The sequence below is a fragment of the Ornithodoros turicata genome, chromosome 4 (assembly GCF_037126465.1).
Source record: "Ornithodoros turicata isolate Travis chromosome 4, ASM3712646v1, whole genome shotgun sequence".
NCBI lineage: Eukaryota > Metazoa > Arthropoda > Arachnida > Ixodida > Argasidae > Ornithodoros > Ornithodoros turicata.
Genome location: NC_088204.1, coordinates 47,342,907 through 48,429,344, shown reverse-complemented (window position 1 = coordinate 48,429,344; position 1,086,438 = coordinate 47,342,907). Strand labels below are relative to the sequence as shown.

At 45.9% G+C, this 1,086,438-nt stretch overlaps 6 protein-coding genes, 14 long non-coding RNA genes and 2 pseudogenes across 29 annotated transcripts; 11 read left to right on the top strand and 11 right to left on the bottom strand.

Moving 5' to 3' along the window:
* Nucleotides 1-3,959: 3,959 nt before the first annotated feature.
* On the bottom strand, nucleotides 3,960-10,320 carry LOC135393120 (thymidine kinase, cytosolic-like). 2 transcript variants are annotated; one of them, XM_064623664.1, is made up of 7 exons: nucleotides 10,239-10,320; nucleotides 9,375-9,406; nucleotides 9,170-9,283; nucleotides 8,907-9,000; nucleotides 8,763-8,852; nucleotides 7,747-7,866; nucleotides 3,960-4,298 (listed from the first exon to the last, which is right to left on the bottom strand). In XM_064623664.1, the coding sequence occupies exons 2-7, from the start codon at nucleotides 9,389-9,391 to the stop codon at nucleotides 4,182-4,184; spliced, it is 552 nt and encodes a 183-aa protein (XP_064479734.1). In that variant the 5' UTR covers nucleotides 9,392-9,406; nucleotides 10,239-10,320; the 3' UTR covers nucleotides 3,960-4,181. The 2 variants fall into 2 exon arrangements, with proteins under 2 accessions (XP_064479734.1, XP_064479733.1); XM_064623663.1 differs by lacking the exon at nucleotides 10,239-10,320 and adding an exon at nucleotides 9,605-9,797.
* A 3,419-nt stretch (nucleotides 10,321-13,739) lies between these two features.
* LOC135393119 (uncharacterized) lies at nucleotides 13,740-14,981 on the bottom strand. Its single transcript, XM_064623662.1, has one exon. The coding sequence runs from the start codon at nucleotides 14,979-14,981 to the stop codon at nucleotides 13,740-13,742; it is 1,242 nt and encodes a 413-aa protein (XP_064479732.1).
* Nucleotides 14,982-19,455: 4,474 nt separating this feature from the next.
* Nucleotides 19,456-20,860, bottom strand: LOC135393118 (uncharacterized). Its single transcript, XR_010422464.1, has 2 exons — nucleotides 20,294-20,860; nucleotides 19,456-19,727 (listed from the first exon to the last, which is right to left on the bottom strand). It is a non-coding gene; the product is annotated as an uncharacterized LOC135393118 (long non-coding RNA).
* A 6,293-nt stretch (nucleotides 20,861-27,153) lies between these two features.
* LOC135393117 (uncharacterized) lies at nucleotides 27,154-27,754 on the top strand. The gene is made up of 3 exons (XR_010422463.1): nucleotides 27,154-27,240; nucleotides 27,318-27,420; nucleotides 27,492-27,754. It is a non-coding gene; the product is annotated as an uncharacterized LOC135393117 (long non-coding RNA).
* A 50,945-nt stretch (nucleotides 27,755-78,699) lies between these two features.
* On the top strand, nucleotides 78,700-79,371 carry LOC135393116 (uncharacterized). The gene is made up of 3 exons (XR_010422462.1): nucleotides 78,700-78,850; nucleotides 79,097-79,196; nucleotides 79,257-79,371. It is a non-coding gene; the product is annotated as an uncharacterized LOC135393116 (long non-coding RNA).
* A 7,351-nt stretch (nucleotides 79,372-86,722) lies between these two features.
* LOC135393115 (uncharacterized) lies at nucleotides 86,723-90,137 on the bottom strand. 2 transcript variants are annotated; one of them, XR_010422461.1, is made up of 3 exons: nucleotides 89,971-90,137; nucleotides 89,626-89,725; nucleotides 86,723-87,188 (listed from the first exon to the last, which is right to left on the bottom strand). It is a non-coding gene; the product is annotated as an uncharacterized LOC135393115 (long non-coding RNA). The 2 variants fall into 2 exon arrangements; XR_010422460.1 differs by lacking the exon at nucleotides 86,723-87,188 and adding an exon at nucleotides 89,396-89,565.
* Nucleotides 90,138-133,763: 43,626 nt separating this feature from the next.
* Nucleotides 133,764-135,051, top strand: LOC135392405 (uncharacterized). Its single transcript, XM_064623120.1, has 2 exons — nucleotides 133,764-134,850; nucleotides 134,927-135,051. The coding sequence occupies exons 1-2, from the start codon at nucleotides 133,764-133,766 to the stop codon at nucleotides 135,049-135,051; spliced, it is 1,212 nt and encodes a 403-aa protein (XP_064479190.1).
* Nucleotides 135,052-145,942: 10,891 nt separating this feature from the next.
* On the top strand, nucleotides 145,943-1,011,273 carry LOC135391500 (ankyrin repeat and fibronectin type-III domain-containing protein 1-like). 3 transcript variants are annotated; one of them, XM_064621768.1, is made up of 20 exons: nucleotides 145,943-146,354; nucleotides 170,231-170,358; nucleotides 732,892-733,052; nucleotides 810,608-810,700; nucleotides 900,586-900,703; nucleotides 902,353-902,478; nucleotides 911,585-911,805; nucleotides 913,819-913,923; nucleotides 915,274-915,352; nucleotides 917,873-918,110; nucleotides 920,046-920,124; nucleotides 920,305-920,424; nucleotides 922,109-922,297; nucleotides 931,580-931,953; nucleotides 959,353-959,466; nucleotides 959,836-960,060; nucleotides 965,074-965,240; nucleotides 992,939-993,091; nucleotides 1,003,928-1,004,183; nucleotides 1,006,082-1,011,273. In XM_064621768.1, the coding sequence occupies exons 2-20, from the start codon at nucleotides 170,294-170,296 to the stop codon at nucleotides 1,006,958-1,006,960; spliced, it is 3,762 nt and encodes a 1,253-aa protein (XP_064477838.1). In that variant the 5' UTR covers nucleotides 145,943-146,354; nucleotides 170,231-170,293; the 3' UTR covers nucleotides 1,006,961-1,011,273. The 3 variants fall into 3 exon arrangements, with proteins under 3 accessions (XP_064477838.1, XP_064477840.1, XP_064477839.1); XM_064621770.1 differs by lacking the exons at nucleotides 145,943-146,354; nucleotides 170,231-170,358; nucleotides 732,892-733,052; nucleotides 810,608-810,700 and adding exons at nucleotides 860,320-861,668; nucleotides 861,822-862,108; XM_064621769.1 differs by lacking the exons at nucleotides 145,943-146,354; nucleotides 170,231-170,358; nucleotides 732,892-733,052; nucleotides 810,608-810,700 and adding an exon at nucleotides 860,320-862,108.
* On the top strand, nucleotides 219,390-222,935 carry LOC135391499 (uncharacterized). Its single transcript, XR_010422008.1, has 3 exons — nucleotides 219,390-219,455; nucleotides 219,624-219,762; nucleotides 220,404-222,935. It is a non-coding gene; the product is annotated as an uncharacterized LOC135391499 (long non-coding RNA).
* On the top strand, nucleotides 342,716-343,999 carry LOC135393114 (uncharacterized). The gene is made up of 3 exons (XR_010422459.1): nucleotides 342,716-342,943; nucleotides 343,418-343,508; nucleotides 343,932-343,999. It is a non-coding gene; the product is annotated as an uncharacterized LOC135393114 (long non-coding RNA).
* Nucleotides 384,388-390,680, bottom strand: LOC135390502 (uncharacterized; annotated as a pseudogene).
* LOC135391498 (uncharacterized) lies at nucleotides 604,236-618,184 on the bottom strand. Of its 2 annotated transcripts, XM_064621766.1 has the most exons (11): nucleotides 614,244-618,184; nucleotides 614,099-614,159; nucleotides 613,824-614,022; nucleotides 613,143-613,514; nucleotides 612,864-613,037; nucleotides 612,708-612,799; nucleotides 610,318-612,563; nucleotides 610,154-610,264; nucleotides 609,794-610,030; nucleotides 604,522-604,670; nucleotides 604,236-604,454 (listed from the first exon to the last, which is right to left on the bottom strand). In XM_064621766.1, exons 4-7 carry the CDS (start codon nucleotides 613,311-613,313, stop codon nucleotides 612,290-612,292), a joined length of 711 nt encoding a protein of 236 aa, XP_064477836.1. In that variant the 5' UTR covers nucleotides 613,314-613,514; nucleotides 613,824-614,022; nucleotides 614,099-614,159; nucleotides 614,244-618,184; the 3' UTR covers nucleotides 604,236-604,454; nucleotides 604,522-604,670; nucleotides 609,794-610,030; nucleotides 610,154-610,264; nucleotides 610,318-612,289. The 2 variants fall into 2 exon arrangements, with proteins under 2 accessions (XP_064477836.1, XP_064477835.1); XM_064621765.1 differs by lacking the exon at nucleotides 609,794-610,030 and having other exon boundaries at nucleotides 610,318-612,799; nucleotides 612,864-613,514.
* Nucleotides 621,740-630,466, bottom strand: LOC135391496 (uncharacterized). Of its 3 annotated transcripts, none has more exons than XR_010422006.1 (4): nucleotides 623,513-630,466; nucleotides 622,238-623,459; nucleotides 622,106-622,158; nucleotides 621,740-622,026 (listed from the first exon to the last, which is right to left on the bottom strand). It is a non-coding gene; the product is annotated as an uncharacterized LOC135391496 (long non-coding RNA). The 3 variants fall into 3 exon arrangements; XR_010422007.1 differs by having other exon boundaries at nucleotides 622,238-625,275; nucleotides 625,448-625,481; XR_010422005.1 differs by having other exon boundaries at nucleotides 622,238-630,466.
* Nucleotides 791,946-793,766, bottom strand: LOC135390501 (putative nuclease HARBI1; annotated as a pseudogene).
* On the bottom strand, nucleotides 801,936-803,730 carry LOC135393112 (uncharacterized). Its single transcript, XR_010422458.1, has 3 exons — nucleotides 802,962-803,730; nucleotides 802,395-802,486; nucleotides 801,936-801,969 (listed from the first exon to the last, which is right to left on the bottom strand). It is a non-coding gene; the product is annotated as an uncharacterized LOC135393112 (long non-coding RNA).
* LOC135391502 (uncharacterized) lies at nucleotides 984,810-998,823 on the bottom strand. Of its 2 annotated transcripts, none has more exons than XR_010422009.1 (3): nucleotides 997,718-998,823; nucleotides 992,002-992,108; nucleotides 984,810-986,124 (listed from the first exon to the last, which is right to left on the bottom strand). It is a non-coding gene; the product is annotated as an uncharacterized LOC135391502 (long non-coding RNA). The 2 variants fall into 2 exon arrangements; XR_010422010.1 differs by lacking the exon at nucleotides 984,810-986,124 and adding an exon at nucleotides 990,659-990,753.
* On the top strand, nucleotides 988,270-989,767 carry LOC135391504 (uncharacterized). Its single transcript, XR_010422012.1, has 3 exons — nucleotides 988,270-988,442; nucleotides 989,010-989,070; nucleotides 989,479-989,767. It is a non-coding gene; the product is annotated as an uncharacterized LOC135391504 (long non-coding RNA).
* A 3,028-nt stretch (nucleotides 1,011,274-1,014,301) lies between the features above and the next one.
* Nucleotides 1,014,302-1,019,811, bottom strand: LOC135391501 (sorting nexin-24-like). The gene is made up of 3 exons (XM_064621771.1): nucleotides 1,019,113-1,019,811; nucleotides 1,017,455-1,017,574; nucleotides 1,014,302-1,014,490 (listed from the first exon to the last, which is right to left on the bottom strand). The coding sequence occupies exon 1, from the start codon at nucleotides 1,019,681-1,019,683 to the stop codon at nucleotides 1,019,174-1,019,176; it is 510 nt and encodes a 169-aa protein (XP_064477841.1). The 5' UTR covers nucleotides 1,019,684-1,019,811; the 3' UTR covers nucleotides 1,014,302-1,014,490; nucleotides 1,017,455-1,017,574; nucleotides 1,019,113-1,019,173.
* Nucleotides 1,019,812-1,020,187: 376 nt separating this feature from the next.
* LOC135391503 (uncharacterized) lies at nucleotides 1,020,188-1,022,447 on the top strand. Its single transcript, XR_010422011.1, has 3 exons — nucleotides 1,020,188-1,020,338; nucleotides 1,021,506-1,021,564; nucleotides 1,021,757-1,022,447. It is a non-coding gene; the product is annotated as an uncharacterized LOC135391503 (long non-coding RNA).
* An 8,200-nt stretch (nucleotides 1,022,448-1,030,647) lies between these two features.
* Nucleotides 1,030,648-1,031,423, top strand: LOC135393111 (uncharacterized). Its single transcript, XR_010422457.1, has 3 exons — nucleotides 1,030,648-1,030,894; nucleotides 1,031,014-1,031,108; nucleotides 1,031,325-1,031,423. It is a non-coding gene; the product is annotated as an uncharacterized LOC135393111 (long non-coding RNA).
* Nucleotides 1,031,424-1,033,510: 2,087 nt separating this feature from the next.
* LOC135393110 (uncharacterized) lies at nucleotides 1,033,511-1,039,358 on the top strand. 2 transcript variants are annotated; one of them, XR_010422456.1, is made up of 2 exons: nucleotides 1,033,511-1,033,829; nucleotides 1,038,628-1,039,358. It is a non-coding gene; the product is annotated as an uncharacterized LOC135393110 (long non-coding RNA). The 2 variants fall into 2 exon arrangements; XR_010422455.1 differs by having other exon boundaries at nucleotides 1,033,511-1,035,374.
* Nucleotides 1,039,359-1,045,250: 5,892 nt separating this feature from the next.
* On the top strand, nucleotides 1,045,251-1,067,999 carry LOC135391505 (uncharacterized). The gene is made up of 3 exons (XR_010422013.1): nucleotides 1,045,251-1,047,195; nucleotides 1,066,997-1,067,207; nucleotides 1,067,264-1,067,999. It is a non-coding gene; the product is annotated as an uncharacterized LOC135391505 (long non-coding RNA).
* The last annotated feature ends 18,439 nt before the right edge of the window (nucleotides 1,068,000-1,086,438 follow it).

Below are 1,086,438 nucleotides of genomic sequence, written 5' to 3'. Positions count from 1 at the left end.
CGTTCACCTTGTAGTCAGTGCGTAGCGTGAAAAAAATTGGTGGCACAATCTCGCAATTTATCCGATCCTGATCTGGCACCATCCGCATGCGATTCCCAAATAACTAGCGCCCATATTTCATCAGAATCCGCAACTTTCCTGCGGATATCTGCTTCCATCCACGGCTGGTGCAGGGTTTTAGCTCCCATGGCTCACTGGAGATAACAGTGTCTCATGCCGTGGTTAGGGGGTTACAGGGTGTAGCGACCAGATCACCATCGGCATGATCCCTTCAGCTGTTGCCTGAGCCAGTGTCATTAAACGAGATTGTTCCTTTGTGGGCTGCGTTTCTCATGACACCTTGATTAGCAGTTTGCTAAGTTGGTGACCCATACGTGATTTCGAATGACTCCCACCCTGTAGCGACCTGATCACCATCGGCATGATCCTTTCGGAGAAGTTGGGTGGGTTTGCGGTCGCCCAGTTCTTCATTTACCAAAAGTTGCTGGAGGCGTGACGCCTTGGATGCTGTAAATCATTTTACGAGCCCTGTTTTCAGAGCGTCATATGGATTTGCTTTGGGTATCCGTGACAGCACGTCTTCTGCCATGTCCGAAGCTGAGAGAGACCAGACGGCATAGTAGTACTTCGTCTTTTGACTCGTGACGGTTTGCAAACTGTGATTCAGCCTGGAGGAAAGATAAGGCAGGCTCTGCAGACCAAAAGGGAGGGGAGCCAAAATCGGTGAATGCCGGCAGCAATGATTCCTGTTGGTTACTCAGATTTGCACCAAGCATTGCCACACAACAGCTTACCACCCCCAGTCAAATGGAGCTTTCGAGCGCTTCCATAGGGCACTCAAAACCAGAGTGTCGAAACATTTTCAGTTTGTTTCGGGTTCGGTCATAAAGGTTCGGTTCCGGTTCAGCTCTGGAGTTCACATTTATCGTTGCGATTAACCGGTTCAGAGGTTGTAAACCGGTTTGAGGTTTTAATATTCTACAAAATTATAGGTAGCCACTAAAAATGATACAAGATCTCTTCGTTACATTTTTTATGCATTTATTGCTGTTTTTCGACCAACAGGACCCCCGGTTTCATCCCTTCCCCGAGCAACGTGCATCCAATCTAGACAGGCAGACCGCTCGAATCCCCACGTCACCCCCCCAGGATATGATTTAAATTGCGAAAAAAAGATAAATAAATGAAAATAAAACGATATGCCTAGATTATAGCAGTAACAAGTCATCTGGAAGTAGGGCTGCTACCTTTCATAGTGAAAAATACCGGCTGAGGGAGAGGAGGCGGAATAGAGGGAAAGGAGGAAAGGGACGTGGGTGAGGGGTGGACGGACGAGCACACAGAGAGAGAGAAAGAGAGAGCACACTCGCTCTTTCTCTCTCTGTGTGCTCGTCCACCCCTACGAGGAAACAGTGTGTGTGTGGCTGGATCATTGATGTTAGAAATTGCTATAAACAGGCATGAACGCTACACTGGATCATATTGGAGCAACCGGATTGGACTGTCACTCACTTTGAAAAACACATCGATGCACACAATCCCTTCTTTGCAGGCGGAGATCTCATGATGGTTGTATACGGCCTTAGTTCTAGCTGGCTCGACACAACCACTGATATGGTCCCCTCCGAACACAAGACATAATGAATAACAATGGTAATAATAATAATAATAGTGAACAACTAAGAAAACGACTGGTGACTGCGGAGTTGGGTCTGTGCTCCAGATTTATTCAAGCTGTACTGGAATATTGAAGTGAAAACCCCGTAAAAGCCCCTATGAAAGTTCTTGAGCCAGTGATACCGGCAAGAGGCTGCCAGTACACCTTCCTACCGGAAACTGGCAGAGCGAGCAAACAACCGGCCTGTATAATACCGGCCTGGTGGCAACCCTATCTGGAAGTGGAACATAGTTTTCATGTAGCATCTTCATGTGGCAAATGAACTAGTAAATATTGCTGAAATGAAGTTCCAACGGCCTATCGAAGTCTCAAGACTTGCGTTCTTGGGCGTCACTAGGTTGATGCACTAGCATACATAGTATAGTTGGAGGGACCTCACTCACCGAAACTTGCATTCACCTCAGTGTGCTTCCTTTTGCCGCCTTTGTGTCTGTGTTCTGACAGACTGGCAAAACTTGGACCAGCGTCTGCACCTCTATAATCGAAACTAAAGTATGTGACGCTGCAGCAGCCGCTGTCGGCCCCAGTGCACTTCCAAGTTGGAAATGGATGGACTGAACTGCTGTGTCGCGACACACTTGCAGCAGCAGTGCAGTGCAGCCTTATTGAACATAGTAATTCTTTGGCTATATTTTTAATGTTCAACATGATGATGTTACAATGCACTGCTGCTGCGAACTTTGGAAGGTAGGAATGACAAAACGCATTGCTCTGGGCTCTGTACGCCTGGTGAATATTTGTGTCAGACTTTTCAGTAGATACGATTCACAAAATAAATGTATGTCCAAGAATTACATACTTGTTTCGGAATATAGAATAATGAGTGTCAGGCATGAAGACCAGTAAAAGTCCGGTGGCCAGGACCGGCCGAAAGGTGAGCCATACTGAGACTCCTCATTGGCCGAATCGTAGGCATCGTAGTAATTTTCATCGGTTGCATGCCCAGTGTTGTCTGAATTATCTCAAACTATGGGCTCTATAGGGAGCTGTGGAGGCCTGCTGGAGGCTCTGAAACCTCCAGTACGGATGTCATAATGTTAAAACACTTTCTGGATGTGCACAGGGAGTTTCTTAAGTTGAACACATCTTTGTACATCAGCTCCTGTGGCGAGACTCATGGCTTTCATGAAGCACATCATCTGATCAAACAGGAGCTGCGTGGATGACAGAATATTCTAAATAATTCACCTTAATCATTGAAATCACCATGACAAAGCAACACTGTTATTTCGGAACACACTGCACGGGTGCTTATATGAACAGTTAAGCAGTGATGGCCAGTGGTTAACTACATGTAGTTAAATTACCTGGTTGTAGTTAAAAAGTATGTACAACTACTTGCAGAAATGTAGTAGCAACTACTAGATAAACTAGTATTTTGAGTAGTTAACTACAGTAGTTAGGTTACTGCAGGTGCCAACTACTACTGATCTTGACGCAAGCTTTACGGCACGACTGTGCTTCCGACTTTTACCTCGAGCTACTTGTTTGATGAGAACGGAGGTGCAGAGCAATTGTGCCGTGCATGTGTACTAAATCTTCACTTTTATCACTGCTTGTGATTCATATTTAGGTGTCCGAGAACACTATAGAATGGGATTGGTGTTGATGGGCAACGTTAATAAGTAGTTAGAGATGCAGTTGAAATACATTGCAGTAGTTAAAGAAGTAGTTTTAACTACCCCCTTGAAAAGTAGACTGTCGGGAAGTAGTTATAGCTAAACTACTGTAGAGGTAGTTAGTGGCCATCACTGCAGTTAAGGGTGAACCATGTGGAGCGATAACCAGCAGGATTTTTGCGCCGTGCGAGGGGCCAGCGACGGCACTCTGTTTCCTCCGCGACATCGTAAGCAACCACCTCTGCCAGATTTGTGTCATGGTCATCCAGCACAACACCAGAAACCAGAGCACGAAGCACCAATCAGGACATACTGGCAGTGGTGCCACCGACTCTGTTCGTTCGAAGAGGTGGTGATCACAAGGAATGTCGGTCGACAATAAAATGAGAGCATTATTGAGGAGCTGCATGCACATGCACCGCTTTTAGACGTCCCCAGCAGAGATCACGAAAATAAATGAACAAACTAAATTGTATTTGTGCCCATCCCTGGACTCATTGTAACTTCAGATATCCAACGCATCTGGACTGAAATGTGCTTTGGAATACTTTGAGTAGCACAATAGTAGCAAATTACAGCAAATTAATAGCAAAGTACAATAAAGAAAGTGAGGAAATTTGCCGCTGGTGAACCTAACCTAGCTGCTGAAGATGAAGCCTGAATTAGTTTCAAGACATGCACTTTTTATTTACAACCAGCCCAAGTATTACAGTGTGCACACACATACAAGATCCATAAAAAGCCAGATTAATTGTGGTGATAAGACGCAAATGTGAGGTAGCAAATATTGTAATGCATACCGCAGCTGGCAGTTACTGCACTACTGACAAAAGAGGAGTGCATGAATTTTAAAATGGGGCTCATTATAACAGAGTAGTCAACGATTAACATGCTGTGGGCCTTGTAGAGGATGAGTCTGGACTATTTCCAACAGTGTCCTTCTTGAAATAGCATTTTCGACAGACAGCCATGTACTTATCTGCACCACCGATCACTTCAACCTGTAATAGTGTGAAAATTTTCAAATGGAGAGGCTGTCATCTGTGCATTACTTTTTAATATTGACACCTGAACTGCTATGAAGTCAGAAACAGTGGAATGGCCAAAACTATTTCCATTCACTCCTATTAGAAGTTTTCTCAGCTTTTCTTGTCACTGTAAAGCTTATAACATAGCATTCACAGCAAGGAATTTCTTCATAGTATGCCGGTACAATTCAATATACAGGGTGCCTACCAAACTGCAGCTTTCAACTTCCCTGACTTTTCCATGTTTTCACTGACTATTTCAAGCGAATGCCCCGACAAAAACTTTGATGCCTGTTCCTACGTTTCAATACAGATCCCTAAAAAAACAGATCATTTATGGAGGAGTATTAGTGAGGCCAGGGGCGGCGGAATGTTATGAGTTGAGGGGGGGACAAGCCCCTGGTTGGCACCCCCCCCCCTGCCCCCCAATGTCCCAACCCCGATGTACTGCAGTATCTGTGATTAGAAATTCTTGGCGTGATAAGGGGAGGAACATCCTTTAATCTCTTGCTGGCGTTGGCATACATGTGAGCACACACACACCAGTGTTATACGTATCGCCGCTACAAGTAACGCCATTACAGTAATCCATACTTTTTCGGTATCGGAGTGCGTATCACGATACTTTTTTAAATCTATATCGGAAAAGTATTTCCATTACAAATTTACAGTAATGTGATCTCCGTATCGTTACCGATACTTTTTAGTGCCACACCCTTTCTTCACCAACCATATTTCTCACTCTTATTCATTGTCAATGGTCCGCTTAGCCGTTGACAAGAAGCCTGTGGACACACCTACTTGCTCCATAACCGGAATTATGGAATTATAATACCAAACAAATGTTCACTGTCTTTCTTTGATACTGAAGGAAATATCAAAGCTGTGTTCGACAAAAGAGTTGAGGTCAACGAACAGCAGTCAAGCCCTTGACAGTGCACTCTGGATTCCACTGCTAAGCTGCCATGTCGCACTGAGTCACGCTCTCCTCGTTTTTTTTTTTTCCTTACAAACAAAGAAACGCTCACATATACTGTGGCATTGTTGACTTTGGATAGGATTCCTCGTTCATTGGACTCCACGGTACATGTGTTCCTGATTTGTGTGTTTGATCTGATAATTACTAACGTAATTGTCACACTGGCCTCTGTCAGCTGCCAGAGTGACCACGACCTGCAAGGATGCCAGAAGACGACTTCGAGGACCAGCTATTGATAAAAGTAAAGCATAATGAGCTACAGATGAAATATGCTGTTTTTTTTACTTCAAAACTTTTCACATTAGCGACAGTTCTATGCTGCATCATCTTCGTATTTCAAACAAAAGTATCCAGTTACTTTTTTAGTAACTATAGCGGTACTCCGTTACTTTGAAAAAGCAGTATCGATATCGGTATTTCGACACTTTTTACTCAAGTAACGAGTATCGGTATCACGATATCATATTTCGTTAACGGGTACAACACTGACACGCACACACACACAAAGAAAAAACACACAAGTCAACGATCCGGCACGCAATGTAGATACTTCATGGCTTCCCGAACACCGCTACCCTGAAGCTCTTTCGGAGGATGAATTCCTTGATGACAGAATTATCATCCAAACTGTCCAGCCTTTTGTCCCTTTGTCCTATGGAGGATCTCAGAAATGTCTTCACTCTGTGTAGCAGTGAAAACAATCGCTCGGGTGTTGCGGAGCTGGAATGACTTTTTCAGTTTGACTACGGATTTCACAAGATGCATGATTACAGGATTGTTTGCCCCCGAGATATTTTGAATTAGCCCACTTGAGCCCTTTTCCACCTGGTGGTAATGACAATTTTGCACCCCCCCTGGAATATCAGGAGGGACAATGTACACACCCCCCGTTCCGCCGCCCCTGAGTGAGGCTGCCTTACTTTTCTGCCTCTGAGCTTATTGTTTTGCCAATGCTACTCTCGGCAACGTTACTATGTGTGGCCGCTCAACCAGATGTGGCGGCCCGTGGACAACGACGATGATGTGCCACTGCAGCTGACAGCCAGTTCTACAGGCACCATCCTAGCATGAGGCCAGGAACATTGCCCGCTGGGACATTCCATCACAGCCTGTCAGGACTCACGTAGGGGAATACAACCTCTTCTACATTTGGTGACTGGAACAGCACCCACCTAATGAAACACACTTATTGGCACTCGCAATTCACTGTGCATCGTAACTGCACTTGTCTGCGATTTTCCAACTTGCGCAGCTTTTTGGCAAATTCCCTGACTTTTCCAGTCGCATTAAAGTTCCCTAACAATTCCCTATTTTCTAGGTTGGTACACACCCTGATATAGTAGACATTACATACAGTCGACCCCCGTTTATCTGGACTTGACTGTTCCCAGAAAAATGTCCGGATAGCGGGGCATCCGGATAAGTGAAACACTGCTGCCCACAATGCCTATATTTATTTTGTGATGCATATGAAACTGCCCATACTCATTTGCGCCATATTACTATAAGCGCAAAGTTCTCTTAAGCTCTTAGTTATGGCACTAACTTGTGGAACAGCATTCTTTTGCTCAAAAAACGCCAAAGCAGTTGTGAGCGCATTTCTTGCCTCTTGAAGTGTCACCACACGTGCTTCTTCAGTGTTGTCATCTGATTCATGGCTGTCGTCAACTGCAACTGACAATATCAACCGAGTGTTCATCAGAAATGATGGCACATGTTTCATCATGCCCGTCCACATCGAGTGACTGGAGATCTGCTGGAGGACTGAATTCCCTTTCGTCCTCTGCAGCTTCAAATGCAGCACCACATGGGTACAATGGGAAAATCCTTGAAGCAGGGCACGGAGTAGTTCACTCTAGCCTCAAGGTTGTCGCCTCAACCGTGGAAAACTGTAGGTCGCACACTGGTTCTGACCCCAGACTGGATAAGTGAAGCAAGCTGTTGGGAACTTTCCTATAATTAAGATTCTTGTCTGGACCTGGAAGCTGAAGCCCGGATAAATGAAACTAAAATGCATAGACTGATGTCTGTACCCACGATTTTTGTCCGGATTAGTGAAGCCTGGATAGACGGGGTTCGACTGTACCTGTTTAAATGATGGCTTAACTGCAATTTTGTGGATTCTAAGAGAGTAGCAGAGGATCCCAACATGCAAAGCAGACTGTGATGCTACATGGGCGAGTTCCAAATAGCAAACTCTGTCTCTATTTCTAACTAACCTCTTAACAGCTTAGTCTTTCAGGTGGAATCACACCCAAATGGCTTAATTGGTTTGTGGTCCTAAATTTGAACATTCGACAAGTCGACCTCATCAAAAAACATGCAAACAGAAAGTTGCACAATGAGGTGCACTTGTCATAAGGTACAACTGTTAGACAGTTAAATGCCTTGCTTTATCCGGTAGACTAATTGATATAGAACTAAAATGGAGAGTTGCAGCACCTCAGTTTCATAACCCAGTCGTTTGGTGTAGGCAGCATCAGAATAGCAGATCATGCAGACTGCAGTCAGCTTAATAATGCTTTCAGACAAAGGTACAAGCTCCAAAATGTTTGTGAAACCCTGAAAGACAAATGCTTTATTCAGACAAATGAGCAACGATATCCAACTGCTAAATGCACAGGTGTGTAAATAGGGTGTAATGTGTAAATGAAGTCACAGCCAATTGTCACGTAGGCCCAGGCAGACGAGCGAGTTATTTTTGCAGTTTGTGTATGAAATCGTACGGAAGAAAAAGTTTGTGTGAGAATCTGCACCCTGTGTGTTAGTGGTATGTGGCCTACTGTCAATAAAAATGTTGATGAGCAATCAGTGGCGGATCCAGGGGGTTTAGTTTTTAGGGGTCAGTTTATACATTGGATTTACTCCTCTCCTCTACCCCGCTACGCACTCCGACCAAGAACCCCCCACCCCACCCCAAAAAATAAAAAAAAATAACAAGGGTCTGGATCCACCCCTGTGAGCAATCTACTTGACATGTACATGCAGGAGGCTGTGGATTGTTCATTGACATTTTTTAAGCAAATATGTGTCTGCAAGAGCAATGAACTAAAATAAATGATTCACATTCTGTGCAGTTTTTGTACAAACTGGCTATCTTGACTTGCCACTACTAAAAAGCATCAGCTGAAAGTAAACTGCACAACAATCTGCTGATAGGTGGCAGAAATACAGTGGTGATTGAGAGTTTTTATTTTTTTGTAAATTCCCTGGACACATCTTGTAGAGCAGGCATGTTCAACAATGCAAAATGTGCAACGAAGGCGGTCGAGGCAATGCTTCAAGAAACGTCGCTATATAAGAAGAGCAGCATTTTGGCAACATTTCTTTCCAACGATCAGTTACATGAGTTTGGTTAAGATATATCAAATTTGGAGAAAACTTGTTTCAATTTGGGTTTCCACTATTCACAAGCCAAGAAGCCACACACCTGTTACATGTGAAGATAGTACGCTTACCTTCCTCTGGTATGTTCCATCTAGTGCAGCTATGATGACAACTTTGCCCAGTTGTGCCATCTCTTCTGCAAATTCAACAACATCTGGGAACTGCGAGGAAGAGCTGTTATACTGTGCTCTCAAACTTGTCTCTCTCACACTTACAAACTGCCCTTCGTCAATACCAAACACCCTCACTTCATCTGTGTTAAACGCTGTGTCTCTTAAACTTGTGGATTTTACTGCAGGCATAGCTTGTCTGAAAATGTACAAAAGCACGTTTGAGCAGAGGTTGCCGCAACACGTAGTACACTGTTTCACAATGTCTTTCTTTTAGGAATGTTGCGGGCACAAAAGCTACTAAAGGCAAACGGGACGAAGGATGCTTTAATAAAGAAAGGCCTTCCTCCAGCGGCAAATTGTCTCACCTGTCATGTGTGCATATATTTTCGTTATCGTATCGGCAGTCTCTTGCATACTTTACTAACACACAATTGTGGTTCGCAAGTTGGTATCTCTTCATTCGCCGCATAAGTTCGGTTCTGCGACAGAACAGAGTAAAGAACTGTTGTCAATAGGATCCACAAACCAGTGCACAATTACTCGATTCAAGAACAGAAAACAAACACTTGCGTTTTCCCGGAGAACATCGGCCCCAAAATAAGCTAAAAGAGAGTTGGACAAGAAGGTTTTAAAATACAACAGAGTAACAGACAATTTGGTCGGCTCTGCTGAAAGCCACATTGTCGTTCCACCCATCTTCGCGAACAAGATGACTAAAGTTACCCGTCTGCACCAAAATGACACGGACGACACGACAACAAAAGTCACCCTCCTGCACGCTCTATAAAACACTCCTGTACCTGAATTTGCCCAGAAGGGCTAGAACCACTGCCCCTGACACCTCCAGCAACGTCATAGTTGGTAAATATAAGCATGACAGTGGTTATGAAATAATGTGCGAGGTGAGCGAATTATAGCGGCAACAAAACAAGGCACGATGACCACTTCTTTTTGGCGCCAGTTTTACCGGATTACATTTGGATTCATCACTGTCTTAAATCGATGTCGATTTTGCCCCTGCTAATTCGCATGCTAACGTAAAGTCTGCACTCTGCAGTGGCAATCTTGTTGTCATAGATATTGTACGTGTTTTTGTAATGCGTCTGTTTATTATCCCTGTTGCTTTCTAAAAAAACAGAGAAGAAAAGTATAAGAATTCCGTTTCGTTTTCAGGTTCAGGTTCGCCTTATATAGTGACTGTAGGTTCGCCTAATCCCTTTTACAACAGGGCAGACGTCCACAAAAAGGAGTCACAGGCGAGTCTCCAAGCTCTCATACTCTCATAAGTGGAGCGAGGAATTTGACAATGAAATTGGGAATGGACCTTTTTCAGCAGGTCCCCCAAGGTCGCCATTTTCCCATGTATTTGTTCCTATCCCGATGCGTGCAATGCCGGAGGCCGCCCTTAGATAGAGGCAGGTCCCCCAAACTCACCTCGGAAAAGCGTGCAACTATGGTGAGCTAGCTCACCATAGTGCAACGAAGAAGGCCGCCACTAGATACCCCACTGTTGCCGTTCCGGATCACTTCAGCGCGCTAAGTTTAGCGGCAAAATGTTTTTGTTTTTTCTGTGAATGAATCTAGTCTTTATATGTCCAAATAAAACGCGTATAACAACTTTCTCTGTCGTGTTTCACTTTTTGGTCCCGTTTTTAAACGTGTTGAGCGATCGGAAGGATCTAGTGCACGGCTGCGTGCATCACATAGCGTACCTGTCGTACCAGGCGCCGCAGGCGCTGCAGTCGTCCATTTCTCCTTCGGTGACTTGGTCTGGCTTGGATCTTTAGCGCGCTACAATCCACGCAAGCCAACGTCTGGTAACAATGGGGTATCTAAGGGCGGCCTCCGGCATTGCACGCATCGGGATACGAACAAATACATGGGAAAATGGCGACCTTGGGGGACCTGGATAGAGGTGTGCGCCGCCGCGTCGAAGTGCCGCCGCCGGAGGTCGGGCCCTCGCCGTCGCCTCCGTACAAAAACTGTCGGCGCGCCGCCGCCGCCGCCGATGTTGAAAAATCGGCGCGGCTGTGTAATGTGCCTATTTTGATCCACTTTCTATAAACGAATATCTCACATACCTAATATTTTGTTTGTTTTTCTTTCGTCTTAGGTTCCAGGCTTCATTTGTGGTGTTTTTAGCAGTAACAATGTCATCTCCTGATATGCTGTTTATGCTTTAGAGTTTCGTTTCATAGTCGACCCTGGAGGCACAACTCCAGGAAAACTTGTCATTCAATTCTTGCAGGTTGTTTGCCGGTCATCCACCAACACCATAGCACTGGTCATTATCCATATACAGGGTGTTTTGTTTTTGTTCGTCACAGAATTTTTGTTTAAAAAATAGCGGAACGAAATACATGCCGCTTTTGAGTTGGTCAGGCGAATATTATCTCGAAGAAAGTATGTAATTATAAGATCATTAATTACCTCAAATTCATTAATTCTTTAATTAAGGGATTTCGCGTAAAAACGGGATAGCAGAACGGAAGATATTCATCGTTGAAAGCCATTCCCTGTTTAAGAAATTCTTAAACACGCACGTGTGTTGAAATATACGACGCTGAATGTCGCTATGCAAATGAGCCGAAACAAGAAGTACGCAATTTCCGAGCGCAGAAATGACGCGACCTTCGCCTTATCTGGCCAACAGCTTAGCGCCTACACCAATCAGCTCGATCGCTCCAAAGCACTTGGTCCTCTCACGTGGATTGCCCGTCGCTCTTTCTGCGCTCGAAAAGTGCGTAGCAAATAGTGCATTTTGTGTGTGCCGGCGAAAAGCATACAGTCAGAGAGGGTGTTTTCAATCGCGGAATTGCGGGGCTTATAATGCGCGCGAAGCATGACAGACACAACCCACTCGTTCCGGACAAGTTTGTACTGTAAAACCCTTTAATTTCGCGAGACCTTAATTTTCGCGAATTTTGCGAATCGAGAAAATTCGAGGAACTCGAGGAGCGCGCGAAATTTAGTTGTTGCGAATATATCCCTACTCGATTCGCGAAAATTTAGGGCTGTGAAATTATTCATATATATTCATGATAACTACAGCCTCTGCAAAAATACTGTTCAATGACGTGGTGGGTGCGCCTTATGTCATATCGTTTGCTAACGTTCGCATATTTTTATGGTTTCCCAAAAAGAGCCACTGGATCAGTGGACAGAGCTTTCACGCGTCGCCGTCCTGTGAACGTTCAGCACTCGCTATAACTGTTACGTGTAGTTGCCATTAAAGTGATGGCTCGTCGTTCTGATTACCTACCTATGTTGTTTTCTCCAGTGCTTAACGCGCACTTAACGCGCCCAGTCGAAGGTCTTGGGCGACGACCTTCTTGAAGTGCTTTACTTCTCCTAATGTTCCTTTGTGTGTTCGGTTTTCTTTCATAATACTATCCAGTGCTGACGCACTTGTTTGGTGCAAGGTACAGTAAATACTGCCACCGTCGCGGTGTCTATGATGGAGAAAACACCCCCGCTGTGAGGTGTTCGTGCGTCCCCGTTTGAGAAGAGAACATATTGACAGCCCACGGGGCGCACGCCGATATGACAGCATCGGCTGACGCCGCTGACGCCGCCGGGCCTTCAACGTGCTCTACGCCGCCGCCGAAAAAAATGCCCACGGCGCACACCTCTACCCTTAGATACCCCATTGTTACCAGACGTTGGCTTGCGTGGATTGTAGCGCGGTAAAGATCCAGTTCAAGCACAATCCAAGCCAGGCCAAGTCACCAAAGGAGAAATGGACGACTGCAGCGCCTGCGGCACCTGGTCCACCTGGTACGACAGGTACGCTATGTGATGCACGCAGCCGTGCACTAGATCCTTCCGATCGCTCAACACGTTTAAAAACGGGACCAAAAAGTGAAACACGACAGAGAAAGTTGTTATACGCGTCTTATTTGGACATATAAAGACTAGATTCATTCGCAGAAACAACAAAAACATTTTGCCGCTAAACTTCGCGGGCTGAAGTGATCCGGAACGGCAACAGCGGGGTATCTAGTCGTTGCACGCTTTTCCGAGGTGAGTTTGGGGGACCTGTTTTTGAGAGCGGAAAAGCGCCTCTAGCGGGAGGAGTCAGAATCAGGGTTGGTGGCTCGCGCGACGGGCGGTGTCTGCACATTTGGTCGAACGCCGTGTGATTGGAGACATCTGATCGAACCCCGTTTGGTCGAAAGCCGGTTGATCGCCACCGTTTGTTCGAAATACTTTTGTTCGAAGGGAGTTCATTGTGTTCACACCTATTTTTCTGTAACTTTTGACGGTACACTCTGAGCGTACGGAGCAGGCAACCAGTGTCATCCGCTTTCTTTCTTCTTTTTTTTTCTTTGCTTTTCTTTGCGACGCAATGCTGTCAATGCTGTGCGAGTCAATGCTGGGGGGCACGGTGGTAGATAGTAAGGTCATAGCCTCCTATATACTTCAATGCCTGCCCAGTTGAGGCGGAACGGCCGTTCAGCGCACTATGCGGCGGCGGCGCCACATGCCTGGGGTTGTGACGATCATATCGCTGCGCTTGCTGGCGCATGATGTTTCGGTTTCGTGTCGAATGTGTCGAGCGTCGTCTGCCACCGCGTATACGCCGAGATATCTCGACGCGCCCCAGGTCACTAAAACCGCGTGGAAAGGTTCTCCTTACCTGTACCAGGAGTCTCTTTTTTTCAGTTAGCAAGGTCGCATCGTTTAAATTCGTTTCTTGGGTGGAAGAATTGCGGTTTTTCGCTATAACTTTTGATTGGTGAGGTGCACTCCGTGTTCGGAACATATACTACAGCATCAATTTCTGTGGCACCTTTAGTGCAATGTGCGCACCATTTTTCGCACAGATGACTTTCCCATACACACGGACTTTTTCTTTTTCTTTTTTTTTTTTTACGGCGGCGCTGTCCTGATCATCACATGTCATCAATGGAATAAAATCGGAACTTACCGTAGTTAGACCTTGAGTGCCTTCCTCGAAATCGGCTTCGCAAAGAAGATCTTTGCCAGATCGCATTTGTCCGTGACAGTCATGGCATAATTTGTTAGGACTGGTCTGAAGAACTTCGTACACAGCATGGTTAGTAAACGCCTGTGATGCTCGGAAGCAGGGCACTTAAGCTCGTCGCGTCCTGTGAGGACATCCACTGCGTTGTTAACAGCTTGCTGAAGTGGTGATTTTAACTTCCTACCCCTACAGCTGAGGAATGTCTCTATGAAGTCTTTCAGACCAAAGAGGATGTGCATTAAGCTATAGGACGGGTACAGGAGGCCGCCCCGGTCTTGGTGGTGAATTAGTCTGTCAGCTGGAGCACAAGACTGTGGTTTCACGAGCATAGCAAAGCACAGGTCGCAGTCGAGCTTTTCCTTTACGCAGCGCGCAAGGTACCCTCCAACCATTGACAAGGCTGCGTCGTCGGGAGTAGCAAGACGTCGTTGAGGGTTCGACAGGCTTCGTTCGAGTGCTTGACAGGCCTGCTGTGGGAAACGACTCGATACGATTTCTTGGAGTGCTCCATGAGGGAGCGTAACGTCCGAGATGGTGCTGTCGTCGTGCAGGACGTTACTGTTTGCAGACACTGAAATTATTCCTGTCACGAGAGCCTTTTCTATCCCTGAGACAACAGTTCTGGCATCGGTCTGGTCATTGCTTCCAGAAGATTTCCTGAGCCACCCGAAGAAAGACTCGATTGGGTCGGACGACATTTTTCGTGTGAGCACAAACTTAAAGGAACATTCCTCCAGAAGGTACCGTACGCAGTTGACGTTCGACAGCGTGGTGAATACGAGGCCTTCATAAGTCTCCTGGCTTAGGAATTGCTTTTTTGTGCTTTCTTTCTTCATGGTGTTAAGGTAGCTGAGGAAATCGTCTTCTAGCCAGCCAAGGCGCTCATCACCGGTATGGCGGTACTCTTTGCATTCAGGCCGATTCTGGTGGATATGCTGTGTACAGTTACTCACGTCCATGAGCAGGAACCAGCGGTGAATGATTTCCATGAATTTTATGGTGGAAGCAGCATTCGCAAAGCTGAGGTCACAGGCATGGCCAGCCTGTTCTTGAAGACATTTTAGGGCTGCTGACACCGGTGTGGACAGAAGCTGGACAGCGCGTTTCACGTTCATTTTTTCCAAGTTTGTTGGAAATACGTGTTTCCGCGTTAAGAATCGAACGGGCTTGACCGTACTGTTCTGCTGCATTTTGTACAGGTTCTTCACGTGTACTGAGGAGATCTGCCCGTCCTTTCCAAGATCACGTGCTAAGAACTGTGACCGGACGTTCTTCAGGAGGTGGCACTGGTCGAATGCTAGGAAGAATTTTCTTGTCGGGTCATTTGGATGCTTGATGATGTGCGACAAGTTCCCACCGCACAGTAAGCGCATAGCAAGGACATTGACCTTGTGGTTGTCCGTTACGATGCGAACGACCTCGAACCCGACCTTTTCCACCTCTTGTAAAACGTAGAGAATAATCTCATGAAGCTGAGAGCCGGTGCAGTTTCTTGTCAGAAAATATCCTACTGGAATTCTGAGAGGGCGCGAGAGTCCATTCAGAACGAAGCATAGGAGGGCATTGGCCAGAATCGGGTCATTGGATTCGGTAGGCTCTTGATCAGGTCCTAGTTCTACCTCCCCAACAAATGCGTCACGATGCTTCAAGTACTGCAAACGCTCTTTGATTTTCATTTCGTCGACGACCAGGGAGCAAACTTTCGCTTGAGGCGCGCTTACTGCGTCAGACTCCGACTGCAGCCTTTTTTGAACCAAGGGTGTGAATCCCACTTGTCCAGCAGCCGTGCAAATTTTCCCCGTGTATCGCTGAAGCGTGCTCCGGCTCGGCAACTTTAAGAGGTCCTCGGATCTTAGATGTTCGTAAGCATGCGTGGACAGGCTCTTCAGCACAACGGCATGGCGCAAGGTCAGGTCGGACCATGATGGTGTCTTCCGTTTGAAATTTTTGACCTGGTCCAACAGGAAGCTTCCCCGGACGTCTTTTGTCTCAGCGGCGGCTACCACATCTAGATATTGGGACACATTCCTTCCCTCCTTCAAGTTCTTCAGTTCAGTTTTAACGCTATCAAGCGAAAACTGCAGCTTCCTGATCCGGGATTTTAAGTCTCTCTCTTTACGTGACCACCTGCGACGTTCGAGCACAGATGCGGACGTGCGGGCTTTAATGTCGACTTGGACGGCTTGGTCCTTTAACGTGGGTGTCACATTTACGCTTTGCGAGAAAACGTTCACGGCTGCACAGCCGCTATTGAGACCGGAACCTTGCGACGATGGGGAGCTGAAAACTCGCCCCTCTTGCACAAACTCCACGCCATGGACAGTAGGTCGCGGCTGCAAAACGCAGAAAGTCTGCGGAATATTGGCATTAGTCTGTGCGGCTCCGTCCACGTCCCTTTTCTTCTTTGGAGCTGGAGGGCTGCAATACGTGTCTTCAAACACACTCGGAACCGCACCCCTTTTCAGCCGACGTGTCTTGCAACTTTCTTTGAAATCGGAAGGCGTGAAATGGAGGCTGCAGACCGATGAATATGTTTTTGGGCACCAGTCAGGCCGAGAGATGGCTTTCAGCCACTGTACTCGAAGTCGCTCCTCACTAGGTATCTCATGAAACGAGATGCCTTTGACTTTGTTCTTAGAGTCAGACTTGCACCCAGGCAAGCAACAGTATGACATGCCGACGTCTCACCTGTGCCAGGAGTGAAAGTGCACCACGGAAGTTTTCCTGACGCCGTCAGGGCGTCTCGGTATGCTGCCAGCGTCAGTACACGGTATGGCGATAACAGAAGGAAAATGCCCGGAACGAGATTTTCCAGACATCTGTCTTGTCAGACAGTCTCTGTCTCAGACGCTCTCGATGTGAAGAGCCACAGAATCATCCACCAAGTCATCCCCTCCCCGTAAAAAAAGTAAGATCAAAAGCAGAAAGGAGATAAGAAAGGAGCGAACCCGTGACCCTTCGAATCATGACAATCGATTGTCATCCGACGTACGATATGATTTCGGCAGGTGATTCAGCAGTGCAAAGGCGCAGGGGAATTCATCTCCGCGATCGAGACCACAGCTATGAGAGGCAGTGACGTATAGCCAGAAAAAAAAAGTTTCGAGAGAGGATCTATGGGAAGCTCATATGGGAACTCCATGACTCAAAAGTCTGACTCTGGACAGAGGTGCAAACACACGACAAGGTCCACGACTGAGTCCCCTTGTCGTGTGTTTGCATCTCTGCCCAGACTCAGGCTTTTCAGTCATGGAGTTCGTCCACCAGCTTGCCTGTGTTATGCCATTCTCTCCCTTATATGGGACAGGCGGATTTCCGTTCTTCGTCCTTCCCCAGATGCACTACGATTAGGTATGGTTTCAAGGGGGGAGGGCTAAAAGGCTCAAAGCCCCCCCCCCCCCCCATCGCTACGCCACTGACATATCCTAAGTTGCTTCGCGTTGTGTCATGGAAGCATTTGTTGATGTGAAACATGCAGGCAGTGGACGTGCTTTCAGGGTACAAAGAACACACCAAGCCTTATCCGAAAGGTTACAAGTGCACACTCTAGTTACGCCTCTAGTGCCTTTCTGGCTTCTCCGCTTTGGCAGAGGCGAACCCGAATACGCATGCAATCATTACGGAAAACCTACTATTTGTTGCTCACAGAGGTGCACTTGATATCTCAAGATAAACGAAGAGCATACAAATTTTCCAATTTATATGTATAGTGACAGGCTTGGAAGCAGATGAGGGTATAGGTTGACACCAGACAGACAGAACACAGCTGGCAGGCAGACGACGCTGCAGTCACGCGCGAAACCGAAACATCACGCGCCAGAAAACGGAGCGATATGATGATCATACCCCGTGTATGTGGCGCCACTACACTGGACGGCCGGTTCGCATGGGTTCCTCTTCGACTGGGCAGGCATTGAAGTATATAGGAGGCTATGGTAAGGTGATCCGACGCCGCGTCTCCTCCACGCGGTCGGGTGGTTCAAGGTCGGTCCGCGCTTCTCTTCCATGCCGACAGAGCGCGACACTCGTATTGGGGCCCTCTTATCATTGCTTCCGCGTTTACCGTGCATTGGCTCAAAATTGAAGAGCGCGCTATTTTGATTCTGAGTCTTGCCTCCGCTTACAAACTCATGTATTTGATGACAAAAAAAGCTCTGATGACAACGGATCCGACATGGGGAAGAAGTGCTTCGTGCCGCGATGTAACTCCGGGTATAAAACGTGTACAGAGAAGGTGTCCCTGTTTTCCGCTCCTGAAGAAGAGGACCGCCTGAAGGTTTGGAGACATGCTACTCCACGCAAAGATCGCCTTCTTCAGACTACAGACTAAGTCTGCGAGAAACATTTCAAAGAAAGGTTCGTCTCGAAAACCTGGGACGCGCTTCACGATGGTCAGGTTGGTCGATGCGCTTCACGGTGGTCATGCGTGTGAGAAAGGAGTATATGGCCAGACAATTGACTACATCCTAGACAATTACAATTTGTCATTCCCATGCAGTGACCATAAAGCTGATTGATATAATGGCGCATATGCTCCATTACCACGTTGCAGAGCGAATGCGCCAGTACTGTACCCAGCTCAAAAGAAACGAAAAGAACAAGACGCGAAGTCTGCGCAAGCTTTCAAAACTAGTCTAGTGGTTTAGCGGAGTGCCGCCTGGTTTTCCACCAGCAGGACACGACTTCTCCTAGCACATACTTTTTCGGCGTCGTAGTCTTGCTTTGTTGATATCGCACTGATTTGAATTTGAGCGCCCGTGTGTGTGCCTGACGTTTTTTTAAGTCGTCTCATTTTTCTTTCTTGACATTTTTAAATGTTTAATAAATGTGTCGCCTAGCCGTGTCGACTCCGTTCCTCTTTCCTTTTTACCTTGCGGTAGCCCTTCGGCAAATCTCCTAATACTATACCGGCAACCTATTCAAACTTTCAGCACTTCTTAAGTTGTTTCCTCGCTCTCGCATCTTCCTATATATTAGTACCACATTTTCAAAACAACGCAACAAATTGAATTTCTTCTTAATGCAAAGAAACTCTAATTTGTCGTTGCCCCCTATTCTCTCCGTTTCCTTGGCTTGCTGCCGTTTCGGGTTCCGGTAGCACATTCGACTGTATGCCTTCCACTTCGCGCCAGTGGTTCACTTTATGCTGTGGTGACAATGTTCAATCAGGCGACTTACGACATTCACCAGAGCATTCGTATGAAGGCTTACAGAAGCGCGCTACACAGGCATGATGCTTTGGGTGCGTTCCAAAACAAACCCTCGAGTCGAGTAGGTCACATGACCGAGTTGTACCATGTGACCACAGAGTACGCACCCGGTCGAGTAGCTTTGGGAACGCATGGGGGACACCGACCGAGTTAAGATGGAGGCCGGTGTCATCACCGCTCTCATCTCGCGCGCGTCAGATTTATTTTACAGAGACGACGATAACGACGACTGGGAATGTATTGTGAGCTGTTTACGGGAGTCACCATGCCCCGTCAGACATAGTTGCACTCTGTCTTGTCGGCCCAGTGGGCATTTGGCTTTTTCAGCACTTTGTGTATGTATAGTTACTTGTTGCAGTTACATTCAGAGATTCCTTGTCTGGTACTATTTCTTCCAAGACACTGCAGAATTATTCTTAAGCCCCTCTATTGGAGAATGACAGGGAAAAGCAACTGACATTGTCGTGATTTATTTGTTATTTTTTTGTGGGATGGGAGTTTTCACGTACCATTAGCTACCCCAAATGCATAATGTGGATACATCCCGTTGCACTTCGTAGTCAAAAGATATAAAAAAAAGAGAAACGGTAACACCATGACGACAGAAGATAAAAAATACAAAAGGTGGCAGCTGCTGGTTGGAATCCTGGAACTGAGGTAGTGGTGCGGACGTGGTTTGGGTCACGGAAATATCTGCGGCGTCGGAGTCGAATGTTAGTTGAACGGCTGAAACAAAACATGTAATCAGAGCGCGATGAAGCGGTTCTGATAGCACACTTATCGCGGAGCGCGCAAACGCCTATGCTTCATTTATCTTGAAAGAAGTCTGAGCTTGGGCGAAAAGACGGGAAATTCGTGACAGAGTGCTGTCGTTTTGTCCCTTCCTTCCACAGCTCAGAATCTAGCTGAGTTCCACCCAAGCATTTATCCACCAGCTAGCCTGCGCCTATGGTAGTACATATTTTATCTGAAACCTGTTCACACGAACGTACCGACAAACCATCTTACAACTGTGAAGGTAAAGGAAGAAAAGTAAAATTTCATTTAAAATCCCATTTCCAACACACGCACACAAAAGTAATAATAATAATAATGCTGGACAGTAATAGCCCTTGCTCCCAATATAGTTTTGAACGTTTCACGTAGAGCTCCGCCTTTACAAGACCACGTGACTACAAGGCAGTGAAAGAAATAAACATTGCAGAGCAGCTGTTAGTGAACATATGCTAAATAGATAATGGAAAAGCAACGTACATGGAGACAAAATAGAAAAGCGCACCAGCGAGACTCACTTTTTCCTGGGAAATGTATCCGGCTCGCATGTCTTTGGGCGTTCGCCTGGTCCTCAAAAACCATGTCGCACAATCCGCATAGGAAGAGTGTGGCCATTTCGGTGTCCAGTTGTGTATTGATAACCCGTTGTGGAGGTCGAGGCTTTTTGACAACCACATGTTCAGCTGGTTTCGATGCCGCGCTTTCGCGGAAAACAGCAGACGACAAAAGCATGACGTCATTACTCGGGCGAACCTTCACTGACCGGCCTTCGGAGGAGAGTTGAATCGAGTTAACTCTCTCCTTACTCTACCTTGTTTTGGAACGCGGGTAGTGACGTCATCGAGTTACTCGACCCGGTTTTGGAACGGCGCTTCGGGTAGAGCGCTACTCCCGAGTTGACTCGAGTAGGATTTGGAACGCACCCTTTAGCAGCCCTTGCTTTCCATGCGAGCGGAGCCGCACGTCGGGCCCAATCACGGTGGCGCCAGCTCACGGCGGATGTTTGAACCGCGGACAGAATTTTGCTCTCTCCCGACGCGCCGTCACTCCACCTGAAAGACTTCTACCACCGTGCTGGGGGGTTCGTCTTGCCCACTGATCTCTATCTATAAAGGCTGGATGGCGCATGGGAGAGGGGCTCGCGGGGGAGAGGCGTGCATTCGGGCCGCCATGTTGGGAGGCCCTAAAGCGCAGTGTGCGCCCATAGAAAACAATGGGAGGCAACGGAGATTGTGAGAATTTATAGCGCTGCAGGCGTTGATCGTTGCTTGTCATCACACAATTTTGTAAGGTGCCAGTATACTGATGTATCCTAACAGTGTTTCACAGGTGTCCTGCCGTTCGATTCTTAATTACGTTATGTTTTGCATTCCGAAACTAGACCGTCACAGCAGTGCAGCGCTGGGGATTGTACTACAGTACGTTTCCCAGCCAATATTTCAACAAGAAACGATGTGAGGTTAACAACCACCATGTATGTAATATCCCGTGCTGCGTTCTGGACAAAAATTGTTCCATAAAGAACGGTCCGGGAAAGGATATACTCGCATGGCAGAAAGAGATCGTTCTGTAGAATCACAGCCGTTGTTTTAGCCGTGTATCGGTTTCGTATGATTTATATCAAGCACCGCCGCAGAAAGTGTCTTTTAGTGAACGACTGCGGTGCTTTGCCTCGCAAATATGGACACACCGAAGCAGCCCAAATACGTTGTGAGCGTGATCTAATTGCTTCACGCAATTAGAACACGCTCGTTCTGTAGAATCACAGCCGTTGTTTTAGCCGTGTATCGGTTTCGTATGATTTATATCAAGCACCGCCGCAGAAAGTGTCGTTTCGTGAACGACTGCGGTGCTTTGCCTCGCAAATATGGACACACCGAAGCAGCCCAAATATGTTGTGAGCGTGATCTAATTGCTTCACGCAATTAGAACACGCTCGTTAGGACAGTTAATCAGGTAGTGATGTAAGCTTAATCAATTAAGTTACTTAAAAGTGGTAACACCTCCTTGAGACACAAGATTTACCTCTTTTTGAAGCACAGCCCTTCTATGTTTGTTTGTTTCTTCCTTCATTTGTTCTGATTATTTGCAGGGGCGGTTGTGCCAAACTGAATGTCCTTCTCGAGTACTCACATGCTTTTGCTGAATACAACTGCAGCGTGAGCAAAGCTGCTTAGGAACGGGGGCCTGCTATCCAGTGCCGACTTTGTCATGCTTGTCATGTGGAGCACGTTCGAAAAAATGCAGCTGCACATCTGAAACTCCAATGAGTATCATCGTCATCTACAAGAGAGCGCCGTTGTGAGACCAGACACGCTTTCTGAATATCTTCTATGGCACCTTCCGCAGTTTGCACAATTTTGTTCAGCATCGAAGTCTCGTAGGAACCACTTTGCATTAACTGTGACTCCCATCTTACATTTTGATGTGCAAGGGCCTTCTTGCACTACACACGTATGGTCTGCAACAGGATAATTGCAGCAGGACGATTTGGAGCTTGAAACAGTTGTGATTTTGTTATTTTCTTGCACTACACACGTATGGTCTGCAACAGGATAATTGCAGCAGGACGATTTGGAGCTTGAAACAGTTGTGATTTTGTTATTTTGGCCCTCGTGTACCCCGTCTGTGAAGCGTAAACAAAAAAAAAATCTAACACGATATGCTTTTGTAAAGAAGGTCACTGATGGTGAGTAAAGAGAATATACAAGTTCAAGTTTATTCAACATTTTATATCAAGTTTATACAACATCACGTTTATTCAAGTTATTTCTTGCACTTATGCGTTTCAGGATACAATGAACGTGCAGAGAGGTCACAAAAGACTACATTTATTGTTTTATGACCTTGCTACAATGACAATATATATTTTAGGAATGACAATGGACAGGTACTCTCTCTAAATTTGTAGCACTCAATTTTAGGTTAGAATGAGCAATGAATAGCAACTTCCCTCCTGGTATTTTCTTATATATGATGAATTTTGAATTTAATGTGATCAAATATGTGTTAATATAATAATCTATATAAGAATATAATATGTGATAAATGAATGTGATCAACAGTAGATGTAAACAACACCAGTAGCCAGAGAAGTGCATTCTCAAGAAATAATTTTCTTCTTATAGCATATATGTGCATGCCTATTAACTGAAACAATTATCACCGTTCTCACGGTTTTAATTTCTGAGAGTGTACTGTAGAGACGGCTTAGATCTACAACAGTTAATACAAGGTATTATATACTGTGAATACATTTAAAAATCCCATGTGACACATACTTTTTGGAGGTGCTGTGGTAATCAAAGTTTGTGGGCATTACGCAGGTTCTGCACCCATTTCTTGAGTATGTCGAGGCAGCTGTGAAGTAACTTGCATTGATGATGATTATTCGAATTTTTATGATGCATCGACAACAAAGGAAATAATACATCAGAACATTGGTTTGGGTGCAACCAGTTAAAAATGAATATGTTGTTTAATAAATGCATTGGACAAATGTTAAAACATCAGTTTAAAACATGGTTTACAATCCCTGTATCTTCTAAAAATTAAAAAGATGAAAAACTATTCTAAAAAGAATATGGGGAACTCTTCTAAAAAGAATTATAATCTCTAATTATTATATTGCTGGGTGAAGGAGCCTAAAGTGTAAGGTGTGTTTCTGATGTGAACATGTAAGAAAATATGCAAAACTGAGAGAGGCTAACCACAGTGCGTGCACTGAGGTTGTTCCTTCTTGTAAAGTAGAAACCAGTGGATGAGGAACGTGATACTTACCTGTACACCCAGCCGTATCACACTACACAGATTATTCACTGGGTAGCCCTCATGACGAAACCTGTATTGAGAGACCACTTTTGCCTTAAAAACTGCTTCAAATAGCACGACACGCTACAAATTATTACTATCGTAACAAGCTGACGATACAGCTCAGACAAAGGCGTTATTCAAGTCGCGCCACACCACCGTTACGTAGGATTCTTTGTCACAAATCAAACCAAGGCACAAAACAATACCAATACATGAAAAAAGGTGACAATCGTGGTCTCATTATGACGTAATACCGAACTTGTGCGTGAAGGTAATTCAAAGAAATAAATGTGGCACTTGCTTCCGCAGAGAATACCGTGTACCATGCTAGCAATGCATGCAAAAAAGCGCTCGAGTGCTCGCACATAGATTGATGACAACACTACCTGTGCAGTGTAACGTGTTCTTTCAAGCATATTATGCACTCAAACTGTATTCGCCGCCAGGTAAAATGCAAGTGTGCTCGATTGAACGTCGGAAGAGCGATAAAGCAACCTGCATCCAGTGCTCGTTTTGGGCAAAAAAACACTTCATAATGGTCAACTAAATATATAGAATGAACGCCTATTTATTCCTCGATAAAGAGTGACTCACCTGTATAAATTTAGGCCCTGTAACCTTGCCAGTACGGTTGGTACGACCGTAATTGCAAGAAGTTGCCATGATCGCTGCGGCGCTGCGGCGACTGTTGCGGGTACCGTAAGATGGCGGCCGGTTTCTTCACGCTCGCCAACGCCTCCTCTATAAATGAATTATCTATGAATTATAGAGGAGGCGTTGCGCTCGCGCTCCCTATCCGCGATCCAGCCCACTGATCTCTATGTATAAAGGCTGGATAGCGGATGGGTGAGGGTATCGCGGGAAAGGGTACGACAACCGGCCGCCATATTGCGGTGCTCAAAAGAGCGATTACAGCCCATAGGAATGCATGTAAGCTGTGACAAGTTTTGCTGTTTGTGAGCGCTTCCCTTGCTGCTTCGCTAAAATTTTGCCGGGGATCGCTGCAGAAATCCCTCCTGATTGGGTTCCTTACGTTTTTTGTGTGAAATCCCGTCACATACCTGTTATTTCCTGTCTATTTTGTATTCGTGTGAGCGCGCGTCGTTCCAATCTTGCACTTTGAACTACGATTATGTGATTTGCTGGTTTTGTGTGGTGTTTTATTTGTTGTGTTACGTTTCCTTTGTCGTCCGTCAGCGTGTGCAGCATGTTGCTTCTCGTGTTTCTCCCATTTCCTTTCTGCTCGGGGGTGTGGAATGCCAGGGAGCAGTATTCTCAGAATTGACTCTTGGCATTCAGCAATGTTTGGAACGTTTGTTTATGAAACCACCTTAATATGCTTTGCACAGGAAGTTTAGATATTACTAGCCATGACACGAAATGTCGAACGGCACTAAAGCACTTCCAAAGGACTAGAATGAGATTAAGTATGTGATATAAAGGCTGTATGACGGTAAAAACATATTGACTAGAAATATGTGCACTGGGGAGGGAAATGGCGGTAAAGACAGTTCAAAATAACTAGAGGTAGAGTGAATTAGTCATAAAAAGGCTAAGTAGCAAGGTCTTGTGGTGAAAGCTCCAACATTGAAGTATCACAAGTCCAGTTGCAAAAGTAAGTTTGGAGCAGTCAATCAGGTAAGTGAGTAGTGTGCATTACTGGTTGTTGAATATGATCAACCTTGACAATTTCTTTCGCAGATGAGGCCTGGCTGTCACCTTCTCTGTATATTCCTTGGCAAGGTGGTACAGTCTGATCCTGCTGTAGCACTGGGAAACTTCTTTGATAAGACGGATCACATGGTTTTCATTTGGGCTGCATTCGAACATATGTTGTTGCAAACTGTGGAAGATGGTGGGCAGCAGTGATGTTGATGAGATATGTTGCAAGACTGCTCTCGTTAGAAGCTCCCCAACCTCAGCATGCGGAGGTAAAGATCCATCGGAAATGTTAAGCATCTGCCTAACCAGCTTCTCGGCAATTTTGCAGATGGTGACAACACTGTCGGATGGCATGATAAGCCCACCACGCGACTTTCGGAGCAGTAGGGCACTTTGGGAAGCAACATCAGTCAAGGCGTCAATGCAGTCTGCACACGAGATCTTTTTCGTAACTGTCTTGACCACATAGCCTGCTATATACCCCACGACGTCCTCCACAAAGGCCGTCAGTCGTTCTAAGTCTGGACCTACCCCATAATCGTGATCCTTGAGCTGCTCCGTGTCAGTGACACCAAAATAACGTGATGTATGGACATCGATCTCATCAGTGGAGGCCGCTGCTGCTGCTGTAGAGGCTACGGTAAGTATATGAGTGGAGTCCAGCACTGTGCAGTTTCCTCTTCCAGGTTGAATCTCATGGTGTATGAGGAGCCTTTCGTAGGCAGCCATGAAGTGCCCTGCTGTTGGATTGTTTGACCACCCACCTCGGCCACGGAGTGCACAGAAAAACAGCTCGAGGTGGTCTTGCGAGAGCTTGTATGTGAGTAGGTATTTCAGGAGAGGAGTGTCACCTGACAGTAGGCATTCACAAAGGCTCTCGAGGCTTGACATGTTCACAAGAAAGCCCGAGAATCCTGTTTTGCGTGGGGACTCTAGGAGTGGCCTCCCACTGCAGTCTTTCAGACCAGCGATGTACCCACGCATCTCAGCAAAAAATGTCATCCAAAGGTGTCTGGTTGCGTGCCGTAATGGAGCCTTGAAGTTCTTAGCCAATGGGTTGCGGGAGTTCATTATGTCAAAGAGGCGGTCAAACTTTCTCAAGAATGTCATCGTTGCCTCGCACTCTTTAAACATCGGAATGTGCAGGTCCTTATCACAGAATTCCAAGGCGTCGGCGACACTCGAACTTAATGTCTGAGCTGCAAGGTTGACTTTCATTTTTTGACTTGTCCAGTCAATGTGCGCTGCCTTGAGCTTGTTGCCTCCACGAAGACCCTCGGATTTCTGCTGCTTGTGTAGGCAGACAAGGTAGCTCCACTTGATCATCTTCCCATCGCCATCCTGTAACGTGTCCATGGTAGCCAATGCGTTTCGGATGAGTTTCAGCATATGGCAAGCGTCCAGGATGACATGGACCCTCCATGAAGCATCAGAAGGGTGCTGGAACCACGGTCTGATATTAGGGATTCTCATGTTGGCGCCAAGCTCCTGAAACATCGTGAGGTTAGAGCCTAAACCGTCACTGACAATCGTTGCTATGAGGACACCAGTGTCGTGCAACTTCTGAAGGCAGAGGCTGACTAGGTTGGCCTTCTCCTCTCCACTAAGGCTGTTGATAAGAAAGTATGCACATGGCACTTTCCAACTGCCATCCATTGCAACCACGAGGAACACAAGAGCTTGCGTCGCTGGCTCCTGGCTGTCGTCGTTGACTCCTGTGCCAAGGTCTACAAAGCCTTGGAATGGATGTCCTGTAAACTGTATCTGCTTCTTGATACTCATCTCATCAAGCATGAGGGAACACAGGACACGCTTCGAAAGCTTCTGCTGCTCATCTACCTTTGCTTGAAGAGCATCAAATGCCTCCTGCGTAAATCCTGGTTCACCATGGATGGAGCTGTACCATGTCCTCATTGTTGATTGATGATGTAGTGCCATGTTCAAAGTACGCCTGACATACTCATATGCCTTGGCTGAATAGAACTGCAGGGTGAGTGCAAAGCGGCGAAGTGTCTCTGGGTACTTTTCCCTGCTTACTTTACCTCCCTTATTTTTCATTGTACGCAGCACGAGATCAAGCTGTACATCGGAGGGCGAGCCACGGAGCATGTCACTGCACTGTGCTGACACAAGAGATTTGTCCCGAAGGTCACTCATTATGCCTTCCACAGTGAGCACCTTCTTTTGCAATCTTGTAGCTTTTTCACGTGTACACTTTAACTTTTTCTTCACTCTTTCTAGAGCCTCAAGTGTTACGTTGGCCTTTCGCTTGAGTGTGCGTGGACTGTCTCGTACCACATAGCTGTGGTCTGCAGCAGGGTCATGTGGTCGTGTAGCCGGTTGTGATGACGTCCCTGGCTGTGCAACCTCGTTGACTTCCTCCGACTCCACATTGCATCTAATTGGGGGGACCCTCCTTGGTTGCACGGTCTGTGTGAAAATGTAAGGACAGATATTGCAAAATGTTTGTGTTCGTCAGTTATCCTAAGCAGGGAGAATAAAGAGTAGACGTTTGAGGTTGAAAAATTATTTATTGTCTGAGTAAACATTCTGGAACGTACCAAAAAGATGTGTGGCTGGTGTGCTAGTATATCTCACAAATGAGTTATGTTGGGCAAAATTTTCATGCAGTACCTTTTTCAAATGCAAATTTGCAATACAAATTTTCATGCATCTTAGTATTGTCCTATGCAATATGAAGTGGCTTTTAACTGCATGTGAATGCATAATTCAGGAGTGTATTTGTATATTGGACTAGCTGCTGCATAAGGTACCCTTCATGCAATACTGATTCTAGTCAGCAACCATTGCTTGAAACTCTTAACTAGGGAGCATGATTCATAGAGGCCAGATTTTCATGCAAATACATACTTTCAACCATGCATGCTTTTTGTACACTGCTTAATGTAAGATACTGTTGCCCCAGGAAATTTGTTAAATGTTTTAAATGCATGCAAGTGCATTGCTAGAGGTGCATATATCGAGCAAGTATAATGAATTTTTCATGCGTGTTCAACCAGCTTTTAGTGCATATAAATCCAGCCTCTACATATGATGCATGCATTATTACTTTTTGGAGGTGCTCTGGGAAGTCGAACTTGGTGGGCACAGCGTCAGGCCTCAAACGAACGATCTGCCCCGTTCTGTCGAAGCAGCTGTCTTCAAAATGTTTGCTGCAGACCACTGATGTCTTCGACGGCGTCCAGTCCTTTCGCCTGACGTTTACCACCCACTTTTTTAAAAGGTCCGGGCGGCTGTGAGGGAACCTGCATTAAACCATTTATGCCATGAATTGCGTCAGGGATGACAAGGCTGATCCAGGCAAGCAATTGGGCGATACCGTCATCGCCAAACTCAATGGTAGATCCCACACCTGACAAGTGCGCTTCAACACCTGCTGCGTGCTGAGACCATGCAGAGAACTGCATGAACTCTGTACTATCACAATGACTCTATCCAGATAAAGTACTCCTTAAAGTTTAACGTTTAGATCTTGAAGTACGAGTCACAAAGTTCCGCGCACATGCTCAACGGCTACGTTTTGTCGCCCCGCTCGTGGACTAATAAATCACATAGAACTACGTCACTTACTTGTGAAATGTCGTTCCCGGTGCCTTGCCAGTACGGGCAGTACATCCATAGCCACAGCAGGCGGGCATGACACGATAAAAATGTTACGCAAAGGCGCATGCAGAATATGCAGGTGTAGTCGCGAATGGCAATGTTTTGAGCTTCCCAAGATGGCGGCCGGTGACCGTACGGTTGCACCCTCAATCCGCAATCGAGATCAGTGGTCTTGCCGAGGCGCCACTTGATGGCTCTGGCTTCGGTTGGCCGTCCGCTGTTTCTGGCCGGTTTCGGTTTCGAGATGGGGTCTGCCGGCCGTCTCGTGGAGCGCCCTTGATTTGATTTTGGAGGCCTTTTCCCACTTGAGGAGGACTTTCTTCGTGTCGTTGATCTGGGGTTGGGACCTGGGTGACGCCTCGAAGCCCAACATGATGGCGATAGGGACTGGTGTCTTGGGCACTCCGTCTTCGCGTAAGGCCGGGCAAGTCTGCAGGATGTGTTGTATGTCCTCTTCCTCTCTGGTGTTACATAGGGTACATATGCTGGGTTTGCGTTTCCAAATAGTTCGCAGAGTCGCTTCTCTGTTGGGAGGGAGCCTGTACGGGCTTGAAACAAGAGGCCACTTGCTCTGTCTCCGTTGTAGAAGGTTTCGGGTGCCGGAGTTGTCTTGTTTTCAGAGTAGATGGTCATGCTTCTTTTCTTCGCTGTCTCCGAGTGCCACCTTTTTTCTTCAGTCCGGGTTAGTTCCTTCTTGGTTGTATTGTTCCACTCACGTTCGTTCCTCGCTTTGTGTCTGGTGGTGTCCTTGCTATATATGCGGTGAATTTGGCTGATTTTTTTTTATCCAGTGCGTTCGGGTGCCCCTGTAACGGAGGTCTCGGAAGACTCGTGTTAATAGGGTATCGTTTGGTCTGTGAATGAGACGTTCAAGGTATTTTGTTTTTGCCCGGGTTTCTCGGAAAGAGTAGGTAGACCAGGCCATTTCTCCTTGAATGGCGGGATTTGGTGTGACGAATGATCCTCCGAGAATCCATCTTCCGATCTCGCGTTGTTGCCGTTCGAGCTGGTCCGTTGCTTGCTTGCTGAGGCAAATGACGTCGTTCGCGTATGTAGCAGCAGGCACGGCGTAAGCTTTCCATATCAGTCTTCCCACGTCGTATGGTTGGTAGGAATGGCGTGCTATATTCCACACCTGGCCTTTTTTCATGTTTGTTTTCAGGATGAGGTTCTGTTCACGTTTCTGGAGATATTCCTTGCAATTTTCGATCGTAATACCGAGGTATTTGTACGTGTCTGTATACTGAATATCAAATTCTTGCAGGCGCAGCGTGGGTTTGTCATCGGACGGTCCAAAGTGCATGATATTTGTCTTTTCCCGGCTGAACCGCATGCCCTATCACTTTTGGCATGGTGCGTGCAAATGTCCAGGAGTTTTTGCATGTCGTTTGCATTGGTAATTAGTAGCAAAATATCGTCTGCAAAGGCAAGGGCTGTGAGCCCTGCACCATCCGCGGATGGAAGCGGATATCCGCAAGATACTTGCGGATTCGGATGAAAATTTAGCACTTCCTGCGGTGTGCGGATCGGATGCGGATGGCTCGAGGTCGGATGCGGTCGGACGCGGATGTGAAAGCAGCGGATCGGTAGCGGATCGGATGCGGATATACCGCGTGCTGTAATTTTTCGACCAGCAATTTCTTTCTATTTCGCGCCGACAGCGAGCGCATGCTCGGGTTCACCTTTGACCACGGCCAAGACGGGAGAGGAGGCATTCTGGCATCTCGAACCACGCGAGCACCGGCGAGGTAGCGTTCCACGCGTTGCAGAAGTCTCTCCATATCGCGTTTGTTGAAAGGTTTACCTTTGCTTGTCGTCGTGAGTCCTTCCGTGACAGCATGGGGGCATCCGAAATTATACCAACATGTGATTCCTGCGGTCTTTACGCGCCCTACGAAACTTGCGGATTTTGCGGATGTAAACTGTTGTGTATGCTGCGGATGCGGATAACGTGTACGCGGATGCGGGTCGGGTGCGGATGCAAAAAAACTCATCCGCGCAGGGCTCTATGATGCACGTATCTTCAGTCGTTCCGTTTGTTTGTTGTGTGTGCATATGGATTCCTTTTCCTGACGAATGCAGTGCCACAAGGAGGACGTCGATGAAGATGTCGAAGAGAGTGGGTGATAGAGGGCAACCCTGCCTCAGGCCGACTTCTTGTTGAATCGTTTTTGATGTAAAGTTCCCGATGTGATATTTGTTCGTGCAGTCCCTGTATAGTTCCTGGATAATGTCTATGATGTCTTTTGGTAATCCCATTGATCGCATCTTTGCAGTAAGCATGCTATGGGGTACAGCGTCATATGCTTTCTCCTGGTCGAGAAAGACAAGGAACAGATCTTTGTTTTCGATTTGCGCCATTTCTATGATTTGAGTGAGTGTGAATACGTTGTCACTTGTTCGTCTATTCCTCCGAAACCCGTTTTGTACGTCAGATAGCTTTGGGTCGCATTGGTATTGTAGTCTTTCCGTCAGAATTAATCGACGCGAACAGCTTGTACACGTTACTCTGCAGCGCAATTGGCCGATATGAGTTGAATTCCTCTTTTGGATTGCCTTTCCCTTTGTGAATTAGCTGGATATTTGCCACTCTCCATTGGTTTGGTATGCTTTTGGTCTGTAGGATATGGGGTAAGCACATAGTCAGTGTTTCGAGTGCATTGGGTTTTAGGACTGTAGCAGCAGCGTCATAATCATCACCAGCACCGCCATCGGTTACGCGCAGCACTGCGCGTGACCCGAGCTTTCGTTTTCGGTTCATCGCCATTAACCGTCATTAAACCCATCAACCTCAGTAGAGCCTGGTCGCCTCATTCCTCGCTCTACAACTGGTGACCCGAACGTGATGTCTTAGCGTTCCACCATCATGAACGGTGACCAGCATTCCACCAGCTCTTCGCCTCCCAGCCGGCCACCGCCACTTGCACCGCTCGAGGCTTCTGTGGCACCGCTCCGCCTGCCGCCTTTCTCCATCTCCGATCCTCAGCTGTGGTTCGCGCAGGCGGAGGTTCTCTTCGATGGACGGCGCGTCACTTCTCAAGCCTCAAGGTTTGGCCACGCCATCGCAAACCTTCCTCCCGAAGCTGCGGCGGAAGTCCGCGACATAATCATCCACCCTCACCCCGAGTTACCCTACGACACCTTAAGGGACGAGTTAATTCGCCGCACATCTGCTTCGGAGGAGCGGCGATTGCAGCAGCTTCTGAACAGGGAAGAGCTCGGCGATCGACGGCCCACACAGCTACTACGCCGCATGCGCGACCTCGCGGGCAACCCTACCACGGACGACTCACTACTACGCGAGCTCTTCCTACAACGTTTGCCCCACAACGTACGCATGATCCTGGCCGCCGGCGAAAATTCCCGCCTGGATGACTTGGCGAAGATGGCGGACCGTATTTTGGATTTTGCTGGCCTTCCATCACCAGGAGCCGTTGCCGCCCTGGCCCCCCGCACCTCCCCTCCACCGGTGGACGTTGCAATCAATGCCATCAGCACGTCGCTCCAGCAACTCCAGACTACGGTGGCGGCCCTGGTGAACCGGGTGGACGCCATTCCCCCGCAGCGACCACGTTCCCCTCGGCGCCCATTTTGCCGTCGCTGCTCGCCATCCCGTCAACGGTCTCCTTCGCCCTCTCAGCACCACTTCTGCTGGTATCATCGAAAATTCGGCGATGCCGCAAGGAACTGCCAGGCCCCTTGCTCGTGGCCGGGAAACGCTCCCCCCAACCATTAACGGCTGGCATGGCTGGGGGCGACAACAGCCGGCTCTTCCGGATCACGGACCGCGTGTCCGGCTGTCGCTTCCTGGTGGATACCGGGGCTGACGTGAGCGTCGTTCCACCAACCCCCGCAGAAAAACGACACCGACAACCAGACTTGGCTTTGCAGGCCGTCAACAAGTCCACCATCTCAACTTACGGTCAACGCTCCGTCACCCTCGACCTCGGCCTGCGCAGGGTATTTCGTTGGGTTTTTACCATCGCCGACCTCCCCTTCGCAATCCTTGGCGCCGACTTCCTCCACCATTTCGACCTTCTTGTGGATATTAGACGCCAGCGCCTCGTCGACAACACTACTTCTTTGCACGTTTATGGAGCCCCAGCGCATATAGCCGCCATTAGTCCCACCATACGGCTACCGTTGCCCACTGCTTTCGCCGACATTGTCACGGAGTTCCCCGCTGTCCTGCGCCAATCGCACGCCTCTTGCCCACCTCGCCACAGCGTCACTCACCACATCGTGACACGAGGCCCCCCTGTCTTCGCTCGCCCCAGACGGCTGGCTCCAGAGCGCCTCGTCATTGCCAAGAGGGAATTTGAGCACATGCTCGAACTGGGGATCATTCGGCCTTCCTCCAGCCCGTGGTCTTCCGCTCTCCACATGGTGCCCAAAGCAACACCTGGTGATTGGCGCCCATGTGGGGACTACCGTGCACTCAACATCGTCACGGTACCGGACAGATACCCGCTTCCCCATATTCAGGACTTCACCGCGAATCTTGACGGAGCGACCATCTTCTCCAAGATAGACCTCATCAAAGCCTATCACCAAATTCCCGTCCATCCCCCTGACATCCCGAAGACTGCTATAACCACCCCTTTTGGCCTCTTTGAATACGTGCGGATGCCCTTTGGCCTGCGTAATGCCGCGCAGACATTCCAACGATTCATCAACGAAGTGCTCCGCGGCCTGGACTTCGCATTCGCATACATGGATGACATCCTCGTCGCAAGTCCATCTCCGGAGGCTCATCGCGCCCATCTGCGCGCCCTGTTCTCGCGCCTGGAGGACTACGGAGTCTCCATCAATGCCGCCAAGTGCGAGTTTGGCGTTACCACCCTTACCTTCCTGGGACACACCATCACCCCGCAAGGCATCCGGCCACTCGCATCCAAGGTCCAGGCCATCCGAGACTTTCCTGCCCCCACTTCTCGCAAAGGACTTCGTTCATTCCTCGGCCTCGTGACTTTCTACCGACGTTTTGTGCCTCGCTGTGCTGCCTTGCTCCAGCCTCTCTACGCAGCTCTCGGCGCTGACCATCCGAAAGAGGCCCGTGCTGCCACTCTGGAGTGGACACCGGCAGCAGAACGCGCGTTCGAAGAGGTCAAGCAGGCCCTAGCAGATGCTGTGCTGCTCCACCATCCTCGTCCTGACGCCGAGACAGCGTTGTTCGTCGACGCCTCCACTGCTGCTGTCGGCGCAGTCTTGCAGCAGCGTCAGGATGGCCACTGGAAACCTCTCGGTTTCTTTTCCCAACGCTTCTCGCCAGCCGAAACACGCTACAGCACCTTCGGGCGTGAGCTCCTCGCCGCCTACCTGGCATGCAGACACTACCGCCATTTTCTCGAGGGCCGCCCGTTTGTGCTGTACACCGACCACAAGCCTCTCATGTTCGCCCTGCGATCGGCCTCCCTCAACCACTCGCCTCGTGAAACCCGCCACATGTGCTACCTCTTGGAGTTCACGACCGATGTGCGACACGTCGCAGGCGAAGACAATGCCGCTGCCGACGCACTCTCGGGGCCGGACGTCAATGCTCTCCATCCGCCCCCCGCGGTCGATTTGGACGGCATCGCCCAGGCGCAACAGGCTGATGAAGAGCTCGCCGCCCTTCGTTCATCCCCCGCCTCATCCACCACTTTTCGGGAGATCTCGCTCCCCGGTTCGACGGCAAGTCTATGGTGCGACACCTCTACTGGTACCCCGCGCCCTTTCGTTCCCCTGGCCTTCCGCCGGCATGTTTTCAACGCCCTCCACTCGCTGTCCCACCCTGGCGTGCGCGGCACGCAAAAGATCGTCGCAGAGCGCTACATATGGCCTCGCATGAATGCCGATGTCCGTGACTGGGCGCGGGCCTGCCTGGCCTGCCAGCGGTCCAAAATCTACCGCCACACCATCTCGCCTCCATCGCGGTTCCTTCCGCCAGATGCACGTTTCGACCAGGTCCACATCGACTTGGTCGGCCCGCTTCCTCTGGCCAAAGGCTACCGCTACCTGCTCTCGTGCATCGACCGCTTTACCCGCTGGCCGGAGGTAACGCCGATTCCTGACATCACGGCAGAGACGGTGGCCCACGCATTCCTCTCATCCTGGGTTTCCCGATTCGGCGTCCCGTCCACTGTAACCACGGACAGAGGACGCCAGTTTGAATCGTCCCTCTTCCGTCACCTGTGCAGCGCCCTCGGAACCCATCACATCCGAACCACGGCCTACCATCCGGCTGCCAACGGCCTGGTCGAGCGCCTTCATCGGCAGCTCAAGGCGTCCCTCCGCGCCACTGACCACGGCGACACAACCTGGCCCGAGCGTCTACCCTTCGTCCTGCTTGGCCTTCGCGCCGCGATCCGCCAGGATGACTGCAGCGCGGCCCACATGGTCTACGGCTGCCCGCTCCGCCTTCCCGGAGCATTCTTCACCCCATCGGCCCCGCTCGTGCACGACCCTTCCTCCTACATCGACCGTCTCCGCCAGCTCTTCCGGGACCTCAAGCCCACGCCTACCCGCTCCGCTCCCGCAACACGCGTGTTCGTGAGCCCCGACCTTAATCAAGCCACCCACGTCTTCGTCCGCCGGGACTCTGTGCGCTCCAGCTTGCAGCCTCCCTATGACGGCCCCTACAGGGTCATCTCGCGAGCCGCGAAGTTTTTCCGCCTCGACCTTCCACGGGGACCTGACACTGTGGCCATCGACAGGCTTAAGCCCGCATTCCTGGAGTCGGCACCTCTGGTATCGCCCGACCCGCCCTCCCTACGCCCGTGCTCAGCTCCTGTCTCCAGCATTCCTCCCCCTCCACGTCGAGTGCATTGGGCGCCGCAGCTCGCACACTACGAGCCGCCCACCGCCTCGGGTCCGGCTCCTGCACTCCTTGGCCTCGGCGCCCGACCTTTCCGCCAACCTCGGCCCTCCTCGCCAGCTTTGTCATCCGCCACGGGGGGGGAGCCCTGTAGCAGCAGCGTCATAATCATCACCAGCACCGCCATCGGTTACGCGCAGCACTGCGCGTGACCCGAGCTTTCGTTTTCGGTTCATCGCCATTAACCGTCATTAAACCCATCAACCTCAGTAGAGCCTGGTCGCCTCATTTCTCGCTCTACAGGACCTTTAGGAGTTTGGGAGATTGTCTGGTCCCGTTGCCTTTCCTAGTGCGAGGCGCTTTATGTGGCGCTCTACCTCAGGTATGGTGATTGGTGGTATTGGGAACGTGGAGTGCGCGACACGATTATTGTCTTCGTGAGCTGCTTGACTGGAAAGTGGGAGTCTTTGTTGGAGATGTTTCTGCTGGTCGCCGAAGAAAGCCGTCATAGCGTTTACGATATCGGTGGTGCTTGACAGCATCTTTCCCTCTTCGTCGTGGAATATGTATCCGGGTTCTGTCTGTTCGCGTCCTGAAAAACTCTCGAGGTATCTCCACAAGGCTACTCCGCTTCCCTTCTTTCCTTTGATTTGGGCTGCAACTTGTTTGTGGAATTGATGGACCTTCTTCGCCACGATCTGTTTTACTTTATTTTTCTGTTCCACATATCGTCGCTCTTCTAGTGCGGAGTCCGTGTTTATAGTTTCACTGCTCTCCGGAATTCCTTGTTTAGCTTCTTTCGGTGGGTGATTTCCGTCTTCACTTCGTCGTCGAACCACGGTTGGTTAGGCTTTTTCTTTGTGGTGGTACGTTTCGACAAGGCCTTCCCGATCGTCTTCGCAGCCGCGTCTTCAAGTTGTTCTATCAGTGTGTCGTATCAGATTCGCGGCCGTCTAACTCTAAGCAATGGCAGTTGAAATCCCCCATTATGAGGAGGTGGTGTTGTGTGCTGTCCATCTCATTTAGGTCCCGCTGCATACAGTCGTATATGGAGCTATTCCAGCGTCGGGCTTCATTGTCGATTCCGGTGGCCATATAGACGCACATTGTTATTGTTGTTCCTCTTTCTGTTTCGAAGGAACTCCACATGTGTTCCTCACAACTCTTCGTCTTTTTATGTTTGATGGCGTGCTGTCGGTAAAGGGAGCCCACGCCACCACCTCGCTTGGCATTCATATTTCGGTTTGTGCCGATCCAGTTCCAGTCGTCGTTTAGCAATGGGCGGTCTTGATCTCGAAGATGGGTTTCGGTTAGGCCGTACACGTGTATGTTTTCCCTGAGTCCATTTATTTGTAGTTCTTCCCATTTGATTTTGTTTGATCCTTGTATGTTGAGGCTAGCGACGGTGATCTTTTCAGTGCTGGTAGTATCTTTTTTTTCTGGCTGGGTATTCCTTCGTTGGGTCCTGCGTCGCCTACGTTTTCGCTTGCTGAAGTTGTGTTCTTGTGCAGGGAGTGCGTGTGATGACGGTGGGACGGTTGTTAGTAAAAGCGTGGCCTCTGGGGGGGGGGGGGGGGCAATCCCTGTACGGTCTCCGGAATCCCGCGGGGTGGGTCCGCTTCACGAATTTGTGGTGGTTCAGGGGCTGTGTCCGGCAGGGCCACAGGTCTGGCATTGGTCGCTGGTTGTTGTAGTACGGGTGTTCGTGGTGGTTGGCATTGATACATAAGAAATCCCTTATCCTTACAGACAGTTGATCTGCTACCCTGTCGACCCCTTCAGGTGTGAAATGGATGTCGACCAGTCCGGATTCTCTCACTCCTCGTAGAGCATGGTAGTTATTGATCAATATCACCCTGCCAGTTTTTGACAAGCTGATATTAGTTGCATGTTGGGTTCTCGGATTTTGTCACGCAGCTCAGGTCCCCTATCTTCAACGAAGGGGATCGAACAGACTGCAATAGTGATGTGTGGTCTTCGCTTTGTTGTGCTATGAACTCTGTGATCTTTGTTACAACTTGGTTGGGTTGGTTCCGTTCAGACCTGCCATAATTATGACCATTCGTTCTTCATCATGCGTTCGGGGCGTTTCTATAGCCTTGTCAATTATATCCGCGGTTTTTGCGCCTGGTATGCCGGTGACAGTTAGCCGTGTGTCTCTGTAGAAATTTCTCAGTAGCGGCCTTTTCACCCTGTTCACGTTTGAGTCGCCAAACAGCCACACCCTCTGCCTCCGTGTGCCTGGTCGCGCGGATGCATCGTCCGCTCCTTTTTCCTCTTGGCCCCTTTTCGCGTGGGGATTACGGGGCTCGTTGTCTCCGCTTGTTGGCCGGTTCTTCTCACTTGCGGCTTCCTGACCTGATGTCCGCCATCGTGCGTCGCCTCGTTTGCGACTTCGTCGTCTCTGATGGAGGTTCAGTGGCGCTCTTTCCCATGTCGGGACGGGTGTTTTGGATTTCTTGCAGTGTCTCACGTAGAAGCGAATTTTCCTTCTCTAGTGAGCTAGCCATTAGTGTAAGGGACTCGATAGCATCTTGGTGGCTCTTGTTCTGTTCTGACATAGCTTGGATTTCCTCGGTCAACGATCTCACCTCATCTTTTGCTTTTTTGACGTTCTCCTTTTGCTCTGTTAGGGCTTTTTCCAAGTCTTCAAACTTCTCGCATATTTTGCACACAAAAGTATCTTGTGAGCGCTGTGCTTCTTCAAAGCTGGTAAAGCAGGTTTCTTCTACATACATCCAGCGAAGGTCGCGATCGCACTGAATTATTCTGTCTAATTCATCTTGGTTCTTGTTCTTCTTTTTAGGCATATCTATGCTCCTCTCTAATAATATTAATAATTGGGTGTTTACGTCGCGAGACAACTGAGATCATGAGCGACGCCACAGCGGTCGGTCTGTGGATTGCTTTTGCCCACCTGAGGGTTCTTTAACGTGCGATGAAAGCTCATCACACGGCTCCCCGTATTTAACGTCCCTCGCGGAAGACGGCGTGTCTAAGCAACTTGTACCCTGCCACCAAGTTGCTGGCGTCCTCGGCCGGGCTCGAACCCGCGATCTCAGGATCAGTAGGCGAACACGCTACCGACTGTATGCTCCTCTCTACCGATCGAGGTGTGCAGTAAGATAGAAAGGCAGACACTAACCTTTGAATTTGCCGCTCGTTGGGACCTACGTTACGTCCGTCCGCACGATCCGCGAGCAGCACGATCAACTGAGTGAGGCGCGTGACCGACAGATCGGAAGGGGAGGGGGGAGGGTTTTGGTCTCACCCGCCGTAACAAGGCGTCACTAGGTGTGCCGTGTGGGAGAGCCTTTTCGGAGGGTGTCTTGGAACAGGAGGAGGAGGAGCCGAGAGGATCACGTGGTTTGCTGACGTCGCTACGCGAAAGACGGTCACGCGACTTTTTGCGCGCGAGTTTTGAACGCTTCCGACCCGATCCAGAGGACAGTGTTGCCAACTCTAGGGAAAGTTCCCTAGATTAAGGGAAATTTGAACTCACTTAGGGGAAAAGGGAAATTTTTTTAGTTCTGCCCACGAAGTACTGATCTGGTCGAAAGGCAAAGGACGGTTGTGACACGCAAAAAAAAAAAAAAAAAAAAAGAGAGAGAGAGAGAGAGAAGTTCTACCTACGCGTGAATAACACTTAGTTTCTTCACGTTAAGAACATATTTTCTTGGCAAATTCGTGAGGTATTGTCACCACACGCCTCTCTTCTGACTACAGCATACCCCGACAGCATAGCATAGCATGGTCTCGTGATGCGCTGCTACAGCCGACAGTTATGACTAGTTATGTCAGTGACGAGCCTCCACCTGTGAGGAGAAACAGGAACCAGTCACGGCAACGTTTTCACACACTGCCGTAACTGCTTCTCGTTTCTTCTCACAGGTGGAGATCCCGCTCACTTTACGTTTGTTGGCGTGGACGCTTGTGGTGCAGTCAATGACCGCCTACTGCTAGTTTTCGATTCAAACATTTCAAAGTGTTAGGAAGATCGCTGCTATGTCATCAGACACTGAACTGGCGGATGACCCCCCGCCGAAGCGAAGAAAGCTGTACGAGCAGAAGTACTTGCAGAAACGGGAGGAGCACCCGAAATTTAAAGGCTGGCTGACAAGTAGTCGAAAGGGAGTTACACTTCTTTCAATGTAAAGCATGTGTAGATGACTTCAAGGGTGGAAAGTCTGGGATTGAGAAGCATGCTGCAGGAAAAAAGCACCAGTTGAAGCTGGCTGCTTTCCTCCTAAATCATGCACTGCTTTCTCGTCTTTGGGGTGTTCCCGTCTCTCGTTTGTTCCCTGCTGTCAGAACGGTATACCTGCAGCTGACCCGCGCAAAGCGCCAAGAAGTAGCACAGTGGATTTAAAAAAAAACATAATAAGTAGATTGAAAAATCAACGACAGTTCCAAAACGCGTGAACAGCGCTGGTAGAACGAGCCTACGTTCAACGGGAAGGACCGCCTGCGTATGGTATAGCAGGCTAGGGAAATCTAGGGAAATTTCGGCGCATGATCTGGGGAGAAATCGGAGTCCGAGTTGGCAACACTGCCAGAGGAGTTCCCCTCAGGCTTCGTTTCGTTATCGTCGCACTCGAGTCCCAACTAAGTTTCGGGGGATATTTTTTTCTGGCATGGGTGGGGTTTTGTATCGTTGAGTGGCTCTCATGCTGTAATCCCTTGAGAACAGCACCGATAGCTAAACGATTTAGTGAAAACCTGAGTGGGGGTTAGGTCAGGAGTGTATACCGGAAAACTGGGAAACGCACTCTGCAGACTGTGGCTTCCTCGGTCGTATGGTTTAAGTTTTCTTGACCAATGGTTAGATGGTGAGCTGAGCCGGACATTATGACTGCCCCATATTGCAAATACCCTCAGTTTGGCCAGTCCCCATGCAGGCTTCTATTTATAGTACGGAGTTTCTCAAAAAGAGGTCCTCGTGCGACTGGTAGAAATATCTCTGTCCTCCTGATCATGTGACAGCTGCCATATCTCTGCAGTTATAATTGCTATTTTTGTCTCTCACACACACACTTAGTTAAACTCACTACTTTAATACTTGCTTTCGGTTACATTATAAAAAGCACAGACAAGATCCCATCGTGTTCCACACGCTCGCAGTAATGCACACTCTCTATCTGCTCTTCTTACACATTTCCCAACTTTTGGGCTTCGCCCACGCCGCGCGTCCGTCTCTCCATCGCCATTTAGACGCTTCAATACTCAACTTTCTCTTTCGTACGAGGCAAAGAAAATGTAAACGCCTACATAATGTTTATGTACTAGACATTTAATAGCGTAGAACGCAGTAGCGGTGCTTAAACAAATATAGTCGGTGTTCACAATAACACACAACTGCTTTTGCGTTTTGCGAACTGCTAGGGCGCTGTTATAGGGTTGTTACTTGTCCTGATTTCACCTGAAAAGTTCGGAAAATCATCACTTGCGGTTGGTGTCCTGGTGAAGGCGTAATCCAGACATAAAATGTTGGAAAATTTGGGCTGTCGGAATAAAAATCTTACAAGATGAGTTTTTCGTTTGTGTCATCGTCACCGAAGATTGAACGATAGCTAAAATGAGCAATCAGAGCTAGTTGAGTCACATTCACGTAGAACCCTCCGTACCCAGCGCTCAGCAATCAAGTCTCAAGAATTTGATACGGTCCCTCACAATCCACTTCGTCCAATCCCAAGACAGAAAAAAAGAAAAAAAGAAAGAGGGTGACACGGCAAGGCCCAGCACAACACCACACATCACCCGTAGGTTGGATAGTCCACACAGAACAGGGACAAATGAAATAAATTGACTGGACCTAATAACGAACGAGCCTCATGAGTGTCACTTAGTCATAAGCAGCTTATTTCGCTGCAATGGTACGTTGATACAATGCGGAGAAATGGAAAGCGCGACATACGCCCCCCCCCCTTTTTTTTTCGGTGTTCGGTATTTGCCGTCGGAAAAGGTGGCAACCCTAGTGTAGTACGCAGCCTGTAGTACGCAGTGTACAGAAACTGGCTAATAAACTGGAAGAGGACAGATACAACACAAATTCTCTAACACACATTACGATAAACGCATCACTATAAATACCCAAAAACACCCGAAGGGGAGAAGGGGAACAATTATCGAAGTGTTTGCCTTGACTGATTCACTTTTTGCACTTCCCTTTCTCGGCCCAAATTTTTGTCTCCTTTCTTGTTCATCCGCATGTGTGTCGATCCATACATTGAGAAGGCTGAAAGGCTGTTTGTAAAAACAACACGTCATAATAAAAAAAAATATTTACCACATTCCTCTTGCCTATGGTTCTTCTACTTTGGTGAAAGTGTGGATAATTCAGGAGCCAGTAAGGACTCCTACGCTGCTTCAGGAATTGCAAAATATTCGGACGTCTGTGAAAGTTGCCTCTGAGAAGAGACAGCGGCCAAAGGGGCCGACCCTCAGGCTTCGAAGATTTGGCGATTCCCAGCTGTGAGAATGGCGTCCCGACCGCCTCCGGTTTTAGGGACACCCGGCCCGTTTATGACACTGTTTCCCCCTTTTGTCCTTTCCCTTCCTCCTTGATGCATGAGCTGAGTTTGTTATGAGAATTAAACTTTCCAGTTGTGTTTGGGACTTTGTGGCGTATGTTCTTCTGGGCTATGTGTTAGTTTCGGATTGCGTGCGCCGGACCAGTATGGGGGATTCAGATTCTGGTGGGTCTGAAATTGCTGTTCTACAAAGTGAGCACGAAGAGGAGACATTGCTCCGTCAGCACCTCAAGAAGTTGGTAAAGTTGGATGACAGATGGGTCGGCTATGTCGAGTCGGGAGAGAAACTTGAAGACTTTGAACGCCATCCAGCACTGCTAATACATATGTCCTTCCAGACCGAGTCATCGCATCGCAAGACACAAGAAACATGTAAGAGTTTAACGGCCTATATTGTGAGCGTAGTACCTTCCCGCCCTCACAATATATATTCGTCTATTATGTAATGTAATATATTTTATCCATTATGTATTTATGTGCAAAATTGAGTCAAATTAGGTAAAATCGAAACTCACAACACAGTTTCAGGAAAACAAGGTGAGGATGGCAGGAGACTCTATAACATCACTAACTGAAATCAAACAATATCACTTCACATTGTCAGTCAGTGTGTTAGTCCATCATTACAAAATGTACAACTTTCCTTTGCTCTCTGTCAAGTTACGCGGTTACTGGTGCCTGTTGTGCTGATCTGGGCTTTCATCAAGTGCTTCCCGACAGTGGTTTATCCAGAATCCCAAGCCTCCATGCTTGGGGTGTTGGAAAAAATGGGGGGGGGTCATTATTATAGTTACGTCATTACAGCTTAACATATCATTACCGACATGTGTCTATAAAGCATAAATCGCAAGACCACCCCCGTAGGGGGTACATGGGTTAAACAGTTAGGGGGGGGCGGTGTCACTGAACAATGGGGGGTGTAGGGGGGGTCTGGATAAATCACTGCTTCCCGATGTGTAGCACAGTTCCACTAGAAATCGTCCGAAGATAATCTCTCCCCTGCAGTTAGCTATATAATTTCATGCAAGCAGAAGCCTTGGTAAAACATTACCACTTTTCACTCCTATCCTGCACATTGTCACATGCTAATCAGCTTAAAGGTCAGATATGCCGATTTTGAAGTGACGCAGAACTGAGCGATACTCGCGCTGTGTGTTCATTACCGAACACTGAATATGTGTGCGAAATATCTTGCTCCAACTGTTCGTAATTTTTTAGAAAACAGTTTTTTTTAGTTCCCACGCCCGGCCGTCAGACCGTCGGCAAACCCTGCGCACGGGCGCACCGACGTCACTGCTCTCGGTTTATCTGTCTTTGGCTTGGCATGGACTCTTGGCTTGGCTGCTTGGCTTCTTTCGTTTCCTCCTCTGTGCATCGCATGGTGCATCGTACACATGATCGTACACAAGCGAACAGCTGTTATGTTGTTGCTAAGCCGGAAACAAAGCATGTGAATGTTTTTTTTTTTTTGGCACAGCGTCGTTTGGAAAGTGCACTTCCTTGTTCTGACCTTGCCTTTTATGGGCTGGAGCGATATGATTCGTAAATATGCCACGGCGAAGTTGTCGAAGATGCGAGAGTGCTACGCTGTTAGAACAATTCATCGGTGCATTCAAAAAACCAAGCAGTGCGAAGCTCTTGGCTGACAGTGGTGCCTGCTAATTTCCACTGCAAGGATTTCGTCCACGAATGTTATCATAGGTTACGCGCGACTCCAGAGGCAATTTGGAATCTCGGCACGAAATCGTCTGATGAAAATCTGAGGTGTCCGACGCATAACATTTTGAACGTGCCACGGAGGATCAAGGCAAAAAACGAGAGCAAAAAATGGTAAGTCGAGGTTCAGATATAAAAAATAGCAAGCTTAATGAATCGATTGTGCAGCTGTCCTACTGCGCTTACTCTGATATAACCACGATTAACAACACAATAGTACTATTGATAATCTAACTTCTGAATTATCACAAGTGCACGCTGAAGGCGGAAATGAAGCATGATCTGGCTTGCATCTGGTCATGAAGAAATTGCTGACACGTTAGTAGCAGTCCACCTCCACCAACAGGTATGACAATGTGATGTTATAATTTGAGTATTCATCTATGTTCAACTTTTCATGTGCACTCGCATGCAGACATCTTGACACCACTTTTAAATCTGCCCTCAAAGTTACAACCTGTGCTTTCAGGGTGGAAAACAAAGGTCGCCATTCCGATTAGCTGCTATCTCCCAGTTCAAGCACTTTTGTGTCTGGACACTGGTTCCTGTGGATGGGGTGTTACAAGCTTCACTGTCTGATATAGAAGGTACGTTACATTAGTTCAGTTAATTTGTCTTTTGCACATTTTTGTTACTGTTAGCTGGATTACTGTTGGACATACAATCCTTTGACACACCGAAGCTGATGTCGCCTCTGATAACGTTTTAGAATTTTCAGTGTCATCAACGTCCATTGAGAAAGGTGCCTTTACTATCTGTGAACCTTTAACTGAAGAATAGCCCAGAATTCATGTTAACATTGTCTACTCTTATTAATTCACTGTCTGTTTTCTGAGAGCTAAGAAAACTGGAAACTATTTATTTGTCACAACTTCACACTGGATGTGGTACTGGCTTGACATGTAAGCTAAAATACCTGGATTCTACAATAATTGTGTTCAACTTGGTGCATTACCGTGGGCAATGCCACATTCACTACATTTTTAGTGGGTCCGGTGCACAAATACTGTGTGCATACTGCATACATACATACTGTTCGATAGGCAAAAATACCTGAGCAGTGCTGTGTAGTCTTTTTACCCAAAGTCCATACTCTTACTGCAAAGTCACAGTACGTAGAACAGCAATGTGCAGGTATGCTGCAATAGAGATTCACAACAGAAAGAAGACTGTTGAGAGCATCTAAATTTTAATGAGACGAGACTTTCGTGCACAAGGCTGCTCTTGTTAATGTCTAACATGAAGTTACAAAATCCCAGAATATATAAAACATGTTGTAATGTAGAGAGCGTGGGGTGGTACAGACATAAAGATAATTATATAATCATACATAATAAAATAAAAAGGGGGTACAACTGCCCCCTCAACTCAACTCGACTCAATAACTCTACTTGTTCTCTACCTTACAACATGTCATATATTCTGGAATTTTGTAACTTGATGTTAGACATCAAGAAGTACAGCCTTCTGTGCAAAAGTATTCTTTCTGTTATCATTATGCAGTAAATTCGACTATCCATTTCTTGTCATTAAATGCTTTTCCTTTCTTTCTTTCTTTTTTTCTGCAGTGATGAGCATCCATAAGGACACATGCCAGAAAGGGAGTCTCTTTGGGATGACAAACCCTCATCACCTCATGAGGATACAATGGTTGACGAATGGTTCTCAAGCACATCGAAACTTCCAACAAGTAATTCATGAAAAAGCCAGTCAGTGCTAGCACCAGGAATTGAACATGGGCCATCCTGCTACCAGTCAGAGACGTTCAGTGGTGTAGCCACGAGGGGGCTAGGGGGGGCTCGAGCCCCCCCTACGTGCCACGGACCGACCCACACAAATCGTGCAAATCCGAGAACATAATATATGGGGGGGGGGGACCAGTGTGACTATCGCGAAAGCTCTTGCAGTTCATGGCGTCTATCTAAGAAGCATTCTTGAATGGTTTTCAAAGTATGAGCTTTTCAAAATACTTCCAATCTCGTGACACCACTTCATTGGTCATGACAGCCTATACATGTAATCGTACTGTGAACGTCTAAATCAACTATTTTCGTTCCCTTTTTTAATCCTCAGTTTGAAGTGTGCACAAGTATGTGTGTGTTGTCGACACAGGATCAGCGGGGGGGGGGGGAGTTTTCGTATCGAGCCCCCCCTACCTTTGAGGTCGGGCTACGCCACTGGAGATGTTACATTTCAGGCGCTCATTGACTTTTGGTGAATTACATGTTGACTTTGTCCCAAGGTGGAGCTCGCTACAGCTCATTTGCTATCTGTTAATGTTGTGGCGTGTGTTGCGTTTTTTTCTTTGTGTGTTCCAGACTCAGAACGGTTAATTTGGATCAGGTCAGGTACGTTTCATTTAGACATGGCAAACATAAAGTGGTGTTTCTCAACACAACTTAGCAGTGGTCTTCATGCATTACTGCTACGGCCATTAAGCGTGAATAGAAACCTAGCCAGAGCAGCTGATACACAGAGAGAACATAGCCCGTGTGTGTTTGTCTTTTCCACCGCAGCCCTTGGGTTTCCTCCCTGATGGCTACACATGTCAGGGATAGGTTTCAGAACCGGTAGTTCCCGCCAAGTGTGAATTGCTTTTCAGGGGATCATCACGCTGGCAGATGAAACATATGGTTTAAATTATTTGCAGGACAGGAATTGCGCAGCTTCATACAAATACTACTACTACGACGTAAGAGTGGTTTAAAATCTATATTTTTTGTGTTCCTGACATTATCGCACAAGATGTAGTATCCACTATGATCCTTTATGCGGGGGGTATGTACAGTGCAATCAACAGGTGCTATTTACAAATCTGTGTTTTCTACTGTGTTGAAATGGGGTAGTTTGTATCTGAGAGCCATAGTGAAACACAGGCCCTCGAGAAACATGGCAACACATTGCAGGGACTCTGGATGATGTCTAAATTTCCAGAACGCACAGCTCAAGGCAGCGGTTAAATAACAAGTGGTTAGAGAAATCCAAGATAGTTGCATGCGTAAGCAGTCCGCTGTTGGATTTGCTTCTGTCCGAGATACGTTATCTCAAAGGGAACGCACGGACACACTCAGAATGATACTAGGGCTGCCTGTGAAATAGAATGAGGAGAGGGGAAGATATATAACCCTTTTTTCTTGTCTGTTATTCTATTGGTTAAATTGTCATTTTCTTAGCAGCATATGTGTGTATATTCCAGAGTCTGCTAATAAATATATCAGTTTAGAGCTAGCAGTCGCATTGTAGATGTCTCATCCTGTCCTTGGTTGCTTGTGATTCACTATTGGCATGCTTGCTAATGCCAAAACAGAAAACAAAAAAAAAACAATAGAAAAACACGGAAAGAGCGACCTAAAAAGCTGCCTGTCCTAGTGCTCACATGGAGGCAATGCAATGAGGTAACATGTTCCATTCATGAACTGTGCATAGTAGTACATATCACAACGGCAACCGATTATTCAGATTTTTCTTGAAGTACTTTGTTTTATTTTAGCTTTGTTTGCACAGTCTATTATTGGAGCTTTATGTGATTCCCCTCTTCAGATACTTTAAGATTGCTGATGCTGTGCAGTTTGTTAATTTTGAAACTGTACTGTGCTGAGGTACAAAAACAGAATTGTCATATCTGCATTTGAGCACATAGGAATAATTTGTAAGTACTTTACTTGTTGACATTAATATTTGCACCAGGTCACAACATTGTTGATTTATGGAAAATGTAAATAAATATATTTATTTGCTTGCCAAACAATGCACAAATGTCTTCTTTTCTAGTGAGATATTCCCTATTCACCAGACATAAATGTGGAAAAGTTAAAGGGGCACAATGATGGTAGAGTCTAACGCTGCTTTTTGCCACTTCACGTATATGCACTGTTATTCGTGTGCACATGTAGGAATAGGAAGGTAGAGGATGCGCATAAAAAATTTCGTATGCAGCCACACATATGGTTCAGAAGATTAATTACATGATGTCCAAGCATATATAATTGTGCTTCATGTGCAATGGGTATGCTAACGGATTGCTTCCATGAAGCCTTTTTATTTATTTTTTATAAATTCTTTTTATAAATGTTATTTTTGATTTTATATAAATTTCATATTACATATTGTATACTTATATTTTTATAAATTTTATACTAAAAACTTACACGGCAAGTTACACGGCCCCTGTAAGAGTGCCCTTTGCAAATGGTTTGGTAACGTGTCTCGAACTGTAAAGGTAAGAGGCAATCGAGAATGCTGCAGACAAGGTTGCAACTTACATATTGCTTATCACGTCCTACATACAAAGTGCTTTGTACAGTAATTCCTGAGCACGGAATTAATCCCGAGGCTGGCCAGTGGTGTCACCCACGACGACAAGTCACATAATTGCCTTTAATACTTTTACACCCCATGGGCTGAGTTGTGAATTGAAAGAGCACTCTACAGAAGGATAAGGTGCACCTGATTTCTAGGGTCTATGCTATGCCCTAACTCTTCAGACACCACATTTCTAAGTGGCAATATGTGCTCTGGTACTTCTTTTGCGTCTGCATAGTGTGCAACCACATGGCTACTGGAGCTTTCGTGTGCATGTTTTTGTGCGACGGTGTTCATTACAAACAATATCCAGATGTTAGACATAAAATGCAGTAGTTTGTAGCGTACCACACAACGCAGCGTGACATGGGAGTGCGTGATTCAAAGAAAGCTTCTGGAAAATGCACAGAATCCCACAAAAAGTTTAAAATGTGATTCGTATTTCGTTTTACGTCTTTCGTCGTTACATACCATCGTCGACGCTGTTGCACATTGATAAATCGTACGTAAAACTTGTCCCATAGCAGTATGCGGTTTCTCAAATACATAGCACAATTTTCCTGCAGTAATAAAACGCTGTCGGCATTTTCTTGCTGACACGGCTGTCGAAACGTCAGCCTCTACAATGGGCAAGTGCTGTAAAGGGGCTAACGCAGACGCGACTTGATACAAATTGTACGTGCTCACAAAACACAAACGACGAATTCCAGTCACAACATCGCACAGAGGTTGGTTCGCGAATGAATTCGCAGCTGCTGCACTGTTTACTTATCGCGGAACGGTGGAACCCGGCTGTCCGCCATCTTCAAGCACAGATACGTGAAGCCGCGAGAAGCCGTAGCTGAAATCCACTGACAAGTACGAAGGCGCGTACACGTCACAATGCCCGTTCGGGCCACTGTTCGGGCGCATCTACGTCATAAAAATGGCTGCGCCCATGTGTGTTTCGGAATCAATTACCTATTTTTTTGACATGGTACTGTACCGAACTGAGAGAATGAAGGTGTATTTTGGGGAGAGCTGGATGTGGGCTTTCAGAATATCACAACCGTTTCGACTATTTGGGATATCGGCATAGCTGACCTTTAAGTGCATGCAAAATGTGACCTTGCTTTGACGCCCACATGCAGTGGCCAATATGGTTAAAGGGACGGTCTCGTACAGATCGAGCGATTCCGAAACTTAGCTGAAATCATATTCAAGAGTGCTACAGAAACACAGTCGCGAAGTTTCAACCAGAACAATGAAGTGGTTTTCGAGAAATTTGAAGGAATATGCCGTGACAGCAGACGACGGAAGTTGCAGCTGGATTCAACTCCCTCTCATGCAACGTCACATGTGACATGGTTATGGTATTTATGGTGGCAGGTCGCCCATTGGGAGAGCGAAGCGCAATGCACAATGCAGTCGGAGGTGTATGCGCTTTGCGCTTGGAAGTTGTCACGCGCGACGTCGTAATGTCTGATAGCAAATTCAGCGACAGTGACGGGTCCCTGTCACTAAGCGGTGAAGATGAGCTCATCGGCGCCGATCGATTGAAGAACGGGGACGTCGATGAACCTATACCTACTGACCCTTTGCCACAACAACGTGGTTAGCCAGTGAAAGTAGTGGATGATCCGGAATCGATTGACGGGTAAGATTCATCCATAAAAGCGCACTTTTTGCGTATATATGTTCCGCATGATCGTGACACCATTCTAAATCGTACAAACATTTCAGGTGTGTGTGTAGCCACTGCTCGCCAATACCAGGATGTGTTGTGCGCACAATCCGGGACCTGTTTCGATCCGTCACGTACACATGGTGTTGTATTCTCCAGAAAGATGTTGTAAGGTTTGTTTTTGTTGCGCAGCTTTTTATTTGCATATAAAAATGTGTGTTTCATGGTACGCGGCAGGAGGTTGTCAACGTGATAAGTGAAGGCTTTCCATTCATGTCATTACACCTGGAGCAAATGACAAAATCAAGGATAAGCTGATCTACGTCAACATCTTCAATTACCCCTGGCCTATCTGCACATCCCACATATCTGCATCAAAGACCATGCTTCTGCATCGAATAAGCCCTTATCATCATTGATGATTATAATATTTCATATCAAAAATACCTAGACGTGCATTACGAATGTGCAAGATGGAACAGCCTTATTTTCGCTAATGTTATGGCAGTGTGTTCATGACTGTTCAACTGTTTAAATATCAAAATTACCTAGACCTCCATGACAAATTTGTAAGACGGAACAGCGGTTTGCAACTTCATGTTGTCTGCCTTATTGTTGCTCATGTTACACTGGTGTGTTCATGAGCCCATATACTGGCTCAGGTTTTGATTCGATATCAGGGGTTGCACACTAACATGTCCCGCACGTTGAATATGAAAGATGTGGAAATGTTTAAGAAATATGAAAAATACCTAGACGTGCACAACAAATTTGTAAGATGGAACAATGGTTTGCAACTTGTCGACATGTCGTCAGTCTTATTTTTGCTCATATTACACCGGTGTGTTCATGAGCCCGTAGTGGCTCAGATTTTGATTTGATATCAGGGGTTGCACACTAACATGTCCAGCACGTTGAATATGAAAGACGTGGAAATGTCTAAAAAATATGAAAAACACCTAGACGTGCACGACAAATTTGCAAGATGGAACAGTGGTTTGCAACTTGTCGACATGTCGTCAGTCTTATTTTTGCTCATATTACACCGGTGTGTTCATGAGCCCATAGTGGCTCAGATTTTGATTCGATATCAGGGGTTGCACACTAACATGTCCAGCACGTTGAATATGAAAGATGTGGAAATGTTTAAAAAATATGAAAAACACCTAGACGTGCACGACAAATTTGTAAGATCGAACAGCGGTTTGCAACTTGTCGACATGTCATCAGTCTTATTTTTGCTCATGTTATACCGGTGTGTTCATGAGCCCATGCTGACTCAGATGTTGATTCGCTGTGAGCAGTTGCAAGCTAACAAATTCGAGCACGTTGATTATAAAGGTTGCGGAAGTTGAGTGTTTTTGTAGTCATCTTTTATTGTCCCTTATTGTAATGTACGTCCGCAGCACTGACCAATTGTGTTAAAATTGGGTTGTTGGTATCGGGTAGTCATAATGATGTTCAGCAGCAAGCTCTGAGCAACCTGTCGTCCTGTCCTCTCAACAAGGTTGTCTTGTCTTTTGCTGCTTGAACATTATATAATCACAACACTGATTTGTGGATATAACTTACATATTTATATTATGCAATAAATGCAATACTTTTCTCACATCAGCAATGTGCAGGGAAAAATTAAATAGAGCTGTGAAGCTTGCGAATTTGATTTGTTATATTTGTGACCCATTAATAGGTGTTGATTCTGGCACAGGAAGGTGTCCCCCCCCCCCCCACACACACTCATCAGTTAGCGTCAGTTACTGAAGGGGTACACAGCATAGACACATAGTACACAGGTAAGACAACATCATTGAGCATAGTTTGGCGATATACTGCTCCGGTAGCGATACTACTTTAGGGAGGCTATATGCAAAGCAAACTGATGTAGCCTGCTGGATCAAGCACTTCCTTCTCGCAATACTACCGAGGTACGCGGGACTGCCGTTTCGTGCGGTGCCGACAATTTCTGTACACATCACTTTTAGATATTATCAACAAAGTAATACCTACATTTTAATACTGCGTATCCAGTTCTTTGGACACCGTTGCCGATAACAGTTGACTGCGTGACGGCCGGTCGACAACTTTTAGTTTGAGCTGCGTCTTGCGCCGTCTCATACATATCGTGCTCGCAGAACGTCTCTTACCTCATATGCATCGTGAACGAAACGTGCGGAGTACATGCACGCGTGTGACAATCAGACGTTTTGTTGAACATGCTTTCAACAGGTGCTTGTCTATATCCACTTTCGTCACATATTGTCGTCGACAAAATAGTTGTTATACACCCGGGTTACGTTTCCACCACTTTCATACGGAATATTCTTTTCGCAGGTAAGACGAACTAGAAGTGTTCAAAATACCGAACGATACGAGACAAGTTAGTAAATAAGCGTCAACTGCCTTAGGTGGAGTCATCCACGTAAACTCCCGCTCGAAGTGAAGATGCAAGACGTATTGACATTGTTGTTCGGCCACATTTCACAATACGCGTCTTTCGTTTGACCAGACCAAATGCAGCAAATTTATTGCCGTCGCCGTAATCCTCGAGCACCTTTTGGAAGTGGTCTGCTCTCACCGCTGCAAAAAGGCGCGAGAGCAGACGATTTATTCGTCCAATAAGCGGTCTGCCATCGTAGCGGATATCGCTGTTGCCAACAGAAATCGCGATGTGCTGGCGCTGTTCTTATCAACTTAATTCGTTTATTTAATAACCGTGACGATTCTGGACGAGCGAATTCACAGTATTACGTTTTCAGCAATGAGGAATCGAATGGTACGCTTTGTGGATGGGCCAGGGTGTACGAGACCGTCCCTTTAACATGAAAACCTATTTTCTCTAGGCAAGCTAGTCTTCTCTGCAAAGGGTGGTGCTGTACCAATTTCTCTGTCAACTCCATTCAGAGTGGTATCGCATATCCACAAAGGCTGCATTTTTGGAAAAGACAGGCATGATGTTCATCAGCATAAAGATGTAAGTTTCAATAATTTACATCCACAAACAAGAAGGGACACTGCTATGAGTAGGGAAATGACAGCTCTCGGCGAGAGGTTCTTTTACAGTACTCTGAAAGCAACATGGCAAGAAAAGCATCAGTTAGCGCAACACAAGACTGGAAGTGAATCTCAGTCTATTTGGTTGTGCTTGCACTTCAGGTGAAAAATGTCTGCAGTTCCAATGGTTTATGAAACAATTGCCACTTTAAATCACTTATGTACAAATTAAGTGGTTCAAATTGGTTTCAAGTAGAAATAGTTTCATAAGTTGTAGCTGCAAACATTTTTCACCTGGGATTCAGATGAATGTGCACTGTGCAGTTATTTTGTTATATCAGCCAACAACATGCTTGAGCAATAGGGTACTAACACAATGCTACTTCGACTTCTGTTATATATGACTTGTGTTGATCTGTTGTGCACTACCTCTGAATTTTGTAGCATATACACCGATTATTGAGCATATCAGGGGCAAAGCGATCAATTCTATTTAGAGGTCCACAATTCATCATGTATACCGGCCAGCAGAAGCTAACTCTTTCATGTGACATAAACTCTGGCTCTAAATTACTAGGGCGACAAGGGTGAAGCGGACTGGTCCTCGGACACCTTTCAAAGGAAAAGAATCAAGCTGCAAGGAAGCAAGAAGAAAGGATGTGCCGCAATAATGCACCCCCCCCCCATCAAGGAAATTGAGCTGTTCCCACACTACAAGGTTGTATTACATAAGATTTGCGTTCATATTACTGTGTATTGCTGTAAAGAGTATTGCATCGGCAGGGTTTTTTCACTAAGAATCTTTAATATTATTTGCGGTCTTGGTTAGAAGGTTTGTTCTATACATTATTGTCATCCCTCAGTTTAACATATTATTGCAAACAAAAATGTTGTTTCAGTTCTTTGAAAGGGAATTGCATAACTCTGTGCAAAAATACAGCAACCAGCCTTTTAAAAGGAATGTGCACATAAATGTGATATGTGACACTTTACTTAGGCCTGATTTCACCAGCAGTATTTAACTTTCAACTCAGATGTAGGAACTTGAAATAGGAGTGAGTTAACTGTCCTCAGTGAAACACAGTTTACATTTTATTTCAATTATTATTATTATTATTATTACTATGTACCTTAATCTTGGTTAAAGTGTTAATCAGCATTGAGGAAACTGGGCCCTAAAGACTGAGTATCTTTGAACTCTGTATAAGGCAGCACCGATGCAATATTGTAGCAGTGCTGCCTTGTAGAGATTTAAAAGGCACACAAAATTTAATGCCTGGTTTCCTCCACACTGGTTAACACTTCAACAGCCTCAGTAACAGCCTCAGGTGTGGTTGCAAATGAGGATAACCCCTCCATTCAGTAAACCTATACTGTATACCTATACATACAGTAAACCTATATGCGTACTATACTCGACTGTAAGCTGTGCTTCTCTAATTTAACTTTTCAGCTGCACCTCTAACAGGAGGTATAACAGGATCTAACTATATAACACAAAACTTTTTGGAGGCTTCACTGTTGCTGTGATCGGGATTGTCTCAGGGCATAAAGGTTCTACTGGATGCTAGGGACTCGACAGATGTAAAATTAATTTCTACCTTATACATTATTTTTCCTTTAGCTCTGCATTCCACCTGACAGCACAGAAAGGAAGTCTAAAGCAGCAGTGAAAGAAATTCTCTCACGCTTAGACCAGGACATAGCAAGGGATGACACGAGTACTCAAGTGACACGAGAACAACGGTTCTACATAGCATTATCTTTGAAAGCCCAACACACAAATCATGACTTCGGACCAGTTCTGAGTTATGCACAGCCAGTGAACAAACAAATAATTGAACGAGTACACGCACTGGTACGTGAAGGAATTACATCAACAAAGGAGGTGAAGAAGTGCCTAAGGTTCTACGTTGAGGATGTCCTCTTCCTAGAATATGAGAAGCCTCCAGACTCCTCAGGAGCCTTCTACCCAACAAATAAGGACATTGCAAACCACATTCAGAGCGCGCTGCGAAAGGACAGGTTCAGGTTCAGCTCTGTGGATCAGGGAAATACAATGCATTTTGTAGAGGCATTTAAAACAACTAACCCTGAGTGCAATATTCTGTTCAGGCCATATTGTGCACGTTCAGAGGAAGCACCTCTAGCCTCATCCGAGGCTTCTGATACAGATGATCCTACACACTTGCTCCTGCACGAGCGCAAGAAGACATTACTCTTCTGCTACCAGTCAAATTTTATGAAAATGATAATGGACAAGCACACTAGTGATGTTGTGTGTTTAGATGCCACAAACAAAACCACAGACTATGCACTGCCACTGTTTTTTCTTGTTGCCAAGACACCTACGGCATAACTGTTGGGACATTCATCATTCAGTTTGAAACGGCACAATGCATACAAGAAGCTCTCAATGTGTTCATAAAGTGGTGTCCTCTATTTAATCCAAAATATTGGATGGTTGATTACAGTTTAGCAGAAATCAATGCAATCCATGCAACATTCCCCAAATCTCGTGTAGCCCTTTGTGACTTCCACAGAGAAAATGCATGGGAACGGTGGTGCCGAAAAAAGGAGAACCATGTTGAAGACAAAAAAATGGTCCTCAGCCTTCTGCAGCAAGTATAGCAAGGGCCTCCACAGAAGATGACTATATGAGAGCACTGATTCCGCTGCAGGCAAGCCCATGCTGGTTGAATAACAGTCAGTTGCAGACATATGTAACGCAGCAGTGGCTGTCAGTGAAAGAAATGTGGGTTTCTTGCTTCAGGTTGGACCTGCCTATTCCAACGAATAAAGGGACTGAAACACAAAACACGCAACTGAAGCAACAGTACTTAAAATTGTACAGTGGACGAAAGAGCCTTACAGGCCTCGTTAGGGTCCTTTTGCAGCATTTCTTTCCAGAAAAGAAAAAAGAATTCTTTCAGAAACTGTTAAGTTATGCTGAAAACTATCGTACATACCACACATATGTTACACAATTTCTCCACAACAGGCCTCCACGTATCATCAAACACATACTGCAAAGACTTGGTGAGGACTTTGTGGCTGAAGACATTCAAATGAAGGAAGAAGGTGTGTTCTTGGTGAAGTCTCATACAGTTGCTGATACATTCTATACAGTGAACTTCACAATCCGAGCTGTACTTGTGCAGACTTCTCTAAGAACAAACTTCCATGCAAACACTTTTGTGGCATCTTCATTCGTGTCAGCGATTGGGGATTTGAGCGACTGCCCACAGACTACAGAACTGGACCTCTTCTGTCACTTGCTACTACAGTCGGTGATTATGTCGTAGACAACATTGAGATGTCATATGTCCCAGGATACATCCTCTTGACCAGAAGACACTGATGACATGGGTTCTCCTACTAAACCAACGTCACTGTTAAAATGTTTAAAGTAATGCTTAAAATAATTTAAAAAATGCATGTTATATATCAACTTCAAAAACGCAGCCAAAAACACAGACAAAAGAGGAACGTACAGATACAGTACGAACTGCCAAGTGTTTTTAAAATTCTCATGTACCGAGTTCCCCAGCTTAAGACTCTCAGTGTTTATACATCAACGGGGGGGGGGGGGGGGGGGGTTCACTGCGATTTTAACACTTTTGTACCAACAACTTGCACAACCACTCTACTCTTTCAAAAATTTGCAGGTTGGGTAGTCAGACACACAAAGGAGTTCCAAATTAGGCAGTTCTCTCTCAAATGTCTCGACCTGTTGCTAACAATTAAGTATGCTCAAATTCGATGACTCACCTTACAGGCGTCTTCTCTTTGTTTACTTTGATGCCACAAGCTGCCATATCTTCTGATTTTCTACAAGCGCGCCTACACCTGCCTACACGACACGGAACGGCTATGGGCGTCCAGTGCGGGCATTGGTCATAAGTGATGAAATGGCGCAAAAACAAGCTATAGTTCGAGGTGAAACTCCATATAAAAGCCTGAGTTTGGATCACTTGCTGCGCAAACACGGGCTTTTGTAGTATGGGACATTCGTAATGTTGGGCTGAACTCCCCATGTAGTCGTTCATCCGGAAAACTGACACATTTTTGCAACCGAGGAATCCACAGTGTGAAGGCGCCCTTAGGGCAACCAGCTAGCTTCAATACACTACACCCCAGTTAAACTTAACTAACCAACGTAGGCTGCTGTTCCACAGGTGGCCTGCGCCGAAAATGAAAGGAAGAAAACATGTAAGGTTTTCCACTATTAAAATGATTTTACTTTTTACTGCGAGTACTATTCTCGAGGGATTACAGCATGAGAGCTCCTCCGGATCGGATGGGAAGCGTTCAAAACTCGCGCTCCGAAGTCACGTGACCGTCTTCTGAGGAGTGGGCGACGTCAGCGAACCACGTGATCCTCTCGCCCCTCCTCCTGTACCATGGAGGTAAGAAACTAAGGAGCAGAGCCGTTTATAGGGAGAGTTTGGCCATTAGGAGGAGCCTAACTTGAAGCGCGTCATGTGACGTCACGGCTAAGCCACCTCCCTCGCCATGCTCTATTGTTGTCCCGTTGTCAGCCGGTCGCTGACACCATATTGATGCTGATCGTTGTTTACGATTCAAGGAGGGAAGACACGTGCTTACATTGTCCTTCGAAAGCCCTTCGTCCTTGAACTCTTTCAGTTTCGCAACAAAGCCTCCCTTATCACAGGCGGCTGTGGGTCATACGCCGGTTATTCCTGTAGATTGCAGTCATTGCGACAACAAAGCTGACGGACAGCATCAAGATTTCAGGAAAAAAGATCCAAAGGGAAAAAAGATCCATACGGAAAGAAGATCCACTAGTGGATCTTCTTTCCCTATGGATCTTTTTGCCGCATGGATCTTCTTTCTCGCTTGGATCTTCTTTCCTTATGGATGTTTCTTCCGTATGGATCTTTATTCCCTCTGTCACGTGACCACGTTGGAACTTCTTTGTGTTGTACAGTTGCAGTTCATATTGCGACATGGCTCCTTGCGTACATGTTTTCCTCCTAAGAAGTAATGTAGTACCTATCCACGGCATGGTTTGCATTCACCCCTGCCTCCAGCCAACCCAGCGAATCAGCTACGAGCTCTTCAAGCCCTCATCACATTTTTAACAGCAACAGGGCTCCTGCGTGAGCTCTGAACATTCATCATCATTCACCATCACCCCTCAAGCAATGCAATAGGTTGCCGCCTCAGCACGAAACATCCCACTACATCGCCGTCACTTAAGCATTCCGAGTAGGGTTCTTCGTTTTCCGGTTTTATGATTTTTCAAATTCGGGAGGGAAAAATCGGGTGATATTTACAACCGAGAATTCGGGGAGAAATCGGACGCCATGATCTCTGTTTGATATGTCACCAGGGAAGTTTCGGGTGAGACGAATGGCATATGAAGCAAGCCGCTGCTGTGACACGGGGACGAGAAGCAAGAATATTTATATTTCCGACCGGAACTAGGGCAGTGAATGACCGCGGTAGTCAAACACTTGCCCGAGCTCCACAAAAGCTCGTCTTTGCATGCAGGAGGTGATCATAAATAGAGGACAAATAGGTTGTCACAAATAGCTCTTGGCTGGTATGATTTACTTTTGCGACAGTTTAAGGAGAACGACAAGTTGAAGGACCACAAGAATTTCGGGTAGATACCGGGTTTTATCCGAATTCTTGAAAACTTGTTCGGTACGGAACTATCGTGAAAAATTGGGTTTAACCCGAAAACGAATTACTCTAAGCACTCGTTGTTATTGTTGTTGCTTACTGTATTTCATGAATTCTTCACAATCAATATTTTTAGAATAATAAGTAATAATATCCTTAATATGTAAACTGCAAGGAAGATGTTATAAAAAATACCGCCTATACCGCTAATACCGCCAACAAGCCGTCTGCTGGTTCCCTGTCCGAATGACAATCCATCATTTCAGTCGAAGAGATTCCGATCACCCGGTACTTCTCCTGGTACTTCGAGAGCTTCTGGATCGAAAATGCTATCATCAAAGACATATGGGGTCAATTCAAGAATACCGAGCCTCGAACCACGAACATGGTAGAAGACTGACACAACGGCTCACTAAGTCGAATCGACAGGCGGCACCCCAGTTTGGCAGAGCTGTTGCAGTGGCTTCGAACCTCGCAGCATGCCACTTCATGTCGGATGCGTGCTCTGAGGCTTGATCCCATTCCCTTTCCCTATTGACCTTTTTACCGCGTGGATCTTCTTTCCCTATGGATGTTTCTTCCGCATGGATCTTCTTTCTCGTTTGGATCTATTTTCCCTTTGGATCTTTTTTCCATCTGTCACGTGACCCCGTTGGATGTTCTTTCCCGATGGATCTTTTTTCCCGTTGGATCTTTCTTCCACAAGCGCAGCATCAATATGGCGAGCACCAGATGGCTGATAAGCGGATTCTGCTTGGATTCAGGCTTTTTGGGCGGCGCAACGACGACTCTGACGTCAAAATAGGCTCCACCCACGAGGCGGCAAAAGATCAGAGAATGGCCAAACTCTCCCTATAAATGGCTCTGCTAAGGAGATGCCCTAAGCGCCTCTCCCAATGCAAGCGGGCGTGCTGTGACCCGCGCATGGCATTGTGGTTAGTTGCCCACACATGTGACCCATAAACGTCACGGCAAGACGTCATAAAACATGGCGTCCTCCATGTCCGCGGCGTATCTTCCCTGAATACAGAGACGAGCTGCGGCCGAATAACTTGTTTCCGCTTTCATAACATATTTGGAGTTAGAAGTTATCACACCCGTTGAAACACAAGATAGATCATCCCAGTGTGGAAGCAATGGATCACTAAATCGCTAGAAGACGTACGTACGTCATCGTGACATTGCCTGGCTTCTCTTCTGTTTTGCTCAACTTTTGCTGTGGTTTATCAGGCGGCAAATGTTGAAACACCCCATAACCTTCAAAGTATTGTGCGAATGGACTCCTTGAAGGTAAGAGGTTTGCTGAACATGAGGTTTGCTAAACTTCCAAATCTCCGCGCCATGGAGGAAGGAAACACAGGAGCGGCCCTTCCAAGTTTTTGCCATGGGGACGGGCGTGCCAGCCTCGCATTGCACTCTGGGATGCTCCTGTCTACCATGTGACCGCTCACCTGACTCCAAGAGCTTGCGCAGGCCAGCTCTCTAAGCAGACGACGGGAGTCGTGATTGCAGCTCAGACGCTCAGGTATCTGCCTTGTACGTGATGAGCGCCGCGCGTCCAGTTTTATTTGTGTGTGTTCGGATGTTTACTCTTGGTTTACCCTTCGACTACAAGACCGGTCACGGTCTGCAGGACAAGCAAGCAGTACCAGAAACATCATTCGTGGCAGTGACGTTTGTGTGACGACGTGGCCACGTTTTGTGTTTGTTGCTGAAGCGGTAAAGCATGCCAGTAATCAAACTTATACAACAATGGAGGACATCAGGTGAATCTGCAGCTGTAGCACAGCGCTAGCTTGCAAACGAACGATTCAAGATGACTCTCTCACAGGCAGGGATACGAAACAAACCGATCAAGTACGTACTTACGAATGAAACGTTACTCCCGTGACAGAGCTGCTTTCTGTTGAACGACAGCCGCAACCGCGGTAAGAACACATTAACAAAATGTTGTTTCCGCAATGGTGCTCACATTTTAAGAGTAAATGACTTTGGAAAAGCACGGAAAGCAGCGCGAGCAACAAAGCGTTGCTAAACCGAAACTTTAGAGAGGATCACGTGGTGGACAGTAAGTAATGGCGGTTTTGACAGGGGTGACCGCCAGAGGGGTCCCACGGAAATCTGTTCGAAACGGCCGCTCCTGTGTTTCCTTCCTCCATGCTCCGCGCAGACCGCCATAACGCCGAAACATCTGGGGATCACGTGACCGGGCAACTAGATTGTCGTGGTATTGCCAGGAGCGACCGCTAGAGGGGTCCCACAGCCCTCCGATCTTATAGCCCCCTCCTTAGTTTCTTACCTCCATGTCCTGTACCAAGACAGCCTCCGAAAAGGCTCTCCCGTGCCGTGTGCGCCGCCACGGCGCCGCCGGTCAATTTGTGCTCGCAGCCACAGGGGTGGCATTCAGTGTATTGCTCCGTAGACGAAAGCGTGCCGGGCGAACGCAATGCATCCTGGACATGTCCTGGTCGCACGTCACAGCAAACGTCAAGGCACACGTGACCTTAAAGATGGCGGCGCCCGAGATCGGCGGCTAAACCGTTTGTAAACAATGCGGTTGTTGTTTCTGCGCGGCGTTTTGGATGTCTTTCGATCACGGTAATTATTTTCATCCGATAATCTTGCAGTAAAACGCGCAGTTTTGCACATAAGGCCTCGCAGTGTTGACGACTTCCAAAGATGTGACGACGACCGCGCGTTAAGACTCACTGAGCCGATGCGATGTACTTAAACTAAGGAGAAATGGGCTACTATGTTACGGAAGAAGTACCACATAGTTAACGCTGGCAAAATACGTCCATCTCTTGGCGCTATGACGGCGGAAATATATCGGTAAGCGGCAAAACGACATGTAAACAAAGTCACATGACCTCAAAATGACGTTTTCTATGACGTGCGACCAGGACAAGATGGCAGTTTTGCCGAAAGCACCCGCTTGAGGGTAGTTACAACAATGGCGGGTTTGTGTCACCCCTGTGCTCGCAGCCGCCGCCGGGTAGAGGTGTGCGCCGATGCCTTTTTTGCCGGCGGCGGCGTTGGGCCCATTTTTGGTCGGCGGCAGCGGCGTGAATCGGCGCAAGTCGGCGTGACGCGGGAGTAGTGATGGGCAGTACTTGAAGTACCAAGTACTCAAGTAGCACTTTAAGTACATTTTGTGTATTTATACTTTACTGTAAGTACATTTTAAATCATGCACTTTTGTACCGTACTTAAAGTACTCTTTTCCGAGTATTTTCCCATCAAGTACTCAAGTAGCTAAACTTGGACTCATAAATCACAAAGAGTATCAAACATCAAAAAATCACAAAAGAGTATCAAAAATGCACCCTACTAAAAGCGCTAAAATAACAACAAGAAAACGAGAATACACAGATAGCGCTATTCGTGTGTTTTCGTCTTCTTGCCGTCGTTTTAGCGCTTTTAGTGGGATGCAGTACCAAGAGTCCCAGTCTGCCATTTTAGCAAAAATGATTTTTGTGCTGTTAAAGAGCATATTTGTTGAAACAAATTTATTGTTGAGAGGCTCAGTGATGGCCACTAACTACTTTTACAGTAGTTTAACTATAACTACTAACTACTTTGTGATTGAGTAGTTTAACTAGTAGTTCAACTACTTTTCGGGGGAGTAGTTAAAACTACTTTTTTAACTACTGCAATGTAGTTTAACTACATATATAACTACTTAACGTTGTCCACCAACACCAATCCCTTGTATTGTTCTTGGACACCTAAATATGAATCACAAACAATAATAAACTTTGGCTCAAGCAATTGCTACGATCATCAAATACAAAGCTTGCGGCGGAATTCTTTCTGTGCCTACGCGGCGATAAACTAAGTTGCAGAATTATTTCACAGCAAATCAAATGAGGCTTCACTAGACAAGCATTAAGAGTGAAGATTTAGTACACATGCACAACACAATTGCTCTGCACCTCTGTTCTCATCAAACAAGTAGCTCAAGGTAAAAGTCGGAAGCACAATCGTACCGTAAAGCTTGCGGCAAAATCAGAAGTAGTTAGCACCTTCAGTAACCTAACTACTGTAGTTAACTACTTAAAATAGTAGTTTAACTAGTAGTTCCCACTACATTTCTGCAAGTAGTTGATAACTACTTTTTAACTACAATCAGGTAGTTTAACTAGTAGTTTAACTACATGTAGTTAACTACTGGCCATCACTGGAGAGGCTTGAAATGTTGAAAAAGTATCAACACTTCTATGATTATGTAAAACGAAAGGAATGCAAAGACATGCACACTTTATGACACTGCAGCCGACAGCACAATGATTTGGTCAATAGACCTCCACCTGAGAAACGTCATGACGTTGGTAGACAGACTGAAACCGAAACAAATCGGAAAGGGAGGGCTGGGTTACACGAATGGGATTCCACGTCAAGAGATCCAACGGGTCAAGAGATCCATCGAGTCCAGTGGATCTCTTTACTCGGAGGATCTCTTGACCCGTTGGATCTCTTGACTCGGTTGGATCTCTTGACTCGTCTGAGGGTTTGCCAGGCTTGGATCTTTTCACTGCTTTGTGTTACGTCGTTAAGGCTAAGGTCTCACGGTAGCCATCTTGAATTTACTTACGGACTTCCTACGGCGGGGCGCTACCGTCGCGGTTTCCGTGGATGACCCCGTTAGGGAGAAACGCGCGTGGGGACAGCTGCTGATTGGACCCTTTGACCTTGGGTCTCTTCTCTATGCTATTGTACCCGGTGTTTATACGTGCGTAATAGGGACGATTGTATCGTAAAAGTCTTCTGAAACTGTCGTGCGAGACGGCGAGTTGATTTTCAGATCACGCGAAGTAGGTTCCTTTGATGAACTGATCGAGCTGATAGCAGCAGACCAGTTAAAAACCACTATCAGTCCAGCGGCGTACGAGTACGGTAAGGTACAGGAGGGTAGCAGCTGGGCAGGGCCTGCAAGTATCGCGGAAATGGTTGACGCTTTCGAGGAGGCGAAGGGTATCGGCGCCGGGATCAAAGCCCGCGGTCCGCAGTCCGGCAGCGCCGGGCAGACGCAATCACAGGGGGGCGCGACAAGCAATGTCAGCGCGAGGGAGGCACATGAAAAGCCGCACAAAAGAGAGCTGGAAGGCAAAAAGCCAAACCAGGGTGGCCTACGGTGTTTCAGGTGTGGCGGCCCGCATTTTGCACGGAGTTGTCCGCGGAAACAGGTTGAGCACAGGCGCGGCGAGGTCGCGGCAACCGTCGCGAGGGTATCGGTGGCGGTGGCCCCGGCTGAGGCCCCCGTAGGTGGTGCCGCGTCGGATGAGAGGTTAGAGTGCAAGGCCAATTGTGCACTTACGGTCGGGGTAGACCAGGTGTCCATTCTGCAGATGGTCAACCTCTGCAGCGACGGCACAACTGTCAGAGCCATTGTGGATACGGGAGCGCAGGTGACCGTTATGCGTGCTAGCTTGTTCCCAAGGGAGTGCGCCGAAGCAACGGGAAGTGTGACTTTGGTGTCGGCTTTCCGGGAAAAAGTGAGAGCTAGTCTTGGGACGCTGCGTCTTGCCCTCTGTGAGGAAGGAGCAGGGAACGGCATCGCGAAATCAGTATACGTTCTGTGTGCCTTTACTGAAGAGTTGGCGACAGGAACAGACTGCCTGCTATGGGGTGAGGCGTACGAACTTCTCACGTCAGGTGCCCGGGTCATCCCCGAGGCAGTAATGTCGGTAGACATCGAGGAAGGCGGTTCGGCAGACGAGAGGTCGTGTTTCGAGGTGGAGGTTGAGTCGACGAGTAGCGACGAGGCTCTTTCAGTGGTGGCGGACGCGGTAGGTGAGCAGTCACGTACATCGGAATGTGCAGAGTTCAGAACGTCGCAGCGTGAAGACCGTTCACTTTCGGAGGAATGGGGACGCGCGAAAAACGGGACTCATGGGTTCGAGGTGATAGACGGCGCGCTGTATCACCGAGAAAAAATACGAGGACGAATGGTTCGACAACTTGTGCTCCCGCAGTCCAGGCGTAACGAAGTGCTCCTTTTGGCACATGACTCCCCATGGGGAGGACATTTGGGGTTACGCAAAACTTTGGCGCGGGTCAAGGCAAACTTCTATTGGCCGGGCTTAGACCGTGACGTTAGGGAATACTGCCGCACGTGTAACAGCTGCCAGCTAATATCGGACAGGAGGGTCACCGATAGGGTCCCAATAGCGCCGTTAACGCGACCTGCGTATCCGTTCGAAGCGGTGAATGTGGACATCATTGGCCCAATCGAGCCGAAGTCTGCGCGTGGGCACAAGTACGCGCTGTGCGTGACAGACCTGCACACCAGGTGGCCTGAGGTTGTCTGTATGACCACTTTTACCGCGCATAAGACGTGTGACGCTCTGCTCAAAATCTTCGCGAGAACCGGGGTGCCAGAGGTAGTGTGTAGTGACAACGGCAGCAACTTTACTTCGTCACTTACGAGAGAATTCTTGCTAAGAATTGGCTCTGCTCCGCGTTTCTCTACCGTGGAGCACCCGGAGAGTAACGGCTCCGTAGAAAGATGGAATCGCGTTTTTAAAAAGGTGCTTTTCCATGTTGTGCAAAGTGATCCGCGAAATTGGGACCAACACGTGCCGTTCCTTCTGTGGGCATATCGCGAGGTGCCACACGACACCACAGGTGTGTCGCCGTTTGAGCTTCTATACGGCCGTAAGCCGGTGGGCCCTATGGGCATCCTAAAGAACACGTGGTCGGGGGAAGTTGACATCCCCAACACACTTAGGGAGGCGCCAGCGAAGTACATGGAGCGCTTAAGGCAGCAGTTGCAGCTAGCTGCGGATGTGGCGGGTCTAACGGCATCGAAAAATCAAGAGACGTATGCCGCACAGCACAATCGACGGGCGAAACCGAAAAGCTTTAACCCTGGGGACCAGGTTCTCATTTTCGAGGTAGACAGGCAAGGGAAGTTATTTCCCAAATGGAGGGGGCCCTACACGGTCGTGGCTGGACACCGTCAGAATTCCTACGTCATTCTGGGAACTGACGGTAAACGGAAAACAGTACACGCGAACCACCTCAGGCAATATCACGCCCGCCTGGGACACGTGGGGGTGGTGTTCTAAAGCGACGAGGATTTTGGCGTTGTTGAGCATGCACCTGCGCTTGCGGACGACGTGAGTGACGCCTTGCCTGAGGCTGCAGTCCAGCACCTGACTAGAAGCCAGGCCCGAGAAATCCGCGGCATCATTGAATCTTTTCGAACGCTTTTCGTGGCAACTCCTGGTATAGCCAAGGTGGGAGAGCATCAAATAGTTCTCAAAGAGGGGCACGCGCCGACAAAACGGCACGCCTATCGCGTACCGGACATGTTGCGGGGGGAAGTAGAGAAGCAAGTGAGTGGGCTACTTGAACAGGGCTTAATATATCCCACGAACAGTCCTTTTGCTCACCCCGTCGTGTGCGTAGCAAAAAAGGACGGCGCAATTCGATTATGCGTAGATTACCGTCAGTTAAACGCAGGAACCGTTGACGACGGCTTTCCCATGGCACATCAGCAGGAGCTGATATTCAGAGTAGGCCGCGCGAGATTCATAACCCTCGTAGACCTCAAACGGGGTTATTGGCAGATACCGATGGCACCTAACAGCCAGGAAATGACAGCTTTCGTGACACATTTCGGTCAGTTTGCTTGGCGGGTTATGCCCTTTGGACTGAAAAATGCGGCGGCAACGTTTCAAAGGGTAATGAACACGCTCCTAACGTCGCACCAGGACTACGCGTGCGCGTATTTGGACGATATCGCCATATTCTCGAGCACGTGGGCGGAGCACCTGGGGCACCTGAGGACGGTTCTCGGCATTTTGCGAAGTGCGGGTTTGACGCCTAACCTGGGGAAGTGTCAAATAGCGCAAAGTAGCATTAAGTACTTGGGACACGTGGTCGGATCCGGAGTGCACGCCCCGGATCCAGAAAAAATTGCGGCTATTCAACAGTTGAAGCGACCCGAGACAAAGCGTCAACTTCGAAGCGTACTGGGGCTCTGCGGCTATTACAGGGCATACGTGCCGAACTACGCAGCGATAGCAGAACCACTTACAAAACTGACCGGGAAAAAGGTGCCGACTCGTGTCACGTGGTCGGAGGAAGCGGAAAGGGCATTCCAAACTCTAAAACAGCGGTTGTGCGACGCCATAGGGCTTGCCACGCCTTCTCCCAGCAAGCCTTACTGGCTGTTTACGGATGCATCGGCTGTAGCAGCCGGTGCCTGCCTTTCGCAGATGGGTGACGACGGCGAGGAACGACCTGTCGCATTTGCCAGCCATCGTTTCACGGAAACACAATCGAGGTGGGCAACCATCGAAAGAGAGGCTTTTGCCGTCATCTGGAGCCTAGGGAAGTTTGACCATTGGCTCTTTGGGGCTAGGGTGCATGTGGTGCCAGACCACAACCCACTCGCATACCTAACGACGATGACCCCGCATGGTGCGAAACTCACCAAGTGGGCTCTTGCGCTCCAACGATACAACGTTACCGTTGTTCACAGAGAGGGAGGCAAGCACGCTAATGCAGACGCACTTTCCAGGTGAGCGTACAGGGTGGAAATTCACGTACACCATTTGGGCCCTGAGTTGATGCCAATGATCTCCTCAGTTGCGCCTGGTTTTCTTTGGTTTCTGTTTGTTTGTTGTTTTTATGGTTTAGTGCAATGCTATGCGATACATAGTGCGATGTATGTGTTGTTAGTGCATATGTGGCTGTATGTACGGGCAATCCTTTTGCGAGCGGACTGTGACAGGACGAAGCGCCCTGTCACATTCTTGAGATGGGAGGTGTAAAGGATTGAGTTGTGTTTGCATGACCATTATGAGAATTTGTATGAGAGAAGTATGTTATATTTGCCCAAATTGTAACATCTGGCATCATCCGCCCACGTCTGGTGCTGTTGGGGGATGTTTGCTCATTTTCCTAACGAGCCTGCGACGAAGGTTGACCCGACTGGTAATGTCAGTGGGGAAAGGGAATGGCATCGTTGCAGGTGCAGGGGAGCTGGGGTCCTCCAGGCAACTCGATCCGTCGCGACGGCCATAAATCTGGGTTCTGGCGCCGGAGGCATGCACTGACCGAAGTTAGGTCGTGCACGGGTTGACACCTCGAAACGTTGGTCGTAAATCGCGTGGAGAGAGTGTGCAATCGGGCGGTTCTGGTCTGGACAAGTATTTAAACTGGGCCAACCATGAGCTGTAACCCTTTGAACCCAGGCCGCCCGATTGGAAGCCTACAGCGGGGATTGTGGCCCTATCTGTCACCCTTTTAAGCGGCCGCAGCGACGGAGAGAGGAGGGGGAGCCGGACTTCGGAACATGTAACATCCAGTCCAGTGTGTAAATCTTGTAAATTTGTACCATAGTCTCCAGTGAATAAAGCCCGTATCACCGTCATCTGAGTCGGGCTTTAATCAGTGCCTACTGAGCAGTTTCCGAATCATCCCTTCATCGAACTCGGAGCGGCGGAGAAGGATTTGGACACTTCGTGCACATCATCATCTCCCATCCGTCCCCCGCCACTTGGGACGAGAAGAACGGACAACAACAACTTCGAGTTCAAGTTTTTACTGGGGGGCTCGATACGAAAACTCGCCCCCCCCCCCCGCTGATCCTGTGTCGACAACACACACATACTTGTGCACACTGCAACCTGAGGATTAAACAAAGGAACGAAAATAGTTGATTTAGACGTTCACAGTACGATTACATGTATAGACCACTTGCACTCCTACGTCATCGATTACGTTTCGCCGCCGCGCAAAGCATGCTGGTGGGCACCTATCAACCTTATCAGCCTTTTCGGCCTATCAGCAGACGCGTTTTTCCCGCTTCTTGCCAACCAGAGCAAAATATAACCTCGAACCGGTCTTCCCGGGACGCCATATGTTTGTAAACAGAAAGTGGTCTATAGGCTGTCATGACCAATGAGGTGGTGTCACGAGATTGGAAGTATTTTGAAAAGCTCATACTTTGAAAACCATTCAAGAGTGCTTCTTAGATAGACGCCATGAACTGCAAGAACTTTCGCGATCATCACACTGGTCCCCCCCCCCACACACACACACATATATTATGTTCTCGGATTTGCACGATTTGTGTGGGTCGGTCTGTGGCAGGTAGGGGGGCTCGAGCCCCCCCCCCCCTCTAGCCCCCCCGTGGCTACGCCACTGCTAGTAGATGAAGATAACTTTTTTTTTCTATTTGGCTGCGATTCGTGTTATCGTTTTGTGAGATGACGAGAGGTGTGATCTTTCGCCACGAAATGTGGTCATTTCACTAGTTTATTTGAGTCGTCTCCATCGCGATAAGGGCAACCTCCATGGAGCGAATTTTTGCAACGAAGTTCGCGCGGCAGACTGCCACGCGCGTTCCGCCGCCAGTTGTTCGCCGGCACCAGCTCCATGGAGCGAAAAACCAGCGGACGGCGTCGGGAAGTCATGCTGTGATGTCACTGTTGCCAGGGTATAAGGTGAAAGCTTAGTGAAATCAATTGCTCGAAAAAGTGCATTTAATGTAACAAATTTTGCAACTAAATCCAACAACTGTCTGCAAAGATGCGCCCAATAACGTACCGAAAAGCATATTCACAACTGCGAAAGGAAAAAATGTTTCTTGGCAGAGAATGCCTCACGTTCTAACGATGCAGTTGGCGAAACAGCGAGCAGACGACAGCATCCAGTTGCAAGAAGAGGACGACGACGATGATTCACGAGAGCAGACGACCACGCGCAGGCGATCTGCTGTAGATTCGTAGCGGAAGAGCACTTTGATTGGTTCATCTGCAGTTGACGCTTCCGGAATCGCGGACGCTGGGCGAAAATATCTGGCATGGGCAGATCGGCGGCGGACGCTCACATTTTTGACGCCTCGCGCTGGGCGTCCGACGCTGAGCGAAGTTCGCAGCTTTTTCGCTGTACATTCGCTCCATGGAGGTTGCCCTTTACGCGGCGCTGATTGCCCACAGTTTGTCGTGAGACTATCGTTGTACTTGCGAGTAAACGGAGGATCCGTCTACAGACTTCAGAGTTCAATCCAAGAAATTGTATTTGCATTGCAAGGTAGTTATCGTGCGACAAAAATTCCTCGTAGCAAAATGGATGCGACAGCACTCCTTCCCCTTGCCTACATAATAAACATTTACCGTGGTGCCCCCTCCTTCCATGCTCCGGTTCTTCGTTCAGTTCCCCCACATGTAGAAAACAAAGAAACTAGTTGAAAAGAAAAAGGAACGAGACAAAGACGCGCGTGCTCTGGGGAAGGGGATTGGCTTATATTATTTTCTCTCTGGGCAATAGTATTCAAGCCTAGCACTGACAATTGTTTTGTAACAACCTGCTTTCCGCCCCTAACAGGCTTCGCTGTCATAGAAGTTGTCAGTGGCACTGGGAGACCGAAGTTGATTCGTCATGCGCAGCGACTAGGCGCAATTGTTATGATTCGAGCCTATTGTGATAATCGCAGTTTCATTGTGATAAGTATTATAATATTAGTATAAGTATTATAATAATAACGAATACAGTTCTATATGCCATTTGACAGCAGGGCTGCTTGTCCGTCGCGTAGCGAAAAGAATGCAACGAAACAGCTGTTGTACCAAATGCCGCAAGCGTTCATTGTACACGCACGCATTGCTTACTAGGGGCAAAATTAGGATGCTAGATTTTTAGTTTTGTCCACAGCAGTTGTTTCGATCCAAAGCCAATATGTTACTCTGTGGAAACCTTGCAAGAATGTCAGAAATACAAGCGAAGAGACACTCAAGAGCCAAGCTCTAAACAACAGCTTTGTTGCGTTCCCCTGTGATTCTCTCTTACAATGAGAAATGAGATACAACAACCGAAGTAATGTCAACGCGTGCGCATTCTCGTTGTTCTTCCTCGGTCGTTCGTCCTGTGGCCATGTGTCACGTTGACCCGGTTGCAGCAGCACAGTGGATGCCAATCTCCCGTGAGGTGGTCTATTTCCAGGGGCCGCTTGCACGAAACAATCCTAAGTGTAACACTTGGCAAGTGTTGCACTAACGCGTTAGTGCACTAAGTTTAGGGTTGCGGTTAAGTGGCTTGCACGAACACTTGGACGACCGCCCTTAGTCAAGTATTCTAAAGTGGATCGTGGCTACGAGCAGTAGCAGTTTTCGGAGGCTCTCATTGGTAGAAAGAGAACTTCCGGAGTTCATCCCAGGAAGTCGTGCGTCACGGCATGTTTGGATTCTGGGAAGTCGTCTGCTTCTGCCGTCGCACGTAAACAGTTTGTAGAACCAAAATAAGGTATTGTATTATCATTGTAGCTGCAAGAACGAGTTAGGTCACTTGTTGCGTACTTTTGTTAAATAAAATAAAGCCTGTGGCCCAAAGTATGTCTCGAATTGCTCGATCATTGGGAACTTATCGCCAGCGGCAGAGCCGGTGAGAGGCACTTCGCGTGCGGCGATTATTTTGAGAGATGTTGCTAACGAAAAGCACAAAACGTACGGCACCCACAGCATAAAAAAATGAGACGTTGTTAGTATTGCGAGGAAAATGCGTACTGTATTGCGAGATACAGTTGGGGCCGACCACGAATCTTCGATACACGGTTCATAGCGGCTGACATGTTAGTCCTAAGCTTTAGTGCGGTAGTTGAGGGTGCTCCTAGGACCCTTAGCCAGCGTCCTAAACTGCGCGGAGCGAGCGCCACCGCTTTAGTGTTGTAGAAGTTTCGTGCAAGCCACTTACGGCTCCGGCACTACACTAAGTGTGGAACTCGTTAAGTATTACACTAAGTTTGTTTCGTGCAAGCGGGCCCAGGTCTCGCGTAACGGACTGTTACACTGGTTACACACTGGTCATTTGAGATCTATCGGCTGCGCCGTGGAGCACTACGTAGAAGGTAAAGAGCATGTTGGTTGGAACTCATCAAAGGAAGACGTCACCTTTGTCGAGAAACACGCCCCCGCGTAGCGGTAGGGAGGATTTGTGTCAAATAAACCTGGGTTGCTAGTTGAACGCCGTCCGTGTTTGCCGTGTTTGTGTTCGTCCACCACGATGCGTCGCCGAGAAAGCACGAATTCAGCTGAAATCGCCCGCAGAGCGCTGTCGTCACTTCCGCACTTCGTTCGCAGACCATGGCGCAGACGATATCCCCAGGGTTCAACTGATTTCGGTATTATCACTGCTGAGTAGACTTTTCATGCTGCTCTCATTTGTTTTGAGCAACGACCGCTCGTCAAAAACGCTTAGGAAACGTTCCTGGGTGGGTTTCCGCGAATCTGCAGTTGTGAATGTAGAAAGGCGCGTGTAAAAAAGGGAAAAATAGATTTCCCCCATTTCCTGTCTTTTTTCTTTTTTTCGCTAATAGAAGAATCGGGAACTCAGACTCGGTGAAAAGCATGGCGGCAAATGATGCGCAATGGTACATCTGGTAAAAACGTCTGTGATCTTGTCAGCCTGCTGGCCGGCATCAGCCCCACGCCATCATCATGTCTTCGTGTGCGTGTGTTGTTGTAATCTTGTATTTTGCTTCGTTAGAACGGATGCCCGGAAATGTCTTCTTCCCTGTCCCGCAATAATTATACTTGAGCCACTACACGAGGAGTTCCTCGTGACATTCGCACTTTAGGAATTAGCTAACTCTGAAATTAGCCGCAGGAATACCGCTGGTAGCCTCAATAACGCGGTCAGTCGGGGACATTTTTTGGACGGGAACGGGACATTTCGGTGTGGAAGTTTCGGTGTACGGACTTTTTTTTTTCGGGGGTATTGTTTCCTACAACCATTCTTCGCTGTTTACGAAGGCAACGCCGATAGCTACTGTCATAATAATAATAATTCGAGGCTTTACGTCGCGAGACAACTGCGATCAGTTACTGTCATGAAACAGGTTCTCTGTTCATGGGCTTATCCCCATTACTATATACTGAGCCTATACTGATATTATGACAATAACGTGAAGGTAATGGCAAATGCTATGAGCAATGCCATAACAGGCATACGTACTTACATATTTACAGACAAATATACCACGCAGTACACGCGATGAAACATCAGCAACAAAACTACATAACACGCATACGTACTTACATATTTACAGACAAATATACCACGCAGTACACGCAATGAAACATCAGCAACAAAACTACAATACGTAGCTTACGCGCAGCACATAAGTTATAAGATGTAATGAGACGATATACGGTACAAAACAAAGGAAAGAATCACGGTTGAAAATTCACTGATGAAGGAAAGAAATAACGTCGCGTTTACGGGATGTGCTTGAGGCGTGGAAAATATCACATGTGGGGGGAAGCGAGTTCAGAAGCATTTGGCATCGGGTAATTGGATCGCTGGGGCAGAAGCGTTTAACGTAGAAGACTGGTGGATTACGAAAAGCCGCTTGAGGAATACAAAAGTTTCGGAGGCTCAGCAGGAGTGGCGAATCAACAAGGGCATGGACACATTTGTACAGAAATAGGGCGTCGGCGATAGAGCGACGTGTGGGCTGTGGCCAGTGGGTGAAGGTGAAAATATTGTAATAGTGTGTCATAGTCATACAATTACTTTTTCCGAAAAAAGCCATTGTGTATGATATGGAGCGCTCGTTTTTGTACAGCCTCAAGACGCTTTGTATCAGTACCTGAAAGTGCGTTCCAAGCAACAGAGGCATATTCAAGCCTGGGAAGAACATAGGACTTGTAAAGTTTAACGAAGAGAGCAGGAATCTGAAACTCCTTGCATGTATATGACAGGAGGCCCAGCGTGCGAAGAGCGGAAGAACGAACCGCTGTGACATGTTCATGGAATAGCAGCTTGGTATCAAAAATAACTCCTAAATCTCGGATACTGTCAACACGACATATTTCAATGTCGGAGAAGTATCGAAACACAGAGATATTTGTCTTGGGTGTGAACGAGACGACCTTCGTCTTTGCGCTTTTAATTTTGAGACCGTTAGCACTGCACCATGACAGTATATTGGATGCATCTGCCTGTAGCTGTAAGCAGTCGGAAACCGCAGAGATCACTTTCATTAATTTCAAATCATCCGCATACTGAAGTAAAGTAGAATGTTTGAGGCAGGATGACATGTCATTCACAAAGATATTAAAAAGCAGGGGACCTAGGTTGGATCCCTGAGGGACCCCAGATGTGGGAACATACGCATCTGAGTACGTACCCGAGACAAAAACAGAGCAGGAACGCTGACTTAAGTATGACTCGAAGAATGCAACAAGCGGGTCAGAAACATCGGATGTACGTAGCTTATCTAGTAGGAGGCTGTGACTCATTAAATCGAAAGCTTTTGATACATCGAAGTAGACAACATCAATCTGACCGCGGGCACTGACGACAGGGGCAACGGAATACATGAAGGATACCAAATTTCAAATAATATAATATATATGAAATATTATATATAATATAATATATACTGGATTCATACCTACAGAAAGCAAAATCCGAGTCTGGGAGCGAGAGAGCACGAACAACAAGATATCTTGTTTGTGCGCGTCGTTCTTATGTTGACGTGCGTTCTCACGATGGGAGGTACGCAACTTCAACGTGAATGCCGTCGACACTGAACCTCACGTTTGAAAAACTTTTGCGTCTGCTATCCCAATTACGGCTTTGCTATGCAAGCATGACAGTTGGCTGCAGCTGATTAACATTTCACAACAAAGGGATGTCTTAGTAATCATGTCAAAAATAGAGGGAACGCTGGGAAAAATATGCAGGAAAATATTCATCTGTAGAGAACTTTCGCCAGAGTTCGTTTTATCCATTTTAACCAATCTCTTCAATCGCGTCAACTGAACTCCGAGGTGTGTAAAGTGAATGTAACGTTTTTCTCATAGACAGAAAGCGCATCTAACATTTATCTCATTCTACTGGAAGATACATTCCCGACTTCACCTGATACAACGGTAATCGCTGAACAAAATCGCCGGGCAGAGAGGGAGACTCGCAGATTCGGTAAAGATACAGACAAATTACCATTGTAGTTATCATTGTATTACCAACTTCAATACCATTGTAGTAGGGAATGTACTTCGTAATCAAATGAGGAAAATTTGACATGAAATATTTCCCCTTTCTGGCAAACAACGTTACATCACCTTAGCAAATTTCGTAGTTACGTTCAAGAAATTAAATTTCTTTCAAGTAAAATTTTATCAAATTAATTATAGTACATGGCTGAAGCTCTCTACGAATAAATGTCGTTGATCGCATAGCGGAAATAAAACGAAAAGGGCGTGTTGGTTGAAACATACTGGCTGTATTGAAACATGCCTGCTAATCACAGACACGCAGAAAAACACAGGATTTGCCGTAGCGTACTTTCATCTCTTTTCTTCTCACACAGTTGCTGAAACACTCTGCATACAGTCATGGGCGCCGCTAGGATTTTCTCCGGGGGGGGGGGGGGGGGGGGGCAAACCAATGCCGGCCGAGGTGGCGGGGGGGGTGGTGGTTCGGGGTGGTTCGGGCTGGTTCTCAAGGTACGGGATATTCCTCTAGGTCTAGGTGTCGATTGTGCCTCCAACTATATTGTTTTGGCTGCAACTATATTGTTTGGGTTTTGACTATATTGTTTTGGAATTTTTACGTTTTGCCGTTTCTGGGCAACGCAATCCCTTGTCCGTGCCAAGGCTCGCTCCTGATTTTTTGTTTCATGCTACGTTTAAAATGTGAACGCTATGCAAGTAGACAAGCGTTTGCGACGTCCTCTCTCTCTTTCATGCGCAGAGCCGCACTTACATAGCGTAGTTAGATATACACCATGAAAGAAAAGTGTGGTGCTTCCAATACGAGCTGACCCCAGATGGACATTGTTCATCGTCGTTAAATGTGTTGGGGAATAAGGGATGAAACGCTTTGTTTGCAAGGTGCTGACCCGTGTTTACGCTGTCTGGCGAATTACATATCGACGTTCCCACGACAGGATTTATCTGGTGTGTCCTTGGCGGCCGGAATCGTCATAATAATCAGAGACGGACATAGCGTCTGAAGAGACAACAGACAGAGGCTAACCCTTGTACTAATTGCATAGGAATACTGGATACTGCGTACTCAGGAAGATAAATATCCTCAGTCAGCATAATGTACAGCAGGCCATGCCACTCACCTGTAACTGCTCACATGAAAAGCCAGTCATATTAACGTGGAACATAAAGTTCGTTACGCACCGCACCAAGCTAACCAGGTACAAAAAGAAAAGAAAGGAAACGTGATTGTGTTCAAACGACCATGTTAGATGGGCCAGGGAGCCTGGGGCCAGGGGGGGAGGCATCTGCCCCCCCCTCCCCTGACGGCGTCCCTGCATACAGACTCCCCGTATAAGCTTAGAAAGAAACCACATTAACAGCAGAAACACAGGTCAAGTCTATGTCGTCTATTTGATCAACGACTCTTGGAGACGCGGCTTTGTCCCTCCGTCATGGAAGACGTCGCAAGTTGTGCCAGTCCTGAAGCCTGGAAAATCACCTAGAGAGTTGACGTCATTTCGGCCCATCAGGCTTACAAGCTGCTTGTGTAAGATATTGGAAAGTATTATCCTACGCCGAATAGAGTGGTTCTTAGAGTTCCGGCGTCTGCTACCTCCCGAAATGGCAGGTTTCAGAAAGGCTCGGACCTCGATAGACTGCATCACAAACTTGTTCACTCACATTGAAGAAGCTAGATTTCGGGGTGAGCTTACAGCAGCTGTTTTCTTGGACATAAAGAGAGCATATGATACGACGAGCTACAACCATGTCCTTTGCGACCTATACAATTTCAACGTCACTGGCCGGGCTCTTCGCTGGATTGCTGCTTTTCTTAATGGTCGGTTTGTTTTCGTGAGAACAGCAAAAGGCGACACGAGTTTACATACATTGTCAGCAGGGGTACCACAGGGGAGCGTACTCAGTCCTTTACTTTTCAATGCTGTCATGGCTGCCCTGCCTCGTCTCTTGCCCAAAGGGGTATTTGTTAGTCTCTACGCAGATGACATCTGCATATGGTCATCGGGAAAGCAGTGGCCTGCTTTACAGCGTCGCCTTCAGACTTCACTTGGTCGCGTAGTGCACTTCCTCCTGGAGACAGGCATGGACCCCCTATTGAAAAATCCCGTATGAGACTCATATGGTTCCTATATCAGTTTGTATGGTTCCCGTACAGATTCGTATGGGTCCTATATTTATACATATGGACCGCGTATGAAGTCATATGTAGGCAATATGGCATTCTTATGGGTACCGTACGGAGTCATATGGAGTCAATATGATACTTATGTGGGCCTCGTATGAAGTGATATGGGGCCGTATATCACATATCTTTCACCCATATGGAGTGATGTGGCAGCAATATGGGTTCCATACGACGTCGTATGTGACAGCAATAGTACACATATGGAGCCGTATGATGCACATTAGGATAGTATGGGGGACAGGAATCACACATGACACATAATTCGAAACGTTGATTCTGCCACATAGTTATGGGTACAATTATGCCAAACTAGTTTTTGAAATGGGCCACTTAATTGCGTCACGCACTTACCTTATAAAAATGGATTGCGCGAACCAAATGTGTGTCACTGCCCTGGAGGAACGTGCAGATAAATAAACTCACTGCTACGTTCCTGTGTTAGGGACTAAATAGTAACGGACGGACGGAAACGATGCAGAAATAGGATACACGCTCCGAACGACACGTGAGTTGACACACATGACTAGGTTAGGTCAGGTTGGATGATGTCGCTTTTTGCTGAGAATACAATTAGTTATACCCTAACAAGGATTTGTCCTGCTTTCTAACCTGTTCCCGTACTCAAAATATCGATTCTTCAGGTATTTATCTGGAGTACACGGATAGCCTGCTCAAGACTCTTGGGGACCCTAGTGGTTCACGGCAGTAGTGAGTCTCTTTCGACTGACGGTTGTGTCGCTTGATGTGGTAGTGCGTCTAATATAGAGGCCTAAAATGGTCCTATCAAGACGCTATTTGTTGTGACGGATTCCACATTCCTCCCCCTTCACGAGCACGCCTAATGTTTCTGAGAAATCCTAACGGTAGCCGACAAATGTGAAAATTTTTGGCTTCCATCAGCACATATACGACACATTCGGAGCGCCGTCACTCCCGCGGCGTTTGTCGGATTCACGCCAAAATTTGCGTCCAAATAGGTCTCGAATAGTTCTATGATCGGCCAAATCACACCGCGGTCCGGTCTTTAGCGGTTCGGAAATTGTGGGTGAAGACGCGTTCGCGACGCTCTTTTTGCAAACTTTGGGGTCCTTTTTAGGAAGGAAGCTCACGTCCGACGATGTTCATGTTTTTGTAACGTACTCTACATGACGTACCAAACGTGACAAAATTGACCGCAGCTCTGTAACTTTAGCGGCTCTCCAGTTACCGGTTTCCGTGTTTGCACTCCTCACAATAGATGTGACGGGCGGCCGCATTTTCCTAAAACCGCCCCAGTTGCAGCTACATAGTCGTGTGTAACATAGTTTTGAAGGTCTCGGCGTGCTCTTTTCAATCGAGTTTGTCTTATAGGCCCGCAAAGTTTCGTTCTCCAAGATAAGATATTGGCTTTGTAGTTTTTCGACGCCGGCGTGTCTGGGTGACGACGCCCCGAAACGCTTCCCGCTGTTCAGTGCTGTAACTTGGTTACCTAACGCCCGATTTACCCGAAATTTTGTGTGTGCATGCTCCCTACCCTGCACTACAAGTTTCCAATTCGGACCACCGGTCAATTCCCAGCTGTTAGGGCGTCATTCCGAAAATTCCTGACGCCGACCCCCGTTCCGCGACATTTGTCTCAGTGTTTGGGTTCGAACCCCACGGCAGATCCGAACCTCCCTCTGACGGGCACACGTACTCAAAGCGGGCAAGATGTAGGAACTTGTGACACCTTTTTATCTCTCTCCGTTCTCTAGTTAGGATCCCGTGGCAACGGCGGCTTCCTTATATATGGGGCGCGGGGCATTTTTTTCGATATTGGGTGTTTCTTGGCGTAGGAAGGTGAATGAGGTCTCGTTTTGACGGGGAAAACGTCCTCTTTCCGATAGCATTGTTGTCGTGCTCGCGCCGATTTCCGTTCTCTTGATATAGCACGAAGAGCGCCGCGACAGTGGCGCCCCCGACGCCACACGCCACACTCTGCATCCGCCACTGCTCTCAGTCGACGTTGGAGCACAGGAGGTGAGCGGTCGCGTGTTGTCGTCGTTCCTGTTCTGGGAGTTTCGGGGTGGCGTTGGTGGCTCGGACTGTTCTGACTGTGTGTTTGTGCCTTGCTAGTGATGTCTGGACATGTTTCTCTGTTTGTACGCCTTGGAAGATACGACCAGAAGCCGTTGGATTTCGTGAATGGAAGGTTAGTTGTGAGGCTGCTGTGCCATGATTCATGCACGGTTTACTTGGTAACATTCCTAGCGTGTGGGTTCCTATTACTTTATGCACTCAGTGTCATTGCTACCCCTCTTGAGTCCTGTTACCTTATGCTGAACTCAGTGTGGTCGTTGCCGTAGTCGTTAACCGATATCGTCACTTAACATCTGGTGAAGATGTCACATGTGATGCTTCATTGGCCTGTTACAAATGTGGAATCATTGAATTTCAGACGCTTTTGACAGATTTGTTTCTGTGCACAAGACAAATGGGCTGTCGCACTCCCGACGTAGGAAATGAACACACACGTCGCTGAGATCTTAAAAAACAAAGTAAGTTAAGCTACAGGTCATTGCAAAGATTTTTACTGAGTTGTGTTTCCTGCGAAACAGGTAGGGTGTGCACTTCACCCATGCAACTCCAATGTCTGCTTCATGGCAGTGCAAGCTTTTACAACCGTGCCCTTGAATGTAACAAGCCAAATAAACTGGATAACAGAGAAAAGTTTCCTGGTTCTTTTGCCACTATGTTCGCGTAATTATACTCAGCTTATCATACCTACATTTTTCTAAGATCTGTACTGCTTTCACGATGTATCCTCCCCTTTGGTGCTTTGTGTGTAGGTGGATTTTGGTTCCCCACTATGTGTCAACCCTGTATAACCTTCACTCCGTATCGTCATACGACCGTTACCCGACCAGCGGCTTCTTCAACGTGGTACATAACCTTATGCTCTCTGTGCCCCGTATAAGCCGTCTCATAATTCCGTTGTGGCTCACACAATCATGTGGGTCTATGGGTCACATGAGAATTGTATGGGACACATTTATACGGGATTGTTGGATATGGAGATTCTCGTATGGCTCATACGGGCCATATGAGGACCCCGTATGGTCTATATAACTCATATGTCCATATGACACATAACCCCATGTTCAATAATGCCATATATATGGGACCCGTATTTATTCGATATGGGTTTTTTCAATAGGGCCTGTCTTCAGAAAAGACTGTAATGTACCCGGTGGGTACAAATTGGTGGTACAGTACGTCGTGTACCACATCACCGCTTTCTCGGCGTTACTCTCGACCGGAGTTTGCCATGGGTAGTGGAGGTGCGCTGTCTAAAAGCAAGAGCTGAGAGTCGTCTTAATGTTCTTCGTTACTTATGCGGTTCCCGGTGGGACACATCTCCTCGGGCAATGCTCAGCGTTCACCGATCTCTTATAAGTCAGATGGTTGCGCATCACATTCCCTTGCTACACAACCCCCTGTTACCACAGAGAAGGTGTTAGAGTCTATCCTAGCAAAGGGCGTCAAACTCTGTCTTGGCCTTCCTCGAGCAACGTCAAACGTTTTAGCCATGGCAGGAGCACGGGAACCACCTGTATCAGCTCTCAGGATGCAAGAAACGTTCCGCCACTACGTGCGGTTGGCAACGCGTCACCATCGCCATCCTCATCTTCGAGCCATTATGAGTCGTCACCACTCTTCTTTTACCCAAGTTATCCAGACACAACGTGGTCTTATTCCGAAACACAAGCCACATGCATTACCAGATATCCCAACATGGGTCCTGCAGCCTCCTGACGTAAGAATTAGTGTGCCTGGACTCCCGGGAAAGAAGGACATACCAACGCATGTTCTTCGTCAGTTCAGTCTCGAGCTACTAAACAGCTCCGCAGGCAAGATGCAGATTTTCACGGATGCCTCTACGATATCATCCGGCTCCTCGTGTGCATTTGTTATCCCGGAGGCGAATATCGAGAGAGCGGTGCGGCTGTCTCACGTCACCTCTGCAACGGCCGCTGAACTTTATGGAGTCCTCTTGGCAATAAGTTTCATCAACTCACAATCTTCAGTTGCTCGCTGGACCATCTATAGCGACTAAAAATGTGCGTTGCAGACCCTAGCTACCATGTTTACTACGGCATCTCTGGCGACAGCAGCACAAGATGTCTTACACGCACACCATGCAGCAGTTTTAAAAGGTCATGACATCCAAAATGCAGTGGATCCCTAGCCACTGTGGCATTGCAGGTAACGAAGCTGTGGACGCTGCTGCACGCCGGGCTCTTCAACTAAGGCGCGCCCAGGTGATGCCCATTTATTTCACCGAGGGTGACGCGGGGCGAATGCTGAACGAGCTCAAACAACGAATGTGCAACACCTCCTGGTTAACAGGATCGGCTCGGGATTCGCTTCTGTACAAGGTCGACCCAGGGTTACGCTTTCGAGTACCACCTTCCTTTACGCGACAAACGACAACTGTCCTGCATAGGCTACGGCTCAATGTACCGTACAGCGCACGTCTCCTCTTCATAATCGGAAAGTGAGACTCTCCGAACTGTAGTGAGTGTGGCGTTGTAGAGGATGTAGAACACATCCTTCTCATGTGTCAAAAATACGTCGATGCCCGAAGGACATTAGAGACAAGCCTCTCTCGTGTGGACTCCCGAGCCTTCGACATCACGAAACTGTTAGGTCCTCCTTCGTCCGACAAGGCGCTAAGGGCACTTGAAGACTTTTTGCATGCAACCGGGCTTATGGACATCCTATGACACGGTGAATGTGTGATGTGTCCTGTGTGTGCCCCCGGCGATTCCGCCACTTTACTCTCACTTGGGCGCAGCTCTTGAACTTTTGACCTACATGTTGAACTCCATTATCATCTCTGTTCGTCTCTGGACATCATCCCTTTGTATTTTCATCATCTCATCATCGGTTTGAACTTTGTGCATTAAGTGTACTGGGGTAGCCAGTTTGACTTCGTCGAAACGAACATCCCCATTTTTTGCTTTATTCACATCACATCACATCTATGTCGTCACTGGTGTGCTAAATTTTAGTGATGCATGTGCGGAGGCAGCACTCTTGTATAAGTGACAAAATTGCATATTGAAATCGTGTTGAATCCCACTTGAAGAGTGACCGTAAGGTTTTTTGCTATATATTAAGGAATGCACTAGTTGCACATCTAACTTGCTTTTGCCGATAGTAACGGGTAAATCGTGTCAGACCCCTTTAAGGTCAGTAAATTATTTGTACGCTATTTCTCCTCAATACGAAGAAGTAATCCTTTTTCTGGCGAATTTCCGAAACGTAGGCTATTTCGCGCACGGGAATCCCCGACTCTGCGCGCCGGGCGTTGATTGGCTGGCGCGCCCGTATGGGCAAAACCTGAAGCAGCAGAAAGGTTTGGGTGCTTTGGGTGCTTCAGCGGCGGCAGCTGCAGGCGATGCATTCTGCGTGCTGCGGCGGCGTATAGTCAGTCGCTGGTGTAATGGTACCAGAAAGTCGAAAAAGACATTTTTAAGTGAACTGGTATCGTGTCTATATGTGGGCTACGTTTGCGTATGTTCCAAAGCTTCACTTAAATCGCAGCTGAACTGAACCACAGCCTTTGTTACGCGTTCAGTGACAGACCTAAAAGTTTTATGTTTGTCTCCGCGAGACTTCGTACATTGTGTTGGAAATACATGTGTGACTTTTTGTCTTTGCATTTCTGCCATTTCTTTTGAACATTGTGTTTCCCACCCTCTCCTGTTCAACTTCACCAAAAGCTCCTCATGCAGTGCACCTGCTTGCAGTACAGCATTTGATGAATAAGTAAGATGAAATATTACAACTATATATAGAATGGGCTGTTGGACACTCAGGCTAGTGACACACACCTCTTCCCATGAGGCATGTGCAACTGTCATATTTTTATTTATTTTTTCATTCACTTCATTACCTCAGAGGAACCGGAGAACAAATTACATGAGGAACAAAACAGAAGCAAATATAGTCAATGCATCAACACACTAGCACTGGACTTGTTAACAGAAATGTAAACCTATTAATCTGACATGAGGTGACATAGAGAAGCTTCGCACTGAACTTGAAATCTATGTGGTCAATTTCACATAATATTGCCTTATGCAGAGCATTCCAGTCGTGGATACAAGGCAACTGTGGGGAAAACTTGTAATGGTTACTGTGGGCAAAATTGGTTCGACTTTAAAACAGTGATCCCCACACGATACGTAACTTAGCATTTGACAATATAATTTTTTTTGTCTATGAATGTAGAAATACAATGTATCGAAGGAACACAAACGGTTAATCATGTGTTGGTCAGCAAGATTTTCGAGTGACCGGTGAGCCTTCAATGGATAGACGCTGGTTTTGGGACTATAATCAGAAGCTATGAATCGTGCAGCTTAATTCTGAACAAATTCTACTGTATTAGTTAGGTACAACTGATAGGGGTTCCATATTTGACAAGAGCGGAAGAAACTTTTATGGGCTAGAAGCTTGTACATTGCTAGAAGCCTTGTTCAGATTTTGCCTGGTTAAGTTAGGGAGTGGCAGGATGCTCAGCAAATAGGGAAACAAATGTTTTAGCAAATTGTTTTTATGCTGTGTGATTGCATGTTTGCCTTCAAGACAAGCTTTAAAAGGTTCATTAAAGTAGCACAAAAGTCATTTTTAACACCCTGTTTTCTTCCTATAAAACTGTTAAATAGTAGTAAGAAGTAAGATGCACCATGCGAAGTAATTCACACCACAGAGTCATAATTATCGCAGAAATTGAATTTAATGTACACCGCAAAAAGCGGCCGTGCACAACGATGGTGAAGAGCAGTACCAGCCTGTAATCTGCCTGGAATCTCGTGTCTCGTGGAATTGGTCTGCAGAAATGTTGTCTGCTACTCGGCTGTTCAGGGTTCCGAAAAAGCACTGCTCCCGACTCGGTGATGATTCGGCCGCTCCTTCTATCCCCAATTCTCCGAGAGAACTGGCAAAACTGGTTTACGGCGGCAAAGGGACAAGGCACTGACCCCCACTGATCGGCGAAGCAGAACAAGTTCTCCTTATAACGTCATCTGTGGCGTGGCATCATGCCTTCAATCCTCGTTGTAGAAGCGTTTGCCGGGAGGAATGCACCTCCACCCGATTGGACATTGAGTATGACGTCATGCTCAAACCTCATTGGAGAAAATCGCCGGCAGCGTCGTCTGCTGCATGGTCTGCAGCTCTCCCGCTTGTTTGTGTGATTGGTGTGTGAACCACGTGGCTGCAGGATTGTGTCAAATTTTTCGAGTGTAGGAATGGGGAAAAGGATGCTCGAGTCGCAAAAGTCATGCAGGATAGGGAGTTACTGCTTCGCTTCGATGGGTGTAACGCGAGAGGAAGGAACCGCTGGTGCACGAGTGAAGGTGCAGGAACAGCACACAAGACATAGTGTTGACCCACGCTGTTTTCAGCTGTCATCCAACGAAAATGCAAGGATTGCAGGTATGGTGTGCTGATGTGACAGATTATATTTCATATTATAAAATGGTCTGACCATTTAGGCTACACCCGATGCCACCCTGTCCATCAACAATTAATTCGTGCGAATAACAATAATTTATTCTGAGACGATGGACAATGACGTGTGTTTATTCCTGTACCCTTTTTGCATGCTTTGGAAGGATTTGGTGTTAAAGCTTTCCTCAGGAAATTTAAAATTTTCCTGCATTTGGGGGACAAGGATTGGGTGCTATCTTTGAACCCACAATTCGGGGTGAATTGGGACACTACTCACAGGTTTGGGCATCGTTGGTAATTTTTGTCCAGCCACCATTGGCCTTTGTCCAGCAGGTTGCTTGCAATCAAAAGTGTAAAACTATTATATAAGTATTCTTCAGCCTCCCACACCTTACTATTTCTTTGATATGAAGTTTACATCACATGTGTATATACACATGCGACTAAACAGTGTGCACTCAAAAAGGGTACAGGAATAAACACACGTTATTCTCCATCGTCTCACAATAAATTATCATTATTCGCAGGAATTAATTGTTGATGGACAGGGTGGCATCGGCTGAATGGTCAGAGTCAGACCCTATGTACGTGTTATTTTATAATATGAAATACACTGTGTCACTGCAGCACACCATACCTGCAGTCCTTGCTTTTCGTTGGGTGACAGCTGAAAACAGTGTGGGTCAACACTATCTCTTGTGTGCTGTTCCCGCACCTTCATTCGTGCACCAACGGTTCCTTCCTCTCGCGTTACACCCATCGAAGCGAAGCAGTGATTCCCAATCCTGCATGACTTTTTCGACTTGAGCACCCTTTTCCCCGCTCCTACACTGGAAAACTTCGACATAATCCTGAAACAACGTGGTGCACACACCAATTACACAAACAAGCAGGACGCGGAGCTAAACAGACAGCGGACCATGCAGCAGACGACGCTACCGGCGATTTTTTCCAATGAGGTTTGAGCATGACGTCATACACAATGTCCAATCGGGTGGAGGTGCATTCCTCCCGGCAAACGCCTGTCTCGTTATACCTAGAGTGGCGAGTTAAGGGTGAATGCGCGGAGCCATGTTTATGTGAGTTTTTTTTCTGGGAAACAAATTGCACACATCCAAACCTTTCGCGCTATTCGGTAAAATGACACACACTTTCATCAAATGCCTTAATCTGAAATTTTTTTGGATGGCCCTCTGTACTCCTTTAAAAAGTCCTTGGATTCCGGTTTCAAAATTGTGTGTGAAACATTGTCATTTTAACATTACTTGTTGATTGCCCCGGTAGAACTTAATGGCCTTGTCCGTGGGATTTGGCATGGGGTACATTCTGCTGTACACTCACAGACAGGCTGTGTACACGTTTTCTTCCTCGTTTGGCGCTACATTGTTTTGGAGGGCGCCCAGCTGGAACCCTCTTTGCTCCTCTCGTGAGTCCCTCCCGCCGTCTAGAAATGCCTGTCGGCTGGACTCTGATGTAGCCACTTCGCCTGATTGCACTTCCAAGCGCTGCGCTAATGAATAACATAGCACCGACGAAGTGGCTTTCGGTCTTCGCTTTTCCCAGGCAGAGGACAGCCTTTCTGAGGCACCTCGAGTAGGATTCATTGTGCCCAACAAGCATGTCTCCTCGCTCAAGCTCCGTGATCAGGTCACGGGTGCTCGTGCTCCCAGCCTGGAAGAGAAAGTGGACTATTTCAATTTGCAATGACTTTTCACCCACTTGTAGCTGCGTGTAGACCAAATTGGACAAGCCACTGCACAACTGTTGCCACGTGTTGCTCAGACATCTGCTGTGCTCTATTTAATTCAAATTTCAGGGGACAAGAGATTTCATTTGAGTTATCAGAATACTGGAACCACTAGATGCTGATATAAACATATCCTACGAGACAAATGTACGCCATGGGGCGTACTTACGTAGCATAGACTGATAATGCTCGGATCCACTGCTGATCATGTTCAGTGCTAAATTTGTGCTGTTCTTTGCAAAGCGGAATCAAACTGTGACCACTGGATGGGACTGACTAATTCCATGTCACAGGCATTACCGTATTTCCTCGAATCTAACGCACCCTATTTCTAACGTGCACCTTCCAAAACGTGAAATAACTCTATTCTAACGTGCCCTAGCAACTAGTAGTACCTAGTAGTTTGCTTTTTTTTTTTTTTGCAATTTGCAACATGCTTATAAACGGACCTTCATAGAAGCTCTGGGCTCACCTTGCTGGAAGCCTCAGCAAGCCCTGAACTAGAGGGCTCTTGTTCGCTGTGGCCAGCCGTGGGACCGCACTCGTCGTTATCACAGCATGTCGTGTTGCCTTCATGGAGGCCTGAAGGCTGAGACGATGGACTTGTGCTTTCGATCTGTTCAGTGTTCCGAAATCCTATGAAAAATCCGAGCGGTGGGCATTTCTCTCCTAATGCCACCTTTGCAAGCTCCATGCGGTCCTCTGGGGAAAGCACAGGTGCATTTGGAAACAATCCACCATGCAGCTTGTGAACAAGTGCCTGGTGCTTGCAGAAGGCACCTTGAATTCCTGCTGGGCATGAGCACAGTCCAACTTCTGAGCAAACTTCATAGGATTTCACTGGAATTGTCGCACTTGGAACAGTAAATGCATCATCTCCAAGGCAAATGACACTTGCAGAGGCCTCTTCAGGCATCCTCCTCAGCAACTTGTCATATTCAAGGTGACCTGCAGCAACACGACTGTGTGCATGTCTTATCAGACGCCCTTTAAAGTACCTTTCCCAGGCAACACACACAAAGTCCACCATGCCACAACATTAAACGCCTTCACCCTGCAGAGTATTATATCCTTGAGGACACGAACGCAGGCTTCTGCAAAGTTGTTCGTGTTGTGGCCTCGTGTTATGATGGATCTTCGGAAAAGCAGAACCCACTGCTCTTCTTCTTGCAAGAACTTCACTCGTTCACTTCACTCGTGCACTGTACGCATCATGGGGCAGGCTGTTGAGGTCTTCCTTCGCTTTTTCCAAGGCATCTGTGGTGTCAGCGTACATGATCTGAAAGAATGCATGAAGCAAAACACCGTAAATTGCCACCCAGTAATTTTAAATTTTGTAAACATGATTTTATTCGTGATATATCAATTTTTGCGAATTGCGCGGCCGCTAGAAAAGCGAGAAAAATTGTACTTGTGAACTCAGCTTGACGTTTATCCCATGAAGGAAAACAGCCCTGGAATCGCAAAATTAAATACTCGCGAATAGCTTCGCAAACGACTCAGTGCGCGATTCGCAAAAATTAATAAATCGCGAATAAAAATATGTTTACAGTAATTAGACATACAGAAATTAAAAATATAATACAAATATGCCACACAACACACAATCCTATTCACATTAATATTACACTTAGGATTTCCCTCCCTGATAGTTTTATTCAGTTTACATTTCTTCTGCGCTTATTTAGTAGTCAGTCAAATATTGCTCTTTTAATAAGTGTAGCAAAACACACACATTACTGAAGGTGTGAAGTATCTGGCGTTCGAGCCCAGCCGTTGACTCATCTTCCCACCACGTCTCCGCACGGCGAGTTCAAGGCTTTCGGTTCTCATATTCCCACCCTTGTCTATCTTTCCTGGCGGGCTTTGTCTAAGGGCAGTCCGCACTTGGTACTCGTACAATAAACAGCTCTGTCTTATAGCAGCAGCTTTTTGCTTTAAAGCGGGTATTTGTTCCTCTACGGAGTCTAACGCACAACAGAGGGTACTACTGTACTACACTGTATCGGGGTAGCCCTCTCACCACATGGCATCCAATGTGGATTGCCAGGAGACACTGAACACGTACTGTTCAGCTGTGAGCGATTCGCAGCAAGTCGTGAAGTTCTCCGAAAGGCCTTGATCAGACACCACGGCCCTCTTGACCTCAAGAAAGGACCCGGTGGCTGGCTAGCAGCATATCTACATGTTTCTTACTCTGTAATCTCCTTCTAGAGGACTTTGACATACCTCCTTCTTGTAGAATCCTTGGTTGTGCGACCTCGCTACCCTAGTTGCTGGCCCAATATAAAGTTGGGACAAACATCTCCATATTTTTCTTTCTTTTTACTAACCTACTACGGAGTGTACTTCCTCGAGGGACGTTAAATGTGGTGTGCCGTGTGTCGACATTTCTGGAGCATGTTAAATAACCCTCAGGTGGGCAAAAATTAATCCACAGACCTGACCACCGTGGACCGATGTAAAGCCTCGAATTGTGTATTAATATTTGTCATGTGTACTGTTTTTCTTACCACCTCCCTATTTTGCTGCATGCACTTCTGCCACTTCACTGTATGTGGTCTACAAATCGTAAATACACTATACTTCTTGTTGACACAAGCTTAGTGAAGATGACTGCGAGTTTGCAAACTGTAACTGAACACTGACTGCATGTGATACCATACCAGCATCATATGGCCATGTTAAAATTACAGGGTGCCCTATTGAAAAAACCCATATCGAATAAATACGGGTCCCATATATATGGCATTATTGAACAACAACAACAACTAAATCATGACTATGGCCTGGGGTGATTCACCGCTTGAGAGCAGTACCCTACCCCATTACACGAGAAGCATGAGATGTGAAATATGAAAATGAAGTTATGTGCAAGTCCAACTCGAACTCCCGTCGTCTGGTTGCGCAACGCTATACGTCGCACAAAAGGAAGAAGCACATGAAAGAAGCGCCAATGGTCCTTGAGATGCAGGGGTGGACCCTACAGCGTCTGGAGCAAGCCGGTAGCCAAGAGGAACTCCAAGAACATCAGAAGTCCTCGACGGTGTTGGACATGGCTCTGACATGGGCCAAGAATTGCAGCCAGGTTGAACGTGCATTATTGAACATGGGGTTATGTGTTATATGGACATATGAGTTATATAGACCATACGGGGTCCTCATATAGCCCGTATGAGCCATACGAGAATCTCCATATTCAACCATCCCGTATAAACGTCCCATAGAATTCTCATGTGACCCATATACCCCCATGATTGTGTGAGCCACAACGGAATTATGAGAACGCTTATACGGGGCACAGAGAGCATAAGTTTATGTACCACGTTGAAGAAGCCGCTGGTCGGGTAACGGTCGTATGACTATACGGAGCGAAGGTTATACAGGGTGCATCCAGTGACACATAGTGGGGAACCAAAATCCACCTACACACAAAGCACCAAAGGGGAGGATACATTGTGAAAGCAGTACAGATCTTAGAAAAATGTAGGTATGATAAGCTGAATATCTTTACGCGAACATAGTGGCAAAAGAACCAGGAAACTTTTCTCTGTTATCCAGTTTATTTGGCTTGTTACATTCAATGGCACGGTTGTAAAAGCTTGCACTGCCACGAAGCAGACATTAGAGTTGCATGGGTGAAGTGCACACCCTACCTGTTTTGCAGGAAACACAGCTCAGTAAAAATCTTTGCAATGACCTGTAGCTTAACTTACTTTGTCTTTTAAGATCTCAGCGACGTGTGTGTTCATTTCCTACGTCGGGAGTGCGACAGCCCATTTGTCTTGTGCACAGAAACAAATCTGTCAAAAGCGTCTGAAATTCAAAGATTCCCCATTTGTAACAGGCCAATGGAGCATCACATGTGACAACTTCACCCAATGTCAAGTGACGATATCAGTTAACGACTACGGCAACAACCACACTGAGTTCAGCATAAGGTAACAGGACTCAAGAGGGTAGCCATCACACTGACTGCATAAAGTAATAGGAACCCACATGCTAGGAATGTTACCAAGCAAACCGTGCATGAATCATGACACAGCAGCCTCTCAACTAACCTTCCATTCACGAAACCCAACGGCTTCTGGTCGTATCTTCCAATGCGTACAAACAGAGAAACATGTCCAGACGTCACCAGCAAGGCACAAACACACAGTCAGAACAGTCCGAGTCACCGATGCCACGCCGAAACACCCAGAACAGGAACGACGACAACACGCGACCACACGCGTCCGGTGCTCCAACGTCGACTGAGCAGTGGCGGATGCAGAGTGTGGCGTTGGGGGCGCCACAGTCGCGGCGCTCTTCGTTTTATATCAAGAGAACGGAAGTCGGCGCTAGCACGACAATAATGCTATCGGAAAGAGGACGTTTTCCCCGTCAAAACGAGACCTCATTCACCTTCCTACGCCGAGAAACACCGAATATCGAAAAAAATGCCTCGCGCCCCGTGTATAAGGAAGCCGCCGTTGCCACGGGATCCTAACTAGAGAACTGAGAGAGATAAAAGGGTGTTGCAAGTTCCTACACCTTCTCCGCTTTGAGTACGTGTACCCATCAGAGGGAGGTTCTGATCTCCGGTGGGGTTCGAACCCAAACACTGAGACAAATGTCGCCGAACAGGGGTCGGCGTCAGGAATTTTCGGAATGACGCCCTAACAGCTGGAAATTGACGGGTGGCCCGAATAGGAAACTTGTAGTCCAGGGTACGGAGCATGCACACACAAAATTCCGGGTAAATCGGGCGTTAGGTAAGTAACTTACAGCACTCAACAGCGGGAAGCGTTTCGGGGCGTCGACACCCAGACACGTTGGCGTCGAAAAACTACAAAGCCAATATCTTATCTTGGAGAACGAAACTTTGCGGGACAAACTCGATTGAAAAGAGCGCGTCGAGACCTTCAAAACTATGTTACACACGACTATGTTACACACGACTATGTAGCTGCAACTGGGGCGGTTTTAGGAAAATGCGGCCGCCCGTCACATGTATTGTGAGGAGTGCAAACACGGAAACTGGTAACTGGAGAACCGGTAAAGTTCCAGAGCTGCGGTCAATTTTGTCACGTTTGTTACGTCACGTAGCGTAGGTTACAAAAAATGAACATCGTCGGACGCGAGCTTCATTCCGAAAAAGGACCCAAAGTTTTCAAAAAGAGCGTCGCAAACGCGTCTTCACCCACAATTTCCGAACCGCTAAAGACCGGACCGCGGTGTGATTTGGCCGATCATAGAACTATTCGAGACCTATTTGGACGCAAATTTTGGCGTGAATCCGGCAAACGCCGCGGGAGTGACGGCGCTCCGAATGTGTCGTATATGTGCTGATGGAAGCCAAAAATTTCCACATTTGTCGGCTACCGTTAGGATTTCTCAGAAACTTCGGGCGTGTTCGTGAAGGGGGAGAAATGCGGAATCTGTCACAACAAGTAGCGTTTTGATAGGAACATTTTAGGCCTCTATATTAGGCGCACAACTCCATCAAGCGACACCACCGTTACTCGATAGAGACTCACTACTGCCATGAACCACAAGGGTCCCCAAGAGTCTTGAGCAGGCTACCCGTGTACTTCAGATAAATACCTGAAGAATCGATACTTTGAGTACCGGATAAGGTTAAGTGGGACAAATCTATGTTAGGGTATAACTAATTGTATTCTTAGCAAAAAGTAACATCATCCACCCTGACCTAACCTAATCATGTGTGTCAACTCGCGTGTCGTTCCGAGCGTGTATCCTATTTCTGCACCATTTCCGTCCGTCCATTACTATTTAGTTCCTAACACAGGAACGTAGCAGTGAGTTTATGTATCTGCACGTTCCTCCAGGGCAGTGACACACATTTGGTTCGCACAATCCAATTTTATAAGGTAAGTGTGTGATGCAATTAAGTGGCCCATTTCATAAACTAGTTTGGCATAATTGTAATCATAACTATGTGGCAGAATCAACGTTTCGAATTATGTGTCATGTGTGATTCCTGTCCCCCATACTATCCTAATGTGCATCATACGGCCCCATATGTGTACTATTGCTGTCACATACGAAGTCGTATGGAACACATATTGCTGCCACATCACTTCATACGGGTGAAAGATATGTTATATACGGTCCCATATCACTTCATACGAGGCCCACATAAGTACCATATTGACTCCATATGTCTCCGTACGGTACCCATAAGAATGCCATATTGCCTACATATGACTTCATAGGCGGCCCATATGTATTAATATAGGACCCATACGAATCTGTACGGGAACCATACAAACTGATATAGGAACCATATGAGTCTCATACGGGATTTTTCAATAGGGTAGTAACAAACCTTCTGAAATGCTGACATGAGCTGTCCGCGCTGCCCTGGGCTCACGTTGTTTCGAGCAGATGTTAGCCAGCGCCACTCTACTTGAGCAACATGGAATTGGCAGAGGAGCTGGGTTGCTTCTGGCATACGATGTGGAGGGCAGCCTTTTCTGAAGCCGAGGTGTCGGTCATGAAGCACCTGTCAATGCAGTAAACATTTCTCTGAGACAGTGGATGCAACATCTTTCTTGTTTCAAGTATAGCAAAAAGAAGTGTGAAATGAAGAATGTTTGGTGGAATTTCATATTTAGCATTACTATAGGTACCTTTGGGGAGTGTAAGGCTCAGTTTCACCAATGACAATTGAAATGAAAATGAAAGAGTGAGATCAAATCAAGAGTGAGAAAGTTAACCGTGAGTTCTTTTTGACAGCATCGATTGGAAACCAGGTGTGTGCTCCCCTGCATAGAACTGCTATATGTGTGGGTGTGTGGGGGTTGCTCAGTGGGGAACAACAACACAGGAGTAGGTAGGTCAAAAGGAAAAATGGAGGGGCTGTGTTTTGACAGGCCGAGATACGACAAACAAAAAATTTACATTTCTGCCTGATAACGTAGGGGTGATATATATAAAGAGGTATATAATTCCAGTCTACTGAACAACACCTCTGCACCGCAAAAAACTGGAGTTTCCTGTAGAATGCTTTTACAGCAGTGAAACTAATTCTGGATTCTAACAAAACATTAACATGCCCAATATGTCATTGATAATAATCTTACCTCATGACCACCAAAGCAGTTTCCATGGTGCTTTTTCAAGAGGTCGAATGCCATGGAATAGCCTTGCGTGCTCTGCGAATTATGGATGAGCACCGCAATTGGGATGGCACCAGCATTGGTAGCGACAAGAAGCACTGTGACAGTGCTATGCGTCGCGTCGCAGGACGACGTGGAGTCCACAAATATGACTTCTTGTGCTGCTTTCAATGTTTGCGTCCGCTTCATGATAGGGGTTACAATGATTAACTGCCCAGCTCTCAGTATTCTTCCCACCATCATCTGCTGCAATGCTGGTCACTTGAATGTTGATGCCTGAAATGGCGAACATATACCGTCCCCTTATTATTTGTTCAGAACCGCGAGGGAGTGAAGCCACAGCTGCACTGCAGTGGAATACTTCGGACACATAAACGGCAACAGAGGTATCCTCTGCTGAGTAAACCGGGCAATTATAATGGCGCACAGTATTATTAAAGACTATTTGAATGAACCTACATTAAACAAGTGACTGATTATGGTGTACAATACAATTTTAACACTAGCATTTCCTGCTTTCATTGTCTTTCAGAGACAGACAAAAAACGTCACCCAAATGTTCTTTTCCAATATATTGGAAGATGGGAGCTAGAGCCTGATAGAATTCAAACCCTCAACCTCTGAGCTGTATTCCTCGAAAAATTCAAAAAGGAGCCTACTTTTTCCTTTGCTGAGGCGTGCTGACAGCATAACAATTAAACAAATATGCGTGCCTATTAAATGAAAAATAATCAGGTGTTTGTGGCTTGGTACTATCTTCTTGGCTACTTTCTTCTGGCTATCTTCTTGGAGTGAAAAAGTGCGACCTTTTTTGTTAATTTTTTTCTCTGTTCAGATTGGATTTCCTAACTTTCCTCTGTTACATAAACATGTGATTTGGGGCATTTAGTCTTGGGTGTTGATATTACTGCTGAAGGGAGCTGCCTTTTTGAGGGCGTGATACAACCCTGAATCTCGTAGGATAAGTAGATAAATACTGAAAACTATAATAATCATGCATGTTGAAGTGGTTGCAACACCTTGCCGGGGATTATGCTGGATAAATGTATATGATGCAAATCAACGCAGGAACTCATATCCCAAGGTTACTGGATGAGGGGCAAAAGACGCAGGAATAATTAGGAGTAGCACATTCCGAAACATCAGAGACCACAACCAGGTGAAAAATGAACAAAACAGAAGTAGGAGAAGAGAGAGACTGGACGAAGGGAGGAACATGAACAGCTACGTTGCGAGGTGCTTTATTATGTAACCAAGGGAGCTATTCTCGTCAAAAGTAACCGAGCTCGATTACTTTATGTCTCGCCTGTCATTGGTCGTTACGCGAAGAAGGCGTGAAGAACAGAGGTGTATGCCACGCGCCCTCAACCAATAGTCGAGCCCTTGATCCTGCAATCTTCGCGCTTTATCGGAGTGCCCATATCACAGCGAGGCCGGCCCTTCCGCGTGTTCTCGCTGGAAGTGGGAGGTTGTAGGTTGCATCGTGAAAGAGAAATTTGTGCCGAAGTGCGATATGTGCGCGTAGAGTGCATAGCCTACAGCGTGGCGCCACTTGACTCCCAACGTGGCGAAATGCGCAATGTTTTGCAATCCATGCACATGAAGGTTATTCCACAGTGAACGGAATATCACCATATCACATTAACTGTAGTACACGTTTACACCTATGCGCTACACTTTGCCCACCTTTTCCTCCTGTCGTTTATTTCAGTAGAGCACATGGCGCCCCCATGTCGTAGGAAAGCGCGGCCTTCCTATACTGTTCATGCGCGAGAGACACCGGTTGACGACGGTACACTCTAACGAGGGCTAGTGATATCGGCTAGGGACAAATAAGGGGAGTCTATGGGCGGAGCGGGTTCTGGTAGCTCTGCCCAACAGTTCGTGACATAAAGCAATCGAGCTCGATTACTTTTGACTAGAATAGCTCCACAAGACAACTAATAAAGAACTTCTTGAGACCACAGGAAAGACTACAACAAATGCATTAAAATATTCATAATTTCGTTTAGCACTCAGTATTTGTTTTTAGAGATTCTCTAGCAGATATATGCATTCCAGGCCTGGATTTATGAATATCATTAGTGACAGTCCAAAACATGTCTGTATGTTCATAAATTGAAGGTTACCTTCTTTTTCGTAGAGAGGAACCTTCTCTATGAGTTTCTGAATCGGCTTCCTGTCGTCACCGTATGCTTCCTTCCTCAACTGCTCGTACCAACTGTAAACTGTCCTCTGAGTAGGGTTGACAGCTGCATTTGCCAAAAGTTCATGGGAATTGTCTTCCACTTCCAGCTTGGCTTCATGCAGCCGTCTTCCCTCTGCCACACCCATGCCTCCAACAAAGTAACCTGATTGCAACAAAAATTAAAGTAAATGAATGCCAACAAACATGTTATAATAGCAGCATCTACAAAACATCTCACTAAAATAAATCAATGCTGTACTGCAAGAGAACATTGGTTCGTGCAGCTACGACTCTACGTACGGGCCCGAATTAGTAGCTCCATATTTAATTTACTACTTGGTAAGAGCAATTAAATAGGGGAAGGTACTAGAAATCTAGACCTTAGAACTTCTGGTACATTTAGTTACTGTTCGGGACTTAATAAATACAGCTTTCTGGCAATGTGCTGAAAGAACCAGGATAGAGTTATGGTAATATGTATATATACTGTGGTGAAATATTCACAAACATGCAAATGAGCAGACTAACAGAACGACTGCTAACCAAAAAAAATCTCCTTTACGTCCGATGTGCTTCGCAGGAGACGAAGTGCATCTGGACTTTGTGTGCCGTGATTATGCTTTCCAAAGACCCGAATCACTGCAGGCAATGGAGTCTCCCAGCGAAGGAAAGCGTCATGTCGCTTTGTATTCCTCGTTATATTTTTTTATCTTTATGTTGATCTTTACTCCACAGTCAGTGTTGCGGAAGGATGACAGCTGCTTCCCTTTATGATGGTGCTGACAGTTCCAATATTTATGGAATGCCATGCTGGTGAATGGAAAAGACACAGTATAGGTAAATAGAAAGCAACGAAAGGAACAATGCAAAAGAAGAAATCGCTAGCATGAGCAAACAATGGTGCACCCTGTGTTCTTCGCCTAACAGGCTCATGCGCTTTGTTACAGCAACATGCGGTCATGCAGCCCTGCTCCCTCTATTTGCGTGTGTATATGTCTCACAATCCTTTTTCTTTCTTTTTTGCTATCGTTTTCTTTATGAAAAAAAAAAAAAGAGGACTGGTAAACAATGTATAGCTGACACCTGTCAAATAAATAACTGAAAACGAAGTTCAGCCCTGGCCCTTAATTATTGTCCACCACTTTTCATTCGCTCAGTGCCGTCGTCTTTTTTAAAATCCGTAGTGAGTGTGGAAGCCCTGTAACAATTCTTGTGCACAATTTGTCTCGCTCGAAAGGGAGAACACGTGTTTCTTTCCGTACTCAGCCTACTCAGGAATCGACCGAAGCTTCATATCTGTTTTGGGGTTCTCTGTGCTTCAGTTTATGGCTTCAGTTTATGGTTTAGGGCTTATCCCCTTTGCGGTTAGACGGGGTTGCATGGATTCCACGTCAAGAGATCCAACGGGTCAAGAGATCCATCGAGTCAACAGATCCACCGATGGATCTCTTGACCCGTCTGAGGGTTCGCAGGGCTTGGATCTTTTGACCCCTTTGTGTTGCGTCGTTAACTCTAACATCGCTAAGCAGAAATTACTCGTATCGAAATACGAGGGACTCATTTTACGTGCGGTATAAATAGAATACAAATGCAGGTGGCATCTCATTTTTAGTTACTTACTTTGTAACACATAGCGCAGTCCAAGAAAACCGACAGTTCTCTTATGTCATTTGTGTTAAGAACTGGTGGTTGCATTCTGAGATCAACCTGTTTGTAACACAGAATTTATAGGAATGCTGTCTTTTTGTTGTTGTTGCTGTCGATGTTGTTGTTGACAGCGCTTCGTGTTAGAGATTATTTCTACAGTTAGCGTGGGCTACGTACACTCACGGTGGGTGGGCCGGCTGCTGTTTCAAACACGTTGATTATTCAAACACTTCTCGTATCACAGCAGGCTCGTAGTCGAAGAGCCAAGTCGCTGTTGTGGACAGACGGCGGAACTGTCTGATCATGGACTCTCTCAGGGTACGAAAGATGGTTAGGCCTCATATCCTCCAAATGCCCATGTCCACCGACGTCCCAAATCAACCAAAAGCTCATTTCATCCGAAAAAATGTTCGGAGGTTCTGGGCTTTCGGTTGATCTGGGCACGCGGGTGGCAGTGACCCATATCCCCCAAAAGCTCTTTTCATCCGAGCGCCGAGAACCACCGAAAGCGGGATACTTGAAAGGACACGATTCCTCTGTTTGTCAGGGAGAGAAGGAAGGCTGAGCGGTTTTTGGGTGTGCGGGAATCCAATCCTGCAACTGAGTCAGAAGTGAAGTTTGCAAAGGAAAGGTATTATTGGTGTCGATCGCGTTCAAGAAATGATCCGATCCAAACAGAGAGATATTTTCCTTGTGAGTGACAGGGCTCCAGGCACTGTGTAACAACAGCAACTTTATTTTTGACCTTGGAGAGTGGGGAGTTTCATCGCCACAGGCGATACTCTACCCCATTGCGGTGGGAATGTGGGGAATAAAATAACGAGCCCCTTCACAATAACGATCGAAGTCCGATGGTGTCCAGAAATGTCGAAAGAGCTTTGAGCGCTGAGCGTTGCTGGGCTGGATTGGGCCAGGGACAAAGCAATTTCGATAGGGAGAAGGGGCGAGAGTCCAGCTGACGAAGAGACTCGGAGAGTGTGATTCGGGAGGGTTGGTAGTGAGGGCAATGAAGAAGAATATGCTCCAGATCCTCAAGAGCACCAAAGTGGCAGCAGGTGGGAGAGTCAACTTGTCTCAAGCGGTAACGCCACTGAGCTGTAAAGGCCACATCGAGGCGCATTCGGTGGATTAATGCAGCATCTTGACGAGAGGTGTTTCGTGGCATGCGAAAGCGAGCGTTGGATCAACTCTGCTCAACATAGAGGGGGGAAGAATGTCGGATGTCCGTTGGCGGGAAGCCAGGGGGGTCACTAGGCGTCGCAGAATTGAACGGCGGTCTCCTCTCAGCAGAACAATACTGGTCCGTTTCCGATACGAGAGTGCTGCTTCTGCGGCGCTGTCGGCCTGCTCGTTCCCCACGACACCACAATGGGCCGGAACCCACTGGAGAACTAGCCTGTGGCCTGCTGCGTAGATAGTGTGGTAAGCCATTAACACATCTATGACTAGGGGTGCGGATGGGCCTCGTATGCCGGAATTTTCAATAGCTTGAAGTGCAGATTGGGAGTCTGTAAAGACTGCCCATTCCCGGGGTGTAAAATCAGCGATGTGTTGTAGAAAGAGAAGGATGGCATAGAGTTCCGCAGCTGTGGAGGAGGTTGGATGTGGAAGGCGCGTCTCCCGTGCACTACGCCTTCGGATGGTATGACGAATGCTGAGGCGGACTTGTTGTTTCGGGATGCACCATCGGTATATGCCGCCGTAAACGTAGAAAACTGCTCGTCTACCAGAGCATGAAAATGGGCTCGGAGGACTTGAAGGGGGACCTGATCTCTTCTTTCCAGAAGGCTTGGGAGGCGTACAAAAGTGGGCGGTACCGGTAGAGACCAGGGGGCTTCCGGCGGTATAATGTCCTTAGTTATGAAGCCAGTGAGAGTCTGGCGTGTTCTCTGCGCTACTCGATAGAAGTCGCTTTCAGGGCGGTATCGAATTTTCCTGAGTAGCGGGTGGCGGGGAATGTGAGCACGCAAGCGGAGGTAGTGCCGAGCCGTTTCCCCTTCACGGAGAACCTCAATCGGGAGCTCACCAGCTTCAGCCAGTACGTGCCGTGTTTCAGCCATTCTTGGAACTCCGAGGCATCGACGAAGGCTTCGAGCAAACAGGGACCGAAGTGTATTTAATGAAGTTGTTGATATCCTGTGTAGAACAGGAAGGCTGTAAAGCACAGTCGCCCTCACCAATGCCGCGTGAACCGCGAGCAGGGAACGCTGATCACATCCCCATCCTGAGCCAGAAAGATGTTGAATTGCGGGGAGCCATCGCTGCACTTTAGTTTCAATGTGTTTAATGTGCCGAGCCCAGGCACTGTGTAGGTCATCATAGTGGAAAGCAAATATAGTAACAAAGCGCCCACTTCACAGGTCTCGAAGAAGGTTACAAAAAGGACCTCCTCCTTTACTTTTCTTTTATGCGTTCTGTTAATACAGTTCAGACGTTCAGAAAACACGCTATTAACCGGCTGAAACAACCCCTAGAAAAAGCTTGCAAACAGTATGAATGCATGAAACCAACATATCGTCTGAACTGTCGATCTCCTCTGAAGGCGCTTGCGGTTTGTTTGTTTTCCGCCGTCCCGCTAAATGTTCCAGCCACAGAACATACCACTCCCACCATGCTCTTTTTCCGTGAATCATGACGCGGACTTCCATGACCTTCCGAAGATAGTGCTTCTCCCGTCAGCAACGTGCATACCAATAAAATTCATTTTCGGGATACCTCTCCGTTCAGATCACTTCTTGAACGCGATCTCATTTGTACACTCCGAGTGTCGTGTCATTTCTATCCAACTACGATCAAGCTTCTTTAACATATATCTCGTGCATCAGCTCTCATATTTATATTAGTCATATATGTAACATCTCTAAAGAGAATTATTAGTAAGCAGGGGAACAAAGGAAGCTGTGCAAATCAACTGACCGCATACCTCATGCTACAGAACATTTCGAGCACCGGATGAGCAGTAGTCAGGAACCCACGTGACCCTCTCTGGCGAGTTGAAGGAAGTACAGCTCGAAGCAGAATTAACTGGAACGCTACTTCGACCGCTGAATCGGGAAGAGAATCACCCTAGCGCCGCTTAGGAGAAATAAAGGGAAATAATGTTTCCACTGTCCTACTTATGGCGAATTGTGGTGGTCATTTAATTACAACACTGCCTGGCGCTCGGAAATTGAGAGGTCGGCTCCGGAGCTGGATCATGTGACAGTTGCCACCCGAACATGAGTGCCAGGGATCTGGCGGTTTTAGGATCAGGATCAGGCTCGCCTCATCCCTTTTGAATCAGGGCAGAGTTCGTGCACGCTAGGGCCATCGCGGTCGTCTGTCTTCGGGTTCCGTCGTCTACTAAATCACGTGAACTTCGACGTGCGGTCCAATGAGAGCACTCGCCACCGTTGCAGTGCGGATTTGACGACACCGGATATAGCTGGGCAACCCGCTGCTCGATCGTTTCGAGACCGGACGAAAAAAGTAATAGCTGGGAAATTCCGGGCGCACGGAAAGTGCCACGCGAACATGCAAGATTGCTTGACTGCTCGGGATATGGCAAAAAAGAAAAAGAAAAAAAAATTGCCACCAAATGACCACCACTCGCCATGATGCTGCGAGGATGTCCGCCTTGGCATGAGTTGTTGACTCGGCATTACTCTCACCGGTGGTTATCATCGCGATGTTTGTTTGGGTTTGAGACGATTATTTAAAGGTGTATGCTGGCCGATATCACGCGGATACGATGCTGTTATCTCATTGACACGCGCAAAGGTGGACAGCAACTCCAATAAATTTTCCACTAGATCCCGTGCATCCTCATTTGTTTTATCACAAATCTGAAAATGCCCCACTGAGCGAACGCGACCACTTTCGCGTGTATCAATGAGATAAAGGCATCGTATCCGTGCGATATCAGCCGGCATACACCTTCACATAATCGCCGCAAACACAAACAAACATCGCGACGATAACCACAGCTAAGGGCAATGCCGAGTCAATAGCTCATGGCAAGGCTTACACCTCCACAGCAACAGTGGGACAGTCGGAACACTATTTGCCTAGTTCTGCTACTCCCAAAACAAAACAACAAACAAACAAACAAAAGTACATTCCCCATCCCCAACAATTAGTGTGTTAGTACACTAGGTGCAAGTGAATAAATATCACTAGAACATGCAGAGAAACAGATACACACTAATACAAAGATACACACTACAAATACACACTAATACACACTACAAAGATACACACTGATAGAGGCACTCACACAAAATCCTAAAATATGAGTTCCATGCCGCAGCTCACAAGGAAGTTCTCAAGTGCCGCAAAGGCAGTGTCTCGCTTTCTTGGGTCCCACAGTCCGAGCACTTTCACCACGTCGAATCGCCTGTTGTCCAGGCGGTCGAGGGTATACCTCAACCTAGCCCTTTGTGGAGCATACTTTGTACAATACAGGAGAATGTGCTCAGTGTCCTCCACTGTCGCACACACTGAACAGTCTGCAGAGTCAGCCCGCCCAATCTTGTGGAGGAACTGTTGACCGTACGGGACATTCAACCGAAAACGATGCAGCAGCGTCTCAATGAGCCTCCGTGTACCGGATGGCAACCGGTATTTCCCTTCCGGATCGACCTTGAAGAGGAGAGATGATCGGCGATCAGCTTCCTGCCACTGTTCCTCCATACCTGCTCTTGAAATGGACTGAAGTAGCGATTTCACGTCTGCCTTGAAAAATGGCACCACATAGTTTGTTGACGAAAGATGTGCTACGTCCGCTAATTTGTCTGCGGCCTCATTACCCGGTATGCCAATGTGCCCAGGTATCCACTGGATGAGGACACACACACACGTACATTGGAGGGGTGATGGGGTGGGCGATTCACCGCCGCTGAGGCGGTACACTGCCCTATTTCGCGAGGACGTCATGACCGGTGATGTACGATCTTGCATATTCTTTCAGTATGTGGTGAACAACTGCATTAATACGTCCGCCAGTCAAGAACGATTGTACAGCTTGAAGTCCAGCCTTGGAGTCACAGTAGATAACCCACTGAGCCGGTATATCTCCCTTGTGCCTATATAATCTATTGCCATTTTAATCGCAACTAACTCAGCCATGGTCGACGACGTGCGATGCGATAGTCTCGCGATCCCTTCCCTACTATGCTGTGGCACCACAAATGCCGATGCAGATCCTGAGGTCGTCGTCGAGCAGTCAGTAAAAATCGCCGTCCTGTTTTTGTGATTGTCCATTGCGGCAAGGCAGTACTGTCGGATTGCCAAGGTTGGGTGATGTGCTTTTTTCTGCAAACCTGGTACGGACGTGTAAACTACCGGGGGTATAAATGTCCATGGGGGATGCAGCGCCGTTTCCTGTCTTTGCGCCTTAGGAATTGTTCGATGGTGTTGAGCGATGGCATATGAAAAATTCGATTTTCGGTGGACTAATTGCCGTGCAAGCGGGTGTTTGTAGTGTGACGTGCTTAGCCGCGCATAATGACGCACTGATTCCTGTGTCCGCAGCACAGCGAGCGAAATTATCGGGATTCTATCGTGGTTAGAATATTAGAAGTGGCGCACGGTACTCCAAGACATATCTTCAGGCCTTTGGCTAGTGCACTCTGCAGTGTTCGCTCTGAGGTGTCAGATATACCATGTAACACCGGAAGGTGGAATGCAATCATCTGCCGAATGAGAGCTCTGTGTATGGCCAATAGGGACCTGGTCGACAGTCCCCAGTGAGAACCTGCGGTATGGCGCAACACGTTGCTTCTCGTATCGGCTCTTCCTTGAGCCCATGAGAGTTGTGCGTCGATGATTACTCCCAGAAAGCGATAGTGAGATACTCTTGTTACTCGTTGCCCATTTAGATGCAACTGAAAATGCTTCAATTTCTTTCGGGTGAATGGAAGGAAGACCGTCTTCTCTGCTGAGATGTCCATTCCTCTCTGCATTAAGAAGCCTTCAGTTACGTCTAGCGCATTTTGAAGACGTTTTTGTAGCGCAGGCATCTGCGCTCCGGAGCCCCACAAACATATATCGTCACGTATGCCCGCAGCTATGTTTATCATTGCGATGTTTGTTTGTGTTTGCGGCGATTATGTGAAGGTGTATTCCGGCCGATATGCGATATGCCGGGATGCGGTGCCTTTATCTCATTGATACACGCGAAGGTGGTCACGTTCACTCGGCGGGGCATTTTTAGATTTGTGATAAAACAAATGAGGATGCACGGAGTCTAGTGGCAAACTTATTGCATATGCTGTCCACCTCTGCGTATATCAATGAGATAACAGCATCGCATCCGCGTGATATCGGCCGGCATACACCTTTACATAATCGCCTCAAACCCAAACAAACGTCGTGATGATAACTACAGTTGAGGGTAATGCCGAGTCAACAACTCATGCCAAGGCGGACACCCTCGCAGCATAATGGCAAATTCGGGTGGTCATTTCGTGGCAACATTTTTTGCCAGATTCCGAGCAGTCGTGTTCGCTTGGTTAAAGCGAAGCAATCTCGCATGTTCGCGTGGCGTTTTCCGAGCGCCAGGAATTTGCCAGCTAGCTCTTTTTTCGCCCGGTCTCGAAACGATCGAGCAGCGGGTTGCCCAACTACAGTATATCCGGTGTCGTCAAATCCGCACTGCAACGGTGGCGAGTGCCCTCATTGGCCCGCACTTCGAAGTTCACGCACACGGGGGAACCCGATAACGGGCGACCGCGATCGCCCTAGCGTGATCCAAGTGTACGAACTCTGCCCTGATTCAAAAGGGACCAGGCGAGCCTGATCTTTATCCTGATCCTAAAACCGCTAGATCCCTGGCACTCATGTTCGGGTGGCAACTGTCACGTGATCAAGTTCGGGCGCCTACCTAGCAATCTCCGAGCGCTAGGCCGTGTTGCCATAAAATAACCACCCGAATTCGCCATAAGTTGGATAGTCGAAACATTATTTCCCTTTATTTCTCCTAAGCGGAGCTAGGGTGGCGCTCTTCCCAGTTCGGCGGTCGAAGTGGCGTTCCAGTTAAGTCTGCTTCGAGCTGTACTTCCTGCAACTTACCAGATAGGGCCATGTGACCCTAGCCGTCACGTGGGTTCCTGGCTCCTCCTCATTCTGTGCACGAAATGTTCTGTGGCGTGATGTATGCGGTCCGCTGACTTCTATAGCTTCCCATGCTTAATAATTCTCCTTAGAGATGTAACAGATATGACTGATATAAATATGAGAGCTGATGCACGAAATCTATATTAAAGAAGCCTGAGCTTGGGGGGTAGGTGGTGGTGGTGGTAACGAAAAACCGGCTTGGGTGGGTAGAAATGACACGACACTTGGTGTGTACAAATCAGATCGCGTTCAAGAAGTGATCTGAACAGAGAGATATTTCGAAAATGAATTTTATTCGTATGCACGTTGCTGACGGGAGAAGCACTATCTTCGGAAGCTCAAGGAGGTCCGCGTCATGAGGCACGGAAAAAGAACATGGTGGGAATGGTATGTTTTGTATCTGGAAAATATAGAGGGACGGCGGAAAACACACAAACCTCAAGCACCTAAATCTGAGGAGATTGACAGTTCAGACGATATGTTGGTTTCATGCATTCATGCTGCTTCAAACCTTTTTCTAGGGGTTGTTTCAGCCGGTTAATAGCGCATTTTCTGAACGTCGGAACTGTATTAAAGGGACTATGAAATTTCCCGAACCCCCATACTTTTTTTCGCTGGAAACTGTTCTTCCCGCAGAGAAACTAATATGCCACAAATTTTTCCGGACGAAATTGCTCCACTCTGCGAGGAGCGCGCGCTGGAAATGTCTCTTCCGCGTTCCTCCTCTCCCGCGCATATTTCCCTGTCGATGGTGTAACTGTACGGACCGCACTTCGGTTCCCCGTTACGTCACCGGTGTTGCACAATGGCAAGTAATGCCGCGAGCTCGCGCTGTGGCTGTGGCTCCCGCCACTGCCACCGTCCAATCGCACATACAAGGTCACAAGGTCTCTGGTCGCGTCTGAGGGTTGAAGTTGAAGCATTACGTTTTCTTGGTTGGAGGCGTTCGGATAACACGCTATAATGAACAGCTTTTTGCATGTGAATCGTTTGCTACAGTTGAACTGGCAAGTATGACATGTGAGCTGTACTTTGTTCATCGAATGTATTCGTCGTCTGATCTGCGGCCGTTTACAACAAGGAACTCACGCACCTCCGTGGCTTTGAGAGTTTTGCTGACGAGTTACGTGGGCCTCTAGCGATTCACCGCAACATATATTGGTTGTACCGCCGTCACCAATGGAAAGTGTCTGGTGGTTGCTTGGCGTTGCGGTTATATTTACGGCAGTTGCAGTTATGTTTACATATTAGCAATCTGACAACAAAGGAAGTGCGTTGTGAAGTGAGACTGTGATATTTGGAAGATGCCCCCTTTGTTGCTCGATTTGTTTGCACGAATCATCGTAAAAGACTGGGTGACCTAATGGTCTAATGTTTTGTTTTACTTTGTTTCAACTCATTACATTTACATCATTACTGTTATTATTCAAAGAGCTTCGCGCCTTTAGGCGATTTTGATTTACTCCGCATTTATTGTTCTACAGGTGGCAGATTATGTTTCATGCAATAATTTATTTATCAGCACGTCACGTATTCTGTATTCAATGTGAACACGTCGTAAATCTGAACATTTAGCGTTGCCAACCACCATGCCTACAAAAACTCAGCTGTAGCGTATTCTGTAAGAGTATTCTGACATCGTATTGACTTCTGATAAGTGTTTGTCGTTTAACAAATTTATTGTTCAACCAGATTTGCAATACTGTGTAATACATCCCTAACCCTTAGACTCGGGGACACAATCTCACGACACCAGTTCGCCTGCTTTGTTGCTCTCTTTTATTATTGTGTTACGTAAGCTTAAAGTCACCAGTTGAGTAACTGGAAAAAAGAAGAAAAAAACAGTACTGACGTAGCGTGCCCAGTATTTTGCAATTAGAAAAACGACAAGTAATTGGTACTATTTCAAGTTAATTGCTTGTTGGTCTTCTGGCGGAAATCTGCTTTCTTTGTGAAAGAACTGTTCCATTTGCCACCGGGACAGAGTCCTCGCTACGATTGCTTTGTGGCGTCAAAAGCTGTCCGTTTCGTCACTGATAAGCATGAAACATTGGATACCAGGCGAATATTGACGTAAATTGGTGCAACCAACTATCCAACATCGTCTCGGCATGTCGACGAAAACCACGGGATGCGACGATCGCGCGAAAGCTGCTGTCATGGAGATTTCCACTCCCGATGAACGCATACGCGGGATCCTACGGCGCATGCTCCTGGCGGGATTCCTCGGCTCGGCAACACGTCACGATGACGTGATGCTGAGCCGGCCGTGGTCGCGTCAAGTTGCCTCTCAAGTTGCTATGTCTCCGCTCTGCAGCTCGCCACGGCGCGGCGCCAGCTGTCCTCCCTTCGCCGCTCCGTTTAAATTCGCTCCCGAGAAATCCGCTCGCGCGACGAAGGTAAAATTTCGGTTCTAGACTCAGAAAAATGTCCTCTTTCGAACGAAACGAAGAAAAAAATCGTTTCATAGTCCCTTTAACAGAAAGCATAAGTAAAGTAAAGGAGGAGGTCCCTTTTGTAAGCTTTTTCGGCACCTGTGCCATGGGCGCTTTGTTACTATTCGCTTTCCACTATGATGACCTACACAGTGCCTGGGCCCCAATCACTCACATAGAAAATATCTCTCTGTTGGGTTCGGATCACTTCTTGAACGCGATCGACATCAATAATACATTTCCTTGTCAAATTCCCGCGCACCTAAGAACCGCTCACCATTCCTCCTCTCCCTGACAAACGGGGCAAGCGTGTCCTTTCAGGTATCCCGCTTTCGGTGGTTCTGGGCGCTCGGATGAAAAGAGCATTTGGAGGATATGGGTCACTGCCACCCACGTGCTCAGATCAACCGAGAGCCTAGAACCTCAGAACATTTTTTCGGATGAAATGAGCTTTTGGTTGAATTGGGACGTCGGTGGAAATGGGCATTTGGAGGATATGGGGCCTTTTCCCGCCGTCCACAAAAGGACAAGGACAAAGCACTTTGCGGCTGGGCCAATTATTATAGGTAACAAACTTCAGTTCTGGCATAACGTGGGGACGGCTGCGCCAATGGACACAAAAGTACAAAGACAACTCTGAGTCCAGCAGTATACCCTGCATTTTGGGGTTGAGGTCAATTAAAGTGACAGGTCAATGTTGATTGGAAAGCACAGTCAGACAGTATTTTTCCGCACGTCAGTAAAACAATAGAATAACGTGATAAGACATATTGTTGAATGCAGCAAGAAACAACACAGGAAGAACGAAGTTGACGCCACGGCTTCGTACACTTGTGAACGTGATAAGGGTGGGGTCCAATGAAAAGAACGCGACAAGGATAATTTTTAAGCCCTGCGGCCTACGATTCCTTGTAAGTTGAGTTCAATATTCTTGGTAACACAAGCATTCGTTCTGGCATGGCGTGATACGGCTGTAGGGGCAATGGACATAAACGTACAAAGGCAAAAGGGCGACTCGCCGCCGTAACCTACAGCACAACCTCAGGATATTCTCGCTTACTTTTTTTTGTGCGTGTGCGTGTGTGGTAAGAAGAGAGAAAACACCGAAAAGTCTTCACTGTTACCGGGCATATTACTTCCAAACTTAATACTATGTACAGCTAGCGCAATCGTTCTGCAATGAACATGGTAAGGGATAGACTTTCTTTTTCGTCGGGAATTCTGACCAGAATGACGCTTTGACTGGTTGGATCTCGTGACACGCCTGTAACGTGACCGGTTGGATCTCATGACTCGATGGATCTCTTGACTCGTTGGATCTCTTGACCGGAAGCGGGTTGCATGCACATCTGGACGGGAGCCTCAGGCGTTACTCAAAACGAACGACCGCTGCTTCTCTATTGTTTGACTGATGTGCTACTCTTTTGAGGGCGTACATGATATTGCCACGTGTCGTCTTTGGGGCAACCACACGCAACATCAACAACAGGCAACGAGGCATCGAACGACGGGCTGGATTGCCACACGTAAAACAAATTTATCTGTAGATCCGAGCCCGAAAAATCTGTAGATAGAGCTAAAAATCTGTAGCCATACAAAACTCAGTTTCTTGAACATTTTGCCTACAAATCTGTAATGTCTGCCTGCGTCTCTAAATTAGTGGAGGAGCAAGGGCTTATTTTGTTCTACTGCTGAAGAACACAGCCGGAATTGTTTGCTACGGCGCACTGGCATTACGCGTTAGAACTTTCGGTTTGCGATGTCGCGTATTCAAATCTGCCACAATCACAAAAAAGTGTCACCGCACGTCGATTTTAATACTTTGACATGAGCCGTGAGCCGTGGCGCTCCAATGCAAGAATAACGCATCGCGTGTAGTAGGAACAATTCTCTCGCTCGTCCCACCATCACAGTGATGAGCGAGGATCGCAATAGACCACAAAACAATAAAGGTCGATATTATTTTCGCAGACATAATGAAAGCGTACATGCGTGACGTGAATTATAAACGTTGTTGTTTCACTTCAACGCGAGTCAAGTCTCTGATGCAAACTGGTAACGCGCACACAAACACTCAAGAAAAGTGATATAGCGTTGAGGCTCGCCAATCATTCAGACGCAGTAGACGTCCTTCTCCTTCGGCGAGCCCCGCCAGTTTCGTGATCGACGGGTCAAATCCTTGCCAACGGCGAAGGCGAAGCAGTTTGACCCAACAGCATGCGTTTTGTGCGCAGGAGGTCAGTTGGTGGTCGTTGAGAGGCTGTTTCTTTGCTTCGTTTTCGTCAAATTAACTGTGGAAAATATTTCGTAAAGGGGAAAAAAATAAAACACTGTCAAGGAGCCCGCGAAGAGGGAATCACACACGTAACATGAAAAACGGTTAGGAGCAACTAATATTTATTCGAACAAGAACTTTCGTGCAAGAGACTGCACTTCTTCAGGTCCTGAAGAAGTGCAGTCTCTTGCACTATGGAGTTTTTTTTTTTTTTTGCACTAGAGACTGCACTTCTTCAGGTCCTGAAGAAGTGCAGTCTCTTGCACGAAAGTTCTTGTTCGAATAAATATTAGTTGCTCCTAACCGTTTTTCATGTTACGTGTGTGTGGAAAATATTCTAAAAAATAGTCAGTAAAACACTCATTCCAACCTGCTGGTGACGTTTTTCATCGATGTCGTTTTGTGCACTGATGCGAAACACTGGGTCGACTGACTGGAGCAAAAAAATCATGAGATTTTCAGAAATCTCTGTAGATCTGTAGATTTTCCAAAAAGTAGGTAGATCTCTTTGATAAATCTGTAGGTGTGGCAACACCTGGGGCCCGCGACACGTCGCGCTACATGGCAAGCGATCCTTCTGGAAGCATCTGCTCCTTCGCTCACATCAATCTCAAGGACGGGCCGACGACCTTCGAGAGGCTTCTGTATTTCCTTCTCTCCACCCACGCGCGTTTTCTTTTTTTTCTACAATGTTCGCCGCTGTGCATAAAAGCTTGTGAACTCCCAGTCGGAGGATTATTCATTTACCTTAGATCTGTCCAAGAGCTACCGCTTTTGTGTTAGCCAGCTAAGCAGCTGAATAAAGTGTTCGCCGATTTTTCGCCGTTTCGCTCGTCTGTTTTTCATCCGTGACAGTATTCGATATGGATAACACAGATCCACATAAACAGTTCGGGGGTCCCTGAATCATGTGTCGAGCAGGAGCCGCGCGCGAGTCAGTTCGCACGAGTTCGCACGATATATCGATGCAACAATATATCTATGGAACATAATTTTACTGAATATCACGATATTGTCACAACACACTTTTTGATAATTTCAAAATCCAATCGTTAAAAATTGCAACCCTTTTATATATTTCGGGGCTACATGGAACTCCCCACTCATCATCTCCTATAAAGTTGTTGTTGAGCGGCGCTACACCGCCTTTACGGACAGGAACACATAAACACGATGGTCGAAACACATTCAACACAAACCACAAAAACTTCCCTCATTAGAAATGTGTAATGCGCACTGTGCTGGACCTTTCACCAGCCCACGGGTTGCTGCGAGAGGCGCTCACATTTTTTACTTTTCTCACTTTCAGTTCAAGAATGACAAAAGCACTTACGTTTTACATTTGCTCTTAACGGTGCTCACAATCCAGGATGTCGACGTTTGTCTGCGTAGTCTTCGAGTCACTTCTGAACATCATCAGCGTTCAGCAGATTGGCACGAAAGACTTTCGTTTCTTGCGTTGAAGACGCCTCGTCCTCTACGCAAATGAAGCGTCCCATTGCTGACATTGCTGCCGAGAACGCGTCTCTTGAACGTGTCGCCAAAGAGGTCCTGTTGTCCGCACTTGTCAATTCTAAAACTCGCAAACTTTGAAGGAAAGGAAATTCGGCGTCCGTCTGCATAGATGCTTTTGCTTTCGGATTCTCCACGAAAAGCGCGCGAAATACGACTGCGTGATCAATGCGTACGTGCACGTGACCTCAACATTGTAAAGCACTGGCAATGTTAGAGAATCCCTATCATTCAAAACTATTTTTTACATTACAAGTAATGTATACGTCAATTCTTTAATAGTTTCTCAAAATAAATTTACCAAAATAGGTCGCTAATTGCTTTTGAGTATTTTTGTGTGAGACAGATATGGCGGCTATGGCGTCGTTTGGGTGTAGTTCATCATGATTTGAGTTCGCTCGATCACCTTTTGAAAGTAGTGATGCCATTGAATTGTGTCTTAGCTTTTCGTGTACTCATAACTTGTACCTATATTACAATGTGTTGCTGTTGTATTTCTGGCTTGTATTGATGCGTTGGCATTTGTTATTTGCGAGCATCAGGGCTTCCGATGACTGGATGCTGAAGACGTGAGATGGTGTGTGCTGCGCATTTACGTTTGGAGAAAATATAGTGTTTTGAAAACACGATGTGCGTCTTACACATAGCATAGCACAGAGGCGGCTTGCCAGGGATTTTCCCAGCACCTCCAAATGCCCCTCCCCTTGGGGAACTTGGCCGAACGGACCATGTGATCATCGCATGTGCCACTTACAGAACGGAGCGTCACTTGTTGGCAAACGACTTTGCGTGGATTGACAGCCGACCTCTTTACCTCACACTCATTTTGGGACCATGGGACAAACGAAAGCAGATGTCTGTCTTGCGACCCTTTATCAAATTACTTGAAACTACCGGCCTGATCGACTCCCTCTAAGTTCCCGTCAGCATCATCCTCATCACCATCCCCTCATTTTCCCCCAATAGCAATGGGGCAGCATTCTGCTCAATGAGCGGAAGACATTCCCATATCGTCGTCATCATGTATATATATATATATATATCTTGTCCTTCGGATAGCTGTGAAAGCTTACATGTCCGTCAGTCGCGTAGGTTCTACACTGCGGTACGGAACAGAACCGCATCATGGCTTCGACAAAAAGTTTATGCACGAAAAGAACACAAGGGACTTTCCGCATCCGTACGGTCACAATGCTTTCAACGCTTTCGCGTCCTCAGTAATTCGCCGACTGACGCGACCCCTATAGCCCGTTCTCGAGGCCAATAGTTGAAGGGACTTCACTCACCGAAACTTGCATTCACCTCCGTGTGCTTCCTTTCGCCTTCTTTGCGTCTGCGTTCTGACAGACTGGCTAGACTTCGGCCAGCTAGAAGAACGCCACACCGCAGCCGCCGCTGTCGGCGCCGGGCCACTTCCAAGTAAATGGAAGGGCTGAACTACTGTGACAGACGCGTCGCGACACAGTTGCAGCAGCAGTGCAGTGCAACCTTATTGAACAGAGTGGTTCTTTGGCTACGTTTTTAATGTTCCGCATGATGTTGTTACATTGCACTGCTGCTGCTGCAAACTTTCGAAGGTAGGAATGACAAAACATGTTTCTTCTATAAGCTGCGGCGAGAGGACAAGTTCCTTCACACATAGCCTTGTATGTCCTGCGCTACCGAATGGACCGCCAGATGTCGAGTATTATGTCACATAAAACGGACGTCGCCATCGGACGGTGGGATAGATAACAGGCGGCGCACACCAACCCGAACTGAACCGGTATCCCGAACCGAAGTTTTTATATCGGTTCGGTTCCGGTTCAGCTCCAAGATGGCGCTAGTAATTACGGTTCAGTTCCGGCTCAGTTCCAGCTAAAATTAACGGTTAATTCCGGTTTTCGGTTTCGGTTCCGGTTCGACGCTCTGGATGAAACCCTGCACATTACACATGGAAAGAGTAGGCTTGTGTACAAATTACCTGGCGGATTCTTTAATGACATCCATTCCGTTTCTTTTTCATTTCATTTCAGCTTTGTGATCATTATTTTTACCAATGGAACTTCGAAATTTGCTCAGTTAAGGTCACTTTTTCATGTCGTCATAAGAACTGTGTATAGGAGAACCTGAGTTGTGCAAAGTCTTCCCGTCGTCCAAAACAATTCCAGATAGCACATATTAATTCCACAAGCACAGGGTTTGTGAAATACAAAAGAAGGGCCATCGCTGTAACAGTTGGTCATTTAAGTACTGCCGACCTTGCGGAGGAAACTGCAAAGCCTATCCATATTTCCCTCTCCAAGATATTGAATAACATACGCCAAGAGTCCTCTGGAAGTACGAAAACCATAGATCGAGAAGTTACCCGTAAAAAAGAACTCGTTACGATTTAAGCTACCATGTGAAACATGTAACTAAGTAATAACGAAGTTCTTCAGCCTGAAATGTAACTTGCAGTTACGAAGTTACTTTAAAAAAAAAGAACGCGTTATTTCCAAGTTACTTCGAACACAAAATAGCACTACACAGGTGCAGCGCGCGTGACCATAGTTAAGTCCGACCTTGAGTTGCCTGCGGAGGAGTGCAACACGCTTAGATCGTTTCTGTTTATGTCCAACTATTCGAACGCTTTGCATCTTAGTCCCTGTAGGCGCACAATGGTTCAGCTTCATTTCAATGGCAGCGGTTCTTACTCCCTGAATAATACTGTCATTGATTGAATATCACGTTTTATGGCATAAAATTTCATGAAAGAACCGGAGAGAATGCAAGAAAATATGTGGACGTGAGTTTAAAGCGAATTAGTTAGTTAGTTAGTTAGTTAGTTAGTAGAATAAAGTAAACCTTGGAGCTTTCAGCAACCCACCATGGGTGCTACCTGCTCCATTGCAAGAAATGTATAGCTATTACACACTATGATTCCAAATTGAAAAAGAAACGAGTTCCTCTGAAAGTTAACACGGCGCAAAAGTACCGAGTTAAGTTACAAGTTACCAAAAAAAAAAAAGGAACTTAGTCACAGTAACGAGTTACCTCGATCTCTGACGAAAACACTGCCGGCAGATAACAAAGAGGCGGACTAGGCTACACAGCAGGGAACGGCGTTGGTTCTGTAATGATGCGGGAAAAGGACATTTTAATCAGCAGTCTTTATGCCGACACAGAGAGTACACTGGACCCGACCATCAAGGCTATACAAAACTTTGATAATCCGTTGCAGCTTACCTTTGCTTTCTTTTTCGTTATGGTGCAAGGCTTGTTGCTTTTATGTGATGTTTTTATGGGTTATAAACTTATAATGGGAAACACTGTGTGCAAGTGCGTTTACCAAGTAGCTCTACAAAAATGTTTAATTTTGCCCGGAGTCCTGAGAAAAACTGATGACCATTACATGCCACAATAAAACAATGCGATTGCAGCGACCCACCACTTGTGTCACAACTTGAGTGCAGGAGAGAATTGTTGTAGCCCAGCCGCAAAATTTGTACACAAGATTCTACCCTTCCCATGTGTAATGTGCAGCGTGGTTTACCTAACGCGATAAAGATCGTAAGTTTAGATCGTGTCCAAGGGCATAGCTATATATATATATATGTATATTGTTTTTTGTTTTGTTTTTGAGGAGGGGTCAATCGATCATTAACTAAACTGGGTGTGCATTATTTGGCAGCCGTCAGAAATCAAGTCTGAAACAAATATTACTTGAGTGCCGCAATAAAGTCTGTGAAGCACTTTTGACGTGACAATATTTGGTGCTCATCAGTGTAAATCTGGAAAAATATAGGTTTCACCATGACATGTGCCTTTCACTGCTAGCCAGTGCCTGGACAGAAAAAAAAAAAAAAAGTCAATACCTGAATGCAGTGATTCATCCAGACATTCCAAAGCTCCCCCAAATGTTTGGCGACACCTTCTAAATTTTTCCCCTGTGGACCTCCTCTTATGGGGTGGGGGAGAGCAGTGTTCAGATACACGTCAATAATATACGAGGGGTGTTCAAGTCAAACCGGGACTTTCTGTCTTCTGAGTGTACAAATGGCTCGCGCTACTTCTTTTTCGTCATTTTCACACGCGACAGGCCTCCGCGTTCACCACGTGGTGGTCTTATGTTTCGGGCAAAACAGAAGACACGTGCTGGACAAGATGGCCGACAACGACGCACATCGAACAGCGAATTGTCATGATGTTTCTCGTGAATCAAGGCGTAAAGTCACCTGAAATTCACAGAAGACTTCAGGCTCAGTATGGCCACGATACACTTAGCCGTAGCAAAGCGTTTGAGTGGTGCAAACTGTCCCGAGACGGCCGTACATCACTGCAGGACGATCCCTGCCGGGGCGGCTCAGAGCCCAGTGTCAGAGTTCCTGAGAGCATCGAAGTTGTGGAGCGCCTGATCCTCAAGGACCGACGGATAACATGTCTCGATATCAATAGTGCATATAGTGCGATCAATAGTGCATATTACTGCCAGGTTCTCAGGGATGTGCATAAGGCGCTGAAGCAAAAGCGGCCGGGCCTCATCACCAAAGGAGTCCTCCTCCTACAGGACAATGCACGCCCGCATACCGCGCATCTCACGACACGCACCTTACAGGAACTTCGCTGGAAGTTTCTGCCACATCTCCCTTACATTCCAGACCTCGCCCCCAGAGATTTCCATCTCTTCGGGGCACTGAAGGCGTTCCTTGGGGGCCGCCACTTCAGCTGCGACGACGAGGTCAAGAATGCGGTCCGATCATAGCTGCTACACGTCGGTAAGGATTTATACGCTGCCTGCATCCAAGCCCTCGTGGAACGCTGGGACAAGTGCATTAGTGCAGCTGGAGATTACGTTGAAAAATAAAACTACCCTATTGAAAAAAACCATAAGTAATTCATATAGGTCCTGTGTAAAATTATTTAGGATGCTACATGATCCTTATGGGTTATTTAGGAACCTATATATAACTCCTGTGTAGGCCATTATAGGATCCTAAACGAGCCCATGCAGGAGTCATGTAGGACCATGCAGGACCCATAAGTTCCTGCATTGAGGATGTAGGAGTTACATGGGTCCTATATGTAGACCATGCAGGAGTCATACAGGGTCACATACGGCCACATAGGAGTCATCCTTTGTCGACCAGTTATAAGTCCCTGAAACCCTGAAACAAGCAAGAACGTGCAGGAACACCCCACCCCCCATATCAGCCCTCCTAAAATCAATATAAAATTTTTACATGTAAAAATTTTTACATGTAAAAATTTTATTTTGAGTTTAGGAGGGCTGATATGGGGGGGGGTGTTTCATCAGTTATTTTAAGCTGCAGCTTAAAATAACTGATGTTCGATTCATTTTTGGAAAATACATACAAGTCCATTATTGATCGACCAAAGATCAAACATAAAATGATGCGTGCGTTCCATGCACACATTTGGCATATTAGTACTTGGCGTTTTTCAACCGTCCAGTGGTTGTTGAACCCCATCCAGCGACATTGCTTTGTCGCTCGATGGGTTTCCGGGTCTAATATCTTGGCCTGCAGCTGTCATATCGGGACGCGGTTTTTTGTGAGGAATTCCCGTTTCTTCCCCCTTCGCCTGCATGTTCGTGGCTTCTGAGAAATCCTGACAGTTGCCGAGATGTTTGGAAATTCAAGGCCCCCGCCGGTGCTTCCGACACCTCCAAGGTCCTGTAGCTCTCGCCCCGTTTGTCGGATCGAGACCAAAATTTAGGTCCGAACAGGTCTGGAATAGCTCTACGATCGCTCAAATCACACAAGGAGCTGATCTCTAGTGGTTTAGCAGTTGTACGAGGAGACGCGTTAGAAACGCCGTTTTTTCGAACTTCGGGGCACTTTTTCAGAAATAAGCTCGTGTCGGACATGATGTATCTTTGAAGAGCATACTGTTATCGACGTGATGCACGTGGTAAAATTTACCACACTTTTCCAACTTTAGCGGTTCTCGAGTTACAGGTTTCCGCGTTTACTGGCCTCCCAGTACATGAAACCGACGGCTTTTTTCCCCCAAAATGTTCCCCTTGATGCGACATGGTCGTGTTTCCCTTCGTTGTGACAGTCTCGATGTGCTCTTTCGAACAGCGTTGATCCCGTAGACACGCGACGTTCCGTTCTCGCGACGAGGCGACCAGTCTGGCTAGCACAACTCCGAAACGCTTCCCACTGTTCGGAGTCTCAACTCGCATACCGGACGTCCGATTCAGTCGAAATTTCGTGTGCATGTGCTCTGTTCTCTGCTCTACAACTTTCTCATTCAAAGCACCCGTCCATTTCCAGCGGTTAAGGCGTCATTCTCGAAATTCCTGACACCGACCACCATTTCCTGACTTTGTCTCCGTTTTCAGGTTCCAAGCCCGCGGTGGATGCGAATTTCCTTTTAATGGATAAACGCACTCGACATAGGCAACGCGTAGAAACTTGCGGCACCTTTCTCTCCCTCTCCGTTCCCGAGTTAGGACACCGTGGCAACGGCGGCCCTCTTATACATAGGACCGGGTGCATTTTTCTGGATATCGGGTTTTTGTTGGCGTAGAAAGGCGATTGAGGTCTCTTTTTGACGGGGAAAGCATCCTCTTTCCGATAGTATTAGTCCCGTCTTCGCGCGACTTTCCATTCTCTTGCCATAGTGCGAGGAGCGCCTGAACAGCATGTATATTCCTTCCCTTCCACCGCCGCCACCAGGCGGGGCTCTGGCGTTCTGGCGTCTAGGGAGCCTCCATCCCAATCCCATGGAGGCTCCCTACTGGCTTCCATTTCGCATGCAAAGTTCATTGAGGTCGGACGCGTTTGTTCTTTCATCCGGATTTTCGCGTTTCGTTGTGGGTCTGGGCGCCTCTGGTGCACCGAACTGCTGTGGATGTGTTATTCTGCTCTACAGGTGATGCCTGGACGTCCTTTCTTGTGTGCGTGTTGGAAGATCCGTCCAGAAGCCCCTTTGGTGAAGTAAAGGTTAGTTGCGTGGCAGTAGTGTCATGTTTCGTGCTTTTTGTTCAGTGTCCTTTCCAGCATGTGGGTTCCTCCTACTGTATGCTCTCAGTGTGAATATTACCGTTGTAACTCCTATTACCTTATCTCTATCTGTTAGCTCAGTGTCCCTATCGGTAAACGTCCAACGCTTATCAGGGTGAAGATGTCACATGTAATGCTCCAGTGGCCCTTCTACTTACGACGAATTTGTGAATTTCAGATGCTTTTCACGGATCGATTTTCGTGAACAACGCAGATGAGCCAGCACACACACGACGTGGGAAAATGAACAGATACGTCACGGAAATGTTGAAAGACATCAAGTAAGTCGCGTCAAAGTACGTTGCAGAGCTCTTCACTGATTTGTGTTTACTGTGAAACAGATGAGGCATACGCCTCACCCATGCAACTCCGTCATCTGCTCCACGGCAGTGCAAGCCTTTACAGCTGTGTCCATGAATGTAAAAAATTGTGAATGGTATTAATAAATAAAGGGAAGTAGACGGTATGTTATTGTACTCCCCTCTTATTATTTTTGTTCATTGCTTGTGTATGCATGTATCGCCACAGCCAAATTTCATACCGTGTCCCCATACACGCAGTGTACAGATCATATAGGAGACGTAGGTCCTACATCTCCTATAATACCTATATTGCTCCTATAAAACCTATAACTCCTGTGGTACCTACACCACTTATAGGTCCTATATCCAATAACATCATATGATGATCTACATATAGGATTTTTCAGTAGGGTTTTCTCGCCTGTAAGTTCATTTTACTTTTGCGAAAAATGAAAAGTCCAGGTTTGACTTGAACGCCCCTCGTACATAAAGCGGTTATAACGTAACTGCAATAATGAGCCCCCCTCCATTTTTCGCAACACCTCTCCATCTTTGGGATCCTGGATAAACCACTGCCTGAATGTATTAGTAGGACCCGATGCACTCCGAATTAATTATACGTCTGGAAATGCAACCCCCTAATACGCCCCCCCCCCAACAGCAACACCAATACAAAAAAGTGTTCAGAAAAGGCATTTAACCCGAAAAGGTCAGGTACTAAATATAAATCAAAATGACGCACTGGTATCCATATACACCCGGAAGTGTTGTCCTCAGTGCATGCACTACGTCTTGTTGTTTTTGCAAATACATCATAACCACGTCATAATCCGACTACGGTTTATTTCTTTATTAATTTAATTGCAACGTTCCTCGCAAGCATCTCCACAAAGAGTGGCCGCTATGAAGAATTGCAAGAAAGAACGAAATTTTACGACACGATTGACAAGAGCGCGCAAACTCCACACATGCACTGTCACACTCCATCGAAGGCATAACACGCAACAAAGCTTGCCTATATTCAGCTTTGCACAGTTCGCACTTTCTTTTCCGAATATTTTGAACGATCCTACAGCGTATTCATGCCATCATAAGTCGGAGACACAAAGGCGCCGCACAATGTCGTTCTCTGAAAACATTGGCTATCCGTGGCTATCACGTTCTCAAAAGCAAGGTATATAAATGTTCGAAGAACTTGCACATTGCGCACCGTACTCCAAAGACGCCTAAATAAATATCTCTGCTACTTTTCACTCATCAGCCGTCCAGTAACATACGCCAACACAAATATAGCTGGTTGGGTCTTCCGCTGCCGCCGCCGCCATCTGTGTGACGTCAACCTCGTGACGATCGGCTTGTCAACGGCTGCAGATATTCCATGATAGGCAAGCCTGAGCGATGGGCAAGACACGTAAACAAACACAAACACGAAGGCTCAAAACCAGCAAGACGGTTCTGGTTTGAAACGTTTGAAACGTCTTGCTGGTTTTGAGCCTTCGTGTTTGTGTTTGTTTACTTGTCTTGCCCATCGCTCAGGCTTGCCTATCATGGAATTTATCCACCAGCTAGCCTGCATTTACGCCATTCTGTCTGCAGATATTCCTTCCGGAGACGCTCGTGCGGCGGCAGCGTGCCCCGCTGGCTCTAGGAATGAAACGATATCGATATTCTTATGATATTATCCGTATTTTATGCCTGCGATGTTACCGATACTTTTAAGATATCGATATTACATCGATATGCATGCTGATAGATATATGAGTAATTCGGCGGCTTCTGCGCGCGGACGGGATATTAAGAAAAAACGAAAAAAGGAGCAGGTCAACGAGTTCACTAACCAAACTTAACGGCTTTTCCGCCCGGTTTGTCTGCCCTTTCCTCCTTTTTTTCTTTCTTCTGATAAATACATCCCCCTCTCCCTCTTGATTTGGTTTTGCAACACGATGTCGGTATTTCCAGTAAAGATGTGATGCACGTTATGGGGAAACTTTGTTAGTTTCTAAAAGTTCGTGGATCGTCCGGTGCTGCATTTCGTGCCGGAAGGAATTGGAATGTGTAGAACGAGTTCACCGAGCGCGCAACGTACACGGCAATTGAAACCGAGGATTTTCTGTTGCTGGTGTTGCTGCGTATTTGCAAATATCAATTCCTCGAGCTACAAAGAAGAAGGAGGCAGGCAAGCTGGTGCGGATCCGAAGAGGGCAACATCCTCTGCACTCACCTAAATTCTTGCACTAATTATTCCCATCTTTCTGACACGATGATTGAGGACGTATCTTCATTGGTCCTCGTAATGCACGTTGTTCCTCGCCGTCTTCATCACGTGCCTCAGAGCAGAGTTGTGCCTAAGTCGTTACAAGTAACTCGTTACTTGGTAACGGTTACTTTTTTTGGTAACGAAGTAACGATTCAGTTACTTTAAAAAAATGTAATAGTAACGGAATCAGTTACAAAAATTGGTAACTCGTTACTGACGTTACTCGTTCCTTTTCTTCAGCGCGGGGGAGCACATTTCGGCACTCCGTGTGGTGCAATGCCTGTACCTACGTGACCCACGACCACGTGTGACTCAAAGTATTATTGTAGTTTCTCGCTGGATGTGTTGTTGACGTGCTGAATCGTCTTAAACGAAGGCCCTTGTCTTTTTTCTTGTTTCCGTAATCTCCGACCATCACTCCTTTCCAAGAATGAGCACCAATTGTGCTATGGCTACAAAAAACGCGTTTCGACTTCTAGCCTTTCATTGTCGTTGCTAAGCTTCTGAGCGCCCTAAATTATGACGCAGCCCCTCGTCTGTGTTTGGGAACCGTCGGTGATAGGTGGCACGAAAACCGGTGTCTTTTCTTGTGTTTTCATAACCTCCGATCTTTCGTCGGTAAGGATTTATACGCTTCTGGCATCCAAGCCCTCGTGGCATTGCCAAGTGACTGTAATGAATTCACTCTAAACGTCCCCTCCCCCATGACTGGAGACACCCCGAATCGAGCCACGGCCAGGCTAGAATGAGCTGCCAAGCCACGCGGAGGCCTGTTGCGTGTGAAAATGACGAAAAAGAAGTAGTACACCCCCACTTCGGCAGCAGATTTCTTCACGCGAAAGAGAACGAAGATCACTGATGTAAATTTCGCAGCTTCTTGTCAAGTGCAATTTCTCATTAATAATGAGTTGAAGACAAATGACGGCGTGTTTGTTGGTTCTTTTAACTATGCGGCGGTAATTTAAAAGTAACTCGTTACCTGTGAATAACGAGGACTCGTTACTTTTGTATGTTGGTAACGAGTAAGGTATTTAGTTACTTTTTTCCGAAGCAACGGGTAACGGTATTTAGTTCCTATTTTTTGATAACGGGCACAAGTCTGCCTCAGAGGTAATACGCAAGGGAGATAAAACAACGGCAAGTTTTTCAGTTGTTCAAGTAATGGCGTGACGGTTTTTCAAACATCGCTATTTCTTTGAAAAATACCGATATATCGATAAATATCGATATCTTAATCGATTGGGGCTCCATTTTTGGCAGGCGCTTGAGTACCTGAGAACCGCCTCCTCCTGACGCGGTGGTCATGTCACCGGAGAGCGCTCGCTAGGCAGCTGCTGGACCCGCGGGCGATAGGCTGGACCGGAGTGTCCGTGCGCGTGTGTGTGAGGCTCATTCTAGCCTGGCCGTGGCTCGGTTCGGGGTATCTCCAATCATGGGGGAGGGGACGTTTAAAGTGGTGTAGGTTACAGTCACTATATAACTACGCTTACAGTATCGACACTGAGCTACGCCGGCGAACACGGCGACCATTTTGTGGCGTAGCTCTCCTGCAATAAAATGGTTCCTGTTTGTTTCAGTTTCTCTCAGCTATGACACCGTCCCCGGACGTTGGTGTTGTGTGGGTCTCGCCAGTGCCCCGAAACTCGCGAGTTCCTTTGCGGGATAAAGTGAAGCGCTTCATGCGTTTCACGTCATCGGAGTCCGAAAAGGTCACAAATTTAACGTCACGACGACATCCGGCGACTAGTTCACACCGATTGGTTCCCATGAGGAAGAATTTGTTTTCTGAGCGATGATTGGCAGTTTTCAAATTTCTGCGCAAGCTCTCAAACAGGCGACAACGCTTCGGCAGAGCCGGCTGGAACCGGCGTCCGCCTTCGTTGGCTCACGGCGTGTAGTCTGTGAATTCCGATGTGTCCTGTTTAAAAGCGCTGGCCGGACCATGCCAGTATCCTCGAAAAGTCACAGCCGCCAGAGAAGATGCCTGCGCAGCATTTCTGCTCTGCTTCTTGGTGTAGAAACGAGGAACGATTCGAGAGTCCGAACGTCTAGCTCTTCCGATGCCTGGTCAACGGCAGCCGACAGGTAAGTTATTTGATATTGCTTGTTGCCTTACAACACCGCATTCACTTCGTGTTTTGTAGATAAGTAGCACAACAGTCACTGTAAATCCCTGACTACGCTGTGCCTGTGACCGACCACGCTTTGAAGTTACCATGGTAGGATATATGTCTTTTCGTACAATAATATCATTTTCATGTTATGATTAAATAACCGCTCGCGTCGTACTGTCTAAACGCATGACACTACGGTAAGTTTGTATTGTAGGTGATTTAGCTTGATTAATTTTATCCGACGTTGTTAACTTAGTAGTGTCCTGTAGCTCCAAAGCCAAGTTTGTCTGGGTATTCAGCCATTGTGAGGTAGCGCAATCAAATATATTTTTTGTACTTTGCTCACTCATCACACCTCATAGCTGCGAGCTCCTCACAATCGTTCTCGTTCTTTTTTTTCTCGCACTGAATACCACCTTTTGTCTTTGTGTTTACATTGCACACTTTCATCATGCAACTTTCACCATGCACAGCTGTATATCTGATCCTAATTTTAATCTTGCAGCCTCTGAGCTCCAGCCCCTGTACGCCCCTTGCACGAGGCAGTCGGACATCGTCAGGCTTCGTCAAGCAAATTTCGGAGCAAATGTCATGTATGGTTTTCGTTATGCAAACCAGTGTTGCGGATTTAATGAGTCAAATCGGATTTAAATCAAATCTATGTTTTTTGAACACCGCAAATCAAATCCAACTCAAGCCCGGATGTAAACTTGAGGCGACAAATCAAATCATTTTAAATCCGGATTTGTTTTGGCGTGCTAAATCAAATCTGGCTTTAAATCCGGATTTATCAAATCCGTCCACGAATCCGAGGGCTAAAGTTCCCGAAATAACTGTAGCATGCAGCTGACCATGTCTACAAGGTACAATTACTGCATGCATTCGCTGGATAAGAATCGTGACATGGTACAAACACCTATAAATCTCACCTGCAGTGGAGAGTATGAACAGCCAACATAGCGATGCGAAGGTTGAAACTGACATTTTATTTTCACGTGGATATCGGAGTAACATTTGTCACATACGCCTACTCGGCACATATCATAAAGCCACCTGTCGGGAATTATGTTACGTTAAATGTGATGGCTGCGTGCTGCACACCGCAGTTGTGTTATAACAAACTAAATAGTACATCCGCCTAACACGCGTAAGCAGTCTTATTCTCTCTCTCTGTTTATTTTTCAGTTTCTTTTTCGGAATAGCAAGCTGGCAATAGCCTGGCTGACATTTAAGTTTTTGTTTCTTTCACTCTATTAAACATATCCCCCCCCCCCCCTTATTCTCTCAGGTTCTTGTTTAGAAAGACCAGCCGCTCCAATGTAGCTGGATGCAGCCTGTTCCTTTTCGCGGTCTTGATCAGGCTGGCTGCAGAGAACACTCGTTCAACTGCTCCAGAACTTGCAGGTACTGCAAATACATGTTTCGCTACTTCCGAAAGCAGCGGGTAGCAGACATCCAATAGTCGAGAGGGGAAACGTCATCATCTACTGTACACTCGCTTAAATAGAGGACTATTTCGTCGTTCGTTCTTGCGGTACGGGTTCTGCGGTGGCATGAAGTTGACCATAAGAGAGCCACAATGAAAAAAGGCGACCAACATTCATATTCCTGTTCCTGGATACAATGACCTCAACTGGTTCTCATTTGCACATTTCGGGACTTATTTTAGCAATCCCTGGGACACTAGAACGCGACATCAGTCGCAGTTCAAAACCTACAAAACAGACAAAATACGCGTATTGTAGTCCTTTTCTCGAACGTACATTGCATGAGCTCAGCGAACCAGTGGTGCGCTTTCTCCAACGCGTTCCATTTCTAAGAAATCATAGAAAGCTGTGATACCGTTATGAATTAGACGTCGAACTGCCCATGTGATTATGTGTGAGAGTATTGCATGACGTACCCTTAGTGCTCAGAAGGGAAGATGTCTATAGAGAGGTGTTCTGTGTCTATACAGAGGTGGTCTGTCTGACAGACAGACCACCTCTTAAGCTTGAGCAGTCTACAGACAGTGTCCGTAGCTTCACGCAATCAAAAAATCACGGGATTTCTTTTTGAACGAAACGGAACTTTCGGCGGGACATTGGGAACCGAGATGGTGGGATGCAAGGCAAGCCACCTCAAATCCAAACATTTCTCATTAAGAGTTGCATTGCGTCATGTGTAAACGTATGTGAAATGCCATTCAGCCAAATGTCTTGTAAAAACTGAATTATAGAGACGGCCTCAGATACGACTGACAAAGAATCTGCCTGCCCGGCAACGTCGAATTTCGCGGCAGTCAAAATCCAACCATTTCCCTTAAGGAGCTTGACCAAATACACATCCAATTCCGTCGAGAAAAAAAAAAACGTGATTCAATCCAAATCCAAATCATCTGCCAAAGTTGTGATTCAATCCAAATCCAAATTATCTGTGAAAAATGTGATTCAATTCAAATCCAAATCATCCGTCCAAAATGTGATTCAATCCAAATCTAAATCCTCGCCACATTTTCCCCGTATAGATAAGATAAGTTTAACTGGATTGTGGTGTATTGGAGCTAGGTGGCTGCCCTAAGGGCGCCTGCAGCTCCAGTTCTTACGCGTTAAAATATAATAATTGGGAGTGATGGAATTTAGAACCGATCTTTTATACCGCTGTCTTTTAAGAAAGCGCAGAGCGCTTTCAGTGCTTTGGATTGTTGGTGCCTTGTGGGCCATCTTCCGGTAATCTTGCAAAAGGAGAAAGGCCTGTTATCCAGTGCCGCTAGAGTCTGTTGGAGTTTAAGTCTGGCTTGGCTATATTCTGGGCAGTGCATGATTATGTGCTGTGTATCCTCTGGGACTTTGCATCGTTTGCAAAGGTCTGAGTCGCAGAGCCTTAGCTGGCGCCTTGTAGTTCCTGTGTACAGCGCTCCAAGTCGTGTGCGATGTATGGCTGTTTTGAATGATCGTTCAATTCCATTTGGAATTATGCTGTCTGCTTCAGGGTCGATGAATGCAAGGTAGTCCTTTGGTCTCATTGATTGTTTCCAAATTGTGCGCGATCTTCTTTCTGTACTTTTACGGAGAAGGCTCTTGGCATCTGACTTTGTAAAGCGGATTGCAGATATTCTACTTTTGCTAAGGGCTTCCTTTGCAGCTCTGTCTGCGCATTCATTTCCGGAGATGTCGCAGTGAGACGGTATCTATTGGAGTGATATATTGTATCCTAAGGCTTCGGCTTCGCTGTGCGCCTTCATGGTGTTGTAGACAATACGGTCTTGTGGGTCCTGCTTTTGGATGGAGTAGAGGGCCGCTCTGGAGTCGGAGCACACTACCCATGTTCCGGCTTGGGATTTTCTGATGTGGCGTAGAGCTTTCAAAATTGCATGTTGCTCTGCTGCTGTGGATGTTGTCTTGTGGGACAACCCGTACGCTTTTGTTATGCCGTCGGTTACGAAAACACTGGATGATCTGTTTTTCGATGTGGAACCGTCGGTATACACCTGCATTGCTACCGGGTAGTTTTCTTCAATATGTGCCATGGCTAGTGCTTTTAGGGCCACTTGTGGTGTTTCGTTTTTCTTGTCAATCCCTGGTACTTCAGTGGAGATCTTTGGTGGGAGTAGGAGCCAGGGGGCCGTGTCCTGATAGTGTCTTTTTGCACGATGCTTAGGAAGGATGCGGTCAATGTATCGGATGGCCTTGTAGATGCTACATTTGGTGCGTTGCTTTATCTTGTCGATGAGGGGGTGCCCGTAGTGTCTTGTGAGGAAACGGATAAGGTGGCACTCAGTTTCTTGTTTGCGAAGGGTTTGGATGGGTGGCTCTCTTCCTTCGGCAAGTACTGTATCCGTTCTGACAGTTCTAGGAAGTTCCAGGCAGATGCGTAGACTGCGACTTAGGATACGTTGCAGTCTGTTATCCTGAGACGGAGAGAGATTTTGAAGACAGGGGATGGCTGTAGGCTATTGTTTGCCTGATGAGGCCACGGTGCATTGCTTGAAGAGCCCTTGTGAAAAATTGTTTGGTCAGCCAATAGACAAGTCATGGACAAACGTCCATTGAAGCTATAGACGGTCTATTGCCTTCCCATAGACCACCTTTGTTCACACCTCTTTCCTTCCCATAGACGGTCAATGGGAGATTGGCACCAACTGTCTATAGACAACCTACTATAGAAGGGAAAATGATCATCTGCCATTGCCTGTCTATTGACTTTCTATACACTGACCATTGACTGGCCACTGATCCACGATTGCCTTTCTATTATCATTATATTCACCCAATTCGGATTTATGAACTGTAATATGTTAAATATGAATCCGTAATTATGTTGAGTTCCTGTTGTGTGAATATGTATTGATGTTTTTAACCTATACTGACAGGCAATACGTGGCCGTCATTGGCATGTGCCCAGGGTCATGGTGGATCCACCATGACCTTGGACACATGACAATGACGGCCATGTATGCCACATAACGATTATCGATAATCATTATGTGACATTCGCAATTACTTAATTCTAGTGGTTTCAGGACGTCCACCTCCTTCCTAAGAGAAAACAGATACCATATATTGCTTGACTTGCGAGCTTCCGCAAATTCGAGTGTCGTGCTTGCCTCTGAGTCAGAATGAAGGGTGAGGTATCCCTGCTTAATTCGATTACGTATCCATCCAAGAGCGAAGTAAGGAATATCTTGGAGTATTAAATCACCACGCCTGTGTTTGTAACTGCATCCGGTATGAGACATTCAGTAGGTCCATTGAAAGTGAAACTTATACAGTGAGAATGCTGCCTGCATCAATGTGAACCTGCATGGACACTACGCACTCCACAAGTTTGTCTTTCAATGGACCTACTGAATGTCTCAGACCGAAAGCAGTTACAAACACAAGCGTTATCTTGGTGTTGAGTTACTACTCCAAGCAATTCCTCAACTTGGGGTTACATGTATGCATAATTGGGTTAAGCTGGAACACCTCACCCTTCATTATGACACGTCAGAGGCAAGCAGGGCACTCGAATTTGCGGAAGCCCGAAAGTCAAGTAATATATGATATATCTTTTCTGCTTAGAAGCGACGACGGTGCTACGTCCTTGCACTGGTTAAGCTATTGCAGATGGCACTAAGGATTATTCTCAATGATTCTAGACGTGTGCCAATGATGGTCATGTATTGGTTCTCAACACAGGGGAAAAAACATCACTGTCGACCTCAGCAAAATTCCAGGTTCGGACTCAACTGATCACGGCTCATGAATTCGAATAGGGGCCATATGATGGTTGAAGGGGAATGTTGACCAGTGGCCAGTCTACAGAAAGTCAATAGGCAGGAAATGGCAGATATTGGTTTCCTTTCTATAGCAGGTTGTCTATAGACTGTTGGTGCCAATCTCCTATTGACAGGCCAAAGAAAGGATACACGATAGTCCAAAAGATGTCTATAGACTTGAAACATACAGGCTGTATATTCAGTAGTCCAAAGGAAGTCTATTCAGGAAATAGGACGTCCAAATGATGTCAATAGACTGGGTAAACTTATTTTTGTAAGGGAGCCTTGTGGTTACCCCATCGGTATCCGCCAAAGGATTTTCATTATGTTTGTGTAGGTTCTTGTGGATTTTTCCAGGTGTTTAACTTGGTCACCCCATGTTGTATTCCTGTTGATGGTGACTCCCAGGTATTTGTGCTTAGTGACCCGCCTTATTTCGGTTCCGGCCACTGTGAGTTTAAAGTTTTTCAGCCGTTTTCCTGTAAAGGGTAAGTAGAGGTTTTGCTGGTTGAGAGGTCCATGGCTCTTTCTTCAAGGAAGATGGCGATGGTTACTAGGGCATGCTGAAGTGTGTTTTCTATTGCCTGTATCTGTCTTCCACTGCTCCATATGCAAAGGTCGTCGGCATACATGGTATATTTTACTTTGGGTGGTAGTAAGCTGGCGAGCTCCGACATGAGCAGATTGAAGAGTGTCGGGCTGAGAACTGCTTCTTGTGGAACTCCTTGTACAAGTGTGACTGGGGGTGTACTCCCTTCGTTGGTGTCCATAAAGACATTTCTGTCGGTGAGAAAGCTGGTGAGCCATGCGAATGTTTTTCCATTCAGCCCTGATTTTCTTGCTGCTTGCAGTACGTGGGCATGGCTGACAGAGTCAAACGCTGATTTGATATCAAGGAAGACTGCTACCGTGACGATGGACAAGGCTTTGTTATGCTGTACGGCCGTTACGAGGTCTGTGATGCAGTCTGTTGTACAGCGGGTTGTTCTAAATCCAGCGAATTCTTCGGGTAGGTAGTTTGTTTGCTCCAACCACCATTGTACTCGAGACAGAACCATTCGCTCCATGATTTTGGCAATGCAGGTTGTGAGGCTGATTGGTCTGTAGGAGGTAATTTCCTCCTTTGGCTTCTGGGGTTTTCTGACTGGAATTACGCGTGCCGTTTTCCATTCTTCTGGTACGATTCCTGTCCTCCAGCTCTTGTTGTAGATTTCGAGGAGGATCTTCAAGGCTTTGGGTCCTATGTTTGCTAGGCACTTATAGGATATCCCGTCTGGACCTGGGGCTGTCTTTTTGTTGGAGGCTGCTTGGATAGCACGTTTAAGTTCATGGACTGTAAAGTCAATTTCCAGTTCTTTGGGGGCGGCTTTGCCTTGTATACTGTTGTCCACAATTGCTGACCGTAGAGACTGGTGGTAAAGGGCACTTATGGAGGCCTCTGTCGTCTTGTTTAGGGCTGCCAGGAAACTGTTGGCAATTTCTTTTTCTGTGCTGTTCGTTTTCAGAGAGATGGTGCGGAAGGGTGCTGTTTGGGAGGGGACACATTTGAGGCTTTTTACTATGGTCCACATCTTATTCGCGGTAGTTGTCGGGGACAAGTTGTTGCAGGTATCTGTCCAGCTCTTGATCGATAGTTTCTTCAGGTGTCGTTTTATTTTGGCGTTTGTAGCTTTGGCTTCGATCCAGCAGTTTATGTCCCCGTTTCTCCTGTATTCTCTCTGCGCGGCGGCGAATTGCTCGCAGCCGTTCATACTCTATGTCGATACTTGTATACGACTTTGGAACGTTGATCTGCTTGCTGGTTGCTTTTAGGTTATTTGCAATTTCCTGGGCAAATTCTTTCGGCGTGTGTCCTTCATGGAGGGATGCTGTATTGTGCTGTCTGAAGTTTTTCCAGTTGTATATTCTTAAGGTTCTCCTGTGAGGCTTTGGCTTGTATTCATCATAGGAGATGAGTAAATCAAATGAGTAAATGAGTAAATCAAATCCACGAGCACTTTGATGGATGTAAATCGGGATTTAAATCCGCAACACTGCTGCAAACATGCGCGGGGTACGTGTCGCTAGCATTAACGTATACCGCACAATAAAATTCAAAATGTGACAAAAACAGCCAAGGCTCCGTCGTTTCTCTGCAACTCCACTGCATTAGAACAAACGCGAAGCAAATACAACGACAGAGAGAAACAAGAAACAACAAAAACGGGAAACAGAGCAGAAAGGAGGAAAATAATGCGAGACAAACGCGCACGTCATTCAACGTCATTGGCGACATAATCAAAAAAGAAAAAAAAGGGTGGCTAGTGCTTAGTCATTGGTCCAGCGCCAGAGGTCACGTGAGTTTTACGCTACAATAGGCTTAGCTTCGCAGCCCTGACATATTAAAAAAAATGGTGGCTAGTCCGCAATCATTGCTCCAGCGCCGGAGGTCACGTGAGTTTTCCGCCACCATTCGACTGGAGAAGTTTTGGTATCGCCACCTCGCGGGGAGTAGCCCGTGACGTCACGCATTGGATGCGAAGCAGGAGAGCAGACGATACATAGCTGTTGAGTGTGTGGCGGCCCGTGGACGACGATGGCAACGACGTGCCTCTGCTGGCGCGCGCCACTGCGCCTGCCAGCCAGTTCTACCGACACCGTCCTAGCGTGAGGCCACGCACATCTGCCCGCTGGGACATTCCATCATCGCCGGTCTACATTTGGTGACCCGAACAACGAACACCATGTTCGGCGTAATTCGGCCATGCAACATCCTAAATTTTTCGGCAAACCAGCAGCGAACCACCCTCTGGCAGGCAAGGCGCACCGGGACCACTGTTCCACCGGGGACCCGCAGGAAGACCACAGTAAGCTGACTTTCCGGCCTCCACCTGCTTCATGATGGACCTCTCCGGCACTTCTCTGGCGGCAACCGGCATTCACGCTGTCGTACCGGTCGCGGTACTGTCGCCCACTCAGCAGGGACTCAACACGATCAGCAACAACTCAAGCATCCAAGCACTCAACATTCATCTCATCACTGGAACCCGCCCGGATCGCAGCGCTCTTGTTCCCGCCATCCCGCTGCTGCTGCATCAACAGCCACAAGCACATGCCGTGTGCACAGTCGTCCACCATCTACGAGCCGTCATCATTCTCCTCTTCATGGTATCGACGCGAACCTCAACCGCATGCACCGCTCCGCGTCTGAGGGGGGGGGGGGAGTGATGAGGCGGCCCGTGGACGACGATGGCAACGACGTGCCTCTGCTGGCGCGCGCCACTGCGCCTGCCAGCCAGTTCTACCGGCACCGTCCTAGCGTGAGGCCACGCACATCTGCCCGTTGGGACATTCCATCATCGCCGGTCTACATGTGCTTGTTTTGCGTGTGCGGCGTTTGCGTACAACTGTGCTGGTACGACTCTAATACTAAGTATAGCTTGACTCGCGCGTGAAATACCAAACCAAAGAGGCGTGGACGACTATCAGGAGACAAAATTGCATTTGTATCAAGCGAGAACTGGCGGGGCGGGGCAGGGCGTGTCTGTAAAGCATACGAGCTGCTATTTTCATTAATTCAGACAGGAGTAACAGGAGTCCAGTCAGCATACTTTTTGTCTGAGAAAGAAAGCAATTTCTTCAGGACTTTAGGACTTCATTTCTCGGACATTCCTACCATCACGATCACGTTCAGCATCGCCATCGCCGCTCCGATCATTCCCGTCATCTCTCATCGTCACCACTCATCATTGTCACCAGTCATATTAGATCCCCTAGCTATGGGGTAGCGTTCCACTCCTAGAGTGGAAAACCTCCCCACTTCACCATCACAATATATCTGTTTTTGTTAGGCGAAACAGCTATGAAAACAACGTGCAGACTAGTGATGGACGATACTATCGAAACATTCGATACTATCGATACTTTTTGACTGTCGATTGTCCAACTATCGAGTGAACCGGAATATCGATAGTATCGCGATAGTTTTTCGGACTATCGACAGTATCGTGACTGGTGCACTTGGTGCGTCGGTGGTGCACTTCACCGAGCTTCACGTCGCTTAAGTCAAGCCAATCCAGCACTTCGCTCCTGCCTGCAAACTATCCATACTTTATTCAGTCCGAATTTAAAGTTTTAGCTTGTTCCGTTTGAAAACTAAACTTTCTGCGAAATTTCGGCTTCGCTCCTGCAAACAACCAATAGTTTGTTGACTCAGAATTTAAAATTTTAGCATGTTTCTCTTTGAAACGGAACCTTCTGAATTCGCGTTTCGCTCCTGCAAACTATCAATAGTTTGCTCAATCCGAAATTATATTTTAGTTTTGCTCTAGCAAACTATCAATAGTTTGCTCAATCCGAAATTATATTTTAGTTTTGCTCTAGCAAACTATCAATAGTTTCTCCACGCCGAATTTAAAATTTGAGCAGGTAACGAAACTTTCTTAATTCGCGTCTCGTTCCTGCAAATTATTCATACTTTATTTATTTATAATTTCAGCATGTTTCTCTTGAAAGTGAAACCTCCTGAATTCGCGTTTCGCTCCAGCAAACTATCAATAGTCCGCTCACTGCGAATTTAAGATTTTAGCTGTTTATTTTGTGAACGAAACCTTCTGAATTCGCTTTTGCTCCTGGAAACTCTCAATAGTTTGTTTCCTCCAAATTTAAAATTCGAGCAGGTTGCTATTGAAAGCTAAACTTTCTGATTTCGCGTTTCACTCCTGCAAACAATCAAAAGTTTCTTCACTCCAAATTTAAAATTTGAGCAGGTTTCTATTGAAAACTAAACTTTCTGATTTCGCGTTTCTGGGTTTTGACACCCATGAATGAAAACATCCGCTGCAGCTGTGTGGGACTCTCTCTAGAAAAGAAAATTGCGCAGCTAAGCGAAATGTTTCCAAGAGTCTCCCCTTGCACAGATGGTTCATTGGGCCACTTTGTAATGTGAAATTGTTTGCATTTCATCACTGCCTTCACCATGGTCCCCGTACAGCTACGCGTTTCACCTCTGCAAACTCTCAATAGTTTGTTGACTACGAATTTAAAAATTTACTCATGTTTCTTCAAAAAAACGTATGAGTTCGCGTTTCACTCATGCAATCTATCGTTTAGTCACTCGCAATGTAAAAGTGAACATATACTTCCATCGGAAACAAAACCTTCTGAATTCTCGTTTTTCACATGCAGTTCGACGATTGCGTTTCGCTCGTGATTGATAATTACCTCTCGGAAAAAAAAAAGCAAAAAAAAAAGAAAGAAACATGATCATGAAAATAAAATATAAAGTTCACGAAATATGAACCATCGGAGTATACATGTACACACCGCTATAAAATTGGCATTTCTGAGGACGAATTAGTGGCCCTTAATTGTCACAAACCCGTATTACTGTGACAGTAACATAAACTACAGTTAGAGTTACAGTTTGACAGCGTATGCGGCTGCTCTGAATAATATTAACTATAAGCATAGCGCACAACAATCCACGAAATCTCTTTTTCTGCTTTTTTTGGCTTAAGCAGAACAGAAGTTCCCGTCCGTTTTTCGGCTCCTCTGTTTTATGTAGTCGTTTTTTTTCTGTTTTTTTTTCACGCTAACGGTATGAAACTATTTGAAAGATATGTACTGTGCAACTATAAATAAAGGTATTTGATTAGATTGATAAAGAACTCTGAGCAGTGACATCTACATTTTTGCAGCAAGCGGGTTTGGTCTGTGTCCAGCTTACTATCGATAGGTGAAAATATCGATATTTTTGAACAAAAATATCGATATTTAAATGAGAGTAGTCATCTCAACCATCGGTAGTACTATCGGTAGCGTTTGGATGACTATCGCCCATCACTAGTGCAGACACCACGGAGAAGGGCTCGCCACTCCCGTTTTCCAAAGGCATCCTTTCCGCTCACTATCGCTTGCCACTGGGTGCTCTGAAGTCGAGGTTGCAGAGCAGTACTGTGCCCGCCTGACATCGACACTTGCCGCTCCTCTCGCGTCTTCCCTTGACATCCCTGTAGCCCTTGAGTTCTCCGCAGATCCGTCATTGGATGTCCCATTTTCGCTTAACGAGCTCGAATCTGCTATAGGGCTCTCGCCTGTGCACACGTCGCCGGGTCCTGACGGAGTCACCTACAAAGCAGTGCTGTATCTCCCGCTCTGTGGCCGCCAGCTCCTTCTGGGCCTCTTCAACGAAACGTGGCAGGACAGCTCCATCCCGCCGCACTGGAAGTCCGCGATGATCGTGCCTATCCTTAAACCTGGCAAGTCCCCTCACAAGATCGACTCTTTTCGCAGGGAAAGTCATGGAGCGGATGGTCCAATCTCGCCTGAACTGGTTTTTCGAAGCCTCGAATTTACTTCCCTGAAGTCATTGCCAGTTTCGGTCAAGGCAGGTCGGCGATAGACAACGTCATCGACATTGTCTCTAGTGTACAACAAGCGCGATCGGAAGGGAAGCTCACAGCAGCGGTCTTCCTTGACGTAAAAAAAAAGCATATGACAGCGTGGTGCACAGCACTGTCATTGCGACGCTCCAAGAGGCTGGTATTGGGGGCTGCCCACTGGCATGGATTCGGGACTTCCTCGTTGATCGCACCTTGTTTGTGCGCACCTCTGAAGGGGACACCGCACACTACAGAGTTCTGCGAGGTGTCCCGCAAGGGAGTGTGCTGAGCCCACTGCTGTTCAATGTCATCATGGCCACTTTACCTGCCCAATTAAGTGAACATGTCAATATCACAATATACGCCGACGACCTCTGCATCTGGGCCTCCTCCACCCGTCGGGATGTAATCCAGCGTCGCTTGCAAGGTGCTCTGGACATTATCGTATCTTACCTCTCCGACCGTGGTCTTTCTATCTCACCCAGCAAGACTGTTGCCATGGCATTCACCTGCCGGGCTTTCCGCAAATTCCCCCTCCGCGTTGACGGCCAACAGCTCGCCTTCGTACGTCATCACAAATACCTGGGCATAACCATTGACAGGGAGCTGACTTGGTCCAAGCACGTCAAGGCCCTGTCTACCGCGGCGACTACCATCCTGAACGTCCTCCGCCGCATCTCTGGTTCGTCCTGGGGCCCATCATACCCTGACCTTCGCCAGGTGCATATCTCACTTGTCCTAGGGCTCCTGCGTTACAGCTTACCGGTATTGCACGGTCTAAGTTCAACAACAGAGCGCGAACTTTTGAACATCCAGGCGCGAAGCCTTCGAGTGTGCCTTGGTGTCCCCAAAACGACCGACACCTTCCTGGTCTTGGCTGAGGCGAAGGAGACGCCAGCCCACGTCCTACGCGACCTGGAGACCCTGCGCTCTTGTGCGCGGTACCGCACACGACATGCTGCCCACTACCTACGGGACATTCACCTACTGTATGAAAACTCAGCTTTCGGGGCTGCTGTTTGCAGACTGGCACAGTCTCTTCCGCCCCCTCCGTCGCGCCTGGTATACGCCCCACCTTTGTGGACCCTCGTGCTGCCTCCGACGGACCTGCTTATTCCCGACATGTCCCGCAAAAACGACACTCCTGTCCTCGCTGCGCGCCAGTTTGCTCTTGGCCATTTGAAGTCGGTCCACGGTCAGCGTAAAGCAATTTTCACGGATGGTTCGGTTGTGTACGGCGCGTCGTCTGCAGCTTTCTACATGCCTCACGGCGACACTGCGCAGGCTTTCAAGCTGCCGCATGAAACTTCATCCACTGAAGCGGAACTGACAGTCATCTATGAAGCGTTCAACGCCATATCCGGTTCACAGGCCGACTCGTGGTCCATCTTCACGGACAGCAAGTCAGCATTGGAGACCTTGGCGTCGTACCGGTGCAGTGCTATTTGCGATCTCCGCACGCTTGCAATCGCCAGATACAACGAGCTCCTGGCTTCCGGCCACAGCGTACAGCTCCAGTGGGTACCCAGTCACGTCGGGCTGCCCGGAAAAACCCGTGCCGACATTGCTGCAAAACGTGCCCATACCACGGCTGTCTTGAGTCTCAGCATCCCGCTTTCAATGTCAGCCTGCCTGCTCCAAATACGTCGCTTGCGCTCTCGCTGTGTCCAAGATTTCATAGAACGTGCCATATCGCCCAATACATTTCTGCACTCCATCGACCCAAAAATGCAATACGTCCCTCCCCCAAACATCACGAGGAGGGAGGCGTCTGTTATCCACCGTCTGCGGTTAAGCGTGGCTCGAACGCCAACACGGTTCTTCCAACTCAGCACGCTTGACACCCCTACATGTGCAGCCTGCTCTACCGAGGGCAACACTTCCCACCTACTCCTCCACTGTCGCCTGTTCGCCACTCTGATGGAACGGCTAGCTGCACTAGGGCTGAGGGAGGTCTCGCTGGCAACGCTATTGGGCCATCTGCAACGCCCCACTCAGTGGCGCGTCGGAAGGGAACTCGTACACTCTTAAAAATGAAATTCACCACATAGCACGCTCCTAGCCAACCACCATCCCGAATGACAACGTTATCGCCCATGATTTGTTGAAAACGGGAGGAGGAGCCTATTTTGTGCCGTGCATAATGGCACAAAATAGGCTCCTCCTCCCGTTTTCAACAAATCTAGGGCGAGAACGTTGTCATTCGTGGTGATGGTTTGCTAGGTGCGTGCTATGTGGTGAAGTTCATTTTTAAAAGTGTACGTTTCCTTACTGACACAGGACTCGCGCTGAGCCTGTGACTGCGCCTGTTTTCTTTCGCCCTTCTCGTTTTCTTTCTTTTCTTCTTTTTATTTTACCTTTTTGTAAGCGGGAATAGCAAGTCGGCTTCTGGAGAAAGGTTAACCTTTCCCCTCTTTCTTTGTTTTTGTTTTTTTGCAATAAACCTATATCCCCCCCCCCCCAGAGAATTCCACACACGCCAGAATCTACCCAGCCCGTGACGTAAAGGTATCACGTGATACGGCTGACTGAAGCGCATCTATAGTGTTCGTTCTCCAGCGAAGCTTCGTAGCCCTGGTCTCGCTCGCTGGCGTCTATGTCTGCGGGTGGTCAACATTTCTCTGTTGTTGTGATAGGATCTACATCGCGTTGTGTCTTTGAAACTGATTCAAATTCAATATAAGTCCCAGCTTGAGTGCAAGTGTGCCGAGAACTTGCGTGTGTCGTCTTCTGTGTCCGTGTCTCTCGGTTTTCATGGATGCAGGACTGTAGTCTTTGTCACTGCCGTTGGTTGTGGTGACTTTGGTATGTGCATAAACTGACATGACGGAAGGCAAAGCGAGATACGAAAACACGACATGTCTGTCGCTTTTGTCTTCCGTCACGCCAGTTTATGCATGTAACTAACAATGCTCTTTCATGATTTCGGTAATCGTAACGACAATTATACCGTGAGTTCGCTGCGTTGTATTTCCACCGTACGAAAATCCTTATGGCAGAATGTCAAGCGTGTAAAACCACACACAAAGAGGGTCATAATTACACACCCTGCACCATACTTCAGAAGTGAAATGTTGCCGATGTCTTACGGGGCCACAAAAGTCGGACTGTAAAGGCCACTTGTGCGCTCGATTGTGTTGAACCTCTTGTTATTGAGTGGGCAATAATGTTAATGCTTTGTATTCTAGTGTTATTATCGGAACATCTTAGTATCTTTGCACCTATTTTTGTGAAAGTGTTTGTATTACTCCACGCAAAATCCACATAACATGGAAGCTGTATACAGGGTGTTCAAAATTAAGCTTTCACTAGCACTTTATAAATAGGCGAACAAAAGAAAACTGGTGCTATTTTTCTGTTCCTTGAGTAAGAAACAGGTGCTACATAATTAGCAGCACCTGTTTCTTACACAAGTAGCGTAACGTTATCATCCGGTTTGCTGTCATCGCTGTGTTTGCGTCATACACTCTTAAAAATGAACTTCACCGCATAGCACGCTCCTAGCCAACCATTATCTCGAATGATATCGTTAGCTGCCCTGATTTGTTGAAAACGGGAGGCGTACGCCTTTTTTGTGACACTTATGCTGTTCATAATTGTCACAGAAAAGGTGTTCGCCTCCCGTTTTCAACAAATCAGGGCAGGTAACGATATCATTCGAAATAATGGTTGGCTAGGAGCGTGCTATGCGGTGAAGTTCATTTTTAAGAGTGTAGGTCGGCGAATTCATTCATGATGGCCTTCACCGACTTCATTCACCATCACCTCATAGAGAATGATGTGATATTGAATGAAGGGCATGATGTGATGTGAAGTTGAAGTTGAAGTTGAATGAACGGCATGATGTGAAATGAAGTTGAAGTTGAATGAAGGGCTATGATGTGATGTGAAGTTGATGTTGAAGTTGAATGAAGGGCTATGATGGGATTTGAAGTTGAAGTCCGCGTGATGGGTTTTGAAGTTGAAGTCCGCGTGATGGGTTTTGAAGTTGAAGTTCGCGTGATGGGTTTTGAAGTTGAAGTCAGTGTGGTGGGATTTGATGTTGAAGTCAGCGTGATTGGTTTTGAGGTTGAAGTCAGCGTGTGTGGATTTGGAAGTCGAAGTCCGTGTGTTGGGTTTTGAAGTCAGCGCGATGGTTTTTAAGGGAAAGTCAGCGGGATGGGTTTTGAAGATGACGGATAGGTTTCGAAGTCCTCACAATAGGTTTTGAAGCCGACAGTGTTTAGTCGATGTCTGGCGTTCACGTGTCGTGACTGTTACTTGTGCGAACGCGTGCGGAGTGAATGGCAAATGTGTATTGGAGTGCACCGAGCGTACATAAACGCTTCGCGTTTCGTGTCTGGTGTGGGCGTATGGGCTTGACACTTCAGATGCCTGGCGGACTTCCTCCCCCTCCCCCCCCCCCTTGTTGTGTATCGGTGGTCGCAGGGAGGGAAGTGTTTGGAACGCGTTACTCTCTGGCGTAGTGGGGCGCGGAGGGCAATGTCATGTAGCCGGAGGCAACTGTATGTTGCGAATGTGAGCGGTAGATTAGATCGAGATGCGATTTGGCGTTCTGCGGTCGCGCGGTCTGCACGTTGCGGTTGTTCTGTTTGACTCATTTGCTCGCCTACAGCTATAATGTGCGTGTATATGTATATTTGATGGGTTTGGATTTGAGCCTCCGCCTTCGGTCGCGTACGCGCGTTTTACTAGACGACAGTAGATTGCTGTCGTGCTGACGAAGTGTGTTTTATTAGGCTTATTTTGTGTCTTCTTAGATTGCTTATTTTTCCTTTGTGTGATTGGGATCCAAATAGGACAAGATCGGGCTGGCATTGTTTTTGTGGACGTCTTTTATTTTAAATCTAATACACAGAGGTCACTATAGGTCTCTTATTTATCTGAGGTGCATAGGTCATGTTTTGGGGAATTATGTGTTCGGCATGCATGTAGCATCCATCGGACACAAGTGTTCCATCAGAGCACGCAGCTGCTATTTCTTAGATATTCATCGCCAATAAAGTACATTTCAGCAGAGGCGGGAAGTTAATTACCACCCAAAAGTTGCTAGTTACGAGTTCCGTCATTAAGCTAAATATGTAATGAAGTTACAACCTTCAAGTTATCAAAATGAAATTAAGTGAGAAATTAAAGCTACCATGGCGAAATTAAGTTCGGAGCGGAGTTCCGAATATACCTTGTCAATTGGGCACAAAGTGAGAATTGGAATTCCAAGTTCTGCGAGTTCCCATTTTCCGCGCACATTTCCTAGAACGTTGCCAGTGGCCTTATCACCTTCCCCGTAAAAAAAATGCACTCCATGCTCTGCTGCGACCTAACTCAGAAGCACATCGGCATTGCCTTTGCGTATATCCAGTACATCGCGCTGCAACAAGGCGGAGCAGACAGGCTGCTGGCGCCGCGCACGTGCAAGAGGCGGGGTCACTGTCGTCGGATTTTTCAGCAGCAAAATAAAAAGAAAGGAGCCCGCGTTGTGCGTTCTGCCTGCTTGGACGTGAAGCGAAATAGAAATTTCTAACTTTGCTCATGATACTTTTGCGAAGTTACCTCAAAAAGTGACTAACACTACAGCCAAGCGATTATGATGAGAGGTTGTTTCAAACATCAAATAAAAACAGGTAAGAGTGGGAATTGTTGTGTCGTGGGAATTGTGTCAACACATATTTATTTAGAGATTGTGAGAGAGGAAAAGAAACTGTTTCACGGACTGTAAGTGGGTGGTCTTCCGGGCTCCTTGCAGTCTTCACTTCAATTTGCGCCTCACATTCTGTATGTATTACATGTGTCCAAACGCCTCGGTCGTTAAGAATTCAATTAGTATTCATCCGTATACACCCTCCTCGGAGCAAAAATAATACAATGGGTTACACTTTTCCGAGGGCAGATTCTCAGTTTTTGGTGTCAGTGATTTATCCAGACCATGATACATCCCTGTGACACCCCCCACCACAAAGAAAAACGTTTGGTGACACCCCCTGCAAAAACGGGGGCTTGCCGTTTCAGCTGTAATGACCTGTCGGTAATTATACGTGTAAAGCTGTTATCACGTAGCTGTAATAATGACCACGCCCCCTGCTTGGGATTCCGGATAAACCACTGCAGTGGTGTATTGCATGAATGAGTAAAAACATATGTCCAGCGAAGGTGATTACAAGTCGCTGAATTCGTCCATGACGGCTATTTCCAGTGTCAGTAAGCATCATGTCACAAGAACTCATGTAATACTGAGTGGCAGGCCATGATGTATTCCGATGCCGAAGCTAATACCCCCGCGTCACGAGTGAAAATGGCACGGCGGAAAAGCCAGACGTACAAAGCCACATGATCATGCAATGTACCGGCAGACACGACGATCGTACAAAGTCATATAAACGTTCAATGTGCCGGCAGGCAAGGATATCGTACGAAGCCACATGAACCTGCAATGTGCTACGTGCTCACATAGCTGTCAACAATGGGCGCAACATTGTGCAACAACCCTACCGCGTAAGCAACACACCTCCCGCCGCCGTTCACATGCGACAGCGGAGGTCAAACGTTGCATCCCTCCCTTTCCTCCTTTCTTGGTGCACCCTGCTTCCAAGCCCAACCCAGAGCAAGGCGACCGCACCCTCCAAACAGCATACCCCTCCTCCGCTTACGCTTTCGCCGCCACTACCAGGAAATCCACGCTAGCAGGGGCTAGGAAGACGCCAACGTCGTAATCCTCCAGCAGCAAGCAGCCTGGCACACCAACGTAGGCCTTCGTTGGTATTGAACTTCAAAACCCCATCAGCGGTCACCCGAAGCCACATGAACGCGCAATGTGCTATGCGCTCACTTATCTGTCAACAACGGGCGCAATATTGTGCAACGACCCTACCGCGCAAGCAATACACCTTCTGCAGTTCACATGCGACAGCGGAGGTCAAACGTGCCATCCCTCCCTTTCTTCCTTCATTGGTAAACCCTGCTTCCAAGTCCAACCGAGTGCAGGCTGAACGCACGCTCCAAACAGCATACCCCTCCTTCGCTTACGCTTTTGCTGCCACTACCAGAAACCCACGCAAACACAGGCGACCAGGACGCTAGCGTCGTAATCATGCAGCCGGGCACACCCCACGTAGGCCTTCGTTGGAGTTCAACTTCAAAAACCCCATCACCGACTTCAGCACCCATCATAAGAATTCAACTTCAAAACCCCATCACAAAGTTCAACTTCAAAATCCATCACCGACTTCAGAACCCATCATAGGAATTCAACTTCAAAGCCCCATCACAAATTTCAACTTCAAAATCCATCACCGACTTCAGAACCCATCATAGGAATTCAACTTCAAAACCCCATCACAGACTTCAACTTCAAAATCCATCACTGACTTCAGAACCCATCATAGGAATTCAACTTCAAAACCGCGATGGGATCTGAAGTTGAATTCTGATGATGGGTTCTGAAGTTGAATGATGGGTTATGATGTGATGGATTCTGAAGTTGAAGTTGAATGATGTGATGTGATGTGTTCTGAAGTTGAAGTTGAATGATGGGTTAAGATGTGATGAATTCTGAAGTTGAAGTTGAATGATAGGTTATGAAGTGATGAATTCTGAGGTTGAAGTTGAGTTACGGGCTCGTGATGTGATGGTTTATGACGGTGATGTGATGTGATAGGCTTTGCGCAAAACTGACCATGATGTGATGTTGAATGAATTCTTAGCAAAATGCCGACCTATGGTTTGCGTAGCGCTCGTGAAAGCTTAATTTTGAACACCCTGTAGAAAGATGAGATTTCCAATGCAACTGTTCATCCCTTCAATGCTCAACCTTCACACCCCTCAAGATATTACTCGTGTAATACACATGAGCATTATTTATTTATTTCCACAACAACGTCATGGTGATAATCTCTGGTGATCACCCGCTTGGTGTGGAATATCTGCCTGGCAGTACACTCTTAAACCCGTACCTTTTATTGTAACTTTTAGAAACATGTAACTTCTGTATAGACGTAGATTTCGAGATTTCTTATAGGTTACACCACTGTAACGTATATTTAGAGGTTAAAAGCGACCAAAGTCATGTCTTTACAACACGAATAGAAGTTACATCTCGGAAAAAACAAAAACATCTTGTTGTAACTTATAAATGTACCCTCTACTCCGACACTGTAACTTCTAAGTGAAATCTCCAACGATAATCTCTTTGTTAGTTTCTTATCGTTTGTTTTCCTTTTGTTTTTCAGCATAATGCCGCGTTTCAGTCTCCCATTCGAGACGACAGTTGCGAATCTACGCTGTTATTTTTTATCTGTTTCAGCGTCGCCTATACGTCAACTACATGTTATCAATGCTGTATGAACACAGATTATAAGTTCGCAGTCTGAAATACAGATAGTATGTTTCTTTTTAAAGGGTGGAAAACAATTGTCAATGCCGCAGCCACCAAGATTTCCGATTTCGCTGCGTAGCCGAGCCTGGTCTAGGTCTATCCACACTGAGAGCGGTTTCCTTGAAACGCTTAACGCTCGTCGTCCGTCCGTTAACAAGTGTAATCTGTTTTAATCAGTGGTTTTCCTCGCGTTTATCATAGTATCGTCAGGAACACCGGAAAAGCTAGATGTCGCTAGCAAACAAGTATATTTTCGGTGTTCTGAGGGGAAAGTGTAGTGAGTGCGAAGATTGCAAAGAATATATAACCGAAAACGAACGTCACCACCGCAGCCCTAATTCACACACTTCATACACTGGGTAAGTGTCATTTTGTGCTAGGTACGTGCGTTATTTTGATAGCAAGAGCTCTTAGCGCATGTTTGTTGTGATTATGGCAAGCGTTTTGCGGCCCTGCATATGAACGCCACTTACGCTTGCTACTTTTCTGCTCTTACTTGGTCGCCAAGTCAATACACCGGCGTGCATTTTGCGAGCTGCGGATATATGCATCGAGATATATAATTCGCAGCTTCCTACTTGTTGTATTCTTACGATATTCTAAGACTCAATCGCGGAGTGAACGCCTTCCCGCATTTATGCTGATTTGTACCTTGTGCTTTGTACGGATTTGAATGGTTCCGTAAATGTTACTCTCATTGCCCAAACTTTTGTTCCCAGGATCCCACATGCAGGTTCACATACCGTCACCAGCGCAATGCAGTACCTCACAAACTCGTCCCAGAGCGCCTCCAACGCTGATAACGCAGTAATGTAGTGTCTCCTGCGTTACTGTACACTCATATTCCTCAAGGTTGTGTGCGTTTTATGTAATACTGTATTGCCATTTGCATGAAGAAGACCGAGAGACACGGACACAGAAGACGACACACGTAGGTTCTCAGTGAGAACCTACGTGTGTCGTCTTCTGTGTCCGTGTCTCTCGGTCTTCTTCATGGATCTATACCAGCTAGCCTGCACCCTTTCCCTTGTTTCTTTTTGCCATTTGCGCTCGCCTCTGCAACACGAATGTGGAATAAATTTTTTTCTGCTGCAATTCTCCGTTTCGTTGGGTGTGTTCAGCTTAGCAAACATAGGTCAGTTGTTTTGACTCGCTAGCTTCCTCGCACTTTTATGCATTGCTTCTCACTTAGAAGATAGTTCTTTTTTCCACATACATGGTAAAGCGACCATGGTTTCTCCTCACATCAGAATCGCACTTGTGCACAATGTGTCACCTCTCGACAGACTTGTGTTTTTGTAATATACATATGTTCAAGATCTCCTTTTCTGCTGGTTCATTTTGGTACCTTGGTGTGTTCTGTAAATGTCTGTCGATATCCCACGCACAGGGTGTTTGTTTTTATTCGCATCACACCAGCGCTCATTTGACAGATGGGTTATGTTAATTTTCGCAAATTAACCCATCCGTAGTTACAAACATTTCCGACATTTCCTGACGCATGTGTTTGTAACTACGGATCGACTAATTAGCAAAAATTCACATACCCCACCTGCCAAATGAGCGCTACTCTGTTGCGAATAAAAATGAACGTCCTGTATAAAAAGCCGCACGTTGGCGTAACCTTTACGGGCAGGTGCTGGATTGAAGGCCGTAACCTCTAATTAGTGGGTTTCCTTGTAACTTTTATAAAAGGGGTCGCTCAAAGGGTACCTGGTAGCTTCTGAAATAGAGGGTAAAATATTGCGATTTTTTACCCTTTACTATAGGGTACGGAGTTAAGAGTGTATGGATAGATTACCAATTCCCCTGAAATGTAAACGGCATTATTAGACCTCTTCAAAATATAAGTGATACATAATAACGAGGTTTACTACTGAAGCATGCAATGAGAAGGCTGTCTATCCTTACTGTGCAGAGAAGGCAACACAAAATAATAACAAGGGGAACGTTCTACCAACCAAGACTCGTGCCCTCTGTCTGTTTGATGGGGCGGGTGGTAAACGATACCCAGGGCATGTTTCCGGTATCCTAGTGTTGGAATCTCATAGTCATGGATTACGGTGGCAATGCTATCATGTATTATGATACCCTAAAAACAAAAGCGTTGCTTGTCGGTTTTATAATACTCTTTCACTGACCGCGCATCTTCAGTGCGCTCTTCTTTGCGACGATCGAGCAGGCGCGGCTAAAGCGTGATTTTTACTAATTTTTCCAACTATTTCTCTCGCGATACTGTGCATAGTTTTTGTTGGGTCTGTGGTTACCCGTGGAGGACTCATATTCCTGTAAAAGAAAGTGAAGTTCGCTTGGCAATTTTCAAAGTTCAATAGGAAGAATAAATTTCCCCCGATTAAAAATTGTCCAAAGCCTTCCTCAATGGTGGCAAAAGTTTCCAGAAGCTAATGGAGCATTTGCATGCGAATGCACAGCGCATGCGCGGCTCTCGTTCTGGCTGAAAACAACCGGAACCATGACTACGCCAACGCTACTATACACCGGTTTCCCGTTCCTGTAATCCTTCCGTCAATGAGTGAGGCTACACTCCTCGGGTTTCGGCATCAAAAATGTAGGGAAATGACTCGGGAACGATAACGAGAAGCTTTCATGCAGAATATAGCTGCACTACACTCAACAAGCGCAAGAATCTTCTTCTTCCTCCTCATCAAAACAGTGGTGCAGAGCTTATTGTGCTGGCATGGAATGGCACTGCGGGATCCAGGGTCACGTTGCGTACATCAAACGGACACTCAACCTTCGTACAGAGAGAAGCAGTAGAACAGGGCTCGAAACCTGACATGGGTACTCAAAAAGTGAACGCATGCTGGAACGAAGGACACGAAAGCAAAACCGTGCGGCACCTCCTCACGTGCATTTGTTTTCAGCCAGTAGCAGACGACATTCGAGGGGGCACCACACCTCAAGCAAATGGTCCATTGCCGAAAGTCCCACAATCCTCTGGCGAGTACGTCGCCAGTTAGAATTTTTTGTCACGTTAGGTGGAACACCCTGTATACACAGTCGTCGGTAAATACGTAGCCTGTACGTTACTGTCGGAGACCGTGTGGTCCGCAGCGACGGGAAGCGGAACTCTTCAAAAATTATGCATTAGCGCCATGGAGGGCGTCGTTGCAGACACTGCTATATTTCGGGAGTAAGAGTCGGGTCACATGCTCTCTTTGCTACCAAACTTTTATTGCACCCTATAACAGCAGACCTCGTTCGGGACTCGGGAGGCGTCCTCGCGCCCCCCCCCCTTTTTTTTGTTTTGTGTGTATTTTTTATCGGATGAAACACAGTCTTCGAAATAATATCGGACACTCGAACCCATGTTCTAAGCCCATAAAAGCGCGGTGAGGGAATCACATGCTCCGAGGGATATTGCCAAAGAAATAGCTCTTAATAAATACAAATCTTAAACATAGTAAAAAAGCAATTTGTAAATTCTAATAATACTTTTAATAAAGAGTCATTTTAGTTGTTTTAGTTACTTTCGTTTTCTGTGTCTTATTTGTGTAAATACCGTGCGTATATAACGATGAGTGAAACTTTTACTTTCAAATTTTGTAACTGTGTTTGAGTGTTGGTTTACAATAAGACAGAAGCAATTCTTCTAACGACTTCTAACGACTCCCGGTTTAACTGTAGAATACTAGCCATGAGTATGCAGTCTGCTTTGTTGTCTGCGTGATGTAGTGACCGCAAATTCTGAGCGAAAATCAGGGCTTGAACAGAGAAGGCCCTGCTTTGAACCACAAGGCTTGCAACGAATTACTCCACAATCCCTGAATCTACGGTACACAAGTTACCAGAAGCCTGCGGGAACTTTTAAGCGCACACTTCACGTTGCGGTCAGAGCGGGTGTGCAAGAGCGCGAGGAAAGAACGACGATCACGTGACCCTTCCAGTCACGTGACCGCCGCGCCAGGGGAAGGCCGTCATGTCCTCAGGCGCCCGCCAGAAATTGACCCCCCTCCCCCCAATCCCGCCCCACCCTACCCACTTGCGCCGCGCCACGCCACGCCGAGCTCAGGGCGATACACAACAGCTTTACAGAGAACACCATAGATGGCGACAATGATGCCGCCGTTGCACAGTCAGCGGGTTGGATAAATTGTGGAACGAGTAACGAATTCGAGGGAAGTGTCACGTAAGTCAAGTGAGCTGGTGAACAAATTTTTTGTCGTTCGTGATGGAGATCATCCAGTTGACATGACTGAGCCGTTCAGTCTGAACGGAGTATTGACGAGCGACGACAATCACCAGCGGGAAAGCCGCCGGCAGTCGAAGCAGAAGTGGCCCAGGCTTTCTTCTTTGGAAAGTGCGCGCGTCCACATTATTCCACCGAGTGGTTTGACGAGACGGAACTTCTGTGGAACGCCCATCCTCTTTACCTATGGTAACCCTGGACGCCGCGTGGGTTTGTTCGTGTCCCGTAGCTTGTGTTCTGTGCGCAATAAAGTTTGTGTTCTTGGGACTATTTTACCTTGTATCATGTGGACGATGCACCGTTGCAGGATATAACGACGTCTGCGGTAAGTCCCTCAGCGTAATTAAGGAGCTTCATGTTGGAAGTCAGCAGCCACCCATTTATAAACTTGGCATTGACACACAATTCTAGTGTGATCGCTTGCTGATAGCAAGTTGTATTAGGAATGGGTGCGTTCAAGGAACAGCGTGTTCGCGAAGATACTTTGGCATGTGGAAGAAATTATCATTGATGGGGTGCCGGTGAAAATATCGCGTGCGGCGCGAAATGTTCGAATGTGTGTAGTTCAAGTAAACGGTTTTGCTAGTAATCTCGACATATGGACACATAATTCGAGGAATTTTCTCAGGATACTCACCTCGGGAGACGTTAGTATCCCGTCGGGCAGGGATCTCAAACTCAAATCGAGTCACGAGCCGTATTCACCTTAGACCACATCATGGAGGGCCGCACAGAAAAGGGATGACTGTAATTAATTACCATAAGATATCCTAGTATATACACCATATACGCAAAAAATAGGAGCGGTGTATTTATTGTGGAGCCGGACGGCGTGTGCAGAATACATTACTGAAAGCTCCACTTGACACACCACGAGAAATAAATAAGCTGTCTTTCCAAATCGAACACTGAAAATATGAAAAATACCTAGTTCTTCACATACGATTGCAACAAAGTTCAGGTGCGCAGAAATTATCTCTGATTTAGATACCGTGTTGTTACGTTTGCTCACAGTCTCAACTTGGAAAAAGAAATAGAAAAATCACAGAGAAGACAAGTTGACATTATTGACAATGGTTGGCTTCGGTTTGCTACTTCAATATGACTGCAAAAAAATCAAAACACCGTGACTTATACGTAACTGTCCCATCTCTATTTTTAGTGTCACTGTTACCATTACCACGTTATATTAAATTTTCATCCAACACTATTACACTTAGTGTAACAATTGGATCACTGATAATAATAATGGTACCGTGATGTTACACGTTTACCTGCGCAGTGTGGCGACATGTTGCACGAGCTGCAGGGTAGGACTGCGGATAATTTCGACCACCTGGGGTTCTTTTGACGTGCGCCGGAAATCTCCGACACACGGTGCTGGAAGCAATGTTTACCTCACCCCACATTGCTACCGCCCTCGGCCGGAATCGAACCAGCGATCTTGAGTTTAAGTGAGTGATCTATAGTTCACCAAAGTGCACGCCAAGTCCAGGTTGCTGTCCGCAACTGATGTTCATAGCCGCAAGAAGTGCTCGCACGCGTATGTTCTCCCAAACATGGACAGGGGCAGCGCTACGCAGGGCAACGGTAAAAACAATACCTGAAAATCTAACTTTCTTTTTAGAGGGTAACTTCGTTCTTTATGTGGTCAAGAGCCCTCGGGTCACAGAATCGGTCACCGCGGCCTCCATGCGGGCCGCGTGTTTGAGACCCCTGCCGTAGGGGGTGGATCTGCTGGCGTTTCGGAATATCTTTACCTTTCTGACAGGTGTTTTGTGGGGTTTTGAAAGACCTTTGGGGGGTAAAAGGGTGAGGGGGTACTGGTAAAATCCCTGGATGGTTCCATTCCAGGATGAAACAATCCCAACTGTGTAAACTTACAGAAGGAAAGGTTTACGACCCGCTTATGCCAAACTATACAAACAACACCTGTGCAGTATTTTGACCAGGGGCGAACCTCGGCAGGGTGTCCGGTTGTCCTGATCCCCTCAATTTTTGTCGACACCATATGTGCTTGAATTCATCTTAGGTAGTGCGCGTAGCATGCGGTCCTAGACCGGACTCGCACGCTCCTAGGAAAAATCCGCCCTCTGTTTTAATTATTGGTACGCTACAAAGCGGAATTATTTTCGTGCTTGACTAATGATAATATTGTACTGATAATATTTACCTTTCCTGAGACAGCTGGCAATGTAGAGTCATATGTGTTAGGGCATAACATTAAATACAATGATTTCGGATAAGGGCCATTCCGAGAGAAGAAAGAGCAACAGTCATTTGTTCTGTTTCCTTGTGATACTGTTAGCATCAGTTATTATCCCGAGCGGATTTACCGAATAGTGCTTATGGGAACATGAGAGAACTGATGTTCTGAGGCTGGCTAACCTTTTCAGTGACTTCCATCTTTCATCGTGCTTATGGGGAATGTTATGTGAGACGATGGCTGTATTAGAAGCCCGCTTCAGCTGGGGAAACCAAGACACCACAGCCTCCTTACACATGTAACTTTGCAATACTTCCCTTTGTACCAGGTCTGGTAAGCGCAGTAGATTGCCATCGTGAAAAAATTTACGAAAGAAATGCCACGAGGTCATAGAGGTCACAGAGAGGTAACGGGCGTATTTTTTTACAGAAATATTTCTGGTATCAGCCTTTCAATTTCGTTTCTGGCTATGGAACTGTTGTTGTGGGGCTACGAGTATACAGCTGTGTCAGTCGCATGTTCAGTAAAGAAAAATTTCGCTTCGAAATTTCGCATGAATTTTGTACATTTCCAGGGATTAAAATAATTCTGTAGAAACGTGTCTTGATCCTGTGTCCCGCTGAAATTCGGAGTCCGGAAACTCCGAATAACTGAAACGGTAACCACAGAACCTTCTTCCAAGGTCGCAACCACAGGCTAACGCTATCAGTAGTAAACGATGCTAAAATGAAAAATCGTAGGCTAGCGGCCTCGTGCAATATCGAGGGGTCTTTGAGTTGCATTTGAGTGTGAATGTTAAAAAAAAAAAGAGTTGAATTCGTCACCCGACGAAATCGGCTACTCTGAACCTCTACGTGAACCTCTGAGTGAGTAAACCCCACGGAAAGGAAAACGAAAAATGGGGTGTTGTCTCTTTGCGTCTGTATCCGCGGACTGGGTCGAGCGGCATCCGGTAGATTGCGCTTCCTCGCTACCGTGTCTTAGTGCAGGCTAATGCACTCATCTTCCACGCCGAGACTGGGAGATCACCCGGGTTTGAATCCGGGTGTTCCTACTGCAGAGGCATCCCAGCAGTGACAGGATGGTAAATGTTTGCCATACAGCATGCATGTCTGAATATCACCTGTAATAGAAACAGGCAAGAGCGTGTAACAAAGCTCTGTAGATTATGGCTAACATTGATGGTACACATATAAGAGACAAGACAGAGACACACCACAATATAAAGGGTGTTTCATTGAAGTTGAACCCTACCTTTAAACAAAAAGAAAAAGGAAAGAAATTAAGAAGAATACGGCGCATCGCACTGGAATGAGGCCGTCTGCATAATGTTACCAGCCTTACAAGATATTCAGCATATTTTTGTTTCCTAATTAAAATTAATTCTCTAACTTTTTAATTAGATAAAAGTGTTTAATAGTGAAGTTGTGGACGCTGACGTGAGGGAGTTTCATGGGCCCTAGCAATGAAACTCCCCATTCATCATCTTAAAATAAAGTTGTTTTTGTTGTTTCCCATGTCCAAAGAAGTGCGCGACTTCGAAAAATACCACGTGACCTTTCTCCATTGCGATGCCATTGGTGTTCGTCACCTCGTGTCAGTGTTTACAACTTCACTATTGAACACTTTTACCTAATTCTAATAACTAAAAAGGTAAAGAATTAATTTTAATTAATTAATTAGTAAACAAAAATATGCTGTATATCTCACAAGGCTGGTAACATCATGCAGACGGTCTCGTTCCAGTGCGATGCGCCGTTTTTCTTAAAGGTAGGGTTCAACTTTAGTGAAACACCCTGTATAAGTACAAAACGGTGCAATGTTATTTCTTCTGCAGGTGTGAATACATTATCTACAGGGTGTTTCACGAAAATCCCCCGGCTGAATAATTCGTGAACAGGTGGCGCCATCGAAGAAATTTCTTTTTGGTAAAGATCCTTGGGACATCGGCTATGAACTGAGTAGTGAGCGGCTCATTTGCATACGCTCACTAATTAAATAAACATCTTGACTTTTAAATTTTACTTCGCACGCTTACGGAACCTCTGTTTTACGCATCGGGACCTTCAGCGAAGAACATTGCAAGAAAAAAACAACGTCGACACTTAGTGATTTTTCCGAGTAATTAATCGGTTTCGGTTTACATATTTCTTGCGCGGAGCAGTGCACCAATGCGCTCTTTGGATCAGCTATCCGGCTGTCAATTTAGTGTTCATCCATCTGGTTCATGCACGGGGACGACGGAATATTCGGAACAGCCGCAAGAGATAATTTAATATTCCTTATCAAAGCGATTGGTCAACAGCCCTGGCGGTTCTGTCGTTCCGTAGGTGAGATAGCGTGCTCTTATCATGGATGATGACGAATGATTGCCGTCGGAGTTGACAGGCAGACCTCTCCCGTCTTCCTCTACGCAACTCCACTCCACTCCACATGACGAATGCGCCGCGAGTGCTGTGAGCTAGTGGGATACACTCTTAAAAATTAACTACACCACATAGCACGCTCGTAGCCAACCATCATCCCGAAGGACAACGTTCTCGCCCAATTTGTTGAAAACGGGATGCGGAGCCTGTAGAGAAGAAGGAACACCAAGGCGTCTCCTGCGGTCATTGCGGCTGTTCCTTATCTTCCGTCACCCCCGTGTGTCAACCAGGCGGATGAACACGAAATTGACAGCCGGATATCTGATCCAAAGAGCACATTGGTGAACTGCTCCGCGCAAGAAATATGTAAACCGAAACCAATTAATTACTCGAAAAAATCACTAAGTGTCGACGCAGTTTTTTTTCTTGCAATATTTTTCGCTGAAGGTCCTGATGCGTAAAACAAAGGTTCCGTAAGCGTGCGAAGTAAAATTTAAAAGTTAGGATGTTTATTTAATTAGTGAGCGTATGCAAATGAGACGCTCACTATTCAGTTCATAGCTGATGTCCCAAGGATCTTTACCAAAAAGAAATTTCTTCGATGGCGCCACCTGTTCACGAATTATTCAGCCGGGGGATTTTCGTGAAACACCCTGTATATGTAGCACTTATTATTGTTATTGTGAAAAACATACTCGATCTACTCTGCCGTTAGCTTTTCCGTCCTCTCTTCTTGCAGTCCATGTCCAATGAATAATCACAGTCCACGTGAAGCCGGACGTGACGCGCACATACAAAAACACCACACCTAGTGATTTATCCAGACTCCCACATCCCCCCCCCCCAAATCTCGGAGACGCCCCCCTACAATTTTGTGGGATTACGCAATATTTCGTCAAGGAGCATGAAAATACATGGGCGTAGCCTGCGATTTGTGACGTCACAGCACAGCATTTGTGACGTCACAGCACCCGGTCCCCCTATGCGGATTCAGGGACGAAATCCCCCAGGGACGAAACTGTGGGTAAACCACTGACACGAACGACCAGTCGTCACATATGCCTCGAGTGCATCGCTTATATTTTCTCATGCTTCTGCTCGTGTAGAGGTTGGGAAGCAAGAAAACACGACATAATATAGCCGGGAACACATTGTCGAAGCTGCCTACATTTGTGCGCGTTTTTAATATTGAAAAGTAGGACGGAACGCTAACTTACCAACCTGTTAGAAGTTCAACGGCTTCAGTTGCAAACAGCCTCTAATGCCGATAGCGCTCGGTCTTGCGTGTGTGACAGCGAGAGGGCAAAGTTTCGTTTTCAAGCTCGAGTGAAGGATGTGAAAACGTCTCTATTCCGATGCTCCAGCGAATTATTTGCGTGATACTGTTTTTTGGAAAAACTTGAAGCCTTGTCGCGTCTACGTGCGAAGAAGTGACGGTTCCGGGACATTTCATCTAGCGCCGTTTCATCGAACGCCGATTCATCGAACGCCGTTTCATCGAATCGGTGACCGCAGTTTCATAGAATCGCTTTTTATTTCCTCCGAAACATTTTATTTGTTACAGTTGCATTCGAGTTACCTCCTAAAAACTAAATCGAAGCAAGTTTCCCCTGTTCGCAAAGAAAACGCCATTAGTCACTATCATGAAGCAGGTTCTCCGTTCATAAGCTTATCCGCTCAGATAATGACAATAATGTAAAAGTAATGCAAGTGTTATGACCCCGATAGGAAGAATGTGCAACTAAATGAAAGCAAGATATGCAAAGAGCGTGGACCTGATCTAACTGAGGTGTTTTTGCCCCCAATAGACGGATTATCTCTGATGAATAGAAGGATTAGCCATTGTGTAGGGTACACCACTAGAGGGCGCTACGAGCGACGCTTCACCACTGGGGCCGCTGCTGTCGCATTCCGCAGATGACGTCATTGCTCCTTCAGGGAGCATGGTGAGAGATAGCGGGAGGCATGGGATGGCGATGCGAAATAGAGCGCCCTTGTGCAAGGCTGGGGTGGCGCTGCGAGCGATATGACAGCAGCTCTCGGCGGCGGCTCTCCACGGCGTTGTTATGGACTCGTGACCGCGATACGCGGCGTCGGCGGCAAAGGGTTTTGGGTCCAGCGTTGTGTACCAGTCTTCGAGCGAGTTTATATTAATCTCACTCCGTTTATTATTCAACAGATGGTTGTTGTTTGAGAGCTCGATTGCTATGCTGTGAGATTGATGTGTACGGCAAGCACACGACAATATAAATAAATTAACATAAACAAAAGGACGTGCACGATAAATTACGCCACATTATTCTTCCGGTGTTGCTACACTTTGGGCCCAGCGTTGTGTACCAGTCTATGAACGAGTTTATATTAATCTCACTCCGTTTATTGTTCAACTAATGGTTGTTGTTTGAGAGCTCAATTGCTATGCTGTGAGATTGGGGTCTACGGCACGCATACGGCATACGACGATATAAATAAATTAATATAAACAAAAGGACGTGCACGATAAATTACGCCACATTATTATGGCTTCCCGTGTTGCTACACTTTGCATTATAAACGCACTTTCGCACAAAGCACAGACAGCCGTGTGCATCCTGTCGTGCATATGTTCAGACAAGAGTGGAGGAAAGTTGCCCCCACTCTTAATTTTATATATTTACTTTATATATTTATTGCTTTATATATTTATTCACTTCATTCTCACATACTAGTTTAAATTTAACTAGCGGTTAGTAATACTACAGTATAAGCAATTTAGGACACTACAGTGCTGTAAGATATATTGTAAGCACCTTATGGTTATGGCAAAAGGGCAAGGGTGCAGGCCAGCTGGTACATGGTGAAAAAATTTGGAACCCGAGAAAGGGACAGAGGAGGGACCCTCGTCCCTCCTCTGTCCCTTTCTCGGGTTCCAATTTTTTTCACCTTATGGTTGCAGAATCACTGGGTGGATATCAGTAAAATTTTAGTGCCTTCCTTTCTGTGGTGGTCACTGTCACTAATAGGGATTCAGTTAAGCGTTGTGGCAATTCCAATGTAAACAGTCATCTGCTATATTGGAAAGTGAGTGATTATAGTCAAAAAAGTCTCAATAAACATGATACCTTCTACAATACCATCTGTGATTCCTAAATGTCAGTATGACAAGGTATGAAGAAATGTTAACAGAGTGCATGTTATCCATAGCAAGTTCTTTCACATCCCCCATGTACACGCACTCAGAAAAAAAAAACAAAAAAACGGGTCTTGGGTTTGCCTCTGGTAACATAATTTAACTACACAACTGCAGATATGTGCAATCAAACACATTTGCAAGGAAAGCATGACGATTATTGCAGTTGCAACAGTCATGTCAGTAGGTCATGCACACCTTGGTATTTTTGAAATTTTTCAAACATAAGGCAGATGACATGTCAAGAGGTTGCAAATCTCTGTTCCATCTTGCACATTTGTCATGCTCATCTAGGTATTTTTGAAATTTCTTAAACATCTCCACATCTTTTATATTCAACGTGCTGGACAACTAGTGTGCAACACCAGATATCGACTCTAAATCTGAGCCAGTATGGGGTCATGGACACACCGGTGTAACATGAGCAACAATAAGGCAAATGACATGTCAACAAGTTGCAAACCGCTGTTCCATGTTGCACATTTGGCATGCTCATCTAGGTATTTTTGCAACTTGTTGATATGTCATCTGCCTTATTGTTGCCCATGTTACACTGGTGTGTCCATGACCCCATACTGGCTCAGATTTAGACTCGATATCTGGTGTTGCACACTAGTTGTCCAGCACGTTGAATATAAAAGATGTGGAGATGTTTAAGAAATTTCAAAAATACCTAGATGAGCATGACAAATGTGCAAGATGGAACAGACATTTGCAACCTCTTGACATGTCATCTGCCTTATGTTTGAAAAATTTCAAAAATACCAAGGTGTGCATGACCTACTGACATGACTGTTGCAACTGCAATAATCGTCATGCTTTCCTTGCAAATGTGTTTGATTGCACATATCTGCAGTTGTGTAGTTAAATTATGTTACCAGAGGCAAACCCAAGACCCGTTTTTTTGTTTTTTTTTTCTGAGTGCGTGTACATGGGGGATGTGAAAGAACTTGCTATGGATAACATGCACTCTGTTAACATTTCTTCATACCTTGTCATACTGACATTTAGGAATCACAGATGGTATTGCAGAAGGTATCATGTTTATTGAGACTTTTTTGACTATAATCACTCACTTTCCAATATAGCAGATGACTGTTTACAATGGAATTGCCACAACGCATAACTGAATCCCTATCAGTGACAGTGACCATCACAGAAAGGAAGGCACTAAAATTTTACTGATATCCACCCAGTGATTCTGCAACCATAAGGTGCTTACAATATATCTTACAGCACTGTAGTGTCCTAAATTGCTTATACTGCAGTATTACTAACCGCTAATTCAATTTAAACTAGTATGTGAGAATGATATAATGAAGTGAATAAATATATAAAGCAAATAGGAACAACTTTCCTCCTCTCTTGTCTGAACATATGCACCACACCAAAATAATGTTGCGTCTGTAATATATAACGTAATAATATAATAGTATAATAATATAACGTAAGTCTGGAGCCTTCTAATATACGCGCTCGAGTCGCAAAAGCGTTATTAGGCAATTAAAAGGAAAGTATCTAAGTCTATATGCACGACGGGATGCACACGGCTGTTTGTGAACGGACTGGTTCGCGAAAGTGCGTTTATAATGTAAAGTGTAGCAACACGGGAAGAATAATGCGGCGTAATTTATCGTGCACGTCCTTTTGTTTATATTAATTTATTTATATTGTCGTATGCTTGCCGTACACACCAATCTCACAGCATAGCAACTGAGCTCTCAAACAACAACCATCTGTTGAACAAGAAACGGAGTGAGATTAATATAAACTCGCTCGAAGACTGGTACACAACGCTGGACCCAAAACCCTTTGTCGCCGACGCCGCGTATCGCGGTCACGAGGCCATAACAACGCCGTGGAGAGCCGCCGCCGAGAGCGGCTGTCATATCTCTCGCAGCGCCACCCCAGCCTTGCACAAGGGCGCTCTATTTCGCATCGCCATCCCATGCCTCCCGCTATCTCTCACCATGCTCCCCGAAGGAGCAATGACGTCATCCGCGGAATGCGACAGCAGCGGCCCCCAGTGGTGAAGCGTCGCTCGTAGCGCCCTCTAGTGGTGTACCCTACACAATAGCTAATCCTTCTATTCGTCGGAGATAATCCGTCTATTGGGGGCTGCATTGGAAACAACACCCACAAACACGGTCTCAAACTCAGCTCACGTACATTGACAAGTACATTGCGTGAGAAATTAGCAAGCGAAGATCGGAAGAAGAATGCGGAAAGAGTGAAAGCGCATTGTACTCATTACCAGACCTCAAACGTCCGCGTAACCTTGAAACCGATTATCTCCCCACAATGAACATGACAGTCGCCGGCAGGTGGGTCCATGGCGATGTTTTCCGCTCAAAAATGGCGGACTCGAGGGCTGGGCATGGGCATACGCGTTGTCGGAAATGGTCCATTGGTGCACTTACGTCGCGAGACAATTGTGATCTGAACGATGCCATAGCTCGCGTGGCTCAGTGGTTAGCGCGCTGGTCATGTAATGTTCCCGGTTCATGTACCCGGGTTCGAATCCAGGTGCCGGCTGTGCTGTCTGGGGTTTTCCCTGGGTTTTCCTCAGGCGCTTTCAGACATATGTCCGCACAGTTCCTTTAGAAGTCGGCCCAGGATGCATATTCCCGCAGGCCGTCAGTCGTGACGTTTCCCGCCTCTGTGAGGCCGACAACGGCGAGAACTTTCATCACCACAGTGTACTAAATTCGCCTACCTGAGGTAGAGTGTGGCTGACAAAACGTCTAAGAGAAAATGTGGCCGATGGACAGATAATATAATCAACACAGAACGCCGTCTACTCCATAGCGGCTAAAGCTACATATATGCTAAAGCAAACGACTAAACATAAGGGAAAACGAGCAGTAGAAATAAACTGAATATATGTTAGAGAACCAACGATACACCCAGTTCGCTTGAACTAGAGGTGCAGGAAGGACGCTTCGCGCTGCACGGCGTCGCAGTCAGGCACTGGCGCCATCGCATGGTTCTGTAGCGTTCGCTACAGTTCCACAGTATAAAGTCTGCGTTGTGAAGCGTACACTAGAAGTAGTTTTGTCACGTGTTACAACGAGTCTGTTTTTGCATGTTCTTGCCTATTTAGGTCTTTTTGAGGGCCTAAGTACCTGTCTGTTTTCGTGGTTTTAGCGCGTAAATTTCCGAGTTCTACTTATAAGAGGAAGTAACGTTGTTCTTGAATGTCTAAAACGGTAGGCAAACAGAAAGGAGTTGAAAACCAATCATATAAAGCACCAATCCAGTCATCTTCCAGACCGAAGATTGAAGAACTACAGGAGCGAGAATGTTTAGAGCATTTTGGATGGAGTTCCGAAAAAAAAAAAGTCAGGGAAAAGTTGGTTCCGGAAAAATTGCTCCCTGGTTGCGTGGCGGAAAAAATGGTCCCGCGCGGTTCTGTGCGCCCAAAAATACAGGAGCGTCGTTGTGGACATCTGATGAACCGGATCATAGTCAATCAAGTGCTATCATTCGCCCTCCTAATTTGTTCGAAATTGGAAGACATGCTGTTATGCTGCACGCCATTTAATGAGGAACATAAAAGTGGTTCCATTTGCTGCACCGCTTGTATTGTACAAATTGCGTCTGTTCTTTCTGTTCCTCTCTTTATTTTGCGGAGTATATATAGACAACGCGACAAGATCAGGAAGCAATTCTGCAATGTCTGCTACATTCTGCTAAAAGTGCCAAAAAAACAAGAAAAAAAAACAAGTAAGAGTCGTCTTTCTTCTGAACGAACATTCAAATCGCAGTTCTTTCTTATTCTCACTGATCAGGCCATATCTTCTGTTTTGTCGACCAACTCGCGGAGTGGCAAAAGTTGTTTGGATTTCTGTAAATGCTAACAGCTTCGAACAGTGTCAAAGAGAACTTGAACTGGAGAATCGCAGCAAAAATTTTGAAGTAAAAGTGGTAGGCATTGATGCCAACGAACTCATAATGGAATATCGTTTTGTGTCATTGAGAAAAGAGAGGACGCCAAACAAACAGACCCCAAACAATTTTGAACGTACACATACAAGAAAGCGTCCAGGAGATATATCTGAATCCTTGCATTTGCGTCAGCATTCTATTTTCTGACCACACCAGTTCCTGTCGCTGATGCTGAAAGAAGCTTCAGCACAATGAAACTGATCGATCAAGAATATCCTGCGCTCAACCACAAGGGATGTCAGGCCTTCTGAGTTTGTATAGTCAACACATAGATTATCGTATCTCTAGACTATGACGCATTGATTAACCAACTTGCGAAGAACAAGGCCCGAATTAAGGGTTTTGCGTAAATGTTCACTATAGGCCCATGTATATGCATAATTTGAACCCTACATAAATATCGTACTCCAGCTTCTGTATTGCAAGTGAGTGAGCCCGCACATATGTTCGGAGGGGGCGACGTTCTTTGTTGCTACAGCCCTGGCTGAAGGTTGGGGTTTAAATACAGGCGCATTTTTCATCATTTCCCGTACCCTGAAGAATAGATTTTTTCAAAAAAAATTGGAGATGGTCAGGTTCCTTGCTTGGTCGAAATTCGCTGGAATTAGCCAAATGTGAACCGCGGCATTGCCAAGGCTGTCACGTCCTTTTCCTCGTATTTGTTTTCAATTATTGCAGCGTAAACGGAGCGCAACGAACGCCGAATTCACCTGTGCCTGCGATTCCTACGGCCGGGGAGCGCGCCGAGGCAGGAAAAAGGTGCAGTGCGCAGCGCGGGCGAGGCGAATCGAGGAAAAAAGCGGGCTCATGGGGGAGAGTGACGCTACTTTCCAATAGTATCTGGGGGCTTTAGCGTACCCCTCCTCCACAGTGCACTTCGATCTCATCGGTTTCATTCATGCTGTACATCCACCCTTTTTTTTTCTATTTTGGCTATAGTCGTGACGATGCCCACTCGCGTGTGGCCAACAACGGCAAGCAAGTTGCGACATTACTCGCCCTTACATACAGGGTCGGATTTAAGGGGGCGTTAGAGCGACCGCCCCCCCCCCCCCCCAGATGAGCAGAGGTCAAGATGACAAGTCATGCATGTCCTTCATAGGAACGAAATTTTTCTGTGTCTTCCGAAATTTGGCATAATTATCCTTTCTGTGCATGGATTGAAGTCACACAGCCGACTGAGGGTTATTTTTCTTCAACTTTTTATTCGTTTTCCTTATAAGGAATACAAGAAACATAATAAATGATGTTTTCTTGTATTCATTATCATCATGATCATCCCACATTCACTGTCTTCCTAGAAATCAAGTAGCCCAATCTCGCTATACCACTACGAACGTCCGCGAAGCGTGCCTTTCCCGCACTTCATTTCAACAACAACAATTATTTTCCGACGAAGAAGTAGGGAGGTTTTCCACTTCAACAAGTTTGTTTACCAACTAGTCAATTGACACTCATTGTGTTTGGCGAAATATTTATTTAGTGCTGATCGGAAGCGCTCGCAACAGCGCTGCAGGACAGCGCGTGCGCCTCGTAGCCAACTAAAGCACACGGTGGCAAATATTCCCGATCTTATTCGCTCATTGCCAACTATCATTGGCTCGTGATGGCAGCCTCCAGAAAAGGAGAGGGGAGTGGTATAAGAGGGGCAGGAAAGCATTTCTTTCCCTAAGCATTTCTTTTCTAAAGGCGGGAAACAGGCCGCCAAACATTTCACAAATAAAGGTACCACATGAAAGAACGCAGGTCATAATACCCAAATATACATTTCGTGCGGCTCATGCTAGCTCAGTGACCCATATAAATGCTTTCAAACATAATTAACCAGCGCGCCTCTCTCCACCACGCATACGTCGCATGGCTACGTAGCCTTGTGCTGTTCAATCGGAGAGCCAAGCTCCGAACATGACGTTTCAAATTACCAGCCAATAAACAAGCTTCATTATCACCTGTGAGGCGGAGTGCCCCGTTTGTTTGCGTGGAAGTCCATTTTGCGCTCCGTGCTTCCGAAATTCAGCGTCATGACATCTCCATCATCTCCATTCGAACCCGGGTACCTTCCAGTCACGACACGACATGACCAGCAGGCTAACCACTGTCAACGTCACGTAGATACAGAAAACCTGCTTATTGCCTCCTCTCCCCCTTCGCTACGTGGACATATAGAGGGTGTTTCACTTAAGAGTGACTTCTAATTATTAAAAAAAAAAGAGTGTACTTGAGATAAAAATTAGAAACCTTCTGCGTCATACTTGTGAAGGTTTTTGCCGCCCAAACAGGTGGTTTCGATCAGTGTACCTCATTAATTTCTCTAATTAGCTTAATTGAACTAAAAAAATTCCAAAGGAAAGGTGACGTTTCTTTGCGCTAATTAGAAAGCACATGACCACAACACCCCATTTCAGTCACAATTACAGGATCTTTCACGATCTTTCCACAAAAATTTGACACCCGAAAACGCGTAAAAACTGTCCGAAAAACCGTCGCTCATCAAGGCGGGCTCGTTCAAGTTGCCCGGACTAAAGTATGGGGAGGAGGAAAGGACAACACAGGAAAAAGCACAGAACATCGGATGTCGGTGATTATCGGTAACTGATGGCTGCGAATAGATAAGCTTGCGAAGACAAAATGCGTGATCGGGCCGGCCCCCGCCAGCTCCGGTGGCGCAGCGGTAACGCGTGCGCTTGGAGACTGGGAGGTCCGCGGTTCGAATCCGCGGGCCGGCTGTGCCGTCTGGGGTTTTTCCTGGGTTTCCCTCAGATGTGTAATAGGCGTATGCCGGCACAGTTCCCCTGAAGTCGGCCCATGGACGCAGCTATCCTCCCCCCGAGCGGATTCCGCTCGGTCTTCCACTTGACCCTTTCCTCTCCTCCTCTCCACCACCTTTCCCTTCCCGAGAAATATGCCGCCTAATCAGGCAGGCAGACCTCACGGGTTGCTTCCAACGACACTCCGCCGCCCTCCCTTTGTTTTTTCTGTTTTTCTCAGGCTGTCTCCACGCGCAGTGGGAGTGTCTTCGGGCCCAGAGCCGTGTATGCCAAAGGGAGTCTGGCCATTAATGGAACATGCCTATACCTGGAGCTCCACCCACTTTTTGAGCTCTCTGGCCAATCACGAGCCAAAATACAGTTCGCTATTAACCCCAGGCTATCCAAGCTATATATTACCTGTATTAACTGGGTGCAGACATTTTCGGGAAACTGGATTGGATTAGATTGAATAGGATATTCCCTGACGACCTAGCAACATAATGGATTTTGCGTCCACTTTTAACGGCGCCATCTGGATGGTGAGGGGCACGCCGGGAAGACGCAGAATAGCAGAAGGCAGAAGTAGCAGAAGCAGAGGTGCTTGCTAGCAGAACTGATTGGCCGGCAGAACAGCTAGACAGACTGCCGGTATTATACGTATTTTAACTATGAAATATAACTAGACTGAACCAAGAACGGGCAAAGGTGTGTATATGAATAAAAGTATGTCATAAAAGGAAAATTTTTGGCCATTGGTAGCGTTTTTCTCGCTATTTGCCTGTGATCGCTGTCGTTACTAGGCCTAACAAGGACGACGAAACATATTATTTTCAGGTAAACATCGACACTGGAGCCTAATTTAAAGGTGATTTGCAAGATAATTGCAACAGAATGTACACTTACGGAATAAAATTGACGTAATTTGCGAAAAAAAAATTGTCATGAAATCCTCGCTTTGCCGTTCCAAGCTACGCCGCCATTTTCGGGAAAATTTTGGTATCATGGCGGCCCGCATAGAAAACAGCAGCCAATGAAAAACGCTCAATTTGATTGACAGGTCGAGCCCCTTGTTTAGGCTCCTCCTAATGGCCAGACTCCCTTTGGCATACACGGCACTGTTCGGGCCTTGCCGATAGCGCCGCCACTGATGAAATCCGAAAACGGGCTTGCAGAGATGGCAAGTTTTCGGGTGTCGAATTTTTGTGGAAAGATCGTGAAAGATCCTGTAATGGTGTTGTGGCCATGGGTTTTCTAATTAGCGCGAAAAAGTTACCTTTCCTTGAGAATTTTTTGAGTTTAATTAAGCTAATTAGACGAATTAATGAGGTACACTACTGAGGTATTTATACCAATATTTATACTAATAAACACTATTTTTACTAACTATCTCTACCAAGTGTTCAGTATATCGCACCTGATGAAGGGCGGACTCCGTCCGAAAGCTTGTTCTTTCGTAAAATAAATTATTTAAATGTTTCAATCTCTCTAAATACTTATCTTTTCCCACTTATATAGTACGCGTGGACGTTCAACCACCACTCGCAGACGACGGTGGTTCGTCTTTAGGGCCACGACCGGTGAAAGCACGTTCATGATTGGCTGCTGCCGTTGAAAACACGATCCTGATTGCTGGTGGTGGTGGTGGTGGTGGTGATAGGGCTTGCCGTTGTCGGCCTCACGTATGTGGGCAACGTCACGACTCACGCCCTGGGGGAATGAGCGTCCTGGGCCGACTTCTAAGGGAACTGTGCCGACATATGTCTGAAAGCGTCTGAGGAAAACCCAGGAAAAACCCCAGACAGCACAGCCGGCCCTGACTGCTGCTCCTGATTGCTGACTATTAGTTGTTACGTCACGTCGACGAGTAAGCAGGCTTTCTCTATCTAGGTTGTGTTGCCATGTACTGTGCCACGCGAGCGGTGCCGCGATGCCGCGTGGCTCAAACTAAAGTACGGCAGCCCAGTCGTCGGAACCATTCGAAGATGACGAAGATCCCATCGCGCACCTACCTAAGATTCCGGAACTGTAGCGCCGGATATTCATTCGCGCTCGAGGTGTGTTGCGTGCTACTGCACGGAAAACGTAGTGCGCGTGTGATATCTAAATTGAACGCACTACTTTTCCAGTTTGAGGTTGTAACTGCTCAGATTTTGTATAGAATAAGACTCACATTCATTTAGTCCATTTTCGCAAGTGAAATAAATCATACGTGGAACCTTTGATCGTAATTGGGGAGAAAAGGGCCACGTCAAAATGAAGAAAAGTTAGAGCGCAGGGCGGAGCTAAAAAGCGAGAGAGTGCAGTGGTTATTTCATCCGTATGGCAAGCGCCTTTTGGTTTTCAGCTCTAGTATTTACAAGGAGTTTTCACTGTTTAAGTTGCAATAATATAACGCAGAGAAATGCGCACCTTGTACACCTGTTTACGGCCTCTTTAACTTTCGTTGTTGTACAGGTACTATGCGTTATCCACCGTCATTTTACGTGCGTAACTTCGGTCGACATGATCCCCTAACGCGTTCCCAGATGATGACGCACATCACGTGACGTGTTCTCTACTTCCTACATGGCATTCAAGCGTGACATTACCTCCTGTGTATCATACTGTATCATAATTTAGTGCGTTCTGGGTACCTGTATTATATACACTCTGAAAAAAAAAAAAAAAAAAGAGGAGTCGTACCGACTCCTTTACGGGGGTAAAACGTCCTAACTCCGGGGTGCAAAATAACACCCCTTTTGAAGAGTATCTGCAACTCCAGGAACTATTGAGTAAAGTTTACTCCTATGGTACAGAGTAAACGTTACTCCCATACAGCTCCCTATTTACTCCAGCAATATCGGGTGTAAAAGTAACTCCGTTCATGAGGCTAGCGTAACTCCATTGGGGAGTTCTTGTTATGCTACATAAGGCATAAAAGTTATGCCCTTCACCTGGAGTGTACATTACTCCAGTCGTCTCCTCACCTTGAAGATCATGCAAATAAGTGTTGCAAAACAGTATCTCTAAATAATAAACATTTATTGTGTCTCTGATACAAATTGGTAAGAACAGAAAAAGGAATCTTTCAGTGCTTAATATGATCCTATGAAAACAACTGGTAAGATGCCACAGGTACAAGTACATTCTTGCATTATAAGGTTGCCCCACACCCAATGCAACTATCACCTGGCATATACTTTCAACTCCTACAAACAGGAAACAAACAGTTATTCGAAGTTCATCTGTCACTATACATAAACATATCAGTGCACAGGAATTTGGCATATCGGCACCCACTTTTCTGCCTTTTCATGACAAAGCAGGGGGAGACGCGCCTTTTGAAGTGCATCTGGCTGAGGCATAAAGTGCAGTGCATGTACTTTAGATTTTTCTTTTTTTCTTGGCAGAAGGGTAGTTGCCTTATATGTGAAACTGCTGTCATGAATTCACAATTTGAAGCTATAAGATATACCTTGCCTAAAATAGATGCGTGTATACACTTCCCAATATATCTATTATAAAACACCTGTAATAAGATGAGCACTTACACAAGTGAAAAGGTCAGATGTACCTCCTTCAGCTGATGAGCAAGGGCATGAATTACTCATGCTGGGTAATAATCTGCAACATAAATATAGATAATGGAGTCCCAGCAGTAGCGATATGTTACGTTATCATAAGTCAAATACTTTCATAACTAAAAATTTCTTGTGCCAAACAAACTATGCTAGGAAAATGAATGGTTTGAATCATGTCTGTGCGTGCAAAAAGTGATTGGTGTTATGTCGGCTACTTATTCTCTTGTTCATCAATAATATTCTCATTTATGAGCTGATCATTACTCTAACTAGTCCCTTTCTCTTCCTTGGAATGTGCATCCATCCTTTGTGGAGGTGGAGCAGCACTTTCTTTTCTCTGTCTGTCCAATGTGCCGTGCAAACGACTCGTAAATCTGAAACAGTAACAACAGCATTAGAACTCAACACAGATGCAGTGGCGGATCCGGGGGGAGGGACGGTTGGGCGATCGCCCCCCCCCCCGCTCAAAACAGTAGGTTCAGCAGCGGTGTCTCCCACTCCCCTACCCACTTAGGGGCTTGGACAAATAAACCGCCCCCTCCCCAAACAACAACAACGAAAGCGACATGGACTAGATCCGCCCCTGCACTGACACCACTTGTCGTCGGCAGGATACACGTGAATGATAATACAGAACGGCGGTAATATCTACCCCACTGAAACTTACCAGTGCAGGGTACCTCCTTACCACAACCTGCACAGTTGGCTTCTCATTCCAGAGCCATGCCGAGTGATGCCTTTAGGTAACTTGCCACCTTCGTTATCTGCAGTGCGTTCCATCAAAGCCAGACTATTCTGCAATGCTGTTAACATTAATTAACAAAGTGTCCTATCCAGAATACGATTTCACTTATCGTCAATTTGAAGTTCCCGTTCGTCAAAGAAGTTAGACTTCTTAGGATACAAAGGTCGACTTACGAAAAGAAACTCTCTTGGAGAATCATAACTGTGAACAGCTACCACATTGTGATAATTGTAAGCAGTATCCACAACTGAACGGACCTTCCCTTCGAAGCAATGTCCTACACGTGTACATAACGCAGGACGCATTCTTACCTGAAGTACATACAGGACGACACTCAGCTACATGATTTGTAGTTGTGGCATTCATTGCACTTCAGCACGCCGACGTTCTTCTTCGAAGATAATCTTATTCGACTTTGAGAACATTGTTAATAGATACAGTTACATGTTCCCGCACGACAACGGCCAACCGCTAAACGACCGCGATGTCAGGGTTGCTAGACTACGCAATGAAAAGAACGAAAACGGTCCAAGAATATGCAGACGCCTCGCGCTCAACTCCTACCACGGAGTAAAGCGCTGGTTGAATGGAGTTATTAGAGCATGAAAACATAGAAACGCAGAAACAGGGAGTTGCAATGGTGTTTGGTGAGAGTTAAACTGCATGAAGGGGTGTAAAATTGCTTAATACTCTCGTTCGACTCCTTTTTTTCTCAGAGTGTAGTTTAGTGCATTCTGGTTACATGTATAACAGCCTAGCGCACTGTGGTTACCTGTATTCGCTATCCATTCTTTATTCTCTATCTATTCTCTATTGATTATCTATTTTATTATCTTCTACTTACTGATTGTGATGATGATGATTATTAGTATTTTTATGGCGCAGCAGCAACAAAGACTAACTGATTGTTATCTGTACTGTCACGAATTCATTCAATTTCATTAGTTCACTCAATGTCTGTTTGCGAGTACTCATTATGATGCATCGTGTTACTGTGTTATACGTATTTGTGCGCGTGTTGCATGTATCTGCGGTATTTGCCACTATATGGTAATTGCTACTTCTCTGCCTCTCTTTATGTGCACCAACACCAGGGCTGTTCTTGGGCACGAATGAATCAATAAATCAATAAATCTTACGGCTCTGTCTTGGATCATTTCAATTTGGTCGATAATGTACTTTTGATGAGGGTTCCAGATGTTGGAGGCATATTCCAAACAAGGTCGGACAAGCGCTGTATATGCTAAACGTTTAATCTCTGTCGATGCTAAGTAAATAGGTCGTCTAAGAAAACCTAACTTAGAGTTGGCCTTGACTGTAATATAATTTATGTGAACCTTCCACGAAAGATCACTAGTAAATGTAACTCTCAAATATTTAAAGGAAGCAGTTTTCTCGATAAGGTCACCATCTATAGTACAACTATTTGTTGCTAGGTTTTTCTTTGTTGTAAATGAGACGTGTTTGGTTTTAGATATGTTAATTTCCATTTTCCAATCCGCACACCATCTGCTTATATTATTCAGATCCGCTTGGAACAATAAACTGTCCTCGGTCCGACTTACATTTCTATAGCCTCTATAACACAATCGTCAGCGTATAATCTAATTTTAGAGGATACATAGTGCGGCAAGTCATTGATGTGTAATAAAATAAAATCGGACCTCTGAACCTTGCGGTACGCCTGGTTTCTACAGCAACACAGGAAGAAGTTTTATTATCGAAAATAAGGCTCTGACTGCGACCAGTTAGGAATGCTCCTACCCGGTTAATAGTTTGAATGCTGAAGAGTTTTTAGCTTATATAATACACCTTGATGAGATACCTTGTCAAAGGCCTCGCGAAAGTCGATGAACAGAGCATCGGTTTGTTTATTTATTTATTTATTTATTATTCGAAAACCCAAGGGACCACAAATGTTTGCACATGATCATGCAAGCTATTATGGAGGGCTACAAAAAATTCAAATAGCTGGAAAATACACGAATACTTCTTACAGAATCCCTGCTGGTAACTACACATGATATTATTGTGCCCCAAGTCATTCATAACATTAGAACAGATTATGTGCTCAAGAAGCTTGCGTACGACAGCAGTCAGTGAGATGGGCCTGTACACTCTCAGAAATGGGCAGGGGCATGAAACGAAAGACAAGGACTGTCCCGTACGCCGGCGGGAAGTAAAAATTTTGAAATACCAAAATGACCATCAAGTAACCGCGAAGACGGCGAGAGTAGCGATCAGACAAGAGGGGCAAAGGGCACCAGACAGGGCGCGACCCTCAGTTGAAATATCAACCTACAGCGACTTTCCCAGCTTAAAGGACGCCGAGCGACTAGACCACGCGGAGCATGCACATCGTCCGCAGCTCATCTCCAGTACAGTCAATGCTTGTCAGACTCACAGGTAAATTTCTCGGGCTCGGGCCGGGCTTGGGCCGAGGAACTAAGAATCCTTCGGGCTTGGGCCGGGCCCGGGGTAGTTATGAAGCCGTCAAGCCGTGCCCGGGCGGGTAAATCAAAGGAAGGCTGGGCTCGGGGCCGGGTCTGGGCCTAGAAATGCGGCCCGGGCAGTGCTCTAGGCTACACCTCCACGCTCCTGGAGCGCGGATACTGCTGTTCTCGCAATCTGGCTTAGTACATTCTCACGAAGTATTCAAAGCTGTCCACCGGCACTGTTCACAAGATGAACAGCGCTGAACTCTGTGTTGGAGGGACAAGTTGTAACGAATAGTTTCGGACGGCTTCCTTCCCTAATTTCCATTACTGATGCTCTCTTTTAGCCTTGTTTCAACTAACGCTGTTTCAAGCATTAAGAAAGAATCCATCTGCGAAGTCAGAGACAGCCATGGTGGGCTAGTAGCATGCCTACATGACCTCTAAATATAGAGGAAAGGGATGCCTAAGGGATGTCTAACGCATGGGCCGAAACAGTGGCTTACCCAGAATTTCGTCTGTCGGGCTGTGTCAGAATCTGCCGGGGGGTCACAACATGTAGGCTACTCCCAGGTATTTTCATTGTCTTTGATGAAATATTGCGTAATCTCACAAAATTTTAGGGGGTGTCTCCGAGATTCTTGGGGAGAGAGGGGGAGGGGAGGTCTGGATAAATCCCTTGCACCTCCCTGTAAGGGTGTCAACGTGACGCTAATATACGAGGGTGGTTCCATAAGTTTCCGACCCGACCAACTTTTAATAGTTATAGAGACGAAACAAGTGTATCACTTTTAGACATAGTCACCCTTATTAACTTCGATGCACTTTTGACACCTTTCAACCAGCATTCTTATACCCTTGTAAAAAGAGTCCGAAGTTTTGTCCGCAAAATGCTGGAAAACTGCCTCTTACACCTCAGTATCGTTTTGCAATCTCCGTCCTCTGAGATCCCTCTTCAAGTTTGAGAACAGGAAGCAGTCACTCGGTGCCAAGTCTGGACTGTAGGGTGGGTGATGGATTTCTTCGAAGCCGCACTCCTTCAGTGCAGCCTTGGCAACAGAAGCCGTGTGGACAGGGGCATTGTCCTGGAGCAACCGGACACCTCGACTCAACCTGCCGCGCCTCGTTTCCTTGATGGCGTCTCTTAGTCGGTGCAGGAGTGAAGCATAATAAGTCGCATTCACTGTGGTGTTCCTCTCTTTGAAGTCGATTAGGAGGATCCCGTGACAGTTCCAAAATATTGTTGCCATGATCTTCTTTGTGGATTGGGTGACCTTGGCTTTTCTTGGGGGTGCTTCTCCTGGTTTGCGCCATTCCATCGACTCCATTTTCGAAAGAGGATCATAGTAGAGCACCATAGTCTCATCCCCTGTGACAATTGATTTCAATATTTCTTCTTTGTTCTCTTGACAGTGCTCCAAAAACTCTTTGGCACAGACGACGCGCTGTTGCTTTTGAACTGACGAGAGAAGTCGTGGCACCCATCTCGCACTGACCTTTTTCATCTGAAGGCCCTCGCCGATGATGCGAAAAACGGTTGTTTTGGAAAGCCCCAGCCTTTCTGAGATTTCCTTCACCTTCAGACGCCTGTCGCTCAGAACTTCCTCCTCAACAAGAGACAAATTTTCTTGTGTCACCACTTCCACTGGACGACTATCGCGTGGATGATCTTCAATGGACTCTCGCCCCAGTCGAAACTGCTTAGCCCAGTCTTTTACCTTTGTGTGCGACGGAGAGGCTTCCCTGTACATGTTGTCCAGTCGCGCTTTAATTTCTTTAGGCAAAAGTCCCTCTTTTGTCAAGAATTTTATCACAGCGCGATACTTGATTTTTTCCATTTTAACTGAAGAGTGCACCCTGGCTGTTTGAAATGCCGCTCTCCAACCGACAAAAGCACGGAGAGGGTTGAGGGTGGTGCTTGCCCTCCAACAGATGGCGCCACGCGTCCTTAATCGCATTTTCCAATTTGCGCGCATTTTGTACCTCGGGCCGGAAACTTATGGAACCACCCACGTACGTATATTATCCGTACATCTCTAGCTCAGACTCGAACCTTTTTTAGACATATCCGCTTGAACTGGATGGGGCTTAATCAACTGAGCCAGCACCGATACATGATTTAGCAGAATAAGACTAGACCAAGTATATACCTGAATTTATGCAAAACCTCTAAACTTAGACCTTATGTATATGTTAATTTTCGGATCATTAGGCACAATATTAGACCACTTCCACACATTCATTTTCCTATCCCGATATGTATTCATGCACAATTTCTTATGTACGTATAAAATACATCCACATATTGCTCCAGATGGGTTGCATGAATCTCGTTACACACGTATTTAGTGCAATCATGGGACAAGTTGAACACAATAGGCTAGAGGCTTCGTGAACACTGCTCAGCTTCAAAAAAATAAAGAAAAAAGTATGTATATCCAGAAAAAATTAGCATTACAAATTATACATCAGGAAAGGCTACTGCTTGGCTGTAGCGTATGGAACATGTCGAATGTTCAATACATTTAAGAGCGAGTCGATATGCCGTGTACAGGACTATGTGTCTCAACACATAATATGGAAACCACCTGAAAATATTGGTACGTGAACACAAATAATAGTCTATAAATACAATATGGACGATGGCTAGGAATGCCTGTGGTGCTCCAGGGGATTGCCCATCCTCAGCATGGTTCGTGGGACGTTTATAGCGCACAGAGAGCACAACTAATTCCAGTCACGAATAGCGATACGCGTGAAGGCGATAATGATAAGGCGGGTATCTGTGCTTGTGGGGAACTTGATCTCCTCGAGCTTGTCGCCCATGCGCACTGCATCCTCCAGATCTCCGACGCTGCGCGAACGTAATTCCTGTACAGTTAATAAAATGTAAATTCGTTGTTTTTCTCTATAGTGGGATTTGATTGTTTTAGTGTGTTTGTGCGCGTCACACTCATAACGTCATTGTCACATCGTCGTCCTCACCGTTATCAGAATTGTAATCGCGTTTCGGTCTCTGCAGAAAACAGTGCAAAGGTATCAACGGGATCATCATCATCAGATCATCGTCAGATGCAACTTCATTATGTCGAATCCTTTGTCGTGTCACCTGGAGGACTTTGACAGCGTCGAGGCCATACTGGCTGTTAGGTGAGTTATTCTTGGAGATAGAAACTCCGGTTTATTAAACTCTGTTGGAGATCTGTACCAATACTGGCAAGAAGGAGAGTTCCTACGGCACGGGAACTCTACATTCTGTTTCAGGTTAGTAATTGCTGTGTACTACTTGTGCCTAATACGTCTCCCATTTCATGCGGTAGGAATCTGTTAAACGATTTACAGTTTACAAGCATTATGAGAAACTGTACCAACAATCATCACCGTCAGCATCATAAAATGGTTTCAACGCTAAATGTATGTTGAAGCTGCTGACCTCTGTTTCCTAGCAACAGCCGTGGGAGGGCTTATTAACTTACGTCCATTCGGATGTCACATGTTCAGTTACCTGGAGCACAAAAACGAGCCAATTGCGACCATATGCGCTGTTATATCGATTAATAACTGATAAAATCATATTGCTATATCCCACAGAGTGCATGAATCACTGTTGTTTCTTTTGAGAACATGTGGAAACATGTCATAATCGTTCACAGTGAAACTGGTTACATTTTCTTAGAAGCTAATCGCTGCCAGTTTCGCCCGTACTTGAAATCTGAAGACACAAGCGCCATCCAGAAACACTATTTCCTTCTTCTTGCATAAATGACACGAAAGCGATGTCAAATTGTCATTCACCTCGAATGTCTCACAGCCAGTCCTAAAACGGACCACGTAGAGCGAGTAACCGGCTTGATTACCTTTTATGAGAACGGGGCCTGCATGACAAAATTAGAATGGGCGAAGCACCTGTCTTTGCATTGGCGCCCAAGAAGCAAAACAGCTCGCGCAGTATTCTTTCAAAATATTGTGTGTGACGCGATGAAATTAATTTATAGTTCGGAGAAGCATGACGTTATGGGCTGACGTGTGGAAGATCATTTCTTCATCACAGGTACTAATAGTCTTCCAACGTTGGATGGAGAGTGGAGAAGTGCGCTGTTTCTAGGAGACAAACGCTCTCGGTCAAGTCACTTGGTCTTGCGGAGAATCCAAAACTACCAAATTCTTTCCAAAATTCGTGGAAGCGTAAAATTGATATTTTAAGGGAACATCCCTGAGCTCGAGGAAGGAATGTCTCTATGTCATTCCTTTCTCCAGCTCAAGGCTCTTCTACTACGATAAAAAGCGATAAAAACCGGGCTGTTTGGTGGTACAGTGCTTTCGTCCCTGTTTCGTCTGTCCGTGTCCCCTGCACTGGGGTTTTATTGCTTTTAGAATCTTCTACTATGTTCTTTCAAATTGGGAGTAGATTTACACTTAAGGTGCACGGGTCAGCCTATTTGTGTGGTGACATGCAGCACGTGTCGCAGGGTAGGACTGCTTGCTTGCTTATTATGGGGTAAGAGTGGTCAGCCAATAATACCGACCACCTGGGGGGTTCTTTTGACGTGCGCCGGAAGTCTCCGACACACGCTGCTTTATATTTTGCGTACTCAGTCTTTCAGCGAGATTATTAATAATACAAAATAAAATAAATACTGTTTCAGCCCTTAGTGTGGCCCTGAGTTATGTCTTGTAAATGTGAAAGACGATGTAAACCTACATTCAAAGTTCCAATAGACGTGTGGAAAACCGACACCGCCAATAGCGAAACTTATCCGCCTCTGACACTATGGCAGGCATTCCTTCGAGTGATGCAGCTGGTGGCGGGGTCACGTGTTTGCGGGAACCAATGGGAATGGTCTAGGCCCTCGTTCTCCGTGACGGCAGAGCTTTGTCGTGGAGGTTTGTCCAAAGGTTTCCATCTTATCAAGTTTTAAAAATTTCGTGCTAACGCCGCGAAGCAGCTGTCGCTATACTCTCTAGGTCGAGGGCTTCAACCACCGCTTCAGTGCATCGCGTGAAACCTCCTTTACGGGTTGGAAATTTGGAACGGAAATGGAACCTCGAAGACCCCAACATTCGCCAACGACATTTGGATGAACTGTTTCGCTATGACAATGGCAATGTCCCACTAGCGAACCAATGCAAAGCGGTATCAACGGAACGTGCTGCACGCGCTTTTCAATTCCTAATAAATGGCTTCTATGGGAGCATTATCAGGTGAAGCCTGCTTTACGTTTTCTCCCGAATTGCTTGGCATGAGATGCCTCCAGGTAGATTTTGCAGCACTTTGAGCGCTCTGGTGGCACTTTTCTTTCTTTATTTATTTATTCAGTAAACGATATAGTAGAATACAGAGTCAGATATGAGACTGTTAGGACGGACCCTTTCTTGAGCGACTTGTTACAGATGAAACCGAGCTTAGGCCTACAAAACTGAATAATCAAAGCGTCAAATCCTGCCAAACAACAGGGAATGCTGAAGGATAACGGGCTGTCGTATCTCCAGATGGTATATTTGGCAAGTCAGTGCTTCATGTTACGTTGTAAGATATATTTTCGTAGAGTCCCCACATGTTTTCAGTATTTTACTAGATCTCGTGTATTTAGCGTCCAGTCCATCTTCGGCACGCAATAAGTGAAACCACACGATGGTTGAATCGCCTGACTTTTGTGGGAAGTTGCTGTTTTTCGTTTGTGTGCTCATCGTAGAGGTTAAACCGACCCCCGTGATCACCAGCCCCCTTTTTTTCGTTTTTCTGTTGTTCATGAGCACGACGCCAAACACGCCGTTCGATGCCGGCGATACCCCTCGAAAGGGCACATAAATGCACGAAGCTCAGGCGTTGACAATCGGAGCCCTTTGAACTCCAGGAAGGAAATATGCCTACGCTATTAGGGTTCTTCGGAGGCAGCTGAGGACAAACAACTGCAGATTACTCAAACGTTTGCTAGAAATTAAACAACTCGTAATTCCACGGTTCGATCTGCGTCGCGATTGCGGCATTTGCCGTATTCCACTCAAGTCCCGAAATCCCGGATTTGTTAGGAGATCCCAGGGTTTCTCCGACGCGGGAAATGCCGAATGCGACAAAAATCTCAAAATCCCGAGGTTATTTCGAGCAAACCCCGGCGTTTTGGGGTGTCAAAAAGAGCCGGGACCCGGTATTTGAGGACTTGGGATATTCCCGATCCGAGCACTAGTAATGAATCGTGGCAGGCACAATTTCAACAACAAGTGTCCCGGCAAGCTGCAAGTCGCGCTAAACACGACAGCTTTCGGTGTCTGACATGAGTTGTCCCACATGCCCACCTATCGGTTGTTTCCTGCACTGACGATACCGCGCCCCACACAAGCGTATACTAGATGGCGCTGCAGCAGTAGGCTTGAGCTCCGACCCCGAGGAGCTGACGGGCCTGAGCGGCCAGCATGCCCCAAACCGTGGCGAGCTACATGAGCCGTAGTCCGCGCGCACTGAGGCCTCTCAAGATCACGCTCGCGTTAGTGCTTTTCTGGGTAGCGACTCGCGTGTGTATTGTGAAAGTGATGGTGTTGTGGACCGCTGGTGCAGTAATTTGAACTCAGTGTCAATCAAGAACATTTCCTAGCGACGTTTCGGCTCTCGCACGTTACCTCCGAGATTTACCTACGCTCTGTCTGCATGCTATAGATAAATGATGTGTAACTAATCTCGTAAAACTCCCCGATTTTGGTCTTTCCACTCGACGTTTCGGCTTGAGCCCACGTGCTTCCTCAGCTGTTGATTTATAGAAGTGACCTCACCAAAGCCGCCTTCGTGGACATCATTAGACCTTGTGCCGTTCTCCAGCAACTCCTACGGTCAGCGTCGCAGACAACTGTGGCCACCTTGAGGCAGCTCGGATTTATTCACACCGAGTCCATAAACGCAGGAAGTGCATATGCTTCTTTGGAATGTCTTGCGTTGAGGTTGTCCATCACCCCTTTGCGGAAAGCTCCTCGCACTCTTTTGACCTGCGTTCCATCGTCGCTCCCTGGAGTTCGTTTACTGCGTGTTTTACGAGCGTCTTGAGAGCAGTGTTGCCCACCATATATTAAGGTTCTTCGTCTTTCTGCCACTGGCGGTATACAACAGTGCACAGGTACTGACAAGTTGGAAACGGTTCATTCCTCGTCTCTTGTCGGCTCTACTGTCGCCGTGATGAGAGGAAATTAGAGGCAGAAAAAGAAAAAAAGAAAACAAGACAGGCTTTTACGGGTGCATAACCGACTTGCGATGGAGTCAGCAGATGAAGTAACTCGTCGAAGTTGACATTGATCAAAGAGTGGTGGTTCGCGACGCGAAATATTTCCAGACAGCAAGTGAACGACGACAGTTTCGTTACACAGTTTTTGTACGAACTGGAATTAGGAATCTTTAAGAGACACTGGCGAAAGGTATTTCTCGTCAAAGTGGTGCATTTCTAAGTGGATACGACGTTTGCAGGACCAACGAATTCATCATGGTGACATTCCCGCAACAGGACACTTGAAATTCACCATTGCACGAGATGTCATTATCTTGCATCACGTCAACATTGTTGAAACACAACAGTTTTCACTTGAAGGGCGTAAGTGTGTGGATAACAGCACTGCTATCAACTTTGTCATCCCGGTTATTTTCGCACGCTGCGGAAATGTGAAACGTGCGACAAAATTTATGATGTGTGCGAATGTGCATAACATGATCTTCAGTGAAGGTACCCAGGCATTGTGCGTGTCACTTCCGTCGCACTGCGTATAATGAATGGCAGCATGTGGTCGCCTTCATGTGAATCGTCCGGCTCCGCGACGACGACCAAGGCGACTACCGTAGCACCACCCCGGACGGGAACACTAAGCCTCGACAAGGCGGCCTTTTTACTGCTTCGTCTCAAAAAGGCGTTTCATCGTAAGAAATCCAAAAGGTGAGGAGCCCGCATATCAGTCATCTTGTCAACGGTATCCACCATTAAGATGGTTATATGGGACATCCCTTTTTCGTTTTGAGCGGTCGGTCTTCGATAGCAGCTGTACACGTGTTACGAGGGAAGTCTAGCAATTGATTCCCTAGAAGATTCGTAACTCTGTGTTGTTATACAACATCGATAACTACGTGATGATGATGGTCATTGGAGCTGCGGTATCATACGTTGTTGCTTGTGAGTGCTTAATGAATGATATGGACATTAATTGAGAAGCAGCCCAAGTGATTTCCGACAAAAAAGAAAGAAAAAGAGAAGAAACCACGTGCGTCAATCAAACCTCCTGGTCTTTAGTGTATACTTGATTTTCGATTTTCGAAGATCGATTTTCGAATCGATTTTCGATTTTCGAAGACCCGGACGGCGTTACATATGCATGTGTTAGGACAAGGGCGTAGTATTGCAGCCAACTGAATGGCTTCCGGCTGATTCTTTTCTAGTCAACTGAACATGACGTATCTGTCTCTCCGTTTTGTCACAGTCTATGAGAGTGGGTTCAATCTTCGCCTCGCAGTTATAGAGCATAAGCTTGTATGACTGTATATAATCGTGTGTTTGAATTGCGGAGTAAGGATACATTAAGTCGGAGTTTATGCAGAAGGAAGGATAAGGATCGTGGTAAACAGTACCGAACAGAAAATGATACAAATGCAAGAAGATTTTGGACTTGAAACCAACGCGAAACAGACGACGGACAGGGACAGTTTAACAGTAACGCCTCGTCTGTTTCACGTACGTTGCTTCGACATGGAAAATGACAAAGTCGCATCCACCAAATACACGAGATCCGGCACCGTTGATCTCATCTGTGATGTTCCGGCACCATTGCTTCAGATCCAATGGGAACGATTAATGCTGATGTCATAGGGGGTTTCGCAGCTTAGGCTCAACGCTCAAGAAGTACCAGCATTGTTCAGAATGCCTAAAGAAAATTAGGAAACGTAAAGTTTTTGTTTGTTTGTAAAGAAAAAAGAGGAGAAATTGAACTCGTATGTAAAGTTCAGTTTGAGTTTGATTATAGGAAAAAAAAACGGGAGATATTGAATTTGTCACCTGAAGAATTCTGCTACTCCCATAAAGATCCCCTAAATGAAAGGAAAAATGAAAAGATAAAAATAGAAAAAGAAGAGGAGAAATTGAACTCGTATGAAAAGTTGAGTTTGAGTTTGATTATAGGAAAAAAACGGGAGATATTGAATTCGTCACCTGACGACATAAAGATCCCCTAAATGAAAGGTAAAATGAAAAGTAAAAATAGAAAAAAAGAGGAGAAATTGAACTCGTATGTAAAGTTCAGTTTGAGTTTGATTATAGGAAAAAAAAACGGGAGATATTGAATTCGTCACCGGACGAATTCTGCTGCTCCCATAAAGACCCCCTCAATGAAAAGAAAAATGAAAAGATAAAAATAGAAAAAAAGAGGATAAATTGAACTCGTATGTAATGTTGAGTTTGAGTTTGATTATAGGAAAAAGCGGGAGATATTGAATTCGTCACCTGAAGAATTCTGCTACTCCCATAAAGATCCCCTAAATGAAAGGAAAAATGAAAAGATAAAAATAGAAAAAAGAGGAGAAATTGAACTCGTATGTAAAGTTGAGTTTGAGTTTGATTATAGGAAATAAACGGGAGATATTGAATTCTTCACCTGACGAATTCTGCTACTCCCATAAAGATCCTCTAAATGAAAGGAAAAATGAAAAGATAAAAATAGAAAAAAAGACGAGAAATTGAACTCGTATGTAAAGTTGAGTTTGAGTTTGATTATAGGAAAAAAACGGGAGATATTGAATTCGTCACCTGACGACATAAAGATCCCCTAAATGAAAGGAAAAATGAAAAGTAAAAATAGAAAAAAAGAGGAGAAATTGAACTCGTATGTAAAGTTGAGCTAGAGTGATCATAGGAAAAAAGCGGGAGATATTGAATTCGTCACCTGACGAATTCTGCTACTCCCATAAAGATCCCCTAAATGAAAGGAAAAATGAAAAGATAAAATAGAAAAAAGAGGAGAAATTGAACTCGTATGTAAAGTTGAGTTTGAGTTTGATCATAGGAAAAAAACGGGAGATATTAAATTCGTCACCTGACGACATAAAGATACCCTGAGTGAAAGGAAAAATGAAAAGATAAAAATAGAAATAAAGAGGAGAAATTGAACTGGTATGTAAAGTTGAGTTTGGGTTTGATTATAGGAAAAAAAACGGGAGATATTGAATTCGTCACCTGACGACATAAAGATACCCTAGATGAAAGGAAAAATGAAAAGATAAAAATAGAAAAAAAGAGGATAAATTGAACTCATATGTAATGTTGAGTTTGAGTTTGATTATAGGAAAAAAACGGGAGATATTGAATTCGTCACCTGAAGAATTCTGCTACTCCCATAAAGATCCCCTACATGAAAGGAAAAATGCAAAGATAAAAATAGAAAAAAGAGGAGAAATTGAACTCGTATGTAAAGTTGAGTTTGAGTTTGATTATAGGAAAAAAAACGGGAGATATTGAATTCGTCACCTGACGACATAAAGATACCCTAGATGAAAGGAAAAATGAAAAGATAAAAATAGAAAAAAAGAGGATAAATTGAACTCGTATGTAATGTTGAGTTTGAGTTTGATTATAGGAAAAAAACGGGAGATATTGAATTCGTCACCTGAAGAATTCTGCTACTCCCATAAAGATCCTCTACATGAAAGGAAAAATGAAAAGATAAAAATAGAAAAAAAGAGGAGAAATTGAACTCGTATGTAAAGTTGAGTTTGAGTTTGATTATAGGAAATAAACGGGAGATATTGAATTCTTCACCTGACGAATTCTGCTACTCCCATAAAGATCCTCTAAATGAAAGGAAAAATGAAAAGATAAAAATAGAAAAAAAGACGAGAAATTGAACTCGTATGTAAAGTTGAGTTTGAGTTTGATTATGGGAAAAAAACGGGAGATATTGAATTCGTCACCTGACGTCATAAAGATCCCCTAAATGAAAGGAAAAATGAAAAGATAAAAATAGAAAAAAAGACGAGAAATTGAACTCGTATGTAAAGTTGAGTTTGAGTTTGATCATAGGAAAAAAACGGGAGATATTAAATTCGTCACCTGACGACATAAAGATCCCCTGAATGAAAGGAAAAATGAAAAGATAAAAATAGAAATAAAGAGGAGAAATTGAACTGGTATGTAAAGTTGAGTTTGGGTTTGATTATAGGAAAAAAAACGGGAGATATTGAATTCGTCACCTGACGACATAAAGATACCCTAGATGAAAGGAAAAATGAAAAGATAAAAATAGAAAAAAAGAGGATAAATTGAACTCGTATGTAATGTTGAGTTTGAGTTTGATTATAGGAAAAAAACGGGAGATATTGAATTCGTCACCTGAAGAATTCTGCTACTCCCATAAAGATCCCCTACATGAAAGGAAAAATGAAAAGATAAAAATAGAAAAAAAGAGGAGAAATTGAACTCGTGTGTAAAGTTGAGTTTGAGTTTGATTATAGGAAATAAACGGGAGATATTGAATTCTTCACCTGACGAATTCTGCTACTCCCATAAAGATCCTCTAAATGAAAGGAAAAAAGAAAAGATAAAAATAGAAAAAAAGACGAGAAATTGAACTCGTATGTAAAGTTGAGTTTGAGTTTGATTATAGGAAAAAAACGGGAGATATTGAATTCGTCACCTGACGACATAAAGATCCCCTAAATGAAAGGAAAAATGAAAAGATAAAAATAGAAAAAAGAGGAGAAATTGAACTCGTATGTAAAGTTGAGTTTGAGTTTGATTATAGGAAAACAACGGGAGATATTGAATTCGTCACCTGAAGAATTCTGCTACTCCCATAAAGATCCCTAAATGAAAGGAAAAATGAAAAGATAAAAATAGAAAAAAAGAGGAGAAATTGAACTGGTATGTAAAGTTGAGTTTGGGTTTGATTATAGGAAAAAAAACGGGAGATATTGAATTCGTCACCTGACGACATAAAGATACCCTAGATGAAAGGAAAAATGAAAAGATAAAAATAGAAAAAAAGAGGATAAATTGAACTCGTATGTAATGTTGAGTTTGAGTTTGATTATAGGAAAAAAACGGGAGATATTGAATTCGTCACCTGAAGAATTCTGCTACTCCCATAAAGATCCCCTACATGAAAGGAAAAATGAAAAGATAAAAATAGAAAAAAGAGGAGAAATTGAACTCGTATGTAAAGTTGAGTTTGAGTTTGATTATAGGAAAAAAACGGGAGATATTGAATTCGTCACCTGAAGAATTCTGCTACTCCCATAAAGATCCCTAAATGAAAGGAAAAATGAAAAGATAAAAATAGAAAAAAAAAGTGGAGAAATTGAACTCGTATGTAACGTTGAGTTTGAGTTTGATTATAGGGAAAAAAACGAGAGATATTGAATTCGTCACCTGATGACATAAAGATCCCCTAAATGAAAGGAAAAATAAAAAGTAAAAATAGAAAAAAAGAGGAGAAATTGAACTCGTATGTAAAGTTCAGTTTGAGTTTGATTATGGGAAAAAAACGGGAGATATTGAATTCGTCACCTGACGTCATAAAGACCCCCTAAATGAAAGGAAAAATGAAAAGATAAAAATAGAAAAAAAGACGAGAAATTGAACTCGTATGTAAAGTTGAGTTTGAGTTTGATCATAGGAAAAAAACGGGAGATATTAAATTCGTCACCTGACGACATAAAGATCCCCTGAATGAAAGGAAAAATGAAAAGATAAAAATAGAAATAAAGAGGAGAAATTGAACTGGTATGTAAAGTTGAGTTTGGGTTTGATTATAGGAAAAAAAACGGGAGATATTGAATTCGTCACCTGACGACATAAAGATACCCTAGATGAAAGGAAAAATGAAAAGATAAAAATAGAAAAAAAGAGGATATATTGAACTCGTATGTAATGTTGAGTTTGAGTTTGATTATAGGAAAAAAACGGGAGATATTGAATTCGTCACCTGAAGAATTCTGCTACTCCCATAAAGATCCCCTACATGAAAGGAAAAATGAAAAGATAAAAATAGAAAAAAAGAGGAGAAATTGAACTCGTGTGTAAAGTTGAGTTTGAGTTTGATTATAGGAAATAAACGGGAGATATTGAATTCTTCACCTGACGAATTCTGCTACTCCCATAAAGATCCTCTAAATGAAAGGAAAAAAGAAAAGATAAAAATAGAAAAAAAGACGAGAAATTGAACTCGTATGTAAAGTTGAGTTTGAGTTTGATTATAGGAAAAAAACGGGAGATATTGAATTCGTCACCTGACGACATAAAGATCCCCTAAATGAAAGGGAAAATGAAAAGATAAAAATAGAAAAAAGAGGAGAAATTGAACTCGTATGTAAAGTTGAGTTTGAGTTTGATTATAGGAAAACAACGGGAGATATTGAATTCGTCACCTGAAGAATTCTGCTACTCCCATAAAGATCCCTAAATGAAAGGAAAAATGAAAAGATAAAAATAGAAAAAAAGAGGAGAAATTGAACTGGTATGTAAAGTTGAGTTTGGGTTTGATTATAGGAAAAAAAACGGGAGATATTGAATTCGTCACCTGACGACATAAAGATACCCTAGATGAAAGGAAAAATGAAAAGATAAAAATAGAAAAAAAGAGGATAAATTGAACTCGTATGTAATGTTGAGTTTGAGTTTGATTATAGGAAAAAAACGGGAGATATTGAATTCGTCACCTGAAGAATTCTGCTACTCCCATAAAGATCCCCTACATGAAAGGAAAAATGAAAAGATAAAAATAGAAAAAAGAGGAGAAATTGAACTCGTATGTAAAGTTGAGTTTGAGTTTGATTATAGGAAAAAAACGGGAGATATTGAATTCGTCACCTGAAGAATTCTGCTACTCCCATAAAGATCCCTAAATGAAAGGAAAAATGAAAAGATAAAAATAGAAAAAAAAGTGGAGAAATTGAACTCGTATGTAACGTTGAGTTTGAGTTTGATTATAGGGAAAAAAACGAGAGATATTGAATTCGTCACCTGACGACATAAAGATCCCCTAAATGAAAGGAAAAATAAAAAGTAAAAATAGAAAAAAAGAGGAGAAATTGAACTCGTATGTAAAGTTCAGTTTGAGTTTGATTATAGGAAAAAAAAAAACGGGAGATATTGAATTCGTCACCGGACGAATTCTGCTGCTCCCATAAAGATCCCCTAAATGAAAAGAAAAATGAAAAGATAAAAATTGAAAAAAAGAGGATAAATTGAACTCGTATGTAATGTTGAGTTTGAGTTTGATTATAGGAAAAAAACGGGAGATATTGAATTCGTCACCTGAAGAATTCTGCTACTCCCATAAAGATCCCCTAAATGAAAGGAAAAATGAAAAGATAAAAATAGAAAAACATCAAACCTCCTGGTCACCGAACTGTACGTGAACATACGTAGCTACATCCCCAAAGAAGTGAAATGAATTGCGAGAAACTAACAGGAACGGGGAACTCGACGACACATGCCTAGAATGCGGCCCTAAAATACCCCCCCCCCCCATAATCCATATCACTGCTCTCTCTTCCCGGGTTCCCATACACTCAGCACCTCGACTATATCGAAGGTTCTATTGTCCAAGCTGTCTAGAGCAGACTTCAGTGTAGCTGTTTGGGATGCATATATTGTGCAGTGCATAACGATGTGTTCCGTGTTTTCCACAAATGCACACACTGGACAGCTTGCTGAACTAGCCCTGCCGACTTTATGGAGAAACTGCTGACCATACGGAACGTTAAGGCGAAACCTATGCAAAAGTGTTTGTATAGGTCGCGATGTACTAGACGGAACACGGAATTTCAGCTTCGGCACGCTCTTTACATTGGTGAGGTAAAAAAGAAACATTTACTTGGGAAATTTCCAAGTTCAGGTCTACAAAATTAACATAATTACACTTACGTTACATGAAACTCACATTAGGAGGTGGCACAAACCTAGTAAGAACAAATGCCGTTGGCCGCATGGCGTGAAGTTTTTTCATTATAATTCAGTGACACGTTTTTTGGGACACTCTTTGGATGAAACTGAACCGCCCTGCTCTCCGTTGTCAACTTTTTGCGATCGACCGGCCTGCTCGATATCTTATAGTCACCTTTTGCGCATTCCTTTATTATCCTTGTCGTCCCCGTCTAACCAGACCCAATGGGGTAGCGCTGTTCCTGCAGCGAAAAATTGTCCCACATAATCAACATCATACTGATATATAACTGTTGCTGTTGGAAGTACAGAATTTAGTACAAATGCGGTACTAACAAAACATGTCAATACACTTCACCTTCTTGTTGGTACGAAACTCCCTTCCATTTTTTGTCTTGCGAACTTTCACTATTCAGAGAAAGGCAGACTGGCCGCTCTAGCTACAAACCTCTTCCGTCGTATAGGCAATTTCGTGAAGAAGCAGTGGTATGATTTGCTCCCTGTGTGTGTGTCTGTGTGTCTGTCTCTGTGCGTTTTTACTACAGTAGAGACCATGTGCGTTTTCATACCTAAAGCCCTGATTACGTGTGAAACCTGAAAGACGAGTTCTTGTGAAACAAATGCAACAAACGTAACCTGATTGTGGTGAAAGAAGCCCATGAATAGACCTCTTTAGGTGAGCGCCACATGTGATTGGAGGGGAAAAAATCATGCGTAGATATTGTACAATCCCCACTAAACATACCTGCTAACGAGGACATTCATTGGCAGGACAGCTTAAGTGCATGCATTCATTTTTTTTAAAAAGCGTATAGATTTATATTAATCCAAAGCGCGGGCGATGTTGTGCCTGCGAAATATCTTAGGCATCGCAAAGTGCCTCAGTACATGTCACGAGAGAAAAAATCCGTATAACAAAATGGTGGATTAATTGGATGAACTGCGAGTCAGTACTCGTGGTAGAAGTCCATTGGGTAGCCACACGAGTACACTGTTCCACGCAGAGACTGGGAGATGACCCAGCTTCGAATGCAGGCGCCGGCTGTGTGATCTGGGCGTTTTCCGTCGATTTTCCTCAGACGGTTTAAGACAAATGTCGGCACAGTTCCCTGTGATGTCGGCCCAGGACGCATGATCTCCCCTTGCGATAGTCGTGACGTTGCCCGCCTGAGCGTGGCCGACTATGGGCCAGTTTCACCAATGTCAGTTCTTTTTTGGAAATGGGTCAGTTTTTTAAAAAATGAAATTGAATTTGAAATTGCAACTCAACGCTCTTTCCCTAACGTTAGCTAGCGTTACTGGAATTCACCCTGCGTCACTAACTAACGTTACTGAAGAAAAAAAATGACGGCTAACTTGAAGATTAAGGCGCTTGATCTTAGTTTAGAGCTAACCGGCGTTGCTGTATACGGCAAGCAATTCCATCATCATCACTGTTAGCCGACAATCAGTTTGTATCAGACAATGTTCTGTCGTCGGTATGATTTTTAAACAAATCTACAAAAATAGTTTGAATATAAAAGGCAAGAATGTTTATATCCATGAAATCCAGCAATTAAATATAAGATTGTACAGCACAGTGCCGTTTTCGTTATGATTTCGTTGTAAACGCCGCGATCGCAGTGTTCACTAGGCCTAACACCGGCGACAAAACGTATTATTTTCGGTTAGATATCGATGGATCAGCGTAAGTTGAAACTGATTTCCGAGAAACGCATATGAGGATGTGCATTTGCAGCGTAAACCCCGCTCTCAAAATAAAGCTGTTGTTGCAGTGTAAAATCAGAGTAGTCTGTGAACATTTTTCGTCGCGAAATCCAGGTCACTATGTTTGTTTTCGTCGCCAATTTGGGTGGCAGTATGATGTCATGGGGACCCCCTTGGTAAAAAGCAAACCATCAGAGGAGCGAAACTGTGATTGACAGGTCGAGCCTATTTCTGATGCAGGTTGCCGTCTGGCTTTTTAGTATAGTTTAAGTACAGGGTGTGTGCAGAAAAACATGACCCGCATTTTTACATGTAACTCGTTGTCTACTTAGCCGAGGAACTTCCGGTGGCGCACGACGGCGTATTTATGCGTGCGAAAGCTACAAAAAAATCCTGGAAGCCATACTCAATGTAAAAAAATAAACAAAGCGCGAAAACATGGGCTTCCATGCATTGGAATAGGGCGGTCATGACACTGCATGGTAGTGTATTTCGGTCTCATAAGAGTTATGTGCAGGCACCGCTAGGGGCACTGCCGATTAGCATCCATGTGGGACATCGTTTCGATTTATGCACCGATAGCTCCCCTAGCGGTACTTGAACACAACTCTCCTACGTGCACCATGTTGCCCTTTCACATACACCCTGTTGCCCACCATGTTGTCCTATTCTGATGCACGGAAGCCGACGTTTTCGTTGTTCCGTTTATTTTTTAAGCTGGGTATGGCTTCCACAATTTTTCTACAGATTTCGCACGCATAAATGCGCCATCGTGCGCCACCGGAAGTTCGTTAGTTAGGTAGGCAACAAGCTATGTGCCTAAATGCGGGTCATGTTTTTCTGCACACACCCTGTACATCGCACCGGCTCGGTAAGTCTTAACGCGCGGTCGTCATCACATCTTTGGGACTTGTCAACAATACGAGGATTTATGTGTAAAACTGCGCGTTTTACTGCGAGATTATCGGATAAAAATAATTACCGTGATCGAAAAACATCCAAAACGTCGTCTACAACCGCATTGTTTACAAACGGTTTGGCCGCCGATCACGGGCGCCGCCATCTTTAAGGTCACGTGTGCCTTGACGTTTGCTGTGACGTACGACCAGGACCTGTCCAGGATGCATTGCGTTCAGCCAGCACGCTTTCGTCTACGGAGCAATACATTGGATGCCACCCCTGTGGATGGCACGCTTCGGAACCCGGAAGCGTATTTCCAAACCCGCTCCTGTACAACAGATTGGCCGCCGCCGCCTCTAGCGCGCGCCAGAAAATCCTGAAATGTCATGGCGGCCGCTGTGCTGTGTTGCTGTGTGTTGTCTCACTGTTTGTGGTCGGAGCGTGTTACTGGACTGCTAATGAGTGAAAAGTAATTGATAGATATGTTTAGGTGTCGTTGGATGACGATAAGCAATGTACAAGTTCTTCGAACATTTATGTGCCTTGCTTTTGAGAACGTGATACCACGGATAGTCAACGTTTTCAGTAAAAGTGACGATGTGCTGCTGCTTCGTGCCTCCGGTTTGCGATGGCATGAATGCCCATTGTCGTTCAAATTATTTTGAGAAACAAAGCGCGAAGAGTGAAAAACCAATATAGGCTAAAGCTTTGTTTTTGTGCACCGTCGTTGAAGTGTAGCAGTATGAGAAATAACGCTTGTCAATCCCGTCGTAACGTTCTTTGCTGCGATTCTTCATAGCGACCACTCTCTCTGAAGCTGTTTACGTGGAACATTATATTGGAATTGTATTGAACTTGCGCTATACAAGTTTACTTGGTTATATTAAATATCCTAACCATTGGAATTAAGTCATTAAAGAAATAAACCGTCGTCGAATTATGACATGGTCATGGCGCATCTGCAAAAACAGCAAGAAGTAACTGCATGTACTTAGGTCCGTACATAGTGCATGCACAAAAGATAACACTTCCGTGTGTAAGGACACCTGTGGCGTCCTACCTTTTCAGGTTCAGGGGGATGTGTGATTCGGGTTGTATTTTCCAACTTATAATGAGCTGTGAAATGGAGTCCTGCTAATACATTCAGATGATGTCCTTTTCTGTCTGCTTACTTTTTTGCTGATACTTGTTGGCCCCTCTTTATGTAATTAATAGCTTTGAACAACTGCACTGTGTACTACAACAAAGAATCTACTGAGCTTTTCACCTGATGTTTTTTTTATTCAGTACTTCTGCAGCAGGTAACTGTGTCAATGAACAGGAGAAATAGCATGCATAATATGCACAAACATAGGTATGTTGAAGTACAGCAAGTGTACCAAATAGCAACAAAATAAAACGGAAAAGCGTCTAAAGTATTAGAGACGCTTACTTGCTCTTCTCGTGATGTGATCCACATGGTTATTCCAACGCAGGTCTGAAGATATTACAACTCCGAGATACTTGTAAGTATCGACAACACGGAGTGGCACGTTATTTAGCGAATAGGAGTAAGAAAGGGGGCAGCGTTTGTGTGTAATTCTCATTTGAACACACTTAACCGGATGCAGATCCATCTGCCATTTCGTGGCCCATTCAGATATGCGATCCAGTGAGTCATTAAGTACTACCTGATGTTGCAAAGTGTTTATACTATTGAACAGAATGCAGTGATCTGCATACAATTTGCGATGTATTGATACCCGTCTGACTAAACCATTAATGAAAATAAGAAAAAGTACGGGACCGAGGACGGAACCCTGCGGTAGCCCTGAGTGCACTTCTGCCCTGGACGAACAACAACCATTGACGACAACAAATTGCAACCTATCCTTCAAGTAAAATTGTAACAAATTAACTAAGCGTTCGTTATTGATAATAGAAGACAACTTCTTCATAAGTTTAACATGAGAAACACGATCAAATGCTTTCGATATATCCAAAAACAGAATATCAACCTGACCATTATTATTCAATACGTCGGCTAGTGTGTGAAGAGTTTCAATTAGCTGGGTAATAGTTGAAAACCCACGCCTGAATCCATGTTGAGCATTGGTGAAAAAGCCGTCTTGCTCTAGATAACAGATCATGTGATTACAGACATAATGTTCTATTAACTTGCTACAAACCGGTAGTAACGATACCGGCCTGTAATTGAGAGGACACAAAGAACTCCCGGACTTAAAGACAGGTACAACGTGTGCACACTTCCACTGTGTTGGTATCTTGCCAAGACACAAGGATTTGTTGAAAAGCAAAACCAGGTACTTGGCACACCACATCGTGAACAGCTTTTAAAAATCTAGCAGCTAGGTCACCTTGACATTGTGATTTTTTTTTTTCAGACAGATTTAACAAAGACGCCAGAATTCCTTCCTCAGATATAACAATATCAGGAATGAAAACAGTCTTATCAACAAGAGTCAAGTTCGTGTCTCCATTGTCTGTTGTAAAAACACTTGCGAAGTATTCGTTAAAAACATTCGCTATAAGCCCTGCATCATTGGTCTCGACATCATTATGCGTGATCCGATTAACGCATGATTTCGGACCTCTTAGGTAGCGCCAGGATCTTTCGGGACTTTCTTTAAGGCAATTATGCATGGTAACATTAAAAAATCTAAATTTGGCAGACTTAATCTCTGCCCTCAGTATTTGTTTCAATCTAGATAGGCATGCGCTGTCAACCTTACGTTTCCGCACTCTGGAAATCCGCCTCTTTAGCTGTAAGACCTTTCGAGTGATCCAATGGTTATTTTGCCGCACTTTCTTAACTCGGTATGGTACAAACAGCTGCATACACGTGTCAACAAGACCCTTGAAAGATATGCAGGCCTCGTCTATGTTGTCGCAATTGCCCAATACTTCCGCGAAACCGTCAAAATTTAAAGCAAGATAATCGATAATACTTGTATCATCAGCGTGGTTAAAGTCATAGAAGGTTTTCAAGGCAGCGGACGAGCAGACAGGTTGTGCCAGTTCGCATGAAACAGACACTATGCGATCTGATATGCCATCATGTATATTCGCAGAAAAGGGCTTGGAAGCGATTCGAGAAGATCAGAAAACAAAGTCCAGAACAGATCCACCGCTTTGCGTGATACGTGTCGGACTGTGGACAATATCGGACAACACTGACGAGAATATAAAATCAGCAAAAAATACTGGTCAAACTTTGGTCAAATTATCAGCATCCCTTCTGCTGTCAGTTCTGAATCATGTAGGAAATACAATACAAGACAGGGATTTGCTGGGATTTTCTTCTTGCGGTAATGTTAAGGCTCAAAAGGAACTTGGAACTTACCCCAAGATACTTTGACAAAGTAACCTAAAAAACGAAAAAGTTCTCAAGAAGTTACTGGAGCTCAAAAGCGACGAGTTAAGTTTAAAAGTATAAAGGGGACACCCCAATGTAGTCAACTTCTCGTCAGCTCTCTGAATAAAGGAAGGTAGCTTTACAGTAATGAGTTACCCCCAATACTGACCGCCGTTGTTATTATTAGTGCTTGAATCAATGTGCACTAAACAGTGCCAAAATATGCATGCAACTATGCACTGAAAATCTTTGAAATATGCAGTAAAAATCCTTAATATGTGCACTGTTTTGCATTGTTTGTGGTACAAAAGTAATGCACCAAAATCCTATTTTTTTTAAAAAGTGAGTATTTTGTTAGGGATAATACGGTAAAATAAAGCCGTATTCGTTCTGCAGAACACAGCAAAGGGTACTTGAGCCACAGATATAAATCATGGAGCTAAGGCGTTTGGGATTGATAAACTAGCGTAAACGCAGCCGAGGTGGTAGACGAAACCCATGACGAAACAAGCTTGAGCATGAGCAACACAAACATATGTGTATGTTCGTGTAAATCCGTGTTCAGATTATTATTATCCAGGAAAGAAGTAATACAGTGGGCAAACAGACCTCTAGGTCCACACGTTAACTGGTCAAGGCGTAGGAGGGTATATGTTTATTAAGAAAATAGATAGGAAAAGTTATCCAGGCAAAGAGCCGGCTTGCTATTCCAACAAAGAAAAAGAAAAAAGAAACGGAAAGAAAAAGAAGGAAAGAAAGAAGAAAAAAAGGCACTGGAACGGCGTCACATGCAGTTCACGAGTCCTCAGTCTCTGAGAAAACCGAGGCAGTGACAGCCCACTGGTTGGGGTGCAAGACGGGGCCAAGGAGAGCTGCCAACGAAAAGTCGTTACAGCGAATCTGGAGAAGACTGCAACGAAGGGTGTTCCTATGGTTAAAGTGCTGCTGACAATGTAGTCGTAGTCAATGTGTAAGTCGTAGCTTCGGCCCGGAACTGCCGAGCACATATGGCGCACCAACAGCCAATATGTAGACGACATAGGGGTTAACTAAAAAAATATCCAATACCGGTGCTCACACACTCACTTGACCTCATCTTGATCATACTCAAACCATCATGTCACTACTTCCTTACATCACATACATGCATACATGTAAATTGAGGTTTAAGTGCCACAGGATGCTGTGTTTGCAATTCCAAGAGCACTGCAGCCCTGTAAAACATAGCATGCGCTACCATGCTATGAAAAAAGGCACAAGTTATTCATATCAGATGAGTGATGTGTCATCTTTGTTCATTTCGTATGTTCCCTGTCTTCGTCACTTCACCATGTTTTCTAACGTATCCCAGCTTCCACAATCAAAAGTGCTGACAGACTGATATTGTAACGTTGCACAGCTGTGTCCTTTCCATGAAATCACTATGTGTTGCAGAGTGAATTACTTGCTTGATCTACATGCATATCATAGTGCCTGCACATTTGTTTTGGTACTGAAACATTTTCATTTATTGCACACACCCTCCAACGCTTGAACAGCCTTCACCCTATTTTGCCACTACAGTCTGATGGGCACAATACGGCACATTAATGATGGTAGAATCGCATGGCTAGTGATACGGCTTTGGTTTTATCAGATAAGCTCTGAAAACACCCACCAGTAATTTTCAATATGAAATTTTGTACAAATTATTGAGACTACTCTGAGACCACCAACGCCAAACTGGAACTGCCAGACCACTTTGAATAGCACAAAGTCATGTATTCGCTTGTTGTAAAATGGCACAAAGGGGCCGTCATCAATTTGTACAGCATTATGGCAAATTCTCCTGCCCGGGAGCTTCGGGACATCTAATGAGAGTAGGTCATTTTTGCACGAGCAAGCGTGAATATAAAAGGTTTTCCAGTGTCCGATGCTAATATTAGGCATTTACCAAGTTGAGATAATCAAATAGAAGGCTGAAAAAGCACCTTGTCCCTGTGTATGTCTCTCTCTCTACACGGTACGAAAGGCGTGCGTGTCACCGTGCTTTTCTTTTTCACCGCGATGCGCCACGTTGCATGCACATGTATTTTTCCGTGTGGCATAACCGCGTATTAACTTATACTGCTTCTGGTGAAGTACAAGACAACTTTTATCGCACTTCAGTAAATGTAAATAAATGTATGTTTTTAACAATGAGGCTTGTGCAGTGACGTCATGTGTGGTCACGTGACATTGGGAAACATATTGGCACAGCGGAGTCAGAGTAAGGGGGCATGCCGTGAGTTGTCGAGGTACGCGTGCAATTACGAGAGGAAATTGTAAAAATACACGCTGCTGCCTCATTCGGCACGCAGTAAGACGCCTGTGACGCATCCCCATCTTTTCCCATGTCACGTGGTTCCAAGGCGCTCAAAGGCTGCGCGTGACGTCATGTGCACAAGCCTCATTGTATCACCCTCTCATGGTCATCATTTTTATAAAAAGTAACTGTAATGTAACTAAGTTACTTTCTCTCAGTAACTGTAACTGTAACTAGTTACTCGACCAAGAAAGTAACTATAACTTAACTTAGTTACTATTTTTGGCAGATAAACTGTAACTGTAACTCAGTTACTTTTTAGAAGTAACTTACCCAAGACTGCTCCGAACACAAATATAGCGGCCGCCATGACACTTGAGGGTTTTCTGTCGCCGCCGCAATACGCAGTACATCGCCGCCGGCGCGCTAACTGGAGGCGGCGGCGGCGATCTGTTGTACAGGAGCGGGTTTGGAAATACGAACCCGGCGTGCATCTGGTTGCAGTTCGGTGAGCTTGGCTCCAAACTTGCGACTGTGGCGGCCGCAAAATCGCACGTATGAAAAAGTCGTGTAGTCCTATGCAAAGAGTCATCCACAAAAGTTGGTATTCGTGGCACTGAGTCGCGCAACAGACATAACCGTGCTGTACCTCACCAACATGGACAACGACATCACAACGACTTCACGAACTGGGATAGGCGTGCTACCTGAAGAAAGTACTATGTGTGGAAAACAAAAACTGTTGTGTATAGCTCAACGTCAACAGCTGCGCTCAAATTTCGCATTACCGACTATCGTAATCGTCCAGTGAATTTTTTTTACAGGAGTGACAAAGATATAGGGAACGATCCTGTAGAGATTTCATCGTGGCTTATGTATGAAGACTTGACAGCTTCGGGTATAAGAGACAGAACTGTTTCCCAGTTCATATTGGCTCGCCTGGACGCCACTTGCAAAATCACATCAAGATGACTTAAAATTCGCTGTGATTATATTTTGCACTGCGGAGCATTTACGGAGACTATTTTTTCCCACAGTTGGAGTTTTATTTCTTCGCTAGTCTTTCTCGCTGCCCCTTCAGTAAACTTCTTTTTTCTTTCCCCATTACTTTTCTGATTTAAAAGTTCCTCATTTAATACCATCTATCGGACAAAAAAGGGAGAGGACACGGAAGTTGGTCGGCTGGAAAACGCCAAGTTCCATTCAATTTTTGTAAGAGCTTCACTGGGTTCGTGGTCAGCGTTTTTGCAGACACTCTTTAGAACATGTCCTATTTTAGACGGCTGCGGTAAGGAAAGTACATCAAAATAAGAAAGGCTGAGAAATGGGTTTCAAATAAGAGAAGTCTTTCGAGGTCTTCTGCAGTCTTTTTTTTTTCTTTTTTTTTCTGTTCCGTACATTGTTCCTCTCACACTCCTGCTTGAGCAAACAGCATTAATAGATTACGTCCAAACACCGTAAACGACTTGAATTGGAAGCACATTACTTGCAGTCGTGTAAAAGTTGTTCATGAAGGCGTCTAACACAGTTTTATGATGCATCAGTGCGGTCGTATGTGCGAGTGAAAAAATCTCATTTCGTATTTACATACTTTTTGTTAGCAGTAGCAACAGTTTGTGCCGGAGGACCTACCTAGCGCTGATCTCACAAGGTACGACAATCTTGGGTGGCATGTGGAAATAGGCGGAGAGACAGTGTTTGACATGCTTCTAATTGCTAAAATACAGTGCATCGACATAACATAAACCAATTGAAGGATTGAATGCCTGTATAGGCATGAAACCGTTACTGTTACTAGGACGGTTACTATAGAAAACTGATTGAAAGGAGGGTGACGTTTCGATGGTTGTTCACGTACACTCTTAAAAATGAACTTCACCACATAGCACGCTACTAGCCAACCATCACCCCGAATGACAACGTTCTCGCCCTAGATTTGTTGAAAACGGGAGGAGGAGCCTATTTTGTGCCCATTATGCACAGCACAAAATAGGCTCCTCCTCCCGTTTTCAACAAATCAGGGTCGAGAACGTTGTCATTCGGGATGGTGGTTGGCTAGGAGCGTGCTATGTGGTGAAGTTCATTTTTAAGAGTGTATGTCTAATATTTTCCTTGTCAAGATAAATGCCTACGTGCAAAGCTGTGCTGCAGCTACGACAAACAACAAAAGTGCCTATTTGTTTGTTAAGGGAAAATTTATTATGAACGAAATACACAAGCGGTCCTCAACACACAGTAGTTTGATGGCTACACTAAAGGACTATCGGCACGCAAAACACAGGCAATATATACACACTTATGCAACTATCTATTATACAACTATGCACACTATATACATCTAAATTTCACCAGTTATACAGGGTGTCCCAGAAAACGTGTCATTGAATTATAATAAAAAAACTACGCCACCTAGAATCATGCGGTCAACGGCATTTGTTCTTATTAGGTTTTTGCCACCTTGTAAAGTTAATGTTATGTACCCCAAGTTTAATTATGCAAATATTTGCGAACTGAACTCAGAAATTTGCCAAGGGAAGGTCACTTTTTTACCCCACCAATATGAAGAGCGTGCCGAATTCACTCAATTTCATGATAATTGACACTGATATTCACGAGCTATCCCGTCGGAAAAAATCGCCGAATATCATGCTTTTCGGAGCACCGGACCATAACGCGCGATGTCTTTCTGAGCGCAGTCGTTCGCAGCCCGACAAAAGGAGGTTCCGAAGCCAGCCCACAGAGTGATAGTAGAAAAAGTAACAGTTCCTAAAACTGGGAGAGGGAAAGCATTATCCCAGCGAAAGTCGGACGTGATAAGCCATGCCTGCGTTATCTCTTTCTGCGATGCCGAGGTGGGCTGGGTTTCCAACCAGACTTGTGCCCGTTACCGAAAAAAAGGAACTAAATACCGTTACCCGTTACTTCAGGTAAAAGTAACTAAATACGTTACTCGTTACCAACATACAAAAGTAACGAGTTCTCGTTACTCACAGGTAACGAGTTACGTTTACGTTACCGCAGCATAGTTAAGGGAGCCAACGAGCATGCCGTCACTTGCCTTCAACTCTTTATTAATGAGGAATTGCACTTCAGAAGAAGCTGATACTCGAAATTTGTCGTCCGTCCTTCATGTTCCGTGTCTCTCGGCCCATTACCATGAGTCTATATCAGTTTGCCTGGACCTTCTCCCTTGTTTCCGAAGTGGGGGTGATCGGAGATTACGAAAACACAAGAAAAAACACTGGTTTTCGTGCCACCGATCGCCAACCGTTCCCAAAAACAGACGAGAGGCTGCGTCATAATTTAGAGCGCTCAGAAGCTTAGCAGACAAGAAAAGGCTAGAAGTCGAAACGCGTTTTTTGTAGCCATAGCACAATTGGTGGCCATTCTTGGGAAGGAGTCATGGTCGGAGATTACGGAAACAAGAGAAATGGCGACAACACATCCAGCGAGGGACTGCAATAATACTTTGAGTCACACGTCACGCATTTCAAATCTGCATGCATTGCGCCACACAGAGTGCCGAAATGTGTTCCCCCGCTCTGAAGAAAAGGAACGAGTAACGTCAGTAACGAGTTACCAGTTTTTGTAACTGATTCCGTTACTATTACAATTTTTTTAAAAGTAACTGAATCGTTACTTCGTTACCAAAAAAAGTAACCGTTACCAAGTAACGAGTTACTTGTAACGAGTTAGGCACAACTCTGTTTCCAACCTCCTTTCGTCGGACTGACACAGATTGCGCTGAAAAATTCATCGTGCGCTATTCTGTGCGACCTCCGTAGAGCATGATGTTCGGCTATTTTTTCCGATGGGATAGCTCCTGAATATCCCTGTCAGTTATCATTAATTTGAGTAAATTAGACACGCTCTTCACATTGGTGGAGTAAAAAAGTGACCTTTACTAGGCAAATTTCCGACTTAAGCTTGCAAAAATTTACGTAATTAAACTTACGTTACACGACATTCACGTGAGGAGGTGGCAAAAACCCAGTAAGAACAAATACCGTTGACCGCGTGACTCTAGGTGGTGTAGTTTTTTAATTATAATTCAATGGCACGTTTTCTGGGACACCCTGTATAGTCAGTAGACTATACCATGTCACAGTGTGAAAGTACAAAGAGAAAATTATACGACGTACACTATATACAGTCAAGGTGGGGCTCCCACGATGGATACGTGGCCGTCCTGTGCACAAACTGAGGGGTGTGCTCCCCATAGCCTGTCGAAACGATCACGTCGGAGCACGAGTAGTTCCCGTTGCAGGAAGTTGGTCATATTCACGCGCAAGCGTCGCAGCAACAAGAACAATGGGGCGCGATTCCGACGTTGTGCCAGTGCCTTACAGCGCGCTGTCCACAATATGTCGGCGCCACAAGCAGTCACGAGAATACTAAGGCGGTGAGACGGAGGGCGACAGTCGAATGACACAGGGCAAACGACATTTGTGTGACGGCGAACAAGACACCAAAAGATCCTCGCCGTGTGGCATTCGTAGAGCACATGACTGTTCGTCTCGAGGTGTGCACAACATGGACAAGTGTTTGTCGACACCAGGTTCTATAAGGGGAGATGGTCGCGTGTGGGCAGGATATCCCAGGCAACCCACCACATCACATCACGCAGGGGTCCAGGGAGCCACGAGCCGATCAACACCGACCACGACATGCTTCTTGGGCGTCGCCCGCTATCGGACCCATTGTTATCCACTTCATGGCAAACCACTGCTTCCGACAGCACGCTAGGAGAAGAAGCCAGCAAATGACTTGGTAGAACAGAGGACAGCTTGTGGTGATAGGAGTGCACGGCTGCATGAAACTGTGGAGGTGACGCAAGCGATGGAGCCACTGGGTCATAGCCATGCGCAACAAGGTCCCGTGCGAGGCGGCCCATGCAGTAGAGCAACAAAACTTGAGTTGGCGACAGCTCGCTATTTAGAACACGAAGCACAGTTCTCATAGAGATTCCTCTGTTCATAAGGCCAATGTCAGGAAGTGACACTCCTCCACGCGAAGCAGGGAGAGACAGCAAGATCCGTGCAATTGGCCTGCGACGCTTCCTCCAGAAGAACGAGAGCATCGCGGAGTGCAGCCTCGCTATTATCTCGTATGGTGCGATTAACAAGTGGCTCAGGTGCCATACTCGCCCACAGAAAACAGTTCGCACTAAGTAGGCGCGCTCAAGGTACGAGAGGTCGAAGGGTTCCGCGGCTTGACACTTGGACTGGAACTCCTGCAGAGCCTGCAGCCAGTTGTCGTGCATGGGGCCGTTTCGGTCGAATAAAACGCCAAGAATCTTGAGAGATCTGGCACTACGCAGGGGCAGGGCTTACATTAGAAGCGCTGCCGCCAAGCTGCATTAATTTTGTTTTATCTTGATTCAACATGCCGCCGGACAGTGCAGCATACTCATCATACACGTGTAGAGCCTCTGCCACTGACGCTATGTCACTGAGAAGCACGGTAACGTCATCCGCGTAGGCCGTTACTTTCCAAGCGCCGGACGCTGAAAGTGGTAAACCACGAACGCGAAGGTTGGTGTCATGGTCCACAATAGTGGGTCGATCGCCAAGATGAACAAGATTGGGGATAGAGGGCACCCCTGCCGGACACCCTTGGCTACTGGGAACTGACGAGAAAACCTTTGCAGGAGATAGAGACAGCTGAGATGGTTGCTATACAGGCGTCCGATGATGCTGAGTATCCCATCCGGAAACCCATACGCCCGAAGTACAAAAATGAGGTAAGAATGAGCGACCCTGTCAAACGCTTTTGCTTGGTCCAGTGATAACACACTGTAAATTTCAGAACACCTTTTGTGGTGTGTTTGAGGTGTAATTAGGGTGTAACATTGCATATACTCCCCCATTACACCTTCTATGGAAAAAACAGTCACCAGAAGTGGTGTTAATGGGGTGTTAGTGTTTCGAAACACCCTCTTTCCAACGTGTTATCACATTTTGGTGTAAATATGGTGTAAATGAACAACAATATATAGTAATGAGACCTTTATTTGGGGGACATCCACAGTGGGTGAAACATGTGTGCCAGTTTGACATTTTCTTAAGAAAAGGCAATTAATGGATATGTGGCGAATAATGAATTACCTTCTTGTGGTGTCAGTACCTAATATTTACGACACGACTTCATCATTAACTAATACCATAAAGTAAAAAAATACTTGTCCTGCCCAATGTTTTTGTGGACATTATGTCATATGTCAGCAAAAAAAAGTGTGGTAAGCAAGTGCAGTGCAAATTCAGCAAAAAAAAAATTACGATAAAGGATTGGCAGAGCAAAAAGCTGTGTATTCACAGTACAGAGGAAGAGAGCATTTGCATAACGAATACAAGGGTATATACTGCACTAACAAACAGGAAACCATGGAGAACTGTATGTTCAAGTGAACAAAATTTGTACTAATATATGTATTTATATTATTTTTATTATATTTTATTATATTTTGTTTATTTATATGTATTCATCTGTATCATCCGTATCATTTATGCATCTGTATCAGTTTGGCTTACAGTGGTTGCTGGAATTAGATTGCTGGAATTCCAAAGCCCAGCCATGGCATCTTCAGACATTCCTCGGACGCGTTCGCGGACTTCATTTCGCTGTGTCTCACACATGGTGCACTCCATTTACACCTTTTCCAGAAGGGTGTACAGATTCCACTGGGTGTAGGAGTACACCAAAAAGGGAGTCAGTTATGATACCGTTGAAATACACCAATTTGGGTGTAAGGAATGCACCTTTTCTGAGGGGTGTAACTTTTCCAAAGGGTGTTGATATACACCAAAAAGGGAGTCAGTTATGATACCGCCGAATTACACCAAAAAGGGTGTTTTGAAATTTAGTGTGCAGGTATCCACCTGGATGAGTAGATGACACAACGCGGAGGATAACCCGTAGGCCGGGGCGTTCTTTTTGGGAAGCAGCACGATATGTCCCAGGCCAAACGATTCGGGGAAAGCATTGCCGCTTATACATGCTTGCAAAACTTGAAAGAAGAAACGACGAATGACAGGCCAGAATGTCGCGTAAAATTCGGGAGGCGAAAAATTTACACCCAAATATGCATCGCCACGCATAGCCATTGTGAGCTCCTGTCGTTCGAGACAGGGGGGGGGATATGTTTAATAGTGAAAAGGAAAACGGAAATGTCAGCCAGGCTATTGCCAGCTTGCTATTCCGAGAGAGAAAAGAAAAAGGAACTGTGAAACAAAAGAAATAAAAGAAAGGAAAAGATGACAGAAAAACTGGCACGCAGTGCAGTGCAGCACAGGCACGAAGGAAAGTTCGAAGAACGTCCAGTCAGAGGGCAGACGCAAGGCCAGAGTCATTTAAGAAGCGGAGCAGGGCTGTGGTGATGGCCCACTGAGTAGGCCGAGGGACGGGACCGAGGAGGGTGGCCATGGACAGTGTGTTGTAGCCCAGCTGTATTAGACGGCGATGGAGGGCTTGCCGTTGCGGGATGTGCTGCTGGCAGTGCAGAAGACAATGAGCAATGTCGCCCACCTCGCCACAGCTGGAACACAAGGGGGAGCTGGATTGGCCCATTTTGTACAGGAGCAATGGGGTGCGGGCAACGTTGAGACGGAGGCGGTGCAGCAATGATTCGTCCTGACGACTGCAGCGACACGCAATGAAAAAGCTAACCGAGGGGTCGATGGACTGCACGTGACTGTTGTAGGCGACGGCTTGTGATCTAAATGCTTGGGCACGGGTTGCACACCGGCGGCGAATAGCTAAATGGCAAGCCGAAAGTGTAAGTGGTGGACGTGCAGTGGCAGGGGTAACAGCTGCGGCGGCTCGTCTAGCAGCCGCGTCTGCGCGTGTGTTACCGGTCAGGCCCACATGACCGGGCACCCACTGAAGGGACAAAGCATGACCATTGGCACGGAGTCCGTTATACCTCTGAATGATCAAGCTGGGTATACCCTGTATGAGGTTGGAGCGGGCCGACATCAAGCGGAGGAGAGACGCCTTGCTGTCTGTGAGGACGACCCATTTCCCAGGTGGCAAGTCAGTTATATATTCTAGGGCAGTAAGAATGGCGAACAGTTCAGCCTCGGTGGACGACATGGGGTAGGGCAGTTTGTAGACCTGTTCATGGTCTGTATCGGCAACGTAAAAGGCCACGCCCGCTGCGTCAGACATTACGGAAGCATCGGTGAAGATTTGTCGGCAATGGGGATGGGTAGAGGTGAGATGGGCCAAAGCGAGTTGTTGGGCTACCACAGGGCTGATTGCCTGTTTTCGGGGAAAGTCTGGTATAGTGGCGTGAATGGGAGGCCGTTTTAAGGTCCACATTGCTGGCGCAAAGGTAGTGGCAGGTGTCGAGGACGGGAGACAGTCTCGTAAGCGGGCAACTGCTTTGGCAAAAGCGGATGCAGGGCAGCTCACAGCAATGCGGCGAAGAGGATGAGAGGGTTGCGTCAGGCAGCGGGCGTAGACGCGAAGGGTGGCTGAGTCCCGCAGAATGGGTATAGGGTGCTCATGAGCTTCGGCGAGTACGGAATATGTCTCCGTTGTTCGAGGGACACCAAGGCAAACACGGAGACTGCGGGCTTGGAGGTTCAGGAGCTCCTGCTCTCGTGTGCAGCTGAGGTCATGAAGGATCGGGAGGCTGTATCGCAGTGTGCCCAAAACAAGAGCCGTATGAACTCGGTGGAGGTCCTGGCAACACGGGCCCCAGGACGCACATGCGATACGTTTGAGGACATTGACCTGGCTGGAGGCTTTCGTGGCAAGCGCCTTCACGTGAGATGACCATGTGAGGCCTTGGTCGATTGTGAAGCCCAGATAACGGCAGGTTTTCACAAAGGTTAAGGGCGAACCGTCGATGAAGAGTGGGTATTTGTGGAACGATCTCCGCGAAAAGGCCATGGCGACAGTTTTGGCGCGTGAGATGGCTAGGCCGCGGTCGGCAAGATAGTTGGAGATTGTGTTCAAGGAGCGTTGTAGACGGCGTTGAATCACATCACGACGAAGAGCAGAGGTCCAAATACAAATGTCATCTGCATAGATTGTGATGTGGGTGTGGCTGGGCAGCTGTGCAGGGAGGGAGGCCATAATGATATTGAACAGGAGGGGGCTGAGTACGCTTCCCTGCGGGACGCCTCGGTGAACGGGATACAAGGTGGTATCTCCGTCAGCAGTGCGGACAAAGAGGCAGCGGCCTGTGAGGAAGTCCCGGATCCATGATAGGGGGCATACCCCTACGTTAGCGTCCTGGAGAGCCGTAAGGATTGCATTGTGTTGGACACTGTCATAGGCTTTCTTGATATCCAGCAAAAACAGCAGCGGTCAGGAAGCCGTCTGCGCGAGCCTGCTGCGTCTCACTGACCAGAGCAATGACACTATCGAGTGACGAACGGCCTGAGCGAAAGCCCATCATTGTTTCCGGGAAGAAACGAGCACTCTCAAGGTGCCAGATGAGACGGGAGAAAATCATTCGTTCCAGAGTTTTACCCACGCAGCTTGTAAGGGCTATCGGGCGGAAGGAGTCGAGGTGATGGGGCGACTGGCCGGGTTTGAGCAAGGGGACAACCATCGCCAATTTCCATTCCTCGGGTATTCGCCCCTGCTGCCAAGTTCGAGACAGGTATTTGCTCACACCAGTGCGCTACTTTATTCATTAGCGGAGTAGCGATCGCGCTATATTTAAAATTGGTAGCGTAAAAAGTATTTCCGCTACAAATATGGGTGGCGGCGGACTCTTTCTCCGCTATCGCTACTTTTCATAACACGGAAGACGTGGAACACAGGGGAGAAAAGTGAGATAACGGCGAAGCACAACTTCTTCTGCTTATATATTCCGTTTAGTTACTTGTTAATCAGACAGACTCATGTGACAATCTTCCTCAATTTCACTAACTTTCATAAGCTAAGCGCAATCGAATAGTTAGGAATATACAACAACAGCTTTAAGGAATATAGTTTGTGTTATTCTTTTGTAATTTTTTAGCCCACATTTGCGAAACACGAACAGGTTTATACAGACTTGTACTTATTTGGAGTATTGTATTTAAAATACTGTATTTTAAATACAATTTGCGGTATTTTGGTACTCTACTCAATACTTTTTGTTTTGTGTATTTGTACTCTATTTAAAATACATTTTATGGTATTTTCTACTCAATACTCTAATTACATATTTTGGATCTCCCTCTCAAACTTTCTGTGTCTCGTCTTTTCATTATCCTGCTTGTTGAGTGGAAATTTCCTGAGTCCCTCGGCCTTGACCCGGATAGTGACTCTAGACCCGGACATTGGCCCTTCTTCGACGTCTCCATTTAGAGATCTTGCCCATGTGTACTAATCCTTGGCCAGTGAGGGTTCTATTATGTGTGCCCTGACTCGGTGATGCCGAATTCTGACCTCGGGACCAGCTAGAAATTTGCTTTGTTCTGGGTCACGTATACTTGGTGGAGTTATGTGGTATCTCTTTGTCATCTTTTTGGGACTTGTGTTTAGAAAACTCCATCACACAGCGGCGGCTAGCGTTGTGCGCGGGGTTTAGGTGATTCATGTCATACGTGGGTATAATGTCATTACTGCGATGAAATTACAGTAATGAATTACTTTTTCTGGTAATTTGTAATGTAATGCATTACTTTGACATTATGTAACTTGTAATGGAATTTAATTACATTTGGGCAGTAATTTTAATGACATTACTCATTACTTTTTACAAAAGAATCGATTGTTCAGTTTAACGGTTTGTGGTATTGGAGAATCATTGTTTGCGGGCCCCAACCTCCTGACAGTCTTCCTGTTGCCGTGATACATTGTGTCATCTTCGTCTCTACACTGTGGAACGACACGTCATACGTGGCACCCTGACATGTAGAAGAGACAAATAGAAGAGTGTGATTAAGCTCGCGGTAATGACTTAGTAATGTGATTGCTTTTTCGTAGTAATTGTAATGTAATTTCATTACATTTCAATTGCAGTAAAGAGTAATGTAATTTAATTAAATTCTAACTGGAGTAATGCGCAATGTAATTTGATTATATTTTACAAGTAATTTACCCAGGTATGATTCATGTGACACAGCGGGAACTTGCCGCATTGACCAGTGACTTTTTGCGTTCAAGGATATATAGTATTTTAATTGTATTTAAAATACTTTTTGAAGTATTTTGTACTCTATCTTAATTACTTTAATGTATTTATACTCTATCTTAATTACATTCTAACGTTAGTATTTATTATCTTATCTTAAATACATTTTTGAGTATCTTGTACATGTCTGGGTTTATATAAGCTATTGCGTAATATGGGCTACAAAACTAGTTATCGTCATAAAATCAGTTGCCCCCCCCCCCCCCCCCCCAAATGGTACCGTTGGTAGTGCATTTCTGAGAGGGAAACAAGAGGAGATCCCATGTAAAGTCCCCATAGAACTCCTCACGGAATACTTTTCGCGTTACGCCGCTGGCGCCTTGATAGTACATCTAAAACTGTGTTTTGCAGCTTTATTGTTCGGAGCAGATAAACAAAGAGTCGTGTCTTTTGGAACAGGAATACAAAAATATATCGGAAACGCAAGGCGATACCGCTCCAAACTTACTAGAGAGTTTTAGTACATCGTACGCAATCGCCTTTGCGTACGTAAGGGATAGCGTTGGTGGATCTGCGCACTGCGCGAAGCCCTCTTTCTGTTATGGGCGTACGCGGAACCATCAACGCTATCCCTTACGTACGCAAAGGCGACAGCGTACGATGTACTAAAACTCTGTATTACACTGTAAACGTACCACCGACTTTGCTTCAAGGTGTTTGTGCCGCAGGTGAAGCATTTCTGGCTAGACAGAATTAGCTTAGCTTACACAGCTTGCTGAACGCGATGTATTTATTTTCTCGCATTAAATACGTTACACTAGGTATGTGAGCCGGAAAAAAAAAAAAAGAATAAGAAGGAATAGTGCTATTCGGGAGTCAGTGTATGCCAACGTGCACACTTTGCACATGCACACAATTTGCACACTTGCTTGGTGGCGGTATACAGGCGATTAACTTTAGAGCAATTCATTGTTGACAGCGTTTGACATGTTCAAGAAAAAGTTACATGTTTTTTTCCTTCTCTCTCTCTCTAAATGCTTTATTACGGAGGTAATCTCACACAGGTAGACTCTTCGTGAGGAACTCATGCTCCAGGAAAAAGTTTATTAAACGTAGTTTTTCGTATTATCAAACGCTGTGTGAGAAAATCCGATGTGTGGCTAGAAGAATGGAAGCCGGGGGTGGGCAACAACAGTGATTCCTGTGAGACCTAAGCTTTGGCGCAGTATGCCAACAGCACGGCGTTGGCCATGCCGAACAAACATTATGCAATTCGTTTGACTTTTCTACCACGTGGTTGCCACTATTGATCGCTCAAATAATTGGTCGCTAATGAGGGCAGTTGCGGCACTCGTCCACAGGGAAAACTGATTAACCCCTCGACAGAGAGCAGACGGAAAAGCATGAGGTTGGGATTCGTGGATATCTCGAACGAAATAATATGTCAGCAGAAAAATCGTCTCGTGTTTGAAATATTCTGACGGGAAAATTATTAAATGCACATATGCGCTAGTGCATTATGTTGCGCCTTAAATTCGCATCATCTCAAGGTCAAGTTCAATGTGAAATAATATATCTTTGCTATAAGTAATAGTATACTTCATGTTGCATGTCTGCTATGTGAGGAATCTTGCATCCGCCCCTGGTTGCGATATTCCGTTAGTACCGTACATTAGCACTGTACATTTAGCACTGTACATTGTAGCGCCGCTAGCGTACTCGCTACTTTTTTCAGTAGCAAGCTACATTTTAAATTGGTAACGGAAAAAGTATTCCCGCTAGAGATTTGAGTTGCGGCGGACCCTGTCCACGCTACCGCTACTTTTCATATTAGTGAGTTTATGTATATCCTACGCTGTCGCGTTTCCTATACGTAAGGGATAGCGTGGTGGTTCTGCACAATGCGCAAAGCTCTGTTTATGTCTTGCGAGTGCGCAGAAGCACAAACGCTATCCCCTACGTACGCAGAGGCGATAGTGATACACCATGTACGATATACTAAAACTCACTACTATGGAAGACGTCGAACAGACGTTGGAAAAGAAAAGAGAGATACCGGCGGATCAGAATTTTTTTCTTTTATTCCTTTTAGTCACTTGTTAATCAGGCACACTGATGTGACGATCTTCCTCAATTTCGCTAACTCATAAGCTAAGCGCAATCGAATATTCGAGAATATAATTTGTATATATTCTGTGTATTTTTATACTTAACTTTGCTACGCTGTAACATTGAAATGTACTTTCTGGTCGAAGCGAAACTTTTTGTCATGAAAGAACGCATGCTGCGCCTTATCTCTAATTAATTAAATATTTGGACTGATGCCAAAAATTAGAGGAAAAAATTCACAAGGACGCTACATCGTGCGTTTTCAATACAACTTTACAGCAAGATTACGCGGCCCTCGGTGCCCGATTTGAATACAACTTTCTGTAAAAGAAAGCGCTTTCCTTCTTCCTTAGTTTGGTGTAAAATAAGTTTTGTTGTCTGTAGCACCTTTCCCACACTAGCTTAGAAAGTGCACGTGGGGTACGAAAAACTAGCATATTTTAGGGTTTTTTCTTAAAAAAAAAAGACCATCATAAATTTGTTCATATTTCGTGCGAACAGAGTTGAGTGCTTTCATTCCAAAAAATAAAATATTTGCTTATTTTACTCCTTCGGACCCCAGCATTTTTTAGAAACACGTACAGCTTGCGACATGCTTGTCTGGAATCGACAGCTTATAGTTTATCCGTTTGAATTAAATCTACAGATGTTGCAGGAATATTTCTTCCAGCTAATAGACAGGTACGACATGCTGTCCAGTACGTGTTTATTAGTCGAAACTATCTTGCAATACCTGGAGATTCCAGGCCCGATAAACCAATAGCTGTCGATTCCAGACAAGTATGTCACAAGCTGTACATCTTTGGTTTGAACAGCAATATGGTAAGGGTGAGAACACCGGACAAACAGGGACTGCGACAGATATTTACGATTTAATAAAGTACATTTGTAATGAATGAGACTCTTGAGTACACGTTTTTTAGGGAAATGTGTTTACACACATTCACACTCCTTCACCTTGTTAAAAATTAAGGGGAAAATTCACAAAAACGCCACATCGTGCGTTTGCAATACGTCTTTACAGCTATATTAGGCAGTGTCCGGTGCTGCGATTTGAATACAATATGTGGCAAAAGCAATAGATTTTTTCTTGTTTATTTTGATATCGAACACATTATGTATACGTAACCGTTCCTTCGCACCAGCGTAGAAAGTGCACGTGGGGTGCGAAAAACTCATATTTATCTGTATGGCCGGCATCACCCCCTCTAATCATCGTATCTCCATTTGTGTGTGTGTGTGTATCAAAATATTTAGGGGCGTTTTCCCAAAAAAGTCCCACCACCAATTTGCTCATATTCCGTGCAATCAGAGACGGAACATATAGCTTTCACACTATACAATAAAATCTTCGCTTTATTCTACTCCTTCAGCTCCTACCAGTTTTTAAATGCACAGCAAGTGTAAAATGCACAGGTGAAGGAGTGCGCTGTGAATGTGTGTGATGTGTAAAAAAATGTGAAATATGTAAACACATTTCTCTAAGAACTGTATCCAAGAGTCTCATTCATTACGAATGTACTTTTTTAAATCGTAAATATTTCGGTGTTTCAACTCTGTTTGCATGAAATATTAACAAATTTGTGGTGGGACCTTTTGGGAAAACGCCCCTAAGATGTGCGAGTTTTTCGTACCCCACGTGCACTTTCTACGCTGGTGCACTGATGGAAGTTTCTATGCAACGGTGGCGGCGGCGGTTTCTATGCAACGGTGGCGCGAGAAGCACGTAAAGTTTTTCCAGGGCTCCATCCGTAGCGCGCAGCGTCCAGCGTGTTGATCTTGTGTGTGTGCTGCACGTCGTATGGCGCCGAAGAAGTTGACACACACACACACAAATAGAGATACGATGATGAGATGGGGCTGATGCCGGCCAGCAGGCTGGGCGCTGCCCCAGTGCCACTTGTACGTGATGAGAGATGATGATGATTATGATAAGGGGTCCGGTAATCAAAGCAGGGTGGAGAGGCCTGTTGATGACAAGAAGTCCCAGAGGTGACGCAGACCTTGGCGTGTATGAGCTGGACTGGACCATGGGCCCAGCACCTTGCCTATGGTAAAGGGGCGATGATCGATCGCATGCAGTTCGTGCTGCAATATCGCACGCTCCCGCTGGTAGTCCGGGCAGTCCATAAGTAGGTGGTGCAGGTCTGCACGCACACTGCATGCTGCACAAAGGTCCGAGGGCGCACGGCCAAGACGCTGCCTCATAACTGGTGTAAATGCAACATTCAGCCGCATGCGGTGAAGCAGGGATGCGTAGTGTCGCGGAAGGCGATGAGGAAGCGACAGTGAAAGAGAAGGATCCACTGCGTGGAGCAGAGAGTAGGGTGTAATGTCATGCAGCCACTGTGATCTTGTCTTGTCTGCAGAGAGAGCACGGACGAGGGCCTGACGATCACCTTTGGGCAAGATGATAGAGTGGGCTGAAGCTATATGATGACCCCGCAGGGCCGCCCGGTCGGCCTCTTCATTGCCGGGTACGCCGACATGACCAGGTACCCACTGTAATACTACGCAGTGGCCCAGGTCTAGCAGCTCCTTGTAAGTTTCAAGCACGTCAGCAACAATGGACGCGAGAGGACCTCGAATGCCCATTGTTGCGAGGCATTGGATAGCAGCTTTCGAGTCTGTGTAGGAGACCCATGGCCGAGATGAACACTGCAGGATCTTGCGCATGGCAAAGAGCAAAGCATGTAGCTCAGCACATGTTGACGACGTCAGATGCGAGAGACGGAAGATACCAGTCATGTCTTCGGACGGAATAATATAGGCGCATGCAGAGCTGGATTTTGTGGACGAGCCATCCGTAAAAACAGGAGTAAAGCCTGCATACAGCTCGCTCATCATATCCAGTGTGAGCGCCTTGGACACACCTGCAGCGACATCATCCTTTCTCTGCAGCCCGGGAACGGATAGTGAAGCAGATGGCAGAGGGAGGGTCCAAGGTGGTGTTGGACGCGCCTGGGGTTCAACTTGAAAACGTGGCAGGTGAGGCTTTAGCTGTTGAATGCAGGGCCTGAACTTGTTATTCCTGCGACGGGAAAGCTTCAGCAGTAAAGGGTGGTGCCGGTGATGAGCCAACAAACGGAGATAGTGACGGCTCGTCTCATTAAAGCGCTGGATAGCAAGCGGAGTCTCTCTCGCTTCTGCCATGACTAAACAAGTATCCGTTGTTCTTGGCACGCCCAGGCACACACGAAGGCTACGTGCCAAAAGACACTGAAGCTTGGACTCGGAGGATGGCGAAATCCCGTGTAATACTGGAAGGCTGTATAGGAGCGGACCACGCACCAAGGCTCGATGAATGGCCAAAAGAGATCGCGCATCGCAGCCCCACCTAAGGCCAGCAATGTGTCGCATTAGGGCGATCCCTTTGGAGAGTTTCGCCTCTAGGCCCGCTATATGTCTTCTCCACGAGAGTCGGGAGTCCAGCGTTACACCCAAGAACTTACATGAGGTGGAGTACTGGAGCTGCTGTCCAGCCACAGAAAGACGATATGGAAGCATGTTCCTTCGCGTGAAGGCGATGACGTCTGTCTTCTCCCACGAGATATCTAAGCCTGCCGTCAACAGGTATTGGTGTATGGAGTTAAGGGTTGACTGCAGTCGCCGCTGAATGGCGGGGCGAGATTTTCCGGTAGTCCAGATGCAGATGTCGTCAGCATAAAGAGAGAAATATACTTTCCTCCCTATGCAGTCCTTAAGACCGGCCATAACTACGTTGAAGAGAAGCGGGCTAAGCACACTTCCCTGTGGCACCCCGTAGTCTGATGGAACAGGCGCAGTATCTCCCTCAGTTGTGCGGATAAACAGGGACCTATCGCGAAGGAAATCCGTGATCCAACGCATGGCCCTTAATGGCAAAGAAGCACAAGTAAGCATGTATAGGATGAAAATGCGACTGACGGTATCATACGCCCGTTTCACATCGAGGAATACAGCCACCATTATCCTTTTGCGGACCATTGCTTCCTGTGCTGCGGACACTAAGTCGATGATGGAATCCAGCGCTGAGCGGTACTGACGGAAACCCGACATTTCTTTGGGAAAAAAGATCTCTTTTCGAGCCACCATTGAAGTCTGTGAAGTATCATGCGCTCCAACAGCTTCCCGACACAACTGGTTAGGCTTACCGGCCTAAATGAGGACAATTGTGAAGGGATCTTGCCTGGTTTCAGCAAGGGGACGACGCGTGCGCGTTTCCAGGCTTCGGGCAATTTACCTTCCCTCCAGGATGCATTCAAAGCTGACAGAAGACACCCCCGTGACTGCTCATCCAAGTTACGGAGCGCCAGATATGATATGTCGTCCGGACCAGGAGAAGACCGGGCTCGAGAGAGATGAAGGGCGTTCATAAGTTCAGCCAGCGAGAAGTCCATATCCATAGCGGGATCACTGACTGGAGCGGCATCGGCAACTTGCGCAGTTATAGAAGATGCGTAGCACCGGAACGCCGTAGTCGACATTGCTTGTGACCCAGCTGTTATAAGGTGGCAAAAGGAGAGAGCAACGTCTTTTTCGCTTTTGTGCTGCGCCAAAGCAAGGGCGCCCAATGGGTTACGCGAGGGAGGTGCATCCTTGAGGGACCGCAGCACACGCCACACTTTTACAGGACTGACAAACGGCGTCAGCGTTGCACAAAATTTCCTCCATCGCTGCCGATCCAGCGCCGCTAAGGCCTTGGAGACAAGCTTTGCGGCACGACGGGCCTCTTGAATATCCTCGAGGATGCCAGATCTACGAGCTTTGCGCTCTGCGCGTCGCCTATACGCCCGAAGCTTCTCAACTCGGGGACTCGTTCCATGGTGGCCAGGGATCACTTTCACACGTGAGCTGCACCGCTGCAGGGCGTCCTGAAGGAGAGAAGTTACGCCCTCCGAGGACATGTCCTCGCCCATGTGGGTGGCACATTCATTGCGGAAGGATTTCCAATTGATGAGAGTGACCCACCGCCTGCGAGCACGGCCTGCACAACCGTCGAACGAAATGAAGATGGGAAGGTGATCGCTGCCTCGGCCATCAGGACCAGGACGAAGAAGTTGAAAAACAATTGTTGCATGGTGAAATGTGTATTCACCTATAGAAGTGCACCGCCTGGAACGAAATTTTATTCGTTTCCTGGGAAGCCTCGTGAAAAGGAGATAAGTGGATCACTGCAGTGAAACGTGTTCGCTTTGAGTCATATTATCCACTTTCGGGAAGCTAAGCGAACTTTGTTCATTGTTTCCTTTAGCAAAGGTAGCTCGCCGTGGATACCCACCAAAAACACTGTCGTATGTAATCACCATTTTGCGTACGGTGCTAAGTCAAATGAGCCAAGTATGTCCTTCGTATGTTCCGTCTATTTTCCCCTCCGTTTACAAGGGAAATCCGCTCCTTCAAGTTCAAGCTCCTTGCAAAAGCCAATAATTAAGAACAACTATTCTCGTTTTATACTTACTCACTAAGAACAAAACACCGTGTGGCTGAGGTCTCACAAGTTGACACAACCTGCCTCTCGTACATTCCCAACATGAGCATGCTCTTCATTTGATGTGGTTGTGTGATTTATATCATCTTGATTTTAAACGCGATTTTAATCACTAGTGCTAATCGTGATTTAATTTTATTGTTTTTTTACCAACTAATTTCCTGTGGAAAGGAAATTACTTCGTAACATTGAAGAGGGCTCCACAATGTATAGCGTAAAATCTCAGCTCGTATTTCAACTCATTCCAAAAACACTCAGGCCAATAGTTGCATCGGCCATTGTTTAACTCACAACACTATACACCATCATGTGTGTATACCATGTATATGTGTCATGGGGTGTAAATTGAATGCTATGCACGAATCATTACGAATTTTATTATGACATCGTTGTACTCCACGATTATGAGGAAAATGGTCATCTAGGAAGGAGACTTAAAAGAGTCGATTAGATCAAATGAATCCGATTTATTTGATTTTTTAAATCGCATCGCGATTTTCTGCAGCCCTGTGTACCATGCAGTCGTGTTACACTCTTGAATAAAATTAGGAACCTTGCATCAGATTTTCTAATTCCTACAATAGAAGATAAATACTAAACACGTAATTATTAATTACAAAACATTTACAGCACTTTCAATGGTCTCCACATCATTACATTGTATCACAAAGTAAAATTGCACCATGTATATAAAATGTGCAACAATCACTTTTAAAAACCCAGCAGTAGTCTTAGTTACATAGCGACTTTGCTAAGGATGTGCACAAAGTGCGTTAAATAAAACTCTTCAAGTCTGGGAACAGCTTCACAAAGAGAACTGTCATCTCGCAAGACTTGAATACAGACTTGTTGTTTTGTCGAACACAAATAAAAACAGCATTTCTTGAGTCCAAGCACATATAGTGAAAGCTGCACCTGCGTGCAGTACAGTACTCCATTAACCTTGCATTTTGGGCCTCGTCGAAAGCCAGGTATGGAATATATAATCTCCTTCTCTTGTGGTCCACTATGTCCAATTTTACACGTGAGTATGGACACTCCAGCTCTACATGTAGAAGCCCTACCTCATTGTCTTTCACGATAACACAATCGGACGTGGTGCGGTAAATATTATACACGTGCCACGACCCCCGAGAAAAGTGTCCGCTCCTCCCGCTAGGGGATTCGCTTGCGGCGCCCCTAGGCGCTGCACGGGCGTATTGAGAAACAGCCATTCAACCTCGTACCGTTGTCGAACGCTGACCAGCAGATGCCTTCGTCCTCTTGCGGAGTTCTTGCGCTCCACCGTTCTGGTAACGGATCTCTAAAAGTGCTCCCCCCATCATCATCCCCTCATCCGTTCCCAATGTGTGTGTGTGTTTACGCTGGTGCGAAGGCACGGTTATACGTAACAGAGTGTGTTTGATAAAAAAATAAAGAAGCAGAAAAGCCATTTCATTAGCCACAAGTTGCATTCAAATCGGAGCGCCGAGGGCCGCGTAATCCTGCTGCAAACTTGCAGTGGAAACGCACAATGTACCGTTTTCGTGAATTGCTCCCTTAACAAGGTGAAGGAGTGCGCTGTGATTGTGTGTAAACATATTTCACTAAACAACTGTATCCGAGAGTGTCACCCATTACGAATGTACTTTATTAAATCGTAAATATCTGTTGCGGTCCCTGTCTGTCCGGTTTCTCACCCTTACGATATTGCTGTTAACACCAAAGATGTACTGCTCGCCACACGGTTGTCTGAAATCGCCTGTCAGAAGTTCCGCAGCCTATATTTTCTTGATTGCCCTTGAGCACGTGTTTCTTCCTCAAAATAAATGACCTTGCAACACCTGGAGATTTGAGATGGTTTAAACCACGGGGTGTTGATTTCAGACAACCGTGTCGCAAGCAGTACGTGTTTTTAAAAAAATGGTGGGGGCCGAAGGAGTAAAATAAGAAAATATTTTATTTCTTAGAATGAAAGCACTATGTTTCGCCTCTGTTTGCATGCAATATAAACAAATTTATGATTGGCCTTTTTTAGGAAAACACTCCTAAAATAGGCGAGTTTTTCGTACCCCACGTGCACTTTCTAAACTGGCGCGGGAAAAGGGTTACAGATAGCGAAACTTATTTTATACTAAACTAAAGAATTAAACAAAAGAAGGAAAGCTCTTTCTTTTACAAACAAGTTGCATTCAAATCTGAGCACCGAGGGCCGCGTAATCTTGCTGTAAAGTTGCATTGAAAACATATACGATGTAGCGCCGTTTCCGTGAATTTTTTTCGTCAAATTTTTGGCATTTCTCCAGATATTTAATTTATTAGGAAAAAAGTGTTTCATGCGTTCTTTCATGAGAAACACTTTCGCTTCGAGCAGAAAGTCCATTTCAATGTTACAGTGCAGCAAAGTTAGAAAAAAATAAGCCGGTGGCGCAGGACTCAAAGTGGGTGGGCTGACAACCGGATATCCGATTGAGCTGGGGTTTGCGCTGTTTTTCTTCTATCTCTGCGCAACATCAAATTATTATTATTTTTTTCACAAAAATAACAAGGGGTGACCGGCGCCCGTTTGTCGATTAGAAATGAAACTACCCGATAGTCATTGCACTCCAAATGTAACTCCGACTTCGCTTTAATGTGCTTGTGCCGCAGGTGAAGCATTTCTGGCGATCTAGTTCATTGATTGATTAGTAAAAGAAAAAAAATGGAGATGTTAGTTGTTTTCTCACATTAAATACGTTCCATTGTAGGCATGTGAGCCACACAAAATGAAGACATAATAATAATGATCAGGAGTCAGTGTCCATTATTATTATTTCTTCATTTTTTGTGGCTCACATACCTACAGTGGGACGTATTTTATGGTCAGGAGTCAGTGTATGCCAAGTGTTGGCTTAGTTCAAATGGAGAGCCCTGGACCGTCTGCCAACATGCTTGTAAATCTTTGTACACTTGCTTGGTGGTTGTACACAGGCGCTTTAAAGTAATTGACTGTTTACAGCGTTGGACATGTTTAGTGAAAAGTTATATTTTTTCTGTAAATGTAGTTCTGTAAGTACGGAATTACACTCTCACAATAGTAGTCTTTATCTGAGGAACTCCTACTCCCGGAAAAAGCGTATTATACGTAATTTTTCGTTTTGCAATTTTTTGTTTTGTCAGGCAGAATAGAAGCAGGGGATACGCAACAACAGTAACTATTAATTCCTGCGAAGACCTAAGCGTTGATGCAGTATGCAAAGAGCACTCAAAAGGCTGTCTGTTCTTATTGGAGGCGTTGGCCCTTGCGAAAGCGTGAGCAAACAGCCATTCATTTGGCCTTTTTACTACCCGATGACTCAAGGAGTGGTCGCTGGTGATGGCAGTTGTGCCACTTGACCACAGCTAAGCTGATCAATCCGACGGAAAAGAGGTTCGGATTCGAGGATATCTCCAACAAAATACTGCTATTACATAAAAACAGTATCGTGTTTGAAATATTCTGACGGGGAAACTATTAAATGCACATATGCTCTATGTGCTGTCTTAACTTTGTCTTAAATGCGCATCATTGCAAGATCAAGATCAATGTGAAATAATATATCTTGGCTGTAAGTAGAGGTACATTTTATGCTGCATGTTTGCTATGTGGGATATATGTTTATTTTCTTAAAAAAAGGAGGGAAAGGTTAGCCTGCGCTACGGCGGCTTGTTATTCCTAGCAAAAAATAAATAAAAAGAGAAAGAGACAGAACCAGACACGGAATTGGTCGCAGTTCACCCAGAAGGCCACAGGCCCGCAGGAACTGAAGAAGTGCCTTGATGACCTCACTATGCTGTGTGGAGCCTAGCTGCGTAGCTATGGAAAAGTCCGAGAGCGATGAGCGACCGCAGGAGAAGACGGTGGTGGCGGTAACGGGTGCAGTGGAGCAGCACGTGCGGAATGTCGCCTTCAACATGACAGGTGCGGCAGATGGGTGATGAAAGGGAGCAGTGGAGTTCGCTCCAGGGTTGCCAGATTGGGCTATAAGCCGCCAAATTGGCCTACTTTTTGTGACAGTTGGCGGGGTGTTTTTCATCTTGGCTATTTGGTTATTTTTGGGCTGTTCCATCGTTTGGCGCCACGTGCACTCGGACGATTGCACACGACTACACGACGATTGTCACCCCGGTCGCCCCTCGTCTCTACACCCCATTAAAACTGTTATGAGCACTTGGAAGGCACGCATTTGTGTCCCGGCACATCAAAGCTCTGTGGCACCTAATAATGCACTGCCGTCTGCCGAGACTGAAAAAAGTAATGATCCTTTGCGCTCCCTGGTCGGACGTGCTAGTGAGCAGCAGAATAGATACGAACAGATACGAATACAGTCGTACGATACGAATACAGATACGAATAGTGTCGGAACCCTTTTTCGGAATTCGGTAATCCTGTGGCGGATACAGGTGGTGATACTGCGACGCAGCTTTCGTTCGTGTACAATCGGAATTTCCAAGTTCAAAGGAACCGATTCCTGTGCGACTTTATTGTTCTTCTGAAAGTGCTGAGTTTGAATAAGTTGCGCGAACTGGAGAGAGTACGTAGTGCCTTGGGCTTGCTGGTGTTTCATTATTGAAAGTCCCAAAACTAATGCTGTTGGAATATTAAAGGCTAACCATGTACAGGTATGTGCACACTTCAGTAACACGGCGTGCGTATAAACGGTCGCTCCAAGCAAACATTTGCCGGGTCCGTAGCAACGCGAGTTGCTAATGTCAAGCTCAGGTTCAACTTAGCACGTTAGCAACTCGCAAAGTGGCGGGCACGGGCGCACTTTCGCGTAAAGCTGCCGCTGGTATGGGGGTCGTGCTACTATTAAGTGTACACAGGCCTGTATATCAGACCTGTATTCAATATCATGCTGCCCCCGTCTTGGTGTCGTTGAAAGTGAACTTTATCTACATCAGCAATAAAGTGGTAAGATATTTGGTGCATCATATCTGATCATATCTGGTGTGCACTGCTCCCTGTTGCTTGGCGTTATGCGCTATAGCCTGCCTGTCCTTTATGGGCTCTCCAACATTCACGAGCGGGAGCTGCTCAATATTCAAGCCAGAAGTCTCCGTCTCTGTTTGGGAGTGCCAAAGACAACGGAAACCTTCTCTGTTTTGGCGGAGGCACGCGAGCCATCGGTGCTTATTATTCGCGATAGTGTCGCCTTACACGCGTACACACGTTATCTTGCCCGCCATCCAGCCCATTACCTCTGTGACATTGCGCAACGTTATCCCGCATCTGCATTCGGTCAAGCTATTTGCCGTTTACGAAGCAACATCCCCTCAACTTCCGCCCGGACCTCCTTTGCGCCACCCATGTGGACACTTCATTACCCCACTGTACAAACGTCAATTCCGGGCCTTAGGAAAAAGAAGGTTGTGCCAACAGTTGTGGCCTGCCAACTGACCTTGTTCCACATCTACAGTCACCACCGGCATCGAACCCAAATATACACCGATGCTTCAGTCTCTCTAGTTGGGTCGTCTGCTGCCTTCTGCAGAGGATGGAGAGATCCCGAGGAGGATGGAGAGATGGAGGGATCCAGAGGATGGAGCTGAGCACGGCTTCAAGCTCTTATGTCATCTGCTGAGGCCGAGGCATTCGCACTACTGGCCGCTTTGAGACATGTCTCCTCGTGTGCGCCCAGGGCCTGGTCGGTCCTCACCGACAGTAAAGTGGCTCTGGAGGCGCTGGCCTCTTACTCTGCCGCAGTCATCAGTGACACCTACACCACGATCATCGCCCTGCACTCTGAACTTGTATCGCTGGGACACGAAGTGGTGTTCCAATGGATTCCGAGCCATGTCGGGATTTCAGGCAATGATCGTGCTGACGCTCTTGCTCGGCAAGCCCACGACGCTGAGCAACCAACTGTCTTTCCCCTTGCGCACTCTATGTGCCAGCTGACAATCCGCCGCTTCACTGCCAACCGCACACAGCTCTTTCAGCAAGAAGCTGTACGAACCAATGCCTTCCTTAAATCCATTGACCCTTTAATGACATATGCTGTGCCTGGCCGCATCCCGCGCATCGAGGAATCGCTGCTTCATCGGCTGCGGCTGAATGTGGCCCGAACTCCTCTCCCCCTATTTAAGATGAATCAGCACCCATCACCTCTTTGCCCAACGTGCAACGTAGAAGCCGATGTGCCACACATTCTCATTGCCTGTCGGCGGTACGAAGATCACCGATCGAGTCTCCGGCGCCGCCTTGCTCATCTAGGCTACCGAGAGCTTTCCCTCGCGGTGCTACTTGGCCCTACTCAGCACGCTGAAGTCACGTCTGCGCTGACACGATTCCTTCGGGAATCTAAACTCCTGGACATTCTCTGATGCGTCCTATGCGCAACGATTAGTGAAGGAGCTGTTTCTTCTATATTTTTTTATAATTTTCTGTATCCCAGCTGTTTTCTTTTGTTTGCTTGAAAGCATTAGGGAATAGCAAGCCCACAGTGTGGCTAACCTTTCCCTTCCATTTTTTCTTACTTTGCATTAAACATATCCCCCCATATCTGATTAAACACTTCTTCTGGTTCTGAAACACATCGTTTTGTTCCACTTTAGAACACCGGTTGGCATACGGAATAACATCATCTAACTATGTACTTTTGCTCAATGTTTGTGAACAGGCTCAAAATGTTGTACAAAGCACCGTGGGAGAAATTCGTGTATATATCTGAGCGACCTCAGTAGCCGATAATTCTCGCCAGAAATATCATAGCCTCGCAACTTTTTTTTTTTTTAATTGGTAAGTTCCAGTGTCAGAATGGTTGTAGCATGTTGCCCCTTTTTTATGTCAACCTAGCAGTAATGCTGGTACAGCTGCATGAAGACATGAATTCGTATAGTACCTACTAGCTGCAGTGCGTTTTGGAAGGTACACCAATAGAATGTAGCTTGAACAATTCAACAACGTTAACAAAAAGAGACTTTAGGAATAAGACGGCACATGACACGCTTGAGAACATTCTTCACGTGAAATTGGCCCTGCTGACAAATGGACGTTGCTGTAAAGACTTTGTGCCATCCGACGCCTTCCTGAACAAGTTTACAAGCGAACTAATGTATCCATAATCCAAGAGTTTATGCATATGACCCTCTCGTCATAACCCACGTGCAAGTTACATGCCCCTATCTTATGCTGTATATTCTCCCGGTTTTGTGAACAGAGTAACGAAAACGCTTTTGGCTATTTTGGCTTTTTTCTTCTATGCGTTAACGTGCGATGGCTATGTTTGGGCTATTTTCTGAATCTGTTTTGGCGGGAGACGAGTTTGGCATCTGGCAACCCTGGACTTCGCTCCAGGTTCAGTCGAAGCCTGTGGAGCAAGGACTCTTCCTCCCGGGGGTGGCGCCCTACCAGAGTGTGGGCCATCGTCGGGTCAATCGAGCTCAAAAAAGAGTTTGTCCTGACGGCGCCTTGGAAAAAGGCCTGAGAGTTATTCTTGCAGTATCGGCGAATGGCTAGCCGGCAGACAGACGGGGAAAGCGGAACGGAAGTGACACACCCAGCTGCACGGGCACACATGGCGGTAGAATCGCCGAGCGCATTCCCCGAGATACCCACATGGCCCAGGATCCACTGGAATCACACACTGTGGCCTAGAGATGACAGCATGGTGTGCGGGCAGAGGATCTCGGTGTAAGTGTCGTTGATCACTTTGGGCGAATACGATGCCAGTGCCTCCAAGGCTGACTTACTCTCCGAAAGAATAGTCCACGCTTAGTGTCGACGAAGATATGTACCGCATAGCGGGTAATATAGTGTCACGGATGAAAACAGACGAGCGAGACGGCGAATAATCGGCGAACACTTTATTCAGCTGCTTAGCTGGCTAACACAAGAGCGGCAGCTCTTGGACAGAACTAAGGTAAAGGAATAATGCTCCGACTGGGAGCTCACAAGCGTTTATGCACAGCGGCGAACATTGTAGAAAGCGCGCGTCGGTGGAGAGAAGGAAATACAGAAGCCTCTTCAAGGTCGTCGGTCCGTCCTTGAGATTCATGCGAGCGAAGGAGCAGATGCTTCCAGAAGGATCGCTTGCCATGTAGCGCGACGTGTCGCGGACCCCAGCCCGTCGTTTGACGCCTCGTTGCCTGCTGCTGTTGTTGTTGTTGCGTGTGGTCGCTTCAAAGACGATACGTGGCATTGCCCCCTCCGTAGACGTGGCATCGTCCCGATGCCAGAACCTGTGTCGGCTCATCGCACTCCGTTTGCACCCTGCGAAGCCTCGTAGTCAACGTCGTCGTCTTTAACATTTGCGTCGGCGCCGTTATCGATTATTGCAGTTGTGTCATGGTCATCGATGAGTATTTGCAGGTCACTGGTAAGGTTTCGAGCGTCGCGGTGGTCTGTGTTGCTGTTCGTCGAGTTCGTCGAGCTCGGGGAGTGGTCGCGTCGTGAGTCAGCAAAAGCATTCTGCTGCCGTAGAGAGTCTTCAATTGCGGCGGGGCGACTACTTCGCTGAGGGCGTCAGGCGTCAGGTGAAAATCCGGGTAGACCCAGTCGACGGTACGGCCGTACGGGCAACGGCGGTAGACGTGGTTGGCTTCTCCACAGTGGCAGCAAAGCAGCCTCAAGTCTGACGTTCGCCGTACGTCTGTCTTGCTAGTTGCCTGTGCGCGTGGCGGGTAGCTGAGTGGTGCAAGTTGGACGGGTCGCGAATGCGCCCAGATGTTGCCGTGCCGCGCTGCCGATGGTGGCTGTCGCATTCATCTTCTTGCGGGTTGGGGGTCCCAGTAGGCCGAATTCTGCAGGTAGACCACGCTGTCTTCGACTCAGTCGTGTCTGTTCTTCCAGGCCGTTGAGCACGGATTGCCCTGCACCTCCACCAGATGTGTCACGGATGAAAAACAGACGAGCGAGACGGCGAATAATCGGCGAACACTTTATTCAGCTGCCTGGCTAACACAAGAGCTGTAGCTCTTGGACAGAACTAAGGTAAAGGAATAATGCTCCGACTAGGAGCTCACAAGCTTTTATGCACAGCGGCGAACATTGTAGAAAGCGCGCGTCGGTGGAGAGAAGGAAATACAGGAAGGTCGCCGGCCCGTCCTTGAGATTGATGCGAGCGAAGGAGCAGATGCTTCTGGAAGGATCGCTTGCCAATCAGCGCGGCGTGTCGTAGATCTCAGCACGTCGCTCGACGCCTTGCCGTCCGTTGTTACTGTTCCGTGTGGTCGCTTCAAAGATGATACGTGGCAATAGCAAAGGCTTGTGCTTCGGTTGATGACAGCGCTCGTATGCCTCCTCAGTAACATAAAAAGCAGATGATGATCCAGCGGAGGACACCGAGCCGTCAGCGAAAGCCTCCGTTCGATTCGAGTGCAGGGAGTGGAGATGTTGCAGCGTAAGTTGGCATGCCAGAACAGCAGGGACTTAGCTCGTTTTCACAAGACCAGGAATGGATGTGTGCACGGGGGGCAGACATAAGGTCCACATCGGCTCCGTATAGGAGACCAAGGTATGTGATGGTGGGATGTGGCTTTGTAGGCGCAGAACAGCTTGGCCGTACGCAGAAGCGCAGGGTAATGCTGCGTAACATCACGAAGGTGGTGGCATGGGTGCCGTACAAGACAACGTGTGTAAGTTTGGAGGGTTGCCGTGTCGCGATGGATAAGCACGGAAGGAACCCGCGCTTCGGTGATAGCAGAAAAGGTTTCCGTGGTCTTCGGGACTCCCAAGCAAGTGCGCAGGCTACGAGCTTGAAGATTAAAGCTCAGCTACGCCGATTTTCGAGTGTTACAGAATGGAATGGTACTCACACGATGTGTTCATAAGGGAACACTGATTATGTATGCAAAACAGTTATCCCAAACTCCTCGCTGTTTTCCGAAAAGGTGAATTTTTAGTTTCACTGACATCCCGTCTTGTGGCCCGCAAACCCTGTGTCGACGACACATTCGTGGTCTGCCCGCGCTCCGGCTTGGTATGACTTTTGGCTTGGTTTCTTCCGCCAAGCCGGCCAGTTTCTCCTGCCGAGCCGTCTGCTGCGCAGATTCACATTGGGGAAGTGATAAACAGTTCGCTATTAGGGAGCCAGTATATTTCTGGACTTCACTAAACCCACGAGGAACGTGAGTTTTGCTTCCTTCGACTGCAAAGCATTTGCTAGGCCAGTACAGACTTCCTGGTGTGATTCGTGTTCTGTGCTGCGTGCCGAGAATGCGTGAGCGTTTTGCTCCCGTCTGCAAGAACACTTCAGCATGCAGTTCCAATGTTTCAAACCACAATTTTCCGAAAGGTGAAAGAGAAATCTATTGACTGCAACAATCGGTTACAACTCCGACTGGGTGCCACCTTCGAAAGCAGTGATCTGTTCATCTGGCTCATACGAATGTTACGGAAGCAATGCGCAACTTGTTTCACAAGAAGCCGAAGATGTCTCGTTCGGGATGCCGTGCCAACCTTATCTGCAGCAGGAGATTGCAGGGGCAGGACTAGGCAGCAGATAAAGGTAAGACGCGTAATGTTAGACAAGTCAGTCATGCGGTGCAAATTGCATCACGTAGAAGAGAAAAATACGCTATCTGTCAGTTACTGCTTCATCCTTTGAGATTACGCCCCAGCGTGTGTATTCTCAGTACAGATTTGGAATTGCCTTATTTGTTAAATGACTTCGCAGGCATTCTGGCACCACCGAAAAGCTTGCACTCCACGTCTCAACTATCACCGTCTGGGTTTCAATCTGACGGCTGTCACCAGTGCCAACCAGACGCCCCTTCGAAGTTCATCTGTTTTTGTTGACGGAACAGTGACACCTGGTACTGAGACATTTCATTTTCTGATTAATCAAGTGCATTCCACCACTTGTGCTCGACTTCTTGTGTTCGTATACCCTTGCTGTTGCTCGCTGGCTTAGAGCAACCATGCCTGAGGTGCCAGCGCTTTCAGAGTACATTTAAGCAGTATCATCGTATCACATGCACGGCAGCACATCTTGTGTATTTTGAGTAAGGTATAAATTCAATGTTCGCTCAGCTGTTGTATTTTGGTCACAAATAAGGTGTTCTTCCAGAGCGCTCAAGGGCAGTTCAAGCAGTTTCATGTGTGCAACAGCACATACTTTTTCTCAGTTTTGACTAAGGTAAATCGAAATCTTCCAGTTGATGTCTTTCGGTCATAAATTATGTTTTTCGAGACATTCAAACAGCACCATGTGTGCAACAGTACATACTTTTTCTCAGGTGCAGCAGAAGCTTGTGTTGCATTCAAGTGGTATCATGTATACAAAAACTAGTTTTATGCCTTTCTGTAGCTGCTGTACTAATATTGTGAGTACAGAGACACTCCTGCATAGCATATCGGAACATCTTGTGTGCTATTGTTGGTATGATCTGCAGCAGTATATTGATAATGTTAATTATTCAATGACTTTAGCTAACATTTACATTCTTACTTCCAGGTAAACCTGTCACGCAGATGCCCTACCCCTTGGTATGCATAGTTCAAGATTGTACCGAAACAATCCACCTGGAGCATTATTCTTCAATTGGCAGTGGCATTACTATCACAACACACCACATACTTCATGTGTATGGTGCGTGTACAATGCATCAAACTTATTCTCATGTACAGACCAGCTGGTACGCAACTACAACATGAAACAACTGACACAGAGACCGTAAGGTCATGCCTTTTCCTCCACGCCTCGGGTTTCATGTTATTATCCTCACATGCAGCTCAATTCGCCTGTGCTGTGCAGCATGAGCAAAAGCATATATTGTTTGGTCACATGACACGGAACATAAATACAGTGAAACCTTCCTATGTTGGACACCCGCAGTGCAGCCGAAGCGTCTCCTACGTATAGAGGTGTCCGAGTTACAGAATATGACGGCAACAAAAAATTGAAGAGATCACAGCTGTGAGAAATGTCCCCCTTCTTCAATTTAAGGTCCTTAGTGGTACCTGGTGGTGGTGCCTGGTAGTGGTACCTCTACCCACTCTTCACTGATAATTATTACTGATTTTACTATATTCAATTCCGTTCAGATTCTACTCAATGGCATTACATCCGGAGCTTTTCGAGCAGCAAGGACTTGTCTCTGAAGCGTCAGCCTACTTCTCATAGCTTTGGTGCAGTGCTCGTTCAAAGGCTCTAGACAAACTGAAGACAAGTGCTCACGTAAAGAATTACAATGTAGACTGACAGCACTTGTTTTTGGACTTGAAAAACTAAAGCAACAAAATGCTGAGACCAGAATAGGGGAAAAAAGGGGCAAAAGTCAAGGCTACTGGCTCATTTTGGGTCTTTTTGGTGCAAAGATGGGCCGACATTGAGGTAATTTGGCCAGGGTTTTGTCCGACTTTGCAGGGAAAACCCTATCCTACTTCCAAGATAGGGAGGTGTCCGACATAGAGAATTTCGTCCCCATGTAGTTTCAATGGGAGCCTGCCCGTGCAATGAAATCATGGGGAGTTGTCCGAGGTAGGGAGGTGTCCGACTTTGGAGGTTTTACTGTACTGTAGAGCATTCTACATCATGTAATCTAACAGTTGTTCACGTTTGGATATTTTAACCATGGAATTTACCCTGCATGCACCATACGATGTCCAAACACTAACAACTGCTAGAGAGCAGCATGTACTGTTTCCGTATAGCACTTATGGCGTGCGTCCTGTGATCGGAAACAGTGGTGTCTTTTTTCTGCTACAACCAGTAAACTACAGTAAAGATTTAGAAATACTGTGTCATACCATAAAGCACTATGGGAAATGGCAGTTTGAAAAACTGGAGAAGACTGTCATTAGAATGGGGGACATGTTCTACGGTGAAATTTCTTACAGTGTGTGCTGTACCACGTAATGCACTGCAGGCCTACCACAGTATGGTAACGCGCTGAATACTGATTTGCTCAAAAAAGGAATGTGTACGTTTCTTGTACTAACTTCCCATTATGCAAAGTAGTAGAAAAATGTTCTCAGCCAATGAGGAGGGAGAGGACATCATTCTGGAGTCTCGTTGACCTACAATGTGTCGTGTGTGAATGTCATTTTGAAGAGTGTAGGTGGTACAAGACTGTGTTCCCACATTCTTGGCAGTGTTGACTAATAACCATAATAAAGTAGAGGGTACATTTGCTGCTTCATATATTTGTGTCATGGCAAAGCATGTAGAGATACATCTTCCTCAACATGCAGGTGACAAAACTGCTTTTTATGCCTAAACTATGACAAATAGTTGTGTGTTCAGCACCACTAATCATGTGCCGGCCTCCATGACATGTCTGTGACATTCCAAAGTGATTAACATGTCCCATATATGTGTGCAATGCTGAAGATGACTGTGTACCTTCCATGGATTCTTGATTCAAGAAAAGTACTGTGTGATTTGCTAACAGCGCCTGGCTGTACCTTCACAATTCTACATAAAAATATGTAAAGTTTGCTGAAGGAAACATCATGAAGGTCCATAGCGAAAAACCCTGAGACGAGGGATAGGAAGGGACATACACAATGTCTCAACATAGCGTGTTTATGTCCCTTCTTGTATCTCCTCTTCAGGTCTCGCCATTATGGACACTATCACCAGCTCGCTTGCTGTTGAACCGTTCTTTCAACGATAAGGGTCACTTTCATGGACTGGATGGCAGCCAACATGCTGTCAATAAAAAGAATAATGGAAGGAGCTCAATATGATCCTTAGGCTGTGTGTGGTCATTGCTTTCTGACAAATGGTGACTTAGAATTTCAGGACAGTGCTTGCAGTGGTAGTATTCTTGTGTTCTCACCCTTGACGCCCATTGTGTGTCATCGGTCACCCGTAATCTGCTAATATGCACATAGCTCAAACAAAGTATATTTGTATTTCTTTGAATACAGTTGGTACAACACATTGTTTTTTACATGTTCTTTGGAAAATATAAATAAATTCTCTACTCTGCAAGTCTCCTGTCAGCTCTACAGAGCAGCTTCGAATTTCACTAGAAGCCACGTGTGAAGCCTAGACCAAACTAGTGGTGAAGGTCCATATAGGTCATAGATAGATACTATTATTATTATTAGATCATATGTCAGGCTTAGGTCCTGGTTGGTAGCAACGCATTTGAATCTTATTAAAAATGGGTGCAGGAGGCGACCAACATAACTAAATACACCAACTGCCTCTCACAAATTTTGTGGTGTTATACTTTTGAAACAACATTAATATGCCACAGTGGTCTTTTCTCTTTTGTTCCTTTTAACCTAGAAATATTAGGTCTTCGGCATCACCAGCCTTAGTTGCTGAGCATGGAGTTATTTACGTTGAGCACTGCAGTTTCATATTTGTTTCTCTGGACAAGCAAGCCCGCTTCCCCATTCTGATAAGAGTCTTTCAGCTTTGACAGGGCATTTGTGGACAAGGAAAACATTTGGACTATTGTGTATTTTGCTATGAAGTGCACCGTACCAGGCAGAGGACACCATCCACCATTTCCACTAAGGTTATTAAATTTGTGATAAAGTACATGTACCTTTTGTCACTGACTAATTTGGTGGCAAAGTTACTTGAGTGGCAGTTGTGCAATTTTAAGCACATGTTTAAAAAAAATAGGATATGGGAAGTGCTGACTTGGTGAACATGTGGAGTACCCAATATAATAATTGGGGGTTTACGTCGCGAGACAACTGAGTGTGGAATACACAGCACAGTGTAATGTTCCTTATTCTGGCAATGTTAGCATGGTTCAAGAAGTGGGAAATGTTGCACTACCCTTAATAACATCTGTTGGGCCCAGCAAACAGGGTACACATACCCTGATTTGAAGACACTATGCCTAACTCAAAAGCAATATGAGATCGACCCGTACGTGTTTATTTGCGAAACTATTATGAATGAAATATGGCCTGTGTGGTATAGAACAATGCGCACACTCAAGTAAACATGCAAAAAATACGTATAAGGGCTCTCGACCTACATGCCGCGATGCGCTCTACGAGATAAACAACACACTACAAAACTACATCCAACAGTTTTTGTGCGGGGCAACTCTAATGAGTACTTTTATATAACCGACGAATGGTTCAACGAATGCAGTTCGAGTGGTCACGATACATTCCTACGTCGTTCATTGCAGTCGCGCTATGATGCTGCACAATATATGTATCTCGTGTAACAAGCCTGGCAATCGCACGATGTGCATGGGCAGAAATACGGCCTTCTTTCTTTGAAGACCAGTCCTCTGCAGGTGTGTGCTCAAACGATCACAAAGTCTCACGTTGTTGCTCAATCGCTCCCATTCCTGCACTTGTAGTAAAAGCAGCAAACGGGTTGACGTGAATGGCAGCTGAACGGTTGAACTGCGAAGTTCTCGAGCACACAATCACAATTTCACGCTGAAAATGATGTTGAGGTGAGTTCGCGGTTGTTGTTTCCATCGTTCAATATTTCTCGGGATTACCTCGGACGAAACGCTCATCGTAGCCGGCGGCCATAACTGGATTTCCTCGCAAACGGGAGAAGACGCCAGGGAAGTCAGAGAAAGCCTCAGCTTTCATCCAATCAGACGCACGATTCTCTATCTACGTAGATGGAGCAGGTTTATCCCATCTACGTCACAAAAATGGCTGCGCCCATGGCTTGTTTTGGTTTCTTTGATGAATTAATTTTCGTAATAGGAAGACAAAATTGAGAAACGAAGGTGTGTATCGGGGGCAGTTGGATGTGCTCGTTCTGAATATCACAACCGTTTCAACACATCGGGAAATCGGCGTAGCTGACCTTTAAGCAGTTGCCGTTCCTTGAAGGGGGAAATACTGTGCAACACAGGCAACAACAACAGATAATGGAGAAGTGATGATGACATGGGATGTTTCCCCGTAGTAGCCACAAGACCCTCCCCTACCTCACTGAGAAGCAGTAGCGTAACGCTCCCATAATCAGAGAATTGTGTACTTGGAGGAATTCATGCAAGGAGGACCCCAACAGGATCCACAGAGGCCGCGAAGCACCTGCGAAACACCAATAGCCTGTGATGGCACAGAGGGCAGTAATCTGTGGAGGTCATGTTAGTCTCCGATGAATGACGACGCCAAGGTGCTTGTACCAGGGAACAAACGGCAGTCTTGATCCTTGATTTCTATAGCGGCGCTAGTACTGCGCTACTTTTTTTTTTTTTTTTGAGTAGCGGGTAGCGGTGTTCCGTTCCTTCGTCTTGGTAGCGGATACAAGTTACAGCACTGCTCACAAGTCGCCACAGCGCAAATGCACGTATGGCGCGTGTGACCTTCTCGACATCCTATGTATCTGTGTTTGAAGTATCTGTGTTTCTCGGCTACTGTCCTATGGACAGCGGACATTGTTCAGTGCGTTGATTTTTGGTGGTGTATTTAGTCTGCGGTCATTTGAACTATTGTCACGTTAACTAGATTCATTCATTAGTTGGCCCTTGTTTGTTCTTTGTTATGTCTCTCGGGGTTGCATTTGTTCTGTTTTCCTCCCTTCTTTTCTATTTACGTGTCCTGGAGTAGCATGTCCCGAGGGGGCGGAGAGGATGGTCGCCCGTTCTCGACAGTTCATATGCAACACAACGTATAGGAGAATGTGCTCAGTGTCAGATGGGGTGTCACAGGTGGAACAATTCGTGGAGACTATTTCCTTATTCTGTACATCCTGTGAGGCGTGTTGGCAAGGTTCAGACGGCGCCGGTGCATGTCCCGACTTTGTCGGGACTTACATCTGCGTGTTGTTATTTCTCAATCAATCAATTACTATAGCGCATGTGTGCCAAGGGACCTAACGTGACGGTAAGCTGTATTGCATTTATACGGACCACCCAGCCTAATCCTGAAATTCAACCTCTGACTGTGCCTACCCTTCCGACTTTGTAAACTGAGTCAATATCCTCCGGCTTATGTCCTGTCGTTGACGACGTGCGAGCTCGGGTGGCATAACGGTTACAGTGTTCCTTCCCTGGGTTTTCCGACAGATTTTCCGCGAAGAATCTTGGCACAGTTTCCCCTGAAGTATGCATAGGACCTATACTAATCCCTCTGTCTCCAGCTGTCCTGTGCACGTCTCTACTCTGCCCATAGCCACAATTGCTTTGTAGCGCGTAACGAACATAAAAAAGCAGCAGACCAATAACAAAAAGAAGCCCTAGATAAATGTTTGCTACGTCACAAATTTACCTTTTGTAGTCTTTGTTAGGTTTTGCCCCCCCCCCCAAAAAAAAGGCGCTTGGGCACTGGTTGGCCAGCAAAAGGTGCATGCTATTTGGCAAAAGGGGGGCGAACCCCATACGGGAAATGTGCTATGTGGCCATGCTTGGGCTAGGCATGGTCAGCTTGGCTGCCAAATTTGAGTCAATGATGGACCCCATTTGGTACGCTGCTTGGGGGAACACCCTCAGCAAGGGAGTGAGTGGAACACTTTCACAAGGAGGGTCAGACGAACACCCTCATGGTGGGAGTCAGGGGAACACCCTCACAAGGGGGATCAAGGGAACGCCCTCTTGAAGGGAGTCAAGGGAACACACTCAGGAGGGGTAGACCATTAACACACTAAAGGGAGTGAAATATGTGAGGAGCGTGAACACCCCCAAAGGAGTTCTGCATACTCCCTTTTTTCTGAGAGTGTAAGCCGCTCAGAAACTGTCTTTTATTGTTCAAAAAGTGAAACGGTAATTTGTAAACTAGCATCAACGTCACGTTGTACGTGTCGGAAAATCCGTGGCGGCCTCACTCTGGTAATCTTAGCGGACTTCTGTACGTACCACCATAAGGAAACATTCATCTTAGAAAACCATTAGTATGAAAGGTATGAAGAACGGAGAGCTTTCTGTGTGCCATCTCGAAAACATGGTAGTTGTGTTTCATTTGACAGTCGGGACTGCAATCAACGGGCACCAAAGTTGCTTGGATTTCCATAATCCTGCATTAACTTACTGACAAACCGCTTTGTTTAGTAGTGCATATAGGGATGAAGCGCAAGTGACATATTGTCTAGTGAAATAGTGAAATAAATTGCAGTCCATATCTCCCCAGGCATAAATGCTGCGTGTTCAAGAAACGATCGATAATGTGTCAAGTAGAGAAAACTAATGACCGGCACACGGCGAATAATCAACGTAACCCAACGGGAGGGTGTGTCCCACATGTGTGCGCGCAGCAGGCGAGGGACGCAGACGGGAGGCCGATAGCGGTATTATATGGCACGAAATCACCAAATAGCTGAATAGTTTGCGCCGGAAAAGACCGCAAAATAGCTCTGCATAACCAGCCTGTCGCAGCTCAAGAGCGGCAGTACTTTCACTTTCCTGCAGTAGCTGCACTCCAAAAGAACGCCTAACTAACATTCCTAATGATGTCGTTTCCTTCGCTGATTTGTTGAACGTGGGGGCGTTCTCCTTTTTGTGACATTTATGTTATTGTGGGACATAAATAACATAAATGCGTACGCCCGGCTGGTCTCTCGAAATCATTTTTTTAATTTCTGTGTGAGCGCCGCGAGGCAATTGTGGCTATGAGCGGTGTACAAATGTGGACAGATGGAGAGAGGACAGCAGGAAGGAGTGGGGGACAGGGGGTTAGTTTGCGTCCCGGGCCGACTTCAAGGTAACTGTGCCGACATTCGTCTGGAAAGTCTTCGGAAAACCCAGGGAAAACCTCAGACAGCACAGCCGGTGGTAGGATTCGAACCCACCTCCTCCCAGTGTTGAGCAGGACCTTGGCTACCACCAACAGTGGACGCGCCTTAACCCGTTCGGCCATGCCGCTGGTCCCTTATCATCACTCCCGCTCCCAGGAGTGATGATAACGGTAACGCTGTAGTAGATGAGGCAATTAAACATAGAAGGACAAACACAACACAAGCCTCACAACGCCAAGTTGCATACTTCAATTGAATGATGGCAGTAGCAGTGGGATTCGAACCCTCTGACCAGCAATCAGAGGTCGTCAGTTCAATACATATTATTTGAACCAAAGAAGAAAAAGCTAAGCTGTTATAATGTCAGTTGACATTTCTTTGACATCATCATAACGCAGGTTAATCACACGAAGTTTCTCGGCGTCATGATCGATCAGCACCTCTCCTGGCATTACCATCCTAATCATCTATGCAAAACCATTTATCCCGTTATCGACCCACTATACAGGCTACGAGATATATTACCAATCAAATCACTCCTGATCATCTACAACCCATTCATTCATTCCCACCTCGATTATTGTATACGGCAATACATACAAAACGTCCTTACACTCACTCCAAATGACGCAGAACACCGCCATTCGCATCATGCTTCGCTTGAAAAGGCGTTAGATCTTCATATCAACTACTGAACATTTTACCACTGAACAAATCAGTACTGATTCGGTCAATATTATTAACACATACAATTCTTAACGGTAAAATAGTAATACCCCACGATGAATTAAATTTTAAGCATTTTAAGCATAACATGGCCGACACACGCGCCTGGTTCACACTTTCTCCAGTCGACGTGCACCGCCGTGTTGTGAGCGAACGGTATCCAGTCCACTCGAAGCCGAAGCGGCTGCTGCTAACCTTAGCGACACATTCTTCCAGCACACGCTGGTCTTAGATGGCTCCGTTCACCACGGCACCAGCAGTGCCACCTGCGCTTATTACGTTCCAACCCTCAACGTACCCTGGCAAGAAAAAGCTCTGCGATACACAAGATACTCCACGACTGCAGAACTCTTTGGGATACAACGCAGCCGGTGATATACAAAGTCAGGGCCATCGACAAGGCACTCATCCTCATTGGCTCCAATAGCGCTATACTAGGCTCAAATACTGGCAGATATGATGCAAGTTACAATGGCAAATCAGCGACAGCGACAGAGCTGTTTATTTGAGGAAGGTCACGACAGTGAATTATACCAACGTCAAAACCACGCAATACTGCGAGGTTTGTCAGTAATATGTATATCGTTTCGCTATTCTTCATATTAGAGCTCTAATTCATAAATCTGGGTTTTTGAACATCTGGTAATTTAAACGATGGATTCTTGACGGTGGGATATCGTGGCATCCCCTATTTCAGCTCGCCTGTCGCTATGTGCATCGCTCGCCCTGTTGATTGGGGTTCGCAGCAACATCTTTCGTATGTACTCTCCCTAGGACGGCCTATAATGCCGGTATTCACGTCTGCAGATACACGCAGTACTGTCTCCGCTTCTCCTGCGGATGAGAAGAAGCCGGCACGCGCGCGGCGGAACTCTCCACGTGCCCTAACATGTGAAGCGGCCGCCGCTGCCACTTCTTCTCTGAGGCGCGTGACGCAACGTCACAACGTGACTCTCCGAAATAATCAATCTGCATCGCGCACCTTTTTCTCGTTCCTTCGCTTTATCTCGCGCCAAGGGAGAGAAGGGTTTCGGCGATGCGACGTATGGGACAGAATCTTTACGAAATAGAGCCCTTAACAGCTGTCGCTGTAAAAGCTATGAACCCTGCTTGTGACAACATCCTGGCACGCTGTGTCAAAAGAGTGTGTGCCCAACTATCATCGTGTGGCGCTGAGATTTCACTGCAGTGGGTTCCCTCGCATGTTGAGATCAGCCGCACATTACATGTTGATCGTCTCGTCTAGAACCCACTTCTGCAGCAGCTTACATATGCTAACACGCGGTGACGGCTACAGATATACGGGGTTCACGAGACTATTCCAATCAGAGCTCCAAAAGTTCCGTAACCGTCGGTCCGACATGCCAATGACAGGGATCTAAATGGCGCTCCAGAACTGAATGCTGCTCAAAACTGGCTCCGTTGATAACGCGAATTACAGGAATCCTGAAACCATCTGGCCCATTCTAAAGGACAAAGGGGCCTACGAAGGGGCGCACCAAATTATTGCAGAGGGCAAGAAAGATACCCTGCAGGCCATTATACACTCCTGTGGTTGCCTCTCCGCAAGACTCACGGTGCCCAGAATTTAGGGCGATTTCTTTGCATAACGAGGCTGCCTTGGATGCCTCTTTAAAGTCTCAAGTCCAATTCGGTTTTCCACTTGGAGCGAAACAACCACCGGGTCTACCCACATCATACCCTCATCTTATTTTCATCATCACCTCATCATTGTCTTCAGCTGCAGTCGTGACGATGCCGACAGCCTGTGAGGCCAATGACTGCAAGCCGCCTCCCACACCACCAACAACTCTATCTGTGTCTCTCTTTTCTGTCTTTGCCCGGGAGAATCATGAAAGCTCAGAACATTCCTTCGTGAAAGGGGCTAGTTTGGTGACATTCTATCATCTGCTACGTCAAGTTTCTGGAGGTCTTATAGCTCAGATTTGGAGAGCCGTCGATCCTCCTCCTTCCCCATATAATCTTCCAACTACTACAATCATTATGCAATTGTGAGCCCAACACGTTCACACCACTACACTGGTACACTTCGTGGGTAAGCATGGTGTCACTGGAACGTGTAAGTTTTCGACGACAAGAAGACCGAACGGAAAATTCTGGACGGCTGCAACGTGAATGCGCTTTTGTTTTCAGGATGCGTGCGTTGTAGCACGCGGAAGAACTCGGGTCATCTCCACCTCCACCACGTCCATGATGTGGCCAAGGAACAAAAATACGTCCTTCTCGGTCTTTCTGTAGTGTGGACGTTTCAGTTTTTTTTTTTTCCTTCAGCTCTTTCTCCCACAGGCTGATGTAACTCTGACCACTACTATTCTAGCGATCACTCTCTCGTCTGCAAACATAGCTAGTAGTAATTTTTTCTCGAAATGCTTTATGATAACCCGACCTAAAGCCACCCATCATAAGGGAAGCGGCCGTCACCAACTATATCCTCGTTTTTCATTTATTTATTGTTATTCACTCATTCTACCAGTATGTGTTCGTCTGAGAACGAAAGTTTTGAAATTTTGACAATTTTCAATTGCGATTTTCGGAATGTGGCGGTCCCGGTAAAAAATATCTGCAAATCTGATAAGTTTCTGCTACTTGATGGTAACAACCCCCAGAAAAGTATTATTTGAGGGAGGCGGGAAAATATGTTTTAAACCACTGTCGACATGTTTGGGACACGTTGAGGTCCGCGTGCTAACCACACTGCGTTCTGAAACGCGACGCACGGTAAAGAAGCACAGGGTGTCAAAATCGTGAAGTGTTCAATCGTGAAGGCCGTGTCGTTCGAGGTGAACGAGTTGGGCCACGCGTGCAGTATGTGCGACAGCTGTGGTTCCAGCGCGACCTGAGGACGGTGGCGGCCAAGCATCGGGCGGTGCTAAGCGCAGGGTTTCCGGAAGAGACATTATTGGAGTTCGTCGCATGCTTCAACTGTCGCGAGTGTTTGGATCGCGACCGTGTACCAGCTCTGAGTCAATACAACGGGTTCGCTTACCCTCCGGTGCCGAAATACCTGTCACCACACGATCACCGCACGACTGGTGCTGCTGCCACTGTTCACTCAGCTGAGGCGACTGCGCCACGACGAGGTGGTGGGGATAGTGGGCCAAGTAATAAACGACCCCATCGGACGTCCCCATGAGCAAAGGAATCGGTGATCGTGACGTTTTCATGTAAAACACTTCGGTTCGGACCGGACACGACTGAGCCTGCCCCAGTTTCTCTCTCTCTCTCTTTTTTTTTTACCTACGTGACATACCACAGAATAAGAGGTAGTCATTATTTTGTCCATGAATCATCAGGGAGGGGCGTTCGAAAATGGCAAACAAAGGCGAAATCGCGTCTTTGGCATTAGAGAGTGAGGGAGGTGACCGAGGGAGGGCATACAGGGTCTACCTTTAGATACGCTAAAAATCACACCTGATAGGTGAGGGGGGGGGGAGTTATGAAAGTTTATTATTGGTGTCTTGGATTGGTTGCTTCCGATCGCTCTAGAGCGCTCTGGAGCGACGTTTCATCTTCGACTGGTCGAATCAGAGCACTCTCACTGCATTCGATTGGTTCATTTGGAGCTCTTTCCTCCAACTCGGAGCGCTCTACAGTGCTCTCACCAACGCCGTCGGAGCGGTTGCGAAATCTGATTGGTTTCCTGTAACGTGACTACGCCAGCTTCCGCTGAGTAGAGTTTCTGTTGCGCCATGCCTGCCATGTTCTACATTTTGCGTCGGAAGTCTTACTGCACCGGAAGTCACGTGAGTTAACATTCCATCTCCGCTCCTCTGCTCGAACCTGCCGCGTTCGACTTCTGCACGATTCCTCCGGCTCGGAGACGGGGTGAGATGCGGTATGACCAGCTCCAGCTCGTAGTATCGGGACGGCCAGTCGAAGTCACCATAACTGAGAAAAGAAACGTAATAGGATGGTAGCACGAGCCAATGAATAGAGAAAACGTGAGGCACACCCCTCCAACTTGACGCGTCCTATCAGACCATTCCAAACATGGAAGAAACCGATATTCTGTGGATAGTCACGAGGACACTGTAGAAGCGAAGCCATGCCCGCGGATCTCTGTGTAAATTTTTTGTGCACAGCTATGCGTGAATACGGTTATGAACAAAGCAGATTTCTATATTGTTGCTTCTATTACGTGGAAAGAATTTCCGGCAAAGCATTTAAGTTACTGCGGTCATGCGCAGTACATACAGTTACGTATATACAGCACGTAATTCGAGTTTGCCATGATGCATGCGAAGCGAACATTGTCTCCAGTGGTTTCCATATTACTCCCATCGAGAAATGGCAACTGATTGATTTCTTCTGCAACATCGATCAGGTGAGGCGCGTCTATTTAAAGCCTCACTGTGTGAGCCCCGAAGGAGGTTCAAGACGACGCAGCGATGGTAGAACCGTAATTTCGTGCCTAGAACGTTCCTTGTTACGCAGATGACAAATAGATGATTTTAGTCGCAACCCCCGTCGGTACAAGGTAGACGGTTGGGCTTGTTGGTGGGACATGACGAAACAAAAGGGAAATTAAACGGAACTCAGAACGTAGGAATGGACGCTGTGGTTGTCCGTTCCTACGTTCTGTATCCCATTCAACTACGCTTGTGTTTCGTCATCTCCGTCGTTACACAACGGAAAGGATCCTGAAAATAACGTTAGCACTAATGGATACAGATGGATAATAGATTTTATTTATGTAGTATCGTGCAGGGTAACGTGGTTACAAAAAGGTTACAGCTATGTGCATTTCACATTCACGTGCATCAAAAATAATTTAGAGCTCCCAGCGTTCTGCAGCCAGAAGCCACAACATGAACATAAAGGCAATATGCAAGCGAGCTGGCGCATGCTTGACGTTCTCTTCCGTCTCATCATGTTTCAGTGTACTATTGTTTCTATTTAATAACGTGCAATGTCAAGAACATGCCTGTAAATTTTTGTATGAAAGATTACAAACGCTTATATCTTCACACAATAAACAACTGTTAGCAGTAGTACTGTCCTCGTACTAGAGAGCAGACACTAATGCGATATAAGATTATGGCTGCGCAGCATGGTGCGGTTAACCTGCTTCGCGAAATCTAAAGAAACGTATTAAAACCGTGTACAATGGAGCGCAGAAGAGCTTCGATCGAATTTAGGGATTAATGACCCCACCTCTTTACATCGCTAAATAAAAATCGATTACGATATAGTTACTATTTGTCACTCCTCATTTTCTTTCTGTTGACTCTACTATAGGGTAATTTCACGCCGAATCAGGCAGGGTGGTCCTGTCGACCTCTCAAATTTTTTCGCCTTCAAACATATATTAAAGCCGTGTCCCTAGGAGGCATATTGGCGCTGAAACTAGTTGAAAAATTGGTGGTTATTTTTTAATGAATTATCATTCAGATGTGGGCATTTCGACCATTGAGCTTCCTACGAAGTTTGGCGTCACGTGTCTTCATAACTATTTGACATATTCAGTTGAATTTTTTTCCACATAGTTTCAGGGGTGGGTTGCATCCCAAGTTCTGAAGATTCTAAGGTTTGCCTTTGAGGAGATAAAAAATCACAAAGTTGCCTCATTTGTAAAATATGGTACGTTTTAAGAACCTCACTAGTCGTCTCCCAGTTGTGATACCCGAAAGTAGTGACCGGCAATCAAGCGGTGCGTGGTTCAGATCCTGTCTGACTTTTCGACGACTGCCATATTTCTAGAATGGTAACGCAAGTGAAAGACAGCAAATTATCCTCTGCTCATTAGGGGAGGATTTTGCATTTGACTAGAAGTCATGTCCGAGGTCTCATTCCGCATCACATTATGCTCGATATCCTAAAAAAGTAGCGATCAACGCAAAAACAGTCTTCTGTTTCATAGTTCAACATAACGCATGCGTATGCATCATAACGCCAGGATTCTTGCTTGTAGTAGCATATTGTAGGCTCCCTGTACCGCCGCGCTTTCACAATTTTGTTTTCTAAGCTACGGTACTTGCAGCCGTGTAACGCACTATCGCACAGCCGCGTCAACATTTACACTACGTATAGATGTATTGTACTGCAAAATTACTTGTTTCTATACGCTAATTGAAGGGGTTTGTTCGCACGTTGTAGGTGCGTTTGGGGCATTTTACGAGGCAGTACATCCAGTAAGACAATAGCCAATTACTGCAGCACACTTTAATTTTGAAAATCTTTTCACTTTAATGGACTAGTTCACGAATGCTACACAACATTCCGATTGCTCGTGGGGGTCTCAAACTCTTCATGAATCAGGTGTTGAAGGCATGGCGCATATGATACTGGTGGGCTTCGCCCCAATGTTTCAGCGCAGCAAATAAAGCCTCCTTTACATGTTGAACATTTGGAACCTAAACGGAATCTCGAAGATCCCAATATTCAGCCAAAGAAATTGCATTAAAAACTTGGCCGTGCCACTAGCGAACGAATGCAGAGCGCTGTCAGCGGAATATACTGCACGCGCTTTTACATTCCTTATACATGGGCTCTGTGGAGAGATGAACAGGTGAAGCCTGCTTTACGTTTTGTCCCGAATTCTTTGGCATGCTTCCCATTGATACTAATAAAGTGGAAACAATATAGTTACTTTATTTACATCATGTCCCTCAGCACTGTTTCCTTTTTAGTTTGAGCTTTTGGGTTTGCTAGCTTCTCGGCCTCAACACGTATTTATGATCGGATAGCGCTGTTTCGTGGCGCTCGAACTTGACTGGGTCTCTCCGAAAGGAAGATTGCACTTATGTCTAAAGGGTGTGGTATAACTCCTGAGAATAGTCTGCACCACATCAGAATGTGAGACCGTTGGTTTATGTTGTGTCGATGCAAGGACGAGGAGAACGAGACAGAAGTGGCTCGCGCAGAGCGGACCGGAACATTCGTGGCGTTTCGGGCATTAGTCCAGGACAGTTGTGTTTGATGTCAATAAAGACATAACAGTTTACACTCACAAAGCCTTTTCTATACACTACGGCAGATTGTGCTATCGTCACACCTTAATTGAACTTATGCGAATAACTGAGCTAGAAAAATAGAAGGAAAAAAATCACTGTTATTTCCACAACGCGTCACTTGAGGCGAAGGCGAAGTGAAACGTGCGCTTACTCAAGCGACAATTTTCATATCTAAAATTCTCGCAGATGCAACGCAAAAGTGGCAGTGTTCCTATCGCAATAGTACAGTACGACTATACAAGATGATGGACCAAACAATGCTATGTTTACTTTGTTAACTTTCGAGTTCAACAAGTCAAATTAGATCGGCTTACGCGTGCCAACCATTACATTTCATTGCGACCTTTTCACTAACCTAGCGCAGACCTTTCAAAGCAGTTAACCCAAAACATCCTCAACGATGTCGAATGATCCTCCTTATTTTTCTTTAATTTCATGCTTTTCTTTTAAAGTCATCTTTTGTAATCCACCTCATCCTTCTTTCACCGTTTGTAACTTTATCCTTTGTTTCCTAATTCTTTTATCTTTTATTTATCTTATTTTTCATTTATTTTCGTTCTTTGCGGAATAGCAAGCCGACGTCCCGTTTGGCTGACCTTTTCCCAGTTTTTTTTTCCTATCGTCTAATAAATATATCCCCCTCCCCCAATTCCAATCATTCCCTCACAAGAAAGAGTGTAAAGAAAATAACAAGTGCAATGCGTAATTATAGGTCGCAGCTGCCATTCATGCTAAGGGCGATTGTAATGTAAGGGAGACGCTGTTGGGAGGCGTCGGGTGTTCGACAGAAATAATTTCCACAGTCTCATTACGTGTGACGAGATGCATCCAGACTCTGTTTTTTTTTTTTTTTTTCATAAAACGCGGTGATGAACGAAAACGGTAGCTGGACCACTCCTTGCGGATTTGTCTATCTGTGAATGTAGCCGCCGCGTACGACTCCCAGCACGTTTGCGGTTGTCTCCCGCATGGCGGCGCGGCGGCCGCTCCGCACACCGCCTATAACGTCGTTGTTAAACGAAGGAAAATCATAATTTTTATAGTCTTACTTTCGATTTCTATTGAGAAAATTACGGCGAAATGTAAAGCGCTGTCTCTCCACCAAATATTCAACTCCTTTCTTCCGAAATTTAACTTCAGGGTGCCATAAAAAGGGCATATTGATGATACGCAATTACAGCGTCTTTGAGGTACAGTCTCGTCGCAGATAAATAACGTGTCACGCAATTTTGACCGGAACTTCCTGCAAGAAAATAGTTGGGATGAACAGACGGGTCTCGTCACAAGAAGATGTGGAAGGAAGACGCCAATTACTTTGATGTCGCCGACGGGTCGTTAGCTGTCGTCCCATTGGTCGGATCGCAGGCCGAGAAGAAACACCGCTGTTGATGTTCGCTATAAAACAGTCAGATGACCCCGTCGAGGATACTTGCCAGATTGCGTAGGTGCGGTTATGCTTTCCATCACTTGTCGGACAAAGGCACCACTCCCGCAACCAGAAAGGGAGTGAAAATAGCACTGTTGCTTTTTCTTCTCCTTTTGTCGATTCGACCATGCATGAAGAGGAGTGAAAACACGCTGGCCCCTTTATTCAGCTTCACTTATACGGATACCGCGCTATCCGGACAAGAGACAGGTTTCATTCAATACAATTCCTTTATCCGGACTTGAGTTTCCGTGTCCGGACAAAAAATTTACGGGAACTGCAGAGGCAAATGCCCAACAAGCGCCTTCAATTAACCGGAGAAAATGCGCGACCTACATTTCGACAGCCTTAATAAAGGGACGGTCTCGTACAGATCGAGCGATTCCGAAACTTAGCTGAAATTATATTCAAGAGTGCTACACAAACACAGTCGCGAAGTTTCAACCAGAGCAACGAAGTGATTTTCGAGAAATTTGAAGGAATATGCCGTGACAGCAGACGACGGAAGTCGCAGCTGGATTCAACTCCCTCTCATGCAACGTCACATGTGATATGGTTATGGTATTTATGGTGGCAGGTCGCCCATTGGGCGACCGAAGCGCAATGCACAATACAGTCGGAGGTGTATGCGCTTTGCGCTTGGAAGTTGTCACGCGCGACGTCGTAATGTCTGATAGCAAATTTAGCGATAGTGACGGGCCCCTGTCACTAAGCGGTGAGGATGAGCTCATCGGCGCCGATCGATTGAAGAACCTGGGACGTGAACCTTTAGCTGCTGACCCTTTACCACAACAACGTGTTCAACGTGGTTAGCCAGTGGAAGTAGTGGATGATCCGGAATCGATTGACGGGTAAGACTCATCCCTAAAAGCGCACTTTTTTTGCGTATATATGTTCCGCCTGATCGTGACACCATTCTAAATTGTACAAACATTGCAGGTGTGTGTGTAGCCTCTGGTCGCCAATACCAGCATGTGTTGTGCACACAATCCGGAACTTGTTTCGATCCGTCACGTACACATGGTGTTGTATTCTCCTGAAAGGTGTTGTAAGGTTTGTTTTTGTTTTGCAGCTTTTTATTTGCATATAAAAATGCCTGTTTCATGGTACGTTATGCAAAATTTCGGACTTGGGCATTTCGTCATATGTATCACAACTTGGATAGTCTTCTGAAGGAAGCTGCTCTCTCTATCCACTCCCGCAAGCGGCAGGATGTTGTCAACCTGATAAGTCAAGACGTTCCATTCATGTCCATTACACCTGGAGCAAATGACAAAATCAAGGATAAGCTGAACTACGTCAACGTCTTCAATTACCCCTGGCCTTTGAAAAAAAAAAAGCCCTTTTCAGGACCATCCCACATGTCTGTGACCATCAATGACCATGCTTCTGCATCGAATAAGCCCTTATCATCATTGATGATTATAATATTTCATATAAAAAATAACTAGACGTGCATTACGAATGTCAAGATGGAACAGCCTTATTTTTTGCTAATGTTATGGTGGTGTGTACATGAGCCCATACTGGCTCAGATTTTGATTCGATATCAGGGGTTGCACCCTAACATGTCCAGCACGTTGAGTATGAAAGATGTGGAAATGTTTAAAAAATATCAAAAATACCTAGACATCCACGACAAATTTGTAGGATGGAACAGCGGTTTGCAACTTGTCGACATGTTGTCAGTCTTATTTTTGCTCATGTTACACCGGTGTGTTCATGAGCCCATACTGGCTCAGATTTTGATTCGATATCAGGGGTTGCACCCTAACGTGTCCAGCACGTTGAATATGAAAGATGTGGAAATGTTTAAAAAATATCAACAATACCTAGACATGCATGACAAATTTGTAAGATGGAACAGCGGTTTGCAACTTGTCGACATGTTGTCAGTCTTATTTTTGCCCATGTTACACCGGTGTGTTCATGAGCCCATACTGGCTCAAATTTTGATTCGATATCAGGGGTTGCACGTTAACATGTCCGGCACGTTGAATATGAAAGATGTGGAAATGTTTAAAAAGTATCAAAAATACCTAGACATGAACGACAAATTTGTAAGATGGAACAGCGGTTTGCAACTTGTCGACATGTTGTCAGTCTTATTTTTGCTCATGTTACACCGGTGTGTTCATGAGCCCATACTGGCTCAGATTTTGATTCGATATCAGGGGTTGCACCCTAACATGTCCAGCACGTTGAATATGAAAGGTGTGGAAATGTTTAAAAAATATCAAAAGTACCTAGACATGCACGACAAATTTGTAAGATGGAACAGCGGTTTGCAACTTGTCGACATGTTGTCAGTCTTATTTTTGCCCATGTTACACCGGTGTGTTCATGAGCCCATACTGGCTCAGATTTTGATTCGATATCAGGGGTTGCACCCTAACATGTCCAGCACGTTGAATATGAAAGATGTGGAAATGTTTAAAAAATATCAAAAATACCTAGACATGCACGACAAATTTGTAAGATGGAACAGCGGTTTGCAACTTGTCGACATGTTGTCAGTCTTATTTTTGCTCATGTTACACCGGTCTGTTCATGAGCCCATACTGGCTCAGATTTTGATTCGATATCAGGGGTTGCACCCTAACATGTCCAGCACGTTGAATATGAAAGATGTGGAAATGTTTAAAAAATATCAAAAATACCTAGACATGCACGACAAATTTGTAAGATGGAACAGCGGTTTGCAACTTGTCGACATGTTGTCAGTCTTATTTTTGCTCATGTTACACCGGTGTGTTCATGAGCCCATACTGGCTCAAATTTTGATTCGATATCAGGGGTTGCACGTTAACATGTCCGGCACGTTGAATATGAAAGATGTGGAAATGTTTAAAAAGTATCAAAAATACCTAGACATGAACGACAAATTTGTAAGATGGAACAGCGGTTTGCAACTTGTCGACATGTTGTCAGTCTTATTTTTGCTCATGTTACACCGGTGTGTTCATGAGCTCATACTGGCTCAGATTTTGATTCGATATCAGGGGTTGCACCCTAACATGTCCAGCACGTTGAATATGAAAGGTGTGGAAATGTTTAAAAAATATCAAAAATACCTAGACATGCACGACAAATTTGTAAGATGGAACAGCGGTTTGCAACTTGTCGACATGTTGTCAGTCTTATTTTTGCCCATGTTACACCGGTGTGTTCATGAGCCCATACTGGCTCAGATTTTGATTCGATATCAGGGGTTGCACCCTAACATGTCCAGCACGTTGAATATGAAAGATGTGGAAATGTTTAAAAAATATCAAAAATACCTAGACATGCACGACAAATTTGTAAGATGGAACAGCGGTTTGCAACTTGTCGACATGTTGTCAGTCTTATTTTTGCTCATGTTACACCGGTCTGTTCATGAGCCCATACTGGCTCAGATTTTGATTCGATATCAGGGGTTGCACCCTAACATGTCCAGCACGTTGAATATGAAAGATGTGGAAATGTTTAAAAAATATCAAAAATACCTAGACATGCACGACAAATTTGTAAGATGGAACAGCGGTTTGCAACTTGTCGACATGTTGTCAGTCTTATTTTTGCTCATGTTACACCGGTAGTGTTCATGAGCCCATACTGGCTCAGATTTTGATTCGATATCAGGGGTTGCACCCTAACATGTCCAGCACGTTGAATATGAAAGATGTGGAAATGTTTAAAAAATATCAACAATACCTAGACATGCATGACAAATTTGTAAGATGGAACAGCGGTTTGCAACTTGTCGACATGTCGTCAATCTTATTTTTGCTCATGTTACACCGGTGTGTTCATGAGCCCATACTGGCTCAAATTTTGATTCGATATGAGGGGTTGCACGTTAACATGTCCGGCACGTTGAATATGAAAGATGTGGAAATGTTTAAAAAGTATCAAAAATACCTAGACATGAACGACAAATTTGTAAGATGGAACAGCGGTTTGCAACTTGTCGACATGTTGTCAGTCTTATTTTTGCTCATGTTACACCGGTGTGTTCATGAGCCCATACTGGCTCAGATTTTGATTCGATATCAGGGGTTGCACCCTAACATGTCCAGCACGTTCAATATGAAAGATGTGGAAATGTTTAAAAAATATCAAAAATACCTAGATATGCACGACAAATTTGTAAGATGGAACAGCGGTTTGCAACTTGTCGACATGTTGTCAGTCTTATTTTTGCTCCTGTTACACCGGTCTGTTCATGAGCCCATACTGGCTCAGATTTTGATTCGATATCAGGGGTTGCACCCTAACATGTCCAGCACGTTGAATATGAAAGATGTGGAAATGTTTAAAAAATATCAAAAATACCTAGACATGCACAACAAATTTGTAAGATGGAACAGCGGTTTGCAACTTGTCGACATGTTGTCAGTCTTATTTTTGCTCATGTTACACCGGTCTGTTCATGAGCCCATACTGGCTTAGATTTTGATTCGATATCAGGGGTTGCACCCTAACATGTCCAGCACGTTGAATATGAAAGATGTGGAAATGTTTAAAAAATATCAAAAATACCTAGACATGCACGACAAATTTGTAAGATGGAACAGCGGTTTGCAACTTGTCGACATGTTGTCAGTCTTATTTTTGCTCATGTTACGCCGGTGTGTTCATGAGCCCATACTGGCTCAGATTTTGATTCGATATCAGGGGTTGCACCCTAACAGTCCAGCACGTTGAATATGAAAGATGTGGAAATGTTTAAAAAATATCAACAATACCTAGACATGCATGACAAATTTGTAAGATGGAACAGCGGTTTGCAACTTGTCGACATGTTGTCAGTCTTATTTTTGCCCATGTTACACCGGTGTGTTCATGAGCCCATACTGGCTCAGATTTTGATTCGATATCAGGGGTTGCACCCTAACATGTCCAGCACGTTGAATATGAAAGATGTGGAAATGTTTAAAAAATATCAAAAATACCTAGACATGCACGACAAATTTGTAAGATGGAACAGCGGTTTGCAACTTGTCGACATGTTGTCAGTCTTATTTTTGCTCATGTTACACCGGTGTGTTCATGAGCCCATGCTGACTCAGAGTTTGATTCGCTGTCAGCAGTTGCAAGCTAACATATTCCAGTACGTTGATTATAAGGGTTGCGGAAGTTGAGTGTTTATGTAGTCATTTTTTATTGTCCCTTATTGTAATGTACGTCCACAGCACTGACCAATTGTGTTAAAATTGAGTTGTTGGTATCGGATAGTCGTAATGATATTCTAGCAGCAAGTTCTAAGCAACCTGGCATCCTGTCCTGTCAACAAGGTTGTCTTGTCTTTGGCTGCTTGAACATCATATAATCACAACACTGATTTGTGGATGTAACTTACATATTTATATTATGCAATACTTTTCTCACATCAGCAATGTGCAGGGAAAAATTAAATAGAGCTGTGAAGCCTGCGAATTTGATTTGTTATATCTGTGACCCATTAATAGGTGTTGATTCTGGCACAGGAAGGAGTGCCACTCTCATCAGTTAGTGTCAGCTACTGAAGGGGTACAAGACAACATTATTGAGCATAGTTTGGCGATATACTGCTCCGGCTATATGCAAAGCAAACTGTAGCCTGCTGGATCAAGCACTTCCTTCTCGCAATACTACCGAGGTACGCGGGACTGCCGTTTCGTGCGGTGCCGACAATTTCTGTACACATCACTTTTGGATATTATCAACAAAGTAATACCTACCTTTCAATACTGCATGCGTATCCAGTTCTTTGGACACCGTTGCCGCTAGTTGACTGCGGACGGTCGACAGCTTTTAGTTTGAGCTGCGTCCGGCGCCGTCCCATACATATCGTGCTCGCAGAACGTCTCTTACCTCATATGCATCGTGAACGAAACGTGCGGAGTACACGCACGGTGTGACAATCAGACCTTTTGTTGAAGATGCTTCGAGTATGTGACTCCCAACAGGTGCTTTTCTATATCCACTGTTGTCACATTGTCGTCGACAAAAGAGTTGTTATACACCCGGGTTACGTTTCCGCCACTTCCATACGGAATATTCTTTTCGCAGGAAAGATGAACTGGAAGTGCTCAAAATACCGAACGATACGAGACAAGTTAGTAAATAAGCGTCAACTGCCTTTATTAGGTGGAGTCATTCACGTAAACTCCCGCTTGCGAGACGTATTGACATTGTTGTTCGGCCACATTTTACAATACGCGTCTTTCGTTTGACCTGACCAAATGCAGCAAATTTATTGCCGTCGCCGTGATCCTCGAGCACCTTTTGGAAGTCGTCTGCTGTCACCGCTGCAAAAAGGCGCGAGAGCAGACGATTTGTTCATCCAATAAGCGGTCTGCCATCGAAGCGGATATCGCTGTTGCCAACAGAAATCGCGATGTGCTGGCGCTGTTCTTATCAAATTAATTCGTTTATTTAATAACCGTGACGATTCTTAACGAGCGAATTCACAGTATTACGTTTTCACCAATGAGGAATCGAATGGTACGCTTTGTGGATGGGCCAGGGTGTACGAGACCGTCCCTTTAATGTCTCTTTTTTCCGTTGTACTCATGTAACACATATTGACCAGTTCACGGTAGATGATCCACAGAGTCGTGAAAACGATTCACTTGTAGAGCTTGGGGGGGTTATCGGTAGAAAGAAAAAAGGAAAAGGAGAGATTAAAGGGGAAAGGTCAGCCATGCAGTACGCCGCTTGCTATTCCCTAAACAAAAAAGTAGAAAAAGGAAACAACAAGTAAATAAAAAAGAAACCCGGCTCACAGGGAGCCCGTATCACGGAGAAAGCGGAGCACCGCCTTTGTGACACTCCACTGACTAACTCGCTGCTTGGGGCCAAGGAGATTTGCGAGGGAAACGTCCGTGCACCCAAGCTCTGAGAGGCGTTGTAAGATGACGGTAGAGCTTGGGTTCTGTAATGCGTAAACAAAGCTCGACAGATGTGGACGACGCCACTGTTCGAGGTATGCCAACATTGACCGGCATGATGCCACCTGCGCCGGGATTACTGATTACCATTGATTACCAGCTTCAACCCAAAGACAGTGAGAAGCCCAACGTTGCGACCCTTGAGGGTGTACGGAGTGCACAGGAGCCCTGTTATGTTTTGAACCAGAGCATATTTTTCAATTTGACATCATCAGTGAAAGTTTACTGGAGCTGAATCCGTCATGAAGGACGATGGACAGTTTCCTATATGTACGAAATAATAGCAGGCTTTGTTGGCAAGTGGTGGTATGTTTGCTCAAGTTTCATTTATCCGTAATCCGGACATTTTCCCAGGAAACAGCGACGTCCAGAAAAATGAGGTCCCGCTCCATTAAAAATACTGTGAAATTGAAAGACTTTCCGTTCACACTGCGTTCTGGATTAATTTTAGAGGACTCCGACGAAGTCACGCTTGCGTTCAACCGTTGCACTCTCTCACCAAAACCTCCTGCTTTGATGAACCGGCCTCGATTTCTCACATTTCTTACGACTACGCTGCTGCGAAACTGAACCGATCTGCCTGAACTTGAACCCCTAAAAAGAACGGTTCGGACAGTTTAGAACACGCCAGATGATCACTTTATAAAGCACACTATATATAATCATTGAAAAAGAAATTAATCGAGCTGGTGTACTGTATAGAAAGGGGCGAGCCTGAGCCTTTGAACCTGAGGGATATACAAAACGACCCAAGTGTGGACGATACAGGAGTCAAATAGCCTTATTCCACAAAAAACACGTTGACAAAGCATCATCGTTGACGGCATTCAACGCGTACGTCAAGTCATGATTGTCTGCCGTCCTTCGAGAACATCAACTGGCTCACTGAAAAGACATGCGACTATACTTCGACATAAGTTAACTCCTACAGGTCAACTCTGCCCAGAAATCTAAACACGTTTATGATTGGCTTAAGCGGGCGAATGCCGCCTCCGAGTCACAACGTAGTGCGCCCGCAGGCTTCGAACTGTTCCTTGTACCCTGATCATGTAGCGAAAAAACACGCCGGAGAGGACGTACTTTGAGCACATTCACGTGTTTTTAAAGCGAACACGTATAATGTTGGCGTTAACAAAATATGTGAATCGACATCCCCTCTGCCTGCCAACTTCACGTATGCCCTACTCTTAATGGACGGACTACATTATCCTTATCCTTGCGCCAGAAAACTCAAAACCTACATTCTTCGCTGGCGGAGATACACTTCTGTGCTCTTGAGTTGTCTCGGAGTATAGGAAGAGAAAAGGAGTACTGTGTGACCATGCTGTTGGCTCATTCGCTCCGAAGTATACCACTTAAGTTCGGGTGCGAGGTCCATGAGAATGGTGCCCTCCAATTCTTAGACCTGAACTTAAAGTGCGAGAATGACTACCTATGCTGATCTTTCTGTCACAAGGGAAAAAAACCGTCATGCTCACTCAAGCCACTCCAGGTTAGTAAAAAGAAGGTTGTTGGCCGCAAACTGTCGAAGCGTGCTTCCACCAGCAGCTGCACAGGGCGGAACGCTTGGGCACCCTGATGATTTCATCAGGGGTGTCACTAAAAAATTGCGAAACGTTCGACATGATCAGAAAAGTGAAAAGGCGGAGACTATAAGACCGTGTCCATTCCTCACATACATGGTGTCACGCACAGACCTAAGAAGGTCGCGCAAAAGTATGGGGTAAGAGTCGTGCCCTCAGGTAGGTTCCTTCCCGCAGAGGTATCGCAGAATTTCGATGTGAAAGGTTGTAGAGTTAAGCAAAGGACAAGCTAGTGAACGGCGAGGTAGGCGTCGTATATTCAATACCACTCTCCTGCGAGAAAAACAGAGCTTCACCGCATAGCACGCTCCAGGCCAATTATGAACTGCATAATGCCACAAAAATGGCGTACACCCCCCGTTTTGGCCCTGATTTTGACGTAATTAAAGGACTAAGACACGCCAATATATTCTGCCATGAAGCCAACACGGCGAAAACTAGTCTTTCGGGGGAAAAAAAAACGTGACGGTCTTGAGCTACCAATCCACTTGTGGACAATCAGTAACCTTCCGCCGTCACGCCTAGATGTTGACACCTTTTTCAAACTTTCAGTGCTAATGGATATTCTATGGAAAGCAGACGGAATGCATAGCTTCAATGGAGGGCAGAGAATTCGCAGGTTAAGCCAACTTTAAGAGTAGGTGTCCTGCAATTCTGGGAATGACATTTTCCGAAGAGGCTCCACCACGTCCGCAAAATGCGGAATGAATCTCGCACAATAGCCACAAAGTCCCAAAAATGAACGTAGTCCAGCTGCATCTTTCAGCGCTGGTGCATACCTGATGGCGTCCACATTTGACGACAATGGCTTCACACCTTCTGTAGCAATTGTATGTCCCAGAAATGACAGCTCCTTTACTTCAAATTCGCATTTCTTGTTTACATAACTTCAGTCCTGAAGAAGATATGCTTTCGAGAACACGCCGCAAGTTCTCCGTGTGCTCTTTCCTTGACCTGCCAAAGACAATATCATCGATGTAGCATAGTACGCCGTTGCATCATTTTAGAATTGACATAATCATTCGTTGGAATGTTGCAGGCGCCGATGCGAGGCCAAAGCACACTCTCTTCAATCTGAACAGTCACTCATGAGTCACGAATGTAGTTATTTCCCGCTGTCCGGCATCAGCTACAGTTGACGCAGCAGACGCCAAGTCTAACTTGGAGAAACACGTTACTCCGACCAGCTGATGCAGTAACTCTTCCATGTGTGGCAATGGGAATACATCCACGAGGAGCCTTGTTGGGTTCACGAAGATCGACGCAGAGTTGCAGCGATTCATCCTTCTTTCTTACTGCTACGATTGGAGAAATCCATTCAGAAGCGTTTACACGCTCGATTATGTCTGCTGCCTCCAGTCGCCGCATCTCCCGGCAGGGCTGGGCAAGATACTTCAAAAAAGTATCTTCGATGCCGATACTCGATACCGATACAAGATACAGAACCGAAATTGATTTTCGATACAGATACTCGGTACTGTATCGTCGATACTTCGATACATAACTGAAATCCCGAATATAATACAGCTGGTGTTATGATTCGCGAAGTTTACATCACTGAAATAACAATATAATAAAGCTGGTAATATGATTAGGGAAGTAAAAACATTTATTCGTTATTTCTAGAGCCTGTAGTGTATTTTTATAGCGCACTTTTTGTGACAGGGCTTGAACGTATCCGACCGCACGGATTTAATGAAGCTGCACTGTCTAAGCAGCTAGTCTTGTTAGAACTTTAGACTGAAGCCACGGGTGCGTTGAAACGATCGCATCAATAAGCAGCCTAGCAAAAAACAATTCTTTAAGACAATGTTCTTCGTGCGTACCGGTCTGTAAGCAATTGTCTATACATACGAATAAACCTGAAACTTTTTCTGCTGCTTTTATCGTTTGGTACTGCAGTACTTACCCAGTAGCCTCTGACTTTGCCTCTGACTTGATTTTCTTAGTTGGCCGTTGTGAATTGTGAGCTGTAGAACGGGTTACAGTGCTCAAGCTAAGCCGGCGGTTATTCTTTCCGCATGGCAGACGCGGAACCCACACTTCAAGTCAAGTGGACGTGCTCTTGCGCACTGAGGGGGACTGAGGGGGACATCGGGCAGCGCAGTTCCAGAAGCCGTGAGGTTGGTCCTGTGTAAGGCGTTTTCGGCGCACCCGCCGTAGAAAGAGACGGAAGAGATTCTTCTGGAACCAACAGAAGCCGCGCGCGCCCACGAGCGCGTCCCAGGGCAGGGCCTCCTCTCCGGGCGACCTTGACGATGGAGCGCGCGCGCGGACGTAAGCTTCGAACGAATTTATGGTCGACATGTCTACGCCGCTGCGGCCTGGCTTGTACTACCGCCTGAGCGAGCGCCGCCGACCCTAAGTCTCACAACAGCCTCAATATTTGCGTATTTTTTTAGTATCGAGTATCGTTAAAATACACGATACACTAAAAATGTATTTTCGATACCGATACTCCGATACTCTCATTTTTGGCACGCGATACCTAACACCGATACACAAAATGTATCGAAAGATTGTATCGAAGATACATGTATCTGCGATACTGCCCACCACTGACTCCCGGGATACTTCCTTCCGTAACGCAAGTGGTAACCGGCGAAGCTTTGCCGCAGCAGGCTTCGCTGACTTCTTTATCTTCATCTGATGAGCATAGCCTTCAACACGTCCAAGCTTTTCCGTTAAGAGATATGCAAACTGTTCACGCAACTTAGCTGGAAGGAGGTCCGAATGCAGAGACTCGTAGCAAGTTAATGTCGCCCCTTGTATATGAATTCCCAAGTTGCGAATAACATTGAGTCCCAGCAGAGTTGTGCCTTCTTCCACAACATAAAAAGAAAGAGTCGTCGTCGTCCCCTGCTATTCAACTGGTGCTACAAGACAAGCCTTTCACACTTATCTTCTGCCTGGAGTAATCCAGAAGCGTCACTGTTGACGTCGACAGCCGAATCTTCTGCGATAGCGACTTATTGAAAACATACTTCTGTTTCAGCGATGCAGTGGACCCTGTACACTTGCAGGGTCCCTTACACCATGACCCTGTATCAACCAGAAAGTTCATAGAAGTTCCCGCAACGGTCGCTTTGACGTAGATTCCTTCACGCTGAGTACTTTGATACCATCGATCGCTTCCGCATCGCACTGCTGCACGTTTCGCATATTCTTTGCTCATTGACACATAACTTGGAAATGACAGATTTTCTTGTATTTCTTGCATCTACGCAACCTGGCTGGGCACTTTTGCATCATTTGTCAAATGCGTAGTTGCACCACACCTGTAGCACACGTGTCTACTTCTCTTGTCGTTATACTGCTGTCGGTGCATATATTTTGTCTTCTGTGTGCGCACTCTGTGAACCTCACCGGTATCAAACACCTCAAGTTCTTTTTTCGTTTCTTCCAAGTGCAGCCCCATTTCCACTGCACGCTCTAGCGTTAACGATATGCCCTGATACAGCAACCGTTCCCGGAGAGGTCGCGATAAAGTTCCCTCAACTAGCTGATCACGAATTGCACTGTCTGTTGATGAACCATAGTTACACGTTGACGAAAGTTCCCGTAGGCTAGTAACGTAGTCCTGCCAAGCCTCACCTGGCAGTTGCCGACGGCTTCAAAAGCGGTGTCTTTCAACCAGCTGGTTGGTGGTCGTGTCGAAGTGCTTGTCCAGAGCACGCAAAGCCTCTTCATAGACGTTGCTGCTTTCCTGTTTCGTCGTACTGTCCTTAGATGCTCCCGCCACGGGCAACGCTGAACTGTCAGTCGTAGTAGGTAAGTTGTAGAAAATGCGCTGCCCTTCTACTCCAAGTGCGTTGAGTAGGATGGCTTTCTGCCGCTTCGGTGGCAAGACGTCACCTCCTACTGCTTCCAAGTAGTTGGTGAAAATCCGCTTCCACTGTTGCCAAGGTACGGCAGGCTTGCCCGGTGTTTACAAAAACGGATGAGCCGTAACTACTGCGTAGACGCTCATGGTAGACGAATGTTCCAGATAACTCACAAAGAGCGTAGAACGACGGCAAGGTCACAGCAGGCACAGCAGCAATCATTTTTCCCTCGTCGCCATCGTGGTATCACCCAAGCGACAACTCATCATGAAGTGCCATCCTGAACAACTTTTATTGACGATGTGCTTCCTTTTATAAGTTACATGAATGATGACGCTAGATGGCGGGCGTGGGCCCAGCGTTAGTTACATGTGAACAGAAATACCCAAATATGGCAAAACATTACAACATCGCCTTCTCAGCTGCCACGCCACGGGGGGGTTGTGGGTGCGAAACGAAATTTCAATCCGCCAAGGTTTTGTTATGTTCAGTTGATGACACACACACACACTCACAAATGGGATGATGATGTGGTGGGTCACATTGATGAACACGTAAGACAGGTAGTAGAAACCACAAACATAAAAAGATTAAACCAGCTGCGTGTTAGTTCCCTTACAGCTTCCGTGACTGTTAAGCAACAACATCTAATCAGCTGTGGAATGTGGTTCGGCTAATCGGTTTTCCGAGAGCTGTTAGAAGCGCCCTGTAAAGAAGGTTGGAAGTGTCATTCATCCCTGTGTCAGTTTCTCTGTCTCTGTGTTGTGGCGACTTGACATGAGTTGGACTAATGAATCTTAACGCATAGGCTTGTCTGTGGCCAATATAATATAGCGGTAGAAATTTGCTTGATTGCAAATGCCCCGAAAATATTACTTGTCGTGTAGCTTTTTTCGTCCATGTAGCGAAGCGAATTCTGCGCAGTGCGATTCGTGCTGCGCAAAATCATTTTTGAATACGCGAGAAGGGCTCACTTGTGTTCTTAACACATTACAGGTATATGCGATGATCGTGACGTACGTGAATTACCATTTGCATGAGTACCCTACTAAAAAAAAAAGAAAGAAAAGAAACAGGCTGGATCCAGCTGGATTTTTGGACTGGATCCAGACTGAATCAAGACTGTATCCATAATGGATCCAGTCTTGACTTTAAGTGCATCCGGCCTGGAAACAGGGTTGGCCATAGGTGGATACACGATGGTTTCAGCCTGAAAAAGTGTGGTCCGGAACCAGCTCCACAATGGACGCAGGCTGGAAGAAGGCTGGCTACGCGGCCTGTTTCCAGCTGGAATTTCATGTTCCGATGTTTCGGGGTGGCTTCCACAAGAGCCAATGTTGCCTCCTGTCGGAACTTACGCTCCAAGGCAGAGGGCTACATCAGATCACGTTGAAGCAACTGATACAAGATAAATTGCTGCACGAAGTAGCACAGAAAGTTGAAAGTGCTCGCAAATTAACAAGAGACAATGAGCAATAAATTCCAAGATTTATTGTAAGAATGTGAGACAATCTGGCTGCCAACGAAGACACTTTCTATGCAAACTCGTCTAACAGCAGCAAAGAAAGACCTACAAAGAAGGTAGCTAAAGCAATGAAATCATCTCTCTTCTTCATTAATTCCTAATGCACGCTAACACCCATAACAGGTATCATGACGGATACATACTACATATATTCAGTTACATGCGGTAACAGTGACAACACTGTAAGAAAATAATGTGATATCACAATTTGATGCAAAGTCTGGCGATACATGCCTGTGCGAAATCACGAAGGTCACATGTCTGTCACTCTTTCTCATTTGTCTGTTCGTTGAGTGCAAACAGGACGATGAGACGTCATAAAAGCAGTTAAGATAACTATAGATAAATATCGGGTCACTACTACGCATCTTGGTTCAGATTTGAGACTTGAGGACATTCACAACTGCTCTGGTGAAAAATGTCTGCAATCCCAAACGATTAAACAATTTAGTAGAAGGGGGGGGGGACATACGTTTATTTCGTAGAAATTTAGTAGAAATTGTTTCATAAACCACTTGTAACTGCAAACATTTTTCACCTGGGCGTCCTACGCATGCCGCTTACCCTTTGTTGTAATAGAGCTGGTGCACAGGTTCAGAAACAAGATGCATAACAGAGCACCTCGCTACACAATAGCAAACCCTTTCACATTTTTACACGGTCTGAGGTGTTCAAAGACAGCAGGAAACATCAAGTTTGCCAGGCTGCCAACAGACATTTCCAAGTTCAAAACAGATTCTGAGTTGATGCCGAATTTAGTGATGTGTCGTTCGTGGATGAACAGTTTCAGACTGAACGTCATGTGGGGTCATCATGGGGGATAAACTGAATGAACTAGGTAGTTCATTATTGTCGATGTACTCGTTCGCCAGTTCACAACAGTTCACGAACGAAACTTCCGAGTTTCGCCGCGTTTCACCGTTTCTCTCGTTTCCCAAGTTGACGCAATTTTGCCAACCTACATTGGTATTTTTCCCCTGAATTGGACGAAACATTTGCCCAGATCTCTCTAGACTGCGAGTTTGTCCGGCGGCACCAAATATACTCATTGAACTGCCGGCGACGTTAGCGTCGAGTACGAATACGAGTAAACGATGTCACTAATCCAGTCCGAGAATACGAATAGATGTATTTGCGTCTTGATTCCATGGCACACTCAACATTTCATAACATCCTCTCCCAATAACAAACAAACATTAGATGCCAAGGCAACTTGGTGAAAGGCGGCAAGCGGAAAGAAAAACAAAACCGTGGTTCCCTGTCCGAAAATCGACGCACGGAGCAAATGGGCGCGCTGATCTTGAAGTACCTGCCGTCGGTGCTTGGGAAAATTACGGTACGGAGTGAGATCAGCGATCAGACGAAGCCCTTCTGTTTTTGCGTTTTTCTTTGCTTGAGCCAGGGGAAACTGTATATCATGAAATTTTCGGTACAAATGTCACGGCAGTAAAACCCTTTTTTACTCGAGGCAGACGTCAAATCACGAAGGTCTAGGGAAATTTCTCTAGAGTTGGCAACACTGAATTGACGATTTCGTCATGTGTGTTCGCCGCTGTAACGCTTGTAAACCAATGTTAAACGCATGCGCCGGAGCTAGAGGCGGAAAAGGCAACAACAACAACAACAATAGATGATGACGATGAGATGGGGTGCTTCACCGCGGTGATGCGGTACCCTACCCCATTGCACGTTGAACATTATATGAAGATGATGACGGAAGGATGAAAATACGAGAAAGAATTAGAGCGTCTGGAGCAATCCAGTGGACAACAGGAAGTCCATGAACAGGTGAAGAACCCGACGATGGAGCACAGGATCTTCAAAGGGGCTAATGAATGCAGCTAAATTGAGCGGCCTCTTGCTGATACGGGCAAGCTGCGTATCTCCGTATCCACACACACTATCTGCCTTTGCGGACAGTAGAGTGCACATTCCATAAGAATGTGCTGGGTGTTCGCCACGACACCGCAGGTGGAACAGAGGCTCGTGTCACAGCATCTGATCATGCACTTGAATTGTGGGGTGAAAGCCACATTGAGGCGGAGTCTACGCAGGAGGGAGATAACATGGCGAAATAAACGAGCAGGGATAGAAAACGACAAATTTTGGTCTACCGAATTCATGAGGTGTCCCGGCGCCATTGCTGCAGAGTCAAGGATTGAAACCACACATTTAGTAGGGTCCTTCTGTCAGCTCTTGACAGCACAATGAGCACGGCTGTCGGGGATTCATAGGCAGTCATTGCTACTCTGTCAGCTTCCTCATTGCCTGTCAAACCGCAGTGACCAGGAATCCACAGCAGGGATTACGCAGCAGGTTACGCTGCACTTGGTGGGGAATGTCTACTGCGATGGAGGCTAGCGACCCACGAAGCCCCTTGGTTGCCACACATCGCAGAGCAGCCCGTGAATCGGTGTAGACCACCCAGACACGCGGAGAAACTTGGGATATCTGCTGCAGAAAGAGTAGAATGGCACACAGCTCCGCCGATGTTGATGACGTACGATGTGAGAGACGATATCCACGTGAGACTGCATCAGATGGGACGACAAAAGAACACGACGAACACTCCCGTGTGGTAGATCCATCAGTGAAGACGGAAGTGTGGTCAGGATATTTACGGTGCATCATGTCCGCTGCCAACTGTTGAAGAACTAAAGGTGGCACGTGATGCTTTGGAACCTTGTTGCCAGGGACAGATAGGGAGAGTGATGGGAGCGGAAGCGACCATGGAGGGGTTGTGCGAACTCTTTGGTGGATTACGAACGGAGCAAGCTTGGGCATGACTTCCATGAGACACTTGAAGACAGCACTTTGGCTTCGCCGATAGATTTTTGCTAGAAGGGGATGACGACGGTGGTGCGTTCTGAGGCGCATGTAATGGCGAATGGTTTCCATCTGCCGTAGGATTGCTATCAGTAACTCACGGACTTCAGCTATCACAGTTCGAGTTTCCGCGGCTCTCGGAACAACAGGACATATCCTCAGGCTCTGCGCAAGTATACACCGAAGTCGCTATACACATAAGTATACACTTGAGTCTGGGAGACGCCATGCACGAGAGGGAGGCTATACATAAGTGTGCCACGAACTAAAGCGTGGTGGAGGGCCAGAAGGGACTTCTCATCCATTCCTCATTTAGTTCCGGCCAAGTGACGGATGACAGATATCCACCGGTGGGCCTTAATGTCTAAGTAGTCGACATGCTTCTTCCAGGACAGGTTGGAATCCAGGATGACGCCCAGAAATCGATGGTGTTAACTTGTCTGAGCGGCGTATTACCAATGGAAAGCTGGCACTGGCGCATATCCTTCTTAGTAAAGGCCAGCGCTGCTGTTTTTTCAGCTGAGATATCCATGCCTGCTTGCTTCAGTGAGATACCGCCAAATCCTATCCAGCGAAAGCTGAAGACGACGGCGTATGGCTGGCCTTGATTTCCCAATCGTCCAAATACAAATGTCGTCGGCATAGATCGAAATTTTAACTCTTCTGCCAACGCAGGACTTTAGGCCTGCCATTACTAGATTGAAGAGAACTGGGCTTAAGATCCATGTGGTACTCCATGAGCTAAGCCAGTCTTCGGCGTGGACCCCTTATGCACACATTTGTGCACTTAATTTGTGATTTTTTTGCTTTATATAAGCTCAGATTATCTTTACAGCCAGGAATCTCGCACAATGCAGCGTCCTCAATGGAGCATCCGATTTCGAGCTCAACTCCAGCAGGGTACCATCCTGGTTTTCGAGTGGAAGTTGGATGGTTTGAGAATCAAACTGCTCTATCCAGCATGGAAACAGCCTTTGCCAGCCATTGTTACTTCCAGTAGCTAGCTTCCATCCTGAAGTTAAAGTAAATTATACCCCTGTTACACGGGCAGCCTTCAACAACCGTTCACTCCAACTGCCTCCAACGCGACTAGGTGGTGATGGTGGTGCTGGTGAAAGGGCTCGCCGTTGTCGGCCTCACAGATGTGGGCAACGTCACGACTGACGCCCTGGGGGAAATGTGCGTCCTGGGCCGACTTCTAAGGGAACTGTGCCGATATATGTCTAAAAGCGTCTGAGGAAAACCCAGGAAAAACCCCAGGCAGCACAGCCGGCACCGGGATTCGAACCCGGGTACCTCCCAGTCTCGACGTGACATGGTCAGCTTCTAAAAGGGTATTGAATCTGTTGAGTCAGAGAAAGGACTGCAACGGAAGGTTCTTTATTGCCGGCTGGCGGCCAACTGAACTCGATCAGGGTGGCCGAGTAGAATGGTGAAAGGCTGGCGCGTAACACGAGGGGCGTGCAAAACTCGATGTGCCTGCGCACGGCGCACGCCATCTGTGTCGTCTGCTACAGGGCCCTCCCGCTGGAGACAGCCGAGGCTGTCCGGCCATGAGACATGCTTAGAGCGGCCGGGTGCAGAGGAGCGGCTGTTGGGAGCGACGGACGACGAGGAACCGGGCGCAAAGGAGGCGTCAATGCCGGGGTTTTCGAGGTACGCCGGTTTCAGCCGGTCGACCGAGACGGTATCCTCTTTCCCGTTTACCAAAATGCGGTATGTTTTGTCGTTCCTGGCGAGGACAGGATGCGGTCCGGAGTAAGGCGGAGAGAGGGACTTGCGCACCGAGTCTGTCCGCAGGAACACGTGGGTTGCCGTAGGCAGGTCTTGGGGGATGTTGGGGCTATGGTGTGATGCAGCTCTCGACGGGGTTTCCCGCACAATGCTGAAAGAGCGATGAAGGCGCTGAAGGAGGGCAGAAGGTGATATGTCGGGTTTCGACGGGCTGAAGAACTCTGCGGGGAGGCGGAGTGAACAGCCGTAGACGAGGTCGGCGCAACTGCATCCGAGGTCCGGCTTAAGGGCGGCACGAATACCCAAGAGCACGAGAGGGAGATGGGAGACCCAGTGATCTCTGTCTTCGTGGGCGATGAGCGCGGCTTTGAGGTGGCGATGTAAACGTTCCACCATGCCATTAGAAGCAGGATGATATGACGTTGTGCGTAGCCTGGTGGTGCCGAGGAGGGTAGCGAAAGCGGTGAAGAGCTGGCTTTCGAACTGCCGCCCCCGGTCAGTTGTGATTTGGGAGGGTACGCCAAAACGCGATATCCACATAGACAAGAAGGTGGCGGCGACAGTTTCGGCTGACATGTCTGGCATGGGGAACGCCTCTGGCCATCGAGTGTAACGGTCCACGGCGGTGAGGAGATAGCGATTGCCGGAGGACGGGGGCAGCGGTCCCACTATGTCCAGGTGGACCATGTCGAAGCGGGCGTCGGGGAGAGCGAAACGTCCTAGTGGAGTCACAGTGTGGCGATGAGTCTTCGATCGCTGACAGCGTAGGCAGGCACGTGCCCAGGTTCGCACGTCGCTGTTTAAGGAAGGCCACACATAGCGGTCTGCTACGAGGCGCTGAGACGCACGGATGCCAGGATGGGCCAGGCTGTGCAGCGCAGCAAAGAGTGACCGTCGGAGGTGGGCGGGGACGAAGGGTCTTGGCCGGGGCGTCGTGGTGTCGCAGCAAATGGTGCGGGAAGAACCGGGTGCAGGGAAATCCAACAGCTTCAGCGAGAGCTCGGGCGGAGGCGTAAAAGGCGGAGCTCCTCGTCGTGGGCTTGGGCTTCGGCTATGACGTCAGGCGACGAGGGGTCACTGACTGTTGGGATGGAGGAAATGCGACTGAGGGCGTCGGCAGGACCGTTGCGGGACCCCCTAACGTGCTGGATGTCGGTCAAAAATTCAGCCAAGAATGCTAGGTGGCGAATCTCTCTCGGAGAATACCGACTGCTGGCCGACTGGAAGGCGTGCGTGAGGGGCTTGTGGTCCGTCAGGATGGTAAATGCGCGACCTTCCAAAAAATGGCGAAAGTGGCGAACGGCCAAGTACGCCGCGAGAAGTTCCCGTCTGAAGGTGCTGTATTTGGTTTCGGGGGGCTTCAGGCCTTTGGAGAAAAATGCGATAGGCTGCAAAGCGTCACTGATCCTCTGCTGGAGAACTGCGCCTACAGCAGTCCCCGATGCGTCAACCATGAGGACTGTGGGGGCGTCATGCTTGGAGTGGTGCAGCATAGTGCACTGTGCGAGGGCGGTCTTGATTCGCTGAAAGGCTGTGTCGACTTCAGGTGTCCAAGGAAGTGAGCTGGACGGTGACTTCGTGCACTTAAGGAGTTGTTCGAGTGGACGAAGGGTCTCGGCGCAGCACGGGATGAAACGCCTGTAGAAGTTAACGAGGCCCAAAAAGCGCCGCAGCTGATGGAGTGAGTGAGGCTGCGGGAACGTCGTAATTGCCTGGACCTTTTCTGGTAGCGGATAGATGCCTTCGGGTGTTACCTTGTGGCCAAGGAACTCGACCGTTTGCACCCCGAACTCGCACTTCTGAGAGTTGACAACTATTCCGTGGGCTTCGAGACGTTCGAGACGTTCGAGACGTTCGATGGCGTGCGCCGTGCGCAGGCACATCGAGTTTTGCTACAAATCCAATGCTGCTTGAGAGGTTGACACGGTACACGTGTCGGTCGTCGAACGCTGCTCGTGTATAAGTGGTGGTTAATTACATTGATATGAACCTGCATTGGAGCACGGGAAAAATAGAGGAGTAGAAAATTGGCAGCACAGACACTGTCATGAAAGACACGTGCTCTGACGTCAGAGCTGAAAGTGGAGGGGTTCCAATGACATGAAAGTGTCACCTTTAGCTCTGCATTCAGATGGACTATTTTCGAGCTCCGTCGCGTGTCGGCCAAGCAGGGGTATGTGTATATGTCATTAATGATACATGTATTAACTTTGCACCTAACCACCGACGCGGTCCCATTTCGCTATTTGTGTTTTCCAATTCTACCACGCATTCTCTTACACGCTTTCGCGCCGGCTATTCAGGGTCCACATAATCTACTTCGGCTGCCACGATTGAAACAGTACGACCTGGTGATAGGGATCGCCTGATTAGCATTGGCGGCAAGCGCAAGAGGAGCAGAAACTTATGTTGAATTCCAATGGCAGAGTCGGAGCAAGTGGCAGACTCTGCAATGGAGCGGCTTGATCTGGCCTAGAGCAAGTGATCCGAATCTGCGACTGGAACACTTACGCCCAACTTGGAGTTAGCCCGGGCCAATCTCAGTTGGTGAATGGCGGCCAGAGCCGGAGGAGGAAGAAGAAGAAGGTACTCATGTTCCATTATAGCGTCACGTTTTGCAACATCAAGGTCCTTCTGATCTCCTAACGTTGCCATTGTAATGTCTGACGTATCGCTTCCTTCATGAAACAAAATCGCCAAGGTACGATGCGAAAGACTAGTCCCGGCGAAGAAGCGTTGCGAGGCGGCCATGTTGGCGAAACACAGGAAATAGGAAGCACAAGCGACAAGTGACACGTCACATAGAGTTCCGGTTGAATCTGCCTATTTTGGCGGAGCGGTCTGGGTTGCCCCCTGGAGCGACCTTGGCTCGAATGCCGCTCCGAAGCTCCCATTGGAAGACTCCAGAACTCTTCCTAATCTACCAATCGAACAGACTTGCTCTCGGCGGAACAACAAAACTTGCTCCGGAGGCGCTCTAATCTGCCATTGGAATTCAACATACAGACCGCATCATAGCAGCTGCTGAGAGAAGACGAGGAAGTAAGTGTGTGTCGACTGTGTTGAGACTTAAGGGCAACCTCCATGGAGCGAATGTACAGCGAAAAAGCTGCGAACTTCGCTCAGCGTCGGACGCCCTGCGCGAGGCGTCAAAATTGTGAGCGTCCGCCGCCGATCTGCCCATGCCAGATATTTTCGCCCAGCGTCCGCGATTCCGGAAGCGTCAACTGAAGATGAACCAACCAAAGTGCTCTTCCGCTACGAATCTACGCCAGATCGTCTGCACGTGGTCGTCTGCTCTCGTGAATCATCGTCATCGTCCTCTTCTTGCAACTGGATGCTGTCGTCTGCTCGCTGTTTCGCCAACTGCATCGTTAGAACGTGAAGCATTCTCTGCCAAGAAACATGTTTTCTTTTCGCAGTAGTGAATATGCTTTTCGGTACGTTACTGGGCGCATCTTTTCAGACAGTTGTTGGATTTAGTTGCAAAATTTGTGACATTAAATGCACTTTTTCGAGCAACTGATTTCACTAAGCTTTCACCTTATACCCTGGCAACAGTGACATCACAGCATGACTTCCCGACGCCGTCCGCTGGTTTTTCGCTCCATGGAGCTGGTGCCGGCGAACAACTGGCGGCGAAACGCGCGTGGCAGTCTGCCGCGCGAACTTCGTTGCAAAAATTCGCTCCATGGAGGTTGCCCTTTATGTAGATGCATGCAGTCAGCGGGCATCGCTTTTCAGGTTGCTGTATAAAACGCAATGAATACGTGTTTTGCAATTGTTATCTTGATTTATCACAACGGCATTATACGTATTACACGTGTGGAGCTTGAGAACAGTTCGAAGAATGGAACGGACCAGTTTTTGAAGTGGAGTAAGGTAATGCCAGTGGTGGCGGCATTCCCGGCCTTCGGAGCATAGTGTGAAGGAGAGGGTCGCGAAAGCCGTAAAAGCGGTGAACGAGTTCCCCGCGTTCGCGACTTTCGGTGAACTAGTGTGAACGTAGCATGAGCGTGGTCAACTGCGACAAGCAGTTCCATCACCACCCTTTTCCCAGCGGTTTTTCCATCACCACCATTTTCCCAAGTGCAACGATCCCTGGAAAGTGATTGGAAGACTTTAAAAATGGCGGTCTAGTGCCACAAACAAACACACACGAAAAGAAAGAGCGAAAGAAAAACAGTAGATAACAGTGCGACCACGTCTAGACAAGAATACTAGGTGGAACACGCATCATCAGAAGAATGACATTATGCTCATTAAAAGTACAACAGGGTGATTCTGGAAACACGGTACTTTCTTTTAAATTCACACTGGTGACACAACGAAAACTGGGCAGTAGACTTCATAGTATCACTGCGGACCACGAAATAAGAGTGTCTTAATATTCTAATTAGCTGACGCAATCAAATTTTACGCTAATTGAATTTCTGGTCGGACGACAATGACGAACCTCCAGTTGCAGGTTTCAATGTCACTACAAACGATTTCATCACAATATGTGCGGCATGTTAAACGGCATAAGCTATAGCTGCGACCTTCAATTTGGACAACAGAACATCTGATAGTTATAATACATCATTCATTCAAACGCAGCTTGACTACCGAGACACATTGGTTATCCCTAAAAAAAGAGGTGTTGAAGTAGCTTGGATTCGGTACCGACAACTGGCAACCGAGTGTGTGCCTACTGATGGCACAATAGACATGGCTGTGGGTGTGGGTAGACGTGAAGAGAGTGTATATGTCGATATCGACTCATCGATCGACTCATCGATGCGTGCCCTACAATCTTTTCCGAAGCCCCAAGTATGACGAGACCTCGTCTCGCTTGTCATACGCGCTGCACGTTGGGTAAATTGTATTTTCATTCTCTTTACTTCTCTTCTGACGCGATCACTATTTTTTAATATAGTGCGTATCGTGGTCTCTATACCTGGAGCTTTCGTGATACGGGGACCATCGTAGTGCAATCGGCCGCCCGGGCAGCACTGCGCCGATACGTCAGTACCTATCACATTGTTTAGGTGGACAGTACCTAAATACATTGTTAAGAAGTGAAGTACTCCTATTTGTATTTTGTATTGAAATAGGGTGCGTGAAAGTACTAAATGCATTTGAACTACTATACCTACAAGCCGGGTATACTTTTCGTCAGTCCATTCATCAGTGCTGCCATGACTGGCGTGGTGTGCGGCATTCCCGTAACAGAGATGTCATGTATAGTAGTATATCTTGCACTCGATCGGGAAGATGGAATTTGGGAAACTACTGGCAATTCGTCTGGCGCCCTCTCTCATTCTTATTTTACGCTCCCTTTTCTTCTCGTACCTGCATGGTTTGACCCATCACATAAAGTGTACAGCAAGTCGGGGGAAAGTGCTCATGCGGGGGAATGCTGTTAATTTCAAAAACCGCTAAAGAAATGTCGCCACCGTAACTTTGTACAATGTAAACACAAAACGAAGAAGTGACGCTAGGGACGTAAAATTTCCGGAAATTTTGAGCCTCGAAAAAAAAACGTTTCTTTCGTGTTTTTCCCGAAAATTTGGAAAAAATTAAAATAATGAAGATACTGTTACTACAGCCTGTAACTTGTTTATTGACATATATGGTGTTACCCAATAAGAGTCCACCCGTGCCAGCATGCCGTGCTCCTACGATTACTCAGTGCTAGTGGAGCATTGTGTCATTGACATATAAAGTTGACCGCTTGAAGGACATTTAATCTTGGTACGTTACAAAGGGATTCAGCATCGCAGTGCAAAGTTATGATGCAAAACGTACAAATCCCGTGTTCAACACAATCAAGCTGGCGTTGGAGCCAAGTACAGTTGAGAGATTGCTTCCCAGACGGCGACGTCTCGCTTCGGCAGGGACGTCTCCGTGTTGTTATCTGCCCTTTTCCCTGGAGTTGATGATTTGCACAAGGAGAAACGCATCCAACGTCTGCTAGCGGACTAACTATTTTACAAAAGTGTCATGAACGCTGCGGTCAAAGCGAAAGCGATGAATGACGATGGCGGTCTTTCGCCGCTGCTCATAGAAGTACACTGAAGGCTGAATGTGAAACCAAAACTCACAATGTGCTCACCATGGAGGTATAAAAAGAGAGGAATGGGCATGGCAGCTGAAAGCTTAAGCCAATTTTCTCTTACCGTCGGCCATGTTGTCAGGACAATCCGAAGGTTTCTGTCCATGGCTCTACGTATGCCATGCGAATGGGGAAACAGGTGGTCTTCACCTTTTTCTTTCGTGCTGACATATGGGGAGAGGGGGGAAGCATCCTTGCTCGACCGTGAAGCTTCAAGCGAGTAGTCAGCGCGATTATGTATCCCGTTCCGTCGTACGAGTCACGAATATGGTGAGTTGATCTGTTCAGTACTGCAAGAACCGAACACGCAACAAGTTTGTATCGCATTCTACTGGCAAGTTCTGATATAAGGCTAGCTCACAGACGCTCGATATATGCCTTGGTGGCCACATGTGTGACCAATCTCCAACTGCGATTTCGTACGTTATACACCGTATGTCAGATGTCACACAGAAGCGTTTCAACGTTCGCCTTCAGTTCACTGGCAGAGCGACGTCACGAAGCTTTCACAAGAAACAAGTGTGACAAATGTTGACAACACTTCTGCAGCTTACGATATGCTAAACGTATGTGCAATAGATATGTTACACTCGAATCGAACAGAACACTGAAATAATTTTCCTATTTATCAAGCACAACCAATAAACGCAGTGTCCTACAGTACTGGGTGTGCAGATTCCTCCGCAGACTGTGAAAAGCGTATGCTATATCATAGGAACGAACTACAAGCGGATTCACGACGACGAATCAACAGCACTTCCACGTGTCGCCATGACACTTGTTGACGAGACAACTCTTTTGTTTCGGTGTACGCTGTCCTGACAAGATGGCGCTGCTATCCCAGAGTTCTATGCCAAGCCAACGAAACTTGCGTCACATCGGAGTACTTGTATTATGGAGCCGTACACCCTCGTCTCTTTTTATACCTCCATGGCGCTGACGAACAAAAGACGCCATCTGCAAGTTTTGAGTTTTTTCCCCCACTTTTGAGCGGCTGAGAAAACAACGACAAAACTGTTTCTCTTGAATATTTTCGTTTTTTCCCCCTGTCTTTACATCTCTAAGTGACGCACGCGGCGGCAGCGTTTTGAAGCACGCGGAGACGGCGCAAAGAGATGTGTTAGCGAAGTGCGGCTCGTTTCTAAGGCATTACAAGAAAGGCCAATTACCAAGGAAAACTGATAACTTCAACCTTATCGCATAAGGCGGTTTGCACAAACATACTATAGGGCAGTGTTAAAGTGCCACTACGAACTAACTCTCGTTGAACATGAAGGGAATTGATGTTCTGAGGCTGGAACACATAGAAGGGACAAATACATACAAAGCCTCAAGTACCTAAATCTCCTGTTTTCAGAATCCTACCAAAATTGTGTTACTGAAATCTTCTTGTCTCACTTTACATTCCTGCAAAATATTTTGGCTCTACGTGACGCGAAAGTTAGTTACATTAATTTATATATATAAGTTACATTAACTTTTATTTTTGAGAACTGTGACGTCATGTTAGGCTCCGACGTAGCGCTCGGCTCTCACCTCGCAACGTTGTTGCCCTTCTCGTCTTCCGAGGGGGGAAGACATCTCTCCCATTTTCCCCTCTTTCGATCGGCATCACGTGACTTCTCCACCATGCGCCCCCCCCCCCCCCCGGACTCGGCATCGTTGCACGGAGTCGAGCGCTCTCTCCAGAGCATGTCGTCACTGCAATTTGTGGGCAGCACATGACGTCACCTGCTCCTCGCGTCATTGAAACTCGTGGAGGTCAGCAGATCTTCCAAAGATCTTCAAAACTTGATAGAAATGCACAACTTTCGCCAACAAGATTGAAATTTCGCGTATAGAACCCTTGAGGTACCTTCTTTTCATGGAATAAATAAAATAAACGCCGCTTTCCGAGTCCGAGTGTCACTTTAAGGAACTGCCTAAGACAACCCACCTTAAAGCGGGAACCGCATACGACGTTTTTCTTAACGGAAAAGCGTCGACCTCTGCCGTTGTGACATCAGATCGACGGTAAACCGCCGAGCCCACCCACAAACGGCGATTTCTCGCGTAGCGTCGGCGATGCTTGGCCTTCGGAGCCCCTAGGTGCGTTCTTTGTCATGAGCAAGAACATAGGTGACGGACAGGTAGGGTTCACGATTGGAATATAAAACACAATACTGCATGTATATAATTTGGTAACAGAAGCCCACGAACACGAAAAAGGAGAATGCGGAAACAGTCATCCCACTTTGTGCGATCGTACGGCGTTCAAGGATAGAGGGAAGCAATCGTCGCGGGAATCCAGATGTCCTGCAACGGGACGACTTTTTTAAGTTCCTTCCACAAGAAAAATGCTCCTGTGTCCTCACTTAACACAACTGAGGACACAGTAGTCCACTTGGTTAGTGGTTAGTGATCCACTTCGTCAGTACGCCAACTTGGCCGTCTGCTACTTCCATTGCCCTTCCACGCCGGCGCGAGCATGCTCCTGTACAGGCGACTGCTTCAGGCGGGCACTGACTGGTCAAGACAAACGCGTCACTTCCGCCGTTCGCTTCAAGTATCTGCTCACCCTACACTCCTAAAAAAAAAACTAAAAAAAAACGGTTTCCTTTTTAAACCTTTTAGGGTGGTAATATCTTGTCACAAATGCTAGTCCACAAATATGTGGAGTTTAAATTTACACCCTTCAATGGATCGTCCGAGCGCTATAGCATTTGAGCTGTGAACAGTACGACTCGAAATATGCTAATAGCTATGTTTTGGTGCTGCTGTCATATTTTGTTTTTGTTTTTTTTATGTTTTTAGCGTGATACATGCATACTAAATTCATGAAATTTCAGGAAATTACTGAAAAAGTTAACCCGCTGTAGCACTCGAACCCACATCTTCTGGATTACCGGTCCAGGGCTCTTACCAATTGAGCTGAGCTAACACACCTCCCCATGGGCTTCCAAGGGTGCGTCATCTGAAGGGACAAACCAACCACTCTCTCGCTCATCCCACTTTCACTCTTACATGTTTTCTCACTCTCATACACATTCATACGACGGGATCGACGCAAGCGGGATCTGTTGAACATGATGGCTATTGATGTTCTGAGGCTGGAACACAGAATAAGGGACAACAGCACAAAAAGCCTGAAGTGCCTATAAGAACAATCAAAGAACCTCGGCAGCGGCCCTCCACCAAAGCAAGCGCCCCGATAAATTTCGACGCAGTTGTTTCTTTACTCTTTGTTGCTCTGCGAGCTATTCTGCGTTCTCTGCCTTCAGCATCAGCGAATCTACCAGAAGTGCAGGCGTTGCTGTCTCTGGAGCCATTGTTCGACTTTCATTCCTCCGCGGCTCTCCTGAACGCCGGCGATGGAAAGTGGATATAAAAGGACTACCATTTTTCAGTGGAACTGTAATGGGCTAAGCTCTAAGTTGGGCGATTTCCGGAACTTCGTGTATCGGCATCGGTTTCCGATCCTTGCGCTCAGTGAACCTAACGTTAGCCCGACGTTCAGACTGTCGAACTATGTCCTGTACAGTTCCCAACGAGTTTCCGGTGTAAGTCGGGCTATGTTAGCAGTCCGAAAGGACGTACCATCAGGAAACTTGAAAGTGTCCAGTGACGAGCATTTCGAACATGTACAGTGTTGTGTATTGATGAATAACCGACGGGTGACTGTCGCCAGTGTATACATCTCCCCGAGCGTCCGTATATCCGAAGACCAGGTTAGAGGTTTTTTTATGGACCTTCCCGTACCCTTCATCGTATGTGGCGACTTTAACGCCCACAGCGTTGTCTGGGGAAGCGCCCGGTCTGACGGGCGAGGGCAGATCGTCGAACGGTGCTTAGAGGAAGTCAGGGCCATATGTGTTAACGATGGATCACCCACCTTCTATAGAGGCCCAAGGTACAAGAGCTGTCTCGATGTCACCTTCTGTTCTGAGGACCAAGCGCAGCACCTACATTGGGCAACTAACTTGGAGTCCATGGGGAGCGATCATGTACCAGTGCTTATTTCACATTCATTAATGGCTACCCGAAGCCACAGAGTGCGGGTCACAGATTGGAAGCTATTTGAAATAGAAGCGGATGCCACAGTCCAGCGTGCTGCCAACATCGCAGCCTTTGAGGCCCAGATATCTGCTACGGTGGACAAAGTGACAATCCTCACTTCAGCCCCAAGAGCACACCAGTCTGTGGACGTTGAGTACCAACGTCTACGGGCAATTCGACGCCGTGCCGAGCGCCGTTTCCGTAGAACTGGCCGTATCGAAGACTACAAAGAGGCCTGTAGGGTTAAAGTCATTATTCGCAGACATCTGGGGAAGCTTTCCTCCAAACGGTGGAAATCTTTCTGTGAAACATTAAACCCACATGCCACTATAGGACACATGTGGCGAATTGTGAAAGGCTTAGGAGCACCGGTGAGTCAGCTTTTTCCATTCTGCGCTCTTACCGTGCATCATGGTACGTCAGAAACAGCTGCTGGAGAAGAATTTTGCGCGTTACTCCTAAAACCATCGACAGCGTCCCTAACTGCTGGGTACCAGGTGTCAACGCAAGAGGCGCTTTGCGCTGTCGACTTAAACCAAAATGCTGAAGATACTGCGATGGATCTTGACTTCACCCCTCAGGAGCTGGAAACAGCCATTCAAGCGTGCAATCGCCGGTCGTCCCCGGGCCCGGATGGTGTATCGTACCAAATGATAATGCATCTTGGCCATGTGGCTCGGAATGTATTGCTTCGGTTGGTGAATGACCAATGGCAAAAGGGAACTATCCCTGAGGGCTGGAAGGTATCGCGAGCAATACCTATTCTGAAGCCGGGGAAAGCACCAAGTCAAATAGACTCGTTTCGCCCAATAAGCTTGACAAGTTGCTTGTGCAAGATTATGGAACGTATTATCTTATCTCGGATTGAGTGGTATTTGGAATCTCGCAATCGTCTGCCGAAAGAGATGGCGGGGTTCCGAAGAGGAAGGTGTACAATGGATTGCGTACTGGACCTAGTATCAACAGTTGAACAGGAGCGATTGGGTGGACGATTGACTGCAGCTGTGTTCCTTGACATCAAAAGGGCGTATGACACTGCAAGTCACCCTCATGTTCTGCATGGCCTCTAGTCCCTCGGCATAAGGGGGCGAGCGCTGAGGTGGATTGCTAACTATTTAAGTGGCCGGGCGGTGTTCATGCGTACCAGCACCGGGGATACACAGAAACACTCAGTGACCGCAGGAGTGCCGCAGGGAGCAGTACTCAGTCCCATGCTTTTTAATGCCCTAGTGGCGACACTCCCGTCCCTGTTACCACGAGGTGTACGTCTGAGTATGTATGCCGATGACTTATGTCTGTGGTCGTCCGGGAAACAGTGGCCAGCGCTTCGTACACGTCTTCAGGAGGCACTAGACAAAGTTACCATCTTCTTGTCTCAACGGGGCATGGATGTGTCGTTAGAGAAAACAGTAGTGATGCCGTTCACGAGGAAACGTTTACCGAACTTTCAACTTCAAGTCAATGGTCAACAACTCCGAAGAGTAACACATCACAGGTTCCTTGGGGTCATCGTGGACAGAGCTCTGTCCTGGTCAGCCGAAGTTCAGCGCATAAAGGAGAAAGCTACATCCGTCGTTAATGTCATGCGCTACATCGCAGGCAGTCGATGGGGAGCGTCTCCGACGGCTATGCTCGGTCTGCATCATTCACTAATTCGTCAGATGTTGGCGTACTCCCTGCCACTTCTACAAGGTCTGTGTCCCACCTCAGAATCTATCCTCGAGAGTGTGGTTGCAAGGAGCCTAAAAGTGTGCTTGGGGGTTCATCGGTCAGCTTCTAACCAGCTCACAGTTGCAGAAGCGAAAGAACCTCCGGTCCCAGCTCTAAGAGTTCAGGAATCACTTCGTCACTTCATCCGACTGTCAACGCGTCATCGTCGGCACCACCTTGTTGAAGCAATTAATAAGAGAGATAATTCCACTTTTCACCAGGCCATTCTGCCATACCGAGGCATCTCACCATCATATAAACGCATTCCAGCATCGCCTTTGCCATGGTGGAGTGTTGTGCCTCTCAGAGTCAATGCAGAAGTTCCAGGCCTTTCGTCGAAGAAGTCCTCACCCCCTTGCATGCAGCGACAGCTGAGCTTAGAATTGATCCAACGTCTGGATGATCGCACGGCGGTATATACGGATGGCTCCACAATATCTACAGGATCCGCCTGTGCCTTCGTTGTACCAGCGTCGAATACTGCGCGCAGTGCTCGACTATCGCATCGTACTTCGTCGACAGCAGCAGAGCTACACGCTCTTCTTCTAGCCATAGAGCATATCTCGTGCGCGCCTTCCCAGGGAAAATGGGTGATTTTCTGTGATTCTAAAGCCGCTTTACAGACCCTTATGACCGGGTACACACCACCTCACAGCTCCTGTACTGAATGACATACTAGTAGCGCACCAAAAAGCAGTGATCGCTGGCCATGACGTGATTTTCCGGTGGATACCTGGCCACTGTGGGATCACCGGACATAATGCGGCCGATCACAACGCCGGGAAAGCACATGGAAATAGTACATTCCGCAGTGTTTACTTCACGAAGGTGGACTCCAAGAGTGCCTTAAAGTCTCTGAGTCATAAGCTGTCAAAAGATCAATGGTTTTGTGGCGAGGCTGGATCTTCCCTTCTACACCGGGTTGACCCCGAACTAGCTCTGGTCCTCCCAACATCCATGCCACGGCAGATTACGTCATTGTTTCACAGGCTCCGGCTCAATGTACCATACAGTGCAAGACTCCTGTACAGGCTTGGGAAGGCGGACTCTCCTAACTGTCCAGTCTGTGGCTCAATCGAAGACGTCGAACATATTATAGTTACGTGCCCAAGATACTCTGAGTGTCGTGACAGACTTGTAGCCGCGTTAGGCCGGGTTGACAATCGACCCTTCGGAGTGCAGAAGGTGCTGGGCCCATGGCCAATGAGCACTCAACTGCCAGCTTTGCGAGCCGTTACACAGTTTTTAAGGGACACCAAGCTGTTAGATGGGCTATGACCTGTCTGTGGCGTTCGTCGCCGCTTCGCGACATCTCCAGTGGGTGATGGTGGATGTGTCTGGAATTCCTTTCCTTAGGTGATCTGGGGTAGCCGGCCCTCGTGATGAGGGCTACAATCCCCATTTTTTCTTTCAATCAATCAATCAATCATCAACAATCAAAGAAGGAAATCACTGAAAAGGTTAGCCAGCTGTAGGACTCGAACCCACATCTTCTGGATTACCGGTCCAGGGCTCTTACCAATTGAGCTGAGCTAACACACCTCCCCATGAGCTTCCAAGGGTGCGTCATCTGAAGGGACAAACCAACCACTCTCTCGCTCATCCCACTTTCACTCTTACATGTTTTCTCACTCTCATACACATTCATACGACGGGATCGACGCAAGCGGGATCTGTTGAACATGATGGCTATTGATGTTCTGAGGCTGGAACACAGAATAAGGGACAACAGCACAAAAAGCCTGAAGTGCCTATAAGAACAATCAAAGAAGGAAATCACTGAAAAGGTTAGCCAGCTGTAGGACTCGAACCCACATCTTCTGGATTACCGGTCCAGGGCTCTTACCAATTGAGCTGAGCTAACACACCTCCCCATGTAGATGGGTAGAAATCCAGCGAACCGGTAGAATGTAGGAAGGGAGTTGCCTCAGGACAGAAGCCGCCGATATTTCGAACAGAGACTGTTCTTCTTCTGGGCACCGTCCTCATCATTGGCATGGTATTTAAAGGGTTAGGTGTGACGTGTTTAAAGGTTCATGCGAATTGTGGGTCAACAGCCCGGAGGGAAGAAAGGTTCCGTACGGGTTTTTACGGCCGGAGTGAATGGCTGCTTTGTTAGAGTGTGAACCTTCCATTTTTCTGTAACCGGTCTGTAGCCTAGATCACTACGGTCACATAATCCCCTCCACACTCTAACAAAGCAGCCATTCACTCCGGCCGTAAAAACCCGTACGGAACCTTTCTTCCCTCCGGGCTGTTGACCCACAATTCGCATGAACCTTTAAACACGTCACACCTAACCCTTTAAATACCATGCCAATGATGAGGACGGTGCCCAGAAGAAGAACAGTCTCTGTTCGAAATATCGGCGGCTTCTGTCCTCAGGCAACTCCCTTCCTACATTCTACCGGTTCGCTGGATTTCTACCCATCTACGTTCGCTACTGACGATCCGATGGCCTCAGGAGGTAAGCAACCCGTCCTCTCTTTCTCACATGTCGCACTCCTCGGGGATAGCTGTTACAAGTACATACACGAACACATCCCACACGGAGAACACGGACCTCACATACACTTTTCAAGCGGCGCAAAAATACGAGACATCATGACACATGTAACCGCCGCCCCACCGAACATCACGCACTTCATACTCCACGTAGGGACCAACGACATCGCACGGTCGACAGCACAACATGTCATCCAGGAATTCGAAGCACTAGTTTCCTTCATCACAAACAACAGACCAGGCGCTGAAATAGTACTGACAACGATACTTCCCCGAAGACAGAACAAACACCGAGCACACATATACCAGGACACATGGCTACACGAGTTCGACAGGAAGGCGCACGCTGTCAACAACCACCTCATCCACATGCGTCAGGTACACACCAACGTTATGGTTATCACACACGCAGCTTTCGAATACCACGCTGAAGCACACCTCGCTCGGGACGGCATCCACCCAAACCACGCAGGCGTACGAGCTATGGCACACAACATCAAACACCTAATGGTTCATAGATGCCGTCCTGCACTGACAAACGCTCAAACACAACATCATCAACCAGCTTACACTTTAAGTGCCAGCACCGCAAACACGCCAGAACACACGATGGCATCAAAGGGGACCACAGCGACCACTGCACCCACGCATACACACGCGGCAAACGACAACACTCCGAACACAACCCGCACACACACAAAGCTCACGCAAACTGTGACACGGAAAACCACAAGCACGCAAACACAGACAGATGACATCGAGGAACACAGCGAGTCTCCACAGCCACTGACCCCACAGCCACCGACCCCACAGACACGACGCACGCGCACATCACGCAGAAAACACCGTTGACTATCTAATCACCAGCCTACCATGCAGTCAACGAACTTTCTACGAATGCGAAAACTCATGGAGAAACGTAGCCGATACCTACATCATCTACGGATCTACACCCACCACCTGGCTCACAACACAGTACCTAAAGGCCTCACCCCTAAAACAGTTCCTGCATTAGGAAAACTGACACCTGAACTAGAGCTAGAGTGGGCATCAGCCCTTAACAACACAGCCCGTACGTTTCTAGAAATATTAAAGAAACAGTGCCACGCGCAACTCGCTACGATCCAGGCCCATATGAACAATATCAGTCTCACCGACGCGGAGGCAAACACTCTCGAACTACACATTCAACAACTCAACCGCGAGCTAGCTAACAAGGAACACTCAAAACTCGGAAAACCTAATTCCAACAACGACACGGATACCGGACCCACTAACACGACACATGCAGCAGCCGAACAAATAATTTCCAGCACCACACCCACAACTCTCCGCAACATCGCTGAGTCACCCCGAGAAAACGCTGACGCAAGCACCGTAATAGATATATCACGCTCACTAACCAGCGACGAACTACAAGTCCTCTCTAGGGGGTTAACATTCTGCCCTACACTCAATTCTGTTAACGAATACGAAATCCACAAAGACATATCAGACTTTGCGAGACGGCTACGCCTTAGAGAATTCTTCGCTCATACAACACAAGAAAACAACAACGACCTCCGACTACCATCAACCTGGACACCAAATCACGGCCGAGAACCCGCATTAGACCTGTACATTAAACAAGTAAGCAACGACATCCTTCGCGGTATATCCCAAAGCTCGCGTGGTCACAACCTCACTAAAACACAGCGTGACATCATCAAAGCGCTAGCTGACAGAGATGATATCATTATCAAGCCCGCAGATAAGGGTGGGAGTATCGTCATCTGGCCCACAGATAAATATATTTCTGAAGCTCATAGGCAACTCAACAATACACAACACTACCTCAAACTGGACCATGACCCAACAAAGGAGTACACGGCGCTAATAACCCATACCATACAGGACCTCCACGAACGAAAGCTCATCACACGTGATGACCTCAGATATCTCACCCCATCAAACACAGGCGCAGGTCGTTTCTATTTACTGCCCAAAATCCACAAGGTACACGCCAACGAGCTCTATACGGCTGACATCCCCGGCAGGCCAATTGTATCTAATAACAACACACCAACAGAAAGACTCTCGAAATTCCTGGACCACTATTTAAACCATATTCCGACAACACTGCCATCGCATGTACAAGATACACCCCACCTCCTCAGAATAATCAGAGATATAAACAACACTCGTACATTTGGTAGGGACACAATACTAGCCACGCTGGATGTGACATCACTGTATACCAACATCCCACACAACGACGGAATCACAGCCCTCTGCAATACCCTTTCTACAACAAACACCAGAAAAGACACGGAAACCATACTCGCTCTAATGGACTTGGTCCTTAAACTGAACTACTTCGAGTTCAATGGCGAACACTACCTACAAGTACACGGTACAAGTATGGGCACACCTGTTGCACCCACATACGCAAATATCTTCATGGGGTTCTTAGAAAACAAAGTTCTCAGCGCCCTCTCATTGAAACCCACGGTGTACCTTCGATACATCGATGATATACTGATAATATGGGAACACGGGGAACATGAATTTCAAAAGTTCATAGATCTACTGAACACCGCGCATAGCAACATAAAGTTCACATCACAACAGTCAACTCACTTAATTAACTTCCTCGACACCACAATATCACTAGACAACGGCAACCTCATCACAACCCTGTACAAAAAGCCAACTGACAAACAACAATACCTTCACTTCAAGAGTCACCACCCGCGTCACTGTAAGGTTGGAATTCCTAACGGGCAGAGTGTAAGACTACGCAGAATTTGTTCAAACGACACAGATTACGCTGAGAAGCTTGACGAACTCTGCACTACACTTGCCCAAAGGGACTATCCAGACTCCCTCCTAACCGAATTCCGTCGCAAGGCACTTACACTCGATCGAGACGAGGTTCTGGAAAACCGAAAAAATCCTGACGCGTGCCAAATAAGCTTCATCACAAGATATTCCAACGCACTTCCAAACATTAAAGCCATTCTACAGAAGCACGAGCCCCTCCTCCAAAGCAGTGACCGACTTTGCAATATATTCACAAATCCTATACAGGTGACATACCGACGTGCAAAAAACCTGGCAGACTCCTTGGTCAATGCCAAAATCAGCAAAACAAGCACCCCGTACACGGGAACACGACCCTGCAACCTCCCGCGCTGCAAAACGTGCAAGCACGTTCAACACGCTAACTCCATCAAAAGCACTGCGAGCAATTACACCCACCCCGTTAACCACGCATTCACATGCACAAGCTCCAATGTCATATACTGCATTGAATGCGGCGACTGCTCTATGCAATACATTGGTGAAACCGGCCAACAAATGAACAACCGCCTTACCGGACACAGAACCGACACGTCCAACAAACTCCCCAAAGCAGTCGCCGAACACTTTAACGTTCCTGGTCACAATTTTGACAACATTAAACTATATATTCTAGAAACCGGGTTTAGATCCACACGTGACAGACGTGATAGGGAGTCTTATCTCATATACAAGTTCAACGCTCTTCACCCGTCCGGTATCAACAAATCACAAGGCACCCTAGAAACACTTCACAAATAAAATATGCGTTTCCCTTCTACCTCCATTATCATCTGTTATGTTATGCATGGCCACTGCTTTCTACTTTCTTTATTGCATGCCACAACTTTGCATTACAAATATTAAAAAAAAAAAAAAAAAAAACCCTTTGCTGGTTCTGGAATTTTCCCCACGTAACCACTAACCTCCTTATCTTTCGCTATGCTTGCCAATTCTTGCCTGTTGTCCCGTTTCGTCCACGTGTTCGTGAACCTTCCATTTTTCTGTAACCGGTCTGTAGCCTAGATCACTACGGTCACATAATCCCCTCCACACTCTAACAAAGCAGCCATTCACTCCGGCCGTAAAAACCCGTACGGAACCTTTCTTCCCTCCGGGCTGTTGACCCACAATTCGCATGAACCTTTAAACACGTCACACCTAACCCTTTAAATACCATGCCAATGATGAGGACGGTGCCCAGAAGAAGAACAGTCTCTGTTCGAAATATCGGCGGCTTCTGTCCTGAGGCAACTCCCTTCCTACACCTCCCCATGGGCTTCCAAGGGTGCGTCATCTGAAGGGACAAACCAACCACTCTCTCGCTCATCCCACTTTCACTCTTACATGTTTTCTCACTCTCATACACATTCATACGACGGGATCGACGCAAGCGGGATCTGTTGAACATGATGGCTATTGATGTTCTGAGGCTGGAACACAGAATAAGGGACAACAGCACAAAAAGCCTGAAGTGCCTATAAGAACAATCAAAGAAGGAAATCACTGAAAAGGTTAGCCAGCTGTAGGACTCGAACCCACATCTTCTGGATTACCGGTCCAGGGGGCTTAATCCCTTCATCGTCGTTACGGTCGTTACAGGCTAACGAGTGGCGGGAAATTCAAAAAGGCTTGCGGGAAATTTAAAAAGGTGGGCACGTGATAAAACACGTGCACGCCGCTCTTCGCGCGATACGTGAAGGCCGTGGTACACGTCACGCGCAATGTGTCACGTGCCCACCCTTTTGAATTTCCCGCCATTCGTTAGCTTGTAACGACCGTAACGACGATGAAGCGATTAAGCCCCCAGGGCTCTTACCAATTGAGCTGAGCTAACACACCTCCCCATGGGCTTCCAAGGGTGCGTCATCTGAAGGAACAAACCAACCACTCTCTCGCTCATCCCACTTTCACTCTTACATGTTTTCTCACTCTCATACACATTCATACGACGGGATCGACGCAAGCGGGATCTGTTGAACATGATGGCTATTGATGTTCTGAGGCTGGAACACAGAATAAGTGACAACAGCACAAAAAGCCTGAAGTGCCTATAAGAACAATCAAAGAAGGAAATCACTGAAAAGGTTAGCCAGCTGTAGGACTCGAACCCACATCTTCTGGATTACCGGTCCAGGGCTCTTACCAATTGAGCTAAGTACGTTTTACTTTGGATTTGAGACGTTTTACTTGTATCGCCAACTGTAGGATGGGACAAGCGTTACGTTAAGGTAGGCGTTTTACTTCACTCTGTTACCAGTTCAAGACGTCATTTAGAATGCAAGATGCGGTATGCGGTATGTGATTAAGAATGACACAAGAATATACATGCTTGTGATGATGTACAAAAGTGTGGATGTGATTTGAGGACCAGGATCAGTCCATCAATACTCAGTCAGGCTTGACACAACAGGCTCAAGTACCTTGAACCAGGTAGGGTCCTCCACTCTACCTAGTCGGGAGAGGAGAAACCTACATAGCGGCGTCACGTACCTCCTGAAGAAAGGCCAGGAACCGACTGGAGGATCATTGCGGCCTCTAATACGACGAGATATCCACAACGAGTACAAACCTAACAAAATAAGTAGAGAAGAAAACAGACTCGCCACACAAGCTGACGGACAAAAAGGTGGACCAAGTGAAGACCCCCATTGGAGAGGCCATGAAAGAGAGTCTGACGCCGTGTCCTTTCGTACTGCGAGTTCCAAACGAAGGTAGCAAAAACTATGTGAATCTTGTTGATAGGTATCCTCCCACAAGGCAACACTTGCAGAAAATATTCAATGATTGATGCCAGTGGCGTAGCCAGACCTCCAAGGTAGGGTGGGCTTGATACGAACCCCCCCCCCCCCCCACACACACACCTCCCCGCTGATCCTGTGTGGGACAACAACACACATACTGGTGCACACCGCAAAATGTGGATGATAAAAAAGAACGAAAATAATTGTTTTGGACGTTCACAATACGATTACATGCATAGGCTGTCATGACCAATGAGGTGGTGTCACGAGGTTGGAAGTATTTTGGAAAAGCTCATACTTTGAAAACCATTCAAGAGTGCTGCTTAGATAGACGCCATGAACTGCAAGAACTTTCGCGATCGTCACACTGATCCCCCCCCCCCCCACACACACACATATATTATTTTCTCCTCGGAGTTGTACGATTTGCGTGGGTCGGGCCGTGGCAGGTAGGGGGGGCTCGAGCCCCCCCTAGCCCCCCCGTGGCTACGCCACTGATTGATGCCATCTTCGCATTGCACATAAAAGCACGAGCGAAGGCCATCAGTTGGAGCGGATTCCACGTTCTGACGAACTGCCGCAGCCTAGCGGCACGCGACGTCAGGAAACTCGTTGAGGATCGAGCCAGGTCCGGGGGAACGCCAAGGTAGACAGAAGGGGACCTAAATCCGGACAAACCAGCCAACTGGGTAGGGAAGCTCTGTGGCATTCCCACCCAAGAACCAGAGCTTTTGGACCAGCTGACACGCGCACCAGAAGCCAAGCAGAACTTGCGGACATGTGCTAACACACGTGGCACTTCGCCTACAGAACAACAGAAAAAGGCAACGGCTAGTACTTTAACGCTGTAGTGCAAATCGCAAATCCCTGAAGATGAAGCGGCAAAGGTGTGCAAGGTGCAAGGAAAACTAGAGTGGTGACATAGGGCAACCTTGTCTCACCGAGCATCGAATTCGGAGTGGATCTGAGGCAACTCCGTTGACAAGAAGGCGGGTATCAACATCCTTATAACTAGAGCCCGGATTTTTAGGCACGAAGAAGCCTCGTTTTAGGCGCCTATAAAAGGCGCCAAAATCTCGATTTAGGCAGTAAAAATTGCATTATAGACACCATATGTTGTCGATTTTTTAAATCTGTAGCACTGAAAGTGGAAAAACAAAATGAATAAATCAGTTCCACCCGCAAGAACAACACCGTAAATGGGAGTTGTGACTCTTTCGCTAATCATTTTGCTGCACGACCTGCAAAACTTATCCATGTTACTACGGTCACGTGGCCTAGAGCCATTGCTAGCGTTCCACGACTCCTTTCAGAAGCACTTGTCGCGGCTAGCATATACTGGCAATACGCGAGATGAGCATCAAAAGCTTTAGTCTAAATAGGTGCCCCCTTAATGGCGAAACATCATCACTTATTTGTTGTTGTTGTTTAGTCTAACGCGCAAGTTTCTTCATAGTCCTCGGATTTTTTAAACCCCGCCTTCTAGACATGAAGATCCAAAACACAGCGCGAGAAGACACGACGGAAGAAGAGAGGACAGGACAGGCGCTGACTCCAACGAACAGTTTAATAACACAAAAACCAGTACGCAGGTGCACAGCCGCCAACCCAGTCACCCCACCTTGGTCCAAGAGCGCAGACGCTCAGACAGACACAATCACTACCGCCTCGACAACATCCTCCTCTCCCCCGATAACAAAGACACAGAAGTTTGGCTCACACACCTACCGCCTCTATCCCCGATAAAAAACGCTTCCGATAACTCCCGCGCACCCTTATCTCTGCTCCTAGATAGCACGACAATCTGACTAAATAGCGGAGTACACTTACATTTGGTAACATGCATAGGCAAATGACGCGTGTCCGCACTAGACAAAGACCTTTCATGCTCATGTATAGTCACCAACGTGCCCAACAGCGAGTCCCCGCCTTCTAGATTTCGTTTTCGGCATTACCTCAAGGCTCGCAACAGCTAGCAAATATTAATATGGGGTATCAAGTCTCCTGACACCGGACTGGGCCTCATTTTCGCTCGTTTCACTTGCTGGCACTGACTCTACCAAAGGAGGGCAGTATCCGCAGGTTGCCAAACTGTAGGGATTGTACCTACCTTCGTACGCAGGGTTGTTTGGATTTAATCTTCATGGATTTTATCCGGTGGATTTTTTGGATTTCATCCACACAATTTAATCCGGATTTTTTAAAGATTTTTGTCTAGATGCGACGTGAAAGAAAACTCCCGAAATATTTTATTGTAGTGTTGGCTGTTTACAAAAGCCCAGGTTACTTACATTATCTTCTACCTTTTACCTTTCTGTTAACTTTTGAAGTTCACCTTTTGAACTTTCCAGATTTAACTTTTTCCCGTTTTCTTCTACCTCTGCCCATTCAGGGAGAGGCTTTCTTCTGCTTCCTGGAGGCATGTTAACTGAAGTACGACAGCTAATCCAGGTAGCGTCTACATCGTTCACCCACGCGTGCATGGGACTCTACCTTTCGGAAAACAATGGAAACCCATTCAGTGTTACTGGGACAGGCAGTTTCATAAACCGAAACTATGAGAGGTCACCCGAAATCAAGAAGAACAACAAAACACATTTGTTTTTACTCTGTGTCACATTTCTAGGCTGGTCTATATTCTCAAAAATTATCCAAAAATATCCGGGTTTTATCCAAAAAAGCCCACTAGAGAGGATCTTTTTAAAAACATCCGAATTTTTTCAATCCTGTTCTTACGTCACATCCCTCCCCCCCTGGCATTTTACCGCGTGTCAAATTCGTTGTACAAAAAAAGGAAATCGAAGGAAACTAAAAAGCTCTTTTAGATGTAAGCACGCAATAGCTCTGAGAGTTCTAGATTTCGACAAAACCGTTACGAAACGTGCCTATATTTTGAAGCGATATCGATGGTTTCAAAATGACGTGTGGGTGACCGATGTCAATTTCGCGTGCACAACGGAGCATCGCCACTTCATAAAGGCCAATATAGGCATTTTTCGATGTTTTAATCGGAGTTTTAGGCACCTACGCCAAAATAGGCACTAACGCCGGAATAGGCATTTATAGGCACTATCAAAACGATGCAGGAGGTTCCCCAGCACCCAATTCGTGCTCCTGTATTAAAAAGGCACTATTAGAACCACACGAAAAAACAAGGCATTTGCATAGTCAGGCAATATACAGCATACAGCATAGTCAGCAGAGGCAGGCATAGTCAGCACTCGAAATAGAAAACTGTGACTTACTCTGTCAAAAGCTTTCTCGAGATCTATTCTCAAGATTCCCACAGACATCTTTAACCGCGAGCAACACTCTACAATCGAGCGCGCCGTGTGAACATTGCTGAATATAGTCCGACCTTTGATGCCGTACGCTTGATGGACACCCCCAATATCTGTGATGACAAGCGCTCCGTAAGAACCTTCGCGATGATTTTATAATCAACGTTCGTCAGAGTGATAGGGCGATAATTTCCAACCTTACGCCTCTAACACACCTCCCCAGCGACTTCCAAGGGTGCGTCATCTGAAGGGACAAACCAGGGTAATCCAGAAGATGTGGGTTCGAATCCTACAGCTGGGCTAACCTTTTCAGTGACTTCCTTCTTTCATTGTTCTTGGGCACTTCACTCAGAACATCAATTGCCATCACGAAATTCATGATCTTTTGTGTGCAAATTTCGATCTATGTAGCAGTCGTAACTTCTCAATTAAATTTCGGTTTACAGGCTATTACGGATTATAAAAAGAGAAATCAAGAAATTACCTTTGTCGACCGATCACCACAGAGACTGGTGTCATCAGCGTAGGTAAGAATCTGAGCATTGGGAATGACTGCAACAATATCACTAACGTAGACGTTAAGCAATAGGGGCACAAGAATGCTTCTTCCTGACACAGAATCGCAGAAACATAGCGTTTTGATGTGCATGTTTGGTACATAAATTAACATTTACAACATTTATATCCCTTCTTGTATTGATGACATAGCCTGTTAGTGTATCTGAATATAGCAAAGGCAAAGCAAAATACCTGACTGTCCCATTTGTTCATTGTATTCCTTAAACTGCGGTCTGCATTTAGTTCTTAAGTCACCCCATTGTTGTTTAACATGTTTCATACTTGGCTTAATTAACGGGTTTCTACAATTATATTTACGTTCTTCTCCCGCGCAGTTCTCTTGACTTCCCTAAAGCCCTTATAGCAGTGGCGATTTCCTGAACAAGTTATACATACTCGTGCAAACAACTTTATTTGATGATGGCGATTGGGGATGATTAGGGATGATCTGTATACATTGGCGTTGGGGACCCATCGATGTCATGTTAAGCATGCGTACGGTATAGCAGACAAGTAGAGTCGCTTGCCATCTGCTTTCTTCTTTCGAAGCATCAACACAGTTCTGGTATGTTATTATCTCTGTGTAATTCTGTAGAGGCACATTAACATGCGGCAAAATGCAAAAAAAGAACATTTTACAGCAGCGCTACTGCGTCTGTTTCGTCAGCCGATTGATGTTTATCGTCTTTTTTATGTGGCATATGTGCAATATACTTTGTGCAAGATTAGGAACGTCCTTAGCTTGGGCTCCTAGTCACATGAGTACGTCCTAAGATTAAAGTATATTCTTAAAGTTTATGCAAACGGCCCCAAGTCAACTTCCTCCAACTCTGCCTTCACATATCTCTTACTTAAAATCAAGCTACACGTGACCCTGTCCAGTGAGTGAAGGACTAAAGTTAGTCATTGGTCAGATTTGACAGATCACACCCCTACCTCTCACCCCCCTCACACCTTCACCTCAGACAGATCACACCCCTCCTTACGACCTTATAAGTAAAATAATAAGACGTGGACATCTAATTACAGGGAAGTTAACGAAAGCTAGTGTATTGAATGGAGTATTTAACACGAAAACTACAGCATGCCATGAGACATTTAACAAAACGGTCGACGTTTTGGCAGTGGCATGTTGTACCTTTCGTGTTAAATTCTGCACTAAATAAACTAGTTTTCGTTAACTTCCCTGTAGTTAGTTGTCCACGTCTTATTACATTACTGTTATTAATTATATAATATATTTATATATATACAGGGTGTCCACGCTAAGTGTGAACAGATTTTTGAAAAATATATATAACACTTTTTCCAAGATGAAATCAATTGCAATATAGCATATGCTAAAGGGCACTCCCTAGCAGGGCATTAGCAAAGTCCAAAGGCCATGTCTTAATTAACTTTTTAATTATAAAAGCTACAAAGTTGTCCCAATGAGAACATCTGTTCCTTTCGGTTACCTGATATGGTAGCCGTTTTCAAAAATCCGTTCGATAGATCGCCTGCAAGAAATTCGTGAAGGAACGCCATTTTTTTCTTTATTTTGTTCATTGCGCTTCTTAGAAGACGCGTCTTTCTTTCACCCCCAATGTGAGAGGGAGAGAGAGCACACTATCGCCTCTCGCGTCCTGGAAAAAGATTAAAAGGAAACAGAAAATGCAACCCAAGATAAGGCCAGTTCCGATAGAGTCACCCGATACATTTGTTTTCGTTTTGTTTCCGCAAGTCAAAGCTCATCTTCGACGCATGAGGCGGCACTGTGCTCCTTCCCCTTCTCCCGTTGGGGATGAAGGAAATACGCGTCTTCTAAGAAGCGCAATGAACAAAATAAAGAAAAAAATGGCGTTCCTTCACGAATTTTTTGCAGCGATCTATCGAACGGAGTTTTGTTCTGAAAACGGCTACGATATCAGGTGACCGAAAGGAACAGATGTTCTCATTGGGACAACTTTGTAGCTTTTATAATTAAAAAGTTAATTAATGAAAGTTAATCAAGACATTGCCTTTGGACTTTGCTAATGCCCTGCTAGGGAGTGCCCTTCAGCATATGCTATATATGATTGATTTCATCTTGGAAAAAGTTTTAGATATATTTTTTAAAAATCTGTTCACACTTAGCGTGGACACCCTGTGTATATAGGTTAAGGAGGTTGATATATCCACCTCTTTAACCTATAACGTTAACGTATAACGTTGCGGCGGAAGCTCACGTTGACTCCCCCTTTTCCTACTTCTTACATCTTCGATTGTACTTCGAGCGCCAGCCCAAGCAGCACGCCAATATTGGTGTCATATTGGACCCATATGGACTGCCAAGATTGCCAATATTGGACCAATATGGGAAGTGCAACCAGGCTCCATATTGGCAAGCCCATTTTTCGCCACTATTGCCAATATTTCTGTGATAACGCCTCTCTCTCTTTTTTTTTTGTTTCATTTTGGCAGATTTCATTGATCCACGTTATACTGAACTACAAAAAAAAAAAAAAACCACACTGCATCCACATTGAATAGAATTACAAAAAAGCACACAGCATCGCGGCAAACACGAAAAACGGGTGCTACGCACGTCTTGCTGAAGGACACAGGCAGTCATGCCAACTGTAGGATGGGACAAACGAAAGCTTGCCCACATTACATTTCAAATAGGCAGGCAGTCCCGCGGAACTGCCAATGCCAAACATCCCTCAGAAGCCTTCATTGGGATCACAATAGTCTATCAGGGGGATGAACGTGTAGTATATTTCTATTGTCGGGAAATACTCACGTGACCTCTAGCGTTGGGCCAATCGTTGGACGACGGTTGAGTAGCTTTTTTGCTTTGGTTTTTTCTGTCTCCCTGGGTGACCTGTGACGCTGGCGGTGCCTTTCCCCTTTTCCCTCTCTCATCTATTCTCTACCCTCTCCCCCGCTTTGGCGGTTCTGGATTTTCGTTCGCGTCGAGTGAAATAAACAACAAAATGCGGAAGCGTTGGCTGTTTCTGTTACACAAACTGCTTTATTTTTCGAGATAGATATTTCCAAATCACAAACTGCAGCCTGCTCTAGCTGTGCAAAACACGAACATGATATGAACATTGTTTCTGAAGTTCGAATGATATGCCGAAGCAACTTTGCATTGACTGATACTGATGTCTCACGTGGAAGATTTCACAGTAGAACAACAGTATATTGGCTGCACAGGCACACACATTGAGAGATCCGGCATGACAGAGAACATGTCCATATCCCTTTGCTACTGTAGGCGCCTGGTTGACCCGCCTCAAAGGAACTTGTGGCGGCTGCTATGCCGAAAGATGATGCTCCAATCACTCTGAGTGGCTTATTCATTCTACTGTATCCATGCAGATGTTATTCTGAAGCAGATATCGGTTGAGTGCTTATACCTGAACAAGAAAAATAGGGATCACAAAAGTGAAAACCAAAAATTCTACCTGCCAAAATGCTGCGTATGCCACAGGTGTGGCGCTATGCTATGCTAAGCGGCAGAATGGAATAGGAACTGACTTACCTGTCATCGAGTGGGTAGCGGAAAAACGTAGTATTCGTGTCCTTCTTGAATCGTTGTCGCACCAAAGCAAGCGAAGCACACCTGCCTTCCACTTATCTATCACTGAATTGACTTGCAGAAGTATCCATGAGGCACCGAGCTTTTCAGAGTCTGTATCGACAACATGTTAGGGAAGGACACTAAAAACCACCCAAAGCGGTACAGGCGTAGATGCTTTGCTTGCGTCCCAGCTGCATCCAACACATTTCGAAACTTTGCGGATAGCTGCTCAGTTGCTCCGGCACCGCCGACACGGTGTCGCCGGCTTGAGCGCGCCAAGGAAAGTTCATAATTTCAAACCAACCAATGAGCGCTCGCATACCGGGGCAGCGGCCTCAGGAGCCAATGGGCTCTTGACGGTTGAGAACTCGCGCTGCGACGTAAAAATTCTGACGTTTGATGATGCGAAAAGCTAGCAGCGCCTCACTTTAGTCCGCAAGTGAACTCGCGAGTTTCATCCCCTTGAGTCTATCAACCAAAAATTTCCAACCCGCTCCGAGAGTACAAAGGAGCGAAACACTTTCGTGACGGACACACGCCAGAGCAACTCGCACTGCTTGCAGTAACTTGAAACCACCTAACTTTACAGAAGACGCATCCCATGTCTATCAAGCATTGTGTTTTTTACTTGACCTGCCGTAATTCCGTTATCTTTAGAGGAACCAGCGACATTTTAGCCCGTATGAAACGCCCGACCGGACTGTCGCGCATGCGCATTAGTTTCAGGACGCGTGATTTCGCTCAAACGACCACGCTCGCTCTAAGTCGGTTCGACCGAGTGGCATTGGCAGTGGAGTGCAGCTGTAGCTTCCACAGTTTCGCCACGAAAACCACCGCCCCCCTCGACCACGTGATCATCCGTAACGAATCACGACAAAGTAGCCGGAAAACGGCTCAAAAAAACGCGCGCTGGCTGATCGAACTGCGCATGTGCGCTGCATGCCCTCTCACTCGAATTCTCTCCCCCCCCCCCTCTTCCGAGCGCTTCGCCAGGCTATCTGCTAATATTATCGGGAAGCATAAATTGAAAATCCAGAAGACGAATGAATTCACATGTACAAATTTATTGAGAGGGTAAACATATAAACAAGAAGCAACATTTGAATGCAAGTAAATCTACACGATTATTACAGAATACTGCAGAATAAATAAAGAATAAATAGTGCCGAGCAACAGAAAGCGTGACTATCGCGGTTTGGAGAAAGGAGATATTATTATACACATATATAGCACGTGATGAGTCGCAGAAGCCATAGAGCCACGCAGAAGGGCCACGAACAGCTGTCGGTGTCTGAATGAAAAAAAAGAAAGAAAAGTAACCTGTTAATGATATGGTAAACCCGAGCACAGGCAACGTTAATTGGCTGAATACGCTCTGTAAGACATGCTATAGTTACGCGCCTATAATGTCGACTAATGACAAAATTCGAGGAGCTCTGCGTACGCGATGCACGCTGTTTTCCTTTTCATTCACACCAGTGTATTAAACATCAGACACATTCAAATAGCGGAACAAAAACGCAACAAGTAACGCCACACAGAATCATCAGGCAGATCATGACTGATATCAGGCTTCCCCTCGCAGTCGATATTGAAACCATGTATCTTGTACTTCCTTCCAAAATAAAACTGAAACTGAAAAACCGGCAGAAACTGATGTAATACGGGACAAGGCGTACCTCCATGCACACAGTTAGGCGACAGTATTAAACGTCTAATCAGTGACACGCATTTGTCTGCTTACCTTTCATGCAGGCGTTCGTCCATGGCTCGAACATCTTCGAAATCCACGAAACGAAATCACCGTCTGCTCACATACGTAGACGCCAGCTACACAACGGTCAGACAGGTCGACGCCTCGGAGAAACGAACGCGGGCGAATCCACCGGTTAAATGAGCCTCAGCCAATCATGATCGAGAAAGGTCATGTGCGTGACCGGAGCCAATGGAAAGTAAATAGCCGGAATTTGGCGGGAAATGCCAGCGGTGACACTATTTTCGCAGCGGCGAAACCCGCTTACTGTGCCTCCTCTGGCATTGGCCAGGCCCCCACAGCTCCCCCTCGTTGCGGCTCTAAAAAAATGTTTGCACGTCATAAACACGTGGTATTACTCCGTCAGGCATCATAGTTGATACCCATTGGCCGAAGGACATTGCGCGCTCCGCTATTGGTTGGCAAAGTTTCAAAAGAGCATTCTTTCGCGGGCTGCCTGTCTGGCGGGCAGTTACGAGAAGAGAAGGGAGAGAAGTGGCAGCGGCGTCTCGCGTCTCGACGATGTCAGTTGCCAAACCTTTTGGCCGACCACTCTCATCTCATACAAAGAAGAAGAAGAGTTGACAGCACCATATGACCGCATTGTTTAAAGAGATGTCGCAGATTTGTTAGTGTGTCAAAGTGACTCAGCGCGTGTTGTGATGTTTCCCGACACAAGTATCCTACGTACGAGCAGTCTCTCGAGTTCAGAACTGGAATGCAGTGGTGAGCTGACGCCTGAGGAACACTTGTGAGCAGGGCCGGTGCTAGGGGTGTGCGGGGCCTGACGCAAAGACACATCGGGGGGCCTGTTTCACACGATTAAGTGCATACATGATATTTCAAAAACAAGTAAACCCTGGTTGAGGACTTCGTGCGCGGGGCCTAAGGCGGTCGCCTTACTCGCTCCCCCCCTATCGCCGGCCCTGCTTGTGAGCGCCGTCGCATTTTCAAATGCAGACACAACGCAGACAGGAATCGGTGTCCGTGCGACATGCATTTCCCACTTCGTTGTAACCTTCGCACTTCAAACAACGGAAGGAGACGCTCACGGTGAAATCGCACGCACTCGTGTGAGCGTCGCTCGCTTCTAGGAGTGGACTGTGTGTGTGTTTTGCGAGTTCGAACTTGGTCAACGAACGCAACGATGTGGACTCTGTACGCACTGTGAATATTTGTGTCAGTCTATCGAGTCTGTACGATATTTCAAAATAATGTGTATTTTGTCCGAAATTTGCCTTGTTGTTTTGGAATACGGAATAACGAGCGTCAGGTATGAAAGCCAGTAAAAGTCGATGGCAGCCAGGACCGGGCCGAAAGGCGAGCCAAAGTGAGAGACTCCTGAATGGCCGAATGGTAGGCATCATAGTTCATTTTCATTGGTTGTATGCAGAGTGTTGCCTGAATTATCTCAAAGTATGGGCTCTATGGGGAGCTGTGGGAGCCTGCATTGGCATCGCGAAGCAAGATGGCGGCTGCTTCCAGATTGTGGAAAGTTGAGTTGTCCAGTTCTAGTGAATGTTACAATGGGATTGTCACGTATGTTGACTGTTTCGAACAATATCCCGTACGAAAATTCCTGAGTCCGAAACCAATCAGGTTTCTTCGATCAGACCTGATTCCGGACTGAACCCAAAATTGGGCGGGAATGACGATCAGGAATTATTCAGGAATGGGGTATCAGGATCTATTCCGGTAATTTATTCCGGGACTGAATGGGTCCTGAACTCGAAACTGAATGTAACCGGAACAAACTCGTCATTTATCTGATCATACCCGGATATGCGCCTGACAGAACACAGGATGATCCCTGAATGAAAATGGAAAGCGCCTGGATAATTTCGGAAGAAATGCTGAATCCATGGTGGTGCATGCATTCGCTTGCTGCAAACCTTTACTCGAGTGGATCTGTTTGAAAACAACAAAAATGTAACTAGACCAGCAAGAGATGCATGCAGGAATAGTGTGAAACCTGAAATCGGGCTAATTGACCATGCGCCTTTGTCGTGCCTTTACACGCTACATGCATGAATGGAACACAAACTGTAAGATTCAGTCGACAGTTTTATTTCCATGGTTTCGTTTACCTTGCAATTCACTTAATTTGGTCCCAATAGATTTCAGTAGAGCCGGTGGCGACGCCTTCCATTTCTCCCGTCCTACGCTGTGTGCCGTTGTGACTTCTGCAAGTAAGGCACACACATGAAGACAGACAAAGAAGTCCCTAAGCGGAATCGCGGCACGAATATTTATACGCTTCGTCCAAAGCGTCCGCCGCGCCACGGAGAATCCTGGCGGCAGCCATAAGAACTTGTTGTGTGAGTCCGCTCCTGTTCTCGAGGGCTATTCGTACGCTTTCAGCAGTCACCTTGCTTCGGTGATGCCGCGCTTGAATTGATAGCTGCTAAAAGTAATGCCGTAGCGCACGAACTGTTGCGTCGTTGGGTGCACAAATACGTACGAGAACGCCGGGCCTAGCAAAAAGATGGTTCCTGGTTGTGTGGGCAGAAAAATGGTCCCACATGTACCTGCGCGCCCAAAAATACAGGGGCGTGGTTGCGGATAACTGATGAAACAAATCACAGCCGACCGAGTGTCACCACTCGCTCTCCCCATTCGTTGGAAAACGAGGCATAGGCCTTTTTTCATCTGTTAATAGATAATAAAATCTGCAGGTCATCCAATGAGTAACATAAAAGCGACATCATTCGCAGCACTAGTTCACTAGCGATATCGTTCGCTGGATGCTAGTATTTCTCTACTGTTGGTCAGACACGAGTTTTGAGTTTGTAAGTTTGAGCTTCATTGTAAAAGAAGAAAAGAAAATGAGACACGAGTTTTACAATTGTCCCCTGCGCCTTTTCCGTGTTGATGTTTATGGACAATAAAAGCTATTGCCCTCTCATTCGGTGATTCATTGGCTTTTCAACTCCGTTTCTGCTGAAGATACGGTTCATCGACATAGAAAGTATGACAGAACAACTGTAAAACCTGTCTGACCAACAATAGGCAAACACTGGCTTGAATTGGGAATCGTAACACTAGGTTGAATTGGGAACTACATCCAACGACCCCCCGTACAACAAGTGCGAAGTGGGAGCCAGGCTAGTAAGCGCAGTGCAAGCGTTTATGTGTTTTATTTTATTGCTACGAATATACAGAAGGTAATGTACGTCTTTGCTTACTCCTCTGTAATTCCTCCTGTTATAAAAGAATGCGGGTACCATTTTTCGCACATATCTGTAAGAAATCTCATTATCTGTACCCCACAAAAAAAAAAGAGATAGAGGAACAGAAGCAACAGTCGGCAATGCGCTCAATACAGCCGGTGCAGCGAATGTAATCGCCTTCCCGCCAAATCCACACGAAGTGGACAGAAGTAGAAGATGGGTGTGGGTCGTGAAACGTACGTGTCACAAAATAAGCTACTCCACGAATTCCATCTTTTTTAGGCCAATGATCCTAATTGATTACCGTAATCAGACCGTATATCGTTCGTGATGTATGTTTTCAATTCAGACATGAACTTCCAACTACCTTGGACCTTGTCGCGTTGTCCCGCTCAGGTAATGAGACTTCTGCATCCTTTTGATGTGGGTGCAACCTTTGCAAAATTACTGTAAAAGGTATAAAAGAAAACACACGCAAGTGCGGTGCACAGGAAGAAAAGCTAAAAAAACTAATAAAGCTGACAAACCTGCTTCTGCATATGGTCTTATGCCTTATGGACCGCTGAGGACAGAAATTAGTCGTTCGCAGTTTAAAGCGATTGAAACCGGCAAAATTACACAACCGATTCACACATTTGTAGCTGCCGGTGGACAACGACGAGGATGGACACGCGCCTGGAGCACCCGCTCCTCAGTTCCACCGGGACACCCTGTATAAACTGTTCTTCGAAAATATGGGGGCAATCCCCGACTCACCCTACACTCTTAAAAATGAACTTCACCGCATAGCACGCTCTTAGCCAACCATAATCTCGAATGATATCATTATCTGCCCTGATTTGTTGAAAACGGGAGGCGTACGCCTTTTCTGTGACACTTATGCTGTTCATAATTGTCACAAAAAAGGCGTACGCCTCCGGTTTTCAACAAATCAGGGCAGATAACTATATCATTTGAGATGGTGGTTGGATATGAGCGTGCTATGCGGTGAAGTTCGTTTCTAAGAGTGTACCCGGAATCAACACTCAATCGACCGACATAGTTCCTTCCAACAAATCATCAAATATGAACATTTCAGGTACGCCATCTCATTGTCTTCCTCCACGCATATCAGCGGAGCGAACCACATGAAAGAAAGATGAACAAAGCATGAAAACGAAAGCGAGCTGGTGACGTTGAATGCAATGGGCGTGGCGTGTTCCATTCCCTTATTATCAGACCAGTGCTGCGGGAATGAAACCAGGAGGTAAATTAAACAGATAGTTGGTCAACATAAGAACGGGATTTGCAACGAGGACGCCTCCAACTCCCACTTGCCCCTCCGTTTTTTTTTTTAATAAACACCCCCCCCCCCCCCCCCGCCATCCCGCCATGCAGCCACCCTTGCATGACATCCAGGTTGTCAGAAGTTGCAACGACAAGTATCGCTGCGTGATTCCAACTCAACTCAGACAAGGTGGTCGCGACACCATCAGGTCTTTCTTTTTTTTTTTTTTGTTATTACTGAAAAAGAAAGTTGTAGCCTAGTACCGAGAGTGGAACAACAAATATTTTGCCTCTAACCATCAGGAAATATCAACGCCGGACAGCCTTTTACACGTGCAATGCCTTGATATGCAATGCAATGTGCAGATACTGCCCGAGAACATCTCCACGGCACGGTTCGTTCAGTGACCACCAGGGTGCGACTCCCAAACTTCTCGGCGCCATATTGGCTCCGAAGAGGAAAAGGAGAAGCTCTACATTATCGTACCGAGTTTATATCTCTAAACGCAGTCTACTCTTGCCACAGAGGCGTCAAATATCCATAATGTGTTAAAAAACGCTGCTCCTCAGATACCCCATATCCGATTTTGGTTATATTTGGGTCATTCCACACCAAACGTCCCGGGGAAGTCGCTCGACCCCCTCAGAGCTTCATGAAAGAAAATGCGTGGACTCTTTATTACGTATATAACATCGTCCAGAAATTCTGAAGTCCAATTATTAAGCGTCTCGAGTTTACAGCCCTCTCTCAAGTTCCGCTAAATGCCGCAAACGCTATTTTACGTATGATTTTTTCTGAAGCTTCCAGGAAACTCACAAGCGTTCTGTAAACTGTGAACTCTGTGCAAAGAATAGGTCCATACAACCTAGGCATGCAAATTCACATTGCTTATAATTACGATAGTTTTTCTGAGAGGCGAATATGTAAAAAAATAAATAAATTGATATTACTTTGGAGTGCTGAGCGTCTGTCTTTAGCCTGATCGTCACGGAAAAAAAGCATCGTTGGAGCCAATACATGCGCCAAGCAACATACAACAAATTGACGTCTCAACTGCAACGGTTTCAGAGTAAATAATTAATGAAGAAAACGCGCTGTGGAGGCCGAGGTAGAAAATTTCTGACAGTGGAGATTGTTAGTACAATACTTCTTCTGAAACATATAGAAAAATATCGAGGGTTACATTTTTTAAACGCGCGAAATTTATTTTTACGTTTCACACAGTGCGCGTGGTCACGACGCCGGTGGTGTGACCGGCGGAAGGGACACTGCGTTTTTTTCTATTTATATTGCGCTTATAGGAGCAATAAGGTGGCCTTTAACATCGCTCGAAATCGTGTCTGTCCACCAGGAGTCACAATGCAAAATATTTTCGTTCTGCGGTGCGTTATAGCTGTGCAATCGAATTTACAAATAAGAGTCTGAGAAGGCAGCCGCGGACGGCCAACACGGTGCTCTCGTGACGTGGTGAAGGGGCTCCGTGCCTTGTTTCTTTGTTTTTTCTTCGCAGCTCACGCGCCGCTTATAGACGACCCTCTGTTTACAAACCTGTGACGTCACGATAAGACTGGTTCGGTGTTATATTTTGCTATGGTGGGCAAGAAACCCGAAAAACACGTCCGCTGATTGGCCGACGAGGCTGATAAGGTTGATAGGAGCCCACCAGCATGCTTTGCACGGCGGCGAAACGTAATCGATGACGTAGGGGTGCAGGTCGTCTATACATGCTTGAGCTGTGCCGCTGTACGTCATTGGTCACGTGAGGGGAGTAGCATACGTCACGACGTCCCCTCGTTCTGCGATGCGCTCTTTTCACGAGGAGAAATATTTTTCAAAGGTGTGCGGAACAGAGCCCTCGCGCTCGCTCTGTAGGTCACCTATGCTCATAGTTCTTTCGCAGGAACTCATTTTATTCGTTGGAGAATACCCTGCACCGAAAAACAAACAAACAAACAAAAACAGCGGGGGTCACCTCAGTGCTCCTTTAAGATCTGGAAATGTGATTAATGGCAACCTTAGAACATTACTACAAGCTTGCTAGACATGCCGCAACACATTATATACGAACAGGCGGTATGTCCCACGCGGACACTTGAGCTTGCTATTGGTTCAAAGTTGTGGAATCCCCCAGGGATGGTTATGGCCTTTTCATATCTATCGGACAGCATTTCTCTTCCGACTGCAACATCAGTTTTTGCTACCCATATTTGTTGAATGTCCTTCATGTTTTCGCAAGCCCACGTATAGGAAGTATTCATGTGACGTCACGCGTACCCTGCGCCGCCGCTTCCCCGCACAGTGGTGGTCACTTTGGCGCACTTTCGCTTTCGAGTTGTAAGACGTTTGTGAGTGCGAGCTCGAACGATTGAGGAGTCGTGCGAAACTTGGACCCAAACGTGCGGTAGGTTCTTTTGTGACCTTAAAGAAAATGCTGCAGTTGAGCGCATATGCCGCTCAGCTGTGTGAGGAAGCGAAATCTCATTACCGAGAGAAAGTTTTGAAATGTGGTGGTGTAGATCCCCTTCTTTTTACCGACACAGACACCAACAGCAACGTGATGAGCTATCCAAAAGTGGAACTGACAGACGTGAAGGACTATTTAGTTAATGCGACAAGCTTCGTCACAAGTGAACAAATGAAGGCACACAAAGCCATGGAATCGCACAATTTTCTGACAAGCGGATGAGTGAACCAGCCACGAACGAAAGCTATCGAAGACGGGAGCGTTGTTGTCATCAGCAAGGTGAGCATCACTACACATGAAGTGTGCTCGTTCTCTAGCTGTCCACTTGATTTGCGTAAAACTACGAGTTTGGCATGCTAGCGCGCTATGAACAAACGGGACACAGACGAGCACACAGGTAGCACAAGTGTGTGTGTGTGTTTGTCTTTGTGTTCTGTCTCTAGTTTCAACTTGATTTGCATATCACGCATGGCTGTAGAAATATTACTTAAATGTGCTTGGGGTTTTGTTGCAAAAATGTAGCATGGTCAAGTGACAGTAGGTGGTGGTGGCGGGGATGGGGGGAAGGATACGTTGAAATTGTTTCAGTGTTGATGTCAGTGTAATGAATTTCTATGCTTACTGGTACTGGTGTCAGGACGAAAGAAAACCTTCTGTGAATATGCAGTAATTGAAAACAGTGAAGAGCCTCACAAATCAGTTAACGTCATAATTCTGAGTTCGCTCAATGCAACAAATATGACATGTCTCATACAATTGTCTTTGCTTATTATTTCAGGTCAACCATTCCCAAAGCCTGTCGAGCAAGCCGTTGCAGCCTTGGCTACTTCTCCGGCCTGACGGTGAAGTCGTCACAGCCCATTGCACATGCATGGCGGGCCTTGGGGAAGCCTGTTCACACATTGGTGCAGTGCTGTTCTATTTGGAATCTGCTGTGGCACATAGAGACGGTCGCTCGTGTACCGACAAGCCAAATGCCTGGTTACCTGCACATGTTAAAACCTTGCAGTGCAAACCTATCTGCAAGATTGACTTCTCGTCTGCTAATCTCAAAAGGAGAAAGCATAACACCATAGCATCTCCTTCGCAACCTCTAACTGTACGCAGTCAGACCACAAAGCCAACCCAGGAAGAATGGACTGATTTTCTTAACGAAGTGGCTGCAGCAGGATCCCAGCCAGCTGTGTTTTCAGTCCTGGAAAAATATTCCAACCAGTATGTGCCACTTGCTGCAAGATGCCGTACAGCTCTCCTGACCACGCTGGAAAGCAAGAATCATCCATCTCTGCTGACTATATGGCACAATCTTGCACAGAGTTTATGGAGGCAATGCGGATTGAACCAGAGGTCAGTAACGTAGTCGAGAGAAATAATAATATATTATTGTGCCGTGTGATCACCTTGCCTAAGTCATCTCATCTGTGAGTTTGTGCCTGATGAGTGACATGATATGTTGTACGTATTGCAGGTCGCTGCAATGATTGAGCAAGAGACGCGTCCCCAAGCGGCATCAAGGAAGTGGTTCGAGTTCCGGGCAGGGCGTATAACAGCATCCAATGCCAACGACGTCTGCCGCACGTCGACAGAGACCCCATCACTCAGCCTCTTAAAGAAGATCTGCTACCCAGAGGAGAGCAAGTTCCATGCCGCAGCCACAGAATGGGGAATTGCAAAAGAAAAGAAAGCGATGGAACACTTCATCAATGTAACTGCAGTTAGCCACACACAATTCAAGTGTGAAGGTGCGGGTCTTTTCATTAGCCTAAGTTACCCATACATTGCAGCTACACCAGACGCTATAGCTTCGTGTATATGCTGCGGAAATGGCCTAGTGGAAGTGAAATGCCCATATGCTTCACGTGATAGTACAGTTGCAGACATTGTTGAAAACAAGAACACATGTTTGGAGAGTTCTCGTGGCAAAATTCAACTAGAAAGGGACCACGCATACTTCTATCAGGTGCAGTTTCAGATGTTTGTATGCAACCGCAACTACTGCTATTTTGTCCTTTGGACATGTAGAGAGATATTTGTGGAAAAAATAGAGTTTGACCCTACTTTCTGCAGCATGATGGTAGAAAAGTGCAGGGACTACTTTGTGAAGGTCATTTTACCAGAGCTGTTTTACAACTTCTGGTCAAGAAAGGTCATTCTTGATTCACACGAGGCTGGTATAAGTGCTACAATAGATGGTACAAATTCTGCAGAGTCCAACGATAACGAGTCATACTGCCATTGTGGAGAAAGAGAATATGGGAAAATGATAGAATGTGATGGGCTGTCATGTGCAAAAAGGTGGTTCCACTTCAAATGTGTAAACCTGACTCGTGCACCAAAGGCAAAGACATGGCTTTGTAGGGATTGCAAAAACACGTAAAATGCAGCCTTCCTACAAAAAGAATGTAAAGAAGCAAATTAGAATACGTGAAGGCCGTCCCTCATGCAGGGTGTCTACTAAACAATGTATCAGAAATTTCGTGACATAGTTATGTGCAAGCATTATTGCTTCTAGTTAGCTATTTTCCCTTCTCGTTTTTGCAGTCAAGCTCAAATTCCCTATCAATTCCAGGTCTTGCATGTTTCCCAGTTTGGTCCAATGTTCCCCAGAATAACTGCTGCAAAGAACGACGACAGGGGTAAGAACAGGTATGACACATGCATCAACAGACGTCGTACCCTTTCTTACCCTTGTCACTTTTTGCAGCAGTCATTCTATTATGTCTATGTACCAATTACTCGAACATAGCCCTTTCATGGTGCATACACTGTTCTAGTGCTGTATTTTGTACTTGCCTTTATTTATTGCATATGAAAGTTTGTAGCTTCTTGGTTTTGTATTTCTAAAATTTTTGAGTTCAGGAGGGAAAACTCTGCCCTGTTTACTAGATGACAATGTAGCAACTCTTTATTGAAATAGAGTCATGTCACACCAGCCAGATCATGTCATGTCACTCTGAACCAGTCTTGTGCCCGTTACTCGAATTTTACCGTTACTTCTATGCAAAAAGTAATTGATTACTCGAAAAATTATTTTCACAGCAAAGTAACTGATTAATCGAAAAAGTAATTGATTACAAGTAACGCAATTACTAGTAACGCGTTACGCACAAGTCTGCTTTGAACTTCAGATACACTGTTTCATTGCAAATACACAAGATAAAGGAACAGCTGAGACTGCAAAACTAAACATACTTGAACTTTACACACTACTTTTTAAGCGTCAGGTGCACTGCATAATTAGTAATAATGCATTACACATGTGGTGCACAAAGCCTTGCGTAACACTTAGCGACCTTAAAGGGGTTGGGACACTTTCACAGATGTGGTTCATGACATCAAGAACACATTGTACTGCACACCGGAATACTGAGGAAAAGAATTCTTCGTCTAGATGTTGTACCTAGCAAGATACATGCCCTCTGTTACCCTCTTTGCTGTGAAATTTTCAGTGCACGTCCACATCGGTGCGAACAGCCATCTTTTACATTTACCTGGGTTGACCTGTCGCAACCTCTTTAACTAACTTGCTGCAACTCAATATTGCAGGAACCACAGATAATAAAAATAAATCACAAACTGGTCACTACTTGGACAGCATTGACTTAGATGTCACACATTTGCTTAACAATGGCAAATTGTAAAAGTATCACAGGCAATATAATCACAGACCAAAAATATATAATGTGATGCTCTACATAACTAAAGTATCACAGACCACATCACATCCCTAAGTAAATATTTGCATTTGCCAGATAAAAAGTTAAATGAGTGATAAATGGTTGGTTAAAAGCTGAGGATAGTACGACGACAGAAATGACAGAGTGCATTGCAGATGTGTGAAGGTATCACAGAACATATCACAAGTTGTGAGCTGGCAAAAAAATTAGAAATCATTCAAAGGGCACTACAGAATTGCACAAATTAGATAACGAACAACATACTACGACAACCTTGTCCAGCATAGGGACTTCGTCCCCTTCTCTCGTAGTTACCATTTCAATCGGAATGGTGCTTTTCAGAATTGAATACGTTGTGCGGACCAGGCCTATCACTCTTTCCACGTGAATCCTGACATTTGCCAAACGCCTTGTATTTTCGACCTCCCAAGGTGAAAGCTGTGCTTTTCCCCTTGTGAAGGCAGGCAACTCAAGTTTTGCACGATGGATCCCCACACTGTCGGCAATTGTGAAACCCCGGTCGGCAAGAACGGAATCGCCGGGAAGCAGGTTATCCAGAACACCACAAGATTCTGTTATTTCATTGTCACTTGTTCGGCCACCCCAACCTTTGGAAACGTATGTTACCACTCCCTGGGGACAAATGCCGATAAGATACTTGACTGTGTTGTGATGTTTATAGTGGGACCACGTCAATGTCCGTGTTACAAGCGACGATGGCCTATCTATAAACACCTCAAAGCAGTCAAGTATCACAGCGACTTTAAGACCAAAGGCGCTGCGAAATGCCATGAGCATTGTCTTTTGCAGACATTCCCGCGAAGGCCATAAAATTAACTCCTTCAAGCGTACATACATGGCGTCAGTCCACCTGCTCAATATTCTTGATATTGTTGGTTGTGAGACAGAAAACCGATATGCAAGATCCTGCAGTGGGGAGTTGAGTCTAAATCGCATGAGCGTTACAATCATCTCTTGGAACCTAGTAAGACAGTTGCAGGGCCCGTGCACTACACTGTCTTCTAAAAAAATGGAAAACAGCAATTAAAATCGCAAAATTTGGTAGACCAGTGTAGAATGTGACCATTCTTTCGTTTGCACGAAAGGTGTCCTCGTCAAGTATGTGCCTGCTTAGCTCTAATCGCAGCCTGTACACTTCTTCATTCTGTCTGTGGTTTTCGGTCTGGAGGTTTGAAATGTCAGACATGGTCAAGTCGGTACCAATAGCGCAACCTAAAGAATAGAAAAGAACGTCACCTTAGCATTGCAAATGCTCTAAACCGAGGCGTCCGACAACAAACCTGGTAGTGATTCAGTTGCCTCATCATTGGTAGCATTTTCTTGCACCAGGGCAAGTTCTGTTGATTTAGTAAGGGCACCACCTTTTCAGAAACTATCGCCAATTACTTTTGCATTAACAGTACATACCACCAACTTCTGTGCCTGACATGTCAGGTGTTCCAGCAACACTAGCAGGTGTGTCTGCCTGTTGCAGACGCAACAGGGCTTCTGCTGCATCAACCTCCTGCTTCTTCTCCGTTCTTTGTTTCAGCCGTTGATATCTAAAGAGGTGTTCGAGACATCGAAATTTTTTCACACTGTCTGGTGCATCTGACTGTCTAAAATACTAATGCATTTTCAAAGCTAAATCATACTTTTCGAGCCCGCTGCACGTTCGTCTTTCGTAACCAAGAGATACGGACGGTGCCCAATCCGGGTGATTAACATCATGCACGTGGCTGGCTCGCCTGAAATTTGTAAGCAGTCCTGTCACAAAGCAGGTAGAAGGTAACACGAAGGCCCGAATTAATGATAGGTACCACTATCTCGGTCCCTCAAAAGTAAGTCTCAAGATCGGGTTATCAGGCGTGTTCCAAATAACAACTGCTTTTGTTCCGCTTACCTTGTACAAAGTGCCTCCCGCAGACCCTGTAGTGGGAAGCTTCCTGGTTTATGTCCTTGCGATTGATCCGCGCGAACCACTCGTGTCTTTGAAGTTCTTGTACAGGTCGCGGTCGTCACCAGAAGGGACACGGAAGAAACGTACTTTTTCAAGCGTGTCATTTTCATTCGTTACCCTCTGTCGTTTTCTTGTTTGATTACGTTCGCCGTCGTCACTGCTTGTACGCTTTCTTTTGCGAAAACTGCGGTTGCCGCATAGAAATACGGCGCAGTTCGTCATCTTCCTCGCACGGCCCCGCCATGAAAACAGACAAAAGTGACCACCAGCGGGGCGGGGCTTCTCGGCGTGACGTCATCTGTGTGACGTAGGTGAATACTCCCTATAGAGGTCGAAAGGCGTCAGAATCTGCTTTTCCAGAGGCCGCTGAAGACTGGCCTTTTTGGCAAGCCTTTTCACAGTACCGCCGACGCCTTCGGAGGCTCCCTTACCAATGGCAGGTTGCGAAAAAGTTCCACGTAGCATATTTTCCAAAGTCATTAATATGAGCACGCAAGTTTGCGAAGTTTTTTCTATTTTCCTGCTGCGAGGCTGCACAGTGAGAGAAATAGTGAAAATGTTCGATGTGTGAGGTGTCCTGTGTGACTAAGGACTCCTGAAAACGCCTTTGAAAAGGTGCACTGTCAGAGCATGGCCTCTCCGAGCGAGCGATCGAGGGGCCGTGATCAGAGATAACAACGATCGATTTATGACGAAGACCTTGTTGTTGAGGGTTTCTCACTCTGGTTGTGGACTACAATTGTAGTACACAAATGCAGTACACCACAACCGCCAACGGTGGTATCACCGGATTGGGGAAATAAAACCTGGTGTCCAGTGCCTCACCCATATACATGGTGTAAACGTGGGAACTCGCGCACTTTAGCCCGAAGGAAAAAATAAAAAAAGCACGGAGCCAGTCCGCCGCTTGACTCAGAAGAGGCCCCGAACACCTAATTGTTTATGTAAGCTAATGTCAGGTATCATGTACAGTGCTGGACAAAAGTTTACGGAACACACTCAGGCGCATTCCTTGCTCTGAGTGACATGCTAGCATCGAATGGTACCGCACGGACTTGCAAGTAAGTGACTGGGTTACCTAGGCACATGTCTGTAAGGTCATACGGTCCAATATGCTGCTAGGGTGTCTCTCTGAGGAAGGAATGCGCCGGACCGTGTTCGGTGAACTTTTGTCCAGCACTGTACATCCTCGAAAGAGGAGCACCAGTCGAGAAAGAAAGATACTCTCGAGTAGTCGTGTGTTTCGATCTAGACAAGCGAGAGAGAATCCACGACTTGCGGAAAAGTCGTCTGCGCTTGCGCCGCGCAGCTTTCCTTCCCGAACGTCACTTTGGTTGGAGAAGTACTAGCCCTGCTAGGCCTCGTATACGGCGTGCTGCCTGTTCTTTGCCACGCTGCGGTTCGGCTAGTGGATCATGCCAGTGAACTGTGTGGCCTACGGGTGCGTTAATTACTACAAAAGTGGCGCGACAGAAAGAGTAAGTTTTGTTAGATTCCCGTCGGCAAGACTCTATCCTTGCAAAAGACTTGCTTGGGTTCAAGCAATGAAGCGTTTGGCGCCCGACGGCGCTCAGTGGGAACCAAGCGATCACTCGCGTATATGCAGTGCGCATTTCCTAACAGGTGAGAGACATGGTTTATTGTGTTGTTTCACCAACATTTGAAAGATTGGAGAATGAACTAAACCATCTTGTTCACCTGCATGATCAGGACTACCGTCACATGACAAGGGACACCCGGACTACGTACCAATAAGTGTTTTCGTGTACAAGAAACGCCAGCCGAACACAACTTTGCAGCGCTACGCTGGCAGAAGCGTCGTAGATGCGACACAGGTAATGTAGAAGAGACTAGCAGGTCTAGGACGTTTCGGAGCACGGACATCTCGGTGCACGTCCTTTTCCCCGAGCAAAGTGAAAAGACACATTATAGCAGACACATTTCAGTGTCAGTAAACGGTTGAAAGTTGCGTCGTCGCTGTCTCGTTTCCTTTCTTTTGTCGCCTGGCCAAAGGGAAGAGAGATTATAGCAACATACGTTTATGCAAATTAAATGCGGCGTGTTGTGCTTTTTCAATTAGGTAAGTGCACGGAGGAACACAGTAACATAAGCAAAAAAACATGGTATTTCTGTAACGAAGGCATGTATCAGTGAAAGGCACCAGCGAAAGCTTGCTAAATTCTCAATGTATGGTGAATTCAGAATGGCAAAAATCTCTGCTGGAATATTTCTTTTCGCTTTGTGTCGCCAAAAGGAATGTGCACCAAGTTGTCCATTCACCGAGACGTCCGTGCTCTGAAATGTTTGGTTCCTGAGACTAGCAGCACTCGTTTTCTCATGACTGACATGTATACAGGGTGTCCCAGAAAACGTGTCATTGAATTCTAATAAAAAAAACTACGCCACGTAGAATCATGCGGTCAACAGTATTTGTGCTTACTGGGTTTTTGCCACCTCCTGATGTGAATGTCACGTAACGTAATTTTTATTATGTAAATTTTTGTGAACCGAACTCTGAAATTTGCCAAGTAAAGGTCACTTTTTTACCTCACCAAGACGAAGAGCATGCCGAATTTACTCTAATTCATGATAATTGACAGTGATATTCAGGATCTATCCTATCGGGAAAAATAGCCCAACATCACGCTTCTCGGGGCACTTCAGTATAACGCGCGAGGACTTTTCGAGGACAATCTCTCAGTCCGACGAAAGGAGGTTGGAAACCCAGCCCACAGAGTGATAGTAGAAAAAGTGACAGCTCTTGAAATTTGGAAAGGAAAGGTATGGTCCCAGCCAAGGCCTCTCTCTGCCGTGCCGGTGTGGGCTGGGTAGTAGTTTTTTTTAATTAAAATTCAATGACACGTTTTCTGGGACACCCTGTATAGATCGTTGTTCCAGTTATACCTGCTGATGAAGATTACAGCAAGATGCAAAAAAACAGAGCTCTTCAGATTGTCTTTGTGTGTGCAGAGAATGATGGCACAACATAAAAAAAAGCACGGAAACTGGAGAATGCGGTCACACATGTTCCTGGCCCAAGTGCGGTTCATACTAATGGGAGTGATTGCGGTAAGGAAACAAAGAAGGGCTTCTGACATTAGAGATTTTGAACGAGGGTCTTCTGATGATCAATTTCGGCTATGTGAATGCATTATATTTCTTTTTTGTTGCATTTTCTTGCAGATGCACAAAGCGTGAATGGTGCTATGATGCAGGCGCCAAGCAATGACGACACCCAACTTGAAGTTGCCGATCGTACTGCTGTCATGCAAACTACACACGGAGGTACTCTACTCGCTGATATTTTTGTACCGTACAGTGTGAAGTTTTCATGATATACACGTAGTTCTCCTCTTTCTTTCAGATGATTCACAGAATGAAGGAGCCTCCAAGGGCGTGGACGGGGTAATCGGTGCAAACATGCTGGCACAGTGTAAGAAACTCATTCATTGGTCAACATTGAACTAGATTCTGCTGGGCAAAACGTAAGCTAGCATATGACTTTTTCTATTTCAGATGATCATATTTGCATTCAAGGGCCACCATGCATGTCATGCAAGTCAGCAGTGGGCCAGAACGCTGCACAGACGATTGCACGCCTGCAAAAGGAGCTCGGAGATTTGAAGCTGAAAACAGCTCGTCTAGAAAAGAGCCTAGAAATTGCCAGCTCACGTCTCCTGAACGTAGATCTGATAAGAGGCTCCAAGGACGATGCCATGTTTTATACTGGCCTACCGAGCTTTGAGGGTTTTGCAAGTTTCTATCGGTACTTACACAAGAGTGCAAAGAATATGTCTTACTGGGGACTCAGCAAGAGAAAGGAAAATGAGTCGCGGGGGAAATGCAAAGAAACTGAGCTTCTTGATGAATTTTTTATGATACTCGTTCGTCTTAGGACTGGGATGTCAGGAAAGGAGGTCGTGATTTCCGACGGACACTTCAGCCGCATATTTGCCACTTGGGTAAATTTCCTTGCACATGCTCTCAGCGAGCTAACAACCCTTCCCACAGTACAAGACCTGCGGCCGTACCTTCCAAAGTCATTCCGCAGGTTTGAAAACAGTAGGTTGCTCCTTGATGGCACTGAGGTGCGTATCCAAAAGCCGTCTTCACTGAATGCTCAGAGGCAGACGTTCTCCACATACAAACATTATAATACGTATAAAGTGGTTGTAGGATGTACACCAGATGGGTACATTGCATTTGTATCTAAGCTGTGGGGTGGTTGTGTGTCCGATAGTGTCATCGTAGAAAGCAGTTGCATCCTGAATAGGCTGCAACCTGGAGATACCATTATGGTTGACAAAGGCTTCACATTTTGTGCACTGCCCCCAGGTGTAGATTTGTACAGACCACCATTTCGCCAGACCCATGAACCACAGATGAGCAGTAGCGATGTAGCAGCAACACGGCGTGTGGCACGAGCAAGGGTGCACGTAGAAAGGGCTATACGTAGGGTAAAATCGTTCCACATCCTTGACAAGCCCTTCCCCATATCAATGCATATTGCAGAACAAGTATTTCAGGTTTGTTGTTATCTGAGCAATTTCCGGCTGCCTCTAGTTTGTGATCGTTAGTGTACTCAGACTTACTAGACAGTTGCATTTCATACTGTATGTGATTTCCTTTGTCTTGCATTGCTTAGCTCCATGACAGTTATTGTACTTTCATTACTATGTCTTGCTATGCGATTGCGGTGTTTCTACAGGTTGAAACTTTCCAGCAAAATACTTAGTTCCAGTGGTAGGAAGGCTACAAATAAAAGAGGGCAATGGGTGACATTGATTTTGCACCAGTTTTTTATGACAACCATTACCTCAAATGATTTATTCAATCCTTCTGAATTTCATTTTCAGTCCTGAGCATGGCTCACAAATGTAGTAGCCTTTTTTACACTGCTCGTAGGGAGGGTAGCTGCCTTTCGTGTACAGTTGGCCAAGCCGTCTTACACGGTGTGTCAGCATCTCCGGAACAAGGGCATACTTCACGAAATGCAGTAGGGCAGGAAGCAGATACGTCTGCCAAAATACACAATCAAAGTATACTGGCTGTGCTGCGCGGGGTTGTATATCCGCTTCCTTGTTTCTCTAGTTGGCTTATTCACTAAGAACTTTTGAAATGGGATGTCGTTGAGCTGAGCCGGCGCGAGGGGTTTTCTGCCTGAAATGTAAAATTGTAACAAATCTGAGAACTCAAAAACACCAGCACACCTGGCTTGAATTTACAAAATGCATGTTCTTTCCTTGATACGATGTCTCATACAGACGACAAAAATGCTCTTCGCATTGGTTCGAGACTAACTAGAAGAGTTCCGTGATGCACAGAAATGCATGTCTGGTGTGTTATGGCATGTATGTAACATGTGTGAGTCCTTGTGCCTCCAATGCATAATTTATGTACTACCAGGAACAATATGAGGGAACACCAAGTTTATGGTAAAAAGCCCTCACACACGACATAACGGTCCCGGAAAAAATGGTCCCGGAAAAAACGGTCCCGGAAGAAAGGGTCCCGGAAGAAAGGGTCCCACTGGCAAAGGGCGGAAAAAAAGGTCCCGCAGGCATGGAATGGTTTTGCCATTGCTTGTGCACAAAATCGCATCTTTGGTGTGACAGATGATGCTCCTCAGACAGAGATAGTTGTTATGTTTTGTGAATACGGTGTTTTATTTGCTCTTTTTTTTTCTTGCTTTGAATTGCCCAGTTGTAGGACCTGACTGTCCCGCTTGACTAAAATTCCTACCCCAAAGTCGGCAATAACTCGATCGGTGGCTGGCTTCGGGTAATAGCTTCGGTTGGCGCTTACACTTGACGTCATTCTCTTTTCCGGCTTTGGCCGGAGTTCTTAGACCTAGGTCAGTGAACGTTTTGTCTGTGTAACCTACTCTAGCCTAAGCATGGTACTGGTGTAAAGCTTTATGTCCTTCGGTTAGCGCTTACACTTGACGTTATTCTCTTTTCCGGCTTTGGGCGGAGTTCTTTTTGTCTGTGTAATCTACTCTATCCTACACTCTTAAAAATGAACTTCACCACATAGCACGCTCCTAGCCAACCATCACCCCGAATGACAACGTTCTCGCCTTAGATTTGTTGAAAACGGGAGGAGGAGCCTATTTTGTGCCGTGCATAATGGACACAAAATAGGCTCCTCCTCCCATTTTCAACAAATCAGCTGCGAGAACGTTGTCATTCGGGATGATGGTTGGCTAGGAGCGTGCTATGTGGTGAAGTTCATTTTTAAGAGTGTAGGCGTGGTCAGGAGGAGGCCTCGAATAAAAGTATGCGGGTTATAGGGCGGGGGGTATATGTTTACTGAAAAAAACAAAAACAAACTAATAATGATAACTACAAGGAAAGGTGCGAAGCCGGTTCGCTACTCCTTACACACAGAAAAGAACACGGGAGTGACAATAAAAAACTTGTTTCAGCAATAGTTCATAGACTGTTCATGCACGGTATGCACGAATGTACTAATAGTATTCAGAAGAATGTGCGGGAGAAAGAAAATAACGGCTGGGTCCGGTACCATTTTTTCCTGTCTTACTATAGCAGTGTGACATGTAATTGCCCGCTGTTTTTGTTCTTGACTAAATCCAAGCGTATTTGTGCACTAATGTCATCTGTCCCGCACCGATCGAGTTACTGCCAACTTTGGGGTAGCAATTTTAATCAAGCGGGGTAGTCATGTGCTACTACTGCGCAATTCACTACGCAATTTATAATTTGTAATGTATTGAATGTCTAAATAAAGCACTTATCTATCTAAAAATTCAAAGCAAAAAAAGAAAGAGGAAAATAATACACAGAGTTCACAAAATATGATACATATATCACCTTCACACCAATGATGTGTGTTTAAGCGATGGCAAAGCTATATCGCCTGCCTGCGGGACCATTTTTTCCGCCTTTTGCCAGTGGGACCCTTCTTTCCGGGACCCTTTCTTCCGGGACCCTTTTTTCCGGGACCATTTTTTCCGGGACCGTTTTTTCCGGGACCGTGACAGTAACCGCGCGTGACAGTAATACGCGAGTGACAGTAACACGTGAAACCGGGATCCGGAAATAATCCGGATCCCGGTTTCACGTGTTACTGTCACTCGCGTATTTGAGTGCATGGTGTATTAAAATAATCACAAATTAAAATTTTTTGGTAGAATGTGTCAGAAGACATTTTTAATGACTACACCTCTGAAGTGTGGGACGTCTAGCTCCGCTTTTCCAGTTAAGAATGTTCACTTTAAGTTTTGTAATAACTAAACTTCAAAGATGGTTCTGCAAATTACTTGTAATCTTGAATGTTGTCTTAAAAAGGCATAAAACTATATCATGAGAAGGGCAAACACCCGTGTGCCAAAGCTATGTACTTATCCACTACAACGATTAGAGCTTAGCAACGAGATCGGTGTGCACTCACCTTGTGGGGGCACAATCCATGCACAAGGAAGGTCCGTGCACGTTTTTGCCGCCGTTGTACGTGCGGCATCTGCCACATGAAACAACATCGCGGCAACATGGTGACATGTTTCGCTGAGCCTAAAAGAACACGATAGCCGGGATTTCATGAGCGAATTAATACACTCGCCAACTGCATGTGTTAGTAAATATATGTAAAACGAGAATGTGAAATTGTGCATTCTCACCCTGCAACACATCGGCAGTGAGCTCCGACGATGCGTCCGTCGTTCTTCCCATACCATGCCGTAACGGTGTAGTATCCTTTTTTCATTGACGGCGTACATGTTGCCCTTATTACGACGAAGTCTCCATTCTCCGTGTCCTCGTTCACCATCACATTACGAATGTGTCCTTCCTCTTTTAAGGCCCAGCCGCGATGGGCTTGACGAAGAGTTGATGTGCTGCGTCCCAAATATCTCCACACTTCATCTACCGTAACTTTATCGCAAGGCGAAAGGAACGCGTACCCAGCCCAGCTCATTATAACTAAACGGAACACAGTCCTCGTCGACCATTTCAACTCGTCTGGGAAAAAGAAAAGCGAAGCAAAACGCATGCGAAAAGCAGCAAACGAGCAGCAACGGCAGTATTTGACAGATTCCGCGACGGCTGTTTTCAAACCTAATATTCTCGCTCACAGCAACACTTTGGGTTCAGCGGCCAATTCATAGACGGCGTTGCATTTTCCACAAGTGGTGGATTGTCTATACTGGTGTTCGAGAACAACCCAATCGTTCAATACACCACTGATATCGGCAACCATTTCAACGCCCACAAATCGATACGCGTCACGCTTCAATAATTTTTTCTACACACTTGAATCCGACCTCATTAAACCATACGCACAGCTGACGCTGTATTTCGCGTTACAAGAGTCATAACCGCCCGTATTTTTTTCATTCTCCTGCAGCATGGTACACGCGTGCTATGCGTTCCCCCTTTTCGGATACCCCTTTTAGAATAGTTTCGTTCACCCTGTTGGTCGTCGTGTACTAGAGTCACTAAATAAGCTACGCTTATTTAGTGACTCTATCGTGTACGACTATGCTCACGTGCCAGCTTCCCTCAGTGCCTAACGCACGTGGAGCACACAGGCATGTTGCCTACCAGCATATATATTTTTCTTGTTTTTGGAAAACCCGGATGCAGTATGCTGTGGGCTGTACAGGGTTTTGGATAAGCTGTCCCACACATATGAAAAGGCCATAAGCATCCCTTGTGCAAGTTTGTAGTAATGTTGTAAAGTTGTAATTGGTCAGATTTTGTGCTCTTAAGTGCAATATAAACAGAAGAAAACGCAGTGTGACTGTGCTTCTTCCCTTAAGCGAACGGAAGGGTCACGGAAGGGTCAAGCACGGGCGCCGTGAGCACGCGCACTGTGTGCAATGTAAAAATTAATTTCTCGCGTTTAAAAAATATAACCCTCGAGACTTTTCTACATGTTTGAGGAGAAGTGTTGTACTAACCGTCTGCACTGTCGGAAGTTGGCTACCTCGGCTTCCGCAGCGCGAATTTTTGGGGTGAATGTAACCATTTTTGGCAAAATTGACGTTTTCCTTCATTTTTTACTCTGAAACCGTTATAGCTGAGACGTCAATTTTTCGTATGTGGCTTGGCACGTGTACTGGCTACCACGTGATTTTTTTTCGCGACGATTAGACTAAAGACAGCACTCCAAAGTATATAATTTTTTAGCCATATTCGCGTCTCAGAAAAACTATCGTAATTATAAGCAATGCGAATTTGCACGCCTATGTTGTATGAAACTATTCTTTGCAGAGAGTTTACAGTTTACAGAACGCTTCTGGGTTTCGTGGAAGCTTCAGAACAACAACAACAACAAATAAGTTAATGATAATGAATGGGGAAATTCGGCTTCAGAACAAAATCATACGTAAAATAGGGTTTGCGGCATTTAGCGGAACTTGAGAGGGCTGTAAACTCGAGACGGCTAATAATTGGACTTGAGAATTTCTGGACGATGTTATATATGTAATAAAGGGTCCACACAATTTTTTTCACAAGATCTGAGGGGGTCGAGCGACGGTTCCCGGGACGTTTGGCGTGGACACCCCACTTCCATTTCTCATCTTCGCGTGTATGCGTCGTGATCTTTCTTGCTGACACACAATACAAACACGCAACTATAGGTAGGCGTAGTAGCGGACTTGCAAACGTGAGGCTCCCATAACGCACCGTGTTGATCATGCTGGTTGTGATGGTAGACAAGCATATTCCCTGCTGTGGACAATATTGTACTACGGTTTCTATTGCCAGCGCTTTTTCTTTCGTTACCCTACATCAACGGTAATGTATTTATCTGGTCGTCATCCCTTCTGTGGTTTTCACCGCACCAAGTGTGTACATTCAGACGTTAGTCTGCCAGTGGTGACTAATGGTGCTAGTGGTGGCCAGTAGTCTTCGCTTAGCCTGGAAGAGGGGTTGAGAAACCACATGCAAACTATTAAATGTATGCTCCGTTTCATACGTTGCAGTTTATGAATTGGTAACGCCAAGTGCTAACATTGCTCATTTGAACGATTTTTTAACAGTTGGGTTTTTAAAACTGCGATTGTTTCAAGCCACCGTCAACGATGGATCCGAGATGCGCTCAGAGACGTCGGCAGACACACGGGAAGTGACGTCTTATCCACGCACGCTTGCCCGAAATATTTGAGCCATGGAGGAAGGAAAGAGTGGTGGAGAACTGAAGCCGAGATTGGGGGTCACTCCTGCGATGTCATCACTCGCTTACTAGTTTTGGTTACATACATCTCTGTGGGAGCCCCCACGTATATTGTTTCGGAATACTTGGAGAGATGTGGTGGTAGTGCGCCCAAGTGGCGTTTACAAAGCGACCTCATTGGGCTATTCAGGTAACGTGACGTGGCTCCAAAGAAGCTACAGTTCATCTTCTATCCTTACGCCACTTGCCGCATCACGCTTCTCTCTTCTTTCGATGAGCCGCCTCCTTTTCTTCGTTTCTCTATGATAGAACGTGAAGAAAAGGGATCCGGACAAAATGTCCCCGGACAAAACGTCCCCGGACAAATGGTCCCCGGACGAAATGTCCCCGGACAAAACGTCCCCGAAAATGTCACCGGACAAAATGTCCCCAGATGCCGTCCGGTTGCACAGCCGTTGGTACCTCAAATGTGACAAATGTTTTTCGTGCTATCATGTGCAGGGTTGATTGATCAGCCAGATCTGAATCACCGATTTTAATCGCGATTTAAGTCATGAATATTAATCAAAATTTAAATCACCTCCCTTATGTTTGAATTCGAATAACATAAAACTGGAGACGCTGGGTAAGATGAGACTGAGCCTGGAAAATGAACCACAGCCTGAAATATATTATACTTCAGTGACTTTTAGCGCAAACAGCGTCACGTGACCCCTTCAGTGGCTCTCCGGCACACTGGCAAACAATTTGGTTACACATGGCGGGTGGTCATTCCACGAGCGTAGAACTTTTCCAGTTATTTCTTTTTCCTAACTATTCGGTGTAATTCATAATATATAGTTTTCAAATAGATCTCCATTTGCATTAGCTAGTAACTGTTATCCGCACTGTTAGAAGTCTAGACGCCCTTCTTTGTATGTGCTCAAAAAGTGATTTCGCTACTATGAGGTGGCACACGGACGCCATGAGGTGAAGATCTGTCTTAGAAGACAAAAATCAACTCAGTGATTTAATCAATATTCATCATATTTAAATGAAAAAATCTGAATAATTTGATTTTCTAATTACGATTGTTTACAACCCTGATCATGTGGAGGTTGCGCATCCTATAGGCCGTCAGGGCAATTTGACTTCTTATTTACGACGTACTGCTCTACGTGCGGTTGGGCCCATGTAGTTAAAGTTCCCTCTAAAGCCAGTCTGGGGACTCAAGCAATGAAGCATATGTCAAAAGTAGGAGCTTACCAGTTATTGCGACAATGAGTATGGAACTGAACTAACCAAAGCATTTATTTACAATTATTTACATCGCTAAACGAATCTCTCCAAAGTGGGGATGCTGGTCTAGGGACCCATACAATGGAGCATCTCTCAAAAGTAGGACCTTAGCAATTATTTACATTATTTACAGTTATTTACAATACAGAACGTCTCGGATTACTTCAGTTTGCGATCTAGAAGCGGATCGTCCGGGCAACACCTCGTAGAAATTCTTCAATGTTTCTTTTTTTTTTTTTTCATTGTTGACGTACTGCCTGCAAACGTTCCGCGGCCGTGCTTGCAGCTCCACGGTTGCTGGTTTCAGTGACGGCAGCTGGGGACATTTTATCCGGGGCCTTTTCGGGGGACATTTTGTCAGGGGACGTTTCGTCCGGGGACATTTTTCCGAGGGCATTTTGTCCTACACCCTAAAGAAAAAACAATGTATAAGTTTCCGGCGATGCAGAATCAAAAACAATCATCGAGAATCCTTTTTCATTTCGAAATTTGCAACGTTACAGCCGCACGGCATCAACGTGTACGGCGGCCCATTACAGTCCTTTATACTATGAGTCTGTTTATTGTATTATCACTTGTCTGTCATTTTTCACATCATACACGATGATACACAATCAGTAAGACACCAACTCCGCGTTACTTTCCCAGAGTCTCGAAGCTCTTAGCCATCAAGGTGCTGTGTGTCCTCAATCCTTCGCTCTTGAGCCCTAATTCCCATGTTCCCGAGATTTGTGGAAGGCACAAGGGACAAAAACACAAAAGTTGACGAAACTTGCCTTCCCCGAAATTCGGGGAAATATATGTTGACAATGTAACAACAGTTAGCTTGTACTCTTCTATTTGCCTCTTTTACATGTCAGGCTAGTGTGCCACGTATGACGTATCGTTCCACAATGTAGAGACGAAGCAATATACAAGGTATCACGACACAGGAAGATTAACGATGAAAGATTTGTATCTGTTTATCCGTTTGTATCTGTCCCTTCTATGTTGTTCAAGCCTCAGAACAGCAGTTTCTCTCTTGTTCAACAGGACGATTGTCTGGAGGATGGGGCCCGCAAACAATGATTCTCCAAGGCTACAAACCGTTGGCCTGAAAAACGTTGGCTCGTCGAAGGGAACTGACATTCCCCGTGCCGCCTGAGTGCGTCACCGTTCATAGTGGGCGTTGGAATTCTTTTAACTCGCCGGTCCCCAACTCTCTTTCTGCAAAGTGCAAATACAGAACACGCACTCGATCCATTTGTAAAAAGTAACGAGTAATGTCATTAAAATTACTGCCCAAATGTAATTAAATTACATTACAAATTACATATTGTAAAAAGTAATGCATTACATTACAAATTACCAGGAAAAGTAATTCATTACAGTAATGACATTACTACCCAGGTATGGTTGAGAGCGATCTTCGGAGTTCAATAACTTCGCAACGCAGAGTCGCAGAAACATAGCGTTTCGATGTGCATGTTTGTTTAGTACGCATAAATCAATATTTACAACGTTATTTCTTCAAGAGTTTGGAAATGGTTTCAGAACCCCATGAAACTGAGGTTGGACCCGCAGAAAGTGAGTCCTTACCATTTTATTCAAAGAGTTGCGCGTTCTTCTTCCTACACTCACTGGGTTCATAACCTCAACGTTGTTTCGTTTAGCTGCTATGCAGTGTTGTGTGAGTCTTCGTGTGCGGTTGCCAGGGCTCTGTCGACGACCGTGTAATACCAGTGTTGTACGTAACGCCGTTACAGTAATCGATACTTTTTTCGGTATCGGAGAGCTGAGCACGATACTTTTTTAAATCGGTATCGGAAAAGTATTTCCGTTACAAATTTACGGTAACGCGATCTCCGTATCGTTACCGATACTGTTACCGACCATATTTCTTCATTTTATTCATCGTCACTGGCCCGCCTAGCGCTCGACAGGAAGCCTACGTGCTCCGTAACGGGAATTCTACCAAATACATATTCACGTTTTTTCTTCAAACTTGGAGGAAATAACCACGCTCCGCTCAACAAAATAGTTTAGGACAACGAACAGAGGTGAAGCCCTTGACAGTGCGCTGCCATGTCACACTGAGTCATGCTCACATATACTGTGGTATTGTTAACATCGGATAGGTTTCCTTGGTCATTGGACTCCACGGCATGTGTGGGCCTTACACTAACGTAATTGTGTGTGAATTAGTTAGTGATTCTAAAAGTGGCCTCATCGCGTTTCGCACAGCCAAAGAAATCGGAAGCCGCAAGTTGTGGTACGAGATATCATTGTCGCGCACCGGAAAACAGTCGTCTACCGTGGAACCGATGAGACTGCTTCAGTACCTTACATGTCGAATAACTTGAGGGACGCCTGTACCGAAATCTCCACCGATTCTGGCTTAATGTTCGCCATGGCCATCACGTTCCTACACTGTAGCGGGATAGCTCACTTCACCAGATGGCATCCTAATGTAGAATGTCTAGAGGGCACCGAGCCGGTACTGCTCAGCTCCAAGCGATTCTCCAGCAAGTGATGAAGTGTTATGGAGTGTATGGGGGCAGATACTGTTCTCTTTCCATCAAGGGGGGGAGGGGGTGATGGCAGGATAGGCTCGCCGTTGTTGGTCACACAGAAGTGTGGCCATCAAGAAAGTACTCGTTGACTGGCCAGGAGCCAATAGGTTGACTTCTTTCCTTCCTTCCTTATGACTCTCGTGGAATACACGTCCTTTTAGAAATCCGCTTGCGACACCATAAGCCTGATGAGTTGCATCCATGTTTTTCTTTCTTTCAACCGACAAGCCAACGTTACGGAGCGAACATTACCCATTCCCACGTTTATTTATAAAACGTGTCCGCAGTATTCTTACTTATAGGTATATATCATTTCTTTTTTTGTCAATACAAAGAGAATACTCTTTGAAAAATATAGAAGACGAATACACTCGAAAGAGATAGAAGAAAAATATACTCGAGAAAGTGCTGAAAAGTACTGCAGTTGAAAAAAAGAAAAAAGAAAAGAAACGCAATTAGAATCCTCATATCTGCTGGGGGACGGTTACGAGGGCGGGGCCATCGTGCCTGGAGAATTTTGTGGCAGCAAGCAATGGGTGAAGAACTACGTTCGCTTCACGAACTAGGGACCTGGTTCCTGTTAGATAGGGAGCCCTGAATGAAAGTTGTCAAGTCGAAATAGGTATACAAAATCAAAAGAAATGATGAGGAAGAAATACAGAAATGTAAAACTCGTCTCGCGTGCGTATGAGCCTGCCCAGTACAAGGCCTGCCCAGCTGCTAGCCTTGGCGAACGAAGAAAACATGGTTATGCGTCAACTGGACGTGAAAACGGCGTATCTGCATGGAGCTCTTTAAGTGGAAATGTATATGGAACTGTCACCTGGCAGTAGTATGGCATCACAGTAGGTATGCAGACCGCACAAATCAATTTATGGTCTCAAGCAGTCGAGCAGGACCCTGGTATCACTCTACAGGGTGTCCCAGAAAACGTGTCATTGAATTCTAATAAAAAAACTACGCCACCTAAAATTATGCGGTCAACGGCCTTTGTTCTTACTGGGTTTTTGCCACCTCCTGATGTGCATGTCATGTAACCGAAGTTTAATTATGTAAATTTTTGCGAAGTGAACTCGGAAATTTGCCAAGAGGTCACTTTTTTACCCCACCAACATGAAGAGCGTGCCGAATTTACTCAAATTCATGATAATTGACAGTGATAGTCAGAATCTATCCTGTCGGGCAAAATAGCAGAACATCGTGCTTTTCGGGGCACATGAGTACAACGCGCGAGGACTTTTTGAGCGCAATCGCTGTCAGTCCGACGAAAGGAGATGGGAAACCCAACCCACAGGGTGATAGTAGAAAAAGTGACAGTTCCTGAAATTGGGAGAGGGAAGGTATGGTCCCAGCCAAGGCCGGACGCGATAAGCTATGTCTGTGTTATCTCTTTCTACCATGCCGGTGTGGGCTGGGTTTCCAACCTCCTTTCGTCGGACGGACAGCGATTCCGCTGAAAAATTCGTCGCGGGCTATCCTCTGCGAGCTCCGTAGAGCATGATTTTCGGCTATTTTTTTCCTATGCGATAGCTCCTCAATATTCCTGTCAATTATCGTTAATTTGAATAAATTCGGCACTCTCTTCACATTGTGGGGTAAAAAAGTGACATTTACTTGGCAAATTTCCGAGTTCAGTTCGCAAAAATTTACATAATTAAACTTAGGTTACATGACACGCACATCAGAAGGTGTCAAAAACCTATTAAGAACCAATGCCGTTGACCGCATGATTCTATGTGGCGTAGTTTTTTAATTAAAATTCAATGAGACGCTTTCTGGGACACCCTCTATATAAGACACTATTTCAATAATGCGACTCGAAACGGACAGATTTGACAGAGGAATGTCGCTTATGAGAAGAAGCTCAAGCTTAAGTTAGTACAGGCTACAAGAGGTGGGCATCCTCACGAGGACAGACGAGGATGAGGTGAGGTAAAGGGAATTCCCAGAAAGAGAGGTGGAAAATTTCAACAAAAGAATATAGAGTTCAGGTGAGGAAATTTTGCCGTATTGAGGGGATGAGCAATTTTTGTGACAAAAATAGATACGCCTATTAATTAATGAAAAATATAAACTTTTTAGTTAATACAAATAAGCTGAACTCTCCTTTTTCTTCATTTGTTTCATATACAGTCAACCCTCGATTTATGAACACCCTCGGTTCCCCGAAAAATCGTTCATAAATCGAGGGATTCATAAATCGAAAATTCAGTTAACTGAGTACTATCGAGCAAATGGAACAGTATTTCCGAGTTGGGATTGTGTTTATAATTCCATATATTGTGTAATTTTGCTTTTGACCATGCCTTCTGCTGTATCAATCTCACAAAGAATAGATGTTAGCGCATTCACACTCTGTTTATTATGCAATACTAAATTGTTTAATTTTGCTTTGGACCATGCCTTCCGCTGTGTCAATCTTGGAAAGAAGAGATGTCACCACGTTCGCACTGGACTGGTCTCGGATTTCCTCCGGGATTTTTAACCTCTGTTTATTAATCTCCGGGAGTCCGGGTGACAGCGACCACCTTATTCATCAACTGAGGTCAGGAACACTCGGTCACACCTTGTGCGACCCCGGAAAACCCGTTTGTTGTTCCGATTTCGAGGGATTAAGAACCGAGGGTGCAATACCTGGAAAACGTTTTGTCCGTTCAGGCGTCATTCATAAGACCACGGAATTATCCCTTTGAAGGTTTCTGTTGACCTCGGAACGATCCGTTCATAAATTGAGGGCAAAAACGCTGGGCAACTCCTAGTTGGTTCCCAGAAATTCCGTTCATTATTCGAATATCGAGGTTAATAAAACGAGGGGAAAATGAATGGAAAAAGTTTGGTTCCCCGTGCTCGTGTTCATAAAACGAGGGAATTCATAAATCGAAGGTTCATAAATCGAGGGTTGACTGTATATGGTGTTTCACCTAAAGTGATAAAAATTCTAACTGGCGACGTACTCGCCGAAAGATTGTGAGACTTTCAGCAATTACCTTCTGGAATTTTTTGACACCTTTGAGGAAGGCTTTGGACAATTTTTAATTGCGGGAAATTTCTTTTTGTCAATTGAACTTTAAAAATTGCCAAGCAAACTTCACTTTCTTTTACAGAAATATGAAGTCCTCCACGGATAACCGCAGACCCAACGAAAACTATGCACAGTATATACATCTCCCTGTTTGTAAACAAATGACGGCATAGTGTTCCACAGCGCCACCAATTCGGTAGAGTTGAACTACGCTCGAAGCTAGAGGCGAAGAAAGTGGCGCCCGAAAGCCACCGTCTTGAGGGTTTTACGATAGTCCATGTAAGGGGCGACCTTCGGTCCTACCTTTCTTTCAATACGAGGCAGCCAACAAGCCCCCATTCGTGGAAACCCAGCCCTCCCTTTCCGATTTGTTTCGGTTTCCGTCTGTCTACCAACGTCATGATGACGTTTCTCGGGTAGAGGTCTATTGCAACAGAAATAGTCGAAAAACAAATAGTACAAATTATGCTTGATTTTCGCAAAGAAGCGTGCGTCTAGAGGAGGGAGTGTCCCCGCCTTCATTTGTTTTGCCTTCTTTGGGCGCGTGTTTTTTTTAATTTTATTTTATTTTACCCGAGTAACCCGCTAGTTTGGTATGACGTAGCCATCATAGTAATGAAAGATGAAAGTTACTGAAAAGTTTAGCCAGCTGTAGGACTCGAACCCACGTCTTCTGGATTACCGGTCCAGGGCTGTACCAATTGAGCTAAGATAACACGCCTGCTCAGCGACTTCCAGGGGGCGTCATCTGAAGGGACAAACCAGTCACTTTCTCTCACTCATCCTCCTTTCACTCTCACATTTTTCACACTCATACGCACATTCATACGACAGGGATCGACGCAAGCGGCAATTGTTGAACAAAGAGAACTGAAGTTCTGAGGCTGGAACAACATAGAAGGGGCAATCACATACAACTTGAGGCCTTGTATGTGATTGTCCCGTCTATGTTGTTCCAGCCTCAGAACTCAGTTCTCTCTTGTCCATCGTAGTAAACTAGCACTGCAACGAGGACTGACAGGGGAGAAGACAAACACTGTGCTAGACTTCCAACAACAGAAAATTTATAGACACCGAAACATGTTCCGTTTATGAATACCTCCGTTGTAATCTTCCACATGTCGGTGTCAATACATTTTCTGTTGTTGGAAGTCTAGCACAGTGTTTGTCTTCTCCCCTGTCAGTCCTCGTTGCAGTGCTAGTTTACTACGATGGATCCATACCAACTTGCCCGGTTCACCACCGTCATGTGGCATGACGTAGTATCACGTGACCCTGGAGTAGCCACCCTTCGCCGGTAATTTTCAAACGGTCGGAGTCATTCTGCGCTCAAGATGGCAGATGTTAAAGTTTCGATTTGCGCCAAATTGTAATGTGTATTCAGAAAGAGGAATGAAGACAACAATATGTTTCTGTTTTCTCTAGAAATCGGGATGAAATCGAGTGCTAGTAGCACTTAGGTCTTGTTACTTGGTGCTGTTACTCTTGTTACTTGCTTAGGTGTTTGTTACTTGTTACTTGCTGTGTGGCTAGCAATGTTCGTAAAAGTTGCATGTACCTGGTGGGCAAGCCTGCATTCCTCGATAATTCCTCGAGGGTGAAGTTCGTCATCGGCACCACTGGATTTTAAAAATTAGTTAAAGCGTTTGAAAGCTAAACACCGCGTATGCGAGTAAAAGAGTGTCAGATACGGAAACTAGAAATGTAAGAATAATAAAATTGTGTGGTCTAGAACCTTTTTATGTGCTTTCGAATAACACAACCTGAAGCACTTCTACAGCAGGACAACCGCGGCCTTGCTAAGCCTAACGGATTTGGAGGTTGCCATCTCGTGAAATGTAGGAAGCATCTAGTTAGGTTAGGTTAGCGCACCTCGGTAAGGTTAGTTCAGGTTAGGTCAGGGCACTTTTTCTCCCTTCTTTCTTTTCTTTTGACGTTCATTCTGTAACCAACGGTAACAGTTCTGGAATAATGCTGTAACTTTTTGCCTGTTCATTTTCTTTCGTTGGAAAAAGTCTGTCGTCGATATTTCTGTTGCAAAATAAACTGCTGGACATAAATGTTTTGTGGTCCTCCGATTATAAAATAAGCCGCCGAAAATGCAGTCACGCCAGGGAAATTGCCAACAGCGAACTCAGACTAACCTGGATAAAAAACGCAAACATCCAATTTGAACTAATCTGTTAATAAACTAACGAACATGCTGTGCCGGCGCGTCCGCCCTGCTAAGCATAAAGGTTGTTAAAATGTGGCTAAAACAACTTCGACTGATGTCGAAGACAATATCAACAATATCCGCTTTTTAAACACGGAATGTCATCTTATGAAGCAATCGAGCATTATCTATGTTTGGAGGCCGTGAATTTCTGTGAGAGCAGGAATTTCGCAACCGGGAATTTCGCGGCCTTCAAAAATAATCATACCGTACGAATAAGAACCACATGCTGTATAACGTAGCCTACAGTATCAGTATTGCAAAATACTTGCAATTCCAGTTGACTAAAAAAACACACCCTATTTAATGCAAACGCGGGTACGCTGTGCACGCTTTGAAAGTGCTTTACATTTCTGATTCAAACTTCTATCTTGGTAGTAATTCTCCAGTAGGTCAGAGAGGTAACACTGGGAAATTTTCCTCAATTAACTGTAGACGAAAAGCTTTCAAAACTCGGTTATGACTATAGGGATGTGCCAACCGAATCCTCGAATCCTATGCAGGGATTCGTGATTCGCGAATCCGAATCCCATTGCCCGAAACAGCGAATCGAATCTTTCGAATCCACCAACCACGTTTGTTTGTTTCTTTTTAAAATCAGCGCCTCCAAGCCTGCTTGGCCGGCCGCCCCGGGCCGCGCCAGAACCACAACATCAAGATCCGATATTAGAAGTTTTAGTTTAGAAGTTACTTAGCTTTATGTGGGGACCCGTACGAAAATTCCGGAATCAAATTGGAATCCGGTCCTGATCCCGGATGGTTGATCCGGTTTGATTCCTAAATTGGGCAGGATCACTGATCAGCATATGATAAAATTGTGATAAAGCTTTATTCAAAATGTTATCAAATCCGGATCAATATTGTACCGCCTCCTGACTAACCTTTGATCAAAACAGATTCAGATCACTGATCAGAAACTGATCGGCTCCCAATAAAATTTTGGCACAGATTCATTCAAAATTTGATCTCATCTGGATTAGAGGTGTCGTAACCCAGATCAAACTTGTATTGCTTTTGATCAAAACGTGACCTATTCCTGATCATTCCGTGTACAGATCCGAGCCGATATCGGATAATAACCTGACTCAGTTCGGTTAAACCCCAGCCTCAACCCCAGGGTCATCCGTATGGCCAACGTGCGTTTCAAAAGAAGTAACAAATGTGTGAGTATATGATATGCATTTATTGAAAACCAGCAGTAAATTCATTTACATTTGTCGGAAACAGCTTCATTCACCATTTCTCTCTAAGCTCACGGAGCCGCGTGCCCGTCGTCTTCACAAGGTGTGGCAATCCTTCCCAGACGTACGCCAGAAATCTCGCAATGTGGCACTAATATGCTTGACCCAGTGACGAGCTCAGTGACCTGCATGGACGCATGGAAACGTTTTGTAGACCAAAATTTTCGCGCCACAATGAATGTGCACATGAATATGCCCGAATCTGAGACGATGAATTGAAAATCCAGTTACAAATAACAGGTACGTACCTCTTCCTGGGGGCCGGCGTACTTGAGTTGTCGTTTGTCAGTCGACATGTTGCACCCACCCGAGAATGATGCGTGTCGGACTGCCATTGCCAATGAGGTGGCCGCCATATTCTGGAGGTCTGCATTCAACCCAGGCAATTTTTGTAGCTTCCGCACCAGTCTCCTGGCATTGCTCAGCAGACGATCTAGTTCTGTGACCATGTTTTGCACAGAAGAAACACATGTAGAAATAAATAAAATAAGAGTACCCGTTGAGGGCAGAAAGGAAACATCGCGGCGCATACTCACCTCTATATGTTTTGATTTCAACAACCTTTTTCTTAATGTGCTGACTTGCTCACGGAGTGCAGTAACTTGGTCGATCAACTTAATTTCTCCCAGCATCTGACGGGCCTGGTGGGGTTACGTAGCTCGCCTTATCGCACCTTCGCTGTTGAGAAAAAAAAAAAAAAAAAGAGCACAGCAATTTCCTCAGCAAAGTACAGTGAGCTAAACAGCTAACGCAACACAATATACAAAAGCTAATGAAAACAACAAACCTGTGACGCTTGACCAGGAGGAATCCAAATACCATGGTGAATCGCGCCAAAGCTTGACGTCCTCTTCACGTGGAGCCGGCGGCAGAATGGAACATCCCGGGCGGGGTGAAACGAAAGTTTTCCAGGTCACCGCGGAGGATAGAGGCTAGAGAATTTGCTGGCCAATGGTCGCCCTTCTGTCCGTCATTGTTCGGTGTCTGCCCATTTGGTCGAACGCCGTTTGATCGAAGGCGTTTGATCGAACGCCGCTTGGTCGAAAGCCGTTTGATCGAAAGCCGGTTGATCGACGCCGTTTGTTCGAAAGACGTTTGTTCGAAGGGAATTCAAAGCTGCATGCACTGTGTTGTTTCTGTAATTTCTCCACTTTTTCTGTAACTTTTGACTCTAGCATACGGAGCAGGCAATCAGTGTCCTCTGCTTTTTTATTTCTTCTTTCTTTTTTTCTTTTTTTTTTGCTTTTTGCAGCCGAAGTGGGGAGACCACTGGTTAGTTGCAGGCGTTTGTCATTTACCAATCAGTAGGACACATATTGAAGAAAGCTGTCCCAGGTTGAGAGCAGCCGATAGTCTATCCTTGTTCTGGGCACCCTTTTTATTGCTGGCGACATATTTAAAGGGATCGGTCTGAAACGGGATAGTCATATGTGCAAAGCCACTCGAAGTCTGTGGGTGCTAAGAACGAAATTTCGCCATGGTACAACGAGAGATATTAAATTAACAGCATGTAAAACCTTAGTTCCACCTTGGAGTATGCATCTGCAGCCTCGAATCACTACACATGCACGATATCCGAAGAAATAGAGAAAGTACAAAGATCTGCTGCCTTATAATCTTGTCTAAGTTTCGAAGGACTTCTTCGGTTACATGTCTGTTGCAAGAACTAAATTTAGGTTCACTTGCACATAGGCGAAAAGTAAATAAACGGAAACTGCTCTTTCTCCTATATAGTGGTCAGTTGATTACAAACAATAATCCACTGTTAAAATTTGTTCACATTCGACGGGAATAAACATCAAAAATTTCATTTACTTATTTTTTAATTCATTGGCCAAAATGTTTAATACTTGACGTCTATTATTATTTCACAAAGGGTTGGGGATTAACAAGTACAGCATGTTTAGTCACCATGTGTCAGAGCGGAAAAACCTATTCGGTTGTCCAACGGGTTAACGGTGAACAACCCTGGCCCTTGTACTGCTTTTTGGACACCAAAAAGTGGGTTAGCATGAGGAATGTGTTTACGGGGAAGCAGATTACCCAAAGTTAAATGTTCCTTAGGATAACTGCATTTAGAACTGCAGCTTTTTTTTTTCCTTGTCATTTTCGACACTCCAAGTGAACCAATTAAAAAAATCGATCAAACGACCGCTGCCGTTTCGATCAAACGGCGTTCGATCAAATGGCTTTCGACCAAATGTCCTGCGTTCGATCAAACGGCTTTCGACCAAACGGAGTTCGATCAAATGTCCCGGAACCTCATTGTTCACGTTCTGCCAGTGTGACTGAGGTTTCTTTTTGGAAAAGCTGTTCTTCTTGAGTAAATGGCTCCACATGCGATTTCATATGACTTAGGATTGTCGATGTCTGATGCGACATAACGGTGTGACACGGTGTTTTATTATTATTATTGCTAAGCTGAGGAATGTAGAAATGTTTCCGAAGTCGGAACGTCACGGAGGCATTTACGTGAATCACACGCGAATGCGGCGGAATCACCGAAAATACTCAAACGTTGCAGTGCGTGAATATTAATTGATTAACAAATATGTATGAATTAACAAAATGTTCCTGTGGCAGGCTACCACACGCGCTGCCGGAAACACAAGAAACATATAGACTGCAGAAACAGTAAGACGTACAAATTCTAAAATGCGTACTGAAATATATGCAGCTTCGAGAAAAGTGAGAGCGCGCACAACATAAAGGTTGTTTAATTTCGTGCCCCTGATTTTCAACAAATCGGGCCCAAGGCATGGTGTTCAGATTTCACATTATATACTGAGTGCACCGTGCAGTTGGAAAAAGACAAAATTTCAAAGCAAAGTCCTTCGGTAGTGCTTTGTTTTCATTTACTCAAATCTGGTTTACAAAACTTCATTCACAACAGGGAGCACATACAATGGGTTCCACAAGTGGATGCCATTAAATTCCCAAAAATAGTTTTTACTTAAGAAAATTATCCAGCTACTTGGAATGCACTCAGACAAATTTTGCCACTGATTGGGGGGCCGTTTGCATTCGTGTCACACGTTAATTAGGCTAATTTTGTTAATTAAAGTCGTAAACTAGCGCAGCAAAGGAAGCATATCTCGGCATTAATCTGGAAGCGCATCGCACTAGTACACAAATGCACTCAAAATCGCGCGGTTTTTCACAAGGTTTCTACAGAAATTTGGCAGTCGCAGATTCGCTATTGGATGAAGCGCGACCGCTGGTATTTACGTTTGCCGAATTGTTGGCTCCGTTCAAATACCCTTCCTCCTGTGCGAAAACAAAAGAAACCACGCCACAATCGCACGTATACCCTTGTCAAAGTGTCTGTCCTCAGCCACTAGCCACTGACAATGACGGCGACAAGACCCTCGATCGGAATAAAACGTGTCGCTCTTTCCACTTTGTCTAGATAAAGGGGGAGCCGAGAGTTTCGCAAACGCAAAATTCCACGGACCATACTTCCCAAAGCCACGTACGTTCGGTTGTCAAATTTCTGTACAAATCTTGTGAAAAACCCAGTGACTTTGATTGGAATAGTGTGCTATGGCGGCAGGATTCCAAATGCATGCAGAAAAATGCTACCTTTGCTTGACTAATTCGCGAGTTGAATTAATGAAGTTAGCTTAGTTAACGCATGACACCAATTCAAACAGCCTCATTCTGAGACAAAAGTCTATGAATGTATTTCAAGTACTATTTTTGCTTTTATTTTTTGTATCGGCGCAACCGAAAAACCGAACAGCTAAATGCAGTTAATTCCCGGTGTTGTGTAACAACCACAGAAACCAATAGTGGCGGGCTACGAATTTCGAGTTCACGCAAACAATATAGACCCAGCATTAGAAAAGTTTCGCTCTCTCTGTACAGAACTCCTTTAATGGGTTTTAAACAGAAAAAACAAAGAAAAACGGCCCAAGCCACAGCCCGGGTCCGGTAGGCCTGGTGTTAACCCGACCCACATCGACCAATGCCAGGTTCGTGTTTGGTCCGCGAACTAAACCTGAATAGCTTGTACTGGCTTGATCAAAACCTGGGTGTTCCGGAATCCGGAACATTCCGGTTTTGTTCAGGCAGGATAAAGGCAGATCCAGCCCGGAACCAACTGGAAGAGACCTGAACGACCCCGGATTCCTCTTGATCCGGCCGGACTAAAACCAGATCCGGGCTGATCAAGTTTGATCCGGAATTTTCGTACGGGGAATTCAGACTCCTGGGTTTATGTATTTCCTGTAGTCGACGAACAACGTGTTAAATAACATACACTTAGGAATAAGTGTATGCCCAGACAGCACAAGATGTTGCAAATGTGTTGCATCAATGTTACCCCAACGTTGAAGGGTTGCAATGATGTTTCATGCTCACATTCGTCATTGTAGCAATATACTTGTTGCAAAGTTGATGCTATGTCTCAAAGATCGCGTAAGGCTAACATTGAGATGCTGTTACTGAAGCAATGTTGAATATGTTACACTCAGGTAATGTGGCGTTTACATTGCTGGTGCACTCATACGCTCTTAGCCCGGTTACTTCTAGTAAAGGTAAAAAAATGCAATATTGTTACCTGTACACTAGATGGGTACAGCGTTACCTCTGCCGAGGTTACTTCTCTAAAAGTAACCAGATGCGTCGTGTATTTAGAAGTAACTCCGTTCCCGGGGCTCCGGGGCTGCACCCGCTCGTTCCTCGCATCCGTGCATGCATGCAGCAAATTGCATGCAGGCACACACGAAACACGACACGGGTGACATACCAGAATACAATGACCATGGGCTTTCCTCACCACGTATTTTATTGTGAATATCAGGAAAACACAACCCAGCATTGGCAACGTAAGATAACGAAGATATCGTTTCTCAATGTGGTGGCATATCTGAGACTATGTATAATGAACACAGCTCCAAAGGGGCTTTGATATGGTCACAGAATCGCGTGAAATATTGTGTTGTAAAATTGCAGGGGCGGCATGCATGCATACGGACCTTGTCCTCATTCTTGCTTGTTGCTGTGGGGACGGTGCCGCTTTCCCGACCATAAATATCTAAAATGGAATGGGCACTCCTTATTTATCATTCTCACGTTGTTTGGGTACAACAGTAATAGCAAAAGCAGACCTTAATTACACTTGTGCAAGCACGAGTAATGAATGCAAAAAATGTAGATACCTGATATGTTGGAAGACTCGGTGTTCGGTATCGTAGCGTCGTTTGCCGAAAACGGGGGATTTTCCAATTCACGAACTTCCATATTTGTTCATGTAGTGGCAGTGATGAAACCAGCCACAGTATGGAGTTCACATAGAACTTCCTCAAAGCAAGGTGTAATGCAGCATAATTGTGAGGCCAGCGATACATGCACATAAAAAGAAGAGAGTACTGAAATGTTAACTTCCAACAAACACAGATGGCAAAATATTTTGTGGATGGCAGGTCGTTATGTAGGAAAATAAATACCATGGAAAACGTTACAGCCATGTCCTGTTTCCTCCTGTGGCTGCAAGTTCACGTCCTGAACATGTCCTTCACCACCTGAGGGAAATCAGTCGGCATTAGTTTGCAGGCCCTTGACATATTAATTACCACCGGCCCACCCGCTCCTCCACTGCCTGACTCATCGGGATGGCGATTTCGGTTTCCTGGTAGATAAATTCATCTGAATGTAATTCAGTAGCAGATGTGATCGATTTCTTATTTTTTAACAGTTTACTGACTAGTCGGTGTTATTGATTGATTGATTGTCTTGACTTTCTTCATTGGTATAATTCGCGAGATGCTATCTGGTAGTCAGTTGTACTAACAAACCACTGATAACAACCAATTAAGGCATCAATGTGGGCAACCATTCCGGTCAATTAACCACATCGACGAATCACAGTGGCTCAAGTCATACCGTGCAATCAGTCGACCCATTCCCCACCCCCACCCCCACACACACACCTGGGCATAAAGAAACGCAATAATAAAATTACTGTAGTGGTCAACCAGTTGAATATTCATGAAGAACTCCATATCGCGCATCGTTTCATTAGTGAATCGAATAGGCTTTAGTTTTTTCGCAATTAGCCCATACACCAAAATCGATTAAGTCCGTCAGAAAAAAACGAAATGAAAAGTATAACCCCACGATAAGAGAACTAAATACTTCTCAGAACAATGTACTACGAAAAATCCAGTTTCTTTTCGTTGTCATTGCTACGACACACAGACTATAGCGCTTATCACTCTTCTTCAACGCTGAATGGAAACAATTTGCTCGTTGTTAAATTTCATTACACAAAACCCAATGTCAAAATGGCTCTATAGGTATCGTATACCATTCAGCGTATGAAAGATGCTGGGACAGGAAGGCGACACGGAGAGATACAAAGTAAAGTCGATGCAAAGAGCAAAGATTCGATGGCAAGAGAAACCAGAATGCGCTAAGGCCGAGCGTTGACACTGCGACCAACAGCTTACACGTGCGCAGACAGCACATCATGTATGACTTGCCATAAGACAGGAACCAACAGCGAATCTACTTACAACGATCCTGATGAAATACGCACTTACATATTTAACGTATCCTGTTATGTGAAACCGGGCTGAGCGCACAGTATTCATATTTTAGATGACGACTGCCGGACTCCACCATGTATTTCCTGCAGTCCTCGCACTCTTTGCATCTGTCTCTCGGCACTCCCCAGAAGTCCTTGTTTGTAAACGCCATTTGGAAGCAGTTCACAGCACATCTACAACCACGAGCGTGATTTAACTTGTCAGCCACAGAGGCGTCACATTTCAAAAGATGCAACCGACAAAACATGAGGACGCGATGTAGTGTCCCTTATCGTGTGATACTGTAAACTGTTGCCAGATGAGCGATCAAAAGCGGCTGTGATTGTTTGCGAACGCATTACAACGTAGAAGTAACGGACTCCCACTACAAGTAACACGTACAAGTAACCAGGAGAAGACAGGGGTTTTCCCCACAGGTTACCTCTACCCAGACTTGTGCCCGTTACTCGAAAAAAGTATGTGGCGAAGACGAGGACAGCTGATGCTGTCCGCTCGAGCAATAAAGCATGAGCTCAGTTCCTCGCTGATGCTCCACCAAGCCGGACAGGCTCTCTGTCTCTAAAGTGATGACCCGAACGATCCGAACTGCAACATGGAAGGTTCACCTCCCGCGGCCCGCGTTGGGCATTTCGCTATCCGCCTGCCACCATTTATTCGGTCCCGCCCCGACTTATGGTTTCAACAGGCGGAATCTCAATTCGCATTAGGCGGCATCACTACCCAATCGACTAGGTACCATCACAGCTTGTCTGTCCTTTCCGAGGACGTGCTACTCGAGGTCAGCGACGTCATCAGCTCACCTCCATTACAAGATCCCTACGACGCCCTTAAGCGTGCTGTCATCAGCAGGGTTCTTTCGTCCGATCGTCAGCGGCTGCACGAGCTCTTCTCAAAGGAACCCTTGGGGGACCGCAAACCTTCACAGCTCGTCAGATACATGCAACAAATCCTGGGAACCGCTGCTTTTGACGACAAGCTCTTTCGTGAGCTCTTCCTCTCAAAACTTCCTCATGCCGTCCAGCTGGCACTGTCTGTTACGGAAGAGACCGACATTGCGTCATTAGCTACCAGAGCGGATAAGGCAATGGAGCTGTTCTCCGACTCGTGCAACCCGTCTGCGCTGGCAGCGCTTGAAGGCACACATTACTTTTCATCTTCACCAAGCGCCCCTTCCCAGCACCTGCCACAGCACGCATCCTCTGTGTCGGCAGCGGAAAGCTCTGACCTGGCCTCGCTACGGGAAGAAGTCCGCCGTATCGCAGACATACTCGAGCGATCTGGACCCCACGACCGCACTTCCTCAGGCCCAGACCGTTCTACTCAACGTCGCCGTGCTGCACGTTCCCCGACTCCTCCCACTTCGCCGCCAACGCGCCGACGCCACCTTTGTTGGTTCCACAGCCGTTTCGGTCGCAGAGCTCGGCGATGCGAATCTCCGTGCGCATGGCAGGGAAACTACGCCGGGGGTTACTAGCGGCGACCGGAAGCCCCCACCACATACGGCAAGGTCGCCTTTTCTTCATCAAGAATCGGTGCGGCAAGCACAAATTCCTGGTCGACACCGGAGCGGAGGTCAGCGTCCTCCCGGCCTCACCATCCGACAGAAACAGAACGCCCATCATGTATCTCACAGCAGTAAACGGCTCCAGAATTCCTGTTTACTACCGTCGTTCATTGTCTCTCGACTTCGGATTACGCAGGACATTTCACTGGGTGTTTCTCGTTGCTGACACTCGTTACTGTATCCTAGGCAGCGATTTCCTAGGGCGCAACAAAATCTTGGTCGATGTCGCTGGGCAAAGGCTGGTAGACCACCTTACTGGCGTCACGGTCAACGGCGTAAGCACGCGCGCTACATCTGTCGGCCTCACGATCACTCTTCCGCAGAACAATGTTTTTGCCGATCTTTTACGCCAGTTTCCATCTTTGACGGCCCCGTGTGACTGGACGAAGCCCGTCAAGCACCCTGTCGCCCACCACATCGTAACAACTGGCCAACCAGTATTCGCAAAGGCACGTTGCCTAAGCCCCGAAAAACTTGCTATTGCGCGACAAGAGTTCGACCACATGCTCGCTGTCGGCATCATTCGTCCATCATCTAGTAGCTGGTCTTCGCCCCTTCACATGGTTCCTAAAAAGACCGGTGACTGGCGGCCCTGTGGTGACTATCGCGCGCTAAATTTGGCTACCGTTCCCGACCGCTACCCCTTGCCCAACATCCCTGATTTCACCACGGGTCTTTCCGGTGCAACGGTGTTTTCGAAGATAGATTTAATGAAAGCGTACCATCGGATACCAATGGCCGAGGAAGACATTCCCAAAACCGCAATAGTCACCCCTTTCGGCCTCTTCGAGTTTCTCCGAATGCCGTTCGGCCTCCGGAATGCTGCCCAATCTTTTCAGCGGTTCATTGACAATATCACTCGCGGGCTACCTTTCGTATTCGCCTACCTCGACGACTTGCTAGTGGCCAGTGCTTCACCCGAAGAACACCTTCAGCATTTACGAACTTTATTTGGACGCAGGCCGACCATGGGCTGCTGATCAATGCCGACAAATGCGAGTTCGGAGTTCCGGCCTTGGAGTTCTTAGGACACAGAGTAGACGCTCGAGGAATTTCCCCGCTTACCAACAAAGTGGAGAAAATCCAGAACTTTCCTCTGCCGTCGTCCATCACCCAGCTCCGCCGTTTCTTGGGAATGATCAATTTTTATAGGCGTTTTATTCCACGCTGCGCGGTAATACTACGACCGCTTGAGGCGCTCCTGAGGCAGACCACGTCGGGGGGCACGACGCTTTCCTGGTCCTCCGATACCTTACAAGCCTTTCAGGAAGCCAGACAAGCACTGGCGTCGGCAACGACCTTGATCCACCCAGTCATGGAAGCACCTACGTCTATAATGGTGGACGCCTCTAACCACGCCATCGGCGCAGTCATGCAGCAACGCGTTGAGGGCCAATGGCAACCTGTCGCGTTCTTCTCGAAAAAGTTCTCCCCCACAGAAGAGCGCTACAGCACGTTTGGACGTGAGCTCCTCGCTGCCTTCACGGCTGTCAAGCATTTTCGATACTACCTCGAGGACAGGTCATTCACCATCTTCACAGATAACAAACCCTTGGTTTTCGGCCTATTTCAGGCGCGACCTAGTTCACCTCTACCAAATTTGTGGCGCTGTCGCACACTATGACAGGGAGAGGTCTATCGTTGGACATAAACGAAAACAATCTAGTCGTGTTGCACTCCTCCGCAGGCAACTCAAGGTCTAACTCAACTGCTCACGCGCGCTGCACCTGCGTAATGCTATTTTGTGTCCGAAGTAACTTGGAAGTAACTCGTTCTTTTTGTTTTGAGTAACTCAGTAACTGCGAGTTACATTTCAGGCTGAAGAACTTCGTTATTAGCTTAGTTACATTTTTGACACGGTAACTTAACTCGTAACGAGTTCTTTTCGACGGGTACCTTCTCAATACATAGTTCCAGCCTCAGAACATCAGTTCTCTCAGAAAAAGTGAGGCTCGCTTGGCAATTTTCAGAGTTCAATTGAAAAATAAAAAAATTCCTGCAGTTAAAAATTGCCCACAGCCTTCCTCAATGGTGCCAAAAGTTTCCAGAAGGTAATTGCCGAAAGTCCCACAATCCTCCGGCGAGTACGTCGCCAGTTAGATTTTTTTTTATCACGTTAGGTGAAACACCCTGTATAGTGAGCCATAATAAACGCGTCCTGGAGTTGCCAGTCCCGAGTGTTTTGGACTAACATCTCCACTTTTTCACTTTTATTGCGTCATCATTGGAGTCCTCGCTGGGCAAGAATCGCGGCGTGGTCTGTATGTAGTCGCGGCCCGGCGCGCACACATGGTTAGTGGAGAGGGAATGAGGGAAGGAGAGGTTGCGCGACGTGGCCGTGACGCCGGCGCGTCGGCATGGTCGGCAGTGCAGCCGTGCAGCTGTGGTGGACGACTGGTTCGGACGTGTCTGCATGGGCGCGCCATAGGTTATGAAAGCTGTGCGAAGGAGCACCCCTTACTAAGCAAGCAAGCGGCGGCGAAAGAAGGCTGACGCTGCGAGACGGCACCGCCAAAATGAATCGAAGGAAGCCCGACAGGCTCGTTTGGCTGCGAATGCTGTCTTGCGTTGGCGTTGTGTAGGGTCGTGTGAAGGGTTGTGTTTCCGTCATTCATCAATCAATCAATAAAAAAATGAAATAGGCATGGAGTATTCGAGTGATGGTTGCAGGACGTCGAGAAAGATTATCTTTAAACCATTAACTTTTCTGAAGACAAGCCGTTCTTGTTTTCCCAGGCGATGTGTCTTATTTCCTCAAACGAGACTAGCAGCTTCATTATTTCAATTACGAGATATCATTTATGTATCTTTGTTAATTAGGATATCAACTGTCAATTGCTTTCGTGACGTGTACCGTACACTCATAAAACGATAATCTCGAATGACATCGTTCTCTCCCTTGATTTGTTGAAAGCGGGAGGCCTTTTTGTGACACCGGTTCTTATGCGGTTAGTTGTCACACAAAGGTGCATTCCACAAGTCACATCGTTGAGCGTGTCAAGTGGTAGATTTCACCCTCGAAGCACCTTGCATATTTTTGCGGAAGCTTTTAGGCCCCCTAACCTAAACGGTATCATCTCATTTGGCCCGAGTCTGCATAAGGCCCAAGGGATCAGAACGCCCAAATGTTCATAAGACCCGAAAAGAAATTGGGCCTTTTGAGCATTTGGGTCAAATGAGCAGGGCAAGGTAAGGTGTCCAGAAGGCCGAAATGCCCAGAAGGCCAAAATAGTCATATAGCCCGAAAACCAGGAGGGAAGATTAGGAGTGTCCTAGATATTTTCTTTGCTCCTATGTACAATATTAAATGAATGCGCCAGAGGAGAAAAAGGTAACTGAACTAAAAATATTAATAAATGTGCTGAAATGAGGAAACAATTTTTCAAGCAAATAAGACATAGATGTGTTCAATATTTCGTTCGGTACATTTGGTAGGCTCTGTGCGTAATATTTTTATGGAACAACTTATCCGTTTGCCACATTAAAACCTTCTCTGGAATACTGCTATGACGCACAATGAGTACCGCTTTTTCTGCGAAGGTAACCAAGCCGGACACGGCGGTAGCGTAACAAGAAAAAATATTTCTGAAGGGGTTCAGGAGGAAATTTGCATAGGGGAGAAGGGTTTACTCCTCGTTTCCCTATCCCAACCGAGCTACCAAATGTACGATTTCGGGAGGGGTTTGAACGTAGCAAACCATGCCTACGCATGAGACCGTTTTTTCTGCTCTAACCCCTCGGGAACCATTTTTTCCGAGATCGTTTATTCCGTCACCAAATTTCGTAACTCGCACTGTTAAAAGTACCGTACTTTTCTGTGTATAAGCGCCGTTATATATAACAAAAAAAGTTATCTGAAGAAGCCCTGCGCAGGATGATGACGCGCATATGATGACATTAGATGACGCGCAGGACTTCTTCAGAAAAATTTTTTAAGCGTATAACGGCGCTTATACACAGAAAAATACGGTACTTTTATCAGTGCAAGTTTTGGGACCCTGAGGCAACAGAAGCCTTTCTTTCAGGTGAGGGAAGGTTGGGGCTGGCCTAGTTGAATGGGGAAGTACGCTTCTGTTGAACATGAGAGAACTGATGTTCTAAGGCTGGAACAACATAGAAGGGACAAATACATACAAGGCCTCAAGTTGCCTAAGAAATGAACGATGAAAGATGAAAGTCACTGAAAAGGCTAGCCAGCTGTAGGAGTCGAACCCACATCTTCTGGATTGCCAGTCCAGGGCTAAGCTAATAGGCCTTCTCAGCGACTTCCAGGGTGCGTCATCTGAAGGGACAAACCAGCCGCTCTCTCGCTTCTGTTGTTTGCGGTTCCATGACCTCACCGGTCAATCTGATGCCTTCCTGGTTTTCGGGCCATAGGACCATTTGGGCCTTCTGAGCATTAGAGCCTTCTGGACACCTTATCCTGCCCTGCTCATTTGACCCAAATGCTCAAAAGGCCCAATTTCTTTTCGGGTCTTATGAACATTTGGGCGTTCTGGTCATTTGGGCCTTATGCACACTCGGGCCATATGAGATATAACCGGACTAAACGTAGGTCTTACACACGAGACAGGGAGTTCCCTGCAAAAACAACAACAAGATGGAGGCGAAGAAAAAAATTATACGAAGAACATTGAGGTGAGGCGAGGGATATTTTCAGAATAAGATTGAGATTAGGTGAAATGAGAATTTTTTTCAGCAACGGGATTGATGTGAAGGGAGGTGAGGAAAATTGTTAGGAAGGAATCTGAGGTGATGTGAGGAGAAGCCTCTGCTGGTAAAACCTGAGGTGAGGGCAAAGATCTGTCCACCTCTCCAAGCGACTGGGCCAGACATAGCTTTCGTTATGAACAATTTGAGCCATTTCACCAACTGCTACAATCTATCCCACTGGACTGTCCTCTCTCCACCCGTCCACATCTGTACGTCGCTCATAGCCACAGTTGCTTCGCGGCGCTAACACGGAATTGAAAAAAAAATCCCACTGGAAAATGGCAAAACGAGTACTCTGATATCTGAGCGCAACTAAAAATGCCGGAATTACATACACTGCTTGTGATCTTCAGTAGTTGGTTATACGGATGCAAGCTGGAACGAACACGAAAGTGGGAAGTCTAGTAGTGCGTGGTGTCCATACAATATGGGAAGGTGCTATCAGTTGGAAGACAACAAGACGGCAACCGATAGCACTTTCAACATGTCAAGCCGAATCCCTCGTATTAACAGTGGGGATGAAAGATGGAAAATGGACAAAGTTGTTCTTGTGGGAACTTAGTGTGATCAAGCTGATTGCAAACCTCGTACACTACCTGCGATCAAAACTTATCCACCTAAAATACCATAAAATACCAGGATGAGATCGAAACCAGGGATTTAAGGTGTAGCAGCGTCGCCATCGACAGTATCTGCTCGACAATCCTTACGAGCGCGAATTCCGAGAGAGCGCCATCATTCAGTATTAAACATCTTCTGCCTTGAACAGTTGAAGTACGTCTGTCATTGAAAAAGCCAGACAGTGGCGGGGTTTGAACCACGCATTTCTCGATTACCGAAAGAGGGCCCTGACCAATTTGACTACGCTGGAAGAAGACCACGTAAATGAGAAGAAATGTAGAAGAGAGTGTCCCGTCAGTCAAATGAGACCCTTGGTAACCCGTCGGAAAGCAGATGCAAACGTGGTCGAACTGATCAAGGCGCTCTACCGGTAATGGAGAAATGCGTCGTTCAAGTCCCGTACCTCAACTGGTCATATTCCCAGGCAACTTCAGACTTCTTTTCTGTTTATCTGTTTGTATGTTCCAGCCTGAGAACAATTACTCTCCAACATGATCTTCTGTTTCTCTTGTAGCGCAGCTACAAATTGGTGACCTTACCTTACCTTACCTTAACTTACTAACTTACCTTACAGAGAAGAAAATGACAGAAGTGTCGGTCCACAAGGGGAATTCACAAACAAAAAGAAAAACGCTGGAGACTTCCTAAAATTTAGTAAGGTACAAGCTTTCGCGCACAGCCTGCGCTACTTCAAGTACAAGAAGTACTTAAGACAGCAATTCGTATGTATGACAAACTAGTCACGTGGCAAAACTGAGAGGAAAGAAACTGAGAGGGTGACAAAGACATAAACAATTGACCTCTAATATGCAGGTGTTAAGTACTTCTTGTACCTGAAGAAGCCAAGGCTCTGCGCGAAAGCTTGTACCTTATTAAATTTTAGGAAGTCTCCAGTGGTTTTCTTTTTGTTTGTAACTTACCTTATCTTAACTCAACTCAACTCAACTTAACTTAAACCTTAAACCTTGCTTATATTTTAGAATTTGCCGATGATATCCGCTATATTCCGGAGGAAGACAACTCCGCTGCTGATGACTTGTCACGCATGGACATTGCCGCTGTTTCACCCACTCTACCACGAATTCCAGTTGACTCCGTGTCATTGCGCCGACGCAAGAGTTGCGGGCACTGCGGGCCTGCCCGACCGGCAGCCTTTTGTTCCATGCGTGTCCCGCACCCTTATTGTCGTCTCTCTCTTATGTGCGACGTTTTCACGGGAACACCACGACCTTTCGTTCCTCGACCCTTCAGGCATGCAGATTTCAACGCCCTGCACAATCTGGCCCATCCTGAAATGCGAGCGACTAAGAAGTTCCTGCAAGATCGCTATATTTGGCCTGGGATCAATCGGGACGTTCGGAGCAGGACACGGTACTGCTTGGCATGTCAGCGTGCAAAGGTGCGCCGCCACACCATTACGCCCATTGGCCGCCACCCGACGTGCGCTTCGACAAAATCCACATTGGCCGCCGGCATCGGTAGCTCAGTCGGTAGCGTGTTAACTTGCTGAATTGAAGGTCGCGGGATCAATCCTGGCCGAGGACGGTAGGAAGGTGTAGCTCAGTCGGTACGTCGCTGGTCCTTAGCCCTGACGCCGCTCGCCAACACGACACGCATTCACTCGTGATCGTGCCTCACACTGACCCCAATTTCCAATGACTCAACATCTGTTTTGATTTGCAATTCCCGGCGTCGGGAACTTGGCGCCCCCATCGCCCGGCAGCAGCCGCAGTAGCCCTCTCCTGCACTCACGGTTGGGTCGCCGCAGGAGGGAGACCCGCACGTATAGCTGTGCGTGGCTTCCCGTGTCTGGGGAAAGGGGGATCCTGGTGGTTGAGCGGACCCGGAGGTTGTTTAGGACCCTTCGGGGCCCCTCCGGGAAAGCAACACACCGCTTTGGCCCCTGCTTCCCATAGACGGGTGGTCCTGGAAGGCCCGGCAGGACTATTCAGCTAGTCGCCATCTCCCCTTTCCTTACTTCCTCCTTTCATCTCCTCCTCCTCCCTCTCTTTCCTTACTCACCTTCTTTGGCGGCAAGGGTCAACCTTGGGCAGTTCTTTCAATCTCTCATTGAAGCTGCACTTGGGTATAGTGCAGAGACAAGTGTTAGGGTGCAGGGCACACTCCCTCAGTTGGGCTCGATGGTGGGCGACACATCTGCTGCACTGAACATACCTGTATCTTTTTATGGATAATATCAACTCCAAAAGAACTGATCGGCACCTAAAACGGAGCCGCACCGAGGAAAGACCATTGAATTTTCTTGATATAAGTTGTCCAGAACCTTGGTTTGCCAAGTTCCTGATTATCCACTCGGATAATGAAACAAAACCTGTGTCTAAAGTATCTCCATTTACAGTCGCAAAGTCACTTGAACAGGTGATAGGAAAGGCTTTTCAGGCAAAGAAATTGAGTACAGGGGACATCCAGGTCGAAGTGAACAACAAGAAACAAAGTACAGCACTCTTGTCGCTAAAGAATATTGGAGAGATGCCGGTAACCATTACAGAACACCGTACACTGAACACTGTTAAAGGAGTCATTTCAGAAGATGAGCTAATCGAGTGCACTGAATCAGAGGTTGAAGAAGGGTTGAAAGACCAAGGTGTTGTCTCCGCAAAACGAATAGTCATGCGAAGAGATGGCAAGGAAATTGCCACAAAACATATTGTCCTTTCTTTCAAACTGCACACACTTCCTTCAAGCATCAAAGCCGGTTATGTGAACTGTCATGTAAGACCATTTATCCCTAATCCTCGCCGTTGTTTCAAGTGCCAGCGTTTTGGCCACAGCTCTCAAGTGTGTCGAGGACACCTGGTGTGTCCCAAATGTGCAGGAAAAGAACACGCTCCTGACTCATGCACTAATGACTTCCATTGCGCGAACTGTGACGGTGGCCACCCAGTATATTCTCGGGCCTGTCCACGTTGGAAAGAGGAAAAACAGATACTAAAAATCAAGACAGAACAGAACATATATTACAAAGCAGCGAGAGCACAGCTCGACTTTCACAAAAAAGGTAGCTTTTCCGACGTGGTGCGCAGGGGAGTGGCACCACTGAGGAAGTATGTGGAGACGCAGACCTGTTTTCCGGGTCCTGAGCCTCCACTCGACACTCCCCAACAGAAAGCTGGAGACACTCAGGTGTCCCCTGCTATAACGGAGGCCAGCCGTCCAACTGGCCACAAAGAAGCCGCCACGGCCTGCTCAAAGGTCGATGGCGTACAGTCGATTTGGGACGGGGGCGTAAAAGCCACCTCCCAAAAGGGCTTGCAAAGCATGGAGGTAGATGATGACGACAGAATGTCGCAAAAGTCATCATCAAGCCTCCCTGATATACAAGGTAAAGAAAAAAGGGAAAAAGGCAGAGGAAGAGGTTCAAAGACAGGCGAATCGCAGAAGCAACCCCTGCGAAGGGTTCAACCTCCCTAAATGGAACAAGTTTTTCTTAGTCGGCGTAACCAAGTGCTGCGCTCCCTTCTCCTTCTACTTGGAGTAGCCACTATTATGAGCCACTTCCTCCAGTGGAAGTGCCGCGGCTTGTTTTCAAACCTGGATGATGTTCATGATCTTTTCGATACTTACAATGCAGCATGCATTTGTCTCCAAGAAACTTACTTGAATAGAAGCGCCCCAACTCCTTTACGCAGACACAACATATTTCGAAAGGATCGAAATGATACAACTCGCGCATCCGGTGGTGTGGCGATTGTCACACGAGCATCTATTCCAGCCAAGGCAGTTAATCTCGCTACAGATTTGGAGGCTGTCGCGGTGCAGGTGTGCCTCGACAGAATAGTCACCATTTGCTCCATTTATCTGCCACCAACAGCAATCATTACAGAAAAGGACATGCAAGATTTATGCAGCCAACTACCAACCCCTTTCATTCTCTTAGGCGATTTTAATGCGCACAATCCCCTCTGGGGTAGTACAAGGACTGATTGTCGGGGCAAGATGTTAGAGAAATTTTTGCTCTCATCATCCATCTGTCTTTTGAATACAGGGGCACCTACGTATGTACACTCCGCTACACAGTCTTTCTCGGCATTAGATCTGTCTCTCTGTAGTCCATCTCCTTTCAATGTTTTAGAATGGGCAGTGCAAGAAAATCCATTGGGAAGTGATCACTTTCCAGTAGTATTGAAGTATATGCCTCAAGTAGATATCTTGACAACGTGCCCCCCTAGGTGGAAACTTCATGAAGCCGATTGGAACACTTTTTCTGATAAATGCAACCTCTCTTTAATCCCTGTTACTAGGATGACGACTGACGAAGCAAACCGTGTCATTACCAATGTCATCCTAGACGCAGCAACACAATGTATTCCCGTAACTTCCGGTCGTTTGCCAAAGCGACCGAAACCTTGGTGGAACAAGGAGTGCGGAGAAACACGAAAAGCCCAAAATCGTGCGTGGGGTAGATTTCGAAGATACCCAACGAGTGAAAACCTTCTTCTCTTTAAAAAGGCGAGAGCCAAGGCCAGGTGGACGCGCAAGCAAGCAAAGCGGTCCTCTTGGCGCAGTTTTGTGTCCTCCCTATCTTCCTACTCACCTTCTAAACTTATTTGGGATCGACTTCATAAGATCAGAGGTGTAAACATGAGCCGTGCTACCCCTCTTTTAGTAGTTAATGGTCAGCCATGTCAAGGCTTACAGGAACAAGCCGATGCTCTCGGTGAGCATTTTGAAAGCGTTTCTTCTTCCTCTAACTACACCAATGAGTTCCGTAAAATTAAGCGTAGTGCAGAGAAGAAGAAAATTTCAATGCATTGTGGAGACAGTCTGATGTATAATCAGCCTTTCACCAAAGTAGAACTTAATCGTTCCTTAGAGCTTCACCAGGCCCAGACAGGGTGATGTACTCCATGCTGAGCCATCTGTCTGAGGCATCCAAAGATGTTTTACTCCAATTTTTTAACCAGGTTTGGGTCCAGTGTCTATTACCCTCAGCGTGGAAAATTTCTACTGTAATTCCTTTGTTAAAACCAGGAAAGGAACCTTCAAGCCCGGCCAGTTATCGACCCATCGCTCTCACCAGCTGCATCGGCAAAACGTTTGAGCGTATGGTCAATGCTCGGCTGGTCCATTTCCTAGAGGAGAACAAATGTCTTTCTCAACTGCAGTGTGGTTTTCGCGCGGGTTGTTCCACAACTGACCACCTCGTACGAGCAGACACAATGATCCGTGAAGCTTTCGTCCGTAGACAGCACTGCCTGTCGGTGTTCTTCGATCTTGAAAAGGCGTATGACACCGCTTGGCGGTATGGTATCCTACAAGACATGTACTCTTTTGGAATCAGGGGACGCCTTCTTAGGTGTATAACAAACTTCCTCCAAAACAGGACATTTCGAGTACGGCTTGGAACAACACTCTCCCGTCCTTTCATCCAAGAAAACGGGGTGCCGCAGGGATGCGTCCTTAGCGTCACTCTGTTTCTGGTGAAAATCAATTCAGTAACTAGCATAATCCCACCTACCATGTCTTATTCATTATATGTGGATGACATTCAGGTTTCTTTCTCTTCCACGAATCTAGCAACATGTGAGCGACAGGTGCAACTAACTCTAAATAAGCTTACAAAATGGTCCCGTGAGAATGGATTCAAGTTCTCACATGAGAAAACGGTATGCGTTCACTTCTCGAGGGTCAGAGGACTGTTTTCTCCACCTACTCTTAAGCTGACCGGACAGAACCTCACTATTAAAAGCGAACACAAATTTCTTGGGGTCATCCTTGACAGCAAACTGACATTCTTATCACACATCAAGAACCTTAAAACTAAATGCATTAAGTCCCTAAACCTTTTGAAAGTGCTGTCCCACAAATCTTGGGGGGCCGATCGTGACACTCTACATAGGATCTATGTGTCCACAGTTCGGTCTAGACTGGACTATGGATGTGTTGTTTTTGGGTCTGCTCGGAAATCTGTCCTGAAGATATTAGACCCAGTGCATCACCAGGGACTGCGTCTGATAACTTGTGCTTTCCGCACGTCGCCAGTGGAAAGCCTCTATGTTGAGAGCAATGAATGGTCGCTCGAAAGAAGAAGATTTTACTTATCTGTCTTATATTCTTCGAGGGTAAAAGGGTATCCCAATAACCCAGCCATTTCCTCTGTTGAAGGCACACGCTTCAAGCAGCTCTTTCTTAATAAGCCCAGCGTTATTCCCCCATTTAGCATGCGTGTTCTTCAGGGATGTGAGGATTACAATTTCCCACATAATGATTTCACCGTAGTGCAGGCTAGCCCACGGGTCCCGCCCTGGCAATCTCCTCCATGTTTTAATCGTTCCCTGTCTATGTTCAAGAAACATGACACACCACCTGTTGTGCTCCAGCAGGAGTTTGAGTCCCTTAAAGAGAGTCTTGGGCAACACAGAGCTTTTTACACTGACGGTTCCAAAACACGCACCTCAGTCTCATGCGCAATGGTAACCGATGGACGCACACAGTCATATCGTCTACCTCACATGCTCTCAGTTTTTAATGCCGAAGTATACGGAATAATCCTCGCACTGAACTTCATCTTAGAAAGTCACACCAAGTCGTCAGTCATTTACACAGATTCTCTGAGCTCTTTTCAAGCAATAGGCAACATAGTGATGTCCAAAAACCTCCTTGTGCAGAAGGCACAGTGCCTTGCTGCTAAGGTAATAAAAAAGAGCCTATCTTTGACATTCTGCTGGGTACCCAGTCATGTGGGTATAGCCGGGAATGAACTCGCTGATGCAGCTGCTACAGCTGCTCTTTCATCTGAGGTCAGTCGTTTTGATGTACCCTTTCAAGATCTCCGACCTACACTTATGAGGGTCATAAATAACAAATGGCAACAGCACTGGAATACACTGCGCAGCAACAAACTTCATCTAGTTAAGCCCACCATTGTAAAACGGACAGAAATTTTTAACAGTCGTCTTCATGAAGTTGTTTTTGCCAGGCTGAGGATTGGGCACACGCATTTGACCCACAGCCACCTCCTCCGCAATGAAGAGGCTCCGCATTGCATGCAATGCAACGAGACGAAATCTGTCCTTCACATGCTGATTACATGTCCATCATACGATACACACAGACTTCACCATTTTCACGAGCTGTACACATACCATACACCTCTACATCCCTCCCTTTTGCTGGGGGATGAGGCTCTCTTACCATTTGAACGGGTTTTTAACTTCTTTCAAGACATTGGCATTTTAACTGCATTGTAGTTTTATTATTTGATTTTTATGTCATTTGGTACTGTAACTGTAAAGTCTTGTTTTAACTAAATCACTATACTTTTAACTTGTACTTTTATTACCATTGTCTTGGCGCATTATGGCCTTCGTCGCTTATGCGCCAGGAAAACCTGAATCATCATCATCATCATCATCATTTGCAATTCAAGATAAATAATCTTTATTTAATATTTAGTACATACCATTCTTTTAACGGTGGCCATAAAAGGACAGTGCCAGAGTGGCGGAAAAGGGATGGCTGGCAGTTTTCTTCTGAGGAGGGAACGTTGTGGTCCTCTGCTGGCTCCTGCTCTTGCACTTCGTCTTAGGTTAACCCAACGCTCTTCAAAGCAAATAATGACAACGGTTTTATATGTAAGGGGAAACACCTTGTACGTGAGGTAATTTTAACCGGTGCGTATTTGCAAAACGTTATGGCTGTCTAATTAAAATAGCGCACATATAAAACAATAGTGAGTGTCAGTAGACCACTGGAAACGTGGCTTCCGAAGTACCGTATCCAATCAACTGATAAGAACATGAGTCATGCACGCTGCCATTGGTCACGGTAGGTACGCTATACCTTCACGGTGATGTTATCAACGGTCTATTAACACTCTCTAACACTGTATTCCAGAATCTAGAACAATACGATGACATAGTGAGGCACTGCCTTGTGGAAAGCAAGGATGCCAAGAGGAATCGATATGCCGTGACATAGAACAAAAGGCTGAAACCTACCGGAAATGAGGTTCCCTCTGAGGGAGTGACAGCGGTGATGGAATATGAACTCAATTAGTCTGCTTCCGGATGCTCCTTGCGAACGAAAGATGTGTTGCAAGGTTCACTTGCCTGGTTCAACTACACTTAGCGTCATGTACCAATATTCAAGCTTGATTCCAGATCAATCCGAGCTGACGATTCGTTCTTCAAAGCCGGGATAATTCGTCTTCATCCGTCATTGTCCGTATAAGACTTGGGCACCAAAGTAAAGCGAAACCACATTTGTGTTTGTGACGTCAAAAGTGCAGCTTCTGCAGTAAGCTGGTCTAATCCCGTCCTACTTTTACCTCCTAGTTACAATGTCATCATGTTATGACCATGTAACAATTAACACTTATACCCTATTAACTAACTCATAACACTATCAACTAACTATTAACACTTATACTTTATTAACTAACTCATGACACTATTAACTAACTATTAACACTATTCCCCGCCATTTCTCCTGACGGTTCAGGGGATAATAAGGGTTCAGGGGATAGCATAGTATACTTGGCATCCTGTGTTAGTGTCGTCCTTCTGTGTGTGCTCAAACTCAGGCTTTCGCGCTATGGAGTTTGCCAACCAGCTCGCCTGCATCTACGAAATACAGGTCCGTCTCAAGGCAAGCGCGGGGCCCAGTGCTGTGAACCGATGTGAGGCCTGATAGAAAAATGATGGTAGCACGAGAAAAGGATGAAAAAGAACAGCATTATGACCAGAGTTCCGTTTATGACACAAAACATCAAATCACCAGCGACAATCGTACTTAAGCAGTACGATCCTTGTGAGGATAGCCTATCTCCACAAGGAAGACATAACGAGCTTCTTAGTGCTCAGAGGATGTGAACAATGTGCACAGGGACCACACAGATGGAACTGAATGCAGGGGCGTCGGAAGGAGGGGGGCAAGCCCCCCCCCTCCCCGAACTTTCGCTCTGAGGGCCCCGCCACCCCATTTTTCATCCGTACGTGTCGTCCGCAGAGTGAAAACGAAGACGTAGAAGTAAAAAGTAGAAGACGAAATTCACCCGAATAGGTACTATCCACCCCAGTAGTTTAGCCAGAAAAATGTTTCGGGAGGGGTTCTATGGGAACTTTATATGGGGGAGGAGGACTTCACCCTCGTTTCCCTCTCCAAAATGAACTCTCAAAGGTATGGTTTCGGCGCCGGTTTGAACCCCCCCCCCCCCCAACCCTTTTCTGGCTACGCCACAGATCCACCCAACTACTACCCTATCTGATACTGTATGTGTGGACCTGCTGCGCGAACAGTAACGACAAATTTAGTAGCCTTGCTTAGCCGATACAGGATGACGCAGAATTGCGCTCCAGCAAAGGACGACGCCTTGTCTTCGATCAACGCAGGGAAACTTTCGTGGCTAGAAAGGGAGGTAAACAACTGAAATAAATATTCTATTCAGAAAGGGAAACTCTTATCCTGCGCGAGGAGCCTTTAAAGAAGCATTGAGGTGACCTCCCTTTTTTTTTTCTCTCTCTCTCTGCGGTGTGTTTATTTCAGAATATATTTACATATATATAGGGTGCGTCACGTAAGACTTGACCAGAATATTATTAAATTCTGTATTGGTTTTTCTTTCGCCAAAGTTGTTGAACATATCTATTCCCGATGGGTGATACTCAAAGATGGTGGTGTATCAGTAATTAGCGCAGCCGTTAATCGACATTCATGATTAATCTTGATAATTAGTGAAAATAGGTTGACTCTGTAATTGTAATGTTGTAGAGCACAACCCTGAGGAGTCTACCCAGCAAGAATCGAAACTGCAGCGCCTTTCTGTGCTCTAGTAAAGATGCAAAATATTCGAGCGCTGCGCGGGTTTTGCGGCCACCTTCTCCTCTCCCCATCTCAGTGTCTCAACTGGCATCAGGCTGTTCCTCAAAGCATTGAACAGCCCGCTTTGTCCCCATGAGTGAGTGTGAGGGAGAACAGCAATTCCGTTCCTCAGCCTACGTTATCACGAAAATGCAGCCTTTCATTTTGTTCCCGTCATTATCTGGTTTGATCTGCTCAAAACCCCCAAGACACAGTTCGCGATTTCATCCGATAAGTGTCAGGCGATAAGACTGTCAATCCATAACTTCCAAAATCCACGCAGGTAGCAAATATAAAATCACTGGTTTGGCTACTCGATAAGAGTGTACGTTCTACCACTTTTTAACGAAACAAAAATAACGATATCGACCAGGACGCGGGGGTGCCCCCCGCTTTGAGGAACAGCCTGATGTCAGTTGAGAAAGGTTGAGAGCGAGAGAGCGGTAGGAAAAAGCGGTAACATCTCATTACGGCCCGAGTCTCATTACGGCCGAAGTCTCATTACGGCCGAAAGTCTCATTACGGCCGAAAATCCTTTAATCCCCAAGTGTCTCGTTACGGCCAAAGTCTCAATACGGCCGAAGGTAGTCTCATTACGGCCGAAGATGTCTCATAACGGCCAAAAAGAAAAAAGAAGCATCCACCATAGTAGCTCTGTATATACTGTGTTTTATGCTTCCCAAAATGTGTCCGAGGCGGTGTGCCCCCAGGGGTTGTGTCACACACAATGGTTCATGCACACAATATTGCGACAGTGTTTCATGCATCCCTCGTGAAAAATGTTTTTATTGTCATATGTGTCACACGATATTTGTATGTGTTACGCCATTTTCTCTCAGTATTCAAGCAACATCCTACTCGTTGGTTCTGTGAGCAAACTGTGTGTGTGTGTGTGTTCAGCAAAGTGAGCATTGTCCACAAGGGAGCCCACTGGGAGCTCCAGGAGTCACATGACCATGACCATGATCTTCTCCCCCACTAGCGGCCTTCTACAATTTATGTCCACCTGAAATTTACAAAAAAGTACGTAAGCCACTGAACAAAATGACATATGCTCTTGTTTGATGATGACTATAAGACATATGCTGTCAAGCAGACTTTTTTTTCATATATTCGAAACATATTCAAGAATTATGGACAACAATGACAATTACGTCATAACAATGCAGCTGCATAGCCAGGAAACTATTTCAGGAGGTGTTTTATGAGGCTTGACATGGGGTGGAGGAGTCCCCCTCGTCAGTGCTTTATCCAGACCCCCCTAACTTTTTTGCCTGTGCACCCCCTACAGGGGGTGCCCTTGCGATTTCAGCTTCAGATATGTCTGTAATGATATGTTAAGCTGTAATGACGTAACTATTCCAACAATTTTTTCCAACACCCTTCTCGTGCTTGGGATTCTGGATAAACCACTACCCCTTGTTCATTTTCGTGGGGCACTACATTAGAGCTTATGCCATTGCACTGATGTCACAATGTTAAAAGTGTGTGTCACTCTGGGCATTCGGAATTCTTCTAAGCTACAATATGTAAATTCAGAATATCCGAAGGGTAAACATCAGATGTTACCTGCAGGCTTCATGCTGAAACGCGTGTACGCAAAACACTTCCGCCGTGGTGGGCGACGCCGTTAGTGTAATCATACACGCAAGACAATTGCGGGCACATGGAGTAGTGGCAGCAACCTGAAAACGATACATTTTCTTGTTACATATGAGTAATCAAAAATATACATTCCCACATGTTTCGTTTTGTCGTTTGTAGGAAGCGCTAGTAAGGGAACAGCACTTGGTTGGTCACATGCAAGCCACAATGCGAGAGGTGCCGATATTTCGATTACGCGATCAAAAATTAAAAGTCTAGAACCATGCACACTTCCCCTTGCAACTACTTCCCCAGCATCGTGAGACATGACACCCATGACATGACACCATGTATTCACGCATAGTGTAATGATATGCAGGAATGAAAAAGATGCCAACATACCTGTAATCCAGTGTCCCATAAGTTTGATTCGATTTTTTGGCAGCTACCATGAAGAGCAAATGCACGATTCACAAGTTTCGTTTCGCCATTTTCATTGTTGATTTCGCAAACGTCGAGTAATCCCACGTGACCTCCTTTGGATCAGTGAAAAGTGAAAATTACTCGCGTCATGAACATATATGTTCATCTCAGCGCAAATCACGTTTTGCATGCTATAGAAGGAGGGGGGATCAATACTCTTCCTTTCGTGTTTTGATATCTTGTTGTTTTGCTACTCTCACTTCGGCGTTCGGATGGTGTCTGGCAACGTTGGGTACCTCGTTTCTTGTGTGTGTGAGCGAGTGGTTGCTGTTTACGATGTGTTCATATATCGCTTTGTAGTGCTGTAATGTGCAAATTAGCGGACTTTATAGCGGCTCTCTATTTTCCGTCGTTGTCTTTCGAGCAGCGCCTGTTGTTCCGGTAAAAATCGAGTTGAATGAATCGCCACAGCCCCAACGTATATCGCGCAGTGTTGACCAAGACCAAGTCAAGCAGGAATTCTGGTGAGTAATGCTTTCGTAGATTGCCTGTCTTAGTAGTGTGCTGTCCACACATAGTTGGATTCTCATAAGAGTAATTTAAATTAATCAAAACAGCTGAAGTGCCTGTAATAGATGTAACTCGGTATCCGTTCGTAGGTTTGCGCCGTTTCTAGTTGGTTGCGCGTTTAGGAACAACAAATTTATTCGAAGACGATAAGATACCGATAATGCATCACCGTACAGCAGCATTTACTCGTATCATTGTGAGCCATATTTCATTTGTTAAAATTTGTCGTCGTATTTCTTCAAAAATAAAAGCGCAAGTCGGCGTACTTGAATTGATCTCCAAGAAATGCTTACGTCGAACATCTGCAAATGTTGTACTTACGTGCCTTCGCGCACCATAGTAGGCACAAAGCATATCTGATTAGAATAAATACTTCAAGAGGAAGTCATTCAAATACACTGTTATTTATAGCTGGTTTTCCATTCCAGGCATGGTATGTGGCTGCACGAAAGATTCCGAAAAAGAAAAACAACAACATGGCTAATAGGATGTTGCTGCCCAGGGAGTCCTGGCGAAGAGGTGAGCTGTTAAGATCATCATAAGGTTCTGTTGTGAAGTGAGAAATTTTGTAGTAGTGCACGAATGTTAATTCGTGCACTACTTTTATAAAAAAGAAACCAGAAATGGAAAGTTATGCATGCATCATTTCATGAATTGTAATGTATTACTATTTGATATTCACATGTTTCCATTAAGGGAATGAACTACTGAACCTATATTCATATCATGGTCATGCTCTGTGTTTACCTGGAAGTCACATTTTTAAGGCTTGTCATTCTTTTGTCTAAATGAATATTTATGTTAACCTTGTATGAAATAGCAGACGCGTATCAACACGTGTGCAGCTTATGCACATTAAAACGAGCCATGTAGAGACAAATGCTTGTTGTTGTTTTTTTTTAATATTCTAGCCTATTCATGGTTGCTCATCGCTTCTTGCAGGTTTACTCATTCCAGAAGCAAGAATTGTATCATTGTAAGGCGAATGGAAATAAACTGACATCGACTGAGATAGGTGTTCTGTCTTGGCCAGTGACTGTAGGATGGCTCCAAAAGCGTCACAACAAAGCCAATATTCATCTAGCTCTCTACAAGTAGCTAACTCCACATAGTAACCTGCTTCACAGCCTACACTACCTTGTGGGAGCACACATTACACAATATGTTGCATTGTGCTGTGGTATGATAACATACCGTTTGTCTCGCAATATGTGTATATAAATATGATAAGGGCCCTAAGGGCACAGTGCATGGCTTATACCCTGCTGAATATATATCCATACCTGGCTGCGACATTGCATATCAATGCAGGTTACAATACACATTTTGACATTTGGCCGTTATGAGACATCTTCGGCCGTAATGAGACTGCCTTCGGCCGTATTGAGACTTTGGCCGTAATGAGACACTTGGGGATTAAAGGATTATCGGCCGTATTGAGACTTTCGGCCGTATTGAGACATCGGCCGTAATGAGACTTCGGCCGTAATGAGATACAATCGAAAAAGCGGCCGCGGAACTCGCGCCCCCTCGAAAATAGTACATTTTTGCATATTTTTTACTAGGGCACAGAAAAGCGTTGCGGGTCCGATTCTAATGGACTAGACCCTCAGGGTTGTACTGTACAAGTTTGCAATTGCGCGGCCAACCTATTTTCACTAATTATAAAGATTAATTATGAAAGTTAATTAACGGCTGCACTAATTACTGATACGCCACTACCTTTCAGTAGGCACCATCGGAATAGTATAGAACGGCTTTTCCGAAAGAAAAACAAAGCGCGAACTTAATAAAATTCTGTTCAGAATTACGTGATGCACCCTGTATGCACATCCTTATAATAATAATAATAATAATAATAATAATAACGGTGCCGTGATGTGACACGTTGTCTGCCCAGTGTGGCAACATGTTGCACGTGCGGCAGAATAGGAAAACAGATAATTTCGACCACCTGGGGTTCTTTTGACGTGCGTCGGAACACGTGCGCAGTGTTTACCTCACCCACATTGCTATACGGTCAGTGATGGGCAGTACTTCAAGTACTCGGTACTTTAGTACCTAATGTACCTTTTGGGGCACCTTTACTTTACTTCAAGTAATTCTGCTGCATAATACTTTCTACTTTACTTGAAGAACAGTTCGCTGTACTTTCCGTTCAAGTGCTTCAAGCATCCTTCTGTGAGCCTTGCTAGGTCGCTTCGGGACAGCCGACACCGCATCCGGCCCGTCACCGCGGCCTCTATCGTGGTGTTCACAGCACTGGAACTCGGCCTATTTTAGCCAGTTCGCAATGCTATCCGAGCCGATAAATTGGCACGCCTCAAAGTGCTCTTGCACGTTGTTTTCTCATGCATATAGCGTCCGTGTGTTGTTTGTCTGAGAGGTTGCATTTGAACATATGTGTGTGCATATTAGTCTACTACTCTATGTAAAGAGTTAAAAGGCTCGGCATGAATACAGCACGTTGTATTCGAGGGTATTTGGTAAGTACTTCAAGTACATTTACATACTCTACTTTCTACTTTACTTAAAGTAATTAGCACTGGCAGGACTTTTTACTGTATTTAAAGTACATGTTGTTTGCGAAAACTTTTCCTGGTACTTTACCCATCACTGTCTACCGTCCTCGGTTCGGTTTGAACCCGCGATCTTGAGCTCAGCAAACCAACACGTTCATCGTACATCGTGTGTTCTGCAACGAATAAAATGAGCTACTGCGAAAGAACGACGAACGCAGGTGACCTACAGAGCGGGCGCGAAACCAGTAGTTTATCCTGATTAGCAAGCTCCGGGGGAGGGGGGTGCAAAAAATTGGGGGTGCAGTTACATTGTCACATTGGTACACAGGAAACAAATTGGGTGTATTGTCAAACATTCGGGGGTGGGGGTTTGGATAAATCACTGCGCGAGACCTCTGTTCCGCACATATTCAAAAAATCCTTTCACTAGTGAAAAGAGCGCGTCGCAGTACGAGGAGGCTTCGTGACGTAATATGTTACACGGACACGTGACTCGTGACGTACACCGGCGTAGCTCAAGCATGTATATGCGGCGCGTGAGCTGAGACGAAAGAAACAAAGAAAACAAGGCACGGGAAGTTTTCGACATCACGCGAGGATCGTGTAGGCCGTGCACGCCCGACTGTTTTTGTAAATTAGATTTCAATTGCATCAATTTGAACCTGAGCATGAGGGTCCTACAGAATGTCAGCATATTCCAGTAGTGGACGTATTAGTGACGTATCAGTAGTAGTGTATACGCTGTCAGTTTAGTTGCAGAGGTACGATAACGCATTATATGCAATGAATGACACACAAAAGGACTTCCATTTGCGACGAGCCAGGTGTAGCTGATGACAAGTGAACTAGATGGCGAACTCTTCTAGCTTCTTCATAGTCAGAAAGGCTACCTGTTCTTTTGAAACGCCGTCCTACTCGTCTCCGAATGACCCGCAGCTTTTCATCTTCGATATCTACCGTGTGGATTATCTGTGAGGATGTAACCACCCTCGGTGTAGCATTCAGCTATTCTGCTATCAAGTCGCCAAAGCCATTAACATCTGCCCCTCTGCACGCCTTTTCTTCGACTCCTATTGTAAACTGTCGCCCGTTTGTCAGTCGCACTTTTCCTTTGGAATGTCCAGACGCTGCATTAATTCATCAAACTCGACTGAACATGGCTTTTACAACTCAGTGGCGTTACCGCTTGTGAGAAATTGAATCTACTAGATGACGTCACTGTGGTGATCTGGGACATCTAGAGCGCATCCTTCTCCATTGCCCGCACTATAAACCCTTCAGATCCAGTGTCTTTAAATCAGGGGTGCCGAACTCATTCGTGTCCGAGGGCCGCATTGAGGAACTACGCTGGCCGCATACCACGGCTTTGGGGTAGCCTGTTTCTGATATAGATGACACAATACAGAACTTAAAATTACATAAAACGTATTACTTACCGTTGTAATAGTACGTAACATTAAGGAATAGTAAGGTACATTAAGGCTAGTCAGGGCAGAGAACGATGCCATTCGAGATTATGTTTGGGCTACCGAAGAACAACTACAACTTTATAATAAATGAATGGGGAGTTCACATCGTAACTGAAACTGCAAACAATTTGTTCGGCATCACGACGCCGAACAGTATCGTTAGCCTTGAAGGCAACACGGCCAAACTCGGGCTGATAAACACAGGGTAACCGGGGTAGCACCCCGATTCGTCCAAATGTTTATTTCGTCCAAGTATTCACAACGTCCAAGTACCCAGCACGTCCGAAAAAATTGGACATAGTGGGCATTGGACGAGCTGAACCAAAGGGGGGAAAACTTGACCAACCCGTCCAAATAACCGTACCGTCCAAACGCTTGTTTCGTCCGAAAAGGGAGGGGGATCTCCGAATGCCAGTGAACAATTGCTTCGTTTACGATTGAAAGTAGGATTTAAACATTCACACCGAAAGATGCCGTGCCATACACCAAGTAAAACGAAAAACAAATGATCAGCCTGCTCTGTTTATTTATTTTTCTTTCTTTCTTTTTTTTCATTCCAACAACTGATTTATTAGTTGAAGGTAAGATTTTAACATTCCCACTGAAAGATGTTATACACCGAGTAAAACGAGAAACAAATGCTCAGCCTGCTCCGTTTAGCTTTTTTTTTTTTCCTTTGAACAACTAACTTATTAGTTAGCATGGCCCAGCAAGTGGGACATGCGCTGCAGGTATGCCTTGATGACATGGGCAAACTGCTCTGTTAGGTTTGTGAAGGGTGCTTCGTTTCCCAGCATCGTTTCCCCTGAGCTGTATTTGGTATCATCTCATATGGCCCAAGTGTGCATAAGGCCCAAGTGATCAGAACGCCCAAATGTTCATAAGACCCGGAAAAATGTTGGGCCTTTTGAGCATTTGGGTCAAATGCGAAGGGCAGGGTAAGGTGTCCAGAAGGCCAAAATATTCATAGGGCCCGAATGGTCATATGGCCCGAAAACCAGGAGGGAAGACTGGGAGTGACCTAGATACTAGATAGTATGAGTGACCTAGAGTGACCTAGATAGTATTTTTCTTTGCACATATGCGCAATATTAATTAAATGCTGAATGCGACAGAGGAGAAAAAGGTAACTGAACTAAAAAAAATTAACAAATGTAACTTAACTAAAAATATTAATAAAAGTACTGAAATTAAGAAAAAAAATTTCAAGCAAATAAGATATAAATGTGACAAAAAGTAAAATACAAATAAATATTGAATCCTTACAGCGTTCAGTATTTCGCTCGGTACAGATTGGTAAGCTCTGTGCCTAATATTTATTGAACAACTGATTCGTTTGCCGCATTAAAAGCTTTTCAACTTTCGCTTGAATACTGCTATGACGCACAATATGTAGCGCTTTTTCTGCGAAGGTATCCAAGCCGGGCACGGCAGTAGCGTAGCTAGAAAAAAATATTTCTGGAGGGGTTCAGGAGGAAATTTGCATAGGAGATAAGGGTTTACTCCTCGTTTCTCTCTTCCAGATGCGCTACCAAAGGTACGATTTCGGGAGGGGTCTGAACGTCGCAAACCACGCCTACGCATGGGACCGTTTTTTCCGCTCTAACCCATCGGTGTAATTTTTTTTGAGACCATTTGTTCCGTCACCAAATTTTCCGGGGCCATTTTTCGGGGCCGTTCGACCAAATGGCGCTCTATCAAATAGGCGGACACCTTCGAATTGATTATGTAACTGAATTCTTTGGAGACTACATTTCACAAAACGGAAGAAGCGCATTGTTTGTGTTCACGTGAGATGCGCGCTGCAGAAGGAGCATATTCCACTGAGTGACCGAGTGCAATTGTCCAAAATGGGCACTGCTTGATGAACATAATAAATCTCAGTCCCGAGCAAAATACCAAGCCGTAGCGATTCTCGGCAAAGTGTGGAATTCCTGCGCAGTCACACCTGAAAAGCGATTTTACAGAAAAGTATTTCTCGCATATAACTCGCACTGATAAAAGTACCGCATTTTTCTGTGTACAAGCTCCGTTATATATAAAAAAAAGTTCTCTGAAGAAGTCCTGCGCAGGATGATGACGCGCATATGATGACATTAGATGACGCGCAGGACTTCTTCAGAGAACTTCTTTCAATGTGTAACGGCGCTTATACACTGAAAAATACGGTCGAAAAAATACACTGTGAGTCTTCCTTTCTGGTTTTCGGGCCATATGACCATTTGGGCCTTCTGGGCGTTAGGGCCTCCTGGACACCTTATCCTGTCCTACTCATTTGACCCAAATGCGCAAAAGGCCCAATTTTTTTCGGGTCTTATGGACATGTGGACGTTTTGGTCACTTGGGCCTTATGCCGTCCGTAACGTCATGTGGGGTTGGCTCTTGAATTTCATGCGCAGCGAATTACGCCACCCTTCGGCGTGATTGTTTGTGCGGAGATCGTCCTCATCCGCAAACTAATTCCAGAGATGAACGTTGGTAAGCCACTGCCGCTCGAAGTAGTCTACGTAAAGGCAAAGGACCGCAAGTTTCCTTTCAGATCCCTAGATGTTTCCAAGAAAGATCACTGACATTGGGAAACGCGGTACTTAGCGAGAACACAGTTATAGAAAACAACACATCGTTAACTGGACGGTCACTGTAGGTCAGCGGTCCTGTGAACGGGTTTGTGTTTTCTGTGATTCCCCGTTTGATCAATAATCCATTTGCTTTCATGAATACAGTCACCTGCCATTCACCCAGTGTCAAAATGGCCTGTGCTTTCATGAATGCAGCCAGGCAGTCGCCTGCCGAAAGGAGCGGGGCTTCTGCCGAAAGGAGCAGACCCTTTGGGAATTTCCCCATTTGGACGAAACGGGCTATTGGACGGTACGGGTATTGGACGCGCTGGACAAGTTTCTCCCCGCCTGTTCATTTCGTCCAAGTGTTCAGTACGTCCGGTTTTTTTCGGACGAATTAAATATTTGGACGTTGTGAGTACTTGGACGAAATAAACGTTTTGCGCCGATGTCAATGTACATGATGCCGCGAACGATGATGCGCCAGAATCACAGAATTCCGCAACTCCTGTCACTGTCGTTGGCAATGTGCCAAAGGTAATAGATAGGCTCCCAGTTCCGGCCCAGTCAGGAAAGAGAAGTTCTTGCTGTGCTCAAGGACTACCGCGACGTATTCGATTTGGACAGGAAGCAGGGCCGTACGTAGAGCTCTGCACGCACCCGGGTCCTGAACTGAAAACTGGTAACTGAAAGTAATCGCCTTGAAGCGACTCGAAATCATGCACTTAACTTCATTCACAACTTTTACCTTCGAGACATCCCAGGTTTCGAAACATTTGCTTACTAGCCCCTATGAAAACATTTTATATAACCTTCTTCCTCTACCATCACGACGCAAAATTACCGATGTCACATTGTTGCATAAATGCGTGCATTCCTGTATTGATTCCCCATTCTTACTAGGCCGCCTAAATTACTCCTATTCTGGTGGAACTCTCCGCAATCCCCCGGTTTACTATATATGTAAATTCTGCCCTAACGATCGACGCCGCACATTGTCAAGTGATTTCGTCCTTTCCTTAGCCTTTCTTCGATGATATCCGAGTAACTATTATACAAATATTAATTGTACTTGTCCTACGCCCTGCGTATCACACAGGCGTCCCATGTAATCCACGTTCTCTTTTTGTCTTTTGTTGTTATTTTTTTCTTTTGCTTATTTATCGCTAACATATTGTCGAAAAGGGGAAAAAAATAAAACACTGTCAAGGAGCCCGCGAAGAGGGAATCACACACGTAACATGAAAAACGGTTAGGAGCAACTAATATTTATTCGAACAAGAACTTTCGTGCAAGAGACTGCACTTCTTCAGGTTACACAACTAAGTGCGACACGAGTATATATACCAAGTGAACAGATACAATAAAACAGGTTTCCAGAACTAAGTAAACACAAAAGAACCAGACAGTAATACAATGCATCACGTGAGCAACCGTCACATAAGAATCAGGAAAGAGAAGGTGTACGGGTAAATGAGACATTCGGAGAATTGGGGTTCAAAAGATTTGGTGGTGAAAAAACGGGGGCACAGGTGGATGTCTAGCCGTGTACGAGGGGAACACAGGTTTTGTTGAACTGCGTTGGAAGGTACGGGTGACCTTATGGGCTGAAGGGAAAATGGAGCTAAGAATGCTAAGAACAGAAGGTGAATGGAGTAGCTTAGCTGGATGATGGGTTGAACAACTGCAGCCGGATAGCAAGCCCCCGCTAAGGGTGGCTAACCTTCCGCAACCCATATAAAACCAAACCAAACCAACTGCAGAGGACCGCCATGAACGTTTAGTCCCCGTGGTTTTAAAGAAGAAAATTTAGAAATGAAGAAGGACTCGCGATTTTTGCGTTTGCAATCGGTGGTGTAGCCAGCCTAACATATTGTCTCTAACTACATGTGTTTGCTATGTTATTATGCGTTATTTCAATTGTGTATGTGTCTGCTCTTGTGTGTATGTTATGTCACGCTGGTTGGAGACGGAGAAGCCCCCCCCCCCCCCCTCACTCTCACGATGCGTACTCTCTCCCTCGTTTCTTCTTTTTTTATCGTGCCGCCTCGTCTGCAAAGAAATGTTTCGGCGGACGCCCTGGCTTATGTCAGTAGGGAGATTTAGCAGATTGCAAGGTCTTTTGCGATAACGGTATCGAAGACATAAAGCCAAGCACCCGATTCCTTTGAAGTAGCTGACATGACGTTTTTCATCTTCCTTTATCGTATAGTTTTCGTACATCACTTCTTAAATGCTGGGAGGGAGGCTTGCTTAAATGTAGGGAGGACAGCAGGAATGAGTAGGGGGTTGGTGTGCGTCCTGGGCCGACTTCAGCGGTGAACACCCAGTCTTCAGCACAAGCACCAACAAGAGGACGCTTTTACCCAGTCGACCATGCTCCGTGTTTCTGCACGAAGCCTATGGAAACCTATGGTCGCGTTTGCCGTTGAGCCGCATGCAAAGCATGTACGATCACGGCGCTGGGCTCGTCCTACATCTGTTGTAATGCTATCGTATTTCGTATTTAATTGAATTGTGTAATGATGAGAACAGCGACAATACGTTGCATGTTCGACCGTGATAGACTGCTTAATGAATTAAATGAGATTTCGAGCAGTGCTAAATATCGCGCCTTAAAGTTTTTTAATGTGTATGAGGAGTGTCTCGAAAAATAAAGGTAGTCTATGTTCATGATTGCAACAACTGTCACTTGTGCGGTAGGGAAGGCGAGCCTCACTTTACACAGCCATTTTCTTTCCATGCGGCTGAATTGCTTACGTCGTTTGCTGCTGTTTCAGCTTTCGAAACGTACAGTGTATGAGTAGAAAACATTCTTCACTGCAAAGAACTTGCTGAGGGTTCCGACGAATATGGCTGTTTTATTGGCGGCCGTCACATAATAATCTGTGGCTTGTAGGGTTGACATTGATGAAGATTTTGTGCAGCAAAGGTCAAGGAACTTCGCGAATTACAGCCGCGATATTTAAAATATCTCTGTAAAGGCGCCTTACTGACAAAGAACGGTCCTGGGACAAAGGGACCCAAACCGTGGCCATATGGCTGATATTTCAACTGGTCGCATTTTAAGCGCTATGCACGATGAGTTTGTCTACGTCGGGTAATGTCATAATCCCCCCGGTCTCCCACTCCTTCCTGCTGTCCTCTCTCCATCTGTCCATGTATGTACGCCGCTCATAGCCACAGTTGCTTCGCGTACACTAACACAACACAAAAAACAAGCCAGAACAACACCAACAAATCCTTGAAATAGTAGTGAACGAATTCAAAAGTGTTGATAGCGATCCTTTTTCTGGGGATGAAATATCTTCTCCGCCTGGTATAATTCCGCTATTCGATGCGTCACGTACCGCGATCGACGTTCTCTTCAAGTTGGTACGAGCGGCATCGCTAGTGGAGCGTGCGTAATCACCCACGCTTTGAAAAGAAATGTAAAAGACGGGCTTCGCTTCCATGAATTTTCTCGAGGGATTACTGCTGATGATTCCAAAAGCGTATCTACAGCACATGCGAACGCATAAACAAACGTATCGATACCTTGTGTGTGAATTAAGAGGGAAACGAACTTTATGTGCCCGCACTGACGACGTTTCTTTGAGACATCCCCATAATTAACCATTTAGCTCACTGCCATACTTATGTTTGGTAGACACAGAAGACATTAATACTGCTCGCCAATGTTTCTGCAACTTTCAGTTTGAAACCAGCATTAATTAACATTATTTTGTGTAGTTTCGAATAACACTTAATTAAAATAAGGTAACTTGGAACATAAAATAAAGAAAAAGACGAAGAGAGATTGAGGGATGACAACGAACTTGACATTTTGCTTCATGTTCGTCCGTTGTCGTTCCTCAATCTCAATAGATGTACCCATGTCCAGATAACTCTGTTTTCGTAAAAATAAGGTTCCCTCACGCTCACGGAAAGGAAAGCATTGGAACACATCCTGCTCATACTACAGGTGTCCGCGAAACTTTGCGCGCTTTACTATTTGACCCGAGAGCTTTCATTCCAATGGACTTTATATACAGGCTTAGCAATCGCTAGACAGCACAAAATGCCGCCGTAATTATTCACCTAAAGTGCCCTCAGGTAACCAAGCAAGCACACTCATGTTGGCGCTGATCAAGATGCGTCGGCTCGTATGCTTCGGGGACTCTCTTATTTCATTAGCTAATATGCAGGATTGATTGAGTAAAAAAATATGGAGACGTGAGTCCCGACGAAGACACTAAAGGTTGAACGCATCGTAAAGTCCGTCCTCCATGCTAGAAAGTACTTTTGAAATCACGTTGTTCGAAATGAAATCATGTATTCAGCTCGGACAGGACATGAAGCGCAACTAAACTTCATTGAATAATTCGCGAAGAGATGCTGGAGAAAGAACCGCGTACGTCAAAATACTGTACAAGTATCGCAGTAGACTGACAAACATCAACTTATCGACTCAACTCAACTCAAAGATGAGACGCTCGCGCTGCGTGGGCGGGGGGGGGGGGGATATAGGTTTATTGCAAAGAAAAAACAAAGAAAGAGGGGAAAGGTTAGCCTGGATGCGTGGATCAGCTGTTCTACTGACGTATAGTTAGTTAGTCTATACGACCGGCTTCAGCCGAATAAAGATGTTCGTTCTTTGACTCCGCCCGGTCTTGGTGCAGTACAAAAATTGAAGACTAGCGATTATCTTCTCCCGAGGCCATGTCTACTGGCTCACGGCTGCGAAACGCACTGGCTCAGCTGCGGGCGACCAGCAGTTTTCTCAAGGTGCCGCAGTTCTTCGCGTCGAAAGGCCTGGGATCTTCGATCCAGAGAAGGATGAATGGAAGTATATTGCATTAGTTTCAGAGCTGCCTTGCAAGTTGCACGGGTCACCTCTGAAATCGACAAACGCAATTTACTCATTGCCTCTATGGATGCGGCGGTTTTTAAGCGATTGTACCACTTGGTACAACCAAGGGTCATTACGGAGGTTTCATTTGAAGACATGATTACGGCTCTAGATGAGACTCAAAGAATTCGAAAGGGCGAAGCTTTTTTTCCACTCGGCAAGAAAGATTTCCTCAATCGTCTGCGTAGCATTGTGGCGACTTGCGAGTACGAGGCAGAAACTGATATACGTGCCTGCTCGTTACTTACCGCTTTTATCGTCGGTCTTCGAGATCAGCGCATTCGAGCGAAGCTGGTGCTAAGAGAAGAATCTGACAATTGAAATTGCTCTACGGCTTGATGAAAGCTCCCTTGCGGCTGAAGCTGGATGTCGTGACTTTAGACGCGGCGGTGTTCGGGAAAATTTCGTAGAAGACAAAACCTGGAAGCAAGTGTTTTCGTTGTGGCAATCACAACCATGACGAAAGTAATTTTCGTTTGAGCAATGAGTCATGCCACGAATATGGAAAGCGGGGACACATAGCCAGCATGTGTACTCAACGGCAACACGCACCACGCACCACACCAGCCGAAGAACAGAGCCTCTTCAGCAAGAAAGGTGCAGATTGTCCACATTTCCAATGTTCTTGCTGTTTCTGAGTGCTAGGAAAAGTTTGTCACAATGGTCTTGGCCAAGGAATGAGGCCTTGTATTGTCCTTCTATATGTGTTCCAGCCTCAGAACATCAATTGTCTCATATTCAACCCAATCTTCGTCCGGTATTATACCGGCTCCAGTGTTTCAACCAGAGGCCCTTCAGCGTTCTGGGAATGAGTCTTTCTGTCTAAACTCAACTTCTGGTTGTCCACTTCCTCTTGAGTTCACTTCCACTTCCCATCCACTTCCACTCCAACTCGACTTCCGGTTCTCCACTTCCAGTCTAACCTGATTTCCGGTTGTCCACCTCCGGCCTATACTTGACTTCCGGTACGACACTTTCAATTGCTACATGTACGTTCATTTAATTACCTTTAAATTAGCCTCAATTACTTCCAATTATATATACTCTGTAATTGCCTTTAATTACCTCCGGTTACATGAGGTAATCTTGGATTTCATTTAATTTCATTTAATTACGTTTACTTGCTTTAATTACTCTCAGTTCCCCTCTAATTGATGTTAATTACCTTTAATTACATGTAACTACCTCCGGTAACCTGTAGTTAGCTTCGGTAATCTTTATTTCATTTAATATTTCTTTTAATTACATATATATCTTACGTTCATTGCCTTTAAACTCAACTTCCTTGCTTTAGTTGCCTTTAATTACCCTTACCTCTTACTCTTAATTACCTTCGACTACTTCAATTTCAAATCATTTACCTCCATTTAGATTTACCCTCTTATATCCCCTATACATGTCCACTTATACCTCTGCCTCGCTGAGGCTTTACCATCTCATACACGGACACACACACACACTTACAGCAGCTTTTTCCAGTTTGACACTCCTAATGCTGACGCATTAATGTCTCAGATTTGAGAGTAAGCCTATTGCATGAACATTCTGAGACCGTTCGCGTCTCACTCGCGTGAGATGGAACTTGAGACTGGCGGCACGGCGACTGACCAGCGGAAATTATGCCATGTGCTAACCGTCCAATGGCAATGATGATAGAAGTGCCCCTATGCTGGGATGTTGGAGCGGGCTGCTTCCATGACCTTCAAAGCTTGTGTACTTCTCAGAGGTAGTCATCGTAATGGTCGTCCTATTTTGCCTGCCACTTTCAGATGCGGCAAAATATCACTATGTCGCTAATCTGTACGGTACAATGTATTCGCGTAGCATCGTTTCATCTACGAATGGCATACACAGCTCCGCTTTTCAAAATGGTTATAAATTACATCGTCTGCCTCTTATTCAGTGCACCAGTTGATGCAACACACGTGAAAGGCTTGCAAACGGATATTCAAGTAACTTCGCCACATTGTAAAGTCATTCTGTTCCATAAAATAAACAAATAAAGCTTTGTGCGCCCAAAGTGAAGAACAGAGTGGGTTGGTTGGTATGAGTCTGTAACATGAAACGACCAGCAGAAGAAAGGACGTAGACAACAGACGACTCTGGATAATGCAGACAACTACACATCGTCTCTATGTCTCATCGGGGAGTTCCACCGGTTGCACGACAGGGAGACGGTACCCAAATAAACCTCTACCCGAGAAACGTCATGATAACGTTGGTAGACAGACTGAAACCGAAACAAATCGGAAGGGGAGGGCTTTGTTCCACGAATGGACACTTGTTCGCTGGCTCCTATAGACCTCTACCGAAGAAACGTAACCGTGACGTAATCATGACATTGGTAGACATAGTGAAACCGAAACAGCGCAGGCGGAGAACACCGCCGTTACACAAAGCCATACTCCTTCACGAAGGTCACGGTTGGCTTCTTTGTATTAGTGGTACACACAAATGAGGTCACATTTTTAGTTGCTTTCGTGTCTTCATTCGTGTTCCCAGTCCACCGCGGAAAGAAAAGAAGGCTTCATCCCAAAAGTTGCATCGTCTGAAAGTTAGTGTCGTAATCCTGTGCGGAATGTGGTTTGTTATTACGACTTAGTTGGCGCTTACTTTGTATAGAGCAAGACACCACGTGCACTTCGTGAGAAACTGGTGCCACAAGATGGAAGAGCCCAGTAGCCATCTTCAGAAAGGGCTGCAGAAAGGAATGGGCTACCCGGAAGAGAGGAGCAGAACAGGGTCATACAACTAATAATATGTAAAGAATCGCAATAAAATATTACAATATGAGAAGCCACATTTAAACGTTTACGACTTATTGATTTTTTTGCTATAGTAGTTCCACTCTACCACGTTGGCGGTGCTGTTGTACCATCTGACGTCATTTGTTTGTAAACACGGATAGGTCTATTGAAAGAAAAGTAGGACCGAAGGTCGCGTCCCTTTCAGGGACTATCGTAATCCCCTCAAGACAGTGGCCTTCGAGCGCGACTTTGTTCGCCTCTAGCTTCGAGCATAGTTCAACTCTACCAAATTGGTGGCGCTGTCGAACACTATGACGTCATTTGTTTACAGGCAGGGAGAGGTCTATTGGCAGGACGGTTACAACTGCCACTTGAAATTGAAGAACCAATGGATGTCATTATATGAAAATTTTCCACTTTGACAACAAAGGGAGCGAAACGCAATGTAGCAGACCATCGCAAAATAACTGCATGCGAGTGACAGATCAAGAAGGTATACCGCCTGTATCAACTAAGCAGAGCAGTAATTCTCAAGTTCAGAACGCATTTGAATGTAGTAGTTACCTGTCTCCAAATCTAAGAATGCTACATGGGAACGTGCTCAGGCACGATCTCAACTTTGCTCTCAACTTTGCTTTATGCTTTATCACACCGAGCTCGAGTGTGAGACCGATCTCAATTAGCTTTATGCAAACGAGTCCTAGTGCTCGTACGAGGAAGGTTCTTCCCTCAGGTTTCCCATGTGGACATAACATGACACAGGGACGAGCCAGCAAAAGAGCTTCCATGCAGCGTAGCTTGTGTAATTGCGAGTCGTCTTGGTCTTCGACGTCTCTTGGTCCAATTTGTCCTTGTTCTCAACTCAGGTTCAAGGAGATTCCACCGTCCCAGCTTCCATGTGTCTCGATACAAAATGCAATACGTCTCGAATGTCCCATCCTCTCGAAATATCGTCTTTCTGCGCGACGTTTCCCTCTCACAATAATGGAGGGTATAAAACGAGTCACCTCGAAACGCAATTTTCGCACGAATCAATGTCACGCAAGAACGGCGTTCCCACTCCATCAAAGGACTCGTATTACTTTTTCCTTCTAATATCTTCTCTGTAGGCACTTTTTCGCATTTATGTGGTAAATACGTTCTATGATATGGCTGTGGCTATTGAACGCGTCATCTTGGGAAATAGCTGTGAGTAGAGTATGACGCGCTGAGCAATATATCCCCCAAGATGGAAAACTTATCGGGAACCGAGATTTCATTGGCATATGGTTAACGTAAATGTTTCTACCCATGTGGCCCAAAAAGACATTTTACCGTAATTTCCGACCGAACTGCATATAATGCCTACGACAATTGGCCTATACTTCAGAGTATTTATTGAAACTTAGGAGAGCCACAGTGCTGCAGTGGAACGCGAGGGGCATTCGCAATAAGCTCCCCGACCTCAAGTTGTTTCTTCTAAAATATCCCATTCCCATACTTGCCATAAGCGAAGCGTACACTAAGGACGACTTTAGACTCAACGGGTACAACGTATTTACATCTGGTAGCCAAGGCGTATCAAGGACTGTGCTTTGTGTTCGGAAGGACCTAACGGCCGCCCGATTACAGGAGCCGCATATTTCTTCCGCTGACCAAGTGAGATGCAAGGTTCGACTGGGCAACATTGTACTTACTGTTGTAAGTTTGTATCTCCCGCCCTCTATTACCTTGTCGCAGCAGAGCATACGGGACATATTTCTTGGGCTACCACCGCCGTTCCTGGTAGTGGGGGACATCAATGCCCACCATCCACGGTGGGGAAGTGCACGTACAGACAGGAGGGGAATAAGATGGGTTGACGTCATCGACGAAATGGACCTGTGTCTGCTCAATGATGGTTCACCAACGTTCCTGCGTAGAGATTTCTCAACTGACGTCCTGGACGTGTCCATCTGCTCAAAAGATGTTTCCAGGAGTCTCTCGTGGTCGACTGATGTCGATGGGAAAGGAAGTGACCATTTGCCCATCTACATTTCATGCGACAGGTATACTGGCCAACCCAGGACCAAATTTGTTAGGTTAATTAACTGGAAGGACTTTCGAACGTCTTGTTCAGAATTGGCGCAGCCGAACATGTCAGCAGAGCAGCTAACCGAAACGCTGACTACTTCTCTTCGATGCTGTTCGCGAACCGTAAAGGTCGCGACAGGACATATGGGAACAAATCCTCGCGTGGAACAACTACGAGCGCAAAGGCGGAGAGCTGAACGAAAGGCTAGACGATCGGGGCTGTTTCAAGACATCATAGAAGCCCGGCATGCTGCCAGGGTAGTACAGACGGAACTAAAGAATGTTGACAGAGAGCGCTGGCGTCAATTCTGCGCAACGCTGTCGCCTTTTACTCGCGCTGCCAGAGTGTGGAGCGTGGCCCGGAGTCTGAGAGAGACCCTCCCGCCCAAAAATCCTTTGGGAGTGCTAGCGCTGTCTCTCATGCGGTCCGAGAACTCTGTTGCGGTGGACTTCTGCAAGATTATATCCGCAAATTCGCAAGCTTCAAACACTGACATATTCCGCGCTTCCACTTCCGAGATACAGGAGGCGATCTCACGAAGAGAACCAGTGGTGAACGAACAGATGGATATGGACTTCACATTGGGTGAATTCAGAGCCGCGGTGTGCCTGTCACGAGCACACTCGACGCCAGGTGGAGACGGAATCTCCTATCGAGCCATCCGAAACCTTAGCGACGGCTGTGTTTCCTGTGTGATCCATGTCTTCAATACATCATGGAGAAGCGGTGAAGTGCCGCAGTCTTGGAAAGATGCCGTAGTAGTCCCGCTGTTAAAGCCTGGAAAGCACCCATCTGACCTGTCATCCTTTCGTCCAGTTAGCCTGACGAGTTGTCTTGGTAAAGTCTTGGAGCGAATGGTCTTGCATAGACTGGAGTGGTGGCTTGAGGGTCATCGTACCTTCCCCGAAGAGATGGCAGGCTTCCGTCGGAACCGTAGCTCCATAGACTCTGTTCTCGATCTCGTCACCACCGTCGAGCAAGCGAGGAGCCAGAAGAAAATAGTCATGGCAGTGTTCCTGGACGTCAAGAGAGCCTACGACACCGTCAGTCATGCCAACGTTCTGCATCTTTTGTTGCAAGCAGGCGTTCCCGACAGAATGTTCTTGTGGCTGGCTGATTTTTTGCGCCACAGAACACTCTCTGTTCGCACAAAAGAAGGAGTCACTTCGAAAGTTGTCTTGACTCAGGGCGTACCACAAGGCAGCGTTTTAAGTCCTATCCTTTTCAACCTTGTAATGGCAGGCCTAAAGTCCTGTATCGCCCCTAAAGTCAATATATCTATCTATGCTGATGACGTCTGCATTTGGACTGTTGGGAAATCGAGGCCTGCAATCCTACGCCGTCTTCAGCATTCCCTGGATAACATCTTGCGGTACCTAACGGAGGCAGGCATGGATATATCAACTGAGAAAACAGCAGTCATGGCTTTTACTCGGAAGCATATGCATCGGTATCAGCTCTTCCTTGGCGATACGCCTCTTAGGCTGGTAGCACACCATAGATTCCTGGGTGTCATCCTAGACTCCAACTTGTCCTGGAAGAAACACATCGATCACCTGGACACAAAGGCACACCGGTGGATTTCCGTCATTCGCCACTTTGCTGGGCCGAAGTGGGGAATGAATGAGAAGTCTCTTCTGGCCATCCACAAAGCCCTAGTCCGAGGGACTCTGCTATATAGCCTACCAGTCTTGCACGGAATTTCACAGACGCAAGAACAACGACTGCGGTGTATTCTAGCACGGAGCTTAAGGGTATGTCTTGGCGTTCCGAGAGCCGCGGAAACGCGGATGGTGATAGCAGAAGCCCGCGAAATACCCATTGAAGTCTTACGGCAGAGGGAGACCATTCGCCATTACTTGCGCCTCAGAGCACACCACCGCCGCCATCCACTAATAGCAAAAGTTTGTCGCCGGAAGCAATGTAACGCATACAACTGTTTCATGGAAGTGAAACCTAAGGTTCCCCCGTTTTCTGCAAGATCAGTGGTGCCCACGACGCCTCCGTGGTCGCTTCCAGTGCCATCGATCGCATTGTCAATTCCTGGTCTTAATGTCAAACGAAACCAAGTGCCTACATCAGTTCTGAAACAGCTTGCAGCGGATATGATGCACAATCGCTATTCTGACCACACTGCAGTTTTCACTGACGGATCCTCCAGTCATGAATGTTCATCGTCTGCATTTGTTATTCCAACTGATGGTGTGTCACATGGATACCGTCTCTCACACCGCACATCATCAACGTCGGCTGAGTTATATGCTATCCTGTTGTTTCTACGTAAGACGCCCTGTGACGATCCGCGGGCCTGGGTCATCTACTCAGATTCAAAGGCTGCTCTTCAATGTATAGCCAACATGGGAATACGTGGATCCCTCGCCCCAGTTGTCACTGATATCCTCCATCAGGTTCAGCGTCTAAGCGATCACGGTCATCATATATCCCTGCAGTGGGTCCCGGGTCACTGTGGTTTGAACGGAAACGAAGAAGCCGACAGAGCGGCAACGGCTGCCCAACAGTCTCGGACTGTTGTACCAACGGTGTTATCAAGAGGAGACAGGCGATCACTTCTGAATGAGCTCATTCAGCCACTAGCTCGCCAGCAGTGGAGTCGGGACATCACTGACGGTCTCTCATGTATTCGGTGGATCCCACTATGTCCTTCTCAGTTCCTGACCGTTTACCACGCTATTTTACGTCCCTCCTGCACAGGCTTCGTCTCAACGTTGCCTTCACTCCCCAATTCAAGTGCCGAATCGGATACTGTGACAGCTGCCTATGCGCCAAATGTGGCGTTGTAGCGAACATTGAGCACGTCCTACTAGAATGTAAGCTCTACGAAACGGAGAGGCGGCAACTCTGTGCTCAGCTGAGTGGTGCTAGCCGACAGACGTTCAACCTGGCTGCAATTCTTGGCCCATGTCAGAGCCATGTCCAACATCGTCGAGGGCTTCTGATGTTCTTGGAGTTCCTCTTGGCTACCGGCTTGCTCCAGACGCTGTAGGGTCCTCCCCTGCATCTCAAGGACCATCGGCGCTTCTTTCATATGCTTCTTCCTTTTGTGCGACGTATAGCGTTGCGCAACCAGAGGACGGGAGTTCGAGTTGTACTTGCACATAACTTCATTTTCATATTTCACATCTCACGCTTCTCGTGTAATGGGGTAGGGTACTGCTCTCAAGCGGTGAATCACCCCAGGTCATAGTCATGATTTAGTTGTTGTTGTTGTTGTTATTGAAACTTCTGTGGTAGCGTACATCACTTGTGCGCAGATAAAAACGTAGGACACGATGCATAACTTGAAAACCCGAGACTGGGGGACAAAAAACGACAACACAGACAAGGTCCCAAACACAGCTGAAAAATTTACTCAACTACACAAACATATAGAGTGTTCAAGTGGGTGAGATAGAAGGGTGAGGAAAACGTATGAACATGACACGATGTCTCGGAGCAGCACGCAAGGTTTGTCGTCATGTCTCAAATTGTGCAACTTTTTCTGAGCTCTAATACTTTCGCACAGCGAACGTGCACCATATGTAAGCGTTGTAGACGACATACAGAAGACAGTAATAACATAAGGATGCAAGTAATAAATATGTAATTGGTACTCTAGCGCTTGCATGAAGCAAGGGTAACGTGGACCAATATAAGACGCACGTAGTTTTATGAAAAACGAAAAACGTGCCTCAAGTACACCCTGCAGGTTGCTACTCAAATGACTTACCAGCAGTACACACATGAGTGTAAGCAGCAGTATCACAGAACGCAGAATATCTGGAGGACAAAGCAGAAAATTACATGCACCAGCTACAGAAACAAAATTCTATCACCTGTTCCCCGCGAGGCTCATCAACATGTCTGCGCTTAATGCAACAATTCTTATTGCTCCTGAACTTTATCTACATGGTGACAGTTGATGCACACAGTTTGCACATAGAATGGGTTCATTTGATAGAGTAACATAGAATACGTTTATTATACAAAAAAATAGGGGGAAAGGTTAACCACCGCTACGGCAGCTTGCTATTCCCAGGGAAGAAAGGAAAAAAGAAAGACCGAAACAAAAAGAAAAACAAACGAACAAAAAGGAAAACGAACACGAAATTGGTCACAGTTCACCCAGAAGGCCACAGATCCGTAGAAACTGAACAAGTGCCTTTGTCACCTGACTAGATTGTGTGGCGTATGCCCCAAGTAAAATTGCCTCAAATAGAGTAAAATTGGAGTGAGAGATCGGGTTACTCTCCATTTACTCTTTTTTTCTCTAAGGGGAAACTCGTTCTGAAGAGTCAGCCAAATTTGGAAGAGTAACCCTGTAACGTGAAACGTACCAAGAGAGTAAAAACGCTTCCAACAGAGTAAAAAAGAGTAAAATCTCGAGTTACTCTCCATATACTCTTTTTTTTTTAGGGTGTAAGAGTCAGCCAATTAGGATCGTGTTTTCAACGACAGTAGCCAATCACGAACGTGCTTTCAGCGGGCGAACCGTGAAGACGAGCCAGCTTCATGGGCAGCAGCGAGTAGTAAACGTCCCCCGTAATAAATGGGAAAACAAAATAAAGCCTAACATTGTCCCATATTGTTTTCAGGAATAATTTTCTGGAAAGCGGTTTGTACTTTTAGGCGCTACAGGTTCAAATTTACGAAGTCAGCTGCCATCATTTGCAAGTTTCCCAGAACTGCGAATCGCGGTAGCAGATGAATTCTGACTTTTCATGTCGACGTGGCGAAGGAATCAGAGGAGACCTTCTGTGTCTAGGTGGCGTTGGTAGTACCCGTGCGAATCCCTTGCTGGGCCCTTCGAAGCAGAAATAGCTGCATGCTTTACAAGAGAAGTTGAGCAATTGTGCCGTGAACAACCTGTGGCTGCGCTTCACAGAAGAATCAGCAAAAGCACCAGACACTGCACTGCTGATGATGACCAACTGACGAGTCGCAAGGCCCAGGCGCATGTACAGGGATACATCGACAGCTTGGAGAGAAGCCATAGCGCAGTCAACAACATAGGCCAGGCACATTGTAAGAAATGGCATGATCAAAGGATAGGACGCATCGCAGCATCAATATTTTCCCACGTTATCAGGTGCGAGAAACCCGACAGATACGTCAACGAGGTACTCCAGCCCAACCACAAGGCTTGGTCTGATGCCATTAGGTACTTCACAATAAAGATATTCCAGTGGAGGCCTAACTAACGGTAATGCAACTACATCAGAAACACGCGACAGGAGTGAAGACAGGGCTACATATTCATCCAGGATGACCATTAATTGGTGCTCCTCCGGACCGAATTGGTGGTAAAGTTCTAGTATACGAAACAACACATGACGCCACGGCAAGCTTGTTGGGACAAGAGGTTCTGTCCCGACCTCGTTGGACCACAGGCACACTCACGCTTCGGGCGCGTATAAGACAGGAAAGCCGTGCGCCTCAGATGAGAGGGGGTATGAGGCATGCGACGTCGGATGTAACCAAGGTTCCACTCTTAGCCCGGTAGCGGCTAAATAAGCGCTATTTTTTTGAAAATATATAGCGGATAAGGATAAACGGATATATCCGTTACAGCTACCGATCGACACGCCCTCTAGGCGCCACGTCCGTTGTCCGCCGCGCCCCGTATGTGCTACAGAAAGTATACGCCGCAGGCATTACCCGCCACAGCTTGTACACGCTGCGTTCGTTTCACGCTCTCGCCTGTATACGCTGCAGAGGTTATACGCCGCTCCTCCTATCCATCGCGTCTCCTGTCCGTCGCAGGCTGTTGGCACTAAGCGTTCTTAAGGAAGTGGTGACCCTGAGAGTTTGTGGATTCACATAAAGCGCTGAAGGTACGGAGTTAATAAGACAGCGGAAAATAGAATATCTACTTCACCTCGCTGTAGCTACCCGCTGGAGGTTGCGCAGCAAATTTCCAAGTTGCTGATGAAAAGGCAGCAGTTATTAAACACCAGAATTCGGGAACAGTTTCGTTCTAAACAACTTTGTGCAAATCGGACAATTCTTCGCGGCGCAAAACGATATGAAGCAGAGAGTCGAACCGAACCCGAACCCGAACCGACAAACCGTTATTAACCGTTATTTATGGCCGAACCGGAACTGAACCGAACCGAAAGAGTCGACGCCATCTTGGAGCTGAACCGGCACTAAACCGGTAAAAAAAATACCGGTTACCGGTTCATATAACGGTTCATACGGAATTAAGTGCGAAACTTTGTATGTTGTGCATGAACACAAAAGCTATTTTTCGTATTTTTTCTTCATTCGTAGACTTCCTCTTGCTTGCCGAAAAAGTGCCATGCAACAATGATCTGGATTTTCTCGAGTCACGAAATAGCAACAGACAGTAAGTGAAAAATGTTACGACTCCTAATGTCTGGCGTACATATCAATATATATATATATATAAATTAGGGATCAACGACAGTTTTGGGTAGCAGTCAATAAGTGACATATATTATAATTATGTAATTATAATATATATATATATATAATTATATAACAGCTTATAATAATATACTAATCAGACTCAGCTATACACAGGGTGTCCACCCTAGCAACAAAAATGATCGCTGGAACATAGCACCGTCAAAGGGGACACTCTCCTATGACGTTTGTGTCACAAACAGGCGCTGTATTGTAAGATCAGTCCGTTTATAACACAAACCTGTCAGTTTTCCTTTGACAGCGCTATGTGTTCAAGATCACCTCTACAGTTATCGCAGGCATCCTGCATATAAATACGAATACGCGGACCAAGCGAGAGATATGTCGTCCTTCGGTCTTGTTCAAATTATATAATATATATGTTGTTCTTGTTCCTCAATTGTTCACATCTTCGTTTTCCTTTTTTTCCTTTTTTTTTTGTCTTCTTCTGGGTTTTCTTTTGTGCAGTGCTGTGCGAAAGCAAACTACCTGAACTGAGCTACAGCGTGAGTTCGTGTTTACGACGCTGCAGAATAATTCCGAATGTGCGAATGTGAACTTACAGAAGCCCCTTATAAAGTAACGGGCCAGGCATCCTCATGCGGGTCAGAATGAAAAGCACATACCAATATGGTTTTCTTTGTACATTTGAAATAAAAGAGGTAAAAGAAGCATGCTGAAATCGCATTTAGGAAATGTCAATGGATCGAAAATTGGTCGAACTCTCGGTTTGCACTTGCCCTTCCCCTGTCTGTGTTCCACAGGCACTTCACTCTAACGGCGACATCGAAGCATTGCGACGGTCAGTGATAATACATAACGCGCCTTTTACATGAAGACTCCGGGGCTCAGAATCGCAAATAACAACAACAAAGATGGTAACTGAAAACTGTTATCACTACTAATCATGGGAGTACCGTGAGAGGAGCAAGGGGAGGGGGAGCCTGAAACTCCAAGGTCGCTGTGAAAATAGTGCACTCTTTAGTCATAGGTCGTAATATATATTCTCAGATGTCATAACAGGAGCCTCTGAACACCCACACAGTGCACAGCGTCCGCTTCCAGAAAATGATATGGTGGGGGTGGGGGTTTGCACTCTTGTCCCCCCCCTGGAAAAAATCCTGGGAACGCCCATGTTACTAATGTATAAGACATCCACACGAATATTTAGAAGAACTAGGCATCAACGACAGATTTGGGTCGCATTCATGAAGTAACATGTTTCATAGTGATATACTAATCAGCCACCCTGCTGCTGAAATGGCCCACGGTGGCCACCCTAGCTGCTGAAATGATCCCTGACATAGAGCTCTGTCAACAAGAAACTCACACACTCTTTCGTACGACGTTTGTGTTACAAACAGTTCTTCATTGTAAGATTTTCTATCAAGCGCTATGTTTTTGTGTTAGAGATCATTTCTGCAGTTACCGTGGGCATCCTATATATAAATGCGAATACGCGGACCAACCTACGTGTATGTCGTCGGCTGTGCGACCTTCGGTCTTAAAACTTCTCTCATCTTCGTTTTTCTTTTTCTGTTCTGTTATGCGTAATGCATTGCGAAAGCAACCTATACCTGAGCTCAGCTCCAGCACGTATTCGTGTGTACAACACTGCAGCATAATTCCGAACGTCCGTGTGTGAACTTACATAAGCCCCTTATACGCTAGCCACACCGCAAACTGAATGCATTAAACGGAATGCCGGTAACTTCACCTCCTCACCAATCATCATCTTGCGTGGCATCGTTCTTTCCACCGACTTGTTGAAAACACGGGCGTGTTGAAAAAACGATGCCATTCGGGATGATGGTTGGTAAGGAGGTGAAGTTACTGCCATTCCGTTTAATGCATTAAGTTTGCGCGTGCCTACGGTACTAGAAAGTAAAGCACCATCCACCCTTATGCTGGTCAGAATGAAAATAACATGCCAAGCTGGGTTTCTTTGCGGATTTGAAATAAAAGAAGCAAAAACAACCATACTGGCATCGTATTTAAAAATCGCCAATGGGTAAAAAGTGAGTCGAACCCTCTGTTTTCACTTGCTTTGTCTTTGTTCCACGGCCACTTCACCCTAACGCCGGCATGGTAGCACGGCGGTGGTCAGTGCTGACACAATAACGTGCCTTCTACGCATAAAGACCCCGAGCCAGACTTGTACGTATCTTGAGTACGTACTCAAAATACAGTATTGTAAATACTTATTCCGGTATCTTGGTACTCTACTCAATACTTTTTCCACCAAGTATTTCCAATGTATTTAAAATACTTTTTTGCGGTATTTGCTACTTAGTACTCAAAATATTTTCCTTCCAGCCAAATCCAGCACACTTCCCGCCGTGCCGAAATTTTCAGCTCTCTGCAATTTAACCCCCTATCTTTGTTTCTTTTTTTCGAGAATTCGGGAATCTGTCATTTATCCTCCTGTACAATAGGCTGGTCCCACGCTTGGGCTTGCTTTCAATAGCCAACTTCGTCAGAAAACCGTTCCTATTCATATTGCAAGGTGAATCACCAGGGGATCATGTACAAAATCCCGGCATTTATTTCCTTAGTCACGAAAGCAATAAACACGTGAGAGATGTTGAAAGAGCATACAGGAGGGATTACGAAGTTTTGGGTCAGAACATATCAACAAAGATTACTTGGGTTCACCGAAGTGCACCAAACATTACTTGACATCAAGACCTTGCAAATAGGGAATAGCAAGCCCACACCGTGGCTAACCTTTCCCTTTCCTTTTTTCTTACTTTGCATTAAACATATCCCCCCCTTGCAAATGAAAGATATGCTTAAGCATGGCTGATGAGGTTTATTCCTCTGATTTGTAAGGCAAAGTTCAGAATACGCATTTCACTTACTGCCAATACTAAATTACTTTAAAGGGTATCTTAAATAATTCTCAGAGTATTTAGTACTCTACTCAAATTACTTTCAGTTTTGAGTATTTTGTACTCTATTTTAAATACTTTTTACGTAAAGTATTTAGTATCTTATTTTAAATACTTTTGCACAGTATTTTGTACAAGTCTGCCCCGAGCTCACAATCGCACCATTCAAATCCAACTACCATGAAGCGTCGTTAGCTGATTAACGTGTATTCGCGACTCTGACTGCTAATGAATAATTTCAATTACTTGAATGACTTAGGTCCAGGTAGCAGGCTTGGTTGACTGATATTTCTGTTGTGATTCTGCGAACAACTCGGTGGGTGAGTTAACCCCCGCGACATGAGCTACGTGCGGGGAAAGTCAACCCAAACCAGTAATTCATGGCTATGCTCCTCTTGTAACCGCTACTAATCTTGCCTTACTACTACTAATCTAATCTAATCTTTCATATCGCACAAACTTTTTCAAAATCCTGAACGACCACTGACGCCTTCCTGTCCACTTCAACCACTGTAACACACACACACACACACACAAACACACGGAAGTTTGTTTTAACCTGCCTGTTCTGCTTCATTCGCAGCCGTGGCACCTGAACCGGTTCGTGAACCGAACCGTTTGGAAAGAACCGGTTTGAACCATTATAATTACCTTCTGGAGCTGAACCGGAACCGAACCCTTATCGCCGAACCTAAACCCGAACGGGACCGTTAAACGTTTCGGTTCGACTCTCTGTGAAGTATGTAAGGCGCCTTTGTGTTCCCACAAAGGCGCCAATAGGGATGCCTGATGCACCGCCTTATTCGTATCATTTGTTCACGTTCCTTGACATGTTACGTAAATTCTCCACGCTAAATCTTAACTGAACACAATGAAAACGGACACATCTAAAATCTGTTATCCTGAAATGTTTATTCTCAGAACACCCTACGGATAGTAACAATACTAATAATAATTAGCCATATGCAGTCCTCTCAGGAGCTAAAAGATATGTGCTACAACCTTTTTAAGTCAAAACGGGTCACCCTGTACTCCTTGCACGAACTGCTTAGGCGTAGCGTGAAATACAACAGTAATAAGTACACAGACACTATGACATATTCCTGCACTGAATTGAGATATGACACCATGCAGGTACTATTAGGGTGTTATCCTCTTTAAAAAGGAAATAAACGTAAACGTCGACATCAGAATGCAAATTATAAACGGTCTGTTGTCAGCACACTTATGTTTCCCTTTTCTTCAGAACCTCTAACAAATCAAGAAGTGCGGTCTTCCGCCATGTTCTGGCGGGATATCAGCGTCGTTCAGTATTTGCAGTTGAATTAGTCCCAGTAGTTGTGAATATGCCGCTGGGTAGGTGAGCTTTTTGATATAGTAGACCGTCGCACATAAGATGAGGGCCTTCTCCAGCGTCACGGTGCTCTCCAGTATAACTTCTTGTTGCATAGGTCGGCATTTTGCTAAGAATTCATTCAACGTCACATCATGGTCAGTTTTCCGCAAAGCCCATCACATCACATCACCGTCATAAACCATCACATCACGAGCCCGTAACTCAACTTCAACCTCAGAATTCATCACTTCATAACCCATCATTCAACTTCAACTTCAGAATTCATCACATCATAACCCATCATTCAACTTCAACTTCAGAACCCATCACATCACATCACATCATTCAACTTCAACTTCAGAATCCATCAGATCATAACCCATCATTCAACTTCAGAACCCATCATCAGAATTCAACTTCAGATCCCATCGCGGTTTTGAAGTTGAATTCCTATGATGGGTTCTGAAGTCGGTGATGGATTTTGAAGTTGAAGTTTGTGATGGGGCTTTGAAGTTGAATTCCTATGATGGGTTCTGAAGTCGGTGATGGATTTTGAAGTTGAATTCTTATGATGGGTGCTGAAGTCGGTGATGGGGTTTTTGAAGTTGAACTCCAACGAAGGCCTACCCCGGGCACACCCCACGTGTGCCCGGCTGCAGGATTACGACGCTAGCGTACTGGTCGCCTGTGTTTGCGTGGGTTTCCTGGTAGTGGCAGCAGAAGCGTAAGCGAAGGAGGGGTATGCTGTTTGGAGGGTGCGGTCAGCCTGCACTCGGTTGGACTTGGAAGCAGGGTTTACCAATGAAGGAGGAAAGGGAGGGATGCAACGTTTGACCTCCGCTGTCGCATGTGAACTGCGGAAGGTGTGTTGCTTGCGCGGTAGGGTTGTTGCACAATATTGCTCCCGTTGTTCACAGATATGTGAGCGCATAGCGCATTGCGCGTTCATGTGGCTTCGGGTGACCGCCGATGGGGTTTTGAAGTTGAATACCAACGAAGGCCTACGTTGGTGTGCCAGGCTGCTCGCTGCTGAAGGATTAGGACGTTGGCGTCTTCCTCGCCCCTGCTAGCGTGGATTTCCTGGTAGTGGCGGCGAAAGCGTAAGCGGAGGAGGGGTATGCTGTTTGGAGGGTGCGGTCGCCTTGCTCTGGGTTGGGCTTGGAAGCAGGGTGCACCAAGAAAGGAGGAAAGGGAGGGATGCAACGTTTGACCTCCGCTGTCGCATGTGAACGGCGGCGGGAGGTGTGTTGCTTACGCGGTAGGGTTGCTGCACAATGTTGCGCCCGTTGTTGACAGCTAAGTGAGCGCGTAGCACATTGCAGGTTCATGTGGCTTCGTACGATATCCTTGCCTGCCGGCACATTGAACGTTCATATGACTTTGTACGACCGTCGTGTCTGCCGGTACATTGCACGATCATGTGGCTTTGTACGTCTGGCTTTTCCGCCGTGCCATTTTTCACTCGTGACGCGGGGGTATTAGCTTCGGCATCGGAATACATCGTGGCCTGCCACTCAGTATTACATGAGTTCTTGTGACATGATGCTTACTGGCACTGGAAATAGCCGTTATGGACGAATTCAGCAACTTGTAATCACCTTCGCTGGACATATGTTTTTACTCTTTCATGCACCACTGCAGTGGTTTATCCGGAATCCCAAGCAGGGGGCGTGGTCATTATTACAGCTACGTGATAACAGCTTTACACGTATAATTACCGACAGGTCATTACAGCTGAAACGGCAAGCCCCCTTTTTTGCAGGGGGTGTCGCCAAACTTTTTTCTTTGGGGTGGGGGGTGTCACAGGGATGTATCATGGTCTGGATAAATCACTGACACCGAAAACCACACTGAGAATCTGTCCTCGGAAAAGTGTAACCCATTGTATTCTTTTTCCTCCTCCGAGGGTATATATGGACACTAAGTGAATTCTTAACGACCGAGGCGTTTGGACACATGTAATACATACAGAATGTGAGGCGCAAATTGAAGTGAAGACTGCAAGGAGCCCGGAAGACCACCAACTTACAGTCCGTGAAACAGTTTCTTTTCCTCTCTGACAATCTCTAAATAAATATGTGTCGACACAATTCCCACGACACAACAATTTCCACTCCTACCTGTTTTTATTTGATGTTTGAAACAACCTCTCATCATAATCACTTGACTGTAGTGTTAGTCACTTTTTGAGGTAACTTCGCAAAAGTATCATGAGCGAAGTTAGAAATTTCTATTTCGCTTCCAAGCAGGCAGAACGCACAACGCGGGCTCCTTTCTTTTTATTTTGCTGCTGAAAAATCCGACGACAGTGACCCCGCCTCTTGCACGTGCGCGGCGCCAGCAGCCTGTCTGCTCCGCCTTGTTGCAGCGCGATGTACTCCGCGATGGCAATTCCGATGTGCTTCTGAGTTAGGTCGCAGCAGAGCATGGAGTGCATTTTTTTACGGGGAAGGTGATAAGGCCACTGGCAACGTTCTATGAAATGTGCGCGGAAAATGGGAACTCGCAGAACTTGGAATTCCAATTCTCACTTTGTGCCCAATTGACAAGGTATATTCGGAACTCCGCTCCGAACTTAATTTCGGCATGGTAGCAAGAACTTTAATTTATCACTTAATTTCATTTTGATAACTTGAAGGTTGTAACTTCATTACATATGTAGCTTAATGACATAACTCGTAACTAGCAACTTTTGGGTGGTAATTAACTTCCCAGCCTCTGCTGAAATGTACTTTATTGGCGATGAATATCTAAGAGATAGCAGCTGCGTGCTCTGATGGAACACTTGTGTCCGATTGATGCTATACATGCATGCCGAACACATAATTCCCCAAAACATGACCTATGCACCTCAGATAAATAAGAGACCTATAGTGACCTCTGTGTAAAAATAAAAGACGTCCACAAAAACAATGCCAGCCCGATCTTGTCCTATTTGGATCCCAATCACACAAAGGAAAAATAAGCAATCTAAGAAGACACGAAGACACAAAATAAGCCTAATAAAACACACTTCGTCAGCACGACAGCAATCTACTGTCGTCTAGTAAAACGCGCGTACGCGACCGAAGGCGGAGGCTCATATCCAAACCCATCAAATATACATATACACGCACATTATAACTGTAGGCGAGCAAATGAGTCAAAGAGAACAATCGCAACGTGCAGACAGCGCGACCGCAGAACGCGAAATCGCATCTCGATCTAATCTACCGCTCACATTCGCAACATACAGTTGCCTCCGGCTACATGACATTGCCCTCCGCGCCCCACTACGCCAGAGAGTAACGCGTTCCAAACACTTCCCTCCCTGCGACCGCCGATACACAACAAGGGGGGGGGGGGAGGAAGTCCGCCAGGCATCTGCAGTGTCAAGCCCATACGCCCACACCAGACACGAAACGCGAAGCGTTTATGTGCGCTCGGTGCACTCCAATACACATTTGCCGCACGCGTTCGCACAAGTAACAGTCACGACACGTGAACGTCAGACATCGACTAAACACTGTCGGCTTCAAAACTTATTATGAGGACTTCGAAACCTATCCGTCATCTTCAAAATCCATCGCGCAGACTTCAGCTTCAAAACCCATCCCGCTGACTTTCCCTTAAAAACCATCGCGCTGACTTCAAAACCCAACACACGGACTTCGACTTCCAAATCCACACACGCTGACTTCAACTTCAAAACCAATCACGCTGACTTCAACATCAAATCCCACCACACTGACTTCAACTTCAAAACACATCACGCGGACTTCAACTTCAAATCCCATCACGCGGACTTCAACTTCAAAACCCATCACGCGGACTTCAACTTCAAAACCCATCACGCGGACTTCAACTTCAAAACCCATCACGCGGACTTCAACTTCAAAACCCATCACGCGGACTTCAACTTCAAATCCCATCATAGCCCTTCATTCAACTTCAACATCAACTTCACATCACATCATAGCCCTTCATTCAACTTCAACTTCAACTTCATTTCACATCATGCCCTTCATTCAACATCACATCATTCTCTACGAGGTGATGGTGAATGAAGTCGGTGAAGGCCATCATGAATGAATTCGCCGACCTATGCAGTTGTTTTTTTTTTTTTTTTTTCGCACCAGATAGAACGCTGTTGGCTTCCAAAGAAGATTTTTGGTCCTGGCGCGACAACTTCCTCGGGACAATTTTCCTGACACGTGAGGAGCGAAGAATTATGCATTGCTCTGACAATCACGAATAAGTACAACGATAGGTATTATTCAAGAGAACGACATTATTAAAAGAAATTGATAGAACGCAGCGCGAACCAATGAACCAACAAATATGTCGCTTTGAAACTCGAAACGTAGCCCGAAATTAAATGTCTGCTTTTTGCTGCGAAATTGTTGGAAGCTAATATTTCGTATTTTGCATCAATTAAAAGTTTGGGAAATGCAGCAAAGTGGAAGTTTCACTCACCAAGGTTATCAGCTGGTAACGAGATCGAGCTGGCTGGAGTAGAGAATCAATGTCGAGGTAGGTGATAGTGTTATCGCCTTTCACTCGCTGGATTTTTTCCAAAACCTTTGCCATATTCTCTTCCATTTGATGGATGGGCTTTCGAAAGCGTACTTCCGCTTCCAGTGACAACTACAGGATTAATTAGTACGTCACGTGAAACTGACATTAAAATAAAACGTTCGTATACTTACCACTTGGTAGTCAAGGAAATACGCTGGCAGAATGTTGACATGCTGGGCTTCCCTGATCTGGGCTGTAGTCTTAAGCAGCAGTGACGTCCTCTTGATGTCGTATGCAATATTGGCAGACTTGAGGCTCTGCAAATCAGATTAGATTCATCTGCCTTGTTGCAGCTTGAACACCAACGGCACAATTTTGTCAGCCTCCACCCACCTCTAGTTCGGATATGGCATCATCCAGGGAGATCACTTCAGTTTCAACTTCATCTTTGGCACAGTTGCTTATGCCCACATCGCCAGTTTGTGTCTCATTATCTTTTCTGGCACGTCTCTCACGTCTTAACCTTCTGCCCCTCCTTATCTTGGCCAGCTTGGCTATGAAGGAAGTCTGCGTACATCCCAATATTATGATTAGTTGATAATTTCACTTGCGTCAGGTGGAACCACCACCCCTACATCCGTAACTGCAACGTGCCCAGCATGAAGAAAACTAATGCTGCAACACACTCAACCATACCACACACCATATGATATAAGTTTCTATTTTGGTTGCTCGCGGTTTTAGTGACCATATCCGGGAATGCGTTTTCCCACCGCTACACCAAGTGCATGGTACTCCCATCGTCTTTTGCTTCAAGGAGGAGCTCATTCTGACTATAATGGCCGAAGATATCAAAGGAGAAGCATAACAAAACGTGTCATCATTCGCAGTAGTTCATACCGATTACCAAATACCATACCACATACCAAAGAAGAAAAATGCAAATGCAAAATATTGGCGAAAGGAAGCGACAGAACGGACATATCCTCGCCGTTTTACCATTCCATTCTTTTTTTTTTACTTTCGCCGTCACATTTCCCTTTCCATTCTTGTTTCTTTTGGTTATTTTGCCAGGCCAAAATATCGAGAAATTAAAGGGATATGGCCTAATTCATACATTCACATAATACGTTCACACTGGATAAGCTCCGCCAAGCAAAGCTCCGTCGCATCAGGGCAGTACCAACGAACAAAACGTTTGCAACAAATCACGGCACATATCCATATAACATGCTAAGGAATTCGGCAATCCGAAATTTATTTCCTGAGCTTACGTGTACTACACAACATATATTAATTATGGGAAGGTGGCATTACAAGAAAATATCCCATACTTGAGGTGAGGGGGCAAGACCGGTGCATTGTGCTCACGGTAAAACAAACACAAGTGAATCCCGCCCCAAGTCACCAGTACAGGAGTAAACGGGCGTGAGCCCCCCCCCCCCCCACCACCACACACAGAAATTGCATGACGCAATCAACAAATCAACAAGATAATAATGGTACGAAACAACATTGTGCGCATCGAAACGTACTGGGCATTTGTCCTGACGGAGCAAATATAGCAGCAGAATCCTGCCCACCAGATGAAAACGAAGCGCTTTGAGACGGCGTAGGCCCGCTCGTGCCTGAAACAAGGAAGCCCGGACGGACTTGCATGTCACAGCCACACAACAGTTAACGCACGAACTTCAAGCTGTATTACCTTCGGAAGCAGAGCCTTACCCATTATCGCCCAGATTAGTGCTTATGCCAAGTGCTTCAATAACTGCAACTGAAATTAAACTTTTCATCAGTTCACTGGGAACATCGGCGAGGCCGCACACTTACCGGCGTTCCGGTGGCTCACAGGCGGCTGCCAACACTTAATACATGCTCCGACAGGCAAATGTGGAGCGAGCGGTATGAACTGTACGTTGATAACCATCACAACAACAGTCAGCGCAGGACCCCCGGGACACACCGGCAATGTCAAGACCCGTTAACGCCATAACGGCGGCCCGTGACCGAAGTCAAAACTGTATCCTTTGTCTCTTCAACGAGGTCACTTGGACGCGGCTGCAAGCTCCAACAAGCCCCCACGTGCTGGACCCGCGTGCACGAAGGGGTTTTGCGAGGGTGACAAAAGGGGGAGAGAGGGATCAGAGACACCGAGCCCGAGTCCCGAGTGTTCCTCGCATTCCACGGTCATCAACCTTCAGCTAACTGACCAAGGAGAGGAGGAGGAGGAGGAGTGTCGTTGGGAGGAGCCCGAGAGGTCTGCCTGCCTGAATAGTGATGGGCAAGTCAGTTCATTTTTGTGAACTAATTTATTTAGTTCAGTTCACTCCACTGAACTGTCTAAAAGAATAGTTCATTCGTTCACCTGTTCGCAATTAAACACAATCAAGTAATATAGTCCCAAACTTTAAAGTGGCTCGACCAAGAGAGATACAACAAAATGATCTTGCAATTCAGTTTTCCAAAGGTTCGAGAACATCAACATAGCAAACGTAATCTTTTAGGTCGCTTTTTTATTTTGCTTTAATTTTCTACGTATATCTTTAACGAGAAAAGTATTGCACAGATCAATATGCAAGGTGCCGTCGTCGTTCAATGTTACAATCGTGTGTTTCTGATCACTTACGTCTGCTTGCTGCGAACTTGAGAACACAGAAGTGTGATAGAGTAACCGCAGTTTCAACTCATTTCATTCAAATGCATGAGAGAGTTTGAAGAAAAGTACAACGTCTAGGCGTTGTGGAGGAAAAATTGGGAAGCTTGCAGTGTATTGCCGCAAAAATAGCGTGCCCGCTCCAGGGTGTGCCAGTCACACAAGCAGTCAGCCAGAAGTCAGAACATAACGGCGCCACTAGCAGTCCACAATTGCGAGAAGGAGCTCAGAGCGATTTCGGCGCAATCAGTTCTAAATGATTTACTCTTGTTCAGCGTTCGCCGTTCATATAGTTCACCTGCCCACAGTACTTCAATCCATACGGCGTTCAAAGCCGCTCTGCTGGCTCTCCCTCCCCGCGCTTTTCCTTAAGCGCATGCGCCGTGGACGAGTAACAGTTCTGACAGGCGCTGCGAGTACTTCCAAACAACCCGCGGCATCGTTTAGTTCTTTAGTTCATCCAGTTCTCTTCCTTCACACCTTCACTAAGTCCACTTGAGGCTCTGCCTCGCCGCACCGCCCGCGCTCTTCCGTAAGCGCATGCGCTGTGGACGAGCAGCGGTTCTGACAGGCAACGGCAGGCTCTGCGAGTCCTTCGAAACGAGTCGCGACGTCGTTTAGTTCATCCAGTTCTCTTCCTTCACACAGTCTACTTCAGCGCAGCGTCACAGCCACTCGCCACACAGCGTATGCGCCGCGGTCTCCCGCCCTTCTTCTTGCGCGCATGTGCTTTGTTAGCTTTACAAAACGTTCGTTAGATGGCGCAGATGTCACACTTGGAAGCGTATGCGTTGTGGGTGTCGAGGCCCAATGAACTGAATTGAGGAACTAATGTTTTGGTTGTTGTTGAACTAGTTCGTTCAGTTCACCCGAATGACTAGTTCAGTTTGAAGGGTTCGTCCACGAACGACACTATGCCTGAATAGGCGGCATGTTTCTCGGGAAGGGAAGGAAAGGTGGTGGAGAGGAGGAGAGGAAAGGGTGAAGTGGAAGACCGAGCGGAATCCGCTCGGGGGCAGGATAGCTGCGTCCATGGGCCGACTTCAGGGGAACTGTGCCGGCATACGCCTATTACACATCTGAGGGAAACCCAGGAAAAACCCCAGACGGCACAGCCGGCCCGCGGATTCGAACCGCGGACCTCCCAGTCTCCAAGTGCACGCGTTACCGCTGCGCCACCGGAGCTGGTACCAAGGAGAGCGTATAGCGGAGATACGCATTTTGTAAACGCTGTAGTATTCTCCGCCTTCCTGCAATATAGCGCTGGACGGGTGTCTGAAGCGACCTGGAGGGGGCGAAAAATCTTTTGTTTGTTAGGTTTCTGCATTTTTCTTGATACTGTTCGTGTTTCCTTGATATAGCGGATAAATCGCTTGGCGTTCTTTGGGAATAGCGCTTACATACGCTATGATTGTGCTTCTATGCTAAATTTACCCGCTACCGGCTTAAGAGTGTACGACTAACATCGGAAAGGATATTAGTAATATGGGTGTTTCAGGACAAGTCAGTGGTGAAGTGGACCCCTAAATATTTATACGATACGACGCGTTCAATTGGCGCATTACAGACTGTGTAATTGACGGAGGACGATGTTCGCCTTCTAGTAAATCGAATCAGTTTGCATTTTGACGGGGTCAGAAGGTGGTGGTGGTGGTAAAAGGGCTTGCCGTTGTCGGCCTCACGTATGTGGGCAACGTCACGACTGACGCCCTGGGGACGGGGTCAGAAGCATACTCCATGTGCTACACCATTCACCAATCATGTTGAGATCATTCTGCAAGATCCGGTTGTCGTCGTCAGAAAGATAACTACGATAAACGACGCAGTCGTCCGCAAAATGACGCACTTTCGATGAGACGCCACGAGGTAGATCGTTGACATAGATTAGGAATAATAGCGGACCCAAGACTGTGCCCTGTGGCACGCCAGAAGTAACAGGAGTGAAGGAGGAAGATGTGTTAATCACGAAAACCTGCTGATGGCGGTCTGATGGCCCTGACACACGGGCACATTCAGGACCTCTTATCTCAAAGCCTTTTGGAAATTCCACAATTGAAATAGAAAACATTCACGCAGCACTGTTTCGCGCTCTCTGCGGCATCGAACTTGTTGCCCTATCTAATAAAACAGTTGAGATAAAAGGCTTGTGAGACAGATCTCGGCGAGCCGAATCCACATCACCATCGTCAGCGCAATAAACGCTCCCATTTCGAATCCCCACAACTTGGGGGAGGTGCGTTCATCGATCCCTTCCTCAAGGCAGCCCTGCTACACCTAAAAGGCGCACCCCGGAACTTCTTCCTGGAACATAACCTGGAACTTCGAAGCCGACGAGTACTGTCCATGGCCACCAGTGCTCCAGCCGTCGCAGCTGGTAACAGTACTGTTCCGGCCACGCAGGCCACAACATCGGCATCTGCCGCTCCTGTCGTAAGCAACGGGACCCTCCTTCCTTCAGCGGCCTCGACGGCCAAGACGTCGGCGATTGGCTAGACGAATTCGGTCGCGTCTGCCGCCACAACAGGTGGGACGATGGGAGCAAACTTATTAATGTTGCTTTTTACCTTTGCGGTGTAGCGAAGACATGGTTCCTCAACCACGAGGGAGAATTCAGAGACTGGGGACAATTTGCAAGCCGCTTCCGCGATCTTTTCGGCAGACCAGCATTTAGAAAGCTAGACGCTGAGGAGAAGCTTTCCTCCCGGATCCAGCTGAACGAAGAGTCCTACATGTCTTATATTGAAGACGTCCTGTCCCTTTGGAAACGTTGTAACCCGGATATGACTGATGCCGAGAAGATTCGTTGCATCCTCAGGGGCATTCGCGAGGACGCTTTCCAGCTGATTATGAGCAAAGACCTCGCTACTGTAACAGATATCCTTGATTTCTGCAAGAAACTCCAGGATGCTAGAAATCTTGGACATCGGGAGACGTACGTTAGTTATGGGCCAACGAATGGTACATCATCGCTCAGTGATCTGCGCCTTCTGGTCCGTGAGATTGTCCGGGAAGAAGTTGCCAAAGCAGTAGCTACAAACAGCTACAGAACTTCGCAGGAGCCCGCATCCTTGGTGCAGTCTATCGTACACGAGGAAATTGCAAACGCCCTCGCGCAATCATCGCCGCCGACTCGTCCCCTGTCGTATGCAGATGCTGTCCGAGCTAATTTGTCCGAAGTTTACCAACCGAAGCCTACGATCGCCGCTGTAACACAGGAACACAACGCGCCGCCGTACCCTCACGCTGCTGCCCCTATGCCGGCTGCTCGGCCGAGACGTCAGCTTACTTGTTATTACTGTGGGATACCAGGGCACATTATGAGGTTCTGCAGAAGACGCCAACGGGAACAATATTGGTCCGGCCATCGATACACGCAACCGTCTTCCTTTGCCGATGAACATTTTCCAGACCGCCCTCTTGGATACTCCTATTACGGCTCCAAGGGCATGTCCCGTGGCGATGCCCAAGCTCCTCGGTACGCTTCCAGCCCACGACGCTCACGGTCCCCTGGTCGCCAACGGAGATCCCTTTCGCGCAGCCCGGTTCGTCTTGCGTCGCCCCCACCACGGGGAACACGTAAATGCAGTCCCTGGAGGTCGCACTGCACAATTCGCTTCATCTGCAAATGTTCCTCCCTATCGCCCCCGCAATTGCGTTAATGTCATTATTGATGGAAGCCCCTGCTCTGCATTGATCGATACCGGTTCATCTGTTTCCGTACTCTCATTGGACATGTGCAAGAAGCTACGTAAGGTGACGTTTGCCGGTGGAGCCTGTCTGAAGTCACCATTTCATAGTATCTCCCGTCCCGTTGGTACCTGCACTGCTCGCGTCACTATTTCCGACGTAAGTTATCCTGTGGAATTTCGAGTGCTCCCCTCATCATCACACGATGTCATCTTGGGCTGCGATTACCTTGAAGACAACAAAGCTGTTATTGATCATGCCCGGAGTGAGATCTCGTTCCCTACACAACCTGCATCCCGAAACTCGGAGGACCGTGGGCTATTCAAATTACATGCTACAGAAGACATTGTGCTTGTGCCTCGTGCTACGTCCTTTGTACCCGTTTCTTCGCTACTCGCACCTTCGTACGTCGACGTCATATTGTCTCCGAACCAAGATACCCTATCTCGCAGGGATCTCATCGCTCCATTCTCTCTTTCACGTCTCGCCGGTGGGAATACTTTCTTCCCTGTTACCAACACACTTCTGGAGCCCGTTCTTTTGCCTGCCGGTTTTGTCGTCGCAACCTGCGAGCTTGTGGATTTTGGCACAGTTCCCAACATTGACGAGGCACATGTGGGAACAGCCCTGCTGCAGATTGACGACTCGGCCCTTGCCCCGATGGTGTCCTCTACTCTTGATCAGGAACAAAAAGCTGAATTATTGTCTCTGCTGCGCAAATTCACCGACTTGTTCGACCTTGATAAGTCCCCTCTTGGCGTTGCGCGCAACGTTGAGCATGCGATCAAGACGACGACCGAATCCACACGGGACGATGCGGGAGCCGAATCCACATCACCATCGTCAGCGCAATAAACGCTCGCATTTCGAATCCCCACAGGCCCTAAATGTGCCCGTGTGACAAGGGTATTAGAAAGCTGTTAATCCACCCGATGACGAAGGGGTCAAAATTAATGGGCGAGAGCTTAGCAAGAAGATGAGCGTGAGATATCAAACACCTTTTGACATACACCAGGTCACCAACATCGAAATTTCGAGCCGACCCTCTTCTGGCGTCTGAGTGATCCTTAATGACCCTCTGCTTCGATTTCATGTGCTCTATGAAACTGGGTTTAAGCAGAGATAGCTTAGTTCGCGGCTGCCGCTCTAAAAACAGCTCCGATGGCGTCCCGAGCAGCACAATGTACTGAAAGTCGAGTGCAATGGGGGTGGACGGTATGTGTCTTATCAATGTTCTTTAGTTTCACTGGTCTGTTCAAGGCCTTCCACCTACCCGTCCACCCCCATTGCACTCGACTTTCAGTACATTGTGCTACTTGGGGTATGTCCTGTTATCAGTGTTGTACGTAGCGCCGTTACTAGTAGCGGCGCTACCGTATTCGTTACTCTTTTCGGTAGCGGAGTAGAGGTCGCGCTTATTTTTTTAAATAGGTAGCGTAAGAAGTATTTCCGTTACAAATTTGCGGTAGCGCAATCTTTGAGCGCTACCGCTACCGCTACTTCCCGATCGCAGGTTCGCGACAGCTCGACTTCGATCTATCATGAAGCCTCCACTCTGCCTGCCTTCGAACAAGTTGCCCAATATCACGGCCCATTCTGCGCAGACCGGGCACATAGCCCGAAAGGAGTGCACAGAGGTCGTTATCTTACAAAGAGGCTGTGCCCTCCACGTGTTCCCTATTTGGGATTAACCTTCTTGGTGTATGGTTGGAGATGTCCGCAAACTGAGGTCACTCCTACACTGCATCGTGGAGCCGTCCCCGCTAGCTATAAGCACGGTCCTTCAATACACAGGGTTGTGTCCACATGCACCACATCGCTTAGGTGCTTGAGTGTTGCCATTTCCTGTCCGCTGCAATGGAGGGACCATGGCCTGCTACAGCAAGCATATTTGAGTATATGGAGGAGAAAGAAAACGGTAGCGTGGTGTTTAGATGTCTTTTATGCGCCTCGGTGGGAAAGCTTATCTACCTAGTATTTTCAACATCAACATCCAAGTCCAATTTGAAAAAGCACACCAAGGTATGTTTACTAACTTCTTGTTCCGGGCAAGCTCAGTTCGTTTTATAACAACGCTAGCTTTTTAGCGGTAGGCTTCTTTTGCACTTTATTTGCTTTAGGGGAACAGAAAAAGATATACGGGATATCTACCGAAGCGGCTTCAGTAAATCTGTAAGAATGGTCTTGCAAATTACAGCCTTCAGGCGACCTACGTGATTTATTATTTTGAGATATGATTTTATTATTTTTTGTTTCATTTATTATTTTTAGACATTATTTTATTTTATTATTTTGAGACATTTGAAGTACGTCATCAACGATGTTGTTCGTTTCTCTCCTAAAAAGTAGCGCATGAAGTATCGCGTTACTTTTTCCGAGTAACGGTAGCGGTATTCCGCTACCTTTAGGAACGTGTAACGCTATCGCGATTTCGTTTCTTTTTGCTCAGGTAGCGCGTATCGGTATTACGCTACCTTTTTCGGGTAGCGGGCACAACACTGCCTGTTATCGAGTGAGGCGTGTTCCGGTATGCTAACAAGAACGCATCTAATCTTTCCTGTAAGGTCTGATTGGAACGGTCGCAGTACCTTGCAGTACTTGCTCATCCAGAGCCCTTTTTGTTGTCTGCGCGAGCCCCTCTTCTGCACCATTTGATGGCGGGTGATAAGGGGGACTCCGGATGTGACGGATTCCGCAAGTTCTCATATACTCGGCGAATTCCTCTGATGTAAATTGGGGACCGTTATCACTCACCAACTGCTCTGGAAAACCATAAGCCACAAACACCGATCTTAACTTTGCAATTGTTTCCGTCGTTGATGTAGATCGAAAGACTTCCATCCATTTAGAAAACGAATCAACCAGCACCGGAAAGGTGTCGGGGGTTTTCATCATAAAATCCACATGTACTGCTTGCGACACGGTTGTCTGAAATCTCGATTTCATGATTCCATGGCATCCTTCGGCCTCCCATAAAAGTGGCTGCTTAGACGAGTAGTAAACATGAATAATATGTTCTGATGTACCTGTTTACTACATGTTTTGAAAGGCCAGTTTGGTGAGGGACAAAAGGACGCTGTGGAATCATGATATCAAGATTTCAGACAACCGTGTTGCAAGCAGTACTCTTTCCCAACACTTGGCGGGCAAGGGCCACTGCTGCAGAGGCGCCTTTTGCGCATAGGGCTGCATTGCCTGACAAATCGCACAGTCACGTACATGCTTTTCAACGTCACAGTCAGTCCCGGGCCACGAGACATAATTTCGCGCTAATATTTTCATGCAATGACATTAGCACTTGTGTCCTTAGTTTCTCAGGCACCACAACCCTTCCGCCCCAGATTAGGCATCCCTGTTCAGTGGACAGTTCATTCCTTCGTGTCCTGTAAGGACTTAACTTCTCGTCCTTGATTTGACATGGCCATCCTCTTAATGTTAAGTTCATAACCGTTATTAGCGTGCTATCCCACTTTGTGGCCTTGGCGATGACATCTGCTGTTATGGGAGTTGATTGAAATACAGCTAGACACTCACGTGTGTCCTCCGGGTGGTCACTGGCATCTGGTACCCGTGGTGGTACCCGTGCCATTTTGGCAGACGTGACAGAGCATCGGCTACTTCCAGGCTTTGTCCTCGACGGTATTTCAGACGGTAGTTGTACGCCGACATCAAAAGTGCTCAACGACGAATTCGAGCTGATGCAAAAGCTGGGACTCCCTTGTCATGTCCGAGGATGCCCAGTAGTGGTTGATGATCTGTATACATGGTGCAAGGTCGTCCGTAGAGATACCTATGGAAACGTTTTAATCCAAAGATGATGGCGAGTGTTTCCTTTTCACCTTGCGAATATCTCCTTTCAGTTTCGGAGAGAGTACGCGACGCAAATGCTATGTTGTGAAATGATGTGAAAAATTACTGCCCCTAGTCCGTAGGCTGACGCATCACACATAAGTCCCAGCGGTTTAGTCACATCATCATAAGTCAGGACGTTACTCTTCGTGAGCAGGCGTTTTGTTCTGTCAAATGGCATTCCTTCGTCCATGACCACCCTTGTCCCTTTTTTAGTAACTGGTAGAGGGGCACTGCAACAGTCGACAATTTTTTCATAAACTTCCCGTAAAAGTTCAACATACCGAGATACGATCTCAGCTCTGTGATAGTCTTGGGTTCAGGCGCATCTCTGATAGCCTTCATCTTATTCGACGTTAAAAGGATCCCGTCATCTTGTGGCCCAGGTATACTACGGATTCCGAGAAAATTTTGCATTTATCTTCCTTAACTGTGATGTTATACTCTTGAAAACGATGTAGCACTTGTTCAAGGTTACGTTGTGCTTCTTCCATAGTTTCTCCTCCAACGATGACATCATCGATATAACACCCGACCGTTAGCACGTGGTCCATAAGGGACTGAAAAATGGCCGGAGCGCTAGCAATACCGAAAGGCAGTCTTTGATACTCAGATAACCCCATTGGCGTATTAACAGTCAAGAAAGGGCGACATTCTGTGCTGATTGCAACTTGCTGGTAGGCGAATGTTAGGTCCAGCACTGAAAACACCTTGGATCCCGTAAGCGACGCAAACAGGTCCTCCGGGTGTGGCAGTGGGTAGTAATATGTTCTTAACACGGGATTGATGGCGACTTTGTAATCTCCGCAAAGTCTTACTGCGTCCCCAGTCTTCTTACGAACAACCACCAGTGGCGTCGCCATTCGCTTTGTGACACACGTTTAATAAATGCCGGCTTCCTCCAAATTGCTTAACTCTTGGGCTACCTTGTCCTGGACGGCAAAAGGCACGGGCCATGCGGCTTGCACAAAACGGGAATTGCTCCTTCCTTCAGTACGATTTTTGCTTCATACTTCTCGATTCTGCCGGGTTGCAATGAAAGCACAACTGGAAACTTGCGATGCAGTTCGTTCAAACGATCATCTACGCTGACCGAGAATTTTTTTTTTTCCAGTTTAATTGGAGCTATTCCAACCATGCAGTCTCTTCCTAGTAAGACCGGAAGTCGTTTTCCATGGTCTTTCACGACGTAGGCTGGCAAAACCCGACTCTTTCCTTCGTACTTAACGTTTACATTCGCTTTTCCTTTCACTGCGATATGTTCTCCTGAGCAGGGTGTCGAACCGAAACGTTTTTCGTTCCGGTTCTATCACAAACGGTCCGGTACCGGTTCTGCTCCGGAGCAAAAAAATAACGGTTCATACCGGTTTTAACCGGTTCCGCTTCTGGTGGACACATTCATTCCCAGAAAAAAAAAACAAAAAACAATGCTGCAAAATGTAAACCCGTTTATATGCATACATCGCATTTAATTGTAATAGGCAGCTGTGAAATTGGTAGCTCCTGGTTCCTGTAGGTGACTGTCTGTTCAAATAAGCTTTCTATTTTCTTGAAGCGCATGACACAGACGGACTTGTTTGCCGTGATCTCGTACGTAAAGTACTTTCTTGCTGGTTTTATGCGATCGCGTCCCATCCGAATGCCTGTTGCTGCTTGCTCGCCAGCAAGCACTACCACATGAGTACGACGCAAATCGAGGAACACCTTCACTCAGAAACGCGCTCAACGGCTCCGTTTTCTTTTCTTCGTGTCCTGTCCACAAAAGAGGCGCCACTTCGCACGCGCTTGCCTCACGGATACGTACAGCTCGAAGCAGAGTTAACTGGAACGCCGCGTCGACCAGCGGAGCAAGAAGGGAGCCACCCTGGCGGCGTCTAGTAGAAATAAAGGGCGAGGAGGTTTTGACATTTCCATTCTACTCGGAGGGGTGTCTGCTGTGGCGTGCCGAAGAGTGCGCAATCGGGCTGGCGTTATCAACGCTGCGCTCGTTTGGTTTTTGGGACCGTGTCTGAGGGATTGCGAAGAATCGATGATATCCCGATGGCGCGAGGCAGGTAAGCATGTGCGAACCAGTCGTCTCTCACCCCTCCCAAACTTCCAAAATTACGGCGAAGTTATCCAGACGACGAAAATTTTCAGAAAAAGGACTGATGTGGGGCAAAAAAAAATAAAAAATCAAAATAAAAATGCGATTTACGAAAGGTGGGAGACGCAAATTGGGGAACATGCAGTCGAGGTACGAGCGAACCTCTGCTGACGAAAATTTAAGTGAGGACAAAGGTCATGGTGAATTTGTCTAGCTCTGATGATAATTCACTACAGCAATAATAAAAAAACTTCCTCCACGGAGACTCCCTGCACGGTGTGCCAGCATGCACACACACACAAAAAAATGTGTGTGTACTAATTGGCTGTGCTTCCGAGAAACTCCCGAGAGACGCGATATGCTACACCATGAAAGCATTGTTTTATTATTATATTTAAAACTCATTACGATGCTTTCGCGATTACCATCACTAATTATTTCAAGCATCTTCGCATCCTCTATTCTGGGCACAGTAAATTTTCCGAACAGAAACAAGCTGTTATTCATTTCATTCGATCACAAAATGAGCGTTTCGGATGACGCGTGCCCATGCGCCATCCCGTTTCCAGGCGCGTGACATGCCATCGATTCTCCGCATTATCTCAGACACAATCGCCCAAAACACAAACAGGCGCAGCGTTGATAACGCCAGCTTGATTGGGCACTGTTCGGCACATCACAACGAACACCTCCCCCTCCCACACCTCCCTCCGACTGAAATGGAAATGTCGAAACGCCCTCTCCCTTTATTTCTGCTAAAGGCCGCCAGGGTGGCTCCCCTCTTGCTCCGCCGGTCGAAGCGGCGTTCCAGTTAACTCTGCTTCGAGCTGTACATGTATTCAACTTCGCTGCTCTCAAACAAGGGACACGTTGCGCGAGATTACCGATAGAGAAGCCGCTTCGCAGCACCCTTGGGTCGCACATTGGTAGAGAGTCACAACCGGTCACATGTACATCTAAGTCTATGTGCGCAAACGATAAAACGTTACAAAGGGAGCCTAAGGGTCATAGTATACGGACATACATTGCACCGTATATTCGTAACCCTCGGTAAAGTATCCATGACATGACTTCAGAACACACGACGACACTTGTAGTCCAAACCGGCGAAGTTTTTGCTTGGACCGAAAACCGTTAATAATTTTTTCGGTTTCCCTCCTGAGCGAAAAAAAATGTACACGGTTTCGATTCGGTTCCGGTTCGCACCAAAATAGCGTTTTTTTTCGGTTTTCGGTTCCGGTTTCCGATTCGCTCCGACACCCTGCTCCTGAGTAGGTCTTCAAGCATACTGATGTCGGCCGGCACCGTAAATGAGAAAAATGACGTTCGAAAAGTGCTGCTGGTATAAGTGACACGGCGGCACCCGTGTCGATCTGCATAGTGATAGGCTGCCCTTCGACGTCCATATACACCGTATAGTTAGACTTTTTGCCCTCCGCGTTGTAAACTCTGATTGCGTAGCAGTTCAGTTCATCACTTTCATTGTCGGACGCGGACACATATTCAATTCCTTTGCTTCTTCGCGGATTTCTTTTTCAAATCAAATCAAATCAAAATATTTTTATTTGGAGCTCTAGATACTCATGATAGGTGTGGGACAGCGAGGACAAGGCCAGTACTGCTGTCCAGAACATAATAGACCGCAGCAAGAAACGCACGTCTTGTGGGCCTACCGAGTTATAACCAGTTTGTAAACATAAACTACAATGACAAAGAAGAAAAAGAAAGAGAGAGAGAGAAAGAAAAAGAAGAAAAGTCTGATATCTGCATCGATTACACAGTATTACATATTCATATGTCGCAAAAATAACTTTGAGATACCACAAAGGGGGGGGGAGACATTAATATCACAAAAAGATAGAACAAGACTGACATCGATCCAATCACATCTCCGACAAAAGGAATGCCTTCAAGTGTTTTTATAAAAGCTGGAAAATTATTCATTCGTCTATATTGTAATGGGAGTGTGTTCCATAGCTTTGGACCTTTGTACCCCAATTTTTGTAGTCCAACGTTAGTCCTTTGTTGTGGCACACTGAGATACATATAATCTATTCTTAAACTGTAAGAGCAGGTGAAATACTCCAACTGAACCACGCAGGACGTATTCTTTGAATAAAACGTACGGTGCATGGAAAGTAGCACCTTATATTTAAGTAACGTAAAATGTCCATGACGGACAATACGGACAACGCAAAGGAAATCGACTGTCCCGGTTCTATTCTCAGTATTAGTCTCAAGGCGCGTTTCTGCAATACCAAAAGAGGTTGGAGAACACTCCGATAAGTTAAGCTATAAATTTCCAACGCATAATGCAGATGTGAATGAACTAGTGCATAATAAATTTTAAGAAGAATATTAATAGGAAATAGTGACGCCACTTTCGAGAGCGCCTGAAAGCCTGTCAACATTTTTCGTGTAACGGCATTCACATGGTGTTGCCATGTGAGGTGTTCATTTAGCGTCACCCCTAAAAACTTCACTCAGTGGACGCGAGAAAGTACATGGGAATCAAAGTGGACTTGTAGATGGGTAGAAATCCAGCAAACCGGTAGAGATGTAGGAAGGGAGTTACCTCAGGACAGAAGCCGCCGATATTTCGAACAGAGACAGTTCTTCTTCTGGGCGAAGAAGAAGAACTGTCTCTGTTCGAAATATCGGCGGCTTCTGTCCTGAGGCAACTCCCTTCCTAAAGTCGACTTGTAGGTTTTCTAAATCTACTGACCTCTGAGCTGCGTGGAAGACCACATAATTTGATTTAGTGAAATTAGGTGCTAACCGGTTCAATGAAAACCTTTGTGATAGTTTGGATAGAATCCTATTCGCTTCTCGATATAAAGTTTCTGGTGTATCTGCGTCAACGAACAGATTGGTGTCATCCGCATAAAGGGTGCAGCCTGTTGATAGAAACTCAGGGAGATCATTTACGTATATCGAGAACAGAAGTGGGCCCAAGATCGACCCCTGAGGAACACCCATTGTGCACTCGGCAAAACTTGACTGGACTTTTCCAATCGTGATATATTGCTTTCTACCTTTGTAAACCTCTTATCCCGTATCTTTCAAGTTTCTGTAGCAAGATATCATGATTAATTAGGTCAAACGCTCGTGTTAAGTCCACCCCATCGTTAATCTTTTTGAATTAATGCTTTCTCTAATCTTCTGAATGACATAGTTCTGTGGATCTACCTTTCCTAAATCCAAATTGTGAGTCGGATAAAATGTTATTATTTTCAAGATATGATGTCAGTCTGCGCGAGATTAGCCTTTCAACTATCTTACTCAATACTGAAAAGCACTGCCCTCGTGAAAGCTTTCCCTCGTGCCTGCGAGCACATCTTTTGCAGATGCCCTTTTTCTTTACAGCGATTACAACGGTACCCATTGTACCAGCATTCTTGTGGGTCATGTCGGTTTCCAATTCGGCACTGATGGCACTGATTTTTGATGGCACTGACTCTTTTGAGTACGCTTCACTTTCTTGACCTTTTCTTGTCACTTCTGTCTTTAGTGCGGCTTCTACTTTATCTCTAGCTTGCTCTCTCTCTAGCGCAGTCTTGCACGCCGCTTCAAACGTGATCTTCGGTTCCGCAAATAATGCCTATTGCGTACGTTCGTTTCGTAGTCCTCCTACAATTCTGTCCCGCAGGGCCTCTTGTAGAAATTATCCAAATTCGCACTTTCTAGGCAGGTGTTTTAACTCCATTATAAAGTGCGATACACTTTCTTGTTCATGTTGACATCTGTGATTAAACCTGCATCGCTCTGCGATTACAGATTTTGTTGGACTAAAAAGTTCTTTAATGCCGCCTTGACCTCTTCGTATGTCTTCTCGCCGGGTAAACTAGGAACGAGTAAGTTGTTCAGTACTTCGTAAGTTGATGCACCAACGACAGTTAGGAAAACTACGAGCTTTTTCGCGTCAGGAATATCATTGGCTGTGATGTAGTGCTCAAACTGCTCTATGTAGGAATCGAAATTTTCCGTCTTCTCGTTAAACTCTCCAATACGTCCTATGCGAGACATTGTGGTATTGTGAATGTCTTGCCCGTCTGCCGAGCTCCGTTGTTCAGACATCAGTTGGTTTGTGGCTTGTGGCTTTGTCCTAGCTTGAGGGGTAGGGACATCGTAAACAGCTTGTTAGACAGCCGCTGGGTTGTAGACGAAACCCCGTCGCCAGTGTTACATCGTCAGGTATACCACATAAAAACGTTTATTTCCGAGAACCGCTCTCTTAAAGGGGCACTAAACCGATATAAGAGCAATGATGTATCAGTAGGAATATGTCTATTTAACTCTGAAACATATTTTCTTAAATTATGAAGGTCGACAACGACACAGTAGCGCAGTAATTACAGAACGCGTTGCGCTCTATTTCTTGAACTTGTTCCGCCCTTCAAGTTCTTACAACAATAGGAGCGACGTCATTTTAATGTTTCGTGCGGGCCACCACTTATGTTGCTGCATTTTTTAATAAGATTTTTTTTTTTTTTTCAGAGCCTCTACACAAATTCACGAGGAATGTCCTTCCACAACGTATCATTTGTACATCTTTTCCGGCCGCCTTCACGAACAGAAATTGTATTTCTTTATAAGCCGCATTTATTCTTTGAAGTGAAACCCCTCCGCAGCCACGGAGCCGCAGCAATGCGGCAACAAACAGGTTGGCAGGTTCTCACCCGCGGCTGATCTTGTGGGAGTCCAAGATTGGTTGACGACGCAACACGTCATTCGGGGATGATTCTGCCCCGTTTGCTGTAGCCGAGTGACGTTTGCTGACGTATTAGACGAAGGGGAGAGTTGCACTAATTACGCTCTTTGATCTGCTTTTTAAATAGTTAAAGCGCTTGAGCTGCACAAAGTCTTCCACATATTTAGGTAGAGTGAAACACCTGCGTTCACTCTGTGTAGTTTTTTAGACAATGTTCGACCATCAATTTAATGCCCCTTTAAGTACAGCTTGCCACCGCAGCGCCACAGGCGTCACAGATTGCAGGTGTAACAGATAAGGTTGCTCGCCTTATCTAGATCGGAGCACCGACAGCTCCCGCTGTAACACTTTAATTCGAAATTCAACAACAACTTTATTGTGAGATGATGAATGGGGAATTTCATCGCCATCTTATAGTGACTGTGTAAATAAGTTCGGTAAATAAGAAATGAGAAAGAAAGTTGGTTTTGGCGGTCGGAGACCCGGTAGTGCCAAAAGAGCTGGGAAGCTGATATGGAAACCGAAACTCCTGAAGGCTCCCTCTCCAACCACCTGTACTCTGCGTGACGTCACAGGCAGTCTCGTGCGGGCCGTCGGCTGGTTTCGAGCACGTTTCGGGCACGCGCTTGGTGACTTCTTCTGCTTGGTTACTTCTTGGCGACACGGATGACGAGTCGTCTGCTTCCTTGATTTCGTTGTAAAGTACTCGCCACCGGTAGAGCAGAACCTACAGAAAGGCGCACACGAAAAATACCGATGAGGTGAAGCCCAGTGTTGCTTGAGCGCTCTCCCGTGGAAAGGCGCCGATTGACTCAAAAGCAAATATTCGTTTTCCAGTTATCTGTGCCACCTGGGGATAACAAACTGTGTCCACTAAAACAGCATACGGTATGGATTGATTTCGCACTATTACTTCAACGTTTCTGTAGCGGAGTTTCCCTTTGAGAGTAAAGTGTAATAAACCGCAGTGTTGGTAAATGGCTGCTTTTTGAGTGACAAAGTAGGGGTTATCACGGGAGTTAACACGGCAAGGAATAAGTACATATTCTGCACTGCCGAGATATTCCTTTCAGTTCCGGATTAGAGGGTAACGAAAATTGCTCAAATAACAGCAGACATGGAAACTTTTTTCGGCAATATCTATAATTCAGGTTGGTAGTGGTATCTGAAGTATGTAGAATTACTTCACCCTTCCAATCTCTCTTTTGGCGTGAGCTCGTGCACTTGCTATTTGTCTTGTTCAAGCACAGCTTCTTTTCTCATTTGTATTTCATGAGGCTGGCGGAACTCTGGGCAATACACTTTAACATCGGGTTGAAGGTGGGTGAACTTAAACCCCATCCATCATAATGGCATCACCTGGTTCAACAAACCAAAGTATTCCACTTTCCTCCACTATAGCTCGTCAGATACTGAAGCTCCTCAGAGCTTAGACACAACAGCTATGTACTCGTCTGGTGTGCATCGGAGTACGACTTTGTATTGTTATAATGTTTATAGCTGGAAAATGTTTTGCATTGTGGTTTGTTTGAACTAGGTCGCTCGATTCTGCGTTCAGTCGCATCAAGGACTAGCTGGGTGGTTGAGAAGTTTTTGGATGAATGGGGTAGATACGACAATGAAAAAATGGCAAGGAAGCAAGCGAGCTGGTGAAGATGATGCATGATGTAAAACCCCGAGACTAGGACGAAGGGACAGATACGCCGGGATATGGTGTACCTTTGGGAAGTGTAAACGTTTCGTCAGGGTGCCCTGTAGAAGACTGATCCACGTACAGAACACCTTGCTGAATTGTCCTTCGGAAATTTCAAAATCCCTGGATATCTTCTAGCCGGACATACGTGTCCTCAGTCGTACCAGTACGCCAGTACCATGAAAATATCATCACAGAGACTTTCATCGTCTTCTTCTCTTTCGTGTGCCGTTTGATGAGCAGTTCCAGTAGTTCGTGTTTCGTGGACGTGGCGCAACAAGGCCGGAGGTGGTCCGGAATATCTCCAAGCATGAGATGCCTGTGTAGTATAGGCCTGTTGTGCTCAGGTTTCGACGTTGATACAAGCGAAAAGTGGGACCCAAGCAATCATGGTCCGCACAACCAAACAGTCCGGCATGTATCCTGGGTAAACATGCCGCCTTTTAGCCCCACTTCTGCGACCGCCCCGTGCATATAGCCTATTATTCCTTGTGGTGGTGGTGGTGCTGGTGAAAGGGCTCGCCGTTGTCGGCCTCACAGAGGTGGGCAACGTCACGACTGACGCCCTGGGGGAATGTGCGCCCTGGGCCGACTTCTAAAGGAACTGTGCCGACGTATATCTGAAAGCGTCGTAGGAAAAACCCCAGACAGCACAGCCGGCACCGGAATTCGTACCCGGGTACCTCCCAGTCTCGAGTTATTCCTTGTTTAATTAGCAGCAGACCGCTGCCGCGTGCTTGCACTTTCCCGCAATCGTCGCTTTGCAGGTGCATGACGCACCCGTACTGTTCGTGGTCACTTGAACACCTGTGATGGAGACACAGCAGAATCGTGAATGGTTAACAAGCAAGCGAGCTGTGAGCTTGAGACTTTGTGTGTGGTGGTTCTTTTTCGTGTTGCTAGTCGCAGGGTTATCAATATGCACCATAATCGTGTTACATCGCAACATGCAGTGCGAATGAAATGTCGCCGTTGTCAGTCAGTTAAAGGTCAGCTCCGGAGGTACCTCGACTTGTCGGAACTATTACGATATGCTCAGAGCCGGTATCGAACTGTGTTAGAAACCATTCTTCATTTCCAGAAAACAACCTTATCTTTTTCATAAATTAGAATGATCCATTCCGAAACAGACATGGGGGCAGCCATTTTTATTACGGCAGCTATTTTGGCCCATCAAATTTGTGACGTCAGCGATACCAGTTTTCCTCTGAGACTCCTCCCACTGCGGTGAACCTGCATGGAGCAGACGACAGCCGTGGAAATCCGGTCACGGAGGCAGAATTGCAGCGTGAGTGTCGTATATAGTATATGAGCATCCTGGTCTTCAAAAGTTCATTTGCGCAGTAGTATATAATAACCCACGTTGCGGTTATCGGCTGTGAACTCCAGTTATTTGTGTTCTTTTCACGTTATCGGCTATCGCAACTTGCAAGCGTCACCGATAACATTTCGTGCACACTTCTTTTGTTTCCCGCAACTCGCCGCTGTTCATAATATTATTGCATAATTGCAGGGTGTTATAACGCGGGACAAGCGCATAGGAGCAACGTATTTGCTTCGCATATAAATGCAACACGTATGTGAGTAATACACTTCACGTCATTCGTTGTCGACGAAGTAACTGTGCTGCTCTTTATAACCGCCATTCGTGTAGTTGCTCACGGTTTTAGTAGCTAAATTACTTTCATCTGGAATTTTTTAGACCCGACATAATTACACAAAGGGGCTTCATTTGGCATCGCGATATGTCGTAGACGGCGTTATTTTTGTTGCTGGATACTTTACGGCTTGGTCATCTCATTATCTCACTCGGCTGATTGTCTTATGAGCACATGTAGTTGAGGCATCAGAACCTTGAAGACAGAGCACACAACAGGCAGACAGCGGAACATAAGCTAATTTGACAAGAATAAATTTGGGCACAATTTTAATTGTTAGTTAGCACTGCGGTACCTCTACCACCAAGAGTGACATGTTTTGGGAATGCTGAAAAGCATCGCGTCCAACATCTCCAGTAGGTCTAGTAGGTCTGCCGGTTCCATGGCGGCCATGTTGAGCACGTGTAAACCTTGGAAAGGATGATGAGAAGGAGCTGAAAGGGGAACTTGAGAGCTCGTGTTCCGGTCCACACCGCCGATATTGTCCGAGTGGCCTAACCTACACGGATTCAGTGTTCGCGAACGGACGCTGCACGCAAACGACCAGCAGAACATGCACGCTCCAGCCAGTGCAACTTTTAATGCGTTAGCACTAGGAGTGTCCAACTGGAAAAAGCTGTAGGTAAGTGTGTGTCCGTGTATGAGATGGTGAAGCCTCAGCGAGGCAGAGGTATAAGTGGACATGTAAAGGGGATATTAGAAGGTAAATCTAAATGGAGGTAAACGATTTGAAACTGAAGTAGTCCAAGGCAACTAAGAGTAAGAGGTAAGAGTAATTGAAGATAATTAGAGGTAATTACAATTACAAGAAAATTGACTTTAAAGGCAATGAATGTAAGATATATGTAATTAAGAGAAAGATGATATGAAATAAAGATTACCGGGGGTAACTACAGGTTACCGGAGGTAGTTATGTGTAATTAAAGGTAATTAACATCAGTTAGAGAGGAATTGAGAGTATTTAAAGCAAGTAAACGTAATTAAAGGAAATTACATCAAATTCAAGATTAGCTCATGTAACCTGAGGTTACCTTCGGTAATAAAAGGGTAATTGAAAGTAATTGAGGCTAGTTAAAGGTTAATTAAATGGAGTTGTACATAGTAATTGAAAGTGTCAAACCGGCAGTCAAGTATATAGACAGGAGGTGGGCAACCGGAAGTCAGGTTAGACTGGAAGTGGAGGACCGGAAGTCGAGTTGGACAGGAAGTGGAAACCGGAAGTCAAGTATAGACTGGAAGTGAACAACCGGAAGTCGAGTTTAGACCGGAAATGGACAACCAGAAGTTGGGTTTAGACAGGAAGTGGATACCCGGAAGTCAAGTATGGACCGGAAAAGGCGCTTAATGCTAACGCATTTCTCTCGTATTTACCGCTAAATCGCCACTGAATTTTTTCTACACAAAAAAGACCAGCAGAATTCGCTATAAAACACGATAAGCCAGACACCTGATTCCTTTGGAGTGGCTGACATCTTGTTGTGAATCTTTGGTTTAACAGCTTCCTTTATTCTTGGAAAGTAAGTGTTCAGAAGGAGGAACATGCAAGCAGACAAACATAAGCCTTCCTTCTTTTCTTTGTCCGTTCCTTTATTGTATCATTTTCGTAGAGCGCTCACTCCCTCTAGTCTCTAGTGGCTGCACTGTGCATTTGATGCAATGTTGTCAATGTCGTCTGACACCACGGAGTTACAGTGTAAACGATGCACTGCTTAGCATTCGCGCAAGTATAGAGCTCGCAGATTTGCCGCCACTGCTGCGGGAGATGCGGACACGTTCGCTAAAGAAAATAAACATAAGCGACGTGCCGCCGAGAATACCACGAATCGGCGTGCTGCAAAGCGCACTACCGCTGCTGCCGAAGGAGGGGCCGAAATACGCGTGACGCTGCATAAATACTAAACCACACTACACCTCGAAATACTTCCCTATATAAGTATTCGTTACCCGCCTACTCGTACTGCCGAACCGAACCGCCATACGCGCAGTGGCTGAAGTCGAACATATACGTCGGCGCGCAGAAACCCAACGTGAGCGCCGAGCACACAGGACACAATTTGGACATCGTAGGTGATGTGAATGTGCCGACCATACGCAACGGCACAACGATTGACCGTGTGTTCACGAGAATTGTTAAGCATGGTTCACACTACTGCGTTCCATTGCGTGAGGATGCGTGCGAACGTTGTAGTTATCGCGACAACAGACGCATGCGAGACATTCTGCAGCAGAACGCAAGGAGTTCGCCCGAGCTTAACTTTCTCCGACGCACGCATCGAGCCGCCCAAGCGGGAACAAATCGCCGCCTGCTACGCTTGCGTGCTGAAGCGCTTCCCCTCTTGTGTGTGATATGAATTTCAACAAGGCCGTAGTAAACATGGAATGCATGGAAGTTGCGAGAAAGAAAGATGCAGGATTAATTACAATTTAACACTTAAATTACACTCAAACTAACTGCAGTTTGCGTTACACCGAACTCAAACGTGGACTTGAAACTTTTCGCCGTAACTCTTCATGAAGAGTGCGCATTGGCTGACACTTTCGATGCCCACATGTATGTGAACAGTCCAGCGGGTTGCTTATGTGAGTTATGTGGTACGTATACGCATGCATGTGCCTGCGCGCAATGAAACGCAGTAGTGTCAATCAACTTGTATAACAACAACAACAACTAAATCATGACTATGGCCTGGGGTTGTATAGTGCGCGCTGCATGGACTACATCTCCTACTACAGTATTCACAAACCCATCCTCTGCATCACCAGAACTGAAGACCACCCAGATGAGGAGGAATCGTCCGAGTGATCGTGTACGTTGACACACATATACGTTCAGGTTCATGGCTTAAGAAAGAGAGTTTAAGCAGATCGGAAAGTCTTAACGACAACGCTACGGATAACATGAGGTGTCAATCGCCTGATTCCTTTGAAGTATCGTTTCCGTATAGAGTGCTGGCGATCTGCTAAAACTCGTGAAAGTGAAAGTGTGCTTCTTTCGCGTCCGAAATGAAGTCGTCGTCCTTCTTCTGTGGTAATAGAGAGTTTTAGCAGACCGTTGATAACGTGGCTTGCGTCAAACCGTATCAACAGGATCCAATCAGTGGATATCCCGTACGAAAATACCGGAATCAAATTGGAATCCGGCCCTGATCCCGGATGGCTGATCCGGTTTGATTCCTAAATTGGGCAGGATCACTGATCAGCATATGATAAAATTTTGATAAAGCTTTATTCAAAATGTTATCAAATGCGGATCAAAATTGTACCGCCTCCTGACTAACCTCTGATCAAGACTTGATTCAGATCACTGATCAGAAACTGATCGGCTCTCAATAAAATTTTGGCACAGATTCATTCAAACTTTGATCATATCTGGATTAGAGGTGTCACAACCCAGATCAAACTTGTATTTTCCCCTGAATAGCTTTTGATCAAAACGTGACCTATTCCTGATCCTTCCGTGTACAGATCCGGACCGATACCGGATAATAACCTGACTCAGTTCGTTTAAACCCCAGCCTCAACCCCAGGGTCAGATCCGTACGCCCAACGTACGTTTCAAAAGAAGTAACAAATGTGCGAGTATATGATATGCATTTATTGAAAACCAGCAGTAAATTCATTTACATTTGTCGGAAACAGCTTCATTCACCATTTCTCTCTGAGCTCACGGAGCCGCGTGCCCGTTGTCTTCACAAGGTGTGGCAATCCTTCCCAGGCGTACGCCAGAAATTTCGCAATGTGGCACTAACATGCTTGACCCAGTGATGAGCTCAGCGACCTGCATGGACGCATGGAAACATTTTGTAGACCAAAATTTTCGTGCCACAATGAATGTGCACATGAATGTGCCGGAATCTGACACGATGAACTGAAAATCCGGTTACAAATAACAGGTACGTACGGCTTCCCGGGTGCCGGCGTACTTGAGTTGTCGTTTGTCAGGCGACATGTTGCACCCACCAGAGGATGATGCGTGTCGGACCGCCATTGCCAATGAGGTAGCCGTCATATCCTGGAAGTCTGCATTCAACCCAGGCAATTTTTGTAGCTTCCGCGCCAGTCTCCTGGCATGGCTCAGCAGATGATCTAGTTCTGTGAACATGTTTTGTACAGAAGAAACACAGGTAGAAATAAATAAAATAAGAGTACTTGTTGAAGGAAGAAAGGAAAAATCGCGGCGCATACTCACTTCTATATGTTTGTGACTTCGAGAACCTTTTTCTTAGTGCGCTGATTTCCTCACGGAGTGCCGTAACTCGGTCGATCAGCTTAATTTCTCCCAGCATCTGACGGGCCTGGTGGGGTTACGTACCTCGCCTTATCGCACCTTTGCTGTTGAAAAAAAAAAAGACAGAAAAAAAGGATGAACTTCCAGGATGATTTTCGTTTACAGTTCCAGAGAGTATGCGTCTGCGAGCACAGCAATTTTTTCAGCAAAGTACAGTGAGCTAAACAGCTATCGCAACGCAATATACCAAAGCTAGTGAAAACAACAGACCTGTGACGCTTGACCAGGAGGAATCCAAATACCATAGTGAATCGCGCCAAAGCTTGACGTCCTCTTCACGTGGAGCCCGCGGCAGAATGGAAAATCCCGGGCGGGGTGAAACGAAAGTTTTCTAGGTCACCGCGGAGGATAGAGGCTAGAGAATTTGCTAGCCAATGGTCGCACTTCTGTCCGTCATTGTTCACGTTCTGCCAGTGTGACTGAGGATTCTTTTTGGAAAAGCTTGGAGGCTTCTTGAGCAAATGGTTCCAAATGCGATTTCATATGACTTAGGATTGTCGATGTCTGATGCAACATAACGGTGTGACACGTTGTTTTATTATTATTATTGCTGAGCCGAGGAATGTAGGAATGTTTCCGAAGTCGGAACGTCACGGAGGCATTTACGTGAACCACACGCGAATGCGGCGGAATCACCGGAAATACTCAAACGTAGCAGTGCGTGAATATTAATTGATTAACGAAGATGTATGAATTAAAAAAATGTTCCTGTGGCAGGCTACCACACGCGCTGCCGGAAACACAAGAAAGAGGTAGAGTGCAGAAACAGTACGGCGTACAAATTCTAAAATGCGTACTGAAATATATGCAGCTTCGAGAAAAGTGAGAGCGCGCACAACATAAAGGGTATTTAATTTCGTGCCTCTGATTTTCGACAAATCGGGCACAAGGCATGGTGTTCAGATTTCACAGTATATGCTGAGTGCACCGTGCAGTTGGAAAAAGGCAAAGTTTCAAAGCAAAGTGCTTCTTTAGTGCAATGTTTTCATTTACTCAAATCTGGTTTTCAAAACTCCATTCAAAACAGGGAGCACATACAATGGGTTCCAAAACAGAATGCCATTAAGTTCCCCAAAAAATAGTTATTACTTAAGAGAATTATCCGGCTACTTGGAATGCACTCATACAAACTTTTGCCACTGATTAGGGCCGTTTGCATTCGTGTCACACATTAATTAGGCTAATTTTGTTAATTGAACTAGCCCAGCAAACGAAGCATTTTTCTGCATTAATCTGGAAGCGCATCCCACTAGCACAAAAATGCATTCAAAATCGCGCGATTTTTCACAAGGTTTCTACAGAAATTTGGCAGCCACAAATTCGCTATTGGATGAAGGCCGATCGCTAGTATTTACGTTTGCCGAATTGTTGGCTCTGGCTCCGTTCAAATACCCTTCCTCCTGTGCGAAAAAAAAAAAAAAAAAAAGAAACCACTCCATAATCGCACGTATACCCTTGTCAATGTGTCTGTCCTCAGCCACTAACAATGACGGTGACGAGACCCCCGATCGGAATAAAACTTGTCGCTCTTTCCACTTTGTCGCGATAAAGGGGGAGCCGAGAGTTCCGCAACCACAAATTTCACCGACCATACTTCGCAAAGCAACGTATCTTTGACTGGCAAAGTTCTGTACGAATCTTGTGAAAAGCCCATTGAGTTTGACCGGGATAGTGTGCTGTGGCGACAGGCTTCCAAATCCATGCAGGAAAATGCTACCTTTCCCAGACTAATTCGCGAGTTCAATTAACAAAGTTAGATTAGTTAACGCATGACACGAATTCAAAGAACCTCATTCTGAGGCAAAAGTCTGTATGAATGTATTTCAAGTACTATTTTTGCTTTTATTTTTTGGGTCGGCGCAACCGAAAAACCGAACGGTTAAATGCAGTTAATTCCCAATGTTGTGTAACAACCACAGAAACCAATAGTGGCACGTTACGAATTTCGAGTTCACGCAAACATTATAGACCCAACATTAGAAAATTTCGGACTCTCGGCAGATAACTCCTTTAATAGGTTTTAAACAGAAAAAAAAAAAGAACGGCCCAAACCCAAGCCACAACCCGGGTCCGGTAGGCCTGGTGTTAACCCGACCCACATCGACCAATGCCAGCTTCGCTTTTGGTCCGCGAACTAAACTTGACTAGCTTGTACTGTCCTGATCAAAATCTGGGTGTTCCGGAATCCGGGACATTCCGGTTTTCTTCAGGCAGGATAAAGGCAGATCCAGCCCGGAACCAACTGGAAGGGACCTGAACAACTCCGGATTTCTCTTGATCCGGCCTGATTAAAACCAGATCCGGGCTGATCAAGTTTGATCCGGAATTTTCGTACGGGTAAGATTCTGTGTCACGCGCGACTACGATTGGTTCCGATAGCCACGATAATCTTATCAACGGTATACTAAAACTCACTAATGCTATCGCATTTCATACGCGTTTGGCCGTGCGCCAAAGAGTACAGTTATTTTTTTATTTCACTTTCCATCGACAGCAGTTGTAAACTGGCGGGATTCTCTTCCTTACCCCCAGCGCTGGTCGCACGTGCGATAATAGTTTTGTGCGGACATGCGAATGCCACTATGCAGCTGACGCTGTAAAACTGCCTGAACCGAAATCGGGACCGAACTTCTTTTCCGTGCATCATCGCATGGTACGGAACTGCAAGCCGAAGTTCGGCTGAAGACTTCTGACCTTGGGGCACATCCGTTTCAACCATCCAGCTCAATGGGATAATCCCTGTATTCATAAGTGCAGAAGTCGCACACGCGGCAACACTCGACGCGATTGCTACGTCATTTTTGCCATGGTTCTCCGTCCGGCTGAATAGCCACTGGATGATTGCTACTTTTTCGGTTGGCGTCACTTCCCATTTCAGTGCAGAAATCTGGCTTGGATTCTCCGAAAAAAGTTCGGTGGCGAATTCGGTTCGGGAAGAATTCGGACGCTTTTCGAGCCGTGGGGTAAATGCTTTAGAGTAGGTAAAAACAGGCAGCGCATTATACAGGTGCGTCTTGTCGTTATTTGTAGAGCCTGCAGGTTTCCTGAGTAGTTATTATGCCGCACTTCATGTGACAGCGACACATATGTATGTGAAAGAAAAGGAATCATGCCCTACCTGTAACGGAATCTTCGCCACAAATCCGAGAGTGATTGTTTGGCTCCCATCGTTTTCCGCCCTCACCGGCTCTCTTAACCATGCAGGGCAAGGTAACAGAAACGGTATTATATCGGAAAGATAGCAGGTAACGGTAACAGGAACAGAAATGAATATCGCAGAATACTTGAAACAGAAACGCGTCTAGCAAGTGGAGTGTGAAACACTAGCGCTCCGAGGTGGCTACTTAACGCACCCATTAATGCTATGTAGAAGGGTAGAAAATCCATCGAACCGAGCAAATATCGAGGGAAGTGCCCCAGGACGAGAGTCGTCGATATTTCGAACAGAGACTGTTCTTCTGCAGAAGAAGAACAGTCTCTGTTTGAAATATCGGCGGCTCTCGTCCTGAGGCACTTCCCATCAATGCTGTGTTCCCTAAAATCCCTAAAAGTGTTGCTGGAGCTCGTGCAGCGCGTGCTGCCTTAGTCCGTCGATCGTTGTTGTCTCCTTCACGCCTCACAGTGACAGACGCGATTGTACCCGACAACTACACTCTTAAAAATGAACTTCACCGCATAGCACGCTCCAAGCCAACCATCATCTCGAATGATATCGTTATCTGCCCTGATTTGTTGTAAACGGGAGGCGTACGCCTTTTCTGTGACAATTATGAACAGCATAAGTGTCACAAAAATGGCGTACGCCTCCCGTTTACAACAAATCAGGGCAGGTAAAGATATCATTCAAGATGATGGTTGGCTAGGAGCGTGCTATGCGGTGAAGTTCATGTTTAAGAGTGTAGTGTTACGCTTGTAGAGAGGGTGACGTGAAGAGGCCTTGAAGTTATCTAGGTGTTAGCTGTATTTGCTGAGTCGCAGGGCCGGGCTGTCTCACTGGCCCACCGTGCCGGGCCCCATAAAAACAGCAAGGCCCGGTGCACGGCTCGGCATTTTTTATTCGCCCGGGCTGCGTCGGGCCCTGAAAATTCGTCTCATGCAGATATCTACTGCGTCCTCCAAAGCATAACTTGAGACGGCACGGACAGGCTCTGCAAGTCTTACGTGGTCTCCAGACACCATTCAACCTTTCGACAGGGCGAAGCAGGCCTAGCATCGCCAACACGTTAACCCACCCTCGCATCCAACAGGCTCTTTGACGCCGTAATGCAGCAGCACCACGACGGTGAATGGAAGCCTATAGCCTTTTTCTCCAAGAAGGTCTCGCCAGAAGGGGATAAGTATAGCGCTTTCGGTCGTGAGTTTCTTGTTGCCTACACAGCCGTAAAACACTTCAAGTATCTGGAGGACAAGCGCAGTATCCTTTTCACAGCGTCTTCACGGACTCTAAATCTGCGCTCCGAGCAATTGAAAATTCTAGCATCCGATGCTCATCCGCACCGTTGGTGATGGCTGTGTTAATGGCTTACAACTTTGTCTACGAAGCGGGGCACAGGCTGGTTCTCCAGTGGGTTCCACCCCATTGCAGTGTCGAACGGAATGAAGAGGCAGACAGCGCCGTAGAAGCAGCCGTCTCTCGTCTCGGAGACGGCCGAGTATTGCGCTGCTGAAAGGAGATTGTCGTTCCGTACTTCGACGCCTCGTGACACCCCTTGCTTCCCACCAATGGACCGCTGACATTCTCCCCCCAGCTATGCTGAGCAGAGTTGATCCAGCGCTGGCTTTTCGCATGCCTCGACATACCTCTCGTCGAGATACCGCATTAGTTCATCGAATGCGCCTCGGTGTGGCTTTTACAGCGCAGTGGCGTCACCGCTGTCACTGCGGTGCTGTAGAAGATCTAGAGCACGTTCTTCTCCATTGCCCATACTACCAACCTTCCCGAACCGTGCTCTCCGGATCCCTTGAAAAGAGAGGTGATGCGAGGTGGTGCATCAAAACTTGGGGCAACAAGTCGATTTCTACGTCGGGTGTTGCTTATTTTCGCTCCCCTAAAGATGAAAAGCGTCGCCGTGTGTGGGAGGCAACGCTCTGAAAGACTGGAATCGAGTGGAATGCTTTGACACAGAGCAGAATATGTTCCGCCCATTTCGAATCATCTCAGATTCAAAATGGTTCGACATCAGAGCACGTGTGATGCACGAGAAATAGTCTCCGAAGAACGAAAAGTGTTGGCGAGCCACGGTGTTCGTACGCTCTTGCTGGGTACTCCTATGCCAACTCAACGTGGCGCGTACGCTAAAACTTCATATTACCTACTTTGATAATGGACACAAGACCGATAGAACTAAAAGTATATAGATTGTAGATAAGGAGGAAGACTCGTCATAGTCGGCGAACACCCGTGCAACAGGGACGTTGCTGTCCGCGTCCACCTGTGGCTCCGAAGAAATTTCGTCGCACTCGTTCGAGTCAGATGAAAGGCATACAGGGTCGTCGTCGTCATAATAATAATAATAATAATAATACCTTTATTAAGGTGCCCAAGAACAGCCGAAGCCTTGGTGTTGGCGCACGCAGACAATGCAGTATTTACAAATATATACACACACACACACATATATATACATACATACATATACAGGTTAGGCGAAACATAACATAACATATTCAGGGAGAGGAACGTAACTGGAAGATATTCACAGTGATACATACAATACAGACTTGGAGATATACAGTACATAGTACTAAAAGGGGAAAAAAAACTGTACAGCTTCACGTGTTACTGAGTGAACGCAAGAGGAGAGTTTTAAGAACGTTTGAATGGGAGGTAAAGATATCAACAGTGGGGTGAATTGCGTTCGTCATTTGTTGAATACGTACGATCGGATTTGCAGGCATATGGTGGGATAAGTACAATATATTCGTGTCGGGTTACATTGACAGGTACGGCGATATGAAGCTGATGTAATAAAGATGGTGTATTGAGAAAACTGTGTACGATCTTATAACAGAGCATAATATCATGAAAACGGCGTCGCGTTGAGAGTGGTTGGAGGTTAAGAAATGACATTATCTCTCTATAGATATACATTCTAAAGTGAGGGCTTTTTCTTAAGAATACGCTATGTACAATGTGTAGAAATTTCTTCTGGACAGATTCAATCCGTGACGAGTCAGTGCAGGAAAGGGAGTTCCACACTGGAGACGCGTATTCCAGTCGCGGTAAAATTAAGGAACGATACAGGTGAAGAAATACAGAGTGTGTGGAAAAGATTTTGCATGTATATGTGAGTAAGCCAAGAATTTTGAGAGCTGAAGAGCGTACGTAAGAGACATGATCATGAAAACGCAGCTGGGAGTCGAAAACGACCTGCAAATCCTTCAGTACATCGACACGCTTGATGGCATCGGAACACATGTATGTATTGCATACAATGTTAGTTTTTCTTGAGTAAGTCACATGTTTCGTCTTCAATGGATTAATAGTCATCCCATTTTTAGAGCACCATTCAACCACAGAGGAAACGTCAGTTTGTAGCTTATGAACGTCATTTGGGTCGTGGACAACTTTAAATATCTTTACGTCATCGGCGTACTGAAGAACATGAGAATGACGAATATGCCCAGCTAAGTCGTTAATAAAGACATTGAAAAGGAGCGGCCCCAAAATTGAGCCTTGAGGAACACCTGAAGGAGGAAAGTAAGGAGAAGAAAAGGCACCGTGCACCTTTACGATACAGCATCTGCTACTCAGAAACGAAAGGAAGAAAGCAATGAGGGCGTTTCCGAGACCAGTCATATGAAGTTTGTGAAGTAAAATAGTATGGTCCATCATGTCAAATGCTTTTGAAATGTCGAAATAAATTGAATCTACTTGTCCTCGTGCTGAGACACAAGGAGCCACAACGGACATAAACGATACAAGATTGGTGACAGTGGATCTGCCTGGCATGAAACCATTTTGTTGCTCACATATCTGCGACTTGAGAAAAGAAAACGTGCGATCATAGATTACCTGCTCAAACACCTTTGAAAACGCGCACAGTAGACTGACAGGACAATAGTTTGACACATTTAAAGGATCGCCGGACTTGTGGACTGGTACGACAACCGAAGTTTTCCAACAGGTGGGGAACACAGAGTCACGTAGAGACAGGTTGAATACATGAAGGAGGACGGGTGCAAAGAGGTCAGCGTAGGCTTTAACGAATACTGCAGGAATTTTGTCGACCCCTGGGGTCAAAGTAGGTTTTAGCTTCCGAATAGCTGCGATGACCTCCTCGTGGGACACTGCTATACAATGAAGGTGATAAGATGCGTTCGACACGGAGCTCGAATTCGCAATTGGCTGTGCGTTACCGCGTTTATATATTGAAGAAAAATTGTAGCGAAGAGCTGAGACATCAGGGTTGGGTTAGAAGATACCCCACCGTTACTGTTCAAAGCGCATAGACTGTTTTCGTTTTTAGAAAGACGCACTTGTTTCCAAAATTGTTTAGGATTACTCTTGAGATCCATTTCAATGGCTTTGATGCGATTGGCATAGTCACGTGATTGTGCCTGCTTAAAGAGTGTCCGGTAGTGAGCAAATAGTATGTAGTGTGTTGTGGAGTTATGCTTTTTGAATTGCCGGTGGTGGAATTTTTTCTTCTTTAGGTAAGATCTGGTCTCCTTCGAGAACCAAGTAGGGTATCTATGAACATTATGTATGGTCCGAGTGGGGACAAAGGAACTTATACCTGAATGAACAATATCTGTAAATAAAACAGCGGCACTGTTACATCAGTGGCATTGAATACGGGTTCAAAATTAGCTGCTGCGAGATGATGATATAGACCAACGTAATCACCTCGACGAAGATCGAAAATATCGGATGCTACACGATGATTACGGAAAGAAGTAGGCACGGACACTGCAAAAGGGAGGTGATATTTGTCTGGCGGAATCAACGGGAGGCAGGCCTAACAGACGTAAAATTGGCCGAGCGGACGAAACAAATATCAAGGAATTGTCCCCTATAGGGCTGTTGCGCTAAAGTTTGAGGAGGGCGACTGGAGCGCCACTCTGACCCCTACCGTCGGAATGCTACGACACGCGGCCGCTCTTGGCCCGTATGCATAACTGATAGCAACGGGTAGGACGCGTCAAAGAGTGCGCCGCTCTTTTTTTCCGAAATCGAACTCTACTCGAATGGAATCGAACTCTACTAAAAATCGCTAACTGCTGTTGTGTCGTACGCATAGCAGCAAGAAGATGGCTACGGCAAAAACTTGCCCGCTCAAGAAAAGTCCCCGGAAAAGACGTCCCCGAAAGGTGTCTCCGACTGGCAGCGCTATTCCGGCTGCCGGCGCTATTCAGGCGGCTGTATTATCTTTTGTACTCCAGAACTAGCTATTTCTTAAAATATGAAGCCCTGAAATAATTATTTCTGACTGCTGCCGCCGTTTACCGTTTTCAGTCACAGACTTACATTGCGGCTATGTAATATCCAGGTTTATTATTGCAGTAGACAAATATCGGCGTCCGTTCTAATGAAATAGAACACAAAAACTTTGACCAGATATACTTTTCGTTTTCTTGTATTTGCTTTGCAGTTTTCTGCTTTTTATATTAAAAGTCGACTGTGCAGCCGATGCTTCGGATAATTGTCGCTGTGTGACAGTAAGATATCGAGTCTAGGGACGACGAAAGCAGACACACACAGACAGAGTTCGGAGACATCTGTATGTGTCTGTTTTCCTCGTCCCTAGTCTCCGGGTCTTACTGTCATGAATTAGACTCTCCAGCTGACTTGTTCTTATCAATTCTTTCGCTGGGTCGTCGTCACCAGAAACTCCATATATACATATACAAGGAAAAAATATAGCCGGAGCTCTTTCGAGCTCTTACAAACATATACATATACAATATATAGCCTCGTGTATATGTGCACAACCTTTGTTTCCGTACGCATTAAGAAAAAGTTAGGCGTCTGTTTGAACCAGGCGGACATATGATTGGTGATTCCACATCTAATTAGTCGAGAAGTTCGCTCAGAGGTCCCAGGAAAGAGCAACTATTTGGGTGTTGAACCACAAAACAGTTTATGTTTCTTTTAGATGTCCCTTTAATATTGTTCAACTATCTTCAATTATAACGGCGAGCGGTTTGTTAAGTCCCCATTGGGGGGGGGGGGGATTCGATGAGCACCCTGCGAATTAATCTTTGCCACGTACTTGTTAAGCCTGATTTTTCTCAGAATGAAATTCATACTTTTATAAATTTATACTCTGGTGCACTGGGGGTGCACCAGAGAAGCACACTAAACACCCTAACATACAGCGTCATTCGCGACATACACGCGTTCGGCATATGTACATCGTGCCGCGCATTGTACACATGTTTCAGCGACATTTTTAGAAAGAATTTGTCGATCCTTTTGACTTTTTTTCTATCCGGAAAACAGATGATAAACGATAACGCCACACCAAGTTAGCCAGCGTAGACTGAGTGTCGTCTGCTAGGGAGCGGCCGTGTGTTGAAAAGGTCGCCACTAGCGGCGCTGACACACAAGGTTTGCTGCGCCACCTGGCCCAGCGCAACAGCCCAATGGTTGGGGACAGTGTTAACTTGGGAGAGCGACAAAAAATCGGCAAAGTCACGAAGACAGTTTACACCGTTTAAACCGTAAGACGGTTGAGGAACGGCAGGGAAGAGTTGTTGAGCTTCGAAACGAGGTAGATTGAAATCACCTAACATCAAGATGTCACAGTGTCTATCAAGTAATGGCTCCAGGGACAGAAGGTACTGGGAGAGTTCTGACGGATTAAACAATGGTGGGAAGTAGTGGGCACCCACAAGTAAGTTGGGGTCATTGAGGCGATGAATTTCTATCCATACCGACTCAGGGTATTGCTCCAAGTCGCGGCGACGTATAACTTTCAAGGCATTGGACACTGCAATTAGGCACCCACCGCCACGTGCAGTAGCTTTCCCAGGAACAACGCGATCTGAACGATACACACTATAGTAATCGGGAAAATAGGCGCTGTTCGGGTTAGAGTCATTTATCCAGGTGTCAGAAAGACAGATGATGTCGTATTCGCACTCACACACAGCTGAGAAAAAGCTCGAACTCTTCGTACGCAAACCACGCAGGTTTTGGTAGTAGAGACTTGCCCACTCATTCTTAACTGCCATCCGTGGGAGCATGTTGGTCGGAACTGTAGATCATGCTGCTGTGGAGCCGACCCCTGAACTGCTTGACTAAGCAGCCAGAGGGCCACACCGCAGGATCGTGAAGGAGGTCAAAGGCAGCGTCGTCAGTTGAGATGTGGAACGAGGCATAGGTTTCGTAACGTGATTTTAACTTTGTGCACTTGATAGACGAGGAGTCAGTTTTCTTTGCGACGAATGCAGTGATGTCGTCTACAGTTGTCGCAGGAAGGAGCTTGGTGACGAATAGTGTCTTGTTGGCGCGGCGCGGTTCCACGGCACTTAGGCCTTCGGAAATCGACGTGCCGAAGAAAGCTCTGGGCTGAGGTGCACGTACGTTGGGCATTTCAATCGGCGACATCTCACTGTTAGAAAAACTTGGTGAAGATGTGTTACCTACAGGTAGTTTAGCGGCCTGTGCCGCGAACGTGACTCCCGGCATTCGAGTCAAATCCTTAGATGGGGCCGAAGTAGGGAGGGAGGCCGGTTGCGACGACGCCACATTTGCACAAAAATTCGGAGTGACGGCTGCATCCCTACGAAGAGAAGCTTTACGCAGTTCAGCTCGCAGAGAGTTGATCTGGATCACCATAGCCGAAGAAGATTCGCGAAACTTCTTTTTGAGTTGGGCGTTATCACGGCGGAGCGCGGTCACCTTGTCGGTCAGGAAGGAAATGCCCTGAAGGGCAGCTTGGAGTAGGGAAGCGAGGTCAAGGCCATCCGGTTGGGGCAGGGAGAATCCCGGTGGGGAAGCAGGCCAAAATTTGGCCGACCACTCTCATCTCATACAAAGAAGAAAGAAGAAGCCGGAGACGATGGCAGGTTGGTCTCGTTAGGCTTAGTGGTCACCGAAGGCGATGGCACAGAGTCACAGAGCGGCCATAAAAAACGACTTACGACGTCCGGAATTTTGGCATCCTCGTAGGTAAGGTTCTTGCATTTAGCATGCACCTGTTTGACGCACTGTGTACACTTCAGAGTAGATTGTTTACCGTAAAACGGCAGAGCGCAGATGACACACGTGTCGGCACTGGGCGCCATCTTGAAGAAATAATAATAATAATAATAATAATAATAATAATAATAACAACAACAACAACAACAACGCTGTTTTGTTACGTGCCCAAGAACAGCGTTAAAGGGCCTTGGTGTTGGCGCACGCTCACATGGTTCTCATGGTATGGACCAATGACGTAACACAGCTCCTAAACCGCTGTGACCGGCCGCGACACATGCGTACTTGTGCTGCTTGTCCATACCTGGTGACGTCATACGCCGGTGTCGTGCGAGCGCTCTGGGAAAGGGAAATTTTGGTCGCCTCCCCCCCGACAGTGGTTTCGGTTTAGATTAACTGATATTTCCGCATAATACATCGCATAAGAGGGAACCCATGCCCATGCCCGGCCAGTCCGCAGTAGGACAAGAAAAATTAAAGCATAGGAACAGAGCACCAAACAGTATTATAGTAGGTATTGTGAAACAAACATAACCAGTTTCATCAGAACTTTCTGGTAGGGAACATTTTACAGCACAGTGCAAGTTGCTTCAACAGAGATTCCTCTGGGCTGCGAACTCCTCAAAATGCAGTTTATGTTTGCATCTATCTTCATCTTTGCCAATGAAGAACATATCAAAGTGGTAGTGTTCTCAACGTGAATCTTCTGTTTTGTCAATTTAGATTGGATATAATTTACATAATATTTGTGTTGGAGGAATATCAGTGATGGCATTGGTCTCGAGAAGACTTTGTCACGTGCTGCGTCAGTAAAGTGTGATTCAAACAAGTTGGACTTCTTTAAATCAACAACAATATATACGTGATGATCATGACACGAGTTGTTTCGCCGATGGACTTGTGGTAGCTTACTCAATTGAATCATGGTGGCAGTTGAAGCCCTGGACAGCTTGCGTTGTGTTTGTCCTGCTATGTTTCGTTGCCTAATAATCTACAACGTAACAAACTTGATTACATGTTGGATATTAGTTGAGAATATTAGCATACGGGAGCGTAACGAACCACACACACGAACGTGACAGCTGTACAATACAGTGCTATTGACGCACAATTGGCATCCGACAACACAAGTTCAGGTGAACTGACAAATCCACGCAGCGTAACTATCCCCAGGGTCGCTAATTAAGTGATCCCAGTTGGTTATGCAGCAAATAAGAGAAAGCGAGAAAGGAAAAACCCGGATTATCATAGCCACTATAAGAAAAACAGACCATGTAAGCAGAGCGATACTAAAGCATACAGATTCTCGAATAAATGGTGGTCGCCAATAACTACGTTAATAATTGGAGACTCTGACAATCTTGCACAGGATTATGAGAAGGGCCTAGAATTGCCTAAAATCTCAAAACGAAAAGAGAGCACTTCACCACATAGCACGCTTCTAGCCAACCATCATCCCGAGTGACATCGTTCTTTCCCCGAATTAGCTCAAAATGGGGAGCGTACGCCATTTTTGTGGCACCAATGGCGGTATTTTTGTGGCGTATTGCCACAAAAATGGCGTACGCCCCCGTTTTCATCACATCAATGGAGAGAACGTTGTCATTCAGGATGATGGTTGGCTAGGAGCGTGCTGTGCGGTGAAGCTCTGCTTTTAGAGTGTGTCCGGGTATGCCGCAAAGAACACAGTTTGTCGTGCAATGGAGTAAACCCATTTTCGTTGATGGAAACGTTTCATTAACGTGACAACTTCCGGAGCGTTATTCGGAAAACACAAAATTAGGTTTCGATGCCTTCATTTTCAGTACGTGGTGAAAGCCTCTTGAAGGTAAGATTGTTGACCCTATTTTTCAGAAATAATCAATTGTTTTCGCAGTGTTTTTGCACATAGATTCATTGAGAAGCGACGGTCCGGATAACAAGAATAAGGCGACTGTTCTGAAAATGAAAGACTTCTCAATATTCTGTGGAAAGACGAAACAGCAAGATCGCTTGACATCGCAATACAGGACACGGGCGTGCTTCATAATGTGATGGCCCCAGGGCGTGGACATAGGCCAGAGTGTTTTCTAATGTCTGCTTGAATTGAAGCCCATGGAGCTCAACGACCACGGGGCACGCAATCTTCCTATCAGGCCATTCCGATCATGGCTCACCCTTCGGCTTGACACAAGACGTGAATATACTTAGCAAAATCGCCTTCATGTAGAGGTATATGCCAGGGAGATAAGTTTTGCCGTCAGAGTTTAAAGGTGCTTAAAGCAGCAGGCAAACTGTTAATATTGGCAGCGGCATTTGAAAGCTTATTCCGAAAGAAACACACGGCAAATTTTATGCGTTACAGAAAACTCTGAATATTTTTAAATCACGACTGAAATTGCGGTGAAAAGACGCGGGGCGACGCCTAGTGGGAAACAATCGCCCATTCGTCGAGCAACAGTGTTACATGTCCCCAACCCTCTATCGGCTAAGTCATGGGCTAAGTAGCCGGATTCTTGAACTTCCTTTGAAGCGTTTGTTCAAACAAGATAGTTCCTGACACATATTCTCTCAAAATGCATGATTGAAATGAGTAACATAACTGTCAGCAGAATCACCATGAGAGTCACCTACGCAGAAATGCAACACGTTCGCCGAGCAGGCGTAGTGAGGGTGGCGGTCCACAGATGTCGCTGTACGCTGCCATTGTTATTGGCATGTTTATGTTCGCCACCCTACGTGTCGGGTCTTAGAGACAGTGTTGCCCGTAATATTATATGTGCATTTTCTATAAAAAAAATACGAAGTGGGTTTGAACGAAATTTGTGCCGTTTGTATACTAAGCACCCCGCCTGTCAAATGAGCTAGCAGTATAAAATTGTATTGCTGCTTTACAGTACATTTAAAGTGAATGACAATGAGGACCCTTCCATATGACAATCGACAACACCCAATTACGTGGAGGTGCCAGAAAATTAACAAACGCGAACTGGCAACGCGAAGATGACCTCCACCCGTGTGAGCTTATTACCTTCTTTAACGTGGATTGCATTGTATTGCGAGGGGGGGGGGGTATTTATTAGACCAAAAAAGAAAAAGAAAGAAGGAGGAAAGGTGAGCCAGACGGAGTGACATACGAGTACTTGACACACAGAGACGAAATACGCGAGCGGTACAACAGTTTACTAGAGAAAGAACTACAGCATAAAGCGCAAAACCGCCACTTGGTGCTACCTATACATGTTGCGTGACCTCAAGAAGGTTATCTATTTTTCCAACATAGCCGCGGAGGGCGTACTAACGTGTCGGATACATGTACTAATGTCGGATACATTCCCACAGGGATATGGACGGGTTGCTGAGTATACGATGCTCAGTAGGTGTGTAAAGAATTTGCTGTCTAGGAGGAGCAATAATCATCGTGTTAGCACATGGTTGAGCCGGAGTATATGTTTACTTTCCAGTCAAGACATCATATTGGGTCTGTTGTCCTTTCAGCACTTTAGTATAATGTCGGATACATTCCCACAGGGATATGGACGGGTTGCTGTGCATACGATGCTCAGTAGGTGTGTAAAGAATTTGCTGTCTAGGAGGAGCAATAATCATCGTGTTAGCACATGGTTGAGCCGGAGTATATGTTTACTTTCCAGTCAAATACCATAAGACATCATATTCGGTCTGTTGTCCTTTCAGCACTTTAGTACAATGTCGGATACATTCCCACAGGGATATGGACGGGTTGCTGTGCATACGATGCTCAGTAGGTGTGTAAACCGTTTGCTGTCTAGGAGGAGCAATAATCATCGTGTTAGCACATGGTTGAGCCGGAGTATATGTTTACTTTCCAGTCAAATACCATAAGACATCATATTGGGTATGTTGTCCTTTCAGCACTTTAGTATAATGTCGGATACATTCCCACAGGGATATGGACGGGTTGCTGTGCATACGATGCTCAGTAGGTGTGTAAAGAATTTGCTGTCTAGGAGGAGCAATAATCATCGTGTTAGCACATGGTTGAGCCGGAGTATATGTTTACTTTCCAGTCAAATACCATAAGACATCATATTCGGTCTGTTGTCCTTTCAGCACTTTAGTACAATGTCGGATACATTCCCACAGGGATATGGACGGGTTGCTGTGCATACGATGCTCAGTAGGTGTGTAAACCGTTTGCTGTCTAGGAGGAGCAATAATCATCGTGTTAGCACATGGTTGAGCCGGAGTATATGTTTACTTTCCAGTCAAATACCATAAGACATCATATTGGGTATGTTGTCCTTTCAGCACTTTAGTATAATGTCGGATACATTCCCACAGGGATATGGACGGGTTGCTGTGCATACGATGCTCAGTAGGTGTGTAAAGAATTTGCTGTCTAGGAGGAGCAATAATCATCGTGTTAGCACATGGTTGAGCCGGAGTATATGTTTACTTTCCAGTCAAATACCATAAGACATCATATTGGGTATGTTGTCCTTTCAGCACTTTAGTATAATGTCGGATACATTCCCACAGGGATATGGACGGGTTGCTGTGCATACGATGCTCAGTAGGTGTCTAAAGAATTTGCTGTCTAGGAGGAGCAATAATCATCGTGTTAGCACATGGTTGAGCCGGAGTATATGTTTACTTTCCAGTCAAATACCATAAGACATCATATTGGGTATGTTGTCCTTTCAGCACTTTAGTATAATGTCGGATACATTCCCACAGGGATATGGACGGGTTGCTGTGCATACGATGCTCAGTAGGTGTGTAAAGAATTTGCTGTCTAGGAGGAGCAATAATCATCGTGTTAGCACATGGTTGAGCCGGAGTATATGTTTACTTTCCAGTCAAATACCATAAGACATCATATTGGGTATGTTGTCCTTTCAGCACTTTAGTATAATGTCGGATACATTCCCACAGGGATATGAACGGGTTGCTGTGCATACGATGCTCAGTAGGTGTGTAAAGAATTTGCTGTCTAGGAGGAGAAATAATCATCGTGTTAGCACATGGTTGAGCCGGAGTATATGTTTACTTTCCAGTCAAATACCATAAGACATCATATTCGGTCTGTTGTCCTTTCAGCACTTTAGTACAATGTCGGATACATTCCCACAGGGATATGGACGGGTTGCTGTGCATACAATGCTCAGTAGGTGTGTAAAGAATTTGCTGTCTAGGAGGAGCAATAATCAGCGTGTTAGCACATGGTTGAGCCGGAGTATATGTTTACTTTCCAGTCAAATACCATAAGACATCATATTCGGTCTGTTGTCCTTTCAGCACTTTAGTATAACGTCGGATACATTCCCACAGGGATATGGACGGGTTGCTGTGCATACGATGCTCAGTAGGTGTGTAAAGAATTTGCTGTCTAGGAGGAGCAATAATCATCGTGTTAGCACATGGTTGAGCCGGAGTATATGTTTACTTTCCAGTCAAATACCATAAGACATCATATTGGGTCTGTTGTCCTTTCAGCACTTTAGTATAACGTCGGATACATTCCCACAGGGATATGGACGGGTTGCTGTGCATACGATGCTCAGTAGGTGTGTAAAGAATTTGCTGTCTAGGAGGAGCAATAATCATCGTGTTAGCACATGGTTGAGCCGGAGTATATGTTTACTTTCCAGTCAAATACCATAAGACATCATATTGGGTCTGTTATCCTTTCAGCACTTTAGTATAATGTCGGATACATTCCCACAGGGATATGGACGGGTTGCTGTGCATACGATGCTCAGTAGGTGTGTAAAGAATTTGCTGTCTAGGAGGAGCAATAATCATCGTGTTAGCACATGGTTGAGCCGGAGTATATGTTTACTTTCCAGTCAAATACCATAAGACATCATATTGGGTCTGTTATCCTTTCAGCACTTTAGTATAATGTCGGATACATTCCCACAGGGATATGGACGGGTTGCTGTGCATACGATGCTCAGTAGGTGTGTAAAGAATTTGCTGTCTAGGAGGAGCAATAATCATCGTGTTAGCACATGGTTGAGCCGGAGTATATGTTTACTTTCCAGTCAAATACCATAAGACATCATATTGGGTCTGTTGTCCTTTCAGCACTTTAGTACAATGTCGGATACATTCCCACAGGGATATGGACGGGTTGCTGTGCATACAATGCTCAGTAGGTGTGTAAAGAATTTGCTGTCTAGGAGGAGCAATAATCAGCGTGTTAGCACATGGTTGAGCCGGAGTATATGTTTACTTTCCAGTCAAATACCATAAGACATCATATTGGGTCTGTTGTCCTTTCAGCACTTTAGTATAATGTCGGATACATTCCCACAGGGATATGGACGGGTTGCTGTGCATACGATGCTCAGCAGGTGTGTAAAGAATTTGCTGTCTAGGAGGAGCAATAATCATCGTGTTAGCACATGGTTGAGCCGGAGTATATGTTTACTTTCCAGCCAAATACCATAAGACATCATATTGGGTCTGTTGTCCTTTCAGCACTTTAGTATAATGTCGGATACATTCCCACAGAGATATGGACGGGTTGCTGTGCATACGATGCTCAGCAGGTGTGTAAAGAATTTGCTGTCTAGGAGGAGCAATAATCATCGTGTTAGCACATGGTTGAGCCGGAGTATATGTTTACTTTCCAGTCAAATACCATAAGACATCATATTGGGTCTGTTGTCCTTTCAGCACTTTAGTATAATGTCGGATACATTCCCACAGGGATATGGACGGGTTGCTGTGCATACGATGCTCAGTAGGTGTGTAAAGAATTTGCTGTCTAGGAGGAGCAATAATCATCGTGTTAGCACATGGTTGAGCCGGAGTATATGTTTACTTTCCAGCCAAATACCATAAGACATCATATTGGGTCTGTTGTCCTTTCAACACTTCAGTACAATGTCCGACACGTTTCCACACGACTACGGACGAACTGCTGTGCATAATGATGCTCATTAGGTGTGAAGCGTTTGGTCTCTTGGAGGAGCAGAAAAAGCATCATGGTAGCGCATGGTTCAGCCAGGGTATGAATTTTCTTTCATGTAAAATACAAATGACATTGTAGAGGAGATGGTTTTTCTCTATGTGAGTCCTGATCGGCTATGATGGAATGTCCCGGAGGTTCGGATGTGCTGGGGAGCTTTTCAACCCGTGGCTTCACTCCAGGACTTGGCCGACAGAACTGACTGGCTGCTGTAATGGCGCGCGGTACTACTGGCGCGTCGTCGCCGTTCACGGGAAGCCAATCACCCCCTCAGTGCTAACAGTTAAGCCCTCAGACGCGGAGCTGTGCTTGCGGTTAAGGTTCGCGTTGATACCACGAAGAGGAGTATGAGGACGGCACGTGGGTGCTGGACGACTGGGCACACGGCTTGTGATTGTGGGAGTGGATGCAGCAGCAGCGGGATGGCGTGGTCAAGTGTGATGTGAGCTGGGCGTGTCCATGCGAAGAGCGAAGCGAATGCGCGAAGACGAAGGCGAGTGGACGACAGTACCGCGACCGGTACGAGAGCGTAAACGCTGTATGAAGGTTATTGTCAGGGAAGTGACATTGGAACCTTTGCGAAGCAGGTGGAGGCGGCAACGGAGCAGGCCTGCTTGAGGGTCCCCGGTTGAACGGGAGATATGGAAAGCACGTAGTATACCTCTCAGTCCAAGCCTAATCGAACTGAACCGAATGCGTGGATTCCATGACTCTTTTGCGCTTCCTGTACGTCACTGCTATCACTGCGATGTCACCTTTTCCACACCAGGTTCTCTCATTCGTCGTTTAGCAAAACGTTATAAGATATATACAGTGAACCCTCGTTAATATGACCCCCGATAGTCTGACATACGCACTTTACGACCATACTCTTGGGGAACAATGCTGTGAAACCCCTGCAAATCTTCCCCGTTAATACGACAATTCCGCATTATGACCAAAATTTTCGGGAACGATCATGGTCATAATAACGATGGTTCACTGTATATATATATATATATATAATATATATATCGGGGCTTTGGACGAGTAGTATGGATGAGGAGGATGAGGAGTAGTATGGACGAGATGTGGATGAGTATATATATATACATACTCGTGGAACGATGCGACAGCACCAGAGAACACGTGTTTCGCCGTGTTTGCGGCTCGTCAGCTCTGGGTAGCTGCGCATCGTTCGGAATTCGCAGCTACCCAGAGCTGACGAGCCGCAAACACGGCGAAACACGTGTCCTCTGGTGCTGTCGCATCGTTCCATGAGTATATGTTTCTCCACGTGCAGCCATAGAAGCCATCTTAATCTGTAAGTTTGAATTTCAAACACGTCTAGTGTCATTTACTTGTTTCTTTAATGACTTTCCCCCTCTTTATATATATATATATATATATATATATATATATATGTGTGTGTGTGTTTACAATTTGATCGTGCACTCCCAGCCAAGGACAGCTGTTTCGCTCTACTTGGAGCTCGTCAGCCTGGCGTAGGGAAGTGACACGATCTTGGGTCGGCACAACAGTGCATCTCGGCGAGACGTCAATGTTCCACGGTGACGACGCCACCTGTGGAGGCCGCAGTGCAAGCCAGCAAGTACATATACAAAGTAAAAAAATAGCCGAAGCTCTGTAGCTGCACGTTGAGCATATGTTTACAATTTGATCGTGCACTCCCAGCCAAGGACAGCTGTTTCGCTCTACTTGGAGCTCGTCAGCCTGGCGTAGGGAAGTGACACGATCTTGGGTCGGCACAACAGTGCATCTCGGCGAGACGTCAATGTTCCACGGTGACGACGCCACCTGTGGAGGCCGCAGTGCAAGCCAGCAAGTACATATACAAAGTAAAAAAATAGCCGAAGCTCTCTAGCTGCACGTTGAGCATATGTTCACAATTTGATCGTGTACTCCCAGCCAAGGACAGCTGTTTCGCTCCACTTGGAGCTCGTCAGCCTGGCGTAGGGAAGTGACACGATTTTGGGTCGGCACAACAGTGCATCTCGGCGAGACGTCAATGTTCCACGGTGACGACGCCACCTGTGGAGGCCGCAGTGCAAGCCAGCAAGTACATATACAAAGTAAAAAAATAGCCGAAGCTCTCTAGCTGCACGTTGAGCATATGTTCACAATTTGATCGTGTACTCCCAGCCAAGGACAGCTGTTTCGCTCCACTTGGAGCTCGTCAGCCTGGCGTAGGGAAGTGACACGATCTTGGGTCGGCACAACAGTGCATCTCGGCGAGACGTCAATGTTCCACGGTGACGACGCCACCTGTGGAGGCCGCAGTGCAAGCCAGCAAGTACATATACAAAGTAAAAAAATAGCCGAAGCTCTGTAGCTGCACGTTGAGCATATGTTCACAATTTGATCGTGCACTCCCAGCCAAGGACAGCTGTTTCGCTCTACTTGGAGCTCGTCAGCCTGGCGTAGGGAAGTGACACGATCTTGGGTCGGCACAACAGTGCATCTCGGCGAGACGTCAATGTTCCACGGTGACGACGCCACCTGTGGAGGCCGCAGTGCAAGCCAGCAAGTACATATACAAAGTAAAAAAATAGCCGAAGCTCTCTAGCTGCACGTTGAGCATATGTTCACAATTTGATCGTGCACTCCCAGCCAAGGACAGCTGTTTCGCTCTACTTGGAGCTCGTCAGCCTGGCGTAGGGAAGTGACACGATCTTGGGTCGGCACAACAGTGCATCTCGGCGAGACGTCAATGTTCCACGGTGACGACGCCACCTGTGGAGGCCGCAGTGCAAGCCAGCAAGTACATATACAAATTAAAAAAATAGCCGAAGCTCTGTAGCTGCACGTTGAGCATATGTTCACAATTTGATCGTGCACTCCCAGCCAAGGACAGCTGTTTCGCTCCACTTGGAGCTCGTCAGCCTGGCGTAGGGAAGTGACACGATCTTGGGTCGGCACAACAGTGCATCTCGGCGAGACGTCAATGTTCCACGGTGACGACGCCACCTGTGGAGGCCGCAGTGCAAGCCAGCAAGTACATATACAAAGTAAAAAAATAGCCGAAGCTCTGTAGCTGCACGTTGAGCATATGTTTACAATTTGATCGTGCACTCCCAGCCAAGGACAGCTGTTTCGCTCTACTTGGAGCTCGTCAGCCTGGCGTAGGGAAGTGACACGATCTTGGGTCGGCACAACAGTGCATCTCGGCGAGACGTCAATGTTCCACGGTGACGACGCCACCTGTGGAGGCCGCAGTGCAAGCCAGCAAGTACATATACAAAGTAAAAAAATAGCCGAAGCTCTCTAGCTGCACGTTGAGCATATGTTCACAATTTGATCGTGCACTCCCAGCCAAGGACAGCTGTTTCGCTCCACTTGGAGCTCGTCAGCCTGGCGTAGGGAAGTGACACGATCTTGGGTCGGCACAACAGTGCATCTCGGCGAGACGTCAATGTTCCACGGTGACGACGCCACCTGTGGACGCCGCAGTGCAAGCCAGCAAGTACATATACAAAGTAAAAAAATAGCCGAAGCTCTCTAGCTGCACGTTGAGCATATGTTCACAATTCGATCGTGCACTCCCAGCCAAGGACAGCTGTTTCGCTCTACTTGGAGCTCGTCAGCCTGGCGTAGGGAAGTGACACGATCTTGGGTCGGCACAACAGTGCATCTCGGCGAGACGTCAATGTTCCACGGTGACGACGCCACCTGTGGAGGCCGCAGTGCAAGCCAGCAAGTACATATACAAAGTAAAAAAATAGCCGAAGCTCTCTAGCTGCACGTTGAGCATATGTTCACAATTTGATCGTGCACTCCCAGCCAAGGACAGCTGTTTCGCTCCACTTGGAGCTCGTCAGCCTGGCGTAGGGAAGTGACACGATCTTGGGTCGGCACAACAGTGCATCTCGGCGAGACGTCAATGTTCCACGGTGACGACGCCACCTGTGGAGGCCGCAGTGCAAGCCATCAAGTACATATACAAAGTAAAAAAATAGCCGAAGCTCTCTAGCTGCACGTTGAGCATATGTTCACAATTTGATCGTGTACTCCCAGCCAAGGACAGCTGTTTCGCTCCACTTGGAGCTCGTCAGCCTGGCGTAGGGAAGTGACACGATCTTGGGTCGGCACAACAGTGCATCTCGGCGAGACGTCAATGTTCCACGGTGACGACGCCACCTGTGGAGGCCGCAGTGCAAGCCAGCAAGTACATATACAAAGTAAAAAAATAGCCGAAGCTCTGTAGCTGCACGTTGAGCATATGTTCACAATTTGATCGTGCACTCCCAGCCAAGGACAGCTGTTTCGCTCTACTTGGAGCTCGTCAGCCTGGCGTAGGGAAGTGACACGATCTTGGGTCGGCACAACAGTGCATCTCGGCGAGACGTCAATGTTCCACGGTGACGACGCCACCTGTGGAGGCCGCAGTGCAAGCCAGCAAGTACATATACAAAGTAAAAAAATAGCCGAAGCTCTCTAGCTGCACGTTGAGCATATGTTCACAATTTGATCGTGCACTCCCAGCCAAGGACAGCTGTTTCGCTCTACTTGGAGCTCGTCAGCCTGGCGTAGGGAAGTGACACGATCTTGGGTCGGCACAACAGTGCATCTCGGCGAGACGTCAATGTTCCACGGTGACGACGCCACCTGTGGAGGCCGCAGTGCAAGCCAGCAAGTACATATACAAATTAAAAAAATAGCCGAAGCTCTGTAGCTGCACGTTGAGCATATGTTCACAATTTGATCGTGCACTCCCAGCCAAGGACAGCTGTTTCGCTCCACTTGGAGCTCGTCAGCCTGGCGTAGGGAAGTGACACGATCTTGGGTCGGCACAACAGTGCATCTCGGCGAGACGTCAATGTTCCACGGTGACGACGCCACCTGTGGAGGCCGCAGTGCAAGCCAGCAAGTACATATACAAAGTAAAAAAATAGCCGAAGCTCTGTAGCTGCACGTTGAGCATATGTTTACAATTTGATCGTGCACTCCCAGCCAAGGACAGCTGTTTCGCTCTACTTGGAGCTCGTCAGCCTGGCGTAGGGAAGTGACACGATCTTGGGTCGGCACAACAGTGCATCTCGGCGAGACGTCAATGTTCCACGGTGACGACGCCACCTGTGGAGGCCGCAGTGCAAGCCAGCAAGTACATATACAAAGTAAAAAAATAGCCGAAGCTCTCTAGCTGCACGTTGAGCATATGTTCACAATTTGATCGTGCACTCCCAGCCAAGGACAGCTGTTTCGCTCCACTTGGAGCTCGTCAGCCTGGCGTAGGGAAGTGACACGATCTTGGGTCGGCACAACAGTGCATCTCGGCGAGACGTCAATGTTCCACGGTGACGACGCCACCTGTGGACGCCGCAGTGCAAGCCAGCAAGTACATATACAAAGTAAAAAAATAGCCGAAGCTCTCTAGCTGCACGTTGAGCATATGTTCACAATTCGATCGTGCACTCCCAGCCAAGGACAGCTGTTTCGCTCTACTTGGAGCTCGTCAGCCTGGCGTAGGGAAGTGACACGATCTTGGGTCGGCACAACAGTGCATCTCGGCGAGACGTCAATGTTCCACGGTGACGACGCCACCTGTGGAGGCCGCAGTGCAAGCCAGCAAGTACATATACAAAGTAAAAAAATAGCCGAAGCTCTCTAGCTGCACGTTGAGCATATGTTCACAATTTGATCGTGCACTCCCAGCCAAGGACAGCTGTTTCGCTCCACTTGGAGCTCGTCAGCCTGGCGTAGGGAAGTGACACGATCTTGGGTCGGCACAACAGTGCATCTCGGCGAGACGTCAATGTTCCACGGTGACGACGCCACCTGTGGAGGCCGCAGTGCAAGCCATCAAGTACATATACAAAGTAAAAAAATAGCCGAAGCTCTCTAGCTGCACGTTGAGCATATGTTCACAATTTGATCGTGCACTCCCAGCCAAGGACAGCTGTTTCGCTCCACTTGGAGCTCGTCAGCCTGGCGTAGGGAAGTGACACGATCTTGGGTCAGCACAACAGTGCATCTCGGCGAGACGTCAATGTTCCACGGTGACGACGCCACCTGTGGAGGCCGCAGTGCAAGCCAGCAAGTACATATACAAAGTAAAAAAATAGCCGAAGCTCTCTAGCTGCACGTTGAGCATATGTTCACAATTTGATCGTGCACTCCCAGCCAAGGACAGCTGTTTCGCTCCACTTGGAGCTCGTCAGCCTGGCGTAGGGAAGTGACACGATCTTGGGTCGGCACAACAGTGCATCTCGGCGAGACGTCAATGTTCCACGGTGACGACGCCACCTGTGGAGGCCGCAGTGCAAGCCAGCAAGTACATATACAAAGTAAAAAAATAGCCGAAGCTCTCTAGCTGCACGTTGAGCATATGTTCACAATTTGATCGTGCACTCCCAGCCAAGGACAGCTGTTTCGCTCCACTTGGAGCTCGTCAGCCTGGCGTAGGGAAGTGACACGATCTTGGGTCGGCACAACAGTGCATCTCGGCGAGACGTCAATGTTCCACGGTGACGACGCCACCTGTGGAGGCCGCAGTGCAAGCCAGCAAGTACATATACAAAGTAAAAAAATAGCCGAAGCTCTCTAGCTGCACGTTGAGCATATGTTCACAATTTGATCGTGCACTCCCAGCCAAGGACAGCTGTTTCGCTCTACTTGGAGCTCGTCAGCCTGGCGTAGGGAAGTGACACGATCTTGGGTCGGCACAACAGTGCATCTCGGCGAGACGTCAATGTTCCACGGTGACGACGCCACCTGTGGAGGCCGCAGTGCAAGCCAGCAAGTACATATACAAAGTAAAAAAATAGCCGAAGCTCTCTAGCTGCACGTTGAGCATATGTTCACAATTTGATCGTGCACTCCCAGCCAAGGACAGCTGTTTCGCTCTACTTGGAGCTCGTCAGCCTGGCGTAGGGAAGTGACACGATCTTGGGTCGGCACAACAGTGCATCTCGGCGAGACGTCAATGTTCCACGGTGACGACGCCACCTGTGGAGGCCGCAGTGCAAGCCAGCAAGTACATATACAAATTAAAAAAATAGCCGAAGCTCTGTAGCTGCACGTTGAGCATATGTTCACAATTTGATCGTGCACTCCCAGCCAAGGACAGCTGTTTCGCTCCACTTGGAGCTCGCCAGCCTGGCGTAGGGAAGTGACACGATCTTGGGTCGGCACAACAGTGCATCTCGGCGAGACGTCAATGTTCCACGGTGACGACGCGGGAGTGCACGATCAAATTGTAAACATATGCTCAACGTGCAGCTACAGAGCTTCGGCTATTTTTTTACTTTGTATATGTACTTGCTGGCTTGCACTGCGGCCTCCACAGGTGGCGTCGTCACCGTGGAACATTGACGTCTCGCCGAGATGCACTGTTGTGCCGACCCAAGATCGTGTCACTTCCCTACGCCAGGCTGACGAGCTCCAAGTAGAGCGAAACAGCTGTCCTTGGCTGGGAGTGCACGATCAAATTGTAAACATATGCTCAACGTGCAGCTACAGAGCTTCGGCTATTTTTTTACTTTGTATATATATATATATATCACGTAGCGTTTCAGTGAAAATACTTCGCACTACACCCTTCATCTATGAGAACCTTGTAATAATGAAAATCATCCCATTGAACAACGACAGCCGCGTCCAACATAGTTCTCTCCTAATGTAAAGCCAGCATTGCTATCATTTATTTGATTATCATTCCTTTAGAGCCAATCATCTACAATGGTAAGGAGAAACCTTCTTAGAGCGTATCTTTTGCGGCCTCGAGTAACGTCCCACACAAACTCGTATGACTGTATCTCGCGGCAGTATGCCACATGCTTCGAATCACACTTCTGTATATTTCTGGTGATATAATTATGGCCTGAGGAGACGCATTGATAATTAATCCAAGCACGGACTTGGAGCAAAGACGATGTTCTCACGAGCGAAAGCGTTTTTAGTAAGGCGTTTATGTTGCAAAGTTCGCTTCTGTACCTTTGCGCACAATTAATCTTTATTGTAGATGAGTGCTTTCATTATTCACACTGAAAGTTTTATATGATGCTCTTCTACTCTGTGTGCGCCTGAGGCACTGAATACACCGTGTAGACATTGCAGGTACTGCAATGCGGATGTCTAACTTATTCAAGGTCTCGAGGATTTTCAATTATTATCTCAATACGTGAAATACAATATCTCAAAGGGATTACGAAGGCAAAACCCGTAATGCACTCCCATCTAAGGTATATTATACAACAGAATCAATATGGCTAATACAGTACACAGAGGAGAAACTGTAGCTCAGTTACGCATTTCCTCACCTGTATTTTTCACAAGCCCACATCCCATGTCAACATCACTTATCCATCATTTATCGTTGTTGTTGTTCACATGCAGTATTTTAACATAAGAGGACGGGCTGAAAAAGTATTGGCCCGACCCACTTTCAGATATACGAACGCATTCTCGTCATTGCAGACACAAAGAGCGAGACGAAGAAATTAGAAAAATAGAAATTACTGGTGTGTTCATTTTTGCTCGGGCTGGACGACTCCCTTCACAGGCGGCGCTACCGCTCCTTGGCGTTCAGCGCCACTGCAAACATTTCCTGTAGAATGCCGTTTGGCTGTTACCGTTCGCATATACGTATTTGCGCGTTGTTGGGCGCGTAGGTAAAATGTTGCGATTTTTCAAGCAGCGAAGTAGAAAAGCGACGAAGATTACTGGTGACCGGGCACGTTTATAATGCAAAAGAACAAATCTTCGGGTCAGACGTACCACTTCTATTCCTACTCAGCGAAGCAGCGGGTAGACATAGTGCTAGAAAAGGAGGAACATTTCCTCTCTGAACTTGCACACAAGCTATAAAAGTTCACTTGTATCAGCTAGTCTAAATTGAACGACACATATTGATATCTTAGATGTTCTCGTTCCATTTGACTCCAAAACAACATTATCATATTGTGCGGAGAAAATAGCCTCACCTGCATCATCATATTCGTCACCTTGATCTTCACCCGCGTCCCTCGCAGGTTGATTCCATGACGAGCTGTTGACGTATTAAATCCCAGTCTCAACCTAACAAGATTGATATACGTTGCAAATTGTTTATGTATGTTCGAGCTTATGATATAGTGAGCCGATTTCATATAGCCACATCTTCGCTTTGTGCTGATTCGAAGTTAATCACTCTGCGCTATGATCTTTCAACATTTCTTGCAATATGTTGCCGATTGAATGCTACGGTGCCATATCGCCTTAAGTATCAACATTAACAGCACAGCTTAACCTAGTACCTAAAAAGAATAAAAGCTTTGAATCACCTGCCATCATGGTCTGCACTTTATTCGTGATACGTAGAACCCAGCTTCACACAGAATTGCTGTCCATTTTCATCGTTGATAATGTACATTTGGCAAGAAGGATAGGCATGTTTTGCTCCTTCCTCCTGGGGAGGCATCGGTCTTTGAAGGTTCGTGGGTACACAACACACATGAAAAATGTCGTCCGTGGATGGTTGGAGTGCCATGCGTATTCAAGTACTCAGTAGTCCGTATTCGCCAGCCGACTTGAACCATTGGTTTAGTGACGTCGGGTTTAAATCGATCACGTGATTTCTCCGGCTATGAAGAGCGGTTGACCAAAGGTTGACCAGAACGCATGCGCACTATTGACATTGCCATGAGATGGTTGAGGGGAGTGATAAAGTAGCAGACGAGAATACTGCGAAGGGGAAGGCTCCCGTTTGCTTTTTGCTTATGAGATTGTTAGCGGAGGAAAAAGTTCAGCGGCGCTGACGCTGCTGCAGGTGGTTACGGATCAGGGTGTCGGTAATCGGCGGTTATGCGTACCTCTGTTTTTGTTAATGACAAGCTCTGCGAGATATGGTTGATATGGTCGCTAAAAGTTTGCCATGTTATTTGAAAGGCAGCAGTACGTATCCTCGCGCAGGTGAACGTTGTGCTTTTGTCGGTGTTCGGGCGTCGATAGTGGCTGCGTTTATAATAACTTCATCCGCATCGACCATCGCTTTTTTATCATCTGTTGTGCGATCTGCGTGATGAACTGCAACGATCAAGCTAGCCTCTCGATTGATCGGGCATTCCAACAGCGTCTTTTATACGCTTTCGAGACAGATGTCATGTTCGCAACGTGTGTGCAAGTGCTTGATCACTGTAGGCTCTGTAAACAGAAAGAACATTCATGAAAGGGTGGCCTTATCCTGCAGGTGACTCCCACACGCATAACTTTTACGGTATTATAGTTTTAAGAAGTCGGCGTGTAGAAGAAAACTTTCAGCGTGTCACAAATCTGCAACGCGTTGATCATCTCTTTGCTGGCTGTGTTTCATTGGAGTGCGACTCATACGGAAAAGTACTCAGGGTGGTGCCTTGTTTACATCCTCGTCCTGTGTGTGTTTGTTTAGCGCTGTTTTCGTCATGTTACCTATAGGGCGTCCCTGCTTGTGAGCGTGGAGGTTGCCAGCGTCGTGACCCCGTGTCAGTGCGGTGCTGTACTGACCTCTGTTGACCTGTTTTTATTTCTGCATTTCAGCACATAAGATTATTGTACAAATCATTAAGCACTAAATTGATTGTTCTGTTCAGCCAGCAAAGATTCATCATTAGGTTGTGACTGTCTCTTGCTCTGCCGAAATTTCACAAAATGGGAACATACCTAATGTATATACGAGGGGCGTTCAAGTCAATCCGGGACTCCTGAGAGTACAAATGGCTCGCGCTACTTCTTTTTCATCATTTTCACACGCGACAGGCCTCCGCGTTCACCACGTATGATCCAAAGTTTGTGCAAAACAGAGGACTCGTGCTGGACAAGACGGCCGACAACGAGGTGAGTGCGCACATCGAACAGCGAATTGTCATGATGTTTCTCGTGAATGAAGGCGTAAAGTCATCTGAAATTTACAGAAGACTTCAGGCTCAGTATGGCCACGATACACTTAGCCGCAGCAAAGCGTTTGAGTGGTGCAAACGATTCCGAGACAGCCGTACATCAGTGCAGGACGATCCCGGCCGGGGCGGCTCAGAACCCAGTGTCAGAGGTCCTGAGAACATCCAACTTGTGGAGCGCCTGATCCCCAAGGACCGACGGATAACATGTCTCGAACTGGCTCGAAAGACGGGCCTTTCTGTGGGAACGTTGAACACTATCATTCATGAACGCCTCCAGTTTCGGAAAGCCAGGCCTCATCACTAAAGGAGTCCTCCTCCTACAGGACAATGCACGCCCGCATACCGCGCATCTCACGACACGCACCTTACAGGAACTTGGCTGGGAGTTGCTGCCACATCCCCCTTACAGTCCAGACCTCGCCCCCAGCGATTTCCATCTCTTCGGGCCACTGAAGGCGTTCCTTGGGGGCCGCCACTTCAGCTGCGACGACGAAGTCAAGAATGCGGTGCGATCGTGGCTGCTACGCGTCGGTAAGGATTTCTACGCTGCTAGCATCCAAGCCCTCGCGAAACGCTGGGACAAGTGCATTAGTGCCCAGCTGGAGATTACGTTGAAAAATAAAACTAATTTCTCGCCTGTAAGTTCATTTTACTTTTGCGAAAAATGAAAAGTTCCGGTTTGACTTGAACGCCTCTCGTATTTGTCCTTACTTGTCATCTGCTATGATGCACATGACATCACAGACGTAATAATTGCTAAAATAAACGGTCACACTTTACTGCCATTATACTCCATCCAAGCCATTCAGGATTTGTAGTTTATTGAGACCATGAACACAAAATATAGATGTTAAAGTGAACCAAATATCTCATAAAGAAGGATGTCTTATACCGGTTTCAACAGTGGTGTTTCAAGGATGGAGCAAACAGGAATGGACCAAACAAAACACACACAACAACAGCTGCAACGTCAGCTACAAACAAGCCTGTGCTGATATTTCGTTCAATAATTGCATTGTGCTTATTTGTTCAAAGCCATATATTCTTACCGAAAGACTTTTACATACCTGGTGGGGGACTTATCTATTTTTCATATCTATCTATCCAATCTATCCTCTATTTCCTATCTAAAAGTTCTCTCTCAACTCCATACTGGCATTGTATTCAGTTTCACTAGCATTATCATTGCACCATTACATGCCAAAGCACCACCGCCGCCAATGCCTAAAAACTCCCCACAGCTCATGCAATGCTATAATACGGCTGCCAACAGCATATCATGCACTAAACAAGCGTATGAAGCCGGGGTAGTTGGCACAAATTCATGATTCATGATGACAACAAAAAGACGCGGACAGAAGAACGACAACACGGACGACCGTATCATGCACTGCGATCTTTGAAATCACTTCTTATTCAGTTTTCCTTTTTTTTTTTTTCAATTTTAGGCTTCTTCTTCAGAAAGAATTTCCATAGTGATGCAGTTACAGTTACCACTTCACTCTGACACAGATCACTCAACTTTGACTGTGAAAGGACATAGGAGGCCTGTGTGATGTCAGGACAAAGACAATTGCCACTGTACAATTGTGTAAACTTATATAGTGTATTTTTACTTCAGCTGCTCTTCAGCACTTTGACATTTTTTTTAGTTTTCCAGTCATGCAATAGTTCTCAGACTATTCCCAGTTTTCCATGCTTTACTGGATTGCAGACATCCTGAAATACAGACGATAATTTAAATAACTCAACTGGACATTTGAGGCTTACATGTTTGTATCGCCCGTCTTTGTAGAATGCTTCGATTAATTTTCGTTGTTTGCACAGATGATAAAGCTATAAAAAATTATTGCACAGGCTGCATTCCTGCACTGTATGGTTATGCAGTTTGACTGTACACCTTTGTACTGACAGACTGTGCTATTTCTTGAGAAACAACACAGTGGAATATCACAGCAAGGCACACCTAGAGGCGCTCGCTCTAGCATGAAATCTTAGTGCCACAGCAAGCAGCAGCACTGATCATTGTCTGCTCGCTTTCTGTATTGATCTATATCATACCGTAAGAAGGCAGTGGAAAAATGGACACAATTCATATATAAGCTCAAACAAAGAAAATGATGCAACTTGAAATCAGGTCCATCTTAGCTACAATGTGTTGTATTACTTTTATTGAAATTTACATGATTGTATATCTTTCTTCCACAATTTCAGTTATTTTTTTGAGCCACATTGGTAGTTGTGACTTTGCAGAGCCCGACATATTCTTCCAGTTGTGTCAGCACAAATCTATGCAACTGGACAGTTTAATGTAGTGAGCATGGTGTACTGCATCATCAAGGACAAAGTCTGGGAGCAGATGTATGGGACACAATGCTGAATTCGTAGTAAAATAGTAAAATAGTAAAATAGTTCGTAGTAGTGCCTCTGCATGACTAACCACCTAACTTCAGTAACGAGTGATGAACATGCACTGTCTTCAGGCAACTTCTGGAAATTAATACATGACATATGGGAGATGGTTTGCAAGATACCAGCACCCAAAGCAACAGTTTCACAGATTTTGGGCATATGCATTACGTTGGCACACCCAAGAAGAGCATGTAATTATTTCGGTCCACTTTACTGAACTTTAGCACCCCTAAGGGTGACATAGAAAATGTAGGGGGAGAGGGGGATTCTAAAAAGAAACATATCTAGTGTGAATTTCCCATTAAAAAGAAGTGAAAAATTTCACACACACAACCACAAGGTTTCTGAACCTACGTGGAGCCAGTTCTTACGCAGACATGATTTTTGTAAGGGATGGCATGGCATGCCATAAGCCTAAGCTAATGTCAGCCACATTTTGTATAGCAATACATTTTTTCACATATGGCGTTGAAGAACTGCTCACCTGAAACAAAATAAATAACCAGGTGTGACATATATATGTACAATGATGCGTCACAGGTATTTGCTGCCAGGCATACAGTGACAGCAGTATACACGAGATGGCACATATTTTCCTGGTGATGATGTGAAGGAAGGAAGCTTTCCAGCAGTAAATATATGTCAATGTCATGGTGTCTCATATTGCAGCAGCATTCAGGTACTGTTTCGAATGACATATCCATAGATGTTAGAATCATTTGTCATGATGCTGATGACACACTCTTAGTTACATCGGAACTTTGTGACCGTAGTATGCCCATATTCTGTTCATCCTCCACTCACTGCTATGCAGTTAGGGGTGGAGTGCAAGACAAGGCAGAGGAGAGCTGGTGTGAAATGAGAGTATACCATTGTACAGGACATGTCATACAGCAAAAACCGTGGACACTTACATGCACCTGAGCCGGTGCAAGGAGAACAAGTTGTAACATAATTGAAAGTACAGTGATGTACTACACATATGCATATTGAAAGGATATTGGTGCATCATATTGGTGATCACACCAGTGTAAAGCTGCAGTGCCGTCGAGTAATTTCTAAGAGTCCTACTCACAAAATGATGCAGAACAGCATGCATACATTTTTGTTTGAAAGAAAAGCCTTGAGCTTCAGGAGACACAAAAGGGAAACCTTATTTTATTTTGCGCTATACTCACACTGAACACATGAACACATGGATAAACTCTGTAACCATATGACAGCTATCAACAACGTAAAAGAAGGAGAGCTAGTGTAACATGGGTGCTTGTTTACCCTGGTTTACTGCTGTCGTCAATATGCACACTGAACACATGAGCACAGAAAAGATATGCGGTCATACGGCAGCTGTCAATAACGTACAAGCACGATAGCTATTGTTAACATGGGTGCATGTTCTTCCACGTGCTCGTGTGCTCAGTGTGGATATAACCTGCTGCACCGGCTGGAGAAATCTGTACACATGTTAACGCAACCTAACTTTCTTTTAAGTAGTTGACAACTGTCATGTGATCATGTACAATTTGTCCATGCGTTCATGCTACAGCATGGCAGAACTGCATTTCCATTTTGATGTTGCATGTACCACCTGACTCCTATTATAATTGTCTATACCATCTATTTCTGAGTCTATAGCCTATGTTTTGTTATATTCATCTGCAAGGTGCTATATTCAGTAACTGCAGTTCATCTAATTTTCAACTTTAAAGGTCAGCTATGCCGATATCCCAAATAGTCGAAACGGTTGTGATATTCTGAAAGCCCACATCCAGCTCTCCCCAAAATGCACCTTCATTCTCTCAGTTCGGTAGAGTACCATGTCAAAAAAATAGATAATTCATTCCGAAACACACATGGGCGCAGCCATTTTTATGACGTAGATGCACCCGAACGGGCATTGTGACGTGTACGCGCCTTCGTACTTACCAGTGGATTCCAGCTACGGCTTCTCCCGGCTTCACGTATCTGTGCTTGAAGATGGCGGTCAGCTGGGTTTCACCGTTCCGCGATAAGTAAACAGTGCAGCAGCTGCGAACTCATTCGCGAACCAACCTCTGTGCGATGTTGTGACTGGAATTCGTCGTTTGTGTTTTGTGAGCATGTACAATTTGTATCAAGTCTCGTCTGCGTTAGCCCCTTTACAGCACTTGCCCATTGTAGAGACTGACGTTTCGACAGCCGTGTTAGCAAGAAAATGCCGACAGCGTTTTATTCCTGCAGGAAAAAATTGTGCTATGTATTTGAGAAACCGCATACTACTATGGGACAAGTTTTACGTACGATTTATCAATGTGCAACAGCGTCGACGATGGTATGTAACGACGAGAGACGTAAAACGAAATACAAATCACATTTTAAACTTTTTGTGGGATTCTGTGCATTTTCCAGAAGCTATCTTTGAATCACACCCCCATGCTGCGTTGTGTGGCACGCTACAAACTACTGCATTTTATGTCTAACATCTGGATATTGTTTGTAATGAACACCGTCGCACAAAAACATGCACACGAAAGCTCCAGTAGCCATGTGGTTGCACACTATGCAGACGCAAAAGAAGTACCAGAGCACATATCGCCACTTAGAAATTGTGTTTTTAGAAATGTGGTGTCTGAAGAGTTAGAGCATAGCATATATACTAGAAGTCAGGTGCACCTTATCCTTCTGTAGAGTGCTCTTTCAATTCACAACTCAGCCCATGGGGTGTAAAAGTGTTAGAGGCAATTATGTGACTTGTCGTCCCGGGTGACATCACTGGCCATCCTCGGAATTAATTCCGTGCTCAGGAATTATTGTACAAATCACTTTGTATGTAGGACATGATAAGCAATATGTAAGTTGCAACCTTGTCTGCAGCATTCTCGATGGCCTCTTACCTTTACAGTTTGAGACACGTTACCAAACCATTTAAAAAGGGCACACTTACAGGGGCCGTGTAATTTGAGTTTTTAATTTATAAAAATATAAGTATACAATATGTAATATGAAATTTATATAAAATAAAAATAACATTTATAAAAATAATTTATAAAAAATAAATGAAAAGGCTTCATGGAAGCAATCCATTAGCATACCCATTGCACATGAAGCCCAATTATATATGCTTGGACATCATCTAATTAATCTTCTGAACCATATGTGTGGCTGCATACGAAATTTTTTATGCGCATGCTCTACCTTCCTATTCCTACATGTGCACACGAACAACAGTGAATATATGTGAAGTGGCAAAAAGCAATGCTAGACTCTACCATCATTGTGCCCCTTTAACTTTTCCACGTTTATTTCTGGTCAACAGGGAATATCTCACTAGAAAAGAAGACATTTGTGCATTGTTTGGCAAGCAAATAAATATATTTATTTACATTTTCCATCAATCAACAATGTTGTGACCTGGTGCAAATATTAATGTCAACAAGGAAAGTACTTACAAATTATTCCTATGTGCTCAAATGCAGATATGACAATTCTGTTTTTGTACCTCAGCACAGTACAGTTTCAAAATTAACAAACTGCACAGCATCAGCAATCTTAAAGTATCTCAAGAGGGGAGTCACATAAAGCTCCAATAATAGACTGTGCGAACAAAGCTAGAAAAAACAAAGTACTTCAAAAAAATCTGAATAATCGGTTGTTGTTGTGATATGTACTACTATGCACAGTTCATGAATGGAACATGCTACCTCATTGCATTCCCTCCATGTGAGCACTAGCACAGGCAGCTTTTTAGGTCGCTCTTTTCGTGTTTTTCTATTGTCTTTTTTTGTTTTCTGTTTTTGCAATAGCAAGCATGGCCATAGTGAAACACAAGCAGCCAGGGACAGGATGAGACATCTGCAATGCGACTGCTAGCTCTCAACTGATATATTTATTAGCAGACTCTGGAATATACACATATATGCTGCTAAGCAAATGACAAGTTAACCAATAGAATAACAGACAAGAAAAAAAGGGTTATATATCTTCCCCTCTCCTCATTCTATTTCACAGGCAGCCCTAGTATCATTCGAAGTGTGTCCGTGGGTTCCCTTTGAGATAACGTATCTCAGACAGAAGCAAATCCAACAGCAGACTGCTTACACGTGCAACTGTCTTGTATTTCTCTAACCACTTGTTATTTAACCGCTGCCTTGAGCTGTGTGTTCTGGAAATTTATGCAGCATCCAGAATCCCTGCAATGTGTTGCCATGTTTCTCGAGGGCATCAAAAGTCTGTCCTTGGCTGCCTGTGTTTCACTATATCTCTCAGATACAAACTACCCCATTTCAACACAGTAGAAAACACAGATTTGTAAATAGCATCTGTTGATTGCACTGTACATACCCCTCATATAAAGGATCATAGTGGATACTACATCTCGTGCGATAATGTCAGGAACACAAAAAAGCTAGATTTGAAACGACTCTTACGTCGTAGTAGTAGTATTTGTGTGAAGCTACGCAATTCCTGTCCTGCAAATAATTTAAACGATATATTTCATCTGCCAGCGTGATGATCCCCTGAAAAGTAATTCACACTTGGCGGGAACTACCGGTTCTGAAACCTATCCCCGACATGTGTAGCCATCAGGGAGGAAACCCAAGGGCTGCGGTGGAAAAGACAAACACACACGGGCTATGTTCTCAATGTGTGTCAGCTGCTCTCGCTACTAAGAAGAACATGTTCCAAATTAATATAACATGGCTTGACATCATACGCCGGCGAAAGCTAACCAATAAAATTATTAGTTAAATGTACAATACGTAAACACTTTCCACAACATGACAGTTCCCTTTCTGCATTTATGCGCTACCATTCAACCCACATAAACAGTGTACTGAATTTTTTTATAGCATTACACGTCGTTTGACAGAACTTGAACAAGATTACATAGCACACGATAGAAGTAGAGTGAACATAATGTGCAGAAAAAATGGCTAGGAAGCAAGTGAGCTGGTGAAGGTGATGCATATGTAAAACCCCGAGACTAGGGAACACAAAGGGACGTGTTTGTGTTTGTCCCTTCGTGTTCCCTAGTCTTGGAGTTTTACATCATGCATAATGTGCAGCCTTCCATTCACGCTTAATGGCCGTGGCAGTAATGCATGAAGGCCACTGCTAAGTTGTGTTGAGAAACACCACTTTATGTTTGCCATGTCTAAATGAAACGTACCTGACCTGATCCAAATTAACCGTTCTGAGTCTGGAACACACAAAGAGAAAAACGCAACACACGCCACAACATTAACAGATAGACAAATGAGCTGTGGCGAGCCCCACCTTGGGACAAAGTCAACAAGTAATTCACCAAAAGTCAATGAGCGCCTGAAATGTAACATCTCTGACTGCGGTAGCAGGACGGTCCACGTTCAATTCCTGGTGCTAGCATTGACTGGCTTTTTCATGAATTATTTGTTGAAGTTTCGATGTACTTGAGAACCATTCGTCAACCATTGTATCCTCATGAGGTGATGAGGGTTTGTCATCTCAAAGAGACTCCCTTTCTGCCATGTGTCCTTATGGATGCTAATCACTGCAGAAAAAAAGAAAGAAAAAGCATTTAATGACAAGAAATGGATAGTCGTATTTACTGTATAATGATTGTGCACAACAGAAAGAAGACTTTCGCACAGAAGGCTGTACTTCTTGAGGTCTAACGTCAAGTTACAAAATTCCAGAATATATGACATGTTGTAAGGTAGAGAATAAGTAGAGTTATTGAGTTGTACAGTTGAGTTGAGGGGGGAGTTGTACCCCCTTTTTATTTTATTATATATGATTGTGTAATTATTTTTATGTCTGTAGCAACCCTCGCTCTCTACATTACAACATGTTTTATATATTCTGGGAGTTAGTAACTTCATGCTACACATTAACAAGAGCAGCCTTGTGCACGAAAGTCTCGTCCCATTAAAATTTAGATGCTCTCAACAGTCTTCTTTCTGTTGTGAATCTCTATCGCAGCATACCTGCACATTGCTGTTCTACGTACTGTGACTTTGCAGTAAGAGTATGGACTTTGGGTAAAAAGACTACACAGCACTGCTCAGGTATTTTTGCCTATCAAACAGTATGTATGTATGCAGTATGCACACAGTATTTGTGTACCAGACCCACTAAAAATGTAGTGAATGTGGCATTGCCCACGGTAATGCACCAAGTTCAACACAATTATTGTAGAATCCAGGTATTTTAGCTTACATGTCAAGCCAGTACCACATCCAGTGTGAAGTTGTGACAAATAAATAGTTTCGATTTTTCTAAGCTCTCAGAACACAGACAGTGAATTAATAAGAGTAGACAATGTTAACATGAATTCTGGGCTTTTCTTCAATTAAAGGTTCACAGATAGTAAAGGCACCTTCCTCAATGGACGTTGATGACACTGAAAATTCTAAAACGTTATCAGAGGCGACATCAGCTTCTGTGTGTCAAAGGATTGTATGTCCAACAGTAATCCAACTAACAGTAACAAAAATGTGCAAAAGACAAATTAACTGAACTAATGTAACGTACCTTCTATATCAGACAGTGAAGCTTGTAACAGCCCATCCACAGGAACCAGTGTCCAGACAGCAAAAGTGCTTGAACTTGGGAGATAGCAGCTAATCGGAATGGCGACCTTTGTTTTCCACCCTGAAAGCACAGGCTGTAACTTTGAGGGCAGAGTTAAAAGTGGTGTCAAGATGTCTGCATGCGAGTGCACATGAAAAGTTGAACATAGGTGAATACTCAAATTATAACATCACACTGTCGTACCTGTTGGTGGAGGTAGACTGCAACTAACGTGCCAGCAATTTCTTCATGCACCAGATGCAAGCCAGATCATGCTTCATTTCCGCCTTCAGCGTGCACCTGTGACAATTCAGAAGTTAGATTATCAATACTATTGTGTTGTTAATCGTGGTTATATCAGAGTAAGCGCAGTAGGACAGCTGCACAATCGATTCATTAGGCTTGCTATTTTTTGTATCTGAACCTCGACTTACCTTTTTTGATCTCGTTTTTTGCCTTGATCCTCCGTGGCACGTTCAAAATGTTGTGCGTCGGGCACCTCAGATTTTCATCCGACGATTTCGTGCCGATATTCCAAATTGCCTCTGGAGTCGCGCGTAACCTATGATAACATTCGTTGACGAAATCCTTGCAGTGGAAATTAGCAGGCACCACTGTCAGCCAAGAGCTTCGCACTGCTTGGTCTTTTGGCAGCTTATAATAGGTAACACTTGAATGCTCCGATGAATTGTTCTAACAGCGTAGCACTGTCGCATCTTCGACAACTTCGCCGTGGCATATTCACGAATCGTATCGCTCCAGCCCATAAAAGGCAAGGTCAGAACAAGGAAGTGCACTTTCCAAACGACGCTGTGCCAAAAAAAAAACATACACATGCTTTGTTTCCGGCTTAGCAACAACATAACAGCTGTTCGCTTATGTACGATGCATGACCTACTACTATACTAGGTCCACGACCTACTCTATACTAGTATAGTAGTAGGTCATGACTAGGTCGTGGTACGATGCACAGAGGAGGAAACGAAACAAGCCAAGCAGCCAAGCCAAGAGTCCATGCCAAGCCAAAGACAGATAAACCGAGAGCAGTGACGTCGGTGCGCCCGTGCGCAGGGTTTGCCGACGGTCTGACGGCCGGGCGTGGGAACTAAAAAAACTGTTTTCTAAAAAACTACGAACAGTTGGAGCAAGATATTTCGCACACATATTCAGTGTTAGGTAATGAACACACAGCGCGAGTATCGCTCAGTTCTGCGGCACTTCAAAATCGGCATATCTGACCTTTAAGCACGGTGCAATGGGAGCTTCAAATTTTCTGTACGCATTGCCCTTTATTCCTGTGCAATTCAACTCTATTGCAGTACGACAACTCAGATATATTATTGGAGTCAGCATGTGGTTATGCATGTGGTTATGCATGTGGTCAGAAGGTGTTTTGCCAGCGCTGCGAATTTAGGCTTCGAACCACTACATAAATCCCCAGATAAGATTCCTAACCTTCCTTCACGGTCAGCAACGTGCTGTCGGAGGAGGAGATTGGACGACGCGCCTCGGTGCAGAAGCCCAGGAGCTCCTGCCACCCAAGCTATCGACACGAACTGGGGGCCCTGTGTGACTCACCGCAGTTCACCGGCCTGAAGGCAACCGGTGAAGCGTCTGCGGCAAGAAGATGAGAATTCTGAGGACCCATTGGAGAAGCTATCCTCAGAGGACACCGAAATAGTCGAGGATGACGATCCTCGCCCTTTTGAGGTCGTGACGTATAAGAAGAATCGTTCCACTGGTATACCCATTATTTTCAAGCCTGCAGGCCTTGGTCGCTCTCTACGGGAGGTCAACCCAAACCAAATCGCTGGCGACATCGTGAAACGAAGCCCAGAGAAGGTTTTGTCGCATCGCCTTACTAAAGATGGGGCGCTTGTGATCCACGTTGCGTCCGAGGGTTCAGCGAAGAGCCTATTGGGTCTTACGGTAATTGCTGGGATCGAAGTGGAAGCCTCCGTCCCGCCATCGTATCTGAGAACAATGGGGCGGATTGACAACGTCCCCAAGTGGTACACCGAAGACCAGCTTATAGAATATCTTCATCCGTATGGAGTGACCGACATGTCAAGCGTGGAGTTGTGTTTTCGCGTGAGGAAGATGGTTCTTCCAAGAAATACTCCAAGGCAAGCGTGATTCTAACCTTTGCAGAGGGACATCCACTCCCACAGGACGTACCCTTGGGATTTACCAGTCATCCGGTACAGGAGTACATCGCTCCACCAGTACAGTGCTACAAGTGTCAGCGTTTTGGTCATTATGCTCGGGACTGTCGAGGCGATCAGCACTGCAAGATATGTTCTGGACCGCACGACTTCAAAGAATGCACATCCAAGAGAGAACCAAGGTGCGCCAACTGTGGAGGACCCCACACAGCCACATACCGGGCATGCAGAGTGGCATACGCTAATAGGACGCAGAAGGCAACGAGTGCTGCAGTTCGAGCTGTCAAGTGTGCAAATCCCGATTTCGTCCGGTTAGTTGAAAACCCTACGCCAATGCCTCGAACCAAATGCAACCAGACACGTCAGAATCATGCTCAGGCACCTGGTTCTGGCAAAAAGAAAAGTTACGCCTCTGTTGCTGATGGAAGCAGCAGGGAAAGTTGCGAGAAACATCCGATATCTCCCACCGCTGGTCACAGCCAGCAAGTGGCTCCGACGAGTAGTACTGCGTCGCCCCATCGACCTCGGCAGCGGCTCTCCACCAAAGCAAGTGCCCCGATAAATTTCGACGCAGTTGTTTCTTTACTCTTTGTTGCCCTGCGAGCTATTCTGCGTTCTCTGCCTTCAGCATCAGCGAATCTACCAGAAGTGCAGGCGTTGCTGTCTCTGGAGCCATTGTTCGACTTTCATTCCTCCGCGGCTCTCCTGAACGCCGGCGATGGAAAGTGAATATAAAAGGACTACCATTTTTCAGTGGAACTGTAATGGGCTAAGCTCTAAGTTGGGCGATTTCCGGAACTTCGTGTATCGGCATCGGTTTCCGATCCTTGCGCTCAGTGAACCTAACGTTAGCCCGACGTTCAGACTCTCGAACTATGTCCTGTACAGTTCCCAACGAGTTTCCGGTGTAAGTCGGGCTATGTTAGCAGTCCGAAAGGACGTACCATCAGGAAACTTGAAAGTGTCCAGTGACGAGCATTTCGAACATGTACAGTGTTGTGTATTGATGAATAACCGACGGGTGACTGTCGCCAGTGTATACATCTCCCCGAGCGTCCGTATATCCGAAGACCAGGTTAGAGGTTTTTTTATGGACCTTCCCGTACCCTTCATCGTATGTGGCGACTTTAACGCCCACAGCGTTGTCTGGGGAAGCGCCCGGTCTGACGGGCGAGGGCAGATCGTCGAGCGGTGCTTAGAGGAAGTCAGGGCCATATGTGTTAACGATGGATCACCCACCTTCTATAGAGGCCCAAGGTACAAGAGCTGTCTCGATGTCACCTTCTGTTCTGAGGACCAAGCGCAGCACCTACATTGGGCAACTAACTTGGAGTCCATGGGGAGCGATCATGTACCAGTGCTTATTTCACATTCATTAATGGCTACCCGAAGCCACAGAGTGAGGGTCACAGATTGGAAGCTATTTGAAATAGAAGCGGATGCCACAGTTCAGCGTGCTGCCAGCATCGCAGCCTTTGAGGCCCAGATATCTGCTACAGTGGACAAAGTGACAATCCTCACTTCAGCCCCAAGAGCACACCAGTCTGTGGACGTTGAGTACCAACGTCTACGGGCAATTCGACGCCGTGCCGAGCGCCGTTTCCGTAGAACTGGCCGTATCGAAGAGTACAAAGAGGCCTGTAGGGTTAAAGTCATTATGCGCAGACATCTGGGGAAGCTTTCCTCCAAACGGTGGAAATCTTTCTGTGAAACATTAAACCCACATGCCACTACAGGACACATGTGGCGAATTGTGAAAGGCTTAGGAGCACCGGTGAGTCAGCTTTTTCCATTCCGCGCTCTTACCGTGCATCATGGTACGTCAGAAACAGCTGCTGGGGAAGAATTTTGCGCGTTACTCCTGAAACCACCGACAGCGTCCCTAACTTCTGGGTACCACGTGTCAAGCAAGAGGCAATTTGCGCTGTCGACTTAAACCACAATGCTGAAGATACTGCGATGGATCTTGACTTCACCCCTCAGGAGCTGGAAACAGCCATTCAAGCGTGCAATCGCCGGTCGTCCCCGGGCCCGGATGGTGTATCTACCAAATGATAATCATCTTGGCCATGTGGTTCGGAATGTATTGCTTCGGTTGATGAATGACCAATGGCAAAAGGGAACTATCCCTGAGGGCTGGAAGGTATCGCGAGCAATACCTATTCTGAAGCCGGGGAAAGCACCAAGTCAAATAGACTCGTTTCGCCCAATAAGCTTGACAAGCTGCTTGTGCAAGATTATGGAACGTATTATCTTATCTCGGATTGAGTGGTATTTGGAATCTCGCAATCGTCTGCCGAAAGAGATGGCGGGGTTCCGAAGACGAAGGTGTACAATGGATTGCGTACTGGACCTAGTATCAACAGTTGAACAGGAGCGATTGGGTGGACGATTGACTGCAGCTGTGTTCCTTGACATCAAAAGGGCGTATGACACTGCAAGTCACCCTCATGTTCTGCATGGCCTCTACTCCCTCGGCATAATGGGGCGAGCGCTGAGGTGGATTGCTAACTATTTAAGTGGCCGCGCGGTGTTCATGCGTACCAGCACCGGGGATACACAGAAACACTCGGTGACCACAGGAGTGCCGCAGGGAGCAGTACTCAGTCCCATGCTTTTTAATGCCCTACTGGCGACACTCCCGTCCCTGTTACCACGAGGTGTACGTCTGAGTATGTATGCCGATGACTTATGTCTGTGGTCTTCCGGGAAACAGTGGCCAGCGCTTCGTACACGTCTTCAGGAGGCACTAGACAAAGTCACCATCTTCTTGTCTCAACGGGGCATGGATGTGTCGTTAGAGAAAACAGTAGTGATGCCGTTCACGAGGAAACGTTTACCGAACTTTCAGCTTCAAGTCAATGGTCAACAACTCCGAAGAGTAAACACATCACAGGTTCCTTGGGGTCATCGTGGACAGATCTCTGTCCTGGTCAGCCGAAGTTCAACGCATAAAGGAGAAAGCTACTAAAAAGTAATTCTTGTGGAACTACGTAATTTGCTTTATTGTCTGAATATAAACAAAAGGCTCACGGATACAAAGTTGCTGTGATAAATGAGCCCATAACATATATTTTTTTTAGAAAGGACCTCCAGAATATCTGTGCTTATACAATGCACAAAAGCTGTCTGTGATTGGTCATGGTTATGTACCTGCAATAGTAAACCTCGAAAAGTAACGATGCTTCCAAAAGGTTTGCAGCCTCCTTTAGCACATTGCTGTGTAGTGTCTTTTGCAGAAGCGGCCCTACAAAAGTATATCTACTGTTACCAGATGATAAATCAACACAGAAGTAAGCTGCTGTCTCTTTGAATGCCTTCTGATGTAGCAGTGATAACACGATGCCTGAAGAACTGATCTTCATTGGTCTGTTCTGCTGTGGCATGCTAAAATAAGTGAAGTACACATTTCAGTTTCATCTATGCTTGCATGTGAATCCAGGGGAAATGGGGACCTCGTTCGATTTTATTCCGATATTTGCATAATCTGGGAACGGAAAATCTGCTCAAATGTTGTGTTCAGTGTAGTGCAACAACATGCATTTATATTTCCATGCCATGATAGTATCCACACAACAGCTGCAAGACACTAATGCACTTTATGATCAGTCCTATTGCACGGTTAAATGTCTCTGGAGATAAGACATGCTGCAAAGAGATGATAGATACCGGGATGGTTCATAAACATGCCAGATGGATAACGCCCATCAATTTCTCCATCGGGGCTCGCAACAACCATCTAGCATGTTATTGCTCTTACTGTACAATGACGGGGGCGCTTACAGTGTGTATAACAGGAGATTACATTCATAATAAGCGGCAGCACTACTTATACTTTGTTTTTGAAGATGCACGTTGACGTTCGGCCATCCGCACGCTCTCTCGGTCCCTTGGATTGGTATATGGATTTTGTCCAGTGGGACGTGTCGATGTGACTCTCTTTGACCACACTGACGGAGTTTTTTTACGTTTGCCAAGCACGCAATAGCGCCTTGAAACAACTGCCACATTTCGCGCCCCCGATCAAGTGTTACGCCGTTTTCTTTACTAACCGTGCATTTAAAACGATTCTGCTTAACTTTTACCAGGTAACTTCAAATTAGTGCAACATCACCCACCGCAACCACTCTACGATAGTTTTTTCAACACACATGTTCACAGTGGTTGCAACGTACTTAGACCGACGTTAATCTAGCCCGTCCCCTAGTTTAAAATACGTCCCATTCAAATGCATGGGGCTTAAACCACCAGTTTAAGAAGCTTGGGTGGATGATCGGAATGGAATATTCGAGGCAAATATTCGTCCCATTGTGATAAAATTCGTGTCCTGGGCGCTTCTAGTAACTATGTCAATCAGAACTTACCCAAGATTTGATGAAAAATCCTTCGTGAACCGGGGATTAGCCCTTCCGGCCTCCTTCGCTTCTGGCAGACTCTGGCGAAATGCGCATGCGCCGAGCAGGAAGCTCGCTATGTGCGGTGCCATGAGCTTCACAGCAGCAAGTGGTAGAGCATGGGGTGGTGATCCAGGATAGACGAACGAAAGTCTCACGTGATCGATTTAAACCCGCCGTCACTAAAGCAATGATTTACGTAAGTTGGTGAATACGGACTAGTATGTTACATATCTTGGTGCACGGTGTGGTGGCGCGACTACCAAGAAGAAGATGCGCGAGAGCACCATATTCTACACTGGCGTGTGCCAGTTATTCTTTGAGTTCTTGGGCTGTTGAAGCCATGTCCGTTTCCTGTTCAGTCTTCTATTAAAGAGGTTTGTTGAGCCCACCCTACGGTTATCTCAACTGGCGACGAGCGAAGGACTTCACAGAAGATGCAGGGGGATGAGTCTCGAGTTATTTCAACCGGAGCAGGTTCGGACGATGGTGTTCGGCGGTTTCGCAGCCCTGGAACGTTTGATCCTGACAAGGAAGATTGGAACCTCTATGAGATCAGGTTTCTAGCGGCTATACGTGTGGCAAGAGTCACGGACGATGCGGACAAGAGTGGACTTCTAATTTCGTCGCTGAGTCCGGCTGTCTTCAAGCGGCTCTATAACCTGCTGCAACCGAGGAACATCATGGAGGTACCTTTTAAGGATCTTACTGCAACGTTATCTGACCATTTCACTCCGAAACGGTTCAAGGAGTTTGAGAGATACAAGCCTTTCTCAAATCGTCAAGAGGACGGTGAGTCAGTGAAGGATTTCGTTGAGCGGTTGTCGGCAATCATTTCCCGCTGTGAATATGAAGGAGAGTCTGACGTCCGAGCATGTTCCCTGATAACAGCGTTCATCGTAGGCCTCCGGGATCAGCGAATCCGCGCGCGACTTGTTCTGGAAAAGACCTTGATAATGGACACAGCGATCCGGCTCGCTGAAAGTTTTCTGGCCGCGGAGGCAGATTCGAAGCAGTTGCATGCAGAACCCTCTGTGCACAAGGTGACAGTCAAGCCGTAGAGCAAGGAACGATGTTTCCGGTGTGGAAATTCAAATTCTTATAGAGGAATTCCTCTTCAAGTACCGAGTCACTCCCCATGTGACCACAGGGCGTCCCCCCTGTGGTCATAGGGGGAGTGACTCGGTACTCGGAGCTTCTCAATGGCAGACACTACCGCTCTGTTTTGGATCTTGTGCGACCACCTGGACCAATCCCTCCGGTGATGTTTTCAGGTGCCAGGGAACGTCAAAAGAGATGTCATGACAGGCGAGCGCGCGACAGGTCGTTTGGAAGCAACGCGAAGGTGTGGATGCTGGACCCTCATCAGAAAGGTCGTTGGAAATGTGGCACTGTTGTGGACAACGAAGGATCAGTCATTTGCAAGGTTAGGGATCTTTCTGGGAAGGTACAACGGGTACACAAAGACCATCTCAAGGCAAGAGAGTCTTCCGATACCGGGGATACTGAATCACTTCCCAAACCCCCGACAGAACATGAGCCACCGGAAGAACCAACATTTCCTCTACCCTTCCCGGAAGTTGAGGACACTTGCAGTGAGGACGGCCACCACCGTACGACGCAAGATACCCAGCCGTCTCAAGTGGCAGGAGCTGCTCCTTCAGGAGAAAATTCTCCTCCTCTGAGTACAACCACACGTAGGTATCCGGTCAGGAGGCGTCGGCCGGTAGATCGGTTCCAACTGGCTTAAAGGGGGAGGTATTGTGGTGGCGCGACTACCAAGAAGAAGATGCGCGAGAGCACCATATTCTGCTCTGGCGTGTGCCAGTTATTCTTTGAGTTCTTGGGCTGTTGAAGCCATGTCCGTTTCCTGATCAGTCTTCTATTAAAGAGGTTTGTTGAACCCACCCTATGGTTATCTCACACGGTACTGCACTTTCCACGTGGATTCGGACCTGAGCCCTGAGAAATGTCGTAGTTTATACTTCTATTTCGCTAGCCATCCAGCATTGCTTTCTATCCGTTCCGCGCCGCCTCGGAGCAAGAGCACCTCGCTTGGCAGTCAGAGGTCGGCACTTGTAACTCCTGCTCACTCAAGCAAACTCATCTCCAGTGCAGCTCTTCCTCACTCACTCGCTGTTCAGAAGCTGTGGCTTGGCTCACTTCATGCTCCGTTCACCGTTCGCTCACTCATGCTCACTCACTCTCCGCTCAACGCTCCGTTTGCTCACTCATGCTCAACTCATTCGTCACATTGAGCATGAGCTAGCTTGAGAGAGCATGCTCAGAAGTGTGAATTTAGTCAAGTATATCACGTCCCTCCGTGTAGCAGCGGCAGGCGCTTTGACCATGACACTGCCCTTTGCCCATGGTTATGCTACCATTGTTCAGGATATCGAGAACGACTTAATGGTCTGTTATGATGGTTAGATTAGATTGATGGTGGGTAGGGAGGGAGCCACATAGTTGCACTCGTTCGGCTGATCTACATAGCGCACGCGGTAATCCGGAGACTTTCGTTACCACTCATTACATCTCTTCATTTGCTCACTCATGCTCACTCACCTCGTGGTCACCTCTCCGTTTGCTTACCCATGCTTACACACTCCCTGCACAGCTCTCCATACGCTCACTCACTCCCCGCTCAGCTCTCCGTTTGTTCACTCATGCTCAACTCATTCGCCACATTGAGTACGTTTTGCCGAGGTATGTTGGCAGTACAATGCAAAAGATGTGGCATTTCCCTCCTGTTCCATAAGACTTTCGTTGAAGCTTGTTTCCGGTGTCAGCAAGACAGGAAAAATATATGAAACCTTCCTGACACACGAGCGGGGATGGATGTGCGTCCGCGCTCCGTCCGTCAACTAGCTGCGGGATGAAATTCTTTATATCTGGAATTAGCCTTGGGGTGCTAAAACTGGTTCAGGTACTTTGTAGCTCTGCCTATATATAAAAAAAAATATGCGCAACAATAAAAGATATAGGATGCATCACCTTGAGCATAAGGGGCCCACGAACCAGCTGCTGGTTCGTGCGCCTCCTGTGTACTCCGTTCCTCTCATGCTCAAGGTGATGCTTCCTATTTCGACGTTACACCAGCTCACTTGTGTACTTTTTTTTCTCTCTTCAATAAAAGATAGTTGTGCGTTTCGCTGTTCGTCCTGTCACTGCCTGTTTCTCATTCGTCTGGTGTTTTGTGGGTAGTGGTTTTATGTTTGATGTCGCCACGGAGATGTACATTCGAGATTTCAATGCGATTAAACATTTAAAAATACTGGTAACTACTTGTCCCCCATGTCGCTGAATGTGCATGGCTGGGGAGAAGGCGGTGAGAGCAAAAGTGTCAGAATCAGGTGTTGAATGCATGCATTACCATTTGTATAAAGTTTCTGACATTAAACATTGGACTTCATCTAGCCTTTACTTAGCCAGCGATGCACTGGAGTGAAATCTTGTGCAAACGCATCACCATTAACATCGAGAGTAGTTTGTGTGCATGTCTATTAAATTTTAAAATTGAGTGTTGGTAGGTGTATGGCGGGCTAGACCGCCAAAGTAGGTGCATGATTTGAATCGATCAACTGGTTGGCGCAAACGGCTTCTTCATGTGCATTTAAATACCTCATTGTCTTTTTGAATAAATAACTCTAACATACTTCGACTGAAATGTGCCGTCTTGGCCATTGCACAGCCACTTAGCTTGCCCATAGACTTTATATCTTATTTTATATGCAATTTGCAATATGCAATAGGGTAGTGTGGCGTATGTTGAAGACACTTCAACTATTTTGTTGATAGCAGCCAGAATGATCGACTAAACTGCATCATAATTCGTTAACGGAATTCCCAAGCCCATGAGAAATGATCCACAAATTACTGTGGCGTTAAGCCAGTTATTTATTTGGTACCGGCCAAAAACGACGGCCTACATATTTTCATAAACTTGCCCCAACCTATGGGTAATTTGAGGACATCAAGAAACTTGTTGTGGGAAACTTGAAGGCACATAGGAAATTCCATCACGCGCGTCTCCGCCTCGCCAAATGCGTTCGGCGCCGTCTCAGCGAAGGAGGCCTCGCCAAATGTTCCGACACACACTTCGTGGTACCACACCTTGCAGACTGTGCGCTGGATCCAGTTTGTGTGCTTGGAATAGCACGCTGCGTAAAAGTACGCGTAAAAAGCAGCAGGTGTACGATCTATGCTGTGGCTGCCTTCCGTACGTACAGGTTGAGGCAAAAGTTCACGGAACACGCGAGCGGCGTACTTTGTCTTTGGTGCTACACCCTAGCGGCTGCCGGAAGAAGGTGAGTTGATTGTTTCGGAGGGATGGAAGGGTGCGCTGTTAGCGACACACTGTGATAGTTCCTGTGTCACTTGGATGTGCCTGAGAAGTGGAAGCTACCGCTGTGTGCCGCTAACAGCGTACCCTTCCACCCCTCCGAAACAGTCAGCTCACCTGCTTCCGGCAGCCGCTAGGGTATCGCACCGAAGAAAAAGTATGCCGCTCGCGTGTTCCGTAAACTTTTGTCCCAACCTCTACCTCTCTTGCAGCGCAGAGCTCATGCGGGGTTCTTCCAGTTGCGCAGGAGCGAACTTATGGTCTGGCACACGCAATCGATTGAACGTAACGATTCCTGTCGCCTCAAAGCCGCGCAAAGCATTAACGGGGGTAGCCACACAAGCCCACACCTGTCCCAAAATGTTACCAAACTTGGATTTGCTGAACACATCATTTGGATGAAAGTGGTCTTCCGGTGGATGAAAGGTCTTCCCTGGTCTACAATTGTTACATGAGGCGTCTTCTTTGACCTTTTGACATATCGCTCAAGCATTGACTTGTTGATGGAAAACATATTAGCTGCCTCGCGGTAAGACATACCGTCTTTTACGGCCGCTACTGTACTGGCGATTTCATCATAACAGTAACTGGTTTGACGAACACGCCTGTACCGTCGAGGCATCTGAAAGGTCAAATGCAGCCTCTGTTAACTCAAGAACATGCACAGGAGACAACAACAAAGTCTCCGTGACGTCTAACGATGAGCAATAAAGAGTGTACGATGAGTGCGACTGTCCTCCGCTTCCCCCGCAATGCCGGATTTAAATTTTGTCTTTTGTTTGCGAGAGCGGAAACACTCAGCCACGAGTAATGCACATGGAAATACAGGGCAGTGACACAACATCATGACGGCGAGGTGATATTTTATCGGCCGAGTACCAGAAGTAGGCAATTAGCAGCAAATAGTCGCAAAAGTTACTTACAGGGCAAAAAGAGGCCCCTCTTAGCTCGACCACATCTGCAGAAACACGCCTGACATTTTTCAAGAAAGTCACGTGCAGAAAACCAACACGTAACTTCGAAGCCCAGACAACGACTGTACTCACCGTGGTGTCACAGACGAAAAACAATTATTGCTAAGAAAATGCGACGCGAAAAACCGAAACTGTCCTCAACTTGCTCCCTCAAGTAGCCCCACTTTACCCTATGTGTAAAGCCTTTTGCGTACGACTTGTGACATTTTTTTCTATAGACGTAGAACACATATATATGCATATCGAAATGCTATATCGAATGCTATAGCTACCCAAGGGTATACAGGGTGTCCAAGCTAACGTGCACCGCATGGTCTAAAAAAACACCGTGCGTTATAAGCGAATGAAAACTACAGAATATTGTGAGGAGTCGCGTGTTCTAATCGCCTGCATTTTTTTTATTGTGCCTGATTAATTATTTAGACGCAATTAATTAGCTAACTGTTTAATTATTCGTCTTAGTGCCGAGATGTGAATTGGAAAGTTGTAGAGCGTGTCGAGAAACACTCGTCGCTTTCCTACATAGCACGCCTTGCGTATAGTTCTTCCCTGGTAAGAAAAAACACCCGCGAAATCCGAGAGCCACGTAACACGAGGTGAGCGCACCTACGCGCACGCCTTAATTGATTTCAGAACTCTCGACCATACAGAAGAACTACTGATTTGTATATAAGTTATTTTCATAGGAGAGTACGATTTCATTGAAAGACGTCTGGCACAAGGAGATGTAATTCCCTCATTTTGACAAATGACAACGAGATTGTCAGTTGTACAGGCTGCTTTGCTTACTGTTTTAATTGTTCCAGTATTCCATATAAGAATGGCCACTTCAGCAATTGCGTCCGATGTACCACTGCTTTTCATGAAGGCTGCAGTATGTACAGGGAAATGGTGGCTTTGCTCGAAAGCCCATTACAGGCTCTTTTGAACAATTATTTCCAGTAGGTTAGCAAGACACGACGTTAGGTCGATAGGACGATACGAGGACAATTGATCAGGCGGCCTGCACTTCTTTAATATAGGGATGACTCGGGCACCATTCGAATCTTCCAATGTATGCTTCCCCAACACCGGACCTTGTTGAATAGCTGGAGGAGAGAGTCCAGTTGTTCGTCGCCTAGGTTCTTGAGGGCCTGATTCGATATTCCGTCTGGTTCAACGGCGCTGCGTCGTTTTAAGCCCTTGACAGCCTCTTGTAGCTCTGTCATGGTGATGTCGGTTAAGGGAGGCCTCCAATGGCTCTCAGATTGCTCCATACTTTTGTGACTGGGGTGGGGTGGGGTATGTGGGTGGGCTTCTCACTAAACAGCTTTCACTGTGTGCGGCTCAGCTTTAATACGTGTCTTCTACGTGCAGCCGAGATTCGCTTGTAAGAGATCCAATGGACCTCGAGGCCAGTTCTTATTCTCTGTGACCGACGTCGCACGGCACGGAGATTGAGATACTTGAGATAAGAACCCAATGGAGGCGGGGGAAAATACTGTCTTCGTACTGTTTGGCAAAGACGTCTTTATGCAGTCACGCAGGTCATCTGCAGTGGAGTTGGCCAGTCCTTGTCTGTATTTCACCCTGTCCGTTACATTATTCGTTTTCCTGGTCAAGGTATTCCGACGTGGGGGCGACAGCGCAATGGGGAGGTGGTCGAAACTCATGTGTCGGGCTCGGTTTCCACTTTAGGGTGATATCCGGCGTAGTCACGATGAGATCAATGGCATTCACATATTGGGACGGCCTCATATTCGTCGGAGTACCACTTTTGAAGACTACTAAGTCACTGGTAGACAGGTAATTAGCAATAGCCTTACCTCTTCTACAATCCTGTCACTACCCCACAGAGTGTGGCTGGCATTGAAATCTCCGGAGATGATCAAAGGTCCATAACAAGTACCTCAAAGTTGCTTAAGTGATTCAACACTTGGTTGAGCATGCTACACCGAGATGACAGATACAGTTTTTGAGCCGGCCTTCAACTGGCAGCCTACGCATTCTTGAGTGAGCGAGCACAAACTATATAGAAAGGTCAATCTCAGCCTGAGCAATAGTCCGTTTCACAAACGGCGATTCCCTCGGGAAGCCGTCAGCCTGAAGTCCACTAGCGTGGTATGATACTTATGGTAGTATCTTAAATGACGGCTGAGTGAGACTTTCTTGTATGGCCAAGGACATCGAAAGCCTCCTTCCGCAGGAGTAACTTGAGATCGGCCTGTTTGTGTACGAGACTTCTAGCGTTCCACTGGAGGATATGAGGGTGGAATGCTCTACTGTTTCTTCTTCCTGTCATAATAATGATCTCTGGTTGGTTTCATTTAGGTCGATGAGGAATGAGACTGCAGTTAGTTTCTGCTTTGGTCAGCTAGGAATAAGGGAGCAACTGCATTTTCGAGTTGTAAGATCGACTGGATTTCGGCAAGGGCAGTAACTTCAGGACAAGCAGAGACTATGGCATTCAGTACTACAAACAGCAGCCGCCGTATGTTATCACCGTATGCACATCAGTTCCCTGCGATCGGTCCAATGCTGTCCGGTAAGCATTCTGGGAGGATATTGGAGGGCAGCCGCTTTTGCTTACCAGGGCTTCTTGGGTGTAGCACACCTTTCACGTAGACGATTTGTGAGAGGATCATGATGAGGAGTCTCCTTTTAAAGTTATCGCCAAGCCCACACATCATCGAAACTCTGCAAGGCATTGGAGGCCCTGGAGCTGTTGGGGTGGATTCGGCCACGGTCCAAGAATCTTGGCGAGATGGAACGGACGGTTGTTAATGCTGCCTGAACAGCGCTCCGTGAAGAGGCGTTTGTATCGTCCTTTCGCATCACCATCGTCAAGCTCGGTAGCTTCGCTGTGCGCTTTAATAAACCATCATTCTCATCCTGTCCTTCCGTGTGGCAAGTCATTCATTCTGTCTGTCGGCCACAATTGGTGACCCGGACGTGATACGTCTTTCGGCGACAGCACTTCACAACAGCAGGCCACTATCGAACGCGTAGGCATGAAGCTGCCTCCATTCTACGCTGCCCAGATGGTTCCAGATGGCCGAGAGCCAGTTCGCCTTGGCTGGCATCACACAGCAAACTACAAAATTCCATCCCGTCGTCAGCAACCTTCCACCCGAAATTGCCCTTGAGGTTATGGACGTTTACACCGCACCTCCGGCCACCGACCCCTACGATACGGAAGGCAATCACGGACCGAACAATGGCATCTGAGCGCCAGCTGTTAGCGGCTGAGGAGCTTGGAGATCATCGGCCCTCCCTGCTGCTTCGACATATGCACAGTCTCTTAGGTACCCGACTACGTACCTTTGACAGGGCGCTTCTCAATGAATTATTCCTCACTCGCCTTCCTTCTCAAGCTCGCATGGTACTCGCAGCTCTTCCGGATACAACACTAGAAGCTCTTGCTGACGTCGCTGATAAAGTCCTCGAAGTAGCTCAGTCAGCCATCGCTCACTCGTCACCGGCACCGTCTGGGCCTTTGGCTTCCGAGCTGTTGCCGCACAACAATAATGTTTCATGCCAAGCCGCCGCCCATTCTGAACCCGACACCGTATCTTTTCTCCGACAGGAAGTTCAGGAACTGCAGAGCATGGTCCAAGGGCACACTTCTTACAATGCGTTGCCCTCCCGTGCTCGGTCTCCCACAAGGAGTGCCTCCTGAGACCGCCTCCGACGCCGTTCTGCTCGTTCACCCACACCACACTCTTCCCAGCAGGCACCGTCGCAAGAGGCATCTCTCCCGTACTGCTGGTATCATTTTAACTTTGGTGCCTCAGCCCGAAAATGCAGTGCACCCTGCCAATGACCGGGAAATAGTCTCTGGCGCGGATAACGGCGACACCCCGCGCCCCGCCTTCTGCACATAGTCGCCTTTTCTACCTCACTGAACGGAAGACCAGGATCAAACTACTCGTCGATAGTGGCGCCGCTGTAAGCGCTCTTGCAGAGTCTCATTCTCACCGCCGTCAGGATCCTATATGGTACCTCACGGCGGTCAACAATACCGGAATTCCTGTATTCGTCCTAAAGTCCCTCACCTTGAACCTCGGCCTTCGTCGTGAATTTCGATGGCTCTTCACCGTCGCTGCAGTGAATCAGCCAATCCTAGGCGCCGATTTCCTCGGACACTTCGGCCTCTTGTTTGACATCGCCAGTCGCCGGCTACTCGACTCTACCACATCCCTTGCCGTACGTGCAATTGCTGTGGACCTTTCTAGAAGATTACGAACTGTGCCCACCTCGGCGTTACAATCATCGTTCGCTGACATCCTCCGAAACTTCCCTTCCCTTACTCAACCATGCGACTGGTCGAAACCCTTCAAACACGACGTTGTGCACCACGTCATCACCAAAGGCCCTCCAGTCACTTCACGATATCGTCGCCTTGCACCTGAGAAGCTCGCAATCGCCAATCAGGAATTCCAACACATGGTTGACATTGCAGTTGCCAGGCCATCATCTAGCAGCTGGTCGTCAACCTGCATGGCGCCACCCGCTTTTCCAATATTGACTTGATCAAGGCCAAAGGCCAAGGTCAAAGCCGTGCAGGATTTTCCAAGGCCAGAGTCGCCGCGTCAACTCCGTCGGTACCTTGACCTCATAACCTTCTACCGCCGATTTATTCCCAATTGTGCAACCATCATGGGGCCACTGGAATCCTTCTTATGCACGTCACGACAGAATCGCAGTTCTGCATCTCCGGTCTGGTCTGACGTCGCTGCCCGAGCTCTTCAAGCAGCGAAAGACGCCCTCGCTAACGCTGTGCTCCTCTTATACCCACACAAGGACGCACCCACGTCAATGGACGTTGATGCGTTCAGTAAAGCCATCATAGCCGTTCTACAGCAACGTATCGGACAGCAATAGAGACCCATTGCCTTCTTTTCAGCGAAGCTGTCCCCCGCCCAGCAACGGTTAAGCGTCTTTGGTCGCGAACTTTTAGCGGCTTACTCTGCAGTCCGGCACTCCCGCTATTTCCTCGAAGGACGGATTTTTATTATGTATACGGACCACCTTGCTGTTGTCCATGCGTTCCGTGCTGCTAGTCAGAACCACTCGCCGCGGGAAATGCGCCATCTCGCTTTCCTCGACGAGTTCTCCGCGACCCTTGGACACATCAGTGGAGTGGACAACGTACCGGCCGACGTCTTCAGCCGCATATCTGCGTTTCCTTCACAAATATTTTCACCCCAACATCTTGCTCGGGCTAAACAAGATGATGAGGAACTTGGCCTAAAGCAGTCCGCGTCCCCATAGCCCCAGCTTATCGAAGTCGCGCTTCCCGACACCACACTTACGATCACGTGCGACACGTCAGCTGGCATTCAGCGCCCATTCGTTCCACTGGCACTTCGACATCAAGCCTTTCGCGCTTTTCACGATGTTGCTTACCCTGGGATTCGCGCCACCAACAGGTTACTATCCGAGCGCTACGTTTGGCCCCACATGTTACACAGTGCATCGGTTGCCCGAAGTCAAACGTGCATCGTCACACTCGTTCGTCACCCGGCAAGTTCCGGATCGTCGCTCTCAAACGCTCCACATAGACCGTGTCGGCCCTCTGCCGATGTCTCCCGGATTTCAATACCTCCAACCATCATCGACAGGTTCACTAGGTGGCCTGAAGCAACTCCGCTGCAAGACATTCGCGCAGAGAGCGTCGCCGCTGCTCTTTTGAGCACCTGGATTGGCTGTTATGGCGTTCCGGACGAGATAGGCACAGACCGAGGAGCCCAGTTGGAGTCCACCCTGTTTGCCACACTCTGCCGTCTCGTAGGTACCAAACGTACTATAGAACGACCGCATACCTCCCAGGCGACAACGGGCTGGTGGAGCGCCTCCATCGTCACATCAAGTCCAGCCTCCAGGCCCTCTCCAACCCCCATCACTGGGCCCACACGTTGCCACTCATCCTTCTGTTCTTACGCTCCTGCTTCTAGCCTGTCCTCGGCTGTTCCGCCGCCGAGCTTGTTTTCGGAACCCCTCTGCGGCTTCCGGCCGAGCTCGTCCGCCCACAAATCAGTCCACCTTCCGCTCCGGAATATATAACTGTGCTCCGCGACGTTTTCAAGTCCCTTCGGCCTGTGCCCACACGCAATACATCTTCAAGACCGAGACATGTACCCCGTGATTTATCCACTTCGACACACATATTGCTTCAGCTACCGAGCCCTCGCAAATCCCTTCAGCCACCGTATGCTGGTCCTTACCGTGTCATATCACGGTCAGACAAACCATTCCTAATCAACATCGATGGCCGCCATCAGACCGTGTCTATTGACCGATTGAAGCCAGCATTCGTTGCATCCCTACCCACCTTTCCCCCTTTGATGACATCGACCTGTCTTCATCACACTCTTTCGAGCCATCCAAGAAGCCTATACCAAAGAAGCTCTCTTGGGCTTCGAGCCTTCTTCAGTGATGTTTTATCTCACCTTTTTCGGGGAGGGGGGGGGGAACAGTGTAGCGTCCCTTCGCATCACCATTGTCAAGCTCGGTAGCTTCGCCACGCGCTTCAATAAACCATCATTCTCATCCTGTCCTTCCGTGTGGCAAGTCATTCATTCTGTCTGTCGGCCTTGCGCCACACGCTGTTGATGGTGCTGCCTCTACTCTACCATAATGTGGTTGAGGTGACCGCGCACGCAAGAGGTGTGGCACAGGTCAGATGAAGCAATCGAGACGGAATTCCAAGGCAGGTGTAACAGCCACATTCCGCCTCATGCGGTGGAAGAGAGCTGTGAACGGACGCTGCAGACGTCGGAGGATGGACGAGAGACAATGTAAGGTCGATAGCCGAGAGCAGGGAATGAGGGGCATTTATTTATTTATTTATCTATTTATCGATCATACCCTACTGCTCCACATCAGTGGATTACGTAGGGGAGAGTGCAGTACACGACATGCAATAATAACAAAAATACAATAACACGTAGTACGCATTGAGCCAAAAGAATGTATGGCGTGATAACACATCAACAACACAAACAAGTACAAAATCTAACCAAAGTGTGAGCCGTTACTCCGAAAAGAAAGAAACCGGTTTTTGTGAAAACAGAGTCGCTGAGTTTGAAAGGACAAGGTCACGTGGAAGGCTGTTCCAATGTGGTATTGAGCGAACAAAAAATGAGTTTTGAAACACGGAGGTGCGAAAACGATAAGGTTCAATTTTACATTCGTGATCTAATCGATCGGAAAAGAAGTTTGGTGGCATCAGATAAAGATCACGCGAAATAGCGATGGTACCATAATAAATATCATAAAAGAATCTGAGATTTGTATCCTACGACGAGTTTCTAACGTGGTCCAACCCAGCATGGACTGTAAACTAGAGGCCCTAACATAATGCGAGTAGTTGCCTGTTACCCACCTGACGGCTCGTTTTTGGATCTTCTCAAGTTTCTTCTTGAGACCTATTTCCATTGGGTCCCAAACCACACTACAATATTCCAGAACGGGACGAATGTACGACTCGTAGACAGTTTCTTTAACGTCCCTTGGGGCACCCTTAAAATTTCTTTTCATGAACCCGAGAGTCCTACTAGCCTTATTACTAATATAATCTATGTGCCTGTCCCACTTGAGGTTTCTACTGCGAGAGTGTGGGCCTCGCCTCACCTGCTTGTGTGCTTGCAGTCTTGAAGTCAATATAACAGAAACCACAAGCTAAGGGGATCTGGTAAACAACGTTTGAAGAACAGGGGACAACCGGAATAAATTTGTCCCCTGTTCTTCAAACGTTGTTTACCAGATCCCCTTAGCTTGTGGTTTCTGTTATACTGGCCAGACAAAACGTTGCTTAAATGATCGTTTGAGAGAGCATTCATTAAAAGTAAAAAATAAAGCTTCAAACTCTGACATTGCAAAACATTTGGAAGAATGCTCAGATTGCTTCCCTCTATGGGATGAAACAATTGTAAAGGCATCCGAAGTGGACCCTCACAGAAGGCTTTTGATAGAGACCCTTTTTATAACTTCTTGTGGGAACTGTGTCGGCAAACCTTCCGTAATCCTCGGTCCGGCCTTGAACAGACTGCTCGTTCCCCCGAAATTACCTCCTGTTTTGTTCTCAACTGGTGTTTCCTTCCCTTCTGTTTGTATATATTTCTGTATATTCTGTATATGATTCTAGGTGGTGTAGCTTTTTTATTATAATTCAATGACACGTTTTCTGGGACACCCTGTATAACATGTAACTTTCACCTACGTCTTGAACGTACTAGAGGGTGATGCTCTGCTCATGAACCAAGCAAAGACAGACATTTTCTCAAATTTAGTACCACGAACACCTGTGAATAAGAAAGTGAGAAAGAGAGAACCCAGAAAAAAATGAGTAAAGTGGGGAGTAATTGCATCTTCTAGTTCCCCAGATTGCAACTGCAGCTCTGACCCATAAATTTATTCCCAGGACATGAAATAGTTACTGAACTTCGCAAATCGTCCTCTAAATACAGCAATCTACATAAATATATGTGCTGTTTCTGAATTTAATGGAACAAAGCTATATAATAGCTTTTTTCCCCATTACAAGTAATAAATTGTGGTTCTTCCGTGGGAAATTGTGTCGTATGCATGTCACAATATTTTATCTTACTCGATATATCACAGTTCACGGTCTAATTCAAAGCATTTTCATTCATGTACATGGATTATCTAGATAAGCACTGTGAGGACAAAGCGTGAAATGCAGTACCCATTCTGTACTTAGCCCCATGCATTGAGTGCAGAAAGGGACTTCATTTAGTCCCTAAAAGAACTAAATTTGCTCACACTTTGTGCATCTTCCCTTGCGAAGCTACAACTCCTTTTTTCTTAAAGTGTGGCATATATCACGAACGCTCTAGTCCAAGGTGGCTGTATAGGAGGACTAGCTCACTTTCAACCAGGCTGTCCTACCATACTGTAGCCATGTACCCAGTATAAACGCATCCCGAAGTCCCCTTCGTCCCTGTGGAGTACGGCGGCTCCCGGCGTCCGTATCACGGTTTCAGGTCTACCGGCAAAGAAACAGGTGACTACTTGTGTCCAACGGCAGATGGCTGTCACTGCGGGCCTAGCGGCCCAGTGATTTGCTCCTCGTGACGCATGACGTAACTTCCTCGTTTTCGTTAAAAGTGGCGCAATCTTTGGCTTAGGCAAACTACATACCGTGATCGGTATTGTACGAGAGGGTAACCCAGGTGAAAAGACGTTAACGTTGCATGCGCCCACAGAGATCAAGAAAATGGCGGAAGGTTTCTTTGCCCTGAAGATAACGGAAGCTGCGAAACGTGAACCACGCAGCCGTAACCTTCAAGATAGATTTCAGTTAGATGAAATAGATTTTAGGAAGCTATTCCGCCTGTCAAAAAGAGCAGCCCACGTACTACACTGTTAGAAAATTTTATACCTTTTAGGGTATAAACAGCTTGTCCCAGAGCGATTGTCCCAGGTATAAAAATAATTTTATACCCCCTGGAGGTATATTATCTTCACGTAGTGGTATAAACATATATCCCCTTGAATGTGTATTTTCAAACCCGGGGTCTAATCTTGGAAAACTGGTATATTCGATTTATGATCTAGCTCGTAACAAAATTAGAACAAAATAATATTGAGCGATAAGTGCTTTAATAACATCAACTACCGCGAGAAGGAAAGGGGCAAAGGAAAGACGGATCTCCGAAGATGCGCAATGAACAAAATAAAGAAACAGAAAGGTGTTCCTTCACGATTTTTTTTTGCGGACGATCTACCGAATGGATTTTTGTTCTGAAAACGGCTACGATATCAGGTCAGCGAAAGGAACAGATGTTCTCATTGGGACAACTTCGTAGCTTTTATAATTAAAAAGTTAATTAACGATTTTTAGGTAATTAGTCATTTGACGGTCGAGCAATATGTGGCCAAGAACGTCAGCCGGCGCAGAGATGCTACAAGTGAAAGCAGCATGTCTATAGCCCTTAGAGTTTTTTTATGAAAAATCTGTATCGCCTAACAAAGACACCCTGTATATTTTTAGTTCTATCAGACTCGTGTCGAGAATCAAAGAAGGTAATATCTGCACCACCTTGTATATTCATACCTCTTTGAGTCTTCTTTTTGCGTACGCGCCCCGTTTAGTTAGCATAGGAGCACCCGGGAAGAGCGTAGGAAGAGCGTAGCTCTGCAACACTTTTTGTTTTTGGAAGACAAATAGCTGGGGCATCAGACGTACTCTGATGTAACATCTCAGATTCTAAAAGGTCAGAACATATTCTGCTCTGTGTCGAATCATTCCAATCTTTCGGAGCGCTGCCTCCCACTCACGGCGACACGCTTCGCATCTCTCGGGAAGCGAATATAAGCAACACCAGACGTAGAAATGGACTTGTTTCCGCGAGTTTTGATGAAACACCTCTCTTATCACTCATTGTTGCACTAAAAAAAAAAAGAGAAGGAGAAGCCTACAAGGCGTTGTATGCACACAAGCACAAATCAAGCGGACGCATACACAGTAGGTAGCCTCCATGGGTTGCTGCGGCTTCTCCGCTTTTCAGGGAGGAGACACCCTTTAACCGTGCCAACGCCGCCTTTCCTCCTCGCCCTCGTGCGGAGCGCGCATTTTGACTCCCAACTTGGTACGCGCTGCCCATTGCCCGCTGTGCATTTTGCGCGTTCGAGCTGCCATTCGGCACATGTACACGCAAGTGATTGCATTTCTTCTGTATCTCAGCGTCATTATATGTCTTGGGAACAAATATCGCAACTCATCCCTCCGAAATTTTAAATCCAGCGCGCAACAAGCTTGTCAGAACTGCCTCTATTACTGTTGAAATCGGTCGTTCCGCGAGTCATTTGTTTCTCTCGTTGCATGTGTGCTTGCGTCTGGAAAATTATTGTACTCTTTACAAACTTCGGGTAATACCAGTATTCCGTCTCATTTTTTCTGTGTGTACCACGTTTGGGTCACAGTTCTTTTGCATCGGACTTTACACATGAAAGTGCTCCTTCTTTCTTTTCTCTATTTCTTTGAGAACCTTTGCGACACTCCATTGGAAGCCAGCTCAGGTCGGTGTTATGTCGACAGACGTTGTAATGAAGTTGCACGAAGAGGCCCTGAAGGTGTATGGCTACGAATTCTTTTTAAACGGACCAGTTTCTTTGAAACTGATTTGTGTCTGCCAGTTCCTGCACACCCCGCGGACTGGCAACTATAACATCGACAACAGCGATTACCTCGCAGATCTGCTGAGCAATCAAGTGGAAAAAAACTCCGACGAAAGGGATGAAGACAGCGACCTGGACTAAGTATTTATCGAAGAGGTAACTGGTGCGGAGTGCGATATCCTGTCACATATCGGCGGGTTTGTTGTGAAAAGTGCCCTTGAGTCGATGAGGTTATGACAGTCATGCAACGTCGGATTATGTGCAGAATCTCCGTAAAGCCACAACAAGCTCACTGAGCTTCGTGAGCCCGTACGTGATGTAATGAATCTTCGGTAGATTTCGGGCAGCGTAGCACATTTCTTCGTACAATGTGACGAGGCATTCAGAGCGATTTCTGCTTCAAAACGCATCTATGCGATGCACTCACCTTTTAAGACTGTGTCAACTTTCATTCATAATAACGTGGACAAGAATCTTCCGGCTTGTCGCCAACATAATGAAGAACTATATCATGTAATCATCGGCAAATTTGTAGAACTACGATTGAGGGTGCACTTGCGATAGGAGCATGTCGGTAAAACAACGTTGTTTTCAAACAAAACGGCAGCAGGCGTTGAACTTGAATGAGACGTTGTAATAAAATCTGCTTGCAAATAACATATTTCTGTTGTCTGTACACATTCCCATGTTTACTATTGTAATTCATTGGTCGAGACACGACTGCGTGTGCAGGTGCAGTGACGAATTTATACAAACATCACAAAGCATTAACAACGTATTTTACGACCCATGACCAGCTCTACTAGCATATATGATAATTTTGCTACGCTAGTATCCTTCATTCCGCTTTTACCCTCTTCCTGTCGCAAAAAATCGAGAAAGAACGTAACCCCGCCGCTGACGCCCAATGCGATGTGGGAGTCAAAATGCCGGTGCTCGTAGCAGACGACGGAGTTGTCGCCTCCCTGAAAAGGGAACGCACATGGAGGCTCCCTAATACACAGTGATGCAGGGCGCCCGCCCAGTGTTGCTTGCAACCCGTTCTCACAGCGGTGGCTTAGAGCCGCCGCTCCTCACATTGCAAATATCATTTTTATGTGGCGTCTGCGCCGTTTTCAGCCGAGATATTCCGGAACTGCGTTCGAAACATGTCAATAATCGTAAAAGTAACAGAAGCCTGCAACCGATTTTGTTCCGAAGTCTCCATTTAAAGGGAGACTTCGCAAGGATTCGAAAAAAAAAAAAAAAGGTGAGGATCATACTGAACACGAACCACCTCCTCGATACCGAATACAACATTCGCATTCATTTTGCGCGAGTAATTAATTCGTGACTGATGACAATACCAAACCGAAACGCCACGAGCAGAAAACAGAGCTCCATACTACGGCGGTTCGTCCGGAGGAGGATTCGGTGACGTCACCCATCATAGTTGTCTGCTTCCAAGCCCGCATTCTTTCTCCCTTGCCGGATGCGGGATGATGTCAGCAGTGTGTTGCGTTCACCGCCCTCTCGCTTCACACAGGCGAAGCGATCGCTTCGTTATAATTCGTTTCAGTAAAACCTGCGCACCGAGATAATTTAGATATCGGTATTTTTTTTTCTTTTCACCGAGATATTGCGTACACATGTTCCTGAGATCCCAAAGATTACAGATATACCACAACTTTTGTGGTGATATTGTTGCGGAGTCCCACTTTGAGCAACTATGGTTTGCCAAACAGACTCGGTCCTCCCTTTTCCACCAGGTTGACCCAGGGCTCACAGTTACTCCTACCCTACCGCCATCGTTTCCGAGGAAGTTTGCCACCTTGCTTCATCGGCTTCGCTTAAACGTGCCCTATAGCGGGGGATTATAATAATTCAGGGCTTTACGTCGCGAGACAACTGTGATCATGAGCGACGCCACAGTGGTCGGGTCTGCGGATTAATTTTGCCCACCTGAGGGTTCTAGAGCGGGCGATTCCTACACAGCCTTAGGAAGGTTGACTCCCCTATAATATCCGCATGTGTGGGTCTCTAGAGGACACTGCGCATGTTATAGAGTCCTGTCGGCGACATCAGCAGCAACGGTAGCAACTCCAGGCCGCCTTAGCCAGACTGGACAGCCGCCTTTTTGATGCAGCGAAGGTCCTGGGTCCTTGGCCCCCACCAAACAATTCCAAGCCTTGTCCTTCGCGGAGTTTTTTACAGACATTAGGCTGGTGGATGTGCTGTGACTGTAGGGTTGCCACCTGTCCGGATTTCACCGGAACAGTTCGGAAATCCAAGGCTTGCGTTCGGTGTCCGGGTGAAGGTGTAATCCGGACATAAAATGTTCGGGAATTGGCCTCAGAATTGGTGCTCAGCTTTCAAGACTCAAGAATTTGGTACGGTCCTTCACAATCCACTTCGTCCACTCCAAGACCGGGCAAAAAATGGAGGGCGGCGTGGCAATAACAGCTCCCCATAGAACGCATAGTTCACACAGCATTGGGCACAATGCAGATGAAATTGGCAGGACCAACAAAATTGCAACGTTATGCATTCCTGCTTGTCTTGCCTTTAGGCGTGACCGGGCTGCCATCGACTTCTACTGATTTTCCGCCTGACACACAGTTATTTGTAGTCTGAGATAACTAAAGCAATGTTTGGTTAAAAAAAACTTTGCATTCATCGTATTGATTAATATGTCTATGTACACAAAGCCCACTGCGTTGCGCTTGCCCCCCCCCCCCCCCCCCCCAGTGTTCGGTATTGGCCGACAGAAAAGGTGGCAACCCTATGTGACTGCGATTTCACTGTTACAAACATGTGACGTATCTGACACGGGACTGCTACTTTCTTTTCAGTTGTATTTCTTAACAATTTACTTTACTGGATATTTAATCGAACTGGAGTACCCGACTCTCTTCATGAGCTCAACATTCCCCATTTTATTTCCATTACACCAAACCAACGCTCGGTAACCAGCCAGTCCGTAATTTGGGTAGGTGTGAACCGTTATTTTAACCGGCTACCGTATTTTTTTAACGGTTCAGTTCCGGTTCAGCTCCAAGATAGCGCCAATAGTTTCGGTTGGGTTCAGTTCCGGTTCGGCTAAAAGTAACGGTTAATAACGGTTTTCAGTTCGGGTTCGGTTCGACTCTCTGCTGCATGCAGTTCTGCAAGCGTAGAATATGCAATGTTGTTTCTATAAAACTTCTAGTTGACGTTTCTACATGCAAAGTGTACATACAGAACGACATTGGTTTATCACATAACAGCATTTCTACATAACAGCAATTCTACATAACTTGTTTTTAAACCTGGGCTATGTGAGTAAAACTAAATGTTGCGACGAATAAGTTTCGCCAGTGCAGCAGGGTGTTTTTATGACCAGCCGGTGAAAGAGCTAAGCAGAGACTGCCCAGGACGCGAGAGATTATTCCACATCTGTTCCCCGCAAAGAAAGCACACCGAGATGCCCGTGAGCTGAACGACCCGCAATATCCTTGCTCCAATATGTGTGTGTTCCTAAATGTCCTGCTCCGAAATGTCCTAGACCCAAATCTAAGCCCGTGCAATTCCTGTAATAGTGAATACGTATGCACTCCGTGACTGACCCTTTCGGAACTTGTTCCAACTTGCGCCACCATGTCCTACGATGGGTTCATAGTGCGCGCTGTACGTTACTCCCACGTGCTCTGTACCCTGCAAATAGCGGATAGATAGCCATCTTCCAGTCAGTAGACGTGAAATTATTGTGTGTGCTGTCCCAGATAGTGAGTTGCAAAAGCGATGGCAGGTCTTGTCCCCAGGTGTACCAGTACATCAGGTTTCCCACCAAACGAATAATCTTGATTATTGTGAAGAAGAACGCCTAGAACCATAGCCTCCTATATACTGACTACTGATACTGATACTCTCTACTGATACTCCTACTACTGATACTCCTACTGATACTCTCCTACTACTGATACTCCTATATACTGACTACTGACTGATATATATATATATCAGTATATAGGAGGCTATGCTAGAACTGAAACTCCTGATGAAATTGTAGGATCGTCGCCTATCGCCGTCATCCATCTTCGCTGCCGTTCATATTCAGGCCGTCAACAAGAACCCGACGTTTGAACCGAAGGGAGCGACAGAAACGAACTCCAACCCAGGATCCCATGACGGAGGTGGAGGTTGCGGGGTCGCTGAAGCATTCTCTTAACTAGGATGATTGCATGCAATGACTACTCTCAACCATCTAGGAATGCCCAGGAAGAAATTTGCCGGTGTCCGCGAGCCAAGGACAGTCTCATCGCGGCTAATTTACGTCTGCTTGTCTGTCTTGTTTGACGCTCGGCAAGTGTATGTTTTGTTAAATGGACCTTTTACACAGCTGCTTATGCGCATGCGCTGTGGAGCCATATGACCCTGGGGGCGCCGGACAGAGTTATCTTCGTATTGAATAGATGGCGCTGGGTGAGGATTGTTCACACGATGTAGGTTGACGTAGAGCTACGAGCCACGCCGATTCAAACAGGCGCGCCAGTCCTTTCCGTTATGCCGCAACTGCCAGTTTTGGAGGCGTTGTTATTTGGCGGATTTACCGATCAGCTTATGAACGAGTTGTTTTATATAGAAACATATTTTCGCTCATAAAGAAGTACATTACAACAACAGAAATATTTCGCCAATACTGAAGTGACTTTTGAGGAGGAACAAGGGAAGCAGGAATTCCCTCTTTATGTTCGATAACGCGAGATATGACTTTGAGCAAAGATATCGGGACGTGCTCGATTTGGGGATGTGCTATGTCGATTTCAAAACTGAGAAGAGAACGAATTAATTTGTTTACGTAATTTGGAAGGAACGTTGTTGCCGGCAGGCTGCCTGCCGGAGAGAGGGATCGTACCTCCTGGGCCGACTTCACAGGGAACCGCGCCAAGATCTGCATGAGAGCGTGTGAGGGAAGCTCAGGGGAGACACCCAGATAGCACAGCTGGTTCCGTGACAACGCCAACACATTTACTGTTTAGGTTGTATTTACAACCTTCCACATCGTTTGGCTCCGTAGACAGGTTGATCGCACGTGGCCGCCTCCACATTCACTGACGCGCCATGTGTTGACCGCTGCCGCCATCAACGCGGTGGTGGAGCGCTGCCTACGCCACGTAATTCTTAATTCTATGACACGCCGTCGCAAAAAAAAATATATATATATATAAATAATAATAAAAAAATCTGCCTGTCTCGTAGCTTTATGTTGACGGGAGTGTTAGTGGGGACACCGCAAGTGACCCGCTACTCCAAGAGCGGCTTTGATTCTACCCACGTGGAGTTTTCTTATTCCTTTTCTTCCTTTTTTTTTTTTTTTTGCGCGCGATGAAGGGTTGGAAGAGCCGCTGGGACACGACGCGAGTGTGACAGAAGTTCCAAATGTGTCCTTCATTATCACATCTCATCTTTTTCTTATTAAGCATATGCCCCTCCTCCCCACATCTCATCTCAGATCTCGCGCAGAAATGTCAATGGGTCATTTGTGCAATGCGAGCTTTCGCTCGTGCTAATCTTCATATTGCATCGATATTCTGTGTACAGCACCCTATTGCTCATTATTCATCCAGGTGCATCGTGCACCTGTATTCTCATGATGTACATACGGCAGCGCAGCCAAAGAGTAAAGCAAATGCAGACGCAATCAATGAAACATGTACGTAGCTCCCCCTATACGAGACGAATCAATCACTCCTTCATTCAGACATGCGCATAAAAAGACCAACGGTGCTGTACGCTCCTCACGGGAGCACGAACAATCAATAAAGAGTGTCTGCACGAGGGTCACTCTATGTTTCGGATACATCTGAGGAATCAGGAGGATACTCGGTACTAAAGTTTGATTGGAGAATAAAAACGAAGACATCTGTGACGCCTTCATTTTACTTTGAAGACAAACTTTGATTTCATGCCGGAAGCAACGGGAGTCGTACTTGATCTACAGATGTCGTTTCGTGGTTAACGAAGACACAGGTGCGTCTTTGTTTCGAGTACATAGATCCGTACTGTTAAATTATGTTAAAGCCCCCCTTATCCCGTGGGCCTATGACGCAATATAAATAAATAAGAAATTTGAGCACTTGTTTACTATGATATGATATTTCCGCCTTCTCATTTCCTACCGGATAAGCCCTTGACACACAACTCTGTAGGGAATTTGCGGGGGAAAAGACACGCTAAACGGAAGAATAATGACATATATTATTTTTTTAATTGCATGTTAGCGCCGCGAAGCAACTGTGGCTATGAGCAGCGTACAAACGTGGACAGATGGAGAGAGGACAGCAGGCAGAAGTGAAGACAGGGGGGGTTAGTAGGCGTCCTGGGCCGACTTCGGGGGGAACTGTGCCGACGAAAGCCTTCGAAAAACCCAGGGAAATCCTCGGACAGCACAGCCGGTTGTAGGATTCGAACCCACCTCCTCCCATCTTCAACACGACATTTGCTACTGCCAATGAGTGGACTCCTTATCCCACTCGGCCATGCCACTGGTATGCAGTATTATACGTATCGCCGTTACAGTAATAGACACTTTTTCGGTATCGGAGTGCGTATCGCGATACTTTTTTAAATCGGTATCGGAAAAGTATTTCCGTTACAATTTTATGGTAACGCCATCTCTGTATCAGTACCGACACCGATACTTTTTAGTACCCTACCCTTTCTTCACCGACCATATTTCTCACTTTTACTCATTGGCAATGGCCCGCATGGCCCTCGACAAGAAATCTGTGGACATACCTACGTACTCCGTAACTGGAATTATGGAATTACGGAAACACATATTCATTGTTTTTCTTTGAAACTGGAGGAAATCATCACGCTGTGTTCAACAAACGAGTTGAGGTCAACGAACAGAGGTCAAGTCTTTGACAGTGGGCTCTGGATTCCACTGCCAAGCTGCCGTGTCGCACTGAGTCACGCTCACATATACTGTGGCATTGTTAACTTCGGATAGGATTCCTTGGTCATTGGACTCCACGGTATGTGTGGACCTGACACTAACGTAATTGTCACACTGGCCTCTGTCAGCTGCCGGAGAGACCACGGCCTGCAAGGTTGGCAGAATACGATTTCGAGAACCAGCTATTGATAAAAGTCAAGCATAACGTGTCCGAGCTACATATGAAATATGCTGTCTTTTTACTGCAAAACTGTTCACGAAGCGGTATTTCTGTGTTGCATCATCTTCGTATTTCAAACAAAAGTATCGTGTAAAGTATACAACGAAACTGTTGCAAAATCTATTGCAATACTCAGCTACATATCGCCAGTGAGTACTCCACTCTCAGTCGCTGCGGCATAATAGACAGACGCCATCTGTTGGTCTCGCAACAGCATATAAAAGGGTTGTCCGTAAATACGAATGCCGATGGGGACATGTCCACAAATAAGTGCAAGCTGCGGGAATCAGTTCTACATCAGGGAGACAGAAGGTCCTGTGAAATCAGGGAAGGATAACGGACGTGTTTTCGTTACCGTTTCCATTTTCGTTACTGCTATATTTTGCTTTCAGTTATCCGTTTCTGATACCAGCCTTTCAATTTCGTTTCCGTTACTGTTTCCGGTAATGGAAATGCTGTTAGAGAGCTGTGGGAGGACAGCCAGTCCAGTCCGGCTGTGTCCGTACACTCTTTTGCCCAACACGCTTAAACCCGTACCTTTTATTGTAACTTTTAGAAACATGTAACTTCTATATAGACGTAGATTTCGAGATTTCTTATAGGTTACACCACTGTAACGTATATTTAGAGGTTAAAAGCGACCAAAGTCATGTCTTTACAACACGAATAGAAGTTACATATCGGAAAAAACAAAAACAGCTTGTTGTAACTTATAAATGTACCCTCTACTCCGACACTGTAAGTTCTAAGCGAAATCTCCGACGATAATTTGTTTGTTAGTTTCTTATCGTTTGTTTTCCTTCTGTTTTTCAGCATAGTGCCGCGTTTCAGCCTGCTATTCGAGACGACAGTTGCGAATCTACGCTGTTATTTTTTATCTGTTTCAGCGTCATCTATACGTCGACTACATGTTATCAATGCTGTATGAACACTGATTATAAGTTCGCAGTCTGGAATACTGATAGTATGTTTCTTTCTAAAGGGTGGAAAACCATTGTCAATGCCGCAACCACCAAGATTTCCGATTTCGCTGCGTAGCCGAGCCTGGTCTAGGTCTATCCACACTGAGAGCGGTTTCCTTGAAACGCTTAACGCTCGTCGTCCGTCCGTTAACAAGTGTAATCTGTTTCAATCAGTGGTTTTCCTCGCGTTTATCATAGTATCGTCAGGAACAACGGAAAAGCTAGATGTCGCTAGCAAACAAGGATATTTTCGGTGTTCTCAGGGGAAAGTGTAGTGAGTGCGAAGATTGCAAAGAATATATAACCGAAAACGAACGACACCACCGCATCCCTAATTCACACACTTCATACACTGGGTAAGTGTACATTTTGTGCTAGGTACGTGCGTTATTTTGATAGCAAGAGTTCTTAACGCATGTTTGTTGTGATTGTGGCAAGCGTTTTGCGGTCCTGCATATGAACGCCACTTACGCTTGCTACTTTTCTGCTCTTACTTGGTCGCCAAGTCAATACACCGGCGTGCATTTTGCGAGCTGCTGATATACGCATCGAGATATATAATTCGCAGCTTCCTACTTGTTGTATTCTTACGATATTCTAGGACTCAATCGCGGAGTGAACGCCTTCCCGCATTTATGCTGCTTTGTACCTTGTGCTTTGTACGGATTTGAATGGTTCCGTAAATGTTACTCTCACTGCCCAAACACTTGTTCCCAGGATCCCACATGCAGGTTCACATACCGTCACCAGCGCAATGCAGTACCTCACAAACTCGTCCCAGAGCGCCTCCAACGCTGATAACGCAGTAATGTAGTGTCTCTTGCGTTACTGTACACTCATATTCCTCAAGGTTGTGTGCGTTTTATGTAATACTGTATTGCCATTTGCGCTCGCCTCTGCAACACGAATGTGGAATAAATTTTTTTCTGCTGCAATTCTCCCATTTCGTTGGGTCTGTTCAGCTTAGCAAACATAGGTCAGTTGTTTTGACTCGCTGGCTTCCTCGCACTTTTATGCATTGCTTCTCACTTAGAAGATAGTTCTCTTTTCCACATACATGGTAAAGCGACCATGGTTTCTCCTCACATCAGAATCATACTTGTGCACAATGTGTCACCTCTCGACAGACTTCTGTTTTTGAAATATACATATGTTCAAGATCTCCTTTTCTGCTGGTTTATTTTGGTACCTTGGTGTGTTCTATAAATGTGTGTCCATATCCCACGCACAGGGTGTTTGTTTTTATTCGCATCACACCAGCGCTCATTTGACAGGTGGGTTATGTTAATTTTCGCAAATTAACCCATCCGTAGTTACAAACATTTCCGACATTTCCTGACGCATGTGTTTGTAACTACGGATCGATTAATTAGCAAAAATTCACATAACCCACCTGCCAAATAAGCGCTACTCTGTTGCGAATAAAAATGAACGTCCTGTATAAAAAGCCGCACGTTGGCGTAACCTTTACGGGCAGGTGCTGGATTGAAGGCCGTAACCTCTAATTAGTGGGTTTCCTTGTAACTTTTATAAAAGGTACTGCTCAGAGGGTACCTGGTAGCTTCTGAAATAGAGGGTAAAACATTGCGTTTTTTTACCCTTTACTAAAGGGTACCGAGTTAAGAAGTGAAGTGCTGCTTCGGTGTCACGCGTACACACTACACACGCAATTATACGTCGTAGGGGTCGCACACCTTCCAAGATTTTTATAAAAATGTAGAAGCACGTCTTCAGTCTTCAGCCACTCCGAATCCAGCAACTCAAAATGAGCGTAACCTTCGTCCAATGTCGCATTCATAAGCGGACGCTTTCAGTAGTAAATAATACTGCCCAATACTGCCATAGCCATGGTGAAATGAGAAAAAGTAAAAATAAATAACTAAAAATCATGGGCTGTCATCCTTGTGGTCACCCTCGTGGTACGGTGGAGTTTAGTCATGTGTTGATGTTACGTAGTTATGAGGACTGGGATGAGGTAAGTGTGGGATATACCCTCGAGATCCAATATTGCGCTTTGTTTCCATGCTCACGTGTAGTATTTAGAGCATTACAGGGAATTGAGTCGTCAAAATAGAAAAATAAAATGAAAAATCACTCAAATGTCATCGCACAACAGGAATAGCCATTACCCGAGTTCAATGCCGGACGATAATTTTCGTTTCCGTTTCTGTTCCCGGTAATGGAGGACCGTGGTATGCGTTTCCGTTTCCGTTATCGTTACCATCTCCAATTTCGGTAATGTACCGTTTCCGTTACCATTACCGTTACCCTTCCATGTGTGGAATGGGAAACGCGCGATGGCGTGCCACTGTGACGTCGCCGCCGACAGCGGCGTCACACCCATTGACACCAATTCACGCCACCGCCGCGGGCCAAAAATGGGCCCAACGCCGCCGCTGACAAAAACAGCACCGGCGCACACCTCTACTTTTGAGCAGTGCCTTTCATAAAGATTACTTTGCGAACAAACCAGAAAAACAAACAAAGGAAATGCAAACGCGGAATTCGTTTAGAGGTTACAACGTCCATATTAAGAGTACATTTACAAGTTACGACGGTTGGATTTGGGTTGAACTCAGAAGTAACTTCTATTGTCAGGTTACAAGTCGGTTACAAGGTTACAAGTCTTATTTAACCTGTAAATAAAGGTATCGGGCGTCTAACCTCTACGATATTCTAAAATCTACGTTGATATAGAGGTTACACGTCGCTAAAAGTTAAAATAAATAAAGGGTACCGATCTAAGAGTGCAGCGAGCCCCTAACTTCTACCATCGGGGCAGCATCGACTTGTGCGGGTGTGAAAGTGACATACAAAGCTGATGGAGGTCATCCAGGGGGGGGGGGGGGGGGGCTCAGCACCGTGGAGGAGCCAGAGAACGCCAGAAAACCCCAGGCGCAGCGGCGATGGCAGGCGGCTACGCCGACTTAAATGTGCTTGGTATTAATAAATGACGAATGCATGGAATGCATTAATGAATACACACTTGTATTTCTTTCACTAAAATCCCGCAAAGGAAACGGAGAGGGTGACGTTTTCATGTAAAACAATACTGCTCGGACACTTGCAGGAGACTAACTTTTGTTGGAACATGTTTATCCTCACCTTTATCACTATCTGTGTCCTACTTTCTTGCGCCTTTTAAATGACGTATTGTCAATAAATTCTTTTAGTTGAGAGTCTGCAGTTCCGCTGTTGTGTGTTTCTACCGTTGTGTCTTCGTCCTCTCTTTGGCTGCAAGATTTTACTCATGGCTATGTACCAACTACCCCAAATTTCTACCTTGGTGCTCGGACACGACTGAGCCCCCCCCCCCCCCCCCAATTTTTTAAAGCCTCAGTTCAGCCCCCATTTTACTGTACGCTGCGTGGGTCTTCACAGCTTCAGGACAGCTCTTGCTGTGGCTGTTATGATGCAGTAACGAAGAATGCGTTGGACAGAGCTATGCGCTTTTGTATACTCGTTCCTGGAGACTCCTCTCGGTGTCGATCCGCGTGAGGAAGGTGAAGTACTCCTGCGAAAGAAGCTGGTACCGCCTGAAGCTTATCGTTCATTCGTACAGCATTCGTTGTATGTCTTCGGTCGAACCGTGTGCTGAGGTACTCAACAGGTACTCTTCTTTCTCCTCCCATACCCTATCTAGCTGGACTTGACATCCTTCCTTGTGTCACTGGAACGTTTTCAATGCCTTCAGAGACATGGTTACCTTGCGTTTCGGACGAGTGGCTTGCAGAGTTCCAGAGCTTCCAGTTAACTTCTCAACAAGCTTTTAGACTCACATTTAGCCAGAGCTAAACCATACTACGTCCAAAGTATGGTAACAAGACTGTGGGCTCAGCCCGTCAGCTTCGTGTCACGCACCGGCAGGAGTTCCAAGAGAAGACGAAGGTGGTGGTGCTGAAAGCGCTCGCCGTTGTCTGCCTCACAGAGTTGATCAACGTCAGGACTAATCCTCTGGGGGGAATGTGCGCCCTGGGCCGACTTCTAAGGGAACTATATGCCGACATATGTGTGACGGCGTCTGAGAAAGACCCAGGAAAAACCCCAGAGAGCACAACCGGCATCGAGACTCGAACCCGGGTACCTCCCAGTTTCGACGGGACATGGCCAGCACGCTAACCACTGAGCCACGCGAGCTGGTAAGAGAATACGAAAATCCAGAGCAGGCAGAAGTAGTGAAGCGAGACAAAGCGAAATGGGCGCTAAAAGACAGACCCAAAACGAAACGAAAGGGCAATACTCGGTCCAATTGATATTTTAGAGTGTCAACAAATTTTCCTATGACAAACATTTTATCAGAAGCTTTCTTGCATGAGACTGTGCTTCCTCAGGTGAAATATGTAATAAATATTTCATCCGTCAGACTTTAAAAAATTGGTTACATCTTTGGGAATTCTGCAAAAGGCGCTTAATCGTGGTAGGGCCATCTTCCGTTCTTCGGGAGCGTTTCGGCGCCATTGTAAATTCTCTTCTCTCTCATGGCGATTTCAGGTGATGCATATGGTAATCCGAGCGAGAGCGCCCAGGTCCAGTGCAGTCGCTCTGGGGCAGTCATCACCCGAATTTGCCGCTCGGGTTCGGGGCAGAAAAAAATTCCCCAAATGCATCACCCGAAATCGCCATCAGAACTGTTACGGAAAGACCTAAAGGGCTGCCGACCGTTGGTGGGCCCTATTCTGATAATAATAATAGTAATAATTCAGGGCTTTACGTCGCGAGACAACTGTGATCGCGAACGACGGAGTGGTCGGGTCTGGGGATTAATTTTGCCCATTTGATGGTTATTTAACGTCGCCGAAATCTGGACGGTAACGGCGTCTCTGAGCAACTTGTACCCTTCCATCAAGTTGCCACCGTCCTCGGCTGGGTTGGAACCCCCGATCTTGGGATCAGCAGGCGGGCACGAGATCGACTGAGCCACCGAGGGCGGCTATAATGATACCACTTCAATATCTTACGTGCACCGGCCTCGGTGGCTGAGTCGGTAGCGTGTCTGCCTTCTGATCCCAAGATCGTGAGTTCGAACCCGGCCGCGGACGCCAGCAACTTGGTGGCAGGGTACAAGTTGCTTAGCCACGCCGTCTTCCGCGAAGGACGTTAAATACGGGGTGCTGTGTGATGAACTTTCATCGTACGTAAAAGAACCCTCAGCTGGGCGAAAGCAATGACCTCTGATCTCAGTTGTCTCGCGACGTTTATTTATTTATTCTTACGTGCAGCTGGGAACTGAGAAACTGGCTACTTCCTGTAGCCCCCGCATTCCACCAACCAACCAAGTTCCGCAACCTACTAACTAGGTGGAAGTTGTTGCAGACAGCACCTCCTTGTTCGCCATGCAATCGCAAAGTGTGCCAATTTATTAACTCGTGCGCTTAAATTCCCTTCAGTGTTTATATTTCCATGATATTGTTTATATTTCGAGCCAATTTCTTTATGTTTTTAATTTTCACTCACTCATGTACATTATGTAATCAGCGAAACATTGGCGTGACCTCGAATACCACGCATGGCATATTTTATGAGCAGAAATGCAATATTGTTACATAGGTCGGATTCCTCTCTCTAATCATTTAATTTGTCTGGTAACGACATTAGTATAACCACTTGAGTATAAGCTCTGAGGGTAATGCCTCAGGAGATGAAGCACCCTGATCAGCATCACTATCCAAGTAAAGTAGTTCTTGATCAAGGCTGGCTATTCGAGCCTCATCAAACGAGAAAATGGCGAGTCCCTGTAATTTTTGACGTTGCCCACCTACGTGAGGCCGACAACGGCAAGCCCTTCCACCACCCACCACCACGCTGTAATTTCAAAATTCCAAGCATTCTCACCTGATAGGATAATTCATGTACCGCCGCACAGGAATTAGGATTTACGTAGAAAGCTGCTCTATACTATTTGCTAGTTGAAAATCTTGCTCGTAAATGTATTTTGAGGTCGATGTTTCCGTGGTTTCCTCGGCGATAATCTAAATGTTTCTTCTTCATTTAATTTCTTCCTGAACACCCATAGTATTTTTCATGGTTAGATGGGTCGCTTTCCACCACATCCATTCTAGAGCATATCTTACGCGATGTTACCAAAGCCCTGTAACTAACCGTTTGTTGCTGAATGTTCGGTCTAATTTAGGAGTATTCTGACTTCAGATTGATGACTGGAGCTGGAACGAGCATACTATCAGCGAACGTTACAAAGCGAAATATAAACGCGCCAAACCCGTCGTCGCAGCACAAGGGAGTGGACAAATATTAATGCTAAAGAAACAAGGGAAAGGGTGCAGGCTAGCTGGTATAGATCAATGAAGAAGACCGAGAGACACGGACACAGAAGACGACACACGTAGGTTCTCAGACACAGCAATAAATTTCCCTCAATAAGCAATCCCTCTCGCACCCCTTCGAAGATTTTTAGCTTTTAAGTTGAGATGAACTAATAAATTTATTGCTGTGTCTGAGAACCTACGTGTGTCGTCTTCTGTGTCCATGTCTCTCGGTCTTCTTCATGGAAATATTAATGCAACAGCCGCGGATGAAGAAAACAAAGAAGACTGAGATCTTTTGATTTCCGTTGCCGTTGCTTTCAAACATTGCTTACGCCTATCACTCTACGGATACGGCTAAGTAGCTCCCCAAGCAGCACAAAGGACCGGGGCGAAGCCGGTCCAGCATCGGGAAAGAATCCTACAATGTCGGGGGCATGCCACCAGCCGATACCGGTCCTTCCTCCAGTTTGCAACACCGGGATGATTAAGGTCGTCATCGGCAGCAAGTATTCAGTCCCAGCAGGTCCCCGACGGATCCCCGATAATGCTGGCAGGGGCTCCCCCCATGCATGTTTTAGCATTAATATGCTTATTTTTAATAATTACAATAATTTCGAGTATAAACAGTGTATGTAGAGCCCAACATTTTATTTTCGGAGGGGAAATAGACTGACACAACACTTGTAGCACCTCAATAGACTAAACGACGAGTGGTGCATACTAAGCAGTCTGCCTGCATCACCCAATGCATGCCAATTGTGTCTGAAATGAAAAACAAAAAAAGAAGGGTATACAGAAATATGCAGCCTGTCCGCATAACTACTGTCATTGGCAATGTAGCCTGAAAAGAAAAGGGTGGAAATGGTCTACCGTAATATCCAGCCTGCCTGCGTAACCACTGGCCCTTCAATGGTGTCTCAAAAGGGGGGAAAACGTACACAGTAAGAGGTAGTCTCTCAAAGGAAACAAAAAAGGTATGCAGTAGTAGGCAGTCTGCCAAACCACTTGCACTTCGGTAGTGGCCCAGGAAGAAATGAACGGCTTGTAGCATTAATATTAAACGTAACGGTAAAATTGCTGCATGGGGGGAAATGGTATACAGTAATATGCAGCCTGCCTGCGTAACCACTGGCACGTCAACGGTGTCTCAAAAGAAAGAAAAAGTATACAGCAAGAGGCGGTCTGCTTGCACAAGTGGTGGTGTCTCAAAGAAAACAAAGTTATGCAGTAATAGGCAGTCTGCCTATCTGCTCACGCTTCAGTACTGCCCAGACACAAAACTGAATGGCATGTAACATTAGACGTAACGGAACAATTGCTGCATGTCAGCACAAAATAGTCTGTGCACGGTATGTGGAATGAGCTTTATCAAAAATGGTAAAATGCACAGCGTAGGGATTATGAAACTCAAGAGTTACGAAGAGAAAGTTTAAATTATGAAAAAATGACGAAGCCAACGACTGGGAGAAGTGCAAGTCCAGGAAAGAGAAAATAGTTCACATCCAGCGCCTTTGGTGCAAATGACTAGCAATTACCACAACGCAACACACAACACATGAAGTGAACTGCAGCACAATGTTTGAAAGAGTTACCTCTTACCAGACGGCCAAATTCCTTCCTGAAGGGATGCTTCACTGTCTCGTACAGCTTGGGACAAAAGTTTCTGAAACACGGGTGTTTTGTATTTCACTTCTCCACGCCTCCCCTGCGGCCTAACGAAAACACTTGTTGAACAGAATCCTTGAGCAGATTTTTCCCAAGGATTCTGTTCAACAAGCATTCCCCAAAGGTAGCTGGGAGAAGTCCAATACAGAATACCCGTGTTTCAGAAACTTTGTCTCTCTTTGCCGGCACGCAAACGGGAATCTATCGGGAAAGAATTCTGACCGGGACACGAACGGGGATCTATCGGGAAATAATTTTATGTAGTTCCCTCTCCCTCAATTCTTCCTCCTCACATAGTCGGGAAGCAGTCGGGCTCGTGACGGCGATATCGGCCACCTCGAACCCATCATCCCCGTTACGTTCCCAGCCGAATCCCAGTCCTTTGTGTTGCTTGGGTCCTGTGCGGTTAAACATTGTGGCTCGCGAAACTTGTCGGTTAACAAAAGCCACGGCAGCGATTTCGTGCGTTTATATTTCCCTCGGTAACGGTTGCTGATAGTATGCTCCTCCCAGTAAGAGTCAGCAATCTCGCATGGGCACACTCCTAAATTAGACCGAATACTTCGCAACAAACGATTGGTTACATGGCCTCTGTGGCATTGTTCAAGATAAGAGCCACACCCGGCCTGGCCTAAAGCGGTCCCCGAGGAATGCCGCGGATAAGTAGTCTAATCTTCCATGAAAACCCGTTTTTCTTGGTTTCATGTTTTTTTTCCTTTATGTTTGTTCGTGCATTTGTATGTGTCAAGCAATACTGTGCGCTCGAGCGCTTATCGGAGCCACGGGCAATATTCCCTTGTGTATAGGCACCGCGAACGTGTCGTTCGTGGCGAAGCGCAAGCGTTATGTGACGTATACTGACGGTTGCGAAGACAAGCTGCGTTCCTATACAGCGTCGCACGCACACAAGGGTGTCGTTTGCGGGAACGCCAGCCTCGGCCTTGTCGTTTAGTGGAGGGAAGCTATTTCGCGTGCCCTCAGTCCACTACTTCCACTACAGGATGATGATGGGGGCTTTCAAAGAGCCGTCGCCAGACCAGTGGAGCACAAGTACCCCGCCAGAAGACGAAGGCCCTGCGTCTGGTGAGCAGCGTTCGACCACGGACCGATGATCTTCGCTAGGTTGAACGGCCGCTTGTCAATGCGCAACGCATTGACCCTTTGGCAAAATTATAATGCATACAATGCATTATGATGCAAGTGCCGTTCAAGTCAAACCGGGACTTTCTGTCTCCTGAGTGTACAAATGGCTTGCGCTACTTCTTTTTCGCCATTTTCACACGCGACAGGCCTCTGCATTCACCACGTGGTGGTCCAAAGTTTGTGCAAAACAGAAGGCACGTGCTGGACAAGATGGCCGACAACGAGGTGAGAGCGCACATCGAACAACGAATTGTCACGAAGTTTCTCGTGAATGAAGGCGTAAAGTCACCTGAAATTCACAGAAGACTTCAGGCTCAGTATGGCCGCGATACACTTAGCCGCAGCAAAGCGTTTGAGTGGTGCAAACGGTTCCGAGACGGCTGTACGTCAGTGCAGGACGACCCCGCCCGTGGCGGCTCAGAGCCCAGTGTCAGAGTTCCTGAGAACATCCACGTTGTGGATGTTCAAGGACCGACGGATAACATGTCTCGATATCAATAGTGCATATAGTGCGATCAATAGTGCATATTACTGCCAGGTTCTCAAAGATGTGCATAAGGCGCTGAAGCAAAAGCGGCCGGGCCTCATCACCAAAGGTGTCCTCCTCCTACAGGACAATGCACACCCGCATACAGCGCATATCACGACACGCACCTTACAGGAACTTGGTTGGGAGATGCTGCCACATCCCCCTTACAGTCCAGACCTCGCCCCCAGCGATTTCCATCTATTCGGGCCACTGAAGGCGTGCATACATCAACAATTTCAGCAAGTTTTTGGCTTCATTACTCCGACAACACGACATGCCATTCGCATGGGCAAGATACTTCGGGGTGAGCGTTGGCGGCACTACCGTTTTCTTCAAGACTGCTTGAAGTTGTGTTGCTGCGTTCCGGGGGAACCTGAGGAAGCATCGCTCTCAAGGTTCAAAGGTACAGTCGAATGGGGAACCAGTTCGCTGAGGCCCTGTGGGACTCCACGCTTCGAGGACTTCTACTAAGCTTGAAGAAAGAAAAGAAGCATCCCACCGTGGAGGGACATGTCACTGTGCTGGACTCAGTGGAGGTGCCAAAAAAATTACTTGACACTTTAAAACTTGGCCCGAAGTTCAGCTTGCAACCGCAGCTTGATTAAGAGTGTGTCAGGGGCTGCGCCTGAAGGAGAGCAGGATGCTTGGATACGGGAAGCGGTTCATACGGTCAAGCACCTTCCACTGCCAACTGGTGCAACCCACATACTAAGGCAAGTCGCAGATTTCTGCACTGAAGCACAGGTTAAGCTAATCACGTCAGAGAAGGAAGGGGGTTTCGTTGTGGTGCCCACGTCCCTGTATCTGGAAAAACGAGACCAGGCTCTGTTAAAGAATTTTCGCCCTGCTACACAACGGGAAGCTAGGGACACTTATAAGGCTGTGCTCGAATTGTGCAGGGACAACAACCTGGACAACTTGTGTCGCCGTGTGAAGTCTTCGTCAAAACATTTTTTGGAAGTTTTCTATACTGCGAAGACGCACAAGGAAGGAGTGCCTTTTAGAGCGATTGTTTCGGAAAGAGGCACTTGGCAACGGAGTGTGAGCACCTTTCTTCTGCAGCAGCTCAAGCAACTTGACGTTCAGGACCCCTTTGCTATTGATAACTCGCTGCCGGTTATCGAGTTCTTGCAGAACGTTAACGTTAATGTTAACGTGAACATGTTTTCTATAGACGTTGAGGACCTCTTTTATTCGATTCCACAAAATGCCCTGATTTCATCTGTGCAAGATGTCATTGAGCGGTCTGACCCTGTCCGGTTTCAAAATAATGCGGGCATCCCTGTGACAGCGTTCATTGATTTACTACGGACTTACCTGTCATCCACTATCATCAAGGAAGATGACAAACTGTTGGTGCAAAAAGGTGGCGCCCCAATTGGGTCCAGGGTTTCTCCCATTGTTTGCCGAATTTTCTTGGCTGATTTTGACAGATTGGTGAGTGGTGCACTTCAGGGCAGGTGCAGATACCGCATTTTTAGGTATGTCGATGATTTTTTTATTATTTTGTACTGGCAGAATGATTGTTGTTCACCGCAAATCTCTGAGAATGATTTCTTAGATGTCTTTAGGTTGCATTCAAGGGGCATGAGGTTTACATTTGAGATGCCTAGAGCAGCCTGCCTACAGTTCCTTGAGCTACGCTTAACGATATCTCCCTATCATGTATGCTGGACATACTGTCCCAGGTCTAAAAAGGCAGTTCTGACCTTCGACTCGTGCCACTCAAAAGTTGTAAAAAGGGCCATCGCCTCAGCGTCCCTTGGGGCTGCTTTGGACAGGTCATGCGAACACCATGTAGATGGCAGTTTTGCAGCACAAGTGATGAAGCTATGCGAAGGGGGTTACCCAGTAGGAATGCTGTATGAGATTTCTGAAACACTCTTGGCTAAGGTAAAAGGTGTGGCCAAGAAGAAGCACGATAGATTACCTGGTCGACCGTTGTCCATACCGTATTTACACACTATGTCACACAACTTGAAAAAAGTGGGAGAGAGACATAGCGTACCTGTGGTCCTCTCAGCGCCAGTTAAGTTAATAACTCTTTGTGGTAAGGTGAATGCTTCTCCTACAAAAAGGGGCTGCCAGATTTCGCACAAGAATGCCTCGGTTGAATGCCGGCAGAATGTGGTATATCGCATTCCGTTAACATGCGGGAGGGTTTAAATAGGCCAGACTGGGCACTGCATTAACACTAGACTGGGTCGAACATAGGGCGTTGGTCCGGAGCACAACTCCATCAGGACACCTGGCTCTTCACTGCAAGAGCTGTGGGTGCTCCCCGCTATTGAATAATACCACAATAGAGGGTGGGTTCAAAACGCGCGTTGCTCGGGAAATTCTGGAGACCTTCTTAATCACAACGTCAGAGGAAGATCACTGTGTTAGCACACCGTCATTGTCACTCTTATCAGCCGAAATGGAGTATCTTGGAATGTGCTGGGATCGCAACCATCATGTGTTGAGCAGCTAGTTTTCTGTTTTGCTGTTGTGATAACGTGTTGTCACATTCCTTGTGTATTGTTTTTTATTTATTTAAATGTGTGTTGCAAGTAAACTTCTGTTAGTTGAGAGTCAGCAGTTCGTTTGTGCACTTCCTCGTCCGTGTCCTTGGCTGCGTTCCATGTCTGATTATGTACAGTTACCAACTACCCCGCATTTCTACGCTCGTTCACTGAAGGCGTTCCTTGGGGGCCGCCACTTTAGCTGCGACGATGAGGTCAAGAATGCAGTCCGATCATGGCTGCTACGCGTCGGTAAGGATTTCTACGCCTGGCATCCAAGCCCTCGCGAAACGCTGGGACAAGGGGATTAGTGCAGCTGGAGATTACGTTGAAAACTAAAACTAATTTCTCGCCTGTAAGTTCATTTTACTTTTGCGAAAAATGAAAAGTCCCGGTTTGACTTGAACGCCCCTCGTAGAAATAAAGATACAACAACAACAACAAATAAATCATGACTATGGCCTGGGGTGATTCACCGGTGGTGAATTACACTGGAAACATGAGATGTGAAATAAAAGAAACACTAATGCAAAACGTTCCAGAAAGCCAGAGCAAATGTGCAGCAGAACATAAATGTCACACTGCCGTAGCGACACAAGGACACTGATAGCGGACTCAACCGATAACGGCGTTCAAGCGAACGATTTCGTTCCATGCCGTATACAGTGGTTCCCGTTACTACCGCTGAGAGACGCGTCAGCATGAGTGCGCTAAGCAAGCTCACGATATCTGAGTGCAGCATGAGTGCGATCACAATAATCGTGGTCCTTCGCGTTTCCATGCCAACGTGATGGCAAATTATCGCAGAGGTGCTGCCACGCGGTGTGAAAACACGCGGGACTCACGCAATCGGCGATCGTGATTGTGCATATCGTGAGTTATCGCGGTCATGAGTTATTTTGCCGACCTCTGCCCGCCCGACAGTGAAAGCGGATCACAGAGAGCAGAGGGGTCTCAGAAAAGTAAGACATGCATTTACTACACATTTGATGTGCACTTGGAGCATCTACCAATGTGGATAGTGATAGGGGTCCGATTATGGCCTTGTGTCATTGTCACAACTGTGTGAGGAACATCCAATGTATGCTTTCAGGAGCTCTCAAGCCCCCCCAGTCCAACCATACATAACTGCAGAATGGAGCGCACATGATGAAAGCATCACAAATAAATGGGATAGAGCGTAATATGGCTATCATCAAGCCTGCAAGCTGAAAATTATATTGCAGTGGGGGGGGGGGATATATGTTTATTGCAAAACAAAACAAAAAAACACGAGAGATATTGCAGTGGTGTGCCGCACGCTTGTGTCATTAAGTAAGTTGAACAGATAAGTTAAATAAGGTAGTTCATCACGTTAATAAAATATTCTGAACAGCTTCAGTGTTGGATTCTTGTACTGTTTGTGCCTTCTGTGCACGTTGACAGGATTCGTGAAAATATATTCTCGAAAAGTCTGGTAACGACGTCATAGTGTAAAAGCCTTTACTGCACCGGCTTAACACAACAATACAAAAAAGTAAGAAATAACGGTAACACTCTGTTATTATTGTTGTGTTAAGCAGGTGTAGTAAAGGATTTTACACTGTGTTGACAGGATTCTGCATTGTTTTTGTGCTGATAAGGCCATCATTCACCAGAAACATGTGGACACTTTAACATTTTATTAAAAAGAGCAAGCATTAAAAATGTACTGTATGGAACACGGTTGTCTGAAATATCCAGCCTGCGGCGGAGTGATCCCTATCAGCGGTGTCGTGTATAATGGAGCTGTATCAATATCATTTCCAAGTTGAGGACACTCAATGTTATGTATAGCAGCCAACGCCCCTTGAGGCACATGGGTGTGCACCTTCGGAGATAAAATTGGTTGTGCTCATCGTGCATTGCTGGGCCACGAGATGGAGATTTCACACAGCTGTGTCCTATAGGCAGTACATGAACATAACAATACCAGGTCCGAGGGCAGGTACACTAGTTTTTTCACCGTTTTCAGGTACACCCTTTTCTTGGCTATGGTGGTTGTGTTGCCTTGTGTGAATTAGAACCAGTGTCGGGGATTTGAAATCTCAGGTTTGGTTTAAATCCACATGAGAGACTGGTAGATTTGTTTGGCGGCTTCATTGTGAACAGTCCAAACACTCCTCTCTGGTTACGTTCCCCTTAAAAGGAAACACACTCAACTAAACGGCGACCCAAGGTTTTCTGCGTAACGGCTTCTCTATCGGCAATAGAGAGTTTTAGCAGACCGTTGATACGGTGGCTTGCGTCGAACCGTATCAACCGGAACCAATCAGTGGATAAGATTCTGAGTCATGCACGACTGCGCTTGGTTCCGATAGGCACGATAACCTTATCCACGGTATACTAAAACTCACTTATGTCGCGCAACGCGTCCCTTGTTGGAGAGTAGCGAAGTCGAATACATTTACCCCGCGGTGCGCTGCCAACGCCGAATCCGCGAGGCAAGCGCGTGCGAAGTGCCGCCTCTCTTGTGTACATAGGACACGAAGAAAAGAAAACGGAGCGTCGAGCGCGTTTGTGAGTGAAGGTGTTCCTGGATGTGCGTCGTATTCGTGCGGTGGTGCTTGCTGACTAGGAGGCAGCAACAGCCATTCGGGATGGGACGTGATCGCATCAATCCATCAAGAAAGTATTTACGTATGGCATCAGGACAAACAAGTCCGTCTGTCAGGCAACTGTGGACACGCGCTTTCTGACGACCATGGTTCGAATTTGCAGAGACACGTGCAGCGGTCTCATAAAGAGGAGAATGAGACGATATCTAACGAGAAAGCAGCTAAGTGCCCGCTACCAGGCAGGCATGAAGACTCACCTGCCGCGAAGATTAAGCAAGTGAGCATAGAAACCATGCTTCGTCCAACAACGTCGCAACAAGTCTTGCTTGAGATGACTGAGGACACGATCATGAACGCTTGTGTCGAACTGGTGTCTAAGAACGGGCGGCCGTTCGGCCTTGTCGACGACTCCGGTTCCCGACGCATCATTGACCCTGTTCTTGACGCCTTGGGTGCACAACGCGGCTTAATAGCAGCTGAGACCGTTAAGAGCAAGGTTGAAGAACACGCCAGAGCGAAGCGGGAACAAATATCAGAGTCACTGAGAAATCGAATGTTTTTTGTGAAGCTGGACTGTGCAACGCGACTTGATCGCGCACTTCTTGGAATTAACGTGCAGTACGCGGCTTACGGGAAGCTAGTAATTCACCAGCTCGCCATGAAAGCGTTGTATGAGAGGCACACGGCTGAAATCCTTGCTCGTGAGGTGCTAGAAGTACTGTCGCGTTACAATGTCGGGGTGAACCAAGTTTACAGCGTCACAACCAGGGCCGGTGCCAGGGGTGTGCGGGCCCTGAGGCAAAGGCACATCGAGGGGGCCTGTTTCACACGATTAAGTGCATACTTGATATTTAAAAAAAAGTAATCCTTGGTTGAGGGCTTCGTGCGCTGGGCCTTTGCAAGCGCGGGGCCTAAGGTGGTCGCCTTACTTGATCCCCCCCCCTATCGCCGGCCCCGGTCACAACAGGTAACGGTGCGAACATGGTTAAGGCTGTTCGACTGCTTAGTGAAATGGAGGACGAGCAGCGGGATAGTTTGAGGTCTAAAGAGGAAAACGAACTCGAGGCCGAGCACCATGCATTCCAGTCTGTGCTGGACAATTCTGAGTTTTGCTGAACAACTTTGCGGGACAATTTGCTGAAAGGGATGAGGTGCACCGTTCACACGCTGCAACTTGCAGTGAACGACGCGCTTAAGGTTTCGGGTTGTAGCCATCTTGTTGAAGTGTCCCGCGCTCTCGTGAAAAAACGGCGCGTCCAATCTGTTATGGGCTTAATAAGAAAGCTCGAGCTAAAGAAGCCAGTCCTCGACTGCACGACGCGTTGGACGTCTAGTCTGCACATAATCGTCAGCCTGATAGAGATAAGAGGATTTGCCGAGGGCTTCCTCTCAAGGGAGCTTACGATGGACTGAACACATGTGGGCAGAGGTAGAAGAGCTAGTTGCGGCGATCCATCCTGCACAGGAAACGACGAAAGCCTTGCAGAGAGAGCAGCTGACTATAGGAGACTTCTACGGTAGATGGCTCAAGTGTGTCATGGATACTTCCCGAATTTCTTCTCCCTTCGCGGGGGAATTAACCCAGTCAATGAAAAGAAGGGAGGGGCAGCTTCTTGAGACAGATATCTTCTGTGCAGCGGTATACATGGATCCTCGGTACCGTGTCCTCCGCACTCGCGAGCAGAAGTTCCAGGCCAGAATGCACTTAAACAAGACATGGAAACGGATCGCGTCTTTGCTGCCAAGCGAGACGCAGAGTGGCGTTGCACCGGTGCCCACGGATGAGTCAGGTAATCCCGAAGATGCTCTCGACTCTCTACTGAAAGAAAAGGAAGCCGAAGCCGGTTTGCACTCGCACAGTGCGAATTCCCTCGGAGCCGGACAGGTTGATATGCTGCGTCTTCTGGAGATGCTAGACAAGGAACCGCGTCTTCCAAGAGACAAGAGCGTTTTGCAGTTCTTGGAGGAGAGGAGACAACGTCATCCATAACTTCTTGCTTTGGCGGCAGCTGCCCTCAGCGTACCAGCTATACAAGTCAGCGTGGAACGAGCTTTCTCCGCGCTAAAGTTCGTTCTGTCGGCTCAGAGGTCCCGCATTTCTCCGGGGACCCTTGATGACGTGCTTTTTCTGCAGTCAGCCACAAAATAGTTACCGGCAATTATGCGCTACAAGAAAGGAGAAAGCCTATTTGAACAGACCGTCTTTCTTTGTTTCAGGATTGTTTCTCTTTCAAAGTTCTGAACTGGAGCCTGGAGCTACCAATTTCTCAGCTGTCTGTTAATATTATATACCATGTATGCGGAATAAACGGGTTTACATTTTGCAACATTGAATTTTTTTTCTGGGAATGCATATGCCCACCAGAGGCGGAACTGGTGAAAACCGGTATCGACCGTTATTTTTTTTTTTTTTTGCTCCGGAGCAGTACCGGTACCGAACCGTTTATGATAGAACCGGAACCAAAAACGTTTCGGTTCGACACCCTGTGCATGAGCAATGTGCATGCTAGCGCGGCCGTGGCGCAACGCTTGCTCCGGCTCTGGTTGCCTCCGCTATACTTTGTAATGTAATGCGGGCAGTAAATCAATACACTTCCATATCCAGCAAATAGGCCACTCAGAAGACCTCGGCGATTCTTCATAGGATAAAAGGCTGTTCTTGTGTGGTACTGTCCGAACACTGCAACGACGGTTTTGCACGCTGCTTACGTGAATTTACGGCCTATTATACTTGATGCGCGAGAAAAAAAGTGCTAGGACCCATCTTATCCTTCCTACTCCCCACCAATTTTTGAAGTGCTGTATCATTGTGCTGCTCTCTCATCTCTTCATTTCACGCATTTTTCGTGCATACTGCACAGCAAGAAATGTATCATGTGGCAGGTGTACCGTACCAAGACCAGCGAGCGACTAGGAAGTAATAATAAGCACGGCGTTTCCCGTAGCACAATATTCGCGTCTTGCAATCAAGTTCCCATTTCTTTTTGCCACAGTTTATGCTCATGGGGCACCACTGAAGTAGATGTCTTCCATATGCTTGGCCTCTTTTTCTTAGTTCCGCATCTGTTAAGAAGTCGTGTTAGTAAGTAAGGATTATGTGTAAAACTCCAAGCGTCGAAAACTGCGGTCGATTCTGAAACCATTCCACAGCTGTTCAGCAGTGTTAGTTCCTCTTCCGGATTTGTGATGGATTTGAAAAATCCGAATGGCGTGCTGAAAATAAATCCGGATTTAAAGTGATCTGACTTACTCAAATAAATTTAAATCCGGGTTTGATTTGATTTTAGCGCCTTCTGCAAACCGCGAATTTGATTTAAATTCGATTTGTTTCCTAAAATCCCCAACCCATGCTGTTCTCCTGTGCTTGTACAGTTATCATGCACTGTGAAATATTGCTAATGCTGTAAATATTTGTAAAAAATTCTCATTGACCACATGTTGCTCACTCCTGTATATCGAGTTAGACAGCATAAAGTTTGTACCAAAATACACAAGTGGCGCTCTCATTCTTATTAGCAGGCAGCTCAGGCAGCATTGCAGGCAGGACGTAACTTTTGAATAAAAAGCCACTCCTCTCTAAAAATGAGGCAACAAAGTCATGGCCAAAGTACAGACGCGTAATTAGCGCATCCCATGAGCACTTTCGCAGACGAAAATATGAACTTCTTTAAGTTTGGTCACACCCATCTGTACTGAAGTCTGCCTAGAAGTCAGCTTCTTTTCATTAGGTGGCACTCATTTCCTTATTTTCTTAGTTCACTTTTCATAAGATTTTCGGTCATCTGAAGACATTTCATTTGTAGCATATGACTTCGATCTACTACGCTTACACACACTACAGAACCGTCAGGGGTCGCACCAACAAATGGCAGGTCCGCTTTCACTCTTACCCTGACTCCTTACTTCACACTCCTGACTCCTTAAGTTATTGTGACCCTCTTGGAAGATCATGCAAGCAGCTTTGGCATCCTCCTCTATGTTCAGTCCTGCTCTCATTGCTCTAGTGCATTTTCATAGGCTGCATTAGAGCCCTAAGCAGAAGCTGAACATCATGCGGACCCATTTGTGTTCGTTGAGATTTAACCCTGGTATGCACTCTGTATGCAGTGGAGGTAATTATCGTGCCCACTCTGCGTTCCCTCCATTGTTGTAGCTTCTTCGACGTGGTGCAGATCCTCAGACGAGTAGTAGAGGCTCAGAGCAGGGTGGCCGCATCTTCCCCCTACATCACCCCACCCCACCACCTATCAAGTTCTGGTTTATGTAGTAACCCAATGAAGTCTTCTGAGGGACGTTACACATGGGTAGTTCTGTGGGACTACCTTGATCCTTGAGCAATAGGGGCACTGCATCTGTTCTTCGTTTTTAGGGCGAGGCTTCTTCTTTTTTCCTTTTTGCGTGTGTGTGTGTGTGTGTGTGTGTGTGTAACGCGATGCAACGTCAATCAGTTAGAAGATCTACACGAAAGCGAGAGAAAAAAAAAAGGAAGCTTTTAGTGGTGGGTATTATACCGGAGAATGCATTATTACTACACGGCCTTATCATTGAACTTCGTACATTTGCGTGCGCACATTTCCCCTCACCCGCTCCTCAGGTACCGCCCTGAAAGCGATGTCTATCGAGTGGCGCAGAGGGCACGCCAGACTCACTGGCTTCGTAGCTAAGGATGTAACACTGCAAGAAGCCCTCGTTTCTCCCCCAGTACCACCCACCTTCGTAAGCCTTCCGAACCTTCTGGAACGAAGAGATCAGGTTCCCCCTGAAGCCCTTCGAGCCCATTTTTATGCTCTGGTAGACGAGAAGTTTTCTACGCCTGCAGCAGCATATACAGATGGCGACAGATGGCGCGTCCAGCAACGGCAAGTCCTCGTTGGCTCTCGTCATACCATCCGAAGGCATAGTGCAAGGTCGACGCCTTTCGCATCCAACCTCATGAACAGCTGCGGAGCTCTATGCCATCCTTTCCTTTCTGCAGCACATCGTTGATTTTACCCCGCGGGAATGGGCATTCTTCTCTAACTCAAAGTACTGCACTGCAAGCTATTGAAAATTCTGGCATATGAGGCTCATCCGCACCTCTAATGACGGACGTCTTAATGGCTTACCCACCTCTGTATGAAGCAGGGCACAGGCTGGTTCTCCAGTGGGTTCCAGCCCATTGTGCTGTCGTGCGGAATGAACAGGCCGACAGCGCCGCAGAACCAGCTCTCTCGTCTCGGAGACGGACGGGTATTGTGCTGCTGAGAGGAGATCGCCGTTCCATACTTCGACGCCTCGTGACACCAATGTCTTCCCGTCAATGGACAACTGACATTCTTCCACATCTACGCTGAGGCGAGTCGATTGAACGCTCGTTTTGCGCATGCCTCCCGTCAAGATGTTGCATCGGATGCGGCTCGATGTGGCTTTCACAGCTCAGGGGCGTTACCGCTTCAGGCAAGTTGACTCTCCTAGCTGCTGTCACAGCGGTGCCGTAGAAGATCTAGAGCACATTCCGCTTCATTGCCAACACTACCAACCTTCCTGAACCACACTCTCTGGGTCCCTTAATCACCTTAACCCCTCTCTCTCTGTCTCTCTCTCTCAAAATTGCTTGGTCCCTGGCCATATCCAGCCCACCAGCGCTGTGTCCTCATAGCTCTTTTAACCTTTTTGGACACTATAGGAATACGGTCCTTATTCTGGAGGGGCTCATCATTTCGTTCCCCACAACACCACCAACAATGGGGTAATGTATCACCCCTGGCGATGAAACTCCCCATTCATCACCTTACAATAAATTTGTTGTTTTATCATCGGCATTATTACGGAAGAGTTGGCATACGGGCAAAATGGGCTTGCAAATATAGGAAGCCCATATTGGTCCAACGGGGAGCCTGGTTGCACTTTTCATGTGTGGCTGCCCATATGCGGCCGAGATTGGCCAACCTGGCAGCCCATATTGGTCCAATATTTCTGTGCTGCCTGGGGGTGTAATGCGACGCTCAGAACTATGTGAGAAACATAGGTTTCTAGACATGCGGCGCAAAATGGTCCGTCTGAAATTATCGTGAATCGGCGTTAGTAAAGCATTGCTTTGTGATGGTGCTTTGCTCACCACGACTAGTGTGGAACACGACCTTCCAGTTCGTCCGAGCGAACAGAGACCAAGAGAGCTTCTTCTGGAGGAACGCTGAAGCTATGCATTACCTATATGGCGGGAGATTTATATCGTTGGGCTCCCACCAGCAAAGCAGTTGTTCTCCTCTCGCACCCTCAGCAGTGAAGACCCGTCTTGGTGGCTGAATAGTTGCTCAAAACCACTAGAAGAAGAGTCAATATTTTCCAACGCTGCGCTCCAAGGGAGCTTCTTCTGAAGGAAACTCCGAAGCTATGCGTTACCTATATATGGGGAGGTTTATATCGTTGCACTCCTACCAGCAAAGCAGTTGTTCTCCTCTAGGATCCTCAAGAGTGAAGACCCGTCTTGTTGGCTCAATAGTGCTTCAAAACCACAAGAAGAAGACTCAAGATTTTCAACGTTGGGCTCCAAGAGATAAAGAGAGCTTCCCCTGAGGAAACTGCGAAGCGATGCGTTACATATATGGAGCGATGTTTACATCGTTGGGCTCCCACCAGCAAAGCAGTTGTTCTCCTCTCGCATCCTCAGCAGTGAAGACCCGTCTTGGTGGCTGAATAGTGCTTCAGAAGCACTAGAAGAAGAGTCAATATTTTCCAATGTTGCGCTCCAAGGGAGGTTCTTCTGAAGGAAACTCCGAAGCTATGCGTTACCTATATATAGGGAGGTTTATATCGTTGGACTCCTACCAGCAAAGCAGTTGTTCTGCTCTAGGATCCTCAACAGTGAAGACCCGTCTTGTTGGCTGAATAGTGCTTCAAAACCACAAGAAGAAGACTCAAGATTTTCAACGTTGGGCTCCAAGAGATAAAGAGAGCTTCCCCTGAGGAAACTGCGAAGCGATGCGTTACATATATGGAGCGATGTTTACATCGTTGGGCTCCCACCAGCAAAGCAGTTGTTCTCCTCTCGCATCCTCAGCAGTGAAGACCCGTCTTGGTGGCTGAATAGTGCTTCAGAAGCACTAGAAGAAGAGTCAATATTTTCCAATGTTGCGCTCCAAGGGAGGTTCTTCTGAAGGAAACTCCGAAGCTATGCGTTACCTATATATGGGGAGGTTTATATCGTTGCACTCCTACCAGCAAAGCAGTTGTTCTCCTCTAGGATCCTCAAGAGTGAAGACCCGTCTTGTTGGCTCAATAGTGCTTCAAAACCACAAGAAGAAGACTCAAGATTTTCAACGTTGGGCTCCAAGAGATAAAGAGAGCTTCCCCTGAGGAAACTGCGAAGCGATGCGTTACATATATGGAGCGATGTTTACATCGTTGGGCTCCCACCAGCAAAGCAGTTGTTCTCCTCTCGCATCCTCACACTCTAAATCCGACACCCGATATGTACCGCATGAAAGAGGACCCGCACCTGGGCCAGGCGGTACACATGAGGTGCAGTCCTCAACCAGAAGGTACAGTCCGCGACCACTGCGAAATTCAAACGGTACAAGGGCTCCGAGACCCATCCGTACCGGCTAGGTACCTTTTAAGCGCGATCTATAGCAGCTGTACCTCATGTGTACCGCGTGTTTCCGGCGCATGAGTACGAACGCCTTCTCACGATATCCATGCGCTGCAAAAATATTTCGCGTGATTCCGAATACCAGTCTATAAATTCCCTTATGCAGCAGTGCCGTAATGGATGAGCACTATCATTCTGTCAAAGAAGTGCAATAACTAGAACCCATGACCGCGAGGGATCGCATGTTTGGGAAGAATTCGTTTCTTGCAACCGCTGCAAATCAGTTTGTTTTGAAACGTCGGGGAGCGAGGACGAGTCTGCTCGGTCTTCGAAGAAATTCGTTCGACGCGTTCAAGATTGAAGTCATTTAAGGTGCGTATTATATCTCTGAAGTAATTATTCGTCTTCACGACGCATTTTCGTTCATCTTCGCTCTGATTCCCAGTGGTCCTGATCACCGGCAGGCTGGACACAACGACTGAGGGACGGAGACAACGAACTTTGTGCTTCATGCACGAACGTTGACGCGTGAATTAGAGGAGCCGAGAGTGCATTTTACACCTGGATTACACAAGCAAGTAGGCATGTTTTTCAGACAAGCTATTTCGGTTGTTGGATTTTTTTTACATTGTATTTTCTCCTAGGTTACGTCAAGCGATGTCGTAAATGGGTGAGTCAATCGTCTACTGTGGTTGGTGTTACGTTCTGCGGAAGAAACGGAAGTTGGGGAAGAACAGCTATCCAAAGGTGTGGAAGAGATAAAGAAGCGTGACCACAGAGCAGCTGCAGTGGTGAAGGAGAGACGCAGTGGTCATCGTTCATCCATATACGTTGTGCCCCGTGTGTTCGGCGTTTGTGCATCATGACAATGCACGCTCGCGATGGACAAGCATCAATCCTGAAATGGATATAATTTTCGAATAAAGGTATTTGTTTGTTATATTTATCGTGCAGCGTAGCTTCCTGGGGTTGTTAATATATCGTGGAGGAGGGGAACCACCCCGACGGGTAGGCCTAAATCGCTGCGCGCTATCCGTTACATGTACCGCATGTGAGGGCGCATGTACCTCTTAATTTTAAGAGGTACATTTTTTAAAAAATGTACCTCTTGGCCAAGCGGTACTTAACCGTTACATATGCGTTACCTGATTTAGAGTGCAGCAGTGAAGACCCGTCTTGGTGGCTGAATAGTGCTTCAGAAGCACTAGAAGAAGAGTCAATATTTTCCAATGTTGCGCTCCAAGGGAGGTTCTTCTGAAGGAAACTCCGAAGCTATGCGTTACCTATATATAGGGAGGTTTATATCGTTGGACTCCTACCAGCAAAGCAGTTGTTCTGCTCTAGGATCCTCAACAGTGAAGACCCGTCTTGTTGGCTGAATAGTGCTTCAAAACCACAAGAAGAAGACTCAAGATTTTCAACGTTGGGCTCCAAGAGATAAAGAGAGCTTCCCCTGAGGAAACTGCGAAGCGATGCGTTACATATATGGAGCGATGTTTACATCGTTGGGCTCCCACCAGCAAAGCAGTTGTTCTCCTCTCGCATCCTCAGCAGTGAAGACCCGTCTTGGTGGCTGAATAGTGCTTCAGAAGCACTAGAAGAAGACTCAATAATTTCCAACGTGAAGGCTGGGGTGAGCCACATTGCATATAGGAATATTTCTTACCGCGATAAAGGTGCGCTGAAACCTCCAGATCAAACAACATACACGCAGGCAAGCTTGGGCAGAACACAACAGGACATTGCGTTACGTCCTGTTGCTGTTGTTGTACCCAAGCTGAGGCTTCGTCGTCATGGGAGTTGAGACCTGCATCCGAAACATCATAAATGATTTATTACTCATGATGTGATATGAGGTCCCACGTGTCCTAGCGCCAGGAAACTGCTAATTTATCAATTGATTAAGATAAAACACGTTTTAAACCGACATCTTTATAGAACCAATCAAAGTGTAAGTCCGTCCGTGGCTTTATTGGGCCACGTGACAGCACGTAATCGCCAGACTGCATTTGCGGTACGCTGAATCGTAGAACCACTACAGTAGCAATGCAAATAAATAAATAAACGATATCGTAATACATTAAAATGCTTTCAATGAAAACTCAATGGCATCTCAAATAGAATTTCCCGAAAAGTTCACTGCCAACGGTGGCGCTTAACGTTATCGCATTTGAACGCGCTTAGCACAATGCCCAGAGATGCAGGCGAATTTTTTATTTCTTCTCTCATTCATCCGGGCCGGGTAGTGTTGAAATATAAAATCTCAAAATGAACGCGTCGTCGTCGAGATTTCCGCCTTTTATTACTGTGTCCTGCTGCAAAACAATACTTCGTGGCTTTGCGTTGGCTCGGCGTCGCGGGAGAGCTATGATAGTGAGCGATGCCACAATGATCGGTCTGTGGATTAATTTTGTCCTGCTTAATGTGTCACAGGACACGGAGAGCAGCATAAGTGTCGTCAAATAAATAAACAAAAATGGCAGCAACCCTCCCGAAAGCATTGGAAGGAAACTCATCAGAATGCACGGGGCTATGTGGTTCACAGACCTGCTCCATCCCCTCACATGCGTCAATTTTATATTTTATTGTTTCGCCTCACCACGCTTAGTTTATATTATTGTATCAGGTAATGGGATGACTATGTTTTAAAACGATCGTTTTATAGGGCCAAGCAACGTTGACAGCCATAAAGATGCGTCCGCAGCAGTTATGGAGAGATTGAAAGAAGAAGCAGTAGAAGGAAAGGAGAAGGTACTCATCGAAACGAGAGGAGGGAGACATCCAAGCGGATGGAGCATGTACCGCTACCGCATTTAAATGTACTTGACAAGGTGCCCAAAACCGAAGCCAACACTTTTTCTTTCGTGTGTGTGTGTGTGTGAAACTTCACGTCACTCTCCGGTTACTGCGCCCCCCGTTCCTACCCATTCCGTTTTGGTGATGTATAGTGAGCAGGCCACGGATCTGCATGTTTTTACAGCGATAGCAGCATGAGGGAACTTTTTGTCGAGGTCGGCGTGATTCCTGACGTCTTATTCGGCGTGCCAATTGAGGAACACCTTCACTCACAAACGCGGTAGACGGCTCCGTGTTCTTTTCTTCGTGCCCTGTCCACAAAACAGGCGCCACATCGCACGCGCTTGCCCTCGCGGATACGTAAATGTGTTCAACTTCGCTGCTCTCAAACGAGGGACGCGTTGCGCGACATTACCGACAGAGAAGCCGTTACGTAGACTCCTTGGGTCACTGTTTTGTTGAGTGTGTTTCCCCTTAAGGGGAACGTAACCATACAGAAGGGTTTGGGCGGACGAAATTAAAACGAACACTACGGCACATTGGTAGAGAGTCACAACCAGTCACATGTACCTCGGAGTCTATGTGCGCGAACGATAAAACGTTAAAAAGGGAGCCTAAGGGTCATAGTATACCGACATACATTCCACCGTAACCGTAACCCTCGTAAAGTATCCATGACATGACTTCAAGCGACGTCAGTTTCATTCGCCTATTCGTAGTCCAAACCGGCGAAGTTTTTTTTTTTTTTTTTGGACCGAAAACCGTTCAATAAATTTTTCGGTTTCCCTCCTGAGCGAAAAAAAGGTATACGGTTTCGATGCCGTTCCGGTTCGCACCAAAATAGCGGCTTTTTTGGTTTTCGGTTCGCACCGACACCTTGTTTCTTCGCACGTGGCTGCGAAAAGGCGTCATTTTTTTCCTGTGTAAGCCCCAATATAAGATGTATGGTTGTTTTGTTTTGCAAATGTAATCGTACGAATTTTAAACTGTATGAAAATGCATATTTTGCAGGTTAGCGCATCGTCAGGTTTATGTTGCATGTTTTCGTATAAATGGATGCTTCGACTGGCCAGACGTGCGCAGAGATAGAAAAGAATGTTGCCTATGACAGTGCATCTGAGGCTCAGAATATTGCGTGGGAATACGGAAAGAGGACATCGACTACAGGAGGACAGTTTGTGGGGGAGCTTTAGTGCAAATCTTGCCGCATTTGTCCGGAGGCGACTGTAGGAAACATCATCTACCCCTCCCGAAATCCGCTGGACGGCACGCTGCTGCGAGATCGTAGAGCTCACTGAGACCCGTGCCTCTGAACGGCATGCGCATGCTGGATGCACCCGGATACTACTGTAAATGCATTGTACCTGAGGTCAAAAATTCTAAACCTAGTACACTTCAGAAGTAGTGAGCATTGGACATCGTGGACATGTTCCCGTCATCTCAGTGCGTTGCATGCTATTTAGAAAGCGCAGCAGCTTTTTTCTCAACTTGACGACACAAAAGCTACGGCGACACGTAATTGCTATTGCAACAGTCTTGTCGGTGGTACAGTGGAGCTGCAAACAGCAGTATGTCTTGCTCGTATCTGTGGATATAATGTCGTCCAGTCTATAACAGTATTCGGTAGCTACTACAGGAAGGTAGCTATTTCAAAGTTGATCTTGCATATTTCACTGCATGTTTTATGGTTTTTTTCTTGCGTATTTGCATACGTATGTAATCCATTTTTAGTGCATGTAAATCGGCGGTCTGGTAATGAGACATTATTGATGCCTTGGATACTCCTTTTGGCGGCGAGTCTTTTCTTTGTCCCAGGACACGGGCAACTTCTTTCGTGGTAATCCCGAAGGGCTACGTTATATTGATTATCAGTCTTCATACGGCTAATAATAGCGGAGTTTTGGCGGCCGTGGTTTTGTGCGTATATTTTGCAAGCATGCTTAGGAAACATAGGGCAAGCAAATACTAGTTGACGAAGCCAAGGAAGCAAACGCGATACTTATAGTTTACAACCACAACACGTAATGCATCCGTGACAACAATAAAAGAAGGGCGCTCCTCAACAAAAGCCGTCTTGATCGAAGCTCTTCTACTCTCTCGCGCTCACATGGCTTTTCCGCTTACTCATCAAGGGTTTGGACATCTTCCTCCACAGCAGGCACTGATTTACACACATTCGCATTCTCTGTCATGCAGCTTAGAATTCACGAAAACATTGACACTATAGGACGAGGAAGATACCGCAAAATTGGACCAAAGTACTCGGAAAAGGCAGAGATGCTGTGAACCACAATGGTGCCTATTACGATCTTTCCACTTTTGTGTAATGAATGTTCCGAAGTTTTGAGCCATCGAAATTGACGTTTTTGTCAGCTGAACTACTGAAGCATTAATCTGCTGGGAAATTTGGCTTCGTGTTTCATCAATGATGAAAGCGTCTTATTTAACAATACACACTTACTGCACACAATAAGGCTGGCAAAAGCATGATGTACGCTTATGCTGCCGTTGACCTTTCCAGCTTTACGCAGATAAATAATTTCAGCTCTTTGCGGAGAGACATTTCATATAGCACACATCTCTTTTTCAGCACATCAGTTCATTTCCTGGAATCTAATTAGGTTTCAAGCAAAGGGAGGTCCGTTTCAAATTTAAGACTCTGCGATTCTGCTTTCCTGATATTGCGCCGTGCAACATAAACATGATGGAAAGTAAATGTCCTGAGGCTGGAACATGCAAAGGGACAAACACAACACAAGCCTAAAGTTGCCTGGGAACATGACAGCTTAAAATATGGCAGTCAACGAAAAAGCCACACAGCAGGCAGCGGGATTTGAATCACGCGCCTGTCGATTACCGATCGAGCGTCTTGACCAATGCGACCACGCTGGCATCCGCTTTCTGATGACTTGCCTGGAGACTCTTCCCTAACGGGACACACATTCACTACCACACACTCTCCTACAGTTATCCTCCGTTCACACACACACACATCCATCCATACATGGAAAGTAGATGTTCTCAGGCTGGAACATACAAAGGGACGAACATGTTTCAGCCTCAGAACATTTACCTTCCACCATGTTCACCAGATGCCGCGCCTCGTATATGTGTTGTATGTACGGACGGTGACATGATGCATTTGGACGTTTTTCCTTTTTTGTAGCGAACATAGAGAATTTCGTTGCAAACAACAAATACCCAAAAGCTTCTTCTTTTATGGCTCTCTTTCTTTCTTCCTTGTTTTCTTTTTTTCTTTTACAGACCGTGTGATGTACCACATGACAGTGTGGCACTCTTAGAAATTTACAATCCCAATCTGTTAGCATGTTTCTTCTTTTGTTTAAAGCATGCCTTCTTGGGTTAGCACTACAGCGCTGGGCACTGAGAAGATGGATCAACGTGGAGAAATAATAATATACCGTAGCACAGCTTTCCGTGTTTAAATGCAAATTATTTCATCTCTTTTATTTCATATTCATGAGTAAGCAATGCTTCGTATCAAGCACTTGCTAAAACGACAAAGAAAATGGCTTCGTAATTTTTGTCGCCACTGTACAGCAGAGGAAGGTAGAGAAAAGAACCAGCGTCAATAATAATAAGGATATGCAGAAGATCCAACAGTGAAGCCTTCCTTAATATTCACAAGCTTTCATGTAGTAGTCTACATTTCTTCAGGTGTGAAGAAATGTTTTATTCACCTGAAGAAATGTAGACTACTATGAAAGCTTGTGAATATTAAAGAAGGCTTCACTGTTGGATCTTCTGCATATCGCCACTGCACACTGAGATGTGGAGGATGCAAACTAAATTTACCTTACCAGTACATTGCGTAATTTCCCTAGTACTTTGTAGTTTACTGTAGGTACATTTGTAGTATGGTAGGGGAAAGGGGGCACATTGAAACACGGATCGACAGCTTGTGATTTATCCTCTCTGAAATCTACAGGTGTTGCAAGAATGTTTCTTCCGACAAATAGACACGTACGGCATGCTACCCAGTACGTGTTTATTAGTCGAAACAAACAATCTTGGAGCGCCTGGAGATTCCAGGCCCGATAAACCGCAAGCTGTACATCGCAGAGAAAAGCAAGACACAGCAAACATTGAGCAAAGCAGTAATAAGCGGTGCCCAAGTACTGTTGTGCATGACCTCATGGAATATTACTGTTTGGTGTGACATGCGCCGTACGAACCGAACCAGGATTTGGTTCAGTGCAAGGTTTGCTAAGGCTGGTCACATTGGGATTGTAGCGACAAAGACATATATTATACGTTTGCCATGACTGCACGGCAAATCCCTGAGTGGTGATGGTGATGTAATAAAGAAAAAAATGGGGATGTGAGCTACGACGAAGTCGAACTGGCAACCCCAGTACGCTCACACGCAGAAAGTACAAACAGGTGAGAGAGTTAAAATGATGGAGTTCAACATGTAGTTCAAAAGTCTCTACCAAGTGAGTGTAAGATGTCGGAATCGCTGGGGGCACACACAGCACACATTCAGCGAGTCATAGAATGTCCATAAGCCCGGTTTTATGTTGAAAATCTTCAAGTGCCCTCAGCGCCTTGTCCGACGGCGGAGGACGCAACAGTTTCGCGATGGCGAAGGCTCGGGAGTCCACACGAGAGAGGATCGCCTCTAAAACCCTTCGAGCATCAACGTATTTCCGACACCTGAGAACGATGTATTCTACGTCCTCTACAACGTCACACTCACTACAGTTCGGAAAGTCTCGCTTTCTTAGTTTGAAGAGAAGACGTGCGCTGCACGGTACATTGAGCCGTATACCCTGTGTAGGACAGTCGTCGTTTGTCGCGTGAAGGAAGGTTCCTCGAAAGCGTAACTCTGGATCGACCTTGTACAGAAGCAAATCCTTTCTTTTTGTTTCTTGTTTTCTTTCCCTTTCCCCTGTGTTTCTTTTATCTTTCCTTCCTTTGTTTCGATTCCCCCTTCTTCTTTTTCCTTCCTTTTCTTTTTGGTTCCCCTTTTTGTTTTTTTCTTTCTCCTTCCTTGTCTTTTTTGTTTTCCCCTTCCCCTTTTTCCTTTTTTTTCGGAATAGCAAGCCGGCTCTTTGCCTGGCTAACCTTTCCTTTCTTTTTTTCTTAATAAACATATTCCCCTCCCCCCCTAAATCCCGAGCAGATCCTGTTAGCCAGGAGGTGCTGCACATTTGTTGTTGAGCGCGTTCAGCATTCGCCCCGCATCATCCTTGGTAAAATAAATGGGCATCAGTTGGACGAGCCCGAGTTGAACAGCCCGACCTGCAGCGTCCACAGCCTCGTTGCCTGCAATGCCACACTGACTAGGGATCCACTGCATTTGGATGTCATGACCTTTCAAAACTGCCGCGTGATATACGTGTGCAAGACAGCTTGTGCTGCTGATGCCAGAGATCCCGTAGTAAACCTGGAAACCAGAGTCCGTAACGCACATTTTGAGTCGCTGTAGATGATCCAGCGAGCAACTGAAGATCGCTAGTGGATAAAACTTAGTGCAAAGAGGACTCCATGAAGTTCAGCTGCCCAAGCAGAGGTGATGTTAGACAGCCACACCGCTCTTTCGACATTCGCTTCCGGGATAACAAATGCACACGAGGAGCAGGATGATGTCGTAGATTTTTTCCTGTTCTTATCAACTCAACTCAACTCGTAGATGCGTCCGTGAAAATCTGTATTCTGCCTGCGGTGCTGTTTAGTAACCCAAGACTGAACTGGCGAAGAACATGCTTCATTGCCCCTGGTTCCTGCCTTATGCAATACCCAATTCTCTGAACATGCCTGTGGTCTGTTGCTACGTGCTTAGAGGTTGTGGCATATTGAAATACTCTGCCTCCTATTGCATGTTAAAAGCTTTTGGCCATATTGTCATGGAATATTCGCATCATTTTTATTCCACAGTATCCATAAGGATCAACAGTGCAGCTTGCACTGAACGCCACACCCCTAAGTACATTTCGAATTAGGACGGTCTTCTAAAAAATATTTCAATTGGAATTCGAATTGGAAATGAAAGAAAAATATGGAGATGTTAGTTCCAACCCAGTCAGGACTGTCTACTCCAAAACGCGAAAGGATGTTTCAACTTACCCCCTTCTCCTACATTGTGCCGTTCTCGAAGCAACGATAATGTCGGGTACTTGGTAGTTTACTTTAAGTACAATTTTGAGGTAGTTTGCCCATTACTAACGTGTAGTAAATGCAAAAACCTCTATTCAAGAAATGCGCGCCGCCATTTCGCCGCGATGTTGCGGCGCAGGCGGATTTTCCGTTCATTTCAAAGCTAGCTGCGTACATTGTGAATGAATAGCACTATAGCACGATTTTGTCGTCGATTAGTATCGCCCCTGGCGATGAAACTTTCCATTAATCATCTCAAAATAAAGTTTTTGTCGTCAATGGTACTGTGGATAGTTTAAATAAATGTTGGTCACTCGCTGAATGTAAGACATTAATACCAGAAACCGAGTAATATCTATAGGTTGCTTCATATGTAGTAATATGTGTACTTGATCAGTCTGGATTTTGAAGACGGAACCACATAGCGAAGTCAACCACATAACCGTACCAGTAAATAAAGAACGATACCGAACTCAATCGGAATGGTGCTATCACTGTAAACTGAAAAACTTCCTTTTGGGTGTAATTCCATGGTATCCTAACTGATTCCCTTTAAGGTGTATAGCAACACCCTCTCAAGAAAATGCACCCTTTGTGTATTGGTGTATTTCTACACCAATATTGGTGTAATAGGATGGTACCCTAACTGACTACCTTTTAGGTGTAATGTACACCTTCAACTTGCTCTACACCATTTCAGAAAGGGTGTTTGCAGTGTCCATGTGTGAAAATATGTGACCACAGCTGAATGACAAGCACGAATGCAGGCTTACAAACTTCCGAGATCTGCCAGATGCAACGGATGCAATAATTCAGCCAGAGCCGGCCTCCACAGGGGCGTCTGGCCTGAAGGGGGAGGCACAAAATTGCCATTTGCTTGGACACTGCGTGAGGTGCGCAAATTCCTCTGCTTGTTTGTGCATGCGCCAAGAGTGGATGCCGGCCGGTGACGGCATAATTAACGCCCCTGGTTTTCTGCAGCGGTAGATCTCAGATTCCCCACCAGGGGTTCCTAGATTCCATGATTTAATGCAGCAACAGCGAGAAATAGACTCCTGCTCAGAGATTCCTTATGGTTTGGCAGTCGTGGGTTGTTCTATACAGAGAAAACGTACACCTGACGCCTATGTGGTATTGTTTGTGGTAGGGCTGAATGAGCATTGATTAGTTTTCACCTGATCTCTCAGAGGTTCTCGTCACGCATGAACTGGGCAGTTGAGATTCATGCTTCATGGCTGCTAGCAAGGCTTCATGCACTAAAATTTAAATAAATTGACGTAATTGCATTTGATATTGAGAAAATGTGAAAACATTAGCCATTTCAACTCCAGTAACGGCTGGACCATTGCACACAAAATATGAATTGGCCAGCTGCAAGCGGCTGTGCAAGGTGGGCTTCCCGCAGTGTTTGCGTGCGTGGGGTGTAGCTCGCTTTAGGAACAAAAATTGCGAACGTATTCGAAGAATGTTTGAAAAATCTTGGAACTTCAGAAAGACCGCGCCTAGTTCTCTAGCTGAATGAACGATAGAAAGTTTTGTGGTTGTGCATGGCTGGAAATGATGCAAAGTCGATGAATATTGGTCCCTTTCTTGCGGAAATTTCCGAAAATTGAGCGATTCTGCTAAATTCCGTGCCAAAGTTTGAATTTCGCGAATTTTCGCAGATTTGCTGACAAGCTGGGGCCTTAAGCATTTACCTGTGATCTGAACGCAACCCAGCAGGGATGCTGAACTCAATATGGCATGCACCACATACTCAACAAACTAAAAATCCCATCCCTGAGCATAACAGAAGGGGCTTGTTGGTCGAAGAGAAAAGAAAGGTAGTGGATGTTTGAGTGTTAGGTCACTGATTTACAGCAGTGTAGACAATTGTGTGATTGTCACTGGCTGTTTTTTATGCATTTGCTCATATTACTGATGCGCTGGTGGTCACGGAAGGTGCCGTACCGGAGTCGATTTCTGTATTGCAGCTACATACCTTTGTGCATGTTTTGCCAAGTATTTTGCCGAATATTTGCTTGTGTATTTTGGACGTTTGCAGTGATATTATTCGTCAGTCTGCTAATCACATTTACTATAATACGTTTTTACTCAGTGTATTAATTCCCGTACTATGATTGACAAAGAGTAAAGTGTTTGTGATGGCTTCAGAAAGGCTTCAAAGTTATGAACAAAAAATTATCCCCAACAATACTGCGGATGTGTATTATTGTTACCTCGTACACCTTTTTCACACCAAAAAGGTGTAAACAAGCTGTGCAGAAGGTGTTCGAAAGCTCTAATACCCATTTAACACCCGTCAAAGGGTGTTCGTTTCTTAGAAAGTTTAATAAGGGAGTAAAAAAGGAGTGTATATACAAGTTTACACCCTATTTACACCCCAAATACACCCAAACGGGAGTTTTCAGTTTACAGTGTAAGGGTGTGCCGTTTTGCTTTTAGTGTGTCCAATCAGTCCAAGTGTCAAAGCAATAATACTGGTATGCTAAAACGACCAACTTCACCGACGCAATGCAGTTAGTTGGTTGGACGGTAAAAAAATATAGAGATGTTGGCTCAACTCTACATAGGGCCGGCTAGTCCAGTACACTTATTGAAGCGAGGTCTATCTACCAAGGAGCCTAAAAGGAGGTTTATTCCACAAAAGTCCTAAGGAAGGAGATCACAGGGTGTGAAACATTTCGATGTGCTGCTGGCCAGTCACCGGGTACCTTCTTGAGGTCAAGAGGGCCGTTGTCGTGTCTTACCGAGGCATCCGGGAGAGCTTTACCGTGAATCGCTCGCAGCTGAGCAGTATGTGTTTAGTGTACTCTGGCGCTCCGCATTGGATGCAGTCTGGTGATGGAGCTATCCCGATACGGTGTAGAAATGCGCGCCGTGGGGAACGTTCAGCCGAAATTGGTGGAGTCAGGATTCCAGTGGCGTCCTTGGTCGTATTCGATATGCGAGATGAGGATCAATCCTGTGGAGCAGTGACGTCGGCACCCTTACGTTCAGCCAATCACGTTTTACCAGTCGGTTTCGCAGTGCAGTCGTAATGTAATGTTACTAACTGACAGGATATAGTCATCAGACGGAACATGTAGCCATCCGGTAATAGTAACTTGAAGCATAACCGTCAGGAGATGTCGATATTCGGTACACTGTAAAAAATTTCACCGTAAAAAAAACGGGCAAATGCAAGGAAAGTTGGCTGCCAAACATTGGCCGTTTTTGTTACGGTGGCCCCGTATAAGATGTGCCCGTGAAAAATACTGCATTGGCCAGTAATTTTAACAGGCATACACCGTGTGGCATTACTGTGCTGTGATCGTTAAAAAAAACTGCATTGGCCAGTAATTTTAATTGGCATATGCCGTGTACCCTTATCCTGCTGTGCCCATCCCTGAAGCGCCTCTTTTTTTTTACATATAGTCGTAGCAATGAGAGCAGTTTAAGTATTGACCATGCGTAACACATTGTGATGTTTGTCACATTGGGATTTATTTTTTTTGTACATAGTGATGAAAACGCGCCAATCATCTCTGGCATCAAAACCCTGGAAAGAGAAAGGAAACTGTTACAGGGAGCAGGGCAATTGACATGCAGTTATACTCACCGTTTATTTTTTCAAAGGAAGAACATTCGAAGAAACCATGTGCAGCCACCAGTCAGTTCTGGCATCAAAACATTGCAAAGAGAAAGGAAACTGTTACAGGGAGCAGGGCAATTGACATGCAGTTATACTCACCGTTTATTTTTTCCAATGGAAGAACATAAGGAACCATGTGCACCCATCAGTCAGCTCGATGTCAGTCAGCTCAACGATCGTCCGCGCATGATGTTCGGCGGTTGTGAATGACGGCAATGGCCCGTACTTGGCTTGGCCTTGCCTCCACATTGAAGTTTTTGGCCGGCGCATGATGATGGCGCCACCGTTTTACGTAGTTTTCGCAGTATTTGTGATTACGGTAACACGCCGTCGTCAGATACTATTAAACGCCCGTAGAAATCACAGTATTTTTTTACAGTGTACATAAAGCTTCTACTTCGGTAGAAAAAGTATACCGGCTTTATGACTAACGTATCCCAGCTGCGATTAAGTTGTAACTGTAACCTAGCATAGTACTGGGAGCGTCACAGAATAGCAGACCCATTTAAGCCTATATAATCGAATTTCGGCCGGGCTCTTTTCCCACCCACTGCGAAGGAGTTATTCTGCCAGAATCGTTCTTCTTTTCTTCTTTTTGGCCTCGAGGATAAAAGAAGACATAAACAGGTCTGCGAAAACTTTCTCCGCCAGACTTTATTTATTGGATCAATTTCGGGAGACGTGCGTTCCCTAGTAAGAAGAACCCACTGTGTTCCAGGTGTGCTTCTGTTTACAAGGCGTCCTACGTGCTTCTTAGTACAGCCCCCTAAACTACATCTGGCTTTTGTTCTGACGTACCATGGCCACCACATGTATAGCATTGTGAAGCTAGTTGTGCACGCAAGCCTATGGCGTGCACAAAACTGTCGTTGGCAGTCAAGCACAACAATGTGTTTAGTTGCTATTGTTTAGTATAAACTTGGCTAGAGAGGTTTCATTGGCTGTAGTATTGGATATGATAATCAGTGAGGAAATCAAAATAGCAAAGAAAATGAGCGGACAACTAACTGTTTCTGCCCAATCATCATCATCATCACAATAATGTTGTTGTAGGTGTGCTGCTTCGAAATCGATAAATACGGACAGCTCTCGAAGAAGGTGGACACAAAGAGCACACTCATTTTCTTATTATTTTAATTTCATCATTACTGATCATTCTCCGACGCTGTAGTCATACAAATGTTCCTTGCCTAATCAATACGCAGTTTGTTCATGGGCTGTAAACCCTTATATGAAACACGTCTCATGCGGGCGTCTTCCATCAAAACATATCTTTCAAAAGGTTCGTATATCGCTATGTAGGCAGGAAGTTCACTCGGACATAGGACGGCCTCATCGTCCACACAGTCGATTCTCGCTTGCCGGCACCTGGAGTTGTTTAACATAGAGCTTTCTTGCGATTTTTGTTTGCGTATATTTGTATTGTTTTCGCAAACGTCAACTACCTCCTTCGGCGGCAATGATGTGATGATGAAATAATGTGACAGAAGCTGAAGCCACTGGTGTATTCTCTATATCAAGAAAATTTATTACATTGATCTGATGGCATGTACAATGAAACCCGTGAATAACTCGCAGCACTACTGCCTGTAGGCGTCTAGTCAGTACTTCTATACGTCAGGTGCCACCGTTGTACGTCGTCACTTTTCCGTGTGTCTCGTCAGGTGACTATCTCTACTCATGTGTTTACCTTTGCACGACAACAGTTGTGACCAACTCTCCCGAATGCGCTTCCCCGTGTGGAATATCTATCACGTGAGACAATATTTGCTCCATATGCATGCATAGAGCATGGCCTCACGAATGCTCAAACTGTCTTCGGAAAAATGAATATTGACTTTGATCGAAATTAAATTATGAACAAAATTCGTCAAGGCAAAAACCAACAGGACGTAGGAAAACATGCATGAACGATCCTCAAATAATTTCGATTTGATAAGCGGATTAATTACGGTATCCGTTAATCAGACGTTGTCACGTTACAGGTTCAGGGCATCCTACGCTATGAGGCAATAAAACCTTTCACATCTAGGTTTTGCTTTGGACTTTGATTTTAAAGGTTCTCATATTATGTGGGCCTAAACGAGACCAATCCAATAGTCTAACGTGTATCAACGCCAACAGTTCGCCACAAATAAAATAAAAATAGTGTTGAAATAGTGAATGCTACTTATTGAGTTATTTTTATTACCTCGTTTTCTTCTTTCGGTTATCTACTCCCTCTTTAATTTGATCCTTTTACGTGGGGGCGTGCGAGGTTCGTGCCAGTTGAAGACACGGTGATACTTTCTAATGATTGATTCTGGTGAATATTGCAGTAACGGGCTGTTACTGCAATACTGTTACTGGGGTTCTGTCATGGCAGGAAACTAGTTTTAATGTAATGCATTTAATCAAAACAGAAATAGGGCCAAACCTATCTGTCATTCGGACTGCAGTTGCTTAGTTTATTTTAATATTTCATTCATAACAAATAACCTTTGTTAATCGGAAATGAGGCAATCAGTAAAATCACAGTTCGTTTTTCTGAATTCCGTTAAATACTGTGGGCGATTATTTGTGAATATTGTGAACACTGTAAATGCATCGGGAGACAGATACTAGGATTATTGTCTCGTGATTACCCTGTCGTCATCCAGAGAAAACGGTATGACAGTACTGCCACAGGCATGCACAAAACAGGTGTCAAGTGTTATCACACACAAGCAGCTATTCAGCTCACTTGGCTGTTACATCCCCCTTCAAATGTCTTTAAATATAAACAAAATAGCGCAAATGAGAATATTGCATAGATGCAGGCCATCTAGTGGACAGACTCCGTACGCCTCAGTCTGGGCAGAATTAGACGGGCAGGACGAAGAGAAATGCACGATGGGGTAGTTGGTTACTGTAGAACATTTTACGGCCAGAGCTAACACTCAGACGGAACACATAAACTGCCAACTGATGCATAACGGTAACCGCGAGACTTTGTCCTTTTTCGTGTTCCTATTCTCGAAGTATCGCCATATCGCTTGCTTCTTAACTATCATTACATGACAACTGCCTCTATCAACTGACTTTATTATCACGCTGAAGAGACGAATTTATACAAACGGCTCTTGCCAGTGAGCTATCCGGCTCAGCTGTCCGCCTCATTCAGGTTTGTCAAATAATAATGATATCACACGTAAGGTTTGTCTATCTATAGTTCCTGTTTGTTATCTCAAGATCTGGTAAGGACACCGAAGGTTAGCTGATACATGTTGACCCCTTTTCTTTAATCAATCGGGCTTCGATAATTTCACGACCTCTTTTATCGTGATGTGTGCAGACAATCCTGCTGGTTTGCTGATATAGTGGCACCTTTTTGTTGTTTAACCTTTTTGTGTGCGCGGTCACAGGAGCTGGGAGACTATTCTTGACCGAGGCTATTCTTGATTGATGATGATAGGAGAAAAAATGGAGATTTGAGCCCGCTCACGTCGGGACAAGCTACTCCAGGACTAGTAAAGAAACAAAAAGTATGAAAAGATGTCTTGGCCGAGTTGGCATGCTCGCCTATAGGCGGTCGCCAATGCACTGTCCGCACCCAGCTGTCCCTCACTCCTTCCTGTCGTTTTCTCTCCATCTGTCCACGTCTGTACACCGCTCATAGCTACGGTTGCTACGCGGCGCTGGCACGGAACAAAAAAAAAGTAACGCACCGACTGCTCTGTTCTATATAAACTTGCCGCTTCCTGAAAGCTTATAGACGACTCACTCCCCACAATCGACGAACTGATTCGTGTGCTTCGTTCTAGTGACTCCTGGCGAGAGCCATTCCGACGGAGCGTCCCTACTGAACCGGCGCCGCGATAATTAAACAAACCAGAGCGTGCAGGGTGACGCCACGTCAAGTGTAGATTGGGCGCAGATTGTGCCATGCATGCTGGAGGCCAATATTATTAAGGAACAACAGAGATGAAATGCAGGCTAGCTGGTTGTACATTCTGAAAAGGAATCTCGAGAGTAGGAAAAGACGTACGAAGAGCCGTTGTTCTCCTAGCTATGTACGCCGCTTCCTTGCTTCGGAGTTTCCTTTCAGTAATTAATAGAGAGTTGTAGGAGACCGTTGGTAATGTGGCTAGCGTCTCACCGTATCAACCGGAACCAATCAGTGGATCAAAATTCTGAGTCACGCACGAGTGCGATTGGTTCCGATAGAGACGATAACTTTATCAACGGTATACTAAAACTCACTAATAACAAAAACACACTGCACTTTTTGGTGCGCTGCCAAACGCGTACGAAAGGCGATAGCATTGCAGCAGACGAAGGGCGGTCCTTGCGCTGTGACCGTACATGATTTTCGTGCCGCGCAACCGCAAACCCGACCATAGGCCTCCGACAAACCCGACATGGGCCTCGTGCAGACGACTTCATATCAGATGCGCTGTACAGCCACACTGGGCGATAAGTGGCATGGTCTAATGGGTAAAAGCGTCCGCTCGTTGGTGGTAGCCAAGGTCGGAGGGAAGATTTATTTTGAATCCACCACCGACTGTACTGTGTAAGGTTTCCCTTGGGTTGTGTGGCAGATTTCCCAGACGAATGACGACACAGTTCCCCCTTAAGTCAGCCAAGGGCGCACACCAAACCCCTTGTGCTGAGCCTGTGACTGCGCCTCTTCTTTCGCTCTTTTCGTTTTGTCTTTCTTTTTCTTCTTTTTATTTTTCTTTCTTTGTAAGCGGGAATAGCAAGTCGGCTTCTGGAGCCAGGCTAACCTTTCCCCTCTTTCCTGTTTTTTTTTGTTTTGTTTGCAATAAACCTATATCCCCCCCCCCTTGTGCTCTACTGTCCTCTCTCCATTTGTCCTCGCCTGTTTGCTTCGAGGCGCTAACGCGGAATTAAAAGCAAGCATTGCTTCAACCGCTCAGGTCCATCGTTTCAAGGCTTGCCGTTTCCATCTTGGTTTCTGTATATCTCCGCAAGGCTCCGAGTCCGCTTGGCCCAGGTTCATCACCCATTACCATCTTTCAACGCTCACTGTTATTAAACCCATTTACGAATTGTTTCTGTGTCGCCATTCCTGACCGTGTCACGCTAGTATCTCGTCCCAACCTTCAGTGATGGTCGCTTTGACCGACCTCCCCAAATAACATCACACCGGCCATACCGATTAAATACCGCCAGGGTGGCAACCCTACAGGCTAATATAATCATAGACAACGTACATTCCATCCAACACCAGGTTGGGCTGTCTTTCCAAGTTCAAATGAAGCATTAGCGTGCCTGAGACACGGTTCTTGAGGCTGGCACGGTGACCTGCCATGAAATCGAAGTTCCCCTTGTCCCAGTTTCTACACAAAGAATGTTGTATCTCACCGTAAAACGCCTGCCTGAGTATGTGCCTGATGATGCGCTTATTCGAGCACTTGCGCCTTATGGATCAGTCAAGGGTTTTTCCTTTCCCGTGTACAAGGATCGTCCGACGATCCGCAACGGTACCCGCATAGTCAAATTTGAAATGAAGAAGGCTGTGCCAAACTTCCTTACGGTCGGTGTCAATCGTGCCCTGATTGATTACAACGGGATCAAGAAGTATGCGGAAGATGCGGCACAGAAGGCCACGTTCGAAGTGAGTGCCACACACCTCGCTGTGACCGGTGCGCTATGTTCGGGCACCATACGGTGTGCTGCAAGGCGCCTTGTCGTCGATGCGGCCATGGACATGCCACAGTCGATTGCGTTATGCGGAAATCGTACTCAGCAGCAGCCAAGGGAGAGCGATCTGGTGTTCAGTTTGAACCCAACCCTGGCCCCAAACCACCTCCTCCTCCTGTCATGAAGTCTGACGCCGACTTCCCCGTGCTGGGCTATGCAACAGCCTCAAAGATCGACGAGGCCGTCTGCGATGCCCTCTCCCCCTCAAAAGACGGGGATGTAGTGACCGAAGACGACTCTCCGGTGGATGCCTTGTCTGGCAACTTGGATTGTGACAACGAAGAAGCTAGTTCTACTATGGTGGTGGAGAACAACATGACACGCGAGGCCTCTGAAATTCCTCCTGAAGGCGAGCTTACCGTTACCTTTCAGCAAGTGGACAACAACGATCGTCATGCGGCCCCAAATAAGCTGCCCCAATCCCCTTCTTCATGTGAATCTCTGGTGGAGAGCGCTAAATCTCCTTCTGTTACGTCAAGTACAACCTCATTGTACTCTTTGGAAGACGTTAGTGCGGCCGCAGCGGAACAGGGGGCTGCCGGGGCTACTGGCAAGCACTGTTTCCAGTCGTCCTCGGGTGACAGCGAACCTACACAGCAAGGCAATCATTCCCGAAAGAAGCCGAGAACTGTTCCTCACGTGGACATCGTCCCGCAACCAATGGATCAATAATGTGTGGTAAACTTGTGAGGTATATCCTACTCCCATTAATGGCACTTCGCATATTGACACTCAATGTCCAAGGTTTCCGTGCTCCAGTTAAGCAGGCTGAAGTGATACGGTTTGCGCGAAACCAGAGATGCGATCTGCTCGTGCTTCAAGAGACTCACTTTTCAGGCTATACAGACGTTGTCAAGTTTTCAGAGACTTGCAATGTTCGAGCCTTCTCTAGTTTTGGCACATCCCATCAAGGTGGAGTTGGTGTGGTAGTGCTGAACTCCGCTTTGCTGCCACATAGTTTTGCGCGCAACGACACTGAGGGCCCAGTAATATGCTTCGAATTTTTTACCAGGCATCGGAAACTTCTACTTATTAACATTCATGCCCCGGCGAGACCCAGCGAAACCAACGTTTTTTTCTACAATTTGCAAAGAAGCTTCATGTTGCAGTCTGAGAGAGAGAGAGAGAGAGAGAGATTTATTTTATTGATTCATCAGTGTGTACAAGTTATTTGGTAGGACCGCTAGGCGAACCTGTATTGCGGTCCCGCAAATCTGATGTAATGCTAAATATGCATACAAATTAAATATATAGATGAGCAAAACAAAAGTAACAACATTGTAAGTACAGTCCTACATGAAGAAACAGTGTGAGTCACGACAAAAAATAAGTTAACTCACATCTTGCTTGAGAGCATATTTCTAAAAATATGAAGGCTAGTCGCTTTTTTAACCTCAGATGCAAGTTCATTCCAATTTTTGCCTGCGAAATATCTAAATGAATGTAAACCATAATTAGTACGTGGACGAGGAAGTTGAATACAATAATCGTTATTCCTTAACGTACACGGGCCTGCGCAATAACTAATCGAGATTAATGAGGATTTAACCATGTTATGAAGAAGTTTATACATCAAGAGAAGACACTTTTACTCAAGTAATGAAAAAACATCTTTAACATTAAGAAATTGAAAGGCGAAGGTAATTGAGTCAAATGGTGAAGGACCCATTATAATTCTCAAAGCTTTTTTCTGAAGCAGATACAGCGGCGTAAGATTTGATTTGTATGTAATACCATATGCTTCGATACAATAAGAGATATGACTATGGATGAGAGCGAAATAAACATTTAACGATACACTGATAGGAACTAAATATTTTAGGCGGGACAACGCGAACAACCCTTGTGAGATTTTTTTTTCGAACGAAATTAATATGAGGTTGAAATGTTAAACACGGGTCTAGATATAACCATAACCCTAAGAATTTTACTGTATCTGCTGCTTGTAGCCGAGTGCCACAGTAGCTAATGTCAAGATTTTGATGAACAATCCTCCTCTGCCTGGGGTGAAAGACCATGTAACACGACTTTTTTAAATTAACTTTCAACTTATTTGTCGCCATCCATTGGGAAAGCCTATTAAGGACTAGGTTTGCCTTTTCAAAAATTTCATTTATTGACACGCCATCAACAAATATGTTTGTGTCGTCCGCATATAGTATGGTAGTGGTTGAAAGTACCTCAACGAGATCGTTCACATACACTAGGAACAAGAATGGGCCCAGAATAGAGCCTTGTGGTACGCCACACGTAACATTTTTTAAAGATGAGTAATCATTATCAATTATGACATACTGTTTTCTACCCGTTAAATAATTACGCAAAAATTCGAGCGGAGGACCACGAATTCCATAGCACTCAAGCTTCTTTAATAAAATTGTATGATCAATTAGGTCGAATGCTTTTGTTAGATCGATGAAGATACCCAGGGTTAGAATTTTGTTATCAATGTTTTGTTTCAGGTATTCAACTATATCCACCAAAGCAATTTCTGTAGACTTCTTTTTTGTAAAGCCATACTGTGAAATCGAGAGCAAATTTTCTCGCATAAAAAATTCTTGCAGCCTGGTTAGAATGGTTTTCTCAACAATCTTGCTAAAAATTGAGAGTAACGATATTGGACGAAAATTGTCAACGAATAACTTGTCACCCTTCTTAAAAACAGGAGTGACCTTTGCAATTTTCAACTGCCCAGGAAACACACCTTCCGTGAACATGTAATTGATCAACTTTGTTAGTGGACTGGAGAGTAGTGTTTGTACCTTTTCACGATAGAAACCGAAATACCAATATCTCCAGCAGATCTTGTATCTTTTAGGTTTTTGATTATGTTTTCTAATTCCATGGCGTTAACTGGAGCAAGGAAGAAAGAATTTGGATTACGACGAGGCAACATCAATTCTAACCCGTAACCATCATGTTGACAGCTGATAACACTGTTAACAAAGTGCTCGTTAAACATTTCGGCGATAGCTCACTTATCAGTGATAAGGTTCCCAGAGGAATCGCATAGGGAGGATATTTCTTTTTTCGAAATTCTTCGATTCAATGCCAAATTAATTGTATCCCATATTTTTTTACTATCTCCAGTCGCCGATGAAATTTGTTTTTGAAAAAACATCATTTTTGCTTGGCGGATTGTTCTTTGAAGAACAGATGTGTCAGATGAATAGCGATTTCGAAGTTCGATATCATCAGGTCTCATTCGTACCTTTTTATATAAATTATTTTTGTGCTTGATACTTTTGTGAAGAGCTTTGGTTACCCATGTTTTTATAATAGTGATCCTTTTGCTAGCTTGGACAGTCCTCGTCGCAGTTTGTACCGCTGTCCTTATTTTTGACAGGAAACCTTCAAACATGATATCAATTGAATCTTCATCATCAAGGAATTCCCACTGTATATTTGACGTGATCCTGTGCGGGTATTTCAATTGTGTCTTGGATTCTGACAGTGATGTGCGTGGGCCCGGCCGCGGCAGACCTACCTGAAGTGCACGAGAACTGCGGCGTTTGCTTGCACAACGGAACCTTATTGACGCTTGGTCAGCCTTACATGGCAATCTCTTTTCTGCTACCTGGTCTCGCGGGGGCTCTTCTAGTCGCCTTGACCGTTTTTATGTTCCTGCTCATCTCCGCTCACAAGTTTCTGTATGCCGGACGATCACCATAGATCAGCTTGCTGTTCACGTAAGCGATCACAGCGCTGTTCAATTGTCACTGGATGTTAATCGTTTTCTGACTGGCCAGGCCAGGCGCTGGAGGCTTGACCGCTGGGTTTTCCTCAGACGCTTTCAGACATATGTCGGCACAGTTCCCTTAGAAGTCGGCCCAGGACGCACATTCCCCCAGGGCGTCAGTCGTGACGTTGCCCACACACGTGAGGCCGACAACGGCAAGCCCTATCGCCATCACCACCACCACCATCACTACTCCATGACGATGAGGTTTCGACCGAAGCCAGAAGACAAATTGCGACGTATTTAAGGGATCGTGCTCCATCCCCGGAAGAATGGGAAAGTTTCAAGGTCTGGTTACGTCACCTTTTCCAGATAATGGGTCGGCTGCGCGCTCGTGAGCGGAGTATAGCGCTGCGACGTCTTGCTGCGAAAATAAGAATTGTGTGACGGGAGACACCACTAACGCCGGTAATGCAAGAGTACTTAGAGTCACTTCAATAGCGATACCGCCTCCTGCTTCGATCGCCTTCGAGTGCCGCACAGAGGGACTTCGTAAGAGCGCAGGCCCTTGCAGGTCCTGGTGTTGCACGGTACCGTGATTATGCACGCCATGCGCAACATAGCGTATGTCCACCGTACAGTTGTCGCCGTTCTGACGGTTCTACCACGGAGGATCCGGATGAGGTCGTTCATGGTTTCGAAGACTCCTTCCGCGGTCTGTACACCAGTTCGTCAGTTCACAATGCACAAGGGAGTGACTTCCTAACTGGATTGCCGGTGCTATCGGGAGAGGATCAGATGTCCCTTGCCAGGCCACTGACTATATTGGAACTTGACGGTGCGGTACATAGGGCTGCATCTGCAATCAGCCCGGGCCCGGACGGTCTCCCTGCTGATTTTTATGTGGCGTTCTGGCCTGTTCTTCGTGAATTTTTCTTTCAAGCCATGCAAGCGTGTATCAGTGAAGGTTCGTTCCCGGACTCTTTCGGCTTCGGAGACATCGTAGTGCTACCTAAGAAAAGTGGGAATCCTGCTGATCCCGAAAATTGGCGCCCAATCACCCTTTTGAACTGTGACTACAAAATCTTAACGTCAGCGCTAGCTCAAAGGGTTCAGAGATTACTCCCAACAATTGTCCACCCTTCGCAGACATGCAGTGTGCCTGGTCGAAGTATGTATGGCACGCTATCGGGGCTACGGGATCTTCTTCACTACGTGATGTCTTCTAACCTGGGTGGAGGCCTACTGTCATTGGATCAAGCCAAAGCGTTTGACCGGGTTGAACACAACTACCTCTTCGTTATACTTCAAGTGTACGGCTTCCCGGAGTAGATATGCGACACCATCAGAAGACTATATAGTAATCATCGAAGCTATCTTTTCTTGCTACAGCGTTTCTCCCAGGAGTTCCCAATAGGCAGAGGCGTCCGTCAAGGTTGTCCCCTGTCGCCCATTTTGTTCGTCTTAGCAATAGATCCTCTTTTATGGAATATCGACACCAACGTCTCCATTCAAGGTTTACCCCTTCCAACATCTGGGACATGGAAAGTGGCGGCATACGCGGACGACATCACGGTCTTCCCTGCTGATGCCGAGTCCGTTGTTCAGACCTTCCGCGTGTACGACCAGTATGCCTCGTTATCAGGAGGAATGCTAAATTACAGCAAGACGAAACTAATGTGTGTAAATATGGAAGCAGAGTTTCTCATTGGCCCTCAACGTTGCTTTACAGCGCAACTGTCAAGATCCTAGGTGTTTTATTTGATAAAAACGGTCCCACACAGGACAACTGGACAGTAGCACTGCAAGAACTCTGTTCAAAGTGTGAAGCACGGTCTCCCTGCTGATTTTTATGTGGCGTTCTGGCCTGTTCTTCGTGAATTTTTCTTTCAAGCCATGCAAGCGTGTATCAGTGAAGGTTCGTTCCCGGACTCTTTCGGCTTCGGAGACATCGTAGTGCTACCTAAGAAAAGTGGGAATCCTGCTGCGATCCGCAGATCAGATCTGCTGCGACAGCAGATCCGCAGAGCTATCCTACCGAGAGCGGGCATACCTTGTACGCAGTGTGTTCTGCGAGCGACTGTGGCACCTGAGCCATGTTCTAATTGTACCGCACCACATTGTAGCGCGGGTTCACAGTGCTATCATCTCCTTCTTTTGGCGAAAACGTCGAAGGCCTGTAGCACGTGTCCTTCTTTCTCTTCCTATGTCTCAAGGTGGAGTAGCATTACCCGACGTCGGCCTCATGAATAGAGGCATCGCATTGAAGAACACATCACGTATACTCAACGGCGAGTCGACACCAGCTCAGGTGCTGCTCGTGTACTGGATGGGTCCACTGGTGGCGGATCTTGCGCCACGTGCATATAATCCGCTGCCACCTGCAGCCTCGTCCCCACTACGGTTCTATGCCGCTGTTCAAGCGTATCATCGAAAGCTGTCGCAAATTCTTCCCCCCCTCACGTTGTGACATCGTCTCCTAGCGCACTTGCTGAAGCAACGATCCGACACGGACTTGAAACGGGTGCGAGCACGCCTGTGCGTCAGCCGAGGCCCATATCATGGTCCTCGGTAATGCGTTCATGGCTTCCTGGGCATATGTATGATACCCTATTTTCCTTCGCATGGGAGATTCAGCCAACGCGTGACCACCTCTCCGCTTGGAACATTGTGTCCCAGGGTAGTTGCCCATACTGTGGTAACACAGAAACTAACCGTCATGTGCTCTATGGTTGCCGCACCGCAAGGATTTTTTGGGGACTTCTTCGGCGGCACACCAACGTTGCCTGCCCTGTGAGCTTCGATCGCCGGTGGTCAGGTCATCGACTCAGTGTTCTTGTGACAGCCTGCGGTGCGGATATACTGTGGGCGGCACGCTGTCAGGCTGTAGCGAACCGACGACGTGGCACGCCGTTATTCTTGTTACTGCGTCGGTTGTGCATTAACCTCGTCAACACCCTGCAGCGGGACTTGTTTGCGTTGGGCAAGATCACCTTCGAGCGGCTGTGGTGTTCGCATCCCTACGTTCATGTCGTTGATGGATGTGTCATCGTGGAAGGCGCTCCTCCTTAACTGTACATATTGTAATTCATAAGATGCAGTTTATAATCTTTATTTTGTAGTAATTACCTGATCTTTCTGTCGCGGTTTTGCGCATACTTGGGCTAGCTTATGCCTTAATGTTGTACGTAATGTACTTTCCTTTTGTTGGTGTCGCTGTATATATTTTCAGGTTTGCTGCTGCATGTTCTGTTACGGTTTTATTGCACATTGTTGGGTCAATGCCTTGCTGCTGTACATTCTCTATTCCTTTTGTGTGTGAGGTTTTGTTGTAAATATTCTGCTGTCTTGTTGTTGCATGTCGCTTGCGGAGATGTTGCATGTAATGAACTGTATATAGTCTGATTTTACTGACTGGTGTTCTTTGTAGTTTTGGGGTTTTCTGTATGTATTGCTGTATGTATGTATTGCTGTTTGCTGTACTAATCGTCCTATTCACACTTGTATGCCCATTACCACGTTATATTAAAATTTCCTTCAACAACTCGAGGGTATGCAATGAAGACAGTATACTGAGTGTTTCATGAAGGTGAGCATCCCTGAGACATCGGCCAAGATGTGATGTGATGTGATAGAAAAGGAGAAAATATGGCCATCGGCCAAGAACTGAGGAGTGAGCGGTTCATTTGCATACGCTCATTAAATTGTACTCCGGTCGCTCTCGGGACCTCTGTCGTACCGATCGGGACCTTCAGCGAAAATTATCTAAGAAAAAAAAACGCAATGACACTTGGTGATTTTTTTATTTTTTTTAGTAATTAAAGACAGAGTTGTACGTAACTCGTTACAAGTAACTCGTTACCCAGTAACCAGTTACTTTTTTCGGCCTAGTTACTTTTCTAAAAATTGTAACTAATAACGTATCCAGTTACAAAAATCGGTAGCTCGTTACTCACGTTACTCGTTCCTTTCCTTCGTTTACGCTCGGCTTCAACATGGACGACATGGTCAATTACTATGTGGAAATTCCCGAAATCTCGTACGCTTCTAACACGAGGTGACCTGGATGTTCAGCTCCTGGGAGCCTCCGGTCGACAGTCATTCTTTTGTTGAGTCCTAAGGTGACCGGCATCACGAATGCTGCAACACTTCCTGGTCGTGTCATTGACCATGAAATCATGCTTGGAAAAATACCCTGGATTTGTTTGTGTGTGTGTGTGTGTGATCTCCCAGCAGCTGCCGATGGATATACTAGAGTAACTAAGCTCGCCGAAACTCGGATCCTGAGATGGCATTGTCATTCTCTGCTGATTCGCCGTGTTGTTGTAAAGTGGGTCCACCCGACCTGGACCACGAGATCCCGGGTTTATTATATGCAGCTCGCGCGTGTCATTGGCCTGGCAGCGTATCCCGGGAAGAAACCATAGTCCCTGTATTTTCTCTCCCACCGCCACACTTGTGGGCTCCAGTGAGGATCACTCGTTGGATTATAAGATGGCACAGATGATAATCGCGTGAGTGTGCCCTGGGTTGGACGAGACGTTCATGGTGAAGGCGGCAAACGGTGACGGGAATGTAGTATTTTAGAGTCTTCTTTGTTTTCCCAAACTAAAATGACCGAGTGCATCCCACTCGTCGCATTTGAATTTGGAGAAGCATGCTCAGGTAAGCGTCTTCGATATATTAGTTAGCTATAGCAAGTACCGTATCGAGGATTATACGTTAAAGACACTGCTTTTCACGAACCAATCGAATACCTCGTGGAGCCAATGCCGTGTTGTGAGGAGGTAGCCCTATAGAACCTTGACGGTTTACAACGGGAGAGGGGGGGGGGGTTATGTTCATTAAAAGAAAGGAAAGGTTAGCCATGCAAAGAGCCAGCTTATACAACGGCTTGTAGACGTTGGTGTAGCGTTCATCAGTTCACATAAACGCACAATATCGCGCTGACGTCGTGCAGCCTCCTAACAGTGGTTCCAAAATAAGGGAATAAAAGCAGCTGTTGACCTTGAATTTACAGAACAAAAAAATACGGAAAATCAGCCTCGCTACTAACCAGGCGCATCCAATCATGCATCAAACAAAGGTGGCTGTATTTGATGAAGCCATGCCTTTCCACAGCAACTTTTCAGTCTTGCCACAGAGGCTTTCTCCAGCAAACGCACCGAAAATAACCGATGCCCACTTTGAGTACCAACTATTCTTCAAAGAGTATTCCATGGGAATTCTCGGACCAAATAAAGCACGTGTCACTTTTGATTTTGACATGGTTGTGGCTCTGTAATAGCGTGGTAACGTAAAAGTAACTCGTTACTATCGAGGAAGGGAGTTGCCTCAGCACAGGAGCCGCCAATATTTCGAACAGAGACTGTTCTTCTTCTGGGCACCGTCCTCATCATTGGCAGGGTACTTAAAGGGTTAGGTGTGACGTCTTTAAGGTTCATGCGAATTATGGGTCAACAGCCCGGAGGGAAGGGGAAAGGTCAATCCCTTTCGGCAAGTTGGGAAGTTATATAGGAGCTTTTCGGCTATTTGGGTATGGTGGAAAATGACCTGTAGATCGGAAACGTGCGAGAATCATTGAATCCCTTAGTGAAGAGTGGCTGGAGAACTAGAAATGATGTTGAAAGATGACACCCATCCCATCGCAATATCATTAGCAATATTTATGACGAAAACCCCCGACTATATAAGGAACGTTGCAGCACATGCAGACAATGCCACAGCTGACGATTTTACTAGGAATACGATAAATTTATCCAACAAAGAGGGACATCTCTGGATCAAACTTCTCTTGTGTTTGGTCTTTCTATGTACCCTGGCCTCGGGGGTTTTCGTATTTAATCCTTGCCTCCAGCTTGCATGTTTTCTCGTCATTTCATTAATAATATGTTTGCTGTTTATAACTTGTTCATTTTGAGTAAGAAAAATATCTCTTTGAGACATTTCAGTCCGTTAAATTTTCTGTGCTTTTCATTTAAATACTTTAAAGTTATTTTATTTCGGCTCCTGAACCTAGAAGCCGTAAGCTCTGCGTCACTATCGTGAGAGGTCCTATCGTATAGTAACGCTGTGGCTGGCTATGAGGATGGTTTTGAAGCCCTCTGTAATCGCTTATTAACCTATTCCAGCGAAAGCGTAATGCTTATCAAGGCAATGGAAAGCCCCATGAAAGATGAACGTAGGAGGGACAGAACGTCCCATGAACAATCGAATTGGTTGATTGACGGCGTGTTAGTTACATAGCCTTCTGCCTGCTGGTGCGGCGGAAGACAAGTTACATGGGAGGTAGGACCGGCGAGAGGGGGAGGAAATGGAGCCCCGGGCCTCTTCATGGGCCTGCCCGACCCAATGCCCGACAGTTGCAAACACGAGGAGACGTGAGGAGGGGGCCCGGGCAGGACTCCGTAGTCTTGCATCCCCGGTGTCTGTAATTTCTCTCACCGGCCCTGCTGGGAGGACAGTGCGCCCTGGGCCACCTTCATAGGAAACCTTACCAACATCTGAGGAGAACCCAGAGAAAACATCCAGACAGCGCAGTCGGGTCACCTCACCAATTTCGATGTGGAAGGCGATGGCATTAGCCACTAAGTCACGGTGGTTAGGTAAATTCGGCGAATTGGAAAGGGACATGTCGGTCATTCGGCCAGTCGAACCAGCACATTTGGAGGTCAACGGATTGTGGCTGTCTCCCGGCCTTCAATGCATGCGGCGAGTTGGGATTCGGCAGATTGGAGGACACGGACGAAACGGGACAACATGCAAGAATTGACAAACATAGCGAAAGATAAGGAGGTTAGTGGTTACGTGGGGAAAATTCAAGAGCGAGCAAAGTATTATTATTACTATTTTTTTAAATATATGTAATACAATGTTGTGGCATGCAATAAAGAAAGCAAAAAAGCAGTGGCCCTGCATAACACAACAGATGATAATGGGGATATAAGGGAAAATCATATTTTATTTGTGAAGTGTTTCTAGGGTGCCTTGTGATTTGTTGATACCGGACGGGTGAAGACCGTTGAACTTGTATATGAGATAAGACTCCCTATCACGTCTGTCACGTGTGGATCTAAACCCGGTTTCTAGAATATATAGTTTAATGTTGTCAAAATTGTGACCAGGAACGTTAAAGTGTTCGGCGACTGCTTCGGGGAGTTTGTTGGACGTGTCGGTTCTGTGTCCGGTAAGGCGGTTGTTCATTTGTTGGCCGGTTTCACCACTGTATTGCATAGAGCAGTCGCCGCATTCAATGCAGTATATGACATTAGAGCTTGTGCTTATGAATGCGTGGTTAACGGGGTGGGTGTAATTGCTCGCAGGGCTTTTGATGGAGTTAGCGTGTTGAACGTGCTTGCATGTTTTGCAGCGCGGGAGGTTAATTGCAGGGTCGTGTTCCAGTGTACTGGGTGCTCATTTTGCTGATTTTGGCATTGACCAAGGAGTCTGCCAGGTTTTTTGCGCGTCGGTATGTCACCTGCATGGGATTTGTGAATATGTTGCTAAGTCGGTCACTGCTTTGGAGTAGGGGCTCGTGCTTCTGTAGAATGGCTTTGATGTTTGGAAGTGCGTTGGAATATCTTGTGATGAAACTTATTTGGCACGCGTCGGGATTTTTTCGGTTTTCCAGAACCTCGTTTCGATCGAGTGTGAGTGCCTTGCGAAGGAATTCGGTTAGGAGGGAGTCTGGATAGTCCCTTTGGGCAAGTGTACTGCAGAGTTCGTCAAGCTTCTCAGCGTATTCTGTGTCGTTTGAACAAATTCTGCGCAGTCTTACACTCTGCCCATTAGGAATTCCAACCTTACAGTGACGCGGGTGGTGACTCTTGAAGTGAAGATCTTGTTGTTTGTCAGTTGGCTTTTTGTACAGGGTTGTGGTGAGGTTGCCGTTGTCTAGTGATATTGTGGTGTCCAGAAAGTTGATTAAGTGGGTTGAGTGTTGTGATGTGAACTTTAAGTTGCTATGCGCTGTGTTCAGAAGATCTACGAACCTTTGAAATTCATGTTCACCGGACATTCATCGATGTATCGAAGGTACACAGTGGGTTTTAATGAGAGGGCGCTTTCTTGGAACCCCATGAAGATATTTGCGTACGTGGGTGCAACAGGTGTGCCCATACTTGTACCGTGTACATGTAGGTAGTATTCGCCATTGAACTCGAAGTAGTTCAGTTTAAGGACCAAGTTCATTAGAGCAAGTATGGTTTCCGTGTCTTTTCTGGTGTTTGTTGTAGAAAGGGTATTGCAGAGAGCTGTGATTCCGTCGTTGTGTGGGATGTTAGTATACAGTAATGTCACATCTAGCGTGGCTAGTATTGTGTCCCTACCAAATGTACGAGTGTTGTTTATATCTCTGATTATTCTGAGGAGGTGTGGTGTGTCTTGTACATGGGATGGCACGGTTGTCGGAACGTGGTTTAAATAGTGGTCCAGGAATTTCGAGAGTCTTTCTGTTGGTGTGTTGTTATTAGATACAATTGGCCTGCCGGGGATGTCAGCCGTATATAGCTCGTTGGCGTGTACCTTGTGGATTTTCAGCAGTAAATAGAAACGACCTGCGCCTGTGTTTGCTGGGGTGAGGTATCTGAGGTCATCACGTGTAATGAGCTTTCGTTCGTGGAGGTCCTGTATGGTATGGGTTATTAGCACAGTGTACTCCTTTGTTGGGTCAAGGTAGTGTTGCGTATTGTTGAGTTGCCTCCGAGCCTCAGAAATATATTTATCTGTGGGCCAGATGAAGATACTCCCATCCTTATCTGCGGGCCTGATGATGATATCATCTCTGTCAGCTAGCGCTTTGATGATGTCACGCTTTTAGTGAGGTTGTGACCACGCGAGCTTTGGGAAATACCGCGAAGGATGTCGTTGCTTACTTGTTTAATGTACAGGTCTAATGCGGGCTCTCAGCCGTGATATGGCGTACAGGTTGATGGCAGTCGGAGGTCGTTGTTGTTTTCTTGTGTTGTGTCAGCGAAGAATTCTCTAAGGCGTAGTCGTCTCGCAAAGTCTGATATGTCTTTGTGGATTTCGTATTCGTTAACAGAATTGAGTGTAGGGCAGAATGTTAACCCCCTAGAGAGGACTTGTGGTTCGTCGCTGGATAGTGAGCGTGATATATCTATTACGGTATTTGCGTCAGCGTTTTCTCGGGGTGGCTCAGCGATGTTGCGGAGAGTTGTGGTTGTGGTGCTGGAAATTATTTGTTCGGCTGCTGCGTGTGTTGTGTTAGTGAGTCCGGTATTCGTGTCGTTGTAGGAATTCGGTTTTCCGAGTTTTGAGTGTTTCTTGTTAGCTAGCTCGCGGTTGAGTTGTTGAATGTGTAGTTCGAGAGTGTTTGCCTCCGCGTCGGTGAGACTGCTATTGTTTATATGGGCCTGGATCGTAGCGAATTGCGCGTGGCGCTGCTACTTTAATATTTCTAGAAACGTACGGGCTGTGTTGCTAAGGGCTGATGTCCACTCTAGCTCTAGTTCAGGTGTCAGTTTTCCTAATGCAGGAACTGTTTTAGGGGTGAGGCCTTTAGGTGCTGTGTTGTGAGCCAGGTGGTGGGTGTAGATCCGTAGTTGATGTAGGTATCGGCTACGTTTCTCCATGAGTTTTCGCATTTTCAGAAAGTTAGGTGACTGCGTGGTAGGCTGGTGCTTAGATAGTCAACGGTGTTTTCTGCGTGATGTGCGCGTGCGTCGTGTCTGTGCACTCTTAAAAATGAACTTCACCACATAGCACGCTCCTAGCCAACCATCATCCCGAATGACAACGTTCTCGCACTAGATTTGTTGAAATCGGGAGGAGGAGCCTATTTTGTGTCGTGCATAATGAGCACAAAATAGGCTCCTCCTCCCGTTTTCAACAAATCAGGGGCGAGAACGTTGTCATTCGGGATGATGGTTGGCTAGGAGCGTGCTATGTGGTGAAGTTCATTTTTAAGGGTGTGGGGTCGGCGGCTGTGGGGTCAGTGGCTGTGGAGACTCGCTGTGTTCCTCGATGTCATCTGTCTGTGTTTGCGTGCTTCTGGTCTTCCGTGTCACAGTTTGCGTGAACTTTGTGTGTGTGCGGGCTGTGTTTGGAGTTTTGTCGTTTGCCGCGTGTGTATGCGTGGGTGCAGTGGTCGTTGTGGTCCCCTTTGATGCCATCGTGTGTTCTGGCGTGTTTGCGGTGCTGGCACTTAAAGTGTAAGCTGCACTCTTAAAAATGAACTTCACCGCATAGCATGCTCCTAACCAACCATTATATCAAATGATATCGTTATCTGCCCTGATTTGTTGAAAACGGGAGGCGTACGCCTTTTCTGTGACAATTATGAACAGCATAAGTGTCACAAAAAAGGCGTACGCCTCCCGTTTTCAACAAACCAGGGCAGATAACGATATCATTCGAGATTATGGTTGGCTAGGAGCGTGCTATGCGGTGAAGTTCATTTTCGGTGCGGTGAGGTTGTTGTGTTTGAGCGTTTGTCAGTGCAGGACGGTATCTATGGACCATTAGGTGTTTGATGTGGTGTGCCATAGCTCGTACGCCTGCGTGGTTTGGGTGGATGCCGTCCCGAGCGAGATGTGCTTCAGCGTGGTATTCGAAAGCTGCGTGTGTGATTCCGATAACGTTGGTGTGTGCCTGACGCATGTGGACGAGGTGGTTATTGACAGCGTGTGCCTTCCTGTTGAACTCGTATAGCCATGTGTCCTGGTGTATGTATGATCGGTGTTTGTTCTGTCTTCGGGGAAGTATCGTTGTCAGTACTATTTCAGCGCCTGGTCTGTTGTTTGTGATTAAAGAAACTAGTGCTTCGAATTCCTGGATGACGTGTTCTGCTGTCGACCGTGCGATGTCGCTGGTCCCTACGTGGAGTATGAAGTGCGTGATGTTCGGTTGGGCGGCGGTTACATGTGTCATGATGTGTCGTATTTTTCGCCGCTTGAGAAGTGTATGTGAGGTCCGTGCTCTACGTGCGGAATGTGTTCGTGTATGTACTTGTAACAGCTATCCCCTAGAAGTGCGACATGCGAGAAAGAGAGGACGGGTTGCTTACCTCCTGAGGCCATCGGATCGTCAGTAGCGAACGTAGATGGGTAGAAATCCAGCGAACCGGTAGAGATGTAGGAAGGGAGTAACGGGAACGCGTTCGTTTTGCTGCTTTGGTAACGGGTAGCGTATTTAGCTCATTCTTTTTCGTGGCAACGAGTAATGGTTTTTAGTTCCTTTTCTTCGATAACGTGTACAAGTCTGATTAAAGGTACTGTAAAGCAGCAGGCAAGCTGTTGATATTGACAGCGGCATTGGAAAGCTTATTCCGAAAGAAACCCACACTGCAAATTTTATGTGCGACAGAAAACTCTAAATATTTTTTAATCACGACTGAAATTGCGGTGAAAAGACGCGGGGCGACGCCAGGTGGGAAACAATCGCCCATTCGTCGAGTAACAGTGTTACATGTCCCCAACCCTCTATCGGCTAAGTCATGGGCTAACTAGCCGGCTTCTTGAACTTTCTTTGAAAAGTTTATTCACACGGGATAGTTCCTGACATATATTGTCTCAAAATGCAGGAACATTGGTACATCATGGAAACAAGTAACAGAACTGTCAGCAGAATCACCATGCACTCTAAATCGTTTCACACCTTTAAAAGTGTAAAATAGGTGTATTAACAAAGATCACACCCCTTTCACACCCTACAACTTTGTTTTGGAAGTTCCTGAGGGTGTGACAATGGTGTACTACACCCTCAGGTGAAATATGGTGATAAGTGTGTCGCCTGGATATGTAAAGGGAGTATGTTTATTTTCGTTCACATGAACAAAACTGAATACAACAACAGGGAATGGAAAGTTACATTACAAAAGTGCATGGCGTGGATTTACAACACATCTACCATCTAGTAATGTATGCAGATTTAGAAGATCTGTTGAGATAGTGCTTAAATTTCTTAAAACACGTTGCTTCTCATTGCAAGACAGAACAAATACATGATAGTACTCATCATACTCAACTTTAGTTAATGTTTGTATGAGAAAAATGGTCTATCAGAGTTAATAACATATATGCCTGCAATCTCAACGAACACAGGTAAGTCCTCCTCAGAAGATGTGTGATGATGTGTGGACGATGTGAAGCAAATGTGTTATCATTATCAACTGCACTTTTTACATAGACTATAGATTATGCGGGAATATCACGGTCATGAATGTAACTCTGGATTGCTTGATTGAAGCCTGATTGAAGTAGTATCTCCTTGGAGCCATCAGTAGATGTAGCATTTCTGATTAAGGGCTGCGACCACACATACATTTGATAAAATTGATGTCTTCTTGCTAATGAAAGGGTTATGTTCTTAAAATTTCGAATTTTTCTAGCAACATCTTTAAAATGCTGCTGTTTCCCTTCGAAACGCATACACCATACATACCGCTAGGAGAGGACCAAACGTCCTGATGAGTCGCGGATAATGAACAATGTAACGCATTTTACAGGGGATAAATATTTGTGGGTACAAGACTGCAAAGCCTTGAAGAAACGAATAAATGCAACGTTCTAAGTAATGAACATGCATATGGGAAAGATGCCTGCTCATGAGAAGGTCTACAATTTCACGAAAAGCTATATACAGCTGCTATGCTTCATTGCCATGCACAGCCATACATGATTGTCCGCATGTCGGTTACGCACGTTTACACACATATTTAATCACCTTGATGTGCATACATATATGGCCGTCAATGTGATTATATGCAATATGCTGGTAATTGTGAATACACAGTTACCAGCATATTGCCACGAACCCAGTAGTTTTATTCGGCGTTACACCCTTTACACCCCAATTGCCATGAGGGTGTTAAAATACACCTTAAAAGGTGTGCGCCATGAACATTTTGATTTAAACCCTTTAAGGTGTAAAACGATTTAGAGTGTGAGAGCAACCTACGCAAAAATGCGAGCTGGCGTGTAGCGGTCCACAGATGCCGCTGTACGCTCCAATTGTTATTGGCATATCAATGTTCGCCGCCCTACATGCGGGAACTGCGGAGTTCGTGTCGGGTCTTAGACACAGGGTTGCCCGTAATGTTAAACTACGAGGTGGATTTGAACGAAATTTGTGGCGTTTGTATACTGAGCACCCAGACTGCAAAATGAGCCAGTAGTATAAAATTGTATGCCTGTTGCTTTACAGTACCTTTAATCGGAGTAGCGTACCAATGGACTCTTTCGCTCAGCTATCGGGCTGCCAATTACGTGTCCATCCGCCTGGTTCACACACGCGGGTGACTGAAGGAAAGAAACAGCCGAAAGAGACTCTTCCGTATTTCCTCTCCTTCTCTACCCGACTTTTACACAGTGCTCGCGGTGCTGCGGTTCGGTAGATGAGACAGCGTGCCTTTATCGTGATGATGACGAAAGCACCGCGAGCGCTATGTACTAATCGGGAGAGAAGGCTTTTCAAGAAGTGTAAATAGTTCAGATAGTCGGCCAGTCGTTGGCCGATACGCAAAAACGTACGTGTCACACTGAAAACATAGTAGACAATTTTAGGATATCGTACGCTATCGTCTTTGCGTACGTGAGGGATAGCGTTAGTGTTTCTGCGCACGCCCATAACAGAAATAGAGCTTTGCGCAGTGCGCAGAACCACCAACGCTGTCCCTTTCGTAAGCAAAGCGATAGCGTGCGATATACTAAAACTCTCAATATTTAATAACCCGCGGTAATAACTGAGCACTCGGTTAAAACACTGCCCCGAATTACGTTGGTTATTTAGATGGATACCCCACCTCCCCTTTTATCAGATCGAGACGAATAAAAATGCTACCCCGGAAGCACAAGCATACTCTGCTCCCTCTCCTTACAGCGTCTATAGAGTGTCGATCACCGGTGATCGACGGTTTTCGCGCGGCTCTACTTGGCCTCCAAAGCAGTTATGGACAAGTGGCGACATTCGGTGGATACTATAAACACTACAGAATGAGTTTCGTTTACACTTTTAGATTTTCCTCGTGGTGGTGATTTATGAAGCTGACTCCGCGCAAGGAGGCAGTGTGGGGATTTTATCTTGGTCATGGCTTCGCGTTCCCGCGGAGTACCTCTTTGGCAAATGCACAATACTCGCATTTGAAGCATATATGGGTTCGATTTCGTTTATTGGAATCCAAATAACGACTCTGTAGGTGTTAGATAATTATATTTTTGTCCTGAACGTGTGAATATGTATATAACTTGCACTATTGCCATTCTTTCCGAGTTGAAAAGCGGTGAAATAGCAAAATGTGGTACAAGAACATGGAAGTTTTCTTGCAGAACAAGATGTTTTCTGCAGAAATTATGATCCTCATTTCTGTTTTACTCCTTCAATGAACTCTGTCATACAGTTACATAAACACCATGAGTGTTATTATCCACAAATCACGAACTTCTTATTTCATAGTGTTGATATTTTCATATATTATTTCTGACAAAATTTTCCATATTTGGTATATTCTGAAACTTGTAGATCAACATTTTTGTTCAAGGTGGCAGGCATATCTTCATGAGGTTTCTGCTGTTTGGACCAATTTCTTTGTCTTCCGGAATTAATTTTGGAAATATATGGATAGCTTTGTTTCTGAAACGTACCTCATTCGATAGGGCATTCATTTAGCCACATTTTCCTATATATCAACATATTTTGAAGTGATACTGTTAGCCACAAAAAATATATTTGTCAAACCACCCCAAAATGGCAATTTTTTTCTGCGGTAAGAAAAGAATTAACCAGTGATGGCCACTAACTACTTCTACAGTAGTTTAACTATAACTACTAACTACTTTGCGATTGAGTAGTTTAACCAGTAGTTCAACTACTTTTCAGGGGAGTAGTTAAAACTACTTCTTTAACTACTGCAATGTAGTTTAACTACATCTATAACTACTTAACGTTGTCCATCAACACCAATCCCTTGTAGTGTTCTTGGACACCTAAATATGAATCACAAGCAATGATAAACTTTGGCTCAAGCCATTGCTACGATCGTCAAATACAAAGCTTGCGGCGAAATTCTTTTTGTGCCTACGCGATAAACTAAATTGCAGAATTATTTCACAGCAAATGAGGCTTCACTAGACAAGCATTATTTATTTATTTATTCACATACCCCAAGGGCCATACCCTGGGGGACACCAGATGATACGTGACAAAAGGACGAGGAGTGGTTGTTCACGAAGGTGGACTGGAGGCGGTCAGTTAAGAACATATGAATCGAGGAGAGAACATGTGCATCAAGGCCTAGTTGTGAGAGTGTAACCATTAATCTAGCGTGCGGTACAGAATCAAAGGCTTTAGCAAAGTCCAGGAACACGGCATCTGTTTGAGTAGAACTGTCCATATTTGAGTGGAGGTCGTGGATAAAACCAGCTAGTTGTGAGAAATTTTTACGGAAGCCATGTTGGCAGGGGGAAAAGTAAGCATTTGACTCTGGGAAGTTGATTACCTGCGAATATATAATGTGTTCCATGATTTTGCAGGGGACGCTGGTAACGGAGATTTGTCTATAGTTCAACGGTGAATGAGTGACACCCCTTTTATGCAGTGGTATTATCATTCCCCGCCAGTCTTCTGGCAGAACTGAACTATTAAGTAGGACGGGAGTTGCCTCAGGAGAGAAGCCGCCGATATTTCGAACAGAGACTGTTCTTTTTCTGGACACCGTCCTCATCATTGGCATGGTATATAAAGGGTTAGGTGTAACGTGTTTAAAGGTTCATGCGAATTGTCCCTTTAAACCATGCCAATGATGAGGACGGTGCCCTGAAGAAGAACAGTCTCTGTTCGAAATATCGGCGGCTTCTGTCCTGAGGCAACTCCCTTCCTACATCTGTACCGGTTCGCTGGATTTCTACCAATCTATGAACTATTAAGTGATTGTTGGAATATTGCAGCAAGAAATCTGCTCGCGTGAGCCTTTGTGTTTTTAAGAATTTTGCTGTTTATTCCATCGAAACCAGCAGAGGAGGAAACCTTGATGGAAGAGATAATCTTTTCAATGCCAGCAGGAGATATCGCTATCGGTGACATGCTATTGAAGATGGATGTGGGAGGCGCGGCAGGGGGAGTTGTGTCGTCGTTGGTGAACACGCTTGCAAATGCGTTATTGAAGATAAGAGAACATTGGTTATCTCTAGCAAAATTACCATCACGATCTTTCAGTTGGATGTTTGCCGATGGAGATTTCGGGTTTATAGCTTTGTAGAATGCTTTGGGGTTGTGCTTCAAGAGGTTAACGAGGCCCTCGCTATAGAACATGCGTTTTGAAGAAGTCACCAATGATTTTTCCGGGCGCACTCTTGATATTTTAGTAGTGATGATGCAGACTTACAGCGCTTAGCAAGCCTGTACAGATGTTTCTTTTTACGGGCGAGCAGTTTGATTTCATTATTGTACCATGGGGCATGACAATGTGTCTTGATGATAATGGAGGGTATAAAGGCTTCAATAAGTGCATTAATCTTGCATTTGTATAAATACCAGTTTTCCTCGACTGTCCGTACTTCAAAATTAACGAGAAAGTTAGCCAAGTAATTGGATAATTCAGAATTTATTTGGTCGTAGTTACCCTTATCGTATAATCTTATGCGTTTGCACGAGGAACGACGGGGCACGCTGGGGACAGATATTGTAAAGTGTAGTACTTTGTGATCACTCAAGGCGCATGCAGAAAATACAGAACCTACTATATCTGAGTCGTTAGTGAGGCTTAGGTCTAGGATGTTTGACGAGGTGGGAGTTACACGGGTGGGTTCATGAACCACCTGATGAAGGTCAAACACATGACACAAATCAATGAAAGAACGTTCTTCACTGCCAGAGGCTGAGGTGGATCTCCAATTAATTGAGGGGTAGTTGAAATCACCAAGAAGAATAACCTTTGAATTTGGGAATTTGGGAAATATATGATGTAGTGATTTGTGTAATTCTGAGATGAATGCATTGCTTGAGGGAGGTCGATAGCATGCACCAACTACTAATCTACACGTGACGCAGTCAATCAATACCCACGTTACTTCGATAGGAAATGTACAATGAACAGCATATGATTTAAAACAGTTTTTAACGACGAGTCAAACACCACCTCCTCGTCTATTTACGCGATCACAGCGATAGAATGTAAAGCCAGGACACTCTGGTAACAGCTCACTGTCTCTTATATCTGGCGATAACCAAGTTTCAGTAAATGCAACAGGGTCACATTCACAGGATTGCAACAAACTACACAAATCCTTACGCTTTGGAATCAAACTGCGGACATTACAAAAACAAACAAACAGATAAAGCATGTGCGGTAGTACAGTGGTGGGAAACAGAACAGTTCAGCTATGGTGTACGTTCAACAACCTGTTTTAAACATTAGGAAGGGAGTTGCCTCAGGACAGAAGCCGCCGATATTTCGAACAGAGTTTTAAACATTGTTTTTCAAGCAACCTGTTTTAAAGCATTAAAAGTGAAGATTTAGTACACATGCAGGACACAACTGCTCTGCACCTCCGTTCTCATCAAACAAGTAGCTCATGGTAAAAGTCGGAAGCACAATCGTGCCGTAAAGGTTACGGCAAAATCGGAAGTCGTTGGCGCCTTCAGTAACCTAACTACTGTAGTTAACTACTTAAAATAGTAGTTTAACTAGTAGTTGCCACTACATTTCTGCAAGTAGTTGATAACTACTTTTTAACTACAATCAGGTAGTTTAACTAGTAGTTTAACTACATGTAGTTAACTACTGGCTATCACTGGAATTAACATTACTGCAGTAAATGAAAAACACATTTCATCAAATAAAATGTGAAGCTGATCTATTTTATTTGACGCTCAGCGCACACTTAAGTGACATACCCGAATATATTTTGTTCGTTTTGGTGCTCACTTCTGCCAAGAACAGCTGGATTGTAAGTGGGAAGCAACAGAGGCGTTTCACCTAAGGTGATAAAAAATTATAACTGGCGACGTACTCGCCGGAGTATTGTCGGACTTTCGGCAAATACCTTCTGGAAGCTTTTTCCACCATTGAGGAAGGCTTTGGACAATTTTTAATTGCGGGAAATTATTATTTTTTCATTTGAACTTTGAAAATTGCCAAGCGACCCTCACTTTTTTTTAAACAGAAATATGAAGTCCTCCATGGATAACCACACACCCAACCGAAACTATGCACAGTATCGCAACAGACATAGTCTAAAAAATTTGTAAAAATTCGGTTTTAGCCCCGCCTGGTTGATTGTCGCAAAGAAAAGCGCACGGTATTTGCGGGGAGAGGAGGAAGTGTTCCCGCCTCTTGTTTTACCTTTCTTTGAACTTGATGCTGGTGACAAGTGAGTGACAACCAACTTATCACAAACAAAACAACCGTCTTATCACAAAGAAGCCAAGACAAATGAAGGCGGGGACGCTTCCTCGTCTAGACGCAGATTTCGCGCGCGTTTCTCTGCGAAAATCAAGCAGGCGGGGCTAAAGCGTACTTTTCACTATTTTTTTTTTTCATTTTTCGATAGACTCCGTCTTCCCACAATTCAGTAGTGGCAACAACGTCAAACTAAGCACTTGGTGAACATACACACTACGAGAAAGAGGGGGACGGCTGGATCGGCTCGCCGTTGTTGGCCACACAGAAGTGGGCGTCGTCACGACTATAGCCAAACAAAACAAAAAAAGAGAGAAAGAAAATTACCGCATAACACGTGTTATGCGGTAATTTTCTTTCTCTCTCTTTTTTTGGTGGTATCTGTGGTATCTCATTTTTTTATGGTATCATTCCGAATGACCTTGTGATGGACTCTCCTTCACTGTTTTACCGTCAAGCTGTACAGCAGTTTAGCTAAGTACAAGGTACCCGTCGGAGGGGGAATGTTTACTATAAGTAGGGAAGGGGCGGGGGGTTGGCCGGACTAAGGTCTGATTGCTATTCCTTAATAATAAAAATTGGCTGTACTCTTTGGCAGTGCCAAACGCGTATGAAATGCGATAGCATTGCTAGCATTGCAGTAGATGAAGGACGACGACTCCATTTTGGATGCGAAAGAAGCATGATTTCGCGAGTGTTAGCAGGTCGGCAAAATACTATGGAAACAAGATGATACAAGTTGTCAAATCAAAGATCAGCAACGTGATGTATGTCGATTGACTAATCATAGTTTCCCAAGCGTTAGCTTTGAGAAGTTCCGATCTGCTAAAACTCGCCCAAGCAGCACAATGTACTGAAAGTAGAGTGCAATAGGGGCCCAAGCAGCACAATGTACTGAAAATCGAGTGCAATAGGGGTGGACGGTATGTGTCTTATCAATGTTCTTTAGCTCCACGACTCTGTTCAAGGCCTCCCCACCTACCCGTCCACCCCTATTGCACTCGACTTTCAGTACATTGTGCTGCTAGGGGGTGGACGGGTAGGTGAAGGCCTTGAACAGACAGGTGAAACTAAAGAACATTGATAAGACACATACTTTCTACCCTTATTGCACTCGACTTTCAGTACATTGTGCTGCTTGGGCGGTATTCATTCCTAAGGCCATGAACCTGAACGTATGTGTGTCAACGTACACGATCACTCGGACGATTCCTCTTCATCTGAGTGGTCTTCAGTTCTAGCGATGCAGATAATGGGTTTGTGGATACTGTAGTAGGATATGTAGTCCATTAGGCAGTGATGGCCAGTAGTTAACTACATGTAGTTAAACTACTAGTTAAACTACCTGATTGTAGTTAAAAAGTAGTTATCAACCACTTGCAGAAATGTAGTGGCAACTACTAGTTAAACTACTATTTTAAGTAGTTAACTACAGTAGTTAGGTTACTGAAGGCGCCAACTACTTCCGATTTTGCCGCAAGGTTTACGGCACGATTGTGCTTCCGACCTTTACCTTGAGCTACTTGTTTGATGAGAACGGAGGTGCAGAGCAATTGTGTCGTGCATGTGTACTAAATCTTCACTTTTAATGCTTGTCTAGTGAAGCCTCATTTGCTGTGAAATAATTCTGCAACTTAGTTTATCGGGTAGGCACAGAAAGAATCCCGCCGCAGGCTTTGTATTTGACGATCGTAGCAATGCCTTGAGCCAAAGTTTATTATTGCTTGTGATTCATATTTAGGTGTCCAAGAACACTACAAGGCATTGGTGTTGGTGGACAACATTAAGTAGTTATAGATGCAGTTAAACTACATTGCAGTAGTTAAAAAATTAGTTTTAACTACTCCCCTGAAAAGTAGTTGAACTACTAGTTAAACTACTCAATCACAAAGTAGTTAGTAGTTATAGTTCAACTACTGTAGAAGTAGTTAGTGGCCATCACTGCCATTGGGCGCACAATAACATACACTTCTCACGAGCGCACAGTATATCGTTGTGCCGTTGCGCGTAGTTCGCACGCGCTTCCGGTCAAGAGATCCAACGAGTCAAGAGATCCATCAAGTCAGGAGATCCAACCGGTCACGTGACAGGCGAGTCAAAAGATCAAAAGCGTCAAGAGTTCCCACCTCGGTCAAGAGACCCAACGAGTCAAGAGATCCATCGAGTCAGGAGATTAAACCGGTCACGTGACAGGCAAGTCAAGAGATCCAACCAGTCAAAGCGTCATACTGGTCAGGATTCCGACAGAAAAGAAAGTCTATCCCTTACCATGTTCATTGTAGAACGATTGCGCTGTACGTAGTATGAAGTTAGGAAGTAATAAGTCCGGTAACAGTGAAGACTTTTCGGTGTTTTCTCTCTTCTTACCACACACGCACACAAAAAAGTAAGCGAGCAAATCCTGAGGTTGTGCTGTAGGTTACAGTGGCGAGTCCCCATTTTATCTCTGCATTTTTATGTTCATTACCCCTTACAGCGTAACACGCTATGCCAGAACGGATGCTTGTTACCAAGAATATTGAGCTCAACTTACAAAGAATCGTAGGCTGCAGGGCTTAAAACTTACCCTTCTCGCGTTCTTTTCATTGGCCCACTCCCTTATCACGTTATTCTATTCTTTTACTGACAGACATGCGGGAAAATACTGTCTGACTGTGCTTTCCAGTCAACATTGACCTGTCACGTTCATTGACCTCAACCCCAAAATGCCGGGTATATTGGTGGACTCACAGTTGTCACCATCTCCGGTAGCGCAGCGGTAACGCGTGCGCTTGGAGACTGGGAGGTCCGCGGTTCGAATCCGCGGGCCGGCTGTGCCGTGTGGGGTTTTTCCTGGGTTTCCCTCAGGTGTGTAATAGGCGTATGCCGGCACAGTTCCCCTGAAGTCGGCCCATGGACGCAGCTATCCTCCCCCCGAGCGGATTCCGCTCGGTCTTCCACTTCACCCTTTCCTCTCCTCCTCTCCACCAACTTTCCCTTCCCGAGAAACATGCCGCCTATTCAGGCAGGCAGACCTCTCGGGTTCCTCCCAACGACACTCCTCCTCCTCCTCAGAGTTGTCTTTGTACTTTTGTGTCCATTAGCGCCAGCCGTCCCCACGTTATGCCAGAACTGAAGCTTGTTACCAATAATAATGGACCCAGCCGCAAAGTTATTTGTTTTTGTCATTTTGTGGACGGCGGGAAAAATTAAGGGACAACGTGATACAGAAAAAAAAAAGAGAAAGAAAGAGATGTTCGGGCATATGAAGCTATCTTTCGTACCCTGAGAGAGTCCGTGATCAGACGGTTCGGCCACATAGAACGTCTGTCCACAACAGCGACTTGGCCCTTCGACTACGAGCCTGCTGTGATACGAGCCCTAATCAACGTGTTTGAAACAGCAGCCGGCCCACCCAACGTGAGTGTATGTAGCCCACGCTTACTGTAGAAGTAATTCCTAACACAAAGCGCTGTAAAAAAAAAAAAAGTGACAGCACTCCTATAAATCTTGTGTTACAGACAGGTTGATCTTACCGGGAAAATTTAGTTGCGTTTTAGGAGTTCATGGCAGGAAATTCCAAGTCAGGAAGATTTTGATGTCGTCTCGTGAAACGTTTCGTGAGAGGTAGACAGCGACAATGATGGTTCTACGATCATTGGTAGTGCTCTCGATTGCGCATATGTCTCCCGCTATGCCATGGAGTGACCGCACTTTTCTACCGCTTGGCATAAAGTGCGACACCAGCAGCTCTGCCATCTTTGCACATGCGGAACGACATACACCCGCTTCGCTACACGGAACATCAGCCCACGTTTCCTTCAACCCGTGCACGTGCGCCTTCGTAATAATTGCAGCACCCTGAACGTCCATTCTGCGTGCCCGCAAAATTTGAACGTTCGCTACGGCCATGCTCAGAGTTAGGATCATGCCAGGAGCGCTTGTTTTCGGCACCTTCGGCCGACTCGAGAAACTTCTCTGGGCGTCGCATAGCGGTATCGTGCCTCTGGAGTTCGAGTCTTCGAAACTCGTCATGTAGATGCTTGTAGATGCTGCGTTGCGCTTGGTGTGCTAAAACATCAAGTCTCCGTCGTCATTACTGATGTACAGGCCCTCGAGGTTAGTGACTCGCGACATGGCGACATAGACGAGGACGAGGTGTTGTGGTTGCGACTAGCTATAGGAGTACACTACCTCGTTGTAGGTCGCACCTTGCAATTTATGAATGGTCATGGCGTTGGCCTAGACGAGAGGGAAGTGAAGGCGATTGCAGGCGACACCCGCTTTTTGGACATGATGGTGGTGACCGTTCTCAGGTTGGTGGGAACTCTGTCTGGACTGAAACAAGGGTTGATGGCACGTAGCGAGGCGGCCTTGATTTCAGCGGTGCGACCCATTATTTCATCAACAAACCGGAGGCATAGACGGACCACGCGACCTACTCCATCGTTCTCAATGAATTTGAGAGTCCCCATCGAACCGTTAACGATGCCGTCATACACACCCAGGCAAAAATCTGGACTGGTTCCAGAATGGTTCCATTTTAATCTGGACTGGTTCCATTTGAATGTGGATGGTCCCGGAATGGTTCCAGTTGAATCTTGATGGTCCCAGCTGGATTCGCAAGTGGGGTGGCTGGTTCCACATTGGTGACATCAGTGGTACCACTCTGGCCTCAAATGGTTCCAGAACTTACAGTGGGAGCCTCACAGGTACCATTTTGTTCCCACAATGGTCAATTGAACCACTTGAGATTCCAAGCTGGGCAGCTTCCCCCTTTGAGATCCGTTAGAGGAAGAAGAGTCCACTCTTGCCATATACCTTTCTGTTTCTTTTTTCGTTTTTTTCTTTTTTAGTCAGTATTTTTATGTATTTTAGCAGACGTATGATCTATATCTCTTGTTTTTTATCCGTTTACGTCTTCGATAAAATATATGCTGTAACTTCAATTCGTGCTCATATTCTCATCTAAAGGCAAATGTCATAAAATGTACCAGCAAAATGCCAAAAGGCACAATCAAAAGATGACACACTCCGCCAAATAATTAGAAGAACTAAAAACAAAGAGGTAATTGCACGGGCTGACCCAAAGCAGATGCAATAATTATGAGGGCGCTCCGGTGCGGCGGGAGGCTTTCAATTCAAATTCTAACGGCGGGCCGCGAGAGGGAGCAGAGCGAGCGCAGGGCGCAGGCAAGGGCCCGAAACTCGCCAGTTCCTTTGCGGGATAAAGTGAGGCGCTTCATGCGTTTCACGTCATCGGACGTCAGAAAACGTCACAAATTGAACGTCATGGAGACATCCGGTGGCTAGTGATTACTGATTCGTTCCCATGAGGATGAATTCGTTTTCTGAGCGATGATTGGCTGTTTTCAAACTTGTTCGCGAGCGCTCGAACAGGCGACAGCGGCGGCTGTGCCGGTTGGAACCGGCGTCCACGGAGTCGCCGGCGTCCGTTTCGGACGGCTTGCGTTGTGTAGCGGTTGTGTTGGACTATGAGTTGTGATTTTTCCTGTTTAAAAACGCAAGCTGGATCATGTGAGCGTCCTCGAACAGTCACAGCTGCCAGGGAAGATGCCTGCGCAACATTTGTGCTCTGCTTCTTGGTGTAGAAACTATTCGAGCGTCCGAACGCCTCGTACCCGACACCTGGTCAACGACTGCCGAGAGGTAAGTCATTTGTCGTTGCTTGTTGCCTCACAACACCGCATTCACTTCGTGTATTGTGAATAAGTTGCTTAACAGTTACCGGAATACGCGGTGACCGAGACAGACAGCGTAGCTTTGCAGATACGATGGTAGACTCTATTTCTTTTCGTGAAACAATATTATCTAAATGTTATGATTAAATACCCGTTCACGTCGTACTGTATAAAGGTATGAGGCTACTGTAAGTCTGATTCTTGGTGATTTCGCTCGACAAGTTTCGTCAGACGCGTTGACTTAGTAGCTGTTCTGTACGTAGCGCCAAAGCCAAGATTGTCAGGCTAATCGATCTGAATATATAATGGTGAAGTAGCGCAATAAAAGGTATTTTTCGTACTAAGGTCGCTCATCACTCCCCATGACTGCGAGCTTCTCACAACCCTACCACCGTTCTTATTTTTCCCGTTCAATAGCACCGTTATTCTTTCTATTTACATTGCAACTTTCGCATGCATAACCGTATATCTGATACCAATTGTTTTCATCTTGCAGCCACTGAGCTCCAGTTCCCAGTAGCAGTCCTTGCCAGAGGCAGTCCGACATTATCAGGCTTCTTCAAGCAAATTCTGGAGCAATGTTAATGTCATCCTGTGTACATCTTGCTTGCATAACCGTATGTCGCACAATAAAATACTTAATGTGACAAAAACAACCAAGGCTTCATCGTATTCCTGTAACTCCCACTGCATTCCAACAAACGCGAACCAAAAAAACAGTGCATGGAAGAAAAAAAAGGAACAACAAAAGACGGGAAGCAGAGCAGAGAGGAGGAAAGTAGTGAGAGAGAAACGGATGACACGTCATTTACGTCATAATCAAAAAAGAAAAAAAATAGGGTGGCTAGTCCTCAGTCATTGGTCCAGCTCCGGAGGTCACGTGAGTTTTCAGCTACAATAGATTTATACTACAGCTTCGCGCCCCTGGCGCAGGCACAGGCGGTCAGTTTGAGCTTTGACGCGTCGTTGCGAGGTCGTTTTTTCTCTTCGGTTGCCGTGGCAGAGATCGGGCATCTCCTGTGCACTATTTACGTGGTTTTAGTGCGTTTTTTAAGACATCGTGATGAAAATGAGTTATGTGAAACATATTGGCGATATCTCGGAGAAGTTTCGACACTAGGAAGACACGGCGTCCGCAGAAAAACCGGACGATGAAACGCCAAACGGACTGCACAGAATGCTTCTTCCGATGTTAAGAGGTATAAGTGCTTACCGTGGTGCTTCGATTACTACTGATTATATGTTTTATTTCAGGAGCTAGAGGAACCTGAGAGATATGGTTCAGTAGAGATTAGGATCGTTTGGTGAAGAGGAAAATGGTACATGCCGCGACCTACATGGACGGAGGTGTCATCTTCTCTGAGAAAATAGAGGTGTGAGGTGGTCAACAAAACGCCGTGTTCCCTGTTGTTCATGTCGTCCGTGAGTGCATCGCAAATTCAAAACAAGCACATGCCTCGTCTGAACGCAGTGAGTGATTACCCGTGTGCGACTAAGTACGTGAGAGATGTATCGATTATTTCTTTATCCTTAGTGTATGCTCATAGCAGAATAAACAATAGTTACTTGACCTGTATGTGCTTTTCTACGCATTACTTTCGGTCATGCATTTAGTGGTCCCATCTGCTAAGTGGTCGGATCCGAGACCACTTAGCAGAGGGGACCACTGGATAAATTCCATTGGTTCCACTTCAAGTGGCACCACCGTGAAACTGGTTCCACTTTTAACTGGTCCCAGCCAGAGAATGGTTCCACATTCCAAGTGGTTCCGATAATCCGATAATAATCCACATTCCGATAATCCACTTCGAAGTGGTCCCACTCCAGATTTTTGCCTGGGCATCGACGTTTATCGTGATCATGTCGTTGACACTGGAAATGCGTGGTGTCGTACGATATTGACGACATAACGAAAGGCACTGTGCTGTCACTAGGGGGTTTCAGCAGGTCGCAAGCCCTCTGTTTAGTGACTCTAACGAAGACCTTCCAATCTGCTAAATCCCAGCCCGCGGAAACGTTTTTATCAGCAGAGGCGCGCAATAAAGAAACAAACGAGGGGGAGATAACGCACCGCTAGAGTGAAAGTGCCCCTCTCCACTGACGCTACACTTCCGGGTATGTCGTGATTTCTTTTTGAGGTAAGCCTGGTGTTGTACATGTATCATTGTGCGTTACGCATAAGAAGAAACGTCCCACGCTTTGAGAGGCAAAGCGTTAGATAGGCGAGTTTTATTTGCTCGTTTAAGGTCCCATGCGGCAGCTGACTTGGAAGATATACCACGAGGCATCCATGGGGTCGTTTTATGCGTAGCATCTTACTCTGTCAGCAGAAGGGTATTTTATCACATGGGCTTTCTTGGTCTGCACTTTTTTTACTTGCGCCGTAAAGCACGCATATGTTCAACTGATGATCGCCAGTTGCCTACTATTGGGATGCATAATAATGAGCTTCAGTGTCTTACGGGATTTTTTTGCTTTCTTTCTTTCTTTCAGGTGAGTGTCACTGTGGGGTTGTCGTCCAAAGTATGCAAGTACAAAGGACTTGTATCCCAAACGGAGTTCATCATTGGGGGCAACATCCTGTGTGATCCACTTTTACTTCACATGTAAGATGAACACCATTGTGCTGGTAATTTTACCAGATATTGATACAGTGTAAGAAATGTAGCGGATAAACATGCGTCGCTTTGAGCGCCACTACTTTGTAATGCTTAGCAATTGGAGCATATACTACCTGCTACAGTGGCTAAAGCATCATTGCGGCGCGCCTTCATTGTAAGAAGAAGAGTAAATGCAGAGAATGCGTATATGCAGTCTACAGTGCAGAAGAAGTAAATGCGTCTTTACACTAATGCCTTACGCTCCCCGGACTCGTTTTACTCTTTCAATATTCCCGTTGCACAACAAAGAGCGTAAAGAGACAGAGCAACTTTTTACTCTTCTGACATTCCCTCCCCTATACGGTGCGCTTTGGAAAATCTCTTTAGGCTGCGCAGTGCGCTGCGCGGAATTCATCCGTTATATTATTTTATTTCGGTGCCCACTAACAGAAGCTGCCTACATACCGGCGCACATCAAGTACAAGAGACACATAGAACTAGAACACTTAACAAAATAATGTCGAAACGTATAAAACCATTCAAGCAATAGCACATAAAAGAACCAAAGCCAGAAGATACATCTACGTGGGACAACTGAAATTGCAAATGTATTGCATGCAAGCAACCGGCGAGGTAAAGAGGATAAATTTATCCTAATTTATCCTCTGTATTCTCATGTATAAAAACGTAAGGATATCTGCATCGGCTATAAGAAACATGAATGGCAGATACGAGGGAGGGTACATCAAGGATGCCATGTGTAACACTGAGCATGTGAACATCATATCCCCAAGATAGCGCTTCGATGCCACTCGAAACTTTGATAGAAGATGATTATATTCGTAATACCATGTGCTGTTTCAAAGTATACCGTATATCATACTAACAAGTCTTTTGTGTACACTTTTAACGCAATCGCGCTGAGTCTTGGACACGCTTCTCCACACGACAGAGACAAACTAGCTGATTCAAAACAGGGCTATGCAAGAGAGATATCAGTAAATGATAACAAGAAAAGTCACAAGAGGTACGACTAATAAATCCTAGTGTTCTCATACACGAGCCATAAATATACGATCCATTGTGATCAAACTTTGAAACATTATCAAACATAACAGCGAGGTCCCATATAACATCGACTCGCTGCATATTCGCACCATCTAAGGAGTAATTAATAATACAGTAACTTCGACCGTTTTCTTGTGAAACTTGTGACTTGTGTGAAACTTGTGTTTAGTATCGATACACTCGAACAGCAATACTTTAGTTTGCACCAGCCATTAGCCGCAGCAATGTACTACATCTGGACAGAGACACAATCGACTACCGGAGGCACCGGACAAAAAATCTTAACGTCACTGGCGAACAATAAAACCTCAAAGGTGTTTCACCACTCGAACAATATCATTGACACAAATGGGAAATGATGTTAAATCGCAGCAAACCGCTAATTAGAAAGGTAACCTCGTTCCTCTTAATATCGCTCTTTTTTTCTTTTTCGGACGACTTACTCTGTTCCTTTAAAATTGAACAACAGTTACGCTTCACTATTTCCGTTGCACCTCCGTAAAAGAAATCTAAGATTTTACTTTCAGGTATAGACTTTTTTTTTTTTTAAGCATCTCCCTCGCACATGTTCGGCGGTCTCATATGCGGTCTTCGAGCCGCAACAGGGCCCGTTGCCTCGCACTGGCTCACATAAGAACGATGTGCTCGCTGGCAGCAGTGGTATATATTGTTGTCCATATCATTGTCCATTGTCCATACCATGCTGGATACGCCAGTTCTCCTCCGTTGGCTGGTTCTCTGATATAGTGAGTGGAGGGCACGGTACCTGCTACTCAGACTTGTGCTCGTTACCAAAAAATAGGAACTAAATACCGTTACCCGTTACTTCAGAAACAAGTAACTAAATACGCTACTCGTTACCAACATACAGAAGTAACGAGTTCTCGTTACTCACATGCAACGAGTTACTTTTAAGTTACCGCCACATAGTTAAAGGAGCGAACAAACACGCTGTCACTTGCTTTCAACTCATTATTAATGAGAAATTGCACTTCACAAGAAGCTGATACTCGAAATTGACATCAGTGATCTTCGTCCTCTTTCGTGTGGCTGCAGAAGTGGGGTTGATAGGAGGTTATGAAAACACAAGAACAGACACCGATTTTCGTGCCACCGGTCACCAACGGTTCCCAAAAACAGAGGAGGGGCTGCGTCATAATTTAGGGCGTTCAGAAGCTTAGCAAAGACAAGACAAGGCTAGAAGGCGAAACGCGTTTTTTGTAGCCATAGCACAATCGGTGCCCATTCTTGGGAAGAAGGAGTGATGGTCGGAGATTACGGAAACAAGAGAAAAGACAAGGGCTTTCGTTTAAGACGATTCAGCACCAACACATCCAGCGAGGGACTGCAATAATACCTTGAGTCACACGTGGTCGTGGGTCACCTAGGTCCACGCATTGCGCCACGTGGAGTGCCGAAATGTGCTCTCCCGTGCTGAAGAAAAGGAACGAGTAACGTGAGTAACGAGTTACCAATTTTTGTAACTGATTCCGTTACTACTACCATTTTTTAAAAAGTAACTGAACCGTTACTTCGTTACCAAAAAAAAGTAACTGTTACCAAGTAACGAGTTACTTGTAACGAGTTAGGCACAACTCTGCTGCTACTCCACTCAAAAGTAGCGCAGTGGTAAAGGTGCGCTATATATTTGAAAAAGGAAGGCGGTAGCGCAGCTAAATAAAAGTAACGCAAATACTCTTGAGTGTCCATTCAATACATAATTTAATGCACATGCTAACAGCACTGCGAAGCTAACGAGCAGGCGAACTCAATACAAGTCCCAAGGTGCTTGAGAATTTGCCGACGACCTGCCAAGGGACGTCATTCAACGAACGGGAACCGCTTTCCATCGTGGTCACCAAATTCCGCTTCCTCGGCTTGACCTGTTATGCACGTGTCTTGTAAAGAAGCCCTCTGTTATTTAGCCCTTTCTTCAGCCCTGACTCGGTTTTGGGGGGTCATTGTGAATATTTCAGTGTTTTTTTTTTCTTTTCGTGTCCAACAAATCATTGGTGGTCTTAGCTCTCGTCTGTGTGCCGTGTTTCTTCGTTGCCCAAGCTCAGGCTCTATTCATCATGAATATGAAACAGAGTGAGCCACGTGTCCCGTTTATTGAATAAGGTCCCTTGGCAAGTCGTTGACAAGTTCTACAAGCGTAGTGTAGTGCCAGTAGCGCCAGGCGACCGGGAAGTGCGCGGTTCGATTCCCGCCGCTGCCCGACTTTTTCGACTACGACCATATTTGAATCTCTAATGCACATAGCACACTGGAGCACTTAATGCATGCACGCAATAATTTTCCCAACATAATATACGTGAATCTCAACCTCAAGCTTCTCCCTCTGGTTGCTTTCGACTGATTTGCCCTGTGTACGTAGCGTCACGTAGTATCAGTGGCGGTGAAACTGCTATGCCTTCGAGTAGGGTAGACAATCTTCTGGGTGCTCTTGGCATGCTACACCGAAACTTGTAAATACGTGTAAATACGTCACATAAACTAGGAATGTCACATAACGCCTTTGTTGAGGGATGGTTGCCGAGTTTACGAGGCAGCGTTTGTGTTGTAAGTTGAGTATGAGGTATTGACTGCGATTACCAGTTTAAGAGAGTTACAAACAAGAACATCATTTTGAAAACACTTATAATCAGGGATCGGCACCGTTATCTTTTTTTTTTTCGGTTCGGTTCAGGCTCAGGCATATTGGTGTGGTTCTCGTTCAGCTCTGAAGCGGCGAACCGGTTCTGGAAAATGAATTTGAGCAGATTAACATAGGTTAAAAGCAAGCACATCCTTACGGTTTTCAAATAACACAAATGTAGCTTCGTTGTTGTTGTTGGCTACACAGCAGTGGTTCACAGCAACACTGCTGTGTTACAGATCTGCATTTCAGGTGCAACATTCACTCTAAAAAATATAACTCCTTTTTGGGTGTAATTTGACGATACCCTGACTCCCTTTTTGGTGTATATATACACCCTCTGGCAAAACTACACCCCTCAGAGAGGGTGTTCTCTGAACACCTCTTTTGGTGTAATCTAGCGTTATCCTAACTGACTCCCTTTTTGGTGTATGTCTACACCCCAGGCAAGACAACACCCTTCAGTAAGGGTGTTATGCCGAGTGCAACAGATACACAACGGTTAAAATAACAGGCATATTCTTTATTTGTATTACCTATAATACACTGCATGCACTGCAATAAGAATTACATAGTCACCGCACAATACAACATAAAAGTGTCCACCAACATGTCGACCAAGATGAAGGCATTACGGTGAGGCCAAGAGAAGTCCTGCCTCTGTAGTGAAAGAAAAAATGAACTGTGAAATTCTTTAATCAAATTAAGGGCGAACCACAAATTACATGATAGTTACACAGATGGCTGAGGCTAGAGAAGAATTAAGAGTATACACAAACACAGCCCTCGTCAACATGCAAGCAGCTCAAGAGAGAAAGTAAAGCAATCGATAAATAATGATTGAATTTTATTGGTGCAAAAGCAACTCAAGCTCTAATACGCCAAAACCATGGTAATATTGTGACTAGTTAAAAATCATACGGCTATACTAAAATAACCTAGAAATTAAGAAGGACACAATCATAGTGTAGTTAAAAGACCAATGTCCATACAAAGCTGCAATCGGTAAAGGGTCAGCGAAGTGTCGGTAGCGAGACCCGAACCCATACCTCTCTGATTTCTGGTCAAGTGTATTACCAATTACACCATTCTGACATCGCCAACACACAAACTTGCCAGGGCCTTGTTCAGAAGATGCGCACAGCCATTGACTCAGCACATCTGACCGGAAATCAAAGAGTTGTGGCCTTGTGGTTTCATTGCCCGCTACCTCTTGCCTCTTGAGTTGTTGACTCTTGCCGGCTGCTTTACTTGCTAGCACAAATTGCACCAGCTTCGTTTGTTACGTATACCCCTTGACTTTGCCTAACGGCCACAGGTGACCGTTACAACGCGACGCACACTGTTCTCTGATCTAATCCGTGCATTCCACTTTAGGTTCAAAATAATCTCAAAATACCAGCTTCAAAGGCACCTCATTCAACCAGACAAGTAGACAAGACAAAATACACAGACAACACTTACCAAACAGCACGCTGCAGCGAGACGCTCAGACAAGCTACTCGATCCGATGGGCATGACGCATCTGTTGCTTGCATCCGTTCGAGACCCAGAACCATAATCCTTGCAGTGCATACTAAACTCAGATGGTCAAATGACCTGTAGTTCACCAAACGACCTCCCCAAAGAACACGAAAACTACCACAACTAACTCCAACCGCCATAGCTGGAGAACAGAGAGTAAACAGCACACTGTTGCCAGACCTGTCGTAGCGAAGCATTAGAAATCTGATGGCCACTACACCTTTTTCACACAAATTCTCGAAATTACACCCTGCAGAGCGGGACACACACATATTACACCCATTTCAGACCAGAAACAGGGAGTATTCTTTTTCCTGAGGGTGTAATAAGGGAGTAAAGCAATTGATACACCCCAAATACACCCCAATTACATCCTAAAAAGGAGTTTTATTTTTTAGAGTGTAACGGGAGCATACTGTACTCTGTATGTTCACTCATCGTATACACCCTTTTACATTCTGCTACTACAGAATACAGAATACAATACATAATATAATATTTACATAGTAAGGTAATTATGAGGAACGTTTTCAGCGCTGTTCTACGCGGCAAGCAGCAGCTAACGGTCGCCCGACCGCACAAGAACAAGAAACATAATCAACTTCGTAATCGCAATTGTGCCATCTAACATTACATAGCATTCGCGCTCAGTGTTGGCTCATTGCTGAAGCCTGGCATGCATCCGTCGCACCTGTCCTCTTTCCGTCCACTTAGCCTTACCAGTTGTGTTGGTAAGGTGATGGAGCGGATGGTTTTATACAGGCTGGAATGGTGGCTGGAAAGGAATCACGTTTTCCCTGATGAGATGGCAGGCTTCCGTCGGCACCGTAGCTCAGTTGACTCCCTTATGGACCTTGTGACTGCTGTTGATGTCGCCAAGGGCTGCAAGAGGATTCATTCATCTCTCTGTATATGCAGACGATGTGTGCGTTTGGACTACTGGTAAATCAAGGCCGGTATGGACATCTCAGCTGAGAAGACAGTTGTGCTCCCATTCACGCGGAAACGCATGAGCGCCTTCCCCCTTTCGGTAGGCAATAATACACTCAGTCAAGTGAAGCACCATAAATTCTTCGGTGTTATCTTGGATGCCAATCTCTCGTGGAGCGCCCATATCAGGTACCTGGAAGCGAAAGTTGAAGGCTGGACCAATGTCGTTTCTCACTTCGCTGGCGCTGCATGGGGTATTGATCAGGAATCACCCGTATCGATTCATGGGACATTGGTTCGAGGAACCATTCTCTACAGCCTACGAGTCTTACACGGCATCTCAAGAACTTCTGAACAGAGACTTCGGTGTATGTTGGCCAGAAGCTTGAGGATCTGCCTCGGTGTACCCCCAAATACATGGGCACCGTTGAAACGCGCATGGTGGTGGCAGAGGCCCGGGAGCTGCCAGTAGAGGTCTTACGTCTCAGAGAAACTGTGCGCCATTATCTAGGCCTCGTCGCGGAACACCGCCATGACCCGTTGGTTTCGAAGCTCAAAAGGCGGAGGCAGAGTAACATTTCTCGTTGCATCGCTGCTGTAAAGCCGTTGCTACCGGTCTTTGTTGGCAGATCAGTCGTCCCCAGGTCCCCTCCGTGGGTCTTTTCGGTGCATTCAATCTCTACTACCATTCTTGGGCTCAAGAACAAGATGGATCACGTTGCAGCACCCGTGTTGAAATAACTTGCGCTAGACATGATGCAGTGCAGTTGCCCTTCGCACACTGCAGTATTTACAGATGGGTCGACCAACTTACACTGCTCCACTGCTGTCCTTACAATTCCGACTATGCCGTCGTGTCATACATACCGTCTCTCGCACCGCAATTCATCCACGTCTGCAGAGTTACATGGCATCTTGTACTCCCTCAAACACATCCCATCCGCCGCTATCAGCAGCTGGGTGATATACTGCGACTCCAAGGCAGCTCTCCAGTGTATAGCGAACATGGGTACTCGTGCATCACCGCCGCAAGTGCTTGTGGAAATACTGGAGGAACTAAGCCGTCTTGAGATGAGCAGGCACTCTATCTACTTCCAGTGGGTTCCTGCACATTGCGGTATCCGCGGCAATGAAGAGTCTGACGGGGCTGCAGCAGCTGCGTATCATTCCCGATCAAGCGTGCGGATTACCCTCCCCAAAGGCGACAGGCCAACATTCCTCAATGATGTGGTGAGGCTTCTCGCACATGCGCAATGGTCCCGTCACGTTCCATCAAGAGTTCTGATGCATGAAGTGGACCCTGACTTTGGCTTCACCATGTCTTCTCGTGTGCCTCACCATTTTGCATCGCTGGTGCACAGGTTTCGTCTCGGGGTTGCATTCACCCCCCATTTCAAGCATCTGATCGGCCACTCCGACTCTATGCTCTGCTCTCGCTGTGCTGTTTTGGCGGATACCAAGTATGTGCTCCTCGACTACCATCTTTACACCTCCCAGAGAGTAGCTCTGCAGTGTTGCCTGCAATCGATCGCGGCCGCGCCATTCACATTGGCAACCATCCTCGGCCCTTGGTCTAGCCAGATCGACCATCGCCAAGCTCTTGAATACTTCAAGATTTTTCTCCGGGACACTGGTCTCCTCTCTACCCTATGACGTGCCTGCGTACCTGTGTGCTGTGTGTGTGTGTTTGTGTGTTGTGTTTTTACCTACCGGTCAGTTGATGTTTCACTGACTCCACTGACTATCGACACGTATCTAGTATCGTTCATCACCTCATCATCAGGGCACATCTCATCCTGCCCATTGTGCCTTGGGGTAGTGGGCCGCACCTCATGTTGCTAATTTCCCCATTCACCATAATTAATTTATCTGTTGCCGTACCGAAAGAGCTAAATGTTGACAGAGAGCGCTGGCGTCAGTTCTGCGCAGCGCTATCGCCTTTTACTCGCGCTGCTAGTGTGTGGAGCGTGGCCCGGAGTCTGAGAGTGACCCTCCCGCCCAAAAATCCTTTGGGTGTGCTAGCGCTGTCTCTAATGCGGTCCGAGAATTCTGTTACGCTGGACTCCTGCAAGATTATATCCGCAAATGCACAAGCGTCAAACACTGAAGTATTCTGCGCATCCGCTTCCGAGAGGCGATCTCACGAAGAGAACCAGTGGTGAACGAAAAGATGGATATGGACTTCTCACTGGGTGAATTCAGAGCCGCGGGGTACCTGTCACGTGTCCAATCGACGCAAGGTGCAGGTGGAATCTCCTATCGAGCCATCCGAAACCTTAGCAACGACTGTGTTTCCTGTCTGATCCACGTCTACAATACATGATGGAGAAGCGGTGAAGTGCCGTAGTGTTGGAAAGATGCCTCAGTAGTCCCGTTATTAAAGCCTGAAAAGCATCCATCTGATCTGTCATCCTTTCGTCCAGTTAGCCTGACAAGCTGTCTTGGTAAAGTCTTGGGGCGAATGGTCTTGCACAGACTGGAGTGGCGGCTTGAGGGTCATCGTCCCTTCACCGAAGAGATGACAGGCTTCCGTCCGAATGGTAGCTCAATAGACTCTGTTCTCGATCTCGTCACCACTGTCGAGCAAGCGAAGAGCCAGAAGAAAATAGTCATGGCAGTGTTCCTGGACGTCAAGAGAGCCTACGACACCGTCAGTCATGCCAACGTTCTGCTTCTATTGTTGCAAGCAGGCGTTCCCGACAGAATGTTCTTGTGGCGGGCTTTTTTGCGACACGGAACACTCTCTGTTCGCACGCAAGAAGGAGTCACGTCGAAAGTTGTTTTTGACTTAGGGCGTACCACAAGGCAGCGTTTTAAGTTCTATCCTTTTTAACCGTGTAATGGCAGGCCTGAAGTCCTGTGTCGCCCCTAAAGTCAATATATCTATCTATGCCGATGACGTCTGCATTTGGACTCTTGGAAAATCGAGACCGGCAACCCTTCGTCGTCTTCAGCATTCCCTGGATAACATCTTGCAGTACCTAACAGAGGCAGGCATGGACATATCAACTGAGAAAACAGCAGTCATGGCTTTTACGCGGAAGCGTATGCATTGGTATCAGTTCTTCCTTGGCGATACGCCTCTTAGGCAGGTAGCACACCATAGATTCTTGGGTGTCATCCTAGATTCTAACTTGTCCTGCAAGAAACATATCGATCACCTGGACACAAAGGCACACCGGTGGATTTCTGTCATTCGCCACTTTGCTGGGCCCAAGTGGGGAATGAATGAGAAGTCTCTTCTGGCCATACACAAAGCCCTAGTCCGAGGAACTTTGCTATATGGCCTACCAGTCTTGCATGGAATTTCACAGATGCAAGAACAACGACTGCGGTGCATTCTAGTACGAAGGTTAAGGGTATGTCTTGGCGTCCCGAGAGCTGCGCAAACGCGGATGGTGATAGCAGAAGCCCGCGGAATACCCATTGAAGTCTTACGGCAGAGGGAGACCATTCGCCATTACTTGCGCCTCAGAGCTCACCACCGCCGCCATCCACTAATAGCAAAAGTTTGTCCCCGGAAGCAAAGTAATGCATACAACTGTTTCATGGAAGTGAAACCTAAGGTTCCCCCGTTTTCTGCAAAATCAGTGGTGTCCACGACGCCTCCGTGGTCGCTTCCATTACCATCGATCTCACTGTCAATTCCTGGTCTTAACGCCAAACGAAACCAATTGCTTGCATCAGTTCTGAAACAGCTTGTAGCGGATATGATGCATAGTCGATATACTGACCACACTGCAGTTTTCACTGACGGATCCACCAGTCATGAATGTTCATCGTCTGCGTTTGTTATCCCAACGGACTGTGTGTCGCATGGATGCCGTCTCTCACACCGCACATCATCAATGTCGGCTGAGCTATATGCTATCCTGTTGTTTCTGCGTAAGACATCGTGTGACGATCCGCAGACCTGGGTCGTTTACTCAGATTCAAAGGCTGCTCTTCAATGTATAGCCAACATGGGGATAGTTGGAACGCTCGCCCCAGTCGTCACTGATATACTCCATCAAATTCAGCGTCTAAGTGAACACGGTCATCATATATCCCAGCAGTGGGCCCCGGTTCACTGTGGTTTGAGCGGAAACGAAGAGGCCGACAGAACGGCAGCGGCTACCCAACAGTCACGGACGGTTGTACCAATAGTGTTATCTAGATGAGACAGGAGATCACTTCTGAATGAGCCCATTCAGCCACTAGCTCGCCAGCAGTGGAGTCGGGACATCACTGACATGTCTCTCATGCATTCGATGGACCCAACTTTGTCCTTCTCAGTTGCAGACCGTTTACCACGCTATTTTACGTCCCTCCTGCACGGGCTTCTCTCAATGTAGCCTTCACTCCCAAATTCAAGTACCGAATCGGATACTGTGACAGCAGCCTATGCTCCAAATGTGGCGTCGTAGCGAACATTGAACACGTCCTAATAGAATGTAAGCTCTACGAAACGTAGAGGCGGCAACTCTGTGCTCAGCTGCGTGGTGCTAGCCGACAGACGTTCAACCTGGCTGCAATTCTTGGCCCATGTCAGAGCCATGTGCAACACCGTCGATGTCTTCTGATGTTCTTGGAGTTCCTCTTGTCTACCGGTTTGCTCCAGACGCTGTAGGGTCCTCCCTTGCATCTCAATGACCATTGGCGCTTCTTTCATGTGTTTCTTTCTTCACCTTCCTTTTGTGTGACGTAGCGCTGCGCAGCCAGTGGAGGAGAGTTCAAGTGTTGTACTTGCACATAACTTCATTTTCATATCTCACATCTCATGTTTCGCGTGTAATGGGGTAGTGTACTGCTCTCCAGCGGTGAATCACCCCAGGCCATAGTCATGATCTATTTGTTGTTGTTGTTATCTGTTGTTGTTGTTGGTGGCTCAGGCCCGTTGGACCAAACGGCGCCTTCCCGAACGCGCACTCAAATGCTACTTTTTCTCCTTTGGGAATAAGAAATTTGACTCGACATAGCACGATCTTCAAGAAGGAAAAATATTTCGGCCTGTTGGTACATACCTAAGTGTAAGGTAACCAGCGGTAAAGGCGAGATAAAAGAAGTAGAAGGAGACAAGCGCACGTTGGCGACGACAACCCCATAGTTCAGATCTCTCACAACGCACATTACGTCTGAACCGTTTCGCGAATCGCGTGATTTTTTTTTTCTCAGTTTCGGTTCGGTTCAACGCAAGAAAAAATATTTTGGTTCGGCTCAGTTCCGGTTTAGCAAAAAAATATGGGTTTTTAGCAGTTTTCGGTTCGGGTTCAGTTTCGCTTCCGATCCCTGCATATTACGTATAGCACTGAAATTTTATATATTGTATTAATACGAAACTACGTTCGGAGAAGCATTCAATGGCACCATACAGGCATGCCTTGTACATCTATAACAGAAAGGTATTAGCAGAATAGTGTGGAAGGTACTGCAGTGGGTTCCCACCTGTGCATTCGTTCTGTCAACTAGACGACGCCTTCTCTTACCAGAGGCTTTACTATGAAAGGCTGTTTAATATGCTTATGCTTATTATGTGCCTATGTAATACGCTTATTATGTTCAATATGTTTATATGCGCAGCCACAGCGGAAGGTGCAAAAAAATTATAACCACAACAACGGCAAAAGTGAACGACACTCGTATGCCAGTGGAGAAATGGGTATCGAATTCATGCGGAGCGTACATACGAGGGGTGTTCAAGTAAAACCATGACTTTCTGTCTCCTGAGTGTACAAATGGCTCGCGCTACTTCTTTTTCATCATTTTCACACGCGACAGGCCTCCGCGTTCACCACGTGGTGGTCCAAAGTTTGTGCAAAACGGAAGACATGTACTGGACAAGACGGCCGACAACGAGGTGAGTGCGCACATCGAACAGCGAATTGTCATTAAGTTTCTCGTGAATGAAGGCGTAAAGTCATCTAAAATTCACAGAAGACTTCAGGCTCAGTATGGCCACGTGGTGCAAACGGTTCCGAGACGACCGTACATTAGTGCAGGACGATCTCGTCCGGGGCGGCTCAGAGCCCAGTGTCAGAGTTCCTGAGAACATCCAGCTTGTGGAGCGCCTGATCCTCAAGGACGGACGGATAACATGGCTCTAACTGGCTCGAAAGACAGACCTTTCTGTGGGAACGTTGAACACTATCATTCATGAACACCTCCAGTTTCGGAAAGTTAGTGCCCGTTGGGTCCCGAGGCAGCTCTCCGTGTTTGACCGGCAGAGAAGACTGGAAATCTCCCAAGAGCTAAGGTACCGTTTCGACACTGAAGGACAGCCGTTCCCTGATCGGATCATCACGTGCGATCAAACGTGGGTGGACCATTTCACTCCTGAGTCTAAACGCGCATCAAAACAGTGGAAGCATCCGGGCTCGCAAGCTCCCAAGAAGTTCCGAAGCACCCCGTCTGCGGGTAAGGTCATGGCCACGGTTTTCTGGGTGAAGGCTGGCGCTGTTCATGTTGATTTTCTGCCCAGTGGTACCACCATCAATAGTGCATATTCTGACGACGACGACGACGACGGTGTCAGTAGCGGCGGGCGCATGTCACGCACGGCCATTCTCATTCCATCCACTAAATCTGTAGCAGACACCGCTTTGCGGCCGGCCGACAACGATGAAGCCGGCCAGCTACGCACCTACGCGCGGCACGCTAAGCGCGCTATAGTTTTCCTGGGGCCGCCCAGTGGAATAAACGTTTAGTTCGACCCTGGCTCTTATGGTCTGCGCATCTCTCTTTCCGACCTCTACAAATCTGGTGACCCGAACGTGATTTGAACACGCAACCTTCTGACGCAACCTTGGCCATCCATCCCCTTCAGCGTCCCCCTCTGCCATCAACGCCATCAGCGTCGAGCTTGCATCTGTGCGCGCAGAGATGCAGCGCCTCTCAGAATCAGTGGCCGCCCTACAACGACCAAGCCCACGCCGACGTTCCTCAAGTCGTTCCCGCCGTTACCGCTCCCCTCGGAGGTTCAATAGCCGTACCCCTTCCCCTACCGACGGCACCACTCCACCTCCCTGCTGGTACCACGAGCGTTTGGCAGCGCCGCCACCCGCTGCACACGACCTTGCGGATGGTCGGGAAACGATCAAGGGAATCGCTGACGGCGACCACCGTTTCCCCTACCCAAGCAGAGAGTCGCCTTTTCTTCGCTGTGGACCGCTCCTCCAAGATCCGTTTCTTGGTGGATACCGGAGCTGCCGTCAGCGTTTTACCTGCGACCACTCAAGACCGTCGACGCGCCCCAATTTTCCATCTTATGGCAGTGAACAACACCGCCATCCCGGTGTACCACGAGAAGCTACTGACTGTAAGCCTCGGCTTACGACGGGACTTTCCTTGGCTGTTCCTGGTCGCCGGCGTTTCTCAAGCCATCATCGGTGCGGACTTTCTTCATCATTTTCGCCTTTCTGTTGACGTCTCCAGACGTCTACTCGTCGACGGCTGCACCAACCTATCTGTCCGGGCTATCTCTGCTCCCCCACCCAACGAGCCTTTCATCGGAGCGTCTCTCCCTACCGTTTCACCACCCTTCCACGACCTCCTTCGGCAGTTCCCGTCGCTCACACAGCCGCCGGACTGGACTCTGCCCGTTAGACACGATGTAGTCCATCACATCGAGACGAAAGGACCCCCAGCTTTCTGTCGCCCGCGCCCTCTGGGTCCAGAGAAGATGAAGATCGCTAGGGCCGAATTCCAACACATGTTGGACATACGCATCGCTCGCCCGTCATCCGCGAGCTGGTCCTCTGCCCTTCATATGGTCCCTAAGAAAACGGGCGACTGGAGGCCATGCGGGGACTACCGCGCTCTCAACCTTGCCACTGTCCCCGACAGATACCCCTTGCCGCGCCTTCAAGACTTCACGGCGCATCTTCACGGCACGAAGTGCTTCTCCAAGATAGACCTGACTAAGGCGTATCATCAGATCCCTGTCGCCCCGGAAGACATCTCGAAGACGGCCATTACAACACCGTTTGGCCTCTTCGAGTTCATCCGGATGCCTTTCGGGCTTAGAAACGCCGCCCAAACTTTTCAGCGGTTTATCGACTCGGTGACCCGGGGCCTGCCGTTCGTCTTCGCCTACATTGATGACATTCTCGTCGCTAGCCAAGACCTCGCTCAACATCAGGACCACCTCCGCCTGCTATTTGCACGCCTAGCAGAGCATGGCATCGTCATCAATGTAGCGAAGTGCGAGTTCGCAGTTCCATCCTTGGAGTTCCTGGGCCACCGAGTCTCCGCCGACGGTATCACCCCTCTTCCGGACAAGGTGGAAGCGATCAACAACTTCCCGAAGCCTAAGACCATTCGGCAGCTTCGGCGTTTCTTGGGTCTGGTGAATTTCTATAGGCGATTTATACCTCACTGCGCCCACGTTCTTCGCCCACTTGAAGCACTCTTACGCCAAGACGACGCTCCCCCACGTCCCAAGCGTCGTAAGTCGGCGAACTCCAAGCTCCCCGATACATCTCCTGCCCTCCTGTGGACTGAAGATTCGTCCGCTGCCTTCGACACAATCAAGACCCTGCTGTCTTCTGCTGCACTACTCGTCCACCCCAGCCCCGGAGCGCCTACCACTCTCATGGTCGACGCGTCCGCATCCGCGGTTGGCGCCGTCCTTCAGCAGTTCATCGACGGCGACTGGCGTCCCCTTGCGTTCTTTTCTAAAGCCCTGAAGCCAGCAGAAGAGCGCTACAGCACTTTTGGCAGGGAGCTTCTCGCAGCGTACCTTGCGGTCAAACACTTCCGCCACTTCTTGGACGGCGGAAGTTTCACCATCTTGACTGACCACAAGCCACTTATGTACGCCTTCCGATCGGCCAGCAGCCGCTACTCGCCTCGCGAGACGCGTCATCTAGCTTTCCTGGCTGAATTCACCACCTGCATTGAGCACGTCGCCGGCTCTCAGAACGGCCCCGCTGACGCCCTCAGCCGCATTGCTACCATTGAACCGCTGTCGCACGAAGCCCTGGCTCACGCCCAGCTTGCCGACAGTGACCTGGAAGCCTTGCGCGCGTCATCCACCTCGCTGCGGCTTGAGGACGTCACGCTCCCAGGTTCACCAACCCGCCTTTGCTGCGACACTTCCACTTCTCCACCCAGACCATACGTGCCCACACCTCTCCGTCGGTCCATCTTCGACTCGCTGCACAACCTCGCCCATCCCGGAGTGCGGGCGACCCAACGACTCGTCGGTGCACGGTTTGTGTGGCCAAGCATGAATGCCGACATTCGTTCGTGGGTGGCCGCCTGCAACCCGTGCCAACGATCGAAGATCGGACGGCGCACTGTTGCTCCCCTTGGCCGTTTCATGCCCCCCGACGCACGGTTCGATCATGTGCACGTCGACATCGTGGGCCCGCTTCCACCATCCTCTGGCCAACGCTACCTCCTGACCGCCGTCGACAGGTTTACCCGCTGGCCAGAGGCGGCCCCGATGCCTGATGCAACAGCTGCCACTGTGGCCGAAACATTCCTGGCCACTTGGATCGCCCCTTTTGGCGTGCCATCCCTTATAACAACTGACCGTGGCGCTCAGTTCGAGGCCAAGCTCTTCTCGGCTTTCCTCCAGCTCCTCGGTTCGAGCAGAATCCGAACCACATCTTATCACCCATCTTCCAACGGGTTGGTGGAGCGCTTTCACCGTCAACTAAAGGCAGCCATTATGGCCCACGAAAACGCCGTCAACTGGCCTACCATCCTTCCCATCGTCCTGCTTGGCATTCGCGCCACCACGAAACCAGACCTCGGCTGCTGCCCGGCCGAACTCGTTTACGGCACCACCTTACTCCTGCCAGCTGATTTCTTCGTCCCGTCGCCAGCTTCTGTCACCGACCCGCCATACGTCGACAAGCTGCGCCAGATTTTCGAGGACGTCCGACCAGCTTCGCCGCGTACTTGCCCCGGCCGCACACCCTTCGTGCCCCAAGCCCTCTCGACCGCCACGCACGTTTTTGTGCGGCGTGATGCCGTGCGTAAAGCCCTGCAGCCGCCATACTCCGGACCGCACCTAGTCATCAGCCGCTCCAGCAAACACTTCACCTTAAACGTCAACTGGAAGTCTGACACCGTGAGCATTGACAGGCTCAAGCCCGCTTTCGTCGAGCCGCCTGTCTCTCCCACCTGCTCTGCAGTCACCTTCTCTGCGTCGCCGCCGCTTGCCATCCCAGCCCATCCCCTTCACCGCAAGAAGGTCTCCTGGTCCGATCGCTCCTTCCGGAGTCTAGGAGGAGGGCCCTGTAGCAGACACCGCTTTGCGGCCGGCCGACAACGATGAAGCCGGCCAGCTACGCACCCACGCGCGGCACGCTAAGCGCGCTATAGTTTTCCTGGGGCCGCCCAGTGGAATAAACGTTTAGTTCGACCCTGGCTCTTATGGTCTGCGCATCTCTCTTTCCGACCTCCACAAATCATTGCTATCACGACGCTGTGCTGCCCGCATCATTTGGTGGAGGTGCGGGCTATCCTTCTTCGAAAACGCTGTTGTCGTGGCCATCGACGCCCAAGCCCCGACCCTATGACCACACGAGACGACGACGACGACGTTCCGGACACGAGATCGACGAAGCCCCGAAGACGCCCAACGACGCCCGCGAGGACAGCGCCCAGTGAAAGATACTCTCGGCACCGACCCCGTGGAGGCAGCACAGCGTCAATTCACCAGCGCCCCATCCCTCCCACTTGCCCACCTTTTGTACGTCACCGCATCGAGACATATCTCCATCATCGGCCCCACCGTTGCCTTGCTCATCGTCGATTACATCACCTGTTGTGCCCCCCGCAGCATCGCATTCTCCATCTGTCGTGCCCCGGAGGTCACGCCTCGCGGAGGGGGCCAATGTTACGACGACGACGGCGTCAGCAGCGGCGGGCGCATGTCACGCACGGCCATTCTCATTCCATCCATTAAATCATTGCTATCACGACGCTGTGCTGCCCGCATCAATATAACTGCCAGGTTCTCAGGGATGTGCATAAGGCGCTGAAGCAAAAGCGGCTGGGCCTGATCACCAAAGGAGATCCTTGCCCTACAGGACAATGCACGCCCGCATACCGTGCATCTCACGACACGCACCTTACAGGAACTTGGCTGGGAGTTGCTGCCACATCCCCCTTCCAGTCCAGACCTCGCCCCCAGCGTTATCCATCTCTTCGGGCCACTTCAGCTGCGACGACGAGGTCAAGAATGCTGTCCGATCATGGCTGCTACGCGCCGGTAAGGATTTCTACGCTGCTGGCATCCAAGCCCTCGTGAAGCGCTGGGACAAGTGCATTAGTGCCAGCTGAAGATTACGTTGAAAAATAAAACTAATTTCTCGCCTGTAAGTTCATTTTACTTTTGCGAAAACTGAAAAGTCCCGGTTTGACTTGAACACCCCTCGTACGTAGACACGAAACTGATTTGGGTACAGTAAACTAGAAGAGGGCGGTACAGGAACGGAGGGGACTGGGGACCGCTGTTATAGCAAGTGGCGAAAGTAGCGGCGGCGCTGCTGTCGCGAGCTACAGTGTGGGGCCTGCGCGGGCATGCTTTGCGAAGCGTGTCGTCTGCGGGGGGATATATGTTTCTTAAATAAACAAAGAAGGAGGGAAACGTTAGCCTGCCCTACGGCGGCATGCTATTCCCAACAAAGAAAGAGAGAGAGAGAAAAAAAAAAGAGATCAAAATATGAATTGGTCACAGTTCACCCAGAAGGCCACAGACCCGCAGGAGCTGAAGAAGTGCCTGAGTCACCTCAACCTCACTATGCTGTGTGGGGCCTAGCAGCGTAGCTATGGAAAAGTCCTAAATTGAGGCGAGCGATGAGCGACAGGTGCGACGAGGTGCAGTGGAGCAGAACGTGCCCAATCTCTCCTGGCCGGTTTCACGTCAGTTCAGGCAAGGAGGTCCCATCGACCCCCCGGATTTTCATATTTTTTTTTCATATTTGGAAGCTCATCGTATATGATGATCACCAGCAGTAAAATGAATAATTTGTACGAAATGGTTTCAACTGAACGTGGCGCGAGCTCCACTGCTCGTCTTTAAGATGGGCCACCTTTCATCACCCATCTGTCCCTTTCTGTCCAACCTTTCGTTTCTTTTTTTTCTTAATAAACATATTCCCCCATCTGTCCCATCTGTCATGTTGAAAGAGGCCGGTTTCACGTCAGTTCATACAGGGAGGTCCCCATCGACCTAATGGATTTTCGTTATTTTTTTATATGTAGAAGCTCATCGCACATGATGATCAACAGCAGTGAATGAATAATTTCTACCAAATAGTTTTGTGCAAAAAAATCGAGAAAATCCCGCCTTGAATTCATTCGAGTGTTTCAGTTTTGCCATGTTTGCACGCGTATATCTCCTAAGTTTTAAAGGATATTGTAGTGAAATTTTTTTATGCTTTAGTATCCCTGCAGGCCAGCAGTCCGAGCTAAATTTTGGCGCGCAGGTGCAACGCTTTGTGCTATAAAATATGGCGAACATGCTCTCTCGAATCGAAGTGCATTATGTGCGTCTTGGAAGGCGGATTAGTACTTCTCTCCCGTATGGCTTTGCTCTGAACGTCTCTAATGTAATTATGACAAATCTAAGAACTCGGCCACTTCCTTAGCTATGAGAGAATGCACTGCTGCAACTTCAGCACAGAACACACGTTTTGTCCTGAAAGCCCTCTGCATAACTTAAAAAACATCGTAAAATGAAGTAAAGCAAGCTTCTTACGGGAACGCTGGAAAAAGCAACTCCTAACTCGATATTCATTTGTACAGTATGCTTATCACCATGTAAGCAGCTTGCAAGAGAGAGGTTTTACCTCCACTGACCATTTAGTCGTTGAAATACGGCTTTACGGCAACATAGGATTTCATTCAGATGCTTTGTGAGAAATAACGCGTTAATAAATAACGCAATAATAAATAAAGCGTTGCACCTGCGCGCCAAAATTTAGCTCGGACTGCTGGCCAGCAGGGATACTAAAGCATAAAAAAATTTCACTACAATATCCTTTAAAACTTTGCAGATATACGCGTGCAAACATGGCAAAACTGAAACACTCGAATGAATTCAGGGCGGGATTTTCTCGATTTTTTTGCACAAAACTATTTGGTAGAAATTATTCATTCACTGCTGTTGATCATCATGTGCGATGAGCTTCTACATATAAAAAAATAACGAAAATCCATGAGGTCGATGGGGACCTCCCTGTATGAACTGACGTGAAACCGGCCTCTTTCAACATGGCAGATGGGGGAATATGTTTATTAAGAAAAAAAAGAAAAAAGAAACGAAAGGTTGGACAGAAAGGGACAGATGGGTGATGAAAGGTGGCCCATCTTAAAGACGAGCAGTGGAGCTCGCGCCACGTTCAGTTGAAACCTGTGGAGCAAGGATTCTTCCTCCCGTCTTGGAAAAAGGCTCCAGAGGTATTCGTGCAGTATCGGCGAATTATCGTGAATTATCGGTATGGTGCAGTATAAGACAGCCGGCAAACAGACGGGGAAAGCGGAATGGTAGTGACAGACGGGCACACTTGGCCGCAGAATCGGCGAGCCCGTCGTCTGCAGTATCAATGTTTGCGAATTGAGATTTTTGTTCTCTTCTATTACATCGACAGCTGTTAAGTGCTGACTTCTGCAGTCTTAGAAAAAAAGGGTGGAACAGTTACACCTTTCAGGAGGTAATAGTTGTCGCTTGTGCCTAAAAGGTTGCAAAGTTCTACCTGCTTACCTCACACTCAAAACAGAACGTCACAGCATAGCACGTTGTCCGCCAACCATTGTCACGAATAATAGGGTTATCGCTTCTGATTCGGTGAGCGAGGGGGAAGTACGCCCTTTCGTAGCAATTTGGATATATGATAATTTCTTTTACCACCGTTTTACACCCTTTATCAGACGCTATGTTAACCTCGGTGGTACCTATAGAAGTCACCACCTTTTCACACCCTTTTTTCTTAGAGTGTGGGGTAAGCGGTGTTTCTCGCCAGCAGCCGCGTGCGGAAAAACGACGATGTGAACACCCAGGATGTGAAACACCCCTGTATGAGCGCTTGCTTAACCTTTTACTGCACCATCTCATACCCGACTGAAAAATTACGAAGAAGTACGTAACAGTATGGATGCTAAGAGACCGCCAACAGAAATACAAGAAGAATTAAGCCTGCAATTGCAGAACGACACAACCAACATAACAACGCGATTTGGATCGTGCATAGACTTATCGCCGTATTCTCACTCAACCCTGCGGGATCCCTGCGCTTCAAGGGACACGTTCAGGAGCTCTGACAATGCGGCACGCGCATTTCAGTGACCATAAAGCCCTCTTCATCACATTTTAATGCCTGAACCACCAATAAAGGTACTCTTCAGAGTGTAAAACGTCTACGAGTACTTTCCACAAAATATTAAACACGCGCTCATACACGGGAATGTAGCCAAACGGAGGAACTAAGGAATGTAGCCAAAGCTGTTGTGTGTGCGAGGAAGCAAAATCACTTACTGCATTATCTCTGGATGCATAATCGTATACGTACGTAATCGCATAATACGTAATAATCGTATACGTAATCGTATTGTATACGACAGCTGTCGCTTGATTCGCTCAATCCCCCTTTATGAGTGCTTTCTTAACTTACCCACAGTTATATCGGCACAGTTTCCTCAGAAATCGGCCCAGGACGGACATTTCTCCAGAGCGTTAGTCGTGACGTTGCCCATCTCTGTGAGGCCAACAACGGTAAGCCCTTTCATTAACACCACCACCCACCACCATCACCACCACCTTAACTTTATGTTAAGAATGAACTGTAATTGTAATTAATTGTAATTATTCTGCGTCTCCTCCTTACGTCGATTGCAGCGCGGCCGCTGGCTGTCGACGCTGGGATAGATAAACGGAGAGTGTGGTCGTACCACTGTCCTCTTCTAGTTCACTGTAATAGAGGTATCTGAAGCAAAATCTGTTGGAGGGGCATTGCCACTGATGAAAGAGCCACGGTGCATGGACTGACTCGGGACAGGATTGCTAACACCTTGAGTCAAAGGTTCGCGAGGCACCCAGTCCCGTTTGCAACGCTAACCGTTACGTTCTCCAGACTGAATCAAATATTTTCGACCCACTGAGATTTTCCAGACCACAGTTCCAAGATACCCTGTCGTCTGAGATAATGCTGTTCTTGGCTGAGGCGGTCTCGATGCTGCCACGTGACCCCTCGCTTACTGGACTTTAGTCTCACTTAGCGATCGTTATCGTTATATTTAAAGTACGCGCGCTCCAAAGCCGCTGTGGTATAGGCTCGAGCAAGAGCTCGTGGCGAATCACGGGCCGAAGTGATGCTTTTAACGCACGTTATACGATAAGGACAAGTTCAAGATCCTGCTCCGAACCAAACTTACCGCCTTGTCTGAGCAGGCAGACCTCACTCCTCTTCGTCTTTGAACATCGTATAACACCACCACCAGAAAGCAAGGTTCATCGTACCACCACCAGTAAACGAGGCCCGGGCAACATGCCGCCAGCCTAGGCAGGCAGGTCGCGGTCTGCCCAACGTAACTCCCCACCACCACCACCACCAGGGAGCCGATCTTCAACACACCTCGGCCCGTGATTCGCCACGAGCTCTTGCGCGAGTCTACCACAGCGGCTGTGGAGCGCAAGAACTTTAAATACAGTCATGTCTCGATTATCCAGACACCTCGGGAGTCTTCCCTTTTCGTCCGGATAACGAGTTTCCGGATAACCCAAACAAGCAGACTTCCGGGGAAACACGAAAAATTTCGGAGACCTCGTTACAGCCCCAGAAAAGGTAACAAGTAAGAGATCGTTTCTTCAAAAATGTATGCCAAGTGAGCTGCTTGAAATTAGTAGGCATGCCTGTGCAATAATTTTTTTTTTTTTTTGTCACAGCCACGGCACCCCATGCGTCGCACTGCTGTTCAAAGAAGGGCGATGTCTCAGTCTCAGAAAGTTGGTCACGCGCACATGTTTTTGTCTTTTTGCAAACGCCTTTGACATAGGCCAAAAGACAGGCGATGCTCAAGGACGGCCTGGACATGATGTTCACATGTGTATTTCTTGCGCCCCGTGGGAGCAAGGCACCTCTTCCGCTTATCGTGTGTCCGCACACACCAAAAAGGGAGTGATCTCTGAAGAAAGGGGAGTCAAACAGTACAGAATGCCACGGTGAGATGTGGTGTAGTACGAATATAGCACATGCCAGAGACAGAGGACGTTGACACTTCTCCGAATAAGGGAATCAGAATGACCTATGTCCTGGAAGATCGTTCCTCGTACTTGCTGTCCGGATACGGATAACGAATTCCGGATAACCGAGGCAAAATCCAATGGTAGCAGTTTCGTTCCAGGTAATATAGTCCGTATAACGAGTTTTCCGGATATCTGAACTCCGGATAAGCGAGACATGACTGTATAACTATAACGATCGCTATGTGAAAGTTGAAGATCGGAGCCCATGGTTAGCCATACTGTCGCTATGTGGAGCAAGAGCTGTCCAGGTGGCTGCAAAGTTACTTCGCGTGGCTCCTATCAAAACCGTCACGGTTAGCGCCGGTGTTTAGATCATCAAATGAGACGTCTTTCGCGAAACTTCCTTACCGCGGAGGCTATACCTCACTATCATCCATGTCCAGATTATCAACACAATACACAAAGGTCTGCCTAAAGCTTACATGTCTCCACTTGTCAACTGTCCTAACAGCTCCTTCGCCGGGAATTTAATATCGCTACTAATTCTGCCCACTCCTTTTGCCGGTGCGGAGCGTTCTCCAACGAATAAAATAAGTTCCTGCGAAGGAACGATATGCGCTACAGAGCGAGCGCGAGGGCTGTGTTCGCACACCTTTGAAAAACCCTTCTCCTCGTGAAAAGTGCGCATCGCAGAACGAGAGGACGTCGTGACGTATGCTATTCCCCTCACGTGAATGGTGACGTACAGCGGCACAGCTCAAGCATATATAAGCGGCGCGTGAGCTGCGAAGAAAGCACAAAGGGCGTTTATGTTTATTCGTTCGGAGGCGCTCAGAGCGGATATGTCGTCAGAGAGCTGGCTCGAAGGCGTGTGAGAGTTGGCTCAGATCCGCTCGCTCTGTGTTTGGATATTCACTCAGAGCATGGCTCAGAGTCACCTCCGAGGAAACTCACTTCCTTCTCACAGAAGCTCACAGATCCTTCCCACAATTCCTGAGCTAGAGGATGGCGACTATTTTGAAATGGTTTTCCTCTAGACTGTGCGAACCGCCTTACCACCAGATTGTGTAATTAGTCATAAGTGCTTAAATTTTGCCCCTGGTGTAAAAAAATGTAAAAATAACTGGAAATGAAGCATATCGAACAACTTATGTGACACAGGCTTTCATGGAAAGGCTGCGCTTCTTCAGGCAACATATGTACAGCATGGAACGGCATGTGATTGGAAATTGTCGGAGAGAATCTGGCTAAGTCCGTGTGTGTCTGTCCGTGGGACACATGCAGTCCGGGCCTTTTGTTACAAAGTGATAAACAATGCCCTGCGGCGAGCACCAACTGGAAGCAGATGACACACCGATATATACTGCGCAGACACATTGCCGTTCTCGCTTAGTCGCGTACGGAATTTTCTTTTCTCCTCGGTGTCCCCCGGCCGATCGGCTTCCGATTCGGTGACGCGCTTCCGCTCAGCTCAGGCTCTGCTCCGAGCGAATGAACATAAACGCCCAAAGAAACAAGGCACGGAGTCTTCTCCACGACACGCGAGAATCGTGTCGGCCGTCCGCGGCTGCTTTCTCCGACTCCTTTTTGTAAATTCGATTGCACCGCAGCTGTAACGCACCGCAGAGCGAAAATATTTTGCATGGTGACTCCTCGTGGACACCTTGACAGACGAAGCAGGACCTAGAGCGACCTCAAAGGTCACCTCATTGCTCCTTTAACAATTGTGAAGTGAAAACTTTTTACGGAAACATGTAAAGGTAAGACAAGGCAAAAAATTATGAGACAAGTATGTTGACGTGAGAAGAGGCGAAGATAGTTTCGAAATAACGTTGAGGTGAGGTGAGGAAAATATTTTAGAAACAAGGTTGAGGTGAGTTGAAGAATTTTTTTACAAAAAATGAGATAAAGGTAAGGAGTATTTTTCAGAAAAAAGTAGGTGAAGTAAAGTGGGGAAAATAGTTTAAAAAGGAAGTTGAAGTGAAGTGAGATAAGACAACATCTTCAGGAAAAGGTTGAGGTGAGGTGAGTAGAGGAAATTTTTCAGGAACATGGTGACGTGAGGTGAGGAAAAAATTCCTCCGAAAAATTGAGTTCAGGTGAGGAAAACATCTCTGGCAAAAATTGAGGTGAGGGCAAAGATCGTGAGGGAATTTGCCCACCTCTGCTTGTGAGTGACCACCAAAGTATATGTGTGTAGCAACGACAATGACGTGCCGCCATGCGCACAGTGCTCTGCACGCGCTCTGCACGCTTCAGTTTTCGCTCAGACATTCACGGTGGTCGGATCCTTCTTTCACTAGTCTGCTGATTCGCTACATTGGTAACCCGAACACCGACCAGGAACACCGACCAGCCTGTGGGCGCCAGCTCCGGTTCTTCGAGCATTGCCCATTTCGCCATCCATCATCCGCCCTTCTTCGCTCAACAGCCTCAGTTATGGTTTGTGCAAGTCTAAGCGCAATTCAGCATAGCGGGAATAATATCGTAACTCCGCAAATTTCATCATGACATTTCCGTTCTACCCCCGGAGGTCACCCTGGAAGTTTCTGACTTGCTCCTTCAGCCATCTGCGACACGGCCTTACTCTGCTCTCAACGACGCTGTCATCAGTCGAACTATGGCATCGGAGTGCAAGCGACTTCAGCTCCTACTGGTCTCCGAAGAACTCAGCGATCGCAGGCAGTCTCAGATGCTTCTCGGCTCTCGAGCCGCCATTTTCGACCGTGGTCTATGCAAATAATTGTTTCTCCAACGCTTGCTAAGGGACGTACAGATGGTGCTGGCAACTGCCTCAGACCTTGACCTTCAGGCTCTCGACGCCCTTGCATACAAGGTTATGGAGGTGGCTGGAACCACCGCTTCCGTGGCGTCTCTTCCACACACACCTCGGCTGTCTGAACAAGAGCATGTGGTGAACCAGATGCATCACCAAACACCCTCCACCACTGCCGCAGTTCCTCAGCCGACTGACTTCTCTGCACTCGCGGCAGAAATACGCAATCTGTCCGAAGTCGTTGTGGCTGCACTCCCTCATCGCTGACCACCAGCTCCTCCAAACCGGTACCGCGGTCAAGGCAGGAGATCAGGCAGGGATCAACCCATCGTGTTCTCCGACAACCATCTCCACGTTCGCGAGAGCAAAACAGCGATCCACCATCCTTACCTCCTTGTTGGTATCACGCCATGTTTGGGGCCTCCGCACAACACTGCTGCGACCCTTGTGGGTGGCCGGGAAACGCCCGAGAGGATCACTAACGGCGACAAGCGATCCTCAATCTTCCGCCCCAGGTCGCCTTTTGTTTGTGCGTGCAAAGCGCTGCGGACTCCGTTTCCTGATAGACACCGGGGCCCAGATCAGCGTATTGCCCGCTACTGCAAGCGATCGCAAGCGACCTGCACTGTACCACCTATCCGCCGTAAACGGGTCTCCTATCCCAGTTTTCTACGAACGATCTCTCACCCTTGACCTGGGTTTACGCCGTGACTTTCCGTGGGTGTTCGTTGTCGCTACCGTATCGCAACCCATTCTCGGCGTAGATTTTCGCAACCATTACGTCGTTGACACGTCTCGGTGCTGCTTCATCGACTCCACGACCAAGCTCTCCGTGCATGGTCTCATCCTCCGACACTGTCCCATCTTCGACTCTCTTCAGGGCGTAAGGCCCTCAAAGGTACGCCACTTTACTGGAGAAATTTCCCAATCTCACCCGCCCACCTGACGGGAGACGTCCCGTCCAGCGCGACGTCGTCCATCGCATTCAAACCAATGGTCAGCCAGCTTTTGCCAGACCCCGCAGGTTGGCTCCTGAGAAGCTCGTCATTGCCCGCGCCGAATTTGAGCACATGTTGGCCATTGGCATCGCCCGCCCTTCCAGCAGCAACTGGTCGTCCCCCTTACACATGGTCCCTAAGAAGACCGGAGATTGGAGACCTTGCGGAGACTACAGGGCCATCAACGTCATGACGGTACCTGGTCGGTACTCTCTTCCTCATATCCAAGATTTTACGACCAGTTTGCATGGAGCCACTGTATTTTTGGAGATTGACCTGCGGAAGGCTTACCATCAAATTCCCATGGCCGCTGAAGATGTTGCGAAAACCGCCATTGAAGCCGTCCCTCTAGCTGATACCACTGCTGAATCCGTGGATCCCTGGATCTTCCCTGGGCGGAGAAGGCGAGCTGACAATGTTCTTGATGTCATCAGCAAGTCTGGTGTTTCGAGAACGAATCGGGGCGCGCTGCCGGCGAAGTCGTTCCATGATTACCGTTGGATTATGCGGTGTCCTTTCGTCCAGAGACTGCGGTTCCCGTGTTTCGGCACCAAAAAGGTTGTAGGGAAAAGACGACCAGAAGTTCAAGACGAAGTGCAACGTTTAATGCCGACAAATGGGTGGTAGTGCTGGTGAAATGGCTCGCCGTTGTCGGCCTCACAGAGGTGGGCAACGTCACGAGTGACGTCCTGGGGGAATGTGCGTCCTGGGCCTACTTCTAAGGGAACTGTGTCGACATATGTCTGAAAGCCGACAAAGCCTGCGTGCACGCGCGTGCCACGCCATGCAGCAGTTCCGGTGAAAAACATAGTGCGCGTTGCGAAACGGACTGGCGTCGCTGTCCTAAGGATGTGCAGATAAATGTCACTGGAATATTCGCGAGAACTGTTGTGGGCTACAATTCAGTGAATCGGTATTAGAAAATGTACCTGCTGAAGCTGGGTCTTCTGATTTCTGTCGTGCTGTAGTGGTAGCATATCTGACCAAAAATCAGAAGACCCAGGTTCGGTTCCTGGCATATTGTCCTTGAGTTCCTTAACTCGTTAATTTCTGTGCGTTCGAGGCTTACGTGTTTGTGTTGTCCATATTTGTTGGCCTCGGCTAATCATCGTTGTTTACGTCGTCTACCTAATCGCTTCGTGGCGGGCCTCACCCTCACGAGGGCGTGCGAGGGTGAGGGTTTCCTCACCCTCACCTCACGATATTTGAGGTGAGGTGAGGGCCAATTTTTCTGGTGATGGTTGAGGTGAGGTGAGGTGAAGAAAATCTTCAAAAAAATTTTGAGGTGAGGTGAGGAAAATTTTCAAGAAACATTTTGAGGTGAGGTGAGGAAAATTTTCAAAAAAATTGAGGTGAGGTGAGGAAAACTTTATGAACGCGCACTTTATGGAAAACTTTTTCCGCGCGTACACGGGATATATTTCCTTCTTTTTGTAGCTTCTGTCTCTCACCTGGGCTGGGACTGTCCTCCTCTCTCGCCGGTGATACCCGCAACTTTTACGCGTATAACAATCGTTCCACGAAGCGTTTTCTGTGATTGATTAGGCCAAATCTGCCAGCCAAAAAACAAAAAGAAAACGTTACATTGACTAAGCAATTTCACGAGTTCATTGGCAGTCACTCAAAGCCAACGCGACTTTACTAATGAAGATTCTTGCGAACGTCACATCGAATACACAAATAGCTTGAAAAAATTGAGGTAAGGTGAGGAAAATAAAAAAAAAATTGAGGTGAGGGGAGATGAGAAATTTCTCAATTTTTTTAGGTGAGGTGAGGTGAGGAAAAATTTTCAAAATTTTTTCAGGTGAGGTGAGGAAGATTTTTCTCCCAGAAAATTGAGGTGAGGGCGAGGCTCGCGAGACAAACGCCCACTTCGGGTGAGAAATATGCAAGAGAGAATAATGTGTCCGTCCCCCTTGTACTCTCGCTAAAGGAAAGCTTGCTGTCGTGGTATAGTGGTAGCATTCCTCACCGGAAATCAGGAGACCCAGGTTCGATTTCTGGCGTCAGCAGCTTTTCCCTGGGTTGCTTAAAGGGAAACTTTGCAACCAAATGGATTCCAAGCTTGTGGTATTCCCACAATCATTTACACGGAACACAGTTGAGAACGAAGGGGGAATCATAAAAACGATTTTTGAAATTTGAGAAAGGATGGCTCCGAGCAGAAAGCGTCGATAGAGGTGCTTCTTCTTTCTTTCTTCGGTCGGTTAACGTCACCGTGTATTAGTGATACCATTCCTGCGCTGCATCTTGACTCGTGGAATCCGACTAAACGTGGTGAGCACGTCAAATGACGAAGAAATGAGGTGTACATTATCAGTCACGATATTTCCTAGCATGTTTAATGGACACATGCCCGATAAATGCAAAAATATGGAGATCGTAGATCACACCCTCAGGGAAGCGTTTTTATTTTTTTTTTTTTTTTTGTCACTTCCGCCACTGTCTGAGTATTCGGTGTTTTGTTTTAGGAATGTAGCACAGCAGCTGCGACGCGCGCAGCGCAGCAGCGACGCGAGCAGCGGCGTGACATACTGCTGTCCGATCCATGCAGAGTGACGACGCGCGGTGGCCTTGGAAGGGAGAAATTTCTGCGACCTCCTCTCCACGTTCCTGTTTCGGTTTGATATCTTTCTAATTTGAGGCATAATTCGTCACATGAGGAAGAAACAGTTTTATGGCAGGTATACATGCAGCGGATGTTTTGCACCAACTACAATGTGCAGTGACCTTTTCTCCCATCGTTCCGAAGTCTCCCTTTAATTCGTTAAAATGCGGGTCTTCTCCTCAAGTTGGACACCACTCACTCCTTTCTTCATTGTATTAGCTCAGGAGATATTATCGCTGCTCGAATTGAAAAATCTTGTTGGTGATAGGAAATTGTTTAATTTGATACCTTTGAGCACGATTTCGTAAGGCAAGTATATTTTGTGTTGTGTTTGTGTGAAATTTCCTGCAGGTATTGGTAGCGGCGATTCCAAATGGCCAGGCTGTTGCGAAAGAGACACAATAATTATTTACTTCCTTCGATACAAGGTATTATGATTTCCTATGAGGATACGGCTGATAAAATAGAGTAAACGCGAAGGAGCAGGTGGTCGATATTCATGATGAAGAAGCCTGAACGTGGGCTACACAAATCCTTACGTGTGGAAATCCTGCAAGGATGCTAGTGGAATAGTGAAATGTACAAGGAATTGGCATAAGAAATACAGTTTAAATGTCGTTGCAGCGCCTCACTGTTATTCATAGTCATGACAGAATCTCAAGTTACTGGTTTAATAATTTAGTGATCATCCTGCCATAAATTAAAGGCAGACGCTGTAGTTTGTCGCTGCATATGTGTGTCGCTATCCATTCGGTAGTAAATTACATGTGGAGATGAGCTCAAGACCGCGGTTTCGATCCCGGCCGAGGAGCGTAGTAATGTGGAGGAGGTAAGCATTGCTTCCAGCACTGTATATTGCAAGAGTGGGCGGAATCACCTTACGTGTAAGTCTTTTTTTATTGCGTGTTAGCGCCGCGCAGCAACTGTGACTATGAGCGGCGTAAAGATGTGTACAGACGGAGAGAGGACAGCAGGAAGGAGTGGGGGACAAGGGGATTAGTGTGCGTCCTGGGCCGACTTCAGGGGGAACTGTGCCGACATTCGTCTGGAAAGTTTTCGGAAAACCCAGGGAAAACCTCAGACAGCACAGCCGGCGGTAGGATTCGAACCCACCACCTCCCAGTCTACAGCACGACCTTGGTTACCACCAACGAGCGGACGCCACGTGTAAGTCTACTCCCAGTTATTATTATTACATGTGAAGAGGAAAAGTAATGGTCGTCCTCTGGCTACCATCGGGTAGCCGCTGTTGGAGAAGTGCTGCGTTTCTCTGCTCACATGGAACAAAAGAATTAACAAACATAACATAGTTCAAGCGTACAAATTGAAACATGGGATACATATACTCACAAGTATTCAGGGCATACAAACGATCGACAATTTCTCAAAATTATTTTTTAGAATTGTTTCTCCATGTTCTCAATGCAATTGTGGAGCCAGCAATAGGCTTCAATAGGCTGAACTACTTGAGGGTTCATGCAGCTTCCTTTCATTGCGATGTGAGTAACATTGATTTCCACATGGAAAGAACAACAACAACAACTACATGAATGATGATGGGATTAGGTAAACACATGGAAAGAGGGGAACGAGGGACACAGTGTTGTGCCTACGCACGCGTTCATTTGCCGTTAAATTATTCAGATTGGGAAAATCTCTGGAAGGAAGCGCATGCTTTTATTCTGACCTGATAAATAATTTAATGTCACACGCTAAAGCACTGCAACGAAGACTTCTTTCGTCCCATCCAGGAATTTTCAAGGCAGGACTTTGCTCCCACAAGACATCTTAATATAGAGATGAGACACATCTAAAAGTCGTCTCAGAACATGGTCAAAATGTCAGCTGTCTGTCCAGTAGCCGTCGTGTCGACGGTGCTAACGTTACGCTAAGATGCGGCAAATACACTTCCATTTTCGGTTTAGATTTAGACAATTTTTAAGGCTACCCTACAACAACAACACTCTTAAAAAAAGAAGTAACACCTTTTAGGTGGTAACGGCCTGTCACATATGTTAGTCCGAAAAGGTGTCAACCTTATGCCACTTGGCAGGGTGGTAGAGACCCTGGACTTTGGTTATAACCAGAGAGCGGATATTTAGGCACTAAAAAACTGTGCTTTAGGCGCCTAAACAGACTGAAAAAGGCACTATCTAGAAAGAGGCATTAGCAATATTGCGATATAAATTCCGTGAAGGAGTCATCGGACATCTCGTTCTGCAAGCAAGATGCGGCAGACCGTCTCGCTGTAGTCGTATCCACATCACGGAGAAAGAAGGCTAGGAGGTGAAACTTCACTCTCTTTCGCGACCAGACAATGTATCAGGAGCGGCGCTCCGGCCCGCAGTGCCCGCAGTGCCATTTGTTGCACGAGAACGCAAATCGTACGAATATTGCGGTCTTGTGCTTCTGTCCCTTGCCCGACAGTTGTGAGCATGTCTTGCTCGACGCCGTAGTGACCGTAGCTCGGCGGTCTGCGTTTGCGTAGCGCATGATCGTGTAGGGCTTTGGCAAGGTATATCTAAACAGGTAGCGCAACTCCCATAGGCCGCTGTGTCTTCAGAATGACGCCATGATAGAGACTGTTAGCGCCATCCATCCGTTGCGCGCACTACTACGATTGTAAATAAATGGCGTCAGAGGTGACGTCAGCAGTATGAATAATAAGTAGTGCATAATTGGCTATGGCACGTTTTCGTTCGTGCACTTTGTTTGCGTTGTATTCCCTTTTCCTCACCCGTGCAACAGTACCAGACGAGAACACAGAAAAAATAAATCGTATCAGGTTTAATGAAACATATCAATACGAAATACATACAGTTATCACATACCTTGACAACTCCAAACAGAAGGGCACCGTGATATCACACAGAAACGAGGAAGGTACACTTAAGCTCCATTTCTCACCTAGAGCACTACGCACACGCAGTCATTAGACGTTTGCATTTTTTTATTCAATGAGTGGCCATTGCAACAAAACATGACATCGTTGGTGCTCAGCTGATTCCTGCTAACACTCACGCTATCATGTCCGCTCGTCCCATGAATGTTTTTTTTCGCGGGGCCAACAACAGGGGATGCATTGTATTCATCAGTTCACACGTGTTAATCTTGGCCTACAGCTCCGAGATGTCAACGTCGCTACCTGTTTAACCCAAAAAGTATACGAACTATATTTCAAGAACCATATTTCAAGACGTCATTAGTCAGAAAGCTGAAAAAGTGGGTGGAGCTTCAGGTATAGGCATGACCCGTTAATGTCCAGACTCCCTTTTAATATACGGTGTGCTTGTGACGGCTTGTCGGGCCCAGGTCTTGTGGGGTGCCAGATGTAAGGCTGTGGTGCAGCGTAGGCGCGACGTCCCGATCTTTTTGCTCGTGCGATCTTTGCGGGTACGCGTCGTCAGCGTCCTCCAGAGGGAACTGTTTGCGCTAGGGGAGGGTGGTTTTGTGCGCCGTTGGGGCCATCACCCTTCAGTCCGCGCTGTCGGCGCTCTCGTCACCATCGCTGGTGGCCGGTCATAAGCGTATTCATATTTTGTGCATATTTTCTTCCCCATCCATATTTTTTCCCATCCAGGATCATTTTGCCTCTCATTTGTTAATATTTTGCTAGTTAGTTTAATAAATTTAACTTTAAATTTAAATTTAAATTTGACTAAACAAATAGTTAATATTTGTTCATTTTGCATAGTCCTGTACCGTTGATTTTGTGTGTGTGTGTTGTGCTTGTTGAATAGTACCCATGTGAAATTCGTTCAGTAAATCTCTCCCACACAATATACGGCTCTGGTCTGCCTTTTTCTCCCTCTTCCAACGTGACGTTCTCTGGTCGCGCGCCCGCGCTTGCTTCTATGGGCAGTTTTACCTCCTATAGCCTTCTTTTTTACCCCCTTAGCCTAGATGCTCAACCGTAGTTCGTAAAGAACAACTTTACTTTATGAGGATGATTGGGGAGTTTCATCGCCATTAATTCGTAAAGTTAGCCTCGTACTCCACCACGAGCTCACACTGGAGCATCGTACCTCAACACACCGACTAAGTCGCCATATACAGGGTGTCCACGCTAAGTGTGAACAGATTTTAAAAAAATATATATTACACTTTTTCCAAGATGAAATCAATTGCAATATAGCATATGCTGAAGGGCACTCCCTAGCAAAGTCCAAAGGCAATGTCTTAATTAACTTTCATTAATTAACTTTTTAATTATAAAAGCTACAAAGTTGTCCCAATGAGAACATCTGTTCCTTTCGGTCACCTGATATCGTAGCCGTTTTCAGAACAAAAATCTGTTCGATAGATCGCCCGCAAAAAATTCGTGAAGGAACGCCATTTCTTTCTTTATTTTGTTCATTGCGCTTCTTAGAAGACGCGTCTTTCCTTCATCCCCAAAGGGAGAGGGGGAAGGAGCACAGTGCCGCCTCATGCGTCGAAGATGAGCTTTAACTTGCGGAAACAAAACAAAAACAAATGTATCGGGTGACTCTATCAGAACTGGCTTTATCTTGGGTTGCATTTTCTGTTTCCTTTTAATCTTTCTCCAGGACGCGAGAGGCGATAGTGTGCTCTTTCTCCCTCTCACATTGGGGGTGAACGAAAGACGCGTTTCCAAGAAGCGCAATGAACAAAATAAAGAAAAAATAGCGTTCCTTCACGATTTTTTTGCGGGCGATCTATCAAACGGATTTTTGTTCTGAAAACGGCTACGATATCAGGTGACCGAAAGGAACAGATGTTCTCATTGGGCCAACTTTGTAGCTTTTATAATTAAAAAGTTAATTAATGAAAGTTAATTAAGACATAGCCTTTGGACTTTGCTAATGCCCTGCTAGGGAGTGCCCTATAGCATATGCTATATTGCAATTGATTTCATCTTGGAAAAAGTGTTATATATATTTTTAAAAAATCTGTTCACACATAGCGTGGACACACTGTATATAGTGATGGCTCAGTAACACATGACAGTTCGAGCACGGCTTTCTACATTCCGGCTGAAGACCTGGGCATGGTTTCAAACTCCCCTATGCAGTCTCCTAGGCAGAAGCCGAACTGTTCGGTATCCTGGCAGCACTGGCGCAAATTATCGGATGGAGGGCATGAAATGTGGGTCATTTTTACCGACAGCAAGGCATCATTAGATATGTTGTCGTCATCTCGCCCCAGTATAATAAGCGATTTGCACACCATGGCACTTCAGAAATTCAATCAACTCTTGGTCACTGGTTATACCACTTCACGTTTCAATGGGTCCCTGGCCACATATGCCTGTATGGAAATGCTCGAGCAGACGCAGTAGCGAGACGCGCTGGGTCTGATGACACTTCGGCCCTGGCACCTCTGCCGCTTACAGCCTCCACATGCCGTCTACATATTGCCCGTCGGTGCACCACATGTGCTCGGCAGTTCTGGGCCGAAACTACGACTTACAACCCATTCCTACGGTCTATCGACTAACCGACGGAGTCTGTCATCGCTTGTCACCAGCAGTCGTAAATAAGAAACCCTTCTCTACCGCCTACGACCCAATGTTGCCCGTACCCTCTCACTTCTCTTCAAAATGGGTCGGCTAAATTCAGCAAACTGCAATGTCTGTGGCGTGGAAGCTGACGTCCCACACCAGCTCCTGCATTGTCACCATCACCTTCACCATAGGAACACCCTCCGTTGCCGTCTGCTCCAGACAGGCTGTAACGACTTTTCGTTGACCGCTCTCCTTGGCCCCGTCCTACCCCAACCAGTGGGCTCTCACTGCCGCTCTCCACGGTTTTCTCCGAGTCTCAGGACTCGTGAACTGCATGTGACCTTGTTCTAGTATGTCTTTTCTTATTTCTTTCTTTCCTTTTCCTTTCTTTCGTTCTGTTTTTTTTTCTTTTTCCCTTTTTCGTTTTTTTTGACTAGCAAGCCGGCTCTTTGCATGGCTAACCTTTCCTTTCTTTTTTTTTTCTTAATAAACATACGCCCCCCCCCCCCCCCCTCGTACTATGGGATTTCGAGTAACATTGAAAGCTTGTAATTTCCAACAGATGTAACTACAGGAATCATACTTTTGCCTTTTGCCTTTTTTGTTTGGAATAGCAAGCCGACCTTCGTCTGGTTGACCTTTCATTTCTTTTTCTTAATAAACATATCCCCCCCCCCCTACAGGAATCATGGTAATCCATCCGCAAACTTCATAGAAGTGGTGAAAAGCCACAGCAACTCGTAGGGGACGTGAGATCTGGGGACGCAGCAAGACGTAGGGGAAACTGCCAGCTGTCTCCTCGTTGAATGTATAAAAGCAGAAGTAACCAGCGTCATTCCTAAGTGTTCCGACGTAAAGTTCTGCTTCCTGCCGCTATAATGATCTAGGCCAGGGGTGCCAAACTCATTCGTATCCGCGGGCCGCATTGAGCCATAGAGGAACTACGCGGGCCGCATACCACGGCTGTGGGGTAGCTAGTTTCTGGTATAGATGACACAAGTCACACAATAAAACATAGAACGTATATATTTGGGTTACTTAGCGTTCTCAATCACAGGGTCAGCAATCAATTGTTTGCTATGTCATGAGGAAACTTGGCACATCTTGTTCTTAACTATTGCGTCAACATCGTGTGAAAATGATTGCGCAATTGCCAGTTTATGGACTGCGTTGAGGTGTTCGTTTCTTGGTTGTGAGCGTAACTTTAACTTATTCAGGTTCACCACAAAAAACACCTGCTCGCAGACGCATGTTGGCAGAGTTGTCTCGCGACGTAAAACCACAACTTATCATTATTAGACGTATGTTCTACCGAAACATGGACAGGTTTGTAAGCGACAACATACTTCAGATACTTTCGCTCAACGTAAGAATAAAACCAAGCCGCACCAACTTCAGCTAACTTGTTCTTATCGGTGTGTCGCGCACTGCAGGTCAGTCAGATTCATTTGTTAATCATCAGGAACGTTGTCAACAACTGCGGAAACCCAAAAAGCCCCGTTTCAAGTCTCCTGCACTCGAAAAATCTTAAACTCGAGCTCACTCGGGAGATCACCAAGCCTGCGACTGAACCTGTCCGTTTCTCGTGGCATTGAAGGTTCCAATATTACAAATCGGACATGTGCGGTTTGCTCAGAGCTGTATGCCATTCTACTGTTTCTGCAGCAGATCTTCCAACTTACTCCGCGTGCCTGGGTGGTCTACACCGATCCGCGGGCTGCTCTGCAATGTGTGGCAACCATGGGGCTTCGTGGGTCTCTAGCCTCCATCGTAGTACACATTCTCCACCAAGTTCAGCGTCTACATGATGGAGGTCATCATATATCCCTGCAGTGGATTCCAGGTCACTGCGGTCTAAGAGGCAATGAGGAGGCTGACAGAGTAACAACGGCTGCCCACGAGTCCCCGACAGCCGTGCCCATTGTGCTGTCGAGAGGCGAGAGAAGGACCCTACTAACTGCATGGTTTCAACCCTTGGCTCTGCAGCCATGGCGCTGGGACATCACGGCTCAATCTCTCATGTATTCGGTAGACCCAAATTTGTCGTAATTCAAGTGCATGATCAGATGCTGTGACACGGGACTCTGTTCAATCTGCGGTGTCGTGGCGACCGCCCAGCACATTCTTTAGGAATGTTCACTCTACTGCCTGCAAAGGCTAATATTGTGTGATGAGCTTGCCCGTATCAGCAAGAGACCGTTCACCTTAGCTGCACTCATTGGCCCCTATGAAGATCCAGTGCTCCATCGTCGGGTTCTTCACCTGTTCATGGATTTCCTGTCGTCCACTGCATGGCTCCAGACGCTTTAGTTCTTCATCGTCATCATCGTACATCATCATCCCACATCATCTTCACATAATGTTCCACGTGCAATGGGGTAGGGTACCGCACCACCGCGATGAAACACCCCATCTCATCGTCATGATTTATTGTTGTTGTTGTTGTTGCTCAGAAATTTGAGTAGGAATATGATAGTAATCAAGAAAAAATCAGACGCAGGGACAAGTTGAGAGACCCATCAGCGAAGACGACGAAAGCAACAGAGAGGCAGACAGGGAACGTCGAACCTTCAACCTGTTAGCATGGTTCACACTAGTGCGTTCTGATGCGTGCGGGCGCTGGTTACCGTGGCAACAGATACGTGCGCGACCTCCCGCAGCAGAACGCAAGGAGTTCGCCCGAGCTCAACTTTTTTCGGCGCACGTAGCAGCCCGCAAGCGGAGAACGAATCGCGTGGCCGCCTTCCGAGCGTGCGCAGTAGGTTTCTCTCTGAGAGACTGTTTTCAACATGGCGGCCACCGGCGTGGAAGGCGTTGAAAATCTCGCTCGGCGCTCATTGGCTTACGGTTTGGTGACGCACGCATTCGGACGCAGGTATGTGAACAGCGGAACTGATTGCTTACAACGCACGCATACGCACGCAGGCACCCGCACGCAGCAGAACGCACTAGTGTGAACCATGCTTTTATCATATGGTTAAAGTTTGATTATGATTAAATGTTGAAAAGTTCGACGTTCCGTGGCTGCCTTTGTCTTAGTTTCGTCGTCTTCGCTGTTGTCATGTGCCAACCGGCCTCACTCGTCTCTTAGGGAGTCATGGTCTGGTACAGGTCAGTGGTAACAGTTTTCTATCACTATTTAACGGAAGATAAACTGCACCAGTACAGAGCCCAATGATAACGCCACGACCGAAGCTCATGTAGCTTGGTCTGAACTTCGGCATCCCAGATCTAGGCGATCCAAGAAACCGGTGCGAACTTGTACAAACAAACGCATTTGCGGGGCATATCCTCTGGAACAGTCGAGTCCAAGCGTCACCAGTAAACAAATGCAAGGACGGCCGTGGTCTGGAAACCAGGATCTTTTCCCAGGATGTTAGGTCATGTTGGGATAGGACGGCCTAAGGTGTGACCAGGCAAATACGTGAGAAGCTGTTGTGAAGATCAGAACCGGTTCGTTCTCCACTGTTGACTTCATTGACAGCAGGGACTCGTTGACAAAACATGTCATAGCCCTTCCATCGACCTTCTCAATCGGCTTCCAAGAAACGGGGTAGTGCCTGATCGGTCCTTCTTCTTCTTTTTTTTTATTTTGGTTTTGAAAAAACAAGAAAATATTCGTTTATGCATTAATCGGCACTTATTGATGAAACAGGCACAAAAAGTCGAAAAAGGCAAATAAAAAATAAAAGGCACGAACGATACGCGTTTGAAACCAGTTTAGGCGGTAACTCGTTACTGTATCTAAGCTACTTTTTTCGGTAGCTCTTAACTCAACTCGTTGCTTTTGAGCTCCAGTATCTTCTTCACGAACTCGTTCCCTTAGGTAACTTTGTCAAAGTAGCTTGTGGTAAGTTCGAAGAGCATAAATAAACAAACTTTAGAATTCCTTATTCCTCGTGGACACCACCTTTAAACTGCACAAGCTGGGCATTTTTGTCGAAGCTGGCTATAAGCGTATATTGCTTAGTGCCAGTATTTACCACCCAGCGTGGCGCGTATTTGCCACCCAACCAAAAGGGCGCGCTGCTGTCGAGGAGGTAACGAGCGCCGTTAAACCCCATTCAATTTTCCTACAAGGGGACGATGCCATCGACGTGGTAAAGGAGGAGGTTGCCACCTTTTCAAACCCATTTCTCTACGAGTGAAGGAAGCAAGTACCTTCCATGTTTGATGTCATTTAAGAGCTTGTTGCTTAGATAGCTGGCAACATGACACACACGTCATATGTCGCTATAAAGTTTCTGATACACTGTCAAAATTGCGATAAAATCGACCGACATGGTATGGAATAGCCCTCATTTTAGCAGGCAACACTGGCGCTTCTGTATCCAGCATTTCTTTTTTCTGGTTTTTGCTTCCACGCGGCGCACAGTAGACTTCTCCTCGTTCGACCCTGTTTTATGAGCATCCGCCGCCGTAAGTGACGAGTAAGGCGGAGCTGGTGTCGACACAGTGTTGCCTGGAATTTTCAATTTTGATTTTCTGTAAAACTACGAGAGTGATTGGAAAGGAAAATTGTGATGTTCGAATTCCGAGGGCATATGCAATTGAGCTCACTATTTTTATAAGATTGTGTCTCAAATGATTCACGGTGCTTTTAAGCCAAACCTCAAAGCGGAAATGGACTTCAACCAAGCTTTGAGATACTTTTTTAATTATACGGGCGGCGATTTCGCCATATTTCATGCTGGTAGCGGAAAATGCATTTTCGGTAGTAACGGTAAAAGAGAATATCACAGGATGAGAATGTCACATATAATATGCTTGATGTGTCTGTGGATATAAACTGCTTTAGAGAAACCTGTCGGTACTGCTGCGCCCTCTCATAGACTGTGACTCCAACATAACATGAGCAGCGAAACGGTTGAACATACAAGCTGCGAGCTCTAGCTGTGCAGCAACATGAATAAACATACCCCGCATAGCAATCTGCAAACACTGGATACCAAACTACACCCGCTCCCGTGCTCCCGTTGGGTGGGTCTGGCAGAATTACATACCTGAGTGAAAGCCTTTTAGAAGTCTAATTGTAGCAAAACTTGGAATCATTTCCTGTTTCACGAACAAAATAGAGAGAGAAAGGTTCTACAATAAACAGTATACAGCCACTCCATGTGCCGGGGATCCATTTACAGAGATGGTACACGAGAGTCAGTTAATGAATTGCACAGCCGCGAACATATTGTCCAAGGTCCAGCAATGCAAAGCCACGAGCACCATGGCGCAAGTGAAAGCAGTAGGGGCAGCGGGGAATGGAAGAAACCAGAATGTGAGCAAGCAAATGCTACTGCTGCGATTCGATTCGTATAGCCATGGGCACGATATCAGAGATACAAATCAGTAAAATGAATAATTGATGATCAACCAACGGGAGAGTGAATCGAGGTGAGGAGGGGGGGGGGGGGGGGGTGACGTAGGGTTTTCGAGCGGTCTGAGCTGAGGAGCCTACAACAAACATCTTAAGCAACGGGTCGCTCTTCGAATGATACAAACAAATAAGTCACCATTCGGTTTACCTGCCTGAGCCGCGTACGAACAAACAGTATCTCGAATAATAAAAGAATCAGTTAGCCGTTAGCATCGATACAGTGCATCTCCAAAGGAGGAGTCGAAACGGAGGGAAATGGTTCAGCGAATTGTTCCCTGGATCTAAAGAAGGGACCGCTTCGCCGGGTCACCAACCCCATGAACACAACAACCCCGAGCGGCGTAGTATGCCAGTGCAACCACAGTATAACTTCACAGATCGCATTTAGTATTTCACATGTCTAGAACGGCGTTAGCGGTGGTCACGATGAAAAGGCCTTGAGCCACCCTCAGACGATTAGTCGAGCTGCGGTGCACAGTCTTTTCTCTGGCCACTCAACTCGGCCCAGTACGACATCCTCCACAGCGGTCTGTGAACTCAAGTGTTGTCATCTCACTCTTCAGTGGCCCACCCTCACCTCTCACCCTCATGCACATTACTGTAACCTTGTTTTAAATTCTATTGTCCTTCAATCTATCTCATCCTTCTTTCACCTTTCTGTTTATATTTCCTAATTTTTTGGGGAATAGCAAGCCGACACACCTTTTGATTGACCTTTCCTCCTCCTCTTTCCCTCCATTCTATTCCAATAACCCCCCTCTGAGAATGCACAGCCTATTGAGAAGCCAGCCAACGTATTCAAAATCTGTCTGCAAAACACCAACAACTTTATTTCAGGATGATGAGTGGGGAGTTTCATCGCCGGGGGTGATACTCTACCCCATTGCTGGAGGTGAAGCGGGGAATGAAGGAATGGGTCCCGTTACAATGAGCATCGAAGTCCTGTGGCGTCCGAAAAGGCGAAGGCTCTCTTCGCCTTTTCGGACGCCACAGGACTTCGATGCTCATTGTTGAGGACAGAGCGTTGGTGAGCTGGATACGGCCAGGGGCCTCCCTCAATGAGCTACACTCCCGTACCCTCACAAATCTCTCTGCATTTTTCTATATTGCCTATAAATTGTTGATCTGTTGATAGAATTTACGAAGTTTGAAGTTTGAGCTCACTGTAACACTGCACTTTCTGTGCATGGTCGGCACAGCATTCCGTCATCCGTAATACGCGTGAGTCAAGTAAATGATTAGTTCGTTGTTGAATGCATTTATCCTGTTATGGACATGTATAGGTCGGGGTAGTTGGTACATATACTTGGTGACGAAAGGCAGCAGTTCCCACTATAGTAGCACGGGAAGCGTTGAGAATGGATGCATGAATGGAAATGGCTGGACGAATTTAGTTTCCTGCTTTGCAAGAAGCCTATATTATTTTTCTGCAGCGCCAGCGGATTTCCAGTATTGTGTATATGCTGTCGTGCACACACAGTTTTGCATGATCATTCTAACGGAAACACATGATTAATGTCAGTGTAGTCATTCACAGGACCATGTAAGTTACTGTTGGTGCATGTCGAAACATGCTTCAAGACGTTTACAGTTTCTAATGCAAAGCTGATGCACATGTGTAATCATGAGCCATATCTACAACTCGTGCAAATGTTTCGTACCACTGATGCCTCGAAATGTCTGGCTCTTTGTGAAAACGGAGCCAAAAATAGGATCATAGCTGACACGGTTGCGTCCAAAATAAATTTCCCTCAATTAAAAATTGTCCAAAGCCTTCCTAAATGGCAGCAAAAGTTCCCAGAAGGTAATTGCCAAAAGTCCCACAATCCTCCGGCGAGTACGTCGCCAGTTAGAATTTCTTATCATCTTTAGGTGAAACACCCTGTATTATGTCCACTGCCTTTCGTAATAAAACACATGAAACGCCGGAAGATTCCGGAAGAATGCCGATTTCCGGTACAGCACTGCAGGGCCCGCATTCCTAGGCAAGACCCGGCCCGAGCCCTGCCTTCCTTTGATTTACTCGCCCGGGCCCGGCCCGACGGCTCCATACCTACCCCTTACACGGCCCAAGCAGAAGTATTCTAGATTTCCCGGCCCAGGTATGGCCAAGCCCGAAAAATTTATAGGTTAACTAGGCCCGGCGCAGTGTAGGCTACCGAGACACGGTAATGTACAGGACCATGATGTCAAACCCGAGCTCTTGCCAGGCCTGCAAAAAGAATGCTTTGCCCGTGCCTGTCCGTGCACACACACACACACACATAGAGATACGATGATGAGATGGGGCTGATGCTGCATGGCCAGCAGGCTGGGCGCTGCCCCAGTGCCACTTGTACGTCATGAGAGATGATGATGGAGATGATAAGGGGTCCGGTAATCAAAGCAGGGTGGAGAGGCCTGTTGATGACAGGAAATCCCAAAGGTGACGCAGACCTTGGCGTGTATGAGCGGGACTGGACCATGGGCCCAGCACCTTGCCTATGGTAAATGGGCGATGATCGATCGCATGCAGTTTGTGCTGCAAGATCTCACGCTCCCGCTGTTAGTCCGGGCAGTCCATAAGTAGATGGTGCAGGTCTGCACGCACACTGGATGCTGCACAAAGGTCCGAGGGCGGTTCGTGCAGCCATACATCATAATGCCCATACTTCTGTTTTTTATGACGCTCTCCGCTGGAAAATAGTCCGACAACCGACTGGCATAACAGGGCAAAGTTACACTGATGAAAGCTCTCCGCGGACCAGGGGAAAAAAGTTTGTTATCACTAATCCGCAATATGGGATTTAAAATGCTTGCTAAAAACTCTGCTACGTTGTACGAACAAGATTTTCATAATTTCATTTTCGAAATTGCTTACTTAAACTTGTTCATGCTGTGCACACTAGGAATTTCGTAGTTTTCGATGAACACCGGGCAGTTCGCTGTGGATCCCGAGTTAGAATTTACTTGAAATTTAAACAAAGACAACTATTACGGTAAGCTTAACTGGTAAAAGCATTGGCTGCCATGTACACATTTTGCATTGAAATGTGTAATGAAACATTTTCGCACTTAAAATAACTGTTTGCCGGACGCGGGCAATATTAACTCGTTATTAACTCCTATACTACAGTTTTCTTTTGGGTGAATACGTAAATCAGTGTGCATCAACATGCCAGCGGTTACGAATTCCCGACGCATTTCAAGCGCTGCGAGAACTCTGTGCAGCTAGTGTACATGCAGTGCAATAGCCCTTTTGCCTTCATTCGCATTACAAATGTCGTCCAACTGGACATTTTGCTTGCGCTAATTCTTTCCAGAACCAACCACAGAGCAGTGGCATACAGATAAACATATGTTGTTGATTGAGAGTGATTCACACCGAAAATGCCACAAACCAACACCGCGCCCACAGGGAACATGCATTCCGACAGCTTCACACGCAGCCCCCACGCCGAACCTGCCCGCAGCTGGCGTGCTGTGTCGAGAGTACGGGGCAAGGAGCAGGGGAGTCGGAAGGTGGCAGCTGCCCCACTGAGTTTTCACAGGGTAGCACTCCCCGCCGTACTTTCGCTCTGAGGGTCCCGCCACTCCATCTTTCATGCGTAAGTCTCATCTGAGACATATTCCCTTTCAGCTCTGTTACCACAGCATGAAAATGACCACCGGTTTAAAAGGTAGAAGACGAGTAGAAAGGAGAAGATGAAATTCACCCCCAAATAGGTATTATCCCCACACACACACACACACACACAAATAGAGATACGATGATGAGATGGGGCTGATGCCGGCCAGCAGGCTGGGCGCTGCCCCAGTGCCACTTGTACGTGATGAGAGATGATGATGATTATGATAAGGGGTCCGGTAATCAAAGCAGGGTGGAGAGGCCTGTTGATGACAAGAAGTCCCAGAGGTGACGCAGACCTTGGCGTGTATGAGCTGGACTGGACCATGGGCCCAGCACCTTGCCTATGGTAAAGGGGCGATGATCGATCGCATGCAGTTCGTGCTGCAATATCGCACGCTCTCGCTGGTAGTCCGGGCAGTCCATAAGTAGGTGGTGCAGGTCTGCACGCACACTGCATGCTGCACAAAGGTCCGAGGGCGCACGGCCAAGACGCTGCCTCATAACTGGTGTAAATGCAACATTCAGCCGCATGCGGTGAAGCAGGGATGCGTAGTGTCGCGGAAGGCGATGAGGAAGCGACAGTGAAAGAGAAGGATCCACTGCGTGGAGCAGAGAGTAGGGTGTAATGTCATGCAGCCACTGTGATCTTGTCTTGTCTGCAGAGAGAGCACGGACGAGGGCCTGACGATCACCTTTGGGCAAGATGATAGAGTGGGCTGAAGCTATATGATGACCCCGCAGGGCCGCCCGGTCGGCCTCTTCATTGCCGGGTACGCCGACATGACCAGGTACCCACTGTAATACTACGCAGTGGCCCAGGTCTAGCAGCTCCTTGTAAGTTTCAAGCACGTCAGCAACAATGGACGCGAGAGGACCTCGAATGCCCATTGTTGCGAGGCATTGGATAGCAGCTTTCGAGTCTGTGTAGAAGACCCATGGCCGAGATGAACACTGCAGGATCTTGCGCATGGCAAAGAGCAAAGCATGTAGCTCAGCACATGTTGACGACGTCAGATGCGAGAGACGGAAGATACCAGTTATGTCTTCGGACGGAATAATATAGGCGCATGCAGAGCTGGATTTTGTGGACGAGCCATCCGTAAAAACAGGAGTAAAGCCTGCATACAGCTCGCTCATCATATCCAGTGTGAGCGCCTTGGACACACCTGCAGCGACATCATCCTTTCTCTGCAGCCCGGGAACGGATAGTGAAGCAGATGGCAGAGGGAGGGTCCAAGGTGGTGTTGGACGCGCCTGGGGTTCAACTTGAAAACGTGGCAGGTGAGGCTTTAGCTGTTGAATGCAGGGCCTGAACTTGTTATTCCTGCGACGGGAAAGCTTCAGCAGTAAAGGGTGGTGCCGGTGATGAGCCAACAAACGGAGATAGTGACGGCTCGTCTCATTAAAGCGCTGGATAGCAAGCGGAGTCTCTCTCGCTTCTGCCATGACTAAACAAGTATCCGTTGTTCTTGGCACGCCCAGGCACACACGAAGGCTACGTGCCAAAAGACACTGAAGCTTGGACTCGGAGGATGGCGAAATCCCGTGTAATACTGGAAGGCTGTATAGGAGCGGACCACGCACCAAGGCTCGATGAATGGCCAAAAGAGATCGCGCATCGCAGCCCCACCTAAGGCCAGCAATGTGTCGCATTAGGGCGATCCCTTTGGAGAGTTTCGCCTCTAGGCCCGCTATATGTCTTCTCCACGAGAGTCGGGAGTCCAGCGTTACACCCAAGAACTTACATGAGGTGGAGTACTGGAGCTGCTGTCCAGCCACAGAAAGACGATATGGAAGCATGTTCCTTCGCGTGAAGGCGATGACGTCTGTCTTCTCCCACGAGATATCTAAGCCTGCCGTCAACAGGTATTGGTGTATGGAGTTAAGGGTTGACTGCAGTCGCCGCTGAATGGCGGGGCGAGATTTTCCGGTAGTCCAGATGCAGATGTCGTCAGCATAAAGAGAGAAATATACTTTCCTCCCTATGCAGTCCTTAAGACCGGCCATAACTACGTTGAAGAGAAGCGGGCTAAGCACACTTCCCTGTGGCACCCCGTAGTCTGATGGAACAGGCGCAGTATCTCCCTCAGCTGTGCGGATAAACAAGGACCTATCGCGAAGGAAATCCGTGATCCAACGCATGGCCCTTAATGGCAAAGAAGCACAAGTAAGCATGTATAGGATGAAAATGCGACTGACGGTATCATACGCCCGTTTCACATCGAGGAATACAGCCACCATTATCCTTTTGCGGACCATTGCTTCCTGTGCTGCGGACACTAAGTCGATGATGGAATCCAGCGCTGAGCGGTACTGACGGAAACCCGACATTTCTTTGGGAAAAAAAGATCTCTTTTCGAGCCACCATTGAAGTCTGTGAAGTATCATGCGCTCCAACAGCTTCCCGACACAACTGGTTAGGCTTACCGGCCTAAATGAGGACAATTGTGAAGGGATCTTGCCTGGTTTCAGCAAGGGGACGACGCGTGCGCGTTTCCAGGCTTCGGGCAATTTACCTTCCCTCCAGGATGCATTCAAAGCTGACAGAAGACACCCCCGTGACTGCTCATCCAAGTTACGGAGCGCCAGATATGATATGTCGTCCGGACCAGGAGAAGACCGGGCTCGAGAGAGATGAAGGGCGTTCATAAGTTCAGCCAGCGAGAAGTCCATATCCATAGCGGGATCACTGACTGGAGCGGCATCGGCAACTTGCGCAGTTATAGAAGATGCGTAGCACCGGAACGCCGTAGTCGACATTGCTTGTGACCCAGCTGTTATAAGGTGGCAAAAGGAGAGAGCAACGTCTTTTTCGCTTTTGTGCTGCGCCAAAGCAAGGGCGCCCAATGGGTTACGCGAGGGAGGTGCATCCTTGAGGGACCGCAGCACACGCCACACTTTTACAGGACTGACAAACGGCGTCAGCGTTGCACAAAATTTCCTCCATCGCTGCCGATCCAGCGCCGCTAAGGCCTTGGAGACAAGCTTTGCGGCACGACGGGCCTCTTGAATATCCTCGAGGATGCCAGATCTACGAGCTTTGCGCTCTGCGCGTCGCCTATACGCCCGAAGCTTCTCAACTCGGGGACTCGTTCCATGGTGGCCAGGGATCACTTTCACACGTGAGCTGCACCGCTGCAGGGCGTCCTGAAGGAGAGAAGTTACGCCCTCCGAGGACATGTCCTCGCCCATGTGGGTGGCACATTCATTGCGGAAGGATTTCCAATTGATGAGAGTGACCCACCGCCTGCGAGCACGGCCTGCACAACCGTCGAACGAAATGAAGATGGGAACGTGATCGCTGCCTCGGCCATCAGGACCAGGAGACCATGTGAGACGTGGAAAAACATCGCTGGAGCAGACGGCAACGTCCAGGGTATCGGTTTGAAAAGTTCGGGTGAGGAAAGTGGGCGATCCATCATTAAGCAGATGCAAATGTAGGTCCTCCAAAACGTCTGCCCAGATCTTCCCCCGACTGTCTGTTTTCCTGCTGCCCCACAATGGGTGATGCGCATGGGTGATGGGTATTATCCCCAATTATCCTAAGTGATACTGTATTTGCGTACCTCATACGCGGAGAGCAGCGACTTGGGTAGCCTTGCTTAGACGGTACAAGAAAGCGCACATTTGCTGTCCAGCCTTGCTTCTGATGAAGTCAGGGAAGTATTCGAAAGCTCTTATCCTGCGGCGAGGAGTTCGCTGGTACGCTTGAAGGCATATCTGCTGCTACTGCTGCTGAGCCATGGCTAGAACAATCGACAGAGCCTGTATTGTGCACCAATAATGACCATTTGCAGACGAAATCATTGTACTTTTGACGAGAACAAAAATAAAAAAAATAAAGAAACACGCCACCGTTCGCTTATACTTTTATAAATTTGTCTTATCGCATTTCGTGAAACCATCACAAGTATTTCAGTTTCTGCTGCACTAATACGAATTTCTTTTTAGCCTCAAGGTAATAAAAAACGCGATATTGTCTTCCCTATCTGCAGTACAACCTCCACCGTCATTGGATTGCTTGGACGAGTCATTTCTAATGAGTGGGCTAATGGCTCCCACTTTTGTATTTGCCGCACTTCTCAATCTAAGTAGGACTCCATACACCGTACCGCTCTCCTCTAGGTTAGGTATTGGATTGGGTTGCGTTAGATTAGGACTCGCCCCCCTCCCCCCTGCCGTGAAGGACTTCCGACGCCTCTGGAAAGGAGGAGGGAAAACTAAGGAGGGAGCACAGCCGTTTGTTTCCTAATCACGGAAATGTAGTGGAAGTGACGGCATATAGTGCACGTCATATAGATCAGGTGACCGGAGCCGACCAATCTGCGGTGAGACGTCGCCACAACTGGGACAAACAATTCAGCTGCCAGCATAGATCGCGTAGTCCGTGTTGGTAGATCGGCATAGATACAAAATGCTAGCGACGGACAAGTGATGTGAAGAATTTTGTAGCAGTTCGCTGCACGCTGTGAACTTAAGGGAGAAACAATAGTGAGTTTTAGTATACCGTTGATAAGGTTATCGTGTCTATCGGAACTAATCGTAGTCGCGCGTGACTCAGAATCTTATGCACTGATTTGATCCGGTTGATACCGTTCGACGCAAGCCACGTTATCAACGATCTGCTAAAACTCTCTAATTACGGTTCAGTAAAGCTACGGTTAAGCTACACGATCGGCACGGTTTAACATTTGAATCGAGATCAACGGCCCTTTCACTTGAATTTAACGCTTACCTCTGCTTCACTAAAAGGAGTTACTTTCACTGAAATATTCATTACGTCACCAACTTACCTTTGTGAAAAAGAATTGAGTGTTAACGTCAAGTTTTAGCAACCTTTGATCTCGATTCGAAGTTAACCAGCGTTATTGAAACCGGTGAAACCAAGCTGCGGCGAGCTGGGAGAGGAGAATTATTTGGGCTAGTTGTTTCTCCTCGCCAAAGTTCTGGAATCACGAATCACGTGGAATGACGTCACACTCGCTCCTTATTTTCTTTCCTACTTTGTACGGGGAGTGTCTCGTTCGCGCTGGTTGGTAGCTAAAATTCTGGTCTATAGGTATGCGCAACGACAAATGAGGGCGGTGATATTGCGAAGTGTTCCGAGTTCGATATTATAGGTAGCGCAAAAATTATTCTGTACTAACAAACATGCTTTGGAGTCCGTTATCCGCTCCCCAAAAGAACGTTTCTCCAGCAGCGGCAGCGCCCCCTTCTATCCACGTGTTAACATTTGGGCAGTGCCTTCTGAGCGGCTCTCCTGTTCTACAGGAGAGCCGGCCGCGAAGTTTTTTCGGGAAAACTGGTGTCACCGAATAGGATCCGCTAAGGGGGGATTTATTGCCAGAAAGAAGGAGGAAAGAAAAAAGCGGAAAGCTCAGACAAGCACGACGCCGGCTAAGGCAAAGCTTATTGCTAATCGCTCAGTGCAGTACACACTTGAGAAGTGGCTTTATAGGCTACACCACCGGTCCGCATGCTCTCTGGACACAATACCACACATGCTCTTGAACCAATGTAGTGTAGTTCTCGACGTGCTTAAGTTCAGCAAGCTCCTGGCGGAAAATTTTTCGTAATTAAACATATGTGGGACACCACAAGTTGGTCCACTAAACCTCGCCGAATGAAGGAAATGTTGAATAGTCTCTACTGTCCGCTTGCGCTAGTGTGTTTGATTTTCTCAATACTTTAGTTGCTGGCGTGAGATGACGTGAGTTTGCCATCACTGCTAAGATGCATTCACTCTGGAATACGGGGATGTCGCCAGACCGCGGTTCTAGACGCGCCATTCTAACGGACTGCGGGGGGGGGGGGGGGGTTCATCAGCTCAATATTCCCTATGCCAAATGGAGCGGGACAGCCACAACACAGTCAGATCGCGTAATCAAACCAAGCGAGGACGTAGACCCTTCAATACCCGAAATTTTGGGCAGCGCCGGTAGGGGACATACGACGCTGACTCCACCTGCATGGGTGCTGCAAGGAGCGGATAGGTCGTGATTCCGAGGACGACTGGAGCGGCCCCGTCGCTGTATGGACACCGTAGGTCCGGTGATATAGCCAGAGGGGGAAACTTTCAGGGGCTCGAAATCCTACCTCTGGTAGCGCATTTAGGAGAGGGAAAACGAGACTCAAATCATCTTCCCCAGGGTAAACACGCTCGAAATATTTTTCTGCCTCCGCTAGTGCGGTGGTCAATAACAAATAAAAAATAAATAATGGCGCCGTGATGTTACACGTACGGTTTGTCTGCCTGCCGTGGCCAATGCAATCCAAGAAAATCGACTCTGATTGCAGCGCTCCACTGCGCGAGATGCGTTTTGTTTCGAGGACAGATAGCATTGCATTCAAGAGATAAACAAACCGTTTGGCACCGCGCTGTCAATGGAATTCACTGAGACAGCGATATCAGACGGTTTGTCAATAGAATTACCCTGGAAACCCAAGAAGAAAGATGCAGCGTTGTCTGCACTCGTAAACTTTATAGTCAATTGTGATATTGAAACAGTCGTGCTAGGAATGTGCTAGGAAACAACAGCGTGCTAGGAATGTGTTGTCGAGTTCTTTGTTCCCGTTTTAGTTGTCGCTCCGATGGGATGCAGGCCAGATGAAGGGGTGATCGTCGTCCTGTTTCCCCTTTTTGTGGGAAGGGGGTCATTATGTGTGTAGCAGAATACGTCGATGATTAATCCGATTTCCCCTCTTTTTGTATTCGAACCTAACGATATAGCTCAAACTTAAACAATAGAACTCACCGTTTGTGCAACTATTTCTTAGAGGGACTAGACCTTCCGATTTAGGTCCGACTTTTGTAGTTGTTATCCCGCTGTTTTAGCAATCTTCCTGTGGGACGCCGTTTTGTCCTGCTTCGGCTGCAACGGACTTCGAATGGAAGGAAGAAGGAGGTAATTACAGCAGAAGTGCTTTCGATTTACATGTGGTCCTCTCCCAGGTCGCATCTATCGGCCAGACTTGTACATAAGTAATTTTTCAAGTAATCCGACTACAATTTCGGGTAATCGATTACCGAGTAAATTTTCAACTAAGTTTTATTAATGGAGAAAACCAACCTACAGGCTTCGTCGCAGCCTTTCCTATCTGCTTTGCATTCCGGTATAGCACGTGTGGGGATCATTCTTATGATTCCGCACATGCATTTTGAGTGCCCGGGGACACCTTAATCTCTTCCTACCGCAATCTGCTGTAGAGGTGGGGAGTAACACGTTACAAAGTAGTGCGTTACATGAATGTGTTACATTCGAGTAGTGAAATATTGTAACGCATTACATTTGGGAGAAAAGTAATGAGGAACATAACCTCATTACTGTAACGTTGCGAGCGTTACCGTGTAACGACGGACCCCCAAGCAAGACGCTCACACTTTGTGTTCATTTCAAGGAAGAATGTGTGGAGTCCTCCTCTACCTCCTCTTCTTCCGTTTATTTTTTTTTTCATGACACATCGTCTTCGTCACATGCCCTGGTTAAAGAGATGTCGTAAATATAACAAACAATATTTTACAATAATTACAATACGCATTTACAGCTATACATGACCATACGATGCTAACGGTCTCAAATATGATTTTAGTTTTTCGACGTGGACTACGTCGCTTCTGGACCCATCTTCCAACTCTATCTCGTGGTGGTGGTGGTGGTGGTGGTGGGTGGTGAAAGGGCTTGCCGTTGTCGGCCTCACGTAGGTGGGCAACGTCACGACTGACACCCTGGGGGAATCTGCGTCCTAGGCCGACTTCTAAGGGAACTGTGCCGACATATGTCTGAAAGCGTCTGAGGAAAACCCAGGAAAAACCCCAGACAGCACAGCCGGCACCGGGATTCGAACCCGGGTACCTTCCAGAACTCTATCTCGTATTTCGCAGCAGACAGACGAGCCACCACTCGGAATGGTCCGGTGAACTTCTTGAACCCTTTATGCCAATAGGTGGACTCCTCAGAACAACTAACTGTCCCTTCTCAAAAGTTATGTCCTTCACTCTTAACTCGGTACCCTTTAGTAAAGGGTAAAAAATCGCAATATTTTACCCTCTATTTCAGAAGTTACCAAGTACCCTCTGAGCAGTACCTTTTATAAAACTTACAAAGGCACCCACTAATTAGAGGTTACGGCCTTCAATCCAGTACCTGCCCGTAAAGGTTACGCCAACGTGCGGCTTTTTATACAGGATGTTCATTTTTATTCGCAACAGAGTAGCGCTCATTTGGCAGGTGGGTTATGTGAATTTTTGCTAATTAATCGATCCGTAGTTACAAACACATGCGTCAGGAAATGTCGGAAATGTTTGTAACTACGGATGGGTTAGTTTGCGAAAATTAACACAACCCACCTGTCAAATGAGCGCTGCTATGATGCGAATAAAAAGAAACACCCTGTGCGCGGAATATGGACAGACATTTACAGAACACACCAAGGTACCAAAATGCACGAGGAGAAAAGGAGATCTTGAACATATGTATATTACAAAAACAGAAGTCTATCTAGAGGTGACACATTGTGCACAAGTGCGATTCTGATGTGAGGAGAAACCATGATCGCTTTACCAAAGGTATGTGGAAAAAAGAACTATCTTCTAAGTGAGAAGCAATGCATAAAAGTGCGAGGAAGCCAGCGAGTCAAAACAACTGACCTATGTTTGCTAAGCTGAACAGACCCAACGAAATGGAGAATTGCAGCAGAAAAAAATTTATTCCACATTCGTGTTGCAGAGGCGAGCGCAAAGGGCAATACAGTATTACATAAAACGCACACAACCTTGAGGAGTATGAGTGTACAGTAACGCAGGAGACACTACATTACTGCGTTATCAGCGTTGGAGGCGCTCTGGGACGAGTTTGTGAGGTACTGCATTTTGCGCTGGTGACGGTATGTGAACCTGCATGTGGGATTCTGGGAACAAAAGTTTGGGCAATGAGAGTAACATTTACGGAACCATTCAAATCCGTACAAAGCACAAGGTACGCTGAGAGAGCAGCATAAATGCGGGAAGGCGTTCACTCCGCGATTGAGTCTTAGAATAAAGTAAGAATACAACAAGTAGGAAGCTGTGAATTATATATCTCGATGCATATATCCGCAGCTCGCAAAATGCACGCCGGTGTATTGATTTGGCGACCAAGTAAGAGCAGAAAAGTAGCAAGCGTAAGTGGCGTTCATATGCAGGACCGCAAAACGCTTGCCATAATCACAACAAACATGCGCTAAGAGCTCTTGCTATCACAATAACGCACGTACCTAGCACAAAATGTACACTTACCCAGTGTATGAAGTGTGTGAATTAGGGCTGCGGTGGATAACGTTCGTTTTCGGTTATATATTCTTTGCAGTCTTCGCACTCACTACAGTTTCCCCTGAGAACACCGAAAATATCCTTGTTTGCTAGCGACATCTAGCTTTTCCGTTGTTTCTGACGATACTATGATAAACGCGAGGAAAACCACTGATTAAAACAGATTACACTTGCTAACGGACGGACGGCGAGCGTTAAGCGTTTCAAGGAAACCGCTCTCAGTGTGGACAGACCTAGAGCAGGCTCGGCTACGCAGCGAAATCGGAAATCTTGGTGGTTGCGGCATTGACAATGGTTTTTCACCCTTAGGAAGAAACATACTAACAGTATTCCAGACTGCGAACTTATAATCTGTGTGCATACAGCATTGATAACATGCAGTCGACGTACAGATGACGCTGAAACAGATAAAAAAATAACAGCGTAGATTCGCAACTGTCGTCTCGAATGGGAGGCTGAAACGCGACATTATGCTGCAAAACAGAAGGAAAACAAACGATAAGAAACTAACAAAGAAATTATCGTTGGAGATTTCGCTTACAAGTTACAGTGCCGGGTACACTTATAAGTTACAACAAGTTGTTTTTGTTCCGAGATGTAACTTCTATTCGTGTTGTAAAGACATGACTTTGGTCGCTTTTAACCTCTAAATATACGTTACAGCGGTGTAACCTGTAAGAAATCTCGAAATCTACGTCTATATAGAAGTTACATGTTTCTAAAAGTTACAATAAAAGGTACGGGTTTAAGAGTGTTGCGCCCTCGATCAAAGTAAGACTTTTGCCTCTCTTGGGTAAGCTTGGTGTTTTCTGCAGCCAGTTGCCTTGCGCATATGAGGCTTTGGTGAACCAATGTAGTGTAGTTCTCGACGTCCTTAAGTTCAGCAAGCTCCTGGCGATTGAAAACCACGTCGAGGGGTAGAACAGGGTCACGGCCGTAGACCAGGAAGAACGGTGACTGTTTGACCGATTCCTGATATCCAGAGTTAAGTTTGTTCGGGGGGCGCTGGTGTTGTCCGTCCCGATGATGTAGATACTATCGACACATTACAATAGGGTACGACTCACAACCAGTTACATTTATTTCCAAAAAGCTCCGGAGCAGCCCTACATCAGCGGCGTCCATAGAGCATCTGCCCGCGTTTCCCTTTCCAGGCAGCGGTTCGTCCCTTGAAGTTCCTAAAATCGGGGTTCCGGCTCTGTTTCTCGGAACGCTATTAACGAGCCTCCCTTGGCTATGTATCACCATGACAAGCAGGGCACAAGTTACTCAAGGTCAGTCCCCATCGCCATGGACTGTGGGGAGGCACTTAACGGGACAGTGGAAAGACACTTAACATCCAGTATTGTATAGCAAAATACTACATATGGCAAGATGTCAGCCCATTTCTCTCCTCCCGCTGTCATGGTCATCATCTGCCTGATAATCTTATTTGCGCGCTCACAGAGTCCGTTTGCAGCAGGGTGGTAGGCTGTAGTCGGAGTGTGTGTGATTCCGCGATGACTAAGGAACTGTTCAGTGGACCTCGCCATCATCTGCGTACCACGATCAGTGATGAGCACTGCTGGACAACCGTGTTTCAGTACAAGTCGTCTTTCGATGAAATTTTGAACTGTGTTGGCCTCGATATTCCTGACGGCTTTGGCCTCAACAAACTTCGTCAAATAGTCTATAGCGACTATTATGTATTTGTACCTTCGAGATTATTTAAATGTACCAATGATGTCCAGGCCCACTGTGTGAAAAGGAGCATGTACCGCCACTGGTTGTAGTAGGCCGGATGAAAACGTAGAGAGCTTGTACCTTTGACACAAGTCACAATGGGATACAAAGTTCGTGACCTCACTAAATATCTTTGGCCAATAATACTTGGTACGAATGGCTTCGTATGTTCTTCGGATGCCCATGTGTGCACCGTACTTCCCCCCGTGAAATTCACGAAGTACGTGATCGACTTTGCTTTGTGGCAGACAAATCAAAAACCGTTTGTGAACAGGTCCTTGATCCACTCTGTAGATCACGTTGTCATAAATTACAAACTTCTTGAGTGCCCGCGGTTGTTGCTTTCTAGTGCCAGAACGGCAGTGTAGGAGATCAAGTATACTCTTGCAAAAACTATCGGCATGTTGGTCCCGAGGTAATGTTTCGGTTGAAGAGTCAGTTGCTTGCAGCACTCTGGAACATACGTCCGTCGACGGAGATCTGGAAAGGCAGACCGGCGTGTAGTGCAGGCGGCCTGTCTTGTAAATAACGTCGAAGTTAAATTCTTGCAAGGAGAGTGACCAGCGCAGTAGTCTTTGGTTACCTTCCTTGTACTTGAGTAGCCAGCACAATGCATGGTCAAATACTCAAACTTCCTGCCAATGACGTAGGGGCGTAATTGTTCGGGTGACCATTTTACTGCCAGCGCTTCAAATTCTGTTGATGTGTAATTTGCGTCTGGCGCTTTTAACGCTCGACTTAGATAAACACACCGGCCTCGGTGGCTCAGTCGGTAGCGTGTTCGCCTTCTGATCCAGAGATCGCGGGTTCGAACCCGGCCGAGGACGCCAGCAAGTTGGTGGCAGGGTACAAGTTGCTTAGACACGCAGTCTTCCGCGAGGGACGTTAAATACGGGGTGCCGATGAGCTTTCATCACACGTTAAAGAACCCAAAGGTAGGCAAATGCAATCCACAGACCGACCCCTGTTGCGTCGCTCATGATCTCAGTTGTCTCGCGACGTAAACACCCAATTATTAAATTACTTGGATAAACAACTGGACGATACCTTTTGTCCTCAACTTCTAGTAGGAGCACAGCACGAAGTCCTATTTTCTACGCATCTGTATGAACCTGAATGCGAAAGGATGGGTCTTCAGAAAACAACTTGAGGTTGACTCGTTACAGGGTGATTCTTTGAGGTCTGCGAATGCCGACGTCTGCGCGTCAGTCCACAGAAAGGGAACGTCGTCTTTCATAAGATCCCGCAAGGGCGCAACAAGAACACTGTAGCTTGGGATGAATTTCCGAAAATAATTTGTCAAACCGAGAAATGATTGGAGGCCTTTGACGTTGTTTGGCACCGGGAATCCTTGTACTGCTGCTACCTTGGCAGGATCAGGTGATACGCCGTGTCTCGTAACAACGTGTCCCAAATAAGATATCTTGGTGCAAAAGAATGAACATTGCTGTGGCTTGAGCTTTAAGTCTGCCTCTTTAAAGCGTCGAAGAATGGTCGTCAGATGATCCAGGTGTTCGTCAAAAGCCTTGCTGTACATAACGCAGTCGTCCACGTATACGAGGGCATAATTAAATTTGGCATCGTCGATTACTGCGTCGACTGCTCTTTGGCAAGTGAACGGTGCTCCTTTTAATGCGAAAGGCATCCTCAGATACTCGTAAAGACCCCAAGGCGTTACGAAGGCAGTCTTCTCAATGTCCTCTTCTTTCATCGGAATTTGATGAAACCCAGATGCGAGGTCCATGACTGAGAAATACTTGCAACCTGTCAAGGCTTGTAGGGCATCTTCAATGAGGGGAAAAGGATACACAGAATCTTCTGTTACGGCATTCAGTTTTCTGTAGTCCACACACATGCGTGTAGATCCATCCTTTTTCTTAACAAGTACTAACGGTGATGCCCAAGCGCTGCGGGATGGCCATACCAAGCCAGCGTCAACGAGGTCTTCGATCATCGCTTTGACGAGGTCTCTTTGTGCTGGTGACAGCCGCCTTGGCCGCTGAGCTACTGGTACCGCGTCCTTTGTTACAATTGCGTGAGTCAGAACCAAGCAGTGTCCAACGTCGGTAGAATTTCTAGCGAAAGATGAGAGATGCATGGCAAGAATGTTTCACGCCGTTGACTGCTGTGCAGAGGTTAGATCCACTTCAATGTTGATGGAAATACCACCTATATCAAGCGTGTGTTGGTCGGAACAGGGGGACTGAACAGGGCTTTGTGTATTCGTTTCTTCGTCTTTGGGACTTGAACAGTGAAGCACTTGTTCAATTTCAGAGTCGCTCAAAATACACGTCTTCCATATCCCGTGCCTGTTCTGCGAGTCCTACCGTTGCGTGGGATGGAACCATAATTGGTTCGAACAATGGGTTGACTAACATTACGCAAAAACAGTTCGTTTCTGCCTCGACCAACATGGGTTCCACGTACAGTCCATACCGTTTTGTAAAGAGGTCTGTGCTTGTCACCATGACCGCATCCTCGTGATTGACCTTCACTGACTTTCGAGAACGGGGAGGTACCACAACTTGTTTCAACAGCCGAACCCGTTGAGTAGATGTGTTGGCAGTTACTTGGAAGGTATCTCTGCCCGGGTCAATAACAGCCTGGGAGGACTCGAGGAAATCGTTCCCCAGTAGCAACATTTTTTCTGCTTGCAAGTGAGGGACAACGATGAATGGGTGGTCGAAAGTCTGGTCATCAACTAAGACTGTTGCTTTGACCTGCCCTTTAACTATGAGGGGTTGGCCGTTGGCTCCTTCCAGTCGTACAGATGATGGTGCAATATGAAGTCCTAGCGCATCAGCAACACTCCATTCAACAGGGACCTTGAAGAACCAGAGTCTAAAAGCGCTAATTGTCGACGTCCATTCAGTTTGATGGGGATGGCCTTCGTAGTACCTGCTGGTGTACTGCACCTGACTTGATTCACTACTTATGCCTCGGCGCAGGTGTCAGAGACATCAGCGATTCGTTTCCCGAAATCAGTGACATTGCGCCTGCCATAAACCCATGCTGCCAGTCTAGAAATTATTGCGTTAAAGGCATGGGACAACGAGAAATGAAGTGTGACCAGTTGTCTTGCAGTTTAGACGCAAACGTTGGACCTCGCGGTAATTCTTTGGCCTGGGAGATGTCATAGGTGACTCAGTGTTTCGTGGCGCTGGACGTGCTCGTTGCTCCGGTAATTGCTTCGGCTTGACGGGAGTGATCTTCTGCATATTTCCTGTTGGAGACTTTTGAGAGACTCCTGAGCGCTGTTCTGGGACACTTCGCGTAGCAGGCAATGCACGAGGAGTCGGCGAGATGTGAAACACTTGTTCAGCCTTGCTACGAATTTGCTTTTGTGCTATCTCTTGCTTCTTGGGCTTGTGAGATGCAATCAGTCTGTCGTACCGAAGCAATGACTCCAGGAGATCATCTAGCGAGGTGAACTCCTTGTCGAAGTAATGTTTCTTGACACTTGGGAGAAGTGACTGGATGATTACTTCACACTTGTCCTTTTCCACTGTAGGATACTCGCACTCGTCCACAAGTTCCAGTTTTCGGAACGCAAAGTTCGCGGAGCTCTCTCCGACAGACTGGGTCGCAGCAAGCATCACCTGTTTCGCATTAAACTTGTCTCCTAGTCCGTAGCGCTTGCGGAAAGCTGCCTTCATATCTTCCCATGAAGTAATCTTTGAAGATTTGACGTAATACCTGATCCATGTAAAATCCCTTTGGGGCAGATTTGACACAATAAGTGGAACTGCGACATCAGGATGTACCTTGTATGTCCGGAACCAGAAGTCGGTCTCGTGGATTCATCCCAGAATGTCGTTGTTAAGCTGAGGAACTGCATTAGCGGCAACAGACGACACGTGTTGCTCACTTGAAGCTGATGAACGGAACCTTGACTGATCAGCAAATGTTGTGCGTCCCAAAGCCTTAGTCTTCCTTTTCTTCTTGGTGGCGGCGTGTTGCACCTCTAAAACATATGAAACATCGGTGGTTGAAGATGCCCTCGAAGACGGTGCTGACACGCTTTCCAAACGATCCAGTCGTTGAATAACTGGTGTAAGAAGATCGCAAATAAGGTCATGCGTCGCTTGAAGGTAAGGGGTGTCCGCTTGGATACTTGCTCGCGTGGCTGTCTCCTGTCGCAGCGGTTCCTCAGGAGGTATCAGCTGCGCTTACAACTCGCTAACTTGTTTTTTCAGAATGTCCACCTCAGTCACTACAGAACGGAATGCTGAAATCTTTGCCGCGTCGTCCATCTCAGCGAAGTTCTCGGTAGAATGTTCCACAATGGAATGTTCCGCCATCTTAGTTCTAGGTTGGTGACGACGTGCGGGTGAAAGTGGTGGATGAAGAGCAGGTGCTAGCGATCGTCGTCCGTGCATCCAGCGATCGTAGTTCGGGCGCCAAGTTCTAATGTTGCGAGGGTTACCGTGTAACGTCGGACCCTCAAGCAAGACGCTCACATTTCGTGTTCGTTTCAAGGAAGAATGTGTAGAGTTCTCCTCTGCCTCCTCTTCTTCCGTTTATTTTTTCCATGACACATCGTCTTCGTCACAATTACATTTTTACTAACGTTACTGCGTATTCGGGAACATTGCTTCACTGTCTAAACTTCAAAGCTTGAGCTGAGGACCGTGCCTGCAGAATCCGGGAAAATCCCCGAATTTTTCTAATCGTCTTTAACAATGACAAGAAGGTCACATCGGCACCCACAAAGAACGGCAAAGAAGGATTATTGACCTGCACTTGTTGAGATGTCATCTTTGTTCACCACCATTTTTTTTTCTCTCCTTTTGGTATTTTTTGGACACATCGGGTGAAAGCGACAGGATAATAGTCTCTACCCCTTGAACAGGGAACAAAGTACCAATGGGTACTTTGCCTCCATCTCTGTTTGGATTTGTACTGTGTGAGGAAAAATGTCACGTCACTGCAAAGGACGTCCTCTCAGCCAAACGGGCGAAGCTCACAAATGAAAATTTTGAGCACCAACTACTTCTGCTTTGTAATAAATCCTACCTGTAGGTTGTATTCATGTGACCATCGTTTGTGCCTAACATTGCTTGCATTGATTTGCGGAATGCCCTTATGTGACTCAACCAAAATGTGGTACATATTATAAGGAGTCCTAGTGAAGCAATGGAAAAGTAATGGCATTACTTACCAGAAGTAAAGGCGTTAGTAACGCGTTACCTATTACCGTAACAGTAACGAATAACATAACGCGTTACCTTTTGAAAAAGTAGTGAGTAATGGTAGTGCACTACAAAATAAAAGTAACTTCCCCACCTCTGATCTGCTGTATGTAGCATGCAAGGCTTCAGGCATGATGGGTCACCTGGAATTTCCAAGTTGAATGTAGCGCGGCTCAACGCATCTACTGTGAAGACCTCAAGGTTCAACGCCTTAAAGGGGCACAAAACAGCTTGTCAAACATTTCTCAGTCAACGCACTGGGTTAAAGAGCGCAACTTACAATATCCAAATCTGCACCTGGTTCCTCTCAATCGATCTCAGTAACCCCGGAACGACGCTATCAAACATGTGTAATCCGCGCTGGTCTCTCCTTCATCCCGTACATCACTTGGTAACGTAGGAATTTTCCGACCTGTCGCAACGCAGTTCCCCATACGCTGGTGCCAAATGACGTTTCGGACAACTAGCCAATCGACGGCTTCCGTCCAGATCAGCTGTGCCGCGGAGTGTCCCAGTTGTTTGGCCTTGTGTCGTACTACATTTCTCCGTGTTGCGGTTTCGGAAGCGGGCGCCATGTCAACTTTGTCAAATCTGACCGACCTCGAACGCGACATACTGTCACGAACGTCCGGAATTGGACGACTTTCTTATGGTGCGACGCCACGATCGTCACAGACAGACGAAACTACGTCAGCACAACTGTGTTTCTTGGAGAACAACAAGTTTCTTGGGGAACCCGCCGAACCACTTTGGTCGTGTTGAAAATATGAACTGGTAAGCGGGCCTCTCAAAGTTTCGGCGTTTCGCATACTTTACCTTTGCAAAGTTTGCCTTACTTTGCCTTGCCTTACCTTTGCATTATCCTGTTTTAAAAACTTATCATTGTTTGCGATTGTGTCATCTTGACCACTTATTAGGTGCCGATGCGGTGAATGCACCAGCATGCAGACAGCGACTGAATGTGTTTGCTGCTGAGACTACCCCGCAATAGAAGAGATGAACGAGGAGCATGACACGAAATGTATCACGCATAATGAGGAGTTCAGCGCAGTGTGCCTAAATGACGTCGTTTTGCGGGTTGCGAACCGCAACTTACGTCAACGTGGAGCGAAGACTGGGAAAGCGAAGAACAAGTAAGTATACAGCGTGTCTGCATATTATGAAATTATCTGCACGATACGTCGATTTATAAGTTGCCGTACTTGTGTATTCCTCACTGGAACATATCCGTGTTTTTCCGAGACGTGTGTTCTGAAAGCCAGCATTCTACGTTCAAAGCAGTAGCGGCGTCTACTTTTCGCTTCCCGGGTGACAAGTGGGAAATTTACGCTCCCACCGTACTTGAAATGTCTTTTTTTTTCTTTTTTTTCAACCCTGTAGGCTTATATAGTGACTGTAGCTTTTCTATTACTGCATACGCGTTTCGTTACCAGACTCTCTCTTCTATTTGAAGGTGACCCTTTAGTAGCATGCATGATCTTTATACCTCCCTTTCTTTCAGACAGTAGCGTTTCACTTCCTATAGACAGTTTGTCCTGTGGGTATGGGAGTACCTAGGGAAATTTAACAGGAAGACGCTGCCATCATGTGCAGTCAGCACAATAAGGAAACACTTTCCTTCGAAGGTTTACAGGGGGTTCTGTCTGGCACAGAAAGAATAAAAAAATCAATGCTCTTGTAACTGGCTGTATACTCATCTGTTTATTCCACTTATTGACACACACATCTCATGCCTTACACTTATCTGATTATACCAGTATATATTGTCACGAAGCAAAATGGGCCGGCGAGTCGTCGAATAAACAGCAAACGGTTTATTAAACTACTCGGTAGCAAAAGCACAAGAGTGATAGCTCTCTGAACACAACTGAGTCCAAAGAAAGAATGAATGCTCCGAGGAGGAGGAGGAGGAGGAGTGTCGTTGGGAGGAACCCGAGAGGTCTGCCTGCCTGATTAGGCGGCATGTTTCTCGGGAAGGGAAAGGTGGTGGAGAGGGGGAGAGGAAAGGGTGAAGCGGAAGACCGAGCGGAATCCGCTCGGGGGGAGGATAGCTGCGTCCATGGGCCGACTTCAGGGGTACTGTGCCGGCATACGCCTATTACACATCTGAGGGAAACCCAGGAAAAACCCCAGACGGCACAGCCGGCCCGCGGATTCGAACCGCGGACCTCCCAGTCTCCAAGCGCACGCGTGACCGCTGCGCCACCGGAGCTGGTAATGAATGCTCCAGCTTGGAGCGCACAAGCATTTAAGCGTCGCGCCGAAAAGTCTAGAAACAGCACATGCGTTTGCCAGAGAGCAGGCGATGTGTCTGGAAGCTTCTTGCTTCTTCTTCAGCATGCGCCGGGATGCGATGTACCGTTTCGTGGCTGCCCTGGAAGTTTCGAGATGATGATTCGTGGCAATATGTATACAGTCTGATACGCATAAAAATTCCATGAAACTGTGGAAAAAGATGGAAATGGACGGTGTACATTTTCATGTGGTCGGCTGTTTTGAAACAGCATCCTTGCAAGTCAGAAACCAGCACACAATGTGAACATTCTGTCCAGCAGTGCTATGCATATTCATTGAATAGTGCCAACAAGAAATGGCTATAAAACACAGTGCTCCAAAACATGGTATAGGATGCTTTCTATGAGCAGTAGTTCTCAACCACTTTTTTCTCCATGCACGCCTTTGCCTACGTACAACATAGAAACTTACTAACCATACTAACTAGAAAGCAATACGTGAGTAAAAATTTCAGGTATTTTATTGCTTCTTCAGAGCTTTTGAAAAGCATTTGTGGCAAGTGACCTTACCGCTACTAGACAGCCTTTCCAGTACCATGTTCACCCAGGAACAATGACATCACTCATGGGTACACAGTAAATTTATTTACGCCCCTATGAGTGTTAAATGAGTGTTAGATAACTCACACCCTTATCGGTGTAAATGCTACACCTCAATAATGGGTGTAACAGGGGTGTCACATGTTACGCCCAAAAGAAGGGTGTTTATTGGGGGTATTGACCCCAAAAACGAAAAAAGGCTTGCTCCCGAAATTCACGGAACACTAGTTCCCCTGATGCAGTGCAACCTGCATTTGCAAGTGTGAACATCTTAACTATCTAGACTCTTAAAGCTTTTTTATTTGCGTGTTAGCGCCGGGAAGCAACTGTGGCCATGAGTGGCGTACAGTCGTGGACAAAGGGAAGGAGTTGGGAACAGAGGGGTTAGTGTGCGTCCTGGGCCGACTTGCGGGGGAATTGACATTCGTTGGGAAAGTCTTCGGAAAACCCAGACGGTGACAGGATTCGAACCCGTGTCACCGGCGTGGAAAGCGATGATCTTAACCCCTATGCCACGGGAACTGGTCTCTTAGGGTTTAGCTAGCTGTGCACTCCAAGAGCTTAGAAAGGCTTTGCTAGCTAAGCCAAGTGCTTCCGCTTTAATTAAGTCGACACTTCAACAGTAGCCTGCCTTCGACATTTGCAAGCCCAGTTGAAGGCTGCTGCTGTCGAACTTCCCTTGTTTGTTCCTAACTGTTCGTAATCTTTGGTTCCTTCTACTTTTTCTTTTCGTATATTAATTTAACAATCACTCACAGTAATTAGCCCTTTACTTACATACACATATGTATTTTAATTTCAATGTCACGCGCGCCAGTAAACCTTCCAGCCAGGGGGTCAAGCCCCTGTCACCAATTTTCAAGTTTAGTCCTGCTGAAGGCAGCGCTGACTGCCGAAACGTCGACCCCTAATTTTGACTACAGATGTCCTACAGTTGGCAATACGACTGTAAATCTGTTTCTGGTAATTCCCATAATTCCCATTTAATTTTGTTAATGCAATAAAAGTAGCAATTGTTGTTATTCCTTATACGGCTTCCCAAGTCTCTCCGTTACTTATGGTTCATATCTTCTCGCATCCATCTGCATGTACCAAGTTATCCATACACACACATGAGAAGTTATATATACATATATATATATCTTGAGAAGTTGGAGTTGGATCGGACGGCTACGTAATTATAGTTGAAATAAATGGGAGACAGAAGACGAAAGTAGGGGAAGTAACAAAAAAGGGGTTTATTAAAACTTAAAAATCATAAAAGTTAGGGAGGATGTCTACGTTACGGCGGAAGCTCCGCCTTCTTCGGGACAAAAGAGCTAAATGTGGCCACGAGGCTGATAAGGGGCTTGAGAATGACGTGGTCGGTTGGGGGAAATTCCCGCCACCTGGCGGTTGTCAATTGGGGAAATTCCAGAGCGTTTTTGTGTCAGGTCCAGGAGTGGGGTCATCGTCCTTGTGGGTCAGTGGGGATTTTGATCTGCCTGAAACGAGAAAAGGCAACAGGGTCTTATCTAGGTTGTTAGACTTCTTATTGTTGACAGCATGCCAGGGTCCTCGTTAATGGCCGATCGGAATTTGTAAATTAGGTAAGATTCCCGTTGTTCCCGGGAGCGGTCGGAGGTAAAGTTCGACTGGAGAATAAAAACTGAGGCTTCGTTGATTGAATGTTCTGGTTGTTTGAAATGGCGTGAGACTGGAAGATTAGGTTTCTTGGTAACATCCGATCGGTGATTGTTGAATCTAATTCGGAAAGAAGTTTTTGTCTGACCCACGTATTGGGCCCGGCATGTGTTGCATTGGATTAGATAGATAACGTTGCATGAGTTACAGTCTACGTCTGCGTTGATCTTGACGGTAAAGTTGGAATTCGTACTTCTGACCGTTTGTGCGGTCTGCATTAACTTGCAAATCTGGCATCTCCTGCCATTACATGGATGACAGCCCGCCGGATGGCTAGTGGGTTCGCCTACTTTAGAGCGGACCAAGCTATCTTGTAAGTTACGTGTACGTCTGTAAGCGACACGTGGTGGGCCACCACGTGTCGCTTACAGACGTACACGTAACTTACAAGATAGCTTGGTCCGCTCTAAAGTAGGCGAACCCACTAGCCATCCGGCGGGCTGTCATCCATGTATACGCCTATTACACATCTGAGGGAAACCCAGGAAAAACCCCAGACGGCACAGCCGGCCCGCGGATTCGAACCGCGGACCTCCCAGTCTCCAAGCGCACGCGTTACCGCTGCGCCACCGGAGCTGGTGAGGTCAACAGAAACCTTCAAAGGGATAATTCCGTGGTCTTATGAATGACGCCTGAACGGACAAAACGTTTTCCAGGTATTGCACCCCCGGTTCTTAACCCCTCGAAATCCGAACAACAAACGGGTTTTCCGGGGTCGCACAAGGTGCGACCAAGTGTTCCTGACCTCAGTTGATGAATAAGGTGGTCGCTGTCACCCGGAGGTTAATAAACGGAGGTTAAAAATCCCGGAGGAAATCCGAGACCAGTCCAGTGCGAATGTGGTGACATCTCTTCTTTCCAAGATTGACACAGCGGAAGGCATGGTCCAAAGCAAAATTAAACAATTTAGTATTGCATAGTAAACAGAGTGTGAATGCGCTAACGTCTGTTCTTTGTGAGATTGATACAGCAGAAGGCATGGTCAAAAGCAAAATTACACAATATATGGCATTATAAACACAATCCCAACTCGGAAATACTGTTGCATTTGCTCGATAGTACTCAGTTAACTGAATTTTCGATTTATGAATCCCTCGATTTATGAACGATTTTTCGGGGAACCGAGGGTGTTCATAAATCGAGGGTTGACTGTATATGATAAAGAGTGTCCTACTCTTCTGCCATCCCTAACAAGTTGTTATCCTAAGCCTGTCAACAAATGACCAGGACATACAGGGCATGCTCTTGGACCAGTAATCCAGAAGATGTGGGTTCGAGTCCTACAGCTGGCTATCCTTTTCAGTGACTTCCATCTTTCATCATTGCGTCAGAAAAGTTTTCAAAAAGCATTAGTTTCAAACGCTGGTTATGCAAATTTTGCACATGTTAAATATCTGATTTCGTCCTACACAATACGCCGTTGGATAGCAGTGTACGAGTGTGTTCATGTTTCCCAGGGGTGTTTATGAGAAAAGGAACTCCCAATGTGGAAACTCCACAGTCCACACTTGCAAAAATTTGGTGCAGCTGATCACAAAACTCTCAAGGGGATGAAGATGGCCAATCTGCCCTAGGAGGCCAGATGCACACTTTAGTTTCCTAGTCTTGAGACCCTGGCTGCCACAATGTCCTCCTTTGGCAGCCTCCCTTTAGAGTGGCTCATTGGAGGTGGGAAACTTCTTGACCTTCGGCCTTTGATGAATGCTCAAACGAGGGGCATGTGCTGCACTCTGTTATGGCTTGCGTAAGCAGCTTTGCAACATAATCTGACAGAGCAAGATAAAGTGATGCAAGGGATGTTTACAGAATTCATTCAGATGTCAAGGTACGTACTGAATGTTGGAGGAGTCTTTATGGTGCAAGCGACTTGTTGCCCGTGTCTTGCTTTACAGGTTTTCACCTTCCACCTTTGAGCTCCTGCCAATGTCTCTGCTTGGCAGCGTTCCGCATTTTTATTGTAGTGCAGGATTGCAAGCATCGTCCTGTTGAAACATAATTTTTGTTAAATTCTTCGTTATGAAGTGGTGGATTACCAGCAGCTGACCTGCAGAGCATGCCTTCAGGGGAGAGGGCAACAGATTTCGGTGCGAATCTGATAAGCAAACTATAGAACGACTCTACGCATAAGTCTGATGGCTTGGAGACATTTGAGCAACATCCTGCAAGATACGCTTGTTGCGTGTGACCTCCTTAAATTTTCTGTAAGCTGCAGAATCTGGAGTGCAGATGAAGTGTTACTAGACATCAGGCAACGTAGTTTGGTCGTGGTCTCACAAACAACCAGAAAATCAGAATTTTTTTCCCACCCTTACCAGGGTGAAAAAAAACGCTCCATCTGGAACAGGGTCATGGAGACACCGCAGATAGGAGCCCTTATGTCCATCATTTTTATTTATTTATTTGAAATACTACTGGCTTCCTCCTGGAAGCCTAAGTAGGAATGGGAAAAGACAACAAAACCGAACAATGACAGAATTGTACATCTATGCAAACTGCCCTGACAGCAACGACAGAAACTCAACTTCAGTCTTCGCCGTGACAACCAGGGTGTCGGAGCGAACCGAAAACCGAAAAAAAAACGCTATTTTGGTGCGAACCGGAACGGAATCGAAACCGTATACATTTTTTTCGCTCAGGAGGGAAACCGAAAAATAATTTAACGGTTTTCGGTACAAGAAAAAACTTCGCCGGTTTGGACTACGGACAGGCGAATGAGACGTCGTGTGCTCTGAAGTCATGTCATGGATACTATACGATGGTTACGGTTACGATGGAATGTATGTCGGTATAGTATGACCCTTAGGCTCCCTTTGTAATGGTTTATCGTTCGCGCACGCACACAGACTTCGAGGTACATGTGACTCTCTAGCAATGTGCCGTAGTGTTCGTTTTAATTTGATCCCCCCAAACTCTCAACTAAACAACAAGGGGGCTGCATAACAGCTTCTTTATCGGTAATGTCGCGCAACGCGTCCCTTGTTTGAGAGCAGGTAAGTTGAATACATTTACGTATACGCGAGGGCAAGCCCGTGCAAAGTGGCAACTCAGCAGGACACCAAGAAAATAAAACGGAGCCGTCGAGCGCGTTTGTGAGTGAAGGTGTTCCTCCATTTGCGTCGTACTCGTGCGGTGATGCTTGCTGGCTAGACAGTAGCAACAGACATTCGGATGGGACGCAATCGCTCAAACCCAGCAAGAAAGTACTTTATGTATGACATCACGACAAACAAGTCAGTTTGTAGCATGCGCTTCAAGAAATGAGAAAGCCCATTTGAACAGACAGTAACCTACAGGAACCAGGAGCTACCAATTTCACAGCTGTCTATTAATATTAAATACCATGTATGCTGAATAAACGGGTTTACATTTTGCAACATTGATTTTTTTTTGTGGGGATGAGCATTCCCAGCAGAAGCGGAACCGGTTAAAAACCGGTATGAACCGTTATTTTTTTGCTCCGGAGCAGAACCGGTACCGGATCGTTTATGATGTAACCGGAACGAAAACCGGAACGAAAAACGTTTCGGTTCGACACCCTGGTGACAACCTCCTCCGGTAGGCTATTCCATTCCTCTACCGTCCTGGGGAAAAAAGATAATTTAAACGCGTCTATTCTACATTGGTATGGCTTTAACTGCAGAGCGTGTACACTACGAATAGATCTCTTTTCCTGGAACATAATGTACTGATCCCTATTAATACTAAGCTTATTTTTGAGGATAAGAAATAAAGTCTTGAGTCTTGCAATTTTACGTCTATTAACCAAATTCTCCAAATCCGCTTTGTAGTAAAGATCTGACACCGAACTCAGTCTCTCGTATCTATTAAAAATAAAGCGAAGTGCTCTCTTTTGGACTGCTTCAATTTTAGAAATATTTTTTACAGTTAACGGATCCCACACAACACTTGCGTATTCTAATACCGGTCTAACATAGGCTTTATATGCCGATAACTTTGTCTGCCACGTGGCATGTTGAAGATTACGCTTTAAATACCAGAGCTTAGCGGAAGCCTTCTGGACGATGCTGTCCACATGCAAATTCCATGTCAAATTATTTGAAATATTTACACCAAGATATTTAAAATTACTAACAGTGGATAACGTACATGAATTAATATGGTAATCGAAAAGTAGTACTTTTTTTTTCCTAGTCACATTCATGCACACACACTTCTTCGGGTTTAAAACCATCTGCCAAGTGTGACACCAAGTCACAACCTTCTGTAGAGACTCATTTAACAAGACTTGATCTTTAACAGTTTTAACTTGGGAATAAATAACGCAATCATCTGCAAAAAGGCGGCAACGAACGGAAACACCCTTCATAATATCATTGATAAAAATTAAGAATAAAAGCGGCCCAAGAACTGACCCTTGCGGGACACCTGACAAAACGCGGGAGCAAGTCGACCGGGTTTGCTTTACTTCTACATATTGTTGTCTACCAGAAAGATAATCAGTTAGCCAGCTGATAATACATGGGTTAGAAATAATTTTACCAAGCTTCAGAAGCAATTTTTCGTGCGAGACTTTATCAAATGCCCGGGATAAATCTAGAAATATTACATCAACCTGACCACGAGAATTCACAATCTCCGCAAAATCATGTACGATTTCGATTAATTGAGTTACTGTGGAGACCCCCGCCCGAAATTCATGTTGAAATGGGTTAAAAAATTTATTCCCTTCGAGGAAGGATGTTATATGTTTACTAATTATGTGCTCTAGAAGCTTAGCGCACGTCGGCAACAAGGAAACCGGTCGGTAATTACAAACATCCTGAACGCTGCCAGCCTTATAAATCGGCACAACTTTAGCAATCTTCCACTGTTGTGGGACTGATCCTGTTGATAGCGATTTCTTAAAAATCAAGAAAAGGAATTCACTACACCACTCCGCGTAACGTGATAAGAACGTATTGGGAATGTCGTCCGAACCTACCGCCTTTTTGTTATCAATGTTAAGTAACAGCTGAAAAATTCCATGTATAGATAACTCAATGTCTGGAAGCGAATATACAACGTTATCGTCAAAGTCAGGTCGAATGCCATCATCAATGGTGAACACAGAACAGAAGTAATCATTAACATATTCACAAATCACATTAGTGTCACTAATCACAGTACCATCCACCTGTAACCTCTCAAGTGATTTTCGTGATGGGGATAAAAAACGCCAAAACCTGGCCGGATCCTCTTTGAGAAATTTGTGCAGTGTCACATTATAAAAATGAAACTTGGCACGTCGCACTTGAGCCTTAAAGCTCTCAACTAATTTCTCAAAAGCATCACTATTCCCCTGACGGTTCCTTTTCCGTTCTCTATTTACCTTTCTTTTCAGATGAATAATGTCACGGGTGATCCACGGGTTATGTGTTTTTACCTTCTTCACTTTACGCGGAACGTACAAAGCCAAACAAGATTTAACAATATTAACAAATTCGTTCCACAGCGAATCCACCGTACAGTTCTGGTCTTCAAAAGTATCCATAAATGACTGAAATTTGAGGTCGAGAAAATCAAGTACACCTTCGTCTTGTGCATGACTGAAATCATAAAAAATATTGCGCTTACATTCAAAAGAGTCCCGATTACATTCAGCATTGAATACAACCAGTTTATGATCAGAAATACCGTCATAAACTTCACAATTATACGGCTTATTCGTCATATTATTGGACACAAACACAAGATCAAGTAATGACCCCGACGATCCATGTAACCTGGTAAAATCTTTGACAACCTGACACAGGTTTAACTGAAAAATGTAATCAGAAAACAAATCTGTACTCTGACAGCCCCGCCTACCTATAGATAAAGCAGACCAATCGATGTTGGGCAAATTAAAATCACCTACCAATATAATCTGGTATTTTTTAGATAACGGAGAAAGGTAGCAAAACAACTTGTCGAGGACTCCTATCCCACTTTGAGGTGATCGATAAACAACACCAACAATTGTTATCGGGCGGAAAGACAACAATTTGACCCAGACCGATTCCACTCCGCTGATATCAGGCAACCTGATATACGATATCTCTTTCTTCATGATAATTGCGGTACCCCCTCCTCTAGAATCTCTATCACAACGTTCGATATTAAATCCTTCGGGTATCACTTCCGAGTCATGCACACGATTATGTAACCACGTTTCGGTTATCGCGGTAATGTCTGGGTCATGGATAAGTAAAGTATTCTCAAGATCCGCAACCTTATTTAGTATGCTTCTTGCATTTAGGTTTATTAGCCTCAAATTACTGGATGTGGAGGACATTTGTCAGTTGTCACTTCGAGTAGGACTAACAGGTACTCTCTTATTCTGTTCAGAATCCCAGGTGAAAAATTCATTATTGATCCTTAGTTTCATGAAATGGAGTGACACTTTGTCCCCTTTCCGTCTATTTTCAATTGCACTGTCCCACAACTTCTTCCGAACAATTCTGACTGATTTAGAAAAGTCCTCTGTGATAGAGATACTAGATCCCTTTAGCTTGAAACAGTTCTTAAAAACAGTAGTCTTCTCAGAGTAGTTAAACAGACGTAGAATGACGGGCCGATGTTTAGACTGAATCCGTCGGCCAAGACGATGGACACGTTCAATTGATGTCAAACTCACTCCCAAACGACCAAAAATTTCTTCCACAACCTTACTCAATAGGGTAGCCGGAGTTTCGTCAACGTCCTCTGACAATCCGTAAATAACAATGTTGTTCCTCCGGGAACGGTTTTCCAAGTCATCGACTTTCATTTCTAAAGACTGAACTTTCGCTTTCAAACCGGATATTTCTTTGTTACATTCCTCAACCAGCACTGATACCTTTCCAATTTCATCTAGCTTCAGTTCAATAGTAGACAGCCTTTCTTGGATATTCACTAGGATGTTATCGACAGTCCCTTTATCAGATTTAATGCACTGAATATCCGCAGCGATTTGTTTAAGAAGGTCATCAGGGCCAGGATTAGATTCGACATCGCCAGACAATGCAAGTAACGCTCGTACTAAATCAAGAAGTTCTAATGAGCAAGTAAAAAGAGCTTGTGGGCTTGGCACAACTATTAATGTAACATTGTTGGATTTTATACAATGAGAATTCTTCTGACCAACCTGAAGGGCAAACAACATCACGTTAGGCGACATCGTGCTAGGAAGACTTTCGCCAAGCCCACTGAAGAACTGTAGGGGAGCAGTCGTTGATATAGCAAATCCCGGTGACGTAGACCATGGTGGCAGTAAATCCGGTTCCGGCGCTAGAGTCGTGAACATTCCGAAGCACGGCGACGACGATGATTCGATGCAGGGCACCGCACGTGCGGGATGAACTGGTACTGATAAGGATAATACCTGAAGGGCAAACAACATCACGTTAGGCGACATCGTGCTAGGAAGACTTTCGCCGAGCCCACTGAACGTTGATTATATGGTTTTGCACACTCAGCCACATGTCAACTGTTAACTGGGCATCACCTCCACCGGCCCTCGCACACCAATACAGATGATTTGAAATTCCCTGGATCCAGGCATCTAGGCCGCGACAGGTAACACTCTTGCTGATGGTGCTTAGTTTTTTCTTCAGACCTAGAATGGTATAGCATGGAGAATACCATAATGCGCACCATAATTCAACTTACCCTTTGAGAATTGCCAGATGTCAAAGTAATGTTTTGTGCCTGGCTCGTGTGTTTCCATGTGCTTCCTTATCGCAGGATGCCGATCAGTTGTGATAGAGTTCAATGTTATACCTACACACACACACACACACACACACACACACACACATAGATACATGATGATGAGATGGGGCTGACGCCGGCCAGCAGGCTGGGCGCTGCCCCAGTGCCACTTGTACGTGATGAGAGATGATGATGGAGATGACAAGGGGTCCGGTAATCAAAGCAGGGCGGAGAGGCCTGTTGATGACAGGAAATCCCAAAGGTGACGCAGACCTTGGCGTGTATGAGCGGGACTGGACCATGGGCCCAGCACCTTGCCTATGGTAAATGGGCGATGATCTCCCGCTCCCGCTGGTAGTCCGGGCAGTCCATAAGTAGGTGGTGCAGGTCTGCACGCACACTGCAGGCTGCACAAAGGTCCGAGGGCGCACGGCCAAGACGCTGCCTCATAACTGGTGTAAATGCAACATTCAGCGGCATGCGGTGAAGAAGGGATGCGTAGTGTCGCGGAAGGCGATGAGGAAGCGACAGTGAAAGAGAAGGATCCACTGCGTGGAGCAGAGAGTAGGGTGTAATGTCATGCAGCCACTGTGATCTTGTCTTGTCTGCAGAGAGAGCACGGACGAGGGCCTGACGATCACCTTTGGGCAAGATGATAGAGTGGGCTGAAGCTATATGATGACCCCGCAGGGCCGCCCGGTCGGCCTCTTCATTGCCGGGTAAGCCGACGTGACCAGGTACCCACTGTAATACTATGCAGTGGCCCAGGTCCAGCAGCTCCTTGTAAGTTTCAAGCACGTCAGCAACATTGGACATGAGCGGACTTCGAATGCCCATTGTTGCGAGGCATTGGATAGCAGCTTTCGAGTCTGTGTAGAAGACCCATGGCCGAGCTGAACACTGCAGCATCTTGTGCATGGCAAAGAGCAAATCATGTAGCTCAGCACATGTTGACGACGCCAGATGCGAGAGACGGAAGATGCCAGTTATGTCTTCGGACGGAATAATATAGGCGCATGCAGAGCTGGCTTTTGTGGACGAGCCATCCGTAAAAACAGGAGTAAAGCCTGCATACAGCTCGCTCATCATATTCAGTGTGAGCGCCTTGGACACACCTGCAGCGACATCATCCTTTCTCTGCAGCGCGGGAATGGATAGTGAAGCAGATGGTAGAGGGAGGGTCCAAGGGGGAGTTGAACGCGCCTGGGGTTCAGCTTGAAAACGTGGCAGGTGAGGCTCTAGCTGTTGAATGCAGGACCTGAACTTGTTATTCCTGCGACGGGAAAGCTTCAGCAGTAAACGGTGCCGCCGGTGATGAGCCAACAAACGGATATAGTGACGGCTCGTCTCATTAAAGCGCTGTATAGCAAGGGGAGTCTCTCTAGCTTCTGCCATGACTAAACAAGTATCCGTTGTTCTTGGCACGCCCAGACACACACGAAGGCTACGTGCCAAAAGACACTGAAGCTTGGACTCGGAGGATGGCGAAATCCCGTGTAATACTGGAAGGCTGTATAGGGGCGGACCACGCACCAAGGCTCGATGAATGGCCAAAAGAGATCGCGCATCGCAGCACCACCTAAGGCCAGCAATGTGTCGCATTAGGGCGATCCCTTTGGAGAGTTTCTTCTCTAGGCCCGCTATATGTCTTCTCCACGAGAGTCGGGAGTCCAGCGTTACACCCAAGAACTTACATGAGGTGGAGTACTGGAGCTGCTGTCCAGCCACAGAAAGACGATATGGAAGCATGTTCCTTCGCGTGAAGGCGATGACGTCTGTCTTCTCCCACGAGATATCTCAGCCTGCCGTCAACAGGTATTGGTGTATGGAGTTAAGGGTTGACTGCAGTCGCCGCTGAATGGCGGGGCGAGATTTTCCGGTAGTCCAGAAGCATGTTCCTTCTCGTGAAGGCGATGAAGTCTGTGTTCTCCTACGAGATATCTAAGCCTGCCGTAAACAGGTATTGGTGTATGGAGTTAAGGGTTGACTGCAGTCGCCGCTGAATGGCGGGGCGAGATTTTCCGGTTGTCCAGATGCAGATGTCGTCAGCATAAAGAGAGAAATATACTTTCCTCCCTGTGCAGTCCTCAAGACCGGCCATAACTACGTTGAAGAGAAGCGGGCTAAGCACACTTCCTTGTGGCACCCCGCAGTCTGATGGAACAGGCGCAGTATCTCCCTCAGCTGTGCGGATAAACAGGGACCTACCGCGAAGGAAATCCGTGATCCAACGCATGGCACTTAATGGCAAAGAACCCTATCTTAGCGTTATACATACAACAGGTCACAGTTATTTAGCAAAATGCACACGTGTGACGAGTAGCAAATTTTATGCCATTCGTACTGACCTTGCTCTTTCAAGGATTGGATGCTTCTGATCAGTCCTTCCTTTTCCATCTGGACACTGTCCAGACCCTCCACTGGCCATGACCCTCTCATTCTATGCAAGGTTTTCGAGAAATAATCGTACTAGTCGTACATCATTTAGTAAAAGTGAGACTTACCTCTGCAAGCTGAATTTGTGCGGAATGAATAATTTTGTTGATCTGATCTACATGAAGATTGTACGTCATGTACTTTGCAGAAAACCCAGAGGAATCGCACCGTCCGTCCCCCGACACATCGATAGCCTGTCCTCTCATTTGATCAATGAGCTGATTTTGCTCTTCCAACCACACCTGGCATAAAAACTTCCGCATGGTTTAAACTGTATAGAGACAGATATACCCGCAAACAAAACATCCAATATTTGAGTCATGAACACTCCTGGGTTCGTAACTAACCTTCTCTACTGCTGGGACAAGGAAACTGCTCTGGTACTTATAATACGTCGTGAGGCTGAATGTTTGAACACTGATGTACCTCAGCATCCGTAAAGTAGGAGTAGCACTGACCCCAGTGAAGGATATTGCCCCTGAAAGGAGGAAATTGCCCGCTGGTTTCCCATTTACCATGGGCTGACTGTCCCAGGTTTGCACATGCCCATGGGTGCACTAGCTTTTCACCGAGATCATAGTGCCCTGAGTTGTGATGTTGTTGGTGCACCTGCGGCAAAGCATTGTGGGCAGGTCCGAAATAGCTCCAGCAGGCAGCTCTCAAATACAACAAACTTCCTTTCTTGATGCGGTGTGCACGGGTGGCATGCATCGTCCTCACTATGGAACAGAGAAACATGTACGAACACGCAGCGTTAACACCCAATTACCAAACATGTGGGAGTCCTTTGATTTATATTAGTTACAATTTATCTTTGAATACGATGGAAAGTAGGTGCACTGAGGCTGCAACACAGAAACGGACAAAAACATCGCAATCAAGAGATGCATGGTTCAATTCCCGCCGCTCTCCACCTTTTGAATGGCTGCCATGTTTCAGTATGTCAATTATCATTGAAATTGGACGCAAGTAGCCCCTCCTTTAGAAGCCTTTACATGAGTCCAGTTATTACAGGGAAGAAAACTCACTCGCGGCTGCTCTCTTCGTGTGGTGGAGAGTAGCTGTCACTGGAGTCTTCATATTCAGGTTCGATGACATCAGCGGGCAGCGCGGGCGTTGTCATATGCTTAGGACTGATTGTAGGATCTGTCTTGGCTGGTGGCTCCCAGGGATCCGTCTGGCAGCTGCGCTGCTGCAGGGCTTTAGCCATTTTGTCGGCCTGTGTTGCTATGAAGGAAAAGGTTTAATTTTTTTTTTTTTCAGTCTGGGTGCTACTCGGGCGCCATTCTTGAGTTGCACTTACATGTGGAGGTCCGTGACACAAACATTTTTGATTTTGCTGCACTTGGAGATGGGTGCGTCTCCTGCAATATTATTTTTATGTGAAATTATACTGTTTCTAGTCGGATATTACTAGCTATCACAAAACTAACGAAAGGTGAACTAACCCTCGCTTGTGGAATCACAGATGATGTGCATGATGCTGTGGCACCTTCATTCCGGTGCATGACTGTACTGGCTTGTATTGCAGAGAGCTGACTATGAATGATATCATTTTAGTAAAGTGCATACTCCAACAAAAGTAGTACCATTTGTACAGAGGATAGTGACGGGTTGATCAAAGGCTGCACTTGTTTTGGCATCTATACAGGGTTGAGCGACAAGTAAGGAAGTAGGACTACATTACAACTAGGGTTTCCGGTTTTCGGTGCTTATTTTTTTAGAGAAACGGTGAAAAAAAAAAAAAAAACTGTGGTTATTCCCCTCACCACGAAGCGATGGCTTTCGATGGAAATATCTGAAACATCAAGTCGCTCGGTGAAAATCGGCGAGAAACGACACTGGCGCTAGCTATACACTCTAAATCTTGTAACATTTAACGTTACCTTCAAAACAGGATAACTAATGAAATAATGTTACCGTCTTCGAACGTAGAAGTTACATTTATGTTTAAGATTTATTTCGGTGCTGCTTGGGCGCCATTCAAGGTTACTGGCATATAAGTGAGGGTCGTTACCTCTAAAGATGACGTAACCCATAACTCTACTCCCTTCATCCTCACTCTCTTTCCCAGACAAGAAAAAGGGTCGAACGAGTGCCCCTCAAAGTAAAGTGCAGCGATTTGTGCTGCCATTGTCTTGCATGGCACAGTGGAGAAGATGCTCCGCGCGAAGGGCCCCGGTTCGAATCCTCGACCACTTCTGCTGCTTCAAGTTTCTCTAACGTTTTCAGATCCCGTGAGATCTCTCCGACCGAAGCATGCTTACACATGCCAGGTCACATTCGGTGCTCCCTAACAAAGCAGTTCGTAAGTACACAGGTGTATTTGTGAACACACTATTTGGAACTACCCCGCAGATTTCGCCCCCGTGGAGAGCTGAGTGAAGTGCAAAGGCACAGTGAGGTGAATAAACGTCGTTTTCGAGTGCTTGTTTGCTTTGCCCGTTCAAAATTCCCTTCTTTGGTGCAAAACCGAGCAGCATGAGAAGGTCATTTACGGTGGTTATCGGTGCAAAATCCGTTTCCACCGAACATGAGAAAATTTTACCGGCGTACGTTTATCGGTGCTTTTCGATAACTACCGAAAACCCTAATTGCAACCAAGAAGTTTTAATTTCCTACCAGTGGTCTATGGCTTAGGCTTGACCCCTGTGTCACCACCATGCACTGCGTGAGGTTATTGTGCTGTGCTTGCAGTTGTAACCTGCACTCTGCAGATTCCAAAGATGTGAGCTGGGGACAATGACCAAAGTGATTGTGAGTCATTTTATAACACTCTCCATGCCATATTAGCAACATCTATTACACGTGCACATGACACTGAGAAGAATGAGCTTTTTGATTATATGATGGTTTCCAAGTCTATAAAGTACTCACTGAAACAGCACGACGTTTTGAGGTGGATCATCGCAATCCTTGGGAAGTCATAACGACGGCACAGCATCATCCCGAAGTCTTCTACTGACCGGCCCCATGAGTGTCATGCGGTACGCGATTGGAGTGAAATGGTTCTCATAAATACGCGGGCACATCGGCAAGTTCTCCGCTGAGTTTCGTTGTCCACAAAGTTCTAACCACAGAGACCTCCGCGGCTCATCAACAGGCACCTTGTGTAAAGTTAGTTTTGCAGGCTGATTCTTCACCCGTCTGTGTGGACAAGTAGTCACGATGCACGTAGGGGGCATGATGAACAGGTGCAAACTTGAGCGGGCGTCGAAAACGAAGTCACATATGCGTACGTACAGTTATTATTTACATGGGATATTTACAGACAAACAATGGGGTCTACATACAATACTGAAACACTGCAGTAATTGATGAAATGGACACTAGTTAGAAGCGGGAATGACGAAACGGGAGAACTTGAAAACGAGAACTGACAGAACGCATGCGATACGGCGGTACTACGGATTCCGTGCAGCGCACTACCGGATGTTCATCCACAGCAAAGCCGAAAACGTAGGGCCTGTGTAATATGAAATATTGTGAACTCCTGCTGCAGTTTGGGCTAGAGGGAAAAGAAGTTTTCTGTGGAAAAGTGGGTTCAGACTCGCTTCGGTTCTCGTTAGCTCAACAACCTGAGGTTTGCTCGTGCGATATTGTGATTCGCCGGTAAGCTTCAACGTCAAAATGACGTGTAGCTATTGTTTTCAATCTATCACAGGGAGGAGCCTTGGCACGAAAGAGTGCAGTGGATATCCCGTTCGTTTGAAGGCAATATATACTTTGTGGCGCCAATAATTCGTTACATATTTGAGTATGCAGAGTACAACACAATGCATGAAAGAAATGTGCACCTTCGATACCTGTTTTGTGCCCCTTTAAGGCTGAACCGCATGGCACGAAAAACTGTCCGAAAACTGGCCGAACCGAAATTGGGACCGAACTTTTCTCTGTGCATTACCGCATAATACCGAAATGCACCCCGGATTTCGGTCGAAGACTTCTGGCCTTGGGGAACATTGCCTTTCAAGCATCCCGCTCAATGAGATAATCCCGGTATTCACATGGGTAGAAGTCGCACACACGGCAACAGTCGACCCGATTGCTACGTCATTGTTGCTATGGTCCTCCCTCCTGAATAGCCGTTGAATGCTTCTACTTTCTCGGTTGGCGTCACTTCCCATTTCGGAGGAGAAATCTGGCCGAATGCGGCCCGGAATTCTGTTCACCGAAAAAAGTTCGGTCTCGAATTCGGTTCGGAAAGAATTCGGACGCTTTTCGGGCCATGCGGTTCACGCTTTAGAAGGAAATCCATAGAGACGTTGCTCAGAACACTGAGTTCGTAGTTTCCTTCCTCTTCGATACTGCCATGTCGACTAGCTCTCCTGATCTATCGCCATGGGTTCAGCCTTCGAGAAATGTTTACAGTGATCGAGGCAAAAGACGAAAACAACGTGTTGTTTAAACGCATAATGTGTTTATTTATTAATGTGTTTATTATAACGCATTAGGAAAAGCTCCTATCTTGTTCAAATGCGATATGCTCGAATCTCAGAAAGCGGGTCAAGGTATGTGTAATGTCACAGTTTTAATTAGCCATATGACTTATTATTATCGAAAGGAGAGAGAAGTCGTCTCCAGGCCCGGACGCCATTACATACACAGTGATTCGAAACCTTGACCCTACTTCCCTTCAGGCCCTGCTGATCATCTGCAATCACTCGTGGAGGCATGGATAGGTTCCTCGGCAGTGGAAAGTCGGCCCAGTGGTACCGTTGCTAAAACCAGGAAAACACCCATCCCAATTGGCATCATTTCGCCCGGTAACTCTGACCAGCTGCTTGGGGAAAGTTATGGAAAGAATGGTCTTGCGTAGAATTGAGTGGAGGCTCGAAAGCCGTGCCTTCTTCCCTCAAGAGCAAGCTGGGTTTCGACGGCACCGCAGTTCGATAGACTCTGTCCTCGACTTGGTCACGTCGGTGGAAGAAGCACGACGAGGCAGGAAGATCTCGGCGGCGGTATTTCTTGATGTTAAGAGAGCATACGACACCGTTATCCATCCATCAATCTTACATGCTCTATACAGCGCTGGGCTCTCACGTACAACGTTGCTTTGGATAGCCGATTTCCTCAGTCAACGAGGTATTTTCGTCCGGACAAGACAAGGCGACACAGAGCAATTCCCCATCTCTCAGGGGTAACCACAAGGAAGCGTCCTAAGTCCGCTCCTCTTTAATGCCGTTATGGCGGTCATTGGAACCTGCATTCAGGGGAAAGTCAACTTGTCCCTGTATGGCCAATGACATCTGTGTTTGGACTACAGGCACTTCCCGTCCAGCACTCCGTCAGCGTCTTCAGCGCACGTTAGATGCCATTCACCCCTACTTACTCCAGGCAGGAATGGAGATATCCGTAGAGAAAAGCGCAGTTGTAGCCCTCACGCGCAAAGACATGCATAGATATCGCCTGTATATTGGTGGAAGCCCACTGGAGCAGGTGACACATCACAAGTTCCTCGGCGTGACTCTATCATGGAATTTGTCGTGGAAGCGCCACATAGACGTCATTGAACAGAAAGTCCAACGCTGGGTCAACGTGATTCGTCACTTCGCAGGTATGAGATGGGGGCGAGACGAGCAGGATCTCCTCATGCTGCACAATGCCCTGGTTCGTGGCTCAGTGATGTACAGCCTTCCCGTCCTGCACGGACTTCCTCAGACACTGATTCAAAGTATTCGAGCCATGCTAGCGCGCAGTCTTCGGGTATGTCTCGGGGTCCCGCGAGGCGCTGAAACCCGTCTAGTAGTGGCTGAGGCCAGGGACATCCCCATTGAGGTTCTCCGTACTCGGGAGCACGCCACTATCTGCGTCTACGTGCCCATCGTAACCGTCACACTCTGATGCGCAAGCTTAACGCTAGACGGAACGCGACTATTCATGCTGCTGTGACATCATTCAGACCTCATATCCCCAAATTCATAGTCGACCAGACGGCACCCAAAGTGCCTCCATGGACGTTGCCATCGCCGCCTGTCACTGTCTCCATCCCCGGCCTCAAGAACAACAAAAAGAACTATCCTGATTCTATCCGTAGGCAACTTACCCTTGACTTCATCGAGGCTCAATACCGCAACAGTACCGTTGTATACACGGATGGATCGTCAACCAGGGACACTTCATCTTCAGCCTTTGCCATTCCATCAGAGTCTGTTAGACGTGGGTGTCGTTTATCTCACCGTACCTCATCGACATCCGCTGAACTTTATGCTATCTTGTTATTCTTGACATATGCGGAAGACTGTGAACCGCGGCACTGGGTAATTTACACAGACTCCAAAGCAGCTCTCCTGTGCATTAAAAACATGGGCATCCGCGGTCCCCTTGCCTCAGTGGTGATAGACACCCTGTGCGCCCTGAAGTCCCTACAAGATCGCTCCCACTACGTTGCCGTTCAGTGGGTTCCAGGGCATTGCGGAATAACTGGGAACCACGAGGCCGACGCTGCACACCAACAACGACCTTCTATGCCCATTATACTCTCGAGAGGAGAAAGAAGACCCCTCCTCAGGCATTTGTCCGATTCCTGGTCTACCCTACAGTGGAACACGACATTCCAACTATGTCCTCTTTGGGAAATGTAGACCCAACGCTGTCATACCGGCTGCCTGCAAAGCTTCCTCGTCCTCTGAAGTCACTCATCCACAGGCTACGTCTGAATGTGGCAATCACTCCGTCCTATCGATACCAGCTAGGCTGTGAGGCTAGCCCTATGTGCAACGAGTGTGGCGTACTTGCCAACGTTCAGCACATACTCCTCCGCTGCCGGACCTATGTCAACGAGAGGCGTACACTGCAGTCACAGCCTGCCACCCTTGGCTGCCGCCCCTTCAACTTGTCGACCATCCTCGGCCCTTGGGACACCGCGGCGGACTCCAGGGCGGACTTACGTCACGTGGTTGACTTCTTTGAGGCGACAGGTCTAAAGGACTCATTATGACCCCAGCAGCGCCCTCGGAGATTCCCACCATCACGATCACGTCCAGCATCGTCATCGCCACTTCAATCATTCCCGTCATCTCTCATCGTCATCACTCATCATTGTCACCACTCATACCCCTAGCTATGAGATAGCGTTCCACTCCTTGAGTGGAAAACCTCCCCAATTCATCATCACAATATATATGTTGTTGTTATTATCGAAAGTAACGGTCAAAGCAACGCGTTTTTTTTTTTACCGTTACTATATTACAATTTTGGTGGAGTAAATTGTAACGGTAAAAAATACGTTCTCCACCGGAGTAATAGTAACGTTTAATAACGTTTAATAATAATTTCTACCAGAGTAATCAATTACCTCTTCTGAGTAACGTGTACAAGTCTAGTCTTTCCTCGGTCTAGCCCATGGGATCGCATGTTGGCTAATGAGTCATTCCCAATGCCAAAACATTGGACCAAAACACAGCACATGCACGTTTACTCTCACAAGTGTTTCCGTTTTCTGTATTTTTTGTTGTTTTTGCTTTCGCCTTTCTCATCCTTCCTTTCTGGTCTCCCTTCAAATCCGCGTACTGATCTTTCATCCTTCCTTCGCCTTTCTTTCTTTCTTTCTTTTTTTCCTTTTTCCTGTATGGTCTAGTTACTCACTTGCGGGACCGCAACTCGACACTCCATTTGGCTGACCTTTCCTTCTCTTGTTTTTCCCTTTTGCCTTCTAATAAATATAGCCCCCACCTCCCCACCCCAAAAAAACGAAAAAAAAAGAAAGAAAAAACAGCATAGCGCTGACCTCGCTTGCACCCGCTTCAAGCTGCCACGGTCGCATCATTGTCAACGTTTAATGATCATCGATCATTGTGCTTTATTGATAATGACCGATCATCGCGGTGTCGACGGTCATAACGAGGGGGAAATGCAAATCCAGCACAGAGTTCGATGTGAGAGTTTGCCTTCATATCTGCCAGTGTGAAGCGGCGCACTAATGGGAATACGTTATAGCTGAAATAGTTTGTGTGCGCGTCGGATAGTACGTAAAATACAAAAAAAAAAGCAAGTACAGTAATTTCACGGGTATAACCTTCGGCCTATCCGTTCTTTTTTTCTTGCCCCAAAGACATTCTGCGACTTATCTCCCCTGGCTGGTGGTGGTGGTGAAAGGGCTTGTCGGCCTCACAGAGGTGGCATTTGTCCCATACAGCCGTCATTGACCAATGCACGCCTCCCAAAGGGAACCGAACCCCCTTTTTTTTTCTTTTTTGGTTGCACACCGCGCGGTCCCTAGAATGCGTCCCCTTGGGACACAGTTACTATAGTGACTGTACCCCTGCCGAGCTAAAGCCCTTCTTATTCGTCAAAGTAGCGCGAACCTTTGAGGATCGCCGCTTTCTTCCGCTCTCACGCGGTCTACGGTGTGTTGCCTCTTTCATTGAGCTTTCGCTATCACGTTGTGCGCAGTCTCCTTCGTAGCTGCCATCTCCGCTGCAGGAAGCAGGAAGACGTGTAAGGAGTGCCAATGACAAACTATTACGACTACACTTGTTTCTGGGTCTCTCTGTCAGTGTTTTATGCAAAAATTAGTTGCTGTGCGTTCGGGTGCTATACCCGATATGGTGAAGGCAACAACTTTTTGCGTTGCCTTCCATTGCAAGGGTATTTATAAGGGAACGCCACCATCACAGCTTTGCGAAGGAAATGCTTGCAGTCCTTTCATTTTTGTCAAACACACACCTTTATTGCTTTTGTCTTAGCTTACAGTGTTATCCGAAAAGGTACACATTAACTCCAGAAGAGGAGTAAACGGCTTGTCCCATAGCGAACCCCTCCAGAGGAGTTTTTTTTACCACTTCTATAGAAGGAGTAAGCATGCATTCCTTCTGCGCTGTAGCAGACATACTCATTCGATGGAGTTCTGTAGCCCACGTGATATACCAAATAAGGAGTGAAATACGAAATACCGAACCAGAGAAGTGCAACACGTCAGTTTGGCACCACAGAAGAACGAATGTGAATTGTTACACACATTTATTAGCCATGGAGACATGAAACAGGTACAAAGAGTGAAATAGTACATGCGTCCGTATTCGAATCCAAACCGGCTTGGCCATTAGTATCCAAGTGTCCAGTACCGACCACCACACACAGCAAAAAGAAATCGGAAAAGTTACTGTTTCAACAGAAACACTGCGAGTTCTGACATATTAATACGATACCATGACGCCTCTGTGCACAATTTCGTTGAAAGCATGCCTTTTCCAGCGTTCGAACGTCCAGCGGCCAATTTGCACGATAAAACTGCAAAACAATTAGACGTCCGTCGTAAGCGACTCATCACAAACAAAATGTAAGGACCTGTAAAGCAACATGACCTCACCTGTGTTTCAATCACAGTGACACGCCTCATTACCAGTCAAGCTGGTATGCAACCTGAAAATGATAAAGAATTCGCTGAATTGACTCCATCGAACAAAGGTTATGAGTATGAAACGGTTTTGTTAAGCCTTACCGTATTCAAGAACATCTCTCACGGCCGTGGGTGGACCTTCTACCGAATGCATTCAGTCCGAAGAAACCTTCCGGAAAGTATCAATTTAGGATAACACAGTTTGCACAAGAAAAAATGACAACGAACTGTGAGAAAATTATAATCTATCAACAAAATACCATTTTTATACATTGGCTTTTTCGCTATGAAACCTTGTTATATTGATATGGATACCCGGAGTATTTTTAAAACAAAAACAACACAGCATTCCAGATGGTACTTCTAGAAGCAAACATTGAAGTGGCGGAAACGAAGTAGACAGTGATTTAAAAGTTACACCAGCTAGCTTTTGTACTTTTCCTTTGTTCAAGCAAACATCACGGCGAGATAGCTTCATAGGGTTGCGACCGAAGTGTAGGCTGGATTCTGAAAGAGGAAGATAGCTGACACACATTATTAAATACAGATCGTGATTGTGATGTGATAAAAAAAATGAGGATGCGAGTAACGACGAATACATATACAGAGCAAATACACTTATTATTGTCAGGATGGCATGACAAGAGCTGCTAGAAAAAATCTTCACCGTCATTGGAAGAAAGGCTATGAGGCAGAAATGTTGTGGTGTCTTATTCATCGATACCATCCATCAGGGCATTGATTTCTTTTCGCACTGCCCGGTATTGTGTCCAGTGTGACACTCTGAATTGAAGATCACTATCGGTACCTAGGCATAATCATTGATAAGGGACTGACATGATCGCGGCAGATCAACTCTCTCTCTCTACTAGCGGCTGCATCTACTGTAATGTGCTCCGGCACCTCTGTGGATCACGGGGCCCGTCCTGTGCTGACCTCCGTCGTGTGCATTGTTCCCTGTTGCTTGGCATTATGCGTTATAGCCTGCCTGTCCTGTATGGGATCTCCAACACTCACGAGAGGGAACTGCTCAATATTCAGGCCAGAAGCCTCCGCCTTTGATTGGGAGTTCCAAAGACTACGGAAACTTTCTCTGTTTTGGAGGAGGCACGGGAGCCATAGGTGCTTATTCTGCTTATTCTGCTCACCGTGCGATGCACTCACGGACCACAGGGTGCATGGCGTTCTGTTGACCACTTCACATCTTGTATTTTTTCAGAGAAGATGACACCCCCGTCCTCCATGCAGGTCGTGACATGTACCCCTTTCCTCTTCACCAAACGTTCCGAATTAGACTCTTATCCTGTTTCTCAAGTTCTAGTTTCTGAAATGAAACATTTAATTAATAGTAATCAAAGAACCGGTAGGCACTCACACCTGCTAACATCAGAACAAGCATTATGTGCAGTCCGTTTGGCGTTTCATCGTACGGTTGAGGAGATGTACGATCCCTGCCACGGTGCTGGTGGTGAAAGGGCTTGTCGGCTCACACAGGTGGGAAACGTCACGACTGACGCCCTGGGGAAATGTGCGTCCTTGGCCGACTTCTAAGGGAACTGTGTCGGTCTGAAAATGTCTGAGAAAAACCCAGGAAAAACCCCAAACAGCACAGCCGGCACCTGCTACGGCAACGGAGGAGAAAACCAACTTGCTGCGACGCGTCCTAGTTCCAACTGCAACCTGCCACGCTACTCTCTCGCCGTTTGAATTTCATTTATTAGAAGCCTTTGGCTATTGGGAGGAACCTGTCCCAAAGCCCGCCATTTGACGTCACACGATGGGCGGCGCCAAGGCCAGTGGCACCATTTTGGATCAGAGGTATCGCCTTGAAATCTCCCATTCCGCGATTTTGGAGCAGAGGCACAGTCTTGAAATTCCCCCGTGCCGCCACGGCTCGCCTTTCATTCAGTTCAAGTGGGCGGAGCGACGACGGCTCTGACGTCACGGCGACTCCGTGGCGCCCTTATTGCTATAGAGCTATCCCTGTTTACAAACAAATGACGTCAGATGGTACAACAGCGTACAAGCACTACTATAGTAAAAAGTAGTTGTATATACAGTAGACTGGAACTACTATAGTAAAAAATCAATAGGTCACAAGAAAGCCACGTTAAATGTGGCTTCTCATATTGTAAGATTTTTTGTTATTATTAGTTGTATGACCTTGTTCTGCTCTGTTCTACCGGTAGCCGTATCCTTTCGGTAGCCCGTTCTAAAGATGGCTACCGGGCTATGAGCAAGAACTGAAGTTACAGCATGTATTTTATTTTATCGCAGACGCAGTGGATAAAAAGCAATAAAAAGCGATAATGTGTGTGCTAAAACAGATCAAAATAATAGATCAAAACCAGAGGGTATGGGAAAAGTAGACTCTTCGCGCATGAGGTCTCAAAGGGGGAAGCTGCTCAGCTTGGCATCTCAAGTGAGTTATTTGACCATTCTGGGAACGAAATGGTACTTGTCAGTCTCCAGCTGGAATTTATGGAACCATCTGAGGTCAGAGTGGTACCACTGATTTCACCAAAGTGGACCCAGCCACTCCTCTTGGGAATCCAGCTGGGACCATCGACATTCAACTGGAACCAGTCCAGATTTTCGCCTGGGTCGCCAGAACTGAGTCCATCTCCTCAGAGACCTCCTACATGAAATAGTCATAACCGCAACACGAACTGCAAAACCATGCACTTAGCGTACCGGAAACGCTTTCGTCCTTTAACATATCATTGAACTGAATATTTTTAAACGCATAAATAATTGTTAGCACTCCGAGAAGCGGTATCCCACACCTGTTTTGCACCACCGCTACCGTCACTTCGATATAAAAAATCTCTTTACAAGGCGGAAGAGTCACATTTGCTTCCCGTCAACACATCATGCTGCGCTATAGCCTGCACTTATCATTTGAACTGCTAAGAGATAAAAGATTGAGGAATCGTTAATACAGATGCTTCAACGGCGGGAAACGCACATCAAAAAAAAAAAAAAACGAAAGAATAAAGAGTCTTACCTACAACAAAATGATCTGCGTGTAGATGGCCACACATAAGGCACCAGCACGGTGGACAATAGGCGTACGCATATATGTATTTGCAGTGTGGAGATAGCCGGGACAATCGCAACTGTGTAAGCAGCGAATCATCCTGAAATAAAGTTGTTGTTGTTGTTGCTTTGTAAGCAGCGTACGCGTGCTTGGCCCACTAGATCGAGCGAAGTTGTCTCGTTCGATGCCATTTCTTCCTGCCATACGTTTGACACAAACTCCGCGAAATTTAATGAAACTCAAGACACCGAGCCCAAAACGTAACAACTTACATTGCTGGACGGTGCATGATGTGAGGCCATGAGCAGGGCCGGCATCTACGGGGGGCAGGGGGGGGGGGGGGGGGCAATTGCCCCCTCCCCCCAAACGTCCGCCGAGGGGGCGCAAAAGTGGCGGCCGGATGGCTGGAAGTTCATGGTGTTTGGCGTCCCAGAAACCGATGACAGTCATCTGTCGTCTGTAAAGCTCTGCTGGCATTGCTAGCCGGTCACAAGTGTGGTCTTTGCAAGGCATATATTAACGCATTGTGCAAAATTCTATCCTTTCAATAGAAAAAAATATATCAAAGGTTCCATAGGGCTGTTGCAGTCAAGTTTGCACAGCGCCATTTCGGGCGCAAACGCCCACAGATCCCAACAGTAGGTCGTTTCCTCAGCGTGTTTTGCATGGTATTTCAAACGGTATGGTGCCAAGGAAGCTACAAAACCTGTAGGAAATTCACAGAAAAAGCGGTGCTTCTTGAAAAATGCGAACAACTCGAGACTGTGTATTTGAAAGTGCCGCGTCGTCTGCTAAACGACCGCGTGTTGCACAATTTGGGGCGCTGACGTTGCTGCTCACTCGCGCCACCTGGCCCAGAGAAACGGGTCTATGAATGCGGTATGGTACGCTTTTCGTTCATTACGTTGTGCGGTGTTTCGTTCCGGGCGTCATGTGCTTAGGGATCACCCACGGAACGCACGGCCAAAGAAGTAGTGTGCTATGGGCGGGGGGAGGCGCAAATCTCGAGTGTGTGCCCCCCCCCCCCCCCAAAGGACCAAAAACGAGACGCAGGAAGTCAGAGTGGCAGTCATCCAAGTGAAAGACAAAAGACGCTTTGCACATTGAACACGGAACTATGCACGCGTTCTCAGAGGGCAGGGCCCGTACAACAAAATGAAGAACGATATGCGCCAATATAGGCGCAAAGGACTGACATTCCGACGCAAAGCCTCAGTTTATCCGTCAAGGTGAAATCGTATGCGCCCCAATATAAGAGTGAATCATGTTCCCCGTGTCATTTACGCATAAAAATCCGCCCTTTATGCTTACAGCAGGCGCGTTTACGGGTACTAGGAACAAAACGCAGCTTGACGGATACGGCGTCAACCCTTTTGTTGAAATTTACCCTTAGTAAGGGTACGATTGGATGTAAACGTAATTGTATTCGTTTCTTTCGCGAGAGTGTACAATACTTCTAGGTCTAGGTCTGAGTGAGTTCTAGGTACAATATGATGCCACTTGGTATAATCAATCTGTCATTCTGTAAGAAAGAGCCTCACAACCAAGAACATTTCACGAAAATATTCTTCTCAAATATATGAAAGTGTATCAGCAACACGGAAGAGGTGTCGCTCGAACTTGCAAATAGATAGCTAAATAATATCGGGAATCGACGAAAGGGACAGGGCGCAGACCAACTGGTGCATGATGATTAAAAGAACGAAAAACCGAGAGACACGGGATACGTAGTGTTGAGAACTTCTTCGTGTTTGTCTACGTGTCCCGTGTCTCCCGGTTTTTCGTTCTTTTAATATCGGGATTCCCGGATAGCTTTTTTTTTCAGTCTCGCGATTTTTCTCCGCAAATCCTTAGATGAAGTTGATATAAGAGCGAGGAAGTGTGCACTGCGTATGTTCTTGGCGGCTCTATCTCTGCATGTCATGACTAATACCTTCCTGAAAACTTTTTGCAGCACTTCTCAAAGAAAAATTGGAAAAGCCTTACTCATGTTCTTCTACGCAGGGTGTTCAAAATTAAGCCTTCACTAGCACTTTATAAATAGGCGAACAAAAGAAAACTGGCTGCTATTTTTCTGTTCCTTGAGTAAGAAACAGGTGCTACATAATTAGCAGCACCTGTTTCTTACACAAGTAGCGTAAAGTTATCATCCGGTTTCCTGTCATCCCTGTGTTTGCGTAGCGCTCGTGAAAGGTTAATTTTGAACACCCTGTATAGGAGCTTCAGTTGCAACTGCTAAGCGGGCCATGGATATGTAGTGACACCGAGGCAGAAAACAAGATCTAGCTTGTAGAACTCAATCACAGAAGGACGGAATTTGGGAAGTGACAGGAAGTAACTGTCTATGCCTTCATTTTTAAACTTGTCCTTTGCTTCACTTTTGTATTTGATATATTATTCAGAGGACCGCTTGAAATCGAACAACCTGTGATAATTACACATCCTGACTCCGCTAAAAGTAGACATGGAACATTCACATAAAGTATTGGAATTTTTTTTTCAAAATAAATTTTGGAACCTGCAAAAACAACTGGGTTTCTGAGACTTCAAGCTTTGGGATATCCTGGATACCAATACCGGAACCGAACAGCATACCTGGTGCTCCACAAAGTGCTAATCCTCTCACAAAGTCATGACTAGAGCCCGGATTTTTAGGTACGGAAAAAACCTTGTTCAAGGCGCCTATAAAAGGCACTACAAATCTCGATTTAGGCACTAAAAATGGCAATATGGGCACTATAAATTGTTTATATTTTTCATCTGTAGCTCTGAAGGTGCAAACCAAAGTGATTAAATCAGTTTTATCATCAAGAACAATACCGTAAATGGGAGGTGTGATAGTTTTTCTAACCTTTTTGCACACGCAAGGCCCGCAACAGCGGGCAAATATGGGGGATCAAGTCTGCTCACACTGGATGCGGCGTCACTTTCATTCGTGTATCTATGGCCCTGACTGCCCGAGAAGAGAGCAGCTTCCTCAGGTTGCAAAACTGTAGGGATTTCACCGGACCTGTACCTTCGTACAACACGCCCCCTCCTCAGCGTTTTACCGTGTGTTAAATTCGTTGTACAAAGAAAAAAAAAGAATTTAAAAAGCTTCGGGGACTCTTCCGGATTCAATCAGGCCATAGCGCTGCGACTCCTAGATTGCAACTAAACTGATAGGAAACGTGCCTATATTTTATAATAACGACCCACGAAACAACACAATCTTGGAAGGGAAAGAAAGAACGAATACGCGAATACACCGAGTAACCGGTGTTCAATTGTCAGCTTACATTCCAACACTTCTGAGATACACGCTTCTGGTCACGCGATCGATGTTTTCGAAAGGACGTGCGACGTGACCGATGTCAATTTCGCCTGGACAACGGAGTTTCGCCACCGTTCTAGGGCCATTATAGGAATTTTTTCGATTATGAATAGGAGTTGATTATTGTGGTATATAGGAGTTGATTAGGAGTGATTATCTTCTGAGATCGCTGATCCATCTGTTTGCCAACTTCTTTTATCAATGGCGGAATACTGTATCGCACCATCCAGCTTGAACATAAAAGTTAAAGGAAAATTTTGTTTCGCCGATGACTGCTTTGCATTTGAATATGCAGTCAGCATTAGGGAAAGATGATCAATTTTGTGCGCTCTTACAGTTTTTCGACTTTAAATTTTCTGTTATAATGCTAACGGAAACATGGTACTACAATGAGGACGATGTTATGCGTATTGATGGATACAAGTCAGTGTTCTTAAATCGGAAATTCAAAAGAGGAGGAGGTGTGTGCATGTTTTTGTTAACTGAGACTGCGCACGAATATGTAGACGAGTTTTCGGGATGTACAGAGAGCGTGGAATCTATCTGTGTAAAGTGTGGGCACTTTCTGTTTGTGGTTATTTATCGGCCCCCAGATGGTAACGTAACCGATTTTTTGTGCTTTTTAGATAAGCTGCTATCTTTTGCAAATGAGTGTCATTATACTATGGTCCGTGGGGGAGACTTAAATATCAATATGCTGTCAAACGATATAAAGAGTCGTGAGTTTTCACTTCTTATTGATTCATACTTGTTTTCCAATGTTGTATCTTCTCCGACACGTATCACAGCTACCAGTGCGACACTTATCGACTTATTTGTTACAAACATACCTGCTGACGAGCTGATCGCCGGCTCACTCGCTATAGCAATTAGCGATCACCTACCCATTTTTCTTGCTGCCAAGAGGCATCTTGAATCATCGAGAAAACGGTTGCCAAACGTAATCCTTCAGGACCTCACACCACCACATACTCTTGACCTGTTTCGGAACGAAATTACTCATACGAACTGGGAAGAAGTAATACGTTGTTCTTTTCCCAATGAAGCCTATGAACGGTTCATGGAAATCTTTGCTCATGTCTATAAGAAAGATTTCCCTTATAAGGTTCGAGGGAAACCTAAACAGGCGCGGAAACCATGGATGACAACGACGTTACTTAATATGATAAAGGAAAAAAAACAAATTATATCGAATATTTCTGCATGGCCGAGACCTTGCCACGTTGGCAGAATTTAAATTGTATAGAAATGTTCTCAATAAAAAACTTAAAAAAGCAAAGCACGACTATTACACACAATTATTTGATGTTGTTGTAATTTCCAAAGGTAATGTGGCAGAAATTAAATTCAGTCGTACGTCCTTTTACACGGCATACAACCATCCAAGAGATAAAGGTAGATGGGTATACCTACAGGGGAAAGGCAATGGGTGAAAAGTTCAACGAATATTTTACCAGCTTGGTCCATGTTGATGATCAAGTTAACACTGAACCTTACTTACCTGTTTCGATAAGACAATCCATATATCTGGGTCCAACGGACGAATCTGAAATACTCCAAATATTCACAACATTAAAGAAGAGTAAGAGTGAAGACATTTATGGTCTAAAAATGCAACCCGTCTGTTTTGTTGTCGACCTGATTGCGCGGTACTTGGCGCATATCTATGACCTTATCTTATCGACTGGAATTTTTCCGACGCGGTTAAAGGCCGCGAAGGTTACTGTTTTGTTTAAGACCGGTGATAAAAACAACTGCGGGAATTATAGGCCTATCTCTGTATTGCCAGTATTTTCCAAGGCCCTGGAAAAAATAATTTTCAAGAGGCTAACTATGTTCTTCGATATTCACTCTGTCATCACACCATCACAGTTTGTATTCCTAGCAGGACTCTCTACGGAGACAGCATTGTTACACCAGAAAGAAATAATATTAAACAATATTGAGGCACAAATACTTACTCTTGGTATATTTGTAGATTTCTCCAAGGCGTTTGATAGGATAAACCATAACATATTAATTCAAAAACTATCACGCTACGGGGTCAGGGGAGTAGCCTTGGATTTGATAAAAAGCTACCTCACGGATAGATATCAGAGAGTTTGTATTGATAAAGAATTATCCTCGCCGAAACACATACGTCATGGAGTGCCTCAAGGCAGCATTTTGGGGCCTTTGTTATTCAACGTCTACATCAATGACCTAATTACAGTCGGTAACGCCATAGAATTCGTCATTTACGCTGATGACACGAGTTTATTCATTACTCACACTGATGTGACAAGACTCATGAGGGAAGGTAGTGAAGTCCTGAGTAAACTACACGCATGATCAGCCAGTAACTGCTTTGAGATAAACTACGCAAAAACTAAGGCTGTCTTGTTCCGTCCAAAGCTGTCAACATGTGTCGTGCCACATGCCTTACGATCAGACTATTCTGAAGTAAGTCTTTCTTCTACAGTTAAAACCCTTGGTGTCATTTTCCATGAACACATGTTGTGGGATCACCATTGTGACTACATACGCTCTAAACTATGTAAGGTACTGGGCACGATGAGACGATGCCAATTCCTACCAACCAAACAAAAATTGTTAATATATCATATGCTTTTCGATTCACACTTACGTTACTGCCATCTCGTTTGGGGAAATGGAACGAAGAAGTCAATTACCCTGTAGAGGACGGTGGTCTTCCTCTACATGAGCCCCGACCGGCGATGATGGTATGCCACGGAGAGGCGATGACCGTGGCCTATCTCCATGGCCGCGCCGGTGGAACTGAGGCAGGTGCTTCAGGCGCGTGGCCATCTTCATCGTTGTCCACGGCCCGCTACAGGGCTCCCCCCTCAGACGCGGAGCGGCGATAAGAAAGATGGAAGAATCAAGTCTATACCGGAGGGAGAGAGCGAGGGCGGCCGTGGGGTGACGTGCACTACTGGACGAATTCGTGGGACGGCACAATACCCGTTGCGTGAAGCTCTCGATGAGCGAGGCAGATGAAGGGCGAATCGTTGGGCGTGAGAGTCGTGGCCTGGGGTGCCGCAACCGGCACGGGAGCGTGAGCTCATAGGGTCCCAGGAAATGATGCTGCGTACCCGTGAGGATTGCCGTGAAGACTGCCGAGACGCTGGCTAATGCGGGCCGTGGCGTCGGCGGCCGCGACTGCCGAAACCAGCAGGCGAGCACTTTGCTCTGTTGTCGCGGCCGGCTGCGAATGTGCGTCGAGAGGCGGAAGGGAAGTGGCGGGTAGTGAGTGTGCCGGGGTCCGTGCACAGCGCAGGGCGGTCCCCGGGATCCGTCAAGCGATGGTTGGTTAGAGGATCGCATGACCAGTGACCGGTTGGAGCGTTGCATGGTCGTCCGAATCGGTACCGTGGAGGGGGGCAGTACGTGAGCGTCGGCGCGTCAGTCGACAGGAGAAGGGCAGTCGTGATGCTGTCGTCGTGAGCCGGACGGTGAAATGCTGCACGGCTGCAGAGGTGGGCGGGCCGTGCTGGACGGTGAGGCCGCAGACGGAAAGGCGCCGGGTACGTTAACGGCGGGGTTTGCAGGCGGTGGGTCCATGTATAGGGCGCTGTGGTAGTGCTCGTCGAAGGCGTCGTCAGGAATTTGGGATAGTAAAGAGCCGAATTGCACCGAACATGGTGTTCGTTGTTCGGGTCACCAAATGTAGAGGAGGTGGAGTTCCTCTACATGAGCCCCGACCGGCGATGATGGTATGCCACGGAGAGGCGATGACGGTGGCCTATCTCCATGGCCGCGCCGGTGGAACTGAGGCAGGTGCTTCAGGCGCGTGGCCATCTTCATCGTTGTCCACGGCCCGCTACAACCCAATTAGTAATAATACAAAAAAATGCGCTTCGGGTTGTTGCAAATCTTCCCCGTGCCGCTCATTCTTCCAGTCTCTTTCTAAGTTTTAATGTTATGAGACTGGGCTCACTGTACGAATACCAACTTTTGGCTTCCGTGAAGTCGGAGATTCGGCAGAATAAGGCAATACTGCGTAGCTGTGCTAACTTACAAAAAAGGCCCCAGTCCAGACAAACTAGAAATAAATCCAGAACACTGGTGTGTTCCGCGCCCAAGAACGAACTAAGGCCTTACAGACGCTACATTATCAATTGCCTAGCGTACTAAACAAATACAATTTTACTGAAGAACGCTTACGTCGCGCATCTAAACGCGCTATGTTTCAGATGTTCTTATTAAATGAACAAAAATAAGACAAACGTACGTTTTGGTAAATAGCCCTCGATGATACGTAGGGCTGAGTGTGTATATCATGGTTGGTTGTCTGTACATATTTTTTGTATAAATGCTATGTACAGTTCAATGTTCATCTATTTTATTTGTACCTTTGTTGTGTTAACTTAATTAATCGATATTTGTTTGATCACATGCAAGCTGTTGTTTTTGCTGCCAGAGTATATTGAAAGGCGAGGCTAGTCAAGCTGTTGCTACCAACAGCTTTTTCCTCGTCATTCATGTATATGGTAAATAACAGTGATGGCCACTAACTACTTCTACAGTAGTTTAACTATAACTACTAACTACTTTGTGATTGAGTAGTTTAACTAGCAGTTCAACTACTTTTCAGGGGAGTAGTTAAAACTACTTTTTTAACTACTGCAATGTAGTTTAACTACATCTATAACTACTTAACGTTGTCCAATAACACCAATCCCTTGTAGTGTTCTTGGACACCTAAGTATGAATCACAAGCAATAATAAACTTTGGCTCAAGCCATTGCTACGAGCGTCAAATACAAAGCTTGCGGCGGGATTCTTTCTGTGCCTACGCGATAAACGAAGTTGCAGAATTATTTCACAGCAAATGAGGCTTCACTAGACAAGCATTAAAAGTGAAGATTTAGTACACATGCACGACACAATTGCTCTGCACCTCCGTTCTTATCAAACAAGTAGCTCAAGGTAAACGTCGAAAGCACAATCGTGCCGTAAAGCTTGCGCCAAAATCAGAAGTAGTTGGTACCTTCAGTAACCTAACTACTGTAGTTAACTACTTAAAATAATAGTTTAACTAGTAGTTGCCACTACATTTCTGCAAGTAGTTAATAACTACTTTTTAACTACAATCAGGTAGTTTAACTAGTAGTTTAACTACATGTAGTTAACTACTGGCCATCACTGGTAAATAACAATTTCATTAAATAAACTCAAACTCAAACTCAAACTCAGTTTAGGCATCTACGGCAAAATAGGCACTAACGCCGGAATAAGCGTTTATAGGCACTATCAAGTCGATACAGGAGCACCGGCACCCGGCACCCAGTTCGTGCTCCTGTATTGAAAGGACACTATTAGAACTACATGAAAAAATAGGCATTTGCCTAGGAATCTGGATTTCACCGCGTAGTAGCTGTTGTTCAATCGTATCGGCACGTAAATCGCTAGCAGATATTATGTGGCATATATACCATTTTTGTCTGTAAAACCACGTTATTATAACTGGTTTTATATACATTTTACGAGGGGTGTTCAAGTAAAACCGGAACTTTTTATTTTTCGCAAAAGTAAAATGAACTTACAGGCGAGAAATTAGTTTTATTTTTCAACGTATTCTCCAGCTCCACTAATGCACTTGTCCCAGCGTTTCACGAGGGCTTGGATGCCAGCAGCGTAGAAATCCTTACAGGCGCGTAGCAGCCATGATCGGACCGCATTCTTGACCTCGTCGTCGCAGCTGAAGTGGCGGCCCCCAAGGAACGCCTTCAGTGGCCCGAAGAGATGGAAATCACTGGGGGCGAGGTCTGCACTGTAAGGGGGATGTGGCAGCAACTCCCAACCAAGTTCCTGTAAGGTGCGTGTCGTGAGATGTGCGGTATGCGGACGTGCATTGTCCTAGGAGGAGGACTCCTTTGGTGATGAGGCCCGACCGCTTTTGCTTCAGCGCCTTATGCACATCCCTGAGAACCTGGCAGTAATATGCACTATTGGTGGTTGTACCACTGAGCAGAAAATCAACATGAACAAAGCCAGCCTTGTCACGGAAAACCGTGGAAAAACGTTGGATGTTCTCAGGAACTCTGACACTGGGCTCTGAGCTGCCCCGGCCGTGATCGTCCTGCACTGACGTACGGCCTTCTCCGAACGTTTGCACCACTCAAACGCTTTGCTGCGGCTAAGTGTATCGTGGCCATACTGAACCTAAAGTCTTCTGTGAATTTCAGATGAGTTTACGCGTTCATTCACGAGAAACTTCATGACAATTCACTGTTTGATGCGCGCGCTCACCTCGTTGTCGGCCATCTTGTCCAGCACGTGTCTTCGGTTTTGCACAAACTTTGGATCACCACGTGGTGAACGCGGAAGCCTGTCGTGTGTGAAAATGATGAAAAAAAAAGTAGCGGGAGCCATTTGTACACTCAGGAGACAGAAAGTCCCGGTTTCACTTGAACTCCCCTCGTACTTGTTAACTGGTCATTTGTGAACGCACACACAAACAAAAAACAAAAAATAAGTGTCTAGGCACTACATTTTTGTGCAAATCTTAGGACATCTCATGTTTTCTTTTTCATTGCTTCAGAGCATGAAACGCATCTATATATGTAATATAGTAACATGTGCCTCTGTCAAATATTTGTGCGAAATAATGTCATCAAATATAGATATAGATAGCTATTATCAGCACCTCTTTAATCTTTCACTATTATTAAATAAGTTTGGAAACTGTGTGTTTAATATATGTTGTCAACAGACATCCTGTGTACAACACACGACAGTCACCACATGAGTAAAGCGGTATGTAGCCAATAGGCTGCCTATGCACAACACACAGTAGACGGAACATAAATAAGAAACCAACATGTAGCCTATAGGCAGCGTATGTACAACACACAATAGACACGAGGGGGGGGGGGGGGTCGAGGTAGCTTGCCGTTGTTGGACGCACTCAAGTGGCCATCGTCACGACTATAGCAAAAAAAAAAAGGAAAGTGGCAGAGGTGACACGACATGAATAGGAAACCAATATGTAGCCTATAAGCAGCCTATGTACAACACACTGTAGAAATAACATAAATAAGAAAAGAATATGTTGCCTATAGTAGCCCATGCGCAACACCCAATAGACAGCACATCAATAAGAAACCAATATATAGCCTATAGGTCGCCTATGCACAACACAAAATAGACAGAACATAAATAAGAAACCAATATGTTGCCTATAGGCAGCCTATGCACAACACACAATAGACATAACACACATAAAAAGTCGATACATAATCGTGAGGGTTTGTATTGATAATTGGTAATTAAAATATCAATAAGTAGGCGATAGAAAACATAGAAAATACATATGATCATCATAAAACAACCATTTTTATCAGGGTCATAAAACAAAAACAACTTGTTCTGTTTGAGTCCGAAGAAGTTTGGTTTCTCAGCGCTGTACATCCGCTCTGCATGGATGAAATACCAGAAAAACCAGCGAGATATGGTCGAACCGTGGAGCCGGTCGAACCACACGGCCAATCCAAAACCCAACACGCAGGGCATACTTCAAGATGACGTTTCCAGTCACATGGTACATCCAGCTGTTTCTGTCGCAAAGTGCTTGTGTTACCAGTTACCACCTTTTCATACCTTTTTTCTAAGAGTCTTGCCTCAGAATAGAATAGGCTCATGACGGCCAGAGAAGCAGAAAGAAGAAGAATAGCTGGCGGCGCAGATTTCCATGCAGCATGTCCCAAAGAATACAAGTGACGGTCGTCTCATTTCGAAAAGAACAGCGTGCCGAAAGGCCGCAGAAGTATTTGAGAAGTAAAATAATTGCCGCGATGACAACGTTTCGCGTTTCTTTTGCAAAGAGGAAACTCCGGAGGAAGAGAAGCTCCGACGATTTATGGGATATCTTGTCAATGAATGCATCAAAAACGCGGCTCTCGCTTTTCTCCAGAAATGAGGGATGAGACGACTGACAACATGCAGAATACTACCAACGCCTGCGAATCGTTCCACAGTCGTTTCAGTGGGTGCTTCTGCAGTCCACGCCCAGATGTTTTTCGGTCCTTCAGCGTCGTGTTGGACTTTCAATGTGGACTTTCAAGACCTACCCGAAGATACGTAGTTCGGGAATCTCCACCTGCGTCCGAGACCACAAGGAGCCGACAAAGGATTTTGAGCACAAAGACACGAGACTATGGTCAGGGATCCACCAGTTAAATCGAGTTCGTCCGTAGCGTGGGAAGTTGAGCTCTACGAAGAGACGTGTGATGCTACTGTCTTTTGCGTTTCGCTTTTGTTTTAATACATTTTAGTCAACCTTCACCTCGGACACCTAATCTCATCGGGCTGTGACATCGCGCAGGCAATTCCGCCAGCTGGGCAGCCACGGCCGAGGCCACGTGCTTTTGAGAACCAGTGGGAATGACCGGGGCTCTCCCTTCTCTGACGTGGAGTTTGATGCGGAAGTTTTTATTCAAATAATTCAATCTCGCCAACTACGACACACAGCATTCTTGCTTTTTCCTCAGCTCTACGCCGTGTCAGTACAATACCCGCACGATGCAATGAATCACGTCTATTATCAAAGTGCCACAACCATTTAAATACGTTGACCATAACTGCAGCAAGCAGTAGATCGACTATGTGTGTAGTTATCTATCACTAATCGGACACAGCATTTTTTTCGCCACTTAATATAAACGAAGTTTGCGCAGATGCAAAGGCTCGAGGCTCAGGTTTAAAAGCCCTGTTACCATTTCCAGAACACGTGTCCCCCTTCTCGTTCTCTTAAAATTTGCGCAGATCCAACTCTCCCCTCAGGGGAAGAGGAAGGGTGCGTTTTCTTATTCAACCCGAGTACCCAGGAGTTGGGTAACGGCGTCAGAGCCTTTATCATCACGTGACTCCAGAGTAGCCACCTTTGACCGTAATTTTCGAACGGCTAGAGTTACTCTGCGCTCAAAATGGCGGACTGGCCTGACGGGCGAGACGATGTGGAAGTGGTGGCATACTGCCTGTTTAACAACTTACCGCACATGCGTGCACTCTAGCAGATTTTGAAAATGTTCGACAGTTTTTAACCAGTCCTACACTTCCAAGTTGAACACCACCGAAATTGTCTGTCAACAGGACGGTTGGTAGCAGACGACGTATCGTCGGGTGCGTTTTCTTATTCAACTCTGGCAACTCCGAGTTACTCGCAGCCGGCGAAAAATAGCCAGAGTAGCCAGATTAGGGAAATGTCGTCATAACACTGCGGCGAAAATTAGCCAGAGTAGCCAGGGAGTGACAACTCCACTCTACTCTGCTCTGAAGAAGGGCACTGATCTCTATAGTAATAGGCTGGATAGCGGATTGAGGGTGCAACCGTACGGTCACCGGCCGCCATCTTGGGAAGCTCAAAACATTGCCATCCGCCACTAAGCTGCTTTATGTGCATGCGCCTTTGCGTAGCATTTTTGTGGTGTCATGCCCGCATGCTGTGGTTCTGGGTGTGCTGACCGTACTGGCAAGGCACCGGGGACGTTGTTTCACAAGTAAGTGACTTGGTTTTACAAATAAATGCGATTTATTAGTCCACGAGCGGGGTGACAAAACGTTGCTGTTGATGCATGTGCGCGGCACTTTGGGAATCGTATCTCAAGATCTAAGCGTTAAACTTTAAGCCGTACGTTATCTGGATAGAGTCATTGTGATAGTCTAGCCTTCCTGCAGTTCAAGGGTATGGTCTCGGCACGCAGCAGGCGTTGAAGTGCGCTTGTCAGCTGTGGTATCTGCGGCTCAGTTTGTTGGTCACGGTATCGACGATTGCTTGCTTGGATTAGCCTTGTTATCCCTTCCATAATTGATGGCATAAATTGTTCAATGCAGGTTCCCTCACGGCCGCCCAGAACATTTAAACAAAATGTGCGGTAAATGTCAGGCGAAAGGACTGGACGCCGTCGACGACATCACTGGTCTGCAGCAAACATTTTAAAAACAAATGCGTCGACAGACGCTGTGCCCAACGAGTTCGACTTCCCTGAACACCCCCAGAAAGTAATAATGCATGCGACATATGTAGAGGCCGGATTTATATGCACTAAAAGCTGGTTGAACACACATGCATGAAAAATTCATTTATCTTGCTCAAAATATGCACCATGCAAGTGAATTCCTAATTCACTTGCATGCATTTAAAACACGCAACAAATTCACTGGGGCAAAAGTATCTTACTTTATGTAGTGTACAAAAAGCATGCAGAGTTGAAAGCATAGATCGAGAAGTTGCCCGTCAAAAGGAACTCGTTACAAAGTTACCGTGTGAAAAATGCAACTAAGTTAAGAACTAAAGTTATTCAGCCCGAAACGTAGCTTGAAACGTTAGAGTTACTTTAAAAAAAGAACGAATTACTCCCAAGTTACTTCGGACACAAAATAACACTACACAGGTGCAGTTGAGTTCGACCCTGAGTTGCCTGCGTTGAGTTTTCGTTTATGTCCAACAATCTGAACACGTTACATCTTATTCCCTGTGGGCACACGATGGTTCAGCTTCATTTCAATAGCAGCAGTTCTTACTTCCTGAACAGAATACTGTCGTTGACTGGACATCACGTTTTATGACATAAAATGCTGTGGAAGAACCGTAAAGAAAGCAAGGAAATAAGTGAATGTGAGTGAAAACGAATTAGTAACTTGGAACGTAGCTTAAGTTACTTTGGCAAAGTTACCTGAAAAAGGAGTTCCTCTGAAAATTACCACAGCGCAAAAGTAGCGAGTTAAGTTATATAGTTACCAAGAAAAGGAACAGTAACGAGTTACCTCGAACTCTGGTTGAAAGTGTGTATTTGCATGAAAATCTAGCCTCTAGAATCATGTTCCCTAGTTAAGAGTTTCATGCGATGGTTGATGATTGGAATCAGTACTGCACGAAGGGCACCTTAAAGCTGCAGCTTGTCCAATATATGAAAATACTCCTGAACTCTTATTAGTGGGACATACAAACACACCAGCCACATGTCTCTTTGGTGCGTTCCAGCATGTTTACTTTACTTAGTGACAATAAATAATTTTTCAACCTCGAATGTCTACTCTTTATTCTCGCTGCTTAAGTTTGCGACAACACATGTTTGAATGCAGCCCATCCGATCAATGTATCCGTCTGATCAAAGAAGTTTCCCAGTGCTACAGCAGTATCGGACTGTTCCACCTTGCCAAGGAATATACAGAGAAGGTGACAGACAGGCCTCAGCTGCGAAAGAAATTGTCAAGGTTGATCATATTCAACAACCAGTAATGCACTCTGCCCACTTACCTGCTTGACTGCTTCAAACTTGCTGTTGCAACTGGACTTGTGATACTTTGATGTTGGAGCTTTCAGCACAAGACCTTGCTACTTAGCCTTTTTATGACTTATTCACTCTACCTCTAGTCATTTTGAACTGTCTTTACCGCCATTTATTTCCCCAGTGCACATATTTCTAGTCGATATGTTTTTGCCGTCATATAGCCTTTATATCACATATCATTCTAGTCCTTTGGAAATGCTTTAGTGCCGTTCGGCATTTCGTGTCATAACTAGTCATATCTAAACTTCCTGTGCAAAGCATAATGTTTATACCCAAGCATATTAAGGTAGTTACATAAACAAACGTGCCAAACATTCCCTGGCATTCCACACCCCCGGGCAGAAAGGAAATGGGAGAAACACGGGAAGCAACACGCTGCACACACTGACAGACGACAAAGGAAACGTAACACAACAAATACAACACCACACAAAACCAGCAAATCACATAATCGATGTTCAAAGTACAAAATTGGGACGACACGACCTCCCACGAGTACAAAATAGACAGGAAATAACATGTATGTGACGGAATTTCACACAAAAAACGTAAGGAATCCAATCACGAGGGATTTCTGCAGCGATCCGTGGCAAAATTTTAGCGAAGCAAGGGAATCGCTCACAAACAGCAAAACTTGTCACAGCTTACATGCATTCCTATGGGCTGTAATCGCTCTTTTGAGCACCGCAATATGGCGGCCGGTTGTCGTACCCTTTCCCGCGATACCCTCACCCATCCGCTATCCAGCCTTTATACATAGAGATCAGTGAAGAAGGGTAGCCGTCGTTCTGACGTCACACACAAGCTAGCAGACGACGATGCGTCGTCTACTACCAACCGTCCTGTTGACACACAATATGGGTGGTGTTCAATTTCGAAATGTAGGACTGGTTAAAAACAGTCGAACATTTTCAAAATCTGCTAGAATGGACGCATCTGCGGTAAGTTGTTAAACAGACAGTATGCCACCACTTCCACAACGTCTCACCCGTCGGGTCAGTCCGCCATTTTGAGCGCAGAGTAACTCTAGCCGTTCGAAAATTACGGTCATAGGTGGCTACTCTGGAGTCACCTGATGATAAAGGCTCTGACGTCGTTACCCAACACCTGGCTACTCGGGTACAATAAGAAAACGCACCCGTCATCTGCTGTCTTGTGTGTGACATCAGAACGACGGCTACCCTTCTTCAGAGCAGAGTAGAGAAGAGTTGCTACTCCTGGCTACTCTGGCTAATTTTCGCCGCAGAGTTATGACGTCATTTCCTCTAATCTGGCTACTCTGGCTATTTTTCGCCGACTGAGAGTAACTCGGAGTTGCCAGAGTTGAATAAGAAAACGCACCCGAAGCTGATAGCTGTAGCAGACGACACAGATGGCGTGCGCCGTGCGCAGGCACATCGAGTTTTGCACGTCCCTCGTGTTACGCGCCAGCCTTTGGCCATTCTACTCGGCCACCCTGATCCGCGTGCGCCGTGCGCGGGCACATCGAGTCGTCTGCTACATAGCGAACAAGAAGACAACTTTGCGTACATTCATTACTCTCCTTTGCGCAGATACATTCTAGTTCACCATAGATGCATGACATGAGCGCGTGTCCACCATGCAAACTGCCATGACATTTTGCGCAGATACAACTCCCCTGCGTCAATATTTGCCAATTGACCGAATCGTCATTTGATGCAAAAACTTCTGTGACACTTTCTAAGCGTCACTTTTTGCAAAAAGTGAGGCTTACAAGTGTCACAGAGGTGTCACGGTTTTAAGAGAGCAGCTTAGCTTATCTTCGAGTTCAATTAACAAAATTAGCTGCATTCATGCAAGCAAAATTTATTATAGTATGTGAAAAAAAAAAAGAAACGTTTATGTCGTGTCGCCTCCAAGGGGGTTTCAAATTTTTAGGTCTTGCTGCGCGTTTTTAAAGGGCCGGTCAGCTTTGTGCCCATTCATTACGAATTATCCGAACATTTTATTCCACGCTGGTCACTGTCGATGATACCTAAAATCTCCGAATTACTTTTTGTGCAATTTGACGAAATACATAGCAAGAGCAAACGCCGGACGTTGAGAGAATGGCGGAAATCCCTCTGTAGAAATATGAGCGTTTTGTCAGGCACTTGTAAGAGAGTAAGCCAAGCACGCGAACTTGGAAATCGTCAGCGCGCTGCCCCTTGATTCTCCCTTCAAACATACTTTACCGCGATGTTTTTGCCTTAATCCGAATTGGAACAAGATACGATTGCAGTACTAATAATGCCAAAAAGACAACACAACTGTGTTGCACAACTGTGTCAACCATTGTGATACTTGTTTTATACACACATTTCTGGAGGCAAATGGCTGTATGAGAATTAAATGACGCCTTCTTGTCGGACACCCTGCATATTGTCACGACAAAGCTTATAAAGCCATTACATATGATTCGCATGTGTGTCGATTTGTGTAGAGCTTACAGGAGATATTTTGTAAGACTTGCGCTGCCAAGTTTAGTGCAATGTAGTAGGCCAAAGGGTTCTCTAGAGTTGTGCTTCTATTCGATTTGGTGGTACAACTCCCGGTTGGACTGAAGTGTACAATGCGGAAGGAATAAAATAACTGCGTGTTCATAACGAAAACCCTGAGAATGAGGGACAGGCCAAACCACTCGACAGGTTTTTTGTTTTGACACTCAGGGTTTTTGTTGTCAGTGTCCATTGCCACCAGCTGCTTTCTCTCCATCCTTTCTGTAACTACATGTATTCTCACCTGCCATGTGAGCATGAATCCGCAGCGTGAGGTGCAAAGTATTCACGTGATGGGAGGGATATGAAACTTGAATGTCTGAAGTATGTCTGGTGTATACGCAAGAGTTGCAGGAAAATATCTAGCAACAGACGTTTGGTTTGAAACGTCCTCCATACATGACTTTCTCTAGACATCTAAACACTGTTACGTTCATAGAGGTCTACCAGTCACCTAAATTCAGTCATATCGACAAAGGCTCAGGTTGAAACCGTTTTTAGACGTCCATCATGTGCCGCTTGGGCGTTGTTGGTTTGTTTCCACATTTATATAGACACGGTAGTTCTGGTCCGTTAGTTGGAAAGAGTGGGAGGGGGCGTCATCTTCACGCTATAACACGTGTACATTGTGATACTTGACGACGTGCATCTGACTCCACCTCCTCCCATGTGCCATCTTCGTTATGCAAATTCCACACGTAAAGCCAACTACCACGTTGGTCCACGTTTGTTAGTAGGACGACGACCGGATCCGTGGATTGCATTATGTCTCAAAGGGTGCAGCTGTAGTCAATGGAACGACCAGCCGGCTTCATTAGTGAACCGAAAGGCATGCGCGAATAATCATCTAACAAACATAAAATATTTGACGATAGTCCTGAATACGAAGAAACCCCCGCTGGAGATGGGAAGCGCGTACGTGCTCAGACTACTAAGCTTCAAGAATGTCAATAGGGAATCTCCCTCTCTTTTAAAGGCAGCTCAATTTGCACAACGCTCCTAAATCTAAATCTCGTACCGCCTGACGAACCTAACGCCTAAGAATATCTCGTTCGTAAAATTCATTGCTTATTCAGAATGTAAAAAATTGCCAAAATGTAACCCGTGATCTGTAGCGAGTACCGCCTACCTGTTAGTATCAAGGTGACCCTCTCATTTAGTAGATTTGTTAGAGGTGCGTATTTCCCTTCCTCACTCTCTCGTACCCTTTCACTTCCCCTCGCTGAATCGCCCGCCGTCAGAACAGAATACAAAGATGAAGTCAAGTTCTCTCAAAGCAAGCAGTCAAGCAGTGTGCAGAGCTCTGTGCCCATAGTATACCAAGTCCAAGCGCGAGAGCAAAAAGAGTAAAGTAACAACCTCGCTCCTCAGGCGGGGTTCCGTGCTCACCTCTAATCTCCACGTTGTCTTCCAACATACCATCCGAACTGCAATTTGTAATCAGCGTAATAAAACCGTTGCTTCATGTCTCCTCCGAGCATTCGCCGCGCACACTGCTCAGCCTGAAGTTGCTTGCGAATATCCCTGTCGAACCCCATATTCCAGCTTCATATACTCGTACCACGGGCAGAATATCGGGTGTTCCCCGCTGTTACAGCGAGGACGAGCTATTGGAGTTCTTCAAACCCCGTGGAATCACCGCTGTTAAAAGAGAAATGGCCTTCTCCCGTGAAAGCGACGGATCTGCCACTGCAATCACGAAGTCCAGCATCCTATTGACTTTCCAGCCGGGCCTTATGCTCCCTGCAGAGATTCCCCTTGGGTTCACGTATTACCGTGTTTCGGAGTACATTGACCCTGCTGTTCAGTGCTTCAACTGTCAAAAGCACGGTCACTATGCAAAGGCCTGTCGTGATCCACAAAGATGTAAAGTGTGCTCTGCCACACGTAACTATAAAGAGTGCACTGCTCGGGGCGAGCCGAAGTGTGCCAATTGTGCAGGACCACATACTGCAACCTTTCGGGCGTGTAGATTTGCCAAGGCTGCTGCTGCTGCCCATCGGCGACGGGTCCTGAATGGGAAAGCCAGCTCTGCGCCGCCAGACAAGCGACCGTCTCCTGTTTTTACGGACCATTTCCCGAGCCTTCCCGAGTCTTCCCAAGCGTTCTGAGGATTGAACAACCCTTACGAGAAACAAACGAAACACACCGGTCTCACAAGGCCTACGTGTCGGTTGTCAAGTCTTCAGCGCCAAAACCTCCTACAGTACCTGGCCCTCGCACGTCCGATGCCGATCGACCCCAAGTATCTGGGCCTTTTGTAGCAGGCTCCTCCCCGCTGCCCAAGGGACAGGCACCCACTTTGAGGTTATCCTCCCCATGCTCTTCGCTGCGCTGGTTCTGGTCTGTCAGCAGTTCAAGTTGTGCTTGCTCTGGAGCCACTGCTCAACAGTTGCCTTCGTGCCCCTGCCACCCATAATGAATAATGGCATGCAGCGCTCCACGTCAGTGCGCTTGGAAACCACGGCCATCTTCCAGTGGAATTCCAGAGGGCTATGGTCGAAGATATCGGACTTCCGCCAGTTTGCATGGCGTCATAAATTCCCTGTCATGTGTATCGCAGAATGTGGACTCTCGCCTGACTTTCGACTGTCTAATTATGTTACTCACCTTTCGGAGCCCCATAGTGCACGAAGCCGCGCTGCCATTTTCGTTCGATCTGACACTCCGGACATTCAGTGCGACGTGCAGGCAGGCGCAAAGATTCGGCGAGTACGTCTGGGCTACGTCTGGGAGTACGTGAGTTCGCCTGGGCTCCCTGGATGTTACAATCATATCTCTATACCTTCCGCCGGCAGTCAACTACAATGTCGATTATCTGGCTGCGCTCCTCACCAGCCTTCCCCCGCCTTTCGCGCTATGCGGCGATTTCAACGCTCATAATGCCATCTGGGGTAGTACCCACACCGATGCAAGAAGAGAGCGGCTCGCAAGCTTCTTTGCAGACGACAGTCTCTGTGTCCTCAACGACGGCTCACCCACGTTTCTCTACAGTGCGTTCCTCTCGTCGTGCCTGGACCTCACTGTCACTTCAGCGTGTTTAGCGCGGCGGCTGGTCTGGCGCGTGGATGCTGACACACTTGGTAGCGACCATCTCCCCGTTTTGATCGGCGTCAGGGGCATTCGCAAGCTCGCAACGTCCCATCCTGTCAGGCGAACGGACTGGCAACAGTACAAGGCTGCCATCGACTCGGTCCCTCTGAGCGGCACGCTGGAAGACGAGCGCATGTTCCGGGACACCGTGACCAACGCTGTACAGGCGGCTACGACGGCTTTCCGTATACCTGCGCAGCTCTCTGCGGTGAACAGCAAATACGCTAGACTCCGTGCTCTACGTCGCCGTGCTGAGAGACGAGCCCGTCGCACCCAATTCTCTGCACACCAGCAAGACGCGCGTCGAATCCAGAAGGCCGTCCAGCGCCATTTACGCAAGCTTGCGTGGGACCGCTGGCGAAGTTTTGCGTCCTCTCTCTCTTCCCGCACCCGGATCTAGAACGTAATCAAGGGACTCACTTCTCCTGTCACACTCCGGCACCCATTCCGTGCCCTGTACCTAGCCACCGCACGCACGGAGTTGGATATTGCTACGGAATATTGCGCTCGCCTCGCAGCCGATCCCTCATCCGACCCTCTGTCGGCCCGCGGCATTCCAGTTGCTTTGGCGTCGTTCGCGGAGCCGGCTTTGGACCTTCCATTCTCGTTTCTGGAGATGGACTCTGCTCTGCGGGACTCCCCTCAGCACACATCCCCCGGGCCGGACGAAGTCACCTATAAAGAACTTCGGAACCTTCCGCATTCAGGTCGTGCTTGCCTCCTGCGGATGCTCAACGCCAGTTGGCAAAGGGGCCACGTCCCTCAAGTCTGGAAGACCGCTATGGTGGTTCCCCTTCTCAAGCCTGGCCAATCACCCCGCAACATTGACTCCTTCCGTCCGATTGCCCTTACTAGCTGCGTGGGCAAGACGTTGAAACGCATGGTGTTCCGCCGCCTGAGTTGGTACTTCGAGACCGTACGATTCTTCCCCGAAGTAATGCAAGGCTTTCGGCAGGGTCGGTCGGCGATAGATAATGTTATCGACCTAGTGACTGAGACGCAGCAGGCAAGAGCTGAAGACCGCATGACTGGTGCCATCTTCCTGGACCGTAAAGAAAGCGTACGATAGCGTTTTTCATAGTGCCATCATCGCGGCACTGCAAGAAAGTGGTATCGGAGGCGCTCTCCTTCTTTGGATCCAGGACTTCCTGAGCGACCGCTTTTTGTTTGTTCGGACCACTGAGGGGGACATTGTCCCCCACCCTGTTAGCCGAGGCGTTCCTCAAGGAAGTGTACTCAGCCCCCTGCTCTTCAATGTCATCATGGCCTCTCTTCCTGCACTGCTGCCCCACCACACGCGCCTCACGCTATATGCCGACGACATCTGCTCATGGACATCTGCCGCTCGCCGCGACACCATTCAGCATCGACTGCAGGGAGGCTTAGATATCATCGTCGCCTATGTCGCCGACCGCGGTCTCCGTTTCACCCAGCAAGACTGTGGCCATGGTGTTGACTCGTCGATCATTCACGAGGTTCCCGCTCGTCATTGAAGGTTCACCACTGCCATTTGTCCCGTACATCAAGTGACCTTTGACCATCGACCGTGACCTTTCCTGGTCTCGCCACATTAAGACTCTCACAACCAAGATCAACAGCTACGTGGCGGTTCTTCGTTGCCTCGCTGGTTTGCGATGGGGCCCGTCCTTCTCTGACCATCGCCGTGTCCACCAATCCCTCGTGCTGGGTTCTTTCCGGTATAGCCTTCCCATCCTGCATGGTATCAGACGAAGCAGAAATCGAGATCTCCTCTTTAGCCAAGCCAGGAGACTCCGCGTCTGCTTGGGAGTCCCTTCGACAACCAAGACATACTCTGACCTAGCCGAGGCACGCGAACCGTCGATCGATGTCCTGCGGGACGGGGCAACCTCCGTGTTCTCGCACGGTACCTTACTCGGCACCTTCTTCACCACCTTCGCCACGTCGACGAAGACTGCCCGGCCTCTGACTTCGGTCGTGCTCTCGTTCGCCTCAAAGGGTCCGTCCGTGCACAGTTCTCTCTGCCCTTGCACGCCTCTGCGATGTAGACACTTGAAAGACCCGAGATCTGTGCCACTATCCCCGGCCTCCAGAGGAAAAACGATGTGCCTGTGACAGTAGCCCGCCAGCTCGCGCTCGAGCATCTCAGTTCGGCCTATCCTCTGTACCGATCCATCTATACTGATGGATCGGTAGCGAATGAGTCATCAGCAGCCGCCGACTACGTCTCGCAGGAAAACCGTGACCTCGACCTCCGACTTCCCTACACAGTGTCCTCCACGGATGCGGAGCTGCTCGGACTGCTTGCCGCTCTGCGGCATATCGCTGAATCTGTGCCTGATGCGTGGGTCGTCCTCACAGACAGCAAGGCGTCCTTGGCGCTCCTGTCCACATACCACCCGAGTGTCTTGAGTGATCTGCGTACCATGGTACTTCAGGAGTACGCCCAACTCTCCTCGGTCGGCCACCGCATCTGCCATCAGTGGGTACCCGGGCATACAGGGCTACACGGAAACACATGTGCTGACGCGGCTGCGAGACGCGCCGCGCTTGATGCGGCCACGCCGGTGCCCCTACTACCGCTCCCGGTGTCTGCGTGTCGCCTGCTTATACGGCGTCTCTGCGGCGACGGCACCCGCCAGTTTGTTGTAGACGCTATCCGACCTAATGCGTTCATGCAGTCCATCGACCCCTCACTGGAGTTTGTCATCGGCTGCCGCTGTACCCGCGAGGAGGAGACACTTCTACATCGTCTCCGGCTGAACGTTGCCCTCACCCGTTCACTCCTGTTCAAAATGGGCCGCCTCTTATCCCCCATTTGCCCCTGCTGCTCTGTAGAAGACGATATCTCTCATCAGCTCCTCCACTCTCAGCGTCACCACCATCATCGGGCCGTACTCTGGCAACACCTCTCATAGCTTGGGTGCACGAACGGACGTACAGAGGTTTCCCTCGCAACACTCCTTGGCCCTGTGCAGCGAGCTAACCAGTGGAGAGTCACAAAAGCGGTGCTCCGCTTTCTGTGTGACACGGGCCTCCTGGGCTGTTTATATGTGTGTATAATATGTAGAGGAAAGTGGTCACTACCTCGGGTGTCGACATCGGTAGCGCACGACAAGTGTCGGCTGCGATGTATGTAATGTAATGGGGCAAGCGAATTATGTCGGCTGAACACCACGAAGGATCCAATACATCGAGTGACGTTGGTGATCACATAGAAGTTGGCTGTCGGTTGTTAAGTAGGCACATGTAAGCATTCTCGCTCTGTGAGCATAGCGCTGTTCTGCTGTCAGAGGATTGATGAGATCTATAGATTGTGTATCCATTAACGGGCACTGTGCAGCATTCATGCGATGTTCGCATACAGCTAGGAAAGGGAACTTGTACTGCTGTAGATGATATTGATGAGCTTGTTACGTAGGCTGCGAGGATTTCACTGTATCGCTATGCCTTTCTATACAATTCCATCCTGCTGAGGTAAAGATAATGCCTCCAATGCCAGAAGCGCTTGAACCTCGGGCAGTTGCGACGCACCAGGAAATGCAGAGACAATTGCTTTGACTGCTGCGAGTACCGCAGAGAAGAGTGTCAGAGAAGGCACAGCTTCGGTGGCTGATTATGGTAACTGTCTTCTCATGCCCGCTGGTGGTTCTGTCACATTGGCGGATGTGAGTGTAATCTGCCTTGATGGGCCAGGGGGTGTTGGGTGGCTGACTCTTGGCCACGATGGTGTTCTGCAACCTTCGTTCGCCTTGTGCAGACCGAGGTGGGAGAGCAGGAAAATCGTGTTCATTTGTACCAGACGTGACGGTGGCACTACTACCCCTGGGAGCGTCAGATGGAAGACATAGTATCCGACCTTGGCGTCTTTTTGTGGCGGCGGTCTTCACGGGACATAAAGAGAACGATGCAGGATGGCGAGATTTACAGTTAGCACACCTTGGCTCTCTCTTATTGTTAGTCTGATCTGGGGTGAGGCCCAGCGCATATGCCGTACCTAGTAACACCTCGCCAATCTCGAGCAATATGGCGAAATCGTTGGCAGTTATAGCACTGCATGCGGCCTTCTATGTATTCGTGGACGATGAAGGTCTGAAACCCGAGGGCAATTCGGTGTGGAAGACGGATTGTGGATTGAAAAGTAAGGATGGCGATGCGTAACGGGGTAAACATATCACCGTCATCTTCTGTCATGGAATGCTGCACCTATCGCCTTTGCAGATATAACCTCTGGGTCTTTCAGGTAGAGCACGAGATCGTCCTTCGAGTACTCTTTAGGTACAGCATAAATCTTTCCCATATTTCTGGCGTACGATTGACGTATTGATGGTAAAGCGGTAACCGCATACGACGATTTCTCGACGGAAAAACGGCCAACTTCCCCACCGGCATGACAACTCGACGGGAAAACGGCGGGATGAACCGCATGCACAGATTTCCAGTGCAGCGGACAGTGGCGTCCTAGCGGGCGTTTCGTTACTCCGCGTTAAATTTTGACTTCAAATTAACTGATAAATATTTTGCTACACATAGAAAAGTTATAGTGGCACACAGAAGTTTTTGCGGTCAAAGCATATTCGCGAAACAAGCGCTACAAAAGCGCCCTCAGACAGCAGCGAGCGGACGACAGCATCCTTCCCACTTCCCATGTTAGCCATACGGGCATCCGAAATGCCCGCCACTGGTCTGGCACATCCACTCGTGGAACGACAGCGCGTGGAGCGGTCCTATTGGCTGCCGTCGAGCGGCCGCTTCCGCTCTTCGCCGAATTTTTCTGTCCACCGCTGTCGTCGAGAAATCGGTTAAGTTCCCATTGCTCGCGTCGGTTCACCGGAAAAACGGTGACGGTGGCCGTTTTTCCGTCGAGAATTCGTCGTATGCGGTTAGCGCTTAACACAGGGATTCCAGCTAAACACTTAGCTGACAAAAGGTTTCGTGCAGCCGTTTCATACTGGACGGAAACGAAGAGAGTACCATGTCGATGGAAGCGGTAGTGCCTAACCTGGTGTTGGGCTAGCAGGCGTATCTCACTAGCGACTGCATTAGGATTGACCTTCCAGAAGGAGTAGTCACTAGATGCTGGCCGAAACAGTACTGGAATACCGCCGGCTCGGTTCTTCCTGTAGGTGACACTGCTGAACGAGTCATGAAGAGAATTGGCAGTGTTGGCATCGTTCATCTCCTCTGACTGTTGGGGAGCGGCCGGTACCGAAGTGTCCATGGCGTTACCAGGAACATTTGTCTTGCGGATTGTTGGCGTCACCCGAGGAAGGGCTCTCCACCCGTTGTCGTTTGGCAGGGCTGGCAGGGACCTGTTGACCTGTAGGAAGCGTCATACAGACATCGGACCTCCTCTTCAGATTACGGCGGGATGTGCGTGAAACGTTGGATTCCTAAAAAACCGGTGACTCCAAATAAGCCTAAGCCTATAAATTTTGAATATATTCCGGAGCAACGGAAAAGCGCGACCTTACCCATGGACTACTTTTTCTTGCCTGGCAGGCAAGAATGTTTGTCTGGCTGTATAATCGCCCTGCAAAAACGGCATCGGTACTGCTTTCACAGCTTTTTATCAAAAATCTGTAATGAATAAGAAAAAGAACATCCTGTACATCTAGTATTGTAGCCAACCGTAATTAAACCATATGTATCTTTCTTCATATCAGATCGTTTTTAAACAATCAAAAAACAATGTTTACGTTTGTAAACAATCATTCTAACTCGAACGTAACAGTCATAGTGCATTAATTATCGGAATCATCGCACAATTTTATAAGTGGTACATCGAGATGATACACTTTCCTGATTACAGTAGGTGAGCCCAAACAATCTTAGGGATCCATAACATACAGGAATAAGGATACCAAATCAATTTTAATGAAATGAAATTATTGGATTCATTATTAAAGACTCCCAGTTGTTATGAAATGTTTACCACTCGACCACTACCACTAGGCACTTTCTTGTATTTTGTCTAGTCCACTAGTCTGTCTCCAGAATATACATTTAAGGTGCAGGGTGTTGTTTTCTGTCCGCAACAGATTTTTTTCTAAAGCTATGAAAGCAGCATGAATGCCGCTTTTTCAATTGAGTTATACGGTCAGTGGAACATCCTTTTGAAGAGAGTATCTAACCATAGATGACAAATTATCTAGTTCATTCATTAAGTCTTTAATTAGGGGCATTCTGGCAAAAGTGGAACAGCGCAATGGGAGACGATCCTCGTTGAAAGCCATTCGATTTTTTAAATAACCTGAAGCGAGCACGTATGTTCAGATATCCTTCGCCGATTTTTGCTATTCAAATGAAGCTGAAACCGAAACCGCGCCTGAGGAGCGTATGACCTTCGCCGTCGGTTGAGCAGATCAGCATCTACTCCATCATCCCCATCGCTGCAAAGCACGTCACCCCCTGACGTGGAATATCCTCCCTGCCCTCCTGCAGCTTTAGTTTCGGCTGATTTGCATAGCAAAAATCGGGATGGATATTTCAACACACGTGCTCCTTTCAAGACTCCTAGGAACGAGACTGGCTCCAATTCTGTACTTTTGTAAGAAAAATCCTAATTTAATAAATTTAGGTTGTTGGTATCCACTCGTTACATATACTGTCTTCGAGACTATCTACGCCTGCGGCATAACTTTAACACAAATCTGTTGCAGATAAGAAAACACCCTGTGTATTGAAATAAATGGAATTCACTGGAACTCAAATAGGTTTCAGAGTAACTGTATAGTGATTGGGGATCAACATTAGATTAGGGACAACAACTCATTAGGGTTCACCAAAAGATACGAAAAATATATTTATTTATGTCAAGACACGTAGCTTGAGGCAACAAAGCAAGCAATATACAAAAGCAGAAGCATTTATCACACAGCAATATCACAGAACAGTAAACATCACAGGCAGTTTTCTTTTCAAATAATGCAGCGCCGGCATTTTGCATGACATATAGTGAAAATCAATGTAACGTTAAAGCCCTCGTATGACCCCGAAACCGGCCGAAAAATACCTTTGGAAATGCACACCCCGAGCACCGATGGCGTACCCTGCTGGCTGAGGGAGCTGCTGCCGTAGGAGGCTGCGGTGTCCGTACTTCACTCTCTCATGTTCTTGGTCGGTTCAGTGTTTGAAGGAGAGCCTCGTTTTCCGAAGTTTCTTGAGGCTGGGTCGATGAGAGATCTCGCTACTTATTGAAACCTCTTCATTTTCGAGAGTGGTTTGTCACACTATCGAAACTCGACACGCTCCTTGTGAGAGCTTGCCTGCAAGGAAACAACGTGCTCGACAAAAATTAAGCGGGAAAGTACCCAACGCAGGCAAGGTAAGGTTTTGAACTTGAAAATAATGAAAAAGGAATATCAATTTCGCGCGCCTGCACTTTAGCAACATAACTGCCCAACGTAAAAAAAAAAAGTGTGATAAGATCACTCAAGAACATTTTCTTGCTGTTTCGCTCGTTGTTTTGACGGAACTTACTGCTCAGGGGGGATGCACTCTGCGAAACTTCATTTGAAGCATGGCTTGTGTGTGGTGCGCTACTGCTTTGTTCTACAAATCTCTATGACCTTTCCTCCCTTTTTTTCCCCTTGTTCTAATAAATATACCCCACACACACACACACACCTGTATGAAACAAAGAGGAAGAAATGTAAACCTATTGCACACCCACAAATTCATTTCATGGTGCAACAACCAATTTTAGTTCGTACGCTGAACAGCATGAACTATGGGAGGGTGCGAGTAGAGACACCACCCCCTCCTTAAGGTAGCTCTCCTGCCTGATGATAACACATGAGTGGGTCTTCGGTGTCGTTCCGATTGAACACACTTGGTTAAACGTAGAAGGACATATAAAACACAAGTCTCATAACGCCCACTTACATACTTCAGTTCAAAGCAGTGCGTTCGAACCACACTGCTGGAGCCTTTCTTCAACTGCTATCATTTAACTTTATAGTCGTATGGCGGAAAAGGCCGAAGGGGGAAAATGGAAGACAGCCGTCAAGCGAACTTGAAGCGAACTTGGGATCTCTGCAGCCCCGACACTGAGACGGTCGGAAAAGATCAATAGGCAAGGCACCGTTTTAATATTGACTTATTTAGCAAAGAAAAACAGTCTCCAGAATTTCGTTTGCAATAATCTCAGTTTCTTACTACGTTTTTCTAGGTGAGCAGAAGCAAGGTGCGCTCATACTCATGACCGCGCTCTGAAACCTATACGTCGCAAGTATACCGCCGAAAAAAAAAAATTTTTTCAGTTTAACAAAAAGTACTTTTCTATTTCTTTTTCTCCACGCATAAATGTGGTGTTCTTCTACAGTTCTATGTGAAGCACGTCTTTCTAGCTTGTTATCGCAGTTGAAAATTTTCTTACTGAAATATGCACTTCTCAAGCATTTCCGTGATTTTAAGATTGTTTTACTACTCCTAAATCGCTGAGAAAAGAGTTCAGAAGTTTTTATTAGAAGGTAGTCCTGACGGATCTGATATCTCAAAAATTTGGTTTCTTAGAGGCTGTTGTTATTTTTATAAAAAGTATCAAAGTTTAGCAAATTTTGAAGTGTTCCCATAATTCCGCAAATCCTAAATTTGGGGGCAGACTACTGAAACTCGGTCAGTGGGTGGGATAGTGCTTCTAGAAAACACGTTTAAATTTCGAGCTACTTCGGTGCAGTAGAACGCTCATGACGCGCTTCCACAGGGGGTATGGTATTTGCTCGAAGCGCAAACTTCAGAGCCCTCTAGCGTCGGAACGCGGCGGTGTTTGAGGCTAAGATGTCTACCATCGTGAGATAGGACCAGATGGACACGTCCTCCGCAACCGCCTTCCAAAACCAGATGGACACGTTCGTCCGACTGCAGTGGCTGCCAGTGAACAAGCTATGCGTTGAGCAAGCCATCCTCGAGAATCGGCAATCGATTAGTAACAGTCCGTATGGTGGTGGTGAAACTGCTCGGTAGTTAAACAGTTCGGGACATTGCAGCCCCCATAATATTAGTGTTGGCAGTGTGGAGACAATCATTTACGAGCACTTACTGTTCCGCAAAGTCTGTGCAAGATGGGTTCCCCGATACCTCACTTGTGACCAGAAGGGAGCGCGCATGGCAGGCTCTGAGCAGCTGCTGAACCGGTTTCAATCCGAAGGGGCCGAATTTTTGCAATCAATCATCACATATGATCATGGGAGTACCGAGAGGGGGCAAGGCGGGGCCGTGCCCCTCCCCCTGAAGCTTCAAGGTCAGCTGTGAAAATTGTGCACTCTTTATTCATAGGTCCTCATGACTTTTCTCAGATGTCATAATAATATGAACCTTTGAACACCAGCATAGTCCGCAGCATCCGTCTCCAGAAAAGGAGGCGAGTGGGTTGCACGCTTTGGCCCCTGGAAGCACTTTGCCTCCCTGTCCTTGGAGATAATCCTTGGAAAGCCCATGCATGTGCTGAAACCTGGATGCCTCATTTCAACCAGAGACAAAAAGAAGCAGCATGGGATGGCGACATAAGGCTTCCCCACTGCCAAAGAAAAGCAAGATGCAGCCGTTTGCTGGAAAGTTAATAGGAACTGTCTTCTGGGACATGCGGGGTGTCATCCGTGTGGAATTCTTGGAGCAAGGCGTGACGATTAATTCCCAGTACTGCCCCCGGTTGACAAAGTTCAGTTCAGGTTGACAAAGTGACAGTTCGCGAGGAAGGGGCCGGGATGTGGCCCGGACGAGCCATTCTTCGTGACAATGCCCGGCCTCACACGGCGAATTTGGCGGTAGCAACCCCGGCCGAAATGCGGTTGGAGGTTTTGTCCCATATCCCTTACAGCCCAGATTTGGCCCCAAGCGATTATCATTTGTTTGAGACCCTTAAAGAGCACCTAGGAGGAAAGACGTTCCACACAGATGAAGGCCTCCAGAAAGGTGTCCTGGAGTGGCTTTGGCAGCAGCCCGGTAGAGACATCAAAGAGTTGCCAGAGCTACGACAGCGGTGTCTAGATGCGCACGGTGAATACTTTGAAAAACTGACGTAGTTTTTTTATAGTTTGGTTCTTCCCGAATTCTCCAATGTATAATAGACAAATGAAAGTCTCGGTCAACCTTGAACGACCCTTGTATGTTGTATAATCACAATTTTCGTTCGTTTGCTCGAACGACAAGGCTCTTTACTGCCGGGATAATTAACGTTTCTGTAAAATGTTTGCACATAGCAAACATTCCTCATTCCAGAGAGGAATCTCGTAAGCCAAAGCAATAAATGCAAGACAAAGTACGGCAATGCCTACGTAACAGGCGTCCCTGTTACTTAGTTTTCAATGTCGTCTTCTATATAACGTAGAAGAGAGCGATGAGATGCCTTGCGCTTAAACGAGGTGCCCATCCAAAGGGACGGTCCTCTTAAAGAGGTTGTGACACTTTGGTGCATGTAGTCATTACATCATGCACACATTGTACTGTTGTTGCAAATGCATATAGCAGGCATGAAAAGGTATCAAGCAGGATAAGGGATTTCTGTACTACATTTATACCTTCGGAGACGGTTGTGTTCCTTTACCTTTGCAACCACCATATGTCTGATACAGTAACATCGCTTCTCTGGAAAACTAGTGCTCTGGGGCGAAGTTTTGCAAACGCCTTTTTATATGTTAAAGGTGTTCGCAAAGGAATTAGTCTCTAGGCAAAATTGGTTTTATGACTGGTTTTGCCTAGAGACTAATTCCTTTGCGTAGTACTCGCTACCAAGATGTCTTTACAGTCCTTCGGAAAAAAAGTATTTGTTCTATTCGTGGTCTTGCCGAGAGATGGTGCCACATGCATCGTAGCGATATTACCGATCTGGTTCCTGTAAGCTCCTCTGGCGACGCTCCGACCGTTTTGTTGCCGCTCGACCGCGCACCGGCACATCGATCGACCGTATGCAGCGCGCCGGTCCCCGAAAACTTCCTGACAGAACAAGATGTGTGCTACTGATATTTAAGAGCCCATCCGTGAATGTGTAAAAAAAAGCACTATGCCGTGAAGCTGGGGCGACCGGGGCAGGTGTTGGGGCTGATATGTATAGCATAGTGTGTTTTCTACCTCGTTTTCCTGCGCTTTTGACGGGGTATCAAAGCTCGAGACTATTCACAATTGCCTGGACACGGCTGTGGGCGTCAGCGGCGACATTCGGCTTGCCTTTGACGTTACAAACGTCTGTCGATAGCTCCGCGATATATGTACACGTGGAGACGGATCTCCTGTGGTGTGTATTTTCGGCTGGCCGAGGTAAACCAATAGTGTATGGTCGGTACTTCGAGAAAGTTGCTGAAATGACGGATGACGAAGTGTGCCGCCAGCACTTCCTTGACGACTCTCCATCTCGACTCCGCGGAAGCCATTTGTCGGCAAAAAAAAAAAAAAATGAAAGGGATTGGTTGGTGATGCCTCTCGACTTCCTGCTGGAGTACAGTCCGTAATGCATGGTCCTATGCACCTGCCAGGAGATCAATGAGTGCGTAGTGACGGGGGTAGCCCAGAAATGTTTCTTTAGCTAAGGCCGCTTTGCTGGAATCGAACGCCGCCCGGAGACTTTTCGTCCTGTGAAGGGGATCGCGTGGATTTCAATAACTGCCCGAAGGGACGTAGCAGCGAAACACAGGCCAGGACTAACCGGCGGTAAGCATTGACAAACCCCAGGAAATGGCGCCGCTGATGGGGGAGCAGTGTCAGCGTTGGCCACTGAAAGTGGAGAGACGTCATCTGCTGAGATGTGGTATCCCAAGAATACCAAAGTTGGTCTAGCAAGTTCGCACTTCTGAATGCTAATTACGATGCCGTGGATCTTGAGATGGCACAATATAAGGCGTATAGCTGATGACAGCCAATGGTAATGGCGAGGATGTGGTGTCGCAGAATGGAATCAATGACCTTTACCTCCCCCTAGTTATCGGTGCTGAATATTTTTGACCTTCTAAAGGTACAACTAGTATTACTAGTTTATAAATCCATCCATGGGATCCGTGACTCATCCATAATCACTTTACACCTCCATACCCCTGCGCTCGAATGTCTAGGCAGCGTTCATTAAGCTCGAAGGCATGTACAAAAAGGCCAAAATGGGGTAATAGTAGTATGTAGTACGTCGAAGTCGTCACGTAACAACGGCAGACGGGTGTGCCTAATAGCACACACCTAAACGTCTCGATGAGATAACACATGCCATGGTGTGGATGTTCGTTCGTCACCTTATCAGTAAAGCGCGTGGGCGTGTATATGCTTTGATTCCCAAGTTCGGTGAACAAGAAAATAAATAAGGAAAAAAAACGCTATCTCGTCTACTTCTTGCTTCGACAGACGTAAAATGAAGGGGTTCTCGTGGAATAATATTCCACTGGTGAAAATATTTCTAACATTTCTAACATGTAGTGAGATCAGTAGGCAGCAGAATGGTTCCTGTTGTGGTTTCGCAGTGTACTTAGGGCCACAACAGATTTTGTTCGTCAGTTTGTGATACTATACCAGCGACTCGAAAGTATCGTCGATTCGCCTATCTTCACCTGCTGAGAATCTTTGTCACAGTTTTGCGGCGTTTCGTATGAAACCTGTCCGTCGTGCCGTAAGTCATAAGTCGCAAGACATGCCACTGTCGTCATATGGTATACTGTGTTAATGCTTGATAGAATAGATTGCTGTGTAGAGTTTCTTATTTCGTCGAGCTGCCTCAGTTCAAAAGCAAACAAATAAAAAAGCAGTGAAGGCCAGCCGCGGTGATACCTGCAACAAAACAACTGATAACGAGTGACTCGTGTCCTTGTTTGTCAGTATCGCATCCCAAGCACTCACATTCGCACACCAGCGCTCTTGGGCAAACTGTAGTGGAACATGTCTTACCCAAGCAGCAAAATGTACTGAAAGGCGAGTGCAATAGGGGTGGACGGGTAGGTGGAAGGCCTTGAAGAGACCCGTGAAACTAAAGAACATTGATAAGAGACATACCGTCCACCCCTACTGCACTCGACTTTCAGTACATTGTGCTGCTTGGGTTGCCGCATCTTGACTTATGCATGTCTGCGTCAAGACCTGTCTTCGCTCAAGACGGTTTGCGGACACTCCCGCTGGCTTACTTCATCAAGTTACAGGGTGTTAACTTTAACTGCGTCTGCAAGCGAGATTTTCGTACAATTTTGCACTTAAAATTTGCTTTGTAGTATGAGAACAAGACATTTCTTAGCGTCGGGACTCATAACCTGTGTTACACCTGTCGTCTACGTTTCGTACCCCTGTCTGTGAGAGAGTCATCTTGAATCGTTCGTTTGCAAGCTGTGGCTGTGTTACAGCTGCATATTCATTTGATTTCCTCCATTATTGTAGAAGTTTGATTACTGGCATATTACCACTTCAGCAACAAACACACACAACGTGGCCACGTCGTCACACAAACCTCGCTGCCACGAATGATGTTTCCTGCAGACCGTGACTGGTCTTCTAATAGAAGAGTAAACCTCGGAACACACACAATACAACTGTACGCGCGGCGTTCATCACAATGCAGATATCTGAACTGCAAGACGATCACGACTCCCGTCGTCTGCTTTGGGAGCTGGCATGCGCATGCTCTTGGGGTCACGTGAACGGTCACATCGTAGACAGGAACATCCCAGAATGCAATGCGAAGGCTGGCACGCTCGTTCCAATGGCAAAAAGTTGGAAGGGCCACTCCTGTGTTTCCTTCCTCCATGGCTGTATGCATGTGTGTGTATGTGTGTGTGGTGGATCTGTGTATGACATGGTTAAGCCTCACCGAGGCAGAGGTACAAGTGGACATGTAAAGGAGATATAAGAGGGTAAATGTAAATGGAAGTAAACGATTTGAAACTGAAGTAGTTGACGGTAATTAAGAGTAAGAGGTAGAGTAATTAAAGGTAATTAAAGCAAGAAAGTTAGGTTTAAATGTAACGAATGTAAGGTACTATATGTAACGAAGAGAAAGATTAAATGAAATTATAGATTATCGAAGGTAACCCCAGGTTACCGTAGGTAATTAAATGTAATTAAAGGTAATTAACGTCACTTGAAGGGAAATTGAGAGTAATTATATCAAGTAAACGTAATGAATGGGAATTAAATGAAATTCAAGATTGCCTCGGAAACGTCGAGCCGGAAGACAAGTATAGACCGGAGGTGGACAACCGGAAGTAGATACCGGATGTCAAGCATAGACGGGAAGTGGAACACCGGAAGTCGGGTTTTAGACAGGAAGTGGATAACCTGTAGTCAAATATGGAACGTAACAGGCGCATAATGTATTTGGTAAAAACTTTAAAACCCCCAGTGCCGAGGAACACAGAAACGACGACACGAAGACAGCACTGACCAAATTTTTAGGAAAAACTTAATAAGAAAAACCAGTGTCGGGAAACACAGAAAAAACGACACGAAGACAGCACTGATCCAACGTATTTGGCATAAACTTTACCCCCCCCCCCCCCTCCCCGCACCGTGGAACACAGAAAAAAAACGACATCCTCGTCTTCTGTGTGTTCCCCGGCGCTGACTTCGTGTCGTCTTTTTTCTGTTCTGTTTTTAGTGTTACTTTTTTTACCAAATATGTTGGACCAACCGGCCCACACCATCTCATTAATTAATGTCAGCGCTTAATGCTAACGCGTTTCTCTCGTATTTCCTGCTGAATCGCCACTGATTTTTTTTTTCTTGTAGGCTAGCGGGTTTTTCTTTTGATTCGTCACACCGGCGAATCGGGTCCAGAAACAGCAGGCACGTTTACCTGAACTCGACAGAGCGGGTCCAGTTGAACTCGACCCGACGCTGTTTACCGCGTCGAGTCGAGCCGTGCCAGCTCAGCCGTGCAGCGTCGAGCGAGTCAACCCAAACCTGCTGTCGGTTTGACTCGACTCGACTCGATGCGGGGTCAACTCGACCCGACTACGTTTACATGAGCGAGTTGAACTCGACTCTCTCCTGTCGAGTTCATGTAAACGCGGCTACTACCACACTACCCATTTCAATGAAGTCCCCGACCTTGAACAACTAATGTTCCACTATAATACGCATTTGGACGAAAATTTGCAGTGTAATGCAAACGACCAGATGAACACCATTCTCCATTATATTTTCATTACACCAACCAAACCAAAACAACCAGATGAACTTCATGTAACCTCACCTATATGACATGCGACGCAGAACTTGTATCTTAAAGAACATTGTGTAACTCAAGACCAGCTTCATTTGTCGAACGTCTTTTCTTTTTCTTTCTATACTCGGAACAAAAAATATCATTGCTATTAACAACAACTGTTTCGAAGGTAGGCCAAATGCCAGGACACATGATAATATACACCGCCTCCGGATGAGAAATAAGAGACGTTTCGATACCTATACGTCAACACGTCACCGTCATCGTCATCGTCAACACGAGCACAAAACGCTGTCCTTGTACTAACCAAACCAAACGGGAATGCTTTTAAACCCAAATGATACCCTTGCAACATTCATGGGGAGGCCATTTGTGACTGTTGCATGCAGGAACGTCGGTATGAGCGTGCCACGACTGCAGAAATTTTCTCACCACTATCTATATTCGCGTGGCAAGGACATTATTCAAGTTAAGTCAAAAGTACATGTTCCCAGTACGTGTTCAACCAGTTCAGTACAGTGATTTTTCACCGGTGGCCTCGTGTTTTCCATCTCTGGCTGGAGCATGCACCCTACACGTCAGACCTTGCCTAAAGTGACTTTAATGTGTTCGGAAAAATGAAGAGAAAATTCCATTCGAGACATCCACATCTGATTCTGAAGTGTTATCAGCTGCAGGTGTGTGATTGGAAGACAGGGAAAAAATGTTTCGAGAAAAAAAAAAAAACAGGAAGAAGGATCCAACGGGAAAAAAGATCCACTGCGAAAGAACATCGAACGGGGTCACGTGACGAACGGAAAAAAGATGCAAAGGGAAAGAATATCCATACGGACGAAACAACCATAGGGAAAGAAGAGCCCCCTCTTGTGCCGCCCGCACCTTCAATTTTCCGAAACCACGCCTGCTATACCAAAAATAAAACGTCTGATGCGCACATATCCGCAACTAAAGGTAAGAAAATACACTTGGGAGAATGTTTACAATCATTCCTGTGACGTCATTCAAGGTGCAATGACATCATGAACTCGGCACTGGCCTTCGAGGATGAAAAGCAATCTGGGTTCCCACAGCCATAGTAAATATTGCCTTTGGTCTGGTCGTAAAAAGTTCCTTTCTCATGAGCAAAAATAGAATCTCTTCTGGAGGTCTCTGTTGTACACTTGCATAAATGATGCAGCCAGAACTTTCATTTGCTCCTAGAGCAATACAGCCGTCGCACACTCGGAGGACGACAATGAACTTTGTCCTGCTTTTTGATTCTTACCAGTGATAGGGAGTACTTAAAGTACCAAGTATAACCGCACTATACGTTAAGTACATTTCTGAATATTTTCTTTATCTCAACCACATTTCAGATTGTATAGCTTGCACTGCACTTTTTTTTCTTTCTTCTGATAGTTTCCTATCAGGTATTCGGGTACCCAGCTCGTGATATAGAAAAATAACGTAAAATCGTAGTACATAATTACTCTGTTCTGAAAGGGTATATTAATGAAAATATTACATTTTGTAAAACATAGTGCGTGGGTAGCACAATCTGAATGTGCATACGCCTCAAGCAATGGCAAGGTCTGGAGAAAAAAAAAGGAAAGAAATGAGAGAGAAAAAAAAACAGCACCTCTAACAAGGACTATTCCAAGCTTTACAGGGGTTTGGTCAACGTGAGAGTACACACACACACACGAATGCACAATGCACTGTGAAAGACAGGAGCGAGCAATGCCTCGTGTTTTGTACCTGTCTTCGCACTCCCAAGACAGACTCATCGCTGTTTATAGACCTCTCCCTGTTTACAAACAAATCACGTCAGATGGTACAACAGCGCCACCAACTTGGTAGACTGGAACTACTACTGTAAAAAATCAAGACGTGACAAGAAAGCCACAACAAATATAGCATTTGACATTCTATGAATTTTGTGCAATTTCTTATATATTATTAGTTATATGACCTTGTTCTGCTCCGCCCTATCATTTCGGTGGCCCTTTCTAAAGATGGCTACCGGGCTCTTCCATGTTCAAGATCCTCTGCGTTTCCCTCGAGTGACCGTTACACGTGATATTTGTCTACAAAGCAAGCGTGGACTAGGCCATACTAAGAAACCGCATTGAGCTTTCAGACGATGCAACCAACCCTTGGGTAGAGCCTTGTTTTGTTTCCGCTGTATACAGGGAAGACACCAAAGCGACTAGAAATGTGACCTCATTTGTATGTACCATTAATACGCAGAAGCGACTTTCGTGAAGGAATACGGCTTAGTGAAGCGGCGGCGTTCTCAGTCTGCTTTGTTTCGGTTTCAGTATGTCTATCAACGTCATGATTACGTCACGGTGACGTTTCTTCCGTAGAGAACCACGTGCAAACATCATTCTATTTTGCTGGGCGTGATTGACTTAAATTAGCACGAAAACGCACAAACAACTTGTTCTTAGATGAAAGTAGGAATTTCAATAAGCACTGTGCAACCAAAATTATTATACTTAGCGCTACTGTCTGTGACGAGAGCGCTATGAAAACATCCACGAAAAACGCCAACGTTGGCGGTGACCAATTGGACGCTCTAGAACCAGAAACGGCGGCAGCAGAACAGGCGCCGCTGTTGCTGAAAGAAGTTTCGCTTTCGCGTTTTAAAAAACTACAGGGAGAAAAAATGACCCCCAGATGCTTCATGTGACATTTCTTGTTCTTATTTATACATTCACTTAGACAAGCTCCCGTGGCATAGTGGTTAGGAGGATCGCTTTCCACGTCGAGACTGGGAGGTTACTCGGGCTCGAATTCTGTCACCGGCTGTTCTGTCTGAGGTTTACCCTGGATTTCCCGAAGACTTTTCAGACGAATGTCGGCACAGTTTCCCCTGAAGTCTGCCCAGGACGCATACTACCCCTCTGTCCCCCAATTCTTCCTTCTGTCCTCTGTCCACGTCTGTACGCCGCTAGTAGCCACAGTTGCTTCGCGGCGCTAACACCGAAAAAAAAACATTCACTTAGGTGTAACAGATGAAAAACAATCGCCCTTTGTACGAGGGTCGAAACGACCTTTTCCCTATTTATGTTTAACGTTCTAGAGCAAGTACCGTAGTTATACCATGCTTGTTGGAAAGTTGTGAGGAGTTTCACCCGAACGTTAGCAACCTCGACTATGTTGGCACAGGTCTATGCAGACGAAAATGCTGTTTCATCAGCAACTGTCTTTTGAGATACTGCTTCACCTCACTCCCAAGAAGGTCGACCATCATTAGCGCGGATCATCACTGCCTGGATTGCATGGACTCTCTGCATCGGACCTTCCAAAGAGCTTTCATATTTCGGTGATAATTATGTTACTACCGTTAATTATACAGAACGAACTGGAGCTTCAGGTGCTTTGCCAAATCTGCAGCAATGGTCTGATCAGTTGTGAAACCGCGAACATTCTGCACAAGAATGAACCATCAGTGACCTTGAAATGCTTTCGCAAGCACGATGGTGGGAGAGAACATATGGAATTTTAGGTAACCACAGATGCTTCCCGACCCTGACTCCATATAACAGCCAGCCCATCACAGCGCAGCGGGTTGAGTCGTGGAGAGATACGTTTTACGGATCGACACCTCATGGTTCCTGAAACTTTTCCCGACTCCTTTTTCGAGTGTAATGGCGACTGTCAACAACGAGAAGCCGTATCGGAAATAAAACGGCAAGAGATTCACGGTCGACGACGGCTTACACCTTCTTCTTGATGTGTTCTGTGAAAATCATTTTGAAAATTATGCCAAATAGTCGTCGATCACGGAATCTGTCAATCCGAAATAGCAGTTTTTGCTACTACCAGATGGCGCTGCCGTTCATGATACGGAGTCGCTCGTAACGCGTAAGCGAACGTGGTTCTCCTAAACCCCTTTCTGTCGTCACGTTACGGAAACCGGACTCGTAAAAAGAAAAGGAAACGTAGTATGCTCAGATTTCCCTAAAACTCTCTAATATGTCCGTGTGTCGTCTCCTGTACAGGTGCCCTTCTTGGCGAGATTTCTTGGGACTGAGCTCACCACTCCCCCTTTCCACTATTGTATCGGTGTTGATGGTGTTGGTGATATGACAGAGAAGAAAAAATGAGGATGGCGGGGGTATTAGCCTAAAGGAAACACACAGGTGCAAACGCTACCGAAAAAAAAAGCTATATATGGCAAGACTGGGAAGCGCAAAACTTATTACATTCTCTTCTCTACATTTTCAAGTGAATTGTTTTCGAAGCATGTCTGTGGTATATTGCTGTACGCCTGAGATGGCGGGGGGGGGGGGGGGGAGCAAGGAGAGCCATAGGAAAGGAGGAACTGTCCGTTACCATAACAAAATTCAATTTCAAAATAAGGCAATGGGCAACATTTCCTTGAGTCTGAGAAAGACAAAGTTTCGAAGGATCAACTTTTGTAAAGATATATCTCACGTAGAGCATATAGCTGTGTAGGGCAGCTTCATTAGCAAAGAGACTCATCAGGATAGATAGATAACCTTTATTGGGGTCTAAATAAGGATAGTGTGAGCCGATGCAAGCGACATGGCCCAAAATATATTTGTTGCAGAGGCGGGCAAATTCGGATTGACCATGATGTCCCGTTCCCGCCCCCCCAAAAATAAAAAAAAATTGCAAGATTTTCACTTAAAATGCCGTCAAGTTGGAGGAGTGGGCCTTCAGTGTACCCCTTACTGGCGGTACGTACGTTGTGGCGAAATGTCAGTGAAAGCCAAGAATAGACGGCTTGAAATCGAATCGGGCGGTTAGGCTTACCTCCGGTGCCTTGGGAAGGAAAAAAAGTGTTTACGAGAAGAAGAAGAAAAAAAGTACACTCTTACCTCGGTACCCTTTAGTAAAGGGTAAAAAATCGCAATATTTGACCCTTTATTTCAGAAATTACCAAGTACCCTCTGAGCAGTACCCTTTATAAAAGTTACAAAGACACCCACTAATTAGGGGTTACGGCCTTCAATTCAGAACCTGCCCGTAAAGGTTACGCCAACATGTGGCTTTTTATACAGGATGTTTATTTTTATTCGCAACAGAGTAGCGCTCATTTAGCAGGTGGGTTATGTGAATTTTCGGTAATTAATCGACCCGTAGTTACAAACACGTGCGTCAGGAAATCTCGGAAATGTTTGTAACTACGGATGGGTTAATTAGCCAAAATTAACATAACCCGCCTGCCAACTGAGCGCTGCCCTAATGCGAATAAAAATAAACACCCTGTACATTGTGCGCATATGGACAGACATTTACAGAACACACCAATGTACCAAAATGCACCAACAGAAAAATAGATCTTGCACATATGTATATTACAAAAACAGGAGTCTATCTAGAGGTCTTGTATGACAATTGACGTTGCGAACACTTGAAAGGCCACATGCTGACACATTGTGCACAAGTGTGATTCTGATGTGAGGAGAAGCCATGGTCGCTTTACCAGAGATATATGGAAAGAAAAACGATCTTTAAGTGAAAAGTAATGCATAAAACTGTGCAGAAAGCCAGCGAGTCAGAACAATTGACTTATTTTTGCCAAGCTAAACAGACACAACAAACCAGAAAATTGCAGCTGAAAAAAATGTATTCCACATTCGTGTAGCAGAGGCGAGCGCAAAAGACACAGTATTACGTAAAACGCACACAACCTTGGGAAACATGAGTGTAGAGTAATGCAGGAGACACTACATTAGTAGCTGTGCTGTGCACTAGCTAGGGCAGCCAATCACATGTGGTTTTGTATGGCTCAGGCATAATGAACATCAGATCTGTGAGAAAACTCAAATTATCAAGGTAACCTCGAACAGTATCAGAAGCTGGTTGACAGCTGCGTTATCAGTGTGGAAGGCGCTCTGAGACGAATTTGTGTGAGGTACGCCATTGCGCAGGTGACGGCCTGTGAACCTGCATGTGGGATCCTGGGAACACAAGTTTGGGCATTGAGAGAAACATTTACGGAACCATTCAATATGTTATTTGTGCATATACCGCTTTCTGATGAGCCCTCCAGCCACTGCCCTCCGCTCGAAGAACTTCCTGAGATGAAGTAAATAAGCAGGTAGCCAATAAATAACTTGTAGCATTACTCAGAGTTTTATGGAACACCTTTCAAGCAGGGAAGCGCCGCAACAAATGCCCAAAAGGAAAAAATAAATAAAGATCACATACCTTCTCCTATCCATGTGTCGTGTGGCACCTGAGCCTCAAGAGGCGGCCTTTTTTACGGCATCTAATTCTGCTCCATCTGCAAACATCAGCAGCCCATTATACCTAGCAGCAATTATGTACGAAATGTGCCGTGACCGTTACATACATGAAATCGGAGGCTAGCAATACGATAAAACTTGTGGTGTTGTGTGCCTCTATTTGCAACAATGCAGAACAGCCATCCTCATTTAGCAGCAGTGTGGACAAAAAAATGTTTTGCTGAATTACATCCGTAGAAAGCACGCTGAGAGAACAGCATAAATGCGGCGTGCAATAAAGGCGTTCACTCCACGACTCGTGTTCTCTATGGATATATCCGCAGCTCAAAAAATGCACGCCGGTGTATCGACTTGGCGACCAATTGAGGGCAGAAAAGTAGCAAGCGTAAGTGGCGTTCACATGCAGGACCACAAAACGCTTGCCATAATCACAACGAACATGCGCTAACAGCTATTGCTATCAAAATAATGCACGTACATGAACAGTATATGCAAGACTGCAAACTTACAGTCCGTGTTTATACAGCATTCATAATATTTAGTCGACGCAAATGACGCTGAAACAGATACAAAATAACAGCGTGCACGTAGATTCGCAACTGTCGTCTCGAATGGGAGGCTGAAACGCGCCATTATGCTGCAAAACAGAACAAAAACAAGCGAAAAGAACATAACAAAGAAATAACTTCCGGAGATTTTCCTTAGAAGTTACAGTGTCGGAGTAAAGGGTACGTTTATAAGTTACAACACGTTGTTTTTGTTTTTTCCCGAGACGTAACTTCTATTGCTGTTTTAAAGACATGACTTCCGTCGCTTTTAACCTCTAAATATACGTTACAGATCTGTAACCTATAAGAAATCTCGAGACCTATATACGTCTATATAGACGTTACATGTTTCTAAAAGTTACAATAAAAGGTACGGGTTTAAGAGTGTACACCGAGTTCATGAGATTCATGGCGAATTCCACTGAGCGAGCAAACGTTTCCCCACCCATACTGAAAAACGCCGAGTCGAGGGACACGGAAAAATGGGACAAACACAACGAAGATCTATCTACTGGACTATTCTACCAGATTTTCCCCACGACGGGGTAGGTCAACTGCTTACCCCCAGTGGCGTCATTTGTGTTTGCGTCCACAATGGAATGGAATCTGCACTGTGCGATTCTATCTCATTACGGCCGAAGTCTCATTACCTGAATGTCTCATTACGAAAAAACCTCATTGCGGGCAATAATCATTTAATCCCCAAGTGCCTCAGTACGGGCAAAATCTCCGTTCGACCAAAGGTGTCTCATTACGGCCAAAGGTTCCGTAACGTACGGAACGTTAACGCGGAGTACGTACTTCGCTACCGTCAAACGGATAGCAAGAGAGTTTTAGCAAATCGTCAGGCAACGCTACGAACGGTACGGTGAGAGCTGTGTTGCCATCTAACGGCGGTAACATGAACTACCGTTCCCAAGTCGTCTAGGCATCTCTTTCTGAATGAATTACCCAATATAACTACGCTTTCGTGCTCTGTTTTTTTCTTTCTTTTTCTTTGCGTTTGAAAACAAATTTGTTGTTCCAGCAACAAACGAAAGGACGACGGACAACCCCTGCCTGTCAGTCAGTGTTGCCACACCTACAGATTTATCATGAGATCAACCTACTTTTTGAAAAATCTACAGATCTACAGAGATCTCTTGAAATATCATGATTTTTTTGCTCCAAAGAATGGATCATTCACCACAGTGTTTCGCATCAGTTCACAAAACGACCACGATGAAAAATGTCAGCAGAACGCGGGAGTGTTTACCGACTATTTTTTAGAATATTTTCCGGCGTTAATTTGATGAAAACGAAGAAAAGAAACAGCCTCTCAACGACCACCATAACTGGCCTCCTGCACACAAAACGCATGCTGTTGGGTCAAGCTGCTTCGCCTTCGCCGTTGACAAGGATTTGATCCTTCGATCACAAAACTGGCGGGGCTCGCCGGAGGAGAAGGACGTCTACGGCGACTGAACCAATGGCGAGCCTCAACGCAAAATCAGTTTTCTTGAGTGTTTGTGTGCGCGTTACCAGTTTCCCTCGCAGACTTGACTTGATTGGCATTGAAGTGAAACCACAACATTTATTGTTCACGTCACGCATGTACGCTTTCATTATGTCTGTGGAAATAATATATCGAGCTTTATTGTTTTCGTGGTCCATTGTGATCCTCGCTCACTGTGATGGTGGAACGAGCGAGAGAAATGTTTCTACTACACGCGATGCGTTATTCATGTATTGGAGCGGAATAGCTGATGTGAATAGTACACGTGTCAAAGTATTAAAGTCTACGGGCAGTGACACTTTTTTATTGGGATTGTAGCAGACACCTAAGTCTGCTACAATCATAAAAAACGGGACATAGCAAACTGAAACCGAAAGTTCCAACGCGTAATGCCCGAGCGCTGCAGCAATAAATTCCGGCTGTGGTCTTCAGCAGTGGAACAAAATAAGCCCTTGCTCTTCCACATAATTTAGAGACGCAGGCAGATATTCCAGATTTGAAGGCAAAACGTTCAAGAAACTGAGTTTTGAGTGGCTACAGATTTTTAGCTCGATCTACAGATTTTTCGGACTCGGATCTACAGATTTTTTTTTTTTTTTTTACGTGTGGAAACACTGCTGTCAGTTCATCGCCCGTCGTGATGGCGGCTGCTACTGCTCACTCGGACTTGGTTGGCAGCATCCAGAGACCAGAAGTTCGTGCTTTCGAATAGTACAAGGTATACTGCTTCTTTTAACAAGATCACTTAGTCCCTCGTACTGAAGCGCATGTCTTGTAGTCTTCACTTTGGACACAGTCGGCGAGGTGTTGCAGGCAGCCATCTTGTTTTGTGCGACGAAAACAACCTAGAGTACGGAACGCAAAAAAATGAGCCAATCGTCCCAACGTAAAACGCGACCGCGCTTCGGTTTCCGCGCATGCGCTCTTGCTCACGTGGAGCATAGCGTTCCTTCCGTTCGCTGCGTAACGGTTTCCTAAAACTCCCTATTTATCGCGACCTGGGCAGCCATAAGGGCACACTGCAAGGCTCATACTCTGCTGAATGCACATCTATACTGGGCTGCAACATATCATATTATACCCCTTGGCCAGGCGACAACAGGAGAAGGAACGAGACAGCGACGACGCAAATGTGTGTGTGAATCGCAAAAATGTGTGTGTGTATCATATTATAGTCCGAGAGCACAGGCTCACAGTATGCAGGGATGTGTATACTAAATAGTGAGATAAATAGTATATCAACATACCTCTGCACAATGCAGCATATTGTGTAATGTGTTCTTCTTGAGGTATTGTTGACACTGTTGTAAAGCACGTTGGTATATGGAGTTAGCTGAATATAGACTTTGTTGTGACTTTTTTGGAGTCATCCAACAGTCACTGGCCGCCAAGAAAGGACACCTTTCTCATCTGACCTCGGTTTATTTCGAGTTAGCTTGCAATGGTAAAATTATTGTTTCTGGAATGAGTATACCTGCAAGAAGCAAAAAGCAACTGTGAATAGGCTATTATCTTAAAATAGAGGCATTTGGCTCTACGTGCCTGGTTTTAATGTGCTCAAGCTGCATTTGATACATGTTCGACTTCACATGCTAGGCTAACATAAATCTTCGTCGGGACAAGAAGGTGGAAGGCCTTAAAAGTGTGACTCCCAGAAAACGTAGCATGACCATGGACTGAATTTGGTTTCATTATAGTTCATTAATTCATATGGAAACATCAGGAAAGAAAACAGTGATATAAAAACATTGAGAATGAAAAATTACAATTCGTTAAATGATGTATGTTTTTTTTTCTTCACCTCACAACAAAACCAATTGTTTTGTAGTGTTAACAGCTCATCTCTTCGGGCAGGACCCTGGGCAGCAGCGTTCTATTAGTCATACGTTGTCATCGGAATCCTTCGTGTAGTCACAACTGAAACGGAAAAATAATTAAATAACAAGGAACTGTGTTTAAATAACTTTCTCCTGAAATATTTATTCGAAGAAGATACCTTTTTGCGCCAAGCATGGCGGCGCAACATCTGTAGATAGATATTCTCCGTAAGCAACTCAGAGAGATGAGTTAACGTATGTGGACTGGTGTTCGTTTCTCTCTCTCTCTCTTTTTTTTGTTTCTTTTTTTGTAGGCAAATCTGATGACAAATTTTAACAAATGAATTATGGCTCACAGTGATAAATGTTGCTGTACGATGGTATACATTACCGGTATTTTAACTTGGAATCTATTTAGTGTTTCTGAACGCGCTACAAAATACTAACGGTGCAAACCTGTTGACATATCGAAGCGAGTCTACTACGTGCACTTAGGCTGCTTCCATTGAGTCAAATTACTCCTTTGAGAATGCAAGTATGTGTGGATAGCACACTGCTATGCTAAACCAGCCCTCAAGTCCATGAAAGCATAACTCACCAGATTTGTTGGTTATTGAATACAATGTAAACAACGGGAATTAACCGAGGGAGACTACATTTAAGGACAAACACGAACGCGTAAGCCTCTAACGCTCAAGAATCAATTAAATTGATCAATTAAACTCAGGATAAAGTCCTGTTGTCGTGGTGTAGGGCTAGCATATCTGACCGGAAATCAGAAGGTCCAGGTTCGAATACTGGCGTCAGCACCTTCTTCCTACACCAACAGAGCTTCACCGCATAGCACGTTCTGCGCCAACCATTGCCGCGGATGAATAGAAGGGGACGTTGGCCTTTTTGTGTCAATTTGGATATATGATAATTGACTTGATGATTGTGCTGACTAGCCAAACCAATGTTTTGTCATGTTTAATTTCTTCAAACATTTCAATTGTAAGGGCCAATTAGTCGCATCATTTTCAACTCTTCACGACAGAGGCCTGCGAACATTTGCGAATCTCTGCGAATCCGACTGAAGTTCGAAGGTTCGTCGAACCCTTGCGAACCACCAGGTTCGACAGCGAACCTTAGGTTCGCAAAGTTGGTGACATCTCTAGTAAGAACTCCTATCTGCTGCTATTGAGTTACGGTCGTAATATTGTTCTTCTATGCTATTTACAAGTCTTGTTCAATACTTCTCCTTCATAACGGGTGCAGCATTAATACAAAAACGCGAATTTTTCAGATACGGGCGACTAGACGTACCGCCATCCAGATACCACCTCTATCCATTGTTACGTCATTTGTAGAATTGTAGCACCCAATTAGACGCTGACTCGAGGGTACACATAACGTCGTCTGCACTAGGTCGGAGAGGAGTCCAGCAGCAACGAGAAAAAGTGACGAACTTACGCGAGTTGGTAGGATATGGGCTGGCCTAAAATGTTGGACAGAAAATGTGGGACCGTGCAATATACTTCTGCGCGTCATTCGTTTGACGCGCCTTGTTGTCTACGATGTGGTGCCTTCCTTTCTGCCTCTGACGACGACAGCCCAGAGCGTACGCAGTTCGTCCACACGCGGACATCTTTCTTTCTTTCTGCACATGCATATGAAGACAAGAAGAAATGCGTGCTCATGATGAAAAACAGTGGCGAACCGGCCGAAGCGGAACAGTGATCACATTGGTTGGATACGGACCTATCGCATTCATCTATACAAAAGGTGTCACAGCCAACACGTTAAAATCGCCGTTTGGAGCCAACACAGTTGGCGGGCTAGTTTGATCGAGTTCATAGTCCCTTTAATTCTATAAAATCGGCGTATTGTCTTTCGTGATCGAGGCACGTGTCTTGAAAAGAGGAAGAGGTTCTCTATCTGTTGTCACCTATTGTACAATTGTGCGACGTCGTTTAAATGTCGTTAGGATGTGTACAAGCCGTTCCACCACCACCACCTTAGGATGTGGGAAAAAACAGCCTAGAATAGCTACATTATTATTTGGTGCCTTCCAATGCGGAAAACATTCCTTATTCCACTGCTTCATTTGTTCTTAGGCAAAACGGTTACGTAATTAAGGAATTTAGATGCGAAACACAGTAAACGCTCCGTTGCGGGCGCGTGCTGCTTGAGGGAAGCGTCAGGCTGTACGTTCTGGGTCAAATGATGTTTACATACAGGGTGTTTCAAAAAACGTGTCATTCGGACTTTATAAAAAAAACGGGGCGACGGAAAAATACGGGGTAAACGGCATTTGTGTGGCAACTGAATTTGCCATATTTCAAAAATATTTTCATTTGATTTTAATTAAAAGAAATTCAATTTCTTTAATTGAACTCCAAGATTTCCCAAGTCAACCTAACGTTTTTTTTTTACAGAATTAGAGAGCCCGTAGCGAACTTAGTCAGATCCACCAAGAAATTCACTCGATATTGCAAATAGAACTGCCCAAAAAAAGTCCCGAAATTGACGCTTCAGAGTTCAGTATTCAACGGCGCACAAAATCAGTCGCAAAGACGCGCGGAGAGCCTGACATGCTCCTGCCCCCACGAAGCTAGTACAATTTATCGCCGAACCGGCGTGCAGCACAAGACGTGCCGATAACAAGGCGGTTGACATTGCACCATGCGTTGATAAGCGGCAAACAAAAATGATTTCGCCTCTTTTTTCCCGCCCTGTCTTTTTTTTTTTTTTTTCACCTTCTATCTTTCATGGGGGCAGGAGCATGTGCTGCTCTCTGCGCATCTTTGCGACTGATTTGGTGCGCCGCTGAATACCCTAAACTTTGAAGCCTTAATTTCGGGAATTTTTTTGGGCAGTTCCATTTGCAATACCGAGCGCATTTCTTGGTGGATCTGACTAAGTTCGCTACGGGCTCTCAAATTCTGTAAAAAAAACGTTAGGTTGACTTGGGAAATTTTGGAGTTCAATTAAAGAAATCCAATTTATTTTAATTAAAATCAAATGAAAATATTTTTGCAAGATGGCAAATTCAGTTGCCACACAAGTGCCGTTTACCCCGTATTTTTCCGTCGCCCCGTTTTTTTTAAAAGTCCGAATGACACGTTTTTTGAAACACCTATTTGTGTAGTGTCAAACGAAACTGGAAGCCGAACCGAAAATAACCAACGGTTACTTTTCCGCTGAACCGGAACTGAACTGATTGAACGAAATTTGGTTACCGGTTCTGATAACGGGTCAGAAACGTTCACATTGCCTTGTCTGGGGTGCTTCGACCTTCGACCGGAGGGCGTACGCCTTTTTTGTGAAAATTATGAACAGCATAAGTGTCACATAAAAGGTGTACGCCTCCCGTTTTCAACGAATCTGGGCAGATAACGATATCATTCGAGATGATGGTTGGCTAGGAGCGTGCTGTGCGGTAAAGTTCATTTTTAAGAGTGTAGCTATACTCTTGGATCACGTGACGGACGAGTAGCATACGTCATTCGCCAACCACAGGGGTTACCCGGGCTCAATAGGAAAACATAGCCATTCACAGTAACTGGTAACTTTTCGAACGGAAAACTGGGTCCTGTATGAGAATTTGTTTCTGTTCAAAACATGGGCGGCTCACGAATTGAGAATTGTGCTCCGATGACTCATGTTGCATAAAGGACCTCTCAACAATTCCGACGTGGACACATCTATTCACCAACTTTCAACCTTCATCTCATCTCGGCTACAGTCCATCAACGGCAAGTCAGTTCTACCGACATCATTACTTCTGTATTTGGAGTAGTGATTCAGGGTAACTTGTGGCATTTGCGCCTTAAGTAGCTGCTCGAGGGGTGATGATGGGAAAATAAAATGGAGAGATTGAATTCGTCACACGACGAATTCGGCTACTTCCCATAAATACAGCCCCTCCCGAATAAAAAAAAAGAGAAAGAGGAAAGAGCGGAAATAGTCAGTAAGCGGCCAAACGCACTTCGACTCAAACTCCACGACTCAATCACCACAACGGAACGGAGCGAAAATGACCAAAACGGAAGTGCAGTGACATAGTTCCGCAGCTTTCACGCGTTTTGGGACCATTCAAGCGACATGGTCGGCTCGTTGATGCACCTAACTCACCTTGGATTTGCAGAAACGGCACGGTAGTCCTTTCTTCTACACAACCAGACTTGTACGTAACTGGTAACGGGTAATTGCGTTACTAGTAATCAATTACTTTTCTGAGTAATTTCTAACGTAATCGATTACTTTTCTGGCCAAGTAATTTTTTGCGTAATTCAATTTCAATTTTCAGCAATCAATTACCAAGTAATCGACTACTTTGAGACCAAAGAATTCACATTGTTCGGGACGACAAAACCAACTGCCCTCTGCAAATTCCACCGGGGTACAAGGTACAGGGTACCGGCAATCAGTTACTTTTTTAGTAACGTGCACAAGTCTGTACACAATACGGCTCAACAAACTATGGTTACTAAATACGTGATTTATATTCATACCAGCGCGGCTAGCTCACCATAAACTGTACTGGCAACAGCAAACATTCGCTCCGTGTCCCTGAATTTGCCACCGGAGTCGACGTATGAAAGAAGGTTTGAATTCTGATGGGCTGTCTACAGCAGATGACCTACAAAACATAGGGAGCAGGGCGGCCATAATCCTTTGGCATCCCCATTACAAAGGCAAAGAGGAAGGCGAGCTAGCCGTACACAAGGGCTACAAACAACTCTTTCGCTGAACTTGAGGGCAACCATGAAGGACGATGGCCTACCACGTACATCATACTCGCTCTCTGCCTTCAACATCTACAGTACGTTGCTTCCAATACTTCAAAAATGACTCCACTGTTCTGATTGAAAAATTGACAGCTGTGCCTCACCAATAAAAGTCCAATGCAGTTTCGTAATCGGTCAAGTTGCGCGAGGCTCTCTCTTTAATGCGTTATAGAGCAGGTGGCGTCCCTCTACATGACTCCTGACCGGCGGTGATAGAATGTCCCAGCCGGCAGATGTTCGTGGCCTCACGCTAGGACGGTGCCGGTAGAACTGGCTGGCAGGATCAGTGGCGCGCAGCAGCAGAGGGGCGTCGTCGTCGTCCACGGGCCGCCACACGTTCATATCTCGAAGCACACTGACATGTATCACTGTACCGTCACGCCAAAGTGTAGAATTACACTTGGTCATCGTCTATACAACTAATGGGAGTACAATGTGACGCGTTCGACATCATCGTTCGTTACGTCATCCGAAGAATTGTAGCACCCAATCAGACGCCAACGCGGGGGTACACATAACGTTCTGCTTTATCCTCTTTAACATGAACTTCACTACACTGTTAAAACTGAACTTCACCACATAGCACGCTCCTAGCCAACCATCATACCGAATGATATCATTCTGTGCATTGATTTGGTGAAAATGGGAGGAGGCGCCTATCTGGGACAGATTATCTTGTCCCAGATAGGCGCCTCCCCCCTGTTTTGAACAAATCATGACACAGAATGATATCATTCGGTATGGTGGTTGGCTAGGAGCGTGCTATGTGGTGAAGTTCTGTTTTAACAGTGTACATGGCACGCTCCTAGCCAACCATCATCCCAAATGACAACGTTCTCGTCTCTGATTTGTTTTAAACGGGAGGCGTAGCCCATTTTGTAGCCGTGCATAATCGATACATGATAGACTCTGCCTCTCGTTATCAACAAATCATGGGCGAGAATGCTGTCATTCGGGAAGATGGTTGGCTAAGAGCGTGCTATGTGCTGAAGAAACGCACCTGTCAAATTCACCTATACAAAAGGTGTCACAGACCACACGTTGAAATCGTCGTTTGTAGCCGACACAGTGGGCGGGCTCGCTTGGAATAGATCATAGCTCCTTTAACGCTGTGGACGTTTAGCGAAGAGGCGCTTGCATTCGAAATGTACACGATGCCTCTGCATAAGAAAAGCTTCGTAAAATATTTCATGGTATAGCGCTATCTGACATGTAACAAAATAGGGACTGTGTCACAAACCCGTAGCTTGAGTAAATTCTATGAGGGCTAATGGGTTCCAATTTTACCAACGTGCATAATGAGACGGTTTGGCTGACGGCCCGTTGGCTTTTTGTGGCGTCATTTGTTCTTGCGACTCCCGAGGTTTGCTCGCTTCATTTGCGTATAAACTTCCGTACGTTCTGTGTAAACTTTGCATGCAGTTGCGCTCCAACGTTCCCCTACGAGGTTGCACGCGTATATATTTAGCCATGCTGGCGCTGTTATTGAGAGGCATATAGATGCGCCAGGAGAACTCGATGAGACATAACATCCAGTGCATGTTCTGTCCACAAGGAACACATCGGGCCGAATTATACGCAGCGTGTCCAAACTGCATTTGATGGCTCCCTCAAATCGAGTGCTGTATCAATTTTATTGCTCGGTTTGGCCGGCCAGGTTTATCGACTCCACTCGGAATCCCACGTCACAGTTTTGCACGGAAAGGCGTCACGGGGATTCTTGAAGCCTTTCGTCTTTACATATGTAGAAAAAAGGTTGCGTTGCCAATGTTAGTTCCTTGAACTGCACATTTCAGCAGCGAGCCGAAGGCGAAGTACCCAAGTCACGTTGTTAACGTATACAGTACGTCTTTCAATCCCACGTTAGTACACTCTTAAAAACGAACTTTACCGCATAGCACGCTCCTCACCAACCATCATCTCGAATGATATCGTTATCTGCCCTGATTTGTTGAAAACGAGAGGCGTACGCCTTTTTGTGACACTTATGCTGTTCATAATTGTCACAGAAATGGCGTACGCCTCCCGTTTTCAACAAATAAGGGCATATAACGATATCATTCGAGATGATGGTTGGCTAGGAGCGTGCTATGCGGTGAAGTTCATTTTTAAGAGTGTAGCGCAAAGCAGCTGTGAGAGGTGCACGTTATCAGGTAGACAGCAGAAAGGGATGTAGATTGATCACATTGATTAATTATATGTCGCAAACAAATTGGATTTTCTAAATTCAACTCCGAAGTTCGTCAAGTGAACGTAACGTTTTCTTTCTCTCTCTCTCTCTCTCTCTCTAAAAAACAGAAAGCGCATGTCGGATTTGCCCCCCCCCCCCCCCCCCCCCCATTCCGCAAGGAAATACATTCCGTTTACAATTTTAATGAACAAAAATTTGCGAAAAAGCAGGTTCCAGGTGCGCAAATTGTCGGCCGCCGCAAGGTCGTCTTCAAGTTTGCTTTCCCAGCAGTAGGACGTACGGGACAAGACTTAGTGCTTCCGTCAAGTTAATGCAAGAAGCAGTAAAAGTAGGACATGGCGAGTCTCCTTTTCTGCTGGTACGGATCCCGGCAGCAAGGTTAGCCGCCAGATATGATGGCGACATTTATTTATTTATTTATTTTTTCCTTCTTCCTTCATCGCTGCTTGCATGAACTGTCGGCTGCCGACATTTGGGCGTCTTGAGGTGGCGGTTTTCGCTTCTTCTTTTTTCTTTCTTTCTTTTTTTTTCAGCCATTACGATTTAGGGAATGTAGTACAAGTATTTCCTAACGGGATGAAGATAAATCCGACATGCAATTTCTGCTCCTGGAAAAAGAAGAGGTAAGGAAACATTACTTTCACTTGGCGAATTTGGGTGTTCAATTAAGAATATTCAATTTCTGCCGACAAAAAAAAAAGTAAGAAAAAGAGATGAGAGTTGTCGTATGTCGTAGCAAAAGTTCGCTGAAAATAAATACCGTTGACCTCATAATTCTCGGCCAAGTAGGTTTTTCAATATGATTTCTTGATACGTGAGGTGAGACACCCTGTATAGTGGCGTTTTCTTATCCTTTACAGATTCTTTATAAAAAGAATTATGAGAGCAGATGTCATTTTTGCAGATATCATTAGGCGGACATGCTACCTAAATAGATTACCTAAATTACCTAAACATTACATAAAATAGATTAATTAACTGTTGGGATCTCGAGCTGAGGGATCTCAGGCAAAAGCGAGATAGCAGGTGGGAGACAATCCTCGTTGAAAGCCATTCACTTTTTAAATAAACATGAAACGCGCACGTGTGTTGAAATATCTATCGCCGAATTTCGCTATGCACATGAGGCGGAATCTAATTAATAATTAGCAATTCGTAGCTTTACGTCGCGATACAGCTGTGAACACGAGCGACGCCACAGTGGTCGTGTCTCCCACCCGAGGGTTCTTGAATATGCGCTGAAATCTCAACACCAGATTTAACGTCCCTCGCAATTTGTACCCTTCCACCAAGTTGCCACCGTCCTCGGCTGGGTTTGAAGCCGCGATCTTGGGATCAGTAGGCGGAACCGAAACCGCGCAGATCGGAGAGTAACTCGGATCGGAGAGCGCTGATTCCACGTCAGTGAGCTACGGGCTTTGGAAAGACGGAGATGATTGGAGTAGGCGCTGATCTGCTGACCAGATCAACCGCTTTGCGACCCAGTTGACACCGGTGCTTGTGTAGGCTATGTTTCCATTTTTCTCCACAAAATACATCCTATAGTGAACTGGAACGAAAGAAATTTGTCGACTCAGCTCACGTGTACATCTTTTCCAATTTGTTTTTATATGCGTACTAAGGATGAAGTGAGCCACGCTCACAATCAGCTTTCCCATAGAGTACCGACATTGAGACCCCACTTTGCATACCCAAGAATTCGGGACAAAACGTAAAGCAGGCTTCGCCTGCTCATGTCCCCATACAGCCCATGCATTAGAAACCTAAAGGCGCGTGCAACGCATTCCGCTGACAGCGCTCTACATTCGTTCGCTAGTGACACGTTTCCTGTGTCAAGGCGGAGCTTCTAATGCAATTTCCTTGGGTGAATATTGGGATCTTCGAGGTTCCATTTAAGTTTCGGATTTTCAACATGTAAAGAAGGCGTCATTTCCTCGATTGGAGTATTGGGGTGAAGCCCACCAGCATCAGACGCGCATTGATTCCAAACGCCTCATTCCTGAAGAGTTTAGGAGCAATCGTAATGTTGTGTAATATTCGTGAACTAAAAGTGGAAAGTGGAAAGTTTGCAAGATTAGAGTGTACTCAAGTAACTCGCTATTGTCTTACCGAATGCGCAGTCTCGTAAAACACGCCAAAGGCACCTACAACGTGCGAACAAAACCCTTCAATTAGCGTGATGAATCAAGTAATTTTGCAGCACAATACACCTATACGTAGAGTGAATGCTGACGCGGCTGCCCAATGGTGATTTACAGGGTCGCCTAATGTCGCAGGATCGTATAACGTCTCTTGCAAATTCTTGATGCTCAACTTTCTGTGAGTGAGGATGAGTGTTGAGTTTCACCGCTAGGGGCGATACTCGAATATAATTAGGGTCTGACTTTTTCGGCATAAATGCGTTTCCCGATTTCGGAGTGGGGTGGGGGCGGGGGTGGGAGGGGATTAGGTGTTATTTTGGAATGTCAAATTCGAGGTGAGATCTTGTGCTATTTCTACACTCGGGTGTTATCGTTTTTTTTTTTTTTTTTTCTGTCTTGTGTTCTCTCCTGCCTATGAAACATCCCGTACTTTAAAGGGGCATATATTGGTCAAACATACATTCCTCGCGAATTATTGTAACGAAAAACCGCATATCCTAACATTATATCCGCTTCGCATCCTTTAGTGTTGCACTCAAATAATATTTGCACGAGGCGTGTCCACAGATAACTACTTAATGGTGTGGGTGATACGTGATGCAACGTAATGTGCGATAATAATTCCGGTAGAAATCGAGTTTAGCACGAATTGGTCCAAAACGAATCGGACAGAATCGGGTTTGAGGCGAAAAAGTCAGACCCTAGGTATAATATATTGAATGAAACTTGGACGTTATGTTTATTCAAACGCAAAATGATCGTGAATGACCAGAGGATAATGTTTGTTGTCTTTCGCTTGCGGTACTCTGTTCCACTTAACACTATAGAAGACAGAGATGTAGTCGATCAGCATTAGAGTACATTGCATTGCTGTCTTGTGATCCGCACATTGTAGGAGGGATTGTGCTGCCTTGTGTTACCTACATTTTTTAGAAGAATGTGCGCGGACAGTTGTTTGAAGATGACGCACACAGCAGCAGATTTCAAACAAAACCATTTACTATACTTGAGGGCGAGCTCTCTGGAAATGATTGCACTGGTGTTTGCTTCATCTATTAAAGTCAAAAATGATAATAGGTATGTATGTTCGATGGGGGGAACGCGAAAAAACCGCCTCGTTGTATCCGCGATAGAAACTCCGACAGTTCACATTATTTCTCCCGCAAACCGTGTAAACATGAACGCATCACGTCCCACCCCCCTACAGTAATCGCTTATAGACACTAGACAAGTAAGTTCGACGACGACAAACTAAACTTATCTCTTACACGGGACACAACACCCTCTGTTTTTGATCCCCAGTTTTGGTGAAAGGCAGTTCAACGCCAATCGAACGAGACATATTTTATGAGGTTGGTTGTTGCAAGGACGCATCGCTAAATGGCATGCCATGAGCATCACTTCAAGTAAAGTAAAAAGTAGCATTAGTAAGCCCCAGTGAAAAGTAGTCAATGGAAAAATACGTAAAAGTAGGACAACGGTTTGAGAGCAGAAATGCGACACAGAAGTAAAAGAAAACAATTTCCTTTTGTGTTCATTTGCTTTATTTACTAATGCAGCTCTTTCCGAATCTGCGAAGGAGATTGCGGATAGAAGGCACATAGCAACGGCAACCTGGATTGCCAAGGTCCGCAGCGTAAAAATTATCAAGTCAATTTGCACGCACATACATAATGTGGAGCAAGACCATGCGCAGAGCCCAGTAATGCTACGCCCACATACGTCATCGAAAGCCGCGAACGCGTGGAACTCATTCACCGTTTTACGGCTTTGGCGACCGTCTCGTCCACACTGTGCTCCGAACGCCGGGAATGCCGGCACGGCCTGCACTACCGTCCTCTCCCAAGCAGCACAATGTACTGAAAGTCGAGTGCAATTCGCGATTCCAATGAACTATAGGTGGCGCCGCGAACTTCCAAGATAGCGGACGAAAGGAGGTCTCCCGAGCGAAGCAAGCGTATTCGGCAAGGTGTCGGCCTAATTATGTTCATCTGTTTCAGTTTTTCATACCCACAAATGGGCATGTTTCATGAAAAAGGAATTAACTTTATCATCTGGCCATCTCATACTATGCAGTTCAACTCAGAGAAGTAGGCAAAAAGCTCCCGTCGTCGAAGTTTGTTTACAAACGTCGGGAGTCGAGTGAACAAAGGAGGCATTTTAGAATTTAAGAAGGCAAAGCAGGGATATGTTTCCAAGAAGAGTGACATTTCATGTGTTTTCGAATGTGGATTACTAGTCTGCATACAAGCATGTTTGAGTTTCTCCTCCGATAGTCCCTCGTATTTACGTGTGAGTGTTGCAATCAAGGGAACAACAGCTCCGTTGGAAGTGCAGTGTCTCTATTAATTGATACTTTTTGTCGGAACATAGAGAAGTAATCATAAAATTGTAATGCACAAGTTAACGTTCACATGGGCATTTGCAAAAGCTCGCTTATTTTCTTTGTTTCGTGTGGTGAAGATAGCGTGCTCATATAATGTTAGCTCTGACCCTGATGTTTTCAGAACTCTGTGACTGTATGTCAAACGTATACGTGAACAATACATATTTTGAAAACCCTTGGCGTACACGCGTATATCTGACACCTTGTCTTCACTTTACACCATACATGTGCAGCTATTTAACATGCAGTATGCTGTGCGATGAACATCCGAGCGCTGGAAGAGACGCTCTGGCAAAGTGAAGTATTCATTTTCTCTACCGCTCTTTGTATTTACATACAACTTGGTGTGATATTTTTACCTTTGCGAGTCATTCGTTGATACGTGTGCGGCACTAGGCAGAAGCTTTCAATCCCAGAGGACATCCATAGTGGATGCTTGTCTACGCCGCATTAGTACGGTGATATTGTTTACTTTGCCTGAGGTCTCAAAAAGCATATATATCAACACGACAAAGAAATGCGGGTTCCTCGTTTGGGGGGGGGGGGGGGTATGTTTATTAAGAAAAAAAGAAAGGAAAGGTTAGCCTCGTTTGGTATTACCAAGATTAATATTAAGATAGTATCGTGGTAACAGAGTTGGTCCGGAAACTCGGTCAACACATGGGACCTCCGTTCTTGATTAGGGAAACAAAAGAAAGCGTGGGGCATTTTCAACAGGCTGATAATAAATTAGTAGTGCAACATTCCTCTTTTCGATGTCGATACATTCTTTGCTGACGGCATTCTGTCCATAAGCAAGGGAAACGTGTATCGCCGTACCACTTCCCTGTCCGGACCCGCTGCCGGACCTCCACTCGCAGCCTTCCGAAATCGTCGCCAGGTGGCCACGGCTTCGCTGGAATCGCGAATAGGGGTGGACGGGTAGATGGAAGGCCTTGAACAAACTGGTGAAACTAAAGAATATTGATAAGGCACATACCGTCCACCCCTATTGCACTCGACTTGCGGTACATTGTGCTGCTTGGGCTACTTCAAAAGCTGATCCGTTTCATTCTGCGAACTGTACTCAAGCTCCGCACGTGTAAAACATATAATGTCGTTGCGATAACTCAATATAACAATTGCAAAACACGTATTTATTCTGCTTTATGCAGCAACCTGAAAAGCGATGCCCGCTGGGAGCAGTACACGGCAATCGTCTATACACATGTCTCCACACTTACTTCCTCGTCTTTTCTCAAAAGCTGCTTTGATGCCGTCTTCATATCTACGTTTCTGCTCCTCTGTCGTACAACATTTAGCGCTACATAGGAGCCTCGATTATAATTTCGTAGACCAGGCTGCGTGTCCGCCATGGTTGTTGTCCACGCTGTTGCTCTTCCTTCCCAGCATTCGTACTCGTGGAGCGCGCTGATTGGCCCACACTCGCGACTTTCTCGGCGCTCACGACAAAAGTAGAAGCAATTTCAACTCTCGCGTCGCGGTCTTCGACGCCTTCGCGGCTTTCCCGGCTCTCGCGGATTGCCGTGTGGACGCGACAAGTTGTCCGGCATTCACGTCATTCGCAGCTTTCGCGGCGTTGAGTGCCGTAGTGTGGACGTAGCATAAGGGGAAAAAAATGCCAGTGTAGTCGCACATTCGCTGTTTACAAAATAAAGGCTCCGGTACGATCAGATGCAGTAGATATCTTCACGAGCTGAGGACGATTTAATCGACTGAAGTACAGGAGGGGTGTGGTCGAGATAACAATTCGGACGCCACCTATGTGCGCGTTTTCGTTGAAAGCCCCACTTATCTCCCTCGTCCATCTATCCCTCACGTGCTCGATATGGAAGCTGTCATCGACCGGCCAGAGTATATGGTATTACCTACCCACGAAGCTGTCATCATACCGCTTAAAGCTGTTTCCTCACTTTAAATGTCCCTTCTCTTTTAATATTAGAGTATACAAGATATTTAAAAAATAAACCACATACAGGCAGTGCAACAGTAGTCCCTTCATAAGGAATGCAAAAAAGAGAAAAAGCTGAGCGGTAGTGAAAAACAGTTCCGCTCCGTACTTTCATTTGTATGTCGTCGTTGCGCGTGGATATATGCATGCGTAACGTTGCTTGATGAATGTTTCACAGCATCATGTGCAGAAAGTGCTCGTCTTTAAATTATTTTCATTATACCCTCGGGGAAAATGGGATTAAACTTTAATCAGGCGCAGGCATCAAGCCCTGCGCCGTTTGACCCTAGTTATTCCTTGAACGATATACGTACAATTGCTACAGCGAACCATAGTCTTGGTGTAAATTATTATTATTGGTCATCGAAATATTCGCTGCTTATGACCCCAATATCGTGCGCTGTCAGAAGTAATATTGCTAATTTTGTGGCTTGTTGAGAGTTGCTGAACCAGGAGAAAAGCCACGAATAACCCGTGCCGAAACACGCGACAGGGGCTAGATTTTGAACTTTTCGCTATCCCGTAACACTCGCTAAACGCTCGTGCTCCCCGGTTGACGGCCAATGCGCGTGACGGATGAACGCGCAAATTTTGAAAAATAGCTATAACGATCGCTATGTGCACATCAAGATTGAGCCCGGGCCGTGTGATGACCAGGGGTAACTAAGATAAATTTGGAAAATTTGATAGATAGAGCACATTAGGCACAAAGCTATAACTGTTCCAGACTGTCTTAATCAACACCAAACATGACCAGCCTAGAGGGACCAGGAAGAGGAAAATTGAGTAGGATCAGTGAGCCTGTGTATGGTGGGCTATAGGAATATGCTGCCTACTGCAAGTCCACTCCACTCTATAGCATTTGTTCGCCTGTCTGCCCTCAAGCTTTCCAGCCCCGCAAGGTGGGTAGGTAATACCGATGCCAAAATGACCTTATAGGTAACAAGTCTTGAAGTTGCATCCTTATTGTACTATATATAGGCAAACGCTTATGCATGAGGCGGCTGTGTTGCCGTCCAGGTTCGCTGTAGCTATGTATGCATGTGACTACAGATGCCGGTTAGCTATATTAAGTAAGCTATATTAGGTAAGCTATTATTAACGAATACAAAACGAAATTGCTTTCTTTTAATCGTGCGTTCTACTTGTGTGCTCACACCGTTGTCCTATTTTTTAATTATTTTACTATTCACTAATTACTTACGACTTATCTATTGCTACTATTTACTTGAAGTGATGTTTGATGGCATGCCCTTTAGTGATGTGCCCCTGGGGAGAACCAACCGCATAACATATGGCTCGTTCGACTGGGGTTAAAATGCCTATCATCAACCCTGGGGATAACAAAGGAAGGTGGTGGGTATCGAGTAGAGATACGATTAGACTCGCGTCAGCGATAATTGCGTCTGGCGTTGATAGGCGATAACTGAAGGAGCGCGTGATTTCTACATTTTTGCATGGTTTGCTGGAGTGCAAACAACAGTGCAATCGTCTTCACAGCGTTCGCGCTCAAGCGTACCGCATCTTTTTGTTTGGAATCTGCTCTCGCATATGTGTCGAATTCAAACAGGTGTCCGCGCATATTCTTCTAAAAACGCACGTAACACTTGCAAGGCAGCGGAATCCCTGGTATAATATGGTGATGAAAGCAATGCAATGGGTTCTAATGCTGATCGACTATGTAAGTGCCTCCAAAATATTAAGTGGAACCGTGGTAAAGCGCACCGTGGAGAGTAAATGTAATAATAATTGGGTGTTTACGTAGCGAGACATCTGAGATCATGAGCGACGCCACAGCGTTCGGTCTGTGGATTGCTTTTGCCCACCTGGGGGTTCTTTAACGTGCGATGAAAGCTCATCACACGGCACCCCGTATTTAACGTCCCTCGAGGAAGACGGCGTGCCTAAGCTACTTCTACCCTGCCACCAAGTTGCTGGCATCCTCGGCCGGGTTCGAACCCGCGATCTCGGGATCAGAAGGCGGACACGGGAGAGTAAATGTTATGGGTCTGGAACACTCAAACAGACAAACACAACATAAGCCTCAATGCCTTAGAACATGAACATGGTAAGGCACGTGATCAAGCGGTGCGTAGTTCAGATCCATCCGCTGTCTGACTTTTTCGACGACTGCCATATTTCTAGAATGGTAACGCGAGTGAAAGACAGCGAATTATCCTCTGCTCATTAGGAGAGGATTTTGCATTTGACTAGAAGTCATGGCCGAGGTCTCATCCGCAACACATTATGCTCGAGTATTACAAAGATCCTAAAAAGGTAGTCTTCTGTTTCATAATTCAACATAACGCATGTCTGCGTCACCTCTGGGACTTCTTGTCATCAATAGGCCTCTCTACCCTGCTTTGATTACCGGACCCCTTATCATATCCATCATCATCTCTCATCACGTACAAGTGGCACTGGGGCAGCGCCCAGCCTGCTGGCCGGCATCAGCCCCATCTCATCATCGTATCTCTATTTTTTTTTGTGCGTGCGTGCGTGCGTGCGTGCGTGCGTGCGCGCATGATAACGCCAGGATTCTTCATTCCAGTAGCGTATATGTAGGCTCCCTGTACCGCCACGCTTCAGAACTTTTTTCTAAGCTACGGTACTTGAAGCCCTGTAACGCACCATCGCACAGCCGCGTTAACATTTACACTACGTATAGATGTATTCTACTGCAAATTTACTTGTTTCTGCAAGGTAATTGAAGGGGTTTGTTCGCACGTTGTAGGTGCGTTTGGGGCATTTTACGAGGCAGCACATCCAGTAAGACAATAGCCAGTAACTTCAGCACACTTGAATTTTGAAAAACTTTTCCATTTTATGGACTAGTTCACCGAGCACTACTCAACATTCCGATTGCTCGTAGGGGCATCAAACTTTTCATCACTGAGGTGTTTGGAAGGAATGGCGCATATGATACTGGCGGGCATATATGATACTGGCGGGCGCATATGATACTTGTTGTTCAGTCATCCTCATCCGATTGCAGTCTTTTGTTGTCTAGTTACCTTGTTTAGTCTTCTTCGTTGTACTCTTTCAAATATTGCCTGAAATATTGCACTTTTGAAGCCTCTTCCCTATCATATTGTTGTTGTGTCTCCCACATATTTATTATCTGTATGTATGTTCTTTTAACCTCCTAGCGCCTTGGATTATTGCCTTCCTGCCATTTCCTTTATATCATTAACGTGTGTTGCTGTATGTATGTACATTACTCTAATGTGATAGTGCGCCAACACCAAGGCTCTTGCGGCCGTTCTTGGGTACAATAAACCCATTCATTCATTAAAAAGTTCGCGGTGCCAAAGGCAGCGTGCCACCAGCGAACGAATGCAGAGCGCTGTCAGCGGAATGTGCTACACGCGCTTTTACATTCCGAATACATGGGCTCCATGGACATTTGAACAGGTGAAGCCTCCGTTACGTTTTGTCCCCAATTCTTGGGCATGGTAAGGATTGGCGCTTCGATAGGGTCCCACACTCATAAAACGGTGACACTTTTGTGACATTTTCTAAGCCCACTTTTTTTGCAAAAAAGTGACGTTTTGGTCAAGTGTTAAGTATGGACGCTTGTGGCTGTGATAGCACAGACATGTGTCACAGGATTTTTGCACGCTTGTCAGCTGCACGAAATATCATATACGTAGATCTGGAAGTGTCACGATATGGCCACTGTACTGCATTGAGTATGTCCTGTTAGCATCGTACTTGGGTGTGTGACTAAGCAGAACTTGAACAAAATCCAGGAGCATAACATATCAATGTATAGCATTTGTTAACATAAATAACATGTTCAATGTAACACCGCATGCACAGGGTTATCGTGCAGAAAAAAAAAAAAGAAAGACAGTCTTCACGAGTCGGACTTTGATGGCTGAACAATGGTGATTGCAGGAAAGATGACGTCACCTGTATCTAGTGGAGCAGCCTGGATCTGGCTTATCGCGCTGCTAAACGAGCACAATCTTCAAATAATATCCTAGATGACCAGCATAATATGACTTATTAGTCGAGCGCGGACTTTCACGCAAATGCTTTTTTTTTTCTTCTCGATATGGTTTCGTATCTGGAGGATGAAAAATACTTTTGGTCTTGACTTGGGACCGATTAGAAGTGTTCCATGGGCGCAACATAAATTATTGTCTTGCACGTGGTAGAATTATTTGGCATGAAAGTGCATGAAAGGCGCATATACGTATTGGAATATTTTTAGGTGCGATAGCTTATACTTCTTTTTTTCATGGACAGTTTTTACTGGTTTCGGGACGGCGTTGGGTCGTCTTTCACTAAGATTCTGGTTGGAATCGAATATTTTTCGTGTTTAGGTGGGCTGACGTGCGGGGTTCATCCTATATACCCTGGCTCCTCGATCCTCCACTGCGTGCATGGCCGATGGGCCGAACTTTAATACCAAGCGTACCAAGTACTTTAATACCATTTTGCGGTACCAAGTTGGCGCCCGCTATGGGGGGATGACGCCGAAATAAATCATGTAAAAATAAAACTTTAGAAAATAGATCTCTTAAACATCAAATTTGCAAAATAAACTCTTCAATATAAATCATGAGAAAATCCACGCTGTCGAAATAAACTCCGAAAAATAAACTTTGAAGAATAAACGCTTCGAAATAAATCTTTCAAAATTAATAAATAAAACCTTTCACACCGTCCCTGATTGGTGAACAGTCGTCGGCTCTACGTCCGCCGCGAAAAATAGTCTCCTCGCGCTTGGGGCTAGCCAGGGCTAGAACTGTGAACAAGGATTTCGCTACACTCGAAGTAGGTTGTCTGTCTGCCTGTGGCCCGTGGCCAGTGTTACCAATTTACTGGGGGGGCGTGGATTTTTTTATGTTTTATTTTTAAAAAAAAATATTTCGGCGTACAGCCGCTACGGGAGTGTGTGCTTTCTGCTCTGAGAAGACAAATGGCAAAAAGCAGTTCATTCGTTGTTGTAAGTATTCTCACCAATTTCATGTGAAGTGTGTCGATGTATTAGCTTCCAAACTTCATGAATTGTGCTCTGGCTTCGTTCACGTGTGACGACTGCTCTGCGCGTGCCGATGGTGGTTGGGTAGGCCTAACGCTGCCGTGCATCCTCGTGGATCTTCCAACGACTGCGAACTTCTTTCCGCTGTGCTAGAGTTGCAAAAACAAGTATCGTTCCTCACTGATGAAGTTATCGCATTGAGCGAAGAAAACCGCTCCCTAAAGAAAATCGTGACCGAAGGCTTTGCGGGTAACAATATGCAAATGAATGAAATGCGCCGTGAAATCGGACATCTTAAACCTAACGTGTGTCCGGTTAATGTTTCCACTACTGTACTTGTGCTGCCAAAACAACAGCTACCTTACCCTAGAACATGCACTCTGTGCCGTTCATTTTAGAGAGCCTCGTTTTAGCGAACCTCGTTTTAGAGATCCCGTTTTAGAGAGCCTCGTTTTAGATAATTGCGTTTTAGAGAAGATGGCGGTAGGTTACGTTTCAGCGAAAACCGTTTTAGAGAATAACGCTTTAGCGAAATCCACCACAATTTTGGTTTAGGTTTCGCTTCCCACTAATCATCAACGAATTTTTTTCCCCTTTTCTTGTATGCTCAGTTTAGAAGCCGGTGTTTATATATGGTGTTTAGGTCTGGCTAGTTGGTGAGGTTTATGTATGGCTGCATCCTAACTAATTTTTAAGTAATAATAATTTTTAAGTTAATTAAATTTATGAAATATTATTTGCTAGTTTTTCTACACTGTGAGCAATATACAGCGTGTGTTGTTATTTGATTATTATTATTATTTATTGTTGCTATTATTATTATTATTGATTTTCTTTCTTTCTTAACTGAACGCGCTGTGATGCGTTTCCAAAAATAAATAACACACCCTATATTCTCACGGGGAGGATACCATGATGGGGAGAGCAAGCAAGACAAACACAAGCACACAACATAAGCTCAACCTGTACAAACTACTCCGTCTTGATACGCTTAGGGAGCACAGGGAGTTAGTTATTACGGTTAGGCCTCACATCATCCAAATGCCCATTTCCACCGACGTCCCAAATCAACCAAAGGCTCGTTTCATCCGAAAAAATGTTCGGAGCTTCGGGGGCTTTCGGTTGATCTGGGCACGCGGGTGACTGTGACCCATATCCCCCAAATGCTCTTTTCATCCGAGCATCCAGAACCACCGAAAGCGGGATACTTGAAAGGACACGCTTCCCTCGTTTAACAGGGAAAGGAGGAAGGCTTGAGCGGTTCTTGGGTGTGCGGGAATCCAATGTACTTCTTGCAACTGACTCAGAAGTGAAGTTTGCCAAGGAAAGGTATTATTGATGTCGATCGCGTTCAATAAGTGATCCGATGCGAATCGAGAGATATTTTCTATATGAGTGACTGGAGTCCAGGCACATGATAATGGAAAACGAAGAATAATAAAGGGCCCACGGCATAGGTCCCTAAAAAGGACTCCGCCACTTTACTCTCACTTGGGCGCAGCTCTTGAACTTTTGACCTACATGTTGAACTCCATTATCATCTCTGTTCGTCTCTGGACATCATCCCTTTGTGTTTTCATCATCTCATCATCGGTTTGAACTTTCTGTATTAAGTGTACTGGGGTAGCCAGTTTGACTTCGTCGAAACTGACATCCCCATTTTTATCTTTATTCACATCACATCACATCCCTAAAAAGGTTACAAAAAGGACCTCCTTTACTTTTCTTTAATGCTTTCTGTTAATACAGTTCAGACGTTCAGAAAACACTCTATTAACCGTCTGAAACAAACCCTAGAATAAGCTTGCAAGCAGTAGGAATGCATGAAACCAACATATCGTCTGAACTGTCAAACTCCTCAGAAGGCGCTTGAGGTTTGTGTGTTTTCCGCCGTCCCGCTACATGTTCCAGTCACAGGACATACCATTCCCACCATGTTCTTTTTCCGTGCCTCATGAGTCATGACGCGGACCTCCATGAGCTTCCGAAGATAGTGCTTCTCCCGTGAGCGACGAGCAGACGAATAAAATTCATTTCAGAAATATCTGTCTGTTCAGATCACTTCTTGAACGCGATCTCATTTGTGAGTGTCGTGTCCCAAGCTTCTTTAATTTAGATTCCGTGCATCAGCTCTAATTTTTATATCAGTCACATCTGTTACATCTAGCGGAGTTCCAGATGCTAGATCTCTTAAGAGAATTATTAAGCACGGGAAAAGAAGTAGTAAATTTTTATATCAGTCATATCTGTTACATCTAGCGGAGATCCAGATGCTAGATCTCTACGGGGAATTATTAAGTACGGGAACAAAAGAAGCTGTAGAAGTCGGCGGACTACATACATCACGTTACAGAACATTTCGAGCACCGGATGAGCAGCTACCAAGGACCCACGTGACGGCTAGGATCACGTGACCCTCTCTGGTGAGTTGCAGGAAGTACAGCTCGAGGCAAACTTAACTGGAACGCGAATTCGACCGCCGAATCGGGAAGACAGCCACCCTGGCGGCGCTTAGAAGAAATACAGGGAAATAATGTTTCGACTGTCCTACTTATGGAGAATTCGGGTGGTCATTTTATGGCAATACGGCCTAGCGCTCGAAAATTGCTAGGTCGGCTCCCGAGCTGGATCACGTGACAGTTGCCACCCGAACATGAGTGCCAGGGATCTAGCGGTTTTAAGATCAGTATCAGGCTCGCCTCATGCCTTTTGAATCAGGGCAGAGTTCGTACACTTGGATCAAGCTTGCGGCATCGCGATCGCCCGTCTTCGGGTTCCGTCATCTGTGAAATTGCGTGAACTTCGACGTGCGGGCCAATGAGGGCACTTGTCACCGTTGCAGTGCTGATTTGACGACACCGGATAGAGTCGGGCAACCCGCTGCTCGATAGTTTCGAGAGAGCGCGAAAAAAGTGCTAGCTGGCAAACTCTGGGCGCTCGGAAAGCGCCACGCGAACATGCGAGATTGCCTTGTTTCGACCAAGGAACATGACTGTTTGAGATCTGGAAAAAAAAGTTGCCATGAAATGACCACCCGAATTCGCCATTATGCTGCGAGGGTGATCTGGGTCCGCGGGTGGCAGTGACCCATATCCCCCAAATGCTCTTTTCATTCGAGCACCCAGAACCACCGAAAGCGGGATACTTGAAAGTACACGCTTCCCCCGTTTGTCAGGGAGAGGAGGAAGGGTGAGCGGTTCTTGGTTAGTGACTCTAGTTCTTGGGTGTGCGGGAATCCAATGTACTTGCTGCAACTGACTCAGAAGTGAAGTTTGCCAAGGAAAGGTATTATTGATGTCGATCGCGATCAAGAAGTGATCCGATCCGAATAGAGAGATGTTTTCTATATCAGTGACTGGAGTCCGGGCACTGGGTAGGTCATGATAGTGGAAAACGAATAGTAACAAAGCGTCCACGGCATAGGTCCCGAAAAAGGACCTCCTCCGTTACTTTTCTTTAAAGCTTTCTGTTAATACAGTTCAGAAAACACTCTATTAGCTTCTGAAACAACCCCTTTTCCATTTTTTTGGAATAGCAAGCCGACCTCCGTCTGGCTGACCTTTCCTTACTTTTTTCTTAATAAACGTACCCCCCCTCCCCCCGTAGAAAAAGTTTGCAAGCAGTATGAATGCATTAAACAACATATCGTCTGAACTGTCAATCTCCTCAGAAGGCGCTTGAGGTTTGTGTGCTTTCCGCCGTCCCGCTACATGTTCCAGCCACAGGACATACCATTTCCACCATGTTCTTTTTCCGTGCCTCATGCCGCGGACCTCCATGAGCTTCCGAAGATAGTGTTTCTCCCGTGTGCAACGTGCATACGAATAAAATTCTTTTTGGAAATATCTCTCTGTTCATATCACTTCTTGAACGCGATCTCATTTGTACGCACCGAGTGTCGTGTCATTTCTACCCACCCAAACTCAGGCTTCTTTAATATAAATGCCGTGCATCAGCTCTCATTTTTATATCAATTTATCTGTTACATCTCGCGGAGGTGCAGATGCTAGATCTCTAAGGAGAATTATTAAGCACGGGAACAAAAGAAGCTGTAGAAGTCAGCGGACCGCATACATCACGTTACAGAACATTTCGAGCACCGGATGAGCAGCACCCAGGGACCTACGTGACGGCTAAGGTCACGTGACCCTCTCTGGCGAGTTGCAAGAAGTACAGCTCGAGGCAGGCTTAACTGGAACGCGACCTCGACCGCCGAATCGGGAAGAGAGCCACCTTAGCGGCGCTTAGGAGAAATACAGGGAAATAATGTTTCGACTGTCCTAGTTATGGCGAATTCGGGTGGTCATTTTATGCTTTATTAAAGGAAGCTAAGAGCAGTAAGGATTCACTCATAATGACCGTATATTGAAATGTGCGTAATAAGCTATTCAAACCATCCACAAAAAGGCATTGCCGTTGTAAAGTACAAGCATATGCTAGTTCGATCACGCGGGCTAAGGTGACATTTATGCATTCACAGTATCAAGACAGTCTGCATACCTAGTATGCTCAAATTCTACAGGTGTGATATACCTGTAATATTTCAAGAGCAAACTTTGTGCTTCAAAGGAAACTAAAAACAGTAAGACTTCACTCCTAATGACCGCATATTAAAATATGCATAAATTTAATCATAAGTTATTGAAACCATTATTCAAAAAAACATTGTCGCGGTAAAGCACCAGTCACGCGAGCTCAGGTGGCATTTATGCATACACAGTGTCAAGACAGTCTGTATACAGTATGCTCAAATTCTACAGGTGTGATATACCGCTGGTGTCTGCAAGGGCGCTGCAGAAATTCTGCATACTTGGTACAGAGAAAGAGTGAAACCACTCAACAACAACAACAACTACTACTACATGAATGACGATGGGATGAGGTGATTCACTGCAACAATTGCGGTACCATACCTCAGTGCATGTGGGTTAGGTGACAGAGGTGACAGGGTACGCAGAAGGTACGCTGAAACTCTGCAGAAAGGACACATTCATTTCATTCAGGGAGCGGCGCTTAGGAGAAATACAGGGAAATAATGTTTCGACTGTCCTACTTTATGGCGAATTCGGGTGGTCATTTTATCGCAACAGGGCCTAGGGTTCGGAAATTGCTAGGTCGGCTAACGAGCTGGATCACGTGACAGTTGCCACCCGAACATGAGTGCCAGGGATCTAGCGGTTTTAGGATCGGGATCAGGCTCGCCTCATCCATTTTGAATCAGGGCAGAGTTCGTACACTTGGATCAAGCTAGGGGCATCGCGTTCGCCCGTCTTCGGGTTCCGTCGTGTGCTAAATTACGTGAACTTCGACGTGCGGGCCAATGAGGGCACTCGTCACCGTTGCAGTGCGGATTTGACGACACCGGATATAGTTGGGCAACCCGCTGCTCGATAGTCTCGAGGCCCTGCGAAAAAAGTGCTAGCTGGCAAATTCTGGGCGCTCGGAAAGTGCCACGCGAACATGCGACATTACTTTGTTTCGACCAAGCGAACATGAGTGTTCGGCATCTGGAAAAAAAGTTGCCACGAAATGACCACCCGAATTCGTCATTATGCTGCGAGGGTGTCCGCCTTGGCAAGAGTTGTGAACTCGGCATTACCATCAACTGTGGTTATCATCGCGACGTTTGTTTGGGTTTGATGCGATTATGTAAAGGTGTATGCTGACCGATATCACGCGGACGCGATGCTGTTATCTCATTAACACACAAAGGTGGACACCAAATCCAATAAATTTGCCACTAGACTCCGTACATCCTCATTTGTTTCATCAGAAATTTGAAAATGCCCCACTGAGCGAACGCGACCACCTTCGCGTGTATCAATGAGATAAAGTCATCGCATCCGTGCGATTCAGCCGACATACACCTCATGTGACGCCTCCCGGTTTTGGAGCAGACGGAGCACAAAGGGATGGGAAACGCTAACGTGGGCACCCGCAGAGGCAGAGAGACTCAGCACAAAAGAAACAACAAACATTTAATGTGGCAAATGCGATACACGATATAGACGATAAAAATGCTCTCACAGATCTTCTATGGCGTTCCCTAACCTAAAGAGGACCTCGGCACGGTGACAAAGTCAGTGCTCTCACCGAGTGCGTCGTCTCTCGTCACCAAGCGATGAATCCTGGATTTGGGGCGAGATTCACGTCCGAAGCGTAGGGGCCGATGACTGGCTGAAGCGAGGATCCCGGCGTCGACAAAAGATGAGATGCTGCTCCAAGAATTCTCAGTCCTGGGTTATGACGTCCTTCGAATTACGGGGCGGTGGCCGATTCAGGAGAAAACTACAGCAACTTACTGGCCGCTGAACCTCAGTTCTGGCGATCAGTCGCAGCGTTCTCTATGCTTCCTTTCCGTGTCCGAACCAACCGCCCACTGCCACTTCCTTCGTTTTCGCGGGCTTTTCTTTTTGCTCTTTATTTTTAGACACTCTTCGCGGACGCTGTGTTGAAACCGGACACCGGGAGCACCCGAAAACATGTGGCCGAACGTTTGCCGGACGAGTCCTCATGGCCCCCTTGGCACTGCAACTTCGCGCAAGGCGGGTCGTATCGTGTTACAGTTGCCTCCCCCGGGAAAGCCATTTCACCTCTCCCAGAAGCAAATCCTCAAACCGTCACACTCGCCTTCCGTACAACAGGAATTTTCTACAAAAACGAAAATTCAAATACGACAACACGAACTGCAGCCCTCACAATCACATTGTCCTTATTCACTGGATGTTCTTGAAAGTTATTTCACTCGAGACGCAGTTGCAGACACACATGTTGAAACAATGTTCACTGCACTGCATGCGTTCCCCAGTAAGAACAACTAACCCCGTAACCGCCCAAGGTCCTCGTACAACTTCAAAACCTAACCTAAACAACACAGTCAAATGATATCTATTACAAAATTGTCTCCAGACAACAATAAAATACAACAAGGCACTGAAAGCTGGATTGAAAAACACCACAAGCACCACTTAGCGCTTAGCTTAACTTAGCGCGACTGCAGACAGACGCAACGGTAGCATGCCAAAAGCTGCATGTCATAGGGACAATTAATCCAGAGGAGTTTTGGAGTTTGGAGTTTGGAGTTTTCTGGCGCAAGGATATCGAAGATCACAGAGGAGTTTTGCCCGCCTAGTTACATGTCTTCGCCTCCAGGTACAGTGCTGCAACGGAATCAACCGGACCTCTACTTCTGAGGGCGTATGAGTGCACCGGTACAGCATCAGACATAGCATTGACACTGCTCGGTGGCAGCGGGCATAACTGATTTTCCTCGCATGACGGTGCTGATGCCTCGGCGAGCGCCGCGTCCATCATCGTCATTTCGGTCAGCGTGTGCGGCACCTCGACGTCGGTTGCTTCGTTTGCATGGCCGTCAACTACCTTTCCAGATCGCATTCGAGTTCTCGCATTTACGCTGGAGCTAAATTCGACCGACCCTGGGGCCAACTTCAGCTTGTCGATATGAACAATCTTGTCATCTCTCAATCTGATTCCTTTTAACCTTAGAGTGACATCCGATAAAATTTCGACAACTTCAAACGGACCCCTCCACTTCGGCGACAATTTCTTAGCGAGACCCGTTCGCGCTGCAAATGTTCTAAGGTATACGGAATCCCCTACTTTGTATGGCCTGTCGCGGGTCTTTACTCCCTGACGCTCTCGTCGTGCGTGAGCAGCCGAACTCAGCGCCTTTCGTGCTATTTCATGTGCCATCGCCAAGCGCTGTTCCAGTTCTACTCTGTAGTTTTCCAGAGTTCCGTATTTCATTGTTGGCGAGGATACAGCGACGCTTGGGATGGTTGGGCTGCGGCCGTAGAGAAGGTAGAACGGAGTTTCTTTAGTTCCCTCGTGTACCGCCGTGTTGTACGCGAGCAATGCGTACGGAAGCCATTGATCCCAGTCCCGCTGATCATGAGCCACATAGTGAGATATTATGGTGCTGATGGTATGGTTTAGCCTTTCTACTGCACCGTTGCACTGGGGATGGTAAGCCGTCGTCTGTAGCTTTTTGACACCCAAAAGACTATATATCTCTCGCATCAACTGTGACGTGAAATTCGCTCCGCGATCGGTAAGCAGTTGTTGCGGTACGCCGTGACGAAGGACTATATTTTCCACGAATGCACGAGCTACTGTTTCCGCTTTTTGATTCGGCATGGGAATCGCCTCAGCGTAGCGTGATAAGTGGTCAATAAACATAAGGATATAGCGGTTGCCGCCACCACTCGTGGGTAACGGTCCCATTATATCCATGGCGGTGCGTTCGAAAGGGGTCCCCACCTCCTGGAATACCTGAAGCGGCGCCCGCTCCACATTCTTAGGGCTTTTCATGAGGCAGCACGACACACATTTCGCGCAGTACTCTTTGATGTCGTTTATCATCCCTTCCCAGAAATACAAGGCCCTTATCCGCGCCCTTGTCTTGCGAGCCCCCAAGTGCCCTGCATACGGCGCATCATGGAATGATTTAATAACGCTGGACACCAGCGCTCGCGGAACGACAACGCGCGTTAGCATGCCCTCCGGGGGGGACTTTGTACTTGACCTATGTTTAAGGAGTCCGTCAGAGTCCAGAAAGAACTGCCCGTTTTTCTGTTCAGCTGTCGCTTCGCAACCCGCCATAACCTTCTTTAGCTTATCGTCTTCCCTTTGCATTCGGTGAATTTCGGAGCCCTCAATGACAGGGAGGAAATGCACCGATCTCACAGCTGTTCGACTGAGCGCATCAGCGTTCTGATTCACCTTCCCTGCCTTATGTGTGATTTCCATGTCGTACTCCTGTAAGAGCAAGTTCCACCGAGCTAGACGCGAGCTGGGGTCTCGGGTGTTCATGAGCCACTTTAGCGATCTGCAGTCAGTTATTACCTGGAAGCGCCTGCCGTACAAGTAACACCTGAAATGACGTATGCCCCACACTACTCCCAAACACTCCTGCTCAGTGGCGCCGTAGTTTCGTTCTGCTTTATTAAGCTGCCTACTTGCGTACGCCACCGGGTGTTCTTGACCATCAAATGTCTGAGACAGTATCGCGCCTATAGCGTGCTTCGATGCGTCGGTCGTGAGCGTGAAGGGGCGGGTGAAATCTGGGAACCTCAAAACCGGGGCCGTGACAAGCTTCTCTTTGAGCACAGTGAATGCGTCTTCGGCCACACCGTCCCAGCAAAATCGAACTGTCTTGGACGTAAGGCGAGTGAGGGGTCTAGCTAGCTTTGCGAAATCGGGAATGTGACGACGATAATAACCGACCAACCCCAAGAATTGGCGAACCTCCTTAACGTTGCTTGGTCTAGGGAACTCCTCGACACATTGCACTTTTCCCGGATCTGGCCTGACTCCATCCTTTGAAATTATATGTCCAAGGTATTTGACTTCCGATTTCAGAAATTGACATTTGGACGGCTTCAGTTTGAGCCCCGCTTCCCTCAATCTAACCAGAACTTTCTCTATGTGCTCGATGTGGTCCTCAAAACTGTTACTGAAAATAATTATATCATCCAGGTAAACGTGGCATGACTTTCCAAGCAGTCCGGCCAAAACAACATCGGCTGTTCTCTGCCACACGGCAGCACTATTTGCAAGTCCCATCGGCATTCTTGTCCATTGATAATGCCCTGTCGGAGTGTTAAACGCCGTCTTTTCCTTGTCCCGTTCGTCTAGCTGAATCTGCCAATAACCCGAAGCCATGTCCACGACCGAAAAATACTGAGAACCCCCTAAAAGTGACAGTGTTTCTTGAATGTTCGGAAGAGGATATGGATCAACTCTGGTGACCTTGTTGAGGTCCCGATAGTCGACAACGAAACGATACGATCCATCTGGTTTTTCTACCAACAATGCCGGAGCGCCCCATGGTGACGTGGAATGTTCTATGATTCCTTTGTCCATCAGCTCGCTGACCTGACGTTCCATCTCTTCTCTTTTCGAATATGGTATCCTGTACGCCCTACGGTACACCGGCGCCGCGTCCTGTGTCGGGACACGGTGCTTAATAACACCGCAACATCCCAAGTCCAGATTCTCAAGCGCGAACGCGTCACTGTACTTTGTGATTAAGGCGGTAAGGCTGTCTCGTTTAACACTTTCGATGTGACCTAACTGGAACATCTTCTCGACATCTACAACTTCGATTCCTCGCACAGGAACTTCGCCTGAATCAGGTAACGGTTCGGACATCTCAGCATGAACTAGTGAAGCGACAACCTTATTCTTAGGAAGGGTTATTTCTTGTAACGTCAAATTCGCGATTCGAACCGGTACGTTACGGCTTTCGTGCACGCGTATTAGGGCACTCGCCCCGGTCAATCCGTTCACCTCTAACCTGTCCACCTCAAGTACGGCTAATCCACCCTCCTGTATACTCTCCGGCAGGACACCCACGCAGATACTTTCTGAAAGTGGGGGGAGTTTGTAACCGTCCGCCAACCTAACTGGCGTGCGATCTTCGGTAGGCCGGCCACAACCGCACTTCGGTAACGTTCCTTGCCAGTTTATAATGGGTACTTCTTTGTCTTGTATCGTTAGAACGCCTCGACTAGTGATAAGATCGATCGCCGCAGCCCTCAATGTGTCTTGCCCGATTATGCCGTCAGTGGGAAATAACGCGCCATTCCGACAAATATAACACGGGCGTTCGAACTGCGTGGAACCTAGCACGAAGGGGACATTGTAGCAGCCGCTATGCTCAAGTGGACTTCCCGTTATACCTACCAACCTAACGCTTGACCCATTCTTTATGTACAAATCTCGCCATCCAGGCTTCACTCTGTTTAGAAAACCCTCTTTTACCAAACTGACCTTAGAACCTGTGTCAATGAGGAATCGCGCAGGACAACCGGCAATCGTGCACTCTACCATCGGGCAGCACTCTCCCCCAGCTCGAACGACGCAGACCTCTGTATCCCCCTCGCCGTGGTCGTCGACGGGGGGTATATCTAGTTTCCCTGGTTCACTGATTGCGTGTTGCGCGGGGTGCGCGGTTCTGCCCTACGTTCAGTGTTCATGCGGGGCTCTTCGTACCTATTTCTGACGTGTGATCGGCAGATTCTCGCGATATGGCCCGGTCTACCACAGTTGTAACAAGTCAGTTGTCTGCTCTCGCGACGTCCACTGGGAGGGTACTGACTACGTTCCTCCTGCAGGGAAAGCGTCCTGGCCAACAAGGTCTCTAAGCGTTCAAGCCGCGTTAACATGTCGGACTTTTCATCCCTTTCCGAGCAAACCCCTCGCACAGCCTGCTTTTCTCCGATAAGTCTCTCATTGCTCTCTTCTCTAACGGCCACCTCCACAGCCTCCTCAAACGTTTTGGGATCATGAGATAAAGCGAATCGCCGTACAGGGTCCCGCAGACCGTTGAGGAACTGTGTCCGAAGCTGTTGCTTGACGATCTCATTAGCTACGTCTCTCCTTTCGCCGGCGCGCTCGCCCTCAAATGTGCCCAACGTATCGTTTCCTAATTTCCGAATTCGCGAAGAGAATGCCCGCACATCCTCACTAGGCTCTTGTCGCGCACTGTAAAATCTTTCCATCTTCACGTGCTGGGGTTCTGTGTCGAAACGAGCTAGACTCAATTCCCTGAAACGTTTGTACGTAGTAGCGTTCTGTACATCCTCATCATGCCACGCAAAACTATACGCGGCTCCCACCATCTTGCATCGTGCAATGCCGATCAGCTGCTCGTCTTTCCAGGCACCCATTTTGCCCACTTGCTCCAACACAATAAAGAAGTCCTTAACACTGACTCCGTTGCCATCACCCGTAAATGAAGGAACCATTCCCCCCAATGCTAACACGCCCGGTCCTACTGAGTTTGCCATTGCGCCTGCCTGCGTTGCCATGTTGGTCTCCCACGCTGACCTCTCTCCCGTTCGAGGGCAAGATAGGTCTCGAACGGTAACCTCTGCGGACTCACAAGAGCGATCCCACCGCTGCCACCAATTGTGACGCCTCCCGGTTTTGGAGCAGACGGAGCACAAAGGGATGGGAAACGCTAACGTGGGCACCCGCAGAGGCAGAGAGACTCAGCACAAAAGAAACAACAAACATTTAATGTGGCAAATGCGATACACGATATAGACGATAAAAATGCTCTCACAGATCTTCTATGGCGTTCCCTAACCTAAAGAGGACCTCGGCACGGTGACAAAGTCAGTGCTCTCACCGAGTGCGTCGTCTCTCGTCACCAAGCGATGAATCCTGGATTTGGGGCGAGATTCACGTCCGAAGCGTAGGGGCCGATGACTGGCTGAAGCGAGGATCCCGGCGTCGACAAAAGATGAGATGCTGCTCCAAGAATTCTCAGTCCTGGGTTATGACGTCCTTCGAATTACGGGGCGGTGGCCGATTCAGGAGAAAACTACAGCAACTTACTGGCCGCTGAACCTCAGTTCTGGCGATCAGTCGCAGCGTTCTCTATGCTTCCTTTCCGTGTCCGAACCAACCGCCCACTGCCACTTCCTTCGTTTTCGCGGGCTTTTCTTTTTGCTCTTTATTTTTAGACACTCTTCGCGGACGCTGTGTTGAAACCGGACACCGGGAGCACCCGAAAACATGTGGCCGAACGTTTGCCGGACGAGTCCTCATGGCCCCCTTGGCACTGCAACTTCGCGCAAGGCGGGTCGTATCGTGTTACAGTTGCCTCCCCCGGGAAAGCCATTTCACCTCTCCCAGAAGCAAATCCTCAAACCGTCACATTCACATAATCGCCGCAAACACAAACAAATATCGCGATGATAACCTACAGTTGAGGGTAATGCTGAGTCAACAGCTCATGGCAAGGCGGACGCTCCAGCAGCAACAGCGGGACAGTCGAAACACTGTTTTTCCTTTATTTCTCGTAAGAGCCGCTAGGGTTGCTCTCTCCCCGACTTTAGCTCCGCCAGTCGAAGTGGCGTTCCATTTAACTCTGCTTCGAGCTGTACATTGGATTCCTGCACACTTAGGAACCGCTCACCCTTCCTCCTTTTCCTGTTAAACGGTTGAAGCGTGTCCTTTCAAGTATCCCGCTTTCGGTGGTTCTGGGCGCTCGGATGAAAAGAGCATTTGGGAGATACAGGTCACTGCCACCCGCGTGCCCAGATCAACCGAAAGCCCAGAAGCACCGAATATTTTTTCGGAGGAAATGAGCTTTTGGTTGATTTGGGACGTCGGTGGAAATGAGCGTTTGGAGGATATGAGCTGCTACCGCCCTACCTATGCTTCCTTTCACATTACTTGCCAAGATAGTGATTTTGAAAAATTGATGGACGCGAATCTGTGGCCTGAAGACTGTCTATGCCGCGAATTCACTGGTCCCTTGCGTCCCCATATGATCTTTACAAGTGATGACGTGGGGCAACGTGTAGCCTCCGCACAATAGTTTGTTTGTGTCTCTCAGGTGAAAATGGGCTCACTTCCGCATAATCAGTTTGACGCCACTCAGTGTAGCGTTTATTATCAGAATGTACGAGGTCTTAGGACAAAATATGTAGTGTGCTTTAATGGAGTGATTGAATGCTGTTTTGATGTCATATGCTTCACTGAAACATGGTTGTGGCCAGGTATACCCAGTTCTTCTTTTTTTTTTTCCTTCGTCTTTTACTGTGCATAGGTCCGATCGTTGTCAAACTTCTCAACGTTCTCAAATGTTGTTCACTTATTGCTGTTCGGTCTCATTTCAATGTATCTCGTTGCTCTGATCTGGAACTTCTACCGGAATGTGTTTGGGTTGAATGTTGCTTTCGTGATAACGACAGAATCTTAAAGTACTGTAAAGCAGTAGACAAGCATGATATGCCGTTGATGTGACTAGAGACTTTGTTGCTTATAAATACTATATGCGGAACCATACCACTGACAACTCGCTATAAATATTTTAAATTTGCCATGAAAGATGCGGCGTAGTGGAGCGGTGCGACGCCTGGTGTCAAACAACCCCCTGTACAGCGGGCAACACTGAAAATTTGTATTACACACTATTACATCGGCACTTCGTTATTTTAGTAACCATATTATTAGTTTTCTTGTTTAACTATGCATTCTGAAACCCCTGTTAACAGTGTTTTTGGCGAAGTAACCCAGCGCTGACCGCTGTTCGATGGAGGCTCTCCCTACTTCTCTGCTGCGCCTGCGCGCTCCTTCTGTTCGCGGCCTCTTTCGAACGAACAAACTCTCTCTGTGAACCTCGGTGAACAAACAAGTCCCGACGCTGTCCGGCTTCTTGAACGTCTGACACATTTTGTTCAACGGCTCAGCATTTCATATCAGTTCGCTTATCAGTTTATCCTCAGATGCGGATCGTTGTGTGGATTGCAAGGGCGGATTTTATGGTGGATTGTTATGTCGGGCCCAGTGTTATACGCATGCAATGTGGTTGCCGCTGTATGTGTCAGGAGTACGGATTCATTTCGACTACCTAGTAAAATGTTGCCCGTAATCTTTAATTGTAAGTTTCTAATTAATTGCACCGTCGGTTGGAATGAAACTTGCGCAGTCTTTGTCCTAGTGACTTGGACTATCGAATAGCCACACTAAATGACATTTGATCGGTGCTGCTTTACAGTACCTTTAATAGGTGTGCATTATTTTCCTCAGGTTCAAACGTAACTGTTATTGAAAACTATTTACTCGCAATAGGGCAGAAGCTTACGAATGTTAATTCCAAAGTTCTAATTCTTGGTGACTTTAATGCTCCTGGTGTTGACTTCATTAATGACAGAGTGTCACGTAATTGTTCTGCGTTTCATCTCGGTAATGTTCTTCTTGATTTCGCCCGCTTTCATCAACTAGCTCAGTTGAACAGCATACCTAACAAGGATGGTAATTGTCTAGACTTGTGTTTTTCAAACTTTGATGTCTCTTTAGAGTGTTCAGTTTCGCCCATTGTTCCCATTGACACTTACCATCCTCCCCTCTCTCTTTTATTTTTGTGCGCGCGGGTACATTCATTGTCATCTACACCTCGACTGGATCTGAGTAAGGGAGATTATGTTGGACTGTATCACCATTTTGCGGCATGCGATTTCGCCTGTGTGAATAACGGTATTGATCCTGATGATGCAGTGTTGAATTTCACGAATATTATTAGAAATTCTATTTCTGAGTTTGTCCCATATACCATCCCACGTCGGCGCAAATACCCAATTTGGTTTTCTGCTCTCACACGCAGTTATCTTAGTAAAAAGAGATATTTTCATAGACGATTTAAGAAATTTGGAAGGCCGTTTGACTATGAACAGTTTGCTGCTTTTCGGCGGCTGTTCAAGAAGTCTGCTGACTCAGACCGTAATGCGTATTTGGAAGGGATTCAAGATGACGTAAAAAGCAATCTTCGTAATTTTTGGACCTGGCATAAACAATGTAAGCGTGAGAATGCTAGCACCATGTCTCTGTTTGACGGTAATGTGATGCAATGCAATTCGCCTATCGTGGCAAATATCTTTGCGTCCCACTTTTCATCTGTGTTTGATGACTTGGCCAGCACAGATTCTGCCTTTTCTTTTACGCAAATGCACGGTGATCATCTGCCCTCGTTTGTTATTACTGAGAATGATGTCCACAATTCAATTCGTAAACTAAGGCCCACAACGACACCGGGACCAGACGGTATCCCTGCTATTTTCCTTAAAGTTTATCGTGACATCATTTCGCCTGTGCTTGTATTCATATTCAACCTTTCTCTTAAACGAAATACTTTTCCACGACCGTGGAAGACTTCCCTCGTCATTCCTGTCCATAAATCGGGCAGCCATAACGTTGTTACTAATTATAGACCTGTCAGTATTTTATGCGCCTGCTCCAAAGTCTTTGAACATATTATTTATATTAGTCTATCCTCGTTCTTTAAGCGCAAAATTGCAGACTGTCAGCATGGCTTTATGCCTGGGAGATCAACAGTCACAATCCTGTATCATTCGGCTGTAGGACATTTCGGTACCGGGCGTTCCGGTACAGAACGTTTCGGTACAGACATTTCGGTACAAGGACGTTTCGCTAGGGCTGTCCACACGTTGCCACGTCGCTACCGTGGTAGTGATAAATTGATAAGATGCTATCGCCTCTTCGGAGCCTATGTTTTATATATATATACTCAACAATATTGCCAGTTAGTGGGATACTGATGAATAATGCATTGGTATATCATCGTGAGCAGCATCTGTGTGATGACACCACTATAGAGGGTGTTTTTTCAAGCGGTACATAATTAATTGTAAAGCTACGCGAGCCGCACTTGGATGCTCTTTTCGCATATCCTGGCGGAAATCCCACGAGTTTTTTTTTTTTCTAATTCGAATAACTAATTGATTATAATTTATCAGTCGACTTCTTCATCAAAACTTTTGATGACAAAAAAATAAAATTTCAGAAAGCAGGCGATCCTGTTTTTATGTCCACACCCTTTCCTCGAAATCTGTAACGCCGGCGTGAGGTTTAAATGACTCATCTCCCAAATTTTTTACCGTGGCCCCGCTCACGTTGTGATATAGCGCGGAAGATAAATAATGAGATTGTCCACTTGAATGTCCATTGTTCATGAATTGTCCGCTCTGCGTTGGGAAGACGAGCTCTCTGCCTGGGTAGAATGGCGGCACATTACACGTATATTTCCCTGCTGATTTTTCTTTATCTCGGAGTCCTCACACTAAAACATTTTGCGGATGAATGTTCACGCAAAGTAAATTGTTGTGTAATAACAGAAAAAGTGTGGTGTATTGATTGAATAAACTCGTCTGTCTTGCTGCATTTCTTTCTGCTTATTTGTATTTTTTCTCAGTTTTGCTTCATTTTCCTCTCGTTTCTTTCCTTTTCTTGGGAAGAGCAAGCCGTTTGTACTGGCTGATATTTCCACCTTCTCTTTTTCTTTTCTTTTTGTCATTGAACTTATCTGCTCTCAAGAACCAGCACACTTTGGCCAGTCCGTGACCACAGCATGCAGCGATTCCTCCAAGAAAACGCGAACTGTAACAGTGGTACAAAAACATCGACAAGCGTAGTAAGTCTGAACGTTGCCGACGACTTGTACCGAAGCGCCCGAAGAGGCGATGGCTATCGAAACGTCCTTCTACCGAAATGTCCGTGCACCGAAATGTCCGTGTAGCGAATTGTCCGTGCACCGAAATGTCCAATTACCGTCGTCTTCCTGGGTTTCAGCGTCGGTGTGATACGAAAGTATTTCTAAATATAGAAAAATAACGAATGTGGTCTATACATGGTCGTGTATCATTCCACTCCGGAGTTGGAATTATTCCACAATTCTCTTTCATAGAGCCCGGAATGGAATGGCAACAACCAAATTATTATACTGGAGTGAGAATGGAATCATTCCCATTTTTCACTGGAATGGAATGAGAATGGAATGGCCCGGGTCACCGTGTGAAATTCTTGGGTACAACGCTGTATAGTTCTGCCCCTTGGACCTATGATCACGCACCGCACCTGTGTTTGCTGTCAGCGCAACATCAGCAGGCGTCGAACGAGTATTTTCCACGGCATCCCAAATTATGACAACGCAGCGAAGTCCGTTGTCAGATACTTTCTTCCACTAGCTATATTGTTTGTGAACGGGAACACATGACACTCCTAGCCGTGATCAGCAAGACAGCTGGTGTTTTTATTCAATATTTCGTAATACATATTCCAGAAAATTTACTTAGCACAATTTCAGGTGCATTAATGTCGTTCTGATGTTGCTATAGACGTTGCTTTGCGCATTTTTGCTCTAGATGACGTCACCAGCCCCTGCACAGCTCGGCTGGAAGGTATCCGTTACTTCTTACTTGTTTCCTTCATATTGCCTTGTTTATTTTTCCGGAGTTGAAGAAATGGAATGGGCATTGCAAAATCACTCCAGGTTTGGGAATTTACCATAGCTCATTCTATCCGAGGAATTGAGAGGAATGGAATTAACACATAAAGAAACGTCATTCAATTGCATTTATGTGGCAAATATGATATACCCTGTACGGAGAAAATTAGTAAACCAGTCATGAAAGGTTTTGGAGAATAACGTTTTAGAGAAGAAGTTACACTCTAGCGCATTACGTTTCAGCGAAAGGAAGGGTCGTTTTGTCTAACTACGTTTTAGAGAACACTGTTCTCGCGAATGAAGCTTTTGTTTCGGTTTCAAGATATAAATCGAACCAGCAGTCAGTGTTCGACAACATAGTATAAAGGTTGTGTGTTTGTCTTTTACTTGTCTCGGGTTTAATTGTATCATCACTAGCAGAAGAGTACCGTTAGTTCGTGGAGAGTTCTTTACGTTAGAATGCAAATATTTTGCGGCAAGTTTCGTTCAACAGCATTTATTTCAAATGATATGCAACGACACGCGCAGACACACTCTCGTTCTCATTTCGTTTCGTCTGCTGCGTGGACGACGTAGCGCCTCTTCTCTTTTCCTCGCGTCCAACCCACTGGTTACCTCCACGCCTCGCAACATGAACTCAATAAAAATTTCGCTTTCTCGTGGTTCTTTTCTCAGCGCCTCTACAAAGCGTAAGATGCCAGAGTGCGTCACTCTGACCAAACTGTTAAAGCTACTAGCTATTGCATTTGTATTCCCCGCGGAGAGACCTACAATATACCAGTCACAAATTAAGCTTGCGAACTGAAGCTTTAATTAGTTTTCACTAATTAGCCTCAGTAATTAATGAAAATAGATATGTATTGTGATATCAAACCTCTGAGACAGAACGCGAAAAAAATTAATAAATTTAATCACTTTTGTTTTCGTTTTTTGAGTACCTCTTCTGCGGCGTGATTTTAAGGCTTCCATCCGAAAACTAACTTTTCGTCTCGTATTGTAGGTCCCTCAGATAGGAATACAAATTCACTAGTCGCGCGCTAAAACTGGTGTCAGTATCGAAAGGAATCGCCCTGTACGCGTACTGTTTGTATATACAATTTCACTCTAGTGAAGCACTTTCGTAAATTGTGGAGCACCTTCTAAACGATAACCAGAATACAGGTCGTAAGACGACTGCCCTCCCCCTCCTCCTCCGCGAAAAAAAAGAAAAAAGGAAAAGGAAGATAGGCCGGTAGTACGTAACACGTGTCAAACCGAATCGTCCAACGAACGTAGAAAACGAGCTTTAAATTATATTGCGCATAATCCATTTTTGGGAATAGCAAGCCTACACCGTGGCTAACCTTTCCCTTCTCTTTTTTTCTTTTACTTCGCATTAAACATACCCCCCCTTCCCCTCTCTGCTTGTGAAAGTATACGTCCTTGTGTATCTCAACGGGGGAAATAAACAAAAACGAAACCGATTCCATCGCGAAGTTTGGGCCACTTTGTTAAAAACGTCACTCACCAAATCGGTTTTCCCTGAAACGTAATGCGTTGCCATTTTTCCTAAAACGTTATTCTCTAAAACGTGGCTCTCTAAGAAGAAGCCTCTAAAACGAGGATCGCTAAAACGAAGCTCGCTAAACGGATGGGCTCCGAACAACTCCTGGGACGCATGCATCTTTCTTTTTTCTTAATCACTGCGGCGTTGCGTCCGAAAAGTATTAAGCATGTTAGCGACTTATTACATATTCATGGGTTCAGCAACCTATGGGTGCAGCTACAAATTAGTGGATACGGAAAGTACTGCACACTGAACATCAATTTGTTTCAAGCATGCATGCAGATGCCATTCATTGCACAGTGAACTACTGTATCGGCCTCCACAGAAACCCTTTTCATGGGTATTTCTGCGAGGGTCATGTAATTATCAGAATTCTACTTGTAATTGCACACCTAAAGAAGGTACATATTAAAAACTCACAGACAGACTCATCACCCATCCTTGACGAGAAGGAGGAGGGAGCACATGATGTATCAGCCTGTCGAGCAACGCCAAGTGTTCACCCTCATGTAAGCTTAGCACTCACAACGGTGCAAATCCCTCGGCGATTCCAACACGGTGAACGTCCGAGCTCTCGTGGACGAACCGGCACCGGACGATAGCAATGGCGTGATGTCCGCTGCTCAAACTGCTGAACTGCTGTTACCATTGTTTGCAGACGAATAAACAGAAAAATATCGAAGAGTTAGGTTTTTTTCAAGCGATGTGTCACCAGCAACGACCACACCTACCTCGAATGTCACACTTCCAGTGTCACTGCCTCACTGGCAGGCTATCAGGAGTGTTTGTCGTTGACGATGAGACATCTGTAACCCCTCGTGATACTCATAAACGCACGTCTGACAGCTGCAGAACCTAAATTTGTGATGTGACACTTTCCAAATACTGACATCAACGCAGACAAAGGTGTCACACCAACTTTGGGTGTCACAAAAGCGTCGCCGTTTTCAGTGTGTGCCATGTGTGACGCAGCTGGCGTATGCTCACAGATCCAGCCTTGGCTCATCCCAGGATTAATTTCCCCGTGGCATTAGAAACGGCATTTCTCGGTTTATAGGTCATTTACGAAATGCGCCAAGGGCCAATTACCTGAGTCTGATCGAATTCATTCGAATAATTGAGCCTTTTTAATGGATACCGCTGTTCTCGACGTGAACGGCTTCCTTCAGATTGCACTGATTGAGTTTCCTAAAGCGGAGAGAGACGGTCCTCGAGAGATCGAACTGTAGAGCGTGTGCACGTTGTTAACTCTGGTGAATCTCTTTGAAGTCTTTGTCACGCGTGTTTCCAATTAGCCTTTCTCTGACATTTTTTGTATGCGGACGAAGAAGAGCGTGCTTAGGGAAGAATGAAGGAACTAAAAAAAATGAAAGAACAAATATGATGTGAAATATTGGTTCAACAAGTTTACCCGCATCGAGTTACCCGCATATCGGAGGGATATGTACAGGAAAAATACGTGAGAGGTTAAGAGAGGATTTTTGTAAAGAATCGGGGACCCTCGATAAAGGAAGTGGCGACGCGAATAGCCTTGGCGTTCGTTGATTGAATCTGACACAGTGGGCGACCTGCAAATTTGTTCTGGCCTCGAGATGACCCTCTTACGTCAGGACGAGGACTCGCTAATTAAAGTCCTTCTCCGCGTATCTAAGCCGTTTGTAGCACTGAGCAGAATTGTAATAACATGTTTCACGTATTTACGTGAACGTGAGCGTGAACGTTACGTTTCGTGTGTTAACGCGCTTCTTCCTGCTGCTTCTTGCTTTTTAGGAAACACGAGTGCAACTCTGTCTTATTTCATTCGCTGCATTTTCCTTCCTTGCCTTCTTCTTTTGTTATTTTGGATTTTTGAATTCCTTCACATTTCGGCTGCTGGTGCGAACTTGTGGGTGCGTTGCTTTAAAGGGACCATGAAAGGATATTTGACATGCCCACGATCATTTTTAATTTGTTCCCCTGTACTAAAGCATTCACTCAGTGAAATATGAAGTTGAAAATGGTTCAAATAGCGAAGGTATTCTATATTAACCAAGGGCGTGAACGGCAGCTGCTATGGCCCGCCTCCGAGGCGAACTGGCCGTGACATCATACACAGAACATATTACCGATTCGTGGACGGGCTTTTACCAGCAAACAGCAAAATTTGCAAACAAGCTTGCATACTTCGCCATGAAATATGTTTTAATTTGACCTGGAGACAAGATTGTATCTAATCGTTGACACAGAATCCTACGAGAAATGTAATATAGCCGTTGACTGTCAGCATGGTTACCGGAGCACCAGTGCCGCATATGCCAAAGGGAGTCTGGCCATTAGGAGGAGCCTAAAAAGAGGCTCGACCTGTCAATAAAATTGAGCTTGTTTCATTGGCTGCTGTTTTCTACGCGGGCCGCCATGACATACCAACATTTTCCCGAAAATGGCGGCGTAGCTTGGAACGGCGAAGCGAGGATTTCATGACCAATTTTTGTCACAAATTACGTCAATTTTATTCCGTAAGTATACATTCTGTTGCAATTATCTTGCAAATCACCTTTAAATTACGCTCCAGTGTCGATGTTTACCTGAAAATAACACGTCTCATCGTCCTTGTCAGGCCTAGCAACGACAGCAATCACAGGCAAATAGCAAGAAAAACGCTACGCACTGCCAAAAATTTGCATTTTATGACATACTTTCATTCATGTACACACCTTTGCCCATTCTCGATTCAATCATGTTATGTTTTATAGTTAAAATACGTATAATACCGGAAGGCTCTTCCAACTAGCGGTTCTACCGGCCAATCAGTTCTGCTAGCATGCACTTCTGCTATTCTGCGTCTTCCCGACATGCCCCTCTCCATCCAGATGGCGCCGTTAAAAGTGGACCCAAAATCCATTATGTTGCTTGGTCGTCAGGGAATATCCAATTCAATCCAATTCAGTTTCCCGAAAATGTCGGCACCCAGTGAATGCAGATAATTTATAGCTTGGATAGCCTGGGATTAATAGCGAACTGTATTTTGCCTCATGATGGGCCAGAGAGCTCCAGGGGCTCAAAGTGGGTGGAGCTCCAGGTATAGGCAGGTCCCATTAATGGCCAGACTCACTTTGGCATACACGGCACTGCGGAGCACGTTTTCCTCTTTGAACTTCTTCTTCGTCAGAACTGGTCAGAACATACCTCCGTCGGTGACATTTTACGAGCTGCTGAGTACCGAACGATCTATAGACCCTGTGTGTGTCGCATAATCTCTTCCTCCATTGCTGACAGTTTGCCTTTCGCCATATTTCAAGTGGTTTCAACGGCAGATATACGACGTCGTTGTTGTCCAAACCGAAACCATGCACCCACATGGTCCCGCGGGGTGTGTCCTCCTTGTCGTTCACAGTTGGGTGAGAGAATTGGATGACGATGACGTAGGCCCGCTTCGAAGGCTGGATCCAGCGGTCACGCCGTGCTATTTTTGTCTGATAACTGCGCCCCCGTTGTACTGAGTACGGTTAAAAGCCGATATGTGTACGATAGGGAGGGATCATGAGAACGGTTTCCTGCAGAGAACTCGGAATTCGCGAAAATTATTTCATGGTCCCTTTAAAGGAGCAATGAGGTGACATTTAACATGGCTCGAAACGCTGCCTCATCTGTCAAGCTGCCCACCAGGAGTCATCATGCAATATACTGCCGCTCTGCGGTGTACTGTAACTGCGCAATATAATTTCCAAAAACACACGGAGAAACAGCCGCGGACACAATCCTCGCGTGGCGTTAAAAAGACCGAGTGCCTTTCTTTCTTTTTCTCCTTTGTTGTTGTTGTTGTTCTGCTCAGCTCACGCGGGTGTACCCTGTTACCCACTCTTAATAACAAAACTTTTGAAATCCACGCTAAGAAATCCACCCTTCAAAATCCAACCCTTTGAAATTCACGCTGTCAAAATAAATCACAATGGGTCTATGCAGTCCAGTGTTAAGCATGGTTTTACGTGAGAAAATCAGTGTTTAAGAGGGTCACACTCCAGAATAACGAGTCGTTATGCAATTCTGTGTCGTATTCAGCATATGCCTCTCAATTATTCATTAATTTAATTAAGTTACAGGCGTAAATAACTGCACGTATGAATACCAGGAAAACAACGCTTCAGCAGTTCGGTCGTTCGGCTACCACGGGAGGACGAGGCTATTTGAGAAAATGAAGTAACGACGGAGCAGTATGGTGTTATGGGATGTGCTCCATAAAAAGGGTAATCACTGCAAGCTCTAATAAAGGATATGTTTCTTCTGCCGATTTCGTCAGGTATTTTTCAGACGTGTAACGACTTGGTGTGCTAACACGCGCGTGCAACTCATGAAGGAACTCATGAAGGAATTCATGGGTGAAGTGACATTGATGCAGTCCTGGCTGTTTTGGACAGGAAATCGGGTAGTGAAAAATGTCCAGGATGAGCAACATATAAAACGTATCGCAAAACTGCTGTGTCGACCATTTGTCACGACGGTAATCACGTAAACATCATGTAAACGTCTTTTGCTCTCCTCTGCCTCAGCCTACGAAGAACCGCTAATGTTGTGTTTGATAAGAGCTGCGAAAAGTGGTTCAGCAAGGTAAAACTGTGCCGGGAACACCAACTTATGTAAAGAATCGGGGACCCTCGATAAAGGAAGTGGCGACGCAAATAGCCTTGGCGTTCGTTGATTGATTTCCCAGAATTCCCAGAATTGCGGGACACCTACTCTTAAAGTTGGCTTAACCTGCGAACTCGATGACCTCCATTGAAGCTATACATTTCGTCTGCTTTCCGTAAAATATCCATTAGTACTGAGGGTTTGAAAAAAGTGTCCACATCTAGGCGTGACGGCAGAAGGTTCCTCGATTGTCCACAAGTGGATTGGTAGCTTGAGACCGTCACACTTTTTTTCCTGAGAGACTTCCCAAGCAGCACACAATATTGGACCCATATTGGCTGGTCATTGGCGATACGGGTCCAATATGGGACCCGTTTCGCCAAGATTTTCCCCATATTGGCTGAAAATGGGCAATATGGGCCCCATATTGCCCAGTTTCAGCCAATATGGGGAAAATCCTGGCAATATGGGCCCCATATTGCCCACTTTGAGCCAATATTGGGAAAATCTTGGGAATATGGGCCCCATATTGCACGCGTACACCCCATATTGACTGAACAGGGTACGTAGCCGTGTTGCACAAATGCCCAAGCAGCACGGCAAGATTGAACGTTGAAGCGTGTGAAATACCCTATTCACTACATCGTTACATTCAACAACTTCCCGCAGATGATACACATTGTTCGAAACAGTCAACGTACTTGGCATTCCCAACGTAAAGTTCGCTAGAGTTCGACACCTCAACATTCCACGTCTTGAAAGTCGCCGCCATCTTCCTTCGCGATGCCAATGCCAATCGGTCGAGCCGACTGTGAGTAAGCGAGTTGTTTGAGCGTAATCACGCGTCCTACAACTAATGCGCATGCGCGACAGCCCGAACGCACGTTTCATAGGGCTAAAATGTCGCTGGGTGCTGTAATGGTAACGAAATTGCGGCAGGTCAAGTAAAAAACACAATGCTTGATAAGAAGGGATGGCTATTCTGTAAAGTTAGGTGATTTCAAGTTGCTGCAAGCAGTGTAAATTGCTCTGGCGTGTGTCCGTCACCGCCACGAAAGTGTTTCGCTGCTTTGTATTCTCGGAGCGGGTGTGGAAACTGTTAGTACACAGAATATTGCGATCCCAATGAAGGCTTCTGAGGGATCTTAGGTATTGGCAGTTCTGTGGGACTGCTTGTGATCTTCAGCGCGGGCGTAGCACCTGTTCTTCGTTTTTTTGTGTGTTTGGGCAATGCCGTGTTTCTTTCCTTTTTTTTTTCGTTCTTTTTTTTTTTGCAGTGATGTGAACGTGGATCAATTAGATCCGCAGAAATGAAAAAGCAAAAATCATACAAAAGTAGTGAATATTATACAGCATAATGCTTTATTATTACACGGGCTCTCCGTAGGTGTTATCACAGAAATATTGGCAATATTGGCGAAAAATGGGCTTGCCAATATGGGCAGCCCATATTGGTCCAATATGGAGCCTGGTTGCACTCCCCATATTGGTCCAATATTGGCAGCCCATATTGGGCCAATATTGGCAATCTTGGCAGCCCATATGGGTCCAATATTGGCGTGCTGCTTGGGTTATTTGCGCCATGTTGGCTTCATGGCAGAATACATTGGCGTGTCTTAATCCTTCAATTACGTCAAAACTAGGGCTTCCCCCAAAAGTGTCCACATTGGACATGAAAGACTGGCCTATCTTGTGCGCTCTGCAACTTTACGCGCAGTTGCAGGAGGTCCTAATTTTTTTCCCACGACGAAAAAAGCACACGATAGGCCTACGATGGCGTTCAGAGTATTTCTAACCAAATTCTTCGCGCTGTGTTGTTGCGTTGCTGGTCTCGTGGTATAGTGAGCGCGTTATGGATTTATGTTCTTGGGTTCAATGCTTGGTGTGGTACTTTTTTTTATACACATATCATATAGTATTTTTATTTCATTTCTTAGAATTCAGCAGTGTTGTAGCCGCTACCCGAAAAAGGTAGCGCAATACCGATACGCGCTACCTGAGCAAAAAGAAACGAAATCGCGATAGCGTTACACGTTCCTAAAAGTAGCGGAATACCGCTACCGTTACTCGGAAAAAGTAACGCGATACTTCATGCGCTACTTTTTAGGAGAGAAACGAACAACATCGTTGATGACGTACTTCAAACGTCTCAAAATAATAAAATAAAATAATGTCTAAAAATAATAAATGAAACAAAAAATAATAAAATCATGTCTCAAAATAATAAATCACGTAGGTCGCCTGAAGGCTGTAATTTGCAAGACCATTCTTACAGATTTACTGAAGCCGCTTCGGTAGATATCCCGTATATCTTTTTCTGTTCCCCTAAAGCAAATAAAGTGCAAAAGAAGCCTACCGCTAAAAAGCTAGCGTTGTTATAAAACGAACTGAGCTTGCCCGGAACAAGAAGTTAGTAAACATACCTTGGTGTGCTTTTTCAAATTGGACTTGGATGTTGATGTTGAAAATACTAGGTAGATAAGCTTTCCCACCGAGGCGCATAAAAGACATCTAAACACCACGCTACCGTTTTCTTTCTCCTCCATATGCTCAAAGATGCTTGCTGTAGCAGGCCATGGTCCCTCCATTGCAGCGGACAGGAAATGGCAACACTCAAGCACCTAAGCGATGTGGTGCATGTGGATACAACCCTGTGTATTGAAGGACCGTGCTTATAGCTAGCGGGGACGGCTCCACGATGCAGTATAGGAGTGACCTCAGTTTGCGGACGTCTCCAACCATACACCAAGAAGGTTAATCCCAAATAGGGAACACGTGGAGGGCACAGCCTCTTTGTAAGATAACGACCTCTGTGCACTCCTTTCGGGCTATGTGCCCGGTCTGCGCAGAATGGGCCGTGATATTGGGCAACTTGTTCGAAGGCAGGCAGAGTGGAGGCTTCATGGTAGATCGAAGTCGAGCTGTCGCGAACCTGCGATCGGGAAGTAGCGGTAGCGCTCAAAGATTGCGCTACCGCAAATTTGTAACGGAAATACTTCTTACGCTACCTATTTAAAAAAGTAGCGCGACCTCTACTCCGCTACCGAAAAGAGTAACGGATACGGTAGCGCAGCTACTAGTAACGGCGCTACGTACAACACTGGAATTCAGGTACACTTGCTCATAAAATTGGCTTTACCTGCCTGCAGATCACTACCGTAGGCGCGACGTAATACATTAGTTTCGATAAGATAGCACAGTATAGTATTAGTTCATGCCTGTCCCTGTAGAAGAAGAACGGCTGAACATTCGCCAATATGACTCTTTCGTTAACTAGCTTAACTTGCGTAGTTGCAGCTCCTGTGTGTCGGCGGCAGCCCAGCAGCTAGCGCATTGGAACTACATTGGTACTGATTGACGAACGGCAGGTCTGCAGTAGCGATCTCTGTACGTCCCTGTCTACTCTTTTTTATTTGCAATAGAAAATATTCTCGAGTACATTGTTCATGTTAATTTCCACTAAAGGTTAATCCAAGGCCATACCTGCCTTTACATGATGAAATTGTTCACAAACAGACCAATCTATCTAACGTGGCGTCGCTCATGATCATAGTCGGCGCCACCAATTATTAATATTAAGATCATGCTTTTCTCACGCGGACCAATCATTTCGCTGCACGAGCTTCTATAGCGCGATTTTTGATTTCGCAACGACATTCAACCAACGGAAAAGGGCTTGATGCGTATTTCAATTCTGAGCCACGCGTTGCGTTTTTTCTTTTTTTTTTTTTTTACCTGAGCACGAGCTCTCGTGCGTGCCCTGCGTTCCCACAGTGTTATTGCCGTGCAGATGACGTTAAAAGTTCCCTTTCTTATCTCTCCTCCTCGTCCCTCCCCGAATTTTTCCCTCCCTCCCTCCCATAACCTCGTGCAAATCTGTCAAGTCTGCTTTCTTGCATCGTTGACTGTTATCCCGCGAAGCCGGCTTTCTGTGTAGTGTCCCTGAATTCTGGTCAGGCGTCACATGAGGGATGTGTTTAATTAAACCACAGTGAAAGATAGCCAAGGACTGTTACTGGTCATGTAGAAAGCAGATCTCGTTCGCCAACACATCAATGGATTGTATAAATGGTCTTCCTGTCAATGAACAACTGACATTTTCCTCCCGTCTATACTGAGCAATGTTGACCCAGAGCTTGGTTTCTGGATGCCACAAAACACCTCTCGCCAAGATGGTGCACTGTGACTTATGGACTGTGACTCAATGGGGCATTTACAGCTCAGTGGCATTACCATATGAGGCAAGTTGCCTCTCTCAGATGCTGTCACTGCAGTGCTGTAGAGGACCGAGAGTGTATTCTTTGTCATTGCCCACACTACCGAGCTTTCCAAACTGCCATTTTCGGATCCCTCAATAATCTGAACTCCTGCCCTTCTCTCTAAAATTGTTTGGCCTATGGCTAAGTCGAGCCCACGAATGCCTGCCCTCAAAGCTCTTTTGGCAATTTTGGACTCCATGGGACATTATTTCCTTCCTCACACCACAAGCAGCTATGGGGTAGAGAATCGCCCCAGGCAATGAAACTCCCTGTCCACCTAAAAAAAAAAAGTTGATTAACAGCATCTGCAACTTCTGCGAGGTGGTTTAAACCACTCTTATAACTACATGTTATGTGTAACCTAGGAATGCTGGTATGTGGGTGGAGTGGCTAGTTTGCCACAGTACCACAAATAGGAAATCAAATGGCTGATAAATCTGCTACAGAATCTGGGCCAAGATGATGAGCACTTGGAGGCATCACAGTTTTTAGTACCATGCAGAGGAAGATAGAGTACAGTACCCTCAAATTTTGTACTACTTTTTCTGAATTAGTTGTAATTATGCTGCAGCTACATAGGCAGCAGTTAAAATGCTACTAACAATTGCCAAAACTTCATGCTAGCACTCAATTCTTTTTACAAACTTTGGTTTGTGATATGATGAATGTTTCAGTGACTTCCATAGGCCCGGTTTCACCAACTCTGGTTGGCTGAACCAAGATCAAGGGTTGCCAATTCTTGAACTTAACAGACACTTCTTTTTTTCCATCGGTGATGTAGCGAATATTTCAGTAATAATAACTCGTTTAGTGAAGCAGATAGTTAAATGACCGTCCATCTTAGTTCAGATGCTGAAAAGGTTGGTGAAACTGGGTCATAATGTAGCCTTTGTGTTCTGGTGCTGTGCAATGGTTTTTCAAAGGATTCAGACTACAAAAAAGGTTAATAATAAAAAAAAATTCTTGGCATACCTACTTACATACATGTTCCGGGCAGCACGTCAGAAACTCAACAGAATGTAAATGTCATCATGACGTTGGTAGACAGACTGATACCGAAACAAATCGGAAGGGGAGGGCTGGGTTCCACGAACAGGCACTTGTTCGCTGCCTCCTCTTGAAAGAAAAGTAGGACCGAAAGTCGCGTGCTCTTTCAGAGACCACCATAATCCCCTCAAGACCTTGCCTTTTAGACGTGAACTCGTCCCCCCTAGCTTTGAGCGTAGCTCAACTGTACTAAATTGGTGGCTCTGTTGAACAGTATGATGTCATTTCTACCGTTTCCAAACCGTTTCCAAGGCACTTTGTACAAGGGTTTTGTATGCCAGCAGTGTACTGTCTGCGAAAGGTAGTTTTCGTGTCCACTTCAAGAAGACAATTTTTTGAAGAGGCTTAGAGGATGCGTAACTAATGTGTGATTTCCACTAAACATCAGAAGAGAGGTGCACACCTAAATACCTGAAACCCTCAACTCAATTAATTGCGGGATCAAAATTACATGGGAATATATTGAGGTTTGTCTTGTTCACAATAGATATCATTGTACAATCTGCAAAGTCCATCGGTAGTTGCCATGGCCTACATCAATGATAAACACTGCAAACCACTCATTGAGCATAGTCAGTCCGCGGCACGGAAAGTGAAACGCGTTTTTCCCCATTGTGAACATGGCCATGCAACAGTGCTTGCGGCTTTGCATTTCTCACCCATTTCTTTCATCACTTTGTTATGAGATGACTAATGCTTTGCCAATTCAACACGAACATAATTATACTTTGGAGCAACTTGTTTGCAAAGCATATGTACTCGTATGCACTTCCTTTAATCGCTTCAGGAGTATTTCTCCCGTAACATATCTTAGGAGATGCAGCATGTCATGTAGGTAACACAATTTTGGCACGGTATTTGCCTGATATGTCCAACAAGCAGATATATCAAATATTTGTGCCAAAATGGTGTGCCACGTGTCCGTGTAAAGAGGAGTCGCTTAGATGGAATAGGTATAGTACCTTGATGTTGAAAGGGAATTTATTGAGAGACAACTTGTCACCAAGATTAGTTTGGGGACATCGCAAAGGAAAAATACTTCTAAACCATAATGGATTCCTATCCTATTTAATGGTACAGTATCAGATAAAAGTTATTCAAATACTATTAAAGAAGTAACCGTGCAAATTATCAGTCAAACTGTGAAGCTGGCTGCAGTACACTACAATGTGTCACATGTAACAAGTAATATTAGTATACCTCAGTGTTTCCAAAACAGACACATAAACCTTAGGGAGGCCGCAATAGTCAAAGCGGGGGTTACACCACTTGGCGAAAAGAGAAAGCAGATGAAGTGAACGCAATATGCGACAAAACCAAGGAAACTATCTCGCTACAACTGCAATATATTGAAGCTGTTTTACAAAAATATAAGTTCAGTTCAGCGCACAAACACTCGGGAACCGAGCTAACGTGCTTTCCGTCAGGTCCGTCGCATTATTTTTCACTGTATCATGACGAAACCCCGGAACCTACAGCATACGTCACTTGCGCACAGTAGTATAACATTTATATTATTGTATATGTGTCAGGGTGCACACATGCACAGACGAGGAAAGATATCAGCTGTCGCACACACAGCCATCCCGAAAACTATGCCCATCTTCGTTGATGCACCCACGAATCCACAGGAAGACCACCGAGGCTTTCCCACACGGATTAAGTACCTGTACCTTGAACTGTAGACAGTTTGGTGTACACTCCAGAAAACGAGAACAGCTGATTGCCGATTTCCAGGTGGGAGTAAGTCGCCATCTTCCCATGCATTTCTCCCTATTCAGCGCGTCAAGCGGCGGAGGCAGCCATCAGACGTCCCACAGTTATTAGCACAGAAATATCTCTCCCCATACTTGGCGCAAAGTATAAAGTGTCTGGGCACACTGTGCCTAAAGTTGGATGATTGTTTGGATCCAAGTGGATTACAAACTCAATCCAAGCCATCCAGCTGGCAACTTGTCCAAGCCAAGCCTAAATGATCCTAATGTCAACAAGAAGCACTGTGAAAGCAAAGTTAATGCGAAATCGTCGGTTTGTGAATTGAGGAAACGTATTTTTCGAAGTTCTTGATCTAAAATATGCTGCACAGTTTTGTGAAATTAGTGATTTGTGGCTTCCGGGCTTGTTTACGTCGTCGCGTTTGTTGGAGTAGTGTTGTCGGTGCTGGGGCCTTTACATTTGCGTGCCATTCACCACTTCTACCAGGAACGATGACCTGCGTTCGTTTTTGTGAATTCGTTTCAAGTTTAGCAAAGTGAAGTACGCAGCATATGGATCATCGTGCTAGCTGCATCATGCAATTGAACTATTAACAGATGCATCAAGTTGTTTGCATCGAATGAACTGCGCATGTTGACGGTACTTGGCACAGAGCTCTGTAGGTCGATGTGCGATATCACAATCTGCCGTGATTCATGCGGAATAGCTATTCGAATGCACGAAGTAGAAGGAAACGTGTGGGTGAATGAGAGAGCAACAGACAAATTTGTTGCAACAAAGAAAATCTGTTTATTAATGCGAGTCACGATTTCATTAGAGAACAGTACAGTAAAATTAAGCCGTTTCACGGGGTAGTCAACAGACATGTAGCTGCTGCTGCCAAGGAGCTTGTAAAAACGTAGTTGTGGATGGGATGCTGTTCTACAGCGCTACGTCTGAGCAAACTATACTTGCGTCTGTCTTTTTTTTTTAAGTATGCTCCCTAGAAAAGGGAAGAAAATTGTGGAGGTACAGTCTTTCAGTTTCCCATCTGTAAATCAGGATGACATCAGGTGCTGCTGATGCATTTGGGTGTTATAAGCTTCGTAATTTTTCTCTTATCTCTGCTCTCTGTGTCTCTATTTGACCTCAGGTAAAGGAGGTCAAATATACAGTTGTCAGAATTAATAGTCACAAATGCTGAATGTTGTGATATCATACGTGCCTTGCATAGTTTATTTTTGCACTCAAATAATTTTACATCATACATATGCATTCATATTGCCACTAATTAGTAGATATGATACATGATTGGAGTCCAGACAGAGATCATGTTCAACCACAATTGGGCTCAACTGATTCGGGGTAATAATCAGTAGGAGAGGAGTTTAACTTGAAAAAATCAGACCGTAAATATAATGTTGTAGGTACACAGGCTGTTCAACACAGGTACACCTCTATATTAAAAGAATGGATGGTGATCATGAGTGGTCTACTTTATTTTGTCGAATACAATTAACACACAATTTATGAATGGTCCATATTCCTGCAAAATATTATAATTAATTGAGATTCATAAAGCGAGGCTTATAATTTTGCAATAAATAAGGAAATGGGTTTTATTTGAGAGGACGCTGTTAATAAAATAAAGGAATTTGTGAATTTCATCAATCAAGAGATGATTCTATTTTGTTTCAGTGAAAATACAATTGCATTGACTTTCTCTGTAACAAGCTGTGACTGTCAGTGTCTGTACTCCCCATATAAAAGAGATGATCGACTGAGCAGCCACGATGTAGAACATGTTGTAGCACATAGCTGCTTGATGTAGACAGTCGTAGTGCCCGCGCACTTTGCTGGAGATTCTTCCTTGGTTTTGGTATAATTGCACAAAAATTTACGCCATAGTTTTGTGGTTAGTACATGAATTTTAGTCATGTAACATGTGCTAGATGAATATGCCTCACACAAACTATCTGGCCACCCTTTTTTTTGGCTATTCTGGCTTTTGAAAAATTACATTTATGCAGCAATCATGTACTTTTAATTAGTACTTTAATTTTTAAAGGATTTGAAAACCCTTGCTCAAGCAAAAAGTACGCTGCAAGCAGACTTTCAACTGAATGGCCCAAGTGAAGCCGTTCCTGTGTCATGGCTTCATGGCAAATGCTTGAAGAGGTTTGCATCTGAGACACACTTTGCTGTTGGTATACTCTTGCATGACCTGCACACAAGCACAAGCAGGATAAAATTGAGAAAATTCACAGAGAAGTACAGAGGCACACTGACGCTACAAGGAATGAAACAGTGTAGGCTCCATCACCTAAACATGTATACTTTGTTGACCTAGCGCCGGAACGCTAGGGCATGCACCAGGCTTTAGTACAGCTCGACTGTGTCCACTATAAAATGAGCATTGCTGAAAATGAGTGGAGCACATGAGGTCGTGTTTGCAGTCAGTGTAGGATTTCACATTCACTTCCTCAAGTCGCTGAACCCATTTCGAATATCGTTCCGTATGTTGTTGTGGGAGGCTGTGAGGGCGACAAATTTTCATTAAGAATGTTACAGAAACAACAGAAGTAGTGCCCTTTTTATCTTTATGTAGCACACGCATAATACACCTTCAAATGTATCGTAATAAGCTATAGGGTCTCCAGCTGCAGGTGCATGCATCCCCAGAGCCTTCCCGAGTGGAGCTGTTAATGGGATGGTGCAGCATCCGCTTGCCGTATTCCCAGAGTGAAAATATCTGAGTGCTTGTATTATCTTGAGGAAAGCATAAGGTGGGCATGTGCCCTCTAATCAATGCTGTGTTATTAAAATATTTCTGATGTTGAAATTTATAGGTTTGGGTGAATGTTACAAATATAAAGCTATGTTTGTACATATTGGCACTCTGATGTACAAAGCTGCACGGCCAGGGAAAGACAAACTTAATTCACTCAAAAACATAGTGTAAGAATTTCACACACATGAAAGTAGGAAAAGCCAGGCTACTTACTTTAGGAAAGATGTTCCACCTTCTCTGCACTGCTTGCAGTTCTCTTTTATGCATCTATTCGGCAGCAACAATAACAACTTTAGTTTAAGATTATGAATGGGAAGTTCCATCGCCAGACGCCAATGGGGAGTTTCATGTTTATGTTGCTGACTTCCGAAACAGAGAGTCGAAGCTCTCGGATTTCGGCTCCATTTAAAGGCATCTGTAACCGCGATATCTTTGAAATCGCCAATAAACTCACTAATTAAAGACACGTTCACGCGTTTTATGGCTTGACAGGTTTGACAACCACGGAATAGAAACCGAAATCAAAGTAGGCTCGAGTTAGAAAGCTCATAGGTGGAGGCTAGTCTAAAAGAATACATCGGAACAATAAAACACACAAGATATGACCCCACTCTAGATTTAATCGCTTTTTATCACGTTTCACGCGTCTTTGTTTGGTACACACAGTGACAAAACGACAAACATGAACCAAAACCATTGTTCAGATTTACTCCGCCAAAACTAGCGGGCTTCGCCAGTTCTGGCCTGGCAACACAGGGACGCCTAATGGCGGCTTCCTTGGTTTGACGGCAGTTTTGGATGAGCTCCGGTGACCTGCCGATTTCATGGGCGCGGCCATGCGAGCCGACAAGGACAGTTCAACAGAGGAGCAATTTTAGGCGAACGCGAATGTGGCGCTAGTGGTGGGCGCAACAATTTGCACTTCAAACGACGTAAAACACAAAAAAAGTGAGCAGCGAGGATGCTTGCTTGCTCATTTGTCATTATTTGGGACTGTAATCCATATCAGGGTTCAGAAAAATGCCGATGGCCGGCACAAGAAAAACGTGTTTGCAATGGTTTTCGTCCCGTTGCGGTTCAAGCGAATATGCCGTTTTTGCTGCTTCCTTCCTCTATTTTCTCTCTTTTTTGTTCTTTATCGTTTTTTACTGTTGTCGGTTCCTTCCGGAGCCCTAGCTTGGAAAGCTGCTCCTGTTTAGTTTCGGTATAAATCGGAATGTGGGGGCAGGGGGAACAGTCCACCGTTCTTCGAGTTTTCACGGTGGCTCTGCCCCCCCCCCCCCCCCCTCCGAATTTTCGCTTTGAGGACCTCTTTGTATAAGCCGCACTTCTCAATCTCTAACTCCATGTCCCGCAGTGCTCTCCTTCAGGTTGGGTTAGGTTAGTTTGAGTTAGGCTAGGGCTCGCTCCTCCTTGCCGTAAAGGACTTCCGACGCCCCTACGGATAAGGGAAGCAGAATAGTGCGAGCGAGGTATCTCCGTAATGGAAAACCTGAAACCATGGAGAAAGGAAACACAGTGCACTACAAACAAATGTCACCTCTGTGGATAATAATTTGAAGCATGCAGATATGAAGGATTCATCTCATATCTAAAATGAACATGAGGGAAGATTGCCAGTAATTCTGCTCTTTCTGTTTCTCGAAAGAAAGAAAAACAGCTTTATAAAAAAAAATTACATCTTAGTGAATTATGGAAATTAGAATGCCAAAATACCTTGCAGATAAGGTTTTCCTCCACTCGCATACGCGTAAGTGCGAAACTAATGTACAGTTGTCCTAGTACTACAGTCGTAGTTGTTTTATTTAAAAAAATCTCTATTAAAAATGGCTACGACCACGAAGTATGCCTTTGTGGTTCCCGTTTATTTTGTGTGTGTGTGTGTGCGTGTTTCAGCTTGGACAAATTTTTATAAAAAAGCCTCGAGAGCACGTCATTTTCGCAGTTGAGTTCTACGGGCGCGAATGTTTTCCGAGAAAGACTAATGACTAATAAGGATGACTAATCAATTTAATTCATTAATTAACTCTAATAAGAACGTCTTGAACAAAAGCCAGATACCGATATGGGAGACTGTCCTAGTTAAAATCCACACCACGTTTAAAAGTTTTGAAACACGTACGTGTATTAAAATATCCATCCGTGAATTTTGACATGCAAATGGGCCAAAACCGAAACCGTGGCAACCACGTTTGGGGTGGTGGTCTTCACGGTACGGGATCTGTATATACTTCTGTATGTCAACTGCGCTCGCAGCTATATTGTCTTGGCTCGGAAACTGTCTGTTTCTGGAACGTAGAGAGAGGAAAAAGGAATCACAAAACACGAATATACTTCAAGTACTCTTCTCCTTAGGGAAGCGATACTTCTCCGTTCCTTTGCTACACGCTGTGAAATTGAACCGCTGTTTTTATACCAGCTATTTATTGACTTTACGTTGCACTAGTGTCAGCGCGCTGAGTGGTTGAGCTGGAATTGGAATTAGAATTGGAATAATAATGCTAAAAAGAAAAAGAATGAAAAAGCGTTATCTGAGCTGATCGAGGTCGGTTCACTCTGGAAATTGTTGCACCGACGATTAGCGCTGGCCACGTTCGAACTCACCTAAAATTGCTCCTCTGTTGAAGTGTCCTTCTCGGCTCGCATGGCCGTGCCCATGAAATCAGCAATCAGCTGTTCTCGTTTTGTGGAGTGTGCACAAAACTGTTTGCAGTTCAAGCTACAGGTACTTGATACGAGTGGGAGAGCTTCGGCAGTCTTCCTGTGGATTCGTGGGTGCATCAACAATGATGGGCATGCGAGTTAGCTTGTTTCCCGACTGATTGTGCGCTGAACTGAACTTGCATTTTTCTAAAACAACTTCAATATAATGCAGTCGTAGCGAGATAGTTTCCTTGGTTTTGTGGCATATTGCGCACACTTCATCTGCTTTCTCTTGGGCTCCGTTTGGGCTATCGCTGCCGCAATGGGGGTCCTGACACATGGTTTGGGAAACACTGAGGCATACTGTATATTGTTACATGTGAAATATCGTAGTGTACTGAAGCCAGCTTCATTGTTGTATTGTTTCTTCGCATGGTTACTTCTTCAACGTTATTTGAATGAGGAATGCGGAGAATGAGGAAATGTATGCCTTGCATGTTCCGGAAGTTCTCGAATTGCTGACCCCTGCTCTTAGGCTAAAATCCAGCAACTACACAAAAAGATTAACAAATGCAGAACAGGAGACAGAAACACGGACACAATGACATAATTGAGATCATGATATGCTGTCAAATTTTTTCTGTGTCTCTGGTTCTACATCTTATGAACATGTGCCGCATTTCCAGCACACTTTCCCGCTTGCTACGAAGAGAGCCTCTCAGTAATAAAAATGCAGGTTGTCAAATGCACGTAAACAGTGCTTACATTTTTTTGGGTCTTCGCTGATCTAATGTTTATGGCAGAAAATGCTTCCCTAGTTCACATGGCATACTGAATATGACTGTGCTCCACAGCCACAAACTACATTTTAAATTAGCACTGCAGTATGTTTATCGGCACACATGAAATTACCCTTCATAAGTGCACCATGCAAGCTCATTGATTCTGATGTTAACTGCTCATGAAATAACATGGGGTGGGTGAAAGACACTGGAATCACATGTTGCGTCACTAGCAGTGACATCACAAGCAGTGATTTTTCACTGAAGCCTGCAACTCAACGATGTAATTCACATCTTGATTGCAGAAAAAGTAAGCACATGTTTGTTATTACTTGGTATACAGTTGAAACTTGTTAATGTGATGACGGTCATTCTCGTGGATTTTGGCAATAAAACCACTTTAGGATAAAAAAAACACCTGTCAAGGTGTAAGCTACGAAAGGTAGTAAATTGAGTGAGGCATAGCGAGGCATTTAAAAATGCCTTCTTTTCCTTTATATTTTCAATGCTGACATACATCTGCTTGTGTAACTGTCAATCTGGGCTATTCCAGCCAAAACCAGCCAGAGATGTAGCTTGACTCTGTTAAATATCACAGAAAAAAAATGTGTGCACTCTCTAGACGATGCATATATCGACTGTAAATCATCATTTTGTTTTCTTGAACAATGGGGGCGCATTAAACTGTGCCGAAATATGAAGTTGTCCCTTACAAGCTTCCTTCTGACATCTACATACACATCATTTGTGCGCTTTCCTTGCCTGGTGTTAGAGGGGAAGCACGGGTATGCCATCCCAAAGGGCATGTAGAACGAGAATAAATCTGGTGACGTAGTGAGAACTCAAGAACGGAGCACATTTTAGGTAAAGTTTACGATAAATTTCCGGCAAATTAGTATTGTTGAAGATTATTTACGCTTGTAACTGATTGCTTGTGATTAGCTTCACATAAAAATATCAAGCTGATCTATATTCATTGATTAACCAAGTGTTTGAGAATATCAAGCACTAGCAAAAAATTACTTTTTTTCAGATAGTATATTCACACATAGGTCATCTAAAAGAAATCTTCCCCATATTTGTATAACTAGTCCTCACCTATAACATATTGAAAATCTACAGATTTATTTTTCTTTAAAAAACAAAAAAAAAATGTCACCATAATGTGCTGCAGCTTGTTCGTCAGTTGAGGCCATCTAGGAAGCAAAAAAAAAAAAAAAAAGATGCCTTTGTGGCTGTCTCCTGCGAAAATCGACACTTTTCCATTTTGGGAACCTACAGGTGTATTTGTTCTTACGCAAGAATGTTTCGTCAGCTCATTCATATCCCATCTGTATGACGCTATAGCACACTTTGAACAAATTTTGCATTCAACTGTTCTGCCCCGTTCTACAGATTAGTTGCAGTCGCTGCTTCATAACAGCTTTGTCAACATTTGTGATTGTTTCCACATACCTGAAGCCATCTGGAAAGTGAACAAATCTCATCATTTCAAGGGCATACCCTCTCCTATAGCATGTTCAGAATCTGCTGACATGTGTTTTCTGTAGATCTTATAGCATCAGCTGACCATACTGGCTCAGATCATGTCAGAATGCGACGTAACAGCTTTTGGAAACAATTTATAACGATCTCGTGTGCCATTCAACCAAAACAGAAAAAAAGCCCACTGTCTTTCTTTTAGTGGAAATAGGTGTTTTTGCTGCATTAACAGAAGGTGGCTAATTTTAATGTATCTCCTTGTGGCCTGGGTGGAGCATGCCTCACTGTGCTTTATGTCCAGTAATTTCTTCTCCAACCGTATCTCTTCGACAGTGAGCCACAACGTATGCAGTCTTCAAGCTTTCGTTCACCCGGAAGAAAAGCTTACAGCTCTGCAGGCATCAGAATATCTGCACGCAATAGGGGGCTGCAATCTAGCCCTATAGGTGCCAACGTTTTAAATGGTACTGCGAACACAGTCATAGTACCTTTTATCACGGCACAAAGCAATTATGTCAAAGTCATGCTTGTGGAGTCAAAGCCATGCTTGCCAAAGCCAAAGAGGCAAAGTGATGCTTATGGAGGGTTTTATTATGCCCTGCTGCTCGGTGTATGGCTTCTGCTTTTAGCTGGAACAAACCAATAAAAAAAAATCCGAGGAAAGAAATATGCCACCTTCAGTTGCCATCGACCAAGCAAACTATGTCAATAAAGGTGGTTGTTATTCACTCTGCTATGTAATTGTGTTCATGTTAATTCACCTGTTTGGATCTGTTAGTACCAGCTAGCTTCCTTGTAGCGTAACATATTGTGACCGCATGGAGGACAAAGAGGAAGAATTAGCTAGTCTGGCGTAGGAGCTCTCACACTGGCATAGCTGGTCAAAAACAAAATGTGGGCCATACATCACATAAGACACAAATACCAGTATATTTTCAGCAACCACTGGTTAATTTCTAGTAGGTGCGATGCATATAACGTGTCCATGGATTGATTTTTTTATTCTTGGAGAAATCATATTTTTGCAGTTATACGGGATGACAACATGTTCTACATCCGAAGTGGATGTACTAATTAGGTCTCGTTTAATTATTGGAAATAGAAGGTCGATGCAAATGCAACGTCGGTTTCCCTATGTGCCGATATAGTTTTCAAATGTATGCTCGTGGTCATTTAGTGCGAGGACATGGCCCCGAAATAATGGTTGTGTGAGAGTAAGCCATTATAAAAATTGATTTTTCCTTTCTGCAGACCTCTTGTGGACTTCTTGTTTCCTGTCTTGACAGTGTGTTGACTTTGACTTCTTGTTGATCAAGTCAACAGGAATTGCTATTGACACCATTTTTACAATCTCTTGAACTACCTTATGTGTACCTTCTGTGGGCAAGGTATATAGATGTCGCTGTTGACAGTTTGTGGACTGTCTATGCGCCTATGTAGCAAGTACTTATTTCAACCGTTTTTTTTTTTTTTTTACATAGATGAATTCCGTATTATTAATTACTGCATTATCGGACAGTAATGTTCACAGCGGTCGACCTCAAGGGGGCACCGAGCATCCTATAGGGAGGGGGTTCTACCCCATATTCTACCCCATTGCTGGCAGTAATATGGCGAAATATAATAATGAGTCGCCTCACAGTGAGGACCCAAGTCCTACAGTTTCCAAAAAGTTTAGGAGTGCTTTTTGGGAAAGCGTTGGTAGGCTGGTGAGCTGTATTCCTACTGGCAGCGTTATGACAAGAACTGGCTTTTCTAGGCAGGCGCAATGTCAAGTGCCATGCAATAAACCCAGTAGAATGGCACTAGCAACAGGAATCGGTTACTTTTCGGATATTTTTAGCACGTCGCTGTTTTTAATAACAGCGCTTGTTTTTGTTTCAACTATCAAAATGCTTGACGTCTTCCTCATCGAGACTTGTCTTCCGCAACCTACCGTCGCACAACTGATGAGACCTTTCGTTCACTGTAATAGAAGTGGATTCCGCTCTAAACGTGTTACACTATCCTATAGCTATCCACCGTCACTCCCAGATACCTTGAAGCACGTGCAACCTCAACTTTTCGTTACTATGTCCCGCTCTATTTATCTTCGTAGCCTATAGACTCCTAAGGCACTCGTCCTTAGGGGATTTGTGGAAGCTTAGGCATTTGTTCTTATCAGAATTGCTGTGTCAACCCGGCACACAGCATGTATAGCTAACAATTTTAGCCCTCGGAAGCGTTACGCATTAAGGCCGGCCCGCGTGGTGCGTTTTTCTAGCGTAAAAGCTGAGTTTTCACGCCCAGCGCGAAATTTTTTACGTCACAGCTGTTCGTAGCACGCGATTCACTGCAGGTTCGATATGGACCTTTTTCACAATGACCTATGCGCATGCGTATGACCTTGAGGCGCCGGAGAGGATTATCTCCATCTTCACTAGATGGCGCACTATGGGGACGACAGAAGTGGGGTCCAGTGGGGAGACCGCACAAATGGCGCGACCTTGTCGGTTCACTCCGGACCGGTTTTCGTCCTTTGTGCTATCCACGTGGATTTGTTTTGACGCGCTCCGAGCATGGTTCGTTGGAGAGCAGCTAGGATACAACGCGTATGTGAAAAAGCTGCATTTCACGCGGCAGTCAGTTCACCTGCGTCCATAGCAACCAATCACGGTGCAGCAAGTCACTTCTAGTCCCGGTCCAGCATCCTACTTCCTTTTTAGCAATGGCCGCTCTTACGAAAAAGCTGCAGAAGGACATCTCCAAGTAGAACAACTTTCGCTCGTGAGGGTTCACTTTACCAAATTCTAATCAATTACAAAGGAAATCACACAAAAACACCCATTTCAGGACGGGACACGAAGGAGTGGAGAATGTTGCCAGCACTTCGTATAGCACATACGCCAAACCCGCTGTGCACCACGCACCGTGAAAAAATACGCCTGTCAAACCGCATGGGGCGCCGAACCCGCTGTGCACGCCAACCATGATCCCGATTGACAACGTTCTCGCCCCTGATTCGTTGAAAACAGGAGGCGGAGCCTATTCTGTGCCGTGCATAATGGCACAAAATAGGCTCCGCCTCCCGTTTTCAACAAATCGGCTAGGAGAGTGCTATGTGGTGAAGTTCATTTTTAGGAGTGTATATGAAATGGCTATCGTCATGGCTATCATGGTGCAATAGGTGGGGAAGTTACTTTTATTTTGTAGTGCACTACCGTTACTCACTACTTTTTCAAAAAGTAACGCATTACGTTATTCGTTACAGTTGCGGTAGTAGGTAACGCGTTACTAACGCCGTTACTTCTGATAAGTAATGCCGTTACTTTTGTATTACTTCATGAGGTTTTGCTTATAACATGTACCATTTTTGGTTGAGTCACATAAGTGCATTCCGCAAATCAGTACAATCAATGTTGGGCACAAACAAGGGTCACGCATGAACACAACTTACACGTACGATTTATTGCAACGCCGAAGTTGAGTAGTTGATGTTCAAAATTTTCGTCTGTGAGCTTCGCCCGTAGGGTTTAGAGGACGCCTAATGACCAGTGAGTGCTACTTCTCAAGGTTGATAGAGACGGTGACCTCTTATCTCACATTGTAAAAATCCAAACAACCAATCACGTGGTACTTTGTTACTTGTTCAGAGGGTAGAGGTTATTTCTCTGCCGGTTGTGCCACATTCGTCCGAAAAACACCAGAGGGAGTGAAAAACAGAGGTTGTAAACAAAGGTGACATTTCAACCAGGGTAAGTCAATAGCCCTCCTTTTGCGTTCTTTGTGGGTGTCGATTGTTGAAGATGAACAGAAAAAATCGGGGATTTTCCCGGATTCTGCAGGCACGCTCCTCGCTCAAGCTTTCAAGTTTAGACGATGAAGCAATGTTCCCGAACACGCAGTAACGCATAACGCCGTTACGCGTTAGTTAATAAAAATGTAATGACGTTACGTTACTCATTACTTTTCTCCCAAATGTAATGCGTTACCGTATTTCACTACTCGAATGTAACGCGTTACCGGTAACGCACTACTTTGTAACGCGTTACTCCCCATCTATGTCATGGTGTCATTCTGAAGACGCTGGGGCCTATGAGAGTTTTGTTACCTGTCTATATATACCTTGTCCTGCGTCCGCCCAGTGGTTTCCCGATAACGCTGCGGATGTGGTGCCTGATGGCGAGCTTAGTGGGCCCCCATACGTTGCTGCGTAGGAGGCAAGCCCAGCATTAAAGGTTCCACTGTCATTCTTTGAGCAACAGGACATTTATAACGAGTGCGCAGTTGATGGTGCTATTGTGCATTCCGAAAGCTTGATTACTGAGAATTGCTCCAAGTAGACATTGGTAACGGACTTTTTCAGAAAATAATCGTCATAACGTATGCTTTTGTTCTGCGTAGCGGTCTGTCCGGAGGGTGCCTTTCTCGTTAGTATGACAATTCGCTTTATGACCAAAATCAACGGGAACGGCGGTGGTCATATTAACGAGGGCTCACTGTGTCGATGCGCTCACAGACAAAGTGGGTAGGTAATAAATAGCGACTCCCAGGCTGCTTTCCAGTCTCTGTCTGCCATAAGTTGTAGCTGTATGACCCCTGTCGTAAGTGACGTCCTGGAAGTATATCAAAGTGCGGTGAAGGATTGGCATGACATCATATACCAGTAGATACCGGGCCATTGCGGCATACTTGAGCACGAAGTAGCTGATGCTGTAGCGAGCAGAGCACATCAGAAACGCTCTGCCCCGTCAAATATACTACAGAGAGTTTGATGCAAGGTGCATGCTGTGCCTCCTGTGTCGTCAACTGGTTAAGCAACAATGGTTTTTCCGAATAGGCTCGGTCCTTTCTTCTCCACCAGGTTTACCCAGAGCTCACAATTACCGGTTTCCCAGGAAGCTTGCCACCACCTTCGCCTAAATATGCCCTACAGTGGACGATTGCTACATAGACTTTGGACGGTAGACTCCCCTAACTGCCGCATGTATGTGTCCAGGAACCCCATACGCCCATTGTGCCATCAACATTTGCCATAATAATGTCACAAAGCTAAGATGGCCCCATTTTACTTTCTGGAGTTGATATGTTACTTCAGCCTGAGAACTCAGGAGGTTTGGAGCAAGGAACATAATAATGGAGAATGTGGCGCTCATAAACATCAAATGGGCATGTATACATGGCGAGTACATTGAGGATAGCTAGGTGTGTGACATTGACATGTGACACAACGCAAGTGTGACATTCCCTATGTGTTTTAGTTCCAATAGCACTGACCGATCGTTTTCTCCTTCCATGCAGCAATTTGTCCGAGCGATCCTCCACGTCGACAACGGGAGCCCCTTGCAGGAAAAAGCCCCCACTACTCCGAGCACGCACCCTTCCGGCCATCATCACGCCGAGCCTGAACATTATCCAGGCACAGCTTGATGCCAGCCACAACCGACACACCGACATCACAGGTATCATCTTTGTCTTCAAACTTTGTAATTGAGACAAATATGTTATTGAAGTGTCCTTGCTTGAGTTACCACATGACACAATGAAGGGTGGATTGAAACAGGAGAACGACCGTTCGATAGCGGCTCATTATCTTCTGACACTATCCGTGCCTAATCTCGGCATCATTACTGTGAAAAGATTTAGCACTTACTTGTTGCCTATACCAGTAATTCCCAAACTCTGCTACCCTGCGACCATCAAAGGTGTAAGACATCGCGTCGCCCCCGTCCCCCCACAATGCCACAAGCTTTTCTATTCCAGTGCATGAACACTAATACGCAAAACTGGCGCCTCAATTTAATTTGGCAGGTAATATAATCAGAGTCAATAAGCTGGGCTAGAAACTATCGCAAAAAGAGACAAAATGCGTGCCAGCAGGAATTATTGTTCCTATTCACTAAAATGAGCTTGTTTCTTAGACTTGGGGTCTGTTACCACGAGCTTCTTACTGACGCGGAATTGTGGGTAGAGCATGGTCTACGGACATAATGTGGTGCCCCTTTCTGCAACATGGATAAAAACGATCGAGGTACAGACGAAATGGACAAACGCCCGTTTCGGCCACTGGGTCTGTAACGACCCCCTGGGGGGTTGAGACTCACAGTTTGGGAAACACTAGCCTATAATATGAATAATGGAGCATGGTCCACTTGGTTCTGTAATCGGAGGGACGCACGAGTCGAGTTAGGCTCTGCCGCTCTGTTGTGGTGAGACCGTTGTATGAGTAGCGCGTGCTAATACGGTTCACCTTTGAAACCTCGTAGCAGTAATATGGAAGAAATGCAAGTGCCCTGGTGGAGGAAATACATACAGAAAAGGCATGAGCCCAGTCAACACACTATTGTAAATTCGATGTAGAAAATACGTTGGATATCAACAAAATGAATGTTGAATCGACGATGAAAGCGAACGTGAAATCATGATGTCAAATGTCCGCTCGAACGCACGTTAATTTAACAAGTGTCGATCAACGTAAATTTAATGTATATGAAATGATGTTTATATGTGAATACAACATACCAGATTGTACGACATGAGAGCATAAAATAAACAGCGCTTTACAACGTTTCTCCAACGCTCGTGACGCACCTGTGCAGCACGGGCGTGGATTGTTCTGCTCTTCGTTAGCCCTAAGGTAACCTAGCTATCTTAAACCCGAAATAACCCCTCACCTTCAGGCCGATGGCCAAGAATGGTGATGGTGGTCGTTCCGGTCTCCCCGGAACGCACGACGCGGTTCCCCGAGGCCGTAGTCGCTCCCCGGTACGGAGAAACCGGTCGAACTCCGCCCCTTGCGAACGGACACTTCTGTCGCTTCAACAGCCTTCTCTGGCCGAGGACCCAACATCAGGCACAGAAGTGTATGACGAAAGTCAGACCAGTGATCCAATGAATTGTGATGAATCACTGGACCAAGATATGGGGGACCCTTTCACGCTGGTGACTTACAAGAAAAATAGGCCTCAAGGCATCCCTGTATTGTTCAAGCCAGTTGACCCTGGAAAGTCGTTTTGGAAAGTCAATCCCAACGTGGTAGCGAAGACTATTCGCTCTGCGGCCCAGGAATCAATTCTTCGTCATCGTGTCAACGCTGATGGCTCCATGTGCATCTTCGTCCAGACCGAAGGGGCAGTGTCTAATCTGATGACCCTTAGTGAAGTGGCTGGGGTGGCAGTTACTGTCACCATCCCCTCCTCATACGTTAATAACATGGGGAAAATCTATGACGTCCCACTGGAGTATACCGACGAGGAACTCACCTCGTATTTGGGAGAGGATGGCGTCATAGCCGCTTGGCGTCAAGTGCGGCATGTCTCTCATGAAGATGGGTCGGACCAGTACATCCCCCTTCGAAATGTCATATTGACCTTCAAGTCCAACAGAAGGATACCTGAGGAAGTTAAGTTTGGCTTCTCAACGCATAAGGTGCGTGAGTATGTGGAAGGTCCAGTGCAATGCTATCACTGCCAGAGGTTCGGTCATCTTGCTCAAAGCTGTCGATGGCCACTACGGTGCAAGTTCTGCTCTCAGCCGCACACGCTCAAGGAATGTACAGCGCGGCGCCAACCGCTTGTGCAAACTGCGAGGGACCGCATGCTGCATCGCATTCTTTATGTCCCCGGAAGAGGGCAGCTACAAGGCGCTTTCAGGCTCGTGTTTTGACCAACACCCCTTCCCCTTTCCCTGGGATCAGGAAGGCACGACGTAGTGCACAAACGGACGGAGGTTCAACTTTAGGTCTCCAGGCGGCCAAAAGCGATGGTCGACCACAAACTACTGCGAGATCCCAAAGGGCACTTCAGCAGGTCTCAAAACCAACAGCCAAAACCCCCAAACTACAAGCATTTCAGCCTCAACCGAGTAGGCATGTGCGGCTCCTAGATAGCCATCATGACATCCCTAATGCTACCACTCCTCTCCGTGCAACTTTCGCGGCCGCAGTGCGAGGTCCAAGGAAGACCGACGAGACTCTGCCAGCAGCGCCTCGACGGCTGAAATGGCACTCCCCCAGTCTTCGAATGACTCCTGTGTCATCATCCCCTTAGTTCTTGCTGCTATGAAGGCCATTGTTGCTTGTTGCCCTGAGGCTGCGCGGTTGCCCGAAGTCAAGGCTCTTCTAGAGATTGACAGCCTTTTCCTCGGTCATGGAGCAAATCTATAGGAACGCTGTCTTAATGCAGTGGAACGCGCGCAGTCTGCGCAACAAGCTGCCAGATCTTAAAGAATTTCTACTTCGGCATCGAATTCCCATGTTGGCTATTAGTGAAGCTTATGTTGAGAAGGACTTCAGACTCAGCGGTTATAGGTTGGTCACGCAAGAAGATACATATTTCTCAAGGACGGTTCTGCTTGTTCGACGCGATTTCAATGCAGCTGCCCTTCCAACGCCGAAAGTGGCTGGTCTAGACTGTATCCGGTGTAGAATTCGCTTGGGTAAAACTGTCGTCACTGTGGTGAACTTATACGTGCCGCCGTCAGCTAAGGTGTCAAAGACCGATCTGAAGGCTGTGCTGGACAATTTAGAGTCTCCTTATCTAGTGGTCGGTGATATTAACGCTCACCACTCTGCATGGGGGAGCACCAAAACTGATCGTCGAGGGAAAATATGGATGGAGCTGATCGAGAGCATGGATCTCTGCATCCTGAATGATGGATCACACACGTTTTTGCGAAGGTCCTTCACTACGGACGTTCTGGACGTCTCCTTCTGCTCAAGAGATATCTATAGGAAGCTCCATTGGTACACGGACCTTGATGGCAGGGGAAGCGACCACGTGCCCATATACATCACGTATGATGGATATTCAACGAGAGCGGGATGTAGAACGGCGAAATTAACAGACTGGCGTTCGTTTCGTACAGCATGTGGAGATAGGCCCCACCCTTTGCTTTCTGTGGATCAGCTAGAGAATGTCATTGCCGATGCCCTTGCCTCGTCCTCTAAAACAGTCAACGTGTGTTCTGGTCACTTAGGGTCTAACCCTCGTGTGGAGCAACTACGTGCTGTCCGAAGGCGCGCTGAACGTAAAGCTCGACGGACAGGAGATCTTTCTGATATACAGGAAGCAAGACGCACGAGTAGGCTTGTCCAGAAAGAACTCTGAAACCTTGACCGTCAACGGTGGCGGCACTTCTGTTGCTCCTTATCACCTTTTGAGAGCCCTGCTCGGATATGGAGAGTCGCAAGAAGTTTAAAGGAGAACCCTCCAGTTCGGAACCCACTTGGAGCTCTTGCGCTCCTAACATCTACGTCTGAGAAAGAGGTGGCCAGGGAATTCTGCCGTGTCATTACGAAGGGAGCCAATGTAACCAGCACCGAGGAGTACCTAACCCATACAGCCCATGTGACATCTATTCTCGAGCATGCCAACCCAGCAGCTGTCCCTGCCTTGGATATGGACTTCTCCGTGGCAGAACTTTCGTCGGCCATTTCAGCTGCATGCAAGAAGTCTTCTCCATAGCCGGACGCCATTACATACACAGTGATTCGAAACCTTGACCCTACTTCCCTTCAGGCCCTGCTGAACATCTGCAATCACTCGTGGAGGCATGGACAGGTTCCTAGGCAGTGGAAAGTCGGCCAAGTGGTACCGTTGCTAAAACCAGGAAAACACCCATCCCAATTGGCATCATTTCGCCCGGTAACTCTGACCAGCTGCTTGGGGAAAGTTATGGAAAGAATGGTCTTGCGTAGAATTGAGTGGTGGCTCGAAAGCCGTGCCTCCTTCCCTCAAGAGCAAGCTGGGTTTCGACGGCACCGCAGTTCGATAGACTCTGTGCTCGACTTGGTCACGTCGGTGGAAGAAGCACGACGAGGCAGGAAGATCTCGGCGGCGGTATTTCTTGATGTTAAGAGAGCATACGACACCGTTAGCCATCCATCAATCTTACATGCTCTATACAGCGCTGCGCTCTCACGTACAACGTTGCTTTGGATAGCCGATTTCCTCAGTCAACGAGGTATTTTCGTCCGGACAAGACAAGGCGACACAGAGCAATTCCCCATCTCTCAGGGGGTACCACAAGGAAGCGTCCTAAGTCCGCTCCTCTTTAATGCCGTTATGGCGGGCATTGGAACCTGCATTCAGCGGAAAGTCAACTTGTCCCTGTTTGCCGATGACATCTGTGTTTGGACTACAGGCACTTCCCGTCCAGCACTCCGTCAGCGTCTTCAGCGCACGTTAGATGCAATACGCCTCTACTTACTCCAGGCAGGAATGGAGATATCCGTAGAGAAAAGCGCAGTTGTAGCCCTCACGCGCAAAGACATGCATAGATATCGCCTGTATATTGGTGGAAGCCCACTGGAGCAGGTGACACATCACAAGTTCCTAGGCGTGACTCTATCATGGAATTTGTCGTGGAAGCGCCACATAGACGTCATTGAACAGAAAGTCCAACGCTGGGTCAACGTGATTCGTCACTTCGCAGGTATGAGATGGGGGCGAGACGAGAAGGATCTCCTCATGCTGCACAATGTCCAGGTTCGTGGCTCAGTGATGTACAGCCTTCCCGTCCTACACGGACTTCCTCAGACACTGATTCAAAGGATTCGAGCCATGCTAGCGCGCAGCCTTCGGGTATGTCTTGGGGTCCCACGAGGCGCTGAAACCCGTCTAGTAGTGGCTGAGGCCAGGGACATCCCCATTGAGGTTCTCCGTACTCGGGAAACTGCACGCCACTATCTGCGTCTACGTGCCCATCATAACCGTCACACTCTGATTCGCAAGCTTCACGCTAGACGGAACGCGACGGTTCATGCTGCTGTGACATCATTCAGACCTCATATCCCCAAATTCATAGTCGACCAGACGGCACCCAAAGTGCCTCCATGGACGTTGCCATCGCCGTCTGTCACTGTCTCCATCCCCGGTCTCAAGAACAACAAAAAGAACTATCCTGATTTTATTCTTAGGCAACTTACCCTTGACTTCGTCGAGGCTCAATACCGCAACAGTACCGCTGTATACACGGATGGATCGTCGACCAGGGACACTTCATCTTCAGCCTTTGCCATTCCATCACAGTCTGTTACACGTGGGTGTCGTCTATCTCACCGTACCTCATCGACATCCGCTGAACTTTATGCTATCTTGTTATTTTTGACATATGCGGAAGACTGTGAACCGCGGCACTGGGTAATTTACACAGACTCCAAAGCAGCTCTCCTGTGCATTAAAAACATGGGCATCCGCGGTCCCCTTGCCTCAGTGGTGATAGACATCCTGTGCGCCCTGAAGTCCCTACAAGATCGCTCCCACTACGTTGCCTTTCAGTGGGTTCCAGGGCATTGCGGAATAACTGGGAACCACGAGGCCGACGCTGCCGCTGCACACCAACAACGACCTTCTATGCCCATTATACTCTCGAGAGGAGACAGAAGATCCCTCCTCAGGCATTTGTCCGATTCCTGGTCTACCCTGCAGTGGCAACACGACATTCCAACTATGTCCTCTTTGGGGAATGTAAACCCAACGCTGTCATACCGACTGCCTGCAAAGCTTCCTCGTCCTCTGAAGTCACTCATCCACAGGCTACGTCTGAATGTCCCTTCACTCTGTCCTATCGATACCAGCTAGGCTGTGAGGCTAGCCCTATGTGCAACGAGTGTGGCGTACTTGCCAACGTTGAGCACATACTCCTCTGCTGCCGGACCTATGTCAACGAGAGGCGTACACTGCAGTCGCAGCTTGCCACCCTTGGCTGCCGCCCCTTCAACTTGTCGACCATCCTCGGCCCTTGGGACACCGCGGCCGACTCCAGGGCGGCCTTACGTCACGTGGTCGACTTCTTTGAGGCGACAGGCCTAAAGGACTCACTATGACCCCAGCAGCGCCCTCGGACACTCCCACCACCACGATCACGTCCAGCATCGTCATCGCCACTTCGATCATTCCCGTCATCACTCATCGTCATCACTCATCATTGTCACCACTCATATTAGACCCCTAGCTATGGGGTAGCGTTCCACTCCTAGAGTGGAAAACCTCCCCACTTCATCATCACAATATATATGTTGTTGTTGTTGTTCTCCAACGCTGTCATTACGATAAAAATTACACGTTGAGTGTAATTTTACATCTATTTTAGTATATCCCCTTAACACTTTGAATGTCCCTGTAGACATCCCAAGCCTAGTATAAAAATAATTTTGTAGGAAAGTGGGGAATAGAATCACTTTATTACCCAAAATACATATGGCATAGGCGTTGACTTGAATTTGCTATAGCCCTCGTGTTTATCTTCTGCACTATTGGCTTGTGGTGTGCTGGGTCCTCTGCTTATCTGCACACGTTGCCCACATACGTGAGGCCGACAACGGCAAGCCCTTTCACCATCACCACCACCACCACCATCTACACACGTAGGCACTTGGACGTTGCATCTGTAAAAAATCGTGAAGTGCCACCTGATGAGCTGCTCATGCCTGTGTCAAGACCACTTTGTGGTTATTTATGTTTGCAAACCACACAGCGTCCGATCACGGTCACAATATCGCCACTTTATGTAAATAAGAAGGGTCATCAATATTACTCACCAGTATAATTAGCTCGTGTCCTGCCTGCTAGTGACCCAACTGTAGCCTCTGGTCCCTTGTCGCCTTATGAACACCCTGCCGATTTCATTGTTCCTTCGTGTTTTCCAATCTCTTGAACTCACCGGCCAAGTAGAAGTTCCGCTGTCGAAGCATACTGAGAAAAATAACACAGACATGATACAGACATATCAACGTTAGAGAATTTTCCGATTTACGTAGCATTCTTACCTGCAGCGCATTAGACGTTAAATGATTCCAAGCTTGCTAAAAGAGACACTTTCCGAGTCCTAAAAGAACTTGTAAGATGAAAACTACAGTGAATCGACCACAAATTAAAAGTACGACGCTAATGTGCCTACAAGCATACCAGGGATCGTTTCCATTTTCATGAACTCGGTGGGCTGAATCGACTGGAAGAACAATAGAGTCTCAAACAAACGCTAATAAACAAAGACACCACGGCCATTTATATGTATAGACTGTGGCCGCATGTGGTGCATCCGTTACCTACAAGGAAAACTCATTTAAAGCTTCACAAACTTCAACCTGTTCTGGAGCTGGTCGCGCTGGAAATTACCGCACTCCTCCAAGACCATCGAGACCTCCACACCATCCTCTAGCGGCGTCTGGAACAGTTTGAAATTAACCGCTGCAACGGCGCAACGGGCTAGAGCATCACGTGATTCTCTCTTCTGCGCCTGATGAAAAAAAAAAAAAAAATGATGGCTTCTGCGCAGATTTCTCCTGTGGCCGGGCGCCAGGCTGGCGGTGGTACTGTGGTGTAGGGTGTAGGGCATGGTGTGGGGGGGTCGTGGCGGCAGGGGGGCACAGTTAAGAGGATGGGGTGAAGGCGGATGGCGGAGGAAAGGGGGCTCATACGCCCAAACTTTTATTCTTCCTTGAAATCAATGGAATTTGATTATAGGTAGGGTTTTCTAGATGCTCTGAATTTTATAAAATAACCGTGCCTGGATTGCTGGGAGAGCAGCTACTGGTTTCCCATCAGCTATAGGTTTCTCACGTATAGAATTACTACCATGGTAATATTTTCCTTGTACGATCTCTTGCAATGTTAACAGTAGCAGAATCACGCAAAAGCAACCTTGGCCAAGCGCTGTAGAACGGCAGATCCACATTGTTTGAGCCTGGCGGGGGGGGGGGGGATATGTTTATTAAGCATGTATAAGCGGCGCGTGAGCCGAGAACAAAGAAAAAGTGCACTGAGCAGTTTCAACGTTACGCGGGGCTCGTGTCTCTCGTCCGCGACTGCTTTCTTCGACTGTCTTTTGTAAATGTTATTGTGAAGTGACAATACACCGCGGAGCAAAAATATTTTGCATGGTGACTTCACGGATGAAGCAGGGTTTCGACCCAAGTTAAATGTCACTTTCATTTAACTTCCGCTTTAATTCTACGAATATTTTCTGGCCACGTTCCGTAGTGCAGACTACCACCTGTCCCGATCTCTCGCCTTGGTAATGCATTTTTTCATCTAAAATAATGCGCTCGGTACGTATATGAAAGAGTAAACTGATAAACATGATGTGTCTGTGTGAGGGAAAATTCACTTTTCTTTGATTTGTTGTCTGAATGACGTTTTCTTTCAGAAAATAAGAAAACGTTCTGCTTGCACTGTCAAACCTGCCTTAAATTGCTTCAAGAAGTTCATAATGTGCCTCCCAGAGCCATCACTCGTGAAATAAGGAATAACCTCATCACTCTATGAAGTGTTATGCCATAATTGACAGTGTAGCGCAGTAGGGTAACACTGACGAAGATAGAGGACAGACGAGTACATTCTGACGCGGATTGCTCTCGTCTGTCCTCTACCTTCGTCTCTGTTTTCCTACCGCGCTGATCAGTCATTGGTTTCCTTCTACCAACTAGCCTATAACCACTCGACCTTCCACGCTTTCGAATGGTATTAATGGTAAAACGGCTGAATGATGGACGCCCTACGTTGCCTACGTGACGGAGCGCGGCTGTCAATCAACCCAAGTTCAAAAGCGGCTGAAAATGTGTTTTTTGAACTTTTGGCGTGACGTCAAAATAACGTTCTGAAATTACTTCAGGCTCAAAGACATCAAGGCGGGATTGTGTTGATATCGGGAGAAAGGCAGCGATTGGGAGCGCTACGTGGCCCATCTGACGGCGCAGTACTGTCAGTCAAATAAAGTTCAACGCAACTGAAAGTGCATATCTTTTGAACTTTTTGCGCGACGTCGAAATAACGTTGCTGAACTTATTTTAAGCGCAGAAGACTTCAACACCGCATTGTAGCTAACATTGATGTTCATAAAAGGAGATGGCGGTCACTTTCGCTGCACTTTGTGTTACGGCGCTGCCGTGTTTACCGGCTGCATTTGGCTTGGTTTTGTGCGGCGATCCGCGACGATTGATCCGCGACTGATCGCTGATTGATCCGCGATTGATCCGCGACGCTGAATGTTCACGCAAAATACGTTTCACGTTTCAGACTATGATCGTGAAGCAACACGGGATTTTGGGATTTTGGCCACACGTAGAAACCTGCCTGTGTAGGAGAAAACCGTGAGCCGAGGAGTTCGCGCATCTAGAAACGCAAAGACAGAAGAACAAAAAGAAAAGGAAATACCCATGAAAAAACGCTTTTTTCAGCCGCTCGAAGGTTGAGAAAACTTCCAAAATTCCCTTTGGCGTTTTTCGTGCGCCAGCAGATTGCGAGGCGCCCTAGTTTTGGTTTCACATTCAGCCTACAACGTACTTCGATGAGCAGCGGCGAGAGATGGCCATCGTTCATTCACCGCTTTCGCTTTGACCGCAGTGTTTATGCCAGTTTTGTAGAATAGTTTGTCTGCTGCCGGATGTTGGATGCCTTGTGCAAATTGCCAAACTCAGAGAAAGGACAACACAGAGACGGCTGGGAGCAATGTCTCAACTGCACTTCGCTCCACCGTCATCTTGAATGTTTTGAACACGGGATTCGTACGCATTGCATCATAGCTTTGCACTGCGATGCTCAATCCCTTTGAAATATACCAGGATTAAACGTCCTTCAGACGTCTTCAGAGCTTTATATGTAGACGACACAATGTTCCACTTGCATTGCGTATTGGCAGGAGCACGGTAAGCTGGCATGGGTGAACGTTTATTGGGTAGCACCCCGTGTATGGTAAGGTGGGGCAAGATGAGACACGGGGCAAGACGCTACATTTTTTGCTCGACGCCACCTGTCTGAGAGACGTGTTGCTCCATGCGCTTGAAACTTTACTCATAGGTGGCTCTGCACGTCCACTTAACTGCACGTGAGAATTGTTCGGATTGGTGTATGCGTTGAAGATTTAAAAAAAAATCAGTTACTTCCGCCTGGAATGTAAAGACCTGCCAGAAAAACGCGATTTTCTGTAGTCCTTTTTCTTGTCATCTGTGCAGCAGCATTTCACAATGTAACTGCACATTCTATTTTTTTATTCATTAATCTAGATGCATGCAAAATATGGGAACTTTTGGCTTTGTTGAACAGAAAAATGAATTCACCCGATGATATGCACGGGACAAGATGCGACAATTTAATGTAATGTAAAATTAATGATATTTAAATTTAATGTAATTTAGAAACGGATAAGTCAAATAGGTGGTTTTATGCTTGTTCCTCATATATTTCTTTTTTGCATATTGCCTAGGATTTTCCAGCATACTTTCCCGTTTCCTAGGATATTTCTAACAAACCAGAAGCGCACGCAAAAGCGAGCGACCAGCGACACAACAGACTGGCGGTGCCTTGGTTGCAAAGGACGGTGGAGCAAAATAGCACCGAGTTCTGTGTGGTTTCATTGCATAGCATGTGGGGGGTGGGCTCAAGGGGGTTGTGTATAGGGGCCCGCGGGCTTTACTTTGACTGCTTGGATTGCAAAAACTAATTTGTATAATTCATTACCACAGGTGTCTCATCTTGCCCCACGCAATGTCTCGTCTTGCCCCGAGGGTTGAGGCAAAATGAGACGATGTGCATTTTTGAATTTCTTGTTCTGTGTTTAAGCAGTAAGCAGTAACAGTATGCTGCGTACGCCGCATAGCAACAGATCATGTGAGCGGTTATTCGAGACTACGCACACCTGCCCGAAACACTCGAGGCCGGACGCTGTCAAGTGAACTTTGTTTTCCCGTACTCTATTGACAGAGAACGCTAAGGCCTAGTCTCCTTCGAACTAGCTGCCGGTACACACTACCTTATGTATATGTCTGTAAGACTCTGTAAGTAAGACACTGGACGTCCATGTAACACTGGCGGCGAGGATGGAATCTGGATCTACATGATATTCATATACATATTCTTGGTGGTATAGCGCTTGATACGTCATGCCCAAGACAGAAGGAAACGGCCCTGCTTCTACATTGATGTCTGCAATGGCGCCGTTAAGGGGAGGCACTTCCCCCCCCCCCCTTGCCCCCTTAATGGCGCCCATGCAGACATCAACGTTAAGAGCAGGACCGGTTCCTTCTTGCTTTGGCAAGGCAACGAATACAATAAAAAAAGACTGAGCGAGAGGGCACTTGCCCCCCCCCCCCCCCCTAGCTCAGACCTTTTTTTTCGTGACTTTGCAAATGCCCTGCCAACGTGGCCAAGGCTGCACATTTCTGAAAATCCCCGCGTACTTTTCTTTTTCGGTCCGTCGCCCGCAACCAGCACACGACCTGTCCTAAATAATGTGGTGCAGTGTGTGCAGCCCACAAACGAAGAAGAGAAGGAGACAAACAAAAAAGACGAGGAGTCGAGTAGTGCCGAATGTCAGGAGTGATTTTTGTTGAAGTTGGGCAAAACTGGTTTCGTGATTTCAGTGGTGCATCAAAAACATACAGCGAACCATCAGAGCGTGGAACGCAAAATAAAAGTTAGCCAAGTCCCGTTGTCATCACTTGGTGTCCGAATGATTTCTATTCTTGCGCACTTCTCCACAAAACGAAGAAATGTGAGAGCGCTCCGGAACATGATACATGAGCCCACCAGCCCCCCACAGCTCTCGCAAAATCTGTATCACAACACGTATCCTTCCGCACGGAGCAATCCCTGCATCTCCATTGGTCGAGCGTGCACGTCAGCTCTGATTGGTTATGAGAAGTTCAAAGATGAACTTGACGGTAACGCGCATGTCGCGTGAAGCGTCCCGACAGTTTCGTTTCGTTTCGGTTGGTTTCGGTTTGCGTCCGTGGCGCCCAGCGTCTGTCTGTCGTCAACGAACGCCTGTCTGTCTATGCTACATCCATGAAAGAACGGCCCGGGAATGCGCCAAGACGGCCTCATGGCCTGTACTGTAAGGCCCGGGGATGCAACAACTCTAATCTGAACTGCTACCATGCGTTTTTTGGATTTCCAAACGACAACAGGTAAGCCCTAAGTGCTTTCGGTTTGTTTTGCGTTTCAGCGTGTAGATGCATGCCGTCCTTCAGGTTTCTTCCTTAACTTTGAGTACTTTGTTGGAACAGAAAAGCAACATGGATAGCCTACGCTGGACGGCCAGAATTCGCAGGACTCACAAAGAGCCAGCTAAAGAACAGGAGGCTTTGCGCCATCCACTTTGCACCTGACGCATTTGAAGTTACATTTTTTAATTTAATCATCTCCGTGGGTGGGCATATACTCGAGAGTGTCACATAATATTGATATCACTCAAAGCACTTGAAAACTCAAAATTTATTGCGTCAGCTAAAGAGCAATGATGGTGGTGGTGTACGTATGCCCCCAGCCCTGTCACACCAATGTTTCTGTCTGTACCTGTGAACAAATATGAATGTTAAATTGTGTTAATATAAGACCAGCATGGTTCTACAAACGTGTCTAATTTTTTCAATTGCTTGTAACAGGCTCACCAAGTGCCTCTACAAGTCATTCGCAGGACCCACATGCGACCAGCTGTAAGTTACATTGGTGTCGTGCCGAGTTCACTACCATTCTGTAACTACTTGTTTGTACCCCTTTGCATTTGTTTTAGATAGGTTTGTCATGTGTATGCTTTCGCAGCATAAATCATAGTTAAAGTCCAACATTTTTGGGCCGAAACCCAACTTTACCCCTTGCCAAATTCTACTCATGTATTAACTTACAAGTACAAGTTACTCATTATTAAGTTGAGTACAGTATCACATTACAATGTGTATGCACGTTTGATGAAAATATTATTTCGTCGCAATAATGAATTATGCAGAGTACATTCAACGTTACAGCTTGTGGTGTTTGAGATTATAGTCCGTGAGGAATGCATGTTTCAGCAATACGTGATCCTTACGTTGGCTGCTTGCGGAACAGAAAAAAAAAAAAACATTAGCACCCGATTGTATAAATAGCACCCCATTTCCTATTCAATTTCATATTCAAAGTAGAACCCGGAAAAACCAATAAACCTGCAATGATAGTAAATCCAACGATACTCAGCGATACCATTATGCGTTCATGTCTCACTGTATTTTAAGAGACACTTCATGCTCCCGGCACACTCCTGGAACACCTGAGGCAGTTTGCTTAGTACCCAGTACATCTAGCATGGGTACACTTTCACGCATACCCATAAGTGGCTCCACACCCCCAGGGACACTGCTCGTAGACTTTCAACCTCCTTGCATCACAACCCATGATATTGATACAATCAGGTGTTAACGTCCCTTTTTTCCTATTCTGCAAGCAGCCAACATAACGATCACATATTGCTGAAACATGCGTTCCTCGTACCTTCATGCTTATAAAGTCTTCATACCCTTTGGGTTGTTAGATGCATAACATATCAATATACAACTTTTGCAGCTTTAGCTCAACCTCTAGTGCCTGAGCGTGCTGTACCATCATGCTCCTGGCACACTTCCGGAACACCTGGGGCAGCCTGCATAGATGTACCCAGTACATCTGGCATTGGCACTGCTGGCACTGACACACTGGCACTGACCATCCCACATCTGATAGGCACTCCTTCAGGCACACCCAGAAGTGGCTCCACATCCCCACACACTGGCACTGGCACTGACCATCCCACATCTGATAGGCACTCCTTCAGGCACACCCAGAAGTGGCTCCACATCCCCAGAGAGTCTGCTCGAAGAGTCAGAACCGCCTTGTGCCACAACCCATGACCTCAGTCGTACGTTAATGCATATCCGTGCTTGTTAGAAAACAGCACTTTTTTTCAGCATTGAGCTTATAAAGTTTTCATACCCTTTGTGTTCTTACATGTATAACATATCAATATACAACTTTTGCAGCTTTAGCTCAACCTCTGGAGCCTGAGCACACAGACGATGATGCTTTACCATCATGCTCCTGGCACACTTGTGGGACAACTGGGGTGGTCCGCTTAGATGTACCCAGTACATCTGGGATGGGCACTTCTTCAGGCACACCCATGAGTGGCTCCACGCACCCAGGGACAAGGCTTCAAGTCTCACCGCCGCCTTGCGCCACACCCCATGATCTGAGTCGTAAGTTGATGCATATCCATCTTTTGTTAAAAACATTTTTCTTTTCTACAAGCTTGTAGAGTTTTCTTACTTTTTGTTTTGTTGGCTAGATGCATAACATATAAATATACCTTTTGCAGCTTTGCCTCATCACCTGACGCCACAGCACAGAGGAAACAAAGCTGCACCATTAGCGCAACGTGAGCAGCCCATTTCATATTAGATTGGCTCATAGCTTGCAACATTTGTGGGGCTTGCTATAAAATCAATACTTGTTTAAAGCATTGCTGTTGTAGTTCTGATTTGGTAAATGTTGCTACAAAGTGGAATATGCAATGTGAAATTTGTAGTCACCATCCCAGCAGTACTGTACTACATAGATGGGTGGAAATCCAGCGAACCGGTAGAGAAGTACGAAGGGAGTTGCCTCAGGACAGGAGCCGCCGATATTTCGAACAGAGACTGTTCTTCTTCTGGGCACCGTCCTCATCATTGGCATGGTATTGGCTAGTTCCATCTCAAATCGAACAATCCGGTACACTTGATGTCTCGAATGAACGGGAAAAAAATATATGTTGAAGCCATCGGTGAGTTAGGAGAAATAAACGCTTTCCGAATTCTCTGCGCTTCGCGCTTCGGGAAATAGGAGAGGAGGAAAAAACTGCCTCTCATAAGGCGACGTCGTCGCGAGCGGGTTTGAGCGTTCGCTACAAGGCCATTTCTTCTCGCATTATAGTAATTTCTTGATCTGGCTGTAGACCACTTAGGGCACAATAGGATCCTTCGTTGGCAATGCTGTACCGGTTTTTGTTTGTCTGGAAAAAAATATCAAAGTTGACTCAAAGTGCCGAAGAACACCATATTCACTGCAGCTTTGCGGACGATGTACAAAACGGATAAGACTGAGCTTTATGCCGTTTAATTTGTCATTCATAGGGCTATCGAATGATGTATAATTTGTTGCTCTACTCTGTAAGGAACGTAAGCGATACCTCTTTTAGTAGCACCATACCATCGAAAAATGACGAATTTCGGAAGCCTTTATCTAAAAAACCCCACCAAAAACTTGCCTCGAAAATTTTATATGTTGTAGGTAGTTCCTTAGACTATGCACAGAAGCAAAATCAAAATTCGGACTTGATCGGTAGGCGCACTGTGGATTTTTTGCCAGCCCTATACGCGGAGCGCATTCAAGCGGAGGCACCGTGTCCCGAGTGTTGCAAAATCGAATTTTCCAAAGGGACTTTCAACTTCTGTCTTCATATAAAAAATAATTGCTGTCATTTGAAACCATTCTGAGGTTTCAAGGTTTCCTTTTCAAGGTTCTGAGCGTTTGCGTTAATAACAATGGTGTAATCGCTGAATCTAGATTGTGGAGCAACCAGATGTGCTCGCATTTTGTGCGGGATGTCACACATGTATTGCAAGTGCTGGGAGCAAGGGAGGAACAGAATGATTTTACATCTTTGTAAGAGGCATATCTGTTCAGGGTTGTTCTAAACAAGCATATTTACTGTACGCATTATGGCAAGAGGGACGCAGTGACTTCCAGTATTCTTTGAAACATTTCCTTTCCTACGGCCTCATGACCTCGGAGGGGGGAAATTGCACTGAGGAAAATGTTGTAGTGTCATACGCACACACTCAAGGCTAATTCATGGTGCCTTTTGTGAACCTTGCCGAAACAGCCCCACCGGCGCCGCTGTCCAATATGTCATTCGGTTCGACATGCTGCGACCATGGGAAGGTCCTGATCGCATTTACTCCCTGAAGACACCTTGCGCAAAGTTTCGCCTACACACAGAAGACGCTTCACTCACTTCTCGACTACAGAAGTGCATGGAGTGCCCTTATACAGAGTGTGCGACGACATCTGCATTACTGTAGTGTGTCGTCCTGGTATCACACCTACCTCAATGACCTCTTCGTTGTACAGTGCTGATCGTGTGGATTTCGCTGACTACCGCCTCAGACACAAGAAAAAAGTGCTATAGACAAAGGATTTTCGCTTTGCTTCGGAGATCGGCGTAGCTGCCATAAAGACTGTGGTTCCAGCAGATCAAGTCGAAGGCGTAACAGAAGTGGGTCAGCTATGCAGAAGCTGCTTCAAGTACTTCACAGCAAAGGTGGCTGAATCACAACACGCAGCAATGTTGCCCACATTTGAAAGAAAATCTAACAAGAACCTGCCATCAAAAGTAACATTAAGGAAAGTGGCTTCCACAACGGCCTAAAGCAGTTCATGACACGAGCACTCTCATCCACCCAGAATGCTCTGCATAACTTACGTTACCTTCTTACCTTCGTCACCTTGTCTTCTTCGCTGTCAAGTTCTTGTTATTCTGTGTACAGTAAATATGATCACCGTGGACAAATATACCTCTTATAAAGACGCAAAAGTATTCTAAAGCATTCTGTTCTTGACGGGCTCCCAGCACTTGCAATGCATGTGTGTCATCCCGCAAAAAATGTGAGCACATATGGTTGCTCCACAATCTACATTCAGCGATTACAACACTATTATGAACGCAAGCACTCAGAACGGTTTCAAATGATAGCAATTACTTCTTATGTGAAGACAGAAGTTGAAAGTCCCTTTGGAAAATTCGATTTTGCAACACGCGGGACACGGTGCCAAGGCTTGAATGCGCTCTGCGTATAGGGCTGGCAAAAAATTCACAGTGCGCCTACCGATAAAGTCCGACTTTTGATTTTTCTTCTGTGCATAGTCTAAGGAACTACCTACAACATATAAAATTTTCGAGGAAAGTTTTTGGTGGGGTTTTTTAGATAAAGGCTTCCGAAATTCGTCATTTTTCGGTGGTATGGTGTTACTGAAAGAGGTATCGCTTACATTCCTGACAGAGTAGAGCAACAAATTATACATCATTCGATAGCCACATGAATGAAAAATTAAATGGCATAAAGCTCAATCTTATCTGTTTTGTACATCGTCCGCAAAGTTGCAGTGAATATGGTGCTTTTCGGCACTTTGAGTCAACTTTGATATTTTTTTCCAGACAAACAAAAACCGGTACAGCATTGCCAACGAAGGATCCTATTGTGCCCTAGGTGGTCTACAGCCAGATCAAGAAATTACTATAATGTAACAAGAAATAGCCTTGTAGCGAACGCTCAAACCCGCGCGCGACGACATCGTCTTATGAGAGGCAGTTTTTTCCTCCTCTCCTACTTCCCGAACCGCGCAGCGCAGAGAATTCGGAAAGCGTTTATTTCTCCTAACTCACCGATGGCTTCAACATATATTTTTTTCCCGTTCATTCGAGACATCAAGTGTACCGGATTGTTCGATTTGAGATGGAACTAGCCTATTTAAAGAGTTAGGTGTGACGTGTTAAAGGTTCATGCGAATTGTGGGTCAACAGAGGGAAGAAAGGGTCCATACGGGCTTCTACGGCCGGAGTGAATGGCCGCTTTGTTAGAGTGTGGAGGGGATTATGTGAACAAAGTGATCTTGGCTCCAGACCGGGACAACAGGCAGGAATTGGCAGGCATTCCGAAAGAAAAGCAGGTTAGTGGTTACGTGGGGAAAATTCCAGAGCGAGCAATACTTTTTTTTTAAAGATATATATCCGTTGTAAAAAGTTGTAGCATGCAATAAAGAAAGCAAAAAGCAATGGCCATGCAGAACATAACAAATGATAAAGGCGATAGACGGGAAAGGTCTGAGCATATTTTATTTGTGAAGTGTTTCTAGGGTGACTTGTGATTTGTTCATACCGAACGGTTGAAGAGCGTTGAACTTGTATATGAGATAAGACTCCCTATCACGTCTGTCACGTGTGGATCTGAACCCAGTTTCTAGAATATATAGCTTAATGTTGTCAAAGTTGTGACCAGGAATGAAGTGTTCGGCGACTGCTTTGGGGAGTTTGTTGGACGTGTCGGGTCTGTGTCTAGTAAGGCGGTTGTTCATTTGTTGGCCAGTTTCACCAATGTATTGCATAGAGCAGTCATCGCATTAAATGCAGTATATGACATTGGAGCTTGTGCATGTAAATGCGTGGTTAACGGGGTGGGTGTAGTTGCTCGCAGTGCTTTTCATGGAGTTAGCGTGTTGAACGTGCTTGCATGTTTTGCAGCGCGGGAGGTTGCAGGGGCGTGTTCCAGTCTACTGGGTGTTCGTTTTGCTGATTTTGGCATTGACCAAGGAGTCTGCTAGGTTTTTTGCGCGTCGGTATGTCACCTGTATTGGATGTGTGAATATATTGCCAAGTCGGTCACTGCTTTGGAGGAGGGGCTCGTGCTTCCATATGGCTTTGATGTTTGGAATTGCGTTGGAATATCTTGTGATGAAGCTTATTTGCCACACGTCAGGACCTTTTCGGTGTTCCAGAGCCTCGTTTCGATAGCGTGTGGGTGCCTTGCGACGGAATTCGGTTAGGAGGGAGTCCGGATAGTCCCTTTGGGCAAGTGTGCTGCAGAGTTCATCAAGTTTTTCAGCATAATCTGTGTTGTTTGAACTGAGAAGCTTAATGAACTCTGCAGCACACTTGCCCAAAGGGACTATCCAGACTCCCTCCTAACCGAATTCCATCGCAAGGCACCCACACTTGATCGAAACGAGGCTCTGGAACACCGAAAACATCCTGACGTGTGCCAAATAAGCTTCGAAATATCGGCGGCTCCTGTCCTCAGGCAGCTCCCTTCGTACTGTACTACTAAGATGGTTCCGATCAGTTGCCTACTCAAGTAATCTAGTATGCAATTATTTTTATCAAACATTTTACATAACTCACTCTTAGTGATGTAAGTTCTACGTATGTACAGGTTGGGACAAAAGTTGACAGAGTACATCACTCGTGTATTTCTTCATCAGAGTGTCACCCCTGGTAATGAGCAGGAGCGGACAAACTACAAACAGGTGACAGGACAACCGAGACACTACAGTTTCCAATTCTGGTCACTCCCATTCACTCCCACGGAGGCAGTCTCATAATGGAATGCACGAGTGACATATTCCGTAAACATTTTTCCTGAGCTGTATTCCAGAAACGCCACTCATTACACAACTTCAGTAAAACTCAAATTTGCATGAAAAAATTTTCTGCTTCTGTTTTTTACTTTAGGACACACCATCAATTTTAAGTAAGTATTTCAGTGTAGTGAAGTTGAGACACACATAACGATTCTAGTCTCAGAATTTGCATGTGACTATTTCTTTGACAATGCTTTCTATAATGCGTAGGTACACATTGCCACTAAAAATATTTCCCTTTTATTCTTTCTCTTTATGCAATCTTTTTCTTTTATTGTTTTTGGTCTGGTTTGTAGCATATATTACGAGGCATCTATTCCTTCCTTGCTCTGTCGTCAATTCTTCTTCTGTTATTTATCCCAATTACACCCATGCCCCACCGACTATGTAACTGTAAGCAAACGTTTTGAATCGTTGTGCTGTGCTGCAGTGTTGGAGGTTGTGACAATGTGTGACCTTTTGTCCCAGAGTCTATCGGTGTATGCTGTGAAATAACAAACTCAAAGAGGGCTTTGCAAGGTTTAAAAATGGCAACCGTAGAATGACCTCGATGAAAAGGCAGGCAAAACTGGAAGACATTGCATTTAGACATTTATAGGCAAATGCCTAAAGATCTGTGCACCGCTGATTACTCAGTATAATGATGACATGGTTATGTTGGGTATACAGCATATTTTAAGCCTTTATCTCTTAATATTCCAATGAACTACTTTTCATTATTCTTCATGTTTGTTAGGTTCTACGCCCAAATCTCGTAGGAGAGGACGTCCTTTGAGGCAGAGGACACCAAGAACTGCTTCACTCATTTACAAGCTGCAAACCACAAGAAACAGACTAAGGACCTCTTTGTTTCGTACACACAGGGCACGTGGCTTTAGCGGGTTGACCAGGAGCCAGATAGTTCAGGGGGCAGCACAATACCTAAACAGACGCTCCCTAAGCATATTTCGTGTCCAGATGTACCTGCAGCGTTTGAGCAAGTTCGGCAGGAGGTGGCCATCAGAAGCCAGGGCATTAGCACTGAATTTACACTTCAGGAGCCCACAAGCTTACCGTTACCTGGCCGCATCGCTGACTTTGTCATCTGTGAGCTCACTAAGGAATTGGCTTAAAGATATTGTGTTAGAACCTGGAGTCATGCCTGCAGTCCTTGAAGGATTGAAGTCAAGATTACAGGGGCTGCCGCAGAAGGATAAAACATGCTGCCTGATATTTGATGAAATGTCCATCAAGCAGCACCTGCAATATGACTATGCATCAGACACTGTATTGGGATTTGTCGATACAGGTAAAGAAAGGACCTCTCAGATGGCAAACTCAGCGCTGCTTGTTGTGCTCTCTGGAATCACCAAAACCTGGGTACAGCCATTGGCATACATCTTTTCAAAGTCGACCGTGTCAGCAGATATTCTAAACGATTTGATTCTAGACCTCATTCAGAAGCTTAATTCATTTGGCCTTTTTGTGAAAGCGGTTATCTGTGACCAAGGTGCCAGCAACTGTGCATTGTGTAGAAAGCTTCAGATTTCCCCGGCAAAACCATATTTCATTGTCAATGACTGTAAGGTGTACTTTATTTTTGATCCACCTCATTTGATGAAGACTACACGCAACCTTCTGTTGAAACATGACCTTCAGATTGGAAATGCTAAACACAAGGTACAGTGGTCCTTCATCAAAGAGTTCTATGAATCAGACTACCCCTTAAAACTCAGACTGGCACCTAAGCTCACAGATGAGCACATTCAGCCTACAGTTTTCAATCGTATGAGGGTCAAGCTTGCGACGCAAGTACTGAGTAATAGTGTTTCCACTGCAATCGCTGTCTGTATTAGCACCGGGTGTATGCATCCAGCTGCCGCTGTGACTTCAGACTTCCTCCTGAGGATGGATGTTCTGTTTGATTGTTTGAACAGCTCATCTGTCCAACAAAGTGACGACAAAAAGATGAGATATGCAATGAGCAATTCCACTGGTCACAAGGAGTTACTAGAGTCTGTAGTTCAGTGGATAGCACAGTGGAAGTTTGACAGCGATAGGCAGCCTCCTACTGTAAGAGGGTGGCAAATCACAATTCGTTCAGTACTTGCATTGTGGGAGGACCTCCACGAAAATTTTGATTTAGAACACCTGCTGACACGGAGGCTCAACCAAGACCCCCTGGAAAACATGTTTGGTCAGTTCCGGCAAATGCACGGGTGCAATGAGACACCAAACGCGTTTCAGTTTGTTGCAGGCCTTTAGCATACCCTCGCAGGGAGGATCACGAAACTTCCCAGTAGGGGGAATTGCGAGGCTGATACAACTGAGCTCCTGAATGAACTGTTGCGTATGCCGGTTTCGTCAGCTGCAAGCATTCCTTCTGAACCTTCTGGCACAGAAGGAATATCTGCTGCTGAAGAAATGGAGACTGAACATGGGATGCATGATGTACAGGAGCCAGCTCACATTCTTGAGGCTAATGTACAGCATCTATACGCGGGGGTAATGGTCCACTCTTTTCTGAAAGCCTCAAAATGCACCGACTGCCCAAGCTTGTTAAAGGCTGCAGGAGACGGATTTCAGAGAGCAGAAGGCTTGCTTTCATACCTACAGAGTGAGGCTTCTACCTCTCATAGTTCCCTTTGTGTGCCATCTGACCCTTTTTTTGACTTTTTTTGCAAACTTGAGAGAGTTTTTGAAACAGAAATTGATGCTCTCCTACACAAAAAAGGGGTAAAGCAAAATCTCGTCAGTGCTTTCACCCAGAACAGCCAAGAGCCATTTTGTAGTAGTGCATGCCAGGCTCATTTCCTGACTCTGTTTGCTGTGAGGCGGATAGAGTACCACATCAGGAGGAAAAACAAGGAGGAAATGGAAGCTGCACGCAGGAGGTCACAGGAAAGGAAACGTAAAAAGGTGTCAGGGTAATGTGATGATACATTCAGCAGCATTTTAAAAGAGCAAAGAGTTTCTGTGCTGACATGTTAAAGGACCCAATGCAAATTGATGTTCTGAGGCTGGAACACATAGAAGGGATAAATACATACGAAGCCTCAAGTGCCTAAGGAATTAATAATGAAAGAAGGAAGTCACTGAAAAGGTTAGCTAGCTTTCATCTTCCATCATGTTAAAGGAGCATGGAAGGACTCGAGAACCAATATTGTCATGAAAACTAGAAATTAGGATTACAAGACCTGAGAGACACATTCGCACAAAAGCTACGAGTGCAGTGCGTAACACTGGAGCACAAGAAAGCTTTTAACTCTCAGGTTACAAAACCCGTTCTCCTTGGCTGCCAGTCTGCAATGTCATGAGTCTCAGCAATACTGAGGCGAGCATCTTTTTTATTTGCATTTTGTCCCGCGTCTCAACTGCTCGCTCTCCCTAGCAGATTATTCTCGGTGGCCAATAAAATAGTGCTGTACCACCTGATGTGACGAGACGCGAGGAGACACTGGGCGAGGTCGCCGCCAGTGCGCGCTCTCCTGCAAAGCAATTTTCTCAGCAAATTCGCACTTCCCAAACAAAATATTTTGTGTGACACTACCTGAAGTTAGTACGCTTATGTGACGCAGTAAAAAAATATGTTCCACAGGCCTTCCATGCACCTTTAAAGAATCCCCAAGTCGGCAGAATTATTCCTCGGACTAACCACAGCGCCATTGCCCATGATCATGGTCCTGTCCCAGAGTAAAGCCAAAGTTTACCATTACCAGATGAGGATCTCAAAGGAGAAATGAAAAAGAACCTCCATGCATTGTTGTTGTGGCAGGTCGCACAGCAAGCTTGCCGTTTTGCACAAAGACTGTGATTTTAGCTTAACTGTTGTTGCTAGCAAAGTTATCAACACAACCTCTACAGGCACTTCCATTCCTCCTGGGATCCTACAAGAGATTGAATAAAGTTCAAGTCACTCTGCAGTTCAGCTTTACCTGCGCAGAGTGTGTCATAACCATAGTTACAGGGTCTGTGATGTTACATAGAGGTTTTGTGATTCAACCCCTGCAGTATTGAGGCTTCTGGTCTACATTCGGAGCACATGGTAGCCCTATAATGTACAGTGTTCTTTCTTTTTTATAGCCCAGGAGGGCTATGTGTGGCCAACATACACGGTGCCAACACATTATGAAAAATGTTGTTGTTGGCAAAAGACAACCAAAAGATAACGTTTGTTCATCCTATTTTATTTGTTAGAGAAGTGGACATGGAGTTTTGGCGAAGATCACAAAATGCATAAGTACATATGTCTCATTTCGTGGAGATTACGTGCACAGATGTTTTGACTTTGCACTCACTATATCTATGCAATGTAAATTGGATCAGCTCGCCCAACAAAGTGTCTTATTGTATATCTCGTGGAGCTTCATGTTACACTCTAAGAAAAAAAGGTGTAATTTTCTACCTTTTGGGGTAGAAGTGTGTTGTCACAGATTCTCAACCCTTTTGGGGTAGAAAGTGAGGGGTAGAAACACTTCTACCCCTTCATTTCTACCACACTGGTGGAACAGTTCTACCCCTGAGTGTGAAGAGAATTCTACCCTGTTAGTAGCAAAATTCTGCCCCTACATGGTTGACTGCTATTCCTCTGGGGGGTCTATCTTTTCTCTTCATATGGAAGACACCTCTACCCCAAGGGTGAGAAATATCTGCTCATCTTGACGCTCAATATTCAACCATTCCCGGAAGACAGTTCTACCGTGAGTAGAACTGTTCTTCCTTATTGGAAGATAATTTTTTACCCGAAATGGTAAGAATCTCTGCTATTATTCGTGCTGTGCCTACCGGTGGCATATCTCTACCCGTAATGACGGGGCATTTAGACCTGGTAGGGAAATATTTACTCCGCCTTTCATGAAGGACGTCTGCCCTTCTGAGAAGAACTTGACGTATTGAACGTGACGTGACTTGACTTCTTGTATTTGTGTGGATAAGGTAGAACATGTACGTAGACAACTGTTACTGGTCACAGCATTTTATTAGCACGTCACAATTGGAATCGTACACTTGCGCTTACCAATGTGAAAGGTACATCCATTTTGAAGAAGCCTGAGCACGGAGACACGAAAGAAAACACTGCATGGAAAAAACACGAAAGAATCACTTGCATGGACTGTCTTGCACATGAATTCCACATGCATGCACCATAACAAGGGCATCGGGATAACTTCTGAGGGCTCGACGTTTCACACTACTGTGTCGCTCTAAATACACACGAATCTTCGCCCGGTCTGTAATATCTGGCCGGAGGAACACGTGGCAGGACAGATGATTTCAACTGAAATGTAAATGGCATTAATAGAGCATTTAAGATAAGCGATAAATAATAACGACGGTACATGTTTCACTTCTCAGAAAAATGCAGAAATATGTTTACATGTGTGATTCCCTCAGAAATAGGCATACACAAAGAAGAAGGCTAACCCGGCAGTGAACAAAAGCCAAGAAAAAAAAAATAACACAGCGCACATCTAAAAAACCATGACTCGAGCGATGAATGCCTTCTCCCATCACACAGTGGCTCACCGTATGTTATGGCTCCGTTTCTTCATTTTCGAAGTGGATCCCGTAATCACATCCGGCGGGCGCTGATAAGGTGCCGTGCTAAAGTTGTCATGGTGACCTGCTTTTATTACACAAACGCATTTGCTCATATTGCTGTTTCATAGGATGCTGAAAAAGTGTCAGACGACATGCCGGTCAACCGGAACACGCAATGCGCAAAACACATCTGATCACTGCATATAAGACGCTCGGGAAGAAAAATCTTGAATATCAAAATTACTCACCTGATTCTGTCCTAACTCCACCTTGCTTATGTTCATACCATTGCAGCTGAACCGATAACACCTTCCACCATGCAGATGCGAATACCCGACTCAGCATAGTCATTAGGCCGCACGCATGGCCTTCGGTGCAGCAATGTCCACGTGCAAACCGGCAGTCTGTCACTTTCAGCGTTCGTCTCTATACTGACCCCTTTTACACAATCAGCGATTCCGCGCAAGCGCAGACACTCTGTGTTTGGTCGCTCTGGCTAATCTCTTGAACAGTGACCTCGAAGTTGGACCAAACGCCTTTGTGCGCAGGATTAGTAACCCTCAACTATTCTCGTCGCTTGAGTGACTCCATTTACACTTCCATTAGTGACCCTGCTACGAAACACACAAAAGGAAAAAAAGTCACTTGAACCCTAATAGTGACAAGATTGCCACAGTGGTTTGGCGCAGCGGTAACGCGTGCGCTTGGAGACTGGGAGGTCCGCGGTTCGAATCCGCGGGCCGGCTGTGCCGTCTGGGGTTTTTCCTGGGTTTCCCTCAGATGTGTAATAGGCGTATGCCGGCACAGTTCCCCTGAAGTCGGCCCATGGACGCAGCTATCCTCCCCCCGAGCGGATTCCGCTCGGTCTTCCACTTCACCCTCTCCTCCTCTGCACCACCTTTCCCTTCCCGAGAAACATGCCGCCTAATCAGGCAGGCAGATCTCTCGGGTTCCTCCCAACGACACTCCTTCTCCTTCTCCTTCGCCACAGTGGTTCTACCGTTAGGGGGAGAGAGTTGAGCAAAAGGGCAGAAACAGCACAACTTCAACCTGCAGCCGGTAGAGGGAAAATAGGTCGGGAAGAACTGGTGCGCTTCTACCCGTTTTCAATCTTTTTTTCTTAGAGTGTATTACATAGTGGAGCATGCCTGTTTTCATGCTGATTTAGTCGATCTAAGTTAATCAATCTAGTCAATGCAAGAGCTGAGGACGAGAGTGTCCGTTATTTCAAACAGAGATTGCTTTTCTTCTAGATGATTAGGAAACCTTAAGGGATGATCCTCCTTTAATGTCTCCTTATGATGTGCACAGGATTTGTGTGAATGTAGTCACGCATAGAACATTTATATAACGGTGCCTTCAGAGTGTGTGCTCATGATAGCATATTTGCATAGTTTGTTTATATATACACATTCTCTGTTATCATTGTCTCATCTAGTCAGGTTCTGTTCATATTAGCACTACAAACGGTTTATCAGATGGCATATCTTAACACTGTGATACTATTTAGTAACAACGATATGTGTATCTTCAAACGTCATGTTGAACATAATTTACACATTTCCTATTTTTGTGTGTGCGTTGGGCCGAGAAATTTAACTATTCGGGCCGTACCATTTGCTCCATCATGTGTAGGTCAAGCGTTAGGTCATGTGCAATATTTGTGTCTACCGTGAAAAATTGTAACCGCGTACATTACATGCCGCACATCCCGAAGTCCATGTTTTTACATTTGCCTTTGTCACGAAGGCGTTTTGTTCATTGGTGGCATCTCATCATGTATTGATTGTCTTGGACCTCACAGTAGAATAAATGTCTCTTTCACTTGACCTTATCAAACATCTCCAGCTTGCTTTGTTCATTATTGCTGCGTTCTATCGGCTACAAGCGATACAGTGATCGCGAGCACTATAGCAAAATGGCAATGGCCAAGAAGTCGAGAGAAGACAGCAAGAGCCAGAAGCGGGTCAGGCTGCAAGCCGGACGGAGAGCCTTCTGAATGGAGGATTGAGGAAGCAATCGCTGCATTCTCATTGGTCGTGTGCCCAGTGTTGTGTGAATTTTGCTATACTATGGGCTCTATGGGGAGTTGTGGAGGGCTGATCCCACAGACATCTCCATTCATTTTTAGTTTCTATTAGTATTAGTATATTGTCAGCACAGTCGTAGCTAAAGAGACTGATAAATGGATGTCAAGTATATGAGAAACGGACAGTAGCGGGCGGGCTCTAATGACGGACGTCACTGATGGTACTCGGAGTTATTGCGCAAGAGTGAGCTGTTGAACGACATCCTCCCCCGGGGGGAGTATACATTGGTGCCCAGGTCCGAGATCTTGCCCCTCTCTGAAAAATTGCCTAGCGGCGCCCCTGTATGTCTGTCAAATGTACCGGAGCTCACTGAGCTCGAGGAAACATGAGACCAGTACAAGGAACGACTGGACCCTTTTTTCGATGCCGACTGCATTACGGTCGAGAAGAAACAGAGATCCATTTTCACCTCTTCGGTGGGTGCGCCGACACACAGTAGACTGCGTGGTCTTCTCACTGCAAGGAAGCCAATGGAGGTGTCTTATACGGAAATCACGACGACTCTTACAAGTCATTTTAGTCCAGAGCCATCGGAAATAACGGAAACATTTCGATTTCACAACCGCACGCAAGGTGAGGGAGGAGCTGCTACTGTTTTGTTGCCGAACGCCCCTGACTGTTGTGGCTTTGGTACTGCGCTTAAACGCAAGCTGCACGACAGATTTGTCATCGCAATTAAGGATAAGAGCGTCCAGAAAGTTTTGCTGACGAAGCCCAAGAAGGGTTGAGACTGCTACTGCGGCGGAGCTTGCAGCTCAGAACTCCAAGGAACTTGAGCCGAGCGCGGCATCCGCGTCAGGTGTCAGTGGAGCCGTCAGCGCGATTAGAAAGCACAGCAAAGAAAAATGACAATCGAAAGGCTCACCGAAGTCGTTTTCGTGTGTCATGTGTGGAAGCAAAGAGGACAGGCCTCCAAACTGCCCGTTCAAAGACAAAGAGTGGTTCCGACGCAAGAAGCGCGGACACCTCGCGAGTGAATGTAGGACGGGACAGCAGAAGAGACGATCAAAGCACCAATCCAACTCTTTGGAACTGCTAGAAGACAAAGGCAACCACACTGGGACATCTTCTAAGGAAGAATGCTTCAACCATTGCACGCAAAAGAGACCATCTTCAAGTAAGATGAAGCCAATCATGCTCTAATTGAAGTGGGCTGGAGTCGTGTTAGGTATAGAGCTCGACGCATGATCTCCAGTTTGTGTGATCAGTGAAGACGTCTACACAGTATCTTCATTATTTTCAATTGGTTTGGAATTTAAAAAAAACACGAAAAGAAGGATTTTTTCCCCCGAGGTTCAAATTTGCCGGAAATTTTTCATCCCTAGCACGGTCTGCTCAGATATCGCAGAGCGGAGCTGTCTGCCTAGCTGTCTGCCCTATGTCATAGGGCAGACAAGTAGATGGTCAACTTCAACGCAACAGGTTGTCTACAGTACGTACAAGATACGAAACGAAGGATTACCCAGGAGGCCTACATGATAGCTACAACTTCAGAATGCATCAGCAACCCGTCCATCGACTTTCCTCCTTCTCTCCTTTGCCTCCTTTCCCTTGATTTTTACTGATTAAAATTCACTGCTGGTCTGGTTTCCTTAGCTGTGTCTGTCTCCTAAATATTTCTCCAAACTCAAGGATATGTCTTCTCCATTTATCTTGAACTTGGAGAAGTTCCAAGCTCCTCTTTGCACGACGTCATCTATTGAACTTACTTCAGCGTTGACGAGCCTGGCAGCAGTGGTAATATTTTAGTTCTGTCCACCAGGAAATATGCGATGCGGGCGAAGCAGCAATTTTGCGCAGGTCCGGGATGAATACCTCGTATTCCCCCTTCAGTATATGCCATTGTGTTCCCGGCACGGAAAATAATTGTATTTCTCCACCCGGCCCCTCCGAGATCTCGGAGAATTTCGTGGCGCACATCTTTCGCCGATCTTTTAAGCACTCTATGGAAAGAGTCTCCCTCCAACATATTTTTGGCCACGCGCTTAGCGGCGGCGACAGCCGTCTTTTTGACGTAGGACGATACGCGTTTAAAGAGAGGAATCGCGAAACGCCTGAGCTGAGAAAAGAAATTGCCTCCCCTCTGGTACAGGTGCGACCTGTATACCGTCGGAGCGCCGAATCCGTAGATTGGTACCGCTTTAGTGTACATGCTTAAAGGGACTATGAAATTTCCCGAACCCCCATACTTTTTTTCGATGGAAACTGTTCTTCCCGCAGAGAAACTAATATGCCACAAATTTTTCCGGACGAAATCGCTCCACTCTGCGAGGAGCGCGCGCTGGAAATGTCTCTTCCGCGTTCCTCCTCTCCCGCGCATATTTCCCTGTCGATGGTGTAACTGTACGGACCGCACTTCGGTTCCCCGTTACGTCACCGGTGTTGCACAATGGCAAGTAATGCCGCGAGCTCGCGCTGTGGCTGCCGCCACTGCCAAAATCTGCCGATCGCGTGAAAGCTGCTGTCATGGAGATTTCCACTCCCGATGAACGCATACGCGGGATCCTACGGCGCATGCTCCTGTCGGGATTCCTCGGCTCGGCAACACGTCACGATGACGTGTTGCTGAGCCGGCCGTGGTCGCGTCAAGTTGCCCGTTGTGTCTCCGCTCGGCAGCTCGCCACGGCGCGGCGCTAGCTGTCCTCCCTTCGCCGCTCCGTTTAAATTCGCTCCCGAGAAATTCGCTCGCGCGACGAAAGTAAAATTTCGGTTCTAGACTCAGAAAAATGCCTTCTTTCGAACGCAACGAAGAAAAAAATCGTTTCATAGTCCCTTTAAAGTGCAGCGTCAGCGTCGATCTACCGCGATTTTGTAGCGGTAGCTTGCGACCCATGTTGTCGCGTATAGAGACAGTGATTGAGGAAATTTCGCGCTGCACTGACTTGAAGTACTGAACGTGAAGAAAGCTGAAATTCAGTTGCTCTTTCGTTCTATAGTATACGAATGGAATTAATTTCTGTATCGGATGCCACCCGTTTCCTACTACGGAGGGCGTGACGAGATCCGTGTATATCATAATACAGTTAATGGGAAGATCTATGGTCACTGCGTCGACGCCCGTATCATTTTCTGTAAATACGGTTTTCGCGCCGAAACCCAGTAGGTACACAAAGTAATCGGATAATGTAAGCGACACGTTTTCCCGCAAGATCAGCGAACACTTCCTCGCCCATGCATCGTACGCAAAGGAAGCCTCGGGTTGCAGAGGCTCTTGGATGGCGCTCACGAGAGCCTCGGGTGTTTCGTAGTAATTTGGTGGAAGTGAAATGCGCCGACTTTCCGTCTCTGGAGTGTTTATGTGGATGCGGTACGTCTTCACTATGGGATTACATGTGATGCGCTTTCGGGATCCTTCAGCGCGGATGTGCTTCAACTGAATGAGGTCCAGGAACTCGGTCGAGAAGTTGAAATTCGCCGGGAGAGAGAGCGAGTAAGTGTTGTCCTTGTATTCCACCTTTGATTCTGTATCGTTTGTCGCTCTGAAGAATTCGTGGAATGTGTCGGTAATTAGCGATCGGGGTTCCAAAATTTGATCGTTATTGATCACTATCACCCGGTGAACTCGCATCATAACGGCTCTTTCCTCCGCGAGCGGTAACACGTTTGGGACGGTGCGTACTCTGCCCTCCGAGTGATCTCCATCGATGTCGGCGATTCCAAAGGCGAGATGCAGCGGTCTGTCGATTAGTTTCACCGAGCGCACGCGCGATGGTAGCTTAAACACGTAGTGATCTTCCTCGTAAGTCCACTCTATCCCATATTCATGGAATGTTTTATTCAATAGCGTGTCCATGTCTTCGAACATGAGATGTTTTGTTTGCCACTTCTCCGTTGATAGCGTTATCAGCTTATCCGGCGCTTCGTTCACGTTCAGAAAGCTGTTGGGAATGGAAAATCCCTCTAGTCCGACGACGTACGAATTATCCAGGTATAGCGGCTGATCCAACGCGATCGTGAAGTCGTTCAGCGTGTTGGACGGGTGCAGGTCCATGCTGGCGTTCCAGAGCAGATACACGTAAAATTCATTTTCTGACATCGCTGGCGGGCACCAAAGAATCGTGATCTTTGGCGTATCCGAACCAACGAAGCAAGTAGTGCAACACCCCAATAATTTTCTTCTTTCTAATCACCGTGGATATGAGTCGCTTATCGTACGAGGAAAGATGGTGGACGGGCTGCAGCTCCTGCTTGTAGAATGATCCCAGTATTTCTTTTCCCGTCGAATTTTTCACGAATCTTTCGAATCTTTCACCTCATGCTCTGGTCTCCCTTCAAATCCGCGTATTGATCTTTCGATCTTTAGCGGTGGAGGGAGGCGAAAGGGAGCCGGTCCTTCATATTTCGAGAAGGGCCCCTTGATAACGCGGTCCGCCCCCGAGTGGGCCGTGTCTTGGAATGCGCGGCCCGTAAAACGGTCGTCGGGGCAACATCGCTTGCGGTGTTGTTTCCGGGAAGATTTTTTCTAAAGATCTTTCACGTACACTACGGGTGGATCGGTCTTTCTCGTTCGCGACACCTCCAACACTTCGGCCGTCCACCTTTGATCGTAGCCTTTGGCGAACACGCCGCGATCTAACGCGAGCCTCACCTGGTCCCTTACTTTATACTTGCTCTCGCGCGGGGTCGTCTTAAGAATTATTTGACGGAAAACTCGTTGGAAAGCTTTCTTTGCATCCTGCGCGCGCTTTGTGCGAATGGGGACCATGTACAGGTACCTCGATAGCGTATCTATGACCATTGAGATGTACTTGTAGGCCTTGTTAAATTTCTGATATTTACGCCTATCCAGAAGGTCTGCCTGATATAAATCCCTCACATGAGTTGCGATGATGGAGGATGACGGAGGATTAAATTTTTTCTTCACGGGCTTGTGAATGGTGTAAGCATCTTCTTTTTTCAGCTGTTCAATGGCTTCTCGGCGCCTGAGCTTGTGATAGCGTATCTATGACCATTGAGATGTACTTGTAGGCCTTGTTAAATTTCTGATATTTACGCCTATCCAGAAGGTCTGCCTGATACAAATCCCTCACATGAGTTGCGATGATGGAGGATGACGGAGGATTAAATTTTTTCTTCACGGGCTTGTGAAGGGTGTAAGCATCTTCTTTTTTCAGCTGTTCGATGGCTTCTCGGCGCCTGAGCTTGTGATAATGTCGGTACCGATCCACTCCACCTTACCCTTTCTCCTTGATCTTTTTATAGGGCCCCATATTTGCTCCAGCGAGCAATGGTGCAGCGGTGCATTTTCAGAGCGCTTATAATTGTCTATACTTTTTTGTACCAACTGGGTTTCTTCATGAGCGCGCTACGACATGCTAAGTAGCTCACAAGGGCCACAATGTTTGAGCGATTGATTTGCTTCCCTCTATATACCAGCACATTACCCGCCTGCCAGGTGAAAACTTTTTTTCAATTCTTTTAGCACAGATGTCGCGTGTGCTTTATCAACGCCGAAGGATAGAAGATTAAAATCGAATTGATTGGGTTACGGTTTCGGCTCCGAATCGACGGGTTCCAGAGGAGGAGGAGGAGGAGGATGATAGTGAGCGTGCTTGAGCAAGTAATAGAGGGCTTCCAGTATTTTGCCCACTCTTACGTCGTCCGAATCGTTAGATTTCAGAACTTCATCTATTTCTATTCTATGAGCCATGACTGATGGCTTTGGATATCGCTCGCCCGCCGATTACCGCCACGAGACTTGATGCCCTGAGAGGAGCAGTGGAAGTATGGGAATGAGACCACCTCGTTGTCCCCTAATATATTTCTTCAATTACCGGGGGCACTTATGAAGTGACTTGTAAGCGAGGAAGTGGATGATTTTTTTGTGTTTCTTCAACTTTTTATGAACCGCAGTCGAAAGTGGAATATTTCCGCGTAGAATGTTCATACAGATTTCCGAAAGGATTCGAATGTCATCACAGCTAAGCTCTTTAAGTACCTCTGCGTGGTGCGCCGGTTTGCTGGTGGCCAATACTTCGAGGAGCATAAGATGTCTTTTAAGATCGGGGGTCATTTTGCGGGCGTAAACAGGAACTGCCGGTCATGCAGTAAAATACCCGTTCTCAGGCTACGGGAAGGAGGCGTTTGCGAGTGAAGATCTACAACTAAATAACCGTGCGCCTTCTCCGTCGCCTGGTTATATGCATCGAGAAAATAGGAGAGCCCTTGTTTCCCGAATACTTGACGTCCGAAGGTTTTGATCTGTTGTACGGACCGAGCATTCCGGAACAATACGATATAACTGGCGTTCAACGATATCGTTCGAAAAGCGGCGTTGTGACAGAACAAGGCTTGTGTGATGAGGATCATGGACGCATTCTTATGGTGACTAGCATGCATAAACAGCGACTCTACTTCCGATAGAACCCCCTTTTCCGTGATTTGATCGTCAATAACTATGAGAGTGGGATGTTGTTCATCCCAATCTGCGGGTATCCCGTACATAAACTCCACGCCGTCGAAAATCTTTTCCCATCCAGCTGCATACTTTCGTACGTAGAGTATCTTCTCTGGTGGAAGATATCTTCTTCGAAATCCTTTTCCCATCCAGCTGCATACTTTCGTACGTAGAGTATCTTCTGAGGTGGAATGCTAAATAACTCCGGGTGTCTTATTATATTCTGCGTGAGCACCGTTTTGCCACACATGGATGCGCCGGACATGAGAATTCGAGTGGGATGCTGGAACTCCATGCACATCGTGGAATAACTTGAGCAGACTGTGTAGCGAGGTGTGATGCCTCTTTATTTTCATCCATAGCTCCTAGCGCGATTGATGATCGTCTTAAGGACTCTTATTTCTTCCTGACATAGTTCCTGAAGCTCGCGCAGTGATTGCTCCCTGTAAGCCGACAGGTACTCGTCGAAGATTTTGTGTATGATGTCCCACAACTTGTTTGCAGTGAAACGGGAGCGCGATATGTGGCAACACATCTCGACGAAGTTCTCTCGCTTGTGTGACGCCTCGAAGAGGAACCGCGTGGAGTGTATACAACTGCGTTGCGCCATCTGGTGGCACGAGATAAGTTTAGACATCTGAGATTAGACTGACTTAGGAGCAACAAATTCGGGTTAGCCAATCACTGTTCGGTAGGCTTAGTGTGGACCAATCAGGGCTAGCCATCAGTAGGCTTAGAATGGACCAATTGGTGTGAAGGGCCAATCAGTGGGCTTAGAATGCACCAGTCAGCATGAAGTGGGCGGCGCCAGTAAAGAGTTGCGCCATCTGGTGTCAGTGGGCTTAGAACGGGCCAGCGAGGGCCAATCGCTAGGCTTAGATTGGGGACGGCCAATCAGAGCGTCTGGAAAGTCTAGGAGTGTGATCAGTAGGCTTCGTGTGGACCGGCTTAGAAGTCAGTAGGCTTAGAATGGACCAATCAGCATGAAGTGGGTGGAGTCGGTAAATAGGTAAGTAGGCAGCGACCCTCAGCGGGGTCGCTGCCATCTCGAGGGCGCTAATGAAGGCTATGTTCAGCGAGCCAATCGGTGGGCTTAGAACGGGCCAATCGGTGGCGGCGGCCAAACAGAGCACTTAGAAAGTCTGCGAGAGTGATCAGTAGGCTTAGAATGGACCAATCAGCGGAGCTCAACAATCGGCGTGCAGCAATCAGCGTGAAGTGGGCGGAGCCAAATAATTAGCATAAAGGGGTGGAGCTACGGTCAACTAATCAGCAGTCAGTGGGCTTAGCATGGGCCAATCAATGTGAAGTGGGCAGAACCAAGCCAACTAATTAGCATTGAGGAGCGGAGCTACGGTCAACCAATCAACGATCAGTAGGCCTGGCATGAGCCAGTCAACGTGAAGTGGGCGGAGCTAATGGCGGCCAATCAGAGGGGTTTGGAATTGGCTTGTGTTAACTTAGAACTGGATTGTGTTTGCTTAGGACTGGATTTTGGCTTAGAATTGGATTAGAGAAAACTCTCGGCTATAGGACTTCTAATTATACTACTCGCATGAAAGCCCTGCTTTTACTGTTGAAACGACGACCAGTTTATGGCTAGCGAGTCTAACAGCCTTTGTTGGGGCACCACGGTAATATTGTATGGTTCTTTAGGCCTTGAAGATACGCTGCCATCACCGAGGAAAAATTATGTAGGAATAGAAGGGGAATAGCGTCTAATCAAATGCTTCTACCACAGATGCAACCGGCACGTCCTCAAAAAATGGAATTCAAATTGCATAATATCCGTGCCTCGAAGATGCCCCCTTCGCGATAATACTCACTACAAAATTAAAAATCAATTCTTCATCTACTGTTGAAAAAAGAAATAAAAAATGAATATCTGTACAGCACCGACCAGAACATGAGGCGCAAAATATTTTTTTTAAATGCTCCAAAAGTTTAAAAGCCACGACAGACCACGAACACATGCAGATCAGGTCTTAAATCTATAATAGTGCATAAAAAATACATCAAGCACGTTCTTCTCTATGTAAACCAAATTTCTTGACAACACTACTTCCGATGTCAACCTGCCTCTTTCCTTTGTTTTATTATGATATGTCGACATTGTGACAACCGTTCCCGGGACCATTTTTCCAGGACCCCTCAGCAACGTTTTGCACCAAAATGTCCGTGCACCGAAATGTCCGTGCACCGAAGTGTCCGTGCACCGAAAAATCCGTGCACCGAATGCCCGTGCACCGAAAGGTCCGTGCACCGAAACGTCCGTGAACCGAAATGTCCGCACCGAAATGTCCTCCACCGAAATGTCCGGATCCCGACTTCGTGTTCTCTAGTCTCGGGGTTTTACATTATGCATCATTTTCACAAGCTCGCTTGCTTCCTATCCATTTTTTCACTCTCTTGGAGACTGCATACCTCCTGCATACTGCATACCTTGGAGACTGTTGCCTCCTAGTGGTGCAATCATTGCAACCTACAATGTAAAAGTCCATCTCGTTTTCTTCGCAACCATTAATAAATGGGACACAAAATATGAGCAAGGGCGTAAGCACTAACCAACTTCCCCTTAACAGATCATCTAAAAGCCTAGCGCTCAGCTCTTGCACTTTATTATCAGTTGCCAGTGGAAAATTCGGCAGGTTTTTCGGCTGTTGCGGCAAGTATTGCTTATGTCTTCCACTTTCTTTTCAAAGCACTTCACAGATTTTTTTTTATATCGACAAGCAATGTGCAGACTGTCCACTGAAGACCTATAAAGAAAATATCAAAACCTCATGAGGTCCATACAAGATAACACAAAAGCAACGAGCACATTTGGCTTGCGCATTACTGTATTTACTAGCAGACTTCTTTCTTCCACTGAGGCGTAATAGAGGCTGATACCCCTGAAAATATGTGAAAACCTTAAAAAAAAAGGAAAAGGAAATGAAGACATTGTAATACATAACGGGTACCTATGTCGCAACCAGAACTCCGAACCAAATCACAATTGTTGATTTTGACGTGATACCTGCTTAAGAGCCATTTCAGATGAGCTGGCCATTCGTATTCACAGATCAGTATTCTTACTATCCTGCAAGCTGCTTTCACCTGATGTCAATTAGCATTAGGTGAAGCCTGCTACAAGACACCATCAGTGTGCTGCTTTTCCTTGTTCATATTTTAATTCTTTTTTTGTCATGAAAGGTTGAACTAATACCCACTTGACTTTGAGTAAAGGGGAAAAAAGAGTGAGAGTATGTGTCTCCCCCAGGGACATCACGTTGAAGAAGTAGTAGAATGTCAATACTTCCACACTGAAATATAAAGCTCGGTACACCTTTCTAGAAACACTTTGAGCAATGATTTCGTTATAGCAGGACCTCCTTCAGTGATGTGACAGATTAAAAAATAACCCAATCTTTAAATCAGATATTGCTCAAATATCTGGGCACTGCCCAGACCAAGTGTATAAGTTGAAGAAAAAAACTGAAAAGGCCTTGTACATGATGAATTAGAGCATACCGTGATCACTACAGAGAGTTAATGTAACGTACCATGTTCACTAGTTTGTGGAGACACCTCAGGGAAGCCATGTGGAGCTTGGCCAATCAAGTGCACGGCTGAACCTTTGCCTGACCAAAGCACACATAATGAAAATCCTTGGTGGTATACAATAGACAGCACATATAATACCGTATTCTGGCGATTGCAAGAATTGTTCCGTATATATATGAACGCATAGTTTAGTTTACTGGGCTGCCACGGAAGGTTTGAATGAGGCCTGAAAAAAAAAAGGACAAAAAGTGAGAATTTAATGTATCACATTTCAACATGCTACTGTAATAGCCATTCATATTGTGCAAGAGGAGACAGCGAATTAACATACCGGAGTTGGTGTTGGCACGGACCAGTGGTTCACACTGACTTCCGGAAAAGCATGCCTCTGTGGGTAAATCTTGCCGAAAGCCGGTAAAACAAAAGTACCTTGCTATAGGGAATATGATAAATTCACACCGCAAAGAAATATACTTCATCACGGGGCAAGTGTGCATTGTTCAACAGAGGGTTATTTTTCACTGTGATAGCTAAATATAAATAATGGGACTGAAAGCTGTAGGCGTAACTCACTCGTAAGTCTTTGTCACTCATTGGTTTTATTGTAGATAGCCATTTCTGTTTTCCTAAGTGATCTGGAGTAGCCGGCTCTCGTAATGAGTGTCTATTTCTCCATTTTTTTCTTTTCTGATCAACTCAACTCAACTCAACGTAACTCACCGTTGCTTGAGAGAAACACAGCACCAGAGAGGTTTTGTTCAAAGTCTGAGAAAAGAGACAGAATAACTGAGCAGATGAGCTTTTTAGGGTGTACGCTTGTAGTGACAACTGTCAGTGAAACTATGGCACACTGTTTTGCCGCTCATGCAGACTGATGTTATCTTGGGGTGCAGGTTGGAGTTACATGAACTTTGCTGTTCAGAGTATTTTATTAACATGATTATCTGATTACAGAAGCAACTGTTCAGATAACTCTTTGCTTTTAGCTAACACAATAACAACGTAGATATTCTGCGTGCAAACTATCGTTACAAGTATGTCAAACTGCTAAAAATATGTAGATGGGTAGAAATCCAGCGAACCGGTAGAGATGTAGGAAGGGAGTTGCCTCAGGACAGAAGCCGCCGATATTTCGAACAGAGACTGTTCTTCTTCTGGGCACCGATGGGCAATGATGATGACTGTTCTTCTTCTGGGCAATGATGAGGACGGTGCCCAGAAGAAGAACAGTCTCTGTTCGAAATATCGGCGGCTTCTGTCCTGAGGCAACTCCCTTCCTGCTAAAAATATGTATAATCTATCATTCGTATGTGCACATATCAGGCAAAATGCAACTGAAAAATTGGTTGTGATTATTTACACCATTTACATAATCTGAATCCCTTGTTAGAAAACGAGGTTCCTCAAAGCGCTCCTATGGCGCTGCATGTATCTTATGTATCTGATCGCGCAAGAGTGTAAACGAATAAAGCACTTCTAGAGCGGGACTACACGGGGTGTCACGCGTCTTCATTGCCGGAATCCGAAACTATAGACGAGCCCGCCACAACTGGTGTCAGAAGTGGGATTGCGGCAATCGCTTGCCAGTAAAGCGCTCGAGATTTATTAACCGTGTTCACTAACTGGAAGCTGGATATGACCACTACACGACTGTCGATTAATCTACCGCCAATCTGCCAGCCGCCAAGTGAGTTCGGCTTCACAAATCCCGAACAATGACCACAGTGGCATCGGCGATTCGAAAGGTACCGCGCGGTGAGTGGGCTGTGCTCAAAGTCAGAGGAACACCATATAGATTGCCTCATTTACCTTATGGGAGACAAGGTGGAAGACATATCGTTGTCCTTGAAGTTGACCGCAGAAGAAGTGCGACGTTGTCATTCAATCATTTGAGAAGCACTTCGTTGTTCGCCGTAACGTGATATACGACAGAGCCAAGTTCCATTCGCGCAATCAGCGGGAAGGAGAAACGGTGGAGCAGTTCCTTCCAGATCATTATGCGTTGGCAAAATATTGCAACTTCGGGGTTCTACATGATGAAATGATACGGGATCGCATCATAGTTGGAGTCAAGGACCGCAGCCTTTCCGAGAAAATGCAGTTAGACTCCGAGTTGATTCTTCAAAAAGCCACTTTGTTGGCTCGCCAGGGTGAATCAGTAAAGAAGCAGCAGCTAACGCTACGTGCTGAAGAGGCTAAGGTGGACCGTGTTTTGTCTACCAAAACCTCAATTTCAAAGAAAGGCGAGAAACCAGCCTATGCTGGGAGCCAGAAAGCAAAAGACAAAGCATCGTCGAGTGCCTCATGCATGAGGTGCGGGAAAGATCACGAGACAAAGGAAAAGTGTCCAGCCCAGAACGCGTTGTGCAACAAATGCAGGAAGAAGGGACACTATGCCAGAGTGTGTAGGTCATTGCGGCGAGTGTGTGAAGTGAGCACAGACAGTCCAAAAGACAAAGAATTCTTCTTGGGCTCAATAGCCTCCGGAAGGAGACACGGGTGGACCGTAGCAGTGCAAGAGAGAAAAGTGGGAAAACACGTTAACTTCGTTGTGGACACAGGAGCAGACGTCTCAGTCGTCTCCGACACTGTGTATCGCGATGTTCTGCGACAGCCAGAGCTGAACAAGTCTCGACGTGTGCTCAACGGCCCAAACCAACAAGAACTAGGGGTACTCGGGGTACTGCATGAAGAACTGATATTCCAAGGGAGAAAACGCAGAGCTGTATGTTGTGAAAGGTCTGGAACGGCCACTACTCTCCAGGGAGGTCAGTGAGGATTTGGATGTGGCAATGGGGATGGGGACATGTCAAGCAGGCCTACACGGTCACCTTGCAGCCGGACACTGTCCCGTTTGCATTGACTACAGCTAAAAGAATGCATATGGCAGTACTCCCTAAGGTGAAGGCCAAGTTCCAAGTTATGTCCAATGATGGGGGTCATCGAACGAGCTGTGGAACCTACAGACTGGTGTTCGTGAATGGTCGTACTTCCAAAAACAAATGGAGACATACGCATATGTGTGGACTTAACCGAGCTGAACAAATACGTCAAGAGGGAAGTCCACCCACTCCCGATCAATGAACACGTCTTCTCACAGATTCTTCACAGATTCTTCACACAGGAGCGAAAGTGTTCAGCAAATTGGATGCCAACTCGGGTTTTTGGCAGTTCGAGCAGTTTGAGGAAGTGTTAGACAGACTCTAGAAGCACGGCCTCAACGATGAAAAGTGCAAGTTTTGAGTACGCACGGTAAAGTCTCTGGGTCACGTGTTAGATGAGCAAGCGATAAGACTTGATGAAAGCAAGGGACTCGCTATTGAAGAGTTCAAGTGCTGTACATCTGTACATGAACTGAGGATGTTCCTTGGTATAGTGAACTACTTGGGCGAATTTGTGCCTCATCTCGCACATGTGGCTCATCCTTTGAACACACTGTTAAGCTCAACAAGTGATTGGTTATGGGGATATGAGCAGAGCGTTTGAACAACTGAAGGCGATTTTGATGTCCAGTCGAGTGCTAGCTTTGTTCGACCCCAGGAAACCCACTATGATGCCTCATCTTTCGGGCTCGCAGGCGTTCTACGCCAGGAGCAAGAGGAGGTAGTCTACAGACAAGTTGCATATGCCTCAAGAACTCTTACAGAGGCTGAAAAACGGTACTCTCAAATAGAAAAAGAGGGCAGTCGTTTGGGCATGCGACCGTTTCAAGGACCTCATCACGGGTATCAAGATTGGAATCGAAACTGACCACAAGCCTCTCATTCCAATTTTTATATCAAAATGCCTGGACGACCTTACACTACGGTTGCAGCGCTTCAAGATGAGAATGATGAGGTATACCTACGACATTCAGTATACCCCTGCAAACTGCCTATAGCGGCAGATGCGCTTTCAAGGCAACCACTTGCGCAGCAAGGCAGTTACGATTTTGAGCAAGAAGTTGCAGCATTTGTGCGAGTAATTGTTGCAGGACTACCAGCGTCAGAAGGACGATTGGTAAAAATCAAAGAAGAGCAGCAAAATGACCCAACTTGTCAGTTACTGACCAAATATTATGAGCAATGATGGCCAACAAAAGGCAGTCTCAACGAACCGTGCCGGGATTACTGGCCAAGTCGTGCTGACATTACAGTATAGGATGGTTTCCTTCTAAAAGGCTCAAGGATAATCATTCCTAGCGCCATGAGACAAGAAATACTGCAGAAGATCCACCACGGTCATCAGAGAATAGTTAAATGCAGAGCAAGGGCAAAATAATTTGTCTGGTGGCCGGGACTGTCAAAGCAAATTGAAGAGCTCGTGAAGTCTTGTAATCAGTGCATCCAAGAAGTTGCCAACAGATACGAGCCGCTAATACCCTCTGCTTCCCACAGAGGCCGTGGCAGAAGGATATGGACTTATTCTACGTTGAGGGTAAGTGGTACTTACTGGTAACTGAATATTTTTCAAGGTACCCGGAGATAGCATATCTGAAGGACTTATCAAAGAAAGGTATTATTGGGCACCTAAAGGCAATCTTTGCCCGCCATGGTACGCCAGAAATTGCGTTTAGTGAAAATGGCCCTCAGTTTCAGAACATGGACCGATGACAGTTCAACAGGTTTGCAAATGAATGGGGCTTCATGCATAAGACATCAAGCCGAAAGTTTCCCCAGAGTAACGGCTTTGTCGAGTCAGGAGTGCGCATCATAAAGAGCAGCTTGAAAAATTCTGAAGACGTCTACCACGCTCTTCTGAGCTACCGCGCGACGCCCCTCAGCAATGGATATAGCCCAGCTGGGAACTTCTAATGGGAAGGAGGATTAGGTCATCTGTGCCAGTGGTAGACCATCTACTAGAACCAAAAACTCCGGACCGCAAGGAACTTCTCGGCCAGGAATAAAAGAGGTGCAACCTGCACAAGCAAAATTATGACAGACGACACAGAGCACGAGCTGCAGCAGAACTCAGTGTAGGAACAAAAGTGTGACTCACAGACCAAGGAATAAGTGCTGTTATAAAGGAGAAAAATAGCAGCCCACGTTCATACTGGGTGGAAACCAACAAAGGCGTTGTGAGGCGCAATCCGTACCATCTCATACCGATGGAGAAAGCTATCACTACAGATGTTCAGGCTGTTGAGTCTACGCACTTCCCTGACATTCTCCCGGCCGACGTGCCAGGAACAACGGGCGACACAACCGCATCAGGAGGAGATTTGGAGTCAGACCACGACAAACATCCAAGAAACCAACTGACTCCCCAGGTGGAACACACAAAGACACGGTGTAGAAGAGTTGTGAAACCAGTACATCGTCTACATCGTCTGGACCTTTGGTGAAACACTAATGTCAGAGAGTTAAGAAATGTGTTCTAAACAAAGAAGAAGGAAAAAAAAACAGAGAGGGAGATGTGTTGTAAGCACTCTATGAGATGGCGCTGCATGTGTCTTATGTATCTGATTGCGCAAGAGTGTAAACGAATAAGGCACTTCTAGAGCGGGACTACACGGGGTCGATCGCGTCTTCATTGCCACAATCCGAAACTATAGGCGAGCCCGCCACAACACACAGAGCAACGCGCCCATACTTCACGCATATATGTAACGATTAGACCACTGACGCAGGAATTCCTGCTCCCCTAGCGAAAAGAGGCGGTGCTCAAGGTAGCCACGGAGCAAACACATAACAAGGGCAAGTCTGGGACGCATTGCCCGAATACGGCGTTTCTGAGCTACAGCCAGGCATCGGAACTTCCAGAGTACGTATGATACAATTATAATGACTAGGTGGTCAAAACTACCTCGGGCGCTCACTGCGTCGTTACGGCTTACAGCGAAGCGCCGGCGTACTGAAGTCCACAATGTCGGCACTGTCGCTTGGAGCCTGACCACACAAAGAGTTCATGGTGCTGTGATGTTACACGTAAGGTTTGTCTGCCTAGTGTGGCGACATGTTGCCCGTGCCGCAGGGTAGGACTGCGCATAATTTCGACCTCCTGGGTTTCTTTTCACGTACCCCGGAAATATCCGACACACGATGCTGGAAGCAAGGTTTACCTCCCCCACATTGCTACCGTCCTCGGCCGGGATCGAACCCGCGATCTTGAACTCAGCAAGCCAACACGTTACCGACTGAGCTACCGAGGCCGAGGCTTACAACAAGACTATTGCTACTGGTTAAGAGTTTAAAAAAAATGCCATACTAGAAGCAGCTTCACTGTATGTCCTGGAAGAATGATCTGAATATGAGGGGGAGCATGTCATGCATTGTGGGGTGCTGCAATGCGGAGAAAAGCAAGCTAGAACTAAGGAAACCAGAAGTATAAACAAAATGCAATTTTCAAACAACATAATGCGTGCACGTACGTCTGTAGCCACTTGACAGCCTTCGAATCTGAGACGGCGGCTCGGGCGAAGGCAGCCCAACGTTATCACTGCTTCGCGCAGTTATGTCTTCCAAGGTACTCCTGTTGCCAAGGCAAGAGATACAATCAGTAGGAGCAAGCGAAATCTTATAATTTACCGTATTCGGCGTTGACCACAATCATCCTCCTCCACGTTAGGCCACTTTTATTGAGAAGAACATTGGGCACTGCTGTCGGCTTCAGTTTTCTCCTGCCGTCAGCCCGCCTAGTCTTGAACTAGCTGCTGTCAAAGTGTGCATACAGTGAAAATTCCTCGTGAGTGCTTCATATGCCAGACGTAATTATGGACGTGAGAAAAGCGACCCATTTCGCAGCCAAACTATCTCTCTAACTAGGTTATAGACGCACCCAAAACATGTGCCTGCGACGTGAGTTGCGTCGTGAAGGCGTTGCTGCAAAGACACAAAGCCAAAAATTAAAAATAAACACACACACGCACATGCAATTTTCTTTATTTCTACCTGACAAGTGTCTTGTCCTGCCAGAATCGCGCAGACGTTGCTTTTAGTTTCCTGTTTTGCTGTAATGTGAATGTCTTACCTCACATAATTCGCTGTTGGCATTAGGTCTCCTGCTGCCACCACGCCTTGTTCTTTGCTTTCATATACGTCTTCTTTTGGACTTTCTCGGAAACCTGTGCACGCAGAAGCCTTTCGCACGCGAGTTGCTGCCGTTGACAGCCACGCAGCACCTCATTTTCGGCTGCTAAGGCTCGGAGACACCGCACTACAGCTGCAAACTAGACGGGGCAACCACACGGCCGGCAACCAACAGTCCCGTAATGGCGTCTGCACCTCAGCCGCTCGTTACGATCATGGCCTTGACCCTTTTTTGCTTAAAGGAACCGAGAAGGTAATATGAACTTGTAATATGTTTATTCTTGGTTACGTGGGTTACCGTGTACACGAGCTACAACTTACGTGCTACATGGTTCGTGTCGCAAGCCGCACTGCCTGCGTTGTTGTGTCTTGGACTTTGGGACGGTGAGAGCGGCGGCGCTGGTGTTGCTCTCGGGCTTCGGGAAATGCAATATTTCCTTACATATTGTAGTCCCTCTTCATGGTGCGTGAATGTCTGCCGACGCCTGGGGCGTTGTCACTCCCGGTGTTTCTCGACGTACCATGCGTTTCTTGACCTTCGGTGGTGGCAATATAAGAAGGTCGTATCAAAGCACTTTTCTGTGATAGTTCGCAGAGTGCTATCGATATCACGTTGCACGTAGCCCCCGTGTCTATTTTTACTTATGTCTTCAGTCCCTCAATATGCACCGTTACAAGCCAAGGAACTTTGTGTGCTGTGTCCAGGGAGCAGATGAAAAATTCCGATTGCGGTTCCGCTTCATCGTCTGCTCTTCCATGCAGTTTCTCCTTTGGATGTTGTTTTGACTTCGACCTGCACACTGTGTTGAAGTGCCCAAGCTTGCCGCAGCTCTTACTTTTTTTTGCTTTTGCTGGGCAGGTTTTCTCTCTGTGGATCAAGTAACCGCAGCTCTTGTAGGGCTCTTTCAAAGCTTTCGCGGCTTGAATTTCACCACACTGATCGCGACTGAGCCCACTGCTTCGGCGCATGTGAATCAACTTGTCAAGGTCAACGTCTTCTGCAATTATTTTCTGTTGCAGTACCTTGTCGTTCATACCCAGTATAATTCTACTGCGAAGCATTCGGTCTTCCATTCCATCGAATGAACATGGTTCTATTAGGGTTTTGAGCTCAGTCATCCACTCGTCAAATTTTTCTCCGTGCTTTTGATCGCGGGAGCCGAACACATATACTCGGGTGTCAGTTTCGAAGAGGCTTCCCAGCAAACCATTAATATCCCTGGGACATCCCTACAAGGTCGCGAACGTCCTGAATATCTCGACATCCATAGACATCCACAATTATCACGACATCCACAATTCCACTGCGTTTTGGGCTTACTCCAGTAAACAACAGATGTCCCTGGTATGCTGGAAGGATATCGCGCTCTGAATGTTTGAATGTCCCATGACAGGCAACCTGCAGATCCTAGGGAGATCCAGGAAAGATTTGTTTGTCCTTATAGAGACGGTAACCTGAATTAAAAACACAGTAGTTGATAGGAAGGGATTTCAGGAATGTTGTTGGGTATACTTTGAGTTGATGCAGATACACAGGAATTGCGAAGATACATCCTCGTCACCGTTACAAATGGTTTACGCCATGCTACCCTTAACGAACGTGTGTGTAACGATTTGTATTTCAGTATACGTTCCATCCAACTCGCAAATAGGAGGCTACTACTACTGGTCCAAGTGAGGCGGGCAGGGTTCAGCACTTATGCTGGCAGGTCCCAAGGTCCCATCTTACAGTTGGCGATATAAGGTCCCACGGTGTTGCTGTACTGTGATGAATCTTGTTAGGCGAAGGTAATGTGTTTGTTCCCAAATGGGAACAATGGTATCAAATGGGTTAAAACACACAATAAATATTATTTGCTGGTACACAGTTGCAGATGCACTCTACAAACACTAAATATCTCATGCACAAAATTTTTAAAAGCAAAATATGTACGATATTTGTAATCTCCCATATATATCCAAATATCCGTGACTGATGTCGCAGGGACTTTCAGTGGATCTACAAACATGGCAGAAATGCTAGTCGCTGGGATATCGCATGGATGTAAAACAGATCTGTGGCAAACTCCACTGGATATCCAAACGTCCCGGGCGAGATACCTTAGGGACATTTGCTGGATCTATCTGGTTTGCTGGGTTGCAGTATTCCTCAAATTTAGCAATGACTGCATCGATGTCCTCGCGCTTGGACTCATCTTTGAACTTCATTGTGGCGAAGACTCTTCGCGCTTCTTTCCCTATCGCAATTAGGAAAGTGGCTGTCTGAACATCTTTCGGTTGAGTATACAATCCTGTGGCCTCGGGATACAACTTGAGTTCGTTAAGTCATATGCTGCACGATTCACTCAGGTCCCCTGTCATATCGAAACGCTCGGGAGGAGTAACCATGTTCGCCATCATGGCTCCTTCTTGACTCGGCGGGGCTGTCATAGTTGTAGCAGTAGAGTTACTCATAGTTTCGTTGGGATTGGGCGTCTTGGGCGTTCCGTCCAGGGGGCTTAATCGCTGCACGAGCGAAACGAACCGGCATTAGGAATCATTAGCTTACGGAAACGAAAAATGATAACGAAGTTGCACGCATAACGAGGAAGCGAGGCTGTCACAGCTGGCCTAGCGGGCCCGTGATTTGCTCCTCGTGACGCATGACGTAACTTCCTCGTTTTCGTTAAAAGTGGCGCAATCTTTGGCTTAGGCAAACTACATACCGTGATCGGTATTATACGAGATAGAGTCACTAAATAAGCTTCGCTTATTTAGTGACTCTAATACGAGAGGGTATCCCAGGTGAAAAGACGTTAACGTTGCATGCGCCCACAGAATGGCAAGGTTTCTTTGCCTGGAAGATAACGGAAGCTGCATGCGAACCGTGAACCACGCAGCCGTAACGGTCAAGATGGATTTCAGTTAGATGAAATAGATTTTAGGAAGTTATTCCGCCTGTCAAAAAGAGCAGCCCACGTGCTACACTGTTGGAAAATTTTACAACTTTTAGGGTGTAAACGGCTTGTCCCAGGGCGCATACCCTTTGAGGTATAAACGCTTCGAGGTAAAGTAATTTTATACCTCCCTGAATGTATATTATTTGCACCTAATGGCATAAACATATATCCCCGCGATGAAACTCCCCACTCTCCAAAGTAAAAATAAAGTTGCTGTGGTTGTTGTTGTTATCCCCTTGAATGTGTATTTTCAAACCCGCAGTCTAATCTTGGAAAACTTGTATGTTCGATTTATTTCAGCGCTTTATATAAGAGTGGCACTTTCATGATCTAGCTCGTAACAAAATTAGAACAAAATAATATTGAGCGACAAGTGGTTTAATAATATCAACTACCGCGAGAAGGAAAGGGAGAAAGAAAATGCCTGGAGACGCACGCACACAAACGTACCACAAACTCATATTCACAATGTGCAGTTGTAAAACGTAGAGGGGAGCTCCTGCAGATTACTCGCCACGCAGGAAGCAACGTGGGAGGATTTAATGGAGAACAGATACTGGTATAATACATGGCTTCGGAAAATATGGGGCCGCTTTCGCCGGAACGGTTTTCACGGCACCTCCAACAGCATTCAGCCTGGCTGCTAAGTTTTCCCAGTCTCTGTGGACGAAAATGCTCCTCGGAATATATTACGGATGTAGTTCCGTATCGAGACCACAGGCTTTTTTTAAAGAAAAAATAATGAAAACAAAAATCAAACGCTTTTACGTGAAAGAGGAGCTAATTAGTAACGAAATTAAAGAGGAATGACCCTCGTATATTGCTTGAAACGTATAACAATTTAATTTTATCGCCCGTTTCTGGAAGGCGATCCGCCACCTTTACTGAGGACCTTGTGATCTAACCCGAGGCACAGTCTCGACGACCGCACCGCATAGTGCGTGCCTGGGGGGGGGGGGGGGCAGACCCCCCAATCTGTAGAACCTAACCTAGGCTAACCTCACTAAAGTGAGGGGGAGATTTAGCCCAATTCAACGACCCTTTCTTGCGAGATGGCAAGTTTCAACTCCGTTAGGCTTAGCAGTCCCGTGTTTCCCCTGAGCTAAAGGTAAATCAGATGGAGTTGTTGAAATGCATATAAAAAAGTTCTAGTCCACAGAATTTTATAATTCTTGCATTTTTAGATTCAGTATATGACCTTCTTCCACTTCTCTTATTTAGCTTCCTAACTCCTTCACTAATTTTTAAAAACGAGCGGTCCCGTTGCTGAACTACACCCTAAAATACCGTTGGTTTGCATGCATCGGGCCATAACCTCGTATTGCTGGGCAGTTGTTCGAGCACAGCGAGAACCACGCGACGACGGCATGTTTGCTGCCTTCCAAAGAATAGTCGAAAAACTGTGACGGAAATGACGTTGATGCGCTCGCTCCCCAGGCGTAGTCAGCTAATATCACGTGCACGGCCGTAACGACACCGACAGCTTAACGACATCGGTTGACGAAGAAATGCGATTGCGCCCAGGGGATATCGTCGTTACGTTTGTTCTATTCTGTTGCCTCCTGCTTCACTTGCCGTGTTAAGGACGGAGAAGAGGATGAGAAGGGCCGCGCGCATCGCTCGGGTCCTGTGCCTTCCCCCATTTCGGTATGCAGCCGAGTATGTTCCGTCGAAGTTGTGGTCAGAGATTACGCCACTGTCCCGTTGACGAAGCGAGCACGAAATGCCCCGTGAAACCCGTCTCGCGCTAGTTTTAACGATCGCCGTTGCTCTCTTTGGCTCGTGAGGTGGACTTGCGATTAAGCCCCCAGGTTCGTTGACTTCTGACATCATATAATATGTTTATTCTCGGTTACGTGGGTTACAGGGGCGGGGATATGTTTATTAAGAAAAAAAGAAAGGAAAGGTTAGCCAGGCAAAGAGCGGGCTTGCTATTCCGAAAAAAAAAGAAAAAGGAGGAAGGGGAAAACGAAAAAGAAAAGGAAGGAGAAAGAAAAAAACAAAAAAGAAAAGGAAGGAAAGAAAAAAGAAAAACGGGGGAATCAAAAGAAAAAAGGAAGGAAAGTAAAACAAAATGAAACAAAACGAAAGGAAAAGGAAAGAAAGAAAGAAGAGAATAAACACTAGCACAACGTTACATGCAGTGGGTTACAGGTTACACGAGTCACAGGTTACGTGCTACATGGTTCGTGCCGCCAGCCGCAATGGCTGCGTTGTTGTGTCGAGGTATATCTAAACAGGTAGCGCAACTCCCATAGGCCCCTGCGTCTTCAGAATGACGCCATAATAGAGACGGTCAGCGCCATACATTGGTTGCGCGGACTACTACGATTGTAAACAAATGACGTCAGAGATGACGTCAGCAGTATGAATAATAAGTAGTGCATAATTAGCCATGGCACGTTTACATTCGCGCACTTCGTATGTGTTCCATTCCCTTTCCCTCACTCAAGCAACAACACCAGACGAGAACACAGAAAAATAAATCATATCAGGTTTCATTAAACATATCAATTCGAAATACATACAGTTATCACAGATTTTGACAACTCCAAACAGAAGGGCATCGTGATGACCACTCAGAAATTAGGAAGGTTCACTTAAGGCATATTTCTCACCTAGAGCTATACGTACACGTAGTGATTAGACGTTGCATTTATACAATGAGTGGCCATTTAGGTACATTGCAGTAAAACATGACATCGTTGGTGCACAGATGATTCCTGCTAACACTCACGCTATCATGGCCGCTCGTACGTCCCATGACGAATTTCTTTTTTCGTGGGGCCAGCAACAGGCGGTCCATTGTATTCATCTGCTCACACGTGTAAATCTTGGTCTACAGCTCCGAGATGTTTAACCCAAAAAGTGTATGAACTCCGTATTACAATGCACGGACACAGAGACATGCACGCATAAACACACCCACTGTGACACATGCGCAAAGGGAGCAGGACACGGAAATGCAATCGAGTGGTAGATGATTTCGTATATGTGCACGAGTGGGGCAACAGAAAGTTTTTTTGAATAACCTATTAGTACACACACAAGCCATGCCCATGTTCTAAAGTTTTTTTCTGTTTACGATCGTATCTCTACTACCAACACCCAGGATCGCTCGCGCCTCATGCTGGTAGCTTTGCCGATGGGTGTGATTTGGTCTTTTCGCTTGTTTTCGCTACCAGTTTAGATATACCCTGGTTGTGTCTTGCACTTTGGGACGGTGAGAGTGGCGGCGCTGGTGTTGCTCTCCGACGCAGCCCGGTTGCACTACAGAACCAATCGAACCCATGTTCATCGGAAATCTGGTAACTTGTAATGTTCAAATGCGCAAAACACTCCGCTGCAATCACCGTATTTTGTAAGCAATCGAGTTTCAAAGATTGCTTGTCCAGTGAGCTGGTGGGAAACCGTCAGTCTGGCAAATCTTTCATGACGGCGCCATCTGTCGAGGACGCATGCAATACCCTGGCTCCCACTTGCAAATCCTGCGAAACCTAAAGCACAGTTGTGGGCAACTGCGACCTGTTTCGTTGCATTGCTGTTCTGTTGCGTTGACAGTGTCGCATCTTCCGATTCGAAGCGCACTAGCACTTCGCATTCTGGAACTATAGAGAGTTTTAGCAGACCGTTGATAACGCGGCTAGCGTCGAACCATATCACCCGGAACCAATCAGTGGACAAGATCCTGAGTCACGCACCACTGCGATTGGTTCCGATAGGCCCGATAACCTTATCAACGGTATACTAAAACTCACTTATATCACGCTTCTGTTCGTACGGTAGCACACCGGAAAGTTTGTGCGTCGCGTCAGTATCATATGAATCTTCCACAGAATCTCCGGAGTCGCCGGCTCCCTTACAGAGAGCCACATTGCCCTGGGCCGGATTACTGGCCATTGCATCGGTGCATCGGCCTAACGTGGCAATGCCCACCGTCGTGCAAGCGCGCGCTGCTGACGCACGATCTGAAGTGGTCAGTAAGGCCACCATCCTAACGCTTGTCCCATCCTACAGTTGGCGATACAAGGCCACCGTCGTCCGCTGGGTAGGCGAGCCTCGCCGGGCAAGCTTTCTCCTGTCCCATCCTACAGTTGGCAATACGACAGCCTCGCCGGCGCGAGGAGTAATGACGCTACTCTCGGTGACAGACCCAAGTCTGTCAAGCAAAAAGCCTAAATTTGACGACATTAACTTACTTTGTATTTACCTCTAACAAATATAAATGTTGTTACCGCGTGGAAAGAACCCTTCTTGCACATACTTCGATAGATGAGCACGTAAGACACGAATCAGCCAATGCGAATGCAGTGCGGTAAGCTGTAATAGCATACGACGATTTCTCGACGGAAAAACGGCAAACCACCACCGGCATGACAACTCGACGGAAAAACGGCGGGATGAACCGCATGCACAGATTTTCACTGCGGCGGGCGGTGGCGCCCTAGCGGGCGTTTCGTTAGTCTGTGTTAAATTTTGACTTAAAATTAACTGATAAATATTTTCCTACACATAGAAAAGTTATAGTGGCACACAGAAGTTCTTGCGGTCAAAGCATATTCGCGAAACAAGCTCTACAAAAGCGCCCTCAGACAGCAGCGAGCGGACGACAGGTTAGCCCAGGGGCGGATTACTGGCCATTGCATCGGTGCGTCGGCCTAACGTGGCAACGCCCACCGTCGGGCAAACGCGTCGTCCGCTGGGTAAGCGAGCCTCGCCAGCGCGAGGAGCAATGACGCTACTCTCGATGGCAGACGCAAGTCTGTCAAGCAAAAAGCCTAAATTTGACGAGATTAACTTACGTTGTATTTGCCTCTAAGAAATATAAATTTTGTTAACGCGTGGAAACAAACCTTCTTGCACATACTTCGCCAGATGAGCACGTAAGACAGGAATCAGCCAATGCGAATGCAGTGCAGTGTTGTCTGCTGCCGTCATCAGCTCGAAGAGAATCCTTCGGTGCTCGGAGCTGTCTCTTTTTCTTTTCACGCGAAACATGTGTTGAGGACTAAATGCGTATTTTATTTTAGCATTACATTCGTAGAAGACGAGGACGGCGATCTGTTCACTATACGCCGCGTGGAAGATTGCTATACTGACGAGGATAAAGTTATTTGGTGGACTTACGGTGTGCTTGCTGAGCTTTTCGAGTGACCTCTTCCTCCTTTGAGACTTCGTGTTGTGTCTGACCCTTCGTGTTCCCTAGTCTCGGGGTTTTTACATTATGCATCATCTTCACCAGCTCGCTTGCTTCCTAGCTATTTTTTAATTGTTCTCGTCCTCCTTTTTAGTTGTACAACTAAACTAAGCAGTTATTCGTGTAAGAGCTCTAGGCGACACACAGCCTGCTGAGGCTTCCAGAGAGTTGCCGGTTACAGCAAGCAGCCAAGCTCAAAATGTGCGGAGCGGAGGCAGATGTCGACGGAGGAGGAGGCAGGTGCCACCATCAATATCGCACCAACTCCTTGAAGAACGAAGGAGAATGGTGGAACAACTAGGGTGCCTGAATGCGCGCTCTCTCTCCTACTCCTTGACAGGGTGGGGACAACGGCGGAGGTGCCGCCATGTTCACTCACAAGCGCCGCTTGCAGCTATGTGTTCTGATAGAAAAATTCGCCTTTCTAAGCTCTTTCCCACTTTTTTTCAACCATTTTCTGCCAAAAACACACTTCCAATGACGAAGTCCCGCCTCGCTCCTACACAAACAGCGGCAGTCAGTGAGCGAAAATGGCGTTCGGCGGTCACTAGGAAGTCTCCACCCTGTCAACGACGACGAAGGAGGAGAGTGCGCGCATTCAGGCACCCTAGGAACAACAACGGCGGAACGCAGGAAGCATTGACCGCCTATACTAGGTATGCCAATCAGAGTTACTAACAATACGGATAATAGAATGTGTGCTGCCTCATTCCCGTAGGAACTGGTTCCAATATCCCAATACTTTGCGCACAAGCTTCTGCAGATAAAGCATACAAATGAATAGCGCAAGTATTGCTACTTTTTTTTTATTATTATTGCTGTGTCCAAATATTTCATAAATAAAGGACTGTCATGTTTGTGCAAGACGAAGTTAACTTCACAGTGGTGGGTTACAAACACACTAACTCAGCTTATGCGGGTGATAACATTCCCTACATGGGCTGCCGTCATCGGCTCGAAGAGAATCCTTCGGTGCTCGGAGCTGTCTCTTTTTCTTTTCACTCTACACATGTGTTGAGAATTAATTTCGTATTTTATTTTGACATCACATTAGTAGAAGACGAGGACGGTGATCTGTGCACTATACCCCGCGTGGAAGATTGCTATACTGACGACGATAAAGTTATTTGGTGGACTTATGGCCCGGATTCTCATAAGGGCCTTAAGAACTCCTTGTACGTACTTCGTCTTCTTCAGTCCTTATAACGTTTCACGAACACTCCTTGACTTGAGAAACTGATGAGCTTCTTTGGACGCTCAAGGAGCGGAGCACGAGCGGCATAGCAGTGGATGGATGGGTGAATAAATAATCCCTTACATGACTCTTGCCAGCACTACACTCTTAAACCCGTACCTTTTATTGTAACTTTTAGAAACACGTAACTTCTATATAGACGTAGATTTCGAGATTTCTTATAGGTTACACCACTGTAACGTATATTTAGAGGTTAAAAGCGACCAAGGTCATGTCTTTACAACACGAATAGAAGTTACTTCTCGGAAAAAACAAAAACAGCCTGTTGTAACTTATAAATGTACCCTCTACTCCGACACTGTAACTTCTAAGCGAAATCTCCAACGGTAATTTCTTTGTTAGTTTCTTATCGTTTGTTTTCCTTCTGTTTTTCAGCATAATGCCGCGTGTCAGCCTTCCATTCGAGACGACAGTTGCGAATCTACGCTGTTATTTTTTATCTGTTTCAGCGTCATCTATACGTCGACTACATGTTATCAATGCTGTATGAACACAGATTATTATAAGTTCGCAGTCTGGAATACTGATAGTATGTTTCTTTCTAAAGGGTGGAAAACCATTGTCAATGCCGCAACCACCAAGATTTCCGATTTCGCTGCGTAGCCGAGCCTGGTCTAGGTGTATCCACACTGAGAGCGGTTTCCTTGAAACGCTTAACGCTCGTTGTCCGTCCGTGAACAAGTGTGATCTGTTTTAATCAGTGGTTTTCCTCGCGTTTATCATAGTATCGTCAGGAACAACGGAAAAGCTAGATGTCGCTAGCAAACAAGGATATTTTCGGTGTTCTCAGGGGAAAGTGTAGTGAATGCGAAGATTGCAAAGAATATATAACCGAAAACGAACGTCACCACCGCAGCCCTAATTCACACACTTCATACACTGGGTAAGTGTACATTTTGTGCTAGGTACGTGCGTTATTTTGATAGCAAGAGCTCTTAGCGCATGTTTGTTGTGATTATGGCAAGCGTTTTGCGGTCCTGCATATGAACGCCACTTACAATACACCGGCGTGCATTTTGCGAGCTGCGGATATATGCATCGAGATATATAATTCGCAGCTTCCTACTTGTTGTATTCTTACGATATTCTAAGACTCAATCGCGGAGTGAACGCCTTCCCGCATTTATGCTGCTTTGTACCTTGTGCTTTGTACGGATTTGAATGGTTCCGTAAATGTTACTCTCATTGCCCAAACTTTTGTTCCCAGGATCCCACATGCAGGTTCACATACCGTCAAAAGCGCAATGCAGTACCTCACAAACTCGTCCCAGAGCGCCTCCAACGCTGATAACGCAGTAATGTAGTGTCTCCTGCGTTACTGTACACTCATATTCCTCAAGGTTGTATGCGTTTTATGTAATACTGTATTGCAATTTGCGCTCGCCTCTGCAACACGAAAGTGGAATAAATTTTTTTCTGCTGGAATTCTGCATTTCGTTGGGTCTGTTCAGCTTAGCAAACATAGGTCAGTTGTTTTGACTCGCTGGCTTCCTCGCACTTTTATGCATTGCTTCTCACTTAGAAGATAGTTCTTTTTTCCACATACATGGTAAAGCGACCATGGTTTCTCCTCACATCAGAATCGCACTTGTGCACAATGTGTCACCTCTCGACAGACTTCGGTTTTTGTAATATACATATGTCCAAGATCTCCTTTTCTGCTGGTTCATTTTGGTACCTTGGTGTGTTCTGTAAATGTCTGTCCATATCCCACGCACAGGTTGTTTGTTTTTATTCGCATCACACCAGCGCTCATTTGACAGGTGGGTAATGTTAATTTTCGCAAATTAGCCCATCCGTAGTTACAAACATTTCCGACATTTCCTGACGCATGTGTTTGTAACTACGGATCGATTAATTAGCAAAAATTCACATAACCCACCTGCCAAATGAACGCTACTCTGTTGCGAATAAGAATGAACATCCTGTATAAAAAGCCGCACGTTGGCGTAACCTTTACGGGCAGGTGCTGGATTGAAGGCCGTAACCTCTAATTAGTGGGTTTCCTTGTAACTTTTATAAAAGGTACTGCTCAGAGGGTACCTGGTAGCTTCTGAAATAGAGGGTAAAATATTGCGATTTTTACCCTTTACTAAAGGGTACCGAGTTAAGAGTGTAGGGCATACAACAACCGCAACTTTATTTTGAGATGATGAATGGGGCTAGTGCATACACAACCATAGTACGATCCGATACACATATGAAAAAAGCTGTACTGATGCCGCTGAGCAAGCCCAACCGTAGGGATTTGCCCTCATTATTATCACTTTGCAGAACAAATTCCGGGTTATCAAAGAAGAGCCGTTGCGCTGTCGGGAGTATTGTTAGTTACCGACACCGCTATCCGTGTTCAAGGTTTCCTCAATCAACGAGTGCTTGAACTACGAGGCGCGTTTTTATTTCACTAACGCCACTGCAGTAGTACTACTTCTTCTTCTTGTTCTTCCACCACTAGGTACAGTACTAGGTACTTTGTCGAGGAACGGCGCTTCTTCTTCTTAACGTTCTCCTGGCTTGTCATCTGACGACGAAGAAGTGAAGTTGTCACGCCGCTGAGCGCGTCGTGCATCTGCGTACGTAGGTACATCTTCTCGAGGTTGTTCATTCCTGGCAGCTTTTCACTTAAGTGGATATGGAAAAAGAAACGGCAGCAACATCGCGGCATCTATATACAGAGGACGAGAAGGCATACGTATCCCAACTTGTTTACAAGTACCGTGAGGTCATCGAGAGCAACAAAACGGACGCAAAAATGATCACACAAAAAAACAAAACCTGGCAATTATTGGCAAATGAATTCAACAGCATGCCAGGAGTCCGGCCACGAACAGTTAAACAACTGCGAAAACTTTGGGACAATATGAAGGCTTTGATGAAGAAGGTAAAGGCTCTGGAAACGCGGGAAGGATTTCGAAAAACAGGTACGGATAGGAAATACCTCGTCGTCGTTTGTGTTTCAGTATCAAGTGATCTATCCAAGCCGTAACCAAGCTATAGCTCGCGCCCTTTTCTTCAGGTGGAGGAAGTCAGAGAAGATACATGTCCGCTTGTGGAAACAGCTGCTCCACACGTCAATACACGGGTTTCGAACACATTCGATAGCGATGGCCGCCACACATGCGTTGCAGCAACCGAAGTGGTCGCTTTACTGCAGCCACTTCAGAGTCAGTCGCTACAGGATAGTTCCAGTAAGTTTTGGTAGCTGCATCAATCCATAGTTTATTTAACTATTTATTAATGATGTATTGTTAGCTGTCAGGAACGACGACTACAATGCTTCGTGACATATGAGTACTGTTTCCTGATCGCGCAGTAGATCCTTCAGTTGCTTGTTTTCATTGCCTGCTTCGCCATTCCATTTTCCCGCTTCAACGCTTTGACTTCCATAATGCAGGTCCGAGTAATTCACAGGCTGCCAGTCGTGCAGTGTACTCATATGCGTCTCCTGCACATTCTTCTCCGCTTTGTCCACCATCTCCACCTCTGATGCCCTCTTCTCGGTCTTCTCTTACGGCGTCTCCTATACCTTCTCCTGCTACCTCACCTGTATCCCTGCCCCAGACTTCTGCCACGACATGCCACTCTCCTCCTGCCTTTCCAGTTGGTAATTCGGATACGTCGCGCACTAATGGTGACTACAGTGGCACATCTACAATCAGGACCAGCACATCGCAACCTACAATAAATTTACACAGAAGTGGGGTGCGAGATTTGTCGCGGGCCGCCTTGCTGGAAGCCACACTGTCAGCAGAGCTGGTTGAGAGGACAGGTTCCATAAGAAGCGACCAGCGTCACAAGTCTTTTGAGCACAAGTTAGCAGTTGAGCTTTTAGAACTAGAGTTGCAACAGAAAGCCGAAGAACATCACCAGATGCTGGAACAGCGACAAGAGAAGCATCGATTAGAAATGGAGTACCTTCGTTTACAGATCGCTGTGCCTGAATTGCAGAAGAAAAAGCTGGAAATGGAGTTTCAGAAGAAATAAAAATTATGTTCAGAATGCAAAGCACCACATCCGTTTCGCATCCACCTCTTTTTTTTTTTTTTTTTCTGTTCTGAAATTTCTGTTTAGAAGCCGTTATGGCGAACGTGCTGGCTGCCAGGGATTTTCCCAGCAACACCCTACACCCCCAACAACCTCCCAAATTTTGCTCGGCACCTCCCGCCCCGAAATTTCGCCTCCATGGGGGGAGGGGGTATGATGCCCCTTTAACTCTCCGAAATGTGGTTCTTGCCGTCTTTTCTGGTTGGACTAACGATTATGTACACACGTCGCCTTGTTTTGGGTTTTGAAGCTATAGGTCTTGTTCCCTCACCTGTCTTCATCCAGGACATTTAAAGCACTTTCGAGATTCACAACTACTGGATGCGTCGGTAGCCACATATCCCAAATAGAAAATTCCGCGCAATCAAGCCTGTTATTAAGAGATTGACTTGACGTTTACGGGGGACTGTAGAATCAAACTTGCAGAATCAAGTCATATCGGCACAGTGTGGTAAAACAAAAAGAAAATGGAGACAAAGGACGAACACAAAGAGACTCGTGTGTCACAGAAAGCATAACGTGGAAGATCAAACTCTGGAAAATGAGAATAAACGATGACATCGACGTCATTGGTTCCCGAAAGCTCACACAGGAGAATGGGGTGTCCATTTGATTCACCTGCCTACAGAAGGCTGTCTATTGCCGCCGTCGACCTTCTATATGCAGTATAGTGCTGATGGAACGACGACAACGAGGCACAGGCCTCTCCCCCCCCCCCCCTAAAGTCCCGGAAAATTCCTGGTGTCTAAGGAGCGGGCAGTACAACATTCCTGGGTGCAAGGGAACCTGTTCACATTTGTACCGTTTATTTTTCTTGGTTCTACTCACAAAGACACTGCTCCATTTACCGTAATCGAACAAGAATCCTCCGGACAATACAGTGAACCCTCGTTATTATGACCATGGTCGTTCCCGAAAACTTTGGTCATAACGCGGAATTGTCATATTAACGGGGGCGATTTGCACATGTTTCACTGCACTGTTCTCCAGCAGTATGGTCGTAAAGCGCGTATGTCAGATTATCGGGGGTCATATTAACGAGGGTTCACTGTAAATGAACCGTAACATGAAACAACAAAAGTACATGAATGCGCTGCACACTAGTCACAGTCGCGTAGATGCACAGAAATAAACCAGAACTAATGATGAAAGATGGAAGTCACTGAAAAGGTTAGCGAGATGTAGGACTCGAACCCACATCTTCTGGATTACCGAGATGTGGGTTTGACTCCTACAGCTTGCTAACCGTTTCAGTGACTTCCATATTTCATCATTAATTTCTTAGGCACTTTGATGCTTTGTATGTATTTGTCCTTTCTATGTGTTCCAGCCTCAGAACATCAATTTCTCATGGTAAACCAGAACTGTTACGCTGTAGACTTTTGTGCCATAGGCCGTTCAGTTCGCGAAATTCCTAGAGATGAGCGCCGCTCGTGCGGCTGCTCCTGATGTCGTGGCGCCTCGGCACTCCCAAGAAGCTGTTTCGTTTGTACTTTGTGGGGCACCTGCTAGCTCCCACGAGTCGTTCAGTTTTCGTGCAATGTTGTGCAATGCTGCACACACAGTTATGATTGTCACTGATGTCTCGACTTTGGTTTGAAGTTTCATGTCTAGGCATGAAAAGCGTCGATTCCACACACCAAAGGCACGCTCAACCGTGTTGCGGGTCTTTATGTGAGCGGTGTTGTATCGCTTCTCAGCTTGCGAGCGCGGTTGTAGTAATGGTGTCAGAAGATATGGAAGACATGGATAACCACTGTCGCCAAGCAGAATGCCAGGTAACAAAGGTTCTTCGAACAAGAACTTGGCACGGCTGTTGTCGAAGATCCTGCTGTCGTGGACAGAGCCAGGCGAACCAGCAACAACATCAAAGAATTGCAGTTCTGGGCCAGTTATAGCCTATAATGGGAACACAGACAATGAGAAAGTGTGATTACGACACGACTGTAAGTTGTGGGGGACGTTACCGCCGGCACGTGGATGTGACACCCGCTGTGGGACTTATCTCGCTTATCTTGTTTACCTGTGGTGGCAAGGTGCGCCACCGGTTCCTATTGGAGGTGTGGCCTCCGGTGAACTTAATAAAAGCGGAGGGATCCATTTGGCCGGGGCTGTTTTGCCGTGGGGGCTCAGGCTGAGCGGTTGGTCTGGCAGTCGGTAAGATGTAATAAACCTTGCTGTCTTCTGGTAAGATGGGCTTTGTTTGGTGTCTCCCTCGTACACTGGACAGACGGACTACGACCCCGAGTGATGGGATGGCGATCATTGATCCCACAAAGTATACATTTCTGACATATTACAGTTCGACAGGAGAACATTGCATGCCATTTACATGCTGATACAAATGATTTTCATTTCGTCCAGTCGTTCATGTTTGGAAACCTCACTACCGAAAAGGGAAACGCAGAACAAATACAAATTCGTGGCCGTACGCCTCTATGGCAAGATAAAGGTCAGCTCAATAACTATGCATTGCACAACGGAATAATTGAAACATAAGGAACGCTTCACCTGAACATTAATAGAAAAGTTGGCGTTCCTGTCTCGGAACGTTTCCGCTGCAGTATCTCCGGGGCTCTTTATCATAAATATGAGTACAATCAATGCACCCAGTTACACCTGGTACACTGGCGATTCTATAGAACTTTTGCATAGCCAAAGTCATGCCCTCGGGTGCAGGAAAGGTAACATGGCACGGAAACAACTTGGTGGCGATGGCTCTGCTGACCCTCTTCACGAGGCGGCACACCGTCGGTTGCGATACACTGGAAATGTCCGCGTTGGCCAGCTGAAAAGTACCAGCAGCATAGAACAGCAGAGCTTTAGTCACTTGCAACAGTAGCGGCAATGGCGTGCCTCGTCCATTTGGGTATGGCCGAAGCAGCGGCAGCAATTCCTCTACGATGGAAACAACAGTGGCTTTGCTCAACCGGTACCTTTGCTTGAAATCTTCATTGGTGTACCGTTCCAAGGGTTTCTGCTGTTAATACAGTAATCGCCTCTGCACTGCTGCAAGAAGAGGTCGCCGATTCGCAGTTAGATGCGCACAGCGAGTAATAAACGCGACTGATTCTGTGAAATCTTCCACGTCCCATCTCTCACGCAGCCAAATAAGCCTGTCCATGGCCGTCATCTCGGTATAGCGTGTGCACGAGCGCGATACCTCGAGCATACCGAAGAACCGTACGGCCTTCCTCGAGCGGCGACCGCTCCAGCCATCTCTTGAGAATGCCTTGTGCCTCAAGAGACGTATGTGAAATGCATGAGGTAAAAAAGAAGACGAAGTTGGTAAAAATGTGTGTGGATGCGGATAATTAAACAAATCGAGGCCGCCTTGGCACACAAGGATTTCTTCGTGAAGGATTCCGTGAAGTAGTCCTTCAGATTAGCATCTGAATTCGGCGGATGGTGTGCTCGCTGAGCATGTCGAGTGATCTCCTCCTCCTTTTCAGTTGTACAACTAAACTAAGCAGTGATTCGGGTAACAGCTCAGGACGACACAGCCTGCTGAGGCATCCAAAGAGTTGCCGGCTGCAACAAGCAGCCAAGCTCAAAATGTGATGAGCGGAGGCAGATGTAGACGGAGGAGGAGGCAGGTGCCACCATCAATATCGCACCAACTCCTTGAAGAGCGAGGGAGAATGGTGGTGGAACAACAACGGCAGACCGCAGGAAGCATTGATCGCCTATGCCAAGTATGCCCAATGAGATGTTACTAACAATACGAACAATAAAATATGTGCTGGCTCATTCCCGCAGGCACGGTCTTCAATATCACAATATTTTGCGCACAAGCTTCTGTAGAAAACGCATACAAATGAATAGCGCAAGTATTGCTAGTGTTTTAAATTTTTTTATTGCAGTGTCCAAATATTTCATAAATAAAGAAATGTCATGTTTGTGCAAGACGAAGTTAATTTCACAATGGTGGGTTACAAACAGACTAAGTCAGCTAATGTGGGTGCATAACATCCCCTACATGGGAAACACTCGATGTCATGTCAATGTTTCCATATACATCCTGTATGTGTATACACGAGGCTTTGGACAGTCGGAAGAAAGAAACAAACTGCTCTTCCGACAACGACGTGAAGACATGCTTGTGAGCACGAAATGTCCTCGTTGGCTCCACTGAAGACCACTGGTGTGAGACGAAAAAACGCGATGTATTTTCGAGGTTTCTTGCTGGTACAGCAAACCAATTATTTAAACCAGTTATTTTTGGGAGCAGAATCTTCGTCTAGCCTTCTGGCTTTTTACTTTCTTCCACCTGAAAGGAAAAATAAAAACTGAATTGAATTGAATTGATACGGTGGATCACACTCTAAACCCAGTGACGGATTCGTACCGTGTGATCAACGCCAGCGCCCAAGTGAACTGTTGAACGTGTAAACTGTGTGAATGAACTGGACTGGATGACCTAAACGACTCCGCGGGTCGTTCTGAACTGCTCACTGGACCTACCGCTGCCCGTCAGGGCTGTTGCTCGTCCTCAGCGCATGCGCGTAAGGGAAAGCGCAGACGGGGCGGAGAGGAAAGAGCCAGTGGCCTTGAACGCCGTGTGGAGTCAACTACTTTGGGCAAGTGAACTATATGAACAACGAACACTCAACAAGAGTCACAGTCGCTCAGAACTGTTTGCGCTGAGATCATTCTGAACTGCTCGCGCCGTTCTGTTCTCACTTCTGGGCTGCTCGTGCGCCGTGGGGCGGGCAAGGTTTTCGCGGCAATACACCGCAAGCTTCACAATTTTTCACCACAACGCTACACGTTGGAGTTTTTATTTCAGCACACTCATGCATTGTCAAGCTAGCACGACCGTCACTGTTTAGTGTGATATCTGAAGTGTAATTTGCTTTGACAGGCTGTGCATCAGTGAGCTCGCATGTATGGCCACTGCGAAACAACAAGAATGAATTGAGTTGAAACTGCAGTTACTCTGTCGCACCTCTATGTTCACAAGCTCGCAGCATGCAGACATATGTGATCAGAAAAACGTGATCGTAACAGTGAAGACGACGGCATCTTGGGGGGCGGGGGATATGTTTAATGCGAAGTAAAAAGGGAAAGGGCATCTTTCATTACTATTGAAGTGTGCATTATCACTAAACTACCGCCCACGTGACAACCGACGTCAAAATGACGTTTCCTATGTTGATGTGCTCGAGCCTTTGGAAAACCACATTGGAGGTTCATTTTATTTTATCTTTCTTGTTCGAGACACTTTCTGGCCCTGAGACGTCACTATATCACTGACAGTGTGAAATCGCGAACAGGTGAGCGAATGAACTATTCTTTTAAACAGTTCAGTGGAATGAACTGAACTGAGTGAATTAGTTCACCAAAGTGAACTGACTTGCGCATTACTAGGCCTCGAAAGCAAGAAAAAAAGAAAGCACTGCGGAAGAATACGCGATGCCATGTCGCTCCTTTTCGGCGCGGAGCAACGTACGCTCTAGGAAAAAAATCGAGTAAAATGTGGAGTAGTGGCAGCTTCTAGTCGCATGGACTGCAATTGCTCCCCATTTTAGTCCCCTAGCCCCGAAATTTACTTCCCATGAATGCAAATTGTCACTGAGCTTCGCAAATGGTCTTCCGAATGCAACAGTCTACGTAATTATGTGCTCTTGGTCAATTTAAGGACATAAGGCTGTATAACTCAGCCAACGTAGCAATTTTCCACCCACATAGAGTAAGAAACAGATAGCGCTTCTTTCTTCGCAAATTGTGCCCTAGTATGCCGCAATATTCTATATCACTCGATATATCACAGTTGACGTTTGATTCAAAGTATTTTCATGCATGAACACGAATTATGTACCTGGGACTCTTAGAATAGGGCGTGAAATGCAGTTTTCACTGTGTGGCATTCATTTACTCCCGTGCATTTACTCCCGAAACTGAGTATTTTTTGTGTCAATGCATTTAGTCCCCAAAAGAAGTACAATTACTCGTTTTTTTTTTTTTTTTTTTTTTTTTTTTTCTTAGAGTGTAGTACGCTCCAACAAAGACACACATATTCAGTGGGCACACGAGTACACAGCTCATGAGGCACACATATTATTCAGAGGGCACACAAATTATTCAAGATGCAGAAAGCCGCCTCATGCCGATGTGACGGCTTTGTACCTGCTGAAATTTGTCAGTGGGGAGCGCTGTGCTTCCTATTTGAAACTTGTGACGGCTGTTTCCAGACGGTTACGGCTGTGTACCGGCTGCACTTTCTGAGGGAACTTTTTGAACCGGCACGTGTCCGTCACAGGATTTAGAGTGCAGTCTTTATGCTTTGGCGAGGTATGGAACGTGTGTGGAAAGCAGGCAACAACTTCACCAACAACGAAGATTTTTCAATACTGTGCCTTGACACGGCCATGCAAGTGTCGTGCACATACATCCAAGAAAGCAAGGAGTATGAGAACATACGTGGCAGCGACGTGAACAAGTGAGTTTTACAAACTCCTATTTGCGTTCATTTTTATGTATACTTCAGTTACATGCTAACTCAGCGCAATGCTGAAAGAAAAACCTTTACAAGTGCTGGAAATTCCGCGATATCTCTTATCGGCATTTCACGAGATGGATATGAGGTGCTCTGGGGCAAGGCACCATTGAAAGATTCTCCCTGCTTGTGTTGTGCATACGGTTAGGTTGCTTTCCAGTCATATATCTGCAAGGGTTTTGCACTTCACAATTTGTAGGAATATAAGTAGACACTGATGCCAGCACATTTTCATTTCTTCCTTGTTGCAAGTTTATTTTCTCGTTGATTATCTATTTTCTTTTCAGATAGTTACACGACATAAATTATTATTATTACAATGGAAAGGAGGCTGGAACATACAAAGGGACAAACACAAGCCTCAAATGGTTCAAATTCTGCTGCTGTCTTGCTTTGTTATGCCACATTTTTAACTATTATTAATTTGGGCCTGGACGGGTAAGTAACTGTGTAAGTGTGAGTGTGTGTAAGTGCGTAAGTGTGCGTAAGCCAGTGTTTGATTTTTCTCGTTCTCAGTAAGTGTACCTGAATATACTCACTTCTTGTATAGCGTGTAGAATATTAGATACATTTTCATCAGTGCTGTTAGGTGAACTGAGGAGTTCGTCCTTTTAGATACTTAATAATACCTGGTGGAAGTCCAGGCAAACTTAACGGTGCTATAAAATGGCTAAATGGCTGGTTCTCTGGAGTTCTTTTCCTTGCAATTGTAATTTTTTAATGTGAAACATGTTGATACTTTTCCATACTGTAGAACCATGTCACAACCAAATTAGCTTGAAGAGTCTCTGGGAATGATTGCACCCATTTTTTTTTTTTTTTTGCAAATTATCTGATACTTTGGCTGAGATACTTTTCAACAGTGCCTTCAACAGCGTTCAACAAATAGAAACAGTATACGAAATAAAGTGTAGCAGTTTTACAAAACTGACTTGTCAACATATTTCATCAACATAATAGCACCGCAGAAGCAACAGTGCTCAAAATATACCCACACGTTTTTCATTTTTAATGTTCTGCGCTGTTGGGGACCGAGAGTGCTTTTCAGCCTTTCTCATGGTTTGCAATACTTAACAGAGCTGTAAACCCTAAAACAAAGTAAACAAGAGAAATATAAACGGTTTCGTCTTCCCTTGTTTAGGTTAGCAAGCATGTTATATTTTACGAGTTGTTTTCTCTTTTATTCTGAGCAAATAGGGAGCTGTTCTGGAGATGAGTGAGCATGAGTCACATGTGCTGACCTCTGGTCCGAAACAGCAGAGCTCAGGAGAAGTTAGGGCCAAGGATGGACTGCTGATGCCAGCGTAAACTCTGTAGCACACGTCACCACAGACGCACCATATCTTCTGCCTACTTTTTTGTACGTGTTACACGCTACTTCTTTATGTATGGAAGGCGCGGAAAGGGAAAGAGCTTGCCGTGCCCAGAGTAGCGAAGAAGCAAAGGCACGACGTCCAGGCCACAGCAAGCAGAGGCAGACCGACAAAGAAGAGCCCAAATAAGTGTAGAAGACAAGACACGACATGCAGAACCGAAACGAGAATGTAGTATGCGCATGTCTGAGCAATTGGAAGAAGAATCCGTGAAGCGTGTTTGTGTTCAGCGTTGGCAGAAGGCGGATTGCCATTTCAAGCCAGTGTTCTTGAACAACAAGTTAGGAGCCGTTTGCTGCTTGTGCGACAGGCCTTGGTTCGAGAACGACGTCACTGGTTGCCGATATGGGGGAGATTCTGCATCGTGTTATCGTTGTGTGCCCACAATGCGTGGCGCTGTCGCTGTATTTCAGCTGCGAGTAACATAAGTTGCACAGCTCAGTATCAATAACACCACTAACGCGTCCAGTGCTCGCCTTCTTACGCTCGAAAGTGCAACAAATTTGATCAGCTTCACGACATGGTGTCGCACGTTATGTGCCAACGTTACATTGACGTGGCAGATTTCGGAGTTCAATTGAGAAAATAACTTTTTTCCGGCTGAAAATAGTTCAACGGCTCGCAAATCCCGGTGAAAGTTCGCCGGAGATCGATACCGTTGACCCTGAAAATTTCAGACAAGTACATTAGCGGGTAAGGAACTACTTGACAATTCAATGATGACCCCCTTTTCATGTTTCATCGCGTGAGATTCCTCTGAAAATTAGAGAAAAAAGGAAATTTATCTGGGCAATTACATCTGGTTTAATATTGTCCGCTCTGACATTCTGTACATGTTATAAATATACACAAATAATTAGGAACACACTATGTTGCCCACCTACTCCTGATCACGTACAGTTCCTGTATACATATACCAGCAGTGGGGTGTGCTTTTTAATTCAGTAAACGCGAGCGGTGATTCTTTCCTCCCGCTTTTGCAGGAATAGGCGCGAAATCGGCGTATGAAAGTGCCAACTTTCTTTCATATAATGTGATAGTAAGCGGTTAAAGTGAGGCCCGACAGATTCTAAAGGCTTAAATGAAGCAAAAAAATGAAAGGTGCTGCGCACCAAAGTTATAATCTAGGCATGTCGGCAGAGCGAATGGGCCATGAAGTATTCGGCTAAACTTAGTCGGAAAGACTCAATAACGTGCCAAGGGACTCACTTACAGTCACGCTCAAGTCAGTCCGCGAGCCTTGTGAAACCGTCACTTATTTAGGCGTAACGTAAAGGCTTTTCCTATATTGATTTCACTCTGGACCCAACACAGGAAAGCCGGCCGAGATGTCCAATTTCCAGCTCTTTTAGTTGGTGCCACCAACAGTCGTGTCCTTCGGCGAGAAAGCGCTTTGCGCGTAGATTTTGTTTCGGCGAATCAATTCGGCCACGCTGCTTCTAGTCGCAAAAGTGCTGTTCGGGATCTACACAATTACTGACTGTAACGCCGTCTTATTTGTTCTTTTGACAAAGCGAAATAAGAGATTTATCCTACGGGCGGCGAAGTCGTACAAAGGTAGAATGAGCAGCGTGCAACCTGCGACATTTCTAGAGTAATGGAGCGGGGAAACCAACCATGATTAGCAGTATATACAGGGTGTCCCAGAAAACGTGTCATTGAATTATAATAAAAAAAAACTACACCACCTAGAGTCATGCGGTCAACGGCATTTGTTCTTACTGGGTTTTTGCCACCTCCTCATGTGAATGTTGTGTGACGTAAGTTTAATTATGTACATTTTTGCGAGCTTAAGTCGGAAATTTGCCTAGTAAAGGTCACTTTTTTACCCCACCAATGTGAAGAGCGTGTCTAATTTACTCAAATTAATGATAATTGACAGGGATATTCAGGAGCTATCCCATCCGAAAAAATAGCCGAACATCATACTCTACGGAGGTCGCACAGAATAGCGCACGATGAATTTTTCAGCGCAATCTTTATCAGTCCGACGAAAGGAGGTTGGAAACCCAGCCCACCCGGGCATCGCAGAAAGAGATAACGCAGGCATGGCTTATCACGTCCGACTTTCGCTGGGATAATGCTTTCCCTCTCCCAATTTTAGGACCTGTAACTTTTTCTACTATCACTCTGTGGGCTGGCTTCGGAACCTCCTTTCGTCGGACTGCGAGCGATGGCGCTCAAAAAGACATCGCGCGTTATGGTCCGGTGCTCCGAAAAGCATGATATTCGGCTATTTTTTCCGATGGGATAGCTCGTGAATACCACTGACAATTACTATGAATTTGAGTGAATTCGGCGCGCTCTTCATATTGGTGGGGTAAAAAAGTGACCTTCCCTTGCCAAATTTCTGAGTTCAGTTCGCAAATATTTGCATAATTAAACTTGGGGTACATGACATTAACTTTACAAGGTGGCAAAAACCTAATAAAAACAAATGCCGTGACCGCATGATTCTAGGTGGCGTAGTTTTTTTATTATAATTCAATGACACGTTTTCTGGGACACCCTGTATGTTGTTGGGCTAGCTGGTGCATTGGAGTACAGAAGATTGCGCTAGAATGGACGACCACAGAGTAGATGTCATCAACTAGACATCTATACTCTGTGGTCGTCTATTCTAGCGCAATCTTCTGTACAACCATGATTAGCAGTTATGTAGTCGCTCGTAATGAATACGACACATTCATAACGGCAAACCGTTCACTCCGCGCATTTTAATTTTGAGCATGAAAGTAAACATCATTACTGTTCTTGTGACTGTTGGAATAGTTCCTGCAGCTTTCCTTTATTTATTTTAATATTTAAGGTATCCTGGTTTTGCCATTTGGAAGGCTAATCTACTTAAGTGTCAGTGGGTCAAATGTTTGCCTGCCTGTTGTACGAATATGTTCACAATATAAAACTGCACTTTGATAGCGATGAAGAGGCAACAATGTTTGTTTCGGTGAATGCGCACGAGGATTCTCCCACAATTTTTACCCACCATTCTTGGATTGTATCTCATTACGGCCGAAGTCTCATTACGGCCGATGTCTCAATACGGCCGAAAGTCTCAATACGGCCGATAATCCTTTAATCCCCAAGTGTCTCATTACGGCCAAAGTCTCAATACGGCCGAAGGCAGTCTCATTACGGCCGAAGATAACGGCCAAATGTGAAAATGTGTATTGTAACCTGCATTAATATGCAATGTCGCAGCCAGGTATGGATATATATTCAGCAGGGTATAAGGCATGCACTGTGCCCTTAGGGCCTTATCATATTTATATACACATATTGCGAGACAAACGGTATGTTATCATACCACAGCACAATGCAACATATTGTGTAATGTGTACTCCCACAAGGTAGTGTTGATGTTGCTGTGAAGCAGGCTACTATGTGGAGTTAGCTACTTGTAGAGAGCTAGATGAATATTGGCTTTGTTGTGACGCTTTTGGAGCCATCCTACAGTCACTGGCCAAGACGGAACACCTATCTCAGTCGATGTCAGTTTATTTCCATTCGCCTTATAATTGTACAATTCTTGCTTCTGGAATGAGTAAACCTGCAAGAAGGGAAGAGCAACCATGAATAGGCTAGAATATAAAAAAAACAAAAACAAAAGCACACAAGCATTTGTCTCTACTGGCTGGTTTTAATGTGCACAAGCTGCACATGTGTTGATACGTGTCTGTTATTTCATACAAGGTTAACATAAATCTTCATCTAGACAAAAGAATGACAAGCCTTAAAAATGTGACAGGTAAACACAGAGCATGACCATGATATGAATATAGGTTCAGTAGTTCATTCCTTTAATGTAAACATGTGAATATCAAATAGTGTTACATGACATTCATGAAATGATGCATGCATAACTTTCCATTTCTGGTTTCTTTTTTATAAAGGTAGTGCACTAATTAACATTCGTGCACTACTACAAAATTTCTCACTTCACAACAGAACCTTATGATGATCTTAACAGCTCACCTCTTCGGCCAGGACTCCCTGGGCAGCAACATCCTATTAGCCATGTTGTTGTTTTTCTTTTTCGGAATCCTCCGTGCAGCCACATACCATGCCTGGAATGGAAAACCAGCTATAAATAACAATGTATTTGAATGACTTCCTCTTGAAGTATTTATTCTAATCAGATATGCTTTTGTGCCTAGTATGGTGCGCGAAGGCACATAAGTACAATATTTGCAGACGTTCGACGTAAGCAGTTCAAGGAGATCAATTCAAGTACGCCGACTTGCGCTTTTATTTTTGAAGAAATACGACGACAAATTTTAACAAATTAAATATGGTTCACAACGATACGAGTAAATGCTGCTGTACGGTGATGCATTGTCGGTATCTTATCGTCTTCGAATAAATTTGTTGTTCCTAAACGCGCAACCAACTAGAAACAACGCAAACCTACGAACAGATACCGAGTTACATCTATTACAGGCACTTCGGCTGTTTTGATCCATTTAAATTACTCGTATGAGAATCCAACTATGTGTGGACAGCACACTACTAATCCAGACGATCTACGAAAGCATTACTCACCAGAATTCCTGCTGGACTTGGTCTTGGTCAACACTGCGCGATATACGTTGGGGTTGTGGCGATTCATTCAACTCGATTTTTACCGGAACAACAGGCGCTGCTCGAAAGACAACGACGGAAAATAGAGAGCCGCTATAAAGTCCGCTAATTTGCACATTACAGCACTACAAATCGATATATGAACACGTCGTAAACAGCAACCACTCGCTCACACAAGAAACGAGGTACCCAACGTTGCTAGACACCATCCGAACTCCAAAGTGAGAGTAGCAAAACAACAAGATATCAAAACACGAAAGGAAGAGTATTTATCCCCCCTCCCTTCTATAGCATGCAAAACGTGATTTGCGCTGAGATGAACATATATGTTCATGACGCGAGTAATTTTCACTTTTCACTGATCCAAAGGAGGTCACGTGGGATTGCTTGGCGTTTGCGAAATTAACAGCAATGAAAATGGCGAAACGAAACTTGTGAATCGTGCATTTGCTCTTCATGGTAGCTGCCAGAAAATCGAATCAAGCTTATGGGACACTGGATTACAGGTATGTTGGCATCTTTTTCATTCCTGCATATCATTTCACATTACATTATACGTGAATACATGGTGTCATGTCATGGGTGTCGTGTCTCACGATGCTGGGGAAGTAGTTGCATGGGGAAGTGTGCATGGTTGTAGACTTTTAATTTTTGATCGCGTAATCGAAATATCGGCACCTTTCGCATTGTGGCTTGCATGTGACCAACCAAGTGCTGTTCCCTTACTAGCGCTTCCTGTAAACGACAAAACGAAACATGTGGGAATGTATATTTTTGATTACTCATATATAACAAGAAAATGTATCGTTTTCAGGTTGCTGTCACTACTCCATGTGCCCGCAATTGTCTTGCGTGTATGATTACACTAACGACGTCGCCCACCACGGCGGAAGTGTTTTGCGTACACGCGTTTCAGCATGAAGCCTGCAGGTAACATCTGATGCTTACCCTTCGGGTATTCTGAATTTACATATTGTAGCTTAGAGGAATTCCGAATGCCCAGAGTGACACACACTTATAACATTGTGACATCAGTGCAGTGGCATAAGCCCTAATGTAGTGCCCCACGAAAATGAACGAGGGGCAGTGGTTTATCCAGAAACCCAAGCACGAGAGGGGTGTTGGAAAAAATTGTGGGGGGAGGTCATCATTATAGTTACGTCATTACAGCTTAACATATCATTACAGACGTATCTGAAGCTGAAATCACAAGGGCACCCCCTGTAGGGGGTGCACAGGCAAAAAAGTTAGGGGGGTGTAGGGGGGTCTGGGTAAAGCACTGGCGAGGGGGACTCCTCCACCCCATGTCAAGCCTCATAAAACACCTCCTGAAATACTTTCCTGGCTATGCAGCTGCATCATTATGACGTAATTGTCATTGTTGTTCATAATTCTTGAATATGTTTTGAATATATGGAAGTCTGCTTGACAGCATATGTCTCATGGTCATCACCAAACAAAAGCATATGTCATTTTGTTCTGTGCCTTATGTACTTTTTTTAAATTTCAGGTGGACGTAAATTGTAGAAGGCAGCTAGTGGGGAGAAGATCATGGTCATAGGTCATATGGCTCCTGGAGCTCCCAGTGGGCTCCCTTGTGGAGTACTTTTCAGAACACACACACAGTTCGCTCACAGAACCAACGAGTAGGATGTTGCTTGAATACTGAGAGAAAATGGCGTAACACATACAAATATCGTGTGACACATATGACAATAAAAACATTTTTCACGAGGGATGCATGAAACACTGTCACAATATTGTGTGCATGAACCATTGTGTGTGACACAAGCCGTGGGGGCACACCGCCTCGGACACATTTTGGAAAGCATAAAACACAGTATATACACAGCTAATATGGTGGATGCTTCTTTTTTCTTTTTGGCCGTAATGAGACTACCTTCGGCCGTATTGAGACTTTGGCCGTAACGAGACACTTGGGGATTAAAGGATTTTCGGCCGTAATGAGACTTTCGGCTGTAATGAGACTTGGGCCGTAATGAGACTTCGGCCGTAATGAGATGTTACCCCATTCTTGTGCATAGCACTCCTTCTCTCGCGTCTCTCAACGTTTCTCGCTGAGGACGACTTGAGCTATTTGCACAGGGGTGGCATCCAATGTATTGCCCTATAGACGAAAGCGTGCTAGGCGAACACAATGCATTCTGGACAGGTCCTGGTCGCACGTCACAGCAAACGTCACCACACACGCGACCTTAAAAATGTCCGCACGCGTGATCGGCTGCAAAATAGTTTGTAAACGAGGCGTTCACTGTTTCTGTGCACCGTTTCGGGCTTCTTCCGGACTTGGCAATTAGTTTTCATCCGATAACCTTGCATTAACCGCGCTGTTTTGTACATGAGGCCTCGTACTGCTAACCACTTCCAAAGATGCGATGACGACCCGGCATTATGACACACTGAGCCGATGCGATTTACTTAAACTGAGGATAAATGGGCTACAATGTCGCGGAAGAAGCACCGTATAGTGTACGCTGGCAAAATACGTTCATCTTTTGGCTTTATGCCGATGGTAATATGTCGACTGTGGGTTGACACATTGCACGCTAGGTGGTGCTACCTGTATTTTCAATGGTCATTGATCTCAATGGCCGTTGAAGACTGCCCGTGTAACAGTGATACGAGGGGTGTTCAAGTCAAACCGGGACTTTCTGTCTCCTGAGTGTACAAATGGCTCGCGCTACTTCTTTTTCGTCATTTTCACATGCGACAGGCCTCCGCGTTTACCACGTGGGGGATCAAAGTTTGTGCAAAACAGAAGACACGTGCTGGACAAGATGGCCGACAACGAGGTGAGCGCGCACATCGAACAGCGAATTGTCATGAAGTTTCTCGTGAATGAAGGCGTAAAGTCATCTGAAATTCACAGAAGGCTTCAGGCTCAGTATGGCCACAATACACTTAGCCGCAGCAAAGCGTTTGAGTGGTGCAAACGGTTCCGCGACGGCCGTACATCACTACAGGACGATCCCGGTCGGGGCGGCTCAGAGCCCAGTGTCAGAGTTCCTGAGAACGTCCACCTTGTGGAGCGCCTGATCTTCAAGGACCGACGGATAACATGTCTCGAACTGGCTCGAAAGACGGACCTTTCTGTGGGAACGTTCACTAACACTATCATTCATGAACACCTCCAGTTTCGGAAAGTTAGTGCCCGTGGGGTCCCGAGGCAGCTCTCCGTGTTTGACCGGCAGAGAAGACTGGAAATCTCCCAAGAGCTAAGGTACCGTTTCGACACTGAAGGACAGCCGTTCCTTGATCGGATTATCAAGTGCGATGAAACGTGGGTGCACCATTTCACTCCTGAGTCTAAACGCGCATCAAAACAGTGGAAGCATCCGGGCTCGCTCCCAAGAAGTTCCGAAGCACCCCGTCTGCGGGTAAGGTCACGGCCACGGTTTTCTGGGACAAGGCTGGCGTTGTTCATGTTGATTTTCTGCGCAGTGGTACCACCATCAATAGTGCATATTACTGCAGGTTCTGAGGGATGTGCATAAGGCGCTGAAGCAAAAGCGGCCAGGCCTCATCACCTAAGGAGTCCTCCTCCTACAGGACAATGCACGCCCGCATGCCGCGCATCTCACGACGCCCACCTTACAGGAACTCGGCTGGGAGTTGCTGCCACATCCTCCTTACAGTCCAGACCTCGCCCCCAGCGATTTCCATCTCTTTTGGGCCACTGAAGGCGTTCCTTGGGGCCGCCACTTCAGCTGCGACGACGGGGTCAAGAATGCTGTCCGATCATGGCTGCTACGCGCCGGTGAGGATTTCTGCGCTGCTGACGCATCCAAGTCCTCGTGAAACGCTGGGACAAGTGCATTAGTGCAGCTGGAGGTTATGTTGAAAAATAAAACTAATTTCTCGCCTGTAAGTTCATTTTACTTTTGCGAAAAATGAAAAGTCCCGGTTTGACTTGAACACCCCTCGTATAAGAGACTGATCGAGCCTCATGAAGGGTACAGGTGGCTCCTTGGTTTCTGCGAAGAAAAGAGCAGTTCATGTGGGCTTGTGCACGCTGAGGCACGTCTTGATGCAGTTCGCAATCGAATGGACTTCAACTGTTGCTCAGATGTGGACAGAGATGATGATGAGGAGGTAAGCCAATACCTGACGCACAAGGGACCGGTGAAGACTGAATGTACCTTCTATATCAGACAGCCAAGCTTAATTGTTGTACCACCGCATTTAGTGCCACCCCCAGTCACTGTTTGCACAGCGAAAGTGCTTGACCTGGGAGGTAGTGGTTAATCGGAGTCGTGGTAGTTCCCTGTGTTTTGCCACCCTGGAAGCAGAGGTTGTGATGTTTAGGGCAGATTTAACAGGGGTGCCAAGATCTCTGCATGAGAGCACCCTTCCAAAGTGGAATATAGGTCAATACACACATTATAACATCACATTGTAATACTTGTTGGTGTCTGCTGGATTGCAAGTGATGTGTCAGCATCAATTTCTTCATGCAACATATGCAAGCCGGCCAGCTTCATTTCCATCATCTTGCAGCTGTGGTAATTCACATGTTTGGTTATCAATACTGTTGTGTTGTTAATCGCGGCTATATCAGATGAAGCACAGTAGCTGACAGACAGCTGCAAAAAACGATCCACGAAGTTTCCTATTTTTATCCACATGTGGTAGTATTGACACGACTATTCTGTGGTAAGAGCTATATTTCGCTATGAACGTGACCTTGAACCTCGACTCTACATACCTCTACTTTGCTCTCTTTTTGTGCATTGGTCGTCCACAGCACGTTATGAACTGAGTGACCAACAACCTGTGATCAAATGTGAACTGGGCCTACTGTGAACAAACCTGTGACCAATTAATGTGACCAACAAAGCAATTATTGTGAAAGCTATTATGGTGAACTGTATGGTGTGAACCGAAGGTGACCACCAGATGGCACAGCCACCACACTTTGCACTGAACGTATCATCGCTGTGTGTCGTGTGTCTTGTTCTTGTGTCCCGTTTTTCGTGTTTCCCTTCTTTTTTATTATCTTTTTTCTCTCTCTCTCTGGCAACTTGCAGCCCGTCTCGGCAAGCATACCGCCCTCCTCTTTCTTATTTATTTTTTCTTTCTTTCGATAAACGATACCCCCCACAGCACGTTCGAAATTTGTGGGTACGGCGTACCGCTTCAGAAGACTTCGTGCCGAGATTCCAAACTGCTTCTGGAGCCGCGCGTTACCTATGATAACATTCATGAACGAAATGCTTGGCGTAAATCATTGCTTTCGGAGGTGGAACTAACTCAGCACGGCAGTCTATCGCTACCAGCCATGAGCTCCGCACCGCTTCGTCTTTTGGTAACTCGTGGTACAAAACGATTGAATGCTGAGGTGAATTGTTCTAATAGCCGGGAGCGTAGCACCGTCGCATTCTCGACAACTTCGCCGCGGCATATCACATATCGCTGCAGCACAGGGAAGTGCGCTTTCCAAAGGATGTCGCGCCAAAGAAATGTCCACAAGCGGCCAGTGCTTCTCCAAACAGAATGTTTCTTCTTTCCAGCATTAGCAATAACAGCTGTTTTTAAATCCACAGAGAACGAAACTAAAGATGCCAAGCCAAGCAGTCCATACCAAGCCAACACAGTTAAAACCGCAGTGACGCCAGTGCGCCTTTGCGCAGTGTTGGCCGACCGTTTAGACGTGTTGTCGGTGACACTAAAAAACTGTTTTCTAAGAAACTACAACCAATTCGGTTAAAATTTTTCACACAAAGATTTAATGTTCCCTAATGGACACACAGCGTGAGTATCGTTCAATTCTGTGGCACTAAAAATTCGGCGAGCGTGAGAGCTCTTTAAAGCTTTAAGCACACGCACGCTAACATGTTTTCCCGGTGATTTTGTTTTTCGTTTCTTCTTGTCTTTTCTGCACAGCCAGGATCGTCTTCATTTCCATCAACACAGTGGGCTGAAGCGATTGGAAAAACAATAGAGGCTAAAGCAAACGCTATCATGCGAAGGCACCACTGCCTTTCACCTGTGTTTGGGTGATACACTGAGGATGCCGGTGCCATTGCTCAAGGGGCGTACTCTTTGAGAGCTTCACAAACTTCAAGCTGTGTTAGTAGTGCTGACGTTGACAATCCCCGTATTTCTCCAAGATATCAAAGACTGACACCGCCCTGTCTGAACGTGCCATGCCAACGTAGTTAGGGTTCATTTCAAACTATCTGCTGCAACGGTAGCAATGAGGGAATGATATTGCGTGAGAGATCACGTACATGATTCTTTGTCCCCTTGGAGAAGATGAGCCTGGTGAAAAAACTACGCCTTCTGCGCACATTCCTTCTCGAAACGGGCGACGTCGGGGTCAGATATGTAGATGGCAGAAGGAGAGAGGAGACTACAGGGTGAGAGACTCAACGGCGAAAAGCGCGTGTAACACTCAAAATGACTCCCCCTGAATTCCTTTTCGTCTGTAAGTTCGGTTTGGTAGCCAGGTCAAAATTTACCATGCAACGAACTTATGCGGTGACGCCATCGGTGAGTAATAAATCGATAGCAACCAACGGCTAAATCCAGCTACCTTACACGTGTAAGATTCTAGCTAACAAGGTCATTGCGGCGGCTGCCGCAATCTCTCTCTCTCTCTGTCTGTCTGTGTGTGTGCGTGTGTGGGTGGGTGCGGTAATGTAGCGGGACAGGTGCGGTCAGCCTGCTCTGTGGCGGCTCGATGCACCCAGGGGAGGGAGAGGAGGGTGAAAGAGAGAGCGAAGAGATGATTGTGGCACAGGAGAGGGTGTGAGTGCTAACCCTCTTGCTCTGGTATTGGGTAGTGCAAGAGGGACCACAGAAAACATACGAGCGTCCCTCAGTAGTCTTCCTTAGGATGCTCCCTGTACCACGGTAACCACCATGATTATTAGTTACCCCATGAATCTCTGGGTGTGGCGGCGGGCGCGTGCGAAAGAGACGGAAATATAGGGGTACGCGTACCTTGCGGGCAGTCTATCTCGCGAACGCGTGAAACTAGTACACCGATCGAGGTGTCGTTGAAAAGCTCTCGAGAGGTTCTACGTGGACCTAAAGCTATATCGGCTTCAACAACAATAACCGAAATTTTATGAATTTGCAAATTTGAAATATCAAAATTTTGCCAGTATGTCGGCATATATGAAACCAAAACATGATCAGAATCGAAGGAAACGGCAATCAGAAGAAAGGGCAGCTTGGGAGGAACCCGAAAAGCCCCAAAAGTACAGCACCGAGCGATTGAGAGAGCTACGGGGGCGCCGAAGAAGATTAGCGGCGGACGCAAATTCGACTGCCAGCGCGCACAGGGAGCCCTTACCCTCTTGAGTAAATGAGACAAGACAAAGAAACAGACAAAAGAAATAGACAAAGGATCAAAAGAGTCGGTGATCGTGACGTTTTCATGTAAAACAGAACGAGTCGGACACGACTGAGCCCGTTATAGTTTTTTTTTTTTTTTTTTTACATCCACATCGTCACATCTTCCCTGCTCGCTCCTGTGATTGAATATTTCTTGTAGAGTAGATGCAGAATGCAGACATGTTATAATAGTCGTACCGATTCCAAAGAGCAGCATCGTGATGACGGGCTATTGCAATCCACAGGTTCCTCTCCAGACAGCAGCTCTCCACCGAAAGGCGTCTTTCTCCGTCTCAGCCCGGGCGGAGGAGGGTTCAAAGGCCGCAGGGACAACATCAGTGAGTTACTTATCATATAACTAGAACGATATCAAACAGGCTACAAATAAGGTACCTAATTCGTACCAGCATGTTGCATTGGCAGTCCAAGAACTGAATGAGTTCTGCCAGCAACAAAGGTGTATTTCGCCTTCAACGACGGCAACAAGAATGAATCGCTCGAGCCGTCGACGCGATTTCGTAAAGCGATCTTCTCTGGCGTCGATAAAAAAAAATGAAAACGACGAAATATACAATACGGGCTAGTTTCATCTCAATACGGTACACTTGATGTCTCGAATGAACGGGAAAAAAATATATGTTGAAGCCATCGGTGAGTTAAGAGAAAGAAACGCTTTCCGAATTCTCTGCGCTGCGCGGTTCGGGAAATAGGAGAGGAGGAAAAAACAGCCTCTCATAAGGCGACGTCGTCGCGAGCGGGTTTGAGCGTTGGCTACAAGGGCATTTCTTCTCGCATTATAGTAATTTGTTGATCTGGCTTTAGACCACTTAGGGCAGGTCCCCCAAACTCAACTCGGAAAAGCGTGCAACGAAGAAGGCCGCCACTAGATACCCCACTGTTGCCGTTCCGGATCACTTCAGCGCGCTAAGTTTAGCGGCAAAATGTTTTTGTTGTTTCTGCGAATGAATCTAGTCTTTATATGCCCAAATAAAACGCGTATAACAACTTTCTGTGTCGTGTTTCACTTTTTGGTCCCGTTTTTAAACGTGTTGAGCGATCGGAAGGTTCTAGTGCACGGCTGCGTGCATCACATAGCGTACCTGTCGTACCAGGCGCCACAGGCGCAGTCGTCCACTCTCCTTCGGTGACTTGGCCTGGCTTGGATTGTGCTTCAACTGGATCTTTAGCGCGCTACAATTCAACGCAAGCCAACGTCTGGTAACAATGGGGTATCTAAGGGCGGCCTCCGGCATTGCACGCATCGGGATAGGAACAAATACATGGGAAAATGGCGACCTTGGGGGACCTGACTTAGGGCACAATAGGATCCTTCGTTGGCAGTGCTGTACCGGTTTTTGTTTGTCTGCAAAAAAATATCAAAGTTGACTCAAAGTGCCGAAAAACACCATATTAACCTGCTGCTTTGCGGACGATGTACTAAACGTATAAGACTGAGCTTTATGCCGTTTAATTTGTCATTCATAGGGCTATCGAATGATGTATAATTTGTTGCTCTACTTTGTAAGGGACGTAAGCGATACCTCTTTTAGTAGCACCATACCACTGAAAAATGACGAATTTCGGAAGCCTTTATCTAAAAAACCCCGCCAAAAACTTACCTCGAAAATTTTATATGTTGTAGGTAGTTCCTTAGACTATGCACAGAAGAAAAATCAAAAGTCAGACTTTATCGGTAGGCGCACTGTGAATTTTTTGCCAGCCCTATACGCGGAGCGCATTCAAGCGGAGACACCGTGTCCTGCGCGTTGCAAAATCGAATTTTCGAAAGGGACTTTCAACATCTGTCTTCATATAAAAAGTAATTGCTGTCATTTGAAACCATTCTGAGGTTTCAAGGTTTCCTTTTCAAGGTTCTAAGCGTTCATAACAATGGTGAAATCGCTGGATCTAGATTGTGGAGCAACCAGATGTGCTCGCATTTTTTACCGGATGTCACACATGCATTGCAAGTGCTGGGAGCCCGGGAAGAACAGAATGATTTTACATCTTTGTAAGAGGTATATCTGTTCAGGGTTATTCTAAACATGCATATTTACTGTACGCATTATGGCAGGAGGGACGCAGTGACTTCCAGTATTCTTTGAAACATTTCCTTTCCTACGGCCCCATGACCTCGGACGGGGGAAATTGCACTGAGGAAAATGTTGTTGTGTAGTGTCATACGCACACACTCAAGGCTAATTGATGGTGCCTTTTGTGAACCTTGCCGAAACAGCCCGACTGGCGCCGCTGTCCAATATGTTATCCGGTTCGACATGCTGCGACCATGGGAAGGTCCTGATTCGCATTTACTCCCTGAAGACACCTGGCGCAAAGTTTCGCCTACACACAGAAGACGCTTCAGTCACTTCTCGACTACAGAAGTGCACGGAGTGCCCTTATACAGAGTGTGCGACGACATCTGCATTACTGTAGTGTGTCGTCCTGGTATCACACCTACCTGAATGGCCTCTTTGTTGTACAGTGCTGATCGTGTGGATTTCGCTGACTACCGCCTCATAGACAAGAAAAAAGTGCTATAGACAAAGGATTTTCGCTTTGCTTCGGAGATCGGCGTAGTCGCCATAAAGACTGTAGTTCCAGCAGATCAAGCCGAAGGCGTAACAGAAATGGGCCAGCTATGCAGAAGCTGCTTCAAGTACTTCACAGCAAAGGTGGCTGAATCACAACACGCAGCAATGTTGCCCACATTTGAAAGAAAATCTGACAAGAACCTGCCATCAAAAGTAACATTAAGGAAAGTGGCTTCCACAACGGCCTAAGGCAGTTCATTACACGAGCACTCTCATCCACCCGGAATGCTCTGCATAACTTACGTTACCTTCTTCTTCTTCTTCTTCTTCTTCCACCACTAGGAACAGTGGCCACCAGCCACACAGGGCCTTCTTGCCTTCGTCACCTTGTCTTCTTCGCTGTCAAGTTCTTGTTATTGTACTGTAAATATGCTTCGATATGATCACCGTGGAGAAATATACCTCTTATAAAGACGCAAAAGTATTCTAAAGCATTCTGTTTTTCACGGGCTCCCAGCACTTGGAATGCATGTGTGTCATCCCGCAAAAAAATGTGAGCACATATGGTTCCTCCATAATCTACATTCAGCAATTACAACACTATTGTGAACGCAAGCATCAGAACATTTCAAATGATAGTAATTACTTTTTATGTGAAGACAGAAGTTGAAAGTCCCCTTGGAAAATTCGATTTTGCAACACGCGAGACACCGTGCCACGGATTGAATGCGCTCCGCGTATAGGGCTGGCAAAAAATTCACAGTGCGCCTACCGATCAAGTCCGACTTTTGATTTTTCTTCTGTGCACAGTCTAAGGAACTATCTACACCATATACAATTTTCGAGGCACGTTTTTGGTGGGGTTTTTTAGACAAAGGCTTCCGAAATTCGTCATTTTTCAGTGGTATGGTGTTAATTAAAGAGGTATCGCTTACGTTCCTGACAGAGTAGAGCAACAAATTATACATCATTCGATAGCCACATGAATGACAAATTAAACGGCATAAAGCTCAATCTTATCCGTTTCCTACATCGTCCGCAAAGTTGCAGTGAATATGGTGCTTTTCGGCACTTTGAGTCAACTTTGATATTTTTTTGAAGACAAACAAAAACGGACACAGCACTGCCAACGCAGGATCCTATTGTGCCCTAAGTGGTCTAAAGCCAGATCAAAAAATTTCTATAATGCGACAAGAAATAGCCTTGTTATAGCGAACGCTCAAACCCGCGCGCGACGACATCGTCTTATGAGACCCACTTATGTGGTCCACTTTCTGATGTATACAAAGACTTAACTGGTTTTCGGTCACTCATTCCCTCCCGAGGGTGCGCTGATGATGTCTCCCGTATGGGAGACGAAACGTCTGAATAAATTGGTTAGTTTGTTATGTTAAGTCGGTGTTATTGTTTCCATCTTGTCTTATGAGAGGCAGTTTTTCCCTCCTCTCCTACTTCCCGAACCACGCAGCGCAGAGAATTCGGAAAGCGTTTATTTCTCCTAACTCACCGATGGCTTCAACATATATTTTTTTTTCCAGTTCATTCGAGACATCAAGTATACCGGATTGTTAGATTTGAGATGGAACTAGCCTACGGTAATTGCTCCAACAACACCGAATATCCTCGGAATGTACGAATAATGTTGTAACGAATTCGTACGTCTGATGAATATCCCACAGATATCCATCGGACATGCGTATCCGTTAGGACATTATTCGTGCATCCAGAGGATATTCGGTGTTGTTGGGGTGGCAGGACAAATGTGTCGCTGAAGCATAGACAGACGCCACGACACCAACAAACCAACTGAAGGACACTTTTGTAACAGTTCAAGTAAGCTTACAGCCACATGTACACTTCCCTATCGATGCAAGTTTGTGCATGTTGTACCCGCTACCAAAACAGAGTAACGCAATACGGCTACCCGCTATACTCCACAAAAACGTTGCGCAATACTAGATTCTTTAGAAATTTGAAAAAATAACGCGATACCGCTAACCCTACCGATTAAAAGTAACGTAAATACAATGCCGCTACTTTTCCGCTAACATACCCTTCTCTAGGCAACACATTATCGTAGACATCTCGTTGCTGAATGTGTCTAAGGACAGCACAGTATTCATGCAGCATGAAGCATGTTGTTACTCGCAGCCAAGATATATTATTTGACACTGAGCTTATGATAGTTCGAGATGTGCGCGATTCCCAACTTCGAACTTTACCGTCTGCTTACTCCAGACGGATTCAGTATATAGTTCTCCTTGTGGTCAACTGGTGCAATTGCCATCATAAGCGAACTCTCATCGAGTCATCAATAACTATAGCTACATGTGGTAAAAAGATCAAACGAAAGGCTCAGGCTTTCGCCAGGAACAACGCCTCCAAGAGAATAGACAACCTTCTGAGTGCTGTTGGCATACTGCACCATAGCTTAGGTCTCGTAGGAATTAGGAGTTACTGTTGTTGCTTACCCCTGCTTCCATTCCCCCATTCACACTACGAGTTCTCTTACAAAGCGTTTGATTATACTACGTTTAATTGCTACGATTAAAACGAACAATGAAGTTGCAAAACACAGTTTGAAATGTGATAACAACACGCTCGCACTAGTCTCGCAACTGATTGTATGACGGAAACTAGCATCGTAGCCCGCATTATGTGGTATGTTATACATACCTGTTCGTGTTTCGCAAATGTGTGCTAAAGAAGTTAGAAAATGCACAGAATAAACACGAATTATATTCGTAAATATTCGAGCGCGCTTAGATTATGAGAGTTAGCGAAACTGAGGAAGATCGTTACATCAGTCTGCCTGATTAAGAAATAACTTTTTAAATTTTTAATTTTTAATTTTTTTTCTTTTTTTTGCATTTTTATGTTATGCTAGAAATTGCCTTGTATGCGCCTGTCGTTTCTTCTTTAGTTTCTTGTCCCACTCCCCTCTGTAAAGCTTATGCCCTGAGGGTACCAAAATAAATAAATAAATAAATTAAATAAACTAAAAGGACTAACAAGAAAAAGATTCTGCGTCGCCATTCTCGCATTTTTGCTCCGTGGCTCACGTCTCTCAGACTCCCATATTATGAAAAGTTGCACTAACGGTAGCGGAGAAAGAGTCCGCCGCTGCCCGCATTTGTAACGGAAATACTTTTCCCGTTACTAATTTAAAGTGTAGCGATATAGCTACTCCGCTACTCAAAAAGGTAGCGAATACGGTAGCGGCGCTACTAGTAGCGCCGCTACGTACAGCACTGGCTCTTGACACCTCTTGACGCCGGTTTAAGAGTGCATACCAGCTCTCCGTCCCAATGTATTTCCTACATGGAACAGTTTTAATGCTTTTTCTCGGTAACCGCAGCGCAGATTTTGACGCGGGTGGTTTCATCATAAAGAGGAAGACGAGATGAAGAGAATTATGCTACTAGATTTATCATACATGTTGTATGTATTTTACAGCGACGTCACGAATGCGACAAAAATACACAATTTTTCTCCTCCCTCTTTGAACAGGTTTTTATGAAACTTCTATAGCCATTTCGAAAAAAACTTTCCATTTACTTTCTCTGGAAATATTTCAGGAATCGATAGACATCAAATTTATATGTCTACCACTTTCCGTTTTTATAAAAAAGCATGAAATGTGGATATGGATAAATACCGTCTCAAAGCCCCGTAATTCGCGTCATTCTGTGTCGCCCTCTAGCAGTAGTACAGGAAAAACCGCGCGGAACATTTTGACCGTATCCATCCGCCGACTATGCGGCGCGCACGCGCACCGTAGTGCTCCCTCTCTCCTCTTTACTTTCATGGACATCTGACTTAGGGCATAGCCTTGGAGATCAGAACAAAAGTTTACTTAGCTGCTCGTAAAGGGATTATCGTCAGCCAGCATTGTCGGGGGGGGGGGGGAATCGTGTACTGCTCCACCCTGCTGTCTCGCCTTATCTCTCGTCCGTTATGCTTACCTAACAACCACAACAATACTCGCATATCATTCAAGGGTAGAGCCTCAGAACGACAGTTTCCGATATTTCGAACAGAGACTGTTCCCCTGGGCACAGTCCTGATCATTGGTGTGGTAGTTAAACGTATTGAAATGTATAGTATTTAAAGGTTTAGGGATGACGTGTTAGACGGTCCCTGGGTATTATACAAGTTTTTTTTATATCTTTGCAGATCTTCGTTTATAAATAAAAGCTATGAGAGTAGCACAGACGCACCGTTGATCACTCCAGAGCGGCAACGGTCCCCCACACAAACCCATTTTGGTGTCACCGCTAAAACCCGCTAGACACCGCTTTGTGTCATCTATCTAAGCTGATGCCCGAATTTACTGTATTTTATTGCACCCACGGAGCCTCCAAACGAAACAAAGCGGGACAGAAACATTCCTGTCCCTATAGCTATGCAAAAGCACTACCAATATACTGAATATGTAGGGCTCGGTGTCCGCCCATTTGGTCGAACGCCGCTTGGTCGAAAGCCGTTTGATCGAAAGCCGGTTGATCGACGCCGTTTGTTCGAAAGACGTTTGTTCGAAGGGAATTCAAAGCTGCATGCACTGTGTTGTCCGCACCACTTTTTCTGTAACTTTTGACTCGAGCATACGGAGCAGGCAATCAGTGTCCTCTGCTTTTTTATTTCTTCTTTTTTTTTTTTTGCTTTTTGCAGCCGATAGTCTATCCTTGTTCTGGGCACCCTTCTTATTGCTGGCGACATATTTAAAGGGAACGGTCTGAAACGGGATAGTCATATGTGCACTTTTCGACACTCCAAGTTAACCATTAAAGAAATCGATCAAACGACCGCTGCCGTTTCGATCAAACGGCGTTCGATCAGATGGTTTTCGACCAAATGTCCTGCGTTCGATCAAACGGCTTTCGACGAAACGGCGTTCGATCAAATGTCCCGGAACCGTAGGGCTCCTCAAGTATATGCAAATAAGCTGGTTCTCACCGTACTTGATTACTGAGGTGCATGATTACAACAATCAAAGGCGAAAAGATTGACTATGCATATTTTTTAAATGAAGGTAACATAATTATCATTTGTGTTGATTGTTTAGCCAGAGTTGCGGCAGAGAATGAAGACGAGATGTGTTTCCCATACCTGCATCCTGATAGGCGATGATGGAACGTCCAGGAGGGCCGCATGTGTTGGGGAGCTCCCACGACTGCTATTCATGACATTGCCGATACAACTGAAGGCAGTGTTGCCATACCGGTAGGAGGAAAAGTATGGAGATCATTTATTAACACCAGACGAATCAATGCATAAGCGCTATATAACTATGATGACTAGTATCTACATCGTGTTAAGTACGAACAGCTTCCGTGCCACGAGTGATACAAAATGTCGAAGGCTATACTGACAGTCATTTCTTAACACGTACACCACGAAGCAAACATGAAATTAATAATTCTTTGTTTTTTCAAACCGATAGTGGCACTTCGTGAATCGACCTTCTCATCACAACTTTTTTTAACTATTGTACAAAAATGTGACAACATAGCGTAAACGCAGGTTAGCTGGTGCACGACATCAATGAACTAAGCCCGAGCAGGGGAACCACTGGGAGGTACGGTACGCACCGAGTGACGCGCTGCACAAGGACTTCTCATTCTCTGCGGCGACAACCTCCGCGACTGCGTGATTTCTTTATTTGTGTGTGTGTGTGTGTTCGTGTGTGTGTGTTGTGGTATGATCTTGTTTATCGCGTAGCGTCAAGGGGATACTATAGTGGTGGTGGTGGGGATGACGCAAAGGGCTCCAGTACCGGGTGACGTGTACAATAGTGACGCCACTGCATGGGAACATACACGAACATACACAACGATCGTTGTGCATCTTCGTGTATTTTGTGTAGCCGATGCTCAGGCTTGCTTCATCATGGATTCAAAAATCTGTAGGTTTCAGAAATAATCTGTAGATCTGTGCATGTTGCCAAATATCTGTAGAGCTCCATACAAATCTCTAGATGTGGCAACACTGACTGAAGGTGGTGCTGGCGGTGGTACAATGTTCAAAGGAAGAGGAGTGAGGTCTGCCTGCTGAGACAAGGCGGCAAGTTTCACTCCTCTGTGAAAGGGGAAGGGGAGAAGGGGGTAAAAGAGAAAAGATAGAGGGTCAGAAAGTAAAAGAAATGAGAAATTAGTAAAAGAAAATAGTAAGAAGGGAGGGAGAGAGAACGAAAGCGTTCACGACAGACCCACAGAGGAGGCGAAGGCTAGGAGCGCGTCCCGCGTTTTTCTACGGATGTGGTGGGACCCTGCGGGTACAAAGCCTCGTCTAGAGAGCCACAGGGAAGTGATAGGGCTCTGAAGCTCGCCGTCAAGGTGTCCCTGGCTGCTTGAGGGTTGTGCCAGGTCACCGAAACAGAAACAAGTCTCACAGCGTGGAGACGATGCCTCTGGTTTTAAACAGTCTGCAAGTGATGCAAAGGCTGCTAGCACTTCACCACAACGCTCTCTTTAACTGCGACTCGCTGCTTGCTTCTGAGCTGTTACGCTGAATTGCGCAATGGCAGGCGACATTACGACGCCATTCCGGGGGACCGACGCTGCTGCACGTATCCCTTTCCCAATCACACTTTCTGCAGGGTGTCGAACCCAAACGTTTTTCGCTCCGGTTTTCGTTCCGGTTCTATCATAAACGGTCCGGTACCGGTTCAGCTCCGGAGCAAAAAAATAACTGTTCATACCGGTTTTGACCGGTTCAGCTTCTGGTGGGCATATTTATTCCCAGAAAAAAAAAATCAATGTTGCAAACTGTTAAACCGTTTATTCCGCATACATGGTATTTAATATGAATAGGCAGCTGTGAAATTGGTAGCTCCTGTAGGTCTGTTCAAATAGGCTTTCTCCTTTCTTGAAGCGCATGATACAGACGGACTTGTTTGTCGTGATTTCATACGTAAAGTACTGTCTTGCTGGATTGGTGCGATCGTGTCCCATCCGAATGTATGTTGCTGCTTCCGAGCCAGCAGGCACTACCGCACGAGTAGGACGCAAATCGAGGAACACCTTCACTCACAAACGCGCTCGACGGCTCCGTTTTCTTTTCCTCGTGTCCTGTCCACAAAAGAGGCACCGCTTCGCACGCGCTTGCCCTCGTGGATACATAAATGTATTCAATTTCGCTGCTCTCAAACAAGGGACGCGTTGCGCGGCATTACCGATAGAGAAGCCGTTATGCAGCCCCCTTGGGTGCTGTTTAGTTGAGGTGAGTTTGGGCGGATGAAATTAAAACGAACACTACGGCACACCGTTAGAGAGTCACAACCGGTCACATCTACCTCTAAGTATTTGTGCGCGAACGATAAAACGTTACAAAGGGAGCCTAAGGGTCATGGTATACCGACATACATACCTTCGTAAAGTATCCATGACATGACTTCAGAGCACACGACGTCAGTTTCATTCGCCTATTCGTAGTCCAAACCGGCGAAGTTTTTTCTTGGACCGAAAACCGTTAAATAATTTTCCATGATGAATTTTCCAAGGCAATGAATGATAAATGATCGTGGATGGGGAAAAAATATGTACAAAATATGAATACGCTTATGACGGGCCACCAGCGATGGTGACGAGACCGCCGACAGTGCGGACAGAAGGGTGATGGTCCCAACGGCTCACAAAACCACCCTCCTCTAGCGCAAACAGTTCCCTCTGGAGGACGCTGACGACGCGTACCCGCAAAGATCTCACGAGCAGGAAGATCGGGACATCGCGCGTACGCTGCGGCACAGCCTTGCATCTGGCACCCCACAAGACCTGGGCCCCACAAGCCGTCACAAGCACACTGTACCGTTGGCTGGCATGTCTGCGGTCAAAGGGTATTGGGAACATAATGTTTGTATGCCGCCTGACTAGCTGCCAGAATATGCGGGTATGCAGCAGTCGAAGAGTACATGAAGGTTGGTCTCCACACCCCAGGCAGCACAGCGCGACGACCCAACGTGGGTGCGCCGGCTCCCGATCATGGTCCGGCATACGGTTTGCAACACGGGGATGTTCATGGTCCGTTGTCGGCAGCCTGTACCGTACCCCAACGATTTCCCGAGGCGCAGCCAATGCACACATACGGGTACCTCCTTCCCCCACACGAGAGTTAATTTGCGCGATTTTTAATAACAACAACAACAACATAGATGAATGGATGATGATGATGTGGAATGTTTCCCTGCGTTGAGTGCAGGACCCTACCCCATTCCAAAAAGGTTCACATGAAAGGATGACGAGGGAAGGAAATCCCTACAGTTCGTGAAGGAGGCCGGTGGCCCTCAGAAAGGAAAGAAGAGCGCCAAGTGCACGGCACTGGTGTCCAGGGTTACTCCATGGGCCGAGAACTTTGCAGATGTTGAATGGCCTCTGATCCAGCATTTCAAGTTGAGATTTAAAGGCCCGTCGCTCGCGTACGTACTGGCTGCAGTCTTCGAGAATGTGTCGGATTGTTGCCGGTAAACCACAAGTTGTACACAGCGCCGTGGTGCTGTGGCCCAGCCTATACCGGAGTGCAGGGGTGAATGCGACGCTAAGTTGTAAACGACGCACTAGAGACGTAAAGAGGCGAGGGAAACCGCTTGGCAAATGAAAGCGTTGGGTCAACAGCATACAGAAGCGACCACCGGGTGATGTCATGACACCATTCCTGATGGGCCCAGGGCGACGTCAAAGCGGACAAGAGGGAGCGCCTATCTCCATTCGAAAGTATGATGGAGACTGCTGAGCGGCGATGGTGAGCTGCAGCAGCTGCCCGATCCGCTACCTCATTGCCTCTTATTCCAATGTGGCTAGGGACCCATTGGAGGGTGAGCCGGTGGCCCCTGTCTTCTAAAACCTTGAGTGTCGTTAGGATGTTCACTACCACCGGAGCCAAGGAGCCACGGATGCCCATGTTGTCTATGCACTGCAGCGCTGCCCGCGAATCTGTGTAAACCACCCAGAGGCGGGGGTGGTGATCCAAAATAGACCTTAGGAATAGCAGGATGGCATACAACTCCGCAGAGGTGGCCGAGGTGCGGTGCGATATGCGGAACCCACGTGAAATTGACTCCTTTTAATAACAAAATCAATATGTCATTGTACAAAACTCTTTATTGCATCTTAGTCACCAGCTACATGGGTTCTTTATGGCATCACTTCACCAGCAATGAAAAAATGAGTGTTACATTGAAAGTATACAATCACCAGTCCCGCATATGTACTATTTACTTCACAAATATTCACTTAGCAGAGGTTATTTGGAACAGAGATAGAAGTTGGAACTCGTTGCCAGTTAAGTTAGACTGTTGAAAGATGGAAGTCATTGAAAAGGTTAGCCAGAACATTGCTGTCTCAAGTTATACTGTGCAAGCATTGTAGGCCGGTTTCACGTCAGCTCAGACAGGGAGGTCCCATGGACCTCTTGGATATTCATTTTTTTATATATATTTAGAAGCTCATCGTACATGATGAGCAACATGGGTAAAATTAATCATTTCTACCGAATAGTTTCCGCACAAAAAATTCGAGAAATCCGGCCCTGAATTCGAGTGTTGCAGTTTTGCCGTGTTTGCACGTGTATACTTCCTGAGTTTTAAAAGATATCGTAGTGAATTTTTTTATGCTTTAGTATGCCTACAGGCCAGCAGTCCGTGCGCAAATTTTGCGCACAGGTGCATTGTGCACAGGTGTGTTGTATAAAAAGCGGCGAACATGCTCTCTCGCACAGTTTTGTTCAAACTTCGACGCTTCTTGCTCTGGCTGTAGATGTCTCTCATTATCATACATGGTATAATTTCACTCAGATTTTAATGCTCTTTCACCTGATATGTCTATGCTGCATATACCTCTTAGCGGTATGTGCTGAAATAGGCAAATGTTTAGGCATATTTCATAAAAACATGGATTTTGCGCGTGTATTTCTCAAAAAGGACCCTCTTGATTTCATTTATATTTTGCCAGGACATGGCCCGATGTTGGGCCTTTCATCTAACGCAAAAAATATGCTTCAAATGGCGTATACTGGTGATTAGCGCGTTAAAACGCGGCCCTACTCTGCGTACGAACGTGTCGGATCCCGGCTGCCGGTACGGCGGGATGGGGAGCCTGCTGTCCATGTCGTACAAGAAAAGGAACAACTTTGTGTAAGCAAAAGTGGCAGTTTATGTCGATATATTCACATGACTGCGAAAGGGATTGCGAAACAGTATTTTGCAGTGACAGCGACAAATGATCTCACTCGGTTTCTGTGGAAACGTCACTTTTCTGAATTCATTGTACGCGGTACATTTATGAATGATTCTCGGCATCCACTTTCCGATGTCTTGCTTTGCCACACATGCGAACCTTGTATGTCACTTTGATGCGGTATACATTTACCCGTTCCCTTTTCTTTTGTATTCTAAAAGAAGCCACGTCCTCAGCGCGTTCATGAAGTAAATGAACACGTCTTAGGTGTGTTTTTTTTTTTTTTTTTTTTTTGCAAGCACGTTATCATATCTTGTGACACTTGGATGACATCTTGCGTGGGTGAACGCAAGCTAGGTGTCGTGGCATGGTGCTTGATTTTTTCACGGATCCCCTCACACGCACTTTTGGCCTGTTCATCTTAACAGCCATGTCGCGCTCGCAAAAGTAGATTTATAAAGCTCATAGAGCCTATGCCGATTTTCAAAATGGCTCGCCGCTCCATCTGGCCCAGATGGAGCGACGAGCCATTTTGAAAATGTAAATCATCTGGCATGTAAAATGTATTGAAATGTCTGGTATTGAAAATGTAAATCTGGCATGTAAATCATTAGCTGCAGGACTAACATTCTCGTCAAGCCGCTCTTCAATAGCGATGGAAGCTACCTGTGAGTGTGCTGAATCGTTACACAAGTCTTCGTGCACCACACCAAAACTGTGCGTTTCCGTGCCAGCTGTCACCAATCATGTGAATATGGAAATCTGTTTTTCCCCATTGGTACGCTTGTATTTCTCTAGGCATAGGTACTGTCCAGTTTTCAGCGAAATTGAAGTGCATTGTGTGCACCTTGGAAGATGGATTAGTATTTTTCTGCCGTATGGCTTTGCTCTGAAGGTGTCTAATATTATGACAAAAGTGTGAGAACCCGCCCACGTCCTTATCTCTGAGAGGAAACTTCAGCACAGACCACGCGTTTTGTGCTGGAAGCCCTCTGCATAACTTAAAAATGAAGTAAGGCAAGCTTCGCAGGAACTTCTGGGAACCCTGAAGAAAGAAAACTCCTAACTCGATATTTATTTGTACAGCATGCGTACCGCCATGTACGCTGGCCTTTGCTGACAATTTAATCGTTGAAAGATCGCTTTTCGGCGACGTGGGATTTTATTCAGATGCGTTCAGATGCAGCATTCAGATGCAGCAAATATGCATATATGCACATGCACGTCTGTGGGTGTACATACTGCACATCAGAGCTGGTGGGGCATTCAGCCAGTCAAGGCTGGTGGAATCAGCGCTGGTGGCCAATCAGCCCATCAAGGTCCAAAAACACACCAGACATCAGCTCTGGTGGCCCACCAAAAACTGTTTTTCAACAGGGCAAGGCCTTAGCGGCGCTGGATCGGCAGCGATAGAGGAAATTTTGTGCAACGCTTACGCCGTTTGTCAGTCCTGTAAAAGTGTGGCGTGTGCTGCGGTCCCTCAAGGATGCACCTCCCTCGCGTAACCCATTGGGCGCCCTTGCTTTGGCGCAGCACAAAAGCGAAAAAGACGTTGCTCTCTCTTTTTGCCACCTTATAACAGCTGGGTCACAAGCAATGTCGACAATACCGTTCCGGTGCTACGCATCTTCTATAACTGCGAAAGTTGCAGATGCCGCTCCAGTCAGTCATCCCGCCATGGATATGGACTTCTCGCTGGCTGAACTTATGAACGCCCTTCATCTCTCTCGAGCCAGGTCTTCTCCTGGTCCGGACGACATATCATATCTGGCGCTCCGTAACCTGCATGAGCATTCACGTGGGTGTCTTCTGTCAGCTTTGAATGCATCCTGGATGGAAGGTAAATTGCCCGAAGCCTGGAAACGCACACGCGTTGTTCCCTTGCTGAAACCAGGCAAGATCCCTTAACAATTGTCCTCATTTAGGCCGGTAAGCATAACCAGTTGTGTCGGGAAGCTGTTGGAGCGCATGATACTTCACAGACTTGAATGGTGGCTCGCTAAAGAGATCCTTCTTCCCCCAATAAATGTCGGGTTTCCGTCAGTACCGCTCAGCGCTGAATTCCATCCTGGACTTAGTGTCCGCAGCACAGGAAGCAATGGTCCGCAAAAGGATAATGGTGGCTGTATTCCTCGATGTGAAACGGGCGTATGATACCGTCAGTCGCATTTTCATCCTATACATGCTTACTTGTGCTTCTTTGCCATTAAGGGCCATGCGTTGGATCACGGATTTCCTTCGCGGTAGGTCCCTGTTTATCCGCACAGCTGAGGGAGATACTGCACCTGTTCCATCAGACTACGGGGTGCCACAGGGAAGTGTGCTTAGCCCGCTTCTCTTCAACGTAGTTATGGCCTGTCTTATAAGGACTGCATAGGGAAAGAAGTATATTTCTCTCTTTATGCTCACGACATCTGCATCTGGACTACCGGAAAATCTCGTCCGGCCATTCAGCGGCGACTGCAGTCAACCCTTAACTCCATACACCAATACCTGTTGACGGCAGGCTTAGATATCTCGTGGGAGAAGACAGACGTCATCGCCTTCACGCGAAGGAGCATGCTTCCATATCGTCTTTCTGTGGCCGGATAGCAGCTCCAGTACTCCACCTCATGTAAGTTCTTGGGTGTAACGCTGGACTCCCGACTCTCGTGGAGAAGACATATAGCGGGCCTAGAGGCGAAACTCTCCAAAGGGATCGCCCTAATGCGACACATTGCTGGCCTTAGGTGGGGCTGCGATGCGCGATCTCTTTTGGCCATTCATCGAGCCTTGGTGCGTGGTCCGCTCCTATACAGTCTTCCAGCATTACATGGGATTTCGCCATCCTCCGAGTCCAAGCTTCAGTGTCTTTTGGCACGTAGCCTTCGTGTGTGTCTGGGCGTGCCAAGAACAACGCATACCTGTTTAGTCATGGCAGAAGCGAGAGAGACTCCGCTTGCTATCCAGCGCTTTAATGAGACGAGCCGTCACTATCTCCGTTTGTTGGCTCATCACCGGCAGCATCCTTTACTGCTGAAGCTTTCCCGTCGCAGGAATAACGAGTTCAGGTCCTGCATTCAACAGCTAAAGCCTGACCTGCCACGTTTTCAAGTTGAACCCCAGGCGCGTTCAACTCCCCCTTGGACCCTCCCTCTGCCATCTGCTTCACTATCCGTTCCCGGGCTGCAGAGAAAGGATGATATCGCTGCAGGTATGTCCAAGGCGCTCACACTGGATATGATGAGCGAGCTGTATGCAGGCTTTACTCCTGTTTTTACGGATGGCTCGTCCACAAAAGCCAGCTCTGCATGCGCCTATATTATTCCGTCCGAAGACATAACTGGTATCTTCCGTCTCTCGCATCTGACGTCGTCAACATGTGCTGAGCTACATGCTTTGCTCTTTGCCACGCGCAAGATCCTGCAGTGTTCAGCTCGGCTATGGGTCTTCTACACAGACTCGAAAGCTGCATTCCAATGGCTCGCAACAATGGGCATTCGAGGTCCTCTCATGTCCATTGTTGCTGACATGCTTGAAACTTGCAAGGAGCTGCTGGACCTGGGCCACTGCATAGTATTACAGTGGGTACCTGGTCACGTCGGCGTACCCAGCAATGAAGAGGCCGACCGGGCGGCCCTGCGGGGTCATCATATAGCTTCAGCCCACTCTATCATCTTGCCCAAAGGTGATCGTCAGGCCCTCGTCGTTGCTCTCTCTGCAGACAAGACAAGATCACAGTGGCTGCATGACATTACACCCTACTCTCTGCTCCACGCAGTGGATCCTTCTCTTTCACTGTCGCTTCCTCATCGCCTTACGTGACACTACGCATTCCTTCTTCACCGCATGCGGCTGAATGTTGCATTTACACCAGTTATGAGGCAGTGTCTTGGCCGTGCGTCCTCGGACCTTTGTGCAGCATGCAGTGTGCGTGCAGACCTGCACCACCTACTTATGGACTGCCCGGACTACCAGCGGGAGCGGGAGATCTTGCAGCACGAACTGCATGCGATCGATCATCACCTATTTACCATAGGCAAGGTGCCCGGCCCATGGTCCAGTCCCGCTCATACACGCCAAGGTCTGCGTCACCTTTGGGATTTCCTGTCATCAACAGGCCTCTCCACCCTGCTTTGATTACCGGACCCCTTATCATCTCCATCATCATCTCTCATCACGTACAAGTGGCACTGGGGCAGTGCAAGCCTGCTGGCCGGCATCAGCCCCATCTCATCGTCGTATCTCTACGTGTGTGTGTGTGTGCAGCTATCGAAAACAGCCTGGGCCAGGTGTGTCGTTGTTGCCGATGGCTGCGGGAGCACTAAAACATAAAGTAAAACAGTTTATTGATGATGCGTAACTCTGAACGAAAATCACTTTTATGAACAAGCCGTCGATATTGATTTCGTGTTTCAACACCAAAGCACACGTGTGCATGTAGATCACAGTAAATGAATGGCTGCGACGCCCATGAGGAGCAACTATCATAACCACACATATAATTTGATTAGCGGCATATCCGAAACGCACAAGTTGCGGCAACGCACTGCACTATGAAACGCCTCTAACGTACAAGTTGACTTGTAAATGTTGTACGTAATGCACTTCACACGATAAACCTGCATTACTTCCTTCGGTAACAAAAAGTAACCAAACTTGTCTTAGTTGCAGAACGTCGGGAGGAGCGCAGACTTCCTCACGAACGATATTTGCGTCCTTTGGAGGTGCGGGGATTCCCTGTCATGTTCGTCTTACCGTGTTGTGATGATCAGCTGGATGTGCCATTCCGTTGTCACATTAGCTGTTCGCCACAATCTAAATCTGAAGCATGCAAAACCTTCGAAACTACCCGCTAGCGTGTGCGAGCACAACTGTTGTAGTCCGAGAGAACACGCGTGGATGGACATGTCTCCTCCGTCGGTTATTCTTTCTGCTCCGTTCGACCGGCCGTCGGGATCCTCGCTCCTAAATCAAATAGGTCCAGCCAAATCAGCGCGAAGGAAGACTGACGTCAGTTCTCGGAGACCAACGAGCATCCAAATATTTACACATATATTACGCAGTCAATTAGAGATATTTAGAGCAGCTGCGCCAGTGGCGACAATGTTTTCGGAGCGGTGCGTTTCGTTTTAGTGCCGGTGGCTGACACAACCCACCCGGAGACGGGCCGCGTTATTAAGGGGCTCCTCTCCAGTATAACAGAACGGATATCCCTTTCTATAAGACATCGCGCTTTTTACTTGACCTACACCTTCCATTGTCGTTAGAGACAGTAACTACCGAAATTTTCGCTCGAATGAAACGACCGATCTGAGTGACGCGCATGCGCATTAAGAGTTGTAGGACGCACGATTTCGCTGAAACGACCACATGCACGCTCTGAGTCGTTTCCTTTTATACCGCAGCTACGACCGATTGGCATCGCGAAGCAAGATTACGTCTGTTTTCATCAGCTGCACTAGCTGTATCAGCTGAGTTACAGTACATGTTACAGTGGGATTGCCAAATGTTGACCGTTTCGAACAATGTCCGGATGCAACGACATATTGAGTGGGACATTTCACACGCTTCAACGTCCAATTTTGCCGTGCTGCTTGGCATTTGGTACAGGTATACCCAGTACCGGGTCATCCCATTTTCAGCATTTTCAGCTAATATGGGGTGCACATGTGCAATATGGGGTTTATATTGCCAAGTTTTCGCCAATATGGGGAAAGTCCTGGCAAAATGGGTCCCATATTGAACCCGTATCGCCAATGCTCAGCCAATATGGGTCCAATATGTAGACCATATTGCACAGTTGCATCCAATATTATTTGGTCGACGGCAATATGTACATAATATTCCCATCTTTCATCCAATGTGATTTGGCCGACGGCTATATGTACACCATATTCCCCAGTTGCATCCAATATTTTTTGGTCGACTCCTATATGTAGACCATGTTGCCCACTTTCATTCAATATTATTTGTTCCACGGGTATATGTACTCGTACAGCTTGGGACAAAAGTTTACGGAACAGCGGGATGTGACATTTCTCCACTTGAGCAGCACCCTAGCAGAAAACGGGAGCAGACACACATACTACAAAATTGAGAGAACAGCTGGTCACCTGTTTCTTATTCAAGCTATTCCTGGCAGGTATGACGGGGCCGCTCCGATGAAGAAATACGCCAACGCCGTGTTCCGTAAACTTTTGTCCCAAGCTGTACATCATAATGCCCAGTTGCATCCAATACTATTTGGTCGACGGATATAGATAAACAATATTAGCAGTTTTCAGCCAATATTCGTTGGTCGATGTGTAGACCATGTCGCCCAGTTGCATCCAATATTATTTGGTCAACGGCAATACGTAGACTATATTACCAGTTTTCAGCCAATATTCGTTGGTCGGTGGCTATTGTAGACCATATTGCCCACTTTCATCCAATATTATTTGTTCTAGGCTAAATATAGACCATATTGCCCAGTTGCATCCAATATTATTTGGTCGACGACTATGTGTAGACCATATTTCCAACATCCGCGAAATATTGTTTGGCCGGCGGCTATATGTAAACAATATTGCCATGTTTTCGGCCAACATTCTTTGACCGACGGCTATATGTAGACCTTTTTGCCCACTATGAGCCTATGTTGTTTGGTCACCGTCTATATTGGGACCGCAATGCCCGTTTCCATCCGATATGGCTTGCCCCTCGGCTATATGTACGCCACGTTGACCACACTCAGCCAATATCGCCTGTTTCATGGCTATATGGCGACCATATTTTCAGTGACCAGCGAATATTGACCGGTCGATGACAACCTTGGACCAACATTCCCAAGTAGCAACGATTATTGGCAGAATAATGGTAAACGTGGTCCTATATAGGATCGGTAGTTCTACTGTCCCGACAATAATAGACCTGGATAGTGTGCTGCCTGGGGTTTAGGGGGGAGTGGCGTTTTTTTTGTCGGGTCGCGTAGTGGGAGAGAGAGGGAAATCCAATGTATTAACTGACTTTTTTGGGGGGCAGCGACAGCCCAACCGCCCCCTGGACCCACCACTGACTCAAAGATTGAATTTTTGGAAAAATGTTATTAAAGGCAAATAATCAGTAATGCATCTGTTGTTTCATACAACAGGCACTGCAAAAAGTTATGTATTCCTTTAGTACCATAATGTATTATAATACAATATTAGTATTATGCATTATAATACACATTTTCAAAAAGTATTTGTATTAGTATTATAATACGCGTTTATGTGGAGTATTATGTGTTATTGTGGAGTATTATTATTTCGTATTATAATACGAAAAAAATGGTATTATGGTATAATGCCCACCCCTGTTCGGCACATCCAATCACTGAAATGCCGGCTTGCGCCTGTAGCATCATTGTCATCGCCGCGCACCGAGCCTAGCACTGTCCCCGTGCGCTGCGAATAAATCTCTTTTTGGTTGACCTTCCGAGGCTTCCGGTTGTCCCTCCTAGGATCGCGCTACACTGGTGACCCGGACCTTCTCACGCTTTGCTACGATGCAGCCTTCTGCAACCGGCGACGCGCCCCGCTTCCCTGCACCGCTCGGGGCCGTGGAACAGGCCGCCCCTGCCTTTGCTGCCCAGTCTCAGGTCGGCCATTTTGCCGTTCGCCTGCCGCCATTTTTCAGCCAGCAACCCCAGCTTTGGTTTGTGCGAACTGAAGCACAGTTTGCCCTCGCAGGCATCACTACTGAGACACGGAAGTATTATCATGTCATTTCCGTTCTGCCTCCGGACATCTCGCCCTCCTCGGACTCCTTCACCCTTCACCCACCGAGCCCTATACCACTCTCAAGACAGCGCTCGTTGAACGCACAATGGCTTCCGAGCGCAAGCGGCTACAGCTCCTGCTCGACGCAGAAGAGCTCGGCGACCGAAGACCGTCCCAGATGCTTCAGCATATGGAGAACCTCCTCGGCTCGCGCGCCGCGACCATCGATCGGGTTCTGTTGAGGGAGCTGTTCCTGAAACGCCTTCCCAGCCAGGTACAGATGGTCCTGGCCACCGCCTCTGACCTGGATATCGTAGCACTGGCCAAGCTTGCCGACAAGGTTCTTGAAGTGAGTTCTCCCATCATCTCGGCTTCTACAGCTCCGGTAGCTGCTCTGGCACCCTCTCAAGACCCAGCCACCACTAAGCCCTCTTCCTCTCACTTGACCACGCTCACTGAACAAATTCGACGGTTATCTGACGTAGTCGCTTCAACCTTGTCGAGCCGGCGCCCACGCCGCCGACCTCGATTCCGTCGCCCATCCCCCCGACGGCACAGCTCGACCCCTTCTCCCACCCGACCTCCAGCCGTTTGCCTTCCGCCTTGCTTCTACCACGCTAAGTTCGGCGCCGCTGCTCGCAACTGCGCCAGCCCTTCCGGCTGGCCGGGAAACAGCAGAGAGGATCACTAACGGCGACTAGTGATCCCCGGAACACTCACCCAGGTCGCCTTTTCTTCATTGCCTGCAAATCTCACGGCTTCCGCTTCCTGGTGGACACCGGCGCCCAAGTCAGCGTGTTGCCAGATAGCGCTGCAGACAAACGAAGACCTGCCATGCACCACCTCTCCGCTGTGAACGGCACCTCTATCCCCGTTTACGCGGAAAGATCGTTGGCACTAGACGTGGGCTTACGCCGTCAATTCCGGTGGATTTTCCTCGTGGCCGCCGTCACGCACCCCAGTCTCGGCGTCGACTTTTTGAACCACTACCGTCTCGTCGTTGACACCTTTCACCGTCGGCTTGTCGACTGTACTACCAACCTGTTTGTGGCCGGCATTTCGTCGACGCGTATCTCCCCACGCCATGGTCTTCTCTGCCTGAAACCTGCCAATCCGAGTTGTGACTACAGAGCCCTGCTTGCAGAGTTTCCTAGCCTCACTTAACCTCCCGATTGGACTCGCCCAGTGCAACACGACGTGGTACACCGTATAACTCCCACCGGTCATCCCACCCATGCCAAGCCTCGCCGTCTCGCTCCCGAAAAACTTGTCATCGCCCGCCAGGAGTTCGAGCATATGCTGGAAATCGGCATTGCTCGTCCATCTGACAGCAGCTGCTCATCGGCCCTCCACATGGTCCCCAAGAAAACTGGGGACTGGAGACCATGCGGAGATTACAGGGCTTTAAACGTAAAGACCGTTCCAGACCGCTACCCCCTGCAAAACATCCATGACTTTACGGCTGGTTTGCATGGGGCCACCATCTTTTCAAAAATCGACCTGCGGAAAGCGTACCACCAGATTCCCATGGCTCCTGAGGACGTTCCGAAGACGGCCATTACCACCCCCTTCGGCCTTTTCGAGTTCCTCAGGATGCCCTTTGGACTCCGCAACGCTGCCCAGACCTTCCAAAGGTTTATTGATTCTGTGACCAGAGGCTTACCATTCGTTTTCGCGTACGTTGACGACATACTCGTGGCCAGCTCCTCCGCCAAAGAGCACCTCCGGCACCTTCGCCTACTTTTCGAGAGGCCCGCTCACCACGGTATAGTCATCAACGCAGAGAAATGCGAATTCGGCAGCACCTCTCTTGAATTTCTTGGCCACCACCTCGACGCTAGCGGCATCAGACCTCTTCCGAGCAAGGTGCAAGCCATCCTAGATTTTCCTCGCCCCGACACCATCCGTAAACTCCGGAAATTCCTGGGGCTCATTAATTTCTACAGGAGGTTTATTCCTCACTGTGCCTCCACCCTCCTGCCCCTCGAGGAGATGCTGAAGCTTCCTGAGCAGCCCTCCGCAGCCCTGGACTGGTCCCGGGAACGTCAGCATGCCTTCGACCAAGCGAAGTCAAACCTCTTCAACGCTAGCCTGCTGGCCCACCCTGCCCATGACGCCCCGACGACCTTGATGGTTGACGCCTCCAACCAGGCCATCGGATCAGTTCTCTAGCAGCATATCTCTGGCTTCTGGCGCCCAATAGCTTTTTTCTCTAAGAAGCTTACTGACACTCAGGCCAAGTACAGTACCTTTGGTCGAGAGCTCCAGGCAGCTTACATGTCCGTGCGCCACTTTCGCCACCTTTTGGAAGGCCGACATTTCACGTTGCTGACGGACCACAAGCCGCTGGCAGGCGCCTTCCGAAAGTCCAGTTCCCGCTACTCGCCACGAGAAATCAGGCACCTGGCATTTCTGTCAGAAATCTGTTCGGACATAATCCACATCAAGGGATCCGACAACGTTCCCGCGGACGTTCTCAGCCGTCTGGCTGCCATTCAGTCATCCCAGGACTTTTCCCTCGACCGACTAGCACAGCTCCAACAAACGGACAATGAGCTCGAAGCCCTTCGACGCTCCCCGTCTGCGTTGATTTTGCAAGACTTGCTGCTGCCCGGTACTACCTCACCCGTCATCTGCGATACCTCGCCCAGAACCCCCAGGCCGTTCGTTCCAGTAATCCTTCGCCGGCGCCCTTTTTGACAACATTCATAACCTTCCCCACCCTGGTGTCAGGCGTACTGTCAAGCTTGTCTCCGCAAGATACGTCTGGCCCGGTATCACCAAGGACGTTGGTCTCTGGACTCAGGTCTGCCAGGCCTGTCAACGATGCAAAGTCCACCGCTACACCCTCACACCTCTGTCCCGCTTCCTTCCTCCCGACGCCCGCTTCGACACGGTACATGTCGACATTGTCGGCCCCCTGCCACACTGCGAAGGGAAACGGTACATCTTGACATGCGTCGACGCTTTACGCGGTGGTCGGAGGCCGTTCCCCTTGCCGACATGACCGCCCACTCGGTGGCTTCTGCCTTCGTCAGCACATGGGTCAGCCGTTTCGGAGCCCCCTCGGAGATCGTCACCGACAGAGGAAGACAATTCGAGTCCGCTCTTTTTCACGCACTCACGAAGCTCCTAGGCTGCTCGCGTCTCCGGACGACATCCTACCATCCGGCAACTAACGGCCTTGTACAACGCTTCCATCGCACCCTGAAGGCCGCCCTCATGTGTATAGGAAACACAGCCGAATGGGTTGTCTTCTCTTCCAGTCGCGCTTCTAGGCATCCGCACGGCCCTACATGCCGAACTCAATTGTTCCCCTGCCGAATTAGTCTATGGCACCACGCTTCCCTTGCCGTCGGGTTCTACGCTTCCCAGACCACGGTTTCCCCAGGTGACTCGGCAGCTTACCTCGTTAAGCTGCAGCAGGCCTTCCGCTGCCTTCGACCTTCCCCGCCTCGCGAACGGCACAGCCAGTCTCCCTATGTCAGCCCCGATCTCATGAAGTCCTCCCACGTGTTTCTTGCGGACCGACGCCGTACGCAGGTCTCTGCAACCGCCGTACACTGGGCCTCATCCCGTTCTCTCGAGAACCCCCAAGACCTCGACCACCAAGGTCAATGGCAGAGAGGAGACTGTCTCTAACGACAGACTAAAGCCGGCCCATGTTTTGAATCCGGACGTCTCTACTGAAGCCTTGGCGAGCTTCTCTCCACTTTCTCATCCCCCGTCCAGCCCATTACCCAAGACAGTCACTTGGAGACTGTCTCCTCCAGCGGGGTGGCTATGTAGCATCATTGTCATCGTCGCGCACCGAGCTTAGCACGGTCCCCGTGCGTTGCGAATAAATCTCTTTTTGGTTGACCTTCCGAGGCTTCCGGTTGTCCCTCCTTGGATCGCGCTACACGCCAATAAGGGGCCGTATGCGTATGGCTGATGATGAGATTGCAGAAAATTTGGGCGTGTGTCCTGCACTAATCCTGTACATTGTACGGTGATATGTTGGTGGACTGCAGCAGGAAGCGAAAGCGTGAATTTTTATGTTGAAAGTTGGTCCGATAGCTAAATGGCGCCCTATCAATTGGGCGCTTTCCCACAAGGATCGGTTCGGGGTGGTCGCTTTCCTGTGTTCTTGTTAATAGAGCATTGTTATTCTGTTGTCGAAATAATTCCGAGTGCTGCCGGAAGTCCTCAAGATGATACCCTGAGAGCTTTATCACTATACGTCTATGTCCTGCTTTTATATGACTATTCTTTGAAAATGTGTGCGCAATACCCAGTCTTACCGTATAAATAAACACACGTAACAAGAACTTTCGTGCAAGAGACTGCACTTCTTCAGGTTGACAACCTGAAGAAGTGCAGTCTCTTGCACGAAAGTTCTTGTTCGAATAAATATTAGTTGCTCCTAACCGTTTTTCATGTTACGTGTGTGATTCCCTCTTCGCGGGCTCCTTGACAGTGTTTTATTTTTTTCCCCTTTTCGACGTATCCGTATAAATAAACAAATAAATAAATATAATAAACATTATTAATGGCGGCATGAATAAGATAAATACTACATAATTCAGGCCTTACTCTGCATGCGAACATGCCGAGCATTGTATTCTGCGAACGGCAGAATACATAAAATATAAAATAAAAAAGATAAAATATAAGTGTGTGAGCGTGGTTCCTTTACGCAGCAGAGGATGCAGATAGTGGGTGACATTCGCACTGCTCATGTGCTAGGGATAAATATCCCTAGATAAGGCGGGGCCTATGAGTGGAGCGTGTTCTGATGGCTCTGCCAGACAGTTCGTGATGTAAAGTAATCGAGATCGATTAGTTTGACGAGAATAGAGCCCCAAGCACCTTAAGGCTTGTGCTCTTATTGCCCCTTTGTATGCTCCACCCTCAGAACAATTACATTCCATCATATTCACAATATGCCGCGCCTCGTACTTGTATGACTGTGTCGTATGTCGTCGTATGAATGTGTTTGTGAAAGGAGAACTGTAGGAGAGAATGAGTGCGTGTCCCATCAGTGAAAGAGACCTCCAGGCAGTCGTCGCAAAGAGGATGCCAGTGTGTTCGATCTGGTCAAGGCGCTCGACCGGTACAATAGAATAGAAATGGAAACGTAGGTCGCACTGGTGCGACCAGCTGTTCCAGGACGCTTGAAGTGTGGAAGCACTGAATGAATTAAAAGATTATATCAGCACGTATGTCCTTGAGGTAGGTCGTGAGTGCCAACAGCGCAGGTTGCTGGTGCTGCCTTGGCCAGCTCCCCAGTACCTTCTCAACACTAAATGGTCGGTTGTCAAGTTTCGCGAGGGCGTTCTTCAGTATTGGCCGACTAGAGTCGAAGCGTCGGCAGGTGACCAGCACGTGCTCCGTGTTCTCCACACTTCCGCTCGACCGGTAATCGAGAGGTGCGTGGCCACTGTCTGGCTTTTTCGAGACTGCCATATTTCAACTGCAGATTCTACATTCCCCCAACAGTCGGTGTTGGCGGTGCACCACCTCGGGCACCCATGTTCGGGTGACAACTGTTACGTGACTTTCTGCTGGCGCAAGGATACCAATTTCCGAGCGCTAGGCCGTGTTGCCACATTTTAACCAAGCGAATTCGCCATTAGTATATATTTCGTCCACCAGCTATCCTGCTTATATGCCGTCTTATACGAGCTCTCAGAGCAAATTTTCGTAACTGGGTTCGTGGCTAGGATATCCTCCTATACCTACGGTAATGACTTTCATGAGAATAGCTTTTACTGATGAGTTGATATATCTGCGCAAAAACAACTCCACTCCTAGATAATTTCAACGAAAGCAGAACAATTTGGAAATCAATTGGTTTTACCACCAATTACCATCATATGTGGCAGGCCTTCATCTAGTGGCTTCATCCGCGTGGCTTCTGGGACTTCGTTGCCTGTTCGAAGTTTATTAGGTACACATCACGAGTTCTTTGCCTCGTTTTCGCAAGCACGAGTAGAAGGTTCACGGAGGCTGTTAGCCGGGACACCTCGACCGGGGGGAGGGGGTGGGCGTGTTGTTTACCTAAACAAAGGGAAAAAAGAGAGAGAGGAGGGTTTGCCTGCCGAGACGGGCGGCAAGGTGCCACAGAGCGAGAAAAAAAAGAGAAAGAAAAAAGCGAGAACGGGACACACAAACAAGCCACACGACACATAGCAATGATCCGTTGAGCGCTTAGCGCAGAGTTCTTAAATGGTGCAGGTGGTGGCTGTGCTATCTGGCGCTTCGGTGGTTCGTGAAACAGTTCACCATAATAGCTTTCAGTTGGCCACAGATTTGTTGGTCACATGTGTGTTGTTCACGGTTCACTATAGTAATTTCCAGTTGGTCACAGCTTTGCTAGTCACGGGTTATGTTGGTCACAGTTGATAACACCCTTGTTGGTGAGGTATGCCGCAGCTTTGTGTATTTCTTTCTTTCTGTCAGAGAACCCCTGGGAGATCACTCTCCTTCACGAAGTGCTTTGTGTTGTGCCCGCCGTGTTGACATTGGTCCAGTGGGGTAAATGAGTGACTCCAGAAGGGGGTCCGGGTGACCTACAGGTTTTCCCGCCCATTTTAGTCCAAGTGCCATCTGATCTGATCCAGGCGCCATTCAGTTTAATCCGGTTGCCATCTGAAATAATCCAGGTGACATTCAGTTTAATTCGAGTGCTATCTGAATTAATCCATGGTGTTTTTAAGCAGTATAACGGTGTATTCACACAAGGGACATCCCCGTAGAGTATACTAGTGGAAGGAAAAGTAAAAAAAAAAAAAACTGCTGATGGGACTGAAGTTCTGCCGTGTGTTATGTTGAACATTCGTACGACGTCGAGATATTGGGAGTTGGAGCGGGAGCAAACGACGCCACTGGTGCTGTCGTCTGCTACAGAATATCTTCTGACCAGGATATCCCGTGTGGTTAGAGAAGCACGAAAAGGCATGACTCGCATAGCAGACGACACCATTGATGCTGTCGTCTGCTATAGGATATCTTCTGACTGAGCTGCAGGATATTCCACACGGTTAGAAGAGCACGAAAAGGTATGACTCACATAGCAGACGACAGCACTGGTGCTGTCGTCTGCTATCGTCTGCTAGAGAATATCTTCTGACTGAACTGCAGAACATTCCGCGCGGTTAGAAGAGCACGAAAAGGCATGGCTCACATAGCAGACGACACCATTGGTCCAGTCGTCTGCTACGGAATATGTTGTGGCTAAGCCGCAGTATGTGCGTGATGTGTTCCCGTGCTCTTCAAACCGCAGGGAATATCCTGCTGCAGAGTCACAAGATATTTCTTCGCAGACGACAGGACCACTGGTGTCGTCTGCTGAGCATCATGCCTTTTCGCGCTCTGCTAACCTCGTGGAATATCCTGCAGATCAGTCACAAGATATCCCTTAGCAGACGACATTACCAATGGTGTCGTCTGCTATACTTTTGCTCCAAGTCCCGATATCTCTGCGTAGTGCGAATGCTCAATATAAGACGCAGCAGAACTTAAGTCCCGTCAGCAGCTTTTTACTTCCTCCCACAACATGTCTCTAGAATATTCTGCAGGTATGTCCCTCGTGTGAATACACGGTTGTAGTGCTTAAAGGGACGGTCTCGTACCCCCTGCTCCTCTCATAAAGTGTATCATTCGACTGCCCTTTTTTGAAAATGAAGTACTGCGAATTTACCCGACAAAACAGGCCACAGTTAATAAATAACCGAATTAAATTCATAAAGATTGCAGAGCATGCCGCGATCTGTGTTGGCAACAATAAGCACAGCCACGTCGCCCTGCGGGAAAGTCCACGATAGGACACAGAAATCGTCTACTTTTGGGAGCGCTAGTGCATCGGCGAGAGCAGACGACTTTCAGAAGTTACTGGGCAACGCGGCAACTCTCGCACATTTTCTTTCAGTTCTCAGGTGAAAATGCACATTCTATGTGGCAAGCATGGCGGTTTAGAATAACTATGTTAACACTCAGAGACAAGTTAAAAGTCGCAGGACAACCCCACCCACAAGCACAAATCTGAAGTCGCCGGCCATCGGCGCACGCGGTCGCATTACAGCTCCGACCAAAAATATATTACGCGCGCTTCCATTACACTCCCCGTTGCACACTGATCATGCTTCGAAATGAAGTGTCGCTGACAACGTACATGGGGAAGGAGTGCGTGTTTATTTAAAAACCGCATTACATACTCGCGGAAAGAAAACACGTGACTTAGCTTCCGCGTATCCGATTATGCGCCACATTATCGAAGACCCCACAAGTCAATGCTCGGACTACATTCTCCGCTCGCGGAGGTATATGCCTGAGTGTCCCCATTTCGAGAGTAAAGGGGATGACTCAACCCAAGGTGCTTCTGCAAGTACAATTACCATGACAACGACGACGCACCCGCAGACCGACATCATACGTGATGTATGCATGAGAGAAGCGTGTCGTCTGCTATTACGGCACGTTTCGACAAATTCCTCGAAAACGACGTGGTTATTCCAAATGAAACTGACGGTTGTATGTGTACAGTACTCGTGAAGCTAGTTTTGGCTAAGTTTCGGAATAGCCCCGGCTGTACGAGACCGTCCCTTTAAAAACACCGGGATTAAATTGAATAGCATATGATTTTTTTCAGATGGCACTTGGGCTAAAATGGAGGGAAAACCTGTAGATTCCATTAGACGTCTTTTCTGTTGTTTGTATGTTCCGCGGTGAAGCAAGATGTGTTGTATATTTTCTTCGACATCGCAGGAGTTGCACAGCGCATTGTCCTTTGTTGTAGAGGACGTCCTTAGTCTTGGCGCTTCGAGTTCGCAATCTCATTAGAAGCCAAGGCTCATTCCTTGTTAAGCCCCTAGTCAGGGACTGTTTGCATCGATGTCTTGGAATCGTGGTGAAGTGCCATACGTCGACGCTCGACGGAGACACAAACAACCCGCTGTGTACCGCGCATAAAACGACTCACACACCAGCTTTTACATCATGAAGAACTCCAGAACCTCATGTTACTCCAGAATCCATTCAGATACTCCACCATACTTCAGAAGGCGAACGAAGAAGGACTCATGAACGAGGCCATTTGGGATCCTACTGGTATTTATGAACCCGTTATTTCCCCCGAAATAGCTTTAGGATGTATCCTATCGGTTAGGCTGCGCACGAAGTGAAGTATTTATGTATGTCGTACATATCTGTCGCCAAAGAGTAGAGGATTAATGCCATATTGTGGAACCGACCCATGAAAGGCGCGGAAATGCACATATAGTATGTAGGCTTGGTTGTTTCTGCATGCTGTCGATCAAGGCTATGCATATCATTTTGTTGAATTTCGACGTCTACGCCGTAAAATTGCTCGCAGCACTGCGCACGTGAATAGGCAAAACTACAGTTACCCGCAGTGATGGCCACTAACTACTTCTACAGTAGTTTAACTATAACTACTAACTACTTTGTGATTGAGTAGTTTAACTAGTAGTTCAACTACTTTTCAGGGGAGTAGTTAAAACTACTTTTTTAACTACTGCAATGTAGTTTAACTACATCTATAACTACTTAACGTTGTCCAATAACACCAATCCCTTGTAGTGTTCTTGGACACCTAAGTATGAATCACAAGCAATAATAAACTTTGGCTCAAGCCATTGCTACGAGCGTCAAATACAAAGCTTGCGGCGGGATTCTTTCTGTGCCTACGCGATAAACGAAGTTGCAGAATTATTTCACACCAAATGAGGCTTCACTAGACAAGCATTAAAAGTGAAGATTTAGTACACATGCACGACACAATTGCTCTGCACCTCCGTTCTTATCAAACAAGTAGCTCAAGGTAAAAGTCGAAAGCACAATCGTGCCGTAAAGCTTGCGGCAAAATCAGAAGTAGTTGGCACCTTCAGTAACCTAACTACTGTAGTTAACTACTTAAAATAGTAGTTTAACTAGTAGTTGCCACTACATTTCTGCAAGTAGTTAATAACTACTTTTTAACTACAATCAGGTAGTTTAACTAGTAGTTTAACTACATGTAGTTAACTACTGGCCATCACTGGTTACCCGTACTAGTACTACCATATGCTGCTACCACTTCAAGTATGATTATTCTATTGCTTGTGCCGTTTTAAAATAGCGTGTCACGAGCGTAATATTACCTCACAGGTTGCGCACACTTCTGCTTTCCTTTTTGTTCACACACTGTTAGTTCATACTTTGCTGACAGATGTTTGTCTGCGTGGCTTTTTTCGTCCGCCTACCTGGCTGTGTGTTGGAAGAAGGAGAGCAGCTTCGAAGCGCAGCACCTTGGAGGACCTTTATATACCATCGTCTCGAACGGGATGTTTATGAGCGGCCGCAATTCGGCCACAGCATACGAGAAAAGAAAACTTGGGGCGCTCCAGAAGGGCCGGAAACGACATCGAGATACTCTGGAGCAGCGCGAGCGTTCGTATACTTGGGCGACAGTGGCTTGAGCACTAAGTTAGCACCGACAACGTCACCACGCTGTTCTTACAGTTACTAGCACGGGAGTACCTCCATAGCGCGGTATCCACTTGATGAAGCATGGATCACCTGTGGGATAAGCATGCGTAAAGTGAGGACTTGGCGACCTGCAGTTTTCTTCTGTGTGCGACACTCCAACTGAATAGGCTGTCATGTGTTGCATCCCCTGGTGGAGTACAGGCCTGCGGCTCCTCGGTGCTGTTTTGACACGGCGATGGAGACGGCGCGCAGCCGGTGGTAAAAACAGTTCATATTACTTTCTCATGATCGTCAATTTTCTCTGCAACATGGTTGGATACTCCGGGTTTGCGACCGTACCGAACGGAAGTATTAACTACAGTACTATACACATCCGTAATAGTTGTCGGAGTGCGTCATCACTAGAACGCTGATTTTCATGTAAATGCATCTTTTTTTCTCGATGTGGTTTGGTATTTGGATGACGAAAAATCACTTTTCGTCGAAGAGAGAAAAAGCAAACAAGCGAGCTGGTGTAACGTTGCTGGTGTAACGTGGGTGATGCTTCCTACTTCACTTTTGGTCTTGGTTTGGGACCGATCAGAAGAGTTCTACGGCGAATATAAATGCATGTCTCGCACGTTGTAGCATATTTTTCCATATATGTTCAGGTGCAAGAGCTCACTTCTTTGTTCATGGATGGTTTTCCTGGTTCCGGGACGGCGTTCGGTCTTTTTCTCGAAAATTCTCGTCGCAGTCGAATATTTTCCATGTTTCGGTGGGGTGAGGTGCGGTGTTAAGGCGGGGTGTTCAGCCCGTAGCCTGGCTGTTCCATCCACCACTACGTGAATGGCCGATGGACGGTACTTCACCTTCGCCACATTACCGTGCGGGACCTGTGACACGTGCTTCCGCGCATCTTCATTTTCCTGTGTCTGTCATGTTCTTTTTTTCCGGCTCAACTTTTCTTTTTATTGAAGAGTAGCAAGCCAAATATTGGCTGACCTATCTCAACACTTAAAAACAACAACAACATTACCGTTACAAAGACGGGCGACGTTCGCATTTTAATCGGCATGATCCAGTGTCGAACGCAAAGCCACGAAGAAACAAGCCTGAGCATGGGCTACACGAAAAACACTAGCATACTTGTACGTTCGTGTTTTTCATGTTGTCCATGCTCAGGCTTGTTTCGTCATGGGTTTCATCCACCAGCTATCCTGCGTTTACGCTATTTTGTCAATTACGAACGCAAAACCTTCAGCACTATGATTTCCATCTGTGGCGCAAGTTTCCTTTGTTGTGTGCTGCAGAACGAAGGCGACTTCATTTACCGTGTCTCAAATAAAATACTCAATTTTTTTAAATATACATTTGGTGCATTGCTTTCGTATCAAGTGCAATGCGAAAAATTGCACGTGTTGAGGAGTTTTACCCCACATGTTGAAGATTTTCACTGCATAGTTGTATGCATATTTCGGCAGTTTTTAGTACATATTTCTCCGCGCTCTAGACTAATAACTTTACCTCAAACTGCGAGGAAAGACCCCACGACGTCTAATGGCGTCCCGTGGGACGAATACAGACCAATGTTAACGATACGAAGTATCCGAAACATACATCGGAATGCTGAAATGTAGTATAGGTTGTGTCAGGTCATGTCCCACGCTACGCGAAGCAGTTTTCTACACAATAAATAGTATTTACCAGCTCCCGTGACATGGTGGTTAGGATGACCGCTATCCACACCCTGAATGCGAGGTGATGCGAGTAGAATCCCCTCACTGGCTGTGCTGCCTGAATTTTTTCCTGGGTTTTCTGGCAGACTTTACAGACGAATCTCGTCACAGCTCCCCCTGAAGTCGACTCATATTACGTTAATATTAATAACCCACCCTGTCCCCCGCTCCTTCCCGCTGCCCTCACTCCATCTGTCCACGTCTGTACGCCGCTCAGGCACAGACGCTCCCGCGGCTCCAACACGGAATTTCAAAAGAAATTAATAGTATTTGAGAGCGAATCTTGTTTCGAGGATCAGCAAGTAAATAGCTTATGAAGAATGTAACTACGAGCGAAATCTGATTGGTACATTTCTCCCTCTCTCTTTATTTTATTTATTTATTTATTTATTTATTATATTTTTTATTTTGTGTGTCCGTGTTAGTGTTACATAGACCCCATTGTACGCCTGAAAAATACACGTTGCTAACGCCGTTGCGCCATGTGGATGCTGACGTGTTGCAATGTACGATACAGACTGAAAGCGGTAATCGCGGGACACGTACATAGCGATCGAATATCCTAACGGCTGCGCTAATCGATGGGCGTTCGATGCATGGACTAACGTATGAGTAGACAGACGTCGTGTCAGAGAATGTGAGGGCGGGAAGAAGAATACTTAGCCTCAATATTATCGCATGTAGGAGCAACGGCGACGAGGAGATGCGTATAAACGACTATACGGTCATTCTCTCCGGCCCTTAATAACACGTGTCGACCTCTACACATACGACAACGCCAAAGTCGTCCGTACTAATTTGAGATTACGCGCCTTAATTTGTATATAAACTCCAATGACAGGACAGTGTATTGAAATCTGCGTGCGACACGATTTCCTGGAGTTGCACCAGACCAGGGTTGCGGAGTTGCCACTCCGCGGTTGGAATGATTCCGGAATGATTCCAGATTTATCAGAGCCCGGAATGGAATTGGAATGGAATGGCGGAAACTGTCCTGGGAATGGAATGGGAATTAGGCATTTTTTCGCAGGCGGAATGGAATTGGAATGTAATGGTCTGAGTGCCACACGGTCAAGGGCGATGGTTTGGTTTGGTTTTAAGAAAAAATAAAATGGAGATTTTGGCTTCACTAGTGTGAGGCCCGCAACCCCACATCACTTGCACCAGTTACTTTAGTGGAAAACTCCTGTAATGATGATGCCAATGAAGAGGAGGAGGAGGAGGGTGAAATAACCTTGTCTTTATGCTTTTTCCGTGCTGGGTAATATCCTCTATACCACTGCTGGGCTAGCTAGTACGGTTACCGTCCCTAGTTCTTTTATTGGTGGAATTAAAGGAATGGAATGGGGTTGCCAAGCCATTCCAGGAATGGGAATTGACCATACCTTTTCATTCCGAGGAATTGAAAGGAATGGAATTATCACAAATCTTCATTCCTCGGAATGGAATTGGAGTGGAATGGGTGATCCCATTCCACAACCTTGCACTAGACGTTCTTCAGGAGGGGAAGGCGCAGCAAGTCACACGCATCAGAGGAGCGCAATTTTCCTTCTTTTTATCTTTCTCTTTAATGGCTCGCTGTTCTTTTTTGATCTTTTTTTATAGCTTTAGGACCACACCGGAGAAACGTATTAGTAATACGGTATTACTCATATAGGCATCCGAGAACGAAGTGAAGCTTACGAACTTCTTGTTGTAATTGAAATATGGCAGTCATCGAAAAGGCCAGACAGCGGCGGGATTTGAACCACGCATCTCCTGACTACCGGTTGAGCGCCTTTACATCCTCCATCAGCCTCCATCATGTTCTTGTTGCAACTGTCAGGGACAGCAGAAGATATAAAAGGGAAACAACTCCAGTACAAACTGCCTATTGTTACAAACCCATCATGGACGAAGCCTGAGTCTGGCCAAGCACGGAGTCACACACGAGACTTGTGTTTTTGTGTCTCTCCATTTGCCCAGACTCAGCTTTGTCTGGAGTTCTTCCACCGGCTTGCCTGCGTTTATGCTTTGTTACAACTATATTTGGCACCTGCAATCTAGAAACCCATGTCTACGGTGTAAATCACAGTGGATATTAGATCACGTGGCATCCGTGTGATGCTGACGCGTGCTGAAGACAGCAGCAACAAGTAGAATATTTTTCAGTACAATTGGTTTGCCTGTACCGCAGGGTCAATCGATCATCTTGAGGCCTGGTTCTCCAATTTATGCGCATGGTTACAATGGCAGCGTGAAGTAGTAATGGCACTTTTATGACCTTTCATCGTTGCTATACCTGCAACTATTTAGTGACTATCTTTCACTTTTGGAGGATGTAGAAATTGGACGGGTACCGACAATTGGCTATCCAGTGTTTCCCAAACTGTGGGTGGCGACAGTTTCAGCGGAGGCCGGTCGCTTAACGACTGGGGAGCTTGAAAAAGGGACAGAATATGATGTGTTTAGACCCAGGAATTCGGGAAAAAAAACGTAAAGCAGGCTTCACCTTTTCATTTTCCCATAGAGGCCATGTATTACAAATCTAAAAGCGCGTGCAAAACATTCCGCTGCCAGCGCTTTGCATTCGTACGCTAGTGGCGCGTTGCCTGTGTCACGGCGAAGTTTTTCCAGCTGTTTCCGGCAAGCTACCTCGACCCCCCCCCCCACTTTTCCAGCGTTTCCTCCACCACCGCCGCCACCACCACGGAGAAGCTTTTTATGCAGTTGGTTTGGATGAATATTGGGACCGTCGAGGTCCCATTTATGTAATGTTCCAAATTTCAGCATGTGAAAAAGGCTTCATTTGGTGTACTGAAGCGCTGGGGTGAAGCTCACCATCATCATATGCGCCATGTCTCCCGAACACCTACTCCGTGAAGAGTTTGAGACATCTACGAGTAATCGGAATGTTGTGTAATATTGGTGAAATAGTCTATAAACTGGAAAAGTTTGGAAAATTGGAGTCGTACTCAAGTAACTGGCCGGTCCCCTACTGGATGCGCGATCTCGTACACTACGCCAAACGCGCAATCAACGTGTGAACAAACCCCTTCAATTAGCGTGTAAAAATAATAAATTTTGCTGTACAATACATCTATGCGTAGAATGGATCTTGACGTGGCTGCGTAATGGTGATTTACCGGGTCGCAAATGCCGTCACTTGCAAATCCTTTTGCACCCTAGATACGAAGGCAAACGTTTCAGCCCACTAAAGAAAGACATTGCGATGCACTGGTTCTACGCTGCTTCCAGTTGTTATAAACGTGAAGGCAACGGGACACCCCTTCAAAATTTACACGTATTGCGATGAGGTCGTTCGAGATGTCATTGCAGTTAACTGGCGGAAAGATGCTGGATCGTTCTTGCAACCAGACGAGTTAGGTGCGGTGTTGCAGCTACAGACCGCTGTATAGCGTCTTCTGCAGGTATACCGGAAGGGCATTTTCGTCGCATGGGTTGGTCCAATCAAAGTTGCGGAACCGACTAGGAAATGAGCAGGCCGCGCAACTAGTCTTTCTCGTGCAATGCATGAGCAAGCGGCAGTTATTTTGGTTACAGAGTGTTCTTACGTGTCCAACAATATTCTAGTCACGCGTATTTGCACATTGGAAGTGCAAGATGTATACACGGTGTGGTTCTCTTGCCTGGCTGGAGTAAGTGTAGTATCGGGTATCGTATGGTGATCACGGCACATGAAAAAAGAGAATAAAGTCTAGGAATGAAGGAATGACGAAGAAGAACAACAAGGAGAACAAGGAATGAGGCTGGGTGGTTCCTGGATGCGCTACAATACGGTGTAAGACACCACATCATTTTTTGCGAAGATTGGAAAATTTTCGCTACCATCACTGATGTTACTTCGTTTGCCGGTCATGTCTTCTCTGCCGCCGCCGCCACCTATACTTCCTTCAGCATGCAGTCAAGCCAGCTATATCATGGCAGCCTTGGAGGAGAACGTTCCGGAATTACTTATCCTACTTGATTGCTTCCGGGCTGGACAACAACAACAACAACTACATGAATGATTATGGGATTAGGTGATTCACCGCAACAATTGCGCTACCATACCTCAGTGCCTCTGGGTTAGTGCATGAGTGGGATGACGATGAAAAAGATGCGGCATACACACTCGCACACACACACATGACAGACGCAAATGAGATATCACACACGTGGGTGCGTCTAACTGATGGGATAGTAGTTCATCCGGTCGGCTACCGGAGGTGAAATGCTGCGAAGAACACATCTCCGCATTCATGGCAACAGCTCTGAGGTCACAGGAGTTCAAGCAGGTTAGAAGACGTCAGGAACACATAGAATGAGTGAAGGCATTGACGGTACTGCACAGGGTTAGACCAAGGACCCAAGAATGCTGCAAGGCTGAGCGGTTTGTTGTTGAGACAGGTCAGTTGGGACTGGAGCAGTGCTCTCTCCGAACTGTATAGAGGGCAGTCGATGAGGACGTGCTGAATGCTTGCCACTATGGCGCAGTTAGAACACGAGCTGGTTGACGCATAACCTAGCCTGTGTCCGAACTGCGGGTTGAAGGCCACATTGAGGCGAAGTCTATGCAGAAGGGAAGTGAGACAGCGGGGCAAACGGCCTGGGAGAGAAAACGACATAGTTGGATCGACGGCGTGCAACAAAGACCTGTCTGTAATGTCCCGGCGATATTGTTGGGATGCCATTGGTAGGATCATCGCCGACAAGAATGCCCTCCTGTCACCACGGGTCAACATATTCGGTATCACCGCCTGGCATTATCTGGCAACAGCAGCCACTCTGTCAGCCTCTTCATTTCCGCTTAGTCCATAGTGACCTCGGAGCCACTGAAAAGTGATGGAGTCACCTACGTCGCAAAGACGCTGAGCAGCGCTGAGGATGTCCGTGACAATTGGAGCCACTGTACCTCGTGCACCCATGCACTCTATGCACTGCAAGGCTGCCCTGGAGACCGTGTATACAAGCCACATTCGCGGAGCTTCGTGCAGAGCATACCGCAGGAACGACAAGATGGCGTAAAGCTCTGCGGACGTAGAGGAAGTGCAATGTGCCAGGCGATACCCGTGAGACACCTGAACCGTTGGAATAACGAAGGCGGCCGATGAACTTACAGTCGTGGAAGACCCGTCGGTGTAGACGGCAGTGTGCTCAGCGTAGACGCTTACCATCATGTCCAATGACATCTGGCGAAGGACTGACGGTGGCACTTCATTTTTTTTTTTTTTTTTAACGTTGAGTCCCGGAAGCGAAATTCCGTAACGTAGGCTAGTTTACGCATAGGAGAATGCGCTGCATCGCTATTGGTTGGCGCTGCGGCAGCCTGAAAACCTGCGGGAGCCAGAAACGGACGCCGCCGCTATCGCGTTCAACATGGCGGCCAGTGTGTGTTTACTGAGTGCGAACTGAATTATTGCGAAGGGCAGGTGCAAGGAGCAAATAAGGTGGTTGATGAACTACTACTCGTAGTGCCAGTGTTGCAGCGGTGAAAGTTCTGAGGCCAGCCTTGGTTCCGTGTGGCATTTCGTGTTCTTTGGTGTGTGTGTTTTAAAGGTCAGATATACCGATTTTGAAGTGCCGCAGAACTGAGCGATACTCGCGCTGTGTGTTCGTTCGCGAAGACTGAATATGTGTGCGAAATATCTTGGTCCAACTGTTCGTAGTTTTTTTCTTAAACATTTTTTTTAGTTCTCAAGCCCTCCCGTCAGACCGTCGGCAAACCCTGCGCACTGGCGCACCTACGTCACTGCTCTCGGTTTATCTGTCTTTGGCTTGGCATGAACTGTTGGCTTGGCCGCTTGGCTTCTTTCGTTTCGTCCTCTGTGCATCGTACATAAGCGAACAGCTGTTATGTTATTGCTAAGCCGGAAACAAAGCATGTGAATATTTTTTTGGCATGGCGTGGTTTGGAAAGTGCACTTCCTTGTTCTGACCTTGCCGTTTATGGGCTGGAGCGATATCATACGTGATATGCCACGGCGAAGTTGTCGAAGATGCGACGGTGCTACGCTGTTAGAACAATTCATCGGAACATTCAAGTGTTAGCTATTATAAGCTGCCAAAAGACCAAGCAGTGCGAAGCTCTAGGCTGACAGTGGTGCCTGCTAATTTCCACTGCAAGGATTTCGTCCACGAAGGTTATCATAGGTTACGCGCGACTCCGGAGGCAATTTGGAATCTCGGCACGAAATCGTCTGGTAAAAATCTGAGGTGCCCGACGCACAACATTTTGAACGTGCCACGGAGGATCAAGGCAAAAAACGAAAGCAAAAAAGGTAAGTCGAGATTCAGATATAAAAAATAGCAAGCTTAATGAATCGATTGTGCAGCTGTCCTACTGCGCTTACTCTGATATAACCACGATTAACAAGACAATAATATTGATAATCTAACTTCTGAATTATCACAGGTGCACGCTGAAGGCGGAAATGAAGCAGGATCTGGCTTGCATCTGGTGCATGAAGAAATTGCTGACACGTTAGTTGCAGTCTACCTCCACCAACAGGTATGACAATGTGATGTTATAATTTGACTATTCACCTATGTTCAACTTTTCATGTGCGCTCGCATGCAGACATCTGGACATCACTTTTAAATCTGCCCTCAAAGTTACAACCTGTGCTTTCAGGGTGGAAAACAAAGGTCGCCATTCCGATTAGCTGCTATCTCCCAGTTCAAGCACTTTTCCTGTCTGGACACTGGTTCCTGTGGATGGGGTGTTACAAGCTTCACTGTCTGATATAGAAGGTACGTTACATTAGTTCAGTTAATTTGTCTTTCGCACATTTTTGTTCCTGTTCCTGTTAGCTGGATTACTGTTGGACATACAATCCTTTCTGACACGCAGGAGCTCGTGTCGCCTCTGATAACGTTTTAGAATTTTCAATGTCATCAACGTCCATTGAGGAAGGTGCCTTTACTATCTGTGAATCTTTAATTGAAGAATAGCCCAGAATTCATGGTAACATTGTCTACTCTTGTTAATTCACTGCGTGTGTTCTGAGAGCTAAGAAAAATGGAAACTATTTATTTGTCACAACTTCACACTGGATGTGGTACTGGATTGACATCTAAGCTAAAATACCTGGATTCTACAATAATTGTGTTGAACTTGGTGCATTACCGTGGGCAATGCCACATTCATTACATTTTTTGTGGGTCCGGTGCACAAATACTGTGTGCATACTGCATACATACATAACGATAGGCAAAAATACCTGAGCAGTGCCGTGTAGTCTTTTTACCCAAAGTCCATACTCTTACTGCAAAGTCACAGTACGTAGAACAGCAATGCGCAGGTATGCTGCGATAGAGATTCACAACAGAAAGAAGACTGTTGAGAGCATCTAAATTTTAATGAGACGAGACTTTCGTGCACAAGGCTGCTCCTGTTAATGTCTAACATGAAGTTACAAAATCCCAGAATATATAAAACATGCTGTAATGTAGAGAGCGAGGGTTGGTACAGACATAAAAATAATTATACGATCATGTATAATAAAATAAAAGGGGGTACAACTCCCCCCTCAACTCAACAACTCAACTCGACAACTCAATAACTCTACTTGTTCTCTACCTTACAACATGTCTTATATATTCTGGAATTTTGTAACTTGATGTTAGACCTCAAGAAGTACAGCCTTCTGTGCGAAAGTCTTCTTTCTGTTGTGCACAATAATTATAAAGTAAATATGACTATCTATTTCTTGTCATTAAATGCTTTTTCTTTGTCAGCACTCACACTGTTTCTAGTTTTTTTCTTTTTTTTTCTGCAGTGGTGAGCAGCCGTAAGGACACATGCAAGAATGGGAGTCTCTTTGGGATGACAAACCCTCATCACCTCATGAGGATACAGGGGTTGAGGAATGGTTCATGTTCGGAAGCACATGGAAACTTTAACAAATAACTCATGAAAAAGTCAGTCAGTGCTAGCACCAGGAATTGAACGTGGACCGTCCTGCTACCAGTCAGAGATGTTACATTTCAGGCACTCTTGACTTTTGGCGAATTACTTGTTGACTTTGACCCAAGGTGGAGCTCGCCACAGCTCATTTGCCTATCTGTTAATGTTGTGGCGTGTGTTGTGTTTTTCTCTTTGTGTGTTCCAGACTCAGAACGGTTAATCTGGATCAGGTCAGGTATACGTTTCATTTAGACATGGCAAACATAAAGTGGTGTTTCTCAACACAACTTAGCAGTGGCCTTCATGCATTACTGCTACGGCCATTAAGCGTGAATGGAAAGCTGCACATTATGCATGATGTAAAACCCTAAGACTAGGAAACACGAAGGGACAGACACAAACACGTCCCTTTGTGTTCCCTAGTCTCGGGGTTTTACATCATGCATCATCTTCACCAGCTCGCTTGCTTCCTAGCCATTTTTTCTGCACATTATGTTCACTCTACTTTTATCGTGTGCTATGTAATCTTGTTCAAGTTCTGTCAAACGAGCGTGTAATGCTCTAAACAAATTCAGTACACACTTTATGTGGGATGAATAGTAGCGCATGAATGCAGGAAGGAGTTGTTATGGCAAGTGTTTATGTATTGTACATTTAACTACAAATTTTATTGGTTAGCTTTCGCCGGCGTATCATGTCAAGCCATGTTATATTAATTTGCAACATGTTCTTCCTTGTAGCCAGAGCAGCTGATACACAGTGAGAACATAGCCCGTGTGTGTTTGTCTTTTCCACCGCAGCCCTTGGGTTTCCTCCCTGATGACTACACATGTCAGGGATAGGTTTCAGAACCGGTAGTTCCGGCCAAGTGTGAATTGCTTTTCAGGGGATCATCACGCTGGTAGATGAAACGTATGATTTAAATTATTTTCAGGACAAGAATTGCGTAGCTTCACACAAATACTACTACTACTACGTAAGAGTGGTTTCAAATCTAGCTTTTTTGTGTTCCTGACATTATCGCACAAGATGTAGTATCCACTATGATCCTTTATATGGGGGGTATGTACAGTGCAATCAACAGATCCTATTTACAAATCTGTGTTTCCTACTGTGTTGAAATGGGATAGTTTGTATCTGAGAGCCATAGTGAAACACAGGCAGCCAAGGACAGACTTTTGATGCCCTCGAGAAACATGGCAACACATTGCAGGGACTCTGGATGCTGCCTAAATTTCCAGAACACACAGCTCAAGGCAGCGGTTAAATAACAAGTGGTTAGAGAAATCCAAGATAGTTGCATGCGTAAGCAGTCCGCTGTTGGATTTGCTTCTGTCTGAGATATGTTATCTCAAAGGGAACGCACGGACACACTCAGGATGATACTAGGGCTGCCTGTGAAATAGAATTAGGAGAGGGGGAGATATATAACCATTTTTTCTTGTCTGTCATTCTATTGGTTAAATTGTGATTTGCTTAGCAGCATATATGTGTATATTTCAGAGTCTGCTAATAAATATATCAGTTGAGAGCTAGCAGTCGCATTGTAGATGTCTCATCCTGTCCGTGGCTGCTTGTGTTTCACTATGGCCATGCTTGCTAATGCAAACACAGAAAAAAAAGACCATAGAAAAACACGAAAAGAGCGACCTAAAAAGCTGCCCTGTTCTAGTGCTCACATGGAGACAATGCCATGAGGTAACATGTTCCATTCATGAACTGTGCATAGTTGTACATATCACAATGGCAACCCATTATTCAGATTTTTCTTGAAGAACTTTGTGTTTTGGAGCTTTGTTTGCACAGTCTATTATTGGAGCTTTATGTGATTCCCCTCTTGAGATACTTTAAGATTGCTGATGCTGTGCAGTTTGTTAATTTTGAAACTGTACTGTGCTGAGGTACAAAAAGAGAATTGTCATATCTGCATTTCAGCAAATAGGAATAATTTGTAGGTACTTTCCTTGTTGACATTAATATTTGCACCAGGTCACAACATTGTTGATTGATGGAAAATGTCAATAAATATATTTATTTGTTTGCTAAATAATGCACAAATGTCGTCTTATCTAGTGAGATATTCCCTGTTCACCAGACATAAATGTGGAAACGTTAAAGGGGCACAATGATGGTAGAGCCTAGCATTGCTTTTTGCCACTCCACTTATATTCACTGTTAGTCGTCTGCACATGTAGGACTAGGAAGGTAGAGCATGCGCATAAAAAATAATTTCGTATGCAGCCACACATATGGTTCAGAAGATTACATGGATAATAGATGTCCAAGCATATATAATTGTGCTTCATGTGCAATGGGTATGCTAACGCATTGCTTCCATTAAACCTTTTTATTTACTTTTATAAATTATTTTTATAAATTTTATATTACTTACTGTATACTTATTTTTTATAAATTTCATAAATTAAGAACTCAAGTTACACAGCCCCTGTAAGAGTGCCCCTTGCAAATGGTTTGATAACGTGTCTCTAACTGTAAAGGTAAGAGGCATTCGAGAATGCTGCAGACAGGGTTGCAACTTACATATTGCTTATCATGTCCTACATGATGAATATTAAATACAAAGTGATTTGTACAATAATTCCTGAGCACGGAATTAATTCCGAGGCTGGCCAGTGATGTCACCCAGGACGACAAGTCACATAATTGCCTCTAACACTTTTACACCCCATGGGCTGAGTTGTGAATTGAAACAGCACTCTACAGAAGGATAAGGTGCACCTGATTTCTAGGACCTATGCTATGCCCAAACTCTTCAGATCCCACATTTCTAAAAACACAATTTCTAAGTGGCAATATGTGCTCTGGTACTTCTTTTGCGTCTGCATAGTGTGCAACCACATGGCTTCTGGAGCTTTCGTATGCATGTTTTTGTGCTACGGTGCTCATTAGAAACAATATCCAGATGTTAATAATAATAATAATAATAATTTTATTCAAGAAAGTAAAATACAAATATAATAAAACAGGCTCGTCTAAGCCGAAAGGCTTGTGGCACTGGGCGTGAGGCAATCAACAGCATACAGTTTGAACAATATACGAACATACAAAGGTACTACATCCGATGATAAAGTTTCCGTAGCGCTTTTTTTTAGTTTGTACTTAGATTCCAAAGAGAAAATGTCAACGGGGAGTTCATTGAAGATATGAGGTACATAGCATTGCCTGCGACAGAGTCCATATTTTGTGTGTGAGAATGGCACAACAAAGTTAACCCGCCTGCGTCTAGAAGGGCAGCATTCGCTAACCGGGGTCCTATGTGAGGGGTCCCAAAAATGTTTTAAAGTGACAACGTATTTAAAAAGGTTAAAGAATGAGGGGAAACCAAGACGCCGGAATAGGTCATAAGAGATGTTTGTAGCTGAAATTTTGTAGTCTACACTCTTTAAGCAGCTCCTCAAAATCCCATTCATTCTGGTCTTCCAAGTTTCACTACAATGGCCAAAAAGGGTAATGCCATAGCGGAGTACGCTGTAACCTAGGGCATCAAGAATAGTTCTGCGAACTCTGAGGGGAGACACATATCTCAGAGAAAATAATAAACAGGAAATTTGTCTTAGTTTGTTCCACACATACGAGGCTAAGACATAAAATGCAGTAGTTTGTAGCGTGCCACACAATGCAGCGTGACATGGGAGTGTGTGATTCAAGGAAAGCTTCTGGAAAATGCACAGAATCCCACAAAATGTTTAAAATGTGATTTGTATTTCGTTTTACGTCTCTCGTCGTTACATACCATCGTCGACGATGTTGCACATTGATAAATCGTACGTAAAACTTGTCCCATAGTAGTATGCGGTTTCTCAAATACATAGCACAATTTTTTCCTGCAAGAATAAAACGCTGTCGGCATTTTCTTGCTAAAACGGCTGTCGGAACGTCAGTCTCTACAATGGGCAAGTGCTGTAAAGGGGCTAACGCAGACGCGACTTGATACAAATTGTACGTGCTCACAAAACACAAACGACGAATTCCAATCACAACATCGCACAGAGGTTGGTTCGCGAATGAGTTCACAGCTGCTGCACTGTTTACTTATCGCGGAACGGTGAAACCCGGCTGTCCGCCATCTTCAAGCACAGATACGTGAAGCCGCGGGAAGCCGTAGCTGGAATCCACTGACAAGTACGAAGGCGCGCACACGTCACAATGCTCGTTCGGGTGCATCTACGTCATAAAAATGGCTGCGCCCATGTGTGTTTCGGAATGAATTATCTATTTTTTTGACATGGTACTGTACCGAACTGAGAGAATGAAGGTGTATTTTGGGGAGAGCTGGATGTGGGCTTTCAGAATATCACAACCGTTTCGACTATTTGGGATATCGACATAGCTGACCTTTAAGCTCGCATGAACCAAGTACGATCAGTAGATGCACACAAGTGTCAGTAAACTCAACGGCCGCTCAGCACGCAAGAAATTCTAAATTCGTTGCGTTTTCTTAATTGCACTTCTCGCTTCTGGCCTCTGTTGATGCAGGTAGTAGAACCAGGAACGTGTTGCTGTGACGGGATTCTGAATGAGGGCAAAGTATTCCGTATAGCCAAACATGAAGGGCAACTACTATTTTCATTTCGACTGTGTCCCGCACATTTGGCGAGAGAATTGAAGTTGAATTTAAGTGTGCTGTCCTTCTTGCGTCCTCAGTCGACGATTGAAAGGATGTAGTCAATTTGTGCGGTTTCTATTACTGAAGATTTCTACACTTATTGCACCTCACACAATGCCGTCGCATATATTCTACCCTGCATAATTCGTTTGCAGTGTGAAATGTTTCGCATGGTTTTTGAGAGAGCCTGTCTCACTCCTGCAGGTTGCGTCACTGACCTGTCCATGATGTCCAAAAGCCATTAAAGAAACAAGTAAATGACACTAGACGTGACACTAGACGCTAGACATGTGTCATTTACTTGTTTCTTTAATGGCTTTTTTTGCCCTCATTATATATATATATATATATATATATATATATATAAGCAGGAAAAATCAGAAGACGACAAAGAGCTTACACGAAAACACAAAGGGGAGTTTATTAACACATATAGGGATAGGGGTCGACGTTTCGGCAGTCAGCGCTGCCTTCGACGGGACTGGGGTTTGGTGACAAGAACAAGCTTTATATATGGGAGAGGGTTATGTACAAGGGAAAGAGAGCATCGCATGCGCTTTTGTCATGACTAACATAGGTTGGTGACTAAGTGAAAAGGGAATGACCGGGTCTGTGCAGCAGGACCTTGAGGAAATACCCGTGAGCCTGAAAAAGAGACAAAAGAGCGTATGTATTGTGCTGGATTAGGAATGCAGGTTGCGAATAGTAGAAAGGATTCCTGGACCTTCGTTTATCTGACACTGGATCAGGAATGACACAGATCCAGGAATCCTTTCTACTATTCGCAACCTGCATTCCTAATCCAGCACAATACATACGCTCTTTTGTCTCTTTTTATTTTTTAAAAGGGGTTTATTAAAAATTAGCTCTTTTGTCCCGAAGAAGGCGGAGCTTCCGCCGTAACGTAGACATCCTCCCTAACTTTTATGATTTTTAAGTTTTAATAAACCCCTTTTTTGTTACTTCCCCTACTTTCGTCTTCTGCCTCCCATTTATTTCAACTATAATTACGTAGCCGTCCGATCCAACTCCAACTTTTCTATATATATATATATATATATACAGGGAGCGTCATTAAAAACTGAGCAGAATTTTTATGAAAAAGCTGTTAGAGCAGCATAGATGTTGTTTTGTAGTTGAGTTCGACGGCCAGACGGACATATGTAACTACCAGATGACTAATTACCTGAAATTCATTAGTTACCTTCTTAATTAGGGAATTTCGGGCAAAAGCGATATAGCAGATTGAGAGACTATCCTCGTTTTTTTTTATTATTATTATTATTTATTTACTGACACATTGCTCGTACACTGATGAAATGTGGGACTACGAGGCCGCAGCCTGTTATGTAGTCCCGTGTGAGCAAACAATATGAAAACTATGTTACATGTCTTGTGGGTCAGTCTATCAGCATAAATGTAATAAAATGAAACCACAGGTAAATAATAGATGTACGACAAATTAACAGCATCAGTAATAGTTATCTCAACTACAATGCTAACACCTAAAGTAAAATGACTAGCCTTATAATACTAAATGACGTGCATCACTAGCGACAACAGTATCAAACAGTAAAACAGTGACAATAATAGCGGTGTATTAATGCCCAGTTAAATGTGCTCGTAGTCGCTTTCTAAATGAGAAAAAGTTATTTAATTGCCGAAGCTCGTTTGGTAATTCATTCCATGCTTTTGGTCCGCAATAACTAAATCTATATATACCAAAATTTGTTCTTGGGAAGGGCATTCTAAGGTGCATGTATGTTCTGCGCGACGAGTAAGTTGTGTTGTAATATGTGAGAGAAACAGAACTAAGTACACAAGTGGAGTACACCAATCTGTGTACTAGTAAAATTAATTTGTATTTGATAAGTGTAAAGATATCCATAATCAAAAATTGTTGAACTCGTTGAACTCGTTAATCGTTGAACTCCTTTCCACGATTAAAAAATCCTGAAACACGCACGTGCGCTAAAATATCCATCCCCGAATTTCGGTATGCAAATGAGCCAAAACCGAAAAATCGCGCATGAGGAGCGCATCACCCACGCCGACGGAGGCTTATCTGGGTCGGAGAGCGGTTTATCTGCCCAGCTGAGCGGCACCCACTCCAATTATCTCCACCGCTCCAAATGACGTGGCCCTCTGACGTGAAATGAGCGGTGTCTTCCTCGCGTTCTCGGTCGCCGCGGTTTCGGTTTTGGCTCATTTGCATACCGAAATTCGGGGATGGATATCTTACCGCACGTGCGTGTTTCAGGATTTTTTAAACGTGGAAAGGAGTTCAACGAGGATAGTCTCTGAATCTACTATCTCGCTTTTGCACGAAATTCCCTAATGAAAAAAATTAATTAATTAATTTCAGGTAATTAGTCATCTGGTAGTTACATATGTCGGCCTGGCCGTAGAACTCAACTGCAAAACAGCATGTATGCTGCTCTCAGAGCTTTTTGTATAAAAAGTCTTCCCAGTTTTTAATGACGCACCCTGTATATATACAAAACGACAACAGGGCTGATATGCGGGCGTCTTTGTCAGGACTACCTGCGTCATCCGAATCTCCGAATACACATAGAAGCCGTGGGGGGATGCATCCGCTTCCAAAGTCATAACGATAATAAAACTAAACACCACGTGGTTCCAAAAGCACGCTTGTCTTTGGGAGCGGAGCTTCGCTTCGTCCAGGGAAAAGGTTAAGAACCCGCAAGAAAGCAGAACTCGCAAAATGGCAAGGAAGCAAGCGAGCTGGTGAAGACGGACATCCATAATTAAAACGGAGAGACCTAGGGACACGTCATATTGCGACCGTGTCGTTTATGTGTTCCTCAGTCTCAGGTTTTTAATTATGGTTCTAAGAACTCGGCGTTTGCGGGAAGCGTTCAAACTTAGATGACTAAAAAAGAAGTTCAGCCAACATAACCAAGTTATGTATATGAACGCCATAAACACGAAATAGAATTACATCACAAAGAAACAAGAAGTAACAACAACAACTTTATTTTGCGATTATCTTAATAATATATTTGTTTTTCTGATTGTGGTTATCTGAACTCTATTATTGTGATCACAATGTAAATGTGGTGAAAGAGGGAGTGAGCGGTTGTCCAGCTTCAGCGGTTCTGTGGTGAGCAATTGTCTGTCCTCGGCAGTTTTTTGGTGAGCAGTTGTCCAGTGTCCGAAAGCCAGTGGGCAGGTGTGTTAGCTTAGCTCAATTGGTAGAGCCCTGGACCGGTAATCCAGAAGGTGTGGGTTCGAGTCCAGCAGCTGGCTAACCTTTTCAGTGACTTCCTTCTTTCTTGGTTAATTGTTCTTAGGCACTTGAGGCTTTGTGTGTTTGTCCTTTGTTGTGTGTTCCAGCCTCAGAACATCAATTTCCATCATGTTTAATACATATATGTTTGGAAGTAAATGAACGAGCAATAAATGCCCTCGATTATTACACTCTTCTTCCTTTTAAGTGTATTTCTGTGCTTGTGCACAAGTATGAGTTATTTTACTATTAAGGAGCTTCAGTCATGCGCGTGGTTGGAAACATGACGCAGAAATTTGATGTTTCCCACCAGTCACACCACCCCCTCGCCCAGCGACAACACAGTACACTCCTGCGACAAACATTTTTCTATTATATTGTGTCACCTGACACGACACATAGCTTCCGAAAACAACAGGCACGTACGATACGCGGTGTGCATTTGTCCGCCCCTGCAATCGAAGCGCTTTTTCAACGAGATAAGTGCACGGAAGAACACAGTAACATGGCAAAATAACATGATATTTCTGTAACGAAGGCACGCATCAGTGAAAGGCATGAGCGAACGTTTGCTAAATTCTGAATGTATGGTGAATACGGAATGGCAAAAATAGCTGTCATGTTTATTTTCGCTTTGCCCCCCCCCCCCCCCCCCCCGAAAAGAATGCGTACCGAGTTTTCCGTGCACCGAAATCTCCTCTACCGAACTGTCCGGTTCCACAGACGGTCGCATAATTTTGAACGGCCCATTTTTATTGCCTAGACTGAACGAAATCGAGACTGACGCAGTGAGTGTAGAGAGGTACTTTCATTTGCCTACCGTGTTCTAAGACCGAGTAGAGATGCGTACAAGATTGCCCCCTTTCAGAACGTGTTAAAACGTAACTGCGTCAAAATAAAATGTGATTGGAGTATGACGGTCTGAATGAGTACTGCACAAATTGTGTTTATCTCTGCTTTTTTCCGTCTTGAGAACCCCCGATTTTCGTATTAATGTATTACTAGTATTACTCGAGTAATACACATAAATATTAGTATTATGTATTATAATATCCCAAAATGAATGCATTATGTATTAGTATTGTAGTACTGATTTCTCGGAAGTATTATGTATTTGTATTACTGCCCACCCCAGTGTATTCTATTAGCCGCTGCTCACCGGAGACTGTTTTTTCGGAGCTTCTCGTGATCGTTGGAGGAATTTATAGCAAGAAACCGTCTTTCCTTTTCCGTGTTTCTGGTTTGGTACCAGTACAGCAGTAATGATAGGCACTAAACTACGGAAACATGAGCAAAGCAATCTTGCATCACTTGCAACGTCGGTGAGTGCCGGAAAGCTTAATATAGTCTCGGTTCTTGATTTTGTATTCGCATCTTTTCCCGACAACGTCTTACATGCAGGAGCATAGATTTCCACCACGTACTTGGAATTCGGGCCAGTAAACCTTTGCTTACTTCCAGATGTGGTTACACTTTCTCCCCCTTGCTTCTATTCGTCCTCCATGCACGACGTCACCCTGATGCGAGACAGTGACGTCACACATGGTCGTCTTTCGTCGCTGCCAACGCGTAGAAGATGCAACTTGCAAAGCCGAGAAACCTACGAGCACACGTCGCCAAATTAAAAAGAAAAAGAGGGAATCCTTGCGTGTACAACCGGTTCTCTTAAACCCTCTCTCTCCCGTTCGAATTTTGACCGTTGATAAGCAGCATACGGGTAGAGGTGAGTGATATTAATGCGAACATCGTTGTCATACGCCACTAGGGCGTGATGGCTGGTCGATATCTCAGACATGTGTGTACGGTCGGTTTTGATGAATGGAGCGTGTTTTCCGATGCTTGTTTTTCGCGAAAGCGAAGTGCCCCACTTGGAAACCGGCTCCTGTGGGCCGTTGGTTCCTACCGAGAAGCGACGGCGAAATGGAGCGCTGCAATGAGAACGTTAATTGCAACCACACTGGTTCCTTTCTCGTGTGTCCCACACATGTTCTGCGGTCCTTCCGTATCTGCAACGCCTAGTGTGATACATAAATGAGTAGAAATGCGACCTTTCAATGGATTTTCATGGCTCAGTGAATGTTATAAACTTGGCGTCTCAGTGTGTGGATGCTCCTTCAGGATGGAAGGAAGTTTTTGCAAGGCGGAGAAGTAGCATTTTTCTTTTTCTTCTACTTTGCCCTAGCGGGGCTAGGGGCATCCTGCTACAGCGACGCATGCCCTAATGAAATGTACGGATCAAGGCTAAGGAGCGCCCATCTACAGTGCTTTACGCCTACAACGGAAGATGTGGCAAAGAAAACATTACAATATGATTTTTTTCCCCGTGGTGGAATTTCCTCTCCATACGGATAATCGCTTGAGGAATTCCTTGAGCGCGACGCATACCGTCGTCATTCGGCAGCTTGACGTCAAGCTAGGAAACTGAGACGCCTGCTGTTTCCAAAGACGTACACCGCACGTGCCTGCCTGAGTGCTCCAGTCGTCCGTGTGTGTTTTGCTCGTGACACCTCCACGATTCCTCACTTGAACATGCATTGTTTTGTTCCTTCTGCTTTGTGAGTGTGACGGCACGTGCTTCTGTGCGCATTGTACGTATAATTTTGGGAAAGTAGCTAGATCATTTTTGTGTCCCCTTTTATAAGACTGCAGCGTACATGTGTTTGCCTGCCTCACTGCTTGCTTCACAATATGGTTGGTGCAAGATCTCTCAACGAAGATAACGGCCTTGTTTTTCGGCCAAAGTGTTCCTTACGTTGTGATTGCTCCACGTCTTTTGCTGTGACAGACGTCTTTGAGTGCAGTTGGACTGAGTGGTTACAGCGGCAGCAAATACAGTGTGACTGTGTGTGCTAACTACAAGCAAAGCTGTTCTTACCAACAGCTGTTACAGCAGTTAATTCGAAATGACGAAACGACAGAACGCCAAGTGAGTAATCAAACAAGTGAAAACTGGAGCGGTAATTTAGATATTGAAATAATGTACATGTTTATCTCGTGTCTGTCGATGTACCATATATGACCAACACTGCATCAAAGCATCGTAAAAGATTATGTCTAACAAGGCACGACGAATGCACAGGAAGGTGGACCGTGGGGTGTCGCCAAAGTTGGACTGCCTGTCTTACCCGATTCTTCGGAGTCCTGAGACTTGTCGTCGTCCCGTGAGGGTAATCGTCGAGTGTCCACACTCAGAAGATGGCATCGATCGTATCATGCGCAAGGGGCGAGATTTTTGCCGCAGCTTGACCCCTGATAGCCAGCCGCGTTTGTGTGTGGGAAGCACTGTTCGGGCTAAATCACTGTCTCCTGCAAAAGTACGACGGCCATCTGCGGGGACTGTGGCTTCAGCGTCGTTGCCAAATGGAAGTAAGTGGCTTATGTAGTTGGAAACAATATTTTGACAATTTCTGTGCCATATTTTTTTTACTACTAATGGTGAAGAAAGGCGGCCTCTTATCCACGGAGAATGAAATGCCGTATTAAGGCCTTGACGAGAATGTAGTGTGGTACAGTAAAAGTACAAAGGTTGATCCGAAAATAATGGCTCCTACATTTTAATATGAAAACTACAACCGATACAGGGATAGCAACAACAGCATCGAATAGAACAAGTCGTTAGCTACAAACTCCAATTCTTTTCACATTGTCACCTCCATTGGCGATGCATTTTCGATAGCGATGAACGAAAGTCTGCATATGAAGTTCATAAAAAATATGCGACAGCAGAGCTGTTCCACTTTCTCACAGCTGCAATTATAACATCGTTGTCATAGAAGTGTTGCTCGAGTTGTCCATTCTCAATGGCAGATATGGGCAGTAACTACTTTTTTGTAGTTTAACTACAGCTGCTAACTACCTCTTGAAATTGTAGTTTAACTACTGAATTGTAGTTAACTTTAGTGTCGTTTAATTTTGAATCGTTGGTTTAACTACTAGTGTAACTACACACATCATAGCACCAATAGTTAAAACTACTTTGTAACTACTGCGACGTAGCTTAACTACATTTTTGACTACCTTGGCGTTTTGTGCGCGGTGTCCAGCCTTAGGTACACCGACGGTTTAAACAAGGCGGTTTCGTTAGCGAGCATCGTCGGGACATGCCTGTTGCCTTAACACTATAACGGACAATGAATGACAACGTTTTTTTAACGTTAGAGACTACGTAGGAGAAATGCAAGGTGTCATGAGACGTCATTTGGTGCCCAAAAACAGAGTGTAGCACATGAAGCCCTCACACTGCAATGGTAAAAGCTTTCGCCATTCATCATGCAGGTGTTTGTTTGTGTCAAGAATTAATTAATTTAGGTAACTGACACCGAATAATGTCAAATGAAAGGCAGGACATTTGTTGATTAATGTAACAGCCTTAGTGATATGAGTAACACGCTTTTCCGGTCTAGAGATTGAACGAAACTGGATAATGTACCCGCGAATTCTTCAAACATATTCTGTGTGGGGAGAAGAAGAATGAGGCTACACGAAAGTGGAACTCACCTTGAGATGCTTGAGCAAGTTGTTAGAGTTCTTCACATTTCCTGATACCGCATAATATGGGCAAAATGCACAATGCGCCACAAAGTTTTTTTCCATCAGGCTTTACCGATGCATCGAATGTCTCCAGTCGACCGCTGCAACGTCTCCTGCGTCCAACTTCAATCACTCTAACCAATGCACTGGCGGTCAGTGTTGCCAGATCACTTGAGCGGAAATTCAGGAGGTCGGCACCAGAAAATTTAGTAGAATTCAGTAGATGTAGTAAAAACATATTTATTCCCAAAGAAAAGGATGAAACGCTCGTCCGTCGAAACCGTCCTTTCTGACTGACCTTTCCTGTGAAAATAAATAGATCCCCCCCTCCTCCGCGTCTTGACTATAGTGGGGGCCATATATGACAAATAAACACGAACTATAACGATATATACGCGACGGAATAAGTGTAAAATATGCTTGTTATTTGGTGTACAGAGTACATGCTTGTACACCATAACACGCGTTCGCTCATAAGATGCATTCATAGTTTCTAACGTCAGCATTCACAGTGAAGTTATAGCAGTTCTTGTCTCCTATCAGTCGATTGCAGCAGCCCAGTGATAGTTTCTGTCGAAAGCCTGTTACGCTGTTTCGTTTTCATAAGGTTGACCTCAGAAAATATGCTTTCCACGCACGCGCTTGAAGAGAAGAGGCTTACAACGAAACTTCCTAACGTCAGAAACATATAAGCTCCTCGGAACTTGTCTTCATGTTTGCTGTACGTTACCGCGTGCCCTGTGGAATATGAACATTTCGGCAATGTATTTGCTATGAAATGCTTTACTTGGGCAGCCGCTCGCTTTTTTTTAAGGTGACTACCTGCAGCTGCCACATAGCACCCCCCACTATGTCCAAAATAATTATTAAGGAGATTTGTGTAGCACTCAAATAGTGCTCCCAACATGAACGGCATGATTTTGTCGTTGACTGCGATGCACACAGACAGTGTCAACAAACGTGAATTGGAATTCGCTAAGTAAAACCACGTTTCAGGCATAATTCTGTAGACTTAAGCGCATTTTGATCTACTGAAATTTCAGTGGATCTGGCAACACTGTAGCGGTTCTGTCGCAAAGTGGTGATCCAGACATGGGGCACCTCCTCACCCCACGCGCTTTGCGTTGCGCCAGCCGAAGCATGGTAGGAGCTGAAGCAGTCTGTGTGCATCTTCGTTGAACATTGCAGCACATTACGCAATTCCCTTTGTGAATGAGCGTAGGCGTTTCTTTGTTCGTGTATTTCTTTTTCTCGTTTTCATGCATCAAGGCGAGTTGAAAAAAAAGGAGTTCGAGCTCACGGTAATCTAGCTCCTACAAAAAAATTTAGATCAACTAGTAGTTGCAAGTTCCAGTTCTGCGTGGAGTAGAGTAGGGTAGAGTACATTTTATTTCCATAACAAATTTATACAGTGCCGAAAATACTCAGATATAAAGGAAAAGCGGAAGGAGTTTGTAACTAGATTTTAACTATTGCGCAGTCGTTTAAGTAGTAGTTTGACTACAAGTAGTTAACTACTGAAACCTAGTTAAACTAGTTAAACCCGAAACTTTGCAAGTCCGAAAGGGATGGCCCGCGAAACTGTCACCTTCAGTCTCATATTGATTCAGCAGGTCTTGACACACTTGCACTCAGTTGTCTTTCAATTCCTATGTGATGTTTCGTGACACCCACTTCATACAAAGCTTGCAACATCCAAATTTACTCAACAGCGTCTCCAATGCATTGAAGCCGACCTGAATCTCCTGACACAATTCCGAAATCATAATCCACTTGTTTTTGAGGATGTGTTGGTCGAAGTGCTGTTCATTTCATGGAGTGGGTGTTGTGCAGCGCTACCTGGAACATGACTTGTCTGTCATATCGTTCTTATCACGTTACGCGGAGTGGTGTAGTGAATTCCTTTTCTTGATTTTTAAGAAATCGCTATCAACAGGATCAGTCCCACAACAGTGGAAGATTGCTAAAGTTGTGCCGATTTATAAGGCTGGCAGCGTTCAGGATGTTTGTAATTACCGACCGGTTTCCTTGTTGCCGACGTGCGCTAAGCTTCTAGAGCACATAATTACCGTATTTTCACGCGTATTAGCCGCGGCTTATGCGCGATTTATTTTTTTCGCGGACGCTCTGCGGCTTATGCGTGGGTGCGGCTTATCTGGTGACTATTTTTCCCTGGTACTTTTCCCATACCCCGGGTTAAACGAAAGGGCCTACAGTGCCTCATGCTTTTCGGAACAGGACCGCCCTGCCAGTGCACGAACAATACCGAACAGGGGCGGGTCCACTCCACATTCGCGTGGACTAACCCGTCAATCCACGAAAAACACGCAACAAAGGCACAATCCGATCTTAGTAGAACACTAGAACTGACCTCCTTTGTTATACATCATGCCAACACCGCAATGTGGACATGGTTTATGGCCTTCCCTACGGTCTCCTTTGTCGGCAGACCCACAGGAAGGGTTCAATACACCTGACATCGGGATAAAACGTGGTCAGGTAAGCGTCAGTTCTCATTTGACCTGAGCAGTAGCATTCGTGGACACGGGCACGGCAGTTAGAGGTGAGGCATGGCTCCAGCGCTGAGGCAAAGCCACGACAGCGGCTTCAAACGAAAAGTCGTCGACTTCGCGGACAGGTACGGGAACAGGGCAGCTGGGAGGGAGTACGGCGCTGACGAGCGTTGAGCGTCTCTGTTGATTTTGTATGTGCATCACTGGTTTAGCGCACAAAGCAGTCGCGTCGTATTACCCGCGGCTTATCTGCGAGTGCGGCTTATCTGCAAAAACATTTTCAAAATGTATCTAAAAACGAGTCCTGCGGCTTATCTGCGGTGCGGCTAATACGCGTGAAAATACGGTAGTAAACATATAATATCCTTCCTCGAAGGGAATAAATTTTTTAACCCATTTCAACATGAATTTCGGGCGGGGGTCTCCACAGTAACTCAATTAATCGAAATCGTACATGATTTTGCGGAGATTGTGAATTCTCGTGGTCAGGTTGATGTAATATTTCTAGATTTATCCCGGGCGTTTGATAAGGTCTCGCACGAAAAATTGCTTCTGAAGCTTGGTAAAATTATTTCTCACCCATGTATTATCAGCTGGCTAACTGATTATCTTATAGACTGACTAACTTATAGACAACAATATGTAGAAGTAAAGCAAACCCGGTCGACTTGCTCCCGCGTTTTGTCAGGTGTCCCGCAAGGGTCAGTTTTTGGGCCGCTTTTATTCTTAATTTTTATCAATGATATTATGAAGGGTGTTTCCGTTCGTTGCCGCCTTTTTGCAGATGATTGCGTTATTTATTCCCAAGTTAAAACTGTTGAAGATCAAGTCTTGTCAAATGTTGTTAATCTGTACAGAAGGTTGTGACTTGGTGTCACACTTGGCAGATGGTTTTAAACCCGAAGAAGTGTGCGTGTGCATGAATGTGACTAGGAAAAAAAATTACTATTTTTCGATTACCAGATTAATTCATGTACGTTATCCACTGTTAGTAATTTTAAATATCTTGGTGTAAATATTTCAAATAATTTGACATGGAATTTGCATGTGGACAGCATCGTCCAGAAGGCTTCCGCTAAGCTCTGGTATTTAAAACGTAATCTTCAACATGCCACGTGGCAGACAAAGTTATCGGCATATAAAGCCTATGTTAGACCGGTATTAGAATACGCAAGTGTTGTGTGGGATCCGTTAACTGTAAAAAATATTTCTAAAATTGAAGCAGTCCAAAAGAGAGCACTTCGCTTTATTTTTAATAGATACGATAGACTGCGTTCGGTGTCAGATCTTTACTACAAAGCGGATTTGGAGAATTTGGTCAATAGACGTAAAAATTGGAAGACTCAAGACATTATTTATTATCCTCAAAAATAAGCTTAATATTAATAGGTATCAGTACATTATGTTCCAGGAAAAGAGATCTATTCGTAGTGTACACGCTCTGCAGTTAAAGCCATACCAATGTAGAATAGACGCGTTTAAATTATCTTTTTTTCCCCAGGACGGTAGTGGAATGGAATAGCCTACCGGAGGAGGTTGTCACGGCGAAGACTGTAGTTGAGTTTCTGTCGTTGCTGTCAGGGCAGTTGGCATAGATGTACCATTCTGTCATTGTTCGGTTTTGTTGTCTTTTCCCATTCCTACTTAGGCTTCCAGGAGGAAGCCAGTAGTATTTCAAATAAATAAATAAATATCGCTGTCGCCACTATAGAAACGTGCCACCTGCCTTCTCACTCTGCTCACGTTGTTTCGTCTCCATAAACGTTCAGAAAGCGTTAATAGATGTCAACGGGTAACACTTTCTTTGCATGAAGGAATTCAGTCACACATCTCTGCTTTGTACGAACTTCCACATCCGTCGTTATTATGATGTGCTGCTATGGTTCCGTAATATGCAGGACGGCAACCAGATTTACGCTGTAATAGTGAAAAGGCTCAAACCTCACACGAGGGCCGCAAACCTTTGACGTCGTGTGCGTGCCATATTATGTGCTTCCGAAAGCACCAACTCTACGCACAGGCTGACTCTCAAACACTGTCCGGAATGAATCGTGAGACGTTATGTACGTGTAATCACGAACAAGGATTGCCAGGCCGTCTGTACGTCATCATCCAGTAGTCACCTCCTCACACCTATACACAAAATGCATGCCACGTAACGTGCCACAACGCCAGTCACTATATACGAGAATCTTCATGGTATCAGCAATGAGTTCTGATTTTTAGCGATTTGCAGAATATTTCCTTTGATTACTCGACCTTAACGTCCCTGTGATATGTATAGTTTGGGCAATACACTCTTAAACCCGTACCTTTTATTGTAACTTTTAGAAACATGTAACTTCTATATAGACGTAGATTTCGAGATTTCTTATAGGTTACACCACTGTAACGTATATTTAGAGGTTAAAAGCGACCAAAGTCATGTCTTTACAACACGAATAGAACTTACATCTCGGAAAAAACAAAAACAGCTAGTTGTAACTTATAAATGTACCCTCCACTCCGACACTGTAACTTCTAAGCGAAATCTCCGACGATAATTTATTTGTTAGTTTCTTATCGTTTGTTTTCCTTCTGTTTTTCAGCATAGTGCCGCGTTTCAGCCTCCCATTCGAGACGACAGTTGCGAATCTACGCTGTTATTTTTTATCTGTTTCAGCGTCATCTATACGTCGACTACATGTTATCAATGCTGTATGAACACAGATTATAAGTTCGCAGTCTGGAATACTGATAGTATGTTTCTAAAGGATGGAACACCATTGTCAATGCCGCAACCACCAAGATTTCCGATTTCGCTGCGTAGCCGAGCCTCGTTTAGGTCTATCCACACTGAGAGCGGTTTCCTTGAAACGCTTAACGCTCGTCGTCCGTCCGTTAACAAGTGTAATCTGTATTAATCAGTGGTTTTCCTCGCGTTTATCATAGTATCGTCAGGAACAACGGAAAAGCTAGATGTCGCTAGCAAACAAGGATATTTTCGGTGTTCTCAGGGGAAAGTGTAGTGAGTGCGAAGATTGCAAAGAATATATAACCGAAAACGAACGACACCACCGCATCCCTAATTCACACACTTCATACACTGGGTAAGTGCAGACTTGTACACGTTACTAAAAAAAAGTAATTGATTACCGTTACCGTTACCTTGTACGAAAAAGTAATTTTTTACCGTTACAAATTACTTGCCGGAAAAAGTAATGAAGTAACGCCTTGAAAAGTAACGCGTTACTCTGCCAATTACTTTCGATATCTGAGAAAACGATATAAAAAAAGATAGAAAAGATGATATCCACAAAAAAAAAAAAGGAAACTGAGCGTCGACATCGTTGTGATATCGACAGTATTCCGTACAAGACTGACAGGGGCTCATGGTCACAAGAGTGGCATTAGGTTATCGGGGTCGAGAGTTCTGCGAAAAATGTGTCGAGAGGTTGAGAGTTTTGAGAGTTGTGTGAAAAGAGTCACAACTGGAACTCCCACAAATGACTCATCAGGTTCACGGTACAACCTACAGTCCAACTTACTGCATGCAGGCCGGTTACGGATAGATAGTACACATGAATGGGGAGAGGACAGTGGACTCAAAAATACACTACACGTGCGGAACACTGTGGCAATTGACCTCGGGGTCCTCGGGTAAGTAATCGTTGCGGGAAAAGTCCTAGAGATAAGACAGCTGCCTTGCACCGAACTTGCAGAGGGCAGTTGGTTTTGTCTTCTCGCGGCGGTGAATCATCCCATATATGTGTGTGTGCGTCGTCCCGAACAATGTGGATTCTTTAGTTTCCAAGTAATCGATTACTTGGTAATTGATTATTGAAAATTGTAATTGTATTACTCAAAAAATTACTGGGCCCCAAAAGTAATCGATTACGTTACAAATTACTCAAAAAAGTAATTGATTACTAGTAACGCAATTACCCGTTACCCGTTACGTACAAGTCTGGGTAAGTGTACATTTTGTGCTAGGTACGTGCGTTATTTTGATAGCAAGAGCTCTTAACGCATGTTTGTTGTGATTGTGGCAAGCGTTTTGCGGTCCTGCATATGAACGCCACTTACGCTTGCTACTTTTCTGCTCTTACTTGGTCGCCAAGTCAATACACCGGCGTGCATTTTGCGAGCTGCGGATATACGCATCGAGATATATAATTCGCAGCTTTCTACTTGTTGTATTCTTACGATATTCTAAGACTCAATCGCGGAGTGAACGCCTTCCCGCATTTATGCTGCTTTGTACCTTGTGCTTTGTACGGATTTGAATGGTTCCGTAAATGTTACTCTCACTGCCCAAACCTTTGTTCCCAGGATCCCACATGCAGGTTCACATACCGTCACCAGCGCAATGCAGTACCTCACAAACTCGTCCCAGAGCGCCTCCAACGCTGATAACGCAGTAATGTAGTGTCTCCTGCGTTACTGTACACTCATATTCCTCAAGGTTGTGTGCGTTTTATGTAATACTGTATTGCCATTTGCGCTCGCCTCTGCAACACGAATGTGGAATAAATTTTTTTCTGCTGCAATTCTCCCATTTCGTTGGGTCTGTTCAGCTTAGCAAACATAGGTCAGTTGTTTTGACTCGCTGGCTTCTTCGCACTTTTATGCATTGCTTCTCACTTAGAAGATAGTTCTCTTTTCCACAAACATGGTAAAGCGACCATGGTTTCTCCTCACATCAGAATCGCACTTGTGCACAATGTGTCACCTCTCGACAGACTTCTGTTTTTGAAATATACATATGTTCAAGATCTCCTTTTCTGCTGGTTCATTTTGGTACCTTGGTGTGTTCTATAAATGTGTGTCCATATCCCACGCACAGGGTGTTTGTTTTTATTCGCATCACACCAGTGCTCATTTGACAGGTGGGTTATGTTAATTTTCGCAAATTAACCCATCCGTAGTTACAAACATTTCCGACATTTCCTCACGCATGTGTTTGTAACTACGGATCGATTAATTAGCAAAAATTCACATAACCCACCTGCCAAATAAGCGCTACTCTGTTGCGAATAAAAATGAACATCCTGTATAAAAAGCCGCACGTTGGCGTAACCTTTACGGGCAGGTGCTGGATTGAAGGCCGTAACCTCTAATTAGTGGGCGTCCTTGTAACTTTTATAAAATGTACTGCTCAGAGGGTACCTGGTAGCTTCTGAAATAGAGGGTAAAATATTGAGATTTTTTACCCTTTACTAAAGGGTACCGAGTTAAGAGTGTATCGATACCAACGCTGATCGATAAATCGCTCATCCCCATCGCAAAGCGTTCAAAGTAACTTTTCTACCTCAGAAAAATTGAGTATTGCTAGTTGCTGAAATTCTAGTATTCACAGCGGAAATAATGGATCTTATCCTCTCCTGGAATGTCCCTTGTCATGTGGATCCGCTTAGCTAATTCATTAAAAGTATAAATTACTGTCTTCGCAGTGCGATGTGTCAAGTATCCCTTTTAACGGGCCATCCGGTATTGTTCTAAAAGATGGATTTTCATCTCTATCGGATTTTTGGCACCCTTTATGCTTGCACTATGAGCAGATGATATCGTTATGTCAGTGATCAAGTGATGTCGCGATACCGCATGCCCTGAGCCCCTTTCATACGCAGCTAAAGCGATATTTGTCTGAAGCCGTCCGGTGGAATCCAAGGAATAACTTGTACGCTGACCCCTGATTTGGTGAGGTTTGTTTTGTGTAACATTTTGCATTTAGTGTAGTGGCGTTGTAATTAGCTGCGGTGGATATGTTTAATGGTTGACAAAAAGGAAAGGCAAAAGTTAGCCATACACGAGGCTCGCTATTCCCAAAAGGAAAAAAGAAGAAGAAAGACAAAAACATAGAAAGCTATACAGAAATATAGACAAAAACAGCTCCTGTACAAGGCGCTGTACAGGCAGTTATCGGGGAGGGAGGTGTCACTGAGTGTCCGAGAGGCATTTACGTAAAGTGCTATAAAATGATCGTTTCTGTTACAATAATCAGAACAAGGGGCGATCTCATTCTAAATGACATCTTCCTCGATAAAAAGTTATTTATTTATTCACGCACCAAATGCCCTAAGATAGGAAGGGATTTCTCAGCGGATGGGGAAGTTACTCGACAAGAGGGACTCGTTACAAGTTACATGTGTAAAAAAATCTGGTACCAACGAGGTTAAAAGTTACGAAAATGAACTTCCCAAGTTACTTTAGGAAAGTAACGAACAGTAACGAAAAGTAACTGTGTAATTACTTGAGATGTTGATATCACAATGGGTGGTGCCATACGTTTCGTAGTAGTTGTTTACACCAAAGTTCATGCAGATGAAAGAAGCCGTATTGCAGATGCATCTTTATGTTGGTGTTTGATGATTTTCGTTCGTCATAAACTTCTTCAACGGAGAACAAAGCAGACATCAGAATTTTAAGTTGGGTGAGTTACCTTCCTCTGCGCACATTTCGTAGAAACGCGCCAAGTGGTGGTGGTGGTGGTGGTGGTGATAGGGCTTGCCGTTGTCGGCCTCACGTATGTGGGCAACGTCACGACTCACGCCCTGGGGGAATGTGCGTCCTGGGCCGACTTCTAAGGGAACTGTGCCGACATATGTCTGAAAGCGTCTGAGGAAAACCCACGCGCCAAGTGTGACAGCTTAGCTACGCAGGCGCCTCCGCCAATCAGCTATCCAGGTCCCTCCTACACCCACTCTCTGTTGTTACAAATACACGACTCGCCGGTGTGCTGAGCGCCACCTGAGTCTCCAAATACACGCTCAAAACTGATCAGACGAGTACGACACCTACAAAACAGTATCAGAATCAGACGAGGAGGCGTTGTGCACGTCGAGTCAACGCGAACATGGCTGGTGTCTCATCAGGAAGGAAGGCGCTGCTCGCGTGATTTGTGCACCAGAATAGAACAAAAGGAACTTGCAAATTTCCCCTGGTTACAAAAATACCTGAAACAGGAACGAATTTTCCAAGAAATTACTGGAACCCAAAAGTGACGACTTCGGTTAAACCTTAGTTATGGTAACGAGTTATTCCCACATTGTATAATACATACACGCATGATTTATTTATTTTTATTTATTTATTTCACCCATTGGGTGTATGGGGCACGGACAAAAAGCTGTGACTTGACAAGAGGCCGGCCCCCATACAGCATACAATCAGTATAACAAAATGAAAATATTAAACTACATCATCAGAATTTCTAATGTACATCAGAATGATAACGCAGTAGGTATGAAGATCAATGCCAAGTTACCGAGGAAAGATCCGTGCAGTAGGCTGCGCTTCTTCAGTTTAAACCTGAAGGTTGAACCTGAAGAAGTGCAGCCTACTTCATGAAAGTCTTGTTTTGTGTATTAAACATATGCTCTCAACTGTCTTATTTTTATTTTTATTTCGTACATCTGAATGATCTAACATATACGAGTATATTAAATAAATAAACATATGCATCCTAATGTTGATATCCAATAAGCTAATATGCATAAGAATAACTTACACAAAAAATAATGACATGAATTACATAGCTGTTGGAGAAAAAAGAAAGAAAAAGCATTATATACAACAGAATAGCAGAATAGAATATATGTTAGCAAAGACTATGCATTAAATGAAATGTTGCTTGAGTGCACGAAGGTGCGCGGTCTCGGGTTGATATTTCGCTGTAAAAGTTTCTTTATTAATATTGGGGGGAGGGGATATGTTAAAAAAAGAAAGGGAGGAAAGGTTAGTCAGGCGTAGGCCGACTTGCTATTCCTTCAATAAAAAAGACAAGAAAGAAAAGAAACAGACACACAGAAGGGCCTTACAGGCTGGTCGAGATGCCGGTGGCACGAAGAAAGCTCAAGAGGGCAGAGCCATTTATAGGGAGAGTTTGGCCATTCTTTGATCTTTGCCGCCTCGTGGGTGGAGCCTATTTTGACGTCAGAGTCATCGTTGCGCCGCCCAAAAAGACTGAATCCAAGCAGAATCCGCTTATCAGCCATCTGATGCGCGCCATATTGATGCTGTCCGTCAGCTTTGTTGTCGCAATGAATGGAATAACCGGCTTATGACCCACAGCCGCCTCTGATGAGGGGGGTTTTGTTACCAAACTGAAAGAGTTCAAGGACGAAGGGCTTTCGAAGGACAATGTACGTACGTGTCTTCCCTCCTTGCATCGTAAACAACGATCAGCATCAATATGGCGTCGACGACCGGCTGACAACGGGACAACAATAGAGCACGGCGAGGGAGGTGGCTTAGCCGTGACGTCGCATGACGCGCTTCAAGTTAGGCTCCTCCTGATGGCCAAACTCTCCCTATAAACGGCTCTGCAAGAGGGTAGTCGCAACCGCCCCCTGGTTGTGCAGGACCGGGCCGAGCAGGGTGGCCATAGTGACGTTATGGTAGCCAAGTTGTCGCAAGTGGTGTTGCAGGATTAGTCTTTGTGAGATGTACCGGTTGCAGGATAGGAGGCAGTGCTCAATGTCGCCTTCCACACAACAAGTTGTGCAATTGGGGGAGTTCGTCTGGCACATTTTATAGAGGATTGAGGGTGTCCGTGCAACATTCATTTGAAGACGATGGAGGAGTGATTCTTCAGCTCTGTTGCAACAGCAGACAATAGTGAAGTCCTGCAGGGGGTCAATGAGACGTACGAAGTGATGATATGAGGTAGAGTCCGCTCGGAACTGCCGGGTACGGACACAGCGCCACCGGCGAATGTGCAGGGAACAGGCGGAGGTCGTTAGGGGTAGAGGGGTAGCAGGGAGAGCTCTGGTAGATGTTGCGTGTCTTGCTATTGTGTCTGCGCGGGTGTTACCAAGAAGGCCTACGTGTCCCGAGATCCACTTAAGCGTCACAGAATGGCCAGTAGCCGCGAGTTGTGTCAGAGCTTGCAGTATAAACGCGTGGAGAGTGCATATTGTGCTGGGGCGAAAAGAGAGCAGCAGATCCAGTGAAGCCTTCCTGTCAGTCACAAAAGCCCACTATGCAGCCGGCAGACCGAGCAAGTGCTGTAGAGCCGACAGGATGCCGAGGAGTTCTGCTTCCATAGAAGACATTGGGTAAGGGTGGGCAAAGGCTTGCTGAAAGTCACTATCGGGGATATAAAATGCAGCGCCCGAGCTGTCTGCTGTGACTGAGCCGTCCGTGTATACTTGGCGATGGTTCTGATACGTGGAGTGCAGAAAATCGGGAGCAAGTTGGAGGGCTACAGGTGCGGGAGTGTCACGCTTGCGCTGAAAACCGGGGATGGAGGAGCAGGTATCAGGACGTGCGAAGGTCCACATTGCTGGCGCATAAGAGGGAGCGGTTGAGCAGGAAGGAAGATGATCCTTCAGGCGGGCGATGGCCTTGCCGCAAGCTGAGTGAGGGCAGTCGCCGTCAATATGGCGAAGATAGTGGTGAAGGTGATGGGTGAGATAGCGAGTATATACTGGAAGGGTATCAGCATCCCGCAGAAGGGGAACAGGCGTCTCCCGTGCTTCAGCAAGAGTACAGTAAGTCTCTGATGTTCGTGGTACTCCCAGACAAATGCGAAGGCCGCGGGCATGGGTGTTAAGTAGCTCGCGCTGTGTTTGGCTGATGGCATGCGAGACAGGGAGGCTGTAGCGCAGTGTCCCCAACGCGAGGGCCTGGTGGACGCGATGAAGGTCAGAGCAGGACGAGCCCCAGGACGCACCGGCGATACGTCTGAGGACGTCAACTGAGGCAGCCGCCTTTGTGGTAGTCATCTTCACATGACGGGACCACGTTATGTCGCAATCAAGTATTAGACCTAGGTATCGGCACAACGTGGCAAAAGGCAGATGGAGCTGTCAAAGTAGAGCGGATACCTGCAGAAGCATTTGCGCGAGAACGCCATTGCAACAGTCTTCGCCGGGTAGACCGTTAGGCCACCGGAGGAAAGGTAGGCGCTAATTACATGTAGAGAGCGTTGCAGTCGGCACTGGGTCGTATCTCGGCGGGTTGAAGAAGTCCAGATACAGATGTCGTCAGCGTATATCGTGATGGATGTATGAGCAGGGAGCAACGGGGTAAGGGAGGCCATGATAAGATTAAAGAGGAGGGGGCTAAGGACACTGCCCTGCGGGACCCCACGGGTCACGTGGGGGTGCGTCACAGCGGTGCGCACGAAGAGATAGCTGCCTGTTAAAAAGTCTTGTATCCACCGCAGAGGACAGCCGCCAACTTGAGCCGCAGCAAGAGCGTCAAGAATGGCAGCATGGTAAACGCTGTCGTAGGCTTTCTTTACATCGAGGAACACAGCGGCAGTCAATAATCCCTCTGCTTTGGCTTGTTGTACATGGCTGACTAGGGTGACGACACAGTCCAGCGCTGAGCGGCCCGGGCGGTAACCCGCCATCACTTCCGGGAAATACGCAACAGTCTCAAGGAACCAACTTAGACGTGTGAAAACCATGCGTTCAGTGTCTTCCCTATACAGCTGGTGAGGACGAAATGGGACGAAAAGAGTCAATGTGCTGCGGCGATTGGCCCGGTTTGAGGATAGGAACAAGCACTGCCGTCTTCCAATCCTCAGCAACTTGTCCGGTGCACCAACTCTTACTGAGAAGTCGCAGGAGGTGCAAGCGACCTGACAGGGGAAAGTGCCAAATGGCCTTATAAGTAACTTGATCTGCCCCAGGTGAGGAGTGCGGAGGAGCGGCTGCAAACGCAGTTTCGCGTTCAGGGAGGGTGAAGGGCGTGTCCAGGTCCGGATGACTTGGCGCGTGCATTGGGCTGCCGGCGTCGCTGAGCTCAGGGTGCTGGTGGTAAGTCTTGCGCAAAAATCTTCGGCAATGTGTATTTCAGACTGTGATGTACAGAGAGACAGGGAGCGGAACGGATTCCGCTGGGATACACGGGAAGAGAGGTCCGTAGTAGTCCCCATATCCGGCAGAGTGGTGTACGAGGGGATAAAGAGGACGTGAACCTGCGCCAATGGTTCCGCGCAAGGTGGCGCAGATGGCGCCCAATAGCTTTCTGAACCGGTCGAGCTTCGAGGCGGTCAGGAGCGTGGCTTGTCTGGCATGGCGTTCCACGTGACGACGAAGAGCACGTAGCCGCTCGTACTTAACATCGACTGCATAGAAGCACACCGGGACACAGAAGCAGCTAGTAGTAGCATGCGCAGCACCTGCGCACCACCGAGTACGGGAAATACCCTGCTGGTTTCCCAGTGCACTGTTTGACGAAGCCGACTCCAGTGTGGTCTGATAAAGCTGCCAGTTGGTTCGCTTGATGGAACGTGATGTAGCAGGCTGACTCGATCGTTGGATGCCGATTAGAACGGGCAAACGATCGCTTCCAAGGGTGCCGGCATCTACACCCCATGTGAAGAGACGAGCCACTGATGTTGACACAGCGGTAAGATCGAGACATGAGGAGAGATACGTGGCTTGAAGAAAGGTAGGGGAACCGTCGTTTAAGATACTTAAAGTCCTGTCGGCGAAGAGGTCCGCGAGGCGCTGTCCTCTTGTATCGGTGCGTGTGCTACCCCGGACGGCATTATGCGCGTTGAAATCACCGCAAAGCGCAAGCGGCGACGGGAGGCTGGCAATAAGCGTGCCCAATTCAGCTATGTCGTAGGGAACACCAGGGGGCAAATAAAGGGAGACAACCGTGAGATCAAGGGAGCCCAGACGAACGGAGCAGGCCTCAGAGTCACCAGTCCCCTGCGTGCGCACTGTCCGGTGGGAAGCCTACTGTACGGGAAGCCTATATGAAAGCATTTGTTTACCGTAATTGTTCTGGTATACGGAATATCGAATTTAAGTGGTTGTCGTAGTGGGTAGTGAGAGTTTCTGTGGAGTACATCATACCAGCTCGCGTGGCTGAGTGGTTAGCGTGCTGGCCATGTCACGTCGAGACTGGGAAGTACCCTGGCTCAAATCCCGGTGCTGGCTGTTGTTCTCTGCGGTTTTTCCTGGATTTTCCTGAGACGCTTTCAGACGTATGTCGGCACAGTTCCCTTAGAAACCGGACAGGACGCATATTCCCCCTGGGCGTCAGTCGTAACGTTACCCACCTCTGTGAGGTCGACAATAGCGTGCCCTTTCACTACAACCACCACCTGAGTAGTATGATAATAAAATATATTGGCAATGAATTGGATTGCTTTCTCCTGTGAAAGGAGGAGTCTGTTTTTATTGCTTTCGGTCGTGGTACCCCAAATTGAATGAGAATACAAAAAATGTGAATGTATTAGGGAATTGTATATGCACAATTTTGCCTTAGCCGGAAGTGTTAAAAGGGATCTAACATGCTATTGTTTGCGAGATTTTCTTCCCTATATAATTTACATGTTCGTCCCGAACCATCGTTTCCTACAACCACATACCCAGTATTTTGATTTTGTCGACTAATTTTGTTTCATTACTTGATATGTATAGTTTCTCATTACAAGTGACTGTCGTCTTTCTCGGGTGATACAGGACAGCTTTAGCTTTGGAAGCGTTTACCTTTAAATAATTTGATGTAGACCAGTTGAGTTGTTAATGTAAGACGCGGTTCATTTTGGTTACTAATCCTGAACAGGAGTACCCTTGTATGAAAAGGTCAGTGTTATATGCGTATGTAATAACGATTACATTTTGTAATGTTTCGAACAAGTCGTTAACGTAAACAATAAATGGTAAGGGACCGAGAACGCTGCCTTCCGGATTTAATAGGCACATTGTGACGGAAGAGTACTTTCGAAGGTTAACGTACTGCTGTCGGTCAGAGAGATAGAAAGCGTATCAGATGTTATTAACGCATCCTGATATTCAACAGTTATATTCTGACGATGAAGTGGGGAGGTTTTCTAGGAGTGGAACGCTACCCCATAACTAGGGGGTCTAGTATGAGTGGAGATAATGATGAGTGGTGACAACGATGAGTGATGACAATGATGAGTGATGACGGTGATGATCGAAGCAACGATGGCGATCCTGATCGTGATCGTGATGGTGTTCCCACCATCACGATCACGATTAGGGTCGCCATGCCGCTGCCTGAGAGCACTGCTGGGGTCACAATGAGTCATTTAGGCCAGCCGCCTAAAAAAAAAAAACTACATGACGTAAGGCCGCCCTGGAATGGGCCGCGGTGTCCCAAGGACCGAGGATGCTCGACAAGTTGAAGGGGCGGCAGCCAAGGGTGGCAAGCTGTGACTGCAGTGTACGACCCTCGTTGATATAGTTCCGACAGCGGAGGAGTATGTGCTCTACGTTGCCAAGTACACCACACTCGTTGCACATAGGGCTAGCCTCACAGCCTAGCTGGTAGCGATAGAACGGAGTGATTGCCATGTTCACACGTAGCCTGAGGCTGAGTGACTTCAGGGGACCAGGAAGCTTTGCAGGCAGCCGGTATGACAGCGTTGGGTCTACACTTCGCACAAAGGAACCGGTTAGAATGTCATGTTGTCACTGTAGGGTAGACCAGGAATCAGACAAATGCCTGAGGAGGGATCTTCTGTCTCCTCTCGACAGTATCCATCATATCCATCATCATCTCTCATCACGTACAAGTGGCACTGGGGCAGCGCCCAGCCTGCTGGCCGGCATCAGCCCCATCTCATCATCGTATCTCTATTTGTGTGTGTGTGTCGACAGTATAATGGCTATAGAAGGCCGTTGTTGATGTGCAGCGGCAGCGTCGGCCTCGTGGTTCCCAGTTATTCCGCAATGCCCTGGAACCCACTGAAAGGCAACGGAGTGGGAGCGATCTTGTAGAGACTTCAGGGCGCTCAGGATATCTATCACCACAGAGGAAAGGGAACCGCGGATGCCCATGTGTTTAATGCGCAGGAGAGCTGCTTGGGAGTCGGTATAAATTACCCATCGCCGCGGTTCACAGTCTTCCGCATATGTCAAGAATAGCAGGATAGCATAAAGTTCAGCTGATGTCGATGAGGTGCGGTGAGACAGACGACACCCACGTGTAACGGACTCTGATGGAATGGCAAAGGCTGAAGATGAGGTGTCCCTGGTAGACGATCCATCCGTGTATACAGCGGTGCCGTGGCAGTATTGAGCCTCGATGAAGTCAAGAGTAAGTTGCCTAAGGCTAACATCAGGATAGTTATTTTTGTTGTTCTTGAGGCCGGGTATGGAGACAGTGACAAGCGGCGATGGCAACGTCCATGGAGGCACTTTGAGTGCCGTCGGGTCGACTATTAATTTGGGAATATTAGGTCTGAATTATGTTATAGAAGCATAAACAGTCGCGTTCCGTCTAGCGTGAAGCTTGCGAATCAGAGAGTGACGTTTATGACGGACACGTAGACGCATATAGTGGCGTGCAGTTTCCCTTCCTGATATTCAAATGTAGCTGTCACCATAGTTTGTTAAAGTCTATGATACCTGCTTAACGTTGACAGCAAGTGATATCTCTCATCTGACGTATATCTTCCCCTCGCGTGACAGATGAGAGATGATGATCAAAGATGTACAGAGATGATGATGGAGTTCAACATGTAATTCACTGATGGAACTTCATGGAACTTCCTTAGTCCCATGACATCTTCCATGCTTCTTTGCCGAACACTGATTGCTGCTTTAATCTCAATGTTTGAACGGCGACTGTACCGCACAAGGGAAGTAATTCTCAGTACTTTATCCTGATTTGTTGTTTGAGCGTACTGCATTCGTCTGACAGAAATTTGTTAATTTTCTTTAGCTCGCTATTTTCCTCTAGGGGCCGGTTTAATTTGGAGTTGACTTCATCAAGGTGCCTTTCTATGTTTCCTTTCACATCACACATATCTTTACGTAGTTTACGCCATTCAAACAACTTCGTGAGGTTTTCAGTCAAAAACCTCACGAAGTGGTTTACATTTTGCGCGAATCTCTGCTCTCAGTTCAGAGCACAATTTATTAATGTCTTCAGACATGTTTCTTAGGAGCACACATGCGTCATAGCAGCAGCAGCAGCAGCAGCAGCAGTGTATCATAGATAGATAACAAATGAAAAGTATGGACAGACCTGTTGATTGATATGCAAAGACTTGTTAGATGCAGTCAACAAGTGCTGTTGCTGCTGAATGAAGTGGTTAGGGAGCTGCGTTGCTTCCTCGCTTCAGGCGAAGGAAACTGGTTCTGTTGGTCTTCGTACGTGTCACACTGAGGTTGCCTCCGGGCGCTCAGCCCAAGTCTGAGCCGTGGGAACTTTCCTCGTGTAGCAGATAGGCAAGAACTGCTGATCAACCTGTTGATTGATATGCAAATACTTGTTAGATGCAGTCAAGAAGCGCTGCTGCTGCTGAATAAGGTTCGAAGTCCTATGGTATCCCAAAATGTCAAAAGAGCTTTGAGGGCACAGCGTTGGTGGACTTCTTGTGAAGGGGCTCATTATTTTATTCCCACATCACCCCGATTATCGAATTAAAGGGGCGGGAGGGGCGACATGCTTTAGGCGAAATGGGACTGCAGTGCAATCTCATTAGGCGAAACGGGACTGTCGGCAAGTGAACGTTACTTACACGCCCGGCCCCGGTGGTGACGTCTGCAAGAAATGAATGCGCTCGTCGGACAACAACCTTGCATGGTCCGAAACAAGGACCATTTGCATTTGCAAATGCAGGTGTGTGCGACGGAAAGCGGACAATTGCTAACCGGACATTTGCTCAACCCGTTCTATTTTACCATTAGCCCACCCTGACAGTTCCATAATTTACAGTCATCTGGTCCACTCTGGTCACTGGTGAACATCCCGGTTCGAGAGGTGTGCCATCAGCTCCCACAGCGGTGTCGAAGCTACCTCAGCCTCCTGTGCAGTGTATGGCGGAGTTCCCGGCACTGGGCGAGTTCTCGGGAAATGCGCCGGCGCCAATGTCTGCACCCGTCTCTCAAGTTGTGTCTGCGGAGGACGTGGTAGTTGAGCGGCTGCCTGTGTCTGCTCGTGTCTCTGATGATGTGTCTGCACGTCTCTCTGAAGATGTGTCTACCGAGGACATGGTGGTTGCGCAATCGCCTACGTCTGCACCCGTCTCTGAAGATGTGTTTGCAGTGGACATGGTAGTTACGGCGGGCGCTGTCGACGCAGTCTCTCGCGCCCCTACACCCGCAACGGCAAACGAGCCTGTCCTTCCTGCAGTGCCAGGCTCTGAAGGTGGGCAAGTTCGGCGGCAAATACCTCCTGAAATCCCTGGTGTCACCGACGAGCGGATAGCCCTCTCCTCAAATGGCTCTTCGACGTCGCTCTACTCCATCGAGGGTTCAGATGCAGTCGTGGTAGTGAGTGACTCTGTCGGCGGCGGCTGTGTAGCCGGTGGGAAGCATGGCCGTCAGGCATCCTCTGGCGACAGTGGGGGTACCTCGCGAAAGAAGACCAAGAAAGCCAGGACTGTTACATGTATAGCAGATGTTGAAATGACTTAATACCCTGACAATGAAAGCCAGAGTCACTCTTCTGCTTTTCTTACATTCTCTTATGGTGCTACGCATATTGACGCTCAATGTACAGGGACTTCGTTCGCGGGCAAAGCAAGTTGAGGTGATACAGTTCGCGCGCCGCATGCGGTGCGATCTGCTTCTGCTACAAGAAACCCACTTTTCTTGTTTCTCCGACGTGCGAAGCTTCATGGAGGCGTGAAATGTCCAAGCATTTTTCAGTTTTGGGTCCGCCCACCAAAGCGGGGTTGGCGTTGTCGTGTTCAACAGGGCCTTGCTGCCACATAGTCTCGCACGACATGACACTGATGGGCGGGTACTGAAGTTTGAATTTTTCGTTGGTGCCAAGAAGCTTACACTTGTGAACATTTACGCTCCAGCCCGCGCCGGTGAAACAAACGCCTTCTTTGATAGCCTGCACGCAAGTTTCATCCCACCTTCATCGGACGTAATACTAGGCGGGGACTTCAATTGTGTACTGGACTCTGACCGTGATGTTCGTGGGCCTGGTCGAGGGCGGCCAACGTGGAGTGCTCGCGAACTAGGTCGTTTATTGGAGCGCCGTAACCTTGCGGATGTCTGGACGTCTGTACATGGTACTGCATACTCAGCAACTTGGTCCCGTGCTGATTCCTCAAGTCGCCTCGACCGGTTTTATGTCCCCGCGCATTTCAGACCATTTATTCTGGACTGCCAGGTGATATCCCCAAATCAATTTGGTATCCGTGTGAGTGACCACAGCGCGGTTCTGCTGTCTATAAACACGACGTCCTTTCAAACTGGCCAGGCAGTGCGCTGGAGGTTGGACACAGCTCTGCTTCACGATGATGCTGTTGTGGCGGAAGCCAGATCCAGGATAGCAGAGTACGTCTCAACGTCTGTTCCTTCTCCAACGGCTTGGGAGGCCTTCAAGGGTTGGGCACGTACCCTTTTCCAATCGTTAGGTCAACAGCGTGCTCGGGACCGAAGTGCGCAGCTGAAGCGGCTTTCTGCAAAGATTAACATTGTGCGTAGGGGGGCTCATTTGACTCCGCTAATGCAGGAATACCTGGAGTCCCTTCGTGAGCGCTATCGTCTCCTCCTTCGGTCGCCTCCAGGCGCCGCGCGAAGAGCTCACCTCAGAGCGCAAGGTCTTGCCGGGCCCGGCGTAGTGCAGTATCTCCAAAGTACTCGCCACTCCCAGAGCAGCCAGTGTCCTCCGCACTCCTTACGCCGTCGTGATGGATCCTTAGCAGAAGATCCGGATGAAGTCATACGTGGCTTTGAGGAGTTCTTTCGAAATCTCTACACAAGCTGTCCAGTGGACGTTGCCGGTACAGATTCCTTTCTTGGTGGACTGCTGACGCTTTCCGATATGGACCGGGTCTCTCTCGAGCTGCCGTTTACTATTGAGGAGCTCGACACCGCGGTGACCACTGCAGCTTCTGGAACAAGTCCCGGCCCTGATGGCCTGCCGGTCGAGTTTTACGTTACGTTGGCCTCTTCTCAGACGGTTCTTTCTTGGCGTTCTTCAGACGAGCCTAAGCGGAGAGTCCTTCCCAGAGTCGTTTGGTTTTGGACACATAATTGTTTTGCCCAAGAATAGTGGTGACCATGCTGACCCAGAAAATTGGCGGCCCATTACTCTCCTGAACTGTGACTATAAGTTCCTGACCGCGATATTGGCAAAGCGAATCCAGAGTGTCTTGCCATCCATCATACATCCTTCACAAACGTGCTGTGTGCCAGGTAGGAGTATGTATGACACTCTTTCTGGTTTGCGCGACATTCTGCGTTATGCTACGGCTACGTCTGTGTCATCGCGGGGCTGCTTGTTATCACTCGACCAGGCGAAAGCTTTTGATCGTGTCGAGCATGCGTACATGCTCGCTGTGCTTCAGGCGTACGGGTTTCCGTCATGGATCTGTGGTGTCATTAGACGACTGTACAACCACCACCGTAGCCGCATCTTCATGCTGCACCGCCTCTATGATGAGTTCACCGTAACCAGAGGTGTCCGACAGGGCTGCCCTCTTTCTCCCGCCTTGTTTACACTGGTTATTGACCCTCTTCTATGGGCCATCGATACAGACGCGCACATTCACGGCATCCCGCTTCCAATCTCTGGAACGTGGAAGGTGGCCGCTTACGCAGATGACGTTACGGTCCTACTGCGTGATGCTGGTTCGGTTGATGAGGTCCGACGCGTCTATGATGCATATGCAGTCATCTCGGGAGGGTTACTCAACTATCGGAAGACCAAGATGATGCCTCTCGGAGATTGGGCTTCCTATTCGTTACTGCCCTTCTCATGCGCTACATCCCTTAAAATATTAGGTGTTGTGTTCGATCGTCACGGTCCTACGACCTCAAACTGGACGACTGCACTGCAAGATCTCTGCTCCAGGTGTAAAGCTTCTGATGCATACGCGCTGTCCAATCTAGAGCGTGCATATCTGGCTCGGAGTGTCTTTTGTGGCCGGTTGTGGCATCTGGGCCACGTTATAGTTGCTCCTCATTCCGTAGTCATACCTGCTCATACTGCCCTTCTGTCCTTCCTTTGGAGGAAGCGGCGAGGTAGGCCACTAGCTCGTACTCTGCTATGTTTTCCTCTGTCTCAGGGTGGACTGGCCCTACCTGACATAGGCCTGATGAGCAAAGGGATTGCCCTGAACACCGTCCTGCGGATACTTCGTGGTGAGCCATCGCCAACGCAAGTGCTCCTAAAGTACTGGATGGGTCCATTAGCGCGAGACCTTTTGCCAGAGGCATATGATCCATCATTCTCCGCAGCGTTTCCATGCTACTGTTCATGCTTATCATCGCAAACTGGAGTCTCTCTCTGTGTCCGTGAGTGCCCCATCACGAATGTCCCAAGCAGTTTTATGGAGCGAAGTGCAGGTCAGCGCAAACTGGATTGGACGCCTTCAGCAGGTTAGAACAGTTCCATGGGCGTCAGCCATAGGTTCGTGGCTCCCTGCTCCCTTGCGTGACGTGGTGTGGAACTTTGCATGGGGCATCCATCCCACGCGGGACCGCCTTCAGACATGGAACTTGACCCCGACGGACAATTGCCCGTACTGCAATTGTGTCGAGACGAACTACCACGTGCTTTTTGACTGTCGGATTGCAAGAATTTTTTGGCAATTGGCTCGGCGGCATACGAACATCATATACCCAGTGCTCTTACATCGTCGACAGTCCTGCCACCGGATTAGCGCACTTTTAACGGCTTGCGGGGCACAGGTTCTGTGGGCAGCGCGCTGCAAAGATGTGGCACAACGTCTGCGCAACATCCCTGTTTTCCTATTGGTGCGGAAATTGAGAGTTAGCGTAATCGCCATCCTGCAGCAGGACCTCTTCGCGCTGAGGGAGGAAGGCTTCCGGCGTCGATGGCGTGATCACCCTTCCGTTGTCATTCAGGATGCGTATGTTAGCATCGTTGGTGCACCTCCATAAATGTATAAAGGCCACCTCATATGCACATAGCCACAGTGACGAATATGGTCGTCATGTGTACCTAGTCACAGTTGTGTAGTCATATATGTCCCATAGTCATGCAACCATATATACATTGTATCTTGTGCATTATAACTCATTCCAACTAGTGTATTAGTGTGTATTAATATTAATAGTATTGTATTGTAGTAGTAGTGTGTAATTAATAATAATAGTATTAGTCCTCGTAGTGTGCTCTATAGTATGAGTCGTCTAATAAATTTTCTCAAACAGCAAAAAACGAGACAGTTTGGTGGAGGTAATGGCATCCATAACGCAAAATATGACAATCTTAGATGCTGTTAGCCGTTTTGGCCCCTTATAGCCGTGGATACACATCTCGCTTTCCTTTGTTGTTTGGAGGTACTTAGCACAAAATTTTGGTCGGCATTTGTGTGGTACTGATTTTCAGGAAATGAGGAACTAAGGGGGAGGGATCAAGAACAAGAACTTTATTAGGAGATGATGGAGATTAGGGGAGGGATCGAAAACCTTCCAGGACCTCGTTATCTCATGCTCCGCGTTTGCCGACATAGCGCCCTACGTGAGCCCTACATTGCTTTTGTGCTTGTGCACATTTATGAATTATTTTACTATTAAAGAGCTACAGTAATGCGCGTGGTTGAGAACATGCCGCAGAAAATTGATGTTCCCCGGGTCCCATCAGACACCCCCCCAAAGCCACAATAACGTGCGCTCTCCTGTGACAAATATTTTTCTATTCTACTATGGCACCAAACACGACACATAATTTACGAAAAAGCAGGCACGTAAAAAAACTTGGTGAGCAAATGTCTGGTGAGAGAATGTCGGGTGAGTAAATGTTCAGTAAGCAAATGTCCTGGATCCGTGTGCGATACCACTAATAATAGGATGATTATACGATTATCGAAGAAAACGTTTTCGTTGATTCATGAATGGATGGATGGATGAGGGAATGAATGTTTAACGTAAAAAAGGGATAGGTTCCCCTACAGACTGAACACAGAAATGAACCTGCTACTACTATGCAAAATCAGTAGCGCGGACACAAGTCCTTAGTGTGGCTCAGGGAATTCGACTTGAAATCAAAGAAGATCAGAGTTTTGCGTAGTTAAAAAAAAAAGCGGAAAAAAACTCCACTGCGGATCGCGATGCTTTTTTAAATCGGTATGGGAAAAGTATTTCCTTTACAAGTTAATCGTCCACGATTAACACGAGCTTGAGTAGAACTAGCAATGTGATGAAGTTGTTATGTGGAGATCCGTAAGTAATTTTTACTTCCCCATATAGGATAACGAGTTTCTCATATTGACTCTTCAGGAAGAACCAAAAACATGCATCAAGGCAAGGCTATGCTTGAATAAAACCAACAATGTTGTAAAGTTATGTGAAGATGCGAAAGTGACTTATGGCAGTACACCAGGGGACCGCCTTCTTTCCTCACGTGACACGGATCAGTAGGCGAAGTGGGACTGTGTCGCAGCATACATCAGGCCAAATGGGACACCCTGCAGTTCGAGATCGGTGAACCTGCTAAGGGATGGCGAGATAATCCGCTAAAAAGCATTAAGCGAAATTGGAAGACACGGAGCATCACCCCTGGCGATGAAACTCCCCATTCATCATCTTAAAAATAAAGTTGTTGTTGTTTGCTGCTGAACACATACACACAAGTGTTAATAGACATCATAAGGCGTAAATCAACGTCAACGACGTGGCGATGGTTGTGATTGCAAAATTTCACGGAATATTAATCAAAAGACAACTTGTGTGACATTATTGTGTTGTGTGACAGCATCAAAGAAATGTTCGGGTTTGGTTATGGCTAAGATGGATGCGGGTAAGGAGTTCCAGAGAATCTTAGGAGGAAATATGACGGGAATGACTGACAACTTATAAAGGGGGCAGGATTGCAGTCATGTAAAACATATGAAGGGCAAAAAATTGCAAGTAATAAAACAGACTGTGTATCACATGTTACATATCGTAGAGCCGGGGGCAGTTAGAGGAGCGACCAGAGCAGAGCCGACAGGAAAGGGGAGGACAGCGTCAGACAGCCCCATCTGGCAACGAGCGGAGATGTAAAATTTCCCTTCCCCTAAACTGAAAGTTTTGGGGAACGGAAGACTGGGAATTTTTTATTGAAAGTATCGTATGGCTAGTTTAGTGCTCAGAAACACGACCACCGCTGCCTTTGACAGCGCCCTTCCTTCGTGCACCGGTAGCACTCAGTACAATGCCGAATGTTATGCCCAAGTCCACGGAACGTCATATATGACGGAGGAAGGGATACAATTATGTGAGCCCATGTAGAACCGTGCATTTCACAAGTATGCTCTAGGCTGCTGTACCAAATTACGGATGTAAGTTGTGAGGGAGATTCTTTTGAATGCTTCAGTAATGAGGTAATGTTCTCTTATTTAGCTCATAAAACGGCCGTCTATCTAGGACACTTTTATTGCCTCAATGAGATACCTGCTGCCCTGCTTAGCCAGGTTGCGGAGTGCCGTGCACGGAATGCTGTCTCTAGCAGGAGAGGACCGAACCCGACATACATGTAAAACATTTCCAAGTTCGGTCATCGAGAAGTCTCTATATGAAGCGTTATCCGGGGCAGCCGCTTCCGCGGACAACAAGGATTCGTGAATCCAGCGGCTATTCCGAAGCTGGCAAGTTGTAGAAGTAACTTTCTTTTCCCGCTTATACTCGTACTCAAGGACTCCCGGCGTGGAGAGGGGGGACCTTGATATATTTCAAAAAGATGCGTAACCATATAAATACGCTGGTTAAAAAAGCCAAACAAAACTATAACTTAAATGCTTTTCTCTCCTGCCAAGGTGAAGTATCTCCTGTGTGGCGTAAGATCAACCAACTTTTAAACCATAGGGAAAACTTGCCAGCCCCTACAGCAGATAAGCCTTGACGGTATCACTTACCGTGGTAATGAAATGGCTCAAATTTTTAATAACCATCTGGGCTCGCTTCTTCACCTGAGTAACAATACCGATGCTGAAGCCAACGAAGCTTGTAGCTATGTATCTCTGAGGGCACAAGAAACTTCATGTTTCTTTTCCCTACTGTCGATGTAGAAGTTTCTGACAGCTTTCTTAGCATAAGGCATAGCTATGTGTTAGATGCATACGATATGCAAATAGGCCCTATTAAGGCAGCAATCGATATTATAACTCCTTGCTTAGTCCATATCTTTAATCTCTGCATGCTCGATGGGTGTTTTCCAAAAGGCATGCAAGTCGCCAAAGTAATCATGATCCATAAATCAGGTGACATAAATTGCCCATCCAACTATCGCCCAATTTCCATTTTACCCGTTCTGTCGAAGGGCCTTGAGCGGATCATTAGTAACCGCCTCTCTTCCTATACCTGGAAAAATATATAAAAATAAATAAATTATATATATATTCCGGTTTCCGAAAGAACAGATCGACTGAGCTGGCTCTCTTAGTACAGAACGAAACCATACTAAAAAACACTGAAAAGAAACTCACCACTCTGGGAGTTTTCATTGGTTTCAACAAAACATTTGATTCGTTATCACATAGGATGCTATTACTAAAACTATCGCGTTATGGAATCCGGGGCTCGGCACTTTCGCTGTTCTCGTCATATTTAGATAATAGGTACCAGAAAGTTGTCATTAATGGCTACTCTTCTGCACTTAATAAGATTAGCCGTGGTGTTCCGCAAGGTAGCTTACTTGTTACTTTGCTCTTTACTGTCTACATCAATTATATAGTGATGATCACGACGAACGCTAAGTTTATCATATGTGCCGACGATACGAGCTTGTGTTTTCACGGTTCAGACCCTGACGGGATAGTCACACATGCAAATACTACACTGACTACATACACTGCACTACATGCATACTGAAACGGATAAAGTATTGAGCTGATCTAACTGTTTGAAAATTAACGCCAGTAAAGCTAAGGCGGTTTTCTCCAACGCAAAAAATGACAAGTTCAGCCTTCAGTAAATCTTGAAATAGATAACACAGTTGTCGACATAGTAGAAAATGCTGAAACTCTCGGCGTAACCTTTTCTTCTACACTTTCTTGGTCATTACACGTTAATGACGTGCATTCCAATGCATTGAGAATCCTTGGATTTCTGTATAGATATCGTATGCATCTAACCAAACAAGTTATCATGCTACTTTACAACTCATTAATGTACTCACATTTTAACTACTGTTTCTTGGTATGGGAACAACCACAACGTCTAAGCTAGATAAGTTGCTTCAAAAGAAATTCCTTCGAATTTTGAATTGTCTACCATATAGCCACACCACAACTGGTTTGTTTGAACGGTACTCGCTGATTAATATTCATAACCTATATCGATAAAAACTTTTGTGCTACTACCGTACTGCTCATAAAAAGTCCTTAGCTAATATCTTATCACTGTTTGACCTCAAAGAGCATAGATATCCTTATAATCATCGCGCCAGGAGCTCTTGGCATATCCCCCGATGTAGAACCAGATATGGTGAACAGAGTGTTGCATATATATATTACCATGTATCTTGAACGAATCCTCTATTGATCCATTAATAGTGTCAAAGAAAGATATTCATACTGCATGCATTTAGTTTACATTCCACGGATGCTTTTCGTGTCGCTTAACCAAAGCCATTTTGTACGGGAGCTGTGAGCCCGTCGAGTCGTTACTGCGACTTTTTTTTTCACGGCTCCCACCACGACTTAAAGTGGAAATAAAATTCATTCATTCATTCATTGAACGTGGTACATACGATGACACTTTCCTATATGCTGTTTGTGCACTTAGGTGTACAGTACAACAACCATTGAGGTTAACTTCTGGAGACAGTCTAACAGCAGTTTTCCTGTATGCCTAACCACTTATGTATTCTGCTAAATGTGAACGTGACGTATTTCGTGGGCTTTTGTGAGTTAAGTTTCTAACACGTTACCCTTCCGGTGTCTGCATATTCCTGCTAATTTCTCGAAAACTGCTTCGTAGCTCTGAATTAAACTTTCACCGTTGTTAACCTGCAGTACGCGTAGACAAACTCGTAGTGAAGTTTGGGAAGCTTTTGTAAGCGCTCTTGTAAGCTTTTATTGAAGTTCGCATGACATGTGCGAGGCTGTCCCCTTTAAATGATGACGAGAACGTCTACACGGCGGCATCTAACCTATAGGTTTGATATGAGTATCTCACTCCACATTCAAAAATGTTTTCAGGATCCCAAATATTTCTGGCTTGTATATTCCTGCGCGAATGTCCTTCCCTTTCGTGTGTATACTGGGTGTTTCGCGAAAATCCCCCAGGTTCAACAATTCCGAAGCGACTCACAATATCGAAGAGCTTTCCTTTTTGGTAAACACCCTTGCAACATCATCCAAGAGCTGACCAGCTGGTGGCTCACTTGCCTAACACTCATTATTTAAATAGAAATCTTAACTTTTAAATTATGCTTCGGACGCTTGCGGTTCCTGTACCGTAGGGATAGGGACCTTCAACGGAAAATACAAAAAAAAAAAAAGAAAGAGAGAGGAAGGGCATTGACACTTCGTGTTTTACTATTTTTTTGTAATTAATTAGTTACGATTTCCGTATTTCTTGCGCGGAGTAACGCAGCAAGGCGCTCTTTCGCTCACCTCGCGAGCATGATTACGCACTTCACGGAGGGTTGGCGCAGGCGCAGCACCCGTCCCTTCTTCCCCGTCCCTTCCTGTTTCGTCTACTCTCTCGCTAGTCGCTAGTCGCACTGCCGGCTGCGTGCTGGCAAGATGGCGGGGACCCGCCCGAAGAAAACAACACGGGGAATTATATTAAAAGGAAACATTTGTTAGGGATGTCGGTTTGAATGAATTCACATTAAACCAAATGCCATTTCAGCTACTTGCTGAAGTCGCATTTATTTTAATGTGAATTTCCTCAAGTATTGTGCCAAGCTCTCGCCAGACGGCGTCAAATGAAAACCTGGACCACGTACGTCAACTGCGGACGGCGGAGGCGTGTCCAGCGGGATTGTGGTGACCAGGATTAGCTGAAAGGTACAGTGCTGGACAAAAGTTTACGGAACGCGCGAGCGATGTATTTTCTCCTCGGTGCGACACCCTGGCGGCGGGCGGAAGCGGGCTCGTTCATTCGTTCAGAGGGAGGAAAGGAGTGCGCCTGTAGCGACACCAATCCAAAACACTTCGCCGGCACGTTCAAGCGATACCGAAACCACCGCAGTGTGTCGCAACCAGCGCACTCGCCCGTTCCTCTGAACGAGTGAACTGGCCCGCTTCCGCTCGCCGCTAGGGTGTCGCACGGAGGAGAAAATACACCGCTCGCGCGTTCCGTAAAGTTTTGTCCAGCACTGTACTTTCTAAGAATCATGGGAAGTGTCAACTTTTGTGTGTACACTAGCAGATGACGCATACTATGTGCGCTGGTTTGTGGACGTGCTTGGCTCTGGAAAAATCTTCACAAAACGGTAACGCGCGACTGTCAGAACCTAACCAATAGACTCTCCTTTTCTGTGTGTGCACACAAACTAATTTACAACGGTAACCACGACGTGATGTGAGATTGCGTATAATGGCTGCAACAAGCAAACGTCAAGCTTGCGGCTTGCGTCACGTGTGTATGCAGAGTTGTGACCTCTTAGCTCCGTGCTGTTTCCTTTTGAGTAGAGACATAGAAGCTGAATGTAAACAAGGTGCACACACAAGTTCTCGAAATACCACACACTAAGTCGACACACCGTTTGGCTGACCTGTCCTATTTTTACAGTGGCTGCTGTTCAGGGGTAGATGTTGGTGGATCGCTGTGTCCTTGGCACAAAGCCAGCTGTGACACACACACGCGCGGACGCACGCTCACACACACACACACACACACACACACACACACACACACACACACACACACACACACGGGTGCACACAAGCACAAACACTCATACACACGAACGCTCATATGCACGCGTACACACAAGGACACGTGCACAAACACACACACGCTAACACGTACACAGGCAAAGATACGCACAGACACACACACACACACGCTGACGCACACGCAAACTCAGACACCGAGACACGCATTCGTTCACGCGTGCGCATATACTCTCGCACACACTCGCACACACAAAGACACGCACAACCACACAAACAAGCAAATCGTGCGATTTTCAGCTCCCGCTTAAGATAAAAATGTGTCAAAATCGAAACGTCAAAAATTCGTTTTTGATGTTGTGGGTTTCATATTCTTCCATGCATTCAGGGCAGGAGACCATCGCTGCTCCCCCTGTCCCCCACTCCTTCCTGTTGTCCTCTCTCCGTCTGTCCACATCTGTACGCCGCTCATAGCCACAGTTCCTTGGCGGCGCTAACACGCAATCAAAAAAAAAATGCCGTCGCTGTGCCAATGTCTGGCATTGTAGTCCTGAAGGAAATAGTCAGCCCTTCACAACAGCGCAACGGCCACCCATACTGCTTCAGAAGGGGCTGGGAAACCAATTTCAAACACGCAGCGATCATCAGGCACCTTTCATGGACCTATCGGAACCTGTGGGGCTCACGACACGGAAGCGAGGAGTCACTGGCCACCGACGTCATTTCCGCATGACCAATATTGCGCGCTGTACCAGATTGTGTGCGACAGTGCGATTTGGGTCTAAGTGTCCCTTGCGGCTGTTCCTTGTCTTCCGCCATTCCATTGTGAGAACATGACATTGACAGCTCAGCGGAAGAACGCATTGCTGCGCTACTCGGGCGCAAGAAATATATGGAAACCGAAACTAATTAATCACTAAAAAAAGGCATCATGTGTCGACGCGTTCTTTGTTGTGTTTTTTTTATTATTATTATGAGGGGGATTTTTTTTACTGAAGGTACCGATCGCTATGGTATAGGTGCTGAAAGCATCCGAAGTAAAACATACAGGTATGATTTCTATTTGAACTAATGAACGCACTTAAATGAGCCCCTCACGTTTCAGCTCTTGACCAATGTGTCAAGGATGCTTACTGAAAAGAGAGCTTTTCCGTAACATGTACCGTTGCTGAATTATCCAGCTGTAATGAGCACGTCAGCGCTAGAGGATTTTCAGTCTGCTGGAGGGAAACGCTTCAGTAGACACGAGTCGTTTGCAATCATACGCTCATGTAGGGAAGCATAACACACGATGCCGGACACGTGTCGCAAGTTTAACGTGAGGTGACTCATACTGAGATTGGAGAAATCAAAAAGTATTTATAATCAAATTAGAAAGTGTTAGGCGTTAGTTTTTCCTGATGATCCAACTTCCGACATTCAAGCTTCAAGCTTCCTCCTCTTTGCAAGGGACGATTGTGGTCTTAAGGTCGCAACAAAGCTGCGGAAAGCTGTTTCCCTTGGCACATCAACATGCCGTAGCTTGCTTCGGAAACGGATTCGTAACACGATGCCGGCAGCTTCCTTTTACTTTTTTCATCAGAGCCACACCTATCGTTCGTGGTTCACACCGTGAATGTTGATTCTGTCTCTTGTATAGACGGAAGGGAATTCCTGTTCCGAGACAGGTAACGGAAGTCTCCAAATGAAACAATAAGAAATCGATGCACTCTCTGTTGGAGAATGACGAAGCTTGACGGTAAGCTATTTGGTATAAGTTCATATTTCAGAAATTTCGGCACTGCAAAGGAGTACGAGCAAAACGGGACGAGAGGTCATGTGTGTAGTTTACTCCTCTAGTCCTGTCTTGCTTGTACTCCTTCGCAATGCAAAAACTTCTGGAAGAACAGTTTTTCCTCTTTTTCTTTCTCTCTTTACCACGTTTCTTTTAATGGGCCACTAAACAGGTGCAGGTGCACTTTTCTGCTCCACTGTGCTATTTGCCAACGGGAAAGTTTTCTAAGAATTAAAGGTACTAAAAAGTACATCATGTTTGTAAATCGACTACAGGTTTTCCAGGCGATTTTAATCCAAGTGCTAGCTAGATTAATCCCAGTGCCAAACTAATTAATCCAGGTGCCATTTAAATTAATCCGAGTGCCATACAAAATAATCCAGGTGCCAGTCAAATTTATCCTATATAAATGCTTGGGATGGTCGACACTTTGCGACATAGGTGGTGCGGTCTAATAAGGACAGCCCCAACATACATAAGGAAGCCCCAAAAAGTCACACTGCAACCAGCTTTACGAAATTGTCCCAAAAAGTGCATTTGTCAATAATGGTCGTAAACCACAATATCATGCAGCTCCGACACGAGGAAGTCACAAAGATTCACGTCGTAACCAGCTTTACGAAAATGGTCCCAAAAAGGTGTAGAAGTCATTAATGGTCGTAACTCACCACATCATTCAGCTCCGGCATGAGGAAGCCCCAAGAAGTCACGCCGTAACCAGCTTTACGAAAATTGTCCCAAAAAGGTGTAATAGTTAATAATGGTCAAAACGACCATACCATAACGCTTCGACATAAGGAAGTCCCAAAAACTCACGCTGTAACCAGCATTACGAAAATTGTCCCACAAAGGTGTAGCAGTCAATGATGGTCATAAACCATATTACCATACAGCTCCGACATGAGCAAGCCACAAAAAGTCACTCCTTAACCAACATTACGAAAATCGTCCCAAAAAGCTGTAGCAGTCAGTAATGGTCATAAACCACGATATTATACAGGTCCGACATGACGAAGTCCCAAAAAGTCACGCCGAAGCCAGCTTTACGAAAATTATACCAAAAAGGTGCAGTAGTCAATAATGTTGGTAAATAACCGCGCCACACGAGTGTGACATGACGAAATCACAAACAGTCACGCCACACCCCGTATCCCAAAAGTCGTTCGAAAATGGCGCAATTATCAGCCATGCTCGTAAACCACCGTACCATCACGCTGGAAATGGCATCACGAAAATTATCCCAAAAAGGTAGAGTAGTCAATAGTCGTAGACCAGCATACCATACGGCTCTAACATGAGGAAGTCCCAAAGAGTCACGCCATAGCCTGCTCCAGAACATTGTCCCAAAAAGGTGTAGTTGTGAATAATGATTGTATGGCACCACAGCATATGGCTCCGACACGAGGAGGTGGCAAAAGGGCACGCCGCAGTCGCACTCGGCATCACCAAAGTCCTCCCAAAACGGTGTAGTAGTCGTCAATAATAGTCCTAAACAACCATATCATACAGCTCTGACATGAAGAAGTCCCAAAAAGTCACGCCATAAGCGGTTTCGCCGAAATTGTGGCAAAAAGGTTTTGCAGTCAGTAGTGAGTTTTAGTATACCGTTGATAAAGTTATCGTCTCCATCGGAACCAATCGCACTCGTGCGTGACTCAGAATCTTATCCACTGATTCGTTCCGGTTGATACGGTGAGACGCTAGCCACGTTATCTGCTAATACTCTCTAGTAATGGTCGTAAATCACCGTTCCATACAGCTGCGACACGGTGAGGCCCTAGAAGGTCACGCTATGACGAAAACTGTCACAAACAGTTGCCATAACCCACAACAGTGAGTACATGTCGTCATGTCATGCAACTCTGACATACGTGACTCACAAAAAGTTGGGTTCCACGTAGTAGACCGCATCACATATGTCGCAAAGTGTCTACTATCCCAAGCATTTATATAGGATTAATTTGAGTGGCACCTGGATTATTTTCTATGGCACTCGGATTAATTTAAATGGCACCTGGATTAATTAGTTTAGCACTGGGATTAATCTAGCTGGCACTTGGATTAAAATCGCCGGGAAAAGCTGTAGTTGTTCACAGTGTTATTCACCTAATGGTATAAAACCCGGCTTCAAGCCCGGCTCACACTATTGCGTTCCAATGCGTGCGCGTGCGGGTTGCCGTGGTAACCAATTTGTGAGTCGCCCTGGCCGTCATAGGACCCGCTCCGGGTAAAAGTAGTAGTATGTCAACGCATACGCACGGAGCTGCACGCACGCGTTCGAACACAATGCGCTTTATCAGGGGTGCCGAAGTGGCGACCCGGGGGCCGCATGCTTCCCGCCGGGGGTTGCCATGCGGCCCGCGTGGCCCCCGAGCAAAAAATAAAAAAATATTCGTATATAAAAATAGCGGACATAAAAAATATTCGCTTTACTAACGGCCGTGGCGTTACCATTGGGTTCTGTGCTCGTGCAATTTGTTTTCCGCCCGGCCTCGAAGCAATCGGGCAGTGGATTGCCCAACTATATCCGGTGTCGTCAGATCCGCATCGCGAGTGTAGCGAGGGCCCTTATTTGCCCGCACGTCAAAGTTCACGTGGGTTAGAAGACGACAACAGCTGAATACAAGCGACCGCGATGCCCCTAGCGTGATACAAGCGGCTAAAACCACTAGATTCCTGGCATTCATGTTCTGGTGGCAACGGTAACATGTTCCAGCTCGGGCGCCGACCTAGCAATTTGCGAAGGCCGTGTTCCCATGAAATGGCCATCCGAATTCCCCATAGGAGACGAGCGATGCCGGTTGACACTTGACGACAGCGAAGACGGCCGGAGAACGTCCAACTCCACACACAATCCACTCACATCTGCAGTCTTTATTTTCCGAATCAATCAATCAGCATCGAACTTTCAACTTTTAATCATAATTGATCTTTAGTCATATGATAAAAAGGTTGGAAGTTCGACGTTCCCTGTCTGTCTCTGTGTTGCTTTCGCAGTCTTCGCCGATGACTCTAAACCTGTACCTGTGTCTGATTTTTACTTGATTGATATTACTAGTACATTCGTATCAAAATTTGTGAGCCAACCCTACATGGCCGATTTGTAATATTGGTGCCTTCAATGTCACCAGAAACGGGTCGGTGCAGTCGCAGGCTTGGTGATCTCCCGAGTGGATTCGAGCAAAGATTCTTCGAGGGCAGTATAACTGAAACGGAGCTTTTTGACTAGCCGTTTTTCGCAGTTGTTGACAACGTTCCTGATGACTGACAAATGGAACAGATTGACCTGCAGTTGCGACGCACCGATATGAACATGTTCGCTGAAGTTGGTGGGCTTCGTTCAATTCTTACGTTGGACAAAAGTACCTGAAGATACGTATGTTATCGCGGACATACCTGTCCATTCATGGTGTGCAGACAGCAAAAAGACACGGACAGAAGAACGACGACACGGACGACTGCTACGACTGCACGTCATCGTTCTTCTGTCCGCGTCTTTTTGCTGTCTACATACCATGAATTCGTACCAACTACCCCGCCTTCATACGCTTGTTCAAACCCGTCCATGTTCGGTACAACATACGTCTAATAATAACACTTCGTGGCGTTACATCGCGAGACAATTAACTGTGCCAACATATGTCTGCGTGCAGGATCTTCTGTGTTGAACCTGAATATGTCAATGTTACGCTCACAACTAGCAAACGAACACCTCAACGAAGTCCTTAAGATTGCAACCGAGCAATGACTTTCACACGATGTTGACGCACTTGTTAAAAACAAGAGGTACGAAGTTTCCTCTCTATACAGCAAATAAAAAGGATTGCTGACTCTGTGATTGAGCAACGCTAAGGAACCTAAACAGATGCGTTTTATGTTGTTTTGAGTTGTGTGTTGTGCCATCTACATATATCAAACAGGCTACCCCACACTCTCAGAAATGGTGGTGGTGGTGCTGGTGAAAGGGCTCGCCGTTGTCGGCCTCACATAGGTCGGCAACGTCACGACTGACGCCCTGGGGGAATGTGCGTCTTGGGCCGACTTCTAAGGGAACTGTGCCGACATATATCTGAAAGTGTCTGAGGAAAACCCAGGAAAAACCCCAGACAGCACAGCCCGCAACGGGCAGCCGGCAGAAATGGACTTTACCGCATAGCACGCTTCTAGCCAACCTTAATCTCTACTTATATCGTTACCTTCTCTGATTTGTTGAAAATGGGAGGCTTACGCCTTTTTGTGACAATTATGAACAGCATAAGTGTCACAAAAAAGGCGTACGCCTCCCGTTTGCAACAAATCAGGGCAGATAACGATATCATTCGAGATGATGGTTGGCTGGGAGCGTGCTATGCGCTGAAGTTCATTTTTAAGAGTGCAAAGCCGTGGTATGCGGCCCGCGTAGTCCCTCCAAGGCAGTAATTTCCCTAGAAATTCACTGCTGGGGGGGTGCCGAGCTTTCAAGGGGGGGGGGATATGTTTGGTGAAGGTTCCACTTACGGAATTTTTCTTAGACACGGAAAGAATCGTGGCACAATGGTGACATATCTGCACAGCTTTCCCGTTTTATTTGTATGTTATTTGTATGTTATTACGTTAGAACACAGTACAGTATAATACAGGTTCATTATGAACGGCATTTCAACATTAAGATGCATAATCACACGACCGACAAAGAAAAAAGACTAGCACCTTGTCTCACGAAGCTCAATGAATACCTAGCAACCAACGGTGAAAACCTTAGACGACAAAAGCAGAATACCTTGCGCAAATGGTTCTTGATGATCCACATTGAGTTTGCGTGCCCGCACGCATTTTTGCTCCTACACTCTTAAAAATGAACTTCACCGCACAGCACGCTCCTAGCCAACCGTAATCTCGAATGATATCGTTATCTGCCCTGATTTGTTGAAAACTGGAGGCGTACGCTTTTTCTGTGACAATTATGAACAGCATAAGTGTCACAAAAAAGGCGTACACCTCCCGTACTCGGGTACGTACGCCTCTCGTACGTACTCGGGTACTTGGCAGACGGGGCAGAGGATACGGCGCTCCTCCTCCGTATACGGGAGTGGGGGATCCGCCGGATGACGCTGTTCGATGGTTAAGCCCCGGAAAGGTGAAGGGACCTGTGTCAAATCCATGCCTCGAAGAGGCCGCGGCTGAGCAGCCGATCTCGAACGAGAGGCCCATGAAGCTGGTGCACTGTCTGCCACAACGGTCCATGTGGCCACAGACCGGAAGCGGGAGGACCTCTGACTGCTAGTTGAATCCGTAGGTGCTGACGCCGGACGGCTTTGAACGAAACTTCTCTGGCCTGCAACGTGCCTGCGACGCTGCGACATTGTTCAGACTGAAAACATAAAAAATGTCAGAAAACACCAAAAGGAACCTCCTGGCGGAAGGATTTGATAAGTCCCCAAAGAAACTGCAAACCGTGCAAACGGTAAACAACTCATGTAAACAAGCGATTACTACGAGAGCGCCAAGTCTTGGCGGCCTCTTCAAGATGAACTTCACCACATGGCATGCTCCTAGCGAACCATCATCCCGAATGACAACGTTCTCCTCTCTGATTTGTTGAAAACGGGAGGCGTAGCCCATTTTGTAGCCGCGCATAATATAGATATATAATAGGGTTCGCCCCTCGTTATCAGCAAATCATGGGCGAGAACGTTGTCATTCGGGAAGATGGTTGGCTAGGAGCATTCTATGTGCTGAAGATACGCACTTATCAAATGCACCTATACAAACGGTGTCACAGACAGCACGTTGAAATCGTTTGCAATCGTTTGGTTGAATCGTTGAATCGTTTGGAGCCGACACAGTCGGCGGGCTCGCTAGGTACAGTTCATAGCTCCTTTAAAGCCTTTTAGCAACAAATCGAAGCTTTCGTTCCGGGCATTTCAAATAGCAACGATACAGTGAACCGCAATGTCAAATAGGGAAGGGAGAAATCATTGTTGAGTTCGAGAACCCCATGTCACAACGCATCGTGATTGTGCATGCAGTTTTAAGATAATGTACCCGAGCGCTGTGGGGCATCAAAGAAATCATCACTGCGAATGCCTGGAACCCAAACAATGTTTTGCGCAGTGACGATTTGTTATTATTTTGGCGAACCAAAGCGAACAAATGTTAAAACTACATAAAACTGTCAGAACTGGTCAGAGCAGAAAAGGTGGGTTGGATTCTGCATGATTCGTGAGATTATACCGATTCAAAATATTCGAAATATGGTACCTGTTGCGTTCAGAACCAAATGCTGTAAGGACGCTGGAATCACACTTTCCTCATAAAATACGAAATATCCAAGTTTCGGCTTCAGTCATTGATTGTGTTCTTGCAGAATGTCGCCTTCTGGTGGAAGACGAAGAAGCACCCCACAAGTCTCCCTGCCAATCTCCACGACACAGTGTCTCGTCTACGGGATCTGCCTGCTCTTCGCAAGGAAGCAAGGACACAAGGTGTGCTTCGTTTTTTCTTTTCTTTCTTCATACTTGCATTATCACTGTGCTAATCATTATAAGTAGATCAAGCAATATATTACATATAGCAGTCGCATGACTCATTATAGTGCTTCAAATATATTTTCATCCTTTTTGAATTAGTCACATAATAATCGCTAATGTAACTGCAAATGAATGAGGACACAATTATTCATGTACACATCCCTAACAATATTTTAAGGTTGTGTGTGTTAACGTTCCAAAAATCAGAATAATGGCGAATTCCACTAGTCGTTTGTAGTATACCGATGTAGGTCCATCCATTGTAGAAAAATCAGTGTAGTTTACACCAGCTATCTAACCATAACATACTAGGCAGTGCGTGTGTCGACCGAAAACAGAAAACCGTGAAATATTAAGTGAAATACTATATGCATCTGCAAAACCTACCAATCCAACCAAACCAATCCAACGTACAAAAAGCGTACATACACTCCATTCACCGACTAGTGCTTTCATAGTTTACAACCATTTTCTGGCAACCGTTTTCGTTTACAGTTTAGTATGCAGATGTAAGGAAGGAGTACGACCGGGAATAAGCGCGTGTTTTGATTTACACCTCCGACATTTTCGGTGTAGTGAGAGTTACACTGGTGTTCCACTCGTCAGTGTAGGTCGTTCTGGAGCGACCAACGAAACTCGACGTACCTTGAACTGAAACATGGAGGTAAGAAACTAAGGAGATGCCCTAAACGCCTCTCCCAATGCCAGCGGGCGTGCTGTGACCTGCGCATGGCATTGTGGTTAGTTGCCCACACACGTGACCCATAAACGTCACGGCAAGACGTCATAAAACATGGCGTCCTCCATGCCCGTGGGATTATCTTACCTGAATACAGTGACCAGCTGCGGCCGAGGAACTTGTTTCCGGTTTCATAACATCTTTGGAGTTATCATACCCGTTGAAACACAAAATAACAAGCTCTGTGTGGAAGGAATGGATCACTAAATCGCAAGAAGACGTACGTACATCCTCGTGACATTGCCTGGCTTCTCTTCTGTTTTGCTCAACTTTTGCTGTGATTTATCACGCGGCAAATGTTGAAACACCTCGTAACCTTCAAAGTATTGTGCAAATGGAATCCTTGAAGGTAAGAGGTTTGTTGAAGATGAGGTTTGCTAAACTTCCAAGCCTCCGCGCAGACCGCCATAACGCCGAAACATGTGGGGATCACATGACCGGGCAACTACATGGGCGTGGTATTGCCAGGAGCTACCGCTAGAGGGGTCCCACGGCCCTCCGATCTTATAGCCCTCTCCTTAGTTTCTTACATCCATGAACTGAAACGACCAGTGTAACTACAAACTCGCGACAGTGTAAGCTTTTCTCCGTTGCAGCAGCCAGTGGAATTCGTCATTAATTTTCTTTAGAGAGGAATATAAAGTCTTTCGTTCTCGTTAAAGATTCGCCCACTTATCTACTATCTCGTAGAGCCTGAACTTTTTGGGATATATTTTTTCTAAATTCGGGGGATAAAAATCGGATAGATAGACATGTGCTTTAAATTCATGCAAATTTGGGTGAAAAAACTTCCAGTATGCTAAATTCGAGGAGAAATCCGTCTCAGTTACTCAAACAGAATTGGACAAACTTGGACTCTCAACAGGCAGGAACATGGCGGCAGTCAAAGGGTTGGCCTTGCCAAATTGGCCCGGCTGCTCATCCAGAAGAGCCCCGGAGGTTCTTCCCCGACAGGCACCGTCTGCTCTCCTCCTACTTCGGATGCTTCCATGTACGTCTTTCATACAATTATCTTGCCAAACCAAATTCTGGCAGACGCAAACGACAATATCGACACCATGTTTTCTGAGATTACTAGTCTGAAACGACGAGACGACGCGTGAGCATTGTCCATTGCACTTACACAAATGACATTGTTGTACTTCGTTATTGTCCTTTTCTTTGGTGGGGGTGAAGGAAACGGGACAAGGAAGGGAAGTTCAGGGGAAGTGTAGAATGGACGCCTATGTGAATTGTTATCGCGGCAAGCCTGATCTGCACATGCTGGTTCATCACGTAGGCTCACATTGTTGCCTGTAGTGAGGTATTTTCACTCGAGGCGAAGGTACTAGCTCCCGTCATCCACCCCGCAGCTACAAGAATGTTTCCTTTATCACTGTGACATCACCGTGAATCTGAGGTGAAGACGGACCGGAGGACACGAACAAGGGGACAGGAAGAAGACTCAAGTCTTGAATCTGTCGCCCCAGATACAGGAGAATGGCACATTCACATATAGCTTACAACGGCTCGCTTGCATCATTTCTCTATGTTCAACATTATTTTCTTTCTTCACCACTAATACGAGGTTTATGACCCATTGCACTTATATTCTTTCTCGGCTATGTTTTTTTCCCACGTTGAAACAGCTGGAAGTGTTTTCAAACACGGAAGGTGTCGCTAGAGCTCATGATCTGCCTGAGAAAGGCACTTCCAAAAAAATGAAAAGATAATGATTACAAAAGTGAGACGACGTTTTCGTTGCGGTGCAGAGCACTGTAAGAGCACAAACGTGGTTCAAGGTTGACCGAGACTTTTGTTCGAGAAAAATCAGTGAGTAAATGTAATTAAATAAAACTTTCGGAGGACGAAGCGCAATCCTTCCCCGGTCAGCGGTACGTTCAGTCGCGCTGTGGCGACGAGCAGCGTGTCTATAGCTGTGAAACGCAATGCATAATTAAGATCTTTGTGAAAGAGAACGTGAAAGAAGCTGAAATTTTGCAAAGATTACAGACACAATGTGAGGAACAAACGATATAAAGGGGAAGAGTCTACTAATGGTGCAGACGGTTTGGCGAAGGACGTGATATGGTGACGAATGAACTATATCCCAGGCAGCAACCCATTATGGGTCCCAAACTCCCAGGCTGGACAAATGTTGGCTATCTCGGATTCCCAATCTTAGCCCAATTTTACAATTGCAACCCGGCCCTAGCAAGGCCTAACATTGGTACGCCAATATTCAGCTCCAGTATTGCCAATGTAGGTCCCAGATTGCCCAGGCAGCAGCTCAATATTGGCCTCACATATGGTCCCATATTGGGTAAATGGGAAGTCAATATGGGCCCAATCAAGGTACAATATTGGCGCGACCACATCCAAGTACCTGTTTGCTAGTGCAGTTATTACATTCCCTACCTTTGTAACGATTTATATATATATATATATATATATATATTTTTTTTTTTGTAGCATGAAGAAGATAGTTGAGAGCATCTAAACGAGACTTTCGGGCAGAAGGCTGCACTTCTTTAGGTCTTTAACACTGCTTTTTTGTACTGGTTCCTGCGTTAGTGGCAGGCCTATGAACTGAATTAGGACGTTCAGACCCAAAGCTTTCGTGCTGAAAAAAATGAAAAGAAAAGTAAACGAAGACGGAGAACAGTCTGACAAAGAACGCCACAACTCTTGGCACAAGGCGTCTGAGGGCCCATACTTGGTATCACATGCTTGTTTCTGTTGCGCTTCGAACTACTCAACAGGGTTCGACACCGCATTAGAAAAGATACAGAATATACAGGGCGTCTTTTTTTAGGCGATTCATATTTTTCATTTTAAAAAAACTATAAGAGCTACAGACATGCTGTTTTCACTTCTATCATCTCTGGGCCGGCGAACGTTCTTGGCCATATGTTGCTCAACCGCCAAATGACTAATTACCTAAAAATCGTTAATTAACTTTTTAATTATAAAAGCTACGAAGTTGTCCCAATGAGGACATCTGTTCCTTTCGGTGACCTGATATCGTAGCCGTTTTCAGAACAAAAATCCGTTCAGTAGATCGTCCGCAAAAAATGCGTGAAGGAACACCATTTTTTCTTTATTTTGTTCATTGCGCATCTTCGGAGACCCATCTTTCTTTTGCCCCCAATGTGAGAGGGTGAAAGAGCACAGTGTCGCCTCTTGCTTCCTGGAAGAAGATTAACAGAAATGCAACCCCAAATAAGGGCAGTTCCGATAGCGTCACCCGATACATGTGTTTTTGTTTTGTTTCCGCAAGTTAAAGCTCATTTTCGACGCATGAGGCGGCACTGTGGCGGCATCTTCGCTGCATGAGGCTCCTTCACCATCTCACATTGGGGTCAAAGGCAAGACGGGTCTCCGAAGATGCGCAATGAACAAAATAAAGAAAAAAATGGTGTTCCTTCACGAATTTTTGGGGGACCTACCGACCGAACGGATTTTTGTTCTGAAAACGGCTACGATATCAAGTCACTGAAAGGAACAGATGTCCTCATTGGGACAACTTCGTAGCTTTTGTAATTAAAAAGTTAATTAACGATTTTTATGTAATTAGACATTTGACGGTTCGCGCGAATACTTCTGGTATGCTTCCGTACCCGGTATTCAGTTTCTAATTCGTTATGTCATCTGTAGTGTGACAGCCTATTACGTACCGAACAACCCAGAAGGTTCGCTTGCGGAGCTGGAACTGGCACTAGCGAACTCGCCCATGCATACGACTCCTGGTGCGGACCAAGTTTGTTACAAGGCTCGCAGAAACCTGCCGCTGTGTGGGCGCCAGTCACTACTCGCAATCTTCAACGCATCCCGGTTCTCAGGCTCCCTTCCAATGGAGTGGAAGCAGGCAATGGTGATCCCCATTCTCAGACCCGGAAAGTCACCGCACAACATAGACTCGTTCAGACCGATTGCCCTCACCAGCTGCGTCGGGAAAACCCTTGAGCGAATGGTCTTCTCACGCCTGAACTGGTACCTGGAAAGCACGGGGTACTTCCCGGAAACACTGGCTGGGTTCATACAGGAAAGATCTGCCATAGATAACGTCGTCGACCTCGTCTCCCGTACGTTACAAGCTCAATCCGATGGCCGGCTTACCGCAGCGGTATTCCTGGATGTCATGAAGGCTTACGACAGCGTGCTGCAAAGTGCTGTCGTGGCGACGCTGCAGCAGGCTGGCGTGGGCGGTGGGAGGCCCCAAGATGCTTCCCTGTGTAACTCCCACTTTCAGTCCGCACATCTCTGATGGACAATTGTTAATAACAACAAATTGCTTACGGTTGGTTAAGTATGATTCTACTAGGAGGTTAGCTTGCCCTCTAATGCCATAGTGTTCCAATTTGCTAAGAAGTATTGAGTGATTGACGAGGTCAAATGCTTTAGAATAATCTACGAATATCCTCAATGAGTATAACCTCATTTCCAAGTTTCGTATCAGGCTTTCTTTTAGTGTCAATAATGCAGTTTCGGTTTATCTGTTTTCTCGGAATCCATGTTGCGATTCCACTATGCATGAATGCTTATTTAAGAACGATGTGATTCGTTTGCGCATGATATGTTCAAGCGGCTTAGAAAAAACTGGTAGTAAGGATACTGGCCTATAGTTGGATAATTGATTACTGTCACCCTTCTTGTAGATTGGAGTGACCTTAGCGATTTTCATGTGCTCAGGAAATGTCCCAGTGGTTAAGGCCAAATTATATATATACGCTAGCAATGGAGCGATAATATCAATAACACATTTTATCGGTTTAACCTGTGAACCATCGCAATCGAGAGATTTGCTATTAATCAAGTTTAAGACGATCGTGGCTAGCTCCCTATCGACTGCGGGTGTGAGGAATATCGATTCCGTGACATTGTCACGAGAGAGGTAATATGGAGGTGGTAGGTCAGTAGCATCGAACGATGCCAGATTGCAGAAAAAGTTATTGAACTGATTTGCAAGGTCATCGTCTGAGATGCCACTGACACTAACATTGTCCGTCACAACAATCGGATTTAAAATGCGCCGTAACTTTTTCCATAGAGTGGCCGCGTCGCAACTCTCCGAGATAAGGGTTCGTTTCGTTCCAGAGAAAAAAGGGTTCGAGAAAAAAATCGTTCTCTTAATTACATATATCTTACACTAATTGCCTTAATTACCTCTAACTTTAATTACTCTTACCTCTTACTCTTAATTACCTTCCCTATATACATGTCCCCTTTACATGTCCACTTATACCTGTGCCTCGCTCAGGCTTCACCATCTCATACACGGACACACACACACACACACTTACATACAGTTTTTCTTTTTTTTAGTTTGACACTCCTAATGCTGACGCATTAATAATTGAATTAGCTCACATTTATAGTGTAGGAACATTTAATGAGCAATGTATCACAGGATGAGACATCGAGGTACACAGAATATGAGGCACACACAGAAAAATATATAGCAGACTGGCTATAAGAGAATTAATTAGAACAACTGAAGTGTATAGTACAGTGTATTCACACGCAGTATTTATGGAGCATCGTATCATTATTCATGAAGCAATAACAATTTACAAGGCACTTCTACGGGTGGGCTGTACTGGCTGTATATACGTTACAGAGCAAAGTCTTGTGAACTTTCAGGAGCATGACCTAATGCAGCTGAGGGTGCATGCGGGGCATAGGCACCGAGTAATGTACAGGCGGCGCCTTGCGTTCTGCACCCTCTGCGGGATATTCTGTCGGAAGCTCTAGGAGGCGAAGGTGGCAAAGTCAGGTGTGTTGTACGTACGAGTGCGTGAGATAGAGAGCCGTATCGGTGTGCTTATTACTAGAGATGAGTGCGGGTATGAAAATTCGTACCCGCTACCGCACCGCACCCGCGGAAGCACGACCCGCATCCGGAGCAATGTCATTGATGCAACCCGCATCCACACCCGCACAACCCCACGCATACCCGCAGACGTACACGCAGCCCAATGCGTACGCAGGTTTCAGTTATGCCACATGATCCTCACAGCACGAAATTATTTATTGATGACTGCTGACATGGTTGCCAGCTTACTAACGCGAAGCGTACCTACTAGTGCTTTCTCCCTCTCACATTGGGGGTGAAAGAAAGACGCGTCTTCTAAGAAGCGCAATGAACAAAATAAAGAAAAAAATGGCGTCCCTTCACGAAGTTTTTGCGGGCGATCTATCGAACGGATTTTTGTTCTGAAAACGGCTACGATATCAGATGACCGAAAGGAACAGATGTTCTCATTGGGACAACTTTGTAGCTTTTCTAATTAAACAGTTAATTAAGACATTGCCTTTGGACTTTGCTAATGCCCTGCTAGGGAGTGCCCTTTAGCATATGCTATATTGCAATTGATTTCATCTTGGAAAAAGTGTTATATCTTTTTTTAAAAAATCTGTTCACACTTAGCGTGGACACCCTGTATGTGCATTCACAAGGTGGCTGGCATGGGAACTGTCTTCTGGAACATGTGGGGTGTCGTCCATGTGGACTTCTTGAATCAAGCGTTCACGATTAGTGCCCGTACTACTCCCGTTGATAAGGGGCACCGGGAGAAGCGCACTCCGCAAGAAAAGACATGGGATGTTATCTGAAAGGGTCATTGTTTTTCATGGCCTCACACTGTGAATTTGATGGTAGCAGCAGGAGGTGTTGCCTCATGCTCATACAGCAAACATTTAGCCTCAAGCGAATACCATTTGTTTGGGCCCCTTAAAGAGCACCCTGGAAGAAGGACGTTCCACACAGATGAAGCCCACCAGAAATATGTCCTGTATAGTGGCTACGATAGCAGCCCACTTGTTTCTACGCCAAAGGCATCAAAGAGCAGGGCGTCGGAGCGAACCGAAAACCAGAACCGAAAACCCCCCCAAAAAACGCTATTTTGTTGCGAACCGGAACGGAATCGAAACCGTATACGTTTTTTTCGCTCAGGAGGGAAACCGAAAAATTTATTTAACGGTTTTCGGTTCAAGAAAAAAACTTCACCGGTTTGGAATACGAATAGGCGAATGAAACTGACGTCGTGTGTTCTGAAGTCACGTCATGGATACTTTACGAGGGTTACGGTTACAGTGGAATGTGCGTCGATATACTATGACCCTTAGGCTCCCTTTGTTACGTGTTATCGTTCACGCACATAGACTTAGAGGTACATGTGACCGGTTGTGACTCTGTACCAATATACCGTAGTGTTCGTTTTAACTTCATCCGTGCAAACTTTCCTCAACTAAACAGCAACCCAAGGGGGCTGCGTAACGACTTCTCTATCGGTAATGCCGCGCAACGCGTCCCTTGTTTGACAGCAGCGAAGTTGAATACATTTACGTATCCGCGAGGGTAAGCGCGTGCGAAGTGGCACCTCTTTTGTCGACAGGACACGAATGAAAGAAAACGGAGCCGTCGAGGGCGTTTGTGAGTGAAGGCGTTCCTCGATTTGCGTCGTACTCGTGCGGTGGTGCTTGCTGGCTAGGAAGCAGCAACAGCCATTCGGATGGGACGCGATCGCACCAATCCAGCAAGAAGGTACTTTTCGCATCATGACAAACAAGTCCGTCTGTATCATGCGCTTCAAGAAAGAAGAAAGCCTATTTGAACAGACAGTCACCTACATTTTGCAACATTGATTTTTTTCTGGGAATCAATTTTTCAACTGTGTGATGGAAGCGGGAAGGAACGAGAAATTAGCTTCAATAGCTGCTAAGCCATTTTTCACGCCGTCTTCAACGAGTCGCTGCATGCGCCGAACAAATGCTTGCGGCGTCCTCTTGTTTGAGCTTGCTGACCACTTGACGGACGATTTCAAAATTTGCGGCATAATAGTTTGCTGCTTCCATCCGCGTGCCCCGTCTGGTCAGCACAGGCTGAGGAGGCAAAGCCACATCTGGCTCTTTTTTTCTTTTTTTTTTTCAATAAACATATCCCCCCCCACACACACACATCTGGCACCAAATCCCTAAAGAGATGCACGCGCATGGGACTCTTTGCAAACACTTTCTTCGTGTTCGATATGAGGTCATAAACATTTTGGAAACAGCCACGAACATCTACTGCAACCATGTGTCGCGCGTGAGCTGCGCAGGTGACGTGAACAATTTTTGGGTATATGACACGAACAGCAGCACCAGCCTTCACCATGTAAGGAGCTGCGTCCGTAACAAAAAGCAGCACGTCATTTGCATCCACATACCCGTTGAGCATCTGGACACAGTCTACGAAGAGCTGCGCCACTGTCGAATGATTGACCTTTGGAAGTTCCTCGACTGTAAGTCGGTAGCTCTTTTCACATGTGCCCAGCCCAAGTGGTCCGACGACAACAGAAGCTACGCAGCGTCCTGAAGCGTCTGTTGTTTCATCTGTGGATATCCACACTTTCCGTGACTAGAGATTATCAACGATGTTTTGTAGGGAAGCATGATAGCAACGATGTAGGTAGCCGCTTCGTATTGTCGACTCGTGAGGGATTTGCCGGCCTCTGTACATCTCAAGAAATACCCGTAGCTCGTGATTTTTCAGCTTCCAAAAGGGAATATTTGCAGCACAAAATGCTCTACAAAGGCCCATCGCAAAATCGGAACATTTGGATGTAGAAGGTGGTGCTCTTGGTGCTTCGCAGCCTTCAAGTGCTGATGAACGAGAAAACGTGTGACAGCGTTTACAAGACGGATCCGTCCGTTTTCAATACGCCTTTGAACTCAGCTGCCAACTGCCTCAGACGAGAAGCCATTGTTTTCGGCAGTGCCGCACTTTGCATTAGGCGGCACAAATCAAGAGAAGAGAACTCTGCCGTATTCTGCGTGCGCGCGTCTAACCTTTGTGGAATGAACCAGAAAATGAGAAAGGGAGCAACGGCTGCATCGTCCGATCCCAGGAGTGACGTCGTAATGTCGCCTGCCATTGCGCAGTTCAGCGTAAGTCAGAAGCAAGCGTAGCTCAGAAGCAAGCAGCGAGCCGCAGTTAAAGAAAACGTTGTGGTGAAGCGTTAGCAACCTTTGCATCGCCTGCAGACTGTTTAAAACTATACGCGCTCCAGCTTACTCGTGCAGCTGCGACACATCATGTGTGCTCTCCCAGAAAAGTGAGTGTGTCAGAGCTCAACCTGGCAGGAACCCTGGGAAGGCACACCAGAGCAAACAATGTGCAGTAGAAACATGTAAATATACACGAAGACATGCAGGTTGCCATATGCGCTGTTACGAATTCGGCAAAAAATTTGCGAGTATATGCATAACGAAAGATACTTTTCGTGCTGTTCGTGCTTGCAAACGTGTGGGGAAACATAAAGGTGCTCGCAGAGACGCCTACAAAAAAAAAATGCATTTGCATAAAGTTCCGGTGCCTAACACTCTAAGCTAAGAAAAAAAGGTAGAATTTCGTACCAAAGCTGGTAGAACGACAGTACGTCTACCCAGAGCTATAGCGACGGGGGTGTGAGAAGGGCAGCCGCCCCGGGCGCCCTCACCTGAGAGGGCGCTGAACGGCAGGCCCTAGCAGGTTAGTTGGGCAAGATAAAGCGGGAACGAAGAAAATTTGAATTGACGATGTCGACAGCGCAAACAAGCGTTTCATTTTTTTGTTTATAGGGCTTCTGACGGCAGTGGGAGAGGGGGGGGGCGCTTTAAATTTAACCTGCCCTGTGCGCAAACTTGCCTGGCTCTGCGTCTACCATTTCGGGCCAATACACGCGCACCTTTTCCAAAAGGAGCGGCGTCCGTTTCCTTCGCTCCTCTCCCTCACGTTTGCTCTAAGAAAAAAAGGTAGAATTTCCTACCCAAGCTGGTCGAACGACAGTTTCTACTCTGTAGTTTGTTTATACCCTGCAGTTATACCCAAACGGTAAAGTTGGTTTGAGTACGAATGTGGTTGGAATACAGCTCAACCTGCTCTACCAGCTCAATCGGTAGAAAATTCTACCTTTTTTCTTGGAGTGTAGTCATTACGAAGTACAACTCGGATGTGCGTAACTTAAAAAGTCACTGAGTATGCCCTCGGGATAAGTAATTTATGTCGGAGACGCTGTAAATAAGCTGTAAGTCTTTGGAACTAAAACTGTGGACTAGACATGATTTACTCGAAATGGACGTGCTTTCTTCGTTAGGGTGTCGAGACCTGGCCTTCGACGGTCGGCGAGCATCGACAGCCTGCTGGACAGCGTGCTTCCCAGTCAGGGCGATTTCAGCGGAGAGGACGATGCGACGTCCCAGTGCACGTTATCCACTCTAGCTGTGCCACCCACCCACGGGGGCCATCGCCCCTCCCAAAGACGAGCCCTTCCAACTTCCCCGAGCGTGCCTTCCAAACTAGCTAAGGGGGTTCCCGGTGAGCACTGCTTTCCTTTTCTTTTCTCTTTCTTTCTTTTTTTTTTTTTTTTGTTTGTTTCTGAGTGAAGTCCTACTATTTGGAATCTGGCTTCGTTGGGCCAATGTTCCTCTATTGTGGGATCGTACAGCGGCACTTTGTCACAGTGGTATTTCTTTATGTGTTCAATTTCGTCCAAATGGATAGCTTTTCAACAACTTTCGCCTGTTTTACCACTTGCATAACTGTCTAATATTGATGCGCGCAACTTTTAAAATCAATATTCGTTTATTTCCTCACATGCAGTGCACTAGCCGCAGAGCTTTCAAATACTGTCGTCTCACATCAAGTATCTAATAAGCCGTAATGCACTGTGTTCTTCTCGCGCACTATTGTAATTTTGCATTCCTTATACGTGAGTACAGTAAACAGAGGGATGAAGAATATAGCGGTTGGGTATTTGCTGCAGCTGTCCTAATATTCCAGAGGCTGCGTATTCTCTCATTTACTGAATCCCTGCTTCATTTTTCGCCCACTCGAGCTCTATAGTTTATTGTCGGTATTGTAAATCATTGGTACCCACACGATCCGTGCGCAGAATGACGTACGTGTGATGTCATGGTAGGGAAACGTGGGTGCGGATTGGCTTCCTTCTCTCCTGAATTCATTGCGACCTGGTGCAGAGAATACGGAGGGGGGACGTGTCGGTAAGGTCTCGCAAACCGATGAGGACATTCTCCGATAGCCCCACCCAATAGCTGCGGGTCCGCTGCCGACTGTCACGACAACATACGCGTATCTGAGGTTTCGAGCGAAAGGGCTCACAGGTGAGTTGTTTAGGGTCAGATTCCCCCGCCAGACGTACATTTTCAGCGATTTCAGGGAGCGAGATTTCCCTTTCAGGAGGTGCCCAAGTTGGTGCCCAAGTTGGTGCCCAAGTTGGTGCAAGTACAATATGTCATCGCACGCTGTGGCTACGAAGCAAGAGTTTACGAATGTGCTCGTCTGTTATCTTTCTCCTTTCATACCCACTCACTCCGCCGTTCTTTTATCCCGTAAGCACACGGTACTCGTGTGTTGAACCTCACCTTATACGTAGAACACGGTCGTGAAAAGTCGTCCACATGAAACTGTTTATCATAACTTCCATGTGGATTAACTCTTGCAGTCACTGCTTAAGCCAGATATCGTCCTCTTTGTGGCATCAGGGGCAGAAATATCGACTGCAAACGAGTCCCCGGTGCAAACTCCCGGGTTAAAGCCGCATTGTGTAGCTTTTTTTCTGTACTTCCTTTTTCTTCGGAAATAAATAAATAAAAAATAACTGCATTAAAATTGACCGGATGCGAGGAGAGAAGTATTGTCGCGTTTTATAGCACGTTCTTACTTAGCAACCTATGAGCAGGTACCTGGTAATCAGGTAATCGGGTACTACCTGCATGAAATTTCATGCGGAAGTATTCTTAAAATCAAATTAAACACATGTACGATGCGAGGTACGGTGAGACGACATTCTTTCTATATCAGTAATGATGACAGAGGGCATCACGTGAAGACAAATCCCTCGAAATCTAGATTGACGTAACTAACAGGCTGCAGCGGTGTATGCATAATAATAATGGTGTCGTGATGTTACACATAAGGTTTATCTGCCCAGTGTGGCGACATGTTGCACGTGGGTAGGACTGCGGATAATTTCGACCACCCGGGGTTCTTTTGACGTGTGCCGGAAAACTGCGACACACGGTGCTGGAAGCAATGTGTACCTCCCCCACATTGCAATGTAAGAGCAATATAACCTGGATGAAAAGGCACTTGTCTTGTGATAGTGATGGTGATGTGATAAAGAAAAAAAATGGGGATGCACGTGTCTTGTCGTAGCACGCACTCGTCTGGTTGTTGTGTGACAGTGTATGGTGAACGTCTTGTTGTTCTTCACTGTATGTGTATGCTCCTTTCCATTGCCCTTCTAACTCACTACTTTCACCCCTTGTCACTCTGCACTGACGGCGCACCGTTTTCGCCACCGGTCAGGATACCGCCAGGCTGGTGTGGAGCTTCTGCTTGATGGCTTGTCGCTCGGAAAATCCGAACGAAAAAAGCTGGAAAAGTTGAATAAATTCAACATTGACCTCCAGGGTACGTAGTCATCCATGTACCCGATCTGTCCCTGCGTGTGGGGAACGCTTCATATTATGGACGAAAGACGTTGAGTTACCGCTTGTTCGCAGTGACCTAGACCGACGAATAAATATTCATTTGACAAACTCACTTGCAATGTATGAAACGTTCATTATCATACGAACAGTTGTTCTGGAGTGCTTGGCGGGGTCATAGCTTACGGTGCGATTAATGCACGATTCGTAAATGGCGCAATGATGCTGACTGATGATAATCGCCGCATCAGACATTGTTCACGTGTCAGAAATGAAAAAAACTGCTCTATAGTAACCAAATGCCGTCGATAGCTATCGTCATGAAAATGACGCCCCTGTCATTTGCAGGTCGGCTGTGGCGTCAGCACGTTCATCGTCATGGCACTATTCACACACACACACACACACACCCTGTATTGTTCACTGTGTTTACCCACCTTTACCCACCGACGCCGTAGTCATGACCTGCAAATGATTGTGTGGACAAATCTCTACTCTTTTTAGCACGCCTCCGTTGGAAAATTCCCTTCTGTACAGAATCATGAGGAACGCTTCCTATTACGGACGCGTCACAAAAAATGAAAGAAAAACGCGTATACCTTGAATGGAAACGACCGAAAAAAGCAATCTACATCGAAAGTAATACATGCAACAGAATACCAGTTCGAGTGCTGCAGTAACTCAGGAAGATGAATCAGCTACCAAGCTCTACGGTAGGCAACACCTCCTTCAGGCCGATGAAAGAGATGGCAAAGCAAGAATCGAAACAGCAATGAAACGTTCGTTGGAAAGTAAACTGTTTCCCTTCAAAACTTGAAACACACGCATTGGTTCCCCTCCACACCTTATCAGCTACATGTGAACTGAAAAGAAACGCAAGATTCGAATACGTATTATAGTAGAGAAAGAGCTATATCAGAACTCTGCGTGCAACCATATAGCTTCTTGTTGCATGGTAGCGTAAGCAAATGAAAATGTTAATGCTATGTGCATGCCGAACGTTATTAACCCTCTGACGGTCCCAGGAAGTCCTGTATGCTTAATGGAGCGTAACATGCATGAGGACTGTGCCGAGAGTTTGGCACCTTCGACGATCAATGCAACGTTTGCTCGTCAACGTTAGTAGTCCCTTTCATTCTGAAATAGAAACACAGTGAACAAAAAGTTGAATTGAAAATACTAAGATGATGTCAATTAATGGACATTTTACGTGACAACTATGTCCTTGCCGAATGTAGGCGGTGAGTTTTGTTCTTTAACATGCATCTCAGCACACGGCACCCGGTATTCAACCTCCCTCGGAGTTATAATGAAAGTATGTAACACCTTATAGCACTCTTCGCGGCTGTGGAACATCATCACGTGGATAGAGCACGGTCCATCCTGGAATCGACCAACATCGATGTCAATAGGTAGGTACTGTTTCACGGCTTGATTGAATCGCCACGCTCATGCAAATCTCTTTTTTCTTGCTGTGTACGCAAGTGAAAGTCCCAGCGGGGGAACCAAACTACTAGCTGTCCTAACTTAATGCTGTCAGAATTTTAGTCCCAAATTTGCGTTTAATTTCAAAGTTTGCTGCCACTCTTCTGCCACTCGCAGTTTTTCGTGTGACTTTTTCAAAATTGTTCGGTATTATTTGCGGAAGCAACAGAACACGGGTGGTCACAGATACCTAGAAACGAACATTTTGTTCGTCAGTAATACTAAACTACGATATCGAAGGTAATGTTGCTATTAGATACGAAACTTTGTTTCCATATCTACCAGCATTAACCATCTTGTGTATGTATGCAAAGCGTCAAGTGTCTTTCAAATCAAAAACGGACACATAGCCCTCGGAGCAAGTTTTTCGAAGCTCCCAACGCAGATGATGCACTCCATCCGGATGACTGTCGTATACAAAAGCTATTTCACGTAACGCGCCGTCAATTCCCTTCTTTCTGTTTCCTGTTCCCCTCATTTTTCACAAAGGGATCAATACGGGGTATCGAACGTATGGCTAGGGTTTCGCCAACTAAGCTCGTGTGATTCGTGAGACTCAGTTGGGATGAGGAGGGGAAAGTATAGGTGAGTAGTTTCTCATTAGTTGTTATTTGTCAAGTTGGCCCTTCCGGAAAAGGCGAGTACGAGCAATTTCAAATACAAGCGACGATGACAGAAAGCTATGCTTGTTTACGTTATTGTCGCGGCCCATACTATGTAAGATGATTCAGGTTGTATGGCTACCTCGGTTATCCTCATATACGCGAAATCAGTTCATTGTTTTTGTTTGTTTGTTTTACTAATTCGTAGCAAACACTGTTGTGAAAGAAATACTCCTATATTACGATCTGAGGGGCTCAATGTGGAAAACTTCGAGAGACATTATTTCGCTGATCCTGAAATAGCGGCCGTCAGTTATACGAAGTAAGTGAAATATGAATGCGTTTCACGCTTGCTGGACGTGTATTATTCCTCCACCATGCAACAACGACAACAACAATGATGATGTAGTGGGACCATGCAACGTGTAGTAACTGTCCAGGAATATCTCGCACATATTCTGTATATTCTGTAGAGGGCTGTACGCGTTACCGAAATATGGTATCGCGATACCGACACTCGTTACTTGAGTAAAAAAGTATCGAAATACCGATATCGATACTTCTTTTTCAAATTAACGGGGTACCGCTACTGCTACTAAAAAAAGAAACGCCATACTCTGCCCGATACTTTTGTTCGAAATACGAAGATGATGAAACATAGAAATCTCGCTTACGTAATAGAAAATTGGGAGAAGACAGTTTTGCAAGTAAGAAGACAGCATATATATTATGTAGCTCGGACAGTTTGCTGGACTTTTAGCAATAGCTGGTTCAAAGACTTTCTCTGCCATCCTAGCAGCCCGTGGTCCCTCCGGCAGCTGACAGAGGCCATATGACAAGTATACGTTAGTGTCAGGCCCACACATACCGTGGAGTCCAATAACCAAGGAATCCTATCCGAAGTTAACAATGCCACAGTAAATGCGAGCGTGACTCAGTGCGACACGGCAGCTTAGCAGTGGAATCCAGAGTGCACTGTCAAGGACTTGACCTCTGTTCGTTGACCTCAGCTCTTTTGTTGAGCGCAACGTGGTCATTTCCTTCAGGTACGAAGAAAAAAAGTAAACTTGTGTTTGGTACAATTCCCGTTACGAAGCACGTAGGCGTGTCCACGGGCTTCTTGTCGAGCGCCAATGAATAAATAAGAGTGAGAAATATGGTCGGGGAAGAAAGGGTGGGGCACTAAAAAAAGTATCGGTATCGGTAACGATACGGAGATCGCGTTACCATAAATTTGTTACGGAAATACTTATCCGATACCGATTTAAGAAAAGTATCGCGATCCGCACTAGTATCGATTACTGTAGCGGCGTTACGTACAACACTGGCCGCTGATGTAACTGCTTTCGTTACAAGACCCCCTGTGTTTAGGAATATTTCTCATTTCTCCCCCTTTACTCTATCCATCTCTACTTTCTATATCTGCATTGTACTTGAGACAATGAACTTGATGAATAATTTTTGTCTGTTCTTATCACCTCGAACCTCGAAGGAGGAAGGCTAGTATGACTTTAATAAGACACACTGGCCAGTCCGTGGCTCGAATGTTGAGATGCGAGTGCTGCATCGCAAAAAGGAAAAAGTATGGAGTCAATCACCTACATACATAACCACAGGTTGCATAAGGTAATAAATACTCCAAGTGACCGTTCCAGTGAAACAGCAATGTCGCATACCACATCACATGGACCGAAGAAGTGAAGACCGTCTCACGTTTCCGCGTCCAAGAGTTTACCGCACCTTTGGCCAAATCGGAAAACACGATTATGGGGAAACATGCTGCTTGACTGCAATGCACATGTCGCATAATTCGGTACGTGCAAGTGCTCTTTAACCCTTGCATAGCGTCAACACGGATGGATTCACGGCACTGGACGTGGCAGTCATGACGGGAGAGGCATCTTTGGTGCGCCTCCTTCAAAACTACGGGGCCCGGGAAGGCCCTCGATGGACGTCAGCAGAAGCCAGAGCCTCCCAGCTCACGGCCATGCTTCGGGAAGCCCAGCGATGTGTGGAGGACTTGACAGCGTGCGTCGCATCCGCCTCTGCCAACGCTGGAAGCCTGTCGACAGCACTGCTCAGGGTACGCTCAGTCCGTATGGATATAGTGTGAATGTTATGAAAAACCTGGGAACGTCTATGTGTCTATAACAGAAATTTTGTAACGCACATATGCATTCTTTTGCTAGTAGATTGAGCTCCAGCAACCGAATTTACAATAGTCGAAAACCCCAATACACTCTAAAGAAAGTACTTCTCAACATCCATATACGTGTATATGTAGAGTACGTAAATAAGCATGAAGAGAGTAAGTACGTAAGCGCGGCATATTAGTGCAGTCGTTGTGTGTCGTTACTTGTATCGTCCTTTGTCGCTTGTTTACCCAGCACTGGGGTTTTGTCAATTTTAAAATGAATTACCAACCTGCCAAGATTTTAACCTTGTTCTCCATGTAGACCTAAGTTGGTAAGCCCGTCTGCTTCGCTAGAGGAATTGTCCTTCAACGCAAGCACATTTTTCTGGTGTTAGTAATATAGGTGCGGGGTGTTGAATCGTTCACGGAAAGCTCAGCAACAACTTTATTTGGTGGTGATGATTTCATCGCTAGGGGCGATAATCCGGGGTAACGGAAAGCTCATCTGACCGATGACTCTGTATACCTAAGAAGTGGCATTTCGCATAGAGTTGCTCATTGCAATTTCTGCACCTGGAACCAATGGAGGTTTAATGAAAAACAAAAAATAAAAAAATAAGGCCCTGTTCTACAGAATGTGTCGGTATTTTTTCCGTGTGAAATATCGATCATCTTCCAGCATTTGCCAGTCTCTGTGCAGCGTGGCGACGTCACTAGTCTCTAATCGCAACGAAAGGGGTTGACGCAAGGATGTACGCACTACACACAGAGTATAGGGTTCCCAAGCGCTTTGGGGACCTAATGAGATATAAGGACTGCGCATTCGCAAAATGCTGTGTGGGTTCTGGGCATGCCCAGTGACGACCCTTTATTTTTGGGGGGGGGGGGGGGGCACCTGGGTACCCTATTCTAATGGCGAATCCGCGTGGGCATTTGGCCTGGCCGATTTCTTTGCCAGATCCTGAGCACTTGTATTCGCTTGGTCAAAACGCCGCAATCTCGCGTGTTGTTTTCCGAGCGCCAGGAATCTACTAGCCTAGCGCTTATTTTTTCCTTTTTTTTTTTTCTTTTTTTGCCCGGTCCCGATCTGGCCGAGCAGCGCATGTCCAACTATCACACAACTGTCGTCACGTCCACACCGCGAGGGCCCGTATTGGCTCTGATTGGGGCGCTGCCACACCCGCACGCCGAAGTTAACACGGGTTCGGGTTCAAATCCCTGTGCCGGCTGTGCTGTCTCGGGTTTTTCCTGGGTTTTCCTCAGACGCTTTCAGACATATGTCGGCACAGTTCCCTTAGAAGTCGGCTCATGACGCACATTCCCCCAGGGCGTCAGTCTTGACGTTGCCCACCTATGTGAGGCCCACACCGGCAAGCCCTTTCACCGCCACCGCCACCACATTAACACGAGTTAGCAGACGACGCAACCGAAACACGAGCGATCGCGATGCCCCTATAGTGTGATCCAAGCGACTACTGGCACGCATGTTCAGGAAGCAACGGTGTGATCAAGCGTGGGCGCCAGACTAGCAATTTCCGAGCGCTAGGCCGTGTTGCCACGAAATGACCACGCGAATTCGCCATTAGGCTATGGAATTTCTGAATTATGCGAGTCACATATCCCTAGCCGAGCGCTAGCGGTGCGCCATCTGTTAGGCAAGAGCAGAGGCTGCAGCGCTCCGGCTTTCGCGTCCTCCTATTGGCGCTTATTGGAGGCGGAGCCTCCCTCGCTGTTGGTCAGCAAACTCAAGGACAGTCACGAACGAAAGATATGCGGAAGAAATCACAAACAAACAAACATACGACAGTTGACACGGGATATTTTCTCCTCACTTCCGAGACAGATGAATGATCAAACACATGGAAATTGTGAAATATTTTACAGGAAAAAGAACGCCAACTGGCACTTTGGGAACGACGCCTTGGCCTCATTTCAGAGATGAAAACTGGCTTCGAAGAACTGCGTAAGTTGCACTTATGAAACTAAACTAAAAAGCATCATGCGACTCCGTTTAGCATGATTTTGACGTAGGGTGAGCTTTGGCGCTGGAAAAGGTAATTTCCATTTTAAATTGGTGTCGCGTCTTTGTCAACTTTACACGCAACGGTAACCTACTCTGGAAACTTTCAACCTTTTGCTGCAGGGCCCCCTGACCCTCCAGGATATGTTTCTCTGGAAGTCGTAGGTACACGAGCTTTACGCGTAACGTTTTCTGAGCCAGAATCAGCGGCTCAAGCACCTACACTGGTGACGAAATATCTAGGTAAGTATTTGCTTTGTTGTTGTTGTTTTTTTTTTTTTTTTTTTTTTTTTTGAGGGGGGGGCGCTACAAAGTAGTTGATGCCTGAGCAAATTGTACTTGAGGTCCTCCATTGTTGTGCTAAGACATCCTATTGAAAGTGTCTGGTGAAAGACGTTACGGAAAAAATATATTGTTGCTGCCCACCTCATAACATAATTGTCATCAGAGTTCGAGGTAACTCGTTACTGTAACTAAGTTCCTTTTTTTTTTTTGTAACTTGTAACTTAACTCGGTACTTTTGCGCCGTGGTAACTTTCAGGGGAACTCGTTCTTTTTTCAGGTAACTTTGCCAAAGTAACTTAAGTTCCGTCTTGCGGAATGCGGACAAGCGAGGTCTTGCTTGTCTTCCGTTCCTTCATGGCATTTTTTGCCATAGAACGTGATATTCAATCAATCACAGTATTTTGTTTTTTCAGGAAGTAAGAACCGCTGCCACTGAAATGCAGCTGAACCATTGTGCGCACACAGGGAGTAAGATGCAAAGCGTTCGAATAGACCTCTACTAGAGAAACGTCATCATGACATTGGTAGACAGACTGAAACCGAAACAAGTCGGAAGGAGAGTGCTGGGTTCCACGAACGAGCACTTGTTCGTTGCCTCCCTTTGAAAGAAAAGCAGAACCGAGGGTCGCGTCCCTTTAAGGGACCATATCGTCATCCCGGACCGTGGCTTTCGGGCGTGACCTTGTTCACCTCTTGCTTCGAGCGTAGTTCAATTCTACCAAATTTGTGGCGCTGTCGAACACTATGACGTCATTTGTTTAAAAACAGGGAGAGGTGTATAGTTGGACATAAACGAAAACGATCTAAGCGTGTCGCACTCCTCCGCAGGCAACTCAAGGTCTAACTCAACTGCTCACGCGCGCTGCACATGCGTAATGCTATTTTGTGTCCGAAGTAACTAGGAAGTAACTCGTTCTTTTTTTTAAGTAACTCAGTAACTGCGAGTTACATTTCAGGCTGAAGAACTTCGTTATTAACTTAGTTACATTTTTCACACCGTAACTTAACTTGTAACGAGTTCTTTTTGATGGGTAACTTCTCAATCTATGATTGTTATGCAGTTCCTGCCCCTGCAATTCCTTTTCTACTCGCCGGGATGTTCTTCTGCGTGAAACGAGTACCGCAGTTGTAGTTTACCCCTGCACCATTTTAGGGCCAGTGTAGTTTCGTGACATTTGCGTGTAAAGAACAACAAATAAATGAAAGCTAACTTTCGGGCTCTCAGGTGGGTAAGCAACCAGTTGCGGAAGAGAACTTGGTAGTAAATCGTCCCGTAAGAGTTGGCGAGCATAGATAGTTATATATATAATTGGGACTAGATTTACACGTAAGGTGGGTCAGCGTACAGTTTTGTCGCGATACTACACGTCTCGCAGGGTAGGATTCCGGAATGCTTTCACCGACATAATCTCAAAAATAGGTTTGATGCTGTAAAGGAACATATTCACTGCTCATTGCCTCCAAAGAAGGTCCGTCTAACCACTTGACTATATGCCCACTGACTACTTAACGTCACCTAATAAGCTGACCTATAGTCAACCGCTCATGTCACACAATTGTCTTACTGCGGTATGTTTTCGTTAGCTGATAGAGAATGTGTAGAATGCTACTTATTGTCACTACCAATTTTGAATTGTTTCAGTGGAGTATTGCGAAAACGAAGCCTTCTCCTCGTCCGTTGGGTCCATGGAAGTCACAGACGTGCAGAAATTAGAGTTCACCATCCCCGAACTTTCACAAGGAGTTCCATACTTTGTGCGAGTGGCTGCTGGCAATGGAAAAGGCTTCAGTGATTTTCAAATATCGGACCCGCAATCTGCCACGCCATCCAGTGAGTAACAGTTGGAACGTCTTCAATGACAAGATTTGCGAGGTACAGGGAGTTGTTTCTACAACTCCTGCAGTATCTACGCGTCTTCCGATTGTTATCAGAGGAATGTTATTCGTAATTTCTGTGGAAAACACAAAGACTAGAGAAAGATACAGGAGCGAAAGGGCGAGGAAATACGTGTATTCCGCTCACTCTCGACGGCTATACGCGATTAGGCTACCATTGTAGCTGCAGTGCTTTACGCATTCATCCATCCATCCAACAAAGCCCACTTGCTATCCAACCTGTTTCAGTATTACGAATGTCACGCATGTGTTCTACCAGACAATGGCTTTGCATGTAGATATCCTTGCTTTGGTAATGCACTTCGGTAAACCAAAATAATGTAAATTTAATGTTGTACAAAAAAGGCAAGACATAGTTAAGTTGTTCATATCGTCGTTCCTCTATGGATGAGTTTTATTCATGTTATTGTTGGACTAAGGAGGATTAGAAGGCTCACCGACTGTACCGGAATCATAAAATAAGATTGTTTGTTTCTTCGTATTTTACGAAAGTCGACACGGACAAAAGCATATCACGTGTGGATATGAAACCGGCAAATACCTCCCTAGTTTCAGCCTGCCTTTACACAACGTGCAACAATGCATTATGCTCGCATGTTTTCGGTGGTGGGTAGTTCTCTTGGTGTACCCAAATCTCAGAGCAAAAGGGACTGCACACCCCTCCGTCTCCTATGCACCCATCACCTCTCCCCTCCCCTCTTCTCCCTCCCTCTGTGCACCGAGCCGCCACCCCGAGCAGGCTGACCGCACTTTCCCCCAACATCATCCCCCGTTGTTACCTTGAACGGTCATGGGGCAAACTTCACCAATTATCCTGGTGGTTACCGTGGTACGGCGGGGAATATTCTAACAAAGGCTACTGAGGGATGCTCGTATGTTTTTTGTTGAGGGTAGATTCTTGGACTATCCTAATCCCAGAGCAAAAAGAACTGCACGCTCCCTCCCTCTCCTGTGCCACCATCGTCTTCCCGCTCCCTCTTTCGTCCCTCTCTTTTTCCCCTCGCTTGGTGCCCCGAGCCGCCACCCCAGAGCAGACATCGTACAAGGTATATTTAAACAGGTAGCGTAACTCCCATAGGCCCCTGTGTCTTCAGAATGACGCCATGATAGAGACGGTCAGCGCCATCCATCCGCTGCGCGGACTACTACGATTGTAAATAAATGACGTCAGAGACGACGTCACTAGTATGAATAATAAGTAGTGCATAATTATCCATGCACGTTTACATTGGCCCGGCCCACTTCGCTTGCCTTGTATTCACTTTTCCGCGCCCAGTCAACAATACCAGACGAGAACACAGAAAAATAAAGCATATCAGATTTAATGAACCATATCAATTCCAAATACATACAGTTATCACAGATTTTGACAACTCCAAACAGAAACGCATCGTGATGACCATAGAGAAATTAGGAAGGCTCACATAAGGCCCATTTCTCACCTAGAGCTATACGTACGCCTAGTGATTAGACGATTGCATTTATTCAATAAGTAGGCCGTTATAGGTCCATTGCAACAAAACACGACATCGTTGGTACACAGTTGGTTCCTGCTAACACTCACACCATCATGGCCGCTCGTCCCATGACGAAATCTTTTTTTCGCGGGCCCAGCAGCACGGAGATGTGAACGTCGCTTCCTGTTTAACCCAGAGAGTGTATGAACTCCGTATTACAATGCACGGACACACGGTACGGATACAGAGACGCACGGATAAACAGACCCAACTGTGACACATGCGCAAAGGAGCAGGATACGGAAATGTACTGGAGTGGTAGATGATCTCGTATATGTGCTCGAGCGGGGCAACAGAAAGCTTTTTCTACATTGAAATTATAATAACCTATTAGTACACACACAAGCCACGCCCATGTTGTAAAGTTTTTCTGTTTACAACCGTACCTCTACTGTCAACACCCAGGATCGCTCGCGCCTCTTGCTGGTGTCGTTGCCGATGGGTCTGATTTGGTATTTTCGCTTGTTTTCGCTACCAGTTTAGATATACCTTCCATCGTACTTGCCCCCACACATCATCCCCCCTCCGCGCGGTGTTACCTTGCACGAGAGAGCATCACCTTACCTCGCATAAAATTTGATTCGCACGAAAGACGTTTTCTTTTACCATTTTCCGCTTGCTTGTATACAAAGTTATAGCTTCAACTTGTTTTGCTCCGCTGGTAGCACTGTCGGACCTCAGATGTCGCTACCCTCGCCCAATCGCTCCTCCTTGGATTGCTCCAGTGCCTTATTTTATATCTCTATGGTTAAAAGTAGGCATGAGCCAACCGAATCCGCGAATCTTAGGCAGGGATTCGAGATTCGGGAATCCGAATCCCAGTGTTCAAAACGGCGAATCGAATCTTTCGAATCCACCGACCACGTTTGTTCGTTTCCTTTTCAAATTAGCCCCCGAAAGCCTCATTGACCGATGGGTGTTTTCTTGTTTCTTTGTTTGTATTGCTCTGGACTGAAAGAGTTCAGAGAGGAACTGTTACATTACAAGTTTAAAGGTAATATGGCTTTGCTTTTGATTGTTGTTTTAGCTTCCTGGAAATAATTCAGACTCGAGAATTTATGTATTTCTTGTAGTCTATGAACAATATGTTAAATAAATTACGCTTAAAGGGAGACTCCGGGACAATCCGAAACTATTATAATGGCTGTGTAAATAAGTTGGATACATTCTTCAGAAATGAGAGACAAAGTTGGTGCCATGGGGAGCTCTCAGATGACGCTCTGTCTGGAGCGATCAGTATTGTAATCAAGCTAGAAACATCTTAGACATATAGCTGCATTCATCTTAATGGCGCCACACCAAAACCCCTCGTTTTATTACCTTTAAAAATTGGCTTTACACAAAGTCTCTCTCTAATTTAGCAGCCTAACATTTGCCAGGAATCATGCAAGTGAAGAGCTCATTAATGAGTAACCTAAAATACATTACTGATAGGATTCGTTATTGTGATTCATTAATGGTATTCATGAATGATATATGTATATAATCATGTCGTATAGTGGCATACACTCTTGCAAATATTGTCCTTCTGGTCGGATAACCCTTCACCGACACTTCTCTTATAGCTTGTCTAAACTCTCTGCATTGAATGTAAACAGTCACCATGTAGGTACATTCGTAACTACGTCAATATTGGAAACGAACACACAAACATTAATCAGCTGCTGACATGTGGGTGCTTCACGTACAGGAATACTGACTGGTCCAAGGTAGATGGGTAATGTCTTGGTTTTGGCCGCCTCAATAACGCTTGCGGCAAAGTAAGAAAAAAGAGAAACAAGAAACCGTACACCACGTACCACCATGCACCACCAGAACTTGCGCGTATCGTAAAAAGCTATTACGCTACTCCCGAAAGCAAGAGATAGCGGGATCCTGCAGAGCTCCAAAAGTTGTTTGGTGATGCGTTGTCGTCAGCTGTGCACTCGACAAATACAGGTCCATCCTGGGTCCATCTCATCGTAAGGTACGATGATTATAGTAACGTGTTAATGAAGATAATAAGAGTACCTCCCAGAACTGTTCCACGCATTTGCTCAGGAGCAAGAATACCCTGCCATTCAACTTCAAGGCTAAATTTCGAGCATTACCCATCCGGATCTTCCTCTCAGGCTTGTCCAAGGTACTCAAAAATAACATTTAAGTTAAGTTACTGAGTACCCGGCAAAAATGTAACTGAATAGAGTACTAAATACTCGAGACTGAAAAGTATTTGGGTACACACTTGCAAAGGCGCTAGCGCTATAATTTAGCGGAAGTTAGGTGGTCGTTTCCGGTCTCTCTCATCATGGCGCCTCCGGAGTTGGAGAGCATGCGGACGAACAAGTTCGATCAACTGCATGAACGAAAAATTACTAGACATTTTGGATGACAGATTCGCCGGTTCCAATGCGGTCGCCGTGCCGTGAAATGCGGAAGCAAAACAACTCCACGACTTCCGCGACGTCATCGCTGAAGGGCCTCTTCATTGACCAACACGTAGTGCTAATATTAGCGCTGAAAAAGTTGGCACGAGCTCAACTCCGGCAAGCGCTAATTTTTAGCGGTTTGGAGTACTGCGAGGAGGAAAATATCGCGCTATTTTGTAGCGCTGTATAGCAGGTCGCTATATGTCGGAACAGGCCTTTAGATAGTCTGGATAAAGACAACTGCGTCTGTTCCTTATTTATTTATTTATTTATTTATTTATTTATTTATTGATACCCTCTAGGCAAAGCACTACAGAGGGGAGTGGTGAACACATAGAATACGCTGAAACATGTTAGTGTCCGTGCTAAATAGTGATGCAGGAAGATGGTTCCCGCCAATCCACACTTGTCTGAGGTATAAACAAAGAGAAATATGCCTTTGTCCTGCAATGGGGGATGGCAACTTTGTAATGATGGTCAATGCGAGATGAGGTGTACGATTGGGGTATTAGAAGCTGTTGCTCTAGGACAGGGTTGTGAAATATATGGAGCGGAAAAGACACAGCCTGCTGTGTTCGCGGCGTAAGGCTAGTGGTTCTAATGATAATGAGGATTTCATGGATGAGGTGCTCGCTGTTCGATGGAAATTAGAAAGAATAAATCGAGCCGGGCGGCTCAGAACGTTTTCTAGCTGAAAAATTAGTGAGGTATGACTAGGTTTCCCAGACGGCAGAGGCGTATTCTAATTTTGGTCGGATTAACGTCTGGAAGAGGTGGAGCTTTAAGTCCATATGGGCCATATGCAGAAGTTTCGCCTGATGTAACCAAGTGTGCGATTAGTATTACTGATAACGTACTGAACGTGCTCTTTCCAAGAAAGCTCTGAAGTTAGCATTACGCCCAAATATTTGTAGGTGTTTACGGTTTCAAGTGTAACTAGGGTTGCCACCTTTTCCGCCGGCAAATACCGAGCACCGGGGTGGGGGGTCGCGCTTTCCATTTCTCTGCAATGTATGTCGAAAATCCTCTTGCCCCCATACGTCTCGCTCATTGTTAGGAATTAGAGAGAGCGTTCGTTTCCATCTTCAGACTTGGTTACAGCATGATAGGAAGCGCAACAGAATGGGTTTTGTACTCGTAGACCCAGTGGTTTATCCAGAATTCGAAGCACGGAAGGGGGGTTGCAAAAAATGGGGGAAATAGCAATGTCCCCCGTAGGGAGTGCACAGGTAAAAAAGATAGGATGTCGGCATAATACATCTGCGGGTGTAGGGGGGGGGGGTGGTATCGTTTATCGAAAGAAATAAAAAAATAAGAAAGAGAGGGGGTCTGGATAAATCACTACGTAGACCTTTAAATCAATGTATCTGTGTGTGAGCTGTCTTTTTTTACCATAAAGTCCTTTAATTATGTCACATTGCAAATAACTGGCCCCAGGCGGAAAACCAGTGGAAGTCGATGGTAGCCTGGACACGCCGAAAGGCGACACAAGCAGGAAGGCCTCTGATTGGCGGGCTGGAATGCATAACGTCGTATTTTTATTGGTCCAGTCAGTTTCATCTGCGGTGTGTCCAGTGCTCTGGTGTGAACTATCTCAAACAATGAGTTATGGGGAGCGGTTACTGTGGGGCCCTGCCGCGCCTGCCTCCATTTTTTGCTCTTTCTTGGATTGGATGAAGTGGGTTGTTAGGGACTGTATCGAATTTAATAATTCGGGGTTTTACGTCGCGAGACAACGGTGAGGAGACTGCATCAAATTCCTGAGGCTTGAAAACTCAGCGCTGCGTACGGAAGGTTTTAATAACAGACAAAACGTTATACAGTATTTTCATGTGGCACAACCACGTTGTAAGCTCAACGCATCAATTTTATTGTTCATTTTAACTCTCGCGCAATCTTTGGCGACAATGACGCAGTCAACTTTCTACCCTGGCTTCCATCGTTGATGAAACGAAGACGCCCTGGCAGAAGTTGCCGTGAAGGGTGGTGGTGGTGGGATGACGCGAGTCCGTCACGGAGCGAGCAGAAACCATTCCAGGGTACTAGCAACAGTAACTGTTTAATTACAGTATATACATAGTACACGTTACCTAAGGTCGAGACTGACCGTCTCTTCCCCAATCTCAGGTGTAGCCTTCCGCTGTCGAGTCTTCTCTCCCCCCCCCCTATTGTTTGTCCGGGCCTTTTTATTTACAAACATTCGTGTACCGCCCAAACGTTCCCAACGAATCAGTGATGATTGCACTTTCCCAATACCCTGATTCGGCACATCGAAATCCGTGCAGTCAATAAAATGTACTCCGGAAGAGCTTACTCAAAAATACATCAAGCCGTAAACGCAATTGTCATGACAAAAAGCAAGTACATTAGTAGCAATCCCTAAACCATAAGGAAACAGCGGATTAGCCTGTCCCCAGACACTCTTTCTAGTATACAAAGAAAGTCAACCTTCATGTGCGCGAGTCATCTTTGTCACTCTTTCAGTCTAAATCCCAACTGCGACACAACTCTAACCCATTAGCGTGTCGTCCCAGGTGCGGTTTTGTTAACAATGGGCAAGTTCCAGACCCTTGTGACAGACAACAATAAAAGCATGCCACACGCGACATAATACTGCAGACTGGGGCCACCTAGAAAAGAAGAAAATCGTACATCCTGATGACAATAATATTAAGAGACACGGAACTTAACAGACGCAAACGAAAAACTCAGAATTTCTATTGCCAGTGAAAAAGTGGCTAGGAAGCAAGCGAGCTGGTGAAGATGATGCATAATGTAAAAACCCCGAGACTAGGGAACACGAAGAGACAGACACAACACGAAGTCTCAAAGCCTCAGTTTCTATTGCGTCTTGACCAATTCCCGAACATTTCATATCCGGATTACACCTTCTCCCGGACACCGAACGCAAGCCTTGAATTTCCGAACTGTTCTGGTAAAATCCGGACAGGTATTTGTGTGACGTGATTTGTGTAGCAAGAGCAATCACTTCTATAGCGCCGGGAAACATGCATATGCTTGCATTTGGTAAGGCTGAGTTCCATGCCCCACTGTTCACACCAGGAGAATACTTGTGATAAGTCACGCTGAAGCAGACTTGTACGTATCTTGAGTACGTACTCAAAATACAGTATTTTAAATACTTTTTCCGGTATTTTGGTACTCTACTCAATACTTTTTTCGACAAGTATTTTTAATGTATTTAAAATACTTTTTTCGGTACTTCCTATTCAGTACTCAAAATACTTTCCTTCCTCGTCAAGCCATATCCAGCACGCTTCCCGCCTTGCCGAGATTTTCAGCTCTCTGGAATTTAACCCCCTTTTTCTTCTGTTTTTTTTTTTTCGGGAATTCGCGAATCTGTCATTTATCCTCTTGTACAATAGGCTGGTCCCAAGCCTGGCCTTGCTTGCCAATAACCAACTTCCTCAGAAAACCGTTCCTATTCATATTGCCAGGTGAATCACCAGGGGATTAGGTACAAGATAATCCCGGCATTTATTTCATTGGTCATCAAAGCAACAAACACGTACCAGACGATGAAAGACCCGAACAGACATACAGGAGGGATTACGAAGTTTTGGGTCAGAATATATCAACAAAGTTTACTTGGGTTCACCAAAGTTCACCAAACATTACTTGACACCAAGACGTTGCAAATGAAAGATATGCATGGCTCATGAAGTTTATTCCTTTCATTTGTAAGGCCACGTTCAGAATACGCGTTTCACTTACTGCTAATACTAAAGTACTTTAAAGAGTATCTTAAATACTTCTTAAAGTATTTAGTACTCTACTCAAATTACTTTCAGTTTTGAGTATTTTGTACTCTATTTTAAATACTTTTTCCGTAGAGTATTTAGTATCTTATTTTAAATACTTTTGAGGAGTATTTTGTACAAGTCTGCGCTGAAGATTAGTCATGTCAGGGCTGTCTATAATTTCCCGGTATATTACACAGTCATCAGCAAATAGACGTACTGATGAAGAAACAGAGCCAGCGATGTCATTGATATAGCTCATGAAGCGGAGTATCGCATTATGCTTTATTCCAGAGAAGAAGTCCTTCGGAGAGGATGTAACAGGACGCCAGACTAAACAAGACAACGAAACCGAGAGCACAGGCATCTGGTATTCCGATTGCAGACAACAGGGGAAGCACGAGGGTTTCGAAAGAACGGGGGGGGGGGGGGTCGAGGTAGCTTGCCGTTGTTGGCCGCACTCAAGTGGGCGTCGTCACGACTATAGCCAAAAAAAAGGAAAAGAAGGTGGGAGAAAGGGGAGTTGAGGACTTCAAAGTGATGTAGAAGCAGGATGACCGGTACTGATGGGACGGAAGCACACTGTAGGTGAGGGGTGCACTAGAGTGGTCTCTCCGCTAGGCCCGTTGCTTGGAGAAAGCGCACGAGGCCGCGAGTTTTTGAAAGTCGTTCCGCACAAGAACCTTCGGGGAAGAGGACGTCCGTCAGTTCGAAAGAACGCTTGCAGTTCCTGACGGTGGTAGAGACCAATCAGGGATGTACGGGTTGATAGGTGGGGCGTTATGAGGGTTAGGCAAGCGGTCTAAAGTGGTATTTCGGATGATTCACATTGCCGCAAATTTCCACGTTCCCGTTTCGAGTTGAACGCAGCGAAGGCCACGTTGCGTACACTTCAAAAGTTAAACATGTCATCTACAATGCCCTTTAATAGGTGACCCACTTAACGTCGTTGGATTTTCGACTTTACGGAACTTCAGAATACGTTTTCCATGTATCATTGCAGTACACATTTCTTGAGGTTGTGAAATGTTGGGCTGGAAAGGCGGGTATGTTTTTAGCTTGTTTGTTTCAGAAATAAAAGCTTCCAAATATGGCAGAGAGCTGCAATTTGTTTTGCCAATTTGCGTTTGCGTGTGCCAATTCGTCCCAGGGTGTAATCTTCATGTTTTTTCCAACCGCATCTTGGTATGTGGCGCCCAATATGACACAGGCGAAATGATTCGTTACGCATGTTTACGCGGCTGATTCTTTCGTACTCTACAAGCCAAACGATGGGGCCTTCGCCTCGCTTACAGCCTTCTCTCCGACGTATGGAGTACACATCGCTTACAGCGCTGGCTGTCGTTTAGAGGGAGACTTCGGAAGAAAATTGGTTGCAGGCTTCTGTTACTTTTGCGCTTATTGTCATGTTTCAAACGCAGTTACGAAATATCTCAGCTGAAAACGGCATAGACGCCGCAAAAATTATTTTTGAAATGTGTTGCTACGAAACCGCTGCAATCCATACATCTGGTGAACATGGCTTTCGCAGGTTGGAGAGACGTGGAGGAGCGTGTACCCCGTTGGAAAGGATGCACGGAACGGCTCGAGTACCTTTTCCAACAAATCACAGAATCACACCATGCTGCGACATCAGCGGACTTTCAAAAGAGCGGAAGCAGCGTGGGATCTACCAGCGACCTGGCTGACGGCAGTTCGTCGCGGAGGCCAGTCCGGAAGAGCATCCGCAACCTCTTCTCCGCGGCGCCAAAGTTCCAAAAGACGCTCAAGAGAGGCATCTATTTAGCGTCTCTTCTTTACAATGAAGACCGAGTGCTAGTTACCACTGAAGAAACGTTACCCATCTTAGAAGTGGATGACGTCTTCCCGCCATCGCTGCATACGGAGTTTCACTGGCTCGTCAAAGTGAGTTTTAACTGCTGCGAACAATGTCATGAAAGCGAGACTGAAACTGTTAAAATTCGATAACTGGAAGTATTTATTTGCATGCCACATATTATTACGAAACTTAATTAATTACATATAACCTGTACTGTGAACGTTGGTCCTATGACAATAGTGTGAACAAGTGCATTTGTATTAAGCGGGAAAGCATGACCAGGATTTGCACAAGCGAGAGCTGAATGACCTACGTTTGGATGCATATTTTTAGAAAATAAAAATAAATGGAAAGCACTTGGAACATATATCTCTTGACCAGCGTCATATGAGCATACTACCCTCAGGAACCGTCACGCAAAATATTTCATTCGGGAAGTGCAAATTTACTGAGAAAATTGCTTTGAAAGAGAGCGCGGAGCGGCGACGACCTCGCCCAGCGGCTCCCCGCGTCCCGTGACGTCATGTGGTACAGCGCTTTTCATTGGCCACCGAGCATCATCTGTAGCGAGACCGACCAGTCGAGACGTTGGAAGGGCGGCGCTGCAAAAAGAAAGAAAGGAAAAAGAAGGCGCTCGCTTCAGTATTGGCGAGGCACATGACGTTGCAGACTGGCAGCCGAGGGGAGCAGGTTCTCTGACCCGCGAGATTGAAAGTTCTTGCGCTCCAGCATTACGGGCTACGCACGTGGTTATTGTGCGAATGTGTGTACCAGGGCTTGTAATCCTAATTTCTAGTTCTCGCCACATATTTGTTCTCGAGTCTTTCCATGATCTTTCAATTCGGTTCGGAAAGAATTCGGATGCTTTTCGGGCCATGCGGTTCACGCTTTAGCCTGTTCGTTGAGGCTTACGAGCTCTTACGTGTTGTGATGTCACCGCCCTGAACGAACTACAGCTGCCAACGAGGCTACATACTTTTCGACCAATCAGGTTGTTTAATTTTGTTTGGATAGCTCGCATGGTTTGTCTATGGTTTCTCTACGGCTTGTCGTTGTCACTTCTTCGTCTTCTTTCTCGTCTTCATCTGCATCTTCTCGAGAATATCTCACAGCCTTCATGTAACCACTGGTTTAAAGGGACAGTCTCGTATAGCCGGGGCGATTCCGAAACTTAGCCAAAACTAGTTTCACGAGTACTGTACACATACAACCGTCAAAGTTTCATTCGGAATAACCAAGTCGTTTTCGAGGAATTTGTCGAAACGTGCCGTAAGAGCAGACGACGAAATCTGCGCCTCTCTCATGCATACGTCACGCATGACGTCGGCCTGCGGGTGCGTCGTCGTTGTCATGGTAATTGTAACTTGCAGAAGCACCTTGGTTTGAGTAATCCCCTTTGCTCTCGAAATGGGGACACTCAGGCATATACCTCAGCGAGCGGAGAATGTAGTCCGAGCATTGACTGTGGGGTCTCCCATAATGCGGCGCACAATCGGATACGTGGAAGCTAAGTCACGTGTTTTCTTTCCGCGAGTATTTAATGCGGTTTTTAAATAAACACGTTCTCCTTCTCCATGTACGTCGTCAGCGACACTTCATTTCGAAGCAAGATCAGTGTACAACGGGGAGTGTAATGGAAGCGCGCGTAATATATTTTTGGTCGGAGCTGTAATGCGACCGCGCGCGCCGACTTCAGATTTGTGATTGTGGATGGGGTTGTTCTGCGACTTTTAACTTGTTTCTGAACCACCATGTTTGCCACTACTGCGCGTTTTTCACCTGAGAACTGAAAGAAAATGTACGAGAGTTGCCGCGGTGCCCAGTAACTTCTGAAGATCGTCTGCTCACGCCGATGCACTAGCACGCGCAAAAGCAGACGATTTCTGTATCCTAGGACGGACTTACCCGCAGGGCGACGTGACCGTTCTTATTGTTGCCAACACAGATCGCGGCATGCTCTGCAATCTTTATCAATTTAATTCGGTTATTTAATAACTGTGGCGTGTTTTGTCGGGTAAATTAGCAGTATTCCATTTTCAACAAAGGGCAATCGAATGGTACACTTTATGAAAGAGGCAGGGGGAACGAGACCGTCCCTTTAAATTAGATGAAAGTGGGAGCATGTCATTTTGTACAGAGTCGTGGAGCAATACATGTTTATTTTTTATCTGTTTATACATACATCAATACATGTTTATCTCCCAATGAAGATGTTTCACACTATAACGAGTGGGTAGACCCACTCGTTAGGCAAACGATTTCATTCGATGGTAACTGGACCGTGAGATTACGCCCCTGTCACTTTAACGAAAACATCGCGTCATACACCACGTGCTCGAGCTTCCGAGTGCCTCGCGCTTCGTTAGATCATGAGCCATGTAGGCGATGAAGCCTGTGAGCACGTGAACACATTCGTTAGGCGGACGACACCGTCCGTCGTTACGCGAGCAAGAGATTACGCCTTTGTCCCGTTAACGAAAAAAGCGCGTCACGCGTCACGTGAAACATGTCACGTGTTCTTGTTAACGAGAGCTCTGCCCCTCGTTGGCTCGCGAGCGATGGAAGTGATTAAGCCCCCAGGACGCATACTAAACCCCCCTGTCCCCCACTCCTGCTGTCCTCTCTCCATCTGTGCACGTCTGTACGCCGCTCATTGCCAGAGTTGCTTCGCAGCGCTAACACGGAATTTTAAAAAAATATGCGGCACGTGTAATGAGTGGAACTCCTTGCTCTAGCCAACCATGTCTTGGCCACAATACGAAATGGAGCAAACAAAATGCGTCACGCATATTGGGTACCTTATACTCGTATAATACGTCACAATCCTACACTAAGAACCGCGTCACGAAAGTGCGGGGTCATTGGTGTATTCAGTTACCCTATCGAAGTACGTATACTGTATCCTCGAATAACGGACTTTTCCTATATGAACTATCAAATGTCTCCGAAGATGCGCAATGAACAAAATAAAGGGAAAAAAAAGGTGCTCCTTCACGAATTTTTTGCGGACGATCTATCGAACGGATTTTTGTTCTGAAAACGGCTCCGGTATCAGGTGACCAAAGGGACCAGATGTTCTCATTGGGACAACTTCGTAGCTTTTATAATTAAAACGTTAATTATTGAAAGTTAATTAAAGTAGCACAAAAGTCATTTTTAACACCCAGTTTTCTTCCTATAAAACTGTTAAGTTTGCCAGTAAGATGCACCATGCGAAGTAATTTACACCACAGACTCATAATTTTCGCAGAAATTGAATTTAAAATACGCCGCAAAAAGCGACCGTGCGCAACGGTGGTGAAGAGCAGTACCAGCCTGTGATCTGCCTGGAACCTCGCGCTGACGCTATAAGGAGAACGCTTACTGATTGGCCTAGAGAAATGTTGTCTGCTACTCCGCTGTCGTCTGCTACTCGGCTGTTCGGGGTTCTGATAAAGCCTTTCTGCTTGCTCGGTAATGCTTCGGCCGCTCCTTCTATCCCCAATTCTCCGGGAGAACTGGCAAAACAGGTTTACGGCGGCAAAGGGACAATGCGCTGACCCCGACTGACCGGCAAACCAGAACGAGTCTCCTTATGCCGTCATCGGTGACGTGCCATCATACCTCCTCATCCTCGTTATAGCTGGAGTGGCGAGTTAAGGGTGAAGGCGCGGAGCTACGTTTATGTGAGTTTTTTTATGGGAAACAAATTGCACACATCAAAACCTTTCGCGCTATTCGGTATAATGACACACACACTTTCATCAGAAGTCTTACTCTGAATTTTTTTTGGGTGGCCCTCTGTACTCCTTTAAGACATTGCCTTAGGAGTTTGCTAATGCCCTCCTAAGAAGTGCCCTTCAGCATATGCTATATTACAATTGATTTCATTTCAGAAAAAGGGATGTATATATTTTTTAAAAATATGTTCGCATTTAGCTGGGACACACTGTATATACCCACCTGTGCAATTTCTCTCTCACAGGAGTGCAGTTATTCCAGATAGCACCACCTTCATATGTTTACAAACAACAATAAAAATAAACAAAGAAACTAATAGCGAGAGGAGAGGGTGGCAGGGCACGTGACAAGACGGCAAGACTTTACAATCCAAAAAAGCCGCACTGTCAGGGGGGCTGTACTTGAATCCGGATAGCGTTGCAGTCTGTCCTCTGTACTTGGCGGCGAACACGTGTCTGCGAAGCAGGGAAATAAGCATCTAAGAGAATTTGCCTGTATTCACATGTTCGACAACGCATAGGGCAATATCAGGGATCGGAACCGAAACTGAACCCGAAAACCGCTAAAAACCCGTATTTTTCGTTGAACTGAACCGAACCAAAATATTTTTTTTTCTCGCGTTGAACCGAACCGGAACTGAACCTAAATAAATTTAGGCGGTTACCGGTTTGCGAAACGGTTCAGACGTAATGTGCGTTGTGAGAGATCGGAACTACGTTACACAGTGGACTGAGCCGCGTTGCCAAACAAATTCCAAACCGAAACTGAACAAAACTACAATCCAAGTGCGCGAGGTATTTCATCGTCGCAGCTATTGCGTTCATTCAGTTGTGTTAGTTGTGTTTTGAGGCCGTCCTTTTGGCAGTTGGAGGCTTCCTTGGTCGCGATTTTTGTCGTCTTGCAACCCAAAGTTTTCATTTTGGGTTGTGAAAATAACGGTCAGTCCCTGAGCAGGATGTAACAAGCCGTATGCGGTGAGTGAACATAGAGTGTACAGTACGCTACCGTAACGTTGCACCTGGAATGCAGATCTGTAACACACAGTGTTGCTGTGGACCCCTGCTGTGTCGGCAACAACAACAACAAAGGTATATTTGTGTTGTTTGAGAATCGTAAGGATGTGCTTGCATTTAATCCATCTCAATCTCCTCAAAATTCACTTTCCTGAACCAATATGCCTGAACCTGAACCCGAACCGAACGGGAAAAAATAACGGTCCGATCCCTGGGCAATATGCATTGCGCAATATGCAGTTTCAAGACATGGTAATCCACCTCCGTGTCCACCTTTTTTTCTCCGTCGTCAGCGCGCATGCGCGGGCGCTTGTCCGCCTTCCACTGGTAGGAAAACAGATACCGCTGTAGAGATTTTCTCTGTTTAGAGGTGTGATCCCAACGATCTGTGTAGCGTTTGGCTACAAAAATTACCATGGTAGAAGCGATGGTATGATGTTACGTAGGTTTCCTTCAGCCAAACTTCGCAAACTGAGCGAAGAGGATCATGGATACGAGGGTCGTCGGAAAGCGGTGGCAGCCATATAATCAATCACGGATTTGTAGGCAACAGGCAACATTTTATACCCGGTTTTGTTTTTGTTTCTTTTTTCTCTTTCGTAGTTTCTAGGATCGCGTTTGTTCGAATGCAGTGAGAGTTACAGAAAAACGACGAAGCCTGGTTGTTTTTATCACATTCAATATTTTATTCTGCGGTATACGTTTATGCAAGAGACACGCACACAGCATGCATGCAGTAACGAAAACTACATGACATTAATATTGATCCGGAATTTGCTTGAAGAAGCCTGACGACGTCGAACTACCTCGGGCAAGGGCTGCTAAGGGTGCTGGAGCTTAGAGACTGCAAGATTAAAGTTGCGATCAGGTACACAGCTATGCATGTGAAAGTTGCAATGGAAACACAAAGACAAAAGCTGCTATTGAATGCGAGAAATAAGAACGATTATGGTATGGTTGTGAGATGGTCGCAGTTATGGGGTGTGATGAGTGACCTAATTGCAACCTACCTCACAATGCTATTTCCAGGCCGAATACCCAGACAAACTTTGCTTTGGAGCTACGTAGAGGACAACTAGTAAGTTAACAACTTCAGATAAAACTTGCGAAATCACAGGGAATCAGAGAGTTACCGTAGTGTCATGCCTTTAGACATTACGACGCGAGCGGTTCTTTAATTGTAGAGGACGATGGTTTTCCTCTACACGAGTCCTGACCGACGATGATGGAATGTCCCAGGGGGCAGATGTGCGTGGCCTCACGCTAGGACGGTGCCGGTAGAACTGACGAGACAGCGCAGTAGCACGTGGCAGCAGGGCAGGGCTGGGCAGGAAAACTCAAAATTTGTATTATAATACAAATACATAATACTTGCTAAAAATTGTATTATAATACTAATACACAATACATTTTATTTTCAAGTATTATAATACATAATACTATTACTTCCCTGTATTACTTAAGTAATACTAGTAATACTTTCGTGCCGTGGAAGACAGTAGTAGAAAAGGAATCCCAAACATATTTCTGAAGCCACCGGTCCGGTCACCGAAGTGACTAACTGACAGTTCTCAGGGCATTCTCTCGCGGGACGCAGGTGTGTGTGTCTATAATCCCCTTTTTTTCTGCCTTACTTTCTGATGCACCGACCCTGGCTCCATTCTATGATATATCACCCCCTAAGGGCTCCGGGTTGTTCATCCAGAGTGGAGAAGTTCCTCAGAAATTTGAGTCAGCCGGCTCCTGTAATCGTCCCCTTGTTGCACCTTGAAGTGTGATCCTCTGTTGGCAGAACTAGGTCGTGTTCGTAGGACTGGAATGGTACAGAAAGCATACACGTGTAAGACCCATCACCTCAGGCAGGACAGGTCATAAGTATTACGAGCTTTACAGAAATACAATGCAAGTAATACTCGAATTTTTTTGTATTATAATACGTAATACAAATACACTTATCGGATGGGTATTATAATGCGTAATACAAACACTCTAAAGTATCACAGTAACGGTATTATAATACAATGTATTTGTAATACTGCCCAGCCCTGCAGCAGGGTCACATCGTCGTCAGCATCGGTGGCCACCACGGGTGTAGCACGATTCACCCGCTCTATTTCCCCCGCCCCATTTTCCCCGCGCCTTTCCTCCCGTGTGTCATTTCCACCTGTGCCGATTCCCCCGTACCCATTCCCCCGCGGTTATTCCCCTCTGGCTGGTCTGCAGTGCACCGAATTAGTGCTTGTGTCATCGGTATCAGTAAGGTCAGGTCACGTACGGCAAGCATGCTTTGTCGCTTTTGCCGGCATACTTGAGAATTCTGTGAGCACCATTTTCTGAGAATCCTTAAAGGAACGACCAATGACATGAAGCTGTGTGTCAAACATTGGACTTAAAAAGGCGTCCTGGCAATCTTGCCTTAATTTCGCCATGGAGGTTCTTAAGAGCAAGAGGGGAAAAGATGTTGCCATACGTGATGGTTATAGATACAACCTCCAACGCCGCAACAAGAACGGGACGATTGCATGGCGATGCTGGAAGTACGGCACTAACGGCTGCAAATCCAGTATGCTGACGGAGGCAAACAACATCGTGAAAAGCGCTGGTAAGTGTTTTTCAATTTCATTGCGACGGAGGGTATAGGACGGGGACAAGGATATCTTAATACTATGCCCAGATGTAGAGACAGAGACATCAGAGGAAGATATCGACGTATTTATGTCTCGGGCTCCGAGCTCATTAATCGCTGGTTCACATTATTTATGGTTCATTTTCGCTATTTGTTACTCATTGACATCTTGACATCGCAGGGGCCCATTGCCATGCGCCAGACGCGGTGGATGTCCAGAACGTTCGCTTTACGAATGCTGTGAAAGAGCGTGCACACCACACGTTCCTGCTCCGGAGATATATAACGACCAGATGTGAGTTACGTTTTAAATGTTGTCTTTGTACTAAAACTTTTTGTGGTCGCACTTCCTATTAAGGTCTTGTTCAAACAGCGACGCGTGTCTACAGCTTGCCTGTAGCAAACGTTACCGCATTTTTTATTTGTTATCGCGATTGTAACACGTTTGCATATCCTAACCGCCACTTAAATATTTTATGCAGGTGGAGGACCAAGTTCTTGCCCATATTCCGACATTCGAGAGCCTGAGAAGTACCATATACCGGGAGAAACGCCGACAGCAACCGAATCTGCCGCAGGTTGCAGCTGATTTGCAGCTAACTGCCCCATACACTCAAACGTTGAACGGACAGGACTTCCTTTTGTTTGACCTAACGATGAGTACAGGTCGTATCTTGTGTTTCGCCACGCAAGAAGGTCTCACGGTGTTCTGCGAGGCCCAAGTTTTCGTTGATGGCACGTTCTTTTCGTGCCCTTCAATATTCTTTCAAGTGCTCACAGTTAGCTCTGTCAAAAACGGATGTAGTGTTAATACCGCCTATTTCCTCCTGCCCGGCAAGTCACGAGAAGTGTATGTCGCCGCATTCATGCGCTTCCTTGAGTGTCTTAGCGACCACGAGCTCCGACACAGAGTGACAGTCGTGAGGACGGACTTTGAAGTGGCGCTGATTCAGGCACTCTTGTATACGTTTCCTCAAGCAACCCACAGGGGCTGCCATTTCCATTTCGGCCAAGCGATATGGAGAAAGGTCCAGGTACTTGGACTGAGCACTGCGTACAGCGACGACCTGTCAGTGAAGGCTTTCGTCAGGAAGTCTGTTAGCTTGGCATTTGTTCCGGTGTCATTTGTTCGTGTCGCCTGGAATGAACTGAAGGCCACATCCCCATTGGTGCCAGGGATTCCGGCCTTCATCCTATATTTCGAGGACGTGTGGATGATGGGCTCCTTCGATATAAAACAGTGGAACCATTACAACAACCGCAGTGCTCGAACCAACAATCTAAAGGAGGCCTGGCACCGGTGAGCTATGAATGGCAACGAAATTTGTCTTGCTCTAGCGCAGTTATTCACATCAAACGGTTTGTACAAAAAACTGAATCACACTTTCCTTTTACAGGAAGATTAACCACATGCTGGGGAAGGCCCACCCAAATATCTACGCGTTCATCGACATGATCAAAAAAGACGAAGCAACAGGCAGGGTAACCCTACTTCAGCTGTCCAGTGGTGGGAGAACACGGAAGAGGATGAAAAAGTGGGACCTGAAAGATGAAGAAATACGGAAGCTGGAGGAACGTCTGAGCCGCAGTGAGATCAACCTCGAACAGTTCCAGGACAAAGCTCAACATTTTTGCGGCACATAGGCATTATAAACATATAAAACACACAAACATATATGATGAACAAAAGTGTTCAGGTGAAAAATAAAACTGTTATTCAACATCCAAACCCTTTTTGTCTTGTTATCCTTTTTCTGGGTCATATTCTTGGACGGGGGAGACGCGACGGGCGAAATGAGCCGGGCGTACCGTGCCGGGGGAATCGATACGGGAGAATAGAATTCGGGGGAATCGTGCACCACCCGCCACCACAGTACTCCTCCCCTCAGACGCGACAGGAGGCATGGCGCAGGAATGAGCGGACACTTGGCGGTCGCAGGTGGGACACGAGTACCGGAGCGTCGAGGAGTGTGGTGAAGGCAGGCAGGGCGTGTGCGGTGGGGGCGACGGGAGCCGTAGTCACGAGCGTGTTCTGGCGTTGCCGAGCTGACGCGCCGTCCGGGCGAATGACCAGCGGCTTGGCGATGCGCTGAGGGAACACATTGCTCGACCAGGTGCCGCTGGTAGACGTGCTCGGGGACTCACAAGTTGTGCCGTAGCGCCATCGACTGCTGTCTGCACTGGGTTGGGTGGTGGTGAGGTGGGCCGAATTGATGCGTAATGGTGGCGGTGATTGTCGAAATTTGGGATGGTAAGAGGCCGAACTACGCCGAACATGATGTTCTTCGTCCCGGTCACCAAAGCAAGCTGCGACGTAATTCCAGCGAGGTGAAATTGGCACTCCACTTGAGAGAACGACACGTTCGGGCTGGCGTGCCAGAACGGCGGAAGCTCCACGGATACACGGCCAACGTGAAGACGCGACTCGGCGTTGCTTCCCTCCGGGGTGCTGGCGTCATCTATTGTTCGGGTCACCAGATGTAGAGGATGATGGTCTTCCTCTACACGAGTCCTGACCGGCGATGATGGAATGTCCCAGCGGGCAGATGTGCGTGGCCTCACGCTAGGAAGGTGCCGGTAGAACTGACGAGACGGCGCAGTAGCGCGTGGCAGCAGGGTCACATCGTCGTCAGCATCGGTGGCCACCACATAATCATGACATGAAAATGATATGGTTTTACGAAAAGAAATACTATAATCTACCATCGTAACTGCAAAGCTACGCGGTCGGTCACAACGTAGTCCGGGATTTACAGTGACTGTTGCGCTACTTATCTACAATGCACGAAGTGAATGCGGTGTTGTAAGGCAACAATTAAGCAGTAACAAATGACTTACCTGCCGACTATCGTTGACCGGGTATCGGAAGATCTAGGCGTTCGGCTCTCGAATCGTTTCTACACCGAGAAGCAGAGCAGAAATGTGCGCAGGCATCTTCCGTGGCGGCTGTGACTTTTCGAAGACACTTGACATGATCCGGCCAGCGTTTTTAAACAGGAAGAATGGGACTTCATAAACCAACCCAACCACTATACACAACAATCCGGGGAGGATAAAGAGGGTGACCCACCACAACGTCTACGTAAAGTGCTGGGCAGGTGTTGTGTACCTTATACCCCTCACCTGTGGTAGGGTATATGTAGGGCAAACTGGCCGTTGTGTGAATGAACGGTTACGCGAACATGAACTGTCCGTAAAAAACTGTTCCCTCGTACACCTGCCCGCCCACTGTAAAAGCTGCGCACGCAAATCAAGTTTAAATGAGTCAAAAATATTGTGTAGGAGCAGGGATGTGACGGCACGGGAGATAGCAGAAGCCTATCATATAAGAAAACTGGGTGAAAAATGTGTAAATGCACATCGATATACTTGCACAAGATTCATGACCAGAATTCAGGGACACCTCCTCTGATTCAAGTTCTGCCTGATAGCAGAAGAACGTGTAAGAAAGCCAACTTGAAGTAAGCGGTGTATGCAAAAGTATGCGGCGAGGAGGAACGAAGATGGAAAGAGGCTTGGGCAGACGAGGAAGGGAATTTGTACATCAGATATCGCGCGCGGAGCCCGGCTATCAGCAGCAATTGCCAAGCGCAGAATGAAAACGTGATGAATCAGCTCTGATAAGCTTTGCCAAACTTTTCTTCGCTGTGCTGCTGCTCAGAATTGTGGGCTGCTGCTCGTAGCGTGTGGAACGGGGTGATTGCCACTTGTTAAGCTAGCCCTGGTCCATTTTTTGTTCTCTCTGTGGGGAATGGGGATGCCTTCGACGATGACCAATGTGTGTCGTGGGGCGACTTCTGAGAGAAATGTGCCGCCGTATGTGTGACAGCGTCTGAGGAAAACCCCAGAAATTATCCTGCATTATGCTGAAAAGAAATTATGCTCTATAAGCTAAGAAAGCGAATTCAGTAACTGCACCTCACTTTTGTACTTGCACCTTGTTACTCCATGATCACTGTATCGTACGCTTCAGTTTGTTCTTGGCCTTATCATGAGGACATTTCAATGTTTAATTCCAAATTTTGCGTCTTAGTCTCTTCCCGGCACCATCAAGAATGCTTGTCGGTTATCAACTCCCTCCCTTAGAGAAATAAAAATAAGAAAATAAACAAGCGGAAGACTGCTTATTTTCAGAACATCTAGAGGTGAAAGCAGAGTCACGTTCGGCACAAAAAAGTGATTGGAAAACCCACACTTCCTAAATAATGTCGGGCATGCACGCTTACGTCACCTATATGGAGGCCTGCGACCTGCTTCGAGCTTTCTTCTCATTCGTTCTTTCATTTACTTCATGGCAGCATCCACAATAGTAGCAGCAGGCCTTCCAGTGTGACGCAAGGCAGAGGCCTTTTCCATATCCTGGAGGTGTTGCTCAAATAGGCGCTCGAATCAAAGACAAAAGGAAGAGAGATGCCTAAGCAGCACAATGTACTCGAGTGCAATAGTTGTGGACGGGATGTGTCTTATCAATGTAATTAGTGCGGCCGTTAATTATTTTATAATGAATCCTCATAATTCCTGAAAACAAGCTGAGCGCGCAATTCCAAATTTGGAGAGCACAACCCTGAGAAGTCTAATCAGCAGGAATCGAAACAGTAACACTTCTCTGTGCCCTTAAAAAAGTAGCGAAAATATACTATCGTCGAGAGTTGCGCGAGTTCGGGCAGCCGCTCTTTCCTATCACCCTCACTGTCACCGTTTGACGATACTGACATCACGCTGTTTCTCAAAACATGGAGCCCCCCGCTTCCTAGCGTCCTCGTTGTTTTTCGCTTGTTCAAATCTGATACAACGTAGACATTTATTGAGCAGTGGAATGGGTGATTGTGTTTTTATTATCTGCGAGGTTTTTACAGTAATGCATTTGTAGTTTTATTGCGTGACGTTTATCACATCACTTCGCGAACTGTGTTGTGCAGATCAAACGAGGTAACGACGGAAAGAAAATCAAGAAAGGCACGTTTTATAATAATGCAGACTGAGAAACAACATCGCTATTTCCCTCACACCAGGGACAAAGCGGGCTGTTCCATGATTTCAGGAACAACCTGTTGTCAGTTGAGAAGTGGTGACACCGAGACAAGGAGAGGAGAAATTGCCGCAAAACCCGCATAGTGTTCAATTATTTTGTATGTTCGCACATTTTTTTACTAGAGCGCAAAAAGGCTCTGTGATTTCGGTTCTTGCATGGCAGGCCCCTCAGGGTTATGCTCTACATCTTTGCAATTACGCATTCAACGTATTTTCACTAATTATATTGATTAATCGGGAACGTTAGTTAACGGCTGCGCTATTTGTTTATACGCCACCACCTTTGAATTGGTCGCGTCCGGAATAGATATATTGAACGACTTTTGCGAAAAAGAAAGTCATTCGCGGATTTCATCAAATTCATTCAGTCTTACTTCACGTACCCTGTATGCAGGGTATCCCAGCTAAATGTGACCATATTCTTTTTAAATATATCTATGACTTTTTCCGAGATGAAATCAATTGCAATATAGCGTATGCTGAAGGTCATTCCCTAGGAGGGCATTAGCAGACTCATAAGGCAATGTCTTAATTCTTTCAATAAGTAACTTCTTAATTAGAAAAGCTACGAATTTGTTCCAATGAGAAAATCTGATCTCTTCGGTCACCAGATACCAAAGCCGTTTTCAGAACAAAAGTCTGTTCGATATATGGTATGAAAAAAATTCGTGAACACTTTTTTTTTTATTTTGTTCATTGTGCATCTTGGAAAAAGCGTCTTTTGTTGACCCCCGATGCGAGAGAGTGAAAGAGCACAGTGCCGACTCATGCGTCGAAAATTGGCTTTAACTTGCGGAAAGAAAACAAAAACAAATGTATCGGGTGGCACTATCGGAGCTGCCCTTATCTTGAGCTGCATTTTCCGTTTTTTTTTTTTTATTTTTATCTTTTTCCCGGACGCAAGAGGCGATAGTGTGCTCTTTTATTCTCACGTGTTGGGGGCGAAGGAAAGGCGCGACTCTAGAGATGTGTAATAAATAAAATAAAGAAAGAAATGGTGTTCCTTCACGATTTTTTTTTTCTGCGAACGATCTATCGAACGAATTTTTGTTCTGAAAACGGCTTTGGTATTTGGCGACCGAAGAGGTCAGATGTTTGGAACAACTTCGTAGCATTCATAATTAAGAAGTTAATTATTGAAACTTAATTAAGACATTGCCTTAGGAGTCTCCTAATGCCTACCTAGAGAGCGTCCTTCAGCATATGATATATTGCAATTGATTTCATCTCGGAAAAGGTAATAAATATACTTTTAAAAAATATGGTCACATTTAGCGGGGACACCGTGTATATGACAATAAACACGCATGGTATTTTTAACATTTAACATCGTTTAACATAATTGGTTCCGTCGTCATATTGACCTCGAATGAAAATTTGACGGGTTGTGTCTTTACAGGGAACAAAGGACATTTAAGCCACAAGTTCGATATACATTACATTAAAAAATCTACATTACAAAAAAGACATGCTTGTAACTTTGTGCATCCTATTTAGTTTCACTATTAGAGCGCGTCCAAGTTGGCTTTCACCAGGACTCCGTAGTCACATCGATCTCGATGAATGAAAATTTGAGTTCCGCCTTGACAGGGAACAAAGGGCGTTTAAGCCACATGTTTGAAATTGATGGTAAATGATGGACAAGCATATATACTACAACAAACCTACCGTGACGCTTTATGCATTTCAATTAGTTTTGCCATTATAAAGTGTTAAAATGTATTCACGTGACGATTCCGTGTCAGGTCGACCTCTATCCATGAAAATTTGATGAGTTCCGCCTTGACTGGGAACGAAGGACGTTTAAGCCACATGTTTCAAATTTATGGTATATGATGGACAAGCGTCTACACTACAACAAACACGCGTGGCACTTTGTGCATTTCAATTAGTTTCCTCATTATAGCGCGTTAAAGTGTACCCGCGTGACGATTCCGTGTCAGGTCGACCTCTATCAATGAAAATTTGATGAATTCCGCCTTGACTGGGAACGAAGGACGTTTAAGCCACATGTTTCAAATTTATGGTATATGATGGACAAGCATTTGCACTGCAACAAACACGCTTAGCACTTTGTGCATTTCAATTAATTTCCCCATTATAGCGCGTTAAAGTGTACCCGCGTGACGATTCCGTGTCAGGTCGACCTCTATCAATGAAAATTTGATGAGTTCCGCCTTGACAGGGAACGAAGGACGTTTAAAGGGACTATGAAACGATTTTTTTCTTCGTTTCGTTCGAAAGAAGACATTTTTCTGAGTCTAGAACCGAAATTTTACTTTCGTCGCGCGAGCGGATTTCTCGGGAGCGAATTTAAACGGAGCGGCGAAGGGAGGACAGCTAGCGCCGCGCCGTGGCGAGCTGTCGAGCGGAGACACAACGGGCAACTTGACGCGACCACGGCCGGCTCAGCAACACGTCATCGTGACGTGTTGCCGAGCCGAGGAATCCCGCCAGGAGCATGCGCCGTAGGATCCCGCGTATGCGTTCATCGGGAGTGGAAATCTCCATGACAGCAGCTTTCGCGTGATCGGCAGATTTCGGCAGTGGCGGCAGCCACAGCGCGAGCTCGCGGCATTACTTGCCATTGTGCAACACCTGTGACGTAACGGGGAACCGAAGTGCGGTCCGTACAGTTACACCATCGGCAGGGAAATATGCGCGGGAGAGGAGGAACGCGGAAGAGACATTTCCAGCGCGCGCTCCTCGCAGAGTGGAGCGATTTCGTCCGGAAAAATTTGTGGCATATTACCTAGTTTCTCTGCGGGAAGAACAGTTTCCATCGAAAAAAAGTATGGGGGTTCGGGAAATTTCATAGTCCCTTTTAGCCACATGTTTCAAATTTATGGTATGTGATGGACAAGCATCTACACTACAACAAACATGCGTGGCACTTTGTGCATTTCAGTTAGTTTCCCCATTATAGCGCGTTAAAGTGTACCCGCGTGACGATTCCGTGTCAGGTTGACCTCTATCAACGGAAATTTGATGAGTTCCGCCTTGACTTGGAACGAAGGACGTTTAAGCCACATGTTTGAAATTTATGGTATATGATGGACAAGCATCTACACTGCAACAAACACGCTTGGCACTTTGTGCATTTCAATTAGTTTCCCCATTACAGCGCGTTAAAGTGTACCCGCGTAACGATTCCGTGTCAGGTCGACCTCTATCAACGGAAATTTGATGAGTTCCGCCTTGACTTGGAACGAAGGACGTTTAGGCCACATGTTTGAAATTTATGGTATATGATGGACAAGCATCTACACTGCAACAAACACGCTTGGCACTTTGTGCATTTCAATTAGTTTCCCCATTACAGCGCGTTAAAGTGTACCCGCGTAACGATTCCGTGTCAGGTCGACCTCTATCAACGGAAATTTGATGAGTTCCGCCTTGACTTGGAACGAAGGACGTTTAAGCCACATGTTTGAAATTTATGGTATATGATGGACAAGCATCTACACTGCAACAAACACGCTTGGCACTTTGTGCATTTCAATTAGTTTCCCCATTACAGCGCGTTAAAGTGTACCCGCGTAACGATTCCGTGTCAGGTCGACCTCTATCAACGGAAATTTGATGAGTTCCGCCTTGACTTGGAACGAAGGACGTTTAAGCCACATGTTTGAAATTTATGGTATATGATGGACAAGCATCTACACTGCAACAAACACGCTTGGCACTTTGTGCATTTCAATTAGTTTCCCCATTACAGCGCGTTAAAGTGTACCCGCGTAACGATTCCGTGTCAGGTCGACCTCTATCAACGGAAATTTGATGAGTTCCGCCTTGACTTGGAACGAAGGACGTTTAGGCCACATGTTTGAAATTTATGGTATATGATGGACAAGCATCTACACTGCAACAAACACGCTTGGCACTTTGTGCATTTCAATTAGTTTCCCCATTACAGCGCGTTAAAGTGTACCCGCGTAACGATTCCGTGTCAGGTCGACCTCTATCAACGGAAATTTGATGAGTTCCGCCTTGACTTGGAACGAAGGACGTTTAAGCCACATGTTTGAAATTTATGGTATATGATGGACAAGCATCTACACTGCAACAAACACGCTTGGCACTTTGTGCATTTCAATTAGTTTCCCCATTACAGCGCGTTAAAGTGTACCCGCGTGACGATTCCGTGTCAGGTCGACCTCTATCAACGGAAATTTGATGAGTTCCGCCTTGACTTGGAACGAAGGACGTTTAAGCCACATGTTTGAAATTTATGGTATATGATGGACAAGCATCTACACTGCAACAAACACGCTTGGCACTTTGTGCATTTCAATTAGTTTCCCCATTACAGCGCGTTAAAGTGTACCCGCGTGACGATTCCGTGTCAGGTCGACCTCTATCAACGGAAATTTGATGAGTTCCGCCTTGACTTGGAACGAAGGACGTTTAAGCCACATGTTTGAAATTTATGGTATATGATGGACAAGCATCTACACTGCAACAAACACGCTTGGCACTTTGTGCATTTCAATTAGTTTCCCCATTACAGCGCGTTAAAGTGTACCCGCGTGACGATTCCGTGTCAGGTCGACCTCTATCAACGGAAATTTGATGAGTTCCGCCTTGACTTGGAACGAAGGACGTTTAAGCCACATGTTTGAAATTTATGGTATATGATGGACAAGCATCTACACTGCAACAAACACGCTTGGCACTTTGTGCATTTCAATTAGTTTCCCCATTACAGCGCGTTAAAGTGTACCCGCGTGACGATTCCGTGTCAGGTCGACCTCTATCAACGGAAATTTGATGAGTTCCGCCTTGACTTGGAACGAAGGACGTTTAAGCCACATGTTTGAAATTTATGGTATATGATGGACAAGCATCTACGCTGCAACAAACACGCTTGGCACTTTGTGCATTTCAATTAGTTTCCCCATTACAGCGCGTTAAAGTGTACCCGCGTGACGATTCCGTGTCAGGTCGACCTCTATCAACGGAAATTTGATGAGTTCCGCCTTGACTTGGAACGAAGGACGTTTAAGCCACATGTTTGAAATTTATGGTATATGATGGACAAGCATCTACACTGCAACAAACACGCTTGGCACTTTGTGCATTTCAATTAGTTTCCCCATTACAGCGCGTTAAAGTGTACCCGCGTAACGATTCCGTGTCAGGTCGACCTCTATCAACGGAAATTTGATGAGTTCCGCCTTGACTTGGAACGAAGGACGTTTAAGCCACATGTTTGAAATTTATGGTATATGATGGACAAGCATCTACACTGCAACAAACACGCTTGGCACTTTGTGCATTTCAATTAGTTTCCCCATTACAGCGCGTTAAAGTGTACCCGCGTAACGATTCCGTGTCAGGTCGACCTCTATCAACGGAAATTTGATGAGTTCCGCCTTGACTTGGAACGAAGGACGTTTAAGCCACATGTTTGAAATTTATGGTATATGATGGACAAGCATCTACACTGCAACAAACACGCTTGGCACTTTGTGCATTTCAATTAGTTTCCCCATTACAGCGCGTTAAAGTGTACCCGCGTAACGATTCCGTGTCAGGTCGACCTCTATCAACGGAAATTTGATGAGTTCCGCCTTGACTTGGAACGAAGGACGTTTAAGCCACATGTTTGAAATTTATGGTATATGATGGACAAGCATCTACACTGCAACAAACACGCTTGGCACTTTGTGCATTTCAATTAGTTTCCCCATTACAGCGCGTTAAAGTGTACCCGCGTAACGATTCCGTGTCAGGTCGACCTCTATCAACGGAAATTTGATGAGTTCCGCCTTGACTTGGAACGAAGGACGTTTAAGCCACATGTTTGAAACTTATGGTATATGATGGACAAGCATCTACACTGCAACAAACACGCTTGGCACTTTGTGCATTTCAATTAGTTTCCCCATTACAGCGCGTTAAAGTGTACCCGCGTAACGATTCCGTGTCAGGTCGACCTCTATCAACGAAAATTTGATGAGTTCCGCCTTGACTTGGAACGAAGGACGTTTAGGCCACATGTTTGAAATTTATGGTATATGATGGACAAGCATCTACACTGCAACAAACACGCTTGGCACTTTGTGCATTTCAATTAGTTTCCCCATTACAGCGCGTTAAAGTGTACCCGCGTGACGATTCCGTGTCAGGTCGACCTCTATCAACGGAAATTTGATGAGTTCCGCCTTGACTTGGAACGAAGGACGTTTAAGCCACATGTTTGAAATTTATGGTATATGATGGACAAGCATCTACACTGCAACAAACACGCTTGGCACTTTGTGCATTTCAATTAGTTTCCCCATTACAGCGCGTTAAAGTGTACCCGCGTGACGATTCCGTGTCAGGTCGACCTCTATCAACGGAAATTTGATGAGTTCCGCCTTGACTTGGAACGAAGGACGTTTAAGCCACATGTTTGAAATTTATGGTATATGATGGACAAGCATCTACACTGCAACAAACACGCTTGGCACTTTGTGCATTTCAATTAGTTTCCCCATTACAGCGCGTTAAAGTGTACCCGCGTGACGATTCCGTGTCAGGTCGACCTCTATCAACGGAAATTTGATGAGTTCCGCCTTGACTTGGAACGAAGGACGTTTAAGCCACATGTTTGAAATTTATGGTATATGATGGACAAGCATCTACACTGCAACAAACACGCTTGGCACTTTGTGCATTTCAATTAGTTTCCCCATTACAGCGCGTTAAAGTGTACCCGCGTGACGATTCCGTGTCAGGTCGACCTCTATCAACGGAAATTTGATGAGTTCCGCCTTGACTTGGAACGAAGGACGTTTAAGCCACATGTTTGAAATTTATGGTATATGATGGACAAGCATCTACACTGCAACAAACACGCTTGGCACTTTGTGCATTTCAATTAGTTTCCCCATTACAGCGCGTTAAAGTGTACCCGCGTGACGATTCCGTGTCAGGTCGACCTCTATCAACGGAAATTTGATGAGTTCCGCCTTGACTTGGAACGAAGGACGTTTAAGCCACATGTTTGAAATTTATGGTATATGATGGACAAGCATCTACACTGCAACAAACACGCTTGGCACTTTGTGCATTTCAATTAGTTTCCCCATTACAGCGCGTTAAAGTGTACCCGCGTGACGATTCCGTGTCAGGTCGACCTCTATCAACGGAAATTTGATGAGTTCCGCCTTGACTTGGAACGAAGGACGTTTAAGCCACATGTTTGAAATTTATGGTATATGATGGACAAGCATCTACACTGCAACAAACACGCTTGGCACTTTGTGCATTTCAATTAGTTTCCCCATTACAGCGCGTTAAAGTGTACCCGCGTGACGATTCCGTGTCAGGTCGACCTCTATCAACGGAAATTTGATGAGTTCCGCCTTGACTTGGAACGAAGGACGTTTAAGCCACATGTTTGAAATTTATGGTATATGATGGACAAGCATCTACACTGCAACAAACACGCTTGGCACTTTGTGCATTTCAATTAGTTTCCCCATTACAGCGCGTTAAAGTGTACCCGCGTGACGATTCCGTGTCAGGTCGACCTCTATCAACGGAAATTTGATGAGTTCCGCCTTGACTTGGAACGAAGGACGTTTAAGCCACATGTTTGAAATTTATGGTATATGATGGACAAGCATCTACACTGCAACAAACACGCTTGGCACTTTGTGCATTTCAATTAGTTTCCCCATTACAGCGCGTTAAAGTGTACCCGCGTAACGATTCCGTGTCAGGTCGACCTCTATCAACGGAAATTTGATGAGTTCCGCCTTGACTTGGAACGAAGGACGTTTAAGCCACATGTTTCAAATTTATGGTATATGATGGACAAGCATCTACACTGCAACAAACACGCTTGGCACTTTGTGCATTTCAATTAGTTTCCCCATTACAGCGCGTTAAAGTGTACCCGCGTAACGATTCCGTGTCAGGTCGACCTCTATCAACGGAAATTTGATGAGTTCCGCCTTGACTTGGAACGAAGGACGTTTAAGCCACATGTTTCAAATTTATGGTATATGATGGACAAGCATCTACACTGCAACAAACACGCTTGGCACTTTGTGCATTTCAATTAGTTTCCCCATTACAGCGCGTTAAAGTGTACCCGCGTAACGATTCCGTGTCAGGTCGACCTCTATCAACGGAAATTTGATGAGTTCCGCCTTGACAGGGAACAAAGGGCGTTTAAGCCACATGTTTGAAATTGATGGTAAATGATGGACAAGCATGTACACTACAACAAACCCACCGTGACGCCTTATGCATTTCAATTCGTTTTGCCATTATAAAGTGTTAAAATATATTCGCGTAACGATTCCGTGTCAGGTCGACCTCTATCAACGGAAATTTGATGAGTTCCGCCTTGACAGGGAACAAAGGGCGTTTAAGCCACATGTTTGAAATTGATGGTAAATGATGGACAAGCATGTACACTACAACAAACCCACCGTGACGCCTTATGCATTTCAATTCGTTTTGCCATTATAAAGTGTTAAAATATATTCGCGTAACGATTCCGTGTCAGGTCGACCTCTATCAACGGAAATTTGATGAGTTCCGCCTTGACAGGGAACAAAGGGCGTTTAAGCCACATGTTTGAAATTGATGGTAAATGATGGACAAGCATGTACACTACAACAAACCCACCGTGACGCCTTATGCATTTCAATTCGTTTTGCCATTATAAAGTGTTAAAATATATTCGCGTAACGATTCCGTGTCAGGTCGACCTCTATCAACGGAAATTTGATGAGTTCCGCCTTGACAGGGAACAAAGGGCGTTTAAGCCACATGTTTGAAATTGATGGTAAATGATGGACAAGCATGTACACTACAACAAACCCACCGTGACGCCTTATGCATTTCAATTCGTTTTGCCATTATAAAGTGTTAAAATATATTCGCGTAACGATTCCGTGTCAGGTCGACCTCTATCAACGGAAATTTGATGAGTTCCGCCTTGACAGGGAACAAAGGGCGTTTAAGCCACATGTTTCAAATTTATGGTAAATGATGGACAAGCATGTACACTACAACAAACCCACCGTGACGCCTTATGCATTTCAATTCGTTTTGCCATTATAAAGTGTTAAAATATATTCGCGTAACGATTCCGTGTCAGGTCGACCTCTATCAACGGAAATTTGATGAGTTCCGCCTTGACAGGGAACAAAGGGCGTTTAAGCCACATGTTTCAAATTATGGTAAATGATGGACAAGCATGTACACTACAACAAACCCACCGTGACGCCTTATGCATTTCAATTCGTTTTGCCATTATAAAGTGTTAAAATATATTCGCGTAACGATTCCGTGTCAGGTCGACCTCTATCAACGGAAATTTGATGAGTTCCGCCTTGACAGGGAACAAAGGGCGTTTAAGCCACATGTTTCAAATTTATGGTAAATGATGGACAAGCATGTACACTACAACAAACCCACCGTGACGCCTTATGCATTTCAATTCGTTTTGCCATTATAAAGTGTTAAAATATATTCGCGTAACGATTCCGTGTCAGGTCGACCTCTATCAACGGAAATTTGATGAGTTCCGCCTTGACAGGGAACAAAGGGCGTTTAAGCCACATGTTTGAAATTGATGGTAAATGATGGACAAGCATGTACACTACAACAAACCCACCGTGACGCCTTATGCATTTCAATTCGTTTTGCCATTATAAAGTGTTAAAATATATTCGCGTAACGATTCCGTGTCAGGTCGACCTCTATCAACGGAAATTTGATGAGTTCCGCCTTGACAGGGAACAAAGGGCGTTTAAGCCACATGTTTCAAATTTATGGTAAATGATGGACAAGCATGTACACTACAACAAACCCACCGTGACGCCTTATGCATTTCAATTCGTTTTGCCATTATAAAGTGTTAAAATATATTCGCGTAACGATTCCGTGTCAGGTCGACCTCTATCAACGGAAATTTGATGAGTTCCGCCTTGACAGGGAACAAAGGGCGTTTAAGCCACATGTTTGAAATTGATGGTAAATGATGGACAAGCATGTACACTACAACAAACCCACCGTGACGCCTTATGCATTTCAATTCGTTTTGCCATTATAAAGTGTTAAAATATATTCGCGTAACGATTCCGTGTCAGGTCGACCTCTATCAACGGAAATTTGATGAGTTCCGCCTTGACAGGGAACAAAGGGCGTTTAAGCCACATGTTTGAAATTGATGGTAAATGATGGACAAGCATGTACACTACAACAAACCCACCGTGACGCCTTATGCATTTCAATTCGTTTTGCCATTATAAAGTGTTAAAATATATTCGCGTAACGATTCCGTGTCAGGTCGACCTCTATCAACGGAAATTTGATGAGTTCCGCCTTGACAGGGAACAAAGGGCGTTTAAGCCACATGTTTGAAATTGATGGTAAATGATGGACAAGCATGTACACTACAACAAACCCACCGTGACGCCTTATGCATTTCAATTCGTTTTGCCATTATAAAGTGTTAAAATATATTCGCGTAACGATTCCGTGTCAGGTCGACCTCTATCAACGGAAATTTGATGAGTTCCGCCTTGACAGGGAACAAAGGGCGTTTAAGCCACATGTTTCAAATTTATGGTAAATGATGGACAAGCATGTACACTACAACAAACCCACCGTGACGCCTTATGCATTTCAATTCGTTTTGCCATTATAAAGTGTTAAAATATATTCGCGTAACGATTCCGTGTCAGGTCGACCTCTATCAACGGAAATTTGATGAGTTCCGCCTTGACTGGGAACGAAGGACGTTTAAGTCACATGTTTCAAATTTATGGTAAATGATGGACAAGTATCTACACTACAACAAACACGCGTGTCACTTTATGCATTTCTATTAATTTCGCCATTATAAAGCGTTAAAGTGTACCCGCACGACGATTCCGTGTCAGGTCGAGTTCTATCCATGAAATTTTGATGAGTTCCACCTTGACAGGGACAAGGACGTTTAAGCTACAGCTCTTTTCCCTGAGATGTTTGCATTCGTTACAGGCCCGAAATTTATGGTAAATGTATCAACATATCAACGCCACAACAAACACGCGTGGTAATTCGTTCATCTTAAATACCCTTACCATTAGAGCGCGTCAAAGTTGACCCACATAATTGATTCCGTTGTCACATCGACCTGGAGTTCACAGACAAGAAAGGGCGTTTATGCCACAAGTCCGAAATTTATTTTAAATGAATGACAATAATCTACATTACAACAAACGCGCGTGGTATTGTGCAAAACGGGGATTCCTGTAGCGGTGAAGTAAGCGGGAGTGCAAGGGGAAGTCATCTGCTATTCACATATTAACTGCACAGGCGATCGCACAGCATTAGGGCAAGTAAATCTAACTGAACGACATGCAGTGTGGCATAGGTCCAGTACGGCATTATTAAGCCAAAACTCTGACGCTCCCGCCCTGCCATTACTCTCATACCTACCTCTGTTAACTACCTCTACAAAAAAGAGAAAAGGAAGAAAAAAAAAAAACAAAACCGAGCAGACCGCGGATCGAACCGCGGCCCCCGAAACTAGTGACCAACATCTTTACCACTCAGCCAACGCTACCCGTACCTACTTCCTGCAGGAATGAAGGTACAGACGCTTCGCAAGCCACACCGAGCGTGTCAATACTTCTTTTGCTGTGGGAACAAAATTGCAGCGTCCCACAACAGCGCACAAAGTTGCAAAGCGTACAAGACGAATTCAACTTTCATGTCCTACATGCGCATTTTCTTGAGACCCCACTGTTTTAGCCAAGTACAGCAAAAATAGCACACCAGTGCAATCTGCCATGAAGCCAACACGGCGCAAATAAGTCCTCCAGGAACAAAACTGCGACGCTCTTGCGCTTCCATTCCACTAGTACACCATCGATGGGCCTCTCACAGCAACACCCATGTGTGGGCTTTTCTTTCTAAAGCTCAGCGTCAACAGATATTCTAACAAAACCAGGTGGAATGCATTGCTTCAATGGAGGGCAGCGAGTACGCCGGTCAAGCCAACTTTAAGAAACCGTGTCCCGGATTTCTGGGAATGCTGGAACGGCGACAAGAGATAAACTTGTTGCTTGATTGCAGACATCGGTCTGAACCTGTTTGTCCTTCTTGTGCTTCTTTGAACATTGGGCTGAATCTTGGGCTGGTGTCATATAAAGCTAGTTGTAAGTAAGCGCTCGTCCCGTCTACATCTTCTCAGTGGTCGTCTGTTCCCAGCACTATCTTCTGTACCACTATACACAACATGAGCCATCCAAGACGGACGCCGGCGACTCCGTGGACGCCGGTTCCAGCCGGCACTGCAGACGCGCTATCGCCTGTTTGAGCGCTCGCGAAAAAATTTGAAAACGGCCAATCATCGCTCAGAAAACAAATTCATCCTCATGGGAACCAATCAGTAAGCACTAGCCATCGGATGTCGTCGTGACGTTAAATTTGTGACGTTTTCTGAGGCCGATGACGTGGAACGCATGAAGCGCCTCACTTTATCCTGCAAAGGAACTCGGGTTTTCGGGGCACTGGTTCTACTGTCCCAGAATTTTCAAAAGAGAAAGCATGAAAATTAATTAAACTGATGTAATGGTGCAAGGTTAACAAAAAAGGGTACATTTCTGGAGCATCTGTAATTAACTCGGATACTTTTTTAAAACATTTGTACGAAACTCAGGTACATTTTAAAAGTAGGTTTGTAGCGGCCGCAGGTCGGCGCCACCGGAAGATACGCGCCAAAAATAAACGTTGACGCGCGCTCACGGGCTCCAGTTCTTAGCGAGCCGAGTGCAGCCACATTCTGTTGCCTCCTTGCTCTCTGCCTGTCTACAGGGTGTTACCCTATAAAAGTCTACCCGTGCCGCCATGCCGTATTCGCCAATTACTGAATGCAGGTGGCACATTGTCCGATCTTTATATAAAGCTCATAAGGACAATTAATCTTGGTAAATTTCAAGGTGATTGAGTGCCGCAGCACGAAGTTATAACTCAAAACGTGCAATTCCCATAGTCAAAACAAACAAGATGGCGGCGTTGAGAAGAGCACTTGACATGCTGCTCCCCACATGACAACGTGTCGCATATCCTGCCAGCCGGATGGAACTGCAGTATTCATTTCGCTTTCGTGTAACTGTCGTATTTTGCTCAGAAGTAAGCAACGTGAGGAACGAAAAATGCCGACGCATACTCAGCAGACGACACCCAAAAGGGATGTCGTCTGCTAACTGAGAGGAGCCATCTTGGCTGTTTTGGCTACGGGAACCTCACGTTTTGCGCTATAACTTTGCGTTACGGTGCTCAATCACTTCGATATTTCGATGAGTTTTATACGTAGGCAACACATTGTACCGCCTGCATTGAGTAACTGGCGAGCACGGCATGCCGGCGCGGGTAGACTTTTATAGGGTAACACCCTGTACTTTTCTCTGCGACACGCCACAACTGGTGACCCGAACAATGGACATTCCCCCCGACGCTCCTTTGGAGCCACCGCCGCCCCGTTCAGCTCAGCTTACCGAGAATCCCTCCGGCGGCACGGTTGGCGTTGAAGTTCACTTGCCCCGTTTTTGGACAAAGAACCCTCGGGCATGGTTCCTGCAAATCGAAGCCCGATTTGCCCTTCGTCGCATCACCTCGCCGCTTACAAAGTACTTAAACGTCGTGTCTGCTCTTCCTCCGGATATCGCTGATCAAGTGGATTATCTCCTGGCCGCCCGATAATCCTTACGAACAACTCAAAGAGGCCATTCTAACCCGCACCGGGTGCTCAGAACAGTCGCGCACTCGCCATCTGCTCTCCGGTGAGGAATTGGGAGACCGCAGACCGTCGCAGCTCCTCCATCGCATGCGGAGCTGCTTGGCAGCGCAGCCGACACGCAGCGTCCAATATTGAGCTTTTCCTCCAGAGGCTACCACAGCAAGTGCGCTTGGTGCTAGCGGGCTCAGAAGAGGTTTCCCTTGAGCACCTCGCTCAGCTTGCGGACAGGATTATGGAGCATTCCTCACCATCTATCGCGCCTGTCTCCCGTGCAACTCCCGCTACCTCTTCCTGCGCCGCTGACGATGTTATTGCATCGCTGCAAGAACAAGTCGCACGACTGTCGGATGCCGTCGAGAGTCTGCGCTCTGATTTTTCTCGCCGATGCCGCACTCGACGCTCTCCTTCTCGCACCCGCCGCCGTTCTCCTTCTGCTCAAGCCGATGAGCAGCGCCCGTCCAGCGATATTTGCTGGTACCATCAAAAATATGGCGCCAACGCGTTCAAATGCACACGGCCTTGCTCTTGGTGGGGAAATGCGGAGGCCGGTCGATAGTGGCGGCCTACGACTCCGGCCCTCCAGGAAGCCGCCTGTTCTTTGTCACCGACCGAATTGCGAAGTACCGCTTCTTAGTGGACACCGGAGCTGAGGTCAGTATTGTACCTCCCACGCGAGCTGACCGTGCCCGTGGACCGTCCACTTCGAAACTCCAGGCTGTCAACGCTTCCCAGATCTCGACATTCGCCTGCGTTCCCGCGCCATCGACATAGGACTTAGGCGCCTCTTTCAATGGTTGTTCGTCATAGCCGATGTCCCCTACCCCATCCTGGGGGCCGACTTTCTTCACCACTTCAGACTTGGCATCAGCATTTCCCGCAAGAAGCTCGCTGACTCGACAACTGGCCTTACAATCTCCGGCGTGCCTTCCACCCACCTAAGTATGGGCAGAATTTTCCTACCGGATGCTCTCCATCTCAGACTCCGCACGATCCGATAGAAGGCGCGTCCCCACGAGGAAAGAGGTGGATTGGGCGAACAGCACTGAGTTTTATATTCTTTCCCATAGGAACATATTCTTCCACCATACCATAGTCTTATGCACTCCTACCTTCGAGCGAGTTCATCCTATACGTGAATGTAGCCATCGGACAGTTGGGCAAGTCAAGAGCTGAGCATGACTTTTTAGACTTATTTCTTGTTGTATCCCGTGCTCCGCCTGTATTATCGGTAGACTACTTGGATTTGAAAGCCTGTTGTTTTCGTCTTTTTCTTTCTTCATTGTGTTTTTTCTTTTTCTTTTTTTTTTCACTTAAGCAGTTGTTTGACAGCGACCTCTGTACCTTTTTTGAGCAGGTGGGTTGCACGTGGGAGGATGTGAAGACCCTGAGGCAAGACATGGAGAAAAGTCACAGCTCCTCTAACGTACACTTTCGGAGCAAGTTACTGCTTGCTGTGGAGCAGATGCAGGCAAGCGTCTTTATAAAAATTTATCCTTACAACAATGTACTTATCACCGTACTCGTTATCGAGTTCACTGTTGAAGGTAAAATGAAATTGTGTAATAATCAAATGAGCAACACTCAAACAGGGTTGCAGCGTGCCAGAAGAGCACTAAAGATTGGCTACGGTATTGGCTAGAATGCCTTACTATCGCCCTATAATCTCTCTCCTGAATTTTTGAAGCGCCACATTGGGTCTATTATAGGTTCCTATTGTCTGTACCACCGAATCTGATTTACCAAAGCGCTCGTCTACCGTCTGAAGCCTCTATCTGTTCGCTGCATAATCCTAACATGGGGCCTGACCGTGTAATACTAGATGCTCTTTGTATTGCAGTCTGCACTGGGCATCCAGGATCTGGGCCAGCTGTACTACAAGCCACTACGGGATTATGAAGGAACGACAACCTTTTGCGTGATCAAGTATGTCGAAGAGCCAAAGTGTATTAACACTTTGTCAGTTCGTTGGCTTCCATTGGCTAAGATACAAAGAAGGATGCCCAGCGTCAGTGACGGAGGAGAACCGTCCACAGCCACAGAGCTGCTGACATCAGCACTCCAGGTACAATACGAATCTGCATGCACGCATTAACGGGATTTTTTAACCCGTACTGACTTCCTGGTATGTATGAAGAAGACTTTGTAGTGAAGTGCAAACAGGAACACTGACTCTGTCATCTGTCAGTGTTCCTGTTTGCCGCTTCAGTACGAAGGCTTGTGGAATGTTACCTGTTTCTGCGTCTTGTACAGATATTTGATAAATGCACAAGTCGCTCCAACCTGCGGGCGAGTTGATAAATGCATCCGCTCGTTGGTGGTTACTCCAATGTCGTCCTGTAGACTGCGAGGTGCTGGGTTCGAATCCGGTTGCGCTGTCTGAGGTTTTCGCTGGGTTTTTCGGCAGACTTTCCAGACGAATGTCGCCACAGTTCACACTGAAGTCGGCCCAGGACGTACACTAGCCCCCTGTCCCCCGCTCGTCTGTACATCACTCATAGCCGCAGTTGCTTTGCGGTGCTAACACGGAATAAGAAGAAAACATAAGCCGCTCTTCAGTTCTCATGGCGCCATTTGGGAGTTTTTTGGCACTGCATATATCACCTGTCGCTTTTGTTTGTCTTCGTGGGTATATGGAGTAGTATCGTCGAGATTAAAGTCACTGGGTGCCGCAAATTACCGATAAGCTTAAACGATAAAATGAATGCATGCACATTCCCAGACAGAACAAAATGTCCTGAGGATTTCCAGGGGGGGTCATCCACTCACGAAGATTGCAATCTCCGTGTGAGAAAGTTATTTCTTTTAGGGACATTCTGCGAACATACGAGTGGCCGGGGTTCGGACCTTCCCTGGCAGTATCTGCATCTAACGCGGAGCTACGCAGATATTGCACGGAATTAGTGCATATACCGCGGTACGCTATTTCATGTTACCCAAAACAAAAAGCAGAGGCAGTCGATAGGACAACTAAGTCCACGAAGCTTTAAAAAGGTTAGGGAAAATCTTTCTATGGAGCAGTAGTGCAAGCAATACTGCCCCGCAACCGTTCGCAACCAAGACACGGCCCACCAAAGCAGGCGGACTTCTGCCCCCCTCTTCACGTAAGTATACGGATTTGAAAGGAGACACATCCTTCACTCCCTTCCTCGGAGAAAACAGATATTATACACGTCTACAGCTTTTTCCGCCGTTATTAATCCTCTTGTCGTACATTTTAATCCTTATAGCATGACATTTAATCCTTTTGCCATACGAATTAATATTGCTTTCATTAATTTTAATCGCCATTTCACATAATTTAATCCATTTCTCTGCAATTTAATCCACGTGACTATGTGTGGGCTACGTGATTTTTTTTGTATTTTGGGACAATTCTCACGTCTATGGGTATTGCACATGTTTTTCATTATTAATGTGGGTTTCCGCACCGTAATGGGATACTGTGTGACTGTCAATCTGGATTATGGTATTGTGGGACTATTCCCATGTCTACGAGTTTTACTCATGGTTTTCATTACAAACGCGGGTCTCTGCACTGTAATGGGTACTCCGGGACTGCCAATCTGGATTATGATATTGTGGGACTATTTCCATGTGTGCGAGTATTACCCATGCTTTTCATTAGATATGCGGGTTTCTGCACAGTAATGGGATACTGTGGTACTGTCGATCTTGACTACGATATCCTGGGTCTATAAGGGCGTCTACGGGTATTCCGCATGCTTTTCATTAAACATGCGGGTTGCTGCACAGTAATGAGATACTGTGGGACTGCCAATCGCAATTACCATATTATGGTACCATTCCCATGTCAATGGGTACTACCCATGCTTCGCATTAAAAACGCGGGTTTCTGTACTCTAATGGGATACTGTGAGACTGTGTATGTGGACGACGTTATTGTGGGACTATTTTCATGTCTACGGGTATTACCCATGCCTTTCATTCAAAATGCGGGTTTCTGCACTCTAATGTAATACTGTGGGGCTGTCTATCTGGATTACGACATAGTAGGACTATGCCGCTGTCTACGCGTATTACCCATGCTTCTCATTAAAAACGAGGATTTCTGCACTGTACTGGGATACTCTGGGACTGTCAATCTCGGTTGCAATATTGTGGGACTATTCCCATGTCTGCGGGTATTACCCATGCTTCTATTAAAAACGCGGGTTTCTACATTGTAATTGCACTGTAATGGGATACTGTGGGACTGTCAATCGAAATTACGATATCCAGATTGACGGACCCGCAGTATCCTATTACAGTGCAAGGAACCGCGTTTTTAATGGATAGCGAGGACAATATCCGTATACATGCATATAGTCCCAGTATATCGTAATCAAGATCGACAGTCCCGCAGTATCCCATTACGGTACAGAAACCCGTATTTTGAATGAAAAGCATGCGTAATACCCGTAGACATGGGAATAGTGCCAGAATATGGTTATCGATATTCAGTCCCACAGTATTACATTAGAGTGCAGAAACCCGCGTTTTAAATAAAAGCATCGGTAATACACATGGACATGGGAATAGTCCCACAATATTGTATTCAACATACACAGACCCATAGTATCGTATTACAATGTAGAAACCCGTGTTTTTAATAAAAGCATGGGTAATACCCGTGTACATGGGAATAGTCCCACAATATCGTAACCCAGATTGACAGAGTATCCCATTACAGTGAAGAAAATTCCGTTTTTAATGAGAAGCATGTCCCACTATGTCGTAATCCAGATAGACAGCCCCACTGTATTCCATTAGAGTGCAGAAACCCGCATTTTGAATGAAAAGCATGGGTAATACCCGTAGACATGAAAATAGTCCCATAATAACTTAGTCCAGATACACAGTCCCACAGTATCCCATTAGAGTACAGAAACCCGCGTTTTTAATGAGAAGCATGGGTAATACCCATTGACATGGGAATAGTACCACAATATCGTAATTGCGATTGGCAGTCCCACCGTATCTCATTACTGTGCAGAAACCCGCATGTTTCATGAAAAGCATGCGGAATACCCGTAGACGCCCTTATAGACCCAGGATATCGCAATCAAGATCGACAGTGCCACAGTACCCCATTACATTGCAATTACAATGTAGAAACCCGGGTTTTTAATAAAAGCATGGGTAACACCTGTAGACATGCGAATAGTCCCACAATATCGCAACCCAGATTGATGGTCCCTGAGTATCCCATTACAGTGCAGAAACCCCCGTTTTTAATGCAAAGCATGGGCAGTACCCGTACACAGCGGCATAGTCCCACTATGTCATAATCCAGGTAGACAGCCCCACCAGTATTCCATTAAAGTGCAGAAACCTGCATTTTGAATGAAAAGCATGGGTAATACCCGTAGACATGGAAATAGTCCCACAATAACGTAGTCCAGATACAGTCCCACAGTATCCCAATAGAGTACAGAAACCGCTTTCTAATGAGAAGCATGGGTAGTACCCATTGACATGGGAATAGTACCACAGTATCGTAATTGCGATTGACAGTCCCACAGTATCTCATTACTGTGCAGAAACCCGCATGTTTAATGAAAAGCATGCGGAATACCCGTAGACGCCCTTATAGACCCAGGATATCGTAGTCAAGATCGACAGTACCACAGTATCCCATTACAGTGCAGAAACCCGCATATCTAATGAAAACCGTGGGTAAAACTCGTAGACATGGGAATAGTCCCACAATACCATAATCCAGATTGATGGTCCCACAGTATCCCATTATGGTGCAGAAACCCACATTAATAATGAAAAACATGTGCAATACCCGTAGACATGGCAATTGTCCCTAAATACAAAAAAGTCACGTAGCCCACACATAGTCACGTGGATTAAATTGCATGATAAATGGATTAAATTATGTGAAATGAGGATTAAAATTAATGCAAGCAGGATTAATTCGGATAGCAAAAGGATTAAATGTCATGGTATAAGGATTAAAATGTACGACAAGACGATTAATAACGGCGGGAAAAGCTGTAGTTTTAATAGGTTCCGCGAATTCAAGAGTACTGCTCTCTTCTGATATAAAAACAAGGGTGAGGTGCCTAAGTTTAATTCAATTACACACACAAACATCATTGAAGTAAGGAATTGGTTGGAGTACTATTCACCATCAGCATAAGATATGTTTGTTACTGGTTTCGTTTGGGATATTCATTTGGTCAACCGAAAGTCACTGCTACACTTCGGCACTGCTACAAAATCACGCGTTTCTCCCGCAAGGGATGTTCCGTGTAACATCCTGTCAGGGACTTCATTTGGGCAATCCTTGAAACAACCGACATGGGACATTCTGCCGATATGCAACCAGGGACGTCCATCTATGATGCTCCCAGAGGTGTCCGACGGACATCCATTTTTGGATGCGGACATTAGCATCTATTTCGGACGTCCACAGGATAAAGTGTTCTGACTGGGTTGTAAGCAGACGTCAATACGCCTTGGGTCGATAGGTGTTTCTCGTCAACATGAATGGTCGCGAGTGTGTTTGCGTAGTCACTGCGTTTCTCTTCATGGATCTTAAAGTAGCATTTAAAGGTAGCTCGAACCCTTTAGTAATTCACCAAGCAGTCTATCAGGAGAGACAACGAAAATATCTTGAAGGTTTCTTACCACTGCGCAATTCAATTTAAGAAGACCTTATGAAAAATGAGCCATGTGCGTGACCTTGTAGTTGAAGCCCGCACTGCCGCCGCGACGTAGGGAGACCATCGTGACGTGACGGCAACGTAGTGAGCATCAGGGAGCATTGGTCCATATTGGTCTGGAACATGATGACGTCACCCACAGTTGGATAATACGAGACTATCAAGTTTTGCGGGTTCATTCCAAAAGTCGTTCAAGTGACGGCATTTAAATCTTGCGCACTGAGACTTTGCTGGAAGTTGAGTTTGTGATACAAAATCGTTTTTAGCTGGGAATGCCACGTTATGCATCTCTAGTGACAGGAGCATATGACGTCCTATAAAATTTCACTTGATAGACCTCAGACCTTTCTCTTTTTTATCCTAAAAAAGTTGCACCAGTAATCTTCTCTCGGTACATGCAGGAAATGATGACATATCATCAGGTCAGCAACATCCCTCTCCCGCGAGGTCTCTACCTGGGTTACCTCAAACTGAAAAGCTCAATGGACCTCATAAGTGTTCTGGTGCCATACAAGAACCCAAACATGCTGCCTTATTGCAAGATACGGAACAACCAACATGTCTCATGGTGAGGTTACTTTGAGCTCCTTGCTAAAACTTAGTAGCCTAAACTTAGTAGTAATACTCCGAAACGAAAAACTGAATATTGTACTGCGTATTCAATACTCTATTCTGTATTACTTAATTACCGTAATCACATAATTAAATCACAAAACTGAGAGTAGCTAAAACTTAGTACCCATGTCTACGTACGAAACAAAAATGTTTGTAATCGCGTTTGTAACCTGCTGTGACGTATGTTTACGAAACAGAACAAACATTGCTGAGTCCTAGTGTAGTGTTAAGGAAGCATCCCTTTAACCTAACAACACCAACAACTATATTACGGGATGATGACTGGGGAGTTTCATCGCCGTGGGCGATACTTTACCCCATTGCCGGTGGTGATGCGGGGAATGAAATAATGAGCCCCTTCACAATAAGGATCGAAGTCCTGTGGTGTCCAGAAAGGTGAAGAGAGCCTTGAGGGCAGAGCGTTGGTGTGCTGGGTGTGCCCAGAGGCCAAGCAATTTTGCGAGAGAGAGGGGGCGGGAGTCTAGCTCGTTGAGGGATCCGGAGAGTACGGTTCGGGAAGGTTGGTAGTGTGGGCAATGGAGAAGAATGTGCTCGAGATCTTCAACAGCACCGCAGTGGCTCCAGTGGGGAGAGGCCACTTGTCTCAAGCGGTAGCGCCACTGTGCTGTCAACGCCACATCGAGGCGCATTCGATGAACTAATGCGGCATCGTCGAGAGATATGTGCAGGCATGTGGAAAGCGAGCGCTGGATCAACTCTGCTCAACATAGAGGGGGGGAGGGGGGAGATTGTCAGCGGTCCGTTGGCGGGTAGCCAGAGGAGTCACGAGGCGTGGAAGGTATTGACCGACGATCTCCTCTCAGCAGTGCAACACGCGTCCGTCTCCAAGACGAGAGAGCTGCTTCGGCGGCGCTGTCAGCCTGTTCATTGCCTTCGACACCGTAATGGGCTGGAACCCATTAGAGAACGAGCCTGTGCCCTGCTGGTAGACAAGTTTGTAAGCCATTAACACATCCATAACCAACGGTGCGGAGGAGCCTCGGATGCCAGAATTTTCAATTGCTTGCCGCGCAGACGTTGAGTTAGTGAATACCACCGTTTTTTCCGATGGGATAGCTCCTGAATATCCCTGTCAATTATCATCAATTTGACTAAATTAGACACGCTCCTTACATTTTTGGGTTAAAAAAGTGACCTTTACTAGGCAAATTTCCGACTTAAGCTCGCAAAAATTTACATAATTAAACTTACGTTACATGACATTCACATGAGGAGGTGGCAAAAACCGAGTAAGAACAAATGCCATTGACCGCATGACTCTATGTGGTGTAGTTTTTTTATTATAATTCAATGACACGTTTTCTGGGACACCCTGTATGTGTGGATAACGGAGAGAACGGCGAGATTTCTCTACTGCTATAAGTCAGTGGAGAGGAGCACTTCAAGTGTCAAGTACTCAAGTATCACCTTAAGTATATATCAGGGTACTTGTACTTTACTTTCAGTACATTTCAAATTGAGCATTTTGTACTGTACTGAAGCTGCTTTTCTGAAGTACACAACTGGGGCTCGAGACAATTACAAATCGGAAACTACGAAATACAGGGTGTGTGCAGAAAAACGTGACCCGCGTTTTTACATGTAATTCGTTGTCTGCTTAGCCGAGGAACTTCCGGTGGCGCACGACGGCGTATTTATGCGTGCGAAAGCTACAAAAAAATCCTGAAAGCCATACTCAGTGTAAAAAAATAAACAGCGCGCGAAAACATGCGCTTGCATGCATTTGAATAGGGCGGTCATGACAGTGCACGGTAGTGCATTTCGGTCTCAGGAGAGTTATGTGCAGGCACCGCTAGGGGTACTGCGGATGAGCATCCATGTGGGATGATGTGGGACATCGTTTCGATTTATGCACCGATAGCTCCCCTAGCGGTATTTGAGCACAACTCTCCTATGGCCACCATGTTGCCCTATTCTGATGCACGGAAGCCGACGTTTTCGTTGCTCCGTTTATTTTTTAAGCTGAGTATGGCTTCTACAATTTTTCTGCAGATTTCGCACGCATAAATGCGCCATCGTGCGCCACCGGAAGTTCGTTAGTTAGGTAGGCAACAAGCTATCTGCCTAAATGCGGGTCACGTTTTTCTGCACACACCCTGTATAATTGATGTATCTTGAAGGGACATTTTTGGAGAACCAAATCTATGGTTCACATGCTTGAAATGTTGACAATGTATTAGGAATTTCATGTCCCAGGGCACAATTAGAGCACAGCTATATATGCATGTAAGTACAAATTATGCTATGCGATTCAGTTGATAGTCACGAGTAAGCAGTAAAATAGCAAGGTTTTGGCACTTGCCAAAGATATTTACTACAGTCTTGCTAAGAAAATAACTACCAAACACTGAAACGAAAAAAGTACTCTGTGTAGCACTTTGTTCTTTACTTGTAGTACGTTTGTAATGTGGTGTCTTGTACTAAAGTACTAATGATGCGAGGTACTTCGTTCTTTACTGTAAGTACAATTTGGATAGAGGTACTTTGCCCACGATTGCTATATGCAGGCCCTACAAGCAAGTGTAGATGCTTTTCCGACAGTGAAACGTATTAGCCACACATATCTTGTAGACGAGTGCTGAGGAGCGTTGAATCGAATACCGATGGGTTACGGACTCCAAAGTTGTGTCTTCCTAAATGAGAGATCACAGGTGCAATCAGGGTCGATACGTACAGTGCTGGACAAAAGTTTATGGAACGCGCGAGCGGTGTATTTTCTCCTCCGTGCGACACCCTAGCGGCGAGCGGAAGCGGGCCAGTTCACTCGTTCACAGGGATGGGCGAGTGCGCTGGTTGCGACACACTGAGGTAGTTTCGGCATCAGTTGAATGTGCCGGCGAAGTGTTTTGGATTGGTGTCACTACCGGCGCACTCCTTTCCTCCCTCTGAACGAATGAACGAGCCCGCTTCCGGCCGCCGCCAGGGTGTCGCACCGAGGAGAAAATACATCGCTCGCGCGTTCCGTAAACTTTTGTCCAGCACTGTACAAGGAATGAGCACTACATGTCATTCTTGATCACATGTCATTCTTGACACACTGTCTCGACTGCGCTTAGTATTTTGTTTTTGTCTTCTTTTTTGTTGGATATTGCTACGAGGAGTCTTCTTCTTTTTGTGAGAGTCCCGGGCTGTGTAGTAGTTGCTTCACATAAAACGAAACTCCTTCTCACGTACGTTGTTTGGGCGCCGTAATAACAGCGCTCACAATCGGCCCTACGTTGTATCGGTTGTCTTCTCAGCTTCAACTGCTCTGACCCACGACGACAGAGTTGCTAATCATTGAATGTGCCGGAGATCTAAAATGACCACGGGGAACATTTCCGCAAAGAAAACTTTAGCTTTCCGTCAATTGAAATGAAATTAAAATGTTATCAATATGTGGCAAAAGTTATTGGCAGAAAAAAATCCCTTGACCGCATGTCTCTCCGTGGCCTACGTTTCTTACTATGAATTTCTATCATTGTTGGTGGACCACCCTGTATATACAGGGTGTTTGCTCTGTGTCCAGAAATTATATTTAAAGCGAGCGATAAAAGAAAAGCAAATGGTACTTTTCTGCTACTTGAGTAAGAAACAGGTACTGCTTCACTAGTAGCACCTGTTTCTTAGTCAAGTAGCTGAAAAGGAGCGCTCGTTTCTCTTTTATCGCTCGCTTTAAATACAATTTCTGAACACGTTAGAGCAAACACCCTGTATACAGAGTGTTACCCAATAAAAGCCTCCCGTGCCAGCGTGCCGTGCTCCTCCGATTACTCATAACAAAATAGAAAGCTCTGAAGGACATTCAATTCCTGTAGATTTCAAAGGGATTGAGCATCGCAGTGCAAAGTTGTGATGCACAACGTACGAATCACGTGTTCAAAACAGTCAGATGGCGGTGGTGAGAAGCGCAATATAGAGATTGTTCCCCAGACGCCGACGTGTCGATTTGGTAGAGACGTCTCCGTATTATTTACCCCTTTTCCTGTGGTTGGCGATTCGCACAATGAGAAATGCATCCAATGTTCAATAGCGGACGATTTTACAAAAGTGCCTTGTCAAGGCGAAAGCGATGAATGACGACGACGATCTTTCGCCGCTGGTCATCGAAGCACCTTGTATGCTGAATGTGAAACCAAACCTCGGACGCCTCACAATGTGCTGACGTACGAAAAACGCCATCTGGAATTTTTTGTGTGTTTTTCAGGCTTTGAGCGACTGAAAAAAATACACACGAAAAAACAGTTTTCTTGGCGAATGTTTTCGGTTGTTTTTTCTCTTCCTTTACATATCTAGTGCCACGCCCGATGTGAGGGAGAGAGGAGTAACGTCAACGTCACGGTGTGTCCTTATTGGTTACTGACGTTGTCACGCGGAATGATGTAATCGGCTGATCGGGCATTTATCTCGAGGGTTCCCAACTCTAGATACTTTCCGCCAAAATGGCAACTTTTTTGTCCTTGTGTGTAATAAATATTTTGGCTGGCTACTTTCTGACTATATTTTACGTTCGGCAAAAGCTCGTCAGGAAGTTAAGTTCTTGGTTATTGAAAACCGTGTTTTCGGGGTAGTCACGGGTTTGAGCCTGATCTTGTATTGCTCTCTACTGTGTATAACACATTCCCCTCTGTAAAGTTATACACCGAGGGTCTTACAAATAAATAAAACTATCACAAGAACGAACCTGAGAAATGGAATTCGGTTCCCGCTTTGTGCTCAATTTTGGGAGGCAACTCCGATCTTCGGGCACCATGCATTACACTTTCGTTCTTCCATTGCACCGGAGAGACGCATGCATGGGCGGATCCAGGGGGAAGGGGGTACTCCGTAGACTGGGGTAAGAGTCATTTAATAACTCTGGAGTCACTAAAAAGCGAAGTGACTCTTGTCGAAATGACTCGAAAAATGGCACCTGGCTGACAGAGGTGGGCAGTTTTCGGTTTCGCTGTGCCGATTCGTTTACCCTTTCCATAAGTTCCATAATACGACAAAACCATGTCCCACGGGCCGCAAACTAATGGATGAACAACTTTACACCCCGACTGCACTTCCACAGGGTTCCATGGGATAACGGTGAAACACTGAAGAAAAAAAAAGAAAAGAACCATAGGAATCGTCGTGTGCAGGTGTTCATGCATCACACAAAAGAAAAATAGTTGGGTGGTTTCAAGCAGAGTCAGGCAGGGTGGTCTGGTCGGCCTCAGATTTTTTCATTTGAATATATATTGAAGCCTAGTGCTTAGGAAGTACATTGGCGGAGGAAATAGCTGAAAATATCTTATAGTCGTTAAAAAAAATCTTCAAGACTGACCATTTCGAGTACTGTGCTTCCTCGCAATTCGGGAAGTTCGGCAACGAGCGTCAGGAAGCATGTCCGAGATTTTCCAACAATCCCTTTTATGTGAATGGAAAGAGCGTTTGAAGAAGCACAGAACGGTGTCACGAACGAAAAAGTGCGATTTTTTGCAACTGAGGCGGATTTGCGATTATCTGGAGGGGAGACGCGGAGAAAAGAAAGTTCTTCCAGTGTTGCCAGTTCTACTGAAATTTCTACTGGATTTGAAGTCTGACTACTGAAATACTGAAAAAAGATCAAGATGCGCTTAAATCTACTGATTTTTTTGCATGAAACCTGGTTTCACTTACCGAACTCCAATTCACGTTTGCTGACACTCTCCGGCTGCATCGTAGTCCGCGTACAAAGCGGGAAAATCATGTCAATCGCACTGGGAGCACGATTTGAGTGCTGCACAAATCTCCTAAATAATTATTTTTGGCGTAGTGAGGGGTCTACGTGCTGTGTGGCAGTTGCAGGCAGTCACCTTACAAAAGTGAGCGGCTGCCTAAGTAAAACGATTTATAGCAAATGCATTATCCATGTATTCCACAGCCCTTTTCTTTTGCAATCAAGTTGTTTTTAGCGCAGCTACTGAATTCTACTGAGTTTTCTGATGCTGACCTCCTGAATTCCCGGCAAAGTGACCTGGCAACACTGAGGTAGATGGGTAGAAATCCAGCGAACCGGTAGAATGTAGGAAGGGAGTTGCCTCAGGACAGAAGCCGCCGATATTTCGAACAGAGACTGTTCTTCTTCTGGGCAACACTGAGTTCTTCAATTTGGCGGATTAGACATGCGATGTGTGTGCGTAATTCTTTCAGGGAAGGGCCACTTTTTTGCGAGTTCAGTGCCACGAAGAAACTTGCTAGGGTTTTGGGAAAGTGTTGGTGGTACCTGTCATTGTCACTGCTTGCTACGATATTCATTCGTATTTCTGCGACCAGTACTCCTACAGAAACGATGTGTCCTGATGCGACTCAAGACCAAAAAGTAACAGCTGCGTCCACTCACGGTCAAAGGGATACTTCGCTCTCCAAGCATCGATTTGTTGATTTCTGTTGCAGACTGTAGTGTATTTCGAACGTTATCTGGTACGGGCATTAGTTTCGGGCAGCTCGAGCGGTATGATTTATTGTAGGCATCTGAATGCAACGAGATCCACGAAAGTAGGCTTTACCGCGGAGAATGACATACGCGCGACGTCAATAACAATGACCACAATGTGACGACAAGAGGGCGTTCCCGTTTCCCTGGCAGAGATGATGCGGCTTCCTATCGCCAGCCCTGAAGCAACGCCACGAGACGTCACGCGAACCGATCGCAGACTACTGTGTATGCTCCTCCTCCGGCGCCCGGCCACGCTCCTGGTGGCCTGTGCTCACAAGAAAGTACATCGATTTTTTTTTTTTTCTGTTTCGCTAAGGAGCGGAGAGTAATTTTTTTTTTCACGACAGGTCACCTGTCACTAAATATTACGGTTTAGTATCGGGAACAAACAACAACTTTATTTTCGACCTTGGAGAGTGGGAGTTTCATCGCCACAGGCGATACTCTACCCCATTGCTGGATGGAATGGGGGGAATAAAATAACGAGCCCCTTCACAATAACGATCGAAGTCCGATGGTGTCCAGAAATGTCAGAAGAGCTTTGAGCGCAGGGCGTTGCTGGGCTGGATTGGGCCAGGGACCAAGCAATTTCGAGAGGGAGAAAGGGCGAGAGTCCAGCTGACGAAGAGACTCGGAGAGTGTGGTTCGGGAAGGTTCGTAGTGAGGGCAATGAAGAAGAATGTGCTCCAGATCCTCAAGAGCACCACAGTGGCAGCAGGTGGGAGAGTCAACTTGCCTCAAGCGGTAACGCCACTGAGCTGTAAAGGCCACATCGAGGCGCATTCGGTGGATTAATGCAGCATCTTGACGAGAGGTGTTTCGTGGCATGCGGAATGCGAGCGTGGGATCAACTCTGTTCAACATAGAGGGGGGAAGAATGTCGGTTGTCCGTTGGCGGAAAGCCAGGGGTGTCACTAGGCGTCGCAGAATGGAACGGCGGTCTCCTCTCAGCAGAACAATACGGGTCCGTTTCCGATACGAGAGTGCTGCTTCTGCGGCGCTGTCGGCCTGCTCGTTCCCCACGACACCACAGTGGGCTGGAACCCACTGGAGAACTAGCCTGTGGCCTGCGGCGTAGATAGTGTGGTAAGCCATTAGCACGTCTGTGACTAGGGGTGCGGATGGGCCTCGTATGCCGGAATTTTCAATTGCTTGAAGGGCAGATTTGGAGTCTGTAAAGACTGCCCATTCCCGGGGTGGAAAATCAGCGATGTGTTGTAGAAAGAAAAGAATGGCATAGAGTTCCGCAGCTGTGGAGGAGGTTGGATGTGAGAGGCGTCTTCCGTGCACGACGCCTTCGGATGGAATGACGAAGGCTGAGGCGGACTTGTTGTTTCGGGATGCGCCATCAGTATATGCTGCCGTAAACGTAGAAAACTTCGCGTCTACCAGAGCATGAAAATGGGCATGAAATGGGCTAGTATCGGGATAACATAATGGCATTACTTGAAAAGTGATTCGCATTAACTTAAATTCACGAAAAGTGTTAGTCTTGCCTAAGGGGGGGGGGGATATGTGTATTGAAAAACGAAAGTAAGGAAAGGTTAGTCATGCGTCGGCCGACTTGCTATTCCTTTAAAAAAAGAAGAGAAAAAGAAACATACACACATACAAGAGGGGGGCCTTAGAGGCTGGTCGAGTGGCCGGAGGCATCAAGAAAGCTCAAGAGGGCAGTCGTAACCGCCCCCCCCCCCCCCTGGTTGTGCAGGATTGGGCCGAGCAGAGTGGCCAAAGAGATGTTGGGGTAACCAAGTTGTCGCAAGTGGCGTTGGAGGACGAATCGTTGGGAGAGGTACCGGTTGCAGTATAATAGATAGTGCTCAGTGTCAGCTTCCACGCAGCAAGTTGTGCAATTGGGGGAGTTCGTCTGGCGCATTTTGTACAGGATGAGGGTGTGCGTGCAATATTCATTCGAAGACAATGGAGGAGTGACTCTTCAGCTCTATTGCAAAGGCAGGCAATAGTAAAGTCCTGCAGGGGGTCGATGAGAGGTGATGCCTCAGGGATATTGTGGTTTCATAGTCGTTTTAATGCCAATTGACGGCAGTTCTCCGCTTTGGAGGTGTTGTGTGATGTCATTTTGCGTTTGCAAAATTGTGTTTTGTAAAACCTGTTTCAATCAACGCGTACTTACCAATACATTTGTTTTAATAAACACAAGTTGCTCTGCAGAGATCGCTTACACTGCAGCGTTTATTTAGGCCACTGTTTAGAAAACGTCCTGGCTTTGGTAGTATGCAAGGTGAACGGATGAGCAGCCCGTGTACACCAGCAATTCACAAAGGCAGTGTATACAGGCTATTTCAGTAACTGTGTAAAAAGAAACTACACTACAGATAAGCATGCGTTTTTCTGTGTTTTTCTTCGCGATGGCCCAGTATATTTCAGTCCAGCCAGTATGTTTCAACCAACACGCTCTTTTCGTTTTATCTCTCTCTAGTATGCGATCAACGACATTTATTTGTAGGGATCTTTTGCCATGCACTACAGGTAATTTTATCAAGTGTTAGTAGAAACTTAATTTCTTGAATGGAACCCCACAATTTGCCAAGGCAATGTAACATTCTTTATTGCCAAAAAAAGAAAGTTTTTCATGTCGGATTTGCCCTATTCCATTACAATGGTGATTAATAGTTGTTAGTACAAAGGTCTGCAAGCCTCCCTCTCCTCATGGCGATGAAACTCCCCAATCATTATCATTAAAATACAACAACAACAACTTTATTTCGCGACGATGAATGGGGCGTTTCATCGCCAGGCGCGATACTCTACCCCGATTGCTGGTGGTGATGTGGGGAATGAAATGGTTCTTCTGTGAGTCTTGAAATGACTCTTTTCGTGTTTTTTTTTTCAGCATATTACTATTGTACCAGGGTAGTAGAGAATGCATCTTTTAATATAATTAATGGGGTAAATCCGAAACGCGCTTTCTGTTTCTGAGAAAAGGTCACGTTGACTTTGCAAACTTCGGAGTTCATTTGACGATATTAAATTAATTTCAACTAAAATTTGATAAACCAATTCCGGTTCGCTCTCTACAGTTACGAACCTCCCATCGTGAGAACGCAGGTCAACACAAAAATGAGGTCGAGTGCTTCTTTCGTTCCCAGTCTTTCCAACTCTCATTCTATCACTAACGGGAACTTTCTTACCCACTGAGAAAAGAGACTGAAACCGGCACCATCGTGAGGCCCACAGGTATTTCGCTAAAAATGGCATTCGAAAAAACCGCCGCCGCCGACAAAGACTGCATCGGCGAATCCCGTCCCGTGTCACTTTCGTGCTTGGTCTGTTTGGATCTGTTTCCTGTGGTTCTTTTCGATTAGTGCAGTCCGAATCATTTGACGAGAAACTTGTAATAATCAATGCCATGTCCAAGGGCGAAAAAAAAAAAAAAAAAGGACGTCTCTATCGGCGACTTCGAGTGTTCGGTGCTTGTCAAGAATGGACGGTTCATGCGAAACTTTTTTTGTACGCCCCTGAATGGCACCGTAAGTACGACGATGTTGTTTGTGCTCAATAAAACTTGCATGATATTCAAAAATAAGAGCGCCGTTCTCGTCTTTTAAGCCAGTCTTATGTCAAAACGACGTGGTGCCCACAGACCAAGCTGCCACGGCAGCACTAAACTAACCTAACCTATCACTAAACGTGAAGAAAAACAATGTACAAGTTTCCTGCGATGCAGGATCAAAAATAACAAACACGGTTAAGAGCATCAACTGTTTACTATACAGGGTGTCCCAGAAAACGTGTCATCGAATTATAATAAAAAAAACTACAGTGGCAAAAACTACTACAAAGGCCTGCAGTGAACATTTGCGCAAAACCATTCTTTCGAGCCTTGTTCTTCGCAAGTTGGTTAATCAATGCGTCATAGTCTGGAGATATGATAATCATGTTTTCGGTTGACTACGAACTCGGAAAGCCTAGCTGACATCTCTTATGGTTGAGCGCAGGATATTCTTGATCGGTCAGTTTCATTGTGCTGAGACTTCTTTCAGCATCAGCGACAGTAGCTGGTGTGGTCAGAAAATAGAATCCTGACGCAAATGCAAGGATTCAGATATATCTCCTGGAGGCTTTCTTGTATGTGTACGTTAAAAATTGTTTGGCGTCTCTTTGTTTGGCGTCCTCTCTTTTTCTCAATGACACAAAAGGATATTCCATTACAAGTTCGCTGGCATCGATGGGTACCATTTTTACTTCAAAATTTTTGCTGCGGTTCTCCAGTTCAAGTTCCCATTGACACTGCCCCAAGTTGTTAGCGTTTTACAGAAATCCAAACAACTTTTACCACTCCACGAGTTGGTCGACAAAACAGAAGATAGGGCCTGATCAGTGAGAATAAGAAAGAACTGAGATTTGAATATTCGTTCTGCAGAAAGACGACTCTTACTTCTTTTTTTTTTTTTTCACTTTTAGGAGAAGTTAGCAGACATTGTAGAACTGCTTCCTGATCTTGTCGCGTTGTCTGTACTCCGCAAAATAAAGAGAGGAACAGAAAGAACAGACGCAAGTTGTACAATACAAGCGGTCAGGGATGGGCATAAATACATTTTTTTAGTATTTAAATATAAACACAAAATACTTTGTTGACAGGGGTATTTAAATACTCTTCATAAATAGTTTTCAACATGAGTATTTAAATACAAAATATAAATACGGTATTTAAATACCGTAACTACTACCATAAATACTGTGAGGAAGATGTCATCTGGAATTGCGGGAAGAATAGCATTTATTTGTTAGATTATCATGGCGATTTTAACATCAGAAATTTCTCGAAGACTGCTTCTTTTAGGCATCTTCTGTTCGGCCGTAGATTCAGATTCGCAAAGGAGAACAGCATCTCCACAGGTGCCGATGAACAAATGCTTGTATTAAATTTGACGAAGATGCTTCGTAGAACAATGTAATCGGGTAGTCACGACCGTTGTCCGCAACAACAGTGAAAAACTCGCCATCTAAAATGGTTTGTCGCATGCGCATGCTAGCGCAAACCCGGCATAATTGCGCCCCAAACTCGCCCTAATTCCCGAAAGGTCAAATGCAGGGCAACTTTAAGATATGAGTCAGTATATTCTGTATTTAAGAGTATTTATAAAGTATTTACAAGAATAAATACCCGAAAATTGGTATTTAAATATAATTATAAATACATTTTTCAAGTCTCTATTTAAATACAAAATATCAATACATGTATATTTAAATACTGCCCATCCCTGCAAGCGGTGCAGCAAATGGAACCGCTTTTATGTTCCTCATTAAATGGCGTGCAGCATTTATTGTTCATTAAGGTTAATGTTAATTAAAGAAAAGCATGTCTTCCAATTTCGAACAAATGAGGAGTGCGAATGATAGCACTTGATTGGCTATGATTCGGTTTATCAGATGTCCACAACGACGCTCCTGTATTGTTGGGCGCACGGAACCGCGCGGGGCCATTTCTTCCGCCACGCATCCAGGGACCAATTTTTCCGGAACGAACTTTTCCGGGACTATTTTTTTCCGTAACTCCATCCAACATGCTCTACACATTCTCGCTCGTATAGTTATTCTCTCTTCGGTCTGGAAGATGACTGGCCGGGTTCTTTGGATGATTGGTTTTCAACTCATTTCTGATTGCCCAGCGTTTTAGGCATTCAAGAACAACATTACTTCCTCTTATAAGTAGAACTCGGAAATTTACGTGCCAAAACCATGAAAATAGACAGGTATTTAGACCAAAAAAAATACCCAAACAGGCAAGAACATGCAAAAACAGACACGTTGTAGCACATGCCAAAACTACTTCTAATGTACGCTTCACGACGCAGACTTTATATTGTGGAACTGTAGCGAATGCTACAGAACCATTCGATGACGCCAGTGCCTGACTGCGACGCTGTGCAGCGTCAATCCTCCTTCCTGCACCACTAGTTCAAGCTCACTGGGTGTTATCGTTGAACCTCTAACATATGTTCAGTTTAATGTTATTTCTTCAGTTTATTTTTACTACTCGTTTTCTCTTGTGTTTACTCGCTTATGTAGCTTAAGGCGCTATGGAGAAGACGGCGTTCCATGTTGATATCCGTTCACAGGCCACATTTTCTCTTACACGTTTTGTCAACCACACTCTACCTCAGGTAGGCGAATTTAATTCACTGTAGTGACGATGAAAGGTCTCGCCGTTGTTGGCCTCACAGAGGTGGGCAACGTCACGACTGACGGCCTGGGTGAATGTTCATCCTGGTCGACTTCTAAAGGGACTGTGCCGACATATGATTTGGTCGAAAGACATTTCATCGAAGATCGGAACGGCAGCGGTCGTTTGATCGATTTTTTATTGGTTCACTTGGAGTGTTGAAAATGAAAAAAAAAAAAGCCGGAGTTCTAAATGCCGTTATCCTAAGCAACATTTAACTGTGTGTAACCCGTTTGCTCGTAAACACATTCCTCATGCTAACCCACCTTTTTGTGTCCAAGAAGCGGTCCAATGGTCCATGTTGTTCACCCTAGCCCGTTCGACAACCTGATAGGCTTTTCCGCTCTGACACATAGTGACTAAACATGCCATACATGTTAATCCCCCAACCCTTTGTCGAATAATAAATGATTTCAAGTATTAAACATTTTTGGCAAATAGATAAAAATAAATTAATGACATTTTTCGATGATTTATTACTGTTGAATGTGGATAAATTTTAACAATGTAACAATGTTTGTAATCGACCGACCATTGTATAGTAGAAAGAACAGTTTTAGTTTATTTACTTTTCGCCTATGTGCAGGTGGATGTAAATTTAGTTCTTGAAACAGACATGTAACGGAAGAAGTCCTTCGAACCCTAGACAAGATAAGCAGGGCAGCAGATCTTTGTACTTTCTCTATTTTTTTCGGATAGCGTACATGTGTAGTGACCCCAGATTGCAGATGCATACACTAAACGAGGTTGAACTAAGGTTTTATATGCTGTTAATTTAATTTATTTCGTTGTGCCATGGCGAAATTTCCTTCTTAGCATCCACAGACTTCGAGTGACTTTCGCGCACATACGGCTATCCCGTTTCAGACCGTTCCCTTTAAATATGTCACCAGCAATGAGAAGGGTGCTCAGAAGATGCATAGACTATCGGTTGCTCCAAACCTGGGGCAACTTTTTTCAATGTGTGTCCTACTGGTTCGTAAATGACAAACGTCTGCAAGTAACCAGTGGTCTCCCTGCAAAATCAAAATAATAATAATAATGAAAAAAAGCAGAGTACACTGATTGCCCGCTCCGTATGCTCGAGTCAAAAGTTACAGAAAAAGAGGTGCAGATGATACAGTGCATGCAGTTTTGAACTCCCTTCAAACAAACGTCTTTCGAACAAACGGCGTCGATCAACCGGCCTTCGATCAAACGGTTTTTGACCAAGCGGCGTTCGAGCAAATGGGCGGACACTACGGCGGACGTGTTTGTCACGTTGAAACACCCATTGACTCACGATAACCCCATTGAAACCCACACATTCAGTCAAATTCGAACTTCATAAACTTCGTTTATAAAGATAAAAATAAACGTCCATAAAAATTCGTTCTGACTACATACAAGCAGGACCAAGCTGTTACATAAACTTCAAACTGACACATTAAGCGGCCTTGGTAGTCTCCATTCATTCCACCTTTCTCACCCTATGACCTTGTTCCAAATGCGGGAGAGGAAGACCCGGCCTTTGTGGTCTCCCGCCTTTCGGTGCATATGAGCATACGGATGTTCTGGACGTTTGGTGCTTATGAGCAGGTTCTCCCCTCCTGCTCATTTCCACCAAACGCTCAAAACCACCAACTTTTTTTCGGTGCATATGAGCGTTTGGAGGTTTGGTTGTGCCTCATATGCACCAGATGATCATAACGTCCAAACGCTCAAAACCTCCAAACGCTCATATGCACCGAAAAAAAGTTGGTGGTTTTGAGCGTTTGGTGGAAATGAGCAGGAGGGGAGAACTTGCTCATAAGCACCAAACGTCCAGAACATCCGAATGCTCATATGCACCGAAAGGCGGGCGACCACAAAGGCCGGGTCTTCCTCTCCCGCATTCGGAACAAGGTCATAGGGTGAGAAAGGTGGAATTAATGGCGATTACCAAGGCCGCTTAATGTGTCAGTTTGAAGTTTATGTAACAGCTTGGTCCTGCTTGTATGTAGTCAGAACGAATAGCGCCTTCTCGTTTATGGATTTCAATTTGAGCTTTATTTTCATAGACATGGAGGCAGCCTAGGACAAAAGACTTGACTCTAGCTCGAAAGGCACTCGGCTCCCAGGGCTGTAGCAATAAAGAGCGTGGTCTCCTCCGAACATATGTCCGGGTTCACTTACAGTGCAGAAGCTGGAATACGATATTTATATAGGGTTTATATTATGCATACATAGGCCTGCAGCGAACATTTGCGCAAAACCCTTCTTTCGAGCCTTGTTCTTCGCAAGTTGGTTAATCAACGCGTCATAGTCTAGAGATATGATAATCATGTTTTCGGTTGACTACGAACTCAGAAAGCCTGACATCTCTTATGGTTAATTGAGCGCAGGATATTCTTGATTGGTCAGTTTCATTGTGCTGAGACTTCTTTCAGCATCAGCGACAGTAGCTGGTGTGGTCAGAAAATAGAATGCTGACGCAAATGCAAGGATTCAGATATATCTCCTGGAGGCTTTCTTGTATGTGTACGTTAAAAATTGTTTGGCGTCTCTTTGTTTGGCGTCCTCTCTTTTTCTCAATGACACAAAAGGATATTCCATTATAAGTTCGCTGGCATCGATGTCTACCATTTTTACTTCAAAATTTTTGCTGCGATTCTCCAGTTCAAGTTCCCATTGACACTGCCCCAAGTTGTTAGCGTTTTACAGAAATCCAAACAACTTTTACGACTCCACGAGTTGGTCGACAAAACAGAAGGCCTGATCAGGCCTGATCAGTGAGAAAGAGAGAATAAGAAAGAACTGAGATTTGAATTTTCGTTCTGCAGAAAGACGACTCTTCCTTTTTATTTATTTATTTATTCACTTTTAGGAGAAGGTAGCAGACATTGCAGAACTGCTTCATGATCTTGTCGCGTTGTCTGTACTCCGCAAAATAAAGAGAGGAACAGAAAGAACAGACGCAATTTGTACAATACAAGCGGTGCAGCAAATGGAACCGGTTTTATGTTCCTCATTAAATTGCGTGCAGCATTTATTGTTCATTAATATTAATGTTAATTTAAAAAAGCATGTCTTCCAATTTCGAACAAATGAGGAGTGCGAATGATAGCACTTGATTGGCTATGATTCGGTTCATCAGATGTCCACAACGACGCTCCTGTATTTTTGGGCGGACGGAACCGCGCGGGACCATTTCTTCCGCCACGCAACCAGGGACCAATTTTTCCGGGACGAACTTTTCCGGGACTATTCTTTTCCGAAACTCCATCCAACATGCTCTACACATTCTTGCTCCTATAGTTATTCTACCTTCGGTCTGGAAGATGACTGGCTTGGTTCTTTGGATGATTGGTTTCAACTCATTTCTGTTTGCCCACCGTTTTAGGCATTCAAGAACAACATTACTTCCTCTTATAAGTAGAACTCGGAAATTTACGTGCCAAAACCATGAAAATAGACAGATATTTAGACACAAAAAAAATACCTAAGCAGGCAAGAACATGCAAACAGACACGTTGTAGCACATGCCAAAACTACGCTTCACGACGCAGACTTTATACTGTGGAACTGTAGCGAATGCTACAGAACCATTCGATGACGCCAGTGCCTGACTGCGACGCTGTGCAGCGTCAATCCTCCTTCCTGCACCGCTAGTTCAAGCTCACTGGGTGTTATCGTTGAACCTCTAACATATATTCAGTTTAATGTTATTTCTTCAGTTTATTTTTACTACTCGTTTTCTCTTGTGTTTACTCGTTTATGTAGCTTAAGGCGCTATGGAGTAGACGGCGTTCCATGTTGATATCCGTTCATCGGCCACATTTTCTCTTACACGTTTTGTCAACCACACTCTACCTCAGGTAGGCGAATTTAATTCACTGTGGTGACGATGAAAGGTCTCGCCGTTGTTGGCCTCACAGAGGTGGGCAACGTCATGACTGACGGCCTTGGGGAATGTGCATCCTGCTCGACTTCTATAGGAACTGTACCGACATATGATTTGGTCGAAAGACATTTCATCGAAGATCGAAACGGCAGCGGTCGTTTGATCGATTTTTTATTGGTTCACTTGGAGTGTTGAACGCCGGAGTTCTAAACGCCGTTATCCTAAGCAACATTTAACTGCGTGTAACACGTTTGCTCGTAAACGCATTCCTCATGCTAACCCACTTTGTCAAATAATAATTGATTTCAAGTATTAAACATTCTTGGCAAATAAATAAAAAATAAATTAATGACATTTTTCGATTATTTATTCCTGTTGAATGTGGATAAATTTTAACAATGTATTATTGTTTCTGACAATCAACTGACCATTGTATAGGAGAAAGAACAGTTTTAGTTTATTTACTTTTCGCCTATGTGCAGGTGAATCTAAATTTAGTTCATGCAACAGACATGCAACCGAAGAAGTCCTTCGAAACCTAGACAAGATAAGCAGGGCAGCAGATCTTTGTACTTTCTCTATTTTTTCGGATAGCGTGCATGTGTAGTGACCCAGATTGCAGATGCATACACTAAACGAGGCTGAACTAAGGTTTGATATGCTGTTAATTTGATATCTTTCGTTGTGCCATGGCGAAATTTCCTTCTTAGCATCCACAGACTTCGAGTGGCTTTCGCGCACATATGGCTATCCCGTTTCAGACCGTTCCCTTTAAATATGTCACCAGCAATGAGAAGGGTGCTCAGAAGAAACAGACTATCGGCTGCTCCCAACCTGGGGCAACTTTCTTCAACATGTGTCCGACTGGTTCGTAAATTACAAAGGTCTGCAAGTAACCAGCGGTCTACCTGCAAAAAAAAAAAAAGAAAAGAAAAAGAAATAATAATAATAAAAATGAAAAAAAAAAGCAGAGTACCCTGATTGCCAGCTCCGTATGCTCGAGTCAAACGTTACATAAAAAGAGGTGCGAATGACACAGTGCATGCAGTTTTGAACTCCCTTCGAACAAACGTCTTTCGAACAAACGGCGTCGATCAAACGGCTCTCGATCAAACGGTTTGAGACCAAGCGGCGTTCGATCAAACGTCATTTGACCAAACGGCGTTCGACCAAATGGGCGGACACTACGGCGTTCAAACACCCATTGACTCACGACAGATAAAAATAAACTTCCATAAAAATTCGTTCTGACTACATACAAGCAGGACCAAGCTGTTACATAAACTTCAAACTGACACATTAAGCGGCCTTGGTAGTCGCCATTCATTCCACCTTTCTCACCCTATGACCTTGTTCCAAATGCGGGAGAGGAAGACCCGGCCTTTGTGGTCTCCCGCCTTTCGGTGCATATGAGCATTCGGATGTTTTGGACGTTTGGTGCTTATGAGCAGCTTCTACCCTCCTGCTCATTTCCACCAAACGCTCAAAACCACCAACTTTTTTTCGGTGCATATGAGCGTTTGGAGGTTATGAGCATGACCACCTCCTATTGATTGCGTTTTGTTTTTCATTTTTGTTGATATTTGTATTGCGTTTGTAATGGGGCTCGTTATTTTATTCCCCCCATTCCACCAAGCACTGGGGTAGAGTATCGCCTGTTGCGATGAAACTCCCCACTCTCCAAGGTCGAAAATAAAGTTGTTGTTGTTGTTGTAATTCTTACCCTTACCCTTTTCTCTTGTACCACGTGACTTGGTTTTTGATATATGCTTCACCACTTGTAACTGGTCCTCAAACCTGAAGAAGTGCAGCCTACTGCACGAAAGTCTTGTTTTTAATGTATATAGTAAACAGTTGATGTTCTTAACCGTGTTTGCTATCACTAAACTAACCTAAGACATCATAAACGTGGTTAGTTTAGTGTGGCTGTGGCAGCTTGCCTTGGCTTCCCAAATCTGTTTCAATAATGAGGCGAAGCCAACTTCCAAATGATGACACCTACCAAAGGAATGCCCGCAGACCTAGTGCTACACTATATAGTGCCCATTTCTGCAGAAACTCGAAGAAAAGAGTCACTCTAGCTATTATCCATAACCATGCCTTCCACTCTATGGCGCCGCATTTCAGCTGCCCATGGAGGGGGGGGGGGCGGAATCTATTTATTTTGGCAGGAAAAGTCAGCCAGAAAGGATGGTTTGCTATTCCTCTGCCCATGGAATATCTTCGTATCCCGTGACCTACTGACACCCTACCATGCTTAAATGCAACAAGATGATTTTATTACATAGAATAAAATAAATACTACTTTTTGGTCTAGAGCGGCACTGTAAGCACCATGGTAAACACTAAGTGACTGTAGTAAGCACAACGTTACATAATTACAGTTGCAGAAGACTGACAATTTTCGAGAGTTGCAGCTTTAGTAATCTCTTTACTTTCTTGCAGTTTTGTTTAATGGCGTACTCCGTGCTGTAGGGTTTATTCACATGACATCATCCATAGGAGACCACCACTGTCGCTAGCAGGCAGATGTGCTGCTGCCATCCCCAAACTGTCCCATCCAAACTGTTACCCATATAGCACTCACCTTATATTTGGTGTTTCAAAGTTATTGTGCTGTGTGATTTGTGGCATATCCAAGTAATTTCCATACGGCAGCGAACGAATGCGGGAACATAACTTCGAGGTACGGCGCCGCCATACCTACGGTATGGCGGCGAGGTGACGTCAGTGAATAAACCAGTGGGCATTAAAGCATTACTGCAATAAACCAGTGGGCATTGCGTAGCCAGACTAACTGATTAGCACACGCTGTAGATTGAGAGCCAACCACCTGAAATCATTTTGGGACGTCTTATTGTAGCACATGAATGTGCGTTATTACTGAGTGTTGTTGGATATTTAATACACATATATGTATTAATACTTAATTTTAATTGCAAGAATGTTTAAAATCAAAGAACCACAGAATGCAAAGATCAGATATGTGAAAAGGAAAATGAAGAAATGGACCTTTTTCACATATCCTAGTGGCTCTCCAGCGAACCACGCACGGAGCATGTCAAAACCAATCCATGTGGGTAGCACAAAGGACCGAAACCAGCTCAGAGTGGGACAGACGAGCTCGCGCCTTTCTCCCCACTGGTCCCCACTTCTGTCATCCGTATACTGTGCCATCTAATGAAGACTGAGATAACCCTCTACGGCGCCTCAAGGTCATGTGCATGCGCATAAGCCGTTGTGAAAAAGGTCCATTGAAAATGAAGACCACAGATGGAGTTGGTCATGTCACCCTTGGGTGAGATGTACGGTTGCCATCAGTTCATTTTGCTGATGTACGCGCATGAATGAAATCCCCGAACAAAATTTCGCCATGTATACATGCTCTTAATGTCGACCTTCTGATCGATGCGTAGCTGGTATGCAGGGCTATCCAGAAAGTGTTACTTAAGATGTCAGAGTTCCTACGTTCTGTGATTTGATGCATTTCAGAATATCTTCTGATAATATGGCGTGTTGTTTGTTACTCAGAGCCACAATGAGGGCCAATAAAAGACCTTGATTATGCCCTACACAGCTCACAGAACGTATACAACTCCACTACAATAACATCTACACTTTACTAAAAATTCCATAATGCCCTATATATTATGCAAATGTAAATTTAATCCAAATACATCATTTGGGATAGATCAGAAAAACCTCAAGAGATTTGTCCTGGTGGATGTTTGCGTCATTTTTTGTGTCGCATATTTCATTTAATTTATTTTTCTCAAAGGTGTCCTGTACAGGACACATTGCATGAGGAGGAACGTGCATTGTATATTTGTGTGTATTTGTTTGTGTGTGTGTTTCTGTAGTGCCTTTCTAGCACTCTGCGATTGCAGTACTGATAATGTGTTTACAAACATCTCTGAGGAAGTATCAATACATACAACACCTGATGAAGACTTTTAAGATGAGACGTTGACATTAGCAGCATGCAGACCACAGTATGAAATATGCAAAAGTTTGGCACACCATCTCATAGTGCCTGTGCACACATACCCTATGCCCTATACAACTACCCTCTGTTGCTCTGTATCACAAAATTTAAAGGGTTAAAACAAGGGCTGTAAAGAATATTTGCGCGCAGTTCACCACACTACATCGTCTAGACATGCCTGATATCCTTCTTTTGACAGAACAGTGACCCGACAGCTTCATAAAGGTTTTTAGAGACGTCTAAAATTGATGGCAGAACTGTACTCTTCTGTGGTTGCTATACAGTACATGCAGTGATGATGACACAAAATTTTCAAACCTGGACTCCTGGCACTAGGATCCATAACGCTTCACAGCATCTAGTGGGAAAACAAAGAATACAAATACAAACACACCAGACGAGCGCTATGGTATATAGTCGTGTTCAACTTAAGAGGCAAAGAAATCTACTCCGTCAGCGCTCAAGATATCACTGCGCTGCAGATAGGATGGCTGGACACAGAAAGGTCATGCTCTCCCCAGGCAAAAATCTGGACTGGTTCCGGAATGGTTCCAGTTGAATCTTGATGGTCCCAGCTGGATTCGCAAGTGGGTGGCTGGTTCCACGTTGGTGATATCAGTGGTACCACTCAGGCCTCAAATGGTTCCAGAACTTACAGTGGGAGCCTCACAGGTACCATTTTGTTCCCACAATGGTCAATTGAACCACTTGAGATTCCAAGCTGGGCAGCTTCCCCCTTTGAGATCCGTTAAGGGAAGAAGAGTCCACTCTTGCCATATACCCTTCTGTTTTTTTAGCCATTATTTTGATGTATTTTAGCACACGTATGATCTATATTTATTGTTTTTTGTCCGTCTACGTCTTCGATAAAATATATGCTGTAACTTCCATCCGTGCTCATATTCTCATCTAAAGGCAAATGTCATAAAACGTACCAGCAAAATGCCAAAAGACACAATCAAAAGATGACACTCTCCGCCAAATAATTAGAAGAACTAAAAACAAAGAGGTAATTGCACGGGCTGACCCAAAGCAGATGCAATAATTATGAGGGAGCGCCGGTGCAGCGGGAGGCTTCCAATTCAAATTCGAACGGCGGGCAGCGTCGAATTTGTAGCAGCCGCCGGCTCTAAAGCGAAACGCACCGCCTCGAAAATATTGTCGCCACCGGCGTGCCAGCTCGGAAGATCTCTGATTGGCTGCGCAGTATATGTATAAATATTTGGATGCTCATTGGTCTCCTAGAACTGGCGTCAGTTTCCTTCGCGCTGATTGGGCGAGAGTCATTTGATTGAGGCGCGCGTATCCAAACGGTCGGTCGAACGGAGGAGAAAGAAAAACGACAGAGGTCGCGTCTGTCCGGCCGGACCGGCCGGACAGACGCGATGTCTCCTCTGTCGTTTTTCTTTCTCACGCGTGTTCTCTCGGACTTCGGACTGCAACCGTTGTGCACGCAGACGCTAGGGGTAGTTTGAGGGTTTTGAATGCTTTAGATTCAGATTGTGGCGAACTGCTAATGTGAGAACGGAATGGCAAATCCACCTGATCGTCACAACAGCGGGAAGACGAACATGACATGGAATCCCTGCACCTCCAATGGACGCAGAAATCGTCAGAGAGGAAGTCTGCACTCTTTCCGACGTACTGCAGGTAAACGGTAAGACAAGTTTGATTACTTTTTTGTGACCGAAGGAAGTAATGCAGGTTTATCACTTTAAGTGTATTACGTACAACATACTACGACTCACTCGGTACGTTAGCGGCGTTTCATCGTGCAGTGCATTGCCGTTTCTGATATGCCGCTAATCAAATTATGTGTGGTTATGCTAGTTGCTCCTTATGCACGTCGCAGCCGTTCATTCACTGTGATCTACGAACATTCGTGACAAATACGTTCCGCTATTTGAATGTGTCTGATGTTTAATACACTGGTGTGCATGAAAAGGAAAACAGCGTGCATCGCCCACGCAGGGCTCTTCGAATTTTGTCATTAGTCGACATTAGCCGCGTAACGATAGCATGTCTTACATAGCGTATTCAGCCAATTAACGTTGCCTGTGCTCGGGTTTACCATATCATTAACAGGTTTCTTTTTTTTTTTTTTTTTCATTTAGACACTGACAGCTGTTGGTGGCCCTGCGATCCGCGAGCATGTGGCCCCTGTCACCAGAAAATTCTTCAGTTGTGTTGGGATGAAGTGGATGGCTTCTGCGACTCATCACGTGCTATGTATGTGTATAATAATACCTACTTTCTCCAAACCGAATAGGTTCCCAGGATTGTATAATATGATAGTCACGCTTTCTGTTGCTCGGCACTATTTATTCTTTATTTATTCTGCAGTATTCTGTAATAATCGTGTAGATTTACTTGAATTCAAATGTTGCTTCTTGTTTATATGTTTTTCGTGTCAATAAATTTGTACATGTGAATTCATTCGCCTTCTGGATTTTCATTTTCTGCTTCCCGATAATATTAGCAGATGGCCTGGCGAAGCGCTCGGAACCACTGATCTCGATTGTAAAAGGCTGGATCGCGGATAGGGAGCGCGAGCGTGAAGAAACCGGCCGCCATCTTACGGTGCCCACAACAGCCGCCGCAGCGATCATGGCAACTTCCTGCAATTACGGTCGTACCAACCGTACTGGCAATGTTACAGGGCCTAAACTTATACAGGTGAGTCACTCTTCATCAAGGAATAAATAGGCGTCCATTCTGTACATTTATTTGACCATTATGAAGTGTTTTTTTGCCCAAAACGAGCACTGGATGCAGGTTGCTTGATCGCTCTTCCGACGTTCAATCGAGCACACTTGCATTTTACCCGGCGGCAAATACAGTTTGAGTGCATAATATGCTTGAAAGAACATGTTACACTACATAGGTAGTGTTGTCATCAATATATGTGCGAGCACTCGAGCGCTTTTTTGCATGCATTGCTAGCATGGTACACGGTGTTCTCTGCGGAAGTGAGTGCCACATTCATTTCTTTGAATTACCTTCGCGCACAAGTTCGGTATTACGTCATAATAAGACCACGATTGTCACATTTTTTCATATATTGGTATTGTTTTGTGCCTTGGTTTGATTTGTGACAAAGAATCCTACGTAACGGTGGTGTGGCGCGACTTGAATAACGCCTTTGTGTCTGAGCTGTATCGTCAGCTTGTTACGATAGTAATAATTTGTAGCGTGTCGTGCTATTTGTAGCAGTTTTAAGGCAAAAGTGGTCTCTCAATACAGGTTTCGTCATGAGGGCTGCCCAGTGAATAATCTGTGCAGCGTGATACGGCTGGGTGTACAGGTAAGTATCACGTTCCTCATCCACTGGTTTCTACTTTACAGGAAGGAACAACCTCAGTGCACGCACTGTGGTTAGCCTCTCTCAGTTTTGCATATTTTCTTACATGTTCACATCAGAAACACACCTTACACTTTAGGCTCCTTAACCCAGCAATATAATAATTAGAGATTATAATTCTTTTTAGAAGAGTTCCCCATATTCTTTTTAGAATCGTTTTTAATCTTTTTAATTATTAGAAGATACAGGGATTGTAAACCATGTTTTAAACTGATGTTTTAACATTTGTCCAATGCATTTATTAAACAACATATTCATTTTTAACTGGTTGCACCCAAACCAATGTTCTGATGTATTATTTCCTTTGTTGTCGATGCACCATAAAAGTTGGAATAATCATCATCAATGCAGGTTACTTCACAGCTGCCTCGACATACTCAAGAAATGGGTGCAGAACCTGCGTAATGCCCGCAAACTTTGACTACCATAGCATCTCCAGAAAGTAAAGGGATATGTGTCACATGGGATTTTTAAAGGCATTCACAGTATATAATACCTTGTATGAACTGTTGTAGATCTAAGCAGCTTCTACAGTACACTCTCAGAAATTAAAACTTGTCAGGGAACTGTGATAATTGTTTCAGTTAATAGGCATGCACATATACGCTATAAGAAGACAATTATTTATTGAGAATGCACTTCTCTGGCTACTCATGTTGTTTACATCTACTGTTGATCACATTCATTTATCACATATTATATTCTTATATATTATTATTGTATTATCACATATTCGATCACATTAAATTTAAAATTTAGCATTAATGAGAAAATATCAGTGGGGAAGTTGCTATTCATTGCTCATTCCAACCTAAAATTGAGTGCTACAAATTTAGAGAGCGTACCTGACCATTGTCATTCCTAAAATATATATTGCCATTGTAGCAAGGTCACAAAACAATAAATGTAGTCTTTTGTGACCTCCCTGCACGTTCATGGTATCCTGAAACGCATAAGTGCAAGAAATAACTTGAATAAACTTGATGTTGTATAAACTTGATATAAAATGTTGAATAATATAACATATGATATAAAATGTTGAATAATATAATGTATGATATAAAATGTTGAATAAACTTGAACTTGTATATTCTCTTTACTCACCATCAGTGACCTTCTTTACAAAAGCATATCGTGTTAGATTTTTTTTTGTTTACGTTTCACAGACGGGGTACACGAGGGCCAAAATGACAAAATCACAACTGTTTCAAGCTCAAAATCGTCCTGCTGCAATTATCCTGTTGCAGACCATACGTGTGTAGTGCAAGAAGGCCCTTGCACATCAAAATGTAAGATGGGAGTCACAGTTAATGCAAAGTGGTTCCTATGAGAGACTTCGATGCTGAAGAAAATTGTGCAAACTGCGGAAGGTGCCATAGAAGATATTCAGAAAGCGTGTCTGGTCTCACAACGGTGCTACGACGCTCTCTTTTAGATGACGATGATACTCATTGGAGTTTCAGATGTGCAGCTGCATTTTTTCGAACGTGCTCCACATAACAAGCATGACAAAGTCAGCACTGAATAGCAGGCCCCCGTTCCTAAGCAGCTTTGCTCACGCTGCAGTTGTATTCAGCAAAAGCATGTGAGTACTCGAGAAGGACATTCAGTTTGGCACAACCGCGCCTGCAAATAATCAGAACAAATGAACGAAGAAACAAACAAACATAGAAGGGCTGTACTTCAAAAAGAGGTAAATCTTGTGTCTCAAGGAGGTGTTACCACTTTTAAGTAACTTAATTGATTAAGCTTACATCACTACCTGATTAACTGTCCTAACGAGCGTGTTCTAATTGCGTGAAGCAATTAGATCACGTTCGCAACGTATTTGGGCTGCTTCGGTGTGTCCATATTTGCGAGGCAAAGCACCGCAGTCGTTCACTAAAAGACACTTTCTGCGGCGGTGCTTGATATAAATCATACGAAACCGATACACGGCTAAAACAACGGCTCTGATTCTACAGAACGATCTCTTTCTGCCATGCGAGTATATCCTTTCCCGGACCGTTCTTTATGGAACAATTTTTGTCCAGAACGCAGCACGGGATATTACATACATGGTGGTTATTAACCTCACATCGTTTCTTGTTGAAATATTGGCTGGGAAACGTACTGTAGTACAATCCCCAGCGCTGCACTGCTGTGACGGTCTAGTTTCGGAATGCAAAACATAACGTAATTAAGAATCGAACGGCAGGACACCTGTGAAACACTATTAGGATACATCAGTATACTGGCACCTTACAAAATTGTGTGATGACAAGCAACGATCAACGCCTGCAGCGCTATAAATACTCACACTCTCCGTTGCCTCCCATTGTTTTCTATGGGCGCACACTGCGCTTTAGGGCCTCCCAACATGGCGGCCCGAATGCACGCCTCTCCCCCGCGAGCCCCTCTCCCATGCGCCATCCAGCCTTTATACATAGAGATCAGTGCTCGGAGCAGGGGGTGGGAGAGAAATCGAGTGACAGGTTATGGAGAGGGCACGCAGTTCGATCAGCCAGCGCGCGCTTTTTGGCGCCGTTTTCCGGCTACTTTGTCGTGATTCGTTACGGATGACCACGTGGTCAAGGGGGGGGGGGGTTCGTGGCGAAACTGGAAGCTACAGCTGCACTCCACTGCACATGCCTCGTCTAGACGCTGTGAGTGATTACCCGTGTGCGACTTAGTACGTGAGAGATGTATCGATTATTTCTTTATTCTTAGTGTATGCTCATAGCAGAATAAACAATATTTACTTGAACGGTATGTGCTTTTCTATGCATCACTTTCTGTCATGCATTCCATGGATAAATTCCATTGGTTCCACTTCAAGTGGCACCACCGTGAAACTGGTCTCCTGCACTAGATAATGTAATTCATCATACTCACTCTGCTTCCGTATTGGCTGTTAGGACTGGCAACATGACACTACGCTGCAGCAGAACGTGCACTCCCATGCTGATGGTTAGGCCCTTCTTTTTCTGCTGCGGCAAATCCTGAAATTCGCAGCCGGGAACTATGAATTCTGCGTTTTTCCACGGTAAAAGGCAAATTGCCCTAGTTCAGACAGAAAATACTCTCTGTTAGCTCTTAGTGTGGAGGAACACGGTTACAACTCCAAAAACTTTTATGACTTAGCATAACAAGGTACATTGTACTTTCTTCTGAGAGGGAGTGACGTTTGTCACTGACTATCAAATTGTACTTGCTAAGTGACCTCTCTACATGTACAGAGTTTACTGTCACACAGAGGTACTTGACAGCTATGGACACCAAAGCAGGGGTCAGCGTTTGCATTCCGCTCCAGAATCCCAATATGTTAGAGGGTTAGTTGTTCCAGCACACAGATGGGGCTATGTCTGGTTGGCACATCTATGCTGTAATGCAAGCTGAACCGGTACGAGCAAAGTACGTTCATCTCGCACATAAACTGAGTTAAGCATGCGGTTTCTGCAAAATTCTGCGTAGAACCTCATATTCCGCGGCAGACCCACAATTCCGCAAATTTTTACAGAATCGCAGAAAAGGAAGGGCCTTACTGATGGTGCATGGTGGCGCCACAGTAATCCCCCTGGCATGCTATTGCGTCTCGTTATCTCCAACGGCGTATGTAGTTGACGGACTAGATTTCTTTTTATTCTTAAGATGAACACGACCGTAGTAACTAACAAGAGGTACATGTCAAGGATGCTTCCACAAAGCATATCTGTACAGCCTTGCTAACAAATGAGCAATAATAACTAAGTTTACAAACTCAAGACAGTTTGCATATGTCTGTGCTATATTAATCTCATCTTATTCCCATATCTTTTCCACTTCATTTCAGTGAAGAGTGGCAGTGGCTAAAGAGCTTAGGCCAAGATGTATCAGAGCAAACAGCTAATGACATGCAGCTCAAGTTCCAGAGGGCGATTTCAGCTGCAGCAAAGACGCTCTTCTCACAGCTAGAAATTTCTCAGGAACTCTATAATGCACACCGGTAAGGGTTCCCGAGGACAGACCCAACTGTCCCATTTTGTTGTTTCTCTCTGCTCATTTCACGGTTGTTGGAAACTTGATTGCACATACTGTCACCATGTGCTCCATGTGGAAGCCATCAGTGATTGTTAAATTCCATCAAAATTGTTCTTAAAAGTACAGTAGAGTAGAGTACAGTACAGTAGGATACACTGGGTCAAGTACAATACGAAGTAACAGACAAACGGGGCTGGTTGGTACATAGCAACAGCGAAGACGACGGACAGGGAACATCGAACTTTCAACCTTTAATGACACTCGGTGAAACGAAAACACACACAAAAAAACAGATTACCCTAGCGGGAACTGGAAAAAACCAACCATATCACTCACCCGAAACACACACCCGTATCTGGGTGATTCCATCTCAACTCAACAGGGTGGTCTGGACACCATCACCAATTTCTGTTGAAAAAACATATATTGTACTGCGACATGCATGCACACAGTAGCAATAAATATTTTGACTCTATGTGTTGTGGTCTGCCAGAAAAAAAATCAGAAAGAAATTGACTCTGCGGCGGAGCTTTCTGGTGGAGGGACTTTGACATTTTATTCCTCGCCAGCGGACGGTCCCAAACTATAGATTTTGTTTGCGCAATAGGGCAGGTACGACGGCTTTCAGCCTGCGTAAACAGCAGGGTTCAATTCTGTTGTGATCTTCAATGAAAAATCGCCGAAGTTGCCACAAAGTTCAGATTTTGGTCATACTTGTCTTTACGCTGTACTCCTCCTATGCACGCCATCGAGATATATGAAGTACCGGCGTGTAAGTCGAAGCGTGCTCTTTGAATTGATATCAAATTTGCATGTCTGTACCTTGTTCCCTTTCGGCGGGAGGGTGTAGAGTACAGCTATGCTCTCAAAATTTGGGTTTTTTGGACTCGCGTTTCTCAAAAACCCCACCTCCGATTTCCTTCATATTTTGTATTTATATAGGCCAGGCTATGGCCTACGCGTGTACGCAAAAAGGAAGGTTCCCTCTCAACACAACTCAGAATAGCGCGCAACAAACATGGTGTACGGAGCACACGATATACATCTCGTCCGGGAGAACCACGCAAGAGAGTCAACAGGATTATTGGCCTCTGCTATTTCCAACGTCCCGGCCGTGAATGAGAGAGCTCAGGATGCAGACCTACCGCAAATCGCGTGCTAGTAATATACCTTGAGTCTTTCTGACTCATTTTCCCACAGTCGAACTTCAATGCCGTTCATGTGAAGTTCAGCGACGTTCTGAGTCGGTGACTTCTGTTTCCGACATGAACACCAAGTACAGTAGGGACCGCGTGTACTGTGCCGACTATTCAGTGCAGTGGTAGCCATCTTAAGCCAAACAATTGAGAGATCTTTTTGATATTAGAAGCAAGTTCCCCAGAAACATACTGGGCCTCAAACAAGGAAGAATGGATGGTAGTGCAAGCGGCCGTTGGAATCCAGTCTTGCTGCATGTGGACAAAAAAAGTGGAAGGAGATGGAAGGGTGCTCTTTAAATTGATGTCAAATTTGCATGTCTGTACCTTCCGTCCCCCTCGTCAAGGTGGTGTAGAGTACAGCCATGCTCCCAAAAATGGGATTTTTTGGAGTCTCGTTTCTCAAAAACCCCACATTCGATCTCCTTGATATTTGGTAGTGACATAGCCCAGGTTATGACCTACATGCTTCCGCAAAACGGAAGGTTCCCTCTCAGCACAGTTCAGGGTAGCATGCAACAAATTGGGAATGGCGGGCAGCTTGATGCCTTGAACTGTGACACCATCAAGATGTAAAAATCGCGTGCAGTAAAACAGAACTATACACATTTTAAGCACTGAGTCGTCAAGTACTGGTTTATTTGCATACAATATCTTATAGAAAAACGACAATACAGGTCATGTAACTTCTGAGGTATAACCTGGCTGGACGCCGCCGTTGATGTTCCTTTTCTACTCTGGCTGTTCTACACGGCAACTCTAGACATCTTGACAGTGACGCGTCCATCTCCTTCCACTTTTTTCGTCCACATGTGGCAAGACTGGATTCCGACAGCCGCCCGCACTGTCTTCCATTTTCCCTTTTTTGAGGCCCGGTATGTTTATAGGGAACTTGCTTCTAAAAACAAAATCGTAGTCCTTTCGATTTTTTAGCTTGGTTTGGCTACCATAGCACCGAATAGTCGGCACAGTACACACGATCCCTACTGGTACTTGGTGTTCATGTCGGAAACAGAAGTCACCAACTCAGAACGTCGCTGAACTTCATGTGAACAGCATTGAAGTTCGACTGTGGGAAAATGAGTCAGAAAGACTCAGGTATAGCACTAGCACGGGATTCGCGGTAGGTCTCCATCCTGAGCTTTGTCATTCAAGGCCGGAGACGTCGGAAATAGCAGAGGCCAATAATCCTGTTAACTATCTGGCGTGGTTCTCCCGGACGAGATGTATATCGTGTGCTCCGCACACCATGTTTGTTGCGCGTTATTCTGAGTTGTGTTGAGAGGGAACCTTCCATTTTGCGTACACGTGTAGGCCATAGCCTGGGCTATACAAATACAAAATATGAAGGAAATCGGAGGTGGGGTTTCTGAGAAACAAGCGTAAAAAAAACCCAATTTTTGATAGCATAGCTGTACTCTACACCGTCTCGTCGAAAGGGGGCAAGGCACAGACATACAAATTTGAGATCGGTTTAAAGAGCACGCTTCGACCTACACGCCGGTACTTCATATATCTCGATGGCGTGCATAGGAGGAGTACAGCGTAAAGACAAATATGAAGAAAATCTGAACTTTGTGGCAACTTTGGCGATTTTTCATTGAAGTTCAAAACAGAATTGACCCGTGATGTTTACGCAAGCTGAAAGCCGTTGTACCTGACATATTGCACCAAAAAAATCTATAGTTTAGGACGGTCCGCTGGCGAGGAATAAAATGTCAAAGTCGCTCCGTCAGAAAGCTCCGCAGCCCAATCAATTTCCTTCTGATTTTTTTTCTGACGGACCACAACACATAGAGCCAAAATGTTTATTGCTCCTCTGTGCATGTGTGTTGCGGTACAACATATATTTTTTCAAAGGAAATTGGTGATGGTGTCCGGACCACCCTGCCTGAGTTGAGATGGAGTCACCCATCTATAAAAGCTTTCTGCTTGTGATAACATCGCCATGGCTGTACTGGTACACGAGCTTCCGTGTTTATCTCTCCGCAACATCTCTATAACCTGACGTGGAGTTGAGCGGACCTGAAAACAATCTCAGTAGATTCATACTCTGGTGAGTAACCACACTGCCCAATGTGTGCAGCCCAATGCAGCTTCTCACCGGTTAAAGAAAATTGGTGAAAACCATGGGGTTAGGTTGTTTTCAGTGTAAAAGACAAGTTGGCTTCGCTGCCGGTGTCAGTGAGGCCTTGCTCAGAGGGTTTGTGGTGTTAGGCAGAGGCAAAATATGTCTCTCGCCAGGTCGGTGTGGCGTACTTGGTCCGTCTCTCCTCTGGAAAAAGGTAGATATGAGAGATGGGCCATTGTATAAACGAGAGGCTTCGTGAGCACATCAATAAAGTGATGAAGGCTGAGATGGACTTTCAGCTGGCTGCACACTTTGGGCACTGCAGTTGCTCGCCGGAGTATGAATCTACTGAGAGAAGTTGCAGATGGGTAAGTACGGAAGCTTGTGTATCAGCACAGCCACGGCGATGTTATCACACAAGCAGCTTTCATAGATAAGGATATGTCTTGCAGCAAGCATTTTTGGCAAGGACTAGCCGGGTTCCACATGAAGCAATTCAATCGTGTGGCTTGACCACTACAGATCTCGTCCAACTTTTTTTTTTACTGGTTGACACTGTAGAGAAATCAACATTCCCAAATATTTTTGTAAAATTCAGAGCCATTTTCACGTTAGCTGGCGCAAAACATCTATGGTTCATTTAAAAGTGAGGTGCCTGCTTCTCCTAGGGAAAAGGGCTAAAGATATTTTACATCTGTAAATGTCAGAGTGGTCACAAAGCTCTCTTTCATTCTGTATAAAGAAATTCTCATGCTGATGCGTCTTTCGTACTGTACTATAGACCTAGAAGTTCATGTTTTCGCTGTAGGTTTGCTATTTTTCTCTGAGCCATTGCCTGCACATATGTACATAAAATTTGGTAGACGTGGAGTTAGTCACTTGGTGAATACGTGAAAAAGATATTATTTGTCAATATATAAAAGAAAAGTGAAGAGCAAATTGTGAGTTATCCAGAATTTGATGAATTAGCTGTATTGCTAGCTGCAAAAATCTTTGTGGCTAACGTGATACGAGCATTCTGTCAACACTAAAATAATGATGAATGTCTCCACTTGAACATATTAAAAAACTGGGAGGGTACTTTTCCTTGGTTTTTTAGAAACGATTTTTCAAAAAATTTTTAGTATTTCACTTTTAGTATGACTTTTCTGTTCCACATGTCTGTTTTCGGCACCTATAGCGCGATAACGCTGGGAGCACTGAGGTGACCCCAAATTTTTTTTCGTTTTTCGGTGTAGAGTGTTCTCCAATCAATAAAATAGAGTTCCTGCGAAGGAACGATGAGTGCAGGTGACCTACAGGGCGAGGGCTGTGTTCCGCACACCTTTGAAAAATCCTCCTTGTGAAAAGAGCGCATCGCAGAATGAGAGGACATCATGGCCTATGCTACTCCCCTCACGTGACCAGTGACGTACAGCGGCACAGCTCAAGCTCGTATAAGTGGCACGTGATTTGAGAAGAGAGAACGAAGGAAAAAAGGCTCAGGGCATTCTCCCCCAATACGCGAAGATTGTGCCGGCAACCCGGCAGCAGCTGCTTTCTGGAACAGTTTGTTGTAAACTGGATTGCACAGCTATAATGCACCACAGAGCGAAAATATTTTGCATGGTGACTCCTGGTGGACAGCTTGACAGACGAGGCAGGATTTTGAGCGATGTTAAATGTCACCTCCATTGCTCCTTAAAAAAAATATTACATCTCTCTACATCATGGTTGAGGTTTCCTCCGGAGTTCTCAGAGGTCAATTTCAGTATGTGGTGGCAATAAATAGACGCAGTAAAGATACGAGTGGCTTATTACAGCTAGGTAGACTGCATCCGGTGACGGGCTGAGCCGCTCGCTCAATGTACTGACTGCCCGGGGCTGCCAGCTGTCCAGAACAAGTTGAATGAAAAGCTGCAGCGAATGTCAGAGTTCTTGGACACTATCACATTCCAGCAATGGGCGTCTGGTGACTGCATGTCGTTTCAAAGATTTGTTGTACCAAGTGAAGACTTTCGCTGCTCTTCTGCATGCACTGCAAGCCCTCCAGAGGCATCATTTCATAAGCTCATTGTAGTATGTTTATCTAAAACTAATAAAAGCTGAACTTCCTCAGGATGAATCTACCATGCAGCAGCTTGACCTTTTCAGAAAACTACACCTTCACAGATTTAACCGCAATGTTTCTACTGAAACCCCTCGCAGGCGAGAGTACACCCAACAGCATAGACGGAACTTTTCCTAAAACCATGGTATCCTGCCATCTTGCCCTCGCTGCACTGCCACCCGCTCCTTTTCACGGAGAATGGTATGCGTTGCGGACAGTTTTGAACGCGTGCTACACGCCGCACATCACGTTGTCGGGAACTGCAGATTTTAAACCCACGACCCCTGCCAAACACTGCAGTGACCACGGTTCGTAGCAGCACAGAACAAAACAAAATCCACCTGTTGCTGAGGGTACGGAAACACGGTTCGAGGGTAGACCAGAAAAGCATATATCTTAGAACCTAAAAAATGATGTCCCCCCCAGGAAGCTGCATCATTTTTCCAGATGGTGCTGCTTCATAATACTAAAATTAAGAAAAGTTTCATAAACTTGTGCTTTGACGAAGAAGATTTCAGGGTTTCAGCGACATGGAACTTTTTTGGTACATCACATGGAAAAGAACCGTGTGACGGGATTGGAGGTACGGTGAAGCAGCAAAGGCTAGCTTTCAGAGATCATTTGAACAGCAAATTGTAACTCCTCGGGAGCTTTTCCTGTGGGCTCAAGAATACCTACAAAACATATTGCCAATGTCGGTGCCTTGTACTGATGTGCCACAGGAGCAGATTGCTTTGAAAGCACTATACAAAATGGCCAAAGCTATTCCCACACGCATGATTTTCATTGCTTAGAGCCCCTTTCTATGAGAAAGTGAAGGTCCGTGTAATATCACTATATACTCAGCCAAGGTGTACAATGTCAGGGCGAAAGAACGTTAGGTGCTCCAGTCATCGAAATGGCTTCAAATGCGATTGCTTTACAATTGTAATGTAATCACATTTACTTTTTCTTCTTCCTAACTGCTGATAGCGTGTTGTTACTCCTCATCATTCATCTAATGACGTCACTCAAAGTGTATTTTTAATCTGATGCCCATTGTATATTAAACAATATTCGCAAATTTTGCGACCACTAAAAAAACGCGAAAAATTGTACTAACACAACTTGACATTCATCCCACGGAAGGAAACAGACCTGGAATCGTGAAATTAAATACTCACGTATAACTTCCCAAATGCGATTTGCGAAAATTAATACATCGCGAATAAAAATACGTTTACAGTATTTGTTTTAGTGGGGCAAGATCATACACCAGCAGGGTGCTTTCCTGTAGCAACTGTGAACTGTGTTACTTTAAAAAATTGCTAAAATACAAGAAAGAGTACCCTCCCAATTTGTGTTCAAGGGAACACATTCACCATCATTTTAGCATTGACAGAATGCCAGTATCGCGTTCGCCACATTGATTTTTTTCCGCTACCAATACAGCTAATTTATCAAATACTGCATGTTTCACAACTTCTTTCTTCAATTTTCTTTTATATCCTGAGAAATAATGATTTTTTCACATGTTCACCAAGCGACCAGCTCCACATCTACAAAATTTTATGTCCCTGTGTGCAGGCAGTGACTCAGTAAAAAATAGCAGACATACAGCAAAAATGTGGATTTCTAGGTGTAGCACGGTACGAAAGACACATCAGCATGACAGTTTCCCTACAAAGAATGAAAGAGCAATCCTTTATGACTACTGTGACCTTTCCATACATAGAATACCTTTACCCATTTTCCAAGGATAAGCCTTCAGAGGCACCTCACTTTTAGGTCAGCCACCACCACCAAATACGAAAATGCCTCCGAATCCGTCAAAAATATTTTGTGAGCGTTGGTTTCTCCACAGTGTCAACCAGTAAACAAACAGAAAACAAAAACAAGATCCGTAGTGGTCGAGCCACGCGATTGGATCGCTTCATATGAAATGACCCAGCTATGAAGCTTGGCTAGTTGTTAGTTATCCAATAATACAAACTGAAACAGGCAGGTTAATTTGGATTTACACATGCAGAGGAAACAGCCTTGCTAGTGAAATGTTCTAGTGTAATTAAACCACGAAGGTATGCTTCACTCTCACACAAAAAAAGAGAAAAAAGAGAGAGAGAAAGCCATGACAACAGAAACTATACTATTCAGAGCACTCCTGCTGCCTCATAGCATATCACATGCATAAAAATTTGCAATTATGAATTTTAAAATTAATACACAATGAAATACTTCCTCTTCCTACGAGCAATTAGATAGAATACCGTTTCTGCTGATGATACACCCCCACCCATCATCACCAACCTAAAGTTGTTAAAACGAAGCATGTGTACCTTTTAGTCTATTCTTTTTTTCCTTGTATAATAATTAGAAGTCAATCAGGCATTATGATCATTGCATACGACAACTGCTAATAGAAGGAACAATCTTAAAATCAGGCATACAAGCAGGCCTTGGGAACACGCACACAAGTCACTGCGCTGCCTATCACAGTGCATAGCACATGTGCGTCTTTTCGTGTACCCACCTTTTAACTGTTCAATAATATAAATATGCTAGATCTTATGATTTCCCAAAATTGCAAGCCTGTCTCCAGTGTGTTTGCGCTTTGAAAAATTCTCTTTCCAGCCACAAAAACAGCGAACCCTTTCTATCTGGGACACCTCTGGTTCCAACTTCAGGTGTCCCACTTATGGAACACATGCAGTTGTTCAAAAATAAAAAGATAAAGGCAGTAGTACTGATAACTGACACATAATCTATTTACACCCATGCTACACAGTACAGACTTGCCAGTTGTGTACCATTGGTCCTGCTTACTGCAGGTGTGCATTGCTTAAATTTGATTTAAGAGCAATTATGTCTTATGCCAACTCTGGAGTGGTCTGAAACACATATTGTTCCAGTGCCCTTAAAAGGGCACTAAAATGCAAAAACAACTTGCTCTCAAATGGAAGCCCATGTTTCAATTGGTCTGATGCAAGCAAAATTCGTTCGCACTGCGCTACTATTTAGAAGAAAAACGCAATGAAAACAGAGCCACTTGCTTAACGCGACACATGTGCCATCGGCGCACCCCGGAGTGTCAGACACCAACGAGTTGTTTCGCGCGGCCAAACGGGAAAGGAGTCCACCGAAGCAGACGACAAGAGCTTGGGGCTTGACACATTTCGCGTAACATATCTTGTTGAGCATGCGATCCACCGGGAGCAGGGGGCTAGTGCTGGCATAAAAGTACTTCTAATTTGTTCGAATGGTACGCTTGGAAGCAAAGTAGAGACATACTTGTTAACCAAATTCTCCCATTTCGGGAAACTATATATATTTTTAAAAAACTGCCATTATACTTTCCTATTACTGGGCAACTTCCATATGGATTGCGGCGGTTATTTGCGGGTCATGCCCATGTCAAGCAGTCACCTTCATTGAAATTTCCATCGTTTATGTCTCTGTCACTGGTTCGGGTGACGATACCGAGTAATGTCTGGAACTCCATGACTAATTAAGATTCAGAGTCAGCGGGTCAAGCGGGTTACAGTCTGTGGCTGAACGATTGCACACGTACACAGAGCTACAATCAACAACATATTTACTCACACTACAGTTATGTTGCAAAAACTCGAGATTAACACAGAGCTACCGCTTACGTTTGACACAGCTTCCACAGAACATTAAAATTTTACAGAGGCGTTACACTTGATTAGTATCCACAATCAAAATCTCAATACAATGTAATAACACTTGTAACTGAACAGTTACACTTACCTCAGTACTGCGGTGTCTTGGAGGGGGGTCACTCGCTGCCTTCTGACGGTGGTTCTTGGTGGGTCTCTTGAGTCGTCGGTTCACTCACACACGTCACAACACTTGCCAAACGCAGTCAGCCTTCACACATGTAGCATTTCTAACTTGAATCGTTCACCTGCAGTACATTGCCGCCACCCTTCTAACTTCCCCACCACTCCCTCGCTGGGACTCTTAGCTGACCGCCCTGCGACGACTGCTCCACTTTCCCTCAGTTACCCCTTATATTACCTCGGGAAACGGAGTTCCCAAATGTCACTTCACAGAGCATTCCCCCTTTTTCTGAGAAAAGATCACCACGCCTCTGTCACAAAACACAGCTGCCATTTTATGCAAAAACAATAATTTTCTTCTGTCAATGCATCAGTGCAAAGACGACTTCCAAATCCCTGGCTTCAACAAAACAAAATTCTAGACTAAAACACGTGGCATCTGGTTAGTGTACACGGTCCGAACAACCCGAAAGCAGCAGCACTGGTCGCGCCGCGGGGTGCCAGGAACAATCTGGAGGGCGCAAACACAGTCGCGTCCAACTGTCAGGTTTCTCAACGGGGGCTGTTCCTCCACGTCTCTGACCAAACATCTGTACGCCATAAATTTGATCCCGAAGATGTCATGGCCCACCCAAACCAGTGCCTGCTCTCAAATTAACTCGCCCAAGTGTTAAACAAAAAACTCCACCAAACAAGCTTGTCGCCCTGTGACAGTCTCGTTCGCTACTGCGAGCAAATGTCCTCAAGACCACTGTCGTCGAAACAAAGCCACTACGGCCACTACATCCTCAGTCTGTGCACTGCATAAGCAGACATCAGGAAGCGACAGCAGCAAGAGAGCAGTGTAATGCCCCAAAGCTGTATTCCGTTGTTGAGTGACCGCTCTGGGTGTCTCACACTCCCTGTTTGGGTGTGCCAAAAGAGGGGCGCCTACTTAAATGCACCCATTGACAAAACCATTTACGAGATACCCACCAAGCTAGTTTGTGTTCCTGCTGGTTGTGCATTGGCTGAAGCAACCTAAATTACTTTGAGGCATTACACGCACAGGACTGATTTTGCCACAAACACTGTTTTTTTTTCTTCTTCTTCTTCTTCGTTTTTTCTGTGCCATAATTTTGGGTGGACTCTTTGGGACATTACGGCCTTGTGAACTGCTAGCGGGGCTCATTTTGGAAATCAGCTTCATTCCATGTCTCGGGGTATTCCTCCATCATCATGCTTCACCAACTAGCCTGCGCTTTGTCCCTTCTCCATGTAATGTTCAAATACTGTTGGCCTTACATATTTTGGACAAATAATAATAATGATAATAATAACTTTATTTTTGTTTAGGTGCCCCAAAACAACCACTAGGGTCTCGCACCTGCATCTGTGATCTGCACGTTGTCGTATCCAGTAGTTTTACTTCAAGTTCTGCCACCCAAGCTAGAATGGTTTTACTTCACATAACATGCACTATGTATATGCATTACAAACATGTGCAATACCAAGTTGCTGCACGCAACAGCACTTTCCGATGAAATAAGTTTCTGGAGATCATACTACAGTTTCAAACACAATGAAAGCTTCATAGCATGCACATCCAATTACAGCCATCACCATTAAGTACAAATAATGTGAAAATGCTGCTGTTATAATATGCACCCGTAATGGACTCGTGCAGTGTCTATGACATGGAAGTGGTTGAGCTAAGCAGTGAGGTGAGCCTGCTCCTGGTGCTGCCCCCTGTTGAAGAAGTGTGCTGTGTACCTGGCCAAAGGGACGAGTTGACTTCAAGGGCTGACTGCCTGACACTACCTGTGCAAATGTTTGAGGCCATTCACCTACGCACCTATCAGCCACCCTTCATTGCCTGCTACGCTAGAGTCTCCTCTATCCTAGAAATGGATACCATGCTGGCACAGCACGCGAATAGAGAGGTAGGCATATCCTTGTGTAACCTATGAAAACTCACCTTTACGGTTCCCCATGTGATAAGCGGTCGCACTGTCAATTTGTCTGCTCTACTTGGCATTGCATAGCTCTTTGTGTACCATTGTGAAAAGAGTATGACTTAACTTGATTGCCTCATTTGCTGGGAGAAAACATAGTCTTCTTAGTCAAATTTGGCTGTATCGACATCGGTGTGTTACGTTGTGTTACATATTTGCCAACATCATAAGTATTTCAGGAGATGCACAAGTGCCTTTTCTTAACAAAACAATATGGGGAACGCCACAGTGAAATTATTGCCTTACTGCAACTCAGTGCCTCTTATAATATTGGTGTTGCCTGTACACTGCTAACTTAGGCTGAAAGTGTGTGCACTGTTTCAAGGATTTTCACACACATTGAAACAGTGAATTTTTTCTTCTCTTTTTATTTTTCTTTTTGTGAAGGTCATGAACATTTTGCTGTGCAATCGCTACAGAGCAAACCATAATTTTGACATTACAAGTCAGCCGACGGGATCAGGCTTGCTGACCAAAAAGGTGTTAACATCTTCCAACTTTACACACACTGTTTAAAGAGCCACTATGAACTCAGAAGTGATGGCTATTCTATTCCACAGTATAAAACGATGCCACTCACTGCCTGAATAAGGAAAATATACAGGGTGTTTCACCTAACGTGAAAAAACAAACAAAAAAACTTAGTAAAACCTCTACTGGTCTGAATGCCATGGGGTCAACGCTATTTATCTCGAGGGAGACTTCAGCATGACATCTGAGCACTTTTATAAAATTGAATTCGTGGGAAATGGAATTTTCCCAGTTGAACACAAAAATTTCCCAAATCAACGTCACATTGTTTTTATGGGCACAAAAAGCGCATGCCAGATTTACCCCATTCTGTTGGAAAATACATTCACTACCGCTGTCCAAATGCAAATATGGCTAATGGTAATAGCCGTAAAAAAATTGCAAAAAGTGTCGTTTGGAAATGCGGAAATTGCCGGCCGCACTCATATCTCCAAAAGAAGCAGCGAGAACCGAGAGAGCACGAATGCGAGGAGGCCATGTAGCTTCCCATTAGCTTTCCCTTATCCAACCTTCTGCTATAACGGCAGCGTGGTTGCAAGGCAAAGTTATCTGAAAGAAGAGCGAGAAGGAAACAGGAATGGACGGGTGACCATTTTTCTTCCGCCGCATCTTCCATTAATTTGACAGAGAACTGAGCTTCGCCAACAATTTTTCGTGCCTCGAAACGACGTTTTTCACATATTTTGTTTCACTTATTACCAAAGCAGCAGAGAATGTATTTTACAATGGAGTGGGGGTAAATCTGAAATGGGCTTTGTTTCTGTCAAGAAAATATGTGAGGTTGACTTGGTTAATTTCGGAGATCAATATGCTACGACAGTATATCTCTGCGCATGAGAGAAAGAAAAGGTTGGAGAAAGCATGTGACAAAGCGTCTGTCCGCTCAGAAAGCAGCAATAAGGGGGTATTCGCAGGGCCACAACACTATGGCGAAAAAGATGAAGCAACGTGGACCTCCCGTGCAGTTGTTGTGGTATCTTATTTGAGAGTGATCCAATGAGACTTTCTACATGCACGATGGGAAAGGGACATGCGCGAAAGGCTGACAAGTAATGGCAAGATCTCTGCCGAGATAAATAGCGTTGACCTCATAACGTTCAGAGTAGTAGGTTTTTTAATATGATCTTTTTCTTTTTCTTTTTTCTCATTAGGTGAAACACCCTGTACTGTATGCTTTCAGTGAACATTACATAAAGCTGAAAAGCTTTCAAGCATGCATCTCAGGTCACCATGTCACTATGGGTTGAACCACCTTCTAATATAGGGCTGAAAAACTAGGTAATGTCTCTTTGCAGGCATTTTCATCAACAGAAGTGGCTACAGCACGAGGTCGTCTAGCACAGCTCCAAAGCTTCCAGGCCCAAGTTGAACAGACGTGGCGTGCTACCCGGTGGATCATGGATGCCCTCACATACGCTCGCAATCGTTCCCTCAGTGCGGGGCTTCAACTCAGTGCCATATGGCGTCCAGGTGACCCACCAACTCCTACTCTACAACTGACTGCACCTATTCTGCCACCAATCTCTGTACGACGAGTCTCGCGTGTAGATGACCTCATTGATGCTAAAATGTTTCTTGGCCCACCTGTCACTACCTCTGCATCTTTGGGAGTGAGCGGCGGATTGGAAATTCGCAGATGTGCTTCAGCATCACAACTTATCCTTTCTGGTGACCACGAAGAGGTTGCCAAAGAGTGCCGGAGCAGCAACACCGACTCAGCTTCGTCAGCAATTGAGGATGATTACACTGACAACGATGCCCCCATCAGCGTCATGTGCCCTTCGCTCCGCTCTCCAGATGCCCTAATCCCAGAAGATGATGGGGCACGTAATTTGGATGCATCATACAGATTGTCTGGGCCAGGTGTGCTTCGTATTTATGCGGCGTATGACTGCGGCTTACCAACAGGGACTAGTATGAAGATCCATGTGACAGAGGAAACAACAGCGAGGGAAGTAATTGAATTGTTTGTGAGACAGCTCAATACTGCTGTGAGGGTGAAGGGAAAAGATGGGCCTATCTATGGGGAAGAACGTTTTGGAGAGTTCTGCTTGGTGGCTGTGGTGGGTTCACGGGAACGATGTCTCAGTGATGACTATGAGCCTCTGCGCTTGCAGAACCCTTGGACTAAAGGAAAGCTGTTTGTTAAGTTACGTGATGAAGAAAAATTGTAGATGTTTACAAAAAGTGAATTTGTTAGTGCTGGTGATGCAATGCTAGTTATATTTGTGCACTGGATATTTGGGAGAGCTTGTTGCTTCATATTTATAAGGGATGAGGGTAGTAGTTTGTGCTCACTGTGTTAAGGGAAGGGTTACGAGAAAAAGAACAGTGCTGTGCATTCGGATGTATTTACTGTAGCAAAACATGTTTGTAACTTGCACATGAGAAAACAGGAAATGCCATTTTTATACGCATTTCATCCTGAATACTTCTCATGTAAAAGTATGTTTGCAACATCTCTATATCACAGTCACTTAAAGGGACTATCGCATCAGTGTGTGTGAGACCGATATGGTAATGTTCCGAACCACGTCAGTCTTGGGTTTTCCGAAGACTTTCTAGACTAATGTCGGCACAGTTCCCCTTGAAGTCGGCCCAGGACGCATACCCCTGTCCCCCACTCCTTCCTGCTGTCCTCTCTTCATCTGTCCACGTCTATACGCCCCTCATAGCCACAGTTGCTTCGCGATGCTAACACGGAATTAAAAAAAATAAAAAAACGTCACAGTCAACTTGGCAAAGTTTCTCCTCAAGAAACACTTTATGTACTGTAAAAGTAGAAATTTTCGTGAGGACTTAATTTTTGCAAATGTCGCGAAATTAAGGTTTGGGGATGAGAAAGTATGGGTACTGGAATTGAAATGCCACTTTAACATCAGTAGTTTATTCGCATACTGTATCACTTGGCATTGCAGGTACCTACTCTCACAAAACCAGCCCGTATATCATTGTCACGGGATTGGAGCTCAAACCTGCGAAGTTAAGGTTTGGCAAAATTTTCCCGAAACTCACTTCCACACAAATTTGCAAATTATTAAGACCACAAAATTACCTAACCACTTTTACAGTATTAAATAAACGAGTTTTAAAGATTTGCAGTCCCTCTGCCGCTAAGGAAGCCCTAGCGACAGTAATATCATGATGACATAAGCCAGGCACACCAATGGTAGCACAGCGTAGGTGATTGTCTCCGAGCTCGTCTGCTTCATGTTCGCACTGCAACATACTAACTGAAGAGTCCTCGGAAATACGCCGACTTTTGCTTACCAGTGTGAGTTCTGATGCGACCATGTCACGAGGAACATGGTGAACACGTCCGGTGCGAACTTCCAAGTGACAATCCACAAGTCGGTCACAGACCCTCCGCGACCTGCAGACACTGTCCCGCCTACCCGCCCATCTGTCGCCAAAGGCTCTCCGGACCCTGATTGGCCTTGTCTGAGTGACATTTTCTTCGATTTCCAGAGATAGAATTCCGGCATTCTCTCAACATCAGTCATGCCCCTCTTGCCATGCATTACATCAAATTGCATAGAAACTTGCGCACTTATTCGTGTCAGATTTTTGGCATTATTGTCAGTGATGAGAGGAGTAAAACTGCATTATAGTTTCAGAATTGACCGAGACTGATGCGACAGTCCCTTTAAGCCTTGCAACAGGACATGCAGTAACAGACAGACAGGCCATCTCCAGCCTCTGCAAGTGATCACACATGGTGATGAAACGAAACATGACTGATTTGTAACAACAGCGAATATATGGCATATCCACAATTACAGTGTATTAACTCCTGATGACCAGCAGTTGAAGTCAGTTTCTTCTTACCTGGTGCCTTAGGCATGAATGAAAGTTTTCATATGTACTACAAGCAAATATTTGTTTGGCACTGTGCAGTGTTCACTTGTTTCAAAATTGACAATCCTAACTGAAGATCACAGAAAAGGTCAGAATATGTCTCACATCACTGTCAGAGGACCAGAAATGTGGCTCAGGGAGCGTCAATGCTCTCTTGCATTCTTTCAGTTGATTGACTTCTGCAGCAAGATGTATAGTACATTGGAATACTGAAGGAATAATATTTCCCACAAAAAATTATCTTCTTGATAAATGCAGGGTGTACCAAGTGTTGTTCGGACATTTCGTAACCATTGTAGGGACCGCATTATAAAAAAACACTGAAATGCACCTGAGAGGGTTGTGAAAAATTTCTTCCTACCCAGGAGTTTACTTTGTGCAGTCTCTGGTTGGGATACTAACTCTTGCCACTGGCAGCGAAACAAGTTGCAGTAGGTAGCAAGAAGGGTGCAGCAGGTAAACACCACACAGAGATATGTACTATAGATTTAGGCTTGTGTCTTAACCTACCTTAGTTGCATACACCATGCCAGTTTATGCGCTGTTTCTTGTGAAAATACCTTTCAAAGGATTATGCCAGATCTATGGCCGTCATATGTCTGCAAATTCTGTAAAGTTCAGTGTACTTTGCTTACCTGAAAACATTTTCAGGCACCTAAGTGCAGCGTTGAAAGAAAGCTATGCATGTCAAGTACCACATCACTAAGTACTAATGAAAGAGAGAGAAAAAGAAAATCCAGCGAATCAGTGAGGAAATGGTAAGGGAAGAGCCTCAGGACGAGAGCCATTGATATTTCGAACAGAGACTGTCCTCCTGGGCGCCCAGATTGGAGAACAGTCTCTGTTCAAAACATCAGCGGCTGTCATCCTGAGGTTCTTCCCTTAACATAATTAAAGAGAGAGTTTCATACACATGTCCGAAAATGTGCAAGTTATTCGAAATGCAGAATCATTGTTAACCAAAGAATCTCCAAATCATCGTCAAATCATCATGTAGGCTGTTGTGTAGCAAAACCTTTCTGTGTCACTCTTTTATTTTTTGTGTCATTTTGTTTTCTTACTAGGCTGCTTACTACTCTTAACCTGGGAACATTCCATCACTACTTACCCTTTGCCCATTCCCCAACCAATTTTGTGTCAACATTTCAGAGGTGACTATCATGTTTTTCCACATAGCGTGCCATTGCTATAATCAGAAGCTTAATCAACTTACTTAACAAATTAAGCTCAATAAATCGATATTCTAACGCATGCTACTTTGCTGCATTTGAACATTCTCAGCTGGTTGTAGCTTACTGATCTTTTAATTTGTGCATATGAAGAAGGTAAAATACGCGATTTCTCCACCATGTCACTCTCTTCTGATTGCCTACAAAATGCCGTCCTATATGGGGACATTTCATTTCTCCTAGCACAATGTTGTTAACGAATCATGGTAGGTGGGATTCCTCACATATTTCAAGGGCGAAAGCTAAGATCTGGTACCAAGCACAAAGGAATTTTTTGTCCTCTGAGTAAAAGGGAAAAAAAATAAAGAAAAATACTGGATCGCAGATTTTCGCTCCAGCTTAAGTTTCAGCTGAAGGAGGTGCCTAAATTGCTCTATGTCTAGTGCATGTTCGTACCAACTACAAAACCAGGATGTTGGTGCAGGAGGCAGCGCAAAAGAATATCCTTGAAACTCCCATACGGTACTAACAGCATTACCGGCATCATCCTGAGGAAAGCATAACAATCATACAGCACATAATCTGATGTGAAAATACTCATGAACATAACAAGTTTTGTAGTTTTCTGAAGTTTGTGCAATAGTTCTTGTCACCAATTGCTGTGGTGCTCTTTAGACTGTGTCTGGAGCCTTTGTGTTGTGTAACATACATAATAAGAAAGAATAGAAAGAAGAATACAAAGAGAGAGAGAGAGGAGTGCTGGTACTATAGTGTTGTTGTAGTGTCACTCTACCAAGCAGTACCACTTGCTGTCTACATTGTAAATGTCTGGTTGATCAAGTTTCCCCCCAAAAATTTTTCATTCTCGGCCAAGTTTTTCAAAAATAGATTATAAAATAAATATTGGAAGGCAGCGTGCTGAGAGTATTTTTGTCTTTTGTTGCTTGTTAATCTGTAATTATGTAAGCTTCCTTTGTTAAGACAGAAGCAGCCACTCGTTCGCACTTCAGTTGCACTGTATCGCTCTGGCTACAATGATTACTATGATACAATGTCGCCCTCGAGACGAGACCCTATGCAGAAGATGCTATATGCAGTTGCATTCTGTGCAGGTTTCACTGCTTCAGTGTTTAGCCAAGGGGTTGCCCTTTAACGGTTAATTTGTCATTAAAAGTCTGCAGCACATGTAGTGCTTTCTTACACGGTGACAGAGCAACTGTGGTGTGGGTGGATTGCATAAAACTTAAATCAAATTCATTTTGTTTTCAATTTACTAGTAATCATCTTTCATAGTGTACCTGATACCAAGAAACTTGCAGGACACATAAGATCACCTTATTTATGAAGTTTTCCTGAGCAACATCATGTTCCCGAGTACTGTCAACAGCAACACACACAAGCCCTGATTAACGATTTGTAAATTGTGGTCTATCCTTGAATAAAGTGTGGTGTGAAACAGATATGGTAATCTATTTAAACAGGACACTATTTATCGCTGCTATGACAAAAAAAAAAAAAAAAACAAGTGTTTTGTACGCACTTCAAGGGGTTGGGAAACTATTTCCAAACTGTTTTCAAGAAATAACATTGTACATGTTGCTTTATGTGAACTAAATATCCACATCAATACATGCATTCCATTCCCTCTTTTTTCTGATGAAGAGTGTTTGCTTGAAACGTTAATTGTCGTCTTACCACTCACTTCCTACCACTCATTGAGGTACACGAGCCCCGGACTTTTGAATCATGCACATCAAAATGCTATGTTTCTGCGATCCCGCGTTATGAAGCTATTGTACTCCAAATGTTGCGCGCTAGGTGAGCCCCTCCATCGCCCTCAACTCTTCACCTCCTAGCCCGTTTTTGAAGTGACGTTTCATCGTGGAATAAAGAAGTGCATACTTTTCCATTTCTATGACGACAAAAGTGGTTGCAGGAGGGAGTCGGCCACCAGAGTACCGCCTTCAGTGACCTTCGGGCACTTCGCACATGTGTGCACTGCCATAGGTGGTTTGCAACTTCCTGTCAGAATGACATAAGGGAAGTTGCAATGTCACATGGGTTTACGCTTAAGGTCCGAAGTTCTGCTGGAGTTGCATAGCGCAGGCCGATGTTTAGCACTTAACTGCACTAATTCTGTAAATGTATCGCATACCCTGGGATCCTGCACCTTTGGAAAAATATCATGAGTGTAAAACAAAATCGAACTAAGCACAATTGCTAAATTGAATAAGCACTTTTCACCAAACGCCGTGTTGTGTACTTACCACGTTAAATTGTGTGTGGCTGTGATAACATTATAAACTTAGAAAAAATTTCATTGAAGTCACAACTTCATCTCAAACTAAAAGGAAATGACTACCTGCATATGATCCACAAAGTGCGGAAGATTGCTGTGTGAAATACTGCCTGTACATTTTGTCGTACCATATCTGAAATGTTGCTTGTTATCTTTCTTGTATGAAACGTCAAGTTGACCGCATTGTAATGAAACATTTTGCCCGGCAAAAGATCACGATTTCAAAGCGGGCGCCAAATGGACCCGAAAGATGCACGAAATGTCACGAAATCTACACTTTGCCAAAAGAAAAGTGTGTGCAAAGTATTTGTTAAAGTAATTTACTTGTTTGGGGGGGGCAGGCGTTCCCAGGCAAACTCATCTTGGTTGTTCTTTAAGACAGAGCGAAAATAAAATTTCGGACCGAAAGTCCCAGCATGCATAGCGCCACCTCTTTACTTGAAGGCCACTCATTGGCATTACAGTCGTGTATAAAACGTCACTTACCGATTGTCTCACAACATCTCTGAGCACTGTTTGGTGCTACCGTCGTCAGTGGCTTGGAAAAATTGTAGTTTTAAAAAGCCAACAGTTAGAAAACTGTTCCAATGAGGGCTGTGGGACTTTGCGTTTCGAATCCACGGACTACAATGTATAAAACTGAGCAATACATTTAGTGGGCTGCATGTGGTTTCCCAACCCCTTCAAGAACACTGCTCTGTAACAAGTATACAAATATACATAAATACTTCGCACGTGATTATCTCTAGCTGGTTTTAATCACAAATGAGGAAGTTTCCCTACAAATAGAACTTGTTGCAAATTGAGCTACTGTGTAAAAATCATACCTAAGTTAAGTTACTTAGTACTAAGGTACTAACAAAGTTGCAAATTATCAAAATGAACTTGAAGAACTCAAGGTCTTTTGGAAAAGTAACGAGTTATCAAGTTACTCGCTACATAATGTGCAATCTTGAGTTCATGACCTTTGCAGAATTACCGTATTTTCACGCGTATTAGCCGCGGCTTATGCGCGATTTTTTTTTTTCGCGGATGCTCTGCGGCTTATCCACCGGTGCGGCTTATATGATGGCTATTTTTCCCTGGTATTTTCCCCATACCCCAGATTAAACGAAAGGGTCGACAGTGCCTCATGTCTTCCGGAACAGGACCGCGCTGCCAGTGCACGAACAATACCGAACAGCGTCGGGTCCACATTCAAGAGTATTGACCTTCCGAATACATTCCCCCACGCAGCTTTAACAAAAGGGGTGACAGTGATTAATGTCTCCTGGAACAACACTAACTCGTCAATCCACAAAAAACACCTAACAAGGGCACAATCCGATCTTAGTAGAGCATACTGACTTCCACTGTTATACATCATGCCGACACCGGAACGTGGACCACAGGGTTTGTGGCCTTCCCAACAGTCTCCTTTGTCGGCAGACCCACAGGAAGGGTTCAATACCCCTGACATCGGGATAAAACGTGGTCAGCTAAGCGTCAGTTCTCAATTGACCTGAGCAGCAGCATTCGTGGACACGGGCACGGCAGTTAGAGGTAAGGTATGGCTCCAACGCGGAGGCACAGCTACGACAGCGGGTTCAAACTAAAAGTCGTCGACGTCGCGGACCAGTACGGGAACAGGGCAGCTGCCAGGGAGTACGGCGTCGACGAGCGTTGAAAGTCTCTTTTGATTTTGTTTGTGCATCACTGGTTTAGCGCACAAAGCAGTCGCGTCGTATTACCCGCGGCTTATCTGCGAGTGCGGCTTATCTGCAAAAACATTTCCAAAACGTATCTAAAAACGAGTCCTGCGGCTTATCTGCGGTGCGGCTAATACGCGTGAAAATACGGTAGTTCGGATCTTGATGTCACAATGGAGGAATGATGTGACTTTGTTAATAAACCTCAGTTGCTAGTTTGGGAGTGGAGACGGACGAGAAGGCACCATGCACGTGCAATTGGCACGCACATTGTTGGTCTCATTAGAGAGGGACAACAGAGGATGCAGCTCGCATTTTTTGTGAACAAAGGAACATCAAACTTACCCAAGTTACTTTAACAGAACAAGTTCCTCATTAAGTTACTGAAGGTCAAAAGCAACAAGTGAAGTTAAAATTTAACAAATAAAGTAACTGAGTTACAGTAACGAGTTACTCCCAACAGTGGTTCTAATAACTGAAAGAAGAAACAGAGAGGGAGCCTGTCGAAAACTTTGTGCTGTTCACAAGATGAGTGCAAGGAATACAAATGAAAAATACTGCTTCCTCTTGTCATTCAGGAATATTGTAGTGCTTGGCAAGATGTAGTTTCTTGGTTGCGTTGCATCTGTCTTAGTCTAGAATTCTTCAAGTTCGAGGGCTGTCTCACCCACTCCTTACTTTTGTTCAGACCTGTAAAAGTGCATGTGAGGACATAAAACCTTAAACTCATAAGTTCTGTCAGATGCAGCTTGCACTGAGGACTGATGCGTCTATCCATATTCCATCAGAGCATCCCGGTAGCACGAATCATGAGAGTATTTTCTGTTCTTTCTTTTCTTTCCCACTATGTCTCACTGTCATGTCCTCATATTGTACTTGTTTGCTTAGCAAATCTTGAATTGTTGTTCAAAGCTGCCAACGGCTATGGCAGTGCATGCCTTTGACCTGGTAATACAGCTAGCAAGGCAGACATAGCATCCACTTATGAACTCCTTCTACTGCACATGTTGCTACATTATTGAAACACAAGCAATCAATTGTAATGGGGTGTGGTGCACATCGACATGACTCTTTCACAATACCAGTTGATACCCCCCCCCACTCCCATGACAGCTCAGCAGGTTAGTGAGTCCAGTAATGCTTTTAAACTGTAGTGGAGTCATGAAGATGTAATTTTGTGTCATCAGAAATGTATTTTTTTCCCTTTGTGTACCTGGGTTCGTGCAAGGTTTTACAGCACTGACAAAATCAATAGACCTCTACCCGAGAAACGTCATCATGAAGTTGGTAGACAGACTGAAACCGAAACAAATCGGAAGGGGAGGGCTGGCTTCCACGAATGGGAACTTGTTCGCTGCCTCCTATTGAAAGAAAAGTAGGACCGAAGATCGCGTCCCTTCCAGGTACCATCGTAATCCCCTCAAAACCGTGGCTTTCGGGCGCAACCTTGTTCACCCCTAGCTTTGAGCGTAGTTCAACTCTACCAAATTGGTGGAACTGTCGAACACTATGACGTCATTTGTTTACAAACAGGGAGAGGTTTATTGCGAGGAGGGCGTCTTTTCTGCTTTCGATTTTGTTACGGCTGTTCACCAATTGTGTTGCTTCTGTTTACCCATTTTGTTCACTTGATTTACTATTACATGTATGGAAGCTTTACGAGCACCGCAGTGGAGCTGTGTGAGATCGTAAGAACAAGATAGAAGGTAGGGCTTGGTCAAAATTATGCTTGTGTGTGCCAACAAGGTCCATGCGTGTATGTCTTCTGGGCATGCGCACAAAAAAATGATGAGCAGAGGTGCATACCTTGCAAATGAGACTTTAAAGTGTGGCATTTTCCTGCAGGTAATTGCTAGGAGTTGTACCAACCGGCCCTACTCTTTCTGTTGGTAATTAGCTACCTTTACATTGCAGTGATATTCAACAAAGCCAAAGCATGCATACAGTGCGGTGCATAAATACTATATGGGCACCCCTCAAAATGGCGCTATAGCGTCCCAGTCCCACTTTCACATTGTCAGAGGTATTCTATTTGATTCAGCATCGTTCAGAACGACAGAAATGACACATTTTTTTTTTACAGGCTTGTGTCGTACAACTTTTTCGCACATTTTGTACGTTGACCTTGTGCAAAAATATACAGACACTTGGAAGTTTATATAAATGTATTTTATAACACACAAGCAAAAATAATAACATACTTAATACTCCATAGAGCCCCCATTAGCAGCAATAACATCGAGGAGATGCTGTTGAATGCTCTCAATTAGGTTGTTGTTGTAGTGTCGGTATCGATGGACTGCCGCTCATCACTCAGTGCTTCTTTGAGCCTTTGGCAGGTACCATTGCTGGTGTTCTTTCATGCAAATCCTGCATGCAATTGCCAAGGGATTTCCAATCTCCATTTTGGGTTTAGGTCATGGCTATGCGCTGGCCAAGGCAGGACCGTTACTTTGTTAGCCTCAAGCCACGCTCGGGTTGACTGCCTCACGCGCACTGTCTTGCTGGAATACCAGCCCTAATGACAAAAGAATGGAAGAAGGTGACCTTAGTGGACTGTCTAATAGGGTATTGAGTGTATTCTACAGCTGACAAAGGCAACCTTAAGCACATCTGTGCTGCAAAAGGCACCCCAAACCATCACTGATGTCGTAAAGCAGGTTCTTGCACAAATCCCTCCAGTAGTGATGGGGACGTCAGAATGTCCAGGAGAAATTTCTCCTCATCACTAAAGGCCACTTGAAACTTTAGAAAGACACACCTATGGGAAGATGCCATGCCTTTATCCAGTCAATGCAGTTGGCAGGCAAACTCCACTCGAGCGCACTTGCGCGATTCAGTGAGCTTCGGTACTCTTCATGGTTTCTGGGACTGCGTCTTTCTTATGGTGAATAACCCTCAGGATTGTTCACTTGGAGCCAGTGAGGCCCATTTCTGCTTTCAGCTAGTCAGCAGATATGGTGCTGTTGGCTACGCGTTGCCCCAACCTCGCCTCATCATGTGAGGACAGCTTCCTGGGCCTTCTGGAACTGAACTGCCCATTTTTACAACCCTTCATAAAAAAAAAACGGCTGATGCAGCTGACTGAATGATGCAGTTGCACAGTCATGCGCCAAAGAGTCAGCCCTGCTGCATGGAGGGTATAGGCTTGGCTTTGCTCATTCGCTGTGAGACGGCATCCATGGGGCATGTTTGCGTACGAACAGCGACGATCGACGTGTAAGACCACGAGCTAAATTAAGCAGGCATGTGCGCAAGACCTGCGCATGAGACTGATGCCGAAGTCTTACACATGTGCTTGCCGTCATGCTTCCCATTTGAATTGTACCATTTGTGTTAGTGACGCAGTCCACATAGATGTCCCGATAATTTGCACCGGCTCATATCTTGAAAGTAGTGAAAACATTTTATGACAAAAATTATAATAAATATACTGTCATTTCCTGCAGTTTTCAGCCATGCTGAATCAGATAACACATCTCTGAAAATGTGAAACTGCAACTGCAACTTGATACTTTCACATTGAGAAGGGTCCCTATATTTATGCACTGCACTGTATAAGACCGGTGTTTGCATTATTTGCTTCCTGCCTGTGACGTGGAGTTGCATTCAAGTAACTGATATTACACGTTGAAATCTTTAAGCCATATTTACCCGTTCGGTGTCTTTTCTTGTCGGAACTTGTTGCCCGATGAACCACAATAAGGTTGTTGTAGCGCTCTCAGGGTTTGAAGCATCCAACTATCTTCCTCGAAGCCGCTTCATAATGTAATGCTGAAAACAGGTGACAAATTTTATGTATCGGTTGAGGTAAATTCAATGTTATATCCCTGTAAAAAAGAGGGTAGAAAATCTCCCCCCTCCACTTTCGGATGAAGCTGCAAGTCATACTGCATGTAACTCAGGACGTTTGCTGACACAGCAGACACTTGTAAATTCAGTAAATTTTGGGGGAGGGGGAAATCGGGTTTAAGAGTGCCCTGAACAAGACTGAGATGGATAGTGGCAATTAGAGAGAATTATGTACTACCCAAAATGGGTTGGATTCCATGCTTGTTTCAAAAACAATATGATGATGATGATGACATGCACATGAAACTTTCTTTCATTTTACACAAAATGACGTAATCATGGTGTTGTACCACCAATCCCAAACTAACAAAACAACATATTACAATGCCACATCAAAAAGTCTGCCTGTATCAAGAATGAGAGAATAATTTGTTCAAACCAAAAAGCAACAAGGAAATATTCAAACGAAGTTGCATTTAGAAGGATGTATCCCTTCTGCGTTTCTGCATCTAACAGGAAAATTTCAAAAAGTGTAACAGTACCTACATGAAAAAAGTGCAAATGTGGATTTTCTCATTTTCTGCATGATTTTACAGAGGAAACAGCTGAAACAAATGGTGGAAGAGCCTTTGTGGTCACTTACCAACAAACTTTGTTGCTAAAGTGTCACCAGCTTCTGACCACTTGTGCGAAGATGGGATGACAAGTACAAGAGCTTGCACTAGTGGCTGGAATGTATGCTAGAATATTGATGGCACATCCCAGGTGAAAAATGTCTGCAATCCCACGTGGTTTATGAAAAGATTTCCATTTGAAACCACTTATGTACAAAGTGGTTTCAAGTGAAAATCCTTTCATAAACCACTTGGGATTGCAGACATTTTTCACATGGGATATTCCTCTGTCAGACCCAAGGATGTGAACCACAGAGCCACATATCTGGTAGCCCAACAGCAATTGAGACAGTGTCAGCTTCTTGAACAAATGCTTTATGGAACATGTCATCAACTCCCCTGCAACCTTGAAACAATCAATAGCTGGCAGAAAACTCAGGATTTTAGCACAAAAGTGGATGGAGCTTGGGAATTCAAGAGAAAAATGGAACATATAAGTCAATGTGTAATGAAGCTTCCTTGCAGTTCATTTCCCATGGGAAACAGACACATGGAAACAAAACACACATTACAAGTGGAGTTCCTTTACAAACAGATGCATATGATGCAAAACAGCTGTTTGTGTGTTCTACTTGCTGTTTATTTTATTGTTGAAATATAATTGTAAGTAGAAAATTTATTGTGACTACAGTACAGTATGATTCAATGCCAGCAACATTAGGCATGAATAAAAGCTCTCACTGAATATAAGTATATCTAAATATAGCTGTATATATAAATAAATCCACTTGAAAAACAAGCAGGAACACTCAAGAATATGTGTAGCGGTATAACGTTTTAAGATTTCCAGTAATATAGTTGCTTGACACCACAAGCGCACCAACACTAATTTTCAACTGTGTATACCTGAAAATGCGTAATTAAAACTGAATAAAAATGAAGCACAGACTGCTTCACCTGCAACACATCAGTCCTCGTAGTCAGAACCAAACAGTCCCTTCAGAACTCCTTTGGTTACAATATCTGGTAGTGTGTCTGTGCTCCAAGTATCTGGGTAAGGATCGGGCAAAAAGCTCAACAGTGGTTGATGTACAGGTCTGAACTCCTGTTCATCGCTGTCGATTGAGGCGTTGCTTCCAATGGGTGACATCTGAGCTGCTGGGAGTTCTAAAAACGACAGGACTTGATTTGACAAAGACGGGATCCGTAGAAGGCCTTGAAGATAACGTTCTAATCCAGCTCTTCGCTGCTCAAGTAACTTTGGGCTAAGATTCCGAATTCGCTTTGGGGGAAACCCGGAAGGTGCTCGGTTCCCCAGTAACCGCCTCACATTCTTGTGCAAGGTGTGAAAAGTTCTGTAGCGACGTTCCAATTTGTGACAGACGCCGGAGACATTCACCTCTACAGAATAAACAACGTAACTACGGCCATTGGGTTCATCCACTTCTCGGAAGCTGGGCACAAACACACGAATCATAACAAACAGCACTTCGTCACTTGTTCTTCATTGTGGCGGCGGGCGTAGATCCTGAGGGGTATCATTCGTTGTGTTCTTACCACGACCTACTAGATTACAACGACCACGTCACAATCAGAAAACCCTATGAGGAGCCTGTCCGCACGATCCGCCAGGGGCGCTACTGATCGGCACAACACGATTGGACGATGGAAATTTGAATTCTGAACGCACAGAAGAGTGTGTACGGGTGTACGACTACCGTAGCAGACGACAGCGATAGCCCCTATGAAAACGCGTAGAATGATGATGATAATCAACCTCAGAATGAAACATCTGTGGAACGTCCACCGCTTGTACAGAAATACTAAGGTAAGCTGAAGTACAAAGTATTGTAGAAGTTGAGGAAGCAATAACTGGGACGATCAGAAGCGCCACCGCTACCTTCCAAAAATGCGGCGCATAGAAGGGGTGCGCCTGACATGGTCGTTATAATATAGTAGGTCGTGGTTCGTACGCCTCGGCCCCTCGGCGGCGGTCGCGGCGGTGGCTATGAATGTAGTGCCCTGGTCAGCGCATGAAGACATCAATTGTTCTCAGGCGTCGGTATCGCGCTGTCGTAGGTGGACGTGTGTGTGTCTTGTGCTTCTTGTTTCATGCTAATTACCACATGGAGGTAAGTAATTTTAGTTCCTTGATGTTTGTACTCCCAAATTTTTAGTGAAACATTCGCGCCCTGTTTCAGCTGTTGTGAAATCCGTTAAATAAGTTCATTTACAGGCAACAGTGCCGAATGATACTCCGATCAAATTTGGACAATCAAAAAACGTATATCTGTTCTCATAAAGTCTTCGATAGCTTATAAATAGCCTCAGTGAGTGATTTAACGTGTGATACAGTTAGAATTTCGGGCTCAAAACCATGCAGTGAAGCAGCAGTTACGAATGATACCCCTCAGGTTTTAAGCGCCGACCAAATTACAACAGCCCAACGACGTTTTCCTGTTCTCGTGCAAGCTTCTATAGCTTATACAAGCCTCAGTGAGTGATTTAACGTGTGATACAGTTAGAATTTAGGGCTCAAACCCTGCAGTCAAGCAGCAGTTACGAATGATACCCCTCAGGTTTTAAGCGCCGACCAAATTACAACAACCGAACGACGTTTTCCTGTTCTTGTGCAGCTTTCGATAGCTTATACAAGCCTCAGTGAGTGATTTAAAGTGTGATACAGTTAGAATTTAGGGCTCGAAACCCTGCGGTCAAGCAGCAGTTACGAATAATACCCCTCAGGTTTTAAGCTCCGACCAAATCACAACAACCGAACGACGTTTTCCTGTTCTCGTGCAGCTTTCGATAGCTTATACAAGCCTCTGAGTGAGTTAACGTGTGATAGTTAGAATTTAGGGCTCGAAACCCTGCGGTCAAGCAGCAGTTACGAATGATACCCCTCAGGTTTTAAGTTACAATATCAACAACAGAACACAGCTTTCCTCTCCTCATATCGCCTTCGATAGCTTATAAAAGCCACAGTGTAACATGTGATACAGTCAGAATTTAAGGCTCAGAAACCCGCAATCAAGCACCAGTGTCGAATGATACCGCTCAGGTTTTACGCTCCGACCTGATTTGAACAACCAAACAACGTTTTCCTGTCCTCATATGGCCTTTGATATCTTAGAAATGTCACAGTGACTGATCAGATGGTTTTCTTTTCAAAAATTGTAGAGGATTTTATAAATGACATTGCCAAATGATGATTACGGAGAGTGAAATGCTGTCCAGCATGTTAAAAGCTGCAAACTTGAAGCTTTTTGTTGCCTAAATACATTTCTTTCTGTTTCCAGGTAGAACCCCTGTAGCTGACCAGAAAGGCCTGGACTGTCAAATGCCATACATGAATTGGGTATGGGATAGAGAGAGAAGTATTGGGATTCTATTAGAGAATTTGCATACCCCTGCTTATGCTAATCCTCACTAGGCCAACCAAAGCAGGAACACGGTTGTTCTCGTGCTGAGCTGACTGATTTGTAACTGACACTGTTTACTTATAACTCCCAGTAATTTCACACTACTCACAATTATGTTTTACTTTCAGTTCAAGTTCTTCAAACAGAGCTGACCCAGCAGAAGGCCTCTGGTGGCATACTGTAATCAAGTGCGCCACTCCCACAGGATTATTGCATTCATGCCTGAATGCTGTCCAGGGCATCCCACAGGCCCCAGCTGTGTGACGATGCCCCACCCCACGGATTGTCTTATGCCAACAGCGTCCTCCCGTAGGGAACTATGGACACTAGAAGATTGGCTGTGGACATGCTAAGGAATCCTTCAGTAGCTTCATGGTGCACTGGAGAAGAAACAGCAGACCTGGATGAAGTAAACAAACGGCCCTTATCAGGGCCACCATATGTCTGCCACAATGGCTAGCGTTCTGCTGATAGAACAAACCCTGATGGTGATAGAAGATCACTAAACTAACCATAACTCAAGCACGATGGCTACAACAGTGCTGATAGAAACTCCTGTTATTCATTCGCACAGAAAATATGAAGCAGAAAATGTAGAGGTTGTTGCGAGAGACCTGTACTATGTCTGTTCTATGTCTTTTGCAAAAGCTACCACCGTTTCTCGACAAAAGTGACGTGGAGGATGTACTGGACGTCTCCATTTTTCCCCTTTCTCTCTGTACTGTAAAGGTAGTTCTTTTTGTGTAGTCCAATAATACGAGAATTTGAAAAAAGGTCTTTGGGTGTACTTGACATAATTGTGTGCCAGTCTATATCATTGAACCCCGTGGCACTGAGGACAAAGTTTACGAGACAGTATATTTGGGTCCGAAGAACGTCATTAGAGCCACAGGGCACATTGACTTTAGACCACATCATGGAGGGCCACAAGGAAAAGAAATGACTGTAGTTACCATAAAACTTTGGTATATCATACATAACATTGTACACAAAAACAGGACCGACATAGTTATTGTGGAGCCGGATAGTGGATAACACAAAAAATTAATGGGCTTACTAGGCTAACACCAATAAATGGGCGTCCTTTCAAATAGAGTGCTGAAAGTATGAAAAACTATTCGACCTTCACAAAGGTTTAGGAGAATGTTCAGGAGCACTCCAAATTATCCATTTACTTACTGTATTGCTGCCTTAGCTCACAGTTGGAAAAATAAGCAAGGAAAATCAAAGAGAAAGAGCTAGCTGGCATTCACAGTGGGTTATGGCTTCTGGTTTGCTATGTTGTGTTTAATGAGAAATGCAGAAATTTGGGCCAGTTGGTATTTAACTGCAAAAGGGGATAAGAGCATACATACGGGACAATGGAGAGACAGAGCTGCTTACAACTAAACTATAATGATAGGAAACCCGACGCAGTCATGTGCACAGGTGCATTGCTATCCCACCATGTCAAAACGAGTACAGTGCTAGACAAATGTTAGAGAACACGCTTCGGCACATTCCTTCCTCAGAGTGACAGCGAGTGGGACCGTACAGACTTAGACATGTGCGTATAGGTAGCCCAGTCACCTGTATGCAAGTTCGTACGATACCATTCGCTGCCAGCTATGACATCTTAGACTATGGAGCTACGTCAGACAAGGACAACACACCACTCCACGATCAACTGGTTTATTCCTGGAAAAAGAGAAAAGGAAGGTTGAACGTTGGGATTGGGGGTTTTGAGATGACCTGATTAAAAAGGAACTTTACACCTAGTGGTGATCTTTTCCTGCTGTCCTTGTCTGCCATAGCTCCGTAGTTAAGAAGTCTGTACAAGTATGTCAGACAAGACCCTCAAAATGACATTTTTAGGCATGTGCAAACAAAACCACCATATTGATAAGGGGTGACACAAGTGAAAAAAATTCCTAAGATTTGAATAAAAATTCAAGTTCCTTATCCATCAGACAAATAGAAGCTTCAGTAGTACAACTGGAAGAGCCACTTCTTATTTCAGCCACTTCGACTACCTCTCTTTCGAACTGACAGTTTGCTTTTCTTTTTGGCTGAATTCTTTCAAAAGCCGGGTTTTAATGTCACTATTTGATTTAGTGTAAGAATTAGGATGGACAGAAAATCGACTCAATCCTCGCATTAGCTACGGTGTGCTAGTGTACCATACCGCACGCGAATACCAGGTTGCCGTGTCCGTAATTTTGTGAGGTAATGAATGTGAGGTTCGAGAGCCACAAGAACTGCTCGCATACATTGGTATTGCATACATGGTATTCTACCTAACATGGACAGCGCAGCAGCAGTACGGCGGGCCAGGCTGAAAACAATGCCTGAAAATCTGTACTCCTAATTCGTCTTTAAATTTTTCGAGAGGGTAGCTTCGTTCTCTTTGGTGGCCAAGAGGCCGCGTGTTTGAGATCCCGGTAGATAGGGCAATCGCTTTCGAAAGTAAACAACAAGGATCAGAAACGTAACGCTGTCCTATATCTGCGCAGAAGCACCATAGGTCATGTACAAAGCAGGTCTTCCAAAGGCATGAACGGGTTTTTCCGAGGAACCACCACCGTGGGAAAACAGACACAAGTGCAGGTGGTAAATGTGAATCATGTGTCGCCCCCAAGATTTTTCTAGAATTTCTTTGAGAGATGTTCAAAATTTAGTTTGCAGTTTATTGAGTTTATATACGTATATCCAACACCGCGGGTCACGTGATTTCTGTCTTTTTTTTTTTTATGATTCATTTGCTACAGCAATTCACATATAACATCGACTTAGTGAAAGTATACGTTATGTAGTAATTGTAATTTTAATGCTTTCCATATCTTAGGGTTTCTCTTTGTTCGGTTTTTCGATAGTTCTGTCTTCCGACTTTCCAGCTTTCTGATAGTTCGGTCTCGTGATTTTCGGCCTTATATGATTGCCACTGCTCTTGAGCCCCGGATCCCGACAACCTCGAAATACCCTTATCTCATGACCACTTCTCCTTCCAACTGGTTACAAAAAGTGAAGTGTCCATAACTAAAGTATATTGATATGCAGATTAAGTAGAAAGGAAGAGAGGCAGATAAAAATGACAAAAACAGAAGAGAAGGCGACAAATTGTCTTCGATCAAGGATACTTCTTTATTGATACTAAGGTCACAAAATGATCACGATGATCGGGTATGTTTAGGGCAAATCGTGCAACACAGTCCCCAAAGAAAATGACAAAAATATATACACAGTACCGAGAGGATAGAGAGGCAGCAAGCGAGCTGGTGGTCGTTGTCGTTTTTTGTCCCCCAGTCTCTGGTTTTTAATTTAGAGATAACCATATATAAAGTAATTGAACCTCTGTATGCAATAAGCAATCCATGCATGTAATGCAATCCCCTTTCGTGTATTTTTGCTGCAATGATATCCACATACCAGCATGTACCTACCATAGAAGATTTAGGACCGTATTGCAATTTATTGACCTGTTACAGGAGGGTAAGAAACGAGAAATGTATGTGTGTCAATGGGATTGGCAGTCAGATCTTGCCCCTTTTCTACACACACCTTCAAATGATAGCTTAAATTGAACTGCGGCTTCCACTCGAAAAACACGTTCTTCCTAACTAACACGACTGTGTCGGCAGTTATACTGAGCGTTGTAATCGAAAAAAAAAAAGAAGAAATAAAAAGACGTGAGCACTAAGCTAATAAGTCATATTATGCTGGTCACCTACGATATTATTTTCAAGATTGTGCTCGTTTAGCAGCACGATACGCTCGACCCAGACTGCTCTGCAACCGCACAGGTAACTTCACCCTACCTGGTTCTTCAGCAATCAAAGTACGACTTGTGAAAGCTGCTTGTATTTGTGCATGCGGTGTTACATTGAAAAATGATATATCATGCTCACGGACAATTTCTGCTAAGTCACAGACCCAAAAAACACAAACATATATGTTACACATTTTTCATTGAATTAGTCGAGGTAACCCGGCTGCAATTACTTTACGAAATACTCACTTGAAGTTTTCTCGGTTTGGGATTTTTCGACTTATCCCCTTCTTGCATACAGGGGTTCAATTGTCAACTGAAGGGAAACTATATACATGCCATCAGCACAAAGCTTGCCTGTCTGTATTTAAAAGAAAAAAAAATGAAAGAAAAGAAACACACGGGGCACCAAATTTATGAACCAGAGCGGGACGAAGAATCTGTTAATAGTAAGCAGAACAATGTGCTTCCCATGGAGAAAAGCGAGATTCCTATACCTAAACGTTGTTCGGCCTAGTTGGGCCGATCTTGCGAAAAAGAGGGTTCGGCCAAGCTTTGATTGTCATCGGCCTTACTCGGGCCAACTGAATACCGCCAACTTTGGGCCAGTATGTGACAGACCGTCCTAACAAACACGGGGACCAGCATGCATTGCCGTTGGGGCCATTGTACAACCAAGCTTGGTTTTTAGTCGGGCATTGGTTGGCGTCCCATGAGGCACCAGCAATGATGGGCCAAGTATGGTCCAAATCTAATAAGATTCTCAACCAACCATGGTTATGAGGTATCCCATGCAGCTTCTGCACCCCTCTACGCGATGTTCTATTCTATAACACCAGTGTGCCTTACAACTGTATCTGGCAGGTGTGTATATTGCAAAAATAAAATCCAAAGATTGAAAGTGCTGCTGCTGGTCGTGTGTGGCCTGTCTTACCATCGTTTTGCCCCTATTGGAACAGATATGTATACGTACCAACCTGTTCGACAGCTGTTATTGTCAAAGGTTATGCACATTACAAACGAGTAGGAAATGGAAATTCCTACTCGTTTAAGTAATGCTCTCCGTGTCGGTATATGGCTCAATGTATGAAGCTGGTTTTCACCTTGTATGAAAATAATTTTGCAAGATGAAGAAAAAATGTAGAAATGGACTTGTGTATATCGAATTGAACTACATAGACTAGCATCGTTGCTTTGTTGTTTCGAGCAGCAGCTGCTGTTTTGGAGTTTCCTCTCAACGCTGGGCCAATATTGGCCCGCATTTATATGCCGGAGTTTGGGGGTTTAACCCCCCCACCCCCAAAATTCTAAGTTTGGTTAGTGCATTTGGAAGAGGGAGATGATAATGAAATCCTCCTCACCCATGTAAAGTCCCCATAGAACTCCTCGATAAATATTTTTGGGCTAGGCCACTGCTTTGAGCCCAACGCAGTTTACGAACTGCCTTCGCAGGTGACATTATACGACGACGTCAGCCCAAGTTGCAGCGACTTGTGCCAACCAAATACCGATCTCCGGCAGATTTTCGGCAATTTTCACTTGGACTTTTTGTCTAGCTGGGCACAAGGCTATTGAAAGATGTAACATTTCCTTGAGTTTGAAGAACACAGAAGACGACGAGGACGATACAAGACTCAAATACGAACTAAAAAAAATGTTATAGAGTACATCAGTTCTCTTGCACTATATTAATTTGTTCATACATGATCATTGTTTTCAATACAGTAGTGTGGTATCGCAGCAAAATTGTAAAAGCTCCTCGTGACATATTGCACCCAGACTGTTTCCACACGTGTGTCAACTTGTATTCTTCGAAATCTGAAGTATTCCGCATATATATTCTTGATACCTTTAACTTTTTACTGCAGAACCGGTTCCAAAGCGTTGCGTGCCTGGACATTGGAAAAAGAAAAAAAAAAAGAAAACGAAAAACAAAAAAGAGCTAGGAAAGAGAACAGTTTGGTGGAAAATGCCACAAAACTGTAATCGCGGGAAGAATCAGATAATGACATTACATAATTAATTACATAATAACAACATTACATACATTACATAACATTACATAATAATTAATAATTGTTGTACATGTATATTTTTCATTTTATTAAATCGTTTGGACGTTCGGCGTCGTGGTGTATATCTCTCTCCTTCTTTGTGCTGTTTTTACACCGTACCAACTACCCCAAGTGTCTGCCTTAGTTTGGTTGCATTTGTAAATTTGAAACTTCGTGTGCTTTATTATTCATCTCCGGCTAACCTGACACGATATACTTTCAGTGAATAGCAGCACGACGCTCTTAAGTTGACCACCTGGCCATGTTTTCTACCAAATTCCCAAAATTTCTGGATTTCGCAGAGGATTTGACAAACCCGGATTTGAAATGGGATTTGATTTGGCATGAAACAAGGCAAATAAGCAAGAAAGATGCTTCACTTTGTTTTCCATAATATTAAACGGGCTAGTACTCGAGTTAAAAGGGATGCATACATTACTATGGTTCGCCCTACTTTGGATTGTGCATGTACAGTATGGGATCCGCACGAAATGTTTTTAATTCAGGAGAGGGTTCAGAATATTGCGGCCAGATGAATTGCATGGATGTTAGTAAAAGCGAGATAAAGTCAAGATTAGGTTGGGATAGTTTGTCGACAAGGAGACAACAGTTACGTTTGCAATTTTCAGATAAAATTATTAATGATAAAATTAGTATATGACAAAGGAACATCCAGCGTACATATCGAGATTGATCATCACAGAAAAATTCAGCCCAACGGATGTATAGAGCTTATTTTTTGGGGACCTGAGTACGTGTTGTCTTAGTGTGCTTTCTTCTTTTGGTATGCTGTACTTATTACTTTTATTTGTATGCCACAGTACCCGTCGTACAGTCCCACAGTACAGTGCCCCGCCACAGTAATGTCGTAAGGCGTTGTTACGTAAGAGCAGAAATAAATAAATAAAAAAAAACAATAATTCTGGATACATAATGACTTCATTTGCTTCTCGAAAATAAAGAGTTGACTTGAATCCGATTTGTTTCATCAAATCCATATCACTAGTGTGAGGTGCCTCATGATGACCCATGATAAACATAGCGGTGATACACAGTGCAAAATGACAAATTACAAAGTGCTTCGCATGCTTCAGATACACTTTCAACGTTTCGAATATGAGCGGGCTTCTATAGCCATGACGGCTTCAACCGGTTTCAACGACTTCAACACATAAACCCAACAAACTACAAAGCAGGTAAAAAGTTTCCAGTATTTCAACAACGCGAAAAAGATCGTCCGTGCAACATTCGTGTGAAAGAACAGGCCTATTAATAAACAGTACAACAAAAATAGATGAAATTGAAATAATGGCTTCGTTTTTCCCGCGGAGGCAACTAGAATGCAAGGTGTCCCACACAGCAGCCAATGAGAAGTAGGAGCTACATTTTTGCGCGGAAGCACCTGGAAGAGTGAGTGACGCGGCAATGATACCCCTCAGGATCTAGCCGGGCGGGCTACGTCCACGCGAGTGAGTAGTGAGTGGGAGACTCTTTTCGGCTGTAGTTCGAGTCACACAGGCTTCGCCTCATGGCGTGCGTCATATGTCACGTGAGAACCCAGGGAACACATGGCAGTCTACTAGACGTCCAGACCTGTTCTAACTAGTGATGGGCAAGTCAGTTCACTTTTGTGAACTAATTCATTTTGTTCACTCCACTGAACTGTCTAAAAGAATAGTTCATTCGTTCACCTGTTCGCAATTAAACACAATCAAGTAATATAGTCCCAAACTTTAAAGTGGCTCGACCAAGGGAGCTACAACAAAATGATGTTGCAATTCAGTTTTCCAAAGGTTCGAGAACATCAACATAGAAAACGTAATGTTTTAGTTCGCTTTTTTATTTTGCTTTAATTTTCTACGTATATTTTTAACGAGAAAAGTAATGCACAGATCAATCTGCAAGGTGCCGTCGTCGTTCAATGTTACAATCGTGTATTTCTGATCACTTACGTCTGCTTGCTGCGAACTTCAGATCACAGAAGTGTAATAGAGTAACTGCAGTTTCAACTCATTTCATTCAAATGCATAAGAGAGCTTGAAGAAAAGTACAACGTCTAGCGTTGTGGAGGAAAAAATTGGGAAGCTTGCAGTGTATTGCCGCAAAAATAGCGTGCCCACTCCAGGGCGTGCCAGTCACTATGCATGAATTCAGAAATTATGCATGAATGAACCACATTAACTTTGTCCAATTATATTATGACCAAATGGATAGTATGTAGTCTTTCATGCTGTGTGAGTTGTATGCCCATATATTGTAACAAAAGATCAGTCAGATGAAGGCAGTCTGACTGAGGTACGTAGATAATTTAAATAATGCCCATACATATGATGATCCGAGTTTTTTTGGCTCACTGACATGCATATATATAGCATCCACAACTAGAAGACATTACCAGAATCTAAGTGCTGTGAAGTAATATTTTATTTTACTGAATATATATCTTTTTCTTAACGAAACCCCGCATTTGTTTGGGGCAATGTTTCTTGAACTAGCGTTCCTGATGGCGTTACCGTTGCTGGTAAATGTAAATTTTGTACGTCAGTAACTCCCCTGCAGAATACTACGCTACACCAACTTACAGAAATCAGCAACTAAATTATTGAATCACTGAAGCGTCAATAAAAAAGTCGACGACTCCGACGAATCGTGCAGCGCAGCACTATAAACCATAGCTCCACAAACACAGAAGCACTTTGCACGTACTGTGGGCAGCAGATAGCAGATGTTTGTTTACTGCACATAACATTTTCCCACAAGCTACACAGCTGCAGCAGTAAAATGGAATCTGACGTGACTCAGGGATTTCAGGACCCTTCATAAAATATTGAAACTGCCCATGGTATCTCTTTGAAACCGCTGAAGAGGCAATACGCTACATATTAGGCACACCTGTAGCTCAGTAGCAAAGGCACTGATAAAATGTTTGCAAAAAGAACAGCGGTTTTCAACACACAGCACCAAAATACGACACTCGTCGCTGCAACAACGATGACGATGGCATAATGATGATGATGTTGGTGTCACTTCCGCTGGGTTGGCATATGTGTTATTTAACATTTAACCTCTACCACCCAATTATAATGAACGGCCACGGAAATTAAAGATATTACAAAAAATAAGCACTCGAGCTAAAGCAATGGCAATGACGTCTGCCGGTCTACCCAATCACCATCCATCATCCAATCCATCCAACCAGTTCGAACCTGTTCAGTTTCAACCGTTGAAACTCCAAACTTTCTGGACGCGCAACGGGTAGCAGTTGGGTCTTGGCGGCTGCATTCGACTGGTTGTTATACGAAAATCTTTCGAAGTTCTAATCTCCCGCGCGTTTTGTCTTGCAATTTTTTAGCATAGCGAGAACGTACGCCGTGCTGTCCAATGATAAAAACTGTTGAACGCAGCAGAGCTCCCAGAGTACTGTGGTGGACAGCGTTTCTTTGTTCTCTGGCTTTCAAGTTTAAGGGGTGAGTTCACTCGGTTGTTGTATTTTTCTCTGGTAGTGAAACCACACACTGAAAATTTTGCGCAAGTACTTTTGTTTGCATATCATGGTTTCATAGCAACTGCATTTTTCTTTTTATAGGTGCTTGGACTATCTTGCATCGGTGGATATGAAAATAGTGGTAACCTACCCTACGAAACATCTATTTGCACATAAGCTTAACAGTTCCCTGTGAGGTAAGGGGAAGCAGTTGTCTCTGACGTGTGACTGTGTTGTCCTCCAATGTTCCTGATGTTCGATGTGCTCCCTAATCTTACTCTAGAGGGAGCCTCTTTAAATTTTTTGTCAACAAAGTATTGCAAATACAGTTGGTGGAAGGCTCTAACTGCTTTCCATTTACATGGTTGTCGTGTGGCTAACGAAATCGAACTTTTTTTCACATGCCGTGAAAGTCAGCAGGGAAGTGCGGTGTAGAAGAAACGACTGCCAGAAGCTTGCTAAGGAACCGCACAACATGTGTGGGCAGCAGACAAAATATTCATCAAACGGTACAAAACTATTATTTCTGTGCTTAGTCGTTTGAAACATCCTTCGTATTGTATGGAGAACAGCGTGACTATGTCATTCCGTCTTACTTCACCCAAACAGCTATCTGGCAGTAGTGCAAGAGTTCCTAAAAGGTTTATTCATTGAAGTCACCTCAGCGCCATACTATAGGTCCCTCAATGTTAAGTCCTTGCATTTGTGCACTGCATTATGCTTTTTAGGCGACTATTAACACCAAAAACATGGAAATTGCTATGATATTCTACAAATCACAGAGCAATAAGTTTTAAAGGGACTCTGACCAGTAACTGTGGGAGCTCTTTCGTACTTGCAGTCGATAAAGCACCCAACAAGGACTCTCCATGCGAAAATTCATGCATTCCCAGGCAGAAATCTGGAATGGGACCATTTCAAAATGGTTTAACGAACTGGTCCCACTCTGGCCCCACCCTGGTAATGGTCCCACTCTGGTCCCACTTGCCAAGTGGTCCCATGGGGGACCAGTTCGTTAAACCACTTCAGAATGGGACCACTCTGGAGTGGGACCACTTCAAAGTGGTTTATTGGACAGGTCCCACTTTGAGTGTGTCCCACTTAGTGACTGGGACCAGTTGAAAGTGGAACCAGCTTCACGATGGTCCCACTTGAAGTGGAACCAGTGGAATTGATCCAGTGGTCTCCACTGCTAAGTGGTCCAGGATCCGGCCACTTAGCAGCTCGGACCACTGAATGCATGACCGAAAATAATGCGTAGAAATGCACATATTGCTCAAGTAAATACCGTTTATTCTGCTAAAAGCATACACTGAGCAGAAAGAAATAATCAATACATCTCTACATGTTCATACTACGTAGTATAAGTCTGATCACTCACTGTGTCTTCTGATCACTCACAAAGCATATGCCTGAACAAAATAAACAAAAAAATGGCGTTCCTTCACTCATTTTTTGCGGGCGATCTATCGAACGGATTTTTGTTCTGAAAACGGCTACGATATCAGGTGACCGAAAGGAACAGATGTTCTCATTGGGACAACTTTGTCGCTTTTATAATTAACAAGTTAATTAATGAAAGTTAATTAAGACATTGCCTTTGGACTTTGCTAATGCCCTCCTAGGGAGTGCCCTTCAGCATATGCTATATTGCAATTCATTTCATCTTGGAAAAAGTGTTATATATATATTTTTAAATATGTTCACAGTTAGCGTGGACACCCTGTATATTTGATCGCAGACGCGCGCACCTGGATAAACTGCAATAAAAAGAGATCATGCTTGTGCTAAAATAGATCAAACAAAACCAGAAGGATATATGGCAAGTGTTGACAAGATGAAATCTCAAAGGGGGAAGCTGGGAAGCTGCCCAACTTGGAGTCTCAAGTGACCATTCTGGGAACAAAATGGTACCTGTGAGGCTCCAGCTGGAACTTCTGGAACCATCTGAGCCCAGAATGGAACCCGCTTAAAGCCAGAGTGGGAACCACACACCACTTTGGCGCGCATCCGGGCCCAGAATGGAACCCACTTAAAGCCAGAGTGGGAACCACACACGACTTTGGCACGCATCTGGGCCCAGAATGGAACCCGCTTAAAGCCAGAGTGGGAACACTGCACCACTTTGGGACCCATCTGGGTGCAGAATGGAACCCGCTTAAAGCCAGAATGGGGCCACTAACGCCACTTGGGGACCCATCTGGGACCATTCAACTGCAAATGGAACCACTTGGGGACCATTCGGGAACCAGTCCTGATTTCTGCCTGGGTTAAAACCCCGCGGTTTCTCTAAACTCGAATTTTAAACATTCGACTTCATCCGAGTGCAGCACGCCTAGCGTCAAACCGAGAAAACATACGTTTATATAGAATATCCACCCCGGCCCACCATCAAGATGACGTCACACTCGCAACATCCACAATTGGCTCAAACGCGTCACGTGGTCACGCAATACCTGTCAATTTCTTTCATGAAATGGCATTTCTATGTTAATATGTTTTTATTACAGAGCCTCAAAAAGAAAAATATACCCTGCATTTATCACCTGCAACAGTTTCTACGATTTTCTTTTCAATCTGTACACGCGTTCCATATATGCTTCCGTATCCGGTCAGCTGTAATGGATGCCGTATGCCGAGCTTGCGAACTGCGAACATGTGTGACTCCCGGTTCATCCTCTTTGTTCGGGTCATTGGGTTGGTGTTGGAGTTGGTCGCCATATTCTGAACGTTTCACCTATCGTTGCGGTGTACTGTTCTTGATCTGCTGCGAAGCGACGAACCGCAACGGCAGTCACTCGCCTCAGCGAAATTCTGTCTGCTGCATCTCAAAGGAGCATGGGGACCTGATGATACCTTCAACTAAAGAAACCAAGTGTGCTCTCGTGTGGTCCTGACGGAAAAGTAGTTTAAACAAGGTTAGCAGATTTATTTTTCAGTTCCAAGTCTACGTACTGAAAACCATGCAAGTGCAGTCGATCATTCTCGTAGCTGTTGTGTAACGCGTATGCTTTCTTACGTATCCCACAGAACCCTCCACTTTTTCAACCAGGGGCCCTATCCTCGTCAAAAGTAATCGACCTCGATTACTTTACGTCACAAGCTGTAGGGCGGGGCTGCCACGAAATACTCCGCCCATAAATCCCGCCCGTTTCAATTGAAATTTATACCTAGTTTTCCTTCGCAGCCTCTCGGCCCTAATCTAGGACCGTGACCCTACGTCATTTTGACGTAACAATGACGTAAAAGATTAGGTTCAAAGCTGAAAAGTAATGTAGCGAAAGAGGGTCATTTACTTTGAGCGGCGATGGGTTTCGTGATGGGTCCGCATGTGCATTTCCACTTACTGTGTTGTATAAAGTCTGTATGTGCTCGTCACAACAAAAAAGTCCTATCTTTCTTCGTTTTTGTTTAATAATGATAGAAAAGCACCGCGTAACACCGTTTCTCTGCGCCGATCGCGGCATCGTATGCGTGAAAGTGGCGGGCTTTTCGAAGCGTCGTCCGAGCCGTACGTCGTACGATCAATGTTATTGCAACGTAGCGGTGTGCACACAAAAAACTCATCGATCAAAGTTCACTGTTTGTTGAGTAAAACTATCAACGCTCATTTGCGGTATCATTACCACCCCCACAGCTCACGAGAAAAAGAAGCATATTGAAATGCGAATTATCATTTCGCATATCGAGCACACGAACACACAGAAAAATATAAAGAAAAGCTCATAAATAAAGCTAAAGATTTAAACACGAACAGATTTCTCATGAACGCATTTACGGCTCGCGCCACACTGTCCGTTCGACCCTTTGCAATGATCCTTCGCGCTTTCATCGTTTTGTTGCCTGCCATCAGAGCCATCTCACGGGCACATACCGAATTATAAATGCAAAGTACAATCACGGTGTCACATAAACATTTCCGTCTTGCACACCTGTACGTCAAGAAAAATGACAAACAGCAAAAAAGGAAACTACGAGCGTGCTTTTCCGCGCATTTTCCACGAAATTCAGTTTTACGCCGGTAGAGTTTTCTGTTTCCGACACCTAAGCACCCATGTAAGCACCGAAGCAACAAGGCAGGCCGGGCAGATCACAGGTGTGGCCGATAAGGCGGGTCGCTTTCCAAGATAACACGTGGGGCGATTGGTTGATAGAAGGTGTCAACAGCTTTTAATATTCACGCCTTTTTCGATTGTGCACCAATGACAGAAGAAATTTCAAGTAATCGAGGTAGATTACTTTGACCAGGATAGAGCCCCAAGTTATCTTTATGAGATCCTTCTGATGGCTTCTTACTAGGCTATGCCGCTCCGAAGCATTGAGATGGGGAAGCGTCGTGGTAGCTGCACCTCCGCTTTCGAAAGACGAAACAGTCTTTCCACACTGTGCTTACTGGCTTTGTATAGAGTCTGGCAAATCCGACAGACTTGGACAGCCTTTTTCAAGAAAGTTTGAAATGTTAAGTATGTGTATATTGGTTTCACATATCCACCACATATTGAACGTGTGTATGATTGTACTTTATATGCTACAGGGTAGTTTCATTTATAATCGAATGATGCCCGCCGGTCACATTTTTTATTTCTCTCGAAAAAAATATATGTTATCCCACCCACAAAGAGATGCAAAAGGTGCTTGACCGCAGGTCTCTGCGATATTTTCTTCTCCGTCCACGGCGCTTCGAAGCAACCGGCGCGATTTCGCGGCTTAAATTTTTTCCAACTTTGTGACCTTGTATCTCTTGAATGAGATGTCCCATTTGAACAAATTTTTTTTTTCTGAGAGAGTGGATGGTGCACGTTCCATCATGGGCTATTAAATTAATATGGTCAAGAGAAAAGTATACGAAAAAAAATCCCGAAAATGCAACAGAGAACCGTTTTACCGCACATTTGGAAGGTCATGGCCACGGCGCAGGATCTCCGACTGTGATGTTCTTTGCATGAGCAGAAAGATCATTCTTTGCTCTTTCGTTTGACGTCAAACACATTGCTTTATCTTCAGCCATTATTCCGTAACAACGCCGTGAACACGGAATGGTAGGGGAAAATTCTCATTTTCGCGGCAGTTTTTACCCAAAAAGGGCATCTTGCAATTTTCCAATATTTCGTACTAACATAGCTGATACATAGCTCTTTCACGATATGCAATAAAATGTTTGCTTATTTTGGTCCCAGAGGGCGCGCAATTTTTTTTTTCGCACCCCTATTGGGCAGAGCTCGCAGGGGTCAGACAGACGTACAAAGAGTGGACTTCCACCCCACCCCCTGATTTTTTCTTTTTTTTTTGCTTTCGGTGAGGGTGCCGTCATGCCGAAGGCAGACTATAGTAATATGCACAGACCACGGTAACGTCCGCAGACAAGCAAAAGTTCGTTGCTTAGGCTTTCCCATCCGGTTAATCCCTTCAAGGTTACGTGCTTGAAGGAAATCGGACATGGGAACATGACATTTGTAAATACTGCGGCTTTGCCGAACCGAAGGGCGAGACATAGCGAGACGTCTATTCTCTTGTAATTTTGTTTTGTTATTTGCTGGTTTCTTCTACTTCTGTTTCTTCTATTTTGTCTACTACGGGTGCCTCAGTGGGCTCACACCAATATCTTGCTCTGATATGCTCCTGTTCACAGTCTGCACAATTTCGGTGGGGTCAGTGAAGTCAGCGTCATCAGGGCTTGAAACCGGAGGATCTTGTTCACCTGAAGGCCCTGCCTCAGCAACCTGCAGTCGAAACGTGTTGTAGCAGTTCACACATATTTCGTCGGTGTCGTGGACATGAACTGCCTCCGAGGTGCTCAAGATGGTATTCAAAAGCCCTGATCCTATAAACGATACCGCCCTGAAGTTCTTGTTCCAGGGTATTTTTTTCTTTTGTCGTTGGGTGTAGCCCGTGCAGTATAGTCGACTTCTGGTGTGGCTACGGCTGGCCATGGGGAGCGCAGAAGTACACGCTACGCCGACGACAAAACGAAATCCAAACGTAGCATCCAGGAAAGCATGGCCCTTGCCTTAAAATGTGAACGGCGGCGGGAACCCCGTAGACGCCTAAAGACCATCTTTTCCCACGCAGCGCCCCGACTTTCTCACCCATTGGAAGGCTAACTCCTTCAAATAATATTTCTAAAAGGAGTTCACCTTGAAGAAATAAGGGACCGGACATGTCCTATCACTCCCAGGAAGACCAGGCAACCAGTCCTTGGGCGATCTGTCGGCATCGTGGCATACCACCTGAGTGTTTCAAATTCCGTCTTTGTTCACAAGTAGAAGAAACCAGCAAATAACAAAACAAAATTACGAGAGAATAGACGTCTCGCACTTCGGTTCGGGAAATCCGCAGTATTTACAAATGTCATGTTCCCATGCCCGATTTCCTTCAAGCACGTAACAGGCAACAGTCTTGCAGTATTTCAACAACTCCACAGGGATTAACCGGGTGGGAAAGCCTAAGCAACGAACTTTTGCTTGTCTGCGGACATCACAGTGATATGTACATATTACTATAATCGGCCTTTGGCATGACGGCACCCTCACCGAAAGCAAAAAATCAGGGGGTGGGGTAGAAGTCCACTCTTTGTACGTCTGTCTGACCCCTGCGAGCGCTGCCTATAGGGGTGCGAAAAAAAATTGCGCGCCCTCTGGGACCAAAATAAGCAAACATTTTATTGCATATCGTGAAAGAGCTATGTCTCAGCTATGTTAGTACGAAATATTGGAAAATTTCAAGATGTCCTTTTTGGGTAAAAACTGCCGCGAAAATGAGAATTTTCCCCTACCCTTCCGTGTTCACGGCGTTGTTACGGGATAATGGCTGAAGATAAAGCAATGTGTTTGACGTCAAACGAAAGAGCAAAGAATGATCTTTGTGCTCATGCGAAGAATATCACAGTCGGAGATCCAGAGCCGCGGCCATGACATTCCAAACCTGCGGTAAAATGGTTCTCTGTTGCGTTTTTGGAATTTTTTTTCGTATACTTTTCTCTTGACCATATCAATTTAATAGCACACGGTGGAACGTGCACCATCCACTCTCTCAGCAAAAAAAAAAAAAAAAAAAAAAATTCGTTGAAATGGGACATCTCATTCAAGAGATACAAGGTCACAAAGTTGGAAAAAATTTAAGCCGCGAAATCGCGCCGGTTGCTTCGAAGCGCCGTGGACGGAGAAGAAAATATCGCAGAGACCTGCGGTCAGGCACCTTTTGCATCTCTTTGTGGGTGGGATAACATATATTTTTTTTTCAAGAGAAATAAAAAATATGACCGGCGGGCATCATTCGATTATAAATGAAACTACCCTACAGCATATCAGCGTACATTATTCAAGACGTAGTGTGGCAAACTCGACATCAGTCACACAAAACCAACAATTGTCTTTTCTTCAATTGCTTATTTTTATCATATCATGTTTTTGTCTATATCTCAATTTACCAACCAAGAAAGTATATTATTTTAGTATAATCGTCTGATATTTAACAAGTCACAGTTTTACCATGGTTTTGGCGCACTATAGCCCGAGTTGCTTATGTGCTATTAAATTGAATCATCATCATCTTCAACTGCCATTATTCAATTGAAGTGCAAGGTGAATATAATCATATGGCGAGATATATTTTTTGCTGTCATCCTGGAATTGCTCATTTCAGAAGTATAGTCACCGTGAAGTTTGTTTTCATTTTCGGAAACATTAAGAGGACTAAAACCAAAAACTTTTCTTTCAGAGCATCCCTTATGCACCTGCATTTCAATTCCAATCTGTATTACAAGAATGACAGACCACTCAACAGAGATGAACATCTGAAAGTGAAAGAGCTGGAACGAAGATACGTTAATCTGTGTCAAAGGTTCTTAGTATGTGTGCGAGTCGAGGACATAGGTCTCAAGCTAATTCCTGTCTTCAGAAGAGGTGACAACTATGCTCCTTCTATCTATTAACCAGCTCCACTTTTTAGGGTTCCCTGTAAACTAATGGAGCACATCATGTACTACCACGTTGTCAACCAAGTTGAGTCTGTCGATTTCTTTTTTTAAATTCCAGCATGGCTTTAGAAAAGGGTATTCAAGCAGAACTAACTTAGTGGAATTCGTTCACAGCATTTTGAACTGTCTTGATTTCTGGGTCCACGTAGATGTAGTATTTTTTTATTTTGTAAGGGCTTTTGACACTGTGCTGTATGCTTGCGTGTTGGCCAAAGTAGCCGAATTAAAATTTGATCCTGCTAACTGGATATGCAGTTTCTCAACTAACCGTAACCGTTGCGACAACTCGTGAGGAGAACCTATCATATCGCCACCATGCAGCATTTGTTATGTTACAATCACTTCACATTTTAATCTAGTCAAAAGCAAGGCCTTTTGGTGATCGGTCTTGTATGATTACATGCCCCTCCGTTATGTAACCCCACACTGGGTTCTTCAACCTATGAGAGATAAATAAATATATTTCCAAGTACATTGTTTACAAGGCTCGTTATTCCATTTCGCCACACTACCACAAGTAATTGTTAGAGTAGTGGCCCAGGGTATGAAGCTCGCCACTAATCATCATTCAAACAAAGTTCATAATGTAAAATCCTTTACTGAGAACACCGGCTTAACACAACAATTAAGAATAGAGTAAACGTTTCATTGCCTATCCAGTTGGCATCATCCCTACAACAGAGAACAATCAAAAACAACATCAAAGGAGTGAAATCGGTGGTGCGCATTCCTTTCATCGAACGTATTTCATACGCTATTTGGAGGGCACTGTGCCCATCAGGCATTTTGACTGTGCATATGAAGTTGAGTGCATAGAATGTGATGCAACCTACATTGGCGAGAAAGACAAAAGACGCGGGACAAGACTAAAAGAGCACACAAGGGACGTTGCCAGGGCTACTAGTGCTTAGCTTAACTAACCAAGACCGAATTAAGCTACCATTGCTGTCCTAAGGGACATATATTTTGATGGTGCAGTAACCTTTGCACATGACTAGCGATGGGGCCCTAGAAAGTTCTTAGAATCCTGCTTTATCAGGCGTGATGCTTCAGCCTGTAATACAAACCGTGGCCCCCTATCGGATGTGTATGATGCTCTCTTAGATAGGCTGATGTGCTCATCTTTGGCCTTTGTTGTACTGATGATGCCACCCGGATAGGCGACAAAACGTTTACGCTCTGTTTTTAATCGTTGTGTTGAGCGGTGTTTGCAGTAAAGGACGCTACATTATGAGGTCGTCACCCGGCTTTTGGAATATATTTTCAAATAAAGTCGTTGTTTTACAAAGCTCAATACATTGCAGAAATCATTCTCATTGCCTATCATTTTGGGGGTGCCATTCTTGCAGTCACATGAAGCACTGAAGGGCCAATTTAAAAAGTAAAGACAGTCTGATTTATGTTCTTGCCGACATGGCACAGCGTATGTACGAGGTAGCTCCGTTTCAGAAGCCTGAGAACAGTCAACGCAATTAGTGTGCTAGCATCAGATATGGTGTACAGCATTACATATTTGCTTTTGCTAGGGCAACTAAGAAGGGTGGATAGAAAGGCAGTTACAACCTGTTTCCACAAAAGACACTCAAGATTCATTAGCAATTTCCTCCAAGAGAGCCAAGGCTTTTTCTAGATTACTAGAACATGGGTACCTGGTTATAAATAACAAGAATTCATCTATCAGAGGTCAGTGTTTCACACACCCTGCTTTCCATCAACACTATTAAAAGGTGTGACCCCCAAACCTGCACAAAATTCCTGGAGAGTCTTTACTGGACACTGTTGCTGTCCCTCTCACCAGGTGCTCTCTATGAACCTGATTCATAGTTCTGGATGCACTGCCCGAGCTAACTTCAGCATGCTTTCCCAACACGAATGGTAACTGCTATGAGGAGTGTTGTACTTACTGAAAGCAACATGAAATGCTGTACCTTGACAGGTAATGTTGATATCCTTCTTAAGACCGTAGAGAGATGTTCCTTGCTCCCTTTATTCCAAATTGTACTATCAGACGCAAGCTCACTTGCCACCAAGCCAATGAGTTGTGCCTCACAGTCAGTGCAATCAAGGGAATCTATCACTGAGGCTCAGAAAAGCTGTTTTCCATCGGGATCTGATCCAGGACTGAGCCGTGAGTGGCCCCGTGAAAGCACCAGGGTTTCTTCGAATTTTAGATGTGCCAGCTTTTGTTTTCCTCCCCCTCCTTCTTTTTATGTAGTAGCTGATTACTTTAGCCTTGTACTGCTTTGGGGATTGAAGATGTGGAGATGATGTAAGAGGTGGAACTAGGCTTTAGGCAAAATGAGGCAAAGTGTGACTATGTACAAATCTTCTGAGAATGATAACGAAAGGAAAGTTAGGTAGCAAGTGAGCTGGTGGTGACGATCCATGACTTGAAAACCTGAGACGAGGTAGGGACGATAACAGACAAACACGGTCTCTGGGACTGTGTTCGTGTTTGTCTGTTATCGTCCCTACCTCGTCTCGGGTTTTCATGTCATGGATCTTCTGAGAATGTTTATGTATCATTCACACAAAGAGAGGATAAGTGTTACATCTTTTTCCGGTTTTGATATTTATTTATTTATGAATATATCTCAAAGGCCCTCACAGGCATTACATGAGGGGGGGGGGAACATCAACATGGGTCACTTAACAAATACGGAAGTTACAAGGAACATACATATTTGGAAGACAGACTCTGTTTTTCGTTCGTTCATCAGTCTTGCTCAATAAATTGTTCACTGTAGCAATGATACACAATGTCACGAAAGGAGTGCTCATCTATCGTTCCGCAAGACTCATTAAAAAGGACTAGTGTTGTGTTTCAACACAACATATTGAACTCATGAACCATGCATCCTCCTGAGAGCTATAAATCATCCGAAATACAGATGCTGAATTATTTTAAATGCGATACACGAGCTGTGCGAAGAGGTACCTCCAGTTAGGATCTTGGGTACTTGAAGCCTGTGGCATTTTCTGTGGGAAAGGCTTGCCAGACCCTCTTCACTGCACAGGCTGGGATGACCATGCTCTTGTTTTTCCCAAGCTTGTGCCACACTCACCTTGCAAACTGGCGGTACGCAGTGTATCTGCATCGTCTACACAGATGTACATAAAATATAGTTTAGGCAAATAGGTAACCGGTTACAGTACAGTGTGTGTGCAGTGTCATTTCTACATGTACCTGAGAGCAACTGCAGTTTACCTGCCCACACCCTGTACATTACTACACATGCTGTGTTCTTTTAGAAACCTACATTGTTTTACTTTTCACTGAATCGACAATCAAGAACACTCAATATCGCTAAAAACCTACGCTAAAACCTTATGCACAGGGCAATACATAAAAACGTGACTCAGGACACAGCACACTGACAATTACAAATTTGCCTCTATTGGTTTTCTCCAGTTCAGAGTTGTGTACTGTACAGTCTTTTTACGTGCTGCGCCCTATACTGGAGTTTTTAACGACATTAATGCAGGACCAAACCAGTTTTGGGCGCCCAAATTTTAACATCGTTCGACAAGGACACACGTGACTTACTTGTGAATATAGTCGCTCATAGGTTCGCGCTGCCCACGGAGTTCAATATGCGACCTTCAGGACAGTCATATTGAAGCATAGAAGTTGGAAATCTTCGTGGGTGGTAATGCACTCATACTGCAGTCATTCGGCAGTGTTTTCGAGCTCCTGGCAGCACAAGCATTCGATCTCCTTCGGCATTATGACACGCCAACCACACCGGCACCATGAACAGCAAGTGCGCATTAAATATCAGAACACGAAATTTCAGAGAACGTTTACGTGTTCGATCACAGTGTGCGTTAAAAAGGCTCATCGTTTACCTGAAGACAGGCGACTCATGCTGTTTGCTCCATCTGTGACCGATGTTCGTAGAGCTCTAACTTCGTCTCGCATTCGCGGCATCGGCGACGTTTCGAAAGCCTACCGAGCTGTTCAGCACGCAGAATTTTCTTCTCGATCGCAGAAAGGTCAGAAAGAAGTTCCGGGCTCGAAATCTCCGCATTTCTTCCTTCGACGTCCATATTGAAGATCGCTTTCCCGACGGATGCCGGCGCTCTCACAAACTCACTAACAACATAACTTCCGGTCCGGGCGCCCAATGAAACGTGGACCTCGTGCTTTCGTCACGCACACGTAAATTGGAGGATGTCCACTACAAAGAGGCTAGATTTCGGCCCCGATTGCGCGAGTTGAGGAGGAAAAGCGAAGCCGGTTTTCAGCTCGCCGTTTAGCAAACTTTGCCGCCGCGCACAGCCAAAATATTTCGCGTGTGGCTTGGAGGCATATTATACCTTCGTAATAGATGCAAACGAAAAATTTGTCGAACTTCTGGTCAGAGTCCCTTTAAACACCAGATATACGGTGAGTATAATATGGGTAACAGCTTGACTGAAATCTACAATAGGGCCGAGATCTACAAAGGCCGATGGCAGCAAATCTGCCTGCTAGCGACAGTGGCGGTCTCCTGCGGATGACGTCATGTGAATAAACCTTATAATATTTGACGTGGTGATACAGCTCTTGCTTTGTATTGTCTTTTATAATATACACAGTGTTTATTTTTATCCTGTACAGAATTTTTGCATCAAAGTTATGAGAGCAGCACCGATGTTGTTTTAGCGTAATGCAGTGATGGAATTGCTGCGCCAATCATGGAGTGCTTCGCAGTCGCCTGCTCGACCAGGTAAGGTCGTGTGTCACGAGAAAGCACCTGTCACACTGATGTACTTTCACAGCGACAGCTGTTACATCCTCATTTCCCTGAGATCCTGGCAGCGTCCGCTAGAGCCCTGCGCGGATACGATTTTTAGCATCCGACCCGCATCCGCACACACGTTATCCGATCCGCACAGCTGCATACACAACCGTTTACATCCGCATCCGATCCGCAAAATCCGCAAGTTTCGAAGGACGCGTAAACACCGCCGGAAGAATGTTGGTACGGATGCCTCCATGCTCTTACGGAAGGACTCACGACGACAAGCAAAGGTAAACCTTTCAACAAACGCGATATGGAGAGACTTCTGGAACGCGTGGAATGCTACATCGCCAGTGCTTGCGTGGACGCCAGAATGCCTCCTCTCCCGTCTTGGCCATGCATGGTCAAAGGTGAACCCGGGTATGCGCTCGCTGTCGGCACGCAATACAAATAAATTGCTAGTAGAAAAATGACAGCATGCGGTATATCCGCATCCGACCTCGAGCCATCCGATCCGCACACCGCAGAAAGTGATAAATTTTCATCCGAATCCGCAAGTATCTTGCGGATATCCGCTTCCGGATGGTGCAGGGCTCTAGCGTCCACATCAGGTAGTCATGCACAAACAGATCTTCATATATATATGTTCTGTGACCTATGTGTGTATTACGTAAGCTGCTAGTGTATGCTCCATTTCCTGGGTATCTGTCGTCTTCAGCATTATGAAAAACTTTCAGAGCGTTTACAAACACCAAGGCCCTTGTGGCTGTTCTTGGGCACATAATAAAAAGTGTTATTATTTGTTATCCACTAGCTAATAGCAATTCATTTGACAAATCATTGCAGGGATTCTGATTGACTTTATCTGTTATGTATCCTGACTGTCCAATTTTTCTGTTTCGTACATTGTTGATGTCTGTTCTGTTTCATTTTTGCATCAGTAGGTGAAAGTTACTTGGCAGAAAGGGATTCTGACCACAAAATTGGGAAACAATGGATGAAGCGCTATTTCAAACATGTGACACCCTTCAGGTGCAATAAGAGTTTCAATAGCGCACAGCATCGAGAGAAATTGTTCAATTTGTGTGAAATACATCTTGTCTGGTAGAATTATGTAATTTCCAGAGCTTCACGACGCTACATTTTCGGTTTAGGCCCTAAAGCTTCTCCACAACGCTCAGAATATGGCAAAGATCACATTTTGTGCTTTGTTCGCTATTGTGATCACGCACAAAGATGCCTCCAACGAGGAATGTAATCTCATTCATCACTGGAAAAACATATATCTAAAATCAACGCATCAAACAATATTTCTTCTACATTGGTCCATCTACCTCCTACAAAATATGTTGTCAGCTCTGGTTAGTCCAGAAGGCCTGCTAATATTTAAGATTCAAGCAAGGTATAGCAACATAATACATAATGAGGACAAAACGTACGTAGTTGAAAAAAGTGTATAATGTCAAGACAGCTCGAACGCTCTACGTTCGGCAAAGTGTCCTGCGATGTTGTACCTTGATGTTATTGTTCTAAGGATTTAAGTACAACAGGCACATTGATCGCATCACGCATGTAGCCTTCAGCAAGGAGTGTTTGCTAAAGCAGAATCTCAGGTATGCAACAGCAGTTACCAAACTGCAAGCCTATAGATCCTGTGTGCAGTCTGTGCTTGAATATGCAGATGCAGTGTGGGATCCTTATACTGGCCCGAATATCAAAATAGAAGCTGTTCACGCACAGGCAATACGTTCATTTTTAAATATAATATGGGCCAAATACATGTTAGTTATCTGTTCACAGTAGCAGAAATTGGCATCGTGCACCATCTGTCATGCACTTGTATGCAAATTGTAACACAGGGGCATATCCAGTATTTTCCTCTACGGATTCTAGCCTCAGACACAATGCTAGTCACATGATCACGTGTCAATTTCATTTCATTTATTTAACCCTTAAAGGCCCGAGGGCATTACATAAGGGGGGGAATTAAACGCTTTGTCAAGACAGAAACATAGCAGAGGGGCAGGATATCTGGACTCCCCCTTTAAATCCACATCTAAAGTAACATGATCAGAAAACACATCCATCTTTACCACAAAGTCGATGCTACACCAATCAGAAGCTACTAAATTGGTATAATCCCAACAGGTGCCTTTTGCACTCATTTCTCCCTTGCACCTTATTCGCATTGAATGCCTTGCCTAATAAAATAGGTGCATCAATCTCAGTTGATGCATTTTGAAAAAGTTTTAAATAGAATATGTTTGATGATAAATGTGTTATCGTGTTAAAGTAGTAAGGTATAATGTTATGGTGGCTATATGCTACGCTATTGTATCGCAACCCTACATCGCCAAGTAGGCTGTAGTATTGGTAAATAAAAGAAGGTCAAGTTAGTTCTGTCCAAAGCGTAAGGTGGCAACAGCACGTGACTTACGCACTGTGCAATAGCACAGGACGTTCGTTATAGGCCTGCAGTGGAACATATTGAAAACTATCGCATTATCTTGTCAATAAGACGACGCCCAAGGGAGAGAGCACTACAAACACAAATAGGCGTACCAGATAACATAGACAGGCTATAATTGCATAAGATGCTTCACAGCGGTGCAAGTAAACGTCACCCATCTACCAACCCACAAAAAGAAAGCGGACACATGTCACAGCGGTGTGAACGCGGTAATACCGTGATAGCGGCAGCTCACCATACCCACAATCAACCAAAACAAAGCACAGGCGTAGAGCGCCATGGCGCTTTGACGAAGTGTACACACAGAACCAGAACACACAGGCAGCTGATAATTGCAGAATATTGAATCTTCACAGCGGTGCTAAGAGGTACAAGTAAACACCTTCACCCATCTACCAACACACCAGCAAGAAAGCGGATCCATAACTTGCTACCTCCCTATCCTTAAAGGGACTGTCGCATCCGGAACCGTGGTTACGAATCCAATACCAATGTGTTCGGTACACTACCACCGAGCTATTTGCCAAATTTTCTCCTTCCAAAACGGACCGGGTGATGAGGAATCGCATTTAAAAGATCCGGTTTCGTTTTGATCCTCGAAAGCGCCAGCGCCAACAACATCGCGTGACGCAAGGTGGAATCTAGCTAATCCGCTGTGAAGGACGCTGTCGTCTGCCGCCAAGTCTGGGGCTGCTTTGTTTTTTTCCGGCACGTCGCCCCTATTCACATGTCACACTTTCTAGTGACGCGGATACTATCTCTACGCTTGCATCCTTCGCGTGAGATGTCGTTTGGAAACCGACGCAGCGTTCCTGACTCCAGGAAAACTTCCTTCGAAAACCTCGATGTTTGATTTCGCACGCCAAGGATACAGCTACAGCCAGACCCCAGACGAAGCGAAAGTTGGAAGCAGCTACATCACTAGCGGGTATCCAGATGAAGCAAGGAGTGTTCATGCTGTCCGTGTATGCTCCTCGCATTTCACCGATAATGTGTACCTGGATGAGAACATCATGCAAGTGCAACTTGGATTGACACAAAAAAGGAACGAATTGAAACTTGACGCCGTTCCGACAGTGTTCCACGAACAAAGCGAGCCAGCAACTTCGACAGTAAGTCACAATGTCTATGTAGTTTCCCAATCGGATCTGTCACTCTTGCGCGTGAGTAACTTAGCAGCAAAAGACGAAATCGGTACAACGTAAGGTCTCCCCTAACCTATGATTAATAACTAGATAAATAAAATACAATAAAGAAATAAAAGAACATGGTGTCATTCACATGAACGTGATTGGCTTTTCTCGTTGTCGGACGCGTTATCATGAAACTTTCCCTGTTACTGAACCTGTGACTTTTGTGGAATGTGGTAGACATGATTGGTTTTCATATAGGTACTCATCCGGTTCCTGGGGAGCACAGACGCCGCACAAACACTTTGATTGTTTCGTGCATCGTAGTGTGAATGTCACGGGATTAAGTATTGAGCACTCCGATCATGAACGTACCAAAAGCAGTGGTCCTGAGGCTCGTTCTGTTGCGCTAACGTAGCTGCGGCACGTACATCACCAGCGACTTGCAGAAGAAGCTGATCCGTCGAATATGGGCCGTCATCAAACATGTATATTCGTCACGGGAGCTATTACTAAAGGCATTTGAACAGCACGATTCGCCACTTCCGCGTTCCGAGCCCTCCATCTCCGTATGTGCCTTCGCCTTCGTCTCCCTGACCTTGCTCATGCAAGCTGCAAGCCGCGGGGACTCCTCTGGCTCGCCGCGTTCCTTCCTTGTGACGTTGCTAAAGATTCTCAGCAGGGAGTTCCGCCTGACGACCGCATCCGTCGTCTGCTGTAGCGCCGCTTACACACGAATTATGCAAAAAGTATTCCGTCGATCGGAATGGGACTTTCGGAGTCATGGTCAGTGAAGGACGGGGAATCTCATTTCACTGTGGTTTCGGAATCGATCTGTGGTCGATGCGACTGTCCCTTTAAGAAAGCGGATACATGCCGAGCGCCAGAGTGCAATCCCAAGAAGCATCGCGATTGCCGGAAGCACGGAGGAAGGCGGAAGCGGCAAGTAGCCAGGTGTAGCCGGGCAAATAGCAGCAGACAGTCATCGTCAGCATGGCATTCGATCGGTGCCGCTCGCCAGGTGCCTCTCGCTACGGGTCGCGCAGCCTACCAGCCACAACGAGCACAGATCTCTAGGTAGCGCACGCTAGTATCCATCAGATCCACCAGTGCAGCGCAGTTTCATGTTCGATAATGCCTCCGCCCAGGGCACCGCCAGTGTAGAGCGCCATGCACCACTGTGGTTTCGGGGCAATTCCGGAGCAAGTTTATCGAGGACGCTATAAAATTTTGCCACGGATCGCTGCAGAAATCCCTCGTGATTGGATTCCTTACGTTTTTTTTGTGTGAAATCCCGTCACATTCATGTTATTTCCTGTCTATTTTGTACTCGTGTGAGGTCGTGTCGTTCCAATTTTGTACTTTGAACTTCGATTATGTGATTTGCTGGTTTTGTGTGGTGTTTGTTGTGTTACGTTTCCTTTGTCGTCTGTCAGCGTGTGCAGCGTGTTGCTTCTCGTGTTTCTCCCATTTCCTTTCTGCTCGGGGGTGTGGAATGCCAGGGAATGTTTGGCACGTTTGTTTATGTAACCACCTTAATATGCTTGGGTATAAATATTATGCTCTGCACAGGAAGTTTATAGCGTCCTCGATAAAGTGCACCGGTGCGCCCCGGTGCGACCTGCTGCGGCTTGCCATCCTCGATAAACTGCACTGGTGCGCACTGAACGTCCTCGATTAAAGGAGTGCACTCGTTCAGTGCAGCACGGAGTTGCCCCGAACCCACACCGAGAAAATCGGCCGAGCGCCAGAGTGCAATCCCAAGAAACATCGCGATTGCCGGAAGCACGGAGGAAGGCGGAAGCGGCAAGTAGCCAGGTGTAGCCGGGAAAGTTGCAGCAGACAGTCATCGTCAGCATGGCATTCGATCGGTGCCGCTCGCCAGGTGCCTCTCGCTACGGGTCGCGCAGCCTACGAGCCACAACGAGCACAGATCTCTAGGTAGCGCATGCTAGTATCCATCAGATCCACCAGTGCAGTGCAGTTTCATGTTCGATAATGCCTCCGCCCAGGGCACCGCCAGTGTAGAGCGCCACGCACCACTGTAGTTTCGGGGCAATTCCGGAGCAAGTTTATCGAGGACGCTATTACATATGACTAGTTATGACACGAAATGCCGAACGGCACTACAGCACTTCCAAAGGACTAGAATGATATGTGATACAAAGGCTATATGACGGTAAAAACATATCAACTAGACATATGTGCACTAGGGAAATAAATTGCGGTAAAGACAGTTCAAAATGACTAGAGGTAGAGTGAATAAGTCATAAAAAGGCTAAGTAGCAAGGTCTTGTGGTGAAAGCTCCAACATCAAAGTATCACAAGTCCAGTTGCAACACAAAGTTTGAAGCAGTCAACCAGGTAAGTGGGCAGAGTGCATTACTGGTTGTTGAATATGATCAACCTTGACAATTTCTTTCGCAGATGAGGCCTGGCTGTCACCTTCTCTGTATATTCCTTGGCAAGGTAGTACAGTCCGATACTGCTGTAGCACTGGGAATCTTCTTTGATCAGACGGATCACATTGTTTTCATTTGGGCTGCATTCAAACATATATTGTCGCAAACTTAAGCAGGGAGAATAAAGAGTAGACATTCGAGGTTGAAAAATTATTTATTGTCTCTAAGTAAAGTAAACATGCTGGAACGCACCAAAGAGACATGTGGCTGGTGTGTTTGTATGTCCCACTAATACGAGTTTGTACGTTAGGCAAAATTTTCATGCAATACTTTTTTCTTTATATGCTTTTGCCCATCTTAGTATTGTCCTATCCAATATGGAGTGGCTTTCACTGCGTGTGAATGCATAATTCAGGAGTGTTTTCATATATTGGACTAGCTGCAGCTTTAAGGTGCCCTTCGTGCAGTTCTGATTCCAATCATCAACCATCGCTTGAAACTCTTATCTAGGGAACATGATTCTAGAGGTTAGATTTTCATGCAAATACACACTGTCAACCAGAGTTAGAGGTAACTCGTTACTGTAACTAAGTTCCTTTTCTTGGTAACTATATAACTTAACTCGCTACTTTTGCGCCGTGGTAACTTTCAGAGGAACTCCTTTTTCAGGTAACTTTGCCAAAGTAACTTAAGCTAAGTTCCAAGTTACTAATTCGGTTTTCACTCACGTCCACTTATTTCCTTGCTTTCTTCACGGTTCTTCCACGGCATTTGATGTCATAAAACGTGATGTCCAGTCAATGACAGTATTCTGTTCAGGAAGTAAGAACTGCTGCTATTGAAATGAAGCTGAACCATCGTGTGCCCACAGGGAATAAGATGTAAAGCGTTCGAATTGTTGGACATAAACGAAAACTCAACGCAGGCAACTCAGGGTCGAAATCAACTGCACCTGCGTAGTGCTATTTTGTGTCCGAAGTAATTTGGGAGTAACTCGTTCTTTTTTTAAAGTAACTCTGTAACGTTTCGAGCTACGTTTCGGGCTGAATAACTTAGTTATTAACTTAGTTGCATTTTTCACACGGTAACTTTGTAACGAGTTCCTTTTGACGGGCAACTTCTCGATCTATGCTTTCAACTCTGCATGCTTTTTGTACACTACATAAAGTAAGATACTTTTGCCCCAGTGAATTTGTTAGCGTGTTTTAAATGCATGCAAGTGAATTCCTAGAGGTGCATATTTTGAGCAAGATTAATGAATTTTTCATGCATGTGTGTTCAACCAGCTTTTAGTACATATAAATACGGCCTCTACATATGACGCATGCATTATTACTTTCTAGAGGTGTTCTGGGAAGTCGAACTTGTTGGGCACAGCGTCAGGCCTCAGTCAAACGGTTTGGCCCGTTCTGTCGAAGCATTTGTTTTTAAAATGTTTGCTGCAGACCAGTGATGTCGTCGACGGCGTCCAGTCCTTTCGCCTGACATTTACCGCATGTTCTGGGCGGCCGTGAGGGAACCTGCATTGAACAATTTATGCCATCAATTACGGAAGGGATGACAAGGCTAATTCAAGCAAGCAATCGTCGATACCGTGACCAACAACCTGAGCCGTAGATACCACAGCTGACAAGCGCACTTCAACGCCTGCTGCGTGCCGAGACCATACCCGTGAACTGCAGGAAGGCTAGACTATCACAATGACTCTATCCAGATAACGTACTGCTTAAAGTTCAACGTTTAGATCTTGAGATACGATTCACAAAGTGCCGCGCACATGCTTCAACAGCAACGTTTTGTCACCCCGCTCGTGGACTAATAAATCACATTTATTTGTAAAACCAATTCGCTTACTTGTGAAATGTCGTCCCCGGTGCCTTGCCAGTACGGTCAGCACACCCATAACCACAGCAGGCGGGCATGACACCACAAAAATGCTACGCAAAGGCGCATGCACATAATGCAGCTGAGTCGCGGACGGCAATGTTTTGAGCTTCCCAAGATGGCGGCCGGTGACCGTACGGTTGCACCCTCAATCCGCTATCCAGCCTATTACAATAGAAATCAGTGGTCTAGCTCTAATGCTTCAGCGTGCGCCATCTGTGAGGAGGTTGCGGAATCAACTGAACACATTGTGTTGGGGTGCCCTCGTATTTCCCCCAAGGCGGGAACAGACTCTCTGGCAGAAGCGCTGGGCTTCGCCGGCGACGACGAGTGTGTGAACATCACTAAGAAAAGACTGGAATATTGGTGGGGAAGAAGTAATCCCAGAGCCCTCCACTAAAATCTACGGTAGATTAGTCCTGACCAGGACTCGCAGTTACGAGCTGCTGAGTCCGCCCGATACAAAGGGAACGGTCCCAAGATCATCATCATCGTGAACTACAGGGAAACTCTCTTCGGCTGTAGTTCGAGTCACACGGGCTCCGCCTCTCGGCGAACGTCATGTGTCACGTGAGAAGGTCGCTTCTGCCCGCGCGCTGGGGATGTGGAATGTGGACATGTGCTCGTAGTTTTATAAGGTAAATGTATTTTACGCGCACTACTGCATAGCCCTGCTGGATGGACATGAGATGAGTTTGTGTAAAACCGACAGAGGTTCGCTACACTGAGTGCATTCAGGTGGTTCTTCCTCTCGAGCGAAACGGGGAAGTGTCTGAAGTTTCACCGCTTCCCCGGGCAAAATAGGAAAGCCGACCGGTGACAGCGCTGGGTATTTGTCACTCAAAATAATTCATACGGCAAGGAAAGCTTTTGTTCGTTTATTAAACCAAGCATATCATTCCAGATTGCAAGGAGAAGAGTAACTCGTTCACTAGTCTTCGCGGGCAAGATGGGTGGGGGATATATTTATTAGACCAAATAAAAAAGGGGAGGAAACGCAAGACGGGGATCAGTGTTTGCCGAACGGCAACACAAGTGCCTGCTGCTGAACTTCGGAAAATTTTGCAATCAACAACTACAAATCGCAAGAGGACTGTTCTGAACTCCCTGAACTTTCGTCTTCTGTCACGTCACCTTAACACCCGGACAACTGCAGTATAACACAATTTACACTAAGTGCGACAGGTGTGAGCAAGCAGTTGTCTCTGTGATTCAAATGTGTGCTCAAATCGCTGGAAACATAAAATAAAATAAAAGAGCAATAGAATAGACTGAGAGCAATATACATGTGATTATTGTATCTGTGACTCTGTATCTGTTCTTGTTAATATCTATATCTCGAAATTCGGAAGCACGTACAACAACAATAATAAATTATAGAGAAGTTACGATGATGTGCGATGTTTATCCCTGGTAGCCTCAGGACCCTACCCTACTTCACAGAGGCTAATATGAGAGTAAACACGTTACACGTACAAAAGTTACACATAGCCATGATAATCTATACTGTTTTGTGAAGTAAGATAAATGTGAAAATCGCCGTGCATCGAATACATAATGCTAAATTCGAGAAGCCGTAATGGGGTAACACGCCTCGGACAGCAGTACACTGGCAACAGCGTAAATAATATTTCATGACGTGCTAGAGTGCTGACTGTTTCAACGGAACATTTAACGGAATGTTTATCGTGTTCTCAGTCTGACGACCTACGTACATATAACCGCTCTTAATACCTTTTTTGAAGTTAGAACTCCCAAAAAATCGCATAAATTGCCCTATTTGCAAACAGTTCTGCCGCCGTGCACATATCAATCTTACCTCCCCGCCCAGGTCACCGGAGCTCATCCAAAACTGCCGTCAAACTAAGGAAGCTGCCATTAAGCGTCCCCGTGTTGCCAGGCCAGAACTGGCGGAGCACGCTAGTTTTGGCGGAGAAAATCTGAACAATGGTTTTGGTTCATGTTTGTCGTTTTGTGACTGTGTGTACCAAACAAAGACGTGTGAAACGTGATAAAAAGCGATTAAATCTAGAGTGGGGTTATATGTTGTGTGTTTTATTGTTCCGATGTATTCTTTTAGACTGGCCTCCACCTCTGAGCTTTCTAACTCGAGCCTACTTAGATTTCGGTTTCTTATCCGTGGTTGTCAAACCTGTCAAGCCATAAAACGCGTGGACGTGTCTTTAATTAGTAAGTTTATTGGCGATTTCAAAGATATCGTGGTTACCGATGCCTTTAAATAGAGCCGAAATCCGAGAGCTTCGACGCTCTGTTTCGGAAGTCAGCAACATAAACATGAAACTCCCCATTGGCCTCTGGCGATGGAACTCCCAAGTTGTTATTGTTGTTGCCCAATAAATGCATAAAAGAGAACTGCAAGCAGTGCAGAGAGGGTGGATCAGGAGCATCTTTCTTAAAGTAAGTAGCCTGCTTTTCCTACTTTCATGTGTGTGAAATTCTTCCTCTATGTTTTTGATTGCATTAAGTTTGTCTTTCCCTGGCCGTGCAGCTTTGTACATCAGAGTGTCAATATGTACAAACATAGCTTTATATTTGTAACATTCACCCAAACCTATAAATTTAAACATCAGAAATATTTTACTAACATAGCATTGACTAGAGGGCACATGCCGCAAGGTAGCATGCCGCTTAGCACCCACCTTATCCCAGTTACTTATATTTGTTTGATCCCATCTGCCATGTCTTTGTTCAACCATCTAAGAAAAGGTACCGAAAGATACAGTGCAAGTTACTAAGAAAATAACTGCATTTCAGATACAAGTACACGCACATATAGGAACACCTTGTATTTTCCTCAAGATAATAGAGGCACTCAGATATTTTCACTCTGGGAATACGGCAAGCAGATGCTGCACCAACCCATTAACAGCTCCACTCGGGAAGGCTCGAGGGATGCATGCACCTGCAGCTGGAGATCCTATAGCTTTTTCCAACACATTTGAAGGTGTATTATGCGTGTGCTACATAAAGATAAAGAGGGCACTACTTCTGCTGTTTCTGTAACATTGTTAATGAAAATTTGTCGCCCTCACAGACTCCCACAACAACGTACGGAACGATATTCGATATGGGTTCAGCGACTTGAGGAAGTGAATGTGAAATCATGACTGCAAACACGACCTCATGTGCTCCACTCATTTTCAGCAATACTTCTTTTATAGTGGACACAGTCGAGCTGTACTGAAGCCTGGTGCATGCCCTAGCATTCTGGCTCCAGGTCAACAAAGTATACATGTTCAGGTGATGAAGCTTACACTGTTTCATTCCTTTTAGTGTCAGTGTGCCTCTGTACTTCTCTGTGAATTTTCTCAATTTATCCTGCTTGTGCTTGTGTGCAGGTCATGCAAGAGTATACCAACAGCAAAGTGTGTCTCAGATGCAAACCTCTTCAAGCATTTGCATGAAGCCATGACACAGGAACGGCTTCACTTGAAACTTGGGCCATTCAGTTGAAAGTCTGCTTGCGGCGTACTTTTTGCTTGAGCAAGGGTTTTCAAATCCTTTAAAAAGTAAAGTACTAATTAAAAGTACATGATTGCTGCCTGAATGTAATTTTTAAAATCCAGAAAAGCCAAAAAAGGGTGGCCAGATAGTTTGTGTGAGGCGTATTCATCTGGCACGTGTTACATGACTAAAATTCATGTACTAACCACAAAACTATGGCTTAAATCTTTGTGCAATTATACCAAAACCAAGGAAGAATCTCCAGCAAAGTGCGCGGCACAACGACTGTCTACATCAAGCAGCTATATGCTACATGTTCTACATCGTGGCTGCTCAGTCGATCATCTCTTTTATATGGGGAGTACCGACACTGACAGTGCAGCGTGGCGTAGTGAATGCTCCTGTGTAATACAGTCACAGCTTGTTGCAAAGAAAGTCAATGCAACTGTATTTTCACTGAAACAAAATAGAATCATCTCTTGATTGACGAAATTCACAAAGTCCTTTATTTTATTAACAGTGCCCTCTGAAACAAAACCCATTTCATTATTTATTGCAAAATTATAAGCCTCGCTTTATGAATCTCAATTAATTATAATATTTTGCAGGAATATTCACCATTCATAAGTTGTGTGTTAAATGTATTCAATACAATAAAGTAGACCACTCATGATCACCATCCACTCTTTTAATATAGAGGTGTACCTGTGTCGAACAGCCTGTGTACCTACAACATTATATTTACGGTCAGACTTTTTCAAGTTAAACTCATCTCCTACTGATTATTACCCCGACTCAGTTGAGCCCCAATTTTGGTTGAACGTGATCTCTGTCCGAACTCCAATCATGTATCATATTTGCTAATTAGTGGCAATATGAATGCATATGTATGGTGTAAAATTATTTTAGCGCAAAAATAAAGTATGCAAGGCAGGTTTGATATCACAACATTCAGCATTTGTGACCATTAATTGTGACAACTGTGTATTTGACTTCCTTTACCTGAGGTCCAGTTGCACAGAGAATTACGAAGCTTATAACACCCAAATGCATCAGCAGCACCTGATGTCATCCTGATTTACAGACGGGAAACTGAGAGACTGTACCTCCACATTTTTCTTCCCTTTTCGAGGGAGCATACCTAAAAAAAAGACAGACGCAAGTATTGTTTGCTCAGACGTAATGCTGTAGAACAGCATCCCATCCACGACTACGTTTTTACATGCTCCTTGGCAGCAGCAGATACATGTCTGTTGACTACTCCGTGAAACAGCTTCATTTTACTGTACTGTTCTCTAATGAAATCGTGACTCGCATTAATAAACAGATTTTCTTCGTTGCAACAAAGTTGTGTGTTGCTCTTTCATTCACCTACACGTTTCCCTCTACTTCGTGCATTCGAATAGCTATTCTGCCTGAATCACGGCAGATTGTGATATCGCAGATCGACCTACAGAGCTCTGTGCCAAGTACCGTCAACATGCGCAGTTTGTTACGCCACCTAGCCAACTAGCCCTAGACATCCGATGTCTATGTACCTAGCCGAGATTTAGACATTCTTTTCACCTGGATGTCTGGAACAGGGTCAGACACTTAACCATGTATTAGACATGAAGTCTACAGCTAGACCAATTTTATCCCTCCATGCAGGCGACAGGTCTAGGGTTATACATTTCCTGTACCTTACTTTAGCCACCCTTAGACCTACTTTAGACCATGACTAGTCCTGCTACCGTCCTGGCATGCATTCATGCAGAAATGTGATATAATTGATAGCAACACGGATCTCAGCATAAACATTTATTCACAGTAAACCACACACGAAGTCTACGGTACAAAACTCAGTCTAAAACTGGATTGACTCTGCCGCCAAGCAGGCGTCCTGTGTTTTGACTGAGGAGTGTTGAACTGGCAGCAGGGTGTTGATGGCCACCTCATTCCTTTCTTCCAATGAGTGATTGTTGGTGCTGCAGCACTGCCTCCAATGACTCACTGTGGCTAGAAAATAGAACAAAACAGAGTCAGAAAGCATTATGTAGCCTGCTAGTTCTAACTAGTTTGTTTAGTAGCTATGCACACTCTTTCACAGGATGCTTGTCTGGTCACATAAGACCAAAAACTGTGTCAACACTGACCTGAGAGACACATAAAGAAAAGAAGCTGCACGTACAAAAATCACAGGACTGTTACAGCTACACAACACGAATTACAGCAACAGCTATATATATAACAATAATGTTGGTGGACTGCTTATATCTAAAATTACAGGCATGTCTGGAATAACAAACTGCACATTACATATATGTGAAACTAGGACTAAATATATGAGTAAAATATCACAAAAATTATACGCAATACTGATCAGAAAAACTGCAGGATGTCGGGAAAAGAAAACTTGGCACAAGCAAACAGGGTGAACTTCACAAATGAAAAACTTTAGCTACAACTTCTTTGCATACAACAGGAAGGGATACAGAAAAAATATCACATGACAGCGAGTTTATGAGGGTCTTGCATCGCGAGATAGTCCCCCTTACATACATTCGGGTAAAAAAATGTAGGATGCTTCCGTGAGGACACACGTGCAATAGCAGAATGCAGAGATCCTAGCAACTGTGGGCAGTCAATTTGAGAATGAATGCACTTATATAAGAAAGTAGAATCGGTAATGTCGCACTGAGTTGAAAGGGGAATGAGACCAACATGTCGGAGTAGATCTTCATAATTGTATGACTGGAGTCCCGGGGTGTTACAGAAATAGATAGTGCAAAATGTGAAGTGTTTTCTTTCGAACATCCAATAATTCGCTTCCCTTTGAATATACACCTGCAAGCACGCTGAAGTCAGGTAAAAATGCATCCAGTATCCACAAACAGGGAAGTAAAAAGGACTGATCCACACAGCAAGCAAGATGATAAACACATAGTTATAGTTACAGGAATTGAGAAACCACATGCAACCCACTAAATGTATGGCTCCATTTCATATGTTGTATTCGTCATACATACGTTATATGCAGCCCACGTTCCTTGCTTTAATGCTTTTTTTTCAAGCCACTGTTGACGGTGGAACAATGCTGCGACACCTCGACAGAAGACTAGGAAGTGACGTTTATCTGTGCAGGCTTGCCCGAAGTCCCCGAAGGTCACCATACTGAAAACAGTCTGGTGGCCTGCCCACTCTTTATAAGTGCGTATGTTGTCATGGCAATGGAAACGAATGTGCATCCTTTCTCCACTCTCCACTATAAAATGTTGCGTGACCTGGGAGTGACACAGCTTCTTAAAGGGGCACTAAAATGCAAAAACGTGGTCACTTCAAATTACGTCACATGCTGTGTTAATTTCGTACCTGTTATCATAATTGAAAACTTTGATTCCGTTGTGTAGCTACAATCAAAATTTTACCGAACCCTTTCTTGCGCCGGCGCTAAGCAGTGAACGTCGCTTCAGTTCGTGGTGTTCATCGGTGTTTTTAGTCCATTCTGCGCGTGCCACGTCATGGAGCAGTCCCGGTGAAATACATAGTGCGTGTTACGAAACGTACTGGTGTCGCTGTCCGAAGGACGTGAAGATAAATGTTGTCAGTGGAACATTCGCGAGAACTGTTGTGGCTACAATTCAGTGAATCTGTATTCAAAAGTGCAGCAGTGCGCATCATGCCGCACATATATGGAACACTACGATCGGACCCGTTCCAAATCCACACTCCCACGATAGGTATGCGCACGCTTCTCCTGTGGTCTCATTGAATGCCACTAATTTTTGCCTCCTAGGGATCCAATTCGTTGCCGCGAAACTCGGCTCTGTTTTCATTGCGCTTTGCTTCTAAACGGTAGCGCTATGTGAACTAATTTTGTTTGAATTGTACCAATTGAAACACTGACTTACTTTTGATAGCATTTTTTTTTTTCATTTTTGTGCCCCTTTAATGCGATATTGCAGGAACAGCTGTTTGAATTTTCTTGAGGCTGTGGATTGCCTTTTGGAGGTATTTGTTGTAGGTGCTGTTCCCTTTGACGAGCATATGGCATCGTTCGAGCTCTTTCGAAAGGGCATGGATGTCACCAGTTATGCACTGTAATAAGAAAGCGCAGTTCATTGAATGTTACGAAGCATATACATGAATTACATTAGGAGAACAAACCTTGTCTGCAGTTCCACTTTGGTACGATGTTGATGGCTCTGATGGCTCTGTGAAGCAAGGATCAGCAGGATGCTGCTGAGGTACAGGTGTACTATCGACATGATGTGTTTCCTCCTGCTGACTTGTCAAGGCCTCATTTACACGAAAGTCCATGAAGAAGGCGACAGGGGGGCAGCGGTCTCCCAAAGCTAGATTCCCCAACTGATGGCGATCGTCTGCAGTAAGTGCTGGTGCATTGGGGAAGATACCACCAACTGTATTGTGTACCAAAGCTTGATGCTTGCAAAATGCACCTTGCTTTCCTGCCCCACAGGTACATGTTCCAATATCTGCATATACTCTGCACGTCTCTCCTGTTTGTTGAGCACTTGGAACAGAGTACACATTGTGCTCCAGAGAGACAATTTTGTTCGCTGCCCCCTGTGGCATCTTTTTGAGTAGCCTGTCATATAAGAGGCGTCCAGCAGCAACACGGTTGTGAGCGTGTTCAAGGATGCGTGCCTCAAAGTATTTCTCCCACACGATTGCAACAAAATCAACTAGGGCTACGGCATTAAAGGCCTTTGTTCTTCCAAGGATAATGTCTTTGAGAATACGGATGCACGCCTCGGAAAAGTTGTTTGTGTTGTGCCCGCGTGTTGGTAACCAGTTTCGGAAGAACAGTACCCATTCTTCTTCTCTCCGCAGGAAGTCCTGCACGCGGGTAACAAAGGCTTCATGAGAGAGTGTCTGTAGGTGTGCTTTTGCAGATTCCAGGTCTTCTGCAGTAAAGGCATACATAATCTGAAAAGGGTCAAACAGTTGCCAAAAGTTGCCAGGAACAAGAGAGGAAGGCTGATATCTAGATTCTAGAACCTGATTGTTCTATAGTAGCTTTAAGCTTCTGCTTTGTGCTGTAACTTTATGCTCTGTCAGCTACACATGTTTGAAATCTCAACAAGTTTAATGCGAGTAACTAAAAGGGAATAAATATTATGCACACGGATAAAATGAGAACTATGCAGATTGATGGATACTGTCACCAGTCTAATTCCTCTAAATCCTGTTTCTCAAAGAGAACGAGTCTGCAGAAAATAAATCACATATCACCCGAGTGACCTAGTATGGGTTCCACATAGTAGCTATGATTATAACTGTTACAGAAATGTGCCTCAGATGCAGGAAATAATAGCATGATGGAGATGATAATAGTAAATTGTAACACAAGATAAAAACCTTCTGGAATGCAGACATCAGGGGCCTTCTCTCAGCAGGGTTGAGTTTGTTTTTCGCTGACATGAGCCACCTCCACTCAGCCTGAGCCACATGGAAATGGCAAAGCAGACATGTGCTGCTGGGCCAAGTTGCTTGCAGAGCAGCCCTTTCTGCAGCTGAATCATCGGTCATAAACACAAGTGGTTCCTGTGGTCAGGTAATGTTAATTAGTTAAACAGCATGTGCTCCATTTCCAGCACACAGTGGGCAGTGTAACAGTTTGGGCCTCGTTGGCCTCTCTACATAAAATTCAAACATAATTTTTCACAAAATAAAAGCAGCTCAGGAATTCTAATGTGTACCATACTGTACATTCTTACAAGTTTTTACATGCAAAATTGGGTTCAGAATTCGAGGTTTCATGTCTCGAAACAACTAAAAAATTATGTGGAAAATACATTAATGTGAAAGATGTCTACAAAGTACCATTGGACTTGCAGCGTTCATGAACTTGGATGCTGTTCCTAAAACAAACCTTACACAAGAAAATAGAATAACAAAGGTCCTGTCATTATCTTTTGTAGCTGACATTGCTCCGTTTTACTGAATGCATATGTCATACAATACTCGGAGTTCTTCTGCGTTCTGTCCAAGAAATTACGTTTCACTTTATTTTTCTGAGTTGATATACTTATCCAATATGCCATGCCTTAAACCTGTGTTTTGCAATGCTAAAATCGCTTTCACATTGTTTTTGTGAAGAGATCGATGCAGTGTTTCACAAAGTTATGACTCCCAACATGGTGTATAGGTATTATCAACCTAGCAGAATTTATAACTTATGACAGGGTCTGGAGACTGGGTCAGGGACTGGCAAGCCTTAAAACAAATAGAAAAGTGTGAGCATGACATAAAAAAATGCCATTTCTTCATGTGTATTTTTCCTGAATAGTGCCAGAGTGACCATCTGCTCACCTCTTTGCCACCAAAGCAATCTGGATAGGTTTTCTTGAGGAGTCTAAATGCCAGAATGTATCCTTCAGTGCATTGTGAAGTGTCACAGCTATAGGCACTGCACCAGCATTTGTTCCAGCAAGGAGGACTGTGACTGTGCTGTGTGCTGAATCACATGATGAGGTTGAGTCGATGAAAATAACCTCCGTTGCAGTCTCCTTGCCCTGCAGTCTCCTCATTATTGGTGTAACAATGAGGATGGCAACCAAGCTGCTGTCTTCAGACTGGCTGCATTCTAGTGTGATGCCTGTAGAATACAGCAAATGATTGGTAGAAAATCTAGTAAACTGGTAAGGAAGTATGAAGGGAAGTGCCCCAGGACGAGAACCGCCGATACTTCGAACAGAGACTGTTGTTCTTCTGGGCACTTATGAGGGCGGTGCCTAGAGGGACAACAGTCTCTGTTCGAAATGCCGGCAGCTCTCGTCTACACTTCCATTCATACAGCAAATTATTGTCACACACAAGAAAAAAAAGCAGAATTAAAAAATCTCAAGTGAAACACAAATATAAAATGTTATGTGTAAATAGAAGTTGCAAATGACAAAGGTTTTGAAGTTGAAGCTTTAACGTGTATCTTGAGGGTTTACATGATAAGAGGTGAAAAGAGGAATGAGGTGACGTTTAACATGGCTTATATGACATGAGGTTACTTTAATACATTAATTAAAATAACCTTATTAATTAATTTTAACTAACATTAATTAACAAAACCTCGCATAAATAAAGATACTTCTAATGTTAAATTTCAGCAATAGCTCTGTTGTGCATTATTCTCACTACCAGGAGCGCGTAGGACCTCTTTTATAACCTATAGATTTTGTTCTTATTGCGGAGGTGGTTGTACCCCAGTCTAGGAGGCATAGTTCAAATGCGACAAAAACAGGGTTATACAACAAAAGCTTGATCTTAACTTGGATGAGGTAACAATTATGCGAAATAATTCCTGTAATCCGATAAAGTTTAATAACTAGTCTGGTCATCTGGTATACTGGTATGCTGGTCATCACAGCGCAAGTAACTAGTGAAAGTAACGCATAAGACTTACCACACGTAGCTGTGGGTCTACTGGTATCGAAACCATTTTGTTTTTAGGTTCTAACGTAATACCTTTTGTCTCGCTAGCATTCTTTTTTAATTTATTAACTTGTGTCCAATCGTGTATCCTACTTCATGCTGTCTTAGTGTATTCAATCATCTCTGTACTTTACTGCAATATCACTAACCTCACTGCCTTGGCGGGTCTCCAGTTAAATTTGTGTATCTACCCCAACAGGCATTTTGAACATCAGCACGTTTCCACATTTTGCACAACCGACAGTATGCAAAGTTTGAGTAGTACACTACTGCCTGAGTGCAAGAGGTGTGGACCTTTCGCATATCTCGTGGAAGCCGCTACTAGCCGTAATTGCGCAAAGTTAGCAGTTCACTATGAAGCATCGTCACTATCAGTTCCGATATTGTATATACTTTTGTGGTACTTTTGTGTACGTAGTCTAGTACTTAATAGTGCCTAGTCTTGTGCAGCACCTAGTAATGTATATTTAGTCTGTCTTAATCTAGTATTTCCTAGGTTGCCCTGTGTGCCGTTGTTTATGTGCTGGTATTGGTGTTACTGTGTGTATATTGCTTCAGTCGTTAAGCTGCATTTTGCGGCTTGTTCCCCCATCCGCACCCATCGGTGAATGGAAAATAAACAACTGAAGTGAATTTGTGTAATAGAATGAAAGCAAGGGGCATTTTGTGCAGCCAAACTGCGATGACAAAGGGGACAGACAGACAACATGCTGTGCTCACAAAAGAAAAATGGAAACTGAAAAGAGCAGTCAAAGCCATGCAGAATGCCATGATAACCACTCTTGTGCTTCAGAGCATGGTCATTTTAATGCTGAGTCGATTGTATAATTTCTGTTTTCTGAGTCAAAGATGTGCTTTGGTTTATGCGGTTGGAGATATGTGGAGATTTTTTGTGGAGAATCTATGTGGAGACAGATTTTGGACATATTTAGTTTGGTTTAAAGGATGTTGGTGGCAACTTACACACATCCATACCCACTATATGAGCATGTGCAAACTTCAACATCAGCTCAAATTTGATCAAATCTGAATAGCATTTCATGGTTTCATACCTAGCTCCTTGTACCTGGAGCTCTTCTCCTTCAATTTCAAGATAGGATCGAAGGCTTATCGGAGGACTATAGGGACTTCATGGGGGAGGACGATTTCTCTTTGTTTCCCTCTCCCAAATGCGCTACCAAAGGTACTATCTCAGGTGGTTGCACCTCCCCCCTCCCCCTGGCTTCGGGCCTCAGTGGCATTAGCTTTCAACACATTGAAACTTGCTGGACTTTTGACGCGCGGTGCGCACAGGGCCGCAGAAGTCGGGTGCATATAATTTTTTTTATGTTAGCGGCCGCGAAGTAACTGTCGCGCGCACAGACTGCCGCGTGGCTATGTATATACATGGTATTTGCTCTAACGTGTCCAGAAATTATATTGAAAGCGAGCGATGAAAGAAAGCAAGTGGTGATTTTCTTCTACTTGAGTAAGAAACAGGTACTGCTTCACTAGTAGCACCTGTTTCTTAGTCAAGTAGCTGAAAAGTAGCGCTCGTTTCTCTTTTATCGCTCGCTTTAAATAAACTTTTTGGCATGCAGTTCAGCCGAGGTTATTCGTTTTTCATTTCGGACCAACTAGTCTCCTGTTACAGTTACGGTAATGAAGTCCTACTTTCTGGGTTGCACCTGACCAACAACGTTCAATTAAGTTCAGTTTGTTTATTCTCCCATTCGGCGATGGGATGCGGCCGGAACCGCGCGCTCTAATAAGATGCGCGCCTGTCCGTATCTTATGCTGTTCTAGAACATCTCATCAACTTCGATTATATATATATAGAGCGCACGAAAAATAAAGGTATTCAATAAAGATCAGAAGTGGAGACGGTGCTTCTACAGGATAAGGAATAAAAGGGGGACTTTATTAAAAACTAAGAGGGGGTATTCGACGTTTCGACAGCAGCGCTGTCTTCAACAGGAATGGGATACTATGGTGGCGCAAGACAATTGCAAAGAATGAGAGGGGAATATGTACAAGGAGAGAGGGCAGCACACGTGCTTTGTCAAACAAAGGTAAAGGGGTACAATGAATCATAGGCAGTCAAGTTCTTCGCCGGAGGGCAATGATTTCCTGGGGTGACCAATCGGGGAGTCTGAAAGAGATACAAAAGAGTGTATGTATTCTGAGAGAATTAGGAATTTAGGTTGCGAACTGTTGAGAGGACGCCGGGGTCCTCGTTGATCTGGCTTTTAAATTTGTAGATCAGGAACGATTCTCTTTGTTCTCTAAGGCGTTGGGATGGAAAACCCGATTGCAGAACGAAAATGGCTATGTCGTTAATTGAGTGGCCGGGTTTACTAAAATGTCGAGACACTGGCAGATTAGGTTTCTTTGATACGTCGGACCTGTGGTTGTTGAATCGGATTCGGAAGGATGTAGCTGTTTGACCGATATATTGGGCCTTGCACTCATTACATTGAAGGAGATAAAGGACGTTAGAAGAGTTGCAGTTAAATAGACCATTAATTTTTGTGCGATAATTAGAATTTGTGCTTTCTACTGTGGTAGCAGTTTGCATTAATTTACAGATCTGACATCTGCGTCCGTTGCATGGTTGACAACCGTTGTGTTCCAAGGACTTGTTTAACTTGGCGTTCACAAGTCTGTCTTGGATGTTCCTTGCTCGACGATAAGTAACGCGGGGTGGTTCCGGAAACACCTGACTCATGCGATCAGATTGGGTGAGGATTGCATAGTGCCGTTTAAGTATGCGGTTTACGTCCGGGGCATAACCGTTGAAGCTAATAGTGAGGTTTACCGAAGAATTCTTATCGGCTCGGGGCTGTGTTTGGAATAGGTTCTCTCGATCAGTTGATCTAGCTCTGGCTATGGCATCTTTTACGACCTGATTAGGATATTTTCTATCTGCGAAAGTTTCTTCAAGGCTCTCAAGATGATTGTCTAGTTCATCATCGTTAGAACATATTCTCCGGTAACGCAGCGCTTGACTATAAGGGATAGCTAGCTTAGTGTGCCTGGGGTGGCAACTCTGGAACGATAGATATTGTTGGGAGTCGGTAGGCTTGCGATACAGACTGGTGGTTATGATTCCATTATGTAGTTTAACTTCCACATCCAGAAAATTAACAGCTGAGGAGGAGTAATTGAATGTAAATTCAATACTGGGATGTACTTGGTTAAAGTCGTTAACAAACAACTGAAGGTCGCATTCGGAGTGGGGCCAAATAATGAATATATCATCTAGGAATCGCTTATATAGGAGTGGCTTCAGTGCACAATTTCTGAGGAACGGTTCTTCCAAGGATGCCATGAAGATATTTGCATAGTTAGGGGCCATTTTTGTTCCCATTGCTGTACCATTGACCTGTATGTAGTGTTTGTCGTCGAATTCAAAGTTATTGCATGTTAGGATCAGATTCAGGAGCTCCGTGAGGACAGACGTATCATAACCCTGATCGGGTTGATTCTTAAATGCACGCTCTGCTGCTGCTATTCCATCTGAGTGAGGAATGTTAGTATACAGGGAAGTGACATCTAGGGTTGCTAACAGACAGTTAGGGGGAACGTTTATTTTACGTATATCTTGAAGGAAATGGTTGGTATCCTTAACGTATGAGTCGAATTTAGACGGGATGGGCTTGAGGAGATGATCCACGAATGATGAAAGATTCTCAGTGGCTGTACCATTACAGGAAACAATCGGTCTTCCGGGGTTACCCGGCTTATGTATCTTGGGGAGCATGTAAAATCTACCAGGCCTAGGGTCCTTTGGGAGTAAATACTGGTACAAGCTCTCGTCAATCTTTTTAGCGTTTTTTAATCTTGTTAGGACTTTGGTTACATTGGCACTAATTTCGGGGGTAGGGTCAGTTTCGAGAGCTCTGTAAAATTCCGCGCACTGAAGTTGGCGGAGGCCTTCTGTAACGTATGATTGTTTATCCATTACAACTATCGCGCCTCCTTTATCTGCCCTCTTAATTACGATATCCTTGTCGTTCTCTAATGCCGACAAGCTTTCTTGCTCCTGCTTAGTGAGGTTATACCTGAGTTTGCGTTTGGCGCTGTCCTGATACGCACGGAAGATATCCTTCTGAACTGCTTTAATGTACAAATCAAGGGTTTTATCTCGGTTAGGTTCTGGAGTGAACTCTGATTTTATACGAAACGGATTACTGTTCGACTCTGTCTTTTCATGAAAATATTCTGCAAGCCGTAGCCTCCGGGCAAAGTTATCAAGATCTAAATGTAACTGGTATTCATCCACTCTTGCATCATTAGGGCAGAACGATAATCCTTTACCAAGTAGGGAACGATCGAAGACAGCGCTGCTGTCGAAACGTCGAATACCCCCTCTTAGTTTTTAATAAAGTCCCCCTTTTATTCCTTATCCTGTAGAAGCACCGTCTCCACTTCTGATCTTTATTGAATACCTTTATTTTTCGTGGTCAACCGCATTCGTTTATTTCAACTTGTACCTCTACGATGACCACCGACAGAAGCGGACCCAAGATGCCCATCAGGAAGTACCCTTTTTATGCCCCCGTTGTTGCTGTTCTTGGTGACTCCCAAACTAAACACTTACGGTTCCATTTTGACCCCAGATCCCGAACTGCCCCAACGATGTTCGTGACCAGGAGCGGAGGCCGCATTGCGGACTTCTTGGAGGAGGTTGACCAGCTACCCCCCAGCGTGCGCGTCGTCGTCCTGCACTGTGGGACAAACGACATGCCATACAGCGACCCCGACTCGGCCATCCGGCACTACGTGCAGCTTCTGGATCACATTCGTTCCCGCGGGAACATCGATCTTGTGGTATGTACTCTTATTCTACCCCGCTCCTTCAACCGCCGTCGATCTTATCCCGACAGGCGCCGTGAGTTCCAATGTAACCCGCGGGCGTACGGCTTCAACATGCGGCTGCGAGACCTGTGCAAGCGATCGCCGGACCTCTACTTTCTGGACCACGGCTTTCATCGACAACCCCCGACGAGAGTCCTAGCAGCCGACGGCCTGCACCCTAACTTCGAGGGAGTCCGGCAGATAGCACACCGAGTGCGAACCCTACTGCCCCGGCTTCTACGTCGGCTGCCTGTCCACAAGGAAGGAGTCACCGGGACGCCTGATCCAGTATGGCCCACAATCCAGGAAGCAGCAGCGAGCAGTCGGAGCCACGTCCACGTTCAGAAGACGTCTAAGAAGCAGGATTGACTAACCGGTGAGTCTGAACCAATTTATCCCGGCGAAACTACTAGCAGTGACACTCAGGCGTTTTTCCAACTCAGAAAAATCGCGGACAAAATTGCGCGCTACTCCTCTCACCTTAATACTCTTGTAACATATGAAAGGAGTGGAAAATGCCCGCGAGGACTGCAGATTCGTAAGATATCTACGTTCCCTCTTAACCAAAACCTTGAAAAAGAGTGGTTATCAACCCTGCACAATACGTCCCAAGCCCTAACCAAAATACTAATTATGCAGTGTCAAGATACAATAAATTCCCTGTCAGAGGAGGCAAACACCGTCTCAAACGAAACCACCTTATCTGAGTCTCATAGAGCAGAACTAGACGAGTTCTTTCAAAAGAAACGTGTGAGCCTAAAACTACAGAAAGAAAAAAAGCTCACTTGGGATAACATACAACATCATACCGCCGATAACACCGCCTCAAACGCGCCCAATTTCTTGTCCACTTCTGCCGGAGCCTCAAACCCTAATCTGCAGCACGCCCCTGAAACGCATCTAACTAATAATTCCCCTCCAATGCGTGATGCCGACCGACAACCAAAAGATCGTAACGTTATCAACCTTTCTTTACGTGAACTTACGAACTCCGATCGTTCCCTACTTGGTAAAGGATTATCGTTCTGCCCTAATGATGCAAGAGTGGATGAATACCAGTTACATTTAGATCTTGATAACTTTGCCCGGAGGCTACGGCTTGCAGAATATTTTCATGAAAAGACAGAGTCGAACAGTAATCCGTTTCGTATAAAATCAGAGTTCACTCCAGAACCTAACCGAGATAAAACCCTTGATTTGTACATTAAAGCAGTTCAGAAGGATATCTTCCGTGCGTATCAGGACAGCGCCAAACGCAAACTCAGGTATAACCTCACTAAGCAGGAGCAAGAAAGCTTGTCGGCATTAGAGAACGACAAGGATATCGTAATTAAGAGGGCAGATAAAGGAGGCGCGATAGTTGTAATGGATAAACAATCATACGTTACAGAAGGCCTCCGCCAACTTCAGTGCGCGGAATTTTACAGAGCTCTCGAAACTGACCCTGCCCCCGAAATTAGTGCCAATGTAACCAAAGTCCTAACAAGATTAAAAAACGCTAAAAAGATTGTCGAGAGCTTGTACCAGTATTTACTCCCAAAGGACCCTAGGCCTGGTAGATTTTACATGCTCCCCAAGATACATAAGCCGGGTAACCCCGGAAGACCGATTGTTTCCTGTAATGGTACAGCCACTGAGAATCTTTCATCATTCGTGGATCATCTCCTCAAGCCCATCCCGTCTAAATTCGACTCATACGTTAAGGATACCAACCATTTCCTTCAAGATATACGTAAAATAAACGTTCCCCCTAACTGTCTGTTAGCAACCCTAGATGTCACTTCCCTGTATACTAACATTCCTCACTCAGATGGAATAGCAGCAGCAGAGCGTGCATTTAAGAATCAACCCGATCAGGGTTATGATACGTCTGTCCTCACGGAGCTCCTGAATCTGATCCTAACATGCAATAACTTTGAATTCGACGACAAACACTACATACAGGTCAATGGTACAGCAATGGGAACAAAAATGGCCCCTAACTATGCAAATATCTTCATGGCATCCTTGGAAGAACCGTTCCTCAGAAATTGTGCACTGAAGCCACTCCTATATAAGCGATTCCTAGATGATATATTCATTATTTGGCCCCACTCCGAATGCGACCTTCAGTTGTTTGTTAACGACTTTAACCAAGTACATCCCAGTATTGAATTTACATTCAATTACTCCTCCTCAGCTGTTAATTTTCTGGATGTGGAAGTTAAACTACATAATGGAATCATAACCACCAGTCTGTATAGCAAGCCTACCGACTCCCAACAATATCTATCGTTCCAGAGTTGCCACCCCAGGCACACTAAGCTAGCTATCCCTTATAGTCAAGCGCTGCGTTACCGGAGAATATGTTCTAACGATGATGAACTAGACAATCATCTTGAGAGCCTTGAAGAAACTTTCGCAGATAGAAAATATCCTAATCAGGTCGTAAAAGATGCCATAGCCAGAGCTAGATCAACTGATCGAGAGAACCTATTCCAAACACAGCCCCGAGCCGATAAGAATTCTTCGGTAAACCTCACTATTAGCTTCAACGGTTATGCCCCGGACGTAAACCGCATACTTAAACGGCACTATGCAATCCTCACCCAATCTGATCGCATGAGTCAGGTGTTTCCGGAACCACCCCGCGTTACTTATCGTCGAGCAAGGAACATCCAAGACAGACTTGTGAACGCCAAGTTAAACAAGTCCTTGGAACACAACGGTTGTCAACCATGCAACGGACGCAGATGTCAGATCTGTAAATTAATGCAAACTGCTACCACAGTAGAAAGCACAAATTCTAACTATCGCACAAAAATTAATGGTCTATTTAACTGCAACTCTTCTAACGTCCTTTATCTCCTTCAATGTTTCAATGTAATGAGTGCAAGGCCCAATATATCGGTCAAACAGCTACATCCTTCCGAATCCGATTCAACAACCACAGGTCCGACGTATCAAAGAAACCTAATCTGCCAGTGTCTCGACATTTTAGTAAACCCGGCCACTCAATTAACGACATAGCCATTTTCGTTCTGCAATCGGGTTTTCCATCCCAACGCCTTAGAGAACAAAGAGAATCGTTCCTGATCTACAAATTTAAAAGCCAGATCAACGAGGACCCCGGCGTCCTCTCAACAGTTCGCAACCTAAATTCCTAATTCTCTCAGAATACATACACTCTTTTGTATCTCTTTCAGACTCCCCGGTTGGTCACCCCAGGAAATCATTGCCCTCCGGCGAAGAACTTGACTGCCTATGATTCATTGTACCCCTTTACCTTTGTTTGACAAAGCACGTGTGCTGCCCTCTCTCCTTGTACATATTCCCCTCTCATTCTTTGCAATTGTCTTGCGTCACCATAGTATCCCATTCCTGTTAAAGACAGCGCTGCTGTCGAAACGTCGAATACCCCCTCTTAGTTTTTAATAAAGTCCCCCTTTTATTCCTTATCCTGTAGAAGCACCGTCTCCACTTCTGATCTTTATTGAATACCTATATATATATATATATATAGAACAAATAGGTTAATATATCAGACGGCTACGAAGTTGAATAAAAGTGAAATAATAAGACTTGGACTACAGATTACAGGAACGTTAACAAAAACTAATTTATTTAATGGGCAATTTAACACATAGATTAAAAAAAAAAAAAAAAAAAAAAAAGAATGGTCGACGTTTCGACAGTGGCACTGTCTTCGTCAGGACAAAAGAGGTACAAGGGTTGCATATTGCTTAAATAGGTTTCCTGGGTGACGTCACAATCGGTGCAAGTATGCCACGTGGCAGTTGTCTGAGTCATATTCTGGAACATTCCGCAAGGTCAAGTCCGGGTGGTGATGTCATCTTTCTTGGGGAGCCAGCTCAGGGTGAGCTGCACTGAGGCCATAGCTGAAAAGAAAACAAAGGAAAATAAAAGGAAAAAAAATGGGAAAGTATATCCCATCTAGACGACCAGATTCCTTACTGTTGAAAGTACACCGGGATCTTCGTTAATGATTGATTGGAATTTGTAAATGAGGTAAGACTCGCGTTGTTCCCTGCCTCTATCGGAGCTAAAGTTTGATTGAAGAATAAAAAGGGCAACGTCATTTATTGAATGACCCGGCTGGTTGAAATGACGAGAAACAGGAAGATTTGGCTTTTTATTAACGTCCGACCGGTGGTTGTTGAACCTGATCCGAAAAGATGTTTTGGTTTGACCTACGTATTGTGCTTGACACGCGTTGCACTGAATGGCATAAATGACGTTGGATGAATTGCAGTCAAAGTCACCATGAATTTTGACGAAGAAATTAGAATTTGTGCTGTTAAGCACGTGGGCACTTCGCATTAGTTTGCATATTTGACATCTGCGGCCATTGCACGGGTGGCAGCCTGCCGTCGGACTTGTTGGTCGGTTGACTTTGGAGCTGACTAGATTATCGTGGAGGTTTTGCGAGCGCCTGTAGGTCACACGTGGCGGTTCCGGGAAGATTTGTCGCATGCGCTCTGACTGACAAAGAATACTGTGGTGGCGATTAAGTATACTGTTGATGTTGGAAACATTATTGTTGAATGTTACAACGAGGTTGACGGAACCATTGTCTGATTTGCGGTTGCGGTTTTGGAACAGAGCTTTGCGATCTGCCCTGCGGGCCTTCCTTATTGCGTCCTCAACTAAACTGGGTGGGAATTGGCGACTGATGAATGTTTGCTTGAGTTGGTTCAAATTTCTATCCAGATCACTGTCGCTGGAACAGATGCGTCTATAACGAAGTGCCTGGCTGTAGGGGATAGCAAGTTTAGTGTGCCGCGGGTGGCAACTCTTGAAAGCTAGGTACTGCTGGGAGTCCGTAGGTTTACGGAACAGGTCCGTAGTTAGGACCCCGTCCGTTAACTTTACCTGGACATCTAAGAAGTTAACAGTTAGAGCTGAGTAAGAATGGGTGAATTTGATAGACTGATGTGCTTGGTTAAAATTGTTAATGAATATATTGAGATCGTCCTCGGAATATGGCCAAACCATAAAGATGTCGTCCAGAAAACGCTTGTACAACGTCGGCTTTTTCTCGCATTGGAACAGAAATGCCTCCTCCAGATTACCCATAAAGATGTTTGCATAATTTGGTGCCATCTTAGTGCCCATAGCCGTGCCACTGACTTGCAAGTAATGTTTACCATCAAATTCAAAGTTGTTATTTTTCAGAATAAGGTTAAGGAATGTGAATAGAACACAAGGATCGTATGAGTTGTCCGAATATTTTAAAAACGCCCTTTGAGCTGCAGCAATGCCATCTTCGTGGGGGATGTTGGTATAGAGGGAAGAAACGTCTAGCGTGACCAGCAAACTTGAGGGAGGAGGTTGGCACTGACTTAATATTTCCAGGAAGTGATTTGTATCTTTAATGTAGGATGGAAGTTTTGGGGGTATATCTTTAAGAAGATAATCTACAAAGCTGGAAATATTTTCGGTAGCTGTACCGTTACACGAAACTATCGGGCGCCCTGGGTTCCCAGGTTTATGGATTTTGGGGAGCATTTTTTTTTTAATCTATGTGTTAAATTGCCCATTAAATAAATTAGTTTTTGTTAACGTTCCTGTAATCTGTAGTCCAAGTCTTATTATTTCACTTTTATATATATATATATATATATATACGCTACAAAATGGAGGTTCGAACGACCAGGATGTTGTATATAGATAGTTAAATTATAGATAGACACTTAGTTTAAATGCCAGCTTAATAAATAACTTTCCCCCACTCCCTACTTCAGTCTCTTTTCTCCCCTATCTATCTATCTATCTATCTATCTATCTATCTATCTATCTATCTATCTATCTATCTATCTATCTATCTATCTATCTATCTATCTATCTATCTATCTATCTATCTATCTATCTATCTATCTATCTATCTATCTATCTATCTATCTATCTATCTATCTATCTATCTATCTATCTATCTATCTATCTATCTATCTATCTATCTATCTATCTATCTATCTATCTATCTATCTATCTATCTATCTATCTATCTATCTATCTATCTATCTATCTATCTATCTATCTATCTATCTATCTATCTATCTATCTATCTATCTATCTATCTATCTATCTATCTATCTATCTATCTATCTATCTATCTATCTATCTATCTATCTATCTATCTATCTATCTATCTATCTATCTATCTATCTATCTATCTATCTATCTATCTATCTATCTATCTATCTATCTATCTATCTATCTATCTATCTATCTATCTATCTATCTATCTATCTATCTATCTATCTATCTATCTATCTATCTATCTATCTATCTATCTATCTATCTATCTATCTATCTATCTATCTATCTATCTATCTATCGATATCTATCTATCTATATATATATATATATATATATATATGGCAAGTAGCATTTACCTGTCGCAGTTGCTACGCACAGCATCAACAATCCACGACGTGTTCGTTGATGAACAGTACTGCTTCATCCATTTCCCTACGTCCTCTTCGTTCAGCAGATTTCCTCTAAGTATCTCCAACGAAGTTGTTGACGCCTCTTCATCTTTGACAATAATATATTCTTCCATCATCACAGCAAGGCGTAATGTGCAGAGGGAAGCAGAACGTACATATAGACCTCAAACGAGCGCGATGTGAACGTATCAAAGAAAAAGCCTGATCTTGGGCGACGCGGATCGAGGATCGAATAAACAAACACACCAGAGCTCAAACCAGCAAAGCAATTTACTCAAGACAGCACAGCATTTTGACAGTACAGTGTGGGTAAAAGGGGCAAGGGCAAGGACCACTGAGAATAAGGGATATGTCACAGCGCATATCATAAAACCGCTTCAAGGGTGGGTGGTTTACAACCGACGGCTCGCGAACACATGAGCCGTTTCAAAAAGCTTGATTTGCCAAGCCTTCTCGTAGCAAGAGTTTGCTTTTAGAGAACATAGCCTGTTCAAAAGAACAGTTTCACTCCAGATGGAATCACACATATGGTTTCGTGAGTGGGGCGGCATAGCAATTCCTATATGCTGCCCCATTCTGTCATTCAAAAACTGCGATGCTTGACTAATATGTACGAAACCATGCTTTAACGGGATACAACACATAACGTTTTTGACGCAATAGACTGATTTTTGCCACAACCCGCTTGGCGAGACGAAATCCATTGTAAATTAAAAGTCCGACGTCGTGTTTATCCAAACTTTTTCTTCGATGGATCGCCTTACGCGTAAATCCACTCCTAATTATCATTATATTTATTATCGTTATTACTCGATGGATTTCGTCCACCAGCTCGCCTGTCTTTACTTGCGTTTTTCCAATGCGCGAACGCTCGTCGCATTACAAACGTCTTGCTCCAACCAGTTCAATCTGCGCGCTTCGTTGTCAAGACAACGGCGTCAACACCTGACGAGCATGGGCGAAGCGTGCGCTCCAGGTTTTGATGGGTCGCCCGCGGCGCAGCAGCCAATCAGGGCCCGTATAGGCGCTTCATGCGTGCTGCTGGCTAGGTTACGGATATACGCTGCCGGTCTTGACCTCGCGAGTTGATAAGACTCAAGTGCATTTAAGACGAGCGCGGTGTGGCGATACTTCGGCACCTTAGTTTTGCAAGACGGCGACAAGAAGCGGAAGATTAGCTCTGATTTCTTCTGCGAGGAGTGCCTGACAAACGCAAAAGAGAAGGATGGAGATAAACCCTTCGATAAGTGAGTATGTTGGTACATGAAAATTATCTCACCGTTGCTGAACGAATGCATAACATTGGTAAAAGGATACGTGTAGAAAACGCTCGAGCTTTGTGGCTCTTATACTGTGGTTATTATTATTGTTGTTATTTTCATTCATTCGTGATGGTATTAGGTTGATCCACATGGGCACCGCGAAGGGGGGCCAGGGGGCCGTTACCCCTCCTCCCCCCGCTAGCCGGGTTGATTTTTGTGCATGACAACTATGCCCTCTGTAAAAATTCCCTCTGAGGGTACAACGCGTGTGCAACCATGTTACTGGGCACATATTACGGGCTTTCACGGCTTGTTCTAGTCAAAATGTGATCGAAGTAGATCTATTGTGTGTGATAAATTTGTTACGGTGGAACGGTGGAACCTTTATAGGATGTGGCTTCGACTCTAGTCTATGCAGTATAGACCTCGCAGGCCACCAGCAGTTGCGTACGCTTGTGGACGGCTTGTGCGTTTACACCCTCGCGCCGCTGACGCCGCCGCCGCCGGTGGCAAAACCGGCTCTACGCCGCCGCCGGTCAAAGTGGCATCGGCGCACAGGTCTAATTAGAGCACAGGGGGGGCATATGTCCGCCATTTTTGTCACTTCCCTCAAGCGGTCGCTTGTGGCAACGCCGCCATCTTGCCATGGACCCACGTCACGGAGCCATCATCCAATGATATGCCCCGCCGGTTTGTTTTCCTTATGTTTGATCATTCCGCCTGTTCGCTCCTCCGTTTCGTCTGCTTCGCCAGCGGCGAGATTTTCCAAGGTCGGGGTTGGGGTACAGACGCGATTGTGTTTTGCTTTCATCAATCTTCCGAATTTTGTATGGCGTATCCATAATCGAACATGGTACTTTGTTGTTATCCGGGCTGCAGTAACCGTTCACGTTTGCTGGCAAAGCATCTGGCATAACATACCACCAGTAAGTGCGCCACTTGGAATGTGCTTTCAGTTGTAGTTTCACTTCCCGACTACACTTCCTAGCTTCCCTCGAGAACCGTCTCTACGATTGTCGTGGGAACATGCGATCGGGAGACCAGACTTTGTGCCAACAAAACACAGCGTGGTCTGCTCGAAGCACTTCAGAAACGAAGACTTCGACAGAACTTCGCTAACACGGGTCCGTCTACGTGAAGGTGCTGTGCCCATTCCTTCGCTGCAGGTTCAGCAGGTAGGCATCGTAAAGAAAATGCAATGGTGTAGTCAATTACCGGTGGCTGCATTGCCTCCAGTTGCTTGGGAAGGAGCCAGACATTGCTGGAGTGAGCGATTCCGAACCCAGCGCACAAGAGGCAAGAGCATTGATTACAGTATGTGTATTATAATAAACAGCACGTCTTCTTATTGTCCCACTGATCACAGTTGCTTGAGGAACAGTCAAGCATGCAGGAGTGAGCATGCCGGAACCCAGTGCACAAGAGGCAGGACATGTGAGCATATATCATGTGAACAGTATATGCCTGCGACATGGTTGTCTCAATCTCAGTTTCATGTCCTAGCGGCTCCCCATGAGTCCTGGACGAACTCGTGTCGGGAAAGTAGTAGCAAAAAGTTAAACTAGGTCCCACTGCCAGTGTGTACTACTTCATTCCCCATGGTGTTCACCAGGAACTGCAGAAAGGCTTCACAGTGTAGAACCCAGATTTCGAACAACTGTGTCGCAGGCAGTATACATATGAGTATCGCAGTTCTTAGATTACAGGTGCACGAGGTCGCGGATATGCCTTCTGTGCCTGCTTCACCTGCTTTCGTAAGTGCTAAAAATCTCCTGAAAACGTATTGCAGTGGTCCTGAAACCACGTATGTTATGACATGGGCGACAATCTTTATGTGGAGTCGCTTCAATAAAACTTTTGATGAGTCTATGCCTGTAGAAACTGTCTTAGTTTGAAGTACAGAGAGTCCAATACGCAGGCTGTTGAACGAGAGAGTGTCATGAAAAAAATATTTGAATCTGCTACCTGAGTTACAAACAGGTTCTATGTCAGGAGTATCACCTGTTTGTTACTCAAGTAGCAGGAAAGTAGCACTCATTTTTCTTTTATTGCTCTCTTTAAATATTTTTTCCTGACACTCGCTCGTTGAACACACTGCATATCTATCCTTTTCCTCCCCTCTATGGGACATATCGGTGGCTGACATACATGAAGACATCAGTGGGGTGAGTTATTCTCTTACCTCCGCATGCACATTGTCATGGTGCTATTTAGCATCTCAACTTGGGAAGTTTTCCATTACAATATCCCTTCTCTTAATCTATAGAACGGCACTGGGTTTGACTGCGCACATATTCTTACATGTGACGAGCAAAATGACACATTGGTAAGCTGTTTTTCGAGACATATCACCGACTACGCAATAAGTATTTATGCATGCTGTTCTCAGGACCGGCATTTAACTTGTGGGTACATGGGTTTTGACTGTTGGTTTGGGTGTCATGAATTGTGCATCTCGTTGGAGCAATAACGTCTTTTCAGCATAATGCTATCTTTTGTATTTTGCTTCTAGAGCTTCACTGATGACACAAGTTCAATATTTGGGACACCTGGGCCATCCGTTCAGTCATCCAGGCTGTCGTCCGTAGTAAGTCTCCTTGCACTTTTGGTAGTATCTAGATGATGCATGCAAGGGAGGTTAACTGCTAGAATTAAAGCATGGAATAAAGAAACCTAAGGAGGGAGCGCACCACATTATCTTGGTTGGAGAAGGTGTGGTGGAAACGGAGGACAAAAAGTGGCGGAATTGATGTTACTCCACATGGGCAATGTAAATTAGAGGATGTAGTGTGGTGCGATTGGTGTTGGTCAAACAAAGGCCGGGGGGAGCGGAGCACACGAGCAGCTAGCCAAGAGAGGAGGTTTGTTCAACCAACAGCTACATGGCAGCCACTCTCTCCTTTGGCTTCTTTCCTTCATGAATTAGGATATGCGGACTCTACAAAGTCGAGCACCTTTGTGATGCACTATTCATTTATGCTCCTACCTGTTTACCTTTTCAGGGTACTTCCCCGCTTGCCTCCCTTACCAGCCCAAGCACCAGCAGAGACGTGCTCGTGGTAAGGGTAATACTCATAAACATAGCACTTGAATATGATATTATACGTTATGTCGTGAACTGGCAGTAACTGATAGGGAACAGATTCAATACCTTTAGTTACGTTACAACTTGTGACACGGACGTCTGAAATCTCAGTTCCACGCTATGGCTATGTTCTGCAATTTCTGGTGGACACAGTGCTGGGAATGAAGTATAGTAAAGAGTAGAGATGGGACGAATCCAAGAATCTTACGAATCTCGAATCTTACGAATCCTTTTTTAAAAATAGTTTGAAAAGCCAAGAAAAAAAATACTTCTACTGGAGAGTGTTTTGAAGCAGAATATGACACATTTATTGAATAAAAAAAAAAAGAGTTTAGTTTTGGGTGAAGTATACCCATATAGCATATCTAACATATTGTTCATCGAGTACGAGAAATTCATAAATTCTCGTGTCTGAATTATTTCCATAAAGCTAAAGCAACAGTCAAAAGCTGCGCCATATTACTTTTAAACTTGTATTAAACTTGTAATGTAACAGTTCCTGCCTGAACCCTTTCAGTCCAGAGCAATGTAAACAAAGAAACAAGAAAACACCCGTCGGTCAATGAGGCTTTCGGCGGACTCCGGAGGCGCCAATTAATAAAAGAAGCGATCAAATGTGGTCAGTGGATTCGAAAGACTCGATTCGCCGTTTTGGGCATTGGGATTCGGATTCCAGAATCTCGAATCCCTCCCTAGGATTCGTGGATTTGAGGATTCGGGGATTCGGCTGGGACATCCCTAGTAAAGAGTAATATTAAGTCTACACAGTCTACACGTTTACTACTACTTTCCTCATATTGTTCTGTTCGGAACCTCTGGACAGTCGCTAAGGCGTCAAACAGAGATTTTATGCAACTGTGTCCATAGCTGTACATGCCTGCTGAACAGACTCACAGTTACATTTGCGGCTGACATATACATGTCACATCGCGAGAAACTGGTCAGACCACTTCACGAAGAGAGTGATAAAAAGATACTTGAGTTACAAACATGTGGTACATCAAGAGCAGCACTTGTTTGTGCCACAAAGGTAGCCTCCAGTTTCTGTGTAGCACTCTTGTTACGAAGCACCCTGGTCAGTTTCTCGTGATGCACTTGTATAATCTGTAATTATTGATACGGGTAAAAGTAGTATTTGTTTTGTTGAGTGGGTCAAATAATAATGCACTGTGTGTAGTGCAGTTCCAGGTTAAATATTTTTGCATTAAGGACTACCTTCAAAGGAAAAAATGAGATAAATACGTGTATTTGCAGACAGTTGGATGTCATGGGGAACTGTCCAGTTCATTCGACATTTGTGCATGTTGATGATTCTTACTAAACGTCATACATGGTACAATGAATTGTACTCAGTCTGAGCCAATAAAAATGGATTCTATCGACTACAATGCCATGAGGTCCTTGTGATTTGCTTGACTGATACTTTGTCACCTGTTGCGACTGTTACGATTCAAAGCCAAATCTCTTCTTTATTCGGGAAGTATACTTTATATACCAAAGGAAGTAAATATTTTGTTTCACGTGCATGTTGACACGGAAAAAATATCTAAACTTAGGTGCAATTGCTCATAAGGCAATTTATACTCCGTGCTCTATTCAAACTCCCTTCATGAAGTACCAGCACACTCTTCTCCCTATTTTGAGTCATGAGGGATTTCCTTTTAATTGTACTATTAAGGCAATATAAATGCATGTCACCAGAATCTGCAAAAGGTCGCAGTACCTGAAGTAGTACGCGTGCTCCGTTTTGTGACTTGCCGGAATATCCAGTGGAGTCTATGCAACAAGGTACCTGCATGTTGTCCTAGGAAAACTCAGCTGAGGACACACCTGTGAAAGCCTTCCTCAAAAAAGAAGTAAGACAGATTGGCAATCTGAACACCATCAGCAAAAAGCGGATCAAGGCATTGCAGCAAGCCCAACGCCCTATAAAGCAGAAGGTTGCTAAATTGCAGCACATCATATCAGATTTCACATCCAAAACATTTTGCTTGAAGAACATGCAGGCTGTCTTGAAAACATTGCTGGGGCGAACAAAGATCTGCTGATGCGACAAGTAGCGAAAAAGGGAGGAACCAGTTTTCCACATCAGTATAGCCCAGAGTTGCGTGCCTTTGCACTCACCCTTCATTTCTACTCACCGCGTGCCTACAACTACGTGCGTAAAACGTTTGACACATGCTTGCCCCGTCCACGCACTATAAAAAAGTGCTACCAGTCGATCGATGGAGAAGCAGGATTTTCAAAGGAAGCACTGTCCGCATTGGAAATGAAGGCTGTGACTAACTCAAAGAAAGGAGTACAAACTGCGTGCAGCCTTATGGTTGACGAAATGGCCATTAGAATACACATTGAGTGGGATAGGAGGAGGACGTACGGGTATGCAACTGCTGGGCAAAATTGTGAAGATTCCAGCGTAGTTGCCAAAGAGGCTTTCGTGATGCCGCTCGTTGCACTGAGTGAACAGTGGAAGTTACCCATTGGCTACTTTCTGGTTGATGGGATTACCGGAGAACGATGAAGTAACCTTGTGCTCGAAGGGTTGTCGCTTTGTCACAACGCTGGCGTGACAGTTGTTTCCCTAACCTGCGATGGTGCTGCAGCCAACCTATCTATGCTTCAAAGCCTTGGTTGCTCACTGCAGTACGACAGCTTACGCACAAGCTTTCCACACCCCAACACGGCGATGCCGATAAGTGTTTTTCGAGCAGTGTGTTTTTCGAAACAGCGTTTCACGAGGGCTTGGATGGCAGCAGCGTAGAAATCCTTACCGACGCGTAGCAGCCATGATCGGACCACATTCTTGACCTCGTCGTTGAAGCTGAAAGGCCGGCCCCCAAGGAACGCCTTCAGTGGCCCGAAGAGATGGAAATCGCTGGGGGCGAGGTCTGGACCGTAAGGGAGATGTGGCAGCAACTCCCAGCCAAGTTCCTGTAAGGTGCGTGTTGTGAGATGTGCGATATGCGGGCGTGCATTGTCCTGTAGGAGGAGGACTCCTTTGGTGATGAGGCCCGGCTTTCCGAAACTGGAGGTGTTCATGAATGATAGTGTTCAACGTTCCCGCAGAAAGGTCCGTCTTTCGAGCCAGTTCGAGACATGTTATCGTCGGTCCTTGAGGATCAGGCGCTCCACAAGTTAGATGTTCTCAGAAACTCTGACACTGTGCTCTGAGGATCGTCCTGCACTGACGTACGGCCGTCTCGGAACCGTTTGCACCACTCAAACGCTTTGCTGCGGCTAAGTGTATCGTGGCCATACTGAGCCTGAAGTCTTCTGTGAATTTCAGATGACTTTACGCCTTCATTCGCGAGAAACTTCATGACAATTCGCTGTTCGATGTGGGCGCTCACCTCGTTGTCGGCCATCTTGTCCAGCACGTGTCTTCTGTTTTGCACAAACTTTGGACCACTACGTGGTGAACGCGGAGGCCTGTCGCGTGTGAAAATGATGAAAAAGAAGTTGCGGGAGCCATTTGTACACTCAGGAGACAGAAAGTCTCAGTTTGACTTGAACGCCCCTCGTACATACGTGCTCTTCGTAAAAGTGAATGTGGAAAATCTGGGCCACTTCTTGTGCAGGCAAACCGAAAATCCGGATTCCTTGGCTTCCTTATGTGCTGCAATAGCACCATTCAGCTCTATGACTTCCTTCTTTCCAAGTCTCTTGTCAAGCATCTTCCCACACACAGGGTCAGCCAAGACCACCTTGAACACTTCTTTGGTTTGATAAGATCACATGGCGGCTACAACAACAACCCAACCGCAAGGCAATTCGAAGCAGCCTACAAAAGGTTGATTGTTAATACCGAAGTAGGAGCCTCTGAAAGGGGGAACTGCCTTCCACTTGAAAACGTCTCAATACTTCACGTCAGCAGTGTGACACAACCTCGTTCAGAAGATGTTATAAATTGGACATCGAGAGGACGAAGCAACACAGCTGAAGGAATTCTCCAAGATGACCTTCCTGACCATGACTACTTCTCGCACCCAACGAAGCCAACCATTTTTGGGGACAGAATAATTGTTTTCATTGCGGGACATATAGCATTATAGCATGCCGCCTACAAGAATATTTGAATTGTGAAAAATGTATCTCCCAGCTAACTGTGCCCATGTCTTCCATCCACCATTCTCTCATGCAGCGAAAGGACAAGTACGGTGAATTTCGGTACCCATCTGACGATGTTATCACAATCTGTAGGAAAGCAGAAAAGCTGTTACGAAGGGCTCTCCTTCAAGAGGGCATATCGTCAAACACGCTTCTGCAAAGGGTACTCTTGCAGGTTATGGAGTCCACTTTGGACAGCAGTGTCTTTAGCCGAATACGGAGTGAGCACAAGCTTGAACAGACATGCCTTGAAAATCACTTTTTTCACTTGATAAGGTCCGTTGCCCAGAGGTATTTAAGTATACGTATGCGTCATGCAGCCAAGACACGTACAGAGGAGCTGCATAAGCGCAGGTGTCGCCAGCTTTTCACAAAGCTCACCCAATTCAAAGGGCAGTAGTCAATACTTGCAGAAGGTGTATCATTCGATACATTTGATAAGTCATGTGATTGGGGTTTGTAAATAGTACCACGTTTTTGTATAGTTATATAGCTAAAGCTGTCAACTGCAAGAAAATATTTTTTTATTCCGTATCCCGTGAGCTACTTTTCTGTCCTCCTGTGCCTTGTAGATGTTGTGTATGCCAATTATGCTGTGTAAATAGTGAAGTCCGGTTTAGTCAGGCTTAGTTGTGTCACTGTGCAAATAACACACTCGCAGTTCGGTGCTATGTTCATTTTATTCTACCGTTTAGACCCTGTTTATTTTTTAGAGGCCCTTGTTTGTTTATTTGCAGTTTAGACTGGTTTTGCGCATCCTTCTGTATTCCAGTAGTCATCCTTGTCTGGATTTCGTTGCACCATTCAAAGGTGGAAACTGTGTCCTTATTGATGTTATTGGTGATATTGATGATGTTACTGAAGTCTTCAATGAGCAACTCTCGTAAACAACAGAAGTGATTGTGCGAAGAAGAAATCTGCTCAGAGGACTCCGTTTGTCATGCTTGGCGGTGTGAACGTCTTATTTTACCCTAACTGTAAGGAAACATATGGGTGTCCTTCTGTATTTGATTTGCTTCCAGTATGATGTTAGCTAATTACGAAAGCCAACTAGAGGCACACGAAGTTATAGAATGACGGGCAGATGCAGAAATCGCGTTGTTTACACCTGGCTTGATCGCCGACCATGGACGCCGCCATGTTTTCAGGCCCCGACAAGATGGCGTCGACCAGCACGCTATCTCTATGGGTCGAATGTATTGTAGGGCACCCCTGTGCATTAGAGTCCGTTGTCTGTCTTGCTGTTTTCCTTGTCGAAATCTTTGCCCACCATTCTTTTGTGCGCAATCCCCCGCCCGTGCCTCGAAAAGTAACGTGCTTCCAATCCGATTGTGATAAATTTTTTCTTGTCCTATAACGTTCTTCGCGGCTAAGTATAATCTCAACGACGGCTTAGACTGCAACTCCTTTTGCCATCTGTCGGTCTCCCATGCTGTGACTTTGTCTCGAATTTCTTGCCTTTCGTAAAGGGATTCATCCTGTAGTGTCTTCTCAGTTATTCCGATTTCTCTTTTCCAATGTGTAGTACGTCTTCTCCATTTTGTGTGAATGTCTTTAAAGATCATGCTCTTGTACAGCTTCTTCACCACCCAGGATTCTGGTAACGTCCGAATTTTGTCCTCATATACGATTTTTCGATATCGCCTCTCTAGCCGGGAAACCGGACCACCCCACATCTCCTTGCAGTGCGGCTTTGAGGACCGTCCGTTGGGCATTAAACGCTGCTCTTCCTGCCTCTTTCTGTTTCCTGTAGAGGAATGTTGTGGGGACGACAAACACAGCACCGCATTGCCATACGTGAGGGCCGGAACCGCCACTGTCTTCCACAGCTCACGTAGGACTTTAAATCGACCGAAGGACCATATTGTTCGAGCTCGAAGGATACCCATACACTTGGTGGCTTTCTTCGCGAGGTCTTTTCATGTTCATCCATGTATTCTTTTCCCGAGCTAATAACCACTCCCAAGTATTTAGTTTCGTTGGCATATCTCATAGGTTTCTCCAGGATCAGCACGTTCGTATTTGTATCGTCTGGCAGATTACTATTCTTCCATTTCATTAAAACAACATTTTTTTCGGCACTGAAGCTGAGTCCGATGGCTTTTCCGCATGCTGTGCTGAGGTTCAGTATTTCTTGGAGTTCATCCTTATTATTAGCTAGCAAGAGAATGTCGTCTGCATAGATTGTAGCTGAGATGCACTGCTTAACGTGCCGACCCATGTCCAGATATGATATGTCAAAACCTGCTTCGGAGTGTTCCAATTCTGCTTCCCGTCGGCGTATGTATAACATATATAGTAGGGGTGAGAGTGGGCATCCTTGTCGTAATCCTTTGTCGGTAGGCATTTTGTGGGTCCTTACTCCATTCCAGCTTCGTATTATTGTATTAGCTGTATATAACTCCTTCAGTAGTTCCAATAGATACGCATCCACCTTCAGCTCGTCCAGTTGCTTCCAGAGTGTAGAATGTATCACGTTGTCATATGCTTTTGTAATGTCTAAAAAACACGCCCAGAGGTCTCGCTGTTCCTTTTCTGCAATTTCTAGACACTGAGTGATAACGAAGAGGTTATCCTCAATCCTGCGTCCTCGTCGGAATCCGAATTGTAGATCACCTAGCCAGCCTCTCTCGTCCACCATAGTTTCCAGTCTTGATTTGAGTATTCGCATGAAGATCCTGTAAGTCACAGGAGTGACTGAAATAGGGCGGTAAGCTGCCAGGTCTTTCCTGTCCCCTTTTCCTTTATACACCAGGGAAACCAAGCTGACCTTCCAGGCTTTAGGAACCATTTTTGTACTGAGGATCTGGTTAAAAAAGGTTCTTAGTTCTTCCAGCCCCTTCCCTTTCAGACTCTTCACAGCACTTGCGGGAACACCATCCAGGCCTGTCGCTGTATTTGATGGCGTGTCTTTTATTGCTTTCCGTAGTTCATCCGACGTTATTGGTTCCCATTCCTGAGCAGTTGTCTGGATTTCGTTGCAAGGTCTAGTGTCATTTGCTTCTGTCCTGTTCGCCTCTACACGTGCTTCGTGCTCCTCTGTGTACATTGTTGTGAGATGCTTTGTAACCATGTCCCGCATTTCATCTAGATTCATTGGCCTGTCTTTGACTGGGTGAGGGATTGAATGTTTTAACTTCACTTGTTTGGCACTATCCTTGATGTATTTCCAAAATTTTCTTGGAGCATCTCTCCCACTGGAATGTATTGTCTTGAGAAATCTATCGTTCACAGCCATCTGCTTCTGTTGAATGATTTCACTTGCACTGTGTTTCAAGGACCTGTATTGGTTCCAAGCGTGTCGTATCATTTCTACAGGTTCTTTGTGCACCAAGCAATGTCGATGGGTTCGGCTTGCATCTTTTGGCAATCTAATAGCTTCCTTTACTTCTTCATCCCACCATGATCTGTAGTAAGCTTTGGGGGGGTTCCTTTGAGTTCCTCTTTAGTTCTATGGTGTTGGTTATGTCCTCCGCCCATTGTGAGTAGGAGTGAGTGTCCCAGTCCCACACCAGTGTTGCCAAACTGTACAGCGGCAAAGCTGAAAGCCCACGAAAAAGCAGCTAAAACACGGGAAAATGAAAATGAAAAAATGGCTAGGAAGCAAGCGAGCTGGTGAAGATAATGCATGATGTAAAACCCCGAGACTAGGGAACACGAAGGGACAGACACAAGCACGAAGTCTCAAACACAGCTGAAAATTTTACTTCACAGATAAATAATACACAAACAGGGGGAAGAGTTTCAGAGTTTCTCTTCCCCCTGTTTGTGTATATATTCCTTGTATGTGAAGTAAAATTTTCAGCTGTGTTTGAGACTTCGCGTTTGTGTCTGTCCCTTCGTATTCCCTAGTCTCGGGGTTTTACATCATGCACGGGAAAATGCTAAATAAAGCTGAAAATTTGTAACGTCCCTCTGACACGATTTGTTTGTACCCATGTAGCCAGGTGGGATAATAAATGTCTAATCGACGTCTAAATTTGGACGACTGACAGGTCTAGTAGACATCTCCCAATAGCCTTAATGTCTAGGGGAGTTCCTCTAGCATTCCTCTAGCATAATTAAGGTTATGCCACCTAGACGTCTCAACTTAGACATCCAAGGTCTTACCCTCCCTGCCAAAAATATGTGATGTAAATTTGCTGCACTCTGCTGCACTCCTCTGCAGCAGAAATGCAGCAATATAAGCTCCCATAGCGCGTCCTTACTTCTGAGAGGCCGACGTCTAGCACTCATCCTATATTTCATTATTCCCCAAACATTTTCAATAATGTTCAAATCCGGGCTCTTCGCAGACCATT

Bases quoted from the DNA above. Each gene is read 5' to 3' on its own strand.
- LOC135391501 (XM_064621771.1), bottom strand. From the start codon at position 1,019,683: ATGATTCGTGTGTTTGTGCCCAGCTTCCGAGAAGTGGATGAACCCAAT.
- LOC135393119 (XM_064623662.1), bottom strand. From the start codon at position 14,981: ATGCAGCAGAACAGTACGGTCAAGCCCGTTCGATTCTTAACGCGGAAA.
- LOC135391498 (XM_064621765.1), bottom strand. From the start codon at position 612,108: ATGCTTCCATATCGTCTTTCTGTGGCTGGACAGCAGCTCCAGTACTCC.
- LOC135392405 (XM_064623120.1), top strand. From the start codon at position 133,764: ATGGCCACTTTACCTGCCCAATTAAGTGAACATGTCAATATCACAATA. The intron at 134,851-134,926 runs GCAAGTCAGCAT...TGCAATCGCCAG, and splicing joins GTGGTCCATCTTCACGGACA to ATACAACGAGCTCCTGGCTT.
- LOC135391500 (XM_064621768.1), top strand. From the start codon at position 170,294: ATGTCGAATCCTTTGTCGTGTCACCTGGAGGACTTTGACAGCGTCGAG. The intron at 900,704-902,352 runs GTGTGCTTCGTT...GACTCTCAACAG, and splicing joins CAAGGAAGCAAGGACACAAG to GCAGGAACATGGCGGCAGTC. The intron at 918,111-920,045 runs GTACGCTCAGTC...AATATTTTACAG, and splicing joins TGTCGACAGCACTGCTCAGG to GAAAAAGAACGCCAACTGGC.
- LOC135393120 (XM_064623663.1), bottom strand. From the start codon at position 9,679: ATGCTTATATTTACCAACTATGACGTTGCTGGAGGTGTCAGGGGCAGT. The intron at 9,407-9,604 runs GTACAGGAGTGT...ACTCTCTTTTAG, and splicing joins GCCCTTCTGGGCAAATTCAG to CTTATTTTGGGGCCGATGTT. The intron at 9,284-9,374 runs GCAAGTGTTTGT...GTTCTGTCGCAG, and splicing joins CCGATGTTCTCCGGGAAAAC to AACCGAACTTATGCGGCGAA.